The following is a 1,153,433-nucleotide window of genomic DNA, read 5'->3' as shown; positions in this document are numbered from 1 at the left end:
TTTTTTGGACACGCATATCGTGCAACATTCTTTTTTGACCTCCCAGTGCTCCAATGCATGAAAACCTCTGTATGCCAGATACGAACATATCTGGAAGATAAAGGGCTCTTTGCATGTAGTTTTCCCATGTGTGACGTTGCATGTTATATAACGTACTATGCGTGTAGTTTCACATAACGTTTCATGCTGCATAATATTCTGTGCTTGTAATTTTACGTAAAGTTCCATACAGTGTAACATTTTCTATGTGTAGTTACTTACTGTGAAATATTCCCCCTATGCCATGATCTTAAACTCATGCGAGCGAGCGAGCGAGTGCTTGAAGCGCTTCATGAATGATTTTTTTTTTATCACTTAACGCCGTTTCTCCACACCATGAGGGAATGATCTATTATGGCAGATAGCTTCCGAGGACTTTTGCCACATTCTTCTTCTTCATTGGCTCGACAATCCATGGTGGGCGCAGGCCTTCTACAGAAATCTTCTACAAGCATCTCTTGATTTTGGCAACTGTTTTCTATTTTTTGACGTTTAGAATGTTTAGCTCATTTTCAACACAATTGATCCATCTCACCGAGGGCCGAGATCTGGTTCCCATCGGCTTTACCAGAAAGATTTTCTTACAGTATTGATCTTCATGCATTCTGACCAGATGACCAGCCCATTTAAGTCACTGTAGTTTGAAGAACTGTATTGCAGCAGGTTGCCTATAGATCTTGTATAGCTCTAAATTAGATCTTCTCTACGATCCATTTGCACGGATCCCACCCCATATGCAACACAATATCCTTCTCTTAAAAATTCCCAAAGCTTCCTCATCACGTAACATCAGCAGCCAAGCTCCCGACAGCAAATGACTCTTGTCAAGTAGTAATTTATTTCTTAACTTGAGAAAGTTGGATTTTAAATAGCTCTTCAGACCATGGAAACATCTATTTGCATCAGAGATTCTTTTAAATATTTCTGAAGTTATCTCATTTTTAACAATTCATCTCCGTCTCAGATAAGTGAAACTAGAGACTTTTTCAAATCAGCTAGTAATTTTTAAATGAGTAAGTGGTAAGTCAAGTTTTGAACAAGGCGTACATTTAGTTTCATTTTCATTAACAAAAAGGTTAAATATTTATGCACTTTTTTCCAATAACATGAATGCCTTTTTAAGAGCAGGAATAGTACGAACGGCAATGCAAATAGGAACAGTACGAACGGCAGTGCAAATATCATCTGCATAAGCTAGTAATTGAATAATTCTTATTAAAAAATTTTCCCTAGTATTGAGCCTAGAAACTATAATAACGTTTTCGAGTAGAATGTTAAACTGGAAGCATGATGCATCCCCCTGTCTCATTCCATTCTTGACCATATAGTTCTTTGCCATATTAAGTAACATGATTCAGCCGTTCATTGAGAATTAAACTGCTCATTAAGAATTAAACTGTTTGACTTCTAAATTAATTAAACTGCTATTAGACGCTTTTCGCATAAAATAAATTTACTTAGAAAATAATAAAAATTGATTACATACCTGAATATTCCTAGGATATCATTCATTACGCATTATTCTTACAGTATCATAACATTAATTTCAATGAAAAATTTCTGTTTGTATTTAGCACCTTAAGCAACAGCTTGATCTAACTAATTATAACACATCCTGTATCAGGGATATATTATCATATTCCTTATTTACATAATGCATGTTATTCTTCTTTATTCCGACTTATTAAACGGACAATGGGTGTGGCACGTAATATTTTTCATAGATAAATTGATTAATCAGTAGGGATAATATTACTTTTGCCAAGCGCATCGCAAGGTTGAGAACACTTTGAGGATAGAATAGGGAGGTTTATAATTTCGTTCTACTATCGCTCTTCTCTCGAGAGGACTTTCGAACAAACTGATTTTAAATTCTCGAATTCTGCGTAGGTATTGACGTTATAAATATCCATATCTTATTCGGGATTTTAACTCCTTTAGCTTGAGAACAATTTCCTCTCACCATCATAGGCACAGGTGAAGCAAGGCCGATGCCTGTGCATCCAAATAGGCATTACAGGTATCGCAAGGCCTCCTGCTATCAAAAAATAGCTAATGGCTTTTACCTAATCCTAAGCTTTCGCCCTGAATGGAATTCCAAAAGAGAACACCCGGGCAGTGTCTGAATGTCTCTCACTGCTCTTTCCTTACCAACAATCTATCGAGAGAATTTCATCTCGGCATTTTCAGTGCTCCCTAGTTGCACAGACAATATATGCTTACAAACTTCCATGCCTTCTCCGAAGTTCGAACAAGCACCATTTGGTACGGTAGTCAGAGTCTCTAAGCACTATGCCATCTGCGCGGCCTATACGAAACAGCTAGGAGGTAGCTCAAAATGCAGGGAAGATCTAAGTTTTTCGTGGAAAATTTTTCACGAGTTTTTAACTTCCGAAATATAGGTCTAGGTAATCAATAATATTAATGAAATATAATGTAAAATTTATCTACATTTTCGAAATCTCTTTGTATCATGATTAGCAAACTAAAAAGAAGAAAAGAAAAAAAAGGCCTAGCACTCTTCAATTTTTTTTATGGAATTTTTGTATCTAGAAGAATTTACAGCTTATCAGTTTAATATTATCGATTCTTTTACAGCTTTTCATGCTTATTGAAGCATTTAATGACAATGGCATTTTCCTTGAATTATAGGATTTTAATTTCTTGGGTAAAGGAATATATGGAATTTCATTATCAGAAAACAGATCGCCTGTTTTATTATCTTTTCCTGTTTTAAAGTGAACCGTCGTAAAATTATACCACTGACCGTGACGTCTTCGCTTTGCTGGAAACTTCTTTTTATCAATGAATGTTATTTCCAATTTTAATATCTAACCCGTATTTTTATGTTATCGTTATTTTTATCACTAAAAAAAAAAAAAGCAATAACTACAAGGTATCCACCCAAAACTGGTGTATCATATTTTAACAGCTGATAATATATATTTAATTTTCCCTCCATTAGGAATTAACTGGTTTGGAAATATGTTGCAGGATTATTGTTTTACGTAACCAGTTATTTTATGAATAGATCTTTCTTATCACTTCTCCTTTCTGTTTCGCTTCCTGAACGTAAATTATGTTGAGAGTATTTAAGCTGAGGTTTTTGGATTGTAAGACAGAGCGTGCTTCTGCATCTTGAGGCCACGTTATTAGATCACATTACTAGCCCAGAGAAGATTCTCCTGTTCGACTTTGCGTTATAGCTGCCGATATTTAAATCGTGAGACGCCGGCGAGAAGTTTTTGAGCTTAATTGCACAATTAAGCTCAAATTGCACAATTGAGCTTAATTGCACAATTGAAGTCAATTGCGTAGTCTTTGACTACTAAGTTTTAATTTGAATTTTATTGTTAATATAAGTTGGCAGGAGTAGATACGAGTATACTCCCTTGAGGAAGGGTTGGATCAGGCTTTCCGGAACTGACCATTTATCGGGAGGAGACGCGGTGTCTAGCCTGGTCCCTCTGACAGAGAGGGTTAGTTACGGAACAGCGATGCGCTTGTATAGTCAGTCTCCTACTGTTCTAATCCGACATAGGCCTGTAGACACATTAGGTATTTTTTGAAAGCAGGAGAGATTAGAAATGAGCAATGCCCTACTCGGGACTCGAACCCCTGACCTCTCCAATACGCGTCCAGTGTGCTTTCAGTTACGCTCAAAGGCATGGTAAGAAGGTGGGAGAAGTACCTTAAACACTTCCCCCCTTTTCATGGAGGTAGGAAAGGGAGGAGGGGCCATTCCGCGCTAGAAGTGAAGCACTCCTTTGAAGCTTGGGTCACCAGACGGGGTGTTCTTTGTTTACATTCAGAAGCTCGCTTGACAAGATTCTGATAGTATTTCGACACACGACAGTTCCATACAAATCGAAAAAGGGACACTCTCGCATGAAAGAAACATTCATAGTGTGAGAGATTTTGTATAGTGACATTTACGCAAAAATCACATCTTGGTTATTTTTCGATAACTAACAACAGCGCGATTTTGATTATGAATTTGTTTTATAAAATTCTAAGCTGTTGAACTACAAAAATATAGATTTTAAGAAAAATGTTATGCTTAAAGAATGAAAAATACCTTACGGTACATTTAAAATTGTATACGTCTTTCGATACCCTTGATAGAGTATTCGCTACTTTTATTTTATTTTCCAAACGTCAAAATGTTTTAAATAAAACAAATTTTTTTCACATCCATATATTATTGTAACATGTACCTTTTAAAATTTTTTAGAGGAGAGGCTTTACTGCTGCTCATTTTAAACTCATCGTTTTAATTTTATATATCTGAAAAATAATCACTTTGGGCTTACACGTTTTACTGATTTGGGTTAATTAAAAATAAAATCCTTATTTTATTCCCTTTCAGAAATTTTCAGAGAAAGTCAAGTACCATCAATCTTCATTTCCCCCCCCCCCTTCCCAAAAGGGTTACACCATGGAGGTAGGAAAGGAAGGAGGGGCCAATCGACACTAGAAGTGAAGCACCAGTCACCAGACGGGGTGTTCTTTGTTTACATTCAGAAGTTCGCTTGACAAGATTCTGATAGTATTTCGACACACGGCAGTTCCATAGAAATCGAAAAAGGGACACTCTCGCATGAAAGAAACATTCATAGTGTCATGGATAATAGCAATTTGTATAGTTTACTGACATTTACGCAAAAATCACATCTTGGTTATTTTTCGATAACTAACAACAGCGATTTTGATTATGAATTTGTTTTGTAAAATTCTAAGCTGTTGCACTACAAAAATATAGATTTTAAGAAAATTGCTAAAAGAGATCTGCCAAAATTTATTTTCTAGAAGATTTGAAAAGTTTGAAACTTGATGGCTAAATGTAAATATAAAATTATGTATGTTAAAATATTTGTAATTAGGCACATAGGTCAGATTAAGTTTTTATTAAGTAGAGTAACGCATGCAAGGGCTATCTGCCTAAAGAGAGAGATGCCATCGTGGAGGAATTTTGAAGAAAAACTGACCTTTGAGTGGGTATTAAAAATAATACTTATAATTTTCATTCAAATTATATTCATATATAGTTTTTATGTAAAACTTTCGGGTGTATGCTAAATTAGTGTAAATTACTTTACACGAAAAATATAGTGAATGCACAGAAATTAAAGATTTGCACATGCCGGAAATGATAAATAGGAAATATGTATGGGTATTTATGCATGTGCTTGCAAAAAGCATGTATCTGCCTTTGACAAAATACTTAAATATTCATTAAATTATTTATAAATGTATTTGAAATGAAGAATTTATTCACTTATAAACAACTGTGAAAGTACTGTGAAGAAATCTAATGATTAAATGTATCTAATTTATAATGATTATAAATGTTATCTAAATATATAATAACCTTAATATTGAATTGTAAACATAAATTGAAATCCTGTTGACAAATACGTTATAAAACTATTTAAGCAAGAATTGTTCGTATTGGAAAGCAATCTGTTAAAAGGTATTGTAAAGCAAATGCTATGAGATGGCACTTAAGAACGTAATAAAGAGTTTTAGAATATGTACTGTTGAAATGAAGGGTAAAAAAAATCTGATAAGTATAATTAAAAGAATTATTCCCTTTACATTTTATAATAACTCAGTTACAAGTTTTAAATAATACTTAAAAAAAAAAAAAAAAAAAAAAAAAAAAACTTATTTTATTCCCTTTCAGAAATGTTCAGAGAAAGTCAAATACTATTTAATACCTATTTAATTATTAGGAATTAGCGAAATACCTATTTAAAGTATTTCGCTAATTCCTAATAATTCTCTAATTTAAAATGAACCGAATAGAGCATTAATTATAAATTGACTTACATTTTTCGATTTAAAAGAAGCCAAAAAATCATGTCATATTTAAGAAAGTATTTTAGGAAGAAGCTCTATAAATAGAAAAGAAATAATACATAATTTTAATATTAATAATACAATAAACTTTGATCTTAATTTTTGTACCTTAACCGAATAAAATCGAATTACCTTAATTTTTTTTTTTCTAATGTAATTAACGAAAACTTGTGAAAATATTTCATTCAAATTAAACCATTCTGAGAAAACTGTCCTGTGAAAAGTATAGCATTTAATTCCGTTCAGAATGAAATGTTGTTTAAAAATATGTTGTTTTCACATACTTAGAACTCTGAAGTGTTGTAGAAAAAGAAAATATATACATTTATATGTATATTTGGGACGTAATTACAAAATATTTACACCCGAACGCGTCAAATCCCATAGAACTCAATGGTAAATGACCCAATGTTTTGGTCACCACGTAGGGATCGCCGGTGCTTCAGAGCAGGGTACGGAGAAACTTGTTTAGGGCGACTCCATCTTACTTCCTACCTCCATGCCCCTTTTAAAGGAGTACTGGGGATTAGGGGACCCAGTCGCCAAAATCCGGGTGGTGGAGAATCATCCTTCACCACATTTTTAGTTCGGACACCACTGTAGAGACATTTGGTTATTTCCAAGTAGCAGAAATAAAAAATGAGCAATGCCCTAGCCGTGACCGGAACCTCCGGACATCTGGAATACGCGATGAGTGTGCTAATCATTACACCACGAAGGTAAGCTAAGCAGGCAGGAGAAATACCTAATAGGCCTCCTCGTGGCTCAGCCGGAAACGAGGTTCACCTGGGCTAACTATGATTGCCCCCCCCCCGGGGTTCGATCGCAAGCAATCCTGGCGTTCTGACTAGGTCTACCTAGACAGTTTCGACTTCTGGGATAAAATTAACAATCTTCACAGGACTAGAACCATCATTTATTCCGTGGCAGGTTCAGGCTCGGCAGGAACCGTTCTGGTACTGTCTTGTCTGCCCCTTAGTTTTGAGGACATTATATGGTTTGATTTTGGAGGGTCTCTTGAGTGCTTTGGCTTCCCTTGGTTGACACTGGTAGATGGTTGAAGTCTAACATGTGTTCTTAAAGCCCAGACAAAGTGTAACTGAGATTGTTCCCTCGGATTGGCCGGGGGTATGCCTCCTTAGATGCCTCCAGGAGTTGGGGCATTTAACAGTGTAAGACAGCCTCGAGCTAGCCAGGTCTGTATGCCCCTTTCTTTGGCGAGTTGTTAGTTTAAGTTACAGCGCCACGAGTTGTGGTTGATTATATGAACACGAGAAGTCCAATTTATGTTCAATATTCTACTGCAATAAAAAGTTTTCTTTTAACCTTCTCAAGTCTTTGTTAATAATATCAGTTTGTTAATAACAACGATAATTCGCTGTACGTCTGCACAGAGTTTGGACTTAGTTTCTGCTATCAAAGACCACCAAACTGTATATTTAGCTAGTAACGTGGATTCGAGAGATAGAAACATAATAACGTGGATTCGAGAGGTAGAAACATAATAACGTGGATTCGAGAGGTAGAAACATAATAACGTGGATTCGAGAGGTAGAAACATAATAACGTGGATTCGAGAGGTAGAAAGTGCAATTAAAATGGAAAGAGAGTTTAAGAGAGAGTTTTAAATCTATCCACATAACCCGCTTCCACCACTCGAATTGGAACTAAATTTTTAAGCAGATGGGAGTTAAATTTTTAAGTATTATCGCAACCACCTTTGGTAGAAGTCGCCAAATTTTCAGAATTCTCCAGACTGGGAAAACTATGCTCATAACAATTCTTCAGGTAACCATATCGATAACAGTAACTTTGAATATGCTGTTTGATTGCAATAGAAGCTCCGAAGGTAAACTGGGATATTTTGGTCTTCAGCTGAATTTTGAAATATGCGCTTGGGAAATTTGCCAGAAATAGAAGAAACTGCGATAGAATTCATATACTATCAATCGCTTTAACTGGAACATATTAAGGTATTGAAAGCATTCCACTTCATGAAAAGATAAGCTATTGAAAGACAAGACGATATATTGAGATACTGAAATACATTCAGATAATGAAAGTATTTAAATCTTTATGCACTTATAGTTTGAGGTTCAGAAGCTATATTTAATTATAAGGCACTTTCTCCTTGAAGTTGCATGCCTTCCTGTTGTAACGGTAGCACACTCGGCGCGTATTCGAGAGGTCCAAATTCGAGTCTCGGTGAAGGCATTGCTTATTTTTTACGTCCCCTGTTCCAAAATATCTTAATGTTTCTACAGTGGCGCACAAACTAAAAGGTGGTGGATGATGATACTTCACTACCAGGATATGGCGTTCCCTTAATCCGCAGTCGCCCTTTAAATGGGGAAGTATATCAGGTATTTTCTCCCTCCGTTATGCATGCCTTCGTGGTGTAACGGTAGCACAGTCGGTGCGTATTCGAGACGTCCAGGTTCGAGTCCCGACAAGGCCATTGCTCATTTTTCACGTCTCCAGCATCGAAATAACACAATGTCTCTGCAAAGTTAATATATCAGAATTATTATATATATTTGTAAAGAATTATCTAATCGTTGCCACATGTTCTATTCAAATACTATAATATAGCTAGAATGATGTATAAAAGAAATTAAGCAAATAATAATAAAAAAAAAAAAAGTTTTTCACAGACGATTGAGTATTTCTCATTTAATTAATTCAGTTCTCACTTCGCGAGAAGGTAAAAATACATAGAAACTCAAAATATCTATATTAAAAATTACGAAGTAAATCTCAAACGCTTATTTCCTCGAAAAAATTCCAGAAAGAATTAAGCATGATTTAATTGGCAATAATAAATGAATGCGTTATCTTTGTTGTTGCGAAGCTAAGTTTCTCTAGATTGGCAACAAATCCACTAGTCTCCTGTTTCAAATGTAAACAAACATCAATGGCCGCCATTAAAAACAGGCTTAGCGGCAATTAAACAACTTTAAAATTGCTGATAATTCAAAAAATATTGCACACAGATTTACTAAAGGCATAAAATCCTTAACCGGAAGATAAAAACAATATAATTCAATCATTTTTAAAGAAAAAAAATGTACAATTTACAAACATATAAGAGTAAAGAAACTGAGATCACTGAGCCGGGTAACAGAGTGGATATATATATAAATATATTTATATACGTTTGGGGCGGCCGATTGCAACCAAAATACGAGGTGCACATCTACATGTTATAGCAATCCTATATACAAAATTTCAACTATCTGAGGCTACTCGTTTTTGAGTTATGCGAGATACGTACGTATGTACGTACATACGTTCGTACAGACGCCACGAAAAATTCTCTTCAGAATTAATTTTAAAGCAGTTTTATAATTTTTTTTGAAGAAAAAGAGTATTTTATTTTGTCCTTACGTACAGATATCACGCAAAAACATCCTTAAATTGCATTCGATAGGGGTCAAAATGGATATTTTCGTTGAAATATACTGCCTGAAACTTTTCGCGATTACAATACTTCCTTTTTACTTCGTACAAGGAAGTAAAAAGCTTTTACTTTCTATAATAAACCAATTTCTTTATATTTGACAATTATGCATACCTTTTGACAAGTGATCATACTATATTTAAGCATTGGTTTTCAATTCTTGTTGACTTTTAGTACATTCTTCGCTTGTTTCATAAGTGTGACTAATTATTTTGCATGCAATCTATACAAAATAACGCTAGAATTCCATTTATGCTGACTTCTTTATATGATTTTTCATTACTTAATTTCTTTAAATATAATGTAGGGTTGTAACATTTGGTGGCAACGATTTGAAAAGTGATACGCCATTTATAGTGATTCATATAGCCATATAGCAAAATGAAAACAATAGTCCTTCAGGGACAAAGTCTCTTTGTACTAAAAACAGAAAAAAATATTGGATATCGGGAGGTTGGGGGGGAGGGAATTGAATTTTTATTTATTTATTTATTTATTTTGCATGGGAAAAAGTAATTTATCAGTATATCGTACAAAAGTTTGTTCTTGTTGTTGTGACTGATCTCGTTTGTCTGAAATTAGATGATTTCCACGAAATTCACCGTGGTGAGGAATCAAGATTATCTTTGGCAAGAGTCTTAGACACGATACAGGTGACAGTTCGACTTCAGTTCCGCCCTCATTTTCGAAGAAGAACATCCCGAGGGGACGGATCTTAGGCTCTCCCAACCTTCTTTCCCTATCACCAACATCTCGAGAGAACTTTCGGCAGCCGCATATTTAGAGTGCAGCCATGCCGCACAGACACTATACATTTACAAACAACCATGCCTTCTCCGGGATTCAAACCCGGGGCCCTCGGTACAGTAACCAGAGTCACTAACCACTATTCCAGTTGGGCAGCTAAACAAGTTAAAAATTTGTGTTTGATGAGAAAACATGTTTTCTATACAGCCTATTTCGCTATTTCTACATGGCGAGATAAATAGTAGGCTACGGCAGCTTAACTGCATTCCTCTCAGATCCTTTGAGTCTGCCAATTTCTAACGGCATTCTTCATCCCAGCTGCTAATGTGTAACGTGTATACAAGCCAGTTTACCTTAGAAATTTCTCCACGAAGGCTCTCCTTAGGCAGATACCCTAGAGGTTTTTCCATAATCACTTACACCCACCATCCCAGCTTCTAAGTTCCTTTTTCTTCTACATTGTTTTCCGTAATTATTTTTCCCCTGTCTATTTAATTGATGCGAATATATTTTTTATTAATTTTGTCAGTTGAACTAATAAATTAAGTCCCAGATTATTATATACCTTGTAGTCTTTGTATAGTTTTTAATAAAACGTTACATATTGCATTTAATTTGAAGTGCAGAGGCCTTTTTTTTTTTTTTTTTTTTTTTGGTAGAGGAGGCACGTTTAATTTTCGAAGGTACTGAAAAAGTTTGTTTATTTATTTAATTAGCGCCTTGGTTCAATTTAAGTGAACAAATAAATAAATAAATAAATAAATAAAAAATCTTTTTCCATGTGTATGTTTTTCCTCTTCATTATTCCTTTTTTAAAAGTTTGTTTTGCTATCTTTTTCACTGGCAGTCCCATTTTGATTTTTCTAAAATTTTTATAATTTAAATAATTGCAATATTATTACTTTATTTTCCCCCTCCATTTCTCCAAGCCTGTTTAGTTAAAATTATTACTTTACATTATTTATTAATTAAATCTATGTAGCAATTTCAGCAGGATGAATTTGAGTAGCATGAATCCTTTTACATTATTTATTGCAATTTAATTTCAAAAATTGTTTTACTCAAGAAAAGTAAACAAATTAAATAAAATAATAATAATAATAAAAAAAAAAACTGAAAGCTTTCAGATTTCACATTTCACCCAAAAGGGCGTTTTTTTAACGTTTTGTGTGTTACCTTTATTTACTAAATATAATGTTCTTCGCACTTAAGCCATAAAATTGAATTGAACAGCAATATTGCAAAATAATTTTAAAATGAGCAGATCTTTAGAATTTCCTATACACAGTCTCTTGCGCTGGAGATAAAAATGTTTTGTTTCCCGTATAGTGTTGCCATTACACGCTTTAAAATCGTTGAGTTTGTTAATCGAAAATTCGTTAAAGTGTTACAAAATATGACACTGATAATAAAACAAATTCTAAATTCTTAATTAAGACTTCCAGATGCTCCTCTTCGGTGGAGGATTATGTTATTCAAAATTTGATGGCTCTAGGAACCGTTGTTTTATCACAATGCGAAAAACATACATACATTTATACAGATTCTTCATTATTTAATTTCTTCAAATGTAATACAGGACGATAATATTTGGTGGCAACAGTTTGAAAAGTGAAACGGACATTTAAAGTTTTCGACGCAAAATGCAAAACGAAACTAATAGCCCTTCTGGCCTAATAATGGATAATAAAATTAATTAAAGTGAAAATAAATAAACAAGAAATTAAATTAAGGAAGAGTAGTTAAATTAATGAGAGTAATAAATTAAAATAGCAGATTTTTATCTTACTTAACTAGAATTAGAATTATACTCAAATAAATTGGAAACTACCGAAGCTCAGCTCCGATGGGTTTCGGCAGATTTTAAGTCCTGTCTTAGTATGTAATCTGAATTAGCATGTATAATTAGTAAGTGTAGTATTTATAATCTGAATTATTATTTGAATTATAATTAGTATATGTAATCTGAATTCTACGTTAGTTGTTAACACGTTTAGAAAAAAATACTAACTTTGTTCGGAGAAGTTGCCAAATATGGTGCTTTAACGCCAACTTGCTAGACAACCATTTCTGAAACGCTTAGTCGGCGCCGAAAGTTGAAATTGGACATACCGGCTACTGACATTCCTGTGGCAGTTGATCGAGAGAACTGTGAGTCGTTGCATTCGCTGTTGGTGTTTCTCTTGGATAGTACTTAGTTCGTTTATTTTACACCAGAAAAACCTTGTGCACAGTTGGTAAGTTGACATTTATATGTGTGTATGTCATTTCGCAATCTTGATATCTTATTTAGGAAAAAAATATTCTTATCTGTGGAAAGAAGGTGGAGCCCAACGAAAAACGTCTTTCACGCATCCAGCATTTGAATTTAAAAAATCTACAGTAATAACAAAAGTGGAAATATGTCCTGTTTTAATTAGTACGTGACTACGAATTTATTGAATGTAGTAATATTCTGATATTGCATATTAGTAGTATGTAATGTTCTGATTATTATTTATTTAGCAATTAAAAATGTATAGCTGTCAACGAGATGAAACTTTAAAATCATTTAAGATTTTACTGTCATGAATTAATTATAATTTTCGATTTGCTTTGTGCGATTTCAAAAACAAGCAAAAATGGCCTATCTTAAAATATTTTCAAATTCTGATTGAACGTGGTTTGAACCAGTCGTAAAATGGATATATGTTTGAAGTAGTAGTGTAAGCAAAGTCAGCTGTGTGAAATGCAAGTTTTCCCCAAAAAACAATTTAAAAAAATCGTATCGAAAAGAATTTAATTATTTCATTAATTAGGTTTTTTTTTATCAAAATTTGAATTGTCTAGCTGAAAGGATTGCGTCCGTTAATGGTATTTACTTTACGTAAAGGAAATTAATGAAAAAAGAAGCAGTTTTGATGTAGTATGTGGTATAATATTCTAAATAATTTTGTAGGCAGTAGAATTAATGTCTTCATGTATCTGTGCGTGTCATTTAACTTAAATCTGGAAGTTAAAAAATTAGAAATTTTAGCTTTAAAAAATTTTAAGCTAAGATTTTGTCTTTAGTGTATACAATAATAAATCACTTAAAATTACCAACAATGGAATTTTGATTAAAACTTAATTTAATGGTTTGTAAATTTAAGATTTTGCATTGTTGTAACTCCATTGCAAGCAGCTCTCAAATGTCTTAATTCTTAATATCGCTGAACTCGTATTTCATTAATAATCCATAATAATTTTGTTATGTAATAAGTTTTCGTGAATGAATAAAATACTTATTTATGTCTTAAGTACTGTCCGCATTTATAATTTCCTAAATCGATTTTTATTTAAAACTAGTGTCGTGTTTTTAATGAACACTGCTTCCGTTTTTACGCAGTTCTTACTTTCTGCATTTCTGGAATATCACTGCTGTAAAATTCATACATTTCGCCGGAAAATAAAGTAATTCGTGTGCTTACTGAATTTAGGTATTTGTAGTGCTTGACTTGGTGTTAATAAGTTGTTATAATTGAATAAATATTTTAAAATTTTTAGTTTATCTTTTGAGGAAATGTATTGCATATAAGACAAGGTAAAACCTTCTTAGCTCATAAAGAAAACAATAAATTTTTCGTATACCTAATTATACACCCCAAAAAAATATTTAAAAAAGAAATAAAATCTGAAAGCTTTTTAGATTTTATATTACGCCTAAAGGGGCGTATTTTTAACGTTTTGTGTTGCCATTATTTATTAAATATCATGTTCTTCCCGCTTAAACTATAAAATTCTACGGCAAAATCACAAAATATTTTAAAAAAGAAATCTATTTAGAATTTACGATAATACACAGTTTCGGGCCCTGGAAGAAAAAAAAAATTGTTCTACAGTGTTGCCACTGCTGGCTTTGAAATCGTTGAGTTTGTTAATCAAAAATTCGTTAAAGTGTTACAAAATATGGAATAGATAATAAAACATATTCCGAATTTGGGCTTGCACATGACCATATTCGTTTGGAGACGTAAGTTATTCAAAATTTAATGGCTCCAGGTACCGTTGTTTTATCATAATGCAAGAAACCTCCATATATTTATACAGATTCTTCATAGTTTAATTTCTTTAAGTATAATAAAGGGCGATAATATTTGGTGGCAACAGTTTGAAAAGTGAAACGGACATTTAAAGTTTTCATCGCAAAAAGAATTTGATTTATTGCCACATTTAGATAAAATACTGTGATATTCTGTTAAACGTGATAAACAAAAAAAAAAAAAAAAAAAATTTGTCTTAAATTCCAGTTAACACAGAAGAGGAAGCACTTCCGCAGAGAACCCGGTAAATGTAAACATCGCCAACTTTGGCGATAATAGTTCAAACCTGGTAACACAGCGGATTTATCCTATTCGCTTGTTCGAAGTTTGCAACCATTCCTCTTGCGTTCTTTAATAAAATGCAGTGTTGTATAGGTAAATAGAATTAATAAGTTTTACATAAAATTTATAAAATGTTAGAAGTAGTTAAATAAAATTTATATTAAAAAAAACTGCCATAGAAGCTTTGTCATATTTGTTATGAAGAATTTATTCTTCAGTTCGTAAAACTTAATGTTCCAAAACATGAAACTTCGACTGAAAATTCTTTATGGACCATTTAATACATGAAACTTACGGAAAATTCTTTTCATGCATGGCAGTTACAAATAAAATTGAGTTTATGCAATACGGACGCGATATATTCAACATACTGTGTTTCTATCTGAAATTGTTTTGAATTAATTTAAAATATAGTTTTGCTGTGCATGATATTAAGTAAGGTATAAAGCTATCATGTGTCCAATTTTTAGCTCTAATTAAAATTTTTATTCCCACTGTAAAATTTACTGTGCGAAAAATGGATCTTTGTTAACGAACGCCCGTATCTACTCACAATGAAAAACATGGGCGCCCGGAAGATCCGAAAAACAATTATATCAAAAAAATGTTTAATTAATTATTTGAAGGAATTTAACGGGTAGACGTAAAATGCAGTGTGATATCGGTACAATAGCACGTATATTTCACATGTATTAAGTACAAAATTTTTAGTACTATTCTGTTTTGAGGACCGTAAGAAAATTGCAGGGAAAATGTATGCTCAAAAGCGCCAAATCTAGGAAACGCGCCCATTTAACAGCGCGCCAAATCTAGCGTACGCGTTGATTTCAGATTGCGTAAGTTTATATAGTTCTATATTTCTTAAGACGCCATTGAAATACTAGTTTAATTTTAAAATTCTTTTTTGATTTTAAATCCTTTTTTAATTTTAAATCTTTTTTTTAAATTTAAATTTAATTTAATTTTTTTTTTTTTTAATATATCCTATGGATTTAACAATTTGGGAATTGCCCATGACGAAAAGTCGGCAATAGAATTTTCGGTGAACTGCAGAATCATCACCCACTGCTTGACGCTTTTTTAAGAATTGCACATACTCGGTATCCATGTGCACATCGACCTATTTTCACTTAAAAAAATATCCTACAATTGCACAAAAATGGCATTGCGCTAACCCTTGACTTTATCTATGTACACATCGACCTATTTTCACGTAAAAAGTAAAAGAAAATTGACAAAAATCCAATTGACAAATTGCAACAAATAAGTGAGCGGCAAACAAATAAGTGAGCGCTTCTGTACTTTACCGAATAAAAAAGTATTATATGAAATTAACCTTTCATCTAAATTGAAACATCAATCTTAGATAGTTATTTACAATTATACTTCCTTTCTTGCCGCAATTATTAGGGTTGCCACAATTCTTTTTGGTAGCATTTGGCGATTTTTACGGCCCTCGAAACAGAATAGTACCAAATTTCTTACCCGTTAATGGCGGTGATCTTAAATCTGATGGATAATCGGGATTCACTAAGGCAATCAAATTTAAATCATTAATTAACTGTGTTGAAAAGGTATAATAAATCAGAAAAATGGTAAAGTTAGGGTTAGGTTGTAAAATTTAGTACTAAAATTTATGATAATTTAGTAAAGGTACATTAGTAAAATTCCAAAATTAATTATAAAAAGATGGAAAATGTTATTCATGATTAGCCAGTTCTTTATTCCTGCTCGCCCGAAACTCTCGTGTTTTTTCTAGAAATGGTGATCTAGAAGATCTAGAATCGCGTTTTTCAATATCATTGCAAGCTAATTTACTTCAGTAATAACGAGAAATCTGATTTGATAATTTTTAACGCCTTTGTATGCAAAACCACTTTCTAGCTCTTCAACTGCGAGGTCGTTAAAACAATCAAGATTATCCACCAGGCACTTCTTTTTATGAGGGTCACATGAGGGTAGAATAAACCGGTTGCAGACGAATAGATAATTTGAGTCGTGATGCAATCGTAGTGACCTGCTCTTTGTTGTGTGCAACGAAATTTAGAAATTCTCGTCATCAGATTACGAGAACGTTTGCAAAATAATGATATTGCATCAATGGCATCGTCAAAAACTTGCGGGATTTTCGTAATCCAAATGTGAATTCAAACTCATCTTCTTTCGATATTTCTGAAAGGAAAACTTTTTAAGTTCTCTCTGTTAAGGTACAGAAATAAATATGTATTGGGAGCTTGAAATGCAGATGGACAAATTAAAAATTTTCTTTAGATGCAGCATTTAACGTTAGCCATTTTGAAAGCTGAATAACTACTGTATTGCACACAGCAATAAATACAGCTAAACAGGGTTTTTTAACGTCACGGTTTCAGTCCCTTGGGACATGTTCTTGACGAGAAAAAGTAAATTAGAACCATCAGTATAGCATAATTAGTTGATAAGCACATTTCCCATTTGTACCAGCTGCCTCATTGATGGAAAAAGTGACTTGAGATTTATAAAACGGTCGTCACATCTTCAGTGCAATGTCTTGGAGGTGTCTTCCATGACGGTCAAGGCGGATTCTTGCCCCAGGTACATGCGTAGGTGACATGACGCAGTGTCACCTAGGCATGTACCTGGGTTCTTGCGAAATGTTCATAATTTGACGAGTTGCATTTTAAAGATTAATGTCGGGTAGGTTGTGAGTTAAAAATTTGAGCTTTCAAATACCGTCAGAATTCTGCTACAGCAAGGTCCAGAAAAGTGAGTGTTATCAAACTGAAAGAAGTCGCTCGGAAAATACAGCAGCCATTTTTTTTTATAGTTTCCTGTGATTACATATAATAGAATACTGCTAGCCACCTGATTTTATATTTAGTGAAACACTGTAATAATCTGTATATTACGTTACGATAACAATAGCAAATAAGTCACTTGTCTCGAGAATATAAACTTTATTGAAGACACATAAAAAGGTTATTTTCATATGTTCCCATTGACCATTTTCGACAAAACGTCTCGAAGGGGAGTGATTTAGGGGCAATAATGGATACGCGTGACGTCGTGAACATTCGTATGACCTTCGCCTTGGTTTTATGTAACCCCGATTAGTCTTCAATAAGCCAATTTAGATTTTAAATTAACCGCTACTGCTATTTTAAATGCCATTTTGGCTGCCGATATAAGTTGTGCAAATTGTAATGAATTTTTTTTTGTCAGATAACCTCAATGCTTGAGCTCATTTATATCCATAACTTGTATGTATTGGTTAGCTGTGTAGGTACGATCTGTTCTAGTTTACTTTAGTAATTCCTCCACGAAGGTATCCATCCCCGTAGGCAGACAGGCTGGTGTGCTTTGCCATATATAAACTCGCCGGAATGAATGGCGAAAATTTGATGGGATCTCCGATAGCTTTCATGGACCATAAGAAAGTGCGTTAAAAAAAAAAAAAAAAAAAGGAAATTACTGATTTTTAATGACTACATCTGTCTTATATTGCTCCAGTAGCCAATAAAATGCAGTTGTCTCTTCACCTGTTTTAATCTTTGGGAATTCCATACTACCGAACGATCTGTGTTATCCAATTGGCAGTCAATCCCAATTATTTTTTATCTTTATAGATTGTGGATTGTTATAACTTAAAAGATAAATAAAAGTTTTATGCCAGTTAAATTTGTAATAAAAAAAAAAAAGAAATTACTGATTTCTAATGACTACATCTGTCTTATTTTGCACCAGTAGCTGATAAAATGCAGTTGTCTCTTCACCTGTTTTAATCTTTGAGAATTCCGTACTACCGAACGATCTGTGTTATCCAATTAGCAGTCAATCCCAATTATTTCTTTATCTTTACAGATTGTGGATTGTTATAACTTAAAAGATAGATAAAAGTTTTATGCCAGTTAAATTTGTAAAAAAAAAAAAAAAAAAAAAAAAAAAGCCAAAAACGTTAAGATAAGGAATCACCTCACTTAAAAATTACCTGACCTAAAAAATGCTCTTAACGTCAAAAACTGCTGAAGTATTTCTCTTTTTTGTGCAAACACTTGGGGATGAGCGAGTGGCGACCATCTCAATCTGAACTTCTGAAGTACCGCAACGGTTGGGAATTTGTTAGCTTTGAGATATTTCGAAGAACAGATGAGGCGATAAGATAATGGTCAGTGATAGCAGGTAGCTCTAATTCCATTTTACAAAGAAATCCCGATTTTTCTGCATTGATAGTTGTAGTATGCAATCATTTGCAAATTAATCCTTTTATTTTTGCTTTGTTTTAGAACCATTTTATATTGAAATGGGAAGTTTTTTTTTATCTTTAGTTATACTTTCTAATTTAAATATACAGTAGATTTTCCGTTACCCGAATTTTTTTGTAACTTATTTGTTAACATCTGTTTTTCTAAAACATTTCGAGGAATAGGTAAAAATGAGATAAAAGTGTGGGCCGCGAAGTTTCTTTCGATGCCAGTACTTTTTATAAGTGGACCTCTGGTTTTATGCAATCATCATTGCTGTTCTTGTATTTGTTACATGCTTCAATAGAGCCAGCACAAGCAGCAGAGTCCGACTCTGTTGAAACCTCCTTCTACTTATTCTTACAGCCTTAGACAGGTGCATCACCGACTGTTAAGACATGTAACTCACCTAGGCATGAGGGAGTACCTCGATGGTAGGGGTGCCAAATTATGGAATATGAAAGTTTCTAGGACAGTATTTGTAGTCATTGTATTGTAAGTAGGGTAGGCGCATTTAGATTAGTTCCTGGCGCACCAGCGACCGATTGGATAAGACCACTGAAAGCAGAGTTCGCCTCGGGTTCAAATCCTTGCGAACGGGTTGACATCATGGGTGCTTTTGTGGTTTTATCCATGTGTTTACGTCAGGGTTTCTTCAACTTTTTTCATTCGCAACCACCAGGACCCCATAATATATACAAAAATTTTGTGGGTCTCCATAAGTATTGCGCAAATCTGCATGAGTGAAACAGTCATTTTTTTTCACTTTTACTGTAATATACTATTGCAGTTTTAGGTCATTAATTTCTAATTTTAAAAGATAGAACAATGTGAAAATGTTAAATATGTAACAGACGAAATTACAGCGTCACGTGCAAAGCAAGGAAAATGAACGTTTATATTATAAAAAGAATGCGTCGAAACATTTTCGTTTTTTCTTTGTCTGTATTGTCTTGTCTTTATCCAGTTTCAGATACATTGTGTCAAAATATTTGGTAATTGTAAAATTATTATAATAAGTTAAAGAAATATCGAAACTGCTAAAATTTTTGGCGACACCCTGCTGCAAGTCGTGACCCACAGTTAATCCTGTGTTACGTAAATAAGAGCCAGTTTACGGTAAAAAGGCCTTCACGGAGGCATTCCTCCTCTTAGGTAAGATAACCCTTGTGCATTTTGTAATAATTAACGAACTTAACCCTGATATAACGAAATTCCTTTGTGCAGTTCTGAGTTTTGTGTCAACGTATCCTTGGTTTTCTCTGTATACGTAGCAGTTTCACTTGCGAAGTTCTTCACGATTGCATTCCTCCCATATAACGGACGGCCTGGCTGTGGATGTTGTATTATGTCCGTTACATGGGATAAGAAATGATTAACAGAAAGCATAAATTTCTGTTAATCATTAATCAATGGACAGATTCACTCAGTTTTTACTTGCACTTTATTACCAGTATCTTATTCCAGACATTTTCTTTCCTTCAATCCTCCATTGTGAATGAAAAATTTCTTCCTAATTATGCCATTTATATGTAAAAATATACACAATGGTACCTGAGTATACGTCCGCCTTGGACACGGAACTTTTTGTTTTGGTATCGTATATTTGTTTAGAATAAGAATCGAGTTCGATGAGTCACGACTACACATACTGCACTTGTTTACCTCTTCCGAGAGAATGCTATGACTACCGATGAGAGTCAATACACCAGCTGCTCCTATTCAATACACAACTGGCGCTATAACTCTGAATTTTCAAGTGATTTTATGTTTTTTCGCTTTCATTTTTTGTAAATTCATTAGCAGTGAGTTTCAGGAAAAAAGTTAGTGAAGAGGCAACCAAAACAAAGATAATTTTTAGGATAATTGTTAGGTGGGAAACAAACAAAAAAAAAAAAAAAAAAAAAAAAAAGGCTAGCCTTGCGAAAGGGATGAAATCATCGATTACCAAAGATTTTAGTTGATAAGAGACATCAAAGAATGTTTAATCTGGGCAACTAAAAACCATTTTTGTACAGTATTTCATTCAGTTAAGTACGGTATATTTCACCCAGTGCATTTGTATTTTAATATTCAAAAATGTTATACTAACAGGACATAAAATAAGAATGGATTATTTTCCCTTCATTTTTTGTTTGAAAATTCATTAGCGCTTACGTATTATCTCCGTCACCTTGGCGCAATTTGGCGAATTTTACGGAAGAAAAAGAACAGTTATTCTTATTTCAAAAAATTATATTACATACATATTATTATATACATATTCTACGTTTCAGCTATATATTTATTCAAAAAGACAATCAATAAATTTAGTTGCAGACGGGTTTTATGTTGTGTTGGAAATTTCGCAGTGATCGTTTTGAAAAAGAATTCGAAGCATTATTTCTTTGATAATTTTGCGGCAAAATAGTGTTACTGCAGAAATTTCACCTCTCTTTTGTCTATTATAAGAAAATTGTATTACATACATATTAATATTGTATTACATATATATTTGTGCTTAAATTGTATTACATACATATTAAGCACAAACTTTAAAAGCGAGTTAAAAAAAAAAATCATTGAACAGTTTACCTAATAAGGTAAATTTGATAGTTAAAACCATTCTGTTATCTAAGAAGATTTTTTAATATTTATCTAGACAAGAAAAAACTTATTAAAGTTGCGGTACAAATCCGATATTTGATAGATTGATTATGTATCCGTTTTATGTATGTCATTAATCTATCAATTTTATTATTCAAAACTGATATATATACATATATATATATATATATATATAGCTAAAATCTACAACTTGGAAAGTTTTTAATTCTTACAGAGAATAAAAAAAGATCTGGCTCATTATTTTTTTTTAAGCATGAATGAATGAGTAAAAATGAGTGTAAAAGAAATTAATTTTTACTTTACCACACGCCAGACTTTAAATTAATATTTGTTTTGTATGCACAATTTTTACAATATTGATAAACGAAAATAGAGGCTTGCAGTCTCAATAAAATGTCCCATTAATGGCGATAAATGACTTTTTGTAGTGCCCAATCTTCTTGGTAAAGAAAGAGGGAACAGGAAACGTCGCGCAGTTCGTGGATTAGATAAAAGGGGGAGGGGATCTTCGATCAAATTTCGCGCAGTTCGTACCCTACCGTTGAAATTATACCTTACTGTTCGATTTTTTTTTTATTAAACTATTCCATCAACAGTCATAGCCAGTTCCCCCGTAAGAAGTCCTTCACGAAAGCATATCGCATACCTAGCACTGGTAGCATAACGTATGCTTTGTCCAGCCGACCAACTTTGAACAATTTTGCAATTATAACAAAGTAATCCTTAAATGCTTATTACAGTATTACCCAAAAAGGAAATATGTAATAATACATATAAGACTGCTGAACACCGGTAGTTTTACTATAGGTTTGAATCCTTAAGAACGGGTTGGGCTGGGTGCTTTTTTTTCTTTTTTTTTTTTCCTCCGTGATTTTTCGTGCAACTTGAATACGAGCAATTTTTTCTTAGGAAATCCTTCATTAAGTCATTAAACAAATATTTCTATCGATTTTTGCTCTAGTTGGATAACAAATGCAATAAACTATAGCGATGCATAATTTGAAAGCCTGCTTTAGAGGGTATCTTTCATCTTAGCTAAAATTCCACGAATCACATTTTATAGTCGGCATTCGATGTTATGCAAAAGAGTACAAGTGCCAAAAATGGGAAAAAAAGACTTCCTCTGCAGTTTTAGCGGCCACATAAATCTGAAGTAACGTCGGACGCTATGCCTTAGACAGTAGTTTTTCATCGCGATTCTGTCCTCCACATTCTTTGCGGACATACAACCCATAATGGACGTATGACGTGTTTCCATCGTCCTACGCACTCTTAAAGTATCCCCAAAATGGAAGGTTGCGTTAAATATGCTCGTTATCACCGAAAAAAAAAAAAAAAAAAAAAAAAAAAAAAAAAAAGCCACTCACAGAAACGCGGGAAAACGTCACAGTAATTTCAGGTCATTTTTGCTTTCTCTAATGCTTAGCGCAACTTCCTTCTGTGCTTTCGAAATATGACAAAGTAAGAATGCATGAATAAAATGAAAATATTTTCTTAGTTCAAAGAAGATGGAAGATTGTCATTGTATGTAAAACTCCCAGAATATTTATGTGGGATTGGTCCAAGCGTAATTTTCCAGCTTGCGAATGCGCGAGAGTGTTCGTCGTTGTCGGAAATGAAAACAGGGATATGTGCAGAAGGGAGGGTATGGAACTTTAACCACTTGCGCTAAAAAGACGTGCCACGCACGTCGAGATGCTTTTGTCTCAAACCGCGAGCGACGTGAACACCACGTCGATAGGCATTTATCGCAAAAATGAAAATAACGTGGTGCACAAGTCGCCTAACAACGAGATTGTTAATTTCTCGAGTTACAGCTCTGGATTGCACTCGCAGACGCGGAGTGGCGGAAATGAGACACTTTACTGCTTGTTATATTGTAGCGCACGGCACCGCAACCGCGAAGTTTAGTCGTAGCGCAAGTGGTTATAGTATTTTGGCATTCCCTGTTCCGAGCACTTAAGCTCACTACAGGTCCACTCCCTCTTTGGGCACGTCGTGGTGGTTCAACCTCCACTATTACCCTCCAGGAGAGCAGCGCACCACCTGGAGACTGGCCCCAGGCAGCACCGGTCGTCAAATGCTCCTACCAGTCGCTTGGGCGAGCCCGTCGCAGCGGGACATTACCCAGCGACCCCGGGGGTTACCCCCTGGTTACTAGTACCACGCCGCGCTAGGACGTGCCAGACTCCGGGGCCGGCCAATAAGTGACCTTTCCCAGAGCCTTCAGAACCACCAAGTTCATAAATTTTATACCCCCGTGGCCGAGACTGCCTAGTACAGATCCTAGCCAGTAGCTTCGCAGAATTCTCTACGTCGACCCCCGGGGGGAGCGCAAGTGGTTAAAGCACATTTCTTGAAAGTGGGGGAGGGAGTAAAATTTAGAACTAGGAAACTCTTCCTGGGAGAACGGTGGAAAGAAAATCAGACGAAATCAGCCATACACTATTAAACGACAACAAAACAAATTACAATATATCCGTACTGCAGTTAGCGACACTCAGTTTTTCTGTTGTTTTGCTGGTGGTCTGGTTAGTAACTTTTTTAGATCTTTGGCGGTCATACAGTGTATTAACCTTCCTAATGATTCCACTAACGTTCCATTTGTTAGCATCATATTGTGTTGTTCGGAAACTAATTTCATTTTTCCCTAGGACAAGGCTTAATTGCATTTTTTCACAGCCATCTTCACACTTTATGTATTTTGACAACTGATACAGCAAGGCTTGTTTGTGAAAAAATTCGATTGATTCTACGCAGTAGTTTTTGCTTAGTGCCCTTTCAAATACGGAAAGTGAGAAGAAGCATTTGCCAGCATATTTTACTTTTTTTTACTATCGAAATGCTGTTCAAGCAAAAAAAGAATTATCCGTTGTATGTGGAGAAGAAATTGACAGAACTCCAGTGCCAAAACTGGTTTGCAAAACTTCGATCCGGCAGTTTTGATCTTGAAGATGCACCACGTTCTGGAAGGTTAGTCGAAGCTGATGAAGAGCTTAAGAACATGAGAAACCCATATGGCGAGCTCCGAGATTAAACCTAGGCGTTTCAAATGACCATAAAAGTCGAATTCGATCGTCTCACGAGTTGTTATTCGCCGGTTTGCATCAATGAATGCCTTTATGTGCCTTCATCAGCTTCAACTGGTCTTCCAGAACGTGGTGCATCTTCAAGATCAAAACTGCCGAATCGAAATTTTGCAAACCAGTTTAGGCAGTGACATTCTGTCAGTTTTTTCTCCATACACATCGGATAATTTTTCCTTGCGTGAAACACCATTTTAACTTTTTTGTTAGTTAAAGTAAAATATGCCGACATTGCTGCTTTTCACTTTCCATATTTGAAAGGGCACCAACCAAAAACTACTGCGTGGAATCAATCGAAATTTTTTACAAACAAGCCTTCCTGTATCAGCTGTCAAAATATATAAGGATTATGCGGCTTAAGTGGGCTGTGAAAAAATGAAATAAAGCCCTCTGGTAGGAAAAAATGAAATTACTTTCCGAAGAACCTTTATTTTGCGTTCATTATATTTGCAAAATACTTGATTTCTTGATTGTATTTTGAATCTTGCATTGTATTTATAAAGCAATATTCATTCAGTTGACTAGTTGACATATTGTTACGAAATGTCAAGGCGCGGTAAGATGGCTTCCACGCAAAGCATTTTTGGGGTTGCCATAAAAATGACAAGGGGAAAGCGGGGTTGCCATATTTGGCGAGAAATCGCCCAGTTGGCGACAAAATTGGTGACATACCATGGACGGATGGAGAACCTTCTGGAACGAATTCTTACTGGTTTAGCCCAGAATGTTCTCGAACACAAGCCAAAAACTATATAAACCCTGCTGGTCCGCAGTCAGTGTGTGTGTGTGCCTCGCATAGTGCGAGAGTGTTAGTATCTAGAGGGCGAGTCAGAGTGCCTCGTCGAGAGGGCGAGAGAGTGTGTCTCGAGTTAGTCCGTGCGGAGTCGGTCGAGTTAACAGCCGGCCAGCGAGTGCCGAGTGGGTCGTCGAGTGCACCGAAGGTCTCTTAGTGTATCGTCGAGAGAGCGTGTTGAGCTCCGGGAAGGACTGAACCAAAGAGTCGGAAGCAGTGCTCTGTGTGTCGTCGAGTGCATCGCGAGTTGTAGCGTGGAGAGTCTCCAGAGTACGTGGAGTTCCGAGAACGACCGAGCAGAGTCGGGAGCTGTACTCTGGTGCTTTCAAGTGAAGCTGTCTCCACCGTAATAGCCTGATAACCGGAAGGCTGTGTCGCTGATCGTGTTAGCGTGTTTATAGTAGTTCATCGACGACTGTAAACGTGTTTTGGAGCTGTCCTGACAATATTGGTAAATAAAGTGTGTTTCGATATTTCATCAAGTGTCGTCGTTATTCACTCCAAATCCACACAAACCCCATACGAACGTGAAGGAAGAAAATAACGCAACAACTGGTGTCAGAAGAAAGAAAAACGTAACAATATTATATGCGTGGAGAGCATTTCATTACCATGATAAATCAGAAAAAAAAACTTCTTTGGATTCTTATACCAAGGAGTTCTAAAGTTCCGTAAGCTAGTCTTAATGACGAGGAGAATATGGGAATCTGGTCGAAGCGCATTGTCTTGTCAAAAGCTTATCGGTGAATGGGTTTAGTAAATTGAATGGTTTTTACAATACGTAATACAAAAATTGAACCGTAAAATAATAATGGCGTAAAAATGCATCTCAGAATGACGTAGAAAGTTACGTCCTTCCTCATGGTATGCGATGGGAAACGCGGAGTAAGTTATATGAATAGTTAATTGAGAAAGTTTGAGGTAATAAATTATATGAATGTGTAATTGAGGTACTTCGGGAAAGTGACGTGAATAAGTGGAAAGAAGTATTGTTCGGAGATCGCGGTATAGTAACAAATGAATGTTTGAAAAGTGATTGAATTATAATTTTATTTTTTAACAGTTTAATTCTCTGAAGGGGTATCAGAAACCCCTATACCGACAATGTTAAATTGGCCATTTTCGATGTACCTTTTCCCAAAATCTGCTGTAGATACAAGCTTGAAATTTTTTTTCTGTAGTTAAAGTATACCTATCTGATTATACTGAAATGAGCTTTTGAAGCATTTTGAATTTTAGAGTAAATTACAGAATATTTTGTTAGGCATAGTAAAATTTAGCACTTTTCTCGCGCAAAAAAATTAAAGAAAATTTTTTTTCTAAATTTATTACAAAAAGCTCATTTCAGTAAATATTAGGGAACTTAATAAATAATCCATAAAAAGGTTAGATACCTGTGAGGTTCTGAGAAAAGGTACATCGAGTATAAAAAAATCACGTTTGGAGAAAAACGCGTTTTTATGTAAAAACCCTCATTGATCAAAGCGGTAGATGACAAATTAAAACTAGATTTTTTTACAGTTCTAATTTTCATAGAGATTAAAGAATGGTATTTTTAGAAAGATAAAAGTGTACAGAATTTGAAAATGCGAAAATCCGAAATCACAATTTTTTAAAGATTTTGGGGTTCCAACACCCCTGAAATGTTTTTAATTTATGGGAGCCTTCTGGAAGTTCTGACTCATATTTCCTAAAAGAGTTTTGTAGCTGCTTCTGGCGTGATAAAAGTACACGATTTTTCATGCAAGTTGCAAATTGGAATAAACGAAAAAGAAAAGCGAAGAAAAAAGTGATAGGCTTTTAAAACTGTTGTGCGACACTAAGAGGTCTTTACATAGAGTGTAAACGGGTAAACAACATGTAGAAGGTGTTCATTTCTAGAATATGCAGCTGTGTTTGCATTGAAGAGTCCATTGTACGCCGCCATATTTTTTACCTTTAATACCATGTATATATACTAAGCTGCGTTTGTTATGTATGTTACTATTTTGGACTGTTCATTACACGTGTATTCTTTCTTTGTGCTGTAAAATATGTTGTACTGCTTACTTAGTTATAACTGCGAAATTGCGCCAAGTCCCCATTGGTTTTCTGAGACAAAATAGAGGCGAATACGAATGTTTGATAATTCTAAAAATGAGTTTGTATCTGTGGACTCTCATTTATGTATAGTTTTTCTTTTGCTGAAGCCACAAAACAGTAGTAATTCTTCTCCGCTTCCGGCCTTACGAATGAGCCGATTACATGTAATGTTAACAATGGCTTAATTTCCCTTTAAAATATGTCTTTCCTCTTAAGAAGATAGTCGGAGACCACTGCATAATAGTTCCTCGTCATAAAGTACCAGCATCTTTATGGAAGTCTGCTGTGATTTTTCAAAGCAGAAACCGTCACAGTAACATCCCGTCATAAGATGCCCGGACCTACCTGAAGATCAGATTAACTAAAAGGTATTTTCGTTTGCTATATTATTCACTAGGAAGCTGAAACGTTACTTGCAAACGGATGCAGTTGCATTAGAGCATTGCTGACATTTTTAGTTAAACATTAATTTCCATAAGTACCCAGAACCTGGATGATAGGCTACCATTAGACGGTTGTGAAGGTTGCCTTTCTTCAAATTGAAACCTGATCTTAAAAGAATTGTCACTTTTATGGAGGCCATCTTTGTGAGATGTTTGCTTGGTTAATGTATATCAGTGCCTGCACTTCGGGTTATCGCTACGAAACGTTTGGAGAGCTAATATGTTTTATAGTAAAAATAATCGTAGAATAATCTTATCCAGATAGTAATAGCTCCTGAATACCTTCAGTAGCATTAAGGAGCAATTTCATTTCGCATTTTCTAATTGTATTCTTTGTAACACTAATCTAATCTCTTTCTCTTCCCGATCCTACCAGCCATCGAATAGTAAAATGGCAGAACACTGATAGATCGATTCAGTTTCAAATCCCACGGAACGGGGTGTTAGCTGCTTGGGAACTTCATGATTTTACCCCATGTGTGACATGGATACGAGAAAGTTTCCCTTAGAGTCATCCACAAAGGCATCCCTCCCCTTAGGTAGGTAGTTTGTCAAACGAAACACAACCAAACCCTTAGAAACGCGGTGTCTTCAGAAGGTACAGAGCTCTCGTGTGCTTTGTCATAACTCGAGTAATCCTAACTTTCCCTCTTCCCACGAAGAAGGCTTTAAAAATCTAATAAAAATTCTTTTGCTTTAAAAATCTAATCAAACATTTCTTCATACTAATGAAATGCAGTGTTCAGTACTAACGAAATGCAGTGATATGAAAGGAAATGTGCGTGATACTAATGAAATGCAGTGTTTTTCCTTACTGTAAAATAACAAATAACTCCATCGTTAAATCTTAGAGAGGAAGAAAGAATTATGTCCAACTTTCAACGATATCAGTTGTTTTCAGTGAACGTAAAAAATTTACTACGAATTGAGATTTTTTAACCAAAATTTATCGTAAGTATTCTGCGAGTAAACTGGCTGGAATTTCCATTCGTTCAACCTTTTTCTTGTCATAATAAAAAATTTCTTGTTTGAAAAACAGTGATACAATAAAACCTTAGGATACTTAAAACCTTTTCAGTTTTGAATATTATCTGCTGAGTTCACCATAACAATTGAATTTGAATTCAGAAATAGAAACGTATCCATTTCCAAGTTGCAAGCTTGCAAAAAAAATTCCCCTTTTATCACATTTTTTAACCATATCGGTATTTCTGGAGTGTTATTATCTGCTGTCTTATTTGGCGAAATCTTTCCGACGTGATAAGTGATAGACGTATTAATTTGGTAACCCTGATACCATTTTCATACGCACTTGAACTTCGCTTTTCTTCAGACGTAGGCGTAGTCGGAAACCCACGCGTTTTCGAGTCCCTTGAAAGGAAAAAGATCTGTGTTGACCGAAAATTCTAAACAAGCACTTCGCTTCCGTCTGCGTGAGGTCATCAATGACCGGAAAAAAAAAAAAAAAAAAAAAAAAAAAAAAAAAATGGTAATCATCAACCTTGAAAGGTACTGATTTGTTCTATATTGGATTTAATGTTTTCGTAAAAGCATTAATCTGATATCAAACAGATCGATTTTGATTTAATAGTTCTAACATACGTAGTTACTTTAAAATCATGCGACGTGGAATTGCAGCTTTTAGAATTCTACATAAGAATTATTCCCTTCTACTTTTTTTTTTTTTTTTTTTTTTTTCAAATTGGCTTAGCGAAGAATTAAAATAATTAACAAAAATTTTTGCTATCTAAAATATATTTAGTTATTAGTAATTCGTCTGCAAAATGGCATTTGTTCAAATACTAATTTCTGTAGTTTGCGTGCTTAATAATAATAAATGGATCTCTTTTTATTGCGGTCATTTAAATACATCCAGAATTCATCATTCATTTATTGTGACGACATTTTTCTCTTTTTGTCCGGATAAATGTTTCTAATAAAGAATTCTCAGCGCGGTCTGCTTTCAGAGACATGACGTGGAAAAAGACAATGCGCACTGTTTTTCGCCTTTTTAAGATTCAAATCAGTATAAATCACTTTGTTTACAGTTCATACCGTGCATTTTAATGATTTTGCGAATGTCCTTTGAAATGATTGATTTTATTTTAGCATTAAAGAACTTACCTTTGCAACATTCCAAAAATCGTTCCAGTTTTCCCTTGGAGATATGTATTTAGAATAATTTTTCCCCGTGAAACCAGACTTCTATGTTATTTTCCTTTCTTGTTGACAATATTACTTATCCTAGCTTTAGATATGGAAAACCCATGGCATTTCACAGCGTTTTTTAATAACAATATAGCAAATAAATTTCTTCGGAAAGAGCACAAACGTAGCCTTCCATCCATTGCTTCTTTGAAAGTGCCATATTGCATAAATACAAAACTGTCAAGTAGCAGACGATAATTTATACTTTCAAAAATAAAGTTGCAGTTAACAAAAAATTTACAAGCAGACGATTTTTTTTACAGCAAAGCAAAATCGTCTAAAAATGTGGAGAAAAACCTTTGTAGCAATGCTCAGTCTTGAAAGTGCCGGTCACTAAGTCAGCCATTGTTCGAAAAGACAGAAATCTGTATAAATATGCCCGGTTTAAAGTGCTGGTAGGTTTTAGTTTGATCAGTAGAGGAGATGAAATGTTATTTGCGCCGCGATTCGATCTGATAATTATTTTTCTGGACTGTAAGTCTGCATCGTGATCTCCATGAAAAAAGGACTTTTCAAAAAATTTTCAGGATTACATAATTTTCATTTCTCTTACACTACTTTCCAGAGTCCATTACTCGTTTGCGCTTAAAAGAGCTCTTTTCGAGAGACTAAAGGCACAATAATCCATAGGTGAAACATCAAGGACTTCCCAGGACTACATCGAAAGACCCATATGCAATACCCGTATCAGTCTTCAGTTTTTCAAGGGCTGCAGTGGTTACTTGTCGAAATATGACTTGTTTATTTGTCTTGCTAGTTCCCTGTAAGTGTCAAACGTAAACCTTTCTTTTGAGTTTACGTTGTGTTAGTTGATTTTAACATTTGTATCCATTCTTTTTAATTTCCCGTTGTAGGAGAATTTTGTGACTATCATAAACCCGTCATTGAAATTCCTTTGCATTGACTGAACCAGGTTGGTACATATCTAATCTTCGTTTTCGATTATAAGTGGACCTTTTTTGGTGCAGTCATTTAGGTAAGAGACAACGATGTCAAGATATAAAAATATTTATTTTGCTAACTTAACTATTTTTAAAATTAAAGTAACATTTTCGAAATGCATCGCAAACAGTTACAAAGTTATTGAGTAAACATCTAAAACATTTGAAATCCATTACCTAAGTCTTGCTATTATAGGAATTTAGGTTATTTATCCTTCTTTGGAACTGAAAAAAGTAGTTTTACATAATAGTATTTCCTAGCTACAATACAGATCGATATAGTGCGGTTTCGAATACTGCTCATATGTTGCTTTAAATCATATACAAATAAAATGAATCTTAAATTACCTGCAACCCACAAAATACAAAGTATCATATTGGTGATGGTGCCCCGTCATAAAGATTCTGACACTTTTATGCAAATCCGACACTGTTCAATAATAAAGCTAATGAAACTGCTAATAAAGCAAATACAAATTCCACTTGCATAGCAGTGCCGATCATAAAGGTACTGGCATTTTTGTGAAGATTACTTTCTTCAAGGTAAAAATTGGTCTTATGCATATTAATGCAGGAGAGCAACCTTGTAAAGATTGTCTTAGCGATCAAATCCAGCTTACACAGATACAAGCACTTTTATAGCGAGGTAGCGTTACGCAGCGGTCCAAATATCCATGCGTGTGTTTCACTGTCTGTCGTGGACAAATATGTCTATGAATGAGTTTCAGTTTTTGTTATTTATTAGAATATCAAAGTAGTAATCATTCTTCATTCTCACATAATCGAGTCTTATATTATTCTGTCTGCGTCACACTCGGCTAAATCTTTTGTATTCCCTTTTTATGGTTTTGGGAGAGTTCTGTCTGGGAGAGAGGCTGATTTGCGGCCAGCGCTTCCCACCCCTACAGGTCAGTTCCCTCGTTTTCGTGCAGCCGACACGCGCAGAAGAATGTTCTATGTTCTCCCACCCACCCTCACACCTACGTCAACTGGCCTTGGAAATAATCGGCTTCGCCTCGGAACTGCCAATTCGTTCTTCGAATGCGCCATTTTGAGACGTGTTCGATAAAATATGCAAAGAGCATTATCGTGAAAGTGAATATTGTTTTAAGCTCAGCAGCAAATGCTTTAAAATTCTGATCGCATGTTAGCTTAAACTTTCAATAGATGAGAAGTGGATTGAAGTGCTTATTAGGGAGAGTTGAACCATGACGAAAGAACGACGTTTTAGGAATAGCTTGAGAATAAGTAACATTGTGTGATACTAACCAATAGTTAAGTAGAAGTAGTTATCGATTCTTAAGATTTTTTAACTAAATTTTAAAATGCATGTGTAAGATATTAATAAAGGTATCCTATACATTTCCTCGGGGAAGAAGTACGTACTAAGGAATTCGGTGGTAATGGTGTAACACCAGAATGCTTAGTCATAAAACGTACAACTATAGTAAAATGTTCTTGTGAATAATATCAGGTGAACTGTTTATTATATGTTATGTATATGTTTATTAGTACTTGAAAGTCCAGAAGTATAGGTGATGATGATGTCGTGTCTATGACAGAGTGCAATTATATAGCTTCGAAACTGTCAAAGACAGCTTTTGCAACCTCGGCAGCTCTATCAGTATAAAGTAGGTCCACTGGGTCTTCAATGCCGATGTCAAACAGTCTGACCTGGATTGCTGGGCAGCTGAAGATGTGATGGCGAGACAGTGGGATGTCTTCTGGGCAATGAGGACAAATGTTGGTGTAACTACGCTGTTCGTCTGCAGAAATCCTCCTTCCTTTTAAGTGATTTGTCCTAAGTCTGGTTATGATAGTCGATATGGCTCTGTCACAGTTCAATTCCGGGATGGAGTTTCCTTTAACTTGACCGATTAGTCTTTGGCTGGCAACTGCATTGGCATCAACGAGGGTTAGGCAGTTGGATGGTTGAGGAGAATCACGGGATGCCTTTGCAAGCTCATCGGCCTTCTCATTACCAAAAATATTTACATGAGCCGGTATCCATTGTAAGATGCAGGATCTTTGGGCAGCAGTGATTTTGTTTGTGAGCTCAATGATCTGATGACTGAGTTGACGCTCTTCTGGATCGCTTGTAATACTGATTTGCAGTTAGAGAAAATGATGATGCCCTTGGAACTCTGGTCTTCTTTAGAGATAAATCTCCAAAGCATAGGTATAGGTACTTGAGTATAGTACCAGAAGTATAGGTACTTGAGGGGTATCACTTTTTTAAAGTCATACTATGGCTCCTTAGAGGATGTTTTCAGAGGGATGACGTTAAATATTTTCCCTTACAAGTATGAACCCGAAGTACCCTGAATTTATATATTAAAAATTCCTAATATCATTTCCTTCTATATAATTTCCAGTTTCATTGATGTACCGATGTCAGTGTGATTTTTAGTTCTTTGAGATACCAGTGGAAGTCATTTCCTCCCTGTATTTCGTGTTAGTTTCTTATTCTCATCCACCATCTCATATCTTTTCCTCTTGAGCTTCGTTTTAATTTTTGGGAGAAAAAATAATTGCTTGGAGCTAAGTTGGATCAGTATAAAAAGGTTAGTTAATGACAATCGTATTCTTGGACATATAAAACTGAGGCATAGCAAGTGAGAAAAATGCCAGTAATTACCATAAAATGCGCAAGGACTGTCTTAAGATATACCTTCGTTGGACGCCATCGTCGCCTGTTACGCCGATGACACGGCAATACTTAGCAAATCTCTTAAAATCCAAATCGCGCCATTCAAAAGCTGCAAACAGCAATAGATTATATACCTTCGTTGGAAGAACTTTCAAAGGACAGCTGCGCGAGAAAATCTCGTGCAGCAAACTCATGAGGCAGTACCAGTGTTTAATCATTTTATTCTTCCAAACATTCGGCTTATGAAAATTTCACTGGAAGGTTTTATTTTTGGAAAGTCTGGTAAATCTTCCCACAGTGTTTCAGAATATACTGTTTCACTTTTTCCATTGGTAAGGGAGTTTTTAAATTAAGTCTTTCTGGAAAAAGGTGATCTTCGCACGTTCTTAATGCGATTCGTGTATCTTCCATAAAACAGAATTTATAGACCGAACACGTAATTTTATTTCAAAAAAGAAAAAATGCGTGAATAGATATGGCAACAGGATTGCTTTAGGATACGTCGGAGAGCATGCAAATCATGAGCGAGCTCATGCATGACGATTCTCAATGAAGTAGCTGTCGTTTGCTGTTCTATTAAAAGTGCATCAAGTGTTTTGGTACGGATATCTCATATCATGCGGAACTGTATGAACATCGTTCAGAATTACTGGATGAATCGAGTTTACGGATGGCTTCTGTTAAAAGGGATATGGCATAACAGTTTATCCCTGTAAATTGAGCGTGTATGCGAGTAACAACCGTATTTTCTTGTATAATTTAGTTTGCTAGTTTTGGCATCAAAGAGTCCTCCGCTTCGGTGTTTGGTGTACGAAGTGCTTTGAATTGATGGGATGATCTGAAATGCAAATTGTGTTTATTATATAATAGTCTTAAAAGTAAGGAAAGCTATCTTGCGATATGCATTTTCTTAATGTCTAAACGCTTTATTATTATGGATCGCAAACAGGACCAAGTGTGTAGAGTTATTCTAAATATTCTGCTAATGTATTCTGTTATGCGTAATTGACGCTAGAAAGATTAAAGGCAGTTGTAAAGTCAGAGAATCATCTACTTTCTTGACATTATAGCTTCATCCATTTTGTTACTGTAGAGTATGCTAATAAATATGTGCAGATCGTTGAAACTTAAAGCTGTACATTTCCATTAACATTTAAAATGTTTTAGAACACCATATAATGATCATCTATAAATAGCTTTAAAAATTTTAGGTGCAAACCATCCGAAATATTAATAACGTAAAAGTAAAACAATGTTTTCGATATCTTTGTAATTTATATGAAATACAATGAGCCTAGGTTGCCGAAGCAGTTAGCATGAACCGAGTCATAAGTTGAAATGAATTTTAAGATTTGCTGAAGCAGGTACCATGAAAAACGTGTAATGCGTTCGTCGGGACTTGGAACTCCGGACTTTCCTAGTCGGACGTGCGTTTCCGTGGAAGGATTAAAAAAAAAGTTGTGTTTAGCTGGATGCCTTTCTTTTAATATGGCTTCCAATTCATTTAAAGCTTTCTTGATCTGACTAGAAGTACTCGTAAATATTTCACTTCTTGAAGAGACAGCATTTCAAAATAGAGGATTTTCCTCTAAACTATTCAAGTTTTTTAGCCTGTTTGGAGGGCACCTTACATCCCCCCCACACATAAAGGACGACTGCGAAGGAGGGTATCAAATCGCCAAATCATGGTGACGAATTATCATCAATTGCATCGATATCTGCATCGATGGAGCAAAGGCTATGTGTGTGTGTGTGATTATGGCAAAGCCTCGAGGGCTATCTGCCTAAGAGGAGGGATGCCTTCGTGGAGGACTTTCTAAGGGAAACTGGCTCGCATACACGTTACACATGGGGAAAACCACGAAAACGCCCATGCAGCCAGCCCGTTCGCGGGATTCGAACCTCGGACCGAACTACCAGTGTTCAGCGACTTTACCGCTCGGCCGCTGGTGGGCCGCAAAGGCTATGAGTGGTGGTATTAATGGGGCTGGGCAGCATAATTAAAAATATCGCCGAAAATTGTTGTAGTAGCCACTGTATGGCCCATAAACAGACACTTGCTGTAAAATTATCTGTTATATGACTACCCTTGATGAGGTCGTCAAAGTCATCCAGTTCATAAATTATCAACCACTAAATAATCGTTTATTCAAAATACTCTGTGAGGACCGGGGAAGTGTACATTCATTTCTTCTTTTACGTATCATTGTCACATGGTTATCTCGAGTACCCCTTATTTTTGGTGTTGGTGTATTTAATTATGGCAAAGCACACTAGGGCTATCTGCCTAAGGGGAGGGATGCCTTCGTGGAGAATTTTCTAAGGGAAACTGGCTTGTATACACGTTACGCATGGGGAAAACCACGAAAACACCCATGCAGCCAGCCCGTTCGCGGGATTCGAACCTCGGACCGAACTACCAGTATTCAGCGACTCTACCGCTCGGCCGCTGGTGAGCCCCTTATTTTTGAGCTCACAGAAGAGGTGCGTGCTTTTCTTTTTAGAACACAATTTCGAATTGAAAATTGCCTGTTTAAGCGACAGATTTACAAAGATCAATGAACGTAAGTTAACACTGTAAGTCAAACAATTAAAGGTATATTCCAGTGTTGTATTATATCACTTACTGTTCACGCATATTAATTATATAAATGTAGTATTTACTGCTTACGAAAAAAATTGGTACTTTTCCGTTTTGCCGGCGCAAGCGATAAAGTCGCCAGTAATGGTACAACAATGCCATACGAAATATCCTCGCTGGTAATCTTTTACTTTAACTTTTACATTTTTAAAACAAGTCGCAGCCATTTCTTATCAGATTGATTGTTCCTTACAGCAATTACATAGAATTTTTACCAGATAGTTCAATGTTATGCCCTAAGGCCATTCACGGGGGGTAATTAAGTCAATTAGGATGCAATCACACCGCTCATCCGATGGCGAAAATATAGAAAAGGCAAAGTCAAGGGTTCCATTCATCAATTCTAATGAGAAGGCACTAGCGAAGTAAAGCACTGCGGTTTTAATTTCTGAGTTATCTATTCGTACGAATTGAAAAAATTCTTGCATTTAAACTTGTTTTCCAAATTAATATCTAAGTTGAAATTGATGTGGTTAATTACTGAGAGAATTAGATTTTTGTAGCGTAGTTTACGTGAGATGAGATCATTTTGGGGTCACGTGATATGAACCGGCGAATCAGGATGTTGTACGATGAAAGCATAGTAAATTCTTAATGTCTTTTTACAAATTTATTGGCTTTTTTACAAAATTTTAAACATTAAAATGTTTATACCTTCAAAATAAAAATTCTTAGAACTAACATTTGTCAACACTTTTTAAGTGTATACTGTGTGTTTTCGCCAATAAAGTCTACTTGGCGAGATTTGCAACGGCGAAACGGAAAAGTACCAAAAAATTTGCTTTCAATAAAAGGTAGAAATTTTGGACAATTAGTGTGCACTCCACTTTGATTGCTTCTCAGCAATGAGTCATTTTCCGAAGAGGAAGGTATTGAAATAGAAAAGAGATTTATTGCAGAAATTATTCAACATCTGAAAGATTTGAGAGAAGCTTTTAAACTGTATTTTCCAAGTGAATAGCAGATTAAAATTGAAAATGAATTTTGAATTAAAAACCCATTTAATGTCAATGCATGACCTTTGACCATGCCTGTAGAAGATTACGAAATTTTTATTGAAATAACATATGAAGAAAAAAATTAGTGAATGCCGTTAATAGGTTTCTAGTGTTGATTATCCTCAAGTGTCATAAAAGGTCGTGTTGGCACTTTTACAATTTTCAGGGGTTCTTAGCTTATATGCCAACAAAAAATAAATACAGACTTCATGCAGAATATAACACGAGAATTCAACTTTCAACTGATTTTAACCTATTAACATTTCCTTCTTGTAAATAGAATACGGTTTTTAGAAAAGGTGTTTGTTCCCAATATTGTCTGCTGTTTATGTATACGTTACCGTGAAAGACCGAAATTGTAGAATGTCGACTTTACCGGAGAATGTCAACATTCACCAAATACGTCGGTGAAAGATCGAATATTTCTTTACATTCTTGTACATTCGGACCCTCACCGGCGTATGTCGACAATCACTGATATGCTCTGGTGTAGGTCGAAAAGAGAGGAGTATTTGTACACGCTGCCATTGCAAAAGGAAGTGTTCCAGAAATAAATGCAGTTGCAAAAAAAAGCAAGAGCCACTTGTGCAATTCAAAGTGTCATAATAGTTTAAGTTCTTGCAATAAATAAGATTTGAATCACATAATTTAGTAAGTTTTTAACTTCTATCATTTTCCTTTCTCATTTTGAATGTACTGTGTGGTTTAAGTTCTTAAGTTCTTATTCTGAGTCTCAAGTGCGTTTTTTCGCGAATGAATTACGGAGAAGGAAATATAATATTCTGATATGTTCAACATTCACCATTAGTACATGGTGAATGTCGACATTCACCGGTGTAAGTCAGAAAGAAGAGTATTTGGAAAATATTTCGGACATACACCAAGCGACTATGTGAATGTTGACATTCACCTGTGAAAGTCGACATTCTCCAGATTTCGGTGTTTCACCGTAACATATATAAAATTGTTTTAAATTTTAGTTTTAGGTCATTGTTATACGTAATATTATGCGATTTTAGCCCTATATCAACGTTGTTTTTTAACATAACAAGGTGTCTGCAAAGTTTTAAAACGGAACTTATTAAAAGTCGAGATACGAAGAGAAGACCTTAATCGCTATTTAGACTTCTACATGCGTTCTTTTTAATGTTTTGGGACCCACCAGTGGCCAAACGGTGAAGTCGCTGAGCATTGATAGTCCGGGGTTCGAATCCCGACGAACGGGCTGGCTGCATGGGCGCTTTCTCGTTTTTCCTCCTATATAACATATATACGAGTTTTTTTTTTGGGGGGGGGGAAAGTCCTCCACGAAGACATCCCTCTCCTTAGTGAGATAGCCGTCGTGTGCTCGTGCCCTTATTGGGAAAGCTCTTTTGGTATACGTCCAGTTTGGTATTAGTCCAAAGATCTGGAACAGATTAATGGGGTATATCAAAGTACCAATACATAATCAAATTTCTTTCCGTAAGTAGTTAACCAAACTGAGTTGATATAGTAACCGTTGGCATAAGTTATCGTTTTTGAAGCTTTGCTGAGAGATTGGTTGGGAAAAAAAAATCACGTCTGAAACTTGTAGATGCTATGTTGAAGTCGTCAGTGCATAACCTGATTATACTTTTTTAAACGGAAGTGTACCGTTTTTTCGACCTTTTAATACCATTCCGGTCCTTTAATCAAAGTGGAAACTGTCTCGCTCGTTTTTAATAAAAACTATACATATGCTTTTATTATTAAGGAATCATAAATTATTATTCATAATCTGTAATAACTAGATATTTGTAAAGGTAATTTTTTTCAGGAAGAGAGGAAATGGTGAGTCCGTTGAAAGAGAATTTTCTGTGTGCGGCTAAAGAAAAAATTTAGATTAAGCATTCAGACAATTAACACTAAACTATGATGCTAGTTGAAGAGTGAGTTTTTATGAAATGTCAAAGGTTAAACAATGCTGTGTAAGACAGCCCCATCAGAGAAATATTCATACTGCATTCGTAGCCAAATATAGTTCGGTTCAAACATGTTAAACATTCAAGAAATCTATCCATTGGATTGCCACGTGCCGACATTTCGACGGGAGGTGTTACTTGCTCATACTTGCTTTTATCTGCATGCTGTATGCAACCTTTTATCAGAAAGCAATGCGATTTTGTATTAAATGGCTCTTTTATGTTATTTTTCCTTTTAGGATCCTATTGTAATATGAACGATAGAATGTTTGAAGGTAATTTATGAAAACGTTTATTATATAACTCTAAACCTGTAGCACTCTTGAATGGGTTAAGTTCAATGAGACACGCATGTATTCCTAACAATGGGACCACAAAACGGGATGATATCCGCGAAATTCTGGCTTGAGTTCTCACGGTTAATCAAGGAAGATTGTTGGCGTATTAGACGGTGGTGGGGGTATATTTCACTTTATTGGTGGAATCGCGTGGCCACGCATTCAAAATCGGATTTCGTGATCACGAATGCATTTTTTAAACCAGGCGGACATGTGTACAGTTTTTCCGCATCCCACGCTAGAGAGGGAAGCATCACGGATCATTGCTTACATTTATGTCAAAATTTGTATTTAAAAATGGGAAAGCTGTTATATATCCTGCAGTTCTGTTATGCTCATCGGGTCATGTACGAGTGTATATTTAACTTGACGACTAGATGGATTCGTCCTGCATCTGTCAGGACAGGATGAAGAATGTTGAGGAAATGTTCTTTTATTGCTTGTTTTCCTTCCTCCTGTGGCGTTCATTTCGTTCAGTGGATAAAACCTTCGGAGACGTTATGTGGAATTATTGCTGATATTTTAGATGAGCAATGAGCATTATCTTGAACAATGCACAAAGGGGAACATTTATGAAAATCGTATTGAGTGTTGTTATAAGCAGATTTTTTTCAGAAGTTACATAATTGCAAATCTCAGTTTCTGGGTATATCTAGAACTTCCGTCAGTCTCGCACGCTGGAGATAAAAATGTTTTATTCCATACATTGTAGTCACTGCTCGCTTTGAAATCGTTGAGTTTGATAATCAAAAATTTGTTAGTTTTTATTAAATAAATAATTTAAATAAAATATTGGGGAAAATTAAAATATTGGGGAGGATTCGATTGGATTATTTAATTATGGCAAAGCACACGAGGGCTATCTGCCTAAAGGGAGGGATGCCTTCGTGGAGGACTCTCTAAGGGGAACTGGCTCGTATACACGTTACACATGGGGAAAACCACGAAAACGCCCATGCAGCCAGCCCGTTCGCGGGATTCGAACCTCGGACCGAACTACCAGTGTTCAGCGTCTTTACCGCTGGTGGGCTGGGGGGGAATAAAACAAATTCGAAATTCAAAATTCGGCTTTCCACGTGCCCATGTTCGTGTGGAGGACTACGTTATTCAAAATTTGATGGTTCTATGTACAGTTCCCCCCCCACACTACAGCGCGAGAAACATACATGTATTTATATTCCTCGTTATTTAATTTCTTTACATATAATACTGGGTGATACTATTTGTAAGCATTAGGAAGTCTATATTCAGAATCGGTAATATGTGTAATAATGCTGGTCGGAATTAATTTTCTCTGGACAAAGCGTAACACGTAACGTGCACAGTTATGCGACTTGTAGACTTAAAGATGAGTATGGGAGTTGTGGGTGAGTGGCAGAAGACATACGACTGGAACGGTAAAAAAAAACTTTGGCTAAGAGACAAAAACATAGGACCGCAAAAGACCCTTTGACTACGAATTAAAAAAATACCCTTTTTCTGTCCAAGTGAACAAAATATGTCATAAATATGGTAAATTTAGCATATGGGATTTTTTTTTGGCAAATGGTTTTAAAGCTAAAGGCACATACGTATGTATCTGCTAAAAATGCCTCATAGAAACCAGTAAAATTTTTTATGTGCACCCATAAAATTTTATGTGTTTTTGACTTTTACTGGTTTCTGTTGGCCTCTGTGGGTTTTTCTTACTGGTTTCAAATTGCCCCATAGAAACCAGCAAAACTTTCTACTGGTACCTAAAGAATTTTTGTTGGTCCCTACTGACTTTTACTGGTTTCTATAGATCTCTGTGGGTCTTTCTTACTGGTATCAATCGACACTCATACAACCAACATCAATGTCAGAACTTTCTAATGGTTTGTATTGGTTTATATTGACTTTTACTGGTTTTCTTAAAAAGTGGGGTTCTGGCGTTTGTGAAAACAAGTGCCTACTTTCTCCACGCTTCATCAGGCCTGCTATGGACCTGGTATGGGTAAATCATCGACATACAGTTAGTCAATAAAGTCTGCGTACATCAAGAAAAGTAATATCAAATCCAAATTTTAAGCAGCGAAAAGTGTAGTTTCTTAAAGTTTTATTTTTTAAATATTTAGTTTCAATAAGGGACTTTGAAATTATTTAACTGTCATATTTTCATATCTAATAATTTATGCACACTAATTTTTAAAAGATAAGTGGCCAGAAATCAAAGCCAATCAAGTTTGCGTACAACTTGAAGGAGGCGGGGGATTTCTTACTAAATTTTAAACTTCAAACTTGAGAATGCTAAGAAGGTTACACTTTCAAGGTCATTGACTTCCGAAGCAAATTTCATGTTGATTGGAAGTTATTATTTCTATTTTCTTTGACGAAAATGACAACCAATAAAGAAATTCCTTTAGTTACGAGACAACTAATTATCAAATTGAGAGATGAAGATAAAACTCTTCGTTATATTGGTAAAACCATTGGAAAACCATTTTCTAGTGTGCAAAGAGTTATTCAAAACTATCTTGACCTTGGTAGTCTTGCTGTAAAACTAAGATGTGGAAGACCGAAGAAGCTAACGCAGAGAGAAGAAAGAAAAATTCTTTTACAAATTAAACAAAATCCTAAACTTTCTGCTGCAAGCATTGCAAAAGACATTTTTTTAACTAGCTACAAGGAAATTTCTCCTGAAACTGTACGAAAAGTGCTGCGAAAGGCCCATTATCAAGGATGCAAACCTAGGTCTAAGCCATACATTTCCGAGACAAATAGAAAGAAAATGCCAAAAAATATTTAAACTCTTCGCAGGACTTCTGGAACAATGTTATTTGGTTAGATGAAAGTAAATTTACGATATTTAAAGTTAATTGCCACCCTATTGTATGGAGAAAACCAGGAACAGAACTGAATCTGAGAAATTTAAATCCAACTGTCAAACATGGAGCTGGCGGTGTGATGGTATGGGGGTGTATGTCTTCGAAAGGAGTTGGAAATTTTAACATTATTGATAAAGTCATGGATAAGTATGTTTATCTGGATATTCTGAAGAAAAATCTACGAGACAGTGCCCGAAATTTAAACCTTTCTAATACCTTTATTTTCGAACAAGACAACGACTCGAAACATACAGCTAAAATTGTGAAGGAATATCTCCAATATCACACTCCAAGACAGTTGCGTACTCCTCCACAGTCACCAGACCTCAATCCAATCGAACATTTGTGGGCAAAATTGGAGAAACGAATTCGAAAACACAATATTACGTCGCGAAATGAGTTAATTAGTAAATTGCAGGAAGAATGGGCGAAATTTACGTCGGATGACACTGAAAAACAAGTTCAGTCAATGCCCAGACGTCTGCAAGCTGTTTTGAAGAATAAAGAATATCCTACAAAGTATTGAAGTAATGTAAAAAACTTGTATTTTACTTTTTTTTGAAAGTGTACGCAGACTTATTGGAGGGAATTTCTGAGTTTTTTTGACAAAATATATTTTTGAAAAAATGTAAAAAGTATTACACTGATATTATTTACTTTTTATTTAAGCTTACAATTTTAGCTAATAGAAGAAAAAAATGCAATGATTAAAATACATTTTTCTATGCTTTAAGTGTTTTTTTTTTATTTAAAATTTAGTCTGTATGCAGACTTTTGTGACTAACTGTATTTAAATAGCTTTTATTATTTGTGAAATTGGTAACACATTTTTGAGAGGGTAATTTTAATATTTTTCTGATTTAGTATGCATAAAATGAAATTTGTGGAGGAAACAAACAAAAAATTCTTAATCGTAAAATAACCATAATTTCTTGTTTCTCATAATATGACACTTTTATGTGTGTGCCTTTTCCTACCGCATTTGTACCTACTTCTTATTCTGCATGCATATCCTATTATATATTATATATTTATATAATATATATATATTTGTACCATATATATATTTGTATATATATATTTGTACCTACTTCTTATTCTGCATTCTTATTCTGCATGTATTTCATATTCTCTACATGCGCGTTCCGTAATCGAGCAATTTACGACCCCTGATAATAATTTGTTAATTATTTCTGTAAAATTTTGATAAGTTTTTTTTTTTCAGCGCTTCCTTTTTTCCTTGGAATATATTTTCCTGGCGGAAGTAGACGTTGGGGGAAGCAAAAATACGCATAAATCGCAAGCGGACATCCGGTTATGATAAGTTCTTCGGCTCTCTACTTAGGTTTAATTCTTTTCAACGAACGAGACGTTGCGAGACGATTAGCTTTTGTGGTGTTGCCAAATCCGAAAGACCTTATTTTTGGTGTTTTGTTACTATCTTTTGTTCTCGACGGTGCGCTCGCGCAGTGATAACCTGTTGTACTTTTATTTCCTTGCCATTGACCTTTAGCGATTCGGATCAAACGTTATCGGGTGAGTTTTGTGAAGCGCCATTTTTTTATTCATTCATTTATTTATTTTTAAATGCTTATCATGGATGTTCCTCCCTTTATTTGTTGCTAGATACCGCACATTGATTTCCTAGGTAACAATGTGGCCAAACTGTCTGATAAAATCTTCGATATCAACTTTTGGGAAATGGGCGGGAACGTATGCAATAACTAAGCCTAATAAAATTTCAAATTTACTCCTTTTCCAAAAAAAATTTCTTTTTGGCGGTGACCGTGAAGGGATTAATCATATTAAAAGAAAAAAATGTCTATTGTTATTTAGGTACTGATAATACGAGTATAGTGAATGGCACAGTAGGATGTGATTTTATCATTTGTATATCCATTAGGAGGTCTAGACGATTTTTTCTGGAAGCATATGGTAAATTTTCGAATTTTTTTATTAGCATTAAAATGCGTCCTGTGCAACTGCGGAAAACTCCAAACTCAACCCCATTAAAAGTATGGGAAATATTTCTACACCTTCAAATACATGATGTTGCTTGAAAGACTTTGAGTTAAAATTTTAGTCGATGCTAAGTATTGTCTATTAGAAAGAAACTTGATTTACAATAAAACTGACATGTTATTTTACGAATTTGTTTTAATAAGTCATGCGAAATCGTCAGGGTGGGCTCCATTTGTGATCTAGGATTAAAGTGGAAATTAAAGTTTACTTATACCATTATGCAAAAGTATTATACCATTGAAATTTATTAAGTGTAGTTTTTTCCGATTTTATGGCTAATCTTTCGAATATGGTAACAGGTAGTTTGGCGACATTTTGGTAAGGCGATAAAGGTTACTAGCTAGGACTTGAGCAGTGTACATGGATAAAGTCAAGAGTGTGCGCAATGCCATTTTTGTGCAATTCTGGGATTTTTTTTTTTTAAGTGAAAATAGGTCGACGTGTACATGGATACCGTGTATGTGCAATTCGTAAAAACGCGGCAAGCAGTTTGCGATTCTGCACTTTCTCCCGATTTCGCACCTAATCTTCGTCATGATTAAGCACTTTTGTTCCATAAAAGTTCTAGCATAAGCGTAATTCGGCTAGCAGATTGTTGGAAAAAATGTTGAGTAAAAAAAAACATGCCTTTACTTCGTGAAAACAAAATGGCGTCCAAACAAAAACTAGCAGGTTGCTGTAGCAGGGTTTGTCGCTAAATTTTCGCCAAAAAATCGCCAATGTACCATAATCCAAAGATTAACCGATTCTTTTTTCTTTTTGCTAAATTTTTAATTTGAAATCCTCATACACACGCATGGGCCCACCAGCGGCGGAGTGGTAAAGTCGCTGAACACTGGTACCTCGTTCCTAGGTTCGAATCCTGCCAATTGGCTGGCTGTACGAGCGCTTTTGTGGTTTTCCCCATGTGTAACGTGTCTACGAGCCCAGGTAGCCTTAAAAATCCCTTCACGAAGACATACCTCCCCTTAGGCAAATAGCAGTCGAGTGTTTTATACACGCGTATAGCCTTCGTGTATTGTTCTGTTTATGATCGGCAGAATGATCTAGTAAAGATGCGGCAGCTAAACGATTCAGTCATAGATAGAAACTGGAACTTGGAAGCTTATAGATTTTTAAATATTGCTTTGTTTGTATACTTTCCGAATGATGACTTGACAGAAACTTGAATGAGAGATCAACAGAAACGTGGTTTTATATAATCAACACAGCAGATTGTGGATCAAAATCATTAAAGAGTTTATCACACATGGCTACAGTGCCTGCTAGACGGGACTTATCTGAGAAACGAGATTCTGGTAGCATTGGTTTAAACGGGAGGATTCCTAGAAAAAAAGAGTCCCGCCTAACTACAGAAGCAATCTTCTGGCTACGCGGAATTTTTTCAAAACTCACCGAAAATGTCTCGAGTCCCTGGTAGAGACAACCAATCAGACGAAAATTCTGGTTCTGAAAGATCACGTGATCCCGATTTGAGCGATAATCGATTACTGTTTGGCGTTCAAGTCTTTGTAGTAAGTGAGAATGGTAACCTGGCTACGTGTGTTTCCCGAAATTGTGCGGGTTCTGAGAAATGTCTCTTTCAGCGTCAAGTCCCGCGTAGCCGAAACATAATGTGATTGGGACCTAAGAAGATACCAGGTAGTTGGATTATTTTAAGCTAAAGGACAGCGAAGTTCTTCAATTTTTAAAAGATTTTAATGTCTCGAATTCTTCATGTAGCAATAGCGTTCGTAGTTGCAAATGTGGATTTCACATTATCTATCCGCTTGTAATAAAAACACTTGTGTTTTTATTACAAGCCAGGTGCATTTAGGGATCATTTGCAACATAAAATTAGTATTATCATTAGCATTTAGTCCAGGGTGCATTTAGGGATCATTTGCAACATAAAATTAGTAAAAACGAAATACTTTTTATAACATGCCATATCGTAGAGCTGAACGAAATCGAAAAACCCTTAAAATTGAAAATAAAGTTAAATAAAATTTGACACTTTTCGTGTACGAATGAGAAAGTAATGATAAAAAATTAGTGGGGCTTTGTAAAAATTGAGTTGAACAGTGTTAAGCGAATTTCGCTTACTGCGCATGCTTGATGGTGTACCTTTGGCGCGGGGAGAAATATTGGCGACTAAGCAACCCTACGTGAGCTTATTCGTGATCTCCATGGCTGTCGAGTGTGTTCGAGTGATGTTTAAAATTGCAATGTTGTGGAACTTTGCTTATTAGTTATTTTAACGTCCATGCCGATTGCACTTGCTTATTTTTCTAATATATGTTTCATTTTAATTTGTTAATAACAGTGCATTTAATATTTGTTAACATATGTTCGTAATAATTCGTTATTTAAATGTAATTTGTTTACATGTTATAATTCAGTAATTGTAAACTGGAGTATCTCGCTTAGTTTGTTAGCGTATATTCGCGCTTTTATTTTCTCATTTCAAAGAATTTAATAACTAGCATTAAAGAATTGTAAAATTTCTTTAGTGTTATTTGCAAGCACTTGTTATATTCCTCAGTGTTTCTTTATGTATGTACGAATGGAACGTATGGTAAATCCTGAATTGTTTTTATTGCTTAAAAGTATAATGAATAAATTTTCAACTAATGTATCCTAAATTTCAGTCTTCTTCTGAACTAAAATTTGTACAGTTCCAAAGGAATGTGCAGAATTTCATAAGTATTATATTTTACATTTTGAATGTAAACACTGCTTCACATTACTTCCCAATAATTTCAGCTTTCTAGTTGTTTGAGCAGTACAGCAAAAAATAGTATTTTAACACAGAAATTAATTTACATTTACATTATATTCTACGAAGATTTAAACGTCAGATTTGTTTACAATTAGATGGCGATACATCTACCATATACCGTATTTATCTTCTTTTCAAATCGCGCCAACATAGTAATTACGCCAAATTGTTTTCTGGGCATGCGCAGTATGCCACATTCGTTTAACACTGTTCAACTCAATGTGCGGTCTGCCATTACGCCTTCGGTATAGCAGTCGGCTTACTTAACCACTATACCGTCTGGACAGCCTGTTGGAAATCTGTTTTTACTAATTTTGCCTTGCAAATGATTACCAAATATGCTCGATAGGATTGAAGCCTCGCCTTGATACAGGCGTTTTTATTACATGGGGATAGGTATATAAAATCGACAATTGCAAATATGATTATTATTGCTGAGGGTAAAAATTAATGCAGGAATATGACCATTTTTTTAGCATTGTATTTCAAATTTTGTTTTCAAATATTCGAATACATAAAATTATCAATTTTTGTCATCAGTCAAATACACAATTTAAGCAGTCACATAACCCAAGATCATATGGCTACCCCCATGTTTTACTGAAGGTTTGTTTAGTTTGGTTTATTTGATTATTTCAAAGTGTTTGAGGGTTCTCTGCCTACGGGGAGGGCTGCTTTCGTGGAGCACTTTCTAAGGGAAACTGGCTCGAATCCACGTTAACCATCGGAATAAATTCGAGCTATATAGTACATGTCTGTGAAAAGAAGCACGGCTGAATTCAGGATATTCTAGCCCTTCAGGTGGCCGTGGTTTAATCGAATTTTTCATGGATGTATAAGTGGATACTGATGCCGTTTATGATTAAAAAAATCTGATGTGTACATCACATGACTTCCTTGTACGGAATATTAAATTATGTGCATTTTTTTCTTGAATTTCATTTAAATTGATTGGATTGAATTAAATCTACTTCGTCGACAGCGCATAAACCACAATAGAATAAATGCACTCTTTAAAATTCACTATATTTGTTTCCTATAACAACACTCTGAATGCACAAAATTTATATCATTTGAAGAATTATCTTATCGTTGCCACATGTTCTATTCAAACACTATAATAAAGCTAGAACGATGTATGAAAGAAATTAAGCAAACAAAACAGAAAAGAAACAGTTTTTCACAGACGATTTAGTATTTCTCATTCAATTAACTCAGTTCTCACTTCGCGAGAAGGCAAAAATACATAAAAACTCAAAATATCTATATTAAAAATTACGAAGTAAATCTCAAACACTTATTTCCACGAAAAAATTCCAGAAAGAATTAAGCATGATTTAATTCGCAATAATAAATGAATGCGTTATCTTTGTTGTTGCGAAGCTAAGTTTCTCTAGATTGGCAACAAATCCACTAGTCTCCTGTTTCAAATGTAAACATCAATGGCCGCCATTAAAAACAGGCTTAGCGGCAATTAAACAACTTTAAAATTGCTGATAATTCTAAAAATATTGCACACAGATTTACTAAAGGCATAAAATCCTTAACCGGAAGATAAAAACAACATAATTCAATCATTTTTAAAGCAAAAAATGTACAATTTATAAACATATAAGAGTAAAGAAACTGAGATCACTGAGCCGGGTAACAGAGTGGATATATATGTAAATATATTTATATACGTTTGTTGCGGCCGATTGCAACCAAAATACGAGGTGCACATATAAATGTTATAGCAGTGCTATATACAAAATTTCAACGTTCTGAGGCTACTCGTTTTTGAGTTATGCGAGATACGGACGTACGTACGCACATACGTTCGTACAGACGCCACGAATATTCTCTTCAGAATTCATTTTAAAGCAGTTTTATAATTTTTTTTGGGAGGAAAATAGTCTTTTATTCTGTCCTTACGTACAGATATCACGCAAAAACATCGTTAAATTGCATTCGATAGCTGTCAAAATAGATATTTTCGTTGAAATATGCTGCCTGAAACTTTTCGCGATTACAATACTTCCTTTTTACTTCGTACAAGGAAGTAAAAAGAGAGCCTATAGAGTTTTAACTATAGATCTGCTTGGCGATTGTCTATCTTTAACTTATACCGTAGTAATACATGAAATTTTCTATAGTACACTATAATCTAATAACCATATTTATAGGATTAATATATTATTTATAATAAACTGATATCAAAATTTTACTCTTCATATGTTTCCGATAATTAATTCTACTTTTAGTGTTAAATGTGTCTGAACTTAAAATAGATTCATAATTTTCTTTCCTTTCTCCTATTATCTCGCCGAGGGAAACAGGTCGCATCTCAAGGTTAACGTGGGCATCTGCCGATTTAACGATATTTTATGTGGGTCGACGGTGGGTGCGGTCTTCACAACCCGGATAATGACCCCAACTGAGCGAGGCACTTTTGTCCTATTTGAAAACCAGTGAATCGCACGAACTTTTTAATATTTATTTCCGTTCCCTGCTGCCATCTTCACTTGAATAAATTTTCCATCTATAAGGACATATCGAGAAAGTGGGTTAGTTTTTGAATAAGGTCCTTCGTCTCTTGACAGTATTTCTCGTTGTTTGAAAGAAAACTCACCGACATTTAGGTTTGTGGATCAGAACTTTAGGGGACAAAATTTGTTATTGATAGTAAAAGAAACACATATATATTCTTTGCCCTGTTTTTTAATATTTTTGTATGTATTGGTTTTCAAGTGCGTCAAGTCTTTTGATCCCACATTTTTTTTTCTTCTCTGTTTTTCTGGAGCGTTTAATTTGAAATGGCACTGAATGTATCTACGTAAAATATCTGAACTCTTTATCTATACATTTCATTTTGCTGTAAATTAAACACACAGCCATAAGTAATTTTCAATTCTGCAGGGAACCTCATATATTTGTTTGCAAAAATTGTCTCTTTAAATTCATATTACTGCGTGTTGTTTGAAAAATGCTTTTATACTGTAAAGCAGCGGTCATCAACCCTTAGAACTTCATGAACCACTACATATATAATTTTATATTTGGTGGAACCGTAATATGAATTAAAAAAAAAACACTATGAGGAACAATTAAAACACTATTAACATCTCATTGATACACATATTTCGTTCACATTGAAAAATTATATGAAATGTACAAAAATCTTACCTTCTTGTAAAGAAAGCTTCACATTTCCTGTCACTGAAAAGGAACTTCACGAAAAGCAAGAACAAACGGGCAAACGCAAAGCAATATCAATAAACTGAAAGTGTTATTCCGCCAATTTTTAATTATTGTAAACATAATAATAAACAGACAAAACAAAAATGGAAACTTCCAGTGATGCAATTATAAACAAGAATGTAGATGGTTATCATAGAAATCCATCAAGTTGCCTATTGACACGGACAAAAACTGTGTTTAACGACTACAAGAGCATATGTTTGTAATTCAAAAAGAAAGAGAATTCCAGTTCGCGCTATTATTGATGACAGCAGCATATCCATGGATGCCAACTCTCACTTTCAAATGTCGCTAGATACACCTCCAAAAATAGCTAAAAAGTTGCTAAATTCAGAAGGAATTTCGCTAAACAGGTTCGCCAAAACAGGTTTTGTTACTCGTCAGTTTTTAAACTGAGTCTTCATAAAAATGTAATGTCTCAATTTTTCTGCGGACCACCAAAAAGTTTCCACGGACCACAGGTTGGTGACCACTGCTGTAAAGGATGGCGAACTGTTGCTGTGTTTTTTTTTTTTTTTTTCCCTTTCATTTCTTCAGATTAAGAAGAATTACCAAGTTTGCATAATTTAGTATTGTTACGACTTTCGTACACATATAATTAATTTTAGTAAATTTTTTATTATCATCATTTTTTGTGTGTGTGTGAGTAGTGCAACATGAAAATTTAAAGAAGCCAAGCTTGTTGGAAAAGTAAGAATACAGGGGCAAATCTATTTAACATTGAGGCTGTGGTTTTAGCAACAAATCGCCAAAAGTATAGACACGTTTGACGACATTTTGGTCCGGTTTCTATATAACTGTAATGGGTATTGTAATTGAATAATCGTAATTGGTGTTTAAGTATCTGTAACCGCATCCGGCCATTATATGCCTTCGAGAAGTAGTAGAGATTTCTTGGCGGCCGGGGGGGACTACAGTGTCTCACAAAAGTGATGCGACACTTTTGCTTTACAAAAGGAAACTGTAATAAAATAAATTAAACAAACATGTAAAAATTTTTTGTGGGTGTGTTTCATACTTAAATTTAGTAGGAATTATTACATTAACATACATTTTCTCAAAATATTAAAATAATTTAATAAAAATACAATTGTTTAGAACGGAGCAAAAAATGGCTCACATAAGTGACGGGACACCATTAGATACTACTACGTAAATACTACTACGTGCAATAAAAATATTTTTTGGGGTTTTTATTTTTACTCAAAAGCAATTAGCAATAATTTATAAAATTGTCTGCAGTCTTTCTCTCCAGTTTGTTTTGGAATTTTTGTGTTTTTTAGCTCTGTGAAGCCATGAATGCTAAACGAAAAGAAACTTTGCCTGAAATTCGAAAATTAGTTATTAATTTGCATATTGAACACGTGAAAAATCTATTAGAGAAACTGCTAAAACAGTTAACATGAGTCATTCAACAGTTTTCAATATCATTAAACGATATAAAAAGAATCATATGATTCAGGATAAAAGAAGACCTGGCCGACCATCAAAGCTATCCAATGGAATAAAGCGAATTATTGTTCAAAGTATTAAAAAATTGTTAATCCTGAGACTATTAGAAGAGTAATTCGATCTGCTGGATATCAGGGTAGAGCAGCCAGGAAGACATTCTTCGTAAGTGAAAAGAATAGAAAACTCAGACTGGCTTTCGCAAAATCCAACATAAATAAGAACTCTGATTACTGGAATGCAGTTATATTTGCTGATGAGAGTAAATTTAATATATTTGGTTCTGACGGTAGAATCTTGGTGTAGAGAAAACCCAGGAAAGAATTTCGCAAACAGAACTTGGTGCCAACAGTAAAACATGGTGGAGGAGGAGTTATGGTGTGGGGGTGTATGTCGTCCGCTGGAGTTGGTAATCTTGTGTTTATTGACAGTATAATGGATTAGTATAAGTATATTGACATTTTAAATCAAAATTTGAAATCTTCAGCACGAAAATTGACCCTTCATAACGATTTTAAATTCTACCAGGGCAATGACCCCAAGCACGCTGCTTTGAACGTTAGACTCTGGCTGCTGTATAACTGTCCTGAAATAATAAAAACACCCCCACAATCTCCAGACTTAAATCCCATAGAGAATATTTGGCAAGAATTCGCAAACACACCATTTCTTCAAAACAGCAATTAAAATCATTGCTTCAAGAAGAATGGGGTAAAATCACTCCAGAAATCACAAAAAAAAAAAAAAAAAAAAAAAAAAAAAAAAAAAAAAAGAAATTAGCCGAATCCATCCCAAAAAGATTAAATCACGTTTTAAAATTAAAAGGAAATCCAACAAAATATTAAAACATTTTAAGAAGTAAAATTTTTGGATAAATATTTGATGGAAAAGTAAGTGTCCCATCACTTATGTGAGCCATTTTTTGCTCCGTTCTAAACAATTGTATTTTTATTAAATTACTATTTTAATATTTTGAGAAAATGTACGTTATGTAATAATTGTTACTAAATTTAAGTATGAAACACACCCACAAAAAATTTTTACATGTTTTTTTTAATTTATTTTACTACAGTTTCCTTTCGTAGAGCACAAGTGTCCCATCACTTTTGTGAGACACTGTATATAAGACTGGAGGGAGCAGCATTAGTTTGGCGTGGTTCGGAATATTGGGATAGTTCGTGTTAACTTCGCTCTGTAGATGCGCTTTGCAATGTATTGCGTTTAATGTTCTTAGTAGTTTGAAGAGCAAACTACTGATCGTACACTGTGATACTGTGAACAGCTGTACGAGTATTTTTCTGGAAAGTTCCAGAACTGTGAAGTGTTTCTTTTGGTAACATGTATTTTATAAAGCTATCATCAGTTCTATCTGCTTTCAATCTGATACGAACCCATACGCAGGCAGTATTATGCCAAAGCTCTGGAAAGCTACGTATTTGAGGAGAGGAATCTGTTAATGGAGCATTTTAGAAAATATGCATTGGGTGGAATGAAAAGCTCATGCTCCTAGTCCGTTTTTCAGAATTCAAGCCCAGGTCATGTTCAGCAAGCAGTCTTATTCATTCTGTCACTGGTGGACCAAGTACTCATTCTAAAAAATAAAATTTAGAATATACAGAATGAAAACAACGTATCTTTCTAAAGTTAAAATACTCCAAAAAATATACTAAAACGTCCATGCCTACTTAAGTTCGCATGTAAACTATAAAGAATTTGAAAAGTTTTGTGAAAACTTAAAAAATAATCTCTGTAAAATTCATGGAAATGTTCTTAGCAAGTATTGCATTGATGAAACTAAAATGCTGGCATTAAACTCAAATATTATTCCAGAGAAAGTTATTTACTTAGAAATATCAACTGAATCGAATTATTTTTATTCAAATATTATTCCAGAGAAAGTTATTTAGTTATAAATATCAACTGAATCGAATTATTTTTATTCAAATGTTATTCCAGAGAAAGTTATTTAGTTAGAAATATCAACTGAATCGAATTATTTTTATTCAAATATTATTCCAGAGAAATTTATTTAGTTATAGCCTACTATTCCAGACTAGTTTTATTCTAAATACTATTCCAGAGAAAGTTATTTACTTAGAAATATCAACTGAATCGAATTATTTTTGTGAAATGTATTTAATTAGTGAAAAAAATTAATATTACTGAATACACATTTAAATTATACAAGGAAAAACGTTTTCATTTATTGCACAGTTAGGAGTGTTTATTTAATAAAAACATTCATTTAAAGCTTGAGCTTTTCCTTTTATTAACTTGATAAAAAGAATTCCTACAAAAGGATCTTCTGAAATGCTTATGTGTAAGGGTTAACACGTTGAGCGCGGTACCGGTCTCTGGGGACCGGCAGTTAACTTTCCGTGTGGTCGGCGTCGGTCCCTGGGGACGGGCAGTGAACTTTCCATGCGGCCGGCGCCGGTCCCTTGAGACTGCCAGTTAACGTTCCGTGTGGCCGGCGTCGGTCCCTGGGGACCGGCAGTGAACTTTCCATGCGGCCGGCGTCGGTCCCTGGGGACCGGCACTGGAATTTTCGTTTGGCTGTCGTCGGTCCGTGGGATCGACAGTATTAAAGTTAAAAAATAAATATAATCTCAATGAAATGTGATCAAATTTAGTTTTAATAAAATGTATTGAAACATTCTAAACAAAAATACGGCTTAGGCCTTATGGCTTAGCTCGCTGGCGGCTGAACGGAAAGGACAGCAAATTCGGCGCCGCGCTCAACGTGTTAAAATGAGATTGAAAGCATGTTTACTTCCTCTCGTCGTATATTTTAATTACAAAATAATTGACTAATTTTGTTTCGGGTATGCTATTTCCAGTTTTCGTGTTTCAGACTTTCCTGTTTTATTGACTGGCCACTGTAAATGTATAGAACGGGACTAACCTGTTTTGTATGCGTAATCATTTCCTTAGGCTGTTTTCGAATTACAGGCATTTCATTCATTTTGGATAGCTATATTGACATATTATTGATAGCTGGAAGAGATAATTGCATTCACTAAATATAGTCTCCAAATTTAGCAAGGGTTGCAGATTAGTTTCCAAAATATTATATAAGCTACAAGAAAAGTTGTGAGGTAGGATCTATAGATTGCATAATATTATATGTAATATAGCACGACCTGGAGAAAGCTGCAACGGATTGGCGATGGTTCATACCCTTTGTAATAATATGGAGAGGCTTTACTGCGTAGTCAGAAAGATGACACTTGAAGACAGACATAGCCGTAAATTCTACACAGTTTTATTCCTTGATAACTAATTCTTAGGACACGCATTCTTTTCCGTTGCACATCATCACTGTGGGTGCGCTATGCGCCGCACAATTTTATACAGATTCTATTTTTAGAACAATGGACAACAGCTAGCAGAGCCTAAACCTCACGTCAGCAAGAGAAGTAGCGTCTTAACGGGAAGAGAGCTAGAAGGAAGAAGTGCGTAGTTATCCAGTATAGTAGCCTATTAAGACAAATAATATAATACTGTTGCGATGGGAAGAGAGCATAGCGAAATAGCTTCAGTACAGAAAGAAAGGCAGAAGCTTAAGTGCGCAGTTATCCAGTATGGAAGTTCACCAAGAGAAGGTTTGGGCTTAGGTTCGAAAGGTTTCAGTTCTCAAAATTTTAAGTTCAAGTTCCGAATTAGCTACGTCATCAGCATTGCGCAAACCAAGTGATATGATTAATCTAGAAATAGCACAGTCCAGAAATATTGTTTCTATTTTTAGAATACAAAGAGGAAATGCACAATTTAAACATGAGGTATTAAGAGGCTGTAGCTAAATTATGAAGCTGATTTGCATGTTTTTATCTTACATATATAAACTATTAAAGCTGGGAAAAAAATGGTGTAATTTGTATTCTTCCATTTTATTAGTATTTAGTATCTATTAGTATTTTATTCTTTTAACTTCATTTTAAAGAGAAATTATACTCTGTGGGTGGTATACAATTGCAACTGCGGATAGTAGTTAATTGAAATTTATACCTGTGCTCACATTACTAATGTTTGAGAAACATTGGGTGAACAAATTCAGTGACAACCGACCGTCTCTAAGACTACTCCCAGGCAATTTTGTCATGTGTAATGTTGGCTGTTTTAGAGTGGTGAGTTCAATATTCGCGAAAAATTGTGGTATTTGCAAGAACTCAAAACTCAATTCGTGTTACAATTATGAAAATTTGATTACTAAAACTAACTTCATGATTAGTGATAAAGTAACCAAACTATCCTTCACACTTAACTTGAAAGTAAAAAATACTGGCATGTTTAAAAGTTGTGACGTTAATCATTTTGCTTTTTTAAAGTTATTTATTTTAATTTTTCTCTTGTTTTAGCGGAATTTTTGTAGATAAGAGACGGATAATAAACACTTTCTAACATAACTGCTGGATTGTTTCTTCATTTTTAAGTACATTTTTTTTTTTATTTTTGTTTCTAAATTTATCTAACAGCTAACAATAAAAAAAATCGCTAAGTATAGCTTCATTAAAAAAAAATTATCAGATCTAGAGTTTGAGAATAGATTTTTCTGACAAAAGAATCTAATCTGATGTCATCCTTCTACGGTATCATTTGTCCTGGGTATTTTAGCATTATTTTTAACAAAAAAGCCCGCCTAGCCAGTATAGTGGTTAGTGACACTGACTCCGTAGCGATGAGCCCGAGTTCGAATCCCAGAGAAGGCATAATTGTAACTGTCCGTCCCTTCATAGACGCTTCCATACTAGAATGACCACCACTTCTGGCCCTTGTAGTGACGCAAGGCTAATGGCTATTAAATAAAGCGCCTAGCCATTATTAAAAAAAATCTGATGTGTACACCACATTACTTCCTTGTACGGAATATTAAATTATACGCATTTTTTTCTTGGATTGAATTAAATCTACTTCGTCGACAGCGCATAAACCACAATAGAATGAATGCACTCTTTAAAATTCACTATATTTGTCTACTATAACCACACTCTGAATGCACAAAATTTATATCATTTGAAGAATTATCGTTGTCACATATTCTATTCAAATACTATAATAAAGCTAAAACGATGTATGAAAGAAATTAAGCAAACAAAACAGAAAAGTAACAGTTTTTCACAAACGATTCAGTATTCCTCATTCAATTAATTCAGTTCTCACTTCGCGACAAGGCAAAAATACTTAAAACTGATGGTAGTTAAGACAGTCAAAATATCTGCATTAAAAATTACGAAGTAAATCTTAAACACTTATTTCCTCGAAAAAATTCCAGAAAGGATTAAGCATGTTTTAATTCGGAATCACGGCGTTTTTTTTGTGTTGCGTCTAAGGTTAGTCTCTCTAGATTGGCAATAAATCTACAATTCTGCTGTTTCAAATGTAAACAAATATGTTCGCCATGTTATTTAAAATTTAACCGCACTTAAACAGCTTTTAAATTGTTGATAATTGTACAAATATTGCTTCCAGAATTACGAAAGACATAAAAACCGTAACCGGAAGATAAAAACAACATAATTCAAACATTTTTAAAGCAAAAAATGTACAATTTACAAACATATAAGAGTAAAGAAACTGAGATCACTGAGCCGGGTAACAGAGTGGATATATTTATAAATATATTTATATACGTTTGGCGCGGCCGATTGAAACCAAAATACGAGGTGCACATCTACATGTTATAGTAGTCTTATATACAAAATTCCAACGTTCTGAGGCTACTCGTTTTTGAGTTATGCGAGATACGTACGTACACGCGTACATACGTTCGTACAGACGCCACGAAAAATTCTCTTCAGAATTCATTTTAAAGCAGTTTTTTAGTTTTTTTTTTTGGAGGAAAAGAGTCTTTTATTCTGTCCTTACGTATAGATATCACGCAAAAACATCGTTAAATTGCATTCGAAAGCGGTCAAAGTGGATATTTTCGTTGAAATATGCTGCCTGAAGCTTTTCGCGATTACAATACTTCCTTTTTACTTCGTACAAGGAAGTAAAAATTAACAGAAATTGGTTGTCAAGTAAGCAATTTATATTCAGTTAACAGCGATTTACATATGAAGTGCCTGCATGAAACGGAATGAATTTGCTAATTGGAGAGAAGTAACAAAATTTCATTATTACAAGAACATTGACAGTTGATATTTAAATGAAAAATTAATTCTGTTATGTCCTAGGACTAATTTTTAAAAAATGCTGGGGAATTTAACATTTAAAACTTTTTTAGCCGCGTTTGTTTAAAAAGCGAAATTTATTTTAGATAATCATTGCTTCCATTTAAATTAAAAAAAAAAGAGCAGATTTATACAGATTGGTTCATCATTACCAATGCGTGTACTAGGGTTTCAGCTGTTGAGATTTTGCTCGTTGCTACTGTTTACCTTCGAGCGGGCGAAAGTCCTCTGCCTTCAAAACATACCGAGGGGATGGTAGACAACCTTGAACGCTTGAAGCAAGTCAAGGACAGCAGTGTCTCGTGCATTTCAAGGTTAAACTCTTCCCTAGTCCAATTTTTCTCATCTTCAACAACATGGCCTCCGCTCTAGGCTCGAAAACAGCATTCCGGTGAGACGGCAGTTATTTACACAGACTGCCCAATGGAATGCCTTGGAATGTTGCGTGAGCGTTGTTCCAAATTTTTCATTTCCATACTGGTTTGAGGATCTTTATGAGCTCGTGACGTTAAGAATAATGAAAATTGTTTTGTTTAAATTTCTGAAAACAGAGTCCTGGGGCTCTTTTTAGTGCAAAGCTGGACAGTTGTTAGCATTTTATGAATAGCCAAACCCATCGGCCATTTAGTTTGTCTCGTTAACCTTTCCAAACAGTAGGTTTGGTTTGGTTTATTTGATTATACCAAAGCACACTAGAGCTATCTGTCTTAAGGAAGGGATGCCTTCGTGGAGGACTTTCTAAGGGAAACTGTCTCGTATACACGTTACACATGGGGAAAACCACGAAAACGCCCATGCAGCCAGCCCGTTCGCGAGATTCGAACCACGGACCGAACTTCCAGTGTTCAGCGACTTTACCGCTCGGCCGCTAGTGGGCCCTTCCAAACAGTAGAGTAAAAATTATGTTTATTTGGTTAACTAACAGAATAGCCAGCTTTTTTGGTTTTACCGGGGGATTCTCGATTTTTGAGCTAATCTTCCGGAAAATCTTCAAGCACTCGAGGTTTCTAATTTACCGGAATTTAGACCATTTCTTTAAAATATGTTTTTATAAAAAATATTGTTCATTTATTATTGAACGAAAAACTACGAAGAAAATTTTGATAATTTCTTAAAAATGCTAAATCGATGAAATTTTGATTTTTTTTTAAATTTTTTTTTTTTTTTTTTTTAATGAAACTTAAGTTTTACAAATTCCATTTCTCTCAGTGATTTTCAGTTTAATTTGTCTACTTATAAATTAACTTAATCTTTTTTTTAATCCATTAAAGCGATTTTTAAAGCCTTAACGTCGAATATGTTGAGTATTAGTGTTTAATTTTCATTCAGTTTTTCACCGTTGTATTACCAAAGCGAGGACTGAAGCCGAGTAATTGATAAAAGATTCTGACTGATTGGAGGTGAAAAAATATTTGACATATCCGAAATTATTTATCATATAAATTGCTATCTAAGATCACATAGTAAAATGTTAACCAATATATTATTTCAGCAAAGCTTTTTAACGAAGCTTCACCTGTTTTCATATGTTGAGGAAATGGTCTGAATAAATATGTTGGTAATTCATTGCTTAAAACAATTATTATCAGAAAAGACTTTTTTATTTCACCCAGGACAGGTACACTGCTAAAAAAAAGGGGGGACAGTTTATATTTCCCATTCTACTAGGCCGATTGACGAAATTCAAATTGCGTTTTTCAGGTCTTAGAATATATATTAGATTTATATATAGCATCGTTCTAACATAGGTATTTTGACACAAAATAGGACTTTTTCTGAAATAACATACCAATTTTTTTTATATTTCGATTCTACGACTCTTATTATGCCTTACTATTAAAATTTGTAAAATATGGTGCCAAATTCAGGGAGAAATTAAAAAATTTAACTTGGCCCATTTTTTTTCACTTTCCGCCAAGAATAATTCACTTGACGAACTTCTTAATATATGGCAACTTAATTTCCTGTCCCTTTCACTGTGCATACGCGGGGAAAAAGTCACATCGTTTCTACTTTCAAGTAATTTTAGCAAAGTGCCTAAACCACATTTGATGTTGTTCTTGCTTTCAACAAATATGCCAAATTTCAAAACGCGCCAATGTATAAATTCACGTGTATCTTCGGAAATTTTGAATAATAAACTGTAATTTTTTGCAGATATGCTTAGAAATACATCTACTTTAAGACGATATGAAAAATTTTATATAATTCAAAATCTTTCAAAAAATTTATAAAAATTATTTACAAATACAAATTTTAAAAATAAATCATAAAAAATAGGGGAATTTTATTTGGAATGAACCTAAATTTCGAAATGTGAAAGGGAAGGCTCAAATAAGTTTAATAAAAAAAGAGATATTAATAAATATATATCAAATTCAATTAACTTTGAGGAGCTAAAATTATGAGAGCTAATTTTTTAAAATCTACTCGTGCGAGTCTTACAAAACTTGGCAGTTTGCCATAATTTTGAATCCTAGAATCGAAATATGGGAAAAAAATTGACATATCATTTCAGAAAAAAATCAGATTTTGTGCCAAAATACCTATATTAGAACAACGCTATATATAAATCTAATACATATCCTAAGTCGCGCTTTCGAGACAATGCAAGTTGAGTTTTGTCAATCGGCCCAGTAGTACGGGGTATATAGCTATTGGGGGAGCAGTGTACATAAAAAAGAATAGTTACTGAATTCATGGATCAAGTTATATATATACCAGAGTGTATAACATCAAATTCACAGTTACTAGAATTGAAAGGAGGTGGGTTTCCACAGACACTTGGTCAATAATGCTGTCATAGCTCTTGACGTCATGCTTACAAACCTTTAATTTTTAATCTTTGCCTTTTGTTCATGAACTGGTGACAACATTCCTAATGTGAGCACAAATTTCAGCAATTAAGCAATGAAACGGGAAGAAGTTAAGAACGGCTGAATGGAACTCTAAAATAAGTTTATCTAAATCATTAATTTTCTCATTCTCAACCGCTGTTCCTGGTTTCGCAACAGGAACAAAGAGTAGCTGAATAAACACTACCAGCTGCAACTTCCGTTAGAATTCGAATTTGCCTCTGAACGAGACACACATATATATTCATTTTTTCGTCGAATTCTAAATAACCTCCAAATTTGTATTTCAAACCTTTATTGGATTCGTGATTCTTCGAAGCGATTTTAAAGGAAAGTAAATAGTATGAGTCATGCTTATGAGAAAGAATTGCCCAATTAACGCATTGAGTGCCACTGGAATTAATAAGTTATCGTCAGGCCACCCGCGCTGCTTAGAATTTCGCTGGTATTGTGGTATAGCAGCCAAGCGCACTTCTAAGATTGAAAAATCTTTCTTTAGCCTAGAACGTGGAAATATCAGTTGGATTAGTTGAGTGTCACCTCATAAATTGCCGGGACGAAGATGTTCCATCTAGCAGCAGAGCGCCTCCGGCACATCTTAGTTTTTGATATAAATCATAATTCTAGACGGAGAGTACCGGAACCGTAAATAAAGAAGGCTTTAAATAAGAAGGCTTCGGCAATTCTATGTAACTGAATAACAATTTCCGTAGAAATATGATCTCGAAAATCTTATTTTTAGCAATAAAATTATATTGAAAAATCGTTTATTACATTTCGATTTATCTTGGTAAAGTTAATGTAATTTTAATCATTTAATTACTGTAATTATTTTATTGAATAATAATTATTAATTAAATAGCAATACAAATATTAATTATTAACATTAATAATGGTTAATTAATCTGCTAATCATTAACTATTTAGTTTCTAAATTAGTAATGATTCTAATGGCCATTTTATTTATTTAATCTTGTTCCTCTTTCCTGACAGTCTTGAATAGGGCTTTGGCACTTCTAATTTTAGAAACTAAGCCCTGTCTAGCAATATTGCAAGTACTACTGGAAAACCACGACACAAACTGACCCCCCCCCTTCGGCCGAAAAAAAAAATCTGGATGATGCGAAGATATTGTAAATTATGCTATGAAGAAAATGCGGCATAGTTTGGAAGAGAAATGGCCAGAAAATTGACTAAACCAGTTACCACGTCTTGTCATACCTGCGAAAAACAACCTTTTTATGTTTACCCGTGTTTCAATAAAATCCATTAAAATAATATTTCTGTAAATTTTATATCGTATTTATTATTGTTAATCACCGGCGAATGTCGTGGCTTACGGAAAGTGCAGTGTCAGTCATTGGTGACTAGTGCGGCCTAAACGGAAAGTTCAATGTCAGTCATCGGTGACTGACGTGCTCAACGTGTTAAAAAAAAAATTACCATTAAATTGCAGATCCCTTCCTCCCCAATTGGATGGTTTCGTAATTTGATATCCATGGCTGGTAAACGAGAGGTCGTTGTTTGAAAAATTGAGTACTTATCTTAAAATCATTAATTTTCCGAAGTGTGAGCTAATGTGATTGACATTTCTAAATGCGGTAAAGATAAAGATAAAGGTAAAACTGAAACGTGTGCTAGTACATTGACTTCTGGAGTATTTTAGAGCCATGTCACGTATATCGAAGAATTTTATTTATTTGGGGGGGGGAAGGAAAGTAAAATATCTACCCTTTTTAGATAGAAATCATCAAACCGGTTAGAAAATCCAAGCAAACCGAATAAATGTTTTGTTTCTTTAGTAGTAAATAACATGCGATTATTTATTTCCATCATTTTAGAACTTCAAGAATGTAGTTGCGACAACAACAACAATGGATGGGAGAGAAAAAAAAAAAAAAATTATTATCAGTGTACTAAATGGATGCATTCAACTTGAAATATTTTTTAAAGTAAAATAAATACCTTAAGCTAAAAGTTAATGAAAATACACTAGTTTTATAAAATTCATAAACGTTTTATACCAAGCAATAACTGCTTGGCAGATTCTCGTGCCTTAGAATATTATTGAATATTTAGTAAAAGCACAGAATATTAGAAGAAAAGTAATCAAGGTCTACCCGTTGTCGAGTGGACCAGGAACAGGGAAAAGTGGACGAAGCACCAGAACTTTGTGACTTTTACAGGTATTGCTCCGCCGCACTACTGTACCCAGTGGACAAGGCCCCTGACTGACTGCTGGTGGTTCAACCTGGGTTCGAATCATAGCAGGGCCGGCGCTAGATATTTTGCCGCTCCCTAAAATCTGGGCTATCCTAAAAATTTTACCCCCCCCCCTCCTAATTTTTACTGCTTCGTACCTGTCCTATATTCTAAAAGTTTTGCACCTTGGTGCTTTTCTAAATTTTAAAATTTAGAAAATTTTCCGCCTGGTGTGGCCGCGCTGGCGCTAAATCACAGAAAACGGGTGTTTCCGTTTATATGACGTAATTATGAGCTAGTTTTTCCTCATGTGCTTTTACCATAATTAACTAAACAAATAAAAAATAAGTGGTAGCAAAAGGTTAGTTATGGGCAACTTCGGTACTTTCTTGTACCCGGTACGAGAGTAACGGGTACAGACAACTACCCGGTACAAAATACCCGTTACTCAAGTAACCGTTACTTTGAAAAGTACCGAAAACCGATTTCAAGTACCGAGTACCCAAGTAACGATTTGGAGTACCGAAGCAACGAAATATCGGAGTACCCTAGCAACGATTTGGAGTACCAAAGTACCCTAGTAATGATTTGGAGTACCGAAGTGCCCTAGTAACGGAGTACCGAAATACGCAGCTAACGATTTTGCGCACTGAAGGAACTCTGCCACGTCATCACGTGTTTGATTTTATCTGTACGGAGTAAGATTTTGAATATCAGAAAACATGTCAACTACGAAAGTATCTGAGGAGCAGATCATTCATGGACACAAGGATCACATATCACCATTTCGCAAATACAACCAAATACTACTGTCCTCGTACCAAAACCGAAGTGAGCTGAACCCTCATCGATCCTCCAGTAACGAATACCGAGAAGAGACGCATATTTTCGTTACAAAGTAGCGAATACCGAAAAGCACCCGTTTCGGTATAGAAGTAATGAATACCGAAAAGTACCCGCTTCGGTACAGAAGTAACGAATACTGAAAAATACCCATTTCGGTACAGAAGTAACGGGTACTTGGATGTAGCGATTTTCAGTACCCGTTACAACTAAGTACCCGTTACAAAATACCCGGTTCGGTAGTACCGACTCATCACTACAAAAGATTAATAAATTTGTTTCAAAATTAATATTAGTATATTAAAAATAAATTGCGCAAATTCTTTAACGTATTTATTCGTAAACTCATCTAAAAACGCAAACGAATGAGAAATACTTATGAGACGAGTGAAATTCTTCAAAATCTCCGATCTTCTTGTATTTGTCCTCATTGGCTTACCAGCAATTGAGCGGTAAAAGTGTTGAACATTGATAGTTCGATCTGTTTTTATATCATGGCTAACGGTTTATCTGCGTTGGAGTTTAGTGTTTTTTTTTTTTTTTTTTTTTTCCCATTGTGTAATTGTCCAGTTCGAGCTACTTTCCCTTAAAAAGTTAATATAGTAATTATAAAAAATTTTAAAAGCACACGGAAAATGTCGCCGGTTTATTCGACATTTACGAGCAAATCTAATCTAATAACTAAATCTGGGGAAACCTAAATTTTGCCGGGGGAGAATATCATGGAAATTTCATCGTGCCGTGAAATTTCTGTCTTGCCTGTAATATTCGGGGCCAGTGTGCAGGAATAGAATGCATTTGGATTAAAGTAAATCACACTAGGGTTATTTAAGTTTTGTCTTTCTGAAGGCCAGCATGAAAAAACGGGCTCATATTTACTTTACATATAGGGAAAATTAAAGAGAACCCCCATGCGACTAGTGGGCACGCCCACATTTCTTTCTTGCTTATTACGAACTCCGCCCTTAGGCACTGCACGGAATTGTCCCGAATTGAGGAGGATTGTCCCGTGGAGGTCTTTTTAAAGGAAACTGACTTGTATCCGAGTTACACATGGGGAAAACGCCCATGTAGCCATGCCCATGTTCGCCGGGACTCGAATCCCAGACCAAACTACCAGTGCTCAGCGGCTTCGGCCGCTGGTGGTCCCGTTCGCCGACATATGAAGTCTGGTCGAACTACCAGCGTATAGCGGTCTCGCCACTCGGCAACAGATCGATCCACGAAGCATGAGAAGAGAGGCGTACAGATCAAAAGGTCTTCAAAATGGTATTACGCGGAAGAAACCTTTTCAGAAAATTCTGTAAAAGTTGATCAAAAATCGGTGAAAGATTTTGCTATGTAATGTAAATAAAATATAGAATACTCGTACTTACATCTTTTATTTTACTTTAAACAAAACAAATTAACATCGAAATAAAATAATGCTTAAAAATAAATATGTTCGCGAATAAATAGTTTAACTTTATTTAAGTTGCATAATAATTTTAACAAGAATGGAAATCCATTTTCTGGATAAATTTACTACCAAACTATTTCGATCTCATTCAGTTCGGATAATGCTGTGTTATAGTATGTAACGTAAGATAGTTTTCTTAATGAATCTTCGCAGTCTCATTTAGTTCGGATATTCAAGATTATACTATGTATGGCAAGCGAGTTCAGATATTTTTTTAAAGGAAATCCATTTTCTGGATAAATTTACTACCAAACTATTTCGATCTCATTCAGTTCGGATAATGCTGTGTTATAGTATGTAACGTAAGATAGTTTTCTTAATGAATCTTCGCAGTCTCATTTAGTTCGGATAATCAAGATTATACTATGTATGGCAAGCGAGTTCAGATATTTTTTTAAAGGAACTTAGCTGGTTTTATTCAATTCGGATGCCCAACAGCTGCCTAGTGGTAGAAGTCGCTAAATACTGGCAGTTCGACAGGGGTTCGAATCCTGGCGAACGGGTTGGCTGCCTGGGCGTTTTCGTGGTGTTCCCTATGTTTTAACGTGTATAGTTTTCCTTCGAAATTCAGTCCTATATGAAGGCATCAACCGTCGCGTGTTTCGCAATAATCCCCCCCAAATAAACCAAACCGTTCATTTAAATGGTAGAAAATAACCATAGATTTTAGTTTAATGCCACCCGCGCAGTTTTTAGTCCTCTTTAGCTACCCAGATTAGGTATCTTCATATTTGAAGTACTACTGCATAATGTTTTATTACTTTCTTGACAGATGGATGATATGAATGTTGTATACGATTTAAAGAACCGCATGACTTGATAGACACGACTATCAACTTTCGATATCGGAATTCTAACTGACCTATCAACCCCTTCGAGTTTATTTGAGGAAACTTCATTGGGCAATCTTGCTTCAGTCAAAACAAACAGAAAATGGAATTTTGTTAGCCTGGTCAGGATTGTCAGTCTGCTGTAACGTTTTAGCTTCATTTTTCATGTACTGAATGAAAAGTGATGCTCGGGTTCTGCTTCTTCACTGTATGCCTCCCCACCCCCCATGTTTAAGTAAATTTGCAACTGGCAATGCCTCAGCCACAAAATGAATGTTTTGGTGGAACAATCCTCATTATCTCTTATTTTGTAGATGCTTTTCCTCCCCCCTCCCTCCCAAAAAAAAATACTACAAAGAGGATTAAATAATCCACCAGCGGTAGAGCGGTAAAAACCGCTGAACATTGGTAGTTCGATCCCGGGTTCGAGTCCTGGTGGACCAGCTGGCTACATGGGAGTTTTCGTGGCCGTGTGTAACGTGGATACGAGCTAGTTTCCCTTAAAAAGACCTCCATGGGGCTCTTTCCGTCAGGGTGGGACACGTAATAAGTAAAAAAAGGAGGATTAAATTTGTTATCCTATTATTATTTAATGTTCTAAGGTGTATTTGCTTTTGCTGGCGTATTATATTAGCAAAGTGGATGCTTTCTGATTATCCACACATCCGGCTTCAATATTAGGTAGAACTACTGTGTTTTTTCTTTATATTTGACATTTAGCTGAATAGTAGAAATGTAAATATTAGCCATATAGATTTCTGTTTTATTCCTCATTTAATTTAGTTTCTTATAAAAATGCTTCTTTTTAGTATTTATAAACAGAACTGCTTTTGAGCCATAAAAATAATCAAATTCATCAATTCCCAAAGTTGACAAGGAGTTAGCGACATTTCATGGGGGAGCAGATAATCAAAATACCACAGATCGTTTTTTCAATTCTATATTAAACGTCGGTTAAAAAAATGAAGAAAAGTCGGAGAAGTTTAAAATATCGAAATTTCAAGCACATATTATTAATTTACGTCATAATCTTTTAGGTTAGATTATTAGCATAAGCACGAAAGGGTGAGAGTAAGGTTAACTATGCTTCCGTAGAGGGCTTTCTAATGGAAACTGGTCCCGTTCGCCTGAAGGTTTGGTTTCGTTTATATGATTACGGCAAAGCCCGTAGGCCTATCTGCCTGAGGGGAGGGATGCCTTCGTGAAGGACCTTCTAAGAGAAAATGGCTTGTATTTTTCGAAAGAAAAGAAAAAATTGCACGTCTTTCTTTCAATAGTAAACCAGGCAGAAAAATTGTCCGAAAGAGTTGTTCGTGTGAAACAAACGCCATGTGATATGCGCCTAAGAGACTCTTCGATGCTCTCGACGGCCAACTCGGCGCTACACTTCGAGGCACTCGCTGAATGACTGACCCTACCTCCCTAGACGAGGCACACTCTCGATACTGACAGCGGACCAGCAGGGTTTATATAGCTTTCAGCTTGTGTTCCGAGAACATTCCGGGCTAAACCGGTAAGAATTCGTTCCAGAAGGTTCTCCATCCGTCCATGGCATATCGCCAAATGTGGCAACCCTGCCTTCTCTTGCCATTTTATGGCAACCCTAAAACTACTTTGCGGGAGGTTCTCCATCCGTCCATGGCATATCGCCAAATGTGGCAACCCTGCCTTCTCTTGCCATTTTATGGCAACCCTAAAACTGCTTTGCGGGTAAGCCATTTTACCGTACCTGTACATTTCGTAACAATATATATTTGTTTTGAAAATAATTTTAAAAAATTTGCAGTTTTGACGTCAATTTCTAAAAAATAACTCTCAGAGCAGCAGTGCTTGGGAAACTTCATCTTCTTTAAATGCTGAAAAGTACTTCTTAGTTAAAAGCGGCTGATCCTCTTATTCGGCAGAATTAACAAACATAATCCCTTTATTCTGTAACATGTAAATTTCAAATGTCGTCAAAGGCCTTAAATAATGGTGACCACTTTAACAAAGATATAATCGTCAAAAGTGCTATTAGACCATTTCTATTCAGATTTTTCATGGTTCATGGCAATTGTTTTAGCCATCTGCCTGGATAAAAGCGGTAACTTAAAATTTCTTCCGTAGCAGGAAAACCTGCAGGCAATTAATCTGCGTTGCAAACTAACTTTCCTCTAATCTTTGACATTCAGTGTCAATGCAGTTTCCATTTCTTATTCTAAAACATTTGCATAATTGTTGGTAATGTTTTCCTTGTATTTCATTTTTGTTCTGATTTAGCTGACTGATGTTTTTAATTCATCAACTAATTAATATATTTAAAAAATTTCGTATATTGCAGCTCGGATATATTTCTGAAATTAGAAGGATTTTATCTTGTTCCATTTTGCGGCTAAGTTTCTATCTTTGCAAGCAAATTTCACTAGTCCATTTTTCATAATTCGGTTTATGATGATAATATCATGATTTGCCCTTAAGGACAGTTGAAACTAGAAATAGAAGCGAAACGAACGCGCGTGGAAATGGCGACGTTCCTTATTAAAACTGAATAATTGTTCTTCGCATTGTTACCAAAAATTTCGAAGCGTTTTTAAAATTTGCAACGAAATAACTTCTACTAAAGTCTCTGTACGTAATGCATCAAACTTTTCAATATTTCAGATATTTAAATATGAAGGAGCAGTTTGTAATTTTGTTAGCAATCACCCAATTTAGCTTCTCACAGATATTCTGTATACGATTTTAATTTTTAAAAATAATACTGGTATTTTTCCGTTTCGCCGGCGCAAATCTCACCAAGCAGATTTTGTTGGCGACAACATACAGTATACACAGAAAAAATATTAACAAGTGTTAGTTCTAAGAATTTTTTATTTTGAAGGCATAAACATTTTAATATGGTTTATGATTTTGTAAAAAGCCAATAAATAAAGGCAATAAATTTGTAAAATAACATTAATTTAAGAATTTACTATGTTATCATGGTTCAGCAAGAATTATTTCAATTCGTACTAATAGCTTACTCAGAAATTATGTAAAACCGTAGTGCTTTACTTCGCTAGTGCATTCTCATTAGAATGGATGAATTTAATTCTTGATTTTTGTGTTTTTCTATATTTTCGCCCTTCGGTTGAGCGGTGTGATTGCATCGAATTGACTTAATTACCGCGAATAGTCTTAGGGCATAAAATTTAATTATCTTATTAAACAGAGAATATTATCTTAAATATTCTCTGTAATTGTATGCCAGTATTGAAAGAAACAATCAATCTGGTACGAAATGGCTATTTGTGTTTTTAAAAGGAGGCGTAAAAGGTTACCAGCGAATATATTCCGTTTGGCATCAGTTGCACCATTATTGGCGACTTTATCGTTTGCGCCGGCAAAACGGAAAAGTACCAAAATACTATTTTTGCAAAATTTATTTCAATCCAACACCGGTTTTAAGCGGTACTAAATATTTTTAAAATCGGCGTTTAATTCCCCAGCATTATTTACATTTATAATAAAGTGTTGCGGTCGCCTGTTTCAAAAAAGTTTTAAGGCTTCTGAAAATCCCATACCTATTAGTAGAAATCATGTTTTAGAATTCAGAAGTACTCAAAAATCATAACTAGATATTTACTAATAGAGTCGATAATAATTACTAGAGTCACAATTAAAAATGTAGGTACTTATTTAACATGCGCAAATAGTGTAGCCATTTTCATTTCAAGTTCTAAATGTCTTTATTGATATATCGTAATATTTTTGTCATAAAAGCAGTTTAAAATATGCGCTTGTAATATTTGTCTGTAATGGAAGAACACTGCGATAAAATATCTCAATGAATTGTATTCTGATGCAGAATCTCAACGGATCTGTTGAATATTCTTAAGACGGATCACCTAGACATTTTTACCAAACAAAACAAAAACGTAAATTTTCATAAGTAAGCATTGATTTTCAGGATAAATACCCAATAAAGCTTAACATATGTACGTAATAAATAACTTTTTTTTGCAGCCAGACAGCGCCAAGAAAATTGCGCCAATGCATAAGAATCGAAATTGTTTAAAAAATAACAGCAATTTTTTAGAAAGGTATGTTTCACGCAAATTAATAAAACTTGCTTATTTTTCAGTAGCGATTATTTAAAAGCATTTTATTCCTTCTGTGTGTATCAATTTTTGCTAAATACACAGAAACGATAAATAACTTTTTACAATAATAGTTCTTAATATTGTAAAATAGTGGCCTCAGATTCAAATTGCATGCGAATTTAACGAACGAACCGACAGTAGTTGACGGGTCAGAACACTTTAATAATTTTTTTAAATATTAAAAAAATATTAAATTTAAATAATTTTACTGACTATTTATTAAAACTTACATATAGAGTACTAGAAACACACAACAAAAGAAAAATTCAAATTTATATTTATTTTTCATCTGAAGTGCAAAGATATTGATACCTGCAAGAAATTTCTGTTGGTTATACTTTAATTCAAACTGTAACTTTAGATTGACATGTATTTCAGATAATGCCATGATTTAGCTTTAGCCTTAACTGAAAATTCCAGAATATTGAAGCACCATTGCTGATGGCCGGTTAATTAAATTTACAGAATGGTGACTTTAGCCGTTTATGGGCATTGGCCACTACTAGCTGTGATCTCTTTATTGCAAAGGCACCTAATAGATGGACCACCGTTGCCTCTTATGAAGGGAACTGACAAATTACATCCAGTATTCAAACTCAGGCCCTTCGGTATAGTAGTCTAAATTCCTAACCACTTTCCTGTCTTTACGACATTTACAGACTACGAATGTGGAAAATTCTTCCGTCTTACCGTAGTCACGTGGCCTGGCGTGCAAACATACAGTGGTAGATAAAGCCACATCTATTCATTCTTTTTTCCCCGATGTTAGGACATTTTTCCAAGCTCGACTTGTCAAAAAGGAGACTACCTCTCAGTTCAGAGACCTATAATGACGTATGCATCCCCAGCCCATGGACCTAATAAAAAATAAGACCTCTCTTATAAGGTCCATGCCCCAGCCTAGGCCGCAGTGTCAAGGACTGAAATAAACTGGTGGAAAGTGGTACAAAACTGTTTCCTCAGACTGATTACCAACGCTTATTTTTTGTGCGGAACGAAGTACTCCACAAGGACTTAAAAATTCAGCCGCTGGATACCGTCATCCGTAAAACAATTGACAAATTCTTCAGGAAAGCTAGACTTTGAACATATGAATTTATTCGGTCTATTTCATAACGAAATATTAGATGAGAACGGACTTCTCCGTCTTTTTTCTGCTTTCATTCTGAATAGCAATCAGAACTTTATCCTTAATTGCTGTTTATTCAAATTCATCGTTTGACTGTACGATAAGTACGAAATGAAGCAGCAGTATCACACCTCCCACGTGACCAGTGCATACAGACGTTTTGCTGATTTTGCAGCAAATACTAGCTTCCCTGAAACCAATGTATATATGTAAATATTGTGTAACCAAGGAGATCGATTCTACATATATATTTTTTAGTGTTTTATATTATTTTCTCTTGTATTTTAACCATATTTCAGACGGATTGTATACAAGCAATCAGATGTCTTGTCGTTGTTCGCGTGACTTGGTCGCACCCGTTCTCCACTGCAGCCATCCTGCCCAGCAATCTCCAGTTCCTGTAGAACAATTTACGCTCCCCAACCATATCAAGATTAAAATCACAGAAAAAAATCGTCTGAGAAAAATTTACCAACATTCCCAGGACCCTCGCGTTAAACGTAGATATAATCAGGCTTTTCGTCATGTAAAGAAGCTGGTGAAGGATTATAAAGACGACAGCTGGCCTAATTTTGTAAGCAGCCTCTTTTCATATCAATTGCTCTGTTTGGAGGATTGCTAAATCTCTCAAAAATAACAATTTTCAAGTTAAACCCATCAGGATTAATAATATCACTATTACAAATTCCATTGATATAGCTAATGCATATGCTGAAAATTATGAAAATCAATTCACTGTAAATCACTTTGTAAACACCAATGATTCGATGTAATTGACCACGTGATTACTCTCATTTCCACTCATCAAAACAGTAATAATCCTCCCACCACCCCAAGACAAATTAAAAGACCTCATTACAAAATGAAATCCTAGAAAAGCGGCCGGACTGGACCAAATTAACAATAAAGCTTTCATTAATTTGCCTAGAAAAGCACTAGTTCAAGTTAGCCACATCTTCAATGTCTGTTTACATATGAATATATTTCCACCGAGCTGGAAGCACCCTACTGGATGTTTTAGACATTATTGGAACTAAAAGAAAAAAAAAAGCTTTAGCCCTTTAAATAAAAAGGCTATCGTAATCGAATTCAGAATAAAAATAAGGAAAATGTAGTTTATTGGATTTGCATAAATGAAAGTGTAAAGTTGCGCGCTTCCAACTTGCACGCAACAAAGTGGTGACTGCTGAGAACTGGAAATAGACCAAAGTCTTGAGAAGGGTTTAAATCCCTTTTCATTCAACTTTAGAAATTACAAATGCGTGCTCTTGACGCTCACAAACTACGCCGACCCGGCGGTAAAATAAAAATAAGAAACTGAAAAGAGATAATAACAAGTGACTAACTACGAGGCTCTCTAAACGTAACTAACCTCACCGCGTTCTAAAATACTGCTGATAATTCAGCAAACTCTGAATATTACGTTGAAAGATTAACAACTTGCCGAGGCAAGCACACAGGCCGAAACGCGTGGTTCTTCAATTTCTAACTAGCCACCTCCACACTCGTGAAGCAAGAAAGCACGCACACTTTCGAACTTATTTCCTTTCTATTTAACTCAGAATACTTCCGCTGATAATTTGAATCCTTCCGCGTTCTACTAAAATTTACATACTCTGGCATTGGCAATTCCAGGGAAAAGTAAGGCTTGACAGGAAAGATAGTTTAAACTTAAAATAAATGTTAGTTAAAATAAATATAAACCCTACAAAAGAATTAAAAGCTGCAAAAGCGCAATTAAGACCAAAGCAGTCGTCGTTTTAGAACGAATATTTATTTTGAAGGATTTTATTGTAACTCACCTTTGTGCAGAATTTTAGAATATTGTTTTTTGCTTTAGGAAACTATCTTTTAGTTCATTGCCACAATCATCGCAGAGTTTCAACACCTCTCTGTCTCCTTGTAAATACAGTATTCTTCATTCATGCAAAGATCTGAGATCGTAAATATTTTTCGATTATTTCTTTTAAAAATTCTTCTTTTTAAATCTAAAAATGTTTTGCCTTCCTACATTTCGGGAGAGGCCAAGCTCCACTCGCCCCCCTCACTGTGTAACCCATGGAGGTAGGAAGTAAGATGGAGTCCCCTTAAAGAAGTTTCTCCTGTACCCTGCTCTGAAGCAGCGGCGATCCCTGCGTGGTGACCAAAACATTGGATCATTTACCATTGAGTTCAATGGGATTTGACGCGTTCGGATGTAAATATTTTGTAATTACGTCGTAAATATACATATAAATGTATATGTTTTCTTTTTCTACAACACTTTAGAGTCCTAAGTATGTGAAAACAACATATTTTTAAACAACATTTCATTCTGAGCGGAATTAAATGCTATACTTTTCACAGGACAGTTTTCTTAGAATGAAATATTTTCACAATTTTTCGTTAATTACATTAGAAAAAAAATAAAGGTAATTCGATTTTATTCGGTTAAGGTACAAAAATTAAGAACAAAGTTTATTGTATTATTAATATTAAAATTATGCATTATTTCGTTTCTATTTATAGAGCTTCTTCCTAAAATACTTTCTTAAATATGACATGATTTTTTGGCTTCTGAGGCATCTTTTAAATCGAAAAATGTAAGTCAATTTATAATTAATGCTCTATTCGGCTCTATTCGGTTAAATTAGAGAATTATTAGGAATTAGCGAAATACTTGACTTTCTCTGAACATTTCTGAAAGGGAATAAAATAAGGTTTTTTTTTTTTTTTTTTTTTTTTTTTTAAATATTATTTAAAACTTGTAACTGAGTTGTTATAAAATGTAAGGGGAATAATTCTTTTAATTATACTTATCAGATTTTTTCTTACCCTTCATTTCAACAATACATAATCCAAAACTCTTTATTACGTTCTTAAGTGCGCATCTCATAGCATTTGCTTTACCTTTTAACAGATTGCTTTCCAATACGAACAATTCTTGCTTAAATAGTTTTATAACGTATTTGTCAACAAGATTTCAATTTATGTTTACAATTCAATATTAAGGTTATTATATATTTAGATAACATTTATAATTATTATAAATTAGATACATTTAATAATTTGATTTCTTCACAGTACTTTCACAGTTGTTTATAAGTGAATAAGTTCTTCATTTCAAATACATTTATAAATAATTTAATGAATATTTATGTATTTTGTCAAAGGCAGATACATGGTTTTTGCAAGCACATGCATAAATACCCATACATATAATTTTGACGAGGATTGCAGCATTTGATGGTAATTTTATTTTTAATTAACCCAAATAAGCAAAACGTGTAAGCCCAAAGTGATTATTTTTCAGATATATAAAATTAAAACGATGGGTTTAAAACGAGCAGCAGTAAAGCCTCTTCTCTAAAAAATTTTAAAAGGTACATGTTACAATAATATATGGATGTGAAAAAAATTTGTTTTATTTAAAACATTTTGACGTTTGGAAAATAAAATAAAAGTAGCGAATACTCTATCAAGGGTATCGAAAGACGTATACAATTTTAAATGTACCGTAAGGTATTTTTCATTCTTTAAGCATAACATTTTTCTTAAAATCTATATTTTTGTAGTTCAACAGCTTAGAATTTTATAAAACAAATTCATAATCAAAATCGCTGTTGTTAGTTATCGAAAAATAACCAAGATGTGATTTTTGCGTAAATGTCACTAAACTATACAAATTGCTATTATCCATCACACTATGAATGTTTCTTTCATGCGAAGTCCCTTTTTCGATTTGTATGGAACTGTCGTGTGTCGAAATACTATCAGAATCCTGTCAAGCGAGCTTCTGAATGTAAACAAAGAACACCCCATCTGGTGACCCAAGCTTGAAAGCAGTGCTTCACTTCTAGTGTCGATTGGCCCCTCCTTCCTTTCCTACCTCCATGGTGTAACCCTTTTGGGAAGGGGGGAAATGAAGATTGATGGTTTTGCGGAAACAAAAACGTCTTTGACAACCGCGGAAACAGGAATGGCGGGAAAAGGAAGACATATTTAACATAGCGCGGGCTACTTAAGTTAGTACTTATCGTTTTGCTATTCAGATAGTCTTCATCTGTTTTAAAAAGAGTATCGCTGAAGCAGCAAGTTGCAAAAATGGGACTTTTTTACTTTCCACCAATCTCTTTGTCTATACAGAGGTAATGTTCTCAGCCCAAAAATTCGATAAGGAGTTTCGTGTTAAGCCCCCCCCCCCTCTCCGCGCTTTTACAATTTTTAGATTGCAGTCTGTCTGTCCGCTATAACTTTTATGTGAAACTTCCATAAATTTCTGTTTTTCTTATTTAAGCTTTCTGTATTCATGTCAAGAATTGATTAGATTTTGGGGTAAAATTGGACAACCGGAAGTGGTATTTCTGTTGAAGCCTATAACTGCTTTTAGTGAAAAGTTGTGTTAAAATATAGGAAATTTTCCAGTTTTAGTATGTAAGACTTTTATATCGATGAGAATAACATATTAGATTTTGACTTAAAACTAGTAAACCGGAAATGATATTTTACTTGCTCTGAAGAAGTTATGAATAATATTAATCCGAAACTTCTCAAATTTAATATTTAAAACATGTAAGTAATTGAGACTAACATATATTTTTAAGCATTAAATGTATTCTTGAAAGTATGCCAAATGCAGCGAAAACAAGCTGTTTATGGGCACGAGCTCTCGCTATAAAACAATTAAATGTATCAGCCTCAATCCTGAAGTTTGTGTCCGTTTCACTTTTGTGTCGAATCACTTTTTAAATCAAAAGATGTTGCCACCGAAGATTGTCACTATGTAATATTTTTAAAGAAATAATATGGAATGTAAATAGTATAGCGAATATATATAAAAACAAGTATTTACATTCTCGAATTCTATTGGTCTTTCTAAAGTAGTAGGGTTTTTTGTTTGTTTGTTTTGTTTTGTTTTCTGTGAGCTAAATGCGAAGAACGTGATGTTTAACAAATAAAGCTAAAGTAACAGAAAAAAGTTTCATTTTATTATGAAAACTGATGTCATGAACTGAGAAAAGACACGAATAAAAGAGTATGGTAACATTTATTTTCTCCTAATATTATTATTTGTTCTCTATTTTAACCCTTTTTCTGGCATGGTAGCTTAGAAGTAACATGTATTTTCACCGTTTGCCAATTAAAGGGTTTAAGGCTTGCTTGTTACAAAATAAATGTCATCAAAATATCATTAGAATAATGCATTCCGAAAGTGTTATTCAGTAAATCACGTAATGAACTGGACACCCGAAAATTCTGCTGAGGTGTTTTCGAAGGCGATGGTTCTTGTCGTATTTTTTCATTTAAATGAAAATATATCATAAGACTTTATTATCTTCACTTGTAAATTACAACATTTTTCAGCAAAATTGTTTCAGAATAAAAGAGTAAAGTTAAGTTAAATTTAAATAATTCTCTTGCGCCATTGCTGCAAGGAATGAAATTTGAATTTAACAAATATTATCTGTTCGTATAAAGCAAATATAAAATTAAAATTTAACTATAAAATTTTAATTGCAAAGAAATAAAAATAAAAATAAAAATAATTATAAGAATAGAGAATATTTGTTAAATTCATATTTTTTCTTTGCAATTATTTTTTTATTTCTTTGCAATAATAATTTATACGAATAGAGAATATTTGTTAAATTCAAATGTTTTTTCAGCAAAATTTATTTAACAATTTCACTCTAGAATGAACATGGCAAGATGCTACAAATTAGAAGTTCCTTTCGAAAATGTAACTATTCACGATATTAAAGAGGATAAATGGATTCAAAATATTAAAAAAAATCTTTGAAAAGCTTTCAGCTATCATTAATATATTGAAACGATGGAAATATACAAAATGCATAGAAGTTTGCACCACATTTTAAACTAACATGAAGGAATCGGAGACTTTTCGTACGAGAAATTAATAATAATAATAATAATAATAATAATAATAATAATAATCCTGTAAAACTTGCAGAGGATTTAGAAGAACGGCATTCTATTAAAAGTTAATCCTGAATTTGTTAGAAGAGTCATTAGAGTACGTGGGTACAGTGGGCTATCAGGAAAAATAAAATTCTTCGTCCGCTAAAAAACAATGAAAATACGCTAGGTGTTTGCAAAGTCCACAGTAAGTAAAAATTTATCATATTGAAGTAATGTTATATTTACAGACGAGTAAAAAATTATTGTATTTAGGTCGAATTGTTGTGAGGCGAAAGCCAAATGAAGAATTGAATCCGAAAATCCTATTGCCTTTAAGTTCGGTCTGAGGTTCGAATCCCGCGAACGGGCTGGCTGCATGGGCGTTTTCGTGGATTTCCCCATGTGTAACGTGTATACGAGCCAGTTTCCCGTAGAAAGTCCTCCACGAAAGGCATCCCTCCCTTTAGGCAGATAGCCCTCGTGTGCTTTGCCATAATTAAATACACCACCTATTGCCTTTAAGCACGAAGCTTAGTGGTTTAAATATTTTGTTGCCTCTGGAATGAGAAATTTACATTTTATCAAAAATAATATGTATATATATAAATATTCTGAAAGAAAACCTGAAAGCATCTGCAAGAAAACTTGAAATGAGAAATACCTTCTTTCTCCCACCTTTTTAGCCTGCCTTCGTAGTGTATCGGTCAGCACGCTGGGCGCGTATTCCAGAGGTCCGCGGTTCGATTCCCGGCGAAGGCGTTGCTAATATTTCATGACTCCTGCTTCCAAAAAAACCTAATGTCTCTACAGTGGCGCCCGAACTAAAAAAGGGTGTTGGATGATGATTCTCCACACTCAGGATTTGGCGATTGGATCCCCTAAAACCCCAGTCGTCCTTTAAAAGGGGGAGTATATAAGGCATTTCTCCTGTCTTCTTGACGTGGTGTAGTGGTGTGCATGCTGGGCGCATATTCCAGAGGTCCGCGGTTCGATTCCCGGCGAAGGCGATGTTAATTTTTCAGGTGTCCTGCTTCCAAAAAACTCCTAATGTCTCTACACATTTGTAAAGTCAATAGGTTGTGTAGAAGCAGGAGACATAAAAATGAGTAAACCCTTGCCGGGACTCGAACCTGGACCTCTCGAATACGCGCCAGGTGTGGTACCGGTACATCACAAAGGCATGCTGGAAGGGCAGAGAGAATATCTTATACATTCAAGTTCTGTTAGGATAACTTGTAAAACATACAACCCTAAATGTTCGCATGTGATTATTATACTGTTCTAAAGTTATCAAAACTCGTTCATATTTTACATACGGAGTGAGTTGGAGAAAAGAATAAGTAAACATGACATTTCTCCTAAAGCTGTATTAAAAGCAATTATCACGGAGAGGAATGGAACGTTCATACACGAGAAAATTAGTCAAATCCATGCTGAATGAAGCGCATAAAAAGTGTAATTTTAGTCAAAGAAGTATTTAATGTTTCGTTATTTTCACGTTTTTATTAGATATAAACTTTTATTTCAAAGTATCCGAATACTTATGCGAGTTCATTTTCAGAACTTTCTGAATAAATTACATTTTTTATCGAAAAGATTTCGAATAACATTTTCAAAAAACAAGCAGGTAGTATATGAATAGCATATGTGAAAGAAAAATAAATTAATTTCGCTAATATATATTAACTGTTATTTGCAAATGAAATTGTAAAACGTTAAGCATCTGGAAACAAATGTGAACCACTGTAATAAAAAGTACGCAAGTTGATTTTGCGTGTGATGTTGAAATTTTTGGTAAACGGAGCACGATTCTGATTTCAAGTTCTAAAGAATGTTAAAAACAGGAAAACAGTTTCGCAAACACTTCACCGAAGAATATGTAGATGTGGCTGTTACTGTGTAATTTATTGCTTACTTTTCATTGCTTATCTTGCGTTTATTGCAATAGACATAATTTATTCAGCAAGAAGGATACTGTCCCCACTTCCCCGTGCTTGTACACGTAAATTCGCAAACTTACAAATGGCATCGTTCAGTCAGTTTTTGATGGGTTTTGAAAGCTTGACCTTCTAATTTAGGCGGAATGTTCGGTGTCTATAGAAAACAGATTAAAAAAAAAAAAAAAAGTTGACAACAAAGACAGTATTTCAGAAACCAATTAATCCAGTTCTTGCATGAAGAATGGTGTACGCGCATGTAGAACATCAGCATCAACTTTATTTCTGTGAAAATATTATTTGGTACTTTTTTTGTCTGTCGAAGTACAAGAACCGCTAGGCTATCGGAAATCTTAAAGCCGCCATGTTTGAAAGCTTGCTTTAGAGGTAAATCGGTTTAAAAATTATTATTAGAAACATTTATTTTCTTTGTTTTCAACTCTCAAATATATTATGGCCTTGTTGTTCTCAAATTCTAGAACTATATCGGATCTTAGCATTTCACTAGAATGAAATGCGATGATCTTAGCTCAGACATCTCTCTTGATATTATTATGAAATGTACAGGCGCGATGGGATAGCTTTCCTGCAGAGCAGGTTTAGGGTTGCCATAAAATAGCAAGGGAAGGCAGGGTTGCCACGTTTGGCGAGAAATCGCCCATTTGACCACAAAATTGGCGATATACCATGGACGGTTGGAGAACCTTCTGGAATGAATTCTTACCGATTTAGCGCAGAATGTTCTCGAACACAAACCGAAAGCTATATAAACCCTGCAGGTCCCCAGTCAGTTAGTGTGTGCGTCTCGCGTTAGTCCGTGCGGAGTCGATTGAGTTGACAGCCGGGCAGCGAGTGCCGAGCGGGTGGTCGAAGAGTCTGTTAGTGTATCGTCGAGAGAGTGTGTTAAACTCCGGAAACGGCTGAACCGAAGAGTCGGGAGCTGTGCTCTATGTATCGTCGAGTGCATCGCGAGTTGTAGCATGGAGAGTCTGGAGTTTACATGGAGTTCTGAGAACGATTAAGCAGAGTCGGGAGCTGTAGTCTGGTGCTTTGCAGTGAAGCTGTCTCCACCGTGATAGCTTGATAACGTGAAAGCTGTGTCGCTGATTGTGTCAGAGTGTTTATAGTACATCTTCGACGACTGTAAAAAGTGACTTTGGATCTCCCCTGATTAATATTGGCTAAATAAAGTGTGTTTCGATATTTCATCAAGTGTCGTCGTTATTCACTCCAAATCCACACAAACTCCGTACGAACGTGAATAATGAAAATAACGCAACAACTGATGAAAGAAAAGAAAAACGCAACAATATTATTCTTTGGAATGCTAAAGAATAAGAACATCGACTTAGTTATGTTTTATAAAAATACCCTTGATCGACTTTTATAAACATATTCGATGCCTGGGTTCCGGGTTGGGAAATTATGCTGTTGAAAATATCTCAACTCGAATAACGCAAAAAAGTTGGAGGAGGGAGCGCTGTTGTGAAAGAAGCTTTGATTTCTTCTGTAGGGGTATCGTAGTTCTGGTATTTCGAGATTTTTCTGCCATCCTACGCATGTCTGATAAGCGAAAGATAATGCCGTGAATGTATAGAGAGCTGCTTTTCATTGCCAACGTGTCTTTTAACATGCAAATTAGTACTTTGATTTTGGCGGGAAGGCGGCTTGCACTTGAGTCAGCACATCATACAAATGTAATAATATGCCCGGAATCTATTTTTCTGCTTGTCTCTCGTGCTTAAGTAGTGTATTTCCCTTTATTTACGGTGGAAATTTCCTTGAAAGAGAAAATTATTTATTAAATACCTGTATTTTTAAGCAGTTTAATGTAAAGAATAAGATTGTTTGGTTATATAAAACAAAACACACAAAAAAAGGGCATTGTAACTTAAAAATAAACATCATTAGAAATGGAAAAGTTTTAAATTGCGTATCGGCTTTTTAAACTAAACTTTATACGTTTAATTTAGCTAGCTCAGTTTTGCATAAAGCATGCAAATAAGCATGTAGTCTGCCTCTGGACGTAGATCAACCTCGACTGCCTGAATTTGAAATATTTTAGACATAATAATATACTTCACTTTCGTAAACTTTCTTAAGAAGATACCAGAAATGTGGATGGAAGTTCAAGCAGTACTCAGTCAATCATAATAAAATCAGCTTTATTTACATTTAAAGAATGAAACATGCAAAGTTTCAATCTACTTTCGCTTCTAACAGCCTTATTAGTACATCAAAACATTTCACGTTCTCTTCTCTTGAACTAACTTACCGTTGCCATTCTACTGTAAATAAATATATAAAAACAAACTTATTATGACTTCAGTTCTTGGCAAACTACGTTAAAGAACAATATTTACGAGAGAACTTCAACAATGTTACTGAGTTCAAATGCGCGTAAAAAGAATCCAGTGGAGTAGGTTTTTTTCCCCTTGAACAGTGTTTCAATGTTTGTACAATCTGTATTATATATAATTAAATTACATACCTTTGTGGATAAAAACAACCGCTAAGTACTGTAACATTTTCCGCCATTGCTGTCATCCCACGCGTTTTGTATTTTTCGATAAGACAGTTTGCTTTACACTAATGGTTTGTGACAGTAATTTTTGTTTATCGTTCCGCAATAAATAAATCAATTAAAAAAAAGAAAGGTGGGGTTCGGTTAATCCGCGGTGTGGTTAATCGGGAGTTGATTGTAATAATAGAATTTTCAAGTCTTCAGATTATCCACTTTAAATATTTTTTGAATTTGTGTCGGTACGCACCGGGGTGTCTAAAGGAAATTAAATGACCTTGGATGCAGTTCAGAAAAACTTACTCATCCCGCCTGAATTGGGGACCTTCCCTCCTCCTTTCATTTGCCCATCGCAGCGGGACTCTTATCATTATATACCCTCTGTCCATCATAGACCAATTTTTCTAACTTCATCGCCTTTCTTAGGCCTGAGTAACGGACTTCAACAAGGACAACGGACTTCCCTTTTGAAGTAGAATTACTTCCTGTACTTTTCAAAATATCTGAAAATGTATTTATATTTTAGATGTTGATTATCTCCGCTCCCCCTTTGTTCGTTTTTTTAAAAAAAATTAAAGGTAAAATGATTAAATATTAAATAATACACATATTGGATTAAATTCTTTTATAGATATTTTCCACAGTTTTTAAATATGTTGGAGATTTAGGGACCACCCTTTATTATTACCGAATCTGTGTTCAAGCATATTGTTATAGTATCATCAAAAGGATAATTTAATACTTATGTTGGCGTCAGGATTTTTTTCATACATTTATATACACTATGTGTATCATTCTGGAGTTATTTGTCGGGACAGAAATTCACAACCAAAATCATCAAAAGAGTTTTTTCTACTTATATTTTAAAAAGTTGCATGAGTAAATAATATCGTCTATTACCATAGCTACATTTTTTATCTCTGGTTTTTATTATTACAAATGCTTTGAATATCTTTTAATATCATGACGCCATCTGGCGGTAGACTGTGGAAATTGGCTTACACTTAATATGTAATTGGCAAATTGCTGGTATGAAAATTCAAAGCTTTTGCCTTTCCGTGTATAATTATTACTGTATTCATTTTAGATAGCACATTTCATTTGGGATGAAGTCTGTATATGTTAAAATATTTAAGGAAGTAAGGTACAAGGAACATGTAACGTATATCCAAAGAAATACTCTAATTTTATGTGAATTAAATACTTGATGTATGTAATTTTGCGTACAATTTTTTTGACTATATGATTTATATGTAACGAAATTAAGAAAGTAACTTCTTTTTTTTTTCCAGAAAATGTCCAGCCCAAGCAAGGACAGTTTGCCAAAGGTTCCAACTCCTCTGAAGAATGAATTAGCTCAGTTTGATTCATCAAAGATGAAGCATGCAGAAACTCAGGAGAAGAATCCTCTTCCTTCAAAAGATGGTATTTACTTAAATTCCTATTTCTTATATTTCTATATATTTAAAATGTAATTCAAATTATTATTAAAAAAATATTTCTGTTCAGAAGTCAAACAACAAAAATCAGCGTTATATTTTTAAAATTTTCACAGGACTAGTTTCGATGGTTTTACCAAACCACCATCCTCAGCTGCAAAACCGCAAATGAACAAGATAGGAAATAATGATTAGATAAAATAAGAAAGTGTGGAATAACCAAGTAGCGCCATCTGTTGATGAAACCAGAACTAAAACATAATTTCTTTAAAGGCCGAAGGCAAAGATGGATTGGAATTAGGATCGTTAACTAGAACAGAAAGATTTTTTTTTAATGTGAAATGCCTCTAGAAAATCCAATTCTCCAATGGAAGATGTTTTCTGAATAATTTTGGCAGCAGAAAAATTGAAAGTGTGATTTTCGGACCAACAATGTTGAGCAACAGAAGACTTCTGTGTTTCCTTTTTTCTAGCATATGCCTCATGTTTCTTGACGCGAAATTTTAACTCTCTTAGTTTGGCCAATGTAAATTAAACCCCACTGGCAAGGAATCATATAAATCATCAAGGAATCATCAGGAATCATGAAATATACCCCAGGAATTCAATTCCTTGAGTAAGGACCCCATTCCGAATATGAATTTAGAAATATGGCCATTTAATATTTCATGGGGATTTTTTCAGAATTTCAAATATGACTTGTGTGTTAAGTTTTGGAATTTTTTTGACATATTTGTATTTAATAGTGAAACTAATATTGTCAAATAACCATCACATGTACAAAGTGATCATCCGCCTGTGAGGATTTTTGGAATTTCTACCTGCAAGTACAGAATTTTATAGCATTCTTAGTAGCTGCTTATTTTTAAGTAATGATATTGGATTTCTAAATGAAATAAGAATTTAAATGAATTGAATGTAAATTTGCAGCAGCATTTTCGAAAAAAGTAGTTTTTGATACTTCCTAGTTAAAGTAGCACTTAATCATCAAAACTGATAAACATATTGTACAGTCTGTAATGTGCAAATTTCAGATGTGATCGGAGGCTTGTGGGGTGTCTGAATTAACAAGGAATTGTCTAATTTTTTAGATATTGAAATAATTTTTTTTTCCTAAAATGTGTAAAAGTTCATTCTAAAATGTGGCATTCGTACAAATGTTAATAGACCATTAAAAATAGAAATGACGTATTAAGAAAGAACTGTATTCAGTTTGCTTAAATATTTTATTGAGAATTTTGATATTAATAGTTCCATAATTTTAGTTGTGCATATCTAAGACTTTTGTATAGCTAAAATTATTTTTAGTCCATTTAAATACGAGTAAAACCATGCTTATGAAAAGGTTCGTTATATATACTTTTTTTCAGTTAATGAAGTCACTTATAATGCCATTTATTGCTAAAACAATGCCTAATTTTTCAAAACTGACAATGGGTACAAGCATGATAAAAAAAAAACTCCAGTTGAATATTAATACAAAATCACTATAAGAAATTTTGATATACTATATCGAGAATTATTGAAATAATTTTAGCCTATTTTTTGGAAACTAGACAATTTTTAAAATTTTTTATCTGACTTTTCTTTTGAGGAGTCAAGATTTCAGGAATATTGTAGTTATAGAGGTCATAAGCTATTGGTTGAGTATATTAAAAAACACTTTTGTGTGGAATGGTATCTTTAAATTTTGGCCTTTTCTTTCTCCCCCTCCCTTTAATTTTTTTTAAAAATTTTTTTTATTTTTATTTTATTATTATTATTTTTTTTACAATTGGAAATCTATTATATGATGCTGAGCAATTTATATTTCTTAGTCTGTAATCAGGTTTCAGGATATTAGTGTCAGTCTCTAAACTAGTTACTTCAAGTAGGTGTAAAATGGGTGTTCACTGTAATTAAAAGATGTCTTTCTGTTCTGGTGATTTAATTTAACCCCTGCGCCTTATTTGTTACGAATATAGAAAACTAATAAATGTTTTACATTTTACATATTATTGTATTAAAAAAGTGAATTTTTAAGTCTGTTTAACCAGTGGGGCGATTCAAATTATTTGAGCAGCAGTTATTATATTTATAGATGAATGAGTTGCTTAAGTAAATGTAATTAAATATTTAACTACATGCAGAATTAAAAATATTTATATAGCAATTCCAATGAAATGGTGCAAACCAGATGAATCTCATAGTTGCATTTAGCTGATTATGTGTTTCTGTGCTCTTATGTGGAGTGATAAATTTTTGAATATTTGGTTTTGAGGTATTAGTTTTTCCAACTTTAAATTTTCTTTCTGATTAAAAAATTATGTTTTTCATTTTAGATGTTGAGCAAGAGAAGGTTCATAATAGTATTATAACTGGAGTAGAAGGTTTTGAACGGTCAAAACTGCATCGTACGCAGACACAAGAGAAAGTGATTTTACCAAATGCTGAAGGTATTGATTGATTAATGCACAATATAATTAATGCATTTGTCTTAATGTAGAAAACAAATTAACTTGAGCTGATCTTTCAATTTTTGGCAATATGAATTCATTTCTAGAAAAAATGAGAGTATTAACCATAACTATGAATTTTGTTTCAAAATGTGAAAATATTCTAGGTGACCACAAAGGATAATGCAACAATTCCTTTCATATTATAGATAGATATATTAATCAACAAAATTAATTTTTTAAGTTCTATGAATACATATGAGATTTTCTTGTCATTTTCATTTATTTGCTGAGAATAATTTTTTATTATTATTATTATTTTTAATTTTTTATATATATATATATTTTATTATGATTGACTAGCAGCTTCGCTGCCAGCCTTCGTCTGGCTTTTAAATGTACCGAAAAAATAGCTGAAGGGAACACCAAACATTAAACGTTTAAAAACTGCATAGAATTTTACTCTGCAGAACAACTTCATAAAAAAAAGTTATTACATATAACAAAATTACAACGAAATAAGCAATATCCCTTAATACAAATATTAATTATCCTAATAAATAAATTAACTAACTTCCCTTTGCAAAATCTTAAGAACTCAAATGGTATAAAGGAGGTTAAGAACTTTGTTTCCTAAAAAAATCACCCAAAACTTTTCAATATCTTAAAAACAGTGAAATGAGCAATAAATAACATAAAAGAATACAAAAAACAAAAAATTCTGAAAAGCAAAGCATAATTAATGATATTTTATCTTATATTTTCAAGAGAAAAAAATTACAATAAAATAAGCTATATCCCTTAATACAAATATTAATTATCATAATAAAACAATTTAACCAACTTTTCATTGAAGAAAAAAAATCATGCAAAACTTTTCAATATCTTACAAACAGTGAAATAAGCAAAAAATAACATGAAAGCAACTCAAAAAAACAAAACATTCCGTGCAGAATTTTACTCTGCAGAACAAATTTATCAAAAAAACAAACAAAAAAAGAATGAAATATGCCAATCTCTTAAAAACAGTGACATAAGAAATACGATGAAAAATTGTTGCCAAACCCATATTTCTAAAAGAATGAAACTATTCAAAATGATGCGATTTAATGAAAAATTTATCAACAACAATAAGAAGGAAAATTGTTGCCAAAATCACATTTTTAAAAGATGGGAGAAGTGTACTCGGAAGCTTCATTAAAAATTTTTTTAAAAAATACAAAATATTATCATTTTTCCAAAATTCTTTTTGTAAAAGCAGTCGCAAGGATGAAAGTTTAATATGTCCAAAAATCAAAGGAAAAAAAACTGTACATTTTTAAAAATAAACTTTTTCAGAAAAAATCCCGTTGAAAAGGTGTGTTAAGCTCACTTTGTTAAATAAATTCGTATTTAATAGATTTATTGAAACACAAAATTTATTTTAAGTTCGTAAAATAGCTAAGTGCGTACATTTCATGATGATGTGAAAATGGAATTTGTAGAGTAAAATCTCCTGTTCCTATAGCCCATTATGTCTCAAATTGACGCGATTTCATCTCAAAACATAAAAATAAAAAAATTATAGTTCGAATTTTGAAAAAAATCGCTTCGAGGTGCACTGGCTCTTGTCTAGATGCACCTATGCACCAAATTTCGTAGCCGTGGGTCCATTAGCAGCACGAACGAAAGACACACACACAGACAGACTCTTTATTTTATTATATGTAGAAATAAAAATCTTGGATAATTCTCAAAATAAAATAAAAATGAAAAGCAATTAATAGCATGCCTGAATGATATTTTGTGAGGATAACTAACTGGCTCATAGTGATATGTAATAGCATGAAAATTAACAATGCTGCAGTGTTTTATGCAATTTTTTCTTAGTAGAATAACTGAAGCAGGTTTAAAAACAAACATTGCAAAAAAATTAAGCTTCTGCTATATAGAAAAATCGCTAATGTTGCAGTTTTCATACCATAGCTTCCAAACATTTATTTCATTATGTGAAGAACTCATTGCAAATGTGTTAATTTCCTGATTATTTGAATATAAATTGTAAGACTGTCATTAATAATGAAAATAAGATAGAACAATGATATATTATGCTAAAATATTCCAAGCATAGTCATTGAGAAGCCTTAAAATGTGCATAGATGTAAAATATAGTGTTAGTGTAGATTGTTCCAATATATCTCACAGTGAAAGCTAAAATGTTAGCCCAAATGAGATGTAAAAATTTTTAGCATGCAATACAAGACAGTTTCATACCTTTCTTTTAGTCCTAAAAAGAACTGGGTATCAGAATCTTATATGTTTCATAGATGCTGTTGAAAATGGATAAAAATTGTATATTGATTTTGCATCCTTATCCAGTTTACTTCATTTTCATGTCATTAATTAATGAAGGATATTTTTTGCTTTTTAAGTTTCTGTATTATTGCTATTGGTTATTTTTATACATAAGTGTATTTATTATATAACTATGTCTATGTCATGCATGTTGTTTGCAATGGGTAATTATTTCATATTTATGCTTGAATTTTGAACTTTTTATTTGTAAAGTGTAAATTAAGTTATAAATGCTTAACATTTGCATTTTAAAGATGTAGCCCAGGAAAAAGTGCAACAAAACTTCTTGAATGGGGTAAGAAGTTTTAAACGAAATTCATTAAAGCGTACTAGTACAGAAGAAAAGCTCATACTTCCTACATCAAATGGTGAGAATTCAGCAGTTTGATGATTGTGCAGCAACCTTGGCTTCTTAAGATTACTAACTGCTAATGCTTCAATAAGTTATGACTCATTCAAGTGCTGCTGCATAATTTGGGATGTTTTGGTGTGGTTTATAGTCTATAGGGTTGCGCATGATATATCATACCCTTTGTTTTTTTCATTACACGTTTATCATTAAGATGTTATAAAATGAATGCATACTTAATTGCATAAGCATGGTCGCAATTTCTTGTAAATGAAGCTTTGCATTTATTAAAACCATCTGGCCTCTCCTGAAATTGTGTGGCACAGCTGCAGGATAAAAGCCTTGAGTTGCATTATGTTTGCAGGTTTTCCTGAGGATAGATACCAAAAATCCCGTAAAAAGAAATCGCATTGACAAATGTCCAGGCTATGCCAGGGCTGCTGTCTCTCATCTTCATAATATGCAAGAAACCATTGTGGCATTAAATGCACATTAAACATCTTGTACAGGAAAACAAGAACAGCTCTGTCTTCCATGAAAAACTAAGTGTGTAAAGGGAAACCTGTTGTAAATTTCAGGTATGCAGATACTTGATGAGCACCATTGATTCTTCTCCAACTCAGAGCCAGCAGCATCCATTTACTAAATCTCTTTTTAAGAAATCCATCTAGTATCAAAGTGTGCTATCACCAAATCTCTGTTTATGAAAAAAACATTAGAGTTTTCAGCTTCTGTTGAGCACTGAGTTGGCTCTTATCTGCCATGTATTAAAATCTAATGTTTTGGAGAATTTTAGAGTCCTTCTGATATTACTGAATTTTCCATTAAAAAAGCACTTGAATACATGTTTTTAACATTCAATATATATTAAAAATTTTATGGGGTAATTAAAAGGTATGACATTTCTTGCACTGCTCTGTGTATTACCATTTTTTGTTCTTTTACGTGCTTTCGTACTAAGAGCTACATAAAAGTTTTCTGAAATTATTAATTGCCGAGAGATAAATTTTTTTAACAAATACTTGATAAATAACTGATATTAATCAAAGCTAAATATGTGCCATTTTTTATGAAACATGCACTGTTGGAACAAAAATTGTCGGTTACACTTTGAGAAGTCTGGCATATGTCGTAATGCTGGGTGCAAAAGGTTCCATATTTTATAAATTATATGTTAATTTATAGATTTAAATAAAAATACATTCTCAGAGTTGTTTGTTGTAAAGTGGATAATAATAGTTGGTTAATTATAATGACATTCAAGCTTTCCAATCATGGCAGTCCTTTGAAGAGAGTTCTCGCTTTAGAGAGCAAGAATTTGCATAAAGGGTGATTTTATTTTCTGTGGCTTAAAAGAATCTGATCTACCAACATTTTATGGAATTGCTGTACTTTTTGTTACCTGAGTATTTGTGTATAAGATCTAGTTCATTGAGAATTTGGATATTTAGCTATTTTAATGACGGTATTTTACCTTAAAAAATCATCTAAAGATAAGCGATCAATTTAAAATAATTTAAAATATGAAAGGAAGAAGACTTGAAATATGGAATATATGATCTGTAAACATTATTTATACAAACTTTAAATGTTTTGTCCTGAGTGTTGTTTGTTCTCAGTGTTGTTATACTGTCTTCAGTGCTGTTTTGATTGTGTACCGGTGATAACTGAATCAGTGTTAGTTAATAAATGATCCCTGTTTGTGTAAAAATTTAAAAAGAAAAAAAAACCTTTGTTTAATAATACTTTCTTTAATGCTTAGATGTTGTTCAAGAGAAAATACATCAAAACATAGTAAGTGGTGTGGAAACCTTTGACAAAACTGCATTGCACCACACAGAGACAAAGGAAAAGGCAGTCTTGCCTAGTACTGAAAGTAAGACTGATGTAAAATTCTAAATTTTAAAATTTTATGACAGATATGAAGGATTAAATATGTAAGAAATAAAGAATCATGTTTATAAACCTCCTATTAAGAGCAAAAATTGATGAATATTTTGAAAATATCAAATTGAACAAAATTTAAAATATATATATATTCTGTTGTGATTAATTTTTAAATTTGAGATACTTTCTAAAATTAGAGAAGATTACAGTTAAGAATTTAAAAATTTAATGTTTCGTTTTTGCTACAAGGTCTCAAGTCATTACATATCAACAGAATTGAATATTGGATGCTATTTTTGACTAAAGAGAAGCATGATACATTATAGTATTAGAAATTTCATTCAAAAATTTGAAATATCAGGAAAACAAATTTGCTGTGAAATGTAGGCTGCTTGAGAGTAACTTAAATGCATTATTTAATTTATTCCTATTTAAAATTTGGCAACAGCTGTATGCAGAAAGTGTTGCATTTTCATTACTTCGAGGGAGCCATCGCATCTTTCCCCAATCTCATTTAACTTTTCTGATATTTGTTGGATGCAAAAATTTTGAATATTTAGATGGCTGGTTTATTTGGATCATCATGATTAACGTATGTATTCTGTTTGGAATTGTCATGATCAACATGGTTAACGTGTGTTGTTCACTGCTGTTGAAAACTTTTTATGGACGTATGCAAAAATCAATGTATTGTCATGCACATATACAGCTTAAAGAAAATGTTGCTTCTTCTTGCCATTAAAAAAATGCCCACTTTGCGTGATGTGTTGCTTGATGGTGGCTAAATATTTACTATTTTTAAATCATTTGAATTAAAAAAAATGGGGGAATTGTGTTCATGATGATCTTTATAGATTATAGGTACTTAAAATCTGCCAGTGCAGATGTCCTCTTGGGATCATTGGCAGAGGAAGTGAAACATGAAACCCTTGGATTCCATCCTGTAGGATATTCAGAATTGAAATTTGGAGTTTAGACAAAAAGTCTGTTCTTTGTTTGATTTAAACAATCCAATCCAATCTATTCATGCACAGCATGATTAGGAGCATTTAAAAATTGCTTTGCTCATTGCCAAGTTGGGCACTCAAGGGTTAACCATCTTTATTAAATATTTTTTCACTTCTATAATATGTGCTTTTGCATTTACTAAGACATTTAACCTGCAATTAATCATCTAATTTATACTTTCGTTATTAAACATAACTTGTACTGCTGGTTATTTATTTAAAATAACAATGGAGGTTTTTAACTAACAGAACTTATAGTGTAAAAATTTTTTAATTTTTATGTGTCATAATAGCCAGAAGTATTTTAAAGCATAATTATCGTCTGTTATGATGAACGTCTTATTTTATTTATCTTTCAGTTATTGAACAAGAAAAAGGTCATCAGAAATTAGTCCAGGGTATTGAAAATTTTGATGCATCTGTTCTGAAACATACCGAAACTCTTGAAAAAAATCCTCTTCCTACAAAAGAAGGTAATATATTTCATACTATTATAGTTAATAATTTGATAGATACTTGTATGTGAATATTATAAACTTATTTATTTCTTACTAGACCTTGACACATAATAGTGTTTCGGTTTAGTTTAAACCTTCATCATTGATTATATATGCTCATCGATCAATCTGATTTTTTTCTTATTCATTTCCAACTGTGAGCCGTTCAGATATAAAATGTATTTCCAAACAAAATGATTATTCTTAGAGCAAAAATTTGTTGCTCAACTTATTTTTATAACAAATACAAATAAAAGTCAATGAAAACTGTATCTTCAATTTTTTAATGAGATTTATATCACACTGTAAATTAATTAAACCCATTTATAGATTTTCTGGCATGTTATTCATTTTTATTTTTAATGGGAATGAAAATAACACTAACTCAAATTTCAGATAACTAAAATTATGAACATTTACACCACCAGATTTGAAGTGTCTTTGTGGACTGAATAAAATTCCTTCGGAAGCCATGTGTGTTCTGCAGGCTGCCAGTTCGAGATCACTGATAGAGAAAATAGACTTTGCAAAACAGGCAATTAAATCATTGCTGTTGATGATTGTCATATTTGTAGAGAACTTGGCATTAGCTTGCTTAGCTTTTACAGTTCTGAGTTTGCCATCTTGTGGTGGCCTTTGAAGGTGGCAAATGAGTTTGAGTCCAATCAAGGCCTGGGGCATAGAAACTAAACATCAGATCACAAAAGCAGTAGTCCATTTCAAATTGTAAAAATGTTTAGATCCATTTCTCCATGTGAGAGTAGATTGGTTTCCAAACTATTCTTTTCTTCCACAAGTGTCTTTAAAAAAAAAAAAAAAGTTACTTGCATCCAGATAGTCCATGCTAAATTGGATCTGTTTACTGAGTAAAATATTTTGGACTAAATTATAACAGATAAATATTTTAATGTCTGTACATATGTGGATGAAATAACAAATTAGCATACTTAGCAAGTACCCCCCCCCAAAAAAAATAGATGTGTATTGTAAGATTATTTGCTATTAAGATCTAATCTTCTTCTAAATGTATTATATTTCTTTAACCGATAAGGTAAAAATTACTTTAACCCTCTCGCTGCGCATCCCGCAACTTCTACGGGCAACGTAAAAGTAGCAAAATTTGCGCAGCCTGCGATGTCCGCGGGAATGAATTTTTGCCGTCTATTTAACTGTGCAACCTGCTCTTTCCTCATTCAAGGTTTCCTTTTGGCTTTTTTTGTGATGTTTAATTGTTTATTTAGATGTAGGCTAACAGATGGTGTTAGTTGTCCACATTTCTGCCAAATATACAAGAATATGTAATGTAGCATTTTTCGTGCGCTTTTCAGAGCTCAAAGAAGTCTGGCAAGAAGCGTTTCGCGAGTGATATAACCTATGTTTCTGACACTGATAGTAGTTCTGACTCTGATTTCAAGTATATTGAAGATAGTTATAGTGAAACTGATGAGAATTTCTCGGATTCCTCTGCAGATAGTAATGAATCTGAAAATTCAGTTTCTATTGAAAACGTTCGACAGTGGTGCAAAATTGATATGCAGAATATTACATTATGCAAATATTTTCATTAGTATATATGTTTTTATATTTTATAAAATAAATCATAATTTAACCAATATTAATTTTGAAAATTTTCCTTTTATATCATTCTTCAATTTCAGTATTCTGACAACCTTTTTCTATGATCTAATTCTATATTGAAAAAAAAACTCTTACATAAAATTTTTATATATTTGAACTCTAAAATATATGTAGATTTGAAATATGGTATTAAAAAAATACGCAATTTTTGAACCTATTTTGATTAAAGAAAAAAAAAAGTACGCAGTGAGAGGGTTGAGAGAAGATTTAATTATGCTGAGTAACCAGTTATCATGATACTGAAATAATTCATTCCAAGAAATGCCAAATACTTCAATGATGCTGACCCATGTGAATGGAAACACAAGATTTAAAAAATTCACACTCGTTGAATCCACAACCACATTGTAAAAATATTATTTCTTAAGTTGTTTTTACAGATGGATAAATGGAAATATAAAAAAACAAGAACATATGCTCTGAAAACAGAACTAAGATTTTTAATAAAAGAAGGAAGCTGGATTCATGGACATGGGAAAGAATCTTTTAAGTATTTCAAAAAAAAAAAAAAAAAAATTAATAACAGTTTATGTATGAAAATATATTCTCATCCACGTAGGGTTAACTTCATTAGAGCTTTAGGATAGAACATTTAAAATTGGAAATAGGATTGCAATTTATGTGAGGTGTCCTGCATGTTTCTCTAAATATCTCAAATGCCCATTGAAAGGGTTAGTTTTTTTCAGATCATGTGTCAGTACAAAACCACTTAAAATAATTTATCACATATTTGATCTATAGTTAGATTACTTGTCGCTGAAGGCCTGTGTATGTGGACTATCAATAAATAGCTTTTGTTCTCTGAACAAATTTTTAAATGGTATAAACTATTGGCTCATTCTGTGGTTTGTGCATATGGTTAAGTGAATATATGTTTCTTTAAATTTTGATTCCATATAAAAAAGAAAGCTAGAGTTTGAATTCTATGTGTTTATTTGATTTGATTGATCGTTTATTTGATTACGGCAAAGTACATGAAGTGGAGGGATGCTTTCAGGGAAAACTTTCTAAAGGAAACTGGTTCATATCCACATTACTTACATGGAGAGAATCACGAATATGCCGTGCCGCCAATTTGTTTGCTTGTTAACAAATTAGTGTTCAACAACTTTATTTTATTGCTTGGCCACTGTTGGAGACATTTGAACTCTAAATGAAACTTTTTTACAGTTATTTGGTTCTCCTCCATTATATTTCCTTGTAATGTTTTTATTTGTATCTTAATTTTCTGTATGTTTTACTCTTGTAAACAATTCAAAATGTAGAAGCCTAACTGATGAAGAAATCTATCAAATAGTACAAGAATTTAATAAATATAACAAATGAGCACAGTAGTGAATCTGGTCAGAATTCTGTGTTTCTGTCTAGAAAAGAATAATAGTAAATATAAAACATGAAAGTAAGTTTGCAATTATTGAATATATTCTTAAAATCGAAAGATATATTTTAAAATATGTAATAATGAAATGTTAAAAAATGTTTAAAAAAATTTTATAATAATGAAATGTTAGTATATTAAATAACTATTGGAATAACAAATGTTTTAAATGCATTTCTGATTAAAAATTGCTAACAATACCATGCATTTATTCTTGCAAGATATTTTTGCATTCCAGTTTTTGGGTGTAAAATGGCTGTAAATTAAACATACCTCTGAAATAAACAATCAGCATTAGACTGATTACCACTTTGGAAAAAATATGCCTTTCTAAAATGATCTTTTTAAAACACTAAAATAAATTATTGCTTTATCACTGTTTTTATATTATTTTTCAGCTATTGCTATGGAGAAAAGTGCGGCCTAAGCCATTCCAGTGTACGTGTTCTGCTTAAATGAGTACTTCCACAGTTTTGATAAGATATTTGTAATATTTGCGTTTTTTTTTTCTAGAGGATATTTTGTCCTTAATGTATTTATAAAAGACCATGTTTTTCTACAATCTGAGATTGTATTTTGATATTTAACACTATTGATTGAAAATGTGCATCATAAAATATTTCTACAATTATGAAAATCTGTGAATCTAGTTTTAATAATTTTAAAATATGTTTTGTAAAGTTAAGTATAGTTTGTAATATCAAATATGCCTTCTTTTACTAGTCTTGTATAACAGTTCCTTTCTAATCTAAAATTTTCAGTTTTTCCTTACAGTTTCTGTATTTGTTATATATTTGATACTTAATGAATGAATACTGTTCATTTTTTTTGCTTTTGGAGCTGCATATATTTTTACCAACATTTAAATAAAGTTTTGAAATTTGTATATGTTTGTCTGTAATTTGTATATTAGTCTTCTGTCGGAAAACATTTTTTAAACTCATGGTGTGATAAATAATATCTTTTCTGTAAGTAATCACAAAAAATTCTGAGTATTGTATTTAAACGAAAATATACATTTTTCGTTTAATACATATTTGACAGCTATCTAATGCAATTTAATGATGTTTTTCCATGACATCTGTACATCAGGATAGCATAAAGGACACTTGTCCCCCAAATTATAAAACTGCATACTTTATATAGCATTACTTTTGCATGCCTAAGTTGGGAACAAAAAGCAATAATGGAAATGATAAACTTCTACAGAAGACGTTCTTCCTTTGAGCTGAAGCAGATTAGATCGGACAGTGGAGTCCATCAACTTAACTTCAAACATTAGATGAAATATCAGACACACTGGTGGCAACTACACTGATGGCAATTAAAATTCCTTCTGCATGAAAGAAGGGTATAAAAACTTAATAGTTACATTAACCCCTTCGTGCCGACTGTCACGTCTACGTGCCAGCAACGAACACACTCACCTCCTGGCCGACACGCAGGCGTGACAGAGCATTTTCTCGTTTACTACCGACTGTCACATATTTGTGCCAGCGTCCTGGAACGTTTTTCAAACTATAATTTCTGCCACAAGATGGCACTGTATGTCCATATGGTTTGAGGTACATGTACATTAGACCTTCTACTCGAAATGAGAGAAGCATGACTCACATACATGTGTTTTTGATTATATAAACAAACGGGGAACTAAATGTTTCCGAATGGCATGATTTATTACGTTTCTTTAAATCGCACTTTATTCACACATCGTAGTTGTTTATTGTAAGTAGAAGTTTTATATGTGCTAAAGCGTTGAGTATTTCGGTTTGCAGTTCAGTTTTTAGAAAATAATTAGATCTTGTTAGACGTGAATTCTTTCTGTTTTTACCGTTGCAATGTCGAAGTGTCGAAAATGTTTAACAGAGCATGAAATAGCAGAAATGATGCAAAATATTTCAGATATTGATTCTGAATTCTGATATTCTGATATTGATTTTGAAAGATTAACTGAAAGTCATTTTCCAAAACTTTGTTCAGAAGAGATTGATAAGAAAATGAGACGACGATGCTTCGTTTGTTCACATTCCCGGAAAAATCCTCCAAAACGGCAAATGAGTTATTACGAGTGCAAGGAATGTAACGTAGGACTGTGTGTAGATCCCTGTTTTCAAATTTTTCATACGAAAAGAGAATTTTAAGTACTATATTTAGTTTTCAGATGTATAATGTTAAAAGTCATAAAATGGTGGGTAATTAAAATAAAATGTGTAAAATATGCATTTAAACAAGAAATAAGGTAATTAAAGTATATATATATAAAAATATCTATAAAGCATAAGCCGTTTAAATACTCTATAGAGCATTATTAAACAATGCGTTGATACTTCGGAAATTTCATGGATTTAGGCTTAGTAGCAAAAAATCTCCCGGCCCTGGAGAGACGCTCGCGTAAGACACTGCCAGCCTCCGTGATAAGCGCGCGTTTTCGCTACCCGGCTCGAAGGGGTTAAAGGCAGAATATGCTGGGATTCACAAATGATTAACATTTCACAACATGTGTGCATTACAAACAAGAGTAATAATATCTTGAATATTTATTGGAGATTTTATGCCTCATGTAAGAAGGAACTTGCATCATGGCATCTTGGAATTTTATAGGAGTTTCATTGCTTATCATCTCTTAAATTGTTGTATTATGAATTCCTACTTGTTATTTTAGATCAGCATTTCTCAAACGTTTTTCAAGTAGAGACTAGTTTCATAAATTAAAATGTTTTAAAAACATCTGACTCCTGTCCCCTTCAAAAGCAGTTTTTTAACTTATGTTACTACTTGTAGACATATATTTTTGAAATACTATTAATCGAAATTTATTTAATATATTAGTATGAAGCTATTAAGTTAATCGAAGAAAAGTTGTACAGTCAAAAGTCTTTAATCTGTACTCGTCGGGGCTTCGGTGATTCCGGATTATAGATCATCAGTTTAAATCTGGTAAGATGGCATGCAGAAATTATAAAATTAAAAATATGAAACCGTAATTTATAAAATAATGAGCAATTATGATCTAAAGGGTATCAAAATTTACAAAAAAAGAAGCTTAATATTTATTTGTTTACTTTATTAAACATTTCTTTTAACGCGCGCGTGCGTAAAGCATTACGCATAGCTGAAATTAGAAAATTGCAACCAGAAAACTATTTGATTTGTATTCGTGATATTTATAATGACGAGGAATTTGATTTAAATAATATCAAAGACGGAGTACATCGAGATGAAATACTACATTTAGTAAGGAATTATAAGCCGAATAAAATAAAAACATCTGCCTTGAAGATAACGATAGTGCTGACAGATCAACTTCCAGTTCATTGCGCGCCACGATGCCCCCCCCCAAACGCGCAGAGCAGCGTGAAATTGATAACGTGAAACAGATTTCGGAACGGTTAAATAAACAAAGGATATGCCTTTATCCATTTTTTGTAGCAATTCTACTTTTTGTTTGATGGACATCGAAACATACTTTTGTTTTCTAGATCCTTTGGGAGCTCCAGCATCGAAAATTCTTTTTGACATAATCGAAAGTTCAAGCTTACTTTTATAAAATTGCTCTTACAGTTTGCAAAAAATAATAAGCCGGATCCAGTTCGAAGATTAAGGAACAACGCAATCATCAACATTAACTGAAATAGATAATTTTAGCTTATACCGTCCGTTATACATTAAACGCGCACGCGAAAACGTATTCTGCGCTTGCGCACACGCATATGCGCAGTCATAAAGGTCTTGCACGCACGCGTAAACGCCTATGCGCATGTGTCAACGCGGCGCATGCGCAGATAGATTTTAGCTTTGAGGTCCGGATTATGGGTGTCCGAATTAACGACTTTTGACTGTATTTGTTTTTAACAATTCAAGGCTGTTAGAGTATGGATATAACTAAAAATTAAATAAATATCAGTGCTCGCGTTAAATACATAAATGAGCATGCCGATTTTTCCACAGCCGTTCTTATGTCTGGATGTATGCTAGTAAGCTTAAGTTTGAGCTCGGCACATGCATCAAGTTGATTTTGGTCCTTTGTTTTTATTTTAGTTAGTAATGAAAACCCTTATCTCGCATAGATAAATAAAAAAATAGTTGAAGTAATGAAAATCCTTATCTCACATAGATAAATAAAAAAATAACTGATTTAAAAACCCTATTTTACAGTTTTCTATATTCCATTTTTAATGGTAACGAAATCCAGAAATTAACCATACTTTCTGCTTGGAATTCCGTTTAAATTTTGGTGTCATTTTCAGATAATTGTTCTTTAATCTTTAACTTGCCCTTTAACTGCTCAGTTAACTTTATTCATGAACCAATGAAAATTTGTTATATTTACCATGTTGAAAATAATTTTCTAACTGTTAACATTGAGTTTCAAGAGACAAATAGGTCATTGTGTAATTCTTTTCCAGTAATGATACAATGTTCCACTAACAAAGATCCTGATCTCAAATTATCGTCTGTGGATCTAAAAGACTTCAAATGTAGTACAAATCTAATAAATAATTGTTTTTTAGTGCACGTTGTTTGCTGTTGAGAAATTTCAAAATTTCATAAGATCAGTTTGTTGAAAAAAAGTGATAGGAAAGAAAATTAAAAGACAAGGGTAATAAACGATGAAGTGAAGCAGAAAATGAAACAAACAAAACTCTGGAAAACAGAATCTGGCCAAACATTTTCAGTTTTAAAGTAATCCAGCACAGCTTATAAATATGACACGAGTTATTGGGTAATACATGCATTAAGTGAAAATATAAATATGATAAAAAGTGAAAATGGATGAAATAACTTCAGATTTAATCGTATATAATAGCTTATATTGCATAAATGCTTACAATTTCTTGTTTTTGAAATAAAATGAATAGTGGCAGTAAAATATGTATAATAGTCTATAGAAATCTTCTTTAGAAAATACGAATTTAAAGGGTCCCCGAAATGACTTAAATTGGCCCTGTATGAGATCTGATTTGATTTCCTCTTTAGGTAAGGTTGTTGACTATTTTTTAAGGATTAATTTGATGATTTTCTTATTGCTTGATTGATATGTATGGAACTTGTCATAGTTTTGCTTGGTTTTGAAGTATTGTTATGTTTTTGTATTTATTTAGTTACTAACGGAAGTACCTGATGCCAGGTGAGTTAGATAGAGAGTAATGTATTTAACAACAGAGAGAAGGATACCGCTGTAATCCTTCTCTAATAACGATGCAAAAAAATACGATTCATAGTCGTACCTTTTTCAGTCTCATATGATATGAAACCCACATAAAAAATGTCCATAGAAAAATAAACTAATTTGCTCTCATTATACAGTCAAAAGTCGTTAATCCAGACTCGTCGGGACTTCGGCGATTCCGGATTATCGATTTTTCCGAATTATAGATCATCAGTTTAAATCGCGTAAGATGGCATGCAGAAATTCTAAAATTAAAAATATGAAACCGTAATTTATGAAATAAAGAACAATTATGATCTAAAGGGTATCAAAATTTACAAAAAAAATCTTAATATTTATTTGTTTACTTTATTAAACATTTCTTTTAATGTAAGTTGTTTCGTTTTATGTGATAATACTTTCTCTTTAATTCTATAAACAGACATAATTTTTTGTTCACTTACAAAGTTCCGCTGTTCAAGTCCCGTTAATTGCTGTGCCGAGAATACCGACTAACTTGTCAATCGAAATTTTTACGTTTTCACTAACCTCTCTGTCACATTCTTCATATCTTTATCCATTTTTTGCAGCAATTCCACTTTTTGTTTGATGGACATCGAAACATACTTTCGTTTTGTACGATCCTTTGGGAGCTGCAGAATCAAAAATTCTATTTGACATAATCGAAAGTTCAAGTTTACTTTTTTAGTGTTGCTCTTACAGTCTGGAAAAAATAATAAGCCGGATCCAATTCGAAAATTAAGGAACAACGCAATCATCAACATTAACTGAAATAGATAATTAGATAATTTTAGCTTACACCGTCCGTTATACATAAAACGCGCACGTGAAAACGTATTCTGCGCTTGCGCACACGCAAATGCGCAGTCGTAAGAGGTCTTACGCGCACGCGTAAACGCCTATGCGCATGTGTCAACGCGGAGCATGCGCAGAAAGTTTTTAGCTTTGAGGTCCGGATTATAGGTCATTCCGAATTATAGGTGTCCGAATTAACGACTTTTGACTGTATCAGCAACAACGGTATGCAGTTTTTAATGATTTTAGTCTTTCTAATCAAATGGTCGTAAAGTCTTAAGTTCCATCGAATATTTCACTTATATTCAATTTTAGTCGATTAAATGTGGCAAAACATTCATCAGAAATTAATAAACGCGAACAAACGAGCGCACTACCACACAAGCATTCCTCTTTATATGTGTAGACTTTGTAAAACGTACAAATTTTTTACTAACAAACTCTACGATTTGAGAGCAAGCAGTAGTAACACTTTTCAAAATAAAGAACTTGTATCTCCAACGTGCAAGACAGTTGCCAGAAAAATGAGTGCGAAAATTAGCGCTTTCGGAGTTTTCAATTCATATTTTGGCTGGTTAAAGTCGTACGAAGATGAGAATAGCCATAATGGTTTTCCCACGAAATTTTGGAATCGGGAATAAAGTATTTAATTTTTGGCAATGCTATTTTTATTTCATCGTAAAACTTAGAAATTTTTTATTAACAAACTCTAGGATTTGAAAGCGAGCAGTGGCAACAACTTTCGAAATAAAGCAGATTTTCATCTCCAACTTGCAAGACTGTTTCCACTCGAAAAAATGAGGGCGAAAATGATCGTTTTTCCGAGTTTTTAATTAATATCTCTGATTTTGGCTTTTTTTTTTTTTTTTTTTTGGAAAAAAGTGGATATCGACCTTTTTCAGGACCGAGAAAAGTATCGTAGAAAGTTTGGTGACGATAGCTATAGTAGTGACTGAGTTATTAGAGGAAAAACGAACAAACTTTCTTCTTTATATATATAAATTTCTAGTAGAATTTGTATTTAGAATTGTTTTATATTCCCGTGCAATGCAGCACGAGACTTATTTAAAGAGAAAGCTACGTTTCAAATTTAAAATAAAGGAGCAAGCGTATTTAACATTTTAATAAGGAGATATCTCGTAATTGTACTCTTTTGCTATCCAGAAAATACGAGAATATTCTCGTGCATGATTAAAAAGGTTACAAAAGCTGGAGGAAAACATCTCAGTTCAATTGTTTACGTACTGCTGTCATTGATTTAGCGAATTCGCGGTGAGATCGGATTAGCTTTCAATACTTTTAATTGTGTTCTGGAAAACGTTTTAGTAGTTTAAAATAAAACTACTATAAGATTTTACGATATTGTACAAATATCTCTGAAGAAATCTCAGGATTTAGTTTTATTTGTTGTGATAAGAATAAATTTTATTCACTTTTCATCGGACTTGTGCATTCAATTCATTACGAACCCGTACGCGTATATAATACCAATTTACAAATATAGTACCAATTTAGATGCTTCTGAATTTGTGTGTGAAATGGAGAGTTTCAAATAACAAACGATGGAAGTATTTAAAAATTTAGGCGATATGGATCCTGTTCAAATATTACAAAAAAAAAAATTAAGAATTGTCTAAGTATCCAAATCTTGACATTACAGAGGATTTTTCTAACAATATCTGCTACAACAGCTTCTTGCAAACATTCGTTTAGCAGATTGGTTGGCTTTGTTTTGGTTCATTTGATTATGACAAAGCATCCGAGGGCTATCTAAGGGGACGGATGCCTTCTTGGATAACTTTCTGAGAGAAATTGGCTAATGTATACTTTGCACATGGGGAAACCACGAAAACGCACACGTAGCCAGACCATTCGTCGGTATTCGAACGCCGAACCTAATAATCTATGTTCAGCAACTTTGCCTCTCGGCCGATGTTGACCCACGCAGCCAGTGGCGTAGCTATGATTCCAGCGCCCGGGAACAACTGAAGAATTTGCGCCCCTTTCTGTGTGCCAAGAATGGAAAACATTTCATTAAAAAATTTCGTACCGTCAATTTGGCGCCCTCTGTCTTATGTCCCCCGCTTGCCCCACCCTAGCAACGCCACTGCTAGGTGAGGTTATCGCATTATGAATAGGCTGCTGTTCTTAGATATTTATAACCATGTTTAACATCATCTGTCTTTCAACAGTGAGGAAGCCCACCAATGACTGAGCGATAAAGATAGCTGGATACTGGTATTTCCACAAGCGAAGCTAGGTTTTCAGCGCCCGGGGACAACTGAAGATTTTGCGCCCCTTTCTCTGTGCCAAGAACGAAAAAATTTCATTCTAAAATTTCGTAACATCAATTTGGCGTCCCCTGAATGCTGCCCCCCTTCCCCACCCTAGCTACGCCACTGCACGCAGCAAAGTGAAGATCGTAGTTGTTCTGTTTGGTCAAGAGCGATTGAGAAATATGTCTATAATAGCAACTGAAAAAGATATTGCAAAAACATTAAATTATGATGATATAATAGTTCTTTTTGTAAATGAAAATGCTAGAGAAATTACTTTGTAAGATATGTTAAGTTTTTTGTCGTGAACTTTTCCAGTTATGAAACTTATGTTTTTATGACAACTGCTATTGTAATTTTTTTTTATTGTGGTACCCGTATTTTCCAATTGTTCCTCATTAAATAAGTATGAAAGATGTTTAAATGATTTTTTTATTTATACCTAGCAATAAATAATTGTCTCACAGCAGATTCAAAATCAACTCATTTTGATGGAGATATTCTCTTTCAGCATTGTTGCCTTTAAATGAAAAAAAAAATTGAAAATTTGATTCTTTCGCTACAGGCCCTGCGTACTCTACTTACGCGGCAGATCTATGCGTTACAGATCTGGCTTGTGAGCTGGAAAATTGAAATTAAAGTGGAGAAATTAACAGCAGTTATCCCTACCAAGAAAGGGAAAATCACTAACAATCTTAACATTATGAACCCACATTGCTCTGTGTTAGGCGAATCACTGATCTTGTGAGATCCTCGGCAGTAATATTTCATATTCCCCACACATACACTCTATTATCCAGGAGTTTCGCGCACTTAAAGCAAAAATCTATTCCTTATGTCCTTTACAGCATTTATCTATTGACAGCAAGTTATTCATATACAAAAACATCTTTCGTCTCATGCTATATTGAGCCTGCCCAGTTTGGGCTACTACTGCCACGCTAATCGCAACTAGTTATAAACTGCTCAGAACTGCATCCTGAAATAAATAGCTGTCTGCTGATTTAACCTTTTGAAGACGCGATGGCCATTATAGAGTCCTCTCTTTGAAAAGACTGGATTGTCCACTTTAGTGGCCATATCTTTTCCCCCCATTTTCCAGGCTGAAAAGTGGGATGAATTTCGAATTTGACGTCCCTGAGGTTTTAACCACTTTTCTCTTTCAAAGGTCTTTCTTTTGCGACATAGATACACCCATCTGAGAATCCATTAAACTACGCACAAGAATCTTTGTTGCAAATAGGAGGTGATTTCTTAAAGGGGGGAAAGCATTCGGTTCAAGATTCCTCGTCCTTTGATAGCTTTTACTGCTACCAAAGCCCCGGCCTCAAAAGGTTAATTGGAAATAATAAAATCAATATTGGATATTACCTACGTGCCTACTATCATTTTATGGCCCACAATGTTCATTTAGGTCTCATGAAAAATAGCAACAGCATTAACCCAATATATAACTATAACTGCTGCTCTTCAGAAAATTTCAAGAGATCTGTGGCCCTTCTTGATGACCTGGTGGAGATGCCATTTCGCTTATGTAACATCTTTCTATACTGATGTATTTTTTCAGTTCATATATTCTGATCCTATTTATCTTACGTACTCATTCTTTTTGTATCATTGTTTTCTTTTTAGAGCTTCCCGCACAGGTGTGTATTGCAGTGAACTTGCGTGCATCCTCTAGAGCATTTGTATTCTCACCAACGAACGAACTAGGGACTATTGAGAAACTGTACCTATGTTTCCTCATCAAGGCACGCAGCTTTTCATTTCTTCGTATCCTATCAAGTGTTATCATTGTAGTGACTACCATAGTAATTAATCAATTTTGAAATTTAGTGTTTTATATCTAAATCATTAGAAATTTTACAACCAGTTTGAACAGATGTTGAGCCCGTGTCAGAGGTACACGGGTGATTACAACATTCAAAGGATGTGTGACATTCTTGAACGGCCGAGTTATTAATTTCGGTCAAGGTGTGTTAAGGCTTTTGGAGATCTGTTTTATCTAGTAATTTTTCAAAGTCATCCTCATCAGCAGGGACATTGATGAAATTGTGTACTAATATTTAATCCAAAAATTTCAAGTGGGGCGAAGGCCACAGCTAGGAGGTCACAAAATTGCTTTAAGGCTTGCATTAGAACAGCAATTCCCAAACGTTTTGACTCGCGGAATCGTTTTTAGAATTAGTTTCAATGCGGGGACCGTTATACCTAACCAGTGTTTAGGTGTTGTGTTAAAGGGGTTTCACCAATGGCCGAGTGTTAAGACCCTTGAGTATCTGAAAGTTCAACCTGGATTCGAACCTAGCGAACGAGCTGGCTGCATGGTGAGTGGCTTAGCTAGAAGAGGATAAGGGGACACCCTATCCTTGGGCGCAGCATCCAAGGAGTGTCAAACTGGTGTTCGAAATTTTAGAATTAAATATTTTCCATTCTTGACAAACAAAAAGAGGCGCGTAATCTGCATTTGTCCCCTGGTGCTGAAAAACCTATCTTCGATTCTGTGCAGGGTTATTTTTCGTGGTTTTCTATATGCGTAACCTGAATACGACTTAATTTTTCTTAGAAATTTGGCCACGAAGGCACCCCCTTCCCTTAGGCAGAATAGCTCTCTTATGCTTTGACATATTTCAATAATCTAGCCTAACCTTATATTAGAATGAAGAAGAAGGGATAGGTAATAAAATGTAAAATAAAGTATTATCTAAAGAATTGTAGAACATCCTGGCAACGAAATTATATTTAAAATTTTGAAATTTACCGTAATACAGCAGTTTATTCTCAGCTACTGACAATATTCTTGGAATTGCTACAGGAAAAGTAGTTTCAAAGTTCAGTAAATTATCAAACAGTACTTGCGTTACAACCGATTATTGATGAAAGACACAATAAAAAGATCTATACAATAAGCGTAGTCCTTTCAATATAATCATTACATCCAACTGAATTGAAATACATGTTTTTTAATCGTTTGTCATTCAGAATTTTTGTTATTCATTACAGAGAACAATTTCAATTAAATATTTCTAACTAGATCGCACTGTAGTGCAGAAGTAGGCCTACATTAAGGCATAAGATACGTGATTAATGAGACACGTGTAGTTGCAGTTTTTTAGAATTTTCTTATTTTAGGTTAAACTGAGGATAATTGTTAGCGGATGTATGTTTCTCTTTTTAAGCGCTTTCTGTATTTTGTTTTAGTATTTATACCACAGTCGAAGAATCCAGCTTCGCACAGATATGTAGTTAAGAAGCCGCCCAGCCTGTATAGTGGTCAGCGTAGCTAACGGTTGTGCCGAATGGCCCGGGTTCGAATCCCGGAGAAGGAATGGATGTTTGTAAATGTATAGTGTCGGTGCGGCATGGCGACACTTTAAGTATGCGGAAGCCGAAAGTCCTCTTGTGTGGTTTGGAAGAAGGGGAGAGACTCTCGGACCCGTCCCCCCGTGGTGCTCTTAAACGAAGACTCTCTGTCATTTCCTTAAGAGCTGCAGCATTTTTTCTTTGAAATCATAGATTCATTTCAGTCATTTTTCGAAAAATATTGGCCAGATATGCCAATTTGCATATCCAGGCTTCATTATTTAAAAATGTTGCCATCTCTGCACGCATTTTCATTAAATTTGTCAACACTTTTCCTCCCGGTAGAACGGTGTTTAAGACGCCTGGCCTGTTTCCCTACCCCGTGTAGAGCAATTAAGTTGTTTCGAATAATGTAAAAAAAATAACTAAACAAAATTCACGAACTTAGATAGATTAAAATTAAAGATAATTAAGTTAAATAATTAACCAAGAAAATTTTTTAAAAAATTAAAAAAGCATTAACGTTATAAAGAAAAAATTTGGAATACTAAGGTAGCTAAAAGAACGGGAAAGCTGTTAGCCTGAAAGCCGTGGAGCTGGCGAGTGACAAAAAATAACTGTGGTTACCTCAGGGTTTAGCCCCTTGCCGCACATTCTATTGAGTTCTGGATGGCTTGTAGATTGGATTTCGCTTTATCCATGAAGTTTGCACTCTGCAAAAACTTGAATATTTCAAAAATAGTTTTTAAGAGTTCTTGAACTTTGGGACCAAATATCCAGAAGAGTATCTGCTGTATAGTACTGGGGGGTAGATCCGGGCTTCCCTTTGACTTTATCGCTATATGTCAGTCCGCTGGTTTTTGCACAGGCCGATGTTTTGCTTCAGAGAGCTTCGGGAAATTTTCAAGTGACGATTTCTGGGGCTGGTTTCTAGGCTTCTGTTGCTTCCTCTGCTCATACCTTGCTTTGTAGACCTCACAACCACAGAAGCTACTAACATGTTCCCCACCGCAAAAAAATACAGCAGGGCTTGTTCTCTGGTTTCTTGGGGCACATATTACTGCGATGAGGGCCTCCGAACTCCAGAACACACAGTTCTGGATTATTACACAGGTGCTGTGAACTACGATTGGTAGCGAAAGCACTGCGTTGGCCGCTTCCTAGGATTATATTTTTCGACCCGAACTTCGAAGCTAAACATGTTGTTGAGGTGAAATATCTGGTTGCCCTCGGCATTTCGCTTCAATTCAAGAAAAAATATGGGCATTCTTTCCTTTACTCCTTTTCTGGATCTAACGAATTGCTTGACCTAAACCACAGGGAACATTTTAAGCACAAGATCGCTGTGGATCGTCTCTTCTTTCACGGATGAGGGTTAGTTTTTCAGGACCGCACGTATATTCCTTTCACTTTGACGTTGTTACGTGTGCTTTTCTTTAAGTCAACCATTTAACTTCAATGTGTAGCAAGAGGGAATCAGTGATGGCTTCCCATGTAATCCACACATTGGTTTGAAGAGATGGTTTTTAAGAGAATGTGATTTTGTATTATTTATTATTTTTAATAACATAACCTAAAAAAATCATTCATGATGATGTTCTGTCATAAACTCAGAACACAGCTTTCTTGAGTGTAATGAAATGAAGTAACGAGTATAATGACTGCGTGTCTCTGAAATATGCAATAGCTGCTGCTACAGTTCTTTGCCTTATCTTTAATTTTAGACATGGCTCTAGCATTGCGTACGCTCAGTGCATTTATCTCTAAAAGTTTTCCACAGTATTTCATTTGTTGAGAAGAATTCACCCAAAAGGCTTATTATTTCACCCTCTGATATGCTGGTTGATGGTGCTTAGCAAAGAAGCTCCTCTTGATAGTTTCGGAAGTAAGAATAAGGAACAAATACCAGTAACTGGGTAACATCAATCAGCCATTCGCAGCACAAATTTGGTACTCCTGATGCAACTGATAAGTATTTGTCAAATCATCAGCTGTACCATTGATTCATTCAACAGTTTTATTTGACAAATTTTGGTACCGTAAGTGAAATATGGTACAAAATACTTAGCCGTACTATGAATGTATTCTTTGAATTTATAGATCTTAACTTTCTGTCCGCTTGATACTTGTATTAAAATTACGTGCATTTAAACAATCAACTTAACTTTAAGATGCGGAAAAAATAATCTTGTCATATTTCTGTCATTTGGGTTGCAACAACCGTGTTTCAGTTTACCCAAGATTAATCTAAGTAGCTTTTGAATGTTTTTTGTATTTCGCTCAACTCTCTCTTTACCGTCTCCTCTAGCTTGTTACTTTTTTTCATCGGAAATTTGTTATTAAAGGTTTAGTAGGCATTCAAAAAGTGTATCTATTCGTGGAATAGTTTCATTCTAAAGTGTAGATCTGATCTTCCTTTTTCTGTTTATCATTTTATCAATAGAAAGGAACTCTTTTATTTTTACACAATATATACAGCGTTGTTACATAAATAAAGTATCAGTAAATCGTCAATCACTGAAAAAACTAAATTATGACTGACTGAAACTGATTTGGCATAAAATACCTTTTGTTAGATATTCGATTTCTTTACCTGCTGTATTTTTTATTTTCACAGAATTTTTCTGTGATTCCTTAAAGGCCTATAGTCCGTTGCACCAAATTATTTTAGAAGTATCATTATCAGGACACAATCTATACTACTACTACTACTAAGAACATATAGTGAATTTGAGTTTCAGAAAGCAGCGCCTCCTCTTACTCTGTATCACGTAAAGAACATCACTAAAATAAAAAGACGAAAGTAAAAGTCAGGTAGCCGCCATCAGTCGACGAAAAAGGTGAGTTTACAATACAAATTATATGACTGGGTAAAATAGATGTTCTTAAACATGGCTGAATCACTGGTTTCAGATCAATTGTATATTTATTTTTAAGATAAATGTCATGAAGAACCGTTGTCTCCCCACTTTGTAACTAAAAACGTTTTTCTAATTCTTCTAATTAAGTAAATTACAACCCTTCCCAGCACAATGCAGCAGAATTATGTTGGAAAAATTACGTAATTGCCTTGCGTTTTTGTCATTTACTTAATTTATTTTTAATGGCTAAATAATAGACCCAAATTATTAATTAGTTACCTAACAAAAATAAGCATTTCCCCCCCATATATTTTCCGTTCTCCTTAGCTGCTACACGGTATTTACTTTCTTTGGCATAATAAAATGAGCGTTGTTGCCACCAAGGCTGTTCCCCAAACATACCAGGTGTCCAATTTTTATGATAAATATTTATTAGCAAACAAAACTGCCTGATCTGACCCGGAAAGTAAGTAAAAGGTCTCGTTTTTCTTTGTTCTACCTATTTGTGAAAAATGCTTTAAAATTTCAAACTTTTGCCTATGTTTTATTACTACATACAATATGTTAAATATGTAATAAAACATACATACCTATCCTCGATCTATACATTAGAAACTGATCTATGCAAAATAAAAGGATTATAAAACAGATGAGACAAAGTTTCGAGCTCACGCAACAGGAAACAGTCGCACGAATGGCCATTTATAGTGTTTAGAGAAACGTATTAGGTGACCCAAAACTTTCGTATTCATGTGCTTGTTCTATATGCAATTCATTGTTTTCATACACAATAGTCACCATCCATTTTTTCTGCGTACGTTAGTGCTTTCTTTATCCGCGATTCAATTCACCTATAGGTGGCGCTTTCATACATTAGTGTGGCGGATAAAAACTAGTATTTTGATTTGTGATCTGACTTCGTACATTCAAAAATGGATTTGCTTAGTTTTCCCGAAATGATTGATTTTGTTCAAGAAGGCGTAAATTCTCGCTGCATTACTGAAGCAGAGAGAAATAAAGCGGATCACTTTGTAATGCACGGAATTTTACTTGAAAAACCCAATGTACAAATTCTGTCTTCCTATTTAAGGATTAGTTCTATAGCGTCATGATCACATGAAATCGAAGGACATTTCATTATTGAAAAAGGGAAAAATAAAACTTTTTAAAAGAATTTCTTGTTCATGTAAAGGAGGAACTGCTCGCTGTGGTAGGAAATTGTGTCGCTGTTTTATTGTATTGCGATAGGTAGCTGATTGTAAACAATTGATTTCATATGTGTTTTAACTTGGTATTGTTGCGTGCGTACGGGTTCGTTATGAAATGAATGCACAAGTCCGATGAAAAATGAACAAAAATTTATTATTATCACAACAAAAATGCTTAAATTTTCTCAAATTATCATGCAGTATTACAATATCTCACAGTAGTTTTCTTTTAACTACTCAAATGTCAATAGAACGTAATTCAAAACAGCTAAAGAACGCTAATCCGCGAATTCGCTACAATCAACAACAGTAGTTTTCTAAACAACAACAAACTAAGCAACTACTAACTACAAACTGAGATGTTTTCCTCCTTTTATAAGATTTTAAAATCACGCGCTAGAATTTTCCAGCACTTTCTCGAAATCAAAAAGAGATATTTATTTATTTAACGCACGCGCTCTTGTATTTTTAATTTTTCCGGCTTAGCTTTCTTTTAATATTCGTCACGCGCTGCACTGCGCGAGAAATAAAACCATTTAATTTATAATTGAACTAACATTAGCTTTTTAAATACCAAATTCGTAACACTGCCCCCTTCCCAAGGACTGCACGTCCCGGGCAGTACAATCCCTGGACAGGAAGCTAAACTTACAACTGTGGCATAAACATTACATTACAATATCAAACAACATGAACAATAAATGCAATAACTAACTTAAACAAATCAAATCAAATACACATTTAAAAAAAACAAAAAGGACCATGATCTGATACTATTTACAATTATTTACATTACGTACTATGGCCATAGTAATGTGCTAACCTGTCGTAAGAGTTCGAAGATTCACGGATCCGAACCTCGACGTGATTCGTGTTCAGCACTGTATATGGACCATCTGAAGGTGACTGTAATTTAGGACTCAGTCCTTTTCGTTGAATCGTGTTCCACAACCACACCTTGTCTCCTTTGTTGGATCTATGTCTAGTAGCTCTTGTGTCGCATCTGGTCTTCATTTTCTCCGTCGCCAAGTTGACTCGCTTTCGTGCAGAACGATGCATCCTCTCAAACCGGGCCTGGGCATCTTGGATGTGTTCCTCAGGCGATGAAGGAGCATCCGTACGGCGATCAAACAGGCGGTCACAAGGCAGACGAAGGTCTCGACCGAAGAGCTTCTGAGATGGAGAATATCTGGTAGTCTGGTGTTTCTTTTCGACCCTAGCATCATTTCGGCTGTTTCTCGAGCTGGTTCTTTCGGACAAAGCGTCGGCATTTCCAGGTGAGGATCCCTTCTTAGGATGGATAGTCATGTCTTCAGATCCTGAAAGCAGTTTGTTGTTTTTCAAGTCTAAGGAAAAATTGTATTATAGATAGAAAATTGTGTCTTATACACCTGCCAGGAGGTCTTCCCATCATATGTGGATAGCTTCAGAGGTGGACGAGCAGGCATTGGTAAGAATTTAAAATCATCACTCCTGCTCCCTGCCGACGCTACGAATTTCTTTAAAGTATCCATTTCTTTGGCAACTGCAGAAACTCTCTCATCAATTTGTTCTTTTACAGAAGAAACTCTTTCTTCTATTTCTTCTTTCACCGAAGAAACTCTTTCTTCAATATGTCCAACTTTATTTTCAACTGCGTCAATTCTGCCTTCCATAGCTTCAAATTTATTTTCTATTATGCAAGTAATTTCTCTTTTCATTTCTTCTTGACCAGCTTGAACGGCTTTCATTTCGTCCTTAACGGATTCCTGGCCCAATTTCATTTCTTCCTTAACGGATTCCTGGCCCAATTTCATTTCTTCCTTAAATGATGCTTGGCCAGCTTCCATCTTTTCTTGGAATGCAGCAAAAGCACTAATGAGCTGTCTCAATTGTTCTTCCATCGCTCTTGTTATTGGCATTCAAATCCCACTTCTGACACCGAAAATTGTTGCGTGCGTACGGGTTGTTGCGTACTTAAAAAGTCCAATCCGAGTATGCATGGATCTGTAATATCCGCCACATATGCCGTGTGATGGTAGGCGGCACTTCCAAACGTGATGTTTACGTTTAACTTCCCAGTTATGTCGATCTTGTCACCAGACGCAGTCTGAAGGGTAACACAGGATGGCGTCCAAATAAGTTTATCTTTAAACTGTTCAGCTAAATCTTTCCTAATGATGGTAACATTAGCTCCTGTGTCAATGATCATACTGCAAGGAACTCCATCGATATTCCCATTGATGGACAGTCCGTTATTGTTGCCACTCACTGTATAAATTTTAAGAGCTTTAAAACAAGGTTTTTCACTATCTGGCAACCTCCGTTCCTCGATATGGTCACTAATTTGTTTGCTGCGTTGTTGCTGGGAAATGGTCTTATTTTCCGTACCTCGGGGTGTTCTGCAGTTTCTGCGTATGTGGCCTTCAACTCCGCAGTTCCAGCACTTTAGAATTAGTTTCTTTTCACTTCTGTTCCGTCTCAAGCCACTGACTTGTCTGGTAAAATCATCTGCTTTATATTCCGTACCCTGGGGTGTTCTGCAATTCCGCCTTAGGTGACCTTCACTACCACATCTCCAACACCTTAGAGCTACTTTCTTCTCGCTCCTACTCCGTATCAAATCTTCGACTTGTCTGGCTAAATCATCTAAACGAGCCATCAGTTGATCCACTGGCTCATGGACTCGCACAGCTCTAACTGGGTAGCGATCTCTACTAGTTGCTTGCTGGGCTGCCTCGAATTTCATGGCGTACACTAGAGCACTTTTTAAATCTTTTACATCCGCCATTCGTAGAGCTTTCTGTATTTCAGTATCTCGGATGCCGTCGATAAAGTATTGCAAGGACAGGATTTTCCTTGTTTCTGTCGGGCATTCCGAAAAGGCGAGATGGGACAGCCTTTCAACATCCGCGGCGAGCTCCTGAAGTGTTTCGGTAGGCTTCTGTTGACGAGATTTTAATTGCAGCCTGCTGTAGTCTTTTAAACACTTCTCCCCAAAGCGCAACTCCAAGGCGCCGGACAGAGCTTCGAAATCTAACCTTTTGTTTTCGGGAAGAGTCTGAAGGATATCCGCTGCGTCGGCTCTTAGAGAAGCGGCGAGATGACAGGCCTTAGCTTGGGAATCCCATCCATTCGCATCCGCCACGATAGAAAATTGTGTCTTATACACCTGCCAGGAGGTCTTCCCATCATATGTGGATAGCTTCAGAGGTGGACGAGCAGGCATTGGTAAGAATTTAAAATCATCACTCCTGCTCCCTGCCGACGCTACGAATTTCTTTAAAGTATCCATTTCTTTGGCAACTGCAGAAACTCTCTCATCAATTTGTTCTTTTACAGAAGAAACTCTTTCTTCTATTTCTTCTTTCACCGAAGAAACTCTTTCTTCAATATGTCCAACTTTATTTTCAACTGCGTCAATTCTGCCTTCCATAGCTTCAAATTTATTTTCTATTATGCAAGTAATTTCTCTTTTCATTTCTTCTTGACCAGCTTGAACGGCTTTCATTTCGTCCTTAACGGATTCCTGGCCCAATTTCATTTCTTCCTTAACGGATTCCTGGCCCAATTTCATTTCTTCCTTAAATGATGCTTGGCCAGCTTCCATCTTTTCTTGGAATGCAGCAAAAGCACTAATGAGCTGTCTCAATTGTTCTTCCATCGCTCTTGTTATTGGCATTCAAATCCCACTTCTGACACCGAAAATTGTTGCGTGCGTACGGGTTCGTTATGAAATGAATGCACAAGTCCGATGAAAAATGAACAAAAATTTATTATTATCACAACAAAAATGCTTAAATTTTCTCAAATTATCATGCAGTATTACAATATCTCACAGTAGTTTTCTTTTAACTACTCAAATGTCAATAGAACGTAATTCAAAACAGCTAAAGAACGCTAATCCGCGAATTCGCTACAATCAACAACAGTAGTTTTCTAAACAACAACAAACTAAGCAACTACTAACTACAAACTGAGATGTTTTCCTCCTTTTATAAGATTTTAAAATCACGCGCTAGAATTTTCCAGCACTTTCTCGAAATCAAAAAGAGATATTTATTTATTTAACGCACGCGCTCTTGTATTTTTAATTTTTCCGGCTTAGCTTTCTTTTAATATTCGTCACGCGCTGCACTGCGCGAGAAATAAAACCATTTAATTTATAATTGAACTAACATTAGCTTTTTAAATACCAAATTCGTAACAGTATTTTCAGAAAATTTATGCAGTCAAAAGTGTCTTTTTTTACATAAAAATAATATTGAATCATAAAAATGATATACTAAAAATACATTGATCTATTATATGCGTCTATTGTATTTATATTTATTATATACATAACAGCACTAATTATTAGATACAATTTTGAGAATATCAACAAGCAAAGCACTTTAAAATGAAAAAGACACTTGTAATAGAAATATTAGCATTATATATGTATTATAGAAAATACATGCAATGAATAATACCATGACCAAACATTAAAAAAAAAGAGCAGATTAGGTATTACTCACCTCAGTACTTGAAAAAGCAATCCCGGCATATAACTTTTGATTACATCATATTACAAACATTTTCTTTACATTTGTTCTACCAATGGTTAAAACGACTGAATACTGGTAGTTCAGCCTCAGCTCAAATCCTGGTGAACAAACTGGCTGTGCAGTTTCTTTCTTTCTTTTTTTTTTTTTTTTTTTTTTGCTTGTGGTTTGCGAATTCCAACCAATTTAACCTATAAAGTTCTTCATAAAGGCATTCTTCAGGCTGATAACCAATGTGCTTAGCCATATTCAAATACCCTAATCTAATCTTACCTTTCCTTTAGATTCTATATTCACATGTTATATCTTTATCTGTTAAGATTTGTTCATAACAAGATCACCAATCTGGCAGGAGCATACTCGAAACCATGTGATAAAACCATGTGTCATGCTATAAATTTTCATTTAAATCATTGCTAACATGAACTGAAACAGAATTTTAATTTCTGCAGGTAAAATATGCATGAAAACCTAACTGTATATGTATGTGTATTAATAATATTTAAGAGATCAATGAGCTATTATGATTTATACTTCAATACACAAATAAGCATGTTTACTTTCGAAGAACGCACATACACATTTATATACAGGGTGATTATAATTAAAGTTTAAGTTTAAAAACGCTATAAAAAAAGAACCACTGATGAAAATGATGTGAAATTTGAAAGGAGTATTATTGAAGAAGGCGGAAAGCGTATGGCAGAAGAAAAAATTTAGTTTCAAAAGTTAGCAACAGATGGCGCTGAAAGCGGCAGAATCACGACGAGAAACGAGAAATTATTCGTAAAACAACGGCTAAGGTGGAAGTTACACATTAAAACACATTGATAAATTAAAATTGTTGAATACTTTTATTTGCATGACTGTACATATCACATCGAAAGGGACAAATCGGTTTCAAGAGTTTTGCGGCGACATACCGCATAAGAACCATTCATCAAAGAAGTTCGGAACTGTCGCGAGACTGGCGCAAAACATGTTCAGTATGGTGTCCACCGTTGTGTGCAACAAGTTGAAAGCGAAAAACAGCATGTTCCACAACGGATCGCAGTGTCTCCGGGGTGATGTTCAGAATGTGTTGCGAAATGCGTGCCTTTAATTCCGCTGAATTTGCAATTGGAGCACGGAACATAACATCCTTCAGATATCCCCACAGCCAGAAATCACACGGAGTAAGATCAGGCGATCGGGACGGCCAGGCTGTAGGGAAATGACGGCTGATAATTCGAGCATTTCCGAAATGGCGCCTCAGCAGCTGCTTCACGGAATGTGCAATGTGCGGAGGAGCGCCATCTTGCATAAAAATGATTTCATCCACACATCCACGCTGTTGCAGAGCTGGAATCACGTGGTTGCGCAAAAGAGACGCATACCTCTGACCAGTGACGGTTGCGGTAACAGGACCGGAAGCACCCGTCTGCTCGAAAAAATATGGTTGTAGGATGAATGATGCCGTAAAACCACACCATACTGTGACCTTTTCAGGATGAAGTGGTACGGGGTGCGTTGCCAGTGGATTTTCTGTTGCCCATATTCGACAATGCTGGGTATTCATGTATCCTGTCAGATGGAAATGGGCTTCATCTTCATCTGTCCACAAAATTTTCCACGGCCATTCATTATCTACTTCCATGCGAGCCAGGAATTCTAACGCAAACGTCTCCCTAGCTGTCAGGTCAGACGGAAGCAACTCCTGCACATTGCCAATTTTGTACGGATAGCATTGCAGGATGTTTCGTACAATTTTCAGCACCGTGCTCGTAGGCCTGTCCAATGCTCGAGCAATTCCTCGTGCACTGCACGGTTGCACACCACCGGCCGACCCCTCCTGTAATGCTGTGGCCACTTCTTCAACTACCGTCGAGTGCACTCGTTTTCTCCCTCTAACAGATTGCACATCAAACGAACCTGTCGTTTCGAATTTTTGCATCATTTTCTTTAGACCTACGACACTCATTAGACCAACGCCTTCTTTTATACCCTTCAGTGTCCTGAATTTTTGCAGAGCTACTCTTGCACAATCATCATTCTTGTAATACAACTTTACCAGCAGAGCGCGGTCCTGCAGTGAAACACCCACGGCGAACGTCTGAGACGCGAAATGAGGAACAGCCTGGTACCTGGCAGTTTTATAACACTGAAATTTAACTAACATTTAAATTTACGTCTTCTTCCGCTTGCAGCGCCATCTGTTGCTAACTTTTGAAACTAAATTTTTTCTTCTGCCATACGCTTTCCGCCTTCTTCAAAAATATTCCTTTCAAATTTGATGTCATTTTCATGAGCGGTTCTCTTTTTATAGCGTTTTGAAACTTAAACTTAAATTATAATCACCCTGTATATATATAATATACGAGAAAGAAATTTTGCATATATAAAGAAAACTTTTCTAACGAGAAAAAATGTAATCAGTATTTTTTTAAATGTTTAGAACGCACTTTCATTTAATGTCCAACTTTCTTTCCAATTCGAAATACGCGAATCCACTCCTTTCTTTATTTTTGCTATCTTGTTCGATATTTTTCGAACCAAGAATGCGATGGAAGCATAACTCAGGTTCCTTGCAAACTCGTGAATTACACTGGGGTACACAAAAAACGTGTGCTCTGTACTTCTTTCTAAGTTATACATAATGCCCATAACAATCAAAAATAAACATTTAATTATTTTTCAATCGCAACACGCTTCACAAACTACGTAGTATTGTCAAACGTAAATACCAATTTTTAATGTTTCTACCATTTAGCCACTAGATGGCGTAACAGAGCGCTGGAATCGCGAAGAGGAGCTTTAGTGCTATCTACCTTGCTAGGCCTTCCTTGCTATTTGTCTTAGTGAATTTGGCAATGAGACAATGTTTTGATTTTTGACAACATGTGTTACGATTGTTTAGCGAACTTCTTATCATTCGTATATGCAATTTAAAATATAATCTGTAAGTTATTTGTCCTCTCTGGAACAAGATGACATGGAAATCTTACAGTTATATACCAATTAAAATAACTGTCTTAGCGACAGCTGCTGCTTATTTTTTGTATAAATTTTCAAAATCTGTTTTTCGTGATGAGGTGAATAACAAAGTAATATTAATTGATAATGTCCAAAAGTGGAATTCATTTGAAGCGGAGATTTTGGAAACTTTTAGAAAATCTGAAGTAGTGGGTATCGATTGCGAATGGGTGACTGCTGACGGTAAAAGAAAGCCCATTTCCTTATTGCAGTTAGCGAATAAAGAAGGCTTTTGTGTATTAATCCGTTTATCTCGTATACCAGTTTCGCTTATACCAAGTGGTTTAGCAGAGCTTTTAGAAAGTAACATTATTCTGAAAGTTGGTGTCGGGGTATACGAAGATGTCCAAAAACTGTTTCACGATTATTGTTTGGAGGTGAACAATTTTCTTGATTTGCGTTATTTGGCTAAGGATTTAAAGGAATTGCAAGGAAAAAACTTGGGCTTGAAAAGCCTGGGTAATGAAGTTTTGGACTTAGATTTAAATAAAAACTACTCTTTAAGATGTAGTAACTGGGATGCTGTTACGCTAACTACTGACCAAATAAAATATGCAGCTGATGATGCTATAGTAGCTGCAAAAATATATTCAGAGTTAAAAAGGAGAAAAAACCGTTGGCCGTTTCCGCTTATTTTAAATGTGGATGATGAAATACAATCATTTATTAATATACCCTTTAAACATAATTCTGCTAATAATAATAAAAAACAGAGAAATTTATCGTGTTCTTTGCCCAAAAGCAAAGGAAGATACAGCAAACCTCGCAAAAAATCTATGTATGATAACTGCCAGCTTGTAGCACCAGATGGAGAATTACTTTGCAGTTGTGATAGAAGTAAAGCAGAATGGTATGTTAATAAAAATTTAGGTGAAGTTATAAATGAGGATCCTTTTACTGTCCGACTTAACTTTGAACCATCTGGCCGACCAAAATTAGATAATGTGTTTTACACAAGAGAGAAGCTGAATTGTTGTGTAGTGTGTGGTGCAACTGAAAACTTTCATTGTAAGCATGTTGTACCTTCTGAATATAGAAGATATTTTCCTGATCTTATGAAGAAAAACTTATCTCATGATGTTCTTTTATTATGTGTTGATTGCCATAAGCAAAGCAATATTTTAGATCAACATTTACGTAACAAATTGGCAAAAATGTGTGATGCACCCCTTGGAACTGCAAAAAATGCTAAATACCAATTTAACCCTCCTTTAGCCAGGATAAAATCTGCTGCTACTGCCTTATCTCTTGCAGGGGATAAAATACCCATTCCACGTAAACAAGAATTAGAAAAAGTTATATTAGATCATTTTCAGGTTACGGTTTTGACTGAAGAAGTTTTAGCCGAAGCTTGCAATATTGATGTGAACTTAAAAAATGAATCATTTGTACCTCATGGTTTGAAAGTGTACGAATATTTTTGCAAAAATGGTGGTATAATTCAGCTTGAAAAACTGTGGAGACAGTATTTTTTGGACACTATGCAGCCTAAGTTTTTACCTGATATGTGGTCAGTCGATCATAATCATGTAAGATTGGCTCTTCAAGTTGTGAATCATGAGCGGGAAATAGATTTTGATGTATCAATACTTGGTATTAGTCCAGAACTTTTGACAAAAGCTGAATGCATTCAGGAACAATAGCATTCAAATACATCACAGATATCAAAACTACTTTTATAATTTAAAAATTGTTGACTGTTGATTATTGAAGAAAGGTATACATATATATTAGGAGCATTACTATTAGTTTTGATATAATTGATATTAAATATCATGTTGAATTGCAAATACCTGAAGCCTATCTGAATATTTGAAAAATCTGAAGATAGGATTATCTACCCTTTCTTTTTTAACTATGCATTTATTGTAATGCAAGTGATCGAATTTTATTTTTTTCATTTTTGATGATTTAGTAAAACCACAGTTATGTGTAAATTTTAAAAATATTTTTATTTTCATGAAATAAATACAAATTTTTTATGCCAAATTAAATAACAAAATTCATGCATCATTATGAATTTTTTAATTAAATAATGCACATAATTTATTTCTGTGTAACAAAAATTATACTAAGACATTATTTTATTAATATAATTTCTTCCTAAATAAACAACTGCCTCATAGTAACTGTTTTTCCATTGATACATATAGTCTACATATTTCTTAGCATTCTGTCATTATTTAAATTAATTGAGTTGCTTCTTAAAAGCACAATCATAAGGTATTATTTTATATTTATGGGGTTGGCAAGAAAGTAATTTTGCTTTTTTAGTGTGAAATAAAACTCAAATTTTTGTATACAAAAAGTGAACTTTAATCATTCTCATATTTTCCATTCTGTTGGATGACCGTTTAGCTATCTTTCTGATAATTTCATGATTCCATGCTCACAGAACTTCTGTTTTCTATCAGCAAAAAACCCAATCAAGTGCAATTTGAGTTCATTATTATTATTGAAATTTTACCAAACTTCTTAAATGGAATAAATGATAATCCAATGGCACAAGGTCAGGAATATATAGAGTAATATGGTTGGAGTTATAAATGATAATCTGAAGGCACAAGGTCAGAGCTGTATAGGGAATGTAACATCACTTTCCAAACAACCTCCAGTAATTTTGTTGCTTAAGATATATAAATATAGGCAAATGTGTAATAACAATTTTATGTAATAATGCATACCATATAAACTTGTTCAAACAAACTTGTGAACAAACATTTTCAAACAATTTTAAAACTTTTGAATACATCAAAATAACAAACACAAAATCAAAAATTCTTAAACACAAATTATATCCATACCTTACACATCGACTCGCAATAATGACTGCTGTACCATTAGTGGTATCACCACACTGAAACTTTCAAAACTATATACACAGACAGTATGTATCCATTTGGTTACACTGTGCAGTAAGCTAAAATTTGTGTTTTGACTTGATTTACATGACTAACTATGAGTATGTTGCCAAATGGCAACTACATGCATTTAAGGGTTAAGATCTTTCACTTTCTTATTTTCTTCAATAATGCAAATGTCATCTTAATGTAAGTTTATGAAATTAGAGACTAAAATAAATAATCATACAAATTTAGCTAATAAATGCTGTTTAAATACAGGACTTCAAGACAGATCCCAAAACCCATGCTGCTTAGAGAGTTTAAAAAAATAAGCTGAATTGTATTTGGCCGTAAATAAGTTATATGATTTGTATGCTAAATTGAGGTAAATATTAAAATTATCTGCATCTGAGGCAGATCTATTTGCGATTACTATTTGATCTATCTCATTCATTGAAGACTTTTTAAGGGAAACTGGTTTATATTCATTTTATGTATGGGAAAGTCCCTTAGAATGCCTGTGCAACCAACTTTTTTGCTGGGACTCAAGCCGAGACTGAACTACAGGTATTATGCATCTGCTTTACATAGTCCCTAGTAGGTTACACCAAGCAATCCATATCTGTAGTATGAGGAACTGGAGTTGTCTTGTAATAATTTAATGAAGTTTTCCTGAGTAATGTATGTTATAATAAATTAGTGCTTACCATAAATTAAAATATTCTATAGTTTAGAATAATGTAAAAAGTTAGTTCTAAGCTTTTAGCTAACTCATTAATGCATTTCCAGCAATCCAGAATATTTTTAAACTGAAACTGACAGACCTTTTTTCCCACCTCTTATGCTGTATTTCTTAATAACATCATTTACGATCAACTTAGTAAACTTTTTAAAACAATTTCTTCCATATCTGATGTTGTTCTAGACTGTTGGACACTTCCAACTCAATGCATTCATTGAAAATAGCCAGAAATTCTTTGTTCTTTGCCATCTCATCACTGAAAACATTAACCAAGGTACATCACAGGGGAAAACCAAATTGCATTTGGGGGAGAAAAGGAAATTTCATTACAATTTTGAATATAGAAGATATTTTCCTGATCTTATGAAGAAAAATTTATCTCATGACGTTCCACCATGAGAAAATTTATCTCATGGTGGAACGTCATGAGAAAAATTTTTTGAGAGTCTGCTACTCTACCACTAACCCCTCAAGAGGACTTTTTTACAATACTTCTAAGTGCCCACATGCTGCAATGACGTTTGTGCCTTCTCTGGGATTTAAACCCAAAGCATTAGCTGCCAGTTTCTTTGTCACCGTACCAGTTTTTCTGTGATTTTTAAATTGCATTATAAAACTAATTACTATTTTGAGTGATATAATTTGTGTCCATGTCTCTGTATTATTATCTCTACAACTCAAAAGTTTTTGTAATTCTTGATATTTCAGGAAGTTGGGTTCATTTTAAAAAAAGTTATATTGGACATTATTCTCTATGTATAATATGTTCATAATTGAAAAAATAACTTGCAGTACTCATGAAAATACTTCTGGAACTACTGAACAGGTTGTCAGAACATCTGCTTTTCTTTTACATAAATTTTTCAAGTTGCATTTCCAAATGCTTTTGTTGAAGTATATTTCCAATGCTTTTGTCTAGGTATATTTCCATTGTATGTCCCTTTTCACATATTCAGATGCAAGATAAAATGCCTTGTTCTTAGAAGAATCATATAGCATCTTTCTCACTCCTTGGTAAATCAAAGATTGTAATATTTTTTGGGGAAAAGATAGTACCAGAATGATAAAATGTGACCTACCAGAGCTCTTCTCATGATGGCTAACATTTATTGATAATCTTGGTGGCATTTCAATAATGAGGGTTTAAGAAAGTACTGTCAGAACTTTAAAATATATTTTACGACATGTTATTAAAGGCTGCTGGGAATTTTTAAGCGATTCTGTTGATATATTTTCGTGTGAATTCCGAGAGCCGATTTGCCTTCAGAATATTCCAAAATGATGTTTTTAGATATATTAGATCCAGTTTTCAGACTTAAAGATGTACTTTTATTCCTTGTTCCAACTAGAAATCCCATAAGTATCCCTCTGATTATGCATGACTTTAGAATGCCTTTATGATCTGTTAATGATAAAATTATCATATTATCTCATAATGTTAATTTAAAAAAACTTTAATAAAAAAAGGGTACTTTTCTATTAATTGGGCAGAAAATTATTTTTTGATGCTTATGAGCAAGGATTGCCAGATATGGTACCTTTGTTAAACTGTTTGTATGCCATGCTTGATCATTTATCAATTTCTGGCTCTGTGAAATTGTGATTGAATTTTTTTTTAGGATAAAATAACACACTGAATAATGATTATTGGAGAAGTCAAACAACAAGATTTTGGGTCCAATTAGTATAATTTCACAGGTTCAGCTAGTTATTAATAATCATAGAGACGAATAACTGTGTTTATTACTTTTAAATCACTCGGTTTATGAATCAATAATAAACAGGTAAAATTTGAAAGAAAATATCTTACACTTCACCAAATGGCAACACACTCGCTCATGGATGATAAAAAATATTATTTTGGGCAGTGGCAATAGATTTCTGTTGAATTCTTGTGTTTTTTGAATAAATTAGAAAGACACATATTGGACTTTGCTGTGTGGCCACCATTTCTTTTAAATGAGTTTTAGCTTTAAATTTGAAACTTAAATACCTTACTCTTTGTTGAGTTACAATACATTACTTTTAATTTCTGAGTTTGTTAATTAAATAATTATTAAATTTTCACAAAATATGAAATAAATTAAAACAAAATCAAAATTTGGGTTTCAAGATGCGTAAGCGTGGGTGGAGGAATGTGTGTTCAAAATTTAATTGCTTTAAATACTGTTATTTTCCAAAAATGCAGGGTACATATACACATACAGATTTTTCATTATTTAATAATAGAGATTAGGTATTTGAAGAAGAAAGCAGTCATTAGTCTATCAGTAAATAACTCTCAATATCCATTGCTGTAGAAAAAAGTTGCTATTATGTTTAAATGCTTAGCAAAGAAGCTGTTTTGTCTACTTTAATAATAAATTTGGGTGTTTAAAAACGTTTCAAAAATATCTCGGAATTTAAAAGTATCAATATGGTAGATTTTACAGACTGTCTTTCTGTGAAATATCAGAAATTATAAATGAAAACCATATATTTCTAATTAGATAAAATAAGTGAAAATGATTTTTTAAAATAGATATATGAATATTTTTATGGAAGTTAAAAAAATTTTGTTATTTTATCCCATTCAACAAGAAAAAGGGTAATTTACTTGAAGTGTAGAAATAATAGGCACAAGGTATATTACTTACAATTTAAAATAATACTGCTTTTCAGGAATGTTATGCAAAGAATTTGAATAGGATCTAAAATAGATGGAACATTTAAGAAATAAAATCTTAGATATAAAATGTTACAGAAAGAAATGGGACTTTTTTTAAAATGTGTTATACATTATTAATTACATATATATATATGGGGGAGTCAGAGTCTAAACTTCTAGGAGTCGGAGTTGGTCATTTTCCCTACCAGTATATACGTCTGCTTTGAAATACATCCAACTTGGTACATACAGTTTGACCACCTCATCCGCGACCATGAGCGCAAACACGATGCACCATTTGGACCGAATTATTCTCAAAACAGGATGAAAGGATCCTGGACTTTAATTCCCTCCAACATATAAACCTTGAGTTTTAGGAAAATTAATGAGAAAAGTCAAGCAATGAAGAAAATTGTTAGGACCATCATGGAGGTAAAAATAAGATTGGTGAAAAGTATGAAGATGGCATATGCATCTGGAACTTAAAATGATTGCATACTATATGATGTCGAGTAGGATGGTGTCTATGGTTGTGAAAAACAAAGACACTATTAAATAAGCAAATGTTGAGAAGGGAGGTGAAATAGCGTTACCAACCAAAGATCGTGGAAATTGCTTTTGATCTGAGTGGGGGAAAAATATTTATGTGCAGTATCACATGCAGTGCTTCATTTATATATATATTTCATCAACTGCATTTGTATATTAGTATTGAATAGTGTTATAACAAAAGGATTTGTTATGAGAATGGATTGTTTTCCCTTATATACATATACATCTTATATACATCTATTATTACATACATACCTTATATATTATTACATACATACCTTATATACATCTGCTGGATGCGCTGGAGATCGCATGATTCATTCATTGGGAACCACATTTTAATAATTTGCATATTTGGTCAAAACATTTATGCATACAAAATTTCAAAGCAATCAGCTAATTCTTTCTTGGTGCATTTGTTCTTTTGTTATGGAGTGTATTATTTTTGATATAAAATGTGCTTTCCTATTAATTACATAATAAAGCTTACAGAAGGTGCTATTGTTAGAAATATATTTTCATTGCTTACTGAAAAATAATAATTATGCCATATGAAAACACATTATTATTTACAAATTTATAAGGAATAACTGCATTCTCTTGTGTGTGATTTTGTAGTGTAACTGATAATATGTCCAGCTATCAAATGCAAAATCTATAGTTCGAATCCTAGTGACAGCAAAGTTGATTTCTCATGATCTTCAGTCCCCGAACCAAGTCTACTAAATAAGGATAGAAATTCAAATACAGAAATAAACAATGCATAAACTTAATATTTGAAAGAACTTTTTTGATAAATGCACATTGTTCTAATGATGTATATGTCTTTTTTTCTAAATTCGATTCTTCTACAAGTGATTAATATTTTAACAAGTTTAAACTTTACAAGATTTAATTTTAAGGTGAAGCTAGTTGTATAATCTCCTGATTATTAAAAAATATTTTTATTTCAAATATATATGTAACATGAAAATATCTAATTCAAAATTTTAACTTAAACTTGCAACAGCCCCTTGATTCTTCATTTTAATTTGGGTATTTTCCATCTGTCTTCTAAAAATAGTAATAAACCTCTCTAAACTGCATCATTTGAAATTTAACAGCTGTTTTATTTCATTTTTACATAACACTGTTGATGTAGATGGTTTTGTGAACAAACTTAATTGGCTAATAATTTTTCAGCATTATTAATTAATCAATCAAATGATATTTAAATCAAAACTAACTCACTCTGAGCCAAGATTTTGTCCTGAACACACCACACTCACTTTTTAGTGCATAAAAATAACTTATTGCTTAAGTATAGAAAATTAAATAATGAGAAATACTTTTTCTCGTTTATATTTTCCAGTGTATACTTCGTCAGCAACTACAAACATCCACCCACCAGAATTCAACAACATTAGACATAACAAATCTTAGGTAAAACATTATATGCTATTTCTGTAATAAAACAAATCGGGCAAGTCTTTCCACAAGAATATTGAAAAAGTCCAAGAAAACAGTTTAATGATAATACCATATTGTTGTACAATACAGACACCATTAGTCATATGTGGTCAGAGAAAATATAGCTACTGGGTTAAAATGCATGTAAAATTAATTATATATGGGAAAAAGATAAGTGTTTTTTATTATGGACATTTGAAACTTCTATATTTTAAAATATTATTTTGAAATTACATCTCTTTCGCACTGAAAATGTCGTGTTTTGCTTTTGTAAGAAAGATAATTCTTTTGTAAAAGTTAATTCCAAAATTTAATATAAAATTCATTTTTACAATGAAAAATACAGAATTCTGCACATGCTCAGTTTAAATCTGGTTCCTGATTTTTCTCTTAAAATAAAAAATTGGCTGTATTTTAATGCATGCATTTTCATAAAGTCTCATTTTTATAAATTTTATAAATCAAAGATCACTCAGAAGGGATAAAAATTGAATCTAAAAGTTAGATATGCTTAAAATATAAGAAATTTTATTTATTTAGATACTTTTACACATTATTACTTACATATTTAATGTATTATTACATTATTTAAAGTATTATTACCATTATTTATTATGGCATTGTAAAAAGTATTGAATTTTATTAGGAAAAGTTAAAGATACTGCACCTTTATGTTTTAATAATTTAATTATAAATCCTCCCCAAGAATATAATGGATAATTTGTTAAAAAAAAAAAATCTGCACAGCTCTTAGCTTTCAGAATACGTATAAAAAGACTGTTTTAATTTTTAATTTCAAAATATAACGGATTTAAACCTCACATCAGGTTTTTATCATTTTTATGAGATCTAGCCAAATACTATATAATACTATTTAATTTCAAAATTAATTAATATAATTTTAATAGAATTGCTATTATACATGAAATACATATACTTTTAAAGGAGATTTCTTTTTATTAGAATTAATTTAGAAAGAAAATAAAATACTTCTATTTCACGGATAAAAAGCGTAAAAGGAGCACCGATGACGTAACTTTCCTGAAAAAACTCACAAAAAAAAAGCACGCAAAATCTTCTCATCTGATATGAAAATATGATGGTACTTATAATTTTGCATAGTTTTATAAAAGCTAATATCTTGTTTAAGAATTAGCAGATCTTTTATACCTGCCCTCTCCACACATTAAAAAAACAACAACAACCATTAATCAAGTCCCCTTAATGCTGATTTAATTGACTGTAGCATTGAATTAAATATTTAAAAGAAATAAAAAATTTATTTGAAACTATTTATAATATTACACAGTTTTCTGTTTTTTGACAGGTGGTTCATCTGCTAGAGGCGGAACACTGAACCTTGGAATCTAAAAGAAATAAAACAGAAAATTATAATACAAGAAAACAAATTATGCTTTAAAATTTATAACATTAAATTTTAATGAATAACATACATGAGGTTTTACAAGTTTTAAGATTGTTTTCTGATGCTGAATATTAGTTTTATCAATGTGCAGTTGAACAGTCACTGGATCAAACTGTCTTAAAGTAATTCCTCCTGCAGTTTGTGACGGACCCTGTTAAAAAATCAAATAAATATTTTGCTCATAAACAGTAATAATTAGTTAAGTGCAATGTTATTTTTACTTGAAGATATTTAAACAATACAAAGTCTGAAATCTGGATGTCTAATATCCAGACCTCCAGAAAACAAGCATATTTTTGTTTTCCAAAATCGGAGAAAGAATTATATTCTAAAATTAACGTCCCACTTTAGCACATGTTTAATGCTTCATGCAATGTGCAGTAGACATTTTTATACAGTATGTAAAAAGTCTTGATATTAATTTCAGTTGGTACTAGATAAAACACCTCCATGTCAAAGAAACACAGGAGGAAAAAAAAAAAAAAAAAAAAAAAAAACTTAAATCTACACAATCAGTAATTTGTTGGCTCTGTAGCTGCTTTTTGGCTTGGCATACATCTTGAATCGAAACATTCTACAAAAGCTTGTTGCTGATTTTACATCTAGTGAATAATTTATATCACTAATGCAAATCTGCCAATCATTTCTTATTTTTGTGATAATCTTTTATGTTGACATTATACTTGTCCAAAATTATGGCTTTCAACCAACTGCACTGGAAGAATTGAGTGTATTGACAAATTTAAATTACGTATGCAAAAAATAGATTTGTAAATTATACTTATAGGCTTGTAAATTATACTGTTTGGATTAAGAATAATTGATATGTTATGCAGATAAGCTACTACTGTATTTGTTATACAGTAAACGTGGGAATTTATTTATTTGGGACTCAGATAAGCATTAAGCATAGGCAGGAAATAGATGCAAATATAATACATAGCTAATATAATTCAGGCTTACATAGCATGTGATAAAAACGACAAAATTTAGCAAAAGAACATGCCATAATTCATCAATCTCCTGACACATCACCAATAGTACCTAAGCACCACAAACCTAAGCATTAAGGTATGTGGAAACAAGACACTCCTCAAAATCTGTAGTATGCTTCCAAATGCAGAAAATATCACAACTGATAAAAAAGTGACAAAGAGATTGCTGAGGGAAAAAAGAAAGAAAGGAAAAAAAAAAAAAAAATTTTTTTGATTGATAATTTAATGGGAATTCTCAACTCGGCAATTAAGGGACTTGAACAATGGTGTTTGATGACTGAAGAAGAAATTATGTGAAGTAACTTAAACAACCTACATTGAAAGAAATGTTTAATAAAACAAACAAATTAGTAGTGACTTTTTTTTGGGGGGGGGTAAATTTCCTTAAAATCACAAATGCTTTATTGTTCACAAACAACTATTTCATATTTTTATTTTTATAATTTCTACAGATTATCTAATTAAACTAAAAATATGATGATCTAAAATCTGGAAAATTTCAAAATTTGGAATCACTGAAATTTTGATGAGCCCAGGTCTCAGAATTTGTACTGTACTTTCATAGAAATTACTATTTTTGAAGACAAGCTAGCATAGTCAATTTAAAAAGAAGTAAAAGGAAATGTCTGCACATACAGAATTGAAACACACAAGCAATTTCAACAAGTCATGCAGTTAACAGGATTTTATTTAAAAAATATGCTTATATATGAATTAAATGGTTACTTTAAACAATCCTCCCCCCCAAAAAAAATCATAGCACTGCACTCTGCTGTCAACGAATGATTCAATTTAGATACTTATGTAGTCTAAGCATATTGCACAGCATATATGTAAGGTTTTCATTATAAAGTATCATCATAATTTTACTAAATGAAATATATATTTTACAGAACCTTCCATTTTTATATCACAGGGCAGCCTGTTTTCTCTGTTTCTCTCTGGAAAAGTTTTCACTGAGAGGGGGGGGGAATGGGGACCTGTTATCGAATTTAATTTATAATTAATAAAGCAAACGCGTCAAATTATTTATTTTGTGTGCCCTTAATTTTATGTGAGAATACTTTTTTTCACAAGGTATGGGTCTTGATGGCATTTTAAAGAATGTGTACAGTTTACATACACTATCCAGAAAGGCAAGAATTCTTGCCTATGGTTTTAGAATAAATCATGCACTTATAAATACATATACAGTGTAAGTGACTTAAATGTAGTCTGTAAAAAAGTAAAGTTTAATAAGGAAAGGTATTCTGCACACTTAAATTTATATTGCTCATACAGAATACATATTTATAAATACTTTATATTTTTCCTTTACAGACTATTAATCCACAATGAACTACCAGTTTGTAAACAAAAAAGTTTTTTTAAAAAAACAAATTTGAGTAAATTATGTAAAACAGCAAATGCACATTTTAATTTGAAGAGCTAGTGAAAATGTTTACACACTATGGAGCACGGAACACCCTTCAAAATCAGTCTCATCTATCAAATATATAAGACAGATGTTCTTTGGAGGTAGTCATTTACTGGGATAGAATGACATAATATAAATGACTACCTATCTGTTCTTTCATGTAGTGGAGATCTACTGCAGAAAAAAGAAAGCAAATTTTTACATGAGGCTTTTCTAGGAACTTTTTTCTTGTTTTCTGTTAATAGGTAATAAATATTTATCCTAACAAAACTGCATTTATCAATGACTTTTAACAAAGAAGGTATTCATAGGAGGAACTGGCCAGCAGATAAATTTCTACCCACACTCAGAAGTGTAACAGCATGAAATGAAATTCCTTAGAATAAGATTATACGAATAGCCATATTATATCTTTTTGTCTCTCTGCATTTCTAAGAGGTTTATATAAACCCAATTTATGTCTAACTCCATATTTCAGTTTATTTCTCAGTATATAAGTCTCTACACATTTAAGAATTTTTCCTACACCTTTGTAACTGTTGTTATTTATAGTCCTAATATCTGTACCTTTCTTACAGTCATTTTCTATCTTTCACTTAAATTGTTTTTTAGATTTAAATTTTCGGCATGGTGTATATAAAGGAATAATGAGCACATTCTATAAATAGACTGCATTTAATGTTCTGTTCCAGTGATTTATTTTTTTTTCCTCCAGCAAATTTTAGAAAATGCACAGCTGATATTAATGCCAGTTTACACTTCATAACTTTTTTTAATTGGAGCGATTAATAACTGAGCACTTCAACAACTCCCCACCTATCATTTGTAATTCAGTAAACAGATCCAAATCACTTATTGCTGAGAATAAGGAGTCTTTCGTACAGCTAAAAGGCAATGCTATGCCTCCTCCAGTTTAATAGCAACTCTGCTAGAGATGGATGCAACTCTCAAAGTGAGAGATTCAAAAACCTGAAATACCTAGAATGCTTATCATTCTCCAGCTTACTCTTCTGATATGAAGGTAGATAGTTTCTAATCATAGGCCTTCAATTAAAAAAAAAATTCTTGAAACTTGGATGACTTACTGTACATTCTGGCATATAATGCACACCTATAATTTCAAGCTACATTTTTTAATCTGTAGGTACATTCTCTATATAATGTGTACCATTTTCTTTATGAAGAAACCTGAAAGACACATGTCTGATGCTCTTATATTTTTAAACCATTCATTAAAAGATTTTTCCCAGCTTTCAAACAATGGTATACTGAATTGGGAAGCGATAAGGGGAACACTGTGTGTGTGAAGAAAATGCTTGAGGGAGTAAATAATACTGCAAAGAGAATGGTTGTATTCAATGCAAATGTGCACGAGAATGTTATTCTAGAGTTTCGAGAAAAAGGGGATATAATTTAGGGTAAGAATGCACTTCTAACCCAAAGAATTTGTGGTATTAGGACTCAGATGTTCTCTCTTCCAGTAGTCACTTGAAGCTCTGATTTTGAAGTGAACATCAAAGGCTTTAGTAAATCACATTTGCTTTAGTTGAAATACAGCTGATCTAGTGTTCCTTTTAGTAGCAAATATGGCTTCTGACAAATGAAACAAGCACAGTGCTGGTTTCAAATAAAGTCTTTCAGTTTGCGAAAGAAAATGGAAATCATGCTGCAGCAAGGATGTTTAGTGTTTATGAAAGCTCCATACATGAAAGGAAGAAAAATGAAATCACAATAATTAATATGCCAAAGAATAAATGGGCTTTGTGCAAAGGAGTAATGAAATGGCCTATTCTTGAATAAAGTGTTGCATTCTGGGTCCTAGACATACGCTAGAATGGATTAACTGCACCAAAGAACAGTGCATATTTACTTGTCTTAAAGTGGGAAAAAAGAATGTGAAAACTTTAAAGCAGCTTTAAGTTGGTGTAGTCAATTTATGAGCATGGAAAAATTTAGTTTTATGAGGTGGGAAAAAGTTTCACAAGACTCCAAAAAGATTTGGACAACAAACTGATGTTTCCAAAAATATGTTATTGACGTGCTAAGGAAAAAAAAAAAAAAAAAAAAAAAAAGATATTTACTGATACATATTGCAGATACAGATAAAACTGCAGTAATGTTTGATACGATAGGAAATAAAACAACTGATGTAAAAAGAACTAAAATGGTTCATATAAAAATTACAGTCCCAAAAAATTTTACCTCACTGTAGTTCTTTCCTTCTTAGTGGACAGAACAAAATTAAAACCCACTGTTATTTTTAAAAGAAATTTTATGCTAAAATGTTAATTTCCCAAATGATATTTTTTTCATATTCAGAAGAAAGGTTCGAAGGTCAAAATCGGTGTCAAATTGTGTGTAAAAAATGCTTGGCAAAAGTATCTTGTTGCCTTATAGAATTCAGAAAGTCTTTAGTTTATGACATACTCAAATCCCATCTAATGGATAATATGGAGAAATTGTAGAAAAAGTGTACCACAGACATGGCAGTTATTCCAAGCAGATTAATCCTATTAGTTCAGCCTATGAATTGGGTATTAATAAATCATTCAAAGAAAATTTAAAATGACAGTAGAATACATGGATGTTAAAAGGTGAAAAAACATTTACAAAAGGAGACCAAATGGCATTATGCCAAAAAAGGCAGTATGCCAGTCTAAAAATGGTGTGAGTGGATAATAAAAGCATAGAATGAAATTAAATGCAACAAAATTCAAAAGTCATTTAAAAAATGTAGTATACCTAACAATCTAGAAGGAATAGAAGATTATTTATTTATTTATGGATAAGAGTAACAGTAATGGTGAAGATAAAACTGAATCCGATTAGGTGCCTGAAGATATAATAGAAGATGGATTTGATGAACTTTTCACGTTACCTGATAATGAAAATTCTTAAGTTCATAAGATATGTCGTTTCTTTTAAATAAACAGGACTTACATACATATAGAAATCTAATTTTTGTATGCTCATCTTTTTATTTTTAAATCTATCTTTTTTTTATACTCTGCACACTAGCAAATTTCAATCTTATTTTTTGTCTTTAAAGTGTGCATTATGTGTGTGTGTATATATGCAAGATATAAGAAAATATCATAGCTGCTTTAAAAATAATTGACGACCTCAAAACTAAAGATCCTAAATTTGGTGATCTCCCCCTAAATTTATCTGTTCTCCCAAATTCCAAATTTTTTGATGTTACATAATGTTTTAATGCAGATACTTCTTGCCCAATCAAATTAATTGTAAACCAAAACTTGGAATTGAAACTTTTCCGACTCTTACTACGACACTCTTCTGATTTCCACTTAATGCTTATGTGCTCGCAAAACACTACTTTTCCCGGCTGCTGCTTATTTGCCTATGATGACATCGTACTTAAATGGAACTTATTGTATTCTACGATAATTAAGAAATATTTTGTCTGAAAAGAATGATTTGATATGTGTAAAAAATAAAGGTTGTGATTCTTCAAGTTAAGTTGTGCTAAATGCTTCATAATGTTTTTCCACTCGTTCCTACCTTCAAGCCACTACAGTTTTCTCAGCCATCTATGCAATCTCGTATGATGTAAAAGTTCCAGTGTCTTTATCTATGCATTTTAAAATTATTGTATATACATATACACACACATAAAGGTAAGAAATTATATAAGACATATGATGAAGAAAAAGAAACACTATCAACTTTACCTCTTCATCATATTCAAATGTTACTGTGTCTTCATCTTTATTAACAGAGCTCAGATATAAAGTACACTCTAGTCCAAAGCGAGGTAGAAGTACTTGAAGAGCATTTTCTCTAATAAATAATATAAATCCTTCTTCTTCCACAACTTTGTCTTTGAAAAATATCTAATCAAGAGAAAATATATTAAAGTAAAACTAAAACATCAGTTTAAAATTAGGAAGAGGGGAAAAAAAAGTAAAACAGGATATAAAAAAATTGATTAATTATCATAAGTTTTTTTAATGACTTAAGTAATAATATCTGCCATTTATTTAATCATAAAAATCTAAAGCTGATTACACAATTATTTTCCATTAATTAACTATACCAAACTTATGAAATATATCAAATTTTATTACGCATGCAGGAGAATCTTACACTCTTAAATCTTTATTCTCGATATACTAATGATTTTCCTAAATTTTGATGCTCGCTCTAAAATAAATCTGATTTGATTTCAGCATAATTGCAGTGTAAAGTCTGCTAGAATGTAAAGAAAAGTATGATAAATGTGATATTACAAAATTTACAACTTATATTTTTTTTAATAATTTTCCCATGTTCCATTAAGCAATGGTGCTTAAGCATCTGTTAAAATCATGTGGATAGAGCCATCCAGTTAAAATTTTAAGATTAAACTAAGGGTAGTTTTATTTATATTGTTTTTCTCAGATGCATATTTAGTACCCATAGCTTATCAAAACCATTTCCATTCCAACAATATTTTTGTTTATTAAGCAGCTGAGGGTAATAGACGGCAGTTTGTTTATTGCAAATTGTGATATCAGTTTTAAACTTTTCAAGTAAATTAATAATTAACAGCTAATTCAATAATTAATCCTAAAATTAAAACCAAAAATTAATGCTAAAATTAATCTATTTATATGAAATTTTGAAATTAATTAATTTATTATTTTTTGTAAAAATATTTTTATAATTTTATCTCTTACAAACTACTATTCTATCTGCTTTTATATATTGTTCAACTGCAGTTTTTTTTCAGTTTTGTTCTCAATTTTGTTAAAACTGCTTGCAGCTCAAAAGTTTTTCTTAGAATTTACAGTGCTTTTAAAAATTCAACTGATGTTGGTATGTCATCACTTTTTGAAATCACTATCATCTACAGTTCTTTTACCACTTTCATTGTTAGTTTTTACATACATTGCTTCAATATTTTTCATTCATGAAAGTTATTTCATTTAATTTTTCTTCAATTAGTCACTCATTTTCATACTTCCTTTTCATTTAAAGACTGTTAACATACAATAGTGCTAGGAAGCATTTCATGAGCTTTTTTTTTTTTAACTCTTTGTCAACATACGAGGGTTGAAACTTTAATAGTGGCAAGTATTTATTTACAAGGAATACAAAAGTGATTCATGTCACTGTGATGTACGGGTGACGCGAACCAACAAAATGTATAGAGGGCGCTGGCTTTTAATCTGAAGGTGCCAAAAGTTTTAGTTTCCAAGAGGGAGACCGACAGAGAGGTCTAGGGAAAGCTCGTGGGAGCCATTAATGAAAACAAAATTAACTTGTATTACTTTATATATTTCAGTTATTAGTACTGTAGTTTAATATTAGTTTTGTGTTTTGTGCAATAAATGTTTAAAATACAAGAAGGTGGAGTTATTTCTCTATGAGGCGGTGGATGAAGAAAGGGATGATATCACACGCTCTCTTTTGAGAACCAGAGGTTTAGATGACGGTAGAGAAACTTCAAGAGAAGCAGGTAGGAAGCTTTTGATTTTATTTAGTCAAAGTATAGATGTATTGAAGATATATATATATATATGTAAGATATATATAAATTAAAATGTATAAGAATACTAAGAAAGAAGACTTAGTAAACCTTCTTGGTGAAATTGAAGATACACAAACTGTTGGTTTAACAGTGGTTCAATTAAAAGGTAAAATTAAGGACAGTAAAACATTTAAAGATGATCCAGAATTTGTAATTGGATTATTAAACTCAATAGTTAAGGAAAGAAAAATTAGAGAAGAAAATGAAATAAAAGCTAGGAATAAACAAACTTAATTAATGAGTTTAATAAGTGGTGGCACTGTTCATCCAGAAATACCACTTAAAAAATTAGGGGAAAAAAAGAGTGATTTTTATTGGGCGGCATCGGGGCAGAAGGGAAAATTTTAAGCCTATTTTTATGGTTTTAAAACTCTGACTAAATGCTAAAATTAAATTAAAATTTAGGTTCTCTCCCCCAAACACACACACAAAAAAAAAAAAAAAAAAAAAAAAAGGCCTTCATACTTACATGAGTATACAGATTCACAGATGCTCTTCCACAATATTGAGCTTGTTTATGGCGGTAATTTAAATTATTACAAATTTCCTGAAACAATCAATATAAGATAATGGTTAATAAAATAGATCACTTATTGATATATATTCAGGCATTAGAAAACATTCATATAACAATGTGTTACATACCTGTGTCTTTTTTTTATCTACAAGATCTGGATATGTAATATCAGCTCCTATAGCTACAGCTAATAAACGATGTACAATAACATCAGAGTACCTGAAAACAAATGAGGAATAAGCATAGGTAAAGTATTTGCTCCACTTAGATGGAATACTTTTATAATTATATATCACATTATACAATTTTTAGCTACCAGCAACTCTTAAAAAGATGTCTATGAAAACACCTTCCCCTTAATTGCCTTGTCATAATCAGGAGCAAAAAAATTTTTCACAAACATGTTTCCTTTCCAATTTAATTCGAATCTTTTCAAAAATTTTAAGAAGAAAACATTTTGATTTAGAATATTGCAACAGCATAATTAAGTAGATTTATATAAATTATTACTATATATCTTAGATATTAAAATCTTCAGTAACAATGCATTAGTCATAAATTCCTTCTGAATGACATCAGAATCTGATTCTTTTAACACGCTGACACCAGTGGGTCATACTTTTGCACCATGCTTGATTGTTCCGCAGACTGGCATGACTCACCGATGAGACACGCTTTTATATATAAAAAAATACGTAGTACAAAATTTTATTTTATTTTAATTATTCGACAGCATACATTAACATTTCAACATTATAATCAAACATTCAATACAAAACAAATTACTTAAAATGTAACTTATAATTATATATAATTATTAATTTTTTTCTATGCAAGCAGGCTAAACAAAGTGCCAGCTTGCCCTTACAATTAACGCAATATTTTGTTACTTTCTTTGCTATATTTGTGGCCTACTGAGTACCTTTTAGGCTTGCTAAGCGTTTATAGCATTCTTTGCATCGCTTTCTCGTCTTCCTTCATACAAATTAAAAAAAAAAAAAAAAAAATTGTTGTAATTATTACTTCACTAGGGGGATTCACAAAATGAATGGATCATGAAACAGACTGCTCATTCAAGAGCACCACCACACGAAAAGGACTATCAGCACCGCCATCAACGTGTATCAAGTATAACAATATATTGTATTGCAGTAATAAGTAGTAATAATAGTAGAGTCTAATTCTTCTTAGCTGTTTATATTTTCATGATCCCATAATACAGTTAATCCTAAAATGTATACCTTAGGATCTTATTTGCTTTTAAATTTACAGCCTTATGAAGAATAAATCACTAACTGTTTTGCTCTTCAGTAGAAATGTTGAATGGTGCTTAATATACTTAAAAATCATATTAAATTTTACTTTGCTTAAGTTACTGTAATAGAAAAGGGATTTGTTTCTCAGCTGGCTGTGTATACATTGCACTTGTATATCAGTATCCAGTAAGTACTAGACCAGTAAACTCACCGAATACATCGTGACCAAGCACACATTAAAAATCCTTTTGGTCTTACTTTTTAAAAATAGACCAATTTTTACTGTATTATAATATTTCATCTTAGAATATGTATTACAAGATGGAGGGGGACGTGCAATAAACTAGTAGTGAGATATGCTAAGAAAGAGAAATGTTCCAAATAAAATTATGGTTATTTGGATTATGGCTTTATAATAGCAAATGTGTAGTAGAAACTGGTTTTACAGTTTCCTTGTCTAATAATAATATTCAATGCAGAATCCAGCATGTGGCAAAGAATCTCAATGATGTATTCACAAGAGAAAAAAAAAAAAAAAAAAAAGGAAAAATTTGGAAGGCAGATAATTGAGAGCCTATACAGTAATAAAAGATGCATATTTTATCTTTTATATATGATTCACAAATGGCAATATCATAGTTTTTCTTAAAAAAAAATTATTTTCCTGCCTTTTGTAAAATTATTATTATTGAAATATAAGTCTCAAAGCCTTTTTGATAGCTTTCACACATTTATGAAATGCAGCTGAAAAATTTGAATGGACAAAATACACCAAGTTATCGATGATGTCACTTAATGCCAGCTGTTATGAATGACTGCAGGTGTTTATTTAAAAGAAAACTTTGAATTCACTTTGGATACATTGTATTATTTACAAAGAAGCATTCATAGTAAAGTATCTGAGCCTTCCACTAATTATGGCTTAACAATATGGTAAAATTTGCAAAACTCTAGCGAGTTAAATAATTGTGTGATGATATGGGAGGTCAGCACACATCTTGGATGTAATATAACAACTCTCTTCTGTTTCCCTCTTGGCATGGTGGTAACTTTGTTAGTGTGTTTGTGGGACTGGGGATACTTAAAATACTGTTGAGGGTTTAGTGGCAGGGAAAGAGGGTGTAAGGACCTCGGATCCATCCTCTGACATGTTCTCCTTCAAAATTAAGATGGAATCTCCACTTTTTTGTGAGTGTAAAACCAGTCACCCCCTATGATGCATTTAGGCAATACTTTCACTGATTAGACAGCTAAATGACTGGTGGTTTTGACTATAATTTTTGATAAATGCTTAGCCAGCAAGAATCCAGTTATTAGAAAAAACACATTCTCTTGTAGCTACATTTTGAAATGAAACTACATATCTGTAACATATCAATCTAAACTGCATCAATTCACAATAGTAAAATTTAAGTTTTTTTTTTTTTTTTGTTTTGTTTTTTGGTCAAACACAAGGAATTTTGTTGTAGTTGATTATTTGAGGATCTATTTATCTCACTTTATATATAAAACTTTTCATACATAAAATTTCTCTTTATAACAGATTATGCTGGAGTATTAGGAAAACATAACAGATAAAATATGCAACCTTTGCCAACCTAAGATGGAGTATATATTGATTTGCGTTTAGAAGTGTATAATACTAAAAAAAATATTTTAAATAAGTACTGAAATTATAAAAACTTTTAAAATTTTGTGTAAATGGAAGCTATTTATCAATTCTAGTGTAGTTATTTCAAATAAAATCTGAAGTTTAATCTATGTATGAATGATGGTGCTTCAATACAAGTATTAACTTTTCAGACACTTAGCTATGAAATTTAAACATTATTAAAAAAAACCACACACACTTATGTTTGCATTGATTTTTAAAAGTGGATACTTTAAAAATGCAAAAAGAATGACTTAATATCAATTACAGGGTATTACACACAAAAAAAAAATTGATTTATGTTGTTTTTCTGTCAATTGGGCTTAGCAATAAATTCTCCTGCTCTTTAAAGTAAATCTTTTGCAGTTATCTCTATCGATAACAGCAAACCTTTTAGCTAGAAATGAAGGGTTAATGGAATACACATGCTTGTTTACAATTTTAAAAGTATGGATCAGTGATAAAATATACATAAAAAAGAAATACTAATTAACAAAGAAAAACTTTTTTACATCCAAACTATGAAAGTGATTTAAAAAAGACATAAGATACAAAATCAAACAGTTTTCTGCAATCTATTAATAAGTTTCACACCTTTTTTTTAATAAAAATTACCTTCGAATAGGAGAAGTAAAATGAGTGTATATTGGAACTGCCAGACCATAATGAAAGTATTCAGTTTGAGGTAACACTCCACTACTAAAATATAATGCCTGTGCCATGCAGCGAGTAGCTACCATTCTCAGCATAACATTGAAATATGGGTTCTCAGGAACAACAGCAGCATCCAATGATTCTGCTAAAGCTTTTCCAGAATTCACTTCTATTTTAAAATCCTAATATATAAAAAAAGTATTAAACATATTTTATTAGATGTTACAACACTATTCTCTTATAAGGTACAGCTATCAAAACTGAAATAAAAATACATTATGTTATTATGAAATATTATGGACCATATGAGCAATACTAATCTGAATTAAAATGAAGGCTAAATTACTCTTAATGGAACTCAGAAATGTCAAATATAAATCAAATTTTCAAATGTTACACAGCTCAAAACCAGAACATAATTCACCTAAACAGATAATTGTGTATCAAACTTACATTTAACAAAAGTATTAGTCAAAATTTTTAGCAGCAGTCAGAATGTTGCATACTTCAGTTAATTATTTAATATTTTTGCTTTACACTTAAATACGAGCTGTTAAATGTCAGCTCAAACTTTTGTAAAGTCTTAACTTGCGTCAATGTTGCAGCTGTAATGTAAACCATAAGATATAGCAATAAATGACATAAGCTTGAAAAATCCTAAAAGCTTACATTAAATTACTCATCGGAATATACATAGCTAATTAGCATACAGCCCATATTCAATATATCCACCTGCTAGGTGCTTAATTTCTTTGAGGTGAAGCTTCAGATCTGCGAAAACTTAACAACAAAAATTTCTAGATAATCAGTGTAAGAAAGTCAAAATGGCCATAAACAGCTACCCTGTACTTTGCTAGCAGATTTTTTTCTTCAGAAACATCAGATGATATGGATATTAGGAGATACAGGATAAAGAATTTAATTAAAGACCCTTCCATATAGAATACAGAAATTCTTTAAAAAAATCAGAAGAAATTAAAATAAAAAATGCACAACACATAAGAAAACAGCAACAACGGGAAACAAACAAACAAAACAAAAAAAAAAAAAAAAAAAAAAAGGATATAGAGAGAGAAGATGAGCTGTAATAACTATTTCCATTACCATCAGAGAGCATTAACCCTCTAAGCGGCAAGGCCATATATATACAACCTAGAATATTTTTTGTGATATCTGTAAGAATATATATGTAATATACTCAGGAGCAGGAAATTTTGATGACATAGAATAGCTGATCCATAATGATTAGGAAATTGGAGGCAAAGGCAGATTAAGTCTTCAGTTTTATTTTCAGCAACATGTCGGTATACTAAATGTGCCTGTTCTAAAAGGCTTACATTTTTGATAACTTTGTAGCATGCAGGCAAACAGCAGTGCAGCTAGGCCAAAGCGTGGAAAACAAGTGCATTATTTTCAGGGTGAAATCTTATTCAGAGAGTTAGTTTTGGTTCTCAATACATTCTGATTGGACAGTTAATATTGCTGTAAAATTATTATTGGCTGTTAAAGAGTTTTAGTTCCGTTTACATCAACAGAATTATGTAAGAGTCATACAGCATGGATTTTTCTGGAAATGATGCAGTGCAGAGAGGGGTTACTAGTTTTAAAATGAGAAGGGAATTAATTTAGGCTGCTAATTTAATCTTTTACATATTCATTTTCTTACATATATATATGTGCATATTAAAATATGTCAAAAAATTAAGGTAATACATCAAAAGTACACAAATCTTGGTATGAAATACCAAGAGAGTTTTTACATTAAAATAAAAAATAAAAAAAAAAAATAATAATTTGTTCTCATAGTAGTTTTGGGAAACTTGTACTTTCTTAGTGAAAATCCTGGCTGCTCAGAGGGTTAAATCTAGAAGTAAGTGATTATTACATTTCGTTATTAATACACAAAATTTTATTTACATTATAATTCACTGGTTACAAGCATTATTATTAGGCACATGCATGCCTTCATCATTATTAGGCTTAACACCTTCATTCTTCCATCAAAACTCAAATTAAGTTATAGAATATCAATAGAGACAAGATGCTCGGAGTGCCACCTACTGGTGTGAGCTATCAATTTATAACATGAGCCAAACTTTGTCTGGTTATGGATACTAATTTTTCCATGGCCCCTTCCAATCACACTGACATTTATTCAACACTGTAAACTTAGTTTAAGAGATTATCTATAATATGAGAAGGCACACAAAATTCCACATGGATAATTTTCATGTTCACTTTCTTTGCAATTGGTTACATCACAGCAAAGTGTAAATGTAGGTACTCATGATCAGAATTACTGTAGAAAGTACTGAGTGAGTTTGAATTGTAGTACTTCACTACAAAATGATTTAATCTCATCTGAATTTGAAAAAAATAAGCACCTTCTATTTTGTGTTCCTCTGATTTATTTATTTTTTGTTTTCCAGAAACCAGGATACAGAATCAATAGTCACAGATTCATGATTATTTACTAAAATTACAGCTAGTGAGATAGCAATCTATTAACAGAGACTTCATACTTTAAATAAGACAGAGTTATAAGTGTATTTTTACTAAGGATTCAAAAGTATGCTTTACAACTTATATGTGTAATTATTTAGGAAAACTAATGTAAAATAAAATGTAAGTTATGTAAGAATTACTTTAACTACCTAAATACCATAACAAACTTTAATACTGATAATTTTTTAATATTATTAATGAAAACTAAAAAAAAAAAAAAAATTACACTGCATACTCTAGTTAAAAATGTGCCTTTCTTCACTTATTTAAGGAAGAAGATAAAAAATGTTTAAGCTAGCTAAAAAAAATCATCGAAGATTTAAAAATTCTTGCAAGTAATTTGAAACTAGTTTAACATAAAGCAGCAAAATAAAATATTTTCACATTACATGCCTTAGACTGGCCAGCCTTGATAAGGGGTTCAAAATTTGAAACACCTGGAGCAGGATGCCTTCGAAGCAATGCACAATCTGGAAATTCTTCAAGTATTCGCTTGGCTACAGAAATATTGGCAAGCAACATAAATTCTTCAACCATAGAATTTGTTTCCCTGCAAAAGGACAGTTTACATTTGAATGTTTTATATCATGTGACAAATTCGGAATAGTAATAGTTTTCCAACTTTTAACATGATATATATATATTTATGAAATTGGATATGATGAAATTACTTTTTGAGCTTCTACCAACAAACTTGTTATCTCTGTCATTAAACTTAGTTTAAAAAGCAAATGATTCCCAAAATAATAAGTTGGGAGAATATATCTTGACTCTAAAAATACCAATTATAAATTATAAAAAAAGAATCAAATTGAAATGAAAAATTTTTGCTATTACAAGTAATGATAAAATTTACTAGATACTATTTATTTAATAGCTGAAGAAAATCTGAGATGTTAATTATTAAACACAGTAAACTTTTCTTAGAACAATGAAAACACAGACAACAGGACTCTGAGGTTATATGTTTCTGAAATTTGTTTAAATTTTTCCTTTCTAAATTTATATTTAATTTCATCATTTGCACATAAATAACTAACTAAAACCTATTTATACATAATGAATTATTTAATGCAGAATTATTCTATTTTATTAAATATGTATGAGGAAAATAATAGTTTCATCAGTCCAAGAGAAAATCATGACAGACAGAATTGTTTTATAAGGTGAAAAATACATTATATAAATAATTTAATGTAAATTACATTAAAAAAAGCTTGCATATTTTATAAAAATAAACTGCATAACCATCAGTTAAATTATTTTCAAAATAATTTTTATGTTTTGCACCAAAGTAAATATGAATAAATATACTACTCAACACACATGCTAGCAGCAAGACGTTTCTTAAAATGAATCCTTATGAGTGAATTAATAGCACTATTAGCAAGTAACAAAAATGTTAGAAATAAAATTTTAGCAATATTAAAAGCAAATTCTTTATTCTATTGTCTCTTTTCTTCACTGTGCTTCATGTTTTTATGCTAAGAGAATGTAAGTGTATTATTTCTAATAATTTAGTGTCAGTTGAAGCTAATAGAATCAAAACAATAAGGTTTATTAATGCATTTAATTTCTTAATCCAGTGTCTGAAAAGTTGTGGAAATATAAATTCTTTATGCATGTTAACCACATAAATTCAAAACTAATTTCAAAAGACAATGAAATATATACTCAGAAGTAAAGATTTATCTAGAAAGGAATAAAATAAAAAAATTGCATTAGTTTACGATATATATTTTATTATATGAAAAAAAAAAAACTGATGCAGATAATACTAAATTACTTCATTAGTAAAATAATTTTTTTCAGACACAATGTCCTAATATATTTTTATGAAAAGACTTATATACACATTCATATAAAAAAATTACTGATGAATTTACCACCATGCTGAGTTCTCTGGAATCAAAATTTTGTTCGTACATATCTAAAAATAAATGTGAATTACAGACTTATTAGGCAATAAATATTACTGGATATCTGTTGCAGTCTACATAGTTAAATTTAGTCTTATAGTTAAATTTAAGTTCAAATAATGATACTGATATTAAAAATCTAATATGAGTCCGAAATTGAGCTAATATATTTTGCTGTTACTATAACTAGCTTATTAAAAAAAAAAAAAAAAAAAAAAAAAAAAAGTTTATTATTTTTATAATGAAACTCTAACAGAAAATAACCACATTTAGCTTCCTGATAAAATGCTATGTGTAACAGGAAAATAAGAGAATAAGTATAAGCACGTATCCTCTACATTTGGTGTTAAAATAACACTCATAAATATATGCTGTTTCTTTCGCTTTTGAAAATGCTGTTCTTTTTTTTTTGGGAGGGGGGGTATGAATATTACTGCAACAAAATGCAATATTAAATATAATGAATGATACTGAAATATGATATTTTATGGAATTTGCATATTAGCACAATCCCCTAGATGCAGTCTGGTGATTTTTCATTGAAAAAAAAATGATTTATAATTGCAAAAATTATTTATTACACATATATTTTACATTTTTATTAAGTATTTATCTCAGAAATCAAATAATAAGTTTATTTAAAGACGGGTTTTAATTTCTTTTGTTTTGTTGGAAATTTTATAGTCATTGCTTTAAGACAGATTCAAGATAATTGTTCTTTCTAGTTATTTTACTGTACTACTGCAGAAATTTAAACACAGTTCCTTCTACTGCATGCAAATTACCACAAGCACATATTTTAAAGTTGAGTTTAAAATTAAATATATCACAATTTGTCTATAAAAGCAGCTGTAAACAACAAAATAGGATGCATATAAAAGTGATGTTCCTTGTTAAAAACTGAAGAACAGCCAGAATTTAGTACATTTTGAAAACTTGGGAACTTCTACAAAAGTTACTGAGGCAATATCTAAGTAGCCATTTTAAAATCAGAAGTTAGTGTAAAAGATATTTTTAAATCACTCAGAGAAATCTAAAATTGCAAATATTTAAGATTCACTTATGGAATATATATAAACTGATTTAAAAAAAAAGAAACTTATAGAATTTTAATTTGGAAATTGTTTTAACCTGAGGGTAGGACATAGATATCCCATGCATTCACTATATTAAATAAGATTCAAAGAAGTTTAGTTTAATTTAGAGATTTAAAATTTGCTACTTAATGTAGAGCAAAATATGACAGACCATTGTCAATTTTTTTTTCTGTTCCTTGCTGATTGAATAGTTGCTAAATGACTTCAATACATAAAAAATTAATCTCTGTAGCCCATGTGGAACGGTTAATAAGATCCGTCTACCAAGTATAAAATTAATTCCATAATATAAAATGTGAGCAAAATAACTTGCATAATTTTCAGGAATATTATAAATATATAAAAGAAATTTAAATAAGGATTTATAAAACTAAATAAAAATGCATGCCTTCTAGGATAGTAAATGATACAACATTAAATAAAAACATTATTTCAATCAACAAAAAGAAATATTATACATGACAAGTATTTAAAATGAAATATCATTAAAAAATCTGAAGAAGAAATTAAAATTTCATAATAATATAAATCTTAAGAATTATAGAAAACAAAATCTTACTTTAATTCTTTCTTTTCGACATCAATAGGGTCATGAGTCTCAGTGTCCATAGCAAATCTAACTTCTGTTGATGCTAAACTCAGAGCACTAAAATTCAAGAGTAAAAGTTCAGTAACATTACAGGTAATGAATACATAACTGCTGTTTGCTTATATAGAAAATTAGAAATACACACCCATTGTCTATTCTCTGCTTTTTGAGAATCTTGGCAAGACTATTCAACAAACGTAAACTTACAGTCACATCATCATTCAGCGATTTGTCATCTATTCTCATTTGAGCTTCTGCATAAGTAAGTGCAGCCTAATGTCATTTTTCAAATAAATCACAAAATATTATGATAATATGATTCTGTTACAAATATATCATACATGAAACAAATATATTAAATTTTAACATAATGCATTAAGGGAAAGGGGGGAAGTCTGAAAACAAAGAAACAAGCTGACAACAAAAATTTCATCATCATCACCATTAACCCTTTGAGTGGCATGACCTCTTCAATCATGACATTTATGGTCACTTGACATACATTGCATTTTTATTTAATATATTTTTCTAAATTTCTTTATTTATCTAAATATCCTCCTAACAAACGGAAGTTCATGAAAACTTATAAATAAATCACAATGCAAAGTAAAATAAATAATTATGCAAAGTGAGATAAATTCTGCCTAAATACACAACATCATTGACTGATCCAAAAAAATCATACTGTGTAAAAAGTAATAATGCTGCCTATCCACAACTATATTTATGTACCTTTATATTTTCAAGAGATTCTCAGATTATATTTCCCCTTTTAAATAATAAAGGAGTTAATGATTTGAACAAACAAGTACTGGCAACAACAATAACAACGAGCATTACTGAAACGATTTTCTTTCAAGGAATTGAAAGCATAAATGAAAAAAGCACAGAAATTAGTTGAAAAGGTTAGGTTAAGTTGTCTGAATATCACAAAGTACATGAAAGTTATCAGCCTAAAGCAAGAAATGTCTTCATGAAGGACTTTTTTTCTTAAAGTGATTCATATTTATAATGTAGTTAAATATACACAAAAATTATGAAAGTTGTAAACATGCTTATAAGACAAATTTTTGATGGAGTGATTCAACTGCAAAAAAAGATGATGAAAATGAAAGTGCACGAGAGGCATGTATACTATTAAAATATGTAAACCACAGGGGTAATTAAAGCAAACATGAATTTAATCACATCTGAGCTCTGAATAATTTTAGCCAAATTGTCTGAATGAATGTTAATACAACTACAAAAAGTAAGCATTGCACTTTTTAAGAAGAATAAAAAATTATATATATTTTATTATTATTTTATTTAAATCTTACTAAAAAGTACACTATATCCTTTTCATATAACTTCTGAAGAACTCACTTTTATTTTTTAGCATCTGCCCATTAATATTTTTTAATTAACTAGGTATTCCAATTATCTATGAGTTAGTTAATATGTTTAGTCAGTAGTAATTTTATAGAGAACTAAATTGTAGTAGTTAATGGCACATTTTAAATTTTTTCTATTAGAAATATACATTTTTTATCAATTTCCTTTAGTGGCATAATCAATTTAAGATTCCATCATAATTCATCAAGAAACTTTTTTTCTAATTTCAATCATAGCTGATATGCACCATTCTTTTGTCTAAATAAACGTATGGTTATCTTATGTTCAGTTGTGTATGCTGCCAGATGACTTCACATTGTTTTGCAATGGCTGTGCGTACCACCAGCTGACAACACATTGTCTCTATCGCCAGTTTTGTAAAGTTCGAGCATCATATAGTAGCTTATGTGCTTTTATGAATAATAAGATGTGTTAATAAAGTTGATTGTTTTAGCTACATGAAGTCATGTGTTGTAGGAACTAAAACCGAGCCACATCCCAAACTTCTACAATGGCAACCCATCTAAACATATGAAACTTCAAATTCAACCCAAAACTTGGTTGTTTCAAGGCTTTTGCTTCCTTGACTTCAATGACTAGCACAGACGAAACAGCAGCCATAAAGCTACCAATCTACAATCCTATTGATTCTGCATTGTAGTTTGCTATGTGTGAGACAACTTTTCCTTTAGCTATACCAAAGCCTATTATAGATCCCAAGAAAAATTCAACTATTGCGTTGCTCATTCGCTCCTGGAGATTGCTTCTTTGGTTCAAGACATCATACTTCGGAAGAGCATTGATGCTTCTTATTAAGACCAAAAAGTTACCATTACTGAGTGCTGTGGGGAAAGTAGTACCCAAGAAATCTGGAAATTACTCGCCAAGGAACAACTTGGAGAGAGAAAAACCATCCAAAGTGCTTTGTGCCATGAAAAGGAGTACTGCTGAAAAACATGATATATCAGACTCATTGTTATTGGAGTTGTTTATTCAGTGAATGCCACCAAATGTTCAATTTGTTCTTACATCGATGGAGCCACTTAATTCTTCGAAAGCTGCCAGCAATGCGGTTTGGATATTCAAAGTCATACCTGCTCAGGTACGCATAGTTTCTTCACCTGTATCAAGCAATGTGTCTAACAATTCTAAACTGGATTCCCTGCTGGAGGAGGACTGCAAATTATGTGGTGAAGTATTGTCTTTACAACAATCATGCAGTGTTCCTAAAAAGCATTTTAACAGAAAACGAAGCTCTTCAGCTAAAGCTGCTTCAAACTTTTCCTTTTAGCAATATTGGGAGGGGGCATCCACCTATTTTTCTCATTGTAAATTTAATGAGAAAGTTAAAAAAAAATATATTTCCCCCCCATGTTCGTTCCAGAGAAATGAACCAAGGCAAGCGTAATGGTGACTTGTGCTTTGCCATCTGAGTGTTGCTGCCTTTTTATTATAGATAGAAAATCAGATAAAATCTTTTTGTATAATACTGGCTCGGATGTCATTCTCCTCTCGGCTACCAAAGACGAAAAGTGTCAGACACCTATTCTGACATTTTCTGTTGCCAGTGGTACTCCAATTCTGGTTTATGGACAAAAGTCTTGACCTCAGATTTCATCACAATTTTAATTTTGCTTTCAATGTGTGTAAAGAGTCAATGAATATTATTGGACCTGATTTTCTACATTATTTTCATTTGCTACCTGAGTTATGGAATAGAAAACTTGTTGATTTAAAAACTACTTAAAAAATTAATTGCAGTATCATTATGATACATTTGTATTCTATCAAAGTGAATTATTACAAATTAATATATAAGTTACTATCTAACTTCCTTAACTCTTGAAGCTTCCTGATCTTAATGGGAGTGTTAATCGTAATATTATGCATTTCATTGGCACTGTGTCATGCAAGCCTAGGCGAACTACAGAGAGATTGAAAACTCCTAAAATTAAAATCCAAAAATGATCAATTTAGGCCACATGTAACCCTTCAAAAGTAACTACCCCTCTCCTCTGTACATGATGTCAAAGAAAGACACAAATGAATGGAGATCTATGGAAGATTTTCAGAGGTTAAATGTACAGACAGTGAGGGATAAGTACCCTATTCCCAGTAATTGTGATTTTGCAGTGGAGTTGCATGGAGCAAAAATATTTTCTCGTATGCACTTGGTAAAAACCTATCATCAGATTTCAGTTTATCCTTTTTGATATTCATAAAACGACTACTGCCATGGCTTTCAGACATTTTTGAGAGCACAAGAATGCAGTATGGGCTTGCAACACAGCTGCAATCTTTCAGTGGTTTATTGATGAAGTAACTCGTGAGATGGCAGTGGTATTTGCTTTTGTTGATGATATATTGATTGCATCAAAGAATGAAAGTGAGCATTTGGCACATCTAAAAGTTCTTTTCAAACGATTAAGTAATCATGGGTTAATTAAAGTATATAAATGCATCTTTGGAGTTTTTAAGTTTTCATATATCTGGACAGAGTTTAAAGCCTTTACCCCACAGAGTGGATAGCATTTAAAATTTTCCCAAAACAAACTCTTTAACACAGTTAAGAAAATTTCTTGGCATCTTTAACTTTTACAAATTTGTCTCGAGAGCTTCACATATTTTAGCTCCCTTAAATAAGTTATCAGAAGGCTGCATTAATAAAGAAACCTTCACAGCTGAGTAAAATAAAAGAGCACCCTCTCGAATTGGGCAATGAATTTGAGAAAGCATTCACCAATGCAAAAAAAAGAATTGCCAAATAACCCTTCTCAGATACCCAACTCCTAATGCTACTTTGAAACTTTGTACTGATGCATAGGATGTTGTAGTTGGTACTCATTAATCCAACTGCATAATTCAATCTGGGAACCCATTGCATTTCTATCTGTTAAACTCAGCAAAACTCAAAGGAAGTGGTCAACTTATGACTGAGAACAAATGGCTATATATTTGTCAATCAAGAAATTTTGGCACATGCTTAAGGGCAGGGTCTTTACAATCTACACAGATGTAAAGCCCCTAATACACACATTTAAGCAAAAGCCCCAAAAATACTCTCCATGACAACTTTGCCATCCTGATTTTATTGGCCAATTTTCCACTGATACACAATACATCAAAGTTCGTGACCACATCCTGCTGATGCTTTATCTAGAGTAGAAATAGATGCAGTTTCTCATAATCAACAAACTGGTTAAAAAAATTTACCTGAAATGCAACTACAGAACTCCAAAATTATCTCAGTCTTCACCAGATTTTAAATTACAGAAATATTATTTTTCTTTAGAAAATGTAACTCTTTATTGCAATATGGAAAAGGTACACCTTTTCTGTTCATTCCTGAATCTTTTTGCTCTTAAATTGTTCAGCAGATTCACTGTCTTTCCCATGCCAGCATTTCAGCCTCAACAAAACTAATCACCAAGTGACACTTTAGGCCTAATATGAAGAAATTTATTAAAATTGCTGTTCAATTTTGTGGCAGTTGCAGATGTGGACTGTCTCATGAAAATGAATTTGTGAATTAGCACTCAAGAAATAGTGGAGGAAATGTGTAAGAGCATAGGAAGTGTGAACACAATATTGCGTGAAAGGCTGTGATATTGCAAGGTTTGTGCGCAATGGGTGCCAAAACATTTGACAGTGGAACAGAAGATTCATCGCATGTCTGTTTCTATGCAACACCTTATGCAGTACCACAAAATGAGGAACTAATTCCTTTCAAAGATTACTGCCGCTGATAAAAACATGGTGCAATCATATTGATCCAGCCATAAAAAGCAAGAGCATGGAATAGTGATACTCTTCATCCCCACGCCCAAAGAAGGCTCGCACGTTCACTAGAGCTGGTAAAGTCACATTAATGTGTTTCTTTGATGTCGATGGCCCACTATGGTTGGAATGGCTACCTATGGGCATGACTGACATTGCTGTCATCTACCATGCTACAATGCAGAAACTGTGACAGAATATCAAGAACTGATGATGTAGCATCTTGTCACGCAGAGTTATCCTCTTACATGATAATGCTCATCCTTATGTGGCTGTGGCGTGCCAAATATTGTTATGGCAATTCTGCTGGGAGGTTCTTGAACATCCCCATTACAGCCTGGACCTCTCGCCATGTGACTAACACACCTTCCGTCCACTCAAGAAATCTCTGAAGGGATGGCAATTTGCTGATGATAATGAGGTCTAGGCTGCCATTAAAAATTGGTTCCAGAACCAACCCTGAAGCTTCTTCACCTAGGGTATCCATTGTCTCGTTGACTGGTGGGACATTTGTTTCAACCTACAAGCCCATCTGTTATATCTATATTACTTCTTTCTTTTGTATATTAATATCATTAAACCATTTCTCAAACCGACTACAGTGTCACTTTCATTTGACTCACCCTTATAAAATCAGCATTGCAGCCCTTGGACATTTTCATTCAAGCCATCTGAATACATATCTGCTCTTCTGAAATTGTTTCCACAAACTGCAAATGACACTAGGGAATACAAGCTCTTTTGCAACCTGAGCCTCAGATTGCTCTCTTCTAATCTATAAATGATTCTACACCTCGTTCTGTTATCTAAATGTTGGTAGTTACTTATTCCACCTCACTGCACATAAAATTTAACATTTTACAGTGAATGCTATGATCGCTGTCAATATAAAAAATGAAGCAAGAGCAAAACAACAGATGGCTGCTTTTATACCTAATGCTGTTACAGCACAACCTACACAAATGAGCATAACCGCATATTACTATCACCACTTCATTGCTATTTGAGCACAGATTTCCAAGAAATTTGGAAAAACATATCCATTTTTTAAAATTTGGTGCATGTGAGCAACTCTAATATGCAATTAAGAGAAAACATTCTTGCAACCTTCATAAAAGTGCCAATGAATAATTTTTTTTTTTTTTTTTTTTTATGTTTGTAAAGTCATAAAGATGGCACTGGATAATTTTAAATACTAAATAATAGAACACTTACTGCAGTTTTTTTTCATCTTCAGTCTACTAATAAGGGTTCCAGAAAGTATCAAAACTTCAGTTGAATGAATAAAATTATACTGGACTTTTAGCAGTAGAAGACTGATATCTTAGCAAAACGCATATCACATGTTGACTGTTGCAAAGTCTTTGTAAAAGCATGTGGCTTTTACAAAGACTAAATACCTGGTTCATAAAAGGGACAACTGTCTTAACATGAAATATAACTTTTTTAAGCATAATTAACCTACTGAATTTTACAACCCTCTGAGACTTTCAATCATCTTTTATTAATAAAGTTTTTTCATATGATATTTTTATGGTATTATCATCAAAGTAATCACCAAATACAACCAATCTTCAATTACATAATAAGGAGAACACTATCCCTTCACTGTCTTCCTACATTAAACTATATCATTATGCTAATACTTTTAAAATAATTAAAATTAAGGAACTTAAAAAATTTTTATATATAACTGAATAAATATTAGCATATTCAAACTTTTAATAACAATTACTGATTTTCCTGACATATTAACAAAAATCTACAAAATCATCTATATAAGTGCAACATAAATTAAAAATTGCCTATTTTTAGATAAAACTGTGGAAGTTTAATGAAAAAATTATTTTCTTTAAATACAGATTTAGCTTAAAAACTTCTAAAATTATATATTTCATAGAACCAAAAATCAGTGCTGCTGATATTTCTCATAAGCAATGAAAAATAAAATTCAATGACATTACATAAACACAATAATTTTTAAATAAATTTCACTTACTTTGGATTTAATTATAGATTTGAAAAATGAGGTCCTAAGTATTTTGGCTTCTGATGTCATTTCCCAAATAACAGTAAAAGCAAACCTGAATTGAAATAATAAAATGATAATTGATCATATCTTTCTTCTGATAAACTATTTTTGCTTTTATATTAAAAAATTTTCTTCCATAGTAATTTTTACTCAATCATAGTAAGTTTTCAATAGTTTTCAATTTAATCAATAGTACGTTTAATACAGATTGAATTTAATAGTCCTAAACAAGCATAATAAAAACAAACAATAAAACAAAAATAATGATGAAACTGTGTGTTTACATTTACAGTACAAGCCCGACTGCCCAGCATTCAACTAACCAGAAAGCTCAACTAACTGGAATATTGTAAAATTTAAGGGAAAATTCCCCCCTAAATATTAAGTAAATGAGAGATTTATAATACCATTATAAAGCTTATGTACATTGCCGCTAAACAGTGTTATTTAAGGCCAGAAGTGAATATGCTTGATGTTACAACACAATCATAAGAATTTCGTCTTTTTTATGTAAACCTAATTAATTCTCAATAAATAGGCTTAGACTTTAAAAGGAAAGATATCAGATAATATTTTTCATTGCATTTTGAAAAAATATTGATAATTGGGAGCCTGCCTTTCATTGATCTCTTTCAGTAAACTTTAGCAGAATGATTGGAATATCATGATAACTCCATCAATTTTCATGTTTGGTGGGATTTCATAAGATAAAATGGTTTACGCCCATATTTTAAGGTACAAAATACATTGGCTTTTCATTTTTTTACCCCCAAATCTTACATAATTTTAAATGTAAGATTTTAATTTTCAAGTTGATGAATAAGATGATTGTATTATAATTTAGACAGGACATTTCTTGCACTCATTTTCCTTTTATACAGTGAATTCCAGGTTTTATATGTTCAACTATCCAGAATTTTGCATATTTGAGCTTTCTGGATAACTTTACTGTATATAATTTTGTATTAAAACTGTTAATTACCTTTCTTCATTTCCTCTAAGAGAACAGAGATTTGAACTCAAAAGCTCAGGAACCATATCAATTCTCTGAAATAGAGATTTCAATCACTAAAATAATGAATATAACAAGCTATTTTTATTTAAGAGATATAACAGATAAGAAGGTACTAATTTTTATCTAATATGCAACTATTCCCTTTTCATAGAGAATACAGAAATTTCTTTTGGATAATTAAATTTTAAGAGAAAAAGTAATGTTTTTAAATTTGTTCCCATACCTACATCTGAACATTTTTACATCTATACATGTTAATTTGTTACATATAAAGTTTATAATTAAATGTTAATATAATCTTGCAATAGTGTCATATAATATATTTACTTACAAAGAAAAAGCTATTAGGAGACAGATACATTGCTTTTCAAATGAAACTTACAAGAAAAAATATTACATTAGCTTCAGTGATTCATTAAAAATGATTTATTTACTATTGAAAACTTAATGTAGTTTTACACTTACTTTATCAACTAAATAAACTGTAGTTCCACGCATTGCAGCTTCAGCATCAATAGCAGTGCCAGGTCTAATGAAATGAGACACATCAGCAATATGTACACCAACCTATCCAGGAAAAAAGAAATGGTTTTTAAAAAACAATACATAAAGTGGAAAGGTTTACAAAAGTTAAGATCATAGTTTTGAACTAATGACTTGCATATTTCCAATGTAGATTGTTCATGCAATGTTGGTATCTATTATTTTACTAATTGATATTACCACATTTTTATATACATCTTTTTGTTGAAGAAAAATGTAATTTTTTCATTTTTAAGGAACAACCCAGCACTTATCGTGCATGATATTTCAATAGATGTGAGACAAGAAAAATTCTGAAATTTTATTGCTTTAAACTCCTGAACAGCAGCACTTTTTTTAACTGTGCTATACAGTATTTATTAACTTATATAATTACAGTTTAATTTTTTTTATAAGCTGCAAGTCTGAAAATGAATTTCAGGTAACGAATGAAAATAAAAGTAAAATATTTATTAGAATGAGGATGCAAACAAAATGAGATCAAAGCTCATGACTACATAAAAATACTAGAAGAGTTAAACAGAGGATTTAGTTATAATGGAATAATTATAAACAAATGGAAATTATACCTACCTCTAAATGACCATTTTCTAATTTTCGACAATGTAAAGCATCATCAATATCTGTACAACCTGGCGGATCCACACTACATATAGAAATATGACGTAAATCTTTTCTTGCAGCAACATCCTACATTTGCACACAAAAAAGTTCAGCAACATAATTAACTCACATTCTAAAGATAAAATATAACACATAATTGTCCAGCTATTTTTATCAAGTTATCTTATGGACATAAATAAGATTTTTCAAATTACTTTTCAGATAAAATATTGATATTGCCTAATTTCCTAGTTAATTACGTGAATGGATTTTATAAAAGGTCTTTTTTAAAATATATTTTGGAATTTTAAGGCTTTTCTTGTTAAATGCAAAAATTACTAATTGTAGGTTGTTTCAAATTGCCAAAATTCCAAATAAAAATCATTATTACACTACACTAGAAAGATATTCAGCGCCTACTGAAAAACAGATAATTGCCATAGCCTTGAATCAAATTATGAATTCAATCATCATGAAACTGACATCAAACTTTAATTCACTAACATACAAATCATGAAACTAAATAATTAAATAAGCTGTTTTTATTAAGATTTTTAACCCACTTTCATAGGTTTGCAATGCTATCCATTAACAGTAATGAAATGCTAAAAATATCTAATAAATGAAGAGTCTAAACAATTTTGGTTAGATTTGCCCTATGCCCCAGCTTCTTAGCCATGTAGGGACTGGACTACATTGATAAGCAGTTAACAATTTTATATACATAACTGTACGTATTTGTTGGTCTGAATTTAATTTTTAGCAACATTAAACTGCTTATTATGTCATTCAGAAACACAGATATCCTACATTATTTTTTGAACTTTTTCATTTATTCTACTTTGTTATACTTCAATTTATCAAATTTTTGTTTCATTTTTTGAATTTTTCTGTCTATTTTGCTTTGGATAGCTGCTTAAAAAAGATAATCATGTAATGATTGTAATGTATTCATGTAAAAAATGTATTGATTTCAATGAGCCTATGTAATTTTGTAGACACGACATGTAATTATTAATAATAAAGATGGAGAAAACTATATATTGCTTTTAAATTGCCTACTTTATTAAACAGTAGCAGAGATATTAAATAAAAAAATATCTTATTCTTTGTTGAATAGCAACACACTGTGGTATGAAAGATAAAAATATTTTATTTAAAACTGTGGCAACACATTTCTTTGAAACTGTCTAGTTTTCTGATTAAGTTTGAAACTTAATTACCTTACATTTTGCCAAGTGGCAAGGCATTGCATTACTTTTAAATCATTGAGTTTTAATAAATGAATAAAACTCATTAAATTCTTGCAATATATGAAATAAATAAAATTAATAAAACATCAAAATTTGAGCTTTAAAGTGCACATGTTTGGTTGGAAGATTATGTGTTTCAAACTGTTATAAAAAGTCCTTATTCTATTGTAGTGAGTAGTACAAATAAACGTTTGGTTAAAGGGCACAGGAGGAGCAAAAGGAAGGAAGAAATAAAAAAATCAACAAATTTTTAATCAATTACTTTTTCAGTGATAATCCAAGGTAATTCTGGCAGGCAATCAAGAACAGCTTTTGAAAATGGCAGATGAGGAATATCATGTTCTAAAAGCAGAACTTGATTTTCTGTTTCTTTTTCACCAGTCTCTCCAAGGCTTTGGACGTAATGTCCCTGTCAGAAAATTAATTAAAGCATGAATACAAAATTTATATTTTTTATGCACTTTAAAAATATATTACTAATTTAAATATTACACAATTCTATAGCTATAAAATACATTATAGCTGAGGTACATAATGCACACATTATGGGCATTTTTTATTAAATTAATAATTTCTTACAATTTTACTTGCAAATCTAATAAGATTTCTTTTTCTTACACTGGTCAATTTTAAAGCATTTATAATGTGCCAAAGCTAGTGAACTATGAAGTCACAAGACAAGGTAACATGATTGCCACCAAATGAGAAATGCCACCAAAAATGAGAAAGTAATGTAGTGGATGTTTTGTAAGATGAAGCTATCTTATTAAAAAAACAAACAAACAAACTAGAATTACTTGACTATTAAATGCAAAAATTAATAATTAATTATCTGTTAAACTGAGTAACTAATCTCAGCATCATAATATTTATGCAATAGTATATTCATCATACATTTAAACTATTCTTGATCCTTCATGAAAGCCTAAACATCTCATGATCTGTGAATTAACTTGCATTTTATATGAATTTTTATAGTATAATCAATAAAAAATATATGATGTTGTTTTATCATTGTATCTACTTGTATAAGGACGCTTATCTTTTGGCCAATGAGACCACAAATGCTTATTATACAATCTTATGATCTATATCAGTGCTTCTTAAACTTTTCGATCGTGACTCCTTTTAACATTTTTTTCACAACTCCTTTTTACCACTGAGATTTTTTTCCATGACCCCAGACATTAAATATAAAATAAGGATATAAAAATAAACATCCTTCCATGAATAATTAACCTTGGTAAACAATATACATAAAAAAGTATTAGTTTTAGGATTTATTTTAAACAAACAAAAATTAATGAAAGAAAATTCCAATGAGACAGATGTGCTTGTTTTCTGCTACATAACAAATTAAATGTTGGTGCGACATTTTACACTGATGAACATCTTCAACATGTTTCGATGTAGAAACAACATTTAGTTTTAATTAGTGTTAAAGCTGAAAAAGTAGTTTTATATAAATATATAGTGCTGAATGAGAGAACATTTTATGCCATTTCAGAAATAGCAAGGTGGTTTTGGTTTATGTGATTGCAGCAAAGCCTAGAGGGATGCCTTCATGGAGGACTTTCTACGGGGAACTGACTTGTATACAAATTACACATAGGGAAAATAATTAAAATGCCTATACAGCCAGGCCGTTCGATGGGATTCGAACCTAGACCCTCTGATTCAAAAGGAAACCTGTGCAAAATGCGACTGTAGAACTCATTCATTTGAATCTTATTCCTTCGCTTTTACTCTTAAATGTATCGCCATGATTTCTGAACTAAAGATTTTCCAATTTTGTTGGTTTTCTGTGCACAGTCAAATATTCTTAAAATTTAAAACCTTATGTATAACATTACTGCTTTGGTAAAACACATGCTCTGTTAGAGTTATCTATCACATGAGATCAGATGTTTCTCATGTTCTTCCTTCAGCCAAGTTTACTAATAGAATCAGCTACTGGTGGGCCCAGAAATAGTGAGAAATCTAGTTCTAGCTCCGATCCAGAATTCATCACGGACTTTTGTGAAAACTCCAGTTTTAAGTTTGAATCACTAGATAGCTTAAATTCCTTTTGCAAATTATATAACAAATAACTAATGTCATTTATATCAATAAATGTAATGTCTTTAAAATGTAATCTCATTAATGTCAATTAATGCAATTTCTTTAAAAGTCTTATGAATGTATTTTCTTTAAATTCATCTATCGAGTTGAATTTTCACAACCCCAAACTTTCAATTTGCGACCCCACAATTTAAGAAACTCTGACCTATATTAATATAGACTTGAAGAATACAGAGGTTAAAACCTGTTTTATTCTTAATCTAACTAAAGCAAGTAAGAAAAAGGTATGCATGAAAATTATAATACTTCTTATTATAAAAGCATTTAATGTTATAATTGCATGCAACAACAATATATCATTTTAGACAATATGAATGAAGTACTAATGCCAGAATTAGTAATTCACAAAACTCAACTTCCTTTTGCATTGGTTTGTAAAGAAAATATTTGGTATATTTACAGAGATAAAAAGGTATTTCCTTCTGAGCAAAAAATCATTCTGTTTGAAACTGATACTAAACAAAGGATGAATATTACAAACAGTGTATGTTTAAAGAAGCATGTCACTCTTTGATCTACTAAACTCTACTTAACATAAATGGTATATGACATAGGAGGTATGAAATTAATGTAAAGATATCCCTCATCATCCAGTAAAGAATACAATATACATTTTAAGACCAAAACTAAGGCAGATGCACCTAAAAGGAGTCATCTGACGGTCACAAAATTTCATGTCTGAATGCATTTCAATCCATCATGGAAATGATCAAGTTTTGGTGGTTGATGAATAAACAGCTGAAACTGCACAGCATCACAACTGAACATGTGGTGTTCTATGCTTCAGCTACATATGTTGCACAAAAAAGGATAAAGTCCAATTCTAGAGTATTCTATAACTTTCATTTACTCACTTCAGCTGTACACCTTGCACAAATAAAAAGGGGGGGACATTTCTATATCTCTTGTTCTACTGGACCAATTGTCGAAATTTAATTTGCATTTCCCATGGTTCGAAAACACGACTTAGTATACATATTAGATTTATATATAGCATTGCTCTAACATAAGTATTTTGACACAAAATCAGATTTTTTCTGAAATAACATACCAAATTTCTTTTCCACTTTTCGATTCTACAACTCAAATTATGCCTAGACATTAAATTTTGTAATTTTTGGTAAGAAATTTTAAAAATTTATCTTGGCGCATTTTTTCAGTTGCGCCAAAAATACTTCATTTGTTTGGTATGTTATTTCAGAAAAAGTCCGATTTTAAATCAAAATACTTATACAGTCAAAAGTCGTTAATTCGGACTCGTCGGGACTTCGGCGATTCCGGATTATCGATTTTTCCGGATTATAGATCATCAGTTTAAATCTGGTAAGATGGCATGCAGAAATTACAAAATTAAAAATATGAAATTGTAATTTATGAAATAAAGAACAATTATGATCTTTATTCGAAATGCCTATCATCTTTATTTGAAATAAGATTTGATCTTTATTTGAAATAAGGGTATCAAAATTTACAAAAAGATAAAGCTTAATATTTATTTGTTTACTTTATTAAACATTTCCTTCAATGTAAGTTGCTTCGTTTCATGTGATAATACTTTCTCTTTAATTCTATTAAACAGACATAATTTCTTATTTAGTTACAAAGTTCCGCTGTTCAAGTCCTATAATTGCTGTGTTGAGAATACCAACTAATTTGTCAATCGAAATGTTTTCGTTTTCAATAACCTCTGGGTCACTTTCTTCACTATCGGAAGTGAATTATAATGACGAGGAACTTGATTTAAATCATATCAAAGACGGAGTACATCGAGATTAAATACTACACTTAGTAAGGAATTATAAGCCAAATAAAATAAAAACATCTGCCCTGAAGATACGGATAGTGCTGACAGATCAACTTCCAATCCGCCACGTGAAATTGATAAACAGATTTCGGATTTCAAAACATATTTTCGCTTTGTAGATACAAATTACATATTAGTAAATATATATCGGAAATTCTATTTGACATAATCGAAAGTTCAAGCTTACTTTTATGAAAGTGCTTTAACAGTCTGCAAAAAATAATAAGCTGGATCCAATTTGAAGATTAAGGAACAACGCAATCTGCAACATTAACTGAATTAGATATTTTTAGCTTAGCGTATAACTCCGTTACACATTAAACGCACATGCGCACATATTCGCAGCCGTAAAAATCTTAAGCACTCTCGTAAACGCCTGTGCGCATGCGTGAACGCGACACATGCGCAGAAAGTTTGTAGCTTTGAGGTCTGGATTATGGGTGTTCGAATTAACGACTTTTAACTGTATTAGAACAATGCTATAGATCAGTGTTTCTCAACCGCCGGTCCGTGGACATTTTTATAAATAAATATCCATGAAAATGGAATTTTCTTGGAGAAGTTTTGGTAGTTTTATTCTCAACGCAATATTTTAAGTAAGTTGAATGTACATATGTAAATTATAACAAATAAAATTAATTTTGTTTTCATGATTTATTTATGTCAAAAAAATTGTTCCATTGAATTATTAAACTTACCGGTCCATGAGAACGTACCAAAATATTTTACCGGTCCTTGGCGTAAACCCAGTTGAGAAACACTGCTATAGATAAATCTAATATATATTCTAAGTCACGCTTTCAATACACGTAAAACGCAAGCTAAATTTTGACAATTGGTCGAAAGAATCTGGAGTAGCATTGTCTTCAGCATTGAGTTTTGCTTTGAAATGAGCCATGATAACTAGCAACACATGCCTAGATATGTATGGGACAGCAATGCAATAATGATATGACTGTTGTCCTTCACATAGCCCAACAATAAAGAGTCATGATCTGGGGATGCCATTTCATGTAATAATCAGACCTCTTTGGTTACCATCTATGCCACCATTATAGCACAATGGTAAATCAATGATATTCTACATCCTGTTGTGTTCCCCTTCTTTTCAAAGCACTCAGCTTACTTTCAACAGCCTAGTCATATACTGCAATAAATTTTTCTGACTGCTTTCATGTTCGGCCAGCTAGATCACTAAGATATCAACAGTCTGCCTCTGATCATTTTGGAATGTCCCTGGTTTAACTCAGTGACTACAGAGAGTTTGGTGAAAAATAATGCAGGAAGCCATTCTCCAACTCTATAAATCAATGCCAAGCTTACAGCTAGCATAAGGGCAAGAGCCTTATTATTACCAGTGCCATATGTATTTGTTATATATTGTTTTATTTTTTAAATGATGCATTAAATTATTTTGAAATTCTAATCATTTCATTTTCTTAACATATACATCACATCTACTGAATTTTGTTTTATTTGGATAGCATTTTCTTAGTGTATTTTTTTTTTTTTTATTTTATTTCTGGTTTTAGAGTACGTGTGTAACAGCATATTTACATAGCATACTTTGCTTGAATAAAATGATGAAGGATATCTTAAAAATCATATTTCTTTATGTATAATCTCTAGAATAATAAGCATATTGAAGCAATACGAGTACTACAATAGATGCATTTGCTATCCAATAATTTTAAGCATCTCATATGTTTCATTATATATAAAACATATGAGAGGCATTGGAAAATATATCAGCAGGAGCAGGCATAAGAACAGAGAAGATTATGCTATTGATATTGCATTAAGAAATTATTTCTCAACAGATGGAAATAGTACAGTCAAAAGTCGTTAATCCGGACTTGTCGGGACTTCGGCGATTCCGAATTATCGATTTTTCCGGATTATAGATCATCAGTTTAAATCTCGTAAGATGGCATGCAGAAATTCTAAAATTAAAAATATGAAACCGTAATTTATGAAATAAAGAACAATTATGATCTAAAGGGTATCAAAATTAAAAAAAAAAAAAAAAGCTTAATATTTATTTGTTTACTTTATTAAACATTTTTCTCAATGTAAGTTGTTTAAGTTGCTTCATTTTATGTGATAATACTTTCTATTTAATTCTATAAAAAGACATAATTTCTTGTTCAGTAAGTTGTTTAAATTGCTTCATTTTATGTGATAATACTTTCTCTTTAATTCTATAAAAGGACATAATTTCTTGTTCAGTTACAAAGTTCCGCTGTTCAAGTCTCGTTAATTGCTGTGCCAAGAATACCGACTAACTCGTCAATCGAAATTTTTTCGTTTTCACTAACCTCTCTGTCACATTCTTCATGTGTTTATCCATTTTTTGCAGGAATTCCACTTTTTGTTTGTTGGACATCGAAACATACTTTCGTTTTGTAGATCCTTTGGAAGTTCCAGCATCGGAAATTCTATTTGACATAATCGAAAGTTCAAGTTTACTTTTATAAAATTGCTCTTACAGTCTGCAAAAAATAATAAGCGGGATCCAATTCGAAGATTAAGGAACAATGCAATCATTAACATTAACTGAAATAGATAATTAGATAATTTTAGCTTACGCCGTCCGTTATACATTAAATGCGCAGGCGAAAACGTATTCTGCACTTGCGCACACGCATATGCGCAGTAGTCAAGGTTCTTGTTCAGAGGCCAATATTTAGAGTAAAGAAGCCATCGTAGTACAACACACTTTATTTACATGACTAATGAATAAAGATATCACACAGGAAATCATATTGAGTATCAAACAGCAAATAACATATCAGCATCTCCCTACGCTCGAAGCTCGAATGACGGATGTGTCGGGAGAAGAGACAGCTGCGCCATCATAATTAATACGCATGCGCATAAGAAAAAACGTTCGCTCGCCTCTACCCAACACACCCCTCCTGCGAGCAACATTTTTTCAATACAAAAATGAAATACAAACAATATATAACACATTACATTAAGAAATTAAGGAAATTACTTTCAATGTATACATTAATTTTTCTTCACTGACACTCTTAGTAAGAAAATCTGCAATCATATTATCAGTTTGTGAATATTCCATCTTAATAACATTGTCCTTTGTTAAGTCCTTCATAAAATGGAAACGTAAGTTCATGTGTCTGGATTTCGTAGAAGATCTTGCACAGTTGATCCACTGGATGGCAGCTTGACTGTCTGTATTTAAGACCACTGCACCATTCAAAAATTGTTTGTATTTTAATTCTGATAATAAATTTACAGTCCAAATAATATCCTTACAAATTTCAGAAATAGAAAATAATTCTGCTTCACAAGTAGACAGACTAACACTTCTCTGCTTACGACATTTCCAAGAAATCAATGAATCACCTAGTAAAATAGTACCACTAGAAAATGACTTACCATTTTCTGCATTTCCCCAGCTAGCATCAGCATATGCATTTAAAACTTCAAAATCATTGCTATAGAAAAGTTTTTTATTTTTTTTTACCTTTTAAATACCTTAATACCCTTTTAGCCAAAAGATAATGCCTTTTTTCTGGTACATGATTAAATTGTGACAAATAAGTTGTTACAAATGATATATCAGGACGTGTTCTATTCGCTAAATATAAAAGTTCCCCAATTAATTCTTGATACAAAATTGCATCAATTTTTTTCATTTGTACATGAAAAACCTTTATCTGCTCCTTTAATGATTGGCGTTTTCACTGCTTTACAATTTTCCAGATTGTGTTTAGTCAATAAAGATTCAATATATTCTGTTTGAGACAAACATATACCATTTTCAAATTTTTCTATTTGCATTCCTAAAAATTTTGAATTAGTATTTTCACGTAACTCAAATACATTTTTTATTTTAGAAACAATATTTTCAAGCATTTCTTTATTATTACAGAATACAGCTAAATCATCAACATACAAACACAATATAAAAATGTTTTTGGTATCATTATAAATGAATACACAATTATCAGATGCTAACTGTATCAGCCCAAGTTTTTCTAATTCATTTTTTATTTTCATATACCAATTTCTACTGGATTGAGGCAACCCATAAATACTTTTCTTCAATTTACATACTTTACCTTCTCCAATCAGTTTTTCATAACCAGGTGGAGGAGTCATATACACATCCTCGTTTAAGTCACTGTACAAGTACGCTGTTTTTACATCATAAAATTTAACAGTCAAGTTTAATTTAGCTGAAAGTGCAAGCAATAATCTAAAACATTCAATGTTAACTACTGGTGAATATGATTCAGTATAATCCTTATTTTTTATTTGATTAAATCCAGCCGCTACTAATCGCGCTTTATATTTTACTTCCCCAGAGTCTCCTTCCTTCAAAGTATACACCCACTTACTTTTTACTAATTTTGTTTTTTCAGGCCTATCTACTATTTCCCACACTTTGTGTTTATGTAATGAATCTAATTCATTTTCCATTGCGGATTTCCAGTCATACCAATTAGCACTTTGTTTTGCTTCTGAAAAATTATTCGGAACATTACTGATTATACTTGACGCTAGTTGTTTTGATTTGAGCCTCTCCCATCGTCTTAATGGTATTTCATTTCCATATTTATTACTTTTTTCATAGCTATCAGATGTTTGGACTTTATTCCCCCTGTCATGACCCCCGCTACAACAGCTCATGTCGCGGATTTCGAAATTCGATGAGTCATCATATTCGCTTGCTTGGGTATTTTCCATAACAACCAATTCGAGGTGTGGTTTTTGATCTAATTCGTTTCCCTTTCTTTCTAATTCTTCAATATCCCAAGTTTCTAAGGTTTTATTTTTTCCCATATATTTTCTACCCTTTAAAGATTCGTTAAATTTAACTGATCGTTCTTCAATTATTTTGTTACTTGCTATATCATAAATACGATATCCTTTTCTTTCTCTAGCATATCCTAACATTATCCCTCTTTTTCCTGGTATGTCAAATTTGTTTCGCATCACTTTCGGAATGTGAAAGTATGCCACACATCCAAACCTTTTTAGATAGTTTAATATGGGTTTTTTACAAGTCCAAATTTCTAAAGGAATTTTTTCTTTTCCTTTCCGGGGTGTTAAATTTGATACTTGAGTACTAAAATTAATTGCTTCTGCCCATAATTTTACCGGAAGCTCACTCTCATGTAGTAATGTCCTAGCTCTTTCTAAAAGAACTCTGTTTGCCCGTTCAGCTTTCCCATTACTCTCACTGTTATATGGAATTGTTTTTTCATGAAAAATACCTGAATTAGCAAGATAATTATCTAATTGTTGATTTACAAATTCTAAACCATTGTCTGTTCTCAAATGTTTAATTCTTTTACCAGTTAAATTTTCATACTTAGCTTTAAATTTACAAAATGTGTCAAACACTTCACTTTTACTTTTAAGAAAATAAGTAAAATACATTCCAGAAAAATCATCCACTAAGATCATAAAATATTTAGACCCACCAATTGATTCAGTTTGAACAGGGCCACATAGATCCGAATGAATTAATTCTAAAATTTCTGAACTCTGATTAATGTCAATATTTGGATGACTTTTTCTCGTTATTTTACTTATGTCACAAGTTTCCCACTTAAAATCACTTACATCATTAATATCAATGTATTCTTTCATTTTAAGCATATATTTTGGATTTAAATGGCACAATCTACTATGCCAAAGTTCATAATTATTACCAGTACAATCATTAGCAATGCAAGATTCAGAATTATAATATGGTTCTAAATTAACTTTAAGCCTACCGTTATTCTTAAATGCTTTAAAAAGTAATTCATTACACCTACTAAAAACTAATACAGAATTATTCCTTGATTCAATTTTACATCCTTTATCCATTAAGGCAGTGAGTGACAATAAGTTATTTCTTAAATCAGGAATATAACTAACATTACTAATAGTTAAATTAATAAAACTAGAATTCTTTGTATTTATAGCTTTTGCTTTAACAGTACCAATACCTTCTGAATATATTTTTGAGTGTTTACCTGCCTGGTAAATTTCCCTCACCTCTGGTGTAATATTCTGAAACCAAAAGAAGTCTTTTGCCATGTGTCCGGTTGCACCACTATCCAGCAACCAAATTTTATCACATTCATCATTTTTTTCACGCGTAAGTTGAAGAGCAAAATCACTTTCTCTTTCACCAGAACGAGATGAAACGTTCACACTTGTAGGTTGTAACTTCATTCTTTCCTTGTTACCTTTGGATAACTCACTTTTTGAATTCTTGTTTCTGTAATAGCAGTCCTTCGCGATGTGACCAGGTTGTCGGCAAATGTAACAAATTCTTGGCTTATAGTTTTTATTCCTTCTTGATATGAACGCCTCTGCGTTGTTTCCATCAGATCGTTTCCCTTTCGTTGAATTGTGAAAGGACTCTTCCTCATGGAGTATTTCGAGTACTTCATCAATTGTTTTTTCACGCTGAGTTTTTACAATTTCCCTAATTCGAGAGAATTTTCCACGAAGTCCACGGACTGTGTAAAACACCAGTTCCCGAGGAGATACATCTAGTCCTAGCGATTGATACTTAGTTGCTATTCCTCTCGCTCTAGCGATATAATCATTAGCCGACTCATGCAACTTCATTTCTAAATTTTTTAACTCATTACCAGCATCTATTTTTCGATCTTCGGCTTGTCCCGTAAATGTTGACTTTTTTCCAAAGAATTTTTGCATTCTCTTCTGTGGAGAACTGAAGCGCCTGTTGATCCGATAGTGAAAGTTTTATATATGCTACGGCGTCAGCGTTTTTCTCATTCCACAATCTTTCATCTTTCTCGTCTAAATTTTCTGGTTTTACTGTTGAAATTACCGAGTCAAGTCTTTTCAGTGATAAGGCAGCTTTAATTTTTAATGACCAAATAAAATAGTTCTCTCCAGTTAATTCGGGAACGTTCCACTTCTCCATTTTTGGCTTCCACTAAGACAGTTTCGGTTTCGACTTGGTCTCTTATCTCCAATTCTTCTTGACAAAACCACGGAGCTGCTACTATTTGTTGTTCAGAGGCCAATATTTAGAATAAAGAAGCCATCGTAGGACAACACTTTATTTACATGAATAATGAATAAAGATATCACACAGGAAATCATATTGAGTATCATACAGCAAATAACATATCAGCATCTCCCTATGCTCAAAGCTCGAATGACGGACGTGTCGGGAGAAGAGACAACTGCGCCATCATAATTAATACGCATGCGCATAAGAAAAAACGTTCGCTCGCCTCTACCCAACAAAGGTCTTACGCGCACGCGTAAAACGCCTGTGCACATGTGCCAACGCGGCGCATGCGCAGAAAGTTTTTAGCTTTGAGGTCCGGATTATGGGTGTCCGAATTAACGACTTTTGACTGTATATCTTTCTTATTACTTACTGATAAAGTTTCAGCTTGAAAGTTATTAGATTTTCATAGTGTTATGTAAGAACATGCAGCACTAAAATTATGAGACTGTCATGGGATCAGAATTAATTCTGAAATGATACTCTTTAGAAAGATTCAGTATTTTATTTTCATTAGAATAGGAAAAAAAAAAAAAAAAAGAAAGAAACATTAAAAGCTATTATAAATTAAAGCTGGAATTTTATGTTGCTTGCATATATTACACAGATAAAGATATACAGTACTTAATCATCTAGAAATACAGTGAAGTAGATTTAAAAAAAAAAAAAAAAAAAAAAAAAAAAAAACTAATACACAACTAAATCTGCAAAATGTAGATACACTGACTTTGTATAATGATCTCTTATGCTATCCAAAAGTATTTAAGTAGTATTTAATACAGAAAGGCTTTTTTCCAATTGTATCAAATGTTTGTTTTACACACAAAGAACATAGTATGTCTTAAAACACATTTCAGTTTGAAATACCACAGAAGCAAATACTTTCAGTCATTTTGATACAAAGAGGAATTCAATGTCTTGAACTAAAAATACTTTCTGCCAATGCTTATGTTCTATGTGGTAAAATGTACACATGTTTGTTCCCGAATAATTTCTAAATGCACTACTTTAAATAACCATTTATGAAATGTACTCACTTGTGGATACCTAGACTCTCGAGGCCAGCTGTCAATAGATACTATAATTCGCTGAGACAGTAACTTTACACCTTGGCGAGTTTCAATTCTGATTTTTGGAATTCTACGCTCAGATGGTACAAATAGGTAGTGTGTTGTTTGCTGTTACAAAAAAGTTGAGATATTAATTATTAAATATTAAACTGCAATGAATACATCAAATTTAGTAAAATATTTTCATGCACCACTCTTCATTATAAAATGTTTTCATTTACTTTTACTTTTTAAACCAATGCAGTGTAAAATATATTTTAGTTGAAATATTATATTTAATAAACACATTAACTTAAGAAAATAAAATGTAGATATGTATCTAGAAAGTTTTCACTGGAAGTTAGAAATATCTGAATAAAAAATTCTTGATTGATAACAAAAGGCAATTAGTCAAAGCTTCTCCCTCAGATGACTTTTTTTTTTTCTCTTTTTAAAGTTAACTTTCTATATGCTGTGCTTCATTTACAAAAACTTGCAATAAAATCTGATAACGCCAAAATAAACTGAGGTGTTGGGAACATTAATTTATATGCTTAAAACACTGTACATTAAGAAAATCACTGAAATTATTGAGCCCACAACAGTCTATTAGAAAAGGCTCTTAAATGCAAAATATTTTGTTTATAATCGAAAGTGATAAGCTAAATTGGAAATAAACACATACAATAACATTAAGCAAAATGGTTTTAAAATTAAAGTTTATAACAGAATTCATTACAAGGACTAAACATCACTTACTCCTTTTATCGATGGAGGTTGCAAAATTCCACAATATGGCCGCCAGTTACGTTTGATAATGCCTACAACAGCACCTGACATTATTTTATTGGCAGCTCTTTTCTTCTTTAAAATTTCCTAAATTGAAAGCATCACTTATTAGTAATAATAATCTTCAAATAAGAAAAAAGCTCTCACATTTAAACTAAAAAGTGTGTTCACAGAAAATTATGTAGTTGTACACATATCTCATGATAAGTATTTAGAAAGAAAGTGATTTAATTATGAGTAATGATGTAACTTGTTACCATTAACAAAATTTTGTATACATGAATTTCTAATTTTTTACATTGAGCAACACCATTAATTCTTACTAGAAAGTTACGCTTACTTACACTATAATTCTTACTACTATTAATTGTTACTGTACTCTGTGACTGCTTAAACTATAAATACTTATGATTCATACTGTTTTGAATGTAAACAAACAAAACTTCTATCTTTAGAAATTTCAGAATGGCAAACTTAATAATAATTTCTTCTTATACATATATACACAAATCTTTCAAAAAGTATGTTATAGAGGCAGGGCTGTGGAGTCGGAGTCGGGCAGATTTTGGGGTAAAAGGAGTCGGAGCTGAAGTCGCTAAAAACAGGTCGACTCCAACTCCAGTTTTTGTTGCACAGTTTGAATTTTAAATGAAATTAAAATGAATTGAAAAAAAATGAATGACAAGTTGAGTTATTATTTTTATTTATGGACTATATACATTAATAAATAGTTATTTTCTATCTTATTGACATAGTAATAAATAAATATAAGGGAGGAGGCTGGATGTGTTATTTTCCATTAGTGAAACTGATTCATTTAGTTACAAATTTCACTGGTAAATTTAGCTAAGCAGCAACAGCAGTAAGAACTCCCAAAATTGATGCCATTCTTAGGTAACGAGCAGGAAAAGGAGCAATTATTGATCAAGCAATGCAATAAGGAAGTACATATTTGATGATAAAGATGTTGTTAGAATTAAGAACTTTTTAGAAGATGTAGCTAATGCTAATGTTTCACTAACAGAAAGACTGTGGAATGATCTTGCAGAATTGGAAACTCTTCTTTCTATACCGTATATAGCCACAAAAAAACTGCAATCTGAATAATTGACAGGAGGCGAGAATGAAAGAATGTGATGTTTGTTCTTTCTGAAATGAAGGGCTTATTGCATAAGGAATCATTTCTTCAATAAATAAAAGAGAAACTAGTTTGCTAGATAATGAGATCTTGCTGGGTTCAATATATGGAGATCCGAAAACCGAATTTTCTTGGATGACGAACAAATTAAAAAGGCAAAGAAAGCCATCTACAAAATTTCATTAAGAAAGAAATTATTCTCAGAACAATTGGAGAATTTGAATTGGGACAGTCAAACTGAAGACATTGCAATTGAGTCTCTATCATCTTCTTCCAGTGATGAATTACATTTTGAGAAATGTTTTTGGATAATATTAAAATGGCTAAGGAAAAGCGAATGAAAATAAAGAACCAAGAGCCTTTAGATATAAAAAGGAAAAAATACAAACAAGATTTCTACATGGCCGTTGAAGAAATACAGAAATAAGATTGCGCTTCCAAGACACCTCATTTAGAACTTATAAAAATTTATCCTGAAAAGTTAAAAAAAGTAGCTCTAACAGTAACAGCTCTTCTCCTACTCAAGTTAGTGTGGAAAGACTGTTCTCAGCTATGAAGTATATCAAATCGGATCTATGGCTTTCCAACAAAGAAGATTTTGCCGAAGATATACTGTTTTTTAGAAATAACTAATGCCAGTTTTTCCATTTCATAATAAATACTAATTAATATAAATAATTTGCTATGCCATCAGTTTTTTTCTGTAGCATCTATTACTTCTTTTATATTAAAAAAAAAGCTGTAACCCATGCGTATATGTTTACACAAACATCACATATATATATATGGAAGAAGTCGGAGTCGCAGTCAGAGCCTGAGTCTTTAAAATTCCAGGAGTCGGAGTCGGTCATTTTCCCTACTGACTCCACAGCCCTGTACAATGGTAACTTGGTATGCATCTTGTTACATTCCTGAACATTTTGGTTTGGAATATGATATGAGTTCAAAGATTCATAGCTGCACACACTAGACTTGTTCATCTCTTTTGAGGCAATGCTACAACTGCCCATGAGGATCAGAATGCTCATTGCTACTGTTCGGTTAAAAACCTCATGAGAAAATTCTGAATTTTCAAGTGATTTTGTTTTGTTTTCCTTGTAAATTTTTTGTAAATTTATTAACAATGAATTTTAAGAAATTTAAAGAAAAGAGTTAAGCAATGAAGAAAATTAAGATCACCATGGAGGTTTAAAAAAAAAAAGGGGGGGGATTGTTGACAAATATGAAAATGGCAAGCATGTCCAAGACTTGGCTATTGCATACTGCAAGCCGAGTAGAATGGTGTCCCCGATTGTGAAAAACAAAGACCTTATTAAATTGGCTAACATTGCGATCAGGGATAAAATCAATCACCAAAGATCAGATATATTAGAGCATGTTAAAAAACTCCTTTTGTCCTGAATAGCAGAAAAACATTTATGTACAAATCAAGTGCAGTGCTTCATTTATATACAGTATATTTCACCCACTCCATTTGTATTTTAGTACTGAACAATGTTGCAATAATAAAAACAGAATTTTTTATAACAATGGATTAATTATTTTCTATTACTACTGGAAAAGTTCATTTGGTATATGTCCAAGATGAACGGATTAATGACATAAACCAAGGAACCACTGTATATTGATACCTAGCTATAGAAATTACTGTTGTATAAGAGTTTTAAGAATGTTTATTTGAAAACAGTTAATGATTTTGTTATTATATCTAGCAGGTTTTCAGTTCTCACAGCATACATCCAAAATTTTACTGCACATCTACAACATTAAGAATTATTGATCTAAAAATCAAGCAGTCTAAGGCATTTATAATACAGTATAAATATCAATACATTAATGACTATGTTAAAGTACACATGTCATATTTAAATTACTCAAAAGTTTCTAAAACATACATCATGAGTATCTTTATCATCATCAGGATTCTTAGTTTTATCTTCCAGAACAAGGGATGATGGGCATGACCATTCTTCTTCTGGTAATATCCGTATAGCAACAATGTCACCATGAACTGCTCTATTTAAATGTTTTAGACCTTGAATGAAAACCTGAAGCAAACAAAAATACATTAAAATCTAAAATTAAAAATGCATTAAAAACAAAATTCTCATATACACCACATTTCCAATAAACATCAGAAACCCTCTGAAACATAAATATTATCGCCCATACATTATTAAAAACATCATGATTCAAAAGGGAAAAAAAAAGGAGGAGTCTGTGAACTTATAATTGGCATGGATAAAAACAACTGATATTGAAATGGATAAGCAATGTGAGATAACTGAATTTAAGCACGGCATAATAATCACTGTCCACTGATTCGCATTAACTGCACATTTCATTACAAGATTTCTGTTAAGCTGCAGACACTATATACATTAGTCAAAGCACTACAAAACTTTGACCTGAATAGCCTTACAAAATGCAATAAATCAGAATCAGGAGTGCCAATAATATGTTATAAAATAAATCAGTATACCTCATTAAAGACTGCGGCTAGAGACTTTCAATAGGCTTCAGGAAATTATGCTAGCGTTTGTAGTATTTATTGAAGGGTGTTTGCACTCAAATTCCATTGATGAGTTGTAAGCTTTGGCCACTCTACTCATTAATGGTAGTTGTGCAAATCATGCTACCAGTAGGCACTAGGATGATGGAAGAACAACTTGTATAGTGATGAGTTATGCGGTATGTTTGGAAATCCAGTGGACATGTAGACCTGTGATTGCTAGAGGAATGCTGCTTCCTGCAGTTGTTATCCTTACTGCAAAAACTGGTAGAAGATGAATTTTTGTGTAGGTCTTAAAACTGCTCATTCAGCAGTATAATTCAGCACTATAATATGCCCACCCGTACAATAAAAGATCATAACTGAAGAGTTTAAGAAAATGGAAGTGAATGATCATTACTGACTAGTCCTTATTCCAAATAAGCATCTCTAGAAAAGTGATACCTCATTCCAAAGAAGCATCTCTAGAATGAATGCTCATTGTGAACTACAATAAAAAGGCCTTCAAAACATAGAACTGCTTAAATGCGCTCAAAACACAGAGTTGTTTATTATATTAGAAGAGAAACTATGCAAAATACCTATAAATATTTATAGAAATTTAGTGGAAAGCAACTTCTTTGGAGGGCAAAGGTTTTGATAAGCAAATGACACACCTGCATTGTACTGGCCCTGTATGAGTTTTAGATAAACAATACTATGAGTTACTGTTCAAAAGGAATTTATTCGAGCTAAACTGAAGTTAGGGAGGATCAAGCTAAACTGAAGTTAGTAGAGAGGATACACTTGATAAAAGTTAAAACGATAGTTTAAGTAATATAAAATTAAACCTGCATTTACAATAGTTTAACCTTCTTTTTTTTTAATCCCCACTCTATGCCAAAAGGTATTCACAAGGCAATGCATTATGCTAGCAAAATAGTTATGTGGTAAGTCACGATCTCACCTAAATGTATTTATGTGACAAGCCAGGTAAATGTGCACTCACAACACATTGCGTTTCAGTACACGCAGATTTCCACCTCCCAAATTTGACACTCATTTTCTTATTACTCTTTATTCTTGCACTAAGTACGGTTTCTTCTCTTGTAAAGAAACATTATGGTGCTGTGGAGTTTGCCAGCTTGCAAAAAGGCAAAAATTGCATTTTTTCAAAAATATGGCATTTAGATAATCTCAAAAGTACCTAAAAAGAAGAAGGGGGGAAAGATTGTTATGTACATGGGAAGAATAATAGTGAGTGAAATGCCAAATTTGTGAATTTTTTTTAATGTTTTTTAAGTGAAAACAGATTGTTATGTACATGAGGATGACAGAAAAAAAAAAAAAAAAAAAAAAAAAAAAATACACAAGGATTTCTTGAAAATACCAAGTATTTTATTACAGTTGTTTCTTGCTTTTAAATTTTTTTTGATCAATTGCTCTTATATGAAATTTTTAGTGTGTCACCATTTTGACAGCAGCTATTTATTGTCTTGCGTATTTTAGCTTGGTGAAAAATTAGTTGGCAATGAGTTGGTGTTCTTCTGGAAGGGGTTGCGGATAATCAGAAAATGCCATATAATGTTTTTATTACTTAAAATAAAATTTATAAGAGAATAAAATTTGCAATACCTTTATAATTTGCAGTTAGTTGGTACAAAATCTCAAAAAACTTGTACAACATTCAATTTACAAAATACACAGTGCAACTTACTGATTTTGCATCCGATTCATCTTCACCTCCAATAAAAACATTTCCTTCCAAATAATTTTCCCTACTGGCTTGAAATTTTCCTTGACAAAGACTTCCTGATTTTAAACCTTCTTGAATTTTTGAAAGCTTCCAGTGCTCAGGATAAAGAACAGGACCCTTAGAACTTACAAATTCAGGCTGCAAGAATACAGAACAAAATAGAAATTAAAAACGAAACATACAAAATAAATATGTTTCTATTGAATAAAGGAATGTTTTAGACCAGAATATATTATTGTCTGATGACAGAAATATTATCAACAACCAATCTCTAAATTTCTTAGGAAAAATATCATAACAATCATTAAAAGGCCCAATACCAGTGATGTGATGCAAGCCACCGAATATTTGACAGTTACCCTGATACTACAAAAGACATACCAACTGAAAGTAATACTAAAAAAATTAATAAATAAAAATAGCAATAAGATATAAAGTAAATAAACTGTACAACTGGCATTTGTGATTGAAGAATGTGTTTCTATTTGACATTCAAAACTTTAGTACTACATGTTTTAGTTACATGCATTTCTATTTTCTTTAAAATTAGGTCTAAGTTTAATTTTCAGATACAGATGTAGACACAGATATGCCAACATCTAAAAAATCTAAAGCAGTAACATTTAAAAAAAGTTTTACCGATATGATCAAGCAGACAATACTCAATTCTATTGAATTAATACCCAAAGCATACAGAGACACGACAGTAAAATAATTCTGTATAAAATAATACACAATATTTAAGAAAGGAAAAAAAAAAAAATTATGTAAGTTATACATACACCATCATTCTTCTTCAGATTAATCTGAGCTAATTTATCAACAAGAGATGGAAACTGTTTCATACTTTTTACATACTCTGAAACTTAAGAAATTAAATATATGTAAGTAGAAGTACATTTAATTTTTTATTATAAAACGTAATAGTACAGAAACTTTAATACACATACGAAATGACACATTAAATTTCTTATTTTAAAATACAACAATTCACAGATGGTACTTTTCTGTTAATGAGGTAACATTTAGCACTAAACATAAATGTTGAGGAGAAATCAAACATGAAGCTGGCGACTTTAATGATACATAAAGCTTCATTAAAAAAATTAATTTGTAATAACAGTAATGTATCATATAATAAAATACATACAATCCTTAATATAAGCTTAACAAAATTTGTGCAATTCTCTGATGTTTTCTAAAGCAAAAGCCGCATTTTTTCATTCTCTTTCTTTTCCTTTTAATGTTCTCTTTCTCTTTTTTCTTGGCTAAATGTGGAGATAACTTTTTTCAGTACTTACGTACTATCCCACTGATGGTGAAGCTGTTGAAAAGCAGTACAATTTAGAATAAATTATGGATAAGGTGATGTAACAACACACTCATAACATCTGTTCTTTAATATGACACAACCCTGATTGATTCTCGATAAGCCACCTTTTGCTTTTATATGAACAAGGATATAAATGACTTTTAGTGCAGTAGTTTTTCTTTTATTTTGGAAAAATGATTTAAATGTGGGATCAGTGTTTATGGTTAGCTAAATATGGCCAACAAAACACTTATAGATTGGAATAATTACTTGCACAAAGTTTGTATTTATACCATTTTAAACACAGCTTCTGGTAAAATTGGCAGCCTTGACAACACAGTAGAAACTGATGAAAGCCTTTTACAAGGTGCAAAAATGAAGTGGGTTGAATACTGATTGTTTAATTTAGAAGTAAAAATAAATAAATCGGTGTTATATTTTCAAATTTACACAGGACTAGTTTTGATGGTTTTACTGAACCACCACCGTCAGCTGCAAAAGTGCAAATGAATGAGATAAGATATACTGATTAGATAAGATAAGATAACATGGACAGGAGTCAAGCTACTGGTGCCATCTGTTGATGAAACCAGAACTAAAGCATAATTTCTTTAAAGACTGAAGGCAAAGATGGATTCGAATTAGGGTTGTTAACTAGAACAGAATGATTTTTTTTGAATAATTTTGGCAGCAGAAAAATTGAAAGTATGATTTTTGAACCAACAATGCTGGGTAACAGAAGACTTCAGTGTTTCCTTTTATCCAACATATGCCTCATGTTCCTTAAGGCTCTCTTAGTTTGACCAATGTAAATTAAACCACACTAGACTACTGTAAATATCCCAGGAATTCATATTTGGAATGGGGTCCTTGAGTACGTAACTCATAATTTTATCGATGGTAGAAAATAATGACTCGAAAGTTAAATTTCTGTAAAATACATGCAACTTTATAGCTAATTGATGGAAAGAAGGGAATGACAACAGAATTTTTATAATCTCCTAAAACAAGAGTGTGCCTTTTGGTGTGTTCAGATGAGGATATTTTAACTGCTTGATTAATAATGTTGGGTGGAAAACCTCTGTCAATAGCTACTGCTTTTATATAATTTAGTTCTTCATCGAGAAATCGTTTGGAGGAGCAAACTTGAGGAGCACGGAAAACATAGGAATAAAATGAAGCTAACTTTTGTTTAGTCGGATGACATGATTTGAAGTGTGATGGAAGGCAAACCGATGAAGGCTTACACTAAACCATAGTACTGAAGTCGGATGTGTTATATGTGACTGGAACGTCGAGAAAAGGAACAGATTTGGAAGTCTCAAGTTCAAAAGTGAACTGAATAGCAGGACCAATAGAATTCATTGTTGAAAGAACTTTATTTAAATCATCTTTATTACCTTCAAACAGGGTAAAAGTATCATCTACGTAGCGGAACCATACTGGGAAGTTTAAAGTTTCAAACAATTTTGATTAATGATAATGCATGTAGATATCAGCTAGAATGGGACTGAGGGGGCTTCCCATGGCTAATCCCTCAGTTTGCTTGTAATATTTATTTTGGAAAACAAAATGCATTTCATTCAAACAGAGTTGAGTGAGGGAAATTAGCTCATCAATTTCAATGCAAGAGAAGTGAAATTCACGAAGTCTAGTTCTAATATTGGTGAATAATGATTTTACATCACAAGAAACCATGAGTAAATTTCTAGGAGAAATGCTTTTAACCTTTTCGACAAACTCTATTAAATTTTTTATGGTGTAAATGTTATTATCTAATAGAATTGAAAATCTAGAAACTAAATATTTAGCTAACGGATACGAGGCAGTGCTTAAATTTGATACAATAGGGCGAAAAGGAATACCCCTTTTATGAGTTTTGGGAAGAGCATATAATCTGGCGCAATTTGCAACAGATGGGATAAGTGAGTGTTTTAAATAAAACAGGAAAAGGATTTGTTGAAGAAAAAGGCTTGAAAGGATTTGTGAAGATTTGATAGCAACTTTTATATTTGACAGGTCCGAAGGTGAATTATCTTTAGGGATCAGATTATATGGTCCTTCATTTAAGAGCATGCATTATTATGAATCAGAGTTGTTTGAAACTTTAAACTTCCCGGTATGGTTCTGCTACCTAAGACGATACTTTTACCCTGTTTGAAAGTAATAAAGATGATTTAAATAAAGTACTTTCAACAATGAATTCCATTGATTCTACTATTCAGTTCACTTTTGAACTTGAGACTTGCAAGCAATTCTCTTCCATTTCTCGACAATCTGGTCACACATAACACATCCACCTTCAGTACTATGGTTTACCGTAAACCTTCATCGCCTTGCTTTCCACCACACTTCAGATCATGTCATCCAACTATCCAGTTAAACAAAAGATAGCTTCATTTTATTTCTATGTTTTTTGTGCTCTTCAAGTTTGCTCCTCCAAACTATCTCTCGATGAAGAACTAAATTATTTAAAAGCAGTAGCTATTGGGGGTTTTCCACCCAACATTATTAATCAAGCAGTTAAAAAATCCTTATCTCAACACACCAAAGGGCATACTTTTGTTTTAGAAGATTATAAAAAATTCTGTTTTCATTTCCTTCTTTCCATCAATTAGCTATAAAGTTGCATGTATTTTACAGAAATTTAACTTTCGGGTCATTATTTTCTCCCATCGATAAAATTCCGAGTTCCATACTCAAGGACCCCATTCCAAATATGAATTCCTGGGGTATTTACAGGATTCCTTGCCAGTGTGGTTTAATTTACAGCCTTGAAATTTCACGTTAAGGAACGTAAGGCATATGTTAGAAAAAAGGAAACACTGAAGTCTTCTGTTGCCCAGCATTGTTGCTCCGAAAATCATACTTTCAATTTTTCTGCTGCCAAAATTATTCAAAAAACATCTTCCATTGGTGAACTGGATTTTCTAGAAGCATTTAACATTCAAAAAATCTTTCTATTCTAGTTAACAGCCCTAATTCCAATCCATCTTTGCCTTTAGTCTTTAAAGAAATTATGTTTTAGTTCTGGTTTCATCAAGAGATGATGATAGTAGCTTGACTCCTGTCCATGTTATCTTATCTTATCTAATCACTATATCTTATCTAGTTCATTTGCACTTTTGCAGCTGAGGATGATGGTTTGGTAAAACCATCGAAACTAGTCCTGTGAAAATTTGAAAATATAATGCTCATTTTTATTGTTTGACTTCTAAATTAATACTTATTTGGCATGTTATTGTATCTTAATTACTGATTGTTTATTAAATAAAGAGGTGTCAATTCTTTCAGAATTCTGTAAGAACAAATGGTGCAATTTTTGGCAGGATCTTCACCAATTTTCATAGTTCAATGGCATCTAACTTTTATGGTCAACAGGATAATACCCTTTAAAAAAATTCAGTGTATACTTTAGATGAATTAAAGCAAGTGCATATCTACATTGCATCATATTTTTGAAAAGCTCTTTCTTCATGGAATATTTTGGAGACAATGCTTGCTCTTTTTGTGTTCAATTTACCACATTCGCTAGATTTGCCAAGGATTGACACAAGAAGCAATTCATTATTTCCAAGCATGTGAAATATCTTGAGTATCCCAATTCTCAAGCAGTGAAAGTGAACATGACTAAAGATATATGATAGAAGAATAATGTGAAAAAACAGTTAGTAAGGGTTAGAATAAGAACTGCAAAATAGCTCACGAGAAATCACAAGCCTTCTTGTTTAGCAGAATTCAGAGGGTGAGATAACGAAGATCAACAATCTACAATTATTTTGAATGCTATTACTAAACAATACTTGCTGGAAAACTAAATATCTATTTCATTGGTCTGCTGATATCAAAAATTTATTTTATCAACGAAAGGTAAAAATAAATTGCTGGCAGTCTATCAGACTCTACAGTTTAATAACCAAGTAACATTTTTCTTCATGGAAAAGTATATAAACTGTGATTTTTATAATATAATTGGTACTTATGTATTAAGCACTCCAGTTTATTTACAGCTGTTCACAAGAATTAACATCTGGATATAGCCAGCTAAACAGCAATAGACGGGAGTATTTACCTGTGGGAAGTCTGATTCACAGCATTCTAAACATAGGTTTTGGTAAAATTGGAAGGCTTAAATAGTATAAATTGATGAAAGCCTTTTTACAAAACATAAAAACTTTTGCAGCAGTGGCTAATTGGTAGATTGTGCAAAAAGACTCACAAAGATTTTATTTTAAGGATTACATATAGAAGTCTGGTTCAGAATTCTGCAGGAACAATTGGTGCAACTTAGGAAGGATCTTTGCCAACTTTCATGGTTGAAGGAATAGTATGAAAGTACTATTTAATTTCTCTTACAACTCTGTCTTCATCAATGAAATGCGTACAAAATGAAAGTTGTTCAAAGATAATATAGTCCCCCCCCCAATGGTGGGCCAAAACCATCTACAGATATTGGCCACTACTAAGGTCAAAAGCAGTGGTCAATTTATTATGGGGGCACCTAATAGGTGGATCACCTTTGCAGGCATGGACAGACACACCCATGCCTTCTTTGGGATTTGAACCCAGGCCCTTTGGTATTGCAGTCGGCTCCCCTAATCTGGGCTTCCCAGATAATATCGTAAAAGCAATAAATACACAGTCACTTCATACATGCTTAATCTTTAAAAGAAGTTTTAAAAATTGCTCAGTGATTCAGAATATATTTATTTTACAAAAATGAATATCGTCGGCAACGAGCTCTACCAATGATATAGAAAAAATACCCAATTCAACGCACTCAAGCTGCAGAAGTGAGATGTGATTTTTTGAACTCACGCTCTGAAAGTTTGAAAAAAGTTATTTTATGTTATTCTATACATAGTTTGATAGTTTTTCCTGTATGTTGTTCTTAGGTGTTAATAAAACGTCTTTTAAAATTAACTCCTAATTGATTGATTGAATTTTCTAAGGATATACTACAATACTTTTAAATAAAGCTATACAAAATGCAATCACACATCCTTTTACAGAAGGACTTAATAGCTATAGATGAATTGCATAGCACATGATATAAAATATTATCATAATGGACTATATTGCTACAAAAATATTATTGTAATTAATTACAGAATAAATGTTTTGCATTAAAAACATATCTTAAATGCATTTATTTTTTAAATAACAAGCTTTAACCACTCTGCTACCTGTACAGTTCGAGAAAAGCTAAAATCTTTAAGAATAAAAGGAACTTACAAGAATAGAGATATATACTTACAAGAATATACCAAAAAACCTTCCCCTTCACATTTTTTAGCGTTTTCTTTATCATTAGTTAGCAACAATACTTTGATATTTTTGGAAGAATCGGAAGATGCTAAATGTTCTTGATACCATTTTGTGGCATTTCGTATAGCCCTGTCATTTCTATCATTTGCTGATTCACCTGGTTTTCTTTCTGTATATGTATCACTGAAATATTAATAAAAAATATTAACAAGTTATTAAACAAAAATTGTTTTGAATATGACTTAGGTTATACACAGAGTTCTATTTCCTTATAAATATATATTCTTACAGAATAAAAAATATGAAGAGCATATTTATTTTTTACAAATTTAAATATAACTTTTTAACACTTTTAACAATTTATTTTTTACAAGTTTAAATATAACTTTTTAACAATTTTCACAAACATTAGTGTGTGTGTATATATACAGTACAAAGTCTTTAATCCAGACGTCCATAATCCAGAATTATCTATAATCTGGACCTCAAAGCAACAAACTTTCTACGCATGCATAAACACATAATGCATTCAGCATGCGCATACCTTTATGCACGCACATATGCGTTTATGCATGCGCGTTTAATGTATAACGGACGGTATAAGCTATGCTAAAATTATCTATTTCAGTTAATGCTGCAGATTGCGTTGTCCCTTAAACTTCTAATTGGATCCGGCTTATTATTTTTTGCAGACTGTTAGAGCAATTTTATAAAAAGTAAGCTTGAACTTTCGATTATGTCAAAAAGAGTTTCCGATTCTGGAGCTGCCAAAAGATCTACAAAGCGAAAGCATGTTTCGATTTCCATCAAACAAAAAGTGGAATTGCTGCAAAAAATGGATAAAGGCATATCCTTTGTTTCTCTAACCATTCTGAAATCTGTTTAACACCTTCACGCAGTTTTGAGGGGGGAGGACACTGCGGTGCGCAATGAACTGGAAGTTGATCTGTCAGCATTATCCTTATCTTCAGGGCAGATGTTTTTATTTTATTTGGCTTATAATTCCTTACTAAATGTAGTATTTCATCTCAATGTACTCTGTCTTTGATACGATTTAAATCAAATTCCTTGTCATTATAAATATCACGAATAAACATCAACTAACTTTCTGGTTGCAATTTTCTAATTTCGACTATGCGTAATGTATCTTTACGCATGCGCACATTGAAAGAAATGCTTAATAAAGTAAACAAATAAATATTAAGCTTTTTTTTTTTGTAAATTTTGATACTTTTTAGATCATAATTGCTCTTTATTTCATAAATTACGGTTTCATATTTTTAATTTTATAATTTTTGTATGCAATCTTACCAGATTTAAATTGATGATCTATAATCCGGAATAACCCCTAATCCAGAATCACCGAAGTCCCGACGAGTCCAGATTAAAGACTTTGTACTGTATATGTAAATGATTTTGAATGTGCAGCTGAAGCCTGGAACTCTTAATAGCTTTCGATAACAGTCATGGTATGTAGATAAAGCATACAGATGAAAATGACTCGGATTTCGATAATTACCAATCTTGATTTTTACACATATCCAATTAAATTGGCAGACACTTATTCAATTATAATTAAATATAATAAATTTCTATGTACATTGGCTTTTAAAGAAACAACATAGGCATTTAAGCAAAGGTAAAGTGATGTGGTATTGACAGAGCAGCAGTTAGGGATGGGAAGAATGACACAATTAACTTACTGGTGGTATTTATACTAAGGTATGAATTAAGCTAATCTGTAATTGGTTAATCTGAAATTGTTATATAATATAGAAGATTCTTGAATTTGAGAGAACAAATGAATTTAGGAGGAGTTTTCAAATCTAGAATGTTAATTTTGAGGTCGCCAATTACTATTAAAGCAGGTATTGCATTTTCTTATAACTTACATATATATATAATGAGAAAAAAAAAAAAAAAAAACCCTTAAATAATCAGCAAATTATGCTGAGGTGGTTGTGTTAATACATAAGCACTGGATATTTTGTGAATCTGGAGTTAAGTAACATCAGTAGCATGATTCTTCCATTTTCAAATACAAAATCTTGAAACAAACATTTTCTTTGTATTTCACTTAAAACAGTGCTTTTCTTTGAACAAGTCTCAAATAAAAATAATTACATTAGGAAAATTTTTTTATGAATCACAACAATGCTGCAGATCCTCATAAAAATTATAAATGGTTGATTTTTACAATATGGTAACTGGTAGTTTGGCGACATTTTGGAGGCGATAAAGGTTACTACCTGGGACTTTGGTAATAATGTGAGCAGTACTCAGTTCCGATTACGCATTATTTTGTGTGAGGGAAATGAGAGATCATGGGATATGTCATGTGATATTAATGGACGAATTACGGTTCTTTAATCGGAAAAGGGGGGAAATCAAGAAAAAATGTGGAAATTTTGTATTTAGCTTTATACTGTGTTGTGTGAAACAGTGTTGTTTAATTTTTGGATCCCATGGCCCTAACTAAAGTTAATTCGAAATGGGTATTTAGGCATTGTGATAAAGAGAACTTTGCTTTTTATTTAGCGGAGGAAGTATGGAGGAAAAATTCGCAGAAAAAATCTTTCAATAATTTTATTGAATGAATTAGAAAAGTGTATCCGCCACGTAATCAAGATTCTGAAGAAGATTAGGTAACTTAGTATTTTTAATTATTTGAAGATATTATTTTTATGCATTGTTCTAAATGTAAGGTGGAAAGGAATTTGGTATTATAGGGAAAATTGTTATTAGCAATGATTTAGTTTAAAGTAATTAGGATTGTAAGGTAATTTTTATTAATTTAATGTATGTGCTCATTTATATTTTAAGTAGTGGTTTTGAATTTAATTATATTTTAATGAAATGATAGTTATTTTGTGAATTTTATGTTTGTAGGAATTTGGTATATGTTTAAGTTGAAATAAACGTGCATGGAAATAATTTAAATATTTGATACTAAGTATTTGTAATGCTTGCGGTATGAATTCATTGGTGACGTGTATAATGTAATAGATGATGTACAGGTAAAAGTTTTTGGATATTTTATTTATTTTATATGTGGAAATGTTCATATTTGTAAAGGGTAAATACTTTTCCGTGATCAGGTAATTTCATATATGTTCTTTTTACCGGGTTTAAAGATTGAGAAAATTGTCATGTATTTTCATGAAATTTTTCTAATTTATGAGAAAAAAGCAGTGTACATGGATATAGTGAAGAGTGTGTGCAATGCCATTTTTGTGCAATTCTGGGATGTTTTTTTAAGTAAAAATAAGTCGGCGTGTACATGGTTTATGTGTATGTGTTATTTTGAAAAACGCGTAAGGAGTATGGTATTGTGCACTTTTTCCCAATTTTGCAGTGAATATTTGTCATGATTAAGCAGTTTTGTTTGATAAAATTTCTAGCATAAGTGTAATTCGGCTAGTAGATTGTTGGAAGAAGTGTTCAGTAGATAAGAAGAAAAGAAACATGTCTTTACTTCGTGAAGACAAAATGGTGGCGGGGAAAAAAAATAGAGGTTTGCTGTAGGAGAGTTGGTTGCCAAATTTTCGCCAAAAAATCGCCAAGTTACCATACTGTAAAGATCAACCTTATAAATAAATCCTTGTCAAGCATAATCTAGCTGTAGTTTCAATTTAATCTTTTTCATTATTTTTATACTTTTATAATAATATAAAAAAATATGTAAAATAATCTAGAAAACCATAACATTTCTCGTTTTCCTTCATTTTATGACTTGTAAAACAATGAAAACTATAAGAAAGTTTATCAATTATAAGAAACTAATTTAGAGCTACAGAATTTTGGCATTGAAAAGTAAAACTGAAGCTGATGTAAAACTAATGGACAATATTACAAAGTATATATTCAGTGAAATGCATGGTAAAAGTATAGTTATGGGTAACCCTTGGCGAAACTTGGCATTTTTGGCGGTACGTGGATACCGATTTTGTGCAACTCTTTGACTCGTTATTTTGGCTTGCGAAGCCGCTACACAAAGCCAAAATAACAAGACAAACAATTGCACAAACCCGGTATCCATGTACACATCGACTTATTTTCACTTAAAAAAAAATCCCCGAATTGCACAAAAATGGCATTGCGCACTCCTTTGACTTTATCCATGTACACATCGACCTATTTTCACTTAAAAAAAAAAAAAAAATCCCAGAATTGCACAAACTTGCATTGTGCACTCCATTTACTTTGTCCATGTACACATCGATAAAAAGGCAAAGGAGCACCAAATTCTACAATATAGGCAAACAAAAAATACATAATCTCAGTAAAATACATTTTAAACCAAACAATAAAATAACATAAAAAAGGAAAAACATGTTATACATTTAAGCACTACCAAAAGCAAATATTCACTTACCACGATTTTTGAGTTCGCTTCGCACACTCAGAGCCACGTAAAAATCAAAATATCAGTCATACTCAAATGACTTTTTTCAAACCAGGTACTCTTTCTGATCGAACGCTTCACATAGTGACCATCTGAACCTTTCTTCCTACAAGCCCATTCAAATCCATCTAAACAGTTTTTACGTTCGACTAGACGTATATCCTTCCTACATACAGGACACTTATAATGGCTACTAAGTAAACCTTCATTTACACACCAGTCAATTAAAGCTCTTTCCCCTTTCGCTCCAAATTGTACAGAAACTTCAAATTAATCTTACTACATTCGACTGTTCTACCGTCTAAAGAATCAAACCAACATACACCACAAAAACGCTTACAAAAGAGCCCATGATTCAAAATTTCCCAGAATCATGCACCCGATTACGTAACAATAGGGTTTCCATACCATTCAACTACTTAGGCTACCATAAATGAAACAACTTGGCAATAAATCAAACAATAACTTCGCCATAATACAAGGGGTACCTTAAAGTCTACTTTACCCAAATGCATATCTTAGAAACAGACTCCTTGTCAAACTTTTCAAAATCTTCAGTATTAATACGTTTCAAGTATCAACGAACAATTTTTTAACCTAATTAAGATACAATAAAAATTAGCATATAAAGAAGCAAGATCATATGAAAGCTCGTATGTTATGAATTTACAGAATATCTTCAGAAGACTTACCGATGATGCTCATTTGTAAATGTATAAAAATGACGATCAGCATTTGAAATTACTTCTTTGAGCCTATTATATGCTGGTGAATGGCGATGCCGTATTTCTTCTAATACTGTCTGTAATATAATAACATTTTTGAAAGCTGGTTCACCAAGAACATCAATCTGAAAAGAAATATACATTAATCCTTATACTTATTTTTCACATAAACAGCATATAATAAATAGTTCGACAAAACATAACACTTTTACAATCCGCATTTAGATTCAAAATAAATATTATGCACGACTCTTTTATACATCCTTCATTAGATAGTAATCCACAATCAAAATCGATACCGGAAAATATTTAGCATTAACACACAGCTAAATTCCTTAAAAAGTTACCAAAATTATATTCAAATGCCGCTGAAGTTTTTTTTTTACTCTACCTGATGTATAACAACATTTGAATCTGGAATTATATAATGCGGATTTTTGCACAATTCACTATAGCTTATAGGTTCAGCTTCCAAACATGTGCTTGATTCTGGGCAGGAAACACATAATGCAGAACCACAAAGTATATCATCACGTAGGTAATGTTCTCTCACAGTTTTAACAATAGCTCCTCTTTTTGTTTTCTTCACAAATACTTTTGATGTAATCATATTGAGATTTGAATTGATTTATTGCATATATTTCAAACAATGTTTACAATCACACTAACATATAGTTTTGCATCTTTACATGGACTTTTTGCCTACAGACAAAAATTCAATTTTAATGGTCACAGTTATTGATTTTTGGCGATTTGCACCAATTTATGATTTTTTTAAAAATATAATTCAATAAATTCTTATCCAGTTTAGAAATGGAATATAATATCATGTAATAGGACGAAAGTGTTTCAAGTGTTTTTTTTGTGCTGTAAACAATGATTTTTTGCTAGGTTTTAGTAATAAATGTTACTGCATTTATTTTTTGGAATGAGATACATTCCGGTGACGTCGGAGGTCACGTGGTGTAAGAACTGCTAATGTAAACAAACAAGCTTGTGCTGTGGTAGATATGTTGAAAATTCGGAAACTTTGTTTATTTTTAATTAGTTCTGAAATTTGCATTTCATCTTTAATTATTAATTCATCCATTAATTAACTGTTCATTCATATGGTTAGTATAATTTTAGTAACTCTTATATGTTATTTTCATGATACTCTTTTGTTCGCTGCTTTAATATGTTTTGATTGTTAATATTTATGAATTCTTTCTTTAATCTCATAATTAATTCATTTATAAAAAATGTCAAAATGAATACATAGATTGCTCTTCTACACTGAAAAGAAAGTTACTATAAATATTTGTAAGTCATAATTTTATCAGCTTAACAAGCAGAACAGTAAATATAAATAGCTGGTTTCTGAAAATCGTAATAGTCAAATTTCCGGAGCACTGTAAATGCAGTTAGACCTTAAATCATGTAAGGATAACGATGCCAATGTTCCGCGCAGTTCAAAATTAATATATAATTTTATACAACTTAAAATTAAATTTTTAGCAACTGACTATTATCCTGTTGATAGTATAAACTGCAAATGTACACATTTTGTATACTATAATAAAATTGCCAAAAAAATAAAAATGTAGAGATTTGTGCAACTGAGTTCACTGCAGTACTAGCTGTAAAACTAATAATTCTTCATAATACATATTTCTTCATTTTATAATAATAAATAATAAAAAAGTACTATCTGTAGACATTTTAAATATTAAAAAAAATAAATCGAAGTTATTTTTAATCTCGTAAGTTACGTAATTTATGTGCAGAATTTTCTATTTTAAAATCATGTAGCTCAAAAAGATTTTCAAGTGTATTTATTGAAAAGATCTACCATAGGAAATATACTAGTGTAATTCTAATGCATATACTTAAGGCACATGTTATCTCAAACTATGGACCTTTTACATTAAAATGTTTCAATATTAGTGATGCTTCTAATATTACAGCTGTTGGTATCCTTAATATCTACAATGGAAAGTATTAAAAAAAATTAGCATTTCGATATTTATGTGTATTCATTAAAAATCGATTACAACAGCTAAAATATTAAAACATATCCTGATGAAATTAATAAAATTTTAACTGCATAAAATATTCTATGATACTAATTAATATTAATAAGAGAAAATTGGCTTTGTATTCATGTTCTTGCAGATAAACAGATCTTTCACGAATTCGGCTATTTCAATAATTTAGAACAACTATTCATGAACTATGCACATACTATTATTACACTTACATTTAAAAGTTTGGAAAACATTATTCAAAAAGATAGTTTTCAATTAACTGATATACACTTAGTATTCTTAATGAGAGCATTATTAATACTGATAAGCATCATGCACAAGAAAAATTTAGAAATCTTACCTCGTTTTCTGCAGAAATTTGCGCAGATGTTTCATAATTAATTGTTTTCTTCACTTCGGCCTTAACACAGCTTCTTATAAGTACCGTGATATCCTGCATTACTTTGAAACAAATATTGCTCACATGTTTTTCCTTGAATAATAAAAGACCCTTCTTTTTGACATCAAAGAAAGAGAAATCATTTCTAAGATATTTTTTAATTTCTCGCAATAGCCATAAAATTCTAAATTCGAAAAATCAATTAATTTTAGCAGAATATCTGTTATCGACTGTAAACTGAACACTGGTAGTTCGGTCTGAGCCCCTTTTTCTTTTAAAGGTACAAAATATTATATTAATGTACACATGACTACGTAATTAATAGTTTAAATTCATAGCGATTTTATGAAAAATGATTTGAAAAACCATTAAATTGCATTTCGTTCGGATGGCGCTAGTGTAATGTTAGGAAGAAAAACGTAAATACTACCAAACTTCTATGGCTCATCAATAACAACTGGCATTAGAAGATTCGATAAAGTCACTAATGAAATTAATCATTCGGTAACATTTCTTAATAAATTACATATTTTTATTCCCAATCTCCTCTCTCAAATCAGCGAAAATCACCTGTTGAAGACTTTTCAAAATATTATAAATCGGTAACCATTTGGACCAGAACGAACGTAGAGTTAGTTTCCGAAATGGTTTTGCTGTGAGGAGGAACTATTGAGTTTTATGCAAGCATTTTGCATCGAATGATGAGTATAAGAATTTTTAAAATGACTTGCATCAAATGATAAATATAAGAATTTTTTTAAATAACTAAATCTATAGTTTTTAAAAGACCTGACATTGATGATCAATATTCCACAGGGATTATCAAATCTGATACTATTTTGTGATTTTTTAAAGGAAGGTTTTTTTTATATTTTTTTATAGTATTTCCTTAAAAAATACACAATTATTTGTGTTTTTTTTTGTGTGTTTTGAAAAATTAAAACCTTTCACTAGAATTTGACTAAAAAAAAAAATTTATTATTCATTTATTTATTTGTAGCAAAAAGTGCGAGTCATTTGTTAAAACTTTCTTTGCTCATCACTGTTGGCAGCTCTGTTGTCATTGATGAAAGCAGAAGATCTCACTACCTGCATTCATCGTTGGTCTTTCAAGACTTCATATTTTTATAAGAGCTTTTACTATATTTTCTGACCTTATAATTATAAAATTATGCGTTTAAAACTAAAGTTTCATTGAATACTGACGTTTAATTGAAAACTGAACTGAGAATGTTATACGCAAGAGGATCTTAACCTGTCCGATATCTTTAGGCTAGATGAAGACTCACAAAAATTTCGGAACAAATGTTGAAACACGAGCAAAATTTACATTCGAGATATCTTTTAATTACTAGAATATTTTAGTTGAACGGTTCAGGAATGTAACTTTTTCTTGGCTCTAAAAATTTTAGAAGTTCAAAACGGCTCGAAAACAAAAAGACTGCAAGAAAAAAAAAAAAAAAAAGAAAGGGAAAGAAAAAACTAGAAAGAGAGAGAGAGAAAGGGAAACTTCAAGATACTGTCCTTTCTTAAATCGCGTTTTCTTACCATCCCCCCCTTTAAAAAAAACTTGAAGTATTACATGTCTATTAACGCAACATTTAAAAGATCTGCTTTGAAGGAATACATATCAGAATACGGGTAAATGCGTGAATTGATCACGAAAATAAATAAAATAAAAAATAATAAATAACACGAAAAGTGTATAAATAATATTTTCATGCTGTTTAAGAACAGAATTTGGAATATATTTGGCAATAGTGAGTGGCGTAGCTAGAACTTTTGTCGTCCAGGGCGATCTTTGAGTTTGCCGCATGAGCTGGTTCCTGAATTTGCCGCTCTTTTTTATGGATGTGCTACTGGAAATGTATGATACGTTGGCATTCTATAGACTACCCAAGCATTTTGTAGAATGCGTGGCGTTTTGGGGCAAAGTATGAAATATGAAAATTCATAAGCACTTTACCTGGGCGTTGTGTATAATATCTAGGCATTCTATAGAATAGCAAATGCCCTTTAGGCAAAGCATGAAGAAAAAAGTCATGATAAGGTTAGCATTTAAAAGACGTGCATTTCTCAAAAATACAAATATTATTTTGACAAAATAATGAAAGAATGCCACTTAAAACTTTTATTCAAAATACGTAAAAAAATTAGTGCGATGATCTTGGTACATCATAATAAATGTCTATTCTCTGTCTGTCTTAGACTAAAAATCAATAAGATCTACCTGACAACGGGAATTCAATTCGGGGGGGGAAATCATGAGTTCCACAACAATGCCTCTTTTAATACCTTTTTGTTTTTTCTGGCAGGGCTCACAAGGTGGATGTGCAGCTCAGCATCATTCCGTGCAACGTTTTCGCATTTGGTTGGAAGTTCTTTGGGGGAATCTTGGTGAGAGAGAACGTTCTCTTTGACCACGGCTCTTTGCTGATATAATTACAGCCATCAAACGGATGTGTGTCAGTGATAAAATGAGTCCTGAATCTGACTCCTAAGGATGAATGTAAAGTTTCTGGTTACACTTTTCGCCCCGTATTTGGTCACATTAGTGGATACATTCTCTCACGTCCTTGGTTTACAACAATCAAATGAGTTTTATGAAGTACGTGAAATAACTGAGGGTTAATGACGTAATACTGTGTAGTACTGAAGCTTTGAGGATAAATAGGTTTATATTTGTTTTCCACAAACAAATGGTTTATTCGAAGCGAATTCGAAGTGTATTTCATACTCTGCGGTTTGTCATTTGGGATTCTATAGAACGACTAGTCAATGCGTGAAATGTTCAATTGATTCGTACGTTGTCGCCATTTTTCGGCATTCTATAAATTGCCTAGTTATTGTATAGAATGCCGGATTTCGTAAATTCCGGTAACTAAAAAAGTATCAAAATGACATGTACGGAAATAAATTAAAACTCTACATTTATTTTTAAAGAAAAACTTTATTTCCGACATTTTAAAAGTATATTGTTATTATTATTATTATTGTGTTCGCAAGTCATTTATGACATTGTAGAGGTCTATGTGATTGCTCCAGTTAGTGTTATGTAGACAGTAAAGAAAGAGTTCTTAAATGCAATTTCTTAAAATTTCTTTGCATTTGTTAATGTAGCAATCTTCAAAGCCACTCAAGCTCGCAAATTTGAAACAGTTGGAGTTCTTGCGCCTAGTGCTTAGGAGCTCTTTTTTTGCGCTAGTGATAGATAATTCGACTTATATGAAACAGCCCCGGGATCGAATCCTAAGGTACATGGTACTTCAAGGGCATGCGAAACTTGTGCGCTGCTGCATTTCTCGTTGGTGCTTATAGATGGCGACACAAGCAAGCAACTATATACTCGGAGACACCAACGTCTCTCATACCATGTGATCGCTACATAAACTACTTTTTAAATGATTTTTATCCAGGAAACTATTTTCACAACGAGCAACACTTATTGAGAGGAATGTTCGCACCAGTATTAAAATAGCTGGAACTTTGTTCTGGAGATTGTATTTTCGTATAAGACGAAGGGTTTTCATCCGCAGAGAACCCGTTGGCGCGTCGGGAAAGAACCCGTTGCATTTTTACTCGCCAAGCTCGCCGTTCATTGACGATGAGCCGATCCGTAAACGTGATTTTTAGTGCATGTAAATTCAAATTAGCAGACAAAACAATATATTAAGCATATGGTAGTAAAAATTCACAGATAATAAGCATGTAGATGTAAAACTAACCGGTTAAACGTGATATACGAAAATAAATGTGTATTAAATTCAAGTTAGCACAGAAAAGAATATATTAAGCATAAGACAATATATAAGGATTTATAACGGAAATAAAAATTTATTTAAAAATATAAATTAGTATTAATATACTGAAATTAACCGGTTAAGCGTGATATACGAAAAAAATTTGTCTTAAATTCCAGTTAACACAGAAAACAATATATTCCTTACACCAGCAGTGGTTTGCTAATTTTGATGACCATGGTGATGCATCGAACTATTCTGACATCTTAGATAATCAATATTTTTTATTTCAATTTAATCATCTATTTATGTCACACCTGCCATCCTCTGAAAGGTTATTGTTAGGAAAGCATTAACAATATGTTATGTTGTTAAAATTTTACGCCATAAAAATTGATTTATTCTCATAATTTTAGATGACAATAACCAATAATAAAAATAAAAGCATTACTTAATTATTTAAAATGCACATGCACATTTTTTCGGTCTACGAAATCAAATTATTTTAGACTTTGGAAACCTCATGTTTCTTAGAGCTGTTAATAATTAAGAATACAACGTGAACAGCCGTGTTACAAATTAGCATTCACCTCTCCTTTCATCCCGAACCGAGAACCGGCATCTATCTACGAAAATATTTCTATCTATTCGTTGTTAAAAATTCAGAAAAAATAATAATAAATAAGAGAAGAATAATATAAATCTGCAAATGCGAACAACGACAGTCTTAATTCAACAAAATAAACGCAAGAGAATGGTTGCAAACTTCGAACAAGCGAATAGGATAAATCCGATGGGTTACCAAGTTTGAACTATTATCGCCAATGTTGGCGATGTTTACATTTACCGGGTTCTCTGCGGAAGTGCTTCCAAGACGAATGTTCCTGTCCTATTTCTCTAATAACAAAGGGGAAAAAAAAGGTCTGAAATATTTTTTTGTTAACAGAAGTTCTTTCTCATTTATGTCACCACAAGTTGATATTCGTAATTTTCATTCAAAAGTTTCGGAGAAATAAAAAGGTATAACAAATGCACATAGCTGTTGAAATAACGTGGGGATTTTTTCGGATCATTAATCTAGTGTTTAAAACTCTTTTCTTCTCAATATAATTCCGTACCACAGTTTAGAATTTAATTATTTTTCACCTGCCTTGCGACTCACCTGACTAAAATAATGCTTCATGCAAAAAATGCCGGACTTGAAAACGTGCCGCCTGGGGCGTCGGATAGTCCTCCTCTACTACTCCATTGACTATGTTAGCATTTTTCTTTTGCCGCTGTTAATATATTTTGTCGTATGGAATTTGCTGATATTTAATTACATGTTGATAGAATTTTAAGCAATACTGTATTGCTACGGATTTTGTATTTAGTTAGCTATTTTTGGTAGAACTGTCATTAAAATTGTTTTATTTTCCCGTGTAATATAATTTTAAGAGAAATCTTGTAGCAATCTTGCTTTTAAGCAAGAAGAAAGGAGATGAGGACTTTGGCGAGCGCCGTTTCCTCCAGTCCGTGAGGAAAGAATACAGAAAAGGAGAAGAGAGTAAGTTTTTTTTAAGAGAAAGCTACGCCGAAAAAGTAAAAATACAGGTGCACGAGTGTGTGATAGTAGCGTGAATCGTTTAGCGTAGTAAGAAAAAAGGTGCGTAATTAACGATATCCTACAATTCTTTATTCTTAGCGTGAACAGAAACAGTTATTCCAGCGAGTACATTCTGTTCGTCTGCCTAGTAGTAGAATATATCAGTTCCCAATTATCAGAGATTAAAATTTACATTATTTCTTGTTTCCAGATGTAACAGATTAACATAATAAATGCACAATAACAAAAGTGCAATGGGAAAGTGTTCCGTCAGTGAAACGATAAAGTTGCAAGTACGGAACAACGCGCATTTAATAAATAGATATCTCGTAATTTATATTTAAATTGAAATAATGCAATTGTGTGTTAGCTGTAACTGTAGTTCTACTCTTTTGCTTTCCAGAAACCTCGAGAAATTACGAGAAGCTTCTCGTGACTGATGATTAAAAAGCTTATAAAAGCCGGAGAGAAACATCTCAGTTCAGTTGTTTACTTAGTTCTTGTTGTTGATTGTAGCGAATTCGCGGTGAGATCGGATTAGCTTTCTCTGCGGTTGAATTGTGTTCTATTTAACGTTTTAGTAGTTTAAAATATAACTACTGCGGGATATTGCGATATTGTACGAATATCTGTGAGGAAAAATTTCAGCATTTTGTTTTATTTCTTGTGATAAGATTAAATATTTTAACTTTTCATCAGACCTGTGCATTCAATCTATTACGAATCCGTACGCACACAACAGTATGTTACGCAAATTCTAGAAAATAATTCTTCCCACGTTTGAAATATTTGATACGCTGCCTCAGCTAAAAATGTAATACTTCATCTAAAGCTGGGAATTACAGACATATGTGTCCATGATTATTGGAAAGAAGAACGGCATATATCTTTAAATTAGTCATTAAAAAGTGGATAAAAGTACGTAATCAAAAATACTTTTTGTCTTAAGAATAAAGTATTCGTAAATGATAAATGATTCGTAAATGTAAGGTCTTGTTAAAAACGCAGACATATCCTTACACAACAGAAATTCTTTTGCAATAAGTTCATACCTTTTTCATATCATGACATGTAACGATACATCTTTGGAAATATTATGAATTCATTGGAAGAACGGAGAATCAGAGAGAAATTGAGTTTTAATATTTTAAAGACTTCTGTAGTGTTGTTTCCTCAAGGTGGTAAGAGAGTCCGAGCGCTGAACTTCAGATATAATGGGCAAAAGATCAAATTTACTGATTCTATACTTTATCTCGGAATTGCCATCGATAACAAATTGAATTTTGTGCATCATTTTTTGAATGCCCATCAGCGCTTTGATAATATACTTACTTATTATAGGAGAACATTTACCTCTGATATTTTGTCAAACCCAGAACTTAAGGGACATTTTTTACAATGACATCATTCGAAAAATTTCTGCGGAATTGGTGCTTGGGGTTCCAGAGCGGGGGAATTGTAGAGACTACGAAATAAGTTAGATTAGATTCAGCGGAGCTGGTGCTTAGCTATTACTAGATATTTTCGTACGGTATCAACTGAAGTGCTTTGTGTTTTTGCTGGCATGTCGTCCCTTTCAGTTATGTACAAATTTTGTTATGAAAATTATTTATTCAGAGCACAAATATTAAATTTTAAATTATATGATAATGTATTGTTAGCTAAACGCATGTTTACAAGATTTTACACAGACTTTTTACATACTGCTAAAAAATGTGTTTTTTGTTTCGACCGTGAATTACCGGTTGTTGGAGAAATCTTTTTATATATATAAGCGGCTTAAGTGTGTGTCGCCGATAGTTTATTGTTGCCACTCGGAAAAATGAGCGCGGAAATTAACGTTTCCGCAGTTTTTAATTAATATCTCAACCGATTAAAGTCGTATGAAGATGAGAACGGTATCCATGGATTCGGAGAATTTTTTGGAATCCGAGGATACGCGTCTCGAATTTCAACTCCGCCAATCCGTAGTTATTCGAGAAAAAAGAATTTGGCACGTAGCCAAATCCCTCTAATAGGGAAAACCCGAGAAAGAAAGTGGAGAATGTAGGAAACACGTAGGGAAAAAATTAGTTTTTAATTAATATCTCGGATAATTAAAGTTCCAAGAAGACGCGAATAGTCAAAAGGGCGTGCCACGCACCTGCGGAATCCAACGATGGGCTTCGCTAAGCCGGGGAGAGCCGTTTCGGAGGAGATGATGTTACTTCATCCCATATATATATGCAGCTTAAGTGTCTGTTTGTCGCCGATAGTTTATTGGTTGTTTGCGTAACTGTACTAGCCAATGGCGTGAAGTTGCCATGGCACTGGGTTGCCGTTTCATTTGAGACATAGACAATTTCCTGTAAAACTTGCCTTTGCTATGACCATCCATAAGTCTCAGGCCCAAACGCTTAAGCGTGTTGTCATTTTTTTACCTGAGCCTGCATTTGGACACGGTCAACTTTATTTTGCCTGTTCAAGAGTTCGTGAAAGAACGGACGTAAAATTAAAAATATTGGATGGTCCTCTGCAAGGCGAGCTTAAAAATGATGGAAAGATCTACATAAGAAATGTTGTGTACAAAGAGATCTTTGACATGTGAATTAACATTTCATTATTTAAATCACCTTTATTGATTGAGCTAGTGGTGGGCTCTTAAGAAATGTACCGCCAATGGTTTCCTTGACTGCTCTCTACTTTTAGCAATTAAGCAAGTAGAAGGGGGAAACCCCGTGGGGTAATAAGCAAAGGGGCGACCTCGCCGCCTGCCCTGGGTAATTCAATTTAAACTAGCAGACACCTTTGCACAAATCATTTTACTTACAATTTATAATATCTAGAACAGCGGTCATTTCGTATGACCGCCGGGCTTTCTAGTTGATATATCGGGGCAAGATGGCAAATTTGGAGCTGCGTTTGTTACTTTTATGCTGTTGAAATTGCTTTTCAAATGTTTAAGTTAAACAGTTATAACTCTGTGTACCAGGCAGAATGTTGTGTCATGTTTAAAGCTTTACAATGGGTAAAAAGAAATTTAAATTATGCAAATAATATTCATGTTTATTCAGATTGTCTTTCTATGTTGCAATCTCTTGCCTCGGCCCGTGCTATTAATATGCTAATTTATGATGTTAAATGTTTGCTGAAATTATTATCACAACGCGTGAATGTGTATCTACGCGTGAATGTATTGGGTTAAAGCCCATGTGGGTTTTATATTGGAAATGAAAGGGCCGACGTGCTCGCTAAATCGGCTATTGCTAATGCAAATGCAATCTATTTTGAAACCTCTGGTTCAAAAAGTTATGCAGTTGGAATTATCAAAAATTTCTATTATAATGTTTGGAAAATTCAATGGGAAGAATCTGAGAGGTGGGCGGGATTGCTCCAAGCTATAAAAATCAAAAGGGACATAAGTATTATTAGTGATATCGACCTGAATTAATTTTTAACAGGGCACGGTCGCTTCCCTGCGTACCTCTCAAGATTTGGCTTACAGGTTACAGATTATTGCAATACCTGTTGTGTAACTTGAGATGTTGAGCACTTCTTATATCACTGTACCTTATTTTAAAGATTTGAGATTACAATATGGTCATAATAACTTGAGAGATTTTGATACTTTAAGGAAATTTTTTAAGTGCGCGATGACGATCATATATAATAACAGGGAGGCATTTGGTGTCTTCGTCTAACAGATTGATTTTAAATTTCAATTCGTTTTTAGAGAATTGATTACATGTGGTTTTACTTAAGTGGTTTGATTTTTTGAATTACTCGTATATTGTAAATTTGGCCAATAATGTATGATGTTTTATTTGTTTTTGTCTTGGCCATTAATGCATAATATTTATTTATTATGGCTGTGCCCTCTGGAGGTCCTTTGCAATTACTGATTTGATATCGCTCTCATGTTAAAAGATGAGGTCTCTGTTATTCTGTAGTTTTGTGTTTTGTGTAATTTTTCATATGATTTAATAATTTCCTTAATTTAATTAATATTTTTAATTTAAATTATTAGGGTTTAAATATATATGAAAACTAAATATGTAATGGATTATCTTTTTAATTTAATTTAATCTTTTAACTGTATTCTTGTTTGCCTGTGTCGGGTATGCTGCATTAACCATAAGGCCGATTATTATCGGCCAGGAGGGTTGCAGCATACTCGTAAACTAACTGTTACAACATTTATATAAAATAATAAATTATATTTTTATTTGTTTACTTATTTTACTAACGTCTTGTAGTCAAGAGCTGTGAATCTCTCTTTAATCTTCTTTAGAATTAGTTTATGATTATAAACATAAATTGTTCCATCTGATGTATTTTTTCAAAGTTGCAGAACAAAAAGTCGGCCCTACCGCATAGAAAAGTCTACAACATTTGGTACGACCGCCTACAACATTTGCTATCATTTTGTCAAATTAGATAAAAAAATCTGATATGTACACCACGACTTCCTTGTACGGAATATTAAATTATACGCACTTTTTCTTGCATTTCATTTAAACTTATTGGATTGAATTAAATCTACTTCGCCGACAGCGCATAAACCACAATAGAATAAATGCATTCTTTAAAATTAACTCTAGTAATTGTTTACCATAGCGACACTCTGGCGCTAGATTCACTTAACAGTATTAATAATTATATAACAGTTAACTTATATAATAATTATATAACGGAAACTAAGTTAACTGTTATATAATCCAATAATTATATAACAGTTAACTTATATATTTCGTTCATATTATAACTCATAATGCACAAAATTTATATCATTTAAAGAATAGAATTATCTAATCGTTGCCACATGTTCTATTCAAATACTGTAATAAAGCTAGAATGATGTATAAAAGAAATTAAGCAAACAAAACAAAAAAGAAACAGTTTTTCACAGACGATTGAGTACTTCTCATATAATTAATTCAGTTCTCACTTCGCGAGAAGGCAAAAATACATAAAAACTCAAAATATCTATATTAAAAATTACGAAGTAAATCTTAAACACTTATTTCCTCGAAAAAATTCCAGAAAGAAGTAAGCATGATTTAATTGGCAAAAGTAAATGAATGCGTTATCTTTGTTGTTGCAAAGCTAAGTTTATCTAGATTGGCAACAAATCCATTAGTCTCCTGCTTCAAATGTAAACATTAATGGCCGCCATAAAAAAACGGCTTAGCGGCACTAATACAAGTTTAAAATTCTAATTCAGAAGTCAAACAACAAAAATCAGCGTTATACCTACAAAATTTTCACAGGACTAGTTTCGATGGTTTTACCGAACCATCATCTTCAGCTGCAAAACCGCAACACCGCAAAACCTTATCACGGACCGAAGTAAGGCAAACTTGCAATTTAACAGAATTCTTGAAACGCGACTCGAAGGTTTTTGATTAGATTTGATTTGAATAAAATTGGGGATCAATTTTTTACATTTACATTTAAGTAAAAAGTCAAGATGATTCAGGAATTTTTGCCGTTTCAGGCGTAATTTAGAGAAACGATTAACGGATGAAGGCATAATAAACAATGCAGAAAATCAAACTAAATTAACTGAGCAATAATAAAGTACACACAAAACAGCAGAAAAATGCCGTCACTGAAATGAATAGAAAACAAAACGTTTGTAAGCAAAATGCATGAAATCAGACAAGCAAAGCACAATATCCAAATGTACAAAACATAAACATAACTTGAAAATTGCAAAAATGTACTCACCGAAACTCCTACAATCACAAAATGGCGGCCACACCACGTGCAAAAAAGAAAGCAAAATGTAAGCCTGTTTGGGGCTTCTATAATTAAGACACAATAACACGCTGAATAAATACTAATTCAGAAGTCAAACAACAAAAATCAGCGTTTTACCTACAAAATTTTCACAGGACTAGTTTCGATGGTTTTACCGAACCATCATCTTCAGCTGCAAAACCGCAAATGAACAAGATAGGAAATAATGATTAGATAAGATAAGAAAGCCTGGACAAGAATAAGCAAGTGGCGCCATCTGTTGGCGAAACCAGAACTAAAACATAATTTCTCTAAAAGCCGAAGGCAAATTTGGATTGGAATTAGGATCGTTAACTAGAACAGAAAGATTTTTATGAATGTGAAATGTCTCTAGAAAATCCAATTCTCCAATGGAAGATGTTTTTTGAATAATTTTGGCAGCAGAAAAATTGAAAGTGTGATTTTCGGACCAACAATGTTGAGCAACAGAAGACTTCTGTGTTTCCTTTTTTCTAACATATGCCTCATGTTCTTTGACGCGAAATTTTAAGGCTCTCTTAGTTTGGCCAATGTCAATTAAACCACACTGGCAAGGAATCCTATAAATACCCCAGGAATTCATATCCGGAATGGGGTCCTTGAGTATAGAAGTTGGAATTTTATTGATGGGAGAATAAACAACCCGAAAGTTGAATTTCTGCAAAATATGTGCAACTTTATAGCTAATTGATGGAAAGAAGGGAATGACAACAGAATTTTTATAATCTCCTAAAATAAGAGTGTGGCTTTTAGTGTGTTCAGATGAGAATTTTTTAACTGCTTGATTAATAATGTTGGGTGAAAAGCCCCTGTCAATAGCTATTGCTTTTAAATAATTTAGATCTTCATCAAGGGCTAGTTTGGAGGAGCAAACTTGAAGAGCACGGAAAACATAGGAATAAAATGAAGCTAACTTTTGTTTAGTCGGATGACATGATTTAAAGTGTGGTGGAAGGCAAACCGATGAAGGTTTACGGTAAACTGTAGTACTGAAGTTGGATGTGTTACGTGTGACCAGAATGTCGAGAAACGGAAGAGAATTGCAAGTCTCAAGTTCAAAAGTGAACTGAATAGCAGGATCAATAGAATTCATTGTTGAAAGAACTTTATTTAAATCATCTTTATTACCTTCAAACAGGGTAAAAGTACCGTCTACGTAGCGGAACCATGCCGAGAAGTTTAAAGTTTCAAACAATTTTGATTCATAATAATGCATGTAGATATCAGCCAGGATGGGACTGAGGGGGCTTCCCATGGCTAATCCCTCAGTTTGCTTGTAATATTTATTTTGGAAAACAAAATGTGTTTGTTTCAAACAGAGTTGAGTGAGAGAAATGAGCTCATCAATTTCGATGCAAGAGAAATGAAATTCGCGAAGTCTGGTTTCTAGACATCTTAATGCACCCTCCACTGGGACATTGGTGAATAATGATTTTACATCAAAAGAAACCATGAGTAAATTACTAGGAGAAATGTTTTTAACCTTTTTTACAAACTCTATTGAATTTTTTATGGTGTAAATGTTATTGTCTAATAGAGTGGAAAATCTAGAAACTAAATATTTAGCTAAAGGATACGAGGCAGTACCTAAATTTGATACAATAGGGCGGAAAGGAATACCACTTTTATGAATTTTGGGAAGAGCATATAATCTGGCACAATTCGCAACAGATGGGATAAGCGAATGTTTTAAGTTGCTTGAAATGATTTGCGAAGATTTGATCGCAGTTTTTATTTTGGATAAGTCCGAAGGTGAAGGATCTTTAGGGATCGGATTATATGGTCCTTCGTTTAAGAGTTTAGTGACACCATCGATGTAAGTGTTCTTATCCATGACGACTATCTGGCCACCTTTGTCGGCCTTTGAAATGACAATATCCGGGTTAGAATGAATTTCGCGCATTGTAGCTCTTTCTCTCGCAGTTAGATTTGGTTTCAAAGGTTTATTATTGAATTTCACATTATGAGCGATAAGATGCCTAATTATTTCTTTCTGTGAATCTGAAACTTTACTGAACTTGAAAGCTTTTTCGATAGGAGCCAAAATCTTCGGAATCGAGGGTTTACAGCTTTGTGAGAAGTTAAAATTATATTTTAGAATTCTCTCTTGTTCTTCTGAAAGACTAACATTAGAAATATTAACTATTGGCTTGATGTTTACAATGGGAAGATTTTTTGAACTACATGAACTGGAAGACTGTAAAAGAAGTTTTTCGAATTTAACTGCAAGGGTGTTTTAATGACGGTTAACTGCATTCTCCGTTCTAGACCGAGACTTTTGTTCAAGGGCAGTGAATTTTGGATATGATTTAGCGAGTTCCAGATGAAGCTTATAGAGTTCATGTTCAATTTTGGACAATTGTTGACGTGTATCCCTTATCACGGACCGAAGTAAGGCAAACTTGCAATTTAACAGAATTCTTGAAACGCGACTCGAAGGTTTTTGATTAGATTTGATTTGAAGAAAATTGGGGATCAATTTTTTACATTTACATTTAAGTAAAAAGTCAAGATGAGTCAAGACCTTTGAGTCGCGTTTCAAGAATTCTGTTAAATTGCAAGCTTGCCTTACTTCGGTCCGTGATAAGGGATACACGTCAACAATTGTCCAAAATTGAACATGAACTCTATAAGCTTCATCTGGAACTCGCTAAATCATATCCAAAATTCACTGCCCTTGAACAAAAGTCTTGGTCTAGAACGGAGAATGCAGTTAACCGTCATAAAAGCACCCTTGCAGTTAAATTCGAAAAACTTCTTTTACAGTCTTCCAGTTCATGTAGTTCAAAAAATCTTCCCATTGTAAACATCAAGCCAATAGTTAATATTTCCAATGTTAGTCTTTCAGAAGAACAAGAGAGAATTCTAAAATATAATTTTAACTTCTCACAAAGCTGTAAACCCTCGATTCCAAAGATTTTGGCTCCTATCGAAAAAGCTTTCAAGTTCAGTAAAGTTTCAGATTCACAGAAAGAAATGATTAGGCATCTTATCGCTCATAATGTGAAATTCAATAATAAACCTTTGAAACCAAATCTAACTGCGAGAGAAAGAGCTACAATGCGCGAAATTCATTCTAACCCGGATATTATCATTTCAAAGGCCGACAAAGGTGGCCAGATAGTCGTCATGGATAAGAACACTTACATCGATGGTGTCACTAAACTCTTAAACGAAGGACCATATAATCCGATCCCTAAAGATCCTTCACCTTCGGACTTATCCAAAATAAAAACTGCGATCAAATCTTCGCAAATCATTTCAAGCAACTTAAAACATTCGCTTATCCCATCTGTTGCGAATTGTGCCAGATTATATGCTCTTCCCAAAATTCATAAAAGTGGTATTCATTTCCGCCCTATTGTATCAAATTTAGGTACTGCCTCGTATCCTTTAGCTAAATATTTAGTTTCTAGATTTTCCACTCTATTAGACAATAACATTTACACCATAAAAAATTCAATAGAGTTTGTAAAAACGGTTAAAAACATTTCTCCTAGTAATTTACTCATGGTTTCTTTTGATGTAAAATCATTATTCACCAATGTCCCAGTGGAGGGTGCATTAAGATGTCTAGAAACCAGACTTCGCGAATTTCATTTCTCTTGCATCGAAATTGATGAGCTCATTTCTCTCACTCAACTCTGTTTGAAACAAACACATTTTGTTTTCCAAAATAAATATTACAAGCAAACTGAGGGATTAGCCATTGGAAGCCCCCTCAGTCCCATCCTGGCTGATGTCTACATGCATTATTATGAATCAAAATTGTTTGAAACTTTAAACTTCCCGGCATGGTTCCGCTACGTAGACGGTACTTTTACCCTGTTTGAAGGTAATAAAGATGATTTAAATAAAGTTCTTTCAACAATGAATTCTATTGATCCTGCTATTCAGTTCACTTTTGAACTTGAGACTTGCAATTCTCTTCCGTTTCTCGACATTCTGGTCACACGTAACACATCCAACTTCAGTACTACAGTTTACCGTAAACCTTCATCGGTTTGCCTTCCACCACACTTTAAATCATGTCATCCGACTAAACAAAAGTTAGCTTCATTTTATTCCTATGTTTTCCGTGCTCTTCAAGTTTGCTCCTCCAAACTAGCCCTTGATGAAGAACTAAATTATTTAAAAGCAATAGCTATTGACAGGGGCTTTTCACCCAACATTATTAATCAAGCAGTTAAAAAATTCTCATCTGAACACACTAAAAGCCACACTCTTATTTTAGGAGATTATAAAAATTCTGTTGTCATTCCCTTCTTTCCATCAATTAGCTATAAAGTTGCATATATTTTGCAGAAATTTAACTTTCGGGTTGTTTATTCTCCCATCAATAAAATTCCAACTTCTATACTCAAGGACCCCATTCCGGATATGAATTCCTGGGGTATTTATAGGATTCCTTGCCAGTGTGGTTTAATTGACATTGGCCAAACTAAGAGAGCCTTAAAATTTCGCGTCAAAGAACATGAGGCATATGTTAGAAAAAAGGAAACACAGAAGTCTTCTGTTGCTCAACATTGTTGGTCCGAAAATCACACTTTCAATTTTTCTGCTGCCAAAATTATTCAAAAAACATCTTCCATTGGAGAACTGGATTTTCTAGAGGCATTTCACATTCATAAAAATCTTTCTGTTCTAGTTAACGATCCTAATTCCAATCCAAATTTGCCTTCGGCTTTTAGAGAAATTATGTTTTAGTTCTGGTTTCGCCAACAGATGGCGCCACTTGCTTATTTTTGTCTAAGGCTTTCTTATCTTATCTAATCATTATTTCCTATCTTGTTCATTTGCGGTTTTGCAGCTGAAGATGATGGTTCGGTAAAACCATCGAAACTAGTCCTGTGAAAATTTTGTAGGTATAACGCTGATTTTTGTTGTTTGACTTCTGAATTAGTATTTATTCAGCGTGTTATTGTGTCTTAAGTTTAAAATTGTTGATAATTCAAAAAATATTGCATACAGATTTACTAAAGGCATAAAAATCTTAACCGGAAGATAAAAACAACATAATACTATCCTTTTTAAAGCAAAAAAAAAAACGTAATATATATATATATAAAAAAAAGTAAATATATTTATATACGTTTGGTGCGGAAGATTGCAACCAAAATACGAGGTGCACATCTACATGTTATAGCATTCATATATACAAAATTTCAACGTTCTGAGGCTACTCGTTTTTGAGTTATGAGAGAAACGTACGTGCATACGTTCGTACAGACGCCAGGAAAAATTCTCTTCAGAATTGATTTTAAAGCAGTTTTATAATTTTTTTGAAGGAAAAGGGTATTTTATTCTGTTCTTACGTACAGATATCAAGCAAAAACATCGTTAAATTGCATTCTATAGAGGTCAAAATGGATATTTTCGTTGAAATATGCTGCCTGAAACTTTTCGCGATTACAATACTTCCTTTTTACTTCGTAGAAGGAAGTAAAAAGGGAAAAGGTCGGTATTGTCAGCATACAATTTCCTGGTCTTTGGGATCTGCCTCCAAGATAAAAATTTATTTTTAGGCTGTGCTTTGCAGTAGCAACAAAATATCAATTACAGTAATAAAATAATGTAATCTTTAACAAAAGTGAGTATAGTTGTCATTATTTTAAAACTTTTTTAGCATTTTCTTATTCAAAAATTTTATTGTTATTCTGTGTAGAAAGGTGTTTTTAGAGAATCTCAAAAGTACAATTGAAAGAAATCAGTTCATAGAGTGAGCGGTTTGATTGAGCTGATTCCATCCACCGTTCCCACTCCTTGTTGGGTTCTTTCTGCTTTTCTCCCGCTCCGCTTTTTGCACACCGCTCCTGTCCATTTCCTGACTAATGGTCCGTGATGTGGTTGTACTATTTTGCAGGGTTGAGCTCACAATATGTTTGTTCTCTCGGGCGTTAATCATGGGAGGGTGTTGAGATCCTGCATGCCGTTCAGTATGACCCTCAGCAATCCATCGATTCCATATTCGCGTGACAGTGGTTGGATGCCGACCAGTGCGACCGGCGATATCATGGAACGATAATCTACCTCTATCGAATTTCGAAACTTGCTGGTAAGTATTTCCTCTTCCTATTCGAGGCACAACACGATATTGTGAGTAAACTCCAACCTTATGAAACACTTTCCGAATGAGAAATCCACTTCACAACTTTTCTTTTATGCAGAGCTGCAGGGGCCCACCAGCGGCCGAGCGGTAAAGTCGCTGAACACTGGTAGTTCGGTCCGAGGTTCGAATCCCGCGAACGGGCTGGCTTCATGGGCGTTTTTGTGGTTTTTCCCATGTGTAATGTGTATACGAGCCAGTTTCCCTTAGAAAGTCCTCCACGAAGGCATCCCTCCTCTTAGGCAGATGGCCCTCGAGGCTTTGTCATAATCACACACATACATACATACATACATACAGAGCTTCAGATGTCGTTTCTCCCTCCCGAGTCGTCTAAATGCGCTAAAATACAAATCATTTGCATATCCCAACTTTTCTTCCTTTCAGACGATTTTTGCGTTCGTCAGATCATTACTTTCTGGTGTTGCAATTTTAATGGCCAGCATTGTAAATGCTTGAGTCAAAGAAATTCTAAAGAAAAATTTCGGAAGAAAGTAGGGAAAATGTTTGCTTTTGAAATTAAGGAAAAACCTTTTTAAATTTAAAATAAAATTAAGGAAATTCCTTAAAAAAAGATGAGGAGAGGTGAAGGAAATAGAACATTGTTATGACCATTCTTTACGTACCTGTTTTTTTTCTTTCATATAAGGCCAGTATTACTAGAAATCTGACATATAATAATATCATCTCCATTCCCATTAATCTTTATATATATAAGCGGCTAAAGTGTGTGTCGCCGATAGTTTCTTGTTGCCACTCGGAAAAATGAGCGCGGAAATTAACGTTTCCGCAGTTTTTAATTAATATCTCGGCCGATTAAAGTCGTACGAAGATGAGAACGGTATCGATGGATTCGTAGAATCTTTTGGAATCCGAGGATATGCGTCTCGAATTTCAACTCGGCGCCGTTCCGTAGATATTCGAGAAAAAAGAATTTGGCGCGTAGCCAAATCTCTCTAATAGGGAAAACCCAAGAAAGAAAGTGGAAAATGTAGGGAAAACGTAGGTGAAAATTAGTTTTTAATTAATATCTCGGCTAATTAAAATCCCACGAAGACGCGAATGGTGAAAATGGCGTGCAACGGACCTGCGGAATCCAACGGTGTGCTTCGCTAAGCCCGGGAGCCAGCCGTTTCGGAAGAGATGATGTTACTTAACCCCATATATATAGATATATGCGGTTTAAGTGTCTGTTCATCGCCGATCGTTTGTTGGTTGCTTGCGTAACTATACTAACCAATGGGGTGGAGTTGCCACGGCACAAGGTTGCCGTTTCAATTGAGACGTAGACAATTTCCTGTAAAACTTGCCTTTGCTATGACCATCCATAAGTCTCAAGGCCAAACGCTTAAGCGTGTTGGCATTTTTTTACCTGAGCCTGCATTTGAACACGGTCAACTTTATGTTGCCTGTTCAAGCGTTCGTGAAAGAACGTAAAATTAAAAATAGTGGATGGTCCTCTGCAAGGCGAGATGAAAAATGATGGAAGGATCTACACAAGAAATGTTGTGTACAAAGAGATCTTTGACATGTGAATTAACATTTTGTTATTTAAACCACCTTTATTGATTGAGCTAGCGGTGGCTTTTAAGAAATGTACCGCCGGTGGTTTTCTTCATTTTACTCTACTTTAAACAATTAAGCAAGTAGAAGGGAGAAACCACGTGGGGCAGTAATTAAAGGGGCGTCCTCGCCGCCTGCTCTGGGTAATTCAGTTTGAATTAGCAGACGCCTTTGCATAAATCATTTTAATTAGAACAGATAATATCTAGAACAGCGGTCATTTCGTATGACGGCCGGGCTTTCTAGTGTAATAATATTTAAAAAGTGTACTTTGAATACACATGCAATACACATAATTTATATTGCATATACGTGTTTTTTATGTTGACACATGCAATGCATGTGATGATATTTAGGAATACATACATACATTTAATAAACATGCATGGAGCCCTTCAAAGTGAAAACGCGGAAAAGTGTATCAGATGACCGATTTTTGAGAAAATATTTCTAGAACAGCTCATTTTTCAACACAGATTTCATTTTCCGGTTTTGAAGATAGCGCAATAAGGTTTGTTGAAGCAGATAACAGAAAGTTTGTAATAAATGATAAGAGTTTCCGTCGATTAAGCATATCAATCGCAAATATTCGATGACATTTGTATCAGGTTACTTTTAAGACGTTTTTTAGTTACGTGTAAAATAAAATGATGTAAACAGCTTTCGTTAGATATAGTGTTAAAAATATCTGATGTGTCACCACATGACTTCCTTGTGCGGCTTATTAAATTATACACCTTTATTGCTGCACTTCATTTACACATATTTCTTCGTATTATCATAATTTATTTAAAGGATTCCTTAAGCCAAGTTGAAAATGACGTTAAAAAGTGCAAATGTTTGAAATTAAATATCTTGGTCAATTTCTGTCGGAGTCAAAATTCTGACATATTTTATTTTTTCATAGCGAGTATAAAACTTTCCCAAATGTAGCTATAGAAACCGAGAAATCGCATTAAAAATTAGATTTCATTATTTTTCGAAAATTATATTTAAAAAAAAATTTGACTTTGGCAAAACATGAATATTTTCGTCATTTAAAATACAGTTTGTTATTGGATGTACGTGACTTCGACCAATGACTGCGGAAATAAAGGCAGAGTAAGGACCCGGTAAGGAATGGGTTCTTCCGTTGGCAATAAAAAAGGGAGGTGTACAACTAGATGTTATAGCAATCTCTATATACAAAATTTAGGTATCCGCTGAAAACACAGCGGCAAAAGTATCGCGGAGGAAACAATGCAAGGTCATGGTACAAAACATAGTGGGAGGAAAGAAAGCAAAGAGAAGACATCGCAGTTCTAAAACATCGCGGTATAAATTATCGTTGTAGAAAATAAAGCAGTTCAAAAACTTGACAGTTTAAAAATATCTTTGTAAAAAATAAAGCACCTACAAATCATTGTATGACGGTAACATCGCACACATGCGTTTCAGGTTTTAAAAGTTGTAAATGCATTTTCGCATAATCATTTGGGAGCGCAAGAAGGGAAGAGGGTTGTTTTTATTTCTATATTTTATATTTTTGAATGAACTAATAAAGTTTTAACGAAAAAGTAAGTAGAATTTTAATTTAAAAACTGAAAATGAGGATAAAATTAATACAACTTATAACACTTAATAGACTTTTAAATTTACATATACAATTTTTATACAGGTAACCTCATGCCGTTATTTATCTTCCTTTTTCTAATTTTTTAGGCTGTATTTTTCAAGAAAAATTAACAGTAAAACTTTATAAAAAAAGATGAATTTATTAATGACCTTGGTTAATTAACTACGTTTTAAAGTAAGTTTAAAATTCTATTAAGTGCTATATAAGTTGCATTAATTTTCTACTCATTTTCAATTTTTAAATGCATAAGTTTCCTTCTTATTTTTCAGCAAAAATTTATTAGTTCACTCCAAAATATGAAATGTAGAAGTAAAAATATTCCTCTTTCTTTCTTGAGCTCCCAAGTCATTATACGAATGTGCATTTACAACTTTTGAAACCTGAAAAACGCATGTGAGCGATATTGTTTTTGAACCGCTTTATTTTTGACGACGATATTTTGTATCGGGGGGGGGTGTTTTAGAACTGCGATGTTTACTTTTTACCTATGTTTCCTCCCACGATATTTTGTACCACGACGTTTTCGCCTTGCGTTGTTTTCTCCGCGACGTTTTTACTGCGATATTTTCGGGCTGTAACCAAAATTTTAACCTCCTACGGCTAATCAATTTTGAGTTATGCGAGATATATGTATGCATACATGCAGACATACGTACGTACGTACAGAGGTCACGAAAGAAGTCACTTTTGAATCCATTTTAAATCCACTTTATAATCCGTTTTGAGAAAAAGATCCTTTATTCCATCTGCGCACGTACAGGCGGCATTATGCGAAAAAAAAAAAAAAAAAAAGTCAAAATGGATACAGGAATTGGTAAAATGGATATTTCCTTTATATGCCAAAAAATATGATGCCAATTGATGCCAATGAAATTTTGATGCCAAAAAATTTTCGCGATTATAATATTTCCTTTACTTAGTACAAGGAAGTAAAAATAGAAAAAAATAAAACAAGGCGTTTAGAAGAAGAACATCATATATTGCGTGAAAATGTTTTCATTAATCATACTAATTGTACAAATACCTAGATATTGATTAACAGGTATATGTTAAATATTAGTTGATACTCGAATTGACGTTTTTGCAAATACGCATCAAATTATTAGTTTAATAAGCAGGATGCTCTGGAAAATTGATGACCTTATTCCCTAAATATTGTTTATAGAAACGCGTACACACAACAAGGTCCCCCCTAACACCACCCTGATTAACAATGATTCGAAATAACATAAGAGGAAACTATAAGATACTGTTTCATGTTTTGGAAACTCTAGATGTATGCAGTTTTAGAAGCGAGAGCAAGCAGGTTATCGGGAATTGAACTCTGGCTCTTCCGACTACTAGCCAGATGTGTTACTAGTTACTCGACGAAAGCACGCTCTGAGAAAAGGGAAAATATTCTTACAACTTTATAATGGAAGTTTATATTTAAGTTTTACTTCTGTGTTCGTGCTCTTCTGATGTCAATGGTTAGGACATCCAGCTGTCAAACTGGAGCATCCATGGTACGGTTGACTTAGTCCAAGAAGTCCGTTATTCTCTACAATTCCAATAGAACTAAATTCAAGAAAAACAGGTGATGGTGAATGATGGTGATAGTGATTGGATTTTTAAGAATGGGAGAATTTTCATTGCTTTTTCGTCAGTAATGCGAAATGAAAATTAGAAGAAATTGGAAGTAATTGCCGCTTTCTCCATGCGGAATGTTATGAAGTAAGCACATCCAATTACGGGTTGATATTTGTAGTGCAATATAAATCCATGCAACCATCCAGCTTGAAAAGAATGGTTCTTCTCATTTATTTGTATATAACTTTAATTGCCTTGTCTATTTGCATAAACTAATTTGATTCTTGAACTGAAAAATGGTATTGAATAAACAAGTTCAGCAAAATGCACTGGATCTTGCAAAATTCGCCAGCACCTGGCAGAAAATAAACGGATTTTCTGCCAGCTGCTGTTTTTCTCCTGTCAGGTAGGAATGAACAACTTTGAAAATTTTTCTAAAAATTGGAAAAAATAACACACTTCTGTTTTCATTTTCCTAGAATTTTAATCTTGTAAATATTATAAACTACATGCGAGATAATAATTTTATCACGGAAATAGAAGACAAAAATGGGAGGGTTAATTCCGGAATTCTGCGAAAATCCCATGGTCTAGGATTTAGGAGCATTTCTACGTGGAGAATCTACATTTCACCCCCCCCCCCCCACAAAAAAGTAAAATTAACACAAACAAAAGCAATAATTTAGATAACTAGTAAGTAAATAAGCTTTATTTTATAGGTTCTCGTATATTTTAATTGGTTATTAAATAACAGCTTTAATAAAAATAGCAGAATTTAGCAAGTTCTGAGTTAAAATAACAGCCGCACAACGGCTGTTGGAGGTATGTATTATTGGAGGACTCTCATCTTTTGACTGAATTATTTATTAATTGTTTTAATTTTTCATCAATAGATGTTGCCAGTAGTTCAACTTTCTTCTTACTGTAACTGTCTCAGCTTTTAAGAAAATTATTTAATAGTTTTTATTTTTTCATCAATAGATGGCGCCAGTTGCTTTTTTTTTATCTCTGTTCTGAGCATAAGCTTCTTTCGTCATTTACACTTCCGCAGCTGAAGAAGTAGGTTCTGTATTTAAACATTCGAAACTAGTTTTGCAAGTTTACAAATATTACGCTGATTCTTTATTGGAGGTCTTAACACCTCCAATAAATTCTGGAGTTGTTATCATCTATATGAATTAACATTCCATTTGAATGAATGCATTTCACACATTGTATTGTATTTAGATAGACTTTTTTCTTGAATGCATATACAAGGCTTATGGATACTGGGAAGTAATGATCGATTTTTTATATTTTTTATTTAGAGCAGAGTAGCTAGGGTTATCAGCCCCCAGGGACAACTGAAGATTTCAAGCCCCCTACTGCTTGCCAAGGGTGGAAAACATTTAATTCTAAAATGTCGTAACATCAGTTTGGCGCCCCTTAGATTGTGCGCCCGGGAACAGATGCCCCCTTGCCCCCCCTCTAGCTACGCCCCTGATTTAGAGCACGAGCTGTCAAGGGGTTGGTATCGACCCCCTGAAAGTAAATGAAATTTTGAAAGGGGCCTATGATGATCAAAGGGTCAACTGGGGGTCGACAGTCGAATATAAACGGATTTTTTATCGGCATAAGGAAGATTCCATAAGGTTATATATAAATTTGAACGTGCCATTATGGTTCATAGAATATGTATTTGTTTCTGATATTGTTATGAGCGTACGAGTTCGTAATGGATTGACTGCACACAGAACACAGTAATGGATTGACTGCACACAGAACACAGTAATGGATTGACTGCACACAGAACACAGTAATGGATTGACTGCACACACAGCTTGATGAAATTTATTTTTCCAAAAACTCTTTACTGTTCTGAAACTTTTCACACAAAAGTACACGTACAGCTCTTCTCAGTATGACGGCGCATAACCAGTAGTTACCACTTTAAACTTACTAAAAATGTTGAAGAGAAGGTAATGCAAAGAGCCTCAAATGCGTAATGAAACATGATGAATGATTTCAACGATTTCATTGCGAGCAATGGCAACACTGTACGGGGGGGTGAACATCTTTTTATCTCTAGCGCACGAGACTGTGTATCGGAAATTCTAAATATATTCTCTTTTAAAATTATTTTGTGATATTGGCATTGAATTGAATTTTATGGTTTAAGTGCCAAGAACATGATATTTAATAAATAAAGGTAACACACAAAACGTCAAAAAACGGCCCTTTGGACGTAAGATAAAATTTGAAAGCTTTTAGATTTTATTTTAAGATGTTTAATTTTGTAAAATTCTTTCCAATGTTTATTTTGGCGGAAGTTAAATAAAAAGTTTCATGTAGCACGTATTTTCAGCAACTATTTGCCGGATCGCGTGGTTAGTGAATGTTATCTAAGGCCCAAAGATTTCCGATTTCAGAACTATAACTGATCTACATCTGTATCTGAGTTATTAATAGAAACAGTTATTAGAAGTTACATGATTGTCTGAAGAAAGGGGAGAGAGAGAACTCAGAAGGATAATAAAATAAAAGAATCATTCTCATAAGCATCATCATTAACGGCAGGACACACCATAATTGGACTTACCATACTTTAGGAAAGCTAAATCAGGAAAATTTAAGAAAAATCAATTTCAATGTTAAAACCCCTATAACTTATAAGGTATAAAATTATGTCCCCCTGGGAGTCCAGCGGAGTGCTGGCGGCTGATGAGTCATTTGCTGCTCCAGAATCAAGTAAACAAATCGAGTAAAAATAGTATGTTTTTGGACTAATTCATGTAGAGTATATGCATGACATAAGTTATTTTTGTATTTATGCAATACCTACTTGTAAATTTCCTAAATTAAATAATTAAATAAAAAATTTCGAATGTAATTACCTTTCTCCAATTCTTTCCCTCCTAAGCAAATTTTCAGCAGCCTTCAATGTTATTTTTTTAATCACAAGCAAAAACTGGTATAAAGAAATGAAAAGAAAACGGAAGAAGCTTCGTCAACAATACATTGAAAGCTACGCTGCGCTTATTCTGCAGCAAGCCTATTAAAGCTGAAGTAGACGATGCGAAATTACTCACCAGGAGGCCGAAAATGACCCAGTTTTATCGAATATTCTGAATCCAAATAAAATAATTATTATGGTTCCTTGAGATTTTTTTAATTACTTCTTAATTTAAAAACCCTAAAATTAGGAAGAAGTAGAAAATCTTCTTAAACTTCTGTGACTACTCATTAAAACATTCCGGGCATTTTTCCAATGCGGGGCACAGTCCTGAACATAATACGAATAGAGGACTGTCCGAGTCATTTCCGGGCTTTTTCATCCTATGAACCACATTAAGCACGTGGCCTTGTTCAGAGTTCTCCTTGTTCTTCTTTTGCCTAGGGTTTTGCAATTTGAATATTTTAGAGTTTAAAATCTTTTTCAAAGACCATCTTAACCATTTAAACCCGGTTCTCCACGTATTCTGCTTTCTGCTGGCTTATGGTTAAAATTTTTAATGGTTACTGATTTTCCTATGTCCATTTTTGCATCATGTTCAGCAGGTCTGTTAACAGTTCCACCAGCGGCCGAACGGTAAAGTCGCTGAATTCTGGTATTTCACTCCAGAGCTCGATTCCCTGCAAATGTTCTAGCTACATGGGCATTTTCGTAGTTTTCTCCGTGTGCGAAGTGTGTGCGAGCCAGTTTCTCTTAGAAAGTCCTCAGTGAAGAATATGAAATATGAAACGGCATACAGGTGGAGCAATTTTTCAGGATGTTTGCAAGCTGTATTGACTGTGAAGGACGATACGTTAGAAATAATGGTCAATAAGTAAGCTAATATTTTTCTTCTTTCAAGCTCTTTTGCATTAGTTAGAAGAAACGACAAGCCTTCGATATCAGGATAAACTGACACAGAAAAGGTAAACAAGGGTCGACTCTAAGAATTTCGCCAGCTCGCGCAGTAGCATATTTCCCGCCTTTTTCTGTACATTCTATTTTTAATATTGGTCTTCAACCAGAATGCAAATTAGGTTGAAATGAGCTAGCTAACGACTTTGTAGCTGAGAGAAAGAACTACGATAACAAACAAGAAAACTGTTTATCCCTGAGACGTATGAGCATCATCCACAAAGTACCTCCGAGACAAGGCAACTAAATTCTTTTTCCACAAAGTACAAAATCTCCGAGACAAGGTAATTAAATTCTTTTTCCACAAAGTACAAAATCTCCGAGGCAAGGCAACTAAATTCTTTTTCCACAAAGTACAAAATCTCCGAGACAAGGCAACTAAATTCTTTTCCCACAAAGTACAAAATCTCCGAGACAACGCAACTAAATTCTTTTTCCACAAAGTACAAAATCTCCGAGACAAGGCAACTAAATTCTTTTAAGAAAAACAAGTCCGAATAACGGGCAATTTCTCGCCGGACTGCATCCCGCCAACAAACCCGCATCGCACACATTTCGGTTCCGCAGTAGGCAAACTACGGGAAAAGGCGGTAACTTGTCATCGCCTCGCCGTCGAAGTTACCCAACAGCTAAGGCGCTGGAAAATCTGGCAAAAATCTGCTCCTACTTCTCATGCAACAACTTAAGAAACCTCGGTTGACGCTCAAAACGTAACGCCTCTAAATTCACCATTGGTTAAAAATTAGCCAATCTTAAACAAAACTTGAACTTAGAACAGAGGAAATAAATAGCCTCCAAAATTCGAAGAAATTCAGAACTCTCTTTCAAGATGACAAACCCTTATTTCCCACACAACCACATGAATGTTTTCAATCGTAATTCAGTTAAATTTGCGACACAAGTAGGTAATAAACATATCCCACTGTTCTCTACTTCAGAAAGGCCGAAAATACTTTCTCGCCTCCACACCCGAAACACGTGGTCAACCCCGCGAAAGATAAGGAGTAACGAAAACTTAGCTGGTCGCAAAGCGACTGCTTTGTGAGAAACGGATGTCAGAACCCGCTTTTAGCTGTATCACTCTTCAGCGAAATTTAAAAGGGCTTTGCCGTAATCGAACGAAAATTTTAAGCAAAACTATATATTAAACAATATTTTTTAAATAAGAACATTACAAATTCCTTATTCACAGTAAATTAATAGATCACTAAGAATTCCCTATTCACAGTAAAATTATACATGATAATTGTGCACAACAAAAATAATACGTAACAATTTCATAACACCTGGAGCACTGCTGCTAAAACCTATCGTAACAAACTCAAGATTTCAGTTTTTCACAATAAATTACTAAGGATGATTTTAAATGCCCCATGTTATGCTCGGAAAAGCAAATACTTAAAGAAATGAAGATCGATTCCATACATGAAAAAATACTTTCTACTTGCCATAACATTTACCAGAAAATGCAAAATTCAGAATACCATTACATAAGAGAACTCATAAACTGTGATCCAACTATTGAACATACTGTCAAAAGGCCAAGAACCATTCATGACAATCAAAAATGGTAAATTTTTAATTGTTTCTCAATCTTCAAATTCACGCTCATTTTCTAGCATCATTGTCGTGGTCAGCATCTGCGTGAGTGACCACCCACGTGACTGACACGGAGGAATCTTTTTCATTCTGTATTTACATTTGTTTACAACCTGACAAAGCAGGGTATGTATTGTGTATTTTCATTTTCAAATTATTATAGTTCCAAGCGTAAAATTACAGCATACTCCAAATATTGCAAGAAATATGTGTTCTCCAACTGAAAATTATGTTCTCATAGTACCTGTACTGACTGAGTTCCCCCTATAACAGCTCAAACTTGTGATTAAATTTCTCGCTTTCAGTTAAAGTCGGTATTGGCGGCACTCGTCCATGGATTCGCCTTTTCGGCGTGAGCACTTTTGTGCTCTTGTTATCACACATGGCTACAGTTCCTGCTAGACGGGACTTTTCTGAGAAACGAGATTTCTGGTAGCACTGGTTTAAACGGGAGGATTCTTAGAAAAAAGAATCTCGCCTGAAGCAAAGTCCCGCCTAGCTACGGAAGCAATGTTGCGGCTACGCGGGATTTTTTCAAACCTCACCGAAAATGTCTCGGGTCCCGGGTAGAGACAACCAATCCGACGAAAGTTCTGCTTCTGAAGGATCACGTGATCCCGATGTGAGCGATAATGGATTACTGTTTGGCATTCAAGTCATTGGAGTAAGTGAGAATGATAACCTAGCTACGTGGGTTTCCTGGAATTGTGCGGGTTCTGAGAATTGTCCCTTTCGACGTCAAGTTCCGCGTAGCCGAAACATAATGTGATTGGGACCTTAGAGAATCGCCTATCTGTAGATATCTGGGTGGTCTATTGTCGCTGCTCAGAATAGCTGTTGACTACGCCATATTTCCCTCTTCTTATCAGTTTGGCTACATTTTGGCAAAAACCGTTGGTTTCGTCTCACGCCAATATACTTGAAAATCAAATAGAGGCCATCTCTCTCTCAATCTGTCTCATAATTTTAATGCTATTTTTTTTTAGTACTGACTTTTGCTATGATTAAAACGTCAGCGATTTTGCACGCTCTAAGCTTACCATATTTAATGTTTTTTAATCATAGCAAATAAAAATAGATTAATATTTTAGATTTAATGCACTTCTAGAAAATAGGTAAAACCGCTTTTATCGTTTACTTCCTTTTCATACTTATCAATGATAAGATTTTATTTTGACATTTTTTTGTGGAGTGCATAAAACCCTTAAGAACTGTTAACTCTTTCAAAGTGCTTCTATTATGTAGGCAATTTTGTCTGATTTATCAGGAGATAAATAAGAGACAATTGTATGCATAATAGTTTTTGTGATTTTCATTCATTCAGTGATTGCTTTCAAGGATTTTCATTGATTGTAAATTAAATAAAATCAATTTATCTTTAGACCCTCTTTTAGGATGAGATCTGCCAAAAAGTATTTAAATATCAATAAAGCTCACGTTACTTTTAAATTGAATCAAAACATTAGTTACATTGTATAAAATTCCGGCCAGTTTTAATTGCTGAAATTTTTATACTCCTCAAGAGATAAAGGGAATTCAGACAAGTTAATAAAAAAATATCTTTAAAAAAGGTTGTTATTTTGTCTGTAATAAGGTGTATGTCTACTTACTATTAAATGTATGAAAATTAGGATTGGATTACGGAAAAGCACGCGTATGCTAACTGCTTAATGGGATGAATGCTTTCGTGTAAACCTTTTTAAGAGAAAATTGCTCGCATTTACGTTCCTGGTGGAAAACTCCACATGTAATCAACCCGTTCTTCGGGTTTGATTGGATTAATTTTGTTCGCTTACTGAATTACATCAAAGCCCACAATAATTACCTGTATAAGGGGAGTTATGCCTTCGCGGAGGACTTTCTAAGAGAAGCTGGCTTGCATTTAAGTTACACAAAAACCGTGAATCCAACTATTTAGCCTGGATTCAAACCCAAGCGAGCTACAAGTGTTCAGCCACCTTTACCGCTCTACTGAAGAGCCCGTAAAAATATTGATAAAGGAAAAGAATTGAAATAACCGGTTTAATTTACTAACCTATATTTCTCAATCGACAGTACATAAATTACGCATATGAGGGGATTATTTGTGAATAAATACACCTTATTGCACTTTTCTCCACTATTTCATATTACGATGGAATTATTGCATTTCAAAGTTATTTCTCATGGATTAATTTTGCTCCGTTCATGATTTTTTATATTTTCAAAGAGAAAATTTCATACTTTAAATAAAATAATACACGAGAAGATACTTTATGCAAAATTTGGCGTAAACGGTTTTCTTAATTTTGCTTTGAAAATATTCCAGGGTAATCGTTTTCATTACTGGAAGAAATATGAAAAAGATATTTACTACATTGTGTCAGCACCCAGTATGTCCTCATTCTTTTGAAAACGTGAAAGATTACTCTTTCTAAAATAAATTAGAAAATGTATTATGTGCAAATAGAATATTCGTTGAAAATGAAATAGACTTCAACCTTTGGATATAACGATGGTTTTAGACGAAATTTTTACCTATGAAAAGAAATTGACGTATAATTAATTCTTCATGAACATTTAAAACTGTTCTCAAAATTCTTTTGATGATTGCATGTTTAGGTCACGGATTTTTTTTTTCTCTGCTAACATAAACAAAATCCAATTTTACAAAGAAAAATTCTCGTTATAGATATATCTCCTTTGCCTGATAGTCCAATGTAATATTTGTTAAAGTTAAATGATGAAACGCAACCAATTGTAACAGCTTTAATATCGTTATTAATCTCTCGTGCATTTGAAATAGTTGAATAATAAATAATGTACAGATTACTGGCAATATTGAAATGCAGACTCGAGTGCCTCGTGCGACTCTCGCACGAAGAATGTAATTTATTTTTAAATGTTAGAATATGTTTTCTCCTCTTGTTTGTATGTCGCCATTTTTTTTAGTGTTAAATAAAAGTTATCACACATGGCTACAGTTCCATCGTTGTTGTACATGTTCCATCATTGGAGTTGCTTCATATCGCTAAAGAAGTATCACACAATGTATCTCGGATTTTGATTTTTATATTATAATAACAAAATTATCGAAAAAAGCAGATTTAAATCTCTGTTATTGTTATGTAAAGCTTTATTACTGCTGTAAATTCATCTCAAAATCTAATTGTATTGAATCTTATTCTAATCATCTAATGGTAATAAATATTATTATTATTATTTCATTAAATTAGTCATTACCATTGTTTTGTTAATGAAAATATGTTATTAAAAATCGCATTCCAGCCTGCAGACTTACAAAGCTAGTCCGTATTTACTATATTTTGTTAAATTTTGTTCTCGTTTTCTAATTTCTAATACGAAAATACGCGAATATAAATGAAGAGTTAAAACAAAGTTAAAAAATTCACAAATTATTTACGAGATTGATCAGAAATAGTGAGTGAAATATAAACATTGCATACATTTTGTTCTAAATAAATTGTGCACTGGATATGCATCCAGTACTGCATATTTATTTATGCACTATTTATTTAGAACTTCATTTAAATGAAAGCAAAATAATCATTGAAAAAATTGCAAATCTAGCAACCCCTCTACTATGGCACGTAAGCGTCCGACAAACATGTAAATTTTACTTCATCCATGGAGGGGGACTAACGACTTTTCTCATTAGGAAAATGTCAAAGAGGGGGCAAAACTGTTTCGGATCGCGTCGGTCTGAAGGCTATATTATGAGAATTTTGGCCCGGTTTTAGAAGGTTAAACATTTAAATAATGCCAGCACCCTCGGGGAAAAACTTCAACTATAGGTAAAAGGGTATTTTAAATGCTAAATGACTGTTGTATTCTGATGACCAATGGACCAATGATAAAAATCTGCTGTATTTCGAAGGGTGTTGCTACTGCTCGCTTTCAAATCTTGGATTTTGTTAATAAAAGAATTGTAATTTTTGAAAAATCTGAAATAGAGATAGCATTGCCAAACTTTAAACGTATTGTTATTATATGAGGTCATATTCTGACGTTGAAGAACGTTCGCGATTGTATGTCGAAAATTTTTCATTAGTGTCAGCATTTTAAATAAATGAATGCTTTTGGAAACTTTTTTGTTGCAGGTTAAGATAACTGACACAACATGTTATTGTCACATTAATTCTTTTACTGATATTGAGAGAAAAAGCTGTTATGTTAGATTAAATTTAAATCATGACGTCGTACATATACGTATTAATCTGAAGTGTCAAAAGTTTTTGTTTTCTGGTTTGGAAGCAAAAAGTTATATACGAAGTTTGATTGTTTCTTGAAAAGAATGAACTGATTTCAATGTAACTGAAACGTTTTTATGCATTTTCTTTTTATGTGTACCTATAACTCATAAAATTTGCTTTGGCCACAGGCCTTTCATCTGGTCGGCTTGCCCGCTAACATTATTTTTAACATAGTAAAACATTATTTTAAGTAGTAATAACGATAAAAATAAAAAAAGAATGTTTAATAAATTATTTTAGATGTACAGCTTTGTGGTCAATATGCTAATCAATTCTTTGGAATTATCAATATTCCAAAGCTCATATGGGATTTTCCGAACTTCTAGAAAAATTTTGAAGTGCGAAACAGAATTTGAAGATCACTGGGGTATATGCTAATTGTAAAGTGTCTGCCAATTTCGATGAAATTTTGTACGGGCTGCATGTTAGTACAGCCAGCTGAAAGCCCTGCATCACGGATTTATATCTCGCTGTTTATATATGTTACCGTGAAAGACCGAAATTGGAGAATGTCGACTTTCACCGGAGAATATCAACATTCACCAAATACGTCGGTGAAAGACGGAATATTTCACTATATTCTTGTATATTCGGACCCTCACCTGTGTGTCCACAATCACAGATATGCTCTGGTGAAAGTCGAAAAGAGAGGTCATGAAGTGCCATAATAGTTTAAGTTGTTGCAATAAATAACATTTGAATCACAAAATTTGGTAAGATTTTTATTAATGTTATTTTATTTTCTCATTTAGAACGTACTGTATAATTAAGTAAGTTTTTAACTTCTATTATTTTCCTTTCTCATTTTGAATGTATTGTGTGTTTTAGGTTCTCATGTTCTTAAGTTCTTATTTCAAGTCTCAAGTGCGTTTATTCGCGACTGAATTACAGAGAAGAAAATGTAATATTGTTATATGTTCAACATTCACCATGAGTACATGGTGAATGTCGACATTGACCGGTGTAAGTCAGAAATAAGAGTATATGGAAAATATTTCGGACATACACCAAGAGACTATGTGAATGTTGACATTCACCGGTGAAAGTCGACATTCTCCAGATTTCGGTGTTTCACCGTAACATATGTAAAAGGTGATGAAATATAAACAGATGATCTTTATCACTGACAAGTGATCGAGTAGCTAAAGACGCGAAGAGATTAGAAGATCTGCCGTTTGATTATGCAGGCTCTAATCACATAATCTTGCCTACCTCTATGACTTCTGTCCAATCGTCAGCGATTTAATTTAAACATAGTGTTGTCACTGCCACCACTACTGAGTATTTTATTGTATTTTGCATTTCTTCTTCGTTTTTTAATTGATTTATTTCAAAACTAATTTTTGATGGTAAAACTGCAGAGTAGCCTTATTGATATCCTCTCCCTTTTGAAAGCGCTGAAATTATAGCAATATCTCATAAGTAGATAAAACACTACAGCAGAATCCCAATCTTACAAAGTCGTGCGACTGTAAAAATAATGGTGAAATCAAAATTTCTTAAATAGGAATGAAAAAATGAACGTAACCTTTTCGGATTAATGCGCGAGCGCATTAAATGCACAATTCCTTAACTGAAGTTTCGTATAAAAGCGAATTATTATTAATATACTTAATCCAACGAATTATTAATTCATGTTGACAATGTCGTCACTTATCAATCACAATAGTATAATATAATCATTATATATGATATATCTTATGTATTGAATTGTAAACTTTATATGTAACTTGCTAAAATTACTTGCTAGGGTATTGAATTGTAATCTTATGTGTCACTTGCTAAAGTTTTGTTCATAAGTACTGTGTTCACACAGATGTAACCATTTTTAATATCTATGTTTTGTAACACTAATCAATGTGCCCTATGAGTGGATCTCGTGTGGCTCTAACATGAGTCAGCTTTAGATAAGGGTGGACGTGGCGCTAAACCAATTAACCATAATGGTAAAGGGGTGGTGCCCACGTCCTCCGTCACTAAACTAAACTAACATCTGTTTTTTAAACAAATAATAAACACATTCTTCCTGCTACAGAATAGGAAATCTATACTGATGGATTTAATATTAATGAGAATGTTGGATGCGCTTTCGTGGCACTTCATAATGGCATCACAATTCATCAATGGAAGGGTCAGCTTCACAAAAATAAAAGTGTATTCCAAGCCGACGCGATGGTATTAGTCAAAAAAAAAAAAAAAAAAAAAAAAAAAAAAAAAAAAAAAAAAAAAAAAAATTAAAGAACATAGCAGACATAATATAACTATAAAATCTGTCAGCCTTTCCACACTCTGCTCAATAAAAGATCCGAAAACTACCTCCTCTATTTTTGTAGCAATTCAGAAAGATTTACAACTTAATGTTTCATTCAAAATAACCCTAGAATGGATAAAAGGTCATGCTGGGATTTACTGCAATGAAATAGTGGACCAACTTAGATATCCCATGGGCAACCTCTCATCTAAAAGGCATCTTATATCGATGCCATATCAAAATGGCAAGATAAATGGAATAACAGTGAAAGGGGTAAAAGAACATATCAACGCTTTGCCAAGGTAAACCCACAACGACTAATTGCAAACCCACAATTAGGGCGCTTTATTTCAGGCCACGGACCTTTTCCCGAATATTTCGAAAGGTTTGGTATTTCAAACACAAGTACTTGTATTTGGTGCCAGCTGGGAACGGCTGAACATTACATTACCAACTACCCACTCACTAAAGATTTTTATATTAAAATGCCAAAAACAAATATTCAAGCTTTTAGTAAATTCTTAGTAAAACAAAAAATACACAGTGCAGAAAATCACAAAAACAATGAACATCCTAACAGAATTGGTCACAGATTTATGTCAAGTACTATAATTTCATATAGCAAGTTATAATAAAGATGTAATAGTATAATAACTAAAGGAGTAACGTAGTAAATGCAATCTATAATAGAGAAAAGCAAATAACAGCAGTGCTTATCATTTGAAAAAGGAATTAATTTCTATCAAAAAGTATCATACATATTATATTTAAAATGTACACGCATTCAAATTACGATAAATAATTACTAATTTTTCGCTATTATGAAGACATGACACATTGGTAGTTAAATTGTCTGGTGTCCGAAAAGTCTTTTCCTGATTACATAAATTGATAACTCAGGCTAGAAGTAAGATACAAATATGAAACTTGTGTCGAATTGTTTACAAACTATCAAAGTTTTTTTCTGTTTTAGGTTCGTAGTACGTAAGTAGTGGATGAGGTGCAGTGCCCAAGAAGCCATGTTAATGAATCAGGAGAAAGCATAGTACCATGAGACACGATCCTGTGGTACCATGAGACACGATCCTGTGGTACCATGAGACACGATCCTGTGGTACCATGAGACACGATCATCAACCACAGTGCAGAGACACTTCCAGACAACATTTGGAAGGAATCCACCTGATGTCAAGAGCATTAAAGCCTGGTATGAGAAGTTCAAGAACACAGGATCGGTTGCTGACCTTCCGAGGTCTGGTCGACCAAGAACCTCAGCAGACAGGGTGGAAGCTGTGAGGTAGTCTTTTCTGCGAAGTCCGAAGAAATCGGTGCCCAGGGCCTCACGTGAATTACAGATACCAAAAAGCTCTCTCCATGACATTTTACACAAACGTGTATTGCTTCGTGCATACAAAGTGCAAATCGTTCAGGCCTTGTTGCCCAATGACAGTACACGTCGATAAAACTTTGCGGTCGAAATGCCATCACGTATTGAGGACGATGATGGTTATCTCAGACTAATTAGACTTCTTTTTATGGGGTTATGTCAAGGACGAGGTCTACCGAACACGTGTACCAGATCTTGAAACCCTGCGGCAACGGATAACCACAGTCGTTTAATCGATCCCTCCAGTGATGTTGGCTAATGTGTGGAAGGAAATTGAATATCGCCTAGATGTGCTACGTGCTACCAAGGGTGCTCATGTGGAAGTTTACTGATGTGTGAAAAAAACTTCGATAGTTTGTAAACAATTAGACACCAGTTTCATATTTGTATCTTACTTCTAGCCTGAGTTATCAATTTATGTAATCAGGGAAAGACTTTTCGGACTCCCTGTATTATAAACCTCAAAATCAAGTTACAAGAAAGCATACCCATGTTCATTTGGTGTGATCAAAGAAAGATAGGATTCACCGACACACAAAAGGAAAAGGCGAAAAACTTTGGAAAGAAAAAGTACTATTCTGGAAGACATTAGCACAATATATAAGGTATAATATGAGGCATACAATAGAAACCTTGAAACTGAGAAACTCATGAATGAACTGCAGCAAAATAAAAGGAATTTTGCAGGAGGATTTAGACAACATTCTTGTTGAAATGGTGCGAATAACAAAAGAGAAACTTCACGATAAAGAAATAATATATAGACTGCTTAAAATTAAAGAGAAATTACAAAAGAAAGAAATTCATTAGAGAAAATTCTCCAACCAAAATTTATGTAATTAGTTATGATAATAATGTGAATGCAATTATTGTATAGACATTATTTGTAGATCAGCCGCAATATATGGCAATGTGAAAATTTTAGAATTAATAATAAATACTAGACAAGGGCGTGGGCAGAGCCGATTAACCGTAATGGTAGAGGGATGGTGCCCACATCCTCCGTTACTACTACTACTACTACTACTACTATTACCATAGACAGGGTGTTCAGTAGAAACCCTCAGGCACCGTTGTGTGTTGTCCGCGTCTCGCAGCAAAAACTCCAATGTTTGGCGAAAGCCAAGTTCCACTACCATACATAATTCATAGCGCAAACTTGCACTGCCATTTATTGGCGTTCTACAAAGCTATCCAGTAATGTTTGTCACCGTTGTCAAGCTCAATAATATAATCGCATACTGCCATACACAATCAAGCCGTTATAAAAGATTTTGAAATATTACCCCAAGACTCTTTAATCTCTAACAACTTTGTTAAGACCGCGGATAAGATAAAATCTTCCATCATAAAGTATAAAGATCCAGTAATTCAAATAAATACCATATTTATGATCTAATGGATTTGCTTATGCCAAAAAGAAACAGTACGAAACCTTTCCCCAAAAAATGCATTTGACACAGTAGCAGAACAGCTACAATTGCTAAAAGATATTGCTATAGAGCAAAGTTTATTAAATCAAAATGCTCCAAACATATCTAATAACTTATATGACATAAACATTCCAAATAATGAAAATATAATACCTCAGAAACATAGCAATACTGTTCATCACAACTGTTGCTGCAATAAAGAATGTCCAGTCCCTGCTCAAACATCTACAAGGTTGTTCAATAAGTTCGCGGAGCGCCATGTATTCGTCAATATTAGACCTAAAACTTCGACGCCATTTTCATATTTGTTCTTTCTTAGGAACACGTCAAAAGTTTCATTTCGATCTGTTAATTTATTCATTGTTTAACCGCCCTTTATATCTAACGTGCTGTGCCTTTCTTCAGGTATGGATAAAATTGAGCAACGTGCAGTTATCAAATTCTTTGTAAAGAAAGGTTTAAAGGCAATGGAAATTCACACCGAAATGGCGAATATGTTGGGGAAATCTGCTCCTTCAAAAACAATGGTTTGCAAGTGGGCTAGTTTATTCAAAAGTGGTCGTACCAGCCTTGAAGACGATCCGCGAGAGGGACGTCCAAAAACTGCATCAACACCGGAAATCATCGGAAAAATACAAGATATCGTATTGGAAGACCGTCGATTGACTGAAAGAGATTTAACAGAGGCTTTAGGCATTTCATTGGGCACAGTGACCAATATTTTGAGTGTTAATTTGGGTTTCAAAAAACTCTGTGCAAAATGGGCGCCACATTCTCTAACGATGGAGCAAAAACACATTCGGATGCGACTTTGCCAGCAACATTTGGAGCTTTTTAAGAAGAATAAAAGCGACTTTCACAGGATCGGTTGCTGACCTTCCGAGGATCGATTTATCACAATGGATGAGACTTGGGTCTACCATCATGATCCTGAATCAAAACAGGAGGCTAAGGATTGGTGTGAACCCGGCTCTTCGGTATCGAAGCGAGTTCGTGTGCAAAAATCGGCCAAGAAAGTGTTAGCATCAATTTTTTGGGATGCGAAAGGGATTTTGTTTATAGATTACCTTCAAACTAGCAAAACAATTAATTCAGCTTATTATTGTAACCTTTTGAATCAATTAGACGAAAAAATTCGTGAAAGAAGACCCGGATTACAGAAGAAGAAAATCATTTTCCACCAAGATAACGCACCTGCGCACACAGCTCAAAAAACCATTGCTAAAATAACTAAATTGAAGTACGAATTATTGCAACATCCAGCCTATTGGCCAGATTTAGCTCCCGCCGACTTCTGGCTCTTCCCACTCCTCAAACAATATCTTCGTGGAAAACGATTTTCTTCAAACGAAGAGGTAATAGCTGCTGTGGAGGGATATTTTGCAGAGCTGCCGAAAAACCACTACAGTTAAGGGATCCATAAATTAGAAGACCGTTGGAATAAGGGTATTGAAGTTGAGGGAAACTACGTTGAAAAATAAAGTCATTTTTACAAATAAAAATTGGCTTCTTCATTTTCGTTCTGCGAATTTATTGAACAACCTGATATAATACTGCAAAAAGACAACAACTGCTTAAATATGTTAAATGACTCTAATAACAAAATAAGTTATCAACAACCGACTTCGCATATAAAAGAAGACTCTCCAACCATAATCTCGCCAAAGAATGAGGATTGTAAGAACCTCACAGAAAAATTAGAAGAAATTCTCCCACTTCACCAAATAAATGCCTCAGTTAAATCTATTACTCAAGCAAGAAAAAGAGGTATAGCTGTTTCATGCAAATCGATTACTTTTGCGATACATGGTACTAAGAAAATAATTTTATTTTAGTTCATTGCTGTGTGTTTCAACAACTTATTTCCAATGCGCAACAACAATTTGCAGTTTTCTCTCTTTGAATGTTGCAGTTATAGCAACATTTTCCCATAAATATTTTCGCAATATAAAAAAATCTGATGTGTACACCACATGACTTCCTTGTACGGAATATTAAATTATACGAATTTTTTCTTGCATTTTATTTAAACTTATTAGATTGAATTAAACCTACTTCGCCGACAGCGCATAAACCACAATAGAATAAATGCATTCTTTAAAATTCACTTTGTTTACCATAGCGACACTCTGGCGCTACGTTTGCTTAATTTGCAGTATTATATTTCGTTCATATTATAACTCAGAATGCACAAAATTTATATCATTTAAAGAATTATCTAATCGTTGCCACAGGTTCTATTCAAATAGTATAATAAAGCTAGAACTATGTATAAAAGAAATTAAGCAAACAAAACAAAAAAGAAACAGTATTTCTCATTCAATTAATTCAGTTTTCACTTCCCGACAAGGCAAAAATACATAAAAACTCAAAATATCTGTATTAAAAATTACGAAGTAAATCTTAAACACTTATTTCCTCGAAAAAATTCCAGAAAGGATTAAGCATGATTTAATTCGCAACAATAAATGAAGGCGTTATCTTTGTTGTTGCGAAGCTAAGTTTCTCTAGATTGGCAACAAATCCGCTACTCAGCTGTTTCAAATGTAAACAAGAGCAATGGCCGCCATCAAATTAGGCTTAGCGGCACTTAAACAATTTTAAAATTGTAGATAATTCTAAAAATATTGCATATCGATTTACTAAAGGCATAAAAACCTTAACCGGAAGATAAGAACAACATAATTCAATCATTTTTAAAGCAAAAAATGTACAATTTACAAACATATAAGAGTAAAGAAACTGAGATCACTGAGCCGGGTAACAGAGTGGATATATTTATAAATATATTTATATACGTTTGGCGCGGCCGATTGAAACCAAAATACGAGGTGCACATTTACATGTTATAGTAGCCTTATATACAAAATTTCAACGTTCTGAGGCTACTCGTTTTTGAGTTATGCGAGATACGTACGTACGCACGTACGTACATACGTTCGTACAGACGCCACAAAAAATTCTCTTCAGAATTCATTTGAAAGCGGTTTTTTTTGGAAGAAAAGAGTCTTTTTTTCTGTCCTTACGTACAGATATCACGCAAAAACATCATTAAATTGCATTCGAAAGCGGTCAAAGTGGATATTTTCGTTGAAATATGCTGCCTGAAGCGTTTTGCGATTACAATACTTCCTTTTTACTTCGTACAAGGAAGTAAAAACAAATCATTAAAAGATAAACAACTTTTACAGTCAACTTAAATTAATTTTATTTTGATATAATTATATATTAGACGGTTTCAGGCATCAAGGGAACTTTATGTTTTAAGAAAGGTGGCGTCAAAATAGCGAATGATTAATAAATTCGTGTTGGTGTGCAGATTTCGAAGCCACCGTAATTTTAAAGTACTAAAAACATTTATTATCTCTCTCTAAGAAATTTATTTTGAATTATCTTGATCTTGAAAAGCCTTGTTTTTGCTGCATATACAGGCTGAATAGAATAATGTATCCAAAGTAAAATCAGCAATACGTCAGAGACAAAAAGGCCTTAATATAGTTATAACTGGTCTTGTGACAATGCGACGGGCGATACACACGACAATATGCAAACAATGATGCAAGAAGTAATAAAAAAGCTCAATATCAGCATATATTTGGTATTTGCTTGCACAAAAAAACATTTATTGCGGAATTTTCCTCTCGATAATCAGTCATTCTACTTTTCAGAATAATCGAAACGAAAGTGATATTTGAGTTACTAAGAGAAAAGGGATTCTGATAAATTGGGATAATAATCCAAATAATGTATTTGATAATTTCCTCTTGTTTTTAGAAATGACGCATTAAACTGGCAGAAGGAAATAAAACCGAAGCATTTAGTCATTATTTAAAGGATGTGATTTATATCCTGAACAGTTAAACGCTTTTCTTTTCTTCCTCCCCCCAGAAACTGTAGTATTTAATGTTCTGCAATGAATTTTTATCAGAATAACTAAAAATTATTTTTTTTAAAAGATTAAATAAAGATTTATTTTAAAAAAGTAACCAATTAACTCTAATCTGCATAGTTTAATTTTTTTTTTTCTGTTGTAAAGGTAGAAGATATTAAAATCATCCCTTATATGTCCCGTAGAGACGGGAAGTTAGATTTTGGTCACTTCTTCATAGATCAGTTATGAATCATACAAAATGTTAAATATGTTAAAAGATATGTTATCGTCAATTATGTTAAAATATCTTGTTTAAAATTCCTTTCAGCTCCATAACTGGCATTCGAACTAAAACATGATGGAGGATATTTGTTCTTCAGGCGTGTATTAGATTGATTGGGATCTTAATCCTTTCCTTAGTTGTATAAAAGGTGTATCAGTACAGCGGTGACAAATTTTCAGGAGTACAGCTATACAATGGGAAATCACATAGCAATGCATGATCAGAAACGCTACGGTAGCGACAACACAAAACGCAAAAAAAAGAAGGACACAAACATGAGGCAAAACATGTTTTTACTTCCTTGTACGAAGTAAAAAGGAAGTATTGTAATCGCGAAAAGTTTCAGGCAGCATATTTCAACGAAAATATCCATTTTGACCGCTATCGAATGAAATTTAATCATGTATTTGCGTGATATCTGTACGTAAGGACAGAACAAAAGACTCGCTTCCTCCAAAAAAATTATAAAACTGCTTTAAAATGAATTCTGAAGATAATTTTTCGTGGCGTCTGTACGAACGTATGTACGTACGTACGTACGTATCTCGCAAAACTTAAAAACGAGTAGCCTCAGAACGTTGAAATTTTGTATATGGGACTGCTATAACATGTACGTGGGTAAGTTGAAAAATAAGTTTTCCCTGTCGACTGTGGTCAGAGTTGTGTATGAAAGTCAAAAAATAGAATGAGACATTAAAGATATGACATACCTTTATTTTTCCACATAGGTACCAAGTACATTGAGACATTTGTCATATCGCTTGATAAGCTTAAAAAAGCCCTCCAGGAAAAAATCAGGGCTTTTCATATAGAAGAAGCGTTGAACGGCTTGTTTCACTTCAGTATTGCTTCCAAAGCGCTTTCCCCCGAGATTTTTCTTCAAAGCCGGAAACAGATGGAAGTCGCTTGGTGCGAGATCAGGACTGTATGGCGGTTGGTGTAGGCGCTCCCAACCAAGAGTTGCAATATGGTTTTGCGTTGCCGTCACCGAATGTGGTCTGGCATTGTCATCCAACAGCAGAACGTCAGATGTGAGAAGGCCAGGCCGCTTTTCCGAATCGCCTCTTTCAATTTCGACAGGGTGTCACAGTAGCGCGTAGCATTGATGGTTCCAACCTCCAAAAAGTCCAGCAACAAAACTCCTTGGGCGTCCCAGAAAACTGTGAGGAGCACTTTACCTGCAGAGGGAGTTGTCTTGAACTTCTTTCGGACAGGTGATGACGGATGTTTCCACTCCATAGATTCGGCCTTCGATTCTGGCGTGAAATGGTGGACCCACGTTTCATCGCCCGTCACAATCCGAAACAGAAAGTCATTGCCATCTTCATTGTAACGCACGAGATGTTCCAGGCTGACCCCCATGCGTTGTTCCTTGTGTATCGAGGTCAATTGTCGGGGCACCCATCGTGCTGACACTTTTCTGTATCGAAGAATGTCGTGGATGATGTTTTGAGCTCGCTTATGTGAGATTCCAAGTTCTTCCGCTACTTCATCGATGGTGATACGCTGGTTCGCTCTAATCATGTCATCCACCTTCCTGACATTTGCATCTGTAGTGGCCGTGCGCGTCTGTCCAGCTCTCGGTATGTCCTCCACTTGCTGACGTCCATCACTGAATGTGCGACACCATCTCCGCACCATTTGCTTCGACATCACACCTGGCCCATAGACTTCCACGAGGCGGTTATGAATTTCTGTTCCTGATACTCCACGTGCCCATTCATAGCGGATAACCGCTCTCACTTCCTCCTTTGACCACGAATTCAAAACGCACCTTCTCTCCATACCTACCGGGGCTCAAATGAGAGGCTGGTCTCCGCTTTGTGCAGGCACTGCAACAGCGCCATCTGCTTGATTTGCAGCAACCTCTACCCAATGGTGTATCGGTGACTTGCGCGTTTTCCTGCTGTGTCGCCTTTCGCCCATAGCCATTCAACGCTTCTTCCACATGCAAAGCGTGAATTTTTCTTGGAGGACTTTTTGAAGCTTATCAAGCGATATGTCAAATGTCTCAACGTACTCGTACGAGAATAATAAAATAAAGGTATGTCATATCTTTAATGTCTTATTCTATTTTTTGACTTTCATACACAACTCTGACCACAGTAAACAGGGGAAACTTATTTTTCAACTTACCTACGTAGATGTGCACCTCGTATTTTGGTTGCTATCGGCCGCATCAGACGTATATAAATATATTTATATATTTATTCACTCTGTTATACGGCTCAGTGATCTGAGTTTCTTTACACGTATATGTTTGTAAATTGTACATTTTGTGCTTTAAAAATGATTGAATTATGTTGTTTTTATCTTCCGGTTAAGGTTTTTATGCCTTTAGTAAATCTGTATGCAATATTTTTAGAATTATCAACAATTTTAAAGTTGTTGAAGTGCCGCTAAGCCTTTTTCTTTATGGCGGCCTTTGATTGTTTACATTTGGAACAGCAGACTAGTGGATTTGTTGCCAATCTAGAGAAACTTAGCTTCGCAACAACAAAGATAACGCCTTCATTTCTTATTGCCAATTAAATCATGCTTAATCCTTTCTGGAATTTTTTCGAGGAAATAAGTGTTTAAGATTTACTTCGTAATTTTTAATATAGATATTTTGAATTTTTATATATTTTTGCCTTTTCGCGAAATGAGAACTGAATTAATTGAATGAGAAATACTCAATCGTCTTGGAAAAACTGTTTCTTTTTTGTTTTGTTTGCTTAATTTCTTTTATACATCATTCTAGCTTTATTATAGTATTTGAATAGAACATGTGGGAACGATTAGATAATTCTATTCTTTAAATGATATAAATTTTGTGCATTATGAGTTATAATAAGAACGAAATATAACACTGTTAAGTGAATCTAGCGCCGGAGTGTCGCTGGTAAACAAATACTAGAGTGAATTTTAAAGAATGCATTTATTCTATTGTGGTTTATGCTCTGTCGGCGAAGTAAATTTAATTCAATCCAATAAGTTTAAATGAAATGCAAGAAAAAATGCGTATAATTTAACCCTGCGTACAAGGAGTCATGTGGTGTACACATCAGATTTTTTATGTTTAGTACACCAGAAACCTACAAATAAGAACAAAAATAAGCAGCGATAGTCATCAAAGATGGTGTTCGAAATTTCGAGCCCGGACAGTGATGCAGGCGTCACTTCTCTGGCGCATGGAAGATCTACACGACGAATGGACGATCGCATGGAAGATACATGACGCACGGTTCCTGCATGACGGTCCGGATCGTAATTTCGAAGACTTTCTTCGATGATGATCGTTGTCGCTTTATCTTGTTTTTTCTTTATTTTTGTTGTACTCCGAAAAATAAACATTTTTCTCGCACCTCATAGTGTTCTTTCTTGAGTTTTCTGTCATTACTATCGCGCTAGGAAAGCGTTTCCGACCACGTATTCCTGTATGATTTCCCATCGTCTAGGTGCACTCTATCTTTCCTGAAAGTTTGTCACCGCGCTGTACAGGTACACCCTGTATAGAGAGGGAGGAATGTAAGATTTGGAAAGCTTATTCAACAGATTATCAAATGATAAAACGGATAGCCTAAATAGCGTTTGTCCACAAATAACATTTTATTCATAACATTTAATTTTCAGCGTTTCATTTAGAAATATTGTTACGAAATGTTAAGGCGCGGTTAGGTAGCTTCCCCGCAAAGCAGTTTTAGGGTTGCCATAAAATGGCATGGGAAGGTAGGGCTGCCACATTTGGCGAGAAATCGCCCATTTGGCGACAAAATTGGCGATATAACATGGACGGATGGAGAATTTTCTGGAACGAATTCTTACCGGTTTAGCCCAGAATCTTCCCGAACACAAGCCGAAAGATATATAAACCCTGCTGGTCCGCAGTCAGTTAATGTGTCTCAGAGAGTGTGTTTCATCGAGAGGGCGAATCAGAGTGCATCATCAAGAGTGCGAGTGTGTGTGCCTCGCATAGAGTGCGATTTAGTATCGAGTTGGTGTCTCGTCTAGCGAGTCAATCCCTGCGAAGTCGATCGAGTTGACAGCCGGGCAGCGAGTGCCGAGTGGGTCGTCGAGTGCATCGAAAGAGTCTCGAAGTGTATCGCGGTTAATGCATCGTCGAGAGAGCGCGTTGAGCTCCGGGAACGACTGAACCGAAGAGTCGGGAGCTGTGCTCGTGTGTCGTCGAGTGCATCGCGAGTTGTAGCGTGGAGAGTCTCGAGAGTACGTGGAGTTCCGAAAACAACCCAGCAGAGTCGGTAGCTGTACTCCGGAAAGCAGAGTCGGGTGCTTTGCAGGAAACTGTCTCCACCGTGATAGCCTGATAACCTGAAGGCTGTGTCGCTGATCGTGTCAGCGTGTTTATAGTAGTTTACCGACGTCTTTGAAACGTGTTTTGGAGCTGTCCCGACAATATTGTCTAAATAAAGTGTGTTTCGATACTTCATCATGTGTCGTCGTTATTCATTCCAAATCTACGAACCCCATACGAACGTGAAAGAAGAAAATAACGTAACAACTGGTGTCAGAATAAAAGCAAAACGTAACAATATGCAGTGGAAAAGCCTTGAATGTTCTTGCATTTGGAGAAGACGTCTGTTAAATCTTACTAATTATTTTCCTTATATCTTATTATGTTCTTAAATATTCTATTTTACATGAAAAAAAATATTTAAGAAATTAAAAGAGGAATTATTAAAATGTTTAAGAATATCAAGAAAATATTTCTAAATAAAATTTCCTCTCTTACCTGTGCAGTTATAGGACGTTCTTCATGCACTGTTAGAACAACTATGTGCTCCTGCATGTGTTCTTGAATTCCGAGAATTTCTTTTGGATGCTGAAATAGTGGAAGCATCCAGATTTTAACACTTATTTACAGTCATTACTTTTATAATAATGCAGATCAATAAGTGATGGATTGCATTAAATTGCATCTGTTGCACTTAAACCTAATGTACTATTCTAGCAGTTTTTCTCAGGGACTGTTAACAAATTAATACCAGTACAAATTCAGTCATATTTGAAATGTAAGACCCAATGAATGAAGAACATCACGTTCAATTATAATGTAATGTAAAATAAAGAATGAGAGAAGAAATTACACGTGGATAACATTTTCGTTTGAAAATCGACTACTTGTTTCTTATTGTATCGCTACGAATATAGATTACTTGATTTTCAACAAGTTTCAGAGAATGTAAAAATATGCAAGTTTGTCTCTATTTTATTTCGTCTTCAAATTCACGGATACACTTTTTTCACATTATTTACTTTCTCGAACAGTCTGGTTAGGTTATTTAATTACGGCAAAGCTTCGAGGGCTATCTGCCTAAGGGGTGGGATGCGTTCGTGGAGGACTTTCTAAGGAAACTGGCTCGTATACACGTTACACACGGGAAAAAGAAAACGAAGCCCACCAGCGGCCGAGCGGTAAAGTCGCTGAACACTGGTAGTTCGGTCCGAGGTTCGAATCCCGCGAACGGGCTGGCTGCATGGGTGTTTTCGTGGTTTTCCCCATGTGTAACGTGTATACGAGCCAGTTTCCCTTAGAAAGTTCTCCACGAAGGCATCCCTCCCCTTAGGCAGATGGTACTAGTGTGCTTTGCCATAATTAAATACACCACACCACACACTTGGGGAAAACCACGAAACCACCAATGCAGCCAGCCCGTTCGCGGGATTCAAACCTCGGACCGAACTACTAGTGTTCAGCGACTTTACCGTTCAGCCGCTGGTGGACCCGAACAGTCTGAAAATCTTAGTTTGGAAATAGCTCGGAAAGATTGTAATCATATCCTGAAAACTAATTATTATCTTTCAAACTCAAACACGCAAATGTATACTTAGAAAGTGTGTGTGTGTGATTATGGCAAAGCCTAGAGGGCTATCTGCCTAAGGGGAAGAATGCCTTCGTGGAGGACTTTCTAAGGGAAACTGGCTCGTATACACGTTACACATGGGGGAAACCACGAAAACGTCCATGCAAGCAGCCCGTTCGCTGGATTCGAACCTCGGACCGAATTACCAGTGTTCAGAGACTTTACCGCTCAGCCGCTGGTGGACTCCTTATACTTAGAAAGAGAGAGCGTGTTATGTTATTTTCTGCTACTTGCGCTTCTTAATATCCACCGTTAAAAAACATAACATTTTATTACTGACGAATTTGTCTGAGTCTTCACTGCTTTGGAAATCGTCAGCAGGTTTGTTTGTTTATGGAGAGCAGCCAACCCATCTGACCACAAGTGGGGGTAGGGCTTAATTAGGCTGTCCAGTTTATAGGCACAAACAAGCACACACACGCACTAAAGTAGGATTCCCATAGTTGTCGATTATTAATATCTCTTGGAGCCCACTTCGTAGAGGCCGCGAAGTGTTTAGCATCTCTAGTTTCATTGCGGCTGCTGCAGAAGTCGGAGTTTGGAAGATTAAATCTTTTAAAATACGCAGGAAAATGGCTATGACCCATTAAAATTTCATTTAAATTTATTAGCCCAAAAGCGAAATTTGTCTAGAAGGGCTATTAATTTACTTTTGGCATTTTGCGTTGATTCACTTTTGAAATTGTTGAAAATAAAATGGTCATGTGATCTCTGGCGATCGTGGGTTTGCAATCGTCTGATATCTTTTTCCCGGCAGATCTTGTAATAAATGTTTATGTAAACAAATATTTAGAATTCGAAATGTAATGGACATTTCTTGCTTACTAGGTTAGTTTATTCTTTATTCTTTTTCTCGAATCGCCTGATTAATTACACTTGGATTACATTTCAGTCTAATGTGTTTATGTATGAGATGTACTGTGAATAGAAATAAGAAACACTTGGATAACATAGTAGTCATGTGAGAATCACGTTTATTCTTTAGTGTGATATAATATTATTTTTTGTAATATTGCTGTTGAATTAAATTTTATGGTTTAAGTCCAAATAACATGATATTTAATAAATACATAAAGGTAACACACAAAGCATTAAAAAATGCCCTTTTGAGCGCACTAGAAAATCTGAAAACTTTCAGATTCTTTTTGTTTAAATTTATGTTACTATATGTTTGTTCTTTTTTTTACTATTGCCAATCTCATACGGTGTTTATTTTCATCAAACATTTCTAATTTTATTGTCCGTCAGCCTTTCCTTTCAGTGGGTACACCAGAACTTTAGCAATTTAAAATGCAGGATTAATAAGGAAAGACATATAGAAACAAAAATCTTCCTGAGACGGGAGGTTTTCCTGACTGGTGGTTTCCTGACAAAACTCTACCTGATTACAGGTAAAAAAAAAAAAAAAACTGATGTATACACCACATGACTTCATTGTACGGAATATTTAATTATACGCATTTTTCTTGCATTTCATTTAAACTTATTAGATTGAATTAAACCTACTTCGCCGACAGCGCATAAACCACAATAGAATAAATACATTCTTTAAAATTCACTTTGTTTACCATAGCGACACTCTGGCGCTAGGTTTACTTAATAGTATTATATTTCGTTCATATTATAACTCAGAATGCACAAAATTTATATCATTTAAAGAATTATCTAATCGTTGCCACATGTTCTATTCAAATACTATAATAAAGCTAGAACGACGTATAAAAGAAATTAAGCAAACAAAACAAAAAAGAAACAGTTTTTCACAGTCGTCACAGAGTATTTCTCATTAAATTAATTCATTTCTCACTTCGCGACAAGGCAAAAATACATAAAAACTCAAAATATCGGTATTAAAAATTACGAAGTAAATCTTAAACACTTATTTCCTCGAAAAAATTCCAGAAAGGATTAAGCATGATTTAAATAATAAATGAATGCGTTATATTTGTTGTTGCGAAGCTAAGTTTCTCTAGATTGGCAACAAATCCACTAGTCTGCTGTTTCAAATGTAAACAATCAATGGCTGCCGTCACAAAAAAGGCTTAGCGGCACTTAAAACAACTTTAAAATTGTTGATAATTCTAAAAGTATTGTACACAGATTTACTAAAGGCATAAAAACCTTAACCGGAAGATAAAAACAACATAATTCAATCATTTTTAAAGCAAAAATTCTACAATTTACAAACATTTAAGAGTAAAGAAACTGAGATCACTGAGCCGGGTTACAGAGTGGATATATATATAAATATATTTATATACGTTTGGTGCGGCCGATTGCAACCAAACTCTGAGGTGCATATCTACATGTTATAGCAGTCCTATATACAAAATTTCAACGTTCTGAGGCTGCTCGTTTCTGAGTTATGCGAGATACTTACGTACGTACGCACGCACGTACAGACGGTCGTACAGACGCCACGAAAAATTCTCTTCAGAATTCATTTTAAAGCAGTTTTATAATTTTTTTGGAGGAAAAGAGTATTTTATTCTGTCCTTACGTACAAATATCGCGGAAATACATCGTTAAATTGCATTTGAAAGAGGTCAAATTGGGATATTTTCGTTGAAATATGCTGCCTGAAACTTTTCGCGATTACAATATTTCCTTTTTACTTCGCACAAGGAAGTAAAAAAGGGAGCTCCCACCTCTTTTAAACCTGCAATCTTTATTTGTGCTTAATGGAACTAATGCTATAGTATAACAGATAATGTTATGGGGAATTATCTTATTCTCCTATGCGTGTTCTCGTGGTGTAAGTGATTAGTACTTTCCGCTGGCAAGTTTAAAATCCTACTTTCAAGTCACTATGAAACAGTTCAATTTTCAGGTTTTCGAGTCCAAAGTGTGTCACTTTCTATACAGTGTTATGAAATGTTTGGATAAAATGCTTTATATCGCAGGCACTTTTAAAATAAGTGACTTACGATCACTATTTACTTTGTTCATTCATAGGTTAATATAGTGCGACCGAATGTTTTTTGCATAATTTTTCCATTTTAAAGCCACAGCCAAGAAGAGGGAAAAAATGCACTGTTTTTTTACCTTGCAGTGAATTTTATTAATGTTCTTTCCCACTTCAATTTTTCACAAACTATCCTTTTTAAATATTCAGAGAAACCCCCAAAGGAGTGAAAGGGCATCGGAAAGTGCAACCTGGTGTTTGGTTAATTGGCACCCAGTTCTTAAAAGATATCCATGAAGGCTTATGTTAAGTTACAGCAGAAGAATTGAAGTTAAATCATTTGAAGACATGCAGCTGTTCAGAATATAACGAGCATTGTTGTCAATGAACTGACCGATGAGATGCGGAGAAACAAAAAATACAGACTCTCAGTTGTCCTAGATTATCGGTGAGCCCGGTCTGGGCACACCTAGGGTTCGCCGTTTGATTTTAGGCAAGATTTCAAGGTAAAAATTTAAAACTAATATAGAATAAGGAGATTAGCATACAGCCAAAAAAACAACATAGAAATTTCTTTTCAAACAATTCCTTTTATACCTTAAAAAAATCTGGAAGATTTCTTTGAAAAATGAGGGTCTTAGAAAACTAAACATGGCTCAAATATATGGAATGGTTTGTGTTGAGCTGCCATCTAATATAAATAAAGAAGGTTCAGAGTAACCTATAGTGACCTATAAATTTTTTTTTCATTCAATTTTTCTGTGCGTACACAAGGAAATTTTTAGGCGTGTCCAGATCGGGCACACTGCGCGGCAAAGGGTTAACTGAAAAAGATTAATTATTCAAACTGTGGCTGGAAATTTGTTTGCCTGGTCGTCTGTGTACGAAGCTTGTAATAAATATTTCTTGCTGAATAGCAACAAATTTGGTTTAGGGGAACATGAAATTTCGATATTGAAAATACTAACTTCTTTGAAACTGTCCTTGATCACTCTTCAAAATTCCAGTTCCCGCAGTAATCTATAAAGTAAAGAACTTAGCCGGTATGAAAACACCTGCAAATATATTTGCAATGAAAGGAATTTCTAATCATCTTACGTTTCTAATCATTTTAGTAAAATACCAAATTTTTGAAGTTTATAGTGATCATTGTTATTTAAATTATGAAATAAATATTCTAAATCTTGTAAGTTTGATGTGACAAATAAACGTTATACTAAAATTAGACTAAAATGTTGCTATTATTTGAATTGCGAAAAATGGTAGAAGGATTTTTAAAATTTTGGTTCATAGTTTGAAATGTAAAAATTGGCGACAGGAGTTTTAATTTTTTGCTTTTATACTAAGAAAAATCTCCTCAATTCTTTATTTCTAGGATTACCTAAACGCTTGAAGAAGTTATGCGGTAATTAGAATATAATTTTATCTAAAGGGTGTCCATAATTAAACTTGAAATTTGCGAGCAGTTTGTAGCAAAAACTATGCAGCAGAATTGTATGAAAACTGGGTAATGTCAGAATGAAATGATGGGAATTTTATCGAGGTAAAAAAAGAACAACGAGTTTCAAAAACCACCACTAGATGGCGTTGTGCAATGCAAAGTATTGGCATATGCAAATGTCGTAATCATAATCCTGTGCTCGCACAGCAATTCTATAAAGATGCGAGAGGCGAATTACAGTCATACTCGTTTCCAAGTCAAGGAAGATGTTGACTCTCCAGGGATGTGCTTTACTGGAGAAATTGTTTTACCAAAACGGAGACTCTGCTACCGAAGCTTTGTGGAAATTTTAGTTCATTGAAGCGATTACAAAAAGGTCCACTCACTAGTCAAGGGCTAACAAACATGATTAGGAAATTTGAAGCTACGGAAACATTGGGGATTCAGCCAGAAAGGGGACGAAAGTGTGTTGCAGCACAGGTAGTGGATGATGTAACAACGCAAGTGGAGAAAGACAGATTGCAAACCGTCGGTAACACTAATGCTTAACGTATTGCAGCATTTGTTGGCCAACTTTATTCCACGGTTCATAAGATACTTCAAAAGATCTTACGCTACTATTCCTATAAACTGTCGCGAGTGCAGCAGCTGATCTGGATAGTCGGCAAAATTCTGCGTTGTGGTTTCTTGCGCGAGTTGAGCTCCAGGATGAATGGCCATGGAACATTTTGTGTATCAACAAGTCCTATTTTCATATGGAAGGTGCGGTTAACACGCACAATTGCCGTATTTAGGCTGCTACAAACCCACATCAATTCCTACAAATTCCACTACACTCTTCGCATGTAATGGTTTGGTACGGCTTTATTGCAACCTTCATTGTGGGTCCGTGTTTTTTCCAAGAGCACTGCGCCACAGGGTCTGTGACATGCACCGTCAACGGTCAACGATACGCTTCATTATTAGGGCAATCCGTTATTCCGGCTCTTCAGGCAAGGCGATGTGATACAACCACAGTGTTTATGCAAGATGGTGCTCCTCCACACATCGCCCGTTGTGTGAAACAAGTGCTCCGCATCCATTTCGGTGACGACAGAATCATCAGCCAACAATTTCCTACGCCTTGGCCTCCAAGATCCCCCGACTCTTCAATCCTTGCGACTTTTGGCTCTGGGGATACCTCAAGGCTATGGTCTACAGTGATCCCATCACGTCTCTATCGACCTTAAAGAAATCATAGAACGCCTTGTGCGAAACATTCCCCAGTTAATGCTACTTTCAACAGTCGAATATGCAATTTTACGCTTGAAGATGGTGGCAGACAATGGTGGATATCATACCGAGCATGTTTTGTAAACTACTGTAGATTATTTATATGATCTCAATAAAGCTATGCTACGCCCCCTAGGAATTTCAAGTTTAATTATGGACACCCTGTATATCAGCTTCAAGCATAAAGATAATTCTAGCTCAATAGAAAGCAAATTTGGCTGAGTTTAAATAACGAGAGAATTTATAGTTTTGGAGAATGCTGAAGCAACCATCCACAAGAGTTATTGTTTAGCCTGAGATCAGCAGCCGTTTTCCTGGCGAAATGAGCTTTCATGCATCCATAAAGTGATATATCATGTAATGCAGTCATCACATAAAACCCTTCCAAAGGGGGGAAAGTGTGTTAGGTGCAAAAATTTCAATCGTTCTGAATGATGCCAGAGCAAAATCTAAGCAGGAGAAATTTTCTGAATGACAGCAGAGCAAAATCTAAGCAAGAGAAATTTTCTGCAAGAAAATTTTTGATTGTAAGTGCGCATTTGATTTGCTAGATTATAAAATGAGTTCAGAAACACCGCAGATAACAGTTAGGATTTGTTAATTTTTAGTTGTATAATAAGGCGTAATTCAAATAATTTTTTTAGCTAAGTATTACTTCTTGTTTATTTTACTGAAGCTGTCAGATATATTTTTTAATTAACCAACTATTGTGATTGGTTAATTAACAAATTTGCCTTTACTATAACTTCTCCTTTGCACAGTCCTTACCAGGATGTAAATAAGATGGTAAAGCCGAAGGTTTTGTATGTTGTAGCTGCAAGAATACTTTTGGAAGCTTCGGTTTACAGTTTATGTCTGCCGCCCAGCTTCGTCAGTGAATATTGCGGTTTTAATCATCTCGTTAGTTTCGTGTCTCAAAATTTTAACTATGTGCTAATGTATTTAAATTAATTGTGTATTAAAGTTTTTTTATTTAATTGAAATTGTACGAAATAGTGCAGCAAGAATTTATTTGATCAATTTAGAGTTCTCGGGATATTATTTTAAGTTAACTGTCACGGAAGAAGAAGACAGGAAGCTTTATTTTCGTTTTCTTAGTATCTGGACAAGAAATAGCGAGGTTTAAATTACTTGGGCAGTGTTACTTCAACGCAGTTCGCAAGTGGAGAATGTGTGAAAAGGAGTAATTGGCGTCTTTACTTCGTTTTTTCTTTGCTCGAGATTTGAGTTGCGAAATAAATTACTTCTTTTTGAAGGGAAAGGTCACGATATTTTCTTAGCTGGCAATTAAGATAGGGTGTAAAACTTTCCTATAGTCGAAAGATAAAAAAAAAACAAAAGTGTTTTTCAAGTGTTTTGTGACTCTTTTTGCTGGGGATCAATCTTTGTTGATTTTAATGTTTTTTTTTTTGGATTGGTTTGTGAGGCGAGAAATTTCTTTTGATATTAATTACAACATTATTTTAATTTTATGTTTCAACCTATGATGTTTTGGGAGGGGAACAACAGAGATTACCTTGGACCTTTGACGAGGCTCAAGACCATGTTTTGGCTTCATACAGCTTTATAAAGGTTCGTTCGAAAAGGGGAGTAAGGCGGACGCCTCGTGAACCTTACTTCTCCGGATAAAGTCGGAAGCAATTGAGGAAAATTTTGACTGTTCTTCCGGTTTTTCGAAAATCCCCGTCTGCAAAGACGTATTCAGAGAAGCTGGATTATGAGTGTTCGCCTTCAATCATATGTTTTCCATATCGTTGATCAAAGACTCCCTTCGATGAGAAGTCTGATTTGTTTTTCGAGGGGTGTTTGCGGGAGAAAGGTTTGTTGACTTACGCCTAAACCTACTGATGACCCAAAGTGCGAATGCTTGTACAAGGATGATTTTAAGGGACAGATTTGCCAGAGGCTGTTATTACCATGCCAACGCCCTGGCAATATGTTGACTCATACTAGGCACTTCAGACCTCGAAACTGTGGTGAACTCTAACTAGGACCAACTGTAATTTAATATGCATAGTCGGTCTTCAGCAGCAAAGCATAGTTTCTGTCTTTGGATATTTCCTGGGCGGAATGCATGCTTGGAATTCTAAATTTCTAAATTCCTGCGATTCAGTTTCAAAAAAGATGAGAACATGTTTGGCGTAGAGTTTGAATGACTTTCTCGATTTCGAGAGGGATCAGAAATAAGTTTCTCTTCTTCAAGAGCAAAACGTTTTGCAAAGGCGAGAAAAGTTATCTTTTTTACATGGAAATTAAAGGGGGAGCAACACAAAATGGAGAAAATTTTCTGTGTAACTGAATTATGCAAAGAATTCGAATCATGAAGTTCTTGCGATTTCTGTAACTGTGTTCTTGCGATTTCTGTAATTCTCTGTGAATGATTTAGATGGTTTGAGCTTCACCCTGTTAGTAATGATTTTTTTCCCTGTTCTCTTTTAATTATTAGTGTAAAGATTTTTGAAGGTTAATGATTGAGTAATGATCTGTCATTCTGCCTATTAAATGTTAATTGATGATACACCATTATTAAGAGAATTTAATTAATAAAGCTTAAGTATCCCAAAAAAGGAATGTCCCAGAGTAACTAATAATGACGATTTATAATGTTTAGTTTTGTAGTGATAAAAGTAAATACAGTGAATTTTTTTTAAAAGACTAAGAGCTAAATTTTTCAATATCCAGCACATGGATATGTTTATATAGCAATTGAAAGGTGTGTTAGTATCCCTTAAAAAGCTGTAGGACCCTGACTTGTAGGGACTTGGCCAGTTATCCGAACCTTAATATCTATTTCAAGCTGGGAAATTAATAAACGTGTTTTATTGCTAAATGTAGTATGTTATTTTTAAGTGTGGTCTGTCCAGTCAGTTTATTTATTTAACCGTGAGGTTATAGAAACAAGAAGCTTTAAGTAACAACTGGAATTAAGAATATAAGAACACAATGCAAATTTGAGTTGTGGTAATTTATAAGTAATTATTGTGTAATTTTGATTTTTAGAAGTAGTAATAAAATAGCTAAACTACAATTGAATTTATAAATGATTTATAAATGATTATTATTATATTTATTGAATTGGCGATTGATTTTTATTATGGTTATTTCTTTTATTATGGTTATTTATGGTCTTGCGATTTGTGTTTTCTGTGAAATAGATAGCCAGGTTTTCAAAATGTGAATATGAAATGACTTTTCGAATTTCAGTTAGCGTTGAGAATATATTTGTGTTTCCAAAACCCCAGGAAAGATTGCATTCCACCTTATTTTACTGAGTAGTGAATTTGATTAATGGGTTCGATTTCGATTGCTTTAAAGATATGTATTTATCGATTTAATTGATTTGAATCAGTCATCATTTCCACACAGTTATGAGCTTTCTTTTTCATTTTTTTCCGTCACCATCCGTAAAGTAGAGTTAGAGAGTTAGTTAGAGTCATATAAAATTATAAATTTATTTTCCAAGTATATAGAAAATGTTGTCCGAATAAACAATTAAAACACAACTTCAAATCTTTAGAAGAGCCATTTTTCTTTTATTTTTAACAATAACGAACGTAGAGAAAAACTGGCAACCATGGTAACGCTTTGCGACTGCGCAGATAGTCTCGCAGACGAGAGTGTCATAGACGATGTGCTAGCGCATAGCAGCACAAACACAAAAATTTTAAACACCAAGTAATGCTAATTTGTCTACGTAATTACTAATCGTTAAAACGTGTCATTAAAATACTGAACCAGCTTAAATAAGTAAATATGTATAGTCTTCGACTACTTCGACTTTTCTACTTAAAATAGCCTTATAATAATTTAATAAACGTATTGTACGAAAGCCATAGATTATTTTTATACAAAGCAAACAAAATAGCGGCAAGAAGAGTGAGAATGCTGATAAGATTCTTCGCTCCAAGAATACTCTTTCAATTAATTAGACGCGCTTATTCCTGGAAGTATGTATCTTCCAGCATAGGTTGTTCATCCATTCAAAATGATAATAAAATCTTGTTTATACAATACCTATTCTAATGAAACGACCAAAAAAACCTTTTTTTTTTTTCGGCTATTCTCAGAAATTTCATGCCTTTGCATACATCTAAAGCTCACTTCCAGCGGTTGCAATATCACTTTTCAACATGACGTGACTCTGAATAAATCTGAATCTCATCTTAATATCGAAACTTTAGAAATTTAACTAATAAGCAGTCAGAGAATGTGTATTCGCATGCTTTATTTCCTTTCTATGTCTTGCAGCCACGGAAAAACCCGTTACTGAAGGAAAATCATGTCATAGTTTGCGCTAGGTTAATCATTTTAAAAATGCAGTTTCACTTTAGGTTTTCCAGAGGATCGCAGTACTCACCATAAGAAACCTGAATGTCATATTTTGCCAATGGTGTTATTTTAACCTTTTTCCTCAACAGATAGTTTCACTTTGAGTTTTTCTATAGGTATGAATATCGTGACTGAAATAAAGGGGTGGGTAAAATTCGATGATTCATTTCTTTTTTCTCTCTTTTCCGTTTTACTGTTAGGTAACAGCTCGTATTATTTTACTCGAATATATTGCACTTATTTCATTGACCTCATACATTGCACTTCTTCTGTGAATTTGAAAAGCTCAAATACCCTTGCAGGTTGATGCAGCATAATGACCTCATCTTTCAAGCTGTGCACGACGTCCGTAAAGGGTTTGTTGGGTTGCATACTGACATTTCCAGATCCTTGCAACAGTTTTCATAGCAGCCTTAGTTTGGTGCAGATTATCAGTTTCAGAGCGATCATACGTAAGTCCCTTTCCTTCAGAAGTACAAATATTTTTGCAAAGGAAGGAGAAGCAACTACTATATTTATATAAAATCAGTGATCGGAACAAAACGAAAACGAACGAAAAGCCGTAAGTCGAGGAAAATAATACGTTCATATTAATTTTGCTTTAACATAATATGGAAATTATATTCATGTTTTCAACAAAAGAATTCTTGCATGAGGCAGTATGTGAATTGAATTTAGGAAACATGAGTAATTAATCCAGATATTTAATATCGAAAATTAGATTTTAGAAATTTGGATAGGAGGAGAAGGAAGTGGTAAGACGAACGCTTAAGGAAATAATAAATGTGATTGAAAATTTGAGAAATAAAAAAATCCAATAGAACTAATGTAAGTGTATTTACCGAGACTAAATTCGTTACTCCGAGCAGATGCCAAACTTCATGATTCGAATTCTTTGCATAATTCAGTTACACAGGAAATTTTCTCCATTTTGTGTTGCTCCCCCCTTTGATTTCCATGTAAAAAGGATAACTTTTCTCACATTTGCAAAACTTTTTGCTCTTGAAGAAGAGAAACTTATGTCTGATCCCTCTCGAAATCGAAAAAGTCATTCAAAATCTACGCCAAACATGTTCTCATCTTTTTTGAAACTGAATCGCAGGAATTTAGAAATTTAGAATTCCAAGCATGCATTCCGCCCAGGAAATATCCAAAGACAGAAACTATGCTTTGCTGCTGAAGACCGACTATGCATATTAAATTACAGTTGGTTCTAGTTAGAGTTCACCACAGTTTCGAGGTCTGAAGTGCCTAGTATGAGTCAACATATTGCCAGGGCGTTGGCATGGTAATAACAGCCTCTGGCAAATCTGTCCCTTAAAATCCTCCTTGTATAAGCATTCGCACTTTTGGTCATCAGTAGGTTTAGGCGTAAGTCAACAAACCTTTCTCCCTCAAACACCCCTTGAAAAACATCTATTGGATTACTTACTCTTGTTAAGTCCATGGACTACATGGGCCTTGATGGAGTGGATTTACAATCAGAAAATAAAAAAAGAACTTAGACTGCCACTCTGAAGCACTCCGTGCGATTGCTCTGGAAAGGACTACATGGGCCTTGATGGAGTAGATTTACAATCAGAAAATAAAAAAAAAACTTAGACTGCCATTCTGAAGCACTCCGTGCGATTGCTCTGGAAAACTATCCACGATCACTTGTGATTGCCTTCACATCTATACAGATGGTTCCTGGATCTATACAGATGGTTCCTATAGAGATGGCTCAAGGAGGTAAGGCTAGTTATTTTTTGTAAATTTTTTTGTTTTTATTGGCCAGTTGGAGATTTCATGACCCATTTTGATGGTGAGCTGGCATCAAGCTATGTAACTCTTCAGCAATTTTCCATTCGCCAGAATTCTTTTGAGGAGGCTGTGATCTTTTCGGATTCAAATCTGCTCTTCATGATTTATTATCTAATCAGGAGAATAAAATCCCTCGTGCTCAGCAGTGCAGATCTCTACTTGAAGAGAATTCAAAGTGAAGTGAATTTCCAGTGGGTACCCTCCCACTGTGTTAAGGGAGGTGAGAAAGCGGACCATTTTTCAAAAAGAGGTTTCAGTTTAATTCAGAAACCAAATAGAAATCTGCATTTTGATTTATTCAAAAACGGAGATTAGAAAAATCTTCAGACATATTCCTTTCATAAAGTGTTTTGCTCTTCCTACACTAAATCCTTCAGCGTCCTCAACACCAATTCCCATCTTTTTACGAAAGCTTCTCGTGCAGCTGCGGTGAACACTTTTAGGCTGGTGACTGCACACGACTGTCTCCGTGCTAATTTAATTCGTTTTAACATGGTGACTCTTCTGTGTGTATTTTGTGTTCAGGCAGACAAGGTATGACCGCTGCTCACATTGAAGAAGGCTATTCATTATCTAATTTTAATTTTCTTTTCGTAAAATATTGGATAGCAGACACCCTAATGATCGAGTGGCCAACGGCTGGCTAAGCATAAACCAAAATTATAACGCAGTTTATTCAAGGCTTTATAAAAAAATAATCCGAAAAGGTTTAAATGAACAAAAAATTAATTAATTTTAGGCTTTCCAATATTCTCATGAGAATAAATATATATATAAACGAAACCTGAATTTTAAGCAATATAATTCACTAAAAGCAGGTATAGGTCATCAATTCATTTCGATATACGCAAGGATAAGATAGTAACTTTGTCAACAAACAGGAAAGTTGACAAATGCCAGCTAAGTAAACATTACTTACTCGTGTTTCTAAACGTAACCTAGTATACATTCTGCTGAAGGCCGACGGAAGGAAATAAAAAGACCAAAAGAATAAAATTAAATATATATATATACTATATATATATTTAAAGTTCACATTTTAAACGACTGGACCAAAAAATAAAACATAATTTTCAGCTATGATAATATTTTTCATCAGAAGTGATTAGCAAAAAAATTCGTGCGGCTGTTAATAATAGTGCACTTTACAACAAATAGCGAAGCAGTTTAAGCTAACTGAATCTAATCATTCTGTCATTTCTGTACTGTCCTTCGAAATTCTGTTAATATATACGGGAAAGCTTCAAGAAAATGAATTAAGAAAAGCTTTCTAAATTATTCAACTTTGAATAATTTCATCACTAATTGGTTAAATTTAATAAGTAATTTTATGATAATATACTTGACCACTATGATAATATTCTGGACCACATGTGAATAAAAAAAAAGCTTCAGGATTTTTTACATTGCTATTAAACTGAATATTATGGTTTAAGTGCAAAGAACATGATATTTAATAAATAAAGGTAACACACAGAATGTTAAAAAAACGACCCTTTGGACGCAATTTAAAATCTGAAACCTTTCAGATTTCTTTTATTATAAATAATGAATCTACGTACTCTGAAAGTTTTATGCGTATAACTGGAATAGTATTTTTTTTTTTTTTTAATGAGAAACAGTTGTCAAACAGGGAACATTTTAGGATTGTTAAAGGTGTACTGTTCCCTTGAAATGAGGTTTTTAGACTGTAAGACAGATCATGTTCTGCCTTTTGAGGCTTCATTGCTACCTCAGAAAAGAATTTTAGTCTTCAGCCTTGCATAATAATCGCTGATATTGAATTTCCACGCCGGTTAGATCTGTGAGCCAACTTAACGTTAAATTGTTCTGTGTAGCCTTTAGCTACTAGCTTATTTAAATTAATTTTACATTGGCACTTAATTTCATTTTAAGTTATCTCGACAAAAGTGCTGGTTGAGCTTGTAAGTACCAGGTACACCTTCTATTTTACTTTAGTTTAAAATCAAGGATCTTTTATACTCTTCTCCAGACTCAGTTATTATTTTAGTGATAATTCGCTGCCAATCTGTCTAAAGTTTGGTTGCAATTTGTGATACATAAGAATATTACTAAACTTTATAAACTAATCAATGTGATAATTAATTTAAGCATAAATTAGAATGATAATAAATTTAGGCATGTTTTATGATTTAACTGCTGTGGATATCATTTCAATCGAAAAAACATAAAAATTAGCTTGTAAGCAAAAAGCAGTTTCGATGGTTATAATATAGAACAAAAAATGTACAATATGAAATCTAATGTAATATAAAACATAGAAATCTAAGTTACACAAATAAGAATAATTTCGGATGCCTGCAAATTTAAATGAAATGTCAGAAAACGTGAAAAGTGATTGCAAATGAAAACGGCGTTTCTTTTAATAGTCTTGAAATGTACATGAAATACCTGTGGACTTGAACGTAGCATCTTGAGATCGTGTGATTAAATACTGCTGTGATAGAAAGAATTCACGCAGTTTGAAGTTTGCGCTGTTTGGCGAAATCTACTGAGGAACAAAGCCCCAGGACCCAACTCGTTGGATTACAACATTGTCAAGGCGATGCATCAGGCAAAACCAACGTTTCTTAAAAATTTTTATAATAGGTTGCTGCAACTGTGTTATTTTCCCAAGCCCTTTAAGACAGGGCAAGTTATTCTCTTCCAAAAGAAAGAAAAGGACCCCAACGATCCGGCCTCTTTCCGGCCCATCTGCCTCCTGCCCGCCATAGGGAAAATTTATGAGAAACTTTTAGTTCAGAGGATAAAGCACTACTTGGAGACTAAGGGTGAGATCACGGACTCTCAGTATGGTTTTCGAGAGCAGCGCTCAACTATCCAAGCTCTTAGCGCCATACAAAAGGAAATCTATGAAGCGTATGACTCTAACAACCATGTCAGAGGCAAATCGAGAGACCAGCTGGAAAGTAACAGTAATGAGACCATAGAGCAATTTGTATGGCTCTGTGAAGGCAAGAAACTCACCATCTCGGAACAAAAGTCAAAGTATTTGATAGCACACAAACCAGGCCAAACTCTTTCAAGAAATCCAGTTTTGAAACTAAGGGGCCGTACAATCAAACGAACTCGGGAACTAAAACTACTGGGGCTTATAATCGATGAAAAGCTCTCCTTCTCCTGGCTGTCTCACCTCAGAGCAGTCCGCACGAGGACACACACAATTGCAAATACTTTAAGGGGTCTTTAAGACACAGACTGGGGCCTTAGACCACATATCCTGAAAATCCTCTATCAGTCCGTCATGGAAAAAATGGCCCTCTAAGGAGCGGCAATCGGGGCAACTCCAATGAACGAAAGGAAACGGAAATAGCTCAGTAGTATACAACGCCCCTTTGCTCTGGCTACTACAAAAGGATACTGTACAACAGCGACAGTGGCAGCCACAATACTGGCGGGACTTTTGCCACTACATATTAGAGCAGTACAAGAAGGAGCAGTAATGAATGTCTTGCAATTACATCTCTGCACCACTTTTGAACTGCTATGTTATGATCCAGAGGAGTATGAAACAAAATGTCTCATAAATGCAACCCATCCATTACACCATGGGAAAGGGGTTATAGCACACACTCCCTCTCAGCACAGCCCCCATGAAGATAAAAGGTCGGTAAATGTCATCCATCCGTCTAACTACGGAAAAAATGGGTCTTGGCCCACACATCACGGAAAGATGACACTGACATAAAGGATGATATATATATACACGGATGGTTCAAAAGTTGACGGACACGTAGGCTGTGGCCTCATAGTAATTAAGAACAAGGAAACGCTGATAACATGGAAATGTCATATGAGGCAGAATAATTCAGTTTTCCAGGTTGAAGGAAGCCATTGCGATTCGAAAAGCTATCGAGTTAACAAGCCCCCCCCAGTAGGATCCACTATCAATATTCTTACAGACAGTTGACAGTTGAGAGCAGAATCTGGACACCCGTGCGGCATACTTAGGCTATTCGGGTCTAGTCCAGGTTCCGCAACTATCCGGGGCAACACCTCATGGGACCTATAAGGGCATACATTGATCCTGTATACATGCTTACACAGTTCATAACATATGCTTATAGTTACATAGTTCATAATATATGCTTATAGTTACATAGTTCATAATATATGCTTACATAGTTACATACTTCATAGTACATGCTTATATACAAGTAGTTCTTAATACATAGATCTTTTATAATACATCCTTACATAGTTCATACATATACATGCTTACATAGTTCATAGTTGCTTACATAGTTCGTAATATACTGAGCCTGTTACATAACACATACGTAGTTCATAATAATTTTCATTGGCCATAATACATACATGTTTCATAATACATACAGTTAAAAAAAGAGAGAGCGAGAGAAGAGAGATTGACAGGAAAATATTCTACACGGCACAAATCTGTTCCCAATTCCTCCAGTTTCTGCATTGTCTTGCATATTTTGATGCGAAATGCTGGCTGTATGATCAGATAACGCTTATGAGAAATTGCCTGTTCCGGAAGCTGCACATGCCACTGTGCGGTTAGAGGGCATTGGGTCAAGTAATGGTCTGGTTTACCAATGCCTCCACAGACACAACTTTCGGTATTTGTAATTCCTCGCTCATAGTAATAGGAGGGGAAAGGACCGTGCTCCGTCACAAATCTCGTTATTTGTGGGGATGACTCGAGACGATCGAGCGAAACTTTATGGTAATATTCATAGGTCTTCCTGCTTTGTTCGATAGTGTCCCATTCCCATTGCCACTGGTGCTGAGCTGCTGTCCTTGTCACTTTTTTAAGGTGAGACCACGGGAGTTTGGTAATAACGCTTTGTGCATCGATATTGTGAGCTGCTTCTTTTGCTAGCCTGTCGGCTTCCTCATTACCTTGAATGCCAGCATGCGCCTTTATCCAAGATATGAGGATATTCATTGTCGGCGAACGCTCCTTCAGCATGTCCTGAATCTCCGCTATGATAGGAGAAGGATGTCCGGGATTTCGTAAGGCATATATGACCGAGAGACTGTCTGTAAGAATATTAATAGTGGATCCTGCTGGGGGGCTTGTTAACTCGATAGCTTTGAGAATCGCAATTGCTTCAGCCTGGAAAACTGAATTATTCTGTCCCATATGACCTTTCCATGTTATCAGCGTTTCCTTGTTCTTAGTTACTATATTATAGTTCTTAGTCACTATATTCTTACAGACAGCTTGTTGGTCATATATGCCTTACGAAATCCCGGAAATCCTTCTCCTATCATAGCGGAGATTCAGGACATGCTGAAGGAGCGTTCGCCGACAACGAATACCCTCATATCTTGGATAAAGGCGCATTCCGGCATTCAAGGTAATGAGGAAGCCGACAGGCTAGCAAAAGAAGCAGCTCCCAATATCGATGCTCAAAGCATTATAACCAAACTCTCGTGGTCCCACCTTAAAAAAGTGACAAGGACAGCAGCTCAGCACCTGTGTCAATGGGAATGGAACACTACCGAACGAAGCAGGAGGACCTATGAATATTACCATAAAGTTTCGCTCGATCGTCTTGAGTCATCCCCACAAATAACGAGATTTTTGACGGGGCACGGGCACGGGCCTTTCCCTTCCTATTACTATGAGCGAGGAATTGCAAATACCGAAAGATGTGTCTGTGGAGGCATGGGTAAGCAAGACCATTACTTGACCCAATGTCCACTAATCGCACATTGGCATGTGCAGCTTACGGAACAGGCAGTTTCCCAAGAGCGTTATCGGATCAAACAGCCAGCATTTCGCAGCAAAATATGCAAGATAATGCAGAAACTGGAGAAACCGGGCACAGATGTGGGCAGTGCGGAATAGATCCCAGTCTATCTCTCTCTCTCTTTTTTGTCTCTCCCCCCCTGCAGATTTAGTAGAGATCAGCATAGCCTAAGTACTGAATATATTATTAAACACGTATATATTATGGTCAATGAAAATTATTATGAACTATGTAAGCATGTATTATGTAACAGGCTCAATGTATTATGAACTGTGTAAGCAAGTATGAACTATGTAAGCATGTGTATGTATGAACTATGTATGGCCTTATAGGTCCCATTAGGTGTTGCCCTGGATAGCTGCAGAGTCTGAGCTACTTGTATGTAGACATGTACTATGAACTATGTAACCTTGTAAACATATATTATGAACTATGTAAGCATGTGTATGTATGAACTATGGAAGCATGTTTTATGAACAGGATCAATGTATGCCCTTATAGGGCCAATGAGGTGTTGCCCCGGATTGTTGCGGAGTCTGAACTAGACCCCGAATAGTGTACAACGCACGGGTGTTCAGACTCTTGCGTTGTACTGTTTTTTAACTGCCAACTGTGATAAAAAGAAATATATTGAGAATTTTTTCATAAAAATTTAACTGCCAACTGTGAACTTTTTAACTGCCAACTGTGATAAAAAGAAATATATTGAGAATTTTTTCATAAAACACAAATTTTCTGCTTATTGATTTATAGCATTTATTTCATCCTTACCCGTTAATTAAAGTCGCTTTCGTGAAATCTTTACAGGTACTAAGCTAGTTTGCTTTTATTGCCTCAATAGACTCAAAGCACTGACCACAAAGCAATGATTTTAATAGTAAAAATAATAATAATGAAAAGAAAAGTTACACAGTGCATATCAAGTGAATACGCAGCTTGTGGAACAGCATTCCTTGAATGTTTAGCGAAACATTCATGAATAATAAGAGCATTGTGAGCAAATGCAATATCGTGAGGTATAAAATGAGTTATTCCTTCATTATTCATGCCATTTTCTACCAATTTTTTCACACAAACGCTCAGAAACTCTCAAATACGTAATTTTCTTCGGTAACAATTTAATCAGTCGGTATAATTTCATGATGCAAAGTAACACGGCAGTCGAAGAAAGCGGTTGACATTTATTCGATTGTTGAGCGATTCTGACTTTTTTTTTTTTTTTTTTTGGTCTCACTTCGCCTTTCGAGAGCTATTCACTTGATGTTTATTTTAGTATCAAAAGCGCAGATCCATTTTTGTCACCGCTAATAACGCATTTTAAAAAACTCGCTTTTAAAGCATCTCCTGTGTAATGTGTAATTCGCATGCGCTGTTGCTTTTGACAAATATTTCGAGAAGGAATGCGTCACAAGTCCAATGACTTAGAATCACCGGAGGGGATCTAAATGATAAGGAACTATTGTTAATTGTTAAACGACCATTGGTAAAGCCGTCCAGACGGTATAGTAATTAGAGGAGTTTACTGAGGTACAGAAGGACTCGGGTCCGAATCTCTCAGAAGTCATGGTAAATGTATAGTGTCTTTGCGGCATGGGGGCACTTTAAATATATGGCGAGCCGAAAGTCCTCTCGTGTGGTTTGGTGGTAGAAGAGAAGAATGGGAGATCTTCGGACCCCTCTTCTTCAAAATTGGGGTGGAAAGTAGAAGTCCAACCTCCTTGAGGTTCTGGCAACCATTCTTTCATGAAAAACATGGATAAGACAACAGCAACAACATAATTTCTAAAGTTCAGATCTTTTACTTGATCTAGTATTGTTCATTACATGAAGTGGATGGTCTACCAAAGTGTGATTCATGCTCAGTATATCCTCTGTCTTCCGTAAACACTTCCCCCCGTTGAAATATATTGCTGTACTGTAAAATATTAGTCTCAAAAGGTTCTTGGAATGTTTCAAATATTTTTGTTGTAGAAACTAGGTAGCAAAAAGGAAGTTTAATGGATGCTCTTTTCTCATTTAGATTTTCTGTTTAGGGAAATTTCCTAAACACAAATTCTTGCTTTATTTAAAACGAGTTTGTTTAGTTATTTATTTGTCAGTATAATAACTAAACAAATTCGTTTTCAATAAATTTTATTTCAATAAATTTCAGTAAAATTTATTTGCTAATATAATAATTAAACAAATTCGTTTTCAATAAAACAAAAATTTGTTTCAATAAAGCAAGTTATTTATTTGCCAATATTTTTGCCTTTGGCAAATAAATAAAAAATGGATTATTGCCAGGTGTTGATGGAAGTCATAATAACTTCTGAAAATTTTTTACAAGCGATTCCATGCATGTAAAAGACTTTTAAATAAATCATTCCTGATGCTTTTTAATTACAATAGTAGAAGCTAAACTTGTGCTCAGGCAATAGTTAAAATGATTAAGCAGCCCGAAGTATTTATGTTTATTTATAGCACTAAAATTTAATTATTTTATTTCTTAATGTCAGAAGGAAAAACGTATTAGTTATTTATTTAAAGGTCTATAAATGAAAGGCCTCAAGTAACTACATTTAAAAAAGTAGCTGCAGAATGAAATTGTATTTTCTTCATTAAAACTGCGCATATCGTGAGGAGGCAAATAAGGAGGTATAAGGGGGCATAAGAAGATTATTTCTTTCAAAACTGTGGGTTTTTTAAATGTATTATCCAGTGAAAAGGAACATAATCTGTTTGTTCGATTAAGCATGAGAAGACTTAATGAAAATTATACTAGTTTCTTTATTTTCTAAGCATGAGAAGACTTAATGAAAATTATACTAGTTTTAAAATTATACTAGTAGTTCGGTTTTTCAGTATGCGTAAGCATTTTAGGAAATTTAGTACTTTCAGGCTTTTTTTTACGAAAGCTTCCAACCCTGTTTCTTCCCGGGTTGCTTACTGTGTATAATGAGATTTGATTAAAGTGCATCTCTATACTATTAAAATCTGTGCGCGTCTGTATGTTTGTTTGTAACCTCATCTTCTCCGGAACGGCTGGGTGTAGAGCTTAGCGGAGCATACCGTTGGATTCAGGACGTCCGTGGCTCGCCATTTTGGCCATTCGCATCTTCGTGCGACTTTAATTAGCAAAAATGGTAATTAGCCCGAAAAATGCACAAAAAATTGGTATCTCCGGAACTTACCGGCCGATTTCTTTGAAATTTTGAATTTTAAACCCGCGAGATGATGAAACGACGGATGGAATTGATTCCACACTGATTTGCGAATTAGGAGCCTAATTAACAGGGTAATTAAAAACTCCCTAATACCCCTTTTTCTTTCCTTCCCATATCTTTGTGGACAGGCTGGGATTCCAAGGCGACGGGTTTTGAGGGGTTGCAGCTGTATCCGTTTTCCAGTTGGAATCGTCAAGGCCATTAGGGGGGGGACGAAATTAACGTAGTGGAGAATTTTTATTCATTGTGCTAATTAATATTCTAATTTCCCAATCTCTCTAGAACAAAGAGCATCCTTCATTTGACTATCTATGAGTTGTAAATTTCTGAATTTAGAGCCGATCGCATTATTTGTTCCCAAGATATTAATTTTTCTTAATTAGAGAAATTGAGCCCAAAAGTTCCCAAAAAATCGGTAAATCTGGAACTTACCGGCCGATTTCCTTGAAATTTTGAATTTTAAACCCGCGAGGGGATAAAACGACTGATGGCCTTGATTCCACACTGATTTGTGAATTAGGAGCCTAATTAACGGGGTAATTAAAAACGCCCTAATACTCCTTTTTCTTTCCTTTCCAGATCTTTGTGGACAGGTTGGAAATGAAGGCGACGGGTTTTGAGGGGGGGAGTTGGTTTCCGTTGGGTCATGGGAATCGTCAAGGCCATTCACCAGGGATGAAATTAACGTAGTGGAGCATTTTTATTCATTATGCTAATTACTCTTCTAATTTGCCAATCTCTCTGGAATAAAGACCAAACCTCTTTTCAAAATTTGGCAATTATAAGATTGTAAATTGCAAGCCGATCGGACTCTCGGTTGCTGAGATACGTGTTTTTTGTGCATTTTTCTTAATTAGAGAAATTCAGCCAGAAAAATGCACAAAAACACGTAGCTCTTCAAAGAATTAATCGATTTCGTTAAAATTTTGAATTTTGCACTTCTCGGATGCTCAAATAAAGTTTAGTGTTCGTTGTAAACTGTTTTGCTAATTAGGAGCCTAATTAGAAGATTCATTAAAAAAGCGCTACTACCTTATCTCCCCTTCCTAACTCTTGGTTGACGGCCTTCGATTCGAAAGCGACGGGTGTCGGAGAAGGGGAGGTGGTTTCCGCACGACTTTTGGAATCGTCAAGGTCATTCGCCAGGGATGAAATTAAAGTAGTGGAGGATTTTTATTCATTATGGCTAATTAATCTTCTAATTTGCCAATCTGTCTGGAACAAAGACCAAACCTCTTTTCAAAATTTGGCAATTATAAGATTGCAAATTGCGAGCCGATCGGACTGTCGGTTGCCGAGATACGTATTTTTTGTGCATTTTTCGAACAATTCGTGATTTTTGGATCTGAATAAGAAAAGCAACTTTGAGTAATACAAATTAATATGTCTAATAGCTTAAATCAGCGTGCTCATTTCTGTTACTGAGCTACGTAATCAGTCACTGCTTTTGTTATTATATATAAGTGCATTAATATAATGTCTCTGTTCGCATAAAGCTAATATTAAATTAAATTTTAATTAAGAAATTTTAATTGCAAAAAATAATAATTAAACTATTTATTTAAATTCTGATTAAATTTTTTTTCGTTCAAGGTTTTAAATTGAATTTCTGTTGCTCGGATATGGTATATGGAAAGTTTTCTTATTATAAATAATTATGATTGATTAATTACATTAATATACATATTGATGCACCTTTGTGTGTGATTATGTTAAAGTTTATCAAAAGGAATTTTAATAACGAATCTACTGTTTGAATATAATACCCGAAAATTTTTGCGATTACACTTGGCAAAAAGCCTGAGCTGTAAAATCGCTGAACACTGGTAGTTCAGTCCAATTTTCGAATTTCGGCGAACGGGCTGGCTCCATAGGTGCTTTCGTAATCTTCCGTATGTGTAACGTGTATGCAGTATATTGTGGATGCATACGTAAATAAAGCGGGCGCAGCCCGCGCAAACTGCTAAACACTGGTAGTTCGGTCCAGCTTTCGAATAAAGGCGATCGGGCTGGCTGCATGGGTGTTTTTGTGATTTATCATGTATGCAGTATTTTCTGGACGTATACGCGAATAATGGGTGTTTTCGTGATTTTACACATGTGTATCCTGTATGCAGAATCTTCTGGAAGCCTACGTGAATAAAGCGGGCGCAGCCCGAGCAAAAGCGCTGAACTCTGGTAGTTCGGTCTAACTTTCGAATACCCGCGAAAGGGCTGGCTGCATGGGTGTTTTGTGATTTTAGGCATGTGTATTGTGTATGCAGTATCTAATAGACGGATACGTAAATAAAGCGGGCGCAGCCCTCTCACATCCGCTGAACACTGGTAGTTCGGTCCATGTTTCGAATCCGAGAGAGCGGGCTGGCTGCATGGGTGTTTTCGTGATTTTCCGCGTGTGTATCGTGTATGCAGTGTCTTCTGGATGCATATGTGAATAAAGCGGGCGCAGCCAGCACAAAAACAATGAACACTGGTAGTTCGGTCCAACTTTCGATCCCGGCGAACGGGCTGGCTCCATGGGTGTTTTCTTGCTTTTACGCATGTGTATCGTTTATGCAGTATCTTCTCCATACATAGGTGAACAAAGCGGACGCAGACTGCTCAAAATTGCTGAACACTGGTAGTTCAGTTCAACTTTCGAATAACGGCGAAATTACAATGGAAACTCATGAACATTGAACAATGAAAAGCGGGCTTCAGCCCGCTCAGCTGGCGGGCTTGCCCGCTAGTTGGTTTTTAAAAGTAGAGTATTGCGAAACGGAATCTTAACTAAGTTCCCTGTTGGCGGTTTCAGCGCGTTGAACGATCTGAGTTCGAAATGTACCTTCTACTGTGACGAGGTATTCGAGGAGGCTTTTATCCATCGGAGACAGTGTTGAGGTGTGCAAAGTTTTAGATCAGTGTTTAATTTTAGTACATAAAAGAGAGCTTTAACGTCGAAATCCCTCCTTTTGCCTTATATTTAAGATGAGTACCACAGATAGTTTAAATGAAATGAATGAAAAGAAGGTTAAAATGAGGTTAATAAGGCTAAAGTGAGATCTGCTTACTTATTTTTATCATTATCAGTTCTCGGAAAGGTGGTCTTGGAGATTAACACTTTTGTACTTATTTTAGAACGCGTTTGAACTTTAAGAGACCAACGGATGAGTACTCTTTCCAGTTATGCGTAATTTTCTTCATTCTCCTGTATTGCAAAAGATGATATATGGTATATTGATGATATATTGGGCTGGATGGGGCAAATGATCTCTTGAATATTATAGCAGTTTTATTATTTTAATGTGCTTCTGATTTACCAGATTTTTTCATAACTTAATATATGACAATTCTGTTTGATACCCTGTAATATTGGGCTTAAACCAACATAGTATCAGCGTAAAATTAAATTGGGAAACTGCGAGCTTCTTTAAAGCATTCAGTGGCCTCACAGTTTCATCACTAAAGGTCTACTGAAAATTCCAAATTACCGAAGAGCTACGTACAGTTAGTTACAAAAGTCTGCATACATACTAAATTTTAAATTAAAATAACACTTAAAGCATAGAAAAATGTATTTTAATCATTGCATTTTTTTCTTATTAGCTAAAATTGTAAGCTTAAATAAAAAGTAAATAGTGCAATACTGATATATATACTACATTTTTTCAAAAATATATTTTGTCGAAAAAACTCAGAAATTCCCTCCAATAAATCTGCGTACACTTTCAAAAAAAAAAAAAAAAATATATATATATATATATATATATATATATATATAAGTTTTTTATATTACTTCAATACTTTGTAGAACATCCTTTATTCTTCAAAACAGCTTGCAGACGTCTGGGCATTGACTGAACTAGTTTTTCAGTGTCATCCGACGTAAATTTCGCCCATTCTTCCTGTAATTAACTAATTAGCTTATTTCGCGACGTAATATTGTGTTTTCGAATTCGTTTCTCCAATTTTGCCTACAAATGTTCGATTGGATTGAGGTCTGGTGACTGTGGAGTAGTACGCAACTGTCTTGGAGTGTGATAGAGGAGATATTCCTTCACAATTTTAGCTGTATGTTTCGGGTCGTGGTCTTGTTGGAAAATGAAGGTATTAGAAAGGTTTAAATTTCGGGCACTGTCTCGCAGATGTTTCTTCAGAATATTCAGATAAACATACTTATCCATGACTTTATCAATAATGTGAAAATTTCCAACTCCTTTCGACGACATACACCCCCATACCATCACACCGCCAACTCCATGTTTGACAGTTGGATTTAAATTTCTCAGATTCAGTTCTGTTCCTGGTTTTCTCCATACAATAGGGTGGCCATTAACTTTAAATATTGTAAATTTACTTTCATGTGACCAAATTACATTGTTCCAGAAGTCCTGCGAAGAGTTTAAATATGTTTTGGCAAAAGCAATTCTTTTCTTTCTATTTGTTTCGGAAATGTATGGCTTAGACCTAGGTTTGCGTCCATGATAATCGGACTTTCGCAGCACTTTTCGTACAGTTTCAGGAGAAATTTCCTTGTTGCTAGTTAAAAAAATGTCTTTTGCAATGCTTGCAGCAGAAAGTTTAGGATTTTGTTTAATTCGTAAAAGAATTTTTCTTTCTTCTCTCTGCGTTAGCTTCTTCGGTCTCCCACATCTTGGTTTTACAGCAAGGCTACCAGTGTCAAGATAGTTTTCAATAACTCTTTGCACACTAGAAAATGGTTTTCCAATGGTTTTACTAATATAACGAAGAGTTTTACCTTCATTTCTCAATTTGATAATTAGTTGGAAATTAAAGGAATTTCTTTATTGGTTGTCATTTTCGTCAAAGAAAGTAGAAATAGCAACTTCCAATCAACGTGAAATTTGCTTCGGAAGTCAATGACCTTAAAAGTGTAACCATCTTTGCATTCTCAAATTTGAAGTTTAAAAGTTAGATAAGAAATCCCCCGCCTCCTTCGCGTTGTACGCAAACTTTATTGTCTTTGATTTCTGGTCACTTATCTTTTAAAAATTAGTGTGCATAAATTATTAGATATGAAAATATTGCAGTTAAATAATTTCAAAGTGCCTTATTGAAACTAAATATTTAAAAAATAAAACTTTAAGAAACTACCCTTTTCGCACCTTAAAATTTGGATTTGATATTACTTTTCTTGATGTACGCAGACTTTATTGACTAACTGTATCTGGTAATAATGTTATAGGCATTCACGGGGATTCGTTTAAGCGATGCAAACTATTGCTGTCTGTTAGAATTCCGAGTTTCGAACGTCAGCCGTGTCGAACTGGATTTGTTTGCTGCTTGCCCTCAAAAGTACATTGAAAGTTTGTGGCCAAACAAGATTTTGCTTTAAGCACATCGTCACTTAAAAGAAAAGCATGAAGAAAAATGGAATTGAAAGGAATTGAAAGCTAATCCATGAGAGCCATTAAACTCGTATCACTATTAATAAATTATGACAAGAATAAGTAAACTGGCAGTTTTTTATGCCCTAAATAATTTTATTTCTGAAGATGTATGGAAGTTTTTAAGTTTGTTAAGTTACTACTAAAAACTCTCTCATTATATACCATCATAGAAATAAATGCACATCCCCACTTTTAGGTTTGCTTTACTAGCAAAAACCTAATAGCCGTTTACCAAACTGATTTCATTCTCTAACAGAAGGATCAGCTAGAAACGTTTCCTCTATTCTGTTTTAACTTCCTTAGTTGCACATCATTCTCCTATTAATGTAACAACATGATATTTGAGAATGCTAGGAGTGAAGAAGCCTCATTGCGATGAATGTAGTGGGTGAATCCTGGTTCATTCAAGGTCGTGTTAAATTACTGTCAAACAGAAGATAGTTTTCATCAGCTCCTCGTCAAACGAAACTTTTCGATGAATTTTTGCTTCCAGGTTTACTTTGATGCTTTAATTTTTACCGGCGTCAACATGCTATTTCCGGCACTTCAGATAATCCCCGGTTGGGGTTACCACATGCACAAATCGTCGCAAAACTTTCCTATAGAGAAGTCTAAAATATGAAAACAAAAGCGAAAGGAGAAAAATAGCGAAGAATTCTTAATAGAAAATCAGTTTGGTACCAATGACGGCATCATCAATGTACTTTTCTGCCAATGACGCCAACGAAGGGGTCGAACGCATACGTAACTCCCCACATTAGTCGGATGAGGATCTGTGACACGCATTTCTTGATCCCATTTTAGGGCTTAATAATCTGCCCAAGATTTGGCAGTTTCAGCCGTCGGCCAGGAAGGCGGCCTTTTCAACTAATGATAGGATGCAAGAGATAAAATACTTAAAAGGTACGTCGGATAGGACGAACTGTTAACTGTTAACCAGAGAACAGGGGCTCCATTATCTAGCTGACATGATGTCTGCCTAACACGGTTTAAAGCCCCTGCCTCCAGAAGCTATTCATTATCACTAAGCAAAATAAGTTTACAGTGGCATACAAGACCTTCAAGAACACAAGGACATAAGTAACATAGTCATTAATAAACCCTAAAGAAAGCATGTTACAAGTAGTACGTATAGCATTCAAACAATAAACCGAGTATACTTTCATAAATTGTACTGCAAATACGAAATACTTTCAAAACTGAGTCCAACTAATTTAACTAAAACCTATGGTATAAACAAACAAACAAAATATAATACATCCATTACTGTATTATGCACAATTAATTTCAATTAGATTCACAATATCAAGAAGAACCATTCAATTTAGAAATAATGCATAAAGATAAATTAAGACAATAAACTGCCAAATAAAATTTCTTCATATGAATTCAGAATTAAGAACCAATAACTTGGATAACTGAACAATATTATCATAAAATACCCTGAACCTGAGATATTACTACAATACAAAACAGGACGAACTCATGCAACTAGTCCAAAGTTATGCAGAGTTACTTTATAACACGGACACAAGGTCCGATAAATTTTGGTCTAATGAAACCAGTCATCCTTAGAGGGTTGGTGTTCTGTTGCATGTTATTAGCTCTAGATTTGCCACAGTTATCTAAATAGTGAGGTACGATCAATGGAAACCATAATAAGCCTTTCGCGTTTTCGCTTTAATGCAGAGCGTACTTAGGACATGCATGGTTTAATCTTTGGCACAAGCAAATGATTACTGGCTTGATCAACCAAGTATCTTTTTTATATATTTTCAAAGAACACCAAGATACACGCAACTCGAACCCGCCAATGATTCCCGAATCCGCCGCACACCCTAGAAATGCCCTGGGAGCCGCTGTCTTACGTTCGAAATCTGTTCCATGGCGCTGCCTGCTCGGAAAGATCTTAACTAGTAATTCATGCAAAGAAAGATCTTAACTAGAGTTCATGCAAAGAAATGTTTCTTTCTCATCAGAATCGAGCCTAAATACAGCCTCCTAAATACAGAAGTCAACGAGCTCAATAAGCAAGTTGTATCAGAAACACTGTACTGTTATAAAAAGTGTCAGACACATCTTCTATTAATTACACTGATGTTGAAAGTACTTATAAAATTACTATTTGGAAACATTATGAATTAAATGCATTTTATTTCATTTCAATTGGAGTATTCTTAACAAATAAAATAAGGATTTAAATTATTAAATATGGCTTTTATTTATTTAAAATTGGTATTTTTAAGCAGCTGCGAAAGGGTTAAATTTGAAAGTTATATTAAGGATAGAAGTCTGCTGAATACTGATACTCTCAGAATTGATTTTAGCGAGGCTTCTGGGTAAATTAGGCTGAGTGGAAGGAACTGATTTTAGTGAAGCTGCATGCGTAGAAGGTAAATTGAAGATTTTGCACTTCCAAGTAATGGCAATACTAGAATAATTATTTTGTATATCTTTTTGCACTTTTCTGAATTGAATAGTTGACCTGCTTTTGTGAATTTGATTAGTTTTACTTGAGTTCTCTATTGTAAAATGTGCATTTAAGGCAGTATTTTATATTAGTTTTATTTGAATTATTTTTGAATGCATTTGGTTTTTGAAGTTGAAATTTCTCATATCTTTATGTTGGCATTATTCTTGTACTGTATTTCTATCGCGTTGCCAGCAAACCTGATGTAGAGTTTTTATATTACTTGGAGTGGTTTTGTTTTTAAACCAAATTTAGGTTATGTATTGTAGTAATGTCTCAGGTTCAGTGTATTTTATGATAATATTGTTCAGTTATCAAAGTTATTGGTTCTTAATTCTGAATTCATACGGAGAAATTTTATTTGGCAGTTTATTTTTGTCTTAGTTTATCTTTATGCAATTTTTCTAAACTGAATGGTTGTTCTTGATATTGTGAATCTAATTGAAATTAATTGCGTATAATACAGTAATGGATGTATTATATTTTGTTTGTTTGTTTGTACCATAGTTTTTATTTAAATTAGTTTGGACTCAGTTTTGAAAGTATTTCGTATTTTCAGTACAAATTATGAAAGTATACTCGGTTTATTGTTTGAATGCTTATAGGTACTACTTGTAATGCTTTCTTTAGGGTTTATTAATGACTATGTTACTTATGTCCTTGTGTTCTTGAAGGCCTTGTATGCCACTGTAAACTTATTTTGCTTAGTGATAATAAATAGCTTCTGGAGGCAGGGGCTTTACTCCGTGTAAGGCAGACATCATGTCAGCTAGGTAATGGAGCCCCTGTTTTCTGGTTAACAGTAATGGCAATACAAACAAATGTTACAAGCAAACTGGTGCAGGATAAATGCGTCCATAACGAACGTAACAATTCAAAAAATTATGGAAATTATATTTCTGAAGGTAAAGAAATAGAAAGTAGATGTAGCTGTAAAAATCGATTCTAAAGAAATGGGAATTAATCACGAGGGAAAAAGTTGAAGAAATATGCATGACGTATCAATTCTTTTGCTCCGATTTCATTAGCCAGCTGCTGTAAAATACACACTGGAATGGAATCTTGTACCTTTTACTATTAACCATTCAGGCTTGAAGTATGAAGGGATAGAGAATATACAGCTGGTACTAACTTGCTTTTACTACCGGAAAACTGTCGGGTTCTGTAGTTAGAACAGTGTCAACTGTCGTATCACGGCAGAAATCATCTTTAGAAAATGGTTTGCAAATAAGGAATCTCGTTCTTTACAATCTTGCTGTTAGGTTCTCGATTGTCAAGGTGATTCTTATTTTTGTTATGGGCAAAAGTATGAGAGACAGATTTACGATGCCATCTTGATGAACGAAATCCACTTCAGCATTTGAAGTATCGGCTCACAGATATATCTCTGTATCTAATCATTAACATAAAATAAGTTTTAAATTAATAATATTACATTTTGGTACGTAGAAAATTTGCGTTTTAGCCAAACCTTAGGATATTCATAAAGTAGGGAATTCTAATTAACAAAATCGGATGTGGACACCACGTGACATTTTTGTACGAGCTATTAAATTAGACACATTTTTTTGCTGCGTTTTATTTCAACATATTTTCCCAAATTTCATTAGAGATATATTTCTCATTCTATCAATTCAGTTATCACTTCGCGGAAAATGCATAAAACTCAAAAAATCTTCATTAAAAACTGTAAATATAGAAAAACCTAAATTACCAAATAGAGATAAAAACAGTAAAAAAAAAAAACGATTTTTTAATAAAATTAATTAAAATAAGACAGAAAGACAGATTTGTCGGTGTACAAAACGTTCGGCCCCACTCGGCAAAAAGAGACTGAAGTTGGTTCAGAAACTATTCTGTTTACTCGCGTAATAGTCGCCCTTGCGTTATAGTCGCATCCCCGTTTTGAAGCAGAAAAAAATCGTCCAAAGTGTGCAGTATTGTATAGCAGATTTCCCCTATAATAGTCATACGTAGATTCTTCCACCGAAAAATTGGTAAAAAAGGTGCGACTATTACGCGAGTTAACTTACTATGCTATTAAGTTTCAAATGTAAGCGATTGGCGGAGTCATTAGGCTTAGTGGAACTTAAACAACTTTTAAATTGTTGATAATTTTACAACTATTGAATGCAGATTAACTAAAGGCACAGAAACTTTAACCGGAACATAAGAACAATATCACTCAATCGCGAATTTACCAGTATATAAGAATAAAAAACTTAGCTCACCCAGCCGGGTAGCAGAGTGGGTATATATAAATATATATCTAATATAAATATATATAAATATATATTTATATATTTATATAATTCTGATGCGGTTCATTACAACCAAAACTGGAGGTGCACATTTATATCTTAAAGCTGTCCCATATACAAAATTTTAACGTTCTGAGGCTACTCGTTTTTGAGTTATGCGAGATACGTAGTACGCACGTACGTACAGACGTTACGAAAAAAGATCTCTTCTGAATCCCTTTTAAATCTATTTAATAATCAGTTTTGGGAAAAAGAGTCCTTTATTCTGTCAGTACGTACATTGACAGTCGAGAGCAGAATCTGGACACCCGTGCAGCTTACTTAGAGTATTCAGGTCTAGTCCAGGTTCCGCAACTATCCGGGGCAACACCTCATGGGCCCTATAAGGGCATACATTGATCCTGTATACATGCTTACATAGTTCATAATATATGCTTATAGTTATATAGTTTATAATATATGCTTACATAGTTACATAGCTCATAGTACATGCTTATATACAAATAGTTCATAATACATAGATCTTTCATAATACGTGCTTACATAGTTCATAAATATACATGCTTACATAGTTCATAGTTGCTTACTTAGTTCATAATATATTGAGCCAGTTACATAATACATACATAGTTCATAATAATTTTCATTGGCGATAATACATACGTGTTTCATAATATATACAGTGGGCCGTAATACATACATGTTTCATAATATATACTGTAAAAAAAAAAAAGAGAGAGAGAGAGAGATTGACAGGGAAATATTCCACGCTGCACAAATCTGTTCCCAATTCCTCCAATTTCTGAATTATCTTGCATATTTTGATGCGAAATGCTGGCTGTTTGATCAGATAACCCTTATGAGAAATTGCCTGTTCCGGAAGCATAATGGCAAACCGCACATTGCGTTGATCAATGTTAAACGAATTTCGCGAACTGCGCATGCCCAGAATAGAATTTGGCGCGATCACAACTTTGGTGGAATTTGAATAGACGATAAACACGGTATATGGTTGATATTGTGTTATCTACGCGTAAACAGTTCGAGGTTTTAAAATTTGTTAGGTTGTAAGTTACTTCATTACTTTGATTATAATTATCGATTGTAAACAACGCACATTTTCGTTTAAGGAGGATTACAAAACAGGAAACATTACAAGATATATTAGCTGAATGCTTATTGACTGTACTTCTGAGGAATAAAAGTAATTGAGCATTTACTATACGTTCCTTTCATATATACTGTCAAAAATTAAGGAATAAATCCAGTTTAAATTACTGAATTAAAGTCAAATAAAAATTAAATGTTTATAAACAAAATAAAACGAAACGAAATGAAACAGAAGCACATGCACTAAGCACACACAAATTTCCGTAGTACTGCAATTGTAAAACAACAACCAACATGACTAACAGGCTTGTGTAGGGTTGCCCCCCTTAGTCGCCAGCATTTCCTCTCACGCCAACGGTACACCACTGAGCGTGCGCTACTAAGCAAAATTCGTTAACATTGATCAACTCAATGTGCGGTTTGCCATTAAGCGTTCCGGAAGCTGCACATGCCACTGTGCGGTTAGAGGGCATTGGGTCAAGTAATGGTCTGGTTTGCCAATGCCTCCACAGACACAACTTTCGGTATTCGCAATTCCTCGCTTATAGTAATACACTGACTACCAATAAGTATTTGGACACCTGTGATAGAAAAGAAAAACTAACTTTATTCAAAATCAGTAGTTAGTAGAGCCTCCACGAGAGGTAATTACAGCGTGGACCCTCCGGGGCATACTTTCCACAAGTCTTTGTATGACAGCTAGTGGTATTTTCTTCCACTCGGCTTGGAGAAGACATAGAAGTTCCTTCACCGATTTTGCACGGGTAGTGCACCCCTGAATTTGTGCTTCTCGTGCCCCGAAATTATAGTGCTTCTCGTCTAACGCCGTTTGGGGTAAAAAGCTCCTTTGGAAGTAATATAAAAATCTGAAAAAAAAACTTTCCGATTCTTTTTTTTTTTTTTTTTCTTCTTTTCAGTTACAAAACTGCGTGCATTTTACGCAAATCTAACCAAATAAAATTTTTATTCTGACTATAAAATACGCAGTTCCATCCTTAAAGACCTCGGTGCTAATATGAAATTTGGGGAATTAATAGTGCATCTTAATGTATATTAGACAATAGAAACGCACTTTTAAATTCGCATCAAAGAATAAGAGTCTCATGTTAAAAAAAAAGGAAACAAATAAGTCTTCTGTTGCACAGTCTGAAACAACTTGCTGCTGGACAGTTGCTGGGCTGAAACCACAAACAGCTTTGCTTATGCCAAAATCATTTAAATGGCTTCCTCATTTCGATGAATTAGAAAAAAGTGAAAAAAGAAAACTCTATTGCACAATACTGCTGATCTGAAACCACATATTCAACTTTCCTTATGCCAACATCATTAAAAACAACCTTCTCAGTTCAGTGAATTAGATTTCCTTGAGGCTTTTTCATACAAGTCTGTCTGCCTTCGTAAACGATTTCAACTCTAAGCTCTTTCTCGTCTATCTCTAAGCAGATAAATTCTTGATTTGATTTCTCATTTTCCATACCAACATACCAACACTTCTCCTCTTTCATTACAGAAAGCGACTTGTTAGCTATTAATAAATTCGCGCAAATTTCTCGCACTCTATTTATGGACGTGGCATTTGCCTTGAACATAGCTGCAGACGAAGAACGCGATCATGTTTAAACCTTAAAGGCGCTTACACTAAAATAAATAATCTGCGTCAGCTATTACTGGTTTCTTGCATTTAGTTTTACTTTGCATGTCATTTCTTCCTTTTTCTAACTGAAACCACGGGTCCACGACTGGACGTTGAATAGATGTTAATGCAATTTTTGAAACAACTTGGGGTCTCTGTTCCACTCGAAGTTTGCGCAATATGATTTGTTGTTGCCTATAACTTTGAATGTTTTTAAAGTGACAAATGGCATTGTCATTGAGAATGTTTATCCTGTAAGCTTGCTATAGCTTTATTAGGGTGAAATTTTTATGTGAAAACTTACACCAAAGGGTTTTGGAAAAATCTGGCATTATCCGGGAATCTCCAAGTCATGTGACTGATGGTGATGCTTTACGTAATGTGCTATAATGATATCAGAAGATATATGCTTCTTCATGGAAAATAGTTATAATTTTATTACTTCACTAAATATTAAAAAAAAACCTTTCTAAAGAATACATTTAATCGAATCTTTTTTTTTTTTTTTTTTTTCAAGTGCAGTTAAAGCCCAATACATTCACAGTAATGCTATCAATGTCTACAAGATTATTTTCGGTGTCTCGGGTATTCAGTGTATATTCCTATTTAAAAATAAAAAAATACAGTAAAATTCTCACAAAATTCTATAGTTACTGTATAAGGTATTTCTCCTGCCTCCTTGGCATGCCTTCTGCACGCTGGGCGCGTATTCCAGAGGTCCGCGGTTCGATTGTCGGTGAAGGCTTTACTAATTTTTCATCTTGTCTGCTTCCCAAAATACCTAATATCTCTACGGTGGCGCCCGAACTAAAAGGGTAGTGGATGATGACTCTCCACACCCAGGATTTGGCGATTGGCTCCCCTAGAAACCCCAGTCTCCTTTTAAAAAAGGGGGAGTATATAAGGTATTTCTACGCCTTCTTGGCATGCTTTCATGGTGTGGTGGTCTGCACGCTGGGTGCGTATTCCAGAGGTCTGCGTTTCGATTTCCGACGAAGGCGTTGCTAATTTTTCATCTTGCCTGCTTCCAGAAATACCTAATGTCTCTCCAACTGTTACCGATTTATATTTCTATTTTTAATTTTAATTTTTGTTATGTACGAATATTTATTTCAGGAGAGAAAATTTAGTATGTTTGGCACAATACTAATTCGAAACTTGGAAAAAAAATGTTTTTTCTGCGTTTCTAATAAAACAACCATGTATTCTGTTACCTAAGCTGCCAGAGACTGTAATTTGAATAGCCATGTTTCATTCCAATAGGCAGCACAACTGTACATTTCTGTAATGTAAGCATAGAGAGTTTGTTTTTCTTATGAGATTTACGATATGCTATAACTTTACATTATTTAGGGATATAAATTTGCAAAAGAACTGGTTTTGCTTAAGGGATGTTGGTAAAGATTTTTTCACGCAGACGAAGTTACTGTATTTCACAGCAAAAATTTACAACACAGATGCTGTACGTTAACCTTTGTTGGACAATTTATTGGGGGTTATAAGGTTACACTTAATTTGCATTTCAATTAAATACTTTTTAGCTTTCTTATGTCACCAGATGACGTATGTTCTCACGCTCTAATCTGAAGTGTAGAGCAATTACAAATGCATAGAGTATATGATTTAGACGGTTATTCACTATGAAGGGGTAATTACAACTAAAAACTTAACAAATTCAAGCATCGGCTCTAGCGGTGTTCTCGGAATATAATAAAGCTTAAATGTGCATAACACAAACCGTAAATTAAACGTTATTTATCAACCATCTCTTAAATGAAGTGCGACCTCTAAGCCTAAATACCATAAAAACCCACGGGCACTCAGCGAAACTAAGAATGGATTTCAAATGGGACTGAAAAATGGGCACAGAGTTGTTTGTCGCGTTGCCAAACTCGCCTCCCTTAATTTACACTTTTGGTCGCTACTTAATTTATATTCTGGTTGAGCAATAGCTTTGGGAGTAATTGGTGGAATAGGAGGAAATATGAAATCAAAGAAAAATTTCTCTGCTGTTTTTAAAAGACAGTGAGATTAGAACTCAAAGCTTTTTGTCGCTCGTAAAATATGCGGCAATCGAATATGAAACTCCTGTTAAGCTGCACTAGTCTCTTTTCCCGAATCTTGATTCGAGACCTTTTATGCTGCCAAGTATCTGATGGACTAGTCTCTCCCTTTAAACCATAAATGGTTGTTTTTTCTTTGGATATAAAATTAAACTGCCCAAATCCGCTTCTCATAGGTATACTAACCATAAAAAATTTGCAAGATTTCCAAATAAATCTTCAATGTGCACTCAAATTGGATTAAGAATTTCACAGGTACAGATAAAATATGGGGGACTTTAGTGTTGTAGCACAGATCAATTATGTAATGTCTTCCCATGCAAGTATGTAATGCCCTATTCATAAAGAAATCGAATTTGCAAGCTCACACGCAATGTGCAAGCTTTGTGAACTTATACGAGCTTACAAAGAAAATTTTGAGTCCTCTTGAAGTGCTGAGCGTCACAAAAGATCTAAAATTTACTTACATCGAGCAATTCCACCGCATACCCGCAACCGGTATTAGGACCAAGTCTTGATATTTTATGGAAGAGGGGGGGGGGTATCAGTGCTACCAAAGTAATATGAGCTTAAAGCCTCAACTGTGAACATTCGGCGTATCCCTCGTTTCTGAAAACGGTTGTTGCATAAACATCTTGTGAAATTCGACCTATTCCTTTCAGGCAGCTCGCAACCAGCTGTAATAGGAATCGTAAAGAAAAGGAAAAGTTTTTCTTTCTCTAAAATGCTATTTCTTGGATAGGGAACTATCTAAAAAATGCACTGAAGCACGAACAGATATACCGTAACTCAAGCCCATATTAATGAATCTAGCCACCAATAAGTTGTTTTACCGTCCTCAGTGTAAGAAGAGATAAAAGAGCAGTCACATATTATCTGCCGGACACTGAAGCCATCAGTTTGTATGAACAGTTTTAGAGACATTTTTTGAAAGTAGGACAGATGAAAAATGAGCAATCCCATCACCGGGACTCGAACCACGGACCTCTCGATTACGCGCCGAGTGTGCTGACCATAACACCAGGAAGGCATCATAAGAAGGCGGGAGAAATACCTTATATACTCCCCCTTTTAAAAGGCGACTGGGGATTAGGGAACCTAATCGCCAAATCTTGGTGACGGAGAATCATCATCCACCAACTTTTTTAGTTCGGATGCCATTGTATAGAGACATTAGGTATTTTTTGAAAGCAGGAGAGATGAAAATGAGCGAGGCCCTCGTCGCGACTCGAACCACGAACTTCTCGAATACGCGCCTAGTGTGCTGACCACTACGCCAAGAAGGTGGTAGAGACCTTATAGAATAACCTACCGACAAAGATCATTAGAAGGATTTTTTTTTTTTTTTTTGCAATTTTTGTTTGCGTTTTTGTTGTACCGAGTCCTACCGGTGACCGATGGTTAATACCTCTGAATACTGATAGCTAGCTTGGGTTCGATCCCATTGGAATGAGCTGGCTGCATCTTTAATTTTCAGGGTTGTTTTCCACGTGTAACGGGAATACTAGCCACTATTCCCCAGAAAGTAACGTGGCGGCACTTTTCTTCAGAAAACTCGCTAACCCATGGCACTCTCTCTCAGAATGTGCTAAGCAAGGGCCTCCCTTCTTTTAGACAGAAAGCCTTATTGGATTTGTTATATTCGAGTGACAAGAACTAATGTATTTGTTGTATTTGCTTCACAGAACGCCTGCCTTATTTGCCTTACTGCATTCCTGCCTTACTTGCCCTACTGCCTTATTACTGATGCCTGATTTGTTGAGTATAAAGAAAAAAAATCGTTCAAAAGTCCACCTCAATTAACCCTCTGGCTGCTTATCCCGCGATTTCCACGGGCAACTCAAATGTAGCAAAATCTACTCATCCCGCGATTTCCGCGGGCATGTGTTTTTCTTCCTTTATTGATGAGCGCATCCCGTTTTTTCCGGTTACAGCCGTAAACATCGCGGCAAAAACATCGCGGAGAAAACAACGCAAGGCGAAAACGTCGTGCTAGAAAACATCGTGGGAGAAAACATCGCAAAGAGAAAACATCGCTGTTCTGAAACATCGTGGTACAAAACATCGTCGTCGAAAATAAAGCGGTTCAAAAACTTCGCAGTTTAAAAACATCGTCGTCGAAAATATCGTGGTAAAAAATAAAGTATCTACAAATCATCGCATGACGATAACATCGCAGACATGCTTTTTTCAGACTTTAATAACTGTAAATGGATATTCTCATAATGATTTGTGAGCGCAAGTGATTTAAGGAAGGATAATTTTTACTTTCACATATTTTTATTAACTAATAAATTTTTGCTGAAAAAATAAGAAGGAAACTTAAGCATAGAAAATTAAATGCAACTTAATAGATTATACTTTTTATGAAAAATTACCTGTAAAAACTTTATAAAAAATGATTTATTAATGGTCTTTGTTAGTTAACTATGTCGGTTTAAAATTCTATTAAGTGCTATAAGTTGCATTAATTTTCTATGCTTAAGTTTTCTTCTTATTTTCTCAGCAAAAATTTAATATTTAATGAAAAATATGAAAGTAAAAATTATCCTTCTTTACATCTTGCGCTCACAAATCATTATGGGAATATCCATTTACAGTTATTAAAGCATGTATGGAAAAAGCATGTCTGCGATGTTATCGTCATGCGATGATTTGTAGATACTTTATTTTTTACCACGATATTTTTAAACTGCGAAGTTTTTGAACCGCTTTATTTTCGACGACGATGTTTTGTACCACGATGTTTTAGAACTGCGATGTTTCCTCTTTGCGATGTTTTCTCCCACGATGTTTCGTAGCACGACGTTTTCGCCTTGCGTTGTTTTTTCCGCGACGTTTTCGTCCGCGATGTTTTTGCTGCGATGTTATCGGCGGACACCGTTTTTTCCCCATTTGACCACTGAAATAAATTATATACAGTATTAGACGTTTAGTTTACGTTTTGGACAACAAATATCGTTAGTTGTCCGCTAAATTGGGGCGTTTGAAGGCACGTGGTATTACCGCTCAAACACGACATTTTGCCGCTTTTTTCTTACAGAAATCGCCGCTCGAAAACATTCAGCGATTATCTTGATTATTTAATTAAATTATTGAATTATTAATTAGATTTTTTATTAGATTAATAATTAAATTGATTATTAATTAGAGTTATTGAATCTCGTGCAAAAACTGTGAAGTTGGACTTTGCCTTGAACCCCGTTTTGAACTCTATCATACTAAACTGCATTTTTAATGTATTTTTTCCTCAGTGCTTTATGTTTTCTTAAATTTTATAATTCTATCTTTTAATAGAAATTAACTGTAATTCGACTGAAATTTACTTTAAAAAAATTTTTTTGGTGATAACATTTAAATATTGGTATTTCTGGCAACTTAGTTTCTCATGATAAAAATCTATATAAAAAATATTTTCTAGAAAGAAAAAATGCATTTTTCAATTCTCCAATATATATAGATTTAAAATTTGCAAAAGGAAAATTACACAATTTTTGAAGCGATTTCGGTCCACAAATTGAGCAGTCAGAGGGTTAAATGACAGTCAAACCCCTTCTTTTTCAACACGAATCCGAACCATGCACATGCTCTGTAAATGATTGTCGTGGTATATACAGTCAAACAATATCTAAACGCCGGCTGTCAGTATTAACTGCATTGATTATCTCGTTATGATTTAGAGCTAACATGGGTTTTATATGAGACTTTCGGAAAATTATTCTGTTAAGAGTAAAAGACGGGTAAAAATAATTACCATCATTTTGTTTTTCATCTAGGAGCAATATTTCAAAAACTTTGTATTTGGAATTTTGCAAGATTGATTGTGATGTCAATTTCTCATCATTTCCTGTTCTTATATCATTATATATCTTATTTCATTGTATTAAAATAAATTGTACTAAAATCCTTTATTTCATTGGATGAAAAATACAGTGAAGTAAATGCAGACGCTACTGTAAGAAAATCAATTGCTATTTGAAAAATTTTCTGACGAATGCAATTGCATTCTTTCTCATGAAGCCTTCGAAGTAATCCATAATACAACGCAATTCGAAATAAGCTTAGTTTGTGTAAATAATTAAGTTTAATTTCGAAAAGTATGTATTTCTATAAATTTTATATTTCAGAACGTTATTTTGAATTTCATCAATACAGTTTCATTCAATATTTTAAATAATATTTTTACCAGTTAGAAAATAATACATTATTTTTACTCAAAAACGCTAAGGTTTTAATAATAATAGTAATAATAATAATAAAGGTTCAACAAACTCTAATCAGAATTCTAGAATTATCAAAAATGTATTAAATGATGGACTAATAGTTCCAGAATATTTCTTATCTGATAACTTTTTTTGACAAACCTAAACAGCTCTCGAATGTTTTGGGTTTATTATTGTTAATCTGTACTTTATCAGAAAAATCAGGGCATCGAGTGTTTAAACCTGTAAGAAATGTATTTCACTTCCTTTAAAAGTAACTTAGTGCAGAATCTAGTATAAATCAATATACTTTAAATAAGTATAAAAGATTAAAATAATGAATATAAAAGAAAAAGCTGAAAGCTTTCATATTTTACATTACACCCAAAGGGGCGTTTTTTTAACGTTTTGTATGCTACATTTATTTATTAAATGTCATATTCTTTGCACTTAAACCGTAAAATTAAATTCAACAGCAATATCGCGTGAACATATCTTTAGAATTTCCGATACACAGTCTCGCGCGCTGGAGATAAAAATACTTTTTTTTCCCGTACACTATTGCCATTGTTCGTTTTGAAATCGTTGCGTTTGTTAATGAAAAATTCCTCAAAGTGTTACAAAATATGAAATCGATAATAAAGCAAATTTCATATTCTAAATTCGGGCTTCCAGATGCCCATATTCAGTGAAAGATAACGTTATTCAAAACTGGATGGTTCTAGGTACCGTTGTTTTATCACAATGCGAGAAACACACATACATTTATGCAGATTCTTTATTATTTAATTTCTTTAAATATAACACTGGGCTCTTATATTTGGTGGCAACAACTTGAGAAGTGAACCAACGCAAAATGTCAAAACGAAATTAATAGCCCTTCTGGGCTAACGATCTTTGGGTTAATAACATAAAATAATTTCAAATCCTTTTTTTTAATAAAATACTAAAAATAACAGTTCTATAACTCGCGTTGAACAGATTTACATTTATACATATTTACAGCATTAATACATTATGACAAAGTCTCAACGCTGTTGGAATATACTGTGATCGCTATGCACAGATGACTTCGAATGGTTCTACACTTTTATCTAAGAGAACATCGCATCATAGCCTGTTTTAACAACTTATTACTTGTGATAAGCAGTGTTCCTGGATGTAAATAGCAGAATTGCTAGAAAATCAGAAAGTGAAACACATGCGGTATTTGGCTTATAATTAAAAAATCATGAATATATCTAATGGTAGTGCATCCATAGTTTTTCATATATCAACAGAATTGAAATACATAACGCTTGATAGTTAATACCTTAATTCAGCTTATTTCAAGTCGACGTGTAGAATCTCTAGTGGATAGATCCAACAGATTTTGTGCTAAATCTATCCAAACATGCACATGCTACCCATATGAGTTTTGCATATTATATTAGCTGCCGCCCAAAGAGGATTAATGGTTAGTGACTCTGAATGTCGTACCGAAAGGTCCGGGTTCTAATACCGAAGACGGCATGGATATTTGTAAATGTACTATAGTATCTAGGCTGCATGGGTGCACTCTAAATATGTGGTGAGCCAAAAGTCCTCTCGAGAGGTTAGCGGTGGTGGATCCTTGGACCCGTCCTCCGCCTGGGGTGCTCTCCATTAAAATCGGGGGTGGAATCCATTAAATCGAGCAAAGTCATACCGTCACCTGTATGATGTTCAAGTCTCTTGGCAAAGACAGACGGAACCTGCTTATCAAGATGTATTTCGTGGGCTTGTTCTGATACCGGACAAGCAAGGTTAGTCGCAATTCTCTTCTCTAAGCAACAAGAATAGCTACACAACGTGTTATCACTTGAGATACCAATGAAACAATTTTTAAATGACTTTTCTGCAGCACACAACAGTGTTAACAAAATTTTATTGCTATTAATTTTTAGGTCTACAGTGCAATTGTAAAACTCCAAAAGCAATATCACCAATAGTCGTTTGGACTTCGATAGATTGATCAGAGAATGGCTAAGAGAAGATAAGGAACGGTGGCCAATAAAAGCTTAGCTTTATTAATTAGGTCTGTACGGATAGGTTTATTATCAATGAAGGTGAAATAACAGTCAAATGTTAGGCTTATCATAGATAACTAGACCTGGTTGGCATTTTATCAAATACTTAAAACTTATCTGAGTGGTAATGTTATAAAGTATTTCTCCCCCTTTCCTAGCGTCCTTCGTGGTGTAGTGGTTCTGCACGCTGGGCCGGTATTCCAGAGGTCCGTGGTTCGATTCCCGGCGAAGGCGGTTGCTAATTTTTCATCTCTCTGGCTTACCTAAAAAATCCTAATGTCTCTACAAGTGGCGCCCGAGCTAAAAGGGTTGTGGATGATAATTCTCCCCACTCAGGATTTGGCGACTAGGTCACCCTAAAGCCCTAGTCGCCCTTTAAAAAGGGGAGTATATAATGTATTTCTCCCACTTTCCTAGCGTCCTTCGTGGTGTAGTGGTTCTGCACGCTGGGCCGGTATCCAGAGGTCCGTGGTTCGATTCCCGGCGAAGGCGTTTGCTATTTTTCATCTTGCCTGCTTCCAAAAAAATCCTAATGTCTCTACAATGTAAGTAACATAAATACCTAACAGAACAGCATTTATATTTTAAACTTTAGCATTATAATAATAGATGATATAGACTGTTATATAGTTATATATTAGCTTATTATAGTTATTACTTTTAGCAACCAACCGATGGTTCATAAGGGCTTACGCAAATTGTTAAAGTGATCTTTTTACAATTTTCAATTCTCTTCTTTAAGCTATACTTTTATAGATGCGAGTTAGCTTTAAGTTATATTGTACACAGGTACTCTATTTCTAGTACATAATTAAGAAAAAAAAATATGCAAGCTAAAGTGTCCGCTTGCATGGTATGACACTCAACCACCCTGTTTCACAAATATGTCAATCTGGATCATTTGGTTGAATAATAATATGAATGGTTGCAATACGTATGATCAAGCATTAGGAAGCTAATGATTTTCAGTATGTTTTTTTTTTTATTATCTTGACCAGATTAAGGATGTTGAGTTATTTCCAAGAGGACTGCAATACAAATTTAAAATACAAACACCATTTAACATTTTTAATAATTTTATTTAAACTTTTGAATCTTGCAGCAGCGAATGAAGCAGCGAAACAAGCGAACGACTGAAGTTTTTATAAAGAGGCTATGATACTCTAAAAACGCTATGATACGACAAATTATAAATTATGGGGGCCGGGTAATCCTCGGTTACTTTCTGCATATGACTTAATGATTCATATTCTTGAAGAAACTGACAATAAAGCTTACGCATATCAGGACTTTTATTCCGTCTTCTAACTGTTTGTTGCAGTCTTTTTTTTAGCTAAAATTCGTGAATTACCTAAAGTATTTAATTCCACTTCCTTGATAGGCATCTGAATGACGAATCTACCCGTAGAATCCCGTTTGTATATTTTTTGAAAATGGTTTTCACAGAATTGTTCTTCTGAATTTAAGGGTCTATTAACGGAAATTTCTTCTATTTCCCAAAATTTTCTTAAAGTGTTATCAATGGTTTCCGAATTTGTTGTTAAATAACAACAATGTTTACGTGTATCTGAAACAATTGATCCGCTAGCAATGAAGCCAAATACGTAATTTATAAATATTAAATTTTCAGATACACATTTTCTACCATCCTTTATTATTTGATAGAAAAGTTCATATCCTAAAATCATATCTGTATTTCCAGGGATATCAAAATTTGGGTCGACCAATGTAGAACGATTTGGCATACTTAATTTTTCATGGATGAGGAATGTTCAGGATGAGGAATGTTCTCATGTTCAGGATGAGGACCCGATGAAGAAACTGTAATTTTAGGTACGACGAGAAAGTCTATTTCTGAAGTAAAAGAAGAGTCATTATTACTAATAAGAGTGTCATTTATTTTCCATTTGATATTCATCGCATTTCCACTTAAACCATTAACAGGAATACAGTAAGACCCCGCTTAACGCTGTTTCGTTTAGCGCTGTTTCGGTTTAGCGCTCTTTTATTTCAACCCGGGGATTCCACGAAATCGCTCGCAGCATACGGGGATTCCCCGAAATATTATGCAGCGATAGGTTTCAAATACATATCCGAAAGAGTGTACTTGTATTTCTTGTTTGGTGCGGTATTGTACAGACATGTTTTGAAGGGGTAAATGTGGAAGATGTCGAAGAAATAATTCAAGAAGCAGCGGCTAGTCTTTCTAATGATGAGCTCAAGGAATTAACTGAACAAGAAGAAAACAAAAATGTTGACAGAAGTGATTCAGAAGAAGAGCAAAAAGAACTTTCGATGGCGTTTGTAAAAAGGAGTTTGTCTACCATAACTGAAATAATGGATCAATTCATTGAAAATGATCCGAATTTTGACAGGAGCTCAAAAGTAAGGCGCGGTGTTAGAGATGCTCTATCCGTTTATGAAGAACTTTTAAGAGAACAACGCAAAAGAAAAAGGCAAACAACATTAGATGCTTTTGTCACAAAAAGGCAGAACACTGAAAACGCGGAAGGCTAACTAAATATGACTGACTTCGAATTTTATTTGTTTTTTTTTTTTAAGAATATTCGTTATGTTACTTATATTTTGTTTTTATTTTTGCAAGAAATAATAATGTGGTATTAATTTGGGCTTTAAGAAATAAATGTTTGGTTTTATTTTTATCATAAAAACATACTTTTTAAATTTAACACCTAACCAATCTCCTAGCCATCTTCCCCTAACCCCAATATTTACATGTAAAGATAGCCTCGTTTAGCGCTGTTTCGCATTACGCTCTACTTTGATGGAACGTATCCCCCGCGTTAAGCGGGGTCTTACTGTATTTATGTTATGTTTGTTAAGACCCAGCGAAGAAGCGAATTGCAAGGTCATAAAATGCGATTGAGATGCATTGTCAAGTATCGCTCTGCCGCTAATATAATTATTCCGAATCGGTGACCAAGCCTTAACCATAGCTGTAGAAAGCAAAACTGTTTTGTTTGATATTTTATTTAACGAGGCAAAAGTCTTTACCACTTCAGTTATGTTTGGATTTTTTATTACATCGTCCGAATTAGGGTTCTTTATGCTTTGCGTATTGCGAGCATTTGCAGTTTCTGAAATGGGAAGATTTTCCGACTGTGAACGTGACGAAATATCTTGTTCTGGCGAAGTTTTTCCACACAAGGAATTTTCAGTTTCAGACAGACATACTAAGAGATAATTGTGCTTTCCTTGGTATAAACTACAAGAATATTTGGATTTGCATGATGTAAGCTTATGTTTATCACTTAAACAGTTTATACAAAGTGCATGTTTTTTAACAATATTAAATCTTTGCAATGGAGTCATTTTTAAATATAAGGAACAACTACTAATATAAGGAATTACTGTTTGACGTTAACATGAAATTTCTGCTTTTATTTGTATAAGAAGTTTTAATTTTTAGTGACGGTAATTGAACTCCATGTAACTGTTTAACATTAGGGATCGTTTTCCTAATTATTCCATGAACTTTCCGAATTTGGGTAATTCAGTCAATGTTAAACTCATTTCATATTGTTTTCCTGTTTCTTTATCTAACTTTTCCCAAATGTTAGATGGTACAATATTTATTAGGAATTGATGCGTCAGTTCATTAGCTTCTAATTTCATTAAGTTTAAACCTCTTAGGGTTTTTTTTTCAAAACATCAACTAGATTTCTAAGACTCTTATAAGATTCAACATGTATTTTCTCAAAATTTAAAATATTCATAATATGTGAATTAACAATTAATCATTTATTTTCATATCTATCAATTAAAACCTCAAATCAAGACTGGAAACTGTCTTCTGGAGTTTCTACATCTTTTGCTTCTCCTTTCAATGCAGAACGCAAATAGAACAATTTTTTGAATATCATTTAAAAAAGAGTTATTTGTAATCAAACTATCAATTAATTTTTTTTTTTTTTAAATTTTTTTTTTTTTTTTTTTTTTTTTTTTTTTTTTTAAAGTTACTCCAGTTCTCAATAAAACTATCAACTTATGGTAAGCTTAAATCAGGTATCCTTATAGAAATAGAATTAGGATCCTTAATATTATTCGTTAAAGATTTATCAACTAAATCTAACTTTAATGTTTGTAAGTTTGCCTTTATTTCTTCTAAACAGTCTTTCATTTCTTCAAATACTAAATCCACACTCGATAAATTTTCATCGTCAATGACATCGTAATATTCCAGTTGTAACGATTCGATCTGAGATAATATGTCCGAAAAAATATGCAATTTCATTTGAAGGCGCATCTGGTCAGCATTCAAATTTGAATCTTTCAAAAAAGTTTCTAATTTCGTGATCGTACTTTTAAAGTTTCCACGACGTCGATTAAGTACTTTTAGTTTTTCATCTGATGATATGTATGACAGTTTGCACTGTCACACGACGATCCTGAGCCAAAAGTTCCTTCGCTTTCTGTACTAGTCCGGGTACATGCATTTGCAGGCCGATCATTCGGGGGGGGGGAGGGAGGTTCAAAGGTGTTCTATTCTTTTCAAGGTTTCTATTCGGAAGCTTTTAAACCACTTATACGAGCACTGCAAGGTAACAACACGTTCTTCGTACACTGTTAGCCTTTCATGAGTCTCTTTCGCTAATTTTTCAAGTTTGAAACAAAACAGCATATTTTTTCGCTGAACCACTTTGAGTTTTGACCACAGGCACAATACCTTCACTCTACAATGAGTTGTTTCCACACCTGCAGCACCATCGATTGGGAATTGGTTCAGGCCAGTCTTGACCTGTCCGGCACGGAACGCGCCGGTTATGAGCGTTTTCGTGATTTTCTCCTTGTGCAACGTGTATACGAGCCAGTTTAGCCTTAGAAAGTCCTTAGCCTAGAGCCTTAGAAAGTCCTCCACGAAGGCATCCCTCTTCTTAGGCAGATAGCGCTAGTGTGCTTTGCTATAGAAAACTAAACGAATGAAATTTCCCGTTTCCGTTGAAGACTCTAATAGTTTGAATCAAATGCAGCAGTCTCGAAACAACCCATGGTTATTATTATTATCCTCTATCATTTACAAATATTTTTTAAAGTAAATAAAACAAAATTTGGTAGAAGCCTATGGAATTAACATGCATTTGTAATCTGATTGCATATGCATAGAAGTTGGCTTTCTGTTCAGCGTTTTGTTATAGTAGAATTTACAATAACGAGCTCGAATAGGCGAAAGTGTGCCAAAAGTGGCAGACCATCTACGTCAGAAAAGAATCGAAACGTCAAGCTACGTAACTTTCCACGTGACCAATGACAGCGAATAATAATAGGAACGCTCTTTTCCACCTTAGGTCCGCAATTTTCACCCTTTCGTACCACTGAGATCAAAACAACACAGGTGACTGAATGTTGAGCGAAGCTGGTTTTTGTGTTCTGCTTTAAATTTTGTGAGATTTGGAATAAAATCATTTGATCAGGTAAGAAAAAGAAATTATCAAGTTATATAAATTTAAATAACTCCTCTTCGTTTTGCCCGTTAAAAGATCCTAAATAGCTTTTTATTTATTTTGAAATAAACGCTTTTTATATTTTTTATTCGATTAAGTAAGTTATTCTTTTCTTCATAGTTTATTAAACATAATTTTTTACATTAGAAACAGAAGACAATTTTAGAGTGTGTAACAATTATTTAAAATTTTCTATTATGAATGAATATAATAATTTGTTTGAAATGTGTTTTATACAAAATAGAAAATTTCATTTGGCTTCAAGCTACTATAAAGAAATTTTCCGTTTTTATTGTAATGAGCGTTTATGGACAACGATGTGGAAAGAATGTAAAAGTAAATTCATATTTATATATTATAATTGATTGTATTCATACCCGGGAAAATAATTTGTGATAAAAACGTTAAAGAAACATAACTCAAACTCGCGAAATTTTTGGGATAGGCATTTTTATGATAAAATTTTTGTTATGAACAGAAAATAGAATTTTTTTCCGGAAGTAAAATTATCATATAAGAAAGAGTATTTACCTTTTATACACAACAAAGGAAAAAACATTTATTATAAGGAAAAAAAAAAAAAAAAAAAGGATTTACAAAAAGTGTGTGGGGGGGAGGATATTCAGAAGAAGCAATGCCATGAGCAATGCCATGCCTGTAAACGAAATAACTCGCAGGCGGTTTATGAGCTTCTAAAAAATATATTTTAGATATCCAATACGAAAGAAGGAAAATATATTTTGTACAAATTGTTTAGAACAAAAATTTTTAAATGAATAAAGAGCCCTAGAATTACGAATATTATTATCAGTTCGGATCATTTTATAATTCTTCTCTGCTAATGATATTTTAGAATTTGATAATAATGATGAACAATTACATTATAAGTTGAAACATTTCAGTAAATCTTCTAATCTCTGGCCTTTTCTATATCTTACGAAAAATCCTTTCTAATGAAAGCGGCTATAATATCTTTTTAATTTCGTTTTCTGAAATTGCATATGAATAAGTTTCTAATCAAAATTAAATAACTGAGATGGTAGTTAAAAATGTCACGCTAGTTTATTTCATTTTTTTTCGTCTATAATATTATACAATGAAGTGAAAAAAATGTACAGTTTAATTTTGTTTTCTTTTTTTAATCTTTTTTTTTTATTAAATCTAGAAACTGTATGATTATTTTCTGCTCCTGTGAGTGAGCTCCTTAACGGAACTATTAATAATTTAGATAATTTGTTTAAATTTCTTAATTGCAATATAGAAATTTTAATAAATGTTCTGTTTTTCAATCGTCGAGTAACATCGTCGATCCTTAAAAGCTTCTATAGTTTTAACGGACTTTAATAGCAAATTTTATTTTAATATTAAACAAAATTCAACTTTAATAAGTTGATCTCAGAATTATAAAGACAATTTTTATGTTTACGGAGATCATAGTATCTATCTTTCGCTTTGAGGAAGAAAAGCTCTTAGTTTTAAGAAATTTTAAGACTGTTATACTTACCTTTTTATTTACTTTAAATTGCTATTTTGCTGCATGCTTTATATTTATTTCCTAACTTTATATCCTTTTTATTTACTTTGCATTTTTAGTCCAAAGGGACTTGAGTCCCGAAGGACTATTACTTTCGTTTTGGCATTTTGGGTCGGACGGATAAATGTCGGTTCACTTTTCAAACTGTTGCCATAAAATGTTAGAGTCCTGCATTATATTTGAAGAAATTAAATAATGAAAATCTGCGTAAATGTATGTCTATTTCTCACATTGTCATAAAATAACGGTACATAGAGTCATCGAATTTTGAATAACGTAATCCTCCAACGAATATGAGCATGTGGAAGACCAAATTTGAAATTTGAAATTTGTTTTATGATCGATTTCCTATTTTTTAAAACTTTGACGAATTTTTGATTAACAAACTCAAGGATTTCAAAGCGAGCAATGGCAACGTTGTGCAGAAAAAACATTTTTATCTCCAGCGCATGAGCCTCTGTATCGGAAATTCTAAAGATATGCTCGTTTTAAAACTATTTTGCGATATTGCTGTTGCACTGGATCTTATCGTTTAAGTGCGAGGAACATGATATTTAATAAAGAAAGGTAACACACAAAATGTTAAAAAACGCCCCTTTGGACGTAATTTAAAATCTGAAACATTTCAGATTTTTTTTTTTTAAATTATTTTATTTATTTTTTAGTGCACCTTTTTTTTATTTCAATTGGTTCTTAACCGCAAAATACTTTTCCTCCTTGAAGAACAGAAATCTGTTGCAATCTCCTTTGAAATATATACAGATTTTATTACTAAGAAAAGGCTGGCATAAAATTAAATTTTACTTAATTTTATAATTTATACGGATGCGTTTCTTGCCCATTTATTCTCAATCGTTTTTATACAAAAGCCACAAAATATATTTATTTTTATTAGCATTATGAGCTGTATTTTGCGTGTATTCTTTACGTCTTAGAAATAAAAGCTGATTTTTTCATGAAAAGAAAGAGGCACTGAAGCATTAAGCAATTTTAAAAGCATAATACTTTCATTTGCTTTTTAAGTTGATGTTTTCTGATTTATTTTTGGTGAGAAGTATGAGCGAATGAAATCGTATAAAGTTAATACATTATTTTTTTTATTCATTTCTAGTAACGTTTCCATTGTCTTCCCGCTAAATATAATCCCAATTCATAAATTATTCATTTAGTTATTCTTTAAAAAAATGTTCTTTCGAAGCTTATTACCTTTAGATAAAAAATTAGATAAATTAAACTTTAGCATCATAACGGACGTCTGATCTGTTAGCATTATTTATTAGTGCATCTCTTTTTTGTTCCCTGCCAGTTGGCCAATGATTATGTCTAAGAAAAGTAATTAATTCTTCGGTATTTTATTTTATGTAATAGCACTTTTTTTTTCATTTTGTAAATAAGAAGTATCATGAAATTAAAAAAACACTTTTGGGAATTGCAATGGAGAGTGGAAACTTGGAGAGAATTTTCAGAATTACAACACTTTTCTGACTTAAAACTTCCCACCCCCTTTTTTTTTTTTTTTTTTTTTTTTTTTTGTTGTTGTTGTCATATAAATTTAGCGACCTAAACGTTTACTATTTATTTTGTGTTATAATTTCATATCCTGGAAAAATATAAATAGTTGCCATTTCATTTGAGAGAAATATTTGCTGCAAGTCTCGAGAGCAAGCGATCCAGTAAAATATTACACAGTCACGATTTGAACAATTAGGACTTTTAATTTCTTCATTCAATATTTGCAAAAGTGTCTTCGCGCTAATTTTATAAGGAAATAATATTAGAGCAATTTTTTTTCCGTCGTACAGTATAACGGAAGTCATCCAGCTGTCGTTCGGTATTATTTTTTTGAACAATTCATTTTATTTATACTATTTCGCATTCCTTAAATCACCGATGATGAACGACCTAATTTACTTAATTAATGAAATTTAAAATAAGGTTAATTTATAATACGCCCAACAAATAATTTTATGAACGCCTGCATTATTTTACCTAATGAAATTTATTTCTAACGTTGTATATTAATGTCAAATTCATGTAATCGCAAAAAAATTCGATATATTATGGTTTCGATATATATATGATTCGGATATATTTCAAAGGAAATATCCATTTTTACCGTTCCCGAATCCATTTCGACGATTTTTTTGCGTGACCTCTGTACGTACGGACTGAATAAAGGACTGTTTTTCCAAAGCCGATTGTAAAATGGATTTAAAGTGGATTGAAAACGGATTTTTTTCGTGATGTCTGTACGTACGTATATGTATGTATCTCGCATTACTCGAAACCGATTAGCCTCAGAACGTTGAAATTTTGTATATGGGACTGCTATAACATCTAGTTGTGCATCTCCCTTTTTTATTGCAGTCGGAAGTACAAACATATACTATGTCCTTTACACGGGCCTTTATTTTTGCAATCGTTGGTCGTAGTCATTTACTTCCATTTATAGAAGTGTTCCAAATGACGAAAATATTCATGTTTTGGCAATGCCAAAGTTTAAAAGAAATTAATTTTCGACAATAGCGAAATATAATATTTAATTCGGTTTCCCTGTTCTTATATTAGGGAAAATTTTACACTCATTTTGAAAAAATAGGCTATAAGGAACTTGGTTCTGGTACTACGAAAATTAAATGGGATGTTATAAAAATATGCATAACTGAATATGCCGTATAAGGAAGTCATCAAGTGCCTGCATCATATTTTTTTACTTATAATGGAACATATTTATACAAAACCATTTTTAAGATTTTTATGATTAATGTTTAAACTGAAAAAGACAAAAATATACACCTTATTCCCCCCTACACACTTTCTTTTTATTAATTTTATTGTCCGAAAACAAAGAGAAAAATTTTATACGAATAATTTAATTTCTGTTGGAACGCGGTTACAGTAAGAATGTAACAAATGAAAAGTAGTCATGGATAACTACAAGTAATATGTGGTATAGATAAACTATCAGAATATTATTTCTATAAAAGAGAATATTATTCCAGTAAGACTACACAGTAATATTGGCACTACAATAAAATATCTTCAGTTCTACTTCCTTGTAACCCGAATTTCGCCCGTTCTTGCTGTTGTCTCTGCTACTCCTTAGGCCTCAAATCATCCATAAATAATTAGAGAAGGTGAATGTGCAGCTGATTCAGCGAAATCGTAGTCTAAACATCAGTTCGCGTTTGCTCCGCTGTGATTAGTCGGTTCTTGTATTAGGCTGGCACAAAGTTTAAACGTTTCAAGGGAAAGTTTCAGGTGACCTTCCAGGGTAGCTAACCAGGGTTTGTCTAAACTAGTTTGTCTGAACTAATTTGAACTAGTTTGTCTGAACTAGTTAATCAGGGTTTGTCACGGGTTTGTTTTTCTGAACGCATCGAATAAGGGGAAATTTATACAAACATCTTATAAATTTAAGAATTAGACGCTAAAAAGCAAGGGGAAAAATACGAGAAGAAATAGAGTAATAATAAGAGTTGCTTGCGTTACATAATACATACCCTTAAAAAACTATGTTTTGCATTAAGACATATTGTTTTTGTACTATGTTTTACACTAAAGTGTATTAAATCTAAGCAATTTCTAAATAGATATTTTCTACACGTTAAATTCACACGATTCTAAATAGATATTATCTATACGATAGATTATTATCTATACGAAATAGATTATTTCCACGCGATTCTAAATAGATATTATCTAGACGTTAATTGTTTCCCAATGTTATTTTATAATTTAACTGATTTAATAGCTGTAACAAGTTTATCTGCACTTTTCTTACATAATATTGTAGAGACATTAGGTATTTTTTTGGAAGCAGGAGATTTAAAAATTGAGCTATACCTTCGTTGGGAATCGAACCTCTAGAATACGCGTCCAGCATGCAGACCACTACACCACGAAGGCACGCTAAGAAGGCGGGAGAAGTACCATATATACTCCCCCCTTTAAAAGGGCGACTGGGGTTTTAGGGGACCCAATCGCCAAATCCTAGGTGTGGAGAATCATCATCCACAACCCTTTTAGTTCGAGCGCCACTGTAGAGAAATTAGGTATTTTTTGGAAGCAGGAGACTTGAAAAAATGAGCAACGCCTTCGCCGGGACTCGAACCACGGATGTCTGGAATACGCGCCCAGTATGCAGACCACTGTACCACGAAGACACGCTAAGAAGGCGGGAGAAATACCTTATAATGTAAGCTATTAATATATTTACGTATTTATTCAACCCAAATTTGGCTTAATTGAAACGGTGAGGAAAACTAATATAGTTTCCGAAACAGAAGTTTTTTTCACTTATTACTGACAAATTTTACAAAACTGTGAAATGTAAAAATGTTCGGGAATTCATTTTTATACATACAGCTTCTCAATGGTGGCGCATCATTCCTTCTGTAAACATTGCAGGGAAAAACTCAGACGAAAATCCCTCATTATTTTAAACAACACTGCAGAGCTGCGAAAACCATCTTGATTGGCTACATTGTTTTCAATGTTATAATATTATAAATTTTAATGGAATTTTGGTCCAAAATTGGCTATTAGTCCCAAAATGAGATTTGCATCATTTCAGTATAAGCAGCGAATCGCTTTTCAACTTGTTGCCTCCAAATGTTATCGCCCTGTATTATTTAAAAAAAAAAAAAAATAAATAGTAATGAAGAATTTTCATGAAGGTATGTATGTTTTTCGAAATGTGAAAAACAACGCTACCTAGAGCCATCCAATTTTGAATAACGTAGTCATCCATCTCAGCATATGCTCTTGAAACCCAGAATTTTGAATTTTATATTTCATATTTTTTGAAGCACTAATGAATTTTTGATGAACAAACCAATTGATTTGAAAGCGAGCTGTGGCAACACTGTATAGAATAAAACATTTTTATCTCTAGCGCGCTAGAATATCTATCGGAAATTCTAAAGATATGTTGTTTTTCAATATTTTGTGATTTTGCCGTTGAATTGAGTTTGGTACTTACGTATTATCGCAACCAGGTTGGCGCGATTTGTAAGTTTGAGTAAAAAAGTATGAATAGAAAGAAAATGTACATTTATTAATTACAGATAATTTTAATACAGTTTTTTATATTATTTTGTTTTAAAATATAAATAGCAAATATAATTAGCTATTAATTATATAATAGCAATTAAACTCTTCCGGTTTCGAATTTGAATAAGTTGCAGAATTATTTTTTCGGCGGAAATCTTTTGGCTATTGCTTTTAGCACTGATTGAAAACCGTCTTCGCCATTAACAGCTTGAGCTTGGCGCCATATAAATTCGATAAGGTATGAGTCAAGATGATGACGGGCTGTTCCTCTCCGTTTTTTGTTGCGCCATTTGGCTGAGCCCCACATGCGCTCTACATGTTGTGTGTGAACGCCCGTGTTGGGATCCACAAAGTTATATTTGTGATTAACAGTTCCATGCAGAAATCCAGCATTTTCGAACTCACTTGTATTGTATCCTTTCCAGCAATCCGAATAAATGATGCTTCCTTCCTTGATATTTTCGCAAATTTCTTCCATGAGGGTAACGGCGCTTCTGTTAGGTACAGTAACCAAAAAAGTCTCTTTCTTTTCTCGCCAAATTCCGCCGAAAACCCATTGCTGTGGTAGGACACGCCCAGTGTTATTTTTTCTTTTTATAAATAAACTTTAGTTTAAACACGTAGGGTTGCCGTAAGTAGGGTCGCCAAATTTGGCAATTTATGCGAATTTTGGCCTGGTTGCGTTAATACGTAAGTACCTTGAGTTTTATGTGGAGTAGTGCAAAGAAGATAATATTTAATAAATGAAGTTAGCATACAAAACAGGTTAAAAATGACGAAAAATAATTGTTAGCCATTTTACTGAGGAAATTGAATATGGTTATGATGACCTGAAAAAAGGCTGAAAAAGTATTAAAATGTATGACAACACTTAACAATGCATGCATGGGAAATTACATACATATGCCATTATGCAGCTTTTAAAAAAATTAGGCTTTTGTTGTTGAACTCTATATGGCGTAAATGCGAAAAAAACAATATTTAATAATAAAGCTTAAAAAGGCGAAAAAAAAAAAGGTTAGCGGGAGTGGAGTTTAAGAGCAGACTGGTAGAATGCTATCTTAGAGAAAGTATAAAAAAAAAATTAACAGACCTTTTTGAGCGACCGTTAAAATTAAAAACTTTTCAGTTTTTTTTGCTTAAATTGTTAACCAATTTCAGGTATATAACTACAAAATTTACAGAAAACAATGAAACCGCTGCATCGAAGCAGCTGTTCAAATGGCAATTATTTTAACAATCTCATTGCTCTTGAAGATTGTAGACGAAACTTAAGAAGCATACTGAGTCATTCTGTATCCACTAATCACCAAGCATTTTAAGAATCTGAATAATAATATTGCAGTTTGAAATTTTACTCAGTCATTCTGTATCCACTAATCAGCAAGCATTTTAAGAATCTGAATAATAATATTGCAGTTTGAAATTTTACTCAGTCATTCTGTATCCACTAATCAGCAAGCATTTTAAGAATCTGAATAATAATATTGCAGTTTGAAATTTTACTCAGTCATTCTGTATCCACTAATCAGCAAGCATTTTAAGAATCTGAATAATAATATTGCAGTTTGAAATTTTACTCAGTCATTCTGTATCCACTAATCAGCAAGCATTTTAAGAATCTGAATAATAATATTGCAGTTTGAAATTTTACTCAGTCATTCTGTATCCACTAATCAGCAAGCATTTTAAGAATCTGAATAATAATATTGCAGTTTGAAATTTTACTCAGTCATTCTGTATCCACTAATCAGCAAGCATTTTAAGAATCTGAATCAGCAAGCATTTTAAGAATCTGAATAATAATATTGCAGTTTGAAATTTATATTAAAGAAGCGGGCTGGACTGACAGCGACAGAGAAATATTTTGGAGCTACCGGTAGTATTTCCCCCCTTTTTTTCTTTCCTAACGGAAAAGAAAAATAATCATGATATTTTAAACGAAGTATTTAATATTAGTAGAGTAGCTGTTTTAAATACTGTACGATAGTATATTAGCTTAATATAATTATGTGAACATACTATAAAATGTACTTTTACTTAATAATGTAACAGATATTTGTTTGTAATTTAGGCCTTTAAAAATATTTCCTGTGGATTGTCAAACAAGTATGTAATTCGAAACGTCTTCGTCTTTTTAATTTTGAAAAAAAAAAAAAAAAAAAAAAAAAAAAAATGAGGTATATTATACGTATTATATATGTAACTTGTTCGCAAAAATTTTACCCGTTTTTTATTTTGGCAGTTATAAACCTGTTCGGGAAAATGTCTATAAAAATGTCTTTATTTTGGCAGTTTCGCAGTTATAAAAATGTTTTAAGTGATAGAAATGGCCATGTTTTGTCATGTTTAAATTTAAAAGGTCAGTTTTTTAAAAATTAAGGAATACATCTTTTTATACGTTGCCCCCTTGTCTCTATACTTATGTTTAGAAGAATGTTATAAACATTAAAAAAATACAATACAAAAATGACGTATCTCATACGATAAAAATTGATTAAGATATTTAATTTTAAAGTTAAACATCACATTCAGTGACACAAACTGAAGAACGAAGTGTTTGCATTTGTACTTAAATAAAAATTAATTATTTAGTTCAGAAAGTTCAGAAAATCGTTATCAGTTTGGATAAAAGTTTCTGATGTTGATAGATTAGCCGACTAGAATTTCTCTGCATATTATCGTAAAAAGTGTTGATCAATATAAACGTTTTTCAAAAAGAAAATTTTTTTCTAGAATCTTGCAGAATTCGTGCTCTAGAAAACAATGAATGATTCAGATTTGTCATATAGCCAACTAGTTACATTATTTGAGTAAATTTTTCTTGTTTAGCGAATTTTTCGTAAGATTATTAGATTAAGATTTTAAAGTAATAAAACTTCATGAGAGTATTAATAACGAAATTTTGAAAGCATATCAACTACTTGCGTGAAAACTCTTTGACATACCAGTTGTAGCAAAATTATAATTTAAATTGTCTGATGTGGACACCACGTGACTTCCTTGTACAGCCTATTAAATTATACACATTTTTTCTTTCACTTCATTTAAACGTATTTCCTTCAATTTCATTGTTTTTAGGTTTCTCATTCAAAGAATTCAGTTCGCACTTCGCGGCAGGGCAAAAATACATAAAAACATCTCCATTAAAAATTGTAGAACACAGAAAAGCTTAAAGCATCAAATGCAGTTTTAAACAGATAAAAAGTTTTTGCAATTAAAATCATAGTTTCTACGCAAAATCAAGCAATTCTGTCAACGTGCAGGAAAACAAAATTTTCGGTGCACAATACTGAATGTTAACTTTCCATCACTCTGAGCAAAAAGACACCGAAGTTGGTGCCCGAACTGACTACTAATTCTACTACCTATTCTACTAAGGGTTTCAAAAGTAAACAAATGGTGACCTTGTAGGGTTTATATTTATTTTAACTAAGATTTATTTTAAGTTTAAACTATCTTTCCTGTCAAGCCTTACTTTCCTCTGGAATTGCCAATGCCAGAGTATGTAAATTTTAGTAGAACGCGCAAAGTATTCAAAATTGTCAGCGGAAGTAATCTGAGTTAAATAGAAGGGAAACGAGTTCGAAAGTGTGCTTTCTTCCTTCACGAGCGTGGAGGTGGCTAGTTAGAAATTGAAGAACCACGCGTTTCGGCCTGTGTGCTTGCCTCGGCAAATAGTTAAATCTTTCAACATAATATTCAGAAGTTTGCTGAATTATCAGCGGTATCTTAGAACGCGGTTAGGTTAGTTACGTTTAGAGAGCCTCGTAGGTAGTCACTTGTTATTATTCATTTTTAGTTTCTTATTTTTATTTTACCGCCGGGTCGGCGTAGTTTGTGAGCTTCAAGAGCACGTATCTGTAATTTCTAAAGTTGAATAAAAAGGGATTTAAACCCTTCTCAAGACTTTGTGTACTTTCCAGTTCATAGCAGTCACCACTATTGTTGCGTGCAGGTTGGGAGCGCGCAACATTACAACCTAAGTTCCTTTACTACGTAAAAGAAATTTAAAATGTTTCACACTAGTAAACCAAACCGCAAAGGAATATCATTCAATGGCACTTTAGAAAACAAAGGGGGAAAAGAAAAGGGGGCTTTAGAATTAATATAATTTATTTATGAGCCCTTATTTCAAGACAAATTGAAAATGACAGATATTTGGAATGTTGAAATTAAATATCTTTGTCCGTTTTTGTCGTAGGGGAGTCAAATTTCTCGTGTTTTGTTTATCAGAATGTGTATAAAACAGTCCTAAATGTAATAATAAAACCGGGAACAGTATAAAAATTCAGATTTCGTATTTTAAACAAACCAAGTTAAAAATATTTAAAAAATTTTAATTATTTTACCAAGTTAAAAATACCAAAGCACGAAAAATTGCGACCTTTAAAAACGTTTCTGTAATTGAAAGTATGTATTTACAGTCAACGGTTGTGAAAATAAAGACTGGAAAAAAGAATGTATATAATAAATATATATAAAGAAGAATATACATATACGTATATATAAAGAAGCAATATACATTAATTATATATATAATCTTAATAAGTTTTACCGAAAGATACGCTTTATACTCTGCCCTATTTCCTCTTTGCTTCACCTCGTATGTATTCGTTCAGACCATGCTAAGACAAGAAAGTTTGAGAGCTAGCAGACGTTAACTGCAGCTAATGAGCTTTGAAGTAAAAAACTGCCGTCGAAAACTGCAAAGTCGATCGATTTGGAAAGTATTAGGTCAGTAACAACGTCGATTCTCACTATTGCTCGAGGTTAGATGAAGATAAGATTAGGAGAATTAGTGATTAGATGAGGATGACGTTAGGAGGATTAGTGATTAGACGAGGATACGTTTAAGGTATGTCAACTGAAAGCGATTCTCATGATTGCAAATTTCAAAGCAGGTTGCTTAACGTATTAAAAGTTATAATCGACTCTTTCTTAATTTTTTTTTCAATGGCGGGCACTTGCCTATAACGGCACTGGTCACTACTAATGCCAGAAGTGGTGACCATTTTATTGTGTAGGCAACCAAATACGTGACCACAGTTACCACCTACGAAGGGATAGACAATTTTACATCCATGCCTTCTCCGGGATTCGAACCCGGTGCATATAAGCCTTCTGTACCGCGCCACGCGCATAGGGAAAAATCCGTACTTGTGATTGGACATACTTTCCGATGACATCATTTTCTCTTGGTGTAATGACGTTTAGGCAGAATTCTTACAGTTTTAGTTTCGTTGAATGACGCGCATGAGTGATACGAAATCATGAACATTATCATTTGTATTCTTTGAATAATAATGCCAGAAGTAAAAACTGACATGTGCATGGCATCTTGTTTATGAAATAATAAAATTATAAATTCCTTAAAAGATGCTGTTAATATCAGACGCAATCTCAAATGCTTAGATTATATAAACAACTGAGTTCATAAATTTAGTGCAAAGTACATTAGATTACACGACGATCTCGACTCAAAGGTATATGGGCTAGTAAGTATTTTATGATTGAAATTTTGTCGCATTCTGTTCCTTTCACATTGTAGAAATTATTTCCTTTGCAACTGTATATGTCATTTCCATGTTAATGTCCACGTCTTTCACACTTCTAATATTCCGTTGCCTTTAAATGAAAGAAAAAAAACGCACTGAGTATATTCGCTGAATACACGTATATAAAAAAATTTCTTCTCTGATAAACACTATTTTTATGCAAAAGTACAAATATATTATACATTAAAAAATGGGCAGTATTCATAAAGCACAGATTTATGGGAAATATTCAATTTATGAATAGTTATTTATTTCTGTGTTCCAAATCTATAGTAGTCTAACTTCAAAAATAAATTTTACTTTTTTAGACTGACTACAAATGTCGTCAATTTACTGTGTATTATGTTAGCTCCCGACGCTTTTGCTGTTTGTGAAAGTTGACTTGTCTCTTGTTTTCGGAGATTGCATCTGCAAAGAATCTATATTGAATGAACACGAATCAATAAAGTAATAACCACAAAACCTTTAATATGAAAGCTTTTAAATTAAGAATACATTTATTAGAAACCTCTGCACATAATATCAATACACATTGGCGGAGTTAGCGATACTGATTTTCTTCTCTATGAAAAAGAAAAAGAACTATATTTTTATATTAAATTCATCATACTACAGTGCCGTAATAAGAGTAATCCGAAAAAAAAATCAACGCACGTCATTAACGATAATAGTAATCTTTTTGGTACTGCTATCAAAATGTAAATAAACGGTATGGAGATGTATTTTTGAGCCCAAGCAAAGTCAAGGTGTTCCTAAGGGTAGAGAAAATGATGTCATCGGAAGCCCTATCCAATCACAGGGATGGATTTTCCCTATGCGCGTGGTGCGGTACAGAATGCTTATATGCAACCCAGGCTCTCTGGTATCACAGTCAGGGTCCCCTAACCACTATACCGTCTGAGCGTCTTTATTTTGTAAATTCTCGGTTTTTAATTGTAATCCGCAGGATTAGACAAAGTTTTTTTTTATAATTTTAAAACTGTCCTTGAGCAAGTTGATTTCCGAACATCAGAACTATAATTCGCCGATATAGTAGAAATAACGTTTACTGAAATATAGTCAAGTATATTTAATTTTTAAGTATAGTTTAAGTGGCAAAGGTCACATGCTTTAAGTTTAGAATAAGCTGCAAGAGGGTGATTGTTACATTTACTTAAAAATTCTAGTTTAGTTACTGAAGTGTATCAGATTATCAAGGTTTCAAAACAATTAAAGCCATTTAATATATGGATGAAAGATCAAAGACATAGTGAGAGATTAACAATAGATAGTTTCTTAGAGTTTTCGGGAAAATGCACTCGTAGAGGGTATCTGTTAACTGAATTCCTTGAGTTAGGGTTTCATAAATGCGAATGAAAGAAAGGTAAATGACCCAAAACTTATAATTGTTTATTATCTAATAAATGAATAATAAATGAATCTCTGACTTTACTCATTCATTATGCAAAAATAACAAAAACTATTTCTGAAATTCTTATTACTTACTTTTATAATTAGCGGTATCTTTTGACATCCTTACCATTGGTATAATGCAATAGTAATAATATTGTTTATTTTTATATTATAGTCGGTTTGCGCGATTTGGCTATTATGAAAGACACTGTACAGGCCGCTGGATCAGGTTCGACGCCTGGACAAATCATGGGCATTGTAAATTAGTGTCTTTGCCGAATCTGTGTTGCGTGCGAACGGTTTCGTTATGAAATGAATGCACAAGTCCAATGAAAAATGAACAAAAATTTATTATTATCACAACAAAAATGCTTAAATTTTCTCAAATTATCATGCAGTATTACAATATCTCACAGTAGTTATCTTTTAACTACTCAAATGTCCAATAGAACGTAATTCAAAACAGCTAAAGAAAGCTAATCCGCGAATTCGCTACAATCAACAAGAGCAGTTTTCTAAACAACAACAAACTAAGCAACTACTACGAACTGAGATGTTTTCCTCCTTTTATAAGATTTTAAAAATCACGCGCTAGAATTTTCCAGTACTTTCTCGAAATCAAAAAGAGCTATTTATTTATTTAATGCACGCGCTCTTGTATTTTTAATTTTTCCGGCTTAGCTTTCTTTTAATATTCGTCACGCGCTGCACTGCGCGAGAAATAAAACCATTTAATTTATAATTGAACTAACATTAGCTTTTTAAATACCAAATTCGTAACACTGCCCCCTTCCCAAGGACTGCACGTCCCGGGCAGTACAATCCCTGGACAGGAAGCCAAACTTACAACTAAAGGTATAAATGCAATAATAAGCACTACATTACAATAACAAAAAGACATGAACAATAAATGCAATCAAATACAAATCAAATACTAAATACAAATCAAATCAAAGACACATTTAAAAACAAAAAGGACCATGGTCTTATACTATTTACAATTATTTACATTACGTACTATGGTCATAGTAATGAGCTAACCTGTCGTAATGAACGACTTCGGTGACGTAATGAACGACCTGTCGTAATGAAAGGTTTAGAGTTCGAAGACTTACGGATCATGACGTCCTTCAGTCTGTTCAGGACTATATATGGACCATCCGAGGGTGACTGTAATTTAGGACTGAGTTCTTTTCGTTGAATCGGGTTCCACAACCACGCCTTGTCTCCTTCGTTGGATCTATGTCTAGTAGCTCTCGTGTTGTATCTGGACTTTACTTTCTCCGTCGCCAGGTTGGCTCGCTTTCGTACGGAACGGTGCATCACTTCAAAACGGGCCTGGACATCTTGGATGTATTCGTGTGTGTGTGTGTGTGTGTGGTGATTATGGCAAAGCCTCGAGGGCTATCTGCCTAAGAGGAGGGATGCCTTCGTGGAGGACTTTCTAAGGGAAACTGGCTCGTATACACGTTACACATGGGGAAAACCACGAAAACGCCCATGCAGCCAGCCCGTTCGCGGGATTCGAACCTCGGGCCGAACTACCAGTGTTCAGCGACTTTACCGCTCGGCCGCTGGTGGGCCCCTTGGATGTATTCCTTAGGCGATGAAGGCACATCCATATGTCGACCAAACAGGCGGTCACAAGGCAGACGAAGGTCACTACCGAAGAGCATTGTAAATTAGTGTCTTTGCCGAATCCTCGCAATTTTTCAATCGCCAGGTATGTGTCTGTTGGTCAAAACTGAAATAAAACGTAGATAGAAAATTAAAATACAGGAGAGCAATCCAAGTGCAGTTGAGTTACAGTTCGTCAAGATTTTAGTTCGGGCGCCGCTACAAAGGTAGTTAGTTGTCCGAAGTTGGAAAATATGAACAATCAACTCCCCATATTCCAACCATGTATTTTCTAGTGTTAGCTGGATATACTAATCACCTACACCACAGCAAACACATGCGGGAATGCGTAAATTCCTTACCTTCTTCTCCACTTTAAAAATGACAAGGAAAAAGTGACGAAATCCGCATGCTGATGAAATGTTATCCTTAACAATTTTAGTTTAAATTCCAAAAGGCTACTTTGTATTTGCAAAATTATAACAGGGAACGTGAGAAAGCAATCAATCCTTATCGAAATATATCCTTATATCCTTATCGAAATATGATCTACGTTTCTTTCACTTGCTGTCTGGATATACTGATGACTTACTCCATAAGAGCATATTCACGAGAAGGCGATAATTCCTCACAATTCCGCTAAACGAAGTGATATTAACAAAGGAAAGATATAAAAAAAGGTAATTGGTATATTAATGTACTATTGGGAATTCCGGCTATCAGTAAAGGAGCGTCCTAGTGTAGCTCAATGGAATCCTTTAAAGACCTAGTAGAGAAAATTACTTCAGTGTGGGTTCCATTGGGATTTGAGGAACGAAAAGGAAAGCAACGGGCTGAAGGTAGTACAAGAAATGTTCCAAAATGATCTGGTATATGATGATGTTATATGAAAGAGAAAGGTTTATTTTAGCATTTTCATCATTTTCAGTACTTTCTTCCATCAAGCGTCATCGAACTGTAAATTAGATTAAATTTAAACAGCAATATATACTAATTCAGAAGTCAAACAACAAAAATCAGCGTTAATTTACAAAATTTTCACAGGACTAGTTTCGATGGTTTTACCGAACCATCATCTTCAGCTGCAAAACCGCAAATGAACAAGATAGGAAATAATGTTTAGACAAGACAAGAAAGCCTGGACAAGAATAAGCAAGTGGCGCCATCTGTTGGCGAAACCAGAACTAAAACATAATTTCTCTAAAAGCCGAAGGCAAATTTGGATTGGAATTAGGATCGTTAACTAGAACAGAAAGATTTTTATGAATGTGAAATGCCTCTAGAAAATCCAGTTCTCCAATGGAAGATGTTTTTTGAATAATTTTGGCAGCAGAAAAATTGAAAGTGTGATTTTCGGACCAACAATGTTGAGCAACAGAAGACTTCTGTGTTTCCTTTTTTCTAACATATGCCTCATGTTCTTTGACGCGAAATTTTAAGGCTCTCTTAGTTTGGCCAATGTCAATTAAACCACACTGGCAAGGAATCCTATAAATACCCCAGGAATTCATATCCGGAATGGGGTCCTTGAGTATAGAAGTTGGAATTTTATTGATGGGAGAGTAAACAACCCGAAAGTTAAATTTCTGCAAAATATGTGCAACTTTATAGCTAATTGATGGAAAGAAGGGAATGACAACAGAATTTTTATAATCTCCTAAAATAAGAGTGTGGCTTTTAGTGTGTTCAGATGAGAATTTTTTAACTGCTTGATTAATAATGTTGGGTGAAAAGCCCCTGTCAATAGCTATTGCTTTTAAATAATTTAGTTCTTCATCAAGGGCTAGTTTGGAGGAGCAAACTTGAAGAGCACGGAAAACATCGGAATAAAATGAAGCTAACTTTTGTTTAGTCGGATGACATGATTTAAAGTGTGGTGGAAGGCAAACCGATGAAGGTTTACGGTAAACTGTAGTACTGAAGTTGGATGTGTTACGTGTAACCAGAATGTCGAGAAACGGAAGAGAATTGCAAGTCTCAAGTTCAAAAGTGAACTGAATAGCAGGATCAATAGAATTCATTCTTGAAAGAACTCTATTTAAATCATCTTTATTACCTTCAAACAGGGTTAAAGTATCGTCTACGTAGCAGAACCATGCCGGGAAGTTTAAAGTTTCAAACAATTTCGATTCATAATAATGCATGTAGATATCAGCCAGGATGGGACTGAGGGGGCTTCCCATGGCTAATCCCTCAGTTTGCTTGTAATATTTATTTTGGAAAACAAAATGTTGAACAAAACAGAGTTGAGTGAGAGAAATTAGCTCATCAATTTCGATGCAAGAGAAATGAAATTCGCGAAGTCTGGTTTCTAGACATCTTAATGCACCCTCCACTGGGACATTGGTGAATAATGATTTTACATCAAAAGAAACCATGAGTAAATTACTAGGAGAAATGTTTTTAACCGTTTTTACAAACTCTATTGAATTTTTTATGGTGTAAATGTTATTGTCTAATAGAGTGGAAAATCTAGAAACTAAATATTTAGCTAAAGGATACGAGGCAGTACCTAAATTTGATACAATAGGGCGGAAAGGAATACCACTTTTATGAATTTTGGGAAGAGCATATAATCTGGCACAATTCGCAACAGATGGGATAAGCGAATGTTTTAAGTTGCTTGAAATGATTTGCGAAGATTTGATCGCAGTTTTTATTTTGGATAAGTCCGAAGGTGAAGGATCTTTAGGGATCGGATTATATGGTCCTTCGTTTAAGAGTTTAGTGACACCATCGATGTAAGTGTTCTTATCCATGACGACTATCTGGCCACCTTTGTCGGCCTTTGAAATGACAATATCCGGGTTAGAATGAATCTCGCGCACTGTAGCTCTTTCTCTCGCAGTTAGATTTGGTTTCAAATGTTTATTATTGAATTTCACATTATGAGCGATAAGATGCCTAATCATTTCTTTCTGTGAATCTGAAACTTTACTGAACTTGAAAGCTTTTTCGATAGGAGCCAAAATCTTCGGAATCGAGGGTTTACAGGTTTGTGAGAAGTTAAAATTATATTTTAGAATTCTCTCTTGTTCTTCTGAAAGACTAACATTAGAAATATTAACTATTGGCTTGATGTTTACAATGGGAAGATTTTTTGAACTACTTGAACTGGAAGACTGTAAAAGAAGTTTTTCGAATTTAACTGCAAGGGTGTTTTTATGACGGTTAACTGCATTCTCCGTTCTAGACCAAGACTTTTGTTCAAGGGCAGTGAATTTTGGATATATTTTAGCGAGTTCCAGATGAAGCTTATAGAGTTCATGTTCAATTTTGGACAATTGTTGACGTGTATCCCTTATCACGGACCGAAGTAAGGCAAACTTGCAATTTAATAGAATTCTTGAAACGCGACTCGAAGGTTTTTGATTAGATTTGATTTGAATAAAATTTAGGATCAATTTTTTACATTTACATTTAAGTAAAAGGTCAAGATGATTCAGGAATTTTTGCCGTTTCAGGCGTAATTTAGTGAAACGATTAACGGATGAAGGCATGATAAACAATGCAGAAAATCAAACTAAATTAACTGAGCAATAATAAAGTACACACAAAATAGCAGAAAAATCCCTCACTGAAATGAATAGAAAACAAAATGTTTGTAAGCAAAATGCATGAAATCAGACAAGCAAAGCACAATATCCAAATGTACAAAACATAAACATAACTTGAAAATTGCAAAAATGTACTCACCGAAACTCCTACAATCACAAAATGGCGGCCACACCACGTGCAAAAAAGAAAGCAAAATGTAAGCCTGTTTGGGGCTTCTATAATTAAGACACAATAACACGCCGAATAAATACTAATTCAGAAGTCAAACAACAAAAATCAGCGTTAATTTACAAAATTTTCACAGGACTAGTTTCGATGGTTTTACCGAACCATCATCTTCAGCTGCAAAACCGCAAATGAACAAGATAGGAAATAATGTTTAGACAAGACAAGAAAGCCTGGACAAGAATAAGCAAGTGGCGCCATCTGTTGGCGAAACCAGAACTAAAACATAATTTCTCTAAAAGCCGAAGGCAAATTTGGATTGGAATTAGGATCGTTAACTAGAACAGAAAGATTTTTATGAATGTGAAATCCCTTTAGAAAATCCAGTTCTCCAATGGAAGATGTTTTTTGAATAATTTTGGCAGCAGAAAAATTGAAAGTGTGATTTTCGGACCAACAATGTTGAGCAACAGAAGACTTCTGTGTTTCCTTTTTTCTAACATATGCCTCATGTTCTTTGACGCGAAATTTTAAGGCTCTCTTAGTTTGGCCAATGTAAATTAAACCGCACTGGCAAGGAATCCTATAAATACCCCAGGAATTCATATCCGGAATGGGGTCCTTGAGTATAGAAGTTGGAATTTTATTGATGGGAGAGTAAACAACCCGAAAGTTAAATTTCTGCAAAATATGTGCAACTTTATAGCTAATTGATGGAAAGAAGGGAATGACAACAGAATTTTTATAATCTCCTAAAATAAGAGTGTGGCTTTTAGTGTGTTCAGATGAGAATTTTTTAACTGCTTGATTAATAATGTTGGGTGAAAAGCCCCTGTCAATAGCTATTGCTTTTAAATAATTTAGTTCTTCATCAAGGGCTAGTTTGGAGGAGCAAACTTGAAGAGCACGGAAAACATAGGAATAAAATGAAGCTAACTTTTGTTTAGTCGGATGACATGATTTAAAGTGTGGTGGAAGGCAAACCGATGAAGGTTTACGGTAAACTGTAGTACTGAAGTTGGATGTGTTACGTGTGACCAGAATGTCGAGAAACGGAAGAGAATTGCAAGTCTCAAGTTCAAAAGTGAACTGAATAGCAGGATCAATAGAATTCATTGTTGAAAGAACTCTATTTAAATCATCTTTATTACCTTCAAACAGGGTAAAAGTATCGTCTACGTAGCGGAACCATGCCGGGAAGTTTAAAGTTTCAAACAATTTCGATTCATAATAATGCATGTAGATATCAGCCAGGATGGGACTGAGGGGGCTTCCCATGGCTAATCCCTCAGTTTGCTTGTAATATTTATTTTGGAAAACAAAATGTGTTTGTTTCAAACAGAGTTGAGTGAGAGAAATTAGCTCATCAATTTCGATCGGGTTTCGCCAACAGATGGCGCCACTTGCTTATTCTTGTCCAGGCTTTCTTGTCTTATCTAAACATTATTTCCTATCTTGTTCATTTGCGGTTTTGCAGCTGAAGATGATGGTTCGGTAAAACCATCGAAACTAGTCCTGTGAAAATTTTGTAAATTAATGCTGATTTTTGTTGTTTGACTTCTGAATTAGTATTTATTCGGCGTGTTATTGTGTCTTAATTCAGCAATATATAGTTCATTGTAGCCGCCCAGACAATATAGTGGTTAGGGAAGCCGACTACAAGACCAAAGGGCCCGGGTTCGAAGGCATGGGTGTGCAGTCTGTCTATCATAAGAAAAGCTCTCTCCAGTTAGTCTGCAGCTGTCTGTTGCCGTAGAAACGAGCCTTGACCCATATTCCGTAGGAGTGTCTTGAAGATTTACTTGAGTTAGGCGCATTTAAAGATGAAATGGCAACCCCTGATTCACCCCTATTTGAAATATACTAGCCCTATTGCTATAGCGACTGTCGCTCGCCAGACACTGTAGCGGAGCTATTTTTCTCGTAGACAGACAGTACTTGTCCATTCCCTCATAGGAGGTAAGAGTGGCCCACCTATTAGGTGCCTCCATAATAAAGTGACCACCGCTTCTGACCTTTGTCGGGCCAACGTCTGTAGACAGTTTGGACCCACCTTGGAAGGGGTGGAAGTTCATTCTGAGTGTTATGATAACTTCTCAGAAAGCTGTTTATCCCTCAGGCGTCACCTGAAAGCTGATCCGCGTTTTAGTGAGTGATTTTGCATTACTTAGTGCTCGAGCTAGAAGCTCTGATAACTGGAGCCGGTTCAGTACAGCGCTGAATTATTTTCCTGTGTTTTTGTTAAACATTTGTATTTTTTAGACCCCACAAGTGGTGGTAGATAGTTTTTATTAAAATTTTGGTTGTACTACGAGACACATTTTTCAATAAGTCTCTAAGTTAAGAGTTATCTCAAATGTGTGTTCCTGAAATCTTACTTCTAATATATGCAATAGCAAGAATTCGTCTAAGAATAGTTAAACGGATGTAATTTAGTAACTAACTAGGTTTAACTTTACAAAACTATGGCTAAACATGCACTCCAGTGTAATTCACTGAAATCTTTTAAGGCCATGGCAGTGAGAATTTCACGAGTTTGAATCCCTTAAAAACCACATGAGAGCTGAGATTTAAGGAGGGAAAAAGACAAATACCTGAAGCAAGTACTATATGGTAGAGTTTAGAGAGGTTAAATAGTTACCTGTTTTTAATTTAGAAGTCATATCAGGTTCAACTGTTTCTTCTAACTTTCTTCGGAAACATACAATGACCTGACTAGAACAGAGAGCTTACTAAAGCTATGTTCACTAATTGTAGTAAGTGGACAGGATACAGACGAAGGGTATACAAAACCCTTTATTTTTTTCTTTATATACAATGACTTCCGTACTTCGGAATACAATGACCCTCCACTCGGGGTCTAACTTAAAAGATATCAAAATAAAACTAAACTCTAATTTAACTTTAGAATAAGATTGGCCTTATAATAACAGAAAGCGTATGTAGCACAGAGACTGTGAACACTACAATACGTTTAATTTATCAAGAGGATTAAAACCTCTGGCCTGGAAGGCAAAGTAGCAACTGCGTAACTTCTAAGGTAAGCGGCCTGCTTCGAACTCACGGCTTCCTCTCTTCTGCTTGGCAAAAAGGCCACACTTAAATACTTGGCGTTCGCCAGACAACTTTGCATAAACTCCTTCACGCTTATAATTCTGGCCGGAAGTAGAAAATAAGAAGTGATAGTAAAGATTTAAAATAAAATAAACGTTAGTAAAACTTAAGATCCTTACATACTTCCCGCCAGAGTTAATTAGTTTGAAACTGAGGTCTAAAACGACCTTGTTGAAAACTTTTAGCTCTAGAAACTAACGCGAGACCAACCTTTTACAAACATAACTTAGCTAGAAACTAGAAAATTTTAAAAGAAAGAAATTTGTTACAATAGCAGCTCCCGGAATATACAACAATCTTTTTTCTTTTTCATCTGTACTGCATCAAAACAGGAGCTTTATTCAATTCTGGTTCCTTCCAGAGATCTGGAAGGAAAACTAGTTTAATGAAATGTTACAGAATGACATTGTAAATAACATATAGAATATACTTTTCTTAACATTCTTATTTCATTCATGACTATTTTAATTATCTCTCCCCGTGCTCTCTGACATGTGTTGTAAAAACACCAAACACGAATGTGTTTCTGTCTATGTGTTCAACACTTCCTCCTATAATCAAAACACTAACGTGTTAAAATTCAACATACGAGACCTCTTAACACACCCTAATTTCAACTCTAGACCCTGAGGTACTATTCTGAAAGTGGCTAACTCTAAAGTGTAGCGTCAGAGAGCCTAACTACATCATTCAACCTTTAACACATATTCACCATGATTTAATCTTTACAGTCACACGAATAACAAATTTTTTAACATTACTTTCACTTTTACCATATCACGGTATTTCTAAACATTCAAAATAACAGTTCACATGTATACAAGAACATATCAAGATGCCGTTAATTTTACACATTTGAAAACATACATTAGTAGTACATTGTTAACTTCTATTCTTTTCAAAGCAAGTGCCAATTCTTTCTACATTGAAATAATAGTACATTTCAAAAAGTCTTTCAGACTAAAACTTCTTTCTTGTTAGAATGTTTTAAATAAAATTTATACAATAACTTTTTACAATATTTAAGTCTTTATACAACGCTATTATACATCAACTTTAGTTTTACGCGCGAGTAATTGAAAAACATAATAAGAAAATCGGTCACAACTCATTTCTCGCCCTTTTGGCGATAAAGGTAGACCTCGCATGAGGTAAAACTTCTTCAAATCTGCCACTTGCAGTAAGAATGAAAGATTAACTTAAGTTTGTAAAGTAACACAAAATTTTACTTATCTTTGTAATATTCAGACATCCTTTTCTGGGCCCAGTCTTTAAAGGTGCTGCAAACCGTAGCTTGGTTGATCCTCCTTCTTGTACGGGCTCGCCCTTCAGTGCTTTCCTCTGGAAGCTTCCGTTTTTCACCACTACGGCCACCCTTGAACATCTTCCTTCTGTCCTCTGCTTGTGGTCTTGGCCGTTTGAAGGCAGCTGGTCTTGGTGGAACCGGGAAACTTCTGTCGTGATCCTGCTTGGACCTCGTTGTTGGCCGTTCAAATTTTTCTTGTACTTTTTCCTCCGCCGCTGATGGCCCTTCCGCAGTTCGGCGACTTTTGCTGCGGAGAGTTCTGTCGGATGAGTCAATCTTCCGTTTCACAGCCGGGTTATAGTTGCCGTCCTTTCTCCCGGTCTTTTCCACATACGTCGTCCTTCTCCCTTCTTCATTCTGGGGGTGTTCGTGAACTCTGTTTTTTGGACGGTGGAACGACTTCTTTTTCTTTGTACCTTCAATTTTTCCGCGGGGCAATTTTCTTTTCACTTGCTTCTGTCTCTCATTGGCTTGCCCTTGTACTTGTCGTTTTCCCACCTCTGGAACTTGTACCTGCGGTGTCTGCCGTACCGGATCCTGCAAAAGATCTGAAAAGATTTGCATTTTATTACGGTCATAGAATGGTTTTATCTGGTCAATGTTTGCGGAACAGGTTTCGCCATTTCTTGCCTTTAATACTACAACAGCGTGAGTTATTTTTTCTATAACATATGGTCCTTCAAAGCGTGGGAAAAATTTGGCAGTTTTATCTTCTGGTGCTGAAGAAAGTGAATGCTTAATTTTTAGTACTTCATCCCCTACTTTATAAGTTACTCCCCGTCGTTTCAAATCATAATAGAGCTTCTGTTTTCTTTGTGCTACTTCCGTATTCTTCTTTGCTTCCTTAATTAGTTTTTCTATATCACCCATTTTAAATTCTGGGGCTCTTTGTTGCACATAAAATAATTTATCTAACGGTGTTATAATCTTTCTGCCTAGAAATAACTCAGCAGGAGTTTTGCCCGTTGTATCATGTTTTGCGGTCCTAAGGGCGAAAGCAAATTCATTGACATAGTTATCCCAGCTTTTATGAAAATTTTTAACATAACTACGGATAATTTTCACTATATTTCTGTTGACCCGTTCCGCTATATTTGATTGCGGCCGATACGGGACCATTTTTAAATGACGTATGCCCAGTTTTTGGCACATGTCTTCAAATATATTACTTACAAATTGAGGACCATTATCCGATATAACTTTTAGGGGCGCCCCGTATTTTAAAATATATTTATTTAAAATAGAATCGGTAACTAATTTCGCGGAGGCTCGTTTTAAGGGAACAATTTCGGTCCATTTACTAAAATGATCAACTATAACAAGGAGATAGCGACTTTTGTTTAACTGACTTTTTGGGAAAGGGCCCAATAAATCGATACCGATTATTTCATTTGGAAATTCGGATTTAATACTATTTAGAAACCCGGCCGGGCGGAAATTAATATAATTAACGGCTTGACATGTTGGGCAGGACTGGACATACGCCCTTGTTAACTTTTGCAGTTCAGGAAAGTAGACTGCCTCGCGTACGCGTTGAGTAGTTTTTCGAATACCAGCATGAGAAGCTAAAGGGCTGTCATGGAGCTCTTGCAGGATATTTAATCTAAGACTAGCTGGGATAACAGGTCGAAATTCGTTGTTGGAATTCGTAGTTTTTGTATAAAATAATAGACCATCTATTAGTTCGTAATGGGCCGCCCTATTTCTTATCGCCACAATATCTTGGTGGCTAAAATTTTCAGGATCCTTCAAATACTCATAAATACTTCCAAACTCAGGATCCTTACCCAGTTCGGTTATTACAGTTTCTCGGGAATTTATTGTACACGCTGTCAGCATTGCAACTTTTACGGTATTACCCTGTTCGTCTAATTTAATTCGTGACAGGGCATCTGCTACGATATTTTCCTTTCCGGGGGTATGCTTGATTACCAGATTATATTCTTGCAGCTTGAGTGCCCATCTTATTAACCTTGGGGATAAATTTTTTCCAGAGTACAATCTAGTTACCGCCGCATGATCAGAATATACTGTTATCGGCGCCTTTCCAAAATAGACTCGGAACTTTTGCACTGCTAACAGAACTGCAAGTGCCTCTCTCTCGGTCGCGGAATAGTTTCTTTGTGTTTGATTTAAAGTTCGGCTAAAAAATGCTACTGGCTGCTGATTTTGCGAAAGTACCGCTCCTACCGCATAATCCGAAGCATCCGCTGAAATTTCTAAATTTTCATCCTTTTCAGGAAATTTCAACACAGGGGCTTGCGTTAATGCTTGTTTTAATTTTTCGAAAGCACTATTGGCTTCGGCCGTCCACGAGAATCTTGCCTTTTTCCTTTTTAATTTTAACAATGGCTCAGCGATAGCCGCAAAATCTTTTATAAAGGACCTATAATATGAACAAAGTCCTAGAAAAGAAGAGAGCTTCTTTGCCGTGTTTGGAGTCGGATACTTTTGTACAGCGATTATTTTTGATTCATCTGTCTCGATCCCTTTTTGCGATATTTTGTAACCTAAATATTTTAATTCAGGGGCTGCAAATTTGCATTTTTCGACATTAACTTTTAGACCGGCCTCATTTAATAAAGAAAACACCTGTCTTAAATCCTGTACATGTTGGTCTAGATTATCACTAGTAATAATGATATCGTCTAAATAGATAAATGTGGACTTTCCGAGAACAGGTCTTAACACAATGTCCATGCATCGCTGAAATGTTGCTGGGGCGCCTGAAAGGCCAAACGGCATTCGCAAAAATGCATAAGTGCCAGACTTGGTTATAAAAGCAGTCTTAGGCACGTCCTCAGGCCTGATCCCTATTTGAAAATAACCATTCGTTAAGTCTAAAGTTGTCATAAATTTGGTTGATTTTATGTTCCTTAAAATTTCTTCTATAATCGGTAACGGATATACCGGATATTTCGTTATGGAATTTAATTTACGGTAATCAATAGCGAATCTCCACCTTTTTGGATGCTCCAAAGGATAATCATTATTTTTCTTACATAAAACCACCGGACTAGCATAACTACTTGAGATAGGCGTTACGATCTTTTTACGTAGCATATCGGTAATATGCCATTCTATAATTTTTTCCTTATTCTTATCATACCGGTATGGTTTTTGACGAACCGGCAATGCATCTCCGGTGTCAATACTATGGTTAGTAACCTGGGTAAATCCTGGAATATCACTAAATAAGGAAGCAAATTCACTTACCACTTGTCGGATTCTATCTTGCTCGTCATTAGGCAGGTGGTCGAGATTTACCCTTGGCGGTTCAACCTTTTCTACACGCACTGGCTTCATCGTCAGCTTAAGAGACGCTTCATTAAAATCCAGTGTAGCTTGTGCGTCTGAAAGAAAGTCTATTCCTAGTATTAAGTGTGCTTGCAAATTCTTTACTATAAAAAACATCACCTTTACTTGTTCGTCCTTGATACGGATGTACAAAGGTACTTTACCTACGCACTTACATTGTTCTCCTTGCGCCGCTAATACTGTTGTATTATCCGCATTATATATGCGGTATTTGCGAAAATACTTTCTAAAAAAGACTTCTGCCACACAGGAACACTGCGCGCCGGTATCCAGGAGTGCGGTGGCCGGGATATTATTTACCAAGACTTCAATCTTCGGAAGAGTTAAATTTTTCACCATTACTGTATTTAACTTGTAGGAAGAGGGGTTTTCGTGGCCTTCGGATTTCCGCACCCTCTCGTCAGCAGAAATCCGTTTTAGTTTAAATTATTTTTTCTTTCGGTGCTTTCCTTCTTTCTCCACTGGCCTTGAGACTTTTTTTCTGGGTTGCTATTGAACTGTCGACGTTCGCCGGCTGTTTTTGAATGCTCGGGTTTCCTTGCCCACTGATTCGCTTTTTCTCCGTAGCCATGTGCTTGAGTTTGCTGTAGTCTTGGCGTACCATATTGGTTTCGCTGTTGATATTGGCGTCTTCTTTCGACGTCCGCCGTTCTTCTACTTTCAAACTGGATTGCTAGCTCAAATAATTTTTCCAGTGTAGTCGGATTTCTCAATTCAATAAAGTCTTGCACTTGGGGTAGTAACCTCGGCAAAATCACTTGAATTATTTCAGGATCCGGACGGTTTCCATACAAGAGCTTGAAAACGTGAATTTTTCTTAAAATAAACCTGGAGAGGTTTTCCATGCTTTGTTGATATATACTGAAAAGTTCTGTTTCTAATTTCGCACGATCCCTTACAACAGGGAAGGCTTTTAGTAGGGCAGTCTTGAAATTTTCGTAGGTATAGGTGGGACTTCCTGCTTGACCCAAGAGACTTCTGCCGATACATTTGAACCAGTTAAGCGCTTGGCCCCTCAAAGCGCTGGTAGCTAAGGTAACTTTTTGAAACTCGTGCACGGGGTAGAGCATGAAGTGGTCATCCAATTTTTCCAAAAAACTGGTTACCTGTGAGTTTCCATTAAACGTTGCTTCTGGTTTTATCGAAGCGCGCATGGTCTGGACAATATACCCAAATCCTTCCAGGGCGGCAGCTGGCATTTCTGGATTCTGAGCTGTTTCTGCAGGCAGCACAGGTTCTTCTTGAAACTCGGCCATGGTTATTCTTCGTCGGGCGCCACTATCAGGTTCAACTGTTTCTTCTAACTTTCTTCGGAAACATACAATGACCTGACTAGAACAGAGAGCTTACTAAAGCTATGTTCACTAATTGTAGTAAGTGGACAGGATACAGACGAAGGGTATACAAAACCCTTTATTTTTTTCTTTATATACAATGACTTCCGTACTTCGGAATACAATGACCCTCCACTCGGGGTCTAACTTAAAAGATATCAAAATAAAACTAAACTCTAATTTAACTTTAGAATAAGATTGGCCTTATAATAACAGAAAGCGTATGTAGCACAGAGACTGTGAACACTACAATACGTTTAATTTATCAAGAGGATTAAAACCTCTGGCCTGGAAGGCAAAGTAGCAACTGCGTAACTTCTAAGGTAAGCGGCCTGCTTCGAACTCACGGCTTCCTCTCTTCTGCTTGGCAAAAAGGCCACACTTAAATACTTGGCGTTCGCCAGACAACTTTGCATAAACTCCTTCACGCTTATAATTCTGGCCGGAAGTAGAAAATAAGAAGTGATAGTAAAGATTTAAAATAAAATAAACGTTAGTAAAACTTAAGATCCTTACAGTCAAACAACAAAAATCAGCGTTATAGTTAAAAATATAAAACTTGTTTGGCGTGTTATTGTATCTTAATTAGTCTACCTGTTATTTATGTAACATTATATAAATCCTGTTTCTGGCATATTTGTGCTTAAATTCGCTAATAAATAGTTTCGCAGTAGCAGATGATTCAGTGAATAAGGAAATTACAAGGAAACGTACAGAAAAGACAGAGCATCACTTCTTGCAGAGCATCGAGAAACAAAGAAGAATACAAACACGTTTCATGAAAAGATGGAAGATTTATTTACTTTATTATGAGCGAATTTCACGCCGTGAATTACTCGGACGCCAAACATTTTCACGCTTTGTGAACAGCTACGATCTGATTGCGCTTTCGTGGCTCCAGATCGGGAACCGCTGGAATAGTAAAGCAGATTAAAAAAAAAAAAAAAAAAAAAAAAAAAATGCTACACCTGGGTATCTAAGAGATGAAAAATGGTGCCTCCCAGCCAAAGGTCGACACGTCTGGTGGTTTCGGCCGGAAAGCCAGAATGCTGTTAGAGTGATACGGTGGTTTAAAGTGGTCGCCCAATGTGTTGTAAATTTAAGAGATAAGTTTTAGTTATGTATCTTTCAGCTGATTCTCATTCAGATTTATCTTGCTATTTGTTTATCTTTCAGCTGATTCTCATTCAGATTTTCTTCAGTTTCTGTTTTATATTATACTATATAAATTTTTAATTTCTTTACGAACCACAGTAGATTAAAATATCGTTTGAAAAGGCGAAAAGAGTTATAAGTATAAATAAAATACTAATCCAAAAATTACTTTTGTTTACAGTAAAGATGTTTACTGAGCATTGTTATAAATTCGCTAATAAATAAATAATAAAATAATAAAATTCAGCAATAAAATAAAAATAAAATTCAACAATAAAAATATTTTAGTTCAGTTTGTTTTAATGTACTTATCACGAGAATGCAGAATACAGAGGAACACATGTACGTTGCTTAAAAACATGTAAATAAATACCGTATATTCTGGTAATAATAATAATAATAATAATAATAATAATAATAATAATAATAAAATCTGAAATGTTTCAGATTTTAAAATACGTCCAAAGGGGCGTTTTTTAACATTTTGTGTGTTACCTTTCTTTATTAAATATCATGTTCCTCGCACTTAAACCATAAGATCCAGTGCAACAGCAATATCGCAAAATAGTTTTAAAGCGAGCATATCTTTAGAATTTCCGATACAGAGACTCACGCGCTGGAGATAAAAATGTTTTTTCTGCACAACGTTGCCATTGCTCGCTTTGAAATCCTTGAGTTTGTTAATCAAAAATTCGTCAAAGTTTTAAAAAATAGGAAATCGATCATAAAACAAATTTCAAATTTCAAATTTGGTCTTCCACATGCTCATATTCGTTGGAGGATTATGTTATTCAAAATTCGATGACTATGTACCGTTGTTTTATCACAATACGAGAAATATACATACATTTATGCAGATTTTTTATTATTTAATTTCTTCAAATATAATGCAGGACTCTAACATTTTGTGGCAACAGTTTGAAAAGTGAACCGACATTTATCCGTCCGACGCAAAATGCCAAAACGAAAGTAATAGTCCTTCGGGACTCAAGTCCCTTTGGACTAATAATCATAATAATAATCATAATAATAATAAACCCACATACGGACACCTTATTACTTTCTTGTACGGCCTGTTAAATTATACATATTTTTTGCTGCACTTCATTTAAGCCTATTTTCTCAAATTTCATTAGAGATATATTTCTTGTTTAATTAATTCAGTTCTCACTTCGCGCAAAGGACAAAATACATAAAATCTCAAAACTTCTTTTTTAAAAATTGAAAAGTATGGAAAAACATAAAACACCAGATACAATTAAAAGAGCTAACAATTCTTTTTTTTTGCGATTAAAATTAGAGTTTCTGAGGAAAAACAAGCAATTCGGCCAACGGGTAAGAAGGCAGATTTTTCGGTGCGCAAAACTGAAAGTTTACTTTTGGTCCCATTCGGCAAAAAGACACTGAATGTGCAGAAACTGACTTAATTCACTATTTTGTTAAGTTCCAAATGTAAACAGACATGGCTGCTCTATTAGGCTTAGTCGCAATTAAACAACTTTTAAATTGTTGATAATTCTAAACCTATTGCATGCAGCTTAACTAAAGGCATAAAAACTTTAACCGGTCCATAAAAATAATCATAAAATAATTCAATCACTTTTAAACCAAAAAATGTATAATTTAGTAACATATAAGACAAAGGGAAAAAAAAAAAAAAAAAAAAAACAGAGCTCGCCGAGCCGAGTTACAGAGTAGATGTACATATATATATATACTTTTGGTGCGGCGGATTTGAACCAAAAAGGGAAGTGCACAGCTACATGTTACAGCAGTCCCGTATACAAAATTTCAACGTTCTGACGCTACTCGTTTTTGAGTTATGCAAGATACATACGAACGTACGTACGTACAGACGTCACTAAAAAAAATCTCTTCTAAATCCATTTTATAATCCGTTTTTAGAAAAAAAGTCCTTTATTCTGTCCTTACGTACAGATGTCACGCAAAACTAACGTTAAGTTGCATTAAGTAGCGGTCAAAATGAATATTATCGTTGAAATACCCGGAATTTTTGGTAATTACAATACTTCCTTTCCTTCGTACAAGGAAGTAAAAAAAATTGAAATCTACTAGTGCGTGTTTTACGCCGGATATAAAAATGATAGATTTAAAAATAAGGAAAAAGATAAGCGTACAGATTTCTATATGTACCGAAATGTTGTTTATTTAAAAGAAATGACATACCTTACGAACTCAAAAATTTTCATTATTAGATAACACGAGAAGTACGTCATATTCGTCATTCGTTAACCGTTATATCTTCAGGCACATCACCGAATTATATATCATCTTCACCATCACTGTAAAATAAAATAATTATCTTCCACTCCACTTAGATTGTTAGATACACTATATTATTTAAACGATTTTTGAATTATATCGGTTTAATTTCATTCCATGCTTTATCCACTCACACGCTATTTCTAGATTGGTATGGTACATTTGGCTTCCTCTGGTAAATGTTTTTTCATCTTCCAGTATCCGACTATTCCACTGCCGTTTTAGATTTTCTTTGAACAGTTTATTGATACATGCATCCAAAGGCTCGCGAACTGCCATGTTAGTACTACACTCTTTCAGCAATTTGTTTGTATTATTCATTAGATAAGATATGAACATACTCCAAAATAAAAGACTTTCTAGATTCTTTTAAGCCAACAGAACTTTCGCCAGACATATCTTATCCACAATTTCACGCGAGCGTGAATAAAAACACGTTTGGGGAATTACATTTCCGCATCGTCTTTCTTTTACAAATGATCATCTGTGCACTGTCTGCTAAACGGGAAAGTACTACTGTGAGGTGAAAGATTTCGGGACTTATTACCTTTTATGTGAACCGTGTTAGTTCCTTTCACATTAATTGTTTTATTTCATATCGTATCAAACATTATTGTAGTTTGATCCACATTTCCAATATGTAACAGTAAATAATTTTTTGCCTTCGTAAATCAATAAAATATTTCTGGAAATTTATCAATCTGTTGTCTAAATCTTTCGGAAGTCCTTGCGAATCTTTTGTTTTTATCACTTAGAATAAAATTATTTCGTGCCATAAATTGACTACATCAACACAATGTTGCTTTAAAGTTTTCACTTTCACTTGCCTTCGTTTTTGCCCACTTAAAATCAAATAAACATACGCTGTTTCCTGTTACCCTTAATCCAGTTTGGCGTCGCAACACTTTCTTCTAAGATAGGCCATTTTGTTATTCCTTTACGCGAGGCGCATTAATTCTTTGGCATATTAATTATTGTGATTTCATTTTTCTTCCACTCACGTATGAAGTTTTCACCAACACCAAACATCTTTGCTCCAGCATGAGTTCTATTTCCTTTCGCAAATAGAATGACTCTGCATTTAACACCAGCATTGTGTTTGTTTCATTTGGTAGCAGCCTCTTTTACTACTAAAACGAACAACAGATTAACTTTATTTCAAAAAATTTCAAATAAAGTAAATGCGATTTACTAAAGTTTCGATGTTCGCTTCAAAATCACGGCCAGAAAGAGAAAACACCTGACTATTAATTAAGGGAATTCATTCCGGTAGGAAATAACATTTTCTCGAAAGCCTAAATAACATTCTTGCGCACACCTGCAGTTAATGTAACCCACCCTCTTTGAAGAATTATTTAATCCCTCAAGCGTTCCCCCCCCCCACATATATTGTTCGCCTTATAACTTGTGAATTCAGTATGCCATCGTACGAAAGCCTGGGAAAAATAAGAGCCTCACACGTGTATTTTTCAGGGTGCTCCTTAGGCTTCGTTCAGACGGGGGCGTAAAGGGCATAAGTGGTTAAAGCCGAGCTCCGTTACCAAGGCAACCAGTCTGTGCAACGTCACAAAGTCTGGTTTAGGGCTCGTGGCATAGGGTTCAAAGTTTTCAACTTTACGCCGAGTTTGGGATAAGCATCGACCAATCAGAGCGAAGCTAAAACGAAGCGGCGTTTTACAGAAGATTTCACTGTCACAAAACAAGCAGAGCGAACGCGGGAAATCAATCGAGCAGGAGCACAGCGCGGGAAAGTTGTAGACACATCCACACATGCGCAAATTTAGCTTCTCTCATTGGCCACGGCTTACACCCCGTTCTCGCAAGTGTGAACGGAATTCCCGTATTTTATGCCCTAATGACTACGCCTCTATGCCCTTTACGCCGCCGTCTGAACACTCTTATGCGGCGAGTATATACTTAGATCTCCTTTCCTTACTGTTGGATTAGGAAGCTGGTGATTTCTTAATGGAAAATGTTTTACAATGAGAATTTATCTGAAGAATGTACGTATGGACTCACGTGGTCTCTTTTCTTTACTGTTAAATAATCAAGTTGGTGATTTCCTGTCAGAAGATGTTTTACTGTAAGAATTTATCTGAAAAACGTACGCATGGTTTAGCATGATCTCCTTTGTTGAATAATCAAACTGGTGATTTTCTCTCCTAAAGGTTTTACTGCAAGAATTTATCTGAAGAATGTAAACGTGGTCTAATGTGATCTTTTGTCTTTCTGTCGAATAATCAAACTGGTGATTTCCTGTTGGGAAATGTTTTACCTGAAAAATGTACGCATGGTCTGGTGTGGTCTTTCCTTGCTGTTGAATAACCAAACTGGTGATTTTTTCTCTCTCAAAGTTTTTGCTGCAAGAATTTATCTGAAGAATGTATACATGGTCTAACGGAATCTCATTTCCTCCGTACTGTTGCTGGTGATTTCCTGCTGGAAAATGTTTTATTACAAGAATTTATATGAAAAACGTAACCATGGTCTAGGGCAGAGGTGGCGAACCTTTTTGGGGCCACGTGTTTAAATTCAACGAAAACCCACTTATTTATAGCAAAGTTCAAAATTTTAAAAAACGGAATGGTGGTAAAGCACAAAATTTAAAAATGAAGCATTAAATACAAATCGATCATGTACTAAAAAGAGGTAACATTATTAGCCAATAGTAAGGAACTGGATTTTCGCGAATCAACAATCTGTGGCTACAGATTCAAATATGAACAAGGGAAAGCAGTAACCGTTAAACCAGGCATTTTTTTGTTAAACTTTACATTTTCATATGCTCATTTTCGGCTTTATTGTGCTTATTTTTGCTGAGGATATGTGAATAAGCGTGGTTACACTACTAAGCTGTAGTGTTTTGTTATATTTTCAAACTGCATGTTTTTACATTACATTTGTACATTCTGTTTAAGATATTAAATTAGAATTATTCATAAGTTACCTCAAAATGCTTAGATCTGAAAACTGGAATCTATTTAACAATAACAGTATTAAAACTCGCCGGCAGTCTGCAAGAAATTTGAATTCGTTTAGCAAGCATTAACTGCTTCAACTTTGGCGTATTCTTTGCCACGTAACAAGTAATATGATTGGCCCAAACAATTGAAACGTCATAAATTGGGTCAATAAATATGCATATCATTTCTATGGCGATATATGAAAATCTCATATCTAGGCTTAAGCCATATGCTAGTAGCATTATGAGATAAGTAAGTCAAACGTTCAGGAAAAGCTAAAACACTTATTTAAATTACATAGTATCATGTTATTGTGATTATTAATTAATGAAGTAATTCAGAAGTCAAACAACAAAAATCAGCGTTATATTTTCAAAATTTTCACAGGACTAGTTTCGGTGGTTTTACCGAACCACCATCCTCAGCTGCAAAACCGCAAGTGAACAAGATGGAAATAATGATTAGGTGATAGCTGAGGATGGTGGTTCGGTAGAACCATCGAAACTAGTCCTGTATCAGCATATAACGCTGATTTTTGTTGTTTGACTTCTGAATTAATATTTGTTCGGTGTGTTATTGTGTCTTAATTAATGAAGTAATATTTTAGTCGCCTGCCGGCTGATAAGGCTCCGTGTGCCCACTGTGGCACGGGTGCCATAGGTTCGCCATCATTGGTCTAGGGTGATCCCCTTTCTTTACTGTTGAATAATTAAACTGGTGATTTTTCTCTCCCAAAATTTTTACTGTAAGAATTTATCTGAAGACTAAGCATGGTCTAACGTGATCTCCTTTCCTTACTGTTTAATAAACAAGCTGGTGATTTCCTATCGCAATATTTTTTCCTATCGTAAGTTATGTGAATAATGTATGGAGGGTCTAACGTGATCTCCTTCCCTTATTTTTGAATGATGAAACTGACGATTTGTTATTGCATATCGTGTATTGTACGCACTAAGCTGAAGAATGCGTGTGTGATCTATCATCTCTTCCTTCTTTTTTCTGAATTGACAAGTTGATGATTGTTAACGTAAGTCGTGATTGCAAGCACTCAGTTGAAAAATGCAGGCATGAGTTATCCTCTGCCTTAACAGTGAATAATCAAGTTGAGATTTGCAATGGTAAGTCATTTATTGCAAGCACTTAGTTAAGATATGTAGGTATGGTCTGTCGTAATTGCATCCTCCTTACTGCTGAATAACCGAGACGACGACTTGCTATCGTAAGTCTTTTATTTTAAATATTAGTTGAAAAAGGCACGTGTGGTCTGTTGTTATGTTCCCCCTTTCCTGTTGAATGAGCAAGCTGAGTATTTGTTATCTAAAGTCGTTTATTGCAATTACCAAGCCGAAGACAGCACGTATAGTCAAGTCTATCGCGATTTCCTTCCTTTATTTCTGAATGATCACTTTGTTGTTGCACGTTGCCTATTGCATTGGTTGTTCTAGTGGAGGTTGCGGAAATAGTTTACAGACATCAGTCCTTCAGAATGAGTCTGGTGCATGAACAGAATACACATAAAACAGTGAAAGCTGGAAAATTGCTGTCCGCAAGAGAACATTTCATGTGAATACAAATTGGAGATGATGGCATAAAATATGAAAAAAAAAGAAAGAAAAAAAAAAAAAAAACTTCAAGTGTAAAAAAAAGCTGAGGTATAAAATTTTGTGTAGTTATTGAGCCGCAAAATTGATAATGCCATACCTAGGCATTGAAATTTTTACGATATTTGAGATTTACTTCCAGATCAGCTTGTGACTTTTTTTTTCTTTTTTATTTCTAGGATAGAACTACTTTCCTAATAAAGTACTTTCTTACAAAATATATACAAAAGATATTTTAACTAACTATTCTTGAAAGGGAAAGAAAACATTTTTGGCTAATCTTTGAAATATGGTAACAGGTAGTTTGGCGACATTTTGGTAAGGCGATAAAGGTTACTTACTAGCTAGGACTTTAGCAGTGTACATAAATAAAGTCAAGAGTGTGCGCAATGCCATTTTTGTGCAATTCTGGGATGGTTTTTAAAGTGAAAATATGTTGGCGTGTACATGGTTACCGCGTATGTGCAATTCTTAAAAATGCGGCAAGCAGTTTGCGATTCTGCACTTTCTCCCAATTTCGCACCTAATCTTCGTCATGATTAAGCACTTTTGTTACATAAAAGTTCTAGCATAAGCGGAATTCGGCTAGCAGATTGTCGGAAAAAAAATGTTGAGTTAAAAAAAAAAGTGTCTTTACTTCGTGAAAACAAAATGGCGTCCAAACAAAAACTAGCAGTTTGCTGTAGCAGGGTTGGTCGCCAAATTTTCGCGAAAAAATCGCCAAGTTACCATTATCCAAAGATTAACCACATTTTTAGCTATTTTAGTATTCTGGAGCTGCTAACAATAATGGATTTAAAACCAAAATTTTCAGAAAAAAGCTCTGAATGAATTGAATATGATAAGTCTTACATATATCATTTCTAGTAATTAATTTTATTTCACCTTAAAACTTCAATATCGCAGTGGCGCCCCGTTACCATGGTAGTAGGGAAATCGGTTGCCGAAGCTTTGATCCAGGATTCCTATCCCGGAGAAGGAATGGGTGTTACAAGTGTATGGTTACAAGTGTTTTTGTGATGTGGGGTCACTTAAAATACCGAGGAGCGGAATTCCTCGCGAGAGGTTTGGTGGTAAGGGAATAAGGGTGAGAGACACTCGGATTCATCCCGTAGGGATATATGTAAAGCTGCATGTTTTTTAAAGTTATCTAAAGATAAAACCCAGATGTATATAAAACTACAAAAGACATTCGTACAGCTAAGAAATGTGGAATATAACAAATGAAAATTAGAGCGTGAATAATTATTAAAGCGATAATAAATTCATATTCTTCATTAAAATTGCTGACGTTGAGTTTTCCGTACAGTCGTCCAGACAAATGTTAAAAACGAATGGACAAAAAGTAATGAAAAGGAAACGGCATTCATAGACACTGTTTTGAAGTTAGCCTAGTTTTCTAATTCTTACGTTTGCTTGCATTGAAAGAAGCATGAGCGAGAATAATAAGAAAAATCTAATATAGTTTGCATATCAAACGATAACTCTAAATGTAAAATACGTTGCCAAAACAATGTGCTAATATTACCTGTAAAATGGCGCAAATAAAAAATGTTTCAAACATAATACCTCTTCAAAATAACAAGAATATATTCCTTAACTAGTACAATACTTAAATAAAATTTAAAAAAAAACTGAAGGCTTTCAGATTTTATATTACGCCCAAAGGGGTGTTGGTTTCATTTACATACACATATACGTTTCGAGAGCATTTGGGATAACGTTCCTTTGGGATAAAAACATTTAAAAACAGCATATCATTAGAATTTCCGATAGACAGTCTCGCACGCTGGAGATAAAAATGCTTTTTCCCGTACAGTGTTGACGTTGCTCGCTTTCAAATCACTGAGTTTGTTAATCAGAAATTTAAGTTTGCAAAATATGCAATACACAATAAAACAAATTCGAAATTCAAAATTCGAGCTTCCAGGTGTGCAGTAGTGGATCACTACATTACATTATTCAAAATTTGATGGCTCTAGGTACCCTTTTTTTCACAATGCAAAAAACACGCATACATTCATGCAAATTCTTCATTTGTTTTCTTTAAATGTAATACAGGGCGATAATATTTGGTGACAACAATCTAAAAAGTGATTCAACGCAAAACCCCGTATTGAGACTATTAGCCCTTCTGGCTAACGCTCCTTTGGGCTAAAAAATTCTGATAACAACATCATCAATTTTGGTTTAATACATCATTTGAATTTGTCATAAATGCCGCCTATTTCACAGGCATCTCTATTGAGTTATAAAAACTGTGATTCAAGATTGAAATTGGCACAAAGCTGAATTTAGAGCTGTTAGAGATTACCCTTGTTTTTTAACATAAAACTAAAGGCTCAATGCTGCTTAATTTTTGCAATATCAGGTAGGAGCCTTTAAAGAATACTAAGTATGTACTACTTGCGAAAACAAGCAGTCAACAAAATGTTTAGAGAGATAAACAACTACAAGAAAAAATGGTCCAGTTTTAAAACTGATTAATCTTACATACCAAAAGGAAAAAAAATGGGAGGATGGGAAAAAATTGACTTTACCAAAGGTGAAAAAATCATGCTTTAGCACGAGAAGTAACACGAACCTTGAAACGGAGTAAATAAATAAACAAACAAATAAATAAATAAAAAGAAGAGCCTTGAGCTGTTATTGCTGCTTTCAGTTAAAAAAATCGCTTTCGATATAAATAGATACTATACCCAATCGACGATGAATAGTGTCTTAGCTTCCAAATTATAAAAAAAATGTTGCTGAATACAGTGCTATGCTAATACTTAAAAAGTTATTTTATTTAGACTTATTAACAACATTTTGCAGCTATTGCCATTGCGATTAATGACCTCTGATGTAGAGTTCTAAAGATGAAGTTCAACTCAAGGTCAACTCCGAGCTTTTCTTTATGTGTAATAAGAATATGAGCCATTCAGGCTCTGTCAGAAACTTCTCCTTGAAAATATTTTTTTAAGTACATACCGCTCGGGATTGCTTATTATAGGTGCTACTTTGGTAGACGGTTGCACGGATTTTGGCGATTTTTTGGCGATTGTTTTTCGGCGAGCAATACGACTTATGGTAAACCCATTGCTAGACAAATTGTTTATGGTAACCGATACTTTGTTGTCATTTTATTTAAAAAATAATGCGTTTAATTTTGCATAAATTCCGTGTTTTAAATATTATTTATTACTTCAAAATAATAAAAATGAATTTAATTTTGTATGTTTTATTTGAAATAAAAATTTTATTGTTTACGATATTTTATGGAATTTTATGTTGTGAATGATATGATGAATGACGTCACATTATTTTAAAAGTAATTGGTTTTAATATCTATAAATTTAATCTAATGTTTTAAACATTACTTATGGCTGTTAAATATTAAAATACAATTTAATTTTGCTATTTTTTTAAATATGATTTTATCATAAATGATTATCTAACTAATTTTAATTCTATGCGTGATGTAATCAGCTCCCTGATTGGTTACTGAATATTTGTGCATTACCGCGCCATTTTAAAATTTTATTATTCATCTCTTCGAATTCCTCAGATTTCAAAGCGAATGGATGTCTCTGTTTCGAAGATAAATGTTGTTAGTGGTAATTACCAAGAATTATTGGTATCGGGATAAAAAAATTGCCGTTTGAGACCTTATTTTGGCCAACCTGGATTTCTTAATCAAAGATTTATTTATTGTTACAAGGGTCAGAGGAAATTTATTAAAATTTTTTTGAAGAAACCTCGCTAATTGCTTCTTCAATGAAGTGCCAGTGATGGGAATAACAGATGAAGATCGTTTTCTTTCTGGTACTTATCAATATACTTAAGGTAAAATGCTTAAAAAATGTAAGTACATATTTTTCTTTTACTTTATTATTGTACACTTCAATTTTTATTAAAAAATTAATACACTTTTTTCAAAAATTCCTGAGATATTTATTGCCATATATGTTTTAATGTTAAATAATTATATCCTATAAAACTTATTTTAAAGAGTTGAATTTAAGTAATTGAAAAATTTAATTATTTTAAACGTTGGTTAATGTTTTTAATTGAATATTCAATTTAAGTAATATTTTATTCCAATTAAATGTTGGCGCAATGTTTTTATTCTATTATATGAAAGTAATAATTTAACCTTACTTTAGCACTTTATACTCTTAGTAAATGTATTTATTTACATTTACCAGCCATCTTAAAAAGCAACGTTTTCAACAAAAAATTAATCCATTATATTTAACGATATTTATTTTTTTAGAGTTTCGAATACTTTACTATGCGTGAAATACGTAAAAACAGCATTTTTCAAGATGGCTGACGACTGTAAAAACCGCGCCAACAATTGCGCCAACGTAAATCGCCAAAAATCCGTGCAACCGTCTACCAAAGTAGCACCGTATTATACTCTGACAATCCCGGCTTTGGAAGCATAAAATACCTGAAATCGATTTCTACTGCCAGAAAGGGCAGCCTATGCTGTCCCGAACGGTAGTGGCTTCGGCCATCCAAGTGGATAGCGTGACGGCCAATAACACGGATTCAATAGCTCCCTCCTCCCTCGTGTTCTGTGTGCGCCTGGAAGTGGTGATTCTGGGTTGCCAGTTCAGCGGTGGAGATTTAAAAGAAAGTGTTCATTTTAAAGTCTGTATTTATTTCTGCAATTGTCTCTGAGTACAGTTCCCTCGCCGACCTTCTGTAAAATGAAAAACCTGGTCCCTCTTCTTTCTCAAGATTTTCAAAACTGTTAAAAAGTGTAGAAAATCTGATTCCCCGTTGCAAAAATTACTTTTTACATTGGAACTTTTGACATTTATCAAACCTGCTGAGAGAGACTGAATTTGCTCACACCATAGAATTACGATTCTCTAATTAAAGTCAAGTGAAGTCCAATTTTCTGATTCACAGGTGAAGTACTTCCTGATTCGCCAGCCAACGATCTTTGCACTGTGCCTGCTTTCATCCTCTGCCTTGCGGTTTTACACTGGCTCTCCAGACCAACAGATGGAGCAACTTATGCCGCCTGTCTCCGGGTCGCGCTTGATGTTTTTTGATTTACAGGGAAAAATGTGGTCACACTTCTTACTTTATTGTGATTTTACTTCAAGAAATTCAATAATCTTCGTCATGCTCTTCCCAGGGTTTATTTTGTAACTGGAAAAAGCTATTTAACATAGCTTTATGCCAGGATAAGGATTAGGATTAGGATTATTCAGTTATGGCAAAGCCTAAAGGGAGGGATGCCTTTCGTTGAGGACTTTCTAAGGGAAACTGGCTCGTATACACGTTACACATGGGGAAAACCACGAAAACGCCCATGCAGCCAGCCCGTTCGCGGGATTCGAACCTCAGACCGAACTACCAGTGTTCAGCGTCTTTACCGCTCGGCCGCTGGTGGGCCTATGCCAGGATAAATAAACGAGTATCCAAATATCCAAGTCTGTATTTCGGGATTGAGGCTGTGGTGTAGTGTTAATGCTTCAACGATGTGATGTTGAACTCCAATTAAAACGCTAATGACGGAATACCACATGAAAATTTTATTGAACGCACAAAAAAATGGCTACATACAATTCAGAAGAGAAAAACCTAAATCTTTTTGCTTAAAATCAAATTCTATACATTTTACTTGCGAGAGCAATTCGTGGCTCTCGAGCTTGCGTTTTTAACATTGCCAACGATTTAATTATTTTAATAAAGACTATTTTAACAACTATTGAAAACGTATTTGTAAGTTAAAAAAAAAAAAAAAAATCTGAAATGTTTCAGATTTTAAATTACGTCCAAAGGGGCGTTTTTTAACATTTTGTGTGTTACCTTTCTTTATTAAATATCATGTTCCTCGCACTTAAACCATAAGATCCAGTGCAACAGCAATATCGCAAAATAGTTTTAAAACGAGCATATCTTTAGAATTTCCGATACAGAGACTCACGCGCTGGAGATAAAAATGTTTTTTCTGCACAACGTTGCCATTGCTCGCTTTGAAATCCTTGAGTTTGTTAATCAAAAATTCGTCAAAGTTTTAAAAAATAGGAAATCGATCATAAAACAAATTTCAAATTTCAAATCTGGTCTTCCACATGCTCATATTCGTTGGAGGATTACGTTATTCAAAATTCGATGACTCTATGTACCGTTATTTTATGACAATGTGAGAAATATACATACATTTACGCAGATTTTCATTATTTAATTTCTTCAAATATAATGTAGGACTCTAACATTTTATGGCAACAGTTTGAAAAGTGAACCGACATTTATCCGTCCGACGCAAAATGCCAAAACGAAACTAATAGTCCTTCGGGATTCAAATCCCTTTGGACTAATAATTTCAGCTTATGCTCACGAGACATCCTTGTCCATATTAATCTTCAGTCTCTTCTTTTATGTGACCTTATCACAAGGCCCCTATTGTGTAGCAAGCTGAGCTTGTGTTATTGTCTTCTTTTGGGGATCTTGTTGATAACACCCGACCTTCCAGCGTAATACAGAAACAGTTCAAGGGTGTTATAGCTGCATATGTAAATGCAGGAGTGGTTAACACAAATTCGTTTGTACCTAGGTAACCAAACGAATTTGTGTTAACCACTCCTGCACCTAGGTAACCAAACGAATTGTACCTAGGTAACCAAACGAATTTGTGTTATATATGCTATGCCATATCTAATAAATTCAATCCAGTCATATATGCTTTGCCATATCTAATGAATCCAATCCAGTCAAATTCTAATGCTACTTTCATGGAATTTCTAGATGCCTTCAAAGATGTAAACTATTAGAATATTCTTTTATTCGCAGTTACATCTTTAAAACTTTATAGTTTCTCAAAAGATGTTCTTGAAGGTGATATTTTGCTCTAAGGAACGCAGAGAAGCTGTTAAATGCCAAATCTTGCTAGTAAGAGCGTAATGAAAAAGAGTTACCCATTTCTTTGCAACTAAATAATAGAAGATAGTTGACTGCAAGGAAAAAAACTTTACTGCTTCTTATTACTTGAATTCATGATCTACTAAATGATCTTGCAAACCATGATCTTGCATAAAATCAAACAAAAAATTCCAATTACTATATATTTTTAAGTATGAGTTGATCCGTGTTAACCAAGAGGAAATATTTTCCTGTCAAAATTAAGTCAAAATTAAAAAAATCCTTGTTTAAGCTTAATTTAAAATCGTCTAGTTCTTTGTGTCATCACATGAGGCTTAGCTAGCCCAATCAGATGAGTTGAGGGCAAATGCCAGTTCATCTGCAGCTTCTGTTCTAAAAATAAGGGTAAAAGCAGCTCCGGCATTTCGGATGGGGAAATTTTAATTTAGCTCTTAGTCTGTGGTAACCTTCCTCAAATAATCACAAATATCTGTTTCTTAGTTATTTTCTTACTTTTGCGAGAAAAATGCAGCTTTCATTTACGCTACAAAGTCAGAGACGCCCGAATAAAAAAAAGAACTGCTCTTTTCTGCTAGTTTCAAACAGACAGTTATCACTTTTTCTGATCGATGCTATGGGCGGAAGCGAAGATGGTATTATAAATGAAGTAAATTACAATGACGTGAATGATGAAACAGAAGGAAGAGGACATTTTTCCGGAAGTGCCACTAGCAGAAGCAGACTTTTAAGAATTGCCCGCAAACTCCAAGTGGGATACTAAATTAAGAAATTTGGTTGATGTATATTAAGATCAAATAAAATGAAAATAATACTTTTTCGGTATTTAGCTTATAATATCATTTTTGTAAATAATTTTTAACTCGTATGCACATGTTCGATCCCCGAAATATTGTAGGATAAATTAACTTAATATTCCCGGCTTATGAACGGAACTAGATGGAAAATTTCTTCCCTGACAGAAAGTAAGTCATTGAGTCACTGCTTTTAATTAGCGTTTGGCAGTATAGCTGAGATTTGCAGACCCCCCCCCCAAAAAAAAAAACAGTCTTAAAGATTAACAGTCTTAAGATTTTTATGAGGAAGTAAAAAAGGATACCAACGATTAAACATAAAGAAAAGTATCACTAACTATATTTTAATTATACAGTTTTTATTAAAATAAAATAATACAAAGGGAAATATAAAATTACTCTTTTAAAATCAACGTACACAAGAAAAACAACATTATTATCCGAATATTTAAAGTGTCCGGATGTACAGTGGTTTCAGTTAATTTGCATATGAGGTTCTACTGCGTATGGAGAAGAAATAAATAATTGAAATTTTATTTAGATTTCACTATCAATAACAGATGATCAATATTCTATGAAACTGAATTCCCTGTGTGCATGAGGGAAAAACAACAGGCAGAACAAATGACTGAAATTTCGTATTTTATTGTTACTCTAATTGTTGTCAGTTAATGCGCAGCTGTTAGCCTACCGTGCAATTACTCGAATTCCAAAAACTGATTAATGAGGTCCTTGATACATCACGTTTCTCTGGTGAGCATAAATTACTTCCCTTTTCAATGCTTGGAGTGAGCAGGTGGTGCTGTAGGTAAATAAGACTGATTGGCAGAATCGGCCGCTTTGATGGGTGCGCATTTTATTCACAGTGCTATTTACCATGCTACGTCTTTCATGCACGCCCTTGATAGGTCATGTTATTTTAAGCTTCACTGCAGGAAACAGTTTCGTTTATTACCCTTGAACTTGCATTAAACATCTTTTGTTTAGGTCGTTTGTTCTACATGTGCCTTCGCCAGTAGCTACTATATCATTTTTTTACTTCCTTGTACGAAGTAAAAACGAAGTATTGTAATCGCGAAAAGTTTCAGGCAGCATATTTCAACGAAAATATCCATTTTGACCGCTATCGAATGCAATTGAATAATGTTTTTGCGTGAAATCTGTACGTAAGGACAGAATAAAAGACTCGTTTCCTCCAAAAAAATTATAAAACTGCTTTAAAATTAATTTTGAAGAGAATTTTTCGTGGCGTCTGTACGTACGTACGTACGTATCTCGCATAACACAAAAACGAGTAGCCTCAGAACGTTGAAATTTTGTATATAGGACTGCTATAACATGTAGATGTGTACCTCGTATTTTGGTTGCAATCGGCCGCATCAAACGTATATAAATATATTTATATATATATCCACTCTGTTACCCGGCTCAGTGATCTCAGTTTCTTTACTCTTATATGTTTGTAAATTGTACATTTTTTGCTTTAAAAATGATTTAATTATGTTGTTTTTATCTTCCGGTTAAGGATTTTATGCCTTTAGGAAATCTGTATGCAATAGTTTTAGAATTATCAACAATTTTAAAGTTGTTTAAGTGATGCTAAGCGTTTTTTTTATGGCGGCCATTGATTGTTTACATTTGAAACAGCGGACTAGTGGATTTGTTGCCAATCTAGAGAAACTTAGCTTCGCAACGACAAAGGTAACGCCTTCATTTATTATTGCCAATTAAATCATGCTTAAACCTTTCTGGAATTTTTTCGAGGAAATAAGCGTTTAAGATTTACTTCGTAATTTTTAATACATATATTTTGAGTTTTTATATATTTTTGCCTTGTCGCGAGGTGAGAACTAAATTAATTGAATGAGAAATACTCAATCGTCTGTGAAAAACTGTTTTGTTTTGTTTGCTTAATTTCTTTCATACGTCGTTCTAGCTTTATTATAGTATTTGAATAGAACATGTGGCAACGATTAGATAATTCTTTAAATGATACAAATTTTGTGCATTCTGAGTTATAATATGAACGAAATAAAATACTGTTAAGTGAACCTAGCGCCAGAGTGTCGCTATGGTAAACACATACTACAGTGAATTTTAAAGAATGCATTTATTCTATTGTGGTTTATGCGGTGTCGGCGAAGTAGATTTAATTCAATCCAATAAGTTTAAATGAAATGCAAGAAAAAATGCGTATAATTTAATATTCCGTACAAGGAAGTCATGTGGTGAACACATCAGATTTTTTATATTTAGAGTTGCGGTGGAATTGATTTGATTGCATTTCAGTTTTGTGCTAGTCTATAAAGAACACCAAATTTAGCCTCGAGCTTTAATCCAATAAAAGAATTTCCAGAAGTAAATCCCAAGATTTTGTACCTTCAGATCATATTCAGCAGCTAAAGCCAGCAATGCTTGTATAGAGATAATCGTGTATTGTGGATCATGGTGGTGTACAAGCATTTAGCTACTGTAGGCTTGGAATTACTTCTAGGCAAGTGGCGGTGTAGGAAAGGATATGCGCTAAGATGCGCAGCAGTTAAACGGCAATGGAATGGGGCTGATTTGAGCTGGTGAGTAACTTAGATGGTTCAGGCAGAAAATGGGAGAAGTCAAATTCTGTGGTATCAACTACAGCTATTCAGAGAAGATGAACTGTTGACGAGGAAGTTACAGCTTAGGGGCGGTGGAAGATACATGTTAGGCAAATATAAACAAATTGATTAATAAATTTACTGATGCCATACACAGACAATAAAAATTAATAAAAATATTTACGGAATATGTACAGAGTGGGAGTATATGCTAAGTCCTTTTCCTGCTTTTCTAAGATTTTTAAAATCTTCAACTTCATTTTTGAAAAACTTGGAGCGGTTCATTCATTGGACAGACTAGTAAGCTGGATTATGAAAAATCGTTCGAAGTCTTTTGAATGGCTGTTTAAGTGTGGAATCATAATTTTCCAATTCGGCAATATAACAGTAATTTGAGTTTATCACTTTGATGAAAAACTCTGAGAACTTGTTAGAATGTAGTCTTGAGTATGCGGAAGGTCAATAGCATAAAGATTCAACGAACTATGGATAAAAACGTTTACCGTATAGTCTATTTCATAATTCTGCAAGCATCCTTTAGCGATGAATCTGGCCTTTCCCCGATCGACTGTACCACCCGCCTTTCGCTTTATTCGGAATATCCATTTGCAACCAATGGCTCTTCTGTTCTCTGGTAAATCGGTTAATACCCACATATTGTTCCTCATTAAGAAATTGTATTCTTTTTGCATAGTTGCTCTCCATTTTTCTACATCTGGTCTGGATAAAGCTTCTAAAGTTTCTGGCTCCGAGAAAAACTTCAGAGTTTTCCAAATTAGCTCCTTTTTTCTAATAAACTATTGTTGGTCTATCCGATTTTCCTGTTTTCAGAAATATAGTTTTTCCTTGTCCTTTTTCTGAACGTTGAACCTGAATTATGGTTTCTTCAACATCCGCTCTCCCTTCATCCAGCACTTTGGAATTCTTTTGCGCATCCGAATTAATTTCAGTAAGAATAAGTTCTACGAATTCCTCTTCCTTAGCTAGTAAAGTTTTGGAGTTTGCTTCAGTTTCCGGCAGTTCCAAAAATTTAACAAACAGCTTTGTGTTACTTCACAAATTCCAGGTTTCCACGGACCAGGGGTTCCCGATTTTTTTTGTCCTTGAAAGCACATTCTAGAATATCTGTTGGACGGTGGTACCATTTACGTTTTCAAGGTGAATTTATAGTTGGATAGTGTTAATAATACATGCACATAAAAAGAGATTGGTCCCATTTCACCTTGTGCTGGTATCTGTGCTGGACTCAATTTCTATTTCATTAAAAATGAGAAAACTTTAATATAGAATTTTACTGAAAACTAAAGCATTTTTATTGTGATCGCACAGTAGTAGGCACACATTAAACGATCGGCGGACGCCATGGTGCCCGCGGGCATAAGGTTGGGAACCCTGCCATAAATGTTATTCTTTTGCTTTCTCAGAATATCCACCAGGAATATATTTTGCAATTTTTGGGGGAACATGTTCCAGAGAAAAGTGCAAAACATTTGCTTCCTATAATTCTGAAACGCGACACAAGTGCCTGTTGATACCATTTCTACTCACAACCCTTGAGGGTAATTTTGACTCAAACAGTATATATCTGGCCATTTCTAACTAGGGTACGATTGGCCCTTTGTACTGCTCCGTTCTGTTTCGGTTCTTTTCATCCTGAAATTTGTACTTCTTAAATGCTTCAATGGCTTCGGACTTTTTCCATACGGCGCATACAGTAATTTTCCTCGATTTGTCGGCGACGAATATTGCGAAATATTTATACCACCTAAAAACGTGGCATTTATGTACCACAAATGCCGGTGTGTACAAATTCAAGTAAGTCACGGTTTACTGCATGTGCTTCTTTCGAGAACAGTAACCTTGTTTATTTAAAATTGGCATAGGTTTTCAAAATAAGGTTTCATTTTTTTCATTTTGGAATCTTCAGACCGTGTACTATGTTTTTAGAATATTTCTAAGTCAGCTAGATTTAATTGGTCACATCTTTCGTGCCACAGTTTCACTTAGTTTACGAAGTATCTGGTATTTGCAATGGTTACAGCCGAAAACATCGCGGCAAAAACAACGCAAGGCGAAAACGTCGTGCTACAAAACATCGTGGGAGAAAACATCGCAGTTCTAAAACATCGTGGTACAAAACATCGTCGTCGAAAATAAAGCGGTTCAAAAACTTCGCAATTTAAAAACATCGCGGTAAAAAATAAAGTATCTACAAATCATCGCTTGACGATAACATCGCAGACATGCTTTTTTCATACATGCTTTTGCAAACATGCGTTAATAACTGTAAATGGATATTCCCATAATGATTTGTGAGCGCAAAATGGGAAAAGAAGGATAATTTTTACTTACTTTCACATTTTTTTATTAACTAATAATTTTTTTCTGAAAAAGTAAGAAGGAAACTTTAAGCATAGCAAATTAATGCAACTTATAGCAATTAATAGAATTTTAAGCCGACATAGTTAACTAACAAAGGCCATTAATAAATCAATTTTTATAAAGTTTTTACTGGTAATTTTCGTGTATAATGTAAGTATAATCTATAAGTTGCATTTAATTTTCTATGCTATAAGTTTCCTTCTTACTTTTTCAGAAAAAAATTTATTAGTTAATAAAAAATGTGAAAGTAAAAATTATCATCCTTCTTTACATTTTGCGCTCACAAATCTTTATGGGAATATTCATTTACAGTTATTAAAGCATGTATGGAAAAAAGCATGTCTGCGATGTTATCGTCATGCGATGATTTGTAGATACTTTATTTTTTACACGATATTTTCGACGACGATGTTTCTAAACTGCGAAGTTTTTGAACCGCTTTATTTTCGACGACGATGTTTTGTACCACGATGTTTTTAGGACTGCGATGTTTTCTCTTTGCGATTATTTCTCCCCACGATGTTTTGTAGCACGATGTTTTCGCCTTGCGTTGTTTTCTCCGCGACGTTTTCGTCCGCGATGTTATCGGCGGACACCATTTGCAATATTTGAAGCCTAAGGTACGTCTCATTATTTTACAACAATACAATGTTCTTATTTTTCTAGGCAATGCTTTTCTGTAATGTTCTAGCGTGTAGTACATATCCAAGGGGAGTATGACATCTGTCAGACTTTAACACTACTTGTGAAAAGCGCGTAGTTTTTACGTTACAGCTAACATCAGCCATTTACTTTTTGTACATTCCACTGCACTTTCATATATCTAATAAGCCATGTCGTAAGCCTACCACTCTTTTCCTTCTAAAAATCATTCATACAACGATTAACTTTTTCAAAGTGTGTGCTAGTTTATTTAGTCTTTACTAAACAGTTTTAAAAGGACACATGACAAATCTCAAATACCAGTAAGACTTCCACTTGCGATAACACTCACCAGCGGTGTTTCTCCTTACAATATTATATCACAAATAGCACAACCAACAGGGTGAGCTGTTAAGACAGCTGCATATTGGGAGTTCGATCCTAGGCGAACGTACTGCTGGGTGATTTGTTTTCGTAGTGTTTAAGTTATTTTCTTCCTTCACGTTCGTACGGGGTTCGTAGATTTGGAGTGAATAACGACGACACTTGATTAAGTATCGAAACACACTTTATTTAGCCAATATTGATCAGAACAGCTCCAATAGCACTTACTTTTTACAGTCGTCGAAAATCTACTACAAACACGCTGGAAACTATCAGCGACACAGCCTTCACACTGTCAGGCAATAACGGTGGAGATAGCTTCACTGCAAAGCACCAGAGTACAGCTTCCGACTCTGTTTGGTCGCTCTCGGAACGCCACGTACTCTCGAGACTCTCCACGCGATGCACTCGACGATACACAAGAGTATAGCTTTCGACTCAGCACAGTCTAAGACAAAACTCGACGATGCACTAAAAGAGTCTCTCGATGCACTGGACGGCCAACTCGGCGCTAGACTTCGAGACACTCGCTCAATGACTGACTATCAGCTCGCTAGACGAGGCACACACACTTCCTGACTGCAGACCAGCACGGTTTATATAGCTTTCGGCTTGTGTTCGGGAACATTCTGGACTAAACGGGTAAGAATTCGTTCCAGAAGGTTCTCCAACCGTGCATGGTATATCACCAATTTTGTCGCCAAATGTGCGATTTCTTGCCAAATGTGGCAACCCTGCCTTCCCTTGCCATTTTATGGCAACCCTAAAACTGCTTTGCGGGGAAGCCATCTTACCGCGCGTTTAAATTTCGTAACAGTAGCTTTTCCCATGTATTCAGGTTCCTTCAGAGAATCCTAAACAAAGGCATCCTTTCCTCTGGGCAGATTGCCCTTGTAAGCATTGTCGTATTGAAATAATTCAACCTATATCAGAAGTATGTGACGTCATCTGCTCCAGATAAACATTATTTACGTGCTTCAGATGCATATTTGCGCCCTGTATTTTGTTTCTTTGTAATACGCCCTTTCTGAGTGGAACTATTTCAATATCCAGCAATGTATTTAATGAAAGTGGTTATCTTTAGTGCTTTTCTAACACGCACAATATAAAGCTAACTGCCCTGCTTTCTGATAAATTCAGACACTCATATATTTTCATAAAATGAATCGAATTTCAAAGATATGTTGAATTTGATGGGAAGCGGGCTTAAAACATTCAAATAAAAAGCATTGAAACTTTTTCGGCTATCAATCAGTTGTCGTAACTGTATCCCACTCGAAAAAAGAACAGTTAGAATTTACAATTCATTGCTAAAGAGCTGAATATGTTAAAACGTGTTTCTGTCTATCAGCCGTTTACCATTTTTCAGCTGCCGATCTGAAGCTTGCAGTTGCACCCTACCTCAATTTCATTACCTGATTTTTGAAAGAAAAAATTTGTAAATTTCTAAACGTTTCCTAGATATTAAAAGAGATTCGATCCAATCGCGCCTAACACGTGGTCGATATGACCCTGAATTCGAGGTCAACTGCATTCGCTTGGGGAATCCTGTTGGCTGATACCGGCTGAAAGAAAGATTACCCATGTGGTCGGTTGAACAAATTGAAGAATCATTGCCTTGTGAAAGATAAACCGGATAAGAATTTTGGATTTACAATTAAGTCAAATAAAAGCTGTAAGAATTACTTCCACTGACGAAACTTTTGTTTGGAAAACTACAATATTCATAATTTCCACCGAGCAAAATGATATTTCTATAAGAATTATCACATAATCAGAAAAGTATTGCCAAGCTTTTATTTTTACTTCCTTGCGCAAAGTAAAAAGGAAGTATTGTAATCGCGAAAAATTTCACGTATCATATTTCAACGAAAATATCCATTTTGACCACTATCGAATGCAAATTAATGTTTTTGCGTGACATCTGCACGTAAGGACGGAATAAAGGACTCCTTTCCCCCAAAAAAATTATAAAACTGATTTAAAATGAATTCTGAAGAGGATTTTTCGTGGCGTTTGTGCATACGTACGTATCTCGCATAACTCAAAATCAAATAAACCAAACCAATCCATTACAAAGCCAAGGCTACAAAACTTCAAAAGAAATGCTTTAGAATACTAAGAAAACAAAATTTCAAAAGAAATGCTTTAAAATGCTAATGAAACCAATAAAAATTCTTTTTCTGAAACTCTTACAAATGGCCGACTGGATACGACTACTCAAAACTGATACCTCGATCCGAGTTCAGCATGGGCATTTTAGTGATTTCCTCTGACTGTACCCTGAATGCGATCTGTTTTTGTAGGAAAGTATTTCATTTTCGAAAGTAACAGGTAGCCATTGTGTGCTTTGCTGTAATGTAATAAATCCAGTCCTTTTCGAAAACATTCCCTAATTTCTCTTTAGGTATGGAGATTTGATAAGCAAGCTAATGAAAGAAATGAATAAATGTCTTTCAATAAACAAAATATGACTTACAATTGTAAAACTTTTAGATAGATAAAAATCATTTTAGAATTACAACACTGCAAGAAGTTGTACAATTTCAGAATGCCAGATTTCTTTTTCAGTACATGTCATGAGCTTGTTCCTAAGGCCAAGGAACAAGACCATCATAAAGGGCTGTGCCATCCATATTTGCAATTCCGTCCTCGCCCATCGAAACTCACGACCTCTTTCGTCAGTTATGACGTCAATTGGGATCGGTAGGACTCGTGATTGAAGACAAGCACGTGATCTTACTCTAATTCGTATTCCTCGTTGATATGCAAAGAACGGGCCAAACGACGAATTACCATAAGGTGAACAGACTATTGGAGATCTCAGTGAAAAAGGTTCAGAATGAACATTCAAAAATATTTTCATTTTAAATGGCTATAAGTATTTAAATGCAGTGTTTCTTTGAAATGAGAATTTCTTTTTCTGACATGGATTTTTTTTCGTTCATTTCTTAAGACGGTTGACATTAGAACAGACTATAGAAATTTTGACATTATAGTTTCCTGAAAATAATAAAGTGACTTTTAATTGAGTCTCTATCGAATGAGTTTTAAGGAAGCATTTATGAAATCATATTACATTCTAAGAATATTTCGCAATACAAATCTGATGTCGATAACATATGACTTCCTTGCAAGGCCATTTCATTAGAGATGTATTTCTTATTCAAGCAATTCAGTTCTCACTCCGTTGCAAGCAAAAATACATAAGAACTCAAAACATCTTCAAGAAATTGTAAAATACAGAAAAGCTTAAAACACCAAATATGGTTAAAAACAGTTAAAAGAACAATTTTTATAATTAAAATTAGAGTTTCTACCCCAAAACAAGCAATTCGGTCAGCAAGCAGGAAGGCAAAATTTTCTGTGCGTGAAATTGAAAGTTAATTTTTGGTCCACTGGGCAAAAAGGCACTGCAGTTGGTGTACCAAGTGACTTAATTCACTATACCACTAAGAGTTTTAAATGTAAATAAACAGCCGCCACGTTAGGCCTAGCCGCCAATTGCTCTTTTAAACTACTGATAATTCTTTAACTATTGCATGCAGGCTAATTATTGCATGCATTCTTTAACTATTGCATGCAGGCATAAAAACCATAACCGAACATAAGAACAACATAATTCAATCACTTTTAAAGAAAAAAAATGCAAAATTTAGCAACTAATAGGAATAAAAACACACAAGCCGGATAAGATGGGGAGCTATACTTAAGCTTGGTGAGGCCGGTTACAACAAAAAAGGAAGATGCACAACGACGTATTATAGCAGTCCCATACACAAAATGTCTATGTTCTACGGGTAATCATTTTTGAATTATGTGAGTTATATATATCACCGCTAAATGCGAAAATCGTTGAACAGTTGCCGTATCTTTAAAACTCAAAATTTTCTTCTCAATTTCCTTTCCCTCTCCCTCTACTTTACGCATTACATACTAGGTTCTCGCTAATCTACACATTGCCTAATAGGCGCTTGTTAAACCCGTACGCTTAAATTAACATAATGTTATTTATTTATTTTTCGATATATAAACAATCAAGTTAACCAATCAAACAATCGACAAATTAGTTGATAGAATCAATTAATTAAAATACTATAATATAAAGAATGAAACGGTTTAAAATATTTGTACAATCAAGGAAATGAATTTGCAAAACATATGATAAAATTACGCTCACGCTAGTGCAATCTAAAGACTTGTGACGCTTTCAATTGCATAGCAAATGGATTTTAAGACAGGTACACCTATTTGCGGTAAATTTAAATTTTCAGTAACGTTTTCTGAAACCTTGCCCGATCAACAATTTAAAGGTGTAAGTGGTAGTTGTTTTCAGCATACAGAAACGTTGCTGTTGTTTCAGCAAAGATTTTATTTTCACTTTAACAAGCACTTAGTAGGTAATGTGCAGATTATCTAAGTAATTTGCAGATTACCTAGGTAATTTTAGAAAGAAAGAATTTTTGGCACTTTAACGGATCCCCCTAGTTAATCTACAGATTAGCTGGATAATCTGCAGAATAATTCATTTCCGTACTTTAACTGTAACACATATATACGTACGAACGGAGGTACGTACAGATGTCACGGGAAAAATACTTTCTGAATCCATTTTACAATCCGTCTTGGTAAAAAGAGTTTTTTATTCTGTCCGTACGTAGAGATTTCACGCAAAAAATTCGTCCAATTAGATTTGAGAGCGGTCAAAATGAATATTTCCGTTGAAATAAGATGCCCGAAATTTTTCCCCATTACAATACATTCCTTTACTTGATACAAGCAAGTAAAAATGTAAACTGAATTTATAACAACAAAATTTATCAATTTTTATCTTCAATTTTGGTCTGGAATGTGGTTCCAAAGTGCTAGAACCTTTTGAATAAAATTTTTGGACTGTGCAAGTTTACTGCCATTCATCAAAAAGGACAAAGGAACTCTACAGCTGAAAGAAATATGATTTTTTCTAAATTTGATTGCACAGGATTATTTTCTAAATTCGAATTTATTGTGTGGAACAGAAAGAATATTAATAACTGAGAAAAAATAAATTTTTAATGAGTTAAAATAAGTTCTTACTCTTAGGCATTTTGATTTTCCTTAATCTTCCCCATTATGGTGTTTCTATTTATTTAAAATTTAACAAACAATAAATATACTAGTAGTTGTTCGGTGTAGACTTTATGTCATAAACGAACAACTTTACGCCGACTGCGGGTAAAATCGTTCCTTTATGATGTAAAGTCAACAGCAAGATAATTACCATGCAAGTTCCTTCTTCTCCAGGCAGAAAGTCCTCTATATCTCCAATGCATCGACCCCAAAATCTACATTCATTTTGAATGACTAGAAATATTTTTCATTGGAAAATGAAATGTCATTCTTGTCTGACCAAACGTCATTAAAGAAAAAGACAAAAACTACACTGGGCGGAATAATTACATGGCCTGGTCTCCCAATCGAATAAAGTTGCTTAGAGGCAAGGAGAATTTGAATTCAAATTGCACCGGCAGCTGAAATTATTTGGCGTGAGCTCACGAAAGGATAATTTGTTACCATGTTTTATAAGGTAAAGATAACATTTCCCTTCTTAACAGCTAAATAATATTTAAATTAAAAAAATAATTATAAGTTCTCCACCGTTACGAAAAATTTTTTCTGCTTGCTGAAAATCATTTGAAAACCAAAAGCTTTTTAATATACGTTTTATAATATTAATATCTTTAATACCCGCCATCCATGTTCGTAAACTCGCTTTAAAGATACGGTTGAAGATTTGAATTTTTGCTTTTTTCTAAGGTTCTTTTCCTATGACATCATATAATTCTGTTTAATCTCTGCTATTACATAAGCCTCCAGACTATGAAAATGCCAAGGTTAGACAGAGAAATAAAACTTTTGCATTCAAGGTCATCTAGAAAACGGTTTCTGCAGCTATTGTTTCCCCGCACTGGTTGATCGGAAATGGAAAACACAAATGAAGAAATGCTAGTGTTAGAACTAGTATTGACTAGTATTAATTCTGATTAGCATTAGCACTAGTATTGAGTAGTATTAGCACTAGTATTGAATAGCATTAGATCTGACTAGTATTAGCACTAGCATTGACTAGTATTAGCAGTAGTATTAACTAGTATTAGCACATAATAGTACTAGCACTAATATTGACAAGTGTTAGCTTTGATTAGTGTTAGTACTAGTATTGACTAGTATTAGCTTTGATAAGCATTGGCACTAATATTGACTAGTATTAGCACTAGTATTAACTAGAATTAGCTCTGACTAGTATTAGCACAAACTAGTATTAGCATTTGTACTCATTAGTATTAGCTATGACTAATATTAGTACTAGTATTGACTAGTATTAACACTAATATTGACTAGTACTCGTTCTGACTAGTATTAAACTAGCATTGACTAGTATTAGCAGTAGTATTGACTACTATTAGCACATAATAGTACTAGCAATTATATTGACAAGTGTTAGCTTTGATTAGTGTTAGCACTAGTATTGACTAGTATTAGCTTTGATAAGCATTGGCACTAGTATTGACTAGTATTAGCACTAGTATTAACTAGCATTAGCTCTGACAAGTATTAGCATAACCTAGTATTAGCATTTGTATTGATTAATATTAGCTATGAATAATATTAGTACTAGTGTTGACTAGTATTAACACTAATATTGACTAGTACTCGTTCTGACTAGTATTAGACTAGCATTGACTAGTATTTACACTAGTATTGACTAGCCTCAGCTCCGACCAATAGAAGCACTAGTATTAAGTAGATTACTGTTAGCACTAGTATTGACTAGTATCAGTTTTGACTAGTATTAGCACTAGCATTGCCTACTAATAGTTCTGACTAGTATTAGCACTAGTATTAAGTTATATTAGCATTAAAACAGTATTTGAAAGGGCTTCAAATAAACGAAGGCGGGTTTCTGGATTGAAATAAAACCGTCTAGTGTGTGTGTGGGATTATGGCAAAGCCTCGAGGGCTATCTGCGTAAGGGAAGGAAGGCTTTCGTGAAGAACTTTCTAAGGGAAACTGGCTCGTATACACGTTACACATGGGGAAAACCACGAAAACGCCCATGCAGCCAGCCCGTTCGTGGGATTCGAACTTCGGACCGAACTACCAGTGTTCAGCGACTTTACCGCTCAGCCGCTAGTGGGCCCTAAAACCGTCTAGTCAGTTCTTGCTATTGATATCAATGGGTAAATTTAAGGCATGTTTAGCTAAGAAATCAGCTCTTTCATATGAATAGAATCCGTGATGAGCTTGTGCATAAGGCAAAACGGATATCAATTCCCCTATTTCTAAGCAAACTGACAGGTTAGGTTAGGTTATTCAATTACGGCAAAGCCTCGAGGGCTATCTGCCTAAGGGGAGGGATGCCTTTCGTGGAGGACTTTCTAAGGGAAACTGGCTCGTATACACGTTACACATGGGGAAAACCACGAAAACACCCATGCAGCCAGCCCGTTCGCGGGATTCGAACCTCGGACCGAACTACCAGTGTTCAGCGACTTTACCGCTCGGCCGCTGGTGGGCTAAGCAAACTGACAATTAATAGGGTTTCGATTACAAATTTGTCGCTGTTGTTACTGTTCAAAATGTAAAAAGAAGAAAGAGAATCGGAACAAATAAGGTACCTTGAGAATGCTGTCCCATTATCGTTGATGACAAGATAAATACACAGAAATTTTTCTTGAAAAGTTGTGCATTCTTTTTTCTTGAAAGTATTTTTCTCAATCTTAGGTGGAAAACGGCGCGAAATCCGACACATGCAGTGCTATCTTACAAACCAAGATATCTTCCTTAATTTTAATTTAAAATGCCTTTTTTAAGCATATAACCCCGTTTTATGCATTCAAAATTTATAGCATGGCATGTTCATTGCTATCAGACTGATTCTGTTACTTAATAAAATTCTCAGTTTACAGTAGGTGTTTCTGAGATTCATTGTGGTGAAATTATTATTCTGCTTATTATGTCACAAGTTTGCCAAAAACATATCCTGATAGTTCGTTAACTACACAGAAATATTTCCACGACTATATGTTCATACAGATAATCGTCGTTAGTCGTTATTGTAGAGGTGTCCTTTAGCAAAAATCGTTCGAGAGGGTAAAACCACAAGCAAGAATCTCCTGCAGAAAATCTTTGCTAAAGGTAAAATAAGGTTATCCAGTTTCATAATAATTCAGCAGAAAGGTTACTGTAATGAGACTCGCCAATGATTACTAACCCGGTAACAAGGGCATTGAAACTTAACATTCAACGCATCCATTCCGTTGCCACAAGCGACTCGGTGTATTCATGTTGATTTCGGTTCGCTTTCGTAAAAAATTACAGTGATTAAATGAGCATTAAAGCTATATTAGATTAGATTATTTGATGACAACAAACATTATTAAAACTATCTGCCTAAACGAAAGGATACCTTCGTGGAGGATTACATGACATAAAAATAGTTTCCAGAAATTTTGCTGAACAAACTATTGCTCGTTTAATACTCGATGATTCTTTGTTGGAATTTGTATAGAGTGTTAATTTTCTTGGTATCATTCTTGACCAAAAATTAACATGGAAAATGCCCACTGAATTCCTTTTTGCCAAATGTGAAAAAAAAATAGTAATGGTTTTCATCGAATTTACAAAAAAGACTTTCGGAGTTAGCTACGATGTCAAGACACTTATGTATAAGCAGTGCATTGTACCTTTCATATCGTACGGTTTGTCGGGCTTGGGGAGATGTCGTGTTTGGAACATCAAAATAAACAACAATATTGGGATTTCATTTTTGCTCTTTTTGAAAACCATTCTGAGGTTTGTTATTTTAAACACCGTATACGGAAAGAATGCACAACTTTTCAAGAAAAATTTCTGTGTATTTATCTTGTCATCAACGATAATGGGACAGCATTCTCAAGGTACCTTATTTGTTCCGATTCTCTTTCTTCTTTTTACATTTTGAACAGTAACAACAGCGACAAATTTGTAATCGAAACCCTATTAATTGTCAGTTTGCTTAGAAATAGGGGAATTGATATCCGTTTTGCCTTATGCACAAGCTCATCACGGATTCTATGGATATGAAAGAGCTGATTTCTTAGCTAAACATGCCTTAAATTTACCCATTGATATCAATTTTAGTATTCCATAGAGCTGTTGGAAATCTTTTCATTATAAGAAGCTTTTAGCTAAGTGGAATGAGGAATGTATTTCATCTCGTAATGCTGAGGGCACGAAAAAGTTCTTTCCTTATATTTACCAGAGACTACATTCCGAGTATTTCCTCTCTATTAATTTTAAAGTTTCTCAGTTTTTATCTGGTCACGGTAAATTTGCAAGTTACCTCTTTCTTCTCAATCTAAGGTCAAATAATTTATGTGAATGTTCAAAAAAACGTACCTCAACATCTGGAACATTTGAAGGTTTCATATCCTACCTTCGATGGCCTCAGATTATGCTTGCAGAACGATTCGAAAATGTTCGGCGTGACTTAGCCAGTGAACTTATCTGTTTTCGTGAAGTCCATACTGCTGTTCTCTGTTTCTGTTCGTTTTATGTATGCATATAATATCTAATGTTTTAGTTAACTTACTTTCGTAAGCCCGGTGTTGTAGTACATTTGTGGTGCACGAGAAAATTACATGTGGGAAAAAAAAAAAAAAAAAAAAAACACTGGGTTTTAAACGATTAGAAATGTATTATCTAGTTTCTAGTAGGAAGAATATCGTTTCCTCTTGCATCATGCAGACAACAATACATGCATGTTTCCTTCGTCTAGGGAAGTACTGCGTTCAAGGTTCACTTTTGGAGAGAAAGAAACAAGTAAATTATTAGTAATGGTTTTGGCAACATTCTGTTGGCAAGTCCTGGACAGTCTCTGTCACTTACCTAAATATTATTGCATATTCCTTCGAAGCAAATATAATATTTCTATATCTTTTTATGTTAATGGCAATTCCTTTGAAATGTTGTACTGTTCTTCTTCCGGTGCAACATTGCCAGAATCTTTCAATAATGGTTTGCAAGATACGAGGAATACTTCAGGTATTGCTGCGGTTGACAAATTTCCCTCACATTATCTAACCGAGCACACGTAGTACGTAGGAGAATAATAATAATAAAAAAAAATCTGCAGCATATGAGCAATGCAGTTGAAGGGATTAAAACTTAGATAATTACCAGACACTTCAAAATTCTTTGGAATCCTTATGCCTTCCACACCTGATCAGAAAGGAGGCACTTGGAGGATCAACACCAAACTAGGCAGGTCGTTATAATATTTTGATTTTGAGATGTTAGTTGAAAATTTTTTCATGATTCTGCTCATTATTTGTTAACGCTGACTAGCATTACCTCTATGAAAGATTTACCACTCTTGGAATGCGCTGGCAACAAATGTCGTGTCTCTGGTTTATGGCGTGTTTGTTTTCTCACGCATGACTTAAATAAGCCATATTAGTGGCATATTTTACAATTTTTTATTATAATCACATGTTAAAATATAAAACTGATCTCATAGGTCGTTAACATCTTGCTTATAACTCAGTAAAAACGAAGAATATTTTTTCTTCATGATACGCTTCTTGTGTTTAATCTTGAATATCAGTTCAAAAACATATATATCTAAATAAAAAGTAAATTTATTGTCTCAACCAGCCTCAAACTTCCTTGATGCAGATGAATTAGTCTGATGCAGATGAATGCGGGAAGGCGTATTTTCTGGTGTATTCTCTGACTAAGCTGTCATGCTTTTTTCTATCGAGAATATATAAGGTAGCAATGTTTCCCACCAGGGGATCTGCGGGATTACAGTCCGAAAGCAAAGAACAGATGGATAACAGAATGGAAGATACAGTCAGGGCTGGTGACCAGTTCTTCTGGAGGATGTCTAAGCATACATTACCTCTAGCATTTATGTTACAATGGTAAATCTTTGTTTCGAAAGTCACCTGCGAAAAGAAGACAAAAAATTATTAAACAATACTATATCATTAATTACGATATTGTTTCGCTAAAATCACGTCAGTTACATATATTTTATCTTAAAAATGTGTGAAGTTTTCCAGAAAGATTACGATATTCTTAAAAACCAAAGCAAAAATCTATCTATTATGTACAATGTGGCTACATGAGGCTAGAAACATTTCTTAATAATTAAAATAATGCTGAAAATTCTAATGAAGGTTACCAGTTGGATATATTTTAATCTGAAAACATTTAAGGTTATATCAATAGATATTATTAAAATAAAATAAAACTAAATGGGCCCATGAACGGCCGTTGGTTATCAGTGGCTTACCATTCACCAATGCGAAAAGTACAATAAGTTCAAATATGTTATTAAATTAAAATTAAACCCCAGTACACTGGTGTCCATCAAGACAGCTGTCCATCAGTCACCCAAATTTGACGGTTCGTAGGAGATGGTGCAGTAAGTTTAGAAAAATTGTTAAAAGTAAATTCAGCTAAAGAACTTCCATTGATTATCAAGGCCATTGGTCGCAAATGGCACGTGGGTTGATGGTATGGGATTGTGTAATGTATGTCACGCCTTACCTTGGTGGAGATTAGAGTCACCATTCCATAGAGACATGTAAAGATGAATATGAGATGCCTGGTTTTACATGTATAACTTTAATTAGATTAGAATACGTTATTAGCTTAGTACATACAACAAACAAACATCACATGTAAGTCATTCAGCACAATCAAAGAAGAATCATAGATGAAATTCCACAGTGGTACCAACTATGCTAGTTCGAAAGGTCAGTCAGTATCACCCGATATGAGCAAGGTCACTTCGATGCTTCATCGATGGTTGCCAGAAGGACTGCTTCGTCCAGTCACCAGTTCACGTGAAGGGCGAACTAAAAGTTGGTGAATGATGATTCTCTACCACCAGGATTTGGAGATTGGGGCCCCTAAAACTCCAGTCGCCTTTTAAAAGGGGGAGTATATAATGTATTTCTCTCGCTTTTTTAACATGCCTTCGTGGTGTAGTGGTCAGCACACTCGGCGCATACTCGAGATGTCCATGGTTAGAGTCCTGGCGAGGGCATTGCCATTTTCCATCTCTTCTGCTTCGAAATAACCTAATGTCCCTATAAAGCTAAGTTTTTATTTTGCCCATAAGATATTTTAGTATCAAGAATAATTTTTGAGGGGATAGTGCATTCCTCTCTTTCCTTTCTTCTACTCCTTACTGGAAAGCTGTAGCACGAATAATGATTGAAGTATATCTTAAGCAAATATTACTAATAATGCTCGTTTTCGCACTTAATACTAAAATCTATGTTATTTGGTTTCTTACCTTCGGAGGTTTATAGGGATATTCTTTTGGAAAGCGGATGTTCAGTGTGAACACTCCCCCCTCGTAGAGTGAACCGGGAGGGCCGATGATTGTAGCAACCCATTCGAACAGATCGTTATTCTTGATTCCTGCACTGCAAAGCGGTGGAGGATTCAGAGTTATATCCATCAACTCCTGCTGCAAGCGCTTGGAACAGCTAAGAAAAGAGCTGGAATTCACGGAGGTATCTTGCTTCGAATCCCCCATTCCTCCTTCTGCGATGCCTCCTACTTCCTCGTCAGATGGCATGTGATAAGTTCTTCTACTCATGGTTAGCTTGAGATGACTCTTAATTTCTAAAATTTAAAGAAAGGAACTGAAAAGAAAATTATCTGTATGTTTATAATACAAACAACAACAAAGCTTGGATAAAAGCTTGAAGAAATCTTGCACCAACAAAAGTCGTCTGGATAATCATCCATAGCGAAACTTAGCGAAGATGCTTCAAGCTTTCTGCAATCATATCGTGATTTTCAGCAGATATGATTTTCACTTAGAAGGGAAACATGTCTAATAGCGATTATGAGTTCAAATAGTTACTGGGGCCAACATTCAGGTATATATTCATTCGAAAACGATCTACTTCTACGGGGAATGTCATTTTCCACAATGGTAACGTTCCAATTTTCAAGGATTAAAAGTATTGTTACGTTTTTCTCTGACAACAGTTGTTACGTTATTTTCTTCCTTCACGTTCGTACGGGGTTTGTGTGGATTTGGAGTGAATAACGACGACACTTGATGAAGTATCGAAACACACTTTATTGGCCGGTATTAATCAGGACAGCTCCAAAATCTCGTTTACAGTCGTCGAACTGTTATAAACACGCTGACACGATCAGTGACACAGCTTTCAGATTATCAAGCCATCACGGTGGAGACAGCTTCACTGCAAAGCACCAGAGTACAGCTCCCGACTTTGCTTTGTCGTTCTCGGAACTCCACGTACTCTCGAGACTTTCTATGCTATAACTCGCGATGCACTCGACGACCCACTCGGCACTCGCCGGGCCGGCTGTCAACTCAATCGTCTCCGCACGGACTAACAAGATGAGACACACTATCTATGAGGCACACTCTCTATCAGCTCGCTAGGCGAGACACTCACTGACTGCGGACCAGCAGGGTTTATATAGCTTTCGGCTTCTGTTCGAGAACATTCTTGGGTAAACCTGTAGGAATTCGTTACAGAAGGTTCTCAATCCGACCCTGGTATATAGGCAATTTTGTCGCCAAATAGACGATTTCTCGCCAAATGTGGCAACCCTGCCATTCTTCCCCATTTTTTGCAACCCTAAAACTGCTTTGCGGGAAAGCCATTTTACCGTGCCTGTACATTTCGTAACAGTATAATCATGTTTTGAAGAACGTAAGAGTGAAAATAACATACCTTTCCAATATATTGAACAGTTGCAAATTTTTAAAATATTGTTCACCTACTGTGATCTGTATTGATACACGGAGTAGTAATTCTATTTCAGTAGAAATCGAAAATGCTCAACTTCTTCATTAACCGCCCTTCAAGAATTTATACGATCATTTCCATTAATGTTTACTTTTAAGATGTTATATGCAAAAAAAAAAAAAAAAAAAAAAAAAAAAAAAAAAAAAAATAGTTTTTGAAGTTCCGATACACACTAGGTACACATAAACACAAAACTTATTATTTAACCTAAAAGAATTTTTAAGGCATCAGTTAATTGACACTGATCCATAATTAGACAATCTAAAATCAAATCGCATGAATTCCTAGAGTCGATATATTGATATCGGCACTTGTAAAAAAGAGCACTTATTTTTTTTTTTAACCCAAAAAAGAGTCATTAGTCTCGAATGGGATATTAATCCTGAAACGACATTTTGCGTTGAGTCACTAAAAACGTCGTATCACTTTTCCAACTGTTGCCACCAAATTTTATTGTTTTGCGTTATATTTGAAGAAATTAAATAATGAAGAATCTGCTTTGCATGTATGCTTTCTCGCATTGTGAAAAAACAACTGTAGATAGAGTGATCCAATTTAGAATAAAGTAGTCCTTCAACCAAACATAGGCACCTGGAAACCCGAATTTTGAATTTCGAATTTGTTTTATTATCTAGTTCATAGTTTGTAAAATTTTAACGAATTTTTTATTAAAAAACTCAACGATTCCAAAGCGAAAAGTGGCAACACTGCACGGAATGAAGCATTTTTATCTTCAGCGCGCGAGAGTGCCTATCGGAAATTTTTAAGATATGCTGTTTTTAAATATTTTGTGATTTTGTCTTTGAATCGAATTTTATGTTGCGTAAGGGCCAAGAACATGATATTTAATAAATAAAGTAAACACACAAGACGTTAATAATAAAAACAAAAAATGTTTTGTAAGGCCATCTTAATATCTTAATAAAAAAATCTGATGTGTACACCACATTACTTCCTTGTACGGAATATTAAATTATACGCATTTTTTCTTGCATTTTATTTAAACTTATTAGATTGAATTAAACCTACTTCGCCGACAGCGCATAAACCACAATAGAATAAATGCATTCTTTAAAATTCACTTTGTTTACCATAGCGACACTCTGGCGATAGGTTTACTTAACAGTATTATATTTCATTCATATTATAACTCAGAACGCACAAAATGTATATCATTTAAAGAATTATCTAATCGTTGCTACATGTTCTATTCAAATACTATAATAAAGCTAGAACTATGTATAAAAGAAATTAAGCAAACAAAACAAAACAGAAACAGTTTTTCACAGACGATTGAATATTTCTCATTTAATTAATTCAGTTCTCACTTCGCGAGAAGGCAAAAATACATAAAAACTCAAAATATCTATATTAAAAATTACGAAGTAAATCTCAAACGTTTATTTCCTCGAAAAAATTCCAGAAAGAATTAAGCATGATTTAATTGGCAATAATAAATGAATGCTTTATCTTTGTTGTTGCGAAGAGTGGATGTATATATAAATATATTTATATACGTTTGGTGCTTCCGATTGCAACCAAAATACGAGGTGCACATCTATATGTTATAGCAGTCCTATATACAAAATTTCAACGTTCTGAGGCTACTCGTTTTTGAGTTATCCGAGATACGTACGTACATACGTTTGTACAGACGCCACGAAAAATTCTCTTCAGAATTAATTTTAAAGCAGTTTTATAATTTTTTTGAAGGAAAAGAGTATTTTATTCTGTCCTTGCGTACAGATATGACGCAAAAACATCGTTAAATTGCATTCGATAGCGGTCAACATGGATATTTTCGTTGAAATATGCTGCCTGAAACTTTTCGCGATTACAATATTTCCTTTTTACTTCGTACAAGGAAGTAAAAACTGCAACTTAGTAGACGTAACGCTGTATGGGGAAGTATAAACGTAAACTGTTGTACTGCTTTTAAATTTTTTGTAATTTTCCTGTTGATTTGTATAAGTGCAAAGAAAATGATGCTTAATAGCAAAGCTAAAAATACAAAAAAGGTGGCAAGTAGGAGGGAAGGTTACAACAGACTGGTAGACTAGTAGGCTGCGAGATCCGCGAGAAGCTTATAAAAATTAACAAACCTTCTGAGCGACCCTTAAATCTGAAACTTTTTCAGATTTTTTATTATTTTTTTAATGATGGTCAATCCGAGCTCGGTATGAATGATTTCATAATTACAGAAAGCTTATGTCTTGCATAATGACATTTTAACACAGTGACAGAAGTAAAGTATAAATCCCACTATAGTTTATTTTCCTTTCAGCCCAGTAAAGGTTTTTTTTTTTTTTTTTTTTTTTTTTTTTTAGTCCAAAGGGATTTGAATCCCGAAGGACTATTACTTTCGTTTTGGCATTTTGCGTCGGACGGATAAATGTCGGTTCACTTTTCAAACTGTTGCCATAAAATGTTAGAGTCCTGCATTATATTTGAAGAAATAAATTAAATAATGAAAATCTGCGTAAATGTATGTATATTTCTCAAATTGTCATAAAATAACGGTACATAGAGTCATCGAATTTTGAATAACGTAATCCTCCAACGAATATGAGCATGTGGAAGACCAAATTTGAAATTTGAAATTTGTTTTATGATCGATTTCCTATTTTTTAAAACTTTGACGAACTTTTGATTAACAAACTCAAGGATTTCAAAGCGAGCAATGGTAACGTTGTGCAGAAAAAACATTTTTATCTCCAGCGCGCGCGTCTCTGTATCGGAAATTCTAAAGATATGCTCGTTTTAAAACTGTTTTGCGATATTGCTGTTGCACTGGATCTTATGGTTTAAGTGCGAGGAACATGATATTTAATAAAAAAAGGTAACACACAAAATGTTAAAAAACGCCCCTTTGGACGTAATTTAAAATCTGAAACATTTCAGATTTTTTTTTTATTATTATTTTTTTAATGATGGTAAATCCGAGCTCGGTATGAATGATTTCATAATTACAGATAGCTTATGTCTTGCATGATGACATTTTAACACAGTGACAGAAGTAAAGTATAAATCCCATTATAGTTTATTTTCCTTTCAGCCCAGTAAAGGTTTTTTTTTTTTTTTTTTTTTTTTTTTTTTTTTTGAAAATTTTCTTCCGCCGCATAGTAAATCTCTGGAAGATTCCGATGTTGCATCTGGAGTTGTACCGGCATTAAATCAGTACTCCTATAGCATAGTTCCCAAGGGGCAGCCAATTAAGAAAGTCAATTACATTCCCATTGTAAAGAAATGCAAAAGAGAAAACCACTCTGTAACTGGTGATAGGAAACTGTTTCCGCGTTGCACTTTTCAAAAAGAGTTCACTTCGTGCCAAACCGGTTGGAAAACCGCCGGAAAGTTGAGAACAGCGGCCCGCACAGCCTTTCCCCGTTACGAAAATACTTAAAACTTTTCTGTTAACTTGTAGAATTATAATTTCTCATTTAGAAACACACCAAATGCAGCAGGTAGAATTCGGGGGAAAAAAGAAGAGGGGGGGAGAAAAAAAAGAACATTTTGATGCAGCACATAAACGCTTTCTTTTATACCAGACATTCCAACTCGAACAATTTTTTATAAATTAACACGTTTCACCTTGATTCAAATATACGTAGACACATGCTATATAGAATACCTTTTCTTAAAAAAAGTATAGCAACAAATTTTATATTTTAAAATATTAATTATGGATATCGCAGCTCGATTTTCGGAATCTAAAACCCTTGCCAGAATTTTTTTTTTCCTTCAAAGATATGTGATATCAGTTTTTTATTTTATTTTATTCAAGAGAGAAAAATTCAAGAAAATTCCAGAGAGGTTAAAAACATGTTTAGAACACTTTTCGGATCGTTTAACGAATGATTAAAATGCAGGTGGTTATTATATGTTCGATCTGATGAAGTTTTTCAGGACTGTAAGACGGCCCATTAGGGCTGAGCGGTAAAGTCGCTGAACACTGGTAGTTCGGTCTGTGGTAAAAGTAAATTTAAGTAAAGTTTAAACAAACCTTCAAACACGAAGTAAAGGAAGTATTGTAGTTCTGACGTTCGATTCTAGGCGAACGGACTCGCTGCATGGGCGTTTTACGAGCCAATTTTCCTTAGACGAACCAATTTGTATAAGAACCAATTTCCCTCAGAAAGTCCCATTCGAAGGCATCTCTTCCCTTAGGAAGACAAATGCCGAGTGCTTTGCCAAAATCAAATAAACCAAACCAAACCTGACTGCAAGCCTGCATCGTGCTTTCCGTGCTTTGTGTAAAAATTCCAATTTTTGTTTAACTATTTTCTAGAATCCATCTATTCTACCTGATTTGAGAAGAATATTTTATATCAATTCACTCCTTCTCTTACGATTTGGATCTACATTATCCTTTTCTTTTCGTTAGCTAAGATGTAAATACACTCATGTCCATAAATTAAGGATAATTCGGAGTCACGCGGAAATCGAACTCTAAAATAAATATATCACCTGTAAAATCACTACACACATCTTCAAGAATCATATGCAAATTTCAGGAAGTAACCAGATGACACCGATGGTACGTCACAATGACGAGAGTGTAAGAGTGATATATAAGGAATACAGGCAAAGAAGTAAAATTGTTCGCATGCGCTTTATAAGCATTTCAGTGCAATAGCCGAATAGATATGACACAAAGGACGCATTTGGATGATTTTTTTACGTGGTAGAATTATCGGCGGTCTGGAATGTGGGCGTACCCAACTGGAAGTATCAGACGAACTTGGAATTGCGCAGAGTGTCATCTCCAGGCTTTGGCAACGATTCCAAGATGATGGTAATGTGAGTAGACGTTACAGCACAGGTCGCCCCAGAGTTACAACGCCGAATGAGGACCGGTATTTGGCAGTTACTGCCAAAAGAAACAGGCGGAGCACAGCCTCAGACCTGTCTCGTCAGCTCTCTTCAGCCAGTGGTACGACAATATCAAGGCAGACCGTGTACAGACGCTTAGGGCATATTGGTCTATATCCTCGTAGATCTGTCAGATGCGTTCCACTTAATGCAACTCACTGTCGCCTGCGGTTAGCCTGGAGTACAGAGCATGCGTTGTGGACACCGCAACAGTGGGCTTGTGTGATGTTTTCCGACGAGTCCAGGTTTAGCTTGCAGTCTCATTCTCGCCGGACTTTCATATGGAGAACTCCAGGTACCCGTTACCACCAAGCAAACATCATTGAACGACACCGTTACGGTGGTGCAGGAGTGCTCGTTTGGGGTGGAATTATTCTGGGTTTCAGAACTGACCTGCATGTTCAAATTGGAACCATGACAAGCCAAATTTATGATTCTGGAACAACATGTGCGTTTGTTTCGGGGCGCCATGGGCGCACAATTTGTGTTTATGGATGACAACGCCAGTCCTCACCGTGCAAACATCGTAAGCGAACGTCTTCAATCGGAGGATATCACCCGTATGGACTGGACAGCATTCTCACCGGACTTGAATCCAGTAGAGCACGTGTGGGACATGCTTGACCGACGAGTTGCAGCCCGTCAACCTCCTCCTACATGTCTACCGGAACTTCGGAGAGCATTGCGTTTTGAGTGGTGTAATATCTCTCAAGATCAGATCGATAATTTGATACTCAGCATGCCTAGGCGTTATACGGATTGTATTGCATCGTCTGAGAGACATACAATGTATTAACAATCAAACCGACCATGTAATATTGGTTTTTTGTAAATAGGTTTTTTTTTGTAATTTTCTCCAGGGAGAAAAAATCGCAAATGATTTTAATAATATCAAATATATAGCATCTTTTTTTGCCCTTTACCTTTTGTTTATTAAATAAGCTTTACAAATAAGTCAAATTTGTTTTGCTTCTAACTCTTCCTTTGCCTGATTTTGCATTATACTTAATTTATGGACATGAGTGTAAATTAAGGGTATTTAAAGGGGAATTCTTGAAAGTTTTATATGTAGAGCTTTTGGCAACGATCCTCCCAACTGTATTTTCTTTTGCTGTGTTTTCCTACGTTAATTATACTGCATTTGCCATTTGCTAACCGAAGTTAAATCGCGTGCTTAGAATTTGAGGCAACGCTTAGTCAAGAATTTTGTATTGTAGTCTTCTGCTACGAATCTCTGTAAATTCAACTTTCCGTTTTTTGATACCCGCAAGCGAAGAAGTTTTAATTTGTATACATTGCGTAATTGTTAACTTCAAGCTTTTAATAAAAAGGCTGTTTGAAACCTCCCTTAGAATTCGTTGTAGTTTCACAGACGAAGTGATAATTCATTTGTCAGTCTTAGCAGCGTTTCAGAGTTTTAATTTACAGAGTAGAAGCCCACAGATTGACCCTAAAAAAGCTTCTTTTCTGTAGATCAAACACCCTACAATCCATATGTGAAACATCAGGAACTTTGTAGAAATGCATTAGAAAAGTATACATGCAATATCGGAAGCAGTTCTAATTTTTTCAAAAAATGCAACAGTAACGTTCGAAGTGTGGCTAATGACTTTATCTTGTCCTGTTTTATTCTTTGAAAATTCTTGGGATTGGGGGGGGGGGAAGCACAACAATCGGTATTGCGAAACATCATGATACTTTGTAAGAATGTATTTGAAAGGTATACATGCAGTACAGGATGCAGTTTTGATTTTTTTCAAAGAATGCAGCAGTAGCTTTCGAAGTGTGGCTAATGACTTTATCTTGGTTCTGTTTTATTCTTTGAAAGTCTTTAGGATGGAATAATAATAATAATAATAATAATAATAATAAAACAAAGACACTGCAGTCAATATGCAGAACATCACGGAATTTTGTAAGAATATATTTGAAAGCTGTATATGCAGTATAAGATGCAGTTTTGATTTTTCAAAGAATGCAGCAGTACGCGTTTCGAAATATGACTCGTGACTTTATCTTGATCCCTTTTTATTCTTTTAAAGTCCTTGAGATTTGGAAAAAAAAGCCAAAGACACTACAATCCGTATGCTAAACCTCAGAGAACTTTGTAAGAATGCATTTGAGAGGCATGTACACAGTACCGGAATCAGTTCTGATTACTTCCTTGTACGAAGTAACGAATATGTGTATAAAACGTCCTCCACGAAGGCATCCCTTCCCTTAGGCAGATAGCCAAGTGGCTTTGCTGTAATCTCAATTAACCAAACCAAACTACCCACGCTTTTACTTGCAAAATTCGTACTGTTATTGTTAATTAGGTTTCCAAGGGATCGGGTGAAATTTAATAAAAACTGATGTTTTAGCCACTGTGGAATATCATTCAAGAAGTGAACACTTTTAATTTTGCTGTGTTTTTGCCTAAATTTAATCGAAAAAGAACATATTGAATTTCTATTGTAAATGAACATTGAAAAGTGATATGTAAATTCGTTTACGATAACTTCCGTAAATTTTACAAATATAAACTTTCTGTCTTTAACTTAATGAAGCATAATGAATAATTGGTGCTACTTTGGTAGACGGTTGCACGGATTTTGGCGATTTTTTGGCGATTTTCTTTTGGCGAGTAATACAACTTATGGTAAACCCATTGCTGGATAAATTATTTATGGTAACTGATACTTTGTTGTCATTTTATTTAAAAAATAGTGCGTTTTATTGTGCATAAATTCCGTGTTTAAAATATTATTTATGGCTTTTAAATATTAAAAATCAATTTAATTTTGCATTTTTATTTGAAATAAAAATTTTATTGTTTATCATATTTTATGAAATTTTATGTTGTGGATGATGTAATCAATGACGTCCCCTTACTTTAAAAGTAATTTGTTTTAATATGTATAAATTTAATCTAATGTTTTAAACATTATTTATGGCTCTTAAATATTAAAATACAATTTAATTTTGCATTTTTTTAAAAATGATTTTATTATGTATGAATTTTTAAATAATTTTAATTCTAGCCGTGATGTAATAAGCTCTCTGATTGGTTATAGAATATTTGTGCATTAACGAGCTGTAATCAGCTCCCTCATTGGTTACTGACAATTTGTGCATTTCCGCGCCGTTTTAAAATTTAATTTATATCTTCGAATTCCTTCAAAGATGTCTTCAAAGATGTTATCTAAATTATGATTTTGATTTTTTATTGTGGGACTTATCAATAAACAACAGGTTAAACACTAAAAAAATGTAAGTACATATTATTCTTTTATTTTAAAATTGTATACTTCAATTTTTGTTAAAAAAATTAATACACTATTTTCAAAAATTGCTGAGATAATTATTGTCATATATGTTTTAATGTTAATTATATTTTATATAACGTATTTTAAAGTATTTGAATTTAATAATATTCTAATTCTTTTAAATGTTGGTATGATGGTTTTTAATTCGATATTCAATTTCAGTAATATTTTAATCTAATTAAACGTTGGCCCAATGTTTTTATAGCGGTGTTTTTATTATCTTCTTTGCTATATGAAAGTAATAATAACCTTAATTTAGTATTTTATACTCATAGTAAATGTATTTATTTATACTTGCCTGCCATCTTAAAAAACGACATTTTCAACAAAAAATTAATCCATTACTTTTAACGATATTTATTTATTTATTTTTTAAGTTTCGAATACTTTACTATGCGTAAAAACAGCGTTTTTCAAGATGGCTGACGTTTGTAAAAATCGCGCCAACAATTCGGCCAACGTAAATCGCCAAAAATCCGTGCAACCGTCTACCAAAGTAGCACCGAATAATTAAATAAATGATATTTCTGCTTTATGAAAACTACATAAAAAGTTACGGTACTTTTCCGTTTCGCCGGCGCAAATATCGCCAAGCAGACTTTATTGGCGACAACATACAGTATACACATAAAAAATATTTAAAAAATGTTAGTTCTAAGAATTCTTTTTTTGAAGGCATAAACATTTTAATATCGCTTAAAATTTTATAAGAAGCCAATAAATAAAGACAATAAATTTGTAACAAGACATTAATTTAAGAATTTACTATGCTTTCATGGTTCAACATCGTGATTCGCCGGTTTATATCACGTGACCCCAAGCGATCTAATCTCACGTAAACTACTCTACAAAAATCTAATGCTCTCAATAATTATCTACATTAATTTCACGTTAAATCTTAATTTGGAACACAATTTTAAATGCAAGAAATATTTCAATTCGTACGAATAGCTTACTCAGAAATTATGTAAAACTGCAGTGCTTTACTTAGCTAATGCATTCTCGTTAGAATTGATGAATTTAACCCTTGACTTTACCTTTTCTATATTTTCGGCTTCGGGTTAAGCGCTGTGATTGCATCCTGATTGACTTAATAAAAATGGCCTTAGACATAAAACTGAACTATCTGATAAAAATTCTATGTAATTTTATGCCAGTATTGAAAGAAACAATCAATCTGATAAGAAAAAGCTGCGACTTGTTTTGAAAATGAGGCTTAAAAGGTTACCAGCGAGAATATTCAGTTTGGCATCGGCTGTACCATTATTGGCGACTTTATCGCTTGCGCCGGCAAAACGGAAAAGTACCAAAGTTACATTTAACATCCATAGGGCCCTTATATTCAGAGCGTTGAAACTGTTTTTTTAAAACACTTTTGCCTTATTTGAGAAACTTTATTAGGAGAATTACACGTGTAAGATAAAAAGTTAAGGAAATAAAATATGCAGCTCGCATTTTTTTTTTTTTTTTTTTTTTTTTTTTTGGTATAGTTTTACTTTTCAGATTAATAGCAACATTTGAAAACGTTGATCACTCAGTTGTTACAACCTAAATGTTTAAAATAACTTATACGAAAGAAAGTTTCTTTGTGTTTTCAGTCTGTAAATTCAACTAATTACATAGCTTAAACGGTGTAAAAGGCCCACCAGCGGCCGAGCGGTAAAGTCGCTGAACACTGGTAGTTCGGTCCGAGGTTCGAATCCCGCGAACGGGCTGGCTGCATGGGCGTTTTCGTGGTTTTCCCCATGTGTAACGTGTATACGAGCCAGTTTCCCTTAGAAAGTTCTCCACGAAAGCATCCCTCCCCTTAGGCAGATAGCTCTCGAGGCTTTGCCATAATTACACACGCACGTAAACTGTGTAAAAAATCAGAACTATGAATATATATAATATATATTCAACTGAATATATATAAAAGAAATATAGAGAATAACTATATTTCTTTTTAAGTTAGGTTTCTTATTTTCCTATAATGAAGTACACAAGAAAAAAGATTAAAAATTAAAACATTTCAGAGAATTAAACTGGAAGGAAATTTCTTTGTCCTGACAGACTAAGTTCAAAACTACTCTTTTATGAATATTATTAAATTTTCTTTCGAAACTAACAAATTCCAATAAATGTCTGAGATTTTTTTTTTTTTTTTAAATGGAGACATAAAAGTTTAATCAGAAGTACTAAATCAGATACCAAAGTTTCTTCTTGTTTTCTTTTTAAATATGCCTTAAAATATTGTTATTGCTATTTGTTTAATGAAATATGCAGATAGAATAAAGGTAATGGATTATGAGTAAGATTTATTTCTCTTTCTTAAATAAATTAAAAATATTACCTTTTATTTTGAAGACCACTGGTTATGAGATAATAATTACTGAACGTCTTTCGAAATTCTATTTAGAATATTAGATTTTTAACTAAACAAGCCATAAAATTTGCCTCAATTTATCGCTTCTCTTTTTGTAGCTTCAAATTTTTTGAAACTACAAAAAAGACGAGCGCATTATGCTGAATTCATAACTCGCGTGTTTAAATTGCCTCACGTTTTTTGTTAGTTTAGCTGGAGTTTGTATTTTTGTTTTCCTCTGATGCTTTTGAAGTTCGCTCCACAAGCAAACGTCACACAGGGTTGCCAGATTAGCTAGTTCATGCGTAATTTGAAAAATCTGGCCTTTCTAACAAAATGGTTGTGGCGACAGAAAGTTAATTTAATTTTTCCTGGCACGATCATGTACAATAAAATTATTTACATAATAATAATAATATAAAAAACTGAACGTTTTCAGATTTTATATTACGCCGTAAGGGATTTTTGTTTCCTCAACGTTTTGTGTGTTACTGTTGCCACTCATCTTGTATTTCCCACTTAATGTTGCCTTTTCTAATTAATTAACTTGTTACTGAGTTGGCGGAATTGGCAACGGAAAAAAGAGAGAGATTGGAATCCCGTCCATGTTTACGTTGTTTATAGTTCCACGTACAAGATGCTAATAAAATTAGTTTATATTGAAAGATTTTCTTCAATCATAATAGTTACCTTTACTTATTAAACATCATGTTCTTCGCACTTACACCATAAAATTCAACTCAATACTAATATCGCAAAATAATTTGAAAAGAACATATCCTTAGGATTTCCAATACACAATCTCGCGCAGAGATAATTTTTTTTTTCATTTTTTTTCCGTACAGTATTGGCATTGCTCGCTTTGAAATCGTTAAGTCTGTTAATCAAACATTGGTTGTAATTTTACAAAATATGAAATAGATAATAAAACAATACAAATTACAAATTAGGGCTTCCAGAAGCCCATATTCGCGTGGAAAATAACTTTATTCAAAATTGGATGGCTCTAGGTACCGTTGTTTTATCACAATGCGAGACACATTTATGCATTTATGCAGATTTCTCATTCTTTAATTTCTTTGAATATAATGCAGGGTTTTAAAATTTGGTGGCAACAGTTTGAAAAGTGATACGCCGTTTATAGTGATTTGACGCAAAATGTCAAAACGAAATTAATAGCTCTTCTGGAATAACTTTCTGGCTAACTTCTGGGGTAAAAATTAAAAAAAAAAAAAAAAGATTTTGATTAAATTATGTTTTTTATATCCTAACATCCATCTAGACAGAGCTTCTTAAACTGTGGGTCCTGCAGCAGAGGGTCACAAAAAATTTTAGCAGTTTTGATATTTCTGTAACTTATTATAATAATTTGACAATTACGAAATATTTTTACGCAATGTATCTGAAAGTAAAGACAATATAGGCGATGGAAAAAAATTAAAACGTTTCGATGCATTCTTTTTATAATATAAACGTTCAATTCCCTTGCTTTGCAAGTAACGCTGTCATTTCGTCTGTTACTTATTTAAAAATTTCACATTGTTCTACGCATTAAAATTAGAAATTAAAGTTAGTGACCTAAAAATGCAATAGTAGTATATTACAGTACAAGTGAAAAAATTGACGGTTTCACTCCCGCGTGTGTCGGATTTTCGCAATAATTATGGGGTCCCACAAAAGTTTTGTAAATATTATTGGGGCCTGGGGATTGAGAAAAAATCTCAGTGATAAAAAGGGGTCGCGACTGAAAAAAGTTTAAGAAACCCTCAGCTAGGCTGCAGAGAAAAAAATTTGGACTTTAAAATAGCAATAATGTAATAGCAACTTTAGTACTCTTCAATAGTAAAAATGTTTTGTGAAGGTGGCAGTGGTGATTTATTTTCCATGCATTTAAGGTTATGTTAGGTTGTTTTGAATATAGTATATCATATTAAGGGTTATTTGCCTAGATGGAGAGAAGAAACTGGCTCGTTTCACATTGTACCACGCCACCTTTCACATTGTACCACCCTGTGGAAAGCCAACCACGCAACCAGCCTGTTCCCTTGGGATCGAAATCGGGTCGAACTCCTAGTGTTCAGCGGTCTAGCTACTGGTTCTTTTGGAACTTTTAAGCTTATGATAATATGAAGAATATGTTTAGGACAGTGAGAATTGTACTAAATTACTTAAATTATGTGAAAGAGCTTGAGCAGTATTTGCCTAAGGGAGAAGATGCTTCGTGGAAGTAATTTAAAGGGATGCTTCGTGGGGTCTTCGTGGAGAAGATGCTTCGTGGAAGTAATCATTTAAATGATTTCACGTGCGTTACACATACGAAAGATCACGAAAACGCCTATGCACTCAGGCCCGTTTTTTGGGATTTGAACCCAGGCTCAATTATCACTATTCGACGGTTTTACCGCACGGCTGCTGTAGTCCGTAGAGTAATGTGATAGGTTAATATCGGATTGCTCGGTGTTGTGTTTCGCACACCTATATGGTACATTCATTGGGTTTACCCTCGCCCCTTTGCAGCTATATTATTGGTCGCCCCTTGTAGTACATACGTTACTTATAACGTTCCCTGGTTGAAGAAACAACTAAATGACCAATGAGTTTGGCTGTTCCTAGCGAATGCTTAAGGAATGCTTAATAAATGTTTGGCCATTTGGATGAAGAACTTAGAAAAAAAAATACTTTAAAATTTACATAGTTTTTTTAATAGATTTCATTACAGTAGAATCGCAAATATCTGGGTTGATAGACTGAACCACAGCCGTTCGAATATTCGAAAAAAATCGGAAAATGGATCTGATCGCCATTCAAATACATGTTTACCATAGGTCAAATAAAGAATTTTTATCTTTGATTTCAGCGCATTTTATATCAAGAATGATTGCGCAGCTGAGAGATAAAATAATGCAATTAACACTTGCAAACGACGAGCGTTATTCCAAGCAGTTTTGGTCTCGATTGGGGTTGTGATCTCAGAGTAGTGATGCTTATTGATGTTTTTTGAAACAATGGTCACTTTCAGAGGTGGTCGTCTTAGAAAATAGTTCACTACAAGAAGGTTTTACTGCATTAAATATTGTACTTTACATTTAGGCCAATACCAAATTTTATCAACCGAAATAAATGTTCACAAGACATGGAATTCGAAACTTTTTAAGTGAATAGTTCGTGATCTAAATCGGTATAGAAAATACGCTTGCGGCTGAAAATTCAACCCTTCTTGTTAGAATGGGATTTAAAATCAAAATTCTTAAGTCGCAAGGTCTAGGAGCTTGAAACTTAACAAGTGAATCGTGATATGGATAAAACTGTCTGATTGATTTTGCTATAAAATAATGAATTACTTGAATTTTTAACAGGAAGATACTTTTTTGGGAGAGGGTAAGGAGCAAATTTGGGAAACGGTCATGGGATAAATATTGAAAATTCGTAAATCGCAAGCTAAGAGATTCTCTTTTAAAGGTTGGGATATACATTAGAAACTTCGCGGTCGAGGATTTACATTAATGTGTATTTACATTATGTGTAATGTGTCATTAATGTGGATTATATATACCAGAGACGAATTAATAGTATATGTAATTAGCATGTAATAAAATAACTGGAAACATGAACATCGGCATTTACATATATTTACATAGGAAGATGTTGAAAATGTCTATCGAATCGTGCATGTCGAGGCATGCATGCGAGGGCTGTGGAATGACATCATTCCGTCATTTAAATCGTATTTAAAACGCTATATCTAGCACCTACTGGTTGCACAAGGTCTGCTTTGAATTATAAGGTCATCTCTGAGGACCGCAGATTAAGGTCATTCGCTGCGTATGGACTTGAAGATCACAATTTCGTGACCTAATCATGCTGATCTCCTCTCTTCAAAATTACGTAACATAATATAGAAAATACTTACAGTACCGCATTATATGCAAACACTGTCATAAATAAGTATCTATGTGCCTGTACAAAAATCTCACAGGTACAGCAGGACCTCTGCCTTGAGCATCTATAATGTCTATATATCAGGTATGCCTGTACGCCATTCTGAAGCTCAATCACATAAAAGCAAGAGCAAATATAGTGTTATAAATGTGTTCTATATGCAATGTTGCTCCTGACAATGTATTTACAGAGTTGAATCTGCATAATGTAATTTGTAAATGTAATGTCAATAATGGTAATGTAATACCACTATTATCTCATACCTCATATATAATGTCAATGCCGTATCGCATAGTGTCTATATAAGACATACAATATCATAATTATGTAAATATGTATATGCACAGCACTATTTATATGTGCACTGAAGTAATTTAGTTGACACCGCCTTCTGCACACATGTAGTGCATATGTACTAGCCCAGCACGAAAGCTCTCCCGAGTTCATTTGCGTAATTACAGGAATAATTATTATGTTCTATATGTACCTATATGCAATCTCTAGCCAACTTTAGATAAGGGTGGACGTGGTGCTGTACTGATTAATCTTTACGGCAAAGGGACAGTGCCCACGTCCACCGTCACTTATCACTTATCTCTTCAAAATTTGTGTGTTCTTAACTTCACATGCTGCACTTGCGTGTTGTATGTCTTTTTATGAATTGTACTCTGCCTTGATAGTATTGATAGTATTATCTCCTGGATGGCGTGACGCTTCTCTGTGCTATTTCTCTGGTGGTTTTTCCTGCGTGAGACTTTGGTCTCCTCTTTTTCTACCTTGCCTCCTGCTTCTCATAGGGAATTTCCGAGTCATGAATCATTCATGAGACGAACTTTAGGTGGCAGATTTCATAGAGCTTATAAAGGCCACGATTCTTGTCCAGTTGAGCACATGCTTCAAAATCAAAATGAAAGGTACCGGTAATCTTCGCATGATGATAATGTATTCTGTTAGTGAATATTGCGACAGGTACTTTATCCAGTGTAATGGTACTATAAGGCCAGTGTAATGGCCTTAACAGTATTGTCTTGCTTGGGAGTATGCCTGTCGCTATCCATATCGCCGTCCTCCAGATTCCAAAGCCATTCGCAGATTGGGCGATAGACTGAGAAATATTGGAAGTGTCTAAACCCATCTCTACAATGTCGATGGAAGAACGCACGGTAGGCTTACGCCAGCACAGGGAGATACAATAGGCGAATGGAGGAAACATCACGAGCTGAATACATCACGCTAGCCAAAAACTTGAATGCGAGTAGTAGTACCATGCGCAGGTTATTACAGTCAAAAGAGCGAACCCATTTTGCTACAAACCGTGCATGGTCTAAATCCACATGGCTTTAAACAGCGCATTGACTTTTGTGAACAGCAACATGAAGACGATAACGCTTTTATTGCACATATCTTGTGGACGGATGAAGCAGGCTTTACACATGAGGGGAGTTTGCAACAGTCACAAAGCCATATGTGGTCAGAGCACAGTCCTCATGCAATCAGCCCGTAAAGACGTCAGATCGGCTGGCCGGCGTATTTAAATTAGTAATAGACCCTTAATTGTTCATTATAATTTGGGTATTTCCCCTCTTTGTTCTAAAAATAGTAATTGCTCGTAATAACTTTCTCTGGATGGGTCATTTCTAGATTAATCCATATCATATGATTTTTAGATAACGTTCTGGCGAAAACAACTTACATAAGCCTTCAGCCAATAAGAATTTTAGAGATTTATTAATTATCCAATCAAATTGCATTGAAAATGAAACTAGTTCACCTTAAATTAAGGTTTCGTCCTGAACATATCGCACTTCGCTATTGCTTCTCGGCTTAACTAGACTGCTGCTGTGTTGCTCTCTTCTTACTTCAAAGATTTCAAAACGTAAATTTTCTGGAACAGACATAGTCAATGTACCAAGTTGTTTCTGGAACAGACATAGTCAATGTACCAAGTTGTTTCTGGAACAGACATAGTCAATGTATCCAGTTGTTTCTGGAACAGACATAGTCAATGTACCAAGTTGTTTCTGGAACAGACATAGTCAATGTACCAAGTTGTTTCTGGAACAGACATAGTCAATGTACCAAGTTGTTCTGGAACAGACATAGTCAATGTACCCAGTTGTTTCTGGAACAGACATAGTCAATGTACCAAGTTGTTTCTGGAACAGACATAGTCAATGTACCAAGTTGTTTCTGGAACAGACATAGTCAATGTACCAAGTTGTTTCTGGAACAGACATAGTCAATGTACCCAGTTGTTTCTGGAACAGACATAGTCAATGTACCAAGTTGTTTCTGGAACAGACATAGTCAATGTACCAAGTTGTTTCTGGAACAGACATAGTCAATGTACCCAGTTGTTTCTGGAACAGACATAGTCAATGTACCAAGTTGTTTCTGGAACAGACATAGTCAATGTACCAAGTTGTTTCTGGAACAGACATAGTCAATGTACCCAGTTGTTTCTGGAACAGACATAGTCAATGTACCCAGTTGTTTCTGGAACAGACATAGTCAATGTACCAAGTTGTTTCTGGAACAGACATAGTCAATGTACCAAGTTGTTTCTGGAACAGACATAGTCAATGTACCAAGTTGTTTCTGGAACAGACATAGTCAATGTACCCAGTTGTTTCTGGAACAGACATAGTCAATGTACCAAGTTGTTTCTGGAACAGACATAGTCAATGTACCAAGTTGTTTCTGGAACAGACATAGTCAATGTACCCAGTTGTTTCTGGAACAGACATAGTCAATGTACCAAGTTGTTTCTGGAACAGACATAGTCAATGTACCAAGTTGTTTCTGGAACAGACATAGTCAATGTACCAAGTTGTTTCTGGAACAGACATAGTCAATGTACCCAGTTGTTTCTGGAACAGACATAGTCAATGTACCAAGTTGTTTCTGGAACAGACATAGTCAATGTACCAAGTTGTTTCTGGAACAGACATAGTCAATGTACCAAGTTGTTTCTGGAACAGACATAGTCAATGTACCCAGTTGTTTCTGGAACAGACATAGTCAATGTACCAAGTTGTTTCTGGAACAGACATAGTCAATGTACCAAGTTGTTTCTGGAACAGACATAGTCAATGTACCCAGTTGTTTCTGGAACAGACATAGTCAATGTACCAAGTTGTTTCTGGAACAGACATAGTCAATGTACCAAGTTGTTTCTGGAACAGACATAGTCAATGTACCAAGTTGTTTCTGGAACAGACATAGTCAATGTACCCAGTTGTTTCTGGAACAGACATAGTCAATGTACCAAGTTGTTTCTGGAACAGACATAGTCAATGTACCAAGTTGTTTCTGGAACAGACATAGTCAATGTACCAAGTTGTTTCTGGAACAGACATAGTCAATGTACCAAGTTGTTTCTGGAACAGACATAGTCAATGTACCAAGTTGTTTCTGGAACAGACATAGTCAATGTACCAAGTTGTTTCTGGAACAGACATAGTCAATGTACCAAGTTGTTTGTGGCCGCAAATGTCAGTTCAAATAAAAATCGATATTAAACTTGCCACAACTAGTTCTTATTAATTCTGCTTAGGTTGCCAAGTTTGTTCTTTATTATGGAACTTCTATGTAAGTTTCAAAATTTATCTATGCAAGCAGCATTTCTACATTATTATATTTATTCAAGTAAAGAATAAACTTTATATATATATATATATATATATATATATATTTAAAGCATCTAGAGACACAAAAGCAAGATCGAGAGTAATAATCACTTTGGCACTTATAAACATAAAATTTCCTTTTGTTTCTGCTAAACATATTTACTGAACATAGCTTTAGCTAATAAAAGTTTAGAATAGAAAAGCATCATGAGAGATATATGAACACTGTAAAGTGCAAATAGCGAAATCCAGAACTTAATAATAACATTAGCATTTTCCGTCTAGGGATCCCAAGTCGGGTGGCAAATTTATGATCTCATCCTTCGTAACGGATGACGATATGCGTTTTGTGTTTATAGTGCTGTTTCTTCTAGTATGCATGCATGATTTTATGAAGGTAATCCTACAAAGTGAAATACTTGTTTATTACATCAACTTTGTTTTCATCTTAAAGCATTTATGCTGCGAAATAGAATGATATGGCTCTCCTGTTTACCTTCTTTTTCTAAAAATAGAACTAGCACTTTCCCTCGACCATTATCATTCAGAATATGTCCTTTCGTTCTGTGTGCATGCTCCCGCTTATTCTGTTTTTAAATACGGAGGCCAGTATTTCATCTGAGATGTTCAGCGTAACTATAGTTTCGATGTTTATTATCATGCTTTATATAAATTATATAACTTGAACAAAACGCATCAAATAAATATTTTGGAAGCATAAATAAATGAGCAATTATATATAACTTATTTATTTTAATTCAATTAATTTATTTATTACTTACGTCATTTAGCTATATCATATGTCATATTATTAGTACAAAGGTTCAAGTTGCCCAGATCGCACTATTAATTTCTTTCTGGCATTTTGCGTCGATTCACGATAAGCGTTGTTTCACTTTTCAAATTGTTGCCACCAAATATTATCGCCCTGTATTATATTTAAAGAAATTAAATAATGAAGAATCTGCATGAATGTATGTATGTTTCTCGCATTGTGAGAAAACAACGGTACCTAGAGCCATCGAAGTTTGAATAACATAACCTTCCATAGAATATTATGCATGTGGAAGCCCTAATTTGAATTTGAAATTTGTTTTATTATCGATTTCATATTTTGTAACACTTTAACGAATTTTTGATTAAGAAGCTGAACGATTTCAAAGTGAGCAATGACAACACTATACGGGGAAAAAATATTATCTCCAGCGCGCGAGACTCTGTATCGGAAATTTTAAAGATATGCGCATTTTAAAATTATTTTGCGATATTGCTGTTGAACTGAATTTTAATGTTTTGAGTACGTAGATCATTATATTTAATAAATAAAGGTAACACAAAACGTTAAAAAAATGCTCCTTTAGACGTAATTTAAAATCTGAAACCTTTCAGATTTCTTTTTAATAAATTCTCATCATTGTTATTATTACATTTAAACTAAATGACTTGCTGTAAGAACTATTATACATTTTGGAAAAGGAGCAATAACCTTTTCACATTGTCCTCCGCTTAAAGGATGATTGAGGATAGACAATATTAATCCAGGTGATGACGAATTATCATCCAATACATTTTACATGAGCCCCCATTTCAGATCCAGGTTAGGTTATGAGAAGGTTTTTCGAATACGATGGATGTAACGTCTTCAGATATTTTCTGACGACAACCCGAAATTCTCAAAAAAGGTTCTTTTCTAACGACCACTCAGCCATTCTCAGGAAAGCTGAACGTGACCTGCAATCACGTACCACATTCTCAAATCTTTGTTCCGTCGTGATCATCGGAAGGAGGAACATTGTTTCGTTCCAGAGGAAAACTAGAACGTGGGAGCCCTTTGTCCAAAATTCCCACGCATCTGTTTATAGGTGTTTCATTATGCATTGTCACCGACCATCTGGTTTGAGTCCAAGGTCAGAGCAGTAGAATTCTGATAGATATTACCCAGTCCTGTCATCATTATAACCGCAATCAACCAGATGCTCTCACCAATCGGGAGACGCTAGGGAAATTTTCAGGAAATGAGAATTCAGATGTCGTCCCGACACGTCCAGGATATCTTGAAGAAAAACAGGGTACGCAGCTCCAGAAAGAGAGTTTGGGAAGAAAAAGAGAAACCTTTTTTCGTGTGCTTCAACTCTTTCAAGAGTAGTTTAAGTTCGCTCTGCCAAGAGTATTATTATCTCTTTACACAGAGATCCGAGAGCTGAAAGTCGGATTTACCACTGACTGACTTGAGTGCAACTTGCTCGGAACGGCTAGGAACGGAAATAAGGCTGCTCGCCTTTCGTGGGAATTTCGCCGTGCACCGAAGAAAAACTCCCTAAAGAAGTATATCCTACTAACGGACAGGATTTTTCGACACTTAGACATTTTTGACGACTTCGTATTTTGTTCTTGTCTAATCCTCTTTCGTATTCTGTGGAGAATCCACAAACATTATCTTGTAAAATATTTACATACAACCTAGAGTCCTGAATAACTCAAATACGTTACCTCTTTGTTTGTGTTCTACAATGGCAAGGCACATGAAGCCTATCTGTCTAAGGGAAGAAATACTTTTATGAAGCAGATTCTAAAGGAAACTACTTCTTATTAAAGCTATACATAATTAAAACCACAAAAGCCAACCATGCAGCATGCCCATTTGCTTGTGTCGAACTCGAAGTATTCAGCGGCTGTCATGCACATACTCGGTAAGGAGATGCTACTGACCAAGCCTTGCCTGAAGAACAGTTAAGCCAACGACTTATAACTGAAAGGAGAGAGGAGAAAATCTGGCAACGAGAAGAAGAAACGTGCTTTATGCGAGAAGGACGGCATGCTCGTGGGAAAACAAATTGAAATTAGTTTTTCTGTATTCCGAGAGTAAAGGGTTTTTTTTTTTTTTTTTTTTTTTTGTTAAGAACGGAGAGGTGCAATGTATTACTTGTGCGTTTGATGTAATTGTGAATAAAAACAATACTTTGTGAAAAGATAATGTGTATTTACAAAACTAAAATATAGCTCATGTTATTGTTAAACCTGCATAAGTGTCGCAGTTTATTTCCTGCAAATAGAGTTGACTAATAACATTCATAAGTGGATGGAAACGAGCCGACAAAGAAGACACGGTCCAAGGATCGTTTTTTGACAGGGCTTTAACCTCATAGCCACTGAAAGAGGTTCTTTGATCAAGGAATGAGAGAAATTGATTGTGCCTTTACGAGGATTCGGACCACGGATCTTCCAGTTACCAGCTGCTAACCATTTACAAACCACATCATACATATGGCATGTCATAATTCGCTACAAATAAACGGCTTGTTTAAAACAAAATGGTCCAATCAATGCTGTTAATCCAGTAACATAAATTCGAAGACCGTCGGAGCTATAAAAACTGTGGTTCATCTTTTCTTTCAATTTCTATAGGCACATACCGAGCCATCAAATGAAACTACAGGCAAAAATGGAGTCAGATCCATGATTTGAGTTCGTCCCTTGGTAGTCTACAGAGTGCCAAGAAATCTGGGGAAAATATCAAATATGGAAAGATTTGAAAATTCTCAAAGTGGAAAATATGGAAAAATCAATTTTGCTTATGTTCGCATCCAAATGAGCCCATCCAGTTAGCAGTTTTGAGACTTTCAGATGTCCTATGAGATCCTAATTTAATGCTGTCAATTTTAAAACTGTTTTAAATCATTCTGATTTTTTTTTCTTCAAGCAGTACGCAGTTGATCAGTATTTGAATTTAATCACATGTAAATTCCAGAATCTTGTTATTTACCCATGATACTCGATGACGTCACTTTGAATCCTCGTTTCATGGATCTACTGTAATTAAAAGAGATAAATCGGATTAAAAGAATTTCAAAACATATAAATCTCTCAGAATTCAATTCAGAATAGACAGCAAAGCAGTTTATATCGCTTCATCCGTACATCAAGGTTGTGAAAATCGTTATTTTTGAAAAACAATTATTTATGTATTTTACGTCAGAACTCGCAAATAATGTTCTTGATCGTTACGAAAATTTATGAAACTTGTCAGACAGATAATTCAAAATAAATCCTGGATTTATGAATAGTCCCGTTGAATTATAGGTGATTCGTTAATTTACTTCCAAGAAGGCGTAATACTTTATGGGTTTAAATTTTTCTTTTTATGATTTGAACGTTAATAATGTACCAATCACTAAGTCCCATTTATAAATTTCTTAAGACATTTTTATTTATTTTTATACATTAAATTTGCACAGGAAATATGTTGCCGGTTAATACAGTAAAAACGTAAATCACATGAAGCAATATGCGTTATTCACAATTAGCTAATAAACGATATGTAAATACTACTCTCAGTGTGCTTTTTACTTGGCGTTTTTTAATTTTTTAAAGAATGCAGAAATATAATTAACATCTGATAGCTAAAACTGTTTTACTTTTACCTATAAAAGTGGTCATAACTTAGTAGAAGACTAATTAGCATCATCTTTTACTTTAATAGGAGTCTCTTGTTTCGCAATGGCGGTAACTATTTATATAAAAAAAATTTTGTTGCCGATTTTGACTTTGATGTTGACAGTGACAGTAGATCTTCTTAATTATTATCCTTTTTTCATCTGCGAAAGAACATCAGCAACTGTGGAAAGCAGAATTCTTCTGTTGCTTTTGGCAAATCTGTTGGCATTATTGTAGAAGTAAAAGTTTGCATAAAACACCTCTCAGTTTTAACAGAATATCCAAGTGAGTGAGTGCACTGCTATGATGGCTTCCGACCACGGGCGGGGAAGACTCCAGAGTAACAAGGTTGAATATTATATACTAATAACAGTTTTTACATATTGATAACTGCATGGCACTAAGCGTTATTCTGGTTATCTGCTTTAAGTTCTGAACATTTGAAACATTATAATATTATCCATGGTTGTTTCTGCTTAGGCAGTATCTTGAGATTTTCTCTATTTTATCAAGGGCTATTCTGTTTTTGAGTGTGTTAGTCGTCCACATTGCCCAGGCACAGTCCGCTGGTTTCTTCAAGTGCCAGGTTCTTGTATGTACACAATGGAAGTAATAATGGTCCATGTCGTCTTCCTCTCCGTATTCGCAGAAAGGAGTATCCCTAAGTCTGAATCTGTTCAAGTATACTGAGAATGGTTCATGACCTGTCAAGAGCTGTGATAGGCTAATGTTTCATAGCTTTTCCAATATGTTCAACTTCGTACAGATTTTATTTTTCCTGTTTGTTTTCTTCTAATGACCGGCAATCGTCGGCTGCGCATTCGTCGGAAGCTACAATTGAACCCTTCAATCAGTTAGCGTCTTATTACCGAAAACGTTTCTCAGGCTGCGCCACAGGAGATAACCAATATTATGTACTTACTTTAAAGTACATCAATGAATGGTTGGTTTCCTTACAAGAAAGAGCCAAATTATTAATTGCTCAGCATACCTACATGTATTTCTAGCAAAACCGCCGCCTGTTGGTACATGGTAGGGAATAATAATAATAAAAAATGTTCTCGCGCTCCGACTTTATAGTCACTCTATCGTCTAAATCCCTTTGGAATTCTTCTTCGTAGGCGGTAGGCAGAACCCAGACAAAGCCACCTTGGAGATGTTTCATATGTCTCATTTGCTGCCGCCCAGTTCCACACTTGCCGGCCGACAGACTTTTATAGTCTTTTAAACCAAACACCTTGTCTGGGCCTGGGCTCGTGTCACCACACCCGGTTTTTGGACTTCATGGTGGGATAAGGCCCTAACAGCCTGAAAATCTGATTGTTTGTCAAAGATTTACTCACCAGTACTACCAATCCGATACCCCCCACTACAGGCCACCCTCTAGACTTTACACAGAATACGAAGAAAAGCGGATCTGGACGCTCACCAGTCCGGTCGCTATTCGCTGCTGATACCTTAGTTTGGAAGCTTACAGCCACTAGACATGAGAAGAGTTGGGTTAATGCCCTCTTCCCCACAGACCCTCGGGAATGCCACGCTCGTGTTATTGTTTCCCAGAGCTGTTACTGTCATAGTATAATACTAATCCAGTATGTAGTACATCTTCTGGGGAGAGCTGTAGAGAAGCTGGTTGCCAGTTTTGGGCCTGGGTTCAAACCCCGAAGAAGGCGTGGATGTCTGTAAGTGCATAGTGTCTTTGCGGCATGAAGTAAGTCCTCTAGAGAGGTTGAAATAGAATAGCGTTTCTCAGTCTGGGGTCCACGGAATACAAGTGATCCGCCTAGGTAACCCCAACCCCCAAAAGATACAAAAAATAAAATTAAAATTTACTGCGTGTACCACACTATAGCTGAAAATCTCAGAGTTTGGAAATTATTCATGGCAATCGCCTATCACATTTTCTTCCAAGACTGCCATTTTATAAAAGTTGTTACCAGTTAGCCTATCTACCTACGTACGTGTTGTCTGACACTGGCAATTCGACACTAGTAATACCAATACTACATAAGAAATCATTATGATATATTACAAAATACTGGACAACAGTATACAATACAAAATATTGGATAATATTAGATATTATTATATTCGGAAAATTTTAATCTTTGCACTAGTGAATAGATAGAAAAATCATCTTTCAAAAATCTGTAATGCAGGTCATCGAATTTTGCCGATTTTTCTAAAACCGATCTATCAACAGTTAACAATCATGACTACTAACAATGATTGTGGTCTTACTGTCAATGACGAATATTTAAGGGGACTCATACATCTTAAAACCCATAAGATGTTCGAATAGGTGACTGTTGCAAGAATTGGGATAACTTATTTATTTTAAAAGCAATTACTACCAACTTTTTACAGCTGATTATATAATATAGCTGCTTTCTGAAATAGTAATCAGAAAGTTTGTGTTGCCACAAACATTTTTTATAATTTAATCCGCTTTGTGACAACATTTTTCGTCATGTTTCCAACTTGCGCGCACAGTTTAAAACATTCTGTTTCATAATTTAATTCCATATTTAATGTATAGCTTTTATAACATTTGGAAACTACTGTGAACCTAAAATTCTAAAAATTTCATGTTAAATTTTTGTTTTATTTTGAGTTGAGTTTATAAAATGTATGTTATTAAAAAAATTTTTAATGTTTTCGTCCATAAAATTTTTCAATATTAAAATATTCATCAGATTGTTGGTTCAGTTAGAAAATAGGGCCAATAGAAAGAATTCCATCCAATTTCAAGTACGTACCATTATCCATTTTTAAAATATCATGCGCAAGGTGGAAACATGGCGAAATATTTTGTCACAAAAAGGATAAAATTACAAAAATATTTGTGGCAACACAAACTTTCTGGTTACTAGTTCCCAAAGTAGCGATATTATGTAATCAGCTGTAAAAAGTTGGAAGTAATTGCTTTTAAAATAAATAAAATATCCCAATTCTTGCAACAGTCACATATTCGAAGATCATGATGGGTTTAAGGTGTATGAGTCCCCTTAAATAAAATTCTCAAAGAGAAATTTAAATAAATTTCGTGCCATCGGATACCTTGAGATATAGATAGCACAACTTTGAAAAAACGATATCATACAGATCGTCATTGTGATGTTTAGAAAGAAACATTTTCTTGATCACTCATAGTCACTTCTTTTCTTGATTATTTTTTCCGTTTCTGTCGGAAAAAATAATCAAGAAAAGACATTGGCAATATATATATATATCAATATAATTTTTAATCTACATAGTTAAATGCACTAAAATTTAAAAAAAATGCATTGAAACATTGGCAGAATTTTAAAGAATAAGTGAAAAGTTTATAGATCGCATTTTCGAATGATTACATGCAATTAATTAAATTTCGCTTTGACAGTTTTGGTTTAAAATCCATAATTCTTAGCAGCTCTACAATTATATTTTTAATCACAAATGACCACAAATATTGTAATTTATAAAACATATGTAGATATATATATATATATAACAATAATTTATACTCTTTAATAATTCGTTTCATAAATACTTATTAAATTATTTATTTTCATTTAGTTCAGGTTTAATTAATTTATTTTCATTTAATTTAAGTTTCATTTAGTTTACTAACCAGCTATGTTATGTTAATATGCTTTACTGTCCTCGTTTCTCCTTTTTCTGCCGGAATGTAGATTTCTAGCTCGCGTGTATTCAAATAAAGTAGAAAGGCGACAGTATTTAAAGGAAAATTTCAGAGGTTTGAATCAGAGCGTGTTTGCCTGCTGAAGGCCACATTGATAATTTGATTTACTTTCGCATTAGGCTTGTAACGCCGACTTTAACCCAGAGCCAGCTTGCGTGTTTCTCTATTTGTGTAGCCGTTAGAATAACTTATTAATCAATTCAAATTCCTTATTTTTGATTTAAATGCTTATTATTAAATTATGCCTTCTGTTAAATTTGAGTTAAATAAAAGGGTCTTTTGCACCTTTTCTCAGTTACTTTACAAGTTTCTGCGTTTCTTTACAAGACATAGTGATAACTTACGTAAGGTCTTTAGAAGTTTTGTACATTTGATGCTTCCCCTCCCCCCCCCAAAAAAACGGAATTTTATAGATTAATAAGGTATAATTATTTAATACTATTTAACTTAATGCATTTTACTACTTGTTGAATTTACTAGTATAATTTTTAGATTAAAACGCATAATAATGGTTTTAGAACACCAATATTAAATATATAAATTCATAATTTCTTTCTTCTAAGTAAATATCTTATTTTTTCACTGTATAATCATTGGTTTTTACCACATTAAAAAAATGAAGGCTTTCAGAATTTACATTACGGTCAATGGGACGATTTTTAACGTTTTGTGTATTACCTTTATTTATTACATATCATGTTCTTCGCACTTGAACCATAAAATTCAATTCAACAGTAATATCACAAAATATTTAAAGTAGCATATCTTTATAATTTCCGATACATAGTCTCGCTCGCTGGTGTTGAAAATGTTTTGTTTTTCACTTACAGTGTTGCCATTGCTCGCTTTGAAATCCTTGAGTTTGTTAATCAAAAATTCGGGCCCACCAGCGGCCGAGCGGTAAAGTCGCTGAACACTGGTAGTTCGGTCCGAGGTTCGAATCCCGCGAACGGGCTGGCTGCATGGGTGTTTTCGTGGTTTTCCCCATGTGTAACGTGTATACGAGCCAGTTTCCCTTAGAAAGTCCTCCACGAAGGCATCCCTCCCCTTAGGCAGATAGCCCTAGTGTGCTTTGCCGTAATTAAATACACCTACACCTAATCAAAAATTCGTTAAAGATTTACAAACTATGAAATAGATAATAAAACAAACCCCAAATTTGGGCTTCCAGATGAGCATATTCGAGTGGAGGACGACGTTATTCAAAATTTGATATCTCTAGGTACAGTTGGTTTTTCACAGTGCGAGAAATACATACATTCATGCAGATACTTCCTTATTTAATTTCTTTAAATATAATGCAGGACTTTAATTTGGAGACAACAATTTGGTGGTGGTGTATTTAATTATGGCAAAGCACACTAGGGCTATCTGCCTAAGCGGAGGGATGCCTTCGTGGAGGACTTTCTAAGGGAAACTGGCTCGTATACACGTTACACATGGGGAAACCCACGAAAACACCCACGCAGCCAGCCCGTTCGCGGGATTCGAACCTCGGACCGAACTACCAGTGTTCAGCGACTTTATCGCTCGGCCGCTGGTGGGCACGACAACAATTTGGAAAGTGAAACACCGTTTATAGTGAAACAACGCAAAATTCCAAAACGAAATTTATAGCCCTTCTGGACAATTGTCCCTTTGGGCTAATAAGTGGTTTTATAATGCAGGTTTAATTCTCTCACCATTACCCATGCTATAATGTGAGAGCACTCTAATAGATTTTGGAGAGTCTGAAATCACTATTTGCAGAGTATCTGAAATGGCTGCCTTTTTGGGTAGCAGTAATGTAAGAATTCACATAAGCCTAATACAATATTTCAGCGTAATAATTTGAATAAAACAACAGACGCACTTTCATCTTCGAAGCGTGACTGAGACATACGAGATGACAGCAGAATAGCAGTGAACACAAAAAACGAAATAAAACAAAACAATCCCTTTTTTTTATTTTTATTTTTTTTTAAAGTAATCTCTGTTTGCAAGAGCAAAAGATTCGGAAAGGCTACAAAAGGAAAAACAAATAATAAAGAAGGGCCTTGGGGTATGTTGTACATTTGTTTGGCCTATTTCAAGCTAACATAAACTACTGTCTCTTATTCAACAGTTGACATACATTTAAAATCATTCACACAGTTTTGCCGCTGCAAATGTGGACTTACTGTTCTTTCTGTCATGAATTTGTGTTTGCTGTTACTGAAATTCCTGCAGTAGAGTCGGATTCCAGATGAGATTTACATGGTTTTATTTCACATCCTGCGATCATCTTTAATAATCTGGTTTTCGGTCACTTTGAGAGTTATATTATTCTATATTATTGCTTTCAGGGCATTCAACAGCGGACTTTATTGTGAAATTACGATATCCATTTTTAAAGACCAACAGGCCATTTCGAATGTCTCAAACCATTTATAATTTTTTTTCTTGTCTATAAAACTTCTTTCCATCTCGCATTCTCCTTTGCTTTTGTTTATTAGCCGAAAAGGGCTGTAGTCCAGAAGATCTGTTAGTCTCAAAACGGTACTTTGTGGCGTTTCACTATGGCATTTTAAATTGTTGCCACCAAATATTATCGTCCTGTATAATATTTAAAGAAATTAAATAATGAAGAATCTGCATGAATGTATGTGTGTTTCTTTCAGTGTGAGAAAATGACGGTACCTAGAGCCATTAAATTTTGAATAGCATAATCCTCCACCTGAACATAGACACCTTCACGCCCGAATTTTAAATTTCGATTTGTTTTTATTATTTGTTTCATATTTTGTAAAACATTAACGAATTTTTGATTAACAAACTCAACGATTTTAAAGCGAGCAATGGCAACACTGTACAGAGTAAAACTTTTTTATTTGCAGCGTGCAAAACTGCCTATCGAAAATTCTAAAGCGATACTGTTTTTAAATATTTTGAGATATTGCTGTCGAATTGAATTATATGTGCTTTAAGTGCGAAGAACATAATATTTAATAAAAAAAAGGTAACACACAAAACGTTAAAAAAGTTTCTTTGGGCGTAGTATAAAATCTGAAAGCTTTCGGACTTTTAGTTACTTTTTTACTTTTTTGTGGGGTGGGTATTTTACACATATATTTCACTGTTCCAAGTTCTTCATTCTAAGTAATTTCCTTTGTCAAATATTCATGCGTATAATAAAAGAAATCTTTCGCAATTGATTTCCAGAAACACGAGAAAGAAGAAAGACTTAAAAGAAAATATCAAAAAGGAAAACGTTTCTTATTGTTGATGCAGTTAAACATACACAGCCAAATTTCTTTGCGATATTACTGAATAAAAGTTTTGTAGATCACATACGAAGACTACCGAAGATACTTATGTAAGTTTTTGAATGCAAAATTTTTGTACTTTAGAAACAGAAGCCTACAGATGCGCGTTTTTAATTTTACATTTCTAGAAATGCTATTTATATTTTTTTATATAATAAAAATTAAATTTTTATATGACTCTAAACCCAGGGCTTTTGTTTTCGTCAGCTAAAATGCTTTAAGATGAGTAATTTTGATAGGTATTTCAGGACAAATTTTGCATGTTACAGAACTGTTTCACATACATAAAGAAATAAAAACAATTCCTGTACGGGTTAGTTATATGATGTTAGAAACATATGATGCTTTATTATTTGCTATAACACTGCAAATGTTCTTAAAAATTTTAATTTTACAGATTGTAAATTAAGTTCATTTAAAGTTATATCAATTAAATAGATTACTAAAATAAAATTATATTTAAAGTTATATTAGATAGATTATTAATGATCCATGGTTTGCTTGTCACGAATGTAATATGCTGCAATAAATTACCAAAGAATGAGTTTATTGTTTTAAAGTCACTTAGCTACTGTTTTTAAATCGAGATTTGAGATCACATAATTTCAAAAACTAATTAATATCGTGCCATAAGAATTCGCAGTATCCTGAGAAGATTTTTGAAATTCGCCTGGAAGTTGCATATAGATCTTATATGTCATGCACTGGCAATATGATCTCGGTCGCATATATGATAAATGCATATTAGCGTAACGTAATTATAACTTAACTTAAAGACCCAGAAATTTAGAAAGACGCGCCTAGCGTTTCTAGGAGGAGAATCCTTCATAACGGTCCTCGTCGTATAAATGCTGGTACATTGCGAAAAAAAAAAAAAAAAAAAAGGAGGGCTAGAGTTTCTATATCTCTCGTTCTACTCGGCCGATTGACAAAATTCAAATTGCGTTTTTCATGTCCGGAAAGCGCGACTTAGGATATATATTAGATTTGTATATAGCATTGTTCAAACATGGGTATTCTGACACAAAATCGGCCTTTTTCTGAAATAGCATACCACTTTTTTTCTATATTTCGATTCTACGATTCAAATTATGCCTAAATATTAAATTTTGTAAAATTGGGTGCTAAATTTACGGAGAAATTAAAAAATTTATCTTGCCGAAATTTTTTCCGTTTGCGCCAAGAATAATTAATTCACTTGGCGAACTTCTTAATATATGGCAACCACTTTTCCTTCTATTATGTCGGAGCGGAAAAAAAAAAAAAGGCACCTCATTCCTACCTTTTTACATTGTGCGTGAGCGGAAAAAAGTAACTCCGTTTCTGCTTCCAAATAATTTTAGCAAAGTGTTCAAACCAATTTTATCGCTTTCAACAAATATGCCAAATTTCAAAGCGGGACAATATATAAATTGACGTATATCTTCGGAAATTTTGAATAAAAAATAAAACATTTTGCAGGTAGGCTAAGAAGTACCTCTACTTTAAGATGACGGTAAAGGAGCTAAAATTTTGAGAGCTAAATTTTTTAAAACTACTCGTGCGATTTTTACGTGTGTGTGATTATGGCAAAGGCTCGAGGGCTATCTGCCTAAGGGTATGGATGCCTTCATGGAGGACTTTCTAAGGGAAACTGGCTTGTATACACGTTACACATGGAGAAAACCAAGAAAACGCCCATGCAGCCAGCCCGTTCGCAGATTCGAACCTCGGACCGAACTACCAGGCTATTTTTATGAAACTTGGTAGTTTGGCGTAATTTGAGTCGTAGAAGGGAAATATGGAAAAAAATCGGTGTGTTATTTCAGAAAAAGTCCGATTTTGTGTCAAAATACCTATATTAGAACAATGCTATATATAAATCTAATACATATTATAAGTCGCAATTTCGAGACACAAAAAATGCAAGTTGAATTTCGTCAATCGGCCCAGTAAAACGGGAAATACAGAACTGTCGTCTTTTTTTTTTTTTTTTTTTTTTCCCCGCAGTGTACCTTAATGAAAGTTGGTTACTGCTCGAAAAAACAGAACGTTTCTTAAAAAGTACTCTGGCATAAGAATTTTTTCCGCCCGTTGTGAAGATTATTTTCTAACTTGTGGAAAAACAATCTTAAATACGGCACTTTTATGCAGGAGCATTCTGTGCAAATAAAATTTTCATTTGCTTTGTTAATCAGAGAAACAAACTAAAACCGCCTCTTGTAACAAATTTGAAACTAAACTTCATAAGGACTTTGACACCTTTTCGGCCAGGCACAATTATGAAATTTCCTGTTTTCTGAATAGCGATTTGCGTAAAGGTACCAGCACCCTTTGGATATCGTTACGAAGGCGTCCTGATATGGCAGAGCTTAATTAAAATAAAAACTTAAATTTAATATAAAATTAATATAAAAACATAAATTTTGGGTCATTTGCCTTTTTATTAACAAGTGACAAACACTAAATTGTCTCAACCTGAAATCCCGGGCCCGCCAGCGGCGGAGCGGTAAAGTCGCTGAACACTGGTAGTTCAGTCTGTGGTTCGAATTCCGGCGAACGGGCTGGCTGCATGGGTGTTTTTGTAGCTTTGACCATGTATAATGTATATCAGTTTCCTTTATCCGCTTAACGACCGCCCCCGAGATATCTCGGTAATAGATGCCTTTTGATTTTTCCTACAAACGAGTTAACTCGAGCACTGAAAATTTTACGTATATTTAATGTCATTGCCCGTAATATCGCGTTGCAATCGATACTCTGGCGTGCACATGTTTTCTTAGCTGTGGAAGGGGTCCACTTTTGTGATTACACGCTCGAAGTGATTACCCTCGAGCCATAATGGCGGTATTATTGTGATATGTCGCTATGTGTTACACCATGTTTCAGACTGTACCCCACTATCAATGACTTTTATATATCGTAAAATGTACTTATTTCATTTTTATTTTAACTCTTATTACCTATTGTTATCTAGACTACAGTTCTGTATTACTTTTGATTAGATTTTTTTTTTCGGGGGGGGGGCTGCTCCATTGAAGCCCGAGTTAATTTGGGTAATGACATGAACCATAATAAATATCTTGTTTTTCCCTCGAAAAAATTGTTAGTCCAAAGGGATTTGAATCCCGAAGGACTATTGGTTTCGTTTTGGCATTTTGCGTCGGACTCATAAATGTCGGTTCACTTTTCAAACTGTTGCCACAAAATGTTAGAGTCCTGCATTATATTTGAAGAAATTAAATAATGAAAAATCTGCATAAATGTATGTATATTTCTCGTATTGTGATAAAACAACGGTACATAGAATCATCGAATTTTGAATAACGTAATCCTCCAGCGAATATGAGGATGTGGAAGACCGAATTTGAAATTTGAAATTTGTTTTATGATCGATTTCCTATTTTTTAAAACTTTGACGAATTTTTGATTAACAAACTCAAGGATTTCAAAGCGAGCAATGGCAACGTTGTGCAGAAAAAACATTTTTATCTCCAGCGCGTGAGTCTTCTGTATCGGAAATTCTAAAGATACGCTCGTTTTAAAACTATTTTGCGATATTGCTGTTGCACTGGATCTTATGGTTTAAGTGCGAGGAACATGATATTTAATAAAGAAAGGTAACACACAAAATGTTAAAAAACGCGCTTTTGGACGTAATTTAAAATCTGAAACATTTCAGAATTTTTTTTTTTTTTTTTTTTTTTTTAATTGCGCCTTACAGAGTTACATCTAGTGATTTCTCGTAGATAATAAAAATAGTATACAAAATCAGGGATTTTTGGCATAATTTTTAATATAAATTTGGTCATTAAGCGGTTAAAAAGGCACCCTTCTCCTTAGGCAGATAACCCCCCGAGTGCTCTGCCATAATCAAATTAAACCTAAACCTAAACCTGAAATCCTAGCTTTATATTTTCTAGTATTTAGGAGGACAAGTGAATGAAAACGTAGCGCTAATGTACCTAGACAAAAAGTTTCGTAATCAACATTAGAACGATTATGTCTGAAATAGGAAGCTTGAAAAAGGGACATATGTAATTAGTCGCGGTTAAAGGGACGTGTTCCCTGACTATACACTTGCTTGCGTCAGCAAATTCAGTTGTGAATTTTTCACGGTTGTTCCATTGTTGAACGCTTTCCTGGTTAAATCTGACGCTTTTTTCGCAATCTCATACAGGAAGGATGAGATTGCTGCTATTTTCATTGTGTTTTTGTGATATTTGGTCACTTAAAGCAGTAGCAATTTATGCAAATATTTACGCGACATTCGCGCAGCTAATTTTCTTCCGAACGTGGTGGCGTTATGTGTTGATGACACGAATATTGTTGGCATAAGATTAACAAATTTTTTAACAGTCTGGTGAATTTCAACTGGAAAATTTGTCATTTTATTTCTTCTTCCTTGTGGCAAAATAGGCATTTCTTAGTTCTTCGGTACTAAAACGGGAAATACAGAACTTTTTTTTTTTTTTTTTTTTTTTTTTTTTTTTTCCGCAGTGTACCTTAATGAAAGTTGGTTACTGCTCGAAAAAACAGAACTTTTCTTAAAAAGTACTCTGGCATAAGAATTTTTTCCGCCCGTTGTGAAGATTATTTTCTAACTTGTGGAAAAACAATCTTAATTAAAATGCGGCACTTTACACATATTGAAAGCATTCTTATTACTTCCTTGTACGAAGTAAAAAGGAAATATTGTAATCGCGAAAAGTTTCAGGCAGCATATTTCAACCAAAATATCCGTTTTGACCGCTATCGAATGCAATTTAACGATGTTTTTGCGTGATATCTGTACGTAAGGACAGAATAAAAGACTCGTTTCCTCCAAAAAATTATAAAATTGCTTTAGAATTAATTCTGAAGAGAATTTTTCGTGGCGTCTGTATGAACGTATGTACGTACGTGCATCTCGCATAACTCAAAAACGAGTAGCCTCAGAACGTTGAAATTTTGTATATAGGACTGCTATAACATGTAGATGTGCACCTCGTATTTTGGTTGCAATCGGCCGCACCAAACGTATATAAATATATTTATATATATATCCACTTTGTTACCCGGCTCAGTGATCTCAGTTTCTTTACTCTTATATGTTTGTAAATTGTACATTTTTTGCTTTAAAAATAATTGAATTAATATTGTTTTTATCTTCCGGTTAAGGTTTTTATGCCTTTCGTAAATCTGTATGCAATATTTTTAGAATTATGAACAATTTTAAAGTTGTTTAAGTGCCGCTAAGCCTTTTTTTTTTTTTTTTATGGCGGCCGTTGATCGTTTACATTTGAAACAGGAGACTAGTGGATTTGTTGCCAATCTAGAGAAACTTAGCTTCCCAACAACAAAGATAACGCCTTCATTTATTATTGCGAATTAAATCGTGCTTAATCCTTTCTGGAATTTTTTTCCAGGAAATAAGTGTTTAAGATTTACTTCGTAATTTTTAATATAGATATTTTGAGTTTTTATGTATTTTTGCCTTCTCGCGAAGTGAGAACTGAATTAATTGAATGAGAAATACTCAATCGTCTGTGAAAAACTGTTTCTTTTTTGTTTTGCTTGCTTAATTTCTTTTATACACCATTCTAGCTTTATTATAGTATTTGATAAGAACATGTGGCAACGATTAGATAATTCTATTCTTTAAATGATATAAATTTTCCTCACGGACTGGAGGAAACGGCGTTCGCCGAAGTCCTCACCTCCTTTCTTCTTGCTAAAAGCAAGATTGCTACAGAATATAAATTTTGTGCATTATGAGTTATAATATGAACGAAATATAATACTGTTAAGTGAATCTAGCGCCAGAGTGTCGCTATGGTAAACAAATACTAGAGTGAATTTTAAAGAATGCATTTATTCTATTGGGGATTATGCGCTGTCGGCGAAGTAGATTTAATTCAATCCAATAAGTTTAAATGAAATGCAAGAAAAAAAGCGTATAATTTAATATTCCGTACAAGGAAGTCATGTGGTGTACAGATCAGATTTTTTTTCTGTTATGTGTTGGAGCTTGTTAATAATTCTTTCAATGAATCAGAAAATTTACGAAACGTTGCAGTCATAGGTAACTGAAAACAAACATTAGATTTACAAGTAATGGCTCTGAATCTGAATAATTCATTAAATCATTTCCAAGAAACCGGAATAATATTTCACGGATTCTTGTTTTTATCTGGTATTGTTTACGCGTTAATAACATTCCAGCAGCTAATAGCACAATTTATAAATTTTTTCTTTGCATATTTTTCGTTATTTATTTAATCTGAACAGGAAGTGTTATGCCGGTAGTTAACAACACAGAAATAAATCCCACAAATAATGCATTTTTTAATATTTTTCTGAGGATGGGTTAATATAATGAGCATTCAAATTCTTCTACCAGCAGACGTTTTAATTAACTGTTATTTTTTCTGTTTTAAGAGTTTAAGCTTCCCTTACCTTTTCTGAAGATTGCTGATTTTTCCCAGTTACTGTAAATCATTTGAAATTTCATTGTTAGAAAAATATATTTCCGTAATATAACTTTTTCAAAAAGTACCTTTTTCTTTATGAGCATTTCCTGATTTTTAACATTATCTACGCATAGTTATGCAGTTGATTAAATTCTTCATTAAGTTTTCAGAGCTGTTCTTGTGGCTAATCTTATAAGGTATTTCTCCCGCCTTCTTAGCATGCCTTCGTAGTGTAGTGGTCAGCAGGCTCAGTGCGTATTCGGGAGGTCTGTGGTTCGAGTCCCGGCGAAGGCATTGCTCATTTTTCATCTCTTCTGCTTTCAAAAAATAACTAGTGTCTATACAGTGGCGACCGAACTAAAGAAGGTGGTGGATGATAATTCTCCACCACCAGGATTTGGTAATTATGTCCCCTACTCCCCAGTCGCCCTTTAAAGGGGGGAGTATATGAGGTATTTCTCCCGCCTTCTCAGCGCACCTTCGTAGTGTAGTGGTCGGCAAGCTCGGCGCGCATTCGAGAGGTCTATGGTTCTAGTCCCGTCGAGGGCACTGCTCATTTTTCATTTCTCCTGCTTTCAAAAAATACCTAATGTCTCTACAATCTCACCAGTTTATACAAGTCCACGGATTTTGTCGTGGTCAAGAGCGCAAGACTGAATCTCTTGCTGACATGGATCATGAGCATTATACAGGTGACAGTACGACTTTGCTTAGTTCTGTCTCTGTTTGCTTAATTATGTCTCAGTTTTGCTTAGTTGTGTCTCAGTTTGCTTAGTTGTGTCTCAGCTTTGCTTAGTTCTGTCTCTGTTTGCTTAGTTCTGTCTCAGGTTTGCTAAGTTCTATCTCACTTTTGCTTATGTCTCAGTTTTGCTTAGTTATGTCTCTGTTTGCTTAGTTGTGCCTCAGTTTTGCTTAGTTGTGTCTCAGTTTGCTTAGTTCTGTCTCAGTTTTGCTTAGTTGTGTCTCTGTTTGCTTACTTCTGTCTCAGTTTTGCGCGTAGTTCTGTCATAGTTTTGCTTAGTTCTGTTTCAGTTTGCTTAGTTCTGTCTCTGTTTTGCTTAGTTCTATCTCAGTTTTGCTTAGTTCTGTCTCAGTTTTGATGAAGAACATCCTGGAGACGGGTCCCCCTCTCTTCGCCAGTCACCAAACCATTCGAGGGGACTTTAGCTCAGCAATGCATTTTGAATGCACTTCACAGTTGCAAGTACACAGGCATTCTCCGAGATTAGAATTCGGTCCAATAATACAGCAGACAAAAGTGCTAATCACTATTTCGGTTGGAGCGGCAATTTTCACAGTAAGAAACAGAAAGAAAGAATAAGAATTTGGAACAGAAATCCAAAATCTGTTTCACAAATGATTCTTGCAGACGCAAGAATTCCATAAAAAAAGAGGTTCTAAGGAACATTATGTAACTATTGAGCGTATTTTTTCTTGATGCGTCCTTCGCCAGTGACTGTATAGATGAAACAGATTAACTCGAGTAGCTCAAAGCTGTTTCAAAACACCAGCTAATTGACAGTATAGGTGGTTTCGTAATTTTCTCTGTTTGTAGCCTAAATACGAATCAGTTTCTTTTCAAATGTCTTACACGAAGATATCCCTTCCCTTAAGCAGGTAGTCAATCTAGCTTAATCTATTTTCATTCCACAAAATTATTTCATTTTTGCGTATACCGGCACCAGCAGGACTGATGTACACTATTTATAGAATCCGAAACTTTTTCTGAGACATATTTAACCAGTGACCAAATGGATTAGAGAGTTTGATACTGGTAATTCGACTCGCGTTTAAATTTCGGCAATTTGGCTGGTGATTCCTTAAGTAGTTGTCCATATGCATCGATAATTAGAATACCAAATATCCACTATATATGAAGACAACCTTCAGAATGTAAACAAAAGTTAAGTCATTTGTATTTTCAATAGCCCTCAAGTATTTTGCATAATTAACTAACCAATCGCATCAAAGTTCAGTTTGGAAAAGGATTGCATAATTCCTTTCTAGACTCGATGCAAACGATTTCACAATGATACTGAATTTCCTCTTACGCGAGCGGTTTCTTAAATCCAGCTATTAACGTTTTGGGAAACCTGTTGGTAGAAGACTGTTTTTTTTTCCCCTTCATCCGGGAGTAATTACTTTATGTTAATCGAAATACCAAATGAAGAACTTAAAACGTGACCGTCACGTGACTAGACGGCTTGAATACCAGGTCATCGATTTCGTACGTGATATGCATCGCAGCGGAGAATGGATAAATATTCCGAACAAAAGATTAGCGACATTAAACAGTATGCATCTTAAACTCTTAACGATTTTTTAATGGTTACAATTTGATTAATTTAAGATCAGAGAACACAGCTAGTGTTCGTTGAACACAACAGATTTTAACAGTCTAATACTAGTATATTCCTTTACTAGCACTTTTATTATTAGTGTAATAGCAGTAAAAATTTCGTTTATTTTAGCGAGCAAATTGCATATTTTATAAACATTTTCAAATCGCATTCTTCTGTAGTATCTATATGTATAAAGAAGAAAGTTTGCTTGTTTGTCCTGTAATAACTCAGTCCCTATTATAGTTATCGTCACTAAACTTTCTACGATTTTTTTCTGGGTCTTGGAAAAAGACGATGTCCATATTTTTTTTTTCAAAAACAAATACTAAAATCAGAGATATTAGTTAAAAACTCGGAAAAACGATAATTTTCGCCCTAATTTTTCCAAGTGACAACAGTCTTGCAAGCTGGATATGAAAATCTGCTTTATTTGGAAAGTTGTTGCCACTGATCGCTTGCAAATCCTAGAGTTTGTTAATAAAAAATTTCTAAGTTTTACGATGAAATAAAAATAGCATCGCCAAAGATTAACTACGTTATTCCCAATTCTAAAAATCCGTGGGAAGCCATTTCGACTATTTCCATTTTCGTACGGCTTTAATCAGCCGAGATATTAATTAAAAACTCCGAAAACATTAATTTTCGCACTCATTTTTCCGAGTGGCAACAGTCTCACGGAGCTGGAGATAAAAATGCTTCATTTCGAAAAGTGTTGCTACTGCTCGCTGTCATATGATTGAGTTTGTTAATCAAAAATTTGTAAGTTTTACAAAATCTATATATAAGGAACAATGTCTGTGTGTTTGTTTGTTCGCTTTATTAGTTTCTGATTTCTGATTCTGGTCAATTTTTGGCCACATTTAATCAACTAAAATTGTAAATAAGTTAAATATTGGATGTAACTTGAGCTTTTACGACCAAGTAAGTAGAAAGACAAAAATCATTAAAAACAGAGAGCCATTGTTGCTGATATACTAAGAGAGAATAAGCTTACTTTTTCTATCGACATTTTTCATGTGGGTTCCATATCGCATCAGACTGAAAAATGTATGACTATGAATCGTATTTTTTGCATCGTTATTAGAGAAGGATTACAGCGATATTGTTGTTAAATACATTACTCTAAATCTAACTTAACTGCCATTGAGTACTTTCGCTAGTTTCAAAAATATTTTAAAATGACAAGGCATAAGAAAACATAAGATATATTAGATAGATAAGTTATCATAAGTTTAAGACACAATAACACGCCGAAACTAAAAAAAAATTTTGTGAATTAACGCTGATTTTTGTTGTTTGACTTCTGAATCAGTATATCATAAGTTATTTATTCTAGCATACGTGAAAAAGTTAATTTGAATTTTCCGAAACTATCTCTGTTATAAGCACCTATACGTCAAAACGATATAAAGGGTGATTCAAAATTAGCTGGCTAAAAGCAGATAGAGGTGAGCGAAACAAACAAATTCTGCAATGGAATAACTGAGCGAAAATAGGGCCTTGAAGTGGTTTAGAGCATTCTTGAACAGTAGATAAAAGCTGTCTGATTGTATTATAGTCTCACATTTTTAGGGAACATAAACCAGCGAGATCTTAAAAGACAGAATGAAGAATTGTCCTCAGGTTTTATACAACAGAGAAGTCAGAAGAAGGGTGTAAAGAACCCTTTATTCAATCCCATGTAATTCCAAAAATGGCTCCACTTGGGCGTACACAAAGCCAACTCTTCTGGTTTAACTCAAAACAGGTGATGATGAACTTAAAATTAAATGTAGAAAGTTTAGCCTAACGGATCACAGGATAATTTAAGGGGCAGGAAGGCTCTGACTCGCAGAAGCCGGCAGAAACAAGGTTAATGGCTAGAAGCACTCAACGGCATAAAATAAAATCTCTAGAAATTCGAAGTAATAACGTGGCCTTCAAGCAAGCATAGCACGCTCTAAAATCGCCTTCCAAAAGCTTCGCTTAAATATCACTTCTTTCTACCTTAATTGGAATACACGCATGCTGTCTGATTAGCTTTCTGGCAGAAAAGCGTAGGGAAAACGAGATTAGAAGGAAACTTTCTATAACTAAAAATTAACTGTTAGTCAAAATAAATAAAAGTCCACAGTATAAATTATCATTCCTCGTGCAGATTTCGAGTAGTATGCATTACTACGTTGGACGTGGAGCTCGACGATATGCATTTATTGGTTATGGACCAAAAACGTAGCGGCTACCCAGATGATGTACTCGGGATAACTTTTAGTGCCTCCTCTGATTGGCTACCTTGTTTCATCTCAAATTTATAAGTAAGTACAAATCCGCGAATTCCGCTTTCATGTAGCACGTGAAAAGACGATTTGCACCAGCAGAACGCTTTTATCTACTGCTCAACAACACCCTGTGCCAACTCAAAGCGCCATTTCCGCACACATTTCATTACAGAATCTGCGTATTTCTGTCTCGTCTGCCTAATATTGCAGTTTTGAAGTATATTTTGAATCCTTCTGTGTGTGTGTACAAATACTTCTGGATTTTAAAAGATGCAAATAAAATTTTTTTGTTTTAATTTTTACTTGAGCAAAATGAGATCTTTTATAAAAAGCTCTACTTCCCGTAACACGAAGAATCATTCACAATTTTCCTGTTTAAATTGTTTTAATATGAGTAACATTTTTAAGTAATTTTATGATGGAAACATACCATATTGATTTTAATTTCCCAAAGAGATATTTTCAAAATAGATGGAAATAAAATTAATTTAATGGTAAAGTTTGTTATGTATACATATATATGTGTGTGTGTGTATGTAATGTTTGGAAAGTAGTTTAGTTGCAATAACTTAGACAAGTTTATTCAGTAGACAAATGCATAATAAAGGAAAGACTTGCAGACGTGGATGAATTCAATTATTTTCTTTTTATTCATGGCTGATACACATTTTTACTTCCTTGTACGAAGTAAAAAGGAAGTATTGTAATCGCGAAAAGTTTCAGGAAACATATTTCAACGAAAATATCCATTCTGTCCGCTATCGAATGAATGCAATTTAACGATGTTTTTGCGTGATATCTGTACGTAAGGACAGAATAAAAGACTCTTTTCCTCCAAAAAAATTATAAAACTGCTTTAAAGTTAATTCTGAAGAGAATTTTTCGTGGCGTCTGTACAAACGTATGTACGTACGTGCGCACGTACGTACGTACGTATCTCGCAAAACTCAAAAACGAGTAGCCTCAGAACGTTGAAATTTTGTATATAGGACTGCTATAACATGTTAGATGTGCACCTCGTATTTTGGTTGCAATCGGCCGCACCAAACGTATATAAATATATTTATATATATATATATCCACTCTGTTACCCAGCTCGGTGATCTCAGTTTCTTTACTCTTATATGTTTATAAAATGTATATTTTTTGCTTTAAAAATGATTGAATTATGCTATTTTTATCTTCCGGTTAAGGTTTTTATGCCTTTTGTTATTCTGGAAGCAATATTTGAACAATTATCAACAATTTAAAAGCTGTTTAAGTGCGGTTAAGTTTTAAATAACATGGCGGACATATTTGTTTACATTTGAAATAGCAGAATTGTAGATTTGTTGCCAATTTAGAGAGACTAAGCTTCGCAACACAAAAATAACGCCTTCATTTATTATTGCGAATTAAATCATGCTTAATTCTTTTTGGAATTTTTTCAAGGAAATAAGAGTTTAAGATTTATTTCGTAATTTTTAATGCAGATTTTTTGAGTTTTTATGTATTTTTGCCTTGTCGCGAAGTGAGAAGTGAATTAATTTAATGAGAAATACTCAATCGTCTGTGAAAAACTGTTTCTTTTCTGTTTTGTTTGCTTAATTTCTTTCATACATCGTTTTAGCTTTATTATAGTATTTGAATAGAACATGTGGCAACGATAATTCTTGAAACGATATAAATTTTTTGCATTCAGAGTGTCATTATAGTAAACAAATATAGTTAATTTTAAAGAGTGCATTTATTCTATTGTGGTTTATGCGCTGTCGACGAAGTAGATTTAATTCAATCCAATCAATTTAAATGAAATTTGGAAAAAAATGCGTATAATTTAATATTCCGTACAAGGAAGTCATGTGGCGTACACATCAGATTTTACTTAACAGAAACCAAATGGGTGCAATTGCGCTTTGATTTCAAAGATGTGTTTTGTGTTGCATCTAGTCAACTTGAAATATCTTTTTTGAAGACAGAAAGCAGCTGCAAGCTGCAAGAGCGGAGCAAAGTGGAAAAATAACGCATTCGGAAGAAATGTGGGCAACTGAGTCAAAATGTTTCGGTTCTTAATAGAAATCTTATTCAGTGATTGGATAAAAAACATCTGCATTGCTGAGTTACGTAAGGTCTTATGACGCTGATTAATTTTGAAATGACGTAGTTTAGATTGATATATTATAAACAGTTACTATTTGGGGGACAAACAAAAAAGGGAAATACACAAATTAAAGTGAAGAATAAGATGTGCTGTTGCCAATTACATTTAAAAGTTTGCTGCATATACCGTTATTTACACAACCACATATATGAAATATATGAAAGAGCTTATATACAGGGTGTTCGAGAAAAGTGGTGGCCCACCGGCGGCCGAGTGGCTAAGTCGCTGAACACTGGTAGTTCGGTCTGGGGTTCGAATGCCGGCGAATGGTCTGTCTGCATGGGTTTCGTGATTTTCTAGATGTGCAACGTGTATACGAACCAGTTTTCTTTAGATTTTCTTTAGAATGTCCTCCACGAATATATCCTTCCCCTCAGGCAGATATCCCTCGAGTGCTTTGCCATGACTAAATAAACCAAACCGAACGAAAAAGGTGGCTTCAAGTTTTATTTTTTATTTTTTTCGATCCTATATTTAAGTTAAAAGAAAATAACTTAAATTGATTAATTTATTCTGGAGTATCTCCACTCGAAATTTGTCTTTGAAGATAACAGATCATCGTGTTTTTAACTGGTTAAGCGTAATAAGTATTTTAATAATGAAAATTTTTACTTTAAGGGGAGCCTATAAAAATAAGATTTTATTTTGATGGAGCCGTCGCCCAGGATACAAACGCTTTTTGAAATAATCAAATTCTTCTTCTAAAAAATTTTGTAACCCATCCTAACAATATTTAAAACCTATAACCAACGATTCAGTGTATACTCTACATTCATACTTTTTCTTCAAAGTATTGTTCTCTATATCAATATGTCCATGTTTCTTGCTATTTATAGCTGAAGTGAATTATAATTTTATAAGGTACAAGTAAGGTACAATATTCAGATCAAATTCTTTGATTTTTGACAGATAGGGGCTTTTACCATTGACATTTGAATAGCATTGTGCTTGATTGTCTGAAAGTTGGCCGATTTCATTATATATTCGCAGCTGTGCAATGAGTTCATTTTCATACGACAGAATTCTTTACGGATTTATTTTTTGACATTGTGAGCAATTGTTTTTCTACCTCTACATATAGTTTGGAAAGTTCTCATGACTTCAAAACTCCAAACCTTCAGAATTTGAAGAAATGTGTAATTTTAATTCTCTTTGAATTTTATATCATTTTATTTCGCATAAATATTACTAAATAAAATAGTTGAATTAAAAAATGCGTACTTTTAATAATAAACTACAGAGATTGACTTCATTTTGGAGCATATACTAGTCCAAACTCCTAACAGATGTAAAGCGAATTATTGTAACTGCACTTATAGTGCTCACAGAAATCAACCACCACTTGTGGCGATGTTGATTATTGATGGTATTAGCTCAGAACTTCTTTAACATGCATCATTATCTATACAATTAAAATCTGCGCGCGTCTATCTATTTATTTGTTTGTGGCATCGTTTGATCCGGAACGGCGGGGATTTGACTTTCGAGAGAGGTACTCCCGGATTCCAAAAAAATTCGTGGGAAGCCATTTCGACCATTCTCATTTTCGTACGACTTTAATCCTCCCAGATATTAATTAAAAACTCTGATTTTTGTCCTCATTTTTCCGAGTGGCAGCAGTCTCGTGAGCTGGAGATAAAAACGTGCTTTGTTTCAAAAAGTGTTGCCACTGCTCGGTTTCAGATCGTAAAGTTTGTTAACAAAAAACTTGTAACTTTTATAAAATATGTAATAAAATAGCATTGCCCAACATTAAACATGTTATTACTATTGTAAGGTCATATTCTGACGTTGAAGAAAGCACGCAATTGCAAGCAATGTTATTATGTGTCGAAAATGTTTCGTTAATGTCAGCATTTTAAATAAATAGCTGCTGTTGGCGACGTTTTTGTTTCAGGATGGGATAATTAGATAATTAACATGATATGTTATTGCCATGTTGATTCGTTTATTGATATTGAGAAAAAGTTGCTATATTGCATTAAATTTAAATCATGACATCATACATTGTATATGTATTAACCTAGATATAAGAGATAGATCTAAGGTTATTTTCAGGCCGGAGAGATGAAAAATTAGCAAACGCCTTTGCCGGGAATCGAACTACAGACCTCTAGAATACCGGCCTAGCGTGCAGAGCCACTACACCACGAAGGCAGCTTAGGAAACGGGAGAAATACCTTATAACCTGAAGTGTCAAATGTTTTTGTTTCCTGATTTGGCAACAAAAAATTATTTACGAATCGGTTATTGCTTGGAAAGAATAAACTCATTTCATTCATATTGAAATGTGTTTTATATTTTTCTTTTCAGCTGCACATAGAACTTTGAAATTTTTCTTTAGCCGCAGCCTGCTCATCTGGAAGACTTGCCCGCTAGTTTGTTCTTAATGACTGTTAAAACTGCTATTTTTTTTTTTATTATTATTATTATTATTATTATTATTATTATTATTTCGAGAGCATTTGCTCAACTTTAACACGCTTCTTATTGCTTGTAACGGATACTTAATAATAATAATAAGTATTTTCCATCCCCAAACGCTCGGGCAATAATCTTCTTTATGGCCAATAGACATATGTAGAATTTTAATGAAAGCACAATAATATATATATATATAAAGAAGAAAGTCTGTGTGTTTGTCCTCTAATAACTCAGTTATTATAGCTATCGTCACCAAACTTTTTACAATTTTTTCCTAGGTTCTGGAAAAGGTTGAAGTCCACTGTTCCCCCCCCAAAAAAAATAGCTAAAATTAGAGATATTAATTAAAATCTCGAAAAAAACGATCAATTTCGCCCTCATTTTTTCCGAGTGGCAACAGTCTCGCAAGTTGGAGATGAAAATCTGCTTTTTATTTTGATAGTTCTTGCCACTGCTCGCTTTCAAATCCTAGAATTTGTTAATGAAGAATTTCAAAGTTTTACGTTGAAATAAAAATAGAATTGCAAACATTAAATACATTCTTTCCGATTCGAAAAATTCGTGAGAAGCCATTTCAACTATTGCCATCTTCGTACGACTTTAATCAGCTGAAATATTAATTAAAAACCTCTGAAAGTGCTAATTTTCGCACTCCTTTTTCCGAGTGGCAACAGTCTCGCGCGTTGGAGATAAAAATGCTTTATTCCGAAAAGTGTTGCTACTACTCGCTTTTAAATCGTAGAGTTTGTTAATCAAAAATTTGTAAATTTTACAAAATCTATACATATAAAAAAGAATGTCTGTTTGTGTGTTTGTTCCCGTTATTGATTTCTGATCAATTATGATCAATTTTTTTTGCCACATTTAATCGACTAAAATTGAATATAGGAGAAATATTGAGCCTTTACGACCATTTGATTAGAAAGACGAAAATCATTAGAAACTGCATACCATTGTGGTTGATATAATGAGAGAGAATTAACTTATTTTTCTATCGAAATTTTTTATGTGTGTTCCATACCGCATTAGACTGAGAAATGTACGACTTTGAATCATATTTTTTGCAACGTTATTATAGAAGGATTCCAGCGGTATCTTTCTCTCTGTTAAATACATTACTCTCAATCTAATTTAACTAGCATCAGGTACTTCCGCTAGTTTATTTATAAACAATGGCAACTACATGCAACTTTAAAGAAGATGTAAAAGTTTTTGGTAGAAATGAGTGGATAAAACGAATGGGAAAGAATTCTAAAGATATTTTGAAAATGAATACAATCCTTTCAGAATTTTGACATAAATAAAAATTTGTGTCGCGTGTAACGAAATGTGGTTTTTTTCAAACAAGTAAGTAGTCATCATTAACTAAAGGTAGCTGTTTTACAGATTTTTAAGTAGAAAATTACTTGTATGTAAAAAGCAGTAATGAAGCGCAGAACGAGAAAAATTTATTAGAATACATTCAACAATCAATTTTGCATAAAAATCAAATATTTAATATATTAGAAGAATTTTTCATTCTTCAACTCTCACGTCAGCTCTCATGTTTCACACAACAAGAAAAGGAAAACCATTTTTATGCCATCTTTCGAACATCATAAAGAACTTTAGGAAAGGTCAGAAAAATCATTTTGATTTTTTTTTAAGGTATCGTATGTGGAACAAAAGAACAAGTCATTATTCTCCAGCCCCCAAGCGTGTCGCTCACGAACTTCGCTATAAATGCTGTCCGTCTAGGTCAGGGCAATACAATTTGGATTTTACTGATTGAGGAAAAACGGAAAAGCTACCACAGTTTAATGAGGATTAAAGATATTTATTTGGTTTCTCAACAATAGTTTAAAACACAATAATTCCCATTATTTGTAAGTGGCTAGAGTCAGGAGGAGTTACTTGTTTAAATAAATTAAAATTTATTGTATGAATATGTATTAATGCATGAAATTTTGTTATAACGTACAATTTAACCATGTTTTAGCTTCCTTATTTTAGGGGAAGAAATGGTTGGTTGGTACACTTAACTAAATCAAAAGAATCTTGTCCGCCTTAACAGCAATACGTTTGCAGAGGACTTTCTTAAGGAAATTTACTCATATACACACTGCACACTCTCCCCCCCCCTCCAAAAAAAAAACAAACAGTGCTGTATCTCCCGTTTTACTGAGACGATTGTTGAAATTTAACTTGCGTTTTTCTCGCTCTCTAAACCGCAATTTAGGATAAATATATGATTTATATATATCCTATTCTAACATAGGTATTTTGACACAAAATCGGACGTTTTCTGAAATGTCATACCCATTTTTTTTTCATATTTCGATTGTACGACTCAAATAATGCCTGAGAAGCTTACTGAGAAATTCAGAATTTATCTTGGCGCACTTTTTTCTGTCTTTAACGAGAATAATTCACTTGGCGAAATTTTCAATTTATGGTAACCTATTTTCCTTTTTTTTCTTTCATTATACACGAACGAAAAAAAAAGTGCATCGTTCATTCTTTTAAATAATTTTAACAAATTGCATAAAGCACATTTGGAGTAATTATCGCTTACAAGAAATATGCGTAATTTTAAAATGGACCCATATGTAAATTTTTTAGGAAATTTTGAATAAAAAGCTATAATTTTCGTAGGTATGCTTAGAAATGCATCTATTTTAAGACGATGGCAAAAGTTTTATAAGTTATAAATCTTCGAAAAATTTACTAAAATTACCAAAAAAGACAAATTTAAAAAAACAAATCAGAAAATATCTGCAAATTTCATTTGAATTGAACCAAAATTTTGAAATGTTAAAGAAGGAATCAAGAAAATTTAATAAAAGTAGAGATATTAATAAATATATAAACCAATTCAATTAACACTGACGAGCTAAAATTTTGAGAGCTAAATTTTTAAAAACTATATTCGTGCGATTGTACGAAACTTGGCACTTCGCCATAATTTAGAATGAAGAATCAAAATATAGAATATGAATATAGTTTAGAATCAAAATATGGGAAAAAATATGTATGTTTTTTCAGAAAAAGTCCGACCTACGTTACCTATGTTAAAACAATGATATATATAAATATATATCCTAAGTCTCGCTTGCGAGATATGAAAAATGCAAGTCAAATTTCGTCAATCGGGGCAGTAGAACGGGAGATATAGAACTGTCCAATTTTTCTTTTTTGTGTACACTGCGGAAGAAAAAAAAATGAGACAGTTCTATATCTCCCGTTTTACAGCGGGCCGATTGACAAAATTCAAATTGCGTTTTTCATGTCTCGAAGGCGCGACTTAGGATATGTATTAAATTTATATATATATAGCACTGTTCTAATATAGGTATTTTGACACAAAATCGGATTTTTTTTTCTGAAATGAAATGCCATATTTCTTCCATATTTCCATCCTACGACTCAAATTATGCCTAAATATTAAATTTTGTAAAACTGAGTGCGAAATTTATGGAGAAATCGAAAAATTTATCTTGGCGGATTTTTTTCAGTTTGCACGAAGAATAATTCTCTTGGCGAACTTCTTGATTTATAGCAATCTGTTTTCCTTTCCTTTTTTGCATTGTAAACCAGCGGAAAAAAAGTCACTGTTCATGCTTTCAAATAATTTTAACGAAGTGCGTAAACCCCATTTGGCGTTATTATCGCTTATAGCAAAAATGCCAAATTTCAAAACGCGCCAGTACATAAATTTTACATATATCCCAGGAAATTTTAAATAAAAAAACTCTAATTTTTTGCAGGTAAACTTAGAAATACATCTACTTTAAGATGATGGTAAAATTTTTATAGGTTATAAATCGAAATATTTTTTGAAAAATATCTGAAAAGTATTTAAAAATACAAATTAAAAAATAAATCATAAAAAATGGGTTAATTCTATTTGGAAGGAGCCTAAATTTCGAATTCTAGAAGGAGGAATCAAGTAAGCTTATTAAAAAAAAAAAAGAGATATTAATAAATATATATCAAATTCAACTCACAATGGGGAGCTAAAATTTTGAGAGCTTATTTTTTAAAAACTACTCGTGCGATTTTTACAAAACTTGGCATTTTGGCATAATTTGAGTCGTAGGGTCGAAATACGGAAAAAAATTGACGTTTCATTTCAGAAAAAGTCCGATTTTTGTGTCAAAATACCTATATTAGAACAGTGTTGTCATATAATCGATCCTTTGATCAATTCATCTTTGTCAGTTCGTTTTCCATCCACTTATGAATGTTATTAGTCAACTCTATTTGCAGGAAATAAACTGGGACACTTATGCAGGTTTAAGAATAACATGAGCTATATTTTTAATTTTGTAAATACACATTAACTTTTCGCAAAGTATTGCTTTTATTCACATTTACATCAAACGTACAAGTAATACATTGCATCTCTCAGTTCTTAACAAAAAAAAAAAAAAAAAAAAAACTCTACTTTTGGAATACAGCCAAACTAATTTCAAATTTTTTCTCACGAGCATGCCGTTCTTCTCGCATCAAGCACGTTTCTTCTTCTCGTTGCCAGATATTTTCCCCTCTCCTTTCAGATAAACTGTTTTTTCACACGAGCATGCCGTCCTACTCGCATCATGCACGCTTCTTCTTTTCGTTGCCAGATTTTCTCCTCTCTCCTTTCAGCTATAAGTCGTTGGCTTTCAGCTATAAGTCTGTTCTTCCGGCAGGTTTGGTCGGTAGCATAGAGTATGTGCATGACAAGTGTTATATATAAATCTAATACATATTCTAAGTCGCGCTTTCGAGACATGAAAAATGAAAGTTGAATTTCGTCAATCGGCCCAGTAGAACGGGAGATACAGAACTGTCCCTTTTTCTTCTCCCCTCCCCCCCCCCACAGTGTACATAGGGAAAACCATGAAGAAGTCTTCTGTAGCCATAGTCTAATCCTCTCGGATACTAATGAACATATTTTTGGAAATCAAAAAGTTACTCAGTTGCATGCGTTCCATTTTGCAGGTGTCCCCAAGCTCAAATAAGTTAATCATAATAATAATCTTTGAGCAAATTACAAAAACTTGCACTTGATTTTCACATACAGTTGGGTTTTTCAAATGAAAGCAGCGGAACCTAGCCGAATCTGAATCAGTGATTTTTTTTTTTTTTTGAATAACTGAATATATTTCTAGAGCTTCCTTTTTCCTGTTTCGTGATACAGTCAGTAGAAATTGCAGCATATGAGATCCTTTGTTGGTCTTTATATTTTTTTTTAATCTAGAGTTTGGTGTTCTTAGGTAACATAAACTAGACTAAAACTCTAAAAGACGTAAGTGAATTTTCACTTTGACTAGTAAGTATCACATAGATTTTTTTCTTTTATTTTATTGTCTAGTAATTTCACTTTGTCTAGTAAGTATCAAAGGTGCAAAGGACCCTTAATTGAATCAAATAAAAGCTAAACAGACGGCACCAACTCGGGCTTACAGAAGCCAACAGTTATGGCTTAAGTCAAATAAAACTAAGAAGTAAATTAGCCTAACAGCTGTACTCTTAGAATAATAACGTGTAAGCTGACTCTGACCAAAGATCGGCCTAACAAGCCCATTGGCGAAAATAACTCAAAGCTGCAGAATACTTTTCGTAAGAGAATCAAATTAGCATTGTGACCTTCAACCAGGCAACACACTCTAAGTCCTATAAAACCTTCCTTTCAATAGCGTCTTCTTTCTAGCCCATTTGAGCATCACGCGGGCTACGGGTAGAGTAGACTTTAAGGTACCCCTTGTATTATGGCGAAATTGTTGTTTGATTTATCGCCAAGTTGTTGTTTCATTTATGGTAGCCTGAGTAGTTAAATGTTATGGAAACCCTATTATGAAGTAATCGGGTGCATGATTCTGGGGAATTTTGAATCATTTGATGTTTTGTAAGCGTTTTTGTGGTGCGTGTTGGTTTGATTCTTTAGACGGTAGAATGGTCGAATGTAGTAAGATTAATTTGAAGTTTCTGTATGATCTGGAGCGAAAGGAGAAAAGAGCTTTAATTGACTGGTGTGTAGATGAAGGTTTACTTAGTAGCCATTATAAGTGTCCTGTGTGTAGGAAGGATATGCGTTTAGTCGAACGTAAAAACCGTTTAGATGAATGGGTTTTTAGGAAGAAAGGTTCAGATGGTCACTATGCGAAGCGTTCGATCAGAAAGAGTACCTGGTTTGAAAAAAGTCATTTGAGTATGATTGATATTTTGATTTTTACGTGGCTCTGGGTGTACGAAGCGAACTCGAAAATCATGGTAAGTGAATATTTGCTTTTGGTAGTGCTTAAATGTATAACATGTTTTTCCTTATGTTATTTTATTGTTTGGTTTAAAATGTATTTTATTGAGATTATGCATTTTTTGTTTGTCGATATTGTAGAATTTGGTGCTCCTTTGACTTTTTAAGTGAAAATATATCGATGTGTACATGGACAAAGTAAAGGGAGTGCGCAATGCAAGTTTGTGCAATTCTGAGATTTTTTTTAAGTGAAAATAGGTCGACGTGTACATGGATAAAGTCAAAGGAGTGCGCAATGCCATTTTTGTGCAATTCGGGGATTTTTTTTTTAAGTGAAAATAAGTCGATGTGTACATGGATACCGAGTTTGTGCAATTGTTTGTCTTGTTATTTTGGCTTTGTGTAGCGGCGATTTTTGGCGCAAGAATCGCCGCAAGCCAAAATAGCGAGTCAACGAATTGCACAAAATCGGTATCCTTGCACCTCCAAAAATCGCCAAGTTTCGCCAAGGGGTACCCTAAACTATACTTTTACCCGAGCTAGAAATTTACATTCTGGCAGAAAATTGGAAATGAGGGCGTTAATTACTTTGGCAGTAAATTAACATAAAATAACTGGCTAGAAACTTAAAAGTGAACTCTGCAAATCTATCGGTCATAATTAAATAAATAATGTTGAAAATTACACAAATTACTTAATTCTAAAACACAATCACAGGATTTTTATATTTCAGAAAAACAAAATTAAACAACTACCGTATTAGACTAGAAGAGAAACACGCTAATGTGACAATCAAAACCGTGAAAAGCAACCTTATATTTAGCGTAGGTATAATGAAACACTCAATCGATTTCGAGGGCAGCTAAAGGTCCCTCCTTTAGCTGCCCTCGAATCTCCTGATGAGGAGGGACTCCTGATTTTCTCCTGATGAGGAGGGACCTTTAGCTGCCCTCGAAATCGATTGAGTGTTTCATTATACCTACGCTAAATATAAGGTTGCTTTTCACGGTTTTGAACTACCGTATTATTATGACATGAAAAACTGCGTATGTATTACGATATGAAAAAAACTACCGAATATATTATGACACGAAAGTTACGAATTTCTATGAGTGTTAACAAATAACTTCGAATATTTGATTACGTGATTGCCAGCTTAGTTTTTAAAAACTCATACACTCACACAGATGAAGATTTCTGAAATATAAGCACAAGGAAGCCCGAATTTGGAAGTTAGAATTGGTTTTATTATCTATTTCATATTTTGTAAAACTTCAGCGAACTTTTGATTAACAAACTCAATGATTTCAAAGCGAATAATGGCAACACTGTAAAAAAAATTATCTCCAGCCCACGGCACTGTGTTTCAGAAATTCTAAAGATGTGCTCTTTTTAAATTATTTTGCGATATTGCTGTTGAATTAAATTTTATGGTTTAAGTGAGAAGAAATTAATATTTAATAAATAAAGATAACACACAAAACGTTAAAAAAAGCCCCCTTTAAAAACAATATAAATCTGAAAGGTTTTAGTTTTTTTTTTTTTTTTTTTTTTTTTTCTTTTTCTTTTTGCGAACGGCAACTTGAATGGTACCACCGTTAGAAGTAGAGTAAAAATACTTTTGAATGACTGTAAATGCGTTTACTGACTGAATGACTGTTAAAGTTTATAAATATTTTCAACTATTTCCGAGAGAAATGAAACGAAAAGCTTTTTTCTAAGAAAGTATTGCGTCAGTAATGCTGAGAGAATATATAATGACGTATCCTTGAAAGCTTTTTTCCCCATCATAGCCGAAAGTGAAACTATTCTACGAGCTACAGACGAGTCATCACGTGAAACAGGTATTTGAAAGAGTAGCCTTTAGTTCCGTGTCCGGTAGCAAATCGAACATATTCGGTTTTTTACTATTATCCCGCCTTCTCAAATAGTCAAGGATATATCAACTGAAATCAACTTTCATTGCTCCACCCTGTTACTGACAATCCAAATGCGCAGAAAATTAGATGCAACATACAAATTACTGAAAGGATAATTATAGGTTCAGTTTGTTCTACAACATTTATTTCATTCATTATTCATTTCTCTTTTCAAGAACTAACTTAAAATTTACTTGCAGGGTTTTTTATCTCCTTCTACAAAACAAAAATTGAAAATAATTCCTTGTAGGTTAGCGACCGATAGTTAAGAAGTTGGAGGACATGACGATTCGTGGAACAAAATTGCAAGTTTCATCATAAGAAGATAGTATACTATGGTTTATTATTTCGTATCCGATTTATTTCTTAAAGGGGGTCGAACAAGAAAAGTATAGTTATTTAAATACTAATTACTTGTATTTAAATTAAATGCATTTTTAGAAATAAATTAAAGCTATAGAATCACAAACTTATAATTTTTAATGGAAATATAATTGTTACGAATTTGAAGTTCTCGTCACTAGCGTTTATTTCTTTGAACTTTTATCCCAACACTGCTCTCAGGCAGTTGAGATCGTCTGGCAGCCAAGAATACAACTTGTCTCTGCAGTTCTCGATACAAATCTGTATAACTAATTGTAAATAATTTTGTATATTAAAGTTTGTGTTGGGAAAATTTTAAAGCAGTAGTATTGTAACACCAGTAGTTACTATACTATTAAAGCATTTACTGTTACTGTACTATTAAAGGAGTAGTAATAAGCAATTTTAATTGTAGTTACTTAATGTATATTTCAGGTGCTTAAAGAAAAAATATTTAAAAAAATAAATTAATATGTTATTGTTGTTATACATTGCTGTGTTGGAAAGATCGACGCAAACATATAAAACAGCTAAAGTATCACACAAGAACAATGATAAATAAGAAGAAAGAACAAATATTTACAAAGAAAGAATCAGAATAAATGAACATGGAACAAAAGTAAAAAGTTAAAAATAAAACAAATATTTAAAATCATAATAATTATAAATAAATTTATTATTAATATTTAAAAATCTTATTAGTACCACGAATAGATGTTATTGTTTTCAGTTTCGAAAAGTCGCATCTGACATAAGTGACCCTGTTGTCTTCGATAACGAAGAAGTTCTTTTTTTTTACCTCACATGTTACAGAAGTACACTGCAGCTCTAAGTTAATCTTTTAAGAAGTCATTTTACCTGGATATCATAATAACATTTTGCACCGACTGTTATTTTGTGCAAGCAGTCTCATAAATTGAGCGGATTTCTGAAATTCTGTGTTAGAATTATTGCAAAATTTCTAACTTCGCTTTTTGTTATGCTGCGTAGGAAGCAAAATCTAATAGTTAAAGTTCTACAGTAACATACAGATTGTAAGCTTCTTTAACACTTTTTTTTTTTCCGAACAGGGATATGCTTTTATAATATTCTGATATTTTTTGTCTTACACCATTTTATATTCAAAAAAGAAATTCATAAACTATCGCCGAAGCTTTTAAAACTGAAATTTGTTTCGAACTGAACTCATAAGTTTTAACTTAATAACTCAAATATGAAATAATTAAAAAGTTTTTGTTAAAGATATGTTGAACGCACGCACGCACGCACAGACACACTCACAAACAAAAAGAGTTAAAGAAGATAATTATAATTTAGTCTTTGATCATCTATGTCAGACATATTAACAAAATCATTAGGTAAATTTAAGTTTAATAAATTTAAGAATTATTTAGTATATTGAAAGCTTTATTAAATTTAACAGAAAATAATTTCGATAAAAAGTGTGATGAAGACAGGACATGACTTCCTTCTAAGGCATATTAAATTATAGACATTTTTATATGTTTCATTTAAACTAATTTCTCTGCCAAACTCATTTCCTTGAATTTCATTAGAGATATATTTCTCATTCTATCAATTCAGTTCTTACCTCGCGGCAAGGCAAAATTACATAAAAACTGAAAACATTTTCATTAAAAATAGTAAAATATGGAAAATCTTAAAATACCAGTTAAATTTTTTTTTTACAATTAAAATTAGAGTTTCTACACCGAAACAATCAATGAGACCAATGGGTAGGAAGACACTAAATTTCGGAGCAAAAACTTGAAAGCTTTCGATACCATTGAGCTAAAAGACAGTGAAGTTGGTTGCACCAATTAACTTCATTCTCCTCTCGTTTTTGAGTTATGCGAGATATATACATACGTAAGTACAGAAGTAACGAAATAATCTCTTTTCAATCCATTTTAAATCTGTTTTAGAAATCTTTTGGGAAGAAAAGGTCCTTTATTCTGTCCATACGTACAGTTGCTAAGCAAAAAAATCTGATGTGTACACCACATGACTTCCTTGTACGGAATATTAAATTATACGCATTTTTTTTTCTTGAATTTCATTTAAATTGATTGGATTGAATTAAATCTACTTCGTCAACAGCGCATAAACCACTATAGAATAAATGCACTCTTTAAAATTCACTATATTTGTTTACTATAACGACACTCTGAATGCACAAAATTTATATCATTTGAAGAATTATCGTTGCCATATGTTCTATTCAAATACTATAATAAAGCTAAAACGATGTATGAAAGAAATTAAGCAAACAAAACAGAAAAGAAACAGTTTTTCACAGACGATTGAGTATTTCTCATTCAATTAATTCAGTTCTCACTTCGCGACAAGGCAAAAATACATAAAAACTCAAAATATCTGCATTAAAAATTACGAAGTAAATCTTAAACACTTATTTCCTCGAAAAAATTCCAGACAGGATTAAGCATGATTTAATTCGCAATAATAAATGAAGGCGTTATTTTTGTGTTGCAAAGCTTAGTCTCTCTAGATTGGCAACAAATCTACGATTCTGCTGTTTCAAATGTAAGCAAATATGTCCGCCATGTTATTTAAAACTTAACCGCACTTAAACAGCTTTTAAATTGTGCATAATTGTACAAATATTGCTTCCAGAATTACGAAAGGTATAAAAACCTTAACCGGAAGATAAAAACAGCATAATTCAATCATTTTTAAAGCAAAAAATATACATTTTATAAACATATAAGAGTAAAGAAACTGAGATCACTGAGCCGGGTAACAGAGTGGATATATATATATATAAATATATTTATATACGTTTGGTGCGGCCGATTACAACCAAAATACGAGGTGCACATCTAACATGTTATAGCAGTCCTATATACAAAATTTCAACGTTCTGAGGCTATTCGTATTTGAGTTTTGCGAGATACGTACGTACGTACGTGCGCACGTACGTACATACGTTCGTACAGACGCCACGAAAAATTCTCTTCAGAATTCATTTTAAAGCAGTTTTATAATTTTTTTGGAGGAAACGAGTCTTTTATTCTGTCCTTACGTACAGATATCACGCAAAAACATCGTTAAATTGCATTCGATAGCGGTCAAAATGGTTATTTTCGTTGAAATATGTTGCCTGAAACTTTTCGCGATTACAATACTTCCTTTTTACTTGGTACAAGGAAGTAAAAAGCATTCAAAAGGTAACACACAAAACGTTAAAAAATCATCATTCTTTAAAGTTTTGTGTGTTACCTTTATTATTAAGTATCCTATTCTTCACACTTAAACCATAAAATTCAGTTCAATAGCAGTATCAAATATATTTAAAAAGAGCATATCTTTAGAATTTCCGATACACAAACTCGCGCGCTGGAGATAAAAATGATAAAAAGGTTCATTTTTGTTTTCCCGTACATTGTTTCCATTGTTCGCTTTGAAATCGTTGAGTTTGTTAATGAAAAATTCATTAAAGTTTTACAAAACATGAAACAGATAATGAAACAAATTCCAGATTCCAAATTTTGGCTTCCAGATGCCCATATTTGAGTGGAGGACTACGTTATTCAAAATTATATGTGTCTAGGTACCGTAGTTTTTTTAACAAGGCGAGAAGCATGTCCATACATTCATGCAGATTCTTCATTATTTAATTTTATTAAATATAATGCAGGGCCCTAATATTTGGTGGCAACAATCTGAAAAGTGAAACGCCGTCGTATGGTGGAGGACGAAAAATGCCAAAACAAAATTAATACTCCTTCTGGGCAAATTGCTCCTTTGGGTTAAAAGAAAGTGTGTGTATTTAATTATGGCAAAGCACACTAGGGCTATCTGCCTAAGGGGAGGAATGCCTTCGTGGAGGACTTTCTAAGGGAAACTGGCTCGTATACACGTTACACATAAGGAAAACCACGAAAACACTCATGCAGCCAGCCCGTTCGCGGGATTCGAACCTCGCACCGAACTACCAGTGTTCAGCGACTTTACCGCTCGGCCGCTGGTGGGCGGTTAAAAGAAAGAAAACAGGGGAGAAACAGGGGAATAAAAAACATTAAACTTATAAGGAGATTCTAAGAATATTATATCTTCGTTGTTTTTGTTATATGCGTACTTTACAACCAAAATTATTATAATACTACATTTACAGTTTTAATTAATTACTTTGCCTGTTTTTTAGAAAATGTGTGTTAATATGATTGAAATAAAAAAATGCCTCCTTATCAATAAACTATCATGAAAGATAATATTACGGTGATGGGAATTTATTAGCGAAAACATATCCTGTTTCCTTTTAAACTGTATTACGCAAATCCATGCACACCTGACTTTTCAGGCTGTTTACAGATTTTGTAATTTAAACGATCTTATACAGGTAGATAGGCTTTCTTTTTTGAAATGCTTTGTAGTGACACGTAATCTGTAGCTGAACTTCGCAGGGATGCAATTTCCGCTGCGCGTAATGATGCGCGTTGTTAAGATTGACAATTTGAATAGAAATACTTTTATAACTTTCAGGATGACAGAGACAATTATGGGTTTTCCATTCTTTATTTTTGGAAGTACATGACGCAGATTCTTCAGAAATAAACTAGCTGTCTCTTTCGTTTCATTGCTCACCTGAACGTTTTATTAACAACGTTTGAGCTTTTATGTTCAGATTTTCCCATTCTTCACTGTATATCCTTCAAAATATCATCAACGATAGTGTGGAAAAATAACTTTAGCTAGAAGCCAAATCATTTCTGATTTGTAGCTTAAAAAATAGCTCTCTGTTTTTAAAGAAACCATACTGTGATACTGTTGGTTCAGGAGTACCAGAATTCTTTGTCACTGTAAAATAATTTTCGCCATTTAATCAAAAGTAGTAAGTACTTTTCTTTGCAATTTTGTTCGCACAAAAGTTTATTATGCTATATTGAATACTGATCAAATTAACATAATATATGTATATTAATTGTGTGCACGTTTTTGTGTTAACTTTTTACTGCATAGTGTATCAAGTTTTAGGCATTTTTTCCCCTTGTTGACAATCAATGCCTTTTTACTGCTTGGGCCTATTCGAAATGCATAAAGTTTGAAACGCATAAACAAGGGAAGAACTCCCCCCTAGGACGGGGACCTTAATAGTTTCCGAGGAAGAAATGCAATCAGCCTTTTGTTTATCTGTTAAGCATTTAATTTTAGTTTATGCAGATAAAAAACTGCTTTTATTCAAGTTTTCGTATTCGCCAACATTTGCTATACTTTTCTTGCTTAATTTGTAAAACAAATTAAAAAATAAACCGAAATTTCACGATTTCAATTTATTTTTTAAAGATTTTTAAGTTATTTATGCTGTATAATTCTAATCATTTTATATCATCCCTACTTAAGTGGCAAAACGTTTTAAATCATTAATAAAATATGTGTTTAATTATTTATAAAAATTTTTTAAAAAATGATTTTAATTTTGTGAGTAAAACTTATATTTTATGCGCTTTGCAAATTTTTCTAGGGTATTTTTTGATGTCATATATGAATGGGTTACATCAAAAATAGCTTTTGTTTTAAAATTTTAAAAAATCATTTATAAAAAGACACAAATGAATATTGTGGACAAAAATCACACACACAGTTACGCATCGAGTTGTTTGAATTTTATCGTTATTTTAAAATATTACCCGTTGAAAAACTGAGAATTTCGGCATTTTTTATTCCTTTCTAGAATATATTTTAAGCCTTTCAAAGTATCCTTTGTTTTATTGCTCCTGGTGGCAACTGTACGGGTTATAAACTTGTTGTAAGCATAGAGAATGACGTGAATCAATTGTTTTCTTACGGCATTTTGTCAAAGACTCTATATTATTTTTACTTTTATTAAATCTCCATTTTATAAATAAAATCTCTCATGTGAAATGTTATAAAGCTTATTTAATGTTTTTCCGTATATTTTTAAGTAGGTTTTTTTCAGATGTATTAATATATTCAAAAGCACTTTTGTCACTAGTGTTTTAAATTAGTAGCATTTAAGAGTTTGCTTAAAGAATCATGTTGACTTGATTCAGAATTAGCAAGAAGGTGGCTGGGGATCCTCTGTCCCATTTTAATAAAACTTCAGGCACCGAAACATACGTGCGGAGTCGACGTTCCCTCGCTTAACTGCGACCGTGTATTGGCGGCATCTTGGTAACAGCGCCACTGCTACCTTCGGTGTTTTTAAGGGGACTCATACACCTTAAACCCCTTATGATCTTCGAATATGTGACTGTTGCAAGAATTGGGATATTTTATTTATTTTAAAAGCAGTTACTTCCAACTTTTTACATCTGACTACATAATATAGCTGCTTTGGAAAATAGTAACCAGAAAGTTTGTGTTGCCACAAATATTTTTGTAATTTAATCCTCTTTGTGACAAAATATTTCGCCATGTTTCCACATTGCACGCATGATATTTTAAAAATGGCTAATGGTACATACTTGAAATTTGATGGAATTCTTTATATGGGCACTACTTTCTAACTGAAACAACAATCTGATGAATATTTTAATATGGAAAAATTTTATGGACGAAAACATTAAAAAATTTTTTAATAAAATACATTTTATAAACTGAACTCAAAATAAAATAAAAATTTAACATGAAATTTTTAGAATTTTAGGTTTACAGTAGTTTCCAAATGTTATAAAAGCTATATATTAAATATGGAATTAAATTATGAAACAGAATGTTTAAAACTGTGCGCGCAAGTTGGAAACATGGCGAAAAATGTTGTCACAAAGGGGATTAAATTATAAAAATATTTGTGGCAACACAAACTTTCTGATTACTATTTCAGAAAGCAGCTATATTATGTAGTCAGCTGTAAAATGTTGGTAGTAATTGCTTTTAAAATAAATAAGTTATCCCAATTCTTGCAACAGTCACCTTTTCGAACATCTTTTTAAAGTGTATGAGTCCCCTTAAAATCATCTTGGGCATCGAACTGAGGTCTGCTGCCCTAAACTGCGAATTGCACTCATAGACAAAAAAGTATAGTGGTTAATGACGCTGGCTGCCGCACGGAAGGCTCGGGTTTGAATCCCGAGTAGGTATAAACAAACGTATAATGCCTGTTTGGCAAGTGGGCACTCAAAATACACGGCAAGCCAAAATTCGCTCGAGAAGTTGGTGGTAGGAAAAGATGGATGGGAGTGTTCTCTATGGAGTTCTTGCGCGTATTCTAAATTGGGACAAAAACTTATTAGTTAGCTAGACACAGTAATGACTCAATCACCTACAGTACTTGCAGAAGTTCTGCCTAGCTTCCATTTGTATCTGTGTTACGGTGAAACACCGAAATCTGGAGAATGTCGACTTTCACCGGTGAATGTCAACATTCACATAGTCACTTGGTGTATGTCCGACATATTTTCCAAATACTCTTATTTCTGACTTACACCGGTCAATGTCGACATTCACCATGTACTAATGGTGAATGTTGAACATATAAGAATATTATTATATTTTCTTCTCCGTAATTCAGCCGCGAAAAAACGGACTTGAAACTTGAAATAAGAACTTAAGAATATAAGAACTTAAAACACATAGTACATTCAAAATAAGAAAGGAAAATAATAGAAGTTAAAAACTTACTAAATTATGTGATTCAAATCTTATTTATTGCAATAACTTAAACTATTATGACACTTTGAATTGCACAAGTGGCTCTTGCTTTTGCAACTGCATTTATTTCTGGAACACTTTCTTTTGCAATGACAGCGTGTACATATACTCCTCTCTTTTCGACCTACACCAGAGCATATCTGTGATTGTCGACATACACCGGTGAGGGTCCAAATGTATAAGAATGCAATGCAATATTCGATCTTTCACCGACGTATTTGGTGAATGTTGACATTCTCCGGTGAAAGTCGACATTCTCCAATTTCGGTCTTTCACGGTAACATCTGTATCTGATAGTCAAAAGTTCGTTTCGATCACCGCAGCCAAGGATGTGAATATGTTTTCTCCAGTGGGGAAAGTTATTAATTCGTCACCCAAACAGCCATTTATAAGTTTAAAACCAGTTTGTTATGCTGAAGTTAATGGTAAGAATGTTGATTTTTCACAGTTCATAACTCAAAGAGCTAAAATTATTTTCAAGAAATAAATGGACTTTCTGAATAAAATTCATATGCTTGTTTCTTTCGAAACTTATTCGTTCATTTATTAAGTTCATAACATTTTCACTCGAAGATATTTCTTGCTTTACAGAAGCTCATTCTTTCACTTTTATGAAAGACTTACAATTACTCCATAAAAGAAAAATGTATGCAATTGTTGCATTATGCGTTATACAAATTGTTGCAGTTTGCTATTAACCATATAATCTAACGGGATAAAACGAATACAATAACGTACTAAGCTCTTAATTTTCTACTCTCTTTATGGTTTTATACCGTTTCTGTTCATGAAAGGTTTTTCTATGAGTTTCTGCTTTTGTAAGATGGAGGAACTGCATTTTATATAACCTGACTTACAATTCAAGTAATCTAGTTGCCTGCTTTATAATTAGAGTACATTTTTACTTCCTTGTACGAAGTAAAGAAAATATTGCAACCACGAAAGATTCCGGGTATCATATTTCAAAGAAAATACCCACTTTGACCGTTATCGAATGCAATTTAACGAAGTTTTTTATAACATCTATACATAAAGACAGAATAAAGACATCTTTCCCCAAACGAATTGTAAAACTGATTTAAAAAGGATTCAGAAGAGATTTCTTTCGTGACGTCTGACGAAAGTATTGTAATCGCGAAAAGTTTCAGGCAGCATATTTCAACGAAAATATCCATTTTAACCGCTATCGAATGCAATTTAACGACGTTTTTGCGTGACATCTGTGCGTAAAGACAGAATAAAAGACTCTTTTTGGCCAAAAAGTTTATAAAACTGCTTTAAAATGAAATCTAAAGAGAATTTTTCGTGATATATGTACGTACGTATGTATGTATCTCGCATAACTCAAAAACGAGTAGTGTCAGAACGTTGAAATTTTGCACATAGGACTGCTATAACATATAGTTGTGCACCTCATATTTTGGTTGCAATGTGGTAAATAAATATAAATATATATATATATATATCCATTCTGTTATTCGGCTCAGTGAGCTCAACTTCTTTTTATACTTATATGTTGGTAAATTGGGTAGTTTTTGCTATAAAAATTATTTAATTATGTTATTCTTACCTTCTGGTTAAGGTTTTTATGCCTCTAGTTAATCTGCATGCAATATTGTAGAATTATCAACATTTTAAAAGTTGTTTAAATGCGGCTAAGCCTAATTTTTTTTTATCATAGCAGCCATATTTGTTTACATTTGAAACTTAGCAGAATAGTGAATTAAGTTTTTCTGCACGTTCCGTGTCTTTTTGCCGACTGAGACCAAAAAGAAACTTTTAGTTTTGTGCACCAAAAAAATCTGCCTTCTTGCCTGCTGGCCGAACTGTGTGCTTTTGCGTAGGAACTGTAAGTCTAATTTAAAAAAATGTTTTTAATTGTATTAACTGTATTTAGTGTTTTATGTTTGTCAATATCTTTCAGTTTTTAACGAAGATATTTCGAGTTTTTATGTGTTTTCGCCGCGAAGTGAGAACTGAATTAGTTAAATGAGACATTTATTTCTAATGAAATTCGAGGAAATAAATTTAAATGAAATGTAGGAAAAGATGCGTATAATTTAATTTTCCGTAGAAGTCTTGTGGTGTACACATCAGACTTTTTTATTTTGAAACTAAGCGAAATATAACTATTTTATTCTCTGCATCCAGTTGAGTATACTGAATACGTGTGTAGCTGTTACTATATCACAAAAATGCTATTTATATGTGCGTTTAAGTATAACTTTTCATTACTGTATTCTAACAAAAATTATTCATTACATTTAAGACTTCGATCTTCTAAAACAATATTATTATTCTAAAATCATTATTATTTTTACCGTTGCCATTCCAGTCTACATAAAGTTGTAGAAACAAAAAGAATCGTTTGTAAAGGTTACACGTGCAGAGATTGAAACGAAGTTATCTAACAACTTCTATCCAGGAAGTAATGGGGAAATTTTGAGAATTATTTTTTGTAATACATTTCCATATTGTTATTTTTCGCCTGCTCTACCATTTAAACTATATTTTGTCATTGTGATTACGAATCTTATTTGAATAATAAACAAATTAACGTGTTTCCCATTAAACGTAAACAACTAGTTAATATTGATCAAGACCATATACGAATGTCCGCTTTTGGAAGAGTGTAAAACATATTAAAATCGCTTTTGACCTACTAATAAAATATTTTCTTTCTGCTTTTGCTCTAACTTACTAACTGTCGGGTCACTAATGATGCCACTGAAATAGATCTCAATAACTTGGACCTCAGAGTAGATACAAAGCTTAAAGACACTTACGTAAGCAGGACTTTTTAAAATGCATAGTGTATCGTCAGGTCCATGATAATCTGGATCATTCACATTTAACAGCTAGAATTTCGTAATGTTAGTTCAGATGATAAACAACAATATGAGCATGAGACGGAAGGCTTTCAAAAGCACTTTGGCAATCCGAAACTTTTCCTGTTTTATATAAACCTTACAGTTCCAAACATATTAAAAAAAAATAAAAAAAATAAAAAAAAATAAAAATAAAATAAAAATCTGAAATGTTTCAGATTTTAAATTAGGTCCAAAGGGGCGTTTTTTAACATTTTGTGAGTTACCTTTCTTTATTAAATATCATGTTCCTCGCACTTAAACCATAAGATCCAGTGCAACAGCAATATCGCAAAATAGTTTTAAAACGAGCATATCTTTAGAATTTCCGATACAGAGACTCACGCGCTGGAGATAAAAATGTTTTTTCTGCACAACGTTGCCATTGCTCGCTTTGAAATCCTTGAGTTTGTTAATCAAAAATTCGTCAAAGTTTTTAAAAATAGGAAATCGATCATAAAACAAATTTCAAATTTCAAATTTGGTCTTCCACATGCTCATATTCGTTGGAGGATTACGTTATTCAAAATTCGATGACTCTATGTACCGTTGTTTTATCACAATACGAGAAATATACATACATTTATGCAGATTTTTCATTATTTAATTTCTTCAAATATAATGCAGGACTCTAACATTTTGTGGCAACAGTTTGAAAAGTGAACCGACATTTATGAGTCCGACGCAAAATGCCAAAACGAAACTAATAGTCCTTCGGGATTCAAATCCCTTTGGACTTAAAAAAAAAAAAAAAAAAAAAAAAAACACGTCTGAAAGACTTTCGATTTTAATGGTCGCCCAAAAGTGTTTGTTGAAGTTTTTTAATCCTTGCTGAGCTCGGAGTTTATCAGTCTTCTGTTACACTCACTTCTACTAACCCATTTTTTTGTCTTTTTAGCTTTATTATTAAGCATCATTTTCTTCGAACACCCGCCATATACAATTCAACAGCAAAATTACAAAAAAATTAAAAGCACCATAACAGTGTACGTTTAAAATTTCTGAATGCAGCCTCAAAGTTTTGGCATACACATTTCTTTTCTTTTCTTTTTTTTTTCAGATGTTTTCTTAGTAAGATGGCTTTACCGCCTTTTTTTCCTTTTTATTAGTAACGCTTTGTGTTTACTTTATTTATTAAATATCACGTACTTGACGCTTACGCGATATCAGATTTCGAGATTGATTCAGATCCATTTCCTCCCAATGCATTTAAAAGTATTGCAACGCTTCTAAAATTCAGTATCTTACCTTACTCACGTTTTATTAATATTTACTTCGCTACGCATATTTTTCTCTTTGCTCCACACGTTGATTTTCCTATAAATTTATTGCTCCTGCCATTTTAGAAATCTTCCATAAAAAGCGACCTATATGTCATCGCCCTCAAATCAGTAGAGTTTTATTTGAAATCAGTTACAATTTAAACTGTTAATTTTAATTTTCAAATTGACGTGCTTCACTTCCAGTTATAGTATTTACGGATGTCAATAACCTTTAAGGAATTGAGGAATAAACTTTGAGGAATGAGAATCGATTAAAATTATTCCCATATCCCAGGGCAGGCATCCCAGGGCCATAATCCATGTTAGCAGGCTCTTGATTCAAGTGAAAAATTGAGAAGCAAAGTAAAAAACGTTCCATGGAATATTAAAACCATCCTTAATGTCTGAAATGCCGAGAAGTTACTACTTTATTAGATTTAATCTGGTTTATCAAACTGTGGCAAAGCAGACAAAGACTGCTTCGCCTGTGGGGAGGGACGCCTTCGTGGGGGGTCTAAACTTTAAATTAAATATTTACTCATATTTCTGTAATTATCAGAATTTTAATGAAAGAAAGCACATAGGGCGATAAAGAATATTTATTCCTTTTTCAATAAGGCAACCTATTTCCATACCTATGTGTAGTTTCTGATAACCCAAATCATTATATATATCATCTTGCTTCACCACCAGATGACTTTTAATCTAGGCAATCATCACTCTGAAAGCTTCATCCAAACCCATCTCACCTTTAATAAAATCATACGTAGCAGCTCTTGAATATTGTTGACGCAGTTTTGCTATATAAATTGCAATCCACCATTCGTTGTAAATCCTTAACAATCAATATTAAAGAATAAATAAGGTTTTATTCATATCTATTTACACATTTCGTTATTATTTATATCCTTTTATTATGTTAATTTAATTTTTAAAAAAAATCTGAAATGTTTCAGATTTTAAATTACGTCCAAAGGGGCGTTTTTTAACATTTTGTGTGTTACCTTTCTTTATTAAATATCATGTTCCTCGCACTTAAACCATAAGATCCAGTGCAACAGCAATATCGCAAAATAGTTTTAAAACGAGCATATCTTTAGAATTTCCGATACAGAGACTCACGCGCTGGAGATAAAAATGTTTTTTCTGCACAACGTTGCCATTGCTCGCTTTGAAATCCTTGAGTTTGTTAATCAAAAATTCGTCAAAGTTTTAAAAAATAGGAAATCGATCATAAAACAAATTTCAAATTTCAAATTGGGTCTTCCACATGCTCATATTCGTTGGAGGATTACGTTATTCAAAATTCGATGACTCTATGTACCGTTGTTTTATCACAATACGAGAAATATACATACATTTATGCAGATTTTTCATTATTTAATTTCTTCAAATATAATGCAGGACTCTAACATTTTGTGGCAACAGTTTGAAAAGTGAACCAACATTTATGAGTCCGACGCAAAATGCCAAAACGAAACTAATAGTCCTTCGGGATTCAAATCCCTTTGGACTAATAATTGTAATATTAATTTCAGTTGCAAATTTACAGTTCAAATAATAAAAACGATAAAGTTTGGATATATGGTCCATACTCCGACTGTTTACATTATAAAATCAATCCTGATTCACATTCAGCGACGACGCCATTGTAGAAATACAGCAAATGAAAACCGGCTGTGTTGTCAAATTCTAAGATTCAAATGTAGTAAAACGTATATTTTTTTCTTAGGAAAATGGTCTTCTCAAATTCACCTTTATTTGCAAAAAGCGCATAAAAAGAAGTAAAAATAGATAACGATAGCAAAAATAATAAACCTAGAAAAAAGGAAAACTGTACCAAAACCCATTAGGGTCAGCTAGTATTTGAAACTAGACTACATTCTTCATTCACTGATGCCGCAGTTTTACATTTGTGAGTCAAATAGCAGAACGTCTATAAAAACCACTGGATTTTTCCAAATCTTCGAATCACTACTGAAAGCAGGGCTCTTAACTTTTACCACCCTTAATGTTGTTGTAATGTAGGCTAGAATATTCATTTAATAAAATGGGGACAGCTTGCACTGACGACATGGTTTCTGGAACTGACGCATTTTTCTTTTTCCTCTAGTTGCCACCTGTCTCTACTCACGTGAGTATTATTACTTCTATGTCTTTTCGATGTTTCCTTTTTAACATTTCAGTTTTGACAGCATTTCTTAAAGAATTCTTTAAGAAAAAAACGTTTCCTTTTCCAGAGTAACTTATCGTCTGCAAACACGATACTGATTTTTTCCTGCGTGTGTTCCTTTGTATAAAGAAAGTAACTGACACGGAGGCGACTTCCGTTTGTAAAGTAGTATTTAGAAGGTTTCGGAAATTAGAATTGTGTCACATGATACATTTCGCGGGCGGATAGAGAAGCGACTGCTTTTGGAATTCTACGAGTATATTATTATTCCAGATGAAATGTAGCTTTAACTTTTAAGGAAGGGGGATGGAATGTAACAATGAAAGTAAAGGTCATGGTGTAGCAAACGAAATTTGTCAGTAAAAAAGACAATTACTAAAACATCCTTTACTTCAGTTTCCCAATTGAGTTATGTTATGGTTTTCAATGAGACCTTACATTTCTGTCGTATGTAAAATATACTACATAAGTATTTGCAATAGCCATGATTCCATTTTAACTCAAATGATATGTATATGCTTGTTACATTCATGAAGTGTTTCAGCATTTGTGTCATAAAAAGTGAAATCATTAGTTAATTTTTATTATTTTATACATATATATATATATATATTTAATAATTTATTTGTTTGTATTAAATTTCATTTAAATTTATTAACTTTAAATTTCCTTTTTACGAATAAAGAGTATTTGCTAAATATATATATATATATACATGTGATGTACCAGCTTTTTTCGGAATAAATAGATTGGTGAAGAAATATAGATATAGTCGTAGCTTAAATTATCAGACGATAAGTTTAAAAAACAGGATCCATTTATTATTGGTCAGGAGAAATAGCAGTTGCAAAATCATATTTCCGGAGTAAATAAAAAAGAATTATTAATAACTTTTTGTATGAAGTTTACTGCATCGTTACATTAAAGAAAAGAAACCCGATATTCCTTTGCGAGTCCTTTTATAGCCTCTGGAAAGGCGGAGCTTCCAAGAAATGACGTCAGCCTCGTCATCCATTCCAGTTCGCTTTAAAATCTCCAGAACATTCTATAACTGTACGTGTTGAAAAGGCGGCAAAACCAACTTCACTACAGGGCTGTGGATTTAATCCCACGTACTTTCAAATAAGAGACCGTCGCCATTAAAAATGAAAAGAACATACAGTTAGAATTTTAAGTGTATTCTTGACTATGGAATTTTATTATTACATATATATATATATATATATATATATATATATATAAGCCAGCAAGCTAACAAAAAAGCTTTTATTTGCTTATAATTATAGAAGATATCTTCTTAAATGAAATTCCCTCATTTTTTCAACTATTTAATGCAGGTCAAAAATATGGCTTTTATATAGCCATATTTCCGACCGACTCCGTGTGTAAAAATTTAATCAATGGAGTCTACACCCTTCAGAAAGGGCTGGAATAAATCAATCTTTATTTATTTTTATTCCCTTCGTGAATTTACCATTTTATTAATTTTAGTAGATACAGTTTTATCAATGAAGTTTGAAATAATTATTTTTTATGCAATGCCATTGATGTCTTTTTTGCTTATTATTTTATTTTATTTATTATTTTGTTTTTTATTTTATTTATGACATTTTTATTTTATTATTTTACTTTATTTTTTTTTCAATTGGGAAATGTTAAACTATACTTTTATTTTATTATTGTAATGAAACATTTTAAAATTTATCTTAGCGCACTTTACGTTTCAAGTTTGCGCCAAGAAAAATCCATTTGCTGAAATACTTAATTTATGGTAACCTGGTTTCCTTTTCCTTTCATAGTGCACAATTGGAAACAAAGGAGCATCGTTACTCTTTCAAATAGTTTTAGTAAAATGTTTTAATAAAAGTCACATTTGGCGATTATAACAAATATGCCAATTTTCAAAATTCGCCAATATATAAATTCAGACTACCTTGGAAACTTTTTAATAAAAATCTGTAATTTTTTTACATGTACGCCTAGAGGGGCAGAGATATATTTTAATGCTTCACACGTTACTGTGACCTAATAATCATATATTTAACTTGTCGTCGATTTTGTAGAAAAATGTATAACGAACGTTGAGTTACAAAACGCCAGAGCAGAAATAAGTTGTAATTCAGCCATTTTTTTAACTTTCCAACTTAGAGTTTGCATTGCCCAGCACAAATACTTCTTAATAGTACTTAATAATCGCACGGCACAAATAGTACTTAATAATAGCATGGCACAGATAGTACTTAATAGTACTTAATAATCGCACGGCACAAATAGTACTTAATAATCGCACGACACAAATAGTACTTAATAGTACTTAATAATCGCACGGCACAAATAGTACTTAATAATCGCACGGCACAAATAGTACTTAATAATATACATACTAACATAGCTTATCTAATAAGAACACAAGAAAAGTGTGTTTTACAACTGATCTATGCATCTAACATTTTTTGAGAATCAGTATCACCTATTTTGTTTCGGATTTAAATTAGGGCCTTAGGTTATATGCACTCAATTTCCAATTCCGCAGAAAAATGTAATTATCAAAAAAAATGCAGTAAACAGCCTTTATTAACAGAATTTGCAAACTGTGGTCCGCGAACGCACTTACTTAATAATCGCACGGCACAAATAGTACTTAATAATAGCATGGCACAGATAGTACTTAATAATCGCACGGCACAAATAGTACTTAATAATCGCACGCCACAAATAGTACTTAATAATCGCACGGCACAAATAGTACTTAATAATCGCACGCCACAAATAGTACTTAATAATCGCACGGCACAAATAGTACTTAATAATCGCACGGCACAAATAGTACTTAATAATATACATACTAACATAGCTAAGTAGTAGCTAGTACTTAATAATATACATACTAACATAACATTTCAGATGCATTAATGACATCTTTTAAATGTGTGCATAAGTTAACAGTCACCCGAGTGATTTATAAAACTGAACTTTGATTCATTGTTGCTGTGACTATTCTCGCTTCTCGACGCTTCGCTCGGGATGAAGTCTGAGGGTCTCACACCGCTCTTTCCCTACTACCAACTTCTCGAGATTTAGGCAAAGACGTCCGCCTCGCGGCATATTTAGAGCGCCCCCATGCAGCGCGGATACTATACCTTTACAAACATCCATGACTTCTACGGGTTTTGAACCCGGGGCCTTCGGTACGCCAGTTGAAATCACTTACCAGTATCCCGATTCGGCAGCATATTGATTCATTATCAATTTAAGAAAGAAATGCATAATAAAATGGAATGAAAGTTATTGGTTAAGGATCCAGCAAAATGCACATTACGTTAAAAGGTTCCTCAAACTTTTAAGTTAATGAATTACTGTAAATGACATACTGGATCTAATATTACATGCGTTGAATTCTAAAGTATTTGTAACTCACATAACTTGATACTTTCGTATTCATAACATGTAAATTATTTACGTCATCTCTACTGCTTTTTCAGATGCGTTAATGACATCTTTTCAATTTGCATCTGTCAACGAAAAAGATTAGTTGGCAATTTTTTTAATGAAATCCTGGGTATTTAAGATAACAAGTCAGAGATGAAACTTTTTGTGTGACACTAATTCGGGTTTGAATATAGTCAGTAGCATAAATGTTTCGTCAAACAAGTCAAGGTAGCCTAGATTACTGCACAGATAGTTTCAAGTAATAACCATGAGCGTCTTTTGGGTGTTATCTTACGACCTTATTTCGGGAAAGAAAATGAAAATGAAAGTTTTAAAATTCTGTTGCAACGGATCTTAGGAAATGGGAGAAACTTCTCTGTTTTTTTTTTTTTTTTTTTTTTTTTTTTTTGTTTTCCTTGTAAATTTTAACCATCGAAAACTTCAGGCCATTAATCAGGTATAACCCATTTAAGACCTTGTGCTCACAGAAAAAGTAACTTTGTGCGCAAAATTTTAATTCATTACTTTGTTGAAATTATGTATTTATACGGTTTTGGACTGGTTAATCTATTTGCGCTTCAAAGTCAGATCTTGAAATGAACATTTGAAAACCCTCTGCTAAGATGATTTTCTTGAAATTTTGTACATTTCGATGAAAATACTGTATTTCACATGTTTTCCATAGTGAATGTTACTCACATTTTCTTATCACAGAATTCACTATTTACACTCATAGAATCACTATTATACTGTCACAGACATTACCGAATCACTATTTACACTGTCAGTAAATCACTATTACACTGTATTAGATATCACAGAATCATGATTTACACTGTCACAGAATAATTATTTACACTGTCACTGAATCATTATTCGATCGTAAAACAAATTTCAAATTTCAAATTTGGGCTTCCAGATACCCATATTCACAGAAGGATTACGTTATTCAAAATTGGATGTCCCTACGTACCGTTGTTTTATCATAATACGAGAAACATGCATACATTTATGCAGATTCTTCATTATTTAATTTCTTCTAATATAATACAGGGCGATAATATATGGTGGCAACAATTTGAAAAGTGAAAAAACGCTTGTAGTGAATCAACGCAAAATGCCAAAACGAAATGAATAATCCTTCTGGGCAAATTGCCCCTTTGGACTAATAAGAATAACAGTGCACCAAAAGCTGGATAATACTAATTCAAGCTATCAATCAAGAAATTACTGAAAACTTTAAGCGCAGATATAGGAATCTGTTGCTTAAATTTTATTACACTCTGATTACAGTGTCAACGACATTCAAAATTCATTCAATAAAAAAGAGGCAATTTTTCGCAGCTGCCAGGGCCCCACAAATGGTCCAGATTTTTAAGACCGCTGAATACTGGTAGTTCCAACTGGTTTGGATTCAAATTCAACGCCAGAAGGCTTGCTTCAAGGTCGTTTTTCTGATTTTCTTTATAAGTACGAGTAACATGAATATCAGCGAAAGTCTACTACCAAGGCACCTCTCCTGTTAGGCAGTTAGCCTAGAAATGTTAGGTTAGTTTAAATAACCTAACATTTCGCAGCTGCTATTGTTTAGAAACGTAAACACGACAACGTTCCAAGAAGTTTGGTGAACATAGTGGCCAAATGCCATGAATAACATTTTATCGATGAAGGCGAAAATATTGATGATCCATCTGAGCAACCACTGTAAATCATTGAAGAAACTTCAAGGTCTTCCTAAGAACAATCCATTATTCACACTTCCGTAAAATGAATTTATTGAATGTGTTGAAAGTTATAAAAATTATCCAGTTGTTGAACATTTAAGTAACGACACCATAATTCAAAGCTGGGTGAATCCGCAGGAAAAAAAAAGAATGAAATGAGAGTAAAAGAAAGGAAGAATGACAACGAAAAATGTCAACCAAGAACACTTGGTACGAGTCTTGTGAAGCATTAAGCACATTTGTGAAATATGTCGAAAAATCTAACATATATAATACTTTTATTTGGAGGAAGTAATAATGATTCTTGTCGCATAAAACGGTTTGGCGGGAGTGGCGACAGTAGAATCTATGAAGCAAGTCAAAATTCGAACTTTGGAAAGATTTCGTGTACTGTCATTAACGAAGACTTCAAAGGAAAAACTGAATAAATTTTTTTAATAAGAAGTTTTCCTCCTTAACTATATTTGCAGAATTACTATATGTACATTTTTTTCATTTATTAGTACTTTCAGTTAACTTGAAAAATATCTTTTGCTGCATTATACAATTTCAGTCCAATTATCTGACACAGCTGAAGTTCGAAAGTGTCGAATTATTGATAGTTTGCTACATTCTCATCTCCTGATATCTGTCATACAATAATTACTTTAAACAACATACTTCTGTTTTATTAAATATCGTAAATATACTGTAAAAGACTCGTAGCTTGAAAGGGTCATATAGATTATTAGGCTTGAAACGAGATTTTGGGTTGAATCACTATAAAAATGGCTGTATCATTTTTCAAACTGTTGCCATCAAATATTACCGCTCTGTATTATTTTTAAAGAAATAATGAAAAATCTGTATACATGTTTTCTGCACTGTGAAAAAACGACGGCATCTAGAGCCATCAAATTTTGAATAACATAGCCCTCCACTCGAACATGAACCTCTGGAAGCCGATATTTGGATTTTGAATTTATTTTATTACCCGTTTCATACGTTGTAAAAATTTAATGAATTTTTTATTAACTAACTCAAAGATTTCAAAGAGAGCAATGGCAACAGTGTATGGAATAAAACATTTTCATTTTCAACACACAGAACTATCTATCGTGAATTCTAAAGATATGCTGTTTTTAAACGTTTTGTGATTTTGCTATTGAATCGAATATCACATAGCGTAAGGGTCAAGAACGAGTTCTTTAATAAATAAAGTTAACACACAAAACGCCAATAATAAAAAGACAAAAAAAGTTTTGGAAGCCATCTTACTAAGGAACACTGAACAATCATATGATAAACTGTGAAGAGAAATATTTATATGATAAACTGAAAAAATCTGATGTGTACATCACATGACTTCCTTGTACGGAATATTAAATTATACGCATTTTTTCTTGCATTTCATTTAACTTATTGGATTGAATTAAATCTACTTCGCCGACAGCGCATAAACCACAATAGAATAAATGCATTCTTTAAAATTCGCTCTAGTATTTGTTTACCATAGCGAAACTCTGGCGCTAGATTCACTTAACAGTATTATATTTCGTTCATATTATAACTCATAATGCACAAAATTTATATCATTTAAAGAATAGAATTATCTAATCGTTGCCACATGTTCTATTCAAATACTATAATAAAGCTAGAACTATGTATAAAAAAAATTAAGCAAACAAAACAAAACAGTTTTTCACAGACGATTGAGTATTTCTCATTCAATTAATTTAGTTCTCACTTCGTGAGAAGGAAAAAATACATAAAAACTCAAAATATCTATATTCAAAATTACGAAGTAAATCTTAAACACTTATTTCCTCGAAAAAATTACAGAAAGGATTAAGCATGATTTAATTGTCAATGATAAATGAAGGCGTTATCTTTGTTGTTCTTCAGAATTAATTTTAAAGCAGTTTTATAATTTTTTTGGAGGAAACGAGTCTTTTATTCTGCCCTTACGTACAGATATCACGCAAAAACATCGTTAAATTGCATTCGATAGCGGTCAAAATGGATATTTTCGTTGAAATATGCTGCCTGAAACTTTTCGCGATTACAATACTTCCTTTTTACTTCGTACAAGGAAGTAAAAAACAGTGAAATGGGGGCCAACACTTAACACTGCATCGATAATTCTAAACATGTGCAGCTATGTTACTTTAAAAACTTTCGTAATTTTGCTGTTGAGCTGTATATAGCATAAGTGCAAAGAAAATAATGTTTAGTAAAAAAAATGCTGAAAAGACAAAAAAAAAAAAAAAAAAAGCGTTTGGAGGAGTGAGTGTAACCGCCAGGCTGGTAGGCCGAACTTAACAAGAGCATAGAAAACCTTAACAAATCCTTTTCGGTGATAGTTAAAATTCGATAACTTTCATACTTTTTTATTTTATTCTATTCTGTTATTATAAGTATTTTTATTTTAAACTGATATTTATTTTTAATGTGCATTATTGAATGGTTAATACTTTAAAGAGGAGAGAGAATAGAGCAATTAGGGTTAAACATTTGTTATAGCAAAAAGCAGAAGGGTTAGTTTATACACCTTTTTCTTTCTCCTAATATGTAATAAACAACATTCAGTAGATGAAACATTTAACATTTTAGATTTTAAAATCGAAAATAAAATCGTATGATGCAACGCTTTACAAAAAATATTTTCTCCTTCATTTTCTTTCTCTTCACAAATCATTGGATTTCTGAATCCGAAAAAAAGTTTATACTGGTTCTTTTTAAAAGTTAGACATCCTCGATATCTACGCAGACCTACTAATTATTTTCTTTGCTTTCTTTTCTTAGCAACAAATGATTTTCCTTGTCGTGTTTAATGACTCTTAAATACATAAACTGATTTTTTTTTCTCTTCCATTCTTACGAAATCTTTCCATTCAATTAAATCGCGCTGTCTATTACAAGCGAAGGTCTAGCAGAAATGAAATGGAACGCTTAATTGAAACCTTTGCAATATCTCTGCACTCAGTTATTGAAATAAAAAGTTAAAAAAATAATTGAATAATAAAAATTAAAAAATTAAAAATCTGAAACGTTTTGTGTGTTACCCTTTATTTATTAAATAACATGTTCCTCGCACTTGAACCATAAAATTCAGTTCAACAGCAATATCACAAAACATTTATTAGGAACATATCTTTAGAGTTTCAGATACACAGTCTGCGCGCTGGAGATAGAGGTGTTTTTTCTTTTTTCGTGCAGTGTTGCCATTTCTCGCTTTGAAATCGTTGAGTTTGTTAATCAAAAATGAGTTAAAGTTTTACAAAATAGGAAATAGGTAATAAAACAAATTCCAAATTCGGGCTTCCAGGTGCCTATATTCGAGAGGAGGGCTACGTTAATCAAAATTTGATGGCTCTAGGTACCGTTGTTTTTCCACACAGCGAGAAAGATTCATGCACTCATGCAGATTCTGTATGATTTAGATTCTTGAAATATAATGCAGAGCTCTAACATTTGGTGGCAACAATTTGAAAAGCAAAACGCCGTTTTATAGTGGACGTCGCAAAATGCTAAAACGAAATTAATACCCCTTTTGGGCACATTGGCCCTTTGAGCTCAAAAGTCCTGAAAGGCTTCAGATATTAATGGTCGCCCAAAAGGGGTTGTTAAGGTTTTTCCCACTTTCGCTCAGCTCGCATCTATAAGTTTGCTCTTAGACTCGCTCCTTGTTGGTGCCCACTCATTTTTATTTTTTTTTATTTTTTTTATTTTTTATTTAATTTTTTTTTATTTTTATTTTTTATTTTATTTTATTTTATTTTATTTTTTCAGCTTTATTACTAAACATCGTTTTCTTCGCATTTACGCCACATACAGTTCAACAACAAAAATCACAAAAATTTTAAAAGCAGAATATATTAAGAATTCTCGATAGAGTGTCAGAGATCGCCATACATATTTTTATATTCGCTATACTATTTCTTTAAGAATCAGCTACTCGTGCGGCCGAAAGCCTAAAATAGTTATCATAAAAAAAAAAGAATTATATAATGATATTAGTGATTCCACCTAGAATAATTTCTTAAAAATATTGAAAATTTCTAATTAGATTTCTCATTTTAATACATGTTTATTTAAATGAACTACATTTTAATACATGTTTTATTTATTTCAACTACATTTTAATACATGTTTATTTAAATCGACTACATTTTAATACATGTTTATTTAAATCGACTACATTTTAATACATGTTTATTTAAATCAACTACATTAAAAAGTAGAATAAATATTCTTAAGAACTTTCCTTATTCCTTTCAAATCACTTAGCATATTCTTTTTATATATATAAGCGGCTAAAGTGTGTGTCGCCGATAGTTTATTGTTGCCACTCAGAAAAATGAGTGCGCAAATTAAAGGTTCGGCAGTTTTTAATTAATATCTCGGCCGATTAAAGTTGTACGAACATGAGAACGGTATCGATGGATTAGGAGAATTTTTTGGAATCCGAGAATACGCGTCTCGAATTTCAACCCGGCGCTGTTCCGTAGATATTCGAGAAAAAAGAATTTGGCACGTAGCCGAATCCCTTTAATAATGAAAACTCAAGAAAGAAAGTGGAAAATATAGGGAAAACGTAGGGGAAAATTAGCTTTTAATTAATTTCTCGGCTAATTAAAATCACACGAAAACGCGAATGGTCAAAATGGCGTGCCACGCACCTGCGGAATCCAACGGTGTGCCTCGCTAAGCCCGGGAGCCAGCCGTTTCGAAGGAGATAATGTTACTTCACCCCATATATATAAGCGGCTTAAGTGTCTGCTTGTCGCCGATAGTTTGTTGTTTGCTTGCGTAACTGTACTAGCCAATGGAGTGAAGTTGCCACGGCACAGGGATGCCGTTTCAATTAAGACGTAGATAATTTCCTGTAAAACTTGCCTTTGACCATCAATAAGTCTCAGGGCCAAACGCTTAAGCGCGTTGACATTTTTTTACCTGAGCCTACATTTGGACACGGTCAACTTTATGTTGCCTTTTTCAAGAGTTCGTGAAAGAACGGACGCAAAATTAAAAGTAATAGATAGTCTTCTGCAAGGGCGAGCTTAAAAATGATGGAAAGATCTACACAAGAAATGTTGTGTACAAAGAGATCTTTGACATATGAATTAACATTTTATTATTTTGAGCTAGCGGTGGCTGCACCGCCAGTGGTTTCCTTTACTGCACTTTGCTTTAAGCAATTAAGCAAGTAGAAGGGGGAAACTCTGGGGCAGTAAGCAAAGGGGCGTCCTCGCCGCCTGCCCTGGGTAATTCAGTTTGAATTAACAGACACCTTTGCACAAATCATTTTAATTACAATTTATAATACCTAGAACAGCGGTCATGACGTATGGCCGCCGGGCTTTCTAGTACTCTATAACCTACCATATTAAATTTGAAAGTGTCTTAGGATTTGCTGAATAGCGACACGCTGGCGCGTGGAAGATAAAAGTCTTTTATTTCTGCCGCTGCATTACATTGCGTTCAAAGAGCTGAGATTTTTAATTAAAATCTGAAAGATAATTATCTCACATTTTTACGAATGGCAACAATCTCGCGCACTGGAGATAAAAATGTTTTAGTTTGAATATTGTTGCCGTTGCTGGTTTTCAAATCGTTGAGTTTGTTAAATAAAAATCTAATAAAGTTTTAGAAAATATTAAATAAATAACAAAACAAATTCAAAATTTGGGCTTCCAGGTACACATGTTGGCGTGGAAGATTATGCAATACAGATGAGAAATCCACTTCACAACTTTTCTTTTATGCAGCGCTTCAGATGTCATTTCTCCGTCGCGTCGTCTAAATGCACTGAAATTCTAATCATTTGCATATCCCAACCCCTTCTTCCTTTCATGTGATTTTGACCTTCGTCAGATCGCATGAAAGTTTCTGGGGTTGCAATTTTAATGGCCAGCAGTGTACTTCAGTTTTAACAAATTTCAAGTCTTGAACGCGACTACCAATAATTATCCTCTCTAAGATGACCCTTTCCGCAGAAAACCAAAATAATTTGGAACCATGGTTAATCGTCTCCTTCTCCAGTGTTTCATTCTTAACTTTTAGTTTATTACTCTTACTTTTAGTTCTTTACCATTTCCATATTTTTATGCAGCTGTCTGTTTAGCGATTTTTTTTATTAGGAGTGAAAGTAAAGGCTACTTGTAGGCTAGGAATTTGAAATCCTTGCACCCCCATTTACAGTCGATTATTATTTTAATCGTTTTTGGTTCGTCAAATATTGACCGTTTTGGTTTTGTATGTTCTGGACACAGCTTGCGATCATTCACGAAAGGAGGCTTTTAAAAAGGTTTTTTCTCTGGATCTAAAAGTAAACAGCATTTGTTTAACCAGCTTGAGGATAGCTATCTTTCCTTTTCTTACGAGGAAATAATGAAAGCAGTAAATCTCTTGGTTCGTGCAATGTAACTATATATTTTGATATCTATCACAGTTTGTTTGCTTTCTAAGCAAAATTGTTTAATTAATAAGACTAATATTGCTGCTCAGTAAATTTGGAAAAATGAAATTGTATAATTAATAAAATTTATAGAAATGATGTAGTACTGGATAACACTAGATTGAGTCCAACCTCAAACTGAAGAAAATTCTTTAGCTAATGAAATTTGTAAAATAAATTATTTACTTGTAGAATACAGTTTTAGGACGAGAAACTGAATTTACTTATATGAATCAATTATTTGAAATCGGTTGTTATAGGCACAGAATTTTCTACCACAGTCATTGACAAGGGCCTTTAAAATGTTTTCCTTTTGCCCCCAAAAAAAGACATTCCGGTATTAGATATAACCATGATCATCTTGTCTTTGTTTCATTCAATCCTTCCATCAATTACATAATTACTTAGATACTGCAGAAGATCAACGTTCAGGTCATTTTTCTCACCTATCCATAAAATTAGCAGTTCGATTCTTGTAAGTCCCATTTCTGACTTTAATTTAGTGCAATTTATGTCGTTGTGTGGACTGCTGTGTAGCTACCAAACCAGAAAAGCGTTTAAATTTCGCATCATGAAAAACACGAGTCGTAGATTCAAATAGGAGAAATAAACAAATCTTCAAAACGAATCGTAACTGGACCCTTGATGACAAATGCAAAAGTTATCCATAAAGCTTCTTCAATTGGTAATGTGGATTTCCTTGAAGCTTTTTACGTTCATAAAATCCTGACTTTTTTAGTTAATGCCATTAATTCCAGCCTAATTCTTCCTAACTCTTTCAGAATTTTAATAGGCCCACCAGCGGCCGAGCGGCAAAGTCGCTGAACACTGGTAGTTCGGTCCGAGGTTCGAATCCCGCGAACGGGCTGGATGCATGGGCGTTTTCGTGGTTTTCCCCATGTGTAACGTGTATACGAGCCAGTTTCCCTTAGAAAGTCCTCCACGAAGGCATCCCTCCCCTTAGGCAGATAGCTCTAGTGTGTTTTGCCGTAATTAAATAAACCAAACCAAACCAGAATTTTAATATCTTAGTTTTTCAAGTTTCCTTACTGTTTTTCTCGACAGATGGAGCTACGTCCGTGTTCTCTTTGTTTCGCCCAATACTTTCGAAATGAAATCGTTCGCTTCGCTCCATTTTGAAATAATAATAATAATAATAATAATAATAATAATAATAATAATAACAAAATTGCTCTTGAAAAAGAGAATTATTCATGCACAAAATCTATATATTCAAAATCCGTACCAGACTAAAATTTCTTTTCTTGCCTACTTTTAAATGTTATATTAGCTTGTTTACTTTCCATTCTATCAAAGAATGTTAGCTTGATAAAGAAGGACAGATAATAGAAGACATTTTATAAAAAACTATATTTATGCAAAAAAATCCAGGTTTTAAGTTTTATGCTACAAATCCAAAGTTGTTATGAAAAAATAAAAGCAAATGAAACAACAAATATTTCGTTCAACAGAAATACTCAAAATATTGAATAGTAGGCTGGATTCTTCTGCAAGTCTATTGCGAATATACAAAAGTGTATAAAGAAATTATCTAATAATATCTAAAAAAATAATCTGATTTTATCCTAAAGTACATCTATCCCAGTAAAAACTTACCGAACTTTCACGTTTCTTGTTTCTATAAATAAATGCTTTCTTTTTCTTAATTTTATAGCTATTCGCTTAAATATTCAGTGCCATTTGTCAACCCTGAACACAACTCCGGATGTAACTGAATATCCAAATGGGGATAACCCCAGACGACTAATAACTCTACATTTTGATCACTTAATTATATTTCTTATAGAACACCTTTAGTATATCATATTTATATACAAGATTGGCATTTATGTATTTGGCGCCCTGGGCAAAAGTTTTTCGGAGCTCTTCCGTATAAAACAAATCATTGTAGAACGTTTCAAAAAACATGCTTTTTAATGTTCTCAAAAACACTTATTTGGTGCGACGTCCCTCTGCATTTGGGGCACTGGATGTTTACCCTTCCTCAGTTTGGCCCCACTCGCCCTGTATATGTGACTCCCTAAAGTTTTTCTATGCGTTTTCAGTTTCGCTCTGTGTATGTGCGGTCCCTTTAATGGAAGGCTTTTCGGTACTTTTCCGTTTTGCCGGCGCAAACGATAAAGTCGCCAATTATGGTACGACTGATGCCAAACGGAATATCTTCGCTGGTAACCTTTTTCGCCTCATTTACAAAACAAGTCGCAGCCATTTCTTACCAGATTGATTGTTTCTTTCAATACTGGCATACAATTACATAGAATATTTACAAAGATAATTAAATTTTATACCCTAAGAGCATTCGCGCTAATAAGTCAATTAGGATGCAATCACACCGCTCACCCGAAGGCGAAAATATAGAAAAGGCAAAATCAAGGAACTCATCAATTCTAATGAAAATGCACTAGCGAAGTAAAGCACTGCAATTTTACATAACTTCTGAGTAAGCTATTTGTACGGTGTGGTGTGGTGTATTTAATTATGGCAAAGCACACTAGGGCTATCTGCCTAAGAGGAGGGATGCCTTTCGTGGAGGACTTTCTAAGGGAAACTGGCTCGTATACACGTTACACATGGGGAAAACCACGAAAACACCCATGCAGCCAGCCCGTTCGCGGGATTCGAACCTCGGACCGAACTACCAGTGTTCAGCGACTTTACCGCTCGGCCGCTGGTGGGCCCTATTTGTACGAATTGAAATAATTCTTGTATTCGAAATTAAGATTTAACTTGAAATTAATGTAGATAATTACTGAGAGAATTATATTTTTGTAGCGTAGTTTACGTGAGATGAGATCACTTGGGGTCACGTGACACGGACCTGCGAATCAGGATGTTGAACCATGAATAGCACAGTAAATTCTTAAATTAATGTCTTTTTACAAATTTATTGTCTTTATTTATTGGCTTTTTACAAAATTTTAAACCATATTAAAATATTTATGCCTTCAAAATAAAAAATTCTTAGAACTAACATTTGTTAACAATTTTATGTGTATACTGTATGTTGTCGCCAACAAAGTCTGCTTGGCGAGATTTGCGCCGGCGAAACGGAAAAGTACCACCTTTTCTGTTTCTTGTAAAATCTCTTATATATATATTATGTTCTTTTCGATGAGGTGAGCACTGAATCATCAAATTTAACACTACGAGCAGAAATAAAAAATTAAAAACAAAAATGCAAGTAAACACATTAAGAGATTTGACAAAACTCGCTTGGAGCGATAATTAGATTACGAATCCTAACAGTCCAGAAATTACTCACTACTTATCAGTGGAGAATGAAGTGTTAGAAATTCGCACATGAGTGAGTGCGAGACGAAAAGTAAGAATTTGTTTTTGTTATCTGTTAGCGGAGGACCTTGCGGCTATTAATGCTTCGCTGAATGTTCTACGAACTCTTAACACAGTTTCGCTCTGATGCAAAGAATTTCCCTTCTATGTAAAAAGTCCATGAAAATATAAAAGGAATTTCAAAATGAACTTAACAAAGGAGAGAGAGTTACAAAAAGTAAGGTCATCTCTAATCCTGTTTCACAATATCACATCCTTTAAAGGATGAACTGCAGATCCTCACGCAGTATCAGTTTTACCCAACTGAAACATTGACTTTAGTATTAGTATTTTGTTCATTGTTGCAATATGTTACTTGCCTCGTTTACGTCAACCAACGATTGAGAAGAAATAACGGTGTGTCCTATTTTAGGACTACTGAAGGCTTTTGGGGAAATTTTGGTAAATATTGCTTCATAACAACTCCCCTGCCTTCTCTTTTATGCAAGTCAGACGCTATTGGATTGTCTTGGATTATTTGGATAACGACAAAGCTGGTAAAGGCTATCTGCCTACAGGCAAATATGTTTAAAAGAAACTGCTTCGTATACACGGCGCACATGCTAAACATTTCACAATGTAACATGTTAAACGTTTAACAGTTTTACTGCTCAGCATTAGTTGGCCTCAGTCACTGTTCGGCAAGACCTTCATATTGGTGCCCCAGCATAGTTTTGTCCCAAGTCTTATGCAGGTCGGTTCCTAACTTGAAAAAACCTGATGTGGACACTACATAACTTCCTTGTAGGGTCTATTAAATTATACACATTTTTGCTGCACTTCATTTAAACTTAGTTCCTCGAATTTCATTAGAGATATATTTCTCATTCAATTAATGTAGTTCTCTCTTTCCGGTAAGACAAAAATATATATCAAAACTCAAAAAATCTTCATCAAGAATTGTAAATCGCAGAAAAACCTAAATCGTCAAGTACAGTTAAAAACTGTTAAAAAAAACTGTCAATTTCAAATTAGAGTTTCTAGGCCAAAACAAGCAATTCGACCGGCGGGCAGGAAACAAAATTTCCTGTCCACAAAAACTGAAATTTAACTTTCGGTCCCACTGGACAAAACGGTATTGAAGTTGGTGCACCAAAATGACTAATTCTACTAAGAGCTTCAAATGTAAACAAATGGTGGCCTCGTTAGGCCTAGCTCCACTTAAGCTTTTAAATTGTTGATAATTCTACCGCTACTGCATGCATATTAACTAAATGCATGAAAAAACCTTAACGTAAGAACAACATAATTCGATCACATTTAAAACAAAAAATACACGATTTATCAACATGTAACAATAAAAATACTGAGCTCATCGAGTCGGGTAACAGAGTGGCAATATATCTATACCTATCTATCTATAATAATAATAAATATAATAGCAATGAATATAATAATAATAATTAATATAATAGAATAATAATAGCAATAATTAATCTTTTATTAGTATACAATTGAATTTTCATAATTTAAAATTTAAATAAGCTTTATATGAATGAAAGAATATTCTTTAAATTCAAATTACATTCCTTGTAGTAATGACGGAAGAGAATTATTTAATTTTAATTTTATTTTACTATTAGTTTCTTATGAAACAACTATATAAATTATATATGTATGAATTAAACAAACATTCTCTATCTCATTCTAAAAAGCAAATTTTAAAGTTAATTTAAATGAAATTTAATGCAAACAGATAAATGATTAATTATTGCTGCGAACTAATCTACAATATCATTTAAATTCTGAGAGCATATGTAAATCAAGTGCAAGTATCAAAATCCATGAATAAATATAAAATTAAAATTCCAAAAATTATTTAATCCTAAAAAATTTTATTTATAAAAATGCATAAGTGAATGATTGTTGAGCAGGCAGGAAACATACTTATCAAGGGAAAGTTGCCTCCAAACCTAACTCTTCAATCATTCAATTCATATTAATCATTTATTTGTTTGCATTCAATTTCATTTAAATTAACTTTAAAATTTGCTTTTTACGAATAGAGAATGTTTGTTAAATTCAAATTTCATTCCTTGTAGCAATGGCTCAAGAGAATTATTTAAAATTAAACTTAACTTTATTCTTTAGAAGCAAATACATATATATATATATATATATATGTGTGTAATAATAAAATTCCATAGTCAAGAATACACATAAAATTCTAACTGTATGTTCTTTTCATTTTTAATGGCGACGGTCTCTTATTTGAAAGTACGTGGAATTAAATCCACAGCCCCGTAGTCAAGTTGTTTTTCCCGCCTTTTCTACACGTACAGTTATAGATTGTTCTGGAGATATTTAAAGCGAACTGGAATGGCTGACGAAGCTGCGTCATTTCTTGTAAGCTCCGCCTTTCCAGAGGCTATAAAAGGACTCGCAAAAGAATATCGAGGGCTTTCTCTTAAATGTCACGATGCAGTAAATTTCATACAAAAAGTTATTAGTAATTCTTTTTATATACTCCGGATATCTGATTTTTGTAACTGCTATTTCTCCTGACCAATAATAAATGGATCCTGTGTTTTAAACTTATCGTCTGATAATTTAAGCTACGACTACATCTATGATTCTTCACAAATCTATTTATCCCGGACAAAAGCTGGTACATCACATATATATACGCTTAGTACCGCCGATTGCAACGAAAAAAGGAGATGCACAACTAGATGTTATAATAGCCCCATATACAAAATTTCAACGTTCTACGGCTATTTATTTTTTGAGTTATGCAAGACATATACATACGTACGTACAGACATTACGAAAAAATTTTCTTCTGAATCCATTTTAAATCCACTTAACAATCAGTTTTAAAATAAAGAATCCTTTACTCTGTCCGTAGGTATAGATGTTATGCAAAAGCATCATGCAAATGTATTCGAGAGCGGTTTAATGGATATTTTCGTTGAAATATGACACCCGAAATTTTTCGCGATTAAAATACTTCCTTTTCTTCGTATAAAGAAGTAAAAAGTAGTCTTCGTAACTCATGTTTGCCTGATGAGCCTTTATACATTAGTTAACCAATGTAGCATTATCGAAGAGTCCTTAATCAAGACTTAACGCACGTAGCATTACTTAGTGAGCCTTTATTAAAGGCTTAACGCATGTAACATTAAACACATGCCTAATGTAGCATTGCCTAATGAGCCTTTATTTAAGTGATTATTCATCACTGCTTTGCTGTTCAGCGCATTATTAGGCAAACGCTTTATTTGCATATGATTTGAGACAATATTGGTATAATATCTCAAATCGAAATATATTAAACAGCATTATATAAAAGAAATACTCTGTAAAATATGTAGTTCATATCATATTTCTGTGGTGTGTGCATCTGAAATTGTTAACGTTTAAATTTGCCGTGGCTATTCTGAACTGTATACACAAGTACTTTGTATTTCACTTCAGTAACATGTTTAAAACGATCATTGTTATGTGTAGAAAGCAGAGAGTTCGGAAATGGATGGCAACACTGAACAACTTTCCTTTGTTCGAGCTCACTGCATGATATCATGTTCGCCCATTTCCGCCTAGCGTTTTCCGGAACCGAAACGTTTGCAGGCGAATTCTTTCCGTCCTGTCACGAGACGTGTTTTCTTTTGAGGGAGAGGTTCAGATCTCCCTCTCGAAACTATGCGAATGACCAAGCCAGTTTGTTTAAACCTCTATGAAGTATTGGTCACGGACCAGAGCATATGATGCTTTATTTTTTATTTCCAGCGTCCTTTGTTCTACTTCGTCTCGCTTTACTGCACTCCGATGTAAATGATTTTTGTGTCAGAAATGCACTCGTTTTGACGCTTGAAAGAGTTTCCCTTCTGTATTAGATCTCAGGTATAAAACCGTAGTTAAGTCCGACGAAGCTTTGAATTATAGTTAAGCATTTTGTTAAAATTTGAAGCTATGTTAAAATCCCTGCCTAAGCTATGAACTTGGAGTCATGTCACTGGTGAGCAAATGGAGCGATTCCATGTGATAACTGGTGTCGGTGATAACTGGTTTTGGTGATAACTGGTTTTGTAAAGTTACGTATTTATTATACATCTACGAGAAGCTCTGTTAATAATACTGTAAGGATTATGTTAATTTTATTAACAGTTAAATTTCAAGTTAAAGTTCCTTTCCTGTCAAATTCTTAACTTCAACTTACTTCTTCCGGCCAGAACGTAGTTTTGGAATCTTCCTGAATATTTAATGAGGAGGAGCGGTATTTAAACCACGAAGCTACTTACAAAGAGAATCAGAGTTTCTGATTTACGCGCGCCTGCTTTTTGGGCCACTCTCTCTCTCTCTCAAAGCTGTTATTACGCTCGGCCGTACTCAGGCCCTTGCTAAGCTTCGTAGTCAAATAAGTTAAGGGGCCAACTCGATTTGAACCTTAATAGCTTCGGCTATACTTCTTTAGTTAATCTTAGTTTTAGTTTAATTCTTAGTCTTTTAAGTTCAAGCCCAAGTGCGGGCTTTGTTTGTACACTTCCAGGCGGAGTTTTGTTAAATCTTATTGGAATAATAAAGGGTTAGTTACCCTTCTATCTTGTTGTTTCTTGTCACCGAACTCAAGCGATTATTCGCTTATCAGTTCTTAGATTCTTCACTTCCAATATTAACTTAGAATTACGAAGTGAGAAACTCTACAATACAATAACAGCCATTCCTGCGGGAGCGTTACGAGCGCCACCCACGAAAGGTATCCCTGTTTATGACTTCCTCCAACGACAGATATTTTTGGAATAATCTGTAAAAGATTCAAGCTAGAGATCCAAAGGTCTGTGGTTCTGAAATCACTGGCAACATCGGCCAGATGAAGACGTACTTCACAAGTGCAATTTATTGGCAAACATTGCCATCAAAATATAGAACTAGCCAGAACGGGAAGCGTAACGGCAAACCGCACATTCAGTTGATCATTGTTAACGAATTTCTCTTACTGCGCGTGCTCAATGGTCTACCGTTGGCGTGGGAGGAAATACTGGCGACGAAGTGGCATAAAGCAACCCTACACAAGCCTGTTTGTCATGTAGGTATTATCGACTGTTTACAACTATAATACTACGGAAATTTGTTTGTGGTTTAATGTATTAGCGTCCGTTTAATTCCGTTTTGGTTTATTTTGTTCATAAACATTACATTTAATATCAGTTATTTATAATAATTTCTTTGACTTTAATTCAGTAATTTAAATTGGATTTATTCCTTAATTTATTAAAGTATATATGAATTGATTATATGGTACTGTATATACCCGCGTATAAGTCGAGATATTTTGGACAAAAAAAAGACTTCAAAGTGGGGGGGGGGTCGACTTATACGCGGGGCCATAAAAAATTAAAAGAATCGGAAGTTCAAAAATTTCTTTATATAATGCAGTTGTTTTCTTCCCGCACTCAAATTGGACGACTTATCAAATAAGTCACTTACTTGAAGTAATTTCATGACTTAAATTATGTGACGAACTAATCACAGAGTTTCATACTTTAACTAGAGTAAGTTTCGATTAAACCAAAGAATTTTCGGCCCCCGAACAACCGATCAATATTGAGCAATAAAAAAGTTTCTCCAACACGCCAAGAAAAGAGAAATGCAGATAGTTTTTACGTACGTATAAGTCTTTATAATAGTTATTGTTCATTCATGAAATACTTTTGTTAACAGGCGTACAAATCAAAATTTAAAAAAATAGCCCACGCAATAACTGAACAGTTTTGAATATTTCTTTTAACTTTTAAAAAGGAAAAATGCAGATAGATTTTACGTACTCGAATCTCTTTCGGAACAAATTCTAGAAGGTTACTATATACGATCATTTTTCCTCAATTATCCAATTATCCCAATATGTATGAAGACGAGCCAATGACGACAGAAGAGTTCTATGAAATGTTTAGCGAATCTGACCATGAATCGGAAGTTGAAGGGTTTTGATTTTGTTTATTTACCAAGGTATTTTTTATCGTATATTTACTTTTTTTTCTCAGATGATTTTGAATAAATGTAGTACTTAAAAAAAAATTTTCGAAGTTTCTCAATCGATTCAAAGTTTCTCAATCAATTCAAGTGGGAGGTCGACTTATACTCGGGTTTCTTATTTTCTACGAATTTTTTATGTCGAAGTGGGGGAGTCGACTTATACGTGGTTATATACGGTAAATACTGAATTTCTTATATTTCTCAGAAGTATAATCAAGAAACATTCAGCTAATATATCTTACAATGTTTCCTGTTTTGTAATTGTAATCCTTCTTAATCGAAAATTTACGTTGTTTGCAATCGATATTTACACTCTGAGTGATGCAGCAGCTGACAACCTAACAAAGGTTTAACCTAAGTTTTAAAAGCCCGAACTGCTTACGCCCAGATAACAGAATATCAACCATATACCTTAGTTATCTTCTTTTAAAATTGCGCCAAAGTCTTAATTGTGCCAAATTCTCTTCTGGGCATGCGCAGTGTGCGAAATTCGTTTATTATTGATCAACCGAATGTGGGGTCTGCCATTACGTGAACAGGAAGCAGTTGGTGGAAGAACTATACGAAACATAGAGGACGCAACGAGACCAAAAGGTTAAAATCAACTAACGGCTTATAAGATCTAAAAGACCTCCGTTTGTTGCTAATGTAAACAATTATTGCTATAGCCATACACAGGTCATAAACCTTTTCTTGCTGATAAAAAAGTTGTTGCTAATTTCATACATAGGCTATGAACTTCTTGTCACTAATCCTATTTCAAACTATGCATTGTTAATCCTATGCCAGTCTATGGACTGGCTGTTACGTATCTAATTCCCAGGCTATGAACTTGTTGTTGCTGATTCTATTTATAAACTATCAACTTCAAATTGCTAATCCTACCTCCGGCTAAGAGTTTATCGTTGCTAATGTATGAATTTGTTGTTTCCAGTCTCGTGCCCAAGAGCTGCTTGTTACAGCTCCCAAGTCCAGACTAAGAACTGTTGTTGCTGATTCTATGCTCAAGCTTTGAATGACCACTTAACAAAACAGGAATGAGTCAGCATTGCACCTACTGGTAGCCACGGCTCTTAAGTAATAGTAATAGTGACAGTCATATTCCAATTCATTCCTTAAAACCTAAGTTTTGTACTATGTTGTGCAGTTAAAATATTGTACTGGCAAAAATCTCTGGCAAGATTATAACAGTTTATTCTTTCCTTTCCATAAGTTCAACAAAAAGATCTGTGATGTTGCTAATTTTCATTAAAAAAGGCCTTCCCTTGGTCTCAAGTGCTATTGAAAATATCTGATGTGGACACCACATGAGTTCCTGTTAGGGCTTATTAAATTGTACACATTTTTTGCATATACTTACTTATTTCCTCGAAACTCATTAGAGATATATTTATAATTCAATCAATCCAATTCTCACTTCATGGCAAGGCAAAATACATAAAAACTCAAACTTTATTAAAAATTGTAAAAAAAAACCTAAAAAACATTCCGCCAGTGAAGACAAAATTTTCATTGCACAAAACTGAAAGTCATTTAAATTGCTGATAATTCTACAACCATTGGATGAAAATTAACTAAACGCATTGTGATAAGGTGGCATTCAGGTTCTTTGTCTAGGATGAGTGATTTCAGAGTGCAATAATTTTCATCAGTGGTGAAATCCTGTGCCTTTGTTAATGATTCTGGTTGCAGCCTCGAGGCAAAGAATCTCTAAGGAGAAGAAGTAAAGGTTCCCCGGGGCAAATATGGCTCCGTCAGACCGAAGAGACACATTATGTATATCCCTGAAGCTTACTTTAAAGGGGCAAACCATTCCAAAGCTATCCACCTCCGTACCTCACTGCGCATGTGCGAAATAACATCAGGAGGCAACAAAGCAGCATCAAAGAATGCAGCATGCCGTCGGCCATGTTAACAATCTTTTACCACGTTGTTCGAAAACGTTCTTTGTTGTTGTAGTCAGAGATACTTGGTTTTAGCTATGTGAAATTCTTTTAAAGACTTTTTAAATGCAATGCTGTAAGTGAAATGGTTTTGGCTATTGGGTGAAAACTTTGCTCTTGGTTTTCACAATGGTCATTCCAAATAATTGTCTAAAACTTTTCATGATAATTTGTTTTTAAAGTTGTTGTCGGATAATTATAATGTATTTCAGTGTTTTCAATTTATTTAGGGGTGCCTTTAATTGTCTTTAAATATTTTTTTCTGTTTCAGTTAGTTATTGCAAATTTTGCTTTTAAAATTTCACTGTAAAATTTTAACTATGGATCCATAAAAATTTATTTCGTTTTGTATGGCATGTGTTTTCCCCCCTTTTTAAGTTTACAGAAGAAAAGAATTAAGAAATTTATTTCATTTAAATTTTGTCTTCGTACGGCTCGCTGTTTAAATTGAAAGTAAAAATTGGACAGGATTTCTATAATTCGCCCCAAAATTCCAACTAACATCCTTTTGCTCATAAAACTCCAGAAATGTATGAAAATAAAACATTTTGAGTTATTTCAAAGTAAAAAATTTACTATCTCCTCGAACTGCGCTGTTTAAATTTCACCCTGCGCTGGTGTTTCACTGCATAGCCGTGGCTCTTCGGTACAGCGGCGCAGAGGCGAAACAGGTTTACATTGCGTCTATGGAAGCTTTCATTCTTCTCCTTAGAGATTCTTTGCTCGAGGGTCACTCCCGTGGACAAAGAGGTAAAAGAAGTCTTTTCAGCAGGGTCAGGAGATAGACACTTTGTTATGTATGAGTGAAAGAATCATTCCCCCCCTCGAGACTTCAGCGCAAGTAAACACAGGGAGATATATAAGGTGGTTCCCTGAGAAGATAGAAAATGTTTTCCTGTTTAGAGCTATGGGCAGGTTGGCCTGCTAAGAACGATCATTCCTCGTGCATAATGCGTTAGAACATTTTTCCTGTAACCAAATTCTGAAATTGCGGAACTAAATATATCAAAGTCCCATACTGTCAAGATATGCAATTGTTAAGCTTTTCATCTTATTAAAACTCATATTATTGTTAAAACTTGAGTTTCAAGTTCATTTCAACCCTGTGTCACAACCCAGGGTTTGTGTAGCGGTTTCGGCCACTACACCACAGCATACAATCTTAGCCGGAACATAAGAACAACATAATTCAATCACTTTTAAGACCAAACAATGCTCAATTTAACAACATGTAAGAATAAAAAGCCTGAGCTCAACGAGCCGGGTTGCATTGTTGCGGCCGATTGCAATGAAAAAGAGAGTTTCACAAGTACATGTTTTAGCAGACCCATATACAAAATTTCAAGTTCTACGGCTTCTTATTTTTGAATTATGCTAAATACATACATAGGTGCATAAGCACAGACGTCAAGAAAATGCTCTATTCTGAATGCATTTTAAATCCATTTTTTGCACTCCTTTTTGGCAAAAACAGTCCTTTATTCCGTCCCTACGTACAGATGTCACGCAAAAACATCGTTCAAATATATTCGAGAGCGGTCGTAATGGATATTTTTGCTGAAAAATGATACCCGAATTTTTTCGCGATTACAATTCTTCCTTTACTTTGTACAAGGAAGTAAAAATCTAGTCTTTTGTAAATTGATTTATTTTACACAGGAAAATTCACTATTGTACTGTGTAAGGACTATGTTAATTTTATTAACAGTTAAATTTTAAGTTAAAGTTCCTTTTCTGTCAAATTCTTAACTTCGACTTACTACTTCCGGCCAGAACATAGCTTTGGAATCTTCCTGAATACTTAATGAGGAGGAGCTAAACCGCGAATCTACTTGCAGAAAGAGAGATAATCAGAGTTTCTGATTTGCGCGCGTCTGCCTTTTGGCTATTCTCTCTCTCTCTCTCAAAGCTGTTATTACGCTCGGCCGTACTCAGGCCCTTGATAAGCTTCGTAGTCAGATAGAGTTAACTCGATTAGAATCTTGATAGCTTCGGCTATATTTCTTTAGTTAATCTTAGTTTTAGTTTAATTTTTAGTCTCTTAAGTTCAAGTCCAAGTGTCGGCTCTGACTGTACACTCCAAGACGGAGTTTTATTAAATCTTATTGGAATAATAAAGGGTTAGTTACCCTTCCATCTTGATGTTTCTTGTTGTACGAACTTAAGCGATTATTCGCTAACTAGTTCTTAAGATTCGTCACTTTCTACAGTAACTGAGAAATACACCAGTGAGAATCTTACATTTCTTAACAAGGGCCTGAGTACGGTAAAATTTAACTGTTAATAAAATTAACATAATCCTTACAACTGTTATTAAAAATATCATCTTGTTTGAATTTTCTTTCTGTTTCATTTTTGAAAACAATATCATTTGCTAAGTTAGACATATTTCTGCCGTAAAAGCATAACTAAGTTTGTCGTACACCATCGAGTATTTTTTCTGGATACACAGCAGAAGCAACACTCATCTTTGTTGACATACTTGAAATTTTTCTTTCTGTTCATAAATTGCTTTATTATAAGTAAAACAACACAAATGTATAGTCGAGGCTGCTTGGAAATTTACTTGTGGCTCTGACTAACGTGAAGTCTCATCATCTTTAGACTATAACTTGCCAATAGATGTAGCATTGTTTATCATTAGGCAGTTAGAAGAGTAATATTGCCTAGGCATCTTCATTGAAAAGTTTCATAAATTTCGCAATCATTGAGCTTTATTTATCATAAGTGTGTACAAACTGTTAGATTTCCTTTAGGGGACGAAGAAGGAACCAGAAAACGTGATAAATCAACATGCCTTGGCCCAGATTCGAACAATGAATCTTCAAGTTCGTACGCTGACCGTGTTAGTCAAATGCACCATAACAGAACACAAGGGAGAATGCAATTATTATTTACATTCTGTTTCATTTAAAGGGCGAATGGAGAAAGGTGAAAGACACAATCGACCTACTCCAGATAATGATGGATTACCAGATTTGCACCAGATTTTATTTCTCGTCGCACTGTTCAAACTATTAAATTTTCAAAGCAAGAAACGGGTAAAATCAACGATACCCATGCCGGGACTCGGACTAGAGATCCTCAAATTACTAGTTGGACATGCAGACATCAGAGACCAAGCGCAGGAGCAGCAGTCGTTCTTTATAAGTCGATTACTGTAGATTGACGTACCCCAGGCACATATTCAAAGTTTCTTTTAATGTTGAGGACAGTTGCAGTAGTTCTTGCTAGTTGTAGCAGCTGCACAAAATACTAATTTCTTTCTGTTCTGGTCTCGTCAGGGACCGAGTGGTCAAGACCATTGAATAATGCAAGTTCCTCCCGTACCCAATAACCCCGGAGAAAGGGCTGGCTGGATGTTGGTTTCCAGGTTTTCCCTATGCATTACGTGAACATAAACCAATTTCCTTTAGAAAGTCTTTCACAAAGGTAACCTCACTTGGACAGATAACCGTCTTTTGTTTTCCCATATTCAAGTAACCTACTGCTACCCCCCTAAATATTGCATGTTAAAATTATAATTTCAGAAGGAAAGTTGCGCTTTGATTTCTTTCTCAACAATTATCCTTTCATCTTTTGTTGATTCTCTTTCATCTTTGGACATTCCATGCTTTGCAGACGATTCTATTTTTTATGCGTGCTTTTTTTGGTGGGAAAGAGCAACAATTTTCATCCCAGCTCTAAGTCATATGTGAAACTTTCTTCGAAAACGAGAGCGTCTATGTTAGATCGAGCGATATTTGTGTGAGAAAATTCTTGCATTCTCTTAAATATGTTTGAAAAAAAAAAGCTTATATAATCAAATCACATCATAATATTCAAGCTCCAAGGTTAAACTCACGAAATATCGCGTAATGTACTCTTTATTGCGGAATATTTTATTCGTCAGAAGAGAATTTTATTCTGGAAATTATAATAAAAGCCAAGTTTTCCTTGTCGTTTGGTTGTTTTGCTTGTTCAGGAGATCAGGCACATGCTCTATGATAACATAACGCATCGTAATGTGCCAGATAAAATCATTGGTACAAGGGTAATATCTCAACAAATATAGGATTATAATTTAGACGTTATTGCTTTATGAAGGTATAGTCGTGCTCCTCTATTCTCTGTTTTTACACCTGCGGTCTCAGTTACACGCAACTTATAACAAAAGCAGGGGGAGGAAATGAAGTAATACGTTGTTGTTATTTATGTGTTTTTAATTAAGTTAATTGCAAAGGAAAAGTTACATTAAATATACGGAACGCTTTATAAGGTTATTATCTGAAACTAACCCGTTATTTATAAATTCAACCTTTACTATAACATCTCCTTTCCGTTTCATTACCGTAATGCAAATCAGTTAGATAGTATTTAAGCTGAGGGTTTAGGATTGTAAGACACAGGGTATTTTTTCCCCTTCTCTGCCAGATAATTAGGCCTCCTATTTTACCTTTTCAGAAATATGCCTGCTTATTTATTGCTTAGTACTCCTTATTTACTGCAATATAGTAAGACAACATAGATAATTTTCCCTAATCTTGATATTTCTTTTCTACATTTTCAGAAATGGCCAATGGGAAGGAGAAGGCCGTTATGGCCATGGACAGTGAGTCCACGGCGACTGAGGAGTTTCTGCAGGATGTACCCGAGCGTGGCCATTGGACTGGTCGATTCGATTTCATTCTTGCTTGCCTCGGAACAGCCGTTGGGTTGGGAAATGTATGGAGATTCCCTTACCTATGCTACAGAAACGGTGGTGGTAGGTTCCTTATTACTGTACACTGAAATCAAATAGATTTGTGTGTCCGCTTAAAGAACTCATGTGGTAAGAATATAGAGCAAGGCCAACCCACCTTGCTCAGAACCTGGCATCAGAACTCATGTGGTATAAGGCAGTGCATAAACAGCATTTTTGGTGTACTCGGTTTAATTAATTGTAACTCGGTTGATTCCAGTTAAGCTGTAAGAAATATAAAGAGCATCCCGGATAAAAATGAAATAAATTTAAGCAATTTTTATAGGCATTTATTTAGCTCACTTTTGATGCTTGTCTGTATAGTCAGAAGCTTGTCATCGATCTGCAAACTACTTTCCGATAAGCTATCCAGTTAAAATTTTGTATGCAAGCACTTTGCGGCTGACAGTACAATATAGTGAAGTAATTTTTTTCAAAAACCGGATTTAGATTGTTTTTTAAATCTAATGCTAAATGATTTTCCGCACATATCTTCGCTTAACTTGTAGTATTGTGTGGCCCCCAACTTGTCAGCAACTGTGGTAGTGACAGCTACGAAGTGTGAATTTACACAGACACGTAAGAAGGGTTTAAAGCCCTTTTTATTCAACTTTAAAAATAACAGCTGCGTCCACTTGACGCTCACAAACTACGCCGACCCGGCGGTTTAACAGAAACAGAAAGTAAAACTGAAAAATAATGACTGGATGAATAAATAGCTAGATCACTACCCACGAGGCTCTGAGATCTTAACTAACCTAACCGCGTTCTAAAATACAGCTGAGATTCAGCGATCTTACTCATTAAGCAGTTGAAGGATTCAGCAAAAACTGCCGAGGTAGGCACACAAGCCGAAAAGCGCGGTTCTTAAATTTCTACCTAGCAACCTTCACGTTCGCGATTCAAGAAGCACACCTACAAACTCGTTTTCCTTCTATTTAAACTCAACTTACTTCTGCTAAATTTGAATATACTGCGCGCTCTACTACAATTTACATACTCTAGCATTGGCAATTCTAGGAAGAAGTAAAGGCTTGACAGGAAAGATAGTTTAAAATAAATGTTAGTTAAAATAATTATTAACCCTACAAACTAGCAAATTAAAAATCTCAAAAATTTGTCTACACCATCGGATAGAGTAGAAAAAAAATTCCTTTAAATAAAGTGTACATGAGATTTTAACGTTATTTCTGATTTTTTTTTTTTTTTTTTTTTTTTTTTTTTTTTTTTTTTTTTTGCAAATTTTCTGAATTTTTTACAACCGTCTAACGCAATAGAATTTCTGGAAGTAAGAGAGGGATTATTCACTATTGAAAAATGAATTATCAGTTGAATAATTTGATTGATGATATTTCATCGAAACTAAAAATATGAAAATAAAGAAGTTTATAAAATAAGCTTTTATTTAAAATTCAAGAAAAATTAAATGAACTAAAAGTATACAAATTTATTGTATAGTTTAATAAGAACAAGAGATTAAATAATTCTCTTGATAAAATTCGTCTACAATTTTGCATCAGCAATAGTAAAAGATCGGATGCCTATATAACGAAATCTGGTAATTGAACTGCAGTGCCAAATTATAAGCCCTTATCTTTGTGAATTTATCAAGGGCTCTCCACACTTTTATTATGAGTGATAAAAAATTGTAGATCAATTTTGTACAAAGAATTATTTAGTATGCTTTTCCCCTTAAACTATATAATAAATTATTTTCCTATTCCTAGTTCATTAATTATTTTATGCGTTTTAAATAAAATCTTGTTTTATAATTTTTTTTATTTAAAGTTAAACGTTTTTAAATTTAATTCATAGAAAATTAAAATTTCAATCAGAATTAATAATTCGTTCCTTTCAGTGTCCACGTTTAAGCTGCTGCATAAATTCTTTTTTGGTCTATCATACGAAGATTTGTTTAGGATCTTAGCATCTTGCTTTTAATAATGCCTCAAAACATTTCAACACCTAAATTAGATATCAGAGTATGATTGATGTAAAATAAATAAATGGAATCGTTTAGAACTCCCTGGGACAAAAACTAATTTTTAAACATTGTCTTCTTCCTATAACATAACTTTCTATTACTTTCCTTTCGAACTTTTAGGCTTTACCTTGAAGTGTGCGAAAACAGAGTTTAGGAATGTTGAATGATAATACATGATGCCACTGCTGAGATTAAAATCAAATATAAAATAAATGCATCATCTATGATGACTGTTTGCTTATTTCTGGATGGAATCAATTGCTTACAAATTTTAAAGCAAATACTTTTTTATAATCAAATTTCTTCACATATTTTTTTTAATCTGGAGCCGCATTTTTTTATTGGTTTGGCGGTTTTTTTCTTTAATTGGTCCGTTTTATTGGTTTGGCGTTTCAGAAACTTTATAAACCATTGCTTTTTATAGTTAGATTAAAACTTCATAAATTATTGCTTTTGACAGTTGGATTAAATTTAATAAATTATTGCTTTTGATAGTTGGGTTAAACCTAGTTTGATAGCTGTATTAAAACTTAATAAATCTTTGCTTTTGATAATCGGATTAAACCTAGTTGGATAGTTGGATTAAACTTCATAAATTATTGCTTTTGATAGTTGGATTAAAATTTCATAAATTATTGCTTTTGATAGTTGGGTTGAATCTAGTTTAATAGCTGTATTAATGCTTAATAAACCTTTGATTTTAATAATCGGATTAAAACTAGTTTAATAGTTGGATTAAAACTGCATAAATTATTGCTTTTGATAGTTGGATTAAAATTTAATAAATTATTGTTTTTGATAGTTAGGTCAAATCTAGTTTGATAGTTGGATTAAAACTTCATAAATTATTGCTTTTGATAGTCGGATTAAAATTTAATAAACTATTGCTTTTGATAGTCGGATTAAAATTTAATAAATTATTGCTTTTGATAGTTGGGGTAAATCTAGTTTGATAGCTGTATTAAAACTGAATAAATCTTTGCTTTTTATAATCGGATTAAAACTAGTTTGATAGTTGGATTAAAACTGCATAAATTATTGCTTTTGATAGTTGGATTAAAATTTAATACATTATTGCTTTTAGTAGTTGGGTTAAATAGTTTGATAGTTGTAAACTTAATAAATCTTTGCTTTTTGATAATCGGATTAAAACTAGTTTGATAGATGGATTAAAACTTCATAAATTATTGCTTTTGATAGCTGGATTAAAATTTAATAAATTATTGCTTTTGATAGTTGGGTTAAATCTAGTTTGAAAGCTGTATTAAAAACTTAATAAATCTTCGCAATCGGATTAAAACTAGTTGGATAGTTGGATTAACATTTCATAAATTATTGCTTTTGATAGTTGGATTAAAAGCAGTTGATAGTTGGATTAAAACTAGATTGCAGTTGGATTAAAGCTTCATAAACCATTTCTTTTGATGGTTGACTAATTTTGTACCGTCTAAGCACAGAAATTTTGCTTTTTCTTGCGTCACAGTTATAAAAGCGTAATATCTTTCGTTAAATGGGATCGAAATGATGTTGTTTGAACGAAATGAATAATGTTTCAATGGCAGCTAAAAGAAATTGCATATTTATCTTTATTTACTCATACGTAACCGATGTAGTTGTCTCTTTCTGATCAAGGAAGCTCTTTATTTAGAAGCGGAAATGTTACGTATTGATATAACAGAAGAATGCTAAGTTGCAATTGTTATAATTTAATTTGTTGTTATAATAAAGTAAACTTCATAGCAAAATATATCTTTATTCGTTTCAGGAGCATTTGTCCTTGCATATGTCATAATGGTCTTCCTCATAGGCATGCCAGTCTTCCTTCTAGAGTTGACCATGGGTCAATACAGTGCTTTTGGGCCATCAAAAGTTTTTAGCTCGATAGCTCCAATTTTCAGAGGTGAGTCAAATATAAATATACTCAAATAAAGTATTTATAAAAAATGTTGTTATTGTTTCAAAAAGGCTAAACACTTGCATTCGTCGGGAATGATCAAGCTCATCGGTGTCATCATCGATTACGTTTCCCAAACCGCACCTCATGAGATGACCGAATTGCAACCGTTCCATGTGATGAAAGGAAGCTGTATCCCAATTTTAATCGAGACACCCAGGGAAGGATTCATGTGTCTTCTGACCTTCACTCCCAACCATCGAACATTCGAGAGGACTTTCAGCTTGACAGTATTTTTAACTCCCCCCATACTGCAAAGGTACTTACTTATACACTTAACAAACATTCATGTCTGCTACGGGATTGAGCCTGATCCCAAGGCTATCGTAATCGGCTTCCTTATCACCATGCCCATGTCAACAAAACGGCTTATGAAATAAATATATGTGATTAATAATTTTACTTAATATATGCGTCTCTGTAAACATTTAGCTCATAAAGAAATATGATATCTACTGCCTTCTCACTTTAATTGTGTCGATGAACACCGACACATTCCCGATTTGGATGCATTTATTTACTATATAAAATAAGAGAACACTTACGTAAGGTCTTTTTTGTTGTTGTTGTTCGTTACTTATTTTACATATTTTTCAAAAATAAGCGATTAAACATAGGCAAGTTATAAATCTTAAAAAATAAAATTGATTAATAAAGACTGCAAGTGCTCGCTTTTTTATTGATAGCATACTAAACGGATACACGTGTTTTTGTTAAGTGCCAATGGCAATCATCTTTCTCACAACTGAACAAAGCGTTATTTCTCTGACAGTTTTTCTTAAATGCAATGCTATAAAACAAACGTAACATGAAAAAAGTTTTCCAACAGTAGAAAAAAAAACTACTTTTCACATATGTCCTTCTTCACATAATGCATAAAATAAAATTCGTTAAAGTTAATTTCCAATTCAAGCTGCTTGAAAGCCAATTCAGATAAGTCCTAATAAAAAGTTTTTGCTGTAAATTATATCAAAACAAGCACACGTTTAGAACTACTAATTACGGAACGACAAAAGATACTGAGACTTTTCGATGACTCGTAGGATATCAGAAGTTTTGAAATCTTACACTGATTATATAAAACACAGCTTGTCCTCATCTCCAGAAGACTAAGTGCTTAAATGTTACTCTAATTCAGTTGAGCAGCACTTAACTGAATGAGTCCTTTACTCTGGCAATGCTATCTTATATGTATAAAAATTGTAACGATGAAATTACTTTTAGAACTTGCTTCCCATAGCATAGCATGCTTATTTCCGGTCGGCCATCAAGGATTACGTTCGGCCACTCATGTTCAACTTATGATGCTTCGACAGATTATTTATATACATCGCTACTCAAATATTCGCTTGGTGCACACGTCTCCCGTCAACTATCAACTATCCTAGGCCCGGGCGGTTGGTCTGAACATGCTTCTGGGGGCTTCTTTGGTCTTTTGGACTGCCACCTGAATGGCCTGGTCGCTGGGTTTCGGTGTATGGTGCGAGGCGCCTGTGTAGCCCATCTGGCTCAAGATAGAGGTGGACGTGTTGCATATGCCAATTAACCATTACGGTAAAGGGATGGTGCACACGTCCTCCGTCAACTATCAACTATCAACTATCTTATAAAAGGACCCCATGGAAACTCGCGTTTGGTCCGCGTCGTTTGAGCTTTGGGTATCTTCACACTGCTTTGCCAACAAGGATGGGTATTGAATGCCTTGTTCTTGTAAATAATCATATAGAAATTCGCCGCTTTACCCGCGTGTTCATTCTCCTCAACTTAGAGGCTCGAATTACACTGAAAGAGGAAAGAACTTTGTTCTTATTTATGTTTTCGACGAAATTAACTCGCACTTCCGAAATATCAGTTCATGGCTAAAATCAGTTGTTGATCCAAGTTGGAACCCGCAAAAACTATAATTCAGTTTTTTTCGGAAGAGTACGCCTGTTATCTTCAGAAAAGTTGGTATGAAAGAAAGCACTTTCTTTCCTAACAGAGGGTGCTAGCCTTTGCAGGTGGTTACTTTATTATCTAGGCAATTAATAGGTGGGCCATCGCTGCCTCCTATGAAGGGACAAACATTTTATATCGATACCTTCTCCGGAACTGAACGCACGCTTCTCCCCCACCTTTTAGGCTTCACTTTGACTGCAAAGATGGCACCACCATGTAATCTAACTTACAGGAGAAAAAGTGGACTATTTCCTGGCCAAGTGCCATAAGAGTCTGTTCTCTTCCTCCTTCTATGCCAGGACATCCACACGACTGGCTTAATCTCAACGAATACAAAAAGAACCCCGGACAGTTCAAGCGGAAATTTCTTTTCTAGTTTCCTTTTCTTGTAAGATGTTGGCTGATCCCACAGGCAGTCCAGGAGCAAGCCAACCATTTGCAGAGGCGGTATAAATACTTAACCACAAGCCGGTTATTCAAAAATTAGATTAAAATCATGACAATCATTGAACGTCATTTCGGATTTTTACCTCAATAAAAAAGCGTTAGATGTGGCGCATATGAAAAGGAAAAGAAAAAAAAAAATACTAATTCACTTTAATTCTATTTATGAGAAATAAATCTACTTCCCGTTATTTCATAAAACGTTAAGAACAGAAATATTATAATAGTATTTAATTAACTATTTTAAATGCTTACTTTTGCTATCCTTTTGTAACATTAAAAATAATCCCTTTCAAATTTTGATTTTGCTTTTGAAATTTCTGAAGTGGTTACATAGAATCCTAATGCTTTGCAGTGTACATTCTGTTAGACAACTAAGTTACTATTTGATGTAATATAAGATCTCTTTTAATCCTGATTGTTTCTTTCTTTAATCTTCTGCTTAGGTGTTGGTTACGCCATGGTCATTTCAGCATCTCTCGTGTCTATTTATTATAACATGATCATCGGGTGGACACTGTTTTATTTCTTCGATTCCTTCCGTGGAGATCTGCAGTGGCAGTATTGTCATCATGATTTTAACACCGATAGTAAGTGCAGTTTTTTATGATATATGTTTTTCATCAATTTTTATTTTAGAAATTAGAAACGATACTTAAGCAAGTGTTATATCAGTTATTAAGCTATTAAATTAATTAATACTGGTCATTCTAAATGACAGTAATTAGAACTGTATCGCACTTTAGTTCTAGTTCGGTTTTTTTTTCCCCCCCACCAGGAAGCGTAAATTGTAATATTATTTTTTTATTTAATAAATTTCTCCAATAATTAATTTTTATTGTTTATTCTGTAATATTATAATTCTGTATGTGTGTTTTATTGTTAATTCCCTTTATTAGTCCAAAAGAGGATGTCCCTGAAGGACTATTGTTTTCGTTTTGCAATTTTGCGTTGAAAACTTTAAAAGGCTGTATCATTTTTCAAATCATTGCCACCAAATACTATCGCCCTGTATTATATTTGGAGAAATTAAATAATGAAGAATCTGTATAAATGTAGGTATATTTCTCGCACTGTGATAAAACAACGGTACCTAGAATCATCGAATTTTGAATGACGTAATCCTACTGCGAATATGGGCATGTGGAAATTAGGCAAGTTTGAAATTAGGAATTCGTTTTATTATCGATTTTATATTTTGTAAAACTTTAATTTTTGATTAACAAACTCAACGATTTCGAAACGAGCAATGGCAACACTGTAAAGAAAACACATTTTTATCTCCAGCGCGTGAGACTGTGTATGGAAAATTCTAAAGATATGCTCAATTTAAAATTATTTTGCGATATTGCTCTTGATTTGAATTTTATGATTTAGTGCGAAGAACATGCATGATATATAATAAATAAAGGTTAGCACACAAAATGTTAAATAAACGCCCCTTTGGACGTAATTTAAAATCTGAAACCTTTCAGAATTTCTTTTTTATTTTTTTTTTATTTTATTTATTTATTTATTTTTGTTATGTAATTATTTTCGGTAAAAGTATAGTTTAAGGTACTCCTTGGCGAAACTTGGCGATTTTTGGCGGCACATGGATACCGGCAATTCTTTGACTCGTTATTTTGGCTTGCGAAGCGGCAATTTTTGTCCCAAAAATTGCCCCAAAAACTGCCGCTACACAAAACCAAAATAACAAGACAAACAATTGCACAAACTCGGTATCCATGTACACATCGACTTATTTTCACTTAAAAAAAATCCCCGAATTGCACAAAAATGGCATTGCGCACTCCTTTGACTTTATCCATGTACACGTCGACCTATTTTCACTTAAAAAAAATCCCCGAATTGCACAAAAATGGCATCGCGCACTTTTTTAACTTTATCCATGTGCACGTCGACCTATTTTCACTTAAAAAAAAATCCCAGAATTGCACAAACTTGCATTGCGCATTCCCTTTACTTTGTGTGTACACAACGATATATTTTCACTTAAAAAGTCAAAGGAGCACCAAATTCTATAATATAGGCAAACAAAAAATACATAATCTCAATAAAATACATTTTAAACCAAACAATAAAATAACATAAAAAAGGAAAAACATGTTATACGTTTAAGCACTACCAAAAGCAAATATTCACTTACCATGATTTTCGAGTTCGCTTCGTACATCCAGAGCCACGTAAAAATCAAAATATCAATCATACTCAAATGACTTTTTTCAAACCAGGTACTCTTTCTGATCGAACGCTTCACATAGTGACCATCTGAACCTTTCTTCCTACAAACCCATTCAAATCCATCTAAACGGTTTTTACGTTCGACTAAACGCATATCCTTCCTACATACAGGACACTTATAATGGCTACTAAGTAAACCTTCATTTACACACCAGTCAATTAAAACTCTTTTCCCCTTTCGCTCCAAATCGTACAGAAACTTCAATTTAATCTTACTACATTCGGCCATTCTACCTTCTAAAGAATCAAACCAACACGCACCACAAAAACGCTTACAAAACATCCCATGATTCAAAATTTCCCAGAATAATGCACCCGATTACGTCAGAATATGGTTTCCATAACATTCAACTACTCAGGCTACCATAAATGAAACAACAACTTGGCGATAAATCAAACAACAACTTCGCCATAATACAAAGGGTACCTTAAAGTCTACTCTACACTTATTTTCCCTCTCAAATGCAAGTATACGTATCTGCGGGTAAAAAGGCTTACCTGACAGTCATTCCTTTTACTGTCCACTTACAGCAACCACACATGTACCTCAACCAACCTGCAGTGTGAACTCTTTTTAAGAAATTCGCTATCAAACCCCGGGCATCAGTTAAGAACATCTGTAGTACAATTAACACTATTTCGGCTGTGTGTCAAGGCATAAGCCAAACAGAATGAAGATGGCAATAAAATTCACAAAAATAAATAAATAAGTAGTACAGCGAACTTTTTTTTTTAATCTGAAAGCTACGCTCAAAGGGCCTTTTTCTCATTTACACGCACATACACGTTTCGAGAACATTTGGACTAACCCTCCTTTAGTTTAAAAATATTTAGAAACAGCATTTAAATATTTTATTAAATAAAAATATTTAAAAACAGCATTTAAATCTTTTATTAAACAAAAATATTTAAAAACAGCAGGATTTCTAATAGACAGTCCCGCGCGCTGGAGACAAAAATGTTTAATTCCGTATAATGTTGCCACTGCTCCCTTTGAAATCATTGCTTTTTTACTTCCTTGTACGAAGTAAAAAGGAAGTATTGTAATCGAGAAAAGTTTCAGGCAGCATATTTCAACGAAAATATCCATTTTGACAGCTATCGAATGCAATTTAAAGATGTATTTCCGTGATATCAGTATGTAAGGACAGAGTAAAACACGCTTTTCCTCCAAAAGAATTATAAAACTGCTTTAAAATTAATTCTGAAGAGAATTTTTTGTGGCGACTGTACGAACGTATGTACGTACGTACGTACGTATCTCGCATAACTCAAAAACGAGTAGCCTCAGAACGTTGAAATTTTGTGTCAAGGACTGCTATAACATGTAGATGTGCACCTCGCATTTTGGTTGGAATCGGCCGCACCAGACGTATATAAATATATTTATATATATATCCACTCTGTTACCCGGCTCAGTGATCTCAGTTTCTTTACTTTTATATGTTTGTAAATTGTATATTTTTTGCTTTAAAAATGATTGTATTATGTTGTTTTTATTTTCCGGTTAAGGTTTTTATGCCTTTAGTAAATCTGTATGCAATATTTTTAGAATTATCAACAATTTTAAAGTTGTTTAAGTGCAGCTAAGCCAGATAACGCCTTCATTTATTATTGCCAATTAAATCATGCTTAATCCTTTCTGGAATTTTTTCGAGTAAATAAGTGCTTAAGATTTACTTCGTAATTTTTAATATAGATGTTTTGAGTTTTATGCATTTTTGCCTTGTCGCAAAATCTCAAAATGAAAACAATAGTCCTTCAGGGACAAAGCGCCATCGGACTAAAAATTATAAATTACGTCCACAGCGACTTTTTTTAACATTTTGTTCTTTATCTGTATTTATTAAACATCATATTCTTCGCATTTAAACCATAAAATTAGTTCAGGAGCAATATTGTAAAATAATTCTAAATTGAGCCTATCTTTAGAATTTCCGATACACAATCTCATGCGCTGAAATTAAAAATGTTTTTTCTGTACAACGTTGCCATTGTTAGCTTTCAAATTCTTGAGTCTGTTAATCAAAAATTCGTTTAAGTTTTACAAATTATGAAATCGATAATAAAACAAAATCCAAATTTCAAATTTCGGCTTCCAGATGCCCATTTTCGAGTAGGATTACGTCAATCAAAATTTGATGGCTCTAGGTGCCTTTGTTTTATCACAGTGCGAGAAAAATACATACATTCATGCAGCTTCTTCATTATTTTATTTTTTCAAATATGATACAGGGCGATAATATTTGGTGGCAACAGTTTGAAAAGTGAAACGGACATTCAGAGTGATTCGACGTAAAATCGTAAAACGAAAACAATAGTTCCTCAGGGACAAAATCGCTTTGGACTAATAAGATTGATAGAAGAGTAATAAAGCGAAAACAACGCTACCTATTTGTGCAAACTGAAGTTACTTTCTTGCCAACTCAATACATTCATAAAGCAAAAGAAAGGTCAACGGAATCTGTCGTAAAATTTTGTTTTATGCTCCATTAATTTCTTATTCAATACTAAGAACGAAAAAAAATCAATCTCAGTTGCGTCTGCACTTACAGAGTGTTAATTCTCGTAACACATTTCAATAGGTTTAAATAATGAAATAAAAGGGGAAAATTCTGATTGTTTTTAAAGTAGGCAACCGATGCTATAATGAGATCAGATTGTAAAAGAAGAAACATCGACTTTTTTTTTTTTTTTTTCTGTAGAAAATTATAGCGAGAATGACCTAAAATTCAAACAGCCTGACTAGATTCTGAAATTTCGAACAGAAAATATAGTATTTAGTACTTTATTTTCTTCTGTCATGCTCTGTTAGTAAATAGCGATGGGAAAGAAACTCACATTTTACATTCGCGATGAAAATGAACTCTAAAAAAATTCTGCATCTTTACTCTTTTTATACTTTGAATGCAAGGATATTGGCTACTTAAAAGAATCAGAAAGAAATTTCGAAACTGCAGTAACAACAGTTTGCGTTAGAACTGTCTATAAAAAACTGCTGCAAATTAGCGGTGGTTCAAACTGTACCTTTCCTGTTTATGATAATATTGCTGTCGAAACGTATCAAAATGCGATTAAGAAATGTTTAGGATAAAACTTATATATCACATAAAACCTGTAAAGTTATATTTAAAGCACTCTGAACAAATAAAACATGTTTTTAACCATTCTGCATTAGCTATTTAACTACTGCAACTAAAGCATACCTGCGTAAAATTTAAAATAAGTCCAAAAAAATTTGAATTTGAGTAGCATAAGAATATAATTCTTTAAAAGTTTCAGATATATATCCCTTTTTTTCGACAAATGTATATCCTTTCATTTTCCGACAAATGTATATCCTTTTATAATGTATTTAATATATAATTTTCATATATATCCCTTTTTTTCATCCATGGAAAAATTTTCAAAATTTTAAAATCAGAAATCTTGTCTTGCTTCACTATAATGGTGCTGCCATCTAGTAGCAGTAAGGAAACCTAATCTATCATAGTTCCTGGGGATGGAAAAATTTAACGAAACAAAAAACATATAAAGTATTAGAATTTTGCAAAATGTTACCGAAAGAATGAATTAGAATAAATGGCATCAACTAAAGAAAATAAAACCTATTTTGAGTATGAAAACCTTCAAGAAAATCCACTCAGCCAACTACATTGGTTTGACTTGTAGAGTCTAGAGTAACTCTATATATTAATCTAAACTCTACAAGAGTTAGAGAATATCCTTATATGTAGAGATTACATTTAGAGTTTGACTTGTTTTGGTAGCACAAATTGGTATGAAACCTTAACATATTTATAGCGAATAGTTGCTTCGTGTGGAAGAACTAGACGCTTGAAAAGTTTTAAAACAACCTTTTATTAAATCTAACTGGAACATAAATGTACGACTTATGGTTACAAATCAGCCAACCACTTGTGGCGATGAAACTTAAGTATCGATAAATTCGAATTTCAAATTAAATGTAAATCTAGTAGCCAAAAGCTACAGAATTGATTTAACGCGAAGTTGGCTCAAACTTCTCACCGGCATAATAAATTAAATGTCGGCAATTATAATGCAAGACCAAAGAATAGAATCTTATCTGAGCTAGCAGAAACCTAGTAATATGGCCTCGAGAGGCAGAAACATGTTCTGTATTAAAATCTGACAACTTAAGCTTAAATACTCTGAAACTAAATTGCAATCTGGAGGGAAACGGAAGCGAGAAGTAACAGTAAAGATCAAAACCAGAAAATAACTGGTTATTCAAAATACCAGTAATCTTACAATGCTCAACCCACCTTTTCAAGAACATTTGCTCTTGAGTTGCTTTTTTGCCTAAGTTTTAACAGATAAATGCCTTAGGAACCTATATATCTAATAGCTAAGTTAAACATGAACGAAAATTTTCGTATTGTGATTGGAAATAATAGTACCGCTTCGAAATTTTAGAAAAAAAAAGAAAAAAAAAAACCTCTTAAGTGTGATGCTTAATTATCCTTAATATGAAAATGAAACGAAAAATATAATGTCACCACACGACTTCCTTCTACGGCTTATTCAATTATATTCACTTTTTACTGCACTTTATTTAAACTTAATCCTCGAATTATTCTAACTTAATTAGCCGATCCCTCAAGGTAAGTTGAAAAACGACATCAAAAATTGAAATTATTGGAATTAAATATCTTGGTCAGTTTTTTGTCATAGAGTCAAACTTCTTATAATTTTAATTTTCATAAAGAGTTCAAAACTTTCTCAAATATAAGTATAGGAATCGAAAGACTACATTAAAAGTTAGATTTCGTTATTTATCGAAAGTTAATTTTTTTTATTTGACATTTGACATTGCCGAAACGTGAATATTTTCGTCATTCAAAACACTTCTGTAATTGGAAATATATGATTACAACCAACGATTGTGAAAGTAAAATGACTAAAAAAAAATCTAAAGCTTTTTTTAAATAAAATAATAATAAAATATATAATTTTTTATATAAAATAATTTTAAATGAAAAGATATTTTATAAGACTGGAAAATAGCGTTGTAAGTAATTATCGAGTACTTTTGAAGCACCCTTAAAATGTGAAGCTGCGAATTGAATTTAGGGGATTACCAATATCTTAAAAATAAGTTCATTTTATTTTGCATTACTAAATTATATCAAAATAATGTACGAAAACTGAACAAATGAAATTTGTCTTGAAATACTTACAATTTTAGTATTTTGGCGAATTTGAAAATCAGAAATCTTGTCTTACTTCACTATAATAGTGCTGCCATCTAGTAGCAGTAAAGAAACCTAATCTGTCATAGTTCGAAAATGTAATGAGAGCACATTTATGTTAATAAAACCTATACTCTGAGTTATGTATGTATGTTTTATGTTTTTATAAAATGCAAACTGTTATTTTAATATATATAATATTAAAATATTTCAAGTTATTCAGCGTGGAAGTTTCGTTACGAAAGTTTTCTTTTTATGAATGCCGCTAAGTTATAGTGCTGCCATCTGTTAACGAACAATATAAAGTATGGCTGCTTTTTTTATTTTATGATTGTATCTGGAGTGTCATAATATAAATACAAAAGAGGAAATAGAGTATTATACTCAGTTTCTTATATTCTTTGAAATTTATAATTTTAAAAGAAGAAATTTCTTCGAAAATATTCGGATTATTCTTTATTTTCTGTACAAATTTTTAAAGGATTTATATTGGTATTTGAAGTGAGCAAATTGATGATTTCATTCATAAATGAAATTAAGTGTGTACTATGGCTATGACTTCAATTTAATATTTAAAAAATTAGTTATTTTTATTACAGTTCTAACTTATACGTGTAATTCGAAATTTTACTCCGAGTTATAATGAGTTTTAATTGTAATTTTAATGCAAATAATAATACTACCTTCTCTTTCATACAGTTGAAAAAAAAAGATTGGTAGTGTAATTTGTATTTTTCCCCTGAAACTGCACTCAAAATACTCGTGGTATATCAGTTCGTTTCTGTAACTGACGTATGCTGCAATGTCTTTTTATAAATATTACGGAATTTTTTTAAATAGCATTATCTACAGACCAAAAAACTTATACATAAACGCTCTATGTATTTAGGACTTAAATTTACTATAGTGCAAATTTTAGGAATTATCTAAGATTTTTCAAACATACGATTTTTCCAGAAATACTGAATAAATTTACTAATTTCAGGGGGGGGAGGGTACCAATTTCTTTTTTAACATTTATTTTCAAATCCAGATTATTTTTACATTTAAATCATTTTTATGTTGCTTTTCATTAGAATTTCCACAAACATACCCTGCTGTGTTATTCTGTTTTCAAATTCAAAGCAAAACTTTGAATTTCGCTGAATTTCTGTGATGCACGGAAAAGTGGTTTCCGAAATTACATAAAATCGCCGTTGTTTTCCTTTGAGTGAGGGTAAATAATTTTGATCCCGAAAAATCCCTTTTAAAAATGTCCTATTTAATGAAGGAAATCTGTGTAGGAACAATATAATGTAACCTTTCAGTTAAGCCATAATCTTAATCTAAAATAACGGTGTTGATTGCGTTTCCAGATTTAGGTTTATAAGTATAAATACTAGTTAAAGAGTGTGAAATATAATCTTGAATTAAAAGAAGGAGTATGTAACTTTAATAATAGTAATAGTAGCAAGAGTGTGATGACGGGATGTAGTTCGTGAAGGAACATATCAAGGATTTCATTCAAGAATAGTGTTGAATGAAATCCTTGATATGTTCCTTCACGAACTACATCCCGTCATCACAGTCTTGCTACTATTACTATTACTATTTAGCTATATACTCGCTCTCTGCGCATCTGGTTTGTTTCTGTTAAGGAATTTCGCGGTAAAAACTTTTAGTGACATCATTAATGTAAATACCAGACCAAGAAAATAGCGAATTTTGCATTTTACCCATTGATAAAATTACTGACCTACATTGTTGTTAACCATATGTTATCCTATTTATCACTATTTCTCGTGGAGTACTAGAATTCCAATTGAAAAACACTAGTCTAAACTGTGTCATAAGGTTTTGTTTATTCTTTTTTCTTCACGGATTGAATCAATTAAAAAAATTTTGCCATCTAAGTCCAAATTATGTATTGATCACCAGCCGCCGAGGTGTAAAGGCGCTGGACATTGGTAGTTCAGTTCAGGGAATACACTGTTCAGGGTTCGAATTCTGGCGAATTAGTTGGCTGTATGGACGTTTTCGTGATTTTCCCCATGTGTAAGATTTAACAAGCCAATTTTCCTTAGAAAATCATCCAAGAAGGCATCTCTCCCTATAAGGTATTTCGCCCGCCTTCTTAGCATGCCTTCGTAGTGTAGTGGTCTGCATGCTGGGCGCGTATTGCTAAGTTTTCATCTTTCTTGCTTTCAAAAATAAGCTAATGTCTCTACCTCCCCTTAGGCAGATAGCCCTCGAGTGCTTTGCTGTAATCAAATAAACCAAACCAACAAAGTTATTAACTAGTAAAATCTTGGTCAAACTAACTCAAAATAAACAAAATACTTCAGCAAACAGATTTATTTATTTGTATTTTTACCTCTCCAGAGTGCTTCAGCGACATCGAGTACCACGCCTGCAAGTCCCAGAACGAGAGTAACGTCTTCAACTTCAGAACTTGTTACAACAGTACCTATGCCGCTGTGAATAACCTGAGTGACATTCCAGAGTCCGTGAGGATATCTGCGCCAGAAGAATATTTGAAGTAAGTGAAAAATATATTCCCTTTCTTAAGCTTGGAAACAATATTCTTGTTTCATATTCGTATTCCTGTCTGCGATTTAAAGCAAACTCTGGAAGGGAAAGTTATAACTCTTTCACTGCAAAGTCCCGCGAAACGCCCGTGCATTCAGATATCTGCAGATCGCCCTGACGCCTGCGTCTCTTTTCTACCTGGCGCGTCCTCCATCACCTTAACGCACGGCTTATTAGTTTCGGGAGTTTTTAAATGGCATGCCAATCATTCTTTTGAAGCGACTAAAAATAGCGCTATTATTTGAATGCGTCTTCCGTCTCCTTTGTTTAGCGTCAACCTTTAGTTATGGATGCTCGCAGTCGTAATTCTGTCGTAAAGGGAAACTGCACGCATTGGGTGATACCGCACAAAGATCTTCAAGAGAGAAGTTATCGCTTCGCTTAAGCAGGTCCTTATTAACGCTTATAGCACTCCTCGAGAAATAGTGATAAATAGGATAGCATATGGTTAACAACATGTAGGTCAGTAATTTTATCAGTGGGTAAAATGCAAAATTCGCTATTTTCTTGGTCTGGTATTTACATTAATGATGTCACTAAAAGTTTTTACGGCGAAACTTGACATGGAGGAACGGAAATCCATTCTAACGAAAAATAAGGGCATTTGAGATGTTTGAGAGGAACAGGTTTTGGCCTCTACCTATACGAATGATTCAAATCTAGGCTTCGCAATTTATTAATAAATAAACCTATGAACAGCTTTGCACTTTTGATTTGACTCTGGTCTCAAATCTGACTCAATTTTAAATGGCCTTGCAATTTTATTGCCTTGCCTCGATCAGAATGGATCTTCTAATCAGTTTAATGATTAGCGGTGATCAGTTACCATGCCAACTGGCCTGGATTCATATCCAAAGTAAAATACGAATGTTTATGATATCTCATTGGTATCTTGTTATGTCGCTTTACAAGCAAAATTCCTGATAATGAAACGGGAATATAACAAAGGGTTCTGCCAATATCGCCTGAAGATTGAAATAGATTATGTCGATTACCAATTAGACCATTCATCGGTAAATACGAAATCGGCAGCTGCCGAATGGTGAATACGAAATCGGCATGGGAAAGAACAGCTTCCCAGTAAACATCTTGACTATTTTTCATCAACCAGTTTGAAGCTCATATGCTTAGTTTGCCCATTTTGTGCTGTTTTAAATTGTATCCAGTACAATTTCAATTGCTTATTATGTTAATTACGTTTCTTCCCTTTATCAGCCATTACATGCTGGGAAAGTCAAAGAGTTTTGCAGATTATGGTACAATACAATGGCCTTTGATGTTGAGTCTTCTGGGAGCGTGGATCGTTGTTGTATTAAGTCTTCTGAAAGGCATCAAGACATCCGGCAGGGTAAGCCAAAAAAAATTTTTGATTTCCCATACGATGCAAAAATAATGTTTGAGTTCAAATAAACTGCAGGCATACAGGGTGCGGCAGAGTTCATAGCGTAATTTGACTTGCGTAGTACAATGACGAACTGCATGAATGCGTGCTGTACTAATGAGCTGCCATTTCGAGTGTGACAGTGATATGGATTGGCGGAATGCACAGCATCGTGCCTTTGCTGTAGAAAGTTATTTCAAGAATAACTACTCTCTTATTGCTACCCAGCGTCTCTTTCGGCAACATTTCAACTTGGGACGTCATGGGAAAGTTCCAGATGGACAGACCATTGCGACAGACATTTCCAGGTAGAGTAATTTCCCGTTTTGGTGACATTTCCTGGCCGCCTCGCTCACTCGATCTTTCATGTGCAGACTTTTTCCTTTGGGGCCACCTGAAGCAAGACGTTTTCCGAGCACGTTGTGCCACCATTCCTGAGTTGAAGGATCGCACCAGAACTGCCATCGTCAATGTCCCAGGGAATACGTTACGCCAAGCTATGGCAAGCTTCCAACGCCGGCTAGATGAATGGGTTGTGCAGATGGGGCATCATATTCAAAAAGTAATCCACGCAATGGGCAATGACTTACACATTAGTAAATGGCATACCTTTAACTATCAATTGACTTAAGAGGTGATAAATAAATTACAGTTACTGCCTTACGGTGTGTTTTTAATATCCTACTATGAACGCTGCCGCACCCTGTATGAGCATGGGTCATTATATAAATGTAATGATTAGTGGATCAAACTAGGTGGCTTAAATTATATACAAAAACCATAATAATAATGTTTGAATTCCAATAAATTGCAAACATATGAGCATGGTCATTGCTTAAATGTAATCATTAGTGGATCAACTTGTCTAGAAAAAAAAATAGCTCTTATGTTTCTAATCAAATTTGATGTTCCTGCATACACTTTGTGCACTCTGCCAATGCCTGCTAAATATATTTAGGAGGCAATGACTCTGCACAACAAAAAATGGGACAATTCTACGTCTCTTGTTCTACTGGACCGACTGACGAAATTTAATTTGCGTTTTTAATGTCTCGAAAGCGCGACTCGGGTTATACATTAGATTTATATACAGCACTACTCTAACATCATAAGTATTTTGGCATAACTTCGGATTTTCGGAAATGACGTAGAGATTTTTTTTTTTTTTTTTTTTTTTTCATATTTCAATTCTACGACTCAAACTGTGTCTAATTGTTAAATTTTGCAAAATTTCGTGAAGTACCTTACAGAGAAATTTAAAAATTTATCCCGGCGCATGTTTTTCAAGCTGTGCCAAGAATAATTCACGTAGCAAAATTATTAATTTATGGTAACCTAGTTTCCTTTCCCTTTCATTGTGCACAAGCTGAAAAAAAGGTGTGCCGTTCATTCAAGTAATTTTATAACAAAGTGCGCAAAAAACACGTTTGGCGTAATTATCGCTTATAACAAATATGCCAAATTTAAAAAATAATACATAAATTCAGGTATACCTTCAAAAAATTTGAATAAAAAAACTTTAATTTTTGCAGGTGTGCCTAGAAATACATCTGCTTAAAGGCGATGGTAAACATTTATAATCGAAAAATTTTTTTAAACTTATAAAATACTAAAAAATACAAATTAAAAAAAAAAAAAAAACAATCTGAGAATTTTATTTCGATTGAACCTAAATTTCGAACTGGGAAAGAAGGTATCAAGGAAGTTCAATAAAAAAAAAAGATATTAATAAATACACGTCAAATTCAATTAACACTGAGAAGCTAAAATTTTGAGAGCTAATTTTTGAAAACTACTCGTGCGATTTTTACGAAACTGTCACTTTGGCATAACTTTAGTCGCAGAATTGAGATATGGAAAAAAATCAGCATGTCATTCCAAATAAGTCCGATTACCTACGTTAGAAAACCGCTATATAAATGTAATATATACCCCAAGTCGAGCTTTCGAGACAAGAAAAACGGATTATAAATTTTGTCAATCGGTCTAGTAAAACGGGAGATACAGAGCTGTCTGTATTTTTTTTTTGGGGGGGGGGGGAGACAGAGTGTACATTATCTTTATATATATATATATATATATGTAAAGACAATGTGCACTCTGCCTATATATATGAGACATATATATATATATACATGTGTGTGTGTGTTCATATGTAAAAAGGCTAAAGGATAATTTATAAAATTCAACAATGTTCTTTGCTATCTAGTAAGATATAATGAAATGATCTACTGAATTGTATATTTCGTCCCATAAAGATAACCCGAAATGACGAAGCATAGTAATAAAAGCAGCAAGGTTTTGAAGATTAATTATATTTTTTGCTGAATTTAAACCTAATAAATCAAAAACAACTTTTTTGCTTTTTATTTTAGACATATACTTCATAACAACCATAAAAAGGGAAAAGATAACGATAATTCTTGAATGACTTTTAAATTATTTTCTTTATTTTAAGTTAAACTAAGTGGGTGTCTTTATTTATCGTTTAAAAAATTTCTTCCATTTTATAATAAATTCTTTATTCTAAAAAAAGATATATTAATAAATTAATGAATTTTATGAAAGAATAACAAATATTTTGTTTAGGTAAACATTTTAGAAAGGTATAAAAGAGTTCTTTTAGGTTATTTCTATTTATTTTTCCATTTTTCTGTGAATTATAAGAAAAAATTATAATAATATTTATTTATTTTTGAATGAATTTATTATTGAGAGATTATTTTCTGATTTTGCAAAAAAAATTGTTAATTCTGGAAGGGAAAAATTGGCTAACTTAACGGATTTCATAAAAGGATATGAGTAAAAAGATAGATTTTTCCCAAATTATTATTCCGTGTTTTCTTTCGTAATTTTTCGTGAATCATGAAATTTAGCGCTTCTTTTCAGAAATCCTATTTCGTAACACACTTCGAGAACAATTTTTTTTGTCTTTGAAAAATTGTTCTGAAATATTTTTGCTTGGAAGCATAAACTCTGACGATTTTATGTTTGAATTTTAGATTGCTATGTATTTTTGCCGCGGTGTGTAAGTTATCATTGAGTTTTTTTTTCTTTTTTAAAACTATTATTTTATTTTCGCACAAATTTAAGGGAAAATGTTGATACACCCAAGTTAAACCAAGCATTAATTAATGTTGATATACTTAAGTTAAACAATAATAGCTTTTCATATACAGTCAACTGCAAATTAACTGCGAGTGATAGATTGACCAAGGACATTGTCCACGGTTAACCAAAATTCACGACAAATTCGAGAATTCGAGGACAGTTAAAAAGCAGCCAAAAAAAGAATACTCCCTATTACAATCAGCGCACAAATAACTATTATTAACTAAACTCTATTTTCCCAAAATTAAATTTGAATCTGGATCATAAGTTAATTTTTGATAATATTTCTGTTTACACTATCATCATACATTAAGTACATCATATTACATCAAATTCAACATATTTTTATCATTACATCAAGTTCATCACATTTTTGTTTACACTATGTTTATATTTCTGTAGGAGTCAATGTGAAACAGGAAATTTATTTTTACGTTTGAACAATTTACTTTTAACAAACGATTTAACAATATTTACGTACTTCGGATAAGTGCAATTAAATTATAAAGTTACATACTATTGTGGTAAAAACAACTTTCAAATACTTTAATTAATTATCAATGCTGTTATTCTAATCATCTTTCTTTTTTGGGGGGGAAGCTTTACCAATCCAAAAGCTCGAATGTGTTTTTTTGCAGAAATCCTTTCGAAATTAAAATTGTTATAAGTAAAAAATCTATCAAAATATTATTAAGAGGAACAAATTATTTCTAAATGACTTACTTTGTTACATTATTAGGCAATGTAGTTTTAAAATTTAACGTTTTGGCAACAGCTTCATTTCTTTCATTGGTATGTAAAAGAAAATAATTTAAAAGTCATTCAAGAATTCATTCAAACATTCTCCAGTTTAATAAATTAAATTTTCTTAACTCTCAATATTCATCGAACTTTTTCAGATTTACGTTTGGAATTTTTTTTTTTCACTTTCCAAGAGTTTTTGAACATTGCTTTCAATTCTATCCTCTTCGCTCAACAAATGACGATTTATAATCTGTATATTTTGCTCATTACGTCAAAATATTAATCTTAAAATAAAGTAAAATTTAACAATTTTCGTTCTTCGTTTGGTGTTGGACTTTCCCATCATAAATTGGCTAATACAGTGCTTAAAGAAGAACAAAATGTGCTTATTATTTAAATTATAACGCTAATTATGAGGCACCAATATTCTGAATAGAACAAAAGAAATAGATAATACGTAACTGAAACCATGAGACACCCCAAATGGGTTTGACAAAAATTAAACTTAAGTGTTATACAATCAATAAAAACCTTTCCGTAGCTATATTTATTAATTTTAAAATATTAATAAATGTATGAATAATCAACATTTAATAAATATAATGAAGTTTTAATTTATATGCATTTTTATAGGATACTAAGCTGAAATTTTCAGTTTTCAATTTTATTTAATTTCGGGCGGCCCAACCGGAATAGTCGTTAGTGACTGTGACTGTCGTACCGCAAGACCGGGTTCGAATCCTGGCGAATGCATGGATGTTTTGTAAATGTATAGTGTCTGCGTAGCATGGGACACCTTAATTATGCGGCGAGCCGAATGTCTTCTCGAGGGCCTGATGGCAGGAGCAGAGGGGTGGGAGACCCTCGGACCCGTCTTTCCGTGAATACTCTCCTTCAAAGTGGGGGGGGGGCGAAACTGAGTAAAGTCTTACTGCCCCCTGAATGGTGTCCAGGGCTCTCGCCAACGACAGACGCGATCTTGCCTCCTCGTCACGATGAATTTCGTGGATTTGATTTGATATCAGACAAGCGAGATTAGTCATAATAACAACAACAACCTAATTTCGGAATGCAAATTAAATAAAACAAAATGAATATAAAGTGATGAATTCTCACATGGATAAAAAAGGAAAAATCGAGCTATAGCGATTGAGAACCAATAAAATAGTACAATAATATAAACTAATTATATCTTTTATAAATTCATTATTATTACATTAACATATTATTATATTGTTATGATTATATTTTAGGTGGTGTATTTTACGGCAACGTTTCCTTACCTTATACTGATCATTCTGTTTATACGTGGAGTTACGTTAGAAGGTGCTTCTGATGGAATATATTTTTACCTTGTGCCAGACTTTTCCAAGCTTATGCACGTCACTGTAAGTTATTGTTTCGCTTTTAATATTATTTCTTTTATATTTATGTAGGTTCCAACGTCGAAATATGAAAAAATGGAAGTTTACGCGCTGCGCAGGAGACGCCATTAAATAAAAGGGGGGGGCGGAGGAAGAATATCTGAAATGTTTCAGGTTTTAAATTACGTCCAAAGGGGGCGTTTTTTTAACATTTTGTGTGTTAAATTTATTTATTAAATATCACATTCTTCGCACTTAAACCATAAAATTCAGTTCAACAGCAATATCGCAAAATAGTTTTAAAATGAGCATATCTTTAGAATTTCCAATACAGAGTCTCACGCGCTGGAGATAAAATGTTTTTTCTGTACAGCGTTGCCATTGCTCGCTTTGAAATCCTTCAGTTTATTAATCAAAAATTCGCTAAAGCCGTACAAAATAGGAAATCAATAATAAAACAAATTCCAAATTTCACATTTGGTGTTCCGTATTCGTAGGAGGATTACGTCATTTAAAATTCGATGGATCTATGTACCGTTGTTTTATCACAATGCGAGAAGTATATATACATTTATGCAGATTTGTCATTATTTAATTTTTTTAAATATAAAACAGGGTGATAATACTTTGTGGCAACCGTTTGAAAAGTGATTCGCCGTTTGTAGTGAATCAATGCAAAATCCCAAAACGAAAACAATAGTTCTTCAAGGACAAAGGCCCTTTTGAACTAAAAAAACTCCATATTGGCTTAATTAACTTTGATATGCATGATCCAGGTCAGCTAAATATTTATAACATGGTTCTGATATAAAATATATTAATATTAATCTTAATTTCTAAATTCTGTGTTCTTTGGCAAATTTCATTTTGTAATTCTTTTACACTTTTATACTGAGAAAATCCCGAGTAGTAAAGGGAAGCTTTTATTTGTCAAAGACCTTGTAAATATCATGAAAATAAAATTAATAATTAATGTACACTCTGAAAAAAAGAAAAGAAACAGTTCTATACCTCCCGGCGAAATTTAATCTGCACTTTTTTATATCACGAAAGCGTGACTTAGCATATAATCAGATATATTACATCTACATATAGCATTACTCTAATATAGGTATTTTGACACAAAACTAGACTCTTTCTGAAATGACATACCGATTTTTCTCCATGTTTCGATTACAGGACACAAATTATGCCTAAATATTGAATTTTGTAAAATTTGGTGAGAAATTTACCACGAAATTAAAATTTATCTCGGCGCACTTTTTTTCAGTTTGCCCCCAGAATAATTCACTAGGCGAAATTCTTAATTTATGGTAACCTATTTTTCTTTCCCGTTCACTGCGCACGAGCGGTGGCTAAAAAAAAAGTGTATCGTTAATTCTTTGAAGGGCCCACCAGCGGCCGAGCGGTATTTTGACTAATTTCTAAAAATACCGCCATATTACGATTCCATATTACGATTGTATGTAAGTCGCTGAACACTGGTAGTTCGAATCCCGCGAACGGGCTGGCTGCATGGGCGTTTTCGTGGCTTTCCCCATGTGTAACGTGTATACGAGCCAGTTTCCCTTAGAAAGTCCTCCACGAAGGCATCCCTCCCCTTAGGCAGATAGCCCTCGAGGCTTTGCCGTAATTAATAACCTAACCCAACCTAATTCTTTGAAATAATTTTAACAAACTGCATAAACCACGTTTGATCGCTGATAACAAATATGTCAAATTTTGAAACGCGCCAATATAAATTCACGTATATCTTGGGAAACTTGGAATAAAGAACTCCAAATATGCCCTAGAATTTTTTCCAGATATGCCCTAGAAACACACCTAATATAAGCTGATGGCAAACATTGTACGGGTTGAGATTTTTCAAAATGTTTTTCAAAAAATTTGTAAAAATTACTAAAAAATACAAATTTCAAAAATAAATCAGAAAATACCTGGGAATTTTTTTCGATTGAACTTACGTTTCGAGCTGTGAAAGAAGGGATCAAATAAGTTTAATAAAAAATGAAATATTAATAAATGTATCCCATTTCAATAAACATAGAGGAGCTAAAACTTTGAGTGCTAATGTTTTGAAACGAGTGGGATTTTTAGAAAAGTTGGTACTTTGGAATGATATGAGTCTTAGAATCTAAATATGGGAGAAAAAAAGGAATGCTCTTTCAGAAAAAATTTTTTCCAATTTTGAGTCAAAATACCTATGTTTAAACAAAGTTATATATAAATCTAATATATGTGTTAAGTCGAGCTTTCGAGACATGAAAAACGCAAGTTAAATCGGCCGAGTAGAACGGGAGATATAGAACTGGCCTTTTTGGGGGGAAGAGGGCCCAGAGTGTACATATTATTAAGCAGATGAACTAGTAATATCTTTATATATATAAGCAGCTTAAGTGTTTATCGCCGATAATTTATTGTTGCCACTCGGAAAAATGAGCGCTGAAATTAACGTTTCCGAAGTTTTTAATTAATATCTCTGATTAAAGTCGTACGAAGATGAGAATGGTATCAATGGATTATGCGAATTTTTTCGAATCCGAGGATACGCGTCTCGAATTTCAGCTCGACGGCGTTCCGTAAATATTCGAGAAAAAAAGAATTTGGCACCTCGCCAAATCCCTCTAATACGGAAAATCCATGAAAGAAAGTGGAAAATGTAGGGAAAACGTAGGGGAAAATTAGTTTTTAATTAATATCTCGGCTAATTAAAGTCCCACGAAGACGCGAATGGTCAAAATGGCGTGCCACGGACCTGCGGAATCCACCGGTGTGCTTCGCTAAGCCCGGGAGCCAGCCGTTTCGGAGAAGATGATGTTACTTCACCCCATATATATATATGTGTGTGTGTGTGTGTGTGTGCGGTTTAAGTGTCTGCTTGTCGCCGATAGCTTATTGGTTGCTTGCGTAACTGTACTAGCCAATGGGGTGAAATTGCCACGGCACAGGGTTGTCGTTACAATTGAGACGTAGACAATTTCCTGTAAAACTTGCCTTTGCTATGACCATTTGCTATGCCTTTGCTATGATCAGTCTCAGGGTCAAACGCTTAAGCGTGTTGGTATTTTTTACCTAAGACTGCATTTGGACACGATCATCTTTATGTTGCCTGTTCAAGAGTTCGTGAAAGAACGGACGTGAAATTAAAAATAATAGATGGTCCTCTGCAAGGCGAGCTTAAAAATGATGGAAAGATCTACACAAGAAATCTTGTATACAAACAGATCTTTGACATGTGAATTAACATTTTATTATTTAAATCACCTTTATTTATTGAGCTAGCGGTGGCTCTTAAAAAATGTACCGACAGTGGTTTCCTTCATTGCACTCTAGAAGGGGAAACCCCGTGGGTCAGTAAGCAAAGGGGCGTCCTCGCCGCCTGCTCTGGATAATTCAGTTTAAATTAGCAGACACCTTTCCACGAATCATTTTAATTACAATTTATAATATCTATGATTATTATAATATTTATAATATGTATATGGTCATACGAAATGATCGCTGTATATATATATATACAGCGGTCATTCCGTATGACCGCCGGGCTTTCTAGTATTATATATTGACGTAAAACAAAATTAAATAGAAATATTCTGAGTTAACAACACTTGAGTCTTCATAATAATTTTTACGCGCGTCTGCAGTGGATTAAGACAGTTCAGATCAAAGAAAATTTAATTAGGAAAATTAGTGCAGAAAATCGCTACAGGCGGGAAAAATGCAATTTGCACAACTAAAATTTCGTTCATTAAATAAATTTTATTTATTGTTTCGTAACATTTCCCTTAGAAGTGACACATATTAAAGTCTAAAAATCAGAAACCAGAAAATTCAATAATATAAGTAGAGAACAGAATATATTATGAGAAACCGGAAGTTTTCCGGTTAACCCAGAAGACCTGAATGTTATGCGTGCATTCCTGAATGTTCAGCACTTTGTTTCAAATACTCTATTATGTTGCTAACTACTATAACCATTTTTTAAAATTAAAAACAAAAGCATATAAATTATATGCTCTCTTCTTTAATCAAAAAATTTTTCAGTATTTTCTTCAGAAAAAACCATTTCTGGAAATTACGCTATCTCACACTCCAAAGTAATTATTGTGAAATTTTCACAAATAGAAGTTCTGTTGATTAGCTAATGTTTTATATTTAACATATTTCACACATTTCTGAATAAAAACAATGTATACCTTGCATTAATAAATGAGACTGTTTTGTATCTCTCGTCCTACTGAGCCAATTGACGAAATTTTACTTGCTTTTTTCGTGTCTTGAAAGCCCGACTTAGGATTTATGTTAGATTTATGTATAGCATTGTTCTAACATAGGTATTCTTGCACAAAAATCGGACGTTTCTGAAATTACACTCCGATTCTTTTCCATATTACGATTGTATGTCTAAAATTATGCCAAAGTGGCATAATTTATTTTATTTATTGAGCTAGCGGTGGCTCTTAAAAATGTACCGTCAGTGATTTCCTTCATTGAACTCTACTTTAAGAGCGTTTAATACCCCTTTCTCATGTCGATTTTTAATAACAGATGGCGCTACGAACGTTGAGCGATAAAGACTCAAATCTGTAAGACTACCTACAGCCTGGTTACTATGGCAACGACGCTTCCTTCCTCTGTACTTGTTTGGCGGGAAAGTGAGTAAGCCATAAAACACATCCCCTCAGTTGAACAAAAGACCTGCTGTCATTTCTTCCGTCTGTGACTCAGACTGCAGGGTATGTTTTGAACAGGAATAGAACTTTTTCACCTTTGTGTTGAATGAAAGATATCTGTGAGATACGTGCAGCAGTCGCTATTTCTTTTCGCAAAATTTGTTCATCACGCTTTTCAATGTTGCGTAATGTTTCATAATTTGCCGTTATTTTGCGGAAGAAAACAAATTTCATCGCGACATAAAAATTATATATAAATGATTTTATACTTGATGATATGTGTATACATATATAGCACGCACATAATATTCCATTTACTCATCCATCCATAATATTTCATAAATTACCATCCATAATATTCCATAAATATGTGTTAGCACTTTCCAGAGCTTTATATATATTTTTTACTTGTATTATAAAATCGTATAACACTCCTAACTATTATTTTTTTACTTCAAAAGTGGATAAATCATTATCAAATTTTTCTAGTACACGGAGAAATGGTCTATGTATCCACACACATAAACGTAGTAAAAGATACTATTATTGATTGAATATCTTTTGGCAGCAATATCAAGATGCAACGAAAATTCGAAATCAATTAATAACATGCATTTTATTACAAAAACACTAGCAGGACGTATTATTTGCACAAAAAACTTAGTGTGGAAATAATTTGCGGCACATTATCTGAGATCCGCTTTGAATGAATACATAAAGTGTTATAATGAACAATCAGTTTTAATATTTCACTTGATACTGAAATGCATAAAATCAAATTGCGTTTCTATGTTTCAGGTTTATAAAATACAGCTGATAATTGAAGGGGTATCAGGTTTATAAAGTACAAGCTGATAATACATGATAAGGGAGAAGAAATTCCTAAATTACAAAATTGAATATTATATTTTAATAAAGTAAAATGATACATATTATAGATACATCCTAAAAAACGATAATATATATATATATATTGTATATCGTTGTATACCGTATATATATATTATGTATTTATATGTATATCTACTCTTTTCCGGATGTAACTGTAATTACGTACTGTGCTGGTTTATCATCTTCCTGTAGCGATGCATTTGGATTTGCTGTGTATGAATCTGTTTCATTGAACAGGAACAAATAGGAAACAGAATATTGAAAATTGAATTTTTTTAAAGCATTAGTAATTTATATATATTAGATTGACTAAAAAGAGTATATTCATGCATAACGTATAAATATGCGAAGTGAATACTTTTTGGCAATCACCTTTCTAGGATGATCATTTTTAAAAATAACCAGTACTGTTGATAAAATAAACACCGGTACGATCTATCTGCCTAAGGGAAAGGATGCCTTCGTGGAAGACTTTCTAAGGGAAATTGGCTCCTAGACACGTTACACAGGGTAAAACCACGAAAGCGCAACCAGTCCCTTCGCGGGATTCGAAACTCGGACCGAAATACTGGTGTTCAGCTACTTTACCGCTTCGTGCCTCATTTCAGAGCGGATTCGCTATATATGAAACAGAGTAATGTGCTGTTACCGTATTTAGCAGCCTGCCTTTTTCCTTGACCTACCATAAAAAAATAAAATAGCAAAATTATAACAGCGTCTCTAAAAAGATGCTTTGCTATATTCTCATTAAATCTTTATCATTCTGCGCTACTAAAAACGAAGTACGATTATTTCAAATTCAAAATTTTATAACATTACTTTACAGAAAGCGATCTCCTGTCTTCTAAAAATAAAACCCAACATCTGTTTCTACTCAAGCGCTTACTTTCTAGACAAAGTAATTTCAGTGTAACGTACGTTCAGTTTTATCTAACTTTGAACGGAAAAAAAAAAAAAAAAAAAAAAAAACTATGTACATAACAGGCAAAGATATTAACAGCACATAAATTTAATCAATTATATTGGATTACCAGAGGAGAAAAAAATAATTCGATGAGATAATTCTCTGAGAATTCATAAACGCTAAATTAAGAATAAATTTTATAAAATGTTTACTAATGAATACATGTATTTGCATAGTAAGTTTCCTTTTTTAAAAAATTTTTCATCTTTATCACGTTTATCGGAGTGTCGTATTTAACTTCACAATTATGCTCCGAAATTTCATTGCTGTAGATTGGATTATTACCAATATATAATTCTACTAGTAACCAGAGCCAGTATTAGAGGTTTTTGCTGCTCACTACAATATCTGTGGCTCTTACTTCTGCCACGCGCCGCCAGTGGCTGAGTGATTAAGAATATTGATTACTGGAAGTTCGACCTGGTTTCGGTTCGATCCCAGGCGAACCAGCTGGCTGCATGGTTTGTTTTCCTGTTGTGCAACATGAATACGACCCAGTTTCCTTCAGCAATTAGGCTCACCCGCGGCCGAGCGGTTAAATCGCTGAACACTGGTAGTTCCGACCTGGGTTCGAATCAAGGCGAACGGGCTGGCTACATGGGCGTTTTCATAATCTTCCCCGTGTGTAACGTGTATGGGGAGCTTTGCTATAAACTAAACTAAGCCTTCAGAAACTTCCTCCACGAAAGCATCTGCTATCTGCCACCTCGTGGGTTTGCTATATTCAAAGAGCCTAACCCAATTCTAGCACTCAGTTCCTCTCTAAATTCTAGCGGGCGAGCGCTAAAGTCGCCTATTACTGGTAGTTCAACCTCGGCACATTATCTGAGTTCAGCTTTGAATGAAAACAACATAAAGTGTTATAATGAACGATTAGTTTAAAGATTTCACTTGATACTGAAATGCATAAAATCAAATTGCGTTTCTACATATCAGATTTATAAAGTACAGCTGATAATTGTAGGAATATCAGGTTCATAAAGAACAGTTGATAAATACATGAGAAGTGGGAAGGAATTCATAAATTACAGAATTTAATGGTTGTAACGAAAATTTTAAGCACGAACGTTCTTCATAAAGTTATGAAAAAAAAGCAGTCAGTACCTTTAGTGCGGATAGTAATCACTACCAAAAATCTATGCTTTTCTGCCAATTTTTTGGTAGTTTTTCAAAACCTTCGGCTCGGAAACTTGGTGGCCCGAGTCCAAACACAGGTCAACCTCATTTCGGACGTCTTGTGCAGAAGTGAAGATAGGACCAGCAAGATGTAGCTGAAAGTCCGAACGTGCGATGTCGGGGTTATATGGTGGATGTGGTGAAAGATCCCTTTCGAGTCCGTACAGAGGCTAGCCGGTGAATGCAGACACGTATGGTATTATCTTGATGGAACGTTACCTTTCTGCGCCGGAACTCAATTCGACTCTTTTCCTTGATAGCAGCGTCAACATGCACTAGCATCTCGTTGTATCCTTTACTGTCAAGGGTTTTACCTTTTTCCATATACTATTTGTGATTAATACCACGGCAATCCCACCAAATACAAAAGAATGATCTTTTTGTTAGTCAAATTACGCTTTACGATGCTGCCGACGGACTCACGGGCGCAGATCAACTAAATTTTTGGCCTATGTTGTTGAAATAAATTTATTTTTCAACACAAGTGACTATCCAGATCACCAGATCCAAAGCATGATCTTTTCGTTAGTCAAATTACGCTTTGCGACGCTGCCGACAGGCTCACCGGGCGCAGACCAACTCCCTTTTCGACCTATATTGTTTGTGTAAACTTGTCTAACTTTGAAAGAAAAAAAAAAAAAAAAAAAAACTATGTATATAACACGCAAAGATATTACAGAACATAAATTTACTCAATTTTATTGGATTACCAAAGGAGGAAAAAATACTCAGATAACTCTCTTAGAATTCTTAAACGCTAAATTAAGAATAAATTTTATAAAATGTTTACTAATAAATACAAGTATTTAAAATAATAAATTTTTCCATCTCTACATATACCACGTTTATCGGAGTGTCGCATTTGACTTTACAATTAAGCTCCGAAATTTCCTTGCTGTAGATTGGATGATTACCAATATACTTACAATCCTACTAGTAACCAGGGCCACTATTAGGGATTTTTGCTACTCAGTACATTATCTGTGGCTCCTACCACACGCCACCAGTGGCCGAGTGGTTAAAACTACTGAATACTGGAAGTTCGAACTGGTTTGGGTTCGATGCCAGACGAATCAGCTGGTTGCATTGTTTGTTTTCACCGTGTGTAACATGAATACAAGCCAGTTCCCTTCAGCAATTAGGCCCTCCCGCGGTAGAGGAATTAAATCGCTGAACACTGGTAGTTTCGACCTGGATTCGAATAAAGGCTAACGGGCCGGCTGCATGGACGTTTTCATAATTTTCTGTATGTGTAACGTGTATGGGTTGTCAATTTCTCTAAGAAAGTTCAACATGAAGGCATCCTACTGTGCTTTGCCATAATAACCTAATCTAAGCCTTCAGAAAATGACTCCACGAAGGCCTGCCATCTTAAGAAGGTAACCCTCGTGGCTTTGCTACATTCAAAGAGCCTAACGCAGTTCTAGCAAGCGAGCCGCCGAACACTGGTAGTTCATCCGGAGTTCAAGCCTCGATAACGAGTTGGATGCATGACCGATTTTGGTTTTTCCAAATTCACCTGCTTTGGCGTAATCAAACTCTATAATTCTAAACAAACTGACGTTCGGTTCGGCTCCAACGGCTCTAGCACCACGTTCCAAATTATAACTACAGTTCAACAAATAAATGTCTGGCGTATACATTCGAATAACCTAAGTAAAAAAAAAAAAGGGGGGGGGGCTTTTTAATTTCTTCCACAACCAAGCATGCATGCATGCACATAAAGCGAATAAAGAAAAACTTATGGAGTGCAATAGGGTTCTAATCCATAACATATTTAGTTAGTGATCGCCATCATTGGGAGCTATAAATATGCTATATTGACGGGAAGGAGAAAATTTTACTTCCTGAGTGAGCTAATTCAGAACTAGTCATTATTTCATCTGTCATCTTAAATTTAGGATGTCAAATTACGTGACTAACAAAAACCTAGTATTTATATGAAGCTTGATAAAAATCAAAGTTTTGAAGACGGTATATGTGATCATGTTCGGTTGATTACCATTATGATCAGCAAATAACAACAGCAATTTACTGATGTCTTTCTTATCTTTATATTCAGATGTAGTTTTCAGGGCAACTAGAGAAAATTTATTAATTACTTTTATTATTTTTGATACTTTATACGTACGAAAATACATACTTGTAGGAAGAGAGATATAAATATCATATTCGAACAAATAAAAACAAATCGTGACTTGAAGACCCTAGAGATACGGCTTCTGATTGCTTTTCAAATTTTTACCATATTAGTAACGATATAATCGAATAATCTTTCAAAGATTATTGTTTATCGATTTTAGGTAACAACTAGAAAACATTTTTTCGAACTTATCCTCAAACAAGTTTGCTATTGGTAATGAATACTGCTGTATCATGAATCAGGTACGGCGCTATGCATTTTGCTGACTTTGTACGCAATAAATTCTGTTGTCAAGTGCCCTTCCCACAAAATTCTAAAATTTTATTGCTTGATGCTTCGCTGAATTTTACAATTTTGCTGTACGTAAATTCTGCCGTACCGGCAGTGATCATGATTTCAAATTCCCCCTCCCCGAGATTTACTGTGTTATCTGAAAAACAGCTCACAAGTTGCTAAAAATAGCTATAAAACTGGTTCCACAGCTTTTAGCAACGGCCTCCCGTTGTGCGTTTGGAAACTCAGCTTTTGAAAGAAAAGGAAGGGGAATAATTTCTCTCTGACTACAGTATAGATGAGGTCCGTGACTTTGTTTGAGCTACTGCAGAATGTTCTGAAGTACACTTTATTCTGTTTCGGCAACATTCATCTTGAGAATTCAACACTTGTTCATTAGCCCTTAGTAATTGACAGAAATGCTTTTAGAAAGTAGTGGGTTCATTGATACCAACAAAATGGTTGGTATCAATAAACTGGGGATACGTTAGTTTCAGTTGTTGGATTCAAATGAACCTTTCAAATACTAAAAAAGTCCTTTTGCATAATCGAATCCTTTTGCATAAAGAATTTCATCTGAGAATAATTTTTCTACTTAAAAATGAGTTTTGCAGTACTTTTTAAATACTACTTGTATTTTTATTTTCGAAAATTTTCATAAATATTGTAATTAATTATTTCCAATTTTAATAACTCGCAGAAAAAACACAATTTTCAAGAAATTTTTTTATTATGGTTATTCAAACTTATACTAATATACAGCATCTTTTATATTCCTTATACATTTGACACTGCATCCTTCAACCTGCATGTAAGTTTCTCTTCCTTAGTAACTCCTGACCCAGAGACGTCTCAATGAAAGCCAAATCATGCACAAAATTTTCACCTGAAAAGAAAAAAAAAAAAGAAAATGATAAAATATTTTTAACACCATATTCTCGACCCCCCCCAAAAAAAAAGAAATTGCAAGAAATACAAATTTCTAACAGAAAAATGCATTTTCAAGCAGCTGAAATTGTTTCACAAATTAATAATGCAGATAGCAAATGTAACATATGGCACTATTGCCACTCAGTGCAATCTCTGCATATCCTAAATTCTGCTGGCTGATGTCTTCGTAAGTTCTGAACATTTTTTTGCCTCTAAATTTTGCTGCTCAGTGCCCTCTGCTAAATTATAAAATTTTGACTACCACTGGTTGCACAGGCCCTGATCAAAGCAAAGAGGCAAGATGCTACCTGCTATTGATAAACTGCCTTATAAATACCACAAATCTAAATAAATATCAGTTTTATTTCCAAAACAGAATTATCTCACAGCTAAAGCATTGCCTTTGCAGAAAATCTTCTAAATGGAAATAGAATTGCATCCACATTACATGTGCAGAATCCCAATAATTCATTATAAACAGTTCCAAACCATAGTTAGGCTTAGAACTCACAACAGTATTCTTCTTGGAAGTCTTCCTAAGGAAATGGTAGTATATTCAGGGAACATGTGGGCAAAATCATGACAGTATATCACAAGCCTAATTCTTGACCATACATACTAGAAAGATCACAGAAATTCCTCACAGGAAGCTAGATTCATATAACAAAATTTCATGCAACATATGGCATATGGGAAAAAGCAAGGACATTATAATCACTAGCATAGTTTATACCCAAATGAGTTGCAGATGGTGCACTATGTGCTCACAGCTGATTATCACTAATGCAGATATATATTTACTAATATTTAGAAGATGATGAAGTATAGCAAAATATACAAAACATTAGTCCTTAAATCCAACACATTTTCTGATTTTCATACCACCTAGAATAATAGATTTGACGTTAGGTACAATATCAGAATTTTGGGTACATGAAATGTGAAATGGTTTTTTATTTTTAGTCACTGTTTCTAGTAATTTGTTCGAAAGTAACAAATAAGCTGGTTTCAGTCTGTCAATGAAATGTTAACTTGTCTGTCCTTAATTAAGACTCGGAAATATTTATCATATTTTTTCACCACAAAAAAATGGTCCCTCAATAAGCAAATTCAAGTGCCTTTTTCACACGATCAGTTCTCACAAACACATGAGAACATGATCTCAAGTCTTTATGCATAAATATTTTATGTTTGTTAGCAGTTGATAAACTGGTGCTGATCCATAAAAGACAGTAAATTTGTTACAAATGGTTCAGGTTTAGTTTTAGTGGTAGGTAGTCGAAAAACTCACATGGTAACCTTATTTGCATAAAATATACCATTTGAGCTACAGAGTGATTAGTATCAGGACATATTGCAACTCTGAATCCTAGAAGGATTTCTGTCCATCTGATGTTGCTGTGAGCCTTTATTGCATTTTTTTAAGTTCTGAGAAACTGCTCAATTTTCCCACTACAATGTGGGTGGTATGGAGTGGAACGTAAAACTTTAGCACCACATACTTTTGCAAGGCTCTTGAAAGGCTGCGACTCAAACTGTCTTCCTTGATCTGAGATTATGGAACTAGGCACAACAAATCTGCTAATCCAATGATTGTAAAATGCTTTGACAACCATTTCTCTTGTGATATCTGGTAAAGAAACTACTTCTCCCTAACAGGAAAAATGGTCAATAAATGTCAGATAATACGTCCTACCAGCAGATGGTGGTAATGGCCCAATCAGGTCAACTTGCACAATACTTAATCTAGCATGAGGTGCTTGGAACTCAGCTATTTTAGATTTTGTATGCCTGTTGACTTTGCTCCTTTGACAATTAACAGGACTTTAAGTCTATTCGTGAATTTCTTTCTTTATATTTGGAAAGATAAATTTTTCAGTCATCTCGTTGACAGTTGTCCTGATACCAGAGGAGCAAAATTATGAATTTGATGAAACATTTGTTGTCTAAATTGCTTTGAAATAAAAGGCCTGATACTGGTTGTTGAGCTGTCACATCTTAATGTTTTCCAAAATGCTAATGTAGATGATTTAAATTTCAGTGAAGCACTACCTGTCATTAAATGTTGCAATTCTTCATTATATTCTTGAGCATCTGCTACTGCTTCATAGCCAGTAACTGAGACTACTTCAACTGCAACTAAATTTTCTTTGGCATCAATATGCTGAATATCAGTTGAAAATTCCGATATATACTGAAGTTGGTGTTGTTGTCTGGGTTATGCCTTCCCATTCTTTTGCTTCTATGCATATGACAGTGGCTTGTGATCAGTAAGTATGATGAATTTGCGTCCTTCCGATACATGTTTAAAATGCTTGACAGAAAGATATATTCCTAAGAATTCTCTGTCATAGGTACTATAAACCTTCTGTGCATTATTTAATGTTTTAGAGTAGAACACAATAGGTTTTCAGTCTTGTTCTTGTTCTTCCAATTGCTGCAATACTGATCCTATAGGAAAGTCTGATGTATCTGCACACAAAGGGTAATCCATTGGGAAACACAAAAGGGCACCATTGACTAAATCAGATTTGCACTTCTCAAACTGGTGAATTCCTTCATCTGTGCAGGCCTACCAGCGGCAGAGTGGTAAAATCGCTGAACACTGGTAGTTCGGTCCGAGGTTCAAATCCCGCGAACGTACTGGCTGCATGGGCGTTTTCGTGGTTTTCCCCATGTGTAACGTGTATATGAGCCAGTTTCCCTTAGAAAGTCCTCCACGAAGGCATCCCTTCTCTTAGGCAGATAGCCCTAGTGTGCTTTGCCATAATTAAATACACTAAACACCTTCATCTGTGCATGGAACTTTACAATGATCTTTTTTTATCACCCTTTAACATTTCGTGTATGACTCCTTGAGTTTCTGCAGCATTTTTCAAAAAGCATCGATAAAATTTTATCATGCCCATAAATGAACAAAGCTCATGTATTGTCGGTAATTTACATTGCAGATTACTTCAACCTTTTCTGGCAGCGAACAGGAACCTTCTGTAGTTATGAGGTAACCCATAACTTATGTTTAATATGTAATACATAATGTAATATCCCACCACATTACCCATTTCCAATCCTCAGATGTCCAGTGTCTTTTCTCGACACCACTGAAAATGAAGTCTTGCATGTCGGCAGAACTGAGTGATTTTCTTACAGGCACCAAAACTATGCATTCCTATCCCTCTGCAATTCGCTGCGCATAGTTCTAGCTGAAATTTGTTGGGAAGAGCCTTGGTTGATGATTTGTGATAGTTGAATCCGTGTTCGGCCGTACAATTCATCGGAGATACCGCCGATCACTGTCTTTGAAAACTATGCTCGAACTGCAGTTACATTTTTTAGAGAAGGATTCGAAATCGATGCCCCCACTAAATGTGCACCAACAATAAGCCCCTTTTTCAAATGGTGAACGATCTGCCGCCTTTTTTCCCCATTTTACTTCATTCATCATGAAAAGCACTCTTACACCTTACTTATACTGGCATTTTAACCAAGTATAATCCACATCATAGAAAAAATTTGAATATTTCATCCCTAGCATGCATTCAGATGAAAATCTGAAAGGTTTCTTATTGATTGGCCAGTGTGTGTATTATTATATTATGCAACATGAGGCAGCATTAACATGTGGAGCTGGGAAGGCTTCTAATGATCACCTTTCTCTCTTGTGAGAGCAGGATGCACTGAAATTTGATGTCCTTATTTTTTAGAATGGTTATGAGTTTTGTAGACAAGTGGATCATCCACGTTCAAGATATAAGCAATCATCTTTCCACAATACTCAATTTTGTATGTCTTCTTCTCAAATATCATTGTATGGATGTCCTTCCAGCTGAATCAGGAGTCCTGAATTGTGATAGGATTAATGCAAGCCACTTGTTTGGTGTAGCAGAATCCGAGACTGCCTAGATACAGATCCTAGCCAGTAGCTTCGCAGAGTTCTCTACGTCAACCCCCGGGGGGGGGGGAAGTCAGGCTGGGTACTGGCATTTCTATTTCCATCAGCTTTTTTGCAGCATCAAAAACCTTCATTCTCATGTTAGCAGACACTTTCCTTACTCTTTCTGGCTGGTGACAAATAGTTTTATTTCTTCTTGGCTCATTGCCGGAATCTGAACTTCCGCCGATCGACTTATAGCAGCTATCATCATTTAAATTTTCTTGCCTGTCGGGTCACCAGATTTTATGACTTTCATCATCCCCAGGTTGCTGTTCAATGCTATCCGCTTGCTTTGAAGAGTTTGGAAACTTTCATCTCTGGATGCTCATTTTTGCTTCTGCAGGAAATCGTTATGAGCAAGCATTTTAAGGTGTTTGAAGAAATCAAGGTCACATTCTTCAGCAGCAGTGAGAGGAACCACTACTTTCGAATATATATTCCAAGTTTGTGATCTCAGAAACAATAAACTGGAAAAAATTGCTCATTAATAATGCAGAAATCAGTAAAAAATTCAATAAAACCATATGGCATACACGATATCAGTACTCTTCCCACTTCTGCTTCAATAGCTTGCAACATACCCGAGGAAAAAATTTCATTGTATGTGCTGTCCAACTCTGCACCTTTCTTTGCACAAAAAGCACTACAAGCATCATGCTTGCCAAATATATGATGTGGCCCATTTCTCAAGTCAGATACTAATGCATCAATAGCTTCTTGTGTGTGCTGATAATGGCTAGGTAAAGCATGAGCTTTTATAGTTACCTCTGACTAACACCTCTGACTAACAGTGGCATTTTAATTTTCAGCAATTTACGGGCAGCAATTCCTTTAGCCCCTGGGAAGCGCGCAGTATTTTGCTTTCTTTTCTTTTCTCAAGAGCTCTGCGATATCTTCGAACAGCATGGTTAGCACATTCTACTTTGATCACCCGTCCTCCATATGAAACGCTTTCTTTCACTTTGGCCATTGTGTTAGCATCTCCATCTCCAACAAGTCGAGTACAACGTATTTTGTGAACACACTGGAGATAATTCAGACCTTCCACAATGGCACTGCTTTCCATACCTGTAGAAGGCCCATTCCAATTTCGCCAACAAAGGTGCACTTTATTTGGCATCTTGCCATCTTCAATAGCACTGCATATAAGGCACACTTTGTTGCGAATTCCAACAAACAAAATTTTCTGGGTGACCATGCCTATAATAACAGATATGCCACTTGAAGCATTGTAACCATGCCCATAGCTTCTTTTACACCAACCTCCATCAACAATGACAGTTATACAGTGATAACCATCATTATCTTTATCATTGCGAAGTTCTGCCTGCCTTTTCTCCTCTTCTATAGCAGCACACATAGTTTCCTGTGCACATCCCTGTGCATCACATAGTTTCCTGTGCCAGTAGTTCGCTCACAAGAAGCAAAGGTCGAGTTGCTCATATACGGAATTTCCATGATGCTAAACTTTTCCTCCTCTTGTGAAAATCCACTGCCAGTAGATAACGCACCTAATACTGCAAGCTGATTTAGGCTGCTTTTCTCCATATCAGAACAAATTGTTGCCATTTCCCCACATAAAATTTTATCACATACATAGTTATATGTAGTGACAAGACCACGTCGAATCACTTTGTTAAAAATAAATGATCCTCCAAATTTACAATTTAGGGAATGTTGCTCTAATGTCCTAGCCTGCACTATTACAAAAGACATATTGCAAATTGTTCTGCCAGATGGTAATGGATTTGCCTTTCGTCGATCTTCCCTTTCGATAATTAAAGGTGAATCAGGACACAGAAATTCATCATTAAGGTTCTCCTGAAGAGGCTCAGACTCCAAGCTAAAATATATATATATACAATATATATACATATATATAATTAATATATATAAATATTACAAATTAGGTTTAAATTTGGCTTATTTGATGACAGCAAAGCACTTGATCTTCCTAAGAGGAGGAATGCTTTCATGGAGGACTTTCTAAGGGAAATGGCTCATATACACGGGGAAAACCATGAAAACGCCCATGCAGGCAGCCCATTCGCAATTAGGTTTAGGAAATTTAGGCAACAGATAGCAAATAAATTAACAATAATAATACACTGGATTACCAGTATATTACTACAAGAAGATGAGTCATCTTCACAACTGCTGCTTCCATGCTCGCAGTGTCATTTGCTCGTGCAATATTAGTCACTACTTTGTGTGCCGGAGGTTTCACATGAAGGGCCTCTACACCTGAGTATAAAATGTTCGTGTTCCAGTAAACACTGAATTCAGAGGGGCAAGAATAACTCTTTCATGGTGGATAACTCAGTTACCAAATGGCTTTCTAAGGCTCTATTCAAGCCGTTGTATAAATGTCATAATTCCCAACTAACAACGCTTTGTAGTCAGACCTTGCTATGTCACAAAAACTAGTTTGGGCATTAAGCTTGAAGTTTTCAACTTTGTGCCGACTTGATATAAGAGTCGGCCAATCAGAGCATATACATAAAACCTATTGAGAGAGAAAGCTGTAGACACATACATGCATGCACAAATTTAGCTTCTCTAATTGGCTATGGCTTAGACCCTCTCTCGCAGGTGTGAATGGAACTCCCACATTTTGTGCCTTATGATTATGCGTCTATGACATTTATACCATCATGTGAACGGAGCCTTAGGATTGCATACTAAGAAGATGCACTGTCTTGTGGGGATAAGCAATTTATACTCCTAAGCCTAAAAAAAAAAACTTGGAAAAAAAAGATCACGACTTAAATTTGTTGTCTAATTGCTCTAATTTGAGGCACATTATGAGAGGAAAGCAAAGGTAGTAATCAGAATTATTTAAAAAATTTTATCCTTATATTTTTCTTAAAAATTCTGTAAAATAATAAAATTTGTGGTTTTCCTCAAATAAATATATATGGAAAAAATAACAGCCACATAATCACAGATTTCATTTTGTTATATTTTATTAACAAAATTTAAATTATTAAAAATCTCTTTCATGAAGGGAACATAAAACATCATGAAAACAATGAAAAAGAAGCAATATTTAAAAAAGATAGTAGGCTTATTGATGAGGCTCCCATCAAAAGAATCAAACCCCAAAATCTTTTCATTTGCTTCAGTGTCCCGACTGAAAATTTCACTGATTTCAATGAATATATTTTTAAAAAAATCTTTTATTTTCAAGTTCTTTCATGTAAAACGTCCAAATTTGGTACAAATCAAATTCATCCCCCTCTTTTTGATAGCTACAATATTATATTTAACAGTTTTAATAGCTATCAGTATGTAAACAACATAATGTAACACCATAAAAGAAAAACATAAATGATGACATTTTAATTTTGGCATAGAGAAATACATATTTACCCCAAAAGAGAGCTTGTATTTCTACCTTCTACGTCAGAGTCAATAACTGAAATGTCCAGATCAGAACTGAGAAGAAAAGAACCATAATTAGTTTAATTAAGATAAAATAACACACCGACCAAGTATTAATTTGAGAGTCAAGCAACAAAAATCAGCATCATATTTTGAAATATTCACTATTTGAAAATATAATGCTGATTTTGGTTGCTTGACTTCTAAATTAATACATAATTAGTTAACCATAATTAAGTAACTGTAATATCATGCACAGCTAATATCTATTTTAAAAATAAACCAACTTACCTCAGGAAAGCCTGGTTTGTCTTAGGAACATTAGCTGTAACTTCTGGCGTAGAAAAGTCAAATTTTTCACTTCCGGACCTAAGAATGAAAGAAATAAACTGCTATAACATAATTAAAAAAAAAAAAAAAAAAAAAAAACATGAATAAATAAATAACACATAACAAATTTAAGCATTAAGCTATGTATGACTACCACCCATCTCAGACAGTGCGACAGATATTGCTGTATACTGTTTCGCCATACCCTGTGTAGCTATTATATCATGCTGTATAACCACAGTTTAGAAAAATTACAAAATGTGTTATTTATATCTATCTAAAATGGTACATTACTACATGATTTGTAAGAATAAATTAGAGGGCTCTGCGAATAAAATTCCTTCCAATTAAAAAATGTAGGAATAAAGAAAATGCAGGAATTGCAAATGCAGAAATGAAAAAGGGGATTATATTTTTTGTACAGAATCCAGATGACATATTTTTCAACATTTTAGAAATTTCAATATTAATTTTAGGGGCATAAAATATTAGGCCCCTAAAAGCAGAATATAGTTTTTAAATGTTCAGATAATCTTCCTATGAGAAGAATTCCTTTGAGAAGTACACATCTGAACCACAATTAAAAAACATGTACAAGAACAGAGCTGAGGACTTCTGTTTGCAGAAAGTCTGTCACATAACATATGAAAAGTTTCTTATTGGTAGATTTTTGATCAGACGGATATTTTAATGTTATACAGAGAAAGCATTCACTCCCTTTATACTGGAGATAATTCAATTTGGACAATGGCAAAAAGGCTAAGCAAGCCTGAGCGTATTGGTCCCATTCTTGGCACTAGTTTGGTTTACGCTCAAAATACACAGCAGATATTTTCTAATTACCTGCATCCCAATATCAATTCAATTCAGCTTTTGGTGGAATTTAACATTTGTGACATATTTTTCAAAAACTACACTTCACAACATGCATACATGACAAATACACAGAACCATAAATAAACAAGCAATAATATATATTTATATATAAATTTTACTAAATGATCATAAAATGTTCCAACGCTAAAAGAAAGTTTTAACATCCAAGTAAATGACATAATAAAAAAAAGCAAGTTGAACAGCGAGCACATGAATAAATGTGCATACACCTGTTAAAATATACCATAGGTAACTGACAAAGCATTTCGTAGCAAACATATGACTATAAAATTTCCAATAATACATGTAATGATGGTGAATTCAATTTAGATCGCAAGAACATGCTCATACTTTTGAAAAGATTCAATTATTTCAGCAATTCCTTGTGAATTGGAATTTACCCTTTCAATATTTCCCAACAATTTAGTGTGAATGGAGGAATAAATTCTTATAACAGAATTGAACAATTATTAGCATCCCCTCATACACACATATACAAAAAAAAAAAAAAAAAAAAAAAAAAAACTTACTTTGTAAAAAAAATCATCCGGGCAATGATTCTCCTTTGACACAGATGCAGTTGTATCAATAATTTCTGACCTTCAATAAAAAAAATACGCATATTTTACTTCGGAATTAACTTACTACGAAATCATAAACACGGGGTAGTCGATATAAAGAATAAATTATTTCTCACCTTTCGAAAACATCCGCTTGTTCGGAATCTTCCACATCTCGGGAATTTAATTTCATATTTTTTTCTTGAGCTCGACGTTTACGCTGAATTCTGGATCTTTTATTAAAACCAGGATGTTTTTTCGGTCGTCCTTGATATTTTCGCATATATTTTGCAAACTGACCACAGTACAAATAAATGTAAACAAAACGAGTGCGGAATAGCAATGCAATAGGGTTGCCGTAAACGTCATTCTGCTGACAGCTGACAATGTTTAGTGAAAACTGTGTATAAAGGAATATATGAAACGCTTCTAAATATTATTTAGAAAAAAATATGATTTATAACTGATATCAAAATCAATTACTTCGTGAATTTTTGCAGAAATAAGATTACAATGTTAAATTTTAACCCGTAGCGCCATCTATTGATGGCTTTCCAAACTACACATTAAAATTACGTATTTCAAACTAATTTTTTTAAAATATAATATTTAAGTAAATTTCATTTCAAACCTGATTCTAACATTGTGATTCGAAAACTGACCTATTGCTTTATATTTCTGCCAAATTGCACGCAACATAGTTTCTTAATTAGCGATTCTGCGTGTAAAAAAATTTTTAGTATTGTAATGCTGCTGTAGTAGACCACCTTAAGCAATCAAGCAAGTAGAAGGGGGAGGCAGCAAGCAAAGGGGCGTCCTCGCCGCCTGCTCTGGGTAAATTCAGTTTGAATTAGCAGACACCTTTGATAAAAAAAATAAAAGTAAAAATCAAACGAGTAGTTTTTAAAATATTAGCTCTCAAAACTTAAGTTCCTTAAAGTTAATTGAATTTGGTACATGTATATTATTATCTCTCTTTTTTTTTTTTTTTTTTTTTTTTTGCTGGATTCCTTCTTTCACAATTAGAAATTTAGATTCAATCCAAATAAAAATTCGCAGATATTTTCTGATTTATTTTTAAAAAATTGTTAGTAATTTTTACATAATTTTCTAATTAAGATTTACAAAAATTTTACAATCACCTTTAAGTAGATGCATTTCTAGGCATATCTGCAAAAAATTACAGTTTTTATTCAAAATTTCCCACGATATACTTGAATTTATATATTGGTGTGGTGGTGGTGTATTTAATTATGGCAAAGCACTCTAGGGCTATCTGCCTAAGGGGAGGGATGCCTTTCGTGGAGGACTTTCTAAGGGAAACTGGCTCGTATACACGTTGCACATGGGGAAAACCACGAAAACGCCCATGCAGCCAGCCCGTTCGCGGGATTCGAACCTCGGACCGAACTACCAGTGTTCAGCGACTTTACCGCTCGGCCGCTGGTGGGCCTAATTTATATATTGGAGCGTTTCGAAATTTGGGATGTTTGTTATCAGCGACAATAACACCAAATGTGCTTTACTCACTTTGTTAAGATTGTTTCAAAGAATGAAACGATCGACTTTTTTTTCCGCTCATGACTTATGAGTACCTAAAGTTGTTACCCACGGGAGATTTGTAACACGAAAATTTAACATCTTTAAAAATAAACAATATATATATTATTAACTAAAAATAAACACAAGGATAATTAAGAAATCACATCATTATCAAATGGATTAACTTTAGCATATAATTCCATTAAGTTTATCATATAGGGTAAGTAAACAATATTTCGACCGAGGATGCATACAAACGGAGGAAACTAAGAAGAAAGTGGAGGAGAATGGATACAAATTTTAGTCCTACTTCTAAAAAAATCATTTCTGAATTACTTTATTTTCTAATTAATAATTGTTTTATTTCTTATAATTTTTTTACTTACTTTTTTAAATCCTTGATTTTTCTTCACAGTACAAATCCCTCTACTTAACAATGAGGAGAAAATTTGAAGAAACATTTACATAATTTAATTTTAAAGCACCATACTTGTTCTATGTTGACCTAAGCGAATGCATTATATCTGTTTTGGACACATAATTCTAATATTAGTTTCATTTCAGGTATGGCAAGATGCAGCAATACAAGTATTTTATTCTTTTAGCATAGCAGGAGGAGGAATGATAACATATGCTAGCTACAATAAATTTCATAATAACCTTATAAAGTACGTTATCTACTTTTTTTTTTTTAATTCTAACATGACTTTTGCGCAATGCTTAATAAATTCTTATTTACTTACTATACCTAAACATACAAGCTTCAAAAAAATAAATATGAGAATTCATGATTTTATTATAACATGTTTATTATATAAAATTAACAAAACTGAATGGGATTGAAAAATGTTCCGTATTTACCATTACTGCCAAAAGGACATGCTCAGTATATGAATCATTCAAAAACATTTGAATGTTAACTACACGTTTAATAACATTATGTTATTCAAAATCTTCCGGTTAGGGTGTCCAATTTTTCGTAGTAAGATATTAGAACAGCAAAGTAAGAACACTGTACTAAATTCGAACGTCTTGATGGTGAGCGGAATAGTGCGAAGAATAATTGAGCATTTAAGTTACAGCGGTTATTTTGTCGTATTGTTTATGCACGTATTTTTATACTTTTCCTAAAGTTTTTGTTAAGCAGGAATGGACATTTAAAAAAAAATGCTTGTACATAAATTTTTTCCCAGAACTCGAGCGCCGTGCTGCCAATAGTAGTATGTACTCTATTAGACAATGGCAACATTTCTGTCTTTTTACTTAGCAGAAATAGACATTGAAAGCGCAAAATGTGTGCAAAGTGCCATGCAGCTGTAACTGTAACTGATAAGATGTAACTTTTAAGCGTCATCTAGATGAGCGCATGGACCTTATAAGAAATAGACTAACCCAGTGGGCGGGGCGTGCGTCACCGACATGTCGGCAAGAAAGAGTAGGGACGATCTGGTTTACTTTAACATTGAAACCCATTGCGTTTGTATCACATAACTCTTTTAATTATTAAATGTGATACGTTGTATAGTGATGAGATTATGAAAGCCACAGTTTTCCCCAAATAGGATTTAATATATCTCATTAAAGAACTTTTTACAGCATTTCGCGCATTTTTTTCACGCGTAATTCTTGTACAAACATCTTTACTTTGGTAAAAACTCTAAGTACAAAATTTATGAACTTAATTTTGCGTAAAAATAAAGTAAAATTAAATAAATTAAATAAGATTGATAGTACGTGATACTTTGAAATAAATAAGGTAAAATTAAACAAGATCTGACAATTTTTTTTTTTAATTTAATGAACATTTTCAGGCAGTGATTTTCCAAACTATAATAACATTCAAAACGATCATATTTATTTGATTATATGAGCATTAACTTATTAACATTAAAGTGGATTAGTTATTTTAATAATTCATAAAATTCGGAGCATAAAATTTTCTGAGCGTAATAAATGGAAAAAGAAAGATAAAATAAAATCTAGAAGCACTCAGATTTTATATTACGCCCAAAGGGAACCTTTTTTTAAAATTTGTGTGTTACCTATATTTATTGAATATCATGCTCTTCGCCCGTAAACCATATACATTTGAAAACAGCATATCTTTAGAATTTCCGCATTGGAGATAAAACTTCTATTTTCCGTACAGTGCTCGCTCTAAACTCGTTGAGTTTGTTAATCAAGAAATCGTTAAAGTTTTACAAAATATGAAATAGATTGAAACAAATTCGAAATTTGGGCGTCCAGATGTCCATGTTCGGGTGGATGATTACATTATTCAAAATTTGATGGCTCTAAATATTGTAGTTTTTGTCACAGTGCGAGAAACATACATGTATTTATGCAGATCCTTCATTATTTAATTTTTTTACATATAATACAGGGCGATAATATTTGGTAACAACAATTTGCAAGGAGACAGGGACATTTATAGTAAGACAGCGCAAAATGCCGCTTCGAAACTAACAGCCTTTCTAGGTTACCGCCGCTTTGGGCTAATAAATTAAATTAACAGTAAGTAAAAAAAATCTTATGCAGAACTAAAAATAAACTAAAAAAGTAATCACTATAAAATACAAGCAAAATTAATTATTACGGTTAAATACAATTTTAATATTAGAATTAAATGTATAAAAATTTTTAAGGAGTCAAAGGTGTTTATCACTATGATGTTTTATGAAATATAACTGAAATAAAATTCCTGTTGTTACAAATTTCCTTACGGAATAGGAAAAGCTAAAAAAATATCCAGCCCTGAAAGCATGCAATAGCTTTATAATTATTTGGAACGTTAATTATGCTTCATAAATATGCTAAATTTTTAAAAATCAATCTCAATTTCAAAAATAAAAATATGTAGAAATTCTAATTTGCTAAATGAGGCGCTACAACCAGCTTTTTCTTGACAATTACACACGCTGCAATAGGCAACTACTGTTAAATTTCTGCAGGTCGTCCCTACTCCTCCGGATATGATCAAGGTGACAGCCGGCAACGCCTCAGACGAGGGAGAAAACCCGTTTGGGTTAATGAGCTCGCAAACGAGATGTTAAGAATAACCAATGAAGACGTTTGATGTTAACATTCTTTTTTCTTTTCATTTTAATTTATTTAAATAAATCATAGTTTAGTAATAACTCGATGAGTTCTAGTGATGTTTTTTCTATACATATATATATATATATTTGTAATAATAAAATTCCATAGTCAAGAATACGCTTAAAATTCTAACTGTATGTTCTTTTCATTTTTAATGGCGACGGTCTCTTATTTTGAAAGTACGTGGAATTAAATCCACAGCCCCGTAGTCAAGTTGTTTTTTCCCGCCTTATCTACACGTACAGTTATAGAATGTTCTGGAAATATTTAAAGCGACCTGGATTGGCTGACGTCATTTCTTGGAAGCTCCGCCTTTCCAGAGGCTATAAAAGGACTCGCAAAAGAATATCGGGGCTTTTCTTTAATGTCACGATGCAGTAAACTTCATACAAAAAGTTATTAGTAATTCTTTTTTATTTACTCCGGATATCTGATTTTGTAACTGCTATTTTCTCCTGAAATATAATAAATGGATCCTGTTTTTTAAAACTTATTGTCTGATAATTTAATCTACGACAAAAGCTGGTACATCAAATATGCATATAATATCTTCCTCGTGTTTAAGAATTTTGAATCATACATACATCTATTTGTGGTGTAATTTCTTAAATTTTGTTGAACTATAATTGCAGACATTACAAATTTATTCTGCGAAAAGTAATTTCTTTTCAAGCACATACGCGTTACACTCTGTTACTTTAGCTATTTCAGGATCATCTTGAGTTCTGGCTTGCTTCGTAACCATACTAACGATAGCTCTGACAAGAGGTCGAGTTCTCTAAATATTTCCCCCACCCCCCCACTTTATTCCAGTTTACCGTCTTTTGTTTCATGAAAAGGACACCAATGAATGATGGAAGTACTTTCTTAAATGAGGTTGAGAAAATAAAATTTATAAACCTTTTTTTTTTTTTTTTTTCTTTTCCTGTGCAAGAAATAAAACTTTTACGAGTAAGTAAAAATGCGTAACTTATTTCTTTTAAGCACCTTGTAAAATCGGAGCAAATAAATCTTTGTGAAAATTCATTGCTGAATGCTTTACTCATATTTATATATATATTCATTTTGCCATTCATTTTGCGCGATTTTACGAAGTTTTAAAATTAATTCCCTTATATATAATTTTTTTAAATTTTATTTTCAGAGATGTATTAATCATAGGTATCGGAGACATGCTGACTAGTTTATTTAGCGGTTTGGTTGTCTTTTCTATGCTGGGATTTATGGCCGTCCAACTTCAGAAATCAGTACATGATGTTGTCAGTTCTGGTGAGTATACTAAGTAGTTTACTAAAACTGGGTTTTAAAAATACGAATTTTGTTATTTTTCAAAATAAGAGAAGCGTTATTCTAGCCAAATAAAACTTTCTATATATAGTTCAAAAACATACAGAACACTGAACCTTCTCTGATAAGCATATATTGCGTTTAAGAGTACGCAATTAACAATGTATAACTTTATGAAAGTCTAATTCTACAAATAATTTTGACATGGTATTTATTTCAAATTTTTCATGTTTAATCGAAATGATTTTTGGTAACTTATTGAATAGTAAATAACTGTTTGTAATTTAATTTTCCTAAAAGTAGTGAACTCGGTTTATATCAAGGTTTCACAAACTTCTTTCATTCACGAAGTGTCAGTTCGAGTGACACTGCAGTTTGTTAAATGATATTTTAATAAACAAAAGTCCTTTCAAATATCATTTTATATTCGTTATAAGAGAATTAAATCTGAAAAAAAAAAAATGATCAGTGGCTGTCAGGCATTTTCCATAATAAATTTGCAACAACACTTAGAAAAAATTCTATTTAATTAATCATTCGTAAAAAATTTTAATAATAAGTTTTTATTTCACCTCTTAGTAGATTGCTTTGATACTACTTTTATGCCAGTTTTAACAAGAATTTTAACTTGCTCTCTCCCACCAGAACGGTAGAATCACAGAACGTTGGTAGTTGGATCTGGGATCGAATCGCGGAGAACGGGATGGATGCATGGTCCGTTTTCGCAGTTTTCCGCATGTGCAATGTAGATATGAGCCAGTTTCCCTTAAAAAGTCCTCCACGAAGGCATTTCTCCCCATAGGCCGATAACCGTCGAGTTTCTTTGCCTTAGTTAATTAACTTTACTGGCGCCTCCAATAACCCCGATTAGGAACTGCCAGACATACATATCCTCATGGAAGACACCAATTTTAGTGAACTGCAAGGATTAAAAGGAGCTGTAGTTTCTCAATTTATCACATAATCCTGAATGAAATGATTAGTAAAATTGTAAATAAACTTGGTCCCTCTGAGTGAGCACTAAAGCTGAAAGTCTTCATGACGGCACAGCTACTCACCCAGTGGTCTCCGGTCTCCTGATAAAAGGTATTTCTAGATCACTAAAAATAAAATTTCTTTACCAAAAAAATCTGATCTGGACACCACATGATATCCTTGTACGCCTTATTAAATTACATACATTTTTTGCTGCATTTCGATTAAACTTATTTCATTAGAGATAGAGTTCTCATTCAATTAATTCGGCCCACCAGCGGCCGAGCGCTGAACACTGGTAGTTCGGTCCGAGGTTCGAATCCCGCGAACGGGCTGGCTGCATGGGCGTTTTCGTGGTTTTCCCCATGTGTAACGTGTATACGAGCCAGTTTCCCTTAGAAAGTCCTCCACGAAGGCGTCCCTCCCCTTAGGCAGATAGCCCTCGAGGCTTTGCCATAATCACACACACATTCAATTAATTCAGTTCTCACTTCGCGGTAAGGCGAAAATACATAAAAACTCAAAATATCTCCATTAAAAAATGAAAAACATAAAACACCGAATACAGTTAAAACAATTAAAAAAGAATTTTCACAATTAAAATTTGAGTTTCTACGCAAAAACAAATAATTCGACCAGCGGACAAGAAGGCAGATTTTCTCGGTGCACAAAACCGAAAATTTAGCTTTGATCCCACTCGGCAAAAAAACACTGAAACTGCAGAAACTGATTTAATTCACTATTCTGCTAAGTTTTAAATATAAACAAATATGTCTGCTCTGTTAGGCTTAGTCGTACTTAAACAAATTTTAAATTACTAATTTAGATAATCATAAATTTTAAATTGTTGACAATTCTACAGCTATTGCATGCAGATTAACTAAAAGCATAAAAAAAGGGGAGAGGAGAGAGAAAAGAAAAAGATGAGATAACAGAGGGAATGCTATTTTATATTAACGCTAAAAGTCTTGAGATAAAAATATCTCGGCAGTAATACTTGCATATCTTAGAAGCAGATATGTGTAATCATCGCAAGAAAATTTTGCAAACTTCATAATTCATTTGAGATGAAAAATAAGGTATTCATTAATACTTGTCTTTATATTACTAACACTTTAGTATTTCAGGTACTGGTCTCGCATTCATTGCATACCCTGATGCCATCACTCGAATGCCAGTGGCTACATTGTGGGCACTGCTATTCTTTTTCATGCTCTTTCTGCTAGGAATAGACAGCCAGGTAAGAAATACCTAAATTTTAGGAAAACGTTTATATGCAACTACATATGAATAGGTGTTTAATAGAAGCTGCGTGCTTAAGAAATATTTCCTTTTCAGTTTGCAACGGTGGAAACTATTATTACGTTCGTCTTTGACCAATTTCCTTCCACAAGAGCCAGAAAACCCATTGTTGTATGCGTAGTAGCCACCATGTTGTTTCTTCTGGGGCTGCCCTTGACTGCCAACGTAAGTTTTTAATTTGCAAACAATTTAATTTTTTCGCATGAAATATTTAGATTTCTTTACAGATGGATTGGAAGGAGTCACTATAATGAAATATGTCCGGTTCTTACGTTTTATCACAAATACCTTAGTAGAAGTCGCCAAATTTTCAGAATGTCCCAAATTATGGTAACCGCGCGCATAATCTTTCTTCTGGCAACCATGCTTATAACAGTTGTTCAGTCAGGCCTTGCTCCTTTTGGCACTTCTCTTCTTCCCACTTTCTCCGTTTTCTCATCTGAGATTTTCTCCTCGTCCTGATTTCAAGTGCCCTTGGGCTTTAATTCTGGAACCGGCAACATTGCTCTTCGCAATAGCTTTTATAATAGCAATTATAGAGTCTGAGTCTTCGCAATAGCAATTATAGAGTCTAACACCACCATTTTCGTATGCGTTCTTTTTTGTTGCATTCCACGTTCCAGCAGTTTTTATAAAAAAAACGCAGTATTTTTTGGCCTTATACTTAGTTTTAAAATATGAATTTGTGGAATTGCCAGGAACTGAAGAACTGCGGTAAATTTTTTGTAGAATTTTGCTAAATATTTTCTAAAGGGAACAACAAGGAAATGCGTTTCCTAGACAACCGCCGATAGGTTTTTCACGACTCCGGGTCTCAGCAATGCTCTGATGTTTTTTTCATATCTTCCGCAATTCTGAATTGCGGAAGATATAAAAAAACATCAGAGAATCGCCAGGAAATTTCAAGTTGGTGCCGATCCTTCCTGGCGCCTACCTTGGCGTCAAAGAAGAGACGATTCGGCGTAAAAAAGTCGTCAAATAGCGCCAAGGTGGTGGCTTTTATACGTAAGTACCATATATCCAATTCAGTTAACATGCAAATAGTTTTATAGCTTTTGTCTTATGGCTGCTAGCACATTATTTGTTTAAGTAGCGTAAATGGTTAATAAATCTGAAAGTTTACTATTGCTGACCGAAGAATGCAAAACCATTTCTAATTTAAAATGGATTACTTAAAAAGATTCAGATTTTTTTGCGCATGTTTTCGAATTATTTCCCAAAAGGTTTGAAATTCTGCGGTGACAAACTGCTTATTTCGCAAAAGATCCCATTTTCTGTAATTCCGGTATAGGTGAACCTGCGAAATGATTTAAGAATTGAAATTCGAGTCTTGGCTTAGCCGCATACCTGCAAGTTTGCAAAAATGGGTATTTGTATTCTAACTGAACGCAAATGATATTGTAAATCTTGCAGTTCGTTCAAGATTTCTGAAAATGGAAGTCAATCGGTCTTTAAAAAAATGCCAAATCTAAAAAATCGGCCTTTCGATAATCTTATCAAATAAGAAGTAAAATTATTTAACTGGACTAAATTATTTTATAAATAACGAATAACCATTGCTTCGTATAAAATTGATTACTTTGAATTTTTAGGTAAGAAAATTCGCGGTCTCTCTTCTTCTAACGAAGCAGCTATAAACGATTTGAATGAAATATAATCACTGGAATTCTGTTTTTTTATATTTGATAAAGAAAAGACTATATTTCCTTATTCTTAACCATTATGAAACTATTTGCGGCCATAAAGTATCTGCTAATTTAATGATCAGAGTATCCACTAACTTAATATGTATACTTCACAAGTATCCACTAATGCAATAATAATTGCAAGGAACAATTTTTAGAAATATTTATCGGAAATAAAAAAGCAATAACTAAAATTCGTATTAATAACAATTGAAAGATAAATTTAGGGTATTCAAAACGTCACTACATCTAGTGGTTAAAATTGCATAATAAATTTCTCCTTCTCTCCCAAATCAGTTGCTACATTTGAATACTTTTGTACTGATTATTGATACTGATGATTTTATGATTTCGTTTGAACATTTTTTCAGAAATTTTAGGGTACTACGTTATCAATCAGCAACATTTACCTACCAAGCATTCCCTCTTTAAATTAGTACAAAATTAGTTTCAAAAATCAAGAGTTCGCATACCCTTAAGGCACACCCCATTTTTTAAGGACTTTTCCACCAGTAATGCAATGAATTTATCTTCTAGCTAATGAATTGTGAATTCTTCCCTTAGAAAGTTCTCCACGAAGGCATCCCCCTTAGGCAGACAGCCTTCGAGACTTTGCCTTAATCACATAAGCATGATCTTTCTGATATATTAGTATGGGGAAGGATTGATTATAAGCATAACTACAACTCATGAAATGAAACTAGGATTTATTTATTTACATTAGAATGAAAAGAAAAATAAAAAAAAAAAAAAAAAAATAATCGTCAAAACATTTTGGATACGTCTATCCTCACTATCGTTCACGTCTCATCTCATCTGACTAGATGGCGCTCTTACATAATCTTAGTTACAGTTACAGTTTCCACATTAGTGGCAGAGTCCTTACAAAATGGGGCGCAGTTTAAGAGCGTGCGAACCCTGTAAATTTTGTTCGAAAAAATTGTCCCAAAATAAGTGTTACATTTGTGGAAAGTAAAAACTAAGAATGAATATACTAAGTTGCGATAATTTTAATCGCAAGTAAAACAATTTTAATTTATATATCATTTTACTGGTGTCGATCTACTAAACTGCATCGAAAGTTATTTATAACTCCACCTACTTGAAATACAGCAAGTAATTTGGGACGGAGGGAGTATATCTTAACGTTATTCAAATGTAAATCTTTGCAATAAGTCGTACACAGAACTGCGTTTTCTATTTCTGTAAACAGAAATTTTCATCTTTCTTTTCAAGCTATGGGCTAATCATATCAAGCTTTTTAGATTTGATCATGACCGAATTTAACTTACAGATCAAAAGATAGATAACAATATCAAAAGATATAGAAAGATATCAAAAAATACATGTTTCAGACAAACTATATCAGTAATAAAAACCTGAGTTTCTTCTCTACGGCTTGTTCCGAGTTGGTATTTAAGGCTGCGTTCATACGGCGGCGTAAGGCGTAGTCATAAGGTCATAAAATACGGGAATTCCGTTCACACTTGCGAGAACGGCGTGTAAGCCGTGGCCAATGAGAGAAGCTAAATTTGCACCATGTGTGGATATGTCTACAATTTTCTTGCGCTGTTCTCCTGCTCGATTGACTTCCCGCGTTCGCTCTGCTTGTTTTGTGACAGCGAAATCTTCTGTAGAAAGCCGCTTCGTTTTAGCTTCGCTTTCATTGGTCGACGCTTATCCCAAACTTGGCGTAAAGTTGAAAACTGTGAACCCTATGCCACGAGTTCTAAACCAGATTTTGTGACGTAGCACAGACTGGTTGCCTTGGCAACGGAGCTCGCCTTTAACCCATCAACGAGCCCGCCTCTCGGAACGAAATGCTTCGAAAACGGTCGCGTTGTCAGACAACAAACCCCTCCAAAAAAAAAATCGCTTTCGTTTTCTGAAATCTCTCTAAGATGGCCCAGCCTAAGGCAGTATGTTTGCTTCCCCTTAGTGTGATGGATAAGCCATAAAATTGCCTCCCCGCTATTGAATGCCAAGAAGTTGTTGCGTTTAGTTTCGTCTCCCTCCTCTTTCTTTGTACTAGTAGCCTGTAGACTTGTTTCTTTTAACATGTGACGGCCGAATTTTCCGAAATCTTTTTAGAATTTTAGCTTCCAAGCTTGTGAACATTCAATTATTCGACATGTTTTATTGGGCAGTATTTTAAGAAAGATCATTATTTATTTTGTTACACAATTTTTTTACTATTTACTTATCTATTTTATTTAGTTTTAGTAAACCAATTTATTTTGGGAAATTAAATTTTAATCCATTCTTTTACCGACTCAGTTTTCATCACATTATAAGTCCATACATATTTAGGATGAGAGTACAATATTTATCAGAAATTTTTGGAAAATTTCGCATATGCATTTATATTTTAGCGTTGAATTTTTTCCACAAGTTGTTCGTTTACTGTCGAGCTCATCTTCGTCTTTTCAGCGTGGAATTGGCAAGCATAATCTTCCTAATATTTTTCGGGATTTTATAGCAATTTCTAGAATTTTGGCGGTTTTCTACAAATATTTTGGTAAGTTTAGCTATTATACAGTTGCTACTAATGTAGAATTTAAAGCCAAAAATGTATTCCTTCGTTGATTTGAGAGATCGCATTTCGAATTTAAACGGAAGTTTAAATGAATTTGATACAATCTTACCACAGACTAGAAAGAATTATTTCTCTGTGTTGGATGAATTTTTCTCACTTTTCTGCATTTGATACATTAAATGCATAAAGCAGACACTCACAAATAGAATTTAAATAAATTTATTTAAATAATTTCTCTTTTCATTTAAAATTTGTCATTATTAGCACCTCCCGCAGTTTTATGCAATCATAGGATTTTCTGAATTCTATTAGGTCGTTAACATAATTTCAAGGCCTAATAGAAAAGTCATAATATGGAAAGACTATGTCTTGAGTACCAATAGCCAAGTATTTGTAATTAAATAAAATAATATTGAATACCAGCCGCTTTTTTATTTATTTTTAGTCATATAACAAAAGATAAACAAGAATACTATTACATCTAAGAATTATTTAGTAAATTATTTTGCTAATGTTTTATGAATGAGGAAACACGGTAAAAATGTTTTAATGATTGAATTCACCGTTAAAAATCAAACAAACCCCAAAATTCCTTTCTCCCATAACTTCGTAAAATGTTTTGATTAAATATAATTTGAATGAGTTTTCCAATTCTGTTTTGAGTGATATAAATATTATTAAATTAGGATATAAATATTAGGATATAAATTATTATTAGTAATAATTTTTGTATTATAACTTAGCAGAATATCGTTTATCGTTAAAAATTATATCTAAAAGAATTAAATTTTGAAAAAGAATAAAAAATATAATTAACTTTTCCATTTTCTCCTCTATGCATCTATTTATATAAAAAAGGAATCTGGCTAGGGAATTTACGACTTGTATATGAACTAAAAATTGGTATCTTGACAAAACTTGTCAGAGCATAAAAAGCTTACATTCTGTGATATTAGTGTATTAATCATACTTCTGTATCCGTAAATGCAGTTTATAATTACCAGCATAAGTATCATAATGGATTTTATTAAAACGACAAAACTGAATGCATGATCCTAGCATTATCAAAGTACGGCTTTTTATCCCGTTAAGAATTGCTTGGTTCGTAACCAACACGAGTTTTATTTTTGAAATGTTATTCCAAATAAAACAGGAAGCGTTAAACTATATGCATTTTAAACAGTTTTACTTTTTTTTTGGAAGGGAACCTGACTTCCGCAGGCTTACTGACACTAAGGTCTATTTCTAGTCAATAGAGTTTTTTCATTCATTTTTTTCATTCATTTTCATTCTTATCTAGAGCTATCTTTTTTTCTAACCATTGTAAACTACAGATATAGTGGGAAAAAATTCTCATTTTACATAATTTTCGGATAATTACATTTTACGTTAAATAATTTTAGATTTTGATTAACGCAATCGATGAATATGGCAGAATAATAGTTTGTTGTAAACATTGTAAATTTCAACGTTTTTTAAGTAAAGTTTTCAAGTAAACCAAACCAAAGATTATTAAATTAGTCTTATAATGTTTACTGTTTGGTTTTCAGTGTTCTGAATTTGCATTTAAAAAAACATAATTTAAATAATCTTTCTTTACGCTAGTCGCTTTTAAAATGTTTACCTATGTAAACACTTACTAATGTTTAATGTAGCAACTTTGTATGTACTTAACGAAAGACTTAGAGGAATTTATAAAGAAAACTAGTTCACACGGAAAAAATCACGAAATCTTCCCTACAGCCAACGTATTGACCAGAAACCAAAACCAGGTCAAAAAATACTTATGATCATCTCTTTTATCCACATAGCCATTGGTAAACTTTTCAAACTTATACTTGTTCTTATTGCAGTTATAAACAGAAATGTGAACACTCAGATACTGCGCTTGTTAAAGTTAGTACAGTCTGCGGCTGATTCTATATCTGCCGAGGTGTTTTCGAAAAAAACTTGAAAGATAATAAATTATGTTATCTGCTGAGTCATCGAAATATTATATATTTGTTTATTGAAACTGAAAATTTTATAATTTTCTATAAAACTGCAATGGAATTATTGCATTGAGTAATCTTCAGTGTGATGTAATTAGTGTCCTAAATATAAAAGTATGCAAAAATCAAATTGGAAATTACAGCAAATCAGTCCCTAGAAATATGCTATGCCTGTATTAATCTAGTAGCAATCAATTATTCATGAACATTATAGTATGCATGCCATATAACAATTTGTCAGCAGTACAGGAAACAATTTCGATATGCGTGCCTTTTCTTTTAATAGTTTTTCTCTCGTTACTTTTAAGATAAACATATAACTTGAAATAGTTTTTCTTCCTCCAGCTTTCACTTATTTATTTCTTAAAATATCTCCGCTAAAATCAGAGTGATATTATTAATGATTTTTCTTTATTATATAAATATAAAATTTATCCTTTATTATATAAATAATTGAAATGCTTAAATTTGACATTCTAATAAATATTTTATAGTAACTCTCTGAAAAATTTAACTTCTTTTAAAATGTATGAAAATGAATTAAATCGTGTATTTTTTCCAGTCTTAATGATAATAGAATTTTAGAATCATCAGTTATATATCCGTATTGATTATGAGAAATTATCTCATTCTTCTTTGAGCTGGAAATTGCTCAATGGAGCTTCTTCCAGCTAGAATTTGAACTCGGGGTGTAAGTGATAGTAGATCGGACTATCAGTCGGAATGCCTGTGGTTCATATTCCGCTGATAGGATAACGGATTTTTCGAGGTTTTTTTTTTTTTTTTTTTTCCCCTCATAAAAACGTTATGTCTCTTCAATGGCACCCCAACGAAAACATGTCAGACGATAATTCGTTAACACATGAATTATTCCGACAGTGCCTCGTGCTTCTTCTCTCTCGCCCTTTAAATGAAAACAAATAATAAGGAATTATGCCATTCTCACTATCTTGTTATAAATGGAAGTCCTTCCAGCTAGAATTTGGAAGACCTCCTTATTAGAAGCACAAAGAGGGCACTGCTGAATTTTCGCATTTCTTGCTTCGAAAAAAATCCAATGTATCTGCATGGTATCTTTCTATTTGTGCAGCATTCGAAATTATTCCGCTTTCGCAAATTTTTCAAATCTACTTTTTCTTGTATCGTTATTCCATTTGTCGTATATTGATAGGTGAAACAATGCAGATTTCTGTCTATTTTCTTAAGTTTTCGTATCGGCAGGAAAATATACTGTCACACTTAAAATTGGTTTTAATGCTGAAAATGATTTGATTGTTTGGTTCTATTTTTCCTTTTTCTTCCTTTAAAGATTTATTTTTCTTCCATATACTTATTTATTTATTACATTTTAATCTAATAGTCTCCCAAAAACTAAAGCGATAATAAAGTTCCTTGATTCCAAGATAAAAGAAACTTTCATTATGCTTTGAATTTCTTCAGCAATCTTTCACCAGTAGGATTTATTTTCTTCTTTCACCTACTGATACTATGTGATTCTATATATGTAATATATCTGATTATGTATGTGTGTGAGTGTGTCTAAAGGTTTAATTGATATATATATATATATATAATCAATGATATATATATATGCATTCATATTTTAGCATATGTATATATTATAATGCATATATATATATATTGCATTTTATAATTTCATTACACAAAAATTTTATACCTTAGGGAGTATATCTTTTATAGTAGATTTTGGGAATGCTTGAATTTTGAGTGAAAAGGAAAGTCAAGATTTCTACTACTTTACCCCGTTCAGTGCTCTCTCTTTTACTGAGGAATTAACATCATAGGAGGGCTGTTTTTGCCCAAAGGTTCGGCCTTTGTGGGAACGGTTAGGGAAAACCGGAAAAGCAAGAAATAATTTTTCATTCATGAATTGACATCTTCAAGAAGCATTGACTCTCAGTGAGTAAAAGACAAACATCTGGAAAGATGTATTTAAGCATAAAATGGTTTTCGATTCCAAATAACATTAATTTAGAGAAATTTTTGTGGATGCAATATATAATATTGAGATAAAAGTATAAAAGTAAGTAAAAGAGGGCGATGTAGGGTGATTTCATTGTTCGACTGTTCGATACACTATTCGACTATGTTAGAGAAAGGCATCAAACATAGTACTGTCGGCCCTGTGTTTAGATTTGCTAAATTTACTAAAGCACACGATATCTATCTACCAAGATAAAGGTATTCTACTTCCGACGAGCTTTCTAAGAAACACTTACACGCATTTAGTTTACATGTTGAGAAAAATCATAAAAATTCCATGCAGTTGATCTATTTCGTCGCTGAAAATAGAAGCCAAGAAGAATCGATAGTGTTCTCTGGCTTCAGGCACCTAGATTTCTCACTTTGAATTTGGAACTAGAAATATAATTACAAATGTCTCTACTAGGGAAGATCAAAATTCATTATTTTTTCACACATGTAAAATCTGGATAAATACGTTTTCTCGTTTATAAATTACAGAAGATTTTTCAATAATTCCTGATATTTTAAAGGAAACTTTTGATGTATTTGCTTCCTGTAACAGGTCTAAATAATCATTCATTAAAGCCACACTAATTTTAACGATCTGAAAATTAAGAAATGAGTTGAACTCTTTCATAATTATAATAAAAAACTTAATTTGGGTTTAAGATTACCTCAGAAGTGATTTTTTTTTTTTTTATTTAATACTATATTTAAAGAAATTAAATGTTGAAGAATCTGGATGAATGATGTATGTTTCTCGCATTGTGATAAAACAACGGCACCTAGACCCATCCAATTTTAAATAACGTACATTTCTACCCGAATATGGGCATCTCGAAGCCGAGATTTGGAATTTGTTTTATTATATGTTTCCTATTTCGTAAAACTTCAATGAATTTTTTATTAAGAAACTCAACGATTTTAAAGCGAGCAAAGACAACACTGTATGAAAATAATAATATAAAAAATTATCTTCAACGGGCGAGACTGTGTATCGTAAATTCTAAAGATATGCTCATTTAAAATTTATTTTGCGGTATTGATGTTTAACTGAAGTTTTATGGTTTAAGTGCGAAGAACATGATATTTAAAAATAAAGGTAACCCATAAACCGTTAAAAAACGCCCTTTGGGCGTAATGTAACTGAAAGATTTGCATTCTCAGATTTTTATGTTTGCATTTATTACTTTTATTTTTCTCGTTTTAATTCATTAATGCTCTTATAGGTAAACGTTCATTTTGTAAAAAATTCTATTGTTTATTCAATAACTGCTCTAAAACAGAAATTCTTAAATCCCTTTATATATGCATCCACTTTGTAACTGGTAATAAATTTGTTTCTTTAGAGTCAGTGTAAGGCCTTTATCCGAAAACATCAAGGAGATTTCTCCCCACGCTAATGACAGCCATTACCCATTGTCGTCAGGATTGCATGAACCCTTGTCCCCTTAGGCATTGGGGGTTGGAAGACATACAAAAATACGGGCTAGTCCTTTTTGGCGTGTTTTTTCGATAATACAAAAACACGGGACTGTCCGTTTTCGAGGGTACATTTAAACTAACAATAATCCGTAACGAACCGTTAAGAGACCTGCATAAAAGAACGAGAAAATCCGGGTGAAACCGTTAATGGGTTAACCACTTATGCCCTTTACGCCCCCGTCTGAACGAAGCTTAAGGAACCTATACCTTTTAATTTCTGCTAAAGCTTCATCAAGCGATTTTAATTTGATCATGACCAAATTTAACTTACTGTATTTTCAAAAGATTTACGTTTCACACAAACTACATGAGTGGTAATAGAAACCTGAGCTGCTTCTCTAATAACTTCATGACATAAATATCCTTCAATCTAAATCACTAATTTTATGAATATTTATCTTAATAGGGTGGAATATATCTTCTGGAAGTCATGGACGCGTATGCTGCAGGATGGCCTTACCTTGTTATTGGTCTTCTGGAACTCTTCGTTATAGCTTACGTATATGGTAAAGATAACTTTTTCGTTAAAGCTTTATTGTTCTCTTTATTTTAACTGAAATGTGTATTATCAAAATAACACAAAAGTTATGCTGAAAAGTCAAGCATTACGAGGTATACTGATAGTAAGAATCATATACCAACAGAGGCAGAGTCGTAGCTAGGGTTTTCAGCGCCCAGGGACAACTGAAGATTTACTGAAGAACCCCTACTGCTTGCCAAGGATGGAAAACAGGGGCGTAGCTAGAGGGGGGCAAGGGGGGACATCTGTCCCCGGGCGCAGCATCTAAGGGGCGCCAAATTTATATTACGAAATTTTAGAATGAAATGTTTTCCATCCTTGGCAAGCAGTAGGGGCGCGAAATCTTCAGTTGTCCCTGTGCGCTGAAAACCCTAGCTACGACTCTGATGGAAAACATTTAATTCTAAAATGTCGTAACATCAGTTTGACGCCGCTTGGATTCTGCGCCCGGGGACAGATGCCCCCCTCTAGCTACGCCCCCGAACAGAGGCTAGAAATACGTTAGTCAGACCCTGCTGACGAACGTATAACAGTGCTGAATTTCCAGGAAAATTTGCTCATAAAAATGGTTTCTTAGAAAAGGATTTTTTGCTATTCCTTTTTTGGGATTTCTTTACTTGAAGATGTTTACCCGAATGTAAAAATATACTAATTATATATCTGATGTCAATTTGACTAGATGAGAATCTGAGTCAAGACCGAATCTAGGGATATATATATATATATATATTGAGTGTTTCATCATTTGTGTTCTTTATTTTTGTATTTATGCAACCACATATATTCCTTTATAAATGATAGAGAACTAGAGATATTCAAAATATGAAAATATTGACATTCAGTTGTATTCTTGTTTCCCATAAACGTAAAGAACGCCCTATCCATACTTGCCAGTTCGGTCCAAAAGATGAATAATATTGAAAATCTACGTACTAGTGAGATCAAAAAGTATGAAGAATTTTTCCATAAAATACAAGATTTCAGTCCATTGAACAATGTTTTAATACTTCTTTCAAAGTCATCACCTCTAAGAGCAATGCCCTTATGAAACATTTTCTTCACTCTTTGGAACATATCTAAAAGTAATTTTTGTGAAATCTATCCAGGTCTTGCAGCAGATTTTCTTGGCGAAGAAGGAACAGTTTTAACCATAAAAATATAAAAAAGACATAAAGTACCATATCAGGTAAATATGTCATTTGCGGAGCCGTATCTGTTGAATTTTTGGCCAAAACCTCAAGAACTAACATTGTGAGTAGGTGCATTATCATGTTGTAATATCCATGGTCTATCTCATCCCTTCCCCCGACCGTCGCTTATTGTACTGGCTACGATCTGTACCTTGACAGTCGTAGGGGGACAAAAACACGAGCCTGGTGGTTTCAGAACCTCAGGGGACAAAAACATGAGCCTGGTGGTTGCAGAACCCCAAGAGAAATTCGTCTTATACGGTTAGATCCAAGGGAGAATTGGTTGTAAGATCCCAAACTGGTGGCATCGGTAACTGTCACGGCTGTTCGATCCAAATTCTGTGCAATTCCATTAGATGTAGTAACGGTGCTACAGCTAGTTTACCGAATTCTGTGAAATCTCTTCTATGCGGGCTGTTCGAGTAGTATTGGCAGGGGCATTTTGAATATCAGTCAAATCTTCAAGCTTATATAGCCGCGCCCCATGGTGGTCTCTGATAGCCGGGAATGGTGACCCCGGTCGAACACTTCAGCCACTGGTTTGAGCGATATTTTTAGTCTCTCGCCTGCAACTATGGGGCAAGCGGCAGCAAAATGAATTGCATGTACTCTCACTTGTAGCGAGATTGCCTATTTCCTTAAAAGTTTTAGCCAGTTGATAGCAAATAATGTTGTTCCTCATTTTAAAACAAAAACTGCTGAAGAGATCTTAGAATATCACCGCCTTACCCACCACAATCATTTGCAATATGCATGCGCGATTTGGGCCGACGTGTTTGCCATATAAAGAACACCTGCGGCAGTCCCATTGTATGTTCTTATTTTCCATTTTGTTTCACATACTTTTGAAGAAGTGGCAATAAGTGAAGGAAAAACTAGAACATTTTAACTTCTAAAAAATTAGGGAAAAAAAGCTTAAACCTGCGTTATATTATTAACTAATAAAAGCCCATTTTTGAATTTTCTAAACGTTCTTTGTTCTATTTCATATCCTCACTGGATAAACCAAATTGTTTTGTCAAAATCGCAATAAGGGTTGGTTGCCTGTCTCAGGGGCGGACAGTATACCGCATATACAGTAAGACCCCGCTTAACGCGGGGGATACGTTCCATCGAAGTAGAGCGTAATGCGAAACAGCGCTAAGCGAGGCTATCTTAACATGTAAATAATGGGGTTAGGGGAAGACAGATGAAAAATGGTTAGGCATTAAATTTAATAATGTTTTTTTTAATAAAAATAAAATCAAACATTTATTTCTTACAAAAATAAAAACAATATAAACGCATATACTTTTAAAAACAAATAAAATTCTCAGTCAGATCATTCAGTCTATTCTGGGTTTCCAATTTTCTGCCTTTTTGTCAAGAAGGCATTATGATAGATTGGCTTAATGGCATATTGCGTTCAATTTCGTCGTCAATCCATATAGACAGTCGTTTTTCCATTTCCTCTATAATGTTATTTCTAGAACGGGTAATTCTAGTTGCAGAGCTTGACGTAGTTGCAGTTGCCGATGACAGTATTTTTTCTTTATTCTTAAGAATTGTCCTTACTGTTGAAGTTGCCAAAAATCAATGCAGCGCTAATTTGAGATTGACGTTCACCAGAATCTAATCTTCTAATCACTTGCATTTGAGTTTCCAGTGAAATGCTTTTTCTGGTTGCTTTCTTTTCTTGTTTTTTATCATCACCCATGATAAAAACTAAAGATCATAATATTTGTCACTGTATTAATCGTTATAGTAGTATACAAATTTAAACTTACAATAATGTCAACAAATGTTTCAAATGATAAAAATGCGTCCACCAAGCAAGAAACACAACTATACTGTTTCGGATATGTTATTTGGAAACCTAGCGCTGCGCACAATTTCGGAGAATCCCCGGGTTGAAATAAAAGAGCGCTAAACCGAAACAGCGTTAAGCGGGGTCTTACTGTAATTGGTTTAATTTATTTATGGCAAAGCACTCGAGAGCTATCTACCTAAAGGAATGGATGCTTTTGTGAGGATTTTTTGACAATTCCTCTTAATTTGTTATGTTCTAATTCACTTTAATTCCTTACAATTAATGTACTTTCTTCGGTTAGGTATGGGAAATTTTATGGACGACTTAAAGGTCATGACTGGATGGAAACCTGGAGCTTGGATACGAAGTCATCTGCTAGTCACTATTATGACCATTAGTCCTATAGTCCTTGGGGTAAGTCCGTGATTTTCAAAAAATTGAATAAAGCCTTACATTGCGCTTATGTTTAATGCATTACAAAGATAATATAGTTTCGAATGAAAGCGAGACATGCCAATGTAAAATTTACAATTAGCAAAAGTCCAGCCTTACATTGGCTCAGTTTTGAGGAAGCTCAGACTTTTCTTCACGATGAAAAAGGTTTTGCAAAGGTGGGAAGAGCAACAACCATATTTTGTTCGTCAAGAAAAATAATAATAAAACTTGAAAAAGTTAGAAAATAAAAGATAAAGATGAAAAGTAAAAAAAAAATTTTTTTTTTCAGGTTAGAAAATAAAATTTTTTTTTCAGGTTAGAAAATAAAATTTTTTTTCAAGTTTTATTATTTTTTGTCAAGTTAGAAAATAAAAGATAAAGATGAAAAGCAAAAAAAAAATTTTTTTTTAAAGTTTTATTATTTTTTTAAAAGTTAGAAAATAAAAGATAAAGATGAAAAGTAAAAAAAAAATTTTTTTCAAGTTTTTTTTTTCAGGTTAGAAAATAAAATTTTTTTTCAAGTTTTATTTTTTTTTCAGGTTAGAAAATAAAATTTTTTTTCAAGTTTTATTATTTTTTTAAAAGTTAGAAAATAAAAGATAAAGATGAAAAGTAAAAAAAATTTTTTTTTCAAGTTTTATTATTTTCTTTCAAGTTAGAAAATAAAAGATAAAGATGAAAAGTAAAAAAAAATTTTTTTTTTCAAGTCAAAAAATATAAAATATATATATATATATTTTTTTTTTACTTTTCATCTTTAACTTTTATTTTCTGAAAAATTTCTGTATATATTGCCAAAGAAGATAAAGAGACCTGTTACTAAATAAGTTTTAAAATATATTTAAACTTTTATTCTTATTAAAGCTACTGTTATTCCTTATTCATACTAAATGTATAATTTATGTTTGGTGGTGATGAACTTGATTTATATCTTTGTATTACCCAGTTATTCAGAATTAACTGTATTTAGAATTATCTAACTACTATAAATGACAATTCTTAAGATTATTTAGTTATTCAGAACTTGAAACTTATGTTAAATAATTTCTATTTAACTAGGTCATTCTACTCTTGAGCTGGATTAATTTCGAGCCTCTTGTCATGGGAGATTATGTATTTCCAATGTGGGGTAATGCCATAGGTTGGGCAATGGCTCTTTTGCCTATATCTTGCATTCCCCTAGCAGCAATATGGCAAATCTCTACAAAACACAAAGATGTCCCATTACTTAAGGTACTTAAACTGCATTGCCTAATTTTTCTTTAAAATATTACATGCTTATTTAAAAATAGTTGTTTCATATAGGTATCTGTCTAAAAATATTTAACATTTGGTTTATTGTTATTGGTTTATTTTAATTATGGTAAAGCACACGAGAGCTATCTCCTTAAAAGCACGAATGCCTTTGTGGAGGATTTTCAAGGGAAACTGGCTCTATACACGTTACACATGGAGATAACCAAGAAAACCCTCATGCAGCCAGCCCGTTCGCTGGGATTCGAGCCCGAGTCGAACTACCAGAGTTCGGCGATTTTACCGCTTAGCCTCTGACGCACCTATTTAAAAATTTGAGAGAAGTTATAGTTCCATTATTTAATTTATTGTTAGGGAAAAATTAAGCGCCTTCAATGTAAACAAATTTTAACAATTTTGTAAAATATTTAATTAAAAAAACATAATTGAAAATAATGAGTAGTAGATATTATCTTTTCCGCATTCACGAAAAAGCTTCCACACAGTATATTAAAATACATAGAACATAAGGTAGTTTCTTCCTCCTTCCTGTATGCCTTCGTGGTGTAGTCGTAGCACACTCGGTGCTTATTCCAGAGATCCAGGTACGAGTCCCGGCGAGGACATTGTTCATTTTTCGTGTACTCCTTCTTCAAAATAACCCAATGACTCTACAGTGGCGCACGAACTAAAAGGTGGTGGATGATCACGCCTCACCACCAGGATTTGGCGATTGGGTCCTCTAATCCCCAGTCGCACTTTAAAAGGGGGAGTATATAAGGTAGTTTCTCCCTCCTTTCTGCGTGCTTTCGTGCTGTAACGGTAGTATATTCGGGGCGTATTCGAGAGGTACAGGTTCGAGTCCGGGCCTCATTTTTAATATACTTCTGCTTCCAGGTAACCCGATGATTCTACAGGACAAGCTAAAACATTTATTTAAAATGGAATGTTCATTAAGATACAATAACACGCCGAACAAATATTAATTTAGAAGTCAAACAATACAAATCAACGTTATATTTTCAAATTTTCACAGGACTAGTTTCGATGGTTTTACCGAACCATCATCCTCAGCTGCAAAATGAACGAGATATGATAAAATGATTAGATAAGATAATAAAGCCTGGACAGGAGATAAGCCATTGGCGCCATCTGTTGATGAAACCAGACCTAAAACATGATTTCTTTAAAGGCTGAAGGCAAAAATGGATTGGAATTAGGGTCGTTAACAGGGGCGTAGCTAGAGTTTCTAGCGCCCGGGGACAAATGAAGAATTTGCGCCCCTTCCTGTGTGCCAGAAATGGAAAATATTTCATTAAAAAAATTTCCTAGCATCAATTTGGCGCCCCTTGGATGCTGCGCCCGGGGACAGATGTCCCCCCTTGCCCCACCCTAGCTACGCCACTGGTCGTTAACTAGAACAGAAAGATTTTTTTTTTTTTTTAATGTGAAATGCCTCTAGAAAATCCAGTTAACCAATGAAAGATATTTTTTGAATAATTTTGGCAGCATAAAAATTGAAAGTTGATTTTCGAACCAACAATGTTGGGCAACAGAAGACCTTTTCCTTTTTGATAACATATGCCTCATGTTCCTTGACGCGAAATTTTAAGGCTCTCTTAGTTTGGCCAATGTAAATTAAGTCACACTGGCAAGGAATCCTGTAAATACCCCAGGAATTCATATCCGGAACGGTGTCCTTGAGTATGGAACTCGGAATTTTATTGATGGAAGAATAAACGACCCGAAAGTTAAATTTCTGCAAAATACGTGCAACTTTATGATTATTGCTAATTAATAGAAAGAAGCGAATGACAACAGAATTTTTATAATCTCCTAAAACAAGAGTGTGCCTTTTGGTGTGTTGATCTTTTGGTATCTTATCTCGTTCATTTGCGCTTTTGCAGCTGAGGATGCTGGTTCAGTAAAACCATCGAAACTAGTCCTGTGAAAATTTAACGCTGATTTTTGTTGTTTGTCTTCTAAATTAATATGGAATGTTCATGTTTAGTAGATGTGCTCGGTAAAAGTACATCTTATTTTTAAATGCCTAGGGATTATGTTTACCTTTAGTTAAAATAATTAATATATTCAGAGGCACAGTGAGAAAAAAAAATTAGTAAGGTACTTAGTAAACGAAGTACATAAACCCCACCTCCTTTACTGGGATTTTTATATCTTAGTGGACTTGCCACGGTAAATTAACGGTAGAAAAAATAGTTTAAGGAAATAACCGTTAATAGTAATTCAAATGAGTAACTTATTTTTCAATAAGAAAACTGGAAATCAATTATAACACTGCATGATATCTGCTTTAAAGGAATTGTCTTATGCAAGAACTTTCTAGTTCTTTCTAGGAAAGCGTGGTCCCTATTAATATTATGCATATATTAAAATACAAAACTTTCATATAGCGAGATCTTTCCGCAGGGAATCAAACCGAAGGTGAAACAAGCAATTTTTAGCTACCTCCTTGCTTATTTAAAAGCAGAAGCCTAAGGTTATAAGAACCTTAGTTATCGTCCAGTACATAATTCTTCATGGGTTGCTAGAACTTGTCAATAAAATTACGCTAGAAGACAGATAGGGAGACTAGATTTAAAAACTCTCAACGCTTATTTTTAGCTATTTTTATTTATTTAAAAAATTTTATTATGCTAAATAGATTTGTACAGTTATTTCCTAACAAGAGGTGAGCATAAGCAACCGCTCTCAAAACTTCTCACTGATTTAAAAAAAGAATATCAATTTATAAACTTAGAAAATTTAAATCTTCAGCAAGGGACGTGTCATATACATTGCGAATGTTTAATACTGAGTTTATAATGCCAGCATTAAGATATTACAGCACTATCTCATTTCATACGAATAATTTATAAGCTATGAAAAAAGGGTGACTATAAATGCTTCGTAGTATTTCGGAAATCGTGTGTTTTTAAAAAAATTTTATTTATGCAGTAATAAGTGATGCAAGGGAAAACTAGAAATTCCTTAACTTTTCCTCCACGCAGCAAACATTCTGTTGTACTTAATTACTTACACATGTAATCTAAGAGATAATCAAGATCGGTTCATAGCTTTCCTAGCACTCCTTGTCAACGGTCATCACGGCAGTATTATTACGTTCCTTGAGCTGTATGTACTATTGTTGTTGGAAATAGGGATATATACAAAAAGAAAGGTACCGACAAATAAAGAAGTCACACAGTGTAGTGCACTCATAGGCCGTTTATAATGAGTAAAACTTATTCAATTTTTGGTTCTTTTCGGCTATCAGTTATTACTATCGCTATACATTAAAAAAAAAAAAAAAAAAAAATAAAAATAAAAATAAAAATAAAAATAAAGAAATAAAAGAAAAAATTAAACAAATAAATAAAAAATCTGAAAGGTTTCAGATTTTTAAATTACATCCAATCGGGCGTTTTCTTAACGTTTTGTGTATTACCTTTATTTATTAAATATCACGTTCTTTGCACTTAAACCATAAAATTCAGTTCAATAGCAATGTCGCAAAATAATTTTAAAATGAGCATATCTTTAAGATTTCCGATACACAGTTCCGCGCGCTGGAGATAGGTTTTTTTTATCCCCGTAGAGTATTGCTATTGCTCGCTTTGAAATCCTTGAGTTTGTTAATCAAAAATTCGTTAAAGTTTTACAAAATATGAAATTGATAATAAAACAAATTCCAAATTTCAAATTTGGTCTTCCACATGCCCATATTCGTAGAAGGATTACGTCATTCAAAATTCGATGGCTCTATGTACCGTTGTTTTATCACAATGCGAGAAATAGACATACATTTATGCAGATTTTTCATTATTTAATTTCTTCAAATATAAGACAGGACTCTAACATTTGGTGGCAACAGTTTGAAAAGTGAAACGGACATTTACAGTGATTCAACGCAAAACGAAAACAATAGTCCTTCAGGGACAAAGCCCCTTTGGGCTAAAAAGGTCTACATCTCTCGTTCTACTGGGCCGATTGGCGAAATTTAACTTGAAAGCGCACTTAGGATATATATTAGATTTATATATAATGTTACCCAAACATAGGTATTCTGACACAAAATCGGACTTTTTCTGAAACGATATACGTTTTTTCTTCCATATTTCGATTCTAAGACCCAAATTATGCCAAAGTGCCAGGTTTTGTAAACATCGCGCTAGTTTTTAAAACAAGCACTCAAAATTTTAGTTCCTCGGTGTTAGTTAAAATGAGTATATATTTATTAATATCTCATTTTTTTAATTAAAATTAGATTATAACTTGATTCCTTCTTTCACAGCTCAAAATGTAGGTTCAATACAAATAAAATTCGCAGATATTTTCTGAATTATTTTTAGAATTTGTATTTTTTAGTAAGTTTTAACTAATAAAATTTTTACCTTAACCTTACAGTAGATGTATTTCTAGGCATACCTGCGAAAAATTAGAGTTCTGTATAAGTGACAAATGTGATTTACGCACTTTATTAAAATTATTTGAAAGATTGAAAAATGCACGTTTTTTTCCGTTTGTGCACAATGAAAAGGAAAGGAAAACAGGTTGCCATAAACTAAAAATTATCCTTGTCGCAACTGAAAAAAACTGCACCGAGATAAATTTTTACGTTTCTCACCAAGTTTTACAAAATTTAATATTTAGGTATAATATATCGAAATATGGAAAAAAAATGAGTTTGACTTTTCCAAAAATGTTCGATTTTTGTGTCAAAATACCTATGTTTGAAAAATGCTATATATAAATCTAATATATATCCTATGTCGAGCTTCCGAGACATGAAGAATGCAAATTAAATGTCATCATATGACAGGAGTTGAATGGGAGGTATAGAGCTGTCCCATTTCTTTTCTTCTTTTATGCAAAGCATATGTGGAACTTTAAAGAACGGTATTTTGAAATATGATTTTTATAATAGCCTTAAATTTTGTGATTTGATTTATTTCAAAAAATTATGTCTTATTTTCCAGAGGATATGTTTATTGACAAAGCCAACAAGTGCATGGAGAGCAAATGCCATCGCAAACAGTCCCAGCCAGGCTAGCAACGGCACCTTAAATGGCTATGATAACCCTGCTCTGACGACTGAACCACCGCCAGTTTATAGTTTATCTCACTTATAATAAGTACACCCACCACAAAGATGTTTATTTTTGTAACTTTCTTGACATGCCTGCTAATAGTGGGCTACTGTGTTAAAAACTAAATATTGTGAAGCTAGCTCGTTGCAATGCATTTATTGCCCACGAGGGAAAGAATTACATACAACTGAAACCTTTAGGATTTATCCAGGTTATTATCAAAGACAACAAGCTTGAAACAAATAGTGAACGTCTTTTATCAGACTAAAAACACATAAAATACTATTATGATGTATTTCAGTTTTACAGAGAAATTAAGTATTTTTGGAATGAGCTTGAATTTACTGAGAAACATTACAGAAAATACTTCCTTCAAAGTTATGCTCAAAATTTTTCATGATCACTTGATCATACAAACACAGAACTATTAAGGTTGTGTTTTCAAATACAAACTTGATGTAGTTGATGATATTGCTGTTACTTATTATAGTGTATTTGAGCTTGGAGAGTTATAATGCCACAGAAGTGGAATGCTTCACACAACAATTAAACCAGGACTATAAAAGAAAAGCTGCTGTAAATTTGAAGCCATGTTGATTTTTGATGCATCAGTTGATAATTCTGCTACAACACTTTTATCAGTGGACATCTAATATGCAGTTATTATAGTTTATGGAATACACTGAAAGCAGAGATAACTGGATATTTTTTTCATTTTACAGATTTAGAAGTATTAATGATGCATCAAACAAAATAAAAACTATTTAAGTTGTGCCTTCGATCGTATAACTATTCTATGTGGCTTCCCTCATAACAGTTACACGAGCAATGCCCGATACAGCTCACTCTAGTATGGTCTTCGTCACTGATCCAATGCAATAATAATCACGGCCTAATTTACAGAACTGGAAGCAATGCAAGACTTCTTGCAGACACTCCTCTTCCTCTAATTCTGCTCAGTGTGATAGATATGAAAACAGTTACTTAAAATATTTCATCATTGCAGTCCTAGTTCACGAATTTTATCGTGGTGAGGATTGCATGATTATGTATATCAGGGGTTCTCAAATGGTGGTATGCAAGAGAAAAATAGGTGGTACAAAAAAAGCAACCTATTCTTAAATATTAAATTAAAAAATTAAAACCCCAACATCCTGATTGAATTTTTTCTCTAACAGTCGTAAATTTATGCAATCTGAGCTTTGTTCAAGAGTGGTGGTTAGATGGTACGCCTTAGTCAATTGTTGAATGGCCTTGGGCATCTTAGGGATGAATTTTAAAGGAGAATGGGGGATGGGTCCAGGGATCTTTGCACTCCTCTTTCCGCAACACCAAATCACTCGAGAGGACCTTTGGTTCGCCTGTATTTTAAGTGCCAACGTGCAGACGCTGACAAATTTCAAATTTTTTCCGGGATTTGAGCTCAGGCCCAACAATAGTGCATCCACCAACGCTAATTACTATACCGATTAGGATGGCATTTGGTTAAATAATCTAAAGATTTATTATTTTTTCATTTAACGTTATTTAAAAAAGTGCACTTTAACTATCTACATATTTGTTTCCATCTTTCAGTTTATTATGTACTGTATAAGATATAAGCTCAAGACTCTGATTTAAAACGATATAAGCTTATACATTTTAAATCATAGTCTTGCCTTTTTGAAAAGAACGGGGATAAAGTAAAAAATTAACGAATTTTTACTGATTTTATTATAAAACTCAATGAACTAAATCGAAAAATAAATAAATAAATAAATAAATAAATAAATAAAAAAAAAAAAAAAGAGAGAGAAAGAAAAAAGCAATAAAATAGCTTATCAATTTAAAACAATAAAGTATGTGACCCCACCTGCGATAATCAAATGACATTCATGTGACATCCTGAAATTCAAATGTGATTCTCATTCATCAGCTGAGATTGGAATTACAAGATAGCAATATTTTATGGATCGAGGTTTCACTAGACAATATCAGTAGCAAAAAATAACTCTAGACAACAGGCAGCATCTAATTTTTAAAGAAAATTTTTTTTTAAAAAAAAGTAATAAATTAACAAAACTAAAATATGGAATTTAAAATTTTACTCTTGCTTCTAATTTTATATTTTTAAAAAGTATAATAAAAAATTGTTTAAACCTTTATATATTTTAAATATTATAGAAGGATATGGAGGCCTTTCTGAAAGTGGACACTTGAGAGGCCTTACTTGCCCTTATCAAGCTTATGTCATCATTTTTGAATTTATGCAATGTTATGAGAAATGCACCACTGAATACAACGGCAAAATTATGTATGATTTCAGTATCACAGACCATTCTAGAGCAACTATGGGATGAAATAAAATACCTCTTCTGCGTTTCTTGATTAACTTCACAATTTACATAAAGCACTTACAACAAGACTATTTGATTGATCGACTGATTAAGGAATGCAAGAAAAGCTATCTGCCTATGGGCCTATGGGAACGTGTGATTTCACGAAGTCTTTTTAGAAAGCATTCTCACGATAGTCATCATTACAGTCATAATCCTAAGGTGCAAAAATCATTAACTCCATTTACATCTGTAAAACAGGGTTTAAGCCATAGACAGTCACGGAAGATAAAATTGTGCACGCACGAATGTGCAGCTGACTCAGCGAAATTGATCAAATCATGCTTGTTTCCTAGTGATTAATCAGTTCTTACAATAGATTGTCATAAAATTGAACAGTTAGAGCATTTAGACAAAATCATTGTACCAGTATCGGTGATGTAGCGAGGTCTAGTTGCATAGAAACAAAACTCAGCTTATGGCACTTGTGACAGCAAAGCCCTCTTTGCAAATGCCCCATGGCTCTTTCTCATGTTACAGGAGAAAACCATAAAAATCCCATGCAGCCATCCAAGCACTAAAATTCCAGCCTGGGTAGAAATAGCAGAGTTCAGCTCTTTTATTGATTCTGCCACTGATAGGCACACTTAAAAAAGAAAAGGCAAAACTTAGTAGATTTTTTTTCCTGTTTGATGTTTCACTATCAATCTGCATTTGTAAATTCCCCAAATATAAATCATTTGATATCTATGAAACCTGTGTCTTAATGTTTTACTTTTAAGAACTCATTCTACCAAGAGTTATGTATTAGAATAACTCGCATTATGCTTTTCGTAAGGATTAAACATTTTTTCTGTGCTTTATCGTTTTGTAGAACCTAATACGTTACATTTCTTATTTATTCAGTCACCTGTGTTAACTATTATTTTTTCCCGTGGCAAAAAAGAGTTCTAAAGCTATTATTATTTATTACATTATGCATTGTGGTTGTTCAATAAGTGCATTTTCCCAACATAAAAAAAGTTGGACACGTACTGAAACTGAGCTAATTCAACAAATTTTCTGACTGTGCAGCCAAACTTTTAAAATCTTGTAGCATGTTTTTTTTTTTTCTTTTTTTTGGGGGGGGGGGGAGTAAAAAGATTATTAAAGGGTGGGTAAAACAGTCAGTAAATATAAATTTTCATCCTACTCCTTAAATGGACTGGCATGACTTTCATGCTGATATTTGAAAGTTATACGCACATTTTAAAGTGTAAATAATGCTATTTTATACTTATAAATGAGAAAATTATTCTCAACTATTACATAAAAACAATTGCATAATTAATCAATTTTATGTAATTTCTTTAACAATCTAAAGTGTAACCATTTAATCAAATTGAAATATATGATTTAAAAATACTTATGAATATTATGAGTCGCCAAACTTTGTTAAGAACAATGGAAATCTAATTTGTATATATTTATGTATATTTAAGTATTCTATATTTTATGTAATATATTTTTGCAGTTGAAAATAAAATTTGATATGAGTGTTCATGTCTGATGATTCAATCAATAGCATTAATATACCAGATAATGAGCCCATGATTACAAGTAAATTTTTGATTAGAAAAATTCATTTTAATGTAACCCACTTTTATTTTTGAATAAACTTTCAAATACAATTTGAAGATCTTTATTATCCTCATTCTTAAACAGATTCTTACACAATTACATTATTTTAAAATTAATATTTTATTATAAATGCTTAATAATTATGAAACAATATTTCAAAACCTGCCATTTGAGAAAATTTTACTGCAGGGATAAATCAAGTTTTTAGTTATTAGCTGTATGGTAAAATCTACAAGTAGTCTGAGAAGCACTGGTTTAAAAATATACTATACTTAAATATATTTTTTCCTCTTTCTGATATCCAATCTTTTTCATTTATTTTCAGAAGGGAAAAAAAAGGAATGATAATGAATTGAAGGCAATCGATATATTTGCTTTTCGATAAAATAGAAAATTCAAACACTTAAAAAACTTTTCTAAATATTTACAACATTATGAAACAATGCTCTGTTTTTGAAAGACTTTTCAGTATTTTTAACTATGCATACTAGTGAACTTCTAATTGTTTCATATTTATCTCCACAAATAAGTAAGTTATTAGAAATAACTTTTTTTTTCATAATGAGTTTATATTTTGTAATCCCAATATAACGCCGGAGGATTAATTTTAAATAAAGCACTTTTCATATTTTATATACCTCTCCTTTTGATGACTTGTTTTGGTATACTCATAATTAAGAGATGATACATGAATTGAAATTATGATTAGTTCTGAAAGCAACCAGACTGATGCTGGCATCAAATTATTGAATTTAATTCAATTTATTGAAGATACCTGTATGAGCAAATATATGCAGCCACCTGAGTAACTGCCTTTATCCAGTCATGACATTTTTTGGTCACTTGGTGCATATTATTAGATTATAGTTTAAAATATTTTGCTTTTTTACTTTCGTTAATAATGCAAATATCTTAATGAATATAATTTTATGAAAACAAAGACTAAAATAAATAATTATGAAAATATAGCTAATAGAAGCTTTTTAAATGCTCCAAAAGGCCATGCCACTCAGAGTGTTCCATAATCTTTGAAACAGGCCTCTTGTGAAGCCACACACCACTTTCAGTGACATTTCCATTGATGGTACAGATACCACTTCATGAACTCATGCATAATGTTGCACAGTTTCCTTGTTATGGTCTCTTGAACAGTTTCAATTGTCACAAACTGGTGTATTTTATGTCTTTTTTCAAAAAGGGGAATAAAAAGAAGTCACAGGAAGACAGACTGGGAAAGTACGTAGTTGTGGCAGCACTGGCATTGAATTATTGGTGAGAAAGGCCCTAACTTTTTTTTGTGATATGTAACTTGCACAGATGTTTATTAGATTCATAAGCTACAGGCTCCCACTGCTAGGAACCAGCTACAGTTGGCAGCAATATATTTCTAAGACATTCCATTGCATTCTTTTATTCACTGCACCTGCACAATGCATCACAGCCAATCTGGTCACTTAAAGGGCAAATACTGTACACAGCTGGCTGTAAGATGAGCATTTAAAATAAAAGTTCATCTTTTTATTTGTTATGAATATAGTCAGTATAGCATTAGTTCATTATATCTTTTTATTTGTTATGAATATAGTCAGTGTAGCAGAAGTTCATTGCATATTTTTACTTTATTTGTTATGAATATAGTCAATATAGCAGAAGTTCATTGTATCTTTCATTTGTTATGAGTATAGTCAATATAGCAAGTCTTATTAAAAAGAAAGAGACACATACAAGTCAATAGCTTTATTGAACCAGTTCACCTGATTGTTAGACAAGCCCCATACCATTTGTGCTGGCAACAAAGGGCATTGAAACCTAAGAAGTGAGACTGACAAATGGTAAAACCCAAAAGAAGAAAATAAAGTGTTCATGTGAAGGAGGACATATATGCAACCACTCAACTGCACACACGTATATAAGAATATATCAGAATTATCATTTTAAAAAATACAAATATTTCTACAAGAAGTAAGGGAATGTTAAAAAACACACATAAGTACAATGAAGCTCACAAAAACAAAAAATTAAATTACAAATCAATGTTAAATAACATTCTCTAGTTTACAATATATAACTTAAAAAAATCACACTAAATAAAAGATACTGTTTTATTTTGATTAAAGGAATGCCTGAAATGTGACTAAACTAACAAATATAAGAACTGAAAAACAGTCTTATAACCGACAGTAATGCAATACATACATTTTCGAATAATTTCAATTCACATGTGATATAGCTTCTGCCATTGATGTTAATTTCTCTACTGTCTGAATAAATATTGACGTAGAATATACTACATTGTGTAGTAATGCTACTTGACTGCAGATTAAGATAAAACATATCCTAGTAGGAACTAGAACAGCATATAATGGGCTTGCACATTATACCGTAAAAATTGTGCATCATTTTAAAAACAATGTAATGCCTATAGATTATCAGTGACACTTAACACAATATGAAGAAATACACAACCATGTTAATACTACACACAACTAACCCATTGACAAAGCCAAAAGAATTTTTAATAAAATTAATATTATTACTTCCATATTTTATCTATCACACATATTTTGTGCACATTAAGATGACAATAAGAATTTTTTTAAGTGAAAGTAACTTATAAAATAATACCAATATTTTAGGAAGTATTCCCAAAATTAAAATTATTCTGAAAATTGAAACATGAAAGTTTAGCATAAAAACAATACTATATTATTGTCAAAATACTGTTGTCTTGCATTAAAAATCACACATGCCACAAAATAAAAGTTAAAAACTAAACATATACACAGTGTTTCATTCTTACTAAAAAGTAAAAAATTTACAATTCAACAGCTGCAGTTACCTCCCCTGACTTTCAGTTGTCTTGAAAGTAACAAAAAATATTGAATGTTATTAAAATGAAAGAAAAAAATAACTATAGTAATAGTTTTTTTTATTTATTTAAATTCAAAGTAAATTATGAAAACATAATTCAATAGCTTTTACAAGTTTTAAAGCTTGAAATTTATGTATTACGTAAAAAGTTGTTGTATCACGTTCTTTCAGAAATGCAACAGAAATTACAAAAATTTACATAAGTTCTATATAACTGACGCTCAATGCCAGTTTTTTTGCCGCACAATGCCCTAGGCAATTGACTAGAAATTATTCACACTAATAGGCTACAGGGCAAATAGACAGCACTCTCTACAGAGAATAAATCATTTTTGAGCCAAATGGAAATTGTTTTGAGAACTATCTCTGGCTATATAGAAAAAGATAGGAGAATTAGTGACAAGAAAAACTAATATCTCTCTTTGAGCAAGGCAGAAATACTCAGCCAGGGGTGTGCAATAAGTTAAAATTAAATGGCATACTGTATGTCATAAATGAAAGAGCAGGGAAACGTTTTACATATCTTTTCAAAAAAAGAAAGCAATTTTTATTGCAACAAATCTAACAGATATTTACTAATAGTTTGAAGGGAAATTTATCCACACTTATCTGTGACAAATAAATAAATAAATCACAACAAATAAATAAATCACATTACAGTTTGATTTTACGAAAGGACATAATTTAGGTTTTTAAATTTAACCAATGCCCACATTTATGCCACATGTGTGTGGAAATACAATTAGAAAATTACCAACACATTTGCGTAAATAATTACTTCATCAATGTTTCAGCAATGGTAAAAATTTCCTGATGAGCATTAGAAAGTTTCTATCAAACTAGCTGCACACAGAAAACTAACTCTAATAAAATATACATAAGACTAGACTAGATTACACTTTTAAAATAGTTTCAATTAACAATTTTAGATTATATTTGGTGGCATAATAATCATATGTCATTAAATTTAGAACACAATCAAACATTTAAATATATTTCAAACTTCCTTCCATGAATAAATAAAATTGGGAATATTACTAATTAATTTACTTATACAGAAAAAAGGTTAAAAATGAAAATTTAGTTACTGTATTGTTTTAATCTTTAGCTCTTGTTACTCTATTATTTTAATCTTTAAACAATAAAACTCGGTTATAATACAGAAAGTTAAAATGTTTTGCAAGATAACATACATGGAATAGAAATCTGTTTCTTGAGGTATCACAGAGTGTAACGAATGTTGGTGCATTAAGTACACAAAATAACACAAATAGAGACTTTTTACAAAGATTCTAACAACATATGCTTCACTATGAAAAGTACAATAGGATTTTTTTAAACACCATTGCAAAACATAATAGCGTTTAATAACAATATTCTTCATAACCATCGCTTTTATTAACTTGTAAACAATAGGCCATCAATAAAATTGAACACCCCTGTGGTGAGAATTATGTGAAACAAAATCAGACTAATATGCAATCTCGCAACACCTCATAGATGGCAGAAGTTGTCAAAAATGTTGACTTTTTATGTATTTTATATATATATATTTATTTATTTATATATTGTATATATACAGATGGAGGGCCTGCGCTGTGGACGTTCAGAGTTCTATCATATCTGTACAACAACATAAGTACTCTACAAATGTACCTAGGGACAGTGACGGAGCTCGTGTGTAATAACTGCATCAGTCCACCTCAGAAACAAAGTGCAAAATTACATAAAAGAAACTTAACGATAATATCTAAAGCATTAAATGATAATCACCGAGAGTTATCAGTCAATGATTTGCATAACTGGTTATTAGAAGTCATCCGATTATCTGCAGGTAAATACATAACAAGAGTGTTGTATCCTTGCATGGCCGGTTTCTATTTGGATAATGAACCACATTCCTCTGGTGCTGCAATGCAACCAGAAAGTGTGTGGCAGTGTCGGTAACAGTCTCTGCAGTACTTAAGGGACGAATACTGAAATAAGTACTCAATAGAACTTAATAGCGTTGTTGAAATTCATGGTGCCATCGGTTAAAATCAATGTAAAAAACTGTTACAGAACCATTGGCCAAACCTGCCAGCAGAAATCTATAAAAAAGCAATAAGAGAAAATAGTATAATTTATGTGTTGGTTCTGCTACAACAGCTATGAAATAACTTATATATATGAAAAAATATAATAGTTTATGTTATTTTTTATAAATATTATATGAAAAAATATAATAGTTTATGTCAAAACATAATAAGTTGCTTTCAAATACATACTGTAAGAAAAAGAAAATTAAAAGTTTAACACAAAATGGAGAAGTGCACTTATTCTTATTTACTGTATGAAAAGGATATTTTTACTGCATGTGCTATATTAACAAATTTGGCTTTTTTCCACATTAATTTATATTCTTCATTTTTAAAATACCAAGATTTCAGCAGGTGAAAAACTTGCTTTTATTTCAAATGGCAGCAAAAGTACTATTTTGCACCTGCCACCTTAATCACAAATGGCTAACTGGTGGATATAGACTAAATGCAGTCTTCGAGGTCCTTTTTTTTTTTTTTTTGGCTTTAAAATAGATTGGTAAAACAAACTATTATTGTTTGTGGACTTCTTGATATATACACATTTTTTATCATTGTAGGACTGATTCAGAAAACTTGTTAGTTATCAATAATATACTGAAAACTGAACTTGTTGAAAACCATCAATGCAGTTTTAATTAACTTGCCTTCTGTTTCAAGACTTAAAATCTACCTTTTTCACTCATATCTTCACTCAGCATATCAAATACAGCAAGCTTTAATTCCCTTTCATAGACCCACTGAAACAAATGCAATATGAGAATGAAATATCATTATAAGCCACAGTATCTCATCTGATATGCTAAAATGGAATATTTTGTTTGAAATTTAAAAAGCAAATAAATGATGTTAGAATGAAATGAAATTTAATAAAAGAATGGTTTGAGTTTAATTTGTTATTTGTTTCACACAGCAAAAGTACTCTAAATTTTTGTATACAAGTGTAGCAACATAGAGATTTGAATTTTTTAATTTTGTACTTCATCATTATTTTATGAATAGATCATTATTAATAATGCTGCAGTTTGCCTTATTTTTAATTTTTATTTAAATTGTAAAAAATCCAGACTTTTTGTTTAAATATAAAAAATAAAAATTAAACAGCATTACATAAGAATTCAAATATTTTTATAAATTAAAAATGTAATAATTTTTTTTCTTGTATTAGGCTGAGCTTCAAAAAGGCTTGAGCACACAGTGACAGTTATTGTTCACAGAACAAAAAATTTACGAACCTAAACATTTTATGGGAAAATATATTAAAAATTGCATTTTAAAATTTTTATGTATGTAATCTTTTATTTCATCTTGGTGTTTTTTTATCTGTAACACTATGAACAAAGATTACTTCATATTGCATATTGTTACAATCCTATCACTATCGTTGTTTGTTATCCTACAACATATTTTTAAACACAGCCAAATCAAAATATCAATGGCAGGCACTAATTTGTCTTTTTTTGACATTGGCCACTCCTAATGCCGGAAGAGGTGGCCAATTTATTGTGGAATCAAAATATCATCTCACCATCACAAAATTTTTATGTAATACATTATTTATTGATTATACTTTGATTTAACTGCATTATTATTATTCTCATAGAGCAGTATAAAACATTCATGATTGCTAATGTAATTCTACACTTTTTAGATAAATATCCATTATGACTTATTCATGCACTTTTACATGTACGCTTCTATATAAATAAGGAGTCTAATATAATTCAACATTTTCAGTCTTTAAAAAAAAACTTTTGTTTAAAACATATGTTATGAAAAAGGAATTGGAGAGGAAAATTTAAACTTTTCTAACTAAATTTAAGAAGTAACTGCAAAATAAAATTTATTCAAGTGATTAATGCTTTCATACCACATAAAATAAGATGCATTATTGGAATTAGTTATTGGCTTTATCAAAAATATTAATCTTTCCTTATGTGATAATCATTATGACATAAAAGTATACTGAAATGTCACTAATTGGGACTTCTTGCTCCACAAGAACTATATTATAAGCCAGATTTTATATCTGTGGATCATTTTTACTCAATGTTAAAACAGTTTTCATAAAATCCTCTACCTTATTTTTAAAAATTTGGTTACTGTCATACGTAGAACCACATGTTCGGATTAAGGTTGTTACAGGCCCTAAGCACTTACAGGATATTGGTGTTTCTACATACATTTATTCCTGTAGTTCAGCCAACCCTTCTTTCTTGGTCTAGTTTAACAGCATCATTCTGTGAGGCAATGGAGATTTTTTTATGGTGCCTTGAGTTCCTAATGACCATTTTGTGGTGCCCCATTTGCTTGATGCCCTAAGCAAAGCTTATTTTGCTTAAAGTTTAATTTAGCTCTATAGGAGAAGTAAGTATCTAGGAAGTAAAGACTATAATTACTCAACTTTTGTTTCCTTTGCTGTTGGTACTAGAAAGGCCATCTTGTAAAAAGGGTAGTAATTGCACCACTAATTTCTCAATTCCCTTAGAGCTGGCATGCGATTTTGGCTACTCAGCCATGGTTCTGTGATTTGATCACAACATGACACTTGAAGCAAATGCACACTTGAAGCAAATGCACACTTCAAGTGTGCAAATGCATACTTGAAGCTCAGAAACCAATATATGAATCTGTGTTCTGAGCACACATGCTGGTTGGTTCATCAAGCTGCTTCATATACCACATGCTATTGTACGATCTCATTTTCCCAGATGACCACTTTTATGTGTAAAAGAGAATGGATTGCTGTTACAGAATGCTACTAAAAATTATGGTTGGCCATATCACTGCTGTTGTAGAATGTTATTAACAATTGTGGTTGATCTATACATGGCCTAGTCAACAAAGGTGCCCACGGTTCCTCTGCCAGTGTGGACACCAATTCTGGGTCCTTTGAGGCTATGACATGATACCTCAAATAACAAATTATGGTTTTAGCACAGATACTAAGATATCTGTATCTTTTCCAGTGAACAAAATTGCTTCAAGTTTGTGGCCATTTTGTAAACATCTTGCCCATTACAGCAGTTTGAAGGGACAAAAATTGACAGATTTCAAACAAATTCAGCAATAGAAAACACAAAATTGAATTAATAAATAATAGCATAAAATGTAAATATATGTAAGCACTTGTAACTTACTTCTGATCATGAGATAAAGCCAAAGAACGAACTCCGCTGTCACAAGCTGAGAATGCATAAAGAAGGGCAAGATTAAATGTTCTCCACACTTCAACAATACCTTTGTCACTTCCAGTCATCATGTATTCACCATCTCTACTCATTGTCAAACACTATAATAAATGACTAATGGTTAGAATAATACGTGAAAAAAAGTTGTCTGAGTAATCTATACAGAATATTGTTTACACTAATTCTCCCCATTACAACAGACTTTAACAGAGATGAATTAAGAAATGAGAGAGCTCTTGGCATTTATTAGCTCTTTGTCCCATTACAGTAGTAGTAATAATAATAATAACAGATTAATTAAATACTCACATTCAGTGAAAATCAACTTTTCTAACAATCATTTTAATTAACAGTTTTACCCTTTAATAAAACAAATTCTACATGGGGATATTTTAGATATTTAGAGGATGCAAAACTGTGAATTATATTTGCAAATAGCTTTCAAAATAACATGCTCAATAACTCACAAAACTGAAATAATTTAAACAGAATTGTGATAAGTATGCTTTATAAATATGAATTTTGAAAATAGACATTTTCCAGTATTCTACTGATAACAAATACTGATATGAATATACTTCTCATAGCAATTTCTACACTGGGGAGGATGCTGACGAAATATTTTCATTTTTAATGAATACTGTACAGATTTATCACATTTCTCCCATGCATGATCTTGCAGCGTAAGTGATTAGCACACCTTAAGGTACTTTCTCATTCCTTTTTTGCATGCCTTCATTGTGTAATGGTTAGTACACTCAGCACATATTCGAGATGTCCGGGTTCGAGTCCCGGCAAGGACATTGCTAATTTTTCCTGTTTCCTGCATTCAAAAATATCCTAATCACTCTACAGTGGTGCCCAAACTAAAAGGTGGTGGATAATAATTTTTCACCACCAGAATTTGGCGAATGGATCCCCTAATCCCCAGTTGCCCTTCAAATGGGGGAGTATATAAGGTATTTTCTCAATCCTTTTTGCATGCCTTCGTGGTGTAATGGTTAGCACACTTAGTGTATATTCGAGAAGTCCAGGTTCGAGTCCCGGTGAGGGCATCCCTCATTTTTCATGTTTCCTGTATTCAAAAATATCCTAGTGACTCAACAACCCACCTAATAACTAGAATATTTCTGATTCAAACCCTAGCGAAGGTATAGTTAATTTACTACACAGCTTAGAAAATTAAGCCAAAGCTAAATATAATCAACAGATGAAAATCCTTTTTAGAGATTTTTAATTTTTGGAAAGCTGAAAAGATACAAGAATTTGCATTTCATTTGATAAATAAATATATAATAATAAAATATAAAAGGACTAAGAGAGGGTGAGGAAAAGATTAATTAAAATTAACTCTTAAAACTGCACTAAATCAGCAAAGAAGACTGAATCTAAATGCATAAAATGAAACTGTGAATGCTAAAAACAACCAATAGTTTGATGCATATACAATTTATTTCATACGCTTGATACCAAAAATAAAGCAAAAACTTATTATATTCACTTTTATTCTTGTATATTAAACAGGTTCTGGTGAAGGGAAAACATAACAATTCATAATTTTTTTATATCCTACATTTTTACTGTATTTTTTATTAACTGTCTAAAAATATAACATGGAGACCACCTTTTGTTTTTTTATGCATAAAAATAAAAGATCAGTTCCAGGTATAAAAGCCTAGTATAAACAATAAGTCATTTTCACATAAATCATACTCCTTTTTAATTAAATGTTTATGTAATTTTTACTCCATGGAACTGTTCATTTAAACACATATTGTACAAAAACACAAAACTATTCATACAAGCATACTTTTATTTTATTGAATTATAAAAATAATACGTACATGGGCAAAATAATTTAACTTTCTTGGAGAAAACACATTATTAGTTAAACTTTCATCCACCCATTATCACATTTTATTTATTGTTAATGTCTGTTCATGTCCATATTAGAACGATGATATACTTTCTAAGTCAAAGAAAACCAGTTGCTCCCACAGAGTCTGTAGCTAGATAATTTTAATAACAAACTCTACAATCAATCGTTCAGATCTTGCTTTGATTAGATCTCTGTACAGTTCTTGATAACATGCAATGTTTTCTGTTTATATTCACCTCATCCAATAATGGAATTGTAAAGGAAAATGTGTTTCCAGTTTATTATCATATGACTTACACAAGTAACAGTAGACTTGTCTAGTCATGTCATATACCTATTAATTCTGTATCCCTGGTTTCAACTGCAGTTTATGGTAATATAATATTTTTTTAATTAAAGAAATAAATGCTAATTTGCACTAAAAGAGTATAGACCATAATACAACGAAATACAGCAGTCCAAATAATATTGTCTTGCCAAGACAATACCAATCATGAGCATAAACATCCATGTTTTATTGCTTCTGTAACACTTAACAGAGAAGCAACATTTTCATTATTGTGAAATAAAATTTAAAATACAACATACCATTTCTTCAAATTAGGCTAAAATTGCAGAAATTTTCTTTTTATATCCATATGGGACAAAAAGTATATTAAAAATGCATAATGTCGCTTTTTGCTATTATTTTTTTTTATTGTTCATAGTATTTTAATACATATATTATACTTAGAAATTCAGCTTTACTCAATTATGTTACACAAATACTATATGAATTGTACCTTGATAGGTAATTTTAGAATAATTATAAGAAAATTGCTGTATTTTTCTGTGTAATGCAGTGATAAACAAATTTTAAGAGAAGGCTATGCTAGAAAAGTAAGACAGCAGGGCCAACTGCACTTAACATTGAGTAAATGGGTATCTTGGTAGTTAGGTGAGATATCGGCAAGCTGAAAATGGTTTTAGTTGTGAATTATCTTGTCACCAAATATGGTGGGAAATAGTCGAAAGTCTCCAAATGTCGTAACATTCTGGTCTGATCCTTGTGTCACCGTAATATGTATTGAAAACAAATAAATGTAATTGACCACTATGTTAGCTGTAACCGTAATTCCACCCTATTGCTTTCCAGTAATTTGGAGAAGCAGAAAGTACTAGAAATATCTCACGGCCGGCTGAATTTAAGGCCGAAGAGAGAACATCTGCTCTTAGTTGTTGTTGCAAGTTGTTTAGTTCCATGTGAACTGAGATATCCGAGTTAGCTGTCTCTTTAGATGCACTTTGCATTGCACTGTGCTTAACATTCTTAGAAGTTTGAAGTGTAACTTCCGATTATACTGTGAACACTTGTATGAAGATTTCTGTGGAAAATTCCAGAGTTCTGAAATATTTCCTTTGAAAAATATAAATCTTTAATAATCTGTTATCGGACTTCTGCATTCGAGAGGTACAAGTTCGAGTCCTGGCGAGGGCATAGTTCTTTTTTCATGTTTCCTGCATTCAAAAATATCCTAATGACTCAACAACCCACCTAATAACTGCTAACCCGTACAACACACAACAATATTATGCATAATGGTATGCATTGGTAATTATCCGCAGTTCCACACAAATCTGAAGGGTATAATAGCACATTACTTATGGATACAGGGATACTTCTATATTATCTTTTTTTATATTATTTAGAAATAAAGTTTACAATCTTCCTACTTATAACACTATTGTTATTTACATTAAACAGCCAAAAATTGAAAGATTCTTCTTACCTGAATAGGATGATGATGTGTTTCACTCCGAAGCCTCCTTCCATTAATGGTAAAACAACAGACATTGCAATGATCATAACAGACCACTACTAATCCTTCTCTGCATAAAGCACACAGTTCGGGAGAGCGAAAGTTTTCTGGAGCTTCAAGAGATCGCAGCAGATCTCCATTTGTTGTATGGACTAGAACAGGTCCATCTGAAATACAAAGGACACACTTATTTAAAATTTATAAAATTATTGCTATCTAATGCAGCTTTAAAAAAATATATATTTAAAACATAAAATAAAAAAGTGTAAGCTCTCGTGTTCCTTTTAAAACTCTTCATATTGTTTCTAACTACGCTGTGCTACTCCTAATGCCCAAGTTGCATTAATCAAGCCAATTATCCTTGAATACTTTTGTGTTCAGGCCAACAGATTTCCACAGATTTAAATTAGTCTGATGTACCTACATCCCCCTTACTTTAATAATATTGTTCTAGAAACTATTATTTATAATTGTTTGGGCTCAAGCTTTATTAGGAATTACTATGATCACTGTTAGAAAGCTTTCAATTACACACATTACAAAAAATATGTACTAAAAACTTCAAATGCAAGCAAGTAATTTACATACATAATAACTGGGTCGATTTAGAATTACGAAAAAATTTGCTTTATAATTTTTTTTTACGAATGGCTTTGTTTAGTGGTGTAAAGTCCTATGCTGTGTCAAACACAAAATGTCATCGTTAAGTTTTTAGATGATTACTAAACTCACAAAGTTACAGAATCAACTTCAAGCAAGAACTTCTTTTGAAAAGGAAACAACTTATGGTAGAACATGAATATAAATACAAAATATTAAAACTACAGCTTTCACATTCTGAAACATTTAAAATTATTAAAAAAATAAAAACGGATCTAAAAGTGTTCTTTACTACAAATCAGATAATCAGATAAGTGCTACACCATTTTTTAATAAAATGATTCTCAAGAGATAGTTTTTTAAGATATTGCAATATTTTCACTTCACACCAGACAGTAGCAGTAAAAAATTGGATGAAAAGAAACCAATTATTGAGCCACTTGTACGAGAATTTAAAAATGTGTATAAACCAAAAAAAAAAAAAAAAAAAAAAAAAAGAATGTGTCCATTGATGAATCTTTGTGTATGTGGAAAGGCAGGCTTGGTTTTAGATAATATATTCCATCGAAACCATCCTGATAAGGAATCAAAATATATAAACTAAGTGAATCCGATACAGATTATGTTTGGAACTTTTTAACATATACAGGCAAAGATACCAATCTCAAGCAAGAGATGGCCTATATGGCAAAAACATTGTGAAAAAGCTTAGTGATATTTTGGAAAAAAGATACATCTTATATCTGGATAGGGTTTTCACTTCACTGTCACTTGTGTAAGATTTATGTGATGTAAAAATGAATGTTTGTGGCATAATCATGAAAACGAGGAAAGGTCTGCCAAATTATTTTTCATAAAAATCAATGAGACAAAGCAATGTAGAGACAAGTATAGTAAAAATATGTATCTGATTGCATTTAAAGATAGAAAGAAGGAAGTGTTGCTTTAACTACAATGCATGGATGCCAACTAGAAGATTCTGGCATACAAAATTACAAAATGGGAGAAAGTATTAAGAAATCAAGCTGTATACTGGAGTACTATAAAAGTATGGAAGGAGTGGGTATTAGTGATTCAGTCATTACTCATCTTACAGAAAATCTTTCAAATGGTATAAAAAATTAGTTTTTGGGCGTCTTGACATTACAATTTGTAATGCTCATGTTTCATACGATGTAAAAAATGGTACAAAAACATCATTGCTTCAATTTTGACTAAGCATTTTTTATCACTAATTCTTAGTAAGAATAAAGAGAAAATGAGAAGAAGATGCATTGCTTGCTCCCAAGCTACTCAGAGGAAGTGAGTTTCTGGGAAAAACAACTTATTTTGAGTGCAAAGATTGTAATGTAAGACTCTGTGTGGACAAAGGCTTGTCACATGTCACAATAACCTGAACTAGAATTTGAATTAAGGAACTCTCTGTTTTGAGAACAAGATGTTTTTACTGCTAGATTATCTAACACTTAGAACTGGTTATTTTCTATTTAGGCATGAAATATGAAACTAAAATCTTAACAATATAGTTGAAATGATGTAACTGTTTTAACTCTGTAATCTGAACAAATAAAGTCTTCATTAGAAACAATTTTTTTAGATAGTTAGATATTTAAATAAATCAAAATAACAAGGAGATCAAGACAATACTTGGCACATACCTTTTGAGCCACTAACAACCAATCCAAGCTCTGCTGAAACAACAATACATGTAACTTCGCTTTCATGACCTGTCAAAGTTGCTCGAGGTGTTGGAACATCTGAAAATATAAATTAATTTTTTTAATTAACATATGTAAATTATCTGAAAGGGGTTACAAAAAGGGTGGAATATATATTAAAAAAATAATAATTAAAATTTTATTTCATAATATTAAATCTGTTTGAACTTATATTTAAAGAAAAAATAGGTAAATTATAATTTATGTTACTTTTGTGAAACAAATCCAGTATTTATACATATAATATTTATAACTTCTTAAATATGTTAAGTCTAACCAATAATCTTGGACAATACTGATCTTACTTGAAATGCATTACAACAGACGCAGGAGCACACTTTATAAATTAATTAATACTTCAAATTTACCCCAATATTAAGTTCAAAATTGATTTAATGACTAAAATAATTTGTTACATCAATTTATTTAATAATTTAGATTGGTGATACACTTTATAATCTTTCAAAATAATATTGGGGAGAGATACATCTGCAGAAAATTTGTACAACTGTTCTACTGTTGTTTCATTTCTTGTAAATCTTCTTGTGAATATTTTTTTATGGATAGATATATAAACTTATTTTTTTAGATATTATCAATCATTCTTTTTAGATGAAAAAGGAGTTTAGCATGGGGCTATGCACAGAAGCCATCTGCAATATGCTAATCATGAATTTGATAATTTTTTTTTAAATATTGATTTAGTTTTAAAAATATTTTCAGATCTTCAATTTTGAATTAATTGATTTCAGTACTTTCAATACAATTTAAAAAACTTAGGAATACCAATCAGCTAGAATGCAATTGGACATTACTAATAGACCATCTTCATTTTTGGTTTGCCAGTAGATGGCAGTAATATTTATTGCACACATTTAAACTGTGATATCATAATCCATGTCTAAAAGATTCAAATGACTTTTTACACTAGTTAATAAATATAATATCCAAAGTGATGTATGTTCATATCTTCATTGATTCAGCTTGATTGCATGGATTATTGAATATTATCTTTAGGCATAACAGGTCATTTTAATTCTAGCAATGATATGGAATACAAGGATAATAATTAATGGATATGCATAGATTTGAAACAATTGGTGCTCATAATATAGTTTATAAAGACTGATGTAGAATTTGCAGCTGAAGTTACAGCTAGTTATCATACACATACCCAAATTAAATGCAGAAAATAAATTCTAATATTATTGTGAGAATGCTCAACTTTTAAATAAAAATGTATTATTTGCATTGACTAATTTATTTTTGGCCAAGACTATACAGAATTTCTTATATACGATAAAAATTCATACATATACATGACATAAATGAAATATTTTGATAAAAAGCTAGTTTTATGAAAAGAACAAGATAATTATTCAGAAGACTTACAACAGAAAAAATGAAATCATAAAATACTTCACGAACATTATTGCTATATGCACATAAGAATCAATAACTAAATATGCAGATAAGCAATATTAACTTTAAACATACCTGGACTATTTAACAAATCCCCAGCTATACACTGCGTACGAGCATTCCAATGCCACAGCAAAATCGTGCAATCTTCAGAACCGGATGCAATATAACAATCTGACGTAATATTGCACTCTGACCTGGCTAAGCAAGTAACGACACCAAAGTGACCGTATACTATTTGCACTATTTTCGCTGAAATGACAGAGAAAATTAATTAATGCTCTGCAAAATTACATGCTACATTTATAAAAATTTAATATTCTATATTAAACTGGAAGAGAAACCTATCAATGTAAAATTTAAAACTACACAAAAGGGCAAAATTAGTTCAGTGTAGATTTTGAATACTCTCTTTCCCCAAAAAAATTAGGAGGCGGGAAACTTTTAAAGAAGAGAGACCTGTGTCTGATCACCATTGAAATTGACACAGTTTTTTCAAAATCAACAGAGAATTAAAATGGCTTTTGTTATCCAATTCTGTATTTAGTTAGAAGCATAAGAAATAAAAATTAATCAATCAAATCAAGTAATAATGAATGTGAATAAAAAACTTTATGTATTTTAAAATTTACCAGATTCGGTTGAAAATACTCTGAAACTGTTATCCCAAAATCCACATGCTATCAAAAATCTGCTGTCGACTGTTGTTACAAAACAACAAGAACGCATTTTAACTCGCTGGCTGAAATTATCTCCGAGATGTCTTTTATAAGGAGCAACATTCATAACTAGAAAGGAAAAATAAATAAATAATAATTTACGATGTAAGTATTAATTTAAAAACACTTGCTATTTAAAAAAGTAATCAAAAACTGAATTCATAAATGCTTAAATATTATGGAAAACTTCAGGACTACATTACTTTCAAAACATATGATCAACATTGCAGCAAGTTTCTTGCAAAATATTGTATCTGGCAAGAAAGTGGGGAAAGATAAAAAGTTTGTTAAAACCCATAAGAAGCTTATTCTGATTTTTGCACCTACTGATATTTTTTCCTCTCCCCAATGCAGAAATAACAACATGTGTCAGCCAAAGTTAGAAAATTTAACAACAAGGCAAATTTTGAATAATTTTTTGTTCCTGTGGAAAGTCTGTGCATTTTTTACACGCTTTATGTTTTTCTGATAAGAAATTTAAATTCATTCATGCAAAAGATATGCAGTGAAATTCTACAAACAAGTAATATTAGAATGGAACTTTGAGCAGGAAAAAATATACTTTGATGACATAAACTTGAGGTTATTCTCAGAACAAGATGCAATGAATTTTCTAACATTTTAGCAATGCATTTATAAAAGTAAAAATATATTAATTCATGCAATGTTGGGAAAAAAATGTACAAAAATTCCTCCAGATACTTTATATCATTATAAGTGGTACCTCAGAAAATAGAGTGTGATATTAAAGGGTGGGCTACTTAAGAAGGCACAGCAGCAATGCTGGAGTGAAAATTCAAAATATGTCAAAAAATTAACTGATTTCATCGATATGCTTATTAGTTATCCAAAATAAAACATATCAGTAACTTAATTTTCTCAGGCAAAATAAAAGCTACAGCTTTTGAACAAAATAGAAATGAAAATACTAAGTATTATGTAAGACATTTTGAAAACTTCAAAGCTATTTTTTGTGAAATAAAATATATCATAACATGAATATGTTCCCAATCAGAATGTACTATGAGTAAATAGAAATATATATTGCAGCTAGGGAAAAAATTGTGAAAAACAACAATATTGGAAAAATTTAAATACAAGTATTGAAAAATGTGCATAAGGTAAATAAACACTCACTAAGTAAAGGATCCATGGCAAGGGGTAACTGTGATGGTGAAGTCTGAGAATTATCTGAATATGGAGGCTGATGCAGGGGGCCTAACAAAAAAAAAAAAAAAAAAAAAAAAAAAAAAAATTAAGTATACTTTTTTAGAGCTGTGGCAAATTAAATACATGATTATATTATGAACATGCACACAAAAAATAATATAGTTAATATTAACCATCAAAGTAGTTGCAAAGTTTCATTTGAAATTCTAAATTTCATATCATATTGAAGATTAAAATAAAATTAAAAAATTTTATATTAAGGTTACTCCTTCATACATTCAGATAATCAAGTATACTTCTTACAGATTACAATAACGTTTGTTCACTCAAGACTTAACATATAGCTTAGCGATGCGCCTTTAGAATACTTCTAATAGTCATTCAAAAACACTTGAAATTATTTTATTTTCCTTAATTTTATCTATCATTTAGGCCCATTAGCCCATAGCCTTCTAAGTGAGCCTTCGTGGTGTAGTGGTCTGCACACTCAGCGAATAATTGAGAGATCTGCAGTTTGATTCCCGGCGAAGGCGTTGCATATTTTTCATCTTGGCTGCTTCCAAAAAATACCTAATGTCTCTACAGTGGTGCCTGAACTAAAAGGGTGTTGGATGATGATTCTCCTCACCCAGGATTTGGCGATTGGGTTCTCTAAAGCCCCCAGTCGCCCTTTAAAAGGGGGAGTATATAAGGTATTTCTCCGCCTTCTTAGAGAGCCTTCGTGGTGCAGTGGTCCGCATGCTCAGTGCATAATTGAGAGGTTCGTGGTTCGATTCCCGGCGAAGGCGTTGCGTATTTTTCATCTTGCCTGTTCCCAAAAAATACTTAATGTCTCTACAAGCCTTTGAGTGTTATTGAAGAAAATGTTTGCATATGATATACATATGGAAAGTAATGCTTTTAACCTTTTGAAAGGCAATGTAGGGAGTCCAAATGTCAGGACATTTTTCTTTTTAACTTAAAGGATGCTCTTAATTTAAGAACTTTCCAAATTTTGTTCCATATATACTTTTGTTTGTCTTGGTATATGTGGTTTTGATATTTAGTTCATAAATTCCAAAACCATTATTTAAAATATCTAGTATACAGTTTTGTCTTTCGATCTTCACCTTTCCTTATGTATTTTATAAATTTACCATATTTTCATATGAAGTTGATTTAAATAAAATCAAACAATTAAAATTATAAATGTTTCAAAAATGTCAAATCTTTGAAATTTAAAAAAAAATTAATAAATTCCAGATTTTAATAATTTTTTTCGCCTAATGGCAGGCACTTGCCTATAGCGGCATTCGTGACTACCACAAGTGGTGGCCATTTTATTGTGGAGGCACTAATAAGCTACCTATGAAGGGACACACAATTTTACATCCATGCTTTCTCTGGGATTCGAACCCGGGTCCTTTGATATCACTGTCAGGCTCCCCTAACCACTATACTACATGGGCATATACTACTTAGTCAAATACTTGGTCATTATTGGAGCTTAAAAATTCAAATTTTAAAAGCTTATTCATAAAACCAGCATTTCTCAGTTTCCACTGCTTCCAACATTGAAAAAGTATATACAAGCAAAATTTTAAACCTTATGATGTATGTTGAAGTTTTATGAATGAATTCTAAACCGTGCAATTTAAAAGACCTGCAGAAAAGTCATTTTAGAGATCTCTGACGAGATTCAGTTCCCTCTTGAATACACACACATATTTAATATGTAGTATGTTCACAAATAATTCACCAGATAACAGATCAAAATATCTTTACTATTAAGGAAAAAAGTTTCAGTTAAGACACATTGTTCATTCCATCAAACAACTTCCATACAAGTACAGTGCTAGGAATATATTTTTAGTGCCTCAGCCTCAATTCGCAATTCTTGCATGAAAGCAGAAGTTTGATCAGTTGTTCTTCAGGGAAAAGCTTTATTTACCTTGACATGGTTGACTCATGTATTTACTACAACCAACATACCCAAATATGATTTGCAAGCTGGATAAAGTGTAAAAGAATGCAAGAAATAAATGGATTTGACAGAATGGATGTGCAAAGTATAGAAGGCATGTTCACAATAGATATGATTTACAATATGTTAAGCAAATTCATCAATAAAATTGAAACCGTAAAAACTAGTTATGGTGTTTATGAATAAGTTTACAGAAGAGAACAATATACACAGTGTGAAATTTGTTTAAGCCAAAAAATGTAATAATAAAACCCACCATATTTTGCAATAAACACCATTTTTTTTAAATATTCTTTCACCCACCATATTTTGCAATAAACACATTTAACCAATTATCAGGTGAAAAATATTTGACATCCTCTATGTGTAATACTCATTAAAATTAGTATTCATATATTGAATCAATACTGCTGTACATTAAATATTAATATTTTCTATATATTACAACGAAAACAATATAGAAGATCTCATGTGAAAATAATTTAATTCTTAATATATTTTGATTACATGTATATGAAATAAAGATAATTCATACAGAAAAGAATAAAATTATTTCAAAGTTTTATTTTCTCTCACTGTACCTTTGATCATAAAATCAATTTTTTTTGTTTTTAAAAGCTGTATAAAACTGAATCAAAATTTACATTTAAAAACAAAGATAACATTATATATATATTCCCCCCCCAAAAAAAAAAATATTCAAATACCTGAAAAGCACGGGTTCCACCTATTAACAGCAAAGTTTTGGTTGCAGGAAATGGTGACAACAGATGGTAAAGGAAGCTGTGGATAGGTGTTAGCCGATATATGACACACTGGGGAATTGGATAAAAATTTCATTATCATGCACACTTCTTCTGTGATAGGGGAGAACATCATTGGACTCTATAAACAAAATACAGATGATCATGAAGTCAGTTGTAAATTTAATACTTAACAGAATCTTATATTGCATAAGATTATCAGACAAGGACAATTATTTATATCCCGCAACAAAACATATGACATTCTTAAGCTAGAAAAAAACAATAAAAGAATAAAATTTATTTTAAAACTTTTGTTTCTTTCTATTAAAAAATTTAATTACAGATTTTTGATCCAAAAGTCACCGATAACTTTAAAAAAATCAGTTGCCCCTTACTCCTTAAAAAAGGAAAGGTGAATATAATAGAAGCACAATATTCACACTAATTAAAAAGATTTTTAAAGCATATTTTTAACAGACTTTGATGACTGTATAATAAAATGATGAATTAGACAGAATAAGTAAGCATACATAATGAACATTATAAAGTTTGCAAGTTTTATCACAATACACAGAGAAGTTTTCTTTTTCATTACATATTTACTAATTTTGATATGGGAACCTTTTGATAAAAAAATGAGCTGAGTGGGATAATTCAATTTTATCACCATATCAGGCATTTCAATTTCTTTTCCATTTTGTTAACTACAGTAGTACCTCTGAATCCAAACTTAAACGTAGTTCTCAGCAGCAGAGGGGGTGGGCAGGAATACTGTTAAGTTTTGTAAATTATAAGTTTTAAAAGACAATTGAATGGCCAACACCTGACAATACAGCCGAAACAGAGAAATTTAAACAGTCCCAATCTATCTTCACGTACACCTGCATGATTGCTTGTGGCCAATGCACTCAGATATCGAAATATTTACAGTGTAACTTTACGTATATTCTCAGGTTACATGAAATTCCTCAAACAGTTTGTATCTCAATTTAATAAATAGGTTGGCAGAGAATTTTGGTTGCAAATGGATAGACAGTATTTGGTTATCTTAGTTTTTGTATCCATATTTCTTAAAAATCCTTTCACAGTTTTTTTCAAGCACTCACCGTATTCTTATTTTTATCATAATAAAAATTCCCAAATGTTAGTGATGCAATCAGTGCTGGAAATTACTAATATGCTCTTAGTGTTAAGAAAATGAATAATTATTCTTTTTTCCTATTTTAAAACAGAATATTATGCTTTAATCAAACAGTACTTTATATACTTTAGTACATATATCATACTTCATTTTGTGCTTATCCTTTTCCAGACTAAGTTAAAATGCCAGAATTCCTTACTATCAGTGTCATCTTAATGCATGGGACTACTAAGCACTTGTCTAAGGGTCTCGTGATCATAGGGCCCCATGTTAATTCATTTACATTTCATTTGTATTTCATTTCTGCGACTGGTTGTCATCATAATGGCCCCAGCACACTCATTCACCCAGAGGCTTATACTGCTGCTACGGTGGCACTGCTTACTCAAAGAACTTCTAGAGAATTAAGGGAGGAAAAAATTCACCAATGAAGAAGTGGCTCTGTCAGAATGAAGAGAAAAAAAAATATGCGTGAATTTTATTTTACATTCATTCAGTCCTAATACCTCATGCATGAAATAGCTGTCGAGCCAGTGTTGAGGGTCCCATTTGTCAAGACTTCAAACTTCTGCGACATTGCTCTTTTTACCTGCTATATCGACATTAATCAAATCAGTGATTCACACAAGTAGATTAATTAATGGATTATTTATTTTGAGTAAAACATGTATGAAAATCCAAGTTTAAATAAGCCATTTAAATAAGCCAGAACAAATCCTGTAAGTTCTTCGGTTTTGTACCATATTCCTCAATTTTCTGTATACCTGGCAATTTGCCAATGAGAATTTGTTCCTCTATGATTTAGTGATACAGTAATCAAACTTGTTTACATTACATCTATGGAAGCTGTGATTTTTGACATGCACATTCTTTGGCTTACTGTTATATAACACACTATTTTAAATTGCTTTAAAAGTTAAACATAATCCTGTACATAACAGGAAAGTCCTAGCATAATTATCGAGACTTTTATATATCTGCAGTTAAGCCTTGGAATAGACTTCTATACAAAACAGAATATTCCTGCAACATACATGATTATATTTAACTGTTAAATTATGCAAATAAGGAAAGGCCAACATTAACTAATGTAATAACAAAGTATTCTACATGCTATGTTATTAAATAAAGCAATTTAAAATAGTATGCAGTCAAAAGTTGTCAATTCGGACACCCATAATCCGGAATGATCTATAATCCGGACCTCAAAGCTACAAACGTTCTGCGCATGCGTCTCATTGACTTTTACGGCTGCGAATATGCATGTGCACATACGCGTAATACGTTTGCGTTTAATGTATAATGGACGGTATAAGCTAAGCTAAAATTATCTAATTCAGTTAATGTTGCCAGGGGCGTAGCAAGAGGGGCATCTGTCCCCGGGCGCAGAATCCAAGGGGCATCAAACTGATGTTACAACATTTTAGAATTAAATGTTTTCCATTCTTGGCAAGCAGTAGGGGGCACGAAATCTTCACTTGTCCCTAGGCGCTGAAAACCCTAGCTACGACTCTGAATGTTGCAGATTGCGTTGTTCCTTAATCTTTGAATTGGATCCGGCTTATTATTTTTTGCAGACTGTTAGAGCAATTTTATAAAAGTTAGCTTACACTTTCGATTATGTCAAATAGAATTTCCGATATATACTTACTAATATGTAAAGGATCTACAAAGCGAAAGTGTGTTTATAAGGCCATTAAACAAAAAGTGGAATTGCTGCAAAAAATGGATAAAGGCATATCCTTCGTTTCTCAAACCATTCCGAAATCTGTTTATCAATTTCATGCTGCTCTGCAACCCGGGGGGGGGGGATGGCGAAACGACGAGGTATGCAATGAATTGGAAGTTAATCTGTCAGCACTATCCTTATCTTCAGGGCAGAAGTTTTTATTTTATTTGGCTTATAATTCCTTACTAAATGTAGCATTTCATCTCGATGTATTCCGTCTTTGATATGATTTAAATCAAATTCCTCGTCATTATAATTCGCTTCCGATAAAGAAGAATGTGACACAGAGGTTATTGAAAACGATAAAATTTCGATTGACAAATTAGTCGGTATTCTCGACACAGCAATTATAGGACTTTAACAGCAGAACTTTGTAACTGAAGAAGAAATTATGTCTGTTTATAGAATTAAAGAGAAAGTATTATCACATAAAACGAAGCAACTTAAACAACTTACATTGAAAGAAATGTTTAATAAAGTAAACAAATAAATATTAAGCTTTTTTTTTTTTTTTTTTTTTTAATTTTAATACCCTTTAGATCATAATTGTTCTTTATTTCGTAAATTAGTTTCATATTTTTAATTTTATAATTTCTGCATGCCATCTTACCAGATTTAAACTGATGATCTATAATCCGGAAAAATCGATAAACCGGAATCGCCGAAGTCCCGACGAGTCCGGATTAATGAGTTTTGACTGTATTGTACATTATATTCCCTTTCTCTTTGTATCATATTTAGAGCATAATAGTAAGGAATTCTTACATTTAAACTTAATTTACAAAAAGATAGAAATGAAGTATTTACAGCATAGTACGTAACGTACAGTATTTGCATCTTGGCATATGAAATACTGTATACGTATGTAATATAGCATAATACTCTGCTCCATAAAGTCTGATGTGGATAATATGACTTCTTTGTGCCGCCTATTAAATTGTACATATTTTTTTGCTGCACTTTACTCAAACTTATTTTCTTGAATTATTCTAAATTAATTTACTTATCCCTCAAAGCAAGCTGAAAATGTCATAAAAAACTGCAAATTTTGAAATTAAATATCCTGGTCAATTTTTGTAGTATGGGTCCAACTTCTTATAATTTTAATTTTTCATAAGGACTACAAAACTTTCACAAACATAAGCATCAGAACCCGAATACTGCATTAAAATATGGATTTCATTATTTGTCAAAAATGAATGTTTTTAAAATTTAACATTGCGAAAAGCATTAATATTTTCATCACTGAAAACACTTATAACTGGTAGTAACACTTGTAATTGGTAACTGAAAACACTGACTGGAGCTACGACCAATGATTACGAAATATAAAAAATTTCAATATTCTATGTGTAATCACTTTTGAGTTATGTGAAGTACATACATATGTATGTACAGTTGTTATGAAAAATCCCTATTATAAATCCATTTTGGAAAAAGAGTTCTTTATTATGTCTGCACATACAGTTGCCATAAAAAAAAAGGATTTGGGAAAAGTCAAAATAAATATTTCTGTTCAAATGCGATACTCCAAATTTTTGGGGATTAGAATAATTTTACTTTGTACAAAGAAGTAAAACAGAAGAAATAAGAATTAATCATTTTCTTAACACTAATAGCATATTAGTAATTTCTAATACTTGTTGCATTACTAATATTTGTGAGCTGTATAAAACATATATACTCTCACTATTTGTCTATAGATATTACAAGACTTTTTTATAGTAAAAATAGTTGCATAAATTTACTATTATTTTATTTTTACATAACTGCTATGAGAATTTCCTATTCCTTTTTACTCAAAGCAATAACAAGCATGATTACACAGATTGAGATAAATCTGTGGATATGGGTTACAATCCCAAAAGGTTCGAAAATATATCTTAAAACTTCAAAGAAATACTTTTAACAAATTTTAGAGAGCAAATATATTCTGAATAAAAAGACAACTTACAATATGCATTGCAGAACTTCTTGGAGGATGTGGCTCCATCAGCAGTTGAGATGGTGTTTGGCCAAAACTTCTAATTTGATTTTCTATAGCCTAAATTAAAAATAGTGAAAATTTTCTTACAAGAAGCATGAAATAACATATTAAAAACAGCATATGATTAACTCTACCTAAGTACAATAATTCAGATTATATTAAAATTTTAGTAATTTAGACTATACTGAATTAGTTATGTGTAATATTAACCTACTTACAAAATAATTTTAAAAAATTAATACTTTAAATATACTCCCCTCATCCCCCCCCCAAAATTAATCTATCTTATTATTTTTCTTACAATTTTCTTACAAGAAGCATGAAATAACATATTAAAAACAGCATATGATTAACTCTACCTAAGTACAATAATTCAGATTATATTAAAATTTTAGTAATTTAGACTATACTGAATTAGTTATGTGTAATATTAACCTACTTACAAAATAATTTTTAAAAGAATTAATACTTTAAATATACTCCCCTCGTCCCCCCAAAATTAATCTATCTTATTATAGACAACATACAATAATAATAAATAGAATAGAATAAGGCTTAATTATATTATTTTGTAAAATATAACTGTGATTATTAACAATGCAGTAAAATTTATTATAATCTAGAATAAAATTCCAAAGTACAGATGAAGAATATAACATATTAAATGTTTAAAATAACTTACATTAGCACAGATTTTAAATAAAACTCTAAAAATTTCAAAGCAACAAGAATAGGTCCTTATTTTAATTTGTCTTATTTAATAATGTCTTTGAAATCCATACAGTTTTAAATCAAGCTATGCCAACATATGTTTTTTTTGGAGGGGGGGATAACTTTACACTGGTATGTTTATCTTTAAGACAAATAAATATATTAAATATCAAATAGTGCTTTCAATAGAAGCAAAAATAAGTTAGCCCATTCTGGGGAAATTACAGACACTGACATGTATTAGCAGCTTATCTCTCACATAAGTTTACAGAACAAAGATAAAATAAACCACCTATTTACTGCACATTCATGCAAATAGAGATAATTTAAAGTAGATCATTTAACAATTTAACATACCTCTTTCATAACTTGATCTTTCATATTTTCAAGATCAACACTTCCTTCATAAGTTAGGTAATAAAAAACATTTGTTGCTCGAACTGCTTCTGGGCCTAAAAATTATAACTTTATTAATGACCAATTTAATTATCACACTATTTTAAAACTACATTCTGAAATAAACCACAGAAACAATACAAAATTAAATTCATATTAATACTTTCATTTTATTATTGCTGCTTTCTAAAATAACACTTCATTTTTTAATGTTGTAAAAGTAAAGAAATGGCATCAGAAAATTTTATTTTCATATCTATTCTCTGCAGTAAAATTAAAATTTATTTATTATTTAATCAAAATGCAATTAAAATGCAGTTAATCATATAATTAACAAACCTCTTTGCTTGTAACCAAATATCAAATCAATCCACTGATGAAGTTGACATGAGACAAACTCAGATTCTAAAGCCTAAAACAAAACAAATCTCAATTTAAATTAAGAAACATTATTTTCTATATACATGATGCTTAATGCAAATATTCAATATGTACACAACAAAATGCATTTTGAATAGTTTTTATGAGTTGGCTTATTAAAATTACTAGGACTTTCAGCTGATACTTTACCCTAATAATGAAAAAATATTATCTCTTTAAGAGGAAAGACAGAAGCTTATTTTAAATAACCCAACAAATTACAAAGTATATTGTACAATATGAATTTAAAGATGTAAACAGTAATACCAGTTAAAAATTATCAGACATAAACAAAGGTCTTCTGAGCTATTAATAATAGTATTCAGTTCATCTAACAAAAAAGAAATGAACACATTATTAAAAGTCAGCCTACTTACGGTTAAATTTTTAAGATCAAATTGAAAACAAATTTTTAGATAAAATAATCGGCTATTAATTTAGTACTTTATGATGTAATCAAACATTAAGGGATGTATGCCTCAAAAAATCTCCTCCTCGATGCACACACAAAAAGAGAGAGAGAAAGTAACTTCATAAAAAAAAAAAAAAAAAAAAAAAAAACTATTTATTCTGCAGTTTATTAACACATTTAACATTATATTCCTGTAATAAAAATGTTCTCTAATTCTGATAGACTATAAAATTTATAGTCATATTTTTCTACCTATTATATATAAAGAAATATTAATCTATCATTACCCTAATAAGAACTGAAAAACAAAGACATAATATTTTTTTTTTTCGAAGAATATCAATTAATTTGAAAGTTTCTCAGAATAAGGAAAATTAAAGAAAATAATTATATTTACAATTTTAATATATGTCATAGACAACAACATTCTCTTAACTATCCTTCCAAAACATGAATTTCTATAGATAATCCTTTTAAAACCAAAGTAGAGAGTTTTATAAAAAGGTATTTGATAGCAAATTCAGCAAATGTTTTATCCTTGCAAAGCAAACATATTAATTAGTATTCTTCGATGAGTAAAAATAAACTTAGAGTAAAATAATTTACAATAAAATTTTAGGAGATGGTTGAGGACAACTTTATTGACTTAAATCATTTTCCCATGCCTATTGTTCGTATAAATCAAGCTCCTGACAGAAATTTAGGAAATTTTTCAGTTTGGTGAGTAATGGTTACGGACTAAGTAAAATAGCATTTATTATTTAATTTATAACTGGTGCTATGAAAGTATTTATTATGTACAAGTATCTTCAGCTTTGCTTAAAGAAATATGAAGCTTTTACATTTTTAACCCACTGAGGTATAATGAGTGTATTATTATTTGCAGTTTTGGCTGCATATAATGTTGAATTTTATTTTTTAAAGTGCACACGTTCAGTCTTGAAAATTGTATACATCTGTACATCTATTTTTTTATGAGAGCAATAAATATGAAATCAATTTCTATTGATGAAAAAATGCTTGCTAACAAGTTTCATAAGTACAGTTAATTTATTTTGCCCTTATTTTACTATTAATTTATATTAGTAAAACAACATAGTTATTAATAGTAATATAATTAAAAGTATAACTCAAATATATTATTATTACAATAGTGCTCACAAAAAAAAAAAAAAAAAAAAAAAAAAAGAGATTTTTTTCCACTTGTATATGTGCACACATATGTTTGAACAGCATATTTTATATCTTACCATTCTGTTAATACGGACAAACTCCTCAGGCGTGGAAGCCCAAGGAGGCAATACCACATCTGAAACAGGTGTACCTTCTTCTTGGCAGCCTAGCTGATAACCATTCTTATTCATAAACATTTCAGCCAAGTAGAAGAATTCAGGAATTAATTCCTATACGAAATAAAAGATTTAATCAAACATTAAGGGATGTATGCCTCAAAAAATCTCCTCCCCGATGCACACACAAAAAGAGAGAGAGAAAGTAACTTCATAAAAAAAAAAAAAAAAAAAAAAAAAAAAAAAAACTATTTATTCTGCAGTTTATTAACACATTTAACATTATATTCCTGTAATAAAAATGTTCTCTAATTCTGATAGACTATAAAATTTATAAATCAGCTTGAGAATTTACAATCAGTTATTTGTTTAATGAATAGATTCCCACAATAATAATAATAAACACAATAAACTAAATGGCATTCAAATAAAGCCATAAATTAAGATACAATAACACGCCGAACAAATACTAATTCAGAAGTCAAACAACAAAAATCATTGTTGTATTTTCAAAATTTTCACAGGACTAGTTTCGATGGTTTTACCGAACCACCATCCTCAGCTGTAAAACCGCAAATGAACAAGATAGGAAATAATGATTAGATAAGTTAAGAAAGCCTGGACAAGAATAAGCAAGTGGCGCCATCTGTTGATGAAACCAGAACTAAAGCAAAATTTCTTTAAAAGCCAAAAGCAAAGATGGATTGGAATTGGGATCGTTAACTAGAACAGAAAGATTTTTTTTAAAGCCATAAATGTTAAATAATAAATAATGTGAGATTTTAAAACTTATCCGAATCATAAGTACTTTCAGAATAAGGGTACTTTTTTGCTATTGTGATGCACACTATTATTCTGAATGTAATACTTCTTTAATCTTATAGCAATTTTTATGGTTTGGACTTTAAAAAAAGAACAGCATGCAATAATGGACCCTTAACTGCAAGTACTATGTTCCAAGACTATTATAATTACATGAAAACTAAGATAATACAGAAAGCTATAAACAACAAGGCATTCATGTAACATTTACAGACATGGTATGATGCATCATGCATACTAATTTTTAGTATTCTCTCTTTGCTACAGTAAATTCTGTGATGTTGTTTTGATGTTACTGTCTGACAACTGAGACAAGCCACAACAGTAACAAATAAAGTTTTAATAAAATGAACTAAAAGCTGCATTCCACGTATGCAATATGCTTTCCCTCATTCCGTCTTTTATATATGCATATAAATAAGGCATTCTAATTACCAAGCTTATCAATGAGCAAAGGTATTTGCCTATTAATGAAAACTGATAATAATACATAAGTTTATTATTGAGCAATGATAATGAGGTTAAAAAAACTGTATCTGAATTGAACAATATCATGTGCAGATTTAGGAAATGAAGCAACAATAACAAATTTTGTTTTCCAAAGTACTGCAAAGGCAGCAAAATCTCTGCCTGGACTGCACACATGTATTTGTGACTGAGATTACGATTACTATAGGAATCGCAGCAAGAACATTTTGGCTGTTGAACTTGACCATGATATAATCTTTACGGTTTTGGTGCTTCTTTTCTTATTTATGAACTCTAAATTTTTAAATTTAAAAAAAGTAATGATAATGGCTAACAGCATACAGAATAATAGTAACCATGGTAAACGGTGGATACTGTGCACTAGGTATGGGCAAGAGTGAATTACCATTATGACACAACTAATATACACAATAGATGCGAACAAAACACCAAGAACATCCTAAATTATAAAATTGAGAATTTTTAACAAATGTTTAGGGCACGAGAAGAATCACAGCATTTAAAGCTTATCATTAAAAATGTCAGAAACTTTATATACCTTACAGATCTTCATACAGTGTTGTGCAAAAACATAATTTCATAACAAGCATTGCACAAGAACATTTAACAAGTTTTACTGCACTATAACAGACACTTTGAGATTTCATAAGTGCAATTAAGCATGTACAATTTTAAAGTATGCTCATGCTCATAGATATAAAATGTTAAACATTTTCAGATATTCAGAATATTTTAGTTCTTTCTACCTAAAATGAGTTCACAATCATTGGAGAAACTACTAAAATACATAACATTATGCAACAGATAAAAACTAATGAAAATGAAAAGAAAAATCTGCAATTACTTTGACATCAGATGTATCACGTTGGCAATTTTTCCATGCCTGAGCTACAGATGAGAACATTCTGTTGGCATGATCAAATTTACCTCCTTGCAAAGACAAGAACATGGTTGTAAATGGCTCCTGTAATGTAAGGAACAATAAATGCATAAATATAAATATAAAATCATACAACAGAAAACTTTGTGCACTGCCAAATGTTATTTTCAAAAACTCTAGTACTTCTATGACACTGAAAAACTGCATAATAATCTAACATGATTTTAGATACAGATTGTACATCTGTGAGCAAACATACCACTATCTAATGTCTAAGGAGGTTTGATAACTATAAATAAAATAAAAGGAATTGTTTTTAAAATGTTTTAAATTGTACTGTGATTTATGGTAAATATATACTCATATTTACTACAAATCATATTAACATTTTGTGAATAGTTAACTAAGATTGTTGCAAATCATCAATAGTTCTGAAAAATACAAACATTTAACATTCCCTCAATATTTTCACCTTCCATGTTTAAAATCTTCCACTAGGTTACTGGAAAGCATCATAACACCAGCATATCTGCTTTTGTTGATGGCCCACAGTGACTACCCTACACAGATACCTCCTCTCTTTTGTATGTAGCGTATTCGGAAACTAAGTACCGTTTCATTCTAGTGCCGTTGCAGCGCTGTGGTAGGCGTCCCGCGCATGCGCACTAGTCTTTCTTGTTCACTGACTTTCAATTGTCGCCATTTTGGTTTCTCTATGTTGTGTTTTCAGTCTCCTGTGCACATTCAAAATGTTTAAGACAATTAGTTCTCCCGCTGACTGTGAGATTCGTGCCGTGATTAAATTTTTGAACGCGAGGAATGTTAAACCGGCCGAAATTTATTGTTAAGAAGTTTATGGTGAATACACGATAAGTGATGGAATGGTGAGAAAGTGTGTAAGAGTGTTTAATGCAGGTCGAACAAATGTCCACGCCGAGGCTCGGAGTGGTCGGCCTTTTGTTGTCACCGATGATTTGGTAAGGAAAGTTGATGAAGCAATTCATGAGAACAGATGCTTTACAATGACAACTCTTTCAGAGGCATTTCCACAAATTTCATGTACTGTTTTGTTCGAAATTGTGTCTGACCGCTTGAATTATCGCAAACTGTGTTCCCGATGGGTTCCAAAAATGCTCACTGTTATCGAAACTGGCAGGAAGTTTCTTTGACGATGGTATACAAAAACTGGTCACCCGCTATGACAAGTGTTTGATTACTGCCAGAAACTATGTTGAAAAATAGTTTAAGACATGTATTTTCATGTAAAAATAAAATTGGATTCGAGAAAATTGTTTTACTATTTTTTTTTCAAAACGGTACTTAGTTTCCGAATACGCCTCGTAGTAATGTATCTCTGACAGTGGTTCTTTAATTTTGAAAAGGAAGTCGTAGTTATACAAACTTGTATCAGGAGAACGTGGTAAATTTTCAATAACTCCCATTGGCCATTACCGCAGGAAATTTAACACAGCACTTACAATATAACACTACCACATTGCCATGGAGGATAATGATATTTGACAGGCATCATTATGCATCCATTACTCAGGAAAAAGAGATAATTATTATTGGTGATAAACCCAATCATCCTTTATGAAATGTACAGTATCATAATGCAAGTGCTATTAAGGATCTCCTGGGGTTTGGTTTACGTTATTATGGCAAAGCTTTGAAGGCTATCTGCCTAAGGGAAGAGATGCCTTCGTGGAGGACTTTCTAAGAAGAACTGACTCATATACATATTACACATGGGGAAAACAATGAAAACGGCCAAGCAGCCAGCCAGTTTGCAGGATCTGAATCTCGGACTGAAATACCAGTGTTCAGCAACTTTTCTATACTCATAGTAGCAATAGCGTACCTTGATTCCACTCTTTTTACATTTTATTAAAATAAAACAGTATGGTATATCGGAATGCGTTGAAAAGTTAATAAATCAAAAAAAAAAAAAAAAAAAAAAAACTTGTTAGTTATGTTGTTGCAAGCACTCAGTGAATATTCTTAGGAAACGAGATGTGTTGTCTGTAGTAAGGAAAGTGTCAATCCATTTTTTTATCTATCTTACCTATCCTCCCCTTCCTACTGATGAAGTGCATTTTAACAGCAGTGCAAGAAAGAGAAGACATACACAAATTCCAATACAAAAGTTGGGTTAGCAATTATACAGCTATGGTTTTATTTTAGTTTTAGGATAGAAAGAGAAATAACCCAATTAAATAGAAGACTTAATGGGCTAAAACAAATTAATGTTGAGGTTTTATTTTACATATTTTTTATGTTACATTTTTGTATATATGTACAAACATAAAATTATGCATCCAAATAACCATTTATTCACAGTGGAAACACATAAAATATAGTACATTAGTACTTAAACGCTGTGCTGTGAATTAATGGAAGGGATGCTTACAAACTTGAAAATTTGCAACTACGAAAACATTACGGATTTTTTATTAAATAAGAGCAATAAATAATGATTAACTTTTTCCAGACAAATAATACCAAATTAAAAATTTTAAATCTTACCACTCTGACAAGCCAATTCAATGTGAAAGCAGAAGTTGAATAATGAGTTCCAAAATGGAAAGGAGGGATTGTTTCATGTTCCCATGTTTCATAGCGCTCTTCAAAGAATGCTTTCCTGCTTGGATTCAGAGCTCCTACAGGCTATAGAGACCAAAATTAAATGAAATACACTTTAGATGTATCAATTACAGATAAACTTTGGATCAATTTCAACAAATTACAAAACATCATCACATACCATCATATACTATGCATCTACCTACTAATTTTATAAAATTATTTAATTTACCTTCCTTCAAAGGAAATAGGAGACAGGAAATTTAAAGTTTCAAACAATCAAAAATTTCAAATTTCAAAAATGTATTCCCAACTAAATATGCCATTTTATAATAAATAAAGCATAAACACAATTAATTACTGCAGTAAATTAGCCTCTTAGAAATAATGCTTATAAAAAGCCTTAATTCAACTACAGAATTATACTATAAAAAATCAAAAACATATAGTAACTTCAGAGAAAATAGCAATAATTTAGATAAATGCTCAAAAATAAAATTTTAAATACTAAATTATTTTTTAATGACTTATCTTTATTAAAAAATATAATATTTTTCATTTTTTAACCTGATGGATGTAAAATTCCACGTTCAGAGATGGCTTTCTCATCTGTTACACATGAAAATTTCTGCCAGATCTTGATAATCCGATTTCGAGTTGGATGTGTATTGAAAGAAAGCAGTCCATGAAAGGGCCATTTTAGAATTATAATCAAGAATATACTGCTTATCCATGATATTTTGGAGAACTCTAAAATTTCAGGCCAAACCCATACCACTCAGATCATAATGGCTGAGAATCATACAAATGTCATCCTGCATCAGTTATGTAAGGATATTTAGGAGTGCCAATTGTTCCTGAATTCCAACTTATGAATGATAACATTCATCTCCATAATATATATTTCATCTGGATTAGTGAGCCTAATCATTAGACTAGAATTGCAGAACATACTACTATAATTATAAAACATAGAACTAATAATGCGCTACATTATAAAACACAGAACAGCTAAGAAAGTTAGTTCAAGAATGGAATTCTTTTTTTTAAGGAATTACTGGGCCATCCTGATTGGTATAATGGTTAACATTGCTGACTGCTGTATCCTTAGGCCCGGGTTTGAATTCTGGAGAAGACTTGCATGTTTGTAAGTGTAGTGGGGCAAGAGACACTTAAAATACAAAAGTCCTCTCAAGTGGATTTGTAGAGCAGAAAGAAGGATTAAAAACCCTTAAACAAATTTCCCAAAGATCCAAATTTCAAAGTTGGGATGGAACTGGGCAAAGTCATACTGTTATCTGACCCATGCCAATGACAGATGCAATCCTATGCTCTTTGCACAATAAAATTCATGGACTTGGATCTAATGTTACTGTCAGACAAGTGAGTCTGATATTACTAGTCATAAAAAACAACAACAGGAATCACTGGACAACATCACCATCAGCATTCCAAATTTTTGGACAGAATTCCATTTGCATAACTATACATCGTATTAAATCTTTCTATAATTATCAGGATGACATTTATGATACAATCAGTATCATGTTCGATAAGTCATCTCTGGTTTATTTTTTCCATAGGTCACTTTCATAGATGAACTTTTGTTTTCATTTCATTTTATTTTTATTTTGTGCACACTATATTTCTCCTGTAGGTTAAATTTTACCACAATATTATAAAACAAATATATTCCAGATCATATATTCCTTAACTTTATAGTCATGAGAATACAAATTGAGAATACATTCTTTAGAAGAAAATAACAGTTTTGTAAACTACAAAATCATAGCTTAAACACAAACAAAAGCATTTAACATACAGCATTTAAAACTTAAATTTTGAAAAAAAAAAATTACATGGAAAACAAATTAAGTGAAAATTATGATAATCACATAATTTAATTAAATATCCCAATAGCTCCCAAAATTTTAAAAGACGAAAAAAATTCTACAATCATTAATTACCTTAGAAAGATCTCTATAGTTACTAGGTAGGCTGAGGTCCAATTCAGGGGCTTCATAATTAGTAAGCACCCACGGGAACACTGGATACTGATTCAGATCATTATAGGTCCGACCTGTAAAATATTATTTTTTATTTTACTATTCAAGAAATATATTGAATTTCAGAAGTTAGATATATTTATGAAATATACTTAAAACCCTTTTAAATAGAGTAAAAGAAACAATAAACAGAGAAAATTTTTCAAAAGAAATATTGTTTTCAGTAGTTTTGATTCTTGTGATAATGTTTGATTTTGGAGTACTGTAATAATTGCTGACAATTAAGCACTTCTACAGCACTGTGGCAATACTTTAATTTCCTTAGGAGGCCTTTCGAATTTTCAACATGATAACACCCATTTAAAGAAATAGAGTCCATGAAAGAACCTCCAATTAACCTTTTCAAAAATATCTGAGATGAACTGAAACACTGACTGGTAGCCAAGTCAAGTCAAACAGTGATTCAGTCATAAGAGAATGGAATGCAATTCCATGATTTTACAGAAGCAATAATTACAAAGGCAAAATAATGTGAGTTATTACAGAAGCAAGAAGCAAAGTGTGGTACAATTTCATATGAATGTATTTTAAGACAAAATTTCTTCATAAAGAAGAAAATCCCTTTCCTCTCATTTCCTACCAGCCGTCTAAATCAATGCATAGTTCTGATTAATTTGTGTTTGCAAAATCTAATACTCCCAATATATTTGTTCTTTGCTTATTGCTTTGGACTGGTTTGAACACAAAATCATGTAACTAATTAAAAGACAAACAGACCTTTCTCATAGAGTGGTTCTACTGAAAGGAATATTAATTCAACATTTAGGTTAGAAAACTTTTATTAAATAAGAGTTTGAATAAAATATTATCCTTATGGAAAAAAAGCATGCAACATGTCTAAAAATGCAAGTACTCACCAGCTATGGTATTAAGAAACATAAGGTATTCAAAGTTTGTAATTTCTCTTCGTTGCCATTTCTGAGTCATATTAGACTGCTGAAATATCTGACGAGGAGACATCAGGGAAGCTCGCCTTAAAATTAAAAGGGTTAATTTATTTAAAGAAGTTCAAGAGCCATAAGGTTAGATATCTAATTCACAATTCACATTACACATAAAAACCTTGTAGAATAACCCAAAATAAAAAGATAGGAATACTTAAAAGGATTCAACTTAATCAACTGAAAACTAGAAAACAAAACAAAACTGCCCTTTACTTTGGTAATTATAATTCACGCTTAAAAAAAAATGCAAGCTGTAATAATCAATGCATGAAATTTTTCTTTCAGCTCTGAGAGCGTTAATAGGAATAGAAAGCTGCTCTTGATATCTTTAAAAAATAATTATGAAATATTGTATGTATGAGAAAGTATGAATAATAGAAACATAAAACTTACATAAATTTCTCTAGTAATTAAAAAGATTTTTTTTGGCCAAACCTTGAGATAATTATTCTTAAGTTTTACTAATAATCAGTGTTTGAGTTAAACTTCATCCTGTATTTCTTGGCTTCTGTCATATATTTCACCCATACCAGAAAGTTAAGCGAATTTAAAGGCATATGACACAGATTAGATGACACAGTAATTGACGAGGAGATTAAAAGACACAGTAATTGAGGTTAATTAGATTAATTAGACTAGAAGACACAGTGACAGTTAATTAGATAAGTTACTGTGTTAAAGACAGTAACAGTTAATTAAATTAGAAGACGCAGTGAATGCCTGTTGAGGCAATCACTGCATTGGCACTGTCTTGTTGAACTATTCTTGTTGCATTACTTGAAGGCTTAATATAGACGCTAAGTGATTTACAAGTTTAAAGGTGATGCAGACTGACTAGGTGTTTGGTTTTAAATTAAAACTTACTTTTCTAAATATCTGAAATTTAACTATAAGCAAGCAGCCTCATCTTTGTAATACTGATAGCACAACAGGGTATTGTTTGTAGTTTGTGTTGCCCTTTTTGTTATCAAATATGCCATCATTCAAGTTTAGTAATTTGCAATAAATAAGATTTAGCAACAATATGAGACAAGATTTGTTAAGATACCTCATGTTGTGTGATATTATAAGAAAGAGAAATTTTCAAACAGATGGATTTCACAGAGTAGTTCAATCTTGCAGTCGACATCCTTGATGATTTCTAGTTGTATCCAAATAAAGTTGTCACGGGTGATAAACATTGTAAGAATGAATTTTCATTCTTGTAACATGAAGATAAAAAGTAAGGAAACAAATTTATGTTCTTACCCCAAACTTGATTTAAGGCTCTGCTTTCACCTACCACTAGAAATACTAGGTTGATCGGTGAAGGATTTTAACATTTTTTAAGTACACAAAATTAATTCTTTGACTGAAAACTTTCCAATTTTTATAATCTTGATATGTCCTTTCTTTTTGAATTCAACTCAATTAACATTGTGTTAATTTTATTCATAAGAATACGATATTATAAAATTCAAAGATTTACAGATCACTATAGATTTGACTCTTTCTTTCCTAAAATCTACAGAATTAACATGGCTTTAATCAAAGGCAACTTATTCTCTAAACCTGGCTTTCCAAATTTTGTTGGCATGGAAATCCAATATACTAATGCATTTTGCCTTGGTGGAAGCTTATGAAATTTTTTCCAGTATAACCAGATTATCAACAAAAAATTTTGATGTAGTTCCAAGGAAGAAATTTTAATCCTGATGGTGAGACTAGAAATGGGCTACTAAGAAAGATAAAAGAGGTGAACTGAAGATGCTGATAAGGGACAATGAAATGGAGCCTTTCTTATAGTGGGGATTGAACACAACTCAGTTCCTTTCGATAATGTTACTCAGAAAAGATAACTGTTGAGCCCAAAAGAGAAACCAAGTCTCAAACTACATCCAAAGAAGATAGTGCTCTGTATATGGTAAGATGCGGAAGATGCAGTTTATTTTGAACCAAATCATTGCTGAAAACATCCACTGTCATCAAACAGATAGTTTAAAATAAGCTTTAACCATTACAAACCATCTGCATCGATCAACAGATTTGATGCAACTCTTCAGCAGGATAATGATAAATCACATATTGCAAAAGTAACTTATTCATATATTCTAAATGATACATTCTAGAGTCCACATATTATTCTCTCCATTTATTACTGACTTAGAACACTGCAGCATTTTCTTGTCTACAACAACTACCAGACAAAGAAGATCAAAAATATAATAACTAACTATTTTGTTGCAAATGAATACCTTATAAAGAGGACAGAAAAGCTGACTTTTATAGGCAAAAGTCATAAAAAATGAATATTATGTTAATAATTAAATTATGCATTTTTTTTAAAACTTAGTGACTGTCTTCTTAGTGACTGTAGTTTAGTGACTTTCATCAATGAAACTTACGCATCTAATTCATTCTTAAAAAATATTAATTTTTAGATCTCATAACTCTTTCAGATCTTCTAAAAGTTTTAAAACCACACACAAAAAAACGGGGGGGGGGGGGGAAAGATACTTGAAGCATTATTATGAGTACAGGTACATACACTGTATGATTCAGGTTGAAATGTTCACCGTATTTCACAGGGTCTTCATAATGAAAAAAAAAAAAATTGATTAAATTTTGAATAGCATATGATTTTTATTTCAAACATTTTGAATTTACACAAAAACGTGCCATTCAAGGAAATTATGAAACAAATTCTTGATTTAACTTTTTGACAACCCACTCAAATTGGACTTCTGAAACCTATCCTACCACAATTGATCAGCTCATCTATGGTTTGGGGTCATTTTTATGGACTTCAATACAGCTTCACAAGAAGAAGATGAATGATGATAAGTCAGGGCTACAGGAGGTCAAGGACAATATCACTGAGATATGAAAATTAGGCAAAATAACAACCTTATGTTTATTGCAGATTTTAATCAAAACTCTATTAGTTTTATGAGGTAATCAAGCATAGGTCCCTCTTCATCAAGAGAAAAAAAATAAAAAATAAAAACCTGCAAAAGCAGGAAAGAGTGACGACCGTATTTATTCCAAAAACAAAGAAGGTAGCAAAGCAAACATGAGCTTAGCACTAACTATGCAAGAAGATAGTAATTAGATATGACAAATTAGGATATTAGTATTTTTAAAATGTTAGGAAGGACTGGATTCAAATGTCAAAAAACTTCAGGATTTCCTTGAAGCTCTTTTCACATTCACAAGAATTTATCTTGTTATTTAATAACATTAGGGATTTCCTTGAAGCTCTTTTCACATTCACAAATATATATACTGTCTTTAGTTAACAATATAATCCCTTTCTTTAAAGTACTTCGTATTCATAAAAAATTATCTTATTTAGTTAATGGCCCTAAGAATTTCTTTGAACCTTTTCATACTCACAAAAATTTATCTTGTTTAGTTAATGACATTAATTCCAAACCATCCTTCTTAACACTTTTAAAATCTTAATTTTCCATGTTTCATTACTATTTTCCTAAATTGATTGCACTTTTCTCTGCCCTTTGTTTTGGTATAAATATTGTCCTGCCTCCTTTGTAGAATTTTTTTCCCCCTCCTGACACAGAGGAACCTGGGCCTCATCGCCCCAAAATTGATAGAATTTTCATTGATATCTATGCCAAGGTTGCTATTTTGCCTAATTTTAACACTGTGTTTTTCTTGTCTTTTGATCTTTGAAATGATTAAATTATTCACAACAAATACAATGGCATTTACTATATTGCACAAAATGAAAATTCAGGAAACAGAAAACTTTACCTTGTTTGAGGAATACCATATTTTATTCCCACTCCAACACACGGAAGGGCTTTTACAACTTTTTTCACAGTCATGTGGTCCATAAAGGCCAACATTATGGAGGCTAAAAATAAAAATAAATATTTAAATGATTATTCCTGTCAAATTTAAACTTTAAACACATATAAAATACTAACTAAAAATACAATATTTTAACTATGCATGAAATTTATAAAATTATCATGGGACAATGATCATTCCAATGATAAGAAATTATCTCCAAATTTTTGAAGGAATGTTTTTTGGAGTTTTCAGGCTTCAGAAACATTCAATTGTAAGTGAAGAGCTTTCAGTCTACCAATTACTTGTTATAGCTGGCCTTTATATGGAAAATGCTTCAGAGACATTTTAAAAGTTTATTAATCCATAAAATTCTTTACAGCCAGAATTTACAATAAAGATGTCATGTAGCTAGAGTTTTCAGTGCCTGGGGGCTCTTGTTTGACGGCAATGGAAAACACTTAACTCAGAAATTTAATAACATCAATATGGCACTCCCAGATGCTATGCCTGGAGACAGATTCCCCCCAGCTATGCCACTGATATCGCATGATATTAATATATTTGAAGAAATTTTAATTCTAAAACTATGTTAGAGATAGATGTTTTAGGTCCTAAAATCTCCAAATGAAAACTCCTTTGACATAACTATTCTCGAGGGTAAGTATTTTCATTGAAATAAGAACAAGACTGCCAAATGTTTAAATCAATGATAATAAGTGTTTCAAATGCGGAAAGTAATATAAGAAAAACATACTTCTTGATGCCAAAAATATTTCCAAGGCAACATTCTGCAGCAGATACCTCCTGGAGAAAACAGCTCGAATTTCACTGAAATGCCACTTTCCATGTACATGATCACAGTATTTTATGACCTAGGGAAAAAGTAAATAATATAAAATTATGTTTTTAAAACCTGCATTACAGTTCTTACATATAATTTATTGCACATAAAAGATTAACATCCTGGCTGCGGCCAAGTCTTTGGGGAAAAGGGGGTTGCAAAAGAAAAATTTTATACACAGTCCTAAACAGTAACCCCATAATAATCATAATACATGAATATACAAACTCTACATAAACAAGAATACTCACAAACATTATAATGATCATACATTATTTAGGGTACTTAAAAAAAATGTATGAACATATACTGTTCAATATCTGAAAATTTTCTTCACTATTTTTGTAACATTTCTTACTAATTTCATGCCACTAAAAAGCCAAATATAATACTTATTTTCTATTACCACTTACCTGTTTTAACTGTCTGATTACAAATTTCTTTAATTTTTAAGGATAGGTACGTATTGACGATAACCAAAGGACTACCGAAAACCAAACAATTAGACACATATATAACAGGAAATTTACGGAAGCTATGTGTAAATTTCCCGAACTTTCGTTTTAAAAATTTATCCGTCTCCTTCCTGATCTAAATAAGACAGAACTGCAAACGAAACATTTTCCTCAGACTTTTAAAATGTTCTTAAAGTGCCCGCAACTGTTTCCTCCTATTTAAAGTAATGCTGGAAGAAACATTTTCTCCGAAATATTTCGTACAGTGCCGCACACCGCCATATGTGATAATCTAATTATTAGATTTAAATTATTTACAGTTTTATTGAAGCTGAGGTAAAAGAATTCTTCTCTTGTCCATTTAAGCACCTATCAAATCTATTATTTACCTTCAAATGCGTGTCAAAAGAAACATTTCGAGGAATTTTCGCTTCTGGAAAATCTGATTTATTTATGTGAAGCCCTCCCAAAAAGATCTAATGAGACTTTCAGCTGTTTCCGATTACTTTAAAGTTTTCTTTATAACCTAAGCATTATTCTTCAATTAAAAAAATGTAATCAGTTTGGTTAACAAAAATTAAATTTTTTTTATTATTAATTCATGCAAATACATTTCATTAGATTTATGCAAAAAAATACATTGCAAAGTACCTCAAAACCAAAATCAGAATTTTAAACCTCCAAATAAAATTTTGATGTCAATTTTATTATCAAATTTTTAAGCTGAACGAGACACAACTGTCAACGAAACATTTTCCTCAGCTTCGTAAAACGTCCCCGTTAAGTCCCCGCAATTGTTTCCTCCTCTTCAAACTAATGCTGGAAGAAATATGTTTCTCCGCAAAATTTACAGCGCCGCACATCGCCATATGTGATAATTCCGTTAAAACTTAAATTGATGTATTTTTCTCATCAGTCATAGTATATACCTGTACAGGTATTTTCTTGAATGCAAACCGACTAGCTTTTGCTCATTTATCACATTCAAGAGATGGGGAGAGGATAAAGCCTGTTTGCAATCCTATCAATAATGCCATATGAGGCCTTTTGTAATTTTTATTTTGAAGTAATGCTCTAATCTGTTTTAAATTACCTTCACGTTTTCAACAAAAGTTACAGGAATAAGAGACAATTAAATTTTTGTAGAAAGTAAAACTGCCTTAAAACTTATTTTCGATCAGCAAATGAAAAACTTCTGAGCGTTAAAACTCTTTATTTGAACCATTACAATAGTAATATTTTTGCTTAATAGATATTAAAATTTCGGTTTCATTGTTCGATAAACGGCAATGCATTTTAGGTGCTTGGAACTCTAACTATGACACTAGATTCGGAACTGGCTTCGAGGTAAAATACGAGATCATTTCGAAAAGTAAAGATACAATGGCTGTCATTCCTTTAAAAAAAAAAATATTTAGAAAACGTCAGTTACATCTTATTAACTGGATTATTTATTATTTTTCGACATAATCACCCCCGTATCCAAACATTTGTTAAGTCGGTGCACAAGCTTTTGTATCCCACAGTCATAGAAGGTTGCCGCCTGTTGGAACCCAGAGCGCACACAATTTCCTATACCCTAACTTGACAGTCACAGCTTCATAAAGAGTTGTCATTGACACTTCCGGTATGATCTGATGCAATTCTTTCAATTTGAGACCTCTATTCGTACGAATTGCTTCCTCTGTTATCTGAAGAAGGGCATCAGAGATCACAGATGGCCGACCTGTTCTTTGTTCGTCATGAACATCGGTCCTACCTTCAGAGAAATGACGACACCATTTCGTTACATTTTGTCGATTCATAATGTTGCCATAAACAGAAACAATTTCTTTGTGAATATTCGCTGGTCACTGACCTTTTGCGCACTTCGCATTTGGCGGGATTCTGAATCGGCGCAGCCATTTTAAACACGACCTACTCCAACCAGAATCAACGTTGAAATGCCGAACGACCGAGAGGAGAAAGCTAACGGTTCAAGGGTTAACACCCGTGTTGCCAACTTGCTCACCAAAACTTTTCTTTTCCTCTGACGTACGGTGTATCTTTACTTTTCGAAATGCCCTCGTATTTTACTCTTGCAACAATTTTTTGTGCTTAAAAATACCATATTTTCATTAACAAGAATCTTATTTTCTCAAAACTTTTGGGGATAAGAGTATTTTTAAGACCGGATTCAAAATAAATCAAGTTAAAACCATCAGTTTCATGCAAATCCTTTGCTAAAGAATTGCATTATCAAAAATGCTGCAAAAGACTTGTGTTATCAAAAATCCTGCAACTGTAAATATTTTTCTGAAGTTCTTGAAATATGTAACTGATTGCAAACTTGAAATATTCTGCAAAGCAGATACTGCAACATGCCAGATATGCCCTAATCAGGCATTCCATGGGAGTGGAAAACAGCAGTTCATTATTTACTAGATTGTTACTGCTATAAAATTTATATTGTTTCAAGGAAACAAAAAAAATCAACCATTCTGGCAACCTCAGAAATCCAATAAATTGTTAAAACATTTAGTTGCAGTAGTAACTTATTTTCTCTCTCCTTATCACAAGCCTTTATCGTGTAATTAGAAAACACATTCGGCTAACAATCGGAAGGTCCGGAATCCTTACGAGGGCATTACGGATTTCTTTGGTTTCCTGACTTCGAAAAATTCTAAATGGTCTCTACAAAGTAAAATATTTGCAAAGAAGCATTTTACATTATTGATATGTACGTCAAATCCACTACTAAGTCTACATCCACTAATATATTGTGAAAGGTCACAATTTTTCATTTTAAAATAAAATAACATAATACGGAAATCTCAAATCAAAGTATATTTTCCATAATATTTGTGGAAAAATATATATAATTTCAATTTTACATCTATAACTATACTTTTAAATCAAAATATCCCCCCCACACACATATACATCAGGCAAAGTGCTGGATAATGACATTTTGCTGCCTATGGAGGGGAAAAAAAAAAAAAAAAAAAAACCCTCAGTATCAATACTATATTATGGTAGAAAGTGTTCTTATTATACTAGTATTAACACTAAAAACGCAGCTCATTTAAATTTATTTTTAACATATTTGGTTTAAGTACTTTAAGTTACAGACCCGGATGGCCACTTACACAGTCTGCCATTAAATCTAGAACTGGTCAAACACTTTTACCGATTTGGCATTTGCTGAGGAATGCACAACCCATCGATTGCCTCATCATGTAAACGTTGCTTCAAATCATGTAAAGGCAGGAGTCCTCAACCAAGGGGAATTTCACAGTTTCAGGGGGTCAGCCTTTTATTTAGGTGTTAAGTATGTAGTTTATGAGTATAAAATATTACTTTTATTCAAATTTTGGTACTTAGCAATATTTTCTATATTTTTTTTTTATTTTATAAAACACATGAGAAAGCAATTTAAATAAATGTATGCATATATTTTTCAAATTTTGTAAAGGAAAGGAAGTGATCTTCTAGCAATGGTGAAAGTGGTGCATGGAGGGAAAAAAGATATGCAGCTGTAGAAAGGTAAATGTCAAAGAAATGTAAAATAGGCTACATGGTTAAATAGAGTATAATAATAGTAATAAACTGTGCAATGAAAAGCATACAGCCTTAAGTATCATATGCAACTAATAGTGGCTAAGTACAGCTCGTGGTCCTCTATGGAGTTGGGGGGGGGATTTTGAGCCTTCACTCCCCATTATTTACAAGAAAAAAAATGTGTGTGTGTGGGGGGGTGAATGTTTTTCACTGATGATGATTTCGGTCGTGGCTAAGTTGATTGTTAAGCTTGCATATAGGGTATCGAGTTGGAAGGTCAAATCTTTAAGATATTTCCCTTTCATTGGGGTAAGTAATAGGGATACGTAAATAAGTGTGCAGAGAAGAATGCCATCTGAAATATAGAATTAATAGCAAACATACAAAATACAGAAACAAAGAAAGAAGTCCTAGATAAGCAGATTTTATATAAAATTTCATTCTAAACAAAAGAAGCTTAAGGGGCCCCTACTGCAGAGAATCAGAATAACAATATGCAACTTGTTTTCTATTCGGATTTGCTTTCAAAAGACATTGTGCAGTTCCTGAAAACGAAGATGGAAAGAAGGGTTGAAACCAAAGAAGCTTTGGAGGCTCCTTATTCTCATATCTATAACTATATAAAACTCTGTTTTTTCTTTCATAAAGAAGAAATATCAGGCTATTTGTATACCTGTGCAGCTGTATTTCTTGCATAACCCTATTTATGTCACTGACAACCACCGAAAATCGTATTATAAATTAAGTACCATTTTTTACATTTTGTAATTTAAAGTTTTTGCTTGTTCCTGTCTAGATAATTTTCATGAATCCCATTTGCTATCACAAGAGCTATAAATTAAGACTAACATTATTTTGGGCGTTCTCAACACCTGACTTTTTCATTTTTTTAATGAGCCAAAAATAGGGTTAAAAGAAACCATCGGAAAGATTGTAGCAAAGAGCTTAAGGACTTACGTAATCATTAGGCCCCACATTACAAGCATGCTTAATCGATTGTGCATGGTTACCTTTCTATAAATACATGTTATTCCCACTCGGTTATGAACTCGCTTCCACCGAATTACGAAATTATAGGGAATTTCTAGGAAGAGACTAAGGCATTTTCAAATCCCCTCCCTTAGCAGCTTCTCAGAGAAACTGGAATGCAGCTTAAACAGATAGCCCTCGTATGCACTACCTTAATTCGAAATCGAAATCGAGTCAATGGCTAGGCGGCAATTAGTAGCCAACCGCTACTTTAACCGTCTCTGTTGGTAAATTGCCCTAAGGCGTTGGTACTTAAGTTTTTATTAAGGCGATTTACGCCGCGCGAACTAGGCGAAACTTGTCAAATTTCGTGAAATTTTGAGACTCCGAGCAAAGCAGCTTACGCGTGCAATGAGAAATATTTGATATATTAATAATTATCAAGTTTTGAAACAGGTTATCCAGATTGGAATAATTAAACTAATATCGCGATCTAAATGAAGACAAATGGCACAACTAAGTGCAACAGATTAGCTAAACAAAATATTCAAATTCATTCTTGCTGTAAAACACAGATTGGACAGTGGTAGTCAGGTGGCGGTCACCCTCCCGTGAACTGTCCACAGCCAATGCATCTTGAAATAGTAGATATCACAATTCAGTGAAGTCTTGGTCTGAGAAATTAAACACTAAAGTTCTTGTACAACACTGAGGCACATGAGTTACTGAAACTATACACTATGTACATATAGGGACGGCGGTATTTGAGCGAAGTAGCAAATGGTGAAAAACATTTTACACTAGCAATAAATAATCAGAGCTTTGAAGATCCAGGTACACGGATCATGTCCATAAGTCCACAATATTACAAAGTCTCTGATATAACAATAAGAAGATTACGAAAATGACAAATATAAGATCAGTGCTTTGAAGATCCAGGTACACGGATTATGTCCATAAGTCCACAATATTACAAAGTCTCTGATATAACAATAAGAAGATTACGAAAATGACAAATATAAGATCAGTGCCTTGAAGATCCAGGTACACGGATCATGTCCATAAGTCTATAAAGTTTCAAAGACACTGGTAAAATGACACAATGAAGATAAAATAAAGATAATAGTACACTGTACAATATATACACATTTCACCATTTGCTGTTATGGAAGATGCCTCTTGGGCGCTTTGCTGCAATTTCTATAGTAGGATCCTAATTTATCAGATCACGGATATGTTCGTATTGAGAAAGTTCTATTTTAGCATAGAAATTGTGGCTCGTGGTGAGAATTTGATCAGCTATGGGTCTTATTTTTAGTTCTTTATGTATCTGCAGGTTACGTACGAACCATGGGGAGTCAACAATTTGTCTGAGCATTTTGTTCTGAAAGACCTGTAGTTTGTGTCTATAAGTCTTTCTTGTACACAGTGGCCCAGATAGGCACTGCATAAAGTAGGGTGGGTCTTATTAAGCTGGTATAGATCTTCATCTTGAGACTGATATTTAATTTAGCATTTCTTCTTATTAAAGGGTAAAGAGACATTTTAGCAGCGGTGGCTTTGCGCAAGGCATACTCCGTGTGTTCTTTGAATAACAGCTGTGCCACTCCTAGATACTTGGTACTTGAAACAATTGCTAGGGTTTGATCATTAATTTTTATATTTACATTTACAGGAGTGAACGTCTGAAAAGGAGAATTTGGCTCTTTGACGGATTTACTTTTCATTTCCATGAATCATAATAGTGTGCTATGATATTTACTGCGCTTTCAAGTTTATCTACAGCGAGCTGAGGTTTTAGCGACTTGGTTAAAATTGCTGTGTCGTCGGCATATTTCACTACTTTTGCATTCAAAGGAACCGGCATATCGTTCGTGTCTGCCTTAATTAGGTAATACAATTTAATTCAAGCCGACCTCGTTTGAAAATTACCGGTGGATATAAGAACATTCCTACAATTCCTATATAGAAAAATGCAAATTATTGCAGTGTTTACATATATATTATACAAATTCTTTCACCAAAATCATCAAATACTTAGCATAATCTATAAAAATAATCTTTCTGCGTTTACTTTAAGAAAACCTGATGGATAAAACTAAAAATTAAATTTAACAAGCATAATCAAATATGAAAATAACTTTCCGTAATACCATAATATAACGACCTTTAATTCGGAACACATATTTTGTTTATTTGACAATACGGAAATTGCAATTTTAATATTTAATTAAAAATAATAGTTTGAACTATTCATGAATTTATTAAAAAAATTCTTGAACGTAAATTAGCTGAAATAAAACAAATACGCTTATGGTAAAAAAAAATCTGCTACATGTTTTAAACAGCCACTCAAGATGTTTTCATTTCCATTTACATAAAAAGTAGTTAAAATAAAATGAAGCAGAAATGCTAATCAACAACGTGCGCATGTTTTTAACTCTTCAGTCACGCATATTTGTCCAACCAGTTGCAAGCTGTGATGGACCAACCTAAAAGCAACATTTTGTTTTTAAACATTATTCGAGCAAAACCAACTAACGAGCTGTTAAAAATAAAAAGAGAAATGCTGCAATTCTGGAAAAGAACTGTCTGAGATAAAATTTACGGCCTTGAAGGGACAAGTCTTATCGCAACGTCCCCACCACGAAAATTCTTGGGATGATGTACCTTATCAGTTTAAAGGACCGAAAGTAGAAAACAAAACATTAAAAAGGTAACTAGAGATAAATCAAACTTATTTGTACAACTAACCAAATGTTTTGGCTACGTGAACTTCACGGCTCCAGGTCAAGAATTTAAACAAACTAATATAAACTTTTTAAGACGGTTTCAAGGAGTTTTTAACTCATTTGGAAACAACTGGCAAAACATATCACAAACTTAACTTTGAACTACGTGCTTGTATTTTCGCAAACTGCTGGTCGCAGACATAAACTTCCAATTACGAAATTGCTTTAAATAAGGCAAATGTTCATGGTCTGATGAACATGAAAAAAAAAAAATTTTTTTAATTAAAAATAACAAATCTTGTAAAAATTGCAAAATCTAACCCTATATTTATTCATTTACTTACTTTAGAATGAGAACAAATCTGAGACAAACCGACATGTTACCCCCCCCCCGGCAAAAATTAAGATTTCGTAATTTTTACGCACGTTATTCTTTGCAACTTTAAATTACGATAAAAATATTTGCAACGTTTACAACATTTTTGCTACCCAACGTGCATACCCAATACGATCAACGGTAGCGAAAATAAAGGCCTCATGAGGACACGGTGTGTATATAAAATTTACTAAAACAAATTTTAAAATTAAGTTCAAATATATATTAAACCAATTATTCCAATTCCAAGATTTAGCTTCCGTTTGATTAAGAATACTGCGACAGTTAAACATTTGACCCCTTCGTTTTCTAAAACCGTGTACCTTTAAAGATTAATTTGATTAATAATCCAAACTCATTATTAACTTGCAAGGCTGCTAACAACGACGCATTAAAACTTTGACATAAAAATCCGTCAATACAAGAAACCACATAGAGGAGGAGAGACCTTTTTTTTAACACTAAAAATTTTTTATTACGGTACAGATTCCAAGAGCACATACTCCAGAATGCTGCTTTTCAATACAGCCTAAGACGCAGCGATCGAAATTCTCCGATATGATGTTTGGCTGTTAATTAAGTATATTTGAATACGACTGAAAACTAAATTAGATAATAATAATAAAAAATATATCACGTTTTGTAAAAGCCTTTGTGAAGTATTGCTTTGTCGTCGCAAATACGCATGCATGTAAAATTTCAAGAATACGTCGAGCAGGTTTAAAAAAAAATAGCCGAACAAAATTAAAAATGAATCTCACTATTTGACACCAGCAAAAAAAAATCTGATGTGTACACCACATGACTTCCTTATATGGAATATTAAATTATACGCATTTTTTCTTGCATTTCATTTAAACTAATTGGATTGAATTAAATTTACTTCGCCGACAGCGCATAAACCACAATAGAATAAATGCATTCTTTAAAATTCACTCTAGTATTTGTTTACCATATAGCGACACTCTGGCGCTAGATTCTCTTAACAGTATTATATTTCGTTCATATTATAAGTCATAATGCACAAAATTTATATCATTTAAAGAATAGAATTATCTAATCGTTGCCGCATGTTCTATTCAAATATTATAATAAAGCTAGAATGATGTATAAAAGAAATTAAGCAAACAAAACAAAAAAAAGAAACAGTTCTTCACAGACGATTGAGTATTTCTCATTCAATTAATTCAATTCTCACTTCGCGAGAAGGCAAAAATACATAAAAACTCAAAATATCTATATTAAAAATTACGAAGTAAATCTTAAACACTTATTTCCTCGAAAAAATTCCAGAAAGGATTAAGCATGATTTAATTCGCAATAATAAATGAAGGCGTTATCTTTGTTGTTGGGAAGCTAAGTTTCTCTAGATTGGCAACAAATCCACTAGTCTGCTGTTTCAAATGTAAACAATTAATGGCTGCCGTCACAAAAAAGGCTTAGCGGCACTTAAAACAACTTTAAAATTGTTGATAATTCTAAAAATATTGCACACAGATTTACTAAAGGGATAAAAACCTTAACCGGAAGATAAAAACAACATAATTCAACCATTTTTAAAGCAAAAAATGTACAATTTACAAACATATATAAGAGTAAAGAAACTGAGATCACTGAGCCGGGTAACAGAGTGGATATATATATAAATATATTTATATACGTTTGCTGCGATCGATTGCAACCAAAATACGAGGTGCACATCTACATGTTATAGCAGTCCTATATACAAAATTTCAACGTTCTGAGGCTACTCGTTTTTGAGTTATGCGAGATACATACATACGTTCGTACAGACGCCACGAAAATTCTCTTCAGAATTAATTTTAAAGCAGTTTTATAATTTTTTTTGGAGGAAACGAGTCTTTTATTCTGTCCTTACGTACAAATGTCACGCAAAAACATCGTTAAATTGCATTGGATAGAGGTCAAAATGGATATTTTCGTTAAAATATGCTGCCTGAAACTTTTCGCGATTACAATACTACCTTTTTACTTCGTACACGGAAGTAAAAAGGAACACAGTAGAAACTAGATCAATAAAAGCAAGAATAAAGCAACAGTAAACACTAAAAAGTCGATGCAGTTTAAAAACTAATCTGAGAATTGCCAATTATATCAATATTTTACCTGCTACATCAGCTGAGGTACAGTCGTAGGAAAAAGACTGGTCAATTCGAGCCAAACTTGCGCAGCATAACCGCATCCATTTTGCTTATCAATTACGGCAAAGTACGCGAGGACTATATTGCCTGAAGAAAGGGATGCCTCCGTCGAGGAGTTTCTAAGGGGAACTGGCTCGTAACTACGTTACACGGGAAAAACCAGGAAAACGTCCATGCAGCCCACCCGTTCGTCTGGAATCGAACCCAGGTTGGACTTACCAGTGTTCAGAGGCTTTACGCTCGGCAGCTGGTGGGCCAAAAATACAAATATGAAACAATATTTTAGATTATATGTATCGGATACAACAACTATAAAGGATAATGTAATTACAAGTTGATGTCTATATTTATTTCATTCAGCAGAATGATAAACTTAACATTTAAATAAAATAAATAATATCTAAATCCGAAAGTAGTATCTGACTCCTAAGAAGTCGTATTTGACTCCTTAGAGGGAAAAAAAAATCCAGTCCAAACGGTTCGGGAATGGTCAAAAAGGATATTTCCTTTGGGTATCAGAAACCCCTATACCGACAATGTTAAATTGGCCATTTTCAATGTACCTTTTCTCAAAATCTGGTATAGATACAAGCTTGAAATTTTTTCTGTAATTAAAGTATACTTTTCTAATTATACTGAAATGAGCTTTTGAAACATTTTGAATTTTAAAGTGAATTACAGAATATTTTGTTAGGCATAGTAAAATTTAGCACTTTTCTCACACAAAAAAAAATTAAAAAAATTTTTTTTTTTCTAAGTTTATTACAAAAAGCTCATTTCAGTAAACATTAGGGAACCTAAAAAATAAGCCATAAAAAGTTTAGATACCTGTGAGCATTAGTTCCTGAGAAAAGGTACATCGAGTATAAAAAAATCACGTTTGTAGAAAAACGCGTTTTTATGTAAAAGTCCTCATTGATCAAAGCATTAAATGACAAATTAAAACTAGATTTTTTTACAGTTCTAATTTTCATAAAGATTAAAGAATGGTATTTTTAGAAAGATAAAAGTGTACAGAATTTGAAAATGCAAAAATCAGAAATCACAGTTTTTTTGAAGATTTTGGGGTTCCAACACCCCTTAAAATACGATACCCGAAATTGTTGGCGATTTCAATATTGCCTTTACTTCAAGGAAGTTAAAAGCAAAGTAACAAAGAAGACAAAATTTTTTCGCACACATCCCTTCCGTATTATGAATACAATACTGAGAAGTAAAACATTTCATTCCAAATAAAATCCATCCTTTCATTTTACAAATATTAATACATTCAATAGTCGGGGAAAAAAACCTCCCGAAGACAGGACACGAGATGTCCATTCATCAAACAATTACGACTCAACGAAAACACTTAACTGTCAGCAATGGGTAAAATTTTACACTCGCTGAACATTCGATACTTTGACAACACTCCTAAAACCATTACACAATAAAAAGGAAGCGAACAAGTTTGCCTATGCTTAGAGAGCAGGGATGAGGAGCAAGAGCAAATAATCAAGTTACGCAAACGATGGGACCAGCGATAGTTGCGAGATCCATGACTTCTAGGGCTTAATCCGATTTGCGAGACTAAGCACGATACAAATTGTGTTACAACTAGATTAAGGCGGTCGTTGGGAGAAAGGGCGGTTGCCCCTGCAGGAGGGCTGCGTGTGTGGTGTTTGCGTCCAGTTTTATTCCGATGCTTTACTGAGTCAGCATCGGAAAACGAGAGGAAATGGTGCTTTCGCAATTGCGATAATGGATCGGAAGTATTCTGGTTTGTTTCGCACTTGAATCAGAAAGGGGAACTCTGGCATTCCCCTGAAGGCAGACACTCCAACAGCAACATGCAAAGTACAAATGCGAATTTAGTAAACTATTTCGAACAGACATCGCAATCAGCATCTTCCACTATGTGACAATCAAGTCGCAAGATTGAAACTTCCAAGCCATATATTTCATATCATATTTTTAAGCTGAATGTTCCACATACCTCACCATAAATACCTTCATACAGAAAATTGGAGGATATTTCTGCAGCTTTTCTGAATATATGCTGAAATGTGCTATGAAAAGGAAAGATGAATCCTTTAAGACAGAAGGATTAATAACGCTCGAATGGTTAGGTTAAATTAGTATGATAAAGCATTCGAAAGCTAGATGCCTCTGAGAAGAACTTTATAAATGTTATTACATCAATAAACGCAGTAAGAGAAGAAACACAAATCATTTGTTACAACAGACTTGAGTGTGGGAGTACGTGTAGGGGAATACTAAGTAAAACTACAAATGATTTCTTGATAGTTCCAACTTTATAATAGATTCTTTTTCAGGAAAATTTACTTATTAACTCATGAAATTCTAAAACGAATTAAAAGTGTGTATTATTTTTAAAATATGCGCACAATGTGAAACAAAATTAGCGAAAACAAAAGAAAGAAAACATATTTAAAATCTTTTAAAACATCCCCCCCCCCAAAAAAAAAACGTGCGCAGAAAAGCAAGCAAAAATGAAACTTCCTCTTTTCAAAGATTCTATCCACTTTTGATTGCTTAATTCTTGAAATTTCCATAATTTAAGAAACGGATTAGTTCCATAATGCTTAAAGAAACAACTAGATCGTATTCAGGTTACACAAAGAGGGAAAAACACGAAAACTACAATGCAGCCAGCCCGTTCGCCTGGATTTGAACTTAAATCGAACTACCATTGTTCAGTTGTCTTATCCGCTCAACCCCTGGTACACTTACATAAAGAAATGACTGCAAGATGGCAAGACAATATCTGGAAACCAGTAATCAAACTAGCCGTTCTTTTATCCAGTCAACGGAAAAATAATTCTTTTTAAAAAGACTTTTATGTGTGTTTTATGGAAAACAACTACTGCTTTTCTACATTTTATAAAAAAACATTCTTCCTCTGTACAGTGTATACAGTTTGACTACTTTTAAAGTAATCTAACTTTCCAGTGATTTCTCTGGATATATGTAAACTATTTTGCATGTCCCATGTCTCCTTGCTTGTGATGCAGGTAATTTGATAGCGGCAGTTAAAATATAAGATCGTTTCCCAATTCAATCGAAAACTTGCCCAGACAACCGAAAGGGATTAGCACGACGCTTATGGGTATCTCGGTCACTGGTCGCAACGACTTCTTGAAGTACAAAGCAAGCCGAATTCTGTGGACACAATGACAGCCAAGTGCTCAGACATCCTTCCTTCCTACTCTAAGGATCAAGAGAACTGTCGTCTTAAGGAAAGCGAGGGGGAAAAAAAAGTAAAAGAAGAGAGGAACAAAAAATGGTATTTTTCGAAATACTAACTCGTCAAGAGCCGGTCTTCCGAAGCAAGCGCAAAGCGAAAACAAGAATATAACATAACTAAAAGTAGGAACAGAAAAAAAAAAAAAGAGGGGGGGGGGCTTATTTTAGGGGAAAATGGGCGCTCGGGGCTATTTGTCTCGGTTTTGTATAATCTTTTGGTAGGCAGGTATTTCTATCCGCAGTTTTACCGCGTGATTGGAGACAGACCTTTGGGAGATAAGTAAATGAAAGGTGAGTTCCTTCATGAGAATGGTGAAATACATCTTCGACATTATTCACAGGAACATTGCAAGAGCAACAAAAGCAATCTCAAGAGAGATCACAAAACAGCCCTAAAACACACACACATTAAAAAAAAAGAAAAAGAAGAAGAAGAAGAAAGGAAAGAAAAGCAATGAAACGTGTCAACGTTGGCCGACGGCTGGGAAGAATAATGCTCCAAAGATAAGTTACATAAGATAACCTAATGGGAGGACAGTAACCATGAGAAACGACTTTCATGAAGTCAGATGAGACTGCTCTTCTGGCTACATTTCCACAAACAAAAAACTCGGATACACTAAGACCCCGCTTAACGCGGGGGATACGTTCCATCAAAGTAGAGCGTAATGCGAAACAGCGCTAAACGAGGCTATCTTAACATGTAAATAATGGGGTTAGGGGAAGATAGGTAGAAAATTGGTTAATTATTAAATTTAATAATGTTTTTTAATAAAAATAAAACCAAACATTCATTTCTTACAAAAATAAAACAATATAAACGAATATACTTATAAAAACAAATAAAATTCTAAGTCAGTCAGATCATTCAGTCTATTCTGGGTTTGCAATTTTCTGCCTTTTTGTCAAGAAGGCATTATGATAGATTGGCTTAATGGCATATTGCGTTCAATTTCGTCGTCAATCCATATAGACAGTCGTTTTTCCATTTCCTCTATAATGTTATTTCTAGAACGGGTAATTCTAGTTGCAGAGCTTGACGTAGTTGCAGTTGCCGATGACAGTATTTTTTCTTTATTCTTAAGAATTGTCCTTACTGTTGAAGTTGCCAAAAATCAATGCAGCGCTAATTTGAGATTGACGTTCACCAGAATCTAATCTTCTAATCACTTGCATTTGAGTTTCCAGTGAAATGCTTTTTCTGGTTGCTTTCTTTTCTTGTTTTTTATTATAACCCATGATAAAAACTAAAGATCATAATATTTGTCACTGTATTAATCGTTATAGTATTATATAAATTTATGCTTACAATAAGGTCAACAAATGTTTCAAATGATAAAAATGTGTCCGTAATGCACCGTACCAAGCAAAACGCAACTACACTGTTTCGGATATGTTATTTGGAAACCTAGCGCTGCGCACAATTTCGGGGAATCCCCGTAGTGCTGCGAGCAATTTCGAGGAATCCCCGGGTTGAAAAAAAAAGAGCGCTAAACTGAAACAGCGCTAAAAGAAACAGCGTTAAGCGGGGTCTTACTGTATATATAATCAAGTATGAAAACAATAACATTTTTATGAACAATTTTTATGAACTGAAAAAGAAAGAAATATATAGAACCTACTAGCAACTTTGATAATGATATCAATTAATGAATGCTTTAAAAATATTTTCCTTCGCAGGTAAACTTTTATATTTATTTAAAAGTCCAAAAGGGAAACAACATGTTCCAGAATACCTAATGTATAGCCAGTGTAGAACCATTACAGTGTATGAATTGGAATACTGCTAGAGCAATAGTTCCTAGACACAGACCTACAGAATTTAGAGGGTTTCGAAATCAACTTGTAAAAGTGATACAATATTCTTTAACAGAGCTTTAAAAAATTTTTTTTCTTCAACAAATTTCGTTTAGTGTATATTAACATTTAGAAGCAAAATAGCAGCACTGGTCAAATTTTTGACTTTTTACTTCTTTGTACGAAGTAAAGGAAGTATTTTAATCACCAAAAATTTCGGGTATCATATTTCAACGAAAATATCCGTTTTGACCCATCTCGAATCCAATTCATCTATGTTTTTGCGTGGCACCTCTACTTAAGGACGCAATAAAGGACTTTTTTTTTTCCCCCCTTTCCTTTCCCAAATCAAAGCAGATTGTAAAATAGATTCAGAAGCGATTTCTTGCGTGACGTAGACATACGTACGTATGTACTCTCGCATAACTAAAAAACGAGAAGCCGTAAAAAAGGTTCAAATTGTGTATATAAGGACTGTTCCGGCTGTGCACGGTGAGCACAGTTTTTTAATTCTTATATGTTGGTAAATTGTTCATTTTTTGCTTTAAAAGTGATTGAATTATGTTATTATTATGTTTCGGTTAAGGTAATGCCTTCAGTTAATCTGCGTGCATTCAGTGGAAGAATTATCAACAACTTAATCAATCAAGTTTTAAGTTGCGCTAGGCCTAACGAGGCCGCTATTTGTTTACATTTGAAAGTCCTAGTAGAATAGCGAGTATGTTCTAGTTGGTTCTCCAACTTCAGTGTCTTTCTGCTCAGTGTGGCCAAACGTTAACTTTCAATTTTGTATTCTTTGCCCGCTGGCCGAAATGCTGTTTTTGCATAGAAACTCCGATTTTTTTTTTAAACTTCTGTTTTTAAATGTATTTGGTGTTTTAGGTATTTCTGTATTTTACAATTTTTAATGAAGAAGTTTTAAGTTCTTATGTATTTTTGCCTTGCCGCGAAGTCAGAACTGAATTGACTGAATGAGAAATATACCTGTAAAAATATTCGACGAAATAAGTTTAAATGAAATGCAGCAAAAAAATGTGTATAATTTAACAGGTCGTATGAGAAAGTCATGCGGTTCACATCAGATATTTTATACGGAGTTCATCCTGGAATTTTTTAGATACGTGCCAGCGTTAAGACGCAGAAAAAAATAAGGTTATATTTGGAAATATTTCTGCAGAAAAAATGAAGCTGATGCGAGAACATTACCGCGCTATGATTTTCTATAACTAAGTGTGATTAAATTAATAAGAATGCGTTCAATGTCCACAGTTAGTATTTGGAAATGAAGGTCTATGTCGTGCTAGTTCCTGGTAGAATTTCACAGAAGTCGCAACTCTCATCAGGGCGGAGAACACACAGAAAGGCCGTTGTCTGCAATAATCCCGGATAATATGTCCGTCAAATGGAAAATATTAAACGACGATAATCGCCGCACCTACGAAAGGATACAGAAGAAACTAAACACTAGATCCACCACCAAACACAAAATTACTCATGAAGAACTGCATATGAAAAAATTAAGTTTGCCGTTGGCTTCCCATAATTTAACTGAGCGCCAAAAAGAGGAGGGTGTCAGAATCAGTAAAGAAACTCTTAAATTACTTGAAGATGGTGGTCACCACATTATTCCTAAAATCGCAACTGGCGATGAAACGTATACATACCAATTTTTGACATTCCAACACGTCAGAAAATAAAGTATGGATCATTGAAGATGATCCCAAGCCCACAATGGTGAAAGACAAGGTGCCATGAAAAAAGTAATGCATGCCAATTTCTTCAGAAGTACTGGACCCATCAATTGGAACAACAGCTGACAGTCACAGCTAACTGGTACAAAACTGTCTTTCAAATATTCTTCAAGAAGTGAACGTTAGAGGACTCCACCATAAAAGTGTATCGCTAAAAAAGAAAAAAAAAAAAAATTGCGTGGACCTCGTTTTTATTTCGAAGATGAGATTGATGAGGCTATACTTGCATTTTTTTCATCAATTGCAAGAAATGGATGAGGCATTTAATCTTTGGAAAATACGTCTAGAGAAGTGCATTGATGCTGGGGGAAACTACTTTGAACACTCTTAAAATTTCCAAAGAATACCTTTAAAAACCTATGTTTACCTCAATAATTTCAGAGTGACCTTCGTAATCCGCATCTATCGTTCCGCAATAAACAAACTTAACTTTTTTTTAACATGGTCCCGTTAATAAGAAAGAGAAAATTTTCTTCTTCCGAAGAAAATCGAAAGGAGTTTTAAGACAGTCTTGTTTTATTGCCACATTACTCACCACTTATCTCTGTAGAACATTCGTAATTTTATTAAGAAACTTATGTATCACACTTCTGGCTCAATATTTTTCTTTAACACGTTGGGCGCCACGTCAGCCATTTGTAGCTGACACTAGACTTTCCGTTTAGGCCGTGTCAGCCATCTGTGGCTGACACTAGACTTTCTGTTTAGGCCGCGTCAGCCATCTGTGGCTGACACCAGACTTTCTGTTTAGGCCGCGTCAGCCATCCGTGGCTGACACTAGACTTTCTGTTTAGGCCGCGTCAGCCATCTGTGGCTGACACCAGACTTTCTGTTTAGGCCGCGTCAGCCATCCGTGGCTGACACTAGACTTTCTGTTTAGGCCGCGTCAACCATCTGTAGCTGACACTAGACTTTCCGTTTAGGCCGCCATTTTCGGGTCATGCCATTCTCCAACAATCTCCTCCTCGTCGTCAGAAGATGATAAAAATACATTCTCTCTGGGCAGTTTTCTAGCAAGAATAATTTCACTGCTGCTATCGGTTTCACACTCTCGAACTGACATTTTGACGCTTAGGGTTAAAGAAAATTTTTGTCTGCACGGGGCCAAGAACTGCAATGAACTGGTTTGTTGTAAAGGGAACACCGGCCACGAATCTATTTCGATAAAATGTTATCTAATTGGCCAAACAAAGAAAACAAAACAGATTTGGCGCATAAAGTGTTGAATGAATGCCTATAGAAATCGCGTTCCAAACGTAAACTTATCTTCTACTGCTATACAAATCACTTGCCCTACAATACCAGAGCTTTTAAGCGGCGCGCGTAGCCTGAACGGGACTGCCTAAGAAGTACGTGTAGCGCTCAACGTGTTAACTGAGACTAAAAGTTCTGAATAGCATAAAGCCATTCTGCAAATTGATGATCGTCATCAACGACAGTCATCTTAGCCAAGACGATCACTTCAACAAAAGATGAAATTGCAACCGAGAATGGTGGTGTTAGAGAGGGTTGGTTGTATATATATTAATTAAATGCAAATTTAATTTTAACCACGAGAGGTCACTTTTGAAAAATAAGGGTGACTTTTGAAGCTCCTTCTTATTTAATTCTGATATTACTTTTTCCACAAAGATTAACAAAAAAAAAAAAAAAAAAAAAAAAAAAAAAAAAAACCGACAAATATTATTTTAGACTGTTTTCTTATATTTGATTTCTTAACGCAATCATACAATCGAATGTTCGGATAACCAAATTCCACTTTGAAGATAAGTGGGGGAAAACGGAGGCACTTAGAGCTACGAAATTTTGACCACACATAGTTCTCTACCTGAAAATATATACACCTCGCAGGGCGAATTTTGAATTTTTTAAATTTATTTCACATTTACAGCAAATTTAATGAATGTTTGATAAACAAACTCAGCAATTTAAAAGAAATATGTTGCCACTGTCCGAAATAATTCTTTTTTATCTTATTCTTTTACATATTGTCATTTGGCAATATGCAAAATAATTAATTTCTCTTTCAAAATTAATCTTCTATCAATTAACAAACTAAGTGATTTAATAGGAATAAATGCAGTTCCTAATATCATCCACATATCCCCATATAATCTATTCCTATTAATTACTAGCTGAACCTGTGAAATTACACACTAGCTGAATTCATTAAAATCATTGCATATTTTCCTTTCTTTCTTTTCTTAGCCCAAAAGGCGTTTAGCCCAGAAGGGCTATTAATTTCGTTTTGGCATTTTCTGTATTAAAATCATTGCAAATTTTTCTTTCTTTCTTTTTTTAGCCCAAAAGGCGTTTAGGCCAGAAGGGCTATTAATTTCGTTTTGGCATTTTGTGTTGGTTCACTATAAATGTCGGTTCACTTTTCAAATTGTTGCCACCAAATATTAGAGCCCTGTATTATATTTAAAGAAATTAAATAATGAAGAATCTGCATAAATGTACGTATGTTTCTCGCATTGTGATAAAACGACGGTACTTACAGCCATGAAATTTTGAATAACGTAATCTTCCACTGAATATGGTCATTTGGAAGCCCGAATTTGGAATTTGTTTTATTATCGATTTCAGATTTTGTAATACTTAAACGAATTTTTGATTAACAAACTCAACGATTTCAAAGCGAGCAATGGCAACACTGTACGGGAAAGGGGGGGGGAATTATCTCCAGCGCGCAAGAGTGTTTATCGAAAATTCTAAAGATACGCTCATTTTAAAATTATTTTGCGATATTCTAGTTGAACTGAATTTTTAGGTTTAAGTGCAAAAAACAGGATATTTAATAAATAAAGGTAGCACACAAAACGTTAAAAAAAAAAAAAACCCTTTGGGCGTAATGTAAAATCTGAAAGCTCCCAGATTCCCCCCCCCCATGACAACTAATTTAGGCAGTTGACTGCGCAAGTTGCAAGTATAAAACATAAATGCGGAAAGTTGAGATTTGGTGAGGGAGGAGTGCTTGAAAAGAAATTTCATTTCAATTTAACGAGACTAACTATTTTAAGTTAACAAATTAATGAAATTAAATTAAATTTGTTCATTAAAACAGTCCCATCCTTTCACGACTAGGATTAACAGGTTTGTTAAAAACAAAATTTACTTCTTTTGGCATTATGCATTTAGTAAATTTCTATTTTTACAACTGGACTTACGCCATTCTGCTTCTTTGGTATTAACATAACCGCTAATCCAGGGGCAAGCAAGCTTTTTAATCAACGGGCACATTTAAATTTTAAAATTTTTTGGAGGTCGCACATAAAATAACACTTATTAATAATGCGCAAAACTTTATTTATAATAAACATTAGAATAAAATAATACAAAATTTTTAAAAAAGTAAAGATTTCATATCCAAATTTTAACGCAAAATAGAAACAAACAAGAAAAGAACAGGAAAACGAATTTACTTGGAAATTTTTAATGCGAAATTTGGCACTGTTTTTTCGATATAAGCTGATCGATATCAGCCGGAATGAATGAGGCTTTCTAACACGTACGCAGCTTTCTAATCGTGCATCACTAAGTCTTGATCAGTGGTCATTTTTGATTAATTTCATTATTGAAATAATTGTTCGCAAACATACGTACTTCCGAACAGAGATTCAATTCTAGAATTCAATTTTAGAAATGCCCTGCGGGCCGCATAAAAATGTTTAACGGGCCGCGTGCTGCTCATCCCTGCGCTAATCCTACTCATGCAAGGGTTGGATTATTGCCATGAAATATTTAGATTTATATATTTACTCTGTTTATTACAAAATTACTATTGGCTTTATTGTTCATAGTAGATAATTCAGAAAGAGGGTTATCCCGTTACACTTCTTGCTGCACCAACTTCCTGATGTTTATTAGATTACGGCAAAGCACTTGAGGGCTATCTGCCTTAAGGGAGGGATGCCTTCGTGGGGGACTTTTTAAGGGAACCTGGTTCGTATACACGTTACACATGGAGAAACGAAAAGAGAGAACTGTATTGAGAAAGATCTTAAAGTGCAATATCATTTGTGGTATTAAATGCAAAAAATAAGCGGTTGAATTCGTAAGTCCCAAGAAAAAAGAGCAGAGGTATATGCATTATCAAGTGAATATATGAACTGAGTGCCAGGCAAAACAATTAGGATAAATTCTATGGTTTTAGAAAATTAATTCGAATTTTAGATTGAATTCTAAATAAACTGATTTTCACCGCAGATATATGAATAATTGCCTTCGATTTCTTTTGCAAATTTTTTAGAAATAAATTTGAAATCTTAAGAAAATCTCGCATCCCATACCCGAAAATATAATAAAAGTAGTAGATTTTATAGATATTTATTTTACGTCAATTTATATACGATGTTTAGAAAAAACTCACACTAAGATAAAGAGCGCCATTTGATGTCCCTAAATCCAATTATATGCCAAAAAACGCGCTTAATTTTTTTTTTCCCCCATATCCGAAGTGAGTTAAGCAAAATAAGAGCAAATAGCTTAACGCATCCAAAATATAATCGGAAGAGCATGCGGGAATGCAACAATAACAACAGCCCTTTCACCAGTTAAATTATGCGTTGCGTTTCGCATACGGGCGATCAAAGCGCGCGCTGTAAATCGTACGGTTTTCTTATGTGCATGCTTAATTAGCGATGGCAGCTCAGCTCCTTAAAATAAAACAGCGACGCAACACACCTGTCCGCCAGAAATCTCCAGCATATAAAAACTGTTGATGGAGGACTTGCCGTAGCGATATGCGGTTTTTCCCGGCGCGTTTTTGCGTTAATCGCAGCTGGCGTCGGACGCGTTATTTCCGGCGACTGCTCCCGAATGGCGGAATTGCTTGTCGGAAGGCGAAGTAAGCAGATACCCTCGCTGTCCAGATACCGCACATAAAGCGGAAAGCTTTAATAAGGGGGCTTTCGGGACCAGAGCCTGGAAATTTGAGCTATGGAGGGTGGTGCTGAGGTGGGTGCGGCACGGTCACAGTTTAACAGACACCAGATTCTGACAAGCGTCCATTTTACACATCATCAAAAGCACACCGGCGGAACGAAGAAAACAGAAAAAGCGAGGGGAAAAAGGGTCTATCCATAAGAAGACGTTTTTGTTTGGCATATGAAATCCTATAATTTCTTTCGCCTCCATTATCTAAGTACCTTGGGTTGATTCTGAATTCAAACCTTCATAATGAACTTCAATAGCGCATGTTTTTTATGAAGGTTGAATTGATGCGAAAGTAGTTGTGTAACCAACGTTACTCGTCCTTTTGAGGGAGTAAGTTGTACTTTTGGTACACTGTCTTCAACGAGTTAGAAAACAAGCAATATACTAAATTAAATAAAAAGATAAGACTAATCATCAGACTGAATGAAACAAAAATACACATACCAGATTAAATTAAAAAACTCGTAGGAACCTAGTAAGCGAATAAAGCGAAGTCCCCAGACCTACGTTTTTTGTGTACCTACTTAAACTGATGCTACTTGTAAAACTCACGTGCTCTCAAAATACTCTGGATTGATTCAGAAAGCACTTTGAAAATTAAAAGTATTTCTTGCATGTTCTAAAAACTTGTCGATGTATTAATACTTTACTATAATAAATACCAAATAACAATTGTTAAAAATTTATTTCAATGTATCTCCGGTAGTCATTTTTCTCGAACAAAAATTTATTATTTCTTAAACAATTATGAAAAAACAATAAAATTTAATTATGCAATTCATTTAACTAAGCCAGAGCTATAGGAAGCCTAGTGCTTATATATTTTCTCTACCCCCAAACAGTGCCAGTGCTAGAGGCTTCCTGCCATCCGGTGAAATCTCTGCGGCTTCTAAATTCTGCCGCACCGCCTCTAGCGCCGCCCCTGCCACGGATAATGTTTTAGAGCTATGAATAAGTATCAATCATATCTGGAATCGTGATTTTGGTAGCGCCACCTAAGGTCAAGTTGCAGAGACAAAATAAAATTCTTTATAACATTTGTAATTGCCATCCAATGCTTACTTAAATTTATAGTTTTTGTGATCCCTAGCTATCAACAACTTAAATCTTTTAAACATTCTCTTTGGTTTCGATCTGTCACTAGATTTCTTTCGAAACTTTAAAATAAAAACTACGATTCAATCATGCATAATTTTAAAATGCACATTTTATAATTTGTTACCTAAATAATGCTGCTATCACATACAATTTCATTCTTTTCTCATCTTAGTATCGCTCCACAATAATTGTAAAGAACGTGAAAATAACTACCAGGTATGTTTAGCATACAAATTTTAACTTTTATACGAAGATGTGATGCACATAATAACGAATGACGGTTCTTCACCAAGATGCAGCCCCATTCAGAATGCGTTTTAATATTGGCTACTGAGAACTTAATTTTATCAAAGGAGGGAGTAGGAAGTATTACAGAACACTAATTGTTCTGTGTAACCCACACCCTTACCCGATTTTCTTTTTCGCAATCGTTGGCCGTAAGCTTAGACATCCAATTACAGAAGTGATTCAAATGAGGAAAATATTTATGTTTTAGCAATGACAAATTAAAAAAAAAAAAAAAAAAAAAAAAAAAAAATCTTCATGTGTCGGCTACAGCAGTTGATTTCTACTCTTGGGATTATTACATTGCTCACCTTTAATTCGAAGATGTCAATTCAATGAATGAAAATAAAAAATTCCGTAAATCTTTAGTGATGAAATTTATATTATGATGTCTGTAAAACAAAATGCGTATATTTAGAAACGTGATTAAAAGTTCGTAAATCATTGATATGCAAAGGTTCTAAAGCGCATGGCACAAAGAAAAAAAAAAGTGACGATAAAAAGTAAAAAATATTACGCCCAAAAGCGCTTTTTTTTAACGTTTTGTGTTACCTTTTTTTTATTAAATATCACGTTATTCGCACTTAAACTCAATTCAAAAGCAATATCACAAAATATTTAAAAAGAGCATATCATTAGAATTTCCGATACACAGTCCCGCGCGCATATTTCACAACTGCACATCTGTGTAGCCACCGAGGGAGTGGCTTTTAGGACGGACCAATGAGCATCCAGTAATATTTCTGTCATGTCACATGACCTTTCGCATGTTTTAAGCAAGATGGTTGAAAATATTCTGCCACGCAATTTTCTGTACAAAATAATTAAAGCATCGTCGATTGCTTCTGAAACTTTTCATGGCGAAGTTAAATCAATTATAGGAAATTATGAAGATTTCACTACCTGGTTGAAATAAATACAAACACATGTTGGATACTTCGCAAAAATATCGATATGAAATACTACTTAATAAGTGGTAAATAAGATGAAGAAAGAAATATGTGATAAACATCTGAGCTTAAATGCTCAGGCACTCAGGCACTTTTTATTGCAGTCTATATGAAAAAGATGTTCTATAATAATAACCAATGCAGAATTTTATTCAAAGTGAACTTTACTAATTTGCATTAGTATACATTTAGTGTGTAACGCATTTAATAACCGCTCACTCTTAAATGTACTGTCTACACAAGAAAAACTCATCAAACAGAGTGAATTTATTGTATTCACAACGAGTGAATTTATTGTATTCACAACGAGTATATTAAATTTATTCACATATAATTTTTAATGTTAGCAATGAATATAATCAGATCATATGTATTCGGAATCTTACACTTTAAGATCAAAAGAATGCAAGAACTGAAATAAGAAAACACTAGATTCTTTGTAACATTTTCCGTCATTCTCAGCTAAATTAATATATATATATATATACACTTGAATTCTCTTAATCCACATAATATGCCGTGAATATGAATCCTAATATTAATGCGTAATAAAAATCGCGAAAGTGAAATGTCAGCGATTAATAAAACTCAGAAAACGAAAGTACTACGAGATTTTCTTCTATTACGCCATATATTTATAACTGAGAAACAAATGCACATTAAAACGTAAACAACATACGCTCACACGCACGAAGAGATTTAGCGTCACCAAGAGCAATAGTAGCTCATTGGTTCATTTTCGAAACCCCTCCCTCAGTGGCTACGCTGATGTGCACTTGTGAAATATGCGTCCCGCGCACTGGACATTAAAAATGTTTTATTTCGTATAGTGTTGCAACTGGTGGATTTTTAAATTGTTGAGATAGTTAACCAAAAATTACAAAATATGAAACAGATAATAAATTAAATTCCAAATTTGGGCTTCCAGATGCCCATATTCGAGTGGAGGACTACGGTATTCAAAATCTGATGTGTCTAGGTACCGTTGTTTTTTACAATGCGAGACACATACAGAGATTTATGCCGATTCTTCATCATTTAATAATGCACGGCTCTAATATTTGGTGGCAAAAATTTGAAAAGTGAAAAAACGTTTTTTATAGTGGACGGCGCAAAATGTCAAAACGAAATTAATAACCCTTTTCGGAAAATTGCCTCTTGCGGATAAAAAATCGGAAAATAATGAAATACAACCTTTAATGTGGTCTCTCCATTTCCACACTTACATTTGGGAAAGTTTTACATTATTTATGGAAAAATAAAATTGCTTCCGTCAGATTAAAGTTATCATTATTATTATTAATAAAATTATTTCTTTCCGTAAGTTTAAAAATTCACGGGATATTTAATTTCAGAATTAGCAGCTTTTCATTTTAACTTGCCTTAAGGGATCGATTCTTCAAGTTAGAATAATTCGAGGAAATAAGAAGTTTAAAAGAAGTGCAGCAAAAATTGTGTATAATTAATAAAGTCACGTGGTGTCCACTTCAGATTTTGTTTTTACTTCCGTGTACGAAGTACAAACGTATACAATATATTTATATATATATCCACTCTGTTACCCGGCTCAGTGATCTCAGTTTCTTTACTCTTATATGCTTGTAAATTGTACATTTTTTGCTTTAAAAATGATTGAATTATGTTGTTCTTATCTTCCGGTTAAGGTTTTTATGCCTTTGGTAAATCTGTATTTAACAACAATTTTAAAGTTGTTTAAGTGCCGCTACGCCTAATAATTTTTTAGATGGCGGCCATTGCTTGTTTACATTTGAAACTGCAGGATAGTGGGTTTGTTGCCAATCTAGAGAACAACAACAAAGATAACGCCTTCATTTATTATTGCGAATTAAATCATGCTTTATCCTTTCTGGAATTCTTTCGGGGAAATAAGTGTTTAAGATTTACTTCGTAATTTTTAATACAGATATTTTCAGTTTTTATGTATTTTTGTCTTGTCGCGAAGTGAGAACTGAATTAATTGTCTGAGAAATACTCAATCGTCTGTGATAAACTGTTTCTTTTTTGTTTTGTTTTCTTAATTTTTTTATACATCGTTCTAGCTTTATTATAGTATTTGAATAGAACATGTGGCAACGATTAGATAATTCTTTAAATGATATAAATTTTTTGCATTCTGAGTTATAATATGAACGAAGTATAATACTGTTAAGTGTACCTAGCGCCAGAGTGTCGCTATGGTAAACAAATACTAGAGTGAATTTTAAAGAATGCCTTTATTCTATTGTGGTTTATGTGCTGTCGGCGAAGTAGATTTAATTCAATCCAATAAGTTTAAATGAAATGCAAGAAAAAATGCGTATAATTTAATATTCCGTCCAAGGAAGTCATGTGGTGTACACATTAGATTTTTTAAATTTTCATATCATACATTAATATCATGATATTAACTTCCAATTTTACTTAATAAAATGCCTATTTGTTGTCTTTCATCCCCGAAACTCCCTGTAGGCTACGGTTCATCACTTTAAGAAGTTCTAATACATAAGCATTTGTTAACATACATTCGTACCAATAAGATTTCATACATCTTTTTTTTTTTTTTTTTTTTTTGAAAAAATCAGCACTTTTTGCATACCATCATTAAACAAAAATTATTTATAATTAATTTTCATACATCAACTTATAAAATCTTGCATACGCTGAATATTATGAAGTAAATTTTCAGATTTAAAAGTAACTGCGTTTGAGAACGGCATAATACGATAGATATTCGCTTATACTGTCTCATTTTTAAAGAGATGTTTTTCTGCAAATGATATTTCTGTAGCTAATTTTAGTAAAAATTACATGAACTGTTCTCAGAAAGTGAAGTAAATGTTAAATAACACTCGAGAGTATGCTTCAGGTACTGATTGTTACCTTGATCGTTTCGTGATTATTACCTCGACCGCAGTTTTCTTTGTGCACATAACGTTTTCATCAGTAATTATCTCTTTAGTTTTTAAATTTACATGAACCTGAAATTATTAATTGACATAAGAGGAAACAGAACATGTTAGCTACAGAAACGAAACCATTAAAAGCGCTGGGATGTAATGATAATGAAAAACTGGCAAATCGAAAGCGTATAATGAATTAATGTCGCGATATTACTTCAAAATAAAGATTGAAATATATACAGATGTGAGGGAAAAATCACGATACTGGACAGCAGAAACATGGCAAAAACTACAATTTTCGTAATAGAATACGGAGTGAAATGTGAACGCAGAAAAATATCAGTAAGTGCAAAGAACGCGGTAAACAAAAAGTCGTTTTAATAACGGATATTTAAAAGAAAAAATGTTTTAATATTTACAATATTATTTATACAAGTGAACAGCCACCAGCTGCGACATATGCATCACAATGACGACGGAGTGATTGGCGTGCACTTTGGAAGATATGTGGCATACCGTGCACTTCTGCAGCAGCAACGCGAATTCTGCCGACAAACCCTTCAGGAGAGTCGACTGTGTATCTTAAACGACGTTTTTTGATGTCACTAAAGAAATATGTTGAGATCGGAGAGATCTGAAGATCTACGAGTCTAAAGAAGCGGTAGTATCCGATGTGCTGATTCGAAAATTGAGTATTCATATAGTTCAGAACTTATACTATACTCATCGCTTTCGTTTTTCCATGTCATTCGTATTTACGTTATTCTAATTTCCACCGTCACATTTCACATCACCATGCAAGATATGACGAAAATTATTATATTTCCATTTTCTTTAACCCCTTACAGTTATGACTATCTGTCCTGTTACAATTCATACATAACATGCAATATAAAAACTTCAGATAACAAACTGGCACCTTAAAAAAAAAAAGATTATACTTAAAAAAAACTTAAGACATAAAATATTTAAAATACGTTAAACCACGCAAATATTTCACTCCTTTTCTTTTCAGTCAAAACAGTAACTATTGTTGACAACTCATAAAACTAAAATTTTACTGTTGAATAAATTTAAAACTGAAACCAACAGAATGTTATCTTTAAAAGCCACCGGCGTTTGTATCTGCATTTCTTTTGTGAATGTGAAATACGTTAATATAATTGGAAAAATATCAAAATACTAAAAACGTAAATTATAGTTAATAAAATTTAAATATAAAAATAAGAAATATATAGACGTTTGCAATCAATGCTTTGGATGTAGACGAGAATGGAAAATTTAGAAATTTTGCAATCGTCCTTTTATAGTATATTGGACAGATAATCTATTTATGACACTCGTAATACCGTATAAACTCGCATACCCCCTTTTTCCTACTAATTTTCATTGCTTGAAAATCGGGAAGGGGAAATAAGAGGAGTATACCATTTCAAATGAGGCAGCTTAAATGATAAACACAGCACATTAAAAAGCACAAATAAAGGCACACTGTTATTATTATATTATGTATTTCAAAGGATTTAATAAAGAATTTCAATATATTCTTTTCAAAGGATTTAATAAAGAATTTCAATATATTCTTTTTACTTACACAAAATAATTTCCTAAGTGTGTATACATTTTACACCGTTACTATAAATCAGAAGTTTCTAAATCACATGCTGAACGAACTTGGGGAGGGAGGATTTCCGAGTAAATACGGTAATTCTTCTTGCAAAACGTTATTCAGAAGTCCAGATAAACTTATTCAGCAACACAATTTTACCCAGTACAAAATCCGAGATCCGGATTTCTCGGGACTTCAATGATTTGATACTTTTTTTTTTTTTTTTTTTTTTTTTTCGGATTTTAAATCATCATTTTAAATCTGGTAAAATGTCATGTGAAAATTATTAAAATTAACAATATTAAACAGTTGTTTATGAAATAATGTAGTATTATATATGACATTAAAGGAATCAAAATTTTTTAAAAAAACCTTCTATATTTACTTTTTTTTTATGTTTTAAACATTTCTGTCACCCAAACGGTATAGTGATTAGGAGAGTACTGCGGTTTGAAGAACTCGAGTTCGAGTCTCGTAGAAGGCAAGGATGTTTGTAAATGCATAGTGGACGTATTGCAATATGAGACACAAAAATTTTATTTATCAAAACTTAAAAAAAAAAAAAAAAAAAAAAACTGCTAGTATTAATAATTCAAATACTTAAATATACATAACATATGCATACATAGTTTTAAAATCTGATTTACAATCTCTAAATGCTATTTCGTGTGATCTTGCGGATTAATTAACCGTTCCTTTATCTGGCCTAGCATCTGGTTCCGAAGAAGACGGTTAATCAGTAGACTACTGCATATTGAAAATTAGGGGGTATTATCCGTAGCGAGTTCAATTTATTTACAGGCGTTAAGTTTAGAGCAGAATCAGTTATAAATCCCCTTTAACCCAGCTATCCGATTATACCACTCACTGCATTCACATAAAGCGGCATGAATAATGGGATCATAATCGAGGTATTACGATAAGATTGTCCTCGCTATTTTGCAAACAAAAGATGAAGAGTCTAAAGCTGTTTTCCGATGGGATTACCGTTCAATGGGGGAGAAGGCGAAGCTTATCTAGCGGGTGGCTTTCGTATTATTTATTATGTATCATCGAGTTACAATACTGGTATTTCTATAATCCAGCGACTATCGCTGTAGACACAGCTTACAACAGAAGTTATGGAATATATCGTTCCTCTCATTCAAACATGTTACAGATTGCTTGATAAAAATAAAATATCTGAAGTAGACCCCCACACGACTTTTTCACACAGTCTATTCAATTATACACATTTTTGCTGCATTTCATTTTAACTTATTTTCTCGAATTTCATTACACATATATTTCTCTTTCAATCAATTCAGTTCTCACTTCGCAAAAAGGCAAAAGATACATAAAAACTCAAAGCATCTTCATTAAAAATTGTAAAATACACAGAAACCTAAAGCACCAAATGCAGTTAAAAAAGTTTTTACAATTAAAATTACAGCTTCTACACAAAAACAAGCAATTCGGCAGAAAGATGACGGCGCACAAAAATGAAGGTTAACTTTTGATTACAAGGGGCGGAAAGACACTGAAGTTGGGGCGCAAACTAACTAAATTCACTATTCTACTACGAGTTTAAAATGTAAACAAATGGCGGCCTCGTTAGGCCTAGAGAAAATTAAAACTTCTTGTTGTTGTTGATCTGCAACAACGGCGTGTAGATTAACTAAAGGCACAAAAACCTTAACCGGGACATAAGAATAGCATAAATCAACCACTTTTAAAGAGAAAAATGCACAATTTACAAACATATAAGAATACAAGAAAACTGGGCTCACCGAGACGTAACAGGGTGAGAATATATGTTTGGTGCGGCCGACTGGAACAAAAAAGGGAGGTGTACAACTAGATGTTATAGCAGTCCCATATACAATATGTCAACGTTCTACGACTACTCGTTTTTTGAGTCATGCGAGATACATACAAACGTCACAAAAATATATTCATTTTACAAACCGTTTTACGAAAAAAAAAGGGGGGGAAAGTCCTGTATTCTGTTCGTACGTACGTACAGATGCCGCACATAAACATTGTTTAAATGGATTTGAAAGTGGTCAAAATAGATATTTTCGTTGAAATATGATACCCGATATTTTTCGGGATTACAGTGCTTCCTTTACTTCGTACAAGGAAGTAAAAACAAACAAATAAATACAAAATTAAATATCGAAAACAAGCACATATTGTTTTACTACATTTCAAGAAACTTGCATTTTTTCGATGTTAGAAAATGTCAGTAGCGGAATCTTTCAAAAAATAAAAAAAAACCTTGGACCATTTCGATAAGTTAAGCTAATATGCATGTATCATACATGCAGTCTCAGAATAGCAAGTTTCTAAAATGCCGCCACTAGAGTTAAAATCAATAAACGCACTTCTTGGTAGTTCATTTTTAAAAATTTATTTTGATTTTAATAATACCTGTACATCGATTCCAAGTCATATAAAATACATTTAATTGATAATAAGCTATGACAATAAGCAATATTTGCAGCATTACTATGATTAATAAAACAGTTTGCAAAAACAACGCCATATACCAGTGGTCGCGGAATCCTGTATATCGTGGACGCCCTACGGAATTCTGGGGATCCATATAAATCCTCCACGAAGTTCGAACGTCCAAATCAAAATTCCACATAATTTTAGAATACCATGTGAACAGAAAGGAAAACAACTAAAATAATTAGCTGAACAACATTTATTAAAAAAAAACTCTCAGTGCTTATTGTCCCACATAGACCCACACACAAACCACACTGAAGGTTAGGATTTTTACGCTTTTGTTTGTATTTTCAACCTTAGCTTAACACTAAGCTCTTCTCTTTAAACCTGTTTATACCTGGCTAAGCCAATGAAAGACTACTATTAAAACCAATTTTGAAACTTGCAACATTTGATATGAATAAGAAACCAATTCCTTTGGTGAAATTTTTCTCAATTTATGCAAATCATTTTCAATGTCTCACCATCTCAAGAACTAATCAATTAATACAAATACAATAAAGCAGTAATTTGCAACAGCACATACAATGGGAGAAGCATTATCATTGACGAATTAAAATTTAAGATTTTGATTGAGAGTTAACACGCGGAGACACTGTGTTTAACAGAACTACTTTCAATTTCTGCTGAACTTAGCGTCTAGAAACACACATTAAGGTGCTGTACCTTCATTTATTCCCTTACTTTTGTTGCAAAATTTTATAATAAGCGATCATTATTTTTTGCATTTATAAGCTGTAGCAAATCATTAGTAAGCCTGTATATTTTCAATTACTTTAAAATTCAGTTTATGGCATTCTTTGGCCTTTTTAGCCCAAAGGGACAATTTGACCAGAAGAGCTAATAATTTCGTTTCGCCATTTTACGTTGTTTCGCTATAAATGGCGTTTTACTTTTCAAATTGTTGCCACCAAGCATTAGAGCCTTGAATTATATTTAAAGAAATTAAATAATGAAGAATCTGAATGTTTCCCGCACTGTGAATAAACAATGGTTCCTAGAGACATCAAATTTTGAATAATAAATAATTTTGAAGTTCTCCACTCAAATATGGGCATCCGGAAGTCCAAATCTGGAATTTGTTTTATTATCTATTTCATACTTTGTTAAACTTCTATGAATTTTTGATTAACAGAGACAGAAATTCTAATGTACATTATTTTATGATATAGCTGTTGAACTGAATTTTATGGTTTAAGAGCAAGAACATGATATTTAATAAATAAAGGTAACACACAAAAACGTTAAAAAAAACGCCTCTTCGGGTGTAATATAAAATCTGAAAGATTTCAGTTTTTTTTTTTTTTTTTTTTTTTTTTTTTTTTTTACCCGAATGTTTGAAAGCTAAGGAAATATATGGCTTTGAAGTCCCACTGGTCAGAGAAATAAGCACATGCTACATAATGTCAGATTGATCCATGGAGCAATAAAGAACTGATAAAGGGGAAGATCCTGAATTGAGGGCATTAGTGGAATTAGTGGAAACAATGTGTGAAAAGCGAGCAGGCTAGAAATCTCACTCTTTAGTCCAACGACGAAAATACATTGGCCTCTGCCAGATTCCCTTCACTTGAGAGATGCAGTTCTCTCTCGCAAATGGGAAGCTGATGAAGGAAAGTGTTTCAAATGGAAGCTCATTATACCAAGATTTCGGATATCTAATTTTCAGCGTCAGAGCTTCATAGCAGCCCTACTGGAGGTCACCCTCCATAAAGTTCGTTCATGTTTCCTTTGGGACACAGAATAAGACTATTTCTTGCTGGGGGGGGAAGCATAAACTTCGATCCACAGTTTATTTATAATGGAAATGCTTACATATGCCATATTCAACGGAGACGATAATTTAAGATCACGAATAGCACCCAAATGATTTTTTTAAGGCATTTAAAAAAAATTTTTCTTCCCCACCCCCTTTTAATCTCAAAATCGTTTTTAAAAATGTGTGAAATATATGCATCTCTGTACGCATCGCTCAGAAAGATTAGAACACTACTTTAGGCGTTTCTAACGTAATATTTATCAAAGTTTTTATTTATTTATTTATTTACTTAACATTATTGTTGCAATCTCAAATAAACAGAATAAAGGAAGTGCTTTTAACATCAACAGCGATAATTAATTCTCGTCGTCCAGCCTGCAGATGATGGAAGAAAGCGTTATACCATGAACCTCGCGTACTAAGCCGAGGAGGTGATTATTTACGCCCAAAATACTCAGAACCGACGCTCGTAAAAGAAAAAGCAGAAATTATGGGCAAAAATATCAGATTTTCTTTCCGACGCTCTCTCACCTAGAAGGCGACTCGAGGAAAAGCTGCACAAAAGTAAAAGAAGAAGAATGAAACGTTACACCTCTTATCAGCATGACCTGGGCGGTTACGACGCAACATCGTGACATGAATCTGCGGTGAACCTGAATGTCCTCGATGAAGTCCGCGTGTCCGTCCATCAACAGGGAGAGTGGACTGATCGCAAGCAATGATAGGTCGCGCCATGCTGGAGACACTATTCGTCATTCCTTTTCGGAATGGGATTGCTGGGGGAGGGGAAGGAAGTCGTCATAACAATCAAAGTTGGAAGCTGCAGCTGAATTCCGACTTTCATGACCATCATGAACGATAAAAATGGAATTTGCATAATTCCCTATACACTGAGAAATCCGGGACTCGCGATTTTTGGAAGACTAACTAAAATTTTACGTATAAAATATTTACACAAAATGCCCAAGAGCTTCATTAATTCCTATTTATTCCTATTTTTATTATTTCACGTAATTTCTTTACATTACTTATTCATTCTTCAAAATTCATCTCCTCGTATAATTTTCGCATATTTTTTCCATCGGTTACATTTCTGGTAAAAGACATGATTCATATTTTCTGCCTATCTAAAAGTAACTCTTTACGTGAAAGGTTTTCTCAAAGATATATTCTCCAGTGCACGCAGCAGGAAAACAACAGAAAAAAAAAAAAAAAAAAAAAAAAAAAAAAAGAAATGTTTCAGATTTTAAATTACGTCTAAAGGGGCGTTTTTTAACATTTTGTGTGTTACCTTTCTTTATTAAATATCATGTTCCTCGCACTTAAACCATAAGATTCAGTGCAACAGCAATATCGCAAAATAGTTTTAAAACGAGCTTATCTTTAGAATTTCCGATACAGAGACTCACACGCTGGAGATAAAAATGTTTTTTCTGCACAACGTTGCCATTGCTCGCTTTGAAATCCTTGAGTTTGTTAATCAAAAATTCGTCAAAGTTTTAAAAAATAGGAAATCGATCATAAAACAAATTTCAAATTTCAAATTTGGTCTTCCACATGCCCATATTCGTAGTAGGATTACGTTATTCAAAATTCGATGACTCTATGTACCGTTGTTTTATCACAATACGAGAAATATACATACATTTATGCAGATTTTTCATTATTTAATTTCTTCAAATATAATGCAGGACTCTAACATTTTGTGGCAACAGTTTGAAAAGTGAACCGACATTTATGAGTCCGACGCAAAATGCCAAAACGAAACTAATAGTCCTTCGGGATTCAAATCCCTTTGGACTAAAAAAAAAAAGTCTCCGCCGTTTTAATGAACACGTGAAGAAAAAAAGCGTTATTATTATTCAATAGATTTATTCATTATATTTAAATCAGCTCCATCTTCCTGGTAATCAGCACATTGATTGGACCATAAAAATGCGTCACATTTAAGATAGCTGCATTTCTGATGATTGGGGAGGCAACCATGCAAGATTGCCTTAATATATCCAGCCGCCAATTGACGTCGATACTGCATTTCTACAATGGCGTCATAAATCAAACAACGAGCCCGTTCTATCATATAAAAGTTAACACATGTTTCAGTATATCGACACATAGTTTCTACTTAACCTACTGCCTGCGGTGATCTGAATCTGGAAACTTTCCAAGACCGTACAACTGGTAAGATTATGTACAGTCGATTATCATGGTATGAATTGTTTACTAGAATATAATTTTACTCTAAAAAATTTAGTGCATTATTTATTTCTCCGGAATCTGTGCAAGTAATAATTCATTTCATACGTTTGAAATTTCTTACGTCTTTTAAACGCTAAGAACGCGATATTTAATAAATAAAGTAACAACATAAAACACTACTAATTAAAAAAAAAAAAAAAGTGGTAAATGGTAAAGCCATTTTAGTAAGAAAACTGAACACTTATATGATGAACTAAAAAAAGACTGGGGAGGGGGAGAGTGTATGCGTAAACTTAAGGCTGCATCGAAACATACACTACTTTTAAAATGTTTGTAATTTTGCTGTTGAATTACATATGGCGTAACTGCGAAGAAAATGATGTTTAATATGTGAGTGTTATTACATATTATAACACTCAAACAATGTAACAGCAAACTGGTACACTGCGAGCTAAGCCAGAGCGTAAAAAACCTTAACAAAACTCTTTTGGGTTACCGTTATAATTTGAAACTCTTCAGACCTTATTTTTTTTTTTTTTTTTTTTTAATTGTTGTTACAGTTGGTGGTTTCTACTTCATTTATTTATTTATTTTTCAAAGCAGAATGGTGAAGAGTACTTTAAAAACACATTGTCCTTCATGCACACTGATGCATTCAAAGCTGAATCCTATTTATTCCCCCCTCCCAATTCTCCATCTTGGGGGGGGGATCTTAGGCCCGCAGCAATATTCCATGCTGATTTCTTAACAGTTATTTATTTTAAATTTCACCATCTGAAGCTAAAGGGAATACGGCGAAAACTGCGATCTTTTTCTAGATGTTCCTCACCAATCGCTTATGGTAAATGATGCATTGAAAATAGCTAAAGAAAGCCACAACAGAACGTGTTTAAATATAAAAAGAGAAGATTTATTCTCCCCCAAATCAATAAAAATAAATTAAAACAAAATGGAAGACAAAATATTCTAAAATCAAATCCCAAGACTGATCTCTACAAGAATCAGCAACATTCCATTATTTAAAATGCATAAAAAAAGGTATCCACTAAATTCTTTCAAAGCAGTTGGAAAGAAAGCAATAAAAAAAGAGTAATGATCCTTGATAAAAGGCCCCTCCAAGAAAGGAAGATACGCGTCGCTTCACAGGAAAACTGATTTATTTATTTGAGTTAGTTTCACACATTAAATAAATAGGGAGAATTTACTCCTCTATTTCCACATCCTCTAAAAAAACAAAACTTTACAAAAGCGAGACCTATAGTAATACCTAACTGCTTTCTTACGCTCTCCATTAATTTTTCTAGTTTGCCTTTTACTCGTTGATCACACATTTTTTCCGCACGATAATTTAAATCAACAGCAGAAGTGCATGCATTATCTAATTTTTGTTATTAATTTTAGTTTATTTATTTATGCATTTTTGTTGTTGTTATTATCAATTTTATTTTTACACTCGGACACAATAAATAAGCCCATTTCTTTTAGAAAATCTCAGAAAATGGCCGTTTATAGAAAAACACAGGCAGAACTTAAGAAAATCTGAAATTTAAGAAAGCGATTAGAACAACAGAATTTGTAATTTTTAATTAAGGATTGTCTGAGGAAACGGATACCTTCTATAGAAAGTGTTTAAGATATATATATTAAATAATGAAGTTATATAGGGAAAACTACCAAACATCTATACAACCAACCAAAAGAGTTCGCAGAAAATTCTACAGAGAAGAGGTAAAAATTGGAGACAAATAATTACTTTAATAATTTGTTATTTAATTTATGTAACACATGTAAAACATATGTAAATTATAGAATTGTATAAGGTAATATATATTCTAATTCAGAAGACAAACAACAAAAATCAGCGTTATATTTACAAAATTTTTCGTTATATTTACAAATTACAAAATTTTGTAAATATAACGCTGATTTTTGTTGTTTGTTTTCTGAATTAGTATTTATTCGGCGTGTTATTGTGTCTAGGAAGTAATATATATCAATTGATATATCACTATTATGTATTAATTGATATATCCCTGTTGCCACTCGGAAAAATGAGGGCGATAATTCTGTGCAATTTTTATATTTAATGTCTCTCTTGGATACTGGACGTTTGTCGAGAGTATGCAACGGGAAGTTTGTTAATTTATTTATTAGGATAATTAATAATTGCATTTAGTGATATTGCTTATTTCATTGTAAGTTTTTTTAGATGCAATACGTTTTTTTTGTGTGTGTGTGTGATAAAGTTAGTTTTTTAATTTAATGTTTGGTGTTCCCTTTAGGCATTTTCCCAGTACATTTAAAAGTCAGGCACGCGGCCAGTATATAAATATTATCTGCCGCTCTGCTATCCAAATTTAAACTAAAATTAGCTGGCGGATAAAAAGGTCGGGTCAAGCTCAACAAGCCCTTCCTGTACTAAAAATTCATTCATAAAAATTGTAGAGGCATTAAGTTATTTTAGATGCAGGAAGAACTGAAAAATGAGCAACGCCTTCGCCGGTAATCGAACCACGGACCTCTGAAATATGCGCCCAGCGTGCAGACCACTACACTAGGAAGGCATGTTAAGAAGGCGGGAGAAATACCTTATAAAATGATTGGCAAAAACTGTGCAAATATTAAAGACTGATGCGTTGAATAATCGATTACAATAAAGCACGTGGAACTTTCTGTTTTAGGAGGGATGCTTTTATAGAAAATAATCTAAGAGAAGTGTCTTGAGAACTCGGGAAAAGCTAGAAAATTATAAGAAACCAGTCTATTCACTATAAATAAGCTGCAGTGTTACCTACTTGTGGACACGAACATTAACGGAAAAGCCAGGAGTATAGAACTTATTATTTAGTAGCTGCTACGAAGAATTTTCGCAGTCAGAAATGTTTTTTAAAATGAAAGTTGCAAGTTTTACCTAACATAATAAAAGGGATTTTTTTTTGGAGGGGGGATCTAAGTTACAGGTGAAAAATAAAGAAATTAGAAAGTTATCAAATTTACTACCTTTTACGAAATTCGACCCAACAGCTTAGGATCATTTTAAGAAAGTTTAACGGATTTCAGCATTAAGAAAAATTTTAAAAAGTTTTTACTCAGTTATTACGATTCAAACGCCAAACGAAATTTTTATAGTTTCGTGTAAATTAACAGTTTTTATGGATTTTTAGGCGTTAATAAATTAATTGTGGCCATGAGTTATTGCCACTTCACATAACGAAACCGCAACTTATATATTAAAGTGCCCATCGGCGGTTGAGCTGTAAAATCGCTGAACTCGGGTAGTTCGATCGGGCCTCGAATCCCGCCGAACGGGATGGCTGCGTGGGCATTTCCGCTGTTCTTTCCGAATGTGTAACGCGTTTGTGAACCATTTTTCCTCCGAAAATCTTCCACAAAGTTATCCCTCCTCTTAGGAGGGTAACCCTCGAGTGCTTTGCTGTGATCAAATAAATCAAATCAAACCAAACAATATACTAAAGTACCAGATATTTTATGTTACAAGAGGGAGAACATTCGCCAAACAATTTCTAGAAAAGGTATAAATGTACCAGCCTTGCTCATTAGCCATCTTTAAATTAATCGTGTTATTCCAATTCTGAGACGAGTGCTCTTGCTTCCAAAGTATTGTCATTAATTTTTTTTTTTTTTTTTTTAAAGCATATCATTCTGTTCCGTTCTTTGCGTACAGAAACAATTCATCTAAGAGATATATTTCTCATGTCTAGAAAACATTTACCAAGATTGAAACGAGACAGGAAAAGCTCGATTTGAAATTTTTTGTAGAATCACAGAAACGGAATAGTCTTCTGTGATATTTGATTGCACGCCAGATGCTTCGTATTATGAACAACTATGTCAAATTATTAGATTACTTGCACATAAAAAAAAAAAAAAAAAAAAAAAAAAAAAAAAAAAAAAAAAAACGAATTAATTAATTACTGAAGGAAGTTTTACAGAAATAAAACATAAATATGGGTTCAATTTTTGATATGTTAGAAAAAGATGGTTTACATATTCAGAATGTTTGAGGTCGGGGCTGGACTGTAGAATGGTGTGACTGGACTGTAAAAAGGTGTCGAATCCATTATTTGACAAAGAAATGATCAAGCTAAATAAAAGTCCTTGTTAGATCCTTAGTTTAAATTTAACCTCAAAAAATGCCGATTCTGCAAATAAAGAAGCATGCTAATATATTTTGGAACTGTACAGACGATACATGAACATTTTATCTTTGATGATAAGATGGGAATGTAGTTATGTCCGTTTTAAAAAACAGCATTAAGAGTCACACGGATAACAAACAATATGGGCATCAACGATTGTTGAATTGTAACTACAAATTACTGAATTATGCCATTCATTAAAAGATACGGCATCAAGTGATAAATCATCTCAGTAACATGAAAATAATAGGCTTTTGAAGTAAATCAGTTTTATAGTTTTATTTGCGAGGAATTCAATATTGCAAGAAACATTTATTTCCGTTATGTCCGGGGAATTTAATTCTGCTAAGTAAATTGTAACTAGATAAAAAGTTTTATAGAAGAATTCTGCAGCTTTTTATAACAGATAAGAGAAATTATTTCTGGAAATATGTTGAAGAAATGTAAAAACTTAACTCAAGAGATCATTATTTCTACAAAATTTAAAAAGAATTCAAAAACACATATTACTAATACACTAGATTCTCAACTGATAGTTAATATAACTAATTTTTCAAAAATATACTTCTTCATAATTGAAATTAAGTTGCACTAGATGTTTTAATCTCACAAGTGAAATAAGATATGAAAAATTAAAGTAAATTTCTTCCAGTTTTTCAGTTTTTAATTGGTCCAAAGTAAATTTTTAATTGCTTTACAATAAGAAAATGTGATTTGTTTTATAATGAGTAAATAATTAATTTCAGTAGCATTTCATGAATATGTAACAGAATGTTTTGGTTTTATATTGAATACAACAGTTTTTATAAAAGATTTTCGAGACAAAAAGTGTAAAATTTACATGATGATATTCAAGCAAAAATTTTCAAGAATTGTGAACCTTTTCAATTATTTCGCGAAAAATTTAGGACCCCAAATTCAGGACAATTTTACTCGAAGTCAACATTTCAAGAACTTTGAAAATTTATATTTTTAAAGAAGACGAAGTTACAGACTTTTAAAATTGGACTATATATTCAGTTTAGACATTATATAAGATTACGGCAATATTTTCAAATTAAATTTCTGTATATCGATTTGCACGTTAAGATATGAGAAAGTTCATGAAAAAAATTACGGGACATAGTGAAACCTAACGACTATGTTCTTGAAGAAATTCATTTTCTTTTTTACTGGGAAAAAACACACACACATATTGTATATAATGTACAAAATTTAGCTTCATCTACTAAACGTTCTAATGCTTTTTCCTAAAAAGACTTTTCTATCGCCTTTCTTGGAGTATGGTCCCCTCTAACAGCAAAACAGGTCGCGCAGCAGACTGCATACTGGGCAGGAGGCAGTTGAGGAGTCCCTATGGCAGATATTATTTACAATAAAATAAAAATGAGTACGAGGATTAATACAATCTGCCCATTTGCACAGAATCGCTAACAGCATACGATCGACATCGGTGTTGAACTGATCTGCAATAAGATCGATACCAGCGAGCAATCAAAATCGACGTTGACATAAGACAGATAACGCTTACAGAGCAACAGCGCATAATCAAGAAGTTAAGAATTAAATTATTTTTAAGGATATCTGCGAAGAATCGCTCCAGCATTAGATTGGAACTGGCACAGAATCAAAACCGATTTCCTTGCTCACCATGCCGATAAAGTTTGTCCGTTTGATCCCATGCTGTATTTCTATTTCTGATTTTTCACATAATATACCGTTGCTGGATGACAAATTCCTGGGAAATAAAAAGTGGACTTCACTCTGAGTCCTGGATGATGCTAAATTAAAAGTTTTCTCTGAGTTTTCATGTTATTATGCCATACATCTAGCGAAATTTTCCAGCCGGCCAATCTTGTATTTTTAAATTATAACGTATGTACACCGTGTTTACTCGCTTATTCCCCCCCCGCTAGTTTTTTTCGGTATATGATTTAGAAACTTCTAATTTATGGTTGTTGTTTTGTCTTGTCCATGTATTTTACGGAAGAATGGTTGCCAGAGTTTCAATAATTTATGGTAATAATATAAAATGTATGCACAAGTTGGGAAATATTTTGTGTAAGTCGGCGATTCTCAACTGGTGGTACGCAAAGAAACAAAGTATTTTTAACTACTAAATTCAAAAATCTCGTGAAGAATAAGAACAATTGATAGAAATTTCCTATGACAGAACTCTAACTGAAGATTGTACAAATAACACACTTGTTAACATTTGGCTAAACCCACAAAAAAAATTTAAAGTCGTTTCAAGTAAAGCTGTTACATTTTTATTGACTCTTTGCACAACCTATTTGTGTGAACAAGTATTTTCTTCGACGCTTTATTTGAAAAAGAAAAACAGAACAAAATTAAATTTGGATTCTAATTTAATGTTAAGCGAAATACGGCAAGACATAAAGACATTGATCTGTCTTAAACAGGACCAAATTTCACACTAGATTTTAGAATTAAACCATTATAACTTAAATTTTGATAATTAAAATGGTAACCAATTTTTAATCTAATATTTTTTATGTGTGCACATTTAATACAAATAGGGAATAGGATGTACAAATGGCAATATATTTTTAGTCCAAAGGGGCTTTGTCCCTGAAAAACTATTGTTTTCGTTTTGCGATTTTGCGTTGAATCACTATAAATGACCGTTTCACTTTTCAAACTGTTGCCACCAAATGTTAGAGCCCTGCATTATATTTGAAGAAATTAAATAATGAAAAATCTGCATAAATGTAGGTATATTTAAAACAACGGTACATAGAGCCATCGAATTTTGAATGACGTAATCCTACTGCGAATATGGGCATGTGGAAGCCCAAATTTGAAATTTGGAATTTGTTTTATTATCGATTTCATATTTTGTAAAACTTTAACGAATTTTTGAGTAACAAACTTAACCATTTAAAAGCGAGCAATGGCAACACTCTATGGCGGCGTGAAAAAACCTTTTTATCTCCAGCGGGCGCAGAACTGTGTATCGGAAATTCTAAAGATAGGCTCATTTTAAAATTATTTTGCGAATTTGCTACTGAATTGCATTTTATGGTTTAAGTACAAAGAACATGATATTTAATAAATAAAGGTAACACACAAAACGTTAAAAAAACGCCCCTTTGGACGTAATTTAAAATCTGAAACCTTTCAGATTTTTTTTGGGGGGGTGGGGTATTTTTTTATATTTCTGTTCATAAACTGAAAAATAATCATTGTAAAATGTAGTGGTGGTACTAAAGTTTTTCAATTTTTGTTTAGATGGTACGTGTTAGCCAAAAGATTGAGAACCTCTGGTTCAAGTAAAAATAATATTATTGAAATGATAAGTCCTTTGAAATCCGTAATGTAAGAAAATTTGTGGATTTCTATACAACTTTTTTTACTGTGCTGTATTTATCATTTAAGTGATATGTTCAGAAATAGTACATACCGCGTATTTCCCCCCCCTCCCAGTTTTCAAGCGGTAAAATTAGCACGCAAAGTAGCTAAATGCGCAAGTAAAATACAGTAAATCGATACACAATATCCGGTGATTTCTTTCGTGAAATTCAAAATTAATGGGACCATTGTTCTGGCCCCTGCAATGAAGTTCCATTCGTCTCACATATAAATTATGTCAAACGTGATTTGGAAGGTTATGGGGCTTAAATTACGACCAGTGAGAACATCTGACCAATAAGCAGCGGATATCGATTAATGACGCCTTCTCAGAATGCATATTCGTATCATAAAGCGCCACGGCTCTAAGGACGTTACAGAAAACCAAAGATCATAAAATTACACAAAACTCTTCGAAATGAAATGAAATAACATATTTAAAAAAATTTGAAATTGATGGGTTAGAAATCTTGTTTTTACTTGAACAGCTATTTTTACGTTATTTTTGAATAAGAGATTAAAAGCTTAAGAAGCATGTTTAGCAAGAAGCCTAAATCAGCGCCGGTTGTTTAGGTTCGAAGCACATGATCGGATTTTGAAAATTTAATTTGATGATTGTCTAAAATCTTCAAAGCAGATTTTTATTAAAGTAGGAAATGGACCAAGCACTGCAATATCTCATATTTCTGTTCTAAGATCTAAATTCAAAAACAAAAATAAAGCTAATAGAGAACAAAATATATGTGAATACTGTCAATTTGTTTACTGTTGCAATATTATTTTTACACCCCAAGACATTTCAGTTTTAATAAATACAAGTAAAATCCGAGATTATACTATTATTCAAAATTAAACCCAAACATTAAGCGGTGTTGGAACCAAAAATCTTCAAAAAGTGGTGATTTCGAATATTTTGCATTTTCAAATTCTCTAAGCTTTTATCTTTCTAAAAATACCATTCTTTAAGGGGTATCAGAAACCCCTATACCGACAATGTTAAATTGGCCATTTTCGATGTACCTTTTCTCAAAATCTGCTGTAGATACAAGCTTGAAATTTTTTTTGCGATTAAAGTATACCTATCTCATTATACGAAAATGAGCTTTTGAAACATTTTAAATTTTAGAGTAAATTACAGAATATTTTGTTAGGCATAGTAAAATATAGCACTTTTCTCTCTCTCTCTCTCTCTCTCTCACACACACACACACACACACACAAAAAAAAAAAAAAAAAAAAAAAAAATTTCCTAAGTTTATTACAAAAAGCTCATTTCAGCAAATATTAGGGAACCTAATAAATAAGCCGTAAAAAGTTTAGATACCTGTGAGCAGTAGTTACCTGAGAAAAGGTACATCGAGTATAAAAAAATCACGTTTGGAGAAAAACGCGTTTTTATGTAAAAATCCTCATTGATCAAAGCAGTAGATGACAAATTAAAACTAGATTTTTTTACAGTTCTAATTTTCATAGAGATTAAAGAATAGTATTTTTAGAAAGATAAAAGCGTAGAGAATTTCAAAATGCAAAAATCAGAAATCACAGTTTTTTTGAAGATTTTGGGGTTCCAGCACCCCTTAATCTTCTATGAAAATTAGAACTGTAAAAAATATAGTTTTAATTTTTCATAGAATGCTTTGATAGATGAGGATTTTTACATAAAAACGTGATTTTTCTATACTCGATGTACCTTTTCTCAGGAACTACTGCTCACAGGTATCTAAAATTTTTATGGCTTATTTATTAGGTTTCCTAATATTTACTGAAAATAGCTTTTTGTGATACACCAAGGGGAAAAAATTATTATTATTATTATTATTATTAGTCCAAAGGGATTTGAATCCCGAAGGACTATTAGTTTCGTTTTGTTAGTCCAAAGGGATTTGAATCCCGAAGGACTATTAGTTTCGTTTTGGCATTTTGCGTCGGACTCATAAATGTCGGTTCACTTTTCAAACTGTTGCCACAAAATGTTAGAGTCCTGCATTATATTTGAAGAAATTAAATAATGAAAAATCTGCATAAATGTATGTATATTTCTCGTATTGTGATAAAACAACGGTACATAGAGTCATCGAATTTTGAATAACGTAATCCTCCAACGAATATGAGCATGTGGAAGACCAAATTTGAAATTTGAAATTTGTTTTATGATCGATTTCCTATTTTTTAAAACTTTGACGAATTTTTGATTAACAAACTCAAGGATTTCAAAGCGAGCAATGGCAACGTTGTGCAGAAAAAACATTTTTATCTCCAGCGCGTGAGTCTCTGTATCGGAAATTCTAAAGATATGCTCGTTTTAAAACTATTTTGCGATATTGCTGTTGCACTGGATCTTATGGTTTAAGTGCGAGGAACATGATATTTAATAAAGAAAGGTAACACACAAAATGTTAAAAAACGCCCCTTTGGACGCAATTTAAAATCTGAAACATTTCAGATTTTTTTTTTTTTTTTTTTTTTTTTGGGTGTGTGTGTGTGTGTGTGAGAGAGAGAGAGAGAGAGAGAGAGAGAAAAGTGCTAAATTTTACTATGCCTAACAAAATATTCTGTAAATTATTCTAAAATACAAAATGTTTCAAAAGCTTATTTTAGTATAATCAGATAGGTATATTTTAGCGTGTATCTACAGCAGATTTTGAGAAAAGATACATCGAAATGGCCAATTTAACATTGTCGGTATAGAGGTTTCTGATACCCCTTAACCTAAATGGTGAGTCTCAAGACAGACTGGTAGTCTTACAATATTATAATTTTACAATATAAACAACAAATAACGGATACTAGAAGTAAATAACCGATGAACAATATTTAAACAAGGAAGTTCTTAAATTTTAAATACTACTTCATGACGTAGTTTTAAGTTTACTGACAACTAGTAACAATTATGAGATATGTGGCTGCGGTACTACATATCTCATAATCTGGTATGCATGTACTATGAATTGCAGATGTAAAAGATTTATTACTAATCAAAGATTTACTGCCAATCGATACGAATCATACATGTTATGTAAAAGATTTACTAAAAATCAGAGCAATAAATCTCGACTTTTTTTCCCTTTTAATCGAAGAGTTAAAAGCTGGCCTTTATCTCATGCAAGAAAAGGAAGAATTTATTCAATAACATCTGAGATTATGAATTATCCATCGATTATACAAAAGTAACGGCATCACTTCAAACACCGTGATCTTGGAAGTTGTTCTGGAGTGGATTTACAATTGCGCTTATTCCAATTACACACCTACTAAATTTCATCAACCGATTTTGATTGATTACTGACTTATTTGCAATAGAAGTAACTTGAAGAAATACTTGCTAGGTAAAAACCTACCTCTTCTTTTATGAAAAGTATAGGATAAATTTGTTAAAAATAATTTGGCAACTAACAAGACAAGCTGGCAAATCAACACGTGAGAAGCAATTGGCAGACATACGTAGCTGTTTTTCAAACAGACGCGAGAAATATAATTATCATCACGTACCTACAAGCACAACAACAAGATCGGATGTTTTCACGCAGAAAAATCCAACTCCACAACAGCGCAACTCCAAATTTCCAGTCGGAACCCCTGCGTTCGTGGCGTCGGGCCGACGGCAATCATCCTTGTGGATCTACGACACAGAGTTAGTAGAAGTTATACGTGAGCCCTCCACAGGTAACCGATCCTAGGCGCTGATAACGATGTCGCTCATTTTCAAAAATGCATCGGTAAAGTGCTATCGAGTTTCGAGGACTGTCTGGGAAGCAAGATCAGGGGAAATGAATGGGCTCTTAGAACAGCGGGAATCTGTCTGCAAGGTATACAAATAACTACAAAGTTTCGAGTGAAGACAAATGAAGTATCTCAAAAGAAACTCTCACTAATTTAATTTTCTACTTGTAACGCTGAAATGTTATGAGTACCAAAAGGACAGTTAGGGAAAATGAAAATTATTTACCCCTTTGCTTATTATGTTCTCTCCTCTTTGAATGCCATTAGCCCAATCTTGTGACACCATACACAAATATTCTTATCAGTTTAGTTAAAAAAATGTGAGACAGTATTAATTACATTGAGATTATTAGGCTTAAAAATAATTAAAACAGAGTTCATTTATCATTTCAATGCCGTTTAAACCAATACGCTACTTGTTCAATTTTTTAGGAGTCCAATTAAAATTTATTAGAAAAGTTGACATTTAACGACTTTAAAGCCTTAAAATGAAATACAAACTACGTACCACTAGAATTAAAATACTTGAAGTAAGGCAAAAGAGAAATGCATCATTGTCATAATGTTTCCTTCCTACGTTCGTAATCTAATACTGATTTAATTTTACATAAAATTTTATCGAACTCGTTTGTTGCGTAATTTTAATCAAGACCTAACGCTTATCTGATACCAGATATTGAACTTTATATTAACGTGATATAATGAGATATTATCAAGTGATAATTAAACCTGTGAGCACGTAACTACCTAATCGATAAGCAGATATAAAATACACAGAGAGGTATTAGCTTGATCTCTCAAACTATCCACTTCTATTTTTACGTTATGGTACCATTTGCATGACAACTTTTGACAACACTTCTGAGATCTTTTAAAACGAAAACATACAGAAATCGAAAACTTAAACTGTGTCAACCGCTAAAAATTATTTTTGACTATTATTGAGGATTGAGAAGAAACGCCACTATGAATGTTAGATTGAATATTGAAACATTTAAAAACGAAAATATACGATTTAATCCATGCCTTTTCCGAAATTCGAACCCAGACTCTTCGGCACGGCAGTCAGAATCACAAACCACTTTCCCGTCTGGCCGGCTTATAGATCGAATGTTGAGATACACAGTGCCTTATTTTGTTTGCAGTATTTATATTGCTAGCTTGCATGAACTGCACAATACTTTACTTTGGACAAAACATTTAGTACTGGATTATGGAACATAGAGTATGTTCATTTACACTTAAACTTAATGATGGGCAACTTCGGTACTTTCTTGTACCCGGTACGAGAGTAACGGGTACAGACAAGTACCCGGTACAAAATACCCGTTACTCAAGTAACCGTTACTTTGAAAAGTACCGAAATCCGATTTCAACTACCGAGTACCCAAGTAACGATTTGGAGTACCGAAGTAACGAAATACCGGAGTAACGGTTTGCTGTACCGGAGTACCCTAGTAACGGTTTGCTGTACCGGAGTACCCTGGTAACGGTTTGCTGTACCGTAGTAACGATTTGGAGTACCAAAGTACCCTAGTAACGATTTGGAGTACCGAAATACGCAAATAACGATTTTGCGCACTGAAGGAACTCTGCCACGTCACCACGTGTTTGATTTTATCTGTACGGAGTAGATTTTGAATATCAGAAAACATGTCAACTACGGAAGTATCTGAGGAGCAGGCCATTCATGGACACAAGGAGCGCATATCACCATTTCGCAAATACTAAAACCGAAGTGAGCTGAACCCTCATCGATCCTCCAGTAACGAATACCGAAATACCGAGAAGAGACGCATATTTTCGTTACAAAGTAGCGAAAACCGAAAAGCACCCGTTTCGGTACAGAAGTAACGAATACCGAAAAGCGCCCGTTTCGGTACAGAAGTAACGAATACCGAAAAGTACCGATTTCGGTACTGAAGTAACGGGTACTTGGATGTACCGAATTTCAGTACCCGTTACAAAATACCCGGTTCGGTAGTACCGACTCATCACTACTTAAACTTGGACTCTAGAGATCAGGCTTGATTCTTTCATGACTATATACTTCATTTCAATAGCGTGCAGATTCTGTTCATCCTTATTGTTCATTTACTTGTGTTTTTCTATTATATATGACTGACATTTATCTAACTATGATCTTCTACTTTAAAAGTTTTGCATTTATTGTTACCATGTTTGTTACTGTAGGCGGCTGTCAATTCCTGTCTTAACTATTCTGGAAAATTTTAATATAATAACTTCAGATGTATTTCTTCAACATATGCAATATATCCAAATAACTCTGTATATTGTACAAATGTAAACTTTGAAATTTGACTTTGACAATTTAATGCCCGACTGATCTGTTTTGGCCGCCCCGACCTAAGGTTGTGGCTAGTAAATAGTACACGGTTTTACTTCTGAGCAACATATTCCGTTTGTTGACTTTAGGCTAACTTAGGTCGGAAGTTGCTCAGTAGATCAGTGTAATATTTACATTGCTATGAACAATGCTTGAATTATTTTGAAAAGGACTACAAGAGAAATTTTCTAGCAGTAGAATTACGTAAACATTGCAAATTCAAACCTCAGTAGTTTACAGTTATGCATTACATAAAAACTAATCATTAAAATTAACTTTCTAAAAGATTTACAATGTTCAAACATCAAAATATTTTAAAACAAATTAAATTTAAGTTTTACTAAAACAATTTACAATTCTGCTCCCTTTCTTGACCATTAAGAATTCTTATATTAGGAATGATATTTGAAATAATCATGTATAACTCTTCTAACACAAAACTCTCTAATAAAACTGCTTTATATTTTTAAAATTTACTATTAATGAAAACATACGTTATTGTTTGCATCAATGCATGCCGAAGAGCTTTTGGAACTTTTTTGAGGGGTTGGAGGGTGATGAATTCCCGCCATGGTAAACAATAGCTGAGAATTAGTGGAATACACAGCTTAACATTAAAATGGTATATGAGATCTACGAAGTAACGTCTTGTTTATGATTTTACACTTTTAAGCGATGCTAGTTTAATAAACACTCGGAGGAACATTTAAATAAGAAACTTAACAGGGAGGAGGGAAGGTTTCTTTTTAATTGAGCTGAATTCAAATGCAGACTAATCTTGCCCTTTATACACAAATATAATACGCATTTCTTTTCCTGTTTAAAACATGTAAAATTAATAAATCTCTCAAAAATATCACTGAAAAGAATATTTACTTATTTAAATAACATTTCTACTTTAAATCACGAATTCGAATCGAATCCTTATTTCAAAAAAAAAAAAAAAAAAAAAAAAAATTCAAACTTCCAAAAAGAAATTCCGTCGTTATTAAATTTCGTTTCCGACCGAGCAAGATGATATTTTTCCATGACTACGGTCGACCTGCAGAAACGACAATCATAATATTACTTTGACAGATTAAGAGGTTGGTTTATTTAATTATGGCAAAGCACACTAGGGCTAGCTGCCTAAGGGGAGGGACGCCTTCGTGGAGGACTTTCTAACATATTAAAAGGAAAATAAGAAATTAAAATCACAGAAACAATTGCAAAGCAGTGCTACTTTATATTCGGAGGAACAAGTAACGACATATTATCTATGAATAATATACATTTTCAAAGCAAAGACTAGCTTTTAAGAAGTTGATGCAAGATTAATATACATCGAAGAATGAAAGACTTCGAAATATTCCTCAGACTCCATATTTTTTTATTTAGTCTTTGCATTATTTTATAAATGACGCAATACATGAATATAGTTTTTAACATAGCCTTGAGAAGGAAACAATTTATAAGATACTTAAAAATATTAATTTAGAAGTCAAACAACAAAAAGCGTTATATTTTCAAATATAACACATTATTTGAAAAAAATATTTGATAAATGTATTTGAAAATATAGCGCTGATTTTTTTTGTTTGACTTTTAAATTAATACTTGTTCGGCGTGTTATTGTATCTTAATACTTAAAAGTGTTTAAAATTGTTTTTAAAACTTCTCTTTGAAAATTTAAGTTTTCCATCTTTCTCAATTACTTCTATTAGGAAACGCGTTAATTTTTGCATTTTAATCACAACCAGACCATTGTTTAATAGCAGATTATAGTTAGAAAACTTCAATAATAATAATAATTAAAATGGATCATCTTTTCTGCAGTTATTGTACAAAGTTGTTGCACTGCAATTTATAAAGAATGTAAAACTGGCTAACATGGAAAATTGCATATCAGTAAGAATTTTACGGTTATAGCGATAATGAAATTTTCCCCGTGACCTGAAGACATCTAATTCGTATATGAAGACGATAAAATAAAAAAACAAAAGGAATAAAAATTCATTAAGGTTTTACAAAATATGAAATCGTTAATAAAACAAATCCAAAATTCGGGCTTCCAGATGCCCATACTCGAATGGAAACGTACGTTATTCAATATTTGATGGCTCTAGTACCGTTGTTTTATCACAATGTGAGAAACATACATACATTTATGCAGATTATTCATTATTTAATTTCTTTAAATATAGCACAGGGCGATAATATTTGGTGGCAACAATTTGAAAAGTAAACCGAGATTTATAGTGAATCAACGTAAAACGCCAAAACGAAATTAATAGTCCTTCGGTGAAAAGCAAATTGTCCCTTTGGTCTAATAATAGTTACTTAATTATTCACATGCTGTCTACAAAGTATCCAAGTACTTGCAAAATTTTGATTTGGCCTCTTAAATGGAACGTAATATTTAAATTATTCTACAGCTTGCCCCTTTTCGAATCGATATTCGAACTGAAAACTGATTGAATACCCTACAGAAATACAAGAATTGTGAAAAAAAGAAACCTTCATTTCTTCACTATTTTATCTTATACATAAAAAGTCAGCTGCCTTTACACAAGGATCAGCGAAATGGATAACAAAAGACAAGAATAACAAACTCTATTGAGCTTACGCTCTTTTCACGATAACTGAATGAAGCAAGATTATATATCGAGAACCCAAAAGTTATAATATTTAGTTTAAAGTCTAAAAAATTTAAAAAATACCTAAAAATAAATTTAATTTAATGCCATTTTGTGAATTTTGTTACCGAAAACCTACACTAAAATTTTAAATAAATCATAAAAATTAATAATAAAATTATATCTTAGCAAAACCGACCTAACAAAGTTAACACTGTTAATTAAACAAAACTATTAACATCAGTACAAACTATTTACTAGCACAAAATATTGGAATTACCAATTAATAAATTTTGTTGCTGCAATTAACGTTTATTCGGATGCTTTTATTCTTCTTTTTAACGTAACATTAAGTTACAATTATATATAATTAATATGCTGAATACGAAAACGCATAAAATCTTTTACAAATTTTATAGCATTTAATTTTATTTTAAACTTGTAATCATTTTCTACTCAAATGCACAGTTAGTTTCTGTATCGTAGCTGATTAGCGTGAAATACATACATCTGTATCATATAGTGATGAAACGTATATACGTACACATACATACGTACGCACTTATATACGCATACATACACGCATTTCTGAATCCGGTCTCGATGACAGAAGTGTACCATTCAAGCTTTTAATTAGTAAAATTTCCAAATGGAGAGTATAGGTTTATTTAGCGTTTTCATCCTCATTATTCATTCTTTTCCCACTGTCATGGCTTGTCTCTTTAGTTCATTATTACAAAGGACACGCAGAGGAAAAAACCTGAGAGGAAAGAAGTTATCATGGCGAGCTTTTTATGAGACTACTATGAAGGCATATATTTCCCTAGATGTTCTGCTTAGATATACTTTTATTTGTCATTGGGCTAACCATTAGGAAAAGACATAAAACATAATTAAGGCGATTGCAAAGTCCACAAATCGATTTGATACAGCAACTGGAATTAAATCCAAAGCACCTTTTCAAAATTTTCATTTCAATGTTCATTTACTTCATACTTTTATTTCATTTAATAATTCTTTAAAACATTCGATACACCTTTTAATGTTTTAACATGAAGGTTAACTACCAAATGTACTGACCGGCCCTGAATCGAACTAGTCGGCACACAGTTCTGTCAGACTTGATATAAATATTGAAATTATGTTAAAAATGTAATTTGTACACATATATTTTAAAACCTTGTAGTTTATTAAAGATTTGGTAAGTCCAAAATTCTGAATACTACGACTTTAAAAATAAAGAAATGGCAGAAATAACAGAAATGCCTGCATTTAAAAAAAAATGATAATAAATACATTTTAAATGTAAATATGTCGTTAATTTACTGGCAGTTTCTCCAAAACTGTATAAAACGTCTTGTTAATTCATTAGCAAGTGAAATTTCTAGAATTAACATTTTTAATTCGACCTGGATTTTACAAGGAGACATAGTGCACTTTTTTTTTTTATTCTACTAAATTTACTTATTATTATTACCATATTTATTCTTTTAAATGTAAGGAGGTAATAATAATGGCTTTGATTTGGATATCGAAAGTAATTGTGAAAATAAAAATATTCTTACCTATTAATCAAATTTGAATTTAGAAATGTACTAGGACGTTGCCTGAGAATATTTGACTGCTAATGGCATCTTTCGTTATAAATCCGAGTTTTCAATGCACAGATATTTTTTCAGAACAATAAAATTCTATTACAGATTTTTTTAAAAGCGCATTTTTGAATATTGTCAGATTCCTCATCTGTCTAAAAAATTTAGAATATGAAACTTACAGATTATAGAACAATAACATTCCAAAGAAAAGTTTTACTTTAAATTTTTTAAATATACAATAAATTTTAAACTATAGAAAACAAATATTTTACTTATTTAAAAATATTTAAATATTTACTTTAAAAACTTGCATGTTCCACTTTCCAGTTCTTAAAGAAAAATTTTACTGTTGAATAACATTAAAATTCAACTAAAAAAAAAAGTCTGCAAGTTTTTCAAATTTTAACGGTCACCCAAAACGTTAAGTTTTTTTTTTCTTTCTTTTTTAAAGCTTTATTAATAAACATCGTTTCCTTTGCATTTACGTCACATACAGTTCAACAGCAAAGTCACAAAATTTTTAAATGCTGCGCAGTAGCAAAAGTTTGGCATTCTCGATTCAGTGTTAAGAGTTGGTACACATTTTTATATTTTTTCAGTCATTTCTCAATTTGCGATATAAATATTCAGTTTTCTAAGTAAGATGGATAACAAGAATTTTTTTTGGACTTTTTAGTTTTAATTTTTATATGTTAATTATATTCATACATAGTAGGCTCTTAGCCCTTAAACGCCACATAAAATTCAATTCAACAGCATAACTAATCATCAAAATATTTAAAAAACGCATATATTTAGATTTCTTAATAAAGTTTTACGGGTTGTCATATATATTTTTACATTCGTTATATTATTTCTTTATAAACTAGCCGCCTAAACTAGTTATCATTAAAAAAAGAAAATATATAATGATTTTAATGAGTTCAGCTAGTATAATTTCACAAAAATATAGAGCATTTCTAATTAGACAGAGATCTCATAATTTTAATGCATGTTTAGTTAAATCAATCACATTAAAAAGTAGAAAAAAAATATTCTTAATAGCTGCGTTTAGTGTTTTTAAATGCTTAGTTTATTACTCAATAAACTAAGATTTTAAGAGTTTTTTAGATTAAATTATAAAGTATCTTGGGCTTTACTGAATAGGAACAACCTGACGCGCTGACGAAGATAAAAATACCTTACTTCCGACCGCTGCGGCAGCACATTGCTTTCATAGAGTTTGTTTGTTAAAAATGAAAGTTAAAACTTATAAATATCTTTCATTTTTCCGAATGGCAACTATCTCGCGCACTGGAGGAAAAAAATTCTTTATTTTGAACAGAGTTGCCAATGCTAGCTTTCCTATTGTTGATTTTGTAAATAAAAAATTCATTAGAATTTTTATGAAATAAATAATACAGCAAATTCAAAATTCATGTTTACAGGCGCCCCAGTTCGGGTGGAGGACTACGTTATTCAAAATTTGATGGCTCTAGGTGCTGTCATTTTATTTACAATGCGAGGAACATACATACACATGTATACACACAGACAGTGAACCGACGCAAAATCCCATATCCAGACTAACAGCCCCTTTTGAGCTTAAAAAATAAATAAATAAATAAAGTAATGGTGCTTATTTCACAGTTTTTTTTTAAATTATAAAATTTATTTTTTTATTCAGTGTTCATACATTATTTATTTTTTTAAATCATTGAAATAAAAACGAAAATTTTCAAAATATTAAACAGTAGATTACCTTTTGGAGAAAATTAAAATGTTTTGGTTTGGTTTGCTGAGATTACGGTGAAGCACACTAGGGGAGGGATGCCTTCCAGGAGGCCTTTCTAAACAAAACTGCCTCGTACACATGTTACACATGGGGGAAAACCACGAAAAAAAAACCCACGCAGTCAGCCTGTTCATGGGATTCGACCTCGGAGCGAACTACCTGTGTTCAGCGACTTCACTACTCGGCCGTCGGTGGACCAAAATTAAAAGGAGATATAAACAAAGATGCCTGGAATTTACACATTAACTATAAAACTTCATCATAACATCAAATTTTATTTTTAATTCAGGCGATAGTGTACACGAGAAACAGGAATTTTATAATCTAGAATGTTCTCCTATTAGAATGTGTTAAAAACCTATTTCATTTACGATGGCATTAAAAATACAATCTGTGAATAAAATATTGTCAAAAAGTCTAGAAGAGAGGACTTTTTAAATGCTTTATTTAATGGAGTATTAAGTAATAAATTTTTATAACATTGAAAATAAACGTAATATCTCTTTCTGGTAATAAACACAGTCCGTTTGAGTCATACGTGATTTCATTAGAATTAAAAATAATATCTCTTTCATGTACTAAAGAAAGAAGTAAAAAGAAAAATATCTTATCTCGCCAAAAACCCATTCTTTAACCATGTTAAAATTTCGTAAATACAATCCCTGTGAAAACAGAACTGGGTGTACTTAATTCAACTTCTATTGTACCGAATACTTAACTCGTTTTGTTCTCATGCCTGAAGACGAAAATAATTGATGACTATATCAACACAGAAAATTTGATAATCTTTTTAGAGACATTAAGCAGGATACAACTAATCACAACACGATACAACATCTGCTACTAATTGTGACTTCTTCATTTAGGAAAGTTATTTAAAGGACTAAAAGAACTAAAAAATGAGAACTCCCGAGTCGTATCTTCACGCCGATCTTCCACTTCCCTCCCCTAGTTTGGGAAAGAAACTAACTAAACGTTGCACGCAATGAAAGGCTGAAAAGGAAACATGAAAAACCAACCCTAGTGCAAAAAGAAGCAGCTATCATCACTCACCTGTGTCTTTCTCGCTAAGTCAATTTTCGGCTGCGGACGCCACTCGGCTCCACCCCCTTTTACGAGTGGGGTTTGGCTTTACTGTTCGCACTTGTCTCATTAGAAAGCACCGACGTGACAACCTTATCCTCCTTTTTTATTTCGCTTCTCCTTTCAATACCCTGCACTCTTTCTTTCACGATACAATATAAAAGGTCGTGAACCCTGACGTTACCCACGAACCAATGGCAGGATCACGCGAGCACAGGTAATGCGTTTCCAGGCGAAAAACGATCGACGACCCGCGGTTGGATGCCGAATCGAGCGATGGGCGGCAACCACCGCAAGGCGCATGCCGACGGTGGTCGCGTTAAAAGGTCCCGCCCCCCTCACGGCGTCGCGTTCGGTAAGATCCCTCCGACGGAGCAGCTGTAGTAGCTGGCGAGATCGGACTGCCACTTCGTCGCTCAGTGTTTTTATCAGACATTGCGGCTTTATTGCGATCTCCGATACATAATACAAATTGACGGAATCGCAGAAAATGCTGGTACCATCAGACATGTTAGCCGCTCAGTCCAAACTGCTTTATCAGTTGAATAAATTCTACGGCGAACGGGTTCAGGTTCGGAAGGCGGCGATAGCTAAGACTGTCCGCGAAGTGTGCAAAGTTGTCCAAGATGTACTAAAAGAAGTGGAAGTGCAGGAGCCACGATTTATCTCTTCACTTAACGATTGCAATGGACGTTATGATGGTTTCGACGTCATATCACCTACGGAGTTCGAGGTCGTGCTTTACCTAAATCAGATGGGAGTTTTCAACTTCGTGGACGATGGGTCACTACCTGGATGTGCTGTTCTGAAACTCAGCGATGGCCGCAAACGCTCTATGTCTCTCTGGGTGGAATTCATAACCGCTTCCGGCTATTTATCAGCTAGGAAAATCCGTTCCCGTTTCCAAACTCTGGTAGCTCAGGCATGCGATAAATGCAGTTACCGAGACATCGTGAAGATGGTTGCTGATACAACAGAAGTCAAACTGCGCATTCGCGAACGATTTGTGGTTCAGATAACACCGGCTTTCCGCTGCAGTGGACTCTGGCCGAGATCAGCTGCTCACTGGCCTATACCTCATATTCCTTGGCCTAATCCAAACCTGGTGGCAGAAGTTAAAACAGAAGGCTTTGATCTTCTCTCGAAGGAATGTGTTACTCTGCAAGGAAAGCAGTCTTCCATGGAAGGAGATGCCTGGGTCTTGAACTTCGGAGAAGCTGAGAATCGCCTTCTTCAAGGTGGATGCCGCAGCAAATGCCTCAGTATTTTGAAAACGATGAGAGATCGCCACCTGGATCTTCCAGGAAACCCGGTATCCAGTTATCATATGAAAACTCTGGTCTTGTACGAATGTGAAAAGCATCCGCGTGAATTAGAATGGGATGAGACGTGTCTAGGGGACCGACTTAATGGCATACTGTTGCAATTAATATCCTGTCTGCAGTGTCGCAGGTGTCCGCATTACTTCTTGCCACAATTAGATCTTTTCAAAGGGAAGTCCGTCAGCTCGTTGGAAAATGCTGCTAAGCAGTGCTGGAGATTGACACGAGAACTACTCACGAATCCAAGATCACTAGAAAAACTGTGAATCACTAAGAGAAAAAAACTTTGCTTCTTATACCATCGAATTTGTTTAATCTAGCTCCACCAGGACGGCATTACAACGATTACTTCATTTCACGGAGTGCAAATTAAATCCGAAATAGTGTTGAAACCCATTTGAAATGAACACAAATGACTTTCATACATATATATAACAATATAAATGCATCACGTACTTATTATTTAAAAAATAAGGTTTTTCAGGTTTAGAAAGACGAATTTTCATCTGCGAGCATGAAAAATTTTGTGTTAAGACCAAACTGGCTTTCTAGTGAATACTTAATTAGATGTAGAGAAAGAAACTAAACTGTGTGCTATCTAAATAATCGAAACAACGATAGATGTGGTATGTACTGTTTTTGTTCCACAAAAAATTTTGTTTAGTGAGCTAGTAAACTCCATTAAAACTGAACTTCACGAGAACATTTCGCTCTGAACATTTAATTAAATTGCAAAACAATAAACTTGTGTTATGAATATTATGAAGTGAACTGTGATCGTGCTCTTCGATTAGAGATTGTTTGTGTAGAATACTAAGTGTACAGTTTGTTTGCATTTGTACAGAAATACTGACAGGTAGATATACAGCTTCTATTGTTTTTTGCCCTTAAATCTAATAGCTGATTCCTTTTAAAGCAAAATGATGGCTATTTGTATGCTAGGGTATTATTAAATTTTGAAGTAATATAAACTGTAATGTAGCAATTACTTTTTTAATACTTGTTATTTCTCCGAATATTACTATCTTGCAATTGTCTCCAAAAGAGAAATTATGCAGGGAAAGAATTCTTCGTTAATCTATTCTACTTTTCTAGTAAGTTTATACTATACCATTAGAATAATTCTATGAATTAATTACATTCCAACGACTTGGGAAAAAATAAAGGAAATAAAAAGTATTAATAGCATAAAATATATTATATGATTACCACAGAAATCTAACTGCTGTTTTTTAAAATATATTGTCATGTAATAGATATTAATTATATAAACAGTACTTAATTTCATGTATAATCAGTCGTTTTACGGCTTAATATATGTTACAAGTAGTTAATATTATAATTTTATCTAACACATTCCATTCAAAGTGTTAGAAAATTTGTAACATCGATTTATTTGAATGAGAAAAGATAACTTCTAACTATGAAAATATTCTTTAATATTAATTAGTATCCAGACGATATAAGCAATGGATAATATTATTCAGTATATGAAATATAATGATTAATTAATTCAATCTACATGAAAATATAGGTTAATGAAATTTTTTTAAGTATTCAATCTCTCTCAAGATTAATATCATTAACACAACAATGACAAATGGTAATGATTTTAATCTTTAGAAACCAAAAGGCTTATTTAAATGTACTTTATCTTACTTTTATCCTTTTATTTACGTATTTAACGAACAATGTATGCCCTTGATGTTTTAAAATGATGACTTCAAAACTCATTAACGACGCTTAGATGATGAATATAATTAAGGAAATCACACACTTCAAAATGATATATTTCAAAAACCAAAGCCTGACTGCATATTAACTAAGGAAATGTTGAGTCTGAAACTGTAATGGCAGAGTCATTATATCATCAGAGTAACATTCAATTTCCAAATTACGTACGTATAATTAATCATGATGACATCACTTTTCTAACATGCTACTGGAAGAATTTTTGAAATATGAGATGGTCTCACTTGTAATATAGATTTCAATTTGCCAAAACCAGAGAAAAGGAATGAAAACGATAGTCGAGTGATAAATATTTTTAAAAGCGTGTTTTCAACAAGAAGTACTCCCAATTTTTTAACGAGCTCATTTTAAAATGGGTCTTAGATATATGAAAAAATATAAATAATTTATTTCGTTTAAGGATAGAAGAAGAAATGCTAAAATCATCTTTGACATCATGCCAAATCGACAATTTTTAATGCAATCTGGCATTTTAAATATCAGAGGTAGGCTTCAAACCATTCTTAATCAGGTGGATGAAAGAAACGTCTAGTGAATTGTGAATTTTTGGCAAAGTTCAATCTTAAATCAACACAGATTTCATAGAAAAACTAAGTACTTCCAACAAAAAGGGATCCACTTCTACAAAATGCAGGCTCACCTGCGGCCGAGCGGCAAAACTGCTGAACACAGAGTTCTGACCAGGGTTCGAATCCAAGCGAACGGAGTGGCTGCATAAGTGCTTTCTTAGTTTTCCCCATGTGTAACGTGCATACGATTCAGTTTCTCTTAGAAAGTCCTCCACGAAGGCATCTCTTCCCTTAGGCATAGTCTAGTGTGCTATGCCATAATAAACACCCCTTTCCAAAAAGTAGTCTACAAAATGTAAAATATTCCTCAAGGTGAAAATATATTCAATAATTTTACTTAAGAAATCTAAGTTTTCTACTTCTATTTTTCTATTAAGTTTTTATCTTTCTAATCTAAGTTTTCTCTTGTTCGCCAATATAAGACTAAATTAGCAGAAGTGTACTTAACACTGCTTACCAACCCCCCCTCCCTCTTAAAATTTGGAAGAGAGAAAAATGTTTTCGAAATTTTATGTATTGCAAAGCACTTTTACTTTAGTGTTCCAACTTATATAAGCACTGTTAAAAATCTTCAGAACTCGGGATTTTCATCCAGTTTTACTGGCTTTCCTGGCAGGAATTTTCGTTTACCAAATTATTTTAGTTCTATACATAATTTTAGTACATAACACAAGATAGCTCAAAGGTTACAGACAAAATAAAAAAAAAGTTTCAGAAGATTTATTGTCGTCAAAAGTTTATCACATCCACATATTCGATAACTTCAGAATAGAACACCAATAAAATTCTAATAAAATTTTGGTTTGCATGGGTTACGCTTCATGCATCATAACATGCTTTATATACAGACAAGAATCCTATAAAAAAATTTTATTTACCACCCTGCAATAATAAGCTTTTTGCAGAAGAATTTAAACAACTATTTCAGTCTTATATAAATATGAGGCTTCACTTGAAATCTTAACTTGAACTATTCTATATTTTTCAATTGTCTAAAAAAATATGATAGCAGATTTTTATGTTTGGAATGACAACAGACTTCGATATCGGGCGGATTTTAATTTTCATATGATAATCTATTTAGGTTATTGAAAGATTTCTTGAGCAGAATGTAGTTGTAAATTTGATGCACATTTACATTTCCAAAGCAAACTAAAAATCTTAATATATATATATTTTCATTTAAAAGTAAACACGAATAATATAATCTTAGAAGCGGAAAATAAACTCACGCATCAGTAAATTTTTAAAATAATGTAAAATGAATAAATTTTGTACGCGACATGAGATTTCACATTTGTTTAGTGTAGTTTCATAAGATGATGATAGCAGAGATTTTATTCCTTAGTACAGTATTTAAAAATTTCAGGCATTTATTCGGAAATTATTTCCAGTTCATAATTTTTACAGTGCCAAAATTAGAAACAATTAAGCATTTTCTTTTCAAAACACTGACATTAATTGTTAAGAACACGCAGTTTTCCTTTAATGCATTATAGCATGAAGCAAAATAACAGAAAAATGAAAAAGTAAAATTTTCACTCGCAAAACGAAAAGTTAATATTAGCTAAAACTTTAGTTGATTCTTTTATAATATCACAAGCAAACTATGCTAAATAAATTAATAATAAGCAACATGAATCGGCATTACATTCTTATACGCAAATTATATTGGAAGTAAAACCTAATTTTATCTAAGAGGCATCGAACTTTAACTATAATTTACGTACGAATTCTCAAGAGTGCATATGATTTTCTCGAACACATAAAAACATATGTACAATAAATACTATTTAGGTATTAATTTTTATTAAAAATTGAATTATTATACTATTATCATTTATATATTCTTCATAAATAAATATTTTAATCAAACCAATGATTAAATGTTATAACAGAAAAAATGTCTATAGACAAAAGGAAATGGGAAATGAATAAGGTTAGCAATCTGCAACTTGGTTGCAAAATACTCAACAAATGTATAATTTTTTTTTAATAAAAAATTTCCTAATTTACCTAAATACATTTCATTTACAGCTACGCAGCAGAAGGAAAAACAATAGCGAATTATGATGATGATGATGATGATATTTTTCAATTCTCATGAACTGAAAGGATAAAACAATTGAAATGAAAGCTGATTTGACTTTAAAAGCACTAAAATGGAGGGGGGGGGGAAGAAACCTTCACAAACTACTACATCTTTGTATACATTTATTTTTATATCTTTTAAGCACGAATAAAACTTTCTGCACTTTTTTTTAATAAAATAGATTCACGTATTTTAAATTTGTATCTAATATTTTGAATAAAACAGTTATCTTTCTATACACCGATTTTAAACTAACTTTCATCAAGAAAATAGTGAACTGGTTAATTAATTAAAATAAAGCAAACGAGGGCTAGTTTGCCTTATAAAGGATGCCATGTCGTGTGGAGAACTTTCTAACGTAAACTAGTTCGCTTCTATGTTTCAACAGAAACAAAATATCGTCAAATTCTAATCAGGCCAAAACTTTGGACATGTAACGACAACTGGACTACCAGCATTTAGCTAGCGGCCTTTTTCATTCTTATTACTTAATAAAGAAATAAAGAAAGACATAAATAAAGAAAAGGCAATACAGAGGCAATACATTTTTGACGATTTTCATTGTAATCACAGAAATATTTTACCTAAAATGTTTTAAATGTTCTATTTGATAACTCTTATTCTCCATCACCTTTCTACAGCGTAATTTACAAGACAATAAAAGTCTTTTGTGGTACTGGAAGAGATATTTCATCCCACAGCTCTCGAACAACGTTCCAAAGTCTAAAGAGGTTCTAGGTCGACGTTTGGACATCCCGCTTTTTAAAAGTTCCAAAACGCAGAAACACATTGGTTATTGATCAGGAGATTTAGTAGGGATATAAAGTGAAGGAGGGTATGGGCCTTGATACCCGTTTCCTTGTTTCATTTCTTCCATTTATTTAACAGTAGATTTTGACAGTTATTTAAAAGTAGATTTTGACGTATCGCTGCTTGCTTTGTCTTGATGCAGCTCTACTGGTTGATCACAGAATCAGTAGATGCAGCTTTACTGATTGATGTGTGTAAAGAGAAGGTATTTCATATTTGAAAACTGGGTATAAAATATGTTTTTGATAACATGTGAAAGTTGATCTTAACATTTTCTCCACTTTCTTTATGTTTAATTTGTCGTTATAGGAAAAATCAGCGACAATTATAAATCCCTTAGAAAAACTTTCTTTAGATTCCTTAAACCATGTTTTAAGATTTGTTTTAAGTGGTAAGATTTATAATAAATGGACCTCTTTATTGCAGTCAATTGTACACCCAAGAATCGTCTATCATGACAACATTTTTCCATTTTTGTCCGGATAAATGCTTCTCGTAAAGAATTCTGCAGGGCGTTTTGCGTTCTCGTTCGTGCAGAAACGCGAAGCACATTATGTTTTTTCGGCTTTTTGAGATTCAAATCAGCTTAATCACTTCGCTCACAGATGACACTGAGCATTTTTTAATGATTTTGCGAGTGTACTTGACGGATTTTCTTTTAACATTAAAGGTCTTACCTTTATAACACTCGAAAAATTCCCTTTCCCCCCCTTGGATACGTATTTGGAACAATTTTTCCACTTGAAGCTAGATTTTGACGTTCTTTTCCTTTGTTGTTGATAGTAAGTATTACGTATCGTAGCTTTAGATATCGAAACACCATGCCTTTCACAACTTTTTTTAATACTTAGATACGAATAATTTTCTTCGGAAAAAACACACACATCCATCGCTTCTTTAAAAGCGACATTTTGCATGAGCAAAAGCATAGCAGATGTTTTCTTTCTTTTCTCTTTCAGCAGCAAAGCAAAATTGTCTAAAAAATGAGCGAACAGCCTCTATGTGTCACGAAAATTTCTAACAAAAATTTTCAAGATAAAACTTTCTTAAGTAATTTTTAAGTTCTCAGTGACTATTCAGCTCACCTGAAAAACTAATCATTTTCTGCAAACAACATACTTGACTAAGTTCCCGTAACATAAATCAAGCAAACTTGAATTAAACAGTAATATTCGAACTGAATTTATTTCACTATTTCGCATTTTTCTTGTAATTACTACATTTTAATCCACCGTATTTACTTACACACATTTTAATACACCGTATATCCCTTCACTCGCGATTTCAACATCTTTAATATATGATTTAGAAACTTCAGATTTACAGCAGCTACATAAAAGTGAAGCACAGATGTCAAAATGCAGAGGCTGTTCACGCATTTTTGTAACGATTTTGATTTTCTCCAGGAATTTAAATATTAATTTAAAATACAAACGTGACTGGCATCAAATTGGAATAAGACGATAATAATAGCATCAGACGATAATAATTAATTATCATCTACAGCATTAAAAATATACTTTTCTTTAAAATGTCGCTGTAAAATAAACAATGGATCGAAGGCTATATTTTTGCGCTGCTCTTATTCAATTGTTAAAAAAAGGATGAGTAAAACGTGGTTTCAATATTTCTACAAGTAAAATAAGTGACATAATTAATATGAAAGGAAAGAAACGTGAAAGTTTAAATGTGCCTGAGAAAATAGCAAAAAATGCATACCCAACAAAAGTACGTACAGCTCTTATTAAATCTAAAGTCGTATCTCATGTTTTAAAAGGAAAATCCAGCCCACCAAAGAGCTATTGCAAAATCCTTAAACATCTCTGCCGGAACTGTGAACAAAAATTATAAAATCTGATTTAAAATTAATCAAAACAACAACAAAAGGAAAAAATCTGATGTGTACACCACAAGACTTCCTTCTACGGAATATTAAATTATACGCATTTTTTCTTGCATTTTATTTAAACTTATTAGATTGAATTAAACCTACTTCGCCAACAGCGCATAAACCACAGTAGAATAAATGCATTCTTTAAAATTCACTTTGTTTACCATAGCGACACTCTGGCGATAGGTTTACTTAACAGTATTATATTTCATTCATATTATACCTCAGAATGCACAAAATGTATATCATTTAAAGAATTATCTAATCGTTGCCACATGTTCTATTCAAATACTATAATAAAGCTAGAACGATGTATAAAAGAAATTAAGCAAACTAAACAAAACAGAAACAGTTTTTCACAGACGATTGAGTATTTCTCATTCAATTAATTCAGTTCTCACTTTGCGAGAAGGCAAAAATACATAAAAACTCAAAATATCTATATTAAAAATTACGAAGTAAATCTCAAACGCTTATTTCCTCGAAAAAATTCCAGAAAGAATTAAGCATGAATTAATTGGCAATAATAAGTGAATGCGTTACCGTTGTTGTTGCGAAGCTAAGTTTCTCTAGATTGGCAACAAATCCACTAGTCTCCTGTTTCAAATGTAAACATTAATGGCCGCCATTAAAAACAGGTTTAGCGGCAATTAAACAACTTTAAAATTGCTGATAATTCTAAAAATATTGCACACAGATTTACGAAAGGCATAAAAACCTTAACCGGAAGATAAAAACAATATAGTTCAATCCTTTTTAAATAAAAAAAATGTACAATTTATAAACATATAAGAGTAAAGAAACTGAGATCACTGAGCCGGGTAACAGAGTGGATATATATATATAAATATATTTATATACGTTTGGTGCTGCCGATTGCAACCAAAATACGAGGTGCACATCTTCATGTTATAGCAGTCCTATATACAAAATTTCAACGTCCTGAGGCTACTCGTTTTTGAGTTATGCGAGATACGTACGTACATACGTTCGTACAGACGCCACGAAAAATTCTCTTCAGAATTAATTTTAAAGCAGTTTTATAATTTTTTTGAAGGAAAATAGTATTTTATTCTGCCCTTACGTACAGATATCACGCAAAAACATCGTTAAATTGCATTCGATAGCGGTCAAAATGGATATTTTCGTTGAAATATGCTGCCTGAAACTTTTCGCGATTACAATACTTCCTTTTTACTTCGTACAAGGAAGTAAAATTTGGGCTTAATTAAAATTACGTATTTTTTAATTGCCAACGGGAAACTTAGAATTTCCCCTCCCCCCCGGAAAAGATATCACTTTACATGCCGTCATGCAGAAATACTTTTAATGCATAAATGTTAAGAGGATCACCTTCTTCTAGTCGCTTCAAAATTGTTTCTAAGAATTTAACATTTCAGCACCTTAATGGCCTTAAATCACTTTACGTAACAGTCTTTTTCATTTTCCTCAACTCGTTTCTCTAACTTACAATTTGCACTTTAAACTTTAAACTGGAATATTTACATAACTGAGTAGTTAAGAAAATTACATTTCGGATAATTAGCATCCTACCGAATTTTTATAATCAAGAATGTTGTCATTATTATCCGAACCAAAACTTTCTAGCAAAGATCTTAAAAAATGGCGGCAAAAGAAAAACAAATTATTACATTCAAGGGATTTTCCAATTTTTATTAACTCATTTTTTTGAAGCTGCTCATTTTGAAGCAGAACCCTGTTCACCGAATGGGCTTACCTGAAACATATCATGCAGTATTTAATTCAATTCAACTTTTAAAATTCATTTAATATTTGAAAACAGAACACATTTACTTAAAACAATACACATTTACATTTAACGAAAATCTCTAAATATAGTACTAGTTGAATCAGCAGATTTGATAACTTTAAATTGGTTTATATCAGCATCATTGGACAATGCAGGGTAAAAACACAGCTTAAAATCTAACGCTAAAGATACTAAAAATTCAAGGTAAATTTCATCTGATTTTAGACTCTTGAACCATGATAAACACAGACACTTATTCCATTCATTCTGATCTTGATACAATGAATAGGACAGGGTGTTTAATTTAAACACAAATTCCTATAGGAAAGACAAGAACCATTAAGCTTGCCATGTTCATGGTAATAGATGTAAACCTTTCTCCTAATTAATCTTATTTCCAGACGCAAAATGTCAGCAAATTTCCCACTACTACTTTTTTACTTCGGCTACCAGTGTAACACGCAAGGTAAAGGCGACGACAAGTTAGGATGTGATCCAGGAAATAGTAGTTCCCCATTGCTACACTTTATAAAAAGGTGTTCACATAAGCATGTATATCAGATTTATTACTGTAAATCACTAATCATGTATAAAGCGTTTACTGATGTAAAATTTCTTACGGCATATAAAAAATACTAATTATTTGTTAGGAATGTAATGAATTATTTTAAGGTGGTGTTATTCATTCAAAAATAACAATAATCAATTAAGTAAAGGATAAATGTCTTCTTTAATCATCACAGTCCAAAATCAGTATGGTATCATTTACTTCAGAAACTAGTGAGGTAACTTATTAACTTAAATTTTCGTTCGAAGTTAAATTAATGATAGGTGCAACAGCAGAATTTAAACTAAATAAATATTGAAATATAATGTCGCCGAAATATATTTTACAAAAAACAACATTAAGATAGTAACACTGAAATGTGTGCAAATACACAATTATAAATGTTGCACTGAATACACAGATATTTTTAGTTAAAGCGGCCACCATACGAACTTTTGGCGACTTTTTAAACATGCATGTTACAAGTTGGCAATTAAATTTGTCAATTTTGATGACTCAGGTGGTGGCCGCTTTAACGAGGAAGTGCTATTGTTTATTATCGTCATTTTAGATGCTTATATTATTCTGTATACGAAAAATAACGAAAGTACTTAATTTTATTTTGCTATACGTGAAAAATATTTAATAAAATTTACATAATGAACCAGCAGAAATTGGCTGTCTCAAATTATTATTCAGGAACTCCGTGGATTTAAATAACAAACTAAAAAAACTCAAAATAAGAACTAGATCAAATAACAATAATTACGTATAATTAATTGTGAGGACATCTCTTACAAATGTTAGCAATAATAATAAAGCTGTGAAGTCGAACCAAGTTCCTTGATAACTGCATTCAATAACAAATTTCATCTTAATTGTGCTAATTTTTAAGTTGAATTTCTTCGCCTGGCTTTCTGAAAATAATTTTCCTTAGCTGTTTTTAGTCCTACAGTTGTAGAGACATTAGATTTTTTTTTTTTTTTTTTCCCCCGAGGCCGGAGAGATAAAAAATTAGCAACGACTTCGCCGGGAATCGAGCCACGGACCTTTGGACTACCGGTCCAGCGTGCAGAACCACTACACCACGAAGGCACGCTAGGAATGCGGGAGAAATACCTTATATAGTAATATCTACAAGTTCACTGCAGAGACATAACCATATTTTGCGTGTAATATAAAACTAAAATCAACATTCATTATTTTCTCAATTATAAGGTTCTTAGCATACAAATTATACTAATTAAAAAAAAATAACTAAAATAGCTTTAAATGATCAAGTAATTCTAATACAGTTGTTTAGATTTTGTTGTATTTTTATTTTGTTATATTTCAGCGAAGTCATATCAGCAAAGATATTAACGTTTGAGATAAATCTCAAAATCGCATAACCCTAAATGTATTTTTAACACTTTTACATTAATATTTAATTGATTATGTTTTAATTCTGCAACAATTCGTTATCCAACAGCATATATATGAAGAAGAGGACCCATTGCACCAAAACTTTTCGCCCCTTCGCTTCATCGTAAGATACAAGATATTTTTGTAATTAATTAATAATTTGGGGTGTACGTTGGAATGAGGGCTTTCCATGATAAGCGCGATCCTATAAATTTGCTTCAGCTGTACCCTATGATAAATGCTTCACTCGCCCTACACTTCGCAAGGATCAATATTTCAATATTTAGAATAACAGGCTTTAAAATTATAGGAAATACAATCAGTAAATCTGAACAACACAGGTTCCCCCTTTCAGAGAAGGAAAATACAATATTCTGCCGAATACCGTAAAGTGATGTTTCCCGAATAATTTACCCTCGCGACCTATTTGCATATATAGTTGGGATTTGTTATTATCCATTTGCAGTTACTCTGGGAAGGAGGGGGAAAAAAAAAAAAAAAAACAGAGAGAGAGAGAATAACGGTGGTTATGAAGTAATAATAAATATCTGTAACTATTAACAATTAATTGGTAGTTTTACCTCGTAATTATAGCTAAATATATAGTACAGAGTGAACCAACCAGAAGAATATGATTTTAAGTGAAATACAATAAATAAAAAAAATAAAAAAAAAAAAAAAAAAAAACTATTTCAGGTATAGCCAAGCATTTTAATATTATTTTGAAGTACAATTTATGACTTTATATTCTAACTAAAACAGCATTTAAGTGTCCACTTCGAATTAGTGCACACTAGAGAATGCGAAGAACCCACTTTTTGAGGCCTGTCTGCTATCACTTGGGCCTAATATCACTAACGCAGCGCTTGGTGTTTATCCTTAATGCTTCAATGGCTCGTGTTTTGTTCGTATCGATCACTGATTTCAAATAACCTTACAAAATGCAATCTAGAGGAATGAAATCACAACTTCTGGGGCTCAAACAGCGGCTTTTTATGTAAAAGTGATGTCAGCAATGTGGTACCATCTTGTTGGAACAACATGCCCCCATACCAATGCCTTCCAAATTCGCCCCACACACACACCAGAGCCTAGACTTGATAAGGCTCTAAGCTATTTGAGATATGGGGTCCTTTATAAGTCTGTTATAATATATTTTAATACTATTTAGACTATATTTTAATTCTTATAAGACACACGATCTGTAGCTTAGAGACCCCTAAGCTATGGCTTGTGTGGCTTATACGTAAATCCGGCCCTGCCCCCCCCCACAAACAAAAAATCAATTAGTGTACCTCACCAATCAGTGCAACTGTATCTCCTCCTCCCTTTTTTGAGGGGCCGGGGGGGGTTGATGATACCACTAATGACTTTTCCCGAATGCAAGATCTTTTCGTACATTCTCGTGCGTCTCATTTGGATTGTTTCCAAACCAAAAACAATTTTGTTTGCTCACACATCCAATCAAGCAGAAATTAGCTTCATCTGACAAGATAATTTTTATGCAAAAATTAAAGTTCTTGAACCGTGCATTGCATTTAACCAATATGAATTGCCAAAGCATACTAAGCATAAATAAAAATTAGCGATAGTGATAACATTTCAAACCTTTTTGCCATTTCGTTCTAAAATCATATTCTTATTTTAATACCATATACAGTTAGTTATACAATGAGAAAACAAGCGTTCGATTGCTCAAACAATTTTCTGCTTTTAGAGGGCACTCTGGCATAGCAAAAAAACCCCTCCTCGAATCCGGAACTTGATTTACGTAAGAATGTTCCTAAAGTGTCATGCACAATTAATTAATTAATTAATTAACCTGAATTTGGGTTATGCTTTCATATATGCATTAATATACCAAGTATGAAGCATTCACATTTCACGTTCCTTCTTATGAATTATTTGAATTATTAAAATATCTAACGTGAAACCGTGTTCTGTATTATCGAGTGCCATATTGGATTACATCGGATTCAAGTGACGAAAGAGTACCTCAGCTTTCTGCGACCCACACTTTGGGAATCATTGCTGTAAAGAGTACGACATGCGCCCACTTCTAAAGGAATGGAACCACGCAATGTTCGGATAAGAATAACGCAGACGGGAGGAAGATTCGTTTAGCTAATGAGCGTGAGGTCAGGGGTCGAAAGAGTCGCACGCGACATAAAACTAAACGCAGAACTAAAAGGGAAAGGGGAATCGGGACCCCTACTGAGAGTTTCGAATTACGGACGCTAGACGAAATTGAAAATAAACGAGAAACTACTGTGTCTCTATCAACGTGAAGTACGTAGGAAAACAAGTTGTTTCGTGTAGAACAAAACATACTATCACTTTCCTTTTGATTTTAGCTGACTATTAGGATTTACAAAACTATTTATCCCTGACTATTTCGCTGATTTTCAAACCTGCTTCCGGAAATTTTCAAATAAGCCAATATTTTGCACTATTTAAAATTTCCATGCACAGACATGTCTACAACGATATATTAATCATAAGCTTATATGAATCAAATGATTCTAATTAGTATCTAATATATAACTAATACGTTAAATATCTTCCATTTATTATAATACAAAGACATTATTACACATTAAATACAATATATTATAAATGCTCATAAAAATTATCAATAACGCAGTAATCTATAATATAACGCTACTGCGTTATGTCATGTCAGCGCTCATTGGTAGAATTTTGTGTAGAGCGTATAAAATTTTTTTGTTTCCAATTTAATTAGTAAACTAGGCGAAATTTAGTGCCACTCGCGATATGTTTGGTATTTGGTATATGTATCACGGCGAAGCCTCGAGGCCTATCTGACTAAGGGAAGGAATACCTTCGTGGAAGACTCTCTAATAGAAACTGCCTTGTATCAAGTTACACATGGGGAAAACCTCGAAAACGCCCATGCAGCCAGCCCGTTCGTGGGATTCGAACCTCCGACCGAACTACCAGTGTTCGGCAACTTTACCGCTCGGTCGCTGATAGGCCCCGCAATATGTTTGTGTTTGGAATTTAATAAGCAAACATTGCGATTTAAAAGAAATATATTGCAACTCCCAAAACTAAAATACTTTTATCTTCCACACGGCAGTGTTTTGTCGTTCAGAAAAGCGTTAATTTTTATTTGAAATTTATTCTTTTAGTAACAAACTAAGCCAATTAAAAGTAATAAATGCAAATTCATTTCAACTGTTATTAACTTGATCTATGAAATTACATTAGCTGGATTCCTTAAAATCATATATATATATATATATATAATTATTATAAGTAGAGTGTTCGTTTGTTTGTGTGTGGGTAATTCATAGGAATCTAAAGCTTTATTTCGATCTTGATGAAATTTTAAACAGCTGATCTCTCAAACAGAAGAAAGGTCAACATCTACATTAGATTTCAAAAAACCGCAACACGGGGTCCACAAGGAAGGCAATTACATTAGAACATTGAGCTCGTCACTCGTCTTAGGTCCAAGTCACTGTTGTTGCATTCCCCTTATCAGTGGAAGTCATAAGGACTTTATGATTGCCCTTTTACAAAAAATGAACGTTAATACTTCTATGCAGCTTCAATTTTGAAATCACGTCCCCGATGTAGCGTTCCGACTAGCAGCTTCTACTAGAATCGTTAGACGACGTAGCGTTCGGTTGTGTTTATCCTTTAATACAGTGTACAGCCTTTAGAGCAGAATTTAAATGCTATCAGTGTTTCGCGACTATTTCGAAAACAGTGAAGAAATCACCTGAGTGGATCGTGGTTTCCGACTTCGCCGATAACCAAGCAAGTAACCGTTACATCAGTGGTACCCAACCTCTGGCCTCTCGAGAGCACATTTTGGCCTATCGCGAGCACATTTCCAAACATCAACATTTTTGTTAAACATATTTCCAATCTTATGTGACACATCTTAAATATTAATTTCGGCAAATGGTTTTCAGATGAATAATAATATTGGTTGAACTTTATGGAAATCGGAGAAGCAGAGTTCAAAATTATTTTTCAGTGCACTTAGGTTTTCCGAGTATTTCTCTGTTTCAATTGCCTTGTGGTTATTAATATGGCTTGATAAATGCTGAAAAATGGGTGAAATTTTTTTCTTTCATCTGATTCATCCACAAATTTTACTTTATCTGAAAAGCAGTTACAGTCCCAGTCAATTGAAAAAGGGCAGATTCTTTTCCCTGGAGATCTTCGTTCAGTTTGTTCAGTTTAGCTGTTATATCCGTGAGAAAATACAGACCGGATAACCAATTATTATCGTCCAATTCTTTATAACTTTCCTTTCCGGATTCCAAAAACTTCTTTACTGGTGAAAGAAGTTCTACAAATCGTTGAAGTACTTTTCCTCAGCTGAGCCATCTAACATCGGAATGAAGCAATAAGATTCCATATTCGCTATCAAGTTCATCAGTCAGCAATCGATTATTTTATAACGTCTTGCAAGATATCTCTTATGAATATAAATGCTTACTATATTTTAACAGTTCAGAAATATAAAAGAATGGTTATTTTTTATATATTTTTGTTTCATAGTACCTAATCGGGATGGCGAGCACATACAAAACGATCAGCGAGCACAAGGTTGGGCACCGCTGCGTTACATGGTGCCTCATTATTTTTACAAAACTGCATAGTTTTATTCAAGCTTCATAAAATTTTGTGCAATTTACTTTGAACCAAAATAAAAGGAAAATCGCTGCAAACTTGAGATTTCGACAAAACTACCATATCCTCTTCACTCTGCTTAAAGCGCTGGCATCGCCGGGTACATTAGCTAGTAAACTATATATATTTTAATTTAAATCAGTTAGATGTACTGTGTTAAAAAATGAAACAATGATTTAAGCTATTAAAAGAAATTTTATTACTTTTAAATTGCTCAATATAATACCGCTTCGCAAGTGGAATTTTTGGCGGTTTTATTCATCAAAATAGCAAACATATATAGAACTTTTAACTAGAAGCTGAAGTAAAATCTTAAGCATGTGCGTCATTATCTTAGAAAATTAAAGTAGTCATTAATGATATAATAATGATTATATTAAAAAAGTTCACAATGATTCATATTTTTATACGTTAAAGAGGGTTAATTTTTTTCTTTAACAGCTTTCAAAAGAATTTTAAAAAATCGCCATCAAAATTGATTCACTTCAGTGTCGTTTCAATTAAAATAAGAATTTTATCAAAAAGAAGTCAGCTCGTTCACAGCGATCTACTTCAACTACAAGTTACAACGCAGGACATACAGTGTCTCAAAAAAGTGATGGGACACTTGTGCTTTACAAAAGGAAACTGCAATAAAATAAATTTAAAAAACGTGTAAAATATTTTGTGGGTGTATTTCATACTTAAATTTAGTAACAATTATTACATAACATACATTTTCTCAAAATATTAAAATATTAATTTAATAAAAATACAATTGTTTAGAACGGAGCAGAAAATGGCTCACTTAACTGTTGAGGCACTTACTTTTCCATCAAATATTTATCCAAAAATTTTACTTTTTAAAAGGTTTTAATATTTTGTTGGATTTCCTTTTACTTTTAAAACATGATTTAATCTTCTTCTTCTTGGGATGCATTCGACTAATTTTTTTGCGATTTCTGGAGTGATTTTACCCCATTTTTCTTGAAGCACCGATTTTAATTGTTGTTTTGAAGAAATGGTGTGTTTGCGAATTCTTGATTCCAATTCTTGCCAAATATTCTCTATGGGATTTAATTGTGGAGATTGTGGGGGTGTTTTTATTATTTCAGGACAGTTATACAGCAGCCAGAGTCTAACGTTCAAAGCACTGTGCTTGGGGTCATTGTCCTGGTAGAATTTAAAATCGTTATGAAGGTTCAATTTTCGTGCTGAAGATTTCAAATTTTGATTTAAAATGTCAATATACTTGTACTGATCCATTATACTGTCAATAAAAACAAGATTACCAACTCCAGCGGACGACATTCACCCCCATACCATAACTCCTCCTCCACCATGTTTTACTGTCGGCACCAAGTTCTGTTTGCGAAATTCTTCCCTGAGTTTTCTCCACACCAAGATTCTACCGTTAGAACCAAATATATTAAATTTACTCTCATCAGCAAATATAACTTCATTCCAGTAATCAGAATTCTTATTTATGTAGGATTTTGCGAAAGCCAGTCTGAGTTTTCTTTCCTTTTCACTTACGAAGAATTTTTTCCTGGCTGCTCTACCGTGATATCCAGTAGATCGAATTACTCTTCTAATAGTCTCAGAATTAACAATTACTCCATATAATGCTTGTAAATCAGCAGCAACTTTAGGAGCACTCATTCTTGGATTTTTTTTAAATATTTCGAACGATAATTCGCTTTATTCCATTGGATAGCTTTGATGGTCGGCCAGGTCTTCTTTTATCCTGAATCATATGATTCTTTTTATATCGTTTAATGATATTGAAAACTGTTGAATGACTGAAGTTAACTGTTTCAGCAGTTTCTCTAATAGATTTTCCACGTTCAATATGCAAATTAATAACTAATTTACGAATTCCAGGCAAAGTTTCTTTTCGTTTAGCATTCATGGCTGCACAGAGCTAAAAAACACAAAAATTCCAAAACAAACTGGAGAGAAATACTGCAGACGATTTTATAAATTATTGGCAATTGCTTTTGAGTAAAAATAAATACCCCAAAAGATATTTTTATTGCTTTCTTCAGACGATTTTTGTTGCATAGTAGGTAGTGTCCCATCACTTAAGTGAGCCATTTTCTGCTCCGTTCTAAACAATTGTATTTTTATTAAATTAATATTTTAATATTTTGAGAAAATGTATGTTATGTAATAATTGTTACTAAATTTAAGTATGAAACACACCGACAAAAAATTTTACATGTTTTTTAAATTTATTTTATTGCAGTTTCCTTTTGTAAAGCACAAGTGTCCCATCACTTTTTTGAGACCTTGTTATTTGTTCTGTGTAGCTGGGTACATGTTAATTCCCAATTTGAAATTCGCTCACTTGTCTGAACAATAGAAGTTCACTGCTAAATAAATGGTGTATGGAATTAATAAAACAGAAATTCTTCACTAAGAAAGATCACGAATATTTCATGGATTACAGTTTTCATACAAGGATGAGAATGTAATTAATAACAGCAGAAGAAAATGTTAAGCGTGTTTTGACTTTCTCTGTGATTAATGAATCCTGATAAAAAGAGTCCTTCTTTCACAATCTTGAGATTTTGTATTATTGTTTATTTGTGGTAAGATGTATCTAAATATGCGATGATATTTCATTTCTTCAAACATAGGATATGTAAAACCAAATCACTTCGCCTGTTTGTTGGTAAGTTCAATAATGACTAATTATTAAATACGAGCTCGTAGCTTACATTGAATTTTCAACGACTTTTAGTTACCTGGAAATATTTGAATTTGACACAGTAAACTCAAAAATTAAATAAAATTTTGACTTTATGAGCTATAAGAATTGTTTACATGTTTTTGTTTCTTAACAACGAATACTAGTCGTTTGGTTTTATTTTATCTGTTGCCACAAACACAGGACCAAATTAAAAAATACATTAAGAATCAAACGTCTGGCTCGAGGGCTGTGCCATCTATAGAGAAGGATAAAATAAGGCATAAACATTTTAAAATTTTAAACATCGCTTTTTAACAGAATAAAGCATCAAAGCAATTTTCAACGACGGGCATAAAATGTTTCAAAGGATCATAGACTGGATGAAGCCGACTCATTTCCTGTCCTCTATAAAGTTCCGATCGTAGAATCTTGTTCATCGTTAGTTTCGGTGTAACGGCGCAAGTTCTATTGCTAATACGAAGGAAAAAATCATTACGGCAAGAAAGTAATACATTCGGGAGCGGAATTGGTCCCCACGGAGTTTTCCATCTGGGTGACATCAATCGTTTAGGGACTGATATTGTACTTTTCGTTCAGCCGCCATGGGTCCTCGATGACTATAAAGTAGGTAACTTAAAGAGTAATGTTTACATATTTTAATATAATTTCAAAGGCGATAAAATTTGGCTTCACACGAGTAATGATATATTATGATTTTTTCTATTTCTGGCTGTTCTGTTATCAAATACCAGTATTTTCGGGTTTTAACGTCTTCTCGTCAAAATCTATAAATACTTCTGAAATGATCTGAGTTGGAATTTTCTATCTGCGAGATGTATCAAAGAAGTTATGAAATTTTTAAGAAATTAAAATTGAAATTCTTTTTCCCGTTAAATTATTTATCTTTTGTTTGTATTCTGAATACACCAGAATCACTGAGTATTCTTTGCCGGTAACAGAAAGCAGACCGAAATAAAGTCCGCATAGATCACATTAAGTCCAGAAGTTCCGACTTTTCGAACAAAGAATGAATATCATTTCGATATATGCTGTACACAGGGACGTATCCTGAATTTTCATGAAAGGCATGCTGCTGAAGACCAAATTTAAAATCATTATATAGAAATTTAAATTACTTGTATCAGAAATGTGTCTATAGGATTTGGCTATTAATATATTGTTAAATATCGTATAAATGTAAAATAACGCCACAATTTAAAACAAGCTAGGTTTAAATAAACAAAATTAAACAATTTTGAACTTAAATGCAAACTTCGAAGCAGAAAATTCGCCTCTGGGGGCCTAAATAATGCCTAAAGCGTAACAATGAATTGCGTCGAATTTAATGTTACCGACCGAAAAACTCCCACCTGATGCCGTAAGCGAACCGCATGAAGATAAACATTTTGGGATCTCTTTAATGTGGCGGGAGGACAGGGAAAAAAAGTTTTTTTCCCTTAAAAAAGTTTTTTTTTTCCCTTTTGACTTTCCTAAAATGCATTATTTCGTTAATGATGCTGGTATTTATATAGCATGCAGAAGCAGAAAATTTACACGATATCACGCAATTCGTTTTGTTTTAAATTTCGAATTCTAAATAAAACAGATGATAGAATGCTAAGCTGTATATTTAAAATTATTAATAGGAGTTTTACAGTAAAAGTGAGTTAAAAGACAATTCCTTTTTCACAATTTCAAATTTATAGCCAGACGCCCTTGGCTATACTATTAATCGCGCACAGATTCAAGAACTAACTACTGCTTAGATTTTTAAGACTCTCGAATATGGCCCCCATTTTTAAATTCCTAATAATCCTGATTATCACTCAGGAAAACCAGCAAAAGGAACATTAAGGATCACTGAAAGAACACTGCGCCCGTGATTCCTGAGTATCCTTGTCAGAAATTGTATAGATGAAAGCGTAACAATGTCTTTCTGAATTTGTATTACGTAATATCTGTAATATAAATACTTCACAGCCCAGAGCAAAGCGTTTTTAATTACACATATTTACATCAAACCTATCATTTTCTTTACTCCCTATAATAAAACGGCCCACCAGCCGCTGAGCAGAAAAGTAGTTGAACACTGGTAGTTCGGTCCAAGTTTCGAATCCCACAAACAGGCTGGCTGCTTGGGCGTTTTCGTGGTTTTCCCAATGTCTAACGTGTATACGAGTTAGTTCCTTTTAGAAAGTCCTCCACGAAGGCATCCTTCCCTCTAGGCAAATAGCCTTCGAGTGCTTTGCCTTAATCATAAAGAAAACTAAGCCTATAATAAACATAAAGAAGACTGAAGACGGTATTTTGTGGTTATATACGTATAATACGAAACAAGACGCAGAAGAGGAAACATTAGCTATTAACGTAACCTGAGCTGCTTTTAACATAATCTGGAAATAATATCTGATTTTATATTTAAGCATTATATTTGAATATTGGTGCCTTTTTTAATCTACAGAAAAATTTCAATTGCATGAAATTCTCAGCTTCCAAGTGATGTAAATCCGTTTCTCGGAGTTTGGAAAAATTCCAGTTTTGAAATTGATTGTCAACCTGTTACCCTTAAACTTACTAGCATCGTGCTATAACCTGCAATTTATTTTAGGGCTCACAACACTTTTCCACTAGGTAGCCTATATATGTCGTTTCTGGTGTTAAAGAAACATCCCAAAAATTGCCCTTGGAACTTAAGGTATCTGCCTACGTTCGGAGCACGTTTTTTTAAAAACATAGAATTCTGATGAAATATATATTTATTTAGTCAAAATATGATATCAAATCATGAAAATAGGTAAATTTTCAGGAATATTTTTATAAAATTTTGAAATATATGCAATTTTATGCAAATTTTTAGGAGAATTTAACACTTACGTTAAATGCCGTATATTTTTTCTCACAGCATATATTTCAATTTTTTTATACTGTATACTACTACGACACTTATCTGTGTTATGAACTAAAATGTATATGATATTTCTAAAAATTACTAAAATATGTGTAATTACATGAAAAAACACAGTTTTTTGTAAAATATTTCTTATCGTTTTATATAGAAATACTTATAAAACAATCAAATTAATAAATATTACTTAGATTGTAGCTTAAAACCTAATAAATAATATAGAAAACATTTTAGTGAAATTTAATAGAGATATCTTTAGAACATTTTGAGTAATTACATTTCTTGTATGTAAAAACACTAGAAAAATTAGTTTTTCAGAAAACGCATTTAAAGATTTCACATTAACAGAAAAACTGTTCTGTTGTATTTACACACTTAAAATTCTCCACATTTGTACATCACACCCTCCATATCTTTATAATTAAGTAATTTTGATTTCCTATTTGATTTTAATTTTTTTCTGGCTATTTTCGAAATGAGCGACGAATGAATTTTCTAGTTCTTTATTCTTTCGTTATCAATTCCAAAGTAATTTTTAATCATTTCTTGTTCAATTGATATGCCTAAATGTTCAAACACAGGAAGTAATCTAAGATACCCTGAATTAAAAATTAAAACGGCTATATATGCACCCAGCAACATAGTCTTTATACCTAATCGCAATTTTGCCAAACCCAGTTAAAAAAACCGCAATGTTGCCAGTCCCAGTTCATGAATTAAGGCAAATAATTATTGCCAGAAACAAAAAAAAGTACCCAGAATTAAAATGAAATGTTTTAGCACGATTTTACACACAAACAGTTAAAAAAAAAAAAAACACGGATAACAACATTGTTTACCTTTAATTTGAGAACTTTAAATAGCACTTCCGGTCTTTCTGCTTTCACTTCCAGTGCAGTTAATTGGCTATACCTTCTCTTCTAATTATCACAAACGTAAAAATGAACCATTTTCGGAATCCTACAAAATTCACCTTTCAAATTGAGCAATAAAAAAAAAATCGAATTTTTTCGCCGAAATCGTTTTTTTAACGTAGGCAGATACCTTAAGAGGTTCATATTATAAACTGTGCTGCTAAAAAGTAAAAAAATTCTTGATAAAAAGCAGATGATGCACATTATATTGCTTTTTAATCAGCATTAAAAAAAAAAAAAAAAAAAACCATCTTTTTTTTTTTTTCCATTTCTGTCTTCAATTCACAAAAAGAAATGTTCTGTCACTTGCTGCTTTCTGATAATACCACTCGAAAATCATGGTAAAGAACTGTCAAGCATTAACGAAATAAAACAAAATAAAATAAAACTTAAGTACCAAAAATAAATCTAAAGTTCTATAACAAGCCGCTGAGGGACGAGCTGCCAGAATATGGGGGAAGAGGTGGGAAGTGTCAAATGGCAGTTCTAATTCCCCTGAGAGCTTGTTAAGCGGAATTAAAGGGAAAAGGAGATTAAAACAAAAAACTGAGTAATATTCAGAATCCCAATCAAAAATTTCTTTCCCCGGAAAAAAAAAAAAAAAAAAAAAAAAAAAAAAAGTGAATAACAGAGAAATGGGAACGTCGTCTCATTCATTAAAAGGTTTTGGTTTTCTGCTGCATGTTTCATTTATTAAATATTTTGTTTTAATATTTTTTAACTCATTCGCGATATTACTGAGTTTAGATTCAGCTGCCATTTTATACTGAAACAATTTAGGTGCAACGGTTTTCATCGATTCTCTTCTCAATTACTCCTTATACCAGAGATTCTTAAACTTTTTAAATTTTTCACCAAGTAAGAATCAAAAATATATGTACCAAAAGGAACAAACAGCATTTTACCTTCACTATGAACATTCATTTAAGTTTTTTGCACGTAAAACTGTACTACCAAAAGTAATGTAAAGAATCATTAGCGGAACATGTAATATACTTAGGGACCTGCCTAGTACTATATCCCGTGTGTGTGTGTATGTGATTATGGCAAAGCCTCGAGGGCTATCTGCCTAAGGGGAGGGATGCCTTCGTGGAGGACTTTCTAAGGGGAACTGGCTCGTATAAACGTTATACATGGGGAAAACCACGAAAACACCCACGCAGGCAGCTCGTTCGCGGGATTCGAACCTCGAATCGAACTACCAGTGTTCAGCGACTTTACCGCTCGGCCACTGGTGAGCCAGTACTATATCCCGAGCAGTAAACTTTACCCTCCTTTCTTATTTCATAGCAAATAAATAATAGTTTCTCTTTATCGAGGAAAATAAGTACATTTACCTACAGTATTTATGTTTAAATTATATATTTGGCAAAGTGAAGAATCCAAACATATTTTAACTTATTTGCTGAAAATTAACCATACCCCTACGAAATCCTCATATATCTGATGAATACCGAAAACGTTCTTAATTTTTTCTCTCGCATATAACACATACTATGGACATGCACATGCATTACTTCCTAATAAAATGCATTCACCGAAAATATATAGAAAAAGCAGTAAACATCATTTATGAATGCACGTGAAAATTAAGTACATTTCATTAAAAAGTGAAAGAAAATGAACATTTATAGCTCACTTTCAATATCATGTGACATAACTAATTAAGTACAGTTAATGGTTAACATTGAATACGTTAATTAAATTCGATTAATAATATTAAATAAATCAAAACGGCCGGTTACGCATCCACTGGGAAAAGGGGCTAAGTTCAGTTTCCAATAATAATAATAATAATAATAATAATAATAATAACTTGAAGTATTAAATATTTCGCCATTTCAAATATCTCGGCTGTATACTTACTATTAAACTATAAATTAAATTAAACTCGTATGTTTCCTTCACACATTACGGAAATTTCCTAAAAGTTATTTACGATTTCTCAGAATCGTGATCCTAAAGTCTCATTTTCATCTCTGATCACAACCCAAGGTCTCATTTTTTAAATAAATTTCTATGGGAAATTAAAACAAAAACAAGCGAGTGACTTTTAAAATTATTAGATAAACCAAAAACAATTCAAATATATGCGTTCACATGCAATGCACGTCTTCCTAACAAAATCGCTTAGGGAGTCCTCTATTAAAAGCTTGAACTCTTCAGACAGCCCTAGTGCGACTTGCCGCCAATTCAGTAAACCCAAATTCCCAAGAAAAGTCTGCATCTGAAAATTAAGAAACTCTTAAGTATACTTATATTGCTATTAGTTGGCATTATCTATTTTTATCGTCATTGATTATTTACAACCGAAAGAATTTCACACAATTTTTTTTAATTTAGTGAGTGAATTTACGTTGTTTTCCTTCTCTTAGTCAACCATTCGACCGTTTAGGCAAATACTGACAGATTATAAATTACTGAAGAAAATGTTGCCAGTCATTAATTACCCAAGACTGCAGAAAGCTTGCTCATCTCATTAAACATATTAAACTTACTTTTTTTCAGATTAATACTTGTAATTAAAAAGTAATGCACAATTTACCATTTGTTACTGTTAATGAGTTATATGGACATTGAATAATTACAGCTCCGAAGCACAGAAATATATCAAGAAATCATGGGACACCCGTAAAGCATTACTGCCCAGCTGCTTTTTAATTTACGTAAAAGTTAATAGTTCCTTAATTTGCGTCGTATTATTTTTGCAACTATTTTTTTCATTCAGATTTAATACCACTTGCGATGGCAAAGTTAGAACTCCTAACGCACTTCCGATCTTTGTTTATATAACAACGTGAAATGCCAAGTTTTAGAAGAAATGCTTGTCTTTTAATGCTCTACTTTTCATGGCTGCACCGTTTAAGCTGCAGGTACTCGGAAAGAAAGATAAAAATAGTTTATCTTTATAGCTCAATGATAATTAGCTACCAGCGGCCGAATAACAACTAAGCTCATTGAATACTGGTAGTTCGATTCAGGTTCTAATCGAGACCAACATGCTGTAAAGACACTTCTGCGGTTTTCCCCATGCGCGCAATGAGAATTAATTTCCTCAAAGAGGTCTTTCATGAAGGCATCTCTTCCTTTAGGCAGATAGCCATGGTCTATTTTGAACGATTAATAGTTTTCTTATAACCAATCAATGCAATGATTTAACAGCAAGTACTTAACAATATTTTAATATAGTACCTCAGCTTAACAATCCGATTTCAACAGGTCATAAAATGATCAGTTTGTAAAAACAGTGCGAATTACTCTATCAGAACCCGATTCTCTAACAAATCGAATAAACGAACGCGTGAATCTCGCTATGGTATGAATTGCAGCATTTCTGCTTTTATCCACGACAGTATTACCAACAAAAGTAATAAATTAAGCAACATCTATGGAGGAGATGACGACTTGATCAAGTCCTACCGTTTATGAATGTTGCACATTTATTTAACTTTTCTAAACATCATACATTTACCGTTAATAATGAATAGCTATCACAATTCGTAAAATTCCTCTTCAATTAATGAGGAATAACCCCATAAATATTTCAGCATGAAAGTTGCCGTAACGCTTATCCGTCTTGTATTCTTTCTTTATGAATTCTTCGTTTCGGTTTATCAGTTGTTCGAACGATTCAGCAAAACTGTATTTTACTATATCCTTCAGAATTCATTAACTACTAATTATAGAAAATACACGCTTTGTTGTTGAGTTTATTTCCTCAATTATAATCCTATATTGACTACAATGTGTTATTAATTTTTTTTTTAAGTAGAAGACGCAAATGAAAAAAAGAACAGAAAGTTGACAAAGAAACCCACAATTTTTTCACAAACCTTTCTTCTGGACTTAATCACTGGAAATAAAGATTCTAGAAGAGATTCACTCATTTCCTCTCATAATTATTTGATTATCGAACGTACTTTTATCCTGGATCGACGAAAATATCTCAATCCTCACATAGATCTCTACACTAGGAAATTTTCCGCCGACTATTTACAAAATCTGGGACTACGTACAGAATGTACTGAAGTTGGAGAAAATACTAAAATCCAGTATATCTGGTCCGCGTTTGTGCAAAGGTATGAATCACTAGAATAAATGAATTCATCCATGGCTTGATTTAACGGCATCGTTAGTTCTTAGCTTTTTCTCTACTCCGAAAAAGCTTAATATTTTGACACTAGAAACACCTAGAATGGAATTTTTTCAATTTTCGGGCATCACATTACCCTATTAAGACATTTAACATTTACGTGCTTGGCAATTCTTTTTATTTGAAGAGACAAGATCCTTAACTTAACTTTCATGCTGACTGGTACATAACCTTTCAAATTACAACTGCAGTCTCACTTACCAATAAAGCAACTTAAAATCAGTAACATACTCGTCAATACTTACACACTTATTTTATTTTTCAATCATATGTTCGACTGACTAACATATACTATACCATACCAACTGATATAATTTAAAATACATTCATCTAACAATTTTTATGAAATTTGTACTATTATTGTAATTAATATTTGTAACTATACATGTTAGATACTTCGTATAGAAAAATAGCTTGGTTAAACTTTCTTCTTAACTAAGCATTAGTTTATTGGAATAAGATGTTGTATTACCTCACAGAAGTTACTATTTGACATTTACCTTTACACGACTTTTCCTAAAATATTGTTAAATGTATTAGCAAAATTCCTTCAATATGTGTAGGCCCACCAGCGGCCGAGCGGTAAAGTCGCTGAACACTGGTAGTTCGGTCCGAGGTTCGAATCCCGCGAACGGGCTGGCTGCATGGGTGTTTTCGTGGTTTTCCCCATGTGTAACGTGTATACGAGCCAGTTTCCCTTAGAAAGTCCTCCACGAAGGCATCCCTCCCCTTAGGCAGATAGCCCTCGTGTGCTTTTCCATAATTAAATACACACATACACACCTTCAATATGTGTAACCGATACTTTTTCTGTCCTTAGTAATTCATGCAGTTGGTAATTTAGCCATCCTCATGCAAATACACAATTTTCAGTAGAAAAAAAATTAGTGAAATTATACAATAGCTTAGATTACATGAAATGACTGGGTCTATGATTAATTACTGTCTAAGACACTGATAAGCGGTATTTACCCCATAATTAACGTTTCAGAATTATGAACACAAACATGAGCTCTGAAAAATCCTTCTTTATGGTCTAAGAAGGATTTTTCCTTCTTAGACGATAAAGTACCATAAAGTAGTTCCACAAAATCATTCATTACCAGTAATGAACTTATATATACTTGTACACAACCATTCAATATGTGCATTAATTTATTATGCCAAGAGAACACTAAAATAAAAGTCGTAGTAAAATGAAAAGATACTAACTCTCCACAGGGACAATATGGGATACTTGGCATTCTTTGAAATGCCACTAATGTCCACTTCCTCTTTTTAGTTGGAGTCATGGTGGTAAGAATTACTTCCTGCCTGTATGGTTGGGGGAGCGTAATGGATTATAAGAAATCGCAGAATAATTCTGGGATCACTAAAATGTCCAGCCATTGCTTTTTAAACCTAGGAAGTAATCAGGGCCTAATCACACTGAAAGTATTAATCTTCATTAGATGCAATTTGCATTCGGATGAAAACGAATATCATGTATAGCCATACTCCAAAAACTGCCTTCACAAAATTTTAGAATTAAATTCATAAAAAGACAAAAAGAAATTAATATCTGTTTAACTTTCTATACATACTTCTTCGGATATTATACATCTCTTGGCACGATCATACAGCTTCTGGATTGCTTCAAAGAAGTCAGTCTATTTTGGGACTTCTTTGGAGCTTTCTTTGCTCTTGTCGTTGCAATTTTCTGGATTCCTGAAATGATCCTAAAATGATATCTTCCAAAGTGAGATTACACTCCAGGAAATAGAAGGTATTCTGCAGATCCAGAATTAAATCTTTTGTCTCCTATACATGACTTCTTGCGAACTAGTATATTACACAAAGAAAACTTTCCAGCTTCTTTCTGTTTAATCATTAAATACATAATGTCAGGTATCGGCTATGTAAAATAAAACAACATATTTCTTTTTGTAAAAGGACTTTTACTGGAAACAAGTTGAAATTGTGTTGGCAACCATTGCTTAGCATAACTGTTTTGCAACTTTAGTAGGGCTACTTGAAAGAATTTAGTCTTAAAACCTCGTAGACGCATTGTATATTAATAACGAAAAAAAAAAGAAAAAAAACATATAATAAGAAATTTATGCACCCCAAAAATATATGTATATTTTCGAACTATGCAGCTTGGCTATAGGGTTACAATTTATTAAAAATAACCAAAAGTTTAATTAAAAATTCTGATGTGTACACCACATGACTTCCTTGTACGGAATATTAAATTATACGCATTTTTCCTTGCATTTCATTTAAACTTATAGGATTGAATTAAATTTACTTCGTCGATAGCGCATAAACCACAATAGAATAAATGCACTCTTTAAAATTCACTATATTTGTTTACCATAGGGACACTCTGGCGCTAGGTTCACTTAAGAGCGTTATATTTCATTCATATTATAACTCAAAATGCACAACATTTATATCATTTGAAGAATTATCTAATCGTTGCCACATGCTCTATTCAATTATTATAATAAATTTAGAACGATGTATAAAGGAAATTAAGAAAACAAAACAAAAAAGAAACAGTTTTTCACAGACGATTCAGTATTTTTCATTCAATTAATTCAGTTCTCCCTTCGCGACAAGGCAAAAATACACAAATACTCAGAATACCTATATTAAAAATTACGAAGTAAATCTCAAACACTTATTACCTCGAAAAAATTCCAGAAAGGATTAAGCATGATTTAATTGGCAATAATAAATGAATGCGTTATCTTTGTTGTTGCGAAGCTAAGTTTCTCTAGATTGGCAACAAATCCACTAGTCTCCTGTTTCAAATGTAAACATCAATGGCCGCCATTAAAAAAAAGGCTTAGCGGCACTTAGACAACTTTAAAATTGTTGATAATTCTAAAAATATTGCATACAGATTTACTAAAGGCATAAAAACCTTAACCGGAAGATAAAAGCATCATAATACAATCATTTTTAAAGCAAAAAAATGTACATTTTACAAACATATAAGAGTAAGGAATAAAGAGTATATATAAGAGTAAACACTTATTTCCTCGAAAACATTTCAGATAAGATTAAGCATGATTTAATTCGCAATAATAAATGAAGGCGTTATCTTTGTTGTTGCGAAGCTTAGCCTCTCTAGATTGGCAACAAATCTACTATTCTGCTGTTTCAAATGTAAATAAACATATCCGCCATGTTATTTAAAAATTAACTAACTTAACTGCACTTAAACAGTTTAACTGCACTTAAACAGCTTTTAAATTGTTGATAATTCTACAAATATTGCTTGCAGATTTCCTAAAGGCATAAAAACCTTAACCGGAAGATAAAAACAACATTAATTCAATTATTTTTAAAGCAAAAAATGCACAATTTACAAGCATATAAGAGTAAAGAAACTGAGATCACTGAGCCGGGTAACAGAGTGGATATATATATATATATATATATATATATATACGTTTGGTATGGCCGATTGCAACCAAAATAGGAGATGCACATCTACACGTTAAAACAGCCCTATATACAAAATTTCAACGTTCTGAGGCTACTCGTTTTTGTGTTATGTGAGATACATACGTACGTATGTATGTACAGACACCACGAAAAATCGTCTTCAGAATTCATTTTAAAGCAGTTTTATAATTTTTGGGAGGAAAAGAGTCTTCTCTTCTGTCCTTACGTACAGATGTCACGCAAAAACATCGTTAAATTGCATTCGATAGCGGTCAAAATGGATATTTTCGTTGAAATATGCTGCCTGAAACTTTTCGCGATTACAATACTTCCTTTTCACTTCGTTCAAGGAAATAAAAACAGGAAAAAAACTGCAGACTGAAAAGAAAAAATGCAAACTACCATATTATTTGTAAAAGCGTCAAAAAATATCGGAACTTCCATAAAAAAATATAATACTAACTGTTAACCGCTCAGACTTGCGGGAAAATCAGACGATCAGAAAAGAGTGTGAAATGAGAATCGTGGCGAAGGGAAACGAACCACAGATAAGCAGGGCGCCAAGATCGTCAGCTGATGGTACTAACTACGTTAGGGACTTCGGAAATGACACTAGGCAGAACCCGAGCTGGTGCCGGAATCTGTGAAGTTGACCAGATAAGACTCGAAGGCCAATTTCCGGTTCCCGACATTTAGAATGTTTTAATCAGCGGCTGGCTCACACAAAAAGTGCTGACGAGTATCCCCTCTTTTTTTTTTAAATTTATTTATGTCACTTTATGCCATGTATTACGTTTTGATGTGCGCTTTCAGTTAAAAAGGAAGTACGCTCATAAAAATAAAACAGCGGAAGATTTAAGGGGAAAAAAAAGAAGACGAATTATCAGTTTAATCTAAGACAAAAAAATTTGAAGACAGCAATAACGAGTTCCAGATTCTACAGACTTAAAACTATAAAACAACTATAATTTATATTTAAGACTATAAAACAACGAGATCTACTGTGGAAATAAAATAACTGTGAAAATCAAGTAAGTATATGCACTGTTCTTCAACTACTGCATACCCCTGAGGGATTCCGGAGTTAATTATCAACGGTCCGCGAGAGATTTGCCGCAAACTAAACTCTCTGTCCACAATATGAAAATTGATAATTTAAAGTACTTTGGTAAGAAAAGAATAAGATTTTAAAAATACTTTTGCTTTGAATAGTGAAACTAAAGAACAACGACCAAACAGAAATTGACATCATTCTTCATACGTATAAGATTTCTCGGTTATAAACATATATATATATATATATATTTTCCAATAGATTAAACATTTCTTCGACAATAAATAAATCCTCCAAATAGAACAATTTTTTTTTTCTTTTCTTCCGATATACATACGCTTCATGGACTTCTTTTAATTTGTACATATCAGTGATCTATAATACACATTTGAGAGAAGGTTTACATACAAAGGCTGTAAAATATTTCCCTTGAAATATAAGTAAGTACGTAGTAAGAAAAATCTCTCAACGGATTGCTTACGTTTATCACGTCAGTTAATAAATCGGAATGAAAACTATGTTCATGGCTGTTCTATGAGCAATTTTATGATTGTATATGAGAATTTGCTGGAACGCGAATTCTCATGACCAGCTTATTAAACCAGTGAAAAAGAAAGAGATAAACTCAACTTGGAATTCTTAATGACAAACTTTATTCACATAAACGCTCAACGCTCGAATTTAACTACAGTGTTTCGTAAAGGTTACCAAGCACCTCTCAGGTAAATGGAATGAATCTTAATTTCCTCTGTTGAAAAATAAACTTAAATGAAATAAGTATCCTCAACAACTCTCAGAGAAAACCTTATTAAAATTAATGTAATGAGCAATTTGTATCCCTGATCTTATTTTGAGAGAAAAACACATGCAAAAATACATTAAACTGTTAATGACAATTATTCATGGCATGAGGTGATTCTGGCCTCCTATAAAAGTAGACGAAATAGAAAGATATTAAAAAAAATATGTGTAAGGATTATGTTAATTTTATTAACAGTTAAATTTTGAGTTAAACTTCTTTCCTGTTAAATTAACTTCAACTTACTACTTCCGGCCAGAACATAGTTTTAGAATCACGTCTGAATACATAATGGGGAAGAGCGGTATTTAACCGCGAAGGTCTACTTGCTGAGCTAGAATCAGAGTTTCTGATTAGCGCTCGTTCGCCTTGTTGGCTATTCTCTCTCAAAGCTGTTATTACGCTCGGCCGTACTCAGGCCTTTGATAGCTTCGCAGTCAATTAGCGTTAAGGAGGCCAACTCGGTTAGAATTTTGATAGCTTCGGCTATATCTCTTTAGTTTAGATTAGTTTTAGTTTACTTCTTAGCCTCTTAAGTTCAAGCCCAAGTGTCGGCTTTTATTATACACTCCAAGACGGAGTTCTGTTAAACCTTATCTGAATAATAAAGGGTTATTTACCCTTCCATTTTGTTGTTTCTTGTTGCCCGAATTCAAGCGATTATTCGCTTACTAGTTCTTAAGATTCTTCACTTTCTACAGTAACTGAGAAACACACAAGTGAGAATCCCACATATGTTTTCTTTACGTTCCCAGAAATACTGATTTGTGGGAAGAGGTGGTCGCTATGAGAAAATTCACTATATCATGAAACCGACATTAATATAGTATTTCAACCGGAGATAATCTAGAGATCTGTCATTTATAGTTTACATTTTATCGTCAGAATTAGTTTACTCAGTTTAGAGTTAAGACACCATAATTTTTTTGTTATTTTTATCTCCTCGGTAACCTATTTGTTACCAGCAAAGGTAAAACCTCAATACCATACATAGTAGACTCCTAAAAGAATGCTCTGCCTATCTTTATGCAGGTCCTGACCAGAGTGTTCAAAAAGAAGAGACATGATCACTAGCACAAGACATCTGAGTATCTAAGAATCTACAGCACTCCAGCTGCAGGAGGCAAGTTTGGAGGATTTCAGATAGAACACTAGATTCAGTTCATTCTCCCTTATTAATTTAGAGAGCAGAGGGTTAAGAAAGAAGAAAACTATTAGCATATTTCCTTTAAATATCCTAGAGCTAATAATAATAATAATAATAATAAAAGGCAAACACCAAATAAGATGACTTCAAGGCATATCGTATCTTCTATCAACTCCAGTTAATTCTCGCTAATTAATAAAGAAAGCAAACTATTAATAAAGAAGAGACACGATTCGTAGCGTATTCTTTTAAAGTATCCGAGAACCAAAAGCACTCAGCAAAGGTAAAACCTCAATACCATACATAGTAGACTCCTAAAAGAATGCTCTGCCTATTTTATTCAGGTCCTGACCAGAGTGTTCAAAAAGAAAGACATGATCACTAGCACAAGACCTCTGAGTATCTAAGAATCTACAGCATTCTAGCTGCAGGAGGCAAGTTTGGAGGATTTCAGATAGAACACTAGATTCAGTTCATTCTCCCTTATTAATTAAGAGAGAAGAGGGTTAAGAAAGAAGAACACTATTAGCATATTTCCTTTAACTATCCTAGAGCTAAAAATAATAACAATAATAATAAATAAAAGGCGAACACCAAATAGGATGACTTCAAGGCATATCGTATCTTCTATCAACTCCAGTTAATTCTCGCTAATTAATAAAGAAAGCAAACTATTAACAAAGAAGAGACACGATTCGTAGCATATTCTTTTAAAGTATCCGAGAACCAAAAGCACTCAGCAAAGGTAAAACCTCAATACCATACATAGTAGACTCCTAAAAGAATGCTCTGCCTATTTTATTCAGGTCCTGACCAGAGTGTTCAAAAAGAAAGACATGATCACTAGCACAAGACCTCTGAGTATCTAAGAATCTACAGCATTCTAGCTGCAGGAGGCAAGTTTGGAGGATTTCAGATAGAACACTAGATTCAGTTCATTCTCCCTTATTAATTAAGAGAGAAGAGGGTTAAGAAAGAAGAACACTATTAGCATATTTCCTTTAACTATCCTAGAGCTAAAAATAATAACAATAATAATAAATAAAAGGCGAACACCAAATAGGATGACTTCAAGGCATATCGTATCTTCTATCAACTCCAGTTAATTCTCGCTAATTAATAAAGAAAGCAAACTATTAACAAAGAAGAGACACGATTCGTAGCGTATTCTTTTAAAGTATCCGAGAACCAAAAGCACTCAGCAAAGGTAAAACCTCAATACCATACATAGTAGACTCCTAAAAGAATGCTCTGCCTATTTTATTCAGGTCCTGACCAGAGTGTTCAAAAAGAAAGACATGATCACTAGCACAAGACCTCTGAGTATCTAAGAATCTACAGCACTCCAGCTGCAGGAGGCAAGTTTGGAGGATTTCAGATAGAACACTAGATTCAGTTCATTCTCCCTTATTAATTAAGAGAGCAGAGGGTTAAGAAATAAGAAAACTATTAGCATATTTCCTTTAAATATCCTAGAGCTAAAAATAATAATAATAAAAGGCAAACACCAAATAAGATGACTTCAAGGCATATCGTATCTTCTATCAACTCCAGTTAATTCTCGCTAATTAATAAAAAAAGCAAACTATTAATAAAGAAGAGACATGATTCGTAGCATATTCTTTTAAAGTATCCGAGAACCAAAAGCACTTCAGTTGCAAACGCCAAGTTTCGAGAGATCCATATAGTACATCGAGTGCTCTACCGAATTCAGTTAATTCTCGCTCATTAATAAAGAGAGCATCGACAAAACGGAAAATAAATGCTTTTTTGAGGAGGAGGGAGGGCTGGGAAAAGAGGGGCTTATGTAAGTCCTCTTTCGAATCCGCAGTAGCGGCCGCCTCCATTTCACGGCTGGACAACTTCCCACCCGCCAGCGCATCTGAGTCAGAAGATGCGCGAGAAAAGAGCTCGTGTAATCGGTTTACGTGCATGCTGGGGAGCAAGAAGAGGAATATGGAAACGGGGGATATCATTAGTCGCACTTGGCTGCCTGCGTATAACTCGTCAACCCAAGGGGAAACAAGAGGGGCGAAAAATTTTCGGGAGTTTATTCGAAAAGGTTTCTGTTTAATGAGGATGTTGTGCAACAATGATGACGGGTGAATTTATAATACAGAGAAAAGAGACCCTCCCCTTCTTCCTCCGCAGTATATTTGTTGGCAAACAGCAGAATAAATACGGTTTTCCCTTTAAAAAAAAAAGTTTAGGCTGAAAAACTGGTTGTGATAATTCTGGAAGAAAGTTAAATTTCGGAGACACTACAGAACCTGTTATACCAAAATCTTTTACAGTTCACTGAATATAAAATTACCATATTCAGTTAGAGTATAATCAAAGCAAAAAATCATCAGTAAGTTATAAAGAAGTTTGATATCTTTCCTTCTTCCGTAGCTGAGGTAACATAAAAATAAATCGACAGTTATTTTTACTAAAAGTTTAAATGTTAATAAAAATTCTGTAGTTATTAAATCACTTCTCCTCCTCCCAAAAATTCAACCATAAGAATAATTTTCGTCAATTTGAAAATGTTTAATGTAATAATGAAGACAGAAATTTTATACCCCATAAAACAAATGACTTAAATGCTCTTAATCCGTTTTATGTCACGTAATACACATTACAGAACAGTATAACGCACTTCATGGTTTATATGCAGACAAATTTAAGAGAAAATTCAGCAGAGTGGGTGAGAGGAAGGAAGGGCACCCACATCGAACCAAAAATGACAACCCCTTCTCTACTTATCGAATTTTATTTTTAGCGTATTGTCCCAAGACCGCCGCTTAATAATATTTTCTTCTAAAGAAGTAAATTCAAATGGATTCTGATTCTGAAAGGGCGCTGAAATCTAAGCGAACTTGCCGATATTACTCTCTGGATGTAATTTTCAAACCAGTAGATAACTGAAAGGTATTATTAAAAAAAGCGGTATGTACAGTCTTTTAAATGTTCTTCCAAAACATCGATGATCCAATACAAAAATCGTGTGGATTACGAATATATCAATAAAGAACATTAGACTACCTCTCGACATTCCTCTCAGTGACTTGTCGCACACGATTTGGAGGTGCTGGATATGCTTTATTTAATTATAGCAAAGCACGCAAGGGATATCTGCTAAGGGATGCTTTCATGGAGGATTTTCAAAGTTTCTCAGGGAAACTGGCTCATATACACATTACACATGAGGAGAACCACGAGAAGCCAGCCCTTTCACCTGAAGCCGGGTCAGAACTACAAATGTTCAGCGTCTTTACCGCTCGCCTGTTGATGGTCGGCGCACAGGTATGGGAAATACTGCTTCAGAAGTTTTAGTCCTTTATCTACCAAACCTAAATATTACTGTTTTTTTTTTTTGCCCAAGCAACAAAAATCCAGTTATCTCATGTGCAAATAAATAGTCCATTATGCTTGTTTTCGCATCAAAGACTATTTACATATGATTTTCATTTTTACTCCACGCAGTCAGCTCTTCGTATCCTTTTTAATACTGTGTTAAAATAATTATCCCAAGACCGCATAACCAGTTAAAAAAAAACACTTTGAAAATGATCTTTGGTGCCTATAGGGATACAGTAACAGGATCACTATAGGATACATAAGTAATACTTATTAAAAGACATACAACATTTCATTTAACATTATCGACAAATCTTCATAAGAATTTACTCAGGTTAGACAATTAGACTTAAATAGAATAAGCATGCCATACGAATTAGAAAGAGCACAAGTAAAAGGGACAAAAGGAACTGCTGGTATTCGAGAAGTTCAAATGCATTTATATTGAAAAATTTGAGGAAAAGTTTATTCCGTGTCAACACAGAGAAAATGGGCCAGTATTCTCAGTCACTGGCCCTTTTCTTGATCTTCGAAGGCTCTGAAGTTAAGAACACATTTTGAGTAAAACAATTAAGAAGAAAATTAAATAAAAGATTTTCCCAACCAAGTAAAAGCTTAAGGACAAGTTGGAATCAGATTAAGGTAAACACATTTTATTCATATAACCTAACCAACAATCAGTTCTGAACAGCAATAAAAATAAAATATCTGATTTACAGTTGCTAAGAATAAACACATTTTAATTCAATTAAAAGATCACAGCTACACAATGTATCTCTTTCACGATATATAATCACAACAACATATCAGCAGATATGCTTCGTTTCGGTTTATTAAATTAATTATGACAATTATTAATTATTATTATTCATTATGGCAAGGCACACGACTGCTGTCTGCCTAAGGAGAGGGATGCCTTCGTGGAGGACCTTTCTAACGGAATACAACGCTACGCACAGGGAAAACCACGAAAACGCTCAAGTAGCCAACCCGTTCGTCTGGAATCAAACCCAGGTCGGAACTACCAGTGGTTCAGCGACTTTACCACTCGGCCAACTGGTGAGCCTTAGCGAACCAATACTGATGAGTTTCATTATATTTTAGAAGCTAACTTAATGCAAAGAGAAACATTTTTCAGGAGCAGTGACCAGAAATTATTGATAAAGTACCATAGAATGCAATTTTTATGGCATCATGATAAATAAACTGTTCATTACGTTTTATGACAAATAAAGACAAAAACCAAAGGGAAGCAACAAAAAAGAAAAAGGTGAACCAAGTGAATGTCCATAAAAAACACAGAAGGTGTTAAAGACCTGACATCAATAACGGTCTTCCCGTTTATTTAGCACATATTTGTCAGATGTGAAATAAGACGAAATTGCAATATAGCGGTATTTGCACAACCTGCTCGACAAAGATGGTCGCTTCGAACGAACAGAATCAGAAAGCCTTAATATCCAAGGAAGGAGGGTGGAGATGTCGAGGGGCGTGGTCTGAGATTGGAAGGCGGAGGAATGTAGTTCGTGATGGAAGAGAGTGTCAGAACGAGTCGCCGCTACTGCATTGCGCATCTCCCATCGATTGACCGCTTCCAAGAGAGTAGAAGAGGGAATAAAGAATTCTCAGTTACAAGTAAATTTATGTCTGACTGTGGCAACAAACATCATGCACTGCAAAATTTACAAAATTCGAGGACAAAATTACACATATGTCCCCACCCCCGAAGGAAACATTAAGGAATAGTTCTTTTCATAACAAGCTGAAGATTTATTTCATCTGCCTAAAGATAACAATAAGCGAAAAATGCATAACTTTTATTGTCAACAAAAATAAATAAATAAAAGATGTCATTTAGGCCCATTTTAATCACATTTATGAGGGAAATTGTCTAAAACTGCCTCATTTTTGAATGCAAAAGACATCTGTACTTCTAACATGATAAAATTCAGCATAAGCAAATAAATTTTAACCAAATTAAAGCTAAAATAACATGTATTAAATTGTACAAATAACTTTTGTTTTGAATTGATATTGTTGCTAGTAATACTCGGAGGAAATAAACACCTTAATAAATTGGCGAGTCCCTTTTTTGGTCTAATACAAAGTACATCTCAATACCTATACTATGTGCTATATTAACTGCCCGTAAGTACAGTAGAGTTACAAAAAATATTTGGTAGCGTTTATGTAGGTGTGCTTCGGTCTGCTGTACATCTGCAACAACATACACTTAAAAGCAACCGTTTTTACAATGAACGCTAGAGTTACAATCTATACAACTTACTTCAGGAGCGCTTTTTCTCAACAGCTTACTGATGTCGATCCAGAACGGTTATAACATACAGCTTTGTTGCCGTTCTCTAAGTACGGAACTTAGAATCAGGCAGAAAAATGCAAAATTTCTTTTAAAAGCTAGAATTCTAACATTTCCATTTTTAGGTGACAGCTGTAAGCAGTTAATACAACTGCAAGTAGAGTTGCAAAAGCAATTATACTTTCAATGCATCTGCAGGAACTTACAATTGCAGACAAATGTCCCCGACAGCAACAATTATATCAAATCAGGCGAAATTAGACTGATCATGTTTTATACAGGGTATTTCACCAAATCGGTTACAAACTTAGAGTACACCTAGACGTTGGAAAATCACACAGCAATGCATGGTCGAGAAGGCTTTTCTGGAGCGTCAATGGAAAAACAAATCACAAGAAATGAAAAACATAAACGGGGGGGGGAAGGGGAGGCGGAAACATGTTTATTATACTTAGTGCATCAGAAATCAAAAAATAAAAACAAAAATAGACAACGATCGTCATCAAAGAAGGTGCTCGAAATTACGACCCCGGACCCTGATGCAAATTTGACATCTACGCTATATGAAAGATCTGATGTTCTGGAAAATACCGGGCATGTTCCTGACTTCCCCAGCAGCTGCCACGATGCGTACAACGGGGGTTTCATACACCAACGCCTTGACACCCCCCAGAGAAAGTAGGTCAATGCAAGTGAGATCTGGCGATCTTGCTGGCCAATGCCCGAACCACCTCTGGTGATCCCATGTTAAGGAGAAGTTTCGAATGTAATTTCGTACACCTTCTTTGATGACGATCGTCTGTATTTCTTGGTTTCCGCTGCACTAAGCATAATAAACATACATTCTCATGCCGTTCGTTTCCTTCCTTTCTTATGTTGTTACTACCGCGCTAGGAAGGCGTTTCCGACCATGCAATGCCATGTGATTTTCCATCGTCTAGGTGTACTCTATCTCTCCTGAAAGTATGTAATGAAAGTATGTATGACAGTATGTCCATCGAGTAATCGATTTTCTGAAACACCCTGTATGTTTTCTGTAATATCAGCAGCCCACTGCGGTCAAGCGGTGAAATCACCGAACAGTGGTAGTTCAATCCAAGTTCAAATCTTGGCGAGTGGACGGGCTCCTTAGGATTTTCGTGCGTTTCTCCATGAGCATAATGCATATACAAGCCAGTTTCCTCCATGAAAGCATCCCCTTCCTAGAAAAACGGTCATTCTGTGGTTTGCCGTATTCAAAACAATGCAATTTAATTTGCAAAACTAATGTCAATGTATGGTTCAGTCTCCTTTAATTTAAAAATTATTAATATACTTCCCTTTTTCTAATCGAAACAGTTCTGTTATAAAATATTTAAATCTTCAACAATTAATAAAATTTGAATGTAGAAAGAATAAATACAGTCAGCACAGGATGCATGCTTAATTACATCATATCAACTGATAAAAGATGAATGTTAAAAACAGATAATAATAATAAAGATGTTTCTGTTTAGAAGTTTTAGTACCTCAGCACTGACAATGCTGAATTTTCAGAAAATCCCGAAATTTCCAATTGTGCTACAACTAAACACCATTACATAAAAATTATTTAACTATAGAACAATTTATATATTAAGAGACTCAAAAGAAAATGTGTTACAATTCAATCGTTAAAACTTAAAACTGTGCATACAGAGTATTTACAAATCAAGCTAATGGATTACACCAGAAGCGCTTCAGTTCACTTTTCTTCCCCTTCAGCTTCGAAGGTAATGTTACTCCGACTGAATACCCTCGAGTCATGTAAAAGTCAGCATTCTGCGTAGCCTTGGCGTCCTACAGACGCAACAGAAGATTCATACCAGACGAAACAAGCCGTAAAAAGGAAGGGGAGCATACGGCCATTCATTACTATATCGGATGGCAAAGCACAATCCAAGAGGTCGTGAAACCGCGAGGGGGTGAACGAGTACACCGGGGGATACGCAGTAACTATCCCCGAACCGATGAGTTAGATCGGTTCTTCTTGGCTGATCATGCGGCTCAACTCGATGGACCGGTGTTCACCCTCTCCAATCTGGGGGCCTTAGCTTGTCACAAGTGGACAGGTCAGCGATATGTTTGACATTACGGTATCGTGATCACCGAATGTGAATCAACAGGGAGGAGGATCACGAGAGAAAGCGTCTTCATCCCCTTGATGCTATGCGATTTACTATCCCCTTCCTCCAGTCATAACATTAATCTACAAGGAGCAGAGAAGCGAAAAATCACCGGAAAAAAAAAAAAAAAAAAAAAAAAAAAAAAAGTGAGCCCAAAGGTAATAAATTAAAGTTTGAAAGTAATCGAAACTAATCATGGACACCGGCTAATACATCTTGACGCAGCCGTGACAGGTGTAGTGCAGGAAAAAGAAAGAAAGAAAGACTCATTAAGCACGAGTTATTTCTTATAGTTACATTCAATGCTGTGGTTAGCGGAATGTCTTTGGGGGTACGGGTTTAGTCTTCAATTTTTCACTTTGAAAATGAGAAACGGCATAATTTTGTACCCTTAAGAATTCCAGTCTGTTTTCAATTACAATATATAAACGTCAGAACACCAATCAATAGCAAACCAAATTTACTAGTTAAAGAATTATAGCAAAGCAAATCTAGAATAAATTGAATTTAATTTTAAAAATTTAAATTTAAATACAAATTTAATTAAATATTCTTTGCGCCATTCCTGCAAGGAATGAAATTTAAACAAATTTTAATTTTAATTTTAACAAACACGTATAAAAGTAAAAAAGCAAATTTAAAGCCTAGAAAAAAAAAAAGCCAAAATAATTTTTTAAAAAAGTTTAAAAAAAATGTGCAAACATATAAAAGATTTAATTCTCGAACTAATCTACAATATCATTTAAATTCAGAAGCATAAGCAAATCAAGTGCAAAACCAATCCATGAAAATAAATTCACTAATTTAGCAAATTAAAATTAAACTAAACAATTTTTTAAAAATGCATAAATGAATGACTGTTGAGTAGGCAGGAGACAGACTTATCAAGGGGAAGTTGCCTTCAAACCTAACTCTCCAATCATTCAATTCATGTTTCGTCATTCATGCAGGCAAGGGTAAAAGCCAAAACCAAAAGTAGAAAGAAATACCAATAAAGTGGTACCCTTAGAAATTAACATTTAAGAATTAAATTTAAGAATAAAGTTCTAAAAGGAAAATACTAATGAAGTCTTTTGAGAAACAAGCAAGTAAAGTCAAGTATTAAATTACTTTTTTTTAAATTACATTTTTTTAAAAATAAATTTTTATAAAAAATAATCTAGAAACCAGTGTATTTTAGAAACCCTTGTCTACAGAAACCTCCCCGACACGAATATGCATATCAATAAAAAGAAACTAAAAAAGAACTAGACATAATCCATATAAACCAATAAGAAACAAAAAGAACTAATTCACAATTTTTAAAAAAATAAATATTTAAAAATATAATTTCATATTTAGAAAATACTTAAATACTACATAAAAAATTTTTAAAAAATACTTAAAGCAAGTAAATAGTAAGTTTTAATTCTAACTTACCTACTATATGAGTGTTGGGGTCTGCAAAAGTGTTGTTAAAGAGAAGTAAGCGTGTTCTTCAAATTATATTAGATGGCGCTTATGTAGGTAAAGTTGAGTTTCAAGTTGCTATCTTGTTATATTAAAAATTTTTTGTAAACATTAATATTAAAAAAATGAAATTAAAAATTAAAAATCCTAAAGGTAGTAATTATCAATTATTTAGGGAGTTAAGTAGTTGAGCCAATCAAGAGATGTAAGTTTGTTTGAAGGAAAATAAAATTAAGTGGTATTGTGAATAAAAAATGTACTGTTTGTAATGTGAAATGTGTGTTCTGTTGAAAAATTGTAAAAAACGTTAAGTGAAAGAAAGATTTCTTTGTGAAAGACTTTTTGAGAGTAATTTCACATTAAGTATAGGCAAAAGCACAAAAATTCCGATCCAGAATGCGATATGCAACAATGCCTCTACGAGACAGGTTCGGCAATATTATTGATTAAAAAAAAAAAAAAAAAAAAAAAAATCGCAGTTTGTTATGCAGGAAAATTATATGTTCGCCGCTTACTTAACAGAAATGTTCATAAAATTCATTTCATAAAAATTCATAGGAAAGAGAATACAGAGATTACGAAGACGTTTTATTCCTCCACAAGGAAAGGATAAGTGATTAAAATCAAAATTTCGAGTATCACTTTACACACTATTTTATAATATAAAAGAAGAAGAAAAAAAAAAAAAAAAAAAAAAAGGGGGGGGGAGTAAAAGTATCTTAAACTGAAAATTAAAACAAGCATTAAAATTTCTTCTATACGCTGTGATACTTGTATTACAGCAGATTTTTCAAAGAACGAAGAAACCAAGTAAAAAAAAAGCAGCTAATCCCCCCCCCAGCTTGCTAAAGAACAGATATGGAAAAATAATTACTGGTGAAATACTTTATCTAACCTGCATTAACCACTCTAGTTCTACAATGAGACGCAAATACAATTTTTATAAAGGCATTCCCAAGCAAACAAGAAAAATAGATGTCGGAACTTGTGATTTCACAATTATTTGAAGAGTTCCTGTTCGGACTACGTATTTGTGAACTTAAAGAGCCATAAAATAATTTTGTCAATGCAGGGAGACCATACAATTCTAATATATATACTAATACTTGAACTTCTATCATCCTCAGAAAAATAAATATAAGAAGGAGTAGAAAATATATCAAAATCGCGCATACTTTTCTAAGGAAAATGAAAAAAAAAATCATTATTTCAGTAAATGTTTAATTTTTCAGCTTAAAGAATCCTTAAACTATCTTTCGTATTTGGATTTAGTTGCGGAAAAACTCCTAAAAGGTTGCAAAGAAGCCGAAGATTTCGCAGAACACATTTTGGAGGCAACTGGTCAATATGAAAGCGCTGAGCTGATTATCCTCCATGTCAGAGCTTCTCAAACTAGACATGAACCTTCTACTTGTAGAACCTGTAGGAAGTAAAATTCTTTGTGCACCTTTTGCAGAGTTGCACAAATATTTTTACTTGCTGCACGCATATAGCTGACTGCGAAACATCAGCTTAATATGAAACATAAAAACATTGTACATGATCCAAACAATGTACTAGGCAGAATTAAAAATACACCATTCTGTTCTAACTTCAGCCCCATGCGAAAATAAGAAGGAGCATGGTTCGGCAATCGCCCAAACTGTGAACAGTGTAAAAATTACTAGATGTCGTTAGAAACACATACAAAATTTTATTTTTTATGAATAAGATAAAATCTACTGTTCAAAACCTGATTACGGCCTACGCCCATGTGACTTGGGAATCCTGGACCCAGATTTTAGAGGCCCCCTTAAGAAACCTACCATCTACACCCATAAGATACTAAGACCACAATACCGCCTACGCCCACAAGACTTAGGCTAGTTTTCATTGGCTCCATGATTATCTAGTAACTTTTCGCTCGTGAAAACAAGAAAAATGGATGTTGGGAGCCTCAAAAAAAAGAACAATGCACATTTATTCACGCAAGTGTGAGATTTCAAAAACAGTAAGTGAACTGCCAGTGGGTAAAACTTCTAAAAGGCCTGAATGTTAGTTACACTTTATAATTTCACATGATCCTACTGCAGAATCTTCGGTATGACGTCTTTAATCCACGTGGATTCGCATAATCGAAGGGGGTGTACCTATTTCTAGTTCCACAGTTGATTGGTTAATTGATTACGGCAATGCATGTGCTTACTATTTTCCTATTAAATTAAAAGGCTGGGATGCCTTTGTTGTAGACTTTCTGAGAAAACACATGGGGAAAACTACAAAAACACCCATGTATTATACAATTCCTAGAATTCGGCTAGAAGGCACTGTCTATGCTTCTATAGTCAGTGGCAGGTAAGACGCTAAATGTATGCAAGACCGAGATAGCTAGTCTAACAATAAATTCCCTATTATTTAATTATTGTTATATTTTTGTTGTTAATAAATTTTCTCATGTTATTTTGAAGGAACATCTTTACACCATTAGCCACAATGAATCATCAGATGCAATACCATGCAGTTGGCCTATTCGCCAGGATTCGAACCCAATTCAAACTACGAACGCTAAATCTTATCATTTGAGCTACTGAAAGACCTTTTAGCCTTAAGGCAGTGCCTCTGCAACTGATAGGAAAAATTACTTCACAGGATCTACATCAGATGTCATGATGTTAAGAATCTGAACAGTTTAGAAACATAAATAATTTGATACAGAAAAACATCTCATGGGGCTAATTCATAGTCTTATTGAATTTTTCGTGTCTTCCTTCTTGAAGTACAGATTTTAAAATCATTTATCTCTATTCGCATTCTTTTAACTCCAAGACTGTTTGTTTTGTGCTCTATCCTGTGACGACTGATAGCAATTTGAAGATGTTCCTTTTTAACTTACAGATTCCGACCAAATATAACTCTCACAACTATACTGATCAAACAGGATATTACGTTTTATTTTATTTATTAATTTAAAATTTCATTTACATTCTTCATTTATTTAATTTCTATAATTATCACATTTTGAAATATTTCCATTAAACTGAGGCCGAGTTAAAAATACCTTACTTTTTCTTCTTTAGTATACTGAAACAATACACATACATCTCCTTGGGTCAACATGATCAGTAAATGATATATTTTTTATACACAATAAACGAGGTTTTTAGTGATAATTTCCAATCTGAGACAAAATTATCATTAAATACTTTATTGTTGACATAAGTTTCATTTTTAGGTACTTCTTCAAATTTTCTAATGCAGCATCGATTTCGTTTAAACGAACAATTTATTCTACTTTGGTACATCAATTTACTCTTTGAAATTCTCAATGTTACTCGGCATAAAAATTTGATCCACACATTTCTATGCCATATTCACATGAAAATGGCGGAAATACGATATACGTTTTAGCTTAATTTGTATTTGACAGGCAAAAAAACTGGTATTATAGTAAAATGAACTCTGATAATAATGATACATTTTCATGGATTTACAATATTAATCGGTTAGCAGATTTCGAGAAAATTCAAAAAATTTCCATGTAGTAAGTGAAAGCTGAGCTCCAAAAAAAAGATATCCCCAGAAAAAAAAATGTTTTCAAAACCATCAAATCACTGAACAGCTTGTATAAGCCAAACTAATAGCCAGCCATACTGCTTTCGGTGCATTAAATAGTTCTTAAATTCATACATCCAATGTTTTTGTTATGCACTTTATATTTGGATAAAACATTCTCTTCTCTCAAGTGTTCTCTTCTCTTCTCTACTCTTATTATTTGATACGAATCTGTCCAGATTTTTCCCTCATTTACAAAAATACGATTTTAATAAAAAAATAATAATAATTTTGAAAAATACAATATTTTGCATTGTAACAAAGAACACTAGAAATTGCCTTGGTTTTACGCCACCCATTAATAAAATCTACAGTACATGAAAGCTACAGTACTGAAAACAACAACAATAAATAAAACAACATAATAAACTACAGCAATAAATACCACATTTTAAGATGATCCCAATTATACACATAATCTCGTAGCTATAAAAAATAAAAACGAACACTGGTTACTCCAAATGCTGAATACTGAATTATAAGAAATTTCACACGGATTCCTATAATCCTTATATATTTGCTATACTCAGTTCTTCGTTAAAAAACGACTTGAATAATATATTACGTTTAGCAGCATTATAGTGAACAACTTCAATTTAAATAAATAAAAAAAAACTTAGCAGTTCTCAAAGACCAAAGTTTAATTTTTACTTTTCGTCTGATGTCATGAACTGCATCAATCAAGTGATTGAGATTTCTTGATGCTGCATCACTTGCACTGCTCTAATCTTTAAAACAGCCCTGCCAATAACTTCCGATTTGCGTCTGAAAGTAATACATTATGGCAAAGTTTCCAAGAATTGCAAGTTTTGTAGGCAAGGATACCTTCAAGCTGGACTTTTCTACGAGGAAGTAATTTGCAATTTTGCTGGTGGGAGAGCATATACATGACTGGTAGGAGAGCTTTTTCACAAGACAAGCCCACAGTCCGTAATTTTAATGCTGTCTGTTACAGAACAATTAAGATATCGTCATTTCACTTGAACAAGATAGTTTTGGTGGAATATTTTTCCAAATTCGCATTATCTATGTTAAGTTTCTAATACACACCGATAAACATTGCAAATTCATACATTTAAGACATTCGACACGAATGCCTTGCTAATTTTTATTCACATTTTAAATCTAAGTAAGCCAAAATTACGTCATACGCAGAATGACACTTAAACATTTGTTTCTAACCTCGAAGACAGCCAAGACAGGAAACAGCAAGAAAGAATATAAATCTAAGAATTATTAGGCTACTTGATTCACCAATAACTGATTCTTTCACTGCCTTTTATTATTATTTAAATATTTTACGCAATTGAAATCATTCAGAGAAAGATTTTCGGCTGATCTTTAGAATATGGTAACTGGTAGTTTGGCGACATTTTGGAGGCGATAAAGGTTACTACCTGGGACTTTGGTAATAATGTGAGCAGTACTCAGTTCCGATTACGCATTATTTTGTGTGAGGGAATTGAGAGATCATGGGATATGTGATATTAATGGACAAATTACGGTTCTTTAATCGGAAAAGGGGGAAATCGGGAAAAAATCTGGAAATTTTGTATTTGGCTTTATTCTGTGTTGTGTAAAACAGCGTTCGTTAATTTTTGGATCCCATGGCCCTAACTAAAGTGAATTCGAAATGGGTATTTAGTGGGATTGAAAGAGGTAGTAAGAAGTGTTTCTTTAAGGTTGTGCGAGATAGATGTAAAGATGTTTTATTAAGTTATTTATTTTACCTGGTACCTTGCTGTGAACTATAAGTATGATTTTAAAGATCCTGAAACAGAAATAAGAAAAGTTTATCGGACACGTAATAAAGATTCTGAAGAAGATTAGGTAAGTTAGTATTTTTAATTATTTGAGGATATTATTTTTATGCATTGTTCTAAATGTAAGGTGGAAGTAAAGTAATTTGGTATTATTGGGAAAATTGTTATTAGCAATGATTTAGTTTAAAGTAATTAGGATTGTAAGCTAATTTTTATTAATTTAACGTATGTGCTTATTTATATTTTAAGCAGTGTTTTTGAATTTAATTATATTTTAATTAAATGATGGTTATTTTGTGAATTTTATGTTTGTAGGAATTTGGTATACGTTTTAGTTGAAGTAAACGTGCATGGAAATAATTTAAATATTTGACACTAAGTATTTGTAATGCTTGCGGTATGAATTCGTTGGTGACGTTTATAATATAATAGATGATTTAGAGGTAAAAGTTTTTGGATATTTTATTTATTTTATACGTGGAAATGTTCATATTTGGAAAGGGTATATACTTTTTCGTTATTAGGTAATTTCATATATGTTCTTTTTACCAGGTTTAAAGATTCAGAAAATTGTCATGCATTTTCGTGAAATTTTTCTAATTTATGAGAAAAAAGGAGTGTACATGGATATGGTGAAGAGTATGCGCAATGCCATTTTTGTGCAATTCTGGGATTTTTTTTTAAGTAAAAATAAGTCGACGTGTACATGGTTTAGTGATATTTTAATTAAATGACAGTTATTTTGTGAATTTTATGTTTGTAGGAATTTGGTATACGTTTTAGTTGAAGTAAACGTGCATGGAAATAATTTAAATATTTGACACTAAGTATTTGTAATGCTTGGTATGAATTCGTTGGTGACGTTTATAACATAATAGATGATTTAGAGGTAAAAGTTTTTGGATATTTTATTTATTTTATATGTGAAAATGTTCATATTTGGAAAGGGTATATACTTTTTCGGGATCAGGTAATTTCATATATGTTCTTTTTACCGGGTTTAAAGATTCAGAAAATTGTCATGCATTTTCGTGAAATTTTTCTAATTTATGAGAAAAAAGGAGTGTACATGGATATGGTGAAGAGTATGCGCAATGCCATTTTTGTGCAATTCTGGGATGTTTTTTTAAGTAAAAATAAGTCGACGTGTACATGGTTTATGTGTCTGTGTTATTTTGAAAAACGCGTAAGGAGTATGGTATTGTGCACTTTTTCCCAATTTTGCAGTGAATATTTGTCATGATTAAGCAGTTTTGTTAGATAAAATTTCTAGCATAAGTGTAATTCGGCTAGTAGATTGTTGGAAGAAGTGTTCAGTAGATAAAAAGAAAAGAAACATGTCTTTACTTCGTGAAGACAAAATGGCGGCGGGAAAAAAAAAATAGAGGGTTGCTGTAGGAGAGTTGGTCGCCAAATTTTCGCCAAAAAATCGCCAAATTACCATAATGTAAAGATCAACCAGATTTTCAAGATTACTCCTAGAAATTACATATGAAAACCGGAAAAGGCATTACTTACAAAGCAAACTAAGGAAGAAACATTTATGAATACAACACACCTTCAAATCGAAACTCGATGAAGCCTATCGAATTAAAGCAGAAAATTAAATCAAACATGCCTGCTCACAGAAGACGGAATGGAAAGAAAAGTATTTTTGGGTGAGATTTATGATTATTCAGGAGGTGCCGCGGTGAGTAAATTAATGATGGGGCGCGATCACTCGGTGTGGAAAGTTTCGTCAAGAATGGGCTTTGCCCCTCGTTGTTTCAGATTACAGATAAAGCCAGCATTAATCTCCTTCAGCGAAAAAAAGGAGGATACCATCGTTAATTAATTTTTGACCAAGCGCTTCAGGCCATGCGAGTCCGGTTCAGTTGTGCTTGCATAAAACATTACACTGCATCAGCTGGCTCACTATCACGAACGCTTCTTCCACCAAGAAGGGAAAAAAAAAAAAAAAAAAAAAAAAAAAAATCTACAATAGCTCGAACGACTTATCCAATCTACATTACCAAGCGAGAAGAAGGGGAGAACAACGACCATCATATATATTTCATTTTTAATATCAGAACAATTGGAACATTATATGGTATTCATACTTAACTAATAAGGCAATGATGAACTAATGATTACATTACTAGCAATGGAATTCTCCAATCGACTCGTTTCGTATAAAAAAAGATTAGTTCAGTCTTCAGTATTATTAGCCAAGTTCAAAGAATTCTCAATAATTCAATTATTCTACTCGCTTGGGGCAGCTTATTTGGTTCAAGTAAGTTGATTTAATAAACAAGTAGACCCCCTATAATTCGGTTGTTATGTACCTGAAAATTCTGTTTGTGTGAATTTATGAAATACAGTGTCTTTAAACTTGGTTAACTGAACAAATCCCATAAAACTATATTTTTTATTTGTGAAATCTGCACCATCCTAGAAAAGGGGGAGGGGAAACTGCTATGAACACTTTACATGAAAAACGAAAAGAAGTTCATTATATCATTATAATTTTATTCGTAGAAACAGATCTATTTCGTATTATTTTAAATAACAGTAACAACCGAAATAAAATATATTATTTAACCAATTCTTTTGAAGCTTTAATATTTGGGTCTCTACGGTATTAAAAAAAAACATTCCCAATTTCGATTTTGTTTTGAGGAACCTTTAGAGGAGGCGCAGGGGATCCTAGAGTTCCGCAGAATAAAGTTTGAAAACTACTGTTCTACATCAAACAAAAATGTACAGAAAAAAAACAAATTCAATAAATTAAGCTATTGTCCTTCCACAAACTAGCTGAAATCGTTTTCTAAAAATATAAATAACAGATCAAAGGTTTTTTTTTTACACTCATATTAAATAATATCTTTTCATATGTTTTTTAAAAGAAAGGATGCGAACATCACAGCTTTCCCTTATTTTTAGTCAATCGTACTTAGACATATCTCATACCGTCAGTACAGTTCTACTGTACTGACGGTACTGACAGTTCTACTGTACTGACGTCAGTACAGTTCTACTGTACTGGTAAGTACTGATTTCTTTTAGTACACGTCCTTTAAATATTGGATCAGTTGGATCCTAGATTTGAAGACGCAGTTACAAATCTGCTAATGAGTTTTGACACACGCAGTTCGCATCCCCCCTCAAAAAGTCAATCCTTAGCAATCCCTTAACGTCGGAACAAGTTATTTACATTTATTTATTTATTTATAATTTCATAATGTATCATTACAGAAAAACTATATTTAACTAAATTTTGTTTAACTGAGTTGAAACGATGAGGAAAAATAACTACCAATCATTTTGAGTTCGAAAATTAGCTTCCTCGTCTAACATATGTTATTATTTTCAGTTTTCATAAAGTCCCAAGAGTTGCTGTTTACAGTGAATGAGATGATGGCTAAAATTTTTCATTTATCTTCAATATTATAAAAACTGTATGCTCAGTAGAGCGGAAAGTAAATCTTTTGAAAGGTAATTTTATCCTAGATTTCTTAACGTATTGCAACATAAATAAATTACGTTATTAACAGCCTATAAAAGGCCGATTGCAAAACTTCAAACTCTGCCACTTTTGTACACTTTTACCATTTTAAAAATGAAGTCTCATATTATAATAAAGTTTTGCAGCAACATATAAAATGCAGGTTTTTACACAGAATTTCAAAAAAAGATTCGTAAACTTTTTTGAAATGGTATAACATTTATCGCCCGATGAGGCAGTCTGCCTGCCTTTAAGGGCTTATAAATACAATGCACATAATTTTTTAATATTTTAATACTTTTCTTTTAGCATCATTTATTTATTTACTGATTTATTTTTAGTATCATTTAAGAAAGAGATGAGGAAACATATGCTGGAGCTTTTCAAACTGAAATTTCTTTTAAAAAGAGTTTTACAGAGTGCTTTTAACGGATTGTTTCTGCTTTGATTTTTCATTCCTAAACATTTCTAAATTATACATATTCTAAATTACGTATACACACATCGCTGTTACTGGCAATTAAACTGAAAGAAATGCGAAACGGAGCATGCAAGTGTAACCAGCAAGATAAAATTCATATATTGTACTATCATTCGTGAAAGAAAAACATTAGTTACATTGCTAAAGACATTCTTATAATTATATAAATCACATTCGCACATAAAATCTCTGATGCGAACTTTAGAAAGTTTTTATTTTATAAAATCAGTATTGATGCAATTACTAACCACACACGTTGCCAAGAGGCTAGTTTTGAAAATTTTAACATTATGTGACCGAAATTAAAAGTACACAGAACTCACGTAAAGAAACAATATGATTAATCTTGGCAGCAACTTTAGTATATTGTTCTAGATGATTAACGACCTAAAGATTGAAATGAATTAAAAACCTTGCAGCATTTTAAGTGGGTCAGTAGAAAAAGCGTGTTATGTGATGCAATTTTTCGTACTTTCTTTGTATTGTACATTATTATTATTATTACTTGAATTTCTTTTGACTTATTTTGTCTTTTCTTATCGCTGAAAGAAAGATTTCGTTATCATTTTTATTGTAAACAGAGATTTTTCATGAATTAAATTTTTCTTAATTAGGATTTAAGCATTTAAAAGAAATAAATTTCGCGTTTGCCAGCAATAAAACTTTAATTTTTAATTAGAACTCAATAGCAAGTAAGATGTTATGAAATCCGTGCCGAGGTGAAATAACACTGTTTACAGCTGACATGATTAAATTATTTAAAAAAGAAAATCTGAAACGTTTTAGAATTAACGAATAAAAAGGGGTTTGTTAATTAAAATTGAAAGATAACTATCTTACATTTTCCCGAATGGCAACAGTTTCAAATGCTGGTGATAACAATGTTTTATTTCGAACAGTACTACCGATGTTCGCTTTCATATCCTTGAGTTTTTAATCGAAAATTCACCAAATTTTACAAAAATGAAATAAATAATAAAACAAACTCGAAAACAAAATTTGGCCTTCCAGATGCAAATGTTCGGGTGAAGAACTATGTTACTCAAAATTTGGCAGGCACCTAGTTTTTACACAACGCGAGGAACTTACATACATACAGGCAGATTTTTCATCATTTAATTTCTTTAAAAATAATACAGGGCGATAATATTTGGTGACAACAGTTTGAAAACTGATACGCTGTTTATACTGAACGGACGCAAAATCCCATTTCAAGACTAATAGCCTTTTTTTTTACTAATAAAAGAACTGTATAATTTGCTTCAATATTTTCCCTAATTTAAATTTTACCCTTCGGCGGTTGCGAGATTAAACAATTCTTCTTCCAAAATATGCGCATTACCTGTCAGTCGTAAATTTGCAATGCGAGCAGTATAAAACCTTATGCGCCCACTGCGGTGTGTAATGCGAGCTGAGCACGCTGATGACCATCAGAAGGTTAAAAAGGATCAAAGCAAAAATACAGATGTAAAAATATATTCCTAAAAGCTAAACTGTTTTTTCATGATCGGCAAATGATAATAAGCAGTCTGCTTGAGTTGTTTACATAAATTTTATAATTACGAAAAGTTAATTCATAAAATTTATTTTATCCCTGAAGTTTTCCACGCTTTAACCTTTCCTTGACAGCCCCTACCCCAACATTCGTTTTTCATTACTAGAATATAGTCTGGTATAGCATATCATGTCAGTAACGTTCAAATTAATGAAAATAGAAATGAAGTTTTAACGTAGGAAGATTCAGCTATCATTCCTGCTTAGTACGCTGAAATGTCAAACTTGCTGTTTATTGTTTACAATAGTCCAGTACAAAAAACATATAAATTAAATATAAGTTCCTTCTTTTCAATTTCATTCTCTTCCTCTCTCTTACTTTAAAAGGAGAATATATATATATATTACTACAATACAAAACAATGGTTACTAGAGAAAACTAAATTCAATGCAAAAAGCTAGTATCTTCTACTCATCAGTTAAACCATTTATTAGTCCAAAGGAGCTTTGTTCCTGAAGGACTATTAATTTCGTTTTGACACTTTGCGTTGGTTCACTATAAATGTCGGTTCACTTTTCAAATTGTTGCCAACAAATTAAATAATGAAGAATTTGCATAAATGCGTGTATGCTTCTCGCATTGGGATAAAACAACGGTACCTAGAGCCATCAAATTTTGAATGACGTATTTCTAACGAATATGGTCATTTGGAAGGCCACATTTGGAATTTGAAATTTGTTTCATGATCGATTTCACATTTTGTAACACTTTAAAGAATTTTTCATTAAACAACGTCAAGGATTTCAAAGCGAGCAATGGCAACGTTGTACAGAAAAAAACATTTTATCTACAGCGCGCGAGATTGTGTATCGAAAATTCTAAATCTAATTATAATCATTTTGCAATATTGCTGTTGAATTGAGAGCAAAGAACATGATATTTAATAAATAAAGGTAACACATGAAACGTTTAAGAAACGCCCCTTTGGACGTAATGTAAAATTTATTTATTTATTTATTTATTTTTTAAAAAATAAAACGTACACTTGAAACTTACTTCAGTTTAATTAGTTAATAAAGAGGCGAGAGATCAAATTCAGCAAAATTCATGCTAAAAAAAAAAAAAAAAAAAAAAAAAAAAAAAGCTTGACATCAAAAGAAAATGAGACGACATTCTGAAAAATATAGCTATAGTAAAAATTCTAGAATCTTCTTGTGTGTTTTGGGAGCATAAACAGTAGAACCTACTGAAAGACGAAGTACGAATTCTCGTTAGGTCTTGGAAAAACAGATGACTGCAGAAAAAGGTTATAACAACCTTTTTGTTTTAAGTAAAAGGAACAAAAAATGCATTCACTCGTTGCTCACAAATTTAACCACCACTCGTGACTGAGTAACTTGAACACAATATAGTATGTGCAATGACAATGAATTAAATTTTAGTTAGACTGGATCCTACTCTATCTAAACCGCTTAAGGGGACTCATACACCTTAAACTCCTCCATGATCTTCGAATATGTGACTGTTGCAAGAATTGGGATATTTTATTTATTTTAAAACAAATTACTTCCAACTTTTTACAGTTGACTGCATAATATAGCTGCTTTGGAAACTAGTAACCAGAAAGTTTGTGTTGCCACAAATATTTTTGTAATTTAATCCTCTTTGTGACAAAATATTTCGCCATGTTTCCACCTTGCGCGCATGATATTTTAAAAATGGCTCATGGTACATACTTGAAATTGGATGGAATTCTTTATACGGGCAATATTTTCTAACTGAACCAACAATCTGATGAATATTTTAATGTTGAAAAATTTTATGGACGAAAACATTACAATTTTTTTAATAAAATACATTTTATAAACTCAACTCGAAATAAAATAAAAATTTAACATAATTTTTAGAATTTTAGGTTCACAGTCGTTTCCAAACGTTATAAAAGCTGTATATTAAATATGGAATGAAATTACGAAACAGAATGTTTTAAACTGTGCGCGCAAGTTGGAAACATGACGAAAAATTTTGTCACAAAGCGGATTAAATTATAAAAATGTTTGTGGCAACACAAAATTTCTGATTACTATTTCAGAAAGCAGCTATATTATGTAGTCAGATGTAAAAAGTTGGAAGTAATTGCTTATAAAATAAATAAGTTATCCCAATTCTTGCGACAGTCACCTATTCGAACATCTTATGGGTTTTAAGGTGTACGAGTCCCCTTAAACAGCTGCACATAGCAAAGCCGACTCTAGAATACCAATACAATCTAAGGTTAAGTGGCCAAGCAACCAACTATTCAGCTACAGAGCTAATTTCAGATTCGAGACATAAATTCAGAACTAACCCTCCTACTCCGAACTCTTAAAACCTGCTGCTTAAATACTTCTTTCGAACTCATTTAAATTTGCATTCTGGCAGGAATTTGAAATCGGAAGGTAAAGGAAGGTTTCTAAAAATAAAAGCAATTGGTTAGAACAAAATAAAGTCTCTAGAAGACCACCAGCTACCGATGGGAGAAGATAGCAAATTAAAGTTGAAAATAAACTGAAATGATACGTTCCTCAGGAAAGTGATTCGCTTCCTTCAATAACATTTATGTTCGTGTACACAGAAATCAGAATGTAAAAATGGGACACAAAAACCAAATGTCGCAAATATCTAACGTTACCCCCAAACGCTCTAAAGATAGTTTCTTGGCTAAGGCTGAATTTTAGATTATACCAAAAAAATACAACCAGAATTTCTTCCATGTCTTGGTCCACCAGCGGCCGAGCGGTAAAGTCGCTGAACACTGGTAGTTCGGTCCGAGGTTCGAATCCCGCGAACGGGCTGGCTGCATGGGCGTTTTCGTGGTTTTCCCCATGTGTAACGTGTATACGAGCCAGTCTCCTAAGTCCTCTACGAAGGCATCCCTCCCTTAGGCAGATAGCCCTAGTGTGCTTTGCCATAATTAAATAAACCAAAGCCTCTTCCACGTCTTCTTCACAAAACCCGATTCATTTATAGGATAAAATGATTCCTGTTTTCTTAAGTATTCTCCCAAGTGAAGAATTAGGTCAAGATCTGGAGTATTTGGTTAACAGTACAATCCTAACGCTATTTGCATAGCGGTATCGCGGTATAAAATTGCCCACAGCTCTATGGAGACCGCTTTATTAGTTAAAACCTGATCTTATAAAGTGTTGTCGGAGCATGGCAGTTTACTTCCTTTCGAATAGTCGCCAAATTACATTAAAATGCTAATATCTTTAAGACGAGACATCGTTATGAACTTTAAGCGTCCAACTCAAAACCCAAAACTCCAATTGCTAGACGGATGTTCTGACCATTATGCCATTAAGATACAAGAATGCTTTCAATTTCTTACAATAAACCTTTGGATTTCTTTTATATTTTATATGTATGTTTAGTTCGCGTTGAATAATTCCGAAAAGCACCGTTATTAAAAGAAATAACGTATAATTTCTTTTAAAAATTATAAAGACGGAACTGAAATTTGAAGGTTTCGTTTTTAATTCCCAGCGAAATAATAATTATTGCTTTTTACTTATTAACTGACAGCAGAATACAGCATAGCAACACAGTAACATTCGACCTGAATTCCATTACGTGTTGCTTAATACAAGGAGGCAAGATTTTTGAATTAAAAAGAGCTGTAAGTACGCAGTTTTGATACATACAACAGGATGCGTAAAAGGTTTCAACAAAAATAAATAAATAAGAAAAAAAAAAAAAAAAAAAACTCCGAACGTATGGGGGGAAGGCAACTGCAATTAATTAATAAAAAGAGAGATCAGATAAAAATTATTCCATAAAATAAGCGAACAAATAAGAGAGTTAGCTGCCAAAAAGCATGTCATCATCGCACTAGATGATGAATACAGGCGGTGGGGGGGGGAAGAAGAATTATTTTTACGATCACATCGAGGATATATTTTTTTAAACTGTTTGAATAATATTCCTTCTTTGCCTCACGAGGGCAAATCCACGCTGTGGGCGGAGTCGAGCCCGTCACGACTTATGTACACAACTAAAGGTGTGGCCCTGCGCCGAAGAGGTATTTAATTCATAAATCATCTCGGCAGCACCATCCCAGCCTCCACATGAATAACTACAACGGGAGATCAGAGTCTCTGCCTTGTGTACACACACACACCCTGGTCACTCTGCCCCCCGCTGCAGCGCTTATCACCCACTTAGGATGGTGGACTCTTTATGGAGAGGATAGAGGATCTGGTTTCCACTTAACACACACTCGGCTCTCTAAGTGCTTCTTAAGCTCAAACGGCGATCTAGCGAGCTGTTTTCCTTCTCTTATCGTCAATGGGAAGAGCTTAATTCTGACTCAAGGGCACAACGGGTTACGAGCTGGCTAGACAGCAGGTTTTAAAGCTAACTCTGAATTGTATGTAGTATATGAATGCAAGATGGATGTCATTGTTTATGTAACACTACTACTCTATATACTTTCCGGTTTTGTTAATAATATATAAAAAGAAAAGAAAAAGAAAACTGATCTGTCTGCCCTACTCTGGTGGTGGCGGCTGCTGGATTGTAATCTACTTGCTGAACAAGCATTATTCTGTTAGGTAAACACCTTAGGTCAAAAGACATTTCAACCGACAATACTATATCTCAGTAAATGCTACCCAAACAACGCTGGAAAAAATCAGGAGATGGTTAATGTCGCTTTCTGTTCTCTCTCCCCACCTTAGAAAAAAAAAAAAAAAAAAAAAAAAAAAAAATTACTTATTTATTATAATTATAGAAAATTTAACCGCTTTTATTTAAACTGTGAATCAATTAATATTTAAGGTAACAATAGAAAAGGCATGGGCAAACAAGTAGAGTTTCAGTTTTGAAAAAATCAGGAGATGGTTAATGTCGCTTTCTGTTCCCTCTCCCCACCTTTTAAAATAAAATTAAAAAAAAAAAAAAAAAAACTGAAATGTTTCAGATTTTAAATTACGTCCAAAGGGGCGTTTTTTTAACGTTTTGAGTCTTACCTTTATTTATTAAATATCATGTTCTTTGCACTTAAACCATAAAATTCAGTTCAAGAGCAGTATCGCAAAATAATGTTAAATTAAGCATATCTTTAGAATTTCCGATATACACAGTCTCGCGAGCTGGAGATAAAAGTATTTTTTTTCTACATAACGTTGCCATTTCTCGCTTTTAAAGCATTGAGTTTGTACATCAAAAATTCGTTAAAGTTTTACAAAATATAAAATCTATAATAAAACAAATTCCAAATTTGGGATTTCAGATGCCCATATTCGCAGTAGGATTTCGTCATTCAAAATTCGATGGCTCTATGTACCATTGTTTTATCACAATGCGAGAAATAGACAATCATTTATGCAGATTTTTCATTATTTAATTTCTTCAAATATAATGCAGGACTCTAACATTTTGTGGCAACAGTTTGAAAAGTGAACCGACGTTTATGAGTCCGACGCAAAATGCCAAAACGAAAGCAATAGTCCTTCGGGACTGAAATCCCTTTGGGCTAAAACAGAAAAGAAAACTGATCTGTCAGCCCTACTCTGGTGGTGGCGGCTGCTGAATTGTAATCTACTTGCTGAACAAGCATTTATTCTGTTAGGTAAACACCTTAGGTCAAAAGCCTTCTCAGTAGTGATAAATAAACAAAGTTTTTTAACTATCAGCGTTGCACACTATCTTACATTTCAACCGACAATACTATATCTCAGTAAATGCTACCCGAACAACGCTGGAAAAAATCAGGAGATGGTTAATGTCGCTTCCTGTTCCCTCTCCCCACCTTAAAAAAAAAAAAAAAAAAAAAAAAGGCAAAATTTACTTAATTATAATTATAGAAAATTTAACCGCTTTTATTTAAACTGTGAATCAATTAATATTTAAGGTAACAATAGAAAGGCATGGGTAAGTAAGTAAAGTTTCAGCCGAAGATTTGGTTTACCTGAATTTAGCTAAGCAGATGAAGGTTATCTACCTGAATAGAAGGTTGGACGCCTTCATGAATGACTTTACTACGGCAGCCGCACTCGTATTTACGTTACATAAGGAGGAAACCACGAAAACAAGCACGCAGCCAGCTCGTTCGTCGAAATGGTTTCAACCAAAGAAATTCTTAGTGGAAGAAAAAGGGCTGTTTACCATTAAACTGTATTTTTATTTGCTTCTCTATTTTTTAACATTCAGTAAAATTTAACCTTAGACTGATTTCGATTTTACAGAAATGCTGCATACTCCGGGAGAAACAGCAGGTCTCCTCTAAAGGCATGTTTTTCTATAAACGTCGTATATTTTGAAATTAAATTCAAGACTGAATCGTGCTTATTTATTTATGTGCATTATCTAATATGGATTTCTATATCCGTACCTCGTGCCAATATTGTTTTAAGTTCTCAAACAAGCAATACTCAACTCTTAATAATTTTAATTGCAATTTTTCTGTTTCATGAGACTAACACATCTTTAATCCTTCGGCATCTAAACACTTGCGAATAGGAATTTTCTCCACTACGTGAAGACCATTAGATATTTAGGACTAAGAAACTTGAAAAATAACTGATGCCCCCGCCGGGATTCGAACCACGAATTCTCCAACTGCTAGCAGGACGTGCTGATCACTTACACAACACGAGCACACACAAGTGGGCGCAGTATTTTCTTATAATCTCCCTCGCTTAAAGAGCGACTGGGGAGAATAACAGATCCAGTCGACTAAATGTAACGTTAACGACTCACGATTTTTTAATTCGAGCAGTATTACAAAGACATACATTTTGGATCAGAAAATATGAAAACTTAACTATGACCCCGCCGGGATTCGAATCAAGGATTTTTTTTTAAGCACTTAACCACGAAAGTACATTCGGAGGAAATGTTATAATTCTTTATATTTCCCTATATATACAAACATTTTTTCAATTATATTACATTCTCAATGCATTCATTAATTTATTAATGATCTATGATCCCAAAATTTGGTTCAGTCACTGTTAATGCATAACTCTTTTGAAAGTTCGCGATGTTACAGTCTTTCGTTTCACAAACTATTACTTCTAACACTACATGAATATTAATTGCCTACAAATACACAGGAAGCACATAGAAGGCATGGAGGCTTCGAACAATACGCAATAAAAGAAAAATTTCCCGGTTTCTCACTGAAGCTGGAACGCTAATTTCCTGAGTCTTTCCGGCAAATAACCCACGTTTCCGGAAAAGAGGAAACGAGGGCTCTCGTAGTGGCGGTACCCAGAAGTTGCTGATAACCGCAAAAAACTCTCAACCCCCATCTCTCAGGGATCATATAAGTGAAAACAATCACAATCACGCATGGAAACAAAACTACCAATTTTTAGCATCATATTCCTATTGCCTAGAATGAATCACGCATTGTTGCTCATGACAAAATTGTATGCCAGCGTTTAAACACATCTGAATCTCAAAATATGTGGGAAATAAGAAATGCACATGATCTGGGGGGATTAAACAAATGAAATGACGCAGCAATTGTATGTCTGATGAATAAAATAATCTTCTGGTTCGGAATTTATTACAATAAATGCTAGACTTTATTAACTCAGTATCAGAGACACAAAACGAAAATGCACAGACATCTTTAAAATTTTCACCAGCAGCGATAAGCATCCTTCATTACATACAATAAAAGAAAAATCGCAGAAGTCCTGAATCTATTTTCTGAAAACAACTTTAGAACATGTTCCATATTTCTCACACCCCACAACACCAGAGGGGAGGTTTTGTACAAGGGCATTGCAGCCGAAGGAGATTACTTTGATAGGGATTAATAAATGTTAACCAATAAATAATTATGTTTATGGAATCACCACTGAGACTTTTTGATCATAATACGATAAACTCTCCTAACTTAATAATAATAATAAAAATCTAAGGATAATCCGGGACAGCGTCCAAGGTTCACCCAAAGTAGGGCTAATCTACGAACAGTTAAGAAACGCAAGAAATCGATATAATCCACCGTTAGGTTGTATTTTTAAGCGGTTTCACATAAAGAATAAGTTCATCTGGTTATGTAAATTAAACTAGTATTAAAAAATGCTATTTCGATAAATCAATTTGAAACAGAAGATTTGATTCATTTTTAAGATCAAGCAAGTTAACAACTCATTTAATAATGTTTATATATTTCGAATCATGTGCCGTAGTGGATAAAAACAGTTCCCAAATACTGTGACATCATCTGCTATCACTGTTGCTATCCTACCCTCTTTTCTTTCCCATACACAGTTTTGTTTTACGTTGGAGTTTCTCAAACGTTTTTCAAGTGGGGACCACTTTTGTAAACTAGTATGTTCTGCGGACTACTTACTACTTAATTCTTGTTTCCGTCGAAACCAGTTTTCTAGTATATGTTACTACCAGCATACTTATATTTCTAAAATACACTTAATTAAAATTCATTTAATTTTACATCCGATATTAAGTAATTAAGTTAAACGAAAAAAAAATAGTATTAGTTTTTTTAACACTTCCAAGATATTAGTTTATCTCATTAACTACAAGCAAACTGAATTGCAATTTTTAAAGCATAATTTTACAGTTACTAAAGTCTGTTTTTTATTGGTAATGAATCTTAACGGCGCTAGGTGAGCATCGAAACGGCGGTGAGAAGCACCCCAGTGATAGTGATTTAAATCTTTCTTTTGTTCCTAAGACTAGAGTGGGAAATCCTTAGCTAGGGTAAAATATAAATTTCATAAAACTCAAGTCTTTGGAGAAAAAGTGGTAGTGACTGTCATGTGTGATATCCAAACTCTGAGATTCTTACTATACGCAGATTCTTACTATTGCACTATATGCAGTTAATTTCAATTTCGAAACCTAAGAGAGCACCAGGGAAGGCTTCGAGCACCACTTGTGTCCGCGGACCACAGAGTGAGAAACGCTCTTCTATACTGGTGCACACTTTTTCTTTGACAAGGACGGTTAATCGACAATCCGTTTAATTCAGGGTTGTAAAAACTGACAGAGAACTGATTAATTAAATCTATTAAACAATATCTTATTTAGTCCTTTAATTTTGAATTTTCCTCTTCATCAAACGATCGGCTGTTATAGAGCTGTAAAATTAACAAGAGAAAGGAAATCGATTACTTCAGCAACCACTACCTAGAACCACAGTAGGGAGCTAAATAGAAGCAGCACGTGGCATCGCACGCGATGCTGAAAACGGAACAGTGGGGGGCCCAGGACAACCCGTGCAGAGGGAGATTTATTTGGCAAAATGAAACACTAACATGCGAACAGCACGCAAAGCGCTTCAACTTTTTTGTTTTTTTCTCTTTTTTCGCTCGCCAGATGAATACTACGTGTCAAGAATGACAGGGCAGTAGTTGAATGTTGATTTATTAATAAATAAGGATGATTTTACTTAGGTTAACCTATAAGAAAGGCGTAAAAACAAGAATACATAATTAAAAAAAAAAAAAAACACTGAAATGTTTCAGATTTTAAATTACGTCCAAAGGGGCGTTTTTTAACATTTTGTGTGTTACCTTTCTTTATTAAATATCATGTTCCTCGCACTTAAACCATAAGATCCAGTGCAACAGCAATATCGCAAAATAGTTTTAAAACGAGCCTATCTTTAGAATTTCCGATACAGAGACTCACGCGCTGGAGATAAAAATGTTTTTTCTGCACAACGTTGCCATTGCTCGCTTTGAAATCCTTGAGTTTGTTAATCAAAAATTCGTCAAAGTTTTAAAAAATAGGAAATCGATCATAAAACAAATTTCAAATTTCAAATTTGGTCTTCCACATGCTCATATTCGTTGGAGGATTACGTTATTCAAAATTCGATGACTCTATGTACCGTTGTTTTATCACAATACGAGAAATATACATACATTTATGCAGATTTTTCATTATTTAATTTCTTCAAACATAATGCAGGACTCTAACATTTTGTGGCAACAGTTTGAAAAGTGAACCGACATTTATGAGTCCGACGCAAAATGCCAAAACGAAACTAATAGTCCTTCGGGATGCAAATCCCTTTGGACTAATAAATTATTTTTATTACGCGATAAAAGACGCTGAATAAGATTATAATAACTCCCCATTAAATATGACTTTAAAAAAAAAAAGGTTTTGAAACTAAGATACATTTACAGACCATGGAAATGATCTGACTCAAATGCTGTGTCTGCAAATGAGAAGTGTCATGCTATAAAACAGGACCCCCAGATTAAGATTTTGATTAAAGCAGCATAATAGTAATAAAAAGGAAGAAAGAGCCAAATAAATCCACCGGCTCTATATAATAATAATCCGTTTAAAATCGCCTCAATAAAAGGAGGGTAAACAATGGCACCAATCGATGCCTCAATGGCAGTGCCGCGACAAATTTAAAGTACTTTTTAAATCGCAAATTTAAACATTTCTACAGCGGATAAACAGTGATATTATGCTTATGATAAAATGGTCAACGGTAAAATTGTTGAGCCTTAGCAGCAGAGCTAAATGAACATCATAAACTTTACCAAATATCCCAGTCTTTATGAAATTTTGATACTTCTGAATGGCAACAAGTTTAATATTTAAAAAAAAAAAAAAAAAAAAAAAGCAAGGATATTTCAATGACATATGTTCTTAAAATTCTTTCGAATAAAAAGAAAGCATAGTTCGAGTAATGACAAAGCCGTTTAAGGTAATAGAGAAGGTGGATCCTTTTAGTTTAAATACATTTTCCATATAACCAACACATACACATCAAAAACTTCAGGTACAGGTGTCATTGCTGTCATCTTCACAGAAAAGTTCGAAATAGAAAACCCGGCTTCAGTTTATTTCGATATGCATTAAATAAATTTCAATATTAGTACCATACGTAACAACAAATGTAATTCCAATAATCAAGCTATAAGATATTTCTCTCGCCTTCGTAGTGGAGTGGTCTGCACGCTGGGCGCGTATTCCAGAGGTCCGTGGTTCGATTCCCGGCGAGGGTGTTGCTCATTTTTCATCTCTCTTGCTTTCAAAAAATACCTAATGTGTCTACAGTGGTATTTTTAGTGGCGCCCGTACTAAAAGAGTGGTGGATGATGATTCTCCACACGCAGGATTTGGCGATTGGGTCGCCTAAAAACCCCAGTTGTCCTTTAAAAGGGAGAGTATATAAGGTATTTCTCAAGCCTTCTTAGCATGCCTTCGTAGTGCAGTGGTCTGCCCGCTGGGCGCTTTTCTTCCCTCCTGCTTTCAAAATACCTAATGTCTGTATAAGGCTATTTCATAAAAACCCAAAGTATTAAAATAAGCAACTTTCTGTCTCATTAATATTGAATAAACATGATACAAACACAATGATATACGACATTTTATTCTATTGGGAAAGAAAGAAAAGCGCAGGGGAGATACCGTATTCAGTAGTAATACTTTTTCCCAGAAAATAAATAAGTATTCTTTCAGGAAATTATGACAAAAGACTATGTATTTCACAAAAGGTCAAGTATTTCCGTAAATGAATTTTGCAACTAAATCCGAAAAAAGCGAAATTAATTTCCTAACAAAAGCTATTCTGCAATTGGTGTTGAAATATACTCACTAGCACAAAAGAAAGAACAAGCTATTTTCATTGATGGCAGGAGAGAAAATTAACTAATCATCAAGTTTCATAACTTAAGACGACACAAAATACATTTTCTCAAACTGAAAAAGAAAAAGAATGACTTTTGTTGCAATCAATGTATGGTTTTGACATTAGAATTGTCTTTCAGAAGTATAATTCTGATTTTTCTCAATTTGATACGTATTTTACTGCAAACATTCTTTTGTTTTAAATATGTATTAAAATATTTTTAAAAATGTAACGCTGATGCTACTGTGGTGGTTATGGAAATTATAGTACTAATAAAAGTATGCATTCTGACAAATTAAAATATAATTAACTACACACGAAATGCTTATTACTTATTTTGTAAATATATAAATCATAAATCAATTGATACAGGAAGTTTCTTTTGCCATATATTACAAAACTCATCTGCAGAACTTATCTGTAATTATCATCAATATACAAGGTCGTTCAATAAGTTCGCGGAGCGCCATCTATTTGTAATATTACACCTAAAATTTCGACGCCATTTTCATATTTGTTCTTTCTAAGGAACACGTCAAAAGTTTCATTTCGATCTGTTATATTCATTGTTTAACCGCCCTTTATATCTAACGTGTTGTGGCTTTTTTCAGGTATGGATAAAATCGAGCAACGTGCAGTTATTAAATTCTTTGTAAAGAAAGGTTTAAAGGCAATGGAAATTCATACCGAAATGGCGAATTTGTTGGGGGAATCTGCTCCTTCAAAAACAATGGTTTGCAAGTGGGCTAGTTTATTCAAAACGTCTATGATCGTCTTCAAGGCTGGTCCGACCAGCCTTGAAGACGATCCGCGAGAGGGACGTCCAAAAACTGCATCAACACCGGAAATCATCGGAAAAATAAAAGATATGGTATTGGAAGACCGTTGATTGACTGAAAGAGATTTAACAGAGGCTTTAGGCATTTCATTGGGCACAGAGAGCAATATTTTGAGTGTTAATTTGGGTTTCAAAAACTCTGTGCAAAATGGGTGCCGCATTCTCTAACGATAAAGCAAAAACACATTCGGATGCGACTTTGCCAGCAACATTTGGAGCGTTTTAAGAAGAATAAAAGTGACTTTATCCGTCGATTTATCACAATGGATGAGACTTGGGTCTACCATCATGATCCTGAATCAAAACAGGAGGCTAAGGATTGGTGTGAACCCGGCTCTTCGGCGCCGAAACGAATTCGTGTGCAAAAATCAGCCAAGGTGTTAGCATCAGTTTTTTGGGATGCGAAAGGAATTTTATTTATAGATTACCTTCAAACTGGCAAAACAATTAATTCGGATTATTATTGTAACCTTTTGAATCAATTAGACGAAACAATTCGTGAAAGAAGACCCGGATTACAAAAGAAGAAAATCATTTTCCACCAAGATAACGCACCTGCGCACACAGCTCAAAAAACCATTGCTAAAAATAAATGAATTGAAGTACGAATTGTTGCAACATCCAGCCTATTCGCCAGATTTAGCTCTCTCCAACTTCTGGCTCTTCCCACACCTCAAACAATATCTCCGTAGAAAACGATTTTCTTTAAACCAAGAGATAATAGCTGCCGTGGAGGGATATTTTGCAGTCAAGGGATTCATAAATTAGAAGACCGTTGGAATAAGTGTATTGAAGTTGAGGGAAACTACATTGAAAAATAAAGTCATTTTTACAAATAAAAATTGGTTTCTTCATTTCCGTTCCGCGAACTTATTGAACAACCTGGTATAACGTAGCAATGCAGAATCACTTCATTAGACTGCGAATGTACTGCATGTTAAATTTTCGAAAAATTTAGTTACGTTCAGACCTAGGCAAATTTTAAGAATATTTTCTATTTTTTAAGTTCTGAAGTAAATTCATTTATATCTGCAAGGCAGAAAAATGCTGCACTTGCAAAATAAAGAATAGCTCGAGTTTACCGCACATGCGTGGAGCTTCAACCTTTGAAGCTGGTGGAATCCTAATTGCATTATTATTATTTTCAGTTGACTTTTGAAAATGGTACATTAGTGGAAAAAATATAGATTAATGTATAATTTGACAATTTTCTTCCACCTGCAAGATGTTGATTAAACAACAATAATAAATATCAGTAATTATTTGCAAGTTTTTTATTTTCATTTTTTATTTATTTATTCTCCTGGAAGTTCAATTGGATCGCAGGCAGCAGAAAATTGACATTGTTCAGTCCATTGTAAGAAGACTTTACATCGAAAATAACTGCAGTTTTCGTATACTAGTATTTCTCTGCTATCGGAAAGGGATTCAGAAATGCATGTATATACGCATTTCTGAATCCCTTCCCGATAGCAGAGAAATACTAATATACGAAAACTGCCGTTATTTTCAATGTAAAGTGCATGTATATACGCATGTGATGTAAAGTGCATGTATATACGCATTTCTGAATAACAGAAAAATATTGATAATATTGATGAATAATAATATTGATGAATATCCTTCTGATTTCTTTAACTAAGCAAAGTAAACTTCCTTAAATTTAAGCTGAAACCTAGAATTGATTTTTATTTAAAAATTTAATGAAAATAAAACTATCTGGTATAAACAAAATTAGAAAATCTATTACGTTAAAAAAGTAACCAAATTAACAACTTGCAGGAACAAAAGATATACTCAGCTATCTCATTCTTTCATCAACTATCTTCGATAAGCATAAATACAGGCTGTCCCAAAATAATATTTACTATTTGAATATTAAGAACAGAAGCACTAGTAATAGTAAGCATGATTTTTCAAATTTCTTATTATAGATAAGAAAAACACCATTCTGATAACTCCATAATATGCCCACTGCACAATAAACAGATCATGATTTCGATGGGGAAGGAAGTTTAAATAGTGTCAATCCCATGTACTGTCATTCAGTACCCCGAACATTTCTCTAGGACATTATAAAAGTCTTTTAGCCACCATCTCGACAACTTCTTCGTTTGTTGTTGCTCTTCTCCTGCCGTACCATTCTTTCGTTACATCACACAGAATTCTTTTCGGTTTAAAGTTTTGGCATAACCTTACAGTCGTTACAACGGTGGTTCAGTATCAAATTCTGTGCTCTATCGTCTTTGCATTCTCATATAAGCTTTTAAAATTTAACTTAAAAAAATCGAGTAATACAAGTGATTACGTTGCTTGGAAAAAAAGGAGGGTGCGGGGTAGTTAAATTCTATTTCCTGTGGGTTGATGTCTGCTATTAGCGAAACAAAATATTGCCTATACGAAATTATGCACATTCAACGTCGACATTTCAGCTTCAAATATGAAATATCCATCAAGTCAGCTTTAAGTTTTGTGCTACAAGTGCAAGCATTATTTTCTTAAACTCTGTGTATTCTAAATGCGAAGAATGTTGGTAATTTAACTCGTAATTTTTGGAATTTTTCCACTAAAATGGGATTTTTGAAACAACACAAAAAGAAAAGAAAGCTGCCAAAAGAGGAATGTCATACATAACTTTCGCGCAACACGATTCCCATGTATAACACGTATAACATTTAAATTACCCGTTGGACAGAATGCTCCTCGATGTTAGCTCTAATGTTGCAAACGGCCGCGATTCCGATAGCGTGTTTTGAAGAAGAAAGTTCAATTTAGAGGTAAAAGAATCGCCAGATGTCTAATTCATTGTACAATTACAACAAATGTTGTTCTAGTCATAGAACAACAAAACAACAATTAAGACTAAATTATTAGTGGCTGTTTAACCAAGCAAATACATCTCGTGCTAACCAAATTAAAGTAGGATCTATAAGATTTTTGTGCCACATATTCATTATACTGAATTCGATACTAGTTCTGCAAACAAACAAACTTTAAGTTATCATTAATTTAATTGTACCGCAAATACTTGCTCATGTGCTAGTGATAACTCGTCTTGACAGTGATGTAGCAAAAGACAGACCGGTAGTTTAAATAGGCTGCCAAGTAGAGAAATTTAAAGTTAATAGCAGCCTTAATTATCCCAGTTAAAAAATCCAGCTGTTAACTTATCATCGGATTTTATTACGAGATATGTATGCTAAGTTAATAAATAACAACACAGAAAATAACTGTTCAAATAAATTAAAATAATGACATAAATAAAATTACTTTAGAGAAAGAGAGGGAAAAGTTTAAAATAAATAGTTGTAAGATTATTTTAATTTTATTAACAGTTTTAATTTTGAGTTAAACTTCTTTCCTAATCTTCAAATCTTTAACTTCAACTTACGACTTCCGGCCAGAACGTAGTTTTAGAATCACGTCTGAATGCTTAATGAGGAAGAACGGTATTTAACCGCGAAGTTCTACTTGCTAAGTTAGAGAGAATCAGAGTTTCTGATTTGCGCGCGTCTGCCTTTTTGGCTACTCTCTCTCAAAGCTGTTATTACGCTCGGCGTACTCAGGCCTTTGATAAACTTCGTAGTCAGATAGAGTTAAGGGGCCAACTCGATTAGAATCTTGATAGCTTCGGCTATATCTCTTTAGTTCATCTTAGTTTTAGTTTATTTCTTAGTCTATAAGTTCAAGCCCAAGTGTCGGCTTTGATTGTACACTCCAAAACGGAGTTCTGTTAAATCTTATTGGAATAATAAAGGATTAGTTACCCTTCCATCTTGTTGTTTCTTGTCACACGAACTTAAGCGATTATTCGCTAACTAGTTCTTAAGGTTACTCCCTTTTGACTGCAAATACACAGTGGTAAACCTCACATAATTATACAATTATAAATGCGAAAAGATATACAGTTATAAATATTGCAACAAATGACAGTTAAAAAGCGATATTTAGCTTTTATATTGATAATTAACAAAAGGAAAAAGATGCAGTTTAGTTTATTCAATTACGGCAAAGATCTCGAGAGCTATCTGCCTACGGGGGCAAAAAGATGCAAGTATTTAAGTACCCTTCGATCTTTTATGTTAAATTCAATCAACTCGAAAAATTTAGTGCATTTTGAAAATCAAAAATGCGTTCTCTATTCTAAAGAGTAGAATTCAGAAATAGAATACAGCTGTTTCTGCAGAAGAGGTGTACAAGATGCAATCTGTCTCTCGAAATGAACCGATCCTTTTCAGTTCTTAAAGATGCACGTCGTGGATTTCTGCTTGTTATTAATTAATATTTCAAATTAACGACACAAGCAGATCCTAAACGTACAAAATGAAAGTACAATGTGAACCTAGACGTTCACAAAAAGACATCACTAGGCTACCCAGACGTTTAAAACTGATGTGCAGGTTTTCCCACCGAATTTCTCATTCAGCAATATAAAATACAATATTGAATTGAGGATAAAAAATCAGATGACGCAGCTAAAGTATAAACACTGCTACCTGGTGGGAAAGATGCGTCAAAATATCACCTGCGAAAATCTCCCTCCCCTCAGCTGATAATTAAGGAGAGGGTCTCCAGGACAATACAAAAGGGAAAATGAAAGGGCAGATCGATACACTGACCTTTGTCAGAAAAATTTTTCACAGCTTAAAATGAAATCTTTGTTTATGTAAACTCATTACACAAAATATTCACATCGAAGTTCGTATGCATGCAAATTAGCAGCTTAAAATTGCTGTAACTGAAATGGGGAGGATATGCACACATTAGCTCAATTCCAAGCACCTTTTTGCTAATCTTTCCACCTAAGGCATCCAGTTAAGTATCGCGTAACGCTTTATTTAAGGGGACTCATACACCTTAAAACCCATAAGATGTTCGAATAGGTGACTGTTACAAGAATTGGAATAACTTATTTATTTTAAAAACAATTACTACCAACTTTTTACAGCTGAATACATAATATAGCTGCTTTCTGAAATAGTAATCAGAAAGTTTGTGTTGCCACAAATATTTTTATAATTTAATCCGCTTTGTGAAAAAATATTTCGCCATGTTTCCAACTTGCGCGCACAGTTTAAAACACCCTGTTTCATAATTTAATTCCATATTTAATATATAGCTTTTATTACATTTGGAAACTACTGTGAACCTAAAATTCTAAAAATTTCATGTTAAATTTTTATTTTATTTTGAGTTGAGTTTATAAAATGTATTTTATTAGAAAAATTTTTAATGTTTTCGTCCATAAAATTTTTCAATAGTAAAATAATCATCAGATTGTTGGTTCAGTTAGAAAGTAGTGCCCATATAAAGAATTCCATCTAATTTCAAGTATGTACCATTAGCCATTTTTAAAATATCATGCGCGCAAGGTGGAAACATGGCGAAATATTTTGTCACAAAGAGGATTAAATTACAGAAATATTTGTGGCAACACAAACTTTCTGGTTACTATTTTCCAAAGCAGCTATATTATGTAATCAGCTGTAAAAAGTTGGAAGTAATTGCTTTAAAAATAAATAAAATATTCCATTTCTTGCAACAGTCACATATTCGAAGATCATAAGGAGTTTAAGGTGTACGAGTCCCCTTAAACCGATATGACCAATCCTGTCAGCAGTTGTCGGTAAAGATGGAAAAGTTTCCTAGAAAATAACTAAGAAATGCTAACAAATGAATTGTAACATGTTAGAAAGTATGAACTGTAAGAAATGGATGACAAACTGCCAGAAATCTCATAAAAACGGGGCATAAGCTATTGCGATACCTGTAATAACAAAACCACACTGATGCTTACAAGTTTGAAATAAACTTCATCAACATAATTTGCAAACTACTCTATATCATTAATAGTAATCGTAGCTGCCAATCTTGAAATCTTAAAAACCGCGAGGTTTTCAGGACATCACTTCAAAAGAACTCCAATCTCACTTTTAATTCACTTTACAATGTATGGATCAGGTTATTTGACTATCTGTAATTCAATTCTGATGTACAAAATTTTATGTTCTTTGGTTCCCTCCTTTCTACATGTCTTCGTGGGGTAATGGTAGCACACTCGGCGCGTATTCGAAAGATCCAGGTTCCAGCCCCTGCGGCGGCTTTGGTAATTTTTCATGTCTCATAAATACTAATGACTCTACAGTGGCGCCGGAATTAAAAAAGGTAGTGAGTGATGATTCTTCACCACCAGGATTTGGCGAATACGTCCCCTAAACCCCAGTCGCCCTTTAAACAGTATTCTAAGAATGGAATTCAGAAATAGAATATAGCTGTTTCTGCAGAAGAGGTGTACAAAATGCAACCTCTCTCAAAACGAGCTGATCCTTTTCAGTTCTTAATGATGCAAATCGTGAATTTCTGGTTTTTATTAATTAATATTTCAAATTAACGACACAAACAGATCCTAAGAGGGAGAAAAGTCGTATACAACGTACTTTCTCCCTTCTTTTCTTCCTTTTCATCGTGGTGTAGTGGTAGCACACCCGGCGCGTATTCAAGATGTCCACGTTCGAGTCCTGGCGCAGGCACTGCTCATTTTTAATATTTCCTGTCTCAAAAATCCTAATGACTCTACACACTTTACACTGAGAAAATCTCCAGTAGTGAACGAAAGCACTGAAGTACTTTTAAATACGATGAAAATGAAATTAATAAGTAATGTACGCAGTATATGTGCAGATACACTTAATAATGTACCATATACAAAAATAAACGAAATTAAATACAAGTATTTACTGATCAAACATTTCTCGAATCTTCAACTAAAAATCTACAAATTTCTACAGCAGATTAAGGCAACTCAGATCAAAGGAATTTAATAAGATACATAAGATCAATAACGGTGGAGGGAGTACCATTCAAACTTAATAAGAAAAATTACTGACCGTTTCTACTGATTATCTATATTCATCTTCTATGGGTACTAAAATGCGTTCGATATTTACGAAAGTTGGTGATGAACTGAGTAATATGTTAGTCAAATGATGACAAGTTTCAACAGGTTCAAAATTGTATTGTTTTAGTAAATGCGTCATAGTCTTAATGCATACTCTTAATGCGTACGAACTTATGGACTGACCCTATACATAGCATAATAAAAAATTCATGCTGGCGCCGTGCACAGATTACGTAAAATGCGCCCGGCAGTCAGCTCGTTAATAAAGAGTGTGTGTGTATTTAATTATGGCAAAACACACGAGGGCTATCTGCCTAAGGGGAGGGATGCCTTTCGTGGAGGACTTTCTAAGGGAAACTGGCTCGTATATACTTACACATGGGGAAAACCACGAAAACGCCCATGCAGCCAGCCCGTTCGCGGGATTCGAACCTCGGACCGAACTACCAGTGTTCAGCGACTTTACCGTTCGGCCGCTGGTGGGCCGTTAATAAAGAAACAACCTTTGTATTTTGGCGTAAATTTAGACAAGATTTTATGCTTCGGCATAAAAATGCCTGCACTTTTGTACAGAGCAGTTTCTAACTACACTAAGAACATCAACCATTTCGAGGTCGAAACATACTTCGGGGTTGGAATGTCTATCGGAAACGAAGCAATAACACAATGACAATGTTTTCTCGCGTTCATAATATCCGTCGCGTAATAGTCGCACCTCCGTTTTGAAGTCAAAAAAATCGTCAATATTGTGTAGTAGATTTTCCCCGCATAATAGTCACGGCTTTCACAATGAAAAACTGCCCCCCCTAAAAAAAATGCGGCTATTAGGCGAGTAAACACGGTAATAATAAACTCAGTAAAATGCTCTACTATAATTTTTATTTATTATTTTGATTAAATTTAGATTTACAAATGAATCAAATTTCGGCAACGTATTCCGTTTAAACGATGTTTGTGTACACATGATACGAAATATACTTATCGCATACTTTTTTCCAAGAACTACAAAATTTCGGCTTTAAAGCTCAGATTTAACCTTTTTATTTATAGAAATCTCTAAATACAATTTTTCGTCTTCTTGATATTAAAAATTTAGTTTAGCATACTTGGGAAACCTGCCAAATTTTTAGTTTGTTTAAATGACTACTTGTTTTGCTCTTTATTTATACTTGCTTTTGAATTTTGGATTAGCATATATTGGTTTTAGACTCCCCCCCCTATGTACATAATGTAAAGTTCTATGATTTTTTAATTGTCATTTTGGCACTATGTAATGATTTTTTTTTTTTTTTTTTTTTTCCCCAAGTGTTTCGAAAATGTGTAGGAAAAATTCTGGTACATTTGAGATTCGATTTTTCGGTTTTACATGAATTTTTAAAGTCTTTCACAAAAATTTGATGAAAGCTTTTTACGGTTTTTGATCTCGAATGGACCAGGAGAACAAAACATGTTTTCGAAACATCGACTTTTATGAAGCTTTAATTCACTTTCCTCTGATGAGTTCTGAATTGGAATTTCAATAAAAGGAGATTAATTTTTATTTGTATAATTTTGTATAATTTCCCTTCACTTTTATTTTTCGAGATTATTCTAGTATGAATTATTTCTTTAATTGGATTAGTTTTGGTATTGTGTTAAACATCTTATTCAGGATTGCAAGTATTATGTTAAAGAGGAACAGCATTGCTTTTATTCCAATTTACTAATTAATTTAGATGCTTCAAGTTTATGATACGAAACATGCATAGCTATTTTTTTGTAGAAGGATGTAGATTGGGGGAGGTGGGAAGCTTTTTTCATCAAAATCATTTATTGGTACTGACTGGTAACGGAGGACGATTTATGCAGTTTCGAAAAACTTCCTCTTGTATTCCAGGAGTGAAAAAACCCTAATCGAATGTTCTGGTTTTGTATTCTGGAACAGGATTACTCTGGAGCGTACTTTCACAGAAATTCTAATGGAAAATAGCAAAAAAATTACATGATGATTAAAATAACGTACCAATTATAATAAAAATTGGAAAATAATAGAACAAATTGAGAAATTCACGAATTTAATCGAATTTTGAGAAAATTCTGATATTCGCGCCATCTTAAAAATTCTCCTATAATTCGCAAAAATTCCGCCGCGATTATTTTTCGAAAAGATGTATTTTTGACGTTAGCCTTTATTCCATAGAAAGGAATGCTTTTCATATCGAATTAACCAAACGAAAAACTGTCGATAACTGCATAAAAGAAGATTCGAAATTGTCTAGCCTTATTTAACGAAGTTGCTGCAAATTCGCCGTACAATCCATTGGACAATTCAATGGTTCAGCTTAAGTAAGATCTTTTGGGTTCTCCTGCTCGACAGTTTCGTAAAATTAAAATTTTCAGCTTTATGCTCGGTGATGGAGACAAATAACTAACCAGTTTAGATAACTTAAAACGCTTAACAACGCTTGCTAAGAAACCACCGCAAAGCAGTGCAGGAAAGAAGCAAAACAGTTTCGGTTCACAGCCTTAAACATACGTTTCACAACGAAGAGCGAATAATTTGTGGGTTAGATATCTCGAATTCTTGACTAGATTTTAGGAGGGATAAAAACAAACATTACAACAACCACTGGAGGCAACCAGCTACTGGGCAATGAAGAAATGTTCCAAAGTAAAATAGCGTTAACAAAAAACAAAACCAAAAAGAGAAGAATACCAAAGCAGTCGAAAGTGGATATAAAGATGGGGATCTTGAGTACGGAAAGGAAAAAGTAACGAAACCACAATCTGTTTTGTGACTTACGACCCGCTGTCCGTAAATGGACAAAGAAATTACTGGTTACCGTAGAAGATGAGGACGTTGGATACCCCATCATTAGATTCCACTGGCAAGTCTATCGCTTTAATATGTTCCTGCCGATCCACACAGGCCGACCCACAGGTGGAAAAGGAGGGTGACTACAGCCGGTCCGCGGTGCTTAATAGCGTGGGATGCTGTTTGTCACTCAGTGCCAATCACAGCGAGAAAAAAAGTGAGCCCGGAAGGCTAGACCTTTCTTCGGTTTTCAACTCTATTATTTTCCAGATTCTCTATTACGCCTTTCCCGGACAAGATGAGGCACACTGGTTATTTTTTCCCTCCTTCTATTCGTTTTCTTTCTTTTTTAAAGAGGGGCGGTTTATGTTGAAATATTTTAACGGCAATGAAGCGATTGCGTAATGATGATATACCTAAGTTCCATAACAATCAGCAAGTCGTTCACTAATATGAACAGGCTACTAGAGAAATGATTATTTACAAATCGAGATAATGAAAATTAATCGGAAATGAACGGAAAATTAATCGAGATAATGAAAACTGAATTTTATATATTAGCAGTTTCTCCTTTTCCCCCAAGATTATGACAAATTGATTCAAATATAACAAATGCATAATATAAGCACTAAAATATTAAATTAGGAACTTGAGGGGACCATTGTGCTCATGTGAATAAAAAAAAGATTGAAGAAAATATTTTCAGGATCTTTAGGTTTCTTGGCTGGTTGGTTGAAAATAAGCCTGCGATGGCTATCTACCACAGGACGAATGAATTCATATAAAAAATTTTAAGTTAATTTTTTTCGAAGGCAGGTAATATATAGAGAAAAACCCAAACAGCCAATCATCACCGCGAAATGAATTTGAAACAAATTTCTAATCTTGAGTGATTAAATTTGATGCATTCCTCCCACGTATAACGTAAACACAAGCCAATTTCTCTTAGAAACTTTTTGCATTTCTCCTTCGGCAGGTAGCCAACCAAGATTAAAGCTTTAATTAAAGAAATCGGAGAGGAAAAACAATTAACAAAAAAATAATAATAACTATGCAAAGTTAGTTCCTCGATCTTGAAAAATCTACAATGTAAACAGCGGGTACCAAGCTTAAGACTTCTGCTAACTGGATGTGCTGACTACTGGAACGGAAAGAGTAGACAGATGCCTTTGATACCTTACATTCCTCCCAGGGGCGTAGCTAGAGGAGGGCAAGGGGGCATCTGTCCCCGGGCGCAGAATCCAAGGGGCGCCAAACTGATGTTACGACATTTTAGAATTAAATGTTTTCCATCCTTGGCAAGCAGTAGGGGGCGCGAAACCTCTAGTTGTCCCTGGGCGCTGAAACCCTAGCTACGACTCTGATTCCTTCCCCAGTTACAGGGCGATCATCGAAAGAGGCGTAACTCAGTCGGCAAATTAAGATGGTGATGTGCTACTAATTTTCCCATTTTAGTTAGGATGCCAATGAAGACTTCAGCTTTTTGGAGATGGAAACCTTGGATAAGCAACTATGTTCTCGCCAGGAATATAACTCGAGATCTTTCAACAGCTAGATGAATGGGCTGACCATAAACCACAAGAACACAAGTGACGAATGTCCTTAGATAATCACAATAATACATTCAGCTTCTGTTTAAAAAGAATCTCTCTGCTTATGCTAAAAATGACATGCCTAGTTAAGTTATTAAACAACAGGTCAAGCTCCATGATGAATAAGACGCATAACTGAGTTACGTTATTAATTTAGAAGTCAAACAACAAAAATCACCGTTATATTTTCAAATTTTCACAAGACTAGTTATGATGGTTTTACCGAACCATCATCCTCAGCTGCAAAAGCGCAAATCATTCACCCTCCCGATACATGATTCCGAGCAGCATTTTTCAATAGAATAACGCTCATCGCGACTATCACGCAACGTGCTCTACAGAGTGTCGACACGTTGCCTTGGCCTGCGAGATCACGTGATCTTTTCTCCATCGAGCATGTATGGAACATGGCTGGGCAACAAGTTGGCATGAAGTTCCATGCATGTTGCTTTGACTGACCAAATGCAAAAGACATGGAACTTCATCCTACAAAATGACATATGCCTTACATTATATACACAAATGTATGACACAATGCATTCTTGCATTTAACCAGCGTGGCGAATACATCGGTTATTTATGTACTACCTTTTTTATATTTGCGATGGCTCTTTTCGCGCATACCTTAACCCGTGACTTTGAAACACTAATCGTCATCAAGATATATTCCTTTAAATAGATTTCTTCTTGATGTTGGAATATTATTTTCCATCAGTTTATTTAATACAAAATAGGCAAAACAAAAATTTAAAACATTAAAAAATACAATAATAAAAAGATGTCAAAAGTTAAGATATTTACATACCTCCCGCTACCTTTTCAGTTAGCTAGAGATATAAGATAAAGTAATAGGATAAGTATGTTCCTAAACTGAACCAGCAATGTAATACTGGTGCCAAAAATTAAATTTCAATTCAAATAAGCAAATTTCTGAAATTCTCTATATGAAGTAGCTAATCAGTCATTAATATATAATCTAACTCCTACATGGGGGGGGAAAAATGCATATCCGACCGAAATTGCATCCGATCACAACAAAGAAGCGTGGACAATAAAATAAATAATTAAATAAATAAATAAATAATAAATTTATAAAAAAAAGGGGGGGGGAAAGAAAAAGATTTAAAAAAAAAAAACACTGAAGAATCAATTAAAAGCAGGAAAACAATTATCCAAACAATTAAAATCTCACGCATAAGAAATAATCAAATCAAAACGTCAAGATTTCGAAACATGTAATCATTGTAAAACACAGTAAGACCCCGCTTAACGCGGAGGATATGTTCCATCAAAGTAGAGCGTAATGCGAAACAGCGCTAAACGAGGCTATCTTTACATGTAAATATTGGGGTTAGGAGAAGATGGCTAGGAAATTGGTTAGGTATTAAATTTAAAAAGTATGTTTTTTTAATAAAAATAAAACCAAACATTTATTTCTTAAAGCCCAAATTAATACCACATTATTATTTCTTGCAAAAATAAAAACAAAATATAAATAGCAAAACGAATATTCTTAAAAAAAAAACAAATAAAATTCTCAGTCAGTCATATTTAGTTAGCCTTCCGCGTTTTCAGTGTTCTGCCTTTTTGTGACAAAAGCATCTAATGTTGTTTGCCTTTTTCTTTTGCGTTGTTCTCTTAAAAGTTCTTCATAAACGGATAGAGCATCTCTAACACCACGCCTTACTTTTGAGCTCCTGTCAAAATTCGGAGCATTTTCAATGAATTGATCCATTATTTCAGTTATGGTAGACAAACTCCTTTTTACAAACGCCATCGAAAGTTCTTTTTACTCTTCTTCTGAATCACTGCTGTCAACATTTTTGTTTTCTTCTTGTTCAGTTAATTCCTTGAGCTCATCATTAGAAAGACTAGCCGCTGCTTCTTGAATTATTTCTTCGACATCTTCCACATTTACCCCTTCAAAATATGTCTGTACAATACCGCACCAAACAAGAAATACAAGTACACTCTTTCGGATATGTATTTGAAACCTATCGCTGCATAATATTTCGGGGAATCCCCGTATGCTGCGAGCGATTTCGTGGAATCCCCGGGTTGAAATAAAAGAGCGCTAAACCGAAACAGCGCTAAACGAAACAGCGTTAAGCGGGGTCTTACTGAAATCAAAATTAAAAGTAGCAAATTTAATCAAATGTGTGAATATTCAAAAACTGATTAAATACACTTTTTACCAACTACGGACAATACATTCTGAAACACATGTTTGAGTTATAACGGCAAAGTGACCATGGGGTGAAAATGAATTTAAGAACTAAATCATTTTACGAACTATCATATTTAAACTGTGCTTATTCTTAAATAATACAATCTTTATTCTTTGAAAAGCACTACATTTCTGTTTTGAAATCGAATAAGCTTTCATTTTTCTTTTTGAGAAACCACATACTAACATTTCTAAGCATACTAACATTGTTATGTCTATGGTAAGAACAAAAAAAGTGGTAATATTTAAATAAAACTGAATTCGTTGCGCATTACCAAGCGTTTAAAATCAACGAAACCACTACTAAAAATCAATTCCGCGACAACGCCACTGGTTATAGAAATGGATGAAAAAACCTGTAAAACTTCTTGCTGGCTACACGCCACAATCTTCTGCATTATGAGGCGTTACTTCTTGGATATGCTGACGAAAACTCACTGACAGGTATTGCCCCGAGGTTACTTCTAAACCGCACAAGCCAGAGTTGATAGAAACTCAACGCTTTGGGATCCTACCCGGTGATTAGCCTTAATAAATTTATTACTGGAATAAGCCAAATTTAAGCGCACCCTGACTGCTTATTCACTTGCACAAGCCTGCAAGCACAAGGATAATTTATTCTGCGTTACATTACATGCATAAATGCATCTCATCATCTAAAAATCTACAGAGATAACGAATGTTGATCGCGCTGATGTATTCCACATCAAATGATAAATGCGTCACATAAAAAGTCTGGACGATAATCATCGGGTATTAATTACAATAAATGGCAGATTAGGTCATTAGCTCTATTAAATGCTACATCATATGTCTCTAAAGCTAACAACAAAGCAAGCAGGACATCAATAATTCTTATTAAAAAAACGTCTGGAAACTCTAATTTAATTAAAAAATTATTACTTATTTATTATTAACCTCTTTCACTAATTCATTTCTATATTTAAAAAAAAATGATTTCTATTCTTAAAAAAGAGAAGGGGGATCAAGTTTAAAAAAGATAAATTCTTAGTTTAAAGATAAAGTCTTAAAGATAAATTCTACCAAAAATCATTTGAGGGAACGTTCAAGAAAATCGAAGTTTCCAGCGTCTAAGATGTTTCTGATATTAATAATTACAAGAAAAATAATAACAACCCAATTACATGATTTATGAACAACACATATTCAGTCTCAGGCAAGAAATAAATACTGTACATACAAATTATTATGAAAAAATACGCCTTCTAAATTTAAAAAATCTGATGTGTGCACCACATGACTTCCTTGAACGGAATATTAAATTAAACGCATTTTTTCTTGCATTTCATTTAAACTTATTGGATTGAATTAAATCTACTTCGCCGACAGCGCATAAACCACAATAGAATAAATGCATTCTTTAAAATTCACTCTAGCATTTGTTTACCATAGCGACACTCTGGCGCTAGATTCACTTAACAGTATTAATAATTATATAACAGTTAACTTATATAATAATTATATAACGGAAGCTAAGTTAACTGTTATATAATCCAATAATTATATAACAGTTAACTTATATATTTCCTTCATATTATAACTCATAATGCACAAAATTTATATCATTTAAAGAATAGAATTATCTAATCGTTGCCACATGTTCTATTCAAATACCATAATAAAGCTAGAATGATGTATCAACGAAATTAAGCAAACAAAACAAAAAAGAAACAGTTTTCCACAGACGATTGAGTACTTCTCATTCAATTAATTCTGCTCTGACTTCGCGACAATGCAAAAATACATAAAAACTCAAAATATCTGTATTAAAAATTACGAAGTAAATCTTAAACACGTATTTCCTCGAATAAATTCCAGAAAGCATGATTTAATTGGCAATAATAAATGAATGCGTTATCTTTGTTGTTGCGAAGATAAGTTTCTCTAGATTGGCAACAAATCCACTAGTCTCCTGTTTCAAATGTAAACATCAATGGCCGCCATTAAAACAGGCTTAGCATCAATTAAACAACTTTAAAATTGCTGATAATTCTAAAAATATTGCACACAGATTTACTAAAGGCATAAAATCTTTAACCGGAAGATAAAAACAATATAGTTCAATCCTTTTTAAATAAAAAAAATGTACAATTTATAAACATATAAGAGTAAAGAAACTGAGATCACTGAACCGGGTAACAGAGTGGATATATATATAAATATATTTATATACGTTTGGCGCGGCCGATTGCAACCAAAATACGAGGTGCACATCTACATGTTATAGCAGTCCTATATACAAAATTTCAACGTTCTGAGGCTACACGCTTTTGAGTTATGCGAGATACGTACGTACGTACGCACGTACGTACATACGTTCGTACAGACGCCACGAAAAATTCACTTCAGAATTAATTTTAAAGCAGTTTTATAATTTTTTTGAAGGAAAAGAGTCTGTCCTTACGTACAGATATCACCCAAAAACATCGTTAAATTGCATTCGATAGTGGTCAAAATGGATATTTTCGTTGAAATATGCTGCCTGAAACTTTTCGCGATTACAATACTTCCTTTTTACTTCATACAAGGAAGTAAAAAAACCTGAAAGCATCTGACTTATACGTTCTCTTACTAGACTAGGATAAATCCTCCATACATAAAAAACTTTCGATGAATCAAACTATTCCGACCTTAGCAAAATACTTTATGCCAAGAAACGTAGGTAAAATAGTTCAAGCTAAGATTAGAATTGAACTCCATTATCCAAGCATATGTAAAAGACCTATTGTTTGCTCACCATAAAATATCTGATGCGGACACCACATGACTTCCTCGCATTGCCTATTAAATTATACACATATTTTGCTGCATTTTGTTTAAACTTTATTTCCTCGAATTTCATTACAGATATACCGTGTTACTCTCGTAATAGGCGCCCTCGCCTAACAGTCGCACCCCCGCTTTGAAGCAGAAAAAATCGTCAAAAGTGTACTCAGTATTGGATAGTAGATTTCCCCGCATAATAGTCGCACCTAGACTCCACACAGAAAACTTAGCAAAAAAGAAAAGTGCGACTATTACACGAATAAACACGGTATTTCTCATTCAATGAATTTAGTTCTCACTTCGCGGCAAGGCAAAAGTACATAAAAACTCAAAACATTTCCATTAAATTATAGTTATCCAAGGACATGATAATTTATTATCGAAAGCCCTCCAGGGATTGCCTTAAGAAATTCCTTCGTAGAAATGATCCATATTAAAAATTGTACACCAAATACAGTTAAAAAAAATTCCGAAAGCTTTTAAATTTTATATTAAGTCCAAAGAGGCGTTTTTGAATGTTTTGTGTGTTACTTATTATATATGTTCTTCGCACTTGAACCATAAAATTCAATTCAACAGCAATATCACAAAATACTTAAAAGAGCACAGTTTAAGAATTTCCGATACACAGACTCGAGTGCGGAAGATAAAAATGTCCCCCCCCATTGCCCGTTCAGTGTTGCCATTGCTCGATTTGAAATAGCTGAGTTTGTTAATTAAAAATTCTTTAATGTTTGACAAAATATGAAATAATAAAACAAATTCCAAGTTTGTGCTTCCAGATGCCCCTTTTCGAATGGATGACTACGTTATTCAAAATATGATGTCTCTAGGTCCAGCTGTTTTTTCACAGTGCGAGAAACATACATCATTCATCCAGATTCTTCAACATTTAATTTCTTTAAATATAGTGCAAGGACCTAATCAGAGGCGTAGCTAAGGTTTTCAGCGCCAGGGGACACCTAAAGATTTTGCGCCCCTTTCTGTGTTTCAAGACTGGAAAACATTTCATTCTGAAATGTGTATCATCAATTTGGCGCCCCCTGGATGCTGCGCCCGGGGACGGATGTCCCCCATTGCCCCATCCTAGCTACGCCACTGGACCTAATATTTGGTGGCAACAATTTGAAAAGTGAACCGGCATTTATAGTGAACCGACGAAAAATGCCAAATCAAAATTAATAGCCCTTCAGGGCAAATTGCCTCTTTGGACTAACAACAATTTTTACAATCAAATCTAGTTTCTACGCAAAAACAAGCAATTCAGATAGCGGGCAGGAAGACAAGATTTTTTTGGTGCAAAAATTTAAAGTTTACGTTTGGTCCCACTCGACAGAAAGACACTGAAGTTGGTGCAGAAATTGACTTAATTCACTATTGTACTAAGAGTTTCAAATGTGAACAAATGGCAGCCTCCGTAGGCCTAGCACCATTTAAATTTTGAAATTGCTGATAATTCTACAACTGCTGCATGTAGATTAACTATACGCCCAAAAATCTTAATCGGAATAAAAGAATAACATAATTCAACCACTTTTGAAGCAAAAAATGCACAATTTACAAACACATAAGAATTAAAAAAAAAAAAAAAAAAACTGAGCTCACCGAGATGGTAAACAGGGTGGAAATATATATGTTTGTTGCGGCCGGGTGCTACGAAAAAAATAGGTGCACAACTAGATGTTATAGCAGTCCCATATACAATATTTCAACGTTCTGCGGCTACTCGTTTTTGAGTTGTACGAGATACGTACGTAAATACGTACGGACGTCACAGAAAAAATTTCTTCTGAATCCATTTTACTATCCGTTTCGGAAAAAAAAGAGTCCTTTATTCTGCCCATACTCGCAAAATAAATAAATAAAAAATAAAATTAAATCAAATTAAAATAAATAAATAAAAATAAATAAATAAAATAAAAAAAATTGTTCGAATAGATTCGAGAGCGGTCAAAATGGATATTTTCGTTCCTTGAAATTTTTCGCGATATACTTCCTGTATTTCTTCCAAGGGAGTAAGAATTACGTATCAGCTGCTTGACAAAATTTTCATTAAAAGTGTTTTACTTAATTCTCGTACAAAATCTATTTTAATAGATTAGAAGGCAAGCATTTTATCCATACTCTGCAAACCTGAATAGTTATTCAAGGACATGAAAATTTATTATCGAAAGCCCTCCAGGGATTGCCTTAAGAGACGCCTTCGTAGAAATGATCCATATTTACGTTATCCCATACAGCCAGCTACTGGTAATCGGGAACCAAATTAAGGGCGAATTAACAGAGTTTAAGGGTTTAATCGCCTCGCCTGCTGAAGCCCCAGCCATTCTTCATGAAATGCTTTACAGGTATTCGATTATTACCAAAAACCAAACACTCTTACTTAAAAAAAAAAAAAAAAAAAGTCTGAAATGTTTCAGATTTTAAATTACGTCCAAAGGGGCGTTTTTTAACATTTTGTGTGTTACCTAATATCATGTTCCTCGCACTTAAACCATAAGATCCAGTGCAACAGCAATATCGCAAAATAGTTTTAAAACGAGCCTATCTTTAGAATTTCCGATCAGAGACTCACGCGCTGGAGATAAAAATGTTTTTTCTGCACAACGTTGCCATTGTTCGCTTTGAAATCCTTGAGTTTGTTAATCAAAAATTCGTCAAAGTTTTAAAAAATAGGAAATCGATCATAAAACAAATTTCAAATTTCAAATTTGGTCTTCCACATGCTCATATTCGTTGGAGGATTACGTTATTCAAAATTCGATGACTCTATGTACCGTTGTTTTATCACAATACGAGAAATATACATACATTTATGCAGATTTTTCATTATTTAATTTCTTCAAATATAATGCAGGACTCTAACATTTTGTGGCAACAGTTTGAAAAGTGAACCGACATTTATGAGTCCGACGCAAAATGCCAAAACGAAACTAATAGTCCTTCGGGATTCAAATCCCTTTGGACTAAAAAAAGTTTTAAGCATTTAATACTTTCAATATAGATATTTTGTAACTGATGCTTTGAACCGATATTCAAGCTTTTATGCCATAAATTTCTCACTTGATAGTCTGTCTGAACTAGGATTTGAAGATTGCGAAAAAAAAAATAAAATCCTGGATTCGAATTCTCGTGCATATTTTTAATTCAAAATTTATCGAATACTATGGAGCCATTTAGAAATTTTTATTTTTCTAGAACAACCCATTTAGAAAAAGACATTGCTATACAGCCACATGATACAGAATCGCGATTAATCTTAACCACAACTAGAGCATTCCCGAAAACAAAACACCGTATCAACTCTTTCATTCTAATTAAAAAATATCAAACGTATCTGAGTGCACTCTGAGTGGTATAACGTTTCCAAAAAAGCCCATCTCAAATCAACAATCTCCATCCACAACCACCAGGTGACCTCAAATACAAGAACGTGAGGTGGGATGCCCGTCAAGATCAATCTCCATAGCCTATCCACTCTATCAATTCTTGTCCCTAAAACAGAGGGCGGTGCGCAGGAGGATCCCAGCCGTGTGTGGTCCATCAACGCACAAAGTTACTTTTTTTTTATTTATTTATTCGTTCTCTTCCTTTTGTTCGGACTACTATCCTCCTTAGACATCAGTCTATAGGTATGAAGCTAAGCAGCTGTCTTCAGGCGACCTTTACGTCTGACCGAGCTTCTGAGGCCACATCTTTGCTGATATGGATAGATTCAGGTAAAAAGGAAGGATTTTATGCATGAATTAACGAAGGTAACGACAACAACGCAGCTTTTCGTCCGTTAGGACGTACCATGGCTTTTTCGGGTGCCTTTCTTCATAGTTCGGTATTTTATTACACAAGACAGGCGTCTTCATAGAATTCAAAATAAAAAAAATCGTCAGTCGAAGCGAATATACTTCAAGCAAGGATTCTTTGCAAATATTTCCTGTTAGCCGAAGAAAACACAAACAACAGACAAAATATTTTTCTTTTAAATGTAGTCAGATACTTGTTGACCACTGAAGAATAATAAACGGCAATTTTTATTGAAATTTCCCTAACAAGCATATTAATATAAACACACATCTAATCTTAGACGAAATTTCATTAAGAAAGAAAATTGTAGAACTCAGTTGCTTACGCGCTGTTGTAGCCCAGTTAACCTTTTCTAAATAAAAATATATTAAGTTCTAATATTTTAGAGGTAGCTGCTGGTTTATCAATTTAAAGCACGAATCGACTCACATCTGAAGAAGGTTTATATCTCTTAGGTGTTTCGAAAGAGAAAACATGAAATTAAGACTTCCTCTTGTTCGGAACACCAATTTTCCAACTGCTATTTAAACTTGCAAATGACTTGGATCACAAGATCACGCACAACGGAATGCGATAACACTGCACATCCTCCTCCACACACATTCAAAGGGTTCTCCTTTGAGTGTGTTTCCTCCTTTGATTTTTTTTCCCAAGTGTACGCATAAGACCTAATCAACTAAATCCAGGTGGTACAGAGTTACCGGTCACAAAATTTAATTCAGTCAATATTGCAGATGCTTTAGAAGTTTTTAGATTCCAGGACACAAATGAACTATGCCCTCGTCCAGATTCGAACCGCAGATCTTCAAATTGTTGGACAAGACAAACTAATCACTTACAAAACGACAGTACATACGGTAGAACGCGATAACTATTGCAATGAGAAAAACTGCTATGTCAATAAACAAGCAAAACAGATGAAGTCGCGTTTTAAAAGTACGCGACCTTTCAATTTTAAAAATACGGTTCAGTTATAAGCTGCAAATACCTTCATGTGAAATTTCAAATTTATAATTTACACTGGCGTTCTCCAATATAATCTTATGACAAGATATAGTCACATTCAATAAAAATTTCCGAAAGATTTCATTCTTTTCCCTTTGGAAACTGAAGCACATTAAAAAATTAATAAAAAAAAATTCAAATATAAGTAAGCCATGCTATTATTTCATACATAAAAAATTACGAAACAGAATCACAAAAAACAAACAAAACTTTTAATGCAATTTGCACTCTCGTGAAATAAAAAAAAAATTGATATTAATAAATAGAAAATTTTTTCCTTTAAACGATAATTCAAAAAAGTTTTTAATTCAAAGTATTTACTTCAATGCCTTAAAAGTCCGCATAAGAAGGCAAATATTATTGCGTCATCACAACGGGTATTATTTGTTGTACTAACAAAGATGGGGATTGCTTCACAACAATTAAGATATCTGATATGGAAATCGCTCTAATTTAACCTAAAGATTTTACTTAAATGAGATTTTTAACGGGAATTGGATTGAATATGCAGGATTGCACTGATTGAAAGAAAATATTATTAAGTGCAAATCTTATACGATTTGGGTTATCAACAGAACTAATGAAGAACGACAAGTGCCTATTTTGATGGGACTTTGTGACACTCATTTGCAATGAATGCAATTGTCATTTACTACACCGTATACTGCTATAATGCGAACTAAAATGAAAAGATGACGAGAATTTATCGTACTAAGAGCACGAAGAGTGCACTGTTAGAATTAATAAATGCCATGCTATTATTTCATATATAAAAAATTACGAAACAGAATAAAAAAAAAAAATTTTAACGCAATTTGCACACTTATGATAGAAAAAAATTGATATTAATAAATAGAATTTTTTCCCTTTAAACGATAATTCAAAACATTTTTAATTCAGCCTTAAAGGTTAATGCCTTATTAGTTCTGTACTTTTAAGTACATAACTCTGTATGCAAGTACGATTGTAAGTATCAGCGAAGACGAAAGGAGTTACTATGTTACCGTGAAAGACCGAAATTGGAGAATGTCGACTTTCACCGGAGAATGTCAACATTCACCAAATACGTCGGTGAAAGATCGAATATTTCTTTACATTCTTGTACATTCGACCCTCACCGGTGTATGTCGACAATCACAGGTATGCCTCTGGTGTAGGTCGAAAAGAGAGGAGTATATGTACACGCTGCCATTCCAAAAGGAAGTGTTCCACAAATAAATGCAGCTGTAAAAGCAAGGGCCTCTTGTGCAATTCAAAGTGTCATAATAGTTTAAGTTGTTGCAATAAATAAGATTTGAATCACATAATTTGGTAAGTTTATGACTTCTATTATTTTCCTTTCTCATTTTGAATGTACTGTGTGTTTTAAGTTCTTATGTTCTTATTCTGAGTCTCAAGTGCGTTTTTTCGCGAATGAATTACGGAGAAGGAAATATAATATTCTTATATGTTCAACATTCACCATTAGCACATGGTGAATGTCGACATTCACCGGTGTAAGTCAGAAATAAGAGTATTTGGAAAATATTTCGGACATACACCAAGAGACTGTGTGAATGATGACATTCACCGGTGAAAGTCGACATTCTCCACATTTCGGTGTTTCACCGTAACAACTATAAATCTGCTTTTGACGACAGCGACTTGGGCCTCTCTGCATATACTGAGAAGATATCCAGCATCTTCAAAAACATTTGTTAGGATTTAATTAAGTTAACCACCGCAGGCAACAGTGAGAGATCAATATATTTAATAGTTTAATACTGAACGAATGATAAATTCAGAAAATTCATGCTTTAAAACGAAATAGCTCACACTGTCCTTAAGGAACTATAAATTTTATTACTCCTACATCACCTGCAGAACTAAATGCAGCTATTCAAAAAATTAAACACCAAGCGATCAAAATTTTGCGTAAATATAATCAACAAAGCAATCACGAACCTTTCTCACAAAGGAATTGCCCAGTAAATCAAAAATGAAATTTAGGAAATTTGATAGCGCTTCTAAATAAAAACTATCTGTATCACGTAGGAATAAAATCTAGAATGATGTATAAAAGAAATTAAGCACACGAAACAAAAAAGAAACAGTTTTTCACAGACGATTTGTAAGGATCCTAAGTTTTACTAACGTTTATTTTATTTTAAAACTGTACTATCACTTCTTATTTTCTTCTTCCGGCCAGAATTAAATGCTTTAACTTGTTTATGCAAATTGTCTTGCTAACGCCAAGTGCTTAAGTTGTGGCTTTTTGCCAAGCGAGACAGGAAAGAATTATAGGAAGCAAGCCGCTTGCCACTGTAGTTTTACGAGTTTTCACTCTGTTGCTGGTTGCCTTTAAGGCCAGAGGTTTAGCCCTCTTGATAATTGCAGACGTATCGTAGTTTTAGCAGCTCGGCGTACTACATACGTACCTTTCTTTAAATAAAGGCCAATCTTAGTGCTAGGCATTTGTATACTAATTGAAAGTTAGCTTTAGTTAGAGTTTTAGTTAATAGTTTTTATATTCTTACGTTCAGACCACAAATGGTTGGTCTTTGTATTCCGAAGCTCGCAAGATCCTGTAAAAGATTGAAAATAAAAGGGTTTCGTATACCCTTCCTGCTTGTGTTGTCTACTTCACATTTTCTTGAACATAGCTTGAGTAAGCTCCCTGTTCTGATTCAGGACCATTCATGTTTCCAACACAAAGCAAGAGAAATACAAGCCCTGATAGATTGAGTATTTGTCATTTAATTAATTCAGTTCTTACTTCGCGACAAGGCAAAAATACATAAAAACTCAAAATATCTATATTAAAAGTTACGAAGTAAATCTTAAACACTTATTTCCTCCAAAAAATTCCTAAAAGGATTAAGCATGGTTTAATTCGCAATAATAAATGAAGGCGTTATCTTTGTTGTTGGAAGCTTAGTTTCTCTACATTGGCAACAAATCTACTATTCTGCTGTTTCAAATGCAAACAAACATGTCCGCCATGTTATTTAAAAATTAGGCTTAACCGCACTTAAACAGCTTTTAAATTCTTGGTAATTCTACAAATATTGCTTGCAGATTTCCTAAAGGCAACCTAAGAAACCTTAACAGAAAGATAAGAACAACATAATTCAATCATTTTTAAAGCAAAAAATGTACAATTTACAAACATATAAGAATAATAAAACCGAGATCACTGAGCCAGGTAACAGAGTGGATATATATATAAATATATTTATACACGTTTCGTGCGGTCGATTGCAACCAAAATATGAGGTGAACATCTACATGTCATAGCAGCCCTATATACAAAATTTCAACGTTCTGAGGCTACTCGATTTTGAGTTATATGCAAGATACATACATACCGTACGTACAGACACCACGAAAAATTCTCTTCAGAATTTATTTTAAAGCAGTTTTATAATTTTTTTGAAGGAAAAGACTCCTTTATTCTGTCCTTACGTACAGATGACACGCAAAAACATCGTTAAATTGCATTCGATAGCGGTCAAAATGGATATTTTCGTTGAAATATGCTGCCTGAAACTTTTCGCGATTACAATACTTCCTTTTTACTTCGTACAAGGAAGTAAAAAATGAACATATTTTCCAGAACAAAGCATTATGTACTATAAAATTCTAGTTAATTTAGGAGTCTTTGGCTACTAGAACCTTAAGGAAGTGTCTAGCGACTATGCGATGGTCTTCTTACAACTACAAAATATAAGTCCGAAGAAGGATTCAATACACCTAAAGATATTCTAACAGACGGCCCCTCTCGAGCTTACAGGAAGGCCTCCACATGGGCTTTAACTTAAGATAGAAAATAAGAAACTAAACTAACTCTAACCACCTAGACTTTAGAAAAGCTGTACCAAAGATAACTAATTGAGTTGACCCGTAATTAAACCGAATGCTAACAGGTATGTAAGACTTAAGGCCGTTCCAAACAAGTCTGCAGTACTTTCCATAAATCAAATACCTATTCCAAATTTTGCACCTCTAGATAAGTCTAAGAGCAATCAGATAATAATACTTACTCTTCAAAATGTTTAACACATCTATTTTGACACTGCTTAAGAGAAAAAAATTTGCACTGCAATATTGCAGTTATTGGCAAAAGCTTCAGGGCGTTCAAAAGCACAGATTTTGGTAAAATTTACATGGTTTATATCTAGAAGAAGAATGAAGAAATCCTTTAGAAAGCGAATTTCATACCCTCGGGTAGAACCGAGTAAGAAACCTGCTATCAGATGTTAGCAGATCTAATCTGTAAAATATTGTAAATATATCCTCTTGAAGTCATGTGTTTGTTGCAAGAACTGAATCACTGATTTACCTACAAAGAAGATGCCGGATGAATAACGATTATAGCTATCAATAAATTATCATAAATAACATTTAGAAAGCTTCCGTTCAATGCCCTTTATTCCATTTTAGTATTCAATGCCACAAGAGTTACAAGTACCCCTGATAAGACCCACATCACAAAGAGATGCACAGAAAGATCACTACAGAAAAGTGCATTGGCTTTTTTATGGAGGTTGCCCGGTTATAGCTATTCAAAAACTTTAGAAATGCGTAGGTTGTTGAATTAATATATTAATGATGTTAGCGGAAATGAATCCCCTTCTCTTAAAACACCGCTTACTCAAAACAGAAACAACATGATTTCGGCAATTTTCAAATCCGCGAAAGTTAATAAACATTAAGTTTCTGCACTTATTTCCTCTTTATAACATCTAAATGATACATTCTTCTTATACACTTAAAAATCATACGCAGTCCTTAAACAAATTGAGGAAAAGTCGTAAAGTCAAAGTAAACCGCAGCTTTAAAAAAAAGATCAGGGAGGGGGGGGGGAGAGAAAGGAAAAGAAAAAAGAAAATGCATTGCAGTCAGGATTTCATGTCTATACGATGATAAGAACACATCAGATGACGATTCGAAAACGATTCGCGTAGTCATTTTTACACTTATATATTTTTACACTTATAACTAAATATAAGATAAGTAAAATGGTGGTGTGGTGTATTTAATTATGGGAAAGCACACTAGGGCTATCTGCCTAAGGAAAGGGATGCCTTCGTGGAGGACTTTCTAAGGGAAACTGGCTCGTATACACGTTACACATGGGGAAAACCACGAAAACACCCATGCAGCCAGCCCGTTCGCGGGATTCGAACCTCGGACCGAACTACCAGTGTTCAGCGACTTTACCGCTCGGCCGCTGGTGGGCCCAGAAGTAAAATGTAATAATAAGATAAAACATTTCTACGAGTTTTTGGCATACATTAAAGAATAATTTACAGTAATGGAATCTGAAAATGGTTTTTGCTAAGTTTTATATTACAGTTTACAGATAACTGAAGTTAAAAAAAAAAAAAAAAAAGAGTTAATAGTACCACTTTACAAGTATGGCAGGAAATCGCACAAAATAGTGGTTAAAAAGAAAAATGACTTAAAACACCTCCTCTAAAACAACTCTTAATTCAAAAGATATACAAATTGTACAAATTAGCATAACACTTTATACTTTTCTTTTACAAACAGAGCCTAAACCTAATTATCTTTTATACAAAATCTTCGTTCATCTTCTTGGGGATGAGGAAAGGAAAAACAAAAATTGTATTTGTTAACAATTTCTGCTCACGTATTCCATTAAAGCGAAGCTAATTAATTAGCGAAAACTTAGGACTCAATTAAAATTCCTTAAGCTCTAAGCGAAGGGGTGGGGATTATGAAGAGGAGTACAGGAAGTTATTAGTTATTAAACTACGGCATTACATGGAAGACAAACACGGAAACACGTAATCTTTATTGGGGTCACAAAGTTGAGAGAGAAAAATTCATATCGCAATGTATACTTTCAACGGGATAGAAGATCTACCACACATACATTCTGCAATGAATATAATTACAGTACGACCATGAAAGCATCAAAGAACCATAGAGCCAAACGAAATGAGGAAAAGAAAGGTACAATTGAATTCTCTACTTATACTTTTTTTTAGTCCAAAGGGATTTGAATCTCGAAGGACTATTAGTTTCGTTTTGGCATTTTGCGTCGGACTCATAAATGTCGGTTCACTTTTCAAACTGTTGCCACAAAATGTTAGAGTCCTGCATTATATTTGAAGAAATTAAATAATGAAAATCTGCGTAAATGTATGTATATTTCTCACATTGTCATAAAATAACGGTACATAGAGTCATCGAATTTTGAATAACGTAATCCTCCAACGAATATGAGCATGTGGAAGACCAAATTTGAAATTTGAAATTTGTTTTATGATCGATTTCCTATTTTTTAAAACTTTGACGAATTTTTGATTAACAAACTCAAGGATTTCAAAGCGAGCAATGGCAACGTTGTGCAGAAAAAACATTTTTATCTCCAGCGCGTGAGTCTCTGTATCGGAAATTCTAAAGATATGCTCGTTTTAAAACTATTTTGCGATATTGCTGTTGCACTGGATCTTATGGTTTAAGTGCGAGGAACATGATATTTAATAAAGAAAGGTAACACACAAAATGTTAAAAAACGCCCCTTTGGACGTAATTTAAAATCTGAAACATTTCAGATTTTTATTATTATTATTATTATTATTATTATTATTATTATTATTATTTTAACCTGCCAATGCTTCTAGACGAAAGCTTTAATCACAAAAATTATCATTATCAGAGTAATCGGAAAATAACGCAGGATCATACTAAAGCGATTATACAATAGACGTTTTTACAGATTACAATAATACTGAGCAGTGGAGAATTTATAAGTGGGGGGGGGGCCTTCCGTCTTAAAACATACGATTTTGTTTACTGTTTTATTAAAAAGTAATTACTGTTTCAGATGTCCTTTAATATGCGGGCACCTCGTAATGAGCCTTGCTTTACTCTATAAATTCGTCGCTGATCTTGATTATATGTTCATTTTTTCTTAGCACCAGTGAACTGAAATAAAGTATTTTCTCCCCTCTTTCCTCATCCTTCGTGATGTAACTGAAAACATGCTGGACGCGTATTCGGGAGCTCCAGAATTGAATTCCCGGTGACGGCATTGCACATTTTTAATGACTTTACAAGTGGCACCCGAATTAAAAAGGGTGGTAGACGATAGTTTGTCATCAACAGGATTTGGCGAATGGATCCCCTAATCTTCAGTTGGCCTTTAAAAGACGTAGTATAGTATATGAGGTATTTTTCCCTCCTTTCGTGGTGTAACTGGAAGTAAGCTCAATGCCAATTCCGGAGGTTTCCAGAGTTCGAATCGTGGTGGAGCATTGCAGATTTCTACAATTTCCTGAGTTAAAAAAATTTTAAAAAGATTCTACACGCAGTTAATTTTATTCTGAAATAAATTGATAAGCAATATGTTCTTCAGGTCTTGCTTTATATGTGTCACTTGCATGGAAATGCTATAGAGCACCATCAGGACACTCGCTTTCGGTGTAAAAGTGCAGCCAACAATAGTTTAAAGAAGCTTTGAAATGGAAATTTTACTCTCCAAAACAAGCCCAGATGTGGAGAACAAAAGGAAGTGGAAAATGATGAAGATGCAGACAGAATCAAATCAACATATCACCAGTAAGAAATCACACAGAGATTTCACTGGACGCAATGACAGCAACAGAACTTCAATAGAAAAGGCTTCTCCTACTGATATCTGGGTTCCATTTAAACTTAGCAGAATTCAATACTCATCAGGAACGAGTATTGATTTGCACTTATAAAGACTGCACTTTGCAAGAAGTGTTAGAGCCTTTCTGAAACCAAAGATTGAAAAGGATTTTTTATTGTTATGATACTAGAAAAAGATTGATTAAATTAAACAGAGAAGTTAAAGTTCGCGCGCACACACACACACACACACACGCACACGCACACGCACACACACACAAAATAAATAAATAAATAAATAAATAAAATAAATAATAAAAAATAAAAAAATAAAAAATTCCAGCACTAACAGAAAATTTTGCTCTGCATATAGGAAGATATGAAAAGTGTAGTTTGCTTTCATTTGTTAGAAAATAATAAAAGTATTAATGCAGAAATTTGTAATGAGTCAGATAATTTGAAAAGGGTCTTAATCACCATGGGATCTGTAATGATCAACAGACCTGAGAAGATTCTTCAGAATTTTGCTTAATCAAATACTGTATGACTGATTTGACAAAAGCTTAATTATGGGAAATTTTTATTCCTCTGATTAAAAACCTAAAAATTGCTGTTTCCACTCAGACCTTATCTTTCTACTTAGATATCCACTCAGATCCTGTTTTCGTTAGATTTTATATCTTATTCTATACTTAATATTTACAGCACTACTTATATGTTTTGATTCAAGTAAGTTAAAAAAAAAATCTGCATAGGTTTTAACTCTTTTTCTCAGATTTTAACACTTTAAAAGGACTACCAAAGCTTACTTTAAACGAACTTAATCCTGTGGCTGGCTTTTTGATCTCTTTCCCTTATTCTCTGCTGGTAACGAAGAGGAAGCTGATTGGCTGACAACAGACTGATACTACATCACACTGATGATTTATGAATTTTTAAAAACAGCTACTATCTGTCTGCAAGAAGAACAGCTCCTGCCACAGGTGTAGGGTAATTGTAGGGTGGCAGTCTCCATAGCAACAGGGCTAGTATATTTCAAATAAGGCCAAACCAAGGGTTTCTGATTCATCTTTAAATGTGCCAAAATGGCAAACTGAAAAGCAAATTTTCAAGACATCCCTTTGGAAAAATGGGTCAAGGTTCCTTTCTACAACAGACTGCTGCAGACTAACTGGCGAGAGCTTTTCTCATGGTAGGCAGACTGTACCAAGCACTGAAATGCTAAAATGCATTTATATTTATGGGACTACAAAAAATAAATAAATAAATAAATAAATAATGAATAAATAAATAAATAAATAAAAAATAAAAAATTATAAATTTAATAATTATTTCTCTCCTCAAATAAAAATCCCACCTGGAATTACTGCTATTTAGCGCATATTAGTAAAATAAATTCCCATAGTTGCCAGCTTTGAAATGTAAAAAACGGGGTGGCTCTCGCATGAAAACTAGGTGTTTGCAAAAGATTTTAATGCTGCACAGCAACACCATTTCAAAAGAATTCCAGCCTAACTTAAATACATTTTATAATGCATGATTCAGGTTACTGAACTATTTATAATATGATTCTGATATAAAATATATTAATTAACTATAACAAAATCTATGTTCTTTGGCTAATTTCACTTTGTAATTTTCTTAAAAACTTTTATATTGAGAAAATCCTGAGCAGGGAAAGAAAACTTGTACATGATGAAAATAATAATTAATGCACATACTATTGCCTGGATAAACTTAACAATGTATCATATATTGATGGAAAAAATTTAATATAAATATTGAATGATTAAATATTAGTGAACCTTCATAAAAAGTTCTAAAAATGTGTATATTAGAATAAAACAATTCAGATAAAACATAATTTAATTAAAAAAAATTAGGCTGAAAATTATTAGGAGTGATGGAAGGAAATTTGAATAATTACGAGGAAAAATTTTTCAAAGCAAAGGCTAAAAATTAAATTTGGTGGGAAATTTGATACATCTACCAGGGAACCAGGACATACAATTAAAAATGAGAACTGGAAGCTATGAATTTCCATCCAAGTCTGAGAGTTGGTTAAATTAAAAAACTATGATTTAAACATTCAAAAAATACAAATAAATATTCACAGCTAATACATATTTAAGGACTCAAATATCTAGCTGAAATGCAAACTGTAAATGTTATTACACGCACAGTTTGACTTATTGTGTATGCAATCAAATTTTAACAAGGAGATAATCTTCATTTCCTTTAAGTTCACACAATATTACTTTATTATTACATCTTTTAATCAGTGACTAAAAAAGAGAAGGACTTGCAAACTAATCCTTCGAATTCTAATATAATGTTAGAATTCTCCTAATTTCAGACTGAAATACTCTAATTCATTAGAGGGGGGGATTTTTTTAAAATCAAAACAAGAAAGTAAAAAAGTTAGAAACGTAAAAAAGAAAGTCACTACCGACTTTGCAGAAAAGGGGAAAGAATTTTGGAAGGGGGTATTTATTTCAATGATTTATTTATTCAGTGCCACCTATTTTCTAAAAAACAAAATAGCAAACTTTTATGAGAAATTCTTCCATAATTTTTTGAAGCTACTATTCTCCTCATGAATACAGTGATCTAATTTCATTACTAAAAAAGGCATTAGATCATTGCACACTGATAATGATTATCCAAGAACTGTTGCCACATAAATACTTTTTTGTGACATCTTGGGTTACCCCATAAATACGTTTTAACAACATGGTGCATTGCCTCATCTATGCATATTTTTTGCAGAATTCAGTATGCACGCTGATAATCACAAAGTATAAGAAAATCAAATATACACATTGTCACAGGCTGTAATATGCTACAAAATTTTATTTTTGTGATTAGTTATCACAGTTCAGTGATCATATCTTAATAGCACTTTTTAACATATTTGGCCCCTTCAATCTACACTGACTACCAATAAGTATTTGGACACCTATGCAAATGACGATATCTGCGGTCCTAAGGTATTTCACGGACTCCGCCGGTATATATCGTGTAGAAAACAGCATCGGCTTTAGTCGCATGCAAGATGCCTCGCAGTTCGGAGCTCTCTGATTTCGAGAAAGGTATAATTATCGGGTATCACAAATATGGCAGATCCTTAAGCGACATATCTAGCGATCTGAAGTACCCAAAATCGACAGTGGCCTATGTGATTAAGAAGTGGAAGGTGAGCAATGATTGTCGGAATGTGCCCCGAGTCGGCAGACGATCGAAACTGGGAGATAGAGACCGACGAGTGCTGTCCACAGAAATTCGGAAGAACCGCACCCAACCGATGGCCCTCATCCGCGAGGAGTTTCAACAGGCATCCGGGAGTATTGTTTCAATGAATACCATCCGTAAGGAAACACATCTGCTTGGTTTTCATGGTCGTGCTGCTGCCCATAAGCCTTTGATCACAAAATCCAACCGTGCTGCTCGGTTAATGTGCTGCAAAGCACATCGAAATTGGACCGTAGATCAGTGGAAACGGGTTCTTTGGAGTGATGAATCAAGTTTCACCCTTTACCGTTCGGATGGCAGGGTCTGGGTCAGGCGTCTACCTGGAGAATGTCTCCTGCCAGAATGCATTGTCCCAACAGTCAAGTTCGGAAGAGGTGGAATTATGGTCTGGGGGTGTTTCTCCTGGTATTGGCTGGGACCCTTGGTCCCCATTCATGGTAAGCTGAACTCCGATGCCTACTGCACTATTTTGGATGACAATGTGCTTCCTATGTTATGGCAGTTTTACGGATTAGACCCCTGTTACCTTCTGGACGACAATGCCAGTTGTCATGTTTCGACGTTAACCAAGGCTTGGTATGGTGCCAATGGAGTTCATTGAATGGACTGGCCTGCCCAGAGTTCAGACCTGAATCTTATCGAGAACCTCTGGGACAAGTTGCATTGCCGAATTCATGGGTGCATTACCCGTGCAAAATCGGTGAAGGAACTTCTATGCCTTCTCTAAGCCAAGTGGAAGAAAATACCACTAGCTGTCAGACAAAGACTTGTGGAAAGTATGCCCCGGAGGGTCCATGCTGTAATTACCTCTCGTGGAGGCTCTACCAACTATTGATTTTGAATAAAGTTAGTTTTTCTTTTCTATCACAGGTGTCCAAATACTTATTGGTAGTCAGTGTAAATGTATAACGTTTTCAGAAACAAAATTCTTCTCTCCTAAATTCCTTCACAGAGTGTGAATAGCTATGAACAGTTAGGTAGTAAACTAAGACAAGTAAAATATAACTTTGGAAATGTCATTGCATTAATTATACTAATGATATAAATATTCATAAAATAATGAATTTTCACAGAATATCAAACACACTTTCTACTAATAATCTTGTTGCCAGTGGAAACTATGAAAATGTTTTAAAAAGGTGAAATGTTTCCAAATTGCTCATTTTGATCCCATTGTCATCATCTGGAAGTGAAATGAAAAACCTGTATGTTGCATAGTTTTATTTGGCTTTAATTTAAAGTTTAAATACTAAATACAAAATAAAGATTCAACACTGCTTGTTATCAATTTTCAAATTTATGAACCATATTAAGACCTTTAGAGGCCCTAAGCACTTACAAAGTTTCAGTACCCCCACATATGTTTAAACGAAATGTTTAAATTTATGACCAAGATTATAAAAGAGTACAATGAATACTTACCCACTGTATGAAAATCATGCAACATAACCTTTTACTGCTAGAAGTCCATCATTATAAAATGACGCAAATGCTGAAAAATTACTGCAAGATGGAAATTTCACTAGCCCCTTCCTATTTATTGGAGATGCTGCTAAATGTGAATTTGGTATTCTTTTTTAGTGCTTAAGACCTTGAGAGGCCTTAAGCACTAAAAAAGTTTGAGTGCCCCCACATATGTTTACACCAGTTTTTTCTTCATTCCTTTTTTCTCTCAGTTTTGGTTTAGCTGTACCGTGCATTTCATGATAGAACTGACAAGTAGAAATTTTTTGGATTTTGGTGTCCCTTGCTGTAATGCCCTAAGCATGTGCTTATATTGCTTAAAGGTTAATCTAGCCCTGCCTTTTACATTATGCTCTGGAAAGCAAGGATTTTGGATAAGTTTCAGAATGTTTCAAACTCTTTTGAACATTCTCAGTTTTTAGTCTAAAGCATAATGGGGGGGGGAGGATTAAGGCCGCTCTCTATACTTTTTTTATTTTAATTATTTATTGCCTTATTTATTTTCAAAGATCATAGTAGCTAAAAGAAATCAACTTTTACTTCAAAGATTTTAAATTATAAATTCGAAAGAAGCATGGAAAACAGAAAATTTGCTCAATTTTTTTAAATTCTTAATCCCTCTTCAAGCGCATAAATTAATTTTTAATAGACATTATCTTTAAGTATGGGAAAAAAAAAAAAAAAAAAAAAACACTTATCAGATTTTCAATAACAATAAACTTCTGGGGACTCAGAACTAATCTGTAAATGAACAAATTTTACAGATACAAAAATAATCTGCTAGAAGACAATGAAAACTACTATTGGTCTGCAATTTCAAAAAAATATCTTCATGGAAGTAAAAAGAAATTACTCTCTGTATACTTTTCTAATCATAAAAATTAAATTTTAGTTCCAGTCATTAACAGCGTATGAAATTCCTAACGCAACACATATTGCAAACAAAGATAATTCTGCCTCAAAAGACTCTGGTTGTGATTAGCTTAAAAATTCTTATATTAAAATTACATTCCAATGAAAATCTCAACAGCCATATTACCTTTAATAATTGTAGAATGAAGCCTGCATGCATTAATTAAATAAAACTGGCATTTCACAAACATACCAATTAGGAATGTCTCACATTTAAAATAAACATTAATTTTTATTCTCATTTATTAGCAATTTTAGATTTTTTTTTTTTGAATAAAATTTATCTAAAGTAAATGCAAGGAATATTTTCATCATAAATAGCTTAACATATCCTATTTTAACTATTAATCACAATTTCATTTAATGCTGCTAAAAAATTTTGCTTCAAAACTTAATTTGCATACCATTCATATGACTAAGGGTTTTTTTTTTTTTTTTTTTACCTTTTTTCTTTACTATCTAACCTCTATCAGGTTTAATTTAATTTATTTAGAATTCAAGTTCACCTGGAAAGTAAATACATGTGAGATGAAATTGCAATAAAAAGAGTACAATGAATACTTACCCACTGTATGAAAATCATGCAACATAACCTTTTACTGCTAGAAGTCCATCATTATAAAATGATGCAAATGCTGAAAAATTACTGCGATATGGAAATTTCACTAACCACTTTCTATTTATTGGAGATGCTGCTAAATGTGAACTTGATATTCTTTTGCAGAATAAATTATGGTCTAATATCAATAAATATCCCTTTTATAGTTTTATTCTGAATAAACAGATCTGTCTTGCAGACAGTCTCAATATACTTATTACATTAGCCCATTAGTGCCCAGCATACTATTTATATAACAGGTATTATGCAATTAAGACACAATAACACACCGAATAAATACTAATTCATAAGAGAAGGACCCCCATTCCGGATATGAATTCCTGGGGTATTTATGGGATTCCTTGCCAGTGTGGTTTAATTTACATTGGCCAAACTAAGAGAGCCTTAAAATTTCGCATCAAGGAACATGAGGCATATGTTAGAAAAAAGGAAACACAGAAGTCTTCTGTTGCTCAATATTGTTGGTCCGAAAATCACACTTTCAATTTTTCTGTTGCCAAAATTATTCAAAAAACATCTTCCATTGGAGAATTGGATTTTTCTAGAGGCATTTCACATTAAAAAAAATCTTTCTGTTCTAGTTAACGATCCTAATTCCAATCCGTCTTTGCCTTCGGCCTTTAAAGAAATTATGTTTTAGTTCTGGTTTCATCAACAGATGGCACCACTTGCTTATTCCTGTCCAGGCTTTCTTATCTTATCTAGTCATTATTTCCTATCTTGCTCATTTGCAGTTTTGCAGCTGAGGATGGTGGTTCGGTAAAGCCATCGAAACTAGTCCTGAGAAAATTTTGAAAATATAACGTTGATTTTTGTTGTTTCACTTATGAATTAGGTATTATGTCTTTAAAGCCCATGTTTATAACTTCCAACATCACTCCAGATAGACCAAATAAGCCGGTTGGGACTTTAATAATGGCAACATTTCTGGCCTGATTCTCATATTTCATTGTGATACCAGCATTATCCTAATGTATACTGTACACCAAGGACAGACTGTAAATGTAAAATACTTTTGTTGATTTTTGGATTGCAACTTGCAATCAACATTATGAAACAAGTGATGATGCTTTTTGTAGAATCCTGTAATTATTCTGCTAGGCATTACTCAGTATTATGTGCATATAATTTCTTCGTTTAACAGGGCTGGGATATGCTCTACTATCTACTGAATTCCTTGGACTTAAGCAATTGAGACTATGATTTGATTCCTAAAATAGAATTTGCTTCCAAACTATTCCAAAGATTCTACCAAAAATAGACAGCTCCATTTGAATCACTGACAAAACAGGTGCTGCTACAAGTAGACTACAAATTTCACATGGCTGGCAATAGATTGCCCACAATGCTGGTGATTACATAAAAGAAGAGTAAAAGTGTTACTATTTTGTATCATATACAAATAAATAGCTGCTACTATTAAAGTTTCAACGCTGAGGTAAAAGGATTAAAAAATTAATAGATAATTTGTCTTCTCATTTAGCTTGAGTCAAATTTTTACTGAATTTGTTTTTTAAAGCAGTACAACAGAAACTGACAAAGTCTTCATTGCTGACTTTTTTTTCTTAATTATATGATATTTTTCAGAAAAGCAACAAAATTGCAAAATTAATTTAAATTTTATCCATACTTATATAGAAAAATGCTAATTCTCTAATAGATGTAATAATTTAATTTTAAATGAGCTTTCATTCTAAATAATTATAATTAGCACAAATCTAAATGCTAGTATTGCAGTCTACAAAAAGGACATTGAATCAATCATTATTCTTTGCTTCTACTTTTACCTCCTAAATTTTTACTACTTTTATATTTTCCACTTTTCTTTGATGACTTTTCCTCAGATAAAAAAATAAATTAAAAAAAAAAAAAAAAAAAAGCAACATTATGCATTAGTTCTTGCAGAGGATGGTATTGAATGAATATATGTTTTCTAAAAGCTTTAAAATGATGAAGCAGTATGGGCTAAAGTTAAAAAACTGAGATATGAGAAAGACATGTGATGACAATTCCAGATGTTAAGACTTCATCTGGAAATATTAATAATTATAGCAGATGAGAAATGTAATGGTATCAAACTACATTCAAGTTCTGCAAAAAGGGTATGTTGAAAACAAAAAAAGCTGCATGCAGCATGGAAGAAAACAACATCAAAGCACACACACACAGTAGCTCCAAACAGAAGAAAAACCTCCTAAGACTTGTTTGGAATAACTAGAATTACAAATTCATTGAAAACGAAAAATGCTGCATGCAGCATGGAAGAAAACAACATCAAAGCACACAAAGTAGCTCCATATAGAAGAAAAACCTCCTAAGACTTGTTTGGAATAACTAGAATCACAAACTGATTTTATAGTTTATGTAATACAATTACCAAAGAAATATATTATTTAATTGCTAAAGATGCAACTTATTATGCTACAAACCTCAAGAAAAAAGTTTCAGTGATACCATTAAAGATATGAAAATATTCACAGACTTTCATGCATTATCAGATGAGTGGAATTATTGAAGAGATGAGGAAAAGTTGGTAAACATCTAGTTCAGAATGTCTTACTGGAAATTCATACACAAAGAATCAATTCATACATTCCTTTTCAGGATAACCATTATAAATTAGTATAAACTTCTATTGGAAAAACCTTAATAGAAATTTTTAACAGTACATATTTTTCTTATATCAATTAATAAAATTATTATGGACCATAGCTATAATACATTAAAACTGTTTATGAGAATAAAAATACAATTACACTTAATTAACAATGGTTTTTTTAAAACTTCACAAGAATTCATAAATATTTCAATCATATTTGTATTATGTGTCACAATTGCCTGTTGATAAATTTTTTTTAAATAAGTCTTATATTATCTAAGAATTTAAGAGCAGTCTGTTTACACTTTATTTTCTACTTCTTCACATTCTTTGAAATGTCTGCATGTTACCAGAAAAGTATATTTTTTTATATTTCAATTCCTATACACAGAATAGTATACCCCCCAAAAAAACTATTCATAATTTTGGTAAAATTTAAATATATTATTAACAGTGAATACAAATAAATGTGATTATTATTTTGTCTGTTTGCAGAATAAATAAATGTGGGCATTTTAATTAAACAGTGAAAAATGCTTTACATAAAATCCCCCCTTCTTATCCTAAAAAACTATACTCATGTTTAATTTTAGGCCTACTGATGGAAAATTCTTCACTCAAATTTCAGTCTAAAGGAAGGAGCCTGCAAAAAAATACTAGTATTCTGAAAATAAATTAAATACCTCAGGATCCATTTTTTTGTATTCGGTATCATCTTCATCCACTTCAAAAAACATTTCAGCTTGGGTGATGGATAACATTCCAGGTACTACCACACCAGGGGCAATTAGCCTGCATTTGGTACTGAAGCTGACAGGACCTGTAAATTAGCAATTAATGCTGAAACAAATATCTTAAGAATGCTATAGCAACAGAATAATTCAAAATAAAAATTTCCTTCTTCTAATAGCTCAAAGTGCTCTTGTTCCCCCTTCCTTTTTTCTTTTTTCCTCTGTTCTGTTCTTTTTTATAAGACACTATTTGTTACACATGGAAAACAATTTATTCCCTCAGAAACAAATTTCACCATGGACAGATATAGTTTAATACACTTCTAAAATAAAGCATCCTGTAGGAGAATCTCTCAGCAAACCAATGTTGAAAGTTTAACAAACATGGGTTTTAAAGAAGATAAAATATTAATAAAATATAAAGTTTACATTTATATTTTGCATGTATTTAAGTGCCATGTATTTAAGTAATTGCATGTATGCCATGTATTTAAGTAAACACAAAGGAAACATTTATTACAAGAAACAGTTAAGCAAGTAACTAAACCTAAAGAAGTAAATGACCTCCCTAATTTTTCATCTAAGTCTGGCAGCACTACACATGAAAGTCGCCAATAACTATTTGCTCTCTTCAGAATTCGGATTTGCTGCTTTAGCGTAGGTTGAATGTGCATCATATGTGGCTTTGTTCCATTCATTTTGGTGAAAATCATTATTGCCATTCTGTAATTGTTAAACTGGTAAGTACAAACTTTTTATTGAATAAGATAGCATTTCAGTTTAAATGTAACTGAAAAAATTACCATATTACAGAGTTTAATTACAATTTTAAATTCACCATATTCTGCAAGAAAATAACTATTCCTGGAATCTCAAATTTATATGCACTTTCAACTTAAAATTTATTAATAGAGCTAAAAAATTCTTCCAAATGTTACTATTTTCATTTTGGATCAAATCCAATCCGGAATTTAAAAAAAAAAAAAAAAAAAAAAAAAAAAAAAAAAAAAAAAAAAAGAAAGAAACTTTTGTCTAATTATGCTTCATATCATATTTTATTTATAGTGTTTCATATGACAACAGCATTATTCTTGCTAGAGTAAGACATATAAAAACAACATATATATTTTTAAATAATACTTTTTAACAAGCTTATTCATTTTTTTACCTAGTATAGTTAAGGAACATTTTCGATTTTGGAGAACATACAAGAATTCCTTAATGTAATTTCATTGCATGGTTCTCCATTAAATTGAAAGTTTAATGTTCCCAGAGAATATTCAACTGTCATTTTATTCTTTTTTTACACCACATTTACCAAATACACTGCTGGCCATTAAAACTGCAACACCAGGAAGGAATGATCTGACAAACAACAAAATAACATGAAAAAAGAGGTTGGAACATGCAAACAATTAATATTTCAGTGCATTTAAATTATGCAGGTGGCAGAAACAACATCTGAAGCACTGCATAAAAGAAAAGTTATGTAGTGGATTTCTCATTCAGAAAGCACTTTGTAAGGTTGCAGTTTGCTCAGAATATTGTAAGAAGGCTGCATATTTAGTAACAGCAACAAAGGTATAACTCAATTTTTAATTAACTTACAAGTACAACTGCATTACATTCCTTTTATGTAATCAACAGCAAAGCTTATAACCTTTTGCCAAATGTTGGGAAGCCATTGTAGACCAGTGGCAAGGTGTTGATTGTTGATGTGAGTAACCAAGCGCCCTACAGCGTGGAGTACAGATGAAATGTCATGAAATCGGTGACCTCAGAGGCGTTCCTTCAACTTCGGAAACAGATCAAACTCACAAGGACTCATGTCAGGTGAGTAGGGAGGGTGTTCCAGGAGTTCTCACTGCCATCGTTGCAAAATGAGAGTGACATTGTTTGCAACACGGCAACGAGCGTTGTCATGCATTACGATATGGAGATTGTTGTGCAATAAACATGGACGTTTGCGCCGCATAGCCAAACGCAGATGGTGCTGTAGAAATCGGCAATAGTAATCTGCGTTGACAGTTTGTCCTTCAGGTACAGCATATGTAAGAATCACACTGTCTCAGTTGTATGCCATAATCAGCATAACCTTCATCCGACTGGGTTCCTGTCGAAATTTCTGTGGACGTGGCGAACCTTGGTGATGCCTTTCATTTGAATGATGCTTTAATTCAGGCTCATAGGTTCGTGCCCATGTCTCGTCAATGGTGACAATACGCTGCAGAAATGCATCTCCTTCATTGCGGTATCTCTCCAAGTGAGTGCCAGCCAGTGCATACCGGTGCCATTTCTGTACTGCGGTTAGTTAATGTGGAACCCAGCGGGAAGCAATTTTCCTCATGTTGAGAGATTTCTTCATCATGCACTGCACCGTTTGCTGACTCAGACCAACCTCTAAGAATAATTCTCAGACAGTCCATCAGTGGTCTATGATAAGGAGACCACTCAGGATGTCAATCTGCTCTTGAGGAATGGTGGGTCGACCTGTGCATTGCAAATCCACAGTCTCATTCCGACCCGAACAAATGCTTGAACCCAATGTGCTACTGTCCTATACGGTAAAGCATTCGTGCCACAGGCTTCCACTAATTCTCGATAGCATCCTGTTGCATTTTTGCCATGGGCAACCTCGATTTTAAGCCACAACCGCTGATCACCTTTTGAAAACATGCTTTAGAGCAATGGAAATGAAACTCCTCTCCTTAATGCCCCACAACAACTACCCTTCTAAGCAGGTCGACTGCTTTTTGCACTCTACACATCAACAACAGCGCCACCTCCTATATCCTATTTGTGCATGCCCCCCTGCCCTTCTGCGAGTTTCAAGGTTAAGTTGCCACTATTTAATTTACAACCCCCATACATTATGCCACAAATAAGAACATAAAATGCTTACCAGCAAGTGTTGGAATTAAATAGAGGCAGCATCATTACCTATTCAGAGTGTAGATTATTGTTCTGTGATATCGCCCGTTGTACTAGTCAACATCCAACCCTTGTCATGCAAATATGGAATAAACGTGTTACTGAAGGTCACACTGAACAACATGCAGGATTTTGGTGCTCTCCCGTGACCAACTCCCAAGAGAACAAACATATTGTGAGATCAGCCCCTGCAAAACCGTACAGCCACATCATGGACTATTAGTCAGGAAATGGGCATGTTTGCGGCACACCTAGTATATGCCTGTACAGTGCACCAATGTTTGCAGTCGCATGGACTATTTATACGACGACCATTACTTCGGCTTCCCTTGATAATGTAGCAGTATTTTGATGACTGTATACATGTCTGGAGGCTCTGAAGAGACCTCAAGTTCCCTCCTTGCATTTGATATTGCCATAGGGGCCCTGCACCTGGTGTGATGATTTGAGTAGCCATTTGGTACATGACATGCACATCTCTAGTTCGGGTCAACGATAATTTGAACACAAATCGGTACATTTCTGACATCTTACGTCCAGTGGTTGTGCCTTATTTTCGAGGCCTGCCAAATGCCATCTTTCAACAAGAAAATGACAGATCACATATTCGATTGCTGGCCTGAATGGTCTTCAGATCTGTAACCTACTGAAAACAACTGGTCATGTGGCGATGAAAGAGTAGCCCGCTAAATCTCTTCAGCTAATATGGTTGATGAAGTGTGGCATAGACTTGAAGCAGCATGGAATGAGTTGTCCATTTCTGTCATACAAGAGCAGTTTGACTCTATGCCTAACCGGGTAAGGGTCGTTCTAGCTGTCAAGAGTGGCAGCTGTTTCTACTAATTCCTCATCCCTGTACTGCTGACAAAACTGCCCACCCTATACTTCTCACATAATTACTGCCCACCAATGTACTGATAACAAATTTAATCATTTTGTCTTCATGCCACACTGCTTACATACAATAAATATCTTTTTTCTATTTGCTTTCCTTCCTGGTGCAGTTTTAATGGCTAGCAGTGTACACTCAACCTATATATACAACTATTGGAAAATAAATAACAGCTTTAATTATACTAAATTACAGCAATAATATTAGATTATTACTTGTAGTATTAAAAAGTACAAAAACCTTTAGCATTTGTTTTAATACGTCCAGTGTATGCCTGTCCCTGTATTTCATCCCATCTGATATGACCCTAATCAATCACAATATGTCAGTTCAAGAATATGAAGACATTTTAGTATGCATAATACTCATACAGTAAAACAAATTGACTGTAATATTGTTCTGGCCATCAGATATAAAAGTAATTGAAGATATTTTAATTTCAATGTGTAAAAGTGTTTTTCAGACCTCTGAAATTGGTGAAAAACTATTTGGAAATCACTAGTTTACACGTTTCTTTTGGTTTTAAGTACATTTTACCAATAAGGGCTTAGTTTTATTAAATGGCAAGAGTGAGTTCTGTTTTTATTTAAAGAGATTATTTTATAATTTTCCTGTCAGCTTATATTTTTATGGAATTAATTACTAAGCATTTGAAATCTTAGCAAAAACTAAATTAACATATTATGTGAATGTGCAATATTATTGCTATATCTATATATTGTTAATATGTCTGGTTAAAGATATTATACAGTTACTGTATCCATGATTGCATATTATTACTCTATCTATAATAAGTATATAATAATTCGGATTAAATGCATAATGGAGAGTTTTTGTATGATCTCTTTTGCTACCCCCCCCCAAATGAATGGAATCAAAAAAGAAAGAAACTAGTTCATATTTTTAAAAGCAAACAAACGTGTAGATTGCTACCCTTACAAAATATTTTCCATACCAAAATAAAAATTAATTAGTGGTTTTCAAATTTTTGATAAGTAATCTGTGCAATATGTGCAATATGTGTTGCATTATATAATAATAAGTATATATATATATAAAGTATATATATATATATATAATAAGTATAATATATATAATAATAATTTGATAAGTAATATGTGTTGCATTATATAATTTATGTAAGTTTGATTACGCTGTATTTTTCATCAAATTTTAGCATTTAAGGTTGACAAATAAGTAACTAAAACTACATATTTATACTGTATTAAATATGAACTTTAAATTTTTTTAAAATTAATTAATAAAAATTAGTTTTGGGTAGCTATGACCTATGTTTCCTCTAATTTTTCTTTATAGCTGCACTAGGAAGCACAGATACAAGAGCTATAAAATTCTGATCATCATGAATTACTGCATACAAGCATGGCATCAACTATAGGCATGAGAAGTGAAAGCTCTTATTTAACTATTGACAAGACATTTGCACACAATATTCAACTTACCAGCTAGTTCAGCATCAAGATCTTTATCATCCCATAAATCACTATCATCAAGTAAGTCACTACTTTGCAAATGATGTTGCTGTTGCCGGCGAGTGAGAGCAAGATGCTGATGAAATTCTTCTCGAGCCTGCAGAATTGCATCTTCAGGGGCCCCTGGAAAGCATACAAAAATAATTGTTATCAACGATTACAAAAATAAACTTCTTTATTTTAATTAAAAACAAAAGTTGATGAATATATGTTGATGCGAAATCCTATAAATAAATATGGATAATCTACAAAAGAAGTTTGCTTTTCAATACGGGTTAAAAAAACGAGACTAAGACTATGAAGAAACTTTCTCTGTTTGCATAATTATATGCAGTTTTCACAATTACACAATAATAACATAATTTCTTTAAAGGCCAAAGGCAAATTTGGATTGGAATTAGGATCGTTAACTAAAACAGAAAGATTTTTATGAATGTGAAATGCCTCTAGAAAATCCAGTTCTCTAATGGAAGATGTTTTTTGAATAATTTTCGCAGCAGAAAAAATTGAAAGTGTGATTTTTGGACCAACAATGTTGAGCAACCGAAGACTTCTGTGTTTCCTTTTTTCTAACATATGTCTCATGTTCCTTGATGCAAAATTTTAAGGCTCTCTTAGTTTGGCCAATGTCAATTAAACCACACTGGCAAGGAATCCTATAAATACCCCAGGAATTCATATCCGGAATGGGGTCCTTGAGTATGGAACTCGGAATTTTATTGATGGGAGAATAAACAACCCGAAAGTTAAATTTCTGCAAAATATGTGCAACTTTATAGCTAATTGATGGAAAGAAGGGAATGACAACAGAATTTTTATAATCTCCTAAAACAAGAGTGTGCCTTTTAGTGTGTTGAGATGAGAATTTTTTAACTGCTTGATTAATAATCTTGGGTGAAAAGCCCCTGTCAATAGCTATTGCTTTTAAATAATTTAGTTCTTCATCAAGGGCTAGTTTGGAGGAGCAAACTTGAAGAGCACGGAAAACATAGGAATAAAATGAAGCTACAACTTTGTTTAGTTGTATGAAATGATTTAAAGTGAGGTGGAAGGCAAACCGATGAAGGTTTACGGTAAACCGTAGTACTGAAGTTGGATGTGTTACGTGTGACCAGAATGTCGAGAAACGGAAGAGAATTGCAAGTCTCAAGTTCAAAAGTGAACTGAATAGCAGGATCAATAGAATTCATTGTTGAAAAAACTTTATTTAAATCATCTTTATTACCTTCAAACAGGGTAAACTTAAAACTGGGTTTATTCTCCCATCAATAAAATTCTGAGTTCCATACCCAAGGACCCCATTCCGGATATGAATTCCTGGGGTATTTATAGGATTCCTTGCCAGTGTGGTTTAATTTACGTTGGCCAAACTAAGAGAGTCTTAAAATTTCACATCAAGGAACATGAGGCATATGTTAGAAAAAAGGAAACACAGAAGTCTTCTGTTGCTCAACATTGTTGGTCCGAAAATCACACTTTCAATTTTTCTGCTGCCAAAATCATTCAAAAAACATCTTCCATTGGAGAACTGGATTTTCTAGAGGCATTTCACATTCATAAAAATCTTTCTGTTCTAGTTAACGATCCTAATTCCAATCCAAATTTGCCTTCGGCCTTTAAAGAAATTATGTTTTAATTCTGGTTTCACCAACAGATGGCGCCACTTGCTTATTCTTGTCCAGGCTGTTTTATCTTATCTAATCATTATTTCCTATCTTGTTCATTTGCGATTTTGCAGCTGAGGATGGTGGTTCGGAAAACCATCGAAACTAGTCCTGTGAAAATTTTGTAAACATAATGCTGATTTTTGTTGTTTGCTGATTTTTGTTGTTTGACTTCTGAATTAGTATTTATTCGGCGTGTTATTGTGTCTTAATTATTGAAAGCATTAATTTACTTTGTTGCTTTACATCAGCAATTATACTTTTCTTCTTTAACTGCTTCAAAAAATTAATACTTTCAGTCAAACAAACTTCTAAAATATATTCTTCACACTGTAACAGCCAAAAAAATGTTATTTTTGGCATTGAGAGGTGATACCATTAATTTCAGCAGAAAAGCACTTTTCTCGGATATCCAGAGACAGACATTCAGAACTATATCCTGTATGTGTATGCAGAGCTTCATTACTGATCTCTGAACATGAACTAAATTGGGTCATTAATTATGAAAAAATACTTAATTTATTAAATATTTTGCTAATTAAAATGTTGTTATATTTACAATAACCTTCTGATTAATTAGAAGCAAAAATTACATTTATCTTTATAATGGTAATAGATTAGAAGATACATAATTCATGCTCCCAAGTTACTTAAATTATTTTTACATAAGATATTAACAGAACAAAAACATGAGTATCAACATTCTCAATAGATTAAAAAGGTTCTTCTTACCATGCTCAATTGCTGCTTTCAGTGTGGCTTCAGGATGACTAGATCCATAGGGATTCTGAACAAAACGTTTTCTTCTCCGTGCATCATCTTCCCATGAATCTAACTTCAGATATTCCCTTATTATAGCATTTGTTTTGTTTCCCCATGCACCGTGTTTATTTGTGAGAATGTTCAAAATTTTTTCTATATTTCTACAGGCAGTCACACTGTCACGACGACGAGCTGCTGTTATCAAGTGATCACACATTTTCTCTTCTTCTTTACGGTCCAACACAGTTTGGGCACAAAGAGACTGGAAAAAAAATATGTTACTTGTTACTTTAGTATGTGATAAAACAGATAAGGCATGCACATTTTTAAAATACTTTTCCATCTCTCATATACATTTTTCCAACTTATTAACAAACAGCAGTATTAGGAGGAGATTTAGGAGGATTAGGATATTTTTAAAATAATCAAAGAATAAAATGGTTGTTACAGATTTGATATCTTAAAAAGAAAGATAGGAAATAATCTGAAAAATATCAGAAAATGTAATGCTGAGAAATACAACATTCCCATACATGTGCACAAGTGAGTGTGTACACATACGTGCACAAGTGAGTGTGTACACATACTGTTATGCAGATAAACAAATAGTTATTAAACTAATCAAAATATCAACTATGAATTAAACTCGCAATAACAACTTTGTATTTGCCGTACATATATTACAATGCTCAATCGATTTCGTGGGCAGCTAAAGGTCCCTCCTCATCAGGAGAACTAAATTCCTAGAAGGGGAAAAAAAAGAAGAAAATAAAGCATTGGCAAAAGGAGTCTCAGAAACCTGTGCTCGTTATCAGCACTGCATGTGGTCATTACCGGATTTATGAATCAGAGTTACACTGGCCGCCTACTTTGAGGAGGGACCTTTAGCTGCCCTCGAAATCGATAGAGTGCTGTAATACGAGGGCCATCCAGGAAGTAGATTACGTTTCCGTCTGTGTCCGCTAGGGGCGGGGCTAGCGCGGCCATCTTGGGGTCAGAGCGTTGCGCAGCTCAGTCTGCATCTAGCCGTGCTAGTGAGAGGTTCGTGCTGTGCTCCGTTCAGATACTGTGACGGTTTGAAATGTCTGCGTTAATTGAAAATCCCGCGAGCTGCGAGGTGCGCTCAGTAATAAGGTTTCTGACTGCAAAAAACTGTAAACCGATAGAAATCTATCGGCAGCTTCGTGAAGTGTATGGGGACAACATTATCACTGAAGGTGGAGTGCGTCAGTGGGTCATAAGATTTCAAAATGGCCGAACCAATGTTCACGATGAAGATCGAAGTGGGAGACCCAGCATAGTGACCGCCGAACTTCTCGAAAAAGTCGATGCTAAAGTCCGTGAAAATCGAAATTTCACAATAACGGAACTTTCTTTGAGTTTTCCACAAATTTCGCGAAGTTTGTTGCACGAAATCATCAGCGAAAAGCTTGGTTACCACAAGTTTTGTGCAAGATGGATTCCAAAAATCTTGACAGAGGACCACAAAAATCAGCGAATGGTTGCAGCGTTGAACTTTTTGGACGCTTACCATAAGGATGGTAACTTTACTCGATCGCATCGTTACTGGTGACGAAACATGGGTGAAACATGTGAACTGTGAAACGAAATTGCAATCAATGCAGTGGGGGCACACAAGTTCTCCCCCAAAACCCAAGAAATGCATGCAAACAATGTCGGCAAGGAAGATGATGGCGACTGTTTTTTGGGACAGAAAAGGTGTAATTTTGGTGGACTTCCTGGAAAGAGGCACTACAATAAACTCTCAAAGGTATTGCCAAACTCTCCAAAAACTCAGAAGAGCAATTCAAAACAAGTGCAGAGGAATGTTGAGCTCTAAGATCTTGTTGATTCACGACAACGCCCGGCCCCACACGGCAAATGTCCCTCGTAAAGTTCTTGAATCTTTTAAGTGGGAGTTGTTTCCTCATCCGCCGTACAGTCCCGACCTGGCACCGAGCGACTTCCACCTATTCCCAGCAATGAAGAAGTGGCTGGCTATGCAGCGTTTTGATGATGACGCACAGCTGCAAGAAGAGGTAACGAAGTGGTTGAAGGCGCAGGCGGCCGAATTTTTCGACGAAGGAATTTCCAAGCTCGTACATCGCTACGATAAATGCCTTAATTTGTATGGTGACTATGTAGAAAAGTAGTATTTGAGTGTGGCTTTCATCTGTATATAATAAAATTTGTTTCCTATACTTTGTTTATTTTTTTATTCCAAAACGTAATCTACTTTCTGGATAGCCCTCGTATATGTACGCCAAATACAAGGTTGCTATTGAGATTTTAATTGTCACATTGATGTGTTTCCCTTCTATTCTATCAACTATGAAATTTTTTATTAAGATATAGGGACATCTTTAGCTTGCTATGTACACCACTTGAATTTTTCGCAGACTAGAATTATGCAAGTCATGGATAGTGCTTTAGGAAACAATACCATTCTTCATGAAGAAATCATGGAAGCTCTTCTAAAGATGCTGGTAATGGATATCATCTTTATTTCCTAATATGGAGAACAATGTTTTGATGCCAATACGATCAGGGAAGAAAGAAGGACAGAGATAATATATTTTAATATGTCTTTGAGTTCTTCATACTACTTATGGAGATGCCTGGATCCAACTGATTCAATTTCAAAATAATTTCTGGCAGTAGCTCTTCTTCTAGGATTAGAATTAACCCTGTAGAAAGCCATGCACTGGCTACCAAGTCAAGATAGATCCATCTTGTATTTCGTAGATGATATAAAACAATACTATACATATCTTAAACTCTTTACACATGACTAACATACATTACATTACATAAGGAACAATGTAAAAGATCATTTATCTGACCAATCAGCATTCTTGCATACATCAAATGACTAGGTTCTGTGTTTATGGCATCACTGCAATTGCTGTTTTACATTCACATCTGTTAGAAATGATATGGGAATTGTTAACCCTGAAGTGAATTGTAAAAGCCCACTCTTAATTGTTTTAGTTTATATAAGAACCTACAACAGTCTAAGTTATATGGTCTTCTATTGTCATCCTTTTGAAGCTCAATGTGCACTAATCCCTTCCGCTCAGTGTTTCTTTTGTCCATTATAGTATACTATAAAGCTGAAATCCAGGTGTCTAATATCCAGAATGATCTCATGTGTGGACTTCTAGACTACAAGAATTTTTTTCTTTTAATTAAGACCAGAAAAGGATAACATAATAGTAAAAAATGAATACTTGTATATTTGTTTTAAAACTGGCTAATTTTTAGCAGCTCTTTCCAGTAGAGGCCTAACAGGCTGAAAATTGTACATTGATTGTACAGGCATTAATCTTTTAAGAGATTCTGAAAAGAAGAAAAAGGAGGAGATACAGTGCTCTGAAAAATATCACTAAATCGTAAAAAGATGATCTCATAGGCGCAGGAGTAAAATCAACTGAAGAGGCAGGCATTCAGGTTTGGAGAGTGTGGCTTCCAGTGAAAGTGTCAGGCACATAATCTTGAAAAGCAATTAGAAGCTTTGGATCTCCTTGGAAACATGCAATCACTACCATAATTAGAAATCCCCAAAATCCGTATTCAATAACACTGACTACCTCCCCATTAGCCTTTTACCAATTCTGGAAAAGTTATTTGAGCGTTTAATAGTAAACAGATTTACTTTCATCATGAAGGACCACCAATTTGGCTTCTGCAATAACTTCCCAACTACCCACTCAGTTATCAGGATTGCTGAATTCATTGAAACCTGCTTCAATAGGGAGGAGGCAGTCATTGGACATTTTATTGACATTGTATGATTTGGAACGAAGGCTTCCTTATCAAACTCATTTCTTATAATTTTCCTCCTAATATCATTCTTCTCATTGCCAGCCACCTCACTGCAAGAACACAATCACAATCAAAGATACTTTCTCAAACATCAAGAATATCCATGCTGGCATGCCTCAAGGCTTGGTAACTGTGCTATACTCTTCGATTTATATGTTAATGACATTCCAAACAACAATAACGCCCTGACAGCCTGCTATGCAGACAACACTGCTATCCTCAGTAAATCTATTAATCCAAGGCTTGCCAAAAGAAAAAAGAAAAAAAAACTTTGAGAGGCTGTTAACATTTTATCACAATGGTTCAAGGCATGGAAAATTAAGATTAATCCTAATAAATATACTGTTGTTTATTTCCAAAAATATTCCAACAATAACAACATTGGAGAAATTACTCTGATTGGTGAAAATGTGTCTTGTGATGTACAGATCAAATATCTAAGTGTAACTTTAGATGAAAAACTTACCTCTAAGAAATACATACAAGACGTGAAAGATAAATCAAACAAAACTCTAATGAGCGTTTACCCTTTAATAGGTTAAAACTCCAAATTAAGCCTGAATACAAAAAGAATACTTTATTTACAGTCAATACGAATAATCACCAATGCACCATGGTTCATCAGAAATTCTGTTATTCACACAGATCTTAGAATGACACCCACAGACTCTCAAATTTTGCAACTTTCTCAGAACTTCTACAAATGAAATAGGCATGAGAAAGATATCAAACAGAATATCGGGAACTACAATAACATTATTGATCAAAAACACAGGAGGCTTCAAATCATACATCATAACAGCAACTGCTAGTTGTATATATAGTTCTTTTTCCATATGTAACCGAGTACTTAATCAAGTTTTTTTATGCATTCATCTTACACCTGGTAATGCAGGTAATGATTTTGCATTCAGTACTATAAAGAAACAAACTACTACCAGATACTTTAGATGTTTGCAAATTTATGTATACATTTTATTATTCATATTATTTGAAAATTAGTTGCTTAATTAATTATAAACACAATCTTTTCAAAAAATTCTCAATTTGGATGGCCATGTGACCATGTAAACAAATTTTATCAGAGTAATAGTGCCAGATCTTTTAAGAAAAGAAAGTAGACATGTACATTTAGTCAGTTAATTATGGATTTAAAATTGTACATGTTTGAAAAATATGCTGTACTTTAAACAGGAAGAATACAATAATTGCTATTAAGTTGCATTTGTTTACTTCTACTGACGACCATAGATGGCAGCACAAGCTGATGACACTTAGAAATTTTTTTAACTTTTCAGGACTTTGAGCAAAAGTACCTCTACTTAGCTGGATCAAATGAAGCTGCAATTCCTACGCAACCTACACTTGTCATATATGGGAGTAAAGGCTGAATGGCCAAAACTTTGTGAAAATTGATGATCCACGATCCATTTTAGGCATGTGATCTTGAAAGCAGACTATGATTAAAGTTTAGTAAGCAGCAACACAAAAGAGGCAATAGGGTCGTGAATCCAATTTTGTTAAGTCCAATATTAAAATAACTTATTATTTACTTTCAACACATAGGTCATGAGATGGCGCCACTTGTTTAGTAAATATGCATCTCACTTTCACTTCCAAAACAATTACAATATTAGCCATGACCACACATGAGTGGGAAGTTGCTCATATAGGTTTTCTTTTATTGGTAGAATAGCAAGGAAAAAGAAAATAATGACATTCTGAAGAACTTCAGTTAACACAGCAAATTGCACTCTTCCTTAACTTTCTAGTTTGATACAGTTAGTTGGTTTTTGTAAGCTATTATTAATGCAGCTTTCCTATCAAAATTAAAGTTTGAACTGTCATTTATGATGAAATGAGTTTCTAATCTGGAGCTGCATTAGGATCTGCAAAGCGAAAGCAGCAGCTGGGGTTTTAGAAACCGTGATTTTTAAATTAGGCAAAACAATAATCTTATTTCACATAAATTTTGAATGCTATAGAAGGAAAAATTTTCCAGTTAATGAATTTGAGAAAAAATATGGAGAAGTGAAGATAAATGAATACATGAGGATATTACAAATTTCATATTGTGATGATAATGCCAAAATCATCAATCAACTGGCAAATGGCGAAATATCAGAGTTTCAAAGGTTTAATAAAATAATTGCTACTGATACAGAAGAAAATAATAAAGAGGTTTTTGTAAGAAAGAAATGGTTTCAAAATACAGTTTAATACAAATTCTTGACATGGAAGTTACGCAGTTTCAGGATTTCAAGGGCGGAACTTGACAAGTGAACGAAAAATTATGTCTATCTATACAATTAAAGATAAAGTATTATTCTTGTCCAGGCCTTTCTTATCTTATCTAATCATTATTTCCCATCTTGTTCATTTGCGGTTTTGCAGCTGAAGATGGTGGTTCGGTAAAACCATCGAAACTAGTCCTGTGAAAATTTTGTAAATATAACGCTGATTTTTTGTTGTTTGACTTCTGAAAAGAGAAAGTATTAAACCAAAAAAGAAAGCAGCCTAAAATCTAGAATCACTAATATCCTAACAAGTACAGGTCTCTGACTTAGTACTGTATTTTACATGACATGATTTACCATGAATTCTACATGGTATCTTTACTTTCAGTAATATAAGCTTGTTTAGTGCTAAACACTATTTTGTTGTGGTGTAAAATGATCCATGCAAATGGGCACCGGCAATTGATAGTGAGAAGATCTAATAATATTGTGGACAACTCTTTATCATTATTATTATTTGTCCACTGGCCAAAGAGAGGGCACTACCAGCTTTCTCCCTCTTCTCCACTGGGGGAAAATTCGGACTGACTACTCTGTTCCTGGCTGCTGTCGGTGAAGCATGCACTCACCTCTCTTCCGCTTCACTTTCATGATTTTTTAACTATGTGGACTTGCTAACTATAAAAATGCTTATCGTGAGAATTGTAATCATTGTGACTGTGTATCAGTGAACCTGTGTTAAAATATATACCTTTTTCTAGTATTAAATAAAAATATTAATATTACCGAGCCAAGCTACCCTCGTTATATCTACAGCAACAACACACGCCACCCAAAATGGTATCCATAGATGAAAGCTACAAATGATGACTCGTCAAGTTAATGAACAAGTGCATCCTGGAACCTGCTTGCATCATCAATTTCTGTGCTCATAAAATGCTATGAAGTGAAAATATCGTCTGTTAACGAAAATGAATATCGTAATCTATCATTATTTTTGTGTTATTTTCAAAATAGTGTGAAAAATAGTTGTGTCTCCTTAACAATGTGCTTGTGAATTTGCCTCATGCAAAACATCAAAGTGCTTCAAGTGATTTACATATATATCCTACAATGTGGTTACATATCACAAAATAAGTTTTTCGGAATATTTTTCCATAAGCGAATTGTGTTATGCTGAACCTGTCACTGACTGAGCAAATATAATATTTCTCGTATAATTTGGAGGTAAGCCACGCAAATTCTCAGTTAGTAGTACTTTAAAATTTATACTTATATTCGGATAGCACACCTACAAAAAGCGTTTTCTCACTTTAATGCTTGCATTAACTTTATTTATTTTGCACTAGTATCGTATGTGAACTTATTAGTGGCTGATTTTTGTGTATTTACTTATCTCACATTTGGCAATATATATATGTTTTTGTGAATCATAGCTTCACCACAAACCATCACAGACGATCTTAATATCTCACGTGTTTCCGTCAAGCCTCCCCCATTTTGGAAGGTCCATCCCACTTTATGGTTTGCACAACTGGAGGCCCAATTTCATATCGCCGGAATCACTGTTGACTCCACGAAATTCAATCATGTGATATCTGCAATCAAATCCAATATTCTCAATAGCGTTTGTGATATCGTTTTGCACCCACCAAATACAATGCACTAAAAACACGCTTAATTGAATTGCATTCTGAAAGTGAGGAGTCAAAAATCCGTACACTTCTTCAGGGGCTAGAACTTGGCCATCAAAGCCCCTCCCAATTACTTTGCCGTATGCAAAGCCTCGCTGGAGAACCCTTGTTGAAATCTGTATGGATATCCCGTCTCCCGCAAAATACGCAAAGTATTCTTGCTGCCTTAAGTGATGATCTCCCAAAACTCACAGTTGTAGCTGATAAAATTACAGATCACACAACTCTCCCCAACATAAATAGTGCTACTACGGCATCTACTTCTCCCATTGAACAGCAAGTTGCAGAGCTGACGAAGCAAGTAAATGAACTTTCGCTAGCCATCAAAAAAAGCCATGAGGGTTCCTGTGAACGAAGAGACAATCATTCCCAACACAACAGAAGGCGTGATAGATCCAATGGACACTATCGTCAGTATAAAGAACCGTGCAACAACGCTTGTTTCTACCATACTAATTTTGGTTCCAATGCACGAAAGTGTGTTTCTCCATGCAATTTCCGGCAGTCAGAAAACTAGATTGGCGATCGCTTGTCGGCCAACATTGCGACCGCCACATTAATCGAATTCTTTTGGCCGATCCATCATCAAAACTCACCTTTTTAATTGACACCAGAGCCGATTTATCTGTCATTCCCCAGAGTTACAGTCAGCATGCCAAAAAAACACTTAGTACTCTTTGCTGCTAACGGCACCAAAATAACAATGTATGGCACCAAACTCTTGACCATCAATTTAAAAATATGTCGCACCTTTACTTGGCCTCTTGTCTTGGCAGACGTCAATCAACCCATCATAGGTGTTACTTATAGATGTTAAAAACAACCATTTAATTGATGGACAAACAAAACTATATTCTTGTGGTAGACTTCCCAATGTGAACCCGCTCAGTACTAGCATTCATAATTTGATGGGTAACTCAAAATTTGACAAAATTCTTGCCAATTACCACAGCTTGACCAATCCTTCACAAACTTTTGAGAGGGCACCAATGTCAACAATTTTCCATCACATTGAAACTAAAGGACCTCCTATTTTCTCAAAACCTAGAATATTATCTCTAGAATTACTTCAAGCTGTATGTCAAGAGTTTGACTTTCTCCTATCAAAAGGCATCATTCAGCCTTCAAAAAGCCCTTGGGCAAGCCCACTGCATATGCTACGTAAGGCAAATGGTGACTTCGCAACCATGCAGGGATTATTGTCGCTTAATGTGGTTACCACCCTGGATTGTTATCCCGTACCCCATATTCAGGATTGAACTCAAATGTTTTCAGGAATGAACTCTTAAAAGATTCACGTAAGAATGATAAATGTCCCATTCCTTGGAACGACGAACTGAATCAGGCATTTGAAAAATGTAAACACGACCTTATTAATGCTGCAACTCTCTCCTACCACTCTCCCAACCAAAAGCTGAGTATTATGGTTGATGCTTCTGACATTTCCATCGGAGCTGTCTTAAACATTCGCCACTCTAATAACTACCAGCTGCTAGGATTTTTCTCACATAAGCTATCCACCACCGAACAAAAATACAGCATATATGACAGAGAGTTATTAGCTATTTATGCAGCTATAAAATACTTCAGGCATAATTTCGAAGGTCAACACTTCACTATACTTACTGATCACCGACCTCTAACTCATGCATTCACATCAAAATCAAATTCTGCTTCCCCGAGACAAATTCGTCATTTAAATTACATAGCTCAGTTCAGCACAGATATTTAGCATATGTCAGGTTCCAGCAATGTCGTCACAGATACTCTCTCGCATATTCAAGGTATTGATGCCAATGCACTGCTGGATTTCACACTTATTGCCCACTCGTAAGACACAGAGGAGGAGTTAAAACGTCTGAGTGAAGACTCAAACTGCTCATTGAAATTCCAGTCTTTACAACTTACTCGGGTTCTTCAACTATTGTGCGGTACCTCTAACAACAAACTTTGACCTTATGTACCACTTGACTTCAGAAAAAAAGTTTTTGACTGTTTCCACAACCTATCATGCTCAGGTATCCGAGCTTCCAAAAAGCTCATACAAGAAAGATTTGTTTGGCCATCCATGCTAAAGGACATTGCCAATTGGACTCGTTCCTGCATCATGTGCCAACGTTCGAAAGTTACCCGACACACTTATAGCCCTTTGGAAAAAATCGTGATGCCCTCTGAACGATTCGACCATGTTCATATAGACATCGTCAGTCCTCTGCCACCATCTGACGTTTACCGATATCTACTCACCTGCGTTGACAGACTTACTCGTTGGCCTGAAGCTTTTCCCATTCAGGATATCTCTGCTGACTCTGTGGCTCCACAATTCATCTCCGGTTGGATTGCACGATTTAGTGTACCATCGACTACTGATCAAGGTCGACAATTCCAATCCCACCTTTTCGATTCTCTGACATCTATGCTTGGAATACGACGAATTCGCACTTCGCCATACTATCATTCTGCCTAGGCTTAGTGTAATGTTTCCATCGCAACCTAAAAGCAGCTCTAAAGTGCCATAATGACACCCATTGGACTACATCACTCCCTCTTGTGCTTCTTGGTTTACGTTCTTCCTTCAAGCAAGAGCTCGCAGGTACATCCGCTGAACTTGTCTATGGCACAGCCCTTCAATTACCATCTGAGTTCTTTCAGCCACCCTCTGCTCCAGTCGATCCAGCATCCTTTCTCCAGATTTTCTGAGAGGCGATGAAGAAGCCGTCTCCGACTCCTACATCATGCCACAACAAATCCACCCCATTCTTACACCATGCATTGAGCACTTGCACTCCTGTGTTTGTGCGAAATGACGTGGTAAAATCACCACTCATTCCTCCATACGACGGACCCTTCAAGTTCTGTGCACGTAACAATAAACATTTCACTGTTCTCATGCGCGACAAGGAAACCGTTCTGGGAATAGACAGACGATCCTCCTGCTTCCCCGGACCCAACTGTTTCTCCAGATGCTCCTCCTTCGATCGACCTTACGCTTCCTCCCAGTGCTTCACCAGTTGTCACACGATCGGGAAGATGTGTGTGCTTCAACACCAGATATTTGTGAACTGAATTTTTCATCGCATCTTTGGTACTCAGGGTGGAATACTGTGGAGAACTCTTTATTATTATTATTATTTGTCCACTGGCCCAAGAGAGGGTGCTACCAGCTTTCTCCCTCTTCTCCACTAGGGCAAAATTCAGACTGACTACTCTGTTCCTGGCTGCTGTCGGTGAAGCACGCACTCACCTCTCTTCCACTTCACTTTCATGATTTTTTAACTACGTGGACTTGCTAACTATAAAAATGCTTATCGTGAGAACTGTAATCATTGCGACTGTGTATCAGTGAACCTGTGTTAAAATATATACCTTTTTCTAGTATTAAATAAAAATGTTAATATTACTGAGCCAAGCTACCATCGTTATATCTACAGGAGCAACACACGCCACCAAAAATGGCATCCATAGACAAAAGCCACAATATCTTTCATAATCTACAAAACAGCAAAATGGCTATGGCTTAACCACTGTTAGTTAATACTAAAAAGGCCATTTTTTAAAGGAAGGTGGGAAAGTATGTCTATATTGATTATTTTATAAACAAGAAGCATATCCATAAAAAAGATAAACATAAACCACTACTTTGATAATGCCAGTATTTGCACATACGTATTTCAGCACTGAGTTATGGCTGGTGAAGATGAGGAGTCTGACCCTAGTTTAAACCCCAGTGAACGGGCTGGACGCTTTTTGTGGTTTCCTTCTCATATGTAACATAAATTTGAACTAGTTTCTATGGAATGTACACCATCTCTTCTTTTGGCTGATAGCCAAGAGCATACAGAGTTGGTCAGGGTGGTTATTTTGGCATAGCATGCAAGGGTTACCTGCCTAAGGAAAAGATAGCTTCATGAAGAATTTTTTAAGGAAAACTAGTTTACGTTCATATTAAACATGGGTAAAATCATAAAAATTGACATGCAGTCAGCGTTTTTGCTTCTGAATCTTCTGAATCTGTTTGAATTTGAATCTGGGTTGCACTACCAATGCTCAGTTATTTTATCACTCACTCGCTGCTGGGCTGAGAAATCAGTTCAATAGTACTAAAATTTGTTAAATATGATGGTGTTGACACTCCAGAAAACTGTATTTACAAACAATATTCAACTGAATGTACATTTCTATTTGCAATGATATTCAAATATAAGAAATAATTCAAACCTATATACAATTGATTCTCAATAAATAGGGGGTTAATTACCTGGATAGTGGGTTAATTGCAGACTGTGCGTGTGTGTATATATATGTGTAGTGTCAATGTTGAATACCAGATGGCATACAGATTGCTCATCGTATAATTCTTTTAATGTTTTATTTTTCGCTTTGTCAGTTGGCAATCAGATGAGTTGGACTCAAGATGCAGTAAAAGAACGACTACGATAAAAATGTAAATAAAAATGTATTGAAGAAGTTAATTCAGTTTATAACTAACATATTTGTTAAAAATGTAAATACTTTAAATGTAATTAAATGCACTGTCCTTTCAAGTAGTTTCTTAGATGTCTTTTTCAAGAAGGTATTACCACATATATATGTTTATGTATTGGGAAACAATTATCACTAACCATTAGCATAAAGCTAAATTGTCCATGGAAAGTACAATTATGATAAGGAAAAATGCACAGGATAAAAGCAGTGATAGCTAGGGTTGTCAACACTGTCAAATCACAGTAAAGGATACTACAAAATATATTTATTTATATTAATTCTGTTTTTATTAACATTGTAAACTGACAGAATAGAATTTCAAAATGTTCATGTGAATGATTAGCTGATTAGCTGAATATTGACGTTAAATATCATAAGAACAATAAATATATTTCAATAAATGCTGTGGTTTCTATAGAATCATCACCACTTAAGAGCAGTTTGAATAATTGTTTAGAAGAATCAGTTAATCTGAATGAAATAAGAAATTAACGAGAATGAGAATTTAATTTCAAAATAGACATTCAACATTTTTACTAAACTCAAAAAAGGACAAGGAAAGGAAGGCTGATTATAGGACAGCCCTTTGGGAAGGGGCAACATAGTAATAGCAGATGATGCCAAGAACAAACTCTGTTTTAAGAAAGTTCTGATAGACTTCTTTTAACTCAAGTTAGATCTCAATGATATTGTTCAAATTTTCTAGCAAATATTATTTTTAACGCCACTTATAACCTAGTTTTTTTCACTTCCAAAGATGTTTAGTTTTTCTTTATAAAGAGGGTGTTTTCTTGTTTTAAATATTGATTTAGTTTGAGTAATCAAACAAACCAAATGTCTAAATTATGAAAATATTGGTAAATTTTATGGTAATTTTATGTTAATTACAATGCGAGTTATTCTGCTATCTTATGTTTTTTCTCATAGTCCTGGAATTCATCATGGTTTTGAGTTAACTGTAGACATAATTCCCAGAACAGAAATAAAGAAAAGGAACATGCAAATGACACTGCACTTATCTTCCTCAAAATGGCTACAAGTTTTACTATGAATTATTGTCAATTAAAGACTGCAATTTTCCTCAGATAATTTAACATTACACTCATATTTCATAATTATAAAAAGTAATTTAAGGTGGTTAAAAGCAATTTCAGAAATGTAAATTTAAAATATACCTCAAAATCTGCATGCTTCAAAACATCATCTGCTCTCATGCGATTTAAAATGAATTCAGCTTCATTAGCAACTCGCACAATATGGTCTTTCATAGCATGAGAAAGAAGTCTGAAAAAACACAAAATGTAATAAAGCTTAATGAAGAAAATTCTAAATAAAAGTTTGCACGATTCTGAAAATATGAAAATTTACATACCTTCCTTCATTAATTAATTCAATAAAAGCTAGGCCTGCATGCTTTTGAAGTGAATTCTGCCATTCTTGAGAACATAACAACATAACAAGCTCTACTACTGAAGTACTATTTTTAAAAGTACAAAGACCTAATAAAAAACAGAAAAAATAAATATAATGATCAAATGACTGCCCCAAAACCTAATATCTTAAACTCTTAGTGCACTCAATTAAATTACCTTGGGTACAGAGCTAAATTTTTTCTGCATCCCCAAGTTAATATGCTCAAGATTTTTTTTTTTTCCAAATATAAATAAATACAACTGAATATATCTGATACAGTTTTGAGTGTCTTTGCCTTCACCCCAAAAAATCTGCCATTCACATGTATCAGCTGCTTGGTTTGCGCATGTATCTTTTTTACTGTTGTCAACACAAAAAGCATTATTTGCATTTTAGCAGGCTGCACTGAATCACAGCCAACAGGCTGTACTTTGCGACTGAATATTCATTTGTTATTTTTGGAATTTATTTTTACATAATTCTGTTATAGATAGTGATCAAGACTCATTAGATGATATCACATAATGGTAAATATTGAATAACAAATTTTTATTAGCATGACTTTTTTTTAATTGCCTGAATTAACTTAGCAGTATATGTAGTTTTGTCAACTAACCCCCCTCCCCCGCTCCAAAAAAAAATTATGACTTTCTTGTTTATAATTAAAAGAAAGAATAACAAAATTAGCAGAAAAACCACCATTCTCTGAATTTTTGTTGGTGCATTAAGGGTTCATTAATGAACAAAAAAGTAGTGTTCATAGCATATATTTAAATATATCTGTCGCAAGATACATACTACAGAAAGCTAGCGAAATAAAAGTTATAGAACTTTATAAAATTAATGCAAAACAACATTTACAGGAAAAATTTATGTAGTTAAAGAAAAAAACAATTTTAAAGTTATTGTTAACACATCAAACGTTAAAAATAATACTGATTATTGCAAATTATCCAATTTTGATTTTGAAATCAATTTTAATTGCGGATCATTTCCTAGTACTAAAATTCCCAAAGTCTGATATTAAACTATTTTATATTGATTTGAAAATAAACATGTAATATGTTAATAATAATGTTAGATTAATTTACGAATGTTTACCTTTTCCTTCCATAAGTAGATCTTGACCATGAGATCCTACTAACGTCCTGGATAAAAAGGGTGCAAAATCTAACATGATCTCCCGTAGTAATGGGCAAACACTACCAAGAGCAGATTCTAATTTCTGTGTGAGTGTTGCCTCTCTAGAAAGAGGTGAATTTAAAATATGAAAGTCGTCAGCACTGCCCAACGTAGTGATATGCAGATCATCAGGACGAGATTGCTGGCAGCCATCAACTGATTCAATAGTCCTTGAAAAACCATTTTGAGTAAGTGATGTTGACATTAATGTTGGATCTGAATTAGAAACACAGATAGAATTGTCTTTCCCTGCTGGTGCCAGGTTTGTAGAATCACTTTCTACATTTTTATCTGTAACTTCCCCATTAACTCTTGGACTACCATCTCCAGCACCATTGGTCAGTATTTCACTTCCATTTCTCAAATTATGATCACCTTTCGTTTTCTGTGTCCTGATTACCTGTAAAGAAATAGTCAAAAATAAATAACAAATATAACACACATTAATAAGGAAAAACTATCCAATTGAAAAATTACTCCTAGAATGCTCATTCATCTTCATGCACAACAGCTATTGAGAAACTGAGGTTCTTGTATTACATGCTTTATACATTACACACAGTATGATAAACACTCACCTTCATATTGTCCAACTACTTTTCAACACACTGCCAAAAATGCTTATGCATATGTCTTACTAAAGCATTAATTTGTAAACATCTTTTTAGTGAGCATTCGATTTATATTTTACCAACTACACACCATTCAATATTGCCACATCATGAGCATATAACCATTCTCTAAGTATCTTACAAAATCTTATAATAAACAGAAGTAAAACAAAAACTATTTCATATTTCACCATCTTTTTTAAATAAGTAACACAAAAAGGTGAATGTTGTTGCAAGTCAACCGCAGCATTTATGATCTGTGATGGAGTCCTTGCTCTTTTTAAAATGATGATATCATTTACAGACTTTTAATTTCACAACAAAAGAGGCATCATACATCTTTATTAGCATATCTATATTTGAAGCTGTTTATACTTAAACACTGAAACATTTATTGTTGCAACCCTGCATATGAAAATGCATGTTTCTTAAACTTTAAAATAAATATTGTTAACACAGCACAACATACTATCTGCATGTGCAGCTCAATCATCTTTCTACAGACCAAACTATTTTGGTTACAGTATCTCCTATAAAGTAAACAAAACGTAAACATAATGTTGTAATGCAGTAGAATCCCTTTTAACTGCCAGCAATCGAACCTTACTGATTCTGGATAAGAAAATCTTCAGGATAATTGAATATATATTTTTAGAACTTACTTGTTCAGATTTTGTGATACCATTTGTAGAAATCACAACATGCAAAATCCCTCGATCATATTTTTTTTTAATCTACTGAACACAATTAAACTAATAATGTCAAAAATCATACAGATTATTTAAAATAAAAGCATATGAACATGATTTTATATTTCAGAAAACAAAATTAGACAACATTTTAAAATAACCATATTTATTATCACATGAAAGTTATGAACTTCTTAATGTGACAGCATATGACTTTGAATGCCAGCCTGTTTGTAAGATTGTTGCTGTAATTTTAAAAATCTGCTGTGCATGCATTGAAGCTTCATGGCACCATGTACAGACACAGACCAACATTTCTTGTCAAAACTTATGAAAGTCTGCAATTCTTCGTCAGATCTTTCCACACAACTTTGGTGCTCCCTGTCTTGTCTTCATCTTTATTCTCCCTTTCCTTCTCCTCATCTTTCTCCCTTCCCAAGAATGTTCGATTATCCATTGTCCTCTTGACAAAGAGTGATGGAAATATAACTGTTTGCATTCACCCAAACCTTCTCCTCCTCTTAACTAATACTAAGCTTGTCTGAAAACGTATGTATATCCAATATATCAACCATGGATATCAAACATGCCTTAAGACCAAAAGAATGTTCATCAATCAACTGATCATCTATGAACATGATCACAGGTCATAATTTATGTCACTAACAGACAAAGTAACTATTGCATCTTTCAGTGTGAATTGTTTCTGAAAATATGGGCAGTACTTTCAAAGTTCACACACCAAAGCAAATTCATTTTCATATTCCAATATTCCAATTCCTTTGTTTGGACAAGGCTTGTTATACTGGCATTCAGAAGCATAACATAAATATCTGTCATATTTAAATCTTCAGATTGTTAGCCCATTATATATTTTTTATCTCTCAGGGCTTAATTTCAGATTTAAATTTAGACCTTCAAAAGTGCCATTATTTTCATACTGCCAGTTATGAGAGATTTCACCATGCATGATGGCCTTACATTTTTTTGATAAGCCATTTCAAATTATGAAATTTCATATTACACTTTGACTATTTCAGATAATAAATAATACATACATATGTTTAAAAAATAGCCACTAAGTTAATTCTATTACAAAATGGGACTTACAGTGGGCACAGGAGCTCCAGATGAATGTAGATGAGCTAGTATACTAGAATCTGTATCTTCAACAATAATAACTTCATCCTCTGCATCCTCATTACAAACATTACCAGATTCAGTCAGCCGCCCATTACTCCTGGATTCTGAATCAGTGGCTGAAAAGGAAAATCATACACAGAAATTAAAATTCCCATGTTTATTTACTGTACAAATTACATCTTGTCTTGTGCATGAATTAAGATGCTTATGAAGAAATATTAAATAGCATAGGCATTGTTATTCCTTTAGCATTTGCAATACAGCTGACAGATGCTCTTTGTTTAGAGTGCCAAAGTGACTTATAAAGGAATAATTAAAGCTTGAGAATAGTCCTGGCTCACTTCTTGTATCCCTTCAGAATGTATACTTTCTAACACTAATGGTCATAACAGTGGTGTTGGAGTAAAACACATCTGAGATTTGCATGGTTATAAATTTTGTCATCCTATAGTTGATTCTGCATATTTGTTTTTTACTTCTGCAAGCTGTTACAGCTAAAATTTTTTCAATGAATTTCAAAGATTCAAATCATGCTAAGAAGTTTTGACTACTAATGCACAGTGATCACCAGAATTATGACATGTACAGAAATTTAGCAAGGAATTAGGAAATTAAAATTAAAGTTAGAAGACGCCATGATAACATTTGCACAAGGGAAAGACAAATAAATTTGGAAAGAATGAAGATGACAGCAAAACAGTAATTTGTTTTACTTTGGAAACAACCATGAAAAGACAACACTACACCCAAAACTGTAAAATTGAATGTTCATGATATAGCAATTGCCTTGTCTGGAATGAAGTGTCTGTGTTAAGTCTTTTAATCTTTTCCAGTTTATTTTAAATACATCACTGTTTCAGCATGTTATCAAGTTCCTAAAATAAATGGTAATAACAACAGAACATGGAGTACATCCCAATACAGAACAAAATGTAGATGCACATTATGCTGTTCTAATTAAAATTATTAACTCAGACTGCTCAAATATTTCACAAAAATATTTTTAATTCTGAAAAATAATTTTAATCAATTAAAGCATAATTATCATTTTAAGTACTGATAAATGAGCCTGGGTTGTTTAAACACCACACAAGAACACTGCAAGCAACAATGTCTCAGTTTGGCTGTAAGTAACGAAACATTAAATATTCGACCATTTTTTTTTAAACATAAAATTACAAAATATATTTTCAGCTATGTGTTCAGTTCTACAGCTACATCATAATCCTAAAAATTATTAGAGATAAAAGAAATTACTATAAGCAAAATAAGAAATATCATCATGAACAAATCACTGTTCATAAATATCATATTGACTTGTGTAATCTTCCCCATCTTTTTCACTACTTTTACCACTGGAAACCAAGATATGAAAGTTACATAATGTTTATCATTTTTAAGGGGATAAATAAAACAAGAAGAATCTAAATGATATATGCATATATAAATAGACTATATATTAGCAGAATGCAAACCATTGCATGTGTGGGAGGAGGGGGAATGAATACATATGAATGCTTAATCAGCTGATGTTTTGCATATTCTTTTCCATCCTTCACAATAATGTGGAAAAAAATCAATTTACGTAGGGGTACCTCAAAATACCTGGAATTATAAAACCACACACAAGTGATTCATAATTATAGATCATCTTGATGAGTAAAAAGGTTGGTTCTCGATGCTTGCAGTGTTCTGCACCTTTTGTGATAAATATAAAGATCAATACATATGCAAGAATACATATATACAGTCAAAAGACTTTCATCCGGAATGATCTATAATCCGGACCACAAAGCTACAAACTTTCTGCGCATGTGTAATACATTTACGTTTACGCATGCACATAATACGTTTATGCATGCGTAATTAATGTATAACGGACAGTATAAGCTAAGCTAAAATTATCTAATTATCTATTTCAGTTAATGTTGCACATTGCGTTGTTCCTTAATCTTCTAATTGGATCCGGCTTATTATTTTTTGCAGACTGTTAGAGCAATTTTATAAAAGTAAGCTTGAACTTTCGATTATGTTAAAAAGAATTTCCGATTCTGGAGCTGCCAAAGGATCTACAAAGCGAAAGCAAGTTTCGATGTCCATCAAACAAAAAGTGGAATTGCTGCATAAAATGGATAAAGGCATATCCTTTGTTTCTCTAACCATTCCAAAATCTGTTTATCAATTTCACACTGCTCTGTGGGGGCGGGGGGGGGGGACGTCGCGGCGCACAATGAACTGGAAGTTGATCTGTCAGCACTATCCTTATCTTCACGGCAGATGTTTACATTTTATTCGGCTTATAATTCCTTACTAAATGCAGTATTTCATCTCGATGTACTCCGTCTTTGGTATGATTTAAATCAAATTCCTTGTCATTATAAATATCACAAATACACATCAAATAGTTTTCTGGTTGCAATTTTCTAATTCCGACTATGCGTAATGCATGCTTTATGTATGCGCGCGTTAAAAGAAATGTTTAATAAAGTAAACAAATAAATATTAAGCCTTTTCTTTGTAAATTTTGATACCCTTTAGATCATAATTGCTCTTTATTTCATAAATTACGGTTTCATATTTTTAATTTTATAATTTCTGCATGCCATCTTACCAGATTTAAACTGATGATCTATAATCCGGAATCGCTGAAGTCCTGACGAGTCCAGATTAAAGACTTTTGACTATATATATATATTTTTAAGCACTGCAGGTGAGGTTTAGTTAGATTTCAGCAACCTTTAAAAATGATGCTTTGAGAAAATTATGAGTAGGTTTCTAGAAAGTTACTTGAGTACCATTGGACTTTACTGCACATTTTATATAATAAATTTATTTTAAAATTATGAGCAGATGGTAAATGATATCTTTTTGTAAAGCAATTCCTAAATGAAGGTAAAATGAACTAGCTTAAAAAACTGCACAATTTGTATAATACATTCTATTTTAAAATTGAGCAAGTAGTAAATGATAACTTTTTTTTTAACTAAACATTTCCTACAAAAGATAAATTAAAAGTACCTTAAAAGCTGAAATATAAGAAGCTGATAAGAAAAATGACAAAATTAGAAATTCCATTGTTATACTTTATATATGCGTCTATCTTTATATATAATATTGCTTTGCATTTTGCTGCATAATATGGCTTGTTTATTTGGTAGCGTATTACATTTAAATTATAAGTCCCTAATTTAATATATAACTGCAGTAATTTTATGCTTATTTTTGCTGCATTTTTGCAAACTTTATTATTACTTTCTACTTATACATTTAACTGCTTTATGATTTCGTTGTACTTTTAATTTTGAAGAAACAAACAATGGAATTACAAAAATAAAAAGAACCACAGAATGTAGTTTTTTTTAACACCAGCCAAACCTAGACAATCAGTTTTTGCTGCCAAGCTGGCCTATTTGGCAACTTCTCTCTAACCTGGTGTCATTTGAAAAGTTTTTCAGGGGGTAGGGGGGACTGAAATGCTAAGAAATTATTTCTAGAAAATTCTACTCATACAACTTGTAGCCTTTTGGCTATACAGGACTTGAGAAGAACCATAAGTCCTTTTCAGTTAGTCTGTTAGTTTGGTAGATTTTATATAAACAATTATTTTTAATCTTTGCTCAATAAGGAATTTTGTAACTTGCAATACTTATCTTTATTACACTCATGTCCATAAATTAAGGATAATGCAAAATCATGCAACGGAAGAGTTAGAAGCAAACCAAATTTGACTTATTTGTAAAGCTTATTTATTAAACAAAAGGTAAAGAGCAAAAAAAAAAAAAAAAAAAAAAGGGGGGATCCTATATGTTTGATATTATTAAAAAAATTAGCGATTTTTTCTCCCTGGAGCAAATTACAAAAAAAAAACCTATTTACAAAAAACCAATATTACATGGATGGTATGATTGTTAATACATTGTATGTCTCCCAGACGATACAATACAGTCCGTACAACGCCTAGGCATGCTGAGTATCAAATTATCGATCTGATCTTGGGGGATATTACACCATTCAAAAAGCAATGCGCTCCGAAGTTCCGGTAGACATGTAGGAGGAGGTTGACGGGCTGCAACTCGTCGGCCAAGCATGTCCCACACGTGCTCTACTGGATTCAAGTCCGGTGAGAATGCTGGCCAGTCCATACGGGTGATATCCTCCGACTGAAGGGCATTAGCTTACGATGTTTGCACGGTGAGGACCGATGTCATCCATAAACACAAATTGTGCGCCCATGGCTCCCCGAAACAAACGTACATGTTGTTCCAGATTGACGTCGCGTTAGATTTGGCTTGTCATGGTTCCAATTTGAACATGCAGATCAGTTCTGGAACCCAGAATAATTCCACCCCAAACGAGCACTCCTGCACCACCGTAATGGTGTCATTCAATGATGTTTTCTTGGTGGTAATGGTACCTGGAGCTCTCCATATGAAAGTTCGGCGAGAATCAGACTGCAAGCTAAACCTGGACTCATCGGAAAACATCACACAAGCCCACTGTTGCGGTGTCCATAATGCATGCTCTCTACTCCAGGCTACCCGCAGGCGAGAGTGAGATGCAGTAAGTGGAACGCATCTGACAATTCTACGAGCATATAGACCAATCTTCCCTAAGCATCTATACACGGTCTGCCTTGAAATTGTCGTACCAGTGGCTGAAGAGACAGGTCTGAGGCTGTGCTCCACCTGTTTCTTTTGGCAGTAACTGCCAAATACCGGTCCTCATTCGGCGTTGTAACTCTGGGGTGACCTGTGCTGTAACGTCTACTCACATTACCATCATCTTGGAATCGTTGCCAAAGCCTGGAGATGACAATCTGGGCAATTCCAAGTTCGTCTGATACTTCCAGTTGGGTACGCCCACATTCCAGACGACCGATAATTCTACTACGTAAAAAATCATCCAAATGCGTCCTTTGTGTCATAAATAATCGGTTATTGCACTGAAATGCTTATAAAGCGCCTGCGAACAATTTTACTTCTTTGCCTGTATTCCTTATATATCACTCTCTTACACTCTTGTCATTGTGACGTACCATCGGTGTCATCTGGTTACTTCCTGAAATTTGCATATGATTCTTGAAGATGTGTGTAGTGATTTTACAGGTGATATATTTATTTTAGAGTTCGATTTCCGCGTGACTCCGAATTATCCTTAATTTGTGGACATGAGTGTATTTTATCACAGGCATTTACTTTAAAAAAATGATTTCAAAACTATACGCATTTTGAGCAATTTTTTTGCCATTTTTCCTGCTATCGGTTGAAAACAAGGATACCATTTTAAGCTTCTATAAAGGTTAAATTCTTCATTTTTATCTGGGTCAGTTATGTAAATTTTTACAAACTCATAACATGCAACAGCATTTAATTAAAAGATTTAAATTTCTTCTCAAGAATTAACCTTCTAATACTTTTTTGAGAGTGTTCTGATTTCACTGCAAGAAATGTTGATTTTTAATGCCAAATATATATATATATATATATAATTAAACAAATAATCATAAAAATAATATTTTTAATTGGAATTGCAACAAATGTTAATTGTTGACAAGTATTAAATAGCAGCTTTCAGCAATGGCCAGTTCTCGACAAGTACACTTCTATCACAATTCTGAATTCTGCTTTACTAAATGATTTAAAGAAAAAAAAATCTAAGCATCTTGAAAATGGAATTTATATTTACCTAACATATAATTTTTTATGATATTTAACATAATTACACACATATCTTATTCAATTACACACATATAATATTACTTCTGATTGGAAATGTGTGCATATTGATAGGCGTGCTCTAGGGAGTTTAATTTTCCCAAAGATGTGACTTTCATATAACTTTATTTATGTAAATTTAAGTTTCAGATGACTAATGTATGTATGTTTTATATGACTTGCTTTTGTAATGACAAAATTTTTGTTTAACAAATTACGTGAAGAAATTGTTTATTTTGAAGAACGAAACATGAAAAATCAATGCCCTCCCTCCTTTGATATCAAACTTCAGACCTCTTAATTGTTAGTTGGAGTGCTTTCAATTACATCACAAAGGCCTGTCATAAGGTAGAAAAAGTACCTTATAAAAGTAACTTCCCCATTAGTAATAAATTGTCATAAATATTGCAAAGGGAAAGAAAAAAATTAAAGTAACACCTGTCTGAGATGTAGATGAAGACACTGAAGGTACTGAAGAAGTGCAATGAGTTGCTTCAGCAGTTACTGCAGGACGAGAATATGAAGATGCTGGTGGAGGTGGAGGTTCTAATATATCACGATATTTAGAAACCATCAACACAGATATGAAGTAAACTACAGCCAATGCTAAAAATTGAGCTTGTTTAGTTTCATCCTGAAAAAAGAAATAATAAAATCATTATCCACAAAAATTGGATTTTCTTTCAAAAAATGGCACAAAAATAAAATACAAATATACACATTTTTCCACCACATTAATTAAATTCTGTAAAGAGGGGGAAAAAACATTACCACATCTCTGTAAATAACTGCTCTCAAACGATTAACATCCATATCTTGAAGGAGTTTTTCAGGATCACGAATAGGACTGCTCTGTCCCCCAAGGTTCTCCACAATATTCTAAAATAAAATAATGTTAAATAAATATGCAGTAAAAAGATTAAACAGATATTTTCAGACATGAATAATAGATAATAATAACATACATAAAAGCATAAATCAGTGTAACATTGAATATATTTTATACATCAATAAATAATATTTATTATTTCATACAAGACAAAACACAGTAGCACTACAGAAAAATGAAATATATTATTGTTATTCAACCACACTATAAAATTATAGCTGCATAAATTGCTACAAATTTAATGAGATTTGGCTAAGAGAATAAAAACTTTGCACACAGTTATATGCAACAACAAAATACTACCCTAGTTTGCAAATACTCAGTATAAAATTGCAGTTCAGAAGTATAACTTTTATGAATTTATATAATGTATTTTATGAATTTATATAATGTATTTTATGAATGTATATTATATGAATGAATATTCTTATATAAATATTTGAAAGAGACAAATAAAATAAGGATTAATAACATTAAAAGTGTTTAAGGCAGATTGATAACTCAGTTTAAATGAATATCACAATAAATTTGTTGCATTTTCTCCCTTGTGTGTGCATGCACAACTATTTTAATATTCCACAATTTTTTTCTTTCCCCCTTTTTTCTCTCTAAATTATACATGAATTATTCAAATTTTTCACATTATGTAGTGGTTTTGGCGAAATACTGATTTCAGTTGTACTCTGCAATTTATTACAGATAACACAAAACATTATAACTTTTAGGAGCTATTCATGAAAAGTTCATGAAATATACAACAATTGACAATAAGCGTCATGAATGTGTAAAGGCTGTCAGTCATGCCATTCAGAGGATTAAGTACATTAATAGCACATTTATGATAAATTTAAGAGAGTAATCTGGTTTATCCTTAAAAAGCACACTAAAAAAACAATAAGAACTTCACTATTCACTGTCTGAATGAACATGCAAAAACGTGAAAAAAAGAAGGCTTCAATTAGTAATACATGCATGCTTGTAGAAACAAAATAATAAGCTACATCAATACAACAAAAAAAGCAGAAGTATTTCATACAAAATCAACCTTGGCAGATGGCTGCACCCCTCCAATCAAAGCTTGAATAGGTGATGGACGAGGAACATCCCTTGACATGTTGTTACTTGGGTGAGGAATTACAGGTGTCTGAGGTAGGCTTCTTTCTCTACATTCCAAACAATTCCGCACGGCAGAAGTACAAACTATTGTAAAACAACAACAATAATAATAGTACACATAAAATTGCACAATATTTACTTTCAAATGTTTCAAAAGGAAAGGCTCACAAAATCTTTTCAAAAGATGCTGTAAAAATGGTAGTGTGAATAAAATAAGCCTAGGAATAGAGCAAGGTTTTTATGGGCTGAATTGAAAGCAAGGTCAAAAGAGGCAGAAAAATACATTCTGAGTACTTCAGATTACTGTCTATCATTTTGAAAAGCTTAACCAATACATTTTTTAAATATATAGAACAGTATTATAGATTTAAGAAATATCATAATCATTAGATTAAAAAAATGCACTTTAATATGCAGTTTTCAGTTTATCACCCGAAACAGTTTTACAGTAATCAATTACAACAGTCCAAGTAATTTAAGAATTAGTGATCCAAAAATTAAAGACGCAGAGCATAAAGTCTTATATTTCAAATTAGCTGCTCAAAATGTTTAAAGGGAGAAGGCTGAAAAGAAAGATCTGGTGTGTTAATGTTTCATCACAATTAATATCACATGAAGATTTATACATTTATTTAATAATGAAAGCTTAATTATTAAAGTTGCAGTTGTGTATTTACTTCACTAAATGACTTCTGCATAAAGGCTGAAATAAATACATACAGGGTGTTTCATATTGAATGGGACAAAATGAAAATGCACATATGAATGCTGTATTTACCTTTTTTTTTTTTTTTTTTTTTTTTTTTTTTTGATAAATTCAAATTTACTATGAAACTATAGTTATCCATGTTTCTATAAATGTTCTATGTGTGCCACTTTGGGGACATGGGAAATATCCATGTGGTATTCCAGTTCCTGGCACACTCGTAATAAAATATCCTTTGTTAATTATTTGAGAATTCAGTTATCCACTGCTCTGGTTGCTGCAAGTCCTGGGGAAATGGAGGCATGAACACTTTGTCTTTACTGAAACTCCACAGAAAAAATCACAAGAGGTTAGATCTGGGAATCTTGGTGGCCAACAAAGCAATCACATATCGTTTGACCCAGCATGGTCAATCCAGTGACGGGGTATACTATTGTTCAGGTACTGGCATATGTTTTTATGCCAATGTGGTGGAGCATGGTCTTGCTGCAGAATAAAGCCGGGAACCATTTCCTCTAACTAAGGAAACAACCACTCTGATTGCATTCCTTGGTAAATGCGTCTGTTCATAATTTTTTTCCACAAAGAAAAAAAGGACCAAAAACACAACTGTTAGAAATGGCACAGAAAATGCTCATTTTTGGAGAATCACTTTCATGTTCCTATTACACCATGTCGATTTTCAGCACCCCCAAAAATCGTAATTTATGGTGATTACCTTTGCCAGAAATTCTTTATAAAATTTCATGTGAAAATTTCTTTCAACAATGATGTTTTTGCATATTGCAAAACACAGTCCTGTTTCTCCTGTATGGATGGTGGCATCTTGACTAACAGTGATTGAAGAAGCAATTTCATAACCAAAAGAATTTTGCTGTTGCCAGATAAAACTTGTACAATTACAGTTTCAGAATTAATTAGTTTTAACTTAAAAAATCAATTACAGAATTTGTACAATGTTATTCTTTCAGTCCCATTCATTATGAAACACCCTTATTTCTCTCAAATGGTAATATTTCTTATTTTTCCACATTTCCAAATCTGCAAGCTAAAAATAATGAGCACCTTTGAGACGTCCCATTTCAGGTGATGAATAAAAAAATTAACTAAATAGACACATGCACACATGGAAAAATGGAATTGGAGAAAAAGAAAAATTTCTCTATTTAAAGCTTGAACAGAAGGAAAGTCATTTTGTCACTTTAAGTAAGATTAATCACTGATATTTTCCAATTTTAAAATTTACTTAGAAAAATGGACAGGTTCCTTGATTCATACATCATTCCAACACAAATGTTAATTTTTTTTTAATTATTGAATGATTTCACTAGGTTTGATCAGAAAAATGTAATATTTTAGTGTAAATTTTAAAATCTCAAGATGTTATGGATTGACAGTGAACTAAAGTTTGAGTTAGATTCTTTCCATAAAATTCTGTGCCTTATGTTTAGAAACTCTGTAGATGAAAAAACAAGACTTAGCTCCTTTGTATTTACAGAAATAATAGCCACAATACTTTCTTATTATCACAACCCTACAATAAATTTCCAGTGCATGTTGCACATCATCACTAAACAGCTGGGAGTCCTAACTGGGATCACATAAGTCCACCTTTTTATAAGAAGAGCTCTGAATAGGCCATGCATTATTGTATATTTCTATCATATTCCCTGCTTAAAAATGTTAAAATTTTTTATGTTCCAAGGAGTGAAAATATGCTTTACCACTCTTCCGGAAAAAAAAAAAAAAAAAAAAAAAAAAAGGCTTTTTTGCACAAAAATGGTACAGTTTTGAGGCAATGCAAAAATTGCCACAAAACTGTATATCAACAAAAGCCTTTGAAACAAAAGGAAAGCATGTGGTCTGAAAATTGATTCGGTGTTTCCAGAATATCAGAACTGGGACCAAAAAAATACTTTTGATCCTAAGCAGTTCTGGAAATATGGCAGCTACAGATAATATGTGAGAAATTAAACACGTTTCCTTTGCCAGTTCTTAAATTTTTGTAGTTTAAATTTTGGCAATAACCTTGCTGACATTTGAATAATGAAGGCTATAAGATACTTCACAGCTACCTCCCTCTAACATTTTGTATATTTACAGAGAGAAATATATGTATATGTGTATGCTGCTTGAGAATACTCGAAATTATGATGTATCGAATCCCATTATAACTGGAAAATACTGTACGGCTATTTTACTCAAAAAATATATTTTTAATATTTCAAGAATTTGACCACATCACATATCACATAAGTAATGTTTTAGTCTAAGTAAGAGACATTTCACATTGCATATAAAAATTTTATTCAGCTTTTAGCTTCTTTCTTTTTAAAATTTTTATTTATACGTTACCTAATCTAAGACACTGCCTCAGTATTCCTCCACTGGACATATTCTTTTCAGCTTCCAATTCACTGAAACTTAATGATGATGCAAAGACTAGAACATCTGTCATATTAACAAGCCGCTGAAGAAAAGCTACAGCAACTTCAATTGACATGCCTTGGGTGGGTTCAATAACATCAAGTTCATGCTATATACATAAATACATAAAATATAAATAAAAGCATGACAAAAATGTCAAGTTTGCAATATGATTTAAATATTCAAAACTGAAATTTTCACATTTCATACAAAAATAGGCTATGGAGATTTTATATGGAAAATTTAACAAATTACTCTATATAATTGCATTAAAAAAAAAAAAAAAAAAAAAAAAAAAAAAAAAAAAAAGGCAAACTATTAATAAATTTCCAATAAGCAAACTAAAAGTTACAATGCTTCTTCAAAGTGTTTTTTTTTTGGGGGGGGATATAAGTTCTGGAATGCAACAAAAAGACATGGCACAAAGTCACCCTCCTTTGTCTAACCAAGCGTACAACCAATTTTGATGCTACATAATCATTTCTTATAAAAGGGAATGAAGAAAATCTGTGTTCATACAGCATCATATATAAAGACACAATCCATTTAAATGGCAATCTTAATCTAATAGAAGTGTTAAATATATTTCCAGAAATTCAACTGGTTTACAAATACAAATTTCAGTTAAATATATATATCCTTTTTCTTTAATTGCGTACCATATATTTACATTATTACTCCATTTTTGTTATTTTTCTTATGCAACTCTCCCTAAAATTTTAACTAAAATCTTGAACATAAGATCTTTTGCAAAGCTATTTATATAAATCATTGGCCACAAAAGTTTTGATAAATTTTCTCTATCTGATCCTATGACTTTGTTTTCATATGACAAAATTATTTTCTTAATTATAATTAATGGTAGAAAGTCTAAAAAACAATACTTATTTTCAAGTTAATAAGCAAGACTTTAATTTTTTCACATCAATGCAGCTAGTACACTGAATATAAACTGGCAAGCCAAAATATTATGACCATTCCCACATTTTTCAATGAACTCGTCTGAATGACATGGAGGGCACACGATTAGGTGGGAATAGTATTTAACTGCCGCTGGAGAAGGTAAACAGAAATTCTGGCACCTACTTCTGTGAGTGGTGGGAAAGGTTGCTGATGTAAGTGAATTTGATAGAGTGCAGATTATAATGGCCTGAAGACTTGAAGCAAATATTTCTGAAATTGCATGACTGGTAGGTTGTTCTCGATCTGCCGTTATTAGTATTTATGCAATGTGGATAAATGTTAGTGAAACCAGTAGGATGTCTAGGCATCATCAAAGAAAAAGAAGGCGGAGATTGTCCCACTTGGTACAGCAAAATCGGTGCCAGGCATAGACTTAACTGACAGCCAAAACAATGCAGGTCCAAGTGGAAGTGTTTTGGAACAAAAGACTGCATAGCAGATGTCCTACTCATGTGCCTCTGTTGACCAAGTTGCATTATGAATTACACTTACAGTGAGCACGTGAACTTGAAGACTGGATCATGGGTAAGTGGAAGACAGTTGTTGGTTGGATGAATCATGATTTCTCATTCATCACGTCGATGGTCATGTCAGGGTGCACAGCCTTACAGGTGCACAGTTGCTCGCTCCCTGTACAGCAAGTCATGCAAATGCTGGTGCTGATGGTGTGTTATGCTTTGAAAACGTTCTAATGGGTGGCTCTGTGACCCTTAGTTGTGGTAGAACAGATCATGAAAGCTGCAAACTATCTGAACATAATTGTGAATCATTTGCACCCTTACATGGCATCAGTCTTCTGAAATGGAATCTTCCAGCAGGACAATGTCCCTTGCCACAAGGCTTGAATTGTGCTGGAGTGGTTCGAGGAGCATAATGATAAGTTCCAATTAATGTTCTGCCCATCTAACTCATAAGACCTTAATCTGATAGAGAACGTTTTGAATGTCTTGGAGCAGCAGCTCAGAACTCAAACACCACCATATCGGAATATCTTGACTTTGTGTGACCGCTGCTCAAACATTTGGCACAACCTACCTCCAGTTATCTACCAAGAACTTGCAGCATCCATGCCAAGGCGAGTTGCTGCTGTTTTACAGGCCAAGGGCCTCACAATGCATTACTGAGTTGTTTTGGTTCTGGAGTATACACAAAATAAAGTACAAGTCTATCCAGATAGCTTGGGAAATGCTGAATGCTGGATAGGTTAAAATTCTGGATAGTCAAATATAGAAAAAAATGCTAAGCAGGAAAGCCTTGGAAGGGAAAGAGAAATGTCCAGTCTAAAATTATAAAAACAGTCAGCTTACCTGTTATCTAGTGAAAGCTTGACATATTTGGTTGGAGTGCAATGCTACTAACAATATGTTTTTTTTTTTTTTTTTTTTTTTTTTTACAGAATAGCGAGAAGACGGAAAGAATTAGATTTGGAAGAAATTCAGCTAACATAACAAATTGCACTTTTTCTTAACTAATTTGATTTAGCTTATTATTTTTGCAGGTTATTATTACTACAACTATCTTATCCAAGTTTGAATTTTTCATTAGGTTGAAAACATAATTTTGGAGCAGTAGTAGGATCTGCAAAAGGAAGAAGGAAGAGCATAATTTGCTACATTAACTGAATTTCACTTTCCAGGAATTTATTTATTTTTTCCTTATTTGCCAGCGCTCCAAGCAAAAGGAAACCAGTATAAGCAACATCTCACTCGAAATAAATAACTCTTGGGTCTTATTTGGGTTAGGCAGTAAAATGTTAATTTCCTTCTGCCAAAAATCACTCAAGGACCAAAAGTTGGCTCTGGTCACCATCAGTCAATGTATGGTTATTACTCAGACTGTGATTCCATGGCCAAAAGGTGTTTGAAGGTGGCATGCAGGAATCTCAGTTAGTCTCAGAGAAAAACTGCTTTAAAGGCACACCTTTTCCTTAAATATTAGATTTTCCATTACTACATTATTCTAACAGAGGCATTTTCTCACTCTGTTTCTTTTTCCCTGGTGCTCACAGGGTTCAGACATTAGATCATTCCAGATACTGAAGACCAGATTTCAGATTTTGAATTCCACCAATGAAAAACATAACAACAGTCACCAGGAATTCAAACTGAGAACATCTCATCTGAAACATTATGCATTACCAATCAGGGTACTGATGCTAGCAGCATATGAAATTTAAAGAACATGTGAATACTACTTAAAAATTTAGGCTGGATTTTCTTGCTCGTTTTCCAATGCTAAACATTACACACTTTCAAATTTATTTACTTTTAAATCCTCTAAAGTTACATGAAGTTTAAGGGAAATATGTGAACCCAAGGTCACAAACTTCCCTTATCAGATGTCCAATTAACAGATTATTTATAGCTACTGCATATTTGTAATAAATAACAATATATTACCATCATATTACCCAATGAAAATAGAATGAACTTTCAGCACTGCAGTCAAATAAGAGTAGATATTCTCTCTATAGTTTTTCAAATCTTGAAAATACGATCACTCCTCATATCAACTTTCCATCCAGATACGACTCTTTACAGTTAATATATTTTAATTCCCTAATATTTTAACGTTAGATACTAAGATTAAAAAGCTGTTGTAATGATTATATTTTATAAAAATAATGACAAGTCAATAACTGTTTCAAACAGAAATAAGTATAACTATTAATTTCCATTAACCTGGGCTGTACAGCATTAGAAAGAAAAGAGATTGCAGATTGGCAATATCAAAATTGTATATTCATCTGAGAAATCTGCAGCAATGATAAAATATAATAAGTGAAATCAGCCATTCTACATAATATCAGTGTCATTTGAGTAGTCTGTAGACAATGCTCAACAAATTTTCATACATATCTGCTCTTCAAACATATAAAACTAAGATTTAATGATGTGTTGCATGAAACCACTTAGTAACACAATCAGTTTCTGTCAACACTTCTTACAGTAAGTAAATGAATACCAAAGAGTACTTAGGTTTATTTTGATTTACCTGGTATTTTTAAACAAATAAAATTTTTCGTCTATCACAATCCATGCATACTTCATAAAAAAACCTCTTTCAGTTCATAAGGAGTGGCAAACAGTAAGTTTGTTTACTAATAGGCAACTTCACAATTCTTGAATTTATTCATCAAAGTAAAAAGAAAAAAAAAATTCAACAATGAAAATACTATGACCTTTAAATTTATTTTCGTTCAAATTTCCTAATCAAAATCATATGCCTAGCCAGGTCATTCTATCTTTTCTAGTGTGACAAGTTATATTGGAAGCATTTGAAATTCTAAGCATTAAACAAGTGAAATGTTAACTTCAACTAAAAAACTGATGAAATTCCCAGAGAAAATACCGAAGACAGTAATAACAATTGTAAGAAACATACTTACTTAAACTGATGCCCTTGATAAAAACTACACTTACAATAACCCCCCCCCCAAAAAAAAAGAACCTAAAGTTTTTTTTAATACAGTCAAAAGTCTTTAATCTGGACATCCATAATCTGGAATGATCTATAATCCAGACCTCAAAGCTACAAAATTTCTGTGCATGCGTAAACGCATGCGTTTACGCATGTGCATTTAATGTATAGCAGACAGTATAAGCCAAGCTAAAATTATCTAATTATCTATTTCAGTTAATGTTGCAGATTGCAGTGTTCTTTAATCTTCGAATTGGATCCGGCTTATTATTTTTTGCAGACTGTTAGAGCAATTTTATAAAAGTAAGCTTGAACTTTTGATTATGTCAAAAAGAATTTCCGATTCTGGAGCTCCCAAAGGATCTACAAAGCGAAAGAATGTTTCAATGTCCATCAAACAAAAAGTGGAATTACTGCTAAAAATGGATAAAGGCATATCCTTTGCTTCTCTAACCATTCCGAAATCTGTTTATCAATTTCACACTGCTCTGTGGAGGGGAACGTAATGGCGCGCAATGAACTGGAAGTTGATCTGTCAGCACTATCCTTATCTTCATGGCAGATGATTTTATTTCATTCGGCTCCTAATTCCTTACTAAATGTAGTATTTCATCTCAATGTACTCTGATATGATTTAAATCAAATTCCTCGTCATTATAAATATCATGAATACACACCAAATAGTTTTCTGGTTGCAATTTTCTACTTTCGACTAATGTATGCTTTACTCATGCGCGCGTTGAAAGAAATGTTTAGTAAAGTAAACAAATAAATATTAAGCCCCCCCTTTTTTTTTTCTTTTTGGGGTAAAATTTGATACCCTTTAGATAATAATTGCTCTTTATTTCATAAATTACAGTTTCATATTTTTAATTTTATAATTTCTGCATGCCATCTTACCAGATTTAAATTGACGATCTATAATCCCGAAAAACCGATAATCCGGAATCACCGAAGTCCCGACGAGTCCGGATTAAAGACTTTTGACTATATAAAAATATATAACTTGCAAATTCCATCAACTAGAATCCGAATTGTTTATCAATGTTTTTTATTCTTTCTTTGGTTATGAGTTGAATTCTATGCTTCCTCTTCAATTGGTTTTTTCAAGAAAAAACTACAATGGAAGCCAACCCAATAGGGGAAAAAAAAAAAGAAAACATGAGAAAATGACTCGCTGTTTGGATTCAGGTTGATAACGTGAACAGATTGTTCATGAAAGCTCTAATTTTTACCGAACTCTTAACATAGTTATAATGTGTTTATCAATTTATTTATTTTGATATTTAAACTACTACTTTATTACTTGCATACTTAAAGTATGTATGCAAGTTAATACTCAAGACAACTTAAAGATGTTATTTTCAAACAATAGAAATTTTATTTAAGTATGAATTGATTAATTAAATATATTTATGTGTATTCTGTGGTCATAATTGTTGAAAAATTAATATAAAAAGCATTTATGATTAAATATTTTAAAATCATCAAATTCAATAATAAAACCTGTTACTAAACAATAAAAATACTTCACTTTGATATTTGAGAATGACACTATAATTTTCTCATGCATTTTTGTAATTTTCCCTCCATCTTTCATAAAACGTAACTACAATACATTATATGTTTCAGCCATCTCATTTTCAAGAAATTATCTATCATTATTGCTAATAAATATTTTCAATTAAAAACAACTAAATTTGTAAATCATTTTTCATTGTTTGTATGATAATTACCTACTAAATATCTTGGTAAGAGAAAAAAAATGTATCATTAAGCCTTTAAATTTTAAATGACAATTTTAAAATATATATATATTAAAAGTCTTACATTTGGTGATGTAGCAGATGCTAATAATGGCAAAAGTCCTCCACAAGCAATAATTATATTATCTGCAACTTGAGATATCAAATGAACTGTATTAATAACAAATATAGCATTTTCACCACTGTTGACAAAGTCTATCACAGTCTTAGTTGTGTGGCTGAAAGAATAATACATTACTTCATAAGGATTATATTACAGCTATATTTAAATAAGAGCGAAAATATCAGAAAATATTAAAAAATTTTAAATCAGTATTAAATATCACATAGCATGTTTGATAAAATATGAAAGTCAAAATGTGTGCATGCAATGAAATTGAAACATTGCTATGAATAAAGCTGAATACTGTGAAGTTGAAATGCTTCATTTGACAGTATCATCATTTAAATTTATTTTTGCTGGTGCGAATGGTGCAAATGTTTTGCACTACTTAACTCATCACAAAAAGTTCTAAACAAGACCAAAAGTATCTTGAAAACACTGAAAAAAAGGTGCAAACAACATGAATCTACCATGTATTTGTTTCATAAGAATAAATTGAGTTTAATTAAAAAAATTAAATTTAACTACATATTTAATTAATTTAGTTAAGTTTTGATATACCAATTAAATCAAGTTCATTAAATTTTAATATTTTCTTTCATCAAATTTAAGTTTTATTTAACTTCCTAAAGGAATTTTTGAGAAATTTCTGGGAATTTTTAGAGGTTTTTTAAGGACTTCATTTCAAAAAAATGTTGGGAAATTTTACTTTAAAATTTAATATTAAAACATTTCAGTTTTGCAATTTTCACATAAAATATCTTCCATTTAATTTTTTTAACAATTTTCACAATTTTTCAACAGAACACACATTTCAAATTACAAACAGTTTACATTTTTTTCACATACCACTTCACTTTAATTTCCTTCAAGCAAACATACATCTCTTGATTGGCTCAGTTACTTAACTCCCTAAATAATTGATATTACTACCTTTAGGATTTTTAATTTAATTTAATTTAATTAATATTAATATTTACAAAAATTTTTTTTACTATAACAAAGATAGCAGCTTGACACTCAACTTTACCTACAATAAGCGCCATTTATATAATTTGAAGAACACACTTACTTCTCTTTCACAACACTTTTGCAGACCCCAACACTCATATAGTAGGTAAGTTAGAATCAAAAGAGTGGCATGTATCAAACCAGAGGCATGTCATGAAATTAGAGAATGTTCTTTAATGCTGTTTTAGGTTTTCCCATTTATTTAACATTAAACTAAAGACATGACAAGGGGAGGGAAATTAAACAAAATCCCTTAATATGACACAAAAAATGCACGTTACGGCATTACTGAAAAATCATTTACAATATTACTAAGGAAAAGTTTTGAAAGAAATCAAAGAGAAACAATCATGGTCCCCCCATTCCTCCGTTTTATTCAATGCTCTCCAAACACATTTAAAAGTTACTGCTTATTTAAATTCAAAATATAATTAGCAGACTGATTTTATTTTCACAGGTTTATACCTTCTAATTCTAAAGGTGGTGGTGTTGGTGTATTTAATTACGGCAAAGCACACTAGGGCTATTTGCCTAAGGGGAGGGATGCCTTCGTGGAGGACTTTCTAAGGGAAACTGGCTCGTATACACGTTACACATGGGGAAAACCACGAAAACGCCCATGCAGCCAGCCCGTTCACGGGATTCGAACCTCGGACCGAACTACCAGTGTTCAGCGACTTTACCGCTCGGCCGTTGGTGGGCATCTAATTCTAAAGACATTATGGCTTTACAATTAGGAACTGCTAAGATAGTAAGGCAATATTATTCTCTTATAAGATAATGGTATTCTGAAATTAAAAAGATCATATTATTTTATGCAGACCTAAGAGATCTGAATCTGTACACAGCAAAAAAAAAAAAAAAAAAAAAAAAAAAAAAAAAGAATGAAATGTTGCCAAACACCATATTAATTTCATACAATTCACACTGAGCAGAAAATATATTTGAACAAATTCAGTTGATACTAATAATATTCACAATTATTACTACTATTTATAATTATTACTGCGCCTAATTTGCCTAAAATTAAATTTAACACAATTACTTCCCTTTTAAAAAACTAGAGCTTTAACATTAAATCTAATTTAACAATAACAAAGTTAAACAAATATTACTGAACATTTAATTTCAAAAGTAAAGATGTATTTAAAATTCTTCCAAATAAAAAAAAAATTTCAATAACAAAGTTCAACAAATATTACTGAGTATTTAATTTCAAAAGTAAAGAATTTCTTCTTTAAATATGAATTTAGAATTCTATTAAATTTAAAAAAAAATTCAATAGACCAAATACCCAAATTAAATTTGATAATGTTCATTATTTTTAACATTTTCGTATCTTTACTTAGTAAAACGAAATAACGACTGCAGTCAGAAAATATCTCAGGTAGCTTCAGAATATAAAATATTAATTTACTAATGTTAAACATAAAATATTAATTAATTAATATTTAATACAATTACTTCCTTTTTAAAAAACTAGAACTATAACATTAAATGCAATTTAACAATAACAAAGGTAGATCATACTGAGCATTTAATTTCAAAAGTTAAGAATTTCTTCTTTAAATATGAGTTTTAAATTCTTTCAAATTAAAAAAAAAAAAAAATTCAATAGACCAAATGCCCAAATTAAATTTGATCATGTTCATTTTTTCAACACTTCACATCTTCACTTAATAAAATGAAATAACAACTACAGTCAGAAAATATTTTAAGTAGCTTTAAAATATAAAATATAGACTTAATAATAAAATTGGTGAGAACAATTTTCTTAAAAAACTCCAAATCAATGGATTCAGCACATTTTAAATGGTAAAACATGTTACATTACCTTCTCCACACTTGAATATCAGTTTCCAAAGAAAATAATAAATCGGACAAAAGCCGTTGATGGATAGGAGACCACCTAAATTCAGGAATACGAAATGGAGGTCTTGTAGGTCCTGAATTAAACATCTGCCTTCCATTATTATTTGTTGGCCTTTGATTTAAAGACATAGATTTTGGTCTCTGAACTTGAGTGCTGATTTGTTTACGGGGAATAGTCACACTTCGTGGCCTTCTTGTGGGAGCTACATCTGTTTCAGAAGGGATCACAGTATTTTGAGATGTAGACACATCCACATTTGTATTGCTAATACTTACAACATTATCATTTACTGATTCAGTAGATGATAATGATTCAGCACTATTTTTATTTAGAATACTTTGTGATGCATTTAAATTTTGATCAACTGTTTCACCAACGCGTTCAGACATGAGTCTCCTTTCCTTTTCTAACTGACCTTCAATAGTACTAATACCAGTAGGTTTTACTACCTCTTCCTCTTCTTCACGCTCTTTAAACGGCACAGATTCAGTAATATTTGCTTCATTTGTTGAGCTTTTCTCTACACTTTCAGAAGCCTCTGAAGATACCTCACAAACTGATGTCTGAATAGAGCTTGATGTGGTAGATTTACCTTCAGAATTTACATTTGGAGACGTGAATGTGTCATTATGATCTACAATATCATTATCACATTTGCTTTGAGGTTCTGTTGCTTGCAGAGATGAATTTAAATCTTGTTTACCCGATGTCACTTCTTGAATAAATTCTGGCACAGAATTGTCCTCCTGCGACTCTTCTGTACCACACACTGATGTAATGTTATGCTCAGATGCTGGAATATTTTTTTCTGGAGTACCTTCATGGATAGAACCATATTCATGTCCTTCTTCCTCTATATTTTCCTGGTTTATTAATGAAACATTGTTGCTAATATCATCTACATGTAGTGATTCAGCAGTCTCTTCCTCAGGCAAACTAACATGTGATGGAGAATGAATACTACTTATAGCAGAATCATCAACTGAATTACCTAAGCTCTGATTTTCACAATTTTCAAGATCAAAATGAGATAACTCAGAATTTTCATTCTCACTTTTATCAACATTATTTTCTGCTTCAGTATTCATATCCATCACAACATTTGATTCTAGAGATAAAGGAAGATTTGTTTCTGAAAGATGCTCATTGGAACAAGTTCTAATCACTGAAATTTCATTATTTTGTGCACATTCCTGACTTATCAGACTTTGCACACCTTTGCTTTCAACATCAACATAGTTTTCTTCCAGATTTATTGCATTAATAATATTATTCAAACTTTCAGTTACAGCCTCATCAACACTACGTGATGGATCAAACAAAGAATTATCCTCTGAAATAGGCGACTGTTGTTCTATTTGTGAAATTTCAATATTTTGTTCAGCGTTCCTTTCATCAGCTTTTAAAGCACAAATATTTTCCGTATTTTCTATAAAATCACCATCAGAAGAGCTTTCTTTTAATATGCACTCTGAATTGTCAACATTTGTTATACTATCAGTTATATGTTCAGCAAGTTCAAAAGGTTTCACCCCATCATCTAAAATTTCATGAGGCAGTTCATCTGGAGACTTTCCTGTGGCAATGCTTTCATCATCAAGAGTCAATTCATTGTCACATGTGGCTTCATCATCTGCAGTTGATTTTATTTTATGTTCATCAGAATCTCCTATTGATAGAGAAACAAACCCTGAGTCACTAGGAGAATTTGTTTGAGCACTTTCAGCATCAGTTTTGGCACCATTAATGGATTCAACTTCTTCGGCATTATTCAAGACTTCTGTTTCATTTGCGTCAATAGTTAGCACCTGATTTTGTTCAGAACTTGTGATAGCATCAGTTGCACAAGATGTAATAGCCATTGTCTCCATCAGAGTATTATCTTCGGATGTAACAGGTATAGGTCGATGATCATCAGCTGTCAGAAGAGCTTCACATAAACTGCTGTTATAATTGGGCTTCTTCACCACTTCACAAACTTGTGATGTTTGTATAACGGTAGACTGCTGTACGGCATCTTCACCATGAACTGACAATGGCCCTGGCAAAGAACTCTTGGCACTGTCTGATACTTCTTCAATAACAGAAGTTTTATGTTCAAGTCCAGAAAATGATGATGAATCTTGAATTACCAATTTAGAACTCTCTACTTTAGATTCATTTTCATTCAAATCTTTATGGACGATATCAGGTCTGGGTGGATTTACAACATTTAAGGCACGGTGGTTGTTGTTGTCCAATCCAGAGATTGTGCTAATAGGTTTCTGTTTGCGAAGAGCAGGATCAGTAAGATGGTCTGAACGACGCTGTTCATATTGCTCATACATCTGAGAAAACTGCAACTTAAACTCTTCAAAAGACACCTAAGAAAAATGCATAAAAATGTAATAAAGATAAAAAAATCTTTATATCTGATGAATCTTTAAGAACATTAAGAATTCTACCAAATAAAAAAGAGAGTCTGAGTTGGAACATTTTAAACTCAATAATCATGTGAGTTACTTACCTAAACATTTTATAATTTTACATATTATCATTAATTGTGATTATAATAGGTAAATATGCCAAATGTATAAACATAAAATAAATCATTTATAATTAATTTAGAAATGTAGAAACCAGTGGGAAGAGAAATATCTACTCCTGTTCACAATTTTCAATGTGTACTAAATATTTTCTTTTGAACAGATACTTTTTTGTTGAGGAAAAATGACTGCATAAATTCAATATTTAAAGCATTACTTTATTAAATAAATCACACTAAAATTCTATGAAACATCCTCTTCAAAATTTTCTATGATATAACCTCCCCCCCTCCTGTTTTATGTAGACCCTTTCCTGGGGATCATTCTAAAACTAATCAGGCAATGTAATATTTATATTTGAGTGTTTTAAAAGAAAGAGAAGCAACAGACAGAAACCAGAGAGAAAATTGTATCCAAGGCACTCTAAAGAACTCAGCTGAAAGCAAAATGTATGGAAATATCATGTGACAAATGTGAAATTTACATGACAGTAACAGCTGTCAGGTGAAATTTTACACTGCTAAGTTGTTCTGGAATACTACCCTAATAATGAATTTTTAAAAATTCAAGAATTTCAAACATGTTTCTGACAACTGACATACAGCTACTTACTTTGATAAGGTTTGTTGTAGAGTGAAAAGTTTTAAATAATAAAACATGCAAAGTTTTTATTCATATACTTTTGTTAATCAATATGCCACAAAATGCAAATCTAGTAACATTCTTACATAAAATACATTGGGAGGGAGGATCCCACTTTTAATGGAAGGGATGAACCTGATGCAAATTTTTAATATTTGCTTCAAATTAGTCAGGCTTAATCTTAATTCTCGTTGGTCAGTAATTTTAAATATTTTTCCCGGGAGGGGGGGGGGGTAAGAAGATTGCAAAGTGTGCTGAAACTTCTTTCTATGAGGTATGAAGATGGAAAAGCTATCAAAAACTTTCTTGCAGTAGTCCATAATACAGGCTAATTAACATACAAGTTTCTCTCAAGCTAGAATTCCTGATACCCCTTTTAAAACTGCACTTTGATTTCTTCATTAGTGCTTATTCCAAATCAGTTCTTGTAACGTGAGATTCGATTCTTCAGTGTCACCAAATGGATCGATGGACCCCAAATGAGCAGTGGTATTTCCATATTCCCAACATCCTTAGATCTGGTTTGAAAGTCTGCATGAAGGGAATTTAAATGTTGAACATAAGCAACGTCATCATCCTTGCAGTTTGTCCATAACAAATTGAGAAACTGAAAAAATTCCTAGCTGTTCCAGTGTTTTGCTACATTAGGTTAATTATGGCAAGAAAAGCTGCAAGATGGGTTTGGTTTTTATTAAATTTATATTGTCCCCTTGTAACTGCAAGTTTATCTCATTAAATTTAGAAAACAAATCTGTTAAATAAACATGGTTTTTATTTCATTAAAATTTCATTTAAAATGAGATCTTTAACATTCTGAAACTCCAAAACAATCTTAAAATGTTAAAAAAAAATTTTTTTTATCACCTTTTGATAGGCAGCGCATATCAGTGTGGAGGAGTAATTGCTGAAAGTTCTTATCATTTTGTTTCACATAACTGTGCGAATAAACAATGCTTTGCTCCAAATTTTGTTTACTGCATTTAGAATTAACTGAAGAGACTGAAGCAATATGCCTCTCAGATTTTTTGCAGGTATAATTGTTTTCTCTGGATATAAAATAGGGGTATAAAACAGGGATATAAAATATTAGTAGGGGTAAAATCAATGATGTTTCTCTGTAAAATGTTTCAGTTTAAGATGCAAGCAAATTTAGATACAAGCAGCTGTGGAGCCCAATTATTGATCACATAAATTTATGCTAAAATGTTTATTTCTTCAATAACAAGGTATTTCATTTAGTGCTGAAGTGAAATTAAGACTCTGTGCACGTTTTATTATGGGGGGGGGAATCAAATGTGCATGTGTAAGGCATACTTTTTTTTGTAAGTGTGTGTGCATGTGTACTGTACATAGATATAAGCATTCATGCACAACTGAAATAGTGTCTTAAAGTTTGCTCTCCCATCAGAGCACTATGAAGGAATGTAATCCTATGTTAAATTTAAAAAATAAAAAAAGGGGGTGGGCGAAATTTTTGCATTTTCTTCTTTAACAACTAATGATATTAAAGCCTTTTTTCTACATAGTCAGTTTAATCTGTCTCTGGTAAATTCAGGGTGGACTGTATCTCATGGGTGCAATGCAAGTCATTACTATATTTCTTAATTAGACTGAGACCAACCAAAGACTAATAACTTACTTTTGAATGTACAATGGCCAGAGTGTCTACCCATACTCTCCACCCTCCATATTCGTATTTTATTGCATGGTGAAGCAGCATACGAAATAACGAATAAACCATGTCAGATAATTTTTGTTCCTCAGCATTTTGAGGATGAATATAAGCCATGGCTATCAGCCATTCTTGCCACACAGACATCTGAAGAACTGTCCTAAATAGAGAAAATTCCATTTTTATTACAAGGGGAAAAAAAAAAAAAAAAGCAAAAAATAAATTTTAAACAAATAATGATTGAACCACAATATCATTTTGTGATAAAAGTTTGTTTTAAAACATTTTCATTGTTGAGTCAAACAGAATGATAAAAATCAATTAAACCAATATATTAAAACATATTGTGGAGAGTTGCCGCAGCAGTTTTTGCCATTACCTCCCCCCCCCAAAAAAAATACTATTAACAAAGTCAACCATTTTTCATTTAGCCATGTTCATATAAAGAGCTTACGTTGTCTGAAAACAATTATTAAATTATCTTTACTGCAGGAGGCAGATAATTGGCTTCTTTTGCAAAACAATTTACTTGATGAAATTTTATAAAATCTTTACATTTATAATACTTTTCATGTAAAATTTAATTATAAAGTTCTTGTCTGAAAATACCTAAATACACTTCAAATGAAAATTTTGTACAATTCTATCTTACCAAATGTGTTCGCTAAAGTTATACGCATATTCAACATGAGATGCTGCTGGTTCATTATTTGTATTAAATACTTTTTCAGATAATTTTTGCTAAAATTATTTTAGCTTACTTTAAAATGACATTAGCTTAAAATGACATTGGAATTGATCCAGGTGAAAGGTTGAAATAAACTGGAATTTTCTACTAATTATGAAGGAGAATTCAAAGGCAATAATTTTCTTAAATTGCTTAATACCCTACTAACTGTACACTATAATGACATCTAAAGGCAGCAGCATCCTACCTTATAATATTTCACATAATGACATGCAGCATTATAAGAAGCTTTTCTTAGAAATCCGTACCTTCCAGCAATAGTTTGAATGCTATTAGTTCCAGCACAAGTTTCTAGCCGAAACAGTTGCACATAGTGATAATGTTGAGTGCGCATACCAGTATGTTTTGGAACTTAGTCAAAATAATAACTGAATTTCCAGCAAATATGTGCTGCATGTCTTCATATTGTTCAATTTTATATAATTATGAAAGTTGTTTGCTTCAATCCAATATTTAAAATCAAAATACCAAACCAAAGTTACAGATGTACACAATGCTTAAAAGCAGGTAATTGCAATTATGCTTTTGATTACAGTAAATTCAGTGAAGAATTACAGGGTCAAATTTCATCTTAAATTTATGTATATAGTAACAATTACTTCTAATTTGATTTTAGGTTATTTTACAGGTACACTTTTAGTTTTGAGTTTTGGGGAAGCCCCCTCACATTAAGCTGAATAAAAATATATGGTGTCCACAAAATCCCTGAACAAATTTATTCTATCATTGCGGGTAACTTGCAAAAGACAGTGCTGTAAATTTTTGTCACAAGATTACATGTATATCGAAGATTTTTTCCTAACAATTTATCTTGAATTAATATACACATAATATGAAGATCTGGGAATATGAAAATCCTCATGTTACAAAGGAGTTGAAGTGGGACGGCCCAAAGTAAATGTTTGGCATGGGATGCTGCATAATAATATTCACAACCACTTTTCTTCCATGAACAAACAGCAGTGGCCAGAGTTTGCCTTGATACATTGATCAATTACATTTGCCTGCAGCTGAAGGACCGGGAACCAGAGGTTATTTTTCAGCAGTATGACATGGCACCACATAAAAATTTTGTCACAAAAACTTTTAACCTTGCTTGTGAAAGTGTGACCAGTATCAAAGATATCAGTTATTCCATTTAAAAGTCCCTTCAAAGTTCAAATGTCCATTCCTAAGTCCCAAATAACAAGTCTTTAAAGTTGCTTAGGATCTTTGTGGACACCCAGTATATCCAGTTTTTAAATATAGCTGCATTTGGAAATTCAAAAGAAATATTAAAGAAAAAAGACATATAACAGAAAATTAAAAATAAAGAGAATTTTAAAACTCAAGAATGCTATCCCAAACTGGAATTCTTTCACAATATTTACTAGTACACTCAAAAGAATGTATCACTGATCTTGGTTATTTTACACTGAATGAATTCATCATAAAATGAAATATTTCAATCACAAATGCACTAACCTTCGGTTTTCCTTGTTATTATTGCACAGTAAAGTCATATCGGACAGGAAGAGTTTTTTTGTTTCCATAAGTTCTTCACAAGGTTTTGACTGACGTATTAATGTAGCAATAACTTTCAATATCACTATAAAAATTGAAGAACATATTACATTAATGATAAAAAAGTCATACTTTCCATAAAATACAAAACAGATTAAAAAAAAAAAGAAACAAAAAGAAGAAGAAGACAAACATTTCACACAAAAAGCTACAAGGTATGCACAATTGATTATGGCAAAGTGCATAAGAGCTACCTACCTAAGGAGAAAAATGTCAGCCTTTCTAAACAGAACTGGCGTGTATCCGTATTTACAAACAAAAAGCACTGATGCATTATTAAATCATGTACTTGTAATACTAACTTTTGACTCAGGCTCAGGAGAAATGCATTTTGGAATGCAGCATTTTTAATAACATATTTCAGGAGAGCAATCTGGAGCAGCCGATTTCAAAAATTGCTACAACTTGAAGCAAAGCATTGCAAAAGTTCAGTAGTTTCACACAGATATCATAAAAAATCAAGTAACTTTAGATGAATATTTGATAACTGCATTTAAAAAAAATGGAATTTTGGTTTTCACAGAGCATCAATAATCAGCAACAGCAGTCGCAAATATTTTAATTTCAATTAAAAAAATGCTGATCTTATTGTAGACTCATTTCTAAGCATAAAAACTGCAAAAAAATTATTAATTTTAACATACAAAAAAATAAAGGAAAAAATTCACATCACATAAAATTCCAGCTATCTAGACCCATCTTCTTCCTCAATCGATTAAAGTTACATTTGTTGTAGACTCATTTCTAAGCATAAAAATTCATTTCTAAGCATCTTATTGTAGACTCATTTCTAAGCATAAAAACTGCAAAAAAATTATTAATTTTAACATACAAAAAAATAAAGGAAAAAATTCACATCACATAAAATTCCAGCTATCTAGACCCATCTTCTTCCTCAATCGATTAAAGTTACATTTGTTGCAAATTTATTTACTTCTTTCTATTTTTTCACTAATTCAGTGGTATAAAAATATAATACATAAAGTTCCTATTTTTTAAAACGCTAATAAATTCTTTTAAATGAATGCATGTGGCATTTAAATTGTCCTATAAATTTCAGTAAATAGACCATTAATGGGAAAGAAGTTATACATAATATACAGAAGGTTTGATGTTTCATGGTTAAGCATAGAGCCATAGCATAGAAATATGTGCTTAATTTTAATACATTGTAAATAAAATAAAGGGTAAAGAATGTGTGTTTAATTTTAGAGCTAGTGCAAATGATGATTATTTTATTCTTTTAATTTAGTTGAAATTCAAATGGACTGCACATTCAGGAGGGAACTTAATTATTTGGATATTTCACATATCTGGATAAATTCCAGCAATCTAAATATTTGAAATACAGCTGTAGTTATTGGAATAAAAAAGTTGTTTCTATCACTCATAAATTACAAATTTAATGTTATACATATGATCATTTAAATTAAAAATAGAGATATTTAATTAATCCTAAATCACAAAACCTTCATAAAAACTTATTAGTTTCTATAAGAGTAGTAAACCTGATTATAGTTTATTTATGTTTATAAAACCTGATTTTCCTAAACTACAACACAGTCTTCTGTAGGGCCCAGTTGCTTTATTGTGTTAATATAAATTTAAATACAGGTGATAGCAGAATAGCGAATTCAAAGAATGTGTATAAGGTGTGCCAAACCCTATACATTAAATGAATATTTATGCTAATATGATGAAGTTCATCATTACAAAACAGACTTTAAATGAAGCATTATGTTTAGTGTCAATAATTCTTAAATTGAAAAGAGTTAATAATCAGGAGTATGCAAGAGATTTGGCTACTTTAATTTTATTTTGTTTTGAAAAATATAAAAATAATGAGAGTGGTTAATGATTAGTGATCTGTCAAATGCACATCATCAAAAAGTAATCCTCAAATTCATAAAGTTTAAAAACAATTCTTTATTGTCCCATTCATGAATTCTTTGCTATAGCTAACAAAGAATTCTAAAGATGTCGCTAAAATCCAGGTTATAAATAATCTTATTTAAAAAGAAAAAAACGTATTTACATAAATTGTAATTCTAACACTTTTACCTAACCATCAGTAATACATAAAGTAAAATTCTAATACTTTTAGCAAACTATCATACTGACAGATTGAAAGTAGCTTTCTTGATAAAAACTAAATCTGAAAATTCTTTTTGACATACTTGGGTTTTCCAGCCTATAATGAGATTCTGGCTCAGGATGTTTTTGATACAGAATTTGGCTCGACACATGCTCTGTCAGAATCTAATATAAATAAAATCATAAATATAGCACTGAAAATTCATACACAGCAAATACAGCGATACATATAATCATACCATATGAAAAAGTAAGGGGTTTTGAATACCTCATATAAGACATTGTATGTTGATAAGGAAATGTGATCCGAATGTAGAAGCAGTCTTTCAGCGAGCAGCATGTACAAATTATGTGGACCCATCACATCATGCTTTCGCCTGAAAAATACACATTTAAAAATTTGTACAGATGGCAACACTAACTACTAAATTTTTTAGAACAAGCTTACCTAGTGAACACAAGAAAGAAATACATTATTTCACACACACGCACACACAAAAAAAATATTTATAATTTTTTATTAAAATATATTATTTGTTCTAAATGTTTTGATGATGTAAATATGCAGTTGTGTTACATCTAATTGATAATGATTCTGGATTCCGAAAATATTTTAAAAGTTCCTAGATGCCACACACTTAGTATTCAGTTGTGGGCAACGAGATCCTACATCTGAGAGATATATGCTGCTTTATAACTACTAACACCAAGAAGAAAGAGCCTGACAAACCTGAAATTTGCATGAAAGGTAAACCGTATTGGGAAATGAAAATGATTATCTTTCCAGAGCATGCACATATTACAGGAAAGAGAAATAACACCTTGAAACAATATAAAAAAGCAGACTGAAAAAACAATTTTTCGTTTAGGTAATGTATATAGAAATAATTCTTGTGGTGCAGATCATGTTATGCCTTGCGTAAGAAGAAGGAACTCATCCCAGCATGTCTCACAGTTTGATCATAAGAGAATCGCAACCTACTGAGACTAAAATTCATTATCCTCTTTGAATGATGGTCACATTAATCAAAATCCAATGACCACTATGATAATTTGCAATCAATGGATTCAGGAAAGCCATAGAGAGTTATGAGCAGCATATCAATAATGCCCTCCACTTATGAATGCCCAAGATGACAGAAATCTTGTCTGTATTGTATACTGCTGCTAGGGATCACATAGCCACATCATATCTCTGGGTTAGGAAATTGGATACATTGCATAGCATCAACTATCTACACATATGGTGTGATAGCATTTGCAACAGCACAGATTGTTAGCGAAATGACCACTGTTTACAGTACCTACAATTATGCTTAACCACTTGCGCTGAAAAGACGTGCCACAAACGTCGAGATGCTTTTGTTTCAAACTGCACGCAAAAATGAAAATAACGTGGTGCGCACGTCGCCTAACAACGAGATTGTTTATTTCTCGAGTTACAGCTCTGGATTGCACTCGCAGACGCGGAGTGGCATAAATGAGACACTTTACCACTTGTTATATTGTAGCGCATGGCACCGCAACCATGAAGTTTAGTCATAGCGCAAGTGGTTAATGATACATGTGGAACTCGTGAATAGCATGATCTTATCAGATGTCCAGGTTACTGATTTCTACATGTTCTGTGCTTCAAAGTTATCATAAATTATAATCACTTCATCCTTCCATTACAATGTATTTTAAAAATAAATGTTATAAGGTATTTTCTTCCTACTTTTTGCTTGCCTTCGTGGTGTAACGGTAGCACACTCGGCACATATTCGAAAGATCCTAGTTCGAGTCCTGGCGAGGGCATTGGTTATTAATATTTGCTACAGTTGCTTGAATTTCTTCCACAACATTTTAAGTAGGTTAATGATAACTATACTACACTTAGCAAAAAGGGCATAGCAAATCAAATGTCTAGCCATCTCCTATTTAAAATAAAAAATAAAAAAAGAGAGAGAGAGAGAGAAAGACATATACATTTTATCTTGAGTACATGTTCAGAGCAAAGTCAAGTAGTTTTTCTAATGGGTGTGAACACTGAGATTATTAAGTGTTTGATTACAGTAATATTCAACACAGCATCCCTGACAGATTTAATAAACTATTTCAAATTTCAACAAATCTCTACATAAAAGTTATCCTTCAATCTTCTTCAAGAGAAATTATTTCTGCTCTTTTAATAATATTCCATAAACATTATTAAAAAAATAAAATCTAATAATTGGTGTATCAGTAAATTTTAGTACACTTTGCACATTAAAATATGACACAATTTTAAAACTGAAATGTATAAAATGTGATTTACAGAATTCTAAATATTTCAGTCTCCAGATACTTTATAAAGAATTGTCAAAGATACTAATACTGCATTATTAGGCAAGTATGACAATGAGATCATCATTGATGATATGCAAAAGAATTTATTTATAAAGAAAAAAATATTTTAAAATAAAAAAAATCTGCATGACAATTAGGAAAAAAAAAGACACTTTAACTCCTTAACTGCATATATATTTGCCTTGCTCAGCCGATGTGTTAACTGCCCTGGGTATATATATATATGCCCTTCCAAACTACTATCATTTGCTTTGCACTGCTACCCATAAAATTATTTGCAAAGCTTTGGAATGCAACACCACAATGGCCTTGACAAAGTATGCGAAGGAGGATACTATTTCAGAGAAGTGTGGAGAGAAAATGGAGAGAGGGGTGTCTAAAGTGGTGAAAGTAATGACTGCGCGGTATTGGCTGGTGTTGTTTGAGTAAAACTTTTTTTTTATTCTGTGTCCTCCGTTTTCATTTACTTTTTGTAGTAGATTCCAGGACTAAAGAAAGATATAACGGATGTTTCAAACCCATTTATCTTTTTTGAATTATTTTTTGATGAACTGCTTGTGCTTCATATTGTTACTGAAACTAACCATTTTGTAGATGAGTATATGAACCAACACCTTGCAAACAAAAAATCAAGAACAAAATCGTGGCATTCATCCAGTTCAGAAGAAATATATATATTTTAGGCATACTGATTTCACAAGGTATAACACTGAAACCTGACATTACACTTTATTGGTCTAAAAATGAATTGATCAAAACTCCATTTTAGGGATCTTTTTCATTATAAAAACATCATTTTTATTATACTTACATCTTTTTATTATACTTTTACTCAAAAAATTATATTTTGTGCATTCATTTTTTTCTTTTATTCTTTATTTTGTGAAAGTGAACAGTTTTTAGAAAGTAAAACTTGCACTTATTTCCTCCCTAATACATCGCATAACTACACGCACCTGTGCGAAAAACCGTGGCACTGGGAAATGAATCTTGTACGTTTTCCGCAGCAGTTAAGAGGTTAATAGACTAATGACTAATGCTAAATTTTTCAGCAATAAAATAAACATTTTGTTTTTATCTTGTACAGTTCAAAATGAGAAATCGGAAAGGAATGTGAGTATGTGAGAATTCATGCAGTTTTGCAGTCTAGGCAGTTCGCAGTCATAAATCACACAGAGATCACCTACATTAAAATTGGAAGCTATTTCATTTGGCATATTCACAATTTTTTTTAACACAAAAATTCTACACAGATTTCTGTGGACTTTTAAACGTTATTAACCTTCTTTCAAGATTCTTCTGGCATAAAACGTTTACTTCTGTGCGAGAATCAGCAGAAATCTGTAATTTATCAAATCTTTAGAACTAATCAGCCAGCATTTATCTATATCAAATATGCTTGAAACAATGTACAGTTTAGCCTACTATTCCTCTACTTAACAGCCCCCTTTTTTATTTTTGCTCGGATTTGCACATTATGGGTACTTTTAGAGGAAAAAGAGCTGAAGAAAAGAATGGCACAGAAAAACAAACAGAATATATCTTTGTTTTTCATATAAAGTGGGCTAACAGAAAAAATTCGTTTTTCTCCTCCCTTCCCCCTTTCAAAATTTAGTTAAATAACTGCATGACAGAGAATTTCATCCATGTAAAAAATTATCAGATAAGATTAAAAATCTAAAAGGCAGTATTATTATGATTACTCTAATTGTATGCACATGTAGACAACCTGTAATATGTGTCTATGTATAATGTAAATACTTTCACAAATATTCCAATCAACAAGCTAAAAGTCTTAATCTAAGAAACGATAATGAGATTTATCTAAAGCATAGTACCGCAAATACAGTAACAAAGTTCAAAATTATATATAGGTATTTCACCATTCCAATTTTATGAAAAATAAAAATATTATCTATCTATATATACTTGAACTCTAAATTACAGAAATACTATTCACAAACTTTTCTCAGTCACAATAGCCATGATTAATTATACATAAAATGAATTAAATGACATCTTTAAGATTCTTTATTATCACAAAAATATACAGCAAGAACACAATGAAAATTGAACTTACTTATGTGTACTTCTACTCAAGAAATAACCCAAAAGCTTTAGAGCTTGCAACCGAATGACCTCATTTGTTGATGCAAGAAGTTTAAAAACTGTCCTGTTATATATATGAAAATTATTTTTTATATCAAATTCATAAATGACAGTAGCAACATAAAACACAAAAGAACATACAAATGAATTTAAGAATTTTAGATATTTAAAATAATTATGTACCTAATTCCATTTTTAATATCAAAAGCTGGGACCATAGAGGCAGGATGCTCTGACATCAATGACATTAGCATTTGAAGAACATCGTGAAGATTTTCATCCTAGGAAAAGAGTTTTATTTTTTACAGCCTAACTGAAATTCAAGCATATAAAATCACCAATACATTATTTACATAAATTGAGCATAGTATAAATGTAGTGGGAAAGATAATAAAAAAAATTACTATTAACTTAACATATATAAGAGGAAAACTATTAAAATGGATCATAAAGCTATTTTGTTCAATTAAGAATATTTTTTATACATTTTACAAATACATCATCAACTATTTAACTATCTCATTTTGTTCATTCTTTAAAAAAAATCTCCACTGTCCACCAACACAAGCAAGACACAGTTTGAATGGTCTCTAATAAGACTGTTTGATTCTCTATTAAAAATAAAATACAATTGATCAAAATGCTCAAAAATATTAAAGATATCCAATTAATTTTAAAGATCAAGTAAATAAAAATTTCAAAATGCAGATCTAAACATAGCCTTTTAATATTAATAACAACATGCAATTAATTAGATTAGTAATTCAAACTTATAATGCCATAAAAATACAAAATTAAGAGACTCTAAAATTCATAGCTTAACAATGCTTAATAAGGATCCACTTTTCACTAGTTTATAAAAATACAGTCAAAAGTCTTTAATCCGGACTCATCAGGACTTCGACGATTCCGGATTATAGATCATCAATTTAAATCTGGTAAGATGGCATGCAGAAATTATAAAATTAAAAATATGAAACCATAATTTATGAAATAAAGAGCAATTATGATCTAAAATGTATCAAAATGTATAAAAAAGGGAAAAAAAAAAAAAAGCTTAATATTTATTTGTTTCCTTTATTAAACATTTCTTTCAACGAGCGCATGCGTAAAGCGCACGTTGATTCCATTTTTAATATCAAAAGCTGCAACCATAGAGGCAGGATGCTCTGACATCAATGACATTTGAAGAACATCGTGAAGATTTTCATCCTACGAAAAGAGTTTTATTTTTACAGCCTAACTGAAATTCAAGGCATATAAAGCATATTCAAGCATTACACATAGTCTAAATTACAAAATTGCAACCAGAAAACTATTTCATGCGTATTCGTGATATTTATAATGACGAGGATTTTGATTTAAATCATATCAAAGATGGAATACATCAAAATGAAATACTACATTTAGTAAGAAATCATAGGCCGAATAAAATAAAAACATCTGAAGACAAGGATAGTGCTGACAGATCAACTTCCAGTTTGTTGCATGCCACAACATCCCCCCCCCACCCCGCAGAGCAGCATGAAATTGATAAACAGATTTCGAAATGGTTACAGAAACAAAGGATATGCCTTTATCCATTTTTTCAGCAATTCCACTTTTTGTTTGATGGACATCGAAACATGCTTTCGCTTTGTAGATCCTTTGGCAGCTCCAGAATCAGAAATTCTTTTTGACATAATCGAAAGTTCAAGCTTAATTTTATAAAATTTTATATTGCTCTAACAGTCTGCAAAAAATAATAAGCTGGATCCAATTCGAAGATTAAGGAACAATGCAATCTGCAACATTAACTGAAATAGATAGTTAGATAATTTTAGCTTAGCTTATACCATTCGTTATACATTAAACGCCCATGCGTAAACGCATATGGCAAGTGTAAAGGTATTATGCGCATGCGTAAGCACATTATGCATTTACGCATGCGCAGAAGGTCTGTAGCTTTGAGGCCCGGGTTATAGATCATTCCGGATTATGGATGCCCGAATTAAAGACTTTTGACTGTAATATACAAATAGCAAATAAAGGATTGCAAAAATAACCAACAATTAAAAGAATTCTCAGTAAACAATTTTCTTCTAACTATAGAAGAGGGGGAAATTATTAAATGCATTACCTCATGGACGGTAGTCAAATAATTCAAAATGCTTTGTAATTCATCTTCTTTGACACCATTTCCTTTTAAAATCAGTTGTTTCAAAAATAACAAAATGTATGCTCGAATGGACATTATATCATTCTGGTTAGGACGGGGGCCATCTGAAATATACTTTCTAAAATAAGAAAACTTTGAAATTTCACACTACATAAAAAAAGTTACTGGTAGTAAAATGCTTATTTGTTAGCAAATACACACACAAAAATAAAATTTTACAAATCCAAGTCTAGAAAATAACGTAACATAGTGCACACTGAATAAGTAACTAAAGGTAAACATATTTGAACTATATATCTAGAAAAGAAATTTCTTAACTTACCTATCCCTTTGGGAGTTATGCCACTTTTATTTCTTGGATTCACCACCCAATAATAATATTTTAATGTATGCATTGTCTGCAAGACAGTGCTTATGCGACGTACATTGCTGTAGATTTGTGTATCCGCCAAAAAGTCAGTCGCAAGGTAAGTAAATAATTTTGTTTGAACCTTCAAAGAAAAAATTGACATAAATAATAAATACTTACAACTTTACAAATCAAACATACTTTCTACTAACATAAAAATAACCATAACGGATAAATAATCTCTGCAATAAACTGACATATTAAATCACATTGAATGAATAGAATATTTCTAGCAGTTTGTAAATGCCTTAATCAAATCACAGTAAAAGTAACATGTTTTCATTTGTTATTAATATTCTAACAACTAAAGTAATTACACATTACAGAAAAGTACTGATACATAATGCAGCTAATAAATTGACATATTAAATCACATTGAATGAATAGAATATTTCCAGCACAGTAAAAGTTACATGTTTTCATTTTTTATTAATATTCTTACAGATGAACTAATTACGCATTACATAAAAGTACTGATACATAATGGAGCTGATATACAGTATCTATGAAAGTATTTACCCAGATTTTATTTTTGCAACTACTTGTCATAGCTATATAGTTTTAGTTATAAAAATATTTTAAATATTGCAAAGATGTATGTTATCATATTTGTGAAGTTAAAAAGATTAATTTCATATAAAACGTAAAATCTGACTTTTTTACACGTTCCTCCAGTCTCTATACTTATATTTAGGAAAATTTTGCACTCGTTATAAAAACTAACACACAAAAAGGCATTAGATCACCATGTCCACACAATTCTCATATGATGAAAATTGATTGAAATATTTAATTTCAAAATCTGCCAAAATTGATGTCATCCTGAATTTACACTGAAGGACTAATAAATTAATTAGAATAATTCGAGGTTGATTTCACCCCCTTAAATGGCATTAATTGATACTCTTTTGTGACTTACTAATATCTGCTATGCCGAAAGCATTTTTACACCAGTAATTTATGTTTTAAATCTAAAAATGCATTACTACTAATCGTATGAAGTTTTATTATTTTAGAGCCATAAAAATAACCGTAAAAAAACATTAAAATGCAAATTTTTCCATGTTTATTTACTGCAAATAATATTACTACTTGGTTATGTGCCAATATCAAAGCTTGCCACTGTTTTCTGGAAAACAAATTCTGTATATTCTGTAAATAAGATTTCCATTTGAAAATACTTACAAGATCAATGTTTTTCACTATAATCTTTTCAGAACTATTCATCAAGTACTCTCTTAATAATGGAAAACTTTTTCTAATTCAACCTTTTAAATTTTATTTTCAGTTATGTCAAAATTCGAACAATTTGCTCTTCAACTTGTGTAAAGCTCCTGAATATGATTGTAATCATTGCACAAATCACTGATCTTTTGCAATCATTGAATAAATCAAACTCTGAATAATATTTCTTCTTTTTATGACTTCCCCTACAAAATTTTAAATTCCTTTCTGATTTCTTCTGAATAAGCACGTACAAATTTAAACACAGCCCCTTTTTTTAAACTGCAAAACAAACTTTTGCAAAGACTTATTTAAAATGCAACTTTCGATTAAATGGAATTTTTGTGAAAGCAGTACGGCTCAACTTTAGAACATAGTTGAAAAAATTTTAAATATTGAATATTCATTAGTTAACAGCTACATTAAAACACAAAATGTAAAGTGTAATTTATTAATAAAATAATTAAAAACTTATAACAATGAATTTGCTTTGGATTTCTAATAAAATAAGTTATGCAAATGCAAAGACATACATAAAATATTTTCTATAATACACTTACGGTAGTAGGGGTGTAAATCCACAGGGCCGGATTGAATAAGATATGGTCAAGTAACTGTTTCAATAGTAATTCACTATTGCTGTTGTTTACTGTGACCAAATACTTTGTGAGATTTAAAAATGATAACAACACTTCTTCTGTAATGTGATCTCTAGATGCCTAAGAAAGAAGAAAAAATTATGTTTATGTCTAAAAATACTGGTTGATGAAAACATTGCACAGATCACTTTATAATATATTTCTAATAAATCTATGAGACTATAATCATACTAACCTTTTGTAGCAAGTAGCTGATGACCAGAAAAGCTTTATTCTGGATCATATGTTGCTGGACGGTTGGAGAATTCTCAACCAAATCACAAACAAAGCCAATCAATGTAGCACTAAATAACATAAATTATTCTTAATTTCAAAAAAGTCCCATTATCAGTACACCATTATGCCAGCCAGTTCAGTAAGTTCTAAGCCTAAAAATAATGCAATTATACAGCATAGTTTAAATGTGTTAGCAGAGTGTCTCTATAAAGATACTTTTGTACTGAACCATTTTAAAAATGTATTTTGGAAAGAGTCCCCCCCGCCCATTTTGTAAAATGTTTCGTTTTGATCATTTTGTAAAATATCCCACATTGCCTTGAAGTCGATGAGGTCAGATCGTCTAACAGAAGTAACTGAATCTGAAGCAAGTAATAAAGTGCATGTATCGTGCTATTAATTCAATTTTTGAGCAAGAAAAAAAACAACATGGCCAAACCAGTGTACAGAATAGTAGCATGTAAAGAGACAAACAAATCTTTTCCCATATACATGCCAATATTACAAGATGCAAAGCTTTGTTTAAAACATACTTTACAGCCATTAGAATATAATCTACAATCACTCATCCATTTGAAGTCACCATTCATTATATATGCTATTGAATTGAAGATATGGAATGGAATGTTTTGACTGTGATAAGTGCAGATAGGACATTTGCCATACTCTGACAGCGTAGTCATAAAGCTCCAAGGATATCAAATAATGATGCAGCATGAACCATACCCAGCACTAAATTGTGATTGTTACTTGGCTTGGGTGATAGGAGAATTTTCATGTGGAAGAGGTCTGGCCAGCACTTCTCACCCTCCATTATTATGGAATGGCACATATCCATTACGTCTGAGGGTACGCTTTGGCCATCGCAAAGAAATGTCTAAGTGAGGGGATATCTTCTTCAAAGACTTTCTAAGGCAAAATGGCTCATATTAATTCCTGTCACACATGAGGAAAATTAAACTTGAAGATATGGTTTTGAACAAAAAACATATAAGATATCTTCTTCAGCTAGTAGATAATTAGATATTAGTGCTGGGTCTGAGGAGACCATCCTGCAAGAATGTTTGCTTTATTCTTACTAACTGATCTGATGGTTTGTTTATTCCTACTAACAGATCTACAAACTGTTGAGGCTTAAAATGAACAAGAATCATGCCACAACATATAATATCAACAAAAACATATAATAGAATTTTGAATAATATAACAAAATTATTACCTCCTCATAAATCGAAGACCTCACTAAGAGATACACTAAGTTCAAACAGTTGACTAAGTTGAACTGTTTAAACACTAAGTTGGGACAGAGTTCAAAGGTTTTAAAAAAGCATTTATTGCTATATGTTAGGCTTAGAGCTTACATTATCTTAGGCTTAGGTTAGGCTTGGGTTTACATTATCATCAAACAATAGACTTATAATAAATGCACCTTTTATATATACCATTAATTTCCCTCATATATATATATATATATATATATATATATATATATATATATATATCTTTAATAGATGAAACATAATTACATTTTAAACTGGAATAAAAGAAATAAAATTTACAAGTAATGCATAAATACCATGTTGTTGGCTTCTTGTCTTGGTTTCTAGACAAAGAAATGCCTGTTGGAATGTCTAGTTGTCCCAGCAATGGAAACAATACCTAGCATAAATGCAGACAAATATTACATGCAAACTGACATACAGTTATCAGTCTCCGCATTCACTTTTACCAATTCTAAATAAATATAATAATATTTACAGTGATATGATAAATTAAATTTCATGAAGAAAAAAATTAATACAGTAAGATAAGTAACAAAATTTAATTGCCAAATAGAATTGCATGCAGTATTTCCTAATTAATGCCAAGGTCAACCACATGTGTTGATTTGTACCTTTCAATGTGAAATTTAGTGATTTCGTAAGATACAGTAAAAAATATTTCCTAGACCAGCATTAAGTTATTTATATTATTAAGAATAATTATTAAACTATGCAGGAAATGCACCACACTATAAACAACCAACTTCATTTTTAAAAAAGAAAATTACTATGCTCTTTTTTTTTAGTTCATTGAATTAAACTTTTCTTTTTGATCCATATTCCTAACTCTCTAATTTTTTCAGACTACTTCACTTTATAAGTAATTTCATGATTTTACAACTGCATGTAGGGATGTTAAGGCTCCAAAGAAACTCTAAACTTAGAAATTTCTTTTATCATTTTATGACAGATATAACATAACATACCTCCATGTATATTTAAAAAAGAAAATTTTATAAATAATTTCTCTTTAGACATTTAATATAAAAAATGAACATGGCTGAAGATATTACAATGATTAGCAGAATAAAAAATACTTCAATATTCATATAACTCTTATAATTTTATAGCGTACTTCCATGCAAAACTCTAAAAAATGTTTGCAGAAATTAGTATTCTCTAAAACTGAATCAATCTCAAGCTTGTTTTATTCTACTATCACAGCTATGCATTTTTTAAAATTCTACGAAGCTTAAGAGTTGCATCAAGAAACATATATCTTAAGTTCATATGCTGGTCTGCCTTTTTAAAAATAAATACCTAATAAGATTTACTTTCATAGAAATCAATTATCAAGTTTGAAGGGAGGAGGGGGAACTGAAAGGTTTCAGAATTAACTGTCGCACAAAAGGATTTACATGAACGTGAAGTATTTTTATGCTTTCACTCAGCTCAAGGTCTACTAGACTGCTCTTGCATTCACTCCTGCTAAACCCCCTTTTTTTGGTCTTTTTAGCTTTATTATTAAGAACTGTTTTCTTTACACTTAGCCTCATATTTCAAGAACAAAATCGCATAATTTTTTTAAGTTGTATTAGCAGTATATGTTTAGAATTCCTGATTCAGTGTTAAATTTTGGCATATATTTTTAGAATTTTTTCAGTCTCTTCTCAGTTTATCATATCAATATTTAATTTTCTTAGTTAAGATGGCTAACAAAAAAAATTTTTGTCTTTTTATTATTAACTTTATTTATTAAATATCACATTCTTATGACCACATAAAATTCAATTCAAGAGCAAAATAACATAATATTTAAAAACAGCACATCTTTAGAATTCCCAATAGAGTGTTAGAGGTTACCATACATATTTTTATATTCACTGTATTATTTCCTTTAAAAACTAACTACTAGCTGGGGCGACTGGCGAAAATATTTATCATAAAAAAGAGAAAAGTGGTAATGATTTTAATTAATATAGTTAAAGCAATTTCATAAAAATATTGAATATTTCTAATTGGATGTCTCACGAATTTTATACATGTTTATTTAAATCGATGGCACTAAAAAGTAGAAAAAAATATTCTTAACTGTGTTTATTGTTTTTAAATTGCTCAATAAACATTCCAGATTACATCTGAAAGTATCTTAAGATTTGCTGAATGGCAACATGCTTGTGCATGAAGATAAAAGTATTTTACTTCTGGCAGCAGCAACAAATTACTTTCATACAGCTGAGTTTATTAATTAAAACTGGGAGACAAATGTCTTACACTGTTCCAAATGGCAACAGTGTTGCATACTGGATATAAAAATGTTTTATTTTGAAGCGTTGTCACTGTTCACTTCCAAACTGTTGAATTTGTTAATAAAAATGTTTTACAAACATTAAATAAATAATAAAATAAATTCAAAATTTGGGCTTCGAGGTGCACACGTTCATGTACAGGACTATGGTATTGAAAATTTGATGGCTCTAGGTACTATCATTTTTCACACTGCAAGAAACACACATACATGCAGATTTTTCATTATTTAATTTCTTTAAAAATAACACAGAGTAATAATATCTGGTGGCACAATTTGAAAAGTGATACACTGTTCATAGCTTAGTTCATGCTTTAAGAATCATAGCGAATGGACGCAAAATCCCATTTTCAGACTAACAGACCCTTTTCCGGGGGGGGGGAGAGATTTTCTCCTTTCTTGCCCTTCCATGTCAAATTGTCTCAAGAAATCCATAAAATAAGTAATAACACAAAACTCTTGTAAATACAAATATGCACTACTTTAGTTGTAATATGGTATGGCACCTAAGCTAAACACTTTTATTAGTTGAAACAGAATCACAGATTTTGAATAGATGTGCAATCCTCACTTTTGACAACCAATTAGCAAGCATTAATAGTTCACCAGAAATTTTCGTAAGCAATTAAAAACAATTTAAAAACAGAATGTTTTAATGCAAACTCCCATTCAGAAGGCAGAATTTTACAGCATTTTAAATACTGGTGAAAAGCAAAATAAGAATACTAAATTTATATTCCTTAAATAAGAATCTTATAGCTTCATGCTTTAAGAATCTATTCACTTCTTCTACTTTTCTGCATAGCAAAAATTTCAAAATTTCCATTACAGCATCAACCTTGAATACAGCTATGTCTTACAGCTGAGTCAAAGGAGCTTGAATGGAATAAGAGAACCCATTCATGTTTTTTGGTTCAATGGTTACTGCACAAGATAATATGGTTTTGTAAAGCATGCTTATTGAGCATACTGGTATTCCAAAAACTAAGTTTTATAATTGCCTTACACAATCTTCATTTAGAAAACAGAAAAATATGGCAGTAAAAATGAAAGAACAGCATCATAAAAGTGTATTTTGCTATCTTTTCAAACTAAACATGGATGCGTTTAAAGGTTAACAATTTTTTAATTAAAATTTGCACAAATGCTCAGAAAATTATGAAAAATATATAAAATAATTTTAATTGAATTTATTCATAAAGCTTGTTGTGCATAATTTTCACACTATAGAGATTCACAGTAGTCAAATGAAATGGTGTGGTGTGTGTATTTATTTATGGCAAAGCACACTAGGGCTATCTGCCTAAGGGGAGGGATGCCTTCGTGGAGGACTTTCTAAGGGAAACTGGCTCGTATACACGTTACACATGGGGAAAACCACGAAAACGCCCATGCAGCCAGCCCGTTCGCGGGATTCGAACCTCGGACCGAACTACCAGTGTTCAGCGACTTTACCGCTCGCCCGCTGGTGGGTCTCATGAAATGACATGAGTGTATGGGAAATTGGATCTGACCAAAAAGTTCATTCATTATAAACAGTATTTACTATAGCAGGATTTGACTTCAAACATGTTACCCAATATAATTGAAAACTATATAAATTACTAAAAAAGGATAAATTTCTAATGCAGACAAAAGCAATAAAAATTAGCATCATTTTAAAAAACAATTCACCTGTATGCCTCCGATAGAATTCAAAGTACTGTGGATGGAATGAGTGGTAATGGCTTTAACATCCTGAAAAGATATATTTATTAAAATTAAATAGAATGGATATGTATTAATAGACTACAAATACAATGGAACGATTTACTAAAAAAACAAAAAGGAATATAAAAAATGCAAAAGGTAAAAAAAGAAAAAGTTAGGGAAAAAAAGCAAAAAGTTTCATACTTGTAACATCAGAGCATGAGGTGTATGGACAAAATAGGAAATGTTTCCTTTAGGAGCAGCTTGCAAACATAACTGACTGTCAGTTGCTACCGGATTATACATGAAAACTATGGCACTTGAAAGTTTACCATCATATAATACCTATAATAAATTTTAAAAAAATAAGTCATCAAGTTATTAAAAAAGTGAAACTGCCACTAAACTAAAAAATAAAGAACAAGGAGAAAAAAAAGGAAAAAAGAAAATAATTAAATGACATTAATTTGTATTCAATTTTTAAATAAAAAGAATCCTTCATTTTATATTCAAAACAATAATCATTATTGCATTATAATCACACAAAATATAACTAATTGAATTTCATATACTATAAAAATATGAAAGCAATAACTTATGTAAAACTCCATATGGATATTAAAAATAACAAGTACAGAAATGTTTATAAATTAAGTCATGGAATGAAAATTAATAACTATGAATTCTGTTCTGCAAGATGAAGGATGAGGCTTAATTTCAGAGAGTAACATCAGAAACATTATACTATTTATATGTAAAATATATATTATATTGCCATTAATGATCAGAGATCCTTTGAAAGGAAAATAGGATCATTGAAATATCAGTAACGCATGCCACAAACCTATAAAAAGACCATGTGAGCTTGGTAGAAATATATTCTAGCTACAGCTACAGAAATGGTTATATGATGAAAGTTTAGTAACGCTGAAAGGGGCACGATTACCTGCCCATCAATTCACTCACTTCATCTGTAAGATTTCTAGCAAACTTCAAGTACCATTTGCAATCCTGATTGATGCTGTGGTGAAATGAAAATGTGAAAGAGTTCTAAAATCCAATCCTAATCAGGAAAGTGGAAAAAAAATTGACAGACAAAATCAAGCTTTAGCCAGATATTTTTGTTTGACACCTGCAAGTGAGATCAGAATTCACATTACCTTGAGAGAAGGATTCACACTTGGATTCCAAGGAAGATTTGCAGTTCATAAGATAATACAGTATAAAGTCGGAAATCCGGATGTCCATTATCCGTAATGATTTAAAATCTGGACCTCAAAGCCACAAACATTTTTTTTTTTTTTTTAATTAATGCTTTACGCATGCACATTTGATTTTTCCTTCCATAATAAAACATGTGGAGATTTTCACTTAGGCACTAAATAAAATACCTCGTTATGGAAAAACAATCATGTAAGCATAAATTTGTGAAATCAAAAATTTGTGAAATCAATAATTTGACTCTGTAGCAGAGTGTCTTCTTGGCATACATTCACCTATTTCATATCCCTGATGCCGACCTGGCTAGTCATTATATATTATATTTTGCTTTCATCACCGCATGTTTATCAATACATGACAGCTTCAGTAATAACTCATGCTGTGATGTCTAAACTTTTTAATTGAACAACAAGAGTATGGCAAACTTTTATGCTAACATTACGCTTGGCAATGATTATAGATTTTTAAATACTCTAAGAAATGTTGACGAGGAAAAATTCAACAAAAATTTCTTTTCATATGCTAAAAATATGATTTTGTTAATGATACTCATAGGCCAAAAGATTACACTTAGTGCTATTTTAATTAAGAATAACTGATATGTTATTCACTACAAATCCAAAAGCGGTGGCAGAATATGTCGGCACCAGACGGCAGAATTTAGGGAAGATGAAATTTTTGGAATTTGGGGAAGCACCGAGCAGCAAAATTAAGCGATGAGAAGTTTTTATGATTTAGAGGAAGCACTGGAATCCAAAGTTTAGGCACGATAAAAATTTAGAACTTAGGGAAGCACTTTGTAGCGGAATTTAGGACCCGTCGAGACTGCACCAGGCAGTATCGAGCGCCAGCCCTAGATAAAGCCTTAAGTATATGTGGGAGTTTATTTATTCAGGACTCGGATTAGTTTGAAGCATGTGCAAGAAATAAACGTAGGTATAGTAAATAGACTTCAGGCTTAATTCAGTACGCAATAGGAGCAAGACAAAATTTAGTGAAACAACTTGGCTTTTGTCGCCAATCTTGTGATACACAGCCAATAATGTATAACGGACGCTATTAAGCTATGCTAAAATTATCTTTACTGATTCTAAGACATTTCAATTAATGTAGCAGACTGCGCTGCTCCCCGATCTTTTAATTTGATCCAGCTTATTATTTTTTGCAGACTGTTATTATTACGGCAATTTTATAAAAATTAAGCTTGAACTTTCGATTATGTTGAAAAGAGTTTCCAATTCTGGTTTTCAATAAACAAAAAATGGATAAAGGCATATCTGTCTCAAAATTATGCGAGGAGTATTGCATCCACTGTATATAACACAAGAAAAAGGAACTTTTTGAATTTTTTCTGGAAGCATCTTAAACAACTTACATTGAAAGAAATGTTTAATAAAGTAAACAAATAAATATAAAGCTTTTTTTTAATACCATTACAATTTCTTTTTTTTTTTACCCTTTAGATTATAATTGTTCTTTATTTCATAAATTATGATTTCAAATTTTTAATTGTATAATTTTTACATGCCATCTTACCAGATTTAAATTGATGATCTATTATCCAGAAAAATCTCAAATCCCGAATTGCCGAAGTCCCGACCAGTCGGGATTTCAGACCTTGTACCGTAATCATTAGGCTAAACTCTGATTAAAATGGTATAAAACATAACACTTATGGACTCTTGAACAATGAAAGAACATCATGTGGTGCAGTATTTACAGTAGTGAATATTACTTAGTAGACTGCATTATTCCTATTGTGAAACTTGCAGAAGAGGAATTATTATATAAGCCTGTTTTATGCACGCTTGGTTCTTTGGCTTTCATAAGCCAACCCTGAATATAAAGGTGTCAGAAATGTCCAGAAATGTTAAGGTACAATGTAAACTTCCAACAGTTGGCACTATTTAAAAAACACCAGTAGAGGGTGCAGAGTTCAGCAGAAGAGGATGTAAAAGATAGTATAGAAGCATTGGTGAAATGTTCCCATCTTCCAGCATGATACTGGATGGGTTACGTATATAGCAAGGGTGGTCACAACGTGGCTCTTACAGGTGAGTGGTTCATCTCTTATGCAACAAAAAGTATATACAGTCAAAAGTCGTTAATCCGGATTCATCGGGACTTCGGCGATTCCAGATTATCGATTCTTCCGGATTATAGATCATCAGTTTAAATCTCGTAAGATGGCATGCAGAAATTCTAAAATTAAAAATATGAAACCGTAATTTATGAAATAAAGAACTATCATAATCTAAAGGGTATTAATTTGGAAAAAAAAAGCTTAATATTTATTTGTTTACTTTATTAAACATTTCTTTCAATGTAAGTTGTTTAAGTTGCTTCGTTTTATGAGATAATACTTTCTCTTTAATTCTATAAACAGACATAATTTCTTGTTCAGTTACAAAGTTCCGCTGTTCAAGTCCTGTAATTGCTGTGCCGAGAATACCGACTAACTTGTCAATCGAAATTTTTTCGTTTTCACTAACCTCTCTGTCACCTTCTTCATGTCTTTATCCATGTTTTGCAGCAATTCCACTTTTTTTTTTGATGGACATCGGAACATACTTTCGTTTTGTAGATCCTTTGGGAGCTCCAGTATCGGAAATTCTATTTGACATAATCGAAAGTTCAAGTTTACTTTTATAAAATTGCTCTTACAGTCTGCAAAAAATAATGAGCCGGAAATAATTCGAAGATTAAGGAACAACGCAAATATCAACATTAACTGAAATAGATAATTTTAGCTTATACCGTCCGTTATACATAAAACACACACGCGAAAACGTATTCTGCACTTGCGCACACACATATGAGCAGTCGTAAAGGTCTTGTGCGCACGCGTAAACGCCTATGCGCATGTGTCAATGCGGCGCATGGGCAGAAAGTTTTTAGCTTTGAGGTCCGGATTATAGATCATTCTGGATTACGGGTGTCCGAATTAACGACTTTTGACTGTATATGAAATATGGTAAACAACTCAATTTCCAAAAGAAAATAATTTATTTCATTTCTTTTCATAAAATTATTATCAGACTTAAACTGATCAATGTCTAGATGTAATTGTTTTACTCAAAAACATGAAAAAAATTAATGAAAATATTGTACTGATTCTCTCAAACAATTTTTTAATGGAAAATTCTTAAAAGTTAGATTTGCTTGTGATTGCTTTACAAACAGATGAATGCTTTACATGAAGAGTCTGCCGAATTTTTGAATCATTAGTAGCACTAGAAACTACATAGGTGTACTTTGTAGTTTCTAGTGCTACTAATGAAACTACATAGGTGTGAGCAGAACAGAAAATACAAGTAATGCAACAAAAATATTTAATATTATACGGAATATAATACAAGTTAAAAATCATTTTAAAGTTGATTAAACATCCAAATTTATGAGAAATTTAGGGCAACTGGAAGCTTTGAAAATTTTTAATAAATCTAATGACAGTCACGGCTTTGAAGACGATGTTACCATTAGAAAAATTTGGAAATGTGTAAAATTTAAGATAACATATATACTGCTAGCTTACTGTGAAATAAGTATGCAAGATAATTACAGTATAATTGAGGTAGCAGAAAAATTATTTGAGCAGCTGTGACACAGATCTTAGAAGAATATGAAGTTTTATGAGAGATACAAAGCTATGAATGATGAACATTTACAAGAAGCGATCACTGAAGAACTGAAGTACTTAAAAACTGAAAAAGACTGCATCAAGCTATAATTAGAAAAAACAAAGAAACCACAAAAATTTATATTATCTTCAATGCATCGTCACATGCCGAAGGTAAACTGTCAATGAATGACTGTTTACAATCAGATGTTTCTTTATATTTGAAACTTGTTTCGCTACTTTTAAAATGATATAAATATAGACTCATGGCTTTTGGAAAAACTAGATGCGGCACAGGAACTTTTCTCAGCGCCAACATGTGGTTCTTGCTGACATGAAGTTCGAAAAACACAGATAGAGGGTGGTGAATACAGTCAAAAGTCGTTAATTCGGACACCCATAATCCGGAATGATCTATAATCCGGACCTCAAAGCTACAAACTTTCTGCGCATGCATCGCGTTCACGCATGCGCACAGGCGTTTACGAGAGCGCGTAAGACCTTTACGGCTGCTAACATGTTTCTGCACATGCGAGTTTAATGTGTAACGGAGGTATAAGCTGAGCTAAAATTATCTAATTCAGTTAATGTTGCAGATTGCGTTGTTCCTTAATCTTCGAATTGGATCCGGCTTATTATTTTTTGCAGACTGTTAGAGCAATTTCATAAAAGTAAGCTTGAACTTTCGATTATGTCAAATAGAATTTCCGATATATATTTACTAATATGTAATTTGTATCTACAAAGCGAAAGTATGTTTTGAAATCCGAAATCTGTTTATCAATTTCACGCCGCGGATTGGAAGTTGATCTGTCAGCACTATCCTTATCTTCAGGGCAGATGTTTTTATTTTATTTGGCTTATAATTCCTTACTAAGTGTAGTATTTCATCTCGATGTACTCCATCTTCGATATGATTTAAATCAAGTTTCTCGTCATTATAATTCGCTTCCGATAGTGAAGAAAGTGACCCAGAAGTTATTGAAAACGAAAACATTTTGATTGACAAGTAAGTCGGTATTCTCGGCACAACAATTACGGGACTTGAACAGCGGTAACTGAACAAGAAATTATGTCTGTTTATAGAATTAAAGAGAAAGTATTATCACATAAAATGAAGCAACTTAAACAACTTACATTGAAAGAAATGTTTAATAAAGTAAACAAATAAATATTAAGGTTTTTTTTTTTTTTTTTTTTTTTTTTTTTTTTTTTTAATTTTAATACCCTTCAGATCATAATTGTTCTTTATTTCATAAATTACGGTTTCATATTTTTAATTATTTTAATTATTTTTAATTTTATAATTTCTGCATGCCATCTTACCAGATTTAAATTGATGATCTATAATCCAGAAAAATCGATAATCCGGAATCGGCGAAGTCCCGACGAGTCCAGATTAACGACTTTTGACTGTATATGAAAACTATATACTGAAGCGATACAGATAATAGCAAAGATAATATTGGACAATTCTATGCTGTGCACCTTATCGTAACAGTTTATAACTGGGTCTTACCATTCGCAACTTAGCAATACACCTATTCACAGAGCAAAAACCATAACTGAATGCTTTTGAAGTAATCAGGATGAATAAATCAAATGATTTACCTAAAGCCTTGACCTCAACCTAACTAAACATCTCCAAGACAAGTTATAACACTGATTGAAAGTTAGCCCAAAGCATCCTGAAACTGTTGCATGAGCTATGAAAGAAAATATTGGTAGGAGTTCAGAGGAAAGTTTTTTTCAAAGGATAGAGACTATCTTAATGGCAAATGCCAGACCTGTATCATATTAATACCATACCATTCCGTTAAGCTATTTCCTATGGATGTCTTATCATTAATGGCAACACATTGTATGTATTGACAGAAATACTAGTATTTATATAAGCTTTTACAAATGCTTACATGATGAATGAACACAAAATATGTTTATGCAAATTTATTAACACTTTTATCATTTCTTAAAATAAAAGACCTCTTATTAAAAGAGTATAAAACTTAAAAAATTGTCTTGAACTGAGAAAAGTCAACTAAGAGTTACTTTATTTTAGACACTTATAAAATATGAAAATGCTAAAATGTAATTCAGCACAGAGCAATCATTATAAAAATAAAATTACTTGTCAATCATGTAGCACTTATTTAAATTGAAAGTTCCTTTAAAATATAAAAACAGCAGTTTGTGAAACAGATTCCAGTTTTAAAAAAAAATCAAATGCAAAGCCTGCTTCAAGAAGTATATTTCTTAAAGAAAAATTCATACCCTTTTTAAATTTTCAGGTAAGGATGAACTGGCTTCACCTTCAAATCTAAATTGACTCTAAAACAAAAGTTTTTTAAAAATTAATAAAGCAAGCACTTTTTCCCTACATAATGCTACTTTATACTTGAATAAGCAAAAATACACTCACAGATAAAATTTATTCATGATTAATTATTACCTGATAACCTGGACCTAATCTATGGATGGCACAGATTTGATGAGTAGTTAGGGCTTCACTAAATAAGTACATAGCTGACATCTGACCACAGAACACATGCTCTTCCTCCAGTTCAGGAGCAGCACCAATGTAACATTTATCAAAAGGCTTTGAAAGAAAATGCATAAAAATAATTCTTTAATAAACTGAAATATAAGCACACAAAACTTAATAAAAAATTATATGCAAGCTCAGATTTTAATAAAAATTATTGGTATTAAATTGGATACATGGGTTCACTATATGAAATGAAGCAAAAGTCTTGACAGTGAATTTGCCAATCATTATAGACATTTTAAAACAGGGTTAAGTATCAGGCTTCTTTAATGACTGTAGTGCACTGTACTCTATATTCTCGCTCAGCCAAACTATCTTTAAATAGTTCCCAAAAAATGAAAGGTATTGGGGCTGGTGATCACAGAACCTTACTTAACATGGACATGTTCTTCAAGTCAGGAGTTACAGAAACTGTCAATTCAAACACAAACACTCCATTACCATTATTTCTGTGCAGACTTTTGCATTATTCAGTATAGTAAAAGTTCAATATCCTTCGGAAGTGCCAAATTCTGAATAGTCGAGCATATAAAAAATGGAATTCATGCTAAAATAGCCAAAAGAATGGGAAATTTTTTGCTCTAAAATTATAAAAACAATCATCATATGTGCTACCAGCTTGAATATCAAATGCCTAAATTTAAAATTATATCAGATTTTGAAAAAGAAAAAAAAAAGGTATTTCAGACATAAAAGCAGACATATTTCATAGTTTTTACATATAAAAAAAAACATAACCTTAAATATATAAAACATTTAGTCCAATTATGAAATTCAGCTGAACATGAAAGTTGGAGGATATGTCACCAATCAAATCATTCTGGCAGACGTTTAAATAAACAGGTCATTCTTTATTTAGTTAGAAAATAAGGTGATACATATTACATATTATGGATATAGCATATAAAGAACTTAAGTCATAATTTTTTACATTACACTTCCATTACTTACTCGTTTTCAAAGTCATGTATTGTAGCTTTTTTTAACGCCTGGATTTTGTAATTTTTAAAATACACTAAGTTATCTGTCCCAAAAGCAAGGAAAAATTGGAATTCATAGCCTCCTTTACAAAAATTAAACCGGCTTATTGAGAACTACTTGAGTTTACATTAAACCAAAATGAACTTTTTAAAATTATGTTGTGATGCCATGTTTGTCCATTATCAGTACTAAATCACACTGTTCGGCAACAATGCACACCCATTAATAGTATTACAAGTTCTGTAGCGGCATTATACATCTCTCATTACTAAAAGAAAAAATTTCTAAAATTCTAAAATATTCTGGTTACTTGAGCTTTCCAGTTAGTTGCTGAATAGTTGGATTTTATTGTATTTCTGAAATGTCATCACTATTAAAATAGTTTTGCTTTGTTGGTGATGAAGAAAAACCATTGACAAATTGCATCAACAAGCATTGTGATCAATACCACATAACACATGAAAAAACAATAAATAAACACAATAAAGTACTAAAAAGTATCTAGTGCATAGCATAACTATATTCACAAGTACTAGGTTTCTGCAACATTTTATTTATATTTACATATATAGTAAATATATTTTATTTATATTTACATATAATGATTGACAAGTACGAGACAAAAGACAAAAACCTTTAAAAACTTACCTCATTATTATTCACTAGCCAGCTCATCTCTGTAGTTGATGCCAACTGCCCATTTACAAAGCATTTAATCTCACTTTTGCTCCAACGGTTATAAATATATACAATAGCAATCATATACCACTGCAACATAAATTCAGTTCAAAAATTAAATACTATCTACAATATCAAATGTTATTTACATCCTTAACTTGTTTAGTGCAAATTAAGCAGAAATAAATAAAATGCTTATGGAACTGAAAATGATAGCATGAATAAAATTTCAAGAACATATAATAAAAAGATAGGTTCAAAAATCGCACTAATTCAATATGCGCCCATATGATATTTCATTTTCAATAACATATTCTGCAGTCAATAAGTACTATAATTCCATAAAAATTTAAATATACCAATACAAAGATAATTTTGTCAATCAAACTGAATTTAGACAAATAAACAGTATGTTCAGGTACATTACTTTAGTTGCTAATTCAGGAGTTTTCAAATCATTTTAACATTACTATATCTTTATAAAACTAATAACTTTAAGAATTGTTTTAAAAATAATTCTAAACTAAAATGTTATAATACATACCTTACGTGGTTGAAATTCATATTTTACACAGTGTTGATAACCTTTGCCTTTTACTTTCATGGATGTGAATACAAGACAATTACCTACAAAATGTGCAGAGTAACCAACCCCTTTTGATGTGCGAAAACTGAAAAGTAAAGCAGAATGTTAAATTCAGGAAATTTTTGAAATTAAACTCATTAAGCATTCTAGTTTGTTTGAAACTTTAAACTTCCCGGCATGGTTCCGCTACGTAGACGATACTTTTATCCTGTTTGAAGGTAATAAAGATGATTTAAATAGAGTTCTTTCAACAATGAATTCTATTGATCCTGCTATTCAGTTCACTTTTGAACTTGAGACTTGCAATTCTCTTCCGTTTCTCGACATTCTGGTCACACGTAACACATCCAACTTCAGTACTACAGTTTACCGTAAACCTTCATCGGTTTGCCTTCCACCACACTTTAAATCATGTCATCCGACTAAACAAAAGTTAGCTTCATTTTATTCCTATGTTTTCCGTGCTCTTCAAGTTTGCTCCTCCAAACTAGCCCTTGATGAAGAACTAAATTATTTAAAAGCAATAGCTATTGACAGGGGCTTTTCACCCAACATTATTAATCAAGCAGTTAAAAAATTCTCATCTCAACACACTAAAAGCCACACTCTTATTTTAGGAGATTATAAAAATTCTGTTGTCATTCCCTTCTTTCCATCAATTAGCTATAAAGTTGCACATATTTTGCAGAAATTTAACTTTCGGGTTGTTTACTCTCCCATCAATAAAATTCCAACTTCTATACTCAAGGACCCCATTCCGGATATGAATTCCTGGGGTATTTATAGGATTCCTTGCCAGTGCGGTTTAATTTACATTGGCCAAACTAAGAGAGCCTTAAAATTTCGCGTCAAAGAACATGAGGCATATGTTAGAAAAAAGGAAACACAGAAGTCTTCTGTTGCTCAACATTGTTGGTCCGAAAATCACACTTTCAATTTTTCTGCTGCCAAAATTATTCAAAAAACATCTTCCATTGGAGAACTGGATTTTCTAGAGGCATTTCACATTCATAAAAATCTTTCTGTTCTAGTTAACGATCCTAATTCCAATCCAAATTTGCCTTCGGCTTTTAGAGAAATTATGTTTTAGTTCTGGTTTCGCCAACAGATGGCGCCACTTGCTTATTCTTGTCCAGGCTTTCTTATCTTATCTAAACATTATTTCCTATCTTGTTCATTTGCGGTTTTGCAGCTGAAGATGATGGTTCGGTAAAACCATCGAAACTAGTCCTGTGAAAATTTTGTGAATTAACGCTGATTTTTGTTGTTTGACTTCTGAATCAGTATTTATTCGGCGTGTTATTGTGTCTTAAGTCTAGAAAAGTGGTCTCGCATAGACATAATTCGATTTTTATGGGCCAAGAATGAGGCCACATCCAAAATTCACGGACAAATCATTGAGGTATACGGGGACAAAGCAATGAGTAGACAACAGGTAGCGAAATGGTGTCGGTCTTATCAAGCGGGCAGGGAGCATGTGGAAAACCACAATATGGAAGAGAGCGACCGTCCAAGTTCTTCAAGGACGGATATCAACACGGCACGTGTTGAAGAAATTATCCAAAGGGATCGACGAGCAACCGTGCGTGAGATTGCCTCAGAGCTGGACCTGAGTTATGGTAACGTTGAGCGTATCAGAACCGATGAGTTGTGATATTCCAAAGTTTGTGCCCACTGGGTTCCACGTGCGTTGTCCGCGGAGCAAAAGGCCACTTGAATGACATGCAGCCTCACATTTCTTCAGCGATACCATTCAGACGGCCAACACTTCATTGATCGCATCGTTACCAGTGATGAAACATGGCTTCATCACTTCACCCCCACATCCAAAAGATCCAAGATGGAGTGGAAACACGCTGGATCACCGACGAGAAAGAAGTTTAAGGTCACACCCACTGCCGGTAAAGTGATGGCAACCGTTTTCTGGGATACGACTGGTGTTATCCTAATCGAGTATTTGGAGCGTGGCCATACCAGTAAGGCTGATCGTTATTGTGCCACCTTAACGAAATTGCGTAAAGCCATCCGACGCAAATGGCCTGGATTACTGAGCAAAGGCGTCATTCTTCTGCATGACAATACCAGGCCCCATACAGCTCGCCAGACTCAGAAATTGCTGCAAAGGTTCAAGTGGGAGGTCTGGAATCACCCCCATACAGCCCCGATTTGGCTCGAAGTGTCTACTTCATTTTTCTGGCTTTGAAGCGATACTTACCCAGAACACGGTTCACCTCAATCGAAGCAGTGAAAACAGCTGCCGAGAAATGGCTCAATGAGCAGAGCCCTGATTACTACCAAGACGGGATAAACAAGTTGTTCGAATGTTCTGACAAATGCCTAAACAGGTTTGGCGACTATGTGGAAAAGTGAGGGCCAGATGTGTCTCTTGATTCCCATTTGTATCTTGTTTCTATTGTTAATAAATACTTTTTCATTTGTCTTGTAAACGTTTTTTTGGATCAACCCTCGTATTTATCTTTTTATTGTTGCTATTTTTTATATTGCCAACAAATATGATTTTTTAAAGTCAGCTGATAGTTAGCCATTTATTTGGCAAGCATTCACTATAAATTACAGCTGGATCCATTAGCCATCTCTTAATGCTTATTACCCTGTCTTCTTCCAGACAAATGTTCCATGCTGGGTACATAGTCATCAAGGTACCCAACGTAACGAAAGGACCGACTCTTTAGCTAAAGAAGCCACAAGTCATGCTTCCATCGACTCGAAGATCCCACTCTGAATGGTCGCTGCCCAACACCAGCTCTTCTGTGCCTTCATGCCCATCTGGCAAGTTTGCTGAGACAACTCAGACACCGGTCAACACACCTACTCCATCTTTCCCATGGTTTTCACCAAGAGGCTCAAAACAGACTTCTATCTACAACAAGCTTTCACAAATCACGGAGGATTTCCCACATACCTCAGCAGATTCTGCCATCAAAATGTCAAATGAGCCTGTGGTGTCTCAGCTTCTTCAGTAGACGTGTCCCATTGCATCCCCAACTGCCCTACTCACTTCTCCCATCACAGCCTTCTTTCCTCAGCTCCAGGGATCACATAGCCTCAAAGACCTTCTTCAGGATTACTACGGACAGTGGGGAGTCAGAACCATCATAGAGTATGCCTATTCTAAGAGAAACATAATCATAGCAGATAACTAGATCTAGGCACCTGACAAAATGTAAAGGCAGCAAGTCTCCATTCGTGTATATATGTAAATATCTCTAAACTAACTAACCCTTTTTGCTAATTTTATACTAACATACCCAAAACACTGTAAGCTGGAGGGTTCGAACAAAAGTAATACACTAATGTTAAATCTGTTTATTAATAATAAGGTTGAAAAGATAAACAACCAAAAAAAAAAAAAAAAAAAAAAAAGGTAGCTGGTGCAACGATCAGGATAACATGACTGACATGTAGTGCCCATTGAGAAGGGAATCAGGTGGAATAAGAATAAATAAAAAAAATAAATAGCCATATCCTTCACCACAAACAATGCACTGCAGGAAATGACCAACATTACAATTACATAGAAGAAGGAAACCAACCCACAAACAGAATTTGAACCAGTACTCTGATTTTGGATTATACGAAATTAATAATTTATTTGAAATCTGACACTGTCACTTTCCAATACATTAGCATGAATTACTTTGTTTCTCAAACTGGTGCTTTGACTGATAAAATAAACTCTTTGTTTGCTTTACAATATACTAGTCAAAAAAATGAATCAAGAGCATGATTTACATTGAATGATAATATTTGAAAAAGTTCACTTACCAAAAGAGGTAAGGTTTCTCCCTTTCAATATTCACACTATTTATTGGATCTAACCTAAACCATGTGCTAAAGGTCCAACCATTCTGGTATGGCCACCTTGCTAATGGAGATAACGCAATTGCCTGAAAAATTTTAATTAATTAATGTTGTTATATTACTAAAACTAATCTTTATTTGGAAACTTTCTCTAACAATTACAAGAAATAATAGAAAATGATTAATAATTATGGCAGACATACTAAAAAGGAAAAAAAAAAAAAAAAGTGATTACAGCAGAACTATCCAAAGTAAGTTCACTTTTTTGTTGCATGTGAACATGTGTTGGAGTGTTCTCCTTAAACTTTCTTAGCTGAACATTGCTCCTTCATTATTTATAAATGGTTTTTATGAGGGATATTTCCAAAGTTCTGGGAAATTAGATATAATTTCTTTTCATTTCATCAATATCAAAATGTCGTTTTTCAGCATAATACTCATTTAATTGAATATACTCATCTGAAAAAAAAAATTAATTTTTTACACCAGCTTTAAAAAACTGTTTGGTGTCTCAAGTCCTCTATTTAAAACATGGTTAAATCCTACAGTAAGTTTTTTTTTTTTTTTTTTTTTTTAAACTTTTATGTGGGAACATAATACTTCCTGCAGACATAGAATTCTTAAGTTTTCCCAGAAAAAGAAAAGGGTTGCTCTATGTATCTTCCATGGTTGCAAACATAATGCTACAAAAATGTGCCTGCATCAATCAAGCAGTGATTTGGATAAACAACATTGCATGGAATAGCAGCATAAGCATGTCAAGACTTGTCTCTGGCCAATAGTAGTCTCTTTGCCTGCAATTTCATAAGTACTGAATTATAGCTTAATTCCTAGCATATTGAGAATACCCTACATAGCAATATGTATCTATTGGCTGTTTCTTCCAAAACTTACTCTAGTTACGTAAAATCACAAATAATAAATGCTATTCATGCAATATATATAAATATATTAAACTCATAAATTACCCACACTATCTAAATATAACTGCTCTCAGAACATAGTTTCAATGCAGAGAAAAAACATATTTCCAATAATAATATGTACTGCATAATGCATCCTACATTTACGTTCTAAATTATCTCTCATAAATAAAACAGTAAAGAATTTTTATGTTGAACTCAACAATTTCCTTTCCTTCTTATACATTCAAGTTATGAAATCTAATAATGAATTTCACAAATCTTTTTCATAAAACATTTGCCGTCTCCTTGCACTCACAAATCCATTTTGCTCAAACATATAAACGAAAACAAAATAAAACAAAATGAAAAATATGCAACCTTTTACATGATTATTTGTTGTGCAAGTCATTTAGGTTTTGCCCTTATGACAAATGAACTCAGTATTTTGAAACAGGAAAAATCATTAGGTTTATTTCAAAATGGCAGCAGTACAGCTGGGATTTGAACTCCAGATTTCTCAACTACCAGTTGGATATGCTTCCTGTTACACTACAGAGGCAAGTAATAAGGAGAGGGAAATTCCTCACATTCTCCCCCACTTAAAAAGGCAACTAGGAAGAACAGATTCAGTCAACAAATCCAGATGGTGATAAAATAGCATCTACAACATTTTAATTTAGGTATTTCTTCATTTTGGTTTATTTTGAAGCCAAGAACACAAAACATTAGTAATGCCCTTCCCAGGATGTGAACTCTGGAGTTTCCAATTAGTAGCCAGGCATGCTTCCATTTACGCTGTGAAGGCACATGGCACAGCAGAAAATTTCTTATGAAGGTACTGCTATTTCCTGCAGTTAAGCTTCTACCATCACAGATACTGTGTATAAGACGCTTAACAAATCTTCACCACCCGCAACTTTAAATCTCTAAGAATACCTCAATTTCTTCTACTTGCATTCTACTCATCCCTAAACCCAGCCAGTTAGTTCATAAATGATTCAAGCAGTATGACCTTCTGATTTCCTTTAAATCTGTTGATAAAAACAAGTTATCATTTATCAAAGACCAAATACTGGATTTTCATTTATGAGGCATTTATAAAATCCTTGTGAATATGACTTGCATACACAGGATAAACTAAAATCTTTAAAATTAAGAATTAACAAGTACATATAGTGTATTAAACAGAAGGATGTGGAAAAGGCTTCTATAGCTTTCCATACTTGGAATAAACCTACAAATTTCAGCTTTTGGAGTCCAGAACTATTGCTCAGTACTAATTTGTGCCTCAGTTTGGATTTTTTAGACACTTCCAAAAATTTTTATGTATAGTAATCGCATGAATCATACAGTCTCCAGGCACTAAAAAGGCAACAATTTGATAAATTTGGATTAAGCTCCAACAAAACTACAGTCAATGCTATATTTTTATTTATTTTTGTAAACTATTTTGCTTAACTTTTTTGTTGAGGTTAAAAATTTCTTACATTTTAAATTAGTCTTTAAGAGCCAATAAGGTAATGAAAGCAAATATATATACTTGTAGCATATAGATAATTTTATTACTATAATACTATAAGAGATAAAGGGAGGAAGAAAATTATGCTCTACACAAAAGGACTGCATAAGTAATGTAATGCTGATCCAAATGGGACATTTATATCTTTGTTCTTAGTTAAAATTGTCATGGAATTATTCAGCATGGAAATACGCAGCTGTATTTGACCATCTTATGTCCCATTCTTCTTTTATGGACATTTGAAAATTATATAAACATTTTAGTTCCTTAATAATAGTAAAAGAACACACTGAAACATAAATAGGGGGGGGGAGGGTTCAACTGTAATGATAGAGTTAAATCTCCTCACTGAAAATTCAACATGTAAGAAAATTTTCAAAAAGTAAAGAACAGGTTACAACACACAAATAAAAGTATTAAATTTATATTTCAATTATAAATAAAAATATTTTGTCATTAAGAATCCCTATGTGAAGTCAGACAACATGTTAAATTCCAAAAAAAAATGCAAATCAATATCTAGAATTCTTCCAAAAAAAATCTAAGTAAAAAAATGTAATGTGAAATTTTTTTAATACTTACAGCACCCTTTTTGCCTGAAAAGCTGAAGAATGTATCTGGGCCATGCCTCTGTGGTAGCTGTCTTAATACTGATAAAAGTTTAACAGAATGCCTTGGCTGAAAGTAAGAACATATTCTATAAATATAGAGAGTTTAAAACACAGTAAATATTCATTTTATTTAAACAATAACATAATATTTATAGTATTATGAAAATAATAATAAAAAAGTACTTTTAATGCAACATCTGTAATTTTGCGCCTGTCATCATTTTAACAGCAACAAACATCAAAATTCTAATTTCCTTCTTAAAAAATTGTAAGGACAATCGACAGCACTAGATCGACAGATACCAGATGCTTTTCATGCAAGCAATCCTACATACCTAAGCCAAATTTTGTATTTTCACATACAAAGAGAGCTGCTTGGTATGAGATCCAAAATTATAAAATAACAGCTTGAAAGTATTTGCTACACAAACCTTTGGTTCAATCTTTCTGAGGTAGAAGCCTCAGCCAGCGAACCATTCTCTTGAGATGGCACCTTGACAGGATGCACTGCTTTGTTGAGACAGGCAATTTGCACTGTTAAGCCTAACTCTGGAAAGTATTTACTAAATAAAACTTTGGTTTAATCTTTTTGAGATGGATGCCTCAGCCACAAAACTGTTTCCCTGAGATGGTCGGAATGCTCTGTCTTGTTGGAACAGGCAATTTGCACAGTTAAGCAGAATTTCGGGGGAAAAAGTTGCATAAATTAAATACATGGTCTAATTGTTCCAGTTTTTAGCACATAATGAGAGGAATACTCAGGCTATTGACAGAACTAATTTGAAAATTTTATCATTATATTTTCCTTGCCATCTTAAACATAAAAACAACACACAAAATATTCACCTCAACACTAGCCAAACTCTAAGAGGAATAAATAAAACCTCTAAAAGAGTACTACCCCATATTTCCAAAAATAAAAACGAAAGTATTCAGAAGCATCAAGAACATCGCATGTCTATCAGCTGACACAAATAATAGCTAGTTCTGTTTATTTACTTCACTCAATCCAAGATTTCTACTTTGATTCTGAAACAAAATACCAAAATCAAAAATACCACACTGAAATGAAGGTCCGCATTCTCCAGTCTCAATAAATTTCACCATAACAGACACATGGCTATATCTAGTTGAGGGAGAAAAGGGAGACAGAGATACTAATTAAACGTCCTATCTAAATATTGATGTGTGGTGTACCCATCCTAACACTGCATTGAAACAGCAATGCATATATGAAACACCCAGCTCTGTGATACAGTTGGCGGCCAATGCATATATGACACACCCATCTCAAAAGAATTAAATTATTACAAAAGAAAAATCATGGGAAATTTGATCATACTATAACTGTCTCAATGTTTTTTAAACAGAGATATTGTTAAAGACACAAAAATATCCAGACAGAAGCAGAACACATTCCATGTTTTTTTATGAAGCACATTCAGTTTAACTGTAATGTCATATGCAGGTTTTTAGTTACTGTAAATCATCTGTCATGACTTTTGCTATGCAAAAACTTTTAAGTAACCTTCAAGACACTAGCATGATAAGACCTACAGCTTAAGTTCTGTCTACACATGGAGTTATATCTTTCAACAGTCTTCCTCATATGCATGTCTCCTGACAGCATTTCATCTACACAGGGAGATTTGTATTTAAGTTTCTCTGAGCTACTAAGCCAATCACAGTAGTAAAAAAAGATTATCTGTTTTGCATCTAATAGGAGATCTCCATAGATCTCACAACAAACATGATAATTTTCAAAGTTTTCAATGCCTTTATTTTTCAAGGCTTATTTTTTTAAAAATCAGTTGTAATAATAATAACATAATTGGACAAAATTCCAATAAAAATGGAAAATATGTGCAAAATAAATAAATAAATAAATAAAAAGATAAAACATATAAAACTGTTAATTAAAAAAATAAAGTTAATAAAGCAGGAAAAGAAAGTGTTTAATTGTGAAATACAATTCACATATATATTATATAAAATATTAAACTTTAAAGTACTTGTTTTAATTTGTGCATATCCACTCTTTATTCTAAAAATAGTAATAATTTTTTCCTAAACTGCACAACTAAAAAACTAATCTGCATTGCACAGAACTCTTGGCCAACAACTGTTCATAGCTTAAAGGAAGGATTCTGATCTTATATATATGCTGAAGTGTGTATTCACATTTTCTACTCAATTTTGCCTGGCTAATTCCTGTCTTGTCACTTTGCTGCATTTTCTATTGTTTAAAAATGTGATAAGTGTATATAGAATTGTGGGTGCTTCCTGTCTTATCACTTCACTGTATTTCTATTGTTTAAAAATGTGAAAAATGTATATAGAATTGTGGGTGCTTTTCGCACCCATAGTGATGTGGGAATCAAGAATTCATGGCCTAAGAAATTATTTTTCAAGAAAATAAAATTATCCAGCTATTTGTGGTTTTCCAAATTCTATCCATCTAATATGCATATGATTTATGTGTGAGTAACGTCTTTCTAAAACATGGCCATGACTAAGAATGCACACATGCAATAGTTTTGTAGATGATGGTTGAAAATTTAAAGACAGCAATATTTTAGGATGTATGGGAGAGATGAAACATATTTTTCAGTCATGGCTGAGATAGCTGTAGATGTTGCTGGCATACAGATGGGATGTTTAATACACGAATGTCATTTGGAGACGAAAAGTAGTTGTAGACTCACAACATAATTCTACTTCTTGATGAATATGTTTTTAGGACACATATTCTCCTTTACACATCACTATGGCTGCAACAAAGCATTCCACAGAAAAAGCTACTGTGCATTTCAGCAAATGGATAGTTATAGTGTTCAAACTTTGGATTGCGATTGGACAAGAGTTTATTGCATTACAGATTACATAATTTGGATTAGTTTTCAAGTGACGCAGTTTTCAAGTGACGCAGATTCCAGGACAGGGAAGTAACCAAATTTAAATCAGGAATTAAAAGGACTACTGCAACAACTTAGTAATTTTCTTTCAAATTTTATATCCTACATATACACAATGATCACATAACAGAAGAAAATAATTTGATTATTTCATATATAGCATAAAATATAACACACATCTGATAAGTAGATGCATAATAAAGCACCTTTGTAGGCACATGAAAGAGAAGAAAAAACATTTATAAACAATGTAAAAATCTAATATTATATTTATATAAATAATATAAAATTATTGTACAAAAAATTAAATGATGTAAAATTTTATATACAACAATGTAAAGAACAATATTTTATGTATAAGAATAAAATAATGTAAAATTATTATATATTACATCGTAAAAATTGAAAGCTAAGAGCCCAATGACCTAAAAAAAACCTAATAACTTTCAAAAAGGAATTTTTCAGTTCAGGGATGGCAAAAAGTCATAGAACAAAATTGTGCTTCTGTGATTCAGTGAAATTTCCCTTCCCCCCCCCCCATTGCTTCATTTGCTTTATAATAAAAAACACATAAATTTCCAGATGATCCAATGCATAAAACAATTATATGCAATTCAAAATATCTTTCAAAAAAATTCCGTCATACTCACCCACTTTCCATTTTCTGCTTTCATACAACCAGATAAAAGCTTAAGCTCTCTAACAGTTATACTATAACTAGCTAAAACTCCTAAAATTTCAATCAAGAGATCTAGAATATAACAAAAAAAGAAGTCAACCACAAATTAGAATGTGCATACTTTACATATAAAATTATTAACCTAATACTCATATATAATATTAACACACATCACAATTATGAACAATATAAGACATTACTAAGTTCCTGTATGTAATGCGATTCTCAAGAATGAATTTTAGCTTCAACAGAAATTATTACTAAAAACATCTCAAATGGTTATATTTAATATATCGTCCATTTATTTTTAAAAAAATTAAAAGGAAGTCTGATTTAATTTTGCACAGCTGACAGGCTCAAAATATAAACAGTGAAAAGAAATAAAGCTTAAAAGAAGCAACAGACCACATAAATTATATGTGGATATATCTATTATAAACATGCTGGAGATTATACATTACACGAAAATGAATATATTTGAATACAGAGTTCTGTTTTCGAGCAAATCAGATAAATTCTGACTCCGCAAAAATTGAAAGTGAAAAAGTAGAGAAAAAGAATCCTTCACACTAAGCTCTTTGAAAGAGATTAAAGGTGTTTAAACATACATGGACCGTAAGCTTCACTATTCACTTTAACCACTCAGCTTCAGAAATGCTGGAATAGGCCCTGGTTGTCATCATGATCACATCCTACCCCTTTCGACAACAAACACCATGGCCATTATTAAATAAAATGTGAAATTTATCATGAGATAAAACATGAGTAATGCAAATAAAAACACCCTGACAAATTAATTTTGACTTTTTGTGGGATTTTGGTTTTGTTTTGTTACAAATATTATACGATTGTTGCAATAACTTTTATCTTAATTCTTGAAATTAAAAATTCTTACATGCAAATTTCTTATAATGGAAGTTCATTGTATTATTACAATATTTTACTCCATGAGCAATAAAATTTCCTTTTAAACCTCTCTTCAAAAATATCTCAAAGAAAAAAAAATTGCCAGTAAATATTGACAAAATAGTACTAATGCAATCTTAGCTATACTAATTTAAATCTTAGCACAAACTAATTTTAATAATTTATTGGTCGAAAAGCATTCATAAATTTGTTTAACAAAAGAACTGCATATTATATTTTTAAAAGAATATCTAGTAATGATGTTGCATGTGATCTACTGCTTTTAGCTGGTTACTTGTTAGATGGTGATATTAAAAATGCTAAACCGATATAAAATAAAGATTAACAGATGCTGCATAGAATTATATGTAGCAGCTATAAGACATTTAACAGAATTTAATATTCACATTATATGTTCTACACAGAACTTATATAAACAGTATTTATAGTTCTTACTTATAGTATTTTTCCAAACAAAAATTTACCTGCTACAACTTCTTCAACACGTGGTAACCTAGACAGAACATGTTTGATAAGTCCAACATCTGTACAAGCTTGAAGATTTCGAAGACTCTTCCTTAAAATTGCAATAAATACACTCCACACTTCAGCCTAAAATAAATAAATATAGAAAAATAAAAGCAATATCTCAAGTTTTTACCCTACAAAGACACGGTATGAATATTTTTGGGGAGGGAAAAAAAGCAGTCTTTACCTGCAAATTGGACGGGCAGTGATCCAACAAATCTAACATATGAACTATATTTTGCGGCTGTTGAATGACAAAATTTAGTTCCATGTCAAACTCACCCCCAACCAACTGGAAAGAAAGAAAAATGACATTAAATAAAATGTAATGTTTTGATATGTAACTCATACATATGATTTTTAAATGCTTAAATACAAAAGAAAAAAATGATAAAATTATCAAAATCCACTCACTTAAGGATAAAACTCTAAAAATTTTTTAAATACTTCAAGATTAACTGAAAACATGATCCAAATTTATATACATAGAATGTTTAAAATACCCACATTCTCCAACATGAAATAAAATACTACTAACTATTACATATAGTTGATTAGCACCGAAAGCTTGAGTTCATACGTTACACATGGTCATTTGTTACTGAACTATCTCTATGGAGGCAGTTTAAAATCTGAGCCCAATTAAGCCAGTCTGAAGATTAATTACTCATGCCACTTACTTATGCACAGACTTTTTTTTAACAACTTGCCACCTTTCTTGCTTTTACGAAGGAAAAACAGAATTATGAGAAATTAAGGAAGAATTTTCACCGCAAATAATCTAGGACCCCAGACACAGACTTTATAGCCCAGGATATAATTATGCCCTACTTAAATTACATTGGTTCAAAAGATTTCAAAGTTTAAGCTGTTTCAACTTATCTTCTCGGATATTATCAGTCCAAACCGGAATTCTACCGCAAAAATTAAAGTAGAACCCCTAGATATTGTCACCACATGTACACCTTGCACAAAAAAAAAAAAAAAAAAGAAGAAGAAGAAGAAGAAAACAGCTCTATATCTTGCGTTCTACCGATTGTCGAAATTTAACTTGCGTTTTCCATGTCTCGAAAGCGCGAATTAGGATATATATTAGATTTATATATAGCATTGTTCTAGCATGAGTATTTTGACACAAAATCGGACTTTTTCTGAAATAACATACCAATTTTTATTTCCATATTTCGATTCTACGACACAAATTATGCCTAGATATTAAATTTTGTAACTTTTGGTGAGAAATTTAAAAATTTATCTCGGCGCATGTTTTTCAGTTTAGGCCAAGAATAATTCACTTGGAGAACTTCTTAATTTATAGCAACCTATTTTCTTTTCCTTTTTTTTTTTTTTTTTTTTTTTTTTTTTTTTTTCATTGTACAGGATTTAACAAACTGTGCAAACCACATTTGGCGTTATTATCGCGTATAACATATATGCCAAATTTCAAAATGAGTCAATATATAAATTCACGTATATCTTAAGAAATTTTTAATAAAAAATTCTAATTTTTTTCAGGTATGCTTAGAAATACATCCACTTTAAGATGCTAGTAAACATTTTATAGGTTATAATTCAAAATTTTTTTCGAAAAATTTATTAAAATTATCTTAAAATACAAATTTTAAAAATAAATCATAAAAAATGGGCGAATTTTAATTGGAATGAACCTAAATTCCGAAATGTGAAAGGAAGAATCAAATATGGTTAATAATAAAGAGATATGAATAAATATATTCCAAATTCAATTAACTTGGGGAAGGTAACATTTTTAGAGCTAGTTTTTTAAAATCTCATGCGATTTTTACAAATCTTAGCACTTTTGCATAATTTGAGTCGTAGAATCGAAACAGGAAAAACAAAATTAGTATGCTATTTCAGAAATGCTTTGATTTTTTGCCAAAATACCTATGTTAGAGCAATTGTTATACATAAACCTAATAAATATCCTAAGTCGCGCTTTCGAGAGACAGAAAACGCAAGTTAAATTTCGACAATTGATCACGTAGAACGAAAGATATAGAACTTTCTTTTCATTGTTATTTATTTATTTAGTACTTAAGAAATAAGATGGCAATGATAATGACTAGAACGATGGATAGATGCAATACCTGTTCCATTACTGGTTATTAATGAACAGTAAACATCAATAATAGATCAAATACTATTCCCAAAAGTACAACTTCTGTCTTTCTCTCTCTCATCTCATCTTAAAAATAAATTTTAAACCTATAAAAATCTGCTGATAAATGTTATAACATTTAATGCACAGTATTCAAGAGACAATTAACTGTAGGATTTAGTTCTTCAGATACGAGATATATATTTCAAATAAAAAAAAAATAAAAAAAAATAGAGAATTTTATGAAAATCGTTTCAAAACTGCAAAGATAAATGATTACGTAAACATAACATTTATAGGCCTTGTCTAAAAAATTTCAACTAGATGAAAAAAAAGGTTCCATATTTCTGAATGTTAAATTCGTAGAGATATTTCGAAACGAATTTATTGATTTAAGATCACTTTTCAATACTTAAGGATAGAAATTCGCAACCAAACTTAGGCAGTAACTACAAAATATAGGTAGCTATCCTGGGCAACTGATGTTTCGGTATTTTTCAATAACGGTTCAAATCTATTATCTGAAATTCTTATTCGGAATAACAGATTTTTAACGATTATGAATTATAGTATGCTACTAGTGAATCGAATTATTTGCATATGATTTAGCCTACAACAGCATAATATCCGAAGCAGCGATATATTGATCAGTGTTATAATATGATAGTACCACATTTAATTAAAGCATAACGCTCATAAACCTTTTCTCAGCACCAATAAGTGCTAACCAGCAATTACATGAATAATTAATATATTATTTTTAATATATCAGCTGATATAAAAAATACAATCACTATTACAAACATCCACGACTGTGGATGTTCATAAAATTTTTTACTATTCTTTTTAACTCAAGCTCTATTCGCTTGCAAAATTTTTATAGATAGAGAATGTTTACATAATTTCCAATTACTATTTTTAAAATAATTTATTGCTATAATAACAAAATAATATATTATTTGATTTAAGATTTGGAACTCATTTATTCTTAAAATTGTTAGCGTTTAATTTTATTGGTAAAAATTAAAATTATACGTGAATAAACCAGCTACCTGATTATTTCTCAGATTTAGAAAATAAATAAATAAATGTACAAATTATATAAATTCATGGAAATTTGTGCTAAAACATTTTGTATACAAATCATAAATTACACAACAGCGCCAAAAATAAAAATAGACTTACGTATGAGAAAAAGCATATTAAAAATCGACGTTTTTTCATCGTTTGTTTTCTCGCTGTCCAATATAATCGCAAATGTCAAATGCAGACAATGGAAAACGGGACGAATATGAATCACACCGAAGTAACCCACGTTTCTGGTCTGCTTAACAAGCGTAAATGGAACTGGTCTTAGTATATCGAACGATTACGCAAAAAGCGAAAAAAAGTGAAGGGAAATTACCCTTCAAAAAAGAAAGGAATGCAAGGCGAGAAAGAAATATTTTATAAATGGTAATCGATATTTCTACGACATATACATGAAACTTTACTTCATCTGAGTCTTTGACAGCCATACGACAAAGATTTCAAATTCTTTTTACATGCTGAATCATTTTAGGACGGTGGTTCTTTTTTTTTTTTTTTTTTTTTAAATTATATACTCTCTTGGCAGCTTATTTCCATAAATTTCAGCCTTTATATTAGCAAAAAGTTTGCAGTGTCATTTAATAAAATTGCTTATTATGTTGTAACTATATATACAAGGAGCTCGGCAGTAGTAATCTCAATATTTTTAGCACGGAACTTACCATAATTTTCCAAAATAACAAAATAGGGGAACAGGGCTTTCTTCGGCTTTAAATAATGTATTAAATCCGTTATTCATTACAACATTCAATTAATTTAACAGACTTTGATCCTTAGATTCTTGGCGTATATGCCATTCTCGTCATAATTTAACTTCGTTTTTCATTACTTCGTTTTGCAATAATATCGAAGTCCATAACTAGGTATCCCAGCTTTCAAACAAATCTTTTGCATCGCAGTAATGCCTCGTGTTTTGAAGGTAAGTTACGCAGATTTGGGCTGTCTAAATGCAATGGTTCCTCATTTTTCGCGACGTATATGCATGTAGTCATACTTTAACGCAATCCACAAGCTAAAATTACACTTGAAGGGGGGGGACAAAAAAGGAAGGGGGAAGGAAGAGGGGATAAAACAATAATAGCAAATCAATAATTAACTAATAAAAACATAAAATTAATTAGCAATTATTGATATATGCATAACTGGCAAAAAAAATCTCTCGCCGAAAATCATCACCCAGTGCACAGATTAGAACTCACTGGTATAACTGATTATTACTTATTTAACTCGCAAATCTTAAGAAAACTACGAATTAATAAAATTCCCTTAGAAAGTGAAAAACCTTGAGGCGTTGTGATATGGCTGCTATAAATTTAAAAGAGGTAGGGCGATCTAAGTTTTAAAAATTAAGCAAAACTTGGCTGGATAATTTGCTTCAAGCATGCTGACTGTCTACAAAGTCTCTGAAATTTACTCCATTATTGTACGCACTCTGTAAGAGGAAGAGCAGTAAATTTTTGTGGTGTTTTTATATTTAAATCAAAGATTTATTCCTAGCAATTTGTTTCCGTTTAGTACACACATTGTTGAGTTTAATGTGTTAAGCAATCATCCAAAATGTCTTAAATCTTGGTAGACGTTAAGGGAATCATCGCTAAGTAACGAATGAAACTTGGGAAAGGCGTAGAAGACTTTTTATTAAAACTAAGTACAAACAGAAGGCACACTTGCGCTCACAACTCAGCCAACCACTTGCGGCAAGATAACTTAAAGGAACACAAGTTAAACGTAAAATTTAAATTCAAATAAATTAGACGAAGGCTACACAATCAATTTAACGCAAAGTTGGCTCAGAAATTAACCGGCGTGGAGTTCAACAATCGGAAATTATAATACAAGGGCAAAGACAAGAACTCTTATCTAAGATAGGAACCTAGTAACGTGGCCTAGTAACTAGTAAATACACAAGAACTAAATTTGTATTCTGCCGGGAAAATGGAAAGAGAGAAGTGACAGTACAGATCCAAAACATAAAAATAACTGATTAATTAACATCAAGGAACCTCAAACATAATGCGAGATTTGGGGATCCGAAAACTTACATATCACAGGGCAGAAAGCGGGACAGCTCGAAAGTGAATGTTTGGACTGGGATGCTACATAACAAGAGTGGATGTTTGGACTGAGATGCTACATAACAAGAGTGAATGTTTGGACTGGGATGCTATATAACAAGATTCAGAACCATTTTTCTTCCTTGAACAAACAGCAGCAACTAGAGTTTACCTCGACAGATTAATTGATTAATTACATTTGCCCACAGTTACAGGATCGTGAATCAAAGGTCCTTTTTCAGCAAGATGGCGAGTCATTACACTGGGTACCATGTGTTCAGAACTTCCCAAAAGGGCATTCCTTAACAGGTAGATCAACAGGGATAAACCCATTCAAAGGCTACTACGAGCCCCCACCCAGCGGTAAAGTCGCTGAACACTGGTTGTTCGGTACGAGGTTCGAATTCAGTGAAAGGGCTGGCTGCATGGGCGTTCTCATGGTTTGCCCCATGTGTAATGAGTATACTAGCTAGTGTTCCTTAGACAGTCCTTCACGAAGGCATCTCTCCCATTAGGCAGATAGCCGTTGTGTACTTTGCCATAATTAAATAAACCGAACCCAAGGCTACCCCGTTCGCTTAACATCACTCTTTTATTTTTCTTTCTGTGAGCTATTCTATATTGTTAATCGCTCGACAGTGTCAAACATTGCAGACCTGAGTACTAAAATAAGCACCGCTACTGCAACCATCGATAACGGCGTGCTGCACTGTATATGAACAGAGCTGGAATATCAGCTTGACATTTCGTACGCAAACATTGGTACGCATGTCGAGGTTATGTCACTTGTCACTAATATTTTGAACCTTGCATATGAGAACAGTACCAAATGTATAAGTTGTTCCATTTCCAAACAACAAGCTGTTAAAGTTTTCCAGGCACTTTAAGGACTTTTTGTATATTTTATTCCCTCCACCTCGCACAAAAAAGTCTAAAATCAACAGTCATGCAAATTTTACCAAATTTTAAACTTCTAAATTTGACTTAAATCTTAACTATTATAATAATGAAGCCATTAGAACGGTCTCTGTTAGACTGACAGTAAACCCCACAGATGTGTTTTCAATGCAAAAAAATTTTACATCATGCCATTATTGTGCATTAATACTTGGCCATAATTTCACACCGAAACTAGTGACATTAAATATATAACTAGCTATAACACACATAAAATTCATTACTTTGATAGGTTGATTGTTTTAATGTTAACATAGATATGAAAATAAGAAATTTCAACGTCTTGGACATCCTTTTTGAAGAAAAAATACGTTAGAGCTTACTAAAATTAATAACACATTCATTATAAATTACAGACAGATGGAAAACAGTAATTTCCTTTCTATTTTATTTGAATGCCCTTTAGGTTGAAATTAATTTGGTAAATTACTCCATGATGCTTCCTTTTTGCTCCTTGGGGGGGGGGAGCCCATCAGTTGTGGAGTAGATCAGATCATTGAGCACTGGCAGTTTTACCTTTATCCAAATCCCGATGAACTGCATGGGATTCACAGAGATTTAACGGAAATTAGGAAAACCATAAACTTTCATGCAGTTAACCTGTTCGCAGAGATGTGAGCCCGAGTCAAACCTACCAGTGTTCAGCAGTTTTACAGCTCGGCCACATATGAATATTGATTGTATGGGCACTTTCTAGGTTTTACCACACGTAAGTTGGGTACCAGGTTAGTTCCCTCAGAAAGTCCTCCACGAAGGCATCTCTTTCCCTTAAGCAGATGACTTTTGTGTGCTTTGCAATATCAAAACTAAACAGACGTTGAAAAAGAATTTCGGTGAAGGAGGTAGCTGCAAGAAATTCTCGTGATTTTCTCCGTGCTTACCATAAATACCGGAAATTTTCTCTTAAAAAGTGCTCCACGTCGGTAACGCTTTTTTAAAGCAGATGTGTGCTTATGTGTGTTTTGTCTTAATCAATAAACAAACAAATCCTTGAGAAAAAGAAAGACGGAAGATGATTGATTTGCAGAATTTCTATCAAATCATCGCGAATTCAAGATCGAATTTTGCCCTGCTTTAAAGGTCAAGTCCTTCTTTTACACCTGCTAAAATTATTGAAATTCCAAAAATAATTTACACTAATAAAAATATAATAAACTTGACCCCTTTTCATTTGGAATTTCAAATAGAATTCCGCACGAATTCAACAGAAGTTCTGAACCGAAATGCAATCAACAACTGCTTTAGTTTCCTATTTCCATGCTCAGTAACACGAATCATAACACGTCAAATGAAAGAAAAGCTACGTGTAGGCATCATTTAAATCTTCAATGAGGCAAAACGGTGGGGGCAAATCTTCAATGAAGCAAAACTGACATTGCATTTTGATTACAAAATTTTCGCAAGTTGTTCAATTCTTGCGCACAACTAATTTGCATTTGGTTTCTCAAAGTAGTCTCAATACCTTATTTCTTAAATTTATTTATATAAAATTAATAAACGACTTTACGGCCATTGCTTTTACAGTTATTATTAATCCTATAACAATTTCATCAACTTTGGAAGGGATTTTACTTCGGAAGAGAGGAGCTCAGAAGACAACAACCGTTATCAGAATTGAAAGCTATCTGTAGCTAAGCGTGGAAAGAAAAATTTCCCCAGGAACTTTCACTTTCGAGATTTCCAATTGGTTGACTTAGGCCCATATCATACGGCATTTGCTTCACACGAACAACTGTTCCGGACAATTTTTCTGCCTGGTTTACTAATGAAAGAAAGACGTGCATCTTTTTCCTTCCTTTCCAAAAAAATTGCAAGTTGTTCGTTTTCAACCAATCAGCTATCAGCTTGTTTCCAATGGGGAACCAGTTTTCCCTGGTAATAACCCCAAAGCGATCTACGGTGATTGGCTGTTGTGATAAAGCAGAAAAATTGTTCCAAACAGTTGTTCCTCCGAAATAAACCGACGTATGATAGCAGCCTTACGCAAAAATCCGTTCTTTGAAGATACCTACACGAGACACAGTTGCAAACGAAACATTTTCGCTTCAACTGGTAAAATGTGCCGCATACAAAGCCGGGACATCACTTTTAGCGAAACTGCTTCGGCTAGGAACACTCTAATGGTAGAAGAAGAAGCTAGTTTCTCGAGAAAGTTTCTTCTAAGCGTAATGCGTCGCTAGATATCATAGTCGCATAAAATTATACAGTCACACTAAGACTTTAGCTTAACTGTAACTATAAATCAACTTCCATCTCAAACCAGGAAGCATCATACTAAGTACAACGAAAATGCACTACGGTTAAATAAAGAAAATTATATTTGTCCCTTTACTTCATTATCAGTTTATAAAGCATTTGTGTAACATTATGAAAATAACGTTTTTCAAAATTCTACAGATCACAATAAACATTTCTGGTGTAACAGCTTTAAATATTATTAAAATCTTGTAGTTTAAATAATTTAAATAGATGAACATTAAGGTATTTGCGAATGGCAATGTTTGAAAACAGGCTCGAGTGCCACATGCGACTCTACCACGAAGAATGTAATTTATTTTTAAATGTTAGAATTCGTTTCTCTTCTGTTTTGTATGTCGCCATTTTGAGTGCAAAATAAAGTTTTTTCTTTGTTCCATCATATTGCCAAAGAAGTATCACACTGGGTTCTTTACCGTTAATATAAATAGTTTTCCGTATTTACAGAAATTCTGAAGAAAATTTCGGAACCAAATCCCAACAAATCAACATTACAGATACCAAAATCAAAATTACCACAACAGCCAGAATTAGAACACTAGAAAAATGAGATATTAAAGCTTGAAACCGAGCGATGCAGACAACAAACTAGACTCATTATTTCCCATTCCCAGATGGATATTATATATGTTGGCAAATTGTTATGAAGGCTCATTCATAATTGATTAATACATCTTCAGCAATGCATTTTCCCCGTTGACATGAATAAATGCAGCGAAGGCACTGATATTAATAAATAACAGAAACGCCAGATTCACCGCACGGATTCCTTTAAACTTCAGTGAGATACTTCATTTTAAATGCATGATTTTAATCTGCGCTTTTCGAGACACCTTACCTTGTAAGTTGTAATGGAATATATGAACTTACTGCACTAAAGCATGCGATTCGGATATTTAAAAATAATAGAAGAATAGCTTTATACTAGAAATAGGTTCAGAAACTGACTACAGAAACCAAGAAAATGTCTTTTATACGCAATATTCCTCAGAAAATGTATTGTCGCGTGCATAAGGGTTCGTAATAGATTAAATGTACACAGAAGCGGTGACAGCTTGATTTATTAGTCCAAAGGGTCTTTGTCTCTGAAGGACTATTGTTTTCGTTTTCCGATTTTGCGTTGGTTCACTATAAATGTTCGTTTCACTTTTCAAATTGTTGCCACCAAATGTTAGAGTCACGCGTTATATTTGAAGAAATTAAATAATGAAAAATCTGCATAAATGTATGTTATTTCTCGCATTGCGATAAAACAACGGTACATAGAGCCATCGAATTTTGAATGACGTAATCCTACTGCGAATATGGGCATGTGGAAGCCCAAATTTGGAATTTGTTTAATAATCGATTTCATATTTTGTAAAACTTTAACGAATTTTTTATTAACAAACTCAAGGATTTCAAAGTGAGCCATGGAAACATTGTACAGAAAAAATTTTTTTATCTCCAGTGCGCGAGTCTCTGTATCGGAAATTCTAAAGATATGCACAATTTAAAACTATTTTGCGATATTGCTCTTGAACTGAATTTTATTGTTTAAGTGGGAAGAACCTGATATTTAATAAATAAAGATAATAGACAAAATGTTAAATAAAACGCCCCTTTAGCCGTAATTTAAATTCTGAAGCCTTTCAGATATATATATATTATATAATTTTTAATGGAGACGTTTTAAGTTTTTTATGATGTAAATTTAGTTTACCAAATGAAACACTTTTCAGTTCTGGAATTTTCCACAAAAATACTCGTACAGCTCTTCTCAGCATCACAAAGCATAATCAATAGTTACACTTCAAACTACTAAGAACGTTAAACACAGCGTAACCCAAAGCGTATCTAAAAGGCGACTAGAGGCTGAATTAAACAACGGAGAAACTGATGTTCCCCCCAGTCTTACGCAGTTTCCCCCGCGCCGCCGACCGAGAAATCTCTAGCACCTTCCACTTCCCGAAATTACTGAAAGGCATACGAGAGCCGAATACGGTTACAGTTACATACAGGAATCTATTACAGTTATACAGGGATTGGTCCAAAATATCGCCAAGTGGTCACCAAAATTGGCGACTTTTGGCGATTTCTCGTCAAATTTCGCAACAAAAATTAGTCACCAAATCTATTGCCAACTTGGCGATATCTCGCAAATTTAGCTATCGAAAACTGGCCGTCAATGTAAGAAACGACCTAACATTCAACGAATTGCCTAGACATTCTATAGAAAGCCAAATAACAAAGACGCAAAGTATGAATTTTCGATTTAAAATTTAAAAAAATTAAATAAATAATAAAATTTTCGATTTGTTTTGAACAACCACAATTACTAACGAGAAGTTACTAAATGATCTAAAAAAAAGTTAAAATGACTACCAAGAAGGTTTGGTTTGGTTTATTTGAACACGGCAAAGAACGCGACGGCTGTCTGCTTAATGAGAAAGATTTTCTATAGAAAGATCGTTAAGATCTTTCTATAGAAAACTGGCTTGTATACAGGTTACACACGGAGGAAAAGCAAGAATATACTCATGCAGCCAGCCCGTTGGCCAGGATACGAACCCCGGACCGATCTACCAGTGTTAAGAGACTTTACCTTTCGACAGCTGCAGGCTGACTGTTAGGAAGGAACCACGGGACTACTGGTTGCTCTGTTAAAGAAAGCGTCAATACTATGAAATATTACGTCACGGACACCGAGTTACTTCCAAGTACCTCATGAAACTCATCTGGTTATTATGGGCACAGAAGACATAACAGAATGTTGTCAGAACTTTCAACCAAATACAAAGACGTTATAAGGAATGATACTGATCTGCACATGAACCTTTGAGAGCCCTGCCAGAAAAAACAGAAAGGTATTAAAAAGGGCACTGTTGTGAAACTTTTTTTTTAAAGAATTCCCGTTGACAGGTAGATCTTATTGACTTCCAGACTCAGATAAATAGAGACTACAAATTTATTGTTATGTACCAAGATCATCTCACTAATTTGTTTACATATTTTGAATAAAAGTTTTTTAATGGCAATCTTTCACAATTTCTTCAAAATAATACTTGCAGTTTTCAGGAATGAACGTCTTTTAAATAACAGCCTCATCGTTACCTTTTATTATACTTTGCCCAAAGAGCATTTGCCATTCTATAGAATACCTAGGTATTCTACAGAAAAGTATATCATAATTAAAAGTAGGTAAAGTATATACTAATTCTCATAATTTAAAACTTTACCTAAAAACGCCAAGTGTTCTATAAAATGCTGAGGTATTCTACAGAATGCCGGCGATTCATACATTGGCAAGATATATATTTAACCATGCATATAACCCATCCTCAGAGCTTAAATGCGCTCTAGTTTTAAGACTTCATTAAAACATTCGTATTATAGTCCGGAAAATACCGTAATAATTGGTACAGTTAGGCTAAACAGTAAAATAATACTTTTACATTTAACTGCTTGACTTTAATTTCAGAATAGGAACTTGATGCATTTACTTTAAAAAAACCATTGAATTATTTTTACTCAAGAAAGTGAAGCGTCTTTCAAAGAACTACAAAAAAGGAAAAGAAATGAACGTAATATCACGCAGTTGAAAATTGAAATGAGCACATGTTAGTAAGCGAGAAACATAAAACACGAAATAAACCATAAAGCATTTTTTGACCGCCCCCTTCTTTTTTTTTTACGACAGCTATAAAAAAGATCTTGAACAAAAAATACGCCCATTTTCAAGAAAACAAACACCATTTTCGAAAAACGTTTTGAGCGTTTTAAATATAACAAAAAGTGAAAATAAAAACTGAAAAATGCAGAAAGAAAAGACAGCATACAAAAAAAAATCTTCTGATCGAAACGAAAGCAATCCAATCCAGCGAAGGAAATAGCGAAAAAATAAACAGAGAGACAGCTCTCTCTCTCATCCTCTTTTATTACCGTCGTTCGGATAATGAAATTGAGCACCAAGCTCATCAGAAAGCAATAATGGCCACACAATCAATGATCGTATCCATAACGCTGTTGGGCGAGACACACTGCGAAATGTAAAAGTTAACAAGCAATAGGAAAACAGAGTGGAAGAAGTGTCATTTATGCGCTCCAAAGAAGGTTGGAGTTCATCTGCAGAAAAAGGGTTGCCAGATTGGACGCTTATAGCACAACTCCAGAAATCTGGCCTTTTTCTCAATGTGGCTGGCGTAAAAGAACTCGAACTCCCTTCACAATTTTCCTCAAAAGATTAATTTTTCCTATAAAAATACGCCTTTCGAAAATGCAATCCTCGTACTTTTATGCAATTCCTTTTTAATACAAAACTTTCCGCTTTTCAAAACAATAATGGTAGCTGAATTAAATTTGGAATCCAGTTTGTCTCTAGTCTCCAAAGTGCTTGGAGAAAATTCGATCGTCCATGCAACGAATGTGCACTTTTTCCGCATATTCCTTTACATGTTAAATAATTCTACTAGATAATCTCCCTCTTCATTATTCAGTCAAAAGAAAACCAATCATCGAAATACCTCCACCTTTGAAGTTTCTTCTTAACAGTTCGGAATTCGATAAAGAATTTCAACTGTGAGGGGGTTCCTTTCAGTGAAGATTATCACTACGCAAAACACTGCTTAACCCTTTTCATTGTTCTAAAAACAGAATCTTCTGCGTTCCTTTCTTGGACGTATGTGCGTGTGGGAGGGCGGATCTCATATGAGAGAAAATAACTGTTGCGAGTAGTGATGGGCAACTTCGTTACATTCTTGTACCCGGTACGAGAGTAACGGGTACAGACAAGTACCCGGTACAAAATACCCGTTACTCAAGTAACCGTTACTTTGAAAAGTACCGAAAACCGATTTCAAGTACCGAGTACCCAAGTAACGATTTGGAGTACCGGAGTAACGGTTTTCTGTACCGGAGTACCCTAGTAACGGTTTACTTTACCAGAGTACCCTAGTAACGATTTGGAGTACCGAAGTACCCTAGTAACGATTTGGAGTACCGAAGTGCCCTAGTAACGATTTGGAGTACCGATATACGCAGCTAACGATTTTGCGCACTGAAGGAACTCTGCCACGTCACCACGTGTTTGATTTTATCTGTACGGAGTAAGATTTTGAATATCAGAAAACATGTCAACTACGGAAGTGTCTGAGGAGCAGACCATTCATGGACACAAGGAGCGCATATCACCATTTCGCAAATACAACCAGATACTACTGTACTCGTACCAAAACCGAAGTGAGCTGAACCCTCATCGATCCTCAAGTAACGAATACCGAGAAGAGACGCATATTTTCGTTACAAAGTAACGAATACCGAAAAGTACCCGTTTCGGTACAGAAGTAACGAATACCGAAAAGTATCCGTTTCGGTACAGAAGTAACGAATACCGAAAAGTGCCCGTTTCGGTACAGAAGTAACGGGTACTTGGATGTACCGATTTTCAGTACCCGTTACAAAATACCCGGTTCGGTAGTACCGACTCATCACTAGTTGCGAGCGTAAGGGTTTGTAATGGACTGAATGCACACAAAACTGATGATAGCTTGATAAAATTTATTTTACCAAAAGAAATACTTTTCACAAATTTCGTATTGCTCTTCTCAGTAGGACCCAGCACAATCAGTAGTTACCACTTAACTACTAAGAACGTTAAACACAACGCAAATGCATAAGAGCGAAGATCTCGCAATACTCCAAAATCAACGTTAAACTAAAAACTGGCAACTGACGGTCTCTCCAGTCTTATATAGTTTTCTCCGCGCAGACATGTAAATCTATTACCTTCAATTTCTCGACATTGCTGGAGGGCACATACACTTACAGTTATACTGGCATTTAGGCCAATTACAGTTATAGAGGGATCGGACTAAAATGTCGCCAAATGGTCTCTAAGGTTTGCGACTTTTCGCGATTCGTCGCCAAATTTAGCGAGATCGCCATTTTTCTCAATATTAAATCGGCTTGCCCCTCTAACCTTATTTTTCCGACAAAGCTTGGCTTTTCTTGAGGCTGTTCATGGTATATTATGCACGGGATAATATAATTTTGCATATAATTTCACTAAAATTATTTCCCATATGTACAAAATTCGTTATATAATGATTATTACACGAAAACTTTACGACGAAGAACATGCTATTGGTAAATTTACCCATCTGCATAATAAATCACACCCAGTACCGATCCTAGACCGTTGGCCGCCCACTTGAAGATTAAAATTGGCCGCCTTTTTTACAGAAATGTAGTATATTTGATAATCATGTCGCTCACGTACTGTGCAGCATCTTGATCCCCCGCTAGGATCGACCATGATCACACCGTTCACTGTTAACGTAAAAATACAACGTGAAAAAGCCCAGTTATGTTCATGAATGAATATGGATGCAGATTTTTTTTTTAGTAACGAATGATATGAATCATGTAGCACAAGAATGAATCTTAATACAAATTTTATCATTAGAACCTTTTTACATCAATGAATGGAGAAGCTCCCTTCGGTTCGATTTCTTTCATTTGTATTGTAAATAATTTTCATCAACGAGATTCTCCAATACATTTTTCCCATAATATTTTTGTATTTCGGCCTTATTAGTAGTAGTCAAAGTACAGCACTACCTAGCGGAAATGCTCATTTTGCACTTCTGGAATATGGACCCATGTTTTCTTTCGGATTTATCAAGATGGACATGAATTACTGAAGGACATTCATTCTGAAGCACATTTCGCATTAACTTCATTTAGCATTTGAAGGAGTCTCACCTTGATTTGTCTTTGCTGCTGGAGGCCACTAATCACGAAAATGAAACTGGTCTAATCTTCATTTTCACGTTCAACGAGTCTTGACAGCCTACAAGCAGCCAAACGATACAGTCGTTGAACGCTAATTCGACATGGGTTCGAATCCCTGCGAGCAGGAAGGAATGCATGGTCATTTTGACGGTTTTTCTCGCGTGTAAACGTTGAATCCAGTAAGTTTTCCTTAGAAAGCCATCAATGAAGGCATTCCTGCATTCAGCAAATAGCCTTTTCCATAATCAAATAATCAAAATAAAAAAAAATAAAAAAATCAAACCAATGAGTCCGTGTAATCCCTTCATGATTTCCTGAAAGATGGCTTATGCTTTGGTCACCTCTACAAATCTGCAAGTACTTTACAAAGGAAGTCTTGATGGTATTTGAAAGCAGCCGATTATACATCTCGAAACTTGAGGAACTGCTTCAGTTACACCTTATTTGATACGTAGCGGTGGCAACAGCCTTTTCCAAGAATGCTGCAAGTGACATTTTAAATCCTATACTTGCTATTGTTATTCTTGCTTGCTGTTCCGGTTTGCTATCTGGCTATATTTTACTTTATTAATAATTTGCTAGCAACACTGCTTCTTCAAAAAATTAGTGGAAGCAAGGACATTTTGTAAAAGATGCTTGAATATGTCTGCTATGCGTGAAAGACTTTCAGTTGTTTCCACCAAATACTTTAATTTTGGAATGATGGCTCTTATCTTGAAAAATCTGCAGCGGATATACAAATTCTGTTCCCTACATGATTGCAGGCTCAAGACTTTGCTTTTCCATAAACAACCGCTGCAATTTACTCGAAGATTAATTATAACGAATTAAACAAGTAAAATAAAACGTGGTTACGCCGTTTCTTTGTTTGGAATCAAACTACGCTTATTAAGAAGGCCAACCAGCGGCCAAGCGATAAAGTCGCTGAACGCTAGCAGTTCGGTCCGAGGTTTGAATCCCCCGCAAAAGGCTGGCTGCATAGCCGCTTTTGTGGTTTTCCCCATGTCTAAACGTGTATACGAGACAGTTTCTCTAATAAAATCTTCCACGAAGGCATCTCTTCCCTTAGGCAGACAGCCCTTAAGGCTTTGCCTTAATCACATAAACCAAACTTATTAAGAAGTATCGCAAAAAGATAATTAAAATTGCTTTACTGAAATCAAAAACAATATTTAGGAGTGGAAATGATACTTTTCTATGCCTTTTTAACATAAAGTGCTGGAAAATTACACTTAATATATCTCAAAACAAAAATCGCATCACACGCAGTTGTCTAGACCTAGAACGTTTCGAGTTAGCCGAAAACATCTAGGCGAAAACGCCGTCGTAGAAAACATCGTGGGAGAAAACTAGCAACCGTTCTACGGAATAATGGAGTCCTGGGAGATTTTATGAAAGTAATAATAAAGAGTCTGTCAACTTTGATTACCAAAAATAAATCATATCTGGAGGATTTATTAAAGAAAACATTTCTAAATGCCACATCCTTAACAAAAAAGAGAAAAAAAGAGTGACGCCCGTTTATTTGGTATGCGCAGAATTTGACAGGGAACTTTTTCTGATTGTTGGAAAAAAATAGTTAAAGTAATTATAATAAAAAAGGGCTATTAACGATTCAAAATTTTAAGAGTTCAAAAGTGGAAGCAAACACTTGCAAAAAAAGTATAAGCTGGATGGAAGGAGGAGGGAGGAGAATGCAATCTTTCCATCTAAGCCATTAAATAATTCAAATACGATTTAGTAATATTCCAGTAGAAAGCCATTAACGCAGCGATTTTTCGATTAAAGACACTCGAAAATGGCGGTAATTGCATCTTTTCCACCAAATTATTCACAGAACTAGAAGAAGAAGAGAAATAAAGTTTGAATTTAGTTTTTATTACGCGCATTTTTAAGTCCGATTTCATAAAATTTGTATTCCCCTCCACTACCTATTCCATTATCGGGGATTATTCAAAGGGAAGGAGAAATGCTTCGAGATGGTTTAAAATATTTTTCCGACCCAATTCGTTGAATAATGCTTTCTTAAAAAGAATGTTTATTGACGGTCTACTGCTCCAGACGAAATTTCTTATTTTCGCACTGTAATATATCAACAAGAAACCAAATCAAAACTAGAAAATTTCCGTTTAGAATACATATTTTGTTCACTTCCTTTAAATTTGTGGTCCACAAGCAAGCACCTACTGGAATCACGAAAGAAGTAGTCGTTTGTCTCAATGGCCCAGCTGCATGTGTGTTTTCGTGGTTTTCCCCAAATTTAATGCAAATGGATGCCAACAGCTTAGCAAATCCTCTACGAAAGCTGAGAATCTACAATATATATAATTCGGAACACACACAAAATAAATTTATAAGCCACTTATCACTCAAATAAAGAAGCACGTCATTTGTATCTCGTTTTTAAAATAGCAGACAGTATATTAAGTAGAGAGAAAAATTTTAAATATTTTTTAAATTCATATTGCATGAGTCACTATATGGTTCCAAATGAGCTAGAACAAATTGTGTTCAAATTTCAGCCCAAAATATTGACATCTTGAGGTTCCACACCTCAAGTGAATATCTTTCTTGACTTTTCTAACACGTTGAGCGCCACGTCAGCCATCTGTGGCTGACACTAGACTTTCCGTTTAGGCCGTTAGGCCTGAACCATTAGGCCACGCGCACCGCTTAAACCATTAACCAATTGCCTAAGAAATACGCGTGGCGCTCAACGTGTTAACTGTTTTAGGCTTTTTTCATGCATTACTTTGTCCAAAAACACCATTATTAGCGAGAGAAATTGCGTCCCACACCATAATACCAAATTCAATGCAAAAATATGCTACTAAATGTGAGAACTAGTTCTAATCTGACTACGGTTCTAGTTTGGGGTAAGCAAATAACAGGCTTTCATACCTTTCAGCGACTGTTTTATTGTTAATTAGTTGCTTGTTCGATGTGTTTTGTCAATCCTGTTTTATCAGTCATTGTTTATACCGGAGTAAGATGGGGTCAACTAGATGTGCAACTTTCTGAGATCTTTGTTGGTCATAAACTGCATTGGTTTGTATGCTTGTTGCACATCAATGAACTGCCTCTTCGTAATTCTTTTCCAGAAATTTGATGGAAATACATCTATAATACAACAGTTTTCTGGAACAATAGGGTAAAATCCATGAAAACATGTTAATCCCTTCCCGTGACAGGTTACGTCCCTATTCCAGTTGATTTATCCGAAAAATGCCCTTCAGAACCAGCAAGCAAGAATTCTGGGAAAAGGACCGATTCATAATGGCTCACAAAAGCCAACAGAATTGTTCGCCTTTATGCATCAACCGCCGAACCAACAGACGATTTGAAGCTACTAGGAGAATATGTTACAAAAGTTTATGTTCTATCCTGGTTTGAAATAAAATTCCAAGAGCAATACATGGAGTCATGTTCACGGAATGATCAAGAAATGTTCATTCTTGCCCGAAATTTTAAGGAAATTTTTCATGAAGTTTTTCAGAGGAACTGTTTTTCCTCACTCCGGAACCATCCTGTCGGCGATCTTGAAAGTTTGAACGAACGCTTGCATATTCGTGAACTTGGCCTGAGTAGACTACCGAAAGCAAAAAAAACTGACTGAAAGGGGAAAATGCGACAATTTACTCTTCCCAAACTGAATTTGAAAGCACAGGAATATTTTGAGATGATTCGCAGAGGCAATCCCTTGGAAATACTGGCTACTTTGAAATCAGCGACGAAGACATAAGATTGATTAGAGGCAGTTCTCAGTTTGAAATAGGAAAGCTCCCTTTCCTTTCTCAAGTGGTAGAGAAGCATGTGAGACTAGTGACAAAAGCGATATTCACAACACGTGGTGCAGAAGCCACGGATGGATTCATGCGCAGTCCAATCAAGCCCCGAAATGAACTTACGAAGTTCAACCACCCAGATGAATTTCTTCGGTTTTCTTGTGGAACCTGAAGATGACGCGTGTTTAAGGTGAAACTTATTGTCCTTACTACAACCATGTGTCGAGTCAGGAAACAACACTGTTGTAAAAAAATTATAAAAAATGCCGTTAAAAATAATTTGATGTTTTTACTGACATTAACGTTGATTTTTTTACTTACTTCATGTGGAGCCTGAATATGATAAGCGATTGAGCTTTTACTTCCCCCCCCCCTCATCGAACAAAATCATTTGCTGAATCAAAAAATTATAAAATTTGAAAACAAAAAAAAACTTGTTTTTGCCCTTTTCTCTCCACCCTACTGTATATCAGCATCCTGATTTTCATATCATCCAAAATATGGCAAATCCAGTAGTTAAAATCTTATTAACCAATGGTACACAATGTGTGCCTACACCCTGCTTTCGCTCGCTCAGAAGTTTAATCGAAAATTTTACCATATTTACTTAAGGAAAATTTATAGCTAAATAACCAGAGTATTTCAAAAAGATTGCATGACTAAGTACCTCTTGGACTTATCATCTCTAGCTCCAGTTTCAGAAATAATTAAATAAGGCAGGCCTTAAGATTATATGTATATGTTTGGTCACACGTGACACCTTTCAGTAAAAATTTAGAATTTTTTTTAAATATATATATCAGTCATATAAGAAACAAAATTTCACTTAGGGAAAATGCTTTCCAGAACTAAAACAGTCATGTAAAATAATTTTCTTAAAAATCCTCTAAACTGCTAAGTCACCCGAAAGTCGATCGATTCACTCGTGGGACAAAATACAAGAACACTGCAGTTATGCCTGAATTCGAAATACTACACCTAACTAAATTCAGACTTTACACAACCTCAACATCAAACATTTCAGCCATTTTTTTCAACAAGTGGCTTCAGTTATATAATTTTGTTGAAATTTTTTCAGAACCGGTCTTTCGTATTACAGAACTGAGTCCTTTACCTTTATAAAAGTCCTTTTTTATGAAACAGAGCAATTAATTACACGGCAATTTGTTAGTAAATATGCTAACATAAGTATTTAAGTTTCATATTATTTTTACCGAAAGTTGTAATACGATAGTTGACGTTGTAAAATAAAGTTTTAAACTGTCGCATTCTGAAAGCTTACCAATCTGATTCATTTCTTACACTAAGATTGCAAGTTTATGATGAGCTATTCAAGATACATTTAGCATCGCAATCTTTTTGAAACATTTTATTATTCTGTAATACTCTGTGTATTCGATAATATTCTGGGGAAAATACCTAAAATATATGAGAATGCAATCCATTTTTTTCAGTGTCTTCTTCTACTGGCTCATTTATTGGTTGGTTAGTGTCATGTCCATCAAAGACCAAACTAATTTAAGATATTTATATTTCATTAAATACCTCGTTTTAAACTAAAGCATCCAGTAACTACATGTGTAATTCCTTAAATGCAACAAAAAGCCAGTATTCTGACATTTAATAATTACACACATCCGATAATTCGGCATACGTGTGTTTGGAAAGAGTGCTACCTGATGAGGTTGGCGTGTCATTCCGAAGTAATCAGAAGACATGACAATTACTTCGAGGTCAATACCATTCTGGATGATTATAACGTACCATAATTCTTGTTGAAGAAAGCAAAAATATTGATAATATTTATGATTAACTACTCTTAACAGCTGAATACAAAGTGTTCCTTCAAACAAATCTCCTGTCACACTTTTCTGAAGAAGAAATTTGCTGAATGGATAAAGGAAGCTAATGGTGAGCCAGTTATGGAAAACAACGCCGATTCAAAAGAAGTGAACAGTGGCGAGAAAGGTTTAACTAGTATATTATTTTGTGCAAAGCTGCCGAAGCACTGAATACATTTGCGAATTTTACAACTTTTCATATTTTCCTCAATGATGTTTTGGCAAAAAGCTGGATACCAGAGTTTGGAAAAGTCTTCAAACAACAGCAATACAATAGAATCCAAAATAAAATTAATTGAGAATAGGAAAATATTGTTGCATGCGTATGGGTTCGTAATGCATTGAATGCACACAGAACCGATGGCAGCTTGATAAATTTATTTTTCACAAAAGAAGCACTTTACAGTTCTATAACTTTCCACAAAAATACTCGTACAACTCTTCTCAGTAGGACAGGGCACAATCAGTAAATACCACTTCGAACTACACTACTGGCCATTAAAAATTGCAACACCAGGAAGGAATGATGTGACTAACGTCAAAATCACAAGAAAGGAAGAAGTTGGGATATGCAAATGATTAGCATTTCAATTTCAGCGAATTTAGACGACGGAGGGAGAAACGACATCTGAAGCACTGCATAAAAGAAAGTTGTGCAGTGGATTTCTCACTCGGAAAGCGCTTTGTAAGGTTGGAGTTTGCTCAGAATATCGTGTTATGCCTCGAATAAGTGCTTACTAGCAAGTTTCGGAATTCGATGGAGGTGGTATTGTTGCCTATCGAAAGTGTAGATTACCGTTCTATGATCTCGCTGTTCGCACTGGTCGACATCCAACCACTGTCAAGCGAATATGGATTAAATGGATTATTGTGTCCTACTGAACGGCATGCAGGATCTCAACGCCCTCCCATGATTATCGCCCGAGAGCACAGACTTATTGTGAGGTCAGCCCTGCAACACCGTACGACCACATCTCGGACCATTAGTCAGGAAATGGGCATGTTTGCAGCACGCCTAGTGTCAGCTCGTTAGGTGCGTCGATGTTTGGAGCAGCGTGGACTATCAGCAGGGTGACCACCTATCACCCAATAAAAACTATACTATCACCCAATAAGAATATGGTTAGGAAAGAATAACTGAGCCCCTGTAGGATAATTCACTGGATCAGTAGCATCGCGGGACAGTACCGAAATGCAGTCGCATGGACCTCCGACCTAAGGTTCTACACCAATCAGAGTTATATGTCCATGCGATGGAAAAGAACCTACCATCCACCGCCAGCGCCATTCACTGAATCAATGATAGTAATATTACAATGCTTGTATCACGAAAGTCATGTTATTATGTAAAGTGATTATTTAAAATGTCGCGTATTTTTAGGAAATACAAGGCATTTTAAAAAGTAGAAGAAAGTTTTATAGCCTGCAATAATTACTTCGGGAATATTATGTCACACATGACCTGAAAAGGGAAGAGGAGAGTTTTTTTATTTCTGTGTTCAGTTACGCCAATTATGTTACTTAGTTCCCCAGTGGTCAAGTAAATAAGATAGCTGAACATCAGTAATTTAAGCACGTTATCAACCAGTTTCCCATAAAATCCTCCAGTAAGAGATTCCTCATTTTACGCGAACTGTCCTCACGTGCTTTGCCGTAAGTGACTAAACAACTCTAAAACACAATTGTCATCAGAAAATAACAGCTCCTGACAGCTGGATGGTCGAAAAGTGCAAGATGATCATATGATTGCTTCTCAGAACTTCCTGTGATATTTTTCCTTTGAGAAATGGTCCACCAGCGGCCGATCGGTAAAGTCGCTGAACACTGTTAGTTCGAACTGGGGTTGATTCCCAAGGAACCGCCAGGCTGCATGACCATTTTCATGGCTTTCCCCATGTGCGTAACGTGGACACGAGTCATTGTCCCTTAGAAAATGCCCCTCTTCCCTTACGTAAATAACCCTTACATGCTTTCTTTGCCATAATCAAATAAACTAAACTAACCTCTGAAAAATCGTCGAAAATAATGTGTGCATGTGATCCATACACATATTTCGACAGTTAATTGATTCAAAAATGTATTCCATAACAGCTGTGGAAGTAGAAAACACGCGGCAGAAGTGAAGTAAACACAACAGTGAAGTAGAAAACACGCGGCAGAAGAAACTACTGCTTTAAATTTTGTTGATTTGCGTATGTACAGAATACTTGACAAAGCAAATTTTCATCTCTTCCCTATCGCCGCACTGTGAAAGATAGCAATTCTGCAAGCAAGCAAAACCCGCGCCTTTTTAAAGTAGTTTTACATTTATTTCAAAATTTACAAAAAGAAAAACACAAAGTAAAAAAAAAAAACGAGTTATATAAAATCTCTCTGATAAACTGCCAACAACAGAGTCTTAAAGATAAAAAAGAAATAGATATCGGAAATTTAAAGGTTTCGAAATCAATCTATGCCATTTATTAGGCTCAGATATTCGTTTTATTTTCTTTTTACGAACAGAAATAAAAAGAACACATTTATTATAAAAAACAATTAGTTTCTCATTTAGAAAAACTCCAGGCCCCCAAGCAAGCTGCCTATTTTCAAGGCGAGTTACATGAAATATCTATTAGCAGAATACTTCAAAAACCTATATCTTTAAGAATAACACAAATCCCTACTCTCGAAATGTACCTTTCAAAATAAACAGAGCTCAGCAAGTCATTTCCAAAAGCTCTTCCAATTATTTCAGAATTTTATTTTCAGCCCAAAGGGCGTTAAGCCTAGAAGGGCTATTAATTTCGTTTTGGCATTTCCCAGTAAAGGGTATTTCACTTTTTAAATTGTTGCCGCCAAATAGTATCGCCCTGTATTATATTTAAAGAAATTAAATAATGAAGAGTCTAATGTTTTTCGCATTGTGATAAAACAACAGTACCTAGAGCCATCAAATTCTGAATAACGTACGTTTTCACCCGAATATGGGCATCTGAAAGCCCGAATTTGGAATTTGCGTTATCATCTATTTCATATTTTGTAAAGCATTTATAAAATTTTTATTAAGAAACTGAACGATTTCAAAGCGAGCAATGCAAACACTGTACGGAGAAGGAAAAAAAAAAAATAATAATAATAACCTCCAGCACGCGAAACTCTCTATCAGAAATTCTAAAGATATGCTGTTTTTAAATTATTTTGTGATATTGCTGTTCAATTGAATTTTATGGTTTAAGTGCGAAGAACATGATATTTAATAAATAAAGGTAACACACAAAACGAAAAAATAAATAAATAAATAATATAAAAAAACAAAATCTGAAATGTTTCAGATTTTAAATTACGTTCAAAGGGGCGTTTTTTAACATTTTGTGTGTTACCTTTCTTTATTAAATATCATGTTCCTCGCACTTAAATCATAAGATCCAGTGCAACAGCAATATCGCAAAATAGTTTTAAAACGAGCCTATCTTTAGAATTTCCGATACAGAGACTCACGCGCTGGAGATAAAAATGTTTTTTCTGCACAACGTTGCCATTGCTCGCTTTGAAATCCTTGAGTTTGTTAATCAAAAATTCGTCAAAGTTTTAAAAAATAGGAAATCGATCATAAAACAAATTTCAAATTTCAAATTTGGTCTTCCACATGCTCATATTCGTTGGAGGATTACGTTATTCAAAATTCGATGACTCTATGTACCGTTGTTTTATCACAATACGAGAAATATACATACATTTATGCAGATTTTTCATTATTTAATTTCTTCAAATATAATGCAGGACTCTAACATTTTGTGGCAACAGTTTGAAAAGTGAACCGACATTTATGAGTCCGACGCAAAATGCCAAAACGAAACTAATAGTCCTTCGGGATTCAAATCCCTTTGGACTAATAAAAAATCTAAAAGTTTAAAGATCTTATATCATGCCCAAGGAGGCTTTTTTTTCCCCCGTTTTGTGTGCTGCCTTTATTTATTAAAAAATATTATGTTCTACGCACTTAACCATAAAATTCAATTCAACAGCAATATCGCAAAATAATTTAAAAACAGCATACCTTTAGAGTTTCCGATAGAGAGTTTCGGGCGCTGGAGATATCCCCCCCTTTCGTACAGTGTTGCCACTGCTCGCTTTGAGTTTGTTAATCAAACATTTTTTGATGCTTTACAAAATATAAAAGAGATAATAAAATAAATTCCAAATTTGCCCTTCCAGATGCCCATATTCAAATGAAGGACAATTTTATTCAAAATTTGATGTCTCTCGGTACCGTTATTTTTTCACACTGCGAGAAACACACATGCATACAATCATGCAGATTCTTCATTATTTAATTTCTTTAAATATAATGCAGGGCTCTAATATTTGGTGGCAACAACCTGAAAAGTTAAACGCCACAAAATGCCAAAACGAAATTAATAACCTTTCTGGGCTAACGCAGTTTCGGGCAAAACAACAATAAAAGATCTGAAAGTTTTCAGATTTTATATTACGCCTAAAGCGGCATTTTTTTCAGCGTTTTGTGTGTTACCTTTATTTATTAGATATCATATTCTTTGCACTTAAACCATAAAATTCAATTCAACAGGAATATCGCAAAATAATTTTAAAATGAGCATATCTTTAGAATTTCCGACACACAGTCTCGCGAGCTGGAGATAAATTCCGCCCCCTTCTCCCGTACTGTTGCCATTGCTGGCTTTAAAGTCGTTGAGTTTGTTAATTAAAAATAAAATATGAAATCCATAATAAAGCAAATTCCAAATTAGAGCTTCCAGATGTCTATATTAGGTGAACAATTACGTTATTCAAAATGTTGGCTAGATACCGTTGTTTATCACAATAATACCGTTGTTTTTCACGATGTTTAGATACCGTTGTTTTATCATAATGAGAGAAACATACATACATTTATGCAGATTCTTCATTATTTAATTTCTTTAAATATAACACAGGGCGATAATATTTGGTGGCAACAATTTGAAACTCATTTATAGTGAACCAACGCAAAATGCCGAAAAGAAATTAATAGCCTTTCTGGGCTAAAAAAAAAGGGGGGGAAAATAATAATAACAGAGAACAAAATTTATTTCAGTTTCTGAGCTTAAATAGGTAATAAATTTAGTAAAATTTCACATCCATTCCTCTGTCGTCCATATAAAACTTAATACAAAGAAATAGTGGTGATATACTTCCCCCCAAAAAAATTCCAAAATATCTGCTTTATCTTATTAATTCTATCGATTCGAAGAAATTCTAATTTCGATAATAATTCTACATTTCGATTTAACTTGTTTAATTAGTTCTTATTAGAAAAATCTATTACAGTATAACCTTGAATGTCCGAGATAATTCGACTCGTAATTACTTTCTGTAAATGAAAACGCGGTAACTTTCGATAATATGGTTAATAAAACCTAAATTTTAAATCGTGCCAATTTTTCTTTCGACAAAGCCTTCTGAAATTGTCCATCTGAGATTCTAAAAATGCACAAGTATTAAAATTAAGTGTTTTACATACTCTTTTGTCAGTAGACAAAATTTATTTTTCAATTAAATAAACAAACCGCAAAAGATTTTATTTCGTAATAAAAATATTCATGAAAAAACTGGAATACATAAACTCCATCAAAATTTACAGTACTTGTGAAGTTTTGCCAAACTGCTTAGATTAATTTTTAAGTATTCCCCCTTACGCTGTTATTTTATTTATTTATTTATTTTGTGATACTTCCTATACTCTGTTACCCGTTGCACAGTAAAGACAGATGTACTTAAAAAAATTAATAGACTGCAAACAGCAAACCAACGAAATTTCTATACGCTTTCAATAACAGCCAATTTCTTACTTTTCCCCCTTCACAGTACTGTATTGTACTAATCATAAGGGTTGCTTATCTATGGAGAAAGCTGGATAGGTCTTCAAGAAAATAGTCATGTGTCAAACGTTTTTGTTCTTCCTTATCGCATACCTTCGTGGTGTAACTCGAAAACATAGAGAATAATGGACATTCCGATGTTCCAGCTAGCATCGAAAGGCCCAGAGTTGGAATTCCGGGCAGCTCATTTCTCGAGTTTTCTGCTTTGATAAACCAAAGCAGACAAGTCATTAGGTTTATCAAAGCAGAAAAAGAAGTACAAGTGGCGCCTGAACTAAAAGGGGGTGGATGATCATTTCTTATCACCAGGATTTGGTGACTGTGTCCCCTCTTCTCTAGTCGCCTTTTAAGTGTACGGTAATGTAAGGTTTTTCTCATTCCTTCCCGCATGCCTTCATTGTGTAACTGGAAGGCATATGCGATTAGCATCGAAAGGTCCGAAATTCGAGTAACGGTGACAACATTGCTCACTTTTTATATTTCACGCTTTGATAAACTTAATGATTTTGAAAGTGGTCCTAAGGAGTCCAGACTTTATTTGTGGGGTCACTTCAAAAATCTTGGTTATGAAGGGAAGGTTACTATTTCGTAACATCCTTGAAAAAAGGCTCCACCATTCTGAATCGTCCCATAGAACCTATGACACTGATGAGGTAACATCAACCGAATATGCATGTTGAAAGTTACAGGATCATTAAATTACATAGGATCATCAATGGCCGAATGCATACGATTGCTGAACGCTGATATTTCGATTAGGGAAAGATTTTGAAGGGTTACAGCGAAAACGTCGTGGTAAAAAATGTCGTCGGAGAAAATATCGCAGTTCTAAAACATCGTGGTCGAAAATAAAGCGGTACAAAAACTTCGCAGTTTAAAAAACATCGTCGTAAAAAATAAAGTACCTACAAATCATCGCATGACAATAACAGCGCACACATGCATTTTTCAAATAGGAGAGTGACATATTATGTAACTAACTTTCGTCATAACTAACAAAATCCCGAAAACTGATTGCACGCTATACATGAAAATGCTAACGGTACTTTAAGAATAAATGGGAACAAAACAGTATATAATTTTCATTAAAATAATATCAGATAAACAAATTTGAAAGAAAACAATTTCATCACTAACTAAGCAATTTTTATAGAAGCAACCTCATGCCGTTATTTATCTTCCTTAACCAAGCATTTTAAGACTGTAGTTTTCATAAAAAATTATCAGTTAAACTTTATAAAAAAGGTTAATTTATTAATAACTTCTGTTAAGTATCTACATAAATTTAAAATTAAGTTTTATAAGTTTCATTAATTTTCTACTCATTTTCAATTTTTAAACGTTTAAGTTTTTTTCTAATTTTTTCAGCAAAGAAGTAGTTGATTTGTAAGTACTTTATTTTTTTCACCGATATTTTTGACGACGATGTTCTAAAGCGGCGCTGTTTTCTCTCTGCTTTCTTTTCTCCCACGATATTTTGTACCACGAAGTTTTCGCTTTGCGTTGTTTTCTCCGCGACGTTTTCGATCGCGATGTTTTTGCGGCGACGTTTTCGGCGGACATCTTCTGGAGAACAGCAAACTGAATTGGGTTTCTGAGGTCTTCAAGAGAACTCAGACAAGAATTATTCCCTTTAGACAAACGCATTTTCCCTAAAGCAAACAGCCTTTTTATGCTTTTTACCATAAACAAGCCATGCTAAATTTCTGCAACTTCAAAGGCCATTTTGAATTGTGTCTTGGGACTACGGGACTAATTTGTGTGTAGCAAATTCCTAGAACCCAGGTTAAATTATAAGAAATAATAATAATTTAAAAAAATAAAAAAAACCGGAAGATTTCGCAAAATTTCTCTCAATACACCGGTATGTTATTCCTAGGATATTTTTGGAATCTTCGCCAACATCTGTCCGAACAAATTTTAAAAATTTTTGTCACCCTAAAATTCAAATAATCAAGTTTTGTTGTATTGAAGGAGTAGAGTATCAATGTCGTTTTAGCAAGCCACTACCCAAGCTGGGACGGTGAAGCATAGAAAATGGCCGGATAATAGACGTACAGAGTTTTCTTTTTACCTACCGCAATGCAGTTAAATAAAGCAATCTAACATATCCATCGTAATCAGCTATCAAATCGAAATGTAAGCCTAATGGGAAAGTAGATAGAAATGCTTTACCAAAATTTAAAATATAATCGATTCCCGAAAATCTTTTCTTACGGAAAAGGGAGAAGAAAAGAAAATAAATATATTTGTGGATGTATTCTAAAACAATACTCCTTTGTTTCAATATCATACAGGGGTTGGACAAAAATATGGAAACACCTTTAAAAAAACATGTTTGTTTGCTTAATATGGTGTAGGAAACCCGTTGGCATCCAAAACAGTCTTCTGGGAATGCATAAATACATATTCCTGTATGTTTGCCAAGGGAATATTATACCATTCTTCCTGCAAAACGGTGGCAAGTTCAGATAACGATGTTGGCGGTGGATAACGAGAACGCACTTTCCGTTCCAATGTAGACCACAAAGGTTCGATAATATTCAGGACTGATGACTGTAGTGGCCAGGGGAGATGGGACAACTCATCCTCGTGCTCAGAAAACCAGTCCTGTGCTCAGAAACAATGTCTCGTGCTCAGAAAACAATGTGAGCTGTGTGAACAGGGGCTTTGTCGTCTTGGAAGACACCATCACCATCGGGGAACAAAGTTTGTACCATGGGATGAACTTGATCGGCCAAAACGTTCACATAAGTCTTGGCAGTCATGTGCCCTAACACAGTTATCATGGGGCTAGCAGAGAACCACGATATGGATGCCCAAACCATAACAGAACCCCCGCCATGTTTCACTCTTGGCAACAAGCAGTCTGTATTATAGGCTTAAGATGGCGTTCTCCAGACGTAAGCTCGGCCAGAAGTGGGAAACAATGTGAAAGAAGACTCGTCAGACCATATTACTCGCTTCCACTGCTCTATAGTCCAGGCTTTATGACTTAAACACCACCTTTTCCTGTTACGGGCATTAGCATCACTGATGAGTGGCTTCTCAATTGCAGCACGGCCAGCAATTCCTTGTTTGTGAAACTCCCTTCTAATTGTTTTGGTACTCACAGGATTCGGTAACACAACATTCATTTCAGCAGTAACTTTTGCAGCTGTGGTCTTCTTATTTTTCGTCACAATTGCCCTTAATGATCGTCTGTCACGATCACTCAGGACACACTTTCGCCCTCGCTGTGATTTAGCAGATGATGTTTTTCCGCTTTTCAAATATGCGGAATAAATCTTCGATACAGTACCTCTTGAAACACTAAACACCTCGGCTACCTTGCTTACGGAAGCACCTACCATACGTGCTCCAACAATTTGCCCACGTTCGAAGTCTGTTAACTCTGACATAATGCAGTGACAACCTCACATAACAGTACTCCGACAACTGAACTGTTTAGCACATTTACGAAGTTGTATAGGTGGCGTCAGTAGTCAAAAACGCCAGCGCCGCCTACATATTTCATTAAAATCAGTCTTTCTTTTCAAACATGCATTTCACAAGGTGTTTTCATATTTTTGTCCATCCACTGTATATACCCTATTTACTCGAAAACGGTAACCGAAAAAATGTCCACAGGAAAAAAGCCCACAGGAAAAATGCTCACAGAATAATGCTCACGGAAAAAAGCCCACAATGAAATATACCCACATAGAAAAAAGCTCACATGGAAAAATGCTCACTTAGAAATATGCTCACACGGAAAAAAGCTCACATGAAATATGTTCACATGGATAAATGCTGATATTAACCTTTTCAGGGGCGGTAAATAAATGCATGTAGTAAAATTTTGCATATATTGCAATATTTTATACCACTGCCCTGTATGACTTTTTTTTTTTCCCCTGTAACTGCCAATTAATTTTTGTTTTTTACTCTATTTTTTCTACTTTTGATATGTATCTAAAGAAATCGATATTTGAATATAGTTATTTAAGTTCAGAGCCAAAAAAGTTGTAAAATTTCTGCAGAAATTTAAAATTTTATAAATAAAATTAACATTTTAGGCACTTTGATGATGACTGTCAGTTAAACATTATGAAGCAGCCTTCAGAAAATCTCCTAAAGCTACAAATTGTTGCGAAGGCTTTCATAACTCACTAAATTCATTATTTAATTGTCCCAGTATGTGGGTTTTATTTGACGGACTGAAAAAAGATTTAGCCTGTCAACGCTTGTTATTAGCAAATGTATATAAAGGATGTATTGCAATAAAAAAAAGTAATAAAAACTTACATTTGGTAATCGCGAATCATGTAAGAAACTATGACGAAATCCATGATAAAATTAAATACTTTATGTAATAATTTAAATAAAATAATCATTTCTATTTGCTTATTCTTCTAAATGTTTATTTTACAAAATGTGTAACTTATATTTATTATTATTTTATTTTTTAACAATTAAATTTGTAATTATTATTTCACTGTATATTCTGTTTCATTTTTACTTCCTTGCTCCTCCTCTTTTCTTAATTCAAAACGGCCCATTTGTTAACCTTACATAGAAACTGAATTTACATATAAGTTATATAGTTTCTGAAATATATATCGTAGATATTTTGGTAATTTAAATATTTTTTTCTAAATTCAAGTAGTTGTACGATGTTCAAATCGATTAATTATTGATTCATTAATGTAAGGATATTTTTAAGTGAATTACTTATCAGTGGGCTAATTTCCATATTTCCATGAGAGCATATTTCTATGTGAGCTTTTTTCCGTGTGAGCATATTTCTGTGTGGGCTTTTTCTTATGAGCATTTATACCTGTGGGCTTTTTTCCCTCGAACCCTTGAAAACAGGACGTTCTGTTTTAAGTAACGTTGTTAGCTGTATACCAATCAAAATTTGATATAAGCGAGTATTTTGATAAATAAAACTAGAGAATTAGAGGAAAATTATGACTGCATAAAACGGAGAAACGTAAAAAGTCAGACTTAGTAATTTTTAAAAAATTACATTTATGAAGAGGAATTTCACATATTATGGCGTAAAAAAAAAAAAAAAAAAAAAAAAGAGAGAGGAGAGAGTTTTTTTTTTTTTTTTTTTTAAAGGGGTTTTGAATACAGTAAAGATACTACAAATGATTCTGAATTTGTTCAACTTGAATTAGAAATAAAACAAATAAAGTTGAAATTTCTAAACGCTTTAATTAAAAATAATCGATATGAAAAAGGAATAATTTTAAATGCAGTAGGCTCCCTCTAACCGGATCTCCGTCTGCGAACTGATATCGAAAAAAGCTTTTTCGTCTACGAACTGATATCGAAAAGAGCTGATATCGAGAAAAGCTTTTGACAGCACTCACTGAAGAACCTAACTTTGATTAACTCCTCATCGATTTATTGAAAGCGATTAATATAAAAGGAAGCTATTTATATGATAGTTGAGTCATGGTCAGAGGTTGCCCATGGCGGAACCTTGGGTCACTATAAGACTTTTCTATAAACAGCTTTGTATCGCCATTCAAATGTCATAATGAATGCCAAGATGATGATGTTGAAGACGTGGAGCGGTGGTTGGCCGCTGACAAGGTTCTTCAGTTAGAAACCTTGTCAGATGACGACATCATTGGAGCTGTCGTTGATGTAGCTCACAATGACGATCACTTCGACGTCGATGACAGTGCAACATCCGTCATATCACATATAGATGGAGCAAAAGTACTGAAAATTTCTTTATGCTATGCGGAACAACAAGCATCGGCTTCCTTCACTGATGTGGTGCTTTTAAAGAAATGGCAAAATTATGCAGCGAGTGGAGGAATTTCCACCCTTCAGCAGAAAAAAAAAAGACTGATGTTTCTTACGCATTCCTACTTAAGATATGTAAAACTTTAATAATAAATCGACACATTTAATAAATGCTTACTTTAACTAGAAAAAAAGTACGTTTCCATCAATTAAATAATTTTTTTTTTTTCCAATTCTCTACTTTAACCGGCATAATACCGGTCCCATTTGGGCCGGTTAAAAGAGAGTTGACTGTAAACAGATTTCAATTTACAAATAAATAAATTTCAATGTACTGTAATTTGTTTGAGACGGCCTTGATCTTTTATGAAGGTAAAATAATATCCCTTAAGAATAAACACAAAACAGACGGAAATAACCAAAGCAAAACAGTGAAAGCAAGAAAGAGAACAATGCTAGCATGTATCTGTATCATCGTATTCCGGATGTAACAGTCACGTCAAATGCCCGTTTGTACTCGCTTGACTTAATCCCGTTACGCGAGGAGAGGGAGGGAAATACAACCCTTTCCTCTTCTGAGGACTTTACATCCCATTCGTAACTGATAGTCAGCCAATATTTAAGCCGTAATTTACTATTCCATTTATTAAGATACCTTATTTTCCTATAGCTTTTGCATAGCATACGCAATCAACACATACAACAGAAACTCTATACTTTAAATTGCATATTATTTAATTTAGCATTATTCAAACTTGGATCCGTTTTAATTATCGGATATAACATCTACGCATTTTGAGACACAGTAATTCAGGTCTCTGTCAAAATTCAATTGTTCTGAATAGTATTTCTGAAGAAATACATCAGAAATCATTTGGACAAGACACCTATTTTCAACGTGGATTTATAATAATTTTAATGCCATATTAACATAACTTTTTGAACCATGTCTGCATGTTTAATCCGGTTTTAGAAGTGTTAAGGAATAAATTAAATATAGAGAAAGGTTAAGACCTACGGCGACAATTAGTGGTCCGCCAAATATAAAATTATATATATAGTGGTCCGTGAAGTTCTACGGGTTGACGACCGCTGGTATAGAGAACAGAAAGACTGTGCATCTTATCAATGCAGTCTATCAAACGAATGTATTACCGCCCCTGTTCGGCCATGTAAACTTTTTATTGGAGTTCAATATACGCTGGGCCCGGACACTTTGGACGGGAGTCCAAGCCGTTGGCATTTGGTCGGCATGACTGCTGACGGTACGGTCCGGGCGTTGGGACAGGGCGTCCTGTGCGAGGTTCGCATGTGGCCCCTCAAGCCGGACTCTAGATAAGGGAGGACGTGGCGCTATACCAATTGACCATTGTCGTAGAGGGATGGTGCCCATGCCCTCCGTCACTTATCACTTATCAATGGAGTCACGTTCTCTTTACCAATGACAGTAGTCAGTCTGACAAACAATTCTCGGAGCCAGTTGAAATGCAGAGAGATATGGACGTCTTTATGCCACTAACATCAGGGGAAAAGGCTGTTGGGCTGGTCCTGACGTGCTTGTAAGGGAAGGCATTATAATAAACGGACCTCACATTTTCGACAGAGGTTCACCCACTAGAGATTGTACTTTGACGAACTTATCCTCACCCACGTGCTTCGTTACAGGGTGCCACTAATCCCGAATTTGTTTTTATAGATGACAATGCACGGCTACACAGGACTGGTTGCTGTTGGGGAGCTCCAGGAAAGAGAAAATATCCACAGAATGGATTGGTCTCACTTATCCCACTATGGATATGGAGTACTTTAGGAAGACACCTGGCGGCATGATATTGGCCTCCTCAGACAACTAAAACAGACGCTCCTTGAAAAATGGGAACACTTACCCGAAGAACTTTTAAGCTTCGTTCAGACGGGGGCGTAAAGGGCATAAGTAAGCCGAGCTCCGTTGCCAAGGCAACCAGTCTGTGCAACGTCACAAAATCTGGTTTAGGGCTCGTGGCATAGGGTTAAGTTTTCAACTTTACGCCAAGTTTGGGATAAGCGTCGACCAATCAGAGCGAAGCTAAAACGAAGCGGCGTTCTACAGAAGATTTCGCTTTCACAAAACAAGCAGAGCGAACGCGGGAAATCAATCGAGCAGGAGAACAGCACGGGAAAGTTGTGGACACATCCACGCATGCGCAAATTTAGCTTCTCTCATTGCCCACGGCTTACACCCCGTTCTCGCAAGTGTGAACGGAATTCCCGTATTTTATGCCCTTATGACTACGCCTCTATGCTCTTTACGCCACCGTCTGAACACAGCCTTAGATAACTGTTAGAACTCTTACTCCTGTAACAGTTACATAACCTATTAGATATTGTTATATAATCTGGTATTGAATATCAACACACGGTGCAATGTAATCACTGCAGTTAGGGTAGGTTACATTCCTTACTAACGCCCTTTGGTTTGTTGTTTTCTTTTCCAGACAATTTTTTGTATCAACACCATTCTGTCAATAAAGCCTTTTTCAATTTGCCCCATACTGTATCCATCCTACTAAGTTTTTTCTGCTACTATAAATTCCTTATACTTTAAATACTACTTTATGCCTCTGTAGTACGTATTTCGTATCTCCAAGTTAATTACTTATGGAACTACAGCCAAAATCAGAAAAGTTTCTTTCTTGCACACTAGGGTATTGCTGTGTGCGTACAGGTTTGTAACAGGTTGAATGCACACAGGACCGATGATAGGTTGATACAATTTATTTTATTAAAAGAAACATTTCAGAGTTCTAATTTCCACAAAAATAGCTGTACAACTCTTCTTTTCGACTTCTTTCGACTTTCTTTTCCGGCATAGCACTGTCTCGCTAGATTTCAGGTTACATTATACAGAAAAATATAATAATTTCATAAAACTGCACTACATTCATATAACTGCACTACAATCATCTAGCTATGTACAAAATTCGTAACAGTATTTATCAATTAATACTGTGGTCTCAAATTCAAACTGTATAAGGGTCGAATGCACGATCTGAAAGTAGCTGACAGGCCAGAATTTTTTTTAACAAAACATTTTGTAAATTTCAGTTTTTATTTACTAAATATTTATCAAAACATGCGCAAACATTAACAATAATAGTACAATGAAAACTTAAAATTAATACTTATTTTCTGCCTGAAATCTAAAGGTTGCAAAAAATTTCTGTTTGTTACACTTTGTAAATCTAACAGCCAAAATTTATGTTTCGGATATTCTTTCAAATAATTCTAATATACTAAATTAAAAACTAAATAACTAAATAAATTGCAAAAATTTAACAAGAGGGGGAAAAACTAAGAATAAATAATGACAATCTATTCTCGTTCGTCTATTTAAGTTTTTCTTCAACGCAGACAGAAAAAATACATATATTTTCATGAAACGTTTCGATTGACTCGAACCTGGACCTCTCAAACACGCGCCGAGTTTGGGATAAGCGTCGTACCGTTACACCACGAAGGCATGCAGAAAGGGGGGGGACAATGCCTTACATACTTTCCCTTTCAAAGGGCGACTGGGAAATAGGGGACTCAATCGCCAAATCCTGTGAAGAATCCTCACCCACCACCTTTCAGTTCGGGCGCCACTGTACAGGCATTAGGTTATTTTGATGCTGGAGACGTGCAAACTGAGCAATGACCTCGCCGAGACTCGAAGCTGGACCTCTCGAATACGCGCCGAGTGTGCTACCGCTACACCACGAAGGCATGCAGTAAGGAAGGAGAAAATACCTTATATAGCTCATCGGTCAATCTGGTTCCTTTCTTATTAATTTTCGAGTGCGGAAGAAAAGCTGTTCGCATACAAATGCACTTCCAAACAAAGCGATTATTCTTCTCCAAAAATTCGTAACTGAGGTTATTTACTTTTTAAAAAGGATGACCAAAAGTCAATCAAATTCGAATCTGCAAATCTTTGAATAAGATTTGTATTACGGAGTAAATTAGCTTCATTTGTAGATTTTTGGGACATTAGTCACGGTCGTTTTCGGTAACGAAAATTATTAAAAACTGAACTACAAATCATTAAAATCTTACGCTTTTTTTAATAAATTATTGTCAGAATAATGCTAATTAATTTACGGGGAATGTATTCGTGGACCGTGTAAAATTGCTTCAGGTGCCACCAGTTTGAGCCCACTGAATTGATGAATACAGAATTTAATAAATGATAACACAATTCATGAAAGAGTCTATAGAATAAAAATTCTGGAGAAGGTTGATATAAAGAACACTGAACAACAAATTTTAAGCTCCTGTATCTTAAAAAGAGAACATATTTTTCCGGAATTTGATACGCTTAAATGAAAATGAAAGCTAAATATTAGTTCCTAAGTTAATTAAAATCTTCAAAACTATTGATTAATTAAGTTCCTAGAACCACAGACAGCTTTATTCTGGCGTTAAATTTATTTGCGGGAGTAGGTAAATGTTGCATATGATCGCCAAATTGAATTAGCTAGTAATGTTACGTCTAATTAACATTTTAACACGCTGTAAAAATTATGTGGCCATAGAAATCATCTTTGATTAATCAAATATCTGTAGATATTCAGAACCTGAACTCTCGCTCCTTTTAATTACTAAATTGGCGTTTAGCATGGAGAAATTAATATATATTTGATTTTTATTTCGGGTAAATATTTAATATATAAATATATATTAGATTTTTATTTCGGGTAGAGAAAAATTTAAAATCGGGCCAAAAAATATAGCGGCGTAAATTTTAATAAAATTCAACTGATTCGACGGCAATCAGACCTAGATCCCTCTTCTACAGGAAAAGATATGCTCTTACTTATTTTTTTTTGGGGGGGGGGGTCTGAAGAAGAGAGACTTATCCCTCACTAGCCTTGAAATCGATCGAATTTTATTCAAAACCTAAGTTAAGCAAAGGAACTCTCCTCCCCCAATATTTGTTGCGAAATGCCCAGCTGCGGTGAGATAACTCCCCCGCAAAGCATGGTCAGGTTTGCCAGGTATATAATAAGGTAGGGTTGCCAGGTTCGGCGCGAAATCGCACGGTTGGCAATATTTGGCGACTAAATTGGTGATATGACAGACTAAGCGAGAACACTCTTAGAAGCGGTTTTCTCAGGAATATTCTCAAACGTAGGTCAAAGCTATATATACCCTGCCCGTACGCGGAGATAGTATCTTGAATTCAGAGATGAGCTTGAGAGCGATCGACCGAGTCATAAGCAGTACTTCGCCCTGAAACTGTCTTCACTGTTATAGCCTGAAGGCTGTGTTGCTGATTGTTTCAGCATGTTTATAGTACTTTTTCGACGACCGTGAACATGTCTTTTGAATTCTCCTGAGTAATACTGGTGAATAAATTGTATTTTGATTCTTCATCAAGTGTTATCATCAATTACTCCGAACCCACGAACGCGCAGAACGCAACACTATTAAGCTACTGTTCAATATGAAAGGCACTTGTTAAATCGGGGAAATGCATACATCAAACAAATACTAAACTTTCCTCAGTCACTATATACACTTCATTGAAAAGTAAAAATTTCATGTTTCCATTTCATGCAGATGGAAAAATAGCTTCCTCTATAAAAAAATGCACTTAAAAATTTATATCTTAAATCCCTTACTTTCCTGCAGCCTTTATCTACAAAACAAATGTACGAATAATGTGTTAAAAAGAAAAAAAAAAAAAAAAAGGAAAGGAAAAAGTGAGAGAGAAAAAAAGAGAAGTTCAAATAAAACCGCATTTGTAAACAGATGGATATTCGGAAGCGAAAGAACCCAAAAGCAAATGTTGCTTTTAACTGAAATTTCAAATACGACTGAACAAATAATGTCAGCCTTTCATTTCCTATTCAAAGTTGGAAATGAATGCACTATGTCTTGTTACAAGAGACACGTACGCAATCTTCTTTCCCCCCCCCTTCTTATTTAATCGCAAACTGTTTCCTCTCAGTTTGAATCTAATGAATATTAAGTACAAGAAATGTAAAAAAAATATGCTTTCTCTTTAGAAATTTCTTGCAGTGTGTGCTCTTCAGAATAATCTCTTCAAAACACTCGTCTCCTTAGGAACTAAAGACAATGTTCTGGATGCGAAAATTATTTATTTACTTTACCAAATAGAATTTAAAACTCGAAAAAAAAAATATTACGCTTACAGCAAATAGATACATATGCATATGAAGATGAGATCAAAAAAGAGAGGAAAAAAAAGTAAAAGAAAATAAGTTAGAACTAAAAGTTTTTTTTTCCCACAAATAAATTTTTAGAAAAAGCAAAAATTCAAAGTAGAGGCTAAACAAGTCAACTTTAAGAATCAACGAAAAGGCATCCCACAGCTAAAATAATAAATAAGCTAAATAAAGTAACCAAGAATGCATTTGTGCACATAAGAGAAATAAATCACCTCTCAGAAAGATCAGAAAAATAGAATATTATAGTGGTGCATCTTTATCACGGTAACACATCAATCAAACAGTTGTAAGCCAAAATCTGACATGGCTTTGAAAGTAATCAAATAATCATTCTGCTTCAAAGTAATTTTATACCACTGAAGAGCTTGTTTTCTATCAAATGAAAGAATCTATATAATAAAAAGGCTATAGTGAACTAAAAGATATCGGGCTATGGTAATGCTACCCCCTCCCTCCAAAAAAATTTCAAACAAACAATGGAAGTTGAACAAATTGCAAAGAAAATAGTAAAATAAAATGCAAGAAAGGCCAAGGGAAAAATATTTCATATAAAAATTAAAATAAAATAAATAAAAATCTGAAAGGTTTCAGATTTTAATGGTGGCCCAAAAGTGTTTGTTAAGGTTTCTTACGCTCACGCTTAACTCGAGGTCTACCAGTCTGCTGTTACACTCAAGCTTTTTTTTTTTTTTTCGGGGGGGGGGGTCTTTTTAGCTTTATTATTAAGCATCATTTTCTTCATATATAATTCAACAGCAAAATTTTAAAAAATTTAAAAGCAGCATAGCAGTATATGTTTAGAATTCCCGATGCAGCGTTAAGTGTTGCGATACACTTTTCTGTCCCCCCCCAGTCTTTTCTCAGTTCATCATATCGATGCTCATTCTTCTTATTAACCCCTTAACTGCCGCGGGCGTATATATACGCCTTGCTCAGCCGATGCGTTAACTGCCCCAGATGCGCAGCCGATGCGTTAACTTTGGTTTGGAAGGACGTATATATACGCCTGGGGCAGTTAACGCATCGGCTGAGCAAGGCGTATATATACGCCCGCGGCAGTTAAGGGGTTAAGAAGGCTTTAGAAAACTTTTTTTCCTGTCCTTTTATTAATAACGTTTTGTGTGGTTACTTTATTTATTAAATACCCCGTTCCTGACGTTTATATAAAATAACCTCTCCCCATATAAAATTCGATTCAACATCAAAATCATAAAATATTTATAAACAGCACATCTTACAGTTTCACGCGCTGGAGATATACCCCCCTACAGTGTTGCCATTGCTTGTTTTGAAATCGTTGAGTTTGCAAAGTTTATCTATTTGTTTTTAACTAATAGTTCATTTTAAGTTTGGGTTTTCCCCATGTGTAACGTGTATACGAGCCAGTTTCCCTTAGAAATTCCTCCACGAAGGCATCCCTCCCCTTAGGCAGATAGCCGTAGTGTGCTTTGCCATAATTAAATACACCATTTTAAGTTTGACTACTTTCCTATAACTCTCTTTTCACCCACGCTTTCATGCCAGAATGTAAATAAAAGTATGTAATGAGGTAGCGAACGTTTATTCAGATTAAGGCAGAAAGAAGTGCTATTTTAAACAAGAATTTCGAAAGTTAGCCTTAGAGCGTGTCTGCCTATTCCAGGCCACGTTGTGGTGTGACTATAAGCGACATGAGTTAGCGGCGTTGAGTGTTTCTAGCCATTCAGCTTTGTCTCGCCGGTTTCCTACAAACCAGAGCCTATTCCTGGGCGTTAAAGTATTCTGTGAGCCGTTAGGGTAATCTACTACAGCTTGAAATTATTATTTGTTACGTATTTCTGTTAAACCAGAAGTGCTTGGTTTTAAAACCAAGCTGGGTCATTTGTTAAGTTGTTTTTTAAAAAAAAGAGTTTTATACACCCTTCTTCTGATTTCTGTTTTGTTTCACACGGCTAGAAGATAATTCTGCAATCGTTCTTTTAACCCCTTCGAGCCGGAGGCCGGCAGTGTCTTCCGCGAGCGTCTCTCCAGGACCGGGGGCTTTTTTGCTACTAAGCCTAAATCCATGAAATTTCCGAAGTATCAACGCATTGTTTAATAATGCTCTATAGAGTATTTAAACGGCTTATGCTTTATAGATATTTTTATATATATACTTTAATTACCTTATTTCTTGTTTAAATGCATATTTTACACATTTTATTTTAATTACTCATCATTTTATTATTTTTAACATTATACATCTGAAAACTAAATATATTACTTAAAATTCTCTTTTAAAATTTTAAAACAAGGATCTACACACAGTCCTACGTTACATTCCTTGAACTCGTAATAACTCATTTGCCGTTTTGGAGAATTTTCCGGGAATGTGAACAAACGAAGCATCGTCGTCTCATTTTCTTATCAGTCTCTTCTGAACAAAGTTTTGGAAAATGTCTTTCAGTTAATCTTTCAGAATCAATATCGGAATATCAGAATTTCAGAATGAATATCTGAAATATTTTGCATCATTTCTGCTATTTCATGGTCTGTTAAACATTTTCGACGCTTCGACATTGAAACGGTAAAAACAGAAAGAATTCACGTCTAACAAGATCTAATTATTTTCTAAAAACTGAACTGTAAACCGAAATACTCAACGCTTTGGCGCATATAAAACTTCTACTTACAATAAACAACTACCACGTGCGAATAAAGTGCGATTTAAAGAGACGTCATAAATCACGCCATTCGGAAACATTTAGTTCCCCGTTTGTTTATATAATCAAAAACACGTGTATGTGAGTCATGCTTCTCTCATTTCGAGTAGAAGGTCTAATGCACACGTATCTGAAACCATATGGACATACAGTGCCATCTTGTGGCAGAAATTATAGTTTGAAAAACGTTCCAAGGTACTGGCACAAATACGTGACAGTCGGTAGAGAATGCAACAATGCTCTGGCACGCCTGCGTGTCGGCCGGTAGATAAGTGTGTTCGTTGCTGGCACGTATACGTGACAGTCGGCGCGAAGGGGTTAAAGTCGATAGTTTATGTTTCCAAAGAGACACAGACTTTACAAGTTAATTAATCAAAAATTCGTTAAAGTTTTACAAAATATGAAACAGATATAAAACAAATTCGGTGCCCATGTTCAGGTGGAGGACTACGTTATTCAAAACTGGATGGCTCTAGGTTCCATTGTTTTCTCACAATGCGAGAAACATGCATGCATTCATACAGATTTTGCATTATTATTTTTTTAATAATGCAGATTATTCGTTATTTAATTTCTTTAACTATAATGCAGGGCGATAATATTTGGAGGCAACAATTTGAAAAATGACACAGCTGTATATAGGGATTCGACGCAAAATGCCGTTTCGATACTAATAGCCCTTTCTGGGCTAAAAATATACCGGATAGAATTAAGAAGTATAATACAGAAGTTTCACAGAAATCAAAAATACAACCTACGCATAAAATGAGGGTGGAAAATGTGTTAAACTTTTCTAAAAACACTAAGAAACTTGATTCTGTAATGTAATTTTAAAATTCATTTTTGCTCTTTAACTTGTTAAAGACTAAAACTCTTTCACTTGTTAAAGAGCAAAATGAAACATTCCGCCAAAACATTAACAAATGTAAAAAAATTATGGTGTCAGAAATTATAGAACTTTGTGATAATGACAGATTACTATTAGTATTTGAAAAGGTATTGCTGCGTGCGTACGGGTTCGTCGCAATATATTGAATGCACACAGGTCCGATGACAAATTGATATAATTTATTTTATTAAAAGAAACATTTCAGAGTTCTGGAATTTTCCACAGAAATACTCGTACAGATGTTCACAGTATCACAGAGTACAATCGGTAGTTACACTTCAAACTACTATAAACGTTAAACACAACGCAATGAAAAGTGCACCTAAACAGAAAGCTAACACGGAGATATCTCAGTACTCCGAATTCACGCTGACCTAACTACTCGCAATAGCAACTGAGAACAGATGCTCTCTCGGCCTTATATAGTTTTCATCCGGCCGACAAGATATTTCTAGTACTTTCTGCTTCTCAAATTTATTGGAAGGCAATATGAGGGGTAAATTACAGTTACAGCTAATGTAGTGATCAATTACATTTATTCAATTACAATTCCTATTACGGTGATATAGTGATCGAATCAAAATGTCGCCAACTGGTCCCCAAGTTTGGCGACTTTTGATGGGGTTCTTTTGCCAAATTTGGCGATAAAAATTAGTCGCCGAAAGTAGAGCCAGCTTGGCGATATCTCGCAAAATTCCGAGATATCAATTCACTCAATTTTAAATAAATTTGCCCTGTATTCTTACTTCTCCGGCAGAGTTTCTCTCTCCATAATTTTTTTATGTTACATTACACTGAAAAATAGGATTTCACATAGAACTCAACTAAAATCATCTACTATCTATGTACAAATTTCGTAACAGTATTATTACAGTAATTTTTAAAATAGGAAAGGAAAGTTATTAAATGTTCATCTGAAACGCAAAATTTTAAGAAATGAAATCTAACGAAATATGAATCGTGTACCTAATTAATCAAGCAAAGAAACTTTCATTATTTCTAAGTTAAACTCTCTAGCAAGACAAAGCACTTATCAAGAAGGATTATAAATTATTTTATTAAATCATACGAAACTTCAAATGATAAAAAATAAATGCAATTCTGTTTTTAAATTTGAAAAAAATACATATATTAGATATTACACACACTATTTCGAAATCGATTTGATTTCCTGGAATTTTGTAGGATTCTAATTTATACATGTCTAAACGAAATTTTAAAAAAATCCTTGCGGCCTTCCCCCTCTAATCACTGTATTAAATCTATGCTTTTTATAAATGCTACAGAATACAACTGTAATAATATTAATATGTTAAAATAAAAAATACGATTATTATGATAATTAAAAAAAGATGTTTCACAAATTTTAAACAAAGGGAAAATAAATTATTATCATAATTTCTTTGATATAAAAAAAGAAAAAAAAAGGACAAAGCTTTCTTGAAAATCCGCAGAAGGCATTTGAAAAACTCGATATAACCAATATTTAATATCAGTATTAAGAGGAGCCAAATAAGAAATGAGTTTCGTATTCTTCTCTTCAGCAAAATGATTAACAAATCATCAGACAGTTTTATCACGTGCAAACAGAGCAACCAATCAACTCTCATTATCAAGCTTTTCTTTTTCCATTCGTCATTGTTGCTGCTTTAGTTGTTTACAGACGTGCAACAGCAAGCATCAAGACTGGAGAAGAAAAAAAACCATCATCTAAGTTAACAAGAAAAAAAGTAAGACGCAGAAAGAAACATCTCTGCAAACAGCATAGAAAATTCTGTTTCATTCTGCAGAAGATTCCACAGCAGAATTCGTTAGCAGAAGGATGAGAGAGGAATTGGTTAAAATTGATCAGATTTAATCTGAATTGCATTCATGTAAACTGCACGGATTTAAAGTGTGTAAAATTACCATTTAATAAATCCTGATGACCATGGATTCAGATGATCAAACAGATGAAGAGCTGCTGAATTCCATTCACTAGAATTTCAATTATTCGAAATTTTCGGTAAGTTGCCTTTAATTTTTCCACAGGCGACCACAGAGTATTAGGGACCAATTTTAAGTTTCAAATTAAGCATCTTACACTGGCATCGATTTTGAATACAATTTTATCTATTGACGGCGATCAGACAAAGACCTATTGTTACTCCTAAAGACCTCTTCTTTACGAGCAACAAAATTTTCATCATATTAATTCTGATCCAGTCCTTCTTAACGATTTTAGAATTCTAATATTTTAATATTTTTATACTTCTTTACTAGTTTCCTCAACAGGGACAGGGAAAAGTGGACGGAGCACCAGAACTTCGTCAGTGACGTTTACAGGTGTTGCTCCGCCGCACTACTATACCCCACTGGGCTTTTAGTTGGCCCGCATCGGATGCTAGCCTACCAAGACATCTACATAGTAATTTTACATTAATATTAGACTTACGTATTGAATATACAATTACATAGTATACAATTATTGCAAAGAAATTAACCTATTAACAAAAGTTGGAATATGGCAGATTAATATAACATAATTACTTCACATTAGTATATCTAGTTACATCGAATTTCAATAAACATCTTTTTAAGGAACTAATTGGGGAAGAAATCCCCCCATCTTATTATACTTAGTTGAATTACTAAGATGAATTATCTTATTAATACATTTCCTTTCATTTTTTAACTTGTTACACACAACTGCATCAGCACTGAATTCTTACATTATTATTTTTGTCAATTAATGTATTATAAACACAGAAAATATACATTAGAAAATCACATAATACTTACATTTACACTAATATATCTAACAGAGTCGTATATTATTTTTTAATTAATGATTTAATTATTACAAGATTTTTCCCCCTCATCTCCTAATACAGTTCAAATTCTTAATGTAATTATTTTGTAAAAACTATTCATACCATATTTAGCCTGTTTCACACATTTGCAATATTTCTGAAATCTTGCATTATTTTTGCAAGTTATGGAATAAGAGGTATTTATACAGATGTGATAACATCTTGACAAATGTCTTCTCTTTTATATGCGAAAAGTTTCTTCATAATCAAGGAAACCTTTTGTTGTAATTGAGGGATCGTTAGCATGCATTTAATGTACTCAGGCGTAATTTGTGACCTTTCTTTGCAGTGTAGCTCTTTTGTGAGCTGGCACTTGAAAAGAGTTTCCTCAACAGGACACGATAAAGTATGGGGAGCACCTGTACATCGCCTTAGGCAGATTAGGTATTGCTCCGTCATACTAGCCATCTAGAGAAGACCTCACCCTGTGAGGCACACGAGCGCCACGCCCGGCGCTGAAGTGTTTGAGTCTGGTTTGGTGTTGTTGGGTGAAAGTGGCCCACCGGGCACCCACGCCCAGCAGCCGGACCACAGCCACGCAGTCCACACTCCCACACCAAAGTCAGGGGATAGGACGATACTGGTTTCTCTGCTCATCCTCTCACCGGAGATTCCTCACCTCGTGCGTAGCGTCTCCCTTGGTAGCCTCGGAGGGGAGTTTATTGAGCAGATTTAGGATACAAGTATTTACAGGGCGATGTACATTGCAGATGTATTTACTGAAAACATTGGTATATTATAACATGATACAATACATGAGCAGTTGAATAACAATAGTAAATTAAATTTAAGATACAATATATTACAAGGTGAGGTACATAGTAATGGTTATCATTGCAAACATTGGTATAGTATTAAGTAATAATATTGAAGCAGTTTAGAAATAAAAATAAAAATGAATGACTATTTAGATTACAATATTTACATGTGGAGGTACATTGCTGAATAGTGTTTTATGAGTTTTATAGGTGAGCACTTCAGATGGTTCAAAAGTTCATAGAGTTCATGAGTCCATAAAGTTCATTGATTTCGTAAGTTCATGAGGTTCAATGAGTTCATTTGGTGGTTGTGTTTTTTGGAGAATTTGTGGTTTAGCTGGATTATTGTAAGAGGAGGAGGGCACTGCGCATTGTTGATGGCTGTTGTATTTCTTGACTTGTTTCTTTATGGGCTGCATAACTCAAGTCCTGTTTGGTGGAGGTAGTCGATAATTTTCTGGATTTGTGCAGAGACGGAATTGTGTTTGATGATGAGTCTGATGAATTTAATTCCGTAGTTTGTTGGGTGCTTGATGTGCATGTTAGCTGTGAGGTTACAGTGGAATAAGTAGTGTTCTGGGCTTCCAGTTGTTCCACAGACACATGTGTGTGTTTGGGCAAGGTTGCGGGCTTTGAAATATGTCGGGAACGGCCCATGTCCAGCTGTAAATTGCGTAATGTGATATTTTGTTATTAGGCGGTCTTCTGAGACTTGTGGTGCAATTCTGTGAGTTCTGCGACCTTGTGGTTGGTTATACCATTGCTGTTGCCAGGCGTGTAGTGCTATCCGTCGTAGTTGTTGTTTTAGGTGTGAGCGCGGCCATGGTGTATGAATGGTGGATCCAGCTTGATCTTGTGCAGCCTGTTTGGCGAGCTCATCTGCTCGATTGTTGCCTTCGCTGGTGCTGTGTCCTTTTGTCCAGGAGATGGTAAAGTGTCTTCCGTCGTTGCGGATCTGATCTCTTATTTGCTGGGCTATTGGCGAGCGGTTATCTTCATTTAGTATGGCTAGGATGGATGTTTGACTGTCACTTATGATGTGTACGTTGTCTGTGGGGATGTTGGTGAAGAGGTCTATGGCGTGTTGGATAGCTGTTAGCTCCGTTTGATAGACGCTGTTATGTTGTCGGAGATGGCCTTGCCATGTTATTTCTGCACCTGTTGAAGTGAGGAGTGTTGCGGCTGCTCCTACTTTGGCATCTATTTTGGAGCCGTCAGTATAGGTCGTGTATGAGGTTGTAGGTGGAGTATTTTTGATGTTGCACATCAGGTTGTTTAGAAGGTTTGCTGGGTGATGCTTGTACAGTTGGGCTATTGCTTCATATTCTTCTGGAATGAAAGTGGTATCTTGGAATGATGCTGGTCGATGGAGTTGGAGTACTGTATTCCGGATGGCTTCAGTTTCTGCTGCAATTGGAAGGGGTATTGTGCCTGTGATAACTTGTAATGCGTTTGTAGAGGTTGTTGAAAAGGCTCTGGAGATATTGAGGAGAAAGGGGCGTTGGATGGAGTTAAGGATTTTTTCTTTTCTGCTCGTCATGGGACTTGCCCATTTTGCACTAGCGTAATTTACAATTGGGTTGATGACAGTGGTGAGGAGTAATTTCATTATTCGTGCGTTAAGTCCCCAGTTGTAGCCTCTCATTCTTCTTATGGATTGTGCAATTTGGTTTGTGATTATTCTTTTGTTTCAAAGGTGCTCTAGCCAGTTGAGTTTTTGGTCGATGATCAGCCCTAGGTATTTCACTGTTTTAACGCATTTAATTTTATTGTTTCCTATCTTGATGATTGGGTTTCTTGTTATTGGTCTTTCTGGCTTGTGGAATATTATGGCCTGGCTTTTGATATGGGATATTTGGAGTTTGATATTTTGACATAGGTTGTTGAAGATTTGTAGGGTTGCGTTGCAGTTGTTTTGAAGGTGATCTCTTGTTGAGCCGTTGACAACGAATGCTACATCGTCCGCGAAGGCAACTATTTTGGTATGGGCGGGCCAATGGTGATCAATTATATGATTGAACGTAATGTTCCAGAGGTCTGCACTCATACATGACCCTTGTGGACATCCTCTGGATTGTTGCTTGGAGACGATTGTATTGTTTAGGATAACCAGACTTTGCCTGTTGTTGAGATAATCTGCTGTTAGTTGAAATAAGTTCGCAGGGCATTGCATCTCCCTGAGAGCCTTCCTGATAGCTGGCCACCAGAGAGAGTCGAATGCGTTTTTGAGATCAAGGCAGAGAAGTGCAGAATGAAGTTGAAGTTGTTTGTTTGTTTCAATCTGGGTTAGGATATAGTCTATTGCTTGCGTGGTTGAGCTGTTGGGTTTGAAGCCAAATTGGTACTTGCTGATTCTATTGTGGTGGTATATTTGGAATTTGATTCTTGATATTAGGAGACGTTCTAGTAGTTTGCCTATTGCAGGGAGTAGGTTTATGGGACGGTATGAGCTTGGATCCTCTGGATTACGATTTTTCTTGGAGAAGAGAATTATCTGTCCGACTTTGAAGTAGGTAGGGAAGCAGGAGAATTCTAGACATTTGTTGAAAAGGTTTTGTAGTAGATCTGGGGTTTCTTGGCAGATGAGCTTTACTATGGTGTTGGAGATTCCGTCTATTCCTGGTGCTTTCTTGTTGTTGAGTTTGCTGGCTATTTTCTTAATTTCATAGATGGTGAATGGACAATCATTTGGTGTTGTAGGGAGTGTGTTGTCTTCGCGGATAAGTGTCTGTTCTTGGGAGTCTTCGGTTTCTTCACCTGTGGGGAAGATATGGTCCATGATTTCATTGAGTGTAATTGATGATATGTTCTGATTATTCTGTGGTTGGATTCTTGGAGACGCATGGATTTGTGTAGGGCGGAAAATCTTGGATGTTGCCATTTTATAGAGGGGGCCCTATGGGTCTTTGTTGTTTGAGCAGTAGTTGTTCCATGATTTTAATTTTGCAGCTATTGTAAGTTTCTTGTACAGTGCGCGTTGCTTGTTGAAGTCTTGCCATGCTGATTGTTTTTCCTCTGTATTGATGCGCGTTTTTATCCTTCGTCTTAGCGCTCGTGTTTTTTGTCGTGCCATGCGTAGATCCTTCGTCCACCAGTTTGCATGGTTGTTAGTTTTGATGGTTTTTAGTTTAAGTGTTTGATGACATATTTCTTGGATTTGGATGAGAATATGGTCTGTTGTTGTGTTGAGTTCTGACTTTGAGGTACAGTTGGATATTTCTTGATTTAGGGAGGTCGCTTTAAGTTTAATGGCTCTTTTAAATTTCCTTGCTGCACCTTGGTTGATGTTGAATCTGTGGGTATGGACGTGGTCTATTGCTTGGATGATTTCATAGGAGATGTAGTTGTGATCAGAGTTAGTGTGATCTTCTAAAATTTGTCTGTTCTGAATCTTGTCTATTAGGTGATGCGTCGAGAGTGTTAGGTCTGGCCATCTCTTGCTGTTGATGGTTTCGAATGTGGGGTTGTCTTCTGGTGTATTGTGCAGGATCAGGTTATTGGCTTGAATGAAATCCTCCACGGAGCTTCCTCTTGGAGAGGTGTGGTTATATCCCCATAGTTGATTTTGGGCGTTAAAATCTCCGCCAATGATATGTGGTGCTTGTGTGTTATAAAAATTGATGTTTAGGTCATGAAGTGTATTTTCTAATTCTTCTGTTGGAGAGGCATAAGCACTTGTCAGGAAGAGTTGTGAGTCTTGCGTAGTGATTTGTATGGTGACTACATCTCGCTTGGCAGTCTGTATAATGGGAGACCAAGACCTGTTAATCACGAATATGGCTGCTCTTGGGTTGTTGTTTGGATCTGCGTTGAGCTGGTTAAAGACATTCCATGTAGTTGGTAGATTTCTTGGGTTTCCTTGGTGGCAATACGGTTCTTGGACGAGAACTGCATCGTGGTGATTTTCAGTTAAGAATTGGATGGGGTTATCTGTTGCAGTTTTGGATTTTTGAAGATTGATTTGAAGGATTTTGATGCTATTCGTGGGGGTGTTGACTATTGGAGTTGCAGCTTGTTGGATTTGCCGTTGTATCTGGTTGTTAAGGTGATTACTCATGATATTGAGTGTGGGATCTTATTCGTGCTGTTTCTTCTTTGTAGGATGGGCAGGTGTTTGAGTAGGCTGGGTGACGGCATTCATACTTGGTATTGAAGTGGAGATTGTTAATTTCACAATTGATACAATGTGGAGAGTTGGCTGAGCATTCATTTTCTTTATGCTTACCCCCGCAGTAGGCACAGTGTGGCCGGAAATCACATTCTTTGGTGCGATGGCTAAAGGCTTGGCAATTTGCACAGCGGTGGGCTCCAACAAATTTTGTGATGAGGTTCATTCTCCATCCAAAATTGACGGTGCGCGTGTTTATGCATTTGTGGAATGTAGGTGGTGTGCAGTCCACTGGTGTTGTTCCTGTCACCAAGCTTGAATAAAGGAGTGATGGTTGCAGGATCATATTCAACAGCTCTTGCAATGGTTACTTTAACTTCTTCTGCTGTGGTGTTTGGTGGAAGAGCATGTATAGTGCATTTCGGTGATCGCATTTTTGGGACCTTGGTGCTGATAATCTCCGTCGCTTGTGATGTTGAGTTTAGGATGTGTTCCAGTTTGGCTACATCTTCCGGTGTCTTGCATTTGATGGCCAGTCCGCCCTGTTTAATTGGATGTATTGCTGTAACTTTTTTATTTTATATTTTTGTTTGTTTTATATTTTCAATTGGTATTATGTTTTGTAGTTTATCTTGCAGGTTCGGGATACTTCGGGCATCTTTTGCATAGATGAGGAGAGTAGGTGGTCGTTTCTGAGAGCTGTTGATTGTTGTCTTCGGTTGGGATTGTGGTTTTCTCTTCACTGCTGCAGCATAATCATTAGAGGGAGGTAGATTTTGTTGTTCTGTGATGTTGCTTGTTTCTGAGCAATTTGGAGAGTCACATTTGTGGTTTTGGGCTATCAGATTTTGTAGTCTCTGCGGTTTTGGCAATTTTTGAAGAGATGGTGGAGAGTGTGTGGAGTTGCTTTTGCTCTCTATAATAACTGTTGGTTCTTCGGTGACTGTCTCTTTGTCTGCTTTATCGTTGGTGCGATAATCTTCATTGGGAGTGGCTTTCTGGTATAGTGCTGTGAGCAGTAAATACAGTTCCTCTCGAAGAGCTGTTGGTATGATAAAGTTCGTGGTGTAGCGGGCATTGACAATTTCTACACACCTGGAGTATATGTCAAATGCTGATGTTGGAATTTCACTGTCATATTCGATGTCTATTGCAGTTGAGGGTCTGTTGGGGACCTTGCGATGTGAAACTGGAGTGCCCTCCGGGTCCTCTTGTATTTCCAAAATCGGCGGCGAATTAGAGTGTGACATTCTGTGGGTTGTGCTCATAGGAATACTATTTGATGGTAGTATACTAATATGATGTTGTGTTGTGGGTGTGTGAAGGGGTTTAGAATGGGTATGTTACACAGTATACAACATCATGATGATAAAAATGCAATAAGTTAGATATTAGATTAAATATGAGTGCTTTCGATTTACATACAGTCGTCACCCCTCCCAACTTTACTGCCGGCCCACCAGCGGCCGAGCGATAAAGTCGCTTAACACTGGTAGTTCGATCTGAGGTTCGAATCCCGCGAACGGGCTGGCTGCATGGGTGTTTACGTGGTTTTCCCCATGTGTAACGTGTATACGAGCCAGTTTCCCTTAGAAAGTCCTCCACGAAGGCATCCCTCCCCTTAGGCAGATATCCCTAGTGTACACCACACATCACACCCAACTTTACTTTCTACAGGAATGTTTCTCGTCGTATTTTAAGTGTAGTAACCCTACGCGATTGTCTGCATAATTTTTGCGCTGATGTCGCAGAGTATCAGTTTAGTATCAAAAATTAAAGTATCAGTTTAGGATACTGTGTGTTCCAACAGAAATTAATTAACCTTTGCCATTGATTTCGTTTAGAATTTCAAAGTAAGCAAGATATCTATCTATACTATCGGTGCGAGGTTTAAATTCAGGTAAGTATTCGGTGAATATCCTGGGGGAATTTGCTTAATTTACTTAACAGTTAATTTTATTTTGAAGCAACCTCTCCTCTCGTCCTAGCTTTCAACCCACGCTTTCTTGCCAGAATGCAAATGAGTTAGTGCGCGTGTATTCAAATGTGGATGAAAGAAATTAATATTTACGGGAAGGTTACTTGAAAGGGTGCTCTGCCTTCCTGAAAGCCACGTTGCTATCTTTGATTTACTACTGATTAGATTCCTATGACGATGAGCAATTAAGTTTGTTTAAACCAACTGTTATGAGTCCAGCCTGCCTGCGCGTTAAGTAACCTGTGAAAAGTCGTTCGGGTAACTTGATTCAATTTAATTTTACGTTACTCGTTAATTTTTGAGTTAAACCAAAAGTGTTGGCTTTTCTAAGTACGAGCCGGTGCCATCTGTGAATCATACTAAAATCAATAAAGACTAACGGATGGCTCCTTACAAAGTCTGTTAACTTCTAGTTAGTTTAGACATACCTAAAAATAATACACATTCTAATCCTACTAATTTTGTCGTTTCCTTTAACCACTAGTTGGTACCATACATTATAATAAATCTCTTATCTACCTGCTGAAAACTTTTATCACCAGCTCAGCCTAGTGTCTGTTTCTACGATGGAATCGAAGAGTAAAATGCTATGGTAGCCATAGTATTTTGTCACAGAGTTTAATTTTTTCGCCGATTACGTCGATGCTTTAGTGCTTATGTTATTCGCACTTAAGGCAATCGGCCTAGAGCTCTCCCAAATTAAGGTAAAAACCAACTGGTTGCATGTCTGTTTAAAAGCCACGGTCAAAGGTCCCAATACTTTTATTCAAAATTTACGCCAATATAAGGTTTTTTTTTTTTTTTTTTTTTTTTTTTTTTGCCTAATTTTAAATCTTTTCTGACTCATAAAGAAATCCAAAGACGATTTTTGCTAGAAGAAAGACACAATGCGAAGATATCATTTAGCGGTTATTTTAGCCAATGACTCAAAAACGGGCATGAGTTTAAACCACGAAAAAGCAGGCAGGTTTACATTATCTCAGAGGATGCCTCGATTACCTATGATTACATGCTCAAAATAAATAAAAACTACATGGTAAAAATGGTGCCTTAAACTAACTACATGGTACAAATAAATAATGAATGTTAATAGTAATACCCCCCCCCCCCAAAAAAAAACTGAAAGGTTTTAGATTTCATATTACACTCAAAGGGGCGTTTTTTCAACGTTTTGTGTGCACCTTTATTTATTTAATATCATGTTATTCGCACTTTAACCATACAATTAAATTCAACAGCAATATCACAGAATAATTTTGTAGTCTCACGCGCTGGAGATAAAAGTGTTGCCATTTCTCGCTTTGAGTTTGTTAATCAAATATTCGTATAGCTTTACAAATATGAAACAGATAATAAAACAAATTCCGAATTTGGGCTTCCATATGGCCATATTCGAGTGGAGGACTACACACACAGTTATTCAAAATTTGATGTCTCCAGGTACCGCTGATTTTTCATGGCGCAAGAAACAAACATAATTCATGCAGATTCTTCATTATCTAATTTCTTTAAATATAATGCAGGGCCCTAATACTTGGTGGTAACAATTTGAAAACTAAAACACCATTTATAGTTATCCAACGCAAAATGCCAAAACGAAATTAATAGCCCTTCTGGGCAAATTGCGTCTTTAGGCTTATGATGATTTTTTAAAAACTTCAGCAGTTACGCATTCTGTCGTATTTCAAGCATTTCGCATTACCTAAACGGCATGACAAACGAACTTTCGACAATGCAGAGACGCACGCAGAGAAACTATATACGCATTCACTGACCTTCTGCATTTCATTAAATGCATAATTACGAACGATCCTCTCCATCATACAGCTCAGTCTTCTGCATTTCCCATTCCTAATCTTCGATCGTTCAGATTAACGTATATCATTATCACAGCCACCACATCAAAGTCATGAATTTACAGTTTTCATAATTTGGACAGATTAAATTACACTGCTAAACATATTAGATTTCTATACATATGGATTGCGTATTTAACACACTGCCATCCTAGGTTTTAGTCTCCTTTTATATTATATCATTTTACTTACAGTGCACTGATGAAACATTTTTGTTAATGAATACTTGTAATAATAATATATACATAAAAAAACACAGTGTTATGATTTTTGTGTATATGTAAATAATTTTAATGAAATTAAATGTAAACCTGTAGTCTCTCTTGTATAATGTAACATGAAACCCCTCAAGAGAGTGACGCTTCGCGGAAAAAAATAAGGTTGCAGAAGCAAGTAAATTTAACATTCAGGCTAGTGTTAAGCTGGCGATTGTTTTGGTGACTAATTTTTGTCGCCAAATTTAGGAGAGATCGCCAAAAGTCGTTGAACTTGGCGACCTTTTGGTCCGATGCCTGTATAATAGTAATTGGTCTGATCCCTATAAGTAACTGTTAGCATAAATTTAGGTATTTTGCATAATGAAACTCGAAAGGCATACGAAACGAACGTGCGCCAAGATATATATTGGCGAGAGAAAGTAAAGTTCGCGTGCAATGCAGTATATTCGATTTTCACCCTAGCTACTTGTACTTGGGCCAAAGGTCTAATTAAGTTAGTACTTTCTCTTTTCAAGTACTGTGTTAAAGATGTTCCTGTTTCTGATTTTTCTTATTGCCTAAATAGGTAAGCCTGATGATATTTAGGACTGATGATGATTCTATGTAAGTTATTCTTTTTAATACTTCAGTGTTTTTAATGTCTGTGAAGATTGTTACTTTAATTGGTGTTCTACTTCAGTTAAGCAAAAATTCTCCTATTTTATTAAATAAAGATTCCGTAGTTAATTTTTTGACTTATGATTCTTTAATGAAAACTGCGCTTGAGGAAACTTACTCATTACGCCTTCAGTGCTAATGCACAAACCAACAGTAACTGTATATGCCTTCCAGCAATTTCGAGAAATCGAAGGTATTGGAAATTTCTCGGCGGCTGGGGGATAACTACATAGACCGGAGAGAACATCAGTTCCTACTTCAGAGTTGACTTCGGACCACTGAGAGATCTCCGTGCGAGCTTCGCTCGTTAGATGCCCTTTACACTGTGTTGCGTTTTCTCAGTAATTTGAAGTGGTAACTACTGATTGTGCTCTGTCATGCTACGATGATCTGAACGAGGACGTTTGTGAAAAGTTTCAGAACCGTGAAGTGTTTCTTTTAGAAAAATAAATTTTAACAAGCTATTATCGGTCTTGTGTCCCCCCCCCTTAAAAAAACTGTTTGATCATGCTCATGTGTAGCGTTTCAATAACAGCAAATCAAAAATAGCAAACACATCAACATGGTACTATCATGGTATCAAGTCATCAGAAAAATATAATGCTACAAGATCTGCTGCACATAATACCCGAATGCGCTATTATAAGCAATTTATTTCAGCGAAGAGGGGGGGAAAATACTCTTAATTCCTCAATTAATTGGGTCTATCAAAATTAAGCACAGCTGTGAAACGAAATTTAGGAGACCATAAAATGAATAACATCACTAGGAACCAATATATCAATTTCGTTATAAACAATCGCCAAGAACACTGTCTCATTAAAAAAAAAAATAGAAACACATCCTTCACACTTCATTTTGGAAATAGAAAAATTATTAAATCTTTGATAAGATTTTTTTCGCATCAGTATAATTGATCGAAAGAAAGGCGACGGTTACAAATGAGTAAGCGCCTGGAACCAAGTAGGTAAAATCGATTGGCTATGGAAAGAAAGGCCACTCACTACCAACTCGAAGGTAACTTTAAAAGTTAAAAACTCATAATTTGCGCCAAATGCATTTTTAATGGACACATACAGTATGAAGGGAATTAAGAAAAAGAATAAAAGAAAAATGAAGATTAAAATTTTAGCGTTCCCCTATCCTCCCCCTCTTTTTTCGGGGGGGGGATTCTTTCGCTACGTCACAGTCTATCAGTCTGTTCTTGTTCTCACTCCTGTTTTCTTTTCTGTTCTTGCTTTTACTATTTTATTCTCCCATATGATGAAAAATAAGAATTTTCATACAGAATCTTTAACAACTACGAAATTGCAGATCACGTAAATATTCTGAAAAGCGCTTAAAGTAAATTCCGCAGCCCTAACCAGCCCGATTGATTTGGAGCATCGTTTTCCTCCAGGGCTGTCTAACGTTGTGGCATCTGTTTATTTGAAAAGTGTTAAGGACATGAAATGCTATTTGACGAAAACAGCCAGGTGTGAAACTTACAGCTCTTTCGAAAAAATGAAGTGGTTCTCCCTATTCTAAGCAGTTTTAAGACAACTAAACGGCATTAAGAGCAGAAAATTATTAAAACCTTCATCTCTAAAAACTAAACTGAAATTTACTTTTCGACGCAAAATAAATTAATAAATCGGGAAATAGGTAAAAATTTCACCTTATTATTCAGACAGTAATTAATTAGCAGTAATTGATTTTATTACAGTTCAGTTAGCCTTATTAGGAATGAAACACAATTGTAAAATTCACACCTACAATAAAATGAAAAAAAGATTTAATTTGAAAATTCATAATATAAGTTTATCTATAAACAGAGTTGGGCTTCCGAGACAGAAACTGGAAGGGAAAAAAAAAAAGGGAATAAAAAATGAATAACGACGCACCCAATTAGAGCTGCTAAAAAGGATAAATCCGCTAATAAACGTTCTTAACTTACTTGAAAATAAATGCTTTATTATTTCTACAATAAGAATTGAAGCAATTAAATAATTTTTTTTAAATGAAATAAAAAATGTGGTACAATTCTTATTCATTTATTAATGAGATATTTCAACGATTTTTTTTTCTCTCAAACATGTTCTCCCAATGGGAGAGGAGAGATAAGATTTTATAAATGCATTAAAAATGTTTTAATTTGTATGTTTAAAAGAATACACGCATATCTACACACAGAGATACTACCAAAAAAGGTTGTTATAGCGCCATACAAATAAAACGGCTAAATATGCATATAACGGAAATATTTAAATTCATTACTAATGAATTAGAAACGTTAAATATGAATAAAAGGTGCTTATGTATTAATCTGGTGGACGTGAAACTGGCGCCAAGTAGCGCGATTTAGGGCAAATTCTAGATAAGCGCGAACAATCATAAATCTCCGATTTCGTCTAACCCAACAGCAGCCGAGCGGTAAAGTCGCTGAACACTGGTAGTTCGGTCCGAGGTTCGAATCCCGCGAACGGGTTGGCTGTATGGGTGTTTTCGTGGTATTCCCCATGTGTAACGTGTATACGAGCCAGTTTCCCTTAAAAAGTCCTCCACGAAGGCATCCCTCCCTTAAGGCAGATAGCCCTCGAGTGCTTTGCCGTAATCTAATAAACCAAACCAAACCGATTTCATCTGATGTAACCCCGGGTGATTCTCCATAAAAAACGTTAATAAGAATATAAATTAACTATTAATGTTATTATATTTTTTCTTGCATTTGGGAGGGGGGACTGGGACTATAATTTTGTATCGGCCTTCTACAGAAAGAACAACAAACAGATTTTCAAAGTTCTCGAATCCCCCCCTCCAAAAATTATGAATTAATAGACACGATATAAAAAAAATTATGAATTAATGGTCAGCTGAACATGGAGAACAAAAAAGTAATGGATTGGAACAATTACATCTGCAAGAAATTTGTACTCAATGCGTTTTACACATCTTCCAGTAAGCTTATACAAATCGGCGACAACCTTTTTACGAAGTGAGGAGGGAAGGAAAAAAAAAAAATCTGAAATGTTTCAGATTTTAAATTACGTTCAAAGGGGCGTTTTTTAACATTTTGTGTGTTACCTTTCTTTATTAAATATCATGTTCCTCGCACTTAAACCATAAGATCCAGTGCAACAGCAATATCGCAAAATAGTTTTAAAACGAGCATATCTTTAGAATTTCCGATACAGAGACTCACGCGCTGGAGATAAAAATGTTTTTTCTGCACAACGTTGCCATTGCTCGCTTTGAAATCCTTGAGTTTGTTAATCAAAAATTCGTCAAAGTTTTAAAAAATAGGAAATCGATCATAAAACAAATTTCAAATTTCAAATTTGGTCTTCCACATGCTCATATTCGTTGGAGGATTACGTTATTCAAAATTCGATGACTCTATGTACCGTTGTTTTATCACAATACGAGAAATATACATACATTTATGCAGATTTTTCATTATTTAATTTCTTCAAATATAATGCAGGACTCTAACATTTTGTGGCAACAGTTTGAAAAGTGAACCGACATTTATGAGTCCGACGCAAAATGCCAAAACGAAACTAATAGTCCTTCGGGATTCAAATCCCTTTGGACTAATAAAAAAAAAAAAAAAAAAAAAAAAAAAAAAAAAAAAAAACAAGCGGATGGAGTACTACTGATGATTTATTGAGATAAAAAAAAACTGAAAGGTTTCAGATTTTAAATTACATCCAAATGAGCTTTTTTTTTTTAACGTTTTGTTTGTTACTTTTACTTGTTAAATATCATGTCCTACGTACTCAAACCATAAGATTCAGCTTAACAGCAATATCGCAAAATAATTTTAAAATGAGCATACCTTTCAAATTTCCGATACAGAGTCTCGCGCAAAAGTTTTTTTTCCCCTCCTTCCCCTCGTACAGTGTTGTCATTGCTCGCTTTGAAATGGTTTAGTTTGTTAATCAAATATTCGTTGAAGTGTTACAAAATATGAAATCGATAATAAAACAAATTTCAAATTCAAATTAGGGCTTCCACATTTCCATAGTCTATGGAAGATTACGTTATTCAAATTTTGCTGGCTCTAGGTACCGTTGTTTTATCACAATGCGAGAAACATACATACATTCATGCACATTCTTAATTATTTCATTTCTTTAACTATAATACAGGGCGATAATATTTGGTGGCAACAATTCGAAAAGTGAATTGGACATTTATAGTGAACCAACGAAAAATGCCAAAACGAAATTAATAGTCTTTCAAGGCTACTTGCCCCTCTGGATTTAAAAAAATAAATAAATAAAATAAAATAAAATAAAAAATAAATATCAAGAAAAACAAGAAACGCTTCATTTTTCTTTCCTTCCCCTTCTATTTTAACTAGCGGGGAATGAGCTTTTAATACTTGCATTCCCCATGCATAATTCAAAAGTTTCTGATGTAATAATTTCACAGATCTTCGAGAATTCTTTAAACAAGGTTTGTATTAAAACAAGGCTCAGCATAAAGGAACGTTTCTAATATGTTATAATATTCAGATTATTTAGTGTTACACAGATACTACACATTTTACAAACATCTGAAAGTGAAAATAAATGGCATTCATTGAGAAACAGAAAATTGTATTGGCTCATTTATGAAGCCAAGAGAGATAGCAACCAATTGTAATCTTTATTACTTATCTTAATGTTCCCGACATTAATTCGGTTACAGTAGAGAGAATCAGCTGTATCAGTGAGTTTATCTGAAACATTTATTCATTAATAACACAGACACTTCAGCCCTGATCTTTCTGCAATTACGAGTACTGGTCGCACGCACAAGATACACTTCTAGCACTTCTTAAAGTAGTTAACAATAAGCACGGTTGCCTGACAATGGACAATAATAAATATTTCCTACATGGTGGATAAAAGGAATTATTCATTATTACAAGTAATCTATCGTGACCATAAAAAAGGAAGTTATAAAATTAGAATGTTCTTTAAAATCCCGATTTCTTATGAATGACAGTTATTTCAACATCTCTGAACGTATTGAATATATCTAATTGAATAACTATGTAAATAATATGTATATATCTAAATACATCTATCTTTAAGAGGAATTTAAATTTAAACAAATTTAAATTTTAACAAACATGTATATATACGTAAAAAGGTAAATTTAAAGTTAAAATAATAAAAAAATGTGCAAACATATAAAAAATTTAATTTTCGAACTAATCTACAATATCATTTAAATTCAGACAGCATAAGCAAATCAAGTGCAAAACCAAACCATGAAAAAAAATTCACCAATTTAGCAAATTAAAATTAATCTAAATTTTTTTTCTCTCTCTTTTTATTATTATTATTATTATTATTATTATCAAGGGGAAGTTGCCTCCAAACCTAACTCTCCAATCATTCAATTCGTGTTTCGTCATTCATGCAGGCAAGGGTAAAAGTCAAAACCAAAAGTAACGAGTGAAGAATGTCCAAAAAGAAATACCAATAAAGTGGTACCTTTAGAAATTAGCAATTAAAAGGTACCACTTTATTGGTATTTCTTTTTGGACATTCTTCACTCTTTACTTTTGGTTTTGACTTTTACCCTTGCCTGCATGAATGACGAAACACGAATTGAATGACTGGAGAGTTAGGTTTGGAGGCCTTCCCTTTTTTCCACATTTTATAAATCTCTTGATAAGTCTGTCTCCTGCCTGCTCAACAGTCATTCACTTATGCATCATTTAAAAAAAAAAAAAAACATTTTAGATTAATTTTAATTTGCTAAATTGGTGATTTTTTTTTCATGGTTTGGTTTTGCACTTGATTTGCTTATGCTATCTGAATTAAAATGATATTGTAGATTAGTTCGAAAATTAAATCTTTTATATGTTTGCACATTTTTTAATTATTTTAACTTTAAATTTGCTTTTTTACGTATATACATGTTTGTTAAAATTTAAATTTGTTTAAATTTAAATTTCATTCCTCGCAACGATGGCGCAAAGAATTAATTAAATTTGTATTTAAATTAAATTTATTCTTATGAAACTATCTTTAAGAGGAATATACTTTCTGCCATCAGACGGTGCAGCAAAAGATATGAATTTACATGTGTGTGTGTGTGTGTATACGCGTTTACTTTTAAAATAAAAATCTAAAGTCAAAATACTTACGATAAGCATTTAAATGATATTATCACCTCGCTACCTTTAACCTACAAAAACAGAGCTCGGTAAGCGTCCATCCTCAGAATATTAAACCTCAAATCCATTAGGCTAAATTTTTAGTTAACAAGGAAGAACGAAATGCATATAAGACGGCAAGAAAGTACAAGCTGAGTGAATAAAACTATGCCACTGTTTAGAATAAGACAGTTCTTCCTTCCACCAGGCTCTTCCAGGCACCTAATTTTAGACAGTTTTTATACCAGCGATGAGAATTAAATGAAATTTTGAATGAAGGGCAAAATGAAACATATTTTATCCGGTTCAAGTGAAAAGCATGAATGGAAAATGGAAATTTTAACGAAGCATTTCCATTTAAGGTAATATTTTCTTTTTCGGATGTCCTATATGAAAAATGTTCCAGAACTATCAATTTTCATAAAATAACATCCAAACGGCAATAAAATTCCAGATTCGTAAAATTACTGAAAACAGTAGTTTCATGAATCCAATTTCTACTGGCACGAATTTGATTACCATTATCCGGGTGATTGTTTTACCCATGCCTTATCATGCTTGGAAGTTTTCTTTTAACAATGCAAAGGCAGAAATGACTTTTTCCTGTTTGGCCCATCTTATTTTAGAACTCAAGAAACCGCTCTTGGTAATAAGCTGTAGGTACTTCTACCAACCAGGATTAAGAACAAGTAAAAAAACGCTCAAACTCCGTAGCGGAACTCGTCTACCAATTGATGACTGGCAATTTAACTTCAATCGGTAGGCTGAAATTTGTTTGAACAGTTGTCAAACAAACTGCTTCTGGATCTAAGCCGCAGCAATGCTGTTAAGTATGATATGAGCTTAAAATAAATGCAAGATAATATGAACCATGAAGTTCTTAAAATTTTTATTAACTTAAGGACTTATGTAGATATCCTATAGTACACCTCTCTTCACTATTTTACCCAGAAGAACTGATTAACTAGTTGAGAAACTAAAGGAAAGCACGTGAGGGCTACCTGGTATAGCTTTAGGAAAAGGTATAGCTTTGTGAAGAAATTTTTATGCGAAATTGGTTCATATTCATGTACCGTGAGGGAAGACTTAAGAAAAACGTCCATACAATTAGCCCAGCGTTTTCTCAAACTACAATCTGCGGACCACAAATGGTTCTCCTTACCGGCATGTATCAAAAGCTAAAACAGCTATGGCTAGAATCGGCAGAGTTATCCACCCCATTAATGCAAGTATGAACAGTTACTTTGTGAGGTTTATCTATTTATTTTTAACTAATAGTTCATTTTGAGTTAGCACTTTCCTATTACTATCTTTTCACCACGCTCTTCATGCCAGAATGCAAATGAGATAGCGAGCGCTTATTCAGATTAAGGTAGAAAGAAGTGCTATTCAAGCAGAATTTCGGAAGTTAGTTTTAGAGTGTGTGTGCCTATTCCAGGCCATGTTGTGCCGTGATTATTAGCAATTTGATTTAGTGGCGTTGAGTGCTTCTAGCCATTCGGCTTTTGTCTCGCCGGTTTTCTACAAACCAGAGACTTGCCTGTGTGTTAAATTATCCTGTGAGCGTTAAGCTAATCTACAACATTTTGAAATTTTTCAACGTACATATTTCTGTTAAGCCAGAAGTGCTTGGCTTGTGTAAACCCAAGTTGGGTAATTTTTAAGTTGTTTGTGTTCAAATAAAAGAGTCTTATACACCCTTCTTCTGACTTTTGTTTCGTAAGGCCAGAAGATAATTCTTCAATAGTCTTTTTAACCCTTCAATGCATGGTGATGCATCTATGAATCATACCAATTTTTACTGAATTTAGCATTAAAAAAATTATAAAGCAGACGCTTTAATGGACTGATTTTTATCTGAATATATCCATATCAATGTTTAGCTCTTCGTTTCCCAGTAGACGGCAGCATAAAGCTGTTACTCTTTATTTTATTAGCGCCAAAAACACAGAATTCATTTCCGTTTTTTCAGTGGTCAAGTCAGCTTTGTGTTTTTCATAAATTCGATATTAGAATCTTAAAAACTTTACTCTATGTAGTTGAAGGTATGTACTTTTCATTTTTATGTTAAGATTTAAGCACAGAATTGTTTTTAAATGAAATATTTCAATTTTTCTGTTTGATTCATATATGCATCACTATGCATTTATGATTAGGCTTCACTCTAGAGTGCAGTTTGATGCATATATGAATCAAATTAAAATTTAGAGTGGATTTTTAATTATGAGATGTCATAATACCTTTTATTTCATGCTTATTTTTATATCAGGAATAACCACTCTATTTACATGTCTTGTTGTTATTTAGAGTCATAAAATATTACTTTTATGTCTCTAATTTTTGTATTATGTATATTGTTTGTTTGTATTGAAAATTCCTTTGATTTTTTATTTAATGTTCCTTTAGTGGGTAATTGTTTTCAAACCATTTTAAATTGATGCATACTTGTGAATTACATAATTTTTCCCCGACATTTTAAACCTGAATTTTCTAATTTATTTTTGCATTATATGCATTAAACCTAAAAATTCAAAAAATAACCAAAAAAAAATGTTAAATAATTTTTCAAATATTTTTCCATATTTATTTCAGCCATGACCATGAGGGAAAAAAAATATTCGTAAAAGTATAAAAAATCATGCTTTGAAGGATTAAAGTCTGTAGTGTATTATGCTAAGAGAACTAGACTTTACAACTTAATTTTCGTTTAATAACATTATGTACGCTCTAACAGCCTTGAACTATTAAAAAGCAAATATAAATTTTCTTCCATTAATTTAACTGCTTAATGGTAATATAAAATAATTAATTTTAACTCATTATATTTTTTAAATATAATACTGCTAGTAATATATGCTAAAAATTGATCTTAACCGATCGGCCAGAAGACGCCATCTCCGTCGCCCAGACGAGAAAGGAGTTAGTGACTCTGGCTGATGTACCGAAGGGACTCGGATTCCAATCACGGAGAAGGTATGCAGTTGCCGGAGAAAGAATGGAATTTGTTCGTCCCTTCATAGGGGGCAACGGTGGCTCACCTATTAGGTGCCTCCATAATAAAGAGATCACCACTTCCGGCCTTAATAGTAGCCAACATCTATAAACGGCTAGAGCCTGTCATTGGGGGAGGGGGGACTATTTCATTTCCAAAATTACAATACTGCACATTGTACTTGCATTACGGCAATCCTTGTCGCTAAATTTTATTCTTTTCGGATTCCAAGTTTTCGTTTACTGTAAAAAATCTAAATTATTAGGGCATGCGTTTGCTTTTAATGTTGAGCAGTTACCATTTTAAAAATAATTTTAAAATCTTAGATCACGTGGAATGGAATTCTAGTAATTGGCTATTTGCCAGGGATACTGAATAGTGGGTACTTATGCCGCATAACCTAAAAATATTTATGTACATATACTCCATTTTGTATAAAGAGATGATAGATAAAAACCATTTTAAAACTTTATTAATGATAATTTATTAATGGGGCACATGAAATGAATGAAACACAGAAGCTAGCTACAATATCAAAATGGCATAAAATCTGATGAAAGTTGAATACAAGTATAAAATCTCATTACACGAAATACTTTAAACACATTTGTAATTATAAAACCAGAGTCACTAACCAATCATTTGTAATAATAAAACCCAGTCTCTCTTAAATAATGAAATACATCACAGTGATAATTTTTCTGATTAAAAGGTGAAGACCTACATGAGAGCTGTTAAAAATTCTTTAGATAAAGTCTATTAAAATATGGATATTCTATCAAAATAAGTTGCACATACAGAACATTGCAGTTTGCATAACAGATTCACTTTCGACTTTCAAAAGTTAGTTGTAATTCCAGAGTGGAAGAGTTAAAATAACGTTTTCCCCCTAATTCTTAATCGTTTTTAAATACTCTACTCTGAGTTTCATAAGCATCAATTTGTTATTCCACTGTTCATTCCAGAGTGCTTCGATTTGCCAGAGCATATGAAAGTAAATTAAAGATCTTGAGTCTTGCAGTAGAACAGGTGCTCGGTTGAACAGACGATAAACGGCAACTAAAACATAACGGTAGTAAAACTTTGCAAAGACTAATTTGAAAAGGTAAAAATACTTCTACCTTCGTTACAAATCGATACATTCTCTCCAATGTCTAAAGGCTTAAGCAGAAACTAATGGAACTCCTTATAATAAACAAACAGCATGTGCATTAAATCTGAAGAAGATTTGATGGTAGCACATTCAAATCTGAGGCCCTGATTAGTCCAGCATCAAACAGGATGATACAAGAAAATTACAACAAAGCATATATATACTATTTACAAGAATATAAAATTATTTATTGTATCGAGGAAATGTGCGAAAGAACATATTGCTTTGTTTTGTCGTCTGACTGCATACGAATTTTGTACATAGATAGATGATTTTAGTTTAATTGTACGCGAAATTGTTGTATTTTGCTGCACAATGTAACGGGAAAGAGACAGAAAAGAAGAATAAGAGAAATTAAGCTGGGAAAGTAAGAATACAGGGGCAAGTCCATTTAACATTGAGTAAATGGGTATTGTCAGTAATTTGGCGAGAAATCGCCAAAAGTTGCCAAACTTGGCGAACATTTGACGACATTTTGTTCCGGTTCCTGTACCATTGTAATAGGTATTGTAACTGAATAAATGTACTTGATTACAATATTAGCTGCAACCGTAATCCGACCCTCTTATTGCTTTCCAGTAATTTCGAAAAGCAGAAAGTACTAAAAATACCTGCGTGAAAACCTGCGTTAATTAGTTTAGCAGTTGTTTAGTTATTGTTGTTAGTTCAGCATGAGATAGGATACATTAACTTTATCTTTAGATGCGCTTTGCATTGCAGTGTGTTTAACGTTATTAGTAGTTTGAAGCGTAAATATAAATTGTACTTGATTGATACTGTAAACACTTGTACGAGTATTTCTGTGCGAAATTCCATAACTCTGATGTGTTTCTGTTCACAAAATAAAGATAAAGTTAATGTATCCTATCTCATGCTGAACTAACAACAATAACTAAACAACTGCTAAACTAATTAAAATGGTTTTCACGCAGGTATTTTTAGTACTTTCTGCTTTTCGAAATTACTGGAAAGCAATAAGAGGGCGGATTACGGTTGCAGCTAATACAGTAATCAAGTACATTTATTCAGTTACAATACTTATTACGATGATAATTGATACTGTAAACACTTGTACGAGTATTTCTGTGCGAAATTCCATAACTCTGATGTGTTTCTGTTCACAAAATAAATTTTATTAAGCTATCATCGGACCTGTGTGCATTCAATCTATTACGAACCCGTAAGCACGCAACAATACAAATTAGTAAATTTCTTATGCAATCAATAATAATAAATGACCCCGGAAGTGGATGTAGCTTTGCACCTTTAAGCAAGTTGCTGAAGAAGTCATTAGTCAACATGACCTCAAATACTTCCAAAGTAATTTTCCTCTACCTTCAATCTACAGAAAAAGAAATATATTTACTACAAATTAGGTCTTATGCCAGTGATAAACTTCACTGTAGATAATATGATGTTCTTAGGGAACACTGCCAAATGATAGAGCATTCAATAAGCACACTTTCTAAACATTAAGAAGACAGCGCATTTATGTGCCCAAATTAATCGACCAACTATGAAGACCGAAATGAAAATAATTCCTATTCGCACAGCTGACTTAAAGACTTCCCAGAGCTCGAAACCCTTTATATCTTCAATTTTAAAAAGGACTCAACGTCTTGGATTGCATTGCCATCCAGTACACATAAATAATTCATCGGCAGAGAATGCCCCAATCCATTACTCAAAGTTCAGGCAGGGTTAGAATCTATAACAACAGGGAGAAGGAGAAAAATAACGCATCCTACGGAGAAAGGAGAAAAGTGATTCATCACCGTCGGAGTAAAAAAGACAGAATACCGACGTAAGAATAAAAAAAGGGATCCAGAATACACAGAGTAAAGGAAATCCGGGTAGAAAGAAGTAGAAGAAAGAAATGACATATCAGCATTATTCAACAGTCCATCTCTAAATCTCATCCTCCGGCTCTTTTTTATCAAGACACGCGATCCCATATCTTGTAAGAAGAAACTAAAATAAGTTGTTGAACAGGGAAAAGAAAATTAGTTTAAACCTCTTTCCAGGGTTAAATAAAGATAGTGGCTATATTAGAAAATAACCACGAACAAATTTATGGAATACATCAGATTTATGGAATTTATTGTTTATCACATCAGATTTAAGGAAAATAACGTTGATTTTTAAATCTCTTAAATTATATTAAACAATCTAAAAATTTAGAACAAATTTATTAAATATTTTAAATTGCAAGAGTTTTTAAATTATTTCATGAAGGAATGACATAAAGTTTAGTAATTTTCTTTTGTATCATGAAGTGTATATGTTACGGTGAAACACCGAAATCTGGAGAATGTCGACGTTCACCGGTGAATGTCAACATTCACGTAGTCGCTTGGTGTATGTCAGAAATATTTTCCAAATACTCTTTTATTTCTGACTTACACCGGACAATGTCGACATTCACCATGTACTAATGGTGAATGTTGAACACATAATAATATTATATTTTCTTCTCCGTAATTCAGTCGCGAAAACACGCACTTAAAACTTAAAATAAGAAGTTAAGAATATAAGAACTTAAAGCACACAGTACATTCAAAATCAAAAAGGAAAATAATAGAAGTTGAAAACTTACTAAATAATGTGATTCAAATCTTATTTATTGCACAAACTTAAACTATTATGACACTTTGAATTGCACAAGAGGCCCTTGCTTTTACAATTGTATTTATTTGTGGAACACTTTCTTTTGCAATGACAGCGTGTACATATAATGCTCTCTTTTCGACCTACACCAGAGTACACTGGTGTGCAAAAAATTAAGGACGAAGTCGAAAAATTAGCATATCAGCTGAACGAAGAGGCAGAGCGGACAGAAAGACCAATCAGGAGATTAAGTAAGGTGATGTACGGTAGCACATGCGCAGATATGCAGGTAGACGTAATGGGGGAGTGTCTGAGTAGTATAAAGCATGTTGTCGGTGTAAGATCAGTATTTCTGGCAAAGAGATTGCACGCCGTATAGCAGTTAAAATCACACCGAGTTGCTGCCTCAGCGAGAAATGGCGAATAATCAATCTGTTAGACGACATCTGGATGCTTTTACCCGAGGTCGAATCATTGGGAAGTTGGAGGAAGGCCGCAGTGTGACAAGTGTGGCTGCAGAGTTCGGAATTGCTCACAGCATCGTTTCACGACTTTGGAGACAATTTCAAACTACAGGAACAGCTATCCGGGGGTTTAGTAGTGGTCGTCCACGAGGAGCCACACCCGCAGATGACCGGTATATTGCCTTACAGGCCAGAAGAAACAAGCAGGAGACAGCGGGAGAAATCGCTAGACACACAACACAGGTGACTGGACGACCGATATCGCGTTTTACCATGGCCAGAAGACTGCACGGTGGTGGTCTGTTTGCACGACGCCCTGTAGAGTGTGTACCTCTAATGCCTGCCCATCGGAGAAGGTGTTCTCTGTGGTGCCGGGAATACTGGAATTGGAGAGACAATGAATGCGGACGAGTACTCTTTACAGATGAGAGCAGATTCAGTCTGAGTAGCGATTCTCATCGCATACTCATCTGGAGATAGCGGGGAAGCCGCAATCATCCCTCGAACATCATTGAAAGAGACAGGTATGGAGGTGGTGGTGTTCTCGTTTGGGGAGGCATCATGCTTGGTAGTCGTACAGACTTCACATCTTCGATGCAGGTTCAGTCAACGGGACCCGTTATTGTAATGAGATTCTTCTTCCATATGTGCGTCTGTTTAGAGGCACTATGGGACCGCAGTTCCTTTTCATGGACAACAATGCACCATGTCATCGCACAGTAGCTGCCGAACAGCTCTTAGAGAGTGAGGATATTGAACGTATGGATTGGCCGGCACGATCACCGGATCTCAATCCCATCGAGCATGTATGGGATTTTCTAGGCAGACGCTTGGCAGCTCGTATCTTACCACCAGTAACGATTCCGGAGCTTTGATTGGCGCTGCAAGACGAATGGGCAGCAATGCCTCAACAACTCATTGACACCCTCATTCTCAGCATGGGCAAACGCTGTGAAACCTGCCTAGCAGTCAGGGGAGATCATATCCCCTATTAAAGACCGGATGTTTCTTGCTGGACACCCATCAAAGGGATGTTTCGGCCTTCAGTTGCATTGCGCTCCATGCTACTTTTTCAATAAAGCTTCTTTTTATCCCTCTGATTTCTCTTTTAGTAAGTGTTGTGTACATTACTCATGTCCTTACGTATTGGGGATCTTACGGTATTAAATGTGTTGATTTGGAAAGCTTTTGTACAAAGTTATATTGAAAAAACCGTCTCGTCCTTAATTTTTGCACACCAGTGTATATCTGTGATTGTCGACATACACCGATGAGGGTCCGAATGTACAAGAATGTAATGCAATATTCCATCTTTCACCGACGTATTTGGTGAATGTTGGCATTCTCCGGTGAAAGTCGACATTCTCCAATTTCGGTCTTTCACGATAACATATATAACCAACCTTTAGATTGACTGGCAGCGAATTATCGCTAAAATAACATCTGAAACTTGAGAAGGGTGTAAAACATCCTTCACTTAAAACTAAATAAGAACAGAAGGCATACTTGCTGCTTACAACTCAGCCACTCATTTGTGACGAGATAACTTAAACTAACAGTCAGTTAATTTAAATTAGCTACTGGTGAAAGGCTACAGAGATCAATTAACAAGAAAAATTCGCTCCAAACTTAACCGGCGTGGATAATTATCAGAAATTATAACGCAAGGCCGAAGACTACAAATCTTATCTGATCTAGCAACCTATTAACGAAGCCTCCACATTACTAGGCAGAGGCCATGTAACGCCTTACAATGGAGAACACGCTCTGTCTTGCAATCTAAATACCACACCTTAAATACACGCGAACTTATTTGCATTCTAGCGGGAAAATGGAAGGGAGAGGAGATAGTAAAAATCCAAAACATAAAATAAACAGTTAACTTATAAGCTATTTCTTCCGCTTTCCTAGCGTGCCTTCGTGGTGTAGTGGTCAGCACACTGAGCCGGTATTTCAGAGGTCCGCGGTTCGATTCCCGGCGAAGGCGTTTGCTAATTTTTCAATCTCTCTTGTTCCAAAAAAATTCTAATGTCTCTTCAGTGGCGCCCGAACTAAAATTGTTGTGGATGATGAATCTTCACACCCAGGATTTGGCGATTGGGTCCCCTAAAACCACAGTCGCCCTTTAAAAATGGGAGTATATAAGGTATTTCTCTCGCTTTCCTAGCGCGCCTTTGTGGTGTAGTGGTCAGCACACTGAGCCGGTATTTCAGAGGTCCGTGGATCGATTCCCGGCGAAGGCGGTTGCTAATTTTTCAATCTCTCTTGTTCTAAAAAATCCTAAAGTCTCTACAAACTAACATAAAAAAGACTTACAATGGTATTAACAAATAACTGAATAACCCGAAAGCAGACGCAACTGGTTATTTAACATAAATGAAACCTAACAACGGTACTAACAAATAACTGAAAAGCCTAAAAGCAGACGCAAATGGTTATTTAACATAAAGAAAACCTCACAAGGGTACTAACAAATAACTGAACCGTTCGAAAGCAGACGCAACCCGTTATTTAATATAAAAGAAACTTTACAACGGTACTAACAAATAAATGGACATTCTGAAAGCAGACGCAATAATCAGTACCCAAGTACCTCAGATGTATTACCATGTTAAATAAAACCAGGTTGGTTTGGTACTGAAAGTAACGTCAAAATTCAAATGAAATTACATTTAAAAATTAGGAGCTTTTAATTTTCTTTATGTCTTTTAAATCTACAATATACTGATTAAACAATGCAACACTCAGAAAGAATGAAGCCCAAAGAATCATTTGAGCTGAAAAATAATTATACATTTTATTATTAATAAACCACAGTTGCTCATAGAACGTAGTGATACGATTTTTCATGTTGTAGCTATACAGTTTTTCATATTGCTACAAATGAATTGGTAATTTCAAAATAATTGTTATACATTACTTAATGTGATAAATTGGAAACACTCTGCATATTTCAAATAACAAGGTACATCAAACTGCTTACCTGCAAATAAAAGAGAAAATTTACGTTATTTTTATTGTAATTATGATAAAAACAATACATCTTACAATAATCATACAATAGCAAATTTCATGTAATACGAATAAAAAAAAATCTGATGTGTACACCACATGACTTCCTTGTATTGGAATATTAAATTATACGCATTTTTTCTTGCATTTCATTTAAACTTATTGGATTGAATTAAATCTACTTCGCCGACAGCGCATAAACCACAATAGAATAAATGCATTCTTTAAAATTCACTCTAGTATTTGTTTACCATAGCGACACTCTGGCGCTAGATTCACTTAACAATATTAATAATTATATAACAGTTAACTTATATAATAATTATATAACGGAAACAAAGTTGACTGTTATATAATCCAATAATTATATAACAGTTAACGTGCACAAAATTTATATCATTGAAAGACTAGAATTATCTAATCGTTGCCACATGTTCTATTCAAATACTATAAGAAAGCTAGAATGATGTATAAAAGAAATTAAGCAAACAAAACAAAAAAGAAACAGTTTTTCACAGACGATTGAGTATTTCTCATTTAATTAATTCAGTTCTTACTTCGCGAGAAGGCAAAAATACATAAAAACTCAAAATATCTATATTAAAAATTACGAAGTAAATCTCAAACGCTTATTTCCTCGAAAAAATTTCAGAAAGAATTAAGCATGATTTAATTGGCAATAATAAATGAATGCGTTATCTTTGTTGTTGCAAAGATAAGTTTCTCTAGATTGGCAACAAATCCACTAGTCTCCTGTTTCAAATGTAAACATCAATGGCCGCCATTAAAACAGGCTTAGCGGCAATTAAACAACTTTAAAATTGCTGATAATTGTAAAAATATTGCACACAGATTTACTAAAGGCATAAAATCTTTAACCGGAAGATAAAAACAATATAATTCAATCCTTTTTAAATAAAAAAAAAATGTACAATTTATAAACATATAAGAGTAAAGAAACTGAGATCACTGAACCGGGTAATAGAGTGGATATATATATAAATATATTTATATACGTTTGGTGCGGCCGATTGCAACCAAAATACGAGGTGCACATCTACATGTTATAGCAGTCCTATATACAAAATTTCAACGTTCTGAGGCTACTCGTTTTTGAGTTATGCGAGATACGTACGTACGTTCGTACAGATGCCACGAAAAATTCTCTTCAGAATTAATTTTAAAGCAGTTTTATAATTTTTTTGAAGGAAAAGAGTATTTTATTCTGTCCTTACGTACAGATATCACGCAAAAACATCGTTAAATTGCATTCGATAGCGGTCAAAATGGATATTTTCGTTGAAATATGCTGCCTGAAACTTTTCGCGATTACAATACTTTCTTTATACTTCGTACAAGGAAGTAACAATGAAAGGTTTCAGATTTTAAATTACGATTTTAAATTATTTATGCAGATTATTCATTATTTAATTTCTTCAAATATAATACAGGGCGATAATATTTGGTGGCAACAGTTTGAAAAGTGAAACGGACATTTTGAGTGATTCGACGCAAAATCGGAAAACGAAAACAATAGTACCTCAGGGACAAAGCCCCTTTGGACTAAAGCTTTCAGACTTTATATTACGCCAAAGATACTTTTTTTTAACGTTTTGTGTGTTACCTTTATTTATTAAATATCTTGTTCTTCGCACTTAAATCATAAAATTCAGTTCAAGAGCAATATCGCAAAATAACTTCAAATTGAGCATACCTTTAGAATTTCCAATACACAGTCTCACGCGCTGGAGATAAAAATGTTTTTCTGTACAACGTTGCCATTGCTCGCTTTCAAATCCTTAAGTTGTTAATCAAAAATTCGTTAAAGTTTTACAAAACATGAAATCGATAATAAAACAAATTCCAACTTTTAAATTTGGGCTTGAAGCCCCTTTTCGCAGTAGGATTACGTCATTCAAAATTGGATGACTCTAGGTACCTTTTTTTTATCGCAATGCGAGAAATATACATACATTTATGCAGATTCTTCATTATTTAATTTCTTCAAATATAATATTTGGTGGCAACAGTTTGAAAAGTGAAACGGACATTCTGAGTGATTCGACGCAAAATCGGAAAACGAAAACAAGAGTACCTCAGAGACAAAGCCCCTTTGGACTAAAGCTTTCAGACTTTACGCCAAAGGGGCGTTTTTTCCCCCCATGTTATCTATTATCATTATTTATTAAATATCATGTTCTTCGCGCTTAAACTATAAAATTCAATTCAACAGTAATATCACAAAACAATCCAAAAAGAGCATAGCTTTAGAATTTACGATACAGTCTCTTGCGCTGGAGGTAAAAAATGTTACCAACCATGTTGTCCCCAAACGGATAAGATCAGAGACGAAACCTTTCTTACATAACATTCTGATGAAAATTTGTTCTTAATCAATTATAAGTTATGTCAAAAACAACTTAAGCAGCCAACTCGCTCTGAAATCGGAACAGAACCACGGCCATGAAATGCAGTCCCGCAACTTTAAACACTCGGCCTCTGGCGAACGAATCCCACTAATAGCTTGTATAAGCAATACCAGAAATTCAAGGTAACTGAAATTTTAATAATTCATGAAATTCAACTTATGAATGCCGCTAACTGTTCTTGATATCTACTGAAACTTTTAATCAAGATCAAGGTCAAGGAAAAGTTGAATTTAATCACTTATTAAATATATGCAATTATCGCATGCAGTTAAATATGAACTCTTAAAACAAATTTTAAAAATATGAAAGTTTCAGATTTAACGGTCGCCCAAGAAAATTTGATAAAGGTTTATTACGCACTCGCTGAACCTCGCAATCTACTAGTCTGTTGTTACACTTGCTTCTACTACCCTCTCCGCTTTTTTTTTTTCGGGGGGGGGGGACGGTCTTTTTAGCTTTATTATTGAGCACCATTTTCTTCGCACTTACAGCATATACAATTCAACAGAAAAATTACGAAAATTTTACAAACAGTATACATTTAGAATTCCCGATGTACCGTAAGTATTGGTATACATTTCCCTTCCCCCCAGCCTTTTCTCAGTTCACCATATCAATGTTTAGTTTTCTTTCGTAGATGGCTTTAAAAACCTTTTTGGCTAATCTTTGAAATATGGTAACAGGTAGTTTGGCGACATTTTGGTAAGGCGATAAAGGTTACTAGCTAGGACTTTAGCAGTGTACATGGATAAAGTCAAGAGTGTGCGCAATGCCATTTTTATGCAATTCTGGGATGTTTTTTAAGTGAAAATAGGTCGACGTGTTCATGGATGATACCGTGTATGTGCAGTTCTTAAAAACGCAGCAAGCAGTGTTCGATTCTACACTTTCTTCCCAATTTCGCACGTAATCTTCGTCATGATTAAGCACTTTTGTTCCATAAAAGTTCTAGCATAAGCGTAATTCGGCTAGCAGATTGTTAGAAAAAATGTTGAGTTTAAAAAAAAAAAAAAAAAAAAAAAAAAAAAAAAAAAGAGCCTTTACTTTATGAAAACAAAATGGCGTCCAAAACAAAACTAGAAGGTTGCTGTAGTAGGGCCAAAAAATCGCCAAGTTACCATAATCCGAAGGGTAACCACCTTTTTTTGATTTTTGATTATTAACGTTTGGTATGTTTACTGTATTTATTAAATATCACGTTCCTGGCGCTTACTCCACACACAATTCGACTCAACAGCAAAATCACAAAATACTTAAAAACAGCATATCTTTAGAATTTCTGATACACAGTCTCGCAAGCTAGAGATAAAAATGCTTTTTTCCCCCTTAGTGTTGACACTGCTCACTTTGTAATCGTTGAGTTCGTTAATCAAAAATTCGTTAAAGTTTTACAAAACATAAAATAAATTCGAAATTCAAGCTTCTATGTGCCCATGTTCGGGTGGAGAACAACGTTAATCAAAATTTGATGGCTCTGGGTACCGCTGCTTTTTCACAATGCGAGAAACATGCATGTATTCACGCAGATTCTTGTTATTTAATTTCTTTAAATAAATACAGGGCGATAATATCTGGTGGCTACAGTTCGAAAAGTAATACGCCGTTTACAGTGATTCAACTCAAAATGCCGTTTCGAGACTAAAATCCCATTCGGGACTGACGTCCCTTTTTTGGGGAATAAATCTCAAAAGTACAAACACTTTTTCCCCAAAAAAAGGAAAAATTTGCTGAAAAACATGAATAATTAAATGCAGCAAGTTTCTACGAAACTGCCTAGACATGTACAAACTAATAATCTGTAAACTCAACCACCAACCGCATTCAGTAAGAATGTTCTTCACCAGGAAACGAGAAAGTATAACTACACTTTCCTTGACGTTCCCATTTAACTATTTCATGTACCGCAAACAGTAAAACGTAAGAGAAATGGACATAGAATCCTCAGTAAACTACCTTTTACAGCAAACTTTAATTTCCCTCACACTGTTTAAAGTAATGTTACCGGAGGAACAAGAACTCTGACTCCATGAAAAGAGTCGCTCGTAACATTTTGAAAGCCGGGCTCAGTGAAACGCAGCAAACGAGACCAAACAGCATCCGATCCATAAACGGCAAATAAAATGGAGACGCTGAGGAAAATATAAAGTTCTACCGCGAAAAGGACATAAATGCTGAGAGAGCTGAAATGGCGAAATAAAGATTTAAAATTTATGAAACGGCCTGAATTTGTTTGCCATCGAGAAGGGCTCATCCACAAATTTTCATGAATACTTTTTTGCCCGATGGCGAAATTTTTACTTAAACTTTCAGCTGTAAGTGATCCGAAATAGAAGCTATAATTTAATAAATAAATAAATAAATAAAATAAAATGCTTATTTTTTGACTTCACAAATAACCTTCTACTTTAACTTGAGTGAGGGAGAAATTTATTCTAAGAAATCTAAAAACCTTCCTTTAAATACTACCTCTTTCTACCTCATTTAAATACGCGCGAGCTAAAATCTGTATTCTGGCAGCAAAACAGAAAGGGAGAAGTGACAGTATAGATTCTGAACATAAAATAACTAGTTAATTTAAATAAATACGTTACACAATGAAACAGAAAACAGAAGGGGGTAACTTGAATTTAGAGATAAAGGGGTAATATAGAAATAATTTTTACCTTTTATACATAATTATTTACCCGATTTTGATTCAATATAGTTTAAAAAAAAACTGAATTTCTTTCGCTTAGAATTCATTTTGATTTACTTCGGTTTAAGCGAAAAATGTTCTCAAAAACATCTTTACCTGACCTGAATTTTGAAAAATATTTCACCTCGATGAACAAATAAAATAAAAATAATTAATAAATAAAAATTTTATAATTTACAACTAGGAAGTATGAATTTTGCGTAGCAATTATCATTTTCTCAAACGTAGCGCGCGCACACAAACACACATACACATGAACCCACACAAAAAAAGATATATATATATAATAAAAACTATACCAATTATAACTACATAACACATTTTTCATATTTTATTCTTTTAAAATCACGGATTTTTCCCTTTGACTATCAAAATTTTAATCTGTTACCTTAAATACAGTTTTAAAAAATCCAACAACATATATTTTCACAAAAGAGGGAGAGGGGTCATACGAACAAATAAGTCTTAGTCAGAGATAGTTTCTTATCTGATCCATTCCTTAAACCAGAAACACGGATTGAAAACCCCCAACCGCTCAAGAAATATTTTATCTCACATTATTACGTATTTAAAACATCCATTTGCCAAAATATACGTTAACCTAGGCTACCGTTCTGAACATTTTATATACCCGTTTCTACTAGTACGGCACCTACCTTTCCGGCACGCTACCTTTTAAAGTCGGAGTTTTGATAATAATAATAATAATAATAATAATAAAAGTAGGCAGTCTAATTAGGCCTAGAGGAGTACACAAGTAAAATTTTGTGAAGATAGCACTTATCGCTTTTAATTCTGTGGGTGTGCCCAAAGTGGCACATTGATTGAATAAAGCTTCGAAAAGAGTGCTGAAATGAGCATTGTTGTCAATGAACTGACCGATGCGATGCGGAGAAACAAGACTCTCGTAAATTATCGATGAGTCCGGTCTGGGCACACCTAGGGTTCGCCGTTTGATTTTAGGCAAGATTTCAAGGTAAAAATTTAAAACTAATATAGAAAAAGGAGATTAGCATACAGCTAAAAAAAATAACATAGAAATTTCTTTTCAAACAATTCCTTTTATATCCTAAAAAAAATCTGGAAGATTTCTTTGAAAAATGAGGGTCTTAAAAAAACTAAACATGGCTAAAATATATGGACTGGTTTGTGTTGAGCTGCCATCTACTATAAATAAAGAAGGTTCAGAGTAACCTATAGTAACTTATATATCCTTTTTCATTCAATTTTTCTGTGCGTACAGAAGGAAATTTTTAGGTGTGTCCATACCGGACACACTGTGCCGCAAAGGGTTAAACAATCTATTCACCTATCTAAAATATACACTGCTCGCACATAAGCAGAACAGGTGCACTTTTTAAGTTTTTCTGGAATACGTAGTAACATCATTTTTAAAAATAATTTAAAAAAAAAAATACACAAAAAGGCAATTACTGACGATGCAACCTTTACCGTCCTTTATTACGACACTGCGCCTTCCTAAAGAACAGAAGTAATTTACAAGCAAAAGCGCAACATAAATATGAAATCAAAGTCAGAACTCCTCAAAGCTGAAAATATATCTGATAATCACGCAGACTGTTAAAACAAATGACTCATGAATTACTACTGACTTCTCCCGCGTGCCTAACACGGCTAAGAGAAATGTCCTCCGGAAACAAGGAAACGGCTAAATGCTTTGCTTAAAGGGGACGAGGCTTTCCATATAATATTTGCCGTAAGGAAATGGTAAATTTAAATAAATGTGAATCATTACATAAAAGGAGGAGTTATAATCAGGAAACACAGAATTATTAGCATGCTAGCAAATATGCTTCACACACTGGAACAAATTTTCTTACGTATTAATATCATTTTCTTTAGCGCCACAAAACGAATACCTTCTGGTTATATTTTAGGTTTTTATTTCCTCAAACCAAATGGCGATAAAATACAGGATGATTTAAAATGTATATAGAAATTAAAAACGGCTATAACCGTTTAACTGAAGAGACTTTATCGATAAGAATTACACAGAATGTAAAAAGGAAGTCCAAAATGTTATTTACATACTTTTATAAATGATTCTATATGACTCCCATTTGGTAACACAGATAACATATAAGTAGTTGTCCATCTCATGCCATTTGGTTTGAAATTTGAAGCCCGAGGTTTCTTTCTATGGGGTTATGAAAGACCTTGTGTGCGTGCTTCCTTTCCCGAAAACAATTCAGAACTCAATGCGCATTTGTAATGCGCTAGTCACTCCAGATATGTTTCTTGCGTTAGTCACTCCAGATATGTTTCAAAACGTACGGCGAGATATCGACTAACGCTTAGATGTTGTCCGTGTTACCAAGGAGAGTCACATAGAACATATTTATACAGCATGAAACCAAAATTTTGAACTTCCTTTTACATTCTGTGTAATTCTTATCCATAAATTCTTTTCAATTAATAGTTATAAGCGTTTGTAATCGCTATATTTATCTTGAATCACAACCTGTAATTTGAAGATGCAAATTCAAATATTCTCCCCCGCAGCGTTACTGGTAGTACTAATGGCAATAATTTAAAAACAGGTTGTATGTCGCCCAACCGGTATAGTGGTTAGCGTCGCTGACTGCTATGCCGGGTTCGAATCCCAGACAGAAAGCATGGACTTTTGTAAATGTATAGTGTCCGCGCGGCATGGAAGTACTCTAAATAATGCAGCGAGAAAAAAGTCTTCTCGAGAGGTTGGTAGGGAAGAGTGGTGGGAGACCCTCGTACCCCCCCCCCCCCGAGATGCTCTCTATCAAAATTGGGGGCGGAACTGAGCTAAATCGCACTATCACCTGTAAGATGCTCAAGATTTTTGCCAATAAGAGACGTAAAAAATTTGCGTTCCTTGCCATGAGAAATTTCGTGAGCTTGGCCTGACTTACAGGACAGACATTAGCAACAACAGGTTGTATGGTATTATAGCATACAAACATTACTCTAGGTAAGGATTTAATTTTGTACATATTAATAATGTACAAAAAATAATGAAACAAAAAAGAATTATGTCCAAAATCAAGTACAAACTGCTTCAGGTTAAATCTATTGAAGTACAACTATAGAGGAAGACGGTTTACATTAAGATTTTTATAATGCTTAATTAAATATTTATAATCTCTGCATAAAAATTCCTTAACACGGCTAAGAGAAATGTCCTCCGGAAACTAGGAAACGGCTAAATACTTTGCTCAACAGAAAGGGGGGAGGCTTTTCATATAATATTTGCCGTAAGGAAATTGTAAATTTAAATAAATATGAATCATTACATAAAAAGGAGGAGTTATAATCAGGAAACACAGAATTATTAACATGCTAGCAAATATGCTTCATACACTGGAACAAATTTTCTTACGTATTAATATCATTTTCTTTAGCGCTACAAAACGTATACCTTCTGGTTATATTTTAGGTTTTTATTTCCTCAAACCAAATGGCGATAAAATACAGGATGATTTAAAATGAGTATAGAAATTAAAAACGGCTATAACTGTTTAACTGAAGAGACTTATCGATAAAGACTTTATCGAAAGTATTTATTAGCTATTTCATACAAAAAACTGATAGACTACTAACAGCAAATCAAAATTCACTCAATCGAAAATTTAAACCAGTGTATAGTTTTCCCCCATGCAAATGGCAATCCGCATTTCAATGACCGATAACGAATTAAGATAGCTACTAACTTTGGATTAGCACGAGAAAGACATACAAATTACGGAAATTTTGTCAAACTTTTAATGAGCTTTGTGCTTTACAACCCGAAAAGTTGTGAAAAGCTTATCTTCCCCATTAACTTTGATTTAGAAAACAAAGCATTATACGGAAATAAAAAGTACTCTAAGAACGATATGACTAAAATTTCCATGGAAACGAGGACTAATAATAACATATTATCGTAAAAACGAAAATCTTAGTCAAATCGATATCGCCATTTCATGTTTATCTATATCATGAAGTAGATTAAACTTTTTTACCATATCATGAAGTAGATTAAACTTTCGAACTAAAGGGTATTAACAGATTTTCATGTTAGAGTAAAAGATAAAGAAAAAAAACATTTTCGTTTTTATTTTTTATCATTGAAAGAGGGGGAGAGTTCCTAATAGATCATATGTTTACGTTTCTTTTTCATATTACAGACTAAGTTTAAAAATTTCCAATTACGCAATAAAAAATATCATTCTTTCATTTCAAACGATTATAACAATTTAGTTTTGCCCCTGTCTATCATTGCACTGGTTACAAAAAATGCACATATTATGCCTAAGTTTTACTTTCAGGCTACTTTTTAATAAAATTTATAATTTGGTTCTTAAAAGACATAATCCGGATTGAATTTCGGCAGTGTTTATAACATTGTTATGCCAGGCAGCTCATTATGACGATAAAACCATTTTTCAATTTCGCATTAAGGAACACGATGTCCCTTAATGCCAAAGGGGTGGGGGGAGAAGAAGAAGAAGCCTCATAAATCATCTCCTATTCCACATTTGTTGCATTCAAAGCTATAATTTTAGATTTATTTTCCAGCTCTTTACTGCCCCCCCCCCAAAAAAAAATAAAATCAATTGCAGAATTTATTTCTTTGACGCCAACCATACTTTATTTGGATAATGAATTTAATTCCTTTTTCTTTATTGCTTACAAATTCAAAAATCGAAATCTCCAAAAAATGTATTTCCAAAAATTCTCATAATTTTTATAGTATTAAACAACATCAAAGCTCTATAAAAAAATCTGATGTGTAACACCACATGACTTCCTTGTACGGAATATTAAATTATACGCATTTTTTCTTGCACTTTATTTAAACTTATTGGATTGAATTAAATCCACTTCACAGACAACGCATAAACCACAATAGAATAAATGCATTCTTTAAAATTCACTCTATTTGTTTACCATAGCGACACTCTGGCGCTAGGTTCACTTAACAGTATTATATTTCGTTCATATTATAACTCAGAATGCACAAAATTTATATCATATAAAGAATTATCTAATCGTTACCACATGTTCTATTCAAATACTATAATATATCTAGAAAGATGGATAAAAGAAATTAAGCAAACAAAACAAAAAACAAACAGTTTTCATAGACGATTGAGTATTTCTCATTGAATTAATTCAGTTCTCACCTCGTGACAAGGCAAAAATACATAAAATCTCAAAATATCTGTATTAAAAAATTACGAAGTAAATCTTAAACACTTATTTCCTCGAAAAAATTTCAGAAAGTATTAAGCATGATTTAATTCGCAATAATAAATAAAGGCGTTATCTTTGTTGTCGCGAAGCTAAGTTTCTCTAGATTGGCAACAAATCCACTATCCTGCTGTTTCAAATGTAAACTAGCAATGGCCGCCATTAAAAAAAAAAAATATTAGGCTTAGCGGCACTTAAACAACTTTAAAATTGTTGATAATTCTAAAAATATTTCATACAGATTTACTAAAGGCATAAAAACCTTAACTGGAAGATAAGAGCAACATAATTCAATCATTTTTAAAGCAAAAAATGTACAAATTACAAACATAAGAATAAAGAAACTGAGATCACTGAGCCGGGTAACAGAGTGGATATATATAAATAAATATATTTATATACGTTTGGTGCGGCCGATTGCAACCAAAATACGAGGTGCACATCTACATGTTATAGTAGTCCAATATACAAAATTTCAACGCTCTGAGGCTACTGGTTTTTGAGTTATACGAGATAAGTACGTACATACGTTCGTACAGACGCCACGAAAAATTCTCTTCGGAATTCATTTTAAAGCAGTTTTATAATTTTTTGGAGGAAAAGTGTATTTTATTCTGTCCTTACGTACAGATATCACGCAAAAACATCGTTAAATTGCATTCGATAGCGGTCAAAATGGATATTTTGGTTGAAATATGCTGCCTGAAACTTTTCGCGATTACAATACTTCCTTCTTACTTCGTACAAGGAAGTAAAAACATGAAAATGACCCCAAGAAAAGAATGTGTTGACACCTTGACAGCCACGTGCATCACCAATGATTCACAACAGTCTTACTTTTCGAAGCTGTGTACATCAAATGTGATTCACAGGCTTTGCACTGTCTGAAGCCGTGTGCTTCACAAACATAGATTTATTCGGTTAAAATTATACCTACGGCTTCAGACAGTTGCTCCGTTTCTCAGTTTCCGGCTTCTGGAAGAGCTTTTTTCCATAAATTGTTATATGATTTTAATGTATATTTTGCTCCAGTAACTTTTAAGTAGTCAGAATTCACATGGAAGTAAGACAATGAAGTTGCACTCAAAGGGAATGTTGTTTAGTGAAAGAGTAAAATACTAGTGGTGGTACATTTTAAGATGTTTGTGCATTCACTAAATTATTAATTTTTTGTTATATATGCTGCTTTACTATTTGTATTGTAACATACTACTTGTCCAATTTTACCGATTTTTATTACCAAGACAATGAACACTGTGTTACTTTACGATGAATTAAGCTGCAATCTGTTTATTATTTATCAATTTATTATTATTTATTTATCATTTGCATGCATATTCATAAAAGCATATTCAGATTTAGTACTGAACTGATTTTTAGGATAAATGGGAGAAGTAAACACTAGAATTAAAAAATGGCCCGAGAGTTAACATCATTTTAAGGTGGCATCTTGCCGTCTTCTCACAGAGAAACATTTAAACATTCTTGACGAATATCCGATTGCTTTCTCACACCTAACTCTTGATATCCGCATTGGAGTAAAGGGGGCTACTTCCCGAAACTTCAAAATATGTACGTTCTTTTCTCGCTCAGTCACCTTTATCGTTTGTCGAGTTATTAGGTTATTTTTTACTGAAGCATAAGACGTGAAAAATGTGCAATGGTCTCGCCAGGACTCGAATCCTGGATGTCTCCAATACGCGTCGAGTATGCTTCCAATTACACCATGAAGACAGGCGGAAAGGAGAGAGAAAATACATTATATACTTCCCCTTTTGAGGTGCGACTGGAGATGAAGGGATTCAATCGCCAAATCCTGGTGGTGACGAATTATCGTCCACCACCTCTTTGTTCCGGCTCCCCTCATTAACTTATTGTAGACTCATTAACTTATTTTTAAGCAGGAGACGTGAAAAACGTGCAATGCCATCCCCGGAACTCGAACCCTGGACCTATCGAATACGCATCAAATATGTTTCCATTTACATCACACAGGCATGCAGAATGGAGGAAGCAAATACCTTATATGCTTACGGTTTCGTTTTCATCAATAGATGGCACTAATTATTTATTTTTCTGCCATCACAGATGGAAACTGTAACGACACTGTCCAAAATCTCTCTTTTGTTATATGCCTTTTTTTTTTTTTTACTTGGCTTTCTACCTTATTCTTTTCCCAAACACCTAAATGATTACAGATCAAGAAAAGATAGCCAGTTCATAAGTACTCAGCTCGTAAAACAATAAAATACATAAAACTTCTAAAATATCTCAAAAGTTGATAAAATCTGTTCCAAAGTATTATACGTAATACCTTAGGAAAATTAAAAACTTTAAAATTATGTACACTGAATCGTCAGCAACACTACAGTGAGTTTATAAGTCATAATCATACACCAGCTAGACTTGAAAAAGTTAAATTAATATTTCAAAACATAACTACGAAAATAATTCCATAATTTAATACACAGACTTTGTACGACAAAATTTGCCATAAACTATAACGGATATTTTAAGAAAGTGTATATAAAACAAAACAAAAAAATGTGCATGAAGAATAAAGAAACAGAAGTGTAACTGGAAGATAAGAATGCTAATATAAAATTAAAATATAGCCCCCCCCCAAAAAAAAAAAAAAAAAAAAAACTCTTCTTATCTGAAGGTAGGTAGGTAGGTTCTTAAGGTACCCTTTTTAAATTAATAATATTAATTCCAAGCACATTCTTCTAAACACTAATAAATTCTAATATCTAAGTTTTTCATACTCCCATCACTTGTTTTTCTCGATAGGTGGCGGTACTTTAACTTTCTCTTTGCTCTGCCTGTTGATTACTCTACAAATATGGTTGTTACTTCGCCCACATGTTCAAAAATATTTTGCTCATGAACAGAAGGAACCTATGTCTGATCGCCTTCTAAATCGATAAAATTTTATTTAAAATCTACTCTATTCTAAGACTGCTTTTTCGTAAAACTTTAACACATATAGAAGCATTACAAAACAAAACCGGAAAGATTGCTCAACTTCACATCAAAAACAAAACTACTTAAGTACTTACTAAGACTACAACTAAACAAGACTAAAACTACTTAAGCACTTGAAGTACTAGTATTTCGAGCTCAACTGTATTTACTAGCACCAGTATTTCGAGCATGGTTAAGGAAATCATACAATTCATTACTAATATGAAATTTTAATTCACACAGAACAGTCGAAGTTTCCTAAATACAAAACATTAATTGCTTAATTATATGTAAATATGTACTCTTAATATTTAGAAAAGTCTCTGCAAAAGACTTCGAAACAGATATCGAAGCCTAAACACTTCCGTTACATGGTGAATACAGTTAAACAGTTTTCGCCTTCTAATGAAAGCACAAGAACGAATCGATATCAAATTGCCTACATCACTCGTTATCTGCCTTTAGGCAGAACAATAAAGAAAGAAAAGTATCATTATTAATATTACTGTACCCGTATTTTCAATAAAAATGTCACTCATAGATATTCTCAAGTATCGTCAAAGCCAGAAAGAGCTTCCGGGATATTCTGCATCACAATAAATTATTCCAAAAGTTTCCAGTGGGAAGAAATTCGGCAGCATTTTCTGTTACAGAATGTCACTGAAAATAATATCAAGAACGGTGCGCTCCTTGTAATAAAGAACCGAAAATCTCATTTCCGGTGGCAAAGAAGGTGGAAAATACTGAGAACAGAAATGCAAAAATGATGCACAAAGATGGGGGAAGGAAAAAAATTCAAACCGCTCTAGGTCTTACACTAACGCCAGCTGTCATTTCTTCGGAAAGTGATAAGAAAGAGGGAAAGTATATATTCAAGTAGTGTGATATATTCATAGATTATGTTCAAGTGGAGAAACATATTCTCCAATTGAAGAATCCGATATGGAATTATAAGTCTATTAGACTAGTGGTGCCTAATCTTTTTATACACATTGCTCCCTTCTCCACAAAAAATACACTTAAATGAGGTAAAAGTTCGTATTTAAAATTGGGCAAAAAGAGCAACCACAAACTAGCGTAGATTTTGAATGAAACTCCGTTGATAGATATGGGTCCCTCTTTTATGGATGAAAAAGTAATTTTGCAAAGACTGGATAATCGATAACTATTTTATATCGAAAACAATGAGCTCAGCAAAAAGAAAATGAACATAGTGCTATCTCTCCGGGAAAATAGTAATGAAATGTGAAAAAGCTAGGATATCAGAATTTTGAAAAACCTGGGAAGAAACGGATTAGAATTAATGCCATTTAGCTAAAGAAGATGAATTTCTGTGAATGTGAAAGCCATCAGAAAAATTCAGTTTACCGGCTGAAGAAGTTTGGAAAATAATTTTCGTAAAACCAAAGTGAAAGTTGTGGCTAAGTATCCAGGTACGATTAGCTATCGAATATTTGTCTACTTTCGCTTTTCGAACATGGGATCAGTACTCCTGAAGCAAATCCGTGATTACTTCTTTGCCTGATTTTAAATTTTGCATTAGCACGTTTCTCTAGTAATAGAAGTTTGTATCTCTAGTCCTCTAAATTGCGGGGGGGGGGAAATCGACGACAGAATAAAGTTGGAAATGGCTACAACTTTATCCACACTTTTCCATACAGTATGTACAGGTGACAGGTGACAGAGGACGGGGACGCCTGATGTTTAACACAGGTAAACAGGCATATGTCCCGCGCCCTCCCCAATCTAGTGGCAGCAACTCCCAGGAGCCTCATGAGGCCACCTCGGGAGTTTATTGAAGAATTTTACGTAATTGTACATGGCCATACAGAGGCGTCTTAAGAATACATTAGTTTTGATCGATAGGCGAATGATTTGTTACATCTTGGTTTGTTAGACACTGTTAAACACTAATTACAGCATATACATACACATACAAGTACATACACTTGCACATATAAAGATACATACAAAACACTTGTAAAACACATATAAAAGCACATATATAACACATATAAAACATGTAAGCACATTATATAATAATAGAAATTAGATACTAGTTTGCACACACTTATACAAGTAAAACACATACTAATAATGAAACATAATTAAGCTAATATATAGTATACACTTACACTAAAGACACATATAGATCACATATCACATGTAAAATGCGCATATAAACATACATAAAGCATGCAGTAACACTGTAAATATTAAATTTTGTTATTAGATGATATAGTAATTACAGATGAAACTTTACTCTGGAGAATACATTATGCAATACATTACATCAGGTACACATACTTATTTAATTTGAATAGATATTCAACGCTTTTTATATACATAATGCTTACAGAATTGATACACAATGTAAAAACAGATACACTATGCTTGTAAAGCATTAGATATTAGAAATTATACTGCGCCCAATTGTACAAACGAAATAAGACACTATACTACAATACACAACACAGTTATGGTGTACAATTATGCAAACACAATTATACTAACGTATTAAAACACAGAATAAAACACTATACTACGATATATAACACAATTGTGCACAATTATACTAACAGATTAAAAAAAAAAACTATACTATTGTATACACACAATTATAAGTACGCAGCACCATGCATGCTATGTTGCCAAACTATATATTTCTATGCGAAGCTATGAGATTATACAGGTAATGCAGATACAATATTGATAGATATAGATGAATTATACATTATGCATATGTCAGATACAGTGCAGATATAATACAGATAGTTTGAGTAATACAGATATGATGTGCAGGCAATAACTGTATTATAGGCATTCTATAACATACTGTAGGAGACATGTTATAGAATGCGCGGAGCTTATTTTATATTATATTAGATGCACAATGTTTATTGGATTAAAGTAGGTACACAGTACTTTTTATATACACATTGCTCTCAGAACAAATGCACAGTGCAAAGTCAGATACACAACAGCTTGTAAGGTATTGCAGGTAATGCACACGCCATGTAGATAGTTGCATAGTAATTATATGCTTTATATGCAGCAGATACTGTGCAGAATTTGACAAATTCAGTGCAGAATGAGGTGCATATATATTGCAGATAGTTTGTATAACGCGTTTATGTAATACAGTACTGGCAATGATTGTAGGAGAAACACTATGTTGTAGAATACACAGTGCATATTAGTATTGTAATAGATACATGATGTCAGAAAAATTTTAGTTGTATTTAGTTCTCCCATTTTTCGTAGTCATCCAATTAAAAGTGAAGCATAAAGTGCATCTATCTATAGTGCTGACACGCAAAATATGTTCTAAACACCGTTATGTATGTTATATTTTTATTTCGACAATTTCTTATTTTTCAGGAAAGGGGCGGCCTTCTGTTTAAAAAAAGGGAAAGGGTTCCTACCAAATTTTTGCGGCTCCCAAAAAGGTTAAAAGTCTATGGTTCAGCGCAACTACAACCCGCAGCTTTCTACTGTACTGAAAAAATAATTAACATAGGCAGCTAAACTATGAGATAGAAAACTTAAATCAGACTGTAAATATTATATGCCCTGAAAGTACACAACAAGAAATCGAAAAAACATGCATACAATTACTACTAGTGACAAGACACTGAAAACATTTGTCAATAAGCATAAGGCGCAATCCATTAACCACTTCTTGTATAGGATTACTTGAAAAATCTTTACCATCATATTATATCACAGGCAGGTCATTTTAGGCATATTAATCCAATCGATGCCGAGATTTTATTGAAAACTAAGAGTGATGAGATCGAAGTATACAGACGATCGTGTATCTTCATCTGGTTTGAATGAAAATAACCATTTTTGGCAATTTTCATTCAAACCAGATGAAGATGCAACAAGCAATAATATAACACCCAGCAATGTTTGACACTAAAAGACGACAATACACCGTACATATATCATAAAAAAAGTCCAATACAAGACTGAAACTGATCATAACTTTATTTCGGATGTACTTAACATGTACAACGCTCACTGTTTTCGACAGATGCTGAATCACGCATTTAGGATGTCATCAGTTAGCTAGTTAGGTAAAGGCTTTTAATAATACTTTCAAACGGGAATAAAAGAAATGTATACGCGCAACTTACAATTTGCAGCTTTCTTCCTTATTCATTATCTTAGGGGTGCCAGTACTCTGAAAAGATCTGAAATGCATTCACGGAATACTTCACTTACATTGCTATCATGAATTATTTCGATCACATTACATTAAACATATTGTTGCGTTTTTTTCTGACACCAGTTGTTACGTTATTTTCTTCCTTCACGTTCGTACGGAGTTCGTGTGGATTTGGAGCGAATAAGGACAACACTACTTGATGAAGTATCGAAACACACTTTATTGGCCGGTATTAATCAGGTCAGCTCCAAAGTCACTTTTTACAATCGTCGAAGATCTACTATAAACACGCTGCAACAATCAGCGACACAGCCTTCACACTGTCAGGCAATAACGGTGGACACAGCTTCACTGCAAAGCACCCGAGTACAGCTCCCGACTCTGCTTAGTCGTTCTCGGAACTCCACGTACACTCGAGACTCTCCACGCTACAGCTCGCGATGCATTCGACGACACACAGCGCACGGCTTCCGACTCTTCGTTTCAGTCGTTCCCGGAGCTCAACACGCTCTTTCGACGATGCACTAACAGCGATACACTACGAGACTCCTTCGGTGCACTCGACGACTTATTCAGCACTCGCTGCCCGGCTGTCAACTCGATCGACTCTGTATGGACTGACTATCTCGCACTCTATATGAGGCACACACTCTCGCCCTCTCGACGAGGCACTCTGACTGCGAACCAGCAGGGTTTATATAGCTTTCGGCTTGTGTTCAGGACATTCTGGGCTAAGAATTCGTTCCAGAGGGTTCTCCGTCCGTCCATGGTATATCGCCAAATAGGCGATTTCTCGCCTAATGTGGTAACCCTGTCTTGCCTTGCCATTTTACGGCAACCCTAAAACTGCTTTGCGTGGAAGCTATCTTACCGCCTAGACATTTCGTAACAATATGTTAGTATACAACATAAAGGACACATCTTTTACATAAACGGCCTTTTCATTTGAGACTGGAATCCTGTGTACTTCAAACGGCAAGCAACTTAAATTCGAGGCTTTAATGCTAGTATCTGCTAAAGCCTAAATGCAGATAGCTTACTTTAGCTATCTGCTAAAATAACAGAGCCAAATTTTCGATTTTAAGCAAAATTAATTCTTCAAAATATGACGTGTGTATAAGGTAAATATATGATATTTTAAGCTTTATTAGTGCTCTCATTATTCTAACATTTTATTATGCCAGTTCTCATTTGCGATGGCATGAGTAAATAGGTAACTATCTGCTTAAAAACTCTAAACTAAATGGTAGACACATTAGTAATTGCTTCTGAAAAGGGTTAAATGTCAATGCAATGATTAAGATCTACTCTTAATTATTCCGTAATAAAACGACACAGAGATTTAGCCTCCTCCCCAATACAATCAGATGTTCTCCTTGTTATTCAAGGCCAGAAGAAAGTGAATCTGATAGATGAGAATGATTCGATAAATGAGACGGTGGATGACAGCTAGTCTCTTCTAAGCCACTGCCCATCAGTGGCGTAGCGTGGGAATTTTCGTGGTTTTCCCTCATGTGTAACTTTAATATAAATATATGAATCAATTTTCCTTAAAATCTCCTTCATGAGGACCTTTTTTATTAGACCGACGTCCCTCCCGGGAGTCGACTAGTTTACTAGTAGAAATCTTTACTCTAGCAGTCTCGACACTAGGACTATAAAACACAAGCCTGGCGACTTTATTATGGAGCAAGCCTGACTATTACTTGTAAGGGTGAATTTCACGACAAGTCAAACTTCCAGTCTCGTATAACCTTTCTACTGGGTCTCTTTGCTCCCAGGAGTGGTGACCAGTTTGGCGTTGTGCCTAAAGACAGAGTTCTTTAGAGTCCATCATTTGAAAATGCGGGACTCAAGCGTTGGCAAGTGTGTTCCTGTATCCTAGCCCATCTTCCGCTTGATAACGGAGGTTTTCAGTTGGAATCAGCCCTTGAAGTACCCTTTATCGCTGGCGGGACAGGTGACGGAGGACGTCTGATGTTTAACAGAGGTAAACAGGCATGTGTCCCACGACCTCTACCTAGAGGCAACACTCCCTGGAACCACAAGAGGCCCGCCCCGGGAGTTTGAGATATTAAAATGAGTTTGTTCACGTGGTCAAACAGGGGCGTCGTAAGTGTACAATGGATACTTGGTAGACATACGATTTGGCATCTTAATGGTAAGTCATACATGCAGCTTAAGCATACACATTTGAAATACAGGACAAATAAATATACATAGAGTAAAAACAGTTCACACAATATACAAAACATAACAGTACACGATACAAAGTGCATAGAATACGACAGTAAACAGCATAAAACATATATAAACATTACGTTAAACACACACATTACGTTAAACACATAAAACTTATATAAGAAAACGAAAAATACATGAGAGCAAGGGAGAATCAAAACGTACTACGTTTAACATGAACGCACCTAGGCACATTTCGTTTAACATGCGGAACAAAACGCAATGTCATACATGAGCAGTAGATATTTACATTGATGTTGATGCTTATTCGTACAGAAAGTTATATTGTGCATTACAGTATTCATACATTGTGTTCACAGTTATGCATGCGCAGGGTATAATACAGTTATACATGCACCGTTAAGTATGCACAGTTATATAATATTGAAAGGTACAGTTATACGTGCGGATCGCTGGCGGAACAGGTACAGGTAGAAGCTAGGCCAGCACCTCCGTAGTACCACAGGTAATTGAGGTATTGCTGAACCTAGCTAACTGTTAATCTTTCCACCCCAATTTTGAGGGAGAACACCCCCGGGGGGTCCGAGGTTCTCCCGCCCCTCTTTTTTTTTTTTATACCATCAAACACTTGAGAGGACTTTCTGAGATAACTGAGTTCTGGTATTAATAGTGTACACAAACCATATTGAGAAAAGACTGTCCTTGAAAAGTTCAACAACTGATGCTTCCAAAAGCAGAAATGTAAGAATAAATGTCTTTTCTAAGGCGGAAGGTGTAATAAGCAAGTCTTTGGAGCTTCCGTCCATCAGCACTGCGTAGATAAATGAAACTGTTGGAACATTAAAATGAAATAAAATAAAAAATAATAAATAAAACAAATAAAATAAAATAAAAGGTATACATCTAGTTAATTAAATTAGGCCATCTTTATCAATGCTTTCTTTGCCTTTATCAAATAACTAAGCAACTTGTTCTACTGGCGCTCTTCATATGACAAAAGATTTAACAAATCCTCACAGCACTAAAGAAGCACCCAACTTTTATCCAAAGTCCCGCAAGCTCATATTATTATGCTTTCAAACTATAATTCCTTAACAGCATCCTCTAATAAGCACACGAGATATACCTAAGAGACGCCATTATGGAGAACATTCTATAAGAAACTGGATCCTATTTACTTAAACACGAGAGAAACTGCGAAAACACTCTTACAGCCAACCCAGCCGCCGGGACTCAAACGCGCTCGAATGTGAAAGGAGAACGAATTGCTATACAAGGGCAGTAAATAAAGGACGTTAGGTTCATATCAATGCCGGTGTCACTTACTTAGGTGAGTAGGGGGAAACAAAGACACAAAGGGAGAAGTTGCTTTTGAGCAGACTATGAGTCAGTGACGTTGCACAAGAATAAACCTTGCATTATAGTAACGTTGCTACTCCATTTCAGGAAACCCCACCATAACCGAATGGATAAAACCGCCGAGTATTGGCAATTCAAGCCGGGTACGAGTACTGGTAAACAGACTGGCTGCAAAGATGTTTTCGTGATTTTCTAGACGTGTAATGTAAGTCTTTTACTTTAAAGTTTCTCCACGAGTACAGCCCTGCCATTAGGCAGATGACCATGACGTGTTTCGCAACAAGCAAATAACCTAACCCAGCTACACAGATATTACAGTCCCTCCATTTAGACTTTGGCCAATTATTAATCTACGTAGAAATTACACCCCATAGAAGAAATATATATTAATTTTATCCATACAGAAATCTTAACGGTACCTAAAAAAAGCCCACAGAAATAATAACCCAGCAGCATTTATATGATATTTCTAAATGGCATTTCAGATATTCGCAAAACTGCTTCTAGGGGAGGAAAATAAAAAAAGGGGGGGAAGATAATCTCGAAGCGTACAATTTTGAGTCGACTATCAAAAAAGAACTTCGATAAAGTAGATTTCACAAAGTTACTAAAATGAGCCTGAAATGCCAGGCGCAAGTTTTTTGATAAAATTTTGCTCAGCAATCGAGGTATCATCTTATACGAAAAATGATACTTTTAACGGCTTATAAGTTTCAGCAGCCAAAGGAAAAGAAGAGGGAAAAAATTTAGCTTTCATCCACTATTTTTCTTGCAGTAAGTCAACTCCAACACCTGAGATTTCTTAGGATCTTTTTCTTCAGGCGTGAACTAAGTGGCACAAAATTTACGCCACTATGCATCCAAGTGCATAAATCCAGTTAGAAATTCTTATAAAAGTAAATGGATGCGTTCACATTTCTAGCTCTCTCGCTCGATAAACTCGAAACACACTTCCCTCGACTTCAAATTTATTTCTTTTGCTTTCAATATTTGATTTCACTCAACCAGGGACACATATCGAACTCCAGACGAGGCAGGATTTGGAAGTCATTCTTTCTTATGATATTTTCTTGATGTCTTAAAAAGTAACAAGCCTGTATGTACATAAAGGGGTGGTTGGAATTCGAGTGCTGAAAATACCATCTATAACCGGAACTATCTGAAATACACTAAATAAAATAAAAAGTAAGAAACTCTTTTTATAGAAAGAACAAAAAGTCAAAAAAACAAAAAAAAAAAAATAGAATTAATCACCAACAGCTGCATTAATTACCCAAATTAAAACCAATATACCAGCTTTTGAAAGAAGAAATCACATTTCCGATTCAATATCGATATCACTGCATTTTTTGATCGATTACATTTGGAATGATGACTTAAAACCACTCTAATGAACTGTGGATGACAACGTCGTTACAAAGGACTGCGCCTGCGCGAGTAAAACAGCAATGGTTTTTGGCGTGGGTCGCAGAAAAAGTTGCGAAACTCCGCCAGCGAGCGAAGGTGTGGAAATTTATTATTCGTCCAGCGGTGACGAGTGCCATGTCTCTGATCGTGTCACCAACTCGCCTTTCTGTTAAAGTTTTCTAAACGTATTAATTGAATTTTGTATCTGTGTCTTCTTGTGCTATCAATAAAGAAACTGATACCTTCCTTACTACTGGCATATTCAAGACGTCACAGCACCAGTAAAAGCTTCACTTTTTCTTCCTTGTACGAAGCAAAAGAAGTAGTGTAATTGCGATACAATTTAGGTATCATATTTCAACAGAAATATCCTTAGGGGCTTTGTCCCTGAAGGACTAATGTTTCCGTTTTGCGATTTTGCGTTGGTTCACTATAAATGTTCGTTTCACTTTTCAAACTGTTGCCATCGAATGTTAGAGTCCTGCATTATATTTGAAGAAATTAAATAATAAAAAATCTGCATGAAATGTATGTATATTTCTCCCATTGCGATAAAACAACGGTGCCTAGAGCCATCGAATTTTGGATGACGTAATCCTCCTACGAATATGGACGTGTGGAAGACCAAATTTTAAATTTATTATCGATTACATATTTTGTAAAACTTTAACGAATTTTTGTTAACAAACTCGAGGAAAATTGAAATTTGGAATTTGTTTTATTATCGATTTCCTTTTTGTAAAACTTTAACGAATTTTTGAGTAACAAACTCAACGATTTTAAAGCGAGCAATGGCAACACTCTACAGGGGGGAACCTTTTTATCTCCAGCGCGCGGAACTGTGTACCGGAAATTTTAAAGATAGGCTCATGTTAAAATTATTTTGCAACATTGCTGTTGAACTGAGTTTTATGGTTTAAATGCGAAGAACATGATATTTAATAAATAAAGGTAACACAAATATTTAACGTTTAAAACGTTTAAAAACGTTTAAAAAACGCCCCTTTGGACGTAATTTAAAATCTGAAACCTTTCAGATTTTGTTTTTTAATGGAACTATAAACAAACACAAACACACAAAAAAAAAGGGGGGGAGAGAGGGTGACAAGGGGTTTAGCAGGAATCAGTACAACCGCAGACGACAAACGGCGGGCGTAAAATAACGCAACAAATCCTTTTGAGTGACCATAAAAATCTAAAGCGACTTTTTTTAGGAGAGGGATACAAAACTGCGATAAATTTAAAAGCGCATGTTTCACTAATAAATCAATCAATCTTAAGGAACATACAGTATAAAGGCATACAAAAATTAACAGATTAAATGCATAAGTTCGCGTACGATACATGCTTCTGAAATGAATTAAAATAAAATTATATATAATAATTAATTTCTGTTAGTCAACTGTGAAACAGAATGCAGTTTCAATGAAAAAGGACGCAATAATTGGATGACCACACAGACTGAAGGAACACGCATACGCAACTGAATTCCGGAAAGTGGAAATCCAGAAAAGCTGTCCTTGAAACTGTTTGTGTGGGATAACGTACAGGTATAACAATCAATGTGACGCCTTCCAGTAGAACTGAAGTCAATGAAATAAGCACTGTTTCGCGGATATACCTTACTATCACAAGGGATACGATGAAATTCATAAGATGTGCTAAAGGCTGGGGAAAATAATGCATTTCACCACATATATAAAAAAAATTATTACATAATCTAATTTAAAGTATTTTAACCTTTAAAAAAATTTAAAGCCTTAAAAAAAAACCAACGAATTAAAAATTTTAAAAAATACTTAATAAATGCAATTTAAATATTTTATTGCGTTAAAAAGATTATATTCAGTATGTTTCGCAACTCGACAAAATTTTTAATGAAATTTTATGTGTTTTAATGCGTGATAAAATATTTATTTTTTCATGTAACTGGAAGTAAAGAAGATTAACCCAAAATCTATGGTTTATTCAACAGCAGCATCCCCCGCCCCCAAAAAAAACATGACCTATATTATAATCAAAATAACATACTAAATTTGGAAAATAAATTCATTTTATTATATAAATTATATCAGCAATCAAAACACGAAATGAAAAATCTGATGTGGCCACCACATGACTTCCTTGCACGGCCTATTAAATTACACACCTTTTTGCTGCACTTATTTAAACATATTTTTTCGAATTATTTTAATTTAATTAATCTACCTCTCAAAACAAAATTACATTCAGATCAATTTTTGTGGCATGGGAGTCAAACTTCTTCGAATTTAATTTTTTCATAATGAGTATAAAATTTTCTCAAATGTAAATAAATATTATGAGACCCATTAAAAGTTAGATTTCATTATTTATCGAAAACTACTTGCTTTTTTTTTACTGGATCTTAAATAGCCTTGCCCCAGTATTCTTACTTTTCTGGCAGAACAACGGTCTCTCTATATTTTCATGTTACATTACACAGAAAAATACAACAATTTCACATATAACTGGCACACATAATTTCAGCGTTTTACGCCTAATCGTTTTGAGTTATGCGAAATACATATGTACGTACGTACACATGTTACAGAAAAAAAATCCATTTTACAATCCGTTTTGGAAAAAAAAAAGAGTACTTTGTTCTGTCCGTACGTACAGATGTCACCAATAAAATTGTCAGCGTGGATTCCAGAACGGTCAAAATGGATATTTCCGTTGAAATACGATACCCGAAATATATCACAATTACAATACTTCTTTTACTTTGTAAAAGGAAGTATAACACTGTTTCTGTTTATATTATTCTTGCATAAATGCCAGTCTTGATATAGCGTTACGAAATCTCCAGGAGCGGTAGGATAGCTTCCCCGCGAAGCAGGTTTAGGGTTGCCATAAAACTGCAAGGGACAGCGGGGTTGCCACATTTGGTGAGAAATCGCCCATTTGGCGACAAAATTGGCGATACGCCACGGACGGATGGAGAACCTTCTGGAACGAATTCTTACCGGTTTAGCCCAGAATGTTCTCGAACACCAGCCAAAAACTATATAAACCCTGCTGGTACGCGGAGAGTCAGTATCGAGTGCGAGATAGTTAGTGTCTCGAGTTAGTCAATCCGTGCGGAGTTGATCGAGTTTAGAGCCGGACAGCGAGAGCCGAGTGGGTCGCCGAGTGCGACGAAGAGTCTCTTAGTGTATCGCGGTTAGTGCATCGTCGAGAGAATGTGTTGAGCTCCGGGAACGACTAAACCGAAGAGTCGGCAGCTGTGCTCTGTGTGTCGTCGAGTGCATCGCGAGTTGTAACGTGGAGAGTCTAAAGAGTACGTGGAGTACCGAGAACGACCAAGCAGAGTCGGGAGTTGTATGCTGGTGCTTTGCAGTGAAGCTGTCTCCACCGTTATTGCCTGACAGTGTGAAGGCTGTGTCGCTGATTGTTCCAGCGTGTTCATAGTAGATCTTCGACGATTGTAAAAAGTGACTTGGGAGCTGACCTGATTAATATTGGTAAATAAAGTGTGTTTCGATATTCCATCAAGTGCTGTAGTCGTTATTCACTCCAAATCCACACGAACCCCGTACGTAACGTGGAGAAGAAAGGAAAAATCATAATATGAAAAACTGGGAGGTTCTCGCTTGAAAACCATCAGTTTCCAGCAAGTTTTCGCTTTTACAAGACGTCCATTCTTTCACATGCCTGCCCTGTTTGGGGATATACCAACTGTAATAATATCATGAAACTGCAAGTTCTCCAGAATGTATTACTCAGGCAAGCGGCGAATTGTCGTTGGTTCGTCAGAAACACGCCAATTCATCAAGAGCTTGATATACCTGATTTATGTGCTTACTTCGCCAAACTTGCTGAAAAATTCTTTGAAAAAATACCTGACGTAAATAATAGTACTATCCCAGTGCTACATTATGACTACAACTCTGACGGCTATCGTAAAAGACCTAGATAATTAAATAATCAATTTCTAAAAATTTTATTACTAATACCATCTTTATTAATTCCTGTTTATTAAATCTCTTACTGTACTGCTTTTCCTGTATGCTGCTGAAGTATGTAAATAATTGTCTGTACATAATTTATATATATTTTGTTTGTATCTCATATGTATTACCTATGTAAAATTGTCATATTCTTACTTTCACCCACACCCCACTTGTTATGACATATCTGAGAGTGTCACTTTGATTCTGCAATATAAGACATTTCTTTTTAATTCACAAATGTCATTCAATTGCTTATCTTTACAATGCTTGCGCACTTGCCTTCGCATCAGGCCTGTACCGCATTCATATGCTCACCCTTACTGTGAACTGTTCTCCATTGGACTTTCAAATTCTTATGTGGGTTAATAAACTCTGACTGATCGGAAAAGTTTACTAATTTCCGATCAGTAGCGATAATTACTTGTTTTTAATTATTAATTTCTTTTTCAAAGTTTGAAATTTTGTTATTCATGATTTAAATTCAAGTCCCCATAAGACGTTTTTTCATAATTTACATCCAAGTTACTTTAAAACACAATTTTTCGGAATTAAACTTCCTGCATATGGGTTCCCCCTTTATTGATACTTCTACTAAATGTATATTAGGAGATAATATAATCAATATTTCTTTAGTAAATAAATTATTATAATCTTACTTTGCAGCTACTGCGCAAGTATTAGAAAAACTTGTTTTTGAACTAAGTGAATTTTAGATCATTCAACATTATATATATATATATAATCTTATAAGAATAAATTGAATTTAATTAAATAAATTTAATTTAATTATTAATTAATTCACTAATTAATTATATTAACTTAATTAGTGAACTTTTTTTCATGGATTGTTTTTACACTTGATTTGCTTATGCTTCTGAATTTAAATGTTATTGTAGATTAGTTCGAGAATTAAATATTTTATATATTTGCACAAAAATTTTTTTAAAAATTATTTTGGCTTTAAATTTGCTTTTTATTTTTTTTTTTTTTTATATTTTTTTTTTTTTTATTTTTTTTTTTATTTTGGCTTTAAATTTGCTTTTTTACGTGTTTGTTTAAATTTAAATTTGTTTAAATATATAATCTTATATATAGTTATAATATATATATAATATATTTATACATAATATATATAAACTATATATATATATATATATATATATATATAATCTTATATTATTAATACCGAAATCTACTGTCTGCAACGTATTATGACAAATGAATCCTCAATTTAAAGAAGAGAATAAGAGAAAAAACTGACAAAATAGAATTACAATAAAGAAATTAATTAGAAAAATAGAGTTACAGGGTTAGGTCCATTTAACACCTGACGTAAATGGCTTTCTCGCCAATTACGCGAGTTAGCGCCAAGCTGACAATGGTTTTGGCGACTAATCTTTATAGCAAATTTAACGGAAAATCGCCAAAGTCGCCAAATTTGGGTTCCATTCAGCGACATTTTAGTCCGATCCTTGTATAACTAACTATCCTGCCCTATATAACCTACTACTACTGTAACTGTAACAGTAACTGTACTATATAACTACGACTACTGTAACTGTGCCTACCTTCCAGAAATTTCGAGAAATCGAAGGTACTGGAAATTTCTTGGCGGACGGGGGAAAACTATATGAGACCGAAGAGTTCAGAGTACTGAGTTCAAAGTAATGAGAGATCATGGCGCCAGCTTTTGAGGCGCTTTGAATTGCCTAGTGTTCATCGTTCTTAGTAATTTGAAATACTAGCTATTGATTTTACCGTCATACTGAGAAGATGTGTACCAGTACTTTTGTGTGAAAAGTTCCAGAGCTGTAAAGTGTTCTTGAAAAAAAATTAATTTCACTAAGCTTTCATCGGTTCTGTGTGAATTCAACCTATTATGAACGTGTATATATGTAACAACATATTTAACATTATTCTACCAAACCATTAAAAGAAAATCTCATATGAAAAGTCACCAACTACCCGTGTCGTAAGCCTCTCCTCCTAAAAGAAAAACGTTTGAGTTAATTTATTCAAAAGCGCAAACAAATGATAAAAAGTCACGAAAACTTCCAGTAATACAAGGCTCATGTTTTTATGTTTTTGACTTCTATTCCAAAAGTCTTAAAATTTGGACAAGCTGTCTCATTATAAATAAAAAAAAAAAAAAAAAAATTTAAAAACTAGCAGAGGAGTGCATAAATTAAGCAGAAAGTACGCATAATTAAAGTCACGCAATAAAGAGAAAGAAATGGAGGAGGGAGGACGAAACTTCATTACGAAGCTTTACCAGAGTAATTAAAAAAGTTAGCAGGAAAAGTTTCGACTCGAAAAATGTGTTAAAATATTTTATGTTTTAAAAATTCCTCAAAAGCACTCCAAACGCAATCTGACTTTTCTTTTTATTATTATTTATTTAACAATCCCATTAAAATTTTTGCGTTCAAAAAACGAGTGCTTTCCTTTGACACAAAACAAATCTTCCGGTCAAGGTTGCAGAAGACAAATTTCTTTTCAATCTCTACAGATATGCAGATTTCGCGGAACTGAATATTGGTAAAAATTTCAATTGTCTTCAAGAACCAACTATTTTCTGTAAAAAAATAACAATTTAAAAGGAAAGAAGAAAACTTATAAAACTTTTCCGAGCAAAAAGGACTTTCTTTAAATGTCATTTGCAGCTGAAATTATTTCATAAGCGAAAACTATAAAAAAACAGTTAACGGGTTCTTAAATAACAATAGGAAAAAAAAGGTTTAGTAATAAGCAATGTGTCCGAATGTTTTCCCTTGCAATTTTACATGAATTTTTCAAAACGAAATTTTAAACTACGATTTATTCATGAATTACGCAGAAACAAAATGCATTCCAGAAATTCTGAATTAAAGGAGTTGTATGCAATTCCCAAACCACATTTCACCCTGAGCAGAAGAAAAGAAATGCAATATTAAGGAAAGTCACGAAAAATGTTGCCAGAAATTCTCTCCGCCGCACTGTTTTTCGAGGGGGAGGGGCAGTAAATGAAAATTAACGTTTCAAAAGTACGTTAACGTCAGATTTTAAAAGACACAAAATAGGTAAGGGGAACTACACTCATGTCCATAAATTAAGGATAATGCCAGTTGCAGGAAATAACGGTTCAGAAACAAAATAAATGTGATTTATTCATAAAATCCACTTCTTAAACAAAAGATACAGAACAGAAAAGATGAAATATGTATGATATTATTCATAAAAACTATGATTTTTGCTCCCAGGAGCAATTTCAAAAAATATCTCCCTTAAAAAAACCCTAATATTTTACGGTTGGTATGATGGTTATATATTTCCCCCAGACGATGAAATGGAGTCCACACAACGCCTAGGTATGTTGAGTATCAAATTATCGAGCTGATCTTAGGAAGATTACTCCATCCAGCAAGCAATGAATGCTCTCTGAAGTTTCGGTACACATATAAGATGTGCTTGACGGGCTGCAATTCGTCGGCCAAGCATGCCTTCCACACATGCTCTATCAGATTCAAGTCAGGAGAGAATGCTGACTCTCCATGCGAGTGATATCCTCAGATTGAAGGCATTCGTTTACAATGTTTGTGCAGTGAGGCCAGACTTTGTCATCCATAAACACAAATTCTGCGCCCACGGCACCCCTAAACGAACGTACATGTTGTTCCAGAATGATGTCCCGATAAATTTGTCCTGTCATGGTTCCGAATTGAACATGTAGATATGTTCCGGTATAATTTCACCCCAAAGGAACAGCCCTGCACTATCGTAACAGTGTCCTTCAATGATGTTGTCTTGGTGGTAGCGGGTACCTGAAGTTCTCTATATGAATGTCCGACGTGAATCAGACTGCAAGCTAAACCTAGACTCGTCGCAAAACATCACACAAGCCCACTGTGATCATGTCCACATTGCGTGTTCTCTACTTTAGGCTAACCGCTGGCGACAGTGAGTTGCCGTGAGTGGAACACATCTGAAAGGTCTGCAAGCATATAGACCACTTTCTCCCAAACGTCTATACATGGTTTGCTTCGAAATTGTCGTACCCGTGGTTGAAGATTGCTGACGAGACAGGTCTGGTGCTGTGCTCCGCCTGCTTCTTTTGGCAGTTACTGCCAAATACCGGTCGTCATTTGGCGTTGTCACTCGGGGGGGACGACTTGTACTATAACGTCTACTGACATTTCGATCATTTTGGAGAAGCCTAGAGATGAGACTTTGGGCTATTCCAAGTTTCACGGATACTCCCGTCTGAGTACGCCTCCATTCCAGGCGGCTGGTAATTCTACCACGTAAAAAATTATGCACATGAGTCCTCTATGTCATAACTATTCGATTGTGTCACTGAGCGGCTTATAGAATGCTTGTCAATAATTTTACTTCTTTACTAACATTCCTTATGTACCCTTCTCTTACACTCTCGTCATTGGGACGTACTATCGACGTCATCTGATGGCTTCTTGTAATTTGCATATTATTCTTGAAGACGTGTGCGATAATTCTACAAGTGAAATTTTTACTTTAGAGTTCGATTTCCTTCCGATTCTGAATTATCCTTAATTTATGGACATGAATGTATTTCAAACATGTAAGATGCCTCTTCTAAAAATTACATATTAAAACATAAACTTCTTAAAAAATAAATTAACACTATGCATTAAGTTTCGAATTTTCCTGGCGACTTTTGCTTATTAGCCATGCAAAAAGTTTAAACAAATTCTTAACGACTGTAATAAACGATCAGAGCCATATAGAACTAAAAGAGGAAAACAGTCAGAAATTTCTAAGCGTGTTCATAGATTCACAACAAAGCTGAGAATAAGAAATTCTGACAATTAACCTCTTCGTCGTCCGTAACGCGTCTAGCGCGTTCAAATGAAACTTCCGCAGGGCGGCCGTAACGTGCTTCAAGCGTTCTTCTACATCTTAAAACTTTCAACCGTTTAAAACGTTTTCTAAATGTTTACTTGGTTGTTACTTCTAATACCTCCTAGAGGACAGCACTAATCAGGCATTCTATTTCCAATTGAATTTGCCTCGGGTTTAATAAATATTCGCGCCATTTAACATAAGATACAAGACAGTGAGAGATGGCTTCAACGTCTACTCAGCAGAAAAAGAGAAAAATGAGGTTGTGAATTGGAAAGACAAGAAGGATATACGTTTGATGAGTACAGTCCATAATAACTAGATGATTGCTGTTGGAACATGGAAAAGAACTGTAAAAAAACCAACAATTGTAAAATATTACAACAACAAAGTGGGAGGATGTTATCCGCCTGGATCAGATGTTATCAGATTATCCTGCTGTTAGAAATCAGCAGAGATATTATTATTTTTCCATTATGCTTTATTTCCTTATAATTTAATTAATATTCATTGACACTGATCCACTACGAAAGTTATGTATGGAACGTTATGATGTACAGAGAAAACAACATTACACGCTAAGAAATACAGATGGCCGCCGGAAGGGGATTTTCGCGGACAGGAGAGGACGGCGAAAGGATTAAGTAAAGCCTGATTTCATTTTCCCAATAGCACAGCAAATGAATACGATAATAGTGGAATTATAAGAAGTTATAGTAAACCCTTCCCGAATGCTTACTTGTGGAACGCGATTTTACGTATACTAGTTATCTTAACTGTCTCCATTTAATCTGTCCAACGCGAGAACTTCACTTACACTGAAGAGACAAAGCACAATGACCCCCCCCATTCAATAACGCGTTGCGCGACCTTTGGCCAGCAAAACAGCTACAACTCGCCTTGGCATGGATGCCACGAGTTTTTGGTAGATGACTGAAGACAGGCGCACCAAATGTCTAAGCAGCGGTCCGGCAAAGTCGAGATATCCCGATATGGCGGTATTTGCTGCTCCATGGCACCCCCAATGTGCTCTTCCGGGTTTAGATTCGGCGAGTTGGTTGGTCAGTTCATTAGCTGGAATTCATCCTTATGCTCCTCGAACCTCTCCAACACAATTCGATCTTTTTAAGATGAAGTGTTATCCTCCTGGAAGATTCCATTTCCAGTTGGGATGACAGACGCCATGTAAGGGTGTAACTGATCCGCAGTTATGTTCAGGTAGTCCTCAGCTTTCATGGTCTATTCTGCCACAACAAGGGATCCCAGAGCCGCACAACAGAATGTCTGCCAAAGTATAATACCGCCACCAACCAGGCTGTATATGACCTGCTGTACGGGGGGGAGAAACTGCTCGCCTGGAAAACGCGGCACCCTGACAGGACCATCGACGTGGTGAATGAGAATTCGTGATTCATCCGAAGGGGCAACTGTCATCAACTTATTTGTTGTAGTCTCGATGTTCCCAGGCTCACGTTTTTTCTTTCTTCCCACTCCCAAGGCTCACTGTAAGCGTAGCTGACAATGACGCTTAGTCAACAGAGACACACGAGTCGGAGTCCCATATCCAACAGTGTACGCTGAATTATGAGTTCCGAAACACTTGCACTTGGACCTGCATTGAACTGGGCTGTCAGCTGAGACACTATCTGGCGCTGATTTTACTGTGCCAAGCGGGAGTCTTCGACGTCCTTTTCCTTGGTAACGCGTGGACACCAAACACCTTGGCGTCTATTGCTGGTTTCACTATCATTTTCCCACTTTCCTTTAATACTAACAACGGCAGATCGTGAACAATCTATCAGTCGTGCAGTTTCGGATATACTCGCTCCGAGTCTTCAGGCCATTACAATCTGCCCGCTATCAAATTCGGTTAAATCAGCAGCCTTTCCTCTTCACTCGCAAAAGTGAGTGAGTGCAAGAATGATTCCTTACCTTTTCCAACAGCAATTAAATACCATTCCTACTTAATTACGTGCACTCCACGTCATCCACACGAATTCACTGAAAAATATGGGGGGTGGTCATAATTGTTTGGCTCTTCGGTGTCTACGCGGCATGCTGCGAAGTGTCGGTCTCGTTGCGATAGTCCTCTTTAAAGACAGGTTTGAAAATTCATTCATTAAAGACGTGAAACATTGCTTACAACAGCAAAACCTGAGCTTTAAAGTTCTCCTAATTCTCGATAATGGTCCAGGACACGGTATTGAAGTTCTCACAACACTGCATTCAAATATAGAGGTTTTATTCCTTCCACCGAATACCACTTTCTTAATCCATCCAACTGATCAAGAAATCATAAAAACGTTCAAACCCTATTATGTCAGGTATGTTTACATATCTGCAAATAAAGCATCAGAAGAAAAAAAAGCACGATACATAAATGACATTTTGGAAAGACAATGCACAGAAATGATTAAACTCGCATGGGAATGAGTGAATTCATCAACAATGAATGCTTGCTAGCATCAGCGCTAGCGAAGCTGCCAACAATTTTAAAAGTTTTCTATCGACTGAAAATGAAACTAAGGAAATCGTACAAATTACAAAAGCAATAGGCAGCGAAGAATTTTCTGATTTGGAAGAAAGAGAAATAAAGAACTGGTCGAGAATGATGATCGTGAAATGACATAGAAGAATTGGACGATACATCGACCAGAACACCAGCCGACAATGAAAACAGCGATACAAAAAAACAAAAAAACCCACTTTAACGTATAAGAAGTTAAACAAATTGTTAAAAACCACAGGAACTGTGATTTTGTAATGGAGGGGGAGGAAACAGGACACTATGAATGGTACAGAAACACTTGGCATTCTTCATCGCAAAAATTTAAATGAGTTACGTCAGACATTTATCCTACGCAAAAAACATCAGCTATTAAAAAAAAAGTACCATACAATTGTATAAAAAATTTTTATCTTTTTAAGCAATAATAGAAATCCTTTCAATGAAACTTGCTTCATGTTCCCTTTTGATTACTATAGTATTTAAATTTATAACCTAACCTGTTATTCCTATAGAAAGTTAACTTTGCGGAACGCGACTTTGCCGTATACGCAACATTTTAATGACGTAACCACGCGTTCGGCAAGACTCTACTGTATCGTATTCTTCGCGCAGTAAGGTTAGATTAAGTTACTCGAATATGGCAAAGCGAGCAAAGGTTATCTACATCGAGGAGGGATGCTTCCCTGAAAGTCTTTCTAAGAGAAACTGGCTCGTATTCAGGTTCCACATGGGAAAAAAATCTGATGTGTACATCACATGACTTCCTTGCACGGAATATTAAATTATACGCATTTTTTCTTGCATTTCATTTAAACTTACTGGATTGAATTAAATTTACTTCTTCCATACGCATAAACCCCAATAGAATAAATGCACTCTTTAAAATTCACTATAATTGTTTACCATAGCGACACTCTGGCGCTAGGTCCACTTAGCAGCGTTACATTTCGTCCATATTATAACTCAGAATGCATATAAATTGATATCATTTGAAGAATTATCTAATCGTTGCCCCATGTTCTATTCAAATACTATAATAAATCTGAAACGATGTATAAAAGAAATTAAGCAAACAAAACAAAAAAGAAACAGTTTTTTACAGACGATTCAGTATTTCTCATTCAATTAATTCAGTTCTCACTCCGCGACAAAGCAAAAATACATAAAAACTCAAAATATTTATATTAAAAATTATGAAGTAAATCTGAAACACTTATTTCTTCGAATAAATTCCAGAATGGATTAAGCATGATTTCATTCGCAATAATAAAAGAAGGCGTTATCTTTGTTGTTGCGAAGCTTAGTTTCTCTAGATTGGCAACAAATCCGCTATTTTGCCAAGTTTGAAATGCAAACATTATGTCCGCCATCGCAAAATTCATTAGGCATAGTTGCACTCAAACAACTTTTAAATTGTTGATAACTCCACAAATATTCCATGCAGATTTATTAAACGAATAAAAACCTTAACCGGAAGATAACAACAACACAATTCAATCATTTTTAATGCAAAAAATGCACAAATTACAAAAATATAAGAATAAAGAAACTGAGCTCACTAAGCCGAGTAACAGAGTGGATATATATATATATATATAAATATATTTATATACTTTTGATGCGGCCTATTGCAACCAAAATACGAGGTGCACATCTACATGTTATAGCAGTCCTATATACAAAATTTCAACGTTCTGAGGCTACTCGTTGATACTCGAAATTTTTCGCGATTACAATATTTCCTTTTTACTTCGTACAAGGAAATAAAAACAACTACGCAGCCAGTTGGGGTCGAACTAACAATATGTAGCGCTCTCTAAGGAGATGGATACCTTAATGAAGGAACTTCAAAGGAAACTAGCTCGTATCTAAGTTACACATAGGGAAAACGGACACACAGTTAGACCGTTTCCCTGAAATCGACCCAGGTCGAACTACCAGTGTTCAGCGACAAACCGCTCGACCACTCCAGCTCGGTGATTACTGCTTTAGGCTTTGCTCTACGAGTGATGTTGATCATCCGCGATATTTCTTACTTGTTAAGCGGAATCTACCTTATTTCCATTTTTCTCCATGAATTATGTAAAGCTATTTGTCTTGCTGTATGAGCTGTTGTCTACTTCAATAAAGAGTCGATTTTTTCTTGTTCATCTGATGTAGTTATCCAAAAACATAAAAATGATGTCCACAATAACAATGCACGATCTCACTGAAGCCAATTTGGACGTACAAAATTGCCCATCTTGCAGGAAAAGTATTTTTTTATGTCTTTAACCAGTTACCTTTACACTCTCCTACACTTAACTGACACAACTAAGAAAAAAATGGCATTTACAGCATCAACTATTACCATCCTCGCCTAGGAAAAAATTTAAAGAGCGCACATAAATATACCTCGGAATAAAGAATATAACTCTGAAATTTTGAATGCCAAGCACACATCCTATCCTATCTTCCACATAAATAAAAATACATTAAAAAGAAAAGGAGGAAGAGCGTAAAGAATTTTTAAAATGCACATACCAAATGCACATCGCATTCCCCTACTTTGCTTCTTTCCTGTCAAATGAAGCAGATATCGGGTCTTCGAAGAGACGAGTGACAGTTCTATATGCAAAAACCATTTACTGCAAAAAGGTGATATCTGAAAAGTGGGAACCGACTGCAACGCGAAATATTAAATAAAAGTAGACGGATGCGGGAAAACGCAAAGCAGCGTAACTAACGGCTTTCACTAAAAGAGGCAGATGCAATAAATGTAATAAAAAGAAGTGAAATCGAAAACAGAACTAAAAGCATAAATGCAGAGAAATGCGCGGGTGCAAAACGCTGGACTCGGTCCATATCCCAGTTTAATGCTGGTGGCAACACCAAGGCGGCTCTTTGGCGGCCGACCCAAATCGAGCGTCAAGGCAGTGAGTGAATGGGGCGGGGATTTTCTTCCTCGGATGCTGAAGAGCTAAAGGGATTTTTTCCAAGGAAATTCCCCTTCATACATCGCTTGATGAAAAAGAGTTGTAGCGGTTGAATTTAGGGATTTCACGCTATTTTTTAAAAGCGTAGGATTCATGCAATAAATACAAACAGCATCTTTAAAAAAAAAATAGCTTTTAAATCATTTTCTCCTCGCCATCATAAAAGATATTCTATTATTAGAAATAATCATAACAACCTTCTCGTCATCCTATTTTATTCATCCAGTTACAAAAGTGCTAGGATTCTCCACAAGTTCAATTTTCAGGTCATTTTCTCAATTATCAGCAAAACTCGTTGTTCGATTGTTAATTAGATTCGAGAACAGTCAAAAGGGATATTTCTGTTGAAATATGATACTCGAATTTTTTTGCGGTTACAATATTTCCTTTACTTCGTACAAAGTAAAAGGAGTGCGCAGATAGTAATATAAAACTTTGCAAAAAAAAATTAAGCATTTTAAAACATTTAGCACCTTGTACAGCTACAAAAGAAAAATATATATTCCGATGTATATCTTACCGTGAAAGACCGAAATAGGAGAATGTCGACTTTCACCGGAGAATGTCAACATTCACCAAATACGTCGGTGAAAGATCGAATATTGAACTACATTCTTGTACATTCGGACCCTCACCGGTGTATGTCGACAATCACAAATATGCTCTGGTGAAAGTCGAAAAGAGAGGTCATAAAGTGCCATAATAGTTTAAGTTGTTGCAATAAATAAGATTTGAATCACATAATTTAGTAAGTTTTTCATTACTGTTATTTTATTTTCTCATTTACAACGTACTCTATAATTAAGTAAGTTTTTAACTTCTATTATTTTCCTTTCTCATGTTGAATGTATTGCGTGTTTTAGGTTCTCGTGTTCTTAAGTTCTTATTTCAAGTCTCAAGTGCGTTTATTCGCGACTAAATTACGGAGAAGAAAATATAATATTGTTATATGTTCAACGTTCACCATTAGTACATGGTGAATGTCGACATTGACCGGTGTAAGTCAGAAATAAGAGTATTTGGAAAGTATTTCGGACATACACCAAGCGACTGTGTGAATGTTGACATTCACCGGTGAAAGTCGACATTCTCCAGATTTCGGTCTTTCACCGTAACATATATATATGATTAGCTACTATTTATCTTAGGTCACTTTATGTTCCGGTTCATTACCCGTTAAAGTGAACCGCTACTTCGTTTTGTGTTTTGCTTTCTAGGAATGTATATTCAGTGTTATTTACAGAATGCTGTACTTTAAATGTTAGAATTGCCAACTGCTTGGCATTCCGTTTAAAATACCTACCTACACGCAAAAGAAAATAGTATTGACATTCTACATGGATAAAAACAAGCAGTGCGCAATGTTTCCGACTTACTTGTAAAATTTTATGCGGAAGATACTGCGAACTAGAGTCTCAACAAGGCCCGAATCTAAGACTTTAAATTTTTTATGAGGTAGGGAAAGCTTAAATCATTTCATAAGTAACTCTTCATAATCTTTCTTATTTTTCTCTCACAAAAGCAAAGAAAGTGAGTTTAAGGACGAGTTTTTTGAAAGAACGCTATGCGTCGGGTCATGGCTACCACTGGATGCTAATCATAACATTGACGAAAGGGCCATTCTAGTGCATTAATCAGTCAGATTCTGAAAATCTAATGGCTCTTGCAGTAATGCAATATTATTGAAATGTATCTCGAACAGATAGTTACAGCAAGTTATCAGGCAAAGCGTGAAAAATCCAGACTCTCCCATCAAAGTTTACCTATCAATTGCTACGCTGATCAGAATGAATGGATATATTCTTGAAATCATTACTACTTGGTAAATGAGGTGGCAGTGGGTTTACTAATTAAAACTCTATATTTGTTCAGGTCGTAAGCGTTTAGGTAAAAAAAAAAAAAAAAAAAAAAAAAAAAAAATCCAGAATTTTCCACCTGTTCACACAGCATTTTTAGTTCTGTTGTAGAAATATCAGAAACTCCCTGTTGTACGATAGATTAACGATTATGCTGTTACTGAAAGAAAAACATTAAAAATAGCGGTTAATCTTCGGATTATGGTAACTTGGCGAAAATTTGCGACCAACCCTGCTACAGCAAACAGGTGTTTTTTTTTTACAAAGTAGAGGTGGTTACTCAACATTTTTTCCAAAAATCTGCTAGCCGAATTACGCTTATGCTAGAACTTTTATGGAACAAAAGTGCTTAATCATGACGAAGATTAGGTGCGAAATTGGGAGAAAGTGCAGAATCGCCCACTGCTTGCTGCGTTTTTAAGAATTGCACATACACGGTATCCATGTACACGTCGACCTATTTTCACTTTAAAAAAAATCCCAGAATTGCACAAAAATGGCATTGCGCACACTCTTGACTTTATCCATGTACACTGCTAAAGTCCTAGCTAGTAACCTTTATCGCCTTACCAAAATGTCGCCAAACTACCTGTTACCATATTCCAAAGATTAGCCAAAATAGCTTTTACTCAATACACTAGTGATGTTAATAATTATGTAATATAAAAATTATAATAAATAACTATCGTATTAAAAAAACAAAAATTATTAAAAATGCAAAATGTATCTGCCAATTCACAATTGACATAAATTTTGAATTAATATAAATTTTAATTGATGAATGATATACTCTTTGAATTTAAAAGATCAGCTCCCAGTATGGCCAATTTGTCAATCAATGTGACTAATTAATCCTTTTGTAACGTAACGTAAAATGACGTGAAAATTGGGAAGAGTAGATATCTTTTACGTAGAAAAGTTCACGAAATAGAAAACTGGTTTACTTACATTTCAGATGAAGTTGAAAAAAAATAACGTGATAGTTCCTATATCGAAGAAACTACGTCCAATGAAAGATAAAACCTGCAATCACAATTCCTTGCAAATAGTTGACAAAATATGCAATGCGACAATATAAAAAATATTTTCCTCGATTTTATTTTAATAATTCATTCAAATAAATATAAAAAATGGTTGAAACAGAGTCTGAATGAAATTTAAAATTGCAGTGACTAGGGAACAACGAAGAATTTAAAATTTTCGTCTATAAAATGAATTTCCACAATAGCGGTGAAGAATGTGACGATGGAATCATCGCAGGGTAGAAACAAAACAAGAAATCGTGTCAAGGAAGTAATGATGACATGAACGAATGACTTTAAAGAATGGTAGGAAAACTGCACAGATCAATTACAACTATACTTCGTGTAAGAACATAATGATGGCAGGCATTGTCTGTATTATACGTTTTCGCTAACATTGTTCGCGCTTAATCAATCCGAAGCGCATGTCAAAGTATACCGCATAGTGTACTTTGATGTATGGCTTCTTCGAACAATAACTATCAGTCACAGTATAGATGAACAAGAACACGCCTGATACATAAATTATACATTTAAACAATCTTTTGCATTCTTACTTTGGTTGAATGGGACTGTTCGAAAGTGTGATCAACAAACGTACCATTCGAGATTATTACTTATATGCAGGGCAGTATCTGTATATTTACGAGATTATTTTCGCGAATTTTCTTAGACTGAGAATATTACACTTTCCCACAAATGTCGAATTAATTGATCCGGAAACTAATGATTTTTACCTATATTTTTATTATAATTTTTAAAAGCATATTTAAATGAGTTTATATTACTTCCCAATAGAATTTCCGCAAAATGAACTCTTCAGTAATCCTCTTTCAAAATCTAAATCACAAGATTAAACTTATAACCACCCTATGTTTTGCTAAACTTATGAATCGCGAGAAAAAGTCGTCGTTTCTCGTCCGTCGAGAAATTACGTAAAACCTCTTCTAAACCTCATAAGGTATTTCCTTCTAAGGCCTTCTTAGCATGCCTTCGTGGTGTAGTGGTCAGCATACTCGACGCGTATTCGAGCGGTCCGCGGTTCGAATCCCAGCGAGGGCACTGCTCATTTTTCATGTCTCCTGTCGCCCTTTAAAAGAGGGAGTATATAAAGTATTTCTTCGCCTTCTTAGCATGCCTTTGTGGTGTAGTGGTCAGCACAATCGACGCGTATTCGAGAGGTCCGCGGTTCGAGTCCCAGCGAGGGCATTTCTCATTTTTCACGTCTCCTGCTTCGAAATAACCTAACGTCTCTACAACCTAATCTAAAGTAATTAACCTAAATATAAATGCTGAACGCGTTTCTGGAACTGATGGGTTCATAAATGTAAACTTTAATTAAAAATGCATAAATATAATTTTTATTAAGTTACCTATTAATATTTTGTCCCATTGCTTCGTTTCTGGTACTATCCCCCCCCTAAAATGTTAAAATAAATCTTCGACAGCGAATCGAGCCATTTTTCCGCGATAAAATTTCTAGTCTACATTCATCCTTAGGAAAGTGGAAACACTTCGGCCCCCCAAAAAAGTTTACACTAGTTTTTAGTCCAAAGGAGCAATTTGCCCAGAAGGACTATTAATTTGGTTTTGGCACTTTGCGTTGATTCACTATAAGCGTTGTTTCACTTTCCAAATCATTGCCACCAAATATTATAGCCCTGTATTATATTTAAAGAAATTAAATAATGAAGAATATGTATAAATGTATGTATGTTTCTCGCATTGTGATAAAACAACGGTACCCAGAGCAATCGAATTTTGAATAACATAATCCTCCCGCGAATATGGGCATCTGGAAGCCCAAATTTGGAATTTGTTTTGTTATCGATTTCATATTTTGTAAAATAAAATTTGTAAATTTTGTAAAATATTCATATTTTCTTTTGATTTCTCATAACCATTATTCCAGTATTCTTATCCACCCTATTTTCTATTCTTTTATCCAAACTTTTATTCCTTTGACCAGTTTGCTTCCATTTGATGAGCTAATATTTCTGATAATGATATCTAAACGCAAAAGAATTCTGCTTTCAAATCAAAGACAATTAACGGTTATCATTCACTTAAAAAGAAAACGGGTGGGGAAGACTTCATTAACCACGGATTGTAATGTAGGAAAATCAATAATTACAGGTATCATTTCGAAAATTTTCCCCCCTCTTTGGAATAAAAAATGTAATTTATTTTTAAATAATATACTTAATGCTTCACAATAAATTTCCATTTAGCTAAAATGAATAATGCACAGAAGCCTCCCGTCAAGATAGACATTTTCTTATTATTACTACCGCCCTGGTCTCCAGACTTCGGATAATCGACGCTCTGCCGCTAAGCATCCTTTTTTATTTCTTAAATCTCTGCAAAAAATTTTAAACAATATTCAGGCTTTAATAAATGACTATGATGATTATTACACATCATTAATACTGATGTATCCCCTCCAATCCCGATAATAATTTTCAGGTTTCGAGGTTCGAAAACTAAAATCGGCTAATCTTTGGAATATGGTAACAGGTAGTTTGGCGACATTTTGGTAAGGCGATAAAGGTTACTAACTAGGGCTTTAGCAGTGTACATGGATAAAGCCAAGAGTGTGCGCAATCCCGTTTTTGTGCAATTCTGGGATGTTTTTAAGTGAAAATAGGTAGACTTGTACATGGATACCGTGTATGTGCAATTCTTAAAAACGCGGCAAGCAGTGGGCGATTCTGCACTTTCTCCCAATTTCGCACCTATCTTCGTCATGATTAAGCACTTTTGTTCCATAAAGGTTCTAGCATAAGCGTAATTCGGCTAGCAGATTGTTGGAAAAAATGTAGGTTAAAAAAAAAAAGCCTTTACTTCGTGAAAACAAAATGGCGTCCAAACAAAAACTAGCAAATTGCTGTAGCAGGGTTGGTCGCCAAATTTTCGCCAAAAAATCGCCAAGTTACCATAATCTGAAGATTAACCCTAAAATCTTCGAGCATTTTGCTTCATCCAAATATATTCGGATCCTAACGTTTTTATTAAAAAAAAATAAATAAATAAAAATAACTCAAAAATATTAGAAAGATTATTTTAAATGACATTCAACAGAAGTGTTCATTGAAAAAAATAGCATAGAAGTTGGGGAACTCTCTAAAAAGTTCTTAATCATTAATATTTAGTTACCTCAGAAGCAACTTTACAGCATAATCCGGGATCATACCTGGTAAGAAACGAAATATGCTGGACACAGAACGAATTCGAATGCTAGTATTCTACTTGAAAAAATCATTATTAAAGGTTTTCTACTTTTTTAGATTGTCTTGAAAGATAATAAATCTTAATAAAATTTTATATGAAATCGTATAGTATCTTTTGTATAATGTAATATGAACGGCGTGAAGAAAGCGAAAATTTACCGGAAAAATAAAATTACAGGAACAAGCCTATTTAACACTAGATAAATGGCTATCTTGCTAAATTGGCGAAGTATCGCCAAGCTGGCGATGGTTTTTGGCGACTAAGTTTTGCCACCAAACTAGGCGAAATTTTGGTCCGGTTTCTGTATATCTGTAATTGGTACTGTAATAGATCGCCATATAACTGTAACTGTATGCGACTCTTATGTGTAACTTTAACCGTATATATCTTCGAGAAATCGAAGGTACTAGAGATTTCTCGGCGGTTCGAAGTAAAACTATACAAGACCTCGAAGAGAGCATCAGTTTCTCATTTGCACGATGAAAATATGTTTGAAAGACCTTTGAAAACAATATTCCTGCATAATATGCCATGACTTTTTATTCATTTATTGCTTGATATTTATGCATATTATGTATTTTTCTGCATTCATCTTAAAAATCTACTCAGCCAATCAGATGTCGTCTCACGCACAGTGTCAACCGGCCACGTCTTTGTTCCACACCTGCTACTCTGTCCTTTTGGACCAACATTTGGAATTAGTTTACTTGAAGCGCCCGTAGAAGCAACTACATCAAGACAGCCAGCATACGTTGTGCGAAATGCACGATAATTCCGGCGATCAGCGTCAATTGTTTGAGTTGGAGCAGTTTCTCAGTTGTTAGTTCAGAGTATTGAGATATTCGTGAGAGCTCGGAGTATTGAAAGATTTCCGTGCGAGCTTTGCGCTTTATATGTGCTTTGCATAGGTTGCGTTTAACGTTCTAATTAGTTTGAAGTGTAACTACTGAATGTTCTCTGTGATACTGCGAAGAGCTGCCCGAGCGCTTTTGTGGAACATTCCAGAACTGTAAAGTGTCTCTTTTGAGAAAATATATTTATCAAGCTATTATCGGTTTCAAGTACATTCAGTTCATTACCAATCAGTACGCACGAAACAACATCAACAAAAATCTATTAGCATGCTTTACGCTTTTACTAGAGATATTTTATATTCCACATTCTTAATTAGCCGTCAAACAGCGATTTAAAGATAATGCGCACATTTTTTAACAATATCATTACTTTATTCTTTAACAATATACTGATATAACTCATTTTAGAGACAACATTTTTCAAAAGCACTTGCACTATTATCATAATTATTTTTTTTTGGGGGGGGGAGGTTTTCAACGCCAGAATAATCTTTTCCCATTCTTATATCTTTAAATAATACCATGTTTTCTTCAGTTTTAAAATTAAACTTCCGCTGATTAAGAAAATGTTAAATTTGGACAGAACATTACGAAATTCCCTAGTTCATACATCTAATTATCCGGAAATCGACTGTACATATAATTACAGAGGAAAGAAAATCGGAACACGTTTAAGATCAGGAATTATTTATAAAATGGAAGGAGTTAACATCAAAGAAGACTTGTTATTTTTTTTCCCCCAAACTTTGAAGAAAAATGACACAAGTTCAAAGAAAACATCGCACTCAAATATTCAACAAATCTACATAAATCTTCCATTTTGTAAATCTGCAATCACTTAAAAGAAAATAAAAAAATTCTACAATGCTTAGAGTTCGAGAAGGAAATAACAAGAAACGGGCACATCGCCGTTAAAGAAACGACCTCTCAAACGATAAATCGATAATTGTGTCTCCATTCACAATGACTTTCGTCGGCAAGGAACGATAGGGGTTAAGGACGCGGCAATGGATACAAAGAACTGGCCATTAAAAAAGAATAACTTCTCCTTTGAGGAAGAAGATCCCCGATTTGTTACGGTGTCCGGATGTTTGATGTTCTCAATTTTCCCGATCCCCACTTCCTTTCATGATTGTCCAAGCTCGATTTTGATTATGATTTGCTTATATTTTATCATTTTACTTGCCTCTTTTCAGTTTTGCACAGGCTTTCTGCATCCTACAAATGATGTATTTAGAACGAGGTCCTGTAGGAAATCGGACCATGTCCTAGCCAGCATTAGAATCAGATTACCTAATCCTCCAGATTACCTGATCGATTACCTCCAGATTACCTGCAACACACAGAAGAAATGCTTTATATTTCCGCCAAGTGGAAAAGACTAATGGAAGTTCGACCTTCAGTCGACCAATTCGAGTTTGGTGGAGAATTACTGCTTACCATATTTTCCCAACTGCACAGAAATATTCTGGTGCGATATTATAGCGCGATAACGTAAGAAAATAAACCAAATCTTAGCATGGACCAATATTTCTTTAATTTTCCGTGGAAAACTACACACCGTATGTGTGTACAAGAACATTAAGTTCAATGACTAGCACTTTTCAGAGTTCCTAGCCATTTTTCTGCAACTATATTGTAGATATGGCAGGCTGCATTCCAATTAATATCAAAGAGCAAAAAGTGTCTGAGGCAATTCTGTTCTGCATTCCAATTAATATCAAAGCGCAAAAAGTGTCTGAGGCAATTCTGTTCTGTTCCTAAGAGTTAAGTTTTCAGTTTGCACACTGATCTGTTTCTTTTTATCTTCTATCCTAATGATTCATCCAATCCAGAAGTTTACGCAGATCTCAGCTACACCAGAACGAGTAATGCTTTTCCTTTTTAACACTCCTGGACTTATGTAGAACGATAGGAAAAACTGATTGCTGGTGAAGCTCTTCGTCATTATTAGGAGATGGTTTGAGAGTCCTGTGATAGTAGTAAGAGGAAGTTAATAGTTACTGATATAAGAACTTCTAGGTATCTAATTGCATCAGCAGATAAAGTTCGTGAATTTTTAAAATTTCTAGGCCAATTACGCAATTTTATCGCAAGACATTTAGGTTTTTGTGTTGCAGATTTGTTTTTAAGTTACACTACAAGCCGCATTACGAATGCCTTTAGTTTTTGATAGTAGCTCTGGAGCAAGCGATTATTCACGTTTACATTTACGTAGCTAGGATAGGCCGTTAGCCAAAGACCAGTTCACGAGACAGAGGAAAAAATACATGCACTTTCACAAAACGAAAAGTTAAAGCAATACATTTAAAAATGAATTCTACCTGAAAATATAAAAGAAACAAAGTGTAAATGTAACACATTTCGTAGAAGAAATTTCTCTTAAAATAAATTACACAGATGGTTCAAAAATAGAAAACAAAGTTGACTGCTCGTTATGTCTGAAGTTATTGTAACATTAATACTAATCGCATTAGTTTAATTAATTGTTTCCAACCATCAGATAATTGTTTCCAATCATCAGACGTTGTGTTTGAAGTTATTGTAACATTAATACTGATCGCATTAGTTTAATTAATTGTTTCCAATCATCAGACTTCTCGTTCTTCCAAACAAAAAACAAAGCTCTGGGAGAACGTTCATTGTAACTGTCTTCCAATGAAGATTTACGTTATAGAATAACAATCAAACTGCTTTAAAAGCTATTTTAAACAGAGTATTAATTAAACATGTAAAATAAGGTAATCATCAACAAAAGTTCAAAGATGCAGCAGTTCTACTTTCGATGCGCTAGCTAGCATGTGGGTACTTATGGAAACGGAAAACATTACACGCTAAACAAAAATCGCAGCAAGAAAACAGCATCCTTTATTATAAAATTAAGAAATAATGCAACATGAAACAGCGTGTGAAATTCTAATGATTTCGAGACTTTTAAATTTCTAATATTTCGAGCCTTTCCTAAGGATATACTTGGATACTTGGAATTTTACAAAGATACTTGGAATTTTGATAGTTTATTTAAAATATACGCCACCAACAAAATAGGTAGTAAATGCACATCCTTTGTTCATATTCTTTCAAAGTCCTCTGATGTTAACAATAGCACCTTTAAAGAGATTCCTATTCTTAAATCTTAAAACACTGAATGGACTAAGCAAGAATTTGCAATAGTGGTAGATATAAATATCATAGTTAGAAACTGGCCGTCTTAACGAATAAATTGAGCTGCGCATTGCTAGTCCCAAAAAAGGACATTCAATAAAAACACTTAAAATACTTTATTTAAAACATTAATTGCTATGCATTAAGTTCCTTAAAATAATATGTGAAGAACTCTTATATAAATGTGCTGCTACCACTAACCTGCGTAAAGTAGGCAATTGGCTTTAGCACAGAAATTCGGAAAAAAACCAAGTGTCAGATAATGTGTTCATTGAACAGCCCATTTAAAATCTCTTGCCTCCCCCAGCCTTCTGTAAGTTTTTACAAAGATCAACACTCACTGTGGTCTTGAAGACAAGAATGAAGTCTTGAGATTCTCTTCAGAATTTAAATACAATAACATACTCTTTCTAAACGAATAAATGGGTCAACTATTATTTGATACTTAATTCAGTAAAAGGGGGGCAAAACAGTCGGTAGATAAGATCGGTTTAGTATCGATGCTATTTCATAATGCGTATAAATAAATTGCAAAGTCAAAAAAAAAAAAAAAAAAAAATTAAGGAGCTTCTTTAAATAAATTCGGTAACGATTTAATTCACGAATATTCTGATTCAACTAAAGAAAAGTTCGTGCTTACCTTCCCTTTGCTAAAAGCATATTATTTATAAGTGGATTTTCTTTAAATGTTGAGACGCCAGGGAGTCTTATAAGAGTTTAAGCTGCAGGATTTAAACCTCATTTAAAAGAATTCGTGAATCAAAAGGAAAAATAAATAAATAAAAATATTTTTTTAACAACTGAAATGTTTTTAATGTATTTAATTACGTGCCAATGCTCTTAACTAAAAAAATTTATTTAAATATTATTTTTCAGGTTTTACGGGATAGCTCATTTATTCCAAACACTTTTGAATGCAACTGATTTAAAAAGTAAATACATAAAATGCCTTTTTGAACAGCACACTTCTAATTACAAGAGGTAATCAAAACGTTCGTAGAATGAAGTGCAAGAAACAAAGCTAGCTGAACTAGGCAGCGAATTTTTCTAGTGTTCCTACAATGGATTAAATCCCTAGGAAAAATTTTTTTTCAATCATCATACTTTTAAAATCCAATCACAGACAACATCGTCAGAACATGCAAAACAAAAAGCCCGTGAAGAATTCTGTTCGTATTTCTAAGTAGAAAATGTTACTTAGAACAAAATCCGGAAAATATGCCGGGTTAAGATTTGGACTCGGAATCCCCAAGAGTTACAACAAATAACGTCCTTAAGTAATCATAGTGGTAAAGATTGCAGAAGTGGTTAAAAATTTCCTTTCGCTTAATCTTAATTTCTTCACACAATGTTGTAATTAACCTTGCACGATATTTTCCACTGATTGTTTCCCAAAGCTCTAAATAATCACTCATAGTTCTGCAACATTCCAGAAATCGCTGGCCATAACTTTAGTTGATGATACTGAGACATAAAATTCCTTGTTCAAAGGACTAAAGGCACATTTTCAAGATCCTGGTTTGCTTTTTACTTTTAGGACTGAAATCGCATACCCATGTTTCCTCATGTTTACATAATTACATAAAAACTCTTTAGGATTCTGTTGCAAAAGTACTAAAAGTGAGTCTTAAAATCACTGCACGACCTGTTCTCTCTGGCTTCCGTTAACTTTCTGGTTATGCAATGGACTGGGACTTTTCTCATCATGGTTTGGTTTATTCGGTTATGGCAAAGCACTCGAGATCTGTCTGCCTACAGGGAAGAATGCATCTTTCTAAACTGCTCATATACACGTTACAAATGGAGAAAACCACGAAAATGCCCATGCTACCAGCAGCTCATTCGCAGGATTCAAGCCTCGGACTTCGCAAGATTCAGCGATTTGTACCACTTGGCCGCTGGTGGGCCCTTTTCTCATCTTCTTAAAATTGATTCTATGCTTCGATGCTAATTGTCTAATAATGAGTCGTTTAACTATCATCATGATTTTTTCCACTTTCATTTCCTTTACGATTGATGTGGCTAGAGAAAGAGAGGATCAGCTACCAGAGTTCTTCCATAGCAAAACAGTTATTCAATGAGATGGCATGTTTTTCCTTTTTACTGTGTTCGGTACTGACGTTAAATCTCAGATATTATAAGAAAAAATTAATAAGAGAGAGAAAAAATAAATAACGTTTAAACGGCAAACTCTACAAACATTCAAGACTGCAAGATCAGCTTTAAATATATTTCCTTTATTTTCGATATAACTTCAAAATTTTTCCGACAGTTAAATGATTAATTGTTGGAATTTTTCTAAACTCCACGCTAATTCCAATACCATTGTCCTTGTTTTCGCAAAACTGATGTAATATTCAAACTATGCACACAATCGCAATCACGAAAATAAATATTGTTTGGGAAGATAAATCAATACAAGCAACAATTCCAATGCATTTCAAATTATCACGCAACAGTTTTTTCGAAGAGGAAGTCAATAAAAGAAAAGAAAACGAAAGGAGGGAGAGAGAAAGATTTCGATTTAGTTTACAAATCTACCCTAGCTAAGGAAATTTCAATTTACGTTATTCGTAGTATAACCTGCTGGGAATAGAACTCGCTACACAAATAACAAAGCAACAAAAAAATAAAAAAATCATTAATTGAATTGAAGAAGGCAAACCATCCAACCATTCATCGAGATCGAGTCACTAGGGAAAACTTCAGGAAATACACTGAATATGCACATGAAGGACTTAAAAAGAAAAAGGTACCTTGGAAAGGAAACTTCTTGAAAGAAATTTTAGGAAACACTCCACAGAAAGCAGCAATTAAGATCTAACAAATTAGTGCACAACTCAATAATAATGAAAATTCCCTTGTGGTTTCTGCGAAGATAGTTAAATCCACAATGGATGAAAGTGAATGCAGTTTCTATGAATAAATAAATGAACATAAATTCTTAGCAGCGTAACAAAAGTTACTACAGAAGGTTTTTGCACAAAATAACAAAATATAAATCCACAAACTACCAAAAAGTAAAACAAGAAAAATGTATGCTTGCCGATTTTACTCAAACTCTCACAAATATACAGGATAGCAAGGATCAGCAAAAGAGTAGCATTTACAACTTGCACACACACACGCAGAAAAAAAAGTTCTATATCTCCCGTTATTCTGGGTCCATTGACGATATTTAATTTGCGTTTCTCATGTCTCGAAAGCGGGACTTAGGATATATATTAGATTTATATATAGCATTGTTTCACCTCAAATTTAAAAGTACACTGAACTGGTCGCAACTTACATCAGATATTAGTAAATTAAAACAGCTTTTTACTATTACAAAAATAGATAAAGCAACTAATAACTTTAGCATTATATGAAAACAATTCTACACTGAGATTATTCATAAAGAACTTCTCAACGCAACTACTTATCAATCAGCCAACCTTACAGAAACATCTATAATAAACAGGATTAAAACTTTTCATAAGAAACTCAATATTACTTTCAATGCAAACTACAACAGATTTACTAATCTTTATGCGATTCCCAAATTCCATAAAACACCATTAAAATTTAGATTTATAGCTAATGGAACTAATAAAAATATAGACTATTATTTTTCTATTCAACTTAATAAAATCTGTAAATTTATTTTCAATGATTGTAACACTAATCATAACTATTGCTGGATCATTCATAATAACACTCCTGTCATTAATACCATTCATACCATTAACTTCCAAAACATTAACTGCTATGATTTTGAAAACTTATATACCTCACTTCCTCTAGAAGAAATCTATACCAGTCTACTTGATCTACCAAAACTTTTCCCTAATATACTCAATATCATGACTCTTGACAAATGGAAAACCTACCTAAAATGCACACTTTTTCATAACTACATTAAGATTCAAAATCAACTTTTTAAACAAGTCAGAGGATTGCCAATGGGCTTACATTCCAGCACCTCGATCTGTAATATCTTTTTATTTGTCAAAGAATTTAACTTCCAAAAAAATCTACAACCACAAGAGTTAAATTACTACAAACACACCTACAGATATATTGATGACCTTATTACAATTAATAATTTTGGTAAAATTGAAAACTCCGACATTTATCCGAATTCTCTTAAACTTAATAAAACTAATAATTCACAAAATAGCATAGACTTTCTAGATCTTCAAATCATTAACTACAAAAAAATTTTACTTTTTGACAAAACAAGAAACTTCAATTTCAATACTAACAAATTAATAAATTGGAACTCCAACATATCCAAAAAAGTAATTAACAATACTATAATTAATCAAATACAACGAATTAAAACTATATGCACAGATACAATAGATTTACAACGCGAAATTTTGATCCTTATCAAAATTCTCAAAAATAATCTAATTCCCTTTCAATTTATCAACCATTGCCTTAAAAGAGCAGGCGTTAAATACTCACTCTAAATCATTTAACTGATAGGGATATGATAATTTATTCCTAAACCTGAGAAGGCGGTATAAGTTGGATGACTGTCAGTTGAAAGATTTGTATATAGTGTAATTACTCAATTGTATATATTGTAAAAAGCTAATTGTCTTCAGACATATACTGTTACTATGCTGTTACTAAAAAAATGGGCCTATTTCCTGCCTTTAGACTGTCTACTAGCTCTTGGACAGCGAAAATGCCTTTTCCCTTTCTTAAATTCTTAATCATTGCGACACGACAATTAGCCAGAAATTAATTAATTTCCATTCACTAGTATTTTCGAAAAAATCTTAACAGACGGTCTCTCTCAGATAAGAACTCCACAAAATACATCCCTCAAGAATTCCAAGTCCCACCCACTGCCATAAATTACTTCACCCAAGTATTACCGACTGATATTATTCAAAGCCCCTACTGCCGCTAAGAATTTTCGGACACCCTACACTTCTGAGTCAGACACGAAGAGAACACATTGCCAACTCCCCCACTAGAAAGAATGTAAGTTACTTAATACCTTTCTGGCCTTTATATCTTCATGTACATTTACTGATCTTATTTATATTATTTTCTATATTATTTTTATATTATTTTTATGTTTTCTTTGATTTGTTTTTACAAAGTTTGCATTATTTATCTTTTTTATAATCTTCTATGTTTATTTCAACTTTACTTTGATTTCGATTTCATAATGACAATTTCCAATGTTTAATTTCTACAAATAATATAGTACTCAAATACATAAAGATGATAGTGTCGGGGACGGTTACTCGAGTTTTACAGGATTTCTCTGCAGTAATTGATTTTTACTCCAAATTGAATTGACTAAAATGCTTCATGAGAATAAGTTCTTTGAGTAGCAACTATTCGCGGAAATATTTGGCCTGACTAGAATTGCCGGTTTGGCTTTAACTTATAACTCGAGTAAAGACGAAACACTTTCATATTTACGTATTTTTATCAATTATTGTTCATTGAACGGGAGTTGGTTTGTTCCCCTTGAAAAGTCAACTAATTTCCGATCAATGACAATAATTACATGTTTAATTTTTCCTGTTACAATTGTAATGTTATTCTTCGTGATGATTTAACTCCAGTCCCCGTTAAAACATTATTAACATTTTGCTTTCAAATTACTTCAAAACATCTTTCAAAATATAACTTACCAGTATGGATGCACACTTTTAAAATAATTCTACTTTAATTAAACTTAGGAGATAATATAATCAATTAATCTTTCAAAATATAACTTACCAGTATGGATGCACACTTTTAAAATAATTCTACTTTAATTACACTTAGGAGATAATATAATCAATTAATCAACACTGTTTAGGAAATAAATTATTATTAACTAACTTTGCAGCAATTGCGCAAGTAATAATAATTTATATTCGCACTAAATGGATTTAAGTTCATACAACAATTGTTATAACATAGAGATATTAAAACAAAATCAGAATTTTTTTTTTTTTTTTTTTTTTTTTTTTTTTTTTTTTTTTTTTGTCTGTCCCCTGAAATGGCATACTGATTTTTTCCTATATTTCGATTCTACGACTCAAAGTATGCGAAAGACAAACTTTGTAAATATTGCATGAGTAGATTTTAAAAGAATTAGCTCTCAAAATTTAAGCTCCTCAGTATTAACTGAATTTAGAATATATTTATTAATATCTCTTTTTTTTTATTAAAATTACTTGATTATTTCTCTTACAATTCCAGATTCCATTTTGGTTCAATCCAAATAAAATTCCCAGATATTTTCTGATTTATTTTTAAAATTTCTGTTTTTGAGTAATTTTAATAAATTTTTCGAAAATATTTTTGAATTCTAACTTTTAACTAAAATTTTCACCATCACCTTAAATTAGATGCATTTCTAGTCATACATGTGACAAATTAAGTTTTTGTATTCAAAATTTCCAAAGATATGCGTGAATTTATAGATTGTCGAGTTTTGAAATTTGGAATATTTGTATGGGAAATGTATAAACGGTGCTCAATTATATAAAAAAAAATCTGATAAATTGCCAAAAAATGTGATGGTCCAACAGAAGTGTGAAGCAACTCTGCATGCGCAAAAACTAATAAGCAGCGCTCAAAAATATGGAAGAATACTCGAATCTAAAGATTAAAATTAGGCAAAACAGCAAGCATATCTTGGCATAGATTTTGAAAAAAAGTGTATAGATTTTAAGACGTCCTGACACAGGACCCGCTTCTTCAGGAGCAAAGGTATTCCACAATTGGAGAAGAGACGACAATATTTATATGAATAGCAAGCAATAGGCGGAGCAAAGTGAACACGAACGTAACGCCATCTGTCGAGGAAAACGTTTTATTCAAATTCTAAGCTAAAATAAGGTTGCAGTTTCGCCTAATTTTTTATTTTATATTAGCGTGTTTCTCTTCCAATTCCAGTTTAAAACTCTAAGCAACATACATGTGTACATGTTTGAATTAACCGAAATTTATGAGTGCTCAAAGATTAATACGCAAACGAATGGCTTAGAGTTATAATCCACGGCGTAAGCACATTTTATTTGCCTGTAATGTTATTTTCTTTTTTATTTAAAAATTAATTCATAAAAAATATTTTTAAAGGAATAGCGCGGACGATTTCCATTGATAGAGATCAATGGAAAGTGTCCAGAATACAATATTAGAATAGAATGGAATCTATTCATTTACTTACTCGTCTACTTTATTGCAATTTTATACGCAAAGTTATTTATAATACATAAATTAAATCTTATTCCTTATCGTACAAGCCTACAACAAATAAAATATTTCAGAATCGAGACCATTAGAATAATACATTTTAAAAATAAACGGAAAATCAAATCTTGATTTTACCTTTTCAAAAGTGGACTTAAATCTTACCTTTCTTACTTTTAAATTTGCTTTTAAATCTTAATACGCAGTGCAAAACTTATAAGGTACTTCTCCCGCCTTCTTAGCATGCCTTCGTAGTGTAGTGGTCAGCACACTCGGCACGTATTCGAGAAGCCCGTGGTGCGAGTCTCGGCGAAGGCGTTGCTCATTTTTCATCTCTCCTGCTTCGAAATAACCTAATGTCTCTATAAACACACCTTTAAAATCAGAAATTTATTATCACAGCTAAAGTGACGAAGTGAGACTCAGAAATACATACTTCATAATATTACTAAAATTATTTGTTAAGTAATAAATAATTATTTTAGGAAATGATATGTTATAGAGTAGGTGTAGAATACACTTACAAAAATAATATCATGGAAACCGGAAAAATTAGCATGATGCTTCTACATATTCGAGAAAGAATAGACTCATGCAAACTGTCTTTATTCCTTTTCTTGACTTATAATAATACGTCCAGAGTAATTTTGAGCATGAAAAACGATCCCCGGAAATTATTTTCAAAACGTGTGACATTCACATAAAGCTTGATGGTTCTAGTAAACGTTTGCTAACAGGCACACAAACGATAAATTAGAAAACATGAAGTACGTGATGCAATTACATTTCACTGCGAAGAACAACTACACACATAAAAACGAAAAATGCTCTTAACCCGTAAGCACGAGAAGTACTAATTAACACGCTGCGAGGAACGTCGTAAATATGCAGATGAATGGCAACTGCATGTTCGCAGAGCATCTCACAAAATATTAAAGATGTCGGTTCTTACTCACGTAGGATGTACTGTAATGTTCTAGTTTTCATTCATGAATCTGCGTTTTTGCAGAATGGACTTTTAATGAGACATAAATGCTCTAAAATAAATGAAACTATTAAAAAAATTTAGATTTGTTTACAAAATATTAAGAACTTATAGTATAAGAATTTTTAACTTAATTTGTAACTTTAATTTTGTTGACTAAAAAAAATGGATATTTACAAAAATACACCCTTATACATCTTAATTTGCTGCATTGAATAATTACAATTATTATTCTAGAAATGTAACAGTTATAAGGATACATGAAACGCAGAAATAATACATGCAATTATTAGCATAAAAGAAAACTTATTTTGTAGCCAAGGTACATAAAACACTGTAGTGTGTAAAACTTTTCTAATTTTGGTCGTAATTCCGCAAAATGTCATCAGCACGAAATTCATCCTACATACGCACAAAGTAGCACTCTAAAATTGAGGAAACTATAGTAGCCCCCCCCCAAAAAAAAAAGAATAGGACGCATACAGTACGGAATGAACATAAAAAGGCTTTACCGACAGAATATTCTTGCTTCAAAAAAACTGCCTGACCAGGAAGAAAAACAAAACAAACAGCCTTAGTAAGGGATGTGATCGCCCCTAACTGCTTTTGGTTGCGTTGAACCATCTGTCGATACTTAACACCAGATTATCTAACAGTTCTTTGGGTCATGGAGGTAGGAAGTAAGATGGAGTCGCCCTAAACAAGTTTCTCCCGTACCCTGCTCTGAAGCACCGGTGATCCCTACGTGGTGACCAAAACATTGGGTCATTTTACCATTGAGTTCAATGGGATTTGACGCGTTCGGGTGTAAATATTTTGTAATTACGTCGTAAATATACATATAAATGTATATATTTTCTTTTTCTACAACACTTCAGAGTCCTAAGTATGTGAAAACAACATATTTTTAAACAACATTTCATTCTGAACGGAATTAAATGCTATACTTTTCACAGGACAGTTTTCTCAGAATGGTTTAATTTGAATGAAATATTTTCACAAGTTTTCGTTAATTACATTAGAAAAAAAAAATAAGGTAATTCGATTTTATTCGGTTAAGGTACAAAAATTAAGATCAAAGTTTATTGTATTATTAATATTAAAATTATGCATTATTTCTTTTCTATTTATAGAGCTTTCTTCCTAAAATACTTTCTTAAATATTACATGATTAATTGGCTTCTGAGGCATCTTTTAAATCGAAAAATGTAAGTCAATTTATAATTAATGCTCTATTCGGTTCATTTTAAATTAGAGAATTATTAGGAATTAGCGAAATACTTTAAATAGTACTTGACTTTCTCTGAACATTTCTAAAACTTGTAACTGAGTTATTATAAAATGTAAGGGGAATAATTCTTTTAATTATACTTATCAGATTTTTTTTTTTTTTTTTCCCCAACCCTTCATTTCAACAATACATATTCCAAAACTCTTTATTACGTTCTTAAGTGCGCATCTCATAGCATTTGCTTTACAATACCTTTTAACAGATTGCTTTCCAATACGAACAATTCTTGCTTAAATAGTTTTATAACGTATTTGTCAACAGGATTTCAATTTATGTTTACAATTCAATATTAAGGTTATTATATATTTAGATAACATTTATAATCATTATAAATTAGATACATTTAATAATTAGATTTCTTCACAGTACTTTCACAGTTGTTTATAAGTGAATAAATTCTTCATTTCAAATACATTTATAAATAATTTAATGAATATTTAAGTATTTTGTCAAAGGCAGATACATGCTTTTTGCAAGCACATGCATAAATACCCATACATATTTCCTATTTTTCATTCCGTACATAATTTTACACAAATGTGGGGTTCCAAATCAAGGGAAAGCTAACTTGTTGGCATATCTGTGTGTAAATTTATTAATTTTGACAAGGATTGCAGCATTTTGTGGTAATTTTATTTTTAATTAACCCAAATAAGTAAAACGTGTAAGCCCAAAGTGATTACTTTTCAGATATATAAAATTAAAACGATGGGTTTAAAATGAGCAGCAGTAAAGCTTCTCCTCTAAAAAATTTTAAAAGGTACATGTTACAATAATATATGAATGTGAAAAAAATTTGTTTTACTTAAAACATTTTGACGTTTGGAAAATAAAATAAAAGTAGCGAATACTCTATAAAGGGTATCGAAAGACGTATACAATTTTAAATGTACCGTAAGGTATTTTTCATTCTTTAAGCATAACATTTTTCTTAAAATCTATATTTTTGTAGTGCAACAGCTTAGAATTTTATAAAACAAATTCATAATCAAAATCGCTGTTGTTGGTTATCGAAAAATAACCAAGATGTGATTTTTGCGTAAATGTCACTAAACTATACAAATTGCTATTATCCATCACACTATGAATGTTTCTTTCATGCGAAAGTGTCCCTTTTTCGATTTCTATGGAACTGTCGTGTGTCGAAATACTATCAGAATCTTGTCAAGCGAGCTTCTGAATGTAAACAAAGAACACCCCATCTGGTGACCCAAGCTTCAAAGCAGTGTTTCACTTTTAGCGCGGGTTGGCCCCTCCTCCCTTTCCTACCTCCATGCTTTGGGTAATAAATAGTTCTCATTCTTCAAGGAGCATTTGCTTCAGATTTCTGGTGGGTAAGATGGTGCCACCAGACATTTCTCTAGAGTACCCTACACCTGTTCAAAGGGATTTCAATCAAGGAAGCACACTCTGGCCAATCCATTCAGTGGATATATCTTCACTTTCCAGAAGCTCCTCAACAGCATGAGTCCTGTGTGCCATTTGTCATGCATAAAAACAAAAGACAGCACCAATGCCATGTGAGGAAGGATATCTTCATCACAGTAACGTATCACAGTAACCACCTGTCGAAATTTTGAAGCTCCGTCCGTCCGTTCATCGTAATGCCTCCCCATACAAGAACAGAATGCTAGGGTCACCCTAGCGGTCTCTTTCCCTGATGTTAGTGGGATGAAAGTGCGTCTTAACCTTTTCTCCATATCAAATGGCGTCGAGGATCGTTTGCCAAGACTGAAACGATTCTCATGGGTAAAGAGGACGTGACTCCACTGATGAGGTATATACAAAGAATATGTATTGTTAAGAAGGAAAACTTCGCAGCAGTAGGAGTGGCTCCCTCCGAACGAAAAGGACACAACTGCGCATGCGTGAAATATCTGTCGCCAAAAAGCGCCAAAACTCGAAGCTCATGTCGAAGTTCGAACAGGTTCGACGGTCCCGTTTATCAAGAGTTTAAAGCTGTGTGACTCCATTTTTCCCCCTCCATATTGACGAATATAAAATCAGACATCAAACTGCTATATGAATAATGCAAGTTCAACAGCCAGTGAAAGTGAAACTTCACCTAATTTTCTTATTCACCTTAACCCGTGTTCCTCAATTTCCTGTACACGTGGCGGAGGAGGAAAATCTCGGCCAGGTACATCCAAGGAGGTTTCCTGGGGTATATCACAGAGGTTGGGAGGAATTCTCGCCAACAGGATCCGTCGCCAAATCCCTTGGCGAATTTTCCCTCTTCTTTCTAGCGGCGTAGAAGACAAACTGGTTTACATTACGTCTACGGAGCCTTTCCTTCTTTACATAGACGTTCTTTGGTATATAGTATGTTCTCTTCACCACTGCAAATGGTATCGCTGATGGCCTGCTGTCAACGGTACGCAGCTTTCAGGACGGCGGACGAACAGGCCACCTTTAAATCGTCTGATCCCAGTCAACCGGCACACCTGTTGTCCGGTTGCCGTGTGAAACTACTGCTGAGGCTGAGTATAAAGCCGGGCAGGGACTGTGGGGTCTGCTCCGCCACTGATGAGTCCCATCCAGAGCCCGTTTCATCTAAACTTTGTAAGGATATCTCCAGGTCGAAGGTTCGGTCTCTGGCGTTCGTGCCCCCTTTGTCTGGTTTCGCTATCTTTTCGCTTGTAGGGTGATATATCGGCCATCAGTCACGGTTGTTTTCCTTGGCTGACCATCAACAATCATCCTTACAGCTGTACCTGTCGTTTGGAAGGCTTTCTAAGCTCGTGAGAGAACACTTTTATCAATTCTAAACTGAATTTCGGAATTGAAAGTTTTTTTTAACCAATCAGATTCCGAGATCAGGATTTTCATCTTAGAACGGACTACGTTTTGATATGTTAGAATGTAAATGCTGGGAATCACGAATATCACACGCTCATTCTTCAACTGAGTGCAAGGAAATTTGAAATACAGTAGTTCGAAAATTAATAACTATGGTCTGAATTGGAATTTTACCTTGCAATGTATCTGTCACGTAAATTTTAATGATTAAAATTATTGGAGTGGAACAAATAACCTAAGAATGATAATAAAAATCAGAAAATAAAACGAAAAAAAAAATAATTCCGAAATTCACAGATTTCTTCAATAATTGCACATACACGAAAATTCAAATGAATTCCTAAAACTTATAAAAATGACTACAGATGTTCACGTCACGCTAAAAATTACTACCCTATATACAAAATATATCTATTGTAAATTACTAATATATATAATAATAATAATATACATTAATATGGCTGGTCTAGCTCGTCACAATATATTAAACTGAGCTTTCAAATCCGTCGCTTTTACAAAAGAAAATTTACGTTCTTAGTATACGTTAAGACCGTTCTTAGTACGTTACGTTCTTAGTATACGTTCTTAGTATACGTTAAGATAGTTCGATCTCCACTGTTTTGACGATAAAAGGCTGGTTGTACGAAGTATTCGCGTTTTTCTCTAATGTGAATATGAGAGAATTTCTCTTTCTCTCCAGTTTCTAACTGTACTAACATACCTATGAACTGAAAAATGACGCCATTTTTAAATTTAAATGATTTTCCTGAATTTTAAGAATGACTCTCTGAAGATGTCTCAAATTTATTTATATCGATAGCCAAATAAGAAAATGAATAATAAAAAACCTCTAAAAACCACGGACTCTAATGCTTAGAATAAGTGTACAGAGTAGGAATGATGATCGCAAATTCGTTCTAAAAATGGTTCAGTTTTTCTAATTCCCCCGGTAAATAAAGCGAAAGAAAATATCGTTACGAATTTTGTACACAAACAAATGATTTCAGTGCAATTACGTGTGATAATGTTGTATTTTTCTGTGTAATGTAACGTGAAAAATTTAAAGAGAGAAGCAATGCCAGAAAAGTAAAAATACAGGGTCAAGTGCAATTAACAATGAGTAAATGGGTATCTCGGTAATATGGCGAGAAATCGCCAAACGTTGCCAAACTTGGCGACCATTTGGCGACATTTTTCTTCGGTCCCTGATCACCGTAATATGTATTGAAGCTGAATAAATGTAATTGACCATTATATTAGCTGTAACCGTAATTCGACCCTCATATTCATTTCCAGTAATTTCGAGAAGCAGAAAGTACTAGAAATATCTCGGCTGCCGGTTGGAAACTATATAAGGCCGAAGAGAGAGAGCAGATGCTCTCAGTTGTTATTGCTAGGAGTTGTTAGTTCAACGTGAGATCGGAGATATTTCCAGGTTAGCTTTCTCTTTAGATTCTCTTTGCACTGCACTGTGTTTAACGTTCTTAGCAGTTTGAAGCGTAACTACTGATTGTACTTTGTGATACTGTAAACACCTGTACGAGTATTTCTGTGGAAAATTCCAAAACTCTGAAGTGTTTCTGATTTTATTAACCTTTCATCGCACCTGTTGTGCATTCAATCTCTTACGAGCCCGTATGCACGCAACAACAGTGTTTACTTTTACCTTTCTTTATTTAAAACAAAAAAGTTTTTTTCCTTAATTAATAGTTTTGTTTATGCGAAACTAAAAACAAATTGCAGCCACGCATCACAGATAAAAGAAATTACACATAAATTCTATAATCTGATTGTAATAAATTGAACAAAAATTTTGAAATCACAAATTTGAAATAAGTTTATCATAATAATTTCTGGCTTTGCTTTAATAACGCGTAATAATACAAAGTCGTTCAAGGTGAAGAAGTAATACACTCATGTCCATAAATTAAGGACAATTCGGAGTCACGCGGAAATCGAACTCTAAAATAAATATATCATCTGTAAAATCACTACACACATCTTCAAGAATCATATGCAAATTTCAGGAAGTAACCAGGTGACACCGATTGTACGTCACAATGACGAGAGTATAAGAAAGTGATATATAAGGAATACAGGCAAAGAAGTAAAGTTGTTCGTAGGCGCTTTATAAGAATTTCAGTGCAATATTGAATAGTTATGACACAAAGGACGCATTTGGATGATTTTTTACGTGGTAGAATTATCGGCCGTCTGGAATGTGGGCGTACCCAACTGGAAGTATCAGACGAACTTGGAATTGCCTAGAATGTCATCTCCAGGTTTTGGCAACGATTCCTAGATGATGGTAATGTGAGTAGACGTTACAGCACAGGTCGCCCCAGAGTTACAACGCGGAATGAGGACCGGTATTTGGCAGTTACTGTCAAAAGAAACAAGCGGAGTACAGCCTCAGACCTGTCTCGTCAGCTCTCTTCAGCCATTGGTACGACAATTTCAATGCAGACCGTGTACAGACGCTTAGGGCAGATTGGTCTATATGCTCGTAGACGTGTCAAATGCGTTCCACTTACTGCAACTCACTGTCGCCTGCGGGTAGCCTGGAGTAGAGAGCATGCATTATGGACACCGGAACAGTGGGCTTGTGTGATGTTTCCCGACGAGTCCAGGTTTAGCTTACAGTCTGATTCTCGCCGGACTTTCATATGGAGAGCTCCAGGTACCCGTTACCACCAAGAAAACATCATTGAACGACACCGTTACGGTGGTGCAGGAGTGCTCGTTTGGGGTGGAATTATTCTGGGTTTCAGAATTGACCTGCATGTTCAAATTGGAACCATGACAAGCCAAATCTATCTTGACGTCATTCTGGAAAAACGTACGTTTGTTTCGGGGCGCCATGGGCGCACAATTTGTGTTTATGGATGACAAAGCCCGTCCTCATCGTGCAAACATCGTAAGCGAATGCCTTCAATCGGAGGATATCACCCGTATGGATTGGCCAGCATTCTCACCGGACTTGAATCCAGTAGAGCACGTGTGGGACATGCTTGGCCGACGAGTTGCAGCCCGTCAACCTCCTCCTACATGTCTACCGGAACTTCGGAGAGCATTGCTTTTTGAGTGGTGTAATATCCCCCAAGATCAGATCGATAATTTGATACTCAGCATGCCTAGGCGTTGTACGGACTGTATTGCATCGTCTGTGAGACATACAATGTATTAACAATTATACCAACAATTTTTTTTTTTGTGTGTGTGTGTGTGTGTGTGTGTGTGTGTGTGTGTGTGTGTGTAATTTGCTCCAGGGAGAAAAAACCGCTAATTTTTTTAATAATATCAAACATATAGCATCTTTTTTTGCTCTTTACCTTTTGTTTAATAAATAAGTCAAATTTGTTTTGCTTCTAACTCTTCCTTTACCTGATTTCGCATTATCCTTAATTTATGGACATGAGTGTAAAATAGTAACCATAAAGAAATGCCTCAAGTAGCCTGGCAATTAGGTTATATATACACGACAAATCATATAAGGTACATCTCCGAAAGGATATTTATTTTTATACACGACTAATGGCTCGTAATTATGTTGTACATATTACATACACATGGAAAACAGAAACAGCCTCCTGGATAGCTTTTAGCAGTAACGTATATTAAAAAAAAGTGGATGAAACTACAAAATTCTGCGTTTTTAACTATCCAGTCACAAATGAGGTCTACACTAATTATGCGTGAAAGCCTTATCAGACTGAACAATGCAAAACGCGACAAGTAACTTTTCTTACAAACTGCTCTCTCCCAGAGCCAGTTTGAAAAGCAGACTCTGACGCAGAACTTCTTTTTACTCTTAGACACAAAATGTTGCCTGTTGAGGTCAGCTTACCCAATCAAAGGCAAAGTATAGGAGAACGAGGTACTCTCTTAAGCCTATGTGAGGTGTTAAGAATTTCTACTTTGATATGACTACTATTTTTGTGTATTTGTTTAATGGAATAAGGCAGTTTACGACAGCTAACTACTTAACAGGTGGAACGTTTTAATGGAGAGCTTTTTAGGGGAAACTTGTTCATATTTATATTATAGGAAAAAGCAACTTCTCTTGAAAACAAGTTATTATTCCAAAACATTTTAAACAGTAGGCTCCAATGCGCAATATTTTACTCCAAGACTCAAAATGTTGCTTGTGTTGGGAGGAAATTAACCAACCAGAAGCAAGGTGGATGGTGAATAATCCTGTTCTGCTAACGCGAGCGACTAAGGACTCGGACTCGAGCTGCTGTTTGAACACTGTAGTGGAATGAACTATACAGGAATTCTACTACTGCCTCTTTGACTAAACTATATTTTCCTTCCATTCCTCACAAACTGAATAATAAACACTTTTTCTGCAATTTTGAAGTTACTCAATTTCTAACTGGATATGGTAAATTCAATTCATATCTGAAGAGATTTAGATTATCTAGTACAGACTTGTGTTCATGCAGTTTCGGGGGAGTGCAAAATGTCGAACATTTGTTGTTCTGTTGTTCAAAGCTCAAGGAAGGATGAAAGGAACTCATTTTTAAGTTAAACTCTGTGAATATTACATTTCCTCCCCCTCTTCATGTTTTTGTCTAACATAAAATGGCTTTCTTTTTTTTCTGTAAATTTATCTCTTACGTATCATCTGTGAATTTGTAAGTTTTTTTTTTTTTTTTTTTTCTTCTCCCCTTCTTCTTCTTCTTACCTCTGCAAGCCTTGTGTAATACTATGTGGTGCACAAGGATTTAAAATTTTCAATTAAAAAAAAAAAAAAAAAAAAAAAAAAAAAACCTAAATAAGTGAACAAAATTCCTGGAAATATTCCATTAACACAGCGCTGCGAAAATTTAATTTTCAATCTGATTCCATCCCAGATAAGGCACGTGTAGTAGTCAAACAACGTAGCATACCTGCCAACCTCTAAAGATAAAAATTCAGAAGATTTCTCCCCCAAATTCAGAAGATTTCTCCAAAATTCAGAAGAACACGAAGAATTAATATCATGCTTTGAGATTAACAAAATAACAATTTATAAAAATAGAAAAAAGAAAATTGTACTTACATTAGTAAATCTCAATTAAGTAGTAACTAAAAAATTTATTAGGAAACATAAAACAAGAGCTTAATGTTACACAAAAAAATTATTGCAATGAATTTAGAGTGCATTTTTTGGCTTTAGCCAAAAATTCTTTGGAAATTCATAGTTATTTCCTTTGAAGGATTCTTTAATTGTTGGAAATTCGGCTTTGTAGGCAGGCCGAAAATATTGAGAATACGGTTTTTTGAACTCATTTCGTAACAACGACGTATTAAGAAAATGCGTAGCACGTGCAAACAAAAAAACAAACAGAATGCGACAATCCACGCTCGCTGAGTCCGAGCTCCCTTGCTGCTGAAGCAAACGCGAAAAAAATAATCTGGCGCCCACAAAGAAAAGAGTGGGAAAAACAAGTTCAGCGCATTGGATTGGCTGGTTAAGCGGCGAGTTGGGAGAAACCGCAGGTTACTGGATTCGAAGTAGTCGGTAGTTGGCGGTAAAACACGATGCAATTGGCGAAAATCGCTAAATTGGCAAAAAATTCTAAAATTTCAACAAAAATCACTAAAAACACTTGAAAAAGGAAAAAAAATCGTAAAAAATGGATTACGATCGTAAAATCGTAAAGACAAACGCATTTTCGTAAAAATTACGAAAAATTCGTAAAAGTTGGCAGGTATGAACGTAGTCATTTCTGATTGTAGTGTCTATTCAGTCAGAGTAATTAGTGTCTGTCTCAAAGACCTCCCAAGTTGTTAGTTGGAAAGACTACACTACTGAAAATCTTGGGATGTGAACAATCCACCAATACATTAAGATGAAACGCGCAGTCTCATTACCAACATTACTGGCGACAGTTTACAAACATTATCTATCCAGTGTTATTCAAGAATGGGTAGCGGCACCTGTTCGCTGATGATGCTAAAGACTACAATATAAACAATAATAACAAGAAAACTGTATTTGCTTCTATCTGATGCATTCCTATTTATTATAAAATACGATTTCTTCTGATAAATATTACTAAAAAATAGGAACTATTTGAGACCTAATTCTACTAATTAAACACACAAAAGTTTGCAGCATGTAATTCAACATAGTTAAAGCCAAGATGCTGCGTGGAAAAGGGAGAAAAGAGAAAAAAAAATTAACAAAAACTGTACTAGGGAACGATTCCTTACGCTGCAAAAAAACTACATTCGTGACTTGCACCCAAGACTTTCTTCGGACGAAACCGACAAGAAAATCGAATGTGCAGGGCACCGAGGCATGCACCGTTTCATGAACGAAATGGCGCTACTGGAAAACGACATCTAAAGGAAAGGAACAAAATATGAAACGGGGTGACCTTCCCTAACCCCAACTAGATCTTTCGATTTTTTTCCGCTTAGCTTGACCACCGTATCCGAAAAGATGACTGCGCAGTGCGTGCTCTATCTGGAATAACTGAACTGGAAAGAAAATGATTTCTTAAAATGAAAAAGCAACTCTTTTTTTTTTTTTTTTTTTTTTTTTTTTTTTTTTAAGAAGCAATTACTGCTGTAGAAATTTCGCCTATTTTGCAATCGAATTTAAATAACAATGAGGAAAGTGATTACAAAATCGTTAAATTAAAGAAAACAGTTAATCTTGAAAGAAGTTAACTTTTATATTACATCCAAGGGCATGCAATTAGATTAAGTTTCACAAAAGTGTAACTTAAATGTGTTCAAAAAATTAGCAGATAATTTAATGCCATGAACACACAAAAAAAGGATAATTCATCATTACAAATTAGCTAATTGCCAACAAACTGATTACCTACGAGTCGAAAGTGTAAAGACGATCACAAGGGTATCGTACAGATTTAAAAAATATTAAAATTCCTCCAACTTAACAATTAAATTAAATTCTAAAAATAGAGACACGGAAACAAATCACTCCCTAACCTAAAACGCATGGATAAATAAATACATTTTGATAGTTCTGCAATGCTGTAACAGCATTTTTTAAAGGCAGTGAGCAATATTCATTTTGCAAGAAAAGAACAGTTCTGATAATACAACATCCAGTTTTATACAGATCATGAGTGCTATGTCACGAAAATTTAATCAGTGTTTCTCAAAAAATTTTACCATACTGACACCCATGCAAATAGTTCCTTTTTTTAAAGAAATAAAAGAAAATAATATAATAAAGGACTAGTAATAAATAAATCGGCGTAATTAGCTAAAATTTAAAATTATAAATTAATTTATTATGTTACGAATTGAGTACACATGTAAATAATTTTAGTGAAATTATATGTGAAACTGTAGTATCTTTTGTACAAAGTAACATGAAATCAAAGCTCTACTGAAAAAAAAAAATCAAAATCTTTGAAAAATCAAAGCTCTACTGGAAAAATAAGGTTACAGATGCAAGTCTATTTAACACTAAGGTAAAATGGCTATCTCGCTAAATTGACGAGATATCGCCAAGCCAAAGATGTTTTTGGAGACTGATTTTTGTCGCCAAATTTGGCGAAAAACCGCTCGATGACGCTAATTTTGCCGACCATTTGACGAAATTTTGATCCGATCCTTGTATAACTGTAATTGCTATTGTAAATGTAATTGATCCCTATATGTAGCTGTAACTGTATTAGGTCCTTATATGTAGCTTTAACCGTATATGGCAGTAATTTCGAGACATGGAAGGCACTGGAGATTTCTCAGCGACCGGGGAGAGCATCAGTTTCTCAGTTATTAGTTTAGAGCGACTTCAGAGCATTGAGATATCCGTCAGAGCTACGCTATTTTGATGCGCTTTGCACGGAGTTGTGTTTAACTTTCTTAATACTCTGAAGTGGTAACTACTGATTGTGCTCTGTTACACTAAGAAGAACTGTACGAGTACTTTTGGAGAAAGTTCCAGGACTGTAAAGTGTTTGTTTCTTTTGGTAAAATAAATTTTATCAAGTTACCTTCGGTTCTGTGTGCATTCAATCCATTACGAAGAACTGAATTTTAAATAAACGGATATAACTATATGCCAATATAAAAAAAGCATAAAAAACTTCTTGCGATAAACCAAAAACGATCTTGTTATCAACTGTTGAGGAGAGATCCCCACTTTGGGAAAAATTGCTATAAATTATTATTACTAAAAACTACACTACAAACTACTACATAATTTTTGTTATTGTTGTTGTTATGCTGCGCATTTTATTTGATATCCTGTTCACATTGCTTTAAGTGGATTCTTAGAACAGTAACCGTAAGTAGCGAAATGATTAGCTTAGACTTCATCCCACAAGTACGACAACAAATGTTGGGTTGCACAACAATAATTGCCAATTGTATAACAATAAACCACGTGCATAAACAATACGAATTCTGAAAAACCCTCGCTATTTTTATGTCACTATTAAGTTTCTTAGTTCAACCGTTCGTACTTATAAAACCATTCACATTCCCATTTTAACCGAGATCTGAATCCAACTTATACAGTCAAAAGTCTTTAATCCGGACGTCCATAATCCGGAATGATCTATAATCCGGACCTCAAAGCTACAAACTTTCCACGCATGCGTAAACGCATAATGCGTCTACGCATGCGCTTAATACCTTTATGAATGCACATAATACGTTTACGTATGCGCGTTTAATGTATAACGAATAATTATATTATAATGTATAACGAATGTATATAATTTCTAAGCTAAGCTAAAATTATCTAATTATCTATTTCAGTTAATGTTGCAGATTGCGTTGTTCCTTAATCTTCTAATTGGATCCAGCTTATTATTTTTTGCAGACTGTTAGAGCAATATAAAATTTTATAAAAGTAAGCTTGAACTTTCGATTATGTCAAAAAGAATTTCTGATTCTGGAGCTGCCAAAGGATCTACAAAGCGAAAGCATGTTTCGATGTCCATCAAACAAAAAGTGGAATTGCTGAAAAAATGGATAAAGGCATATCCTTTGTTTCTGTAACCATTTCGAAATCTGTTTATCAATTTCATGCTGCTCTGCGGGGTGGGGGGGGATGTTGTGGCATGCAACAAACTGGAAGTTGATCTGTCAGCACTATCCTTGTCTTCAGATGTTTTTATTTTATTCGGCCTATGATTCCTTACTAAATGTAGTATTTCATTTTGATGTATTCCATCTTTGATATGATTTAAATCAAAATCCTCGTCATTATAAATATCACGAATACGCATGAAATAGTTTTCTGGTTGCAATTTTGTAATTTAGACTATGTGTAATGCTTGAATATGCTTTATATGCCTTGAATTTCAGTTAGGCTGTAAAAATAAAACTCTTTTCGTAGGATGAAAATCTTCACGATGTTCTTCAAATGTCATTGATGTCAGAGCATCCTGCCTCTATGGTTGCAGCTTTTGATATTAAAAATGGAATCAACGTGCGCTTTACGCATGCGCTCGTTGAAAGAAATGTTTAATAAAGGAAACAAATAAATATTAAGCTTTTTTTTTTTTCCCTTTTTTATACATTTTTATACATTTTAGATCATAATTGCTCTTTATTTCATAAATTATGGTTTCATATTTTTAATTTTATAATTTCTGCATGCCATCTTACCAGATTTAAATTGATGATCTATAATCCGGAATCGTCGAAGTCCTGATGAGTCCGGATTAAAGACTTTTGACTGTATTTTTATAAACTAGTGAAAAGTGGATCCTTATTAAGCATTGTTAAGCTATGAATTTTAGAGTCTCTTAATTTTGTATTTTTATGGCATTATAAGTTTGAATTACTAATCTAATTAATTGCATGTTGTTATTAATATTAAAAGGCTATGTTTAGATCTGCATTTTGAAATTTTTATTTACTTGATCTTTAAAATTAATTGGATATCTTTAATATTTTTGAGCATTTTGATCAATTGTATTTTATTTTTAATAGAGAATCAAACAGTCTTATTAGAGACCATTAGAGCAATTTTATAAAAGTAAGCTTGAACTTTCGATTATGTCAAAAAGAATGCTGGAGCTGCCAAAGGATCTACAAAGCGAAAGCATGTTTCGATGTCCTTCAAACAAAAAGTGGAATTGCTGCAAAAAATGGATAAAGGCATATCCTTTGTTTCTCTAACCATTCCGAAATCTGTTTATCAATTTCACGCTGCTCTGCGGGGAAGGGGGACGTCGCGGAGCGCAATGAACTGGAAGTCGATCTGTCGGCATTATCCTTATCTTCAGGGCAGATGTTTTTATTTTATTCGGCTTATAATTCCTTACTAAATGTAGTATTTCATCTCGATGTACACCGTCTTTGATATGATTTAAATCAAATTCCTCATCATTATAAATATCACGAATACACATCAAATAGTTTTCTGGTTGCAATTTTCTAATTTCGACTATGCAATGTATGCTTCACGCATGCGCGCGTTGAAAGAAATGTTTAATAAAGTAAACAAATAAATATTAAGCTTTTTTTTGTAAATTTTGATACCCTTTAGATCATAATTGCTTTTTATATCATAAATTACGATTTCATATTTTTAATTTTATAATTTCTGCATGCAATCTTACCAGATTTAAACTGATGATCTATAATCCGAAAAAACCAATAATCCGGAATCGCCGAAGTCCCTACGAGTCCGGATTAAAGACTTTTGACTATATTTTGAAATCATCGATCGGGTTTTACTTCCTCAATTAGATTCAAATCTTAAACTGTCGAATGGAAAGTCAAAAGGCTGGACAAACCACCATTAAAAAGCTGATTGTTCAAAAGAAAGTATAGTAAAGAGATAATCGGTTCACGGAACTCAAGCAGAAATTAGGAAAGGAATGACTAACAACTTCACAATAGTGCAATAGAAGACAGCAACCGCTAAGATCGATTTTTCATCAACGCAAATCCTTACAAAAATGCTCGGCTTATACAAAACTTTCTGAGAGATAATGGCGCATCTTGCCAAATACATATATTTACTCCTTACAATCAATTAACAAATTTCATGCCTTCGTATTAGGAATGCCATTTAGAAGGAAAAAAAAACTTAAATAATTAGCATGCAGGAATAAACTTTTTCTTGAGACCAATGAAACGAATCTGAATACTTTTGTTTGCTAAGATACGATTATGCATTGTTAATATTATTAGCTAGAAAGCTGGAACTGAGAGTAATGCCATTATTTTGGATGGATAACTCAAAATGCCTCCGATTTTCTATATACTATAGTAGAACTATGCAGAAATGAGCTAAACAGACTCCTTCATACTACCGCTTGCATATAACGCAAATTATCCATTGGTTATAATATACCATTTTGATAATAAATTGCTAGTTATTTTATATTTATTTCTGCAAATGAAAGTACAGTCTGTAATAGTTTATAATTCCTCTCATTTCCTTATTTAAAATGGTTTAGTGCACACCAAACCATTTTAAATAAATTATAATTTATGAGAGTTAAATTAATTATCCTAATCGTCGACTGATCTCCAAATCGTGCACAAAGAGAACTTATTTTCCTTTAGGTCTTTTATTCGAAATCGTGGGTATGCATAGGGAGGGATGGTAACAGAATGGCAGTGTTAATAAATGCATTAAAAAAAAAACTGAAATTGTAAGCATATGACTTTGGAACAAAAATCTGCAGTGGTTACGCATAATCAGAAGCTTCAGCTATAGAATAAATAGTCTAATATCTATACTAAAAAATCTCGTTCACTCTTTAAAAGGCGGCGAATTCTTTATATAATTTTCAAATTTATATATATACATATATGTGATGTACCAGCTTTTGTCTGGAATAAATAGAACGGTGAAGAATCATAAATGTAGTCGTAGCTTAAATTATCAGACGATAAGTTTAAAAAACAGGATCCATTTATTATTGGTCAGGAGAAATAGCAGTTACAAAATCATATTTCCGGAGTAAATAAAAAAGAATTACTAATAAACTTTTTTATGAAGTTTACTGCATCGTTATATTTAAGAAAAAGCCCCCATATTCTTTTGCGAGTCCTTTTATAGTCTCTGGAAAGGCGGAGCTTCCAAGAAATGACGTCAGCCATTCCAGTTCGCTTTAAATATTTCCAGAACATTCTATAACTGTACGTGTAGAAAAGGCGGGAAAAACAACTTGACTACGGGGCTGTGGATTTAATTCCACGTACTTTCAAATAAGAGAACTTCGCCATTAAAAATAAAAAGAACATACAGTTATAAATTTAAGTGTATTCTTGTCTACGGAATTTTATTATTACATATATATATAATTTTTTAATTTATGAAGATACATTAAAAACAAAATTTCAGAGATAAATGGTTAAAAATTTAATTCAAGTAGCGTAAAAAATTAACTCGCTCAGGCTATATCATTAATTCTTTCACGCCAGTCAATATTCAAATTAAATTCTGCAAAAACTAGGTACAAATGAATCAGCTTTTCGGAATTAACATAGGTTACTCTTAATCACATTATTACCATTTTCTCGAAAAATCATTGCCACCCCCCTTCGCTTTAGAGCGAACGAAAAAATAAAAGAAGAAAACTAACGTAGTTATAATTCACCCCAACTTTCCACAGTCTTTTATCAAAGCTTTAGTGACGTAAGAATTGCATGCCCAACGACAGTAAAGATAATGGAAACGTCTACTTCCTAAAGTGACACAGCAAGTAATGCAGAATTTTCCGGAGAAGTACAAAGATTTAAAGTTATTTCGCCTTAACAAATATGAGATGTTACGAGGACGGAAAGGAAAATGAGATTTTTATCTCCGCGTGTGCACAGAATGGGTAAAAAGGAGGAATTTTCTTTCCCGTCCCTCTTGTTCCGTTCAAGAGGAAAGAAATTTTTGCTATTCTAGCAGTCTTTTTCAAGGAAGCCACTACATTTACTGCAGAATACAAAAGAGATTTTGAAAGCCATTTAAAAGGGGTACTAACATATCGTCCAAAGCTAAGTAGAGCTGGGTGTAAGCGCTTTTCAATTCAATTATACTCGGATTACAGATAGTACGAAATTAAATTGATATTTATGCACATAAGTAATACTGGACCAAGGTCAAAATCATCAAATTTTCAAAACAAAAGATACTTAAGGCTATTCAAGGAAATAGGAGATATTCTGCAGAAAACAATCGAATTATTCTTATTAACCCTTTAACTGTCAAGTTATTTTGATGATTTGGGTACACGAAATGTCAAATTTTTTTATTGCAAAAATCAAATGTTTAGTACAAAATAAAATATACTTAAGTAGTTAAAAATTGATATTTTGAAATACATAGGTAAAATTTTTAAAGTTTTGTAGAAAATGCATATTTGCTTGAAGCGGCTGCCACTCAACATGGCAGTTGTAAAGTTCGCTTCTAGTGGAGCATTATTTTCTAAAAAAAGAAAAAATTTAATTATTTTCTAAAAAATAAATAAATATAAGTGAATACCTATTAGTAGTTCAGTAATTCAGTCTTGTGTGGTATAACAGGAAACACTTTTCCAAGCACAAACCAACTCCAAAATCACTACACCAGAATCGTGATTCCTTTCTTATCTTTTCCCCATTTTTATCCTTTTTCGAACAACACACTTTGCACTGTCTTGTAGGCTCACGTTTCGCAGGAGTAGGAGGAAATGGGATATAAAATGTCGTTCGGTAAGACGGGCAGGGTTATCTATTGTAGGTCGTCTGCCAACATTCTTTTGTCCAGAACCTGCATCATCATATTTATGTAAAAGCTCTTCTACAACTTGGATTCGAAATTCTAAAAATGTAATACGTTTCCCAACTACATTTTTATAGAGCAAATGTGAGTTCCAGAGTACCTTGTCTAGTAAATGTAAAAAATCTTTTTATAATATTTTTTCTGACGTTTTCGGATTGTTGGATGAAAGGATATTTCCTGATCACAGCGATCTACACCACCCATAGTTAGACTGTAATTAGAAACAATCTTCGGCTTGAGTATATCTCCATTTTTTTTTATTTTTGAGGCTGACCATGGATGCATGATGAATACTGCTCATCAAACACACATTCTTCATCTTCGGTTGAAGAATCTAAATCAGCTATATAACGTTTCAAAGAAGAGGACGCCATTTTACAACAAAAACATCCCATGCACTTTGAACCTCTTATATTTTTGTGCATCTCCAAATCAGATGATGGTGGTTCAGTGGGTTTACTAATTTTAACACTTTTTTCATTTTTAACAATATTTTAATTACTATATACAGAGCGTATTCTTAGGCCGCCGCCTTCAACATGAACAAACTTTATTCTCTTACAACTAAGCGAGCAACAGCGCCCTCTAGCCTTTTTCTTCAAATTAAACAACACTCCCCACCTGAACTCGGTGGAGAGTTCATCTTTCAATAATATATTCTAGAATATTCAATTAATATTTCGACAATAAATCCTAGAGAAATGGTTAAATATAACACACATGCATACATAATTATAAGCACATAAAATTTTACAAAACATTAAATGATACCTATCAGCAAGGTCAGGAGAATCAAACCTAAAAATACAAAATACAAACATTAGTTAAGTTCCATATTATATAACAATTGTATAGGCCTTTTTAAGGTACCAGTAGGTGTTTTAATTATGCAAGATCTTATTTTACCATCTCTGCCTGGCATTAATTCCAAAATTTTACCTATTGTCCAAAGATTTCTGGGATGTTTGTCGTCATGAATCAAGACAATATGGTTGATTTTAAACTGAGATGCGTTAGAGTGTGGAGGACAAATATTGGCAGATCTCAGATTAAAAAGATACTCTGATCTCCAACGCTTCCAAAAATGATTTAAAATATCTTGATGGTATTTATATCGTTTAATAATTGAATTTCTTGACCCAATCAAATTATTTGATGTTATTTTATTAGCAGGCAGAGATAGCAATCGTCTACCAACCAGAAAATGAGAGGGTGTTAGTGGAGAAGGTTCATTGGGACCGGTAAACACGTAGGTAATTGGTCTACAATTAATCATTGCCTCGATTTCAATGAGCACTGTTTCAAGCTCTTTCACAGTAAGGGATGATCGACCAATAATTTTTCGCAAGCTGGATTTTATGGTTCGTACCATACGCTCCCAAAACCCTCCCCACCATGGACCCCTCTCAATAATAAATTTCCAATTTATGCCTCTAGCAGAAAATAATTCTTTCACAGATGAATCACTCAAAGTTTTAAAAATATGTTTTAGTTCTTTATCAGCTCTTTTAAAAGTCTTGGCATTATCGGAATACACGGTGGTACACAGTCCTCGGCGAGCTAAAAATCTTCGGAAAGCTAGCAAAAAACTTTCAGTGCTGAGATCAGTTACTATCTCTATATGTAAACTTGCATTTTGAGGGTAATAGAATAGGATGTTTTAAATTCTCGTGACAGTCTGCAAATTGAATGCGACCTTTCAACCGAAGAATTCCCTCCTCATCAAGCCTTGGATTAAGGGAGTAGATGGAAGAATCGAGAATTGATTTTTTATTTGATAACTTAATTATTTCCGCTTGATACGATTCTCGTTGCGTAATTTTTACCCAATAATGTTCAGCTGCTTTAATCTCAAAAGCACTTAAAGGTCCATTCTCTGTAGACCTTTTCCGAAGCCTCCCAATAAATCTAAATACATAGGCAGTAATTCGAAGTAATTTTCCTAAAGAACTGAATTTTTCTATATGCAAAATTGGGGATTCATTGTTAATTACAGGTGCAGTCAAAATAATACTTTTTCTTAACTCCAACGATTCTGAATTTGGTTTTAATTTCTTTTGTTTTGGAAAGTTTTCAATAGGAAAACGTAACCAGTGTGGCCCATGCCACCACAAATCATTCTTAATTAGTGACTGAGCACTAATTCCTCGAGTTAGTAAATCGGAAGGATTTTGTTTTCCTTCGCAGTGGTTCCAAAATTTTTGGTTGCATATACTCTGTATTTCTGTAACACGATTGGCGATAAATGGTTTCCAATTACTTGGCGAACCTTTAATCCAAGTAATGGCGATTTCGGAATCACTCCAAAAATAAAGATCTTCAATTAAATCACCAAACAATTTTTTTCAAATATTTATACATTCGAGCAGCCACGAGTGCTCCCATTAACTCTAAACGTGATTGCTCTTAAAGGAAGCGTGATTGCTCTTAAAGGTGCAACTCTGCATTTCGACATGATAAAGGAAGTTTTAATTTTAGAATCACTCGTACAATATCTGAAATATGCGATGGCCCCATATGCTTTAGGACTACCGTCCGAAAATAGGTGAAGGCTTATATTCATTGGATCGTCATCAAAGAAATTTCTCTGTATCGATATTTCAGTTAAATCATTAAGTTCCTCCCGCCAAATGTTGAATTTGTCCTTAATCTCTGCAGGAAGGATCTCATCCCAGTCAGAACCGGAACACCAGATTTCTTGCATAATAATTTTTGCCCGAATAACAAAGGGTGCAATAAATCCAAATGGATCGTATATTTGGGCGATGCTTTGCAAAAGTTTCCTTTTTGTAGCAAAATCGTTTCCAGTAGAAAAGTCAATTAAATTTTTTTAAATTTAACTTTATATTGTCTTCAATGGAATTCCAAATCATGCCTAAGAAATTCGATTCATTAGCTAATTTGTTGTCTGATTCCTTAATCCCATCTGAGACCCATAAATCGTTTAATGCTTTAGAATTAGTTCTTAATTTTCTGAAATTCATCCCAGCATCCTTAAATATATTAACCGCATCTACAGATAACCGATATGCATCTTCAACCGTTCCTGCTCCAAAATATAGGTCATCGACATAGACAGAAGAATTTAACATTTGGAAACTGTCCGGCATTTTATCTTTATATTTTCGAATGTGATATTTTATAGTGACGGCCAAAATGAAAGGAGATATAGTCAAACCGAAAGCTACGCGACACATTTGCATAATCTTAAAGGAGTCATTATTTTCATTAAACCAAAGAAATTTTAGAAATTTTCTATCACCTTCAGCAATTCCTATCATCAAAAAGGCTTTTTCAACGTCTCCACAAAACGCTATCTTAAACTTACGAAAATTTAACATAATGTCTAGTATATTTGGATTTAGATTAGGTCCCGATTCAAGGCAGTCATTTAACGAATTCGTGTCCTCTGTCCTTGAGCTAGCATCGTACACAATTCTTACCTTAGTAGTTTCACTAGGTCGTATCACTGCTCGGTGAGGAATAAAATATCCCAAATTTGTATCATTATTCGGACATTCCTCCACAATTCCTTCTAATATCTGGTTCTCAATTATATTTTTATATTCCTGAAAAATCTCCGGAGTTTTACTTAGTTTATTGTGAAGGTTTGCGAATCGTTTCTTAGCTACCTCAAAATTATTTCCTAGATTATTCGGACTGTATTTCCAGATTAAATTTGCCTCATATCTTCCGTTTTTAAACTGCAAATTTCTTTCAAACTGGTCTACTATTTCGCAGTCAATATCGGAATAATCATCAGAATCATTAATTCCCATATGTTCTAATTCCCAAAAACCTTTTAAATCTTTCAACACAACAGTGTTTGTCATTACCGCTAAATTTTCAGAACAATTTTTGTTTGTTTTATTTTTCTCGATTCCTGCGGCAACCCAACCAAACACAGAGCTGACTGCGTACAACCCTTCAGATATTTTAATTCTTTCAGAATAAACTACATTCCAGAATTCATCCCCCCCAATTAATATCTCAACATCTATGTTATTTTTTCTTGCGCAATCGGCGATCTGCAACCCCATATGCTCCATGAAGTCTGCAATTTGTTTACTAGGCACACTGATGGACGCCGAGGAAATAACATCCGAGATCAAACATTCAATTTTTATTTTATTATTTTGTTTCGAATTCTGAATTTCGATTTCAACGACCGGATAGGAATGATTCATTGCCTTCGTCGCACCAAATAAATAAACAGAAAGTCTTTCATAACGGATTGGAGTAAGTTTTAAATGGTCGGCCAATTTTTTCGTTATAAAGGATCTGTGACTGCCTTGATCAAGAATTAATCTAGTTAGTTTTGATTTATACTTAGAACAAGCATAAACTGTACAAGTTTGTAATAATATTTCCCTGGCATTACAGTCATTATTATTATCACATTGAGGAGCAGAAGCAATCAATTTTAAGTTTTGAACTTTATTTCTTTCCTCAGAATTCAAAGTCAGAGATACAGTTTCATTTTTGGAATAACCTTGTTCCGACTTTTTGTTTACAAGAGATTTATTAGTACAAATCGATTCATTGTGATACATACCGCACACATTTATTACATTTAGTTTTATTTCTGCACCTTTTTGAAGTATGGAATTTTTTAAAACAAGAAAAGCAGCGGTTTTCGGATCTTTAATTTATCAGAAACATTCACTTCGCATTTAAATGACTCGTGCAAATTATCACAAAAGATGCATTTTCGGTTAACTGCAGTATGAAATGCAGCCGTGGGTGTATTTTTTACATATTTTCTAGTTTCATATTTTGATTGATCGACTCGCGGAGGCACAGGATTTTTCCTTTCGCTTAATACTAGATTTGAAACTTCCCTGCATTCTATTTCCGTTTTAATAAATTGTGTTAATTCCGAAACTTCAACTATATCTTTCGATCGTCTTTGCCGATTAAATTCCAAAACTAAATCGTCCGGAATTAATTTTAATAATATTTGAATTAATAAATGTCCATATGAGCCAGAAGTTACTTCTAAAGTTTCCAAATTACGAATCGAAACTTCTAATTCGTCATATAATTTACGTAAATCCTTTACGCTAGCAGAATTTTTAACAGCTTCTAAATTGAGAATTTTATTCATGAATGAATTAATGATCAGGTCTTTTCGATCATATCTGTCCTTTAGTAATGCTACACAACTATCATAATTACTTTCTGTTAACTCAAAGCCTGACACAACATTCGAAGCTTGTCCCGTTAAGAATGTTTTTAAGTATACAAATTTTTGTATTTTTGAAAGCGTTTCGTTTTTATGTATCGAATTTTCGAAACTATTCCAAAATTCATTCCATTGTTTGGGGTCTCCCCAAAATTTATCAATCATTAATTTTGGTAATTTCAGCGTACTACTCCCACTAGAACTGGAACTTACATGCAAAATTCCATTACCACTAGACTGGTTTAAATCAGAACTTTGGGGATTCCTCGCTGGCGGTACTGCGGTAATCGCACCTAGAAACTGCTTAATTTGACTACAAGCAATTATACATTTGTCATTGTATTCTTCGCTTATACTACAATCTTCTTCAATTAAGTTAACATCAATTAACTCTTGTATTTCATCATCAAGCGTTCTCAAATTATTTTTCTTTTCGGTTAATAATTCAAACAATTCCCGTAATTCTTTAATCGAATTTTCCTCCCCTTCAATTTTTAATATATCTTCAATCACTTTAATTAACCTAGTAACAGACGATCTCAATGTGGAACGTTTACGTTTCAATCTATCTAACTTTTCTTCCATTTTATTTAATATAAATACACCCACGACAGCAATAATAAATACTTACTAATGTACTACAAATAATCACTAAATAATTAATTTAAGATTTCCCTACCTTTATTTGGAATTCCATTGTCCCTTGAATATGAAATATCCATTGAAATCGAAACACTTGGATCGAACACCTAAAATCTTCACAAAGCCTTAATTCCTTACGCCGATGCACCATCTTATATTTTTGTGCATCTCCAAATCAGATGATGGTGGTTCAGTGGGTTTACTAATTTTAACACTTTTTCATTTTTAACAATATTTTAATTACTATATACAGAGCGTATTCTTAGGCCGCCGCCTTCAACATGAACAAACTTTATTCTCTTACAACTAAGCGAGCAACAGCGCCCTCTAGCCTTTTTCTTCAAATTACACAACAGAACCAAAGAACTTATAACCTCTAACCTTTGAAATCTTCAGTAAAGTGCTGTCATCTATTGAACTGAGCGCACATTAACTTTTACCGAGATACAGTCGGGTTTGACAAAGAGATGAAGCCGAAATAAACGTCTCCCGATATATATTCGGGTATAACAACACGATGCACTCAAAAAAAAAAAAAAAAAAAAAAAAAAAAAAAAAAAAAAAAAAAAAAAATTTACCCCGAGTAACACTCGGGTGTGACATTTTCGAACAATCTCGGGCAGGACAGTTAAAGGGTTAAATACAACAGGTTAAGTACAATAATATGAACACATCAATAAAAAGCGTAAAATACAAACATAGTAGAGAATTATCTGTAGTTCATAACTAGTTCTATTCTGGCTCTGTAGTTCAGGTTCCAAAATTGTCAATTACTCGAAGCAAGAGATGAAGGATTATTTGAGGGGGTGGGAATGACACGAGAAATAAGTATTAAAAAAATCCGTTATGGAAAAATACGGCACTAGTGTATTAAGGTTAAATTAGATTAGGAACCCTAAATTTTTCTTCGTAACTATAATTTCTTTTGGTGGAAATCTTATCATTCTTATAAAAATAAATAGCAAAAAAGCGTTAATAATGCATCACTGTTACATATAATCTTTGAGGAAATGAAAATTATTATATCGTTGCAATTTTCTAACACGAACAGTTATTTCGTATTATTACAGAAATAAAAACTATGATTTAGCTGATTATTTTAAATGCTTAGTTTAGCCGTCCACGTCGTATTCAAAAAATCTTTCCACGTTTCATTAGAACTTGAATTTCTAGAACTGTTGCTAGGAATTTCAAGTTTTCATGTATCACAGTTTAAAAAGACCACAGGATTATAAAAAAATAATTGTGCTTACATTGAAAAAAAAAATGACTGTCAGTTCCTAAATGATATACGATTTTAAAATTCTGAATAAATATTTACTGCTATCTACACTCATGTCCATAAATTAAGGATAATTCGGAGTCACGCGGAAATCGAACTCTAAAATAAATATATCACCTGTAAAATGACTACACACATCTTCAAGAATCATATGCAAATTTCAGGAAGTAACCAGGTGACACCGATTGTACGTCACAATGACGAGAGTATAAGAAAATGATATATAAGGAATACAGGCAAAGAAGTAAAGTTGTTCGCAGGCGCTTTATAAGAATTTCAGTGCAATATTGAATAGTTATGACACAAAGGACGCATTTGGATGATTTTTTACGTGGTAGAATTATCGGCCGTCTCGAATGTGGGCAAGTATCAGACGAACTTGGAATTGCCCAAAATGTCATCTCCAGGCTTTGGCAACGATTCCAAGATGATGGTAATGTGAGTAGACGTTACAGCACAGGTCGCCCCAGAGTTACAACGCCGAATGAGGACTGGTATTTGGCAGTTACTGTCAAAAGAAACAGGCGGAGCACAGCCTCAGACGTGTCTTGTCAGCCACTGGTACGACAATTTCAAGGCAGACTGTGGACGCTTAGGGCAGATTGGTCTATATGCTCGTAGACCTGTCAGATGCATTCCACTTACTGCAACTCAGTGTCGCCTGCGGTTAGTCTGGAGTAGAGAGCATGCATTGTGGACACCGCAACAGTGGGCTTGTGTGATGTTTTCCGACGAGTCCAGGTTTAGCTTGCAGTCTGATTTTCGCCGGACTTTCATATGGAGAGCTCCAGGTACCCGTTACCACCAAGAAAACATCATTGAACGACACCGTTACGGTGGTGCAGGAGTGCTCGTTTGGGGTGGAATTATTCTGGGTTTCAGAATTGACCTGCATGTTCAAATTGGAACCATGACAAGCCAAATCTATCGGGACGTCATTCTGAAAAAACATGTACGTTTGTTTCGGGGCGCCATGGGCGCACAATTTGTGTTTATGGATGACAAAGCCCGTCCTCACCGTGCAAACATCGTAAGCGAATGTCTTCAATCGGAGGATATCACCCGTATGGATTGGCCAGCATTCTCACCGGACTTGAATCCAGTAGAGCACGTGTGGGACATGCATGGCCGACGAGTTGCAGCCCGTCAATCTCCTCCTACATGTCTACCGGAACTTTGGAGAGCATTGCTTTTTGAGTGGTGTAATATGCCCCAAGATCAGATCGATAATTTGATACTCAGCATGCCTAGGCGTTGTACGGACTGTATTGCATCGTCTGGGAGACATACAATGTATTAACAATCAGACCAACCATGTATTATTTGTTTTTTGTAAATAGATGTTTTTTGTAATTTGCTCCAAGGAGAAAAAATCGCTAATTTTTTTAATAATATCAAACATATAGCATCTGTTTTTGCTCTTTACCTTTTGTTTAATAAATAAGCTTTACAAATAAGTCAAATTTGTTTTGCTTCTAACTCTTCCTTTGCCTGATTTTGCATTATCCTTAATTTATGGACATGAGTGTAGCTTCCTTAATGAAATCTACAACAGCATCACTTGTATTTTCCTGCCTCCCGCCATGATACATGTAGCGTTGTTTTGTACGTAATTTTTTTTAAGTTTTCAATTGACAGTTTCCAATACATTAGAAACAAGGATCCATATTTCAGTGATGTAATGACGAAAGAGAACACCAAGGCCTTAAGAAAACAAACGGAAAACCAGTAACATATTTTATCTTGCCGGCAATGAAGAAATTTCACTTACTTAAATATATCTAATATAATCGCCCTATTTTTAAAAATATTTACACTTACGAATATCACTCCGCTCTAATTAATCAAATTCTTAACAAGAAAGTTACCGGAATTCTCCCAGAAGACTGTATGCTGCATCTACACCTCGCGTACTGTATGCATATAACCTCATCAAGATCTACAGATAATCAGTTTCTTCACAATTTATTAGAAAAGTGCTGAGTTCAAGGAAATTGAACGACAGAGAGTTCAAACTGATCGGAACTAACAGCCATCACTTTTTATATACCATTGAAGATGCTGATACATCTTTTGCTACAGAAGTACTGCTTAATGTTCCAAAACACAGTAGCATAAATGCGATGTCCCGATACGTGAATCTACTCTGTTATCCAGAACAGAAATTACTCAGAAATTTCGTGCTTTATTACCCATATCACTTTTGTACCTGTCACAAATAACAACTGCTTACCGGCAGGAAAGAACATCGACTAATATCTGCATTGACCTTCTTACAAGAGAAAAGTATGATATGGCCGAAGGAAATCTTATGGAATGATACGGCACATTTTTAATTTTAAATAATTTTGTTAATTTAAATAACACTTTGTGTAATAAACGCATTTTTAGAAAGGAAAAATTGTGGAAAACGAAATGGAAAATCCACATGTGTTTCAACATACAGTAAGACCCCGCTTAACGCGGGGGATACGTTCCATCGAAGTAGAGCGTAATGCGAAACAGCGCTAAGCGAGGCTATCTTAACATGTAAATAATGGGGTTAGGGGAAGACGGATAAAATATGGTTAGGCATTAAATTTAATAATGTTTTTTTAATAAAAATAAAATCAAACATTTATTTCTTACAAAAATAAAAACAATATAAACGCATATACTTTTAAAAACAAATAAAATTCTCAGTCAGATCATTCAATCTATTCTGGGTTTCCAATTTTCTGCCTTTTTGTCAAGAAGGCATTATGATAGATTGGCTTAATGGCATATTGCGTTCAATTTCGTCGTCAATCCATATAGACAGTCGTTTTCCCATTTCCTCTATAATGTTATTTCTAGAACGGGTAATTCTAGTTGCAGAGCTTGACGTAGTTGCAGTTGCCGATGACAGTATTTTTTCTTTATTCTTAAGAATTGTCCTTATTGTTGAAGTTGCCAAAATCAATGCAGCGCTAATTTGAGATTGACGTTCACCAGAATCTAATCTTCTAATCACTTGCATTTGAGTTTCCAGTGAAATGCTTTTTCTGGTTGCTTTCTTTTCTTGTTTTTTATTATCACCCATGATAAAAACTAAAGATCATAATATTTGTCACTGTATTAATCGTTATAGTATTATACAAATTTAAACTTACAATAATGTCAACAAATGTTTCAAATGATAAAAATACGTCCACAAAGCAAGAAACACAACTACACTGTTTCGGATATGTTATTTGGAAACCTAGCGCTGCGCACAATTTCGGAGAATCCCCGGGTTGAAATAAAAGAGCGCTAAACCGAAACAGCGCTAAACGAATCAGCGTTAAGCGGGGTCTTACTGTACTCCACAGCACTCACCCAAAGTGACCGTTGTGACATAAGCACCCTGGGACTTCCAGGTGCTTAATGAGAACTCCTTGCTTGTTCAGAGACAAAATGGACAGCAGACCTTTTGTAGGAAGGTGCAGCGGAACCCCCCACCCCAAGGTGTAGTTTCCGAACATAAGGGACTAATTATTTTCTTTCCAGGTTTTAACAAAACGAGGAGAGAGCTTTGTGTAATAAGCTTTTGATGCTATAAACGAGAGGAAGCAGACGCATCCTAGCGTCGTAGCCGCATCAGCGGCTTTTGTATGAATTATGGCTGTAATGATCTCCTTATTTTAATATTTAATCAAGAATTTCTTATTAAGTTTTTAAAATAAATATTTTTAAAGACAACCTGTCTTTTCTTTCACCCAACACGGGTGTTCTGACGTTACACCGTCTGTTATGAATTTTTCAATACAATATAAATATATTCTTCGGCTAGGGCAGAAAAATCAAAGGCAGATTGGGTGCTGATGATTGGGTGCTGATGATGATGATGCAGTTAGGTGACTTAAATCGGTTAAAGTCATCTACTGGCTATCTGTCTTTAAAAGAATGCCTTCAGAGAGGTATTTCAGAAACCGCTGGAGTACTGTCTCGACTCCCAAGGCTAATTATGTATTTTTTCTTACAAAACCAATACTACTTTTCCAACTTAGCAGAGGGCAGAAATAAATGGAAGCTCTAAAATTTCAAAAAAATTCGGCGATTTTCAAAATGTCTCAAATTAATTACGATAAACAACAGAACCTGAACTGCATTTTTTATAGATTATTCATATACAAAAATTTGAATACATTATAAATATTAATCTTAAAGCGGCTTACAAACATATCATGAAAAAAAATAATATATAAATTTTGAAATTAAACAACGTGATTCTTTATGATACACTAAAAAAAAAAAAAAAAAAAAAAAAAAAAAAAATTACTGTTGACCTGGCATTAAATATTTATTCACTTCAAAACTACAGTGAAAATACGATAGTGAAACAATTTTCCAAAAGCGAAATTTTTATTTTTAACTCTAAAATGAAAGAGGTGGAATATTCTTTGTTAATAAATGAAAAAAAAATGACGACATTTATTCTTCAGTGGACATCCCTTTGAAATGTACAAAACTCATCGAATTTCATACATGCGACAAAATATGCGCAAAATGAAAGCAAACGATTCTCATCTGTTATAGACGCCAATATCGACATATTCGTCGACAGAAATAGCAACAAACCAATCCAGAATCCTTTTTCACTTTTCAACTAATTCTTTCGATTGGGAAATTTTCCGTGGTGAACGAACAGGTGCATTTGATGGAAGGCTTTCGCTTCATGATGCCCGCAGACAAATAGCGTCGAAGGCAGACGTCAAAAATAAAAACAAACCAAAACATACTCCTTTTATTTCAGCTTCTTTCTTCTATTTCGGGATCGAATATACGCCAATACTCCTTTTTAAAAATATTTCGTTCGACATCAATAAAAAAAAATTTAATACAAATCGGTGCTGGCTAGTAATTTAACACTGTAATGGAAGGGTAATTATACCAAAAGGAGGATTAAGTTACAATGTTTATCGTAAAAGGTAACATACTTTTAAAAAAGATTATGTTCATTAAATCTTTCACATTACAATGAAAAATAGTACGAAACAAATCATCAAATCAATTTACGGTTACTGATATTACTCAAGATTCAAACGCAGCGAAGAGTCATTGAAGCGTATTTAAGGATTTATAAATATTTAAAGAAGCATTAGTATGCACAAAATCTAGTTGACTGTTGTGTTCCAAAACATTTTAGAATTCGATGGACTAAAAAGAATCCTTATAACTGCGTTATTGTGCTGACTTTTTGTGACTGAATGTCATTTAATATGCTGAAAAGAACAGTTTTAATTTTTATCATTAATAAAACGGAAACCTTTGACAACGCCAACAATTCTTACTACGAAGGTAAGTTGAAAAATAAGTTTCAGCTGTCGACTGTGGTCAGAGTTGTGTATGAAAGTAAAAAAATAGAATGAGACATTAAAGATATGACATACCTTTATTTTTCCACATAGGTACCAAGTACATTGAGACATTTGTCATATCGCTTGATAAGCTTCAAAAAGTCCTCCAAGAAAAAATCAGGGCTTTGCATATGGAAGAAGCGTTGACCGGCTTGTTTCACTTCAGTATTGCTTCCAAAGCGCCTTTCCCCGAGATTTTTCTTCAAAGCCGGAAACAGATGGAAGTCGCTTGGTGCGAGATCAGGACTGTATGGCGGATGGTGTAGGCGCTCCCAACCAAGAGTTGCAATACGGTTTTGCGTTGCCGTCGCCGAATGTGATCTGGCATTGTCATCCAACAGCAGAACGCCAGATGGGAGAAGGGCAGGCCGCTTTTTCCGAATCGCCTCTTTCAATTTCGACAGGGTGTCACAGTAGCGCGTAGCATTGATGGTTCCAACCTCCAAAAAGTCCAGCAACAAAACTCCTTGGGCGTCCCAGAAAACTGTGAGGAGCACTTTACCTGAAGAGGGAGTTGTCTTGAACTTCTTTCGGACAGGTGATGACGGATGTTTCCACTCCATAGATGCGGCCTTCGATTCTGGCGTGAAATGGTGGACCCACGTTTCATCCCCCTCACAATCCGAAACAGAAAGTCATTGCCATCTTCATGGTAACGCACGAGATGTTCCAGGCTGACCCCCATGCGTTGTTCCTTGTGTGTCGAAGTCAATTGTCGGGGCACCCATCGTGCTGACACTTTTCTGTATCGAAGAATGTCGTGGATGATGTTTTGAGCTCGCTCATGTGAGATTCCAAGTTCTTCCGCTACTTCATCGATGGTCATACGCCGGTTCGCTCTAATCATGTCATCCACCGTCCTGACATTTGCATTTGTAGTGGCCGTGCGAGTCCGTCCAGCTCTCGGTATGTCCTCCACTTGCTGACGTCCATCACTGAATGTGCGACACCATCTCCGCACCATTTGCTTCGACATCACACCTAGCCCATAGACTTCCACGAGGCGGTTATAAATTTCTGTTCCTGATATTCCACGTGCCCATTCATAGCGGATAACCGCTCTCACTTCCTTCTTTGACCACGAATTCAAAACGCACCTTCTCTCCATACCTACAGGGGCTCAAATGAGAGGCTGGTCTCCGCTTTGCGCAGGCACTGCAACAGCGCCATCTGCTTGATTTGCAGCGACCTCTACCCAATGGTGTATCGGTGACTTGCGCGTTTTCCTGCTGTGTCGCCTTTCGCTCAGAGCCGTTCAACGCTTCTTCTATATGCAAAGCATGAATTTTTCTTGGAGGACTTTTTGAAGCTTATCAAGCGATATGACAAATGTCTCAACATACACGTACGAGAATAATAAAATAAAGGTATGTCATATATTTAATGTCTCATTCTATTTTTTGACTTTCATACACAACTCTGACCACAGTCGACAGGGGAAACTTATTTTTCAACTTACCTACGTATATTAAGTTTCTCACGTTGTTAAATGGGAGAGGGGGGGATTTCTCATTTAGTAGCAAGACAGAATTTTTCCCAAAACGGAAATGTAAACACCTTTGTGAGCAGATAGTGCTAAAATATCATAAAGGAAGTTGCGGAACCGTAATCTAAAGCTAATAAAATTTATAACTCTTAAAAAATTTCTCAAATCATCTTTCTCGCTATTAGAAAGCAAATGACATCTCAATCTATCCCCGGAAAAAAAGCTGCTGAAAAGCAATGTATGGTTTTTTATACAAATGATATGTAAAATAATGTCCTAATGATTTTTTATACAAATGAGAAAAAAATAATGCCAGTAACGACAAGATTAATTCCCCCTGGTTAATTCGTTGTTTCGCAATAAGAATTAGTTTGGAAGAAGCAGCTCACTTGCTTTGTTAAGGGATTTAGCTATGAAGATCAATTCATCAATTTTAAATTTTTTTAGCTCTCAAAATCAGGAACGGATATTTCACAAAAATGAACAACTAACATATACGATAGACTGAAGAGAATAAGAAACACGCAAAGTCCCACACCACTTGTGCAATACCACGCTTTTAGACTGCATTCAAACCGTGGTTTAAATACGTACTCAGTTGAAATGGAAACCTTAAAAGCACTATAGAATACGGAAAAGTTGTACGACTGATTTATAAGTCGACAGGAGAATGTAGCTCAAAAAATTACCAACAGGTGACAATATGATGCCACATCGCTGGAGCAGGAAAGAGTGTCAGTATAAAGATGGACGCCCTATCGTAGATATGCATCGGATTAGAGCAGCAATCTGAGATAAAGTAGAGAAAGTGTTAAACTACACCGCAGCGTGCAAGTGCAATACGGTACGATTCGTTGGTATCCCTGCAACAAGTGTCCGATTGGTGTAGGAAGTTTCAAAAAGGTGTCATTTCTGTAGAAGAGTTCATCCCATCAGTAGGAAAAATTATACAAACTATACAATGTATTCACTGTCTTCTGCGATGCGAATACGGTGTCAGAGGAACATTGCATGAAAAAGAGGGTAGCAGTACTTCTCTAAGCAGATCTGTTGGAAAATCACCTTCGCGTTGCAATCAAGACGACCGTAGACTTATGATTACATGTGTCTTGTTATTGTACGACAATTACTCGACTGAATATTTCCCATCTAACTATTGCACCCTTACTATATTGTTTGAGGGGCAGATTTCCCTCTTGCTATATTGCTTGAGAACCCTTGCTACAGCCGCAACTAAAAGCATTTCTCTCACGGGATATTCATACATTTGTAAAGGCTGGGATACGTGCACTGAACGTCCTAGCGACTACGTCGAAAAATGATGTATATTAAGTTTTTCGCACTTTCTCATTCGCCTAATAAAAATAATTAAGATCTATCACCCGCGTATTACTGTCACAGTCGTCAAATTCGGAATATCACAATAGCGCTCATAATCACAGAATATCTGGAATTTAGATTTGCGCCACAGAAAGCTACGAAAAGGTAACCTTATACGGATTAGATCCCGCATAAAATTATCAGTATGTCTTTGTAAACACAGCGAGTTTCCTAAGCGTAACATTGATACCCTACAAAGAAGTCAAAAACGGAATTACATACTTCACTTGGATGGTCAGTTTTCCTCTCCTTTGTATTAAATCTTGCCATAAAAGTGTACTTAGAATGTTCAAGTCACATGCCTAACACCTCAAAGTCTCGTTTCCTAGCACTAAAATTCTGCTTATACAATTTGTGAAAATGGCGTCAAAATGTGAACCCACCCTGTATTAATCGTGGTAGTCTGCCCTTTTCGGCTGAATTTTCAGCGAAATAAACGCATCGATCTTCATGTCTTCACAGGCAGAACTCTAAACGCAGAAGAATCCCGCATAAAATTATCCGTAAGTCTTTGTAAATACAGCGAGTTTCCTAAGCGTAACATTGATACCCTTCAAAGAAGTCGAAAACGGCATTACATACTATACTTCACTTGGATGGTCAGTTTTCCTCTCCTTTGTATTAAATCTTGCCACAAAAGTGTAGACTTAGAATGTTCAAGACACATGTTTAACACCTCAAAGTCTCGTTGCCTAGCACTAAAATTCTGCTTATACCATTTGTGAAAATGGCGTCAAAAGGTGAACCCACCTTGTATTAAACATGATAGTCTGCCCTTTTCGGCTGAATTTTCAGCCAAATAAACACATCGATCTTCATGTCTTCACAGGCAGAACTCTGAACGCAGAAGAGTGTTGGAACTAAGCTCTTGACTACAATGTGAGAATATAACTACCTCGGACGATTCAGATTTTCTTTTGATAGCAGACACAGAAAAATAAGCTTAAGGAATATGACTTTGATACGAAAATATTGAATAGATATTTCAGCCAAGATATTTTCCATATTTAACCCGATCGAAAACTTTTAGGATACCCTCGGAAGAACTGTCTTTTGTCGCGCATCCCTTTCCATTACACTTCACGATCATATTTTAACCGTCTTTCACAAAAATAGCGACAGGAAATGTCCATTATTGCTCTGGACTAGGGGTCTTCAAGCCATGGCCCGCTGAAGGCATTTTAGTAGCCCCACATTTAAATTTGAAGAAATTTTGATTTAAAAAAAAACTGCCTTGTCAGCTTTTTGGTCGTACAAAAACTTTTTTCTATTATTCTCGATATAAAATTTTCTGAAAATGACGAATTTTTCAAAAATTTCACTTTACCTTATGTAATAAGCGTTCAAACTGAACTTTAATTAGAATTTATAGATTTACGGTGCGATTCTACAGTAAAATGCAAGTTTCTTGAAAATCCTACATTAATTGCTTTTAATTCGAAGTACGTGACCGAAGACAAGTCTCCAGGAATTCGTAAACATGGACTTTTCATGTCTTTGGCAGTATCTATATATATGAACAGCTTTTTAGTAAAACGAAAATCCTAAAATCAAAAACAAGAACACGGCTAACAGACAGACATTTGGAGGAAACTTTACGAATTGCAACAACGCAGATTAAACCGGATATCGAAGCTTTAATGAAGCAAAAACAATGTGAAATTTCACATTAAAACTGAAGTAACTACCATCTCCAGCCAGTAATGTAAGTTTTTTTCCCCCTATTGAAAATTCCTTTTGTAACATTCATTTGTTGTTCTGTAGAATCATCTTTATACTTTTTTTTCGTAGTTAAAAAAAGTTTTAAAACATTTTAATTCGTTCTCCATTTGGCTTTTAGGAACCAATGTAAATATATAGATGTAAAATAAAAAAAAATACGATGGCTTTGCTCTTTGCGAACCAGCATCCTTTAATTAATTTTCTGCAATTCAGCATCTCCCCTTAGACCATTACCTTCTAGAACATTCGCACCTATTACATAACCTCCTCATATAAATGCTGCGTCATAAGTTTTTCTGCATTTTTCTAGAAGCTACTCTGTTACATAACCTTTCATATAAATGCTGCGTCATAAGTTCTCCTAGACAGATGCCTTCTCGCCTTCGTCCTGCTAACGCTGTCACTACGCCTCTTTCTTTTTGAAGGGGGGATATGTAAGATAAATTGTATGAATCAGAATTATAATATAACTATAAACATTCATTCTTCCTCTCTATTCTAAAATCGTAATAACTTATCTGCATTGCGTCATTCAAATTAATCATGCGATCTTACGTAACCATTTATTCCAGATGCCTCTTTGACGACCAATCACCGAATTGTAAACCAAAACCTTTCTCTTCGAGTGCTTCCATCTTGCATAACTGCGCACTTCAGCTTTTGCTCTCTACTGTGCTAAGATGTAATTTCGCTGGCTTGCTTTCTATCCCAACAATATCAAAAATGTAAATCTTCTGTGGAAAGGCACGACTAGAGTGCCAAGTGATTGTGGCCACAAATATCAATTGGAAATAAAAATGGAATTAAAACTGCCTCGACTGCCAAGTTCTTTAAATACTACGCAATCAAATTCTTCTTCAGTATGGGTCTAATCACGCATCTACAGTATTCCGTCTTTTTCTTTGCTTATATTATGACATATATATATGCAAATCTGTAACACTATCTCTTTGCTTAGAATCAACTGTAGTCTTGCAAAGCAAACTTCCCTTTTTTGTATAAATTTTCTGACTACACTATTTTTTGACACATATGATCTTTGTGATGTGGCTTTCGGCCGTGAAAGGTTGAAGGCCCCTATTTTAGACCGTTGAAGGAGTGAATCGTTGATGCAAAACTGTGTTGAAGGGTAAGACAGTTAAATGTCTGCAATACATATTAATTGTCTCCCCCCTTCACGAATATATTACATATGAAATAAATGCTTAAGGGTTGCAAAAATCCTAAATGTACATATATGTTTATATTTTGCATTATGTAATATAAATAAGTCAATTATTTTCTTAAACGCAGAGTTGATCGATGCACAACTCTTAAAAATTTTACTGCTTACTCCATGCTTAAAAATTTTCTAAGGCGGTGTGCATCAAAACAGATAAATTCCATTGTTAACATTCAATAAATCAATTTTTCTCTGACAAAACTGGAGTGCACATGTATTATTGACATTAAAAAAAAAGTGAAAAATATAAGGAACAAAAGAAACAGGTGATAACACTGACAAATGTAGGCAACCATGACTCTATAAATTTATGAGAGTAAATGATAAGTGCTGTGCTGCTGCACAGAATGTCGATAAGCAACCATCTGGATCTGCGTCTATACTTAAAATAATGGTCAGTATCTCTTCAACTTTACGAACTCTTTCCTCCATTATTCCCGCAGTCTACTTAACAGTTTAATGTCAGGCATCACAAAAAGGCAGTTCTTTCTTATATAATTTTACGAGTGTTTGCTCGGTAATAATTTATGAGGGTATTGCTCTATTTTTATTATGATATGAAAGGATATTTTAAGTATCAATGCAAATTTAATATCCCACTCAATGAGGAAAACTGTTTTATCTATATCCACACGCAGTATATATGAGCTGATTCTGCGAATACCTTTATAAGATGCGTTTCTGTAATATCTGCACAAAAATTATCTCCTCTTAAGTAATTGCTCGAAAACAAACTTTCCGATTTCTCTTTCAAGACACTATATTATAAATAACTTAGATCACATCAAGAATAAAAAGTAAATTTTTTTTAGAAATCAATATTAGCAATAAATTTTGCTGGGTGAAGAAAGATTAGGTTAGATTATGCAGGACCCGCGTAACAGTAGTTCTAAACCAGTGTTATTCAGGCTTATTCAAAATGATGTACGGTATTTTAAAAGACTGTAATTAATTCATTTTTAAACGCAGACGTAAACGCTTAAAATGAATTATTAAAAATTCATTTTAAGTTTAATGTTTAAAAATTGTAATTAATTCTAAAAATTGTGTAATTAATTCATCTTTAAACGCTGTCTTTGTAAAGGCAAAAAGCACAGGGATGCCACGTATTAATACCGAAAATGTGGAAAGATACGGGCGACATTTCTAAAGCATGCAACAAAAATCAACTATCGAAGCATAATTAACTGTCCTCTGGACGTTGTCTAAGTGACTTCTTCGACAGCTATTCCATCAAAAATTTGCACTAACCTAAGATCAAGTAATCGAAACTTTAGCAATCGAAACTGAAAGCAAGCGTAACAGGTTATGTTGTTGCAGCTGATCCAGAAACTCTTCGCGTTACCATTGAACATACTATAATACGCTTTGAGCGTATACTAAATGCACATTATACAAATGCTGTGATAAATAAAGTTTTGTGTTTCCAATTTGTAATTCTTGTGCTTTATGCATCCTCTTCCCACCTGGTGGTCGAAATTTGAACTATACTCTTGGTCATTAAAATTGCAACACCAGGAAAGAATGATCTGACGAAAGTCAAAATTACATGAAGAGGCTGGGATATGCAAATGATTAGTATTTCAGCGTGGACGACGTAGGGAAAAATGACATCCAGAGCACTGCATAAAAGAAAAAATGTTAAAGCATTGCATAAAAGAAAAGTTTCGAAAAGCGCTTTGTAAGGTTGGAGTTTACTTAGAATATCGTTTCACGCCTCGAATAATAATAAAAAAGGCTTACCAGCAACTTTCGGAATTCAATAGAGGTAGGATCGTTGCCCATCAAGGGTGTGGATTATCGTTCCATGATATCGCCCATCACTCTGGTCGACATCCAACCATTGTCATGCGAATATGGAATCAATGGGTTGCTGAGGGTCCTACTGAATGGCATGCAAGATATCAGCGCTCTCCCATGACGAACGCCCGAGAGGACAGATATATTGTGAGGTCAGCCCTGCAAAACCGTAGAAGCACATAACGGATTATTAGGCAGGAAATGGAGAAGTTTGCAGCACACTCAGTATCATTTGTGCACGCCCAGTATCATTTGTGCGTACACGTTTGCAGGAGCCTGGACCATCAGCACGGCGACCATTACTTCCTTGACAATCAGCATAGAGAGACACGGCGACACTGATGCGCCGAACGACAAAGCTGGATACAGGAGTAGCATAATGTCGTCTTTTCAGATGAGTCCCGGTTCTGAGATCAGTATTCTGTTGGCCGTATACGTGTCTGGAGGCTTCGAGGCGACCACATGTCGTCTGCTTGCATTCGATATCGAAATAGGGACCCTGCACCTGGTGTGATGGTTTGGGCAGCCACTGGGAACACGACATGCACATCTCTAGTTCGGAACGACAGTAATTTGAACATTTCTGACATTTCACATCCAGTGATTCTGCCCTATCTTCAAAGCCTGCCCAACGCCATTTTCCAACAAGATAATGCAAGACCACATGCTGCATGTCGTGTTCTGACCTTGCTTGATACATAGAGTATTCAATTGCTGCCCTGGCCTGTACGGTTTCCAGATCTGTCTCCACTGAAAACATCTGGCCATGTGTTGCTGAGAAAATGGCCCGCCACTCCTCTCCAGCTGTTGATGAAGTGTGACATAGACGAAGCAGCATGGAATGAGTTGCCCATCTAAGCCCAGTTCGACTCCATGCCTAACCGAGTAAAGGCCGTTTTAGTTGCCAGGGATGGCAGCTGTGTCTACTAATTTCGCACCCCTATAAACCCCCAAAGTGCTTAGGAATTTAATCATTTTGTCTTCATGCTATACTGTTTACGTACAATAAATATCTTTGTGTTTGCCTTCCTTCGTGGTGTTGCAATTTTAATGGCTAGCAGTGTATTATTTTTTATTGCAGTTTTCTTTTTCTTGTGGTCCGTATAACGTACGTACCAAGTTTCCTGTATTTTGCCCAACATGAATGCAGCGTCAGATCTCTCATAACACATTTTACCCCAAATAACGCAGGGTCAAGCTTGTTTTCAGAAAAGAAAGGGGAAACGAAACCATTCGCTTTTGCCTGTATGATTTTTAACAATTACGGTATTTGAATGCACTTAGAATAAAACGCATTTCAAAATTTCCATTTAAAATTTAGTTTTAAAATTAAATAATATACATCTATAATTACCAAAAAGAGATTTTTTACGGCAGAACAAAGATAAATGGGAATTTTTAATCCGCTGCTTCGGATGAAAAAAAAGTAAAATTCTACGAAGAATTCATTTGGGATATACAGCCAAAAGTCGTTAATTCGGACACCCATAATCCGGAATGATCTATAATCCGGACCTCAAAGCTAAAAATTTTCTGCGCATGCGCCGCGTTGGCACATGCGCACAGGCGTTTTACGCATGCGCGTAAGACCTTGACTACTGCGCATATGCGTGTGCGCAAGTGCAGAATACGTTTTCGCCTGCGCGTTTAATGTATAACGGACGGTGTAAGCTAAAATTATCTAATTATCTATTTCACTTAATGTTAATGATTGCGTTGTTTCTTAATCTCCGAATTGGATCCCTCTTATTATTTTTTGCAGACTGTAAGAGCAATTTTATAAAAGTAAACTTAAACTTTCGATTATGTCAAATAGAATTTCCGATGCTGGAACTTCCAAAAGATCTACAAAACGAAAGTATGTTTCGATGTCCAACAAACAAAAAGTGGAATTGCTGCAAAAAATGGATAAAGACATGAAGAATGGGACAGAGAGGTTAGTGAAAACGAAAAAATTTCGATTGACAAGTTAGTCGGTATTCTCGGCACAGCAATTAACGGGACTTGAACAGCGGAACTTTGTAACTGAACAAGAAATTATGTCTGTTTATAGAATTAAAGAGAAAGTATTATCACATAAAATGAAGCAACTTAAACAACTTACATTGAAAGAAATGTTCATTAAAGTAAACAAATAAATATTAAGCTTTTTTTTTTTTTTTTTTTTTGTAAATTTTGATACCCTTTAGATCATAATTGTTCTTTATTTCATAAATTACGGTTTCATATTTTTAATTTTAGAATTTCTGCATGCCATCTTACGAGATTTAAACTGATGATCTATAATCCGGAAAAATCGATAATCCGGAATCGCCGAAGTCCCGACGAGTCCGGATTAACGACTTTTGACTGTACTGCAAGACTTTGTTTCTGCCCCCTTCTTCTTCTTCCAGTTTTCTCCTTCCCTTCATTCTTTTGTTTTTGGTAACTTATTCTTTTCAAAAGAAATCTTTTAGAGTATCGCAGATTTCAAAGGACATAATTCACAATAAAAAGATATCCAGAATTCACTACCTATTATTTTCGCGTACATGCTACGGTCATAAAAATATGCTGTTTTGAATTATGACAAAAAAGTTTGTTTAAAAAAGCTGATAATTACTGATTTTCGGAGATTACCAATACAGTCTTTAATTAATTCCCTATTTCTATAAAGTGGGACCTTATTGCACTGCTGAAACCTCGTTCACGACTAAGTCAACATTTGTTAATATTTGCTAGAACTGGGAAAATAATTCCAAAATTTAATACAGTGCACGGTAAAAGGAAGAACTAGTTAGGAGTTGAAAAAAACTTCAAAGCTCATATTTTGATTCAAACTACTTAAGAAAAAGCCCATTTTTACAATTAGCATGCTAACTAGTGCACGCCTAAGTTGATTGCCAAGAGTTGAAAGACTGCTTTTCTTAACAGATTTTTTACCTTACTTTAAGTATAAAGTGAAGTCATATAATGAACCGGTCGCATGACTAACGAGCGTTATGTGACAGCCTAAAAAATGTCTTGCATTACGAACAGCACGCGAATCTCGTTACACATTTAAAAAAAATCTGATGTGTACACTACATGACTTATTTGTATTGGAATATTAAATTATACGCATTTTTTCTTGCATTTAATTTAAACTTATTGGATTGAATTAAATCTACTTCGCCGACAGCGCATAAACCACAATAGAATAAATGCATTCTTTAAAATTCACTCTAGTATTTGTTTACCATAGCGACACTCTGGCGCTAGATTTACTTAACGGTATTAAAAATTATATAACAGTTAACTTATATAATAATTATATAACGGAAACTAAGTTAACTGTTATATAATCCAATAATTATATAACAGTTAACTTATATATTTCGTTCATATTATAACTCATAATGCACAAAATTTATATCATTCAAAGAATAGAATTATCTAATCGTTGCCACATGTTCTATTCAAGTACTATAATAAAGCTAGAATGATGTATAAAAGAAATTAAGCAAACAAAACAAAAAAAAAGAAACAGTTTTTCACAGACGATTGAGTATTTCTCATTTAATTAATTCAGTTCTCACTTCGCGAGAAGGCAAAAATACATAAAAACTCAAAATATCTATATTAAAAATTACGAAGTAAATCTCAAACACTTATTTCCTCGAAAAAATTCCAGAAAGAATTAAGCATGATTTAATTGGCAATAATAAATGAATGCGTTATCTTTGCTGTTGGGAAGCTAAGTTTCTCTAGATTGGCAACAAATCCACTAGTCTCCTGTTTCAAATGTAAACATCAGTGGCCGCGATTAAAAACAGGCTTAGCGGCAATTAAACAACTTTAAAATTGCTGATAATTCTAAAAATATTGCACACAGATTTACTAAAGGCATAGAATCCTTAACCGGAAGATAAAAACAATATAATTCAATCATTTTTAAAGCAAAAAATGTACAATTTACAAACATATAAGAGTAAAGAAACAGATCACTCAGGCGGGTAACAGAGTGGATATATATATATAAATATATTTATGTACGTTTGGTGCGGCCGTTTGCAACCAAAATACGAGGTGCACATCTACATATTATAGCAGTCCTATATACAAAATTTCAACGTTCTGAGGCTACTCGTTTTTGAGTTATGCGAGATACGTACGTACATACGTTCGTACAGACGGCACGAAAAATTCTCTTCAGAATTAATTTTAAAGCAGTTTTATAATTTTTTTGGAGGAAAAGAATCTTATATTCTGTCCTTACGTACAGATATCACGCAAAAACATCGTTAAATTTCATTCGAGAGCGGTCAAAATGGATATTTTCGTTGAAATATGCTGCCTGAAACTTTTCGCGATTACAATACTTCCTTTTTACTTCGTACAAGGAAGTAAAAAAGAGCTAAACTTGTTCGGTTTTAGCGAATGTAAATACAAAAATACGTCCGCACATAAATGAAGGTGAATAGCAAAGCAGAGAATAAATAAATATATTTCTTAATATTACATATAACTCTGAAGAACCGCATGTTCTGCTTGAGCAGTAACATAATAATACCGAAGGGTGGAGTTTGTTCTGGCAAGGAAAAGAACACAAAGGGTTCACGCCTACAAAGCACTGCTAGAAAATTTAAACCATAACCAAGCAGTGGCAGCTAAATGCAGTTGAGATAAACAAACTGGCTAATATATCGAACATCAGTGCTATGCACTACTTCAAGCTCACCTTGATGAAAAGGGAACCGAGAAACCACTTTAGACAACATTCTGAAACCATAATCTTACACGAAATCAAACGCATATTAGCAAGAACATCGCATATGCATTTACTCGGCTTAAACTGAATTGATGGTTTGGTTTATTTAATTATGGCAAAGCAGTCTGGAGTTATTTGCTTAAGGGAAGGAGTGTCTTCATGGAGGGTTTTCTAAAGGAAACTGGCTCGTATACACGTCACACATGAGGAAAATAACGAAAACATCCATGCTTGCCAGCCCTTTCGCAAGAATTTGAACCCCAGACTGAACTACCAGTGTTCAGAGACATTACCGCATAGCCGCTGGTCGGCTCTAAACTGAATTGAAAGATTGCGAGAATATAAACAAACACGCTGTATATAATTATTTTTATAATTCATTAATTACTAATTTCTCAGCATTCTCAACATTAGTGGTCTTTTTAACAGGGTATGGATTTTTTTTTTTTTTTTTTTTTTTTTTTTTAGCAATCTGGGATCAAACTCGTGAACAGATTCAAATTATTTCCATATTCTGCACAATGAACACCGTAGTGGAATACATTGTGTTCCTTACGGAACGGAAGTCATCATTGTGCATATGTTTGAGCACGTGAACAAGATAAAACTGTAATCTTAATTTTTGATAGCCCCTTGAATCTCTTTTTATGTACTTCCTTGTAGGACGTAAAAAGGAAGTATTCTAATCGCGAAAATTTTCAGGCATCATATTTCAACGAAAATACCCATTTTGACCGCTATCGAATGCAATTTAACGATGTTTATGTGTAAAATCTGTATGTAAGGACAGAATAAAAGACTCTTTTCCCCACCAAAAAAAATTGCAAAACTGATTTAAAATGAATTCTAAAGAGAATTTTTTGTGGCGTCTGCACGTACGTACGTATGTCGCATAACTCAAAAACGAATAGCGTCAAGAACGTTGAAATTTTGTATATAGGACAGCTATAACATGACGATGTGCACCTCGTATTTTGGTTGCAATCGGCCGCACAAATGTGTATATATATATATATATATCTATTATCCACTCTGTTAACCGGCTCAGTTTTCTCAGTTTCTGTACTCTTATATGTTTGAAAGTTGTGCATGTTTTGCTTTAAAAATGATTGAATTACATTGTTCTTATCTTCCCGTTAAGGTGTTTATGCCTTTAGTAAATCTACATGCAATATTTGTGGAGTTATCAACAATTTAAAAGCTGTGTAAGTGCAGCTAAGGCTAACTATATTTTTGCGATGGCGGACATGTTGTTTACATTTCAAATTGGCAAAATAACGGATTTGTTGCCAATCTAGAGAAACTAAGCTTCGCAAGAACAAAAATAACGCTTTCTTTTACTATTGCGAATTAAATCATGCTTAATCCATTCTGGAATTAATTTATTCGAGGAAATAAGTGTTTCAGATTTACTTCGTAATTTTCAATATATAGATATTTTGAATTTTTATGTATTTTTGCCTTGTCGCGAAGTGGGATCTGAATTAATTGAATGAGAAATACTGAATAGTATGAGGAAAACTGTTTCTTTTTGTTTTGTTTGCTTAATTTCTTTTATACATCGTTTTAGATTTACTGTAGTATTTGAATAAGACATGTGGCAACGATTAGATAATTCTTCAAATGATGTAAATTTATATGCATTCTGAGTTATAATATGAACGAAATGTAACGTTGTTAAGTAAACCTAGCGCCAAAGTGTCGCTATGGTAAACAAATATAGTGAATTTTAAAAAATACATTTATTCTATTTTAGTTTATACGCTATCGATGAAGTAGATTTAATTCAATTCAATAAGTTTAAATGAAATGCAAGAAAAAGTGCGTATAATTTAATATTCCATGCAAGGAAGTCATGTGGTGTACACATCAGATTTTTTAATTTGACATTTACCTCTTCTATCTTTAGAATAGTAAAATACTTAACAGCTTATTTATAGACTACTATAGCCCATGCTATAAATTAACATGTAGTCTGTTGCTTCTCTTCCTCTCCAGTTGTAATGTTATAAATATGTGGAAGTACACTTAACGTAATGGAATATGGCGCTTCTTGCGTCTGTTTAGATACATTAATTATGACATAGATACCCCTATGTCATAATTAAAGAACTGTACCGATCGATCATGGCTGCAGTTTTCTTGTAACCATCCTGTTATCATGATCTATGTCAGACCCAAGCTATGCGATAAATATAGATGTGAACCATCCCGTCACCATAATCATTATCATCTATGTCACATAAAAAATTTTACCATATATATCATCAAACATACGAGAAAAATTTCATTCTAAACAAAAAACCTTGACAAAATGCAGCCTCTCTAAATTGAACAAAAAGCAGCAGTTCCTTATATTTTTTAACAAACGGTTTACGTACAAAATATATTCGGCTTATAGCAGCAGAAAATAAACACATAAACAAAATTACAATACACCTCTTACGAGAAAATAAGCCGTCTAGAAAAGTTACAGCGATAAGTTAAGAAAATCCAATTTTGCTTTTCCACAGCAAAATCTTTGAAAAGAATCAAAAATATATTCAAAACTTGGTGCTTCCTTTTCTGATAAACCTGCAGCAGGTTTAGCCATTTTGTAGGATAACAAATCACTCGCACTAAAATTTCCTGTGCTCCTAAAACAAAAACGCGCTATCGTAAAAGCCATGATAGTTGCTCCCAGCAACCACCGAGAATATTTACTTGATTTTTTAAGCAAGCTGTATTTTTTACCACAAGATACCTACAGTATGAAAAGAAAATAACTCATCTTAACATTAAAGCGCTTTAACATAAAGTCTCCCTAAAAATACTTAAAATACAGATTTTTCGTATGGTACGTTATATATCTCATTAAAGATCCCATTAAAGAATTAAAACAGTTAGTGTAAGTAAGCCTACGGTACGTATATATCCTATTAAAGAATTAAAACAGTGTAACTAAGCCTACTCATCTAAAAGTCATATGAAAATCAATACGCAAAGGACATTGAACAAACAAATTGAAAAACCGATATTAAGTAGCATCACACACAACGTGATATTAATTAATATGCAAAATGTAACGATTTATTATCATACTTCGATTTAGAGTATAACGGAAATCCACAGAATTGAAAATATTCGGATTGACTGAAACTAGAATCCATACAAATATTCATAAAAGTCAGGCAACTTAATATTTTTTTCTAGCCATATTTTGCAGGGTATATCAAAAAGATTTATCCTTTTACAAATGACGATAGCAAACAATTAAATTGGCACATATTTACCTATGATAGACCACATCAAACTTTAACTACCCAATTTACTTGTTATGCGTTACATATGCTTTGTGTGAGATCCTTCTGTCAAGCTAACATACGTCTGCTCTACAATCCATTTAAGTCTACTTATGCTAAAGCATATCTGATGTAACTGATGCTATGTCATGGATAATGGGGATTTTGAAGTCATAGTGTCGAACTGCAATAGCAGCATAAAAACAACACTTTTAACATATTTCCATAAAAGATTAAATAACTGCAAGAAGGCCAATTAGGAAGCCAAGTGAGAATTGTCATTTGGAGTGGATATGATTCTGTAAGAAATAGATCTCTTATAAGAATCTATAATACAATACAAAGTCCGTAATCCGTACGTCCATTACCCGGAATGATCTGTAATCCGGACCTCAAAAGCCACAAACTTTAAGCATGTGCGCGCTGAAAGAAATGTTTAATAAAGTAAACAAATAAATATTAAGCTTTTTTTTTTCTAAAATGTGATACCCTTTAGATCATAATTGCTCTTTATTTCATAAATTACGGTTTCATATTTTTAATTGCATAATTTCTGCATGCCAACTTTCCAGATTTAAATTGATGATCTCTAATCCGGAAAAAACAGTAATCCGGAAAAAACCGTAATCCGGAATCGCCGAAGTCCGACGAGTCCGGATTACGGACTTTGTACTGTATATCCAAAGAGTTAAATGAAGTTTAATTTGGTGTACCACAGGTAAATAAGTATGTACCAGTTTTACATTTTTAATCGTAGCCATTTGTAACAGGATGACACTTTTTTACTTACTCTTATAAAGATTATTAGCGTATTTGAAAAAGAAGCAAAACAACTAGCAAATTGATTAGATAAGCAGTCTGAAGTAGTGATGGGCAACTTCGGTACATTCTTGTACCCGGTACGAGAGTAACGGGTACAGACAAGTACCCGGTACAAAATACCCGTTACTAAAAGTTCGCGGTACTAGTTCATTACCGCGAACACTGAGCAGAATGCAGTATTACTACATCAAAGTTTTTTTTTTTTTTTTTTTTTTTTTTTTTTTTTAATAAAACAAAAAGCATATACTATTTCTATTAACTAAAATTAAGACTTTTCTTTACTAACATAAAATAACAATCTGTACGTAAATACAGTAAATAGATGTAAAATATCATTAAAATACCTTTTCATATAACTTGAGCCCATGAACAAACTAAACTCTTAACACCAAATTTAATTTTATTTGACCAGAAAGAACAATAAGCGATTCGAATAACTGCGATTTAACAATTGGAGTTCTATTGCATTCAAAATTAAAAAACTAGAAGGCGAATACAAAATGTGCCATAAATTCAGCATTACAGGCATTATAAATCGTCGTTTCCCAGGGTAATATTTGCCATCCATGACGATTAAAAAAATCGTTGCGGATGTTCTCCGAGGAATTAATTATAGATTAGTTTCCACAAATCCACAAGCCTATACTTTTATTCCACTTTTATTAATGAGTTCGTATAAAAATCTCGGTTTAAGCCGAAAAGATCACTGTCTTCATTCATTCGAGTGAAAGAATTAACAGCGCTTATCGTTACATTGATAGTGCACTATAATCATGGATCATGTTATCGGAATGGCAGTATCGATTGTATCTATCTGCTACGAACAAAAAGAGATCATTCTAACAAATCTACAAATTTTTTTACAATGCTTCAATTACAAAACATTCTTTGTTACGCAAAGTGGGTCAAAAATGTATGTGATATTACTTGAATTCTGGAAGGGTTACTAATGTACCACAGGATTATTCAGCACATAATCTTTTACCTAAAAACACTAACAGTACCCCTTCAGTTATCATTAAATGGCGAAATCGAAATCTAATGATCTACCTATAATTGTAATCACATAAATTTATGCGGCGAAAACAGTCTACTCACATTTGAACTGACTCCGCGGGGGCACGCAGGAAAAAACTCAATCTAAGGCCCAGATAGGAAAACAAAAGACGCGTTTTTTATTTCATGTTTTAAGTAGGAACTCGCTGCCATCTCTCGTGTTTGCATCGGCATTTTTACCCATGTGTAACGTGTATTACTAGACAGTTTCCCTTACAAAGTCCTCCACGAAGGTATCCTTGTCCTGAGGTAGTTAATCCACGAGTGCCATAATCAAGCAAACCAGACATCTCGTTTTTTAAATAGTGCATGGCACACAAGCAATTAGAAAGAGCACGCACACACATACACATACATATCCACACACAAAAAGAAAAATCTGATGAGGACATCCACATAACTTCCTTCTACGACCTATTAAATTATACACATTTTTTGCTGCATTTCATTTAAACTTATTTCCTCGAATTTCATTACACATACATTTCTAATTTAATCAGTTCAGTTCTCATTTCGCTGCACGGCAAACATGAATATAAACTCAAAAAATCTTCATTAAAAATTGCAAAATACAGATAAACATAAAACACCAAATACGGTGGAAAAGTTTATTTTTATTTTTTTTTTTATTTATTTTTTTTTTTTTACAGTTTCTACGCAAAAAAACGCAATTCGGGCAGCGGGCTAGAAGGCAGATTCTTTGGTGCACAAAACTAAAAGTTTACTTTTGGTCCCATTCGGTAAAAAGACACTGAATGTACAGAAACTGGTTTAATTCACTACTCTACTAAGACTTTCAAATGTAAACAAATGGCTACTTCGTTAGGCTTAGTCGCACTTAACCAACTTTTAAATTGCTGGTAATTCTACAACTATTGCATGCAAAATAACTAAAGGCATACAAACCTTAACCGGATCATAACAACACAATTCAAACACCAAAAAAATGCAAAAAAAAATGCACAATTTACTACATATAAGAAAAAGAAAACTGAGCTCCCTAAGCCGAGTAACAGAGTAGTAGCGCGGCCGACTGCAACCAAAAAGGGTGGTGCATGTTATAGCAGTCCCACATACAAAATTTCAACGTTCTACGGCTACTCGCTTTTGAGTTATGCAAGATGCATAGACACGTACGTGCAGACGTCATGAAAAATCTCTCTTTTGAATCCACATTCATTTAAAATCCACTTTTTAATCGGTCTGGGGGAAAAAAGGCCCTTTAACCTTTTTCAAAGGAAAAAAGCCTTTTTTCCTTTGAACTTCGCACAAGGAAGTAAAAAAATCAGAACGATTTCAATAAATTATACATAAATAAATAAAAACGAATATCAGTGCTTACAAAGGATAAATCTTAGAAGCATTTGTTTTTCTTCGCTAAAATGGGAATGGAACTGCGTTGGCACTGCAGCTTTGTTATTGACGAATGCTGGAAAAATCAAACAGCAATGTAGGTCCCCCCCGGCATTCAATGTATTATGTTAATTTGCTTCATATGGCTTGTACATGTTCTGCATATGTTCTCGGGCAGAATCACTCTGCAATTACATAGAATGACAACACATACTCCTGCGCAAAACTAACAGAATTTGCACATTATGTTGAATTGCCAAAAAATTAATTAATGCACACATTTTAATGAAAGTTAGTACGAATATACACTTCTAACAGAAGAGGAGATGCACGATTCAAAAGTCATTTTATGTACGCATAATTATTAGTAAAGCTGATAGCGGAGATGTCCAAAATTCACGCTGTTATATCAAATCGGAAGTGAGTCTAATATGCCGTATGGTCCACTTTGACAGCCAGGCAGATCGCACGACTCCTGCAGCAATACAGTTTTCAATTCCGGCATGGCTCTCGGAGGGACATGGCGAAATGAAATTGTCCTTCAAAATTGCCCTGGGATCTAGCTGGCGGATATCCTCTCTTTCCTGGTAATCGTCGACCAGATCAGCCCTATGGGTGACGAGCGTTGTCGTCCATTCACTGGAACTCAGAACTAACTGCACAGGACTAAAAAGCCGAGGATGGAGCTCTAAGATCTCCTCTCTTCCTCACAGTAGTCATGAAGCCTTTGTTAAACACATGCAGGAGTATGCAGCCGTCCAGCATAATGCCTGCCCAAACCATTACACCTCCACCAACATAATCTCTCTCGATTCGTCTGTAAAAAAGCACGGTGCTGCACTGAAGTCTGGTCCAACGCGCATGCCGTCTGCACCATGCTCTTGTGTGCTGCAGAGAGCAGAACGCAAACATCGGGTCTTCTGGCATACATCCATGTCTCATGAAGACTTCGGGAAACTACAAATCGTGAAACTCGGATTCCAGCATACAGCTGAGAACTGATAGTTTTATATCATAACGCTGTAAGTGCCAAATAACAATCCTCATTCGTCGTTGTGGATCTTTGTCGACTTTGTCCAGGTCTTCTCGATATGGGTCGAGTGTCCTCAAACGTTTCCAGAAACTGCAAATGTCTGCATCCAATCTACCACTAATTCTTCATCTCATTTCGTCATCCATACGATCGTGGTTACTCATTTCACTGATAGCTTAAAAAATTTACCCAATTTTTAAGAGAAACACAACAAATGTCGTGACTCCTTCACGACATTTGTTGTCACGAGTGCCGAAAACCCCCTCGCGAGCTTATACCTCTTTCACAATCTCAGCTCCACATACACGCAAATGAACGCTGAAGTACTCGATCCTGAATACTTGCATAGTTTTCTTCAGTAACATAATTAGTACCTTTATACTTTTCGTAAAAGCAGACTTAATTTTGCATACGAGCATACAAATTTTGCTTCCATACTTTTATGATGCTTTAAACAATAAAGTACTAAAGATACCAAAAACTGAATAGTAAAATATATTCCTAAATGGCAATGAAGTAAATTCTACCTACAACCAAAATCAAATACACGCAGATTGTTTTCTCATAGGTTATATGCATATTATATATTAGGTATCTGAAAATGATACCCATCTTTTTAAATTACGTGTTAAATTTGGAAGAAAGTAAAAAACATAAAGCATTCCGTATTCTCAGTTAATCACGATAAAAGATAATTCGCTTATTACTTTTAAGTAACAATCTACTCTGCCATCTTGTGTTCCATCATTTCTGTTTACGCGACAACTAGCAAACATACGAAATGCATCCAAGCTTCCCGATTAATGACTAAAAACATATTTCAGTATTCGAAAACTGAAAGTCACATTTAAATGCTGTCCACTGCAAATTCATATTATTGATCATACAGTAGGACTGAGTTGTTAAAACAACGCTAGAATTATAGGGTAACAATGCGTGAATTGCAAGGAATTCCCTTTAATAATTCTGGCTGACATATTTCAGTTAATGGGAGAATGAAAAAATTCGATATCCTTTTAAAACACTAATTATTGCAGCACACTTCCCTAGCATATATTAAAAATAAATCTATGAGAAGGAGAACTAGTAGCTTATGGCAATTTGGCATCTCTGAAGAGGAAAACAGCTAGCAAATTGATTAGACAAGCTGCCTGGGGGTAAATTTCATCTGATTAATCCCTCGAACTACAAATGGCAGAACTGCTACCAAGCGAACGCCAAAATTCATTAGTAATACAGTTATCGATTGGGATTTAAACCAGCGTTCCGACGTTACTCCATTCCGCGATATCTGTAGGCAATCTAAACTAGTGCAAAATTAAGATAACGAGTTTCGTGATTCATACTTAATATTTAGCTTCTTAAGCAACTTTTAATTACAGAATATCATGTTTATTCTCTTTCAAATAATAATATGCATTTTTAAGAAGTCCCGTTTTTCTCAATTGTCAGCAACTACATTTGTTACCAGCTGCATTTATTTACATCATAAATCGAAAACCTCCTTACAGTTTTGAGCCTCTATCTTTGCGGCGCCCACCAGCGGTCGAGCTTTGAACACTGGTACTTCGATCTGGGTTCGATTCCAGGCGAAGGGGCTGTCTGTATAGGCGTTTCGTGGTTTTCCGCATTGTAAGGCGGACATGCGCAGATTGCCTTAGAAAATTCTCCGCGAAGAAGAAAAAACTCCTTAGGAATCCCTCCCCCTTGCGTACTTTTATAATCAAATAAACAAAACTATTTTTGCGTTCTGAAAGTTTTTCTATCTTTCCCATTATTAAATGGGAGCCTGTTATCATTTGAAGACTATTTAATGATCCCCTTATTCCTTTCAACTTTAGAAAATACGTTATAAAAACGAGGGCAAACGTTAACTGCTAATCTAGCTGAGCATTAAACAAACATGTTCCTTCATAAGACATATCTGTTTCACACTATAAGGCTACACATGATTTTTAAAATATTTAACTCAACATCTTGTAGATTACAGTAATATATTTTATTTCACATTCTCCATGAGCTTACTTAGCACTCGTTGATTTTTATGTAATTATTATTCACCAGAGAAATGACGAAACTAGCTTACAAAAAGAATTTATTCGTAACTGCATGATGACTTATATCCAAGATAATCGCATCGGAGTGCAAGAGAGAAATATAGAAAGAATTTTAAGGAAGATTTTAAAAGGAACTATCCAAATTTGAAAGATTTTGAAAAGACAATAATGAAAATTATAAATACGAACAAAGATAGAATCGGAATTCAGCATCAACTCAGATTTTTTCCCCTCCCCCCTCCCCTTTGGCCAGTCCCATTTTTTGATCATATGGCCAGCTAGGAGGATCGGGGCTGTACCCTTATAATGATAATCGAAGTAAATAAGCTTAACCCTTTCCGGCACGCTACCTTTTAAAAGTTTTGATTTAAAAAAAAAAAAAAAAAAAAGGTAGGCAGTCTAATTAGGCCTAGAGGAGTACACAAGTAAAATTTTGTGAAGATAGCGCTTATCGTTTTAATTATGTGGATGTGCCCAAAGTGGCACACTGATTGAATAGAGCTTCGAAAAAGAGCACTGAAACGAGCATTGTTGTCGATGAACTGACCGATGAGATGCGGAGAAACAAAGAATACAGACTCTCAATTGTCCTAGAATATCGGTGAGCCCGGTCTGGGCACACCTAGGGTTCGCCGTTTGATTTTAGGCAAGATTTCAAGGTAAAAATTTAAAACTAATGTAGAATAAGGAGATTAGCATACAGCCAATGTTATTTTTTTGGCTGTATGCTAATCTCCTTATTCTACATTAGTTTTAATGTAAAAGTAGGCGGCCAGTGCAACTCTGATTAAAAATCTAGTTATAACCACGTGCAGTGCTGATAAGGACCACGTGTTTCTGTGACTCCTTCTCCTCCTTTATTTCTTTCTAGGTATTTCTTTCTCCTGATGAGGAGGGACCTTTAGCTGCCCTCGAAATCGATTGAGTGTTTCATTATACCTACGCTAAATACAAGGTTGTTTTTACGATTTTGATTGTCACATTAGCGTGTTTCTCTTCTAGTCTATTCTAGTCTAACATAGAAATGTCTTTTCAAACAATTCCTTTTATACCCTAAAAAAAATCTGGAAGATTTCTTTGAAAAATGAGTGTCTTAAAAACTAAACATGGCTAAAATATATGGACTGGTTTGTGTTGAGCTGCCATTCTACTATAAATAAAGAAGGTTCAGAGTAACCTATAAATCCTTTTCATTCAATTTTTATGTGCATGCAAAAGGAAATTGTTAGGTGTGTCCAGACCGGATACACTGTGCCGCAACGGGTTAACCCAGCCGAACCGATCCAGAGAAATAAGATCAACTCGGTCGAACTCAAGCCAAAAACCCAACGGTTCTAAACGTGTGCCATGCTACAATTGATACCGGTAGCACCATGGAGGTAGGAAAGGGAGGAGGGGCCATTCCGCGCTAGAAGTGAAGCACTGCTTTGAAGCTTGGGTCACCAGACGGGGTGTTCTTTGTTTACATTCAGAAGCTCGCTTGACAAGATTCTGATAGTATTTCGACACACGACAGTTCCATAGAAATCGAAAAAGGGACACTCTCGCATGAAAGAAACATTCATAGTGTGATGGATAATAGCAATTTGTATAGTTTACTGACATTTACGCAAAAATCACATCTTGGTTATTTTTCGATAACTAACAACAGCGATTTTGATTATGAATTTGTTTTATAAAATTCTAAGCTGTTGCACTACAAAAATATAGATTTTAAGAAAATTGCTAAAAGAGATCTGCCAAAATTTATTTTCTACAAGATTTGAAAAGTTTGAAACTTGATGGCTAAATGTAAATATAAAATAATGTATGTTAAAATATTTGTAATTAGGCACATAGGTCAGATTAAGTTTTTATTAAATAGAGTAACGCATGCAAGGGCTATCTGCCTAAAGAGAGAGATGCCATCGTGGAGGAATTTTGAAGAAAAACTGACCTTTGAGTGGGTATTAAAAATAATACTTATAATTTTCATTCAAATTATATTCATATATATTTTTTATGTAAAACTTTCGGGTGTATGCTAAATTAGTGTAAATTAACTTTACACGAAAAATATAGTGAATGCACAGAAATTAAAGATTTGCACATGCCGGAAATGATAAATAGGAAATATGTATGGGTATTTATGCATGTGCTTGCAAAAAGCATGTATCTGCCTTTGACAAAATACTTAAATATTCATTAAATTATTTATAAATGTCTTTGAAATGAAGAATTTATTCACTTATAAAGAACTGTGAAAGTACTGTGAAGAAATCTAATGATTAAATGTATCTAATTTATAATGATTATAAATATTATCTAAATATATAATAACCTTAATATTGAATTGTAAACATAAATTGAAATCCTGTTGACAAATACGTTATAAAACTATTTAAGCAAGAATTGTTCGCATTGGAAAGCAATCTGTTAAAAGGTATTGTAAAGCAAATGCTATGAGATGCGCACTTAAGAACGTAATAAAGAGTTTTGGAATATGTATTGTTGAAATGAAGGGTAAAAAAAAAAAAAATCTGATAAGTATAATTAAAAGAATTATTCCCTTTACATTTTATAATAACTCAGTTACAAGTTTTAAATAATACTTAAAAAAAAAAAAAAAAAAAAAAAACTTATTTTATTCCCTTTCAGAAATGTTCAGAGAAAGTCAAATACTATTTAATACCTATTTAATTATTAGGAATTAGCGAAATACTTAAAGTATTTCGCTAATTCCTAATAATTCTCTAATTTAAAATGAACCGAATAGAGCATTAATTATAAATTGACTTACATTTTTCGATTTAAAAGATGCCTCAGAAGCCAATTAATCATGTAATATTTAAGAAAGTATTTTAGGAAGAAAGCTCTATAAATAGAAAAGAAATAATGCATAATTTTAATATTAATAATACAATAAACTTTGATCTTAATTTTTGTACCTTAACCGAATAAAATCGAGTTACCTTAATTTTTTTTTCTAATGTAATTAACGAAAACTTGTGAAAATATTTCATTCAAATTAAACCATTCTGAGAAAACTGTCCTGTGAAAAGTATAGCATTTAATACCGTTCAGAATCAAATGTTGTTTAAAAATATGTTGTTTTCACATACTTAGGACTCTGAAGTGTTGTAGAAAAAGAAAATATATACATTTATATGTATATTTGCGACGTAATTACAAAATATTTACACCCGAACGCGTCAAATCCCATAGAACTCAATGGTAAATGACCCAATGTTTTGGTCACCACGTAGGGATCGCCGGTGCTTCAGAGCAGGGTACGGAGAAACTTGTTTAGGGCGACTCCTTCTTACTTCCTACCTCCATGGGTAGCACGGTTGGGGGAGGGGAATGAAGACACAAAGACTCCTTTATGAATCTCCAAGAGGTTACATGCATTATATTCGAAAACTGGCCATAATCTTAACGCCACATCTCCTTGTCCTATCCGTCTTTGGTGCAAATTCCAATCCAGATAGTCTCACCAATGTCTCTCTGGAGAATTTTGTTTATAATATCCCTGAAAATGGCAACGATAATGACGTTTGTGTTAGTGCGCCAGAAAATCTTCGTTAAAAGAAACAATCATCATTGCTGTCATTCAGTTGTGGCATCAGCCAAGTTCCCAATACGTCCAAGTAAATCTTCTCAGTCAAGCGCAGATGTCTTCCACATCAGCAAAGACGAACATACCGATCGTTTGAAAAATTTGTAATAATAATAACTAGGTTGCTTCCTATTTCAGTGTAATAAAATTTGATATGGGCTGCATATTTTGTTACGAATTTTAAAAATGCTTCACAGAATTATGATTTGGTTATCTGATCATGAGAAAGCATGCAAGGGTTATTTTTCCTAAGGAGAGGGATACCTTCGTGAAAGACTAAGGAAAACTGACTCGTACTCACGTTCGACATCGGGAACACCATGAAAGCGTCCACGTAACCAGCCCTTCATAGGGATCTGAACCCGAGTCGAATTATGAATGTTCAGCGGTCTTATCCGCTCGGACATTAGGGGCTCACAAAACTACAAATAACTCTGTATTTATAACATAATGTTATACGTGTAAATCTTAACTATTTTCTAGATGTTATTAAATACGTCATTAAATGCCGCAGTACTTGAAATTTCCGTTCCCTATTGCACATATTTCTCTCAAACAAACTGGCAGAACTCAGAATGCAATAATAGATGCATTTTTATTTTAGGGCTCACCTCTCGTCTTTGTTGCCGAAACAAAGTTCTCACAGCTAGTTTCCCCAACTCGTCAAGTTATCAGATTCAATTTGCCGTTTGCAATCTGCGCCAGACCACCGGGCGGCTGGAAATGCGAGGTCCGAGCACACAATGCAATCAACGCAATTTGCGCCGAAGATCTAGCAAATATTTGCTCTTTCTTCTGGCAGACCGCCAGTGGAGAAGTCCTTTCTGTTAGCTAAATGGCTTCATTCCATTCACTAAATCTGGGAGGAAAACAAGCTTTCGAGACCGAAGACGCGAGAAAACTTTCCGATTCGGATTTAGTTTCGCATAGTAGTTAAGAGAGAACAACTGATTGCGAAATTGATTTTCAGATTTTTAGCTGAGAGTTAGTATATTGCTTCCTAAGCATAAAATACCACTTCTTATGCTGATTCTTTTTAAAAACGCTTTCACAGAAGTTATAATTTTTTTTTTTTTTTTTTTATCATTCAACAGTGTATCTTATATCTGCATGCACGCTTTTGAAAAAATGATACAGCGTCACCTGCTTTTCGGTAGTTCACTATCGGGCATTTTTCGTTTTTAACTCTGAAGCCACATATTTGACGCAATACCAGCTTTCTCAATCTACTCCATCACGTTTTGCACATTTTAATTCTTTGTACAGTCTTTTCATTTATATAAAACTTTTTGCAAATGATCAGACAAGGTCACCTGAGGCTCAGTTACAGAGCGAGTCACAATTTGACCACGCTTTTCTATAACTAGACAAACTGTGGTTCGAGCATAGTTTCATTTTTGGCTTAGCTTAGCATGAATTACTTAATTACGATAAAATATTTGAAGGGTATCTGCCTACGCGAAGGGATGCCTTCGTGGAGGTCTTTCTAAGAGAAACTGCTCATACACACGTTATAACGTGAAGGGATAAAACCCGACGCAGCATTAGCCAGCTCATTCGCCAGGATTCAAACTCCGCACCGAACTATCAGTGTTCAGCGACTTTACCGCTCGGCGGCTGGTGAGCCAGTTTCACTTTTGAAACAGCCTGATAACTTGAGGCAGGAATTTTGCTACAACAAGCCTTTTTACCAGTCAGAAATTTCCTTTTTAAAAAGTATTAGGTATTTAATAACTTAAAGCAATTTCAAACTGCTTGCAGAGCGCTAATGGTCAAATTAATGTGTGTGGGGGGGGGGGAATAAAACGCAAATTACTACCGTAGAGTTGTTACCTTTAGAACAGTTATAGCCATAGGAACAGTAGAAAAAAAAAAATAAATTCAACGCCTGGATTAACCGAGTTTCAATTAAATAGGCCTTGTATAAAAAAAACATTTTATAAAGAAAGAATGGAAAAATTACTATCACAAACTGTCCGCGTAAACAAAATAATCTACTATAAATACTTTTTTGGGGGGGGTGTAATGCGAGGGATAACAGCAGCGATAGCAGATGCTGCTACAAGATGAGCTTTGTCAAATAAAATTCTAACCCATATTTTTACGACAGTTCAAACTCAATGACATTTCTCTATTTTCTGTTGCAAATATTATTCTTTAATGCCATTTGTAACTTCTTTATTTCTATAGACGTTCATGCTTCTGTTATTTACAATGTGTTCCTTTTGTTTTAGACACTTATCTAATTTAAAATGAAAAAAATTAACTTATTCTCTAAATTAAAACTGCTTAAATATAGGTGAATTGTGGTAGTACTTTTCTATTATAACATGGATTCTTCCTGTTTCTTTTATTTTTATAAATGCTTTCGGATTAACTGCGATTTTGAAATTACAATGGACTGTCGTCGCCAATATAACCACCCACGGATTGAATGTATATAAGCAACACGCTGCTTTAATCATGTACCTCGAACCCTATCTAAATAATATGCAACCTCCATTGGAGAAAATAAAATATATTTGAAGCTTATACAGGGGTTGGACAAAAATATGGAAACACCTTTAAAAAAAACATGTTTCTTTGCTTAATATGGTGTAGGAAACCCGTTGGCATCCAAAACAGCTTGCAGTCTTCTCGGAATGGATAAATACAGTTCCTGTATGTTTGCCAAGGAAACATTATACCATTCTTCCTGCAAAACGGTGGCAAGTTCAGATAACGATGTTGGCGGTGGATAACGAGAACGCACATTCCGTTCCAATGTAGACGACAAAGGTTCGATAATATTCAGGTCTGGTGACTGTGGTGGCCAGGGGAGATAGGACAACTCATCCTCGTGCTCAGAAAACCAGTCCTGGACAATGTGAGCTGTGTGAACAGGGGCTTTGTCGTCTTGGAAGACACCATCACCATCGGGGAACAAAGTTTGTACCATGGGATGAACTTGATCAGCCAAAATGTTCACATAAGTCTTGGAAGTCATGTGCCCTGACACAGTTATCATGGGGCTAGCAGATAACCACGATATGGCTGCCCAAACCATAACAGAACCCCCGCCATGTTTCACTCTTGGCAACAAGTAGTCTGTATTATAGGCTTGAGATGGCGTTCAACAGACGTAAACTCGGCCAGAAGTGGGAAAGAATGTGAAAGAAGACTCGTCAGACCATATTACTCGCTTCCACTGCTCTATAGTCCAGGCTTTATGAATTAAACACCACCTTTTCCTGTTACGGGCATTAGCATTACGGATGAGTGGCTTCTCAATTGCAGCACGGCCAGCAATTCCCTGTTTATGAAGCTCCCTTCTAATTGTTTTGGTACTCACAGGGTTCGGTAACACAACATTCATTTCAGCAGTAACTTTTGCAGCTGTGGTCTTCTTATTTTTCGTCGTAATTGCCCTTAATGATCGTCTGTCACGATCACTCGGGACACACTTTCGTCCGCGCTGTGATTTAGCAGATGATGTTTTTTCGCTTTTCAAATATGCGGAATAAATCTTCGATACAGTACCTCTTGAAACACTAAACACCTCGGCTACCTTGCTTACGGAAGCACCTACCATACGTGTTCCAACAATTTGCCCACGTTCGAAGTCTGTTAACTCTGACATAATGCAATGACAACCTCACATAACAGTACTCCGACAACAACTGAACTATTTAGCACATTTACGAAGTTGTATAGGTGGCGTCAGTAGTCAAAAACGCCAGCGCCACCTACATATTTCATTAAAATCAATCTTTCTTTTTAAACATGCATTTCACAAGGTGTTTCCATATTTTTGTCCATCCACTGTATGTCATAATTTAAATGACTTAAGTTCATTCTTCATACATTGGTCCTCACGATAATTGCATGGAGGAACCTTTTTTCCAATAAAAAAACTTCTTCAATCTTGAAAAGTTTTCATTTAAGCTGTAGAACTCTTAAAATATTTCAGCCGTAATTACTCGTTAGAAATCAACGCGGCCATATCTCGGTTGAACTGTAATATCTAACAAGAACGAATTTCGACCAAATAAGCAAATCTTCATGTCTACTGTATTAAGTACCGCCGCCTGTGACATTAATACTGTACCTAAATATTGTCTGAACATAAATTTTAAAGAGCACAACGACCTTATGACGTTATCGCGTACGTATTTTAAATACAATACGGTGATCTCTTATCATATTTCAGCATTATTATTTTCGTATCTAGAACTTCAGTTTCTTTTTTACACGTTCTGTCCCATCACATGACTTGTTTCATTCTTACAAAAGCAAATTTCCTAGTTATATTTTTCAGATTACCGTATTACTTTTCAATCGAATGAAAAGCATTTTTCATAATAGTAAAAATTTTTCATTTTAAATATATTTTTAGTAAAATGCATTGAGAATTATGATGCGAAAAAGGTGGAACAATAAAAGAAAATGCTTATATTACTTATTTGAGAAAACGGTAATGAGTATAAAAGTTCAAAATTTGCGTGTAGCCAGGGCAATGCTTTCATGAACTCATAGAAAGAGAAACAAAAATTATTTAATGTGTTTGTAAAAAACAACACTAAAAAAGATTTAAAGTATGAAATTCCTATTAATTTCGTGATGTCCCATTTCAGCCTTTCCCACTGCAGGCTTTAAAAAAATCGGGTTTTTTTCCCTCCCTCCCTCCCGTCTACATTTTTTGGATATAAAAATATCAAAATCGTCCTATTTCATCCTTTCTTCCGCAGCGCGGAAGTACTGTTTTTTTTTAAACAAATAAAATGTCAAATCATATCATATATTTTAAAATTATACTGTAGGCATATTCGAAACTTCAATGAGTTCGCATTAAACTCATTTCGCTTTTATGCCATCGAACGCACATATTGAGAAAATTCCGATCAATGCTTGCTGAATAAGCTGAAATCTGGCAGAAACTTGGCTGTCTGTTCGAATACCATATAGTAACTGTTGGGCATATTACCATAAAAATCCATTTCCTAAGATACAGCTTACACACGTTTTCCAAAAATTAATCAGTAAAAAAAAAAAAAAAAAAACTTTATTTTATCAAAAAAACCGCGATCAGAGTCACTTACAATTTCCATAAGTCTTAGGAACATCATCAAATTAGACTTAACGCTAGCTCAATCTTGAAAAGCTGTAGAACTCTCAAAATATTTTAGCCGTAATTATTCGTTAGAAATCAACGCGGTCATACCTCAGTTGAAGTGTAATATCTAACAAGAACGAATTTCGATCAAATAAGCAAATTTTCATGTCTACTGTATTAAGTACCGCCGCCTGTGACATTAATACTGTACCTAAATATTGTCTGAACATAAATTTTAAAGAGCACAACGACCTTATGACGTTATCGCATACGTATTTTAAATACAATACGGTGATCTCTTATCACATTTTAATGTGGAATTTGAATGTAGGCTGAAACGAGAATCCGTTTTACTTATCTTATCGAGAAGGACTAAAATGGGATGATTTTTCAAGAAAGCCTCAAATGGGACATAACTGTTCTTTTACTTCAAATGTTTCTTTTTATTTAAAAACTGTTTATGATTACAGTCATGTTGTTTGTGTGTGTTCTTAAAAAGAACTGAGTATTGAGTAATGCCACTGTGTGTTTAGTTTGAGGATAGGATATGTTGTTTAGTGCAAAACTGAGATGCGTAGTGATCTGCTAGAGATTCGGCTTTCTCAGTTTCGGTGTAGGCGATCCGATCCCGTTAGGACTGTTAAGGGGTGGAATATTTGTGTTGCGTCTTTTATACAGCATTCCAGACTGACCTATCATTCGCTGAAAGTGATTCTAAGTATCTGTTAGTATATGAGAGTCAAAATTTGCTGCGCTCTTTATGCTGCGAAAGGTTTGAAGTAAGATCATATGCTTAGCTGCTAAGACTAACATTTCTTTTTCCTCCGCCGTAGAGTTCTTAGCAGCTAATGAAAGTGTCTTGCAAAAACTGCCTTAAACCCGTATACTAAGTAATTAGTTATTCTTTCTCGGCAATCACTCGATTAATATAAAAGTCGAATCATACTCTGGCATTTTCCGTAAATGGAAAATTCTCTTCAGATTTCTTTCCTCAATCGGGAAAAGGTACTAATTTAGGCCTTTCATAAAAATGAAATTTCGTAAAGCGATGTATAAACCTGTAACTGATGATGAACAAAGATCCCAACAGCCAATTGTTGCGATGAAGACATATTTGGCAGTACTAGTAAGATCAACTTTCGTCTAACGCAGTTATTCTCAAACCTTTTTGCCCCATGCGCCCCTTTCACCATTGTTAGATCATCCCCCACTACTTTCCTAAACTCTAAAAATAAATATATCTTTGTCCAGATTTAGATGATTTTTCAAAGTGTTTTATAAATTAAACAACACAACTAAAAGTGTAGAAAATGTTCATAAATACCAAAAATTGAATGAAAGTAGTTTTTTATGTTCTTAAACTAAAACTAAATTCTTAACAAATAAACAATAGGTTAATCGCATTTTACTTCAATGCTATGAAATTCCTCCCAATTCCCCTTAGTTGAGAGCCCTTGGTCTATGACGTCCCCCCCCCATACACACAATGATGGAAAGAACGTTACGTAAGCCACTTCTTAACTTCTTTATTATAGGTAAGGTTTAAAAAAAAAAAAATTATCACTTCAGACGAAATACTAATTCCTAATAACAACAGTCGTCGATCATATCAGCTGTTATCAGCATGCAAGCCTCAGCAGCTCCAGATGACTCGCACAAAAACAGAGCAACTTGGCTGAGAGGTTTTGCCTCATCAACCTTATTCTCGATATCTTGCGAATGGATTACTGCCTCTTCCGTTCATAGATAATCATATGTGCAATAAACCAGGTTTTCGAAAGACGGTTGTAGGAGTTTTCGCTTCTAAACCCAAAAATAAATCCGCGCTGTTTCGATTCAACTTTTTCCCTACTCAGGTCACACAAATTTATTCGCTATAAACATCACTTGACGACCGATTCTAAGTGAGCCTTTGTGCCCATTCGTCATATATACGACAAAGGAGGAAATTTTATGATGTCATCCATCGTTTTTCGTACCAAAACAATCATATAATCTGCAGTACCCTATCTCCACGTTTATCTATCTTACGGACTAAGTAGTGCTCCTTTTCGTGCTTATTGGTATATTATTGTTGCACTGTGCTGTACTAGTTATAATAGAGTTAGTTTATGATAACATGGGATATGATGAAATATATTGGAAACTTAAAACAGCCCTAATTTATGATTTGGGGCTCACAAGGGTCCATTTTGGGCCACCTTTACTTCAACATTTACACGAACGACATCCCACATACACCACATACCACCCTTGCCATGTATGCAGATGATACGGCAATTCTATCACAAAACGCATCCAAACATTACAAAACCACATCCATACAATGGAGTCCTGGCTGACGGCTTGGAAGATCAAAATAAATGTAGAAAAGTCAGAGGCTATACTGTTTACGAAGAAAAGAAATGTTGATTACAATATCCATATCAACATGTATGGTACTTCTATCCCATGGACAAGAGCAGGCCCGTTACCTAGGCGTTACCCTTGATCATTGTCTCACATGGACCCGATACCCTTGTCATTGTTAAGTTCCCAGCACATAAACGTCAACTCGCCCGTCTAATTGCTCGGAACAGCGTTCTCTCTATAGACAATATATTAATCATTTACAAAGCGTTCCATCATCACATATGCCTCTCCTGTCTGGGGATAGGCAAGTGACATAAATATTCAAAAATTACAAGTACTGCAAAATATCATACTAAGGCAAGCGGTGGACTGTCCGTGGTTCATCAGAAACTCGGCGATCCACCGTGAGCTCAGTATTCCATATATATGTTACCGTGAAAGACGAGATTGGAGAATGTCGACTTTCACCGGAGAATATCAACATTCACCAAATACGTCGATGAAAGATCGAATATTTCACTACATTCTTGTATATTCGGACCCTCACCGGTGTATGTCGACAATCACAGATATGCTCTGGTGAAAGTCGAAAAGAGAGGCCATAAAGTGCCATAATAGTTTAAATAAGATTTGAATCAGATAATTTAGTAAGTTTTTTATTACTGTTATTTTATTTTCTCATTTAGAACGTACTGCATAATTTTAAGTAAGTTTTTAACTTCTATTATTTTCCTTTCTCATTTTTGAATGTATTGTGTGTTTTAGGTTCTAATGTTCTTAAGTTCTTATTTCAAGTCTCAAGTACGTTTATTCGCGACTGAATTACAAAGAAGAAAATATAATATTGTTATATGTTCAACATTCACCATTAGTACATGGTGAATGTCGACATTGACCGGTGTAAGTCAGAAATAAGAGTATTTGGAAAATATTTCAGACATACACCAAGAGACTATATGAATGTTGACATTCACCGGTGAAAGTCGACATTCTCCAGATTTCGGTGTTTCACCGTAAGATATACACACTTATATGGCCACTCTCGTTGATAGATTTTTCAACAAAATTCCACAGGTTATGAACCTCACAATTCCAGTACTTAATTATAACATTCATGAAAGGGCGTATAAGAAAAGGCCTTTAGCGGTCTTGAGGCATCTGAATTAAAAATAATTCAAGAAATTTTTTTAAAAATATGAAAAATAGAAAATAATAACAATAAATATTATAAAAATGTATATATATATACCCCTCACTTAACCTATTATGTCTGTCTGTACTCATTACTGTATACTCCATGTAATCCACTGCATTTAGTTTCATTTATGTATATTGTGCATATGTTTAACAATACATGTTTGAATATTACTCCCATTCATTTGTAATTCTATATGTATCTGTTGTTTGGTTCTTGCGTTTCACTTATTTTGTATGTAACTGTTTATGCTGCACATATATCATGTTAACATTTAATTGGGTCACACATCATCATGGACTCTCTTAAGCAATACTATGCATTTCTTTTAAACTCCGCACTGCCACACGATTTTCACTTTTTTGTACTCTCCTTCGCTGGACTTGGTTTATCAGCAACAGTCGTAGCAAATGTCTCGTTTGGACACCCTAATTGTTCTACTTTGGACTCAATGATTTTCCACATTTGATTCATTAATTGCATATTCCACTGGAATGAACTATGCCATCAACTTTTTATTCGTAACCTTCATAGAATAGAAAATCGGCCAGGTATTAGACCAGGGTAGCGTAAAAAGAGCGGGTCCCTATTTGCATCTACAACGAATATTGCCTGAGCCGACATGTTGTAGTGACATCTCGTGGTGTGGTTAGTGCCTGCGGCATTTAGCCCATGAAGAGTTGTGAAGTTTTTAAAGATATTCCTTCTGACATTAAATTTTCCTGATTTCAGGTCTGATTTTTTGCGTTTAAATCTCCAGCAATTATAGTGGATTAGCATTGGTGATGTTCCTAAAATTCTAATAAATGACGATACTCGTCGCTGAATTACACACCGAGATAAAGGCTTGCAGCTTGTCAAATCTGTTACAAGTGGATGTTGCATAGATTTCAGTTTTTAATGGAGTAGGAATAATGAACAAAGCGATGCTGCTTTTAAATATCAGAGCACTGCCTTTCCCCCTTACGTTGGCTATGAGTCTTGATTATATTAAAATCGTGATTTTCTAAACTTAGTTTAGCAAAATCCTACGGTAAGCGATATAAAAATTAAAAGCTCGCAATAGGGAGATTACACTTCGGATACCAAGATTATTTTTTAAAATAGCAATTTCATCATTTAGAAAAATAATTTGTTGTCATTCAGAGCTATTTCACACATGACCGCTATTTTACGAAAATGAAATCCTTCACAAGTCTTCGTTTCCAGAACCTTTATTAAGCGGGTCTCTATCAACCAGAGTTAGCCGAACGTACTAATCAATTTAAAGAAACCATCGGGAAAATATAACATTAAAAAAATCTGATGTGTACACCACATGACTTCCTTGTACGGAATATTAAATTATACGCATTTTTTTCTTGAATTTCATTTAAATTCATTGGATTGAATAAAATCTACTTCGTTGACAGCGCATAAACCACAATAGAATAAATGCACTCTTTAAAATTCACTATATTTGTTTACTATAACGACACTCTGAATGCACAAAATTTATATCATTTGAAGAATTATCTTATCGTTGCCACATGTTCTATTTAAATACTATAATAAAGTTAGAACGATGTATGAAAGAAATTTAGCAAACAAAACAGAAAAGAAACAGTTTTTCACAGACGATTTAGTATTTCTCATTCAATTAATTCAGTTCTCACTTCGCGACAAGGCAAAAATACATAAAAACTCAAAATATCTGTATTAAAAATTACGAAGTAAATCTTAAACTCTTATTTCCTCGAAAAAATTCCAGAAAGGATTAAGCATGATTTAATTCGCAATAATAAATGAAGGCGTTATTTTTGTTGTTGCGAAGCTTAGTCTCTCTAGATTGGCAACAATTCTACAATTCTGCTGTTTCAAATGTAAACAAATATGTCCGCCATGTTATTTAAAACTTAACCGCACTTAAACAGCTTTTAAATTGTTGATAATTGTACAAATATTGCTTCCAGAATTACGAAAGGCATAAAAACCTTAACCGGAAGATAAGAACAACATAATTCAATCATTTTTAAAGCAAAAAATGTACAATTTACAAACATATAAGAGTAAAGAAATTGAGATCACTGTGCCGAGTAACAGAGTGGATATATATGTAAATATAGTATTTAAATACGTTTGGTGCGGCCGATTGCAACCAAAATACGAGGTGCACATCTACATGTTATAGCAGTACTATATACAAAATTTCAACGTTCTGAGGCTACTCGTTTTCGAGTTATGCGAGATACGTACATACGTTCGTACAGAAGCCACGAAAAATTCTCTTCAGAATTAATTTTATAATTTTTTTGGAGGAAACGAGTCTTTTATTCTATCCTTACGTACAGATATCACGCAAAAACATCGTTAAATTGCACTCGATAGCGGTCAAAATGGATATTTTCGTTGAAATATGCTGCCTGAAACTTTTCACGATTACAATACTTCCTTTTTACTTCCTACAAGGAAGTATAAAGTACAACGGAAATTAATAACATTCGCGAATTCTGCTCTCGGTGATTGATTGATCTTTTAACTCTACTTATTAGGGATGGATCATTTAACGACCTTCATACTGTGCATTACGACAAAAGATGCGACTTACATGCATCTATAATAATAAAAGCAAGTGTAATGTGTCTGTCTGTCTGTCTGACCGAGCTCTCCAGCCAAATCTATCGCACGCAGGGACCTGGAATTTTTTATACGGAAGCACAAAGGGGCTGGCCACCAGACCTCGAAGCCCGATTTTCGATTTTTGAATTAGAAAAATTTTTAAAAAATTATTTATAATTAATTAATCACGGTTTTTTTGACTCACTGATATTATTATTTGTTTTCAAATAACGTTCGATTGTAACAATTGATTTCTTTATTCTAGCGTTAGTTTGCTGTTTTGACGATACATTAAATCGATTAATTACAATTCATTTCTTTTTTGTAGCTTGTGGGGGGGGGAAGAGAGAGAGACAGTCTACATGTCCTACACTACTATTCCTGCGCTATTCACTTATCTGCATTTTCTAAATGCACGGGCAACGCCGGGCGGGTACACCTAGTTAAAAATAAAAGCAAAACTAAACTCGGAAATCAACTGATAGTAAATTCGCATACACGTTTCAAAGGATATGAAGACATTGTTCAGTGGCTGCTAAGAGAGTTATGGGACTATCACAAGAAAGTGTAAGAACACTTTTTCAAAAAGCAAATAAATAAAATGTGCCACAATCAGGCATGTAAGAAATTTAACAAAATTTCACAATTTACGTAAATTTCGATGAAGTTTGTTTATTCTACTTCTTTTGTGAATACCTTTCCCATCCCATATATGTTTCGAATTTGAATAAAATTCGATTTTAACAACATAAAACTTTGGAAAATTTAATTGCAGAAAAAAAAATTATTTACTAATAAAAAAGTTTGTTAAAATGTTACTATTACTACTTGTGTACTTATTTTAGAATTTCAAACAAACATTTTCAGAAAATCTTGTCGAAAGAAAAATTGGTGTGATTTAAATCTCCGTTAACCGAAATTTCAATAGATAGGTTCCTTTTACCTCGGATAATCGATGTTTCATAAGTTTTCTTTTGAGGAAACAAAATCGTGCGGCTGACAACAGCACTTTAAAAAAGTTCGCATAAAAGCAGAAACATTTTGCACTGGTTGAAAAAATATACTCCTTTGCAGAAAGTTTGTCACGTAAACTAAGAGAAGCTTAATTCAGAAGACAAACACAAAAATCAGCGTTATATTTACAAAATTTCCACAGGACTAGTTTCGATGGTTTTACCGAACCACCATCCTCAGCTGCAAAACCGCAAATGAACAAGATAGGAAAAAATGATTAGATAAGAAAGCCTGGACAAGAATAAGCAAGTGGCGCCATCTGTTGGTGAAACCAGAACTAAAACATAATTTTTGCAGCTGAGGATGGTGGTTCGGTAAAACCATCGAAACTAGTCCTGTGGAAATTTTGTAAATATAACGCTGATTTTTGTTGTTTGTCTTCTGAATTAGTATTTATTCGGCGTGTTATTGTGTCTTAATTAAGAGAAGCTTCTCATTGAGAGAGTGTTGATCAGACAAGGGAATTTTTTTACATTACAAAAAGATGTATGAAATAAATAAATACATATATGCTGCAAGCCTAGCTCTGGCAATAAGACCAGACTCTGGGCCGCAAGTGCCATTGTTCAATAAAGACTCGTCCATTTGCAGGCCTAAGATGCAGAAAATCTTTTGAGCACTGCTGCTAAATAGAAATACAATATTTGGTTTTTTTCAGTAACGACCTTTAAAATAAAAAATAAAGGTCTACTTCCGAACAAAATTAAGCATTCTATCTTTTAAGGAGCTTTTAATAAAAAAAATTTAAAAGGCGAAATTAACAAGTAAGAAATCCTGTAACATCATTTAATTCTCTACATCAGGTGGTGCAATTTTGAAGCAATTTCATGCGGCACACGAAGAAATTTCAATTATCTATTTGTTGGAAAAATTTCAAGCTTTTGTTATAGAAAATTCTTATGTATTTTTTGTTGTGTATAATTATTGCGTGTTATTTTACTGTGCATAACTTATTTTTAGTAATTATATTATTTTACTGTGTTTAATGAATTTGTATTGTTCTTATTTAAAAATTAATGTATAATATTTAATATTGTTAAACTTTACGGCAAAACTCTTTTAAGTTTGGCAGAATATGTGTTACAGTTAAAAGGGGGCGGGTGTTTTTCCCTTTCTCACGAGTCGGCTTCTTTTGGAGGTCAGACTGCCCAGCTGCATTTTCCTCTTTTCGCGGAGGATGAAAACACGTGTTCTGCTCGTTCAGAGGGGCTTAGTTCTAAGGGGCGGCGATATTTTGACATAGTTATAGTATCAGGACTTGTGTTCCTCTTTACTTGCTTTGGAAACATGAACTGTCCTGACTCGGAACAGGGAGCTTACTCAAGCTATGTTCAATAAATTGTGAAGTAGACAATACACACAGGAAGGGTATACGAAACCCTTTATTTTTCTATCTTTACAGAGATTTCCGGACTTCGGAATACAGAGACCAACCACTTGTGGTCTGAACGTAAGAATATAAAAATATTAACTAAAACTCTAACTAAACTAACTTTGGATTAATATACAAGTGCCTAACTTTAAGATTGGCCGTTATTTAACAAAAAATCCGTATGTAGTACAGAGAGCTGCTAACACTACGATACGTTTAAAATTATCAAGAGGTTTAAACCTCTGGCCTTGAAGGCAACCAGCAACCGAATAAAACTACTATGGCAAGCGGCCTGCTTCTAATAGCTCCTTCCTCTCTCTTGCTTGGCAAAAAGCCACAACTTAAGTACTTGGCGTTAGCAAGACAAATTTGCATAAAAAGTTAAAGCTTTTAATTCTGGCCGGAAGTAGAAAATAAGAAGTGATAGTAAAGATTTAAAACAAAATAAACGTTAGTAAAACTTAGGATCCTTACAATAGGTTGGAAACATTCTTCTATTGCGTGGGAAAGAAAGGGTCTGTCATCTTGTAGAAAGTTCTGAATTTCTGAGAATTTTAGAGGCTATTTATTACCTTTTTCCTAGTTGGCTAGGGGGAGTCCAAGTTTCCTTAAGATTGGTTAAATTTTAATTTTAGTGTTGTTTGAGCCAACAGTGATTTTGAGGCGTTTCTTGGTGAGGAAAACCGAGATTTCCTGGGTGCTTATACCAGGCTAGGATTCATTCTCATTCTGATTTTCAAGCTAAGAGTAAGAGGCGAAAAGAGTGAGGGCTTGACCCCTTGCGGGTCTTGCTCCAGCGGGCTCCGGTTATGGTTTTTCCTTTGGAGTCTGATATGGAATGATTTTGAGCAGCGGCGATGTAAAAGAGAAAGAAAAGATAGAGGGGTGTTTTGCCCTGCTGCGGATTTCCTGAGCAAGAGGGCTTGAGTTGCGTTTTATTTTCCTTGCTCTAGCGGATGCATTCTTTTCTGCGAGATGTTTAAAAGTTCTGTGGAAAGATGCAAGGAACATTTTCCTGCGAGATGACTAGAAAACGTGCGCTAGCTGTAAAGAGCATTTGACTGGGAGCTGTTTACTACTTTAGTGCGAGATCTAAAGAGCAATTTACCAAAAATTTTTACCACCAATTTTCCCTCTTCACCCGAATCTCCAGATAACTTCGCCGAAAACCGAAAATCTGACATTCCCGAAGTGAATATGCCTGACACTTGAAAGTTCCAAACAGAAGTATTGTCATTAGTATCCGGCATTTGAGGTTCCATACACATAAACATTCCCAGGTAGAAGTATTTCTTATTACTATCCGGCACCTGTGGTTCCTGCCCCATAGACGTTCCACACAGATATATGTTCCTGAAGAACGAACTTTCACTTTTCCCTGATCTGGCGGTTAGTTTACAAAAAGGACTTCATCCCATTCCCAGATATTCTTGTACAGAATGGACTTGAGCTCGAGAGTGTTAGTTAAACTGTAATCAAAGTGCTGGCTCAAGGAAGTAGATTTCCTCCGTAACTAGGAAAACTGAACACTCCCCTCAAGGTTGTGTATTCCGAAGAATATGTGAGTGAAATTTTACGATTATTTTCTCTCTCTCTTAGGATTCCCTAATGCCATAGTGGAATAGTTAATAATGATTTATTTACGTGTTTATATTGTTATTACTTATATAAATTAGATATTACAGTTAGTAAAATTAAAAAGTGATTTATTATTTAAAGTGATGGCCAGTTTTGGGATGTTTAAAATTTGTTTCACCTACTGAGTTTGCGAGTCAGAAAATGTTAGTTTCTAATTAATGAGAACCATTTATTTGGAGAATTAAAATATGTTACACCTTCTTAATTTCTGAAATTACATGTTATTTATTAATTAAATATTTAATTATTGTAAGCTGAAATTTTGTATGACAGATGCGATATTTTCATAGTAAAAATATGTAGTAGGGGGTACTGATCAGTTACCCAAGTATTTACTAATAATACAATATATTCAAGAATTTAATAAATGTGTTTGATTTAGAATTTTTAATTGCACTTGTTTTATTTTGTGTGTTAATTTACAGTGGTCTGTCCTGTCCCTCCACTTGTTTGAGCCGGGAGGCTTTTAAGAAACATGGAGTTTTATTGAATTGGGGGGTTATTGATTTTCCCTAGTGGGCTTCACAACACACCCTATTGTACTAAACCAATACCACTATACGATTGATAAGATATGATATACAATTGTTTATTCGATTGATCTTTGATTATTATGAATTTGATTTTTCTTTGATTTAAAGTGTTATTTTTTTGTCGCGGCACCAAGTAGTCAGTTTAAAAGTTAAATGTAAAAGTAAATTTTTCCTTTTTTCTACGTAACACTTTTAATTACTCAGTTTACATTATTTTCATTTCTATTGAATAAACAAAGGTGGATAACGCACAAAATAAATCCATAAACGGGGCTAATTAATTTATAATACTATATAAATCCTATTCAAAGATTTGAAATTACATATTTAAGTTTTTATTCGTGCTTGTCAAACAATTAAATAAGCTGTTACGAATTTTCACACTAAGAATAATCACTTTGTTTGGGAATAAATTAACATGTGAACAGCTTTTTTTCATAGTTGAAAATTAATAAAAAAAAGAACCCGATTGGCCGATAAGCATTTATAATCCGTGATGAAGATAATTCTCAGTACTTTCTCACCAAGGATACTAACTTTAATAGAATCGAAACGCCATCAAGTAAGCTGTAGTAAGAAATAAAAAAGTGTATACCTATTTACATACAACACACGTGTTTTTAATATGTCAAAGAAAAATTTAATGAATGAGAGAAAGAGACTAGGTTGTCTCTGAAAACTTAGAAAGTTTCCATAATTTGTTAAGGGGACTCATACACCTTAAACCTCTCATGATCTTCGAATATGTGACTGTTGCAAGAATTGGGATATTTTATTTATTTTAAAAGCAATTACTTCAAACTTTTTATAGATGACTACATAATATAGCTGCTTTGGAACCTAGTAACCAGAAAGTTTGTATTGCCACAAATATTTGTGTAATTTAATCCTCTTTGTGACAAAATATTTCGCCATGTTTCCACCTTGCGCGCATGATATTTTAAAAATGGCTAATGGTACATACTTGAAATTAGATGGAATTCTTTATATGGGCACTATTTTCTAACTGAACCAACAATCTGATAAATATTTTAATACTGAAAAATTTTATGGACGAAAATATTACAAATTTTGTTAATAAAATACCTTTTATAAACTCAACTCAAAATAAAATAAAAATTTAACATGAAATTTTTAGAATTTTAGGTTCACAGTAGTTTCCAAATGTTATAAAAGCTATATATTAAATATGGAATTAAATTATGAAACAGAATGTTTTAAACTGTGCGCGCAAGTTGGAAACATGACGAAAAATGTTGTCACAAAGCGGATTAAATTATAAAAATATTTGTGGCAACACAAACTTTCTGATCACTATTTCAGAAAGCAGCTATGTTACGTAGTCAGCTGTAAAAAGTTGGTAGTAATTGCTTTTAAAATAAATAAGTTATCCCAATTCTTGCAACAGTCACCTATTCGAACATCTTATGGGTTTTAAGGTGTATGAGTCCCCTTAAAGTAAGCTATTTAATGCATTTAAACATTTTAGAAGTGTTTGAAAAAAATATCTATCTAAGAATTTAGCTGTCAATATATTTGAAGTACAAAGTGTAACCAAGAAAAATGTCTTACAGGTACCAAACTTTCAATTTAACAGAGAAAATATATATAAATCTGAATTTTTTACTTTGCGATATTATTACTGCTTATGTATGTTTTCATAAATATTTAACAAGCAAGATTTAAATTTTATTTAAAACATTTATTAATCAAATTTTTCATTTGTTAAAAAATAAATCCAGCTGCTTTTAAATCCGCATGCAATTTGAGTTTGACACCACTGCTCTAGGTCACACAATCTTTAACAACATAAATCTCTTCGGCAAACAAACAGAATCGATAAAATTTCACTTCCAACAAACATAATCGATAAAATTTCACACAACCATAATGTCATTAACGCACTCGTCTCCACTAAAGAACATAACAGACTCGTGGCGTCAGAATAGCGGCAACTCAAACAATCGAAATTAGCACAAACATTAAACAACGTCTTCTGTTTGTCCCACCAAACAAACGAGGAGTGCAAACATAGAAAAAGAACTTACCAAAATACAGCCACGTTTCTACCGCTCTGAGGTTCAATCCATACCCACGAACGCACATCATTGACGAGATAGAAGAAAGAGGGCGCGCAGAAACAAAAACTAAAACGCATAGTTAGAAAAAATAAGGCCGAAAGGGAGAAAAAAGAAAATGAAAAGAATCGAGTGAAGTAAATCGATAGCAGTCTTTCATTTGTGAACAAGGGGTTGGAACTGTTAAGATTATGCGATCGTTAAGTTCTCGGGCACAATAAACTCAAACATAAATTTATGCGAAACGGGCGATTGGACACCCAATTAAGTACTTACGATTGCCAAGGACAGAGAGGTCTCCGCAACCATGCAGTGGTCATTAGAGGTAATTTTCGACAGTGGCCAGCTACAGATGCATCAGTTTAAAAGTATACAAATGAGATTCAGCACAACTACCTGGCTCTATCAATATATTTGCAAAGCGCGTAGAGACTCAGAAAAGCTATTAACCACAGCTGTGCTACTAAACTGCTTTAAATTGTTGCAAAGCTATTAGGCTCAATTAATGAAAAAATAGTTTCAAGGATGATTACCACATGAAGAACACGTAACTAAGCAATCTTAACTACATATCCTTTTACTCCTAATAGTCAAGCGTTTTTAATGACAAAAAAAAGACGTGAAAATACTGTCTAAAGCTAAAGAACATCATGACTTCCTTTTACGTCACGAAAGTAAGTTACAATGAAAATTAATGAAATGACTTCAGACTTTTTAATGAACCACGCGATAACCATCCGAAATAATCCAATAAAGGAAATCTTTAAAAAGATAATAGCTGGTTGATTGTTGGTCATTAATCACAGAAGGAATGCTTTTATGGAAGACTTTATAAAGAAATCTCAAACGCATACAGAGGGGGAAACTAAAAGAAATAGTTGTGCTTGCCAGAATGACAAAAATATAACATCCAAGATAAATTTAACTTTTTTTTATTGTCTATAAACATGACTTTATAGGCAGGAATATTTACAAAAGTTCATAGAATATAGTTTAAGAAAACAACTACAAGTTTGAACTCAGGTGTTGTCTCAACACCCTATAAAATTATTTCAGCCACATCGGCTTTAAAGGGAAAAAACTCAAACTCGGATACGAACACCTTACCGAACTTCTTGCAAACAACTCCAATCTTCCACTGACTGTCTCCCTTGATGCCTCTTCGCTGGTAATAAGAAGGAAGGTGATTGGCTAACCACGGAAATATACAGGGGTTGGACAAAAATATGGAAACACCTTAAAAAAACATGTTTCTTTGCTTAATATGGTGTAGGAAACCCGTTGGCATCCAAAAAAACTTGCAGTCTTCTCGGAATGGAAAAATACAGTTCCTGTATGTTTGCCAAGGGAATATTATACCATTCTTCCTGCAAAACGGTGGCAAGTTCAGATAACGATGTTGGCGGTGGATAACGAGAAAGCACTTTCCGTTCCAATGTAGACCACAAAGGTTCGATAATATTCAGGTCTGGTGACTGTGGTGGCCAGGGGAGATGGGACAACTCATCCTCGTGCTCAGAAAACCAGTCCTGGACAATGTGAGCTGTGTGAACAGGGGCTTTGTCGTCTTGGAAGACACCATCACCATCGGGGAACAAAGTTTGTACCATGGGATGAACTTGATCAGCCAAAATGTTCGCATAAATCTTGGCAGTCATGTGCCCTGACACAGTTATCATGGGGCTAGCAGAGAACCACGATATGGCTGCCCAAACCATAACAGAACCCCTGCCATGTTTCACTCTTGGCAACAAGCAGTCTGTATTATAAGCTTGAGATGGCGTTCTCCACACGTAAACTCGGCCAGAAGTGGGAAACAATGTGAAAGAAGACTCTTCAGACAACATTACTCGCTTCCACTGCTCTATAGTCCAGGCTTTATGACTTAAACACCACCTTTTCCTGTTCCTTTTCCATTAGCATCACTGATGAGTGGCTTCTCAATTGCAGCACGGCCAGCAATTCCCTGTTTATGAAGCTCCCTTCTAATTGTTTTGGTACTCCCAGGGTTCGGTAACACAACATTCATTTCGGCAGTAACTTTTGCAGCTGTGGTCTTCTTATTTTTCGTCACAATTGCCCTTAATGATCGTCTGTCACGATCACTCGGGACACACTTTCGTCCGCGCTGTGATTTAGCAGATGATGTTTTTCCGCTTTTCAAATATGCGGAATAAATCTTCGATACAGTACCTCTTGAAACTCTAAACACCTCGGCTACCTTGCTTACGGAAGCACCTACCATACGTGCTCCAACAATTTGCCCACGTTCGAAGTCTGTTAACTCTGACATAATGTAATGACAACCTCACATAACAGTACTCCGACAACAACTGAACTGTTTAGCACATTTACGAAGTTGTATAGGTGGCGTCAGTAGTCAAAAACGCCAGCGCCACCTACATATTTCATTAAAATCAATCTTTCTTTTCAAACGTGCATTTCACAAGGTGTTTCCATATTTTTGTCCATCCACTGTATATCACACAGCCAGTTTGCTCAGCTATTGTTGGTATTGAGTCCTGAAATTAAATTGACTAACAGCTATAGCTTCTCCGTTACTAGTCAGCACCGCATTAGATCAAAATTATACATTTACCACAAATTATTGAGAACATGAGGAAAAGAGAGTATTTTCACAATAAGCATTAGATTCTCATAGCTTAGTTTTTGATTTCATGTTTTTGATAATATTTAGTTTTTAATATAAAAAGATAAATTTATAAAATAAGCATAAACTTCTTCGAAGAAATTTATCCACTCAGTTCATACGCAAAAACTGCATTTTAATTTTACATTAGATACAAAAGTCACGAACGACGTGTTAAGAGTAAAATGGATGTTGTATACAAACAATGGTAACATGAAAAGCGCAGTCAACTTTTACTGGAAATATCCGCCCAGACGGTATAGTGGTTAGGGGAGCCTGATTGCAATACCGAAGAGCCCGGAGAAGGCATGGATGTAAAATTGTCTGTCCCTTCATTAGGAGGCAAAGGTGGCCCACCTATTAGGTGCCTCCATAATAAAGAGACAATTACATGTGGCCTTAGGAGTGGCCGTCTTACTGAAAATCGAAACAAGAGCCCATATATGTAACACTGCCAACATGCATATGATTTACATGAAAGAAAGATGGTATACTGAAATGCGGTGAAAGATGTTACGCTCACATGGCGCGCAATAGCGTCAGTTAAATGAAAGTAACATGAAAATGTGTAGTATTGTTTATTTTCAGAGAAGAGAACGCTGTAGATGATGAAATGACCATCCAGAGCATATGATCATTTTACTCACGAGCAAATAACTGAAAGGTACAAAAAAAAAGCGGACTACGAAAACAGCAGCCATAGAATTTTGCTGATGCACACAGCATGGCATTTATTCATAGGTGTCCTGATGGAAGTATAAAATACAGCTTTCCGGGAGCCAAGAACAAACATCCAGAAAAAGACTTCCTAACGTAAACTGTTATCTGCTTCAATAAGTTAAAAGATATAGATATCTGACATCAAGTAATATGATAAAACAGCTATAGCAAGATACATCTGTTTTACCATATTACTCGCTATCAGCAAAATGCAAGATATCAATGTGTACCAGAACCAAGTGACTAGCAAAGGTAGATTACGTGCCAGATTAAATTAAAACGTTGCACCTCATTACTTGTGCATTTGTAATCCTTGTTACGGTAGTGCAGAGATTATAAGCATTGAACAGCAGAAAGCTATAGCAAACATTTTTTTTATTGACGAGGGTAAATTTAGCCTCGCCAGCGATTCTGCACACCAATTAATAAAACATAAGTATGGAATACGGTATAGCAACTAAAAAAAAAAAAAAAAATTGCACAGGATAAAGTGGTGGCCGAAACGCTCCTCTTTCAACACGCATTGTGTAAAAACACATCAAACTTATTCCAGTTGTGAGAAGATTATTATAAAAGTGAACAAACACTACTGAATTTAAATTAACCTTCCTCATATTCGTATGTTCCACGACGTAACAGGTTCCAAGTTTCTTTTTTACGGCCGGAAACTCATTGTATTACAATTGTTGCTTGGTTATTGGAAAATGAGAATATTCAGCGAATGGACTTGTATTCCTATTTCCAAGATTTAAACATCTGGTAAAATCCGTTTTACGAAGCGAATGTAAATTCATCTGCAGACACTAAATTTTTAAGGATTTTCAACCTAAATGACGTGAAGCCCTGCTTTGAAAACAGTTTCCAAAATGAATAAGCCAACAACAAAATGAAGTACATCCAGTTAGGTTCGATTAACTGAATACGGCAAAGCATACGAGGGCTAACTGTCTAAGAGAACGGATGCCTTTGTGGAGAACGTGTTCGGAGAAACTAGCTCATATTCATGTTACAAATGCAGAAAACCAATCACCTAGTCAGCCCGTTCGCCTGGGTTCGAACGTAAGTAGAAATAATAATCAAAACACTTGGCGAGGCTTATATCATTTTCGTGAAACATTTTACTGTTAATACGAATAAGCATGAATCAGGACAGAGATGAAACAATGCATTAATTAAAAACGTATAAACGGTGTTTCATGAAAATGAAGATTCGCCTGAATGTGTGTTCTCAATCAACGCAGACTGATCAACTTGAAATTTTACACCTAGGTAAGACGATGATTCATTTCTAGGAATTTTTAATAGCGGCTGCATTTGCCCTATATTCTTCTCATCTGCTGAAAAACAGAGCTAATATGAAGCAATAACATAAATATATTTTAAATAGCAACAGGATTTAGACAAAATAAAAATTTAAAATATGCATCTTAAAATTATTCTGCGATACAGTCATTACAAGAGTTTGAAACAAATCTAGCAGAAATTAGAAGGAAAATTTAAAAGATTTTAAATAATCGATAAACATCAGTACCCGAAAACAAAATTATAAAGAATTTTAAATATATTTTGATTTAGCGTCTGCGACTTTACCTTCGCTAAGGCTACCTCAGAAACCCACCCAGGAGAAACAAGATAACGCTGCAACATATATTTAACAGTCAGTCAAACCTAAAGGAGTACATACCTGCATCAATAAATCTTATTTAATAAATTAAATTAGGAGAAACGGCGTAATTGAAATATATTTTTGGCAAGGTTTAGGCGCGTTTCCACAGAAAATCTGAATCTTCATCATATGCGCAAAATGTTATTAGTGTAAAACAAGAATGTTTCAGACTTTCTTCTCAAGTAGTATATAAAAGCCTCCTCTCGCCATCCGGTAAAGGAAGACACAATTTAATTTAATTCGGCATTAATTTTCAGACATCTTAAATAGCAATTTAACACAATTAAATGCACTATAAATGATGATTCTGTTATACATAAACACATTTTTTCAAAAAGTCAATCACATAATTAAATTTTTACACGAATTTTTGTTTCTCGCTAACTAAATTTTCCATGCGATATTTTCTTCACAAAATAGTGCCTCCCGACTTCCCCCCCCGGGAGGTTGACTCCGGAGAATTCCTGGGAAATACTGGCTAGGATCTGTACTTAGGCAGTCTCAACCACGGGGGTATATACTAATCACTTGCGGGACCGTACATTATCTAGAGGAGCTTTAACCGTACTGGTGCTGTCGTGTCTGCGCCTTGGCTGTGGCCTTGTTACATCGTAGTTCGTCGCTGGCGGGATGGCATTCAATTCCATTTGGCAGTAGCCTTAGGTTGGAAGTTGTCCCGCTAGAAGTGTTGCCCCCAATACTATGAGTTGTATGCATATACAAAATGTAAAGACATAAGTTACCTGGAAATAATATCGCCCTCATATTAATCTCTCTCGTCTCTACAAATAAAGATACTAACAATTCCTAAGTTTCTGCAGGAAAATATCAGGATTTAATTTTAGTACGCTTCCTTTTTCTAATTACGAAAAATAAGAAACAAAGATAAATCTTCGTTACAATGCTTTCGGTCAAATTTTTGCAAATTATATTCGTGATACTTGCACAGTTCAAGCGTCTTATTTTTTGATTCTCCAAATGGCGCGGTTGATATTTCATCAAGGGTATTAGCAACTACTACCATCAAGGGTATTAGCATATCCGAAAAATAACTAGCTGCATTTTCAATAGAATTATCAAATTAGTATAGTTAATTAGTGATCGTTTCATGCTGTTATTAACATTACCTGCATTTTTTTAATAAAATTAAAACCTGGTTTCGTGAAACTAAATTTTGCTTTTAGAGTATATGTGCACGCATTCGGTTCATTCATTCCGGTCTTCAAAGGCAATTAACTAACAGTCAAACACCCCTGCTTTCTTACTACGGGTTGGTACTGACTTCCTTTGGGTCGATGAAATTGTAAACGGAGTCAATAATGATCAAGGAATCGATCAGGAATCCATAGCCGAGGAATGCACAGCAAGTGATCGGTATAATCGAAATCTCACTGATTACAAGAAATATATTAACTTAATTGATAATTAATTGTTTATTAAATAGATGAGAATAAACAATGTTTTCGCGCAAAGCCTCTCGAAACGTACACAAGAGGAAAAGACATATTTCATTGTTTTGAAAGCATTTACCAGGAGCAGTACGACATGTGCAGCACGGATATAGAAAATATCGAAGCCTTTTTAAAAATACCTCAAAGAATACAGTCTTTTTGCTCAACTGTGTGACCACAATAATAACAGTTACAATAATTTGCTTCTTCACATGGAAATACGCTGACTATCCAAGGGAAACAATTTGCAATGCTTTATAGACATTTTTAATAAAAAGATAGAATTTTTACGTAAAATTGATAACCTTGGGGCGACGAAATTAGTAAACTTCACAAAATTTATACTCTACTCGGCTGATATATATATATATATACGTTGTTCAACGCCACACAAAACAAACCGCAAGGGAAAAATATCAGTCTCATTAAAGCTAAAATGATTATCTTCCGTTTTCGTTCTAAAATTGACATACCGATAGTAAATCGAAAATAAACTTTAGTCTTATTGCGATTGCCCGTTCTTGAAAAGGATTGTATTTTCTCAGAAGATACATTGTTACATATACGCTATTTGAAAAATTTTAAAGAATATTTTGTGTTCCATGACACTAAAAACTTAAATGTGTCGGCACTGCTCATAAAGCGGTTCGGCTGAGATTTATCTGATCTTGATACTGATCTAGATTTGATTGCATTGAAGGATAATGTTTAAGACTGAATTTTACTCAAAACACATGGGTATGCTCAAGTTTTGGAATTTAAAAGTCATCCGAAAAAATATCCCAAAACAAAAGTAGTCACGGAACCACCAACATTATAACTTTTCCTTTTGAGGGAACAAACTTTATCTAAGTGAATAATTTACTACGGAAAGCAAGAAGCAAGTTTAACATTTCTGAAAAGGTGATTTAAAACTTAAGCATTTTTATGTCAAATATTTGAAAAATTGTTTTAATACAAAAAGTGCTGTCATCCCATTAGCAAAAATCGAACTTTTGTGCAACTAGAATGTATGATTTTCCTCTAAGAACTTGTTTATATTCGTAAAATTTAAAATAATAATAATACAAAAAATAAACCATAAAAGTAATAAACATTTTTTTTCCCAAATTTTCCAAACCTTCTGTTCATATTCTAATTATTATCTTATTACGTGCAGTTATTTATGTGCAATTATTTGTATTATGCATGCTGTACATGATAGGGGAAAATACAAGTGCAAGAAAAGAGGTGGAAATCCCTGATATACACCTGAATTCAGACCTAAAGAATAATGACTTAGGTTCTTTGTTCATCAAATCCATTTCATGACAGCCAGCTACTTTTGCAATATATTGCTGCAAATTACTCAAGTATTTGCATATTTGTTCTTATTTTTCATTTTTAAATTTTTTTACTGCATTGTATAGTATTATTTTTACAGTATAAGCTTATTTTGTCTATTTTATGTTGTAAACTAATGGTATACTGCTATTTAATCGATTGCATAGCCACTTAATCTATCTGTTAACTAACACTATTATGCTCTTCTATTTAATGAATTATGTTGTAGATCTTTAATTATGAATCAATCAAGTCTGAATTGTAAGGATAAGAACAATCAGAACCTACGAAACGGGCAAATATTTTTCTGACTGACTTTGACAACAATCTTTAGCGCCAACTTGGCAATGTTTGGCATTTCGTCGTTAGCCTGATGACTTTTTGGAAGTTCACGAAAAAAAATATTTTTGAAGCCGTAGCAGCGATTTTTCTCGAAGCTTCTAGAAATGCTATAAATACAATTGTATAAATAAGGCTGCTTTTCAGTCGTCAGTCGCTGAGAGTTTTATGGTTGTAACTGAGCTTAGAGAATTTTGCATTAGAATTTGGTCCATGAATGATACGAATGACCTATTATTTTTCTCTATCAATGACACGGGTGATCTGTTTTTCACATGCAGAGGAAAATTTCCCCCTGTTGCTTTCTTTAAGCTAATTATAAGAATCTGCCTTGTCGTACAAACTGTGATTTATAGCAATAAAGTGTCAGTTTCTCCTGGCGTAGTTATTAACCCCTTATACCACTGACACCCGAATCCAAATCGGGCAACCAATCGCGCTAAACTAGGAATGCCCGAACTGACCTCGGGTTGGAGAAATTGGTGTTTCTATTCCGTGATGCCCGAAAAGAAAATACAATGTAATTCACTGTTTTGTTAATATACACCGATACTTGTTTGAAAATACGCTCTACGTAGTGAAAGAGTAAAACATTTTGACACATATTCCCGAAATCTATTCTAGATAAGGGTTAAGGAGACTTTTATGAACCCGCAGTTCGCAACAATATTGTTACGAATTTTGTATAGATGTAAATAACTTTAGTGAAATTATCAGTGAAACTGTAATTTTTTTTAATAATAATAATGATAATGTAATATGAAATGTTTGAAAGAGAGGAAGCTCTGCCAGAAAAATAACATTACACAGGCAAGTCTATTTAAAATTGAGCAAATGATTATCTCGCTAAATTGGTGAGATACCGCCAAGCTGGCTATGGCAACTCATTTTTGTCGCCAAATTTGGCAAGAAATAGTCAAAATTCGCCAACTGGCGACATTTTTGTCCAGTCACTTTATAACTTTAATTGGTACTGTAACTGAATAACTGTAATTGATCCCTATGTATAACTATACCGTATCCGGCCCTTATATGTAACTTTAAACCGTATATACCTTCCAATAATTTCCAGAAATGGAATTTTTCGGCGGCCGGATGAAAACTATATAGGATCGGAGACAGCATCTGCTCTCAGTTGTTAATTCAGAGCTGAATTCCAAGTACTGAGATATGCGTGAGAGCTTCGCCTTTTAGATGCGCTTTGCATTGAATTGTGTTTAACGTTCTCAGTAATTTGAAGTGTAACTACTGATCGTATTCTGTGATGAGACGAACTGTAAGAATATTTTTGTGGAAAGTTTCAGAAATGTAAAGTGTTTCTTCTGGTACAATAAATTTTTCGGTTCTGTGTGCTTTCAATCAACATTCCATTGTAAGCATACAACAACATTTTCTTTCAAAGTTCATCAACTTTCAATTATATTCTGATTGCAACTTATTTAAAAGTTCTTGCCGTGTCATACAATATATGGTTGTTACATCTAGTTTCTAAAATAAACAAGCGAATATGCATTAAAATACACCTGCTAATAAACAAACGGCCATTTTATAGACACTGCCTCACTTGCCAAAAAAATTATCTTAAGGTATCTATCTGCCTACGTTCGGAACACTTTTTTTAAAAAACATAGAATTCTGATGAAATATATATTTATTTAGTCAAAATATGATATCAAATCATGAAAATAGGTAAATGTTTAGGTGCAATTTTATGCACATTTTTAGGAGAATTTAACACTTACGTTAAATTTCGTATATTTTTTCCCACTTATATTTCAATTTTATTTATACTGTATACTACTACAACATTCATCTGTGTTATGAACTAAAATGTTTATGATATTTCTGAAATTTACTAAAATATGTGTAATTACATGAAATAGCACAGTTTTTTGTAAAATATTTCTTATCGTTTTATATAGAAATACTTATAAAACAATCAAATTAATAAATATAACTTAGATTTTAGCTTAAAACCTAGTAAATATTATAGAAAATACTTTAGTGAAATAGAGATACCTTTATAGAGATACCTTTAGAACATTTTGAGTAATTACATTTCTTGTATGTAAAAACACTGGAAAAATTAGTTTTAGAGAAAACGCATTTAAAGATTTCACATTAACAGAAAAACTGTTCTGTTGTATTTCCACACTTAAAATTCTCCACATTTGTACATCACACCTTCCATATCTTTATACTTAAGTAATTTTGATTTCCTATTTGATTTTAATTTTTTTCTGGCTATTTTCGAAATGAGGGACGAATGACATTTCGAGTTCTTTATTCTTTCGTTATCAATTCCAAAGTAATTTTTAATCATTTCTTGTTCAATTGATATGCCTAAATGTTCAAACACAGGAAGTAATCCAAGATACCCTGAATTAAAAATTAAAACTGCTATATATGCACCCAGCAACATAGTCTTTATACCTAATCGCAATGTTGCCAGACCCAGTTCAAAAAACCGCACTGTTGCCAGTCCTAGTTCAAAAAATTAAGGCAAATAATTATTACCGGAAACAAAAAAAAAAAGTATCCAGAATTAAAATGAAATGTTTTAGCACAATTTTACACACAAACAGGTAAAAAAAAAAAAAAAAAAAAAAAAAAAAAAAAAAACAGATAACAACATTGTTTACCTTTAAGTTGAGCCTTTTAAGTGGCACTTCCGGTCTTTCTGCTTCCACTTCCAGTGCAGTTAATTGGCTATATCTTCTCTTCTAATTATCACAAACGTAAAAATGAACCATTTTCGGAATCCTACAAAACTGACCTTTCAAATTGCGCAATTAAAAAAAATCGAATTTTTTCGCCGAAATCGTGTTTTTAACGTAGGCAGATACCTTAATCGAAGTAGCAAATATCTTTAAAAACTAAAACTGTTATATTTCTCGAATTAATACAGATTAACTATGATCTAACTGGGAGTTGTCGCTAATTATGAAAAATACTTTACTTCTACGACCTCTGAAATGCATTACAAAATGTTAAACAACTGAAAACGTGATGAAACCTACCTGTGTTTCATGATTTCATAACAAAGAGACTTAGTGATATAACAGTAAAAAAGCTTACAAACGGAATTCAAAGTTCACTCTGTTAAGCCAAACCGTATTCAATTAAAACACTGCAGAAGGAAAATGCGTTATCAAATCCGAAATACCTGTTACCTTATGCTTCAAAGTTTAAACTACACAAGCATTATGACACAGAAGAATTTACATTTCATTTTTAAGCTCCGAAGTTTAATATATATCATTCTTGTTCCATTATAAGCCATTAAAAAAACTCTTATGAATGAAGCATATATTCCACGAGATGTTCGGGTCTGATATTTGGTATTATGACTGCAAGCGACCTCGTAAACTAACCTGGTGATGACCATTTCTCAAACTGAAATCATCAGTACTCGAAACTACTTGTCAATTTTGACTCTCGTGGTAAGAAAGATGACTGGAATAAGTTATTCGTTTAAGTAGGACTACCAGACGTTTGGAATTGACCTGGGTCGTTTACTGTGTCTGAGATTATGTCAATCGGGGATTTTTCAATGAATGTCTACAAAAACTGATGAAGAATTATTTACTTAGAGAAAGGTTGTGACACCTTAGTAATGTTTTTACTGGGATGAAGGTACTTCAGGATAAAAATCAAGTAACTTTTTGGATAATGGTGGGAAATTCCATTAACACATCGTGTTCTTCGCATTTTCACCACACACCCAGAGGTGAGATTCAATAGGTTGGCACAATCGCTTCCCAATTACACCACCCCCTCACATCGACAAATCAGTCATGTAAAAAAATTATAATATTTATTCAGGTAATTTATTCTTACTTAAAAACTAATCATCACTTGCTTAGCAGCGAACCGATTCTTGAATTATTTGAATCCTATTCCTAAACGGATCGAATGCAGAATGGATTTAATCTTTTTCAATATTCTGAATATTCTCTGATCAAATAAATCCCTTGCTCTAACTTTCAAGCTTCTATTATTTTATTTGTATTATTTAATTTGTTATGTAAGGTTGTAAGAATCATAGTCTCTCTTAACACTGGAATTAATTTTACAAAACATCTGCATTTTTTTCCTTATATACGAAAACTCTGCATTTAAGGCAACGCTCACGAAAACTATCAGCCAGAAACAATATAAAGGAAATTCATTTCATTTTGGGAAGGGGGATCATTACTTAACTTTTTACGTGGAAAATCGTCTTCTATATGGACTACAAGATAAGTGGACAACTTTCATAGGAATAAGGGAACCGAAATTCCTAGAGCTTTATGGACGGAAGGGGGGGGGGAAGACTCAATTCAAACAGGAGGAATTGCAAAGGAGTTATCGATAGTAAATTCAAGAAGCTAGTATGAGAGACTGGTTACTGGTATCACAGTCTAAATAAAAGGATGCTGGGATGAGATTCTGGATTCCAGTCTCAGTCGAAGTTTGGGTCTTTATACATATGTGTATGTGAATCCAAAATCATAGATATACCTTACATAAGCACTGAGATGTTGGAAACGTACCGAAATTTGGAAACCGGCGGGTCTACGGGGGGGTGGTAATCCACTTTTTCAAATTTAACTAACTTATGGAAAAGCTTTTGCCAAGCTCCTCTTCAGACAGCCTTTCAACTAATAAAAAGTAAATGAGGAATTGCTCATAAATGTTTAAAAAATTTAAAGGACAATGAAAAATTTTAATGTATTCAGATACATAATTTGAGCATTTAAAGACGCCTTTTATGCGTAGATGATTCAGAACTGGTAATTAAAACCACGACTTACGCTTCTTTCATTAAAATTAAAACTAAACTTTTAAGTTAGTCTATTACAATGTACATGCAAACTATTAAAAATGGTGTCCGTTTGAATGCCTAGCTCGCATCGAACCACATAATATACATGCCTACTATATTTTGCTTCTAGGCATATACATTTCTAACCCAGTTCATAAAAACTACAAATAAAATTTTTGTTTAAGAAGAGAAAGTGTGCAATAAAATTAACTGATTTCCACTGTTCAGAGAGAAGGGAAAAAGATTATTAAAAAATGGAAAGTCTCAAAAACGAAAGAAACTAATTGGCTTCACCGCTTTTCAATTCCTAGACGTATTTAATACCTAATTTCGAAATACAGAAACATAAAATGCATATTAGGCTTATTTTGTCTAACAGAATTCGAGGCATCAGATATTAGGGATACAGAAGTAAAACACCAACAAATTATACGATATCGATTTACGAAAAGGTCGCAATTTCCTTTTAAATTAAAAATTAATAAAACAAGCCTGAATACCCGAAATTACCATACAGAAGAGCACTTCTTCAAACAGGAATTTCAGATTCCCGTTCGATTACTTGTTTGTAAAATGGGACTCGAAGTCGGAACAGAAAACTTCCCAACTCTCAGTGAATGCTTTTTCAATCCGATTCTTTGCAGCTATATGAGAGGCATACAAATTGCGAAGAGGGCAAAACAACCCCAATACAATTTCTAAAAGCTAACGGTTACAGATACACAATTAGAGGATTATTCTTTATTTGTGCAGTAAGAAAAAGTGAATACAAATCTTTATATTTTATGTGAAGCAAAAATTTCATCCACTGCAACTGGGGAAGGGTGTCAGGATCAAAGCCCTGGAAAACACAAAGCATACCTATAAGAAAGTTAAACCCTATTTTAACCCGAAAGCGCTTTATTATTAAAAAAAAAAGTCAAGTGGAAAGAAGTAGATCTAATAAAAAGACTTATAACAAATGTCTTTCTACTAGATTAATCATGTCACTAACAGGAGTTGAAATCTAGCGCTGGTCGCTCCGTTTTTGATTCAGATGTTATATAAAGGGACACAGCACTTTAGAAGTATATGAAACTAACAAAAAATTCAGATTTTATATTACGGCCAGAGGAGCTTCCCGCCCCCCCTCATTTACACGCACGTTTCGACAGCATTTGGGCTAACACACCTTTGAGCTAAAACATTTTAAAACAGCATATCTTTAAGAGTTTGCAATAGACAATCTCGCTAAAAGTATTTTATTCTGTACAGAGTTGCCACTGCCTGCTTTGAAATAATTGAGTTTCTAACTTAAAGTTTGTTAAAGTTTTACTAAATATTGTTGCGTGCGTGCGGGTTAGTTTGAATTGAAAGCACAAGTCGATGAAAAAAATGAACAAAATTTATTACTATTACAACAAAAATTTCCTCAGATATTCTTTCAGTATTACAATATCTCACAGTAGTTACCTTAACTACTCAAACGTTCAACAGAAGTTAATTCAAAACAGCTAAAGAAAGCTAATCCGCGAACTCGTTACAATCAACAAGAGCAGTTTTCTAAACAAACGCTTAAAACAACAACAAGCTGACTAAAATAACTAACTGAATTGAGAGGTTTTCTTCTTTTTTATAAGATTTTTAAATTGCGCGCGAGAACTTTCTGGAACTTTCTCGAAATCAAAAAGAGATATTTATTAAATGTTACATGCACGCGCTCTTGTATTTTCAATTTTCCGGCTTAGCTTTCTTTTAATATTCGTCCCGCGTTGCACTGCGCGGGAAATAAAGCCGTTTAATTTACAATTCAACTAACTTTAATTATTTAAATGCCAAATTCGTAACAATATGAAATAGATAATAAAACAAATTCAAAATTCGGGCTTCCAGGTGCCCATTTTCGGGTGGAGGACTACGTTATTCAAAATTTGATGACTCTAGGTACTATTGATTTTCCTACTGCGAGAAAAATACATATATTCATGCAGATTTTTCATTATTTAATTTCTTTAAATATAATACAAAGCGATACTGGCAACAATCTGAAAAGTGATTCAACACTTGTAGTGATTTGACTCGACGAGAAATGCCGTTTCGAGACTAACAACCCTTCTGGGCTAGCGCCCCTTTGGACTAATAAAAAAGAAAAAAGACAAAATTCAATTCAACATGAAAAGATATAAGCAATTAAACCTTTCTTATTTTGAATTTTGTGTGCGATTAAAATCGGGGGGAAGTCTGGAATAAAATTCTATATTTAACAGTTGATGACGTCAGTTAACTTCTGGATTTAAGATAAAAAGGCTTTGTTAAAGAAGGTGTTGCAATGGCATAATGATTAACATCGGAGACCTCGCCACTGAAACGGCCCAGAAATGCTCGTTTTTTTAGCGTTAATTATTATTTTGTTTTGATTCAAATATAACAAATATCACAACAATGCTAATGGCATGAATAACACATCATTTTCCATACGTATTTTTTTTCCAATGCGTATTTTTCGTATCCTAATCACAACAAAATATTTTTATTGAAAATGAAAATAACTCATCAGGAAGGTCACCGAAATAGAGAAAAATCATATTAAGCCTTAATTAAGAGACCTCTAAAAATGGAATTGAAGGATGGAGATAAAAATAACTTGATGGCTAGGTGTAAAATGCAACAGAAATGTTCGTGAATATATGTGAATGGATATATGTGAATAATATGTGAATATATGTGATGGATCATAGAGGCATAGAAGTTGATTACACCAAAAAAACAACGGAAAAGATTACTAAGAAAACTGGGATTACAGCTATGGATGGTTCTAATTATGATTTAGCCTGGCAAGTTGCCAAAAATGACAACCATGAGTCCGGGGTATTGGACAAGATGAGTGATTGTAGTAAACAACAGACTTCATTAATACATTTAATAGTTTCTATTTCAATCTTATATACACCAGTAATCAATCGTCAATTCAATTTTCTATTCCCAGAGCAATGACACCTAGCAAAAATGAGCTATTCTTACAATGAAAAAAATTATCTAAATGTACGGAATATGTACGTTAGATTTTAAAATTATTAAATCTGTTATAGTCCTGATTCTACGTAGGCTGTCTGAAAAGTTTTTGACCTAACAAAGAAAAAAGATATTTTTTTTCTCCAAAATTACTTTTATTTTTCGATATAGTCTCCTTGTAAGTCTATGCATTTCTTCCAGCGATGCTCCCATCCTTTTAACCTCCCCAAATAATATGTGGGATCTTTCTCTGTAAAGTGTCCTTTGACGAAAATCGTTGTCCTCCAAATGCTTTTTTTAGCTTAGGGAACCAAAAAAAAAAAAAAAAAATCACTTGGTGCCGGGTCTGGCGAAGAGGGCGGGTAATCCAAGTAGATTCATGGATTTTCGCCCTTGCAACCGCTGAGGTGTAAGATGGAACATTGTCTTGGCGAAACAATTTTTCTTTTGCAAATGTGACCGTTTTTCCTCAATTTCAGCCTTCAGCTTGTCAAGTAACGTTGCACAGTATGGTCCCGTAATGGTTTTCCCTTTTCAAGATAATCTATTCAGACAATCTGTCTTAGAAAACTGTTGCCATCACTTTTCCAGCAGAAGGACCAATTTTTTGCTATTTTTGGAGTCAATTCTCCCTTTGCAATCCACTGTTTTCACTGTGTTTTTGTTTCTGGGTTGTAATGATGAATCTAGGTTTCATCTACAGTGATTAATAGCCGGAAAAAACTCCGATTTATTGCGCCAACAGAACGTTGTAAATGTTCATTCGGACACGTTTTCGGTCCAAAGTGAGCAAATGCGGCACCCAACGTGCAGCCATCTTGGCATATCTAACTCTTGGTTCATTATGCGGCAAACACGTTCTTTGAACATGCTAATAGCCTCTGATATCCCTAACATTGATTCGATGGTCGTCAGCACCATTTGTTGGATTTTAGCGATGTTTTCGTCAGTGGTTGCAGTTTTGGGCCGTCCTGAACATTCATCGTTATCCAAGCACTACGGCCACGTTTAAATTCAGCTGCCCAAAATTTCACAGTAGTAAATGATGGTGCAGAGTCCCCATACACTGTGCACAACACCTCTTTAATCTGAGTAAGCGTATTACCTTTCAAAAACGTGCAGCACGATATTCGGTTTTTTCCATTTTTGCGAAAATGGCCACATCACCTCACAAAAGTAATTGTCAAACAAAAAATTCGCGTTCAAAATAACTGAAATTTTGATTGGTAGTTATCAAGTGATGCCCAAACAAGTCCTCCCCCCACACACTTCGGTTGATTTGGGTTGCCATCTACATATTGAGGCCAGAAACTTTTCAGACAGCCCTTATTGTTAATCAAAGTAACTTTTAAAGATCAATAATACTGATACACCTTCGGAAAAAATCAACGCATTTTTTCCCCACTTCGATTATGCAAACAATCCTCAAATAAAAATAAGAAACAGAGTGAGAAACAAAAAAAAATTGCACGCGAAAATACGATACAATGCGATGCATCATATAGACACAGAAATACCATACAGATTTACAAAGTGAAAATAATTTCACATCGTAGCCAACTTTTCTTAGAAGATCCTATTGGGTTGGCAACTAAGTAATTGCGGATTTTTTTTAGAAAATCAAAGACAATTTTTTCATGGAACTAAAAATATAAAAATAAGAGACAGACTATAAAAATAAGAGACAGAGTGAGAAAGAAAAAAAATTGCACGCGAAAATACAATACAATGCGATGCATGATATAGACACAGAAATACCATACAGATTTACAAAGTGAAAATAATTTCACATCATAGCCAATTTTTCTTAGAAGATCCTATTGGGTTGGCATTTTTTCATGGAAAAAATTCATCAAAAAAAATTGCGCATTTTTTTTAGAAAATCAAAGACAATTTTTTCATGGAACTAAAAATATAAAAATAAGAGACAGACTATAAAAATAAGAGACAGAGTGAGAAAGAAAAAAAAATTGCACGCGAAAATACGATACAATGCGATGCATCATATAGACACAGAAATACCATACAGATTTACAAAGTGAAAATAATTTCACATCGTAATCTGCATGCAGAACTCCTTAAATTTGCTGACTAAGTACACGTGAGAGCAAATACTACCCAATTCGAATTTTAACTAGTAAAATTCAACCTTAGCTTGCAACAGGGATGGGTTTTTTTCCCCCAGCTCAGTAGAAGATAAAAAAAATCGGAAGAAACTGTAAGAAATGAACAATGATGCATCCCTTTGGTATTCTAAGTTACTACTTTTATTTATTTACTTATTTTTATTTTTCTTCCTTTTGTTTCATAATTCTGACTGATTGTTTTCCCCAACTTTTTCTTGGCGTTTTGAATTATTATTATTATTCTCTTAACATTCTTTCGAGTCACGCCGAGGAAGATTATGTTTTGACGAGTGCTTTTAAAAAAGTTCTTTAATTTTCTTTAAATTTTGCCTAAACATACTCTCATTTGATTACTTATGTTTTAAATTTAAAAGAGGATTTCATTTGCTTATTTTTCTTTCGCTATTCAACGGGAAATAATGCAAGGGTACAGCAAGGTATTAGCACAACCTCCTTAGTATAAATCGGCTCAACAGTGGCAGAGCGTAAAGTCGTTGATCGCTTGTTGTTCAGTCCGAAGTTCGAGTCTAGGAGAACAAATGTATTGCCCATTTTGATCAATGACCTTTTGCCATCTTTCAGACAGCATCATAGTCCCACGTTCATAAAACTTCTGGTTTTTATTAGCAAAAAACTGAATCAAGTACGATTAGACATCATCATCATTATTGAAATTTTTACCATTCAAGGAGTTCATAAAGATCGAAACAAAAAGTAATCAGATGGTGCAAGGTCAGGACTATATGGTGTATGTGGCAAAACATCCCAACAAAGCTCCAATAATTTTTGCCGAGTGACCAAAAATGTGTGTGGCCTTTGTGATGCTTCTTTGGCAATATGAAGCAACTCCAATGATGGAACACAGAAAAACTTTATTTAGCACTCAAAATGGCGACATACAAACAAGAAGAGAAAACATATTCTAACATTTAAAAATAAATTACATTCTTCGTGCGAGAGTCGCACGTGGCACTCGAGTCTGGTTTCAAATATTTCCATACACAAATACCTTAATGTTCATCTATTTAAATTGTTTAAACTACAAGATTTTAATATTATTTAAAGCTGTTACACCTTGTATTGTCATGATGGAATACAACACCTTTTCGATTTGTCAATTCGAGCCGCTTTTCTTCAACTGCATTGTTTAATTTCGTTAGTTGTTCAATGTAGACATCAGAATTGATCGTTCGGTTGGGTGGTAAGAGTTCAAAGTAGACAATTCCTTTGTAATCCCACCAAACTGATAACAAAACCTTCTTTTGATGAATATCAGCTTTTGATGTTGTTTGAGTTGGTTCACCTGGCCTGCTCCCCGATCTTTTCCGCTTGATACTGTTGTAAACAACCCATTTTTCATCGCCAGTTATCAGTCGTTTTAAAAATGGATAATTTTCATTACGTTTCTTTAGCAAATCGCAGCTGTTAATGCGTGGCGTTAAATGCGTTTCTTTCAGTTCGTGAGGAACCCAATTATCGAGTTTTTGAACATAGCCAAGTTGTTTTTAAGTGATTTTCAATGCATGTATGTGATACATGAAGCTTCTCTGCAATCTCACGTGTTGTACTGTGACGATCCGAATCGATTATTGCTTTGATTAGGTCGTCATCAACTTCAGCTGGACGAGCAGAGTGTTTTTCATCTTGAGTGAAAAATCACCAGGACGAAATTTGGCAAACCAATTTTGACACTGCCGTTCTTTTAAGGCTTCGTCACCACAAAAAGCACATAACTTTTTATGAGCTTGCGATGCGTTTTTCCGTTTGCGGAAATAAAAAAGCAAAATATGACGAAAATGTTCCTTTTGATTATCCATTTTTCAACGAACGCCAAACGAAAACTACGCAACCGATCAAAAAACTTTCTTTACTGATTGACAGCTGAATTGCCAACTATCAAATAACAAAATGAGTTTTACATTTGTACTACGTCTGCAACCCTAAAAATTCAACTGAAGCCATCCACCAGTGAAATCCGCAATTACTTGGTTGCCAACCCAATACATGAAAGTTTCTCTTCCCTTAGTCAGACAGCCCTTGAGTGCTTTGCCGTCATCAAATAAACCAAACTTTACTGCATCACTGTCCAGGGTGTAATGTCAAACACCTTCTTTGATGATGATAGTTGTCTGTTCTTGTTCTTATTTCTTGGTTTCTGCTGCACTAAGCATAATAAACATGTTTTCTCACCCTATTCGTGTTCTTCCTTTCTTGTGTTTTGTGTTCTTACTACTGCAACAGGAAAGCATTTCTGACCATGCATTACTATGTGATTTTCCATCTCTAGATGTACTTTATCTCTCCTGAATTGCTGAAATTGGTTACAAACTTTCAGGAGAGATAACTTTACAAACTTTCAGGATATATACACACACCCACATTCTTGCCTGGCTTTAAAAGTCCTTACCCAGCTGTTATTCTCACAATCATTGGTCTTAGGCACATACTTCCAATTCGAAAAGTGTTTTAAATGATGAAAATATTCATGTTTTGGTAAAGTGAAATTTTTAAAAAATTTTAATTTTTGACAAATAAAATCTGGCTTTTAGATCCCGATTCTTATATTTGGAAAAGTTTATACACATTATGAAAAAATAAAATTAGAAGTTTGACTCCCTTAGTACAAAAAATTGACTGGAATATTTAATTTCAAAATTTGCAATTTTTGATGTCATTTCCAGCTTGCCTTGAGAGGTCGATTAATTAAGTTAGAGCAATTAGACGAAATAAGTTTAAATGAAGTGCAGTACAAAATGTGTATAATTTATTAGACCATACAAGGAAGTCGTTAGTTTCCATATCAGATCTTTTTCGACTACAAAATTCCTGACCAAAGCAGAACTGATTTCAATTTATAAGATGTTTTGGTACTTTCTGATTATCCACATAGTGGTTTCAATATAAGGTAGAAATACCAGATGTTTAGCATATTTTTAATTATACAAGTGACAACAACTAACTAATGCATGCTGCCACAGACATGTTTTAATACACATAGATTTGTATGTTTTACATATAGCCATCATTCCGCTGAACAATATCTACTGGCTGTAAGAATGTAAATGTTGGCCTTACAAATTCTTGTTATCCTCAAAGTTTATTTCTTTTCAAATGAATAGAAAAGTACCTATAAGTGCTAAAATTTCTCTAACAAAAATTTTCTGCCATTTCAAAAAATTTTAATATTATGTTAATGGCATAATGTACAATCCACTCAACTGTTTTTAATCAAATCTTGCTGATAAATCTGTCAGGACAAGAAAAATACCTTAGACAAATTATCTTTCAGACATGTATTGAAACCTCTATATATGTGTATCACGGATGCAGTATCATCATAATGACTAGCAACAGCTGTTGTATCTTTAGCAGAATTAAAAATAAATTATATTTTCTTTGAAAATTACATCAAATGTTACTTTTCTTCATGGCTTCAAACCCAGAAAGTGCCCTATTTCAGCTGTTTAACATGCAGAAAATTTCATGTAAAATAATATCAGCCATGTATATTGTATTGTAACAGGGCTGGCACTATGTTTTTTGCCACTTGGTACTGCCACACTGATTGCACAGGTTCTGGTGCCTGCCATGCATCGTAATCTCGTAATATAATAATATAATTAGCATCCTGCATGCCGTAAAACTGTTATGTCGAAGGATGCACTATTACAATGCTCCGCAACCTTTTCTCACCTGCGATGCACAAAAAATCTTTCTGGAATTTCGTGGCACACCAAAAGCTAATGTATATATGTATTGATTTATACACAAAATTTACAATAAATTTTTGTTTTTAATTTGAAAAATATACAATTATAAAACCATAACATATTTATTTATATGCAATCATAATAATTATCAATGTGATACCTGCGCTTCAAAAAAGTTATATGTTTTTGAGTTCCGAGTTACCAAGGAAGTGCCAAAAAAATTCAAATGCTGACACACTTACAATCACACACACAACCACACAACAGTGAAATATATAAAAACATTTAAAATAGACATTATTAAGGAAAAAAAATTGTCATTGTGTATTAAATACATGATAAAAAATTGCAAAATGTCAAATACATGTATTTGATTGCGGCACACCTATATCCTACTCATGGCACACCAGTGTGCCGCGGCACACCGGTTGCGGAGCACTGCACTATTATATCATCTGGTAGCTTTTTATTAAATAAGTCTGCATATCAAGCGGAATAAATGATAGCAATTATATAACACTTTATTAAATCATTTGTATGGCCCTAAAAAGGGCCTTTATTTTTAAAGATGTTGGTGTATTTAATTATGGCAAAGCACACGAGGTCTATCTGCCTAAGGGGAGGGATGCCTTTCGTGGAGGACTTTCTAAGGGAAACTGGCTCGTATACACGTTACACATGGGGAAAACCACGAAAACGCCCATGCAGCCAGCCCGTTCGCAGGATTCGAACCTCGGACCGAACTACCAGTGTTCAGCGACTTTACCACTCGGCCGCTGGTGGGCGTTTATTTTTAAAGAAAAATGTGATTTTAAGCTTGTTCTCCTGGAATGTGATTTGTCAGATGAATGTCTCATCTATTTGCTTCAATCTTGATAATGACTCAAATGGATGACATCAATAATTTCACACACAGTTTAAATACAGCTCATCACAGTTGAAATCAAAACAGACACTGCTGGCAAAATTTATTGCTACAAGCAATATCAGACTGTTAGGCTTTTTAATCTATTTAGAATTTAAAATGCAGTCATGGCTTTTCTTCCCATCCCAACCCCAATTCATTTTTCAAAATGGTGGGATCACACTTTCTCCTTCTGCTTGAAACCCCATCACGTAACTTTTTTAAATGGTTTCTTTTTCTTTTCTCTGCGCATAGTCTCCAAATCATTATGGAGCTTAAACACCCCCATTTGACAATGCAGTCATGCATAGGAGGCTCACTAGTTTGGAGACATTTTCTGATACAAGAGGAAAACAAAAAAAAATTGACAAAAATTTAACAGAATGCTATTGCCATTTCTTCACTATAAGAGTCAGAAATATTCTGAACTGTTTCATAGCCAAAGATATTTACCAAGCATTTCTGTTTGCTTAATTTTATTCACTTACAAAAGAAAAAAAAAAATATGCAAAATTATTGAACACTTGTTTTAACAAAAAGAAGTACTTTTACATCGTCAATGGTATGTTTTTAATCTCATTTATATTTTTATATAAAAAAAATTCTCTCTAAGAATGTAAAAAATATAACAATATAATTACATTACACAATATTTCATATGAACTGTTTATAGAAATAGCTCTGTAAGTCCCACATATATAATTTTACTTTCTTATGTTTTATAAAATAAGAAATTTTAAAAATGGTTAAATAACAGTGACTTTAAAATAAGTTATGATATTTTATTTCTTCTAAATTAATGGAAGATTCCACACAGTACTAAAATTATTTGAGACCAATATCCAGACTGATGTGATATTGATGCATTATTTCTATCTTAAATTTTTTGTTTCTCATAGTATAAACTTTACAAAAGTATCATTTTAAAAAAACTACCAGTTTCACATAAAAATAGCAAATACTCTATATATGACACCAAATAAGGTTCTATAAATGAACTTGTAATCACAGTTCATCATTTTACCATTCTCATCTGCTAACAGTCAAGAAATAGTTATGCTTTCAAGATCATCATCTATCGGGGAAAAAAAAAAAAAAAAAAAACTATTCAAAAACATAAACATGAATTTCCTGAAAACATGGCTATAGACTATGAATGTCAATGATAAGCAACTATCAATGTGCATGACCGGAAAATAATTTCAGATCATTAAAAATGGCAAGCCTGTGTCAGTTTTGCATTATTTGGAAAAGAAAAAAAGTATTTTACTTTAACTGTTATAAATTCGAGATTAACTTCAGATCAGTATTTTATAATCTTTTAATTTCTTAGAAGTAACATTCTAATACGTAACAGTTATTGTAACATAATATTATGCATATAGTAAAACACTTGTGCAGGAGAAAAGGAAAAAGAGAGAGAAAATGTTGGTTAATCTTTGGATTATGGTAACTTAATTTTTTGGCGAAAATTTGGCGACCAACCCTGCTACAGCAACCTGCTAGTTTTGTTTTCACGAAGTAAAGGTTCCCCCCCCTCCCTCAACATTTTTTTTCCAACAATCTGCTAGCCGAATTAAGCTTAAGCTAGAACTTTTATGGAACAAAAGTGCTTAATCATGACGAAGATTAGGTGCGAAATTGGGAGAAAGTGCAGAATTGCCCACTGCTTGCCGCATTTTTAAGAATTGCACATACACGGTATCCATGTACACGTCAGCCTATTTTCACTTAAAAAAAACATCCCAGAATTGCACAAAAATGGCATTGTGCACACTCTTGACTTTATCCATGTACACTGCTAAAGTCTTAGCTAGTAACTTTATCACCTTACCAAAATGTCGCCAAACTACCTGTTACAATATTCCAAAGATTAGCCAAAGTGTTTTACAATTTTAATACTATTAAACTGTGATATCTCTATTTGAATACATCATATTTTTTTCAAGTGCACGCTGAAGGGTTTTTAAAATCTTGCATCATCATCATTGATAAATAATGTTGCATTGTTCATTACGTAAATAAACAATGAATGGATAAAATATTAACAAAATAAAATAAATTATCCAAAAGTAGCAAATGCTCATTAATAAGCATATCTATGAAACTCTTAACACAGAAATGGTCATTTAGCCATTCAACAATACCAGATTCTTTCAGGTAACCTGCAGCTAAATCCTGATCTAACCAATTCAAATTTAATAATTTTTATCCATTTTTTTAAAACAGAATTCTCACCACCATCATGAATCAAAACAAGTAAACTTCAGTTTTTAGATATAGGAATAATTTGATAATTTAAATGAAATATACAAAACTGTTAGTCCTGTGTTAGAAATAAAATCTCAAATAAGGCAATCAAGAGCAATTTTCTAACTGCAATGAATTCAGTCTGACTTCGTAAATTGTAGTGATATGAAATGCTAGCAATAATTTCTTTATGAAAGCAGGATTTTACTGTCAGGTGCAATAAACAATTATCCATCCATTACAGCCAAGATCTATAAAAAAGATACTTTCAAATGATAGAATGAAATATTACAGATCTATCTATTTTCAGACTATACATAGCTACAATACAGATTTATCAAATCTCTGAGTACAATGCAATGATAATGAATCAAGGCACAGGTTGAATTGTATCATCTCATTACATCACAGCAATATTAGAGATATTTGCCTATAGCGAAGAATACTTTTATGAAAGATTATTTAAAAAACCTTATTTGTATTTACATTACATACAAGGAAAATCACAAAATATTCTTGCAGCCCCTGCTTGTTCCATTAGTGGGAAGAAGAAATAAGGAATTAATCAGGGATATTAACAGGCATTAGTCACAGATTAATGGGACAGAAAGAACAAATTATGATACCTGAATAATCATGAGCTTATAATTAATTATGTTACAAAACTGCACTGAGAAGAGAAATTGTTTTTATATTCTTGAGTGATTTTTACTAATGCTTTGAACAGCATTTCAAGAAATTACAACTAGTATCTCCCTTATAAGCCTTTCTTGGTACTTAAGTGCCTCCCCACTTAGCGCCAAACATAAATGCTGGCATGAAATCTAACTAGAAAAAAGTAAATATTTTATAACTAACATAATAGATATAATGCTTAACACATGCTATGCCAGTGTATTGTGCAATTTTTTGATATTTTAAATAAAAATAGATAATTGTATACAAAGTGGAAAATGAAATTGGGAAGGGCATGTTGCCAGCAAACTCTGTATCAGCTCATGAGGTGCGTCGACATTTGCAGCAGCGTGGACTATTACCAGGGTGACCATTACTTCGGCTTCCCTTGACAATGCAGCATAAAGAGAGATGGCGACCCTGGTGCATCAGATGACAAAGCTGGGTACAGGAGTGGCACAATGACGCCTTTTTAAACAAGTCTCGGTTCTGATGGTCGTATACATGTCTGGAGTGTCCGAGTAGAATGCACGTCGCCTGCTTCCATTTGATATCGGCATAGGGGCTCTGCACATGGTGTGATGGTTTGGGCAGCCATTGGGTACACAACACGCACATCTCTAGTTCGAATCGTCGGTAATTTGAACGCATATGGGAACACAAAATATTATAAGGCAGCTCATGTGTTGGATATAATTGATCGAAAAGATAATGATAATAAATTATTAACATATGATCGTCACCCTTCCACTTCTCCACAACATAAACCCTCTCTCACCATTCAATCTCAAATGATACTTTTATACACCACTGTCCTTACATTTATCAATGTACTTCCTCCCTTTTCAGTTTCAACAAGTGAAATTTTATCAAATATATATCATTTTTAAGTTAGTCTATATTTTAGGGTACCTCTTGAATTATCGCCAAGTTGTTGTTTCATTTATCGCCAAGTTGCTGTTTCATTTATGGTAATCTTACATTGAATGTTATGGAAACCCTATTATGACGTGACTGATTGTAATGCGTGATTGCAGTAATTTCAACTGTTGAGAAAATATTTTTAAAGACTTAGTTATGCATTGGACGTTGGTTAGGAAGTATGTTGCTTAGTTTATACTTTACACCATAAAATGTCTGCTGGTAGTACAACTAACATGAAAGTTTCTGTACACTTTGGAACAAATGGGGAAAAAAAACATTGATTGATTGGTGTGTAAATGAAGATTTAAATGGCTTTGTTCACCTCTCGGTGAATTAGGCAGTAAGATTTAAGGATTTGGAAACCGGAGCTCATAACACTATGGAAGGTATGTGGGATGTAGTAAAAAATGATTTTCAAAAGAAATGCTACTGACAGTCCAGCAGTACGGAGGATGTTTCAGATTTTTACTTTGGTAAATGTGGCAATGGCAGTGTACAGATTCTAGTCTATATAATTTTAAATAGTTTTTGGATGCTTTTAAGGAATTCTGTGTGTCACACATAACGAAGAAACAGAGATGGTAAAAATATAGTTTAGGGTACCCCTTGGCGAAACTTGGCGGTACAGGGATACCGAGTTTGCGCAATTCTTTGACTCGCTATTTTGGCTTGCGAAGTGGCAATTTTTGGCACAAAAATCACCGCAACACAAAGTCAAAATAACAAGACAAAACAAAACAACTGACCAAACTTGGTATCCATGTACACATCGACCTATTTTCACTTAAAAAAAATCCTCGAATTGGACAAAAATAGCATTGCACACTTTATGTATGTACACGTCGACCTATTTTCACTTTAAAAAAAAATCCCAGAATTTCACAAACTTGCATTGTGCACTCCATTCACTTTGTCCATGTGCACATCAACATATTTTCACTTAAAAAGTCAAAGGAGCACCCAATTCTACAATACAGGCAAACAAAAAATACATAATCTCAATAAACTACATTTTAAACCAAACAATAACATCAAAAAGGAAAAACATGCTATACATTTAAGCACTATAAAAAGCAAATATCCCTATTTAAAAGTTCCTTCATCTTTAGTCTGTGGCACACAAAATTCCTTAACAGCATCCAAAAACTTCCTAAATTATCTGAACTTGAATCCGTATATCGATGTCGCCACATAAATTCACAAAAATAAGAGTCAAAGATATCCTGCGTAATTCCCGACTATCGATGACACTTTTTTTGAAAATTTCTCTTCACCACACTACACACTTCAATATTATTTATATGAGCTGCCGTTTTTTTATTTTTAAACGTGAGTGCATGATTTACAGATAGGTGAACGAACCCATGATCAGAAAGACAATTATAGGACTTCCAACAGTCAGATATAATAGTTGTACCTGGCAAAATATTTTGTTCGATTATATCCAATAAAGTTTCTTTCCTTCTATCCTCATCCACTTCAAAAAAAAAAAAAAAAAAACTTCCCATTCCTCGTCTATTCCACCAAACACCCACTTTCCCACCACATGTTTACCTCTATTATACTTCCACTTATAAATATAACTACTATATACTACTATATTCCACTTATAAATTTACTTTCATCTATTTCAACAACAATTCCCACACCCCCAATCTTTTCACCCTTCCGAAGACCATGCATACATCTCTACAAAAAACTTTTCCAATGCGATACCGTCTTATGATTATTAATATATTCTTATGATTGTTATATTCCATCTTGATGATTTCTGAGTTCGCTTCATACACCCATCAAAATATCAATCATACTCAAATGACTTTTTTCAAACCAGGTACCCTGTATAATCGAACGCTTTACATAGTGACCATCTGAACCTCTCTTGCTATCAAACCCATTCAAATCCATCTAAACGGTTTTTACGTTTGACTAGGCGCATATCCTTCCTACATACAGGACACTTATAATGGCTATTAAGTAAACCTTCATTTACACACCAGTGAATTAATGCTCTTTTCCCTTTTCGCTCTAAATCGTACAGAAACTTCAAATTAATATTACTACATTCAGCCATTCTACCGTCTAAACAATGAAACCAACACACACCACAAAATCGCTTACAAAACATCCCATGATTCAAAATTTCACAGAATCATGCACCCGATTATGTCACAATATGGTTTCCATAACATTCAACTACTTACGCTACCATAAATGAAACAACAACTTGGCGATAAATGAAACAACTTTGCCATAACACAAGGGGTACCTTAAAGTCTACTCTAACCAAATATTTAGAACTTAATGCATTAACACAACCACCTCAGAACAACTTGGCAATTTTTTGCAAATGAAAAGGTAAAAATTACTTGCTGAATGCAAATTGATGACTTTTGTGACTTTTTTTTCTAAAAGATTCCCTAACTATCAATGTTTATCATGATTTCAAAAACATTATCAATGTATGAAAAGCAATCATACTTTGATTTAAACTACACAAAAAAATCAGAGAATTGCATGAACTCAGGCAAACAACGCTACCTACTGAACACATCTATTCACTGTTCTATTAGCAGATCATTACAGGCCAGGTAAGACATAAAATTTGTCTATCAAATTAATAACAAGGGTGTAAAATACATAAACAAGTATTTATAGCAGTATATACAGATAATAATACACTTATAGAGCAGGGCGTCACCGCATTTGCAGGTAGAGACCGATGCATAAAACTTGAGTTAAGTGTACCTAAAGCCCAAAAGTTCAGGATATCGCAAGTAACCACTTAAATGGTTCGTAAATATAGAGGTTATGACGTTGCTTCCCTGAGTTCCCCACGTATATATATTTTAAAACCGATTTTAATGCAAAAAATATCGCATTTTGTCAATAAAAATCAATGGAATCAGGAATACAACAAAAAGAAGGCACACGACAAAATGGTTATGTTTCTTAACTGAAAGACTGAGCATGGTTGCCCGAAGGTCTGAAATGGTTAAGCACATAGTTCTGAATGGTTATGGGCATAGTTGACAAAGTTTGGCACATTCTGAAAACTTGGTGACTTCTACTAGATAGTTGCATCATATGTAAGTACCAAAGATTCATGGACATGAATATATAGGGCCAACTTTAGAGAATTAAATCTTGCAATGTACTACCCACCTATACAGGTGCACTAGTTATAGCAAAATACATACTGCAAAAAAATATAAGTTTAAAAAGCTAACAAAAGGCATTTATTTTTTTAATTCATAAATTAATGATACATATGAAACCAAAATTCAGTTTACACATTTCATAACTAAGCTTGAAATCTGCATGAATATTAAATATAAATTACGGCAGTTTCAATGAAAAATGTCATGGGAGATAAGAATAAGTAAAAATAGCTGCAAACACCATCAAAAGTACCAAAATATTATTAATTTCACTTCAAAAATAAACATATCAGGCATAATATAAGTGTAAAGAAACATGTAACAATGATCTAAAATTTTTTTCTGTAATTTCACTTTCTAAAATATGAAATAATAATCTTCCTACTTTTTCTGAAATGCTCGAAGTCTCTTAAGCTTAAAGGATAAATAAAGGGCATCTAGCATTGATTTAAACAGCCTATCAAATTTGTGAAAATATGTCTTTGAGGACATTATTATTGCCAAAATAGCATATTCATTAAATACTTATTTAAATTGAAATCCAATTCAAGGAAAAATTTTTAAATATTAGAAATTAATAATATTTTAGAAACTTAGATGCATATTAATGTGGCAAAAACCAACATTTACTTTTAGAATCTTGTAATAAAATAAATAAATATTACTACCAATTGCAAAACGAACTAAACTACTTTAGTCAAAATACATAAATGAACATGAAAATATTTGTAAACTTATTTTTATAACTTTGGAATGATATCAATTTAACATATTTAAGAACTTAATAAAACAATAAAATTTTCAGTTTAGGACAATAGATGGCTTAAAAACTTCGATCTGTTTCATTCACATGTATTTTCATCACTTTAATTATTAGCTAACATCATAACCACAACTGAAAAATCTGCTTTGATTCCACATATAAATGCACATTTTAAAATATTAAGGTAGATATGTTGAAAATAACTTAACTCCTGCATAATTTACAAATATATTAACTTGACTAAATCTGAATTATTAAATTTAAACATTTCGGTTAATTAATTTTAATTCGCATAAGTAAAGCAACCCGTATAAGAAAGAGCAAATAATTACTGACCTAGTTTCATCCGCATATAATTTTTAAACTACGCTAACATAAATTAATACTATTCATTCTCTAAGGATAATTTTCATTTTATTTGAACATAAACAAATATCAATGTAAACAAATAAAATGCACTCCGTAGTTCGCTTCCGCTTCCAAAAATGTAAACATTAGCGCCATCAAAACATCTGATTAGCATCACAGATTTTTCTTACTGATTAAATCATTGCTATTTATTTGTAGTGCAGTAAGTATAAGTTTAGAATGAATAAAATAAATTAATATTAGTACATACCAGGTGAAGAACTGTATTCACAACTTCCTTGTTTGACACTTGCCCCACCTCTACTAAACCTATGAGAACAGCAAACTTCAGGTTATCGTTTAGAGGCATTTTAATTACATCTTCGGGCCTTTTAGCCTCAGTTACATTAGTCTCATCAATTTTCTCCATTGCAATCTTAGCCGACATCGCAAAGGAATTACTTTACGGAGATAAATTATGGAATTATCGATATTTACGAATCCACAATGCAGTAAACCGTACGCTTGCAAACAACCATGTTCGTCATTTTCGTTAAAAGTTAATCCTTTAGTGGTTAACTTGTTCAAATTCCATTCATTTAAAACAACGGAAACATTATATCATCATATAATTCAAAACTGCAATAAATAGCTCAGGATTTCGTTTTCCCTGAAAAACATACAAATCATGAGTGATCTACTCCACCGGTTCACACCAAGTAAACTGCGAAACTGAATTACATTTGTGTTTCTGACCAACAGCGCCACCTTTTACTTCCGGAATCAATGAGTTGTCTGGTTAAAAATCACATTTCTTACTGTATTGCTCGAATTTTTTATTTCTTGTCATATATATTGATTAGTTATAGCATGAACTCGATGAATTTTATAAGTACGGTATATTTTAAAAAATAAATTGGTAAAAGCGACTAGTTTTTCGTCATGAAAAAATGAAAGAAGCATAATCTACCATCTGCTTTTTGCACCCATTCAGCTTTTAAATTAATGCAATTTTGTTTAAGTAAACGGATGATATTTGCATTACTTTGTTAGTATTTGACATATTTTAAATATTATTTCAAATTACTCTCGTAATTTTTTATAATCCAGTTCAGGTAGGCACGAAGGCTGAGCTAAAACTAGTGCAGACGCACTGGGTGGCAGAATTTAGGATTCGAAGAGATACACTGCATGATAAAAGGTCTGCTGGCTTTGGTAAACTCGTAGAACAAAAGATGGAAGATAACCAGAGTCTTCAGGCCGTATCTGCTAGCAGAAAGCCTGGCACTGGCACTGCGGCAGCTTACGTGGAAGAGTTTGCTCCTACGGAGTATAATGTAAGGAGTGTAAAGTTATGTCCAATATTTAACTAATTTCCAATTTATTAATTTTTTATAAGCACACAGTAAATATTCTCTTATTTACTAACAATCCAAACTTTCTGAAAAGTTATATATATTCGTATATAAATAATATAAATGTTGCTCACCTTTGGAATTCTAAATACATCTGGTTTCTTGATTCCCAAGCTTTTATTCTTCAATCTAACAGTTCCATAACCACTGTTGCATCCAGGGATGAAACAGGTTCCATTATTTGACTTTTTCATAATGAAAATTGATATCAAATCAGTATTTTCGCTATTATTGTCAATGCAAAATACTACGAAAAGACGGAAAGCTAGTGATTACAGCGCCCTCTATAAATAATGTGACAATAAGTGGACCATTTTGGGGCAAAGTGGTAATACCAGTTTCCCCTCCTTCTTTATACTCCGTGACTTAACCTCAACCAAATTGGTTAAATCAGAATTTACTTTCTTTTAACAAATAAAGAGAGATGTTGCTGAGAATAGGAGTATTAATTTTTTATGTAAGATAATTTTAAGAATAGAGTCAAAATGTAAAACAAGTATGCAAACCTTCAGTAAAAAACACTGGCATAATTTGACAGTGAAAGAAAATAGTCAAATTAATTTACTTTTTAACCATTCATTTTCCCTATTTTCTGTCTCTTCTCCTAAAATAACATTACGCCACACTGCAAATTTGACTAAAAGCAGAAACTTTTGGGGCCAACTTAACCTACATATGTAAAACGAAAATTAAATCTAGTTTCCTGGACGTCCATCTTATAGAACCAAGAGATTTTATAGCTTTACAGAAGTCTTAGTTAGAGAAAAAAACCTATTATGATCTGCTATCAATCACTTAAGTCAATTCTATCAGACAATGGGCTTCTTAGTGCAATTACCCGGAGATCTGAACTGAGTAGTCAAAATCTTTTATATAATCAGATGCGAATACATACAGGTATCCGAAACGAGGGTTCACCTCATTTGAACTTTTAGGACTTATCACAGAGTCGTATTACTTTAAAAAATTAATTAATAATTTTAGGTCCTCTTGGAACGCATTTCCCTCATGATTGCGATATGAGTTATCTCATAAAGCCGTTTCTGAATACTATAGTATTCTCTGACTGGAAGAGCGATTTTGAATGGGGAAATAAAAATCATGGCCACAAGCATAAAGCATTTCATGTTTCATCATATATTTCTTTGTATAAGTCGATCTTGTGCAGGAAGAAACAGAAACGAGCTTAAAAATTACAATGCAAGTTACAAACATATTTTTGCTTCGTTTTAATTTCTATTTGACTCCTTACGCTCCATAACTTTGAAAATCTTTGTTTTTTTTTCCACAGTCATATGACATTTTATAGAACTGATAACTATTAGTAATAAAACAGATTTAGCATATTATTAAAAGTTTAGTAGTTTGAGATGCAAAAATCATCATTTAAATGCATTGTTTCTTTTACTTTAAAATGCATTCAAATATTTTTGCAGAGCATTTAATTATAAGGATTATAAAAATTTCGTACTACATTTGTTCCAAAGATTCTCAAGGTTGAAAACAAGCCCTTTCTAATGCATACTCTAGAGAGAGAAAATATTTTAAATTCCATATCGGAATTCTGGTTTGATTTTGAAAATTCCTCATTATGTAAACTCTAAGGTGAGCCAAATAAACTCTAAATTGAATATGTAAATAAATTGTTCAGAATTTTCCCATAAAGTTCACTTTTAGCAATTCATTCAGATATAAATTAAAATAATAGTCCATTGTTAAATTCTTTTGTCTTTTCCTCTGAGGTTATTTTCTAACATTATAAATTTCTGGGGCATAGTGGTAAGCTATCAGGAAAGAAACAATAAGTAAATAGAATAATTAATAATCGAATAAAACGTGAAGAGATAAGTTAAAAATTAATCAATCAATTAAAATAAAATAAAATACTGAATCTCATCTTATTTGAGGCTCCGACTGTCAAACACTAGAGCCGGTTCTAACGGGACTTCGCTGAATTTAAGCCCTGAGTACACAGCATAATGTACTATTTTAAGTGATGACAGAAACACATTCTTTATTCTGCACTAGAGCTTAAATTGCGCCGGATGAACAATAATTTCAGTAGAAATTTGGTCTTGAAAATTTTATTTTCAGTAATAAAATTATATTAAAAATCGCTTATTAAGTTTTAATTTAACTCTTTGCATTTCATTAAATTTCAATTTTAACTATTTAATTATTTATGATTTTATTAGTCATTTTATTTATTTATTTATTCTTGTTCCTCTTTCCTGGAAGTCTTCCATAAGGCTCCGGTACTCCTAATTTTAGAAATTAAGTCCTGTTCAGCACATCAAGGAAAAAAGTAAAGCCATTAACGCGTCGTTAATGAAACTCTAGAAATAGTATGAAATTTTAACATAAGACCCTTAGAATTAGTCTAAAGACAGAAAAATCAAACTGTCTGTGACCACAATGATAACAATTATAACTGTTACGAACAATGTTTGACGGGAGGGTTGGCCTTGAAAGCTAAAAACAAATACGCTGTTTGAGTGATTATTTTCATCCCTCATACTTGGTTGTATTAGTTCGTCAAGTCCACAACTGATCTTTTCCCGACTGGTAGGTAGCAAATTGACAACCAGTGACGCCCTGGAGTCCGTGTTACACCAAGCGCGTTGGTGCCAATCACTCCAAGGACAGAGACTAACCTCGTTTGGCGGACGGGGGTACGAACTCGTAGTGCCCTTTATTGAGGTTGGAAAGTGAAATCATTAGGGATAAATCCATAGCAATTATCTTCACCAAGAAAAAGAAAATTATTGCCAATCTTATCATGGCAAAACCGCATTGCCATGGCCTAGGTGAAGGATTTATCCCAGGATGATCCACCACCGCAATCATTCATGGTCCTTACATATACACTCTATCATCTAGAAATTCCTTGCATGTAAAAATCGCAACTGTACCCTTAATTGCCCGAAACAGTCTTTTATATGTTAAAAGCAACTTACTCTATACAACTATACAAAATTCTCTTGCATCCCATGCTTTGTTATGCCTGCCCGTTTTTGATGATACACTTGCCGCACCAATTGCAGACAATTACCAACCGCTCGGAATTGCGTCCTGAGACAAGTCTGGCTGCCCATGGTACGTCAGAGATAATAAAATTCTTGAGAAACTAGGTATTACCCAGCTACGTGGCTGCTATCATCTTATGGCCCACAATTTTCATTTAAACCTGAGGAAAACTAACAATAGTATTATTCCAATATATAACTATGATTTCTGCTCTCCAGAAAATGTCAAAAGACCTATGGCCATTCTTAGTAATCTAATGTGCAGGCGGCCATGTTTTTTATGTAACTGTTTGACTTTTTTTATAATAATGCATTTTTCGATTGCCTGTTCTGATCCCTTTTACCTTACGTGCTCATTCATTCTGAGTCATATTTCTTCTTCAGGAGCTCCCCGTACACATGTGCCTTTATAATGAATCTGCGTGCATCTCTATCAAGCATCTGAACTTTTACCATGCTAGTGAACTATCATCATGCTATTATACTAATTCTTAAATATAATTTTCTGTACTAGAACCTATGAATAGTTATAAATTGTATACATAATCAGTTTCGACAGAGGTTGGTTTCCCTGTCTGAGCACTCTTGTGATTAAACTATTCAACCCCTGCTGTGTAGCTCGGCTCTGGTAGACTTCGTAGCAATTTAAGCAATGCTGCTTCCTGAAAAAGACAGAAAGAGTTAGAGTCAACCTAGTTTTATTTTTTGTTTTAATTATGTATTAATTACCCGTAATTTTTCATTTACTTCCAAGATAAATTCGATGGTAGGAGGCATTATGGTGTGAGCGTTCTTTATATTAGAAACTTTATTTTTTACTTAAAATAAAGTATATGTATATATTTCTTATATGTATATATTTCTGATATATATATTTTCACTTAAAGGCAGTTGCCTCTAAGGCAAACAACATACTCATAACAAGCACAAAGATTAACCGTTTGCATAATATTTATACATTACACATTCTTCATAATTTTCTTATTAATTTAATTTTAAAAGGTTACTTTACAAAATATTTCAGCATTATACGCATCTGAATATGGATAAACATAAATGCAGTAACATGAAGTAAATTATTTTATATTACATTTATATTAACAGCATTGGTATTGAGACAGTGTTGTTAACTGCTGTTATTGAGCTCGGAAAACATTGCTGCGTGCGTACGGGTTCGTAATAGATTGAATGCACACAGGTCGATGATAGGTTAATAAAATTTTATTTTATCAAAAATAAACATTATCCAGAACATTAAAGGGCTAATTTTATCAAAAATAAAGACTTAAAGTTCTGTAATTTTTCGCAGAAATACTCGTACAGGAGTTCACAGTATCACAGAGTACAATCAGTAGCTACGCGTCAAACTACTAAGAACGTCTATAGAGAAAGCTAATTCGGATACCTCAGTTCACGTGGAACTAACAATTCGCAGCAACATTAACTAAATGCTCTCTCTCCGGCCTTATGTAATTTTCACGAGGTTCCCGAGGTGTTTCTGATACTTTCTGCTTCTCGAAATTACTAGAAAGCAATATGAGGGTCGAATTACGGTTGCAGCTAATATAGTGATCAATTACATTTATTCAATTACAGTGCCTATTAAAGGAACCGGACCAAAATGTTGTCAAATGCTCTCCAAGTTTGGCGACTTTTGGCAATTTTTTGATAAAGTTAGTGCAAAATAAGTCGCCTAAACCGTTGACATCTGGGTGATATCTCGCCAAATTACCTAGATACCCATATACTCAATGGTAAACGCACTTGCCCCTGTATTCTTGCCTTTCCGGCATACCTTCTCTTTAGACTGTTCATGTTACAAAAGAAATACAACAATTTTACTTATAATTCTACTAAACTTACCTATCTTACAAAATTCGTAACAATATGTTGTTAATTGATCTTTATTGTTTGCTGTGACAATCTTCTTTTAAAGGAATTCGCTTAATGCTCAGTCAAAAATTCGATGGTATTAGATTATTGTTTCAGTCTATACATTTATGAACACAAGTAAAACATTTTGATAGGATTCTCTAACACACTGTAGTTTGTTAGATCAAATTTCAGACAGCTCGCAAGTGTGCTGCATATTAGAACAGATTAAAAGATTAAGTAAATGAGCTTTTGAAATATTAAAGCTCGTGCATTTTTACAAATGAAAATTGTGTACATTATCTTCTGTGCTTGTGGTGTAAACAAAAAATGGGCAGTTTTTAAGCTCAGCAGACTTGCATTAAATATTTCGTGCCTGAGGCGAAGACATAAATGACTGCCTTTTATACAAACAGATTAACTACATGGTATCAGTACCAGGTGCAGGTACAGGTTGAAGCAATGTCAGCATCTAGGACCATAAGTATATATATATATATATATATATATATATATATATATATATATCGGCAAGCCTTATAAACTGTTGAGCTACTGCCAGGGTTGCAGTCCAAGCGTGTGCCTTTCTCCCCTACCACCAACCTTTCGAAAGGATTTTCGGCTCGCAGTGCATTTTGAGGACTTCCTTGCCACATAGACACTATATTCTTACAAGCTCCCGTGTCTTCTCCGGAATTCAAACACAGTCCCATCGGCATGGCAAGTAGCATCACTGACCACTACATCGGTTGGGCAGGGCTATAATTTGTAAGAGCGGGTTGTTCTTAGACGACTTGAAATCACATAGCTAAGGTCGAAAATGACACGCGCGTGCAGTAATGTGCACGAAAACACCAGAAATGAGAAGCCACCACATAAATGAATAGGAAATTTTAATATTAGTAGAAAGCAAAGTCACAAAAGTAACAAAGTTCAAAGGAAATAATTGAAGTGTGTTCCACAAGGCACAATGCACGTTTCAGATCATCGGCACATAGAATTTCAAACATTTTAGAAGATTCCAGTCATGTCACGGATTTAACTGGCAGCTACTCCGAAGCTTGTCACCAATTCCTGAACGCTGTCAACAACTGTATTTCTGGAAAAAATAATCAAGGCATGACAGCTCCGGTGATTGAGCAGGTCAGTCAAGTATCGTCCTAATTATTGACTAAATGTAGCGTCTAAGTAATTATGAACTTCATGACTGAAATGTGCGGGAATCCAGATGAGGTCCAATGAAGATCGCATCGATGCCGAAAGCAGTAAAGTTGTTTGTCATTTCCAAGTTGTGGCTGCCCGTGCTACAGAAATGTTAAGTGATTGCTACCGATCAGAAGAAAGGACACATCTAAGAGCCAATGAAACGATCATCCAAATTGCTGGCTCAAATATTTACCCGAAAATGGCTATGTACTGTTCGACTTCATGTTGCATACCGGTTCTCGTCCACACACAGATGCTATGCGAATTGAAGATCGCTTCCATTTTACGGAGCCTGTGAACTTCAGTGCTCAATTTTGGGTCCATATAGAAACTCAGAAGACTTATAGACCCGTCTAGTTTTCCAGCGAAATAACTACAAACTCACAAAAGAAGTCTTAAAATAAACCTTTTTATTATAAAAGTTATCAATTTAGACTGTTTGTAAAATTAGCAGAAAAAAAAATCAATGCCTCCTGCGGGATTTAACAGAGCATAGATGTCTATGAGAATGGGTGTAAATAAAACTTATTCACTTAAAGTATGAAATTCACAAGTCAAAATTATATTGTAATCTTTGGCTCATATCATCTAACCCCGTAAGTAACGCGAAAGCCGACTGAAGCAAATCTAAGAGCTGGACGAAAGTAGTCCGGAGAATGTCGTCGGTCGCTGCCAAAAGCTTCCTCTTAACTACAAGAATTTCTCTTCTTATATACTGTTACGAAATGTACAGGCGCGGTAAGATGTCTTCCCCGCAAAGCAGTTTTTGGGTTGCCGTAAAATGGCAAGGACAGCAGGGTTGCCATATTTGACCAGAAATCGCCCATTTGGCGATAAAATTGGCGGTATGCTATGGACGGATGGAGAACCTTCTGGAACGAATTCTTACTGGTTTGGCCCAGAATGTTCTAGAACACAAGCCGAAAGCTATATAAACCCTGATGGTCCGCAGTCAGGAAGTGTGCTTCATCGAGAGGGCGAGTCAGACTGCCTTGGAGTCTGCAGTGCGAGTTAGTATCGAGTTGGTGTCTCGTCTAGCGAGTCAATCCCTGCGGAGTCGATCGAGTTGACAGCCGGGCAGCGAGTGCCGAGTGGGTCGTCGAGTGCACCGAAAGAGTCTTGTAGTGTATCGCGGTTATTGCATCGTCGAGAGAGCGTGTTCAGCTCAGGAAATGACTGAACCGAAGAGTCGAGAGCTGTGCTCTGTGTGTCGTCGAGTGCATCGCGAGTTGTAGCATGGAGAGTCTCGAGAGTACGTGGAGTTCCGAGAACGACCGAGCAGAGTCGGGAGCTGCACTCTAGTGCTTTGAAGTGAAGCTGTCGTAGGTGATAGCCTGATAACCTGAAGGCTGTGTCGCTGATCGTGTCAGCGTGTTTATAGTAGTTCATCGACGACTGTAAAACGTGGTTTGGAGCTGTCCTGATAATACTGGCAAGTAAAGTATGTTTCGATCCTTCATCAAGTGTCGTCGTTATTCACTCCAAATCCACACGAACCCTGTACGAACGTGAAGGAAGAAAATAACGTAACAACTGGTGTCAAAAGAGAAAGACGCAACAATACATTAACTAATTTACTGCCTGATCGATGCCAGTGAAAGTAGTAGTGACAATAAAGATAAAAGCAGAGTTGGATTAACTATTAAGTAAGCACCGAGGATTAGAGCATCAAAGGAAAGGAACACCACAAAAAAGACTTTAGGAACTCAGGGAAAGGGGCACAAAATTTCCATTCGCAGATTTTTCTATGGAATATCTGGTGCAGATAAATTAAAATCAAGAGAGAAGGAATGGTGTGAAGAGTAAATTTATATGGGGGAACCAAATTCTTCAAGTGCTTAGTCTCTAAAAATATTAACCCGACCCTGGAAATAATTAATAAGACAATGTATTGATAAATATAAAACCCTACGCTCTAGTGAAACACGACATATTGATGAACAGTCTAGAAAAGAGAAAAGAGGATCTGTAGCTTATCGTTGGAAAAGGTATTGTGCATAATCAATCCGAGGTGCATAATCATTGGGTTCAAATGCCTGAAAGTGCTGCATGTAATGCGGATGTATTTCTTTTCCTCTAAGTATCTTGGAAACGTTGCAGTGAGAAATCCCAACCTCATACGCTGTAACTCACGTTCACGAACTTGGAGCGTTCTAAACATGACGTACACAGCATTCAATATCGGGAATCTGTGCACTCTCATCAATCTCGATGTCCAGAATTCGTGCCCATCGCTGTTCACTCATGTCAGCTTTCTAGAAGGAATATTTTTCAGCTATTTTCTCGTGAAGGTGTGCAAAGAGTTTATAGTTGGGAGTGCGTCTTTTCGGATAGCGTTCCTCGTATAATCGCTGTAAGGCTTGCCCATTACTCTGTGTAGATCTGTGTATCTGATTTATATTGGTTACTATTGCGCTTATAAGATCACCTTTCCTACTACCTCTGTGAAATGAAGCTTAGATAATGAAGACAGATATCTTTCACCGCATATATGAAAATTTACTACTGAAAGTGTGATACTCAAGTTTCCATGACATAAATGTTAACACTCTGGTAGCTGAGACTGTTGTCATTAGTGGCACAGATTTAGGAAGATGAATAATTACTTTTCACCATTATAAGGCTAAGATTTAAGTTGAAAAACTTCAGTTGCACGTCTGAAGAAACACGCAACAGGCCATTCACGAAAGAAAAAATTCATAATCCTCATCAGCGTCCCAAGTTCTAGTAGAGGGCTGATGGTCTATGTTAGAGCTTCTTAAAAAATTGGGATTATCTGAGGAAACACTGAGAATATATGTGAGATTTTGGCTAAAGTCACGGTGTAAAATAATAATGTTATTATTTGATGTGAAAAACTAAAAATTAGAAAGGATTTTGAGATGGAAATATAGCATATTACAGAGAAGAAAATTTAAACAAATTAATTCATTAGAAATAAATGTAATTTTGAAAGATGAGAGATAGTTCCATGCCACAATTTTATGTTTTAAGATAAAAATACTAAAGGTAATGAACGTTCAGAAACGATGATATACATTTTTTCATATAAAAGACAAAAAAAAAAAAAAAAAGTAAAAATATTTAATGTAGAAATTAAAATAAATAAATAATCAATTTTCTTACGAAAATTAATTTTTATATCTTCTTATGTATCCAAAATTTTTAACAGTAATACAGACAGAAAGACAATTAATTGAATTAGGAAAGACTGCATATAAAAATATTTTGCAACAGTTTAAAATAGAATAAAAAATCCTAATCATACAAAATAGTTTCCCTTTTGCTATTAATATTTTATTTATTTAATTGTCTTTTTGCAACTTAAATTTCGTTTCCGAAATAGTATTCAAATACATATAGATTGAATTTGATAAATGTTGAATATAGAGCTTGGGGTATTTTATGAGCTCCGTATATTTTCTTTTCTGATTAATAGCAAAGCTTCTTTTACTTTTTCATAGAATTCATTACATAAATAAAATAAATACAAAATGAAATTTAAAATGAAAATGTTGATACTTTTAATTTAAGAATGTATACACAGCATATCGGAGCTTATACGAGGATTGGAACTTTAATAGTGGCAACTATTTATTTACAAGGAATACAAAAGTGATTCATGTCACCATGTTTTACAGTCCTTCAATATAGTCGCCAGCATTGTGTACAACCCGTTTCCAACGATGTGGAAGTCGCAGAATACCTGTAGCAGCGCCTGTTTTGTTGATAGTTTGAATGGACCGGTCTACTGCCGCAAGAATCTCAGGAACAGTTTGGAAGCGAGTGCCATGAAGTGGTTCCTTCATCTTAGGAATTAAGTCATAGTCACAAAGACTTCGATCTGGGGAGTATGGTGGATGGTAAAGCACTTCCCAGCCCCATAACAAATCAGTCACAGCTTGCGCTGCATGCAGCCGAGCACTGTCATGCAAAATGCGAGGAGCGTTCTGCAGAAAGTGTCGCCGTTTTTTTTTCTCAAAGCTGGTCGGAGATTGTGCTCCAAAAATAAGCAGTAATACTGCGCAGTGACGGTCTGCTGTGGGGGAACGGTATGCGTTAGGATGACACCATCACAGCCGTACACGAGAATCACCATAACTTTCACATTGCTGGGGTTCTGACGAAATTTCGAACGTCGTGGTGACCCGTGATGACGCCATTCGTTTGATTGGCGTTTCAGTTCTGGCTGGTACGATCGGGCCCAAGTCTTATCCAGCGTAATGATACGGCGTAAAAATGCATCTCCTTCGCGCTCATAGCGCTCCAGGTGGGTTCGGGTAGCCTCGTATCGTAGCCATTTCTGCATTTCCGTCAATTGATGTGGAACCCATCGTGAAACATACTGACAACACTTACTTTAGACCGCGAGCTAATACAAGGATTCGTTCTTCGCGTCACTCTGCATGCGCGTGACGTAGGCAGGACGAGTCTTTTTGCTGAGAGGTAAGGTAGGTATGTAGTTTACGTGTGGTATACGCGATATTCTTTGGTTTCGTTGCGTAGCGTTTTTTCAGCTGTGTTGCCACTATTAAAGTTCCAACCCTCGTAACTGTCATGTTTACAGAGCTGCGACCCCAAACCGTTTGAAAACCTCTGATTTAGGTCATGGCTGCAATTTACTTGCTGACAGCAACAACCATTTTTGAGAGATAATCAGCTAAAATATGATCTGTATATAGAGAAGTGTAAGAACAGAGCTTGAAGTTTTTTTTGCTAACCTTCGTCGAGATGCAGAATTTTTTCTTTTTCAGTTTTTCTAACTCGGTATTTACATCATGAATCCGTAAACATGTTGAATAACTCATACCGGCTTTCAACTGAAATTCAGCATAGATTTTAAAATGATAAAGCAATTACATTTAAAGATAAAGCCATTACGTTTTAAACAAAGTTATAGAGAGTAGGTAATAAAACAAATCTGCGTTGTTCTGTGTGGGCTTTTAACTCCAGGCCTCCCGGCTGTTAAGTGCACGGGTTTTCATATACACAATGAACGTATATATAACCATATTCTCTCTCTCCTTTCTGCATGCCTTCGTGGTGTAACGGTTAGCATACTCGGCGCGTATTCGAGAGGTCCAGGTTCGAGTCCAGGCGAGGCATTGTTCATTTTTCACGTTTCCTGCTTCAAAATAAACTAATGTCTCCACAGTGGCGCCCGAATTAAACGGTGGTGAATGATGATTCTTCACCATCAGGATTTGGCAATTGGGTCCCCTAATCCACAGTCTTTTAAATGGGGTTATATAAGATATTTTCTTCCTCCTTTCTTCATGCCTTCGAGGTGTAAAGGTAGCACACTTGGCGTATATTTAAGAGTTCCAGGTTCGAGTTCCAGCGAAGGTATTGCTCAGTTTTTCATGTCTCTAGCATCAAAATAACCTAATCATTCTACAAACGCAAGTAGCAAACAAGGAGAAAAATCACTTACATACAGGGCCGGCGGAAGCGGGTCTACAAGGCCTTCTTTGCGGACCAAAAGAGGGACGCAGACCAGCCGACGTCACAGAGGTCTTTTTTGTTTTGTTTTAATGCAAAAGAATATGCACTTACCGGGGAAGAAAAATAAATGCATCTTGAATGCTACACAGAACAGGAACCATGGGCATTTGCGCCCTCGAACTTTCCACTCCAGCCCACACAGATACCTTGCCACCCATCTATCAGTCGTTAGGTACAGTGTCACACAAAGAAGTTCAAGTTCCGAAAGCCATGGAATTCAAGCTGTGTAATCTATGTAAATCAAAGTTTAATCTATGTAATACCGTACACCGACTACACTCGCAAACGTTGTGCATTACTCAAAATAACCCTTCTGAGCACCTAGTACAGAGGACAGGTGACAGGGCGCCAAAGCCAGAGCCCTCGTCCTGGTACATGCCTTTCGAAGTTAGGATATCCGGGCCTTGGAGACCCCTCAGTGGTGGCGCAGACCCCCCACAGTCCCTGCCCGGCTTTATACGTATATAATGGTCATTTTCCATGTGTCTAGAAAGCCACGTATAATGTATCATCTACACATTCCTTCTTCATGTTTATTGAGTGCTTGGCGAAGAAAATTTTCTATGTACAATAACCTTATTACGATTGGGAAAGAAAAATTCATTTGATGAAGTTACGTACTTACTTTATTTTACTTAATACAATTTATATTTATCCTTATTTAATGGATTTAATTATATTTTTATTTAAAATGTGTACAGTGAAATACGGCTTTATTTTTCCTAGAAAAGTTTTCTGAGGGTGGTAAAAAGAGTAACTGATTAGCCCTTTCTATGAGGGCAAATTTGTCATTTTCCCATATGTAAGAATGAACACAGGTGTCAACTTTTCTTTTTCTTCACGGGAACTGGAAGGGGGGCAAGATTTGCATGGACGAAAATTCAAAGTCGTATATAGGATTTATTTTCGTCTTTCGTGGGAAAGCGGGTTGCAAGAGTCTAAGCCCAAATTCGCAAAGTTTATACAATTTATTTAATGACTAGACTCCCCAATTAAGCATCTTGGTGTGTTCGTGCATGTGTTTGTACAGCAAAGCAAAAGGGATATAAAAAGCTGCTTGAGGAGCTTACCCATTAGGCACGTAGGCAGGGGGAGTGCGAGGTAAAAAACTGACGTTTTCTACTCAGTTATTTTCGTAAAACATTGAAAATCGTTATTAGATCTTTAATTTTAAGTTGGCTTCTGCGGCTTCGCCTTGAACCCTGCTGGGGAATGCTGCATCGAATCCCCTGTTAACCTTATCCTTCTCTTTAACGGTTGAAATTTCAAAATTTGATTAATTCCCTCGAGCTAAAAACGGAATTGTCTACATTGGTCATTTAAGCTTGGGTTTACAACACACAGTAGAATTCATGGCAGTTGTAAACATATATTTTTCTCTATATTAGCAAACCATTTTGCACTTCCATCCTCTGAAAATTTCCGATTACGTGCCTGGTACGCATTCTCCCCCTCCTTCTAGTTCTTTGGAGAAAATCTGAATCCGCTCAACTAGAAGGCATCTGAGATGTTGCATATAATTTTAGGGGTAGTTTTAATGGTTGTTTCTTCAAAATATACGAATAGTATTTATATAGAAAGCTGAACTTCAAAATATCACTGTGCCATTCTAACTGTGTCATTATCTAAAACGGGACAATATGTAAAATTGTGGGGTGTGTTTTGCGCCATTGATCATGTGTGATGAAAGATATATTTCTGGTAATTAGTTCGTATCCGCCAATAAAAGCTATATTGAATTCGGCCACATCTGTCTACAAATGTTTCCCTTGAGTGTCGTCTTTCCAACTGCACAGTAAAGTCTCCCTTGGATATAACGCAGAGAACCACTGCCAGTCTGTTGCGGCTTATTACCAGTCATCATATTAGATACATCATATTAGATACATTATTTTGGTAGTCTTCTGTTCATACTGTAACGAATTTTGTATAATGTAATGAACGGCTTCAAAAAAAGCAAAGCTCTGACAGAAAAATAAGTTTACAGGGGCGTGTCTATTTAACACTGAGGTAAATAGCTATCTCGCTAAATTGGCACATTCTGACAACCCTAATTGCCACATTCTGGAAACCCTAAATCCGCCTTGCGGGGAAGCTATCTTACCGCAGCTGAGCATTTCTCAACAATATTTTAAAGTTTAAAAGACTTTTAATGGTTAATTCTTTCCTTGTTATTAATCTTAATTTTTGTATTGAGATAATTTTTATCATATTCTAAAAAGTATTGTGTTCTTTTTAGACAGATGATGATCATAGAACGATATACATATTTCTTGTAGGCTTCTGTTATGCATAATTTTGTATTGTAGAGACATTAGGTAAATTTTCGATGCCAGAGAATAGAAAAATTAGCAATCGCCTTCGCCGGGAATCGAACCACGGACCTCTGGAATACCGGCCCAGCGTGCAGAACCACTACAACACGAAGGACGCTAGGAAAGTGGGAGAAATACCTTATATACTCCCCTTTTTAAAGGGCGACTAGGGTTTTAGGTGACCTAGTCGCCAAATCCTGGGTGTGGAGAATCATCATCCACAACCCTTTTAGTTCGGGCGCCACTGTAGAGACATTAGGTAAATTTTTGATGCTAGGGAATAGAAAAATTAGCAATCGCCTTCGCCGAGAATCGAACCACGGACCTCTGGAATACCGGCCCAGCGTGCAGAACCACTACACCACGAAGGACGCTAGGAAAGTGGGAGAAATACCTTATAGTATCATTTTAAATATTAGATAAATAACGGCTATCTCGAAAATAATTAATTGTAGAAAATTTGAAAAACAAACTTCTACGAATGTATTTAATAAAGTATACACTATTCTAATTTGATTAAATCTTTTAATGCATACTGATAATTTTTCATGTATTAATCTTTAATAATGTTTTAAATTTAGCTTTCACGTAAGCTTTCATGATACATTAAATTCAAATTCTTATTAATTATTCGTAATGCATGAAATTTAATTATTCTAAAATTATGAAATTTTAAACGAATTGAAAGGAAATCTTATAGGATAATTTTAAAGGACATCAACATGTCAATATTTTGAAAAGTGGACTTTCATTAACGGGAATTAATTTGTAGAAACGCACCCTTTTCAGTTTGACTTAATGGAGTACCGTGACCACTTCTTCATTACTTTTCTTCGTGATGACATAGAAGGTGAAAAGAGATCAATTGTATGCTCTTCCCAAACAGTAGCTGACTGTCTAGATCTTAGTTGTCGCAATAATGAATGGGTTCTAACCTCCTTGGTGTTATCCATGGTTATCCAGGCGGAGAGCAACGCCACCTTTTTCGTATCTTTTGGAAAATCCCTCAGCAAATAATTAGTGATTTAAAAGTTTTAATTAAAAGTAGGTTTTCTTACTTTTTCTAGTTCTGTAGATATAAGTTTTCAACGCTAATTTGTACATATTGTTGCGTGCGTACGGGTTCGTAATAAATTGAATGAAATTGAATAAATTGAATTAAAATTGTAATAAATTGAATGCACAAGTCCGATGAAAAGTGAATAAAATTTATTCTTATCAAAACAAATAAAACAAAATGCTGAAATTTCCTCAGAGATATTCGTACAATATCGCAATATCTCACAGTAGTTATACTTTAAACTACTAAAACGTTGAATAGAATTCAAAACACTGAGAAAGGTAATCCGATCTCACCGCGCATTCGCTACAATCAATAACAGCACTAAGTAAGCAAGATGTTTTCCGCCAGCTTTTATATGCTTTTTAATCCTGCACGAGAATATTCTGGTATTTTCTCGACTTTTCTGGATAGCAAAAGAGTACAATTACGATTTATCCAGGGGCGTAGCTAGAGGGGGGCGGCAAGAGGGGACATCTGCCCCTGGGCGCAGCATCCAAGGGGCGCCAAATTGATATTACGAAGTTTTAGAATTAAATGTTTTCCATCCTTGGCAAGCAGTAGGGGCGCGAAATCTTCAGTTGTCCCTGGGCGCTGAAAACCCTAGCTAAGACTCTGGATATATCTGCTTATTAAAATGTGAAATGCGCGTGCTCTTGTATTTGAATTTTTCCGGTGTAGCTTTCTCTTCAAAAACGTCTCGTGCTGCATTTCACGGGAAGATAAAAAAATTTAACTACATATTCTATTCTACTAAAAATAGCTAAATAAATACAAAAACCGTAACACAATTTTTAATGCCCTTATTAATATGTAAACTTATTCTTTTAATTTATAATGCATAATACTATATTGCGATTATAAGTTATGTAAAAGGAATTCCTTATGCTTTAATACCCAGTTATGGATCTTAATAAAAAATGAAAATAAACTAGTCATGGGATGTTATCTTCGGACGCCTAGTCATGTGTTATGCTTTTGAATTTCGTACTTTCAAATGTCAGTTCAAATTGTCTCTCAACTCTTGCTTAAATCTCTTTATCTCTCCTACTTCAGTTCCAGTATTTATGTTATGTCAGTTACGAATTGCTATGCATTTTATTTTGATATTTGAACGTGATTAAGAGATTTTAAATAAGTTTTTAAATTTTACAGTTAGTTTACTTTTAGTTTAATGCCTAAGACACCGGTTACGAATACTTAAACATAAGCATGACGTACGTTGAAGAGGGAGTTGTTAAAGATATGTCTTCATCAGCGTTTTTAGCAAGTGTAATACTTGACATTTTATCCAGCCCACTTAATTTAGCTCTTCTAGCTGTATGTGTGTTTCTGCTGTACAAAATATTTTCAGGGGCAAAGGCAGATGATAATCCTTCTCCACCTTCTCCTCAACTTCCTCCTATGAAGCGGAGAGATATGACATATGAAGAACTGAAAAAATATGATGGTCACAATGAAGAAGGAAGAGTTTGTGTTGCTGTAAATGGAAAAATTTTTGATGTTACCAAAGGCAAAAGATTTTATGGCCCAGGTAAATTATACGTTAGTTTAAAATGTGTTGTAAAGTATGTGTTACAGATGTTTCTCGTGGCCCAAAGATAACATAAAAGTTGTGACTATATTATGTAATATTTATGAAAAGTCTTAAAGAGATAAATACGCAGAAGTTCAAAAGTATCACAATTTAGCTTGTCTGAAAATGGATTAAAATATGTTACTTAGAAAATTTGCAAAAATTTTTTAAAGGGTCTTTTTGTGTGTGTTATTAAATTGAGTTGCAAACTAAAATTTAGTTTTAGGATCTTTACAGCAATAAGTATAAGGTTTAGATAAATGTGAATGTTAATAAATGTAATAATCTAATTTTGTAAATGTAAGCAGTTGCATTAATTCTCCTTCTGTTAATTAACTTTTGAGCATATAAGAAATTGAGAACTGTTGCATATTAAATGAATTCAAGAGAGTACCTGTTTTCCTTTTGTAAAATTCAACTAAAATGTTAATATTCTTTAGTTAGTTTCTGAAATACATTTGATAGAAAGAGTTCTGTTAATGTAGGTATGCCTGCTCAAAATAGCATTTTTCTCAAACTCTGAAAATATGTGCGTGAAAATGACTAGTAAAAAGTTAAGTATTCGAAGACTAATAAACTTACTGCCTCTTAGTAGTTAAGCTTAATTAACTGATCATTAATAACTTTTATAACACTGTTAATTAATCATATAATTTTTGCTGTGAAGTATGGTATTCATCATATTTAAGCATAATTTATGTACTGCACTATCCATTAAGTCTTTAATACTTACAAATTGTACTTTATTAAGCGTTATTAGAAAAGCTTTTTTTTTTTTTTTTTTTTTTTTTTTTTTTGTGTGTGTGTGTGTGTGTATTTTAAACATGGTAGGATTTAGTTCTAGGTAAAATCCTAGTATACGGTGCAGCCTTGGCACGATTTTAAAAATTATCGCCAACACCAAAAATGACCCAAAAAACGTCTAGGTATATACTATACACTATCACTATGTACATAGTATATACTATGTATAACTACATGTATTCTTTGAATACCCGTTTTCTACTTCATCGTGTATGTTCCGTTTGTACTGCTCATCATAAAAGTCGTCAAAAGTAGCCAAATCCCGTGTGCACCGGATACTAGGATTAAACCTAGTTCTATTCTACAGAAAATATGAAACATGCTGCAGCAGAGGGAGGAACTATGTTTTTTTTTTGGGAGGGGGAAGGTAACTTCTATGTTAGCGATGTGCAGTGTGGTATTTTTATGTTTAGGAGCAAGGAATATAGTTAACTGCCAAATGTGATTCTTCACATCGTCAATTGAGGTTATTGGTAGAAATCCTTTCTCTCGTTAGAAATTTACAACTATTGTATGACAAGCTTCAAATTTTCAGATATAGAAATTTAACAAAAATTTTGTATTTTATCACTTGCACACACACAGCAAATGCCAAAATATTGTTTTTCCCAGGGAAAAGTTATTTTGACAGATCATAGGATTTACGTTATGCTAATAATCATGATGGAAAAGTAATATGAAAAATGGTACTTTTCCATTATCAGAAGTGAATTTAGATATGTTTCCGAATTCTTTGTGAATTTCTGAGATTTTTCTGTGTACACACACATACATACATTTGCAAATATGTACACACCTATATACATACATACATGCTTGCATATATTTCTGAATCTGGTCCTGACAGTCGTAGCTAGGGTTTTCAGCGCCCAGGGACAACTGAAGGTTTCGCGCCCCCTACCGCTTGCCAAGGATGGAAAACATTTAATTCTAAAATGTCGTAACATCAGTTTGGAACTCTCCTTGGATTCTGCGCCTGGAGACAGATGCCCCCTCTTGCCCCCCTCTAGCTACGCCCCTGGGTCCTGATAACAGAAAAGGATACCCTTCTGTCATCGGGACCAGATTCAGAAATGTATGTATGTATGTGCGTACATGTGTGTGTTTATGTATGTTTATATGTACCTATATATTTACATGCATCCCCTAACATATTCATCCATACATTTCTGAATCCAGACTCGATAATAGAAGAGTACCTAGAAAAGTACCATTGAAACATATATGTATAGACTGAAAGCAAGAAAGAAAAGCTAATCTGAGTTGTTTCTCCTATTTATTGCTTATTGTTTTTGTACCTGTTTTAAGAACAAATTTCTTAATGGGGTGGCATTTTAATGATTTTAAAGCTTTTATTTATTTTTGTATTGCATTTTAAGTTATGGATCTTTCTATGCTGCATTAATTTCTTTACTGGACTGTTAGAGAATTTTTTTAATGACATATAAAATCTTAGATTGTGGCATGTTGAAAAAAATTAGGCAGTATAGTATTATTAACAAGAAAGTATCCGATTTCGTTATTAGAGTGGCTGCTGGCCAGAATACAGTAGTTAATTACAGGTAAAAATTTGATCAGTTTTTAATCATGAAATTTTTTATCTGGATCCAAAAAGGTTTCAAATTTTCCGTTGAATGGACAAAATCTATTCACCAGTCCTTTATTTTTTTCATTCAGTACATATACTTATTATTATTCCGCCTGCTTCACCTGTCAATGGGCACTGCATGTCAGTCATGTTATCCTGATCATTGGAACAAGCTTTTTTGGTTGTTTTATCTCTTCAACCTTATTATTGATAAACAGATTTAACACTAGTGTAATTACTTTTGTTGGGTGCTCCAGCTTACAATGTATTGGGTATGTTAGAACGGTACAAAGTCCAAAATCATGACGTCCATTATCTGGAATTATCTAAAATCCGGACCTCAAAGCCACAAGCATTTTTTTTTTAGTATGCTTCAGATGCATGCGCATTTGATTTTTCCTTCCATGATAAAACGTGGAGATTTTCACTTACAAATTCGGATTCTTAATTTCACTTAAGCATTAAATAAAATACCTCGTTATGGAAAAACAATCATGTAAACATAAATTTGTGAGATTAATAATTTGGCTGTATAGCTCAGTATCTGCTTGGCATACATCTCAAACGTTCCGTTCACCTCTGTTCGCCGTGCTTACCTAAACCATTCACCTATTTTATACCCCTGATGCCGACCTGGCGAGTCATTATTTATTATATTTTGCTTTCATCACCTCTTGTTTATCAATACATGACAGCTTCAGTAATAACTCATGCAGTGATGTGTAAACTTTTTTATATTAGTAATTGAATAACAAGAGTGTGGCAACCTTTTATGCCAACATTACGCTTGGCGACGATTATAGATTTTTAAATGCTTTAAGAAATGTTGACAAGGAAAAATTCGACAAAAATTTCTTTTCATATGCTAAAAATAGATTTTGTTAATGAAACTCATAGGCCAAAAGATTACATTTAGTATTATTTTAATTAAGCATAACTGTTATATTATTCACCATAAACCCAGAAGCGGCGGCAGAATATGTCGGCACCGGACGGCAGAATTTATGGAAGACGAAATTTTTGAAATTTGGGGAAACACTAAGCGGGAAAATTAAGGGATGAGAAATTTTTTATGATTTAGGGAAAGCACTGGGATGTAAAGTTTAGGTGCAGTGAAAATTTAAAACTTAGGAAGCCACTTTGTAGCAGAATTTGGGACCTGTAGAGACTGCACTATGCGGTATTTAGCGCCGGCCCTAGATAAAGTGTTAAGTATATGTGTGAGTTAATTCAGGACTCAGATTAGTTTTAAACATATAAGAAATAAACATAAGTATAATAAAATAACTAATACAATTCTGGCTTAATTCAGTATGCAATAGTAGCAAGACAAAATTTAACTAAACAACTTCGGTACAGGTCAGTTCGACGCATGGTCAATTCGACACGAGGTCGTTTCGACGTGGGGTCAGTTCGATGCCATACTTTTTTGCTTTTGTGTGACGCCATACTTTTCGCATTTTTATTTATTTTTAGAATAAGTTTGAATCATCATTCAAATAAATTTGGTGTTTCACACCCCACATTATGGGAATTCATAGATGGTCTCAGGCATGTTCAAAAATCAATTGATCAATGTTATAAACAATTTGTGCGTGAAGATGAACCGCCGCACAAGCGGAATAGGTATCTGCGAGTTGATATGAGAATTAAAGTAATAGTTGAAGATTTTGAAAATCGAGAAATAATGGAATACCCGAAAGGTGTGGCACATAATTTTGAAATGGTTTAGTATAATAACAGTTCTGTGATGTAATCTTATCTCAAATCTTATTTATGTGTAATCTTATTTATCTGTAATTACTATATTTGTTTGCAATATAACTACTTTGTAACCATATGTTTATTTACCATTTGTGTATTTTGCCTTTTTGATGCTGTTTTGTGAAATAAATAAATAAAAAAAACCATCCCTCATGTCCTGGGGCCTTGACGTTGGTGAGGGGGCTTCTCACTAATCTGGGACACAAACAAAAATCTAGAACTTTTTCACACATATACACACATATATTTATTTCAAATATGCATGCAAACAATCGCTAATTCAATAAATAAAAATCAGTCATATTACTTATTTATATTACTTCATATTTATTCTAAAAATAAATAAAAATATGAAAAAAAAATATGGCGTCAAACTGCCCCTGCGTTGAAACGTATGCCGTCGAACTGCCCCGGCGTCGAAACGACCTGCTTCGAAACAACTTAGCTTTCGTCGCCAATCTTGTGATACACTGCCAATGGTGTATAACGGATGCTATTAAGCTAAGCTAAAATTATCTTTTCTGATTCTAAGGCATGTCAATTAATGTAGTGGACTGCACTGCTCCCTAATCTTTTAGTTTGATCCAGCTTATTATTTTCAGCATTTAGGCATTTAAAGTAAATTGACAAAGTTTGAGCAAGAGAAGTTCATAGCTCATTAAGTGGTTGAAAACTGGTATTAAATATGGAGAAGAAATTTTTTTCAGTTGTGTGTTGATTGACTACAGCTGACAGCAGCTATTGTGATATTAAAATGTATAGATTAACATGAAACTAGATATCAAAATACATTTTGCAAGAAATCTTAAATTTCTGTGTATGCATCATGAACATAATGTTATTCCTGAAATGCATTTTTCAATATATGTTGTAATTTTATTTATTGACACAGAATACTAAATATTGTCCTTATTCTTTTAATTTTTTGTGGTCTAAAATAATTTAATGTTTAAGAAATCATTTTCTTGATTCTTATGTTATTGAACATTCCTGTCATATTTTAAAAATTATTGAAGTTATTTATCAACAATAACTATATATGCAGTAGGAACTTGCAGGTCATAACTGACACCTACTTTAAAATTTTTTCATATTCTGCATTTTGATTTTGTGTTTTAACACTACTGCAAGTTTTTTGACTTCCTGAATAGTGTTATATATAATAAAAAAAAAAAAAAAATTTTTTTTTTGCATGTAACCAAATTAAAAGTAAGTTGTATAAATTTTATTATTTTTACAAATTCAATTAAAATTCAAACTCATTTGAAGTAAAATCATCTTTTGTGCCTTGGAATAAAGTTTCTAGATACTGTTTTGTTATCAGGTCTGGATTCAGATATGTATGTATATATGCATGGTGTATGTGTTCATGTATGCATGTATTTATGTTAAGCACGAATATATGTGTATGTATAAGCCACCCTGATAAGATGCTGGCAAAGGGTTGTTTGGTATTGATGCATTCACACAGTTTAAAAAAAAAGGTTGTTTGAGTTTTAATTTCCTAGGGGGGGGGAGAACTTGAGGTTTACCAACCATGCTGTGGACATTAGCTTTCAAATTGCACCTCGGTTATCTTAGAAGCATACACTTTGCTGTCAAAACGTTCATAGACAATACACGTTGTGGTCTCTCTTCAACATTAATTTTTGTTCATGTAAAGTCAGACTCTAAATAATTGTCATCATATTTATATTTTCATTTCTTGACGGTCATGTCATTGGTTAAAGATATGCTTTCTTTGTCTGCACTGTTATGTTAATCGGTTCATCATCAAAGAAACAACAGCAAAAAGTCGTAGACTATTTATCAAAGCCAACAAATAATAAGTTATATAACATTAACTGTACTACATGAACTAATAAATATCACCATTTATTTATATGCAGTGCTGAGTTTTTTTAAGTTCACCAGACTTAGATTATAAACTGACTGACTGAATCTAGCTTGTATGTTTTTCGAACAGTCCAAATCTGTTACAGTTCTTTCAGAACAGTCCAAAGTCACGAAAGGTCTACGCACCTCAACGTGTCTATATCAATGGAACTTAAGTTGAGAACATTGGATATAAAAAAAGTATATGTGTACACTGTAGAATATAGTTCTACCACTTCGAGATGTCATATTGTAAAAATTAAGCTATAAAATACAGTACAAAGTCTCTAATCCAAAGATCCATTAATCCATTATCCGGAATGATCTATAATCCGGACCTCAAAGCCACAAACTTACGCATGCGCATAATGTCCCAATCACATTATGTTTCGGCTACGCGTGACTTGACGTCGAAAGAGATAATTCTCAGAACCTGCACAATTCGGGGAAACACGTAAATAGGTTATACCATTCTCACTTACTACAAAGACTTGAACAGCAAACGGTAATCGATTATCGCTCATATTGGGATCACGTGATCCTTCAGAAGCAGAACTTTCGTCTGATTGGTTGTCTCTACCCGGGACCCGAGACATTTTTGGTGAGGTTTGAAAAAATCCCGCGTAGCCGCAACATTGTATCCATAGCTAGGCGGGACTCTTTTTTTTTTTTTCTAGGAATCCTCCCGTTTAAACCAGTGCTACCAGAATCTCATTTCTCAGGAAAGTCCCATCTAGCAGGGACTGTAGCCATGTGTGATAACCTCTTAATGCATTTACGCATGCGTGTTTGATGCGCGCATAAAGCCAGTAAAGCGTTTACCCATGCGTGCTTCCGATAGTAAAGAAATTAACTGAGAACATTATTGAAAACGAAAAAATTTCGATTGACAAATTAATCGGTATTCTCGACACAGCAATTACAGGACTTGAACAGTGGACCTTTGTAATTGAACAAGAAATTATGTCTGTTTATAGAATTAAAGAGAAAGTATTAGCACAAAAAACGAAGACCCTTAAACAACTTACAGCGATAGAAATGTTTACTAAAGTGAACAAATAAATATTAAGCTTTTTTTTGTAAATTTTGATATCCTTTAGATCATAATTGCTTTTTATTTCATAAATTATGGTTTCATATTTTTAATTGTATAATTTCTGCATGCCATCTTACCAGATTTAAATTGATGATCTATAATCCGGAATCGCCGAAGTCCCGACGAGTCCGGGTTAAGGACTTTGTACTGTATAAATATTGTAGAGCAAAGAGAATGGAATAAAAAATAGATAAATTATGTTTCATCCAGTTTCTTATTTAAAAATTTCCTAATACAATGTCAATCAGTCGATGACTAATAGTAAGACATCTCTTTTCTTGTCGTTGTCGGCAAAACTGCAAATTTCAGCAACCTCGACACTTGGGGAGAAAAGCAACGAAAGGCATTCACTCATTCATTGAGCGAGAGGAGAAGAAAGCAACTGTTATGGTACCTGCTTCATCTTTGACTCATGCGCATAATTTCAAAACCTTAGAAGGCTGAAAACCACTATGCAGTTCCACTAAGATTATTGTTATGAATGATTTTGTCAAATTATGGGAGCATTTTCCTAATAGATTTAGTAATGAAATTGTTACTTTAGCTGCTGATTTGACTGGCATTTCTGTGACGAGCACAAATCGCATGCAGTCCGATTTGAAAGAAAATCATGGATTTTCTACTCTGGGAAAAAAATTATCTCTGAAAGTCAGTATTCACAAACTGAAATCAAACAACATTATGAGCTAGCTTTAGCAACAATAGGAAATTTCACTGTTTCTTTTCATGGAATAAGCCTTGAAAAGTTCGCCCTAGCTTTGTGCATATTCTCAGATTTAGGTTGTCATGAGATATAGCATGATCGTATGGTGCAATTGAGAAGGCATGCCGCTGCAGGCTCGCGTTTGCAAGAATATTCTGTGTTGGCAAATTTACTTTTGTACAGATTCAAGTAAAAATAAACTGCACAAAATATATAGATATCTAACTAATTGTCGCTTCTCAATTTTTTTTTTTTTTTTTTTTGTGTGTGTGGGGGGGGGGGCTAAATGCCCCTGTGAATAGGCCATGTCTCCCTGGAGTGCCACTGTACAGAGTTTAGTAATCACTGTTCTAAGACATTACAAATAAAAAGCATACCAGTTTTCTTTGTTGGTATATTAAAGTGTAAAAATTTGCAGCTTTAAGTTTTAATATGTTTGCAGCTTTGTAATAATTTTTTTTCCCTAAACCTTTGGATGCATTTTTTCTTTTCCCTTGTAGGTGGTCCTTATGCATCTTTTGCTGGAAGGGATGCTACTCGTGGCTTAGCAACATTTTCTGTTGTATCTGGAGATGGTTATGATGATTTATCAGACCTCAATTCTATGCAGATGGAAAGTGTCAGAGAATGGGAAATTCAGTTTACAGGTACTAACCAGATCTGACAAATTAATTCATTTCAATTTCATTTTAATGCCATAAATTTAATTTCAGATACTTAGTAAATGAAATTTATCACTGATTCCAGTAAAACCGTGGTGTCCAACCTTTGCTTCGGTGTGACCAAGGCTACTTTTAAAGTTCTGTTATGCCTCATGAACGTTCTATGTTTGGGAAAATTCGCATGTTCACTTTGTGTTCTATGTTTGGGAAATTTGGTTCATAGTTTCATGAAAATGTATGTTTTTACTAGATCCTGTGTTTCCAAATAATAAGAAAAATTAGTGCAAACCTACAAAAAAACTGAAGAAAATTCCCCAATGAAACAGTATAATGTAGGTTTAAACTAATTTTATTTCAAAATAGAAAATAAAGATGAGTACACACTCATCCATACAAGAAAATGTAACTGGTAAATTGTTATCATTAAGTCAGTACTGCATAAACTTGCTATTAATGAGGTACTTGATAATTAATATTCTCTGACAACTTATTAAAATTTGGCATATATTCTGATTGCTGACAGAAGTATGCTGACCCAAAATTGCTTTTACTGTTAGTTCACACCTAAGTATGTTTTTATATTTAATAGAGTCTATTAGTTTAAAAACTCCATTACTTTTATTTTCTGTGATTTTGAGTGATAGAACAGTATAAATCTATTGTTATTCCAGTGCACCAATAAATCTCTTGTTATTCCTGATCATAGTTAGACCAATCATAGCTAGATCATTGTACCAATAAATCTATTGTTATTCCTGATCATAGTTAGACCAATCATAGCTAGATCAGTGTACCAATAAATCTATTGTTATTCCTGATCATAGTATCATAGTTAGACCAATCATAGCTAGATCAGTGTACCAATAAATCTATTGTTATTCCTTATCATAGCCATAGAGCCCTAGTCAATCTATTGTTATTCCTGATCATAGCCAGTGCACTTTCAGTTGTGATTATGAAGAGTTTTTATTGGTACGTTCTCTTCAGTAATATAATTTTTAACTGCATGATATATGTCTTGCCTTTGAGTGTGTTTTGCTAAAGTCAACAAAATCAACAATGCTTCTTTCATGGAGAAGTCAGAAATGCTATTCTTGCAAGCATCAGAAGTTCCAGTGACTCGATAACATCAGTAGATTCATCAAAACGTGGGGGAAAATTTGCCCATTTTCCAAAACAGACCTCATTTATACAGAGATGTTGTCCGCCATATCATTCATTCATTCATGATGCCACTGTGTTTGATGACAGATGTATATTTTTATAGCTGAGATTATTTCATTTTTGTTTTTAAATTTGTGAAATAAAGATTCTGAAATTGCTAGCATGGCTTTCTTAATGGCACCATCTGAATATGCCTTTTTTATATGATGCAAGAATGTAACTTAATTTGAAGGATGCTTCTGTGTGATTTTTTGCTTCAGTTTTGAGGGTGAAAAGACTGCTTTTAGAACAGGTTTCGGTGTTTGAACGTCGTTATGTATTGTATAGCAGACATGAGTCGATATTTACTGTAGAAATCGTTATGAATGGTTTTGTGATGATGTTCTATTTTTTGAGGATTTTGTGATGTTTCGTACAGCTACTGAAGCATTGCATAAATACACAAACTGCTTTTTCACCATCACTTGTAAATAAGAACTCTTCCTCTCATTCATTGTTGAAGTGGTTTTTCTCTTTATTCGATGCCTTGGCACATATGAACTAATTGACAGCTGCAGGCCAGATGGATGATTCATTCGGATGAAGTGGTGCCAGCTAAGAATAGGGCTTGTCTTAAAGCAGGCACTTTAATCCTAATCCACCATTCAGATAAAATCTAAAACTGCAAAAACATAACAGAATGAAGATAACACATGAGTAGGTGAACACAAATGCAGCGTCTTTGTACATGATGTGTAATTGTATCTTTTTATGGTTGTTTTTACTTTCTTGTACGAAGTAAAAAGGAAGTATTGTAATCGCGAAAAGTTTCGGACAGCATATTTCAACGAAAATATCCATTTTGACCACTATCAAATGCAATTTAAAGATGTTTTTGCATTATATCTATGTGTAAGGACAGAATAAAATACTCTTTTCCTCCAAAAAGTTATAAAACTGCTTTAAAATGAATTCTGAAGAGAATTTTTCGTGGCGTCTGTATGAACGTATGTATCTCGCATAACTCAAAAATGAGTAGCCTCAGAACGTTGAAATTTTGTATATAAGACTGCTATAATATGTAGATGTGCACCTCTTATTTTGGTTGCAATTGGCCGCACCAAACGCATTATATATCCACTCTGTTACCCGGCTCAGTAATCTCAATTTCTTTACTCTTATATGTTTGTAAATTGTACATTTTTTGCTTTAAAAATGATTGAATTATGTTGTTCTTATTTTCCGGTTAAGGTTTTTATGCCTTCAGTAAATCTGTATGCAATAATTTTAGAATTATCAACAATTTTAAGGTTCTTTAAGTACCACTAAGCCTAAGATTTTTTTTGATGGCAGCCATTGCTTGTTTACATTTGAAACTGCAGGATAGTGGATTTGTTGCCAATCTAGAGAAACTTAGCTTCGCAACAACAAAGATAACGCCTTCATTTATTATTGTCAATTAAATCATGCTTAATCCTTTCTGGAATTTTTTCGAGGAAATAAGTGTTTAAGATTTACTTCGTAATTTTTAATACAGATATTTTGACTTTTTATGTATTTTTGCCTTGTCGCCAAGTGAGAACTGAATTAATTGAATGAGAAATACTTGATTGTCTATGAAAAACTGTTTCTTTTTTTGTTTTGTTTGCTTAATTTATTTTTTACATCGTTCTAGATTTATTATAGTATTTGAATAGAACATATGGCAATGATTAGATAATTCTTTAAATGATATAAATTTTGTGCATTCTAAGTTATAATATGAATGAAATATAATACTGTTAAGTGAACCTAGCACCAGAGTGTCACTATGGTAAACAAAAATAGAGTGAATTTTAAAGAATGCATTTATTCTGTTGTGGTTTATGCGTTGGCGGCGAAGTAGATTTAATTCAATGCAATAAGTTTAAAGGAAATGCAAGAAAAAATGCGTATAATTTAATATTTCATACAAGGAAGTGATGTGATGTACACATCAGATTTTTTATATTAGGATTGTTATATAAGTTTTCGTTTGAGGGTGATGCTGTGTTTGTGGGTGGCAGGTGCTTAAAGTTAGGATTGCAGGGTATCGTGTACCTGTGAACCTTCGGTTGTATACAACTGCTCTAAAATATGGTATTCATTTTAATTTAGTATGTATTAATAATGTAGTATCTCAAACTACTGCAAAAATGAGGACTGTGAAGTCAAAGGTATGAAAACCTTTGTTTCTTGACTAAAATACAAACACACTATTTACAATAAAAATTGTCAACCAGTCAACATCATTAATCTTTCAGGTGGCACAGGTTTTTAGATCTGCTCACTTTTATTTAAGCAACATTTATCAGCTAAATTTGTATAATTACTTATTTTAGTTGGGCCATGGTGGGAAACTGAAGCATATCATAAATGATACACTGGAATTGAAGAGGTTAAATCTTCGGGCCAACTGCATGGCCTTTTTTGTGGTTTTCTATATGTTTAATGTGGATATGAACCAGTTTCTGTTAGAAAGTCCCCCACTTTACTTTTATAAACTTACACTATTAACGAAAGTAAGAAAGCAAAATATCTAAATTATAAGCGAATGTGTACCAAGTGACAGAAATCTCATGACCAGATAAAGCCAGTCATGCTGATTAGAGGGTTGTGGCATTTACAATCTCATGAAGAATTTTACTATTTTTGGAGGATTTTATGAGCTTGAAAGTTAAGTTTCCAAGATCAAGGAACATAATTTATTACTGCAGCCTTCATAAGGATGCACTGAAAATCATTTCAGTTTTTACTTTAGCAATTGATAGGCACTTAAACTTGTGATCCAGTGGTTGATAGATCTGCACTACGTCACCAGTTGAAAGTTTCTTTTGGTGCATAGAATTCGTTATTACATCAATAGGATCACCAGAATCACATTAAGACTAAAGACTCCTTCCCATTAATAACTGTTTTACTTATATATGACTCTTGGGTATTTTTCAGCACTGCCATGCAAAGCTAAAAGGGTCAGTTTCTCTCTTTTTTTTCCTTTCCTTTACTGCAGGCATGGGGGTCACAATGAAACCGACCCACACTCAAAACATACAAGAGTGATTTTAGCCATTTTTTTCTCCATTGCAAACATGAAAGTCGCATATGTGAAGACAGTCCATGCTCAAAACATCGGAGTGGTTTTCACCTCTCAAATTCTTTTGCCTTATCCTAATCCTGTATTATGCAAGTTATTCAGTAATTTCTTGAGAGACTATTAGGATACTCTTCATCTTTCTAGGTTCATTGGGTCTCACAACTTTAGAATCTCTGTTAGTAGCGAATAAATTTTTCTTAAAATCCTGCCGCATCATTTTGAAGTTATCTAACTTCTTTGCTAACACAAGTGGTGATTTAATTTTCCCCATTCATCTGTGTATTTTTCTTTGTCATCGGCACTCGCATACCTTTTCATTTCGTCTGTAAGTGTTAGTTCTTTCAGCTTAGTAGAAGCATTAACTTCCAACCCTTTTATCCATTGAAATAAGTCTGCAATTCATACATAAAAATCTTTCCATATGTTGTTTGGCCTCTTTTTATGACTTGCAACTTTTTGTGTAAAAGCCTTTTGTGTTCTGGCCTTAAATTTAAATGGTAATGATCCAACAAAAACCACTTGATTTGAGCATACTGTCATGTTTTTTCTGTTGTTTCACAAATTACTATAAGCTAATATCTGTTACCTTGGCATCGAATGTTGCCAAGAAGTTTTTCATTTCAAATATGTTTCAATGAAATTGAATATGTGACAAGTGTGGAGTGGATTCTCTAATGCTATTCATTGTTGTAATTTTTAACTTCTCTAGCTCATATTATCTTTCTGTCTCTCTTTTCCTATCGATAACAGTCAAGAACAGCTTTACCTTTTTCTTCTTCACAATCTTTACTGTTTAGAATAGCATTGCTTAATTGCACTTTATTCACTGGTCTATGTCAAGATCAAAGTTCTGATCAAATTGTAATGGCTCCTATCATTTTCCTGTGTCAATCAAGTTCTAGATTTCCTCTTAGATATCAGTTCTTAATTCAGTAGGATTTCCTTCATACTAAATTGAATTACAGTACTTCTAATAGTATATATGTGTCTTAATACACAGCATTTACATTTCTTAACCACTCAAAATTATGCTACAAAATTATATAATTTACTATATCAGTACTCAAATTTATCACTTCACACAGTGAGATATAATGTATTAACAATACAGATATCTTCTTATTCAGTTATTGTTGACATTCAGTATAATGCACCATTAATATGAAGTATCATTTAAATAATTCATAGAAAATTGCTTTCTCTTTTAACTTGATTTAATTACAGATTTTTCTCTGCCTTACTAAGTTAATACACTTTGAAGTTTACAGTCTTTACATACATATATATCAGTTACTAAGTATAGTTATTTATAATTTAATCTGATCAGTCAATCAACGATCAACTTATAGTGCAGATAAGGATTTGACAAATTTTGCAGTTTGAATTATATGCAGTTTCAACCTCCGTTCTAATCTAGATCCTTTAAAAAAAATTTTACCTTTACTTTCCCTTAATTAAGCCTCAAGATTATTAAGATTAACAACAAGTATTCATGTGTGTTGTCTTCTTGGCAGCTCACTTCACTACAGGGATCTTTGACAGATATTTAAGTGCAGAATTCAACTCCTGATGATCTGGCAATCGTACTGGCACTGGTGTATCTTCAGTGTTGAACTCCTTGCAGGGAAACTTCTAATTGCTATCTCAAAGTATTGGTACTCTCATCAGTTATGGAATTTTCATCAAGCACTGTCATACTTAAAATCTTTACACAATCCGTATCGCTGCCATCACCAATGTAAGTTTGTAAGATCACAGACTATCACAAAAATCAGGATTGTAAAGTTAAAGGCATGAAAAGCTTTATTTTTACACTAAAATACAAGCAAAAGGTTATTTACAATAATCAAAGAAACTTTAATACACTGTCGTTTCATGCAGCTTGTCAGGAACTTGTTTTCATGAGGCAAACAGTTTATCTCCAGAAATGAAAAATCTTTTGTCTGGTGCATGCACTGGAATCATGTCAACTGAATTACAATAGTAAATTACTATTTTGACTACTATTTGAGTTGTTCTGGTGTGTAACATAGCTCCTAGTTCTAGAAAACCTGTAAGACTGATATTTTTAACAATACCCAAATTAGATCATTTCAGGTGCTATTAGATAAAATCTTTATGTCTGCAGGTTAAGGTTTTGATGGTTATTAAATTATATCATCATTGTTATGTACAGCAGTAATAAAAATTGCTGCATTATGTAATTCTGAAATGATCATATTATTTAAATGGATATGAGTAATATCGACAGAAGTAAAAGTTTTTAATAGTAAAATATAGCTTTAATCACTAAATTCAAAATGTTTAAAATGTTAAACCGAAGGACAATAATTTCTTACCTTCATGAATTCTATTAGAATTCAAAAATTAAAATATAGTATGAATTCATTCCTGTCTGCTACTAAAGTATTTAATTAAACATTTTTATATATGTGTTTATTTTATTACAGAAAAGTATCAGTATGTTGGTCGCCTTTTAAAACCCGGTGAAGAGCCTACTGATTATTCTGATGAAGAAGATACAAGTCAAGACCAAAACTCTCAAGATCCTCAGTCAAATACATTGTCTTCCAAAAAAGATGAATAACTTTTTGAATTGACTGTTGTAAATTTCCTTGCCATGCTCACAATTATGTGAATAAGCAGTTGATTTATAATTTCGTAAGGTTGTACAATCAGGTTATTGGAAGAGCATGGTCTTTAATTGCAGCTACGAAAGTTCTGTATTTCTTTTTTGTTGTGAAATTTTTGTAATTGTGTTTTTATACGGTAAATTTTTGCATTTAATTTTGTATAAATTGGTTTGGCATGTAAAAATACTTTTGTAAACAAGGACCATACCTGGTATGTTTTTCCAAAGTTTTATTTTTTATGTCTCAATTCCCTTATAGTCATGCCTGTGGCATTACAGAAAAAGGCCATATGTCCATAAGAGATAAATTATTTTTGATTTTAGAAAATGAAAAATTTTAGATTTTTAATAAATTAATGAGCATTCCCTGTTTCTTTCAGTTTTTTAAAAATAAATGCAGTTATGTGTGTGTGACGAAAGTGTTTAAATATGTTAATCAGTTCTAAAAATTTTCCAGTTCTAATACTTTAAAATTCTCATATGTAAATTATCCCCCTCCCAAATTCCAAAACTTAATAGATTCTTGTGATTTAGGGATGTCAAGATTAATCTTATGATTTTTTTCTTGATGGAATTTTCCATCAATTGCAATTTTTTTGACATGTTATGCATTGTAACAAATAAGTATTTTGAGAACATAAACAACAAATCTTTCAAAATGGTAGTTTTTCAGTGTTGATTTATTTATTATGTTACCTTGCTATTCCTAGATAAATTTTGTACTATTAGTAGTCTGATAGTAAGGTAATGGTTCTCAAATATATGTTTATTTAGCTTCTGGCAATATTTATTTGATTGAAACAAGTTTCATTGCTGAGTCCTCAAAGAACTTCTGTATAAGTTCCTTTTGTGCTTTCACAACTAATTACAAAGTTAATGTATATTATATACATCACTTTAGCAATACAACTGTATCAAATTTTTGAATGCTTGGAAAATAATTACTTGTTTCTATTTAAAAAAAGGTATTCTACAGTATGTTAAAATTTGCTGCATTTATACAAACTCTCAAATTTTGCAGACAAAATTAATATATGCTTAGAATTCTTACTTATTCTCACAAATATTTAACTACTTTTTTGGGGTGTAAAACTAGCCACAGTTTGATGGAACCAAAATAGTAAAAGCTTTTTTGCATCTAAAGAGCATTATATCACATGGTTTTGTACTATTTTTACTCTCCAGTTCCATTTGAGCTTTATGTCTATCTGATCAGTAACTTTGAAACATATCTGATAATGGAATACTGGTGTGGCATGCGTTTGTTAAAAATTTATCCATTTTTGAATTAGTTCTGTTTTTCAAATATATAGACTTCAGGAAGGGACAGAAATTCAAATTATTTGATGGTATGTGTTCTAATCTAAACATCTACATACAAAATTTTGAATCAGTTGAAGCTCATGTTTACACAATCAACAAGTGTATGAATGTCTCACTTTTGTTTAGAAGTCAGGATTATAAAAAACATTTTATAAAAGCTTATTATTAAATGAAAATTTAATTTATTACTGCAAAGCATATAATGGCTAGCTGCATAAAAAAAGGAATGCCTTTGTGAAGTGTTTTTGTTTTTAGGAAAATTTCGGGTTTCTCATGAGGAATATCACAAAATCATCCATGCAGCCAATCACTGAACATAGAGCATCTATGGGGGTTGTAAATTAAATAGTGACAACTTAACCTTGAAACTCGCAGAAGGGCATGCACGCGCAAATAGGATATTGGAGCGGTGAGGTGGCGCTGTTGTCGATGTGTAGAGTGCGAAAAAACAGTCGATCTGCTTAGAAGGGTAGTTGTTGTGTGGCGTTAAAGTGAGGAGTTTCGTTTTCATGACTCTAAAGCATGTTTTCAAAAGGGATCCATGGTCGTGGCATAAAATCGAGGTTGCCCGTGGCAAAAATGCAACAGAATGCTATCGAGGATTAGTGGAAGCCTGTAGCACAAATGCTTTACCATATAGGACAGTAGCACGATGAGTTCAAACATTTTGTTCGGGTCGGAATGAGACTGCGGATTTGCAACGCACAGGTCGGCCCTCCATTCCTCAACAGCAGATTGACATCCTGAGCGGTCTCCTTACAATAGAACGCCGATGGACTGTTCGAGAATTATCCTTAGAGGTTGGTCTGAGTCATGAAACGGTGTGGCACATAATGAAGAAATCTCTCAACATGAGGAAAATTACTTCCCGCTGGGTTCCACATCGACTAACCAAAGTACAGAAATGGCACCGGTATGCACTGGCTGGCACCCACTTGGAGAGATACCGCAATGAAGGAGACTCATTTCTGCAGCGTATTGTCGCCATTGATGAGCCTATGAGCCTAAATTAAAGCGTCAGTCAAATGAATGGCGTCACCAAGGTTCGCCACGTTCACAGAAATTTCGACAGGAACCCAGTCGGGTGAAGGTTATGCTGATTATGCCATACGACTGGGACCGTGTGATTTTTGCACATGCTGCACCTGAAGGACAAAATGTCAATGCAGATTACTATTGCCGATTTCTACAGCACCATCTGCGTCCAGCTATGCAGTGCAAATGTCCACGTTTATTGCACAACAATCTCCCTATCGTATTGCATTACCATGTCGCAAACAATGCCACTCTCCTTTTGCGACGGTGGCAGTGGGAAATCCTGGAACACTCTCCCAACTTGAGTCCTTGTGACTTCAATCTGTTTCCGAAGTTGAAGGAACTCCTCCGAGGTCACCGATTTCATGATGTTTCATATGTACTCCACTCAGTCGCTCACATCAACAATCAAGACCTTGCCACTGGTCTACAACGGCTTCCTAACATTTGGCAAAAGGTCATAAGTTTTGCTGGTGATTATATAGAAAGAATGTAATGCAGTTGTACTTTCAAGTTCATTAAAAATTGATTTATACTTATGTTGCCATTACTTAATTTACAGCCCTCGTATTAATAGTCAATAGTTTTATCTCTTTAACAATTGGTGTGCATTACAGAGTGAAAGATTTTTAGTATGCAGGGTATTTAAGAAAAGGGAGGGGGCATAGTCTTTGTTTTTACAAGTTGAGTGAAACTGAATGAATAAGTGACATAATTTGTAATAGTCAATCTAGATTAGAGCATCAACTCATAAGTTAATTTGTTGCCAGACTTCCTTTGTCATGCATCTATGGCTGCATTAAATTTCATTCATTGTTAATGAATTTTACACACACCGCGGACTCTGTTTAGCGAAATGACAATTAGTCAAAATGTGTTCGAACATGAATGAACTCCTCGTAGGCCAACTACATAACTCAAAGACCATTAGAAATTTTTTTTGCCTATTTTTTATTGATTACTATGTAATTAATAATGTCAATAATATGATGCAATTAAATCAAATAATCTTATAATGATTGTCACACTTAAGTGTGTTCAATTCTTTACCTTACTTTGAGAAACTTTGTAATTAGAAATACATGTTTAGGATCACTATTTTAAGAAGAAAAACATTGAAGCACCTTTGTTGAATGTTTTGTTTATAATATCTACATTCATAGTGTTTTATTCTTACTACAACTACTACATTGCAGTCTTTACTTGTATCCATAATAGTGAAATGATATCATTCAGATCACTTGTATTGTAATGAATGATTTTATGCAGACCTAGCTTTCACCTATTTTGTTACTTCCATATTTTAGTGAAGGTGGTAGTTGTATCATTGTTATTTCAGTGCTCTTGAAGATGGCAGGTGAACCAAAATTTGTAACATGGAAATTGCATTTGGGCATAAATGTATTTTTATTTCAGCAGCCAGTAGGAGGCTCTATTTTGTAATAGATTACAGCATAGGTTCTCCATTCCCTGTCAACCATCTGCCACAACGGCATCCAGTCACATCCCAAATATGTTTGATTGGTAGTTAGGGAAGCATCTGTATACCTTGCTGAGCATGTTGGCTGATGTGAGCAGTGTGTGGTCGAGTGTTATCCTGCTGATAAAGGACATTGGGCACTCCCACTAGCCACCAATCGACGGGAAATGGTTCTAATCAATATAGGAATATCCAGTTTGTCTTGAATATGCTGCAGAATGGAAGTAGAAGTGGCTTGCAGGTGTGCCACCATGTGTCGGTGAATGCATCAATCCATGTGTGATGTTACTCTGGCTGCACCAGCACCCCTCAAACTTGCCACAGCCTGCACACAGTGGACGTGTCTAGGTGTGTGTCAGCTGAGATTTGCCATATAGACCAACCTGTCCTTCTCAGTCCGATCATCATGCCCCTTGTAAAATTCTCTGCTATTACACGCGTCCTCTGAGAATTTTTTTTTGATGATTTCCCTAACAGAAATAATGAACATTCTGCAAGTTCCTTATATCTTCTATGTGTGCTGGAGAGCTGCACATTTCACATCATTTGCATAACTGTAATGTGTATCTATTCTGAAATTTGCATAATTTTTGGGCACTTAGAACAACACTTGGGTTCAGGGTCGTACATGTCTGCCTGAATGAATTGAAGCTAAGCACTAGTAGTTTGACTTGATCTGACTGTAATGACTGACATGTTTTTAGAGTTTTTTCCATGTTTAATGTAAATATGAGCCAATTTATCTTATCCGTGAGAGCATTTAGTTTTCCCTATGATTGCTATTACATGAAAAACGTTCTCATATGTTACTGAATGTAAATACAACAAAGATATATGAATTTATGGTTTTCAAATAATTCACTAAAATGTTTGTCCCCCCCCAATACTTTCGCTAAACTGATACAAATAAAATGTCAGATAACATGAAGACCTTTTTTCTAAAAACACATCATTCAGAAACTTGGAAGTAAATGTACTACGAGCAGACTTATCCTTTTGAAGTAACATAAAGACTTTAATGAATGAAGAATATGAAACAAATTTACAAAGACCGGAATTATCTTTTAACAGCACAAGAACATTACTGAATGAAGAATAAGGCAATATAATACGGAGGGGAGAAGTCAAGTAGAAGTTTACATAAATTTTAAATGATGTATAGTTGATAAAATTTACAAAATAACATAGTCATAAAATAGCATTTGAAGGAAAAAGAGTGTACAATATGATTCTTGATTTTATGAACTCGTTAGAAATGACAAAAATGTTCGTAAATAATGAAATGAAAAGAAACCAGATTTTTTCAGAACCAACCTAATAGTTCATAGAAACATGAATCTATCATATTTTTAAAAAACGTGAATATTTTTTTCCTATGGTATTTAAATGGCTCAAGAAACATTCATTTGACTTAAATCAACAATTCTCATGTTGCTCTTTTATTTCAAAATTAAAATCTTTTGTACCAAAATTGACTTATATTCGTTTGAAAAATTTACCAATACTTTAAAGAAATGTATTAGTCTTAAAGAAATGATTTCTCCCTTCCGATCCCCCCCAAAAAAACTCACACTGCATTCATTAAACAACTGACAATACAATATGCATCAGAAAAAAAAAAAAATATTTGCTACATATTTGTTCAATGAAATAAAAATACCAAAATTAACAACTCCCCAAATGGTATAAGAATTAGGATTTTTATTAATTTTAAGGATCCTTGGTAGTTAATAGCTTAAGAATTGGAATAGTTGGTTGCAAGATATAAATTTGTAACTCCAGTATTTGGAATATTATGAATGCACACAGGAGCCATCTAAAAATGTTGCATAACCAATTTTTCACAGCATAAAGCTAAATGACAGACTATTTAAAAAAAGTGGGAAAAGTTACGTTATTAAAGATGCAAAATGTAAATTTTCAAAGATCTGGAGAGATGAGATCTAAGGGATATTTCCAATGTTTTTGAAAGGTTACATTCCTATTTTCAAAAAAATAATAAATTTTAATTTTTATCGCAAGTTAATATTTTATCACATACATAACTGCTACATACTTTTAACTATTTTCCAGTTTCAAGACAGCATAAACTTGGATCACATTACACAACGTTTTTGACCAAATTAATTATTTTTAACACAGTCTGTATTTAAGCTACTCAATATGAATAAAATGTCTCGCAAACAAATAATTAAAAAAAAAATATATATATATTCTACCTCAAGAGCGAATTATCACTGGAATTTCAAAGATAATATACCTAGTACAGAAATTTGTACAATAACATATAACAAAATGAAGTACAGGTTGATTCAGTTTAAGCTCACTAAATTTTGCAAACTCCACTTCTGTTCCCCTTTCAGATCACACCTGGCATAGGGCATGAGTCATAGTATCCCATTTTAAACACACAAGATCCTAACTCTTCAAGAAAATTACAATACTAAATACACACAAGACCTATTAAAAAATAATAAAATGAAAAACCATTACAGAACAAGTTACTGAAATCATGAATGAAATTACATTTTTTCATAAGCTTTGGCTTGAATCTACTAAACAACCCAAAAGCACATCACCATCATGCACCAGTGCAAAAAAATACAACACAAAAGTGGCAACATACGTAAAATTTTAAGATACAGAAATTGGTAACACAAATGAGTTTCTTGAGAATTATGGAGGATAGCTTTCAACACAAGATTTAAAGGGTTTAAACATTGAGATACAAAGTATACATGCATATATTTGTATATATTTTCTTTACTATTTTCATATATTTTGGACTTTGTCCTAACAGAAACATTTAGCAAATTCTCTGCAACACATTCCCAAGAGAATAGAAGAAAATTTTGCCTGACAAATAATTAGGATGAGGATTGTGAGCGACAAACAGCAACACGACTACTCCTGCATTGACTGCAGATGTTCTGGACGGGCTCAACCACATCACGTATTCAAGGCTACAGCTTGCAGTTCTAAGATTTAAACTTTTCTAAATGCCTTGAACATTTCCCCTTACTACCTTACAAGTCTCCTAGGAGAAACTCTATGTCAAGAAAAAATCTATTATTCTGCAGCACTGAACTGCAAGAGCCTGAAAACACAAAGCAATTTGTTTGATAATCTCAGTATATAAAAGAAAGTTGAAGAGAGATGCGAAGCTGGCTCTGAAACGGCAGTCAACGCATTAAGAACAAAATCAGTCCATGAAACTTTTGTTATTGATGCTATTTTCCAGGTATAAATAATAATCTTCCTTTTCTAATCACTAGAAAGCTGAAATAAGAGTTTTTATTAGCTACTCTAATTTATTATCATGGGGATAAGGGTCATCTATCAAACAAACACCCCCCCCCCAAAAAAAAAAACATTCTAGCATCCCATATTTTCTTTTGAGGAAAAAGTGAATAATTTTCTGTCTTAAATTTCATAGAAAAGAACACATATTAACCACTTGTGCTAAAAAAGACGTGCCACACACGCTCGTCGAGATGCCTTTGTCTCAAACCGCGAGCGGCGTGAACACCACGTCGATAGGCATTTATCGCAAAACTGAAAATAACGTGGTGCACACGTCGCCCAACAACGAGATTGTTTATTCTCGAGTTACAGCTCTGGATTGCACTCGCAGACGCAGAACGGCGTAAATGAGACACTTTACCGCCTGTTATATTGTAGCGCATGGCACTGCAACCGTGAAGTTTAGTCGTAGCACAAGTGGTTAAAAATCGATCAATGAAAATGCTTAGATATGATTTACTATATTTTTTGTTCTAATTTATGCAGGATGTTTCTAAATCATGACTGGCATAAACTGAATCAAACCTGCCCTAAAAAAGCAATATTTAAAAAGAACTAGTGAATAACATACAGATTTTCTCATGGATCTAGTTTCAATACAATCAGTTTTGTAGATGATTCTCTGCAATTAGTGAGAGCAGTCAGCATATGCATTGAAAAGGTTGCCATGCCCATAACAGAACAAATGAGATACTTTCTATAGACTGAAATTGAAGGAAGTACAAATTTGATTACAATGATTTAAATATTAATGTGTAAACGTGAATATAAAATATTTAGGGGATGCAATTTTCAAAGCTGCATAAGATGTATCAGTATGGGTCTACTAACTTACAAAAACATTATTTAATGCTCACAAAGTATTAAGACAATGATTTTTTTAAGCATCTAATGCAAAGATACAATTAATTTTTTTTTTTCAGTGTATAAAAAGAAAACATTGCTCACACGCACAAAGTTTTGAGGAGGTGAAAAATATTAACAGATGTACATTAATTTACAATAATTAATAACAAAATTCAAACTTTGACATTTTAAACAAACACTGACTTTTAGTATTTATTAATTAAGATGAAACACAAGTGTGCAGAAACCAGTTAGAAAGTTTTACAGGAGTTCAGTATGGGTAAAATATACAAATATTACACATGGGCAGGTAAACTGAAGAAAGATAGTACCTGTAATCTGCATATACTTGGAATTGCATTTATTTACTAAGCATGAATTTAAACTATCCAGTTTCATTCACGTACAAATTGCTATATTTTTAGCATAAAAAATTATTCAAATTTTCAATCCAGCATATCTTTTTGCCTAAACACGAGACATCATTCAATTAAAAAATACACTTGCTTAAAAAATTACCAATAAACACTTTGAAAATTTCGATACACCGTATAAAACATCTAGTCTAATTCTAAATTATCTGGGTCTAAGCACTAAAATTCTTCTTTTAGTTGGCTAAAATTTTATTCATAACATACTATTTTATACTTCTTATTTTCCCAATACAATAAAAATATTTTTGCTTTCTTCAGGACGCAGCTATAAAGCTTTACAATACACACTTTCAGAATCACTGGTATAACCTATTTATCCTTTCTACTCAATGAAGACTACAGTAATAAACCACAAATCGTATTTCTAATTTTAGAAAATTTAAGTAAATTTTTCCAAATATTTTGCTTTTATACACAATTTTTCATTATATATTTTTTGGAACTGATGTATTTGCATGTTAAATCTTGTATCTTAGTAATCACATTCAGAGAATTTAATGAATACAATTTTAAATTTTAATTTTAAAATAATAGTTTCTATGAAAAGTTTTAACTTGTGACACTCATTCACGACAGAGACTGAATTATACACTGAAAACAAATTTGAGCATTTAAAAGTAAAAACTAATACATAAATAACCTCACATTTCTTAATCTCATTTTGAACAAGTAGTGATTTCATGAATTTAAATATTTCTGAAATTAATATTACCCTTTATTCATCAACTGCTTAAATTTTTCAACTAAAAATTAACATTTCAAGAAATCAAAAGGTTTATTGACCAACACACATATTTTTAGCAAGGTATCTCTCATAAATAATATTTAAACAAAGAATAAAGTAAATGAAAAATTAGATTATAGGTTTTTTTTTAAACTATAATTTATTATTAATACTTTTATAAGATTTGGTGATCAGCTAATGTAAAGAAGAGACTAAAAATCTTTTAATTGTTTAATTAGCTCGATTCCCCAAAACAAATTAACTGACAAGCTGTTTAAAATCAAACAATTAATAAGACAATTTACTTCAACTGATAAGCATCAAATATTACATTGATGTTTAGGCTTTATCCTCTATATATTGAAAGATATCCAGTTATTCATCATGAAAAAGTAACAATAAAATTTCATATTTTAAAATCTGACTCTGCATATTTTTAATACATAATGAAAATTAAACAACAAAAAGAAAACATTTGTACACATTTACAGACAAGAAAAAAGTTCTAAACCAGATAATCAAAAACAAAATTTACACTTTATTAATACATTAAAATATAATGTAAAACTATACAAAATGGTTATGCCAATTGTTTACAAAATGATGCCAATAAATTAGCAGTTTCCAATTCAACTGGAGGCAATTTAAGAGGAGCCTTTTACATTTAAAAACAAAAGAGGTACTTCAAAGTCCATGTTTCCTTTAAGTGAAACTAATTTAACTAAAGGAAAAGAAATGATAAAATGAAGTACGAGGATCCGAGGTTACTTTTTCTTTTTCCTTCCTCTACCATCAGGTATTCCATCCGATTTTCTTTTCTGTGGTCCCTATTAAAATTAATGTAACATAAACATATCATAATAAATAATTCTCATGTTGACACTTCAGAATTTCTAAAATAATGAACATGATTTATTTTTACACTGGGAAAAGGCAATGAAATATAAAAATGATTTAGAAATTTGTTAAAGATCATAGATCTTATAAAGTTTTGAATATTTATTTTATATTCAGACTTAATCAAAGCAAACTTATTTTCATAACTAATATCACTAATATGATTGGTATGTTTCAATTAGTTATAATAGTAAATCATGAAATAGTACTTGCATGTCAAAAATATTTCAGGCTTTGTGCTGCTCTGTTCCTAACAGTGGCTTCAAGTCTTCTGCATACATTCAATGTAATAAGTAAAAAATGAATCAAAAATCTGAATGGTTACAAATATTAAATTACGTCCAAAGGGGTGTTTTTTTTAACATTTTGCGTGTTAACTTATTAAATATCATGTTCTACGTACTCAAACCATAAAATTCAGTTCAACAGCAATATCGCGAAATAATTTAAAAACAACCATATCTTTAGAATTTCCGATACAGTTTTGTGTGCTGGAGATAATTCCCCCCTCGTACAGTGTTGCCATTGCTCACATTGAAATAATTTAGTTTGTTAATAAAAAATTCATTGATGTGTTACAAAATATGAAATCGATAATAAAACAAATTTCAAATTAGGGCTTCCTCCTGCCCATATTCTGTGGAAGATTACATTATTCAAAATTTGATGGCTCTACGTACCATTGTTTTATCAAAATGCGGGAAACATACATAAATTCACGGAAATTCTTCTTTATTTAATTTCTTTAAATATAATACAGGGTGATAATATTTGGCGGCAATAATTTGAAAAGTGAAACAATGCAAAATGCCAAAACGAAATTAATAGTTCTTGAGGGCAAATTGCCTCTTTAGACTAATAATATGACACTTTTGTCTCTTGCATTTTTTAAGTAGCAGTGATTTAAATAAAAATAATAAATTAATATGATGTAATATAAAAATTTGTGACAAATTTAATATCTAAAAAGCAGAAAAATAATAGCGTAATTTTCGCCAAAAACATTGCGGCATTTCTACTGATAAGATACTTATTTGTACTTGAAAAAATATTTCCTAAAATGCCATTGTAAATAGCTGAGATAACTTGGAGTTGCTCCCACACACAAGACCAACCAGTTGCTCTATGTGAACTTTTTGCATTTATATTTTTTTCCTTGAACAGACCTATGTTCCTTTTCAACCTAAATGCGATCTTGGAACAGTACAGTAACGACAATTTGATGATCATTTTAAAAAGACAGTAACGACAATTTGACGATCATTTAAAAAAGAAAACTATTCTAAAGAGAAATTTTCCTAAGGACATATTTATTTGTGTACATGAGAATGAATAGATGTGCAAAACAATCATGCATAAGAGGCTACCAGAAGTTTGGCAGTGTCAAAAGAGATCTCCCCCCCCCAATCAAAAGGATTGTTGATAAACCAGACATAAAAAATTGTCTATGACCCTAGTAATAACACCTAGTGTTTTGCCAAAAATCTTACACCCATTATATTTATCAATAAGTTAATCCTTCAAAGCTGAAGCCTGAAAGTGGTGGGAATGTTGGATAAATGAAGGATTACACACTTGTATCACAAGTGGCAAAATGCGAACAGCATCTTATGAAGAAATTCAAAAACAGGAAGCTTATGTAAATCTATGAAAAGCAGTGAATAATATCAGGACTCAAAGAAGCTGAAATTATATCCCCATAAATAGACTGCAAAACCAAGAGGAAGAATGTGATGATTTGTCAGATTTCGACTATTTAGATCCTAATTTAGATTAGAATTTGTTAAATCTTTTTAATCCAGATAGTGAATAATCAGATTTGATAGCTTTGTATGAGTTTTTCTTCTGCCATTCAATATAATATCTCATAGTTGTGATATTTTTATGGACTTCTTTAGTGAATAAATATAAACATATTTGAGAATTTAAGTATATTTTTAACATTTCTTATCTATAATTTATTTTTGAAATATGTTTAATTTCCTGCATTTTTCATAACTGATGTTGTGTACAATTTAACTTAGCATGACATTAATGCTGATGGAGCATTCCTGCGCAATTTAATTATTTTTTTCGGCATTTTCAAGCGTGTCGTTTATGATGATACAGCCTTTCTTCCAACTAAATGGCTGTCTCTCTTAAATATGAAGTTATCATAAGTATACAATATTTATGAGCACCTTCTAAAGTAATGTTATGAAGAAAACTAGAAGGGGAGGGGACAGAAAGTTTTCAGATTTTGTGTTATGCCCCCAGAGGCTTTTTTTTTTTAAAGTTTTGTGTGTTACCTTTATTTAGTAAATATTATGTTCTTCGCACTTAAACCATAAAATTAATATCACAAAATAATTTTAAAAGAGCATGTCTTTAGAATTTTTGATACACAGACTTGTGTGCTGGAGATAATCCCCCCCAATACAGTGTTGCCATTGCTTGTTTTGAAATCGTTGAATTTGTTAAAGTTTTGCAAAATCTGAAATATATAATAAAACAAATTTGGGCTTCCAAATGGTCATGTTGGGTTGGAAAACTAAGTTATTCAAAATGTGACGGCTCTAAGTACCGTTGTTTTATCACAAAGCAAGACACATACATACATACATACATTTATGCAGATTCTTTGTTATTTAATTTCTTTAAATATAATATAGGGCTTTAACATTTGGTGGCAACAATTTAAAAAGTGATTTGCCATTTATAGTGAATCAACACAAAATGATAAAATTAATAGCCTTTCTGGGCTAATGCCCTTTGGGCTAAAACAAAATCCTCATGAATTCCAACCAAAAGTTGCCATCACTACTTTCTACTCAGGATTTCTGAAACCAAACTTTCTGCAACAAGTGAATCTTTTCCAACTGAAACAAATATGCGTTTTTTTGCCACAGTCTACCATTTGGATCAAATCATGACACATAGAATTCAATGCAGTTAATATGTCAAGGACAAAATAACTTTTTTCTGTTTTTCAAGATCTATGATAATTTTATGAGCAGTGTCTTAAATGATATTGAGCTCATCAGCTATCATTCAAAGAGACAACTGAATTTTTCAGCAACAAAATCCATTCAAGATAGTGAAGGGTGATTACTCTGGGATTGTCATTAACATCTTCATGTTTTTTACACCATTTCAAATACCTCTGTTGCTTTTTTTTTCCCCCTTACTTTATAACAGAACTTTGTTACTATTCTTTGCTCAGTTTGAAAATCCACGACAACTGATATACAGAATCAGAGAAAACGATTAACTGTGCAAAAAACATTGTGTACAGGCAGATGATATTTTTGGTAAAGTAAGTTGAAATGCTAGTCATAAAAGCTGTCTGTTATCATTTAGCATGTTTCTTTGATTCTTTTTTTAACTTGATAGATGTAATGTGCGCAATCAGATTGAATATTTAAATATTCAATTTGCTTAAAAAGTGCTCAGGAACTAAATTTTTCTAGTATGTCTCTTGAACTCCCTTATTTCACCTTGAAAAAATAATGCCTTCTTAGGTCTCTCTAGAAGACCATACTGGAAACCATAAATTAAAAAATGAAACACAAAAGCATCTTTAAATGACAAAGAGGCTACCCTGTATATAGAAAAGATAAGTGGATGTAATCTCTTGGGAGAATTGCTATTAATTATCCACATTGCATATTTTACGGGTAGGATGGATACACAGGACATGTTGATCTCAACTAAACAGGGTTGCCACTCAAACAGGAGAATGAAATTCCCTGACTTTTCCAGGTGTGTTTCAAGAAAATTCCAGTCTATCCGCGTAATGTACTTTGGCTACGCTAAGAGGTAAATTAATTATGGTATTACTTGTATTGTGTAGCAAATTCACTTAATTATTCAATAAATCCCAGAGGACATTTATTCTTAATTATTCTTGGTATACTTTGTTTGATAATTTTGTTTACTTTTCCACTTAAAGAAACTTAATTTAAGATATATAAATTGGATAACAAATGTATGTTTTATTTAATTATTACTCATGATCATCACCAGTTCAACACGAGGCTAATCCGGTCCTTATAAATCACAACTCAATGCTAATTGATAATTTTGTTTACTTTTCCACTTAAAGAAACTTAATTTAAGATATATAAATTGGATAACAAATGTATGTTTTATTTAATTATTACTCATGATCATCACCAGTTCAACACGAGGCTAATCCGGTCCTTATAAATCACAACTCAATGCTAAATAGTTAGGTTAGATTTTAGGTAAATTTAATTTGTGTGAGGTATGTTCTTAAAAAGCACCTTAACACTTGAAAACACAAATATAATTATAATAGTTGTTGTTTTCTCCATTGAAGATTGAGATTAGAATCTTCCCAATCTGGAATAAAATAAGGCTATTTTTGCAGACATTCTGCAGCTAAACGAAAGAAAGAAATCTATTTTAATAAATTGAGGTATTTTATATTTATTTCGCAACAAACATAAGGAAAAAATATGTGCATTAAATTTCGTGATGGTATGTCATCATACTGATAGAATTAATTTCAAGATTATGCCAGAGAAAATTTCCTGAAATTTGGAAATATTATTTACTAATAATAAATAAATTTAGAGGGAAGAAGCATCATTAAATTATACGAATAACATAAAAATAAAGATAATTACTTAAAAATTGAATTAGAATAATCAACGATATTTTAGCGAATATAGTTATATTACATGGTTAGCCTAGATGACAGATTACTATTTTTTTATTTTACTGCAAAATGGCAAGGTATTTATTAAAAAGAAAAAAAAAGCTTAAAAAGATTTTGCGGTAAAATTCTAGTATACGGTAAGACTTTGGCACGATTTTGAAAATTGTCACCAAGACCAAAATGACCCGTTTACTGCGCATCATGTCGCCAAATCCCATTGTACCATACATGGAGATTATTCTAACCAAAGAACGTCTATGCAAAGAATCTCTAATTCTTTGGTCTATGTAAAGAAGAAAAGGTTCCATACAAGTAAAATGCTATTACGCCGCTAGAATGCGGAGGGAAAATATGCGAAGGGATTTGGCGACGGAACCTGGCGGCCAGAATTTCCCTCTCCGCGATGTGTACCAGAAATTGAGAAACGTGTTAAGAAGAAACGTTCTTTGACAAAAAGAAAGCTACGAAAATCCGTTTTTAAATTATTGCGAAAAATCCAAGAAGAAAGGTTTTATCAAAGGACGTTTCTTCTTAGATTTTTCGCAATAATTTTAAAAACGGATTTTCGTAGTTTTTTTCCCCCTGAAAATTACTAACCCATGAATTAATTTACTTGCGCCAAAAAATATTTTCTTTTCCTTTAGAGTTTAACCACTTGCGCTAAGTCTAAACTTCACGGTTGCGGTGCTGTGCGCTACAATATAGCAAACGGTAAAGTGTCTCATTTACGCTGCGCGTCTGCGAGTGCAATCCAGAGCTGTAACTTGAGAAATAAACAATCTCGTTGTTAGGTGACGTGTGCACCATGTTATTTTCATTTTTGCGATAAATGCTTATCGACGTGGTGTTCACGTCGCTCACAATTTGAGACAAAAACATCTCGACGTGCGTGGCTCGTCTTTTTAGCGTAAGTGGTTAAAGAAATTTTAAAGGATATTCGTTTAATGAACTCTTGATAACATGACCTTCGAACTTCGACACCGGTTTAGAGCTTTGGCAGCAGATATATCACGCATGCACAGCTGTTTCCCTCTATGATGGAATGGAGCCACGTCTGTTGCAGAGAGGTTTTCCTTCTTTACAATACATATTCTTTGATTCTAACCTACATGGTACCGTATACTAAGATTAAACCCATTTTGTTTTATACGAGAACAGGTACTTTCTTTAGTTCATGCATTGCACATGCGATTCTCGAGAATACTGGAAACCAAAAGTTGCAGGAAACTTGCTTTGCCTTTCTAAAAGACAATCAAATTGGAGCTTCGAAAATTGGCTCTATGCCAGCTGCCCGAATGACACTCGCGTGATACGCAATTCGCCAAAAAAGTTATCTCTTCCGACGTCGGCGCAAAAATCGCTTTTTTTGGCGGGATCATTGTATGAACTTCCCTGACTTTTCCAGATTTTGACAAAAATACTTAAATTCCCTAACTTTTCCCTGAATTTTTTGGTCAATTTTCGAATTCCCTGACTTTTCCCAGTTCTCCCGGTTTTCCAGGTAGCGTGGCAACCCTGACTAAATGGCTGTCTGTCAACCATTTGCCATATAAACTGCTTAAAGTTTTAAGAATCTTTAAAAGCCATGTTTTAAGAATGAATAGTAGTTAATAAAAGACATATCAACTAGAACATACAGAAAGATATACTGAATTTTAGAGGATATATGCACCATATAGACACACATATGTATATAAACACATACTTTTGGAATGCCAGGTTTGGGCCCTCTTTTCTTTCGTTCAGCCTTTTCTTTTTCTTCAAGTTCTTGATTTTCCCTTTCAATCAGCGTAATCAATGTATTGCAACGCCGTTGCAATTCCTTTAAATGAAGCACAAAATAATAAATAATATATATTTTTACAAATAAAGTTTAGTTAACAGTTAAAAAAATTAACAGTGAAAAAAAAAATTTTTTTTTTTTTAAAGACGAAATAATTATCAGTTTCGGATATGTTCCATAGATTTTTAATTTGCACAGCTTTAAATTTTTAATAATTGTCAAAATTAATGAAATTCATGGAAATTTTTTTACTTTTGTTTTTAAATTTTGATATATTTGACATCAAAAATACTCTCGTAACAAATTATAGGAATTTAACTTTTCAACCTGGATTAAACCCACTGCAGAGAGCAGTGATCTGCAGAAATTAGAAGATAATGTGATTTAATTGTTTTAAATTATTATAAAACAAAATTACATTATACTCAAGTCTAGATGTAAGCAATATTTCCACTCAACACAATATAATACAGTGATAAAATCAGAATTGGTGTTTCACTACTTACTGCAGCAGTTCGTGATTTGATGAACCAATCAAAACGGAACTGAGGTGCCTTTCGAATTTCCGAACGCAATTCGTCATATGCATTTTCTTTGTCAAAACCCAATTTATGTAACATGCACACAAGGAAACGGTCTTCTTCTTCAGTATAATTTTTTCCTTTATTTGTTCCATAAGCAATTCGGAGTTGATGGAATGGAGCCCGATACCGAGCCATCTAAAATTGAATATACGCAAATAAGAATGAGAAGCTAGATAAAACTGAAAATGTTCTGAGAGCAAATTACCACACAACCATATAAACAAAAACTGTAATTAATAAGGAGGAAAAAAGCATTAAAAACATTATAGTGTTTACAAAAGACATTTTAAGAAGTTACATGAATTGGTAACAATCTGATTATGCTACAAGTAAATCAAACACAAAAGACTGCTTTATGGTGCTATACTTAAAATAATGCTCTAAAGCATGGGTGTCTAAACTATGACCATTTGAGGGCCGCATAGCAAAGAAGAAAAAAAAATGCCGGGTCACACATACAATATTTTTTAACAAATTGAAATAAAAATTAGCTCTATGTTCTTTTATTAAAATAAATTCTTCTTATTATTATTTTTTAAATTAGAATTAGATATGTATAGGTACATATTTATTTTTAATCTGTACAAGTTTTGTTTCATTTAGTTTGGATTTCAAAAAGATGTAAAAAATTGAAATTAAAGAGATGGATGAATTGGCTTTTGTTGAACAAGCAAATGGACATCAGGTTCAATAAACGAGGTTGCAATTCTAAATGCATTTTCAATATGTTTGTCAGTGATCTTATTAGGTATTTCTCCCGCCTTCGTAGTGCAGTGGTCTGCACGCTGGGCCATATTCCAGAGGTCTGTGGTTCGATTCCCGGCAAACGCATTGATAATTTTTCAAAGTCTGTTGCTTCCAAATTACCTAATAGCTCTACAAGTAGCACCCGAACTAAAAAAGGTGGTGGATGATGATTCTCCACCACCAAGATTTGGCGCCTGGGTCCCCTAATCTCCAGTCGCCTTTTAATAGGACGAGTATATAAGGTATTTCTCCTGCTTTCATGGTGTAGTGGTCTGTACACTGGGCGCATATTTCAGAGGTCCATGTTTCGATTCCCGACAAAGGCGTTGCTCATTTTTTGTCTCTTGCTTCCAAATAACCTAATAGCTATACAATCTTTGTCTTATTTTTGTATGCTTCATTCTTGAAAATAATTGGTCACAAATATAATTACTGCCGAAAGCTGAACACATTAATAAAGCATGATTGTGAAAATTAGGATATTTATTGCAGAGTAGGTAATCTTTATAACTCCAGTAAAGAAACATTTTGAAATTTTTCTTTCAGTTAAATGTCACTTTGCATTTAATGCATCATGACATACTAAGATGTTTTTATTTAAATTTTTATTTTAAAATAAACGTCAATGAATCGATTATATATGAATCAAATTCAAACATTTATTTTTTAAATAAAAATGTATAAATTTAAATACTTTCATAATTTGCGCTTGGACCGCATTTCAAAGACTTTTGGGCTGCACATTAGACACCCTTGCTCTAAAGGTTGCTTAACCCGTTCAGTACGGGCGTGTTATATGTGCATCAGCAGCGAACATTACCTCACGGCTGGGTGCGTCATATTCGAGTCGCCATTTAATTCACTCTATGGCCGGGCATACCACATTTGACTTTTTAGATAGAACGTTTAATTAGTATTTTTTGTGGCTGCTAGATGTAGTTGTATGCCTGTTATGGGAAAATATATCGAAAGTTAAGTATGTGTACCTTCATTCCTATGCAATGTTTTTTATTTTTGGTATTTGTTTCGGAATGAGAGGGAGATTCGTAGGAGGGTGTTGAGCAATGTAACGTCTCTTTGCGTCATTTGATATAAACAAATGCACGTGTTCTCGATGCTTTGAGGTACTTTTTATTTTTATGATATAGGAATTTGAATGTAGAAGAATATACACAAATGCTAATTCGTTAGTGTTGAGTAAAGTGATGGCGGCTCTTACTGCGTCATTTCATATAAACAAGTGAATATGTTTTCGATGCTCTGGAATACTTTTGATTTTAATTAATTTTATTTTTTTATCCCCGTATACTGGAGTAGATGTTCTATCATTAGAGACTTTTTTATTACTCTCAGATTTTTCTGGCATTGAGACGAATATTTTGTATGGTTTAGTGAAAGTTTTTTTGCTATTGTTCCACTGCTGGTGCTCTATTTTTTTAACGGCAAAACAAAAGTGCTACTGACCGTAGATGCTACACAAATGCTAAATGAGTCAAATTTGCTTATATTCTATTCCTGTGAGATTTGCAACGTTGGACTTCGCGTACACCAATGTTTAAAAAAATATCATACACTGTCTCTTTTTTGAAATATTGCTTCCTTTTCGTTGTTTTCATATTGAATTTTTATGAAAGACAGTTTTAATATTTTAAAATTTTAATTATGTGTTGTGTTAAAATAAAATCTGCGATTGTTTGGACATTTTCCCATATATATATTTAATTGCAGAATGAAAGAAAAATCATATTATTCTAGAATGAGTATTTTATAAAATTTTTAAGGAAAATATAACAATAAAGATTTAAAATTAACTCTGACAACAGCCTGAATGTTCTTCTCATAATGTACCAAAAATTGGAACAATTGAACAACAAATTTAATTTATAGGAATTTGTTTCCAAAGTTAGGCTTAGCAGCGCGAATTACAACGTATCCAGTTAACGCGCCGTCCCAAGAGAACCCTTCGGTAACAAAGGTGCCCGTCGTGAATGGGTTAATAACAGGAGTAGACAAAAACTGCTAATACAAGCACCAATCTAACTCAAGATTATTTACAAATTAATTTCTTGCCCAAATAAAGTAAATCTTTCTTTCCCCCTTTTCCCTAGAATATGAAGAGATAACTTCACTCAAAGTGGGCAAAAACATGAATTTCACCATAAAAATAATGTCAGACAATTATTTTTATTGCTGCAATACATAAATAAAACAAAAATAAATGATGGCTATAGATGAACTTTACTTTTCTCAAATTATTTTCAACGAAATATTAATTTCAGTACCCTTCTATAACTTTCGAAAAGGTATAGAAGTGGAGAGGGGACCTGAGTTTCAAGCCACATACATTTTAAGTACAGTTAACATTCGAAAAACATGCGAGGTGCATTCTCATATTGTCAGAAATCAGCATTCTTTAATACCTTCCTCCTTCTTAACTGAGTGGAGACTTAGCAATAGCATACACAGTTAATTTACATGCAATATGTATTAGATTTGTAACGGGGTTACATATCTAATATTATTGCAGGTTAATTATTCCAAAAACAAATTAGTCACTTTTTTTAATAGTTATTAAAAAAACATCACACAATGCATTTACCATACTATAGTACATTTATCATACTAAATTTATGCATTGCACTTACAATTGTCTTACCTGGCTATACATTTGTCAATAAACATTTTAGGTGCTAAACAAATCTCTGCATATTTCATGATCATAAATGGTAACATTAACTAGCATCCGACACATATTTAAAAATGCATAACTTACATGATATACTTTTAGTTATATCTACAAGCTTTCCCAATTTGAGGAAAACATCCAAAATATTTTTCAGTACTATCAGAATTCGCATATAAGCAGAGTTGTGCAATTCACACCCAAACTGTTTAAGGTTCATACATGTTGAAGAATGGTTTGCAAAAAGGTTTTGTGTGAAATTCACCTTTTATTATAAATACTGAAAATACAGTTTGGTTTATTGATTATGGCAAAGCACACAATGACTATCTGCCTAAAGGAAGAGATGCTTTTGTGGAAAACTTTCTAAAGGAAACCAGCTCAGATCCACATTACAAATGAGGACCAGCCTGTTTGCCTGGTTTCGAATCCAGGTCAAACTACCAGTGTTCAGTGACTTAAAACGTTCGGCCACCAGGGGTCTTACATTGAGCCTATGAGTAATTAATAATGAGGTTTGTTAATAGAGTCTAAGTGTGAATTATATTTAAAAAACTTCATAAAATATAGAAGGTTCATTACCTTTGCATCCAAAGCTTTTTTAATACTAGCTCTTCGCTGAATGCGCGCTTCACCTCTTTCAATCTGAGCCATAATTCTTTCAATATCTTGCAGCTCATGACACCTTTCCCAAAATACTTGAGAGTATTCGATGACCTAGATGCAAAATATACAAACATTTTAATAAGTATACTCATTCTTCTATTAAAAAACCCAAGACACTTACATATTGACTGAATGTTTTATTTTTACACTTTTGCTTATTCAGCACTTTTTACTAGCCCCGGGAAGTGTTTTGTAGATATATTCAAAGCATGAGAGCAATGTTTTGAAAAATATTAATTTTTTTCCAAAATGCTTGGATCTTTTGCCACATTTCATATAGGCTTCATTTTACCTTGCAGGCAGTTATTTAACTGTGTTGTTTTGTCATAAAATCAGACAAAAATGCAATGTTTCTGCAAAATGCTTCATCTGACAGATCATTTAGTTTTTCTGTTCTTGATAAAAGTTTAAAATTTGTGGTCGTAAAGTTAAAACTTTTATCAAAACCTGCCCTGTTGATAGCCAGTAAACCTTGCATTAGTATGGTAGATCAACACTGTACGTTTCCTCGACGAAATTTAGCACATACCGAGATTCACGATGATGCACTGCATTTACACGAATATAGTTGAAAATGGAAATAGTTCTATCCTGAGTGTCTTGCAAAATGGTTACTTTTGCACAAAGATCTTGCTGATGCAAAATGCAGTGAAATAATATCAATGTTTTCAAGTTTTAATTTTTTAATAAAGCAACGAATCCTTCTTCTTTACCTCTCCTGGAGGGTGTACTATCGGTGCAGACAATGACTAAATTACTGACATTTAATTGTAATCGATGGCATATTTCTCTGAAGTTTTCGAAAATATAAACACTGCAAGTTCTTCCAGTTAGTGTACTCAGCACAAGAAGTTAACACTGAAAATCTTTAGTTACAGCACAAATAAGATATAAAACTTGTACATAATTTTATCAAATTTATTCTTCAGATTTAACACCATACTATATTTTATGTTTCCTGAACTGGCATAAAAACTAACCATAAACAGCTACAATAGATGAGAAGGAAACAGTTATACTCTACTTCATTTTCACAATTTATAGCAATCTTGTGAAAACTGGCAGAAGTGTATCGTGAATAAATTTTTAACTATAATTAATTTTAAAGCAGATAGGTAAGACATATTAATAATGGTAACTATCTATAAAATTCTTGATTGTACACTTTTAATAGCCCAATAACTAACATGAATAGCGTAAATTATTTTTCTACTTTAACTAAAGAAACACCATATTTCCCTTTGCTAATATTTTCTGTCCACAGCTCTGCAGCTAGAGGTTTATGACAAGTAACTGTTTCCCTTAAAAAGATCTTAAGTACACCAAAAGAATATCTAAAATATTGACTAATGAAAACTGTTGGAGAATTAGATTTATGACCCAAAATTTTCATAGCTTTAAATTTATCATGTATCTAATTCAAAAAAGTAATATATTTTAATATAATAAAAGTAATATATTTGAAAAGTTCCAGAGGAAAGAGTACACTGTTTAAAAGATACAAAGAAAAATACTTGAACTTTGCAATATGTTCTCATGAATAGCAATATAATGGGGAAAATTTAATGAAAAGCAATACAATGGGGAAAATTAAAACTTTTAACCTTCTGATGGTTCTTAACGAGCTTAGCTCGCATTCCAATTACATATTGCAGAGGGCACAAATGAACACAACTTGCATTAAAAATTTATAACTGACAGATATCACATATATTTGGCAAGAAAGAATTGCTTAACCTTGCAACCGCCAAAGTGTTACAGAGATGAAGAAAGAAGAGAGAATTGCACTCTTACCTCCTCTGGTGTTTTGCCTTCCACTTCTTTAGCAATGCTTTCAGTGTCATCACGCCCATACTTTTCATTAGCTTTAATAAACTGATTGAAATCTCTCCTAGACCAATTTGTGAAACCCTGGTAGGAAAATAAAAATTCAATTATAATTAATAAATATGTTTACATCCCTTTATGTGCTTACAATATGAAAAATAATATAAAATGGTTATGAATATTGAATATTTTTAATAATAAAATAAAGATTTCTAAAATTTAATACCACAATCAACAGCGAATTCTATAACCTAGCATTAAATAAGACAACTACAATAATACCTCAGTCAGTAAACGATCTTTCTCAGCAACTTCTTCTTCTGTCAAAGGTTCAGCTTCATCTATTTTTTCCTGCTCTTCTTTCTGAAATCTTGCAGCATCTGGTCCCAGATCAGGATTTTTGGGAACCTAAAATTTGAGACAGCATGAAATCAGAGATAAAGCACTACAAAAAATTAAAACTTACAATAAAGAATTAGATTTGCAAGAAATATTAACAATGGATGCTATTATTGACATTGACAGTGTACATTATACAGTTAAGCACCATTTTTTGATTGATTAGAAAAGGTAACAGCATGAAAGATTTACAACTTTTTTTAAATGTTCACATAAACTTTACACTACAATATTATTTAATTAGTTCTCTTCTGACCTGCATTTTTAAACTGCTGTGTAAATTTTTCTGGCCTACCATACGAAGATTTACTCTGACTGTTCTCATGCATACTTGCACTATTTTTTTAGAAAGTGACTTTTAATAGTCAATAATAGTAATTTTTTTTAACATTGTAAGTTTTTATGTTGTTCCCTTTTTCATTTGATATCTCCAAAACATTTTAATGCTTCTGGCTTTGAGTATGTTAGAATCATAATTTACACACAAAAGCAATTTTCTGGTTATTACTATAACTGACACATTTTATACGAGGGCTGGCAGCCAAAATAAAACATTTTCATTTTGATGATGTTTAATGGAAAAGTTACTTTTTTCAATGTACTGATATTTAAATAAATGAAACCATTTACATTTCCCTGAAAAAAAGACTGGTTTACAAACATTGCTATTTTAATCTATGGCATACCATCAGGGCTTGATCAAGACCTTTAGAGGCACTAAGCTCTTAAATAAAAGATTTAAGTCCCCCCAAATATGTTAAAGTTTCTTCTTCATTTCTTTCTGTCGCTATCTCTTGGTTTGAGTTTAGCTGCATGGTAAAACTGGGAATAAGCAATTTTTGCTGCCTCCTTTCTTGAAACCCAAGGAACTTTTTGTGGTACCTCCTTTTTCCTTGATGCCCTAAGCACATGCTTACATTGCCTAATGGTTAATCCAACCCTGCCTACCATACTCGTAATTTTCCTGCAATTTTTCTTTAGGCTTTAGTCCGAAAAGTGCACAGCCATGTTGAATGATGACACAGGTGATTTGGATATAATCATATTTTTAGCACTATGACCAAGAGAAATGTTTGATTTCTCAGCAGCCTTCTGTTTAATTTCTCCCCTTACATATTTGCTCCTTTTCTAAATGTTTTAATTGATAAGAATATGCAAAAATTTTTCATATTGTTTTAAAACCTCATAAGCTGCTGCTTTTCATACTTGATTATTTTTGTAAAGTTAAAAATAACAATTATTCTTTGTTTACCATTTTAGTTCTGGAGGCACAGTATTTTACTTTCAATAGCTCTTATTACATGAGATCTCATTTCAGAAATGGTTAACTGAAACTGAATTTGTTTTGAAATAAATGAATCATTCTTACCAAAGTAATTAAAACATACACAGATCTATCACTATTGGCTTATATTTAATTAATGAAGTTATCAAGGAAGCAAGATAATTTCATAAGTAGATAATACAATAGAAATATTAACATTTCATATTTTCACACTAAATGCAAAATTTAATCTTAAAAAAAAAATCAGTCTATTATTTGCATAATTTGAAATCAAAATACCAGTTCATTAAAATCCTTTTTCCATTTTGCCTTTCTCTAGAGGGAAGACTGACTTTTAGATACTTTGATCAATTATTTATGCTGAATTTTTAGATACTTTGATCAATTATTTATGCTCTACTTGCAAATTAAAATACATCATATATACCTAAAATTCGAATTGTAGTAAGCTCGCCTAAAAGTTACCAGGAGCTGTGGCTCCAAAAAGTTCCAACACATTTTAAAAAACAATGTCATTGTTTGTATTGTAAAACAATGTCCAGGTAGAACTAATTTTTTTTTATTTACACAAAAATGTAAAATAATGCTTAAATTTTAAAAACAGGTTTTAAAAAATACTTAGAAGCATGACTAAAAGCTTAAAATGTAGATCTCAAAAACAATTTGAAAGCAAGATATTATATAAAATTTCAAACAAATTCTTACCTTATATCCAATAGTTTTGCGAAAGAAAAAGATTTCTTTATCCAATAACTCAAATAGCCGTGGTGGGAAAAACTGAAAGTCTTGAATGGTTGGTTGTTTAGGAGGTCTTGGCGCCTAAATTAATACACAGGGAGTAACTTAACACAGAATAAGACTGAATTCAACATCTATTCCAATTTTAAAATAAATTTAACAGCATAAATTTGTTCTGAAAATAAACTATTTACATACAATAATCAGTGTTATTCATTCCACTTAGCATTTCTACGTACAGCAGATTGTTCAAGCAATGTTACTTTTATCTTCTGAACTAGATGTTAAGCATTTAAATTTGAAGGTTTATAACTTGAAATAAAAAAATTATCTTGGAATTATTTACAGAACCTTTAATTTCAATTTATAATATATCAATCTTGGTTTTGTCTCACTCATTTCTAGATCTGTTATATAACGAGGGAAAAATCAATATCTTTTTGATGAAAATTGAAAGTGTGTTCCAACCAGGGAAAGAAAGAACTCCCTGAATGAAAACCACACAAAAAGTTGCAATGACTATAATGTTTATAAAAGAAAAGAACTGACTTGGAAAAAAAAAAAAAAAGAGGAAGATTATCAAAAGCAGCATGCTGATAAACCCAAAGAGTGATTTCCTAAGCACTCTGTGAGCAAATCTGCTGAACAAATTTACATTGTTGTTCTGACACACTGATGTACACATTACATCAGTTTACACTGACGTACAAATTCATGCCTTGTCTAGATGGTCCCACATTCAATGACTCAACTTTAAACCACTCCAGCAGTTTCAAAATTAAGTCTCTATTAAGACTCTAATATACTCTATTAAGTGTATATTACCATGACTCAGATTTATCATTTCTTCGTAAAAAGAAGATATCCTAAAAATCTCATTGCTACTCGGATGACACTGCAGCTAGGAGGACAGGCGCTAAGAAACCTCCCCTAAAAACACCTTGAAGTTGAATTCGCAGCAGGGACTTTTATTTTTTCCCAGCTTTTTAAATTAGATTCTGCTATACATGCCGTTAAAGAAAAATTAAACTGTGCACTGACTTTTGAAGCCATCATGACATAAGAATATGTAATCCGCACCAAAGTCTAATCTATATCTTTGGAACTGTTTTATGTTATGTTTCAAAAGTAAATGCTAAAATGTTATTTGTCATAGAAGAAAATTCATGTTACAATAAAATATTTTTCAATTTCAGTAAAGGAAAATAATAAGGAATTAACACTACTTTACTTTATACATAAAAAAAAACATATAATTAACCACTTAACGGCTGTGCCTGAGATATCTCGGGAATAGATGTTTCGATTTTCCTATCAATGAGCTAAGTTGGTTGAACATTTTACGGATATTTAATGCCATCGCTCGTAATATCGCGTGGCAATCAACACTCTGCTATATACGCTTTCTTAGCTGTGGGAGGGATCTAAGCAACTTTTGCGATTGGTTCCTCCATGACCCTGAGCTGCAGTCGGCGACGTGGCTGCATTATAAATGAACTGTAAATTCAGTTTTTGATTAGGGGTAGGGTGTTAGACCCACGCACCCTGATGCTACACCAAATGTTCTCTTGTGCAAATTTGTTTTGTTAGTTGATGCAGATTACCAGATTATCACGATGTTGCAGAATGTGATGTGCCGCTATGTGTTGCACTATGCTTCAGACTGTAGAATACTGCCAATGACATTTATAGATCGTAAAATATATTTACTTGATTTTTACTTTAGCTTTTATTAACTTGACTACAGTTTTGTATTACTTTTGACTAGATCTTTTTTTTTTTGGCTGCTTCATTGAAGCCCGAGTTAACTTGGGTAATGTCATGAACCATAATAAATATCTTGTTCCCCCCCTCAAAAAAAATTTTTTTTTTTAGCCTTACAAAGCTACATCTAGTGAGTAGTGTCTGTAGGTAATAAAAACATTATAAAAATTTCAGGGATTTTTGGCATAATTTTTAATATAAATTCGTTCATTAATGTAAATTCATAACAGCAAAGCTGTTTTAAATTAAGCAGCAAGTTTTGTGGTTACAGATTTAGCAAAAATGTTCTTTTCACAGTTCTAAATTTCAAACTTTGTATGTAGTTTTTAACAATAACAGAGTTAGACAACTGCAGTGGCAAAGGAATAGCATCACATACTGTTGTAGCTCTGCTTGCCAAATCAGAACATCTGAAAAATTTGTATCCTTTAAAAGGAGTTTTAGGGATAAAAATCAGTTAAATTTATTAACACGGGCACTTAATTATATAAAATTAGCAAATCAACAACTTCCCTCTTCATCAATCAAGAGCAAAGAAATCAGAAAATCTTTCTTTGCTATTTTTATATTTCCATTTGGTGTGGTTCTCTCTGTTTGAAAGTTATATTTTTATAATTACTACTGAAGGTATGAAATTAATCTACATGTATGTTACAATCAAGTATTTTTTATAAGATGCTTTTCTAAAGTGAAGGTGATGCTACTGAAGCTATAATTTTCATCAAGTTATTCAAGTAGCACATCATGTAATTTGGTTTAAAACAGACATTTTTAATAATGTTACGCTACTACATAAACTAGCACTGTACTTTTATTTTCTGTTGCTGATGTAAAAATCTTTCAGCATACTAAAAAAATTCAAACAATCACTAACAATGTAATAAATGAACAGTTTATAACTGAAACTAAAGCTTGCCAGCCAACCATAAATAAAATTAATTAATTTATTTTTTCCTTACGTAAAGCATCTGCTTCTTTAATTGCGATTAAATAAGAAAGTTCCGTTATTATCAAGCCATAATTCCTTAATACTGATATCATAATAATAAGCAATTTATTCAAGCAGATATTTATTTATGATAAGGCACTTGCTTATCATCATAATAAGATAATCTTATGATGATCTACTACCTTAGGTAATTGAAATAGTAAAATGCAAATTAAAATGTTAATTGCTTACATTTGTTAAAAATTAATCAAACTAGATGCAAAAGGAAACATGCTTACCTTTGGAGCCTTAGGCTCACTGACCCTAAGAGCTTCTCTAAAATAGGCATCAACGGCATAATTGGCTTTACGTTCTCGCTTTGGTGGCTCAATCCAGTGACCAATACCAGCAGTCTGAAAAGAATATTCATTAAAAAATAATTATCATGTGAATACTAATAATAAATTATATGTAGAAGAGAATACAGTAAGAACCCGCTTAACGCGAGGGATACGTTCCATCAAAGTAGAGCGTAATGCCAAACAGCGCTAAACGAGGCTATCTTTACATGTAAATATTGGGGTTAGGGGAAGATGGCTAGGAAATTGGTTAGGTATTAAATTTAAAAAGTATGTTTTTTTAATAAAAATAAAACCAAACATTTATTTCTTAAAGCCCAAATTAATACCACATTATTATTTTTTGCAAAAATAAAAACAAAATATAAATTACAAAACGAATATTCTTAAAAAAAAAAAAAAAACAAATAAAATTCTAAGTCAGTCATATTTAGTTAGCCTTCTGCGTTTTCAGTGTTCTGCCTTTTTGTGACAAAAGCATCTAATGTTGTTTGCCTTTTTCTTTTGCGTTGTTCTCTTAAAAGTTCTTCATAAACGGATAGAGCATCTCTAACACCACGCCTTACTTTTGAGCTCCTGTCAAAATTCGGATCATTTTCAATGAATTGATCCATTATTTCAGTTATGGTAGACAAACTCCTTTTTACAAACGCCATCGAAAGTTCTTTTTGCTCTTCTTCTGAATCAATGCTGTCAACATTTTTGTTTTCTTCTTGTTCAGTTAATTCCTTGAGCTCATCATTAGAAAGACTAGCCGCTGCTTCTTGAATTATTTCTTTGACATCTTCCACATTTACCCCTTCAAAATATGTCTGTACAATACCGCACCAAACAAGAAATACAAGTACACTCTTTCGGATATGTATTTGAAACCTATCGCTGCATAATATTTCGGGGAATCCCCATATGCTGCGAGCGATTTCATGGAATCCCTGGGTTGAAATAAAAGAGCGCTAAACCGAAACAGCGTTAAGCGGGGTTTTACTGTAGTTATATTTTCAAACAACTTTTCATGATTAAAATGCACTTAAAGTATTTTTAATTAAGTTGGAAATAGCATCTGCCTAGATGGATGGTTAAATAATAAAATTAAATTAGAATTTAATATACGGCAGCAGCAAATTCATCATGGCCATAAACTATCAATTGAAGAAGGGGAATAGAGTTCATTTTTGCAATACCAAAAATTAATTCCTTGCAACAAAATAATAATTTTCAATACAAATAATTACATCTTTTTGTATTCCTAATTTTAGTTATGGCCGTAAAAAACATTAGGTAAGCTTTTTAAAAACATACTGCTGCCGTAAATTCAAAACAAAAGCAAGATTTTAATTGAAAGTATCAATATTAAAATTAGCTCAATTTATGTTAAACTAGTCTTAAAGAATACTTTTCTTGGTATTGAACTAATACGAAAAATATTTTTCTTACTTCTCCCCCTTTTGACACAACTAGTGCATATAATTAAAAAAGTTCACTTTTATTTCTAGTAGTATACCTGATGATTGGTTAAGCATACATAAATAAAATTAAAATAGCAGTCCAAAGTGACACTGTAATACAAACCTTTTGTCTTTCTCGATAATCTTCACCTTCAAAGCGATACACGCTTTCAACTGGAGCATCCAAGGTGAAATTTCGAAGAGTGCTTTCACCCATAGATTCCAGTTTCTTTTGGTTTTCCAAAGTCTAAGTCAGAATAAACATTGAATTAACAAACTTTAATAGCTTAAAATTTCTAATAAGACCAGTATATCAGAAAAAGAAGATTTAAGAATAGAAATAAAAACGAATTTCTATTTTTAAGAACTAACTAAAAATTTCATCGTTTTCAAGAAAGTTCAATGCATATAGACAGAACTATAATAACAATTAAGAACAAAAACAGGGAAAAAAACACATACCCTTTTTTCACCTTTCTCTAATATAGCTTCAATATCTTCATCAGTAATCTCACTTTCTTTAGATGCAAAAATGTGGTCAGCTCCATGCCTGATCATTCCCAGCATTTCTTCTTTGCCAAGTTTAGCAGCTTGGCTATCAACTAATCTACCTAAAATGGGAGAAAAGTAAGGATGCAATTACAAATGCTCCATTTTTCATCAGCACAATAAAAATACCCTCTTTTACTGTAATATCATCAACTAACTGTCGATTTCTTCAAATTTATATGTGCACACAATATGTAATCCCCGAAAATGTACGGCTGGATTTCATGAGGTCTTTGAACAATGACTGCTGCGAAATGGATTGAAAATTATGAAGAACATCAAAATTAAATAACATATTCAATTCAAACATTCTAAAAAGATTATTTATCTATATTTTCTCAGTGGATATGAAATGTTTATAAATGACGAACTTCAAAGCATATTTGGACTTCTTCCTGTTTTCTTAAAATAAGCAAATGGAAATGGAAGGTGGTATGTTGCAAAGTACCACCATACTTCATGAATCATCAGAGATGAGCCAAATCGCTGATAGGCAGAAAAAAATCTGTACCATGAGCCACAAGAAACTTGGGGTTTTGTGAAAAATGAGATTTACAGCAAGAAAAGTGAAAATCTTGATCTTCTGAAGGAGAGAATTGCAGAAGAAACTGTAAGCATTACACCAGATGTCTAAAACACAGACAAAATTTAATACACTGATGTCAGTAGAATCTGTTGTGTTGTTAATAGCGCACTTTCTGAAACGTACTTTTTTGTTCATATCTACTTTAAGTGACTGAATTAAAGTACTTTCAATCCATTTCATACAATACATAATATTTAATGGAGACCTTACAAAATCCTGCCATTTATTTCTGGAGATATCGTACCTATGATGCAACATTGAAGTCGAGAGTTAAAATGGCATTTTAATTGCTGCTTAAGTTTTTGATATAAGTTTACTATGAAATTATATTTACAGGCTTCAAAAGAAAGGGTTAGTAAGATTAACCCTATTTCTGAATAAACATTTTTACTTTTAGTTTTGGGAATTTTCCAGATTCAGTAAAAACTTATTTAATCAAAATGGTAAAGGAAAGTAATACAGAATTAGTAAATCCAAAAACCAGTCATCACCATCCTTTACAAATATATATATACATGTTTTGCAATGAAAGCAAATGATCTCAACAAATAGAAAGGGATAGCCCTCTCTCTTTAGATGATGACATAAAGTATCTATGTTCACAGCTATAACACATCAACAATAAAATTCATATTATAAAAGAACAGTACTCCGGAAGTTGTTAAAACTACCAAAAAAAGAAAAACCATGAAATACTTCACAACTTGTATGACTTGTGTAGAACATTCCAAGTGAATTTATTCCTATTTGAGAGGAATTTCGACAATGGTCAACTTACTCATAAAAGAAAAGGAATTCTGAAACTGAGAAACTTTACTCTTAAATGTGAACTATTTTACTGAAACACTGTAGTAAATATTACAAGAAAAAGAATTCCTTTGCTGTTTCTAATGCCAACCATCTTGTTATACAAAAAGATTAATCTACTCAGTTGACATACTTCTCATGAAACTATGGTATATGACAGCTGTTAATAAGTGCTGGGGGGACTGAAAGCTTTCAGATTTTATATTACTCCCTAATGAGCACTTATTTTCATTTACAGACACATACATGTTTCGAGAGCAGTCAGGCTAACAACACCATGTGCTAAAGAGATTTCCAAAACTGCATATCTTTAGAAATTCCGATAGACAGTCTTGCACGCTGGATATAAAAATGTTTTATTCCCTACACTGCTGCCATTGCTCGCTTTGAAATTGTTCAGTCTTTTAATCAAATTCGTTGAAGTCTTACAAAATATGAAATAGACAATAAAACAAATTTGAAATTCCAAATTTGGGCTTTCAGATGGCCATGCTCGGGTGGAGGACTTTGCTATTCAAAATTTGTTGACTCTAGGCATCGTTGTTTTTTCACATTGCGAGAAACATACACACATTCATGTAGATTCTTCATTATTGAGTTTCTTTAAATATAATACAGGGGGATAATATTTGGTGGCAACAATTTGAAAAGTGATTTTACTCAAAATGCCGTTTTGAGACTAATAGCCCTTCTGAGCTCTCTCTCTCTCTCTATATATATATAAAAGCAAAGTGAATTTTCATGATAAAATGGATATGATTTAAATATGTATCTGAAACAATTATATGAGGAAAACTCTTAGCATGAAAATATCTATATACAAAGGCAATCCCCCAAAAAAGGTCTCTTATTTTTTGGGGACGTAGAGAAAGTTTTAATACAGTTGTTGGCAACACTGTTGTGAGTGGTGCCTTCTCCGCTACCACATAAGCACGCAGGTGCTTTGCTCGGATGCTCAGTCTTGGCTTGGCAGCCATTTGAAATGGAGCTCCCGACAAACGTTACCGCCAAGTGCGAAGTGCGCGCAGTTATTCGATTTTTGAACGCAAAAGGCATTAAACCGGTTGAAATTCACCGCCTATTGACGGAAGTGTTATGGACAGTCGTGCATGGATGTCAAAAACGTCCGCAAGTGGCGTAGAGAGTTTACAGCCGGTCGTACTGAAATTCATGGCGAAGAAAGAAGCGGGAGGCCGTCAACTGCCGACGAGACAATCGCGAAAAGTTGAGGAACTCATGCGTAAAATTCGGAGGATCACTCTGGATGCTCTCTGCATTTTGGTTCCTGAGGTTCCCAGAAGCACCATCCACAGGATTTTAACAGAAAAGTTGCAATATCGGAAGGTGTGTGCAAGATGGGTGACGCGTATGCTGACAGAAGACCACAAACGGCAACGGGCACCCAGCGATTTCCACCTGTTCCCTAAGTTGAAGGAACATTTGTCTGGACTACGGTCACCGATGATGAGGTGAAAGATGAGGTTCAATGCTTCCTGAAGGGCATGGCGGCAAGCTGGTATGACATGGGCATTGTAAAACTGCCACAACGTCTACAAAAATGCATCGACTGAAATGGTGATTATGTTGAAAAATAAAGCATTCTTCAATCTTTAAAGTGATGTAGCAATTATAGAAAATAAACCGTTCTTTGTATATCTAAAAATATAGGAGACCTTTTTTTTGGGATCGCCCTTGTATAAAGACAATGGAATTTATTTTTAAATAATTACGGTAGCTTTTATTAACTTGTTTATGTTTCAGAACGAAAATATTTCCAAGTTAACATGGCAGGAGAAAATGTTTTATTTTAATGTTATTTTTTAAATATAATTTAAATTATCATTCTTATAATATTTTTATGATGTAAAATTTTGTATCATAACAAATTTGAGGGGGGGGAAATCGAAATCAAAATTTCACAAACACCTGAACAAAAATTTTTTTATACAAACTTATTTTGAAATTGCCAAAATGTTGATAAGTAGCCAAATTTAGCACAGCACAATAACAGGATTCATATTTAAAAAAAAAAAAAAAAAAAAAAAAAAAAAACTTTAAAATGTTTGTTTCAATTGAAGCAGGGCCTTGTGCTTCTAAAACTCAAGTATGCATTTTATATTAAATAGGAAAGAATTCAAATGTTAACCCATCAAATACATATTTGCCAATCTTATGCACAATGCATGTGCTATTATTTCATCATTAATGCAAAGAAATAAATATTTTAATTCAAACTTTACATGTTATAGTGCTGCAACATTACCTGATGATTCATTTAGTGTCAGTGAAATGAATTTCATACTATTACTGTCATCTTATTGCTTAGATATTTATATAAATATCTGCTTTTTTCAATGTTTTTGATAAAGCTATACAAAGAGCTTTATTTACTTCACATTCTGAGAATAGTACACTGTAGTAATATAACGATTATTAGTCTGAATAATAATTATTAGAATGAAATTTTAGACTACAACAAAATTATCATTGTATTTAATATTTAGCTGAAATAATAAATTGTTCTGGATATAATAAGGCACAAACAATGGTACTACTGTACTATGTTTAAAATAAATATTTTGATAAAGTTAAAAAAATTTATGAACTGGATAGATATTAATTTGCCTTCCCAAATTATATTTCCTAGTGTAACAGATTCTTATGATAAGTTGAAATTTCTGCATGATATTCTGCACATGTATCATAATCTGAATATTTAGAATCATTTGTATAAAAGGCATACTCTTTGCCCAAGAAACTGAATACATTCATACACTCAATTGAGATTTTACCTTTTAAATGTTAAAAAATTATTAAAAGTTCTTTATCTGTTAACAGTCTTTCATACTTGCATCTTGTTATTTAAGGATAAGCAGGCTCTGGCAAACTGTCATTTACATGTTGCTTACATTATGAGACAATTTAAAAAAATTTGCATGAAAAATATAAGACCTAAACATAATGTATAAGACCAAAAGTAAAATTTACTGCATTTATATGTCTATACACACTGCCTGAACATATAACATGAAATCAAAATGCTAAAATATACCTCTCTAAGTGCTCATGTTAGATTGATTGGCTGTTAGATGACACCACCACTTCATGCATCAGCAAATGTGTTAAAGGATATTTCAAAACCTCTTAACCCAGTGTAATTTTTACACTTTTATATTACGCAAGATCGCAATTTACTTAGTCATAATATTTGCTAGTTTTGTAAGCATAGAAAAATATTTTGCTCCCAAAGTTTTTTTTAATAACTAAATTTATGAAAACAAAAGGTGTAGCAAATAATTTACCAATTTATGTTATAAATACTACGTAAATGTATCACTTTACAAGCAGATCTTAAAGCCTTGGTATCAAGATGTTTAAAACACTATTGATTATACATATACAGTATACTTCAGAAATCAATAACATTATCATTTATAGCAATTCTATATAATAACGTTCTTATCTGAATGTTAACCAATTACTTCAGATAAAGGAAGTAAAACTAAACAGAAATACTGCTAAAAATTAAAAATACATTTAAAAAGTAGAAAGAATACTGATTTTTTATTTAAAATGTACCTTGTTGGATCACAACAGTATCTAAACGTAATTTTATTTCAGCTCTTTCTACAATACGCTCTTCCACTGTATTTTCTGTAATCAAGCGGAAAACTTTGACTCTCTTAGTCTGCCCAATTCGATGAGCACGATCCTGAAATAGACAAGCAATTTACAACACGACTTTTATACACATATTTTCAATAAGTTAAATTTACATAATGTTACATGATCGCTTCTGCCTTAGTAGAAGATACAAATATGAAAAATTTCATATGCACAAACTGAAGAAAGATATAACAAAACATAATTTGTTAAATCATGAAAAAAATTTTCAATAAGTTTAGAAAATTATTAATAAACACTTAGATGTGGTGTGAAATGATTTAGTGTTAGCTTAGTTTAAACACTCAGGCACAAAAGAAAAAATTAAATATATATGCATATGATTTAGATGATACTGGTTTTTATGAAGTGAAATTACGTAAAATTTGATTTCAATTACAGGATAATTCAAAGTGACTCGGTACAAAAAGAAATGCAGATGTGATTGGTATATAAAAAATTAACTTCCCAAGTTTAAGAATACATTCAATGTGGGCACCCTTTGCAATACAGTAGATAGATGCCTACACAATAATCTATTTCTTGACACATCTATGGCAACAGTCATAGTACGGAAAATATACTTTAAAAAACATCACGTCATCATGTGAGTTAATCATGTCACCTATTCATTTCTTTGAGTGCTGTGGAAGTTGGGATATAAACATCTCCCACCGAGCCTTCTGGAAAACACATTTTTTTTAAAATTTTAATTTTTGTTTATTTTACTTATGACAAGTATGGTTTGGCAATTGCATTCAAACTAGCCTCAAACAGATTGCTTTTCTCTGCAGTTTGTTTCTGTCCCCATATGAAATCTGATAAAAAAACAACTTGAATGATGAATTGTCCCATGCTGCTACTCATTTGTTCATATTGCTCATCCCTATATGCTTTCCAATGTTTACATAGGAATATTTAGTCTTAGAGCATTCCAATACATACACACGCATAAAAGAAGCCATTCCCATCCTTCCCTCCCTCCAAAAAGAGAGAACATGAACAAGAAGAGAAACAAAAATATATATTTATAGAAGGATCCGGAATAGGTTTTAGGAATACAGAACATTCACAAGAATCACAGGTAGTATTTTTTTGTGATGCATTAATAGGCAGTGGCGGCTCTTAAATGGAGGTTCACAAAACAAATTTTGAAATTAAATATACATAACTTACAAGTTAAAATGCACCTGTGTTTTCACAAGTTAAAGGAAAACGATGCAACTAAAAGAAAATAAGTTCTTCATAGATCACAAATTGTAGCATTTTATTTCTTACAGTGGAATGTAATAAAACCATATTGCTTACAGTATATCTTTGAACACTGATTACAAGATAGTCAAGTACATTTTTGTAAATTAAATCCATTCATCTGTCTTCATCCAAACTCATCACAAAGTTCTTTCCATCTTTCAAGACAAATATGTTAATAATATTTTCATTGAATTTAGATATATTATTTTTCATGTCCCAGCCCCAGTTCAGAGCTTTTAGTCTGTGCTCGCTCCCAGTGCTTCTTAAAAATATCCTCACTTGTTTTACAGTTGAGAAGCATCTCTCAGACTGCAACAGTGGTCATTGGAACAGTCACAATAATTAGCAATACTTTGTAGGCCTCCAAAAACATAGTCTGTAAGTTGTTTTTCATAACAAATTGTAGAAGACTAATGGTACCAGTCATAATTCTGAAATCTCATGTTCTATATATTACTCCTAGTTTAGTTTTCATGCGATCCTTCTGTAACATGGAATAAACGACAGTTGTTTAGTCAAGAATCTGAGTTAGAAAAATAGCAAAGAAGCAAGCAATAAAGCAAAATATCTCTTTTACTTGTTTTGTGATAACATCACATCTTTAGATGCTACAGTTTTATGTATATGAATATTTTCTTTCTTCCTTTTTCTTGAAGTTTCACATGATTCTGATATCTCCTTTGTAATCGTGTCTATTCCCTTCCTTTCTTTTTCTAATGACTGCTGAAAAATGTTTATTTGCTTTCTAATGGCTGCTGCATCAGTTACTGTTTTTTGAAGCTGATTGTAAAACACTAAAATATATTGACATGTGGCCTAATATTGTGAAACACTGTAAGCCCAAACAAAAATTCTGGATTTTCTAACATACAGAGGGTGGCCTCTGCTTGATTTATTGCTACAGCTTGCTTAGATGTTGACTTTTATTTTTTCCATGCACTCAATCAACTACTCCCTGCATTCATACACTGTATTGATTTACTGACCATTCGACTCTTAAAATTTCATCTGGTAACAGAACATAAGCTATCCTTTTTGAAAAGGTTTCATCTAGAATAGCCTTTCTCTGTTTGAGTTAAAAGTTAGTATTATCACTCAGGTTGGAAGGGGGGATATGAAAGGTTTCAGATTTTAAATTACATCCAAAGGGGCGTTTTTTTTAACGTTTTGTGTGTTACCTTTATTTATTAAATATCACGTTCTTTGCACTTAAACCACAAAATTCAGTTCAATAGCAATGTCGCAAAATAATTTTAAAATGAGCATATCTTTAAAATTTCCAACACACAGTTCCGCACACTGGAGATAAAAAGGTCCCACCCAGTAGAGTGTTGCCATTGCTTGTTTTTAAATCGCTGAATTTGTTACTCAAAAATTTGTTAAAGTTTCACAAAATATAAAACCGATAATAAAACAAATTCCAAATTTGGTCGTCTACATGGCCATATTCGTAGGAGGATTACATCAGTCAAAATTCGATGGCTCTATGTACTGTTGTTTTATCACAATGCGAGAAATATACATACATTTATGCAGATTTTTCGTTATTTAATTTCTTCAAACGTAATGCAGGACTCTAACATTTGGTGGCAACAGTTTAAAAAGTGATTCTCTGTTTATAGTGATTCAACAGAAAATCACAAAACGAAAACAATAGTCCTTCAGGGAAAAAGCCCCTTTGGACTAAAAAAACAACTCAAACTTGCTGATTCTGACTGGTTGTTTCCCAAGCAATCAAACTGAGCTGATGTATGTAGCAATGCACAAATTTTGCGTTCTTTTAGGTATGTTGAATGAAAGCTTGAATGATGACCACTCATTACACTTGCACAGTCATAGCTCGGTGATATTAATTTCACAGGTTCGACTATTACTGTTTCCAAATTTGGTTGGAGACATTTAGCTATACATTTTGCATCATGCCCTGATGAATTCCCAGATTTCTCTACTGGTTATCCATTACTTAAATTGCATCAAAAATCGACAACCAATTCTAAATTTGGAAGTGGATGACGTGGATTAGTAGTTTCATCTGCTATTACTGAAATAAAACTTACTTTTGAGAGCCCATATTTTTTATGTGCTTTTGACAAATAGTGAGCATGCAGTCTAATAAATCAGTTTAAATTTCTTTTTACACTCGTTTAAAAACACTGGCATTAGTGAGATGGGCTTTAAGAGATGAATCAGTTTCTGCTAAGAAGTTGATAAGACCTTTAAAAACTCCCGGATTTAATGAACCCTCGCTTTCATCATGTCCTTGAAGTGCAAGCTCAAATACACCGCCAAACAGAATGCAGTCAATAATTTGTGTTAGACCATAATGATTTTCAGCAAGTTTATTATTGTATGTCTTAATTTTTGAACGAAATACACTGTTGAGTTTTGGCAAATATGCATCTTACTAGCAAATTAAATTCTAAGATAGAGTTCAAATGTGATTGTGAGCATTCCTGCTTTTTAATTATCTGAGTTAGGTGTAATAAATCAGGAACATGGTAACTAACCCAACTTGAATCACCATTCTGTTTTGTAAACAGCAGCCATGGAAAGCGAAACAGCCCGTTAATTGGTTGGCATCCACACATCCTAAATATTTTTTATAGAAATAGGACTTGAATTCCTTTTTTAAATCTCTATCCTTATATTTCAGCACCTGGATAAGGTTTAGCAAAGGTACTGACCCAAGTAATTTCTTTAAAATTTTCATCCAAAGACAATATTGAAAAGGGAAACTGTTTTAGTTCCAAAATACTGATTCTACTCAGTCTTACTGATCTTAACTGTTTATTTTAAATTATGTCCAAAGGGTCCTTTTTTTTAACGTTTTGTGTGTTACCTTTATTTATTACATATCATGTTCTTTGCACTTAAACCATAAATTTCAGTTCAATAACAATGTCGTATAAAATGAGCCTACCTTTAGAATTTCCGATACACAGTTTCGCATGCTGGAGATAAAAAGGTCCCCCCCCCCCCGTTGATTGTTGCCATTGCTCGCTTTCAAATCTTTGAGTTTGTTACTCAAAAATTAGTTAAAGTTTTACAAAATATGAAATCGATAATAAAACAAATTCCAAATTTGGGCTTCCACATGCCCATATTCGCAGTAGGATTATGTCATTCAAAATTCGATGGCTCCATGTACCGTTGTTTTATCACAATGCGAGAAACAGACATACATTTATGCAGATTTTTCATTATTTAAGTTCTTCAAATATAATGCAGGACTCTTAACATTTGGTGGCAACAGTTTGAAAATGAAACGGACATTTATACTGATTCAATGCAAAATCGCAAAACAAAAACAATAGTCCTTCAGGGACGAAGCCCCTTTGGACTAAAAAAATAAGAAGAAAATGGGAAACCAATTTAACTAATTGAATATAGCAAACCTAGAGAGAATTCATATGAGATAACTGCAAACAATGCAAGTTCCTGCATACTGAAGATTTGTGAATGTAATGGTATCAGCGATGCCTTCCCCTTCCATTCCTCTGTCCGATTCTTTCCACATAAATAGTTTTCAAGGGAATTGCTGGATCTTACGTACAACTGAGGAAAACCAAAGTGCTCTATGCTATGAAAACCTAACAACGTATTACTATATTAACCCTTTAACTGTCAAGTTATTTTGATGATTTGGGTACACAAATTGTCAAATTTTTTTATTGGAAAAACCAAATGTAGCCGAAATAAACATCTCCAGATATATATACGGGTATGACAATACAATGCACTCAAAAAAAAAAAAAAAAAAAAAAAAAAAAAAATTACCCCGAGAAATACTTGGGCGTGACATTTTCGAACATTAGTGCTGTGCCCGAGATTATCTCGGGCATGACAGTTAAAAGGTTTAAAAAGGGGAGAGGAGAAACTCATCCTGGAAATTAACAATAATCTGGAAATGTATTTAATTTGTTAATAAATTACTTTCTTAACTTGTCTTCAGGGCTCATGTGCTCAAATAGAGGAGCCCCCACTTTTAATAGGTACTGAAAACACAAAAGGTTTTAGGATTACAGAAAATTCACAAAGAATCATAGGCAATATATTTTGTGATGCATTAATAGATACCCAAAAATGAAAAGGCTTGTTAGCATCTAAGCCATATGAAATTAGTTAGGCCTTGAAATGCAAATATTCATGTAAATATTGCCACACTGTTGCTTATTGCACATTATGTTGTGATACATTGCCAGGATAGGGTTTTGTAGGTAAGTCATGTGAATGTCTTCCACAGTTTTGCTGTCGATGAATGATTTACATTTAACCTCAGCTTTTCCCTTTATATACAACTAAAGCAGGCTTTTTATAATTGCCAAATGAAACTTAAGAGGTTTAATTTTTCATCTTGTATTTGTATCCGTAAAAGAAATTCATTGCAGCACCACAGTTATGTTTCCAATATTTATTTTAGATGTAAACATCACATTATTTATGCTAGATGCAAACATCACATTATTTATGCTAGATGCAAACATCTATTGGTACTGCATTTTCTAACTTTCACTTATTTGCAATAGCTAAGAATTTTTTTATTTTCATTCCCTTCAATGTAAATAGTCATATATAGCTAGACTGATATTCTAAATTCTGAAAAGGCTGGAAAATTTCTCCACAAACAGAGTATTTCTGATTTGAAATACCTTACATGTTGTTTTTACAAGAACTGTAGAATGCAAATAAAGTCTTAAATGAAACTCATTACAGAGTTACCAGATTCCTTGTACTAGAATCTGAAACAGTCAAAATGACTGAATTTTTTTTTCAGTAGAAAAAGCTGCACATTAATGGCTGGGAGTTTTACTGTTAGGTAAGTTAGAAGACTCGAATTTACACCAGAACTGGTAAATAATATTAAAACGTACAAATTCATTAAATACACAGATCTACATATATATAAATGTTAACTTACCATAGCTTGTAAATCAACTTGTGGATTCCAGTCAGAGTCAAAAAGTATTACAATATCAGCTGTTGCTAAATTTATACCTAAACCACCAGCACGGGTACTGAGCATAAAAATGAATTTGTCACTGTTTGGTTTGTTGAAATCATTGATTTGACGCTAAAAAAAGACAAGAAAAAATTTTTAACATCAAAACAAAGCGTGAAATATATTTGTTTAAATTGATTTTGATGAAAACATTATGCTAAAATTAATATAGTTAAAACCTGTTTTTGGTCCTCAATGAACATTATCAGTTTTGCAACAGTATTTATAATGCAGGACTGTTTTTCATGTGTTATTTTAATGGGAAACAATCATTTTTCCCACGTAATTTTTAATAGGAAAATTTTAATCTATTTCCTAGCTTAGTCCAAAATTGCACAAACAACATACAGACTCTGCTGAATAACAAAACCACCACCAATGTTAAAAATGCAATAAATTTACTCATTACTATAAAATATTTACATACACTATACATGAACAAAATCTTATAACTTTTTAGCTCTATTAATCTTAATCTTCCCAGCCTGCCACAAGTTGGAAAACTCAGTTTTCATAAACTTTGTTTTTGTAATACTTCTATTTCACAATATTTTCTTTCATTTTCATATCTGAACAGAAATATCTTTACTTTTGCAAATATACAACAATCATAATTAGAGTAGACAATTTATTAAAACAATGACAAGCAGATGTTTAAAAGTCTTTATTTATATAATCTGTGGTTTTACAGCTTTGCAATCAGTTACAAAGCAATTGGAAAACAGTAAAGTCTACCAAGAATAAAATTTTGGTCAAAAACAATCTGCATTTGAAGCATATAGTTGCACTGATTAAGTAAATTCTTTACATTAACTGAAAGACAGTAAGAGCAAAAAGGACAGTAAAATTAAGGGAATTCTTAACTTGCAATCCCACAATTTACAAAGCAACAGGCACATGCTTGCCCTAACTGAACAAAAAGAGACGATTATAGAAAGGAGGGAAAATTCCCATGAAACACAGAAATGCAAATTAATTTAGAAATCATAAGGAATGATTAACATTTTTAGAAGTTATGAGATATGTAATACAATAAATTAGGGAAAATAAATTTAATGACAGAATCTACTATTCAGATTTATTAATATCTGCCTGAAATCAAAATACACATTCTCAAATTCTCAAGTATATAATGATGTGCATTATTTAGCACAATACCTTTATACTTGATTTCAATCTATAAACATATTTAAAGATGAAAAAGATTAATGTATTGCTTGTCTGTCTGAAAAGAGTTGTAAAGTTAAAATTATTCTTTATGATATTATTTATGATTGTGAATGGTTTTTATTAAAACTGCTGAGTGTAAAAAATGTTTTAATTAATCATATCAGTGTGGAATGTTTTAATTACTATAGTAAAACGTTTTTAGTTGTAGATGTTTTTTCTAATTATAATACCATAGGGATTCTTTGTCTTGATATCCATATTTTTTGTTATTTAACCAAGAAAGCTTGTAAACCTACGAAATTTTTAGAAAGTAATTTGAGTCAGTTATTATTCTTAACAGTTTTATTTTGGTAAATTTTATTTTGGCTTGCTAGCATACTTAGCTTTTTTTTTATGTCTGTTTAACACCTTTTGAGGCTGGGGCTTCGGTAGCAGCAAAAGACTTGACGGGGAATCTTGAACCGAATGCTTTCCCCCCTTTAAGAAATCACCTCCTATTTGCAGCAAAGATTCTTATGTGTAGTTTAATGGATTCTCAGAGGAGTGCATCTATGTCGAAAAAGGAAGGGAAGTGTCGGCATTGGTGACCAGACTTCAAGATGCTTTTCGTCACTGAGGGAAAATTTCATATTACAGTTGTTCCGGATTGAGACTACTGGGAAATGTGTAAACTTTCGTTGAAGAAAATGCCATTCTTTATATTATAGGACATTACTTAGTTTTTATAAAATTTCGGTTTGAATTTTAAATTACACTACAAAACTATGTGTCTTTACTAAGTGCTTACAATAATTATTTCTAACATATCTTTATATTAATGCTATGTCAAAAAAATATTGCAACTATTTGATTATTTCCTTGGACAATTTAAAATTTAACCAATCTTCATCTGTCTTTTTTTTACTGTTAAATGTTCTTGTAATTTTAAATTTGTTTTGGTATATATTATCGAATATAGCTATATCTTTGAACTTTCTTCCATTCAGGGAATAGTTAAAAAACAAACGCTTAAAGCTATAGAAATAATTAAAAATTTAAGTTCAGTGGAACTATTAAAATTATGCTCTATAGGCGTAATGAAATTTTAATTTTACATAATTGTTCAAAATCTGCTTGATAACATACTATTTAAGGAGGAAACTTTCAGCAAATTAGAACATAACTGGTTTAATAAAAAATTATTTTATTTTATTGTAGACTGTTAGTACTGCAATGTACAACTACATAAGTGCTGCTAATTAAAATTCAGTTCTTTTCCAAAATTAATGCATAATAAAACAAGCACTCAAAAACTGCTTTTTTAAAATATTTTAGTTTTAAAAATTTGAAGGAAAAAACAAAAGAATATTTATTTATGTACCGTTTTATACTGTTTATTGAAAATTAGTAAGGGATATATTTCAAGTATTAAGAAGAGAATGAATTTAAGTCATTAAAAATGTCAAATTATTTAGTATGCAAACCCATAATTCAAAACGTAAATTCCATTTGTCTAAAACTAAATTCTCAGCCTCACTATGGGAACGTGTTCACTCGGGTATCAAAATTTAGGTAATTTCTTAGTGCAAAGAGTTTTTCAAATTTAAGGGAAAATTTTTTTTATGCATTGTGTCTGCAAAAACTGTGGGACAAAAGTTACACAAAAGTTATTTCCTTGGACAATTTAACCAATCTTCATCTGTCTTTTTTTTTTTTTTTTTACTGTTAAATGTCCTTATAATTTTAAATTTGTTTTGGTATATATTATCAAGGTTCAGAAATAGTTGTTGTCTTCAATACTGTATTATGTTATTCTATATTCTGCTACATAATTTAGCACATTAAGAGAAATTTCTAGATAATTTCAGGTGTCCAGTTAGCAAAATTCTCTCCTGTTTGAAATCGTCGTCCCATGTGAATTTTTCTATTTCCCCTATTGTTTAAACCAGTTCATTTCAACTCCAGACTGTCTTTGTAGCAGCTTTGACATCAACCATGGGGGCATATTTTATATGGTGGAATTGAAATTCTACGATATGTTAGCGAGTATCTTTGCTTGCAGTTACTCAAAAAATCTTCATTGTCAGGTCATGCGAAATCTATACTGACATAGTTGAATTAACTGCTTTTCTCTTTTTTATTGAAAATTTGGCAGCTATTCATTGGTTTCATTAAAACCTCGGTCATTATGCTGTCATATCGAAACTATTTCATAACCGACTGCCCAAGGTATGCCCCCCCCCGAATTTGTCCTTGAACATAGTTGCTGAGATATATGTCTAATGAATGACAAAAACATTCAATCAATTAAAATGTCAAGGTTCAGAAAATCAGATGGGGAACATGTGTTATCTTAGAATAATGATTTGTACATTATTTGAGAGCTTTTACATTCTGTTTGTATTATCGAAGCTCAAGGGACACTGAAATTTCTCAAATGCTACTCTAATCCATTCTGAACATTCAAAATTATTTGACCGTGAAATCGAGACACTGATATGGAGGTACCTTTTAAAATAACAGTACATCTGGAATCTAACGGCTAGAGATGACCTTTCAAACTGATTGACTAGTTTTAGTGTATTTACGATTTGCAGATTTCAAACCGAAATTGTAAAACTACTGTTATTTTTTTTACACAAAATTTATATTTATGTTTTTGTGGTTTGTCTGAATAACAGTACCATCACAGTAAACTTCCGTGTGTGAAGGTCACTTCAACATAAACAGATATATATGGAAATAAAGACAGACAGAACTGTTAAGAAAGAACTGATAAGAATGTAAGAAAAAGTGCTTGTACATGTATACAAGTATGTGGGAATTTATATTTGTTTATGGAAATGTATACCTTTACATATCCACGTAGTATGTATGTCTGCACTGATATAATATGGTATAAGTGCAGATATACACATAAAGCGGAAAGCATGCGTATCCTTAAATGGGAATAACGTATATACAGACACGTACATGTACACAGACAGGCATATGCATGCATTTATATGTACGTGTTTGCATGTGGATTTATGCATATGTGTATAAACATACAGATATATCTATGTGTAAATATTTCATCATCAAGCTCTTGAAGAAGTTTTCGTATTCCTTCTTCAGATAGACCTCTTTTCCTTTTCGGCATATTGGTAGAAAAATGTCAAAATAATTCCTAAAAAACTTGGGAAAATATGCAATATTCTAAAGCAACGCAAGGCTTTGTTTACTACAAACGCAGTCATCGCGAATTTTGTAGCTATGTAGTTACAAGAACTAAAAGGGAAAAACCGGAAATAACCGGATTCTTTCAGCCTGGAAAATGGGAGAAAAAGACATGACCACTAAAGTGGACAACCCCGTCCTTTCAAACAGAGGACTCTATGGCCACTATAATGGCCATCCTGTCTTCAAAAGGTTAAAAGAAAAAAAGTGATAAAAGAAAATATGTGACCAGCTAGAAAAAGATAACACAACAACCAAGAGGGTACCCTTCTGCTATATGGTCGGTTAGAATTGGTTTCGTTTTATTAGAGCGTGGTTCCATTATTTTTTATCTTTTCCTTTTCATGAGCTCCCACAATATGATTTTTTTAACAGAACATCGGGTACTGAAAGACAGAAAAGGTGAGGAAGAAATAATTTTAAAAAAAAAAAAATTGTTACAGTACAGGAACTTATTAATGACTATTTTTAAAGCCTTTCTAGTTAAAAAATAGATCCATGCATTGCAAATATTTTAATCAATTACATGTTGTTGATTTTGGGTTTAAAATGTTTATGAGCCCTCGGTATAGAATTCAATAAAATTATTCAAATTCCTGATAAATCAGAAGCATAATTTCTACCTTTAACCCCCTAAATAAATAAATAAAAAATACATGCACCTTTTGTATGGGAAAATTGCTCTACATAGATGGTTCTCTTATAGGGCTTTTAGATGGCAAAAAATAATAATAAACTTACTTCTCTGTCTTCATGAGGAGTTTGTCCATCCAAACGACAATATTTAAATCCTCTCCAGATCACATAATCTTCCAAAATATCAAGCATCCTCGTCATCTGCGAGAAAATTAAAACTCGAGAGTCTTGCTCCTGTAATTTTGGAAGCAATTTGTCCAAAATCACTATTTTCCCACAATTATACACCAAGTGTTCATCTGTTGTGTATGGAGGACCTATGTTATTGAAAAAAATTAGGATATAATATATGTATTTAAAATTTATTTTTGAGATAAAGTTAAGAAAGCCGCTTGAATGTATTTATAAAATTAATATTCATACCAGGCTCAGCACCATCAAACAAATAGGGGTGATTACAGCATTTACGAAGCTGCATTAAAATGTTCAACAATCTCATCTTGTCAACTTTTCCAGCACCATTCACTACATCAATATCTTTCATTAATACTTTAGTATACCTGAAAAAAAGAAAAGACACAATAGCAATTATCTGATAACTGCATTATGCACAATATATTTATGTAATCATATACTTAGTTTTACTCTTACCATTCTCTCTGCATTTTGCTCAGACCAACGTAAATTTTAATTTCTTTTTTAGGAGGAAGCTTCTTTTCCACTTCAGATTTCAATCGACGCAGCAAAAATGGTCTAAGCACCTAAAAAACATTAATAAAAAGTTCACACCTCATTTCATTTGCAGATACAGGATATAAAATAAAACCTATACGAAATCAAAAGAAAAGGAATTATCTTTCAGTATTCGAAAACTTTTCAAAATATATAATGTTATTTAAGTATGCAATGATACTTTTCAAGACCCAATAACTAAAAATAATAAATTAAAAGCACAAGGCTATTTAAATATCAGATATGAACATATTATCATTAGAGTAAAATTTCAACTTTATAAGATAAAAAATAAATGAAACAAAACTTTGGATTACGAAAATTCACATCGAAATAAGGACTCTATGGCCTCTAACCAGAATTGCAGTCAACTTAGATTTTCCATCCAACATCTAAAACTGGTATCACATCTATAAGCTACCCTCAAAAGTATGTCAAAAGAAACATTTTCTAGAATTTTTATTTTCAGGATATCTTATTAATTTACTTACAGCAAAAACCCAGTTCTTTGGAAAAATCACATGAGAGACAAAGCTTCAAGCAAAATATTTTCAATTCAGTTTCAAAACATTCCACATAAACAATACTGCCATACATTCTGTCAGTAAAATCTAAAACACACTGTCATATGGTAATTGTGAACAAAGAAGACTGGCAACGCTGTATGCTGTCATCCACAGCGTCACCTTTATGACTCTGCCAGTAACTAGCTTGCAGTGTGCCAAACAGCAGGCAGCAGTGAAAGATAGAGCAGGGAGTGCATAAGAATAGTATTACTGTATTGCTATTTCATTGCAGAAAATGAGCTAAGGAAATTGTTTCTAAACTGAAACCTTACAGTATCAACAAACGATTTGTGTTTCAGACAACAGCACAGTTTAAACAAACAGACGTAACTGGTGATTGTGTCAGAATGGGTCATCCTAGGTGTGTATGCAGAAGAGAAGTTGTAAATGCTGTTCGTGCTAGGATTCGACACAATCCTTTGCATGAACAAACAATTTTGTCTCAGTGAAATGAATATATTTCTCCATGAATTATGTCACATACTTTGAGGGATGATTTAAATGCTGGTGCATATAAAAGGTACACATGGCATTTACTAACTAAAAAATAAAAAGGGGATATATCAGGCTCGATCAAAGGCTTTGCTAACAATTCATGGGGAGAGCCAATACCGCAACTCCTATTCATAGATGAAAAAATATTCACAATGGAAAAGTCATTTAACACGCAAAACAATCATGTGTATGAACGATTCTCCAAGGAAGCAAGAGAAAAAGTTCTACATGTGCAGCACAGACATCAGCCTGTTTCTGTCATGGTATGGTAGATGATTTCCTAGCAGGGAGCATCGGAGGCGCATTTTCGCATTTTGTCTGCTTTGCGAAGGTGAAGTAAAGACTTCACCTTCGCAAAACAGACAGCTGTCTACCAGACAATGCTTTAGAGATACAACATATCAATTCGGAGCTGCCTGAAGAGAAATTGTAAATGTTTCAGCAGTATAACGCTCCTGCACACAAAGAAAAAACAATGCAGCAGTGGTTGGCAACCAATGTCTCACAGTCCATCACAGCTGCTGAATGGCCTAGTGGAAGTCTGGACCTTAGTCTGTTGGATTATTCTCTGTGGCAGAAGCTTGAGGTGACAGCATATCAAAAATGAACTGAGATGTTAAAAAAATTAATCACATCAGCTGCCAAAAAAATTTCTACTAGACACGATTCATGCTGCTATTGATGAGTGGTCTCGATGTCTTTGTCGCTGTGCTGCCACATATGGTGATCATCTTGAATAAGAGTACGTTCATTTTGTAGCAATTTTTGCAAAATATATATACATTAATGAGTATGCATAGTTTAATTTAGTAATTACATACATTGAAAGTACTGACGGAACTTGTAGCAGTGCAGTGTAGATAGCAGGGACATTGGTTCCAGCAGAACATGTTTTGGCTTGGAACCCTCCAATGGTATGAGAAGCTCATTTCTCATAGCCACACATTTCGTTAGCGGTGATAATTTCTTAGATCTCATAAATCACAGGGATGATGAAAAAAGAACTTTAAACAAAGAATTAAAAGAATGTGCAAGTAGAAACACAAGGATTGGATTACAGCAAAGCACACTACGGCCACCAGTGTAAGAATATACCTTCATGGAAGACTTAAGAAAAACTGATTCATATTACTGATTTAGAAAACCACAAAAATGCCCACATGGTCAGCCTGTTCATGGAGTTTGTACTTAAGTTGAATTGTTTTGCAATCTTTCCACTTGGCCACTGGTGGGCTGTAGAAATAAATGATAATACAGTGAGTGAGCTGCTATGGTAGAAAAAATTGATTATATACAAACTTTCCTTCCAGATGCTAATATTCTATTCAGAGTATATCAGAAACACAATTACTGAGAACAGAGTGATTTCATTTAAGGAAGGAATTTAAATAAAGCATTAGCTCCTTATTATTAAATTCCTGAATAATGTAAGCCATGTACCCATCTCTAACAGTATCATCTGATGATTGAGATATTTTGCAGCCTTTTTCTTCACTGTCATATGACCCTCAGCCAGCAACATTATCCAATATAACTTAACTGCAGCCTGTTTTCTGATACAGAAATGATAAATAATTGTTATTCATTAATTTAATTTATTATCTAATAAGCATTTTACATTAATGTGAAACAAAAATAAGATTAAAAAAACAAGAGGTTGCAGATTTCAATGGTTGCCCAAAAGGGTTTGTTAAAAGTTTTTTTGTGCTCATAGTCTACCAGTGTGTTGTTATACTTTTTTCTAACACTTTAACAGCAAACATGGAAGATTAAATAGAGGCTATCTTTGCCTAGGAACCATTTTGTCATACTGGCATGCAAGTCTGGGCCATCCTGCATATATGTAATGATTCATTTAGGTATGTAAATGTTATTCTACTAAGTGAATTTATATTTAAAGTTTTCGTGATTGGGACATAAAGTCCACGTATGATTTTTCTTTATAAACATTCCTTTACATTTTAATAAGCAACTTAACGACATGACAAATGGATGAATCATTAAACACCATTTTTCACACAGTCTTATTCTCTGTGAAAATCTGAAATCAACTTGATATCAATTTACTACACTGAGTTTTATAAACAGACATGTTTAACTTAAAAACACAAAAATTTAGCCAAAGGCAATAATTTGTGTAACATATCAGATGTGAATAATTTGTTAAACTGCAGTTTTAAGGACTATTCTATTTACGACAGAATCAACTACTTACTGCATGCAGTCTTTCAACAAGAGATGTGTCACCTAAGCAATTGTTCGTATTAAACCAAGCATCAAAATCCTGAAAAGAAAAAATATACACTTGAGTTAAAAATAAACTTTTTAAAAATATTTATGTCTGTTCATTATGAGGTAGTTAAAGGATGTACGGTAAAAATTTAAAACACCTATAACAATAAAAAGGCTCTTTTTTCTGTTATGAATATACATTTTTAAACAATATTTTTAGGTTTCAATTAAGCATTATTTAGCATTTTAACTTTCCCAAAATAAAATGATTCCTTACTTTTACTTGTCTGGGCACAGACCTGAATTAAATAAAAATGTGCATTATATATAGTCCATAATCTGGACGTCTATAATATATTCGGACGTCCATAATCCAGACCTCAAAGCTACAAACTTTCTGGGCATGCGTAGCGCATTTAATGTATAACGGACGGTATAAGCTAGGCTAAAATTATGTAATTATCTATTTCAGTTAATGTTGCAGATTGCATTGTTCCTTAATCTTCTAATTGGATCCGGCTTATTATTTTTTGCAGACTGTTAGAGCAATTTTATAAAAAGTAAGCTTGAACTTTCGATTATGTCAAAAAAAGTTTCCAATTCTGGAGTTGCCAAAGGATCTACAAAGCGAAAGCATGTTTCGATGTCCATTAAACAAAAAGTGGAATTGCTGCAAAGAATGGATAAAGGCATGAAGAAAGTGACAGAGAGGTGATTTGTTTCTCTAACCATTCCGAAATCTGTTTATCAATTTCACACTGCTCTGCACGCAGGGGGGAGGGGGGACGTTGTGGGGAGCGCAATGAACTGGAAGTTGATCTGTTAGCACTATCCTCATCTTCAGGGCAGATGTTTTTATTTTATTCGGCTCATAATTCCTTACTAAATATAGTGTTTCATCTTGATGTACTCTGATATGATTTAGTTCAATTTCCTCGTCATTATAAATATCATGAATACACATCAAATAGTTTTCTGGTTGCAATTTTCCAATTTCAACTATACGCAATGTAGGCTTTACGCATGCGCACGTTGAATGAAATATTTAATAAAGTAAACAAATAAATATTAAGCTTTTTTTTTGTAAATTTTGACACCGTTTAGATCATAATTGCTCTTTATTTCATAAATTACGGTTTCATATTTTTAATTGTATAATTTCTACATGCCATCTTGCCAGATTTAAATTGATGATCTATAATCCGGAAAAACCCCTAATCCGGAATCGCCGAAGTCCCGACGAGTCTGGATTAAAGACTTTGTACTGTATATATTAAGTTATTTTAATGTGTTTAAAAAGCAAATACATGACAACTTGCTGGTAAAAATAAATCGACAAAATTTACTCTAAATGAATGTTAAATTACTAAATCATTCTTTCATAGTTTTTAAAGAGACAGCCTAGTTTATAAACAGTTAAAAAAATTACATTAAAAACTGTATTAAGATATTTGACTGAACATTCATAAACATTTTACGAATACTTTTGCATTTTATATTAGTTTATTACATTTAATTGAGGCCATTCATTTATAAAGAATGCTTTTCTCTATTCATATCTTTCATATTTTTAAACATTTACATAATTTAAAAACTTGAGTTTGTTTTGATCCCCTGTTGAAAAGGGAAGAATAAAGGAAAAACTTTAATTGGAAATAAAATCATGTTTTAAAATAATGCTAGAATTATTTTCATGCCCCCCCCAGTTCATTAATTTTTTTACTACCACAAACAGTAAAACATGAATGTGACTGTAATCAACGATAATAAAATAATTATCATATTAGTAAAGCATATAAAAATAAATCTTAAAATTAAATGTTATTGAAAATGTTCAACATCAAAAGCGTCTGAACAAATTTAGCAACTGGAAATAAATTAATAATACACATATAAAAAATTTTTAAATAAATTATATTAATCACTATTTATATTTTATTTATTGATTTACTACATTCCCATATTTTCCTTTCCAAAAGTGTAGAGTTTTAGAGGTGAGGAATATTATTAAAGAGCAAATTGAATAAAACTAGAAAATAGATATATGATTAATTACAAAATACTGAATATATCAGCAACTTTGATCGATACACACTACAACATATTATTTTTTACTACAATATACTAACTAAATGCATAATATTTTTCTTTAACTAAGTGGCTAATTGCATTGAAATATTATTAGGGACCAGATTCAATTTAGAAGAGGCAGTCATTATCATAATTTAGAATAGAAAATTATAACACGCAATTTCTTGATATAATAAAATTTAAAAGTGTAAACAATGAGGATGAAAGGAAATGCTTGCGAGGGTCAATGACTTGATGTCACTCGTGCTTCGGGTCTAAAAAAAAAGGAAAGGGGACCTGTTAGGCAGATCGACCGATGGGCAGCCAATTGATCAGCTAGCTGGAGAAGAATTGCAGTCAAAATCTCGTCCGCAGTGCTAGCGATTTTTTAAAGGCCAAGAAGAAAGCACCTTTTAGTGAAGTGTGAAAAGAGTTAATAGTTGCCCTTTTAAGAGGGGAGAGAAAGAAGCAATTATCAGCTAAGCACAGTCGTATGCGACTGCAAAAGTGAAAGCTCCTGTTAAAGCGATAACTTGAAATGTGCCTACACAATTAAAGTAACAATATATATTGAAAAATAGAGTTAAGGTACAAATTTAGGAGTGTCTTTTGGGAATTTTACCCAAGAAAATAACTTTTACTCAAGGCCTCTCCGAAAAATTTAGGAATTCGGAATGAAATCCTTGTTGCTTGGAGGGTTAAAATAAGTGTACTCTAATTTCAAATATATAAATCACTTTTGATAGTTTCCATGCAACATTTCACTGTATTTTTCAGCTTGCTTTAGGTTAACTAAAAGAATTCATATTGCTAAATGCTCCACATTCATAAAGAGTACACTTATAGTGACAGAACATTTGCTTGGTTAGTCTTTCAATTAATACAAGATTACCATAAGTAGCAAAACTAATACACAGCACTTTATAAAAAAATAATTTGAGAATTAAGAAGAAAGCTTAAAGGCTTTTAAGTTAGAGTGAAAAATAGAAAGGTGATATGAAAAATGACAACAAAGAACATGATCAAAACATAAAAAAATTAGACTGTATTTTTCAGATGAGTTTTTTTTGTGAAGATGCAGATGATGCAAAAATGTGTTAACATAAAAACATTATTTGATTTTATCCTAAAATATCTACATTCCAGCAGAAACAACATTAAAGTTTCATTTTTTCTTCCCTTTTATACAACATTTTCTACTTCAACTTTTATAGCCACTTCTTTAAAAATTCTAGACAATAAAGATATAGCTCAGACATAATCTGCTGTCCAAGATAGTACAGGTTAATTCTAAATGTCAGTTAATCCTATATGAGCAGATTCTTAGTGATAGACAAATATTTTAAAACAACAGCATAAATACCAGTATTACAACTTACCTCAGATGAGTTAAATACATCAGGAAGTAAGAAGTTCAAGAGAGCCCAAAGTTCATGCAAGTTATTTTGGAGAGGAGTTCCAGTCAACAAGAGACGATTTGTCGATTTGAACTCGCGTACAATTTCTGAAAGCTGCAAATACACCACAATGTAATGAACAGTAGTGGATAATACAAATATATTTTGTAAAATAAATAAAGACTAAAAAATACCTTTGATTTCTCGTTTTTGATTCTGTGGGCTTCATCAATAACAATATACCTCCAGTTAAACTTCTTAAGTGTTGATTTTTCTCTGATGATCATTTCATATGATGTAATGCACACATCCCATTCACCGGGCATCAGAATATCTCTTATGAAAGCATTCTGGAAAAATAAAAGAAACCTTAATATGATAAAAGTAACTATTATTACTTTTTACATAAATTAATGGATTGACAGTCAATAGAGATAATCAATTTATTTTGAATTTCTATCTCATTACACTTTTACTTATGTACAGTCAAACCTTGCTAAAGAGAACTCAATTTTTAACGAATGAACTCTTTGGCTTAATTTAGTTTGCTGTACACTTAATGCTATTTTATACAGCACATTTCCAAACATGTAAAAAATCAGATAAAACAAACTTCATGCAAATCTTCAAATAAAACTTTTTAGTATTTTTTTGCAATTTTCTCTATAACTATTGCAAATTTGAACAGTACAATTGATGATTATCAAAATTCTCTATATTTGAGTTACTGGGATAACCTCTCCCCCCAAAAAACCACATTTGAACTACTGTATTTCATCTTCACCCTCACATTTTTCTACATTTTAAACAAAATCTATCTGAGGCAGATGTAACACAAAATACTTGGAAAATCAAGACACATAATAAGCATATTTTAGGTGATTATACTGTCATGAAAATGATCCTTCATAAACATAAATGTGTATTTTAGAGAAAGATATGCATTTTGGAAAAAAATAAAAACCTAATGTATGACTTTTGCCAAGAAATTTAAAGTATAAAATATAAACATACAGTTAAACTAAAGAATGAAAAATAGATTGAAAAATTGCACATCGTAGTAACTAACCCTTCAAATAACCATTTAAAAAAATATTTAACTTTTTTTTAAGACGTGACATGTTAGTACATTTTTGCGAGGAAAATATTTTTATAATATATAGTAGATTTCTTATGGGATCACTTAATCACTGTATAAAGCAAATTATACAACCGCCCCCTTGACGTTTTTTATAACAGGATTTAACTGTATTATGTACTAAATATTTTAATTCTGAGTTGACTGATATCTGAACTGCAAAGAAAACTCAAGTAGAACACAATATGGGCATAAATTTCTCACTAGATCGTGGCAACAACTTTAATTAAATTTCTTATAATGCATTTAATTTGCCATTAAATTTTATTTAAAAACTGAATTTTTAAAAGCCCAAACTTTTTTTATTAAAAATTTTTTAAAGTTACAAACTTTCAAAAAATGTTAAATAAAAAAATTCACGATCCATTCAGCTTTACTGAACAGGTAAATTTTAATTCATTTTGAAACCACTGCCCATTAAAAAATAATAATAAAAACTGGTTAGTTTTTAAATGAAGGGAGTATTACAAAAAAAAAAAAAAAAAAAAAAAAAAAAAAACATTACAGATTTTTCTGCTGCTGATTAAAGCAGCAACAGGAAGGGGGGACTACAAGTTTTGATACTGTTACAATTTAAATGCCAACATACTAATTTTGCATATAGTGATGATCAATATTTCAATGAAAGAAAATCATCAGTTAAAAATAATTTACAAAAATTAAAAACTTACTCTTGTAGCTTGATCCCCAATAAGACAAACAGCCCGAATTGACGGACACCATCTTTCAAACTCATTTCGCCAATTTGCAAGAGTTGATTTTGGAACAATAACCATGTGAGGACCTGGTGTGTTTCTATAATGCTTCATATAACCAAGAAGGGAGATAGTTTGCAAAGTTTTACCTAAACCCTATAAAAAAGGTAATAAAGTCCGCATAAGAAACATAACAAAATAACAGTCTTAATCTGCTGTAATTACATATTTTAATAAGGCAAATAAATATTGTACGAAATCCTGGCTTACCATCTCATCAGCTAAAATACCATTAATGCCATGTTCATATAGTGAGATCATCCAATTTAAACCCCGAATTTGGTAATCACGTAATTCACCTCCCACAATGTCTAAAAAATAAAATAAATACAAAATCAAGGAGAATAAAATATAATAGATCAACTGCCCTGTCTAAATTTAATCTCGCATTTCTTTGCTATAGTAGTAATTTACATAACTGGTTTATTTTTAAATATTTATGCCTTTATAATAACCAATCAATTCTGAAATTACTCACTAAAAATTGTTATTAATGTGCTTGATTAAATTTCTATATTCTATAATTACTTGCTATTAAAAAAATTACTCACAATATGAGTATCAAATAATTTTGCCAGACCATCAACTGGATTTTTAAAATTTTACAAATTTCTACTAATTGGCAACATTCATAAAGCATACTCACAATATTGCAAACATATGATAACTTAAATTGTCACACATTACTAGGAACAAATTGATATTAATCTAGATATAAATTCTGCAGTAAGAAAGTTAAACTAGCAGTTACAATGACTGTAATACCTAAACTGTAAAATGAAAGTACTCTTCATCATGAATATACCAGGTGAACAAGTATGAAATGCAGATTTCAAACAACAGATGACACACCAATGCAGTTTGTGCTATACGGATTTGACACTGCACCCTTTTGTTGTGTCATTAATAAGTGTCAGACATGCATGAGTGATAAATTGGGAAAAGTGTGTCCATAGTGTTGTGTTCAACATGTCGAAATTTGTACTGAACAGACATTCATGGACAGCATTAATTTTTTATTTTCATTTGACAAAAACTGCTGCTGTATCATATCATTTACTTATGATGAACATACTCCATTGCAAGACATGAGTGAACAATGGTTTCGACGTTTCAAAAGTAGTGATTTCGATGTCACAGACAAGGAATGTGGAAAACCACCAAACAAATACGAAGATGCGGAATTGCATGCATTGTTGAAGGAAGAATGATTCGCAAACACAAAAACCACTCGTGGAACAATCAGGCATTAGTCAACAAGCTGTTTCCAATCAGCTATGAGAGATGGGAAAGATTCAGAAGACTGGTAGATGGGTACTACATCAAATGAATGACAGGCAAATGGAAAAACACAAAAGTACATGTGGCATTTAGCTTGCTTGGTATGAAAGGAAGCTGTTCTTGCATTGTATAGTTACAGAGGATGTAAAGTGGATTTATTTTTAGAATCCCAAGTGTGAAAAATCATGGGTAGACCCAGGCGCACTATCCACGTCGACAGCAAGACTGAATCGCTTTGCCGGAAAGGGGCAGGGCCTATTATGAGGTGTTAAAACCTGGGGAAACAATTAACTGTTTGAGTCCAGCGCGCGCTTCACTTGTCGTATGCCAAAAATACGGCGCAGCGCTATAGCGCCTCTCTTGTTTTGTATCGAGAATGCGAAGACACTGCTGATGGTTAGTATACTTGACAAAATTATTGAAATATTTAATTGGTTTCGCATCAGGAGGAGGGGCATGCTTTGGTCCAGGTACTTCGGAAAAAGTATTCGATTCGTTCGAAAAAATCGTGTCCATGAGTAAAAACTCATCAATAATATCATCATCGGAGGTACTTGCAGTTACTTCATCATCATCGTCACTGCTATCACTAATAACTCGTAATCTCTTAGAACGAATGATGATGTTACTTCCACTATCACTTTCAAGGTCATTACTATACTCTTCATTATCACTTCTCATAACATAGTCACTTTCAAATGAATCAGAACTTGACATGGGTTATTTCATAATTATCAGTATAACACTTGGTAAAAAGATGAAAACAATTTCCAATTCCTATAAAACAACTGCTACTGATATCACTACAACTGCTCTCAATAAGTGCGTAAAGTATACTAACCAACAGCAGCGTCTTCGCATTCTCGGTACAAAGCAAGAGAAGCGCTATTGCGCTGCGGCATATTTTTGGCATACGACAAGTGAAGCGCGATATCGCTTCGCCGGACTTAAACGGTTAATACTAAACGGTACTAATAACAACTGACCGATCTGAACAATTCAATGCTTGAAAAAAAAAAAAAAAAAAAAAAAAAAGTGCCGATGAAAGGCAACACAAAGTTATTTTTCTTCATAACAATGCTCCATCACATATGACAAAACTGGTTCATGACATGTTGGAAGCACTCAGCTGGGAAGCTCTACCCTATGTGGCTTACTCACCAGAATTGACTCCCTCATTATCACTTGTATGCATCGATGGGTGAGCACTTACTGAGCAGTGATTTGGTTTGTAAGATGTGAAAATATGGCTTGATGAATGGTTTGCAGCAAAAATGGATGATTTTTACTGGTGTGGTATTCACAAACTGCTGGAAAAATGTATAACAAGCGATGAAGCATATTTTGAATAAAGCATTTTTTATCATTCTTCCGAATTTAACAAGTTTTCTTGGGAAAAATCTGCATTTCATACTTGTACACCTTGTACATATAAAAAGTATTTAAACTCTTATGCAACATGTTATTGTTAGGACTGATTTGAATGAACAATTTAAATTTCAATTCTTACAATTCAAACTGATTTATAAATGCCTTTTCTTAATTCCCCCTCCCTCTGACCCAAATTTATATTTCTCTATTGTATCCAACACAAATAAACTAAAAACAATAATAATAATAATAATAATAATAATGCACAGATTAATTCGTTTTTGGAAAAAAGATGAGCTTATATTTGTCTTTTGAAATGCATTACATTTTTGCATTTAAAATTAATGTGATGCAGAGATGAAGAATTTTATTAGTTATTTAAACTGGACCACATCACTTTCTGATGGTTGAGCTAGCTAAAGCTCAATATTAATTATTATTAAGAAAGTACTAAGTAGTATGCCACTATTTTTTAATATAACTGAATCTGGCATGATTCCTTGGAAATGAAAATACAGGTTTTAAGAAAATATTCATATAATCATTTTAGAAAACAGAGAAATATTGATTTTAAGTGAACTAATCTCGATGCAAACACATCAAATTTGAATGCTATGATCGATTAAAATAAGCTGAGATTAACACAAAGCAGCCTTTAAAATTAAAATGAATGTTGAATTTTACTTAGAAAAACAATTTCCAACTATAATTTAAAAGATAAAGTAGGTATATAAAAATTTTAATTTGTAAAATGAACACAAATTACAAAATAAATTTAAAATACCAGAAAAGGCGAAAATTTAAAAGCCTATTTTATAATACACTGTATTAATGAATACTCAGATTATGTTAAATATTCACAAAATATTCCTTAAATATAAAAAATCTGTAATTTTTTATTTAGTTTGCTATATATGCTTAACTTACAATGAGGAGATGCTTCAAAACGTGTAACAATCTTTGAACTCTTCCTACTTTCTGATAGCAATTCTTCATCTTCTTCTTGCTCAGTCATACGATGACGATGACTAAAATATAATCCACAATGAATAAAGTACTCAATAAATGAAAGATATGAAAAAATATACTAAAAAAGATCCAAATTTTTACTTACTCTCCAACAGCTGACAATTTAGCCTTTTCATCATTTTTCTTTAACTTAGGTCGACCAGGCTTTAGTTTCACAGGAGACCCACCTTTCATATTAGCACCACTTGTCATAAAATGAGAAAAAATTTCTGTTTGTTGAAGAAGAAAATCAAATCTTCGGGATCGATCCGACTCCTGTGAACATACATCAAAACTGAATATATATTTTCTTATAATTAACCAGTATTGCTAAATACAAAATCACACAAAATAAAGTAAAATACTTAATGACTAATGAAAACAAAATTATTGCAAATTTATTAGCAAGTATACGAGGGCTATCCAGAAAGTAGATTACGTTTTGGAATAAAAAAATAAACAAAGTATAGGAAACAAATTTTATTATACACAGATGAAAGCCACACTCAAATACTACTTTTCTACATAGTCACCATACAAATTAAGGCATTTATCGTAGCGATGTACGAGCTTGGAAATTCCTTCGTCGAAAAATTCGGTCGCCTGCGCCTTCAACCACTTCGTTACCTCTTCTTGCAGCTGTGCGTCGTCATCAAAACGCTGCATAGCCAGCCACTTCTTCATTGCTGGGAATAGGTGGAAGTCGCTCGGTGCCAGGTCGGGACTGTACGGCGGATGAGGAAACAACTCCCACTTAAAAGATTCAAGAACTTTACGAGTGACATTTGCCGTGTGGGGCCGGGCGTTGTCGTGAATCAACAAGATCTTAGAGCTCAACATTCCTCTGCGCTTGTTTTGAATTGCTCTTCTGAGTTTTTGGAGAGTTTGGCAATACCTTTGAGAGTTTATTGTAGTGCCTCTTTCCAGGAAGTCCACCAAAATTACACCTTTTCTGTCCCAAAAAACAGTCGCCATCATCTTCCTTGCCGACATTGTTTGCATGCATTTCTTGGGTTTTTGGGGAGAACTTGTGTGCCCCCACTGCATTGATTGCAATTTCGTTTCACAGTTCACATGTTTCACCCATGTTTCGTCACCAGTAACGATGCGATCGAGTAAAGAGTCACCATCCTTATGGTAAGCGTCCAAAAAGTTCAACGCTGCAGCCATTCGCTGATTTTTGTGGTCCTCTGTCAAGATTTTTGGAATCCATCTTGCACAAAACTTGTGGTAACCAAGCTTTTCGCTGATGATTTCGTGCAACAAACTTCGTGAAATTTGTGGAAAACTCAAAGAAAGTTCCGTTATTGTGAAATTTCGATTTTCACGGACTTTAGCATCGACTTTTTCGAGAAGTTCGGCGGTCACTATGCTGGGTCTCCCACTTCGATCTTCGTCGTGAACATTGGTTCGGCCATTTTGAAATCTTATGACCCACTGACGCACTCCACCTTCAGTGATAATGTTGTCCCCATACACTTCACGAAGCTGCCGATAGATTTCTATCGGTTTACAGTTTTTTGCAGTCAGAAACCTTATTACTGAGCGCACCTCGCGGGATTTTCAATTAACGCAGACATTTCAAACCGTCACAGTATCTGAACGGAGCACAGCACGAACCTCTCACTAGCACGGCTAGATGCAGACTGAGCTGCGCAACGCTCTGACCCCAAGATGGCCGCGCTAGCCCCGCCCCTAGCGGACACAGACGGAAACGTAATCTACTTCCTGGATGGCCCTCGTATTACAATAAAATAATCTGCAAATAATTTCAAAGCATTTCATTTTTGTGCAGCAAAACAATATTCACTAAATATGATTACATTTTGTTTACTACAGTACAAAGTCTGTAATCCGGATGTCCATTATCCGGACCTCAAAGCCACAAACTTTTTTTTTGTATGCTTTACACATGCGCATTTAGCACAAAACAACGAAGCAACTTAAACAACTTACATTGAAAAAAATATTTAATAAAGTAAACAAATAAATATCAAGCTTTTTTTTTTTTTTTGTAAATTTTGATACCCTTTAGATCATAATTGCTCTTTATTTCATAAATTACGGTTTTATATTTTTAATTGTATAATTTCTGCATGCCATCTTACCAGATTTAAATTGATGATCTATAATCCGGAATCGCTGAAGTACCGACGAGTCTGGATTATGGACTTTGTACTGTATTATAAGAGAGCATAAGAAAACAGTGAAGTAAATGAAAAATTTCCCCAATTCCATGAAATTCTAACATTCACACAATGCAATATATTTGCAATAATATCTCATGACTTTGTTAAAGGGAATTTAAGCTAAAACTGAGAAAGAGACTGTTTTTTCTCTCTTTTTTTTTACACGCTGCCTCGGTTAAGATTAGATGTTATATGTGAATGTGGAGACAAAACATTAATGTGTACGAAAATCACTAGTCAATAAGAACTTTATACAATAAAATTTCAAATTTAATGGTTCATGCAATTACATATTCCTCACAGTTCTTCATTTACAGTATTTTTAGTCAGTGAAAATTAATGCATCTATATGAAGATTACTATGTTTAAAACATGAATATTAATACAAAAGTGGATTGAAAAGAAGTTATGGCTCGGTAAAGCAATTTGTGGACCAATATTAGCCCACAAATCAGTGTTGAACTTCAATGCATGACAGCTTTCTGATAGATACCAAAAGAAACTACTTACTTTTCAAAACATATGCTTACATATCCCCTCTTAAGACAGATGCATGGCAGTGACTTGGAGGTAATATACACAGTGATGAAATTGTTGTCTTCTTAGATACATAAAGTAATTAGGCATGTGAAAAAACAGGTCTTATGCAAGCAACTTTGTACCATAATAGTGTGCAAAAAAAGGCTGCTATCTTATATAATTTTTAAAGCATAAAAGTCTTAACTGGGGGAAGAAGAACCCCCTTCAGTCTCTGGAATACTGGTAAAAGTCTGAGATCAAGGCTGCATGGCAAAATTCCACACGAGTCGACAGATATCACTATGATTTTGGTATCGATATACACTGTTACACTGCTATCAATCAATGCTGGTTACTGAAAGCTTCAGAGGATACTATCTGACCAAAAGAATGAAAATGATAATAGAGAATAAATGTGACATTATTGTGTCACCAGGAGGGAATGTCTGGAATGCTGCTACCACTTCATGTTCCCAACAACAATTTCTTTTAGGTTCAGTATTCTACTATGTTTCTATGTCACTTGTACTATGAATAGAAGTCCAGTTCTATGGAGATGCTGCTGACTGCCTCAAAAAGAAACACATTGTTTGCATCTTAAATTACAGTATGATCAGGAATTTATTTGGAGCAGAAAACAAGAAAAAAGCAATTCACTCACCAGGTTCTGAACTCTGGACGTGCTTCCAATTACTCAACAAAGGTACATGGCAAAGAGTGAGAACATGCTTCACATTCTCTGTTGCTTTATAGGGTGAGGATGAGAAGAAACATGCTACCAAATCGAGGTTCTGACAAATTATTGTACAACCCATTTTAGTTGTGTGCCTGTAAGCAGCAGAATGAAGTTGCCGAATTTGCCAGAGCTTTGGGGTTGATGCCGTTAACGAACAAACCTCTAGGGAATGGTTCCAGAAGTTCAGATCAGGGGATATGAGAGAGAGCAATTTAGAATTTTTTTTTTGAAGATGGAAACATAAAACCAGTGATGCCTTCACAGTAATTTAAATTCAGGAGCTCCTGACTATTTGCTGGATATGCTTTTTTACATCATTAAGGAATGGAGTGAGGAAGAAGAAAACTCATTGTAAAATATGTGAATAAGATTGTAGCTTTGGAAAGCAATATCAAAAGAAACGGTGTCCAGAAATTTCCAAGTTTTGCTCATTTCTAATTCAATGGACAGGCTAGGAGACAATGCAGTATATTTCCTATCATCTGACAGAAAAGACTGGCATGATGCTAGTAATGACATTGTAGTTTTAAGTGAAGAACAAAATAATAGCTCTCAATTTCAAATGAAGTTACTGATCAAAGTTTTTATAGCATTTAGGCAAGTAAAGACAACTGACAATAAACTGCTTTACTATTAGTCATTATTTTATGAACAAAGCACATCCTAATTTAGATAAAAAAGAGTAGATTACGTATAAATATAGCAATTTTCCAGCCCACTTATCTGCCCTCCTTTTTTGTACGTGTAAAAAAAGTTAATCGAGTATTTGGTCAAGTGTCTACAAATTCATTAGTGATGATCAGTGCCATTACCTAACTATTAAAAAAATGGGTAACAGAATCAACACAAGCAAATTATCACTTATCACACCTTTTTATGTCATATAAAAATATACTTTTAAAAAGTACATTTATGATTTCAAGAAATATGCTTCAAATCATAACTAATAAAAGAAAATGAATTATTTCCTTACCACTCTTGTATCAAATTCCTTATCATCTTTCTTGAAGCATTCAATTAAATCCTGCAAAGAATACTGAATTAATTGAGCACATTCCCATTAAAAATAAACTTATTAGCAGTTCAATTTAAAAGTAATACAGAAATTGTGATTAACAATTTTTTAAAAATTTTTAATTAGCACGAGGGAAAATTTTAAAATGGAACGATTGGGTCCAATGGATCCAAAAATAAAAATTTATACTTTTATGAGGATTTTTCAAATATAATTTCCGTTATTTAATACATGATTCATAATTTCATTTTATGATAAAACATGGAAATACACGAGTACACAATATTCACCGAGTAAACAGAAACGGTCATTAGGTAAAACGCGGTACTTGGATCTCTGGGACCAACTTTATACAAGTTATAAATTACAATAACATATCTGTATGAAAATCATATATTCTTACAGTTAAGTTGTACGTTTATTCATTTATTCTCATTGAAGTTATAATTAAAAATTATACAGGCAGTGAGTCTTCTGTTATCAATTCTCATTACACAATTCAAATTACTAAGTATAGTAAATATAAAAACTAGATTTGTTTACACAGCATATCTATAGTGAAGTGATGAAGGTGAATTTTTTCATTCGATCCCAGTCAATCAAATAATAGACATTGCCAATGATTACTAACAAGATATAATTTTTTTTCCCTTTAAATATCATAACCTTAAGGGAAGAGTTTAATACAATTTATTTACACATATGTAATCAGTATCTGTTATTACAGATTTAAAGATGAAATATAATGAACAATTAAAAGCTCCTCTCTGCATCCAAATACTTTGTAGGTTTTCTTGCATATTTTTAAGTGAATCTTCACACTTTTTTAAAGTTCAGATATATACATACAAAGCTTCATTTTAATTTAGAAAAGAAATTTATTAAATTTTTCAATAAATTACATATCCTGCTTCAAAATTACATTATCAAACTAAAAAATGTTAGTAACATCTTGCTAATTAATTAGAATGTTAATGCACGTAAGAACACATAAAAATAAACTTCCTTTCACAAAAGCTAAATTCTAAATACATCTTTTTTAAAATTTTAATAAGAAATCCAATTGGTAATTCTTTAACAAAGCAGCCACAGCAATTAATTGCCAGACTGGCAAACTTAATGGCACAATCTGAAACATGCAGTCTTTCCCACTTTAAGGAAGTAGTGTCCAATTTTGTTAAAAATCTGTTTGTTTGAAAGACAAAACAAATACATCAAACAAGCCATTGTTATTAAAATTTAATACAATTATTGCTTATGATTTAATAAATTAGTGTGACATTTCTCCAGTTAATTTTTTAATATGAGGTAGACCCTTTCAGTTTCACATACTCCTAACAATATTAGGCAACACCTTTGCAGATTTAAAGCAGCTATCATATGTGAGAAAATTTTTCCTTTATAATTTTCACATACATATGACTCAAAAGTTGAAAGTAGATGAAAACTAACACTCTTCAAATTATGAATCATAACTATTCGTTGAAATGTGATAAGCCCTTAACTTTTATAAATTTTCAAATTTTACTTATTCCAGTTCTCATATCACCTATTTGGTTGCCAAATTTTCACCACGAAATCGCCAAGTTACCATAATCCAAAGATTAACCACGGAATATTTTACAATTTTTTTTAGAAGCATTACCCCACCTCCAAAAAAATTACAGTATTTGCCGCCATTCCTGATAGGACATTGGAAGAATGAACCCCAACATAAAAATAGTCGCCAAAGTTGGCGATGAAGTGGTTAGGATGGGAGACCGAACATTGACCAATAGTATAAAAATGCATTACACAGCGACTGATTGAAATGGACGCATCAAAGGTGCTCATTCGAAGTTGTTTGCTGTATGATTTTAAAGTGGGTCTGTAAGCAGCAGAATGAAGTCGCCGAATTTGCCAGAGCTTTGGGGTTGATGCCATTAATGAACAAACCTCTAGGGAATGGTTCCAGGAGTTCAGATCAGGGGATATGTCTCTTAGTGATGCACCCTGCAGCAGTCGGCCACAAGTGCTGGACTATGAGGCCCTGAGAGCAGCCATAGAGAGTGAAAGTAGTCTAGTCAAACATGTGGTGAGCTTGCACACCTCCAGGTGAAATGAACAGACTCCATTTGCACAGCATAGGAAAGGCATACAAGCTGAGCAAGTGGGTACCCCACTCACTGTTCGATGCAAACAAGTAACAACATGTCGCAGCCTGTTTGCCATTGCCTACTCGGCACCACAATGCATCAATATTTGATCGGATACTCACCAGGAATGAAAAGTGGGCCCAGTATAACACACCCACACACCCAGGCATTCCAGACAATGGTTGTCACCACAGGACCCTATGCCTCACACTGCGAGACCTTCTCTCCACCCACACAACATCATGTACCGTATCTGATGGACTAGTCGCCAAGTAATGTATTATGAGCTCCTGCCAGTGGGCTAAACCATCACGGCAAGCTGGAAGTCGCAGGAGTTGAAACATGTGCATCAGGAACTGAGGCATATAGAGCCAACATTGGTCAATTCATAAGGGTGTACTCCTCCTCCATGACAATGCAAGGCCACAATGTGGATCTGGAGGCCAGGGACACTATCTAGCGACTGGGCTAGGTGACACTACTCCATCCACCATACTCCTCAAATGTCATGACAACAGACTACCACCTTTTCCATTCCCTGGAAAACCACCTTCGTGGGAAATCCTTCAACAACCAGCCAGACCCTAATTTATAAAAGTTAAGGGCGAAAAAGCCCTTACAGACTTCTTTGCATCCAAGACTCCCGAGTTTTACCGTGATGGCATCGCACAGCTGGCCACTCGTTAGCAAAACACACTGGATGCTGATGGTGATTACTTTGAGGATTAGTGGTGATTATTTATTTTATAACTTACAATACATTGACTTACGAATAGAATAAATAACATAGGAACTTTTTAAAGCTGTATTTGAAATTCCCTAAATAATACCAAGATGCCAACTCCTTGATCTTTTGACTGCAAGACATCTGGCTGCATCTGATCAAAAGTGTCTATGGCATCATTTGTAGAATTATAAAAGTATTTTTACTTTCTGCATATATGACTTTATCACTATGTGTTATTGAAGAAGTAAAACTACTTTGCTTGGCTTGGGCTTGAAAACTATTCTGCTATCGAAGGAGAACAAGAAATGAAAGATATGCCCACTTTTCTATCTTTTGCATTCAAACATTCATCTAGAACTTCTCACTGGTTCTTTTTTAAAGTTCTAACCATGGTAAGTTTAAAAGATAGCTTCAAAAGCTCAGTGACCACTGAAACAAAAGTAAACCAATTATCCATGATTATATTATGATATGATCCATGTACAGACTTGATTAACTCTTTTACAAAATATTCAGCTAATGGGAGACCTTCAGTATTTGCAGATTTCCCAATATAAGGAATAGTGTCAATCATGTATCTGGCAGACAAGTAAATTTTTTTTACAGAACAATTGAGACAAATTTCAAAATTATAACTTATGCAGAAGCTAATCATTCATAAAATTGACAAACCCATCTTGCCTTGTAACTGAATAATTTAAACACACAAGCAGTGCAGAATGCAGATGTTTCAATGCCAAATAAGGTTACCCCTCCCAAAAGAACACCATTTATTCAAAGGTGAGATGGGAAATTTACGGAACGTGCCAAGTTATGCCGTAAAATTCTCTGCCCTTTTCGTTCTTGTGACATTTGAAACAATATACACATCACTCAAGCATCAAAAGCATGGCTTAATCAAAAAATTCCTCAATGTTTTCCCAATTAACATTTTCTTATTGATATGGAACTTTAGTTACTACCTCAATTTCTTCCCAATTAAATACATTTCCAATTTCTATATTAGGAAGCATGCTCGGACTTGCAAATGTTTGCTTTTTTACACGTCTCATGTATAGCACTGAGTGTGAGTGTGTGTGTGGGTAACGTCACACAGATAATCTGTAACCAAATAACCAAGAGCATACGGTTATTCAATTTCAAAACTCAGAAAGTTTTAACATAAATAATACTTTGAAATATAAAATAAGGAATAATAAATTAATAGTCATACTATTCTTTGAAATCAATAGGGGAGGGGAACATTCAGCTATTGCTAAATGAAATTTCGAGAACAAAATTACGGAATTTTGGACTCCTACAAATGTAGTCCAGGTTATAATACGATCTTTTGTTAACAATAAAATTACAGCAGACTTCATAAATACAACATATACAAATAAATTAAACAGCAGTCTAAGTTAGTTACATTTAGTACTTATCAATTATATCAGTTTATATACCCTAGACCAGCGGTTCTCAACCTTTTGACTAATGCATGCGATCTAAGCACAAACTGAAAACCTTTAGTACCACCACCAACACTCTTTAACAAAGCTCAGATCGCATAAATTTACGAGTGTTAGAGAAAAAAGAGTGTGTTAGAGTGGGGTTTTAATTTTTAAATTTAATTGTTAAAAATACTTTGCATAGCACCAGTTAGGAACCCCCTGCCCTAGACAACAAAACATTATGAATGACATTTTGGTAACCCTTATCTGTGTTTCTTTAGCTAGAGCCAGCTTCTGGCTTCATTCGAGACAAATACTCTATATTTACTTATCATAATTAAAATATGCATTGCTACTACAATTAGAAATACTACAATTTAAAAAAAAAAGAAAAAGCTAGTTATTGAAAGATTAGAAGAAAAAATACGACTGCTGCCTAGCAAAACAGACAAAAGGGAAAATACTTCTACAACTAAGATAAGAAACATATGAGTGTTAAAATGTCACTGCAGATGTGCTGGCACTAAAATTACCATAAAGAAAATGGTGGCAGGATAACTAATATCTAACATTTTTTTTCAATAATAAACTACCTAACAAAAAAGATAAATATATATATATATATAGTTAAATACATTTGGTTCTTCTTCTGTCTGGCCCATTAACATTGAATCTTCCTCAGGAGCCGCATCCTCCAATTCTCCATCATCTTCTCCTTCTGATTCTTCTGCATCCTAGAGAAAGACATTTAAATCACAAAATTTAACAATCATGCATTATTATAGATAGAAGGAAATTTCTACAGATTTATGCAACAAATTCATATTTAGGATGATAAAAGAAAGTTGTAAAAAGTACAAATACATATACATCCAACAAGAGTATAAAATATTTAACAAAATATTTATTTCACGATGATGGAATGCTTCATGATTAAAGAAAAGAATACAAATGCAAATCTTCATAAATTGCAGCAAGTTCTTGAACTGACCAATACTCTGCTGATTCACACATGCTGAAATGCAGACCAATGCAACTGCAACACCCAATTCTATTTGTCATTTTGATGTATTCTCTTTAAATGGTTGCTTTCAATTCACTAGCTATCATTTTTGTACCATAAATTTTACCTTGTGATGTGTTCCCATTAAAAACACTCTATTGGCATGAGATTTTCTATTTTTCCAACATATAGATTAGACCAGTGTGGTCCGACCCGCATGTGGCCCTCTTATTCATTTTGTTGGCACTTGCCCTTTTTACTGAGAAAAAAATTTAGTTAAACATTTAGAAAAACAAAAGATCCTTCTTACTGCTTAAAATAATAATAAACAGAATAAATTGTAAAGTAAAAAGTAATTATAAAGTAAAAATCTTTACGGGATGGCGAGTTTATTAAAAGATGTGCTATAAAAATGGTATCTTCATTTGGGCACAATAAAATAGCTGAATATTTTAAAACAGTGTCCTTGTCCCATCAGATAGTAAATAGAAGAATTAATTATATGGGTAGTGAAGTTTCAGATACTCTCAATGGCATTTTGGAAAAATGTTAATTTTACTCTTTAGCTCTAGATGTCAGCACAGATATAGCTGACATCAGCCAGCTCCTTATCTTTGTCAAAACAATAAATGAAGAATTTGAAATTCAAGAACTGTTAGAATTAAAATCGTTAGAAACTCGCACCAAAGGTATCGATATATTGAAAGCACTGGATAATGCCCTTTCTAAATATGAAGGTTTCATGAAATGCTCTGGCATTGCAACAGATGGAAGTAAAGTTATTCTCAAAAAACTTAATGAGCCCACCAGTGGCCGAGCGGTTAAGTCGCTGAACACTGGTAGTTCGGTTCGAGGTTCGAATCCCGCGAACGGGCTGGCTGCATGGGTGTTTTCGTGGTTTTCCCCATGTGTAACGTGTATACGAGCCAGTTTCCCTTAGAAAGTCCTCTACGAAGGCATCCCTTTCCTTAGGTAGATAGCCCTCGTGTGCTTTGCCATAATTAAATACACCAACAGCAACACCAAAAAACTTAATGTAAAGCTAACTGCACAGAAGACAAATAATATGGATACTTCCCATTTTGTCAGCAAGAAGAAAATGGCACAAATTTTAGCATCCTTCATGAAATAATTTCTAATATCAAGAAAGAGTTCCAGGACAGATTCCAACTCCCCCAAAACAAAACTTTCACTGCTAAACAACCCCACGGAGATTGAAGTAAGTGTGGTTGGTGCCTTGCAGCCTTCAAATGGAAATTTATGATCTTCAGGCAGATCCATTCTACTAGACTAAAATGTGTGATGTCACTGAACATTTCTGGAAACTGATTTCTAAAAGAAAGTTTTCCTAAACTGCATAAATTCGCTTTGCAAATGTTATTGCCGTTTGGCAGTACATATGTGTGTGAATGTGCTTTTTCGCTCTCAAGCAAATTAAATCAAAAACAAGAGATCGCACTGAAAGTGCTTCACTGGAATCGGAGCTCAAGACTTTGCCTTACTGAAGCTACAGTGAACATTGATAAATTGTATCAAAAAAGCAGTGCCAATCATCACATAGATTTCTAGACTTGTAAAATAAAGTGATACCAGGGTTGGAACTTTAATAGTGACAACTATTAATTTACAAGGAATACAAAAGTGATTCATGTCACAATGTTTTACAGTTCTTCAATATAGCCGCCAGCACTGTGTACAACCCGTTTCCAACGATGTGGAAGTCTCAGAATACCTGTAGCAGCACCTGTTTTGTTGATAGTTTGAATGGACCGGCTACTGCCGCAAGAATCTCAGGAACAGTTTGGAAGTGAGTGCCACGAAGTGGTTCCTTCATCTTAGGAATTTAGTCACAAGGGCTTATATCTGGGGAGTATGGTCGATGGTAAAGCACTTCCCAGCCCTATCGCTTGAACAAATCAGTCACAGCTTGCGCTGCATGCGACCGAGCAAAATTCATGCAAAATGAGAGGAGTGTTCTGCAGAAAGTGTCGGTGTTTTTTTCTCAAAGCTGGTCGAAGATTGTGCTCCAAAAATTAGCAGTAATAATGCGCAGTGACGGTCTGCTGTGGGGGAACGGTATGCGTTAGGATGACACCATCACAATTGTACACGAGAATCACCATAACTTTCACACTGCTGGGGTTCTGACGAAATTTCGAACGTTGTGATGACGCCATTCATTTGATTGGCGTTTCAGTTCTGGCTAGTACGATCGGGCCCAAGTCTCATCCAGTGTAATGATATGGCGTAAGAAAGCATCTCCTTCATGTTCATTGCGCTCCAGGTGGGTTTGGGCAGCATCGTATCATAGCCATTTCTGCATTTCCGTCAATTGATGTGGAACCCATCGCGAAACATACTGACAACACTTACTTTAGACCGCGAGCTAATACAAGGATTCGTTCTTCGCGTCACTCCGCATGCGCGTGACGTGAAACCCATCGTGAAGCAATTTTTCTCATGGACAGGCGTTCCTTCAGAATGTGCAGCACAGTCGTATGCACTAATCCTGTTTGTCCGGCCAGCTGATGAATCGTTTGGCAGCAATCACTGTCCATTAGTGCGGCAACAGCTTGCACGCCTGCATCGCTGACACTCGGACAACCTGGCCGCAGCATGTCTGCCACCTTTTGGCGTCCTTCATTGAATGCTTTCACCCATCTTGCTACGGTTCTGTGAGGCAATGCAGATTCCCCGCAAGCCTCTTGAAGCCCTTGATGACACTGTTGTGCTGTATGACCTCTGGCACATTCAATTATTATCCAACATCGTTGTTCTTGTTTTGAAAACATCCTGACAACACTTACTTTAGACCGCGAGCTAATACAGTCAAAAGTTGTTAATCCGGACTTGTCGAGACTTCGGCAATTCCGGATTATAGATCATCAGTTTAAATCTGGTAAGATGGCATGCAGAAATTATAAAATTAAAAATATGAAACCATAATTTATGAAATAAAGAACAATTATGATCTAAAGAGTATCAAAATTTACACACACACACACACACAAAAAAAAAAAAAAAAAAAACTTAATATTTATTTTATTTTATTAAACATTTCTTTCAATGTAAGTTGTTTCGTTTTTTATGTGATAATACATCAGGGTTCGTACACATTTCTGCACACGAAAATTAAGTACTTTTAAGGACCATTAATGAAAAAATTAAGGACCTATGAGCAAATGGGAACTCAATAAATTTGATTAAAAATATTATTCTATGCCTGAATTTCACTTTTGTAATACCATCCTAAAAATAAAATAGATCTATAAGTAGTATGCATTATTACTAAACATGAATTACCTAACATAATTATTAATAAGTTTGAGAATAAAGTAAACTTCATACAGTTTATCAAGTAGCATTAAATATTTTACACTTATAATAGTTGGACATATTTAAAAGAAGGTAAGTGACATTTACGTTTTACTAATAATTAGCTTTATGCTTTTTTTTTTTTTTTTTTAAAATGTCTCATTTTCGTCACATACTTGGTCAGTCTAGAGGTTTAGCAAATAGTAGGGAGATTTTATGTCAAACAGCATAGGTTAAAATGAGAAGTGAGATCATAATCAGCATGATTCATAACAAAAGACTGAATGTTGTCCCTCTGTTGCTTGTCTATAGAGAGACCTGGTGATTGGAACAAACCTGAAAGGCCTGATGTAGGCACCATTGGCAAGTGCTGAAAGTTAGTCAAGCTCTGCTTAACGCAGTTAATGTCATAGCTTTGTGTAGAGTTCCAGGGGTTGTAAACCAGTTAATATACTTTAAGGTTCCAATAAGCCATTAAAGCACAAGAGGTGATAAGTTGTTTTATATAGAAGTCTCAGTAGATGCAAAGAATAAGTTTTACTTGATGGTGTTGATGGTTGCTTGATGGGTGTTGGATGATGGTTCTCCACACAAAGGATTTGGCGATTGGATTCCCTAAGACCCCATTAAAAAGGGGGAGTATATAAAGTATTTCTCCCACCTTCTTGGCGACCCTTCGTGGTGTAGTGGTTTGTACACTGGTAGCGGTGTACTCCAGAGGTCTGCGGTTCGATTCCCGGCGAAGGCATTGTTAATTTTTTATTTTTCCTGCTTTCAAAAATACCTAATGTCTCTACAAGCCTTCCCAAACATTTTGGCTACTTTATATCGATTTCCTTCTCTTTAATTATCGATCTTTATTGACAATAATTAGAAATTTGTCTCAATATGCAAACCAATGTTCTCGCTAGTTTCTGTGTGCTTTATCTCCTAACTTGTCAACCTCTCCACAATGTACCTATGAGGGTTTACTCGATCTGGTAAAAGTTAAATAGTCCCCCCCCCGATAGACGTAAAGCAAATTATCACTGTATCTGAAAGTAACTACAATATCAGACAAAGATCTTAGAACATAAAGGCATGTTCTGATGCTAACAAAGTCAATTACAGCTCACGATGCCATAATTAAACAACAGTCAAATTCAAACTAAAAATGTGGACTAGTGGTCAAAGATAATATAATTTAATTTTAATTTAATCTGGCTCAGTAACTCTATCATAGGAGGAAACAGAAATGGGAAGTTATAGTAAAGGCTGAAATGATAAACAATTGGGTAATTTACATAATAGTAACTGCACATATCTTTGAAGAATAATTTTCTTTATGTATTCGGTTTCTTTCTTCAACGTGTTTCCTTTTAATTTTAGAATTTTTGGATTTAATTAAAGATTTCTGTTATTCTAAAAAACACTAAATGCATTTAAAATGTACAGAAAAAGCGGCTAATTTAATTTTTTAGTAATATGAATATTCAGAAGAAATATGAAATATATATGGTAGAGGCCGGTTACAGAGCAGGTGTGGCAGAATTTTTAGAATATAGTGACACACAGAACAACAAAATCTAGAAATGGCAAAACTTTTAGAATTTAGAGCAGGCATTGGAAGCAGACTTTAGATAGCAACTAGGTAGCAAAATTTAGGATACACAGAGATTGCATCAGGTGGGAAAATGCATAGCACCAGCTCTGTGTACGATGCATTTAGACATATTAGATGAATCTTTTAAATTGTAAGTTTTCAATTTCTTTATTAATAAAAAAATCTCTTTCTATAATGCCTGCCCAAGTGATAAGATTAGAAGCATTTTTGATATTTTCCATGCTTTTGTCTACTGAGAGAAAATACAGGGATAAGTAGTAAAATAAGTAGAGAAAATAAAGGGAAGATAAACATGTTAAGAAAACAGATTCTAGTATCAGAAGTAAAACATTCAAATATTATGTTTCCATTGTTCTTCCAGATGTTCTCCAAAAAGTAAGAAATTCATCGCAAACTTTCTGTAAAATGCATCCATTACGTGTTGATACAATGGAGACATTTTTTATTTTGTCATATATTTCTCGAATCTTCTAGAATCGTGGGTCTATAAATCTTGCCTTCTAAACTTTCCATGCTGCAATGTCAAAAATACTAAAGTAAAACTATCCCAACCAATTCTGTAACAGCAAAAAGCCAGAAATATTTTGAAAAAAAAAAAAAAAAAAAAAAAAAAAAAAAAGAAGGGCAAAAAGTGTAAAATTAATTTAAAGAGGAAACTGATGCATATTCTGACTCGGTTGGACTTTGTGATCAAAGGCTTATGGGCAGCAGCACGACCATGAAAACCAAGCAAATGTGCTTCTTTATGGATGGTGTTCATTGAAACAATACTCCCGGGTGTCTGTTGAAACTCCTCGTGGATGAGGGCCATCGGTTGGGTGCGATTCTTCTGAATTTCTCTGGACAGCACTCGTCGGTCTCTATATCCCAGTTTCTTTGGTCTGCCGACTCGGGGCACATTCCGATAATCACCGCTCACCTTCCACTTCTTAATCACATAGGCCACTGTCGATTTTGGGTACTTTAGTTCGCTAGATACATCCCTTAAGGATCGGGCACATTTGTGATACCCGATAACTATACCTTTCTCGAAATCAGAGAGCTCCGAACTGCGAGGCATCTTGCATGCGACTAAAGCCGATGCTGTTTCCTACACGATATATACAGGCGGAGTCTGTAACGTACCTTAGGACTGCAGATATCATCATTTGCATAGGTGTCCAAATACTTATTGGTAGTCAGTGTATACCTTGTTTATTTTTCAGATTTAAAATATTGTATAATAAGTTGGCAAAATGAAACTTTATAATATGACAGCCAAAAATAAAAATGTTTTATTTTAATGTTATTTTTTAAATGTAATTCTAATATATTACCATTATTTTAATAAAATTTATCAATGTTATGATGTTTTAAAAAAAATCGCTCAAAAATTCTCAGATCTCGGAATCAAAAATTTTCTATAGAAACTGATCTTAAAACCGCCAAAATGTTGACAAGTTGTCAAATTTAGAACCATTTAATAAAAGAATTCACAACCCCAAAAGCAAAAAGTTGTTGAACTCTTTATTAGAAAAAAATGCATTTCGAAATGCTTATGTTTCACTTCTTCCTCCGAAACTCGAGTATCCCATCATTTATATCAGAAACAGAAACAAATTATAACCCATGAACCCATTCAAAAGATAAACATATACGTCAGTGAATTGCCAAAAATATTCCTCCAAAATGCTAATTCACACTCAAAATGGCAGTCGTAAAAACAGAGAGAAATTTCAGATGATTAAAATTAAGGACCTTCTACTGATTTTGGCCAAAATTAAGGACATTTAAAGACCAAAAATCGATTTAAAAAATTTAAGGACTCTTAAGGACCGTACGAACCCTGTACATTCTCTTTAATTCTATAATCAGACATAATTTCTTGTTCAGTTACAAAGTTCCGCTGTTCAAGTCCTATAATTGCTGTGTCGAGAATACCGACTAATTTGTCAATCGAAATTTTTTCGTTTTCAATAATGTTCTCAGTTACTTTCTTTACTATCGGAAGTGAATTATAATGACGAGGAATTTGATTTAAATCATATCAAAGACGGAGTACATCGAGATGAAATAATACATTTAGTAAGGAATTATAAGCCAAATAAAATAAAAACATCTACCCTGAAGATAAGGACAATGCTGACAGATCAACTTCCAATTCATTGCGCACCGCGGCAATAAAGATAAACAAAGTTTAGATAAACAAACATTAAAGTTTAGATAAACAAAGGATATGCCTTTATCAATTTTTTGCAGCAATTCCACTTTTTGTTTGATGGACATCGGAACATGCTTTCGCTTTGTAGATCCTTTGATAGCTCCTGAATCGAAAATTCTTTTTGACATAATCGAAAGTTCAAGCTTACTTTTATAAAATTACTCAGTACAACTCTGATAAAGGCCCTAATTTCACCAAATGTGGCGATATGTTTTGTGCTGGTTTTTGGCACGATTGCGTGTTGTATGGCAACCATGTCGACGTTGAAAAATCTTTTGGTGGAGTAGTTTAATTGCTAGTTGGCAAGGTTGGTTCGTGTCGCGTGTGAAATGGCCTATGTTGTGATGAAAGACGTGGTGGGAAGGTTTCAGCCGTGTATTTTAGATTGTGTGCAGAGTTATTTAAAGGTACGATGTTGGAGTTGTTAACGAGTCTTTTGTTCACGGATGTATGTATTTATGGGGATCGTAGCGTATTTTTGGAATTTCTGTGGGAGTCAGGACTTTTAAAACGGAGTGTGACATGTCCGAAATGCGGAGCTGATAGGAGAACTCGGACGAAAAATGGTGTTTCTGATAGACTTGAAAGGATTTGCAGTAAAATTGTTGCTAATAAAGTATGTGGGTGTCAGCGGAGTTTAAGGTTTGGATCTTGGTTTTCGTGTAGCAAGTTAACGTTGGAGGCAGTTTTTATTGTTACTTTCGAAATTTTGAATCGTAGGAAGGCATGTGATATAGCAAAATCATGGAAGTTTTTTTCACAGATGTTGTGTGACTGGCGAAATTTTATTAATGAATGCATTTTGGACTTTGTATGCTCTGTATCTGAGAAGATAGGGGGGAAAGATATTTCTGCTTTTAAAAGAAGCTTTCATTATGGTAAGTGCATTTTATTTTATTGTTTTTATTTTGTAGAATATTATATTCATTCTTTTTGTATGAATTTCCATTTTTATTGTTTTTTGAATTGTATGAAATTTATTTTAGTTTATTTTCTTGATTTGTTTTTAGAGTAGATTGTGCAATTCGTAGATGTTTTTTAAAGTTGAAACAGAACGCTGTGTACATGGTATTCTTTGAAATTTATTGTTGTTATGTTAATTTATTAAAGCGAGGTGTGCGTAGTTCGTAGATTTGTTCGTTACCTACAGTGTGCTATTCGTAGATGTATATTTTTAAGTTAAAACATGTCGCTGTGTACATGGATTCTTGTCAAATATTTTTGGTTAGAAACTTTACGTTTTTGCTATCTAAATATTTTGTTTTTGTTTCAGATTTTTAGCTCAAATCTTGTGTTCAAAACGTAGTTTTTGCATGTGCGAAAACCGCGTTTTTGGAGACATTTTAGGCTTAAAGTTCGAAATGTGGACAAAAAATTTAGATAGTAATATGGCCGTGTGAAGTTTCTCGCCAAAAATGTTTGGCGACTTGAGGGTGCATATCAGAGTAGTTCCAATTGCTCTAACAGTCTGCAAAAAATAATAAGCCGGATCCAATTAGAAGATTAAGGAACAGCGCAATCTGCAACATTAACTGAATTAGATAATTTTAGCTTAGCTTATACCGTCCGTTATACATTAAACGCACATTCGTAAACGTATTTTGTGCACGCGCCTATTCGCAGCCGTAAATGTCTTGCGCGCATGCGTATACACGACGCATGCGCAGAAAGTTTGTAGCTTTGAGGTCCGGACTATAGATCATTCCGGATTATGGGTGTCTGAATTAACGACTTTTGACTGTACAAGGGTCCGTTCTTCGCGTCACTCCACATGCGCGTGACGTAGGCAGGACGAGTCTTTTTGCTGAGAGGTAAGGTAGGTATGTAGTTTAGTGTTAGTGGTATACGTGATATTCTTTGGTTTTGTTGCGTAGCGTTTTTTCAGCTGTGTTGCCACTATTAAAGTTCGAACCCTCGTATATTAAACTAGCGATTTATATGTAATTTATTTTCTTTCTTTAATGTCTCTGGCCCTCACTCTCCTATACTAATGTTTGATTGGCCCTCGAGTAACTAAACGTTGGACTACACTGGATTAGAATAACTTTTGTGCAGTTAGAATTTGGGATTTTATTTCTGAAATCCCTTTAAATGGGGTCGAGAAAAATGTTGGGAATACCTGGATTTAGCTAAGAAGTAACATTAAATACATGCAGTTTGAACCAGTGATCTTTATACATGATTTTTCTGTTCTCAGTATTGTGAATCTAGCTAAATAGTAAGGAATGTTTTTTAGAAAAAGGAAAGGATGTCATAATCAATGTCAACAAGAATTTTGACAAAAGCTATTGTAACAACAGAATGAAAAATTGCAAATTTACTAGACCAAGAGTTTTCAAAAAGGAAAGGTTTTGAGAAATACAATTAGTTCTTTTCCCTCAATTAAACAGCATTAAAAAAAAAAAAAATCTTTTTTTACTATACTTATCAAATGATATATCTAACTCTTTTAAATTGGTCACAGTTAGGATATACTCACATGAATAGAGTGGTAAATAACTGGGTTAGAGTAGACTGAAGGTTATCCCTTGTATTATCACGAAGTTGTTTCATTTATGGTACCCTGAGTAGTTGAATGTTATGGAAACCCTATTATGACATAATCGGTTATATGACTGCGATAAACTTGGAATTATGGAATGTTTTGTAAGGGCTTGTGGTGTGTGTTGGTTAAGAAGTACATTGCTTGTTTTGTTGTTGTTTAGACGGTAGAATGGCTAAATATAGCAAGATTAATTTGAAATTTCGGCTAATCTTTGGAGTATGGTAACAGGTAGTTTGGCGACATTTTGGTAAGGAAATAAAGGTTACTAGCTAGGACTTTAGCAGTGTACATGGATAAAGTCAAGAGTGTGCGGAATGCCATTTTTGTGCAATTCTGAGATGTTTTTTTTAAGTGAAAATAGGTCGACGTGTACATGGATGATACCGTGTATGTGCAATTCTTAAAAACGCGGCTAGCAGTGGGTGATTCTGCACTTTCTCCCAATTTCGCACCTAGTCTTCGTCATGATTAAGCACTTTTTGTTCCATAAAAGTTCTAGTATAAGCGTAATTCGGCTAGCAGATTGTTGGAAAAAATGTTGAGTAAAAAAAAAAAAAAAACATGCCTTTACTTCGTGAAAACAAAATGGCGTCCAAAACAAAACTAGCAGGTTGCTGTAGCAGGGTTGGTCGCCAAATTTTCGCCGAAAAATTGCCAAGTTACCATAATCCAAAGATTAACCGAAATTTCTGTACAATTTGGAGTGAAAGGGGAAAAGAGCTAACTGACTGGAGTGTAAATGAAGGTTTACTTAGTAGCCATTATAAGCATCCTGTATGTAGGAAGGAAATGCGTCAGGTTGAACATAAAGATCGTTCAGATGGCTTTGAACGGTTTGTCGTAAAAAAAGTTCAGATGGTCACTATGTCAAACATTGGATAACGGGAGCTCATATTAACAATATTGAAGGTATGTGGAGTGTGGTAAAGAGAGATTTTCGCAAGTGTCATCAACAGTCGAACCTACGGAGGATAATTTTTACGCTTAATTTTGTGGCAACGCCGATATATGGATTCGATTTCAGATAATTTTAGGATGCTGTTAAAGATTTTGTGCGCTACAGACTGAAGAAGAAGAAATTTCTAAATAACAAAAGTGGATATTTGCTTTGTGTACTGCCTAGATGCATAAGAGGTTTTGCCTTTATGTTATTTTACCGTTTGGTTTAGAATGAAATTTATTGAGATTCGATATGTTGGAAATTAAAAATATAATTTAAAATTACACATTATATAATTGCAAAAAGATTACAATAAACAAGACATTTAAATAATATTAAAAAAGGAACTCATGATTAACAAAAAATATTTTGTTTATCAATGGCTTATAGCATTATACAATATTATAAAAACATAGATAAATATCATGGTTGAAAAAATTATATATCAGATAAGGTAAAAGACAAAAATTAAATTTTATCCTTAAACTACTTGTATTCTGTTTTAAGGCTAAATTTTTCCGGTACCTTTCTGTTATCGGGACCAGATTCAGTGCATGTGCATACACATGTATAAGCATATTGCATATATACGTACATAATTACAATGCACTTCTGAATCTGGTCCCCATAACCAAAGAGTACTTTTTTAGACTTATATTACATATTGCTCCCGGTATGAAGGCTGGTTGTTTTTATAATTATAAAGTAAGATAAAATTAAAGTTAATCTAGGATATTGAAAACACAGATTAGAGTTAATTGAGGGTTATTTTTATCCGGAGTTCCGCAAATACCTAATTCTTACAAGTTATTACTTCTTAATCGTACACTCCAGTAACGAGATTTTTTTTTTTCATTTTCAAAAGCAATATTATAACAAATTTAATCAAAGTTACAGCCAAATTAATTCTGAATTTTACGGATTTTAAAATTTCTGCTCAGTGTGTATCGAAAGTACTAATCTATTGTACTCAACACAATAAATATCCAAAGTCTAAGACTGTAACCATTAACACAAGTTTTAAATTATTTTATACAAAATGAAGAATTAAGTTATCAATACGAAGAAAGAAACCTAAATAAAATTAGTTTTAACAAGCATGGATAATCCAAGACATTTAAAAAAAATCACTTACAACTGAGCCAGTGTCATTTACGTTGTTGTCAGCTTCGATAGTTTCTTCAACATCTTCTACTTCAGGTTCTAACTCAGACATGATGATAGCTTAAAAGAAATTATTAAATACGAAAGCTAAAAAAATAAATTAAAAACAAAACACAAGCACATTTAACGTTTGGATGGCATTCACGATCTCATACGCTTTCCCGCAGCCAGCCGCCAAAGAAAGCGGTGAGGTTGAAAGTTCCAGTTCCTATCATCATTTCAAAGTTTTTCTCCGATTATACTGAGGCTGACAATGTAGCATATACATTTTTTTCCCTTTACACTTTCTGGTCCTGGGTCCTGTCAATGTTTTGATTAAAATGATTGGTTCCGTTTTCACAGTTATAAATACAATTTTACTAAAAAGCCATAAATTATCTTCTTTGTGA

General features: G+C 33.5%; 10 protein-coding genes and 1 long non-coding RNA gene across 20 annotated transcripts; 5 read left to right on the top strand and 6 right to left on the bottom strand.

Moving 5' to 3' along the window:
- Positions 1 to 12,191: 12,191 nt before the first annotated feature.
- LOC118181631 (uncharacterized) lies at positions 12,192 to 95,537 on the top strand. 4 transcript variants are annotated; one of them, XM_085824302.1, is made up of 7 exons: positions 12,193 to 12,345; positions 82,980 to 83,112; positions 85,448 to 85,561; positions 88,150 to 88,263; positions 90,007 to 90,120; positions 91,498 to 91,611; positions 95,050 to 95,537. In XM_085824302.1, the coding sequence occupies exons 2-7, from the start codon at positions 82,983 to 82,985 to the stop codon at positions 95,076 to 95,078; spliced, it is 615 nt and encodes a 204-aa protein (XP_085680428.1). In that variant the 5' UTR covers positions 12,193 to 12,345; positions 82,980 to 82,982; the 3' UTR covers positions 95,079 to 95,537. The 4 variants fall into 4 exon arrangements, with proteins under 4 accessions (XP_085680430.1, XP_085680428.1, XP_085680429.1 ...); XM_035350797.2 differs by lacking the exon at positions 12,193 to 12,345 and adding an exon at positions 43,618 to 43,783; XM_085824304.1 differs by lacking the exon at positions 90,007 to 90,120 and having other exon boundaries at positions 12,192 to 12,345.
- A 22,078-nt stretch (positions 95,538 to 117,615) lies between these two features.
- Positions 117,616 to 120,824, top strand: Exd2 (Exonuclease 3'-5' domain-containing 2). Its single transcript, XM_035350800.2, has one exon. The coding sequence runs from the start codon at positions 117,754 to 117,756 to the stop codon at positions 119,440 to 119,442; it is 1,689 nt and encodes a 562-aa protein (XP_035206691.1). The 5' UTR covers positions 117,616 to 117,753; the 3' UTR covers positions 119,443 to 120,824.
- Positions 120,825 to 127,248: 6,424 nt separating this feature from the next.
- On the bottom strand, positions 127,249 to 234,223 carry Dis3 (exosome complex exonuclease RRP44-like protein Dis3). Of its 2 annotated transcripts, none has more exons than XM_085824300.1 (22): positions 234,101 to 234,223; positions 186,029 to 186,186; positions 180,921 to 181,114; positions 175,134 to 175,216; positions 174,313 to 174,489; positions 172,000 to 172,152; positions 168,937 to 169,053; positions 168,166 to 168,306; positions 156,451 to 156,597; positions 154,906 to 155,022; positions 154,255 to 154,356; positions 153,757 to 153,821; positions 152,742 to 152,826; positions 145,737 to 145,864; positions 145,562 to 145,648; positions 142,380 to 142,536; positions 139,443 to 139,663; positions 136,049 to 136,139; positions 135,873 to 135,950; positions 133,563 to 133,724; positions 127,487 to 127,609; positions 127,249 to 127,399 (listed from the first exon to the last, which is right to left on the bottom strand). In XM_085824300.1, the coding sequence occupies exons 1-22, from the start codon at positions 234,206 to 234,208 to the stop codon at positions 127,334 to 127,336; spliced, it is 2,760 nt and encodes a 919-aa protein (XP_085680426.1). In that variant the 5' UTR covers positions 234,209 to 234,223; the 3' UTR covers positions 127,249 to 127,333. The 2 variants fall into 2 exon arrangements, with proteins under 2 accessions (XP_085680426.1, XP_035206692.1); XM_035350801.2 differs by lacking the exon at positions 234,101 to 234,223 and adding an exon at positions 186,453 to 186,745.
- Positions 234,224 to 282,413: 48,190 nt separating this feature from the next.
- Positions 282,414 to 516,222, top strand: LOC118180641 (sodium- and chloride-dependent glycine transporter 1-like). Of its 3 annotated transcripts, none has more exons than XM_085824294.1 (15): positions 282,414 to 282,541; positions 440,975 to 441,169; positions 444,895 to 445,029; positions 447,912 to 448,055; positions 457,284 to 457,440; positions 458,706 to 458,838; positions 463,980 to 464,114; positions 486,331 to 486,434; positions 490,010 to 490,134; positions 492,255 to 492,367; positions 492,466 to 492,594; positions 502,519 to 502,618; positions 505,913 to 506,025; positions 507,106 to 507,279; positions 512,259 to 516,222. In XM_085824294.1, exons 2-15 carry the CDS (start codon positions 440,977 to 440,979, stop codon positions 512,409 to 512,411), a joined length of 1,908 nt encoding a protein of 635 aa, XP_085680420.1. In that variant the 5' UTR covers positions 282,414 to 282,541; positions 440,975 to 440,976; the 3' UTR covers positions 512,412 to 516,222. The 3 variants fall into 3 exon arrangements, with proteins under 3 accessions (XP_085680420.1, XP_085680421.1, XP_085680422.1); XM_085824295.1 differs by lacking the exon at positions 282,414 to 282,541 and adding an exon at positions 404,209 to 404,484; XM_085824296.1 differs by lacking the exon at positions 282,414 to 282,541 and adding an exon at positions 413,361 to 413,527.
- On the bottom strand, positions 342,686 to 495,736 carry LOC146995536 (ubiquitin-conjugating enzyme E2-17 kDa-like). Of its 3 annotated transcripts, none has more exons than XM_085824297.1 (3): positions 495,494 to 495,736; positions 344,537 to 344,871; positions 342,686 to 343,175 (listed from the first exon to the last, which is right to left on the bottom strand). In XM_085824297.1, exons 2-3 carry the CDS (start codon positions 344,843 to 344,845, stop codon positions 342,909 to 342,911), a joined length of 576 nt encoding a protein of 191 aa, XP_085680423.1. In that variant the 5' UTR covers positions 344,846 to 344,871; positions 495,494 to 495,736; the 3' UTR covers positions 342,686 to 342,908. The 3 variants fall into 3 exon arrangements, with proteins under 3 accessions (XP_085680423.1, XP_085680425.1, XP_085680424.1); XM_085824299.1 differs by lacking the exon at positions 495,494 to 495,736 and adding an exon at positions 356,553 to 356,703 and having other exon boundaries at positions 344,537 to 344,891; XM_085824298.1 differs by lacking the exon at positions 495,494 to 495,736 and adding an exon at positions 356,553 to 356,702.
- On the bottom strand, positions 474,922 to 484,972 carry LOC118206037 (uncharacterized). Its single transcript, XR_015043130.1, has 5 exons — positions 484,362 to 484,972; positions 484,195 to 484,264; positions 482,750 to 482,827; positions 482,447 to 482,512; positions 474,922 to 475,096 (listed from the first exon to the last, which is right to left on the bottom strand). It is a non-coding gene; the product is annotated as an uncharacterized LOC118206037 (long non-coding RNA).
- A 1,804-nt stretch (positions 516,223 to 518,026) lies between the features above and the next one.
- On the bottom strand, positions 518,027 to 776,386 carry rg (A kinase anchor protein rugose). 2 transcript variants are annotated; one of them, XM_085824292.1, is made up of 36 exons: positions 776,281 to 776,386; positions 772,141 to 772,249; positions 771,956 to 772,037; positions 769,680 to 769,803; positions 767,435 to 767,627; positions 762,590 to 764,991; positions 759,706 to 759,859; positions 753,421 to 753,601; positions 750,280 to 750,443; positions 749,126 to 749,233; positions 748,793 to 748,988; positions 742,608 to 742,756; positions 740,117 to 740,597; positions 738,975 to 739,101; positions 738,778 to 738,886; positions 725,332 to 725,623; positions 722,906 to 723,058; positions 717,572 to 717,708; positions 556,879 to 556,996; positions 556,083 to 556,185; positions 552,243 to 552,358; positions 551,287 to 551,399; positions 549,263 to 549,403; positions 546,701 to 546,820; positions 544,507 to 544,659; positions 542,764 to 542,836; positions 542,386 to 542,480; positions 541,285 to 541,374; positions 536,422 to 536,599; positions 533,719 to 533,799; positions 532,495 to 532,650; positions 531,938 to 532,114; positions 530,381 to 530,479; positions 528,093 to 528,289; positions 524,394 to 524,545; positions 518,027 to 521,265 (listed from the first exon to the last, which is right to left on the bottom strand). In XM_085824292.1, exons 2-36 carry the CDS (start codon positions 772,231 to 772,233, stop codon positions 521,175 to 521,177), a joined length of 7,398 nt encoding a protein of 2,465 aa, XP_085680418.1. In that variant the 5' UTR covers positions 772,234 to 772,249; positions 776,281 to 776,386; the 3' UTR covers positions 518,027 to 521,174. The 2 variants fall into 2 exon arrangements, with proteins under 2 accessions (XP_085680418.1, XP_085680419.1); XM_085824293.1 differs by having other exon boundaries at positions 750,289 to 750,443.
- Positions 613,076 to 615,186, top strand: LOC118197206 (protein mab-21-like 2). The gene has a single exon (XM_035368715.2). It carries the CDS (start codon positions 613,384 to 613,386, stop codon positions 614,479 to 614,481), a length of 1,098 nt encoding a protein of 365 aa, XP_035224606.1. The 5' UTR covers positions 613,076 to 613,383; the 3' UTR covers positions 614,482 to 615,186.
- Positions 776,387 to 777,389: 1,003 nt separating the features above from the next.
- LOC146995535 (neurobeachin-like) lies at positions 777,390 to 1,039,068 on the bottom strand. Its single transcript, XM_085823139.1, has 18 exons — positions 1,038,621 to 1,039,068; positions 807,937 to 808,041; positions 807,707 to 807,833; positions 806,287 to 806,387; positions 802,693 to 802,788; positions 799,651 to 799,772; positions 795,823 to 795,949; positions 795,249 to 795,368; positions 793,524 to 793,670; positions 793,346 to 793,402; positions 786,439 to 786,579; positions 786,220 to 786,282; positions 782,552 to 782,634; positions 780,935 to 781,043; positions 780,661 to 780,819; positions 778,790 to 778,958; positions 778,429 to 778,571; positions 777,390 to 777,521 (listed from the first exon to the last, which is right to left on the bottom strand). Exons 1-18 carry the CDS (start codon positions 1,038,795 to 1,038,797, stop codon positions 777,390 to 777,392), a joined length of 2,178 nt encoding a protein of 725 aa, XP_085679265.1. The 5' UTR covers positions 1,038,798 to 1,039,068.
- Positions 1,039,069 to 1,055,757: 16,689 nt separating this feature from the next.
- Positions 1,055,758 to 1,072,069, top strand: LOC118202116 (membrane-associated progesterone receptor component 1-like). The gene is made up of 3 exons (XM_035374270.2): positions 1,055,758 to 1,056,282; positions 1,064,655 to 1,064,801; positions 1,071,522 to 1,072,069. The coding sequence occupies exons 1-3, from the start codon at positions 1,055,961 to 1,055,963 to the stop codon at positions 1,071,656 to 1,071,658; spliced, it is 606 nt and encodes a 201-aa protein (XP_035230161.2). The 5' UTR covers positions 1,055,758 to 1,055,960; the 3' UTR covers positions 1,071,659 to 1,072,069.
- A 9,297-nt stretch (positions 1,072,070 to 1,081,366) lies between these two features.
- On the bottom strand, positions 1,081,367 to 1,153,232 carry Iswi (nucleosome-remodeling ATPase imitation SWI). Its single transcript, XM_035374266.2, has 25 exons — positions 1,153,016 to 1,153,232; positions 1,140,910 to 1,141,008; positions 1,135,941 to 1,135,991; positions 1,131,630 to 1,131,799; positions 1,131,443 to 1,131,543; positions 1,128,074 to 1,128,174; positions 1,127,780 to 1,127,959; positions 1,126,165 to 1,126,320; positions 1,125,953 to 1,126,084; positions 1,122,487 to 1,122,555; positions 1,119,130 to 1,119,239; positions 1,118,902 to 1,119,038; positions 1,118,584 to 1,118,795; positions 1,113,394 to 1,113,546; positions 1,107,138 to 1,107,270; positions 1,102,079 to 1,102,227; positions 1,101,741 to 1,101,863; positions 1,100,112 to 1,100,225; positions 1,097,088 to 1,097,201; positions 1,094,981 to 1,095,106; positions 1,094,666 to 1,094,782; positions 1,092,788 to 1,092,922; positions 1,088,698 to 1,088,910; positions 1,088,114 to 1,088,230; positions 1,081,367 to 1,081,675 (listed from the first exon to the last, which is right to left on the bottom strand). Exons 1-25 carry the CDS (start codon positions 1,153,094 to 1,153,096, stop codon positions 1,081,613 to 1,081,615), a joined length of 3,156 nt encoding a protein of 1,051 aa, XP_035230157.2. The 5' UTR covers positions 1,153,097 to 1,153,232; the 3' UTR covers positions 1,081,367 to 1,081,612.
- Between the last annotated feature and the right edge of the window lie 201 nt (positions 1,153,233 to 1,153,433).

Source organism: Stegodyphus dumicola, chromosome 9 (assembly GCF_044657685.1).
Source record: "Stegodyphus dumicola isolate Sdum_Otavi_A_Nest chromosome 9, ASM4465768v1".
In the NCBI taxonomy this organism is placed as follows: Eukaryota; Metazoa; Arthropoda; class Arachnida; order Araneae; family Eresidae; genus Stegodyphus; species Stegodyphus dumicola.
This window is presented reverse-complemented; position numbering and strand designations above follow the sequence as displayed.

Excerpts from the sequence above, each read along its gene's own strand:
- LOC146995535 (XM_085823139.1), bottom strand. The coding sequence starts at position 1,038,797 with ATGTCGGCTAAGATTGCAATGGAGAAAATTGATGAGACTAATGTAACT. Across the intron at positions 786,283-786,438 it reads CTCATGCTCTGATGTTACAA|GATGTTAAAGCCATTACCAC; the intron begins GTATGAAACTTT and ends ATATCTTTTCAG. Across the intron at positions 782,635-786,219 it reads ATTCTATCGGAGGCATACAG|GTATTGTTTCCATTGCTGGG; the intron begins GTGAATTGTTTT and ends CATTTATGCTAG.
- LOC146995536 (XM_085824297.1), bottom strand. The coding sequence starts at position 344,845 with ATGAGTAGAAGAACTTATCACATGCCATCTGACGAGGAAGTAGGAGGC. Across the intron at positions 343,176-344,536 it reads ATCCCTATAAACCTCCGAAG|GTGACTTTCGAAACAAAGAT; the intron begins GTAAGAAACCAA and ends TTCTTTTCGCAG.
- LOC118181631 (XM_085824302.1), top strand. The coding sequence starts at position 82,983 with ATGTCCAGCCCAAGCAAGGACAGTTTGCCAAAGGTTCCAACTCCTCTG. Across the intron at positions 83,113-85,447 it reads TCCTCTTCCTTCAAAAGATG|ATGTTGAGCAAGAGAAGGTT; the intron begins GTATTTACTTAA and ends TTTTCATTTTAG. Across the intron at positions 90,121-91,497 it reads AGTCTTGCCTAGTACTGAAA|TTATTGAACAAGAAAAAGGT; the intron begins GTAAGACTGATG and ends TTTATCTTTCAG.
- LOC118197206 (XM_035368715.2), top strand. The coding sequence starts at position 613,384 with ATGCTGGTACCATCAGACATGTTAGCCGCTCAGTCCAAACTGCTTTAT.
- Exd2 (XM_035350800.2), top strand. The coding sequence starts at position 117,754 with ATGACATGGAAATCTTACAGTTATATACCAATTAAAATAACTGTCTTA.
- Iswi (XM_035374266.2), bottom strand. The coding sequence starts at position 1,153,096 with ATGTCTGAGTTAGAACCTGAAGTAGAAGATGTTGAAGAAACTATCGAA. Across the intron at positions 1,119,039-1,119,129 it reads AGCAAAATGCAGAGAGAATG|GTATACTAAAGTATTAATGA; the intron begins GTAAGAGTAAAA and ends TCTTTTTTTCAG. Across the intron at positions 1,088,911-1,092,787 it reads AAAAAGCTTTGGATGCAAAG|ATGGCTCGGTATCGGGCTCC; the intron begins GTAATGAACCTT and ends ATTCAATTTTAG.
- Dis3 (XM_035350801.2), bottom strand. The coding sequence starts at position 186,671 with ATGATTACATCAAAAGTATTTGTGAAGAAAACAAAAAGAGGAGCTATT. Across the intron at positions 142,537-145,561 it reads GTCGAAAAGAAAGAATTAAA|GGAAACAAATTCTATGGTTG; the intron begins GTAAGATTTTGT and ends GTCCTTTTGCAG. Across the intron at positions 136,140-139,442 it reads TTTACTTCTCCTATTCGAAG|GTACTCTGATGTTATTGTAC; the intron begins GTAATTTTTATT and ends ATTTGTTTTCAG.
- rg (XM_085824292.1), bottom strand. The coding sequence starts at position 772,233 with ATGGGTCCACATAATTTGTACATGCTGCTCGCTGAAAGACTGCTTCTA. Across the intron at positions 556,186-556,878 it reads AATATTTTTGGCATCAAGAA|CCTCCATAATGTTGGCCTTT; the intron begins GTATGTTTTTCT and ends TTTTATTTTTAG. Across the intron at positions 532,651-533,718 it reads TGCCATGGATCCTTTACTTA|TTATGAATGTTGCTCCTTAT; the intron begins GTGAGTGTTTAT and ends TTTCCTTTCTAG.
- LOC118202116 (XM_035374270.2), top strand. The coding sequence starts at position 1,055,961 with ATGACGTACGTTGAAGAGGGAGTTGTTAAAGATATGTCTTCATCAGCG. Across the intron at positions 1,056,283-1,064,654 it reads CAAAAGATTTTATGGCCCAG|GTGGTCCTTATGCATCTTTT; the intron begins GTAAATTATACG and ends TTTCCCTTGTAG. Across the intron at positions 1,064,802-1,071,521 it reads ATGGGAAATTCAGTTTACAG|AAAAGTATCAGTATGTTGGT; the intron begins GTACTAACCAGA and ends ATTTTATTACAG.
- LOC118180641 (XM_085824294.1), top strand. The coding sequence starts at position 440,977 with ATGGCCAATGGGAAGGAGAAGGCCGTTATGGCCATGGACAGTGAGTCC. Across the intron at positions 490,135-492,254 it reads ACATGATGTTGTCAGTTCTG|GTACTGGTCTCGCATTCATT; the intron begins GTGAGTATACTA and ends TTAGTATTTCAG. Across the intron at positions 492,595-502,518 it reads GGCTGCCCTTGACTGCCAAC|GGTGGAATATATCTTCTGGA; the intron begins GTAAGTTTTTAA and ends TTATCTTAATAG.